The 1,153,433-nt window shown below is 25.9% G+C and overlaps 50 protein-coding genes and 3 long non-coding RNA genes across 145 annotated transcripts in view; 29 read left to right on the plus strand and 24 right to left on the minus strand.

Annotated features, from left to right (window-relative positions):
* Positions 1 to 7,889: 7,889 nt before the first annotated feature.
* LOC127290492 (uncharacterized) lies at positions 7,890 to 8,856 on the minus strand. The gene is made up of 2 exons (XR_007844370.1): positions 8,745 to 8,856; positions 7,890 to 8,192 (listed from the first exon to the last, which is right to left on the minus strand). It is a non-coding gene; the product is annotated as an uncharacterized LOC127290492 (long non-coding RNA).
* Positions 8,857 to 31,975: 23,119 nt separating this feature from the next.
* On the plus strand, positions 31,976 to 46,535 carry LOC127290476 (homeobox protein 2-like). The gene is made up of 5 exons (XM_051319053.1): positions 31,976 to 32,120; positions 35,769 to 35,871; positions 35,995 to 36,077; positions 37,578 to 37,682; positions 43,093 to 46,535. Exons 1-5 carry the CDS (start codon positions 32,096 to 32,098, stop codon positions 46,404 to 46,406), a joined length of 3,630 nt encoding a protein of 1,209 aa, XP_051175010.1. The 5' UTR covers positions 31,976 to 32,095; the 3' UTR covers positions 46,407 to 46,535.
* A 10,581-nt stretch (positions 46,536 to 57,116) lies between these two features.
* LOC127290472 (dynein axonemal heavy chain 10) lies at positions 57,117 to 71,050 on the plus strand. The gene is made up of 38 exons (XM_051319050.1): positions 57,117 to 57,436; positions 58,006 to 58,169; positions 58,398 to 58,745; positions 58,866 to 59,257; positions 59,359 to 59,493; positions 59,609 to 59,799; positions 60,100 to 60,275; positions 60,340 to 60,593; positions 60,658 to 61,185; positions 61,252 to 61,410; positions 61,478 to 61,738; positions 61,803 to 62,057; positions 62,118 to 62,177; positions 62,232 to 62,386; positions 62,469 to 62,760; positions 62,835 to 63,099; positions 63,174 to 63,388; positions 63,467 to 63,655; positions 63,748 to 63,939; positions 64,031 to 64,482; positions 64,552 to 64,747; positions 64,823 to 65,039; positions 65,120 to 65,432; positions 65,500 to 65,794; positions 65,868 to 66,328; positions 66,435 to 66,715; positions 67,149 to 67,303; positions 67,386 to 68,138; positions 68,247 to 68,589; positions 68,677 to 68,874; positions 68,958 to 69,100; positions 69,173 to 69,334; positions 69,426 to 69,729; positions 69,914 to 70,125; positions 70,195 to 70,362; positions 70,441 to 70,620; positions 70,692 to 70,838; positions 70,904 to 71,050. Exons 1-38 carry the CDS (start codon positions 57,132 to 57,134, stop codon positions 71,048 to 71,050), a joined length of 9,663 nt encoding a protein of 3,220 aa, XP_051175007.1. The 5' UTR covers positions 57,117 to 57,131.
* LOC127290488 (ufm1-specific protease 1) lies at positions 71,047 to 72,282 on the minus strand. Its single transcript, XM_051319074.1, has 3 exons — positions 71,993 to 72,282; positions 71,493 to 71,663; positions 71,047 to 71,420 (listed from the first exon to the last, which is right to left on the minus strand). The coding sequence occupies exons 1-3, from the start codon at positions 72,122 to 72,124 to the stop codon at positions 71,079 to 71,081; spliced, it is 645 nt and encodes a 214-aa protein (XP_051175031.1). The 5' UTR covers positions 72,125 to 72,282; the 3' UTR covers positions 71,047 to 71,078.
* Positions 72,283 to 72,490: 208 nt separating this feature from the next.
* LOC127290478 (transmembrane protein adipocyte-associated 1 homolog) lies at positions 72,491 to 80,737 on the plus strand. 6 transcript variants are annotated; one of them, XR_007844369.1, is made up of 9 exons: positions 72,491 to 72,766; positions 73,660 to 73,855; positions 73,963 to 74,258; positions 74,336 to 74,532; positions 74,597 to 74,657; positions 74,738 to 74,924; positions 74,996 to 75,125; positions 76,655 to 77,900; positions 79,102 to 80,737. XR_007844369.1 is itself a non-coding variant. In XM_051319058.1 (9 exons), the coding sequence occupies exons 2-8, from the start codon at positions 73,707 to 73,709 to the stop codon at positions 76,805 to 76,807; spliced, it is 1,173 nt and encodes a 390-aa protein (XP_051175015.1). In that variant the 5' UTR covers positions 72,492 to 72,766; positions 73,660 to 73,706; the 3' UTR covers position 76,808; positions 76,841 to 80,737. The 6 variants fall into 6 exon arrangements, 3 of the variants coding, with proteins under 3 accessions (XP_051175014.1, XP_051175013.1, XP_051175015.1); XR_007844367.1 differs by having other exon boundaries at positions 76,655 to 77,371; positions 77,727 to 80,737; XR_007844368.1 differs by having other exon boundaries at positions 76,655 to 77,078; positions 77,155 to 80,737.
* Positions 80,738 to 81,887: 1,150 nt separating this feature from the next.
* LOC127290480 (peroxisomal leader peptide-processing protease) lies at positions 81,888 to 136,252 on the minus strand. Of its 2 annotated transcripts, XM_051319061.1 has the most exons (9): positions 135,874 to 136,252; positions 96,552 to 96,588; positions 89,443 to 89,488; positions 86,651 to 87,331; positions 86,326 to 86,519; positions 86,131 to 86,243; positions 85,668 to 85,869; positions 82,882 to 83,166; positions 81,888 to 82,392 (listed from the first exon to the last, which is right to left on the minus strand). In XM_051319061.1, exons 4-9 carry the CDS (start codon positions 87,316 to 87,318, stop codon positions 82,301 to 82,303), a joined length of 1,554 nt encoding a protein of 517 aa, XP_051175018.1. In that variant the 5' UTR covers positions 87,319 to 87,331; positions 89,443 to 89,488; positions 96,552 to 96,588; positions 135,874 to 136,252; the 3' UTR covers positions 81,888 to 82,300. The 2 variants fall into 2 exon arrangements, with proteins under 2 accessions (XP_051175018.1, XP_051175019.1); XM_051319062.1 differs by lacking the exons at positions 89,443 to 89,488; positions 96,552 to 96,588; positions 135,874 to 136,252 and adding an exon at positions 88,987 to 89,034 and having other exon boundaries at positions 86,651 to 87,261.
* LOC127290489 (ion transport peptide-like) lies at positions 99,148 to 131,397 on the plus strand. 4 transcript variants are annotated; one of them, XM_051319077.1, is made up of 4 exons: positions 99,148 to 99,257; positions 128,730 to 129,100; positions 129,639 to 129,759; positions 130,637 to 131,397. In XM_051319077.1, the coding sequence occupies exons 2-3, from the start codon at positions 128,730 to 128,732 to the stop codon at positions 129,757 to 129,759; spliced, it is 492 nt and encodes a 163-aa protein (XP_051175034.1). In that variant the 5' UTR covers positions 99,148 to 99,257; the 3' UTR covers positions 130,637 to 131,397. The 4 variants fall into 4 exon arrangements, with proteins under 4 accessions (XP_051175034.1, XP_051175035.1, XP_051175036.1 ...); XM_051319078.1 differs by lacking the exon at positions 99,148 to 99,257 and adding an exon at positions 110,031 to 110,045; XM_051319075.1 differs by lacking the exon at positions 99,148 to 99,257 and adding an exon at positions 117,899 to 118,257.
* A 2,038-nt stretch (positions 136,253 to 138,290) lies between the features above and the next one.
* Positions 138,291 to 143,187, plus strand: LOC127290497 (RUN domain-containing protein 1). Its single transcript, XM_051319088.1, has 9 exons — positions 138,291 to 138,773; positions 138,874 to 138,967; positions 139,048 to 139,209; positions 139,386 to 139,566; positions 139,671 to 139,765; positions 139,836 to 140,633; positions 140,696 to 140,793; positions 140,856 to 140,950; positions 141,070 to 143,187. The coding sequence occupies exons 1-9, from the start codon at positions 138,589 to 138,591 to the stop codon at positions 141,174 to 141,176; spliced, it is 1,815 nt and encodes a 604-aa protein (XP_051175045.1). The 5' UTR covers positions 138,291 to 138,588; the 3' UTR covers positions 141,177 to 143,187.
* Positions 143,188 to 144,168: 981 nt separating this feature from the next.
* On the minus strand, positions 144,169 to 148,471 carry LOC127290518 (tyrosine-protein kinase transmembrane receptor Ror2). The gene is made up of 6 exons (XM_051319139.1): positions 147,916 to 148,471; positions 147,644 to 147,834; positions 147,319 to 147,580; positions 147,002 to 147,244; positions 146,731 to 146,918; positions 144,169 to 146,671 (listed from the first exon to the last, which is right to left on the minus strand). The coding sequence occupies exons 1-6, from the start codon at positions 147,974 to 147,976 to the stop codon at positions 145,670 to 145,672; spliced, it is 1,947 nt and encodes a 648-aa protein (XP_051175096.1). The 5' UTR covers positions 147,977 to 148,471; the 3' UTR covers positions 144,169 to 145,669.
* Positions 148,472 to 148,585: 114 nt separating this feature from the next.
* LOC127290543 (ubiquitin carboxyl-terminal hydrolase calypso) lies at positions 148,586 to 153,015 on the plus strand. Its single transcript, XM_051319204.1, has 8 exons — positions 148,586 to 148,789; positions 148,901 to 149,115; positions 149,275 to 150,017; positions 150,133 to 150,266; positions 151,632 to 151,736; positions 151,837 to 152,153; positions 152,254 to 152,402; positions 152,484 to 153,015. Exons 1-8 carry the CDS (start codon positions 148,732 to 148,734, stop codon positions 152,560 to 152,562), a joined length of 1,800 nt encoding a protein of 599 aa, XP_051175161.1. The 5' UTR covers positions 148,586 to 148,731; the 3' UTR covers positions 152,563 to 153,015.
* Positions 153,016 to 154,250: 1,235 nt separating this feature from the next.
* Positions 154,251 to 170,512, minus strand: LOC127290545 (probable serine/threonine-protein kinase yakA). The gene is made up of 2 exons (XM_051319206.1): positions 169,920 to 170,512; positions 154,251 to 157,735 (listed from the first exon to the last, which is right to left on the minus strand). The coding sequence occupies exon 2, from the start codon at positions 157,713 to 157,715 to the stop codon at positions 156,402 to 156,404; it is 1,314 nt and encodes a 437-aa protein (XP_051175163.1). The 5' UTR covers positions 157,716 to 157,735; positions 169,920 to 170,512; the 3' UTR covers positions 154,251 to 156,401.
* On the plus strand, positions 158,542 to 412,064 carry LOC127290557 (caveolin-1-like). 6 transcript variants are annotated; one of them, XM_051319232.1, is made up of 11 exons: positions 158,542 to 158,644; positions 159,157 to 159,269; positions 167,875 to 167,996; positions 194,392 to 194,552; positions 199,707 to 199,784; positions 239,224 to 239,431; positions 256,039 to 256,087; positions 294,675 to 294,770; positions 323,299 to 323,384; positions 324,327 to 324,506; positions 324,944 to 325,492. In XM_051319232.1, the coding sequence occupies exons 9-11, from the start codon at positions 323,301 to 323,303 to the stop codon at positions 325,139 to 325,141; spliced, it is 462 nt and encodes a 153-aa protein (XP_051175189.1). In that variant the 5' UTR covers positions 158,542 to 158,644; positions 159,157 to 159,269; positions 167,875 to 167,996; positions 194,392 to 194,552; positions 199,707 to 199,784; positions 239,224 to 239,431; positions 256,039 to 256,087; positions 294,675 to 294,770; positions 323,299 to 323,300; the 3' UTR covers positions 325,142 to 325,492. The 6 variants fall into 6 exon arrangements, 4 of the variants coding, with proteins under 4 accessions (XP_051175189.1, XP_051175190.1, XP_051175191.1 ...); XR_007844381.1 differs by lacking the exons at positions 158,542 to 158,644; positions 159,157 to 159,269; positions 167,875 to 167,996; ... (4 more) ...; positions 294,675 to 294,770; positions 324,944 to 325,492 and adding exons at positions 349,081 to 349,114; positions 356,095 to 356,259; positions 401,701 to 401,767; positions 411,889 to 412,064 and having other exon boundaries at positions 323,027 to 323,384; XR_007844382.1 differs by lacking the exons at positions 158,542 to 158,644; positions 159,157 to 159,269; positions 167,875 to 167,996; ... (4 more) ...; positions 294,675 to 294,770; positions 324,944 to 325,492 and adding exons at positions 349,081 to 349,114; positions 356,095 to 356,259; positions 390,565 to 390,805 and having other exon boundaries at positions 323,027 to 323,384.
* Positions 260,788 to 261,897, minus strand: LOC127290563 (uncharacterized). Its single transcript, XR_007844383.1, has 2 exons — positions 261,284 to 261,897; positions 260,788 to 260,955 (listed from the first exon to the last, which is right to left on the minus strand). It is a non-coding gene; the product is annotated as an uncharacterized LOC127290563 (long non-coding RNA).
* On the plus strand, positions 326,003 to 328,291 carry LOC127290547 (uncharacterized). Its single transcript, XM_051319211.1, has 2 exons — positions 326,003 to 326,970; positions 327,133 to 328,291. The coding sequence occupies exons 1-2, from the start codon at positions 326,287 to 326,289 to the stop codon at positions 327,643 to 327,645; spliced, it is 1,197 nt and encodes a 398-aa protein (XP_051175168.1). The 5' UTR covers positions 326,003 to 326,286; the 3' UTR covers positions 327,646 to 328,291.
* On the minus strand, positions 334,380 to 398,412 carry LOC127290541 (nuclear factor 1 X-type). Of its 12 annotated transcripts, none has more exons than XM_051319196.1 (13): positions 387,009 to 387,175; positions 384,891 to 385,136; positions 382,185 to 382,340; positions 361,800 to 361,991; positions 361,502 to 361,685; positions 354,930 to 354,983; positions 354,472 to 354,570; positions 351,781 to 351,942; positions 349,619 to 349,762; positions 342,002 to 342,189; positions 341,081 to 341,437; positions 338,022 to 338,256; positions 334,380 to 337,047 (listed from the first exon to the last, which is right to left on the minus strand). In XM_051319196.1, the coding sequence occupies exons 2-13, from the start codon at positions 384,891 to 384,893 to the stop codon at positions 336,863 to 336,865; spliced, it is 1,959 nt and encodes a 652-aa protein (XP_051175153.1). In that variant the 5' UTR covers positions 384,894 to 385,136; positions 387,009 to 387,175; the 3' UTR covers positions 334,380 to 336,862. The 12 variants fall into 12 exon arrangements, with proteins under 12 accessions (XP_051175153.1, XP_051175158.1, XP_051175154.1 ...); XM_051319201.1 differs by having other exon boundaries at positions 382,185 to 382,418; XM_051319197.1 differs by having other exon boundaries at positions 384,891 to 385,127; positions 387,009 to 387,159.
* LOC127290559 (actin-related protein 2/3 complex subunit 4) lies at positions 398,934 to 401,401 on the minus strand. Its single transcript, XM_051319236.1, has 4 exons — positions 401,214 to 401,401; positions 400,413 to 400,739; positions 400,170 to 400,340; positions 398,934 to 400,100 (listed from the first exon to the last, which is right to left on the minus strand). Exons 1-4 carry the CDS (start codon positions 401,214 to 401,216, stop codon positions 400,095 to 400,097), a joined length of 507 nt encoding a protein of 168 aa, XP_051175193.1. The 5' UTR covers positions 401,217 to 401,401; the 3' UTR covers positions 398,934 to 400,094.
* Positions 401,303 to 572,305, minus strand: LOC127290551 (zwei Ig domain protein zig-8-like). Of its 5 annotated transcripts, XR_007844379.1 has the most exons (13): positions 554,806 to 555,199; positions 533,833 to 534,443; positions 527,992 to 528,188; positions 520,832 to 521,045; positions 493,790 to 494,127; positions 462,854 to 462,966; positions 441,751 to 441,849; positions 431,098 to 431,188; positions 430,864 to 430,955; positions 430,632 to 430,722; positions 430,401 to 430,491; positions 420,977 to 421,248; positions 401,303 to 401,509 (listed from the first exon to the last, which is right to left on the minus strand). XR_007844379.1 is itself a non-coding variant. In XM_051319222.1 (6 exons), exons 2-6 carry the CDS (start codon positions 533,960 to 533,962, stop codon positions 492,170 to 492,172), a joined length of 885 nt encoding a protein of 294 aa, XP_051175179.1. In that variant the 5' UTR covers positions 533,963 to 534,443; positions 554,806 to 555,199; the 3' UTR covers positions 491,536 to 492,169. The 5 variants fall into 5 exon arrangements, 3 of the variants coding, with proteins under 3 accessions (XP_051175179.1, XP_051175181.1, XP_051175178.1); XR_007844380.1 differs by lacking the exons at positions 401,303 to 401,509; positions 420,977 to 421,248; positions 430,401 to 430,491; ... (1 more) ...; positions 430,864 to 430,955; positions 431,098 to 431,188 and adding an exon at positions 491,798 to 492,175 and having other exon boundaries at positions 441,756 to 441,849; XM_051319222.1 differs by lacking the exons at positions 401,303 to 401,509; positions 420,977 to 421,248; positions 430,401 to 430,491; ... (3 more) ...; positions 441,751 to 441,849; positions 462,854 to 462,966 and adding an exon at positions 491,536 to 492,175.
* LOC127290553 (transmembrane protein 45B-like) lies at positions 401,862 to 404,012 on the minus strand. Its single transcript, XM_051319226.1, has 2 exons — positions 403,780 to 404,012; positions 401,862 to 403,531 (listed from the first exon to the last, which is right to left on the minus strand). Exon 2 carries the CDS (start codon positions 403,517 to 403,519, stop codon positions 402,764 to 402,766), a length of 756 nt encoding a protein of 251 aa, XP_051175183.1. The 5' UTR covers positions 403,520 to 403,531; positions 403,780 to 404,012; the 3' UTR covers positions 401,862 to 402,763.
* Positions 412,629 to 440,062, plus strand: LOC127290546 (fez family zinc finger protein erm-like). 2 transcript variants are annotated; one of them, XM_051319208.1, is made up of 2 exons: positions 412,629 to 413,369; positions 438,777 to 440,062. In XM_051319208.1, exon 2 carries the CDS (start codon positions 438,784 to 438,786, stop codon positions 440,053 to 440,055), a length of 1,272 nt encoding a protein of 423 aa, XP_051175165.1. In that variant the 5' UTR covers positions 412,629 to 413,369; positions 438,777 to 438,783; the 3' UTR covers positions 440,056 to 440,062. The 2 variants fall into 2 exon arrangements, with proteins under 2 accessions (XP_051175165.1, XP_051175164.1); XM_051319207.1 differs by lacking the exon at positions 412,629 to 413,369 and adding an exon at positions 437,919 to 438,091.
* LOC127290554 (uncharacterized) lies at positions 473,117 to 482,116 on the plus strand. Of its 2 annotated transcripts, none has more exons than XM_051319227.1 (3): positions 473,117 to 473,505; positions 474,630 to 474,812; positions 480,978 to 482,114. In XM_051319227.1, the coding sequence occupies exons 2-3, from the start codon at positions 474,633 to 474,635 to the stop codon at positions 481,470 to 481,472; spliced, it is 675 nt and encodes a 224-aa protein (XP_051175184.1). In that variant the 5' UTR covers positions 473,117 to 473,505; positions 474,630 to 474,632; the 3' UTR covers positions 481,473 to 482,114. The 2 variants fall into 2 exon arrangements, with proteins under 2 accessions (XP_051175184.1, XP_051175185.1); XM_051319228.1 differs by lacking the exon at positions 473,117 to 473,505 and adding an exon at positions 474,019 to 474,136 and having other exon boundaries at positions 480,978 to 482,116.
* LOC127290555 (partner of Y14 and mago) lies at positions 569,196 to 570,914 on the minus strand. The gene is made up of 3 exons (XM_051319229.1): positions 570,748 to 570,914; positions 570,072 to 570,168; positions 569,196 to 569,931 (listed from the first exon to the last, which is right to left on the minus strand). Exons 1-3 carry the CDS (start codon positions 570,776 to 570,778, stop codon positions 569,421 to 569,423), a joined length of 639 nt encoding a protein of 212 aa, XP_051175186.1. The 5' UTR covers positions 570,779 to 570,914; the 3' UTR covers positions 569,196 to 569,420.
* Positions 572,306 to 572,642: 337 nt separating the features above from the next.
* LOC127290552 (WW domain-binding protein 2) lies at positions 572,643 to 576,512 on the plus strand. Its single transcript, XM_051319225.1, has 6 exons — positions 572,643 to 572,990; positions 573,584 to 573,918; positions 573,993 to 574,145; positions 574,220 to 574,414; positions 575,916 to 576,001; positions 576,086 to 576,512. The coding sequence occupies exons 1-6, from the start codon at positions 572,935 to 572,937 to the stop codon at positions 576,131 to 576,133; spliced, it is 873 nt and encodes a 290-aa protein (XP_051175182.1). The 5' UTR covers positions 572,643 to 572,934; the 3' UTR covers positions 576,134 to 576,512.
* Positions 576,337 to 583,844, minus strand: LOC127290538 (GATA zinc finger domain-containing protein 14-like). Of its 7 annotated transcripts, XM_051319179.1 has the most exons (6): positions 582,936 to 583,180; positions 581,633 to 582,683; positions 580,918 to 581,558; positions 580,148 to 580,322; positions 579,762 to 579,898; positions 576,337 to 579,075 (listed from the first exon to the last, which is right to left on the minus strand). In XM_051319179.1, exons 4-6 carry the CDS (start codon positions 580,320 to 580,322, stop codon positions 576,859 to 576,861), a joined length of 2,529 nt encoding a protein of 842 aa, XP_051175136.1. In that variant the 5' UTR covers positions 580,918 to 581,558; positions 581,633 to 582,683; positions 582,936 to 583,180; the 3' UTR covers positions 576,337 to 576,858. The 7 variants fall into 7 exon arrangements, with proteins under 7 accessions (XP_051175136.1, XP_051175137.1, XP_051175139.1 ...); XM_051319180.1 differs by having other exon boundaries at positions 580,148 to 580,404; positions 580,918 to 582,683; positions 582,936 to 583,181; XM_051319182.1 differs by having other exon boundaries at positions 580,148 to 580,306; positions 580,918 to 582,683.
* A 341-nt stretch (positions 583,845 to 584,185) lies between these two features.
* Positions 584,186 to 630,153, plus strand: LOC127290535 (transmembrane protein 132E). Of its 4 annotated transcripts, none has more exons than XM_051319174.1 (14): positions 584,186 to 584,437; positions 584,547 to 584,602; positions 584,770 to 585,356; positions 611,103 to 611,553; positions 613,016 to 613,663; positions 617,261 to 617,404; positions 618,870 to 619,131; positions 620,863 to 621,006; positions 621,088 to 621,608; positions 621,677 to 622,043; positions 622,123 to 622,561; positions 622,916 to 623,232; positions 623,440 to 623,708; positions 624,036 to 630,153. In XM_051319174.1, the coding sequence occupies exons 3-14, from the start codon at positions 585,284 to 585,286 to the stop codon at positions 624,649 to 624,651; spliced, it is 4,251 nt and encodes a 1,416-aa protein (XP_051175131.1). In that variant the 5' UTR covers positions 584,186 to 584,437; positions 584,547 to 584,602; positions 584,770 to 585,283; the 3' UTR covers positions 624,652 to 630,153. The 4 variants fall into 4 exon arrangements, with proteins under 4 accessions (XP_051175131.1, XP_051175127.1, XP_051175129.1 ...); XM_051319170.1 differs by having other exon boundaries at positions 622,829 to 623,232; positions 624,036 to 629,013; XM_051319172.1 differs by lacking the exon at positions 584,547 to 584,602 and having other exon boundaries at positions 622,829 to 623,232.
* On the plus strand, positions 599,979 to 605,751 carry LOC127290544 (uncharacterized). The gene is made up of 6 exons (XM_051319205.1): positions 599,979 to 600,178; positions 601,979 to 602,221; positions 602,917 to 603,219; positions 603,473 to 603,631; positions 604,480 to 604,651; positions 604,993 to 605,751. Exons 1-6 carry the CDS (start codon positions 600,005 to 600,007, stop codon positions 605,280 to 605,282), a joined length of 1,341 nt encoding a protein of 446 aa, XP_051175162.1. The 5' UTR covers positions 599,979 to 600,004; the 3' UTR covers positions 605,283 to 605,751.
* LOC127290556 (phospholipase A2-like) lies at positions 605,975 to 609,255 on the plus strand. The gene is made up of 4 exons (XM_051319230.1): positions 605,975 to 606,230; positions 607,062 to 607,221; positions 608,448 to 608,600; positions 609,046 to 609,255. Exons 1-4 carry the CDS (start codon positions 606,098 to 606,100, stop codon positions 609,128 to 609,130), a joined length of 531 nt encoding a protein of 176 aa, XP_051175187.1. The 5' UTR covers positions 605,975 to 606,097; the 3' UTR covers positions 609,131 to 609,255.
* Positions 630,154 to 630,517: 364 nt separating the features above from the next.
* LOC127290548 (lysophosphatidylserine lipase ABHD12) lies at positions 630,518 to 634,785 on the plus strand. 8 transcript variants are annotated; one of them, XM_051319215.1, is made up of 10 exons: positions 630,518 to 630,743; positions 631,630 to 631,798; positions 632,716 to 632,834; positions 632,994 to 633,099; positions 633,231 to 633,424; positions 633,518 to 633,653; positions 633,740 to 633,857; positions 633,968 to 634,129; positions 634,194 to 634,318; positions 634,416 to 634,785. In XM_051319215.1, the coding sequence occupies exons 2-10, from the start codon at positions 631,728 to 631,730 to the stop codon at positions 634,444 to 634,446; spliced, it is 1,062 nt and encodes a 353-aa protein (XP_051175172.1). In that variant the 5' UTR covers positions 630,518 to 630,743; positions 631,630 to 631,727; the 3' UTR covers positions 634,447 to 634,785. The 8 variants fall into 8 exon arrangements, with proteins under 8 accessions (XP_051175172.1, XP_051175174.1, XP_051175175.1 ...); XM_051319217.1 differs by having other exon boundaries at positions 630,550 to 630,566; XM_051319213.1 differs by lacking the exon at positions 630,518 to 630,743 and adding an exon at positions 630,804 to 630,951.
* A 574-nt stretch (positions 634,786 to 635,359) lies between these two features.
* Positions 635,360 to 637,358, plus strand: LOC127290561 (cAMP-regulated phosphoprotein 19). Its single transcript, XM_051319238.1, has 3 exons — positions 635,360 to 635,666; positions 636,109 to 636,228; positions 636,313 to 637,358. The coding sequence occupies exons 1-3, from the start codon at positions 635,625 to 635,627 to the stop codon at positions 636,478 to 636,480; spliced, it is 330 nt and encodes a 109-aa protein (XP_051175195.1). The 5' UTR covers positions 635,360 to 635,624; the 3' UTR covers positions 636,481 to 637,358.
* A 106-nt stretch (positions 637,359 to 637,464) lies between these two features.
* LOC127290540 (very long-chain-fatty-acid--CoA ligase bubblegum) lies at positions 637,465 to 649,457 on the minus strand. Of its 5 annotated transcripts, XM_051319187.1 has the most exons (13): positions 649,411 to 649,457; positions 648,853 to 648,953; positions 641,858 to 641,922; positions 641,681 to 641,735; positions 641,417 to 641,618; positions 641,206 to 641,340; positions 640,939 to 641,134; positions 640,760 to 640,861; positions 640,538 to 640,684; positions 639,982 to 640,457; positions 639,537 to 639,903; positions 639,342 to 639,467; positions 637,465 to 639,265 (listed from the first exon to the last, which is right to left on the minus strand). In XM_051319187.1, exons 3-13 carry the CDS (start codon positions 641,915 to 641,917, stop codon positions 639,071 to 639,073), a joined length of 2,061 nt encoding a protein of 686 aa, XP_051175144.1. In that variant the 5' UTR covers positions 641,918 to 641,922; positions 648,853 to 648,953; positions 649,411 to 649,457; the 3' UTR covers positions 637,465 to 639,070. The 5 variants fall into 5 exon arrangements, with proteins under 5 accessions (XP_051175144.1, XP_051175146.1, XP_051175145.1 ...); XM_051319189.1 differs by lacking the exons at positions 648,853 to 648,953; positions 649,411 to 649,457 and adding an exon at positions 647,838 to 648,233; XM_051319188.1 differs by lacking the exons at positions 648,853 to 648,953; positions 649,411 to 649,457 and adding an exon at positions 647,842 to 648,232.
* LOC127290562 (U6 snRNA-associated Sm-like protein LSm6) lies at positions 648,928 to 651,560 on the minus strand. 2 transcript variants are annotated; one of them, XM_051319240.1, is made up of 4 exons: positions 651,403 to 651,560; positions 651,163 to 651,253; positions 650,865 to 651,048; positions 648,928 to 648,953 (listed from the first exon to the last, which is right to left on the minus strand). In XM_051319240.1, exons 2-3 carry the CDS (start codon positions 651,251 to 651,253, stop codon positions 650,900 to 650,902), a joined length of 240 nt encoding a protein of 79 aa, XP_051175197.1. In that variant the 5' UTR covers positions 651,403 to 651,560; the 3' UTR covers positions 648,928 to 648,953; positions 650,865 to 650,899. The 2 variants fall into 2 exon arrangements, with proteins under 2 accessions (XP_051175197.1, XP_051175196.1); XM_051319239.1 differs by lacking the exon at positions 648,928 to 648,953 and having other exon boundaries at positions 650,823 to 651,048.
* On the plus strand, positions 649,603 to 650,995 carry LOC127290550 (protein TIPIN homolog). Its single transcript, XM_051319220.1, has 2 exons — positions 649,603 to 650,444; positions 650,502 to 650,995. The coding sequence occupies exons 1-2, from the start codon at positions 649,616 to 649,618 to the stop codon at positions 650,672 to 650,674; spliced, it is 1,002 nt and encodes a 333-aa protein (XP_051175177.1). The 5' UTR covers positions 649,603 to 649,615; the 3' UTR covers positions 650,675 to 650,995.
* A 44-nt stretch (positions 651,561 to 651,604) lies between the features above and the next one.
* LOC127290537 (pre-mRNA-processing factor 6) lies at positions 651,605 to 655,873 on the plus strand. 2 transcript variants are annotated; one of them, XM_051319176.1, is made up of 10 exons: positions 651,605 to 651,902; positions 652,003 to 652,062; positions 652,126 to 652,252; positions 652,322 to 652,872; positions 652,937 to 653,717; positions 653,787 to 654,002; positions 654,072 to 654,413; positions 654,503 to 654,846; positions 654,909 to 655,242; positions 655,578 to 655,873. In XM_051319176.1, exons 1-9 carry the CDS (start codon positions 651,805 to 651,807, stop codon positions 655,186 to 655,188), a joined length of 2,799 nt encoding a protein of 932 aa, XP_051175133.1. In that variant the 5' UTR covers positions 651,605 to 651,804; the 3' UTR covers positions 655,189 to 655,242; positions 655,578 to 655,873. The 2 variants fall into 2 exon arrangements, with proteins under 2 accessions (XP_051175133.1, XP_051175134.1); XM_051319177.1 differs by having other exon boundaries at positions 655,609 to 655,873.
* On the plus strand, positions 655,737 to 656,816 carry LOC127290560 (cytidine deaminase-like). The gene is made up of 2 exons (XM_051319237.1): positions 655,737 to 655,885; positions 656,307 to 656,816. Exons 1-2 carry the CDS (start codon positions 655,849 to 655,851, stop codon positions 656,744 to 656,746), a joined length of 477 nt encoding a protein of 158 aa, XP_051175194.1. The 5' UTR covers positions 655,737 to 655,848; the 3' UTR covers positions 656,747 to 656,816.
* A 313-nt stretch (positions 656,817 to 657,129) lies between these two features.
* On the minus strand, positions 657,130 to 666,089 carry LOC127290534 (serine/threonine-protein kinase mTOR). Of its 3 annotated transcripts, none has more exons than XM_051319167.1 (9): positions 665,873 to 666,089; positions 665,631 to 665,729; positions 660,323 to 665,321; positions 658,951 to 660,263; positions 658,733 to 658,871; positions 658,533 to 658,673; positions 657,820 to 658,444; positions 657,529 to 657,709; positions 657,130 to 657,438 (listed from the first exon to the last, which is right to left on the minus strand). In XM_051319167.1, exons 3-9 carry the CDS (start codon positions 665,270 to 665,272, stop codon positions 657,423 to 657,425), a joined length of 7,365 nt encoding a protein of 2,454 aa, XP_051175124.1. In that variant the 5' UTR covers positions 665,273 to 665,321; positions 665,631 to 665,729; positions 665,873 to 666,089; the 3' UTR covers positions 657,130 to 657,422. The 3 variants fall into 3 exon arrangements, with proteins under 3 accessions (XP_051175124.1, XP_051175125.1, XP_051175126.1); XM_051319168.1 differs by having other exon boundaries at positions 658,733 to 658,875; positions 658,955 to 660,263; positions 665,873 to 666,081; XM_051319169.1 differs by having other exon boundaries at positions 658,733 to 658,875; positions 658,955 to 660,263; positions 665,627 to 665,729; positions 665,873 to 666,081.
* A 224-nt stretch (positions 666,090 to 666,313) lies between these two features.
* On the plus strand, positions 666,314 to 672,457 carry LOC127290536 (kinesin-like protein KIF20A). The gene is made up of 17 exons (XM_051319175.1): positions 666,314 to 666,426; positions 666,961 to 667,463; positions 667,549 to 668,176; positions 668,251 to 668,684; positions 668,752 to 668,950; positions 669,021 to 669,471; positions 669,539 to 670,114; positions 670,211 to 670,285; positions 670,352 to 670,435; positions 670,602 to 670,676; positions 670,736 to 670,907; positions 670,983 to 671,134; positions 671,211 to 671,450; positions 671,535 to 671,690; positions 671,814 to 671,971; positions 672,081 to 672,213; positions 672,288 to 672,457. The coding sequence occupies exons 2-17, from the start codon at positions 666,965 to 666,967 to the stop codon at positions 672,351 to 672,353; spliced, it is 4,098 nt and encodes a 1,365-aa protein (XP_051175132.1). The 5' UTR covers positions 666,314 to 666,426; positions 666,961 to 666,964; the 3' UTR covers positions 672,354 to 672,457.
* Positions 672,458 to 672,768: 311 nt separating this feature from the next.
* Positions 672,769 to 674,834, plus strand: LOC127290568 (ubiquitin-conjugating enzyme E2 L5). 2 transcript variants are annotated; one of them, XR_007844385.1, is made up of 5 exons: positions 672,769 to 672,918; positions 673,277 to 673,372; positions 673,645 to 673,831; positions 673,917 to 674,153; positions 674,576 to 674,834. XR_007844385.1 is itself a non-coding variant. In XM_051319247.1 (4 exons), exons 1-4 carry the CDS (start codon positions 672,817 to 672,819, stop codon positions 674,081 to 674,083), a joined length of 552 nt encoding a protein of 183 aa, XP_051175204.1. In that variant the 5' UTR covers positions 672,769 to 672,816; the 3' UTR covers positions 674,084 to 674,834. The 2 variants fall into 2 exon arrangements, 1 of the variants encoding a protein (XP_051175204.1); XM_051319247.1 differs by having other exon boundaries at positions 673,917 to 674,834.
* Positions 674,835 to 675,754: 920 nt separating this feature from the next.
* Positions 675,755 to 680,063, minus strand: LOC127290567 (ras-related protein Ral-a). 3 transcript variants are annotated; one of them, XR_007844384.1, is made up of 6 exons: positions 679,921 to 680,063; positions 678,310 to 678,425; positions 677,897 to 678,105; positions 677,632 to 677,806; positions 677,055 to 677,197; positions 675,755 to 676,480 (listed from the first exon to the last, which is right to left on the minus strand). XR_007844384.1 is itself a non-coding variant. In XM_051319245.1 (6 exons), exons 2-5 carry the CDS (start codon positions 678,412 to 678,414, stop codon positions 677,055 to 677,057), a joined length of 606 nt encoding a protein of 201 aa, XP_051175202.1. In that variant the 5' UTR covers positions 678,415 to 678,425; positions 679,921 to 680,063; the 3' UTR covers positions 675,755 to 676,480. The 3 variants fall into 3 exon arrangements, 2 of the variants coding, with proteins under 2 accessions (XP_051175202.1, XP_051175203.1); XM_051319245.1 differs by having other exon boundaries at positions 677,055 to 677,171; XM_051319246.1 differs by lacking the exon at positions 677,055 to 677,197.
* Positions 680,064 to 680,285: 222 nt separating this feature from the next.
* On the plus strand, positions 680,286 to 685,182 carry LOC127290565 (putative ATP-dependent RNA helicase DHX57). The gene is made up of 12 exons (XM_051319243.1): positions 680,286 to 680,501; positions 680,594 to 680,762; positions 680,863 to 681,047; positions 681,138 to 681,592; positions 681,654 to 682,174; positions 682,246 to 682,556; positions 682,634 to 683,123; positions 683,197 to 683,582; positions 683,654 to 683,775; positions 683,858 to 684,180; positions 684,246 to 684,860; positions 684,942 to 685,182. The coding sequence occupies exons 1-12, from the start codon at positions 680,440 to 680,442 to the stop codon at positions 685,083 to 685,085; spliced, it is 3,783 nt and encodes a 1,260-aa protein (XP_051175200.1). The 5' UTR covers positions 680,286 to 680,439; the 3' UTR covers positions 685,086 to 685,182.
* A 162-nt stretch (positions 685,183 to 685,344) lies between these two features.
* On the minus strand, positions 685,345 to 686,648 carry LOC127290566 (uncharacterized). The gene is made up of 3 exons (XM_051319244.1): positions 686,472 to 686,648; positions 685,797 to 686,375; positions 685,345 to 685,704 (listed from the first exon to the last, which is right to left on the minus strand). The coding sequence occupies exons 2-3, from the start codon at positions 686,278 to 686,280 to the stop codon at positions 685,529 to 685,531; spliced, it is 660 nt and encodes a 219-aa protein (XP_051175201.1). The 5' UTR covers positions 686,281 to 686,375; positions 686,472 to 686,648; the 3' UTR covers positions 685,345 to 685,528.
* Positions 686,649 to 686,776: 128 nt separating this feature from the next.
* LOC127290564 (myb-like protein X) lies at positions 686,777 to 692,499 on the plus strand. Its single transcript, XM_051319241.1, has 3 exons — positions 686,777 to 687,021; positions 687,424 to 691,511; positions 692,329 to 692,499. The coding sequence occupies exons 1-3, from the start codon at positions 686,890 to 686,892 to the stop codon at positions 692,429 to 692,431; spliced, it is 4,323 nt and encodes a 1,440-aa protein (XP_051175198.1). The 5' UTR covers positions 686,777 to 686,889; the 3' UTR covers positions 692,432 to 692,499.
* Positions 692,500 to 693,932: 1,433 nt separating this feature from the next.
* LOC127290569 (IQ motif and SEC7 domain-containing protein 1) lies at positions 693,933 to 765,444 on the plus strand. Of its 9 annotated transcripts, XM_051319251.1 has the most exons (10): positions 738,798 to 738,813; positions 739,818 to 739,916; positions 740,795 to 741,339; positions 757,044 to 757,349; positions 759,278 to 759,839; positions 761,203 to 761,562; positions 761,899 to 762,269; positions 762,351 to 763,006; positions 763,090 to 763,431; positions 763,530 to 765,444. In XM_051319251.1, the coding sequence occupies exons 3-10, from the start codon at positions 741,128 to 741,130 to the stop codon at positions 763,799 to 763,801; spliced, it is 3,081 nt and encodes a 1,026-aa protein (XP_051175208.1). In that variant the 5' UTR covers positions 738,798 to 738,813; positions 739,818 to 739,916; positions 740,795 to 741,127; the 3' UTR covers positions 763,802 to 765,444. The 9 variants fall into 9 exon arrangements, with proteins under 9 accessions (XP_051175205.1, XP_051175215.1, XP_051175214.1 ...); XM_051319252.1 differs by lacking the exons at positions 738,798 to 738,813; positions 739,818 to 739,916 and adding an exon at positions 730,240 to 730,568; XM_051319254.1 differs by lacking the exons at positions 738,798 to 738,813; positions 739,818 to 739,916 and adding an exon at positions 730,241 to 730,391.
* A 5,280-nt stretch (positions 765,445 to 770,724) lies between these two features.
* On the minus strand, positions 770,725 to 998,878 carry LOC127290520 (TOX high mobility group box family member 3-like). Of its 6 annotated transcripts, none has more exons than XM_051319143.1 (12): positions 998,860 to 998,878; positions 997,614 to 997,711; positions 814,838 to 814,924; positions 792,228 to 792,359; positions 790,228 to 790,343; positions 785,719 to 786,070; positions 783,184 to 783,296; positions 781,842 to 781,977; positions 775,853 to 776,200; positions 775,675 to 775,761; positions 773,262 to 773,515; positions 770,725 to 773,178 (listed from the first exon to the last, which is right to left on the minus strand). In XM_051319143.1, exons 2-12 carry the CDS (start codon positions 997,683 to 997,685, stop codon positions 773,118 to 773,120), a joined length of 1,758 nt encoding a protein of 585 aa, XP_051175100.1. In that variant the 5' UTR covers positions 997,686 to 997,711; positions 998,860 to 998,878; the 3' UTR covers positions 770,725 to 773,117. The 6 variants fall into 6 exon arrangements, with proteins under 6 accessions (XP_051175100.1, XP_051175098.1, XP_051175099.1 ...); XM_051319141.1 differs by lacking the exon at positions 998,860 to 998,878 and adding an exon at positions 997,790 to 998,650; XM_051319142.1 differs by lacking the exon at positions 998,860 to 998,878 and adding an exon at positions 997,790 to 998,649 and having other exon boundaries at positions 773,268 to 773,515.
* LOC127290524 (odorant receptor Or2-like) lies at positions 879,652 to 1,049,112 on the plus strand. Of its 2 annotated transcripts, XM_051319151.1 has the most exons (8): positions 879,652 to 879,798; positions 897,626 to 897,676; positions 965,753 to 965,781; positions 1,014,465 to 1,014,508; positions 1,047,899 to 1,048,273; positions 1,048,475 to 1,048,679; positions 1,048,771 to 1,048,926; positions 1,049,010 to 1,049,112. In XM_051319151.1, the coding sequence occupies exons 5-8, from the start codon at positions 1,047,999 to 1,048,001 to the stop codon at positions 1,049,055 to 1,049,057; spliced, it is 684 nt and encodes a 227-aa protein (XP_051175108.1). In that variant the 5' UTR covers positions 879,652 to 879,798; positions 897,626 to 897,676; positions 965,753 to 965,781; positions 1,014,465 to 1,014,508; positions 1,047,899 to 1,047,998; the 3' UTR covers positions 1,049,058 to 1,049,112. The 2 variants fall into 2 exon arrangements, with proteins under 2 accessions (XP_051175108.1, XP_051175107.1); XM_051319150.1 differs by lacking the exons at positions 879,652 to 879,798; positions 897,626 to 897,676; positions 965,753 to 965,781; positions 1,014,465 to 1,014,508 and adding an exon at positions 1,046,826 to 1,047,267.
* On the minus strand, positions 941,474 to 942,712 carry LOC127290531 (uncharacterized). Its single transcript, XM_051319166.1, has 3 exons — positions 942,546 to 942,712; positions 942,160 to 942,365; positions 941,474 to 941,930 (listed from the first exon to the last, which is right to left on the minus strand). The coding sequence occupies exons 1-3, from the start codon at positions 942,601 to 942,603 to the stop codon at positions 941,751 to 941,753; spliced, it is 444 nt and encodes a 147-aa protein (XP_051175123.1). The 5' UTR covers positions 942,604 to 942,712; the 3' UTR covers positions 941,474 to 941,750.
* Positions 968,761 to 972,886, plus strand: LOC127290529 (uncharacterized). Of its 3 annotated transcripts, none has more exons than XM_051319162.1 (5): positions 968,761 to 969,026; positions 969,564 to 969,826; positions 969,967 to 970,867; positions 971,446 to 971,802; positions 971,914 to 972,886. In XM_051319162.1, the coding sequence occupies exons 1-3, from the start codon at positions 968,969 to 968,971 to the stop codon at positions 970,276 to 970,278; spliced, it is 633 nt and encodes a 210-aa protein (XP_051175119.1). In that variant the 5' UTR covers positions 968,761 to 968,968; the 3' UTR covers positions 970,279 to 970,867; positions 971,446 to 971,802; positions 971,914 to 972,886. The 3 variants fall into 3 exon arrangements, with proteins under 3 accessions (XP_051175119.1, XP_051175118.1, XP_051175117.1); XM_051319161.1 differs by lacking the exon at positions 968,761 to 969,026 and adding an exon at positions 969,243 to 969,393; XM_051319160.1 differs by lacking the exons at positions 968,761 to 969,026; positions 969,564 to 969,826 and having other exon boundaries at positions 970,564 to 970,867.
* LOC127290530 (uncharacterized) lies at positions 976,553 to 977,702 on the minus strand. Of its 2 annotated transcripts, none has more exons than XM_051319165.1 (3): positions 977,521 to 977,702; positions 977,026 to 977,246; positions 976,553 to 976,933 (listed from the first exon to the last, which is right to left on the minus strand). In XM_051319165.1, the coding sequence occupies exons 1-3, from the start codon at positions 977,576 to 977,578 to the stop codon at positions 976,706 to 976,708; spliced, it is 507 nt and encodes a 168-aa protein (XP_051175122.1). In that variant the 5' UTR covers positions 977,579 to 977,702; the 3' UTR covers positions 976,553 to 976,705. The 2 variants fall into 2 exon arrangements, with proteins under 2 accessions (XP_051175122.1, XP_051175121.1); XM_051319164.1 differs by having other exon boundaries at positions 977,026 to 977,291; positions 977,521 to 977,700.
* On the minus strand, positions 1,042,110 to 1,046,532 carry LOC127290532 (uncharacterized). 3 transcript variants are annotated; one of them, XR_007844377.1, is made up of 5 exons: positions 1,046,350 to 1,046,532; positions 1,045,428 to 1,045,489; positions 1,043,656 to 1,043,810; positions 1,042,830 to 1,043,252; positions 1,042,110 to 1,042,311 (listed from the first exon to the last, which is right to left on the minus strand). It is a non-coding gene; the product is annotated as an uncharacterized LOC127290532 (long non-coding RNA). The 3 variants fall into 3 exon arrangements; XR_007844376.1 differs by lacking the exon at positions 1,042,110 to 1,042,311 and having other exon boundaries at positions 1,042,586 to 1,043,252; XR_007844378.1 differs by lacking the exons at positions 1,042,110 to 1,042,311; positions 1,045,428 to 1,045,489 and having other exon boundaries at positions 1,042,586 to 1,043,252.
* Positions 1,049,113 to 1,050,183: 1,071 nt separating the features above from the next.
* LOC127290526 (retinal homeobox protein Rx1-like) lies at positions 1,050,184 to 1,103,707 on the plus strand. Of its 5 annotated transcripts, XM_051319155.1 has the most exons (7): positions 1,050,184 to 1,050,246; positions 1,078,329 to 1,078,478; positions 1,086,196 to 1,086,271; positions 1,094,168 to 1,094,430; positions 1,099,096 to 1,099,183; positions 1,101,401 to 1,101,822; positions 1,103,398 to 1,103,707. In XM_051319155.1, exons 3-7 carry the CDS (start codon positions 1,086,199 to 1,086,201, stop codon positions 1,103,422 to 1,103,424), a joined length of 873 nt encoding a protein of 290 aa, XP_051175112.1. In that variant the 5' UTR covers positions 1,050,184 to 1,050,246; positions 1,078,329 to 1,078,478; positions 1,086,196 to 1,086,198; the 3' UTR covers positions 1,103,425 to 1,103,707. The 5 variants fall into 5 exon arrangements, with proteins under 5 accessions (XP_051175112.1, XP_051175111.1, XP_051175113.1 ...); XM_051319154.1 differs by lacking the exons at positions 1,050,184 to 1,050,246; positions 1,078,329 to 1,078,478 and adding an exon at positions 1,085,731 to 1,086,064; XM_051319156.1 differs by lacking the exons at positions 1,050,184 to 1,050,246; positions 1,078,329 to 1,078,478 and adding an exon at positions 1,085,731 to 1,085,941.
* Positions 1,054,613 to 1,058,218, plus strand: LOC127290525 (putative odorant receptor 92a). Its single transcript, XM_051319152.1, has 5 exons — positions 1,054,613 to 1,055,027; positions 1,056,683 to 1,057,057; positions 1,057,226 to 1,057,430; positions 1,057,701 to 1,057,856; positions 1,057,992 to 1,058,218. The coding sequence occupies exons 1-5, from the start codon at positions 1,054,666 to 1,054,668 to the stop codon at positions 1,058,037 to 1,058,039; spliced, it is 1,146 nt and encodes a 381-aa protein (XP_051175109.1). The 5' UTR covers positions 1,054,613 to 1,054,665; the 3' UTR covers positions 1,058,040 to 1,058,218.
* LOC127290522 (FAD synthase-like) lies at positions 1,059,195 to 1,062,111 on the minus strand. Of its 2 annotated transcripts, none has more exons than XM_051319148.1 (10): positions 1,061,786 to 1,062,111; positions 1,061,406 to 1,061,557; positions 1,061,219 to 1,061,333; positions 1,060,856 to 1,060,920; positions 1,060,623 to 1,060,735; positions 1,060,413 to 1,060,556; positions 1,060,202 to 1,060,344; positions 1,059,937 to 1,060,143; positions 1,059,668 to 1,059,859; positions 1,059,195 to 1,059,591 (listed from the first exon to the last, which is right to left on the minus strand). In XM_051319148.1, exons 2-10 carry the CDS (start codon positions 1,061,518 to 1,061,520, stop codon positions 1,059,333 to 1,059,335), a joined length of 1,353 nt encoding a protein of 450 aa, XP_051175105.1. In that variant the 5' UTR covers positions 1,061,521 to 1,061,557; positions 1,061,786 to 1,062,111; the 3' UTR covers positions 1,059,195 to 1,059,332. The 2 variants fall into 2 exon arrangements, with proteins under 2 accessions (XP_051175105.1, XP_051175104.1); XM_051319147.1 differs by having other exon boundaries at positions 1,059,199 to 1,059,591; positions 1,060,856 to 1,060,979; positions 1,061,239 to 1,061,333; positions 1,061,786 to 1,062,110.
* Positions 1,062,163 to 1,063,431, plus strand: LOC127290528 (uncharacterized). The gene is made up of 2 exons (XM_051319159.1): positions 1,062,163 to 1,062,343; positions 1,062,585 to 1,063,431. The coding sequence occupies exons 1-2, from the start codon at positions 1,062,326 to 1,062,328 to the stop codon at positions 1,063,347 to 1,063,349; spliced, it is 783 nt and encodes a 260-aa protein (XP_051175116.1). The 5' UTR covers positions 1,062,163 to 1,062,325; the 3' UTR covers positions 1,063,350 to 1,063,431.
* Positions 1,063,536 to 1,065,392, minus strand: LOC127290523 (proline-rich protein PRCC). The gene is made up of 3 exons (XM_051319149.1): positions 1,064,754 to 1,065,392; positions 1,064,629 to 1,064,682; positions 1,063,536 to 1,064,514 (listed from the first exon to the last, which is right to left on the minus strand). The coding sequence occupies exons 1-3, from the start codon at positions 1,065,243 to 1,065,245 to the stop codon at positions 1,063,681 to 1,063,683; spliced, it is 1,380 nt and encodes a 459-aa protein (XP_051175106.1). The 5' UTR covers positions 1,065,246 to 1,065,392; the 3' UTR covers positions 1,063,536 to 1,063,680.
* Positions 1,103,708 to 1,135,003: 31,296 nt separating the features above from the next.
* LOC127290510 (retinal homeobox protein Rx2-like) overlaps positions 1,135,004 to 1,153,433 on the minus strand; it is a 390,969-nt gene continuing 372,539 nt past the window's right edge. For all 11 annotated transcript variants that reach the window (XM_051319130.1, XM_051319132.1, XM_051319125.1 and 8 more), the window contains 3 exons: positions 1,138,905 to 1,138,999; positions 1,138,447 to 1,138,622; positions 1,135,004 to 1,137,757 (listed from right to left, as the gene is read on the minus strand). In XM_051319130.1, coding sequence (XP_051175087.1) covers positions 1,137,600 to 1,137,757; positions 1,138,447 to 1,138,622; positions 1,138,905 to 1,138,999 — 429 coding nt within the window. In that variant the 3' untranslated portion in view covers positions 1,135,004 to 1,137,599. The remainder of the gene's footprint in view (positions 1,137,758 to 1,138,446; positions 1,138,623 to 1,138,904; positions 1,139,000 to 1,153,433) is intronic.

Raw genomic sequence — 1,153,433 nt, forward strand, 5'->3', positions numbered from 1 at the left:
CACAATTATTTTGAAAACCATTTAATCCACACATTATTTCTTCGCGTGTATAGAAAATATCTTTTCATTATTTACAACTCTAGATTGCAAAATACTTTTATGTATGTATACGTGGGGGATAATCCCGCAATTTCAAAGGTAAAGGTATATATATATAATAGCGGTAAAACGAAATACGATTGGCGGTATTTTTCTGGCACGTGAATTCGTATTGGCTCGTGCAGAGGGTCGTGAGTGGTAAGCCCCACATTCAGATTGGTTCTAAGAAAACGTCCTATAATGGATTGTGTGTATGGACCAATGCCAAATACTCAATTTTCAACACGATTGAAATAATAATATAAAAAAAAAATTTTTTTTTGGTTTTTTTCTCTATAATTATATATTAATTCTCTAAATTTTGTACATATTGATTAAAAATGCAATAAATAATTATAATGAGTGGGACAAAAAAAAAGAAATTTGGAAGAAGGTCAATGTGTCCTTGTTCCAAATTTCTAGATTCAATTTATGAAATTAGCTCTCAGAAAATATATTAATATTTTTTTTTATTAATTTATTTAATAATTCAAAATAAAAATAAATAATTTAAATTTATAATTTATTTATATATATAAAAAAAGAAATCAATATATTAATAAACATAAAAAAAAATATTAAAATAATTAATTTTCTCTTTTGGCAAAACGTCATAAGAAATAAAATTATATATGACATTGCTTTATACAACATTATTAAAACAATTTATTATGTATGCCGCAAACATATCTTTCTGTTTGCCAAAATAATTTTCATCAGAATAATAAATTATATTACTAAATATGTTTATCTTGGTATTATATTTTAAAAGTTATAAGTGTCCGTTTATTTCATTTTTATAAGGTTTATTCACCTTTTTATGTATAAAACATTTTTTATTATATATTCAAATTTTTCAATATATTTTTTTTAATTTAGTTTAATTTTTTAAATAGAGAAAATTAAATTATAAAAATGGATGAATAATAACAAAAAATTCAACATCTGAATCAACAATAAAGTGAAATCTATATAATATTAAAATCACGAAAAATAATTATTTTTTTCGACTTTATTTTTTGAATTAGCATTTAATAAAAATTTCTTTTTATGACAATTTTTATTAAACAAAATTTATATTTTCAATTGTTCAAATTTTTATTGATAGAATTTTTTATAAAACGCCAAATTGTCTACGCAAATGATGGAAGATTTAAAAATTCGAACTAAATTTTATTATTAATTAATTTAATTCGATTATAAATTTATTGTAAATTAAATATAAATTTATATTAATAAATAAAAAGTTGAAAAAAATTGTGTTTAATTTTTATTGATGAGACAGCTTCAAAATTTCTAAATCCTCTTAATTTGAGAGGAATTTTTTTTTCTTTCTTTTTAAAAGTAAATTTAAATGCAGACAAATATTTTAAAAATTGTAGATATTATAGTTTCATTATAATTAATTGAGAGGAATGATAATGTATATATATATAGGATGTTGGCGAATATATTGTGTCAACCGCGAATTAAAACGACGACTATTGTGGGAATAATGAAACTTGAAAGTACATTGACCCTCCTTGGCAAAAAGCAAAGGCACATAACACACTATTGGTTCTCCTCAACGAATATTCCCTATGTCCCTCATTTTAGATGGTATTCCCTGGTAACCCCAGTTGACGAGACAGCTGGTCGCGTGCTGACCCCCATATAGTGGTGCGTGCCAGCCCCATACTAAGAATATATAAGGGGTGTTCGACATAATATAATTTTTTTATTTTTCCCTCACAAGCATAAAAATTCTCTTTCTCTCTTAAAGTTATGCTTAATTTTTTTTTTATTGAGAATTTTATTTTTTCAAATTCATTTTTTCCTTTCATTTAAAATTTATAAAGTAAATCGAGAAAAAAAAAATTAGAAAAAATGTTCAAGTAAATATTTAATTGAACTAAATATATTTACACTGAGAAAAATGTTTAGTCAGAGCAACCAAAATTTGGTTGGGCCATTAAAAAAAATTTTGTTGGTATTTAAGCAACCAAACTATTTGTTTGAGTCAACCAAAAAAATTTGGTTGAGTGTTTTTTGTTAGGTCAACAAAAATGTTTGGTTAGCGCAACCAAATTTTTTTTGTTAGGTCAACAAAAATGTTTGGTTAGCGCAACCAAAGTTTTTTTGTTAGGTCAACAAAAATGTTTGGTTGAACAAAAAAAATTTAACCAAATTTTGGTTAGGACAACAAACGATCATTTGGTTTTTTAGATTTTGTTGTGTTAACCAAATTATTTTGTTTTGTCGAAACCAAATTTTGGTTGGAATTTAAAAATGTTCAACCAAATAATTTTGTTGGCCTATAACCAAATGTTTGGTTGAGATAACTCTATGACTTTGTTTCAGCCAACCAAAATTTGGTTACAAAAACCAAAATTGCCTAACCAAACAATTTTGTTGCAAACACTAAATTTTTTGCTTCTCAGTGTAATATGAATAAAACAAATTAATTTTCTCTATATAATAAATTATAATTATAGTTATTTTATCTATTAATTTATTTATCTATATCTAAAATAGAAAATTATTTTTGTAATGAAAATCAATTGTGGGAAAAAAAATGATCACCCGTTATGAGAGAGAGAGAGAGAGAGAGAGAGAGAGAGAGGTCTTCTTAAGCTCTCAGCACTAAGCTTGGGTTTAAGCGAAGGGTTGTGCTTATCCCATAAGGATCGTTAATATGCATTAATTTCAGATCCTGATGGATAAATACCCACGTGGCTAAGTATTTTAATACCGTTGTTGTACAACCCTCTTTCTAATATATACACTTCGCAAATAATCACCATTTTTTTTTCTTTTCATATCTTTTATATTCCGCAAAGTGTTAATTAATTTAAAATGATAAAAAAAAAACTATTTAAAGTTTACAATTTCTTAAAAATTTTTTTTAAACTTTTTAAAAATATTCAAGTTTCTTTAAGGTTTTAAAATTTTTTTTTTTTTTTAAATTGTCACAATTATTTGGATATATAAAATTTTATCTATGCAACTTTTGATATAATATGCAATTGTAATATTTTTTATCTTCTATTCTCTAGTTCCTATTTCATATATATTATATATCGCCCACCCTATATTTTATTCTCGATCCTTTGTTCTCGAGGCGCACAAGTGCTATTCTAGCTTCTATACATATATATTGAGAAATAAAAAGATTTGTGAGATGAAGGAACGTGCCTTTTATAGACAATTTTTCTATCCAACAGTTTTATATATTATTATATTATTAAATACTATTCCTCAGTCACGTATCGTCATTTTTTTTTCTGATTATCTATTTTTCTTTAAAACTACTAGAGTACCACTTTTTTTTAATGATTTTATTTAAATATACTAAAACTAAATAAATTGTAAAGTAATAATTTTTCATTTATTTGAATCAAATAAAAATATATAAAAGAGCTTAATATTTTTTTTTATAAAAAAAATTATTTAGCCTATAAATAACATATTTTATTTAGCACAAATAAAAATTTTAATTAAAACAAAATTAATTTGAAACAAATGGAATTTATTTGAAACAAATAAAATTTATTTAAAACAATTGAAATTTATTTGAAACAAACAAATATTTCGCTCTGAGAAAAATATTGCATATCTTTTTTCTGAGTGTAGGTATTTAAAAAAAATTCCATTCAATTATCATTTGATTAAATCAAAAATAAATCTTTTCCGATTGGAATAAAGAATTAGATAGAAAATTAATATATACTTTCTATATAGATCCTTTTGGTTATTTTCTTGTTGCATATATATATATATATATATATATATATATATATATAAACATCGACCAACACACAGACACACTAATTGAATCCATTAATTTATATTATATTTCTCAAGTCTTATCTATCGCTCATTTCCTATCAATTTCATTATTTCAATATAAGTCTTTCAGATATATTGCATATATATTGTTAAAATGTTAACTACGCATTTTCTTATAATTACTTCGATAGATTACATTAACAAAGTCTTTTTTATAATTACATTATTATTCCGAAATTCACATTTTTTTTTCGGGAAAAAAAACAAAAATATTGTTTACAAATGTGGGGAATTTTTTGGGAGAATTAAAAAAACATTATATTGGATAAAAAAAAGGGGAAATTTGAAACGACAATTATGATAAAAAATAAATTATAATAATAAACCATCTTTTAATGAATCGTAAATAATTTTTATATTTTTGGTTAACGATATTTTATAAATTTTTTTTTCAACAATTTTCTGATGATTTTTTTTCTTATTCCTTTTCTCTTAATTGATTCCTCTCCTCTCTCTCTCTATATAGTCCCCTTTACATGAAAAAGATAAAAGCGAATCGACATGCAGTATATATATCTTCGGGTCACTTGATTCGGATTAATTGCGCCTAATTAAACTTCATGGTTCTGATTAATTTATATCTTTAACTTGTTAACTGATTTTAATTATAACTTTATTTTAAAGTAGGTCTCTATAATCTCACTGAGAATAAGATTACAATGTTCTTTTTGTTATAATTGGAAATAATATTCTCCCCTAAATATATATATATATATACACGAGACAAATTATATCCAATTATCAGTTATATTATTTGACTTTTTTTTTTTTTAATAACTGAAGACATGGTCCCGCATATCTTTTAATAAATAAAATGCATTTTTCCTTTAATTTACTTTCATTTTCAGATGACAAGAAAATTTCCATTTACAAATTAATTTCAATATATGAAAATTATAATAAATTATATTAATAAAAAATTTCGATAGTGGGAAATAAAAAAAAAAAAAACTATTTTTTCTTTAGAAAAAAAAATTTAGACATTAAGGGAGAGAAGGAGGGGGGTGGTTGGATATTTAAATCGTTGGAATCTGTATGCAAAAACTGACACGTTTCGACGACGGGCGTCGTAAAAATCGCCGTCACTATAGATTTATAGATAACGCGTTTATATTCTTCGCTATATCCTTGATGGTAAATTTTCTATTTGTATGCTAGATGAATACTATCCATTTTTTTTTGCATTTAACTTTGTAGTGTGTGAGTGTGTGTGTGTGGAATGCCAGTTACTTTATACTTTATATAGTCAATTTCAAAATAAAATCCAATTTTTTCTTATAAGAATAATATTAATTATATAATATTGATATAAATAATAAATAAAAAATAAGAAAAAAAACTATAATACAAAATAACAAAAAAAAACTATATTACAATATAGGAAAAAAAACAATAATAAAAAAATTGTAATAAAAAACAATTTAAAAAATAATAATAAAAACATTGTAATTAAAATTAATTAAAAAAAGAATAATTACTAAATGGTACTAAAGTAACTGGTACCAAAGTAACTGGTAGCAACATAAATAGTACCAAAGTTACTGGTACCATTGTAAATGGTACCGTAGTAACTGGTACCGAAGTAACTAGTACCATAGTAACTAATTGATAACATAGTAACTGGTACCATAGTAACAGGTTCCATAGTAACTAGTGCCATAGTAACTAATGGTACTAAAGTAACTGGTTCTAAAGTAACTGGTACCATAGTAACTGGTACCAACATAACTAGTACCGAAGTTACTGGTACCATAGTAACTAAATGGTACTAAAGTAACTGGTACCAAAGTAACTAATAGCAACATAACTAGTACCAAAGTTACTGGTACCATTGTAAATGGTACCGTAGTAACTGGTACCGAAGTAACTAGTACCATAGTAACTAATTGATACCATAGTAACTGGTACCATAGTAACTGGTACCGAAGTTACTGGTATCATAGTAACTAAATGGTACTAAAGTAACTGGTACCAAAGTAACTAATAGCAACATAACTAGTACCAAAGTTACTGGTACCATTGTAAATGGTACCGTAGTAACTGGTACCGAAGTAACTAGTACCATAGTAACTAATTGATACCATAGTAACTGGTACCATAGTAACTGGTACCATAGGAACTGGTACCATAGTAACTGGTACCGAAGTTACTGGTATCATAGTAACTAAATGGTACTAAAGTAACTGGTACCAAAGTAACTAATAGCAACATAACTAGTACCAAAGTTACTGGTACCATTGTAAATGGTACCGTAGTAACTGGTACCGAAGTAACTAGTACCATAGTAACTAATTGATACCATAGTAACTGGTACCATAGTAACTGGTACCATAGGAACTGGTACCATAGTAACTGGTACCGAAGTTACTGGTATCATAGTAACTAAATGGTACTAAAGTAACTGGTACCAAAGTAACTAATAGCAACATAACTAGTACCAAAGTTACTGGTACCATTGTAAATAGTCCGTACTAACTGGTACCGAAGTAACTAGTACCATAGTAACTAATTGATACCATAGTAACTGGTACCATAGTAACTGGTACCGAAGTTACTGGTATCATAGTAACTAAATGGTACTAAAGTAACTGATACTAAAGTAACTAATAGCGACATAACTAGTACCAAAGTTACTGGTACCATTGTAAATGGTACCGTTGTAACTAAATGGTACTAAAGTAACTGGTACCATAGTAAATGGTACCATAGTAATAATAAATAAAAAATAAAAAAAACTATAATACAAAATAACAAAAAAAAAACTATAATACAAAATAACAAAAAAAACTATATTACAATATAGGAAAAAAAAAATAATAAAAAAATTGTAATAAAAATAATTTAAAAAAAATAATTAAAAAATTGTAATAAAAAATAATTTAAAAAATAATTAAAAAATTGTGATTAAAATTAATTAAAAAAAGAATAATAAAAAATGATACTATATAGTATTAAAAAAAATTATTTTATTCAAAAAATTATTTGGTTGAAATAAATATTTATTTGCTAACCGTTTTATTTAATAAAACAATTTCTTTTTAATTTGTAACTAAATAATAAATTGAAATAAAAAAGCAGTAAAAAGAACAGAATCTGATTATATAATATGTGTGAGGGAAAGCGTAGAGCGTAAAATAGAAACAATTTGATTAAAAACCGGAAAAAAAAATGTTACCCAAATGTAAAATATAGGGGATGAACAAAGTATAAACGTGAATAAATTATATACAGTCCTAAAAGAAATATTATTATAATATATTCCAGGAAAAATAAAAATTATATAAATAACAAAAAAAGAGGGAACAAATTATTTGTGATTATTATAAAAAAAAATTATTAATTTTTTATTATTATAAAAAAAAATTATTAATTTTTTATTATTATAAAAAAAAATTATTAATTTTTTATTATTATAAAAAAAAAATTTTTAATTGTGAAAAATTAATTTCTTCTTGTTTTAATGTTGAATAAAAAATACTGAAGAGTTATAGACCACTGTATAAATGCGTTATGTGTACATAAATCCACAGGGGGTGGGGGGCTTAACGCAATTCGCCCTCTAGGCGTATATTATATGTGCAAACCTCATTCTCTCTCTCTCACACACACAGTAATTTAGAAGCCAAAGCTAGACACACAGAGAAAACCAAAGGGGGGGCTTGACAGTAAGGCAAAGTATTGATTTTCGCGTCTCCCCAAAGAAAAAGAAAAAAAAAAATACCCAATCGGATTTTAGAGGGATACTGAATTTTGCAAGCATAGGACCATTTGCGCTCACTTTGTCGAATTAGTCGTGCGAAATAATTACATCAGGGAATTCATTTTATATTTCTCGTATATATATATATATATATATACTATTACAGTGCGAGCATAAATAATAATCAGAATTACTTTCTTTTTTTACTTCACGAGATAATAAAAATAAATTAAAATTATTTTCTAAAATAATTAATTTTTTTTAATAATTTAAAAAAATTAAATTGAAATTAACAAATTTTTATTTCTTTTACATCAAAATTTACATGTGAAGAAAAATGTAATTTTTAATTGTTGTTATTATTAATAACCGTAATTAAAAATAATTCTCTATTTACAATATCCAATTGCCCATCCTACTTGTTTATAACAAAATTTTGTACAACAATCTGTACTTCCATCGGGTTGACATGGAGTACCGTTAGGTTCACAGGCATTAATAGAAGGTACCATTAACATTAATATGGTTGCCAAGAACACCACCAATAAACAAGATTTGAAACTTGCCATTTTATATGCAGAAATTTCTACAAAATCAATAATTAAAATGAAAATAAATAATAATCAGTAAAATTATAAATATTTTAACTTTTTTTGTGTATTAGAAAAAATTTAATTAAAATAAAGGGAAAAAAAATATATTTCTCTCATAGATAAATAAATATATTTGTTTCAAGTAATTTTTATTTGATTTAAATAAATTGTTCAAATATATTTATAAATGGTTCAAATATATTTTATTTGGTTCAAAAAAAATTATAAATAGTTCAAAATAAATTTTATTTGGATGCAATATATTTTATTTGGTTCAAAAAAAAATTATAAATAGTTCAAAATAAATTTTATTTGGATGCAATATATTTTATTTGGTTCAAATAGGTAATTATTTTTACTCTCTAAATTTGAAATAAAAAAATTTTTTTTTTGCAAAAAGTCAGTTATATATTAATTTAAAATGGTTAAAAATTTAATAAACTGAAATTTAAAAAATGGTAACTCTGAGATAAATATATTTTTATTTAATTCAAATAATAATATAATTGGGTTTCAATATAAAGAATATTTTGACATATACTTACAATTAGTATTTCAATAAAGGAATTTTCAAGAAAGTTGAAGATAGAATGAAATTTACAAAATTTAGTTCGGCTTTTTATATATACGAGCAAAAAAATTAAATATATAATTAACCTTATCCTTAAATGCAAATCATTAGAGATTATAACCAAATATCAAACATAATTATATACTTTTTCCTTATTGATGATGTTTGTTACTTTCTACAAAACAATTGTTTACAATAAATAGTTATTCGATTTTCCTTCTTTGATAATATTATCAGTTAAAAATGCTCAACATGAAAAACAATTTCTTCCATTAAATTATTTAGGACAATTTGGAGACAAAAAAAAAAAAAAAACTGTTTGAAACAAAATATTTTTATAAAATCCAAAAATTATGAAATCAAATACAGAAATTTTTTCTTTATTAAAATTTTCAAGTCAATTAATTTTAACTGCACATTTTTTTCATTCTTTTTTTTTTTTTGATAGCCTTGGTTTTCTAAATCTGGATTGTTTTGATCATTTGAGTTCAACGTTTGATTTATCTTGTTATTTTAAGGATGAGATTATGCGGTTATTTATCATGCTAATATACATTTCCCAGAGACTCTATTCACTTTTTTACGTAGGTGGAAAAAGCGATTAGTATTAAAAAAAAAAAAAAATGCAGGCAGACCCTAATTATATTTTACGATTGTTTCTATTATTTGCAAAAAAAAACTATCAATTTAAATTAAAATATTTCAAAAAAATGCCAATTACAAATAAGTAAATTTTTTAAAAATATTTTATGAAAATATTAATTTTGTTACCTAATGAATAAAAAACAAGTATTTTTTTTTAAAAAAAGAAAAATTTTAATTTTTCACAAATGAAAAAAAAAACTAAAGTGACTCTTTAAAAAAGCGTAGAAAGAATAAGCGCGCTTATGACCCGAGGATTATTGTTTTAAGACGATTATGAACTTAATGTTACATTTCAAGTGTATTGTAGTGGTCTACCAGCAATAAAGAATCCATATAATAACATCTAATAACATAACAGGTAGTAGTTCAGAGATATATATATATATATATATATATATACACTGGCGAGTACTATATCCTACATGCAGGACGAAACGGAAAACATAAAATGTTCTTTAGCCTCGGGGTAATTTACGATTTGTGGTTAAAAGTCAAGGACTTTTACTCCTTAATTGACTCTTTTTACTCCTCCCCCCACTTAATTTTCTCTCTCTCTCTCTCATTCCACTTATGATATCACACTTATGTTGCATTTACATTAAATTAGCAAACAACTACCTATATATAATCTTAAAAGAAACCCACTTGAGAAAAATGACTAATCAAACTATTCTAATCCCACATATATAAAAGAACAACAAAAAAAATGGAATATTTTTCACAGAACATACATTTCAATTTTTAATTAAACAAAAAATTATAAAAATAAATATTAAAATATTAAAATAAATATTATCATTTATTAAATTAAATTTAAAATGTTAATTGAAAATAAAATTTTAATTTATAAAATAAAATAAAAAATAAACATTTTAGCATCCTGACTAGTACCAATGTTACTGGTATCATTGTAAATGGTACCGTAGTTACTGGTACCATAATAACTAAATGGTACTAAAGTAACTGGTACCAAAGTAACTGGTAACAACATAACTAGTACCAAAGTTACTAAATTGTACTCAAGTAAATGGTACTATAGTAACTGGTACCAACATAACTAGTACCAAAGTTACTGGTACCATAGTAACTAAATGGTACTAAAGTAACTGGTACCAAAGTAACTAGTACCAAAGTAACTGGTACCAAAGTAACTGGTACCAAAGTAACTGGTACCAAAGTAACTGGTAACAAAGTAACTGGTAACAACATAACTAGTACCAAAGTTACTAAATTGTACTCAAGTAAATGGTACTATAGTAACTGGTACCAACATAACTAGTACCAAAGTTACTGGTACCATAGTAACTAAATGGTACTAAAGTAACAGGTACCAACGTAACCGGTACCATAGTAACTGGTACCAAAGTAACTGGTACCAAAGTAACTGGTACCAAAGTAACTGGTAACAAAGTAACTGGTAACAAAGTAACTGGTAACAACATAACTAGTACCAAAGTTACTAAATTGTACTCAAGTAAATGGTACTATAGTAACTGGTACCAACATAACTAGTACCAAAGTTACTGGTACCATAGTAACTAAATGGTACTAAAGTAACAGGTACCAACGTAACCGGTACCATAGTAACTGGTACCAAAGTAACTGGTACCAAAGTAACTGGTACCATAGTAACTGGTACCATAGTAACAGGTACCGAAGTTACTGGTATCTAAATTACTACTAAATGGTACTAAAGTAACTGATACCAAAGTAACTAATAGCGACATAACTAGTACCAAAGTTACTGGTACCATTGTAAATGGTACCGTTGTAACTAAATGGTACTAAAGTAACTGGTACCAAAGTAACTAATAGCGACATAACTAGTAGCGAAGTTACTGGTACCATTGTAAATGGTACCGTTGTAACTAAATGGTTCTAAAGTAACTGATACCAAAGTAACTAATAGCGACATAACTAGTACCAAAGTTACTGGTACCATTGTAAATGGTACCGTTGTAACTAAATGGTACTAAAGTAACTGGTACCAAAGTAACTAATAGCGACATAACTAGTAGCGAAGTTACTGGTACCATTGTAAATGGTACCGTTGTAACTAAATGGTACTAAAATAACGGGTACCAAAGTAACTGGTAACAAAGTAACTGGTAACAAAGTAACTGGTAACAACATAACTAGTACCAAAGTTACTAAATTGTACTCAAGTAAATGGTACTATAGTAACTGGTACCAACATAAGTAGTACCAAAGTTACTGGTACCATAGTAACTAAATGGTACTAAAGTAACAGGTACCAACGTAACCGGTACCATAGTAACTGGTACCAAAGTAACTGGTACCAAAGTAACTGGTACCATAGTAACTGGTACCATAGTAACAGGTACCGAAGTTACTGGTATCTAAATTACTACTAAATGGTACTAAAGTAACTGATACCAAAGTAACTAATAGCGACATAACTAGTACCAAAGTTACTGGTACCATTGTAAATGGTACCGTTGTAACTAAATGGTACTAAAGTAACTGGTACCAAAGTAACTAATAGCGACATAACTAGTAGCGAAGTTACTGGTACCATTGTAAATGGTACCGTTGTAACTAAATGGTACTAAAATAACGGGTACCAAAGTAACTGGTACCATAGTAACTGGTACCAGCATAACTAGTACCGAAGTTAATGGTACCATTGTAAATGGTACCGTAGTAACTGGTACCGAAGTAACTAGTACCATAGTAACTAAGTGATACCATAGTAACTGGTACCAACATAACTAGTATCGAAGTTACTGGTACCATAGTAACTAAATGGTATTAAAGTAACTGGTACCAAAGAAACTGGTAGCATAACATATCTAGTACCAATGTTACTAAATGGTACTAAAGTAACTGGTACCATAGTAACTTGTACCATTGTTACTATATCCATAGCAACCTCTACAACAACGGTTTCCATAGCAACGGTTACTACAGCAACTGTTACCATAGTATCTGTTACTATAGCAACAATACCATAGTAACGGCCTGTAATTAAGAATAATATAACAACCACGAAATCCTTTCTTATTAAATTTAAAATATTAATTGAAAAAAAACTTTAATTTATAAAATAAAATAAAAAATAAACATTTTAGAAACCTGAATCTATGAATTTACAAATTGGAAAAAAAATACATTTTTGAAAGTAAAATAATAATGATAAAATTTGCTGATTTTCAAATAAAATAACATTAATATTTATATATCTATATAAAATCGACTATAACAATAATGTTAAATAAATTACATGTTTTTTATTCGTCGAAAAAACTGCAAAAGAAAATCTGGCACGGATGTCATTTAGGGCATGGGATGAAGCGCCAGCGCCTCTGAGAAGTGAATTAAAATCCCTGCCAAAGAGATCGCATTCTACGAAAGCTATAAATTTGTATCGTATATTCTTTTATATGAGACAATGTATAAACGAGCGGATACTTTGTAAAACTTTATTTCTTTTATATATACATATAAACACGTGTGACCTATGGTGATCCGGAATTTAATCCCAAATGCATTAGAATTCATATGTCAACTTAATTTTGCGCAATTCTTTATTCGCGAGAAAGAGAGAGAGATAGAGCTATAATAAACGTATTTGTTAATCAAAGTCTCTTTGATCTTTATCTAAAATTTTTTCTCAGAAATCTTAAATAGAACACGCAAGCTTTATAAAGATAAATGTGTCCATTAGAAAATAATGTTTATATATTTATTTTGTTTTTTTTTCAAATTTGTGCAACAATTTTTTTTCGTCCCTTTTCTTGATAATAGACGCATGGACAAAAATAATTTGTCATAAATTAATTTTTTATTTCCCTCCTAATATAATTTTTATTTTATTTATATATTTTTATTTAATTTATTTTTATTTTATTTATTTATCAATGAAATCCTATACAGATTTTTAATTTTATTCAATTTTTTTATTCAATGTGTGTTTCAATAATCGGAAAATTTTTATATGCACAAAAATTATAAAGAAACTGTTTTACGAGATAACTTTTCTTATTTTTATTAACTGATGCAACATATGAAATATAACGAAACTGTTTTTATATACATAAAAAAAACTCTATAGATATAAAATAGCAATAATAAGATTTGAAAAAATGTTTTCTTAGAAATTTTGTGGGCTAGTAGCCAAAAAGGTTGTTCGATGGCCTACTCTGTATTACACATATATATATTTTACATGAAATCACAAATCGAAGTTCAGAAATTTTTTATTTTAAAAAAATCTTTTAATTTAACAATTAAATTTTTATTTTTGTTTCATACACAAAAGAAATTGTCGAATTCGCAAAAAAAGAAATTAACTCCAAAAGTGACTATATATTAAAAAGCATATATAAATGAAAAAGCTTATTACATCAATATAAAATAACGTTCATGTATGAAAATTTCAATAAAATGATGCAACATAAAAATGCAAACATTCAAGGGAAGTTGAAGATGAAAAAGATAAATAATTAATTACAACACAGTTTGCAACAAAATATATAAGAGGACTGCGTGATTTTTTCTTGGAAGATCTTTTATACATATAAAAATCAAAGACGAACTTGAGCGTCTATCTTAAACGTTATCCAGGTCAAGAGACGAAGAGTCAATAAAACAACGTTACATAAAAGTCATAATATCATTACTTAGAACTTTCACGTTGTTGGAAAATAGTGTGTCAAGCTCATAGTTCTATTTATAGATATATTAGTCTGGAAAATGATTGACCATTAAATTCTAATTAAATTCAACTCTCAAAATCGAATGAGATTCACATTGGAAAATTAAGTTTTCAAAGAAATATCAAAAAAAAATTTCCATTTTTATTTAACCGAATTATTTAATATTTGAAAATTTTTTTTTTAATAAATTATGTTTAATAATAAATATAAAATACATAAATTTTATAAAATATACGAATTCGAAAAAAATGAATTCTACGAATTGCAAATTTAAATTCATCAAAAAAAAATATGAATTAAACGGAGCAAAAATCTATTATAAGTGATATAAAAAAAATCCAGGAAAGATTTCTCGAGTCTATGTGCAAGCGTTGAGTGTCAATTGTTAACAATTGCCCTCGCTGTACGAACTTGTGAACGAGAGCATAGTTATGAAACGTGATATACACATATATAACGCTTTTAATTTGTGAATCATCGAACACAGAACGCGGTAGTTGGCATCAAAGATCCTACCACCTTTTTTTCCAATTAATTGCCACACATTTTTCCTCCTACCATTCAGTACAGGGTAATTAACATTACACACATATATATTCACAAGATTCTTTCTCTCTTTCACACTTTGCAATATATCTAGGATACAAACTCGCATCCTAGTGGGCAAATATCGCCCACATTATCGCAATTCTCCTGACGTCACAAACATTATAAGAGTGACGTCGCGATATCTCTCCAGACTTAAACCAGTCCCAAGTTCCTTTATACGGTACAAGAGAGATCGCAAAGTTTCTTTAAATATGTGCAAATATTATATACACACCCACATATAATCTCTATAAACTTTAATCAATATTCATATTATAATGTGTATACTATTAAGAATATAAATTCATTTTTTTTTTACAATTTTGAATCGAAAATATTTATTTTCAATTTTTACCGTATAATAGAATTAATTTCTAAATGGAAAAAAAAGTATCAGAAAAAAAGGAAGAGAAAAAAGGTAACGTAACCGTTACCTTAGCAACCGTTACATAGGTAACTGTATCCATAGCAACCGCTACCATAACAACGGTTACCATAGTAACTGATACCACAGATACTAAATGGTACCAAAGTAACTGGTAGCAACATAACTGGTACCAAAGTTACTGGTACCATTGTAAATGGTACCGTAGTAACTGGTACCAAAGGTACTGGTACCATAATAACTGGTACCATAGTAACTAAATGGTACCAACGTAATTGGTACCGAAGTAACTAAATGGTACCAAAGTAACTGGTAGCAAAATAACTAGTACCAAAGTTACCGGTACCAAAGTAACTGGTACCAAAGTAACTTTTATGAAAGTAACTGGTACCATGGAAACTACATGGTACCAAAGTAACTAGTATCATAATAACTGGTACCAAAGTAACTGGTACCAAAGTAACTTTTATGAAAGTAACTGGTACCATGGAAACTACATGGTACCAAAGTAACTGGTATCATAATAACTGGTACCAAAGTAACTGGTACCAAAGTTACTGGTATCAAAGTAACTGGTACCAACATGACTAGTACCAAAGGTACCAGTACCGTAGTAACTAAATGGTACTGAAGTAACTGGTACCAAAGTAAATGGTAGTAACATAACTAGTACCAAAGGTACTGGTACCATAATAACTGGTACCATAGTAACTAAATGGTACCAACGTAGTTGGTACGGAAGTAACTGGTACCATAGTAACTAAATGGTACCAAAGTAACTGGTAGCAACATAACTAGTACCAAAGTTACCGGTACCAAAGTAACTGGTATCAAAGTAACTGGTACCATAGAAACTACATGGTACCAAAGTAACTGGTATCATACCAACTTGGTACTAACATAACTAGTACCAAAGGTACTGGTACCATAATAAATGGTACCATAGTAACTAAATGGTACCAACGTAATTGGTACCAGAGTAACTGTTATCAAAGTAACTGGTACCATAGAAACTACATGGTACCAAAGTAACTGGTACCAAAGTAACTTTTATGAAAGTAACTGGTATCATACCAACTGGTACCAACATAACTAGTACCGAAGGTACTAGTACCATAGTAACTAAATGGTACCGAAGTATCTGGTACCAAAGTAACTGATATCATACCAACTGGTACCAACATAACTAGTACCAAAGGACTGGTACCATAGTAACTAAATGGTACCAAAGTACCTGGTAGCAACATAACTAGTACCAAAGTTACTGGTACCATAGCAACAATACCATGGTATCGGTCTCTAATTAAGGATAATATAACAACCACGAAACCCTTTCTAATGGAGACGTTACTCTTTTTCATTTTTTTTTTTTTTTAATTGAAATAAAATTATTTCCAATATGTAGTATTTAAAAAAAAAATTCTTCCTCTTTTTTTCTCAACAGTGCAATCAGTATATATACGCTCTCGATGGAACTTTATAACGAGATGGAATGATCAAGGTCGTATTTTGTAATTCTTTAAGCAAACAAGAATAATAAATACATGAATCTTTTTGAAAAATGCAGAAAAATTATATAATAATAATAAATTGAACTGCTTCTTGTATATAATGTAAAAAAAAATAAATTGGTACATTATCATATATACGTATATAAAAATCTCGTCAATAATTTATATTTAATGGATAAACTTATCAGTATTATTATTGAGACGTGTGTAAAGCAAGAGAGAAGGAGAAATCGGCATTTCTTCGAATTTTTGTTTTTTTTTTTTTTATCAGCTCCCTATCCTACATCCTTAGAGTTTGCGCCACCTCTCGCGCAGAGGCAATTTGAGCGCGTCAACGAGAAGTAACGGAACTTTGTGTTTAAAAAGAAATGAGGGTCATTTGCCTAACCAGTTAAGTAAGTTCCAGGAACCATTTCTTTAACATCAGATGAATATATATATATATACGCATATAGGAAATTCTGACAAAAACACTTTTCGAACTTCTAAAAGCCTATAAAAGAGGATCAACAAAAGAAAAAAAAAATTATGTAAACATATATTCAAAATATCAAATCTTTTATACCTCCTTCAAAGAATATTGTCTCTTTTTCATTAAATATCAAAAAAAAAACTATTTCTCAATATTTGGAAAAAGGATTATACCTACTTTCCGAGAAACCTGTATCTTATATAATTATACTAAAAAAATCTAATTTTTGTTAAAATTATTTTAAATTTGAAATAATTAATTTTAAACATTTTTTCTTTTTTATAAAACATTAATTCTGTAATTTTTATATATAACTTTTTTCCTTTTTTTTAATCAAAGTTAAAAGTTTTGCACCCTTTTAAAAAAGATTTACAAATCTCGTTTATATTTTTCAATTGAATTGAAGTCACAAGATTTCTAAGTCAAGAGTCACATGCACTCACGTGTATATTTTACAGGTACATTAGTATTCCGTAGTGTTTAGAAGCATGTGTGTGCTAATCCTAACAGGTATATGATTCATTTTAACTGAGAGAGAGAGACTTGAAACGACATTTGTTAACAGTATTTTTTTTTTGTAAAAATGTTAACTTTCAAAAGAATGAACATTTTTAATTTAACTTTACAATAATTTCATTTTTATAGCAATTATTTTTTTTTTTTACAAAAACTGTAATTCTTTTTTTTTTTTTAATAAAAAATCGAGAAAATAAAATTAGATGTTTCTGTTTTTTTTTTATGACAGATTATTTAAAGAAGTTCCTATATTTACTCTATACTAATGACGTAGGTCAGTTATCTCGTTAACTGTAATAGTGTAAATGACGTAAATGAATAAAATACTAACAAAAAAAAAAAATATTAAAAATAAATTTTTTCAAAAAAAAAAAAAAAAAATTTTAATAAAAAATTAAATATAAAATTGTAAATTAAATTGTTTTTTTTATTAAAACTAAAAATTTATTTTTGCGAACATTTTTCGTGAAATTTTTTTTTTTTAAATCAAAGATGTTTCTGATGAGATATATAATGTAATGCTTCCTCTCTGGCGGGAAAATGTATTATCTTATCTAAAGTGTTCAATTTGACAAAGGAATTCCCCAAGAAAAGTGTGTTATGTACATATGTACAAAGATTCAGGTTAATTATAAATTTCGAAAACTAAAAGCTATATCATATGAGTTAATATATATATACATTTTTAAAAATATAAAAAATATAAGTAACAACGGATATTAATAATCAAAGTATTATTTATCTCGAAATACTTTATAATTTTAAAAAAAATTTCAACTGTTTGTGCGCGCACACAATATTTCATAATGTGTGTATATTTACTTATTAACATTTGCAGTAGACAAACTGACTGTAATTTTATTTTTCATTTAATCGCATATAGCAATAAAATTTATATAACCACTTTTTTTTTGAGAAAAAAATTTAAGAACGTTTTTATTTTCAAGTTTAAAAAAAATTCAAAATAAAAAATTAATAAATTCAAGAAAAGAAAGAACAAATAAATGAGAAATAATAATTAATTACAAAATAATAACAATAAAATAATTAATAGAATAATAATAAAATAATTTTAAAAAATTATAATAAAATAATAAAAATATTTAGTAATAAAAAAAAATAATATGATAAAAAAAAGAAACAGTTTTTCCAAACATTAATTTTGTTACGGTTTTATAAAAATAAATAAACTCCTTGACGTAAAAAGCAATTATAAAAGATTTAATCAGGTGTCTTACGATTTGAGAATTTATATTGCGTTATATTATACCTGTAAATATATTTCACGTATGTACATGCGAAATTTAATTTTTCAATGAGCGTTTTGAAAAACAAACGTGCGCGCATGTTTAAAGAACAAAAAAAAAATCACAATCCATCGTTTAAGTGTTATTAAAAGTCTCGTTTCTCGCCAAGTAATATAATTATAGACAGAAAAATTCATGTTGCATACAATTTGCATATATATGTTATTAAAAGTTCTCCACACACGTTTATATACCTCAATGCAATAGTCAAATAGTTGTAAGCCTTGAATTTGACACAATAATAATATTTTGACGTTACACTCATACAAAAGTCATTTTATTTTTTAAACAATTCATTGTTTAAAAAATAAAAAAAAATCAAAATACAATATTAGAATTTTTGAGAGTGGATTAATATAATATTTATTTTAATAATTTTAATATAAAAATAAATATTATATTAATTAAATATTAATTTATCTGCAATTAAAAAGTTTTATTTGGTTTAAAAATAAAAAAAATTTATTTTAAATAAACAAAATTTTTATTTATAAAACAGAAATATTTTTTATTTTAGAAGCAAATAAAATTTTTAATTAAATATTTAAAAGAAAGTGTAATTTGAAAAAAAAAATGTACGAATGAAATAAAATATATATATTTAATTGCAATGTAGCATTAAAATAGAAGACTTTCTCTTTTTAGCAAATATAAAAATTATTTTCATTAAAGATAGGCATCGAACCGTAACTATATATAAACAATAAACATATAAAATTCATGTGATTTAGTTTTCTAGGACAGACAAGAAACTGTAAAACGAAAATTTATTGCAGTTTATATATTAACTTGCGAAAATAATTAAAATCTTATAACACGCAATACTTTTCTTTACTATTTTATAAAAACAATTGAAAATTTATTAGAATCGTAAAATTTGAAATTATAGGTATATTATATAAAACGCATAATTTTGAATTATTTTTTTTATAATCTTGATTTTTTCTTTTTAAACAATTCCTCATTTTTTTTTTTTTTTTTAGATAAAAATAAGAATAAATTATATTTTTTATTTCCACGTGCGTTTCTGAATCATATACGACACCTAAATTAATGATGTAAGCAAACAAAAAGATATGATTTTGAACTTGTGACTCATACATCTTGCATAAATGAAATAATAGGCAAATATTCGTCAAGAGATTAAAAACTCGCAATATAAGTCGATTATAAATTTGCAATTTCATTTTTGTTGAATGAAAATTTCTAGGAAATTCTTTTTTTTTACGATTCTTTTGATAATTTCTACGAAATAACACACGCGTTATGAATGAAATTTACTCGTATATTACGAATACTATATAATTAATATTTAAATTGTATATCTATACTCACCAGTAAGGTATTTGCATTTATGTGGAGACACGTTTCTGATATCTGCAACAAAAATAAAATTAATGTAAGTATTATAGCAATCAAAAATATATATATATACGTTTTAATTAAAAATTTTCCTCAAACATATTTTTTTCATTTAATTTACACAAAATATGTAAATTCATTTGGACCAAAATGAATTTTTTTTGATATTTTTTGTTTTTATTATTTTTATTATTATTATTGTTTTTATTATTTTTGTTGTATTATTGTTGTAATTGTTGCTATTATTTGTTATTATTATATTACCGTTGCTGTTATTATTGTTATTATTTTATTACTGTTGTTATTATTATATTATTATTGATGTTAATATTATTTTATTGTTGCTATTATTATTATATTATTGTTGCTGTTATTATTATACTACTGTTGATGTTATTATTGCTATTACTATTTTATTGTTGCTGTTATTATTCTATTGTTGTTATATTATATTATTATTGATGTTATTATTTTATTGTTGTTATTATTATTATTATTGTTGCTATTATTGTTATATTTTTGTTGCTGTTATTATTATTTTATTGTTGTTATTATTATATTATTGTTGCTATTATTATTATATTATTGTTGCTGTTATTATTATACTACTGTTGATGTTATTATTGTTATTACTATTTTATTGTTGCTGTTATTATTCTATTGTTGTTATATTATATTATTGTTGATGTTATTATTTTATTGTTGTTATTATTATATTATTGTTATATTATTGTTGCTGTTATTATTATATTATTGTTGTTATTATTATACTACTGTTGATGTTATTATTGTTATTACTATTTTATTGTTATTATTATATTATTGTTTCTGTTATTATTATTTTATTGTTGTTATTATTATTATTATTATTATTATTGTTGCTATTATTGTTATATTTTTGTTGCTGTTATTATTATTTTATTGTTGTTATTATTATATTATTGTTGCTGTTATTATTTTTTATTGTTATTATTATTATATTATTGTTGATGTTATTATTATTTTAATGTTGTTATTATTATATTATTATTGCTGTTAATATTATTTTATTGTTGTTATGAATAAATTTTTTTATTGAAATATATTTATTGCGAAAAATTTCACCTGTGCAGGGAATCGAACTTTGGATATTTTTATAGGAAATCGAGGGTTCTAACCACTGGGCTAATCACTATTTTTTTTTCTGAAAATTAAAATTCAAGTTTCATTCTAGACAGTTGAATGATCTTGAATGGTTTTCTTAATGGTATAATAATTTCCACAGCATCTCTGAATGAAGATATTGAATCTCCCTTCCATTAAAAGAAAAAAAAAATAGAAATCATATAGTCAGTGAAATTTTCTTTTTGTTGGAAAATTTCGGCGTTTCAAAAACGATTATAATCAAGATCGAAAAAAATGATAGCAGTGTTTAGTGTGTAATATAATATTTTTAGTGGATGATCCACGGGGGTTTTTAACCCTAAATCAGCTTTTGTCAATCTCTTGAAAAGTGAATTTCCTTTTTTTCCATCTTTCTCTCTTTGAGAATATAATAGGAGGCTGTCACACCTGAGCCTCTTGGGGGATTCTTTTCATTGATCCTAGACCAGACGTGAAATGCAGGTCCAGACTTGTTTTCTATACAAGTTGAGTATATATATATATATATATATAAATGGTATATAAGAAATGGACGCGTGTGTGGAATGTGAGTCATCCGCGCAGGTAACTCCCCGAGACTTGGAACACCAAGGTGCGGAGAGGAGACGAAAGGAAAAGGGAAGAAAAGTGAGAAAGAAAGAGAGAGAGAAAAAGAGAGCGAACAACATTCTTGGAGCAACCCCATGAGTCACTCAGGTCGTCATCCCCCGTTGCTTTACCTGTTGCCACCTGTTGCTTCCTCCACCTTGTTCAGTACATATATCTAGGTCGTCTGGTGTATGAACTCTTATTCTCTGTACTTTTTATGCAACATTGTTTGATGAATTCTTTTCAATACTCTTTTTTTTTTGACATTTTAAATCATGTAATAAAATGCATTTTACATTTACTTATTTATTATTATTATTATTCGAAATTTTAAAACATAACCTATAATTTTTTTGCTTCTAAGGTCCGTTTCTTAGTGCGTCACAAATAAAAATAATAAAAATAAAATTAAATAATAAAAAAATATATAATTTATAAATAAAACACTAGAACCCGTGCAAAAATTTGCCAAACTGGCCCTGACCTGGTTGAAACAGGGAAGCCGACCGGGACCAAACGAGGCCCTGGTCAGGCCCCGGTTTTTATCAATTTTAATCGGGCTGAAATAGGGCTTTCTTCTGTGGTTCCAATCGGGTTCCATGTTTCATGCGATTTTGGAGCTTCCCGACGTGGGCCTTGCCAGGGCCCTTTCAAAATTTCTCCACAAGAATATTTCAAATAAAAAGATTGTTAACCAAAAAAAAAAATTCTGTTCATTTAAATTACAAACAAATATAGCCAAAAAAGACAAAAAAAAAAAAAAATAGTAATTCTATAAATTAATAATTTTATAAAATAGTCAATTTAAATAAAATATTCGCGTGGGCGAATGAGCGACCTTGAATATAGCTGATTCATTCGCAGTGAGGATTTCCAAGAAAGTTTTCCGGTAGTTTGTAATCGAAGTAGGCCTGAATCTTGGAATTGAACTTCTCTCTGGCTAATGATAATGTTTCAAGATGACTCATTTTATTCTCAGCGACTTATAATTTTTTTGCTCTCTATCTCTCTCTCTCTCTCTCTCTCTCTCTCTCTCTTTCTCTTTCAACTCTTTTTTTTTAACGACAATAGGCAAACATTTACAGTGTATTATACTATATAGCATTTTTTAATGAGAAAATGGATAAATGCCAAAAGCAGAGAGATAAGAAATGGAATGTCATATATAAAACAAACCGGAAGTGACGCTTAAAGGAAAACGTTATAATCGCTGCGGTAATAAATTAATTAAATATAAATAAAATGTGTAAATACGTGTAAAATTTCTAAGAGGTGAAAAAAAAATTTTTTTTCTTAAAAAAAGGTGTTAATTATAATTTACTTTTCTTAGGACCATATTTCACATAAAAGAATAATTTATTTAAACTATTATTCGTATATTTATGCGACCTTTCACTTTGAGAAATTCTATTTTTCAAGGATAAAAAAATAAATCGCTTAATGTGAATTTACTATCAGAAAAATAATTTGTAATTTGATTAACATTTTTTTTTAATCCACCTATCACGGATAATAATTTATTAATTTTAATAAATAAATATAGAATAGAATAAAATAATTGCAAACGGAATAAGGAAGCGCAAAAATAATAAATAATAATAATAATAAATAGTAACTAAATTAAATAATTAATACTATTTATATTAATAATATATTAATATATTATATATATAAATAATATTTATTTAATAAATAAAAATTTTTTTACTTTGTCAATAATTAATAAACGCACCAAAAAAAAAGAAAAAAAAATATTAAATAAAATATTGAGTAAAAATTAAATAATAAATATTTCTTTGTACAAAAAAGAATGAAAAATGCGAGTTTCAAAATTCCTACTATATATATATTTATTTATTTGATACTCTTCGTCAAAGAGTGAATGATCTTAAAAACCATCTTCCCTTCTCACACAAAATCCTCACCATAATACTTAAATGTTTACTCTTCGAGATAAGATCAACATATAGGACCAGTTTTCTATCCGCAGATAACTATATACATATATCATATGGAATTTTTTTTTTTCATGTATATAACTATGGGTCAATTCTGTCAAAAAGATATTGAAAATTATTTTCAAACACAATATTTCTAATCATTATTTTAATATTTAATTATTTAATTAATTAATGATAATGTTTAAACTCAATTAATTGTTAATTTAATTATTAATAAATTGATAATTAATATTATTATATAATAATCTTACAGGTAATAATATAATAATATTAATAATAAAAATAATCTATAAATTAATAATTAATTAATAACGATAAAAAAAAATCTTTTACAAAAAATTGTATAATAAATAATTTTATGAAAAATTCATTCTTCAATTTTGTAATTTTCAATAATTTTTTCTTTTTTATTAAAAAATAGTGCAAAATTTCATTATAAATTCTTATTATTGCTGCTTCTAGTGAGGCGGGAAAGTTTGCCAAGCATTTCGGGATGAATTCTCAGAAGCTGTCTGGCTACGAGCATCTTTAAAATATATTCCTGGTCGATTAGCAGGCGGTTTTGAGTCGAGCGAATTAGTGTGAAGGTATTATGACACAGTGTCTAATACCAAAAAAAATTATTCTAATTATTATTTAATTATTATATTCAATTGTCCTAAATAATACAAATAAATTTTATTATTTAAAAAAAAAATCTTAATTTCATATTTTTCCTTATCAATAATAATTTATTTTCTCTTTATTCCAAGAATTATTTAAATTTTATTTCAACACATTTGTTCGTTTTCAAGTGTTAACACCTTTTTTTTCATAGTTCTCGAGAAAAATCTTCATCGAAGCGTTGTTATTTTCCAAAGAATCGCGCGGTATTAATTTAAAAAAAAAAAGCATAGCATCCGCAAAACCGCAAAATAAATTAAAATCCGTACAATTTAGTTGAAAATATTCAGTTTTTGAAAATTAAACGAAAGGTCATTAATTAAGATTTGTTAAATTAAGTTAGTAAATTAAATTATTAAATAAAAATATTAAATTATTTAATTATTTAATTAACTTATTTAATTAAATTATTAAATTATTTAATTAACTTATTTAATTATTTAATTAACTTATTTAATTAAATTATTAAATTAATAATTATCAAATTATTTAATTTAAAAAATTAATTTAAAACTCGTTATTACTAAAATAATATTCTCGTAACCATTATTTTTTTTTTAATTATAAAAAAAAAAATTGCAAAAAAATATTTCCTAATAAAATTTTCTAGGAGTAGCGATAAGCAAACACAAATATAAAAGTTTGCGCGGGACTAGAATCGTTAAATGTAAATGAAAAAGTTTATTTCGCGCAGATTTTAAGACACGATATGTATATATATATATACATATATATGTTTTCAGGATTTATCGTGAAAGTATATATGTGGGTGGCTACGCCAATGGCGAATTTCGTGGGCGGAGAAGAGCTCGGGTTCGAAATTCGACCTTTGGAAGACATTATCTTGCTTTCTTTCTTTTTTTTCTCTCTCTCTCTCCTTCTCTCTTATAGGGCACATATCATTTGTGACGAAAAAAAAAATAAAAAAAAAAAAAGGCGAGGTGAAGTTCGAATCGAGAAACGTGTGGCGCTCGTCCCGGACGCGTTCCAGATTTTTATGCGACTGAATTTTATTACGAAACTTCAATTTACACATACAGAATCGCAACTGAAAAATATTTATAGAGATCTCTATAAGGATCAACTCTAAAAGAGAAACTTCCTTTTTTCAAGGACAATTATTTAATGATTTTGTTTCTTATTGAAAAATATGTTTTTACAAAAAAAAAAACGTATTTTATAAAATTATTTTTTTTCAAAAATAATAATTTTCTAATTTAATAATAAAAGTGCAAGGGAAAAGTGAATTTAATGACAAAATTGCTAAGAAATCGAGAACCTGGTGCAAGGATATTTTTTTTCATTTTCGCTCCTTTTACGATCATTCTTTGACCTCATTATCCACATTTAGGCATAGATCTGGATCATGCAATCGATATATAGTATTCTTTTTTTTTTCTCAAAATAAAAAATAAGACATTTTTTTTTCCAACATATTAATAATTTTCCATTAGGTAATTTTTTTATAAACAAAGTTCGTGAAGTGGAAATAGTAATAAAAACTTTTTTTTTTTTTGTATAATAAAACAGTAAAAGGGGATGAACAATGCTTAATGTTTTCGACATGATTTATTTTTCTCTGTCTCTTTCTCTCTTTCTTTGTTTCTTTCTCACTCCCTCGAAAGTTTTTTGATTCAAGGTTACACTAGAATAAAGGCACTTTTATGAGTCTTCAATTTTTCCAGCCAATAAAGTAGTAACTGTTATACTTTATATTCGTTCAAGAAGTAATAAAAAACAAAAAAAACCAGAGAACTCGCGTGTATTAAAATTTAATATTGTTGCCGATTTTGTTTTTTACGTTTAGCGCATTTTAAAAAATTGCTATTTTTTTATTACACCGATATTACAGAAGTAGAATTTTTTATTTTTTACAAAAAAAAATTTTGCGATTTATTTTATGAATTTTTTTTTTGAAAAGAAACTATTTTTTATTAATAAATAATTATTATAAATAATATTATTCTGGAAATTCGATTTTTTTTTTAAATTTAATTAATTCGTTTGGGATTCATTATATTCGGAGAAGGAAATCATAAAAGTGTTTCGTTACTCTTGTGATCAACTCTAGACTTATCAATTTCATAGAAAATCGATACAATGAACATCTGTTCTCTTATGCTTTAACACCAAGTTTTGGTGATTGAAAAGAATATTGAGAAAAAAAATTCCCGGCAAAAAACGACAACAGACTCCATCTGTAAAGCAATTCAAATATTAACTTTCTCCTTTTACAAAACTCATCGGTAAAGTAGAATTTAATAGATTTTTATTTTCATTATAAATATATGAAAAATAAATTATTTGTTCTACATAGGATTCAAATTTTTGTAAATTATTCAATTTTCTTTTTAATTAAATATAATAATTAATAATTAATAATTGAAAATTAATCGAAAAATAAAATTTTATAAACAAAAAATTGACTAGAAAAAAATTATATTAATTAATGGAAATTAAAAAATTAATTAATCAAAATTCAATGAAAAATTAAAATTATTTTTTAATTAAAAAAATTTTTTTTTTTAAATGAAATAAAAAACAGAAATTTTATTTATCAATTGTAGGTAATTTTTCAATACTAATTCAGCAATTTAACACAGAATTTTGCTTATTTGAATTGTTTGAATTATTTAGTAATTCATTTATAATTTTAATTATATTAGAAAAATTTTAATTACAATAATTTTATTTATATATCTTTGAAATTGTAATTTATAAAAATTTTATTATAAATATTTTTATTCTTCTACGTGTAATTTTTTATATATATATTCTAATATGTCATAAAAAAAATTTACAAAAGGTTTTAAAATATAATAAACGATTGCTTAGACGGAAATTTGAAGAATAATTTTCATCTCATTAACTATAATATAATTTTTTTTTTGAATAAATTTTGTTTGTGAGGTATAAGGTTACTCAAGAATGTTAACATTTAGGATGCTTCAAGTGCCTAACATTTTCTTTTGCTTATAATGGGTGTATTAATGTTTATAATCAGAATGCTTGTTGCACGCGAAGACATAAATAAGAAATACTTATAAAGAATTTCTTTTAAATTATCCTTTCTAATATTGAAACATTTTATGATAAATCAAAAGAGTTCTTCTTATTTTTCATATATATATATTTTTTTCTTTCCTCAAAATCTATAAACAATTCTCGTAAAAATAATATAATTTATATATTAATATTTAGGAATAGAATATTTAATTACATTAAAAAAAAAATAACTATAAAATATTAAAAATATTTTTTTAAATGATTTAAAATATTAATAAATAATGTTAATAAATAATATTCTTTAAAATTATCTTTTAAAAAATTTTACAAATCCCTTTTTTGGAAGAGATTTTTTAATGGCAGTATAATTTGACACTAATAGGTTTTCTAATTGTTGGGAATTTTTAGATATTATATAAATACCTGCGCATCGTTATGTTAAGTAATTATTAAATTATTATGAAATAATTATTTTTTTATTGAAAATCTAGATTATCTAAAATAGCTCATTAAAGTCATTTATTGCTTTTTTGCTTTACCATTTTTTTTTAGATAAAAATCTTATTCTCTTTAGATCTCATTCTTTGTAATTTACAACTACTTGCTTAATAATAATTTATTCATTTATTATATAACTGCATTTTCTAGGATTTATTTATTAAATTTATTTATTTATTATTAATTTATTATAAATTTATTATTAATTTATTATTAATTTATTATTTTAATTATTTATTAAATTTTATTAATTGAAAATTAGGTTTCTGAATTATTTTTCAATAATTTTGTAATATTTTCTATATTGGTAACTCTGTATCCTTTTTTGTATATATCATCACAAATTATTGAATTTCTATACCCTTTTTTGTAAAAATTTTTTTTTTTTTTTTTAAATATTAATTTATTATAATGTTTGCAATAAATTTCTTTATTTCCTAATAACTGAAAGATCATCATCTGTCAATCATTATGATTATACGCTCCCTTATAATTTTTGTTACAAGTCAAAACAGTAAATTATTGCATCGTTATGCGCTTCTAATGATCTTTAAACCATCAGATGAGCTTCTTCTTTTTCTTAAAAGAGTTGCTTCACGTATTGTATATATATATGTATATATATAAATGTGTGGAAAAATCATGAAAAACTATTAAGTGAAGGGGAGAGTATTGAAAATGTTTTACATTCATTCTTGTCCAATATATACAATAATTGCAACCAATATTATATTTAAAAAATTTTTATATATTTAAAAAAAGAAGTTCTAAAAATTCTTTTTTTTACAATTTTTTAATGCAAAATAGAAAAATCAATTATTACGAGAAATTGTTGAATGAAAAAGTAAACGCAACTTTATATTTAAATATTTTTTGTATTATTTTAATTTTAATATTTATATTGTTAATTGAACCGATCAGTATAATTACGTTTAAGGAGAAGAAAAAGAAGAAGAAGAAACAAATAAAAAAAGAAGAAGAAGAAGAAGCGAAAGGAGAGGGTTTTATCTGACCTTGTGGACCGGACAGCATCCATGAAATGTATCAAGTACATTAAGTACTATGCGTAAAAATCTTTAAGATTATCTTAGATAATCTGCATATGGGGCAGAAACATTTTTGTTTCAATAAAAATTTCAACGTTAAATTGCTCTGTCTTGTACATGTTAAAGGTATATAATTTTTTTAACTGGGAAACATTTCAAGGACAATCAACTTCCACAAATTCAGAGATACAACATCTGCTTCCATTCGATTAATTAAATAAAGAGAGAGAGAGAAAATTTGAAAGCAAATTTATAAATATAAAAATGAATAATTAATAATTAATAATTAATAATATAAATAAAATAAATAAAAATTTGAATTTCCAATTTCAAAAATCCGAAACACTTTTTGAACTTCTAAAAATTTTAATCTCAATTTTGAAATTACATACTTTCGAATTATGTCTGAAATTGTATTCTCCGAATTAACATTTACCATTCAGCATGTACAAAATTTCATACTCGTTTAAAAAAAAATTTAATTTATATGTTTTCGCTAAACATAATTTTTATGTGTCCTTATAAATGTCTATAATGTTATACTTCGAAATCATTGACTAAAAATAATCCCATATAAATGATGCAGAATAAGTATATCTCAAATGTCTATAAATATATAAATGTGTGTTATTTGCATTTACATTAAACTGTAAATGGAATTTATTAGACAGTAAAAGGTGGGGTGTTTTTTTTTTTTTTATTTTATACACAAGGAGGACAAGTGAAGCACTATAAATACGAAACTTATGGGTTTGATTATATTATATTATGCAATACGAAAGCGGTTTACATGACGATGAGATAGAAGAGTATAAAAGATGTAAAAGGTGGTAAGTGGATATATACCGTCGAACTGTGGCAATGTCATCGAACTTGCATAATGACTATATTCAATTCAATTACGCAGATGAGCGTAAAATTTATACAATAAACATCCTACACGTGCGTCTCCCGAGTTTTATATATTAAAAAAAAAAAAATTAATTCAATTAAAAATTAAATTAATTTTAATTCAAATTTTTAACTGAATTAATTTTAATTCAAATTTTTAACATTTTAACTGAATTAATTTTAATTACAATTTTTAATTAAATTAATTTTAATTCAAATTTTTAACTGAACTAATTTTAATTCAAATTTTTAACATTTTAACTGAATTAATTTTAATTTCAATTTTTAATTAAATTAATTTTAATACAAATTTTTAACTGAATTAATTTTAATTCCAATTTTTAATTCAAATTTTTAACATTTTAACTGAATTAATTTTAATTTCAATTTTTAATTCAAATTTTTAATATTTTAACTGAATTAATTTTAATTCAAATTTTTAATTCAATATTTTAATATTTTAACTGAATTAATTTTTAATTCCAATTTTGTATACAATTAATTTTAATTCCAATTTTTAACTGAATTTATTTTAATTACGCAGATGAGCGTAAAATTTATAAAATAAACATCCTACATGTACGTCTCCCGAGTTTTATATTAAAAAAAAAAATTAATTCAATTAAAAATTAAATTAATTTTAATTCAAATTTTTAACATTTTAACTGAATTAATTTTAATTACAATTTTTAATTAAATTAATTTTAATTCAAATTTTTAATTCAATATTTTTATATTTTAACTGAATTAATTTTTAATTCCAATTTTTTATTAAATTAATTTTAATTCCAATTTTTAACTAAATTAATTTTAATTTCAATTTTTTTTCATCTTTATTTCATTTTTTTATAAAGTTTAATCACATCGATGAAGTTTACAATAATTTTATAAAGAATAATTATAGAAATTAAAATAATATATTCCCCCCCCCCCCGCCACGAGGAAAATAATTAATTTTTTTGCCAAACAAAATTTTCCTTTTTAAAATTTGTTAATCGCAAAAAAGGTTGGAAAAAATTTTTTCCAACAAAAAATTATAATAATTTGTATATAGAAAAATATTTTTTTTTCTTCCTTATTAAAATTAGTTAATCGGAAAAAGTTTTTGCAAAAAAAATTTTCCGACAAAAAATTATAATAAATTTTGTACAGAAAACTATTTTTTTTCTTCTATAGGTTACACGGAAAATTAAAAGGCATTAAAATAAGCTGCAACGCTTCTTTTTTTAATGCCTTTTAATTTTCTGTGTAATGATATACTTGAAAAAATTTTCAATTGCAAAAAGTATTTTTTTTTGCGACAAAAAAATTATAATAATTTGTAGAAAAATATTTTTTCTAAAATCATCGATGAAAAAAAAATAACAAAAAATTTTTTTTTTTCCACCGACTATATTTATTTTTGGGATAAAAATTTAATTATCTAAAACTTTTTTTTGCGAAAGATGAAAAAATGACCTTTTCTAAAATTATTCTCGATTAAAATAAAATGTGAATTTCTCAATATAAACTCCTACGCGTGAATAACATTATACATTTTCTCGATGAATAATTTAATGTTTAGGGTCTCACGAAATTAACGCCTTTGAATATTTTATATATACAAATAGTAAATTAAAATCTGATAAATGTATACAATTGAATTGTCTTTCTTGTATTTCCAATTCCTTCTATATATTGGGGAATTCGATTTTTTTTTTCCAATTGAATGAATTCTAAGATTTTTTTTCAAGATATTAAGATTATATATATATAGACAAACGATGTGGAAATTAATTGGTGCAAATAGTTTGCTCATCAGGAAAAAAAGAAAGAGAGAGAGAGAGAGAGATGGTATTTTTTTAGAAGGCACCCACGTGGAATTGTGGGAAGCGCGACAGGTGAGAGGTGGAAAGCAAAAGAAAGGTAAGGATCCCATCCCTTCCCATTATAATGTGCGAAGATGTTATACATGGAAGAAGAAGAAGAGTCAAAGAGATTCGAGTCGTCTCACAGTGCATCGTTTGCTTCTTAGTGGGCGGATGATCGTCTCGAAAAAAAAAAAACCTGATGTAATGTTACAACATGTGGTTAGCCCTGCGCGCATCGTGTAAGTGTTCACGTATCACTTCTTTTTTTTTGTGTTTTAAAGTGTACAAATATTTTTTTATTATTCAAAAAAAAAATATATATATATTTTCACAAATAATAATTTTATGAGAGAAAAAAAAAGAAAAGTGTTTATAAATATAATAATTACTCGAAGGTGAGTCACAATATATCAATGAAAGATTAGACTCGTCATTTATTTTATGCGCAAAATTTTTTTTCTATCATTTTATAATTAAAAGAGAGTGATTGCGCCGAATTTTAAAAATAAATATTAAATAAAATTTTATAATTAAACTTTTGGTTTTTTTTTATATATATTTTTGATATAAATATTAATTAATATATGTTAATAATTATAATTATAATAATTAATTATATAATAATATAATATAATAATAAAATAATATAATCATTCAAAATTAATCATTTTTGTTATTAAGATTATTTGGGAAAAATTTAAGACCTTTTAATATTAACATTTTTTTATTAATAACTAAAAATTGTAACTTTATAAATGTTTAAAAATATTGTAAATAAATAAAATGATATTAAAAATAATTATATTATAATTGTAAATGATTATAATTATTATAATTATTATTATTTTTATTTATATAAAAAATTTGTTAACATATATTAATAATTTTTATTTTTTCTGTTTACTAGTATTTTTTGTACAAATATATTTTTTGCCCTAAAAATAAATAAGAAACAAAATTATAATAACAAAAAAGAATTTTAAATAGTAAAATAAAAAATATAAATATTTTACAATAGATTTATAAATTTAAAATTCGAAAATACAATTTTAATTTTAATTTTTATTAATATTATTATTATTATTATTATTATTAAAATATGTTTTATTTACTAAAATTAAGGTCAATTTCAAAAAACTTGACAATGAAAAATGTTTATTTAGAAAACAATTGTGGCAAAAAATTGGCAATTAAAAGAGGACATGAATTTTTGTATAGTTGATATATACGCAATTAAAACCGGAAGAAAAGTGAATGTGCATTGTTTTCCACAAAAGTGTTTAAAAAAGTTGATAATGTTAATTGTTTGAATATCAGATTGCAGATAGAATTGATATAATTGAATTGTAATATACCGATCTATGTATATAGTGACATTTCCTACATCCGTTAACAATTTATCTATAGTTTATACTTTGTGAATATTCATCATACTGATGAATAAAACACTGATGGGAAAAATTGTCATTGATAAAATAATGCAAAAAAAAAAAAATTACTCTATTTTTTTTTGGCGAATTTTTCATATAACTTTCTCTTATATAAAAATATTTTTAAAAAAATTAATAATTAATTTTAATTCCAATTTTTAATTAAATTAATTTTAATTCAAATTTTTAATTAAAGTAATTTTAATTCAAATTTTTAATTCAAATTTTTAACATTTTAACTGAATTAATTTTTAATTCCAATTTTTTTATTATATTAATTTTAATTCCAATTTTTAACTGAACTAATTTTAATTCAAATTTTTAACATTTTAACTGAATTAATTTTTAATTCCAATTTTTTTATTAAATTAATTTTAATTCCAATTTTTACCTCAATTAATTTATTCTAAATTAAAATTCCGAATTACTTTTTATCTAAATATCAAAGTAAATATTAAATTAATTTTTTTATTTTCAAATTTTTTTTCTAAATTTTGATTCATACTAAATGAGCTTAATTAGAGAAAATTAATTAAAAAAATCATTTAATTTTTAAACGCTTTATATAATAAAAATATTTAATAATTTTTTTTATTTTTTGGTTTCCTAAATCCGCATTTTTTTTACTATTTGTTATTAGAATTTGCTACTTTGTTTAACATTTTTTTCTAAAAAAAAATAAGCCAACCATTATCGTATATAATGAAGTCTTCCTTCATCTGGAGATTGATTGCTGACAGTATAACGAATACTTGTTACTAACAAATCACAAAACTTAATCGTCTATAGACAATTTGAAAAGTTCAGCCACGCTCAATTTCACGTGCCATTCTCTAAAGTATTATATATATATATAATAAACTTTTAGTCTATACCTATATGAAGGAAGTACTTAATACGTTCACTTTGTTCTCTTTTATAGCAATACGAATGAGAATATTCGTAACAATGAAGATTCTCTTACGGGAAAACATTTAGTTAAAATTGTGAAGAAAAAATAAAAATGAGAAAAAAAAATTTTTACTGTCGAGAAATTGAATTTAAAAAAAAAAATCAATTATACCGTTTTCTAAAATAATGCTACCTCGTTAAAATAAATAATCATGTTAACAATTACAAATTTTTTTTTCACTTTTATTGACAATAAATATTGCTGTAAAAAATACACTTTTTTTCCTTTTTCTTTCATTTAAGAAAAAGGGGGAAATTTTTTTTTTGAATTAAATTTAACTGAACTGTAATTAATTGAAATTTAGTTTGAAATAAATTTAAATTCTAATATTTTTATATTGTTCTATCTTGATTTGAAAAAAAATAATTTTATCTATGTAATTTTAATCAAATTTAAATACAATTTTTTATCACGAAGCTCTGAAGTACTCAACGTTTATGATAAATGATTTTTAAAGAAATAATTTTTTAAAATGAAAAATTCTATAATTTTTTGCTTAAAAAATATTTTTTTATAATTTGTTAATTAATGAAAACTATAAGAAATATTTTTTAGACGAAAAATTATAGAATTTTTCATTTTAAAAAATTATTTCTTTAAAAATTGTTTATCATAAACGTTGCGTACTTCAGCTTCATTTTTTATCAAGGAAATAATTCTTTAATAATAAATCAGATAAATGAGTTTAAAATATAGAATAATAAAATAATAATAATAATAATAATAATAATAAAAATAATAATTGAAGAAGGAACTCGTCGAATTTTAATTTATTATATGCGATGCACCTGGTTGCAAAAGATGATCGGTTTTGATAAAGTATTTGCGGGTAAAAGAAGGAACTAATGAAGGCCATTACGACGACGAGGAAAATTAATATTTATACTTTCTTGTTGAACTATCATTCACGCAAAAGTTATTGTATTCGCGGGCAATATTGCGGTATAAAATGATATTTGAAGACCGATTATCATTATTTCTCGCACTCTGGCGAAAGTGAAGATTGCGAAAGTTTTTTTATTTTGTGTCAATTTATTATTTTTTTTTTTTCACGAATTCTGCATAGATATGACACGCCTATTATTTGCTTTGTATAAATGAAAATCTTTCATTCTTGTATAATATAATTGAAAAAGAAAAATAATTTTTTTTTTGGGGGGGGGGGGGGGGAATTTACTTTTTTTAAATTGGGAAAAAAAAATAAGTAAATGAGATAAAGAAATAAAATAATAAACAAAAGAATCAATAAAATAGAAAAATTTAAATTAAAATAAAATAAAATAGTAAAATATAAATTAAAATAAAATAAAATAGTAAAATATAAATTAAAATAAAATAAAATAGTAAAATATAAATTAAAATATAATAAAATAGTAAAATATAAATTAAAATAAAATAAAATAGTAAAATATAAATTAAAATAAAATAGAAAAATACAATAAAAAAAATATAGTAAAAGAAGAAAAAAAAATTAAATAAGAAAAATAATTTTTTCCAAATCGCAGATCTAGTAGCAGTGGTTTTATGCAATATTCAAGATAGTTTAGAAGATGAAAATACAAAGAGAAGTTTCCTTACTCGAAGAGCCATTGATGGAAGCAGAGGAAGGTACGAAAATGAAATAAGCAATTAATTAATCTTAATTGGCGGAAATTTTTTTCTTTCCTCAAAAAAAAATCCCTATTTTACAATATAATTGCCTATATCTCGAAAATATATTTATGATTTAAGGAAATACTATGATGCTAAGGATGATGGCTTCTTCGAGGATTATGGTTTCGACAGAGGTCATTATAATGCTCGAGATAGATCCGGTAAGTTCATTTTCAACAAGAATATATTAAAACACCATATAGAAAAAAAAAATTAATTTTTCTTTTTATTCTAATAATAAATGAAGCAAGAGATTGTAATATTCGATATAAAAAAAAAACTTCACGAGATATAAATAAATTTTTCTAATAAAAAAAAAAAAAAAGGAATAAAATAGAGTCGTAGTTAAAAAAAAGAAAATTTTTCTAATAGAAAGAAAATTAATTGTCTGGAAGATGATATTGAGTCATTATAATTCGATCAGCAAAATGTGAAATGTGCTTTTCTTCATGACATAATGCACTTGCATTGAATGCAATTAAGACGAGAAATGAGGTTGAGTACAAGGTCAACTGCAAATTTATTACCTTAGTGCGTGGCACAAGACTCATAAATTTATCATATATACCGGATTTTAAACATTTTTTACCGTTAAAATTTTTTTTTTCAAAAATTAACACTTTAATTAATTGATATAATTAATTTAAATTTTTTAATTAATCAATTAATATTAAGTTAACAGATTAAATGGTAAAAAAAAATTATTAACGTTTTTTAACCGTTACAAAAAATTAATAGAATTAAATTAAAGTTAATTTAATTATTATTCATTAATTAATAAATATATTATTAATAAAAAAAAACCGTTTCATTGAATTTTAATATCACATTGAATAATTGAAACAATTTTCGTAATTATTATATTTCATAATAATTGTTTCATTCTTGAATGAACATTTTTTAAAAAAGTATCTAACCACCGACAATAAAAAAATTTTACAGAATAGTTAATTTCGTCTATTGTTTCTTTAATTTATTTAAATAGAAAATGGTGCAATAATTTTTTTTTGGTCATTGTTTGCAAATTTTATATATACATTTATTCACCAAACAATAATCACACTTGCCAAATATTTTATACGCTTTTGTTTTAAACTATCGAAATAGAAATTTCTTTATCTTTTTTGTAAAAAAAAAAAATTTACTCTATTATTTTTTGGTACTAATTTATCTTTCAATTTTATTAATAAACTTGAATATTTCGAAAATCGTAAATAAAACTCATATCACATTAAGCAAATATTTTTTTTAATGATCTAAATTATTATTGGTAAAAAAAAACTATCTTCATGACAAAAATATTTCTTTTGTTTTTTGTACTCAATTCTATTTTTCACACTAAATAATTTCTATATAAACGAGATTTAAAAAAAAATTAGACAATTTTAAAAAATTATTTTAAAAAATTATTTTAAAAAAATTAATTTTTAATTTCTAAAGCCTAATTAAAATTTAATATTTTTAAATTAGTATTTTATTTTTATAAGCAAAAATTATTTTAAAAAATTATTTTAAAAAAATTAACTTTTAATTTCTAAAGCCTAATTAAAATTTACTATTTTTAAATTAGTATTTTATTTTTTAAAGAAAAAAAATTTTGTTTTCAATGCTAAATTGGTAGTAAAAAAAAAAAAAATAATTGAATAATTTTTTTTTTTCAGGCTCATCGGACATTAGAAGCAGCGTTCCAGGTGAGCCGGGAGTAGATTATCCAGCATATGAGAGACTACCTCAGACAAGTTTTACTTGTGAAGGACGTGACCGAGGTAAGTCAATCATTATACTTTGACCTTCTCTCTCTTTCTTTTTCTCTATACACACATTTCTCTATGTGTCAAAACATTAATTTTTATTTCTATTCATTATCGAAATATAATATATAATTTACTGGCTATACAAAAAATAAAATCAAAAGTGACAAAAAAAAAAGCTTAACTATAATTTTGTCCTTTATAGATTAACATTAAGATCCCCCATCAATTCGTATATAATTCCAAAAAAGAAATTTATATTTTCTTCCTGGCGAAAAAATAAGGTATTATTTATAATCCCACGAAATAGTATGAAATAATAATAATACAAAACTTATATAATTCCCTCGCAAATTTATCGTTATAAACTTATTCAATTCCCTGGAAATATATTCTTATTTTATAAGAAAAAAAAAGGGGGAAGCAGAAAAAAGAGAAATAAGAAATGTAATAATAAAATAAAAACTTAAAATTTCCGTTACAATATTAAATTATCAATTTCGATCTATTATTATATTATTAAATTTCTTACAGAAAGGTAGGTATATTTTTATGATAATTTCCTTTAATTTACTCACACCCTCGCCTGAAATATCATATATAATAGTTCATAAAATAGTAATATTTATTCATTATTAGTTATTAAAAAAAAAATCATAATAATGGTCACACTTAAATATTGCGACAAGCGTTTTAATTTTTCTCAAGTCTATATATATATTTTGTAACAATTTTGATCAGACTTTTCTTATTTCTCTTGAAAAAAAAAGCTATTAAAAAATTTATGACGAAATTGCTAACAATTTTGCCACAGGATGAAAAAATAGTAGAAAAAAAAAATTACTCAAAAAGTTGAAATAAAAAAAAAAAAAAAAAAAGTAAATTCAACAATACTTGAACCATAGTGAGGGTAATAATTTTTTTCTCACATTTGACAAAAAAAATGGGTTCAAACGTATATTTAAAATTTTAATATTTTAGTCACCTTTTGGCATCGAGGTCAAGGATGTAACAAAACAACTTTCCTGACACGGAGGATGGAATCTGCTGTTAGCATTTTCTTTATACACTTTCGCAATAGGTCAGAGCGTTAGCAGAAGCGCTTTGATTCCAACCTTCTGTGTTCTGTTATAAAAGAGATCCCCCCTCCCCCCCGTAAAAAAGGCAATGCCTTGTTTTATGTCTTCCAATTCCAATCCTTAGGCGACCAATAGACATATTTTTTTTTTATATATATATTTTTTTTAAACTCTGTCGCCTTAAAGTCAAGGTAATATGGCCTATTAAGATATAAAAGATATTCAATTCTAAATGTAAAGCTCGATTTTAAAAAGGGCGATATGCCATTTGATATACATATAGGTTACTTCGGAATATATATATATAAATTATAAAATAAAAGGCGCGGTAATTCAAAGATAATTATCTCAATAAGACACCTTATTTTTTTAAAATTTCATACAAATTTATTAGTTTTATATTTCAAAAAAATTCAAACCAAATTTTGAATTTGAATTAAATAAAATTTGACGACAAATAAAATTTTTACTTCAACCAAAATATAAATTATTTTCGAATCAAAATTCATTCGAATTAAAATTTAATTGAAACAAATATTCATTTACAGCTCAGAGATAAATAAATATTTTTTTTTCTCCAAATGATTAAATATAATTGATTTTTAATTCTTCAATAACAATGACAATAAGAAAAATCGATAATTAATTTATAATTTTAAAACTATTTTTTCTCAATTAAATTAATTACATAAATAATAATAATAATAATTGCAAAATTATTTTTCGTGTTACAAACAGAATATAAAATGCAAAATCATTCTTTGTAGAAATTCAATATATATATATGAAAGAAGTTTTATATGCTAATTCGAAGAAGGATAAAAAAATAATGTACATTGACAAATGGAAATTTCTGTATTATGCAATACAATTATTGTTTATTTGATTATAATTAATTGCACACTATACAAAAAAAAATTTTTTTCGTTAAATAACATCGAATAACCTTGAGAGAAAAAAAAATTAATAGATTTATTTTTTATTTCAAAGAAGAATTATAATAAAATTTGCAATAAAATGATAATAAAAATTCGAATAAATATAAAAAAAAAGAACAAAACAAAAATAAATAAAAATGATTAAATTCTCCAATTTATTGCGTTATTTTTGACATTTGCCAAAAAGTATAAAGAAATAAAAAAAAAAAAGTTACATAATTTACAGACTCGACTTTTAGTAAATTTTTTGTATTTGCGCAAATAAAATATAATCAAATTTTATATATAAAAATAAAGAGATAAATTTTTTTTATTTCTGTCAACTATAAAATATTTATTTTTGCCAAACAAAAATTTCTTATTTTTGAAACTAAAAATAGTTATTGAGACAAAATATATATTTTTATTTCAATATATTTTTAATTATAAATATATTTTTTTAATATACTTTTATTTGAATATATTTTTATCTAATTCAAATATTATATTTGGTTTGAATACAACAAAAAAAATATTTATTTATACAAAAATTAAGAGGGAAAAGATTATGAATTCATCATGTATATGAAGGTAAATTCTCACGCGTTTCACAAAAGGTGATAATGAGCTTCATCGACACTTGACACTCGGTAATAAAGTTGTTGCATTTCTATAATTCGTTGCATAAGAATTATAAGCAAGAATGAGGTTCGTTTATTATGACTTTTAATTTGCGACTAAAACAAATTCGTCAAGTATATACGATCAATCATAGATTTAATGAAACCAAACGATATCATATACGATGAGAAAATATCATCATTTAGAAGAATCGGAAAACAAGTTTTGTGATCACGCCAACGACCTATAGGAACTATCATATATATATATAGCTTTTAACACATTCACCTTCCCTCGAACCTTTATTTATCCTTTTATTTTATTTCTGATATTATATATTTATTTTTAAAAAAAATCTCTACAATTGTTATTTTTATATTATATGACCATATGTCATACAAAGGTTCAATATAATTCCTCATTATTCTATAACGAATCAGGGGTAAAATTTTAAAAAGGTTATGAAAAAACCTTTTTAACGAAGGTAGATGAGAAAAATAAATAATCGCAAAAGGCACGTCATGTGATTTATAAAAAATTATCTTGAAAGGATAATATTAACATAAATATTTTACTATGATCAATTTATAATATAATTATTATCTTTTAGCTTGTCAACTTTTTCCGACTTTTTTCAAAAATACGACTTTTATCGACTTATTTTAATAAAATGCGACTTTTTTTTTTACATTTGAAAAGAAAATGTAAATAAAATACATTTTTTTAGTATAAAATGTAGATCTTCTTTAGATCTTCTTCAGATCTTCTTCAGATCTTCTTCAGATCTTCTTCAGATCTTCTTCAATTCAATTATTTAACAAATTTTGAACTAAAATGATTCTTCACTAAATTAATTATTTTTAATAATTTTAATGAAATACATCACAAATTCAATTATATCAAAATTATTTTTCAATTAAAATTTTTATGAAATTTAACAATTGTTTATAATTTTTAAAAAAAATATCACAATAAAATTGAATTATTTTTTAAAAATTTCAATTCAAAATAAATTAAAATTCAATTATTACCCGAAATTTTAATTCAAAATCAATAATAAATCCAATAATTATCCACAATTTTCAATTTAAAATTTAATTATTTACCAAGTTTTCAATTTAAAATGAAATAAAATTCAATTATTTTCTAAAATTTCTATTCAAAATTAATTATCCAAATTTTCAATCAAAAATGAACTTAAATTAAATTGTTATCCAAAATTTCATTTAAAATTCAATTATTTCCCAAAATTTTCAATTCAAAATGAACTGAAATTCAATTATTTTTCAAAATCAAATAAAATTTCATTTTTTTCAAAAATTTGAATTCAAAATTAATTGAATTTTTAATAATTTGAATTTAAAAGCATCTAAAATTTAATTATTTCTAAAATTTTCCATCGAAATTTTTTTTTTTTTGAAATTTAATAATTTCAATTATAACTCTAAGGAAATTCAATTATTTTTAACTATTTTAATAATATTCTTTGAAAATTCAACTATCTGAAACCATTTTTCAATTAAAAATGATTTTCAAATTATTGTATTTTGTCCGCATTTTCTAATAAATTTTTAGTGAAATCATCTAAAATTTTAATTAAAAATCACTTAAAGTTTCAATTAATTTCAAAAATCTCAATTTTAAATCTTTGAAAATACAATTAAATTTAAAAAATGTTTTCCAAAAATTGTTTTGATAAATTATTTTTAGTTCTGTAAAATTTAATAATTGTTTGAAAATTAACAATATCTTTTGAAATTTAATTATTTCTAAAAATTTTAACTTTAACCCTTCGAAAAGGATTATTATTAAAAAAAAAAAAATTTTTTATTTAAAAATCTGTAAAATATTTTTGTTAAAATAAAAAACAAATCCACTTTTTTTTGGAATATAAATCGACTAAAATGACTTTTTTGTGTCTTTAAGTTGATTCGAGGCCTGTGTTTTTATAATTAATATTTAATAGGTTGGCCTCTGGTACCTTAAAAATTAAGGGGAGGCACCACCCCCAATTTTGACCCACTTAAATTTAAATTATTAAATGAGGTTATATTTTTTTTCTTACATCATTTGGGTCCTAAAAACATATAAGGTGGTCAAAAAAAAGAAAATTTTAATTTTTGACCATTTTAGAATTTTTATTTTTTGAAAAAATTAATATTTTTGAAAATCCATGCGAGAGATTCTGACAAATCATTAAAAAAGTGTGGAAAAAATTTGACGATGAAAAATACTTAAAATTGTGAAAGAAGATACATATTTAATAGGAGAGTGCAATGATGTTTTAATTTATATTTTTCGCTCTTTTTTTGAAAAAATTAAAATTTTTGAAAATCCATGCAAGAGATTCTTAAGAATCATTAAAAAAAGCGTGGAAAAAAATTGGCGATGAAAAATAGTCAAAATTGTAAAAAAAGATATAGATATTTAAAATATTAATTTTTTTAAGACTTTAATTTCTAAAATGGTCATAAATTAAAATTTCATTTTTTGGACCATCCTGTATGTTTTTAAGACCCAAATGATGCAAGAAAAAAAATAGAACCTCATTTAATAATGTAAATTAAAGTGGGTCAAAATTGGGGGTGATGCCTCCCCTTAATTTTTAAAAATAAATAATAAATAATAAATATAAATAAATATAAATAAATAAATAATAAAATAAATAAAGCCCAACTTCAAGTTAGGACAGAAGGACAGACCAAGCATTTTATTATTATATAATTATATAGAAATTGAACTATCAAGAACATTTTTTCTATAATAAAGAATTATAAAATATTTTTTTGTTTTTTTTTTTATTTACAGGTTACTATGCCGACGATGAGGCTGGTTGTCAATTGTTTCATGTATGTGACAATATTCTCGTATCATCATTCCTCTGTCCAGTTGGATCACTTTTTAGTCAAAAGCTTCAAACATGCGACTGGTGGAATAAAGTTGATTGTTCAACAACAAGAAAATTTTATACAATAAATCGCAATTATTATGATCAATCGGATGGCGATGAAATGATACGAAAGGCCTATGTAATGATACATCTTCAACCAGATGAGGGACTCATAACTGAACCTGAAGAACGTGCACAACAAGGAAAAATCACTCACTATCCAAGAGTTGATGCACCGGAAAATGATTTACCAACAAATTATGATGATTCTGAAAATCCATCATCATCATTTCACGACTATTCAAAACAATTTAAATCAAATCAAGAAATTGATCACGATGATAGTTACAATGATCACATTCTCTATTCACATGAATATCAAAATCCAAAGATCTATCCAAATTCTCTATTGAGAATTCATAAAAATAATGATGAAACAGAATTTAGAAATCGTCATTCACAAAAGGGGAATTCATATCGATTTAATGAATTTGTTAGTGATGAATATCAACCGTCTTATGCGCCAACTGTTCCAACTGTAACTACCACAAGTCGACGATTTTATTCTCCAACTGTGCCAATGAGTTATAGATCATCAACACTCGCCTATGATAAATTTGATCAAAATTTAGATAGTTCAATTCATCTCTATGAACATGGGAGAAATTCTCTTTCAACAACAACTCCAGCTACTCCATTTCGTTTTAAGAATTCAACTCGTGGTTTTCTCAAATATTCATCTTCAAATGAAAAAGAAGAAAACATTCATGAAAAAGATCAATTTTACGATGACAATGATGATAATGATGATGAGAAATTTGAAATTATGGAAGGTAGAGAAAGTATAGGATTGGTGAGATCATCATCGGAACGATTGGAAGAAGAAACTGTAACGCAATCATTAATTGGTGATAATTCATTTGAAAATTCAACGAAAAATTTACACGAATTTGCAAATTCCAAACAGACAAATAAGAGTCATTCCAATTTCAGTGAAGAGGACAGAGAATTTGATTATGAATCAAGAACAGAGGACAAATATGATGATTATGAATCTAATGATGATGAATTGATAAATTCCAACATTAATTCCACTGTTTCTAATAATTCCGCTAATGATGATTCAGTGCAAGGGAACGATGATGAATTATCATTGAAAGAAGGTGATGATCTTTTAGAAAAAGTTGAAGATTCTAAAGAAATTGAAAATCATTCAAAAGAACAAGATAATCTGAAGAATCATCGAGATTATTCCAAGGAACATCGAGATTATTTCAAGGATCATCAAGATTATCCAAAAGATCATCAGGATTATTCCAAGGATCATCAAAATTATTCCAAGGAACATCGAGATTACTCCAAGGATTATCAAGATTACCAAAAAGATCATCAGGATTATTCCAAGGATCATCAAGATTATTCCAAGGATCATCAAGATTATTCCAAGAATCATCAAGATTATCCAAAAGATCAAAAAAATCATCAAGATTATTCAAAGGAAGAACAAAATTATCCAAAAAATGATCAACATAATTCAAAAGAAATATCAACAACTTCTGATCCAATTTTCAATCTTGCCCCTCAATTATTCAACTCGGAGGAAAAAATAATTCCCGAATTGTCTTCAGTTTTACAACCACCTCTGGTTCCCTATCAATCATTTCGTTCTTTAGATTCTGATCAAATTCCCCCGCCAATGGCAATAAATAGACCACCACTACCATATCAACATTATTCAAATAATCAATCTAATTTAACGGAAAATTTACAATCTAAAAATGCCAGCAATATATTTTTTGAAAATCACGATAATGTAGAAAAAAATAATTCAGAAAATTTCCAAAATAAAAATAATATAAATTCACCTACAGATGGAAATTTTTCCAACAATGATAGGGAAAATAATTCATCAAGTAACAATGATTCATTTATAAATAGTGAGGAACAAATTTTGAGAAAATATAATGAAAATCTTGATTTTACAATAAGATCATCAATTTGGAATCATCGTGATTCGTTGGCTAAGGAAAAATTTGAGAATCCACTTTTGAATCATAGAACAATTGCCCTGGATTTAGAACCACCTAATGAGGATTTATTATTAAATTTCGATTCTCAAACTTCTTCACCTACAACAATTCAAGATTCCACTAAATATGAGTCAATTTCCGAAAATCAACCAATAGAAAATAATTTTGAAGCCAGTAGTATTTTACAACCAGATTTTGTATCACCTGAAATAATTAAAAACAATGCTCCATATCAAGTAACATTGCCAATAAAAGATGAATCAAATACAGAGATAGTTTACAATTTAAACGAAAAAAATAAATTTGATGAAAATTTTCAAATTGAAAATTCTAAAGAATCCGAAATTTCCGATGAATCATCAAAAGATACATCATTAATTTCTCATCGCGATGATTATCAATTGAAATTAATTCAAAAGGAAGAGGAAAATTTGGAAATACACAATAGAACGGGTAAAAGTGCAGAAATTGAAAATGATCAACGACAAATGAGAATTCTACAATTAATGTCCGAATTGGCTAAAACTAATCGATTGCCAAGACCATTTTCCACTCAAATTGAAAAAAATAATAATCAAACGAAATTATCATCAATTAATGAATCTTCTTTTCTTCGTAAGGAACAAATACTCGAACAATTGACAAAGAGTTTTGGTGAGCCAATTTATGGTAATCAAAGAGATGAAAATGAATCATTATTTCAATTACCGTATGTAAATAGATTCACGGAATTTAGAACTGGAAAATCAATTATTCCCGAAGAGGATTCGACTTTGGGTACAAAAAATGAGGAAGGGAATGAAGAAGAAGAAGAAAAAGAAGAAAGAAAAAGAGAAAAATTAGAAAAAGATGAAAAAGATGAAGTAGAAGAAGTAGAAAATCAAGAAGAAGAAGAAGAAGAAACAGAAGAAGTAGAAAATGGAGAAGAAAAAGAAGAAGTAGAAAATGAAGAAGAAGGAGTAAAAGAAGAAAAAGTAGATACGAAAAAAGAAGAAAATAGTGAAAAAATAAAGAAAACAGTGGTAGAGATGGAGTTTCTACCATCATTAGGTTTTTCCTTCGACACTCACGAGGGAAGAGAGGAATATGCTCAAGCAATTCTTCATGGTTTAGTAACTGAGGGGGCTATAGTTAAATCTAATGATAAATTTTCATCGAGAAAATTAACTTTCGACAGTACTGAAAGTACCAAAAATATTTGACAAAAAAAAAGTACCTAAGAATTATTATTGCGCGTGATTTTCAGTGTGATTACATATTACATAAAAAAAAAAAATAGAACCTTTATCTGTAATTTGTGTACTGAAAATAAAAATTTTTTTCTAGAAATAAAAAAACTAATATTTATTTATTTATTTCAAAATATAAATTTTTTTTTCATAAAATGCTAATTATTATTAATTAATATAATTCACTATTTCGTTTATTTATTAATAATAATTTTAATTATAATTTACCTATACACAGAAAATTAAAAGGCATTAAAATAAGCTGCAACGCTTATTATTTTAATACATTTTGGTATTAAAATAAGCAAAATTGGATTAAAATAATAAACTTATTTTAATGCCTTTTAATTTTCTGTGTGCTGTTAATTATTATTTTGAAAAAAAATTCATAAAAAATATTTTTAAATATGAAAAAAATCATTAGAATCGAAAAATTTTAAAAAGGGAAAGAAGAAATTGATTAAATAAAATCTGTTTACTTTTCCATGACAACAAGATTTGCCTAGCAACTGTCCCTTTTTCATGTCAGTAGAAAATATAAATTTTAAAAATTTATTTAAAAAAAAAAAGTAATTTCTTTTATCGACATAGTGAATTTTGAATCTACATTTTATAAGTTAATTTGTAATAGAAAATCTATTACAATTATTTATATTAAAAAAAAAAAATCCCTTTGGAGAAACGTTAAAAAAATTAATTTACATCTTATTGTTGTGTTATAGAGGTTAAGAATTTTTTTTAAGAACATAAATTTTTACACAATAGTGCAAAAAAAAATAGTTTTTATATAAAATGGACGAATTAGAAGTCGATTCGGAAATTCTCGATGAAGATTACGAAGGAGAAGAATATGAAGGAGAAATACAAGTTTCAGTTTCTCCTTCATCAACTATGGATTTCAGGTAAAGAGAAGAAAAAATTTGATTAAAATTTTTTTCAAATGTTAATAATAATTTAATTAAAATCCCATATTGCAATGTATATAAATAACACTAGATATTTAATTAAAATTCAGTTAATACTGTTTTTAATATAATAATAAATAAATAATATTTATATATAAAATAATAATAAAAAAAAAATAATTACTAAACTACAATAAATAATAATAATAGATATTACCAATAGTTAATTATAACTCGTTATATAAAAATATATAAACTTTTAATACTTTAAGCAATCTTTAATTAAATATTGTTTTTTTTTTTTATTGTAATTTAGAGTGCTATGGTTTCGAGATAGAGTTTTGAAATTCCTAGGATTAAACGGCATGAATCAACTTTTCAATGATCTTATAACCGTAATTATAAATTTTCATAAAAAATTAATTATATTAAATGTCCGTAAATATAATTTATTATAAATATAAATAAAATAAAAAATTGATTTTAATTTTTTTTATTTCAATAAAAATAATAATAAAAAATTTGTTGATTTTATTGATTTCAAATAATAAAATATATGGATTTTATTATTTTATTTATTTAAAATAAAAAAAAAAGTTTTTTAATTTTTTTTATTTCAATAAAAATAATAATAAAATTTATTGATTTTATTGATTTCAAATAATAAAATATATGGATTTTATTATTTTATTTATTTAAAAAAAAATTAAGTTTTTTAATTTTTTTTTCGTTACGAATTTTTATTTAGAAAAACGAGCGTCAAATTGAAAGGGAACTTCTTGATTTTATAACATTTGACACTTATGGAGTGACAGATTTATCAAAGAAGCAAGTATTTTTTTATAAAACATATCGTAGCGAAACAATACAAGAAGAAGTATCAGTATGGGAAGAAAGTAAGTATTAAATTTATATATACATATCTTGAATAAATGGGTATTATTAAAAAAAAGGAAAAATTTCTTTGTACTCACAATATTGATGACGACCGCAGGTCACCGTAAAATTACAGCCATTGCTGCATTTGCCACAAAAAATAGACCGCAAAGATTAACAAAAAGCGCACCTGGTAACTGTAACAAAATAAAAAATTTGTCCATTAATGCACAATTGTTACGTTATTAAAAAAAATTATATTTTTTATTCACTATTTTTATCTTCTGTTAATCGTTAATTAGAAATTAAATTAAATTTTTAATTTTTTACTTTTTAATTTAATTATCAATTATTATTTAATTATTAATTTTAGTACGTATAAATTATATTAATTTTATCTATTTTTTACGTTAATTATAATTTTGGCACACAAATATATGAAAAAAATGCAAAAAATTAAAAATTACCATTATGAAAAAAAACAAAACAGGAAAAGTGGAGAAACAAGAGGAGAGGAAAAAGGAGAAAAAATTAAAAAAGGGGAAAAAAGTTAAGGGAAAAAAAGAGACAAACGATTTAGTAAGTTCGGCAGTGAGTGCAATAACAGGATCAACAATGACAATGGGAAAATCTTTTCATTCTATTTTAACAGCCAGCGAAAATGGCGAAGAGGATGACTATTTAGAAAATGATGAAAAATATGACGAAGAAGAAGGACGTATCGAAACTCCCATTACGCAGCTTAAAAAAAAATCAAAAACAAAAAGCGATTCGTCATGTAAGGAAATATACTTTATTTTTCTCAATTAGGAGAAATTTTCTATTTATTAATAAAAAAAAAAGAAAAAAAAATTGATATTTATTAATAAAAACTAAAAATAAATTACAGTGGAAACAGTCACTTTCTTGCCTCCACCTGGAGATGAGGACAAATATATACTTATTAAGGTAAGTGTGATAATAAAAACACCGTTTACAAAATATTAAAAAAAAATTGTTTTTTTGAAAAATGTAAAAATTTCTCTCTTTTAAAATATGTTTAATATTTTATTAACAATATATAATTTTAGAAAGTAGTGGACAAAATTGTTGAAGTGCCAGTTATACATATATTTTTTGGCGAAATTGATGATAAACGAGCTGATTTACATGAAATAAATTTAATATATTTTATGAGAACAAATGAAGAAGGAACGCCATTATTTAATAATTTTGAAATATGTTTTGCTGAAATGCCAAGTTATTTTGTCGTTGGATCATTAAATGGACCATTTTTACCAACATTAAATCGCATGCTCACTTATGTAATTATATTTTAAGATTTTTTTCAATTTTCATATTTTTCTTTATCAATACATTTTCAAAAATAATTAATATTTAAGTTAATTTTAATTTACAATTAATTTAAAAGTTATATAATTATTTTTACAAGAAAAAATAATTTAAAAAAAAAAATTTTAATTACAAAAAATTTTGTATTTTCAAAGGTTTTTAAACCCCTGGTCGAAAAACAATTTCGAGGACCCGCAGCAGCACAAAGGCTTCACACACAAGAAATTTACAGCTCATTATCTGGTTCAAATAGTGAAAAATTTACATCCACTTTGCAAACTGTTGCAGCATCCCAGGTTCTCAAAATTAATTTTTTTTATATAATTTCCAATTATTAATGTTTATTTCGCAATTTATTTAATTTACAATTTAATTTAATTACAATATGGTGAATTGTTACTTTATCTCATATATATATATATATATATATATATATATATATATATATATATATATATATATATATATATATATATATATATATATATATATATATATATATAACGTAACACAAATAGTTGCTTCATTGATCAGTTAAAAAAAAAATAATTTTATTCTTAAGTAATTTTGAAACGTGAAAAAAAAAATCATCAAACTGAATAAACATAAACCATTGACAATAAAACAGGCGTCTGCTTTCATGAAGCCTTCCGATTACAGAAGAATCTCATTGGCAGCAATAAAATTGAAAAATAAAATTATTCCCGATTCAGAGGAACAAAAGAACAATGATAGAATCTTGAAACAGGAAATGAATATCAATGGGGAATTAATTAGAAATAAAAAGAGTAAAGATATTTCCTTAAGTCAAAAGCAATCGTCGGATGTTAAAAAATTCGATTCAATGTCATGTAAATCACAAAAATCAACATATTCAACTGTTATTGTTAAAAATGAGGAAATTGACGAAATTCCAATGGAACCTGTTAAAAAAGATTTACTCGATTATTTAAATAAATTAACCGCAAGTGTCGAATGGTTAGTCAATATAAATTATAATTTTTTTGGGGTTTCGTGGCCCAGGGCCAAAAGTCTTATATAGTTTCGCTTTGGCGTCCGTCCGTCCGTCTGTCCGTCGTACATGATAACCGTTTCCATAGCAACAGTTACTAATTATGGCAAAAGTTACTATGGCAAAAGTTACTTTGGCAAAAGTTACTATGGCAACAGTTACTTACTATGGCAACAGTTACTTTGGCAAAAGTTACTAGGGCAAAAGTTACTTTGACAAAAGTTACTAGGGCAACAGTTACTATGGCAACAGTTACTTTAGCAAAAGTTACTAGGGCAAAAGTTACTTTGGCAAAAGTTACTAGGGCAACAGTTACTATGGCAGCAGTTACTTTAGCAAAAGTTACTAGGGCAACAGTTACTATAGCAACAGTTACTTATTATGGCAAAAGTTACTATGGCAACAGTTACTTTGGCAAAAGTTAGTTACTAGGGCAAAAGTTACTTTGACAAAATTTACTAGGGCAACAGTTACTATGGAAAAAGTTACTATGGCAACAGTTACTTTGGCAACAGTTACTTTAGCAAAAGTTACTAGGGCAAAAGTTAGTTACTAGGGCAAAAGTTACTTTGGCAAAAGTTACTATGGCAGCAGTTACTTACTATGGTAAAAGTTACTATGACAAAAGTTAGTTACTAGGGCAAAAGTTACTTTGGCAAAAGTTACTAGGGCAACAGTTACTTTGGCAAAAGTTACTATAGCAACAGTTACTTATTATGGCAAAAGTTACTATGGCAACAGTTACTATGGCAAAAGTTAGTTACTAGGGCAACAGTTACTATGGCAAAAGTTAGTTACTAGGGCAACAGTTACTATGGCAAAAGTTAGTTACTAGGGCAAAAGTTACTATGGCAAAAGTTAGTTACTAGGGCAACAGTTACTTTGGCAAAAGTTACTAGGGCAACAGTTACTATGGCAGCAGTTACTTACTATGGCAAAATTTACTATGACAATAGTTGATTTCTAGAGCAACCGTTCCTATGACAGCGGTTCGAATGACAACATTTACCATGGCAATAAATAAATTATTTATTATATTCAAATAACTTTTGATCTGAATTTAAAAACCACGAAACCCTAGATGTAGGCGCTTGGCGCTTGCTTTTTTTTCTAATTTTTAAATACAATTTAATTTTTTATTTTATTTTTTACAGGACTTTGGATCATATTGAAGGTGATATATTATTGACAATACCGAAAATTCCCGAATTAATGGATAATGAAATAAGTGACGTGACTTTATGTTCAAAAAAAGAAATTATCGAACAATTGGAGGATGGGGTTGGAATTTGGGGTAAACACATTCAAAAGGTAAAAAAAAAAATATATTTTTTTGAAACAATTTATAAGAAAAATTAATTTAGAAAAAAAAATTTAGACTTTAGATGCTTATGGAAGAAAAGAACCAAAAGGAAATGGTCCAATGGCCGAGTATGATGATTGGAGAGAAAGAGAGACTTCACTCTCAGTTTTGGTTGAACAATTAAAAACACCAATTATTCAAAGAATATTGTCAATTTTAAATCAATGTCATTCAACAATTGGTACTAATTTTGATTATTTTCAAAAAGAACTTTGGAAAAATTACACTGAATCAAGGGACAATAATAAATTTCTCTTCACAGTATTGAGATATTTTAAGGTGAATGAAAATAATTTGATAAAATTTAATTTTAAATAATTGTAAATAAAAAATTTTAAAAATAATTTTTATAGCTCATTGATGAAAGTGATTCTTTTGAAATAATTGCCGATTCAATTCCATTACTAATGAATGGAATACGAATGATGTGGGTACTATCAAAATATTACAGTATTGAAAATAAAATGGTACCATTGCTTGAAAGAATTTCATGGCAATTATGTCAAAATGTGATGAAAAATCTTTCAGTCAAAACACTTTTTAAGTAAGTAAAGTAATTTTTTATAGAAATTTGAAAAAAAAAATTTGAAATAATTTAAATTTTTTTTTTGCAAATAAAAATAGAAGACCCTTGGAGGAAGTGTTAAAAATGACACAAAACGCTCATGAAATGACAAAAAAATGGAAATTAACTTATCTTGAGACAAGAAGAAATATTGAAGAATCAGGCAAAGGTGTAAGATGGGAATTTGATCAACGTCGTTTATTTAAAGAAACAGAATATATATCAAATGTATGTAGGGATTTAAATACAATAGCAAGTGTATTGGAGGATTTTTATAATATATTTGGAGCTGAATTAAAATCAATTATCAATGATCCAACGCAAATTGATGCAATTATTAAACGTGTTGGTAAATTAACATTACCAATTCAGGAAGCTGATTTTAATATATTTTCTGAATTTAATAGAGAAAATTGGGATGCAACAATGAATTGGTTTAATACACAAGTATTAAATTTAGAGAATGATGCTAAAAATTTTATTGACGAATGTTTTATGGTACTCATAAATGCCGAGGAGGCACTTTATATGTTAATTAAATTTAAAAATATGAAAACAAGAACGGCCATTCAAGATCAATTGTCCAAGAAATTTGATGTTATTATGCAGCAATTTAGCAAGGAAATTGGAATTGTTGAGGACATATTTAATCAGGGTGAGGCAACAATTTTCTGTTAATAAAAAAAAAAAAAAAAGAAAAAGAAAAGAAAGTTAAAAATAAAAATAAATTAGACAAAAATAGAAAGCAAAAATTAAATTAAAAAATAAATTTCATTAATATAAGGTAAAAGAAAACCACCGCTTTTGGCACATCATTCACCAATTGCCGGTGCAATTTTATGGGAAAGAGAATTATTTCATCGACTCAAAGATTCTGTTTTATTATTTCAAAATGTCAAAGAATTGGAAAACAGTGATTTAAAACATTTTGCATTTTGCCAATATATGGAATTGGCAAAACAAATGAAATTATTTGAGGAAACAAAATTTTTCACATGGCTTGAGAAAGCACAATTTATTGCTGTAAATTCGATAAAACAAAGTATTCTCACAATAGAATCTGGTAAATAATTTTTTTTATGAATAAAATTTATTAATTTTTTTTTTTTTGTAAATGTTCATAAAAATTTAATTAATTATTTAAAAATTAATTTTAAAAAAAACAAAAAATTCATTTAGGAGACGGTACAAAAATTCCTCTTTATGATAGTAGAAAGAAAAAATCCAAGACTAAAGAACGAAGTATCCTTACAGCCCACTCTAATACGGCTTCAGAATCTATTAAGCGAAGCGAACGATTTTTATCCAAATATAGTTTTGGTAGCATAAATAATAATTCCATTTCGTTAATTTGGTCCATTTGATTAATTATTATTATTATTATTATTATTAATATAACAATTATTGAAAAATATTTAAAAAATTCAGGTACAGGTGATTCTGCAATTGTTACTCTAAGATCAACTGTTGGTAAAAAATCATTCTATTCAGAGAGAAAGGATTCAAAATCAGAAAAAAGAGAAGAAATATCAAAAATTGAATTCTCATTGAAGGAAACAATATTGCCAACAATACCTGCATTACCTGAGAAAAAAGAGAGAAAAGTCACGTGGGCTGAAATGATGCAAGGATCCATTCTTATTGAACGTCATTTAAAATTTATATTGAATTTTGATTTATCAATTTTTGAAATAATTCGCGAGGTAAAATTTCACAAAAAAATTTTTTTTTGAATAATTTTCAAATTATTACTTTTTGAAAAATAAAATAAAAAAACTATTATTTAAAGAATTTACATTTTGTTTTAAGTTTTAAGAAAAAAATAAATCCATTTCAGGCTGAATTATTGGAACAACTTGGTTTCGAATTACCTGCAGTTATCAGAGATATCAGCATTCAAAAAAATCGATTACATGAAGATAAGGAGAACACGGAAAAAATGGTCAATCAGTATAATGAAATTCTTGACAAATTGGATCAAGTTGATGTAGAGAATTTTTTTTTAATTATAAATTTTACAAAAATATAAATATGAAAAAATATAATTATTTATATATATTTTTTCTAAATATATAATTTTATTTTTATAAACAGATAACATAATATAACAAATTTTAGAAAAAAAATTTAAAAAAGAATCGAATTTTTTTTTAAGATACAACTTTTGAAAAACACTTTGAAAAATATGGAAAAATATATGCAACCCGGAGTGACAAGATTGAATTGGCATTCATTGGGAATTAAGGAGTACGCTTCAGCTTGTAATAAATTATTGAAGACTTTAATTTCCCTAGTGTCTCAAGTTGATCAAATAAAAATGGATCTTGAAAATCGAATTAATTTCCAAGTTTATAATTTATGTTCAACAGCTCAAGATCCCAATGATCCAACTTATGAACTACAAAGTTGTAGAGTAAAATAATTTTTCTTTCCAAAAAATTTTATTTAAAAATAAAAGTTTTCACTAAATTAATTTTTGAAACAATTTTAAATGATTTTTTTTTTTTATATAAAAGACTTTTTTTTCACTATATAGGATTATTATCTTGAAATTGAAACAAAAAGAACGGAGGTAACATGCACAATGATAAAAATATACAACTCTATTTCTCCATTGTTGATTAAATTGGAAAGTCTTGTCGAAGAAACATCAACGGGAAAAAGTGAATCAATGCAATTGTTTTACGAAAAATATGAATATAAAATATTCGATGGTTTTGTAAAGTAAGTTATCAATTTCCCGATTGTTGAAAGACAAATTGTTTTTCCAAAAATGAAAATCAAATTTTTTGCAAAATAATATTTATTTGCAGATGTTTTATAAAAAATTTGGAATTAATGAATAATTTATTATCCGGTAATAAACCACTTTTTACTGTTGAAGCAATTTTATTAGCATCTGAGGTAGTTTTGAGACCATTGGCTGCCGAAATTTTCGCAATAATTCTACACGACGTGAAAGATTTAATGGATAGGGCAAAAAATTTTCCACGTTGGAAAAGAGGAACTTGTTTGGTCTATAAACCTGAATTGCAAATTGATTTGGAAATTTCTATTTTATTTCATTTTTACGAAGATATAATGAATATTAAAGTAAATTTATTAGTAAAATTATAAACAAAAGCTATTAAAAAATTTTAAAAAAATAATAATTTCTAAAAATTTGATTTTCAGATAATCAATGATTTAATAAAAAATATACAAGACACAGCGCATCGAATTTCGACAAATTGCTTTAGTTATCTTCTCAGATGGCGAAAATATTCACATATTTGGTATTTCGATAAAAAAAGTATGTGTGAAAAATTCATCAATACTCGTCCAACATTGAAAAAATATGATGAAAAATTTACATTATATGGAACAATTATTAATGATATTAATGAAATGAACAATTATTACGATCTTGGCAGCATCAGGTTTTTTTCTATTTAAAAATTTTAAATTAATCAAAAATTGATTTTTTTTACAATTTACTAATTGCACTGAAAAAAAAATTTATTTTATTCAAATACTCGATTACTTGACTATTATCAAATAAATATTTATTTGTATCAAATAATTATATTATTTGAGATGGTATTTGATTCAAATACAAAAATTATTGGTTCAAATACAATTTATTTAATTCAAATAAAAATTATTTGGTTCAAATAAATATTTATTTGATAATACTCAAGTAATTGAGTATTTGAATCAAATAAATTTTTTTTTCAGTGTGTTAAAAATATAGAATATAGGTAAAAATTTGAAAATTTTGTAAAAAAAATAAAATTAATTTTTCCAGAATCAATCTAAAACCACTACTTCAAGAAATTAGTGAACATGCAACTGAATGGAAAAATATTTTGGGAAAATATCTTTTGGATGAGACAATTGAATCAATGATTAATCTTAAGACAAAAATTGATAATTATCGTAAGGAAATAGAACTCGTTATCAGTGGATTGGATCGATTTAAAATTATAATGCAAGCAATTTCTGATGTTAAAAAAATGGCAATTCAAGCGGAAGTGCAATACCAATTGTATCAGGTTTAATTATTTTCTTTATTTTTAAATATAAATTATTAATTTGCTATTAATTTTTAATTAGTAATTTTTAATCACAAAAAAGACGCAAATTGATTGCAATTATATTTTGTTCTTGATAATTAGGAAACATTTCGAACTCTAAAAATGCATGAAATAATGTTTGATAAAAATGACGAAAATATGTCTTATAAACTTCAAGAAGATTGGGAATCACTTTATTTGGGCGCACTTTACAGAGCCACCACTTTAGAAAGTACAAAAGATAGATTTTGCGAAATGACAATTGAACAAATTGAAGATTTTAGTCGGGAATTTTTAGAATTTGTCAAAGATTTTGAATCCAATGGTCCAGGAAGCGTTGGTATTGATTTGGATCGAGGAATGAAAATGATGAGCGTAGGATTTTTTTAAATAGAAAAAAAGAATTTTTTTTTTTTGGTAAATCATTTTTTTTTTTTGGGGAAAAAAATAATTTTTTTTTCCAGGATTATGGAAAACAAATTGAATTATTGGAAGAGAAGAGACTCGATTTGGTAAATGCTGAAATTTTATTTGATCTTGAACCAACGGATTATACATTTTTTTTGAATACAAAAAAAAATTATGAAGGCATGGAATTATTGTATAAATTGTATAAACAACAAAAAAATTCACGTGACATTTGGTCAAAAACATTATGGATAAATTTAAATCCCCAACAATTAATGGATGGAATGGATGGTTTTTTGAAAGAATTTCGAAAATTACCAAAATCAGTTAGAGCACTCAATGTTGGATTATCATTGGAAGTGATAATGAAGGATTTTAGAAATTCTGTGCCACTATTTGTTGAATTAAAAAATGAAGCAATGAGAGAGAGACATTGGCAAGAATTAATGGATAAAACGGGAAAACATTTTGATATGTCACCTGATAGGTCCGAAGACAAATAAGTTATAAATTATTAATTATAAATTAAAAAAAAAAATTATGGACAATGTCAATTTACTGTCTAAATAATTTTTTTTTTTCCTACTGTAAAATATTTAAAGGATTTGAATGTAATATCAACATTTTAATGAGGATTATAATATTGTAAAAATGAAAAAATCTTCATGAAAAAAAAAAAACCCTATATTTTGATCCTATCCTTTACATACAAATTTCATGTTTTATGGCTTTAATATAAAAAAAAAATTTTTAGTTTTTTAAATTTCATTTCTAATTTAAAATTAAATTCCTAAAGAAGCCATAAAAAATGAATTTTAATTTGTAAATAATTAACTTTTACAAGAAATTAGTGACTTGTAAATAAAAAAAATTTTAAAAAAGAACAATTGACAAAATAATTAATTTACTACAAAACGCAAATAAAATAACGGACCAAATAATATGGAGGGGTGAGTAAATTTTTTTTTCACCAATTTTTAATTTTCTCCATCCCTCCGCAAATTTATACAAATTTGTATAAGAAAAATATAATTTTTTTTTTTTTATTTAAAAAAGGTTCACTTTGGAAAATATGTTCGCTATGGATTTGGCGAAACATCAAGAAATTGCGAAAATAATTGTTAACAATGCCATTAGAGAATTGGCCATCGAGAGAGGAGTGAAGGAAATTGCTGAAATTTGGACCACTATGGAATTTACAGTTATTAAACATTACAAAGGTTAATAATTTTATTATTAAAATTTTGTTTTAAAATTTATTAAAATTTATTTTTAAGTTGATTTTTTTTATTATTAAAATTTTGTTTTAAAATTTATTAAAATTTATTTTTAAATTTATTAATTTTTTTTTATTAAAATTGATTTAAAAAATTTAATTTTTTACTAAAAAGTATTGAAAAATTGAAATTTTTATTTAAATTTTCCCTTCGCTTTTATAATAATTACAGGAAATGAAGATAGAGGATTTATTCTTGCACCCATTGACGAATTGAATCAAGTTTTAGAAGACAATATGATGAATCTACAAAGTATGTCAGCATCACAATTTATTGGTCCATTTTTGGGGACCATTCAAAAATGGGAAAAATCAATGCAAACAATTTTAGATGTTATTGAAGCATGGATTGAATTGCAAAGAAAATGGATGTATTTAGAGGGGATTTTTGTCGGTGGCGATATTAGAATTCAACTTCCAGAAGAGGCGAAAAAATTTGACGATATTGATAAGACTTTTAGAAAAATAATGCTCGATACATCTAAACGTTTAAATGTTCTGGAATGTTGCTCAATTGTTGGTAAGTAGGAAAAAAAAATTATTAAAATTATCAATTTTGGATGCGGATAATTTTTTTTTTGTGAACACAAAAATTTAGAATTTTATTATTAATTTTTATAATTTTTTTTTTTTTATACAGGTCGTAAAGAAGAATTCGAAGCACTTAGTGCTGGTTTGGAGAAATGTCAAAAATCTCTAACTGAATATTTAAATAGTAAACGTGCAATTTTTCCGCGATTTAATTTTATCAGTGATGATGAACTTTTGGGAATTTTGGGCAGCACTGAACCAAATGTTATACAGGAGCATATTGGAAAAATGTTTGACAATTTGAGAAAATTTCGTTTGGGTCCCGATTTGGAGGGGAAAATTATTGCAAGCGCATTAATTTCGAATGAAAATGAAATTATGGAATTTAGAAATGCAATATTTGCTGAAGGAAAAATCGAAGAGTGGATGGTTCTTGCTCTATTGGAAATGAGAAAATCCAATAGATATTTAACAAAAAAAGCAGTTTACAGTTATGGCAAGGTGAGAATTAAATTTATTATTTATTTAAACATTAATTTATTATTAATTAATAATAATTATTATTAATTAATAAAAATTATTATTAATTAATTTTTTAGGAGAGAAGACCAAGAACCGAGTGGATGTTAGAATTTCAAGGAATGATGATACTCGCGGCAAATCAAATATGGTGGACCGCTGAAGTTGAGAATGTTTTTCAAAAAATTTCCCAAGGAAATAAACGTGCCATGAAGGAGGTATTTTAAAAAATTTTATTACAAAAAAAAATTTTTTTATTTAAAAAAAAATACTTGCAATTTTTTATTTTATTTATTTTTATATGGAAAAAAAATTAATTTAAAATGTCAGTAGTATTTGCAACAACTTAATAGTCAATTGGATGAAGTTGTAACTCTAATGGGAGGTGATAATCTCTCCAATAACGATCGTAAGAAACTTGATACAATTTTAACAGTTGATGTTCACATACGTGACATTATCGACGAATTTGTTAGGGACAGTATCATGGATCCTATGGAATTTGAATGGGAGAGTCAATTGAGGTATTAATTTCAAAATCGATAATGTAGATAGCGATTTTACCGACTGATGTCAATAAAAATAGCAAGAAATGTGAATCAGTCGGTAAAAATGCGATTTACATTATCGACTGTCGGTAAGAATTTCAAAAAAGCCGGAATCAGTCGGTAAAAATGCGATTTACATTATCGACTGTCGGTAAGAATTTCAAAAAAAGCCGGAATCAGTCGGTAAAAATGCGATTTACATTATCGACTGTCGGTAAGAATTTCAAAAAAAGCTTATTAAATGAATTATTAAAATTATTTTATTAAATGAATTAGATTTTACTGGGTTCACGATTTGGATAATGTTTGGATGAATCAATGTACCGGAAGTTTCGAGTATGGTTACGAATATATGGGACTAAATGGAAGACTTGTTATTACACCCTTAACCGATAGGATTTATTTGACAATTACACAGGCTCTTTCCATGCAATTGGGAGGTGCACCTGCAGGTGATTAGAATTATAAATAAAATTTGTAAAAAAAATGTAATAATTTTTTTCCCTTTTTTATTAGGCCCAGCCGGTACTGGTAAAACGGAAACAGTAAAAGATTTGGCAAAGGCATTGGGTCTTTTGTGTATTGTCACCAATTGTGGAGAAGGAATGGATTATGTTGCAATTGGTAAAACTTTAGGTGGATTAGCTCAATGTGGTGCTTGGGGTTGTTTTGATGAATTCAATCGAATTGACGTTTCCGTTTTATCAGTGATTTCCACGCAATTGCAAACTATCAGATCTGCATTGCAGAGTAAAGTTCAAACATTCACGGTTAGGAAATTAAATATTTTTTATTATTATCAAAACCTTGATTTTTAATTTTAAATTTCAATAGTTCGAGAATCAGGACATTGTACTCGATTCAAAAGTTGGAATATTTATAACAATGAATCCAGGATATGCGGGTCGTACAGAACTTCCGGAATCAGTTAAGGCACTATTTAGACCTGTCGTTTGTATTGTTCCTGATATGGAAATGATTTGTCAGATAAAATTGTTTAGTGCTGGTTTTTTAACAGCTAAAGTTCTAGCTAAGAAAATGACCGTTTTATATAAATTAGCCAGTGAACAATTAAGTAAACAAACGCATTATGATTTTGGTTTGAGAGCACTTAAATCGGTGCTCAATATGGCGGGTAATTTGAAAAGAACATCAGGAAATTTACCTGAGAATGTTGTATTAATGAGGGCTCTACGTGATATGAATCTACCAAAATTTATATTTGATGACGTTCCACTTTTTCTTGGTCTAATTAAAGATTTATTTCCCGGACTTGATTGTCCACGTGTAAGATATCCTGATTTTAACGATGCTGTCGAGGAGGTTCTTGAGAAAAATGGCTATATTATTCTTTCTGATCAGGTAGAATAAAAAAAAATTTCAATTTTTTGGAAAAAAGCATCTATTTTAATTGCATTAATTTTTAAGGTGGATAAAGTTGTACAAATGTATGAAGTTATGATGACAAGACATTCGACAATGATTGTCGGACCTACAGGTGGTGGAAAATCAGTGGTCATTGAAACTTTATGTAAAGCACAAACCTATTTGGATAAACCCACAAAACTTTTTGTAATGAATCCAAAGGTAGATTATAAAAAAAATTCTTTTTTTTAGAAATAAATGAAATTTTTATTATTCTTGTGCTTTATAGGCGTGCACAGTGGCTGAACTCTACGGAGTTTTGGATCCTTTGACACGTGATTGGACTGATGGTCTTTTGAGTAAGATTTTTAGGGAAATAAATAGAGTTGCCGAATTGGGAAAAGATGAACGGAGATATATTGTTTTTGATGGTGACGTGGACGCATTATGGATTGAAAATATGAATTCAGTTATGGATGACAATAAACTTTTAACTCTGGCCAATCAGGAGAGAATCAAATTACAAGATCATTGTAGTCTTCTTTTTGAAGTGAGATTGATTTTAAAATAAAATTATAAAACAGAATATTTCTTATAAAATATTCAATCACTAGGTAGGAGATTTACAATATGCATCGCCAGCCACTGTATCGAGAGCAGGTATGGTCTATGTGGACCCAAAAAATCTTGGCTATCAACCCTATATGGACAAATGGATAAACACACGATGTGAATCTGAAAGAGAATTTTTACAAATTTTATGTGAAAAATATGTTCACTCTGCAATTAAATTAATTATTGACGGGATGCTCGGTTTACAACAAGTACAACCTCTAAAAATGATCCTACCACAAACAGCACTAAATATGGTATGTTAAAAAATTAAATTATAAAATAGAGAAAATTGTATTTGACCTTTTTTTCGTCAGGTGGTTCAATTGTGTTACATGTTCGATGCACTGTTACCTGTTCAATTTGAAAATGAACCAATTTTAAAAGAAAGAAAAGAAACTTCCGCTACATTAAATACTGTTAATTTTGACGAAGAATTAGATTTAAGAAACGAACTTTTAGAAGCTGTTTTTATACAGTCATGTTATTGTTCATTGGGTGCTACTCTTGAGACAAATTCAAGAAGGACTTTTGATGATTTTATGAAAAAAGCATCGGGTCTAATGATGATTGAAGATACTCCAGAAAAGCCCGCAACAACACGTATACTAATTAACATTATCCTATAAAAATTGGCTAGTAATTAATTAACTATAATTAAATGTTTTTTTTTCATTACCAGGATATTTGCCAATTACTTTTCGCTCATTATACGACTATCTTTTGGATGTGAAAAAAAAAATTTGGGTCCCTTGGAAGGTACTTGTTCCCAAATATATTCACGATAGAAAAAAACATTTTAGTGATATTTTAGTGCCTACTGTCGATACTTTACGAACAACTTGGTTTATAAATCTGATGAATGAACTTAAGAGACCTGTGCTCTTGGTTGGCGAAACCGGAACCTCAAAAACTGCCATAATTTTAGAATTTCTGAGAAATCTAAATAAAGATAAATTCGTAAGAGAAAATATCTACTACTAAAATGCCTGGACTAAAATTAAAAAAAAAATGAATGACTATATAAATTGCAGAATCAACTACCGATAAATTTCTCATCACGAACAACTTCTTTGGATGTTCAAAGAAACATTGAATCGGCTGTGGAGAAACGAACAAAAGACATTTTTGGACCACCAATTGGAAAGAAATTAATTGTTTTTATTGATGATATGAATATGCCATTGGTTGATACCTATGGTACTCAGCAGCCAATAGCTCTCTTAAAATTACTCTTTGAAAGAGGTGGTTTTTACGATCGAGGAAAAGATCTCAATTGGATGAATATAAAGGACATTTGTATGTAGAATCATTGTAATTAAATTAATTTTGGAATTATAAAATAATAAAATTTAATTACCTTAAATAAACAGGCTTTTTGTCAGCAATGGGAAAAGCAGGTGGAGGACGAAATTACGTCGATCCACGATTTATCTCAATGTTTTCAGTCTATAATGTCACTTTTCCAGCTGATGAGACACTTAATTATATTTATACCAGCATTTTAAGTGGACACTTGCAAATATTTTCCGAAGACATTCAGCAAACAGCAACACCAATTATTCAAATCACTTTAGAACTTTACAAAGTACATTCTTTTTTTTCTTATTCAAATTATCGAAATTAAAAGTATAAAAGAAATTTTAATTGAATCTTCTATTTTCAGTTAATCATTGTTGAATTACCACCAACGCCTTCGAAATTTCACTATATTTTTAATATGAGAGATTTATCAAGAATCACAGCTGGACTTGTTCAAAGTGATCCACACTATTTTCCCGGTGTACAAAATTTTATACGATTATGGCGAAATGAATTTGTGAGAGTGATGTGTGATCGACTTATCAATGCTGAAGTAAGACGAATTTAAAAAAAAATATATACAAATTTTTGCCATTGCGTGCTGTTTTTAAATATAATTTTTTTCGAAAAATTTTAATTACACAGGATTATAAATTAGTCCGAGAGCATTTGGAGGGGAAAATAAAATCAATTTGGAAAGATGAACGACATATTATAGAATACGCTATGCGCGATCCTCTATTATTCGGTGACTTTAGAAACGCGTGCAACGAAGATGAACCAAGATTCTATGAGGATTTACTCGATTATGAAGCTGTTTACACTCTTTTTATGGAAGTATGTAAAAAAAAATTCTAAATTTTGTTATTTTTTGACTGAAATTTGGCAGAAAAATAATTTTTATATTTTATAATTTAATTGCACATAGATTTTAGAGGAATACAATGAAAAAGGTACCAAACTCAATATGGTTCTTTTTAACGATGCTTTGGAACATTTGACAAGAGTTCATCGAACGGTACGTCAACATCGTGGACATGTTTTGGTTGTAGGAATTGGTGGCAGTGGAAAACAATCAGTAATTCGATTGGCAGCCTTTGCGGCAAATTGTGAAATTTTCGAAATCACATTAAATCGTGGATATAATGAAAATTCATTTCGTGAGGATATGAAACAACTTTACAATAAAGTTGGTGTTGAAAATAAGCCAACAGTTTTTCTTTTTACTGCCGCTCATATTGTTAATGAGAGTTTTCTTGAAATAGTCAACAATATGTTAATGATTGGCGTTGTTCCCGCTCTATTTAGCGACGATGAAAAAGAATTAGTGATCAATTCTTGTCGAAAACAGGCAAAGGATGCTGGTTACGGTGTTACCAAGTTAGTTGTTTTTTTTTTTAAATCTTGTGAGAGTAAATCACGGTTAAAATTTTAATTTTTGTCAAACAGAGAAAACGTTTGGAATTATTTTGTGAATACAAGTGTGTCAAATTTGAAAATTGCCCTGTCAATGAGTCCGGCAGGTGATATTTTAAGATCTCGTTGTAGAAGTTATCCTGGTCTTGTTAATAGTACTACGATTGATTGGATGTTTCCCTGGCCTGAGCAGGCACTTTACGCTGTTGCCAATGTGATTTTAATCGATGTATGTTTTCCGAATCATTTTTTTCAAAAAATTGTTCTAAATCTTTTGGAATAATTCTCAATTCAAAATTTTCAGAATCCAAATATTCCTGAACTACATAGAGAATCAATTGTTCAACATATTGTTGACGTTCACATTTCTGTGGGTCATTACACTGAGGATTTTCACACAAAACTTCGAAGGAGAAATTACGTGACACCAAAACACTATCTTGATTTTATTAATACTTATTTGAATCTTTTGACAGAGAAGAAGGAATTTATCACAGGTCAATGTGAACGACTATCAGGAGGTAATTTTTTTCTCTTTCAACTTAAAGAAAAATTATATAAGAAAACAAAAATGTAAATTATGTTCTAAAATTTAAAATAGGATTAACAAAAATTGCGGAAGCCTCCGACACATTAGAGGAACTAAATGCAATTTTAGCCGTTCAAAGAATTAAAGTCGACGAACAGACGAAAAATTGTGAACAATTATTAAAATCAATTGGTGAAAGTACGAATATTGCTAAGGAAAAGCAGACAATTAGTATGGAAAAGCGTCAAGAGATTGAAGTTCAAAATAAAATAATTGTTAAAGAATCAAAAGAGGCAAAAACAGCATTGGCGGAAGCACAACCGGCTCTTGAAGCAGCTCGATTAGCTCTCAGCGATTTAGACAAAGCCGACATTACGGAAATTAGGTTGTCATTTTTGAAAAAAATTTGCTTTATATATTTAAGATAATAATTTATTTTTTATTTTTAAAAGATCATTTGCAACACCACCGGAACCGGTACAAGTTGTATGTGAAGCTATTTCCATAATTCGAGGGGCAAAAGAAATCTCATGGAAAATTGCAAAGGGAATGATGAGTGATCCAAATTATTTGCGTACACTACAAGAGATGAATTGTGATCTCATTACTCTTAAACAACAACAAATGGCCAAAGCACACTTAAAAAGATCCAATAAAATGGAACAAATGAAAATCATTAGTCAAGCTGGCTATGGACTTTATAAATTTTTACTAGCCGTATTAGATTACTGTGCAGTTTATCGAGAAGTAATAAAAAAATTACAAGAATTATTATTCTTTGTAATGATCTTAATTTCTAAATTTTATTTTAACGTATTAGGTGAAGCCTAAAATGGACCGTGTCGCAACTCTTGAGGCAGAGGCAGAAAAAGCACGAAAAGCCCTCGACAAAGAAGAAAGAGAATTAAAACGCATTGAAAAACAATTATTGGAATTAAATGCAAAATATGAGATTGCAATGGATGAGAGGCAAAAATTACAAGACGAAACAGATCTTCTTCAACGACGTTTAATAGCAGCTGATAAATTAATGAATGGTCTTGCATCTGAGAATATACGTTGGCAAAATGATTTAAAAAATCTTCGCGAGGAACTTGAGAAAATAATTGGCAATTGTTTATTATCAGCTGGATTTTTAGCTTACAATGGTCCATTCTCATATGAATATAGAAACGAAATGGTTTACAATAATTGGCAGAATAATATAATAAACAAAAAAATACCATTGACACAACCATTTCGATTGGAAACACAATTGACTAATGACGTTGAAATTAGCGGGTATGGAAAATAAAGAAAATTAGAATAAATCTTAGTGAGCCAATTCTTTTAAATTCTTTTGATTTTTTTTTTTTTTTTTTTTTTTTTTTTTTTTTTTACTTTTAAGATGGAATTCAGAAGGACTACCACCTGATGAACTATCGATACAAAATGGAATTTTCACAACAAGAGCATCAAGATTTCCCTTGTGCATTGATCCACAGCAACAAGCACTCAATTGGATCAAGAAACGGGAGGAGAAAAATAATCTCAAGATTGTTACTTTTAATGATTCAGATTTTTTGAAACAAGTGGAATTGGGAGTGACATATGGATTTCCAATTCTTTTTCAGGATGTTGATTTCATTGATCCAGTGATGGATAATGTTTTATCGAAAAATATCCAAAGTTGGTATAATTAAATTGGCTTTTACTAATGAATACGAGATTGTATCAAAATTTCCAAGTGAAATTTACATTTATAGAAATGTAAAATCAGGGAACTTTCTTCTACTACTTATTATATAGATATAAAGTTCTGCCTGATCAAAAATAGTTTTTACACTGAGAAAAAAATGCTATTGAATCAACTGCATTTCTGCCAAAGGTATAAAAATTATTGATTCAAAAGCATATGCTATAAAATTTGTAAAATATTTTATAGATTCTATAGCATATGCTTTTGAATCAATAATTTTTATACCTTTGGCAGAAATGCAGTTGATTCAATAGCATATTTTTCTCAGTGTACTACTATTATTTTTAATTAATTATAATAATCAGACTGAATTTTTTCTCCAAATTCTTTTTTTTATAATTAAATTCCCTCGACAACTTTCAGATATTTCTGGTCGAATATTCATTATAATAGGTGACAAAGAAGTCGATTATGATCCTCGATTTCGATTATATTTAACAACAAAATTTTCAAATCCTAATTTTAATCCTGCCGTTTATGCCAAAGCAACCGTAGTCAATTATACTGTGACTTCATTTGTAAGTTAAATAATACATTGAAAAAAAAAGATTATTTAATTCACTTGACTGAATAAATAAAAATTTACTCTTTTCTTTATAGGGTCTTGAAGATCAACTTTTATCAGTTGTTGTTAGAACTGAACGTCCAGATATAGAGGAACAGCGTGAAACTTTAGTTATTGAGACAAGTGAAAATAAAAGTCTTCTCAAAACACTTGAGGATAGTTTACTTCGTGAAATAGCGACAAACAAGGGAAATATGTTAGACAATATTGAATTAATTGAAACACTTGAAAATACAAAAACAAGTGCAAATGAAGTTATTGAAAAATTAAAATTAGCCGAAATAACAACAATTGATATTAATAAATTACGTGATCAATATCGATCAGCAGCTAAAAGAGGAGCAATTTTATTTTTTGTTCTCGCCGATATGTCAACTGTTAATTCAATGTATCAATATTCATTAATAAGTTATCTTGAAGTATTTATATATTCATTAAAGAAGTCATTGATTGATTTAAATTTGTCAAAAAGATTGAAAAATATCATTCAACAATTGACAAAAAATGTCTATAACTATGGTTGTACGGGAATATTTGAAAAGCATAAATTACTCTTTTCATTTCAAATTTGTACACGTATTGATCAGAATGTTGATTTAATAAAACAATCAGAATTGGAATTTTTTATTAAAGGAAGTGTTACACTTGAAAAAACACAAAGAATTAATCCAACAAAATGGCTACCGTCCAATGGATGGGAAGATATTTTGAAATTGGCAAATGATTTTCCTCGACAATTTTCGGAGCTTCCAATTCAATTGCAGGATCATGGGATCGAGTGGAAAAAAGTATGAATATAAAACGAATAAAACAAAATATTTTAATTAATCAATTAATTTACTAAATTAATTAAATATTAATTTGGTAAATTTTTTGAAATTATTTTTCTCATTCAGTGGTACGATTCGGATACACCAGAATCAGAGGAATTACCTTGCGATTATTCAATTAAACTATCGAGTTTTGAAAAATTATTATTGATACGATGCTTTCGAGTGGATCGTGTTTATCGAGCAGTGGTAAATTATATTAGTGAACGAATGGGTGAAGAATATATAACGCCACCAAATGTGAGCTTTGATATGATTTTTGAACAAAGTACACCAAGTATGCCAGTTGTTTTTATTTTAAGTCCCGGTTCAGATCCAACATCAGAATTAATGAAACTTGCCGAAAGATATGGCTGCGGTGGGGGTAAATTTCGATATCTTTCATTGGGACAAGGACAAGAAAAGGCATGTCTAAAATTCCAATTATTAATTATTTAATAATAATTATTACCTATAAGTAATTATTCTAAAAGAATAATTTTTTATTTTTAGACAGCTGTAGAATTACTAGAAACAGCAGTGGCAAGGGGTCAATGGCTAATGTTGCAAAATTGCAATCTTTTATTAAGTTTCACGAGGAAATTAGAAAAAATAATTGATTCAATGGGAAAGCCACATCCAGATTTTCGTTTATGGCTAACTACTGAACAAACGCCAGAATTTCCAATTGGAATTTTACAACAATCATTAAAAGGTTTCAATGTACTTTAATGAATTTTCAATTAATCATTTAAATTTAATGTCAGTTTTTAAATTTTTTTTTGAATTTTTTTCCAGTCGTAACTGAACCTCCAAATGGACTTAAATTAAATTTACGAAATACATATTTTAAAATGAGAGCACAAATTTTAGATTCATGTTCACATCCAGTTTATAAAAATTTGGTGTATGTTCTCGCATTTTATCATGCAGTGGTGCAAGTAATTATTCATCATGATTTTTTTTTCTAAAAATTAATTTTGCAAAAACATTTATTTATTTATTTTGTTTAGGAAAGAAGAAAATACGATAAAATTGGATGGAACATTAATTATGATTTCAATGAATCTGATTTCAATGTTTGTACATTGATTCTTGATACTTATTTAACGAAAGCATTGACAATCGATTCAACAAGAATTCCATGGAATAGTTTAAAATATTTAATAGGAGAGGTAATAATTAAAATCTAATAATTATTATCGAGTAGAATTTTTTTTTTCAAATAAATTTGATTTCAATAAAAATAAAATCATTTTTTTTAAGGTAATGTACGGAGGGCGAGTGATTGATAATTTTGATAGAAGAGTATCAAAAATCTACATGGATGAATATTTTGGCGATTTTTTGTTTGATACATTTCAACCATTTCATTTTTATCACAACAATTATGTTAATTATGTAATACCACAGGAAGGAAATCGTGATTCGTATATTGAATTTATTGAAAAATTACCACTTGTCAATTCCCCTGAAGTTTTTGGACTTCATCCAAATGCGGAAATTGGATATTATACACAAGCAACTAAAGAAATGTGGATGAATTTAATAGAGCTACAACCGCAAACAGGTATATTTTTTTCAATTATTCTTTAATTTTTTTTAAATAACAACAATTTTTTAATATAAATACAATTTTGAATAAAATACCTGTTTTGTATTTTTTTAAGTCTGTCTGGAAAAAACGAGTAAGTCTGAAAAGAAATAACAATTTGAAAATATAAATCTTCAATTGAAATTTTATTTTTTTTTAGCTATCAGCGTCACTGGAATCAGTAGAGATGAATTTATCAACAATGTAGCACAAGAAGTATTAGCAAAAATTCCCGAACCCTATGATATGATAAAAGTAAAACGAAATTTTGGTTTAGGTGTGACACCAACTGCAATTGTTCTATTTCAAGAATTAGAAAGATTTAACACTCTAATTAATAGAATGACATCAACATTAATTCAATTAAGAAAGGTAGAAAAAAAAAATTTTATTTTTTAAAAAATAATTGAAAAAAGAAATTGATTGGAAAAATAATTATAGGCAATTGCTGGAGAAATAGGAATGGATGCTGTACTTGACGATATTTCAAATTCTCTCTACAATGGAACATTACCTAAAGAATGGGCTAAATTAGCACCAGATACGAAAAAAAATCTAGCAGGCTGGATGGATCATTTTGAAAAAAGAATCGCTCAATATACCAATTGGGTAAAATGGGATTTTTTTTTCTAAAATATTTCAAATTAATAAAAGTGAAAAGCTTATTTTCTAATTGAAATTTTTCAGGCAGGTTCAAATGAACCAATTGTAATTTGGCTCTCAGGTCTTCATATACCGGAAACTTATTTGGCAGCATTGGTACAAATGGCATGTCGACGTAACAATTGGCCCCTAGATCATTCCCTTATTTACACATCAGTTTCGAGATATTTAAAAGCTGATGAAGTCGAAGAGAAACCAGAACAAGTAAAAAAGAAAAAATTTCCGATTTTTAAATTATCTAATTTTTTTTTAATTCATTTTGTTTTTTTGTATAGGGTTGCTACGTCCAAGGATTATATTTGGAAGGTGCACGATGGGATATAAAAAAGCATTGTCTAATGAAATCTTATCCTAAAATTCTCGTCGAAGAATTACCAATACTCACAGTAATTCCAATAGAGGCACATAGACTAAAACTTCAGGTAATTAAACTTGAAAAAATTATTTTTAAAAAAATTAGAAAACTTAAAAACAACTTTTGTTTTAGAATACAATAAAAACACCAGTCTATACAACATCAAATCGACGAAATGCTATGGGAAGGGGTTTAGTTTTTGAAGCAGATCTTGGAACAACAGAACATATATCGCATTGGGTACTTCAAGGAGTTTGTCTAATAATGAATACAGATTGAAAAATAAATTTTATTTTCTATTTCAATTTTAAATTGTAACTTGTGGTAGGCATAAATTATAAAATGAACTGTCAATAAATTCCTTTAAATTCTGCCACTTTATCCAATGATCATTTTGTAATTGATCAATTGATTTTGCTCTCCCTAAAAAATGTGGATCGACAACAAGTAAATAAATTTCTTTCTCTCCAAAATGTATGCCTACAATTCCTTTACTAGAACAATCACGATCACCACCCATCATTATTGGACATCCTTTTTGCTCGAAATGATCCTTCAGTAAATTAACATAATTAATTAATTCTTTACCAGATTGTATATGAATTATTTTACTGACAATTTTATAAAGTTCATCCAATACCAAGCAAACCTGCAAAATCATATGAATCAAGACCCTAGTATATGGAATAATTTTATATAAATATAAAAATTTTATTTCTACTTCGATACTTCCTATCCAATCTTTCGAATCAATGAACGTTGATTCTTTATCTTCGAGATTGACGAGTATTTCTTGAATTTTTCTTAAACTAGGAACAGATTGATTTGAATTTATATTTTTCTTCATCCACGAACATATTGTTTGTAATGTCCTATACCCACATCCCCAGCCCTGTTGAAAAATTCCTATTATTCACTTTACTTCAAAATTTTAATATTACCATTTTTCTACACAGAAAAATATGCTATTGAATCGACAGCATTTCTGTATAAAAATTATAAATTCAAAAGCATATGCTAGAAAATATTTTATAGATTTTATAGCATATATTTTTAAATTAATAATTTTTTAAACCTTTGACAGAAATGCTATTGATTTTAATAGCATATTTTTCGTGAGTGTAAATATTTAAAGTTATGTGAAAAATTCAAAATTTTTAAAATTTTGACAAATACTAGGGAGATAATAATTCTGTAAAAAAAATAAAATCTCAATAATACCTTATCGTTAAAACCATCACATCCGTAATGCCAATATTCATAATCACCTCTTATTAAAAATGTATCACCTGTTGGCTCAGGTAATGGTAATTTTTCATGAACATTTTTCAATAAATTTACTCGATAATCCATTGTAAAAATAAATCGATGAATAGTAATTTTTTCTACTTTCTTAACTATTTAAAAATAAACATAAATTTAAAATACAACAAATTGAATTAACTTTTGTATTATAAATATATTTTCGCGCTCATTTTGCCTCGATCGAAAATCTACAATTTTCCTATAGAAATAAATGATAAATATTTTGACAGTAATGTTAATTTTTTGATAAAATCACATACAATATAAATTAACAAAGAAGTGATATATATATAAAATTTACTTTCTGGAACATGATTTGTGGCGTCATCTGTTCAGGAAATCAAACAACTTTCATGACCTTCTTCTCTCTTTCTCTCTATCTCTCTCTCTCTCTGTGGGGCTTTGGGAAAATTAAACGTCAAACTTATACTGCTCTCGGGAATGCAATCACGGGCAATACGAGTAGGATTATTGGTAATTGCAGTGAAATACACAGTGTGGAGTTATTTTATGTTACGTTATTATAAATCCAAAGAAAACGACAAAAAATCACCTAAACAATGAATTGTCTATTATGATGGAACATTAAAATTTCCTGCAATGTGAAACTGTACAAGTGATATAAGAATAAAAATTTCAATTTGTGTGCATCTGCGTATGACGCACAACAAACATTTTCTCCCAACAAATGTAAGTTATTAAAAAAAAATGTCTAACTAATTTTCGAAATGTTATCTGAAAAAATGTGGGGGAAAAAAAATACAACAAAGAGAAAAACGATAGAGAAAAATATTTTTTTGGAGTAGCTGTCAAACTTGACAGTTCTATGGGTCCTGTATCGATTTTTTTTTAGTAAAATTTTCATCAATGTTAGAATATCCAATTAAACCGAACTAAACGACCTTGAAACAAAATTGATTTATTTGAAATGTGTTTTTTTCCCTAAATCAAATATCCTTTGTTTGATATGTATGAGTCACAATCGAGTTTTAGGTTATGTTTGCAATATTTGCTCCATTTTGCTGAATATTCTTCATAAATATTGTTTTTTTCTACAAATTTCTATATAAAATAAACTTGAGAACAAATTGAAGAAATAATTTTTCTGAAATTTTAACACGCACATTATTTTTATAATCGTATATAAAAGATTATTTTTATTTGATCTAGATACCCACTTTACTTATCTTTCTGTTCGAGATCTGGAACATAAAGTTCCAATCCAATTTTACTCTAAGAACAATAATTCAATGTAGAAACAGAGCGTAATTTATTTTTTAAGTTATTTAGATTACAATATCAAAATTGTAAATTAATATTTGTAAAATATCAATTTTATTTTACTATTCAAAAATCAGATTGGAAATAAATTTTTCAAAATAGAAATATTTTAAATAAAATTTTTAATTGTACAAGTAAATGTCATCAAAAGTCACTTAACAATTTTAGAGAGATAAAAATAAAAAAAATTTCACAGAAATTCTCATTATATTTGAATTTATCATTGCGGAGGCGTTTTAAATGAGATAGTTAAATTGTAAATGAGAAAAAATATATATACCAACTACATTTTCCAATTTCAGCTAATCAATGTGAAATGAAATCTTAATTCAAGAGAAATTAAAGGAAAATGTACGGCGAGGGCTTAGAATCAGTGTCTGAAGGATGGCGACAATTAAGAGATTTAAGTACTACGACAGATCCAAATATTAGTTCAACAGTGCATGAAAAGGAGCATTTTTGCAAATTAATCTTGTATAAAGAAATTCAAGATTCAAGGTAGTTGCAAATTTTTTTTTTTTTAGTTCGAATTTCCAGTGTTTTAATTCCGCTCAAATTTTTAATTTCTAAACGAAGAAAAAGACTAACGAATTTTTTTTTTTCAGAGTACGAATATGGGACGTAACGATTCTAATTCCAAATCTTCTGTTCCTTCTTTTCATTGCCGTAAGATTTAACAGAGCACGACTTAAATTAAGAGCGACTAGTAGTCCAATATTCTTAGCATTTTATGGTCTTGTTATTTGTAATGTAGTGATTTCATTAATTCGATGCATTGTTTCAATGAGTGTTAATGCAGCAGCAACAGTTGGTGGCAAAGCAGATAAAGTACTATGGGTCATTGTCAGATTTTTTCTACTCTCCACCGAAATGAGTGTTGTTATTTTTGGTTTATTTTTTGGTAAGTTTTTTTTTTTTTAATTTACAATTTTCTTTTGTTTGAAATTCTTTTCTAATTTTGAATTTTTTTATTTACAGGACATTTAGATAGTCGTTCAAGTATTCGTAGAGTACTATTGGCAACGTCTTTTATAGCTCTAGCTTACACGATAACTCAGGGTACTTTGGAATTAGTTCTGCCAGACGATATGTTTTATATAAATAGTAAAGAACTTTTTGTTTTTGGTCATGGTGGAATGATGTTTTGGTTTTGCAGCAGTCTCGTCTTTACAACGGTACGTCACAAAAAAAAAACGAAACAAAATTTATCTTTGTGTAACTAAAATTTCTACTTTACAGATATACATGTTCATGCTAATACTGCCGTTGACGCGACTGCGAGAACGATTAGCCTTACCAAGTAAGTTTGAAATTATTTCCAAATTAAATAATTAAAATTTGAAAAATGAATGTTTTTAAATTCTGAATTTTTTTCGACAGACAAAAGAAGTTTCTACGTTTACGTTGGGATATTGGCTTTTTTGAATTTGGTACAGTCAATAGGTGCAGGACTTTTAAATTATACTCAAAATCTCGTTGGCCTCTGCGTGGTAGACGTCACTGCGATAATTTATTTGACAGTCTTCACGCCTCTAGTTTATCACACATTTTTATCCGAATTTTTAGGGTGAGTTTTGCGAATTTTTTTTTCAAATAATTCAGATAATAAAAAATTTTTTTTTTTTTCCTTTTTTTCAGAGTATCGCAGCCATCGCTTATGTTTTCGTATAAAGCGCAAGTTGACGATGCAATGGAGGAGGACACTGTTTCGCTGCCACATCAACAAAGTTTCTCATCGTTGAAGACTGACAGCGATTACATCTATCAGGTCCATGTTCCTTCATTTCACATGCCCTTTCATGAATCGCCAATTACAAAAATTCCCCCAACACTTGTGAAACAAACGAGTTCCCTTTATTCATTAACATCGCGTCGCACTGGTGATCCAAATACAAGTCGTTATAGTTCCCAAATAAGACTCTATGGAACATCACCAAGTGGTAAACGTTCCTCCTCAGTAAAACGTTTAATTGCTCAACAAAGTACACCGGATCTTGGCAAATATACATTAACAAATTCAGGCACATTGGGTGGTTCACAACAAAAAGTAACATCATCACAATTAGATGCGCCAAGTTGGAAAACACGTTCTGTTTCTTTAATTGGACAAGCTGGTGATCTCGCGCAAACATCACAAAGTCATTTTGCATATCGTCCAAAAATTTCAACAGACAGTGCAACACAATTTTTATCTGAATCAAGTAAAAGTAGCCTTGATTCAGAATCATTGCGTATCAAAATAAGAAAATCAAATAAATCACTTGAGAATAAAAATGAAAAATTTGTGAAAACAAAATCACATGAAAAATCATCGTCATCACCACTTGAAAGTAGTTTACAAAGTCTTTTGAGCGGTGAATCACACGAAATGAAACAAACAGATTCTATAACCAAAGATACATAAAAATTTAGCTTTTTTCGTATTTTATTAATTAAAAAAAAAAAAAAAAAAAAAGCTGGCTGTTATTAAAGTTGTTTATATATGTTACAATTGAATAGTTGCTTTTAAAAATTGATTTATTTTTTTGACGAAAAATTTCTATTTATATTATTGTATTTATAATTATTGTGATTAACTTTTCAAATTGATTCCAAAGATAAAGTTGAGCTTTGAAAAAAAAGTAGATTTATCAAAAAAAAAAATTCCAGAATTATTATTTAAAAATATGATTAATATCTGGGAATGTATTCGTTATTTATTTATTATTTGTAGAAAAAAAAAATAGATTCACATATATGCTTTTTTTTTCTTTTATCAGTGTGTGTGTGTGTTTTTGTATAATTATATATATATTTAAATATATATATACAATCAGCACGCCTAGCAGCTATTTTTCATTAAATTTACTGATACTGTTAAAGCACTTTGTTTTCATTTATTGCACATTCACAAATAAAAATCCAAGTATTTTTAAAATTCACAACTAACTTAATTTTTGCTTCCTATAACTAAAAAGAAAAATTATTGGCAATTTTTTTTTTTTTTCATTAAAAGCTTGTTTTACTGCATGCAAAATAATTTTATTATTGGCTTTTAAATTTTTCCTGTGACAATCTATATAAATTTAAAAAGTTAATGCTGGTTATTGAAAAATTTTTAAATGAAGACCAGCTTTATCTTTTAGAACAAAAAGTAATTCTATTAAATAATAGAAAACAATTTTTGAAAAATCGAAAGAAAATTAATATTTTTTTTCAAAAATACAGCTGTTTAATATTTTAATTTAATTATTTTGACGAGAGTTTATTTTAATGGGATAGGAAAATCCAAAGTGGAACTTATTTTCTTTTTTGCAGAATAACAGTGTTTATGATTCGACCCAATTCAACACGAGTGCAACGCCAGTCAATCCGCTTTATGCAGCATCCCTACAAAGTCCGGACAGCATCACCGGCTATAGTATAGATAGTCAAGAAACACACACTCAAACTAATGGATATCAGCAGTGAGAAAAAAAAAAAGAAATAAGGCTTCTTAGAAAAAAAAAAAAAAGAGAAAATAACTTCTCCCTAACACGTTTTTTCCAATATTCAATATGGGTGACTAATTTTAATTTATATAATCTAAAAAAAAATTACAAAAACGTAAACAAAACCTGTTTTTGTCAGCGACATGAATGGTTGAGAAAAAAAATAATTCTGAATACATGTTTATAAGGTATCTTTCGACTATCAGTGGGAACGGACAAAGAATTGAAATTATCCAAAAAAAAATGAAAATGTAATACAAAATTCTCAAAATGAGACTCTAAAAATTCTTGATAGAATAACAATAGCCAATTTTTTTTTTTTTACAGACAACGTTCCCCCTGATTTTGTGAAATATTTTTCTACTGTTTCATGTAATTTATATAATATGGAGGCAGTGAGATCCCATCGAAACCTTCTCTCTAGTCGTCATTATAGGTATTCAATTTTCCGGGGTGGTATTTATATATATATATATATATTAGAAAATAAATGAACACTAAGTGGAATAACGATGGAAAGTACATTAATATATAATTATTTAAGGTAAATAATTTATAATTTATAATACAAAATAAACTTCAAAAAATTGTCCTGATAAAAATTTTTCTCTTAAATTAATTAATTTTTCGATAATAAAAATAAAAAAAAAATCTCCTTCTTTTTAATTCACAATTTTTAGAATAAAATTTTACGATTCAAAATCAGGACTTTTTGAAAGTATATAGTACTTTTCCACTTATTTCAAATGGCAAACGTTAAAGACAACGATAATGGACTTGGAATTATTATTATTACTTATTGTAATAAAAAATGTTTATTTTGAATCGAGCTTTTGAAATTAGATTATTATATATAATAATTATAAATTATATAAAATTAATTAATTTAATTAAAATAGAAAAATCAGAAGGGGAGGAGAAAAAATGTCAAAGGCTCATCACTTCTGCGAATTAATTCGATTTTATCTTTTCCCTTTTGGATATTTTACGCAACGAGAGAATGCGGTTTTCAAGCGACAGATTTTGCCTGTAGCAAAAGGAGAAAGTGCAAGGAAAAACTTGTTACAAATAACGTATGTATTTGATCACAGAATATTCACTAAAAAAAGGTATTTTTTTCAAAATCAAATTACCTATTTCGGCAATTTTTTTTCAAAACTGAATAAATCATTCCAGTATTTTTTCTCCTCAAGTTTAAGTAAAAACTTGTAAAAAAAATAATTTAATATAATGGAAATTTAAAAAAAAAAACATAGAAGGCTGTAATCATTATAATGCTTTGACTGTGTTCCAATTAATTTAAATCGCAAAATCCTAATAAACAAATAGGATGATTTAAAACACCATACCTTTGAAATATTTTTTGAAAATCTATTCTTTTCCATTATTTCTCACATACATTGTTATTCTATTTTTTTACTGTCACAAGTGTGCCAAAAAAAAAAAAAAAAAAAAAATGATTTTAATATTTTCCCAATCATCGCGTGTCGCATTGAATGAGTTCTTAAAATTACGATTACGAAAATGATTGATAAAATTGTTACCAACCTATTTATATAAAAATTGTCGAAAAAAAAAAATAATTCGTAAATTGTTATTTGTTTCGTGGAATAACTATAATAGTTAATAATGAAAATTATCCTACGACGACTGTGCTTTTTCCATCAAAAATCCGTCCTAAAAATTCTACCTTGTCCCAAATATACAAAAAAAAAAAGTGATAAGAAAAAAAAAACTTGAAACGTCAAAATTCGTTTCGAAAATTTGGAACACAGTCTATAAATCATGGGATAGAAGAAGAAAAATATGCCGTAAAATTAAACAAAAAAAAGACGGCTAAGCTCATTTGTCACAATGTGATTTGGCTAATTTAGAGAGAAAAAAAGTCAATCTGTTTCATTGAAATTCAGAACAAGATAATTATTTTAAAAATTTATTTCTTTTATTAATAAAAAAATTTAATTATTATTAAATTATATTATTTTTAAAATAATTCAAATATATATTATTTATATTTTATTTATTTACAAAAAAAAATTTCGTTTAAAAAACTAATAAAATTTTTTGGCAGTTATTATCATAAAGGTGAATAACCTAATGACAAAAAAATGTCTATTTTGAAACATCTAATAAATTATCTCTTGTTCGGAATTTTCATGATTGCAAAAAAAAAACAAAATCTATGGCATAAAACCTGTGTCAAGAATAGATATATAAGTCTCGTAATTGTATTTATCTCAAAATAATAATTCATCAATCATAATGAAATTCCAGCTAAACTATAATATACATATATATATTTTACCAATATATATCAAGAAGAAAAAAAAACCAATCTTTTCAAGTGTTTCTATATCAATAATAAAAGATTATTATCTTCTTGAAATAAGAGGAACTGGCAAACTGCTATTTTTTCGTAATCCAGTCTAAGAATTATAAAACAAGAGAAAGAAAATAAAATCTAAAACAAAAAAAAGTCAGGAGATGAACATAATACCTATATATATATATTTAGAGATTTAAGCGATTTTCAATGCGATATAGCTAATGATTCGAACTCCATCCATGGTGTACATAAGCATAAATAATAATAATAATAATAATAATCGTAATGTAAAGTCACATGTTATTTATACGTGTAAATTGTATTGACACTCATTTAATATGTAAGTTCACACATTCCATCGACTTTGTTTAAAATCACTTTCAAGAAGCGAAGTCGAAATCACAAGGCGTCTTTTTAGCGTCCGTCAATTTGATACTGATAGAAATTAAGACGATTATATTAAAAAAAAAAAAAAAAAAATAGTTAAGAAATTATGTCTCTCATAAGACTTCGTTTCAAAAATCAGAATAAGAATAATATTCTAAAAAAAATCAGAAAAAAATTAGCTATTTTCATTTTTAAAAAATAAATAAACTGAAAAAATGATATTCTCAATTTTGAGAATAATTCTGTGTTCCTATTTAAGATTAATTTAATTATCAAGTCCAAAAAATATTCTCAAATTAAGAATATCATTTTTTTTTTTTTGATAAAATATTTCTAATTAATATTTGAGATTTAAAGTTCTTTAAAAAACAAAAAAAAAAAATTCATTTTTAATCCATACTGAAAAAAAATAAAGCAATGTTGCTTTTGGCGTTACACATTTGAAAACCGAATATAAAATTAAATAAATTCATTAATAAGAATGTCAACTAAAGAAAGATAAAAGTTTAAAAATAAATTTTCTAGTTTTTTTTTTCAAAATACTGAAGTTACATTAATTTTCTAAACTTCCATTTGTTTATCGTCATGGACAGTAGGAAAATAATCTAAAAATAAGAATAAATCATTAGCACCTCTTTTATTATTTTCAGAATAATCTTATTTCAAAAGTAGACTAAAAAAAATATTTAAATTAAAAATTTTAAAATAAATATTAATGATTTATTCTTAATTTCAGAATATTCTTTTATTTTTAATTTTATATCTATATTTTACGAAAAAAAAACCATTTCTTCGTTGTGATCTTATACTCAAACGTATATAATAAAAATATATATGTTAATTTGTGGTGATATCAGTATTTTAGAAAATTCTGCTTCTTATGCAGCGACGCATAAAAAAAAAATATATGTGCAAAGAATTTTTGAAAAATTCGAAGATTAAATTTTTTTCACTCTTTCACTTGAATTTTAAAAACATATTTAAAAACAATAAAAAATTTTATCTACGAATTTTTCAATTTTTGCCCATCGAATTTCTTGTATATTTAAAAAAAAAAAAAAAAAAACTTGCTATTTTTCAAAGCAAGGATTGTGCTAGCGATATACATATATATATATAATATATATTTACATATTTTACAGTACCTATGTATACAAAATTTGCGTAAAGAAAATAATAAATCGTAAATCGAATAAATGTTCGTCTTTAATTAAAAAAAAAAAAAAAAATCGTTTAGTGTTTTAAAAAAAAATAAATTATGAGAAAATGAAAAATAGAAAAAAAATATTTAAATCTTTAAACAAATTCTGTCAATTGTTGGGTGTTTCCTGATTCTCCTATCTTTAACAGTATCATGTAAAGAATGTGAAATCGATTTAATTGACGTCGCGATTTAGACACGAGTACTTATCTATAGAATCTACCTTTCTCCTGATATTTACGGCCTATTTTACTTTGCTAACGCTTCCACTGAATTCCGCAAGGAATTCGCATAACAAATCAAGCCAATTATATATATATATATACAAACACAAGTGAGAATCGTGCTATCAACATAAATTATAAATATAATATTTTTAACGAATCTAATTTTCTCATATTTTTTTTGAAAATAATTTCTGTCTCACTTCTATGACAATAAATAATATTAATATTCCGGAAAAAAGCGAACAAAATTATTATTAATGAAGCGAATATTGGATTCAATCTATTTTCTTTTTTTTTCTATTTAATTCAATTTAATTATAAATTTATTTTGAAATACAAAAAATTGATTTCGTAAGAATTTTATTAAAACAATCGTTACTCGTGCGCTACGATTAAATATATATAGAAAAAAATTCACGAACATATATTGTTACACTTGACTGAATCTAAATGTTGCTAATTATCATGAATTAGTCTTGAAATAAACGAAACATATATGCTTCGATCAATTGATAAATATAAATGCAGCTGCAAGATTTTAATAATAGATTGATCCAATAATTCGCAAGTGGTTATATTTCAAAGAATTATTTGCATTATTATTGCATGTTTTTTTTTTTATTTATTTTTAACATTCAAACTAGTTTGAAATTAGTTAAAAAAATTTTTTTTCTTTTTTTAATGATTTATTTTTATATATAAAATTTTCTCAATTCTATAAATAGTTTTTTAATTAATTTAATTGCCTTATATCTCATTTAGTTGAAAATTGCGCGCTTTTGTTATTATTATTTTTTTTTTTTAAATACCTTTTAGAAGACAATTAAAAATAAAATGAAAGGTTAAGTATGCCGATAATAACAAAGGGGGAAAAATATTTCTTTGAACATGTTTTAATAGCTTCGACGTCTTTTTATACTATAACGACAAGAATTATTATTTTCGCGAATATTTTTTGTAACGACTCTTCGCGGCTCTGACGCTTCATTTCTCTGTGCTTTGTATTTTAAAATCGTCAATCAGATTAATTGCTCTTGAGGATTTCACGTCACAAGGTGTATTTCTATCGCATCTTTACATCAAGATTTATTTATAAAAAAAAGCGAACTGAATAAATTCCAATTTTTCTTTTTTCTATAAATTATTTATAATATTAAACGTTTTTGAATTATTATAATTAATAATATTGTGTAATTTTCTTTTACAAAAGAACAAAAAAAATTTAATTGTATTAATTAATTTCCCCTTTTTAATTCCTAAAAAAAAATAATTTGATACAGACAGTTGAAAGTGACTGGTATAATATATGAGAAGTATTGCTGCGAGCGTGATTCACATTTTTGATCGAGGAATCATCAGATGTAAATCCCACGTTTGATGCACGACTGCATCTTGACTGGCGAGAGCTTCGAGGACTTTGGCATCTGAAAAAGAGGACGACAAACTGTGCCACAGTTGCACACTCAAAGGTCGCGCCACTTTTTGCTGGCGCAAAGAGTACAGGAAGAAAAAAAAAAAAGTTCACCAAAGAAACCACTTAACGTCAAACAAAGCAAATATTCAAGCCACACACATATATGAACACCACTACCACAACATAATTCTAATAAATCTTGATACAAAATTCTTTTTTTTACATTAATAAAACAAATTATTTTGAAATAATCAGAAATTAACAAAATAAAATTCAAATAATAAATTTATTTAACGAGAAATTTGAATCAAGATTTTTTTTCGTTAGAATTTTGGATGATAGTAAAAAAGCCCTGAATTAGAAATTAAAAAAACGAAAAAAAAGCGAGAAGAAGAATAGCAAAAATAAATCAAAAAGCGAGAGAAAAAATAAGCAATATTTTATATGAAAAATATGAAGAGGAATGAATTTTTGTTTTAATTTTTCAATAAATTATTACCATTTGTTTGAAGATATTGTTCAATTGGTATTTTTAAAATTGAAGCTGGAATTGCCATATTGAGTCGTGGATAAAGTTCCAAATTGTTTGATGAGATTGCATTACATACGATCATCCCCAGCATCTCTCCAGTCGACCAACAAACAATTGGACCACCACTAGTTCCACTTTGAACGCAACAGGTGGTTTGCAGCATGCATGGCAAGGATCTTGACACATTTCCTTTGCTTATCGTTGGCAAACTCGACGAGAAAAATGGAAATCCTGCTGTTGCCACAATCTCTCCTATATTATATATTATTTTAATCGATTTTATTCTATTGACAATATCTTTATTATCATTAGAAAATTATAATAATGGAGCGCAATTAAGAATTTATTTCTATTTGACAAAAAATTTAATTCTAAATTTTGGCGAAATTTCATTTAACTGAATTATTTAACCACATTATATTATTTAACTTAATTATTTTACTTAATTTATTACTTAAAGAAATTATTTAACTTAATTTTTATTAAACTAAATTAATGTTTAGCTGAATTGTTTAACTAGATTATTTTTTTACTGAATTATTATTTTACTGAATTATTATTTAACTGAACTATTATTTTACTAAATTATTATTTAACTGAATTATTATTGTACTAAATTATTATTTAACTGAACTATTATTTAACTGAACTATTATTTAACGGAACTAATATTTAACTGAACTATTATTTTACTAAATTATTATTTAACTGAACTATTATTTAACTGAACTAATATTTAACTGAACTATTATTTTACTAAATTATTATTTAACTGAAATATTATTTTACTGAACTAATATTTTATTAAATTAATATTTAAGTGAAATATTATTTAACTGAACTATTATATTACTAAATTATTATTTAACTGAACTATTATTTAACTGAATTATTATTTAACTGAACTATTACTTTACTAAATTATTTATTTAACTGAACTATTATTTAACTGAACTAATATTTAACTGAACTAATATTTAACTGAACTATTATTTTACTAAATTATTATTTAACTGAACTATTATTTTACTAAATTAATATTTAACTGAACTATTACTTAACTGAACCAATATTTAACTGAACTATTATTTTACTAAATTATTATTTAACTGAAATATTATTTAACTGAACTATTATTTTACAAAATTATTATTTAACTGAACTATTATTTTACTAAATTATTATTTTACTAAATTATTATTTAACTGAACTATTATTTTACTAAATTATTATTAAACTGAACTATTATTTAACTGAACTAATATTTAACTGAACTATTATTTTACTAAATTATTATTTCACTGAAATATTATTTAACTGAACTAATATTTTACTAAATTATTATTTAACTGAAATATTATTTAACTGAACTATTAATTAACTAAATTATTATTTAACTTAATTATTATTTAACTAAATTATTATTCAACTTAACTATTATTTTACTAAATTATTTATTTAACTGAACTATTATTTAACTGAACTAATATTTAACTGAACTATTATTTTACTAAATTATTATTTAACTGAATTATTTTACTAAATTATTATTTAACTGAATTATTTTACTAAATTATTATTTAACTGAACTTTTATTTTACTAAATTATTGTTTAACTGAACTATTATTTTACTAAATTTTTATTTAACTGAAATATTATTTGACTGAACTATTATTTTACTAAATTATTATTCAACTGAATTATTATTTTACTGAATTATTATTAAAGCCAGTTTGAATTTGGCCTAATTTTCATTGAACTTTATAAATTTTTATTGAAGCGTGTCGCCACTTAATTGAATTGTAATTTAACAAAATTAACAAATAAAAAAATTGTTATTTAGCTAAATTATTATTTGGCCTAACGAATATTTGACTAAACTACTTGAGCGCGAATTTTAAAATGAACCGTATAATAAATAATAATAAATAAATATTTTAGCAAAATAAATAAATATTTTAGCAAAATATTTGTTCGGATAATTAAAAGTTCGATTAAATAACAAATTTGGTTAAATGACAATTCTTTTAAAAACAAAATTCAATAAAAGGAAAATGTTCAAAAAAAAATTTAGCTAAATAAAAATAAAAGAACAAATTCGCATTAAATTGTCAGTTAAATTGAAATTCAGCAAAATTTCAGTTTCGTTAAATGGAATTTCGTCAAAATAGCAATTAAAATAAATAAAAAAAAAAAATTAATCGCAAATTGAATTAAATATGCGCCCCAATAAAACTAGATCATCGTAAAAAATTCAGCCAAATGAGAAAATTTATTTTGAAGAAAAAAAAATTGCTAAAAAAAAGTTCTTTGAGAGAAAGAATTTGAAAGAATTAAGGAGACGAAAAATTTTTCAAAGAAGAAACAGAATCTAAAAATATTAATAGAGTAAATCAATTATTCGCCATTAAACAAAATCGATATCTCAATTTTCCGTTGAGAATCGAAACCAGAAAAATAAAAAGGGAAGCTTCATTGATGAAGAATAAATTCTCCTCTCAATGGATATCATATATATATATAATATCTTTGCGAAAGCTCTCGAGAAAATATTTCTAGTCAATGAATAGTATACAAGGAAATCGAGTTTGTATTTATTTTGTGGTCTCGTTATTGTGTGATCTCATCACACGATGAGAGAGAGAGAAAAAAAAAGAGAGAGATCTCTTTTTTTTTAATATGAAAGAAGAAGAAGAAGATGAAATAATGGTTGCGGTCATTTTATAAACGAGTCTCACTGGCTGCTTCTTACCTCGAGATACAGAAGTGCCCTGAATATATATAGACCTCAGTGAGGGGTCCACTTCCTCTGGATTGACCCTCAACACAGCGACGTCATATGGCTTGTTATCGGGTGTCCTGTAAACTAATTTTGCCCTCGTGGGCGAAGCATGCTTCTTCTTATTCTTGTTTTCATCCCTATTAAGCATAACCTTGATGTCGCTGACTGGCGCCTAGAACAAGTCTGCCCTCTTAACCTCAATCGTTTTTAATTTCCCCCATTCGATTCGCATCCCCCTTTTCATCATCAATGAAATTGAATAACTTCTTTTGTCATGAAAAGTTGTTAAAAACTACTCTTATTTTTTTTTTCATTGACGTAGATAGTCAACTGCGTATTTCAATTTTTTTTTTCCAACAACTATAATTTTGATTAAATAAAAAAAAATAACATCCTGTATAATAATATTATATATCCTATAAGGGAAAATTACCTCTCTCACAACGTGAGAACACGTTAATATTGTACCAGATTTTAAATCGATAAGAATTCCAGTTCCCCAGGATGAACCACATTGAACAGGTACAACGCACTTATCTAACATATCTGCAAAAAGTTATGCAATTGTTTTACAATTATGCAAATTGCAATTATATATCTTTAAAAAAAAGGAGAATAAAATTTTTACCGGCTAATTTACAGTTTTCACTTCTCAAGTTTATATCGTCAAGGCATCGTCGATTTTTTAATAATTGGCAAAATTGCAGTTGAGGGACACCTCGGCTAAAGCACGCTTTTAAATTTGCTATAAATGTGTAATCGACCCATTCGCCTCGACACCAACTTAACGGAGCTATCACCATTCCGCAAATTTGTCGTTCTCTATTGAAATTTTTTTTTCACTTTTTTATTTTAAAAATAATTATTTAAAAAAATATTATTTTTATAATAAAAATTAAAAAATTTTAAATTTTTTTAAAATTTCCTTTTAAAATATAAAATAATAATCTCACCCATCGTTAATGATGTAAACTGGACCACCTTCACAACCTGGCACCGAATTAGCGTCAGATAAAATAATACAATTTTCATCACCAACAATATTACTAATAACGCCACGTGCAATTGAATTGATAAATATTGGATTACCAAATGGCGTTGATTCAATTTCTGCAATAAATCCTCTCACTGGATAAACGAGATCTTTTTCAATAAAACAATTTAAAGCCTCACGAGCAGATGAAATTGAATTTTCATAAAATTGTACTTTAAGTCCTATTATCAAAAATACTGGCAACATTGAATCATTACGTTTATCGAGTAGTTTATTAAATTTCCAAGATGTAAAGAGATTATCGAATGTTTCCTTTAAAATTGAACATTTCCAAGCCAATACTACAATGCTTTCATTTTCCTCAATTTCTTTATTCGATGATTTCTCCCAAAAAATACGAAATTTTAACAAATCACACAATTTTTGGGGAATTTTGAAAAATTCATTCACCTTCAAATTAGCAAATAAATTTGCAATTTCTCCATTATTTTGTATTAATCCACTAATTAATGAACCATGTGTGAGCACCCAATTTTTCGAAATCAAAATTCCAGAATAGCCAAATATATCCTTTTGTTCGCCATCAAAAGACGAGATATGTGAGATCAAAACATTTTTTTGTTTCATTATTATTGAATAACTGTTAAATAAAAATTTTTTACAAAAAATTCGGGACAATTTGAAAAAAAAAATCTAAAATTACGAAGCTGAAGTACGCAATGTTTATATAAACAATTTTTAAAGAAATAATTTTTTAAAATGAAAAATTCTATAATTTTTTTCCTTAAAAAATATTTTAATTATAATTTGTTGTTTAATGAAAACTACAAGAAATATTTTTTAGGCAAAAAATTATAGAATTTTTCATTTTAAAAAATTATTTCTTTAAAAATCGTTTATATAAACGTTGCGTACTTCAGCTTCGTTGGAAATTCGAATTTTTATATTTATACACTCAGAGAAAAGATTTCTTTGATTTAAAGAAACCAAAATTATTTTTTTTTTATCATTAAAAATAAAATTTTCTTTGAAACCAAAAAAAGCTTAGTGCATTAATTCAAAGAAATTCGACAATTGATATAGGGTCCTTGATTTGAAGTAAATTAAAAAATTTCTTTGAAATCAAAATAATTTTTTATTTTAATCAAAAACAATTTATTTGAAACAAATTAATTTTTTTTGTAAAGAATTCTTTTTTTCTGGGTGTACCATATTCTAATCGAATAAAATATAAATTAAAAGAAAAACAAAAATTGATGCAATTTTTTTTTAGTGCAACATTTTTTTTTTTTCCCCCTCCATTGAAAAACGTGAGTACTTTATATATAGATTGATCGAGAATGTTTATAATTCTCTGGAAAAGGTCGATTTAATCGTCAATATAAGTTGCGGGACGAGAAAATCATTTACTCGAGGGATGAAGGGAGGGGGGGGCAATGGTACCGAGGCGTGTCTATATGTTGTTGGACTAGTTTTTGCTCAATGCACCGGTAGACCGCTTGGCACCTCAACTATATAGATCTACTATAATATTTACACAACATATTCAAAGACCTGGGTTGGGTTTTTTCTTTTTTCTTTTTCTCTCCATGTGAATAATAATAATAGGTTCAAATATTCTTATATTCTATACACACGTAACGATATAATACGTAATCTATAATTTTACACTTTGCACACATAATGAATCGTTCTCATTTTTTTTTCCCCCAGAAAAAAAAAATCAACGTGCGGAGAAATTTCATCTCGGGAATTTCCGTAAAAAATTCAATTTTTGATAAAATAATTTTTAAAAAAATTTTAATATTTAAAAATTTGAATTAAATATTAAAATTCCCTAAAAAAATAAAAAGTATCTCATATATTTAGATATGATCTCTAGATCGTACGATGCAGAACCTTTGAGGAACAAGTGATACAACTGCGGAACAAGTAGTAAACTTTTGCTTTGGTCAGCCCTATACAATATTTCTCGATTTTTCGCAATAGTTCAATTTCGACTCGTGTTTATTTAGAAAATAATTCTAAAAAAAAATTTGAGAAAATAAATTAATCAAAAATGAAATTAACAATTATTTTTTATAACAAATACTAAAAAAAAATCACCGAGTTTATTTTTTCAATATATTAAATGAATTAAAATTTTTGAGAGATGATGTCATAATAGAAAAGATATATAAATTTATAATGTAAAATCTAAGAATAATGATAATAATGCCTAAACCTAAACGCGGTATATTTATAGTTCATTTATTATAATCTATTCTCCATAAGTATATATAATAGCCCACTCACCAGAAACAGTTCCATATATGAGCATACGTGAGAAATATTCACGATCAACTGATAGACAATCTCTATATACTATATATATATATATATATACAAAATGATATATATCTTATTTCTTGATAGGTCACTTTTCTACAGAACTAAATCAACGTGATTTGCAGGTGTAAAGTGAGGACAGACTTTTATCTTTTCCAAGAAATCAATCGTATATATATATGCGATCAGAACCTTAACAAATAGCGAGATAGTAAAAAAGAAAATTCCTCAAAATTACCAACTATAAAAATGTATAATATAAAAAATAACGGTTTATAAAAAAAATCCCTTTTTTTAATTTATATATCATATAAAAATAGTTTGACTAAATTAAATTTAACTAAATTAAATTAATTTGCACCATAAAAAAAATTAACATCAATATTTGCGATTAACCAAAAAAAAAAGTATATGTTTACTTACGAATAACTCGAGGCACACGGAAAATATTTCTTGCTGTTCGACTCACCTGAAACGTAAAACAAAAATTTGCATTAGAATTGTAATTAGAATTAAATTAAAATACGTATTTTTAATTAATAAAAAAAAAAAAAAATTCTAAACGAAAATGAAGAGAAATGGGAACGCTGATGAAGGAGATATTTTAAAATGAAACATCCATAATTCAGAGACTTAAGATTATATTGTAGTTTTCAATGAATCATAAATCAGAAATATACGAATGAATTCATGCAAGTAATATATATTGCATTATAATGAACAAGATGGACAACTATTGTGATGCTCAATTAATAAATATACACACAGCCTCGTTCTACGACTTCATATTCTAAATACAATATTCATTAAAAAAAAAAAAAAAAAAAAAAAAACGAAGAATTTATATTTGGTTAAAATTTTATTTATTATTTATTACGATTAATAAATAATAATTAATTATTATAAAAATAAATAATAATTATAATTATTATAAAAATAAAAATTTTTAAAAAGTATTTTCCCTGGGATAAAATCGTGAATCATAATCAGTTCTTGGAAGTTTTAGGAAGCACAGGACCAACTCCCTCTTTTATTATTTTTTTAATATATGCAGGTGCGTGAGTCACTACTGTTATATATTGCAGGTAACAGATGTTTTCAGATAAAATTAATCTGAAAGCATTCCATCTAGTAAAGCAAACAAGGACAAGTTCTGTTACATAAATTCTCAGCAATATATACATATATATTACAACCACATTTAAAAAAAAAACATATAAACTTTTCCTCATATAAATATTCTCATTTGCGCTATGCAATTGATAATTTAATTTTTATATTAAAAAAAAAACAAATAAAAATGGATAAAAATTTAAGGAAATTAAAGTCAACTTGGGTGTAAAATTTTCGATGTTAAAAATCAATCCAAAAAAGAGCCAAAAAAATCAATTAACGTTAAATTAACTCCCTTTCCAAAAGGGTGGGACTTTTAAAGAATCTCAAGTTAAAATCTAACTTCCTTTTTTTTACAGTGTAAAATAGAAAAAATAGTAAATGAGGAAATGTAAAATATCTGGTGTACCTATTTAAAATATGTTTATGTGTAAAGAGTGAAGACGGTGGAGGGGGGCAAGAGAGGCATATAGCTGCTGCACAAGATAGTCGCCTAGACAGCGTGGCAGCAGCGAGAGAGATTCAAAATAAAAGGAGAGTCAACTCTCGCGTATACATGTATATATATCCCGCAGGTACAGTATATTACAGTAATGATCTACGAACGGCCGTGACACCGAATCCAGTCTCGCTCGAATGAAAGCAAGGCACGCGATCGAAGACTACAAATGCACAAAAAAAAAAACAAAAAAAAAACTCCATAACCGGATTTCAATTCACAAACTTAAATTCTCCACATGTTTCATAAGAAATGACAACATCAAAAAATACAAAAAAAAAATAAATTAAAAATAAAAATGCAACTTCACATCAAGGAAAAAATCAAAAATATACATTCAAGGACAAAGAGAGACGTGCTGCATCGAAATACGATTCTGCAAAATGCAAGAAACAAAAGATTCACTTTTTTAAAAAAATAATACCTTCGAATATATAAAGATTCCTGTTTTATAATTATTTAGAAACATCGTTATTCTTTATAATTATGGAGTTAATATAACACTGTTGCAAAAATTCATGATAAAACATACTTCTTTAAGTAAAAATTGCTAGAAAAAATTTTAGTTTACAAAAAAATATATAATAATCAATATTTCTATTATAAAAATAAACAAAAATCCAAGAAAATAAAAAATCAGACAAGTTGAGTTGCAAACGCACTGAAACGTAAGGTAAAAAAAATTACTGAATTAGAATCTACTAAAGAAAAAACATAAAACTAAGTACAACATGCAAAAAGTTACCAATGATTTCCACAACCATTGGTAACTACTAACTACAAATAAAACTACAAGCAAAAGTTACCAAGGATTTCTACAACCATTGATAACTACTAACTACAAAAAAAACTACAAGCAAAAGTTACTAATGATTTCTACAACCATTAGTAACAACTAACTAAAACTACATGAAAAAAGTTACCAATGATTTCAACAACCATTGATAACTACTAACTACAACTACATGCAAAAAGTTACTAATGATTTCTACAACCATTAGTAACAACTAACTAAAACTACATGCAAAAAGTTACCAATGATTTCTACAACCATTGGTAACTACTAACTACAAATAAAACTACAAGTAAAAGTTACCAATGATTTCTACAACCATTGGTAACAACTAACTAAAACTACATGCAAATGTTACCAATGATTTCTACAACCATTGGTAACTACTAACTAAAACTACACGCAAATGTTACCAATGATTTCTACAACCATTAGTAACTACTAACTACAAGCAAATGTTACCAATGATTTCTACAACCATTGATAACAACTAACTACAACTAAAACTACAAGCAAAATGTTACCAATGATTTCTACAACCATTCGTAACAACTAACTACAAGCAAAAAGTTACCAATGATTTCTACAACCATTGGTAACTACTAACTACAAATAAAACTACAAGCAAAAGTTACCAAGGATTTCTACAACCATTGATAACTACTAACTACAAAAAAAACTACAAGCAAAAGTTACTAATGATTTCTACAACCATTGGTAACAACTAAAACTACAAGCAAAAGTTACTAATGATTTCTACAACCATTAGTAACAACTAACTAAAACTACATGAAAAAAGTTACCAATGATTTCAACAACCATTGATAACTACTAACTACAACTACATGCAAAAAGTTACTAATGATTTCTACAACCATTAGTAACAACTAACTAAAACTACATGCAAAAAGTTACCAATGATTTCTACAACCATTGATAACAACTAACTACAAATAAAACTACAAGCAAAAGTTACTAATAATTTCTACAACCATTGGTAACAACTAAAACTACAAGCGAAAGTTACTAATAATTTCTACAACCATTGGTAACTACTAACTAAAACTACACGCAAATGTTACCAATGATTTCTACAACCATTGGTAACTACTAACTACAAGCAAATGTTACCAATGATTTCTACAACCATTGATAACAACTAACTACAACTAAAACTACAAGCAAAATGTTACCAATGATTTCTACAACCATTCGTAACAACTAACTACAAGCAAAAAGTTACCAATGATTTCTACAACCATTGGTAACTACTAACTACAAATAAAACTACAAGCAAAAGTTACTAATAATTTCTACAACCATTGGTAACAACTAAAACTACAAGCGAAAGTTACTAATAATTTCTACAACCATTGGTAACTACTAACTAAAACTACACGCAAATGTTACCAATGATTTCTACAACCATTGGTAACTACTAACTACAAGCAAATGTTACCAATGATTTCTACAACCATTGATAACAACTAACTACAACTAAAACTACAAGCAAAATGTTACCAATGATTTCTACAACCATTCGTAACAACTAACTACAAGCAAAAAGTTACCAATGATTTCTACAACCATTGGTAACTACTAACTACAAATAAAACTACAAGCAAAAGTTACTAATAATTTCTACAACCATTGGTAACAACTAAAACTACAAGCGAAAGTTACTAATAATTTCTACAACCATTGGTAACTACTAACTAAAACTACACGCAAATGTTACCAATGATTTCTACAACCATTGGTAACTACTAACTACAAGCAAATGTTACCAATGATTTCTACAACCATTGATAACAACTAACTAAAACTAAAACTACAAGCAAAATGTTACCAATGATTTCTACAACCATTGATAACGACTAACTACAAGCAAAAAGTTACCAATGATTTCTATAACCATTGGTAACTATTAACTACAAATAAAACTACAAGCAAAAGTTGCCAATGATTTCAACAACCATTGGTAACAACTAAAACTACAAGCAAAGTTACCAATGATTTCTACAACCATTGATAAATACTAACTACAACTACATGCAAAAAGTTACCAATGATTTCCACAACCATTGGTAACTACTAACTACAACTAAAACTACAAGCAAAAGTTACCAATGATTTCAACAACCATTGGTAACAACTAAAACTACAAGCAAAGTTACCAATGATTTCTACAACCATTGGTAACATCTAAAACTAAGTGCTACATGCAAAAAAGAAAGAAAAAGAAAGAACTTAAATAATTTACAAATTATGTTACAACTATTGGTTTCTACGAAAGAAAAAAAGTACAAACGATATCACAGCTATGGAGTCCTTGGTTGCAGTTCGTTTGCAACTCGCTCTTGTTCGATTTTTTAGTTAATTATTACAATAATACATTTTGATCGTATTTACCATATTTATACAGAATATTTTCAAAAAATATGAAAAAAAAAATTTTTTCTCAAAACTGAATTTATGATTTCACGCCACTTCCTGGCATTTCATTATATTTACATATATATATATGTGAAACAAAACAACCCAGCTCAATTTTTCCTATTGCTTTTCAGCGGAATTTTCCTTTTAAATTCCGATAAAAGTCGTAATAATTTTTTTTTAAAAAAAGGTGATTATTTTAAGTAGAAATAATAATGGCCTTCGTGCACGATCCAATTATTTACTCTATAATTATGGTCACCAAGTGGAAGATTATAATTATATATATGCACACACAGGGGGGAAATTTTCTTATAGTCCAAGAAGTATTTGCTTTCGACTCAAGTTTGCCCTTGAAAATATATTTCAATTTATTATACACACATATATATTTTATATATATGTAAAGTAACGAAAAATCGAAAATAAAACAATATAAATAGATATTTCATTTCCGTTTTAAAAAATGTATTTTGAAAAAAAATAAACGTAAGGAATAGAAATATAAAAAATGTGCAGGATAATAATAAGAAAAAAGTATAAGATTAAACAAGGAAGTAAAGAGAAAGAGGGAAATCAAGGTTCGTCCAAGATTTTTCATTTTTTTTTTTCCTTTAAGAAGGAAGGAAGGAAGAAAGGAAACTCTGGTCGTCCATGAGTTTGCAAAATACATTATAATATAGTGGATATATAGAAAAACCACAATGTAGTGGCCCGCGGAGCCGCAACTGCGCAATTCTTATACAAGAATGTGGTTATATATCATAATCAATCGTGATAATATTAAACATATTTTCATTAATTGAGGAACCTTCCTTTTATTTATATTTAATTCAAAAATTTAGTTTTAGTAAAAAAAAAAATTTTTTTAATTATTACTTACAAAAAGGTATGTACAATTATTAAACTCATTCTAGAAGCCAATGACAAAATTTATATAACTGTCAGTGCAGTGAAATAGAACCTAATCAAAATTGACACGAACATAACAATTCTTAAGTTACGATTTTTTTTTTGCCCGCGAACCGATATATATATATTTCATAAAGAAGTAGTTAAAAATAATTATTACTCATAGCGCAATACTCGAATATATTTATATGGTTGACTTTTTCCTTATTTTCCATTATCAAAAAATATTCTGAAATTGAGAATATATCTTTGGTAATTTTAGAAAAATATTTACATTTTTTTTTATTAATTTAGTATACTTTACTCTTAAGAATATTTTCTATATTTAAAACATTCTTATTTTAAGAGTAAAATAAACTGATTTAAATAATAAATTATGTAAAAAAATATATTTCTAAAATAAATTCCATTTTATTCTCAATTTTCGAATATTTTACTATTTTATTATACTTTTTTTCGATATATTAAATTAATAATAATTTAATAGTTGACATTCCTAACATGTGACAGGTCATTTCAACTCTGTTTGCTCTATTTCACTTGACGCGTTACTTTTATTGCGGTATGAAGGAAAAGGCGGGTGGCAAATTGCCAATATGTGACATGTGGAAAACCTGTCTATAGTGTACACGAGAGATCGTGAAATTCATACTAATTGAAAAGCTGATGAAACTATTCTTTGAAATGACTCGTCGAATTTCACGCCAGTATAATAGAGCGATGACACTGAAAATTGTCTTTGAATTTTTTTTTTTTTTTTATATATACTCAATAAGATATTTACAAATATCATATAGCCATCAGGAAATCCTTGATGAAAATAAGAGAAGAAAAATTCAATATATTTATAATAATGCAAATTTCTGAACTTGACTTGTCAATAAAACCTTAGGTTTCAGAATAGAAAAAAAAATATATTATTTAACCTACAATATTGAAAAAAAATATTTCCAACTAACAAATATTAACTAACTAATTTAATTTATAATCTAAAAATTATATTTCAAAATATAATAATAATAATTTGAAAAAATATATCGAAAAATAGAAATGAAAAAAAAAATTTACACATGTTCACACGTTTCGGTGATTTAAAATCAAGTTGATTGTTTTTAAGGTGTGTACTTGGCAGAGACATGAATGCACCAAAGAGGTGCGAGAGCAAGTAAAGGTGGATAAACGCGTCAAGAATTGAAAAAGAATTTTTCCTGCAAATGAATCGGCAAGCATGTGTATGAATTGCTATGCGTAACCAACTCAAAGAGCAAATGTGCGCGATTGGAAATAATAAAATATACTGACGTTAAATTCAATTTATTTCGCATAAAGTAAAAAAAAAAGAAAAAAAAAAATTGTTAAAGTGCAATTTCATTGAAATTGTGAATTCAACCAATTGAAATTAATCGAATAAGGAATATTTTTACAATCTACTCTTAAGATAAAGTAATAGATTTTCACACACTTCATTATTTATAAAAAAAAGAAGATGAAATCCATAGAAATGAATTGAAAAAAATAATTTCTTTCAAAAAAAACATAACATTTTTGGAACTAAAAATTCTTTAAATTTAAAAATATTAATTATAATAATAATAATAATGATAATAATAAAATATTAAAATATTAATAAATATTAATATTACAAAAAAATATAAATTATATTAATAGCATGGGAATTCTTTTAAAAAAATTCTTTTCCAATCCTTGATAAAAAAATTATAATCATCGAGATATAATTTAATTAAAAACAGTAAATTACAAAAAAAAATATTTACTTACGAATAATTTGACAGAAAATATCACTTGTTTGACTCACCTGAAACAGAAAATAATAAATACTTTATTAGAATCGTTATTAGAATTGAATTAAAATTAAAATTAACATTATTTTCAAATTCATTACTCATTAGTTATAAATTTTTGTATATTATTTTTTTTAACCAAAGTTTTATTTTGACAACAAAATTTTTAATTGTGCCAACAAAAAATTAATTTCCATTTTCTTATACACTGAAAACGAAAATTTATTTGATTCAAATACTCGATTACTTGAGTATTATCAAATAAATATTTATTTGATCCAAATAATTTTTATTTGAATTAAATAAATTGTATTTGAACCAATAATTTCTGTACTTGAAACAAATACCATTTAATTGACTCTTAAATAATAATTATTTGATACAAATAAATATTTATTTGATAATAGTCAAGTAATCGAGTATTTGAATCAAATAAATTTTTTTTTCAGTGTAAGATTAATATTGAGAATTCTATTGGAAAAATTGTTTTCCACTATTTCTGGAAAGAAAAATTATTTGAGATAAAATTTTCTAAAAATCATAAGAAATTTTTCCAATAAAGAATAATTTTTTTATTTTATTTTTTTTTTTAAATTGAGGTCAGTGGAAATTAGTAAATTTGTATGGTGCCTCAGGTTCTTGTGACATTGAAATGCGTCCCTGGTTTCGGGGCGACGCGACGTTGACGCTTTTTTTATATATATATATATACTGCGTCAAGAATAATTTTAATCTATATGCGATGTGTATGGCCGTTTTTTCCCTTTAATCAAAAAAAATATACGCAATGTCTCATTATTTGAGAACGAGATCTGGAATACCTCTAATTATCTATAAGGATGGACCCTTTATATACAAAAGTGTCAACTCTGTTTTGACGACGTCGACGAAATATGTAGCAAAACCCTTATATATATATATGAAAGTCAAATGGAGGACTTTTCAAACTTTTTTCTTTTTTTTTCTTATTTTCAATCTCTCAGTTTTAGAAAACTTTGACGTCAGAAACTATATACATACACAAATACATACAAAGAGTTTTTCATTCTCTTCAGTTCAAAGGAAATCGTCATTATTCATTCATATATGAAAATAAAATTATAACATTCTAATTTTATAAATTTTTTTTTTACACTTTTTTATACATAATTTTGACTCGGGGTGATCGATATTATTTTTATTACGTGCTTCCGAGTGATAAATTAAAAATAATTCTAATAATAATAATAATTTTAATACATTAATAAAAATATAATTTAATAAATAATTTTATTTTTAATTTATATTAAAAAATACTGTTTTGACAAATTAATGGAATATTATAATTAAGTAATTATTTTGATTTTAATTACTTAATAATTTTAATTGAATACTAAAATGTAATTTAATTAAAATTTCGACTTCAATGATAAAAAAAAAAAACGTTTATTTAAAGACATATTTGGTGGTTTTTATCATCATTTCATATTTATAATGCACAGTTATATTTATCACAAAGTAAATCGGCGAGTCTGATATCTAGTTTGCAATTAGGACCTCCTCGTGTTCACATAACTTGATGACACGTGTCAGACGATTTCTATCGAGAGATGAGATACACGTGTATCCGAAAATTGGTTTCTTATGTTTTTATATACTATATATCTTTTCGCTATATACCTGTGCATCATAAACGAATATGATGCTGAATAGACATGATTCGATCATAAAATCTATTTATTTTTTCATCAAAAAAAAAACAAAATAAAAATTTTATCACTATATAAAATTTTTTTTTCAACAAAACTTGTCTATCTTCGCGGATGTTAATTTCAAATTTCTATTTAGCCGAATTATATACAATTTTTATTTGAAACAAATTCATAAAAAAATTTCCTTTTTTTTATTTATTTAATAATTATTTATTCATAATAATAATAATAATAATAAATTTAATTACTATTGCATTTTCAATTATTAAATTTATTAATTCAATTATTGTTATAATTATCAAATATTTCCAAAAATTTTTTTTTCCTTCAAATTTTGAAAGAAAAAAACACCCTAAAATTTTATTTTAAATTAATAATTTATTTTGAAAATTGATTTTCGGAAAATTTTATTTTTTTCTAAAACATGTGGGCGTAAAAAAAGAGGGTATATCTTCAATAAAATATAAATCGTGTAGACATATAGACAGCTCGATATGTACCTATATTCTCTCTGTGGCTCTTAATGAGCTTTTCTTGAAGAAAGCAGCAACTACTTATTACGAAGATTGTAGACTCTATTTTGTACCTTGTTCTTCCCACCGTTACAATTAGACTATACCAGAAATGAGGGGCAATATATATATATATATATATATATAGAAAGAGAGAAAATGGGGAACAAGGTGCAGAAGATAGAAAGAAGATATCTTTTTGAATGGCAGATAGAGGGAGGCAAAGAGTGAGATAGAAAAAAAAGAGAGAGGGGGAGAGAGAAAAAAGAGAGAGCAAAAAAGGGAGAAAAAAAGATAAAAATATGTCACGAGAGAAAACGTCAAAGTGAAAAGATAGAGGGGTGTTCTTCAGGAAGACTCGGACACCCGTTGAGAGGTATATTAGACGGTGGTCGTCACGACGCCATCATCACAACCCTACAAGTCGTGCTACGAGTATCCAAGTTAACCTTATCTTTGATATCAACGCAACATTTCAAGGTGCGTGTTTAAAAAAAAAAAAAAAATTTCAATTTTTTTCCATATTTTTGCAAATTTTATACATAGTGATTTTTTTCCTATACTTGCAAATTAAAATTACATTTTGTCATTCCGATTTCAAAAATTAAAAAAAGAATTTTGCAAAAATAGATTTTGCATAACTGACTTTAAAGAAAAAAAATCAAGACTACATTTTTCGAAATTAAAAATTTTGTAATTAAAAATATTTTTCCTTCAAAAATATGCCTTTTCTTCTATCTACAATAACTCGAATGGCAAAAAAGAAAATATCATACAATAAGTTAAAATATTCTTTATGACTATATTTTATAAATTTATTTATGTGTAAGCAAAAAATTTCAAAGCAAATATAAATTTTTTCTATTATCTGTATATATATATAAAAAAATAAAAAAAGCAAATATCTGAATCATATATATCTGACAAGAATAGGCAAAATATACTCATGCACTTGAAAATCTATTTTTATTACTTGTAGTTGATTAAAATGGAAATGGAAAAAAAGTGCTATTTCCGGACGCGTCAATTTAGAAAACACTTTTATAAAAATGGAATAATAAACATTTTACTAATGATCAATTTTAAGTTTTATGTACATGTGTATTTATGTACATACGGACTAATGGATATATAAGCGCGAGCAAGTAATATTTATTCTAATGAATATACATTGTTCACTGAATAAATAGAAGTTAAATGGCATTTGCAGTGAAAGAATATAAATGAATTAATGACGCGAACAAGCTTTCTTATTCTCACTACCACAAAAAAGTACATTCCAATATTTAAAAAAAAAAATCAAATCTTAAAAATTTTTAATTAAATTTAAAAAAATTTTTTGTTTTTTAAAAATTATTATTTAAAAAAGTACAAAAATACACATATTATTTCCAACTTTTTTATATAATGTATATATAAGAAATTTATTTATACCATAAAGGAATGCAAATAATGATAATGAACGGGCATTTTAAATATGGAAACAATCTTGTCGTGCATTATATAGCAAACAAATATTTGCTAACACGTCTCGAGTTTATATTAAATTCTATATACGATGTGTGTGTGTGTGTATATATGATAGGATAATGTTTCTATATAACGGTGATGTACTTTTGCATCGACAACAATTATAAAATATACAATATAATATTTATCGCAATAAATATTCGTGCGAACCAACACAGAGGAAAGATAACGCGACAAAAATAACTATTTAAAAATTATTACATAAGAATTTCTGATAAGACCCTTTTTTTTTGTTAATTATCATTATATATTTATTAATTAATGACATTATCAGTCATACATTTTTGCAACTAAAAAACCAATTAAAAAATTTATTAATCTATAACTGCACATTTCTTATCATTTAATTTAAAAATAATAATTATATTTTTTGTTGAATTTATTATTATTATTATTATTATTAATTATTGCTATTATAATTATATTTATTTGAAAAATCCATGAAAAAGAAAACTACTCAGAAAAATTGTGCGGAGCATTTAATTATTTGTCTCTAATAAAACGGAATCGTGCAAATAATTTGACAAGAGGAATAAAAATGCAGAAAAAAACATGACTTGAACAATAGAATATGCGTCCAGCTGTCTGCAGATACTCGACTGTCAACTAATTATCACTTAATTCCTTTCAATTGAATCTGATAACGTAAAAAAAAAAGGAACATGTCCAAGTTTCCAATGAAATTAAATTAACCAGAGTGTAACAATTTTTAACCCTTTAACACGTAATTATTATCTATTTCAAGATCATATAAATGTAAATTTTAATTTACATTCATTTTTTTTTCTAATTTTGGAGAAAAATCCTATAAGTTAATTTTTTTTTTGTAAGTTAACAATACGAAAAGAAAAATTTTACAGTTTTGACAAATAAGAAGAATAATTTTTTTTTTTGCTTCCGAATAATAAAAAAAAAAAAAAAAAGATGACTTGGCAAAATATATTTCCAAAAGGAAATAAATGACAGAATAGATTATAATTAAAACAGAAAACGTCACTACTATTTTACGTAGCAAATAATAATTGACTTGGGGAAATGATATAGAAATAAACACGAGAATTTGAACTATGGAACGTGTGTTTTTGTCCATTTTACTACGAAACATGAAAGAACTTGGGATCATACGATAATAATATGTACATGAGTAATAATATTTGGAATTATATTTTCAAAAAACTATGGGGCATCAATTTTTTTTTTAATCAAATTAAATTCATCAATTTTTTAATAAAAAAATAATTTTTTTTTTAAATTCACAAATATTAATATTTAATTATTAAAAATATAATTAACTACGTACAGTAATTAATAACAAAAAAAAGAAAATTAATCAATTAATCTGATCCTACTTTATTTTTTCTTGAACTTTATATTCTTTTTTCTATTATCACGCGCATCATATCAAATAAAAGTATAGCAAAAAAAATTTCTAAATAAAAAATAGTAATAGTAAATTGTAATAGCAAATTTGAAAAAAAAAATGCATTATTCCCAAGAAATGTTAATTTTTCTCAATAAAACATTTTCAATGTTTTGTTATCTCGTAAATGTTTTAATGAAAAATCAAATTAATCACAGTAGAAAGAAAATTTTAAATTTATATAATTTGATTTATAAAACAAGTTTCTAATTCGATTTTAAAATCGTTAATGTTTCATTAATGATAATAAAATCATTATAAAAGAATTATAATAAATACTTAAACACTTCGAAAGAGGTACAAGTTTTTTTCCCCCTTTATTCATTGTAAAAATGTATAAAATTAGTACATCGATAAAAAAAAAAAAAAAAAAAAAATTTTTTTATCTTAATAAATTTTTTTTTCTTGTCGATAAGCTGATTAAAAGAAGAGAGAGAGAGAGAGAGAAAAAAAGTAGTCTTGTCACTGCTGCGAATATTTTTACTTCACTTATCTGTGTGCGAAGGCGATTATTAATTATAGACTGTCGTTTTCATCCAAGTATAATAAGTATGATTTTCCCCTTCGCGCGTTTCCGTAAATTCAATTCTATCAGTCTCGTGCTGCTTTCGTAATGACCGATTAAATTGGTTCTTGACTTGTGGAGATGACATCACACAAGTCTCTTCGATGAGTGTTAAAACACTATATTGCAGCATCAAGCGACACTTGTTCATCTTCGCGAATACATTCACGCATTTAATTAAAAAAAAAAAAAAATTTTTTTTACTATTTACACTATTTTTTTTTTAATTTTTCAAATCTATAAGGGAAATTTTAAATGAATTTTCCTATAATCAAAAATAATAGAATATTCCACCGAAAAAATTTGCAAATAAAAAAAAAATCAAAGAAAAAATTAGAAATTTTTTACTATAAAACATTATTTCAAAGTCATTTTAATTTATTTAAAAGAAATCCTTTTCAAAGTCATCAAAAGAACAAACCAACTCTATATATGCAATTAAAGTGACTGGTTTATCACAATTGATTAAATATTGTGAATGAAATTACCTTCAGATGCCTTTGAGACAATCAAAAGTTTCGTCTTTTTTTTTTTTTATTTCTTCTTTAGTTATAAAGTCATTCATTTTTATTGACGAATGAATTTGCGTCATGTTAATATGATCTTGACCTGTTACTATACATCTTATCAATATATAGTAAAGTTTCATTTAATCATCCTCCGATATTAAAAGCCATTTAAAAAGTCACAAGTCAAAGATGCTTTCAATTATTAAATTAAACATTCATTTGAAATATAGAAAAAGTCAAAAAAAATTGAATTTTTTTTTCCATAAATAAATTAAATGACTTTAAAAATAATTTTCAAAAAATTTGAATTTCTTTTTTCCATAAATAAATTAAATGACTTTAAAATCTTAAAATAATTTTCAAAAAAATTTTAATTAATTTTGTAAAAAATTAAATAGTAAAAAACAAATTGTGAAAATGATTTACGAAAATTTTATCCAATTATTGTTATCAATTGTAAAAGTTGCAAAAAGTAATATTATTATATTTACAATAAAACTGATATAACTTTCGACAAATTTAAATAAAAATATTGTGTACTATTCAATAACAATATGTTTTTTCTTTCTTATTCAATATGTGGTAAATCAAAAACTCAATAACATGAATGACGTTTTTATTCTACAATTAGTCCATCGTAGAATATAAAAGAATAGAAGAAAAATTATTGTAAAATATGCAACTACGCAAACAATTATCATTTTCTGTTGATTATTTTATTATCTCCTCTATATTATGAAACTTATCAATGAATCGTTATAAAGAATACAAGACATGTTTAATATAATTTATATTTTTATGACACATTTTGTTTCCAATTAGAAAACAATTTTTTTATTTAAATTAAAAATTATTAATTTATTTATAAAAATTCCTTTTTTTCAAATTCTAATTTCTAATATTATTGAGAAGATTAATTTATAATTAAAAAATATATTTCGATAAAAGGTCAAATGACCTCAAAAAGAGGACGAAACAAGTTTAAAAAAAAAATAAAAGAATTTACATTAAATAAGAAAGAAAAACCTTGTCATTGAAAGTATTTGTGAGGTTATATTCTATTACTCATCCACGAATAAGATTTTTTTTTCTCTTCTCTCTCTCTCTTTTTTTTCTTTCTTAAAACTGTCAATGAAAATCCTCATACATTTTCTTCCGATGTGAATAAATCACACACAACCTTTAATAAAAGCAAAATGAGTCTAAAAGAATTATAATTTTTATATATATAAAGAGACTGACTTATTATCGAGAAACGAGGAATGAATTTGCAATTGCAAACGGTATATAATTAATAATAATTATTAACTAGAAGAACAAAATAAACCCAAACAGACACATCACATCCGGGAAAACTCATTCCACAATTTTCGAGTATTTTATAAATTATAAATTTTTCCAATAATTACAATTAATGATTAATAATTCTAATTATATGTTTATGTAACGTGCCTTCTTTAGTTTACGAAATTTTCATTTAACAAAATTTTCCACTAAATATAGAAATTTTATTAAATGAAAATTTACTGTACCGGTATATATAATCCAAAGAAATAATTTATATTTGAGACAAATAAAAATTTATTTCAAGCAGATAGAAAATATATTTGTCGCAAAACAAGAGAAATTATTTATATATTTGTCTCACAGTCTAATTAATATTTATTTGATTCAAATAAATTTTTATTTAATTCAAATAAATTTTTATTTAATTAAAAAAATTTATTTACGCCAAATAAATAGGCTAGTAGGCTGTAAGACAAATATATATATTTATTTAACTCATATTATGTTTGGTTCAAATAAAACATTTCTCTCGGTGTAATAAATTTTTATTTGTTTAATAAAATTTTTATTTAACTCAAATTCAAATCAAATGAGAATAATTCGAAAATTCTATTTTATAAAATTAATACAGTTCTTTAAAAATTAATAAAATTCAATTTTTGCCGGATCAATAATTACGAAAAAGGTATATAATGAATTAGTTTCTATAAATAAAATGAAAGGCATGAATTCGCAGGAATTTTGCAGTTTCAGTGCCTTTAGAGTATATATACATATTGCAAAGAACATTCCAGTTATACGCTTGTAAACCTCCTCGCTCAATTACTTCCTTTAATAACTATTATAATAGTCACCGGCCTCGATCAGGTGATCCAAAAGATAGATAGGATTACCGCGATAATGCGCGGAACCCGAGCATATAACAGAGGAAGAGAATCGCGATTAGTTACGCATGGTAAGATGGCAAATAAAAACAATTCATTTATTTCAAATACGAATCGACTTGTATTTTTTTTTTTTTTTTATCATTTCAAACATTAAAATTGAAATTAAAAATTTTTAAAGGACTTTGTCAGAAAAAAAAGAGAGGAAATGTAATTGCAATTTTCACAAGGAATGGAATTTTATGTGACTAATAAAATACAAGGAAATCTATAGTACTATAATTATATTACTTCATGCTTTTTTTTTTTAATCACTTCATCAACTTATGAGTTTCTAATATAGAAAACTAAAAAAAAATGTTTTTTCAAAATAAAAAATCCAATCAGTTTATTATATTTTTCTAATTGTAAGTGTGAAAAAATTACTCATCAAAAGCATTTCATTTTTCTAGAATTCTAATTTTGAATAATATTCCAAAGTAAATTTTTTATTTTCGAAAATTGGATATAAATATTTCCAAGAGAAATGATCAGTAAAATCGTTCGCTTTTTTTCGCGGTAGAAATAATTTTTCCGAAAAGAAAATTATGCTGAAGTCCGCAACGTTTTTATAATAACGAAAACGAAAAAATAATTAGACAATATATCTATTACTTTATGGGTTAAAATTAAAATTATTCGAGGGGTAATTGGTTTTTATGTATTAATTTCTTGAAAGTTTGTGCAAATCAAAATTAGAGATAAATAATTGACATGAAAAAATAATTCTATTTTAATTTTTCGTTTTTGAAAACGTTGCGGACTTCAGCAATATCATTCGGTTTCGGGTTAAAATGTGTCCAAAAACGGAAAATTTTGATCGAATCAGTTAAATAATTTTTTTTTCCCACTAATCGAGGATAATAGAAAACCATTGGCACATGTTGAAGGTGCAATGTACGCACTGTTAATAATAATAAAAAATGTTGAAGCCAATGACATTTCATTTACGGAAGCGCAGATCGTGTCCCGCGAGCAATTAATAATTATTAGTGGCTACGCGACCATCGACCGATGCAATTCAGCAATAATAATGCGAATCCTGAGAATTCGTTACGGAACTCGAAGGCGAGCTACTTTCCGTTCTCAGGGAGGCTGTGGAGAGCGATTTATTTATAGCGTCCTCGCCATGGCGCAAAAGGAAATCCACTTGGGGAATCTTAGCACTTTACTTTAATATATATATATATATATATAGTAAAGTGATGTTAGCGCTTTTACGCGAACACACAGATCAACAGCCCATATGTATGTAGAAGAGTATATACACCTGGCAAATGGACAACGTTGCTGCTGATGCGAGTGTCGATACTCCAAGGATACTTGGTGTGGTGCTCTGAACGCATATAAAAACCGCGATAAAACTCGTTCTTCACATTTTAAATGTCTTAAGTTGACACGTTAAGGGAACAAGCTTAAGGCCAAGGTAAAATCGTCAAGAGATAAGAATAAATATTTATCTAAACAATAAAAATAATTCACTCGACTAATAGCTATATATGCTAAAGCTATTAATAGAATATATTTTTTCTTTATATATATATATATATATATATATTCCGTTTGATTGTACCTTGGTCTTTAGCTCCTTATGCAACCCACCGAAGAGAAAATTTTATTTCATATACAGAATTATCCAAATTGGTTGAAAATTTGAAATTAAAAAAATAACAGAGAGGAAAACTAAAAATAACGAAGAAAGTTAAAAAAAAAGAATTGAACTCTCTATAGCGAGAAATTGAAAAAATTCAATCAAACAAGTTAGGTGCAATGACTTATATGAAATTGGTAAATAAAATGTCACTGGGAATTTCCAAAGACTTTTATCTTCACCAACAAATATAAATATATATAATATTCCAAGAAACCTCATCAAAGTTTGCTATATGCACATGTGTAAATTATGCCAGGTAAATATTAAATCTACAAAATGTGTCGCACTAAAAGTATATGTAAATGTCAAATACATTTTGTAATGATTTTTCAAATTTTTCTCTCATATATATATATACTCAACACGAGTGAACAAAAGTGAATTTCTAATGCTATATTTAGCATATAATATAAGCAAATTTAAAATAGGATTTACGGAATTATCATTCATCAAGAGAAAAAAATATCTATCTCTCTCTCTATTCATATTTAAAAATCACATGTCATCATTATTAAATTATTATTCATGTATAATTTGAGAATACAGAAAATTTTGTATTAAAAAAATTGATCTTATTTTTATTGCACGACAATTTTCAAATATGAGAAAAACACAATTTCCTTTAAGGAAATAGCAAAATTTTATAATTACCGAAATTCTATTTAACAAAATTTTCATTTAGTTTGTAAATTGTAATTAAAACTTTATTTATTAAATTTATTAATTTATTTATTAAACAAATTTTTTAAATTAACCAAATTTTTAATCATCTGTGTTTAAAAATTTAACAGATTTTTATTACTTTTATTTAGCCAAATTTTTATCTAGCATTTTGTCGATTTCGCAAACAAAAAATACAAAGTGCTTATATTAATAAATTTTTTGATTTTAAAATTAATACAAAAATAAAGAGTTTATTGCACAGTAAAAACAAAGTCTTAAACCGTTTACACCTTAAATTAAGCCCATATATTTTGCATAAGTCTGTCCTTTTTTAATTGGTCTGACTCCGTTTACACCTTAAATTCAGCCTCAAAAATAGGCTGAAATCAAGATTTCTTTTTTAGTGTGTGGGCCAATTAAAATTTTTGGTAAAATTCAATTTTTATCATTTCTAATAATTATATTATATTTATATTATAATAATAAAAACAAAGTCTTGCGGTTAAATTAAACTTTGAACAAAGAAGATTCAGTGAAATAAAATAATTTAGCCATTAAAACTACAATTCAATTAAATATAGAAATTGGGCTGAATAAAATTTGGGCTGAATAAAAATTTGGTTAAATTAAAATTATGTTATGACGAATTATTTTAAACTAACTTTAAAAATTTATGAATTAAAAAGTTTATTAAGTTAAATTATTAAATTAAATTACATTAAAATTTATAAAACAGAAAATTTTTTTAAATACAAATTTAGTTATATCTAAAAAATTACTAATAAATAGAAATTCAAATATAAATGAAAATTCAAGAAACTAGAAAATCAGCTATAGATAAAAATTTACTAGAATTTCGGCAAAATTTAATTAAATGAACATTCTGTTAAATATAATTATACAAAATTTTCCAAAGTACCTGTAACAGTAACAGTAATAACTTAAATGAAAGAACCAAAAAAATAACTAAAAAAAAATTTCTTCACATATAAAAATTCAATGTTAAACATTATCGCTACAAAAAAAAATTCAAGATATAAAATTCGCGCTATCTAAATAATTTGTTTCGCTGCTACAAAGTATACACAACAACAACCAAGAATTAATTATTGTTAAATCGTATCTTCGAAATTGAAAAAGGTCCATTAGTTTTCTTTAAGAAAAAGAAAAATATTTCCTGTTCTCCAAAAAACCTCTTTTATATAGTCTCTCGCTTATTTTTTTTTTTCTCTTTTTGTTGCGATTGCAACGGTGTGCGCCATTTCAAGATTTGACCCTCGATTTGTCAAGAGTATCTCTCTTTATATATATTTGTACGCGAGGGCTCTCGATCCACTGCGGAATGTCACCATTACTTTGTCGGATTGTATGTACGCTCGTTAACAGCATCACACATGATGATACCTCCACGAAGCAAAACTGATGAATATAGTTTTATGATTGAGAGTGTACTTCACATATATATATACATATACATAGGGGAGTTGCGCGGAGGGTCTTTTTAACCGTGTTAAATGTGTCCTATACCTGCACTCACAAATACAATCACATACATGCATGTGTGTGTATATGTTGAGGGAACCCTATGACAAAGCAGAGTTCGTTCCTTGTAAATATAGTGGTACTACGATTGCGTCTACTGTGGTCTGCAGCCTCACATCCAGTAGTCTACTTGCGCGTTGCGAGAGCCGGTTTAACATCCAGGGCCCTTTACACAGAAATCTTTGTGTGTTTTTTCCATCCGTTCCCTTTTCTTTCTCGTCTCACTTCTATTTTTTTCCACATATTACCTTTTTTGAGGTTTTTTATTACAATTTTCAATTTTCTTCAGTGTTTAGAAATTACTCAACACTCTCTCGGTGTTTTTTTTTCTTTTTTTAATATTGTGAACAAAAAAAATCAAAATATTTTATGAAAATTATTAAATTTTGTGACACTGTGTGTGTGATTGGTTTTTCTTGCAAGGGAATAGTCGGAAATAAAGGCGTGAGAAAATTGACTCTCGGCGTACGCCGACTGGCACGGATACAGACATTAACCCATCAGCGCGTATAGTCCCCGATACGAAAGTTCTTTCGCACGGCCGTTCGTGCATGTGAACGGCAACATATATAGATACGGCAACACATATATATATATATTTATAAATACAAATATACTCGTCAAGGAAAATTCTAATCCTTACAAATAGACGCATTAATTTTGATTAAGAAATTTTTATTTTTAAAAAATAAAATTCGAAAAAAATTAACTAAAGAAAAAAAAGAAAAAAAAAGAGGGACGAGTTATAACTATGAACGAATACAATTGATAAGCCGGACGTTGGGGCGGTCCGACTCGCGATGGAGCGCTACTATCGGCCGATTATGAAGTGCAGGCCCAAGTTCATGATTTGCTACGTGAGTTTCGAGAGTGAGAACGGTTGAACGACTTTCGAGTATATATCGCCAGGAAAAGTGAAAGAATTATAACGCGTGTGTATATATGTGGCTATACGAGAGAAAACGTTGGAATTTAATTCCGAATCGAAAGATTCATATCTCTCTGTACAGATAAAACACATAATACTATTTTTTTCCCACTTCCTCAACAATTGATATTTATCTTTCTCATATATATTTTTTCCTTCCTCGTTTTTTTTTTTCTTTTTTTTTGCACTCTCCTGCCTCAACTCTCGATTCCCGCGGGACACCCACGCTTCGATCTTGAGTCGCAAGGTGAGTCGTATACTGCACGCTTTTATGAACCCGTTACGATAAATTTGTATGGGCCTCCAGAGGTCCTCGATATCACGCGATTTATGAAATCTTTTTTTTTTTTTTTTTTTTTTTCTACCTTTCAATGCGCACATCTTTATTTGGTTTTCAGATTTCTTTAATTCAAAATTTTTTTCAAATATATTGATAAAACACAATTCAATATATTTATACATAAACTTGTGAATAAATATTACTAATAATTTGGTTTATTTAACAAAAAATTTTACCATATCAATCAAAATGGATATTTATTTACAATAAACCAAATTATTAATTATACAATAAACAAAAATATTAAATCCAATATTTATATATTTAGAAATTTTTTTGAATTATTTTAATAAAATTTCATTTCATTTATAAAAAAAAAAAAAATTCGAGTTAATTCTGTAATTTCTGACTAGAGTGTATAAAATATAAAAATAGTAACAAATATATTGCATGAATATATTTTAAAGATAAATAAAATAAATATTAATTTTTAAAATATTTTTTTGTGAATGCAACATATATATATAGGATAACACATAACACAAGGGCTAAATGCAATCGCGAACGCACATTTATCGCGAGTTTAGATCGTTGAATGTATACTGTCGATAATAGGGTTTGTGAGATTGCTTCTCGCGATTCATATTTTGCAACATTTGTTTCATTTATAACATATACACGGTCTTTTCAACTAAATATATGCAGATAATTAATTAGAGTAATAATAATAATAATAATAATAATAATAATAATAATAATAATAATAGATAAAATTAATAATATTAGTAAAAATAATACAATAATTAATATTAATTTTAATAATAATAATAATAATAATAATACTAATAATACTATAATAATAATAATACTAATAATAATAATAATAATGATGATGGTAATTTTTATAAAGACAGATAATGTGGAATAGCAATGTTAATACTTTTCCTATTATCAATAAAAAATATTAGTAATCCTATATATATTGAAAGAGGAATTGATAAGAAGAATCATAGTCCAAAACTAATTGCGACAGATGCAGATCATTAAACGATAAATAACGAGAGAAAATAATATATTAACCAAGTTGGTATATAATAAAATTTCCCGTATAGAGTTGAATCACACCCAGAGAAAAAAATATATATATATTTGTCCCAGAGCAAAATTTTTTTTTTACAAAAATTTAATTCAAATAAAAATTATTATTATTTTTCACCTAAATAAAAATTTTATTTTTAACTCAAATAAAAAAATTGAATCTTTGCCAAATAAAATTTTTCTATTTGATATACAAATAAAATTTCAATTTATGCCGGAAACATAATTTTTTTTATATCAAACAAATATTTAGCTCTGAGAGGTAAATATATATATATAATTTTTATTTAATTTAAATAAATTTTGAATAAAAATTTTTTGAATAAAAATTTTTTGAGAAATTTTTTTTTTTTTTGCCTCAATGAAGAGTGGGAAAATTTTGAAGCGACATAGAAAACTTTAAATCAAGTTCGATTATTCTGATGATATATAAATAGAGAGAGAGAAAGAGATATAAGGATCAATCACCTTCATGAAGGACAAATCTCTTCTCCCTTTAGCCTTGTGCTCAGAATAAGTACTTGGACTTCGTATAACCAAAGACCACTCACGACGACGACGACGACAACGACGACGATGCATATATATATACATATATATATATATATATATATATATATATATGTACCTTATATCCATTGCTATGGCTCTTCCTTATTGCAGCCGTTACAGACATCTTTGTACATAACTCGCTAGCGATTTTTATCTCTCTGCTCGCACCCGTAAGCGTAACTCAGTATGTCCTCGATCTTGGGCTCTCTCGATTTTTCCCATACTGTCGAGAGAGAGATTATAATTATTATTCGAAACAGGAACGGATTCGAAATTAACTTTTGTACAATAATTATATTTTAACTTTCTTTAATTTCTTTCTTTAATATAAATATAATAAAGAAAAGTTACCGAGTCTTTTTTTTTACAATTAAAAAAATCAAATTAATAATAAAAACTTTTTTTTTCTACTAGAAAATGCAAATAAAAATTTTATATTTTTATGCATTTTCAAATGTAAATAAAAAAAAAGGGAAAAATAATTTTCCCTCGCAAAGAAAAAAATCAAATCTCAAAAAGTATATAGCAAAATTAGATTCTCTCAAATAATGTTTGAACATAATTCAAAAGGCCTTGAATAAGACGTAGTATCGACAGGAAGTCAATAAAATACGTTTTTAACGATATCTCAATTAAACAAACTCTAAACCATAAAACTATAAAAGACATCGTTTTCCATATGACGTCGGTTTCAACAGAAATTTGCAATTTTCATTTTTCCTAAATGACGCAAACATTTTTTTTTTTTTTTTTTTCATATTTCATTCAAACGATTTTTTAATAAATACTCAACATTACAAAATTAATACACAAACATCTATAGTATTTAGGAAACAAATTTGTTTTTATTTAATTTTATTGTATTCTATGAAAGAAATTTTTGAAAAAAAAATGGAAATTTTTTTTTTTTTTAGAAATGTGGAAAAAGTACTTTCGGATCAAGAAAACAAATTTGCATTTGAAACCTTGGAAAATATGTTTTGATTTAATTTATGTGATCAAGTTTAATTCAGTAGAATTTATTACATCATGTGGAAGTTGAACGACGTGAATGGAACGCGCGGTTATCTTACGATAAACAAATCACAACTAGTAATATCTTATCCTTATATATGCTAATCTACAAGTCACGTAATAAAACGACCGGAACTATATTCTTCAAAGCAGCGAGACAATCATCTTTGTCGATGACATAATTCTCTCTGATCTCAATATTAACAAATTAGAATATATATTTATTAAAAAAAAATCTAATTTCCATATATTTAAAATTGTTTATTTCTAAACACAAAATTATATTAAATTAACAATATTTCTGAAATCCTATTATCGAATAATATATAAATTCATATTTTTTTCTTCATCAGAAATATTGTTTTTCTCAATTGAATTTCCAAACGGAAGTGTATAACGGAACCAACGTCAGAACCATATATAAATAAATATGTGTTGTGTAACAACTTATTATTATTAATTTTCCTCGATCATAAATTATCAATTGCCCTTTGGAAAAACTTAAAAATACGATCTCTTGTGAGAAGCAGGTAAATTTATAAAAACAAGATTGTGACAAGCATTATAACTATCGACTGCACAAAAAAAAATCTTACAAGAACATAACGATTTTAGTATACATGCACATTAATTTTTCAAATATTCCCAGTAAATGACGTAAAATGATATCTTATATGATAATATTAGTGCAACCTTCTACTTCATTCTAATTTCTCTTCACAGCTTGTGTAACTTAGCATTTGAAATTAAAAGAAAAAATTTATCAATAATTTTACATTCAATTAAATAAATCGCAATATTTTCATTTCTATCACACAAAACGCGCGTAGTGATTAATAAACCCTTCGCAGAAAATCTGATATTGAAAAAACACTCTTGAAATATTCACAATTATTATTCTGATAAAATTTTCAAATATATGTAAATAATATTCGAATATTATGTAAAAAATTGCTGTTTCTTTACATAAAAGTTAATATAAGTTTTCTTTCAGTTCAATTAAAAAAAAATAGTACCAACTTGTTTAGAAATCTTTATCGAAAAAAATTTGTCATAAAAAAAATTGCATTTGCTATTATAAAAATATTGCATTTAACAATTTTTTTTTTGCCAACAATTTATAAGAACTCAGAACTATTCTAATATATATATTGTAAAAAGCTTCAAAATATTAGAAAAATATAATATTAATATTTAATTAAAATATTCAATTTTATTACTTAAATTTAACTTTCTATTACAAAAAAAAAAAATTTCTTCACTTGAGTGAGTAAAAAATATTACTAAATAATCGAAAGTTTAATTTAACTTTGTTTAAATGCAGCATTAAAATAAATAAAAAAAAAAAAAAAAAAAAAAACTCGATAAATATATTTATATATCAGGAACTAACCGCATTCTGAAAAGTAGCGTGAAAAGCAAAGAAATGGAAAAATAAGGTTTCGCGCATAATTTTCCGCACACAAACAATATTATATATTTTCTCAAGAACGGAACGCTAAATCGGTAACTCACTTTGAATCGTTTCTTTCCGACCCTTCCGCGTGTAGATGGAAATATTATATATTTAAGTGTTTTACTCATTGCACGCACGATATATCTCGTGCTATGCATAAATGTAACCAAACAATTTTCAGAGTTCTCTCATAACGCTATATAGAGCCGCAGTCAAGTGAATCATTGCATTTGGCGCAAAATTCAGCAATAAATTAATTATTTTTTTTTTTAATTGTTGAATATAGAAAACCTAGAATTTTCAATTTTTTTTATTTAATTTCAAGGTCGTACTCTATTTAATCCTAAACTAATATATTAATTTATCAAGAAAAACAAAATTCTTAAAATTTACCATTCAAAGTAAGAATAATATATTCTATATACAAAATTAGAATATATATTTTAAATACTATACCGAATTTAAGAATAAATGCCAAACTATTTGAAATATATTAATTTTAATTCTAAATTTTTTTTTTGTATAAACATACATAATAAAATTTTTCAAACATTAATCAAAGTAAAAAAAAAATATTCTTAAATTGAAACTAAACCTATTTAGAATATTTTTTTTACACTTTTGATTATATATTAATTTTTTAAAAAATATAATTCAATAGAAATTTAAAAAAAAAATTATTTTTGAAAAAAACCATTTTTTATTTTGAATCCGAAGAGTTTCGTTTGTTTGAGAGTTGAAAAACCTTTGTTATATATATGTTTATACACAATAATAGTTTTATATAGTGACACGTGAGTTGACGCACGAGTTTCCGGCCGTATATCTGCTTCTCTCACGCGTAAGTACTTGTTGCAAGAAGATGAAATAGGTCAGTTTTTACATTACGATAGCATTTTCTTGCGTTATGCCATATGACTATTAAAACCATACATAATTCATGTCAACACTCACTTATATGTATATATATATATATACACGCCTTCATCTCAAATTCTCAATATAAAAATATGACATCTCCTCATTCGTGTAATTGTATTTATATACATATAAGTGTAATGCAAATCTTATAAATGACGATTTATCTAATATATCAGTTTGAAAATGACATGGCATTGCTTTTCTGCTTTGAACCTTATATTCATATATGTTGACGCAATCATCGTCTCTTTCTCCATATCTCGCGAGTATTTTGACACGAGAATACTTGATTAATTATGCAATAAGAATAGTTTACAAAGATGCAACAAATTTAATTTTAATTTTTTTTTTAAATGTTACTCTAATTTTTTTTTTCCTTCTATAAATAACGTAGAAATTTTACTGCCTCTATTATATTTTATAATATGAAAAGATGGGAAAAATATTAATATTATAAAATTATCTTTGTTATAAAGAATAATTTCTTCAAAATATTCTACATTTTCACGGAGAGAAGAGATTAACGTCAGTGAAACACGTAAATTCCGTTTCAAAAAAGTATATCCCTCCTCCTTATTTCTCTTAGTCATTAAAACAACTCTCTAAATCTGAATTAGTAAAAATGTTTACTAATTTGAATTAGTGACTCACTTTTTGCTTCTGAATTAGTAAAATTTTACTAATTCTAAAGCAAAAAGTGAGTCACTAATTTACATTAGTAAACATTTTTACTAATTCAGATTTAGAGAGAAGAAGCCTTTTCTTTATTTGCGATAGATTTATTTGAATTGTTTATTATCAACAATTAAAAATTATTTTTAAAAATAACAAACAAAAATAATTAATAATAAGTCGTTAAAAAAAAAAAAAAAACTAAGAATCAACCCCCCTTCAACTGTAATTTTCTATTAAGAAATAAAATAATTACTTCTATTTTATTTCTCAATTATTAAATGTTTACGTTTATTATGTAATTCTAAAAATAATCTCGAAATTTTTCTGAAATTCGTATATATTTCACCAGAGGGGTTTTTTTTTAAAAAAAAGAAAAGAAAAAAAAATCCTTTTTTTTTTCCTGCGATGAGAAGACACGCGAGATCTTTCGAACTCAGAGAGAGAGAGATAGAGAGAGAGAGGAGAGTCAGTAAATCGGTAGGTTGGTACATTGAAAGGTAGAGAGAGGAGAGATAGTTAATCGTTCCGCGCAAGTTAAACAGGTACTCTTTATTGTTTGGATTTTGCCGCACGTCGGTATTACGTTGCACTTTTAATTCTAAAATCGTAACTCCTCTATAATTATGGCCAACTCGCTAAACTCTCTCGCTCCTTTAAATCTTTTGTTTGGACAGGCAAAAGGATCGTTGTGAAACAAACTTAGAATGGAATTTCTAAAAATAAACGCATGCGAACAAATATATTTACACGCGGTGCATTTTTCATATATTCTAAACTATACACATATATATAAATATATTCATTCTATATTATATATATAGTACACAAAAGAAGATAAAAATCCTTTTTGATAATTTCTTGCCGCGCATTTTTAAGATTTCAAAAAAAAAATCTCATTCTTGATAATTAAAACTAGTGTGTTGAATGATTCACAGAAAAATAAAAGGCATTAAAATAAGCTGCAACGCTTATTATTTTAATCCAATTTTGCTTATTTTAATACCAAAATGGATTAAAATAAGCAAAATTGGATTAAAATAATAAGCGTTGCAGCTTATTTTAATGCCTTTTAATTTTCTGTGTTAACGATTTTAGTTCAACGTTTACAATTGGTAATTATTAAATTATTTGTTTAAAGTAGTAAAAGAAAAAAAAAATACAATAAAATGTTATACACACTGTAAAAAGAATAAGGTACTAAAATATGTACCGATTTTAGGTATTAAAATAGAACCAAAAGGCAATTTAGTACCTAAAGTTGGTATTAAATTAATACACAGAAAATTAAAAGGCATTAAAATAAGCTGCAACGCTTATTATTTTAATCCAATTTTACTTACTTTAATCCATTTTGGTCCAAAATTGGATTAAAATAATAAGCGTTGCAGCTTATTTTAATACCTTATAACTTTCTGTGTACCTCTCGTTTTACAGTGCATGAAACAATTTGCATCATTCAACATCACGAACTAGATTTAAATAAAGAAAAATTTATTTTAATTATTAATTATTATAACAATTTCCAAGAGTTAAAACACATTTTATGAATATATATATATATATAAGTATTACTTAACATCGTATTATAAACCATGTGAATTGAAATCGAGGTGTGTGTGTGTATTTTTTTTTTTTATTTTTAGTTGATCGCTTTCGATGGCGATCACGTGACGTCGTCGCGATGCAGCGTTCGATAGTTGATGCAACCACAGAGCGAGTTTACAGGCAAATAGCCAATATAATTTATATTTCTTTACACAAGTTTTGTAAAAAAAAAAAAGAGAAAAAAAAAAACAAGAACTCTTCGCGGATCCGCATAAACCGGAAGAAACATACCGCGGCATCTAAAACCTTGCTCTCTCGCACTTATCGAATAATTATAACAGATTATCAACACAAAAAAAAAATTCTCTCGACATCAAAAAAAAAAATCAATAAAATAATATAAATTATTTTTTTTTAATTCAAAAATCAACTATCATCAGGAATAACACGCGGGGGGTCTTGCCTTCAATGGGGGGGAAGTGAGGGTCTGGCAGGAGCGCGAGATCCGATTGGTTCGCGCCTCGGCCATATTATAAGCGGCTGCAGTCCGCGCTAGTTAATGTTAGCTCGAACCTCCACAAGAGACGCATCTCTGATCGTATATATATATAAATTTATACTTGATCGAAAGTATTGTATTGCAAGTTAAGTTCTCTTTAATACAATTTTTCTTGTGTTATACATTGTTCCTCACAAAGTTAAACGTGTGATTTATCTCTCTATATATATCAATACGTGTGTCGCGTTTCTAAAAAAAAAAAAGTTCGCGAGTTGTGTGTTCAGTGTTAGTGTTTCAAGAAATCGCGTCACTAAAAATCAACATTTTCCAAGCGAAAAATAAAAGGAGGATCTACTTTTGTTGATCGTTAAAAGAAGCAGGAACCAAGTTCCGAAAACGGAAAAGAAATAACCGAAAAAGTAAGTGGAGCACGTGCCATCCTCATTACACTCAATAGAGAGAAAAGAGAAGCTTTTATCTCATATCGTGCGTTGAGCTTGACAAGAATCAAAAAAAAGAACCGTCAACTTTTAATTTTACATTATTTTAAAATATATTTTCAATATATTATTTTTTTAATATTATATTTTAAAACAAATTTTTTTTCCGGAATTTATTTTCAATTTTTATTAGATAAAAAAAAATAATTTCATTTCGTTGTCTGTTTTACTCGACCCCGTATATCTAAACAGTTGTCCGTTATGATTCGCTCGCCTTTCTTGCCCCAGGATACGTGACCGAGAAATATACCTGCTAATGCCAGGTGTATTTGAAAAGAATTGAAAAACATATTCAATTGAATTTATTAATTCGTCTAAACAAAAATTCTTCCTCTAATTTATTGAAACAATATAATCTCCTTTATCTACACTGTAAAACGAAAGGTATTAATTTAATACCAACTTTAGGTACTAAATTGTTATTTGGTTCTATTTTGATACCTAAAATCGGTACTGTTTTAGTACCTTCTTTTTACAGTGTATAAAGATGTGAAAACTACGTCGTTTTTTTTTTCAAAATAAACTCGCGAGTCTTTTTGGCAAAAAATCTAATATAACCGGATATTTCAGTTCAATAGAGGAGGCGGCTAAAAGAGTCCCACACACCACTTGGATTGAAAACAAAATTGGCGGTTTAACAGGAAACATTTAGCAGAGCGAGTTGACAAGTTGACGTCTGTTTTGTCTGGGTCGTTTCTCCTTTGAGAGAGAGCCGCTCTCATCTCTTTCGTATAAAAAAAAAGAGAAACATTTTCTATTTTGCAAAGTTAATACAGAAACTCGGATTTATCGATTGGAAACTTAAATTAGAAAAATGAAACTTCACAAATCCTTTGCGACATCTTTAATAATATTATAGATATTTCACATAGAAATTGGATACCTTATTCTGAGAGAGAGATAAGTATTAGAAGCGATAAGGTATATAGAACGAGGAAAGAAGATATTCATGAGAATATTTGCGAGGGGTTGAAAATGAAGAAGAAAAAAAATTAGGTATAGGAAAAAAAAAGAGATGAGAAAGAGAGAGATATATCTATTTTTAGACTTCATTCAGAGAATCTTTAGCACAAGCAAGGTCCAAACGTTGGTTGACTCGTGCTCGTATTTCTGCGACTATACTCTCTCATATATACACGTGCTGACACAAACAATGGCTTCTGTACCTTGCTATTAAAGCACACACGAGTCCAAGACCTTCTCGCCTCTTTTTTTTTTTTTTTGCATGTATATAGCATATATATAATAGATCACAATCTTTCTCTCTGGCCTAACCGACTATACTAGGAAACGATACAGGTGGGGCCGAACCACCAACCATGACACCTGTGGCATGCCTTTCAACAAAGTCATTCACCGACATCAACCATATATATAAAACAGAATCTCACGAATTATTATTTATCATTTATCTCTCAAGGTGCCGATTACAATTACGAAACTTATTCTACTATATCATATTTACAATATCATGCACTTTTTTCAACTACGTAATTTATTGCATTATACACAGTATACCTTATCAAAACGATTAGTTACAAATAAATATTGATACAAATGATAACATAAAGGGCAATTTTCTCAGCATTTGGAAAGGTTGCGCGTTTTAATAAACACTTTTTTAAAAAAAAAGATAAGATTCATTGTTGGAAATTAGTTCAAACTAGTCTATATATAATGATAAGAGTACAATTAAATTAAATTCATGCTGAGCGAACCACGTGCGTTAGGGGATAAAATAAAAAAGGGATAAAATAAAGAGATAAGTGATGGGGAATTATTATATGGTTGGTGAAATTTGGCGGGGGCAAAAAAAAAAAAAAACAAGTCTAACCACTACTCTTTCCACGTAACAACCTATTTTTGGAAACAATCAATTAAGTCGAGCACATCGACGCCCTCGAATGGTTCCCAGAAGCCTCGAGCATCTGTCGGTATTTTTAAAGCGAGTGCAGACTGGTGCGCTTTCACGTTTGTTGCACTCTCTTAAGACGATCCTCCTCCCTTTCCTCACTCTTTTCTCTCTTTTTCTTTCTCAAAGTGATCTCCTCACGTACACACCGTTGCCTTCAAGATTCGCCATAAGCGTTGTACATCGCTCCTATCATGGGTTTGTGCCACTTGAAAACGAATAAAAATCAACACACAGACTCTTCATCTCATGGAAAAACTTTCGATCAAGGACGCGAATAAATTCTCAAGTTTCTTTTTTCTTTCTCAATACGATAAAAAATAATTTGATTCCCCCTCAAAAAAAAAAACACCTCAATTTGTCAAAAAAAAATGACAATAAATTTGCGTGATGTGTAATATAACTGCGCCAAATGTGTCTGTCTAAAGAGAATGGTGTTGACGCATTAAGAGATGATATTTCATCATCATTCATCTCTTAACTTCTTCAAAGAATGAAGAGACGGGAAAAATAGAGACTTTTCAACTGAACACGTATACATATATACGTCATACAGTGACTTATTTCTGTTTCTTCTGTTAGTTAAAATTTCATTTCAAAAATATACATTTCAATGATGTATGTATATATACAAGTTTTAAAATTATAGCTCTCAATAATCTGATTTCTTCCTGTTTTCATCAATATAAAGATGAAAGAAGAAGAAGAAGAAGAAGAAGAAGAAGAAGAAGAAGAAGAAGAAGAAGAAGAAGTAGAAGAGGAAGAAAAAGGTTGATGATCTTTAACTCTACGGGAATTTTCAAAAATAGTCATCCGACAAAGATATGATGTATCGAGACTTTTAAACGATTCTCATAAATATCAGCAATATTCAATCAGACAAGAATTCAAAGAAAATTATTTTCTCTTCACGATTGAATTAAGAAGAAGAAGAACAAGTCAAATACGGAAAGAAAATATTTTAAAAAATTTCTACTAAATATTTTAGAGAAAACGTATAAAAATATAAAATATTGATATATACGAAAAAAGTAACTTTTACTACTTTTTTCTCTACACTGTAAAAAAAAAGGAGTTAAATTTCAACTCCCTAGGGGATGCTATAAAAGTCCCACCCTTTTGGAGTTGAAGCGTAGGGAGTTAATGCTTTGCGAGTTAATTTTATGCCTAGGGAGTTAGTTTTAAGGAGTTAATTTAATTATTAACTCCCTTGTTGAGTTGATTTTTAACTCCCAACTCTTGGTGCCGTTAGCTCCCTAATTTTTTTACAGTGTACCTATAAAAATTTATTATATAATTTCTTTAAAGAAAATTTCAAATTTAAAATAAAAATATAAAATAATTTCTACAATAATTGAAACAGAATTGAAATCAAATCAAAAAAAAAAATGATGAAAGGTAAAGAAAAGACTATGGGCTCGGCTACGGTTTTCTCGTGTAAACGCGAACTGGTAGGACGCCAAGCTGTCTGCCGGAACGTGAATTCCCCACCACGCGAGCATGTGGCGGCATTGCTCCGCTTGTATCTGTGTATGCGAAGGTGGTAGTGGGTATCTACTGCTGCAGCAGCAGTTACCATCACAGCGCCCAAAGCAGCATATATATTACAATACCAATAACTCAACAACAGAGCCAGTTTTGTCCTACATACACACACACAAATAAATAAATAAATAAATATAGAGAAGTATTTTCTTTAAAGCTCCACGCTAACTATATATAACCAATGGTTAACTCAGATCGTTGTACACTTGTGCCTTTCTACATGACACTGCTTGAAAAGAAAAAAAATTAAAAAAAAAAACAAAGGGCTCTCTGTATGTTGGTCGCGCCCACCAAGTTTCTTCTCTCTTGGCTCGCGGAGATTTTATCCTTGGATCTCTCCTCCGCGACGACACGACCTCGTCAACGTTTCGATCGACATTTTTATTCTCGCGCGCGATCAAGTTCGTTGACATTCATCGCCTCATCTCTTTTTTTTTCCCAATGAAATCAACTAATAATTTATAGGACATTCCTAACACCAGTTAATTTATTATACCTTCTCTATTAAAATTTAAATCTTAATTCCATATGATTTAGTAGGTTATAAAAATAAAAAAATTCTGCTTGAGAAAACTTTTTGACTTTTTTCGAAATAAAAACAAACGACTTAATCAGGGTCGAAAATTAACTATAAACAAGTTCTTCTAACGAATCTCAAGTTTTAATATCAATACAGGGAAGATTATACACATATATATATATATATACCTAATATGAGTTCTGTGTGCGGCACACCTGTTGATTATTCGCTTTATGGATGTGTGCATAAGTGGATGGAACTTTTCAAGAATATTATATGCACACTAATAAATCTCTCTCTTTCTCTCTCATTCCCGGTTTCATATGATCCCAGTATAAATATAACTACAATCAGAAATATCCAATTCTACACCTGATTATAAATCGAGCAGCCAAAATAATATCAATTTTTTTTTTTTATATAAAAATTGATTTATTTCATTTTATCACATTCAATTGAACCACACATCTGCATTAATATTTAAAAACATTTTTGAAATTATTCAAAGAAAACTTGAGAAAATTTCAAAATTATAAAATAATTTTGCCTACTCTCTAAATCTGAATTAGTAAAAATGTTTACTAATTTAAATTAGTGACTCACTTTTTGCTTTAGAATTAGTTAAATTTTACTAATTGTTAGTAAAAGTTACTAATAATTAAAAAAAATTTTACTAATTGAGAAGCAAAAAATGAGTCACTAATTCAAATTAGTAAATTTTTTTACTAATTCAGATTTAGAGAGTAAATGAAGAATAGTAAATTTATTAAATATAATATGACGCTCCACGGTGAAAGGGTGCTTAGCTGTTTTTGACAGAAATAAACTTTGCAGGAAAAATAAATAAAAGCGATTAGTTTTCGGTACAAACTATATTATTATTTAATTATTTATTAGATGCAATATTTTCAGTAAAAAATGCTTTTGATGTTAAATAATCAAAAATAAATCTTTAATAAAGCAAAAACTACCATGAACATAACCTAAAATTTTAAGCAGCTAAGCACCCTTTCACCGTGGAGCGTCACAATTACAAAGTTCTTATAACTTTGTTATTAAATCAAAGCAGAACACACGTGGTTTTTTTTTCAAAAAAAAAAAAAGGTGTCAATCAAATGGCCCGTATTGTTAATGGAATGGGTGTATCAGAATAGCTTAGTGTCATAGGTTAATTGGACTGTCCTTATATAATTATCTTCGCGATTGACGTCATTGACTTCTCTATTTGCGTTGTATTCACTCTCAAAACGACGCGTGTTGTTTTACCTACATGTATATATATATAGTTTTCGATAAATATAAATTGATTGTCCAATGAAACAAAAAAAAATTTTATAAAATTTCTCACGCATGCTTAATTTATTAGGTTTGCGATACACTTTAGTGAGAAAGTTATCACAGTTCCATTTATGAATAGTAGTGGTTTGCTTCGAAGAAAGTTTTCAAAGAAAAGGATTCAAATTCTAAAAATTCTATTCTCTATTACATATATATATATATTTCGTGAGTATTTTAATAAATTCTAAAGAATCAAAATTTCTACTTTCAAATTAATATTTAATTTCAAAATATATAGAAATCAAAAATAAAAATTTAAAAATCGAATCATCAAAAATTTATTTTTATCACACACACAAAATTAATATGTCAAGGATCTAAATGATATAAAATAAACTAGGGCTTATTAATTTTCATGACTCGCCATTTCTCTCTCTGTTTTTTGCACATACGCATTTTGCCTAATTTATTTTTATATGCGCATTCATCTCAGAATTTATCTATACAGAAAGTTTGGAAATTTTTTTATATTAACATTCGCTTTATCTAACATTCGAGAAAAATTATATAAAACACTGACAATTAAAATAACCTAAATGAACATTCGTAAATCAATTATTACACAATTAGAAAAATTATTAATCATCACACGATTATTATCTACTATATTACAAAAATTTTAATCATATCATTTAATCATATATATTATATCATATTCATTTGGATCAAATAAATATTTATAACACTTATTTAGATCAAGTAAATATTTACTTTTTTCATTATATACAGTGTAAAAATTGAATTAGTTTTATATGAATGTTCATTAAACCGGAAAATTCAGCATTTTCAAATAACGAAATTACCGCATGAATTTTGATTACTGTTAATTTTAGAATTAATCACACGCACGTTTGACCGATCACAGTTCAAATGTCCCATCGCATCGTTTCTTTTGTGACGCATATACATTAAGATTTAATTTTAAATTTGGAATCAGAGTGCCCTATAAAGATTCGGATTGTTTTACAAATCTTTCATAATTAGCATTGACGTAATTCTGATCTTCATATTTCAGTAAACAGGAAAATCTCTCGTAAACAAAAATATCAAAATATCTTTTGTTACTACACAATATAACATTTATATTACAAAAATAGTAAAAATACTCAAAATAATAATAATACTAATAATAATAATAATAATAATAATAATAATAATAATAAAGTTATATTATACAATTTTACGTTTTTATATATAAAAGTAAAATTGCATAAAATATTTATTTAATTTTCATACAAATTGGTTTAATTTACTAATTCCGTAAGAAACTGATAATATAATTAATATATCGAGGCCTTATCAGACCACCGAGAAACGAACTTGTCCAAAGGAATAAAATCAAGAAATTTATATATAAAAGGGATTGAATACAAGTTCTGCTGCGTCCCTGAAAACGAATGTCGTCGTTGCGAGAGAGGAGAATGCTATAGTATCAAGTCAGGTCATACCTGGATGTCAATTGTGAAAATTATCGTCTTGTTGATCTTGGATGCAAGCGAACTATATCGAAAAAAAAATAAAATACTCATATACATTTCCATGGAAACGCAAACTAAGAAATTTTAAACACGATTATATACCTTTGCAACACACCTGATCCACTTCCATAAACAATTTATAGTTTCCTAACGAAGAAAAAAGACAAATGGAAAAAAATGTGATTTTTTATAATTCTATTTTTTTTGAGAGAGAGAATAAAAGATTAGAAAATCCCAAAAGAAACGAAAAGGGTTATAACAATCCAAAAAGTATTCTCCATGTCGCGATGCATAAACAAAGAATAGCGGCGAAAGGGATAGGTAGGTAGGTCCGAGCACGTCAAAGAGATCGAGCCGCAGCAGTCTCGTTGGCGGTTGATTTACGGCTTTCGTTTTTTTCATCATCTTTTTTTTTTTTGGTGCTCTCGGTATACGATATTCACGTATAGCGCGTGTATGAACACAGTAACACACGACAGCAGTATCACATGCTTCATATTATGGATGTGTACGCAACGGCGGCAGACCGCCTAATTAGAGGTCCCCTTCCCTTCTATATACTCTTATGTTCACACAAATACATATCTGTACTGCACGAGCGATACTTGTAGCTTCAACTTCTACTACTTCTTCTTCTTCTTCTTCTTTTTATTTTCCTCTTCTTTTTTTCCCCCTCTTTCATCTTTTTCGTTTTCTTCTTCTTCTTCAAGCTTTCGTGAGTTTGTTCAGCCTTCTCACGATTGAGTCATCCGGCACGAGAAGGACCACCTGGCGAGAGTCGCGATCTATCTAACGATACACCGCATCATTCGTATATGCGTTATACCTTTTGATCTCTCACTCTCTGAATAACTTCATCTTATATCTTTATTTACTCTTTATTCCATATGCCTGAGGATAGCGAATACTAATAACATCCAGGAAAGTGATCGCAAAGGGGGAAATACGGGACAGAGATAAAAAAACCCAAAGATAGCATATGTAGCAGTCATTTTAGCTAACGACATTCCCACGCAGATGAATAAAATCAAAAATCAATTTATTAAAAACTACACAAAATAAATAAACTACACTGCAAAAAGAAGTATCTTATTATAAGATACATTGGAAGCAAGTTACCAAAACTATCTTCCTATCCATCTTATATCTTAAGAAACTAAAGTTGTTTTAGATAATTAGAAGCAAGTTATAAAAAACATCTTAAAAAGGCGACCAAAACATCTTAAAATAAGATACTTCTTTTTGCAGTATTCCCATAATAATTTTTCCAAAAACGAAATTTTTCGAATATTTTCGTCAAAATAAATAATATAAAGAGAAAACGCGGAATGTTAATACAGAAAGCCATCATGGCGAAACGAAAACAAACCTAATGTTCCCTTCGGGAAAGTTGTGGATAAACATATTTGGATGTACATGTCCATGAATATATATATACCTCTATCCGCGAACTTAGATTGTGCGAGATCGTATATATACGAACGATCGAGAGAGCGAACGTGTGGTTTTTTGCTAAAGGGGATTTACAGATTGCACACCTGTGCATGTCCGAGCCAAGGAAAGACCTCACCTGTCGACCAACCGGTCCCCATTGACTTTTTCTTTATTTACCACTGCCATCACCCCACCAACCACCCATTGCTTCCACCTTTCTCTCTCATATAAGATACGCCAAGTGGATAAGGACTCAATATATATATATATATAGCGCGATCAAAACTTACACAAACATAAAACTATTTACTCTCGCAAGAAGAAATTATTTAAACTCAACATTTTACTAAATATAGAATGACTAATATCGTGGGAAGTTGAATTGACAGTTTCGAATGCATTAATTTGTTATCAAATAGCTTTTCCTAAGGCAAATATAATTTCAATGCTATAAAACATGCAATCATGTTTAATAGTTCATAACCTTCATTATTGGAAATAGAACAAAACCTTTAAAGAAATAATACACTTCCACAGAAAATTAAAAGACATTAAAATAAGCGTTATTATTTTAATCCAATTTTACTTATTTTAATACCAAAATGGATTAAAATAAGCAAAATTGGATTAACTCTCTAAATCTGAATTAGTAAAAATGTTTACTAATTTAAATTAGTGACTCACTTTTTGCTTTAGAATTAGTTAAAAGTTACTAATAATTAGTAAAATTTTACTAATTGAGAAGCAAAAAGTGAGTTACTAATTGGAATTAGTGAACATTTTTACTAATTCAGATTTAGAGAGAAAATAATATAAGCGTTGCAGCTTATTTTAATGCCTTTTAATTTTCTCTGTCAAAAAGTATTTCAATTTTTTTAAATTCTCAAACAAAACAAATTTCTCTACATTCGTTGTAATCGATCATTGCAAGTTTTCAATGAAAGTAATGTAGCTTTCTAATAAAGGAGAAACTTGATTGATTGGTTTTGCAAGTTTGAATTAGAAATAATGCGCCCTTTGAAAAAAGTGAACCTTATTACAATTCATTAAACGACTGGATTTGCTATACTACTTCAACGAAATTATGACGAAATATATATGTTCTATACGACAAATTTCAATTCTAAATTACCAGTGTAAAGGCATACAAATAGATCTCTCAGATAGGTTAAATGGGAGCAATTGAACCCAAGTTTCAAACGCATGATTTCATCAATCTATTCTTAAATTAAAGCTAATGATTAGCGTAATATACCAGCTTCTGAAAACAATTTACTTTAACTCTTTTTAATCAAAAATTTCACTCGAAAAAAAAATTACACAATTCTAGGAAAAAAAAAATACTCTTGATTTTCAAGATGACACACTGGGTTATTTTTTTTTAAAGTTATCAATTCAGAAAAAAAATTCCCCATATACTATAAATACAAAATTAAAAATCAATTTCCTTAAATATATACCGAAAAATAATTGATTTTCATGATGCCTTTAAAAATATCTTGAAAATTGGTTGAAAATTAAAGGTTGTAGATTTTTTTTTTTTTTTTTCAACAATAAATTCCAGATCCGGACCAATGGTTGCCCGCAGGGAGACGCGATAGCAATGCAAAAATTCTGAGAATCGGTCCTGTGGCTAAAAATAAAATCCCACCCGGGAGCAACGATTATGCCCCGAAAAAAGAGAAACGGGGCGAAACGTGTGCTGCTACTCGGCAAGGATATAGGGAGAGACAGAAAGTCGAGATTGGAGTTCCATAAGAAAGAGGGTTGGGAGGGGGATTTGAGTGGAAAAGGACGAAGGGTATAAGAGAGAAAGACAGAGAGTGAGAGAACATGGTGCAGGAGTCCGGTTAATGAAGTTGTCGGTTAAGAACGATTACAGGTGGAGTCCTCCTGCGGGTGGTCCATTCACAGCAATCGTTCCTTGCAGAACTGGTTAAGGATGTTATACTTTATATAGTCTATAAGGACCTTCGTAATGTATCACATTACAAACAATTTCAAATTAAATTTTCAAAAAAGAAACCTATCTTTCTAATACTCAACGGATAAGAATATTGAAGACGAATTATCTCTATAATGAAAAAGAGATGGCAAAAAATTGACTCCTAGAAAATAATCTGAAAATCCGAGTGTTAATTGTGAATTTTATTTTTGATTGCAGATGATGCATCGTCAACAAAGGAGGTCAACCTCTCAGTCCTTGTCATCAAATTCGTGTGCAGTGGAACGTTTGTCATCAACGTTCACGACGTCATCGTCACAGTTGACGTCGCCTGCATTATCAACGTGTCCAACATCGTCATGTCCAGCTTTACTGTCAGTTCTTGCTTGGTCAATGACGCTTCTTCTGGTATCTTCGTGTCTTGGAATTGCAGATGCCGGTGTACTCATGGGTCATCCATTCAGCAAGAGGTCCTTCATGGACATTCAATGCAAAGGTGTCTACGACAAAAGTCTATTCGCCCGATTGGATCGTATCTGTGAAGACTGTTACAATCTATTCCGAGAGCCCCAGTTACATTTACTTTGCAAGTGAGTATATATAAATCATTTAATTTCATCCTAAATCCCTCTATTATTCATATATTCAATATATTTTTCTGTATTTTAATCAAGATTCGATTCTCGAGAATAAAAATTTTGTTCTTGAATTATTCTAAGATATAAAATCATTAGATTTGCACTTATATATATATATATAGTGTATAAAAAAGAATAATACACATTGCGCTTTAACTGTTGTGAGTGCTCTGTAATACGTTGGCACGCGTATCGAAAGATTTCTCTTCTATTTATAGCTCACGCGAGCAAATGCCAACATATGTACATCCGTTATTACCTGGCACTTGTGTCCAGTATAAAAGAGAATTATAACTTGATGATAATTTTCATTACTATTCAAGAACAAATTTTCAAAAAAAGAAAACTATATTAGCAAATAATTTTCAAATCACTAAACATAAATAAGGAATATCGTATATATTTTCTACGATTTTAAATAATCAAGTCATCAGAAATCACAATAAAAAAAAGAAGCAAAGATTATTATGTTGCTAATGAACATTTACAGAAAGAACTGCTTCACGTCAGACTACTTCAAGGGCTGCGTGGAAGTTTTGCAACTGGAGGATGAAATGGAACAAATACAAACATCCATCAAACAACTCCATGGAGCTGATCCCGGGGTTTAGGTAGCTTTTTATTTTTTTGTTTATGATTTCACTTAGTTTTTTCATTTATTTACTGCTTTATTAACTATTTCTATTTTCAACTAATTTCATCAACGAAAAACAAATCTTCTAATTTTTTTATTTTAATTTTTTAAAAATGCACATTATTTTCTTTAAATATAGTATTTCTTTTTCCTAATGCACATACAAAAAAACACGCACCTATTTAACCTTATGCACTCGCTTTCCTTTCTTCTTTCTCTCATTTGGCAGCAAAAAATCCCTTAACAACAAATGTAACGCCTTGTACACCTGTTGGACCGATACCTTTGTAACGATTTCACCCAGATGCAACAAGTCTAAGAAGGCTTAGGTAATTCCTAACAAAATCCTTTTCTATCTAATTATATCCTTTAATAACATCACTACTAAAAGTTCATTGTCAAGTTTAAATTATTAACTTTGATAATGATGCTTAAGTGAAATTTTTCTCCTATCTCTCTCTCCCGTGCAATAATCATCACCCAAGTTCGTCTCCCTAATAATTATATAATTATAATCCAAATTTCCTGATAATTATTTTTTTTCTGGGATTTATTTTTGCATTAAAAAATTTTCGCACATTACAAAAAAAAAAGAGAATTTGGAAATCACGAGACAAAAAATGGGTAATCTAACCAAGGAGACGGAATATCGAGAGATGAGAAAGATGTTCATTTTTTTTACAGGCTCTAGCGAGAAAATCTCACATGATTATTTTCTATAATCTTTATATGTCACCTTTCCATTTATATATATTTTACTAACAAATCATGAATTGACCATGACCAAAATTTAGTATATGAAATTCGATTTTTAATTTTACTAATAAATAAATAATTATTTGTTTTGAAAACAGGCAAAATTGCTTCAGCACCGAATACTTTACGAGCTGCATCCAAGCGCTGCTGCTTGAGGACGAGAAAGAAAAGTTCCAGGAGATAGCCGAGTACCTTGGCCGCAAGAAATAAAGGGAGATACTTATGCGAAGATACGACGATGCACGGCGCAGGACCAGGTGGGTGGGTGAACAGAAAGAAAGTGAGAGAGAAAAAAAATGGCAAATTAAGATAAAAAGGGAGTGTAATAAAAAAAAAAAAACCCAAAAAAAAAATGAGAGGAGAGAAAAGAAGATTGAATAGGCGAGTATCAATAACCATCAACAACCGTCGTTATGACGTCCCATCAAATATTACAATTCAATAGTTGTTGTCGTCGTCGTCGTTGTCGTCGTCATCATCGTCGTCGTCCTCGTCCCGCATGAAAACGGAACGGTACGAAAAGCCATACATCCCACACAAATTCTAGTCGAGAAAAAAAAAATATCCACGCGCTAAAAAGCCGTGCGTTTTATTGCGCGCACCTATGCGCAAACTGCGAAGCGCATTATTATTTTTTATTACGTTTATAATTATTATTATTATTATTATTATTATATTATTATTATTATAAAAATAGAATTATGTATTATGTTTTTGCACCGGTTAAACGAGACACGCGACTGCCGCACGCTCCGGTTTTCTTTGGGGTACCTGAGGTAAGGCTGAGCCCAGAGGTGCGAGTCATTTAATCTTTGACAAACATTCTTTAATTATAGAACAAAAAAAAAAAAATGTAAAATATCTATAAGAATGTTTGTCATTGTCATAAATTACTCGCCATATTGGACGTCACTTCATTCATTAATTGCAAAAAAAAAAAATTAACCTACAAGTTCATTTTATAGAACATCCAGAAAAAAGTTTGAAAAAATAACAATATTTTGTTAAATTAAAATTATTAAGGTATCAAAAACATACATGTTTCTATAAAAATTTGTTATTAGTCTATTTATTTCACGCATATATGTTATTAACTATTTATTTAAAAAAAAATTCTGTGTTTTAAATTAAATATGGAAATAAATTATATTTTTTCCAAAATTACTCTCTACTTTATTATTTTTTAAAAAAAATTATAAATACATTAAATATAAAATAAATCAAATTCAATTTAATTTAAATTATATTTATAAATAAAATTTATTTAATTCTAATTTATTAATTATAGAATTTAATTCAATTTTTAAATGAAAATTATTCATTTTCTTCAAAAGAAAGTTAAAAAAAAAAATAATTTTAAAAAGAACAAAAATTAATTTATTTATTATATATTAAGTTTTATTATTTATTAAAACTTTTCTCTGGGTGTGTGAATTTAAACCCCGGACATAAATTTATTGACAGAAAGCTAAAAAAAAATAAATATGTGCTATTTTTCAAACGAAAAAAAAAAGTATATTAATCTGAAAAATCCCGTCTCAAGAATGTTTTCCGTAGAATTTTTCAACAAAACAAAATATTTTATCGTAAATCCTGATAGATGTTGAGGATTCCCGCAAAATAAAGATTAAGTCAATGATAAGACGTTGAGGTAACGTAAACGAAATAACTATTAAAATCCAGAGCAATGAAACGAAGGAGAAAGTGATTTAGGGCGTTGAGAGGAAAATGAATGGTCACGCGGGGATACGGATCGAAAGTGAGTGATACAACTCGATATAAATCTCTATATATATAACACTGATGATGTTCTTTAATCACTCGATTCGATTCAATTTTATATATTCTCATTATATTACAAGTATTTAAAATTTTTATTTTTAAATTTAAAAAAATGTTTTATCATAATAAATATAATACGAGAAAGAGATCGAAAAAGAAAGAAGGGAATTTTACATATATATACGTCTATCAGGATTTTCTTGTTTCATTATCGTAACATTATTTTATTATCACAATAGCCATATCACTATTGTTATTGTACTGCAATACTATCATCATAGTGCCTTTATTTTTGGGGCCGACGTCCGATATTTTTACGTATAGTATTTATTTATTTTTTCACGTCCTTAAGTTAAGCGAATCTAAGTATTATAATAGCGAACTTACAAATCGAACGACGTGAATTCATTTTTTTTTAAATTAAGATATTTTCAATAAAAAAAGAAAATTTCCACAAAAAAAATAAAATGAAACCTCAATCTATTGAATTATTATAAACAAATTTTAATTACATTTTCAATATTTATTTAAATATTTTTCATTTATTTTTGAAAGATTATTTGAGTAATGAGTATAAGTTTTGTTATTTTAATGCAATTTTATCTTTATATTGAAAATAATTTCTTAAGTAATTTTACAAATTAAGTAACCCAAGTAAGATTTCTTAGCCGATTTGTGTGTGCGATTTCAATCTATTTTTATCTATATGGGTATTTCGCATAAAAGTGAAAGGACCTAGGAAAAACATACGTCGTTCGTTTTGTAACGAAGCTTTCTTTGCACGTACCTACGTGAAATTATTGACGATAAGATTGTAAAGTATTTATGTCGGCGCTGCATTAAAAAAAACTATTATATATTATATTAAATATATATATATATATAAATGTATATGAAAATCAAAAAAAAAATTGACTATATATATACGAAATTTGGACATATTTGCCAATCAAATCGCAGGTTCGAATGAATAGGCAAAAACGTCCCAATTATCGTATATATTTATATTGTCTTAGAATTAATTTTTACTGATGTGTATTGAAAATTTTTTTAATTTACATTCACAGAAAGGCTCCAAAATTGGTTCCTAGTCATAATTCCAGAAAATAGAGCAAAAAAAATGAAAATATTAAATCTAATAAAATAATTTTCCTTTTTTGTTCTGTTTTCTGGATAATGACAATTTTTTAATTAGACAAAAAAAAAAATTATAGTGCGTGAATTGGGGCAGCTGTTTTATCAAAGAATTTTTGCAATCGTAATTTATATAGAAATCCGAACCATTCCATAATCAGTATTCAATTTATTTATAATGCACATTTTTTTTTTCTACTATTTGTAGCCTTTCTTATTTTGCATATATCATTAATACCGCATTTTACATTATCGACTTTTTTTTTTAAGAAACGTGGCAACAGATAATTGTACTTCAAATTTTTTTTTCAAGTCTGACTCTTCAAATCTAGATAAAATTTGTTATTATTATTATTATTACTATTATTATTATTATTATATGAAAATTAATAGAAAATCTTATCAAGATTTGAAAATGTCGACTGATGTCAAATGCATTTTATTTACAAATATCAAACTTTTTTTAAGAGCTCAATTTTTTTTTTTTTAATTATTTATTTTTCAAACCATTTTGCATTTTTTTTCTCATGTTCAAATGAATGTGTTCTGTTAAAGAAAACAGCTGAGAGAAAGAGAGAGAGAGAGAGAAAAAAATACGAAAAGGAATAATTAACATTAATTATAAACTTTTCTGCGCCTGTACTGAATTTTTTTTTTTTATGAGTAAAAAACTCAAAATATTGTACTTCGTCAACTATTTGGTATTTAATTTATTGAAATATTTTATTTATTTTTGAACGCAATCGAAAATGATCAATATTAAATTAATTAATAATTATTATATTTGTCAAAAATCTCGTACATGTAATTTCTTTTTATCGGCCGCAACGATTAAATTTAATAAGTTCAATTCTGAAATAATTTTGAGAAAATTATTTTGAAAAAAAATCATTTCCTTTGAAATTATTTAGAATATTTTTTTTTCGAGTGTTACACAATTACAATAGAAAGAAATAATTATAAAACTGTTCCCAAAAAAAAATTCGTTGCGACGAGGACCAGTCTGTATTATTTATATTTATTATTCGTAACAGTGGGTACTGTGCAAGTATGAATGTTTTAATTTACATGAGCGATATCTCAAACGATGGTGCTCCAAAGGGGAAAAGTAAAGATTATACGTATAATAGAGAATTTGAAGAAAAAAAAAATTAAATAAATTTTATTATTATTATTATTATTAATTAATTAATTAATTATTATTAATATTGAATTAAAAGAAGGTTTCGTTACTTTGTGAGTACCGTTACTGTGAGATTCTGTATATATATACAATATATGTGTATTTACGTGTGCATGGATGGATTTAGGCAACCGAGATGATTATTTAAGTTACTTTTACAAAAATAAAAAAACAAAAAAAAAATCAAAAAAAAAAAAATAAAAATTGACGCACGTAGCGTCCTGCACGTGGCTTTTATTTATTTATAACAAAATGTCATTTTCATACTTTTTATTTATACATACCTAATAAAATATTAAATGATTAAAAAAAAGAAAAACAAGAAAACGCAAAAAAATATGATTGTCGTACAAATCACGGTACTGGGTATCGAAAAAAAAGAACGAACAAAGAAAAATGTATTCTAACTTCGATAAAAAAAAAAAGTAAAATTATATTACACACAAAATGTAATGTATAAATGCATATTACATGCATATCCATATATATATACACAATGCTTTTAATTGCCCGTGTATATGAATATATATGTATATATGCATATGTGTATAGATTAATGACAAATATTTAAATCTATATTTGTTTGCGTGAATAAATCGAGTGAATCAACAACAATTGTTTTTTTTTCATTTTCCCCCCTTTTAATTTATTAATATTGCATTTTTTAATTTATGTTATTATGTTTTGATTTTTTTTTTCTATATTATTTCCAATTTTCAAATATATAAAAAAAAATAAATAATAAAAGTAATAAAAAAAAAAAATTGTTAAATAGAAATGGTTATTTTAATAAAGTCAAGGTTAAAATATTAATTATTGTTATGATACGCACGTAACTTTCATTTTTCGAAGTGTATAATAATAATTGAAATCTAGAGCAATAATTATCATAATTTTTTGTCTACACAAAGTTGATGAAATTCAATCTTGATCGCGAGGTCATTATATTAGTAACCGGTACTAATAACTAGTTATTAATCTTAAGTCATTTAGTTTTAATTACACAGTTGAATACCAGATTATATGACATCAAACAATAATAAACATAATAAAATTGCACCTTATATTTTATTTTTAATGAAATAAATTCATTTAAATACCGTCACCCAACAAAATAAATTTTAATATTCAAAAATTTTATATAAATAAAATTCATTTTTCAAAGAAAATTAAAAAAAAAATCCAGATGTAAAATTAATTAAAATCTGCATATAAAATAATTATAATTCTACTTACAAATTTCAATCTTCAATTTTTCTAATTGATTTTATTTTTTGAATAAAAGTCGCAAATCATATCAAAAAAAGAAAAATGAATTGCGCAAGCGTGGAATAAATAATCTGTGATGATCTTGATATTTATGTTATTTTATCAAAATTTGAGGTTATGAATGCCATGTCATTCGAGATAAACAATATCTTTCGAAATCTATTTATGATGATTTTTTTTTTATTTCCATATACGAGCCACTTCAAAAAACACAATAAATTTTTGAATATTTTGCGATACAAAATGTAAAATTGGATATTTTTTTTTGAAGAAGAAGAAGAGATCACTTTTGCTCTAAGTATATATATAATATTCTCTCGACAAAAATGACAATTTGCGAATAATAACAAACAGAAAGAAATCGAGACTGCTGGCAACATCTGTTGACGATTTATTGAACAAAATCGAAATCGACCGACTAATTCAATAAACAAGAATAAAAATAAATATAATAAATTTTTTTGTTTAACAATTTGAAAGTTAATCAAAAAAAAACTTTCAAATTTTATGAAATTGTTTTTTAACTCCGGGAAAAAAATCGAAAAATATATACGAAACATAAATATGTCTCAACAGAAATATTTAAAATATCAAAAAAAAAAAAATTCATATTTATCAATATATATGTAAAATTGTTTAAATATCACATTTGGTTTATATATTAATATCATGCTAGTAACAGAAGGACTTACCATTTGATGTTTATTGTTGATGCACTCCATCACCCAGGCGCTGAAGATATTTGGCTGCGTTGCTATTCCTTTCATCTTTTTAGACGGCATTTCCTATTTCTTCTTCACACTCGTCACTTGTATTTTAAGCTGAAAAAATTTTTATATATAAGAACATGTAAAATCATTTTAACATATAAAAATCTGCATAATAAAAATAATAATAAATATTTTTTTTCTTACCTATTTATTACCAACAGCTCAGTGAATAATTTTATTTTAATTATTAAAGCACTCGCGACCCCCTTTTATAAACATGAAAACAAAAATCGATATTCTCAATAATAACCGATTTTAAGGTTAGGGTTCAACTATCTCGATTTTTCGTATAGATTTATATTAATTTCTATTATTAAAACACTCGCGATCCCACAAACAAGAAACAAAAATATTGAAGACAATATTCTCAACAATGAACAATTTTTAGGTTAGGATATGACTTTGATATTTCGTTAATAATATCGTTAAGCGTTACGCTTTTCTTGTACTCATCAATATATTGCTAAATCGACCAAAAGTAATATTTTCGATAAGCAATATATTTTTGATCGCGATGCGAAAGAAAGTAATAGAGAAAATAGCACCGATGCTTCTAGAAAGAAGAAATTTCACTTCCATTTACGATGAATATATTTACAATTAACGATTATTCCATCATCCAATATATTATAAATCCGATTAATTTTGTGAAAAAATAATACTAAAATACCGAAATAATATCTATTTTTACAAAAATTTGTCGATTAATAACGAGAAAATTCTGTGAACCACCTCCCACGACATTGGGGAAAAAGTACGCCAGGCGAGCACAAAATGGCGGACACAGAATTTCCCCCTCCCCTGATTTTCAAGGATAAAATTTTCACGAAGGAAAAATTAACTATTTTAACTCAATTTAGAGATCGATTCTTACTTATTTGAAGAATATTTCTCAATTCCGAACGAATAAAATAATAGCAATAAATAAATTCACGTTCTAAAGAGAAAAATCGAAAAATAAGTATATAGAAAAAAAAATGGCGGACCTGCTTCCTTCTCTATGCGACAATGGCAACAATTTTCAGCTCAACAATTAACAACGCGATCTCAAAATCTGTATATTATTAGAAGATCGATTATTATTCATCCAACACGATTATACTATTCGGAAAATATGATTGAAGTAATTAATAACGTGACGACGAAAAATTGTCAATTTTTCGTTAACGGCTTTCTTACCCCTCAAGCGTCAATCACGAAAAAAATGTTTTTTCTTCTCTCTAAATACGCGTTGTACTCGATTATTTTATTCTCCTTTACTCTACACCTACTTACGACACTTTCAAGAACACCGAAAAGCTCAATCTAAGAAAATAAAACACTCGAAAAATAAAATAATATTAGCAAAGAATTCACTCTTTTGCATACACTCCTCTCTGCAACCGGTAGAATAATGAGGAAGAAATGGTTTTGGCGGGAGTTTGCTAGTAGCGCCGCACTTCCGGCAACCGGAAGTGAGCTTACTTGCCTGCCGTCTCTGAATTCACCTCATTGGTCGAAATAGCGCGCGCTTATTTAAAATAACTAAAATGCGCAGAATAGAATTTGTGAATGGAGCTTTAAAATTTCTAAGTGATGGTGGGAGATGAGAGTGATACAGTCACAAACAAAAGTAACAAATATCCGCACGTGCGCAGACGTTAATTATGGATTAAAAATTAATGACAGATGTCAAAAATTGTGATAATAGAAAAACATTTTTCATGGATAAAAGTGTATTTGAATTAACAATATAATAATGAAGGAGTTAAATAAGAAAAATCTCTTGAATTTAGAGTGGAGTTTTTCATGACAATTGTTTTATATAAAAAAAAAATTGAATTAGTCAATGAACAAGAATATTCTTAACCTGGTGGCGTATATTTTGATGGAATAAAATCTAAAAGAATTTAAAAAAAAATAAATATCAAAAATGATAGAACCAACAAACGAAATGTTAAAGTCCAATGAAAATGATGATTTTTATAATTCCGATGAAAGTGAAAAACCTTGTGGCGAAAGATGGGCTCCTGTTGGTGCCAATGATGGTGATGAATTTAAGGATGAATTTAAAGAGGTCTTTAAAGACGATTACAAGTATTATCATTCTATGGAAAAGTAAGTAAATTCTTTAAATTTCTCTTATATTCAAAGTATCTATTTTCCTAAATGAACATTTTGCTAATTCTTTTTTTTGTAATATATTTTACTCTCTTAGTTTGCCTTATGAATTGGAAAGGCTGAGAATTTTGGAAGAAGAACAAGAAACACTAAATTCGTCATTAATTGCATTAACTACTCATTTTGCTCAGGTATTCTGTTATTATATTATTTGTAATTTAAAAAATTGTATTTCAAAATTGTATTTAAAAATTAAAATTCAATTTTCAAGGTTCAATTTCGGCTTCGTCAAATTGTTGATGCACCAACTGAGAAAAAAGAAAGCTTGCTCAAAGAATTGGAAGAATTTGCATTTCGTGGTATTCCTGATGTTCCAAATAATCTAAAAATTAGTAGCAGCAGATCATCGACTCCTTCTTCTGATAGACAAAGTGTATGTAGATAAAAAAAAAAATATTGTTTTAAATTAAAAATTAATTCATTCAATTATATTTACAAATTTTGTTTTAAATTGAAATATTTTTTTAATTTATAAAAATTTCCATATTAAGAAATTTTGTGTTATTTAATTTTTACAAAAGTTTTTTTAATTATCAAAAATAATTGCAGAATTCGGGTGAATTGAAAGATAGTGAACTTGAATCGAAAATGGCACTGCAACGATCCAAACAAAAAGAATTAATAACCCAATTAAAAACACAACTTGAAGATTTGGAAAAATATGCATACGAAACGGGCGATGCCGATTTACCTCAAAGTGTTGTTCTTGAACGACAAAATATTGTCATCAGTAAGTAAATTTTTTTTAGTAATTTAGCAAAAAAAAAAAAAAAAAAAATTGATTAAAAATCCAATAAAGTGGAATAAAGTTTTAATTTGTGGATAATTTTTCAGATCATCTCAAGGAAAAATTAAACTTTGACGTTGATGATCTTTGTAAATTGCCACTCGATGATTTGAGATGGCAAGTTGACTGTGCAATTAGTCAGGTTTGTATGTTTTTTTTAAAAAATTTAAAAAAATGTTTCTCTATTTAAAAAAATATTTTACTCCTTTTAGATCGTCAGTCCATTAAAAATGAAAGAACAATTAGTGGGTCAATTAAAAACACAAATCGCAGATCTCGAACGATTCATCAATTATCTCCAAGGTGAAATTAGTACAGAAACATTAGCGTGCACTTGCGCTTGTCCAGTTCACACGCATGGAACAACAGCCGCCTCATCGTCAACAGCATCATTTTCTAAACAATCATCATTTCATAAGAAAACAATTGGCGATGATAAACAAACAGAGAGCTTAAATACAGTGCGTAAAGTTTTGATGCTTTTACATATGTACGTTTTATCTCAACTTGGCTGCAGTAGTGAAAGATCGAAACGTAATTTCAAAAAAAAGAATGTATGCAGTTGGCGCGATTTGCGAACACGACTTGATATTGCAGTGGAAAATATTCTCGAGTGTCTAGCTGAAAATTTACATCATCAACATCGTCATAATAATGAAGAATTTGTAAATGATGTAGAATATTCATCGGATTCGGATTCACCTATTTCGCAGAATAATATAAAAATTACTTCGGCGGTGAGAAAATATTTGGCTATTGCTATTCGTGATTTAATGCAACATGGATCGAGTATCGATGTTCATGTGAATAGTGTTGTACCATTTGTTGGATGCTTTCCACAAAGAAGTCAAAATAGTCCAGCGACTAGTAATTCTATGCACGCATGGCTAATTATTTTGAAATATTACGAAATTAAAAATGGACAACGTTATAATTCTGCGCCAGCACAAAAACTCTCACAAAGCTTTAATCTTGATCTCGTTGGAAGTAGGCCCGTCTCATCTAAGCAGGTGAGAAAAATAAAATAAAACTTATAAATGAAGAAAAAAATAATTTATTTTCCTTTTTTCAGAGTTTATTAGTAACCATCGGTAACATAATTGCATCTCACACTCCATATAAAAGAAGTTATGATACACATTTCAAGGCTTTCATCTGTGCATCATTGAAGTGAGTCAATTTTTAAATTTAGTTTAGCATAAATAAAAAATTACATTTTATCTCTATTTCAGCGCCAATAAACTAGTTGTGTGGTTAAAATTGATTCTGCAATGTCAATATTTATTAGAAAATCATTATATGTCTTGGAGTTATGTCATAAAAACTGGCAAGTATTTGAATGTAATCGACAATAATAATAATATTATTTATTTATATTTTATTTTTATTTAAAATACACTTAAATTTTTAATGTCAATTTATTTAATTATAAATATTTCTTCACAGGTTTTCAAGACGCTTTTCACACTCTCGATCGACTTACAAATCATAAATTTGATTTGCCCGTCGATTTGGCCATAAAACAATTTCAGAATATCAAAGATGCCTTCTAAAGAAAGAAAAACGTCCTTCTACAATTTTTGTTTAATTTACTAGTCAATCCACGTAAGTGATTCAATAATGACTGCTTTTTTTCTTTTTTTCTTTTGTATTCTATATTTTTTTGTCTCTTAAATACGTATATAAAAAAAGAAACATGCACAGTGCATATAAACAGAATAAAATATTTAACTTTCTGGAATATATTTATATAAATATATATATATATATATTACAAGTTGAGAATAATTACTTCGTATACATTCGAAGAAATATTTAAGAAAAAAAATGTTAATCAATGGGAAAAAATATGTATGACTTCGTATTTCTACTACTGAATCTCAACTTTTATTTTTACATGAAAAATGCTTCTATACTTTTGTTTAAGAGAAAGAACGAATAATTTTTTTTTTTAATTATTCCCTCCTTTAAAATTATTTTACTGGGAATGTTTTGAGAGACATGTTTTCTAATGAACAAAGTATTTCGTAGTTCGCTTTAGGTAGATTTTAATTATTCATATACAAAAAAAAGAACGAAAGTGCTTTAAGAATTTAATTAGTAAAAATTAGAAGAGTATTTATATTGCGTCTTGTTAAAAATTAATGATAATTTTTAATATCCCAATGTTTTTTGTGTCTGAATTTGAAATAGTGCAAAATTCAGACACTACATTTTTGATTAAAAAATGTAATGTTTCTCTATATTATATATATTTAAATTGTTTAATTTGTTTGTTAAGTTTTAAGACGTACTTATTGTCCAAAATCTAGTTATTGAAGAATCTATAGTGAATGTAAATTAAGTTATTAATTTTAATGAATTAGTAATATTATAATATGTATATTTATGCCAGTTTTAAATATTTTAAGTATTTTTAACATTTAATATTATTTTCTAACTTTGCTGATCTCTACGAACTCAATTTTTCAATGTAACTCGTAAAAAGAAAGCTAACTTTTTTGCAAAATGTAAACTTTTAATCACAAACTAAACAAATGTTACCAGTGTTGAATGTTCATAAAATACTTTTAAATGTTAATTTTCAAAATGACATTAAATTTAAACTAATGAAGTTTTTACAAAAGCTTTTGAATATATCATTAGTATTTATACGCGAGAGAATTTTAGGATATTTAAATTGAATTAGTTATTAAAAGCAAAAATAAAATTATTAATTGAAGCCAAAAATTAACGATAATAAGTATTTTTAGTTAAAAAAAATTGAATATTATTTCATTTTTTGTTTTATTTTACAATTACAAAAAAATCTACATATCCAAAGAAAAATATCGTTAAATTAAAGTCAAATATGATATTTTTATCAGTGAAATTAAAATCGTGTTTGCAATTTTTTTGATCAAGATTGTTTGTTTTCATTTATATTAATTTATTACAAAACAAGAATTATATATGACACTTGTTCTCATAGCACTTAAAAAACATGTAATAAATATTACACAAAAAATGTGTAAAATGAATCATATATAAATAAAAATAATATAAAACACAGTGTATAGTGATGTTATCAGGAACGATTAAAAATATTTTTGCAACAAATGTAGCAATAGTTTGCAAATATTATCGCATGATAAAGAGAATTATTTACTGTTTTTTGAAGGATTATATATAAAAGAAAATGTTTAAGTTTTCAAAGAAACTTGCATAAAAATTGTCTTCGTAATTTTATTAGCAATTTAATCTTCAATTTATATTAAAATTGAAAAAAATATTATCATTTCATTTAATAATAATTAGTCATATGCTTTCTAAGAATCGATATAGATTTTTATTTTTCGTTTAATAAAAAGCATGAAAAAAAATAATAGATGAAATGTTGAATTTTGGCTTTTATAATTTTATGATAAAGAGATGATCTCGAAATGGCTTTTAGGATAAATCGGACTGAACCGATACGTGTCAAATGCACGTTCTATGTACACATATAATCACCGAACCAAATATTTGTAATATAATTTTATTTTAAGGTGAAAATAAATTGTACCAAGATACAATAGCAATTAATTGATTGTTTTAATTAAATCATCACCAAATTTATTAATTAGAATTAATTTATAATTTTAGAGTCAAATAGAAAAGGATTAAACTAATTAATATTGAAAAAAATTATAGAAATTAAATATTAAGAATATAATAAATTAATATAGGTTTTAAATGCAAAAAAAACAGTTAATTATTATGAAAGTTTCCATTTATTTCATTGTAAAAAATGTACATCAGAATTCTATATTTTTTTCAGTTTCTTAACATTTATCGTCACAATAACTCATTATTTATCAGTATAATTTTAAAATCATTAATTTTAATAATGATTTTAATTAATAGAATTAAATCGTAAAAAAGTGATATTTTTTTAACAACTTAATATTTCGTTTATGACATGTCGTTGATCATTATATTTTAGGCCTTATTGATTAATTTAACTAATAAAAATAATTTTTTTTTTATAATTTATTGAAATACTTTGAAAGTACTTTTAATATATAATTATAATTTTTTTTATTATAAAAACATATCTAATTTTAAATGTTTGGTAATTGAATTTTTTTTCAAAATTTTGAGACTTGAATGTAAATTTAAAAAAATTAATTAATAATTTCCCTATTGATACATATTAAAAATTGTTTTCTAATTATATTTGACATTACACTTAATATATTAAATGTAAAGGACACATACATTTGTTTACGAGATTATTAAATAGTTTCCATTAAAACTTAGTTAATTATAATATTTTTTAACACAACAACACATATGTTTCAAGTAATTTAACAATAAAGTTATATCCAATTTGAAACTAATTTCAATGATAACAAATAATATTTAATAGAAATATATATCAATATAATTTAAATCGAAAGTTGTTATTTAAATTTTTATTAATATTACAAACTAATTAATAATAGTTAATTTAATTGTTTCAATTTGAAATAACTTTATTGAAATGCAAAATGTAATAGTAGGTAATATATTATAAATAATTTAATAATAATAATAATAATAATAATATAATAAAAATATTAATAATAATTAATTAAGATTCTTTTAGAATTCATATATTGTTTAACCAATAAACTTTATGGTAATTTTATAGTACCAACATAAAAATGGAAGTTTTTGACTTTTTAAAAAAAAATTGTTAGAGTTATTTACAAATATAGACTATTTTTCTTTTAAGAATCAAATCTATTTAGGTAAAAAATTATTGACTGGATTTTTTATAATATAAAAAAAAGAAGTATTTGAAAAATAGAGCTTTTTGGAAAAATAGTTTAAGGGTCCAGTTTTTTGTTTTCTTTCTTTTAAATAGAGATTCGACTAAATTCGTGATTTTACAGATTAACAATACTGTTGTGAGTTTCAGGTAATCTTAAGTTTTTTTTTATATATGTACTTGCATAACAAGGTTCTTAATAATATAATAGAATAATATAGATATATATCTGAATGTTACACACAGATTGATTATTTAACTAATTACAATTTTTTTTTTTTGTTGTTTATTGCATTTAATTAAAGAAACAATCTGCTTCTAATAATACTATTATTTTGCATTATAATATATATCAACGATGCTGACACCTAACAATTATGAAATATCATAAATGTAACATATTTAAATATACATTTAGCAGAAAGACAGCGAACACACATGCAATAACTTTAGCTTTAATAAAGTTTAGAGCCTTCGGAGAAAATTAAACATTTTATTTGTGTTTTGATAATTAAATAAGAATTCTTGAAAATAAAAAAAAATTTATTTAATTATCAAAAAACATTTTGTCAAACTAAAAAAATTATAATTAATAAGTACGAATTAAAGAGTAAAGCTTAAATTAATATAAAAGCTGTTTATATTTGACAGGTTTATCAATTTGTCAATTTTAGAAATAGGTTTTATAAATCTACATTTGATATTAATTTTACATGATATAATGATGTGGTGACTCTAAAAAAAACAGAAATCCCATTTTTTCAAAAAATCATCACCGAGATCTCGATTAGATATCATTTCAGTCTATTTTTGTCAAGTTAGAAAAAAAAATTTTCCAACTTTCTTTAGAAAAAAAAAAATTGTTAAAAATTACTTATTAAAAACAAATTAATAAGAAAAATGCATAAAATTTACAGCCACCAGCATTGAAAATGTTTATAAATAGGCAGTGCTTGAAAAACGATTGTTTATCAAAATATTTTCCAAAAACAATGATAATTGTGACGGATCATTTGCAGTCTTTTAGGGTAAAAAATATTATCATTTTTTTTCATCAGTTCTTGTCTCATTTTTGAGTTTAAAATATAATTTAGTGTTTAAATTAAAATTTAATTTTTGGATTCATTTATAAATTTAAACAAATAAATAGTTAAAATGAAAAATAAATTTAATTTATTTTTTAACGAAAATAAAAAATTACGATCCATTTTTTCCCTCGTATATCAATGACCAGAATTAATAAAATTATTCATTAAAAATTAAATTTTAATTTTAAACATGAATTCGTATAGGAAGATTTTCGGAAATATTTTCTGTTTCCATATCAGCTTTAATTGCTTCCAAAGTGAGGAAAATTTTTCGAAATTGAGGCCGTTCACATGGTCGTCTATTCCAGCATAATTTCATAAGTTCATAAATTGCAGGCGGTGTATTATCTGGACATTTGAGTACATTACCATCTTTAATATATTTTACAACTTCTTCATGTGACATTCCATAATATGGTTGAAGTGCAAAACTGAAAATTTCCCAAAGACAAACAGCAAATGCCCAAACGTCCGATTCAATTGTATATTTATTATAAAGAATACTTTCCAATGGCATCCAACGAATTGGAATTGCATCCTGCTCATCGCCCTTGTAATAATCTTGTAAATAAATTTTTTGCGATAGGCCAAAGTCAGCTATTTTCACCACCATTTGATCGTTAATTAAACAATTTCTCGTTGCTAAATCACGATGAACAAATTTTCTATCCGACAAATAAACCATTCCCGATGCAACTTGTCTTGCAATATTAATTAAATCCATATGCGATAAACGTGAATCAGTAAATGATCCATCGTTTTCAAAACTTCGAACAATATAATTTCCTGGTGAACAGGTGCGTAAAAATTCATTCAAATCACCACGGCCCATATATTCAAAAAGAAGACACATTGGCCGACCGATAGCACAAATTCCAAGAAGTTTCACAATATTTGGATGATCAAATTCAGAAAGTAAACACGCTTCACGTTCAAAGTCTGCCAAAAGATCGGTAGTTGCCTCGTCTTTAAGCATTTTTACTGCGACATTTGTAAATTCATCGCCTGGAATAAGACCCGGGGCTTTTGCTTGAAATACACGACCAAATGCACCTTGTCCCAAGTCTCTAATGTAAATAATATCGTTCCTTGGAAATTCAAGTTTCTCTAATTTTGGATTTAGCATCACTCCTGTTTTATGATATGCATCGTTGCTCGGCAATTTGTCAAGATCGATATTTATGTCCTAAAATTGAAATTATATTTGTAATTTCATTTTTAGAATTTAGAAAAATCAAATTTTACCTGATTTACAGTTGCATTATAACCATGATGACGTTTTCGCATTTTGTGACTTAACAATAAAGCAAGAGACGTTCCAAGAATCATTAAAAATCCAAGAAATGCAAGAGTAAGAATCACAGTTGGAGTGAAGAGTGTATCCATTATTAAATCATCGGGACCAATTTTTAGAATTTCATCCGTTGAATTATCTATAAGGAAATAGAAATTTCTTTTTTTTAATATACATTCATTAAAAATAATTTTCATTAAATTAATATAATGAAAAACTTACCACATTTGGGAATATTGCAATGTTGCCAACGAATTTTTGGATCATTGGTAAAGCACCAGGGCATCGGTTCATTTCCACCGACATTTCGACAATAATTTTCACCATCAACAATTTGTGGAAATACATTAGGAGGTCGATCGTGAGAATGTGGTTTCTGTGAACTCCATGGTTGACATTCAAGGCCCTCTTTTGTTTTATTTATTTTCCCCATATAAAATCGTCCATTATTTTCATAACAGTCATCTAAAAAATGTAAATCCAAAAAAAAATTTTTAATATAAAAATTGTAATTTGATTTTAAAAAAATTACAACTTACAAGTAATGAGATCTTCATTTATATCAGTCAAATGAACATTTGAGCATGTAACACGATCGTTACTTATTTTTGGAAGACTTTCACAATTTGGCAGTGAAAAATGACCTCGAGATCTAATAAAAATCCCCCTCTCTTTATTGTCCTCGATTAAGGCCCATTCGTTATAACAAAATTCATGACGAACGGCCATACAATCTTCATAACATAATGGTAAACCAATTGAATTACGACATTGTGGAAATGCATACAGACAGAGCATTTTCTGAAATTGTAAAATTAATCAATAATTATTTACATGGAAAAAAAATAAATTAAAAATATTTACCTCAGCTGCTGAACGGCATGGTTCGTTTAAATTTACTATTAATTCTTCCCATAGATTCATTGCTGTTTGTTCATTTAACAATCCACCGGGATTATCACGTGTATCATTAAACCATACTTTACCAATACCTGTAAGATATTTTTTGCAAACTTTGCCACTGTACGGTGCACAATAGCCTTGACTTTCATATTCTATAAAAACAAACAGATTATTAGAGCATTAATCATAAAAAAAAAAATGATAAAAAAATCGAATTGTCAATAATTACTTACTTTTCAAAGTAAATCCACAATGCAAAAGGCTGATCATCAAAATTATTGTCCTCAGCACCATGGTGCAAATTATTGTGTGTATATATTCTCACATAAACATTAAAAACTAAATAACATTAAGAATTTTCCCCGCAGAGAAAATTATTTGACAAAATATTGCTATACATCTAGTCACAATCAATTATATAGTCTTTATGAAGGTAACTCATGATTATAATTATAAAAAAAAAAAAAACACTAAATGATATTATTTCATCAGTCTTTTTATGTTTAAATTCATTCTTAACGTAGTACTTACTTAATAAGAAGAATTTATTTAATTAAATGTCTAATAAATAATGCGAATTTTAATGCAAAAAATCTGCATGAAATTGGAGGTTATGAACTAAAATTTCACTGTACTGCTTTAGAAAATATTTTCTAAATTTAATTTTTTATGAATTTAGTGATATTTTAATAATGTTTAAATTAAATGATTAATTGTTTAGTGTAAATTTCTTTATATAAAACTTGTTTAAAAGATATATATAAATTATAATAACACCTTTTTTCTTTTGTGTACAATTATTTTAAAGGCTAATTCACGTGTTTCAAACTGTTTTGATTGGATGTTGAAAATGGACAGCGTTGTAAATCCGCCTCAATTTAAACAGCTGTTGGGTCACGTGACCACTGTTTTCATTCAATATGGCAGCTATGGGTTGACAATGAAAAATGACAGAAAGTGTTTTAAAAATTAAAAAAGAAATGAAGAATTAAAAGTGATTTTTTAAATAAGTTTTCATGAATTCGTAAAATAGTGAAACTATTTACACAATGCCGGTCGATATTAATCGATTAACAGAGGGATGGCTGGAACTTGAAAGTGATCCAGGTAAAAAATTTTTTGACAGCTTCACATATTGATTAATTTGTTATATAAAGAAAAATAATAATTGTGTTTTTATTATTCAATTTTTTTGTTTAAAAATGCTATTTATTTCAGGACTTTTTACTCTTCTCTTGGAGGATTTTGGCGTGAAGGGAGTTCAAGTGGAAGAAATTTACGATCTTCAAAAATCATTAGAAGGTCCTGTTTATGGTTTTATTTTTCTTTTTCGATGGATTGAAGAGCGTCGATCACGTCGAAAAATTGTCGAACAAGATGAAAGTTTTGTTAAAGATGAGGATATTGTTAATAATATTTTTTTTGCACAACAGGTAAGAAGAAATTGATTTTTAGGTTATAAAAGTCTTTTTAATTATATATTGTAAAATCGTTTTCTTGTAAAATTTCTTTTCTTGTAATTTTAATATCAAATTTTGTATTAAAATAGAAAATAAAGTTTAAATCTAAATTGTTTTTATTTTAAAATTTAGGTAGTTCCAAATAGTTGTGCAACACATGCTCTATTATCGGTATTATTAAATTGTCCGAGTATTCATTTGGGTACGACATTGTCACGATTGAAAATGCACACATCAGGTATGTGTCCCGAGAATAAGGGCTGGGCAATTGGAAATACACCAGAATTGGCATGTGCACATAATTCACACGCAATGCCACAAGCTAAACGACGTCAAGATAAAAATACAGGTGTATCGACTGGTCGATTTACCGGTGAAGCTTTTCATTTTGTCAGTTATGTGCCGATAAATGGAAGATTATTTGAATTAGATGGTTTAAAGCCATATCCAATGGATCATGGTCCATGGAAGGAAGATGAAGAATGGACGGAACAATTTCGACGTGTAATAACCGATAGATTGGGAATGGCAACTGGTGAACAATTACAAGATATAAGATTTAATTTAATGGCAGTTGTTCCCGATCGTAGACTTGCAATTTCACATAAATTAACAATGCTCAAAACAAATAGGCAAATTGTACTTGAGGCATTGCAACAACTTGTGAAATTAAGTCATCCAGGCAGTGAGAAAGCATCATTGGAAAAAACGGAAAAAAATCATGAGAAAAAAGTGAAATTTGAAGGGGAAATTGTTATTACTAAAAGTGAAATTGATAACAATTCTATTCCAACTATTAGTGTTGAGCATTGTAACAATTTTGGAACTGATAACGAGGAGACGACAATTGTTACTACTACGAAAACTGAATCTGGGTATATAATTTCAATTTTTGATATTTATATTTCTAAATTTGAACTTTATTAAAATAACAAATTGTATTTAAAAATTAAATGTAAATTTGTTCGTAATTGAATTTTTATTTCACAGAGGTATGGAGAAAGTAGTGATGTGTGCTTTAGATTATGCTACCCCTCTTCAAATTCAAACATCTCCTGCTCACAGTTCCTCGAGTACAGATACATCTTCTGAAATTGGATCAGCTTTTAATTCTCCTACTCAAGGTGAAAAAAAAGATCGTAATTATTATTTTTTATTTGAATTTTTTGTTTGACAAAATTTTTCGACATATTCTTTGTCTCGTACATATTTTCTTTTCGGCGCAGAAAATTAAATTTTTCGGACACATCATACGAACCGATGCAAGATCCCTTGTTTTTCCATTATTTGAATAACATAAATAATAATGAGAACTTGAATTTGGATCAACAATGTTACCTATTGTTTTACATAAATTTTTCATCTCAATCAATGGTGAATTATTTTGATTATTTTTTTTAAAAATATTTTCCATCTCAGTAATATTTTTATTAATCACTGATTGATTTAAATTATCAATTATTGTCACTTTTTGTTTTTCTTCTTTTGTATTTGCAATTTTATATTTTGTTTCATTTCTCCTTGTTTTTTCGATTTCTTTTGTATTCTTTTTATTTACATCGTTATTTCGAATTATATAATTTGTGATGAAATAATTTAACAAAACAATATTATTAACAGTTATCTTTTTGTCAAATTTTGGAAAATTATTTGTTTCAATTGAATTATTTTTTTCTATTTTTTGATTAACTTCGTTTGTTGCGAAGAGGGAAAATTTTTGATTTAAAAAATTTGTCACTGGATTAATGTCTTTATTATCGAATGTTTCATCATTCAGAGAATAAGATGAGTCCAGCGTTTCACTGAGATCCAAATGATCGGAATTAAAGTCCAAATAATTTTTTATTGATTCACCGGTATTTTGTTTTTCTTTGAAATTAGTGTCACATGTCCAAGTTTCGCTTGGAAGAACGCAAATTCCTAAATATGACTCGAACATCTGGGAAAATTATGACCTCTTATAATTATTATTATTTATTATTATTATCTTATTATTTTTCATAAAAATTTTCGAAAGTAAAAATAAATGTATTTTTTCGTACCAAACCTTCGGAGCATTTAGATGGTATCCAGACGTATTCACCTGACGGTAAATTAACACAATTGTAGAATAAAGTACAATTTGTGGGATGAGATTTGCGTAATTCGGAACATTTTGAAATTATTAGCTTTAGGTGAATAAATAGAAAATAGAAAAATAATGCTTTCCGTAACATTGTTACGAACACGATACTAGTCGGTATTGAACTGAAAATATATTCGAGTTACGCGTTAATTTTCTTTATATGTACTTTTTCACAAGTTCTTTTACCAATACGCACATTTCTATTTACACTTGTTTAGTATAGTTCATTATTGACATCCATTTATACAGTTATATTTTAGCCTCCTTTTTTTTGAAAGGAGATCATTTAGACAGTGAAGCTTTTACTTAACTCAAGAAAGAAAGTTAAATAAAATTTTGTTTTTATTTTTTTTGGTTTATATAGCTTGGGGCTGGAACTCCGGGCAAAGCAGTCCAACTTCAACGAAAGATTTTAAGAAATTCGTCGTGATTCGTGTCGCTGGCGATGAAAAAAATGAAGCTGGTTTAAGTGAGTTAAATTTTCATATTTCTAATATAATTTTACAATTTTTCTTTAAAATTAATTTATTTTATCATTATTGATTAATAATTATTGTAATTTTTTTCAGGTCGTTCATTAGGTAATATAAACATAAATGGAAAAAGATTAGTCTCAGACAGTGGACATTTACACAAGAAAGTGTGTTTATCAGGAGAAGTAAGAATACCTCATGCTAGGGTGAAAACTAGTAATGGGGACACTGTTGTCGAGGAAAAGAAAGTGGAAAAAATTGACCCCAAACTGTGCTCGAAATATCCAGAACTTTTCGAGCCACATACATTTGCGCCAAAAGATCTTCTCGCACTGCTTAAGAATCTTGAACATGAAATTTCCATTTGCGAAACTAGTTTACGTGATGAAAACGATAAACGCAATAAATACAAAGTATTTACTTTTTCTTTTCTCAAGATTTTTTTTTATTTAATGTAATTTGGAATTATTTTTGATTAATTTATTAATTAACTTGGTTTTTTTATTTTTTTAGATTGACGACTGCAGGAGGACTCATAATTATGATGAATTCATTTGTACATTTCTTTCGATGTTAGCTCAACAGGGAAAACTTGCCGAGCTTGTACAACAGCATCTCACTTTGAAAAAACACACATCTGTATCGGTCAATCGAGTTCATAGGTTCGATTTTTATTTATTTAAAAAAGCAGTTTTTATTTCATTTTTTTAATGATATTTGAATTGATAAAATTATTTTTATAGATCTTCGAAAAAAACCGAAACTCGACCAAATTCATCGCGAAGACGTCGTGGCAGAACTAAATGCAAGAAACGAAAATAAGTGATTGATTTTTGGATTTGGATGAATATTACAAGAGGACATTGTGAGAAAAGACTTTTTTATTTAATTTTTTACTTCTTTTTTTCAAGTGAAAACAAAAGCATTACGTGGATCGTATTTGCTTAAATTGAACCCAGTGATCACACTGTTTTATTTGCGGAAATCTTATTTATTTAAGATTAAAATTTTTCTATTCTCATTTACATTATTAAATAGATTTTACGAAGTGACGTAAAATTTTTATCCGGTAAATATTTTTTTTTCTACTTGATACCAGTTTGACAATTAGATATTAGTTAGAAATTTTCTATTAATCGACAAATAAACTTTATAATTTAAGTTTTTCTTCTAATTTAAGTCATTCATCAATTTTCCAAGTGTTTCAATTAGATACTAAATTATATTTCCAGTTATAAAATATCAGAGTATTAAAGAAAATAATAATAATTGTAATATTTTGTTTTTCTTGCGATAAAAAAAAAATGACTTCTTTTTTATCCTTAATAATTAGTAGAAATGTATTTTTTATCTAATTCATTGGTTTTTTTTTATTTATCTCAGTTTCAAAATATTTTTATTTTATTTAAATTTTATTTCTAATATTGGAAAGTAAAAAAATAAAGAAAATTATAGGAATGAGGTTTTTTTTTTTAAAAAAGAAAAAATTCTTAATTATTGTGAAAAACATTGAAAATATTTATTTCAATATCCATATCGTACATGAACAATACACACTGCGAATATATCTCTTAAATCTAAACCCCAGGGGGGCGGGGGGGTATGAAAATCGAATGTACATTTGGAATCGAGAAAATTCAGACACGGCAAACATCTTATTTTTTTTATTTTCTTTTTTTCTGTAATTGAATAGAAATAGGAACTATTTTCAAACACCTAACTTGTCTCACTGTTTAGATACATCTTTTTTATAACAAATTTTTTTTTTTTTTTGTAACAAAAAGTGAAGATTTTTTTCAATTTTTTTTTTGTAACAAATGCGATATTTTCACTATCAAGGATCTCGAGGCACTTGATGTTTTATTCCACAGTTTTTCTATAAAATAGACATTTTAAAGTGGAATATAATTTTTTTCGGTTATAAAATATATTTAACATTTAAAATTGTCTCTTATAGTTAATTTTCTTTACACGAGCACTTTGAAAAAAATAATAAATTGGAAGTAGAGAAATGAGAAAAAAAAGAGTAAAAAAATCTTCAAAGAAAAAAAATCTGTTTCTTTTTTTTTTGTTTTTTTTTTTTATTTTACCTATAAATGTAATCAAATTAATTTTTTTTACATATGTAAATTTAATCAATGTATTTTCATTGAATATTGGAAGTTTTTGAAAAATTTTTTACACTCTTTGAGAGAAAAAAAAAATGATTCTTACATACAAAATGACTTTACAATCCTGCTAGTCGAATTTCTCGACTCGCAGATAATATTACACTTAAGTGTGTCTGTACAAATCGAACGGACTATATGTATATATATATATATAATATATAATATATATTTATTTATTTCTTTATTTTATTCATATAAAAACAAACGAGGAAGGAGAAAATGCGAGATCCTTCCGCATGTAACATCGATAATAATAAACAGTCTTGTGTTGGGCTTGATAGGGCTGATCTTGACTTATGAAAAGATTATCTTACTAAATCTTAATTATTATATCTTCAAAAAAAAAAAAAAAAAAAAAAAATCAACAAGCGTTTGGCGAGTTTGAATCTCTTTAAACGCTTGATTTAAATTAAAGATACCTGACAAAAATCACCCTTTGTTGTTTCTCTCTCTCTATCTGAGCTTTAAATTTCAATGTGTATTATTTATTTGTATCGCAAGTCCTATTTTATAAAGTAAATAGTAGTACCAATGATTTTGTGTTTGCTGGTCATCATGATCATCCCTAATCATTCGACACAGACACTCCTTTCTTATATACGTATACAATTAATTAATAAATAATTCGAGTTACGCTCTATTATTAGTGGTTTTTTTTTTCGTCAATTACTTATTATTACATCGTACAGTTTTTTTTTTAATCGAAACAAATTTTTTCATATCACATATAATACATACATATTATGGGATTTCAATTAAAATTCATCAGAATTGTTGGAAGTTTAAGGCTCCGAATTTCAATCAGCGATTAAAAAAGAAAAGAAAATACTGTTAAAATAAATGGAATTTTTTTTACCTTTTTTATTTAATTAATTTATTTTTTTATATTAATTAAGAAATGAAAAAGTTAAAAATCATTTTTAGTTTTCAACTGATTGAAATTTGTAAGAGACTTGTTAATGACGGAAAAATATATTTTTCTCTTGTACATATATAATGTAGAAAAATTAAAAACAAGCGGAAATTTTTTTTTTTTGAAATAACAAATAAAATGAAATTTCTATAGAGGGAAGCATTTTTATAACACTTTGTTTGAAAATAGAGTATATCTTTTTTTTACAACTTTTTTTTTTTTCATTAGCGCCCTACACTTTCAATTATATTCACATTATCGAAAAATACATTAATTTGAAAAAAATATATATATTTATGTATATGAGAATAGTATATAAATATGCGTGGGTGTATACATAGACCATTTGTGTGAGTGCTCTACATGTAATACATTCACCTAAATAGACTTTGCTTAATACTTCCGACAATAATTTTTAAATTTGATTTTTTTCACGATGTAATTTTTTTTTTCTTCAAATCGAGAGATTTTTATTTTGAAATTGTTCAAAAATAATTTTTTTTAAATTAATATTTCCCAAGCGAAAATTAATTTATTGAATTTAGATGAATTTTATAATTAAACGATCTCGATTGCCGATTGAAAATCAAATCGTGAAACAGAAATTTTTAATTTCAACATTTATTAAATCAAAAAAAGAGAAATATATATATATAGAAAAATTAAAAATCGGATTGAAATTTATTTATTTTTTAAATCAATAAAAAGAAATATTAATTTGATCAAATTTTTTTTATGAAAAATACTATCCGATTTTTTAGAAGCGAAGAGAAGAAGAAAAAAGAAATGAAAGGAGACGATTATCATATTTTAATTGTATTAAAAATATGATACTCAAAATGAAAATTCGACTCGATCAAGTGATTTTTTTTTTTTGTTCTTGATTTTCGAGTCGAATTAAAAAATGTTTAAGGGTACCTGGCGGTGATGAGATAGCCGGTTGCGCGACGCAGTCTTAAATGATTAGTCGATAATAACTTAGACCAGCTAACGCGCTCTAATCTAAAACAGCTTCGTAATCACAGTCGTAGAAGTTTTCAAAACAACTACAACTCTGAAAACGTTCTATAGTATACACAGAACTTTTGGACAATAAAGCGATTTCACGCATTCGATGGTGATAGCGAAAAAATTAACATAAAAAAAAAATTGACGATATCCTTAAAAATTACAATATATAATTTACTTAGACGTTTAAAAGTCACATGGTCTTAAAAGCTACTTTACGAAACGGATTAGAACCGTTAAAAAAAAACTCCCGAAAAAGTCTCTGGATCCCTCGAAGGCGGGATAGCTAATACTCCATTTTTTTTTATTATGCTTTTTTTTTCATCATAAATCTCGATATCGAGAAAGCATTCGGAATCACAGTTTTTTTTAATAAGAAGACTCGATCGGGAAAAATTCAGTCTACCCTGCCCGAAGGAATACGAGATCCTGAGCATCACGTTCAAAAATAGAGGTAATGTGCCTCTTTATTAGAGGTGCATCTTTGGATAATAAGCTCTTGCGAAGTGACGCACACTATTTTTTTTTCCATTTTCTGATTCACAGTGTTTGTGAATCATCGGTTGAGTTCAAGGACCCGTGACTTGAACGCCTGTCGTTTGTCCGCCGCTTACCACCACTTGTGGTACAACATGATTTTCACCACTTTTGCCAAGGCGTAGAATTGATTGTAATGATGCCACCTCGGACGCTAAACGATCTAGCCTGCTTTTTACTTCGCGCTCATTTTCCGGTACTGTTGGGACATTTGGTGTCCATTCGGCACCAAGTGAAATGCCCGAATCCCTCTCGTCACTTGAACCCTCATTGTCCCATGGTGGCGATGCACGTGGTCCAGGTTCTTGTTTAATGCCTTGTAATGCAAGTAATGCACTCGCAGCATCTTTGTCGCCAATTCGTGATTTATGCCTCAATTTATGGGGTAGACAATTATTTGTACCAACCATACTTTGTGGTACTGTCAATGATGAACTTTCATCGCCGCTGCCTGATGATAATTCAAATGGTGATTGAGCACGTCGGCCACGTGATAAATTCAATGCACTTGATGTATCAAAATGATCGGCTGGATGTGTTGTGTAGGGATATTGAAAGCTTTCAGTCTCGGGATAGGCTGTTGCTTCGGGAACGTAGAGTTGAGCTGGTGACCTCGGTGACCTGGAACCACTGACTGGCTGATGAATCACTGATGTGTGAACAGGACTTGGTGATCTTGTGTATAATAATGTTGTTGATGTGGATAATTTTCGTTTGAGAAGTGGTGGTTCTGATGGTAATGCGGCTAATACGTGTTCGGTACTGATAACGTTCTCGCCACAAATTCCAAATTTATCACGAATCGCTTCCAATTGTGCCTTGAGAATGTGATTTTCCTTGCTCAATTCCATGACACGTTGTTCGAGGACCATATCATTGAAACGTCTCTTTTCACGTGATCGTTTTGCAGCTTCATTATTACGTCTGCGTCGATCCCAATAGCTGTCGTCTTTTTTATTATCGGGAATAAATTCCCTTTGTTTACGTTGGGAAAAGAGTTCTTTTCTTAAATCAAAATTTGAATTGTAATTATCAGAATGGGGATTTTGATTATCATGATGTTGATGTTGATGTTGTGATTGAAGATGTTGCATTGATTGTTGGGGATGAAGTGACTGTTGCTGTTGTTGTTGTTGTTGTTGCTGCTGTTGCTGTTGCTGAAGGGATGGCGATGACCCATGATGGGGATGAGTCATTGGTGGTAGAGGTCCATGAGCATCATGGCCATGTCCACCATGAGCTGATGAATGTGTTATTGAATGAGTAGTCGGCATGTTGCTGTTTAAATACGCAATCTCACCATTGATGGGCGATCCACTCTGGCGGGTGACAAACTCTGCCACCATAATTTGCCTTCTTAGAACATCTGGAAAAAAAAGGATACATTTCGTTAATATTTATGGTAATTTTGAAAAATTTTTTTCTTATATTCTAGTTTCTTTTATTTATTTTTTAATTAATTAATTTTAATTCCTAATCCAATATTGTTGATTTTTAGACATAAATCACATCATTGGCAATCATTTAACTTGTACATGGAAAAGAATTAATCACTCCTTTACTGGTAATGTATTTTATATTCAATATTAATAATCTTTTTCATAAATTTTGCTTTATTTTGTGACAATTTATAACTAAAAATGATTCCATCTTAAATGTAAACAGTATAAACATTGTCATTTTCGGAACGAACATAACCTACAAAAAAAAAGTTTTACAATTGGACGAGAAAAAAGTTTTTTAATTTAACAAATATTTTTAATATGGAAAGAAAAATTAATTGCTAAGATAATTTTTATTTCCATTTTATAATTAATTTATAATTAGTGTTAATTTTATTATTTAATAATTTTTAAAAAATTTAAATAAAATCGATTATGATTATTCGATATATCGATGTGTTAGATATTGTTTCAATTGACTGCCAACTTCACACGAACCATGGGTTCTGACTCGATTGGAGGGCAGTTGTAAGTAAAAATGTTTTTTAATCAAATAATTAACGAAATGAATAATAATATTGTGAAAAAGGCCCATAATATTGAAAATAAAGTGTTAAATAAGTAATATTTCGATATAATTGAATGTTACATAGTAAACATTAAATGTAATCGGTAAAAAAAGTTGAGACCTCCATCCCGCTAATAAAGGTATCAATTTTGTGTTGTACAGAAATAATGAAGTAAATCCTAAGAGTCAAAAGTAGAAGAAAAGAAGTGGAATCAGCAAATCAATGTAAAAGATAGGCTGGGACCATGCAGAATGGATAAAAAAGGTTAGTTAGTAAACATTGTCATTTTCGAAAAGAACATAACCTACAAAAAAAAGTTTTACAATTAGACGAAAAAAACTTTTTTAATTTAACCAATATTTTTAATATGGAAAAAAAAATTAAATGCTAAGATAATTTTTATTTTTATTTCATAATTAATTTATAATTAGTGTTACTTTTATTATTTAATAATTTTTAAAATTTTTAAATAAAATCGATTATGATTATTCGATATATCGATGTTAGATATTGTTTCAATTAACTGCCAACTTCACACGAACCATGGGTTCTGACTCGTTTGCAGGGTAGTTGTGAGAAAACGTTTTTTAATCAAATAATTAACGAAATGAATAATAATATTGTGAAAAAGGCTCATAATATTGATATTAAAGTGTGAAATAAGTAATATTTCGATATAATTGAATGTTAAATAGTAAACATGAAACGCAATCAGTAAAAAAAAAAAGTTTAGACCTTCATCCCGCCAATAAAGGTATCAATTTTGTGTTGTACAGAAATGAAGTAAATCCTAAGAGTCAAAAGTAGAAGAAAAGAAGTGGAATCAGCAAATCAATGTAAAAGAGAGGCTGTGACGATGTTGGAATCAAATGCAGAATGGATAAAAAAGGTTAGTTTAAATCAAGCCTATTTTAGGTTATGTATGTATATAAAAATTTTTTCTCCCTCTTTTTTTCACTTATATCAATGCAATTTTTTAAAATCAAAAATAAATTGACAAAAAATGTGTATAAAAAAAAGTTATTATGAAGATAACTCTTATAATTGATATCGATTCTAGTGACTGCGTAACAAATTATTATTTTTAGAGCTGATAGCGTCGCTTGTTTTTTTTTCTTTTAATCTGTTATCTCAAAATGACTGAGATTTACAAGAATGAACGGAAGTTTTTCAAAAAAAAAAAAAAATCGTTGAGTATTTATAAAATAGTCACATACAAGATATATTGGCGAGCGTTTAGAAATGCGATGACAATCCTGCGAGATAAGCAATTTCAAAAATGCGACAATTCTCAATTAGAGAGAAACTCTGATGATCATTAATCACAAAGTCGATATACTCAGGGAAGGACGATTTATTTCGTTCTTTGAATTTGCAATACGACCTTAAATGGAATATCGCAAGATCATTCAACTGTTTAGCCTTCGGATATATAATGAAGGACGTTCATTTTTTGCAAAAAAAAAAAAAAAAAAAAAAAAATCAAGGAACAAGGAACTTGAAATCATTTCCTGGAGGAAAATCTCTCTCTAATTTTCCTGATTCATTTTTATTGCTCAATAAGAGATTGTTTATACGATTTCGTTCAGGATTTTAGATAACAAAGGATCAAAGTTCTCTGACGAAGTGTTGCGTCATTTGTTTCGAATCTTGTGATTTGATTAGAAGAAGTTTTTTTTTTTCTCCTTCGTTGAAAAAGGTATTCTGCTTTTTTTTATTCCTATACAAATATTAAAATAGAAGATAAAAAAAATGATGCGACATAAAAACGTGATCGAGCTAAATTACTAAGAAACTATTGCACGTTTTATGGAGTCTCGTGTACATCTTTGACACACGCGATCAAAATCCGAGAAATGACTCATGAAAATTCCAATGATCTTTCCTCTTTTTTTTTTGTCAAAGAAAAGAGTTTTAAGAATTTATATAAGCGAATCGAGTGAAAATCTTTAATTTGATGCAAGAAATTTTTTTTTCTTATGAAATTCATATTTGTCACGTTTGAATATTATTTCTTATCGCACACATAATATGATTTGTCTCAACACTTTTCCGTCTAGATAATCGATGGCTCGTATTGATAATTTCTAACACGTTCAAATAGACGTTTAATCATTGACTAGAAGAGGAAAATAGTAAATATTACGTAATTCGCGATTGCTAGTAAAAGATAAATGCGCGTGAACTTCATATATATATATATAATTGTATACATATATACAAAACAAAATCAATTTTCTTCTCTATAATGAATATTGTGATTTACAAATTTATTTATGGTTACCATAGTTGTTTCATTTTGAAAATATATTTGAATTCGTCAAATATAATTGATTTATTTTAAAAAAATTGAATAAATGTGATTTATTCCAATGAATTTTCTTTTTTTCTCGCCGAGAAGCTAGATTTTTAGAATTTAGTAAATTGATATCTATATATTATTTTATCGAGAAACATCGAGGCAGGTTATATAATTTTCCACGTGCGCTTGCGCTTCCAAGAGCAGGCCACGTGCTTTGAAGAGTGAATGTCAGGCGGCATGCAAAAGCCTCTCAATTGCCTCTTCATAAATACGTTGACGTGCGTAAAACTCGCGGATTTCTCACGTGCTTCGGGAAAATGTGAATCAAACGTGTCACTTTGTCCTCCAAATTAATTTTTTTTCTAAATTTTTTTTATATATTTTTTTTTTTTATTAATAATAATTATTTAATTTACTATTTATTTTTAATATTTTTATATTATTTCTATTTTTTTTTACATTCTGATTACGTGGATGACACGTTTTTATGATTCTATTATTTTAGAGAGAAAAAAAAAATATCAAACGTCATTTAAATTCTGATTCACTTGTTGATGAGTAAGTTTGTTTTTTAAGCAATTAGTAACTTCTGGAAAATAAAGTCACATTAATAGTTGATGTAGGTCACTAATTTTTTTTTTTTTTTTCTATTAATCTCAATAATTTTTTTCGGGGAAATATTTTATTTCAACAAAATTTTTGGAATTTACCCAATCGATTCAAATTTATGGATACAATCCAAAATACGTGTTCTTTCACGTAATTCGCGCCATTTCGTTGACGCAATTAAATTTTCTTTGATTATTATACTGAAAATAATGACGATTTTGCGTGGTTGTTTACAAAATTTTGACACGTTTGTTTCGTAATATTTCTATTTTAATATTATATATATACTTATTTCCACGTGGCGCATTGATTCATTTTTTTTTTTACGAATTCCCTGTAAATGATTTTTTTTCTGTAATATTTTTTTGAGATTGGAATAATTATTTTTTCTTAATAAAATTTTTTTGGTAAAAAAAAAATGTGTAGAGGATCTTTTTTTCGCGAAGTATACATATTAAGAAGTTTGTACTGTTTTCTTTTCTTTTTAAATAAAATCCTGTAAAAGATAACGTAATCATTTGCTTACCGGAGCAGAAAATGAAGCTTCTTTAAAAGACTTGACTAGCATTTGTAGAGTTTCTATATTTAAACTGCATTACGCTCATTAGACAGACAATTTTCTCGTGGCTGAAGAAAGTGAAAGGGTTGGAAAGAAAGCGACTGAGGAATATAATAACCCTTTTCAGAGATAGAGAGATCGTCATTGCGCTCACTAGACCGTCAAAAATTCGTCAATTTTATTTGCAATTAATTTATCGCAAAAAAAATAATTTTTCTTTTAAATTGTCTAATTCCTAATTAAAATATATTTTTTTATGAATTATATTTTAACAAATTTTTTTTATGATAGAAAATAATTTTTTTTTTTTTTTTGTTTAATTAAATTAGAAATTCATATTGAAACCTTATGATTTTATAATAGGAAAAAAATGACGGTGAGGGGGGATCAATATAAATCGAAGGGATATTTTTAGATTCATTTAGTATATAGGAGTTTCTCCTAAGGGTGACCGACCGACGACGAGGTTCTTAGAATAGAATTAACAGTGAGCAAGATCACTATATGTTTTCTTATGAGTCACTATACCACTTAGCAGTTAAACATTCCCGTGAGTTTATTACCGCTTACGAGTCACTATATGGTGAATACCTGCACGAAAAAGGGTAGACATGAAATTACTTCTTTACATCCGCGTATGACTATATTTTGCTATAAAAACGAAAAATTTCATTATATTTCTTTTTTAAAAATTATTAATTTTTCATTTTCTTTATTAAATTTAAAAAATTGGCATAATTTTTTTTACTATTATGCAAAAATTCTAATTTTTTTTTTAATGTTGAAGAAAAAGAAGAAAATTAAAAAGAATATGAAAAATTAAAGAGGGAAGTGTGCTAATCGATATGGAGGTCATTACAATAGTTACTTTCTATATGTATATATATATATATATATGAAAATTCTAAACGAACCTTTCAAATATACGCAATATTGTGTAATTATGCGAATGTGCAAATATATATATACAATATTGCAAAAACCGTCCAAGGAAACGTATTTAAATAAAGCTTATAGTAATTGAAATAATGTCATTGACAAAAAAAAAAAAAATTTGAGAGCAAAAATTTATACGAAACGCTATTAATACTCTAATTCGAAAAAGAAATTGCAAATTCGCAAAAATATAATAAACATTAATTGGAAAAAAACTAATTTGCGTAATATTGTGCAATTCGAAAGCTCGAGCTTCTATATCACTTTATTGTATATATATTTTAAATTCATTGGAAAACAAGATGTAATATTAATTTGAAATTTTTGTGTCTTTTTTTCCAATATTATTATAAATTTCCGCTATTTTTAAAAATGAAAAAAAAACGGTTTTAAAAAAGCCCTTTATAAAGGAAAATACTTTTTTTTTAAACTCTTTTTTTTCCCCATCATTTTAAAAAGAGAAAATCATATTTTGCGAGAGAAAAACTTTTTATAGAAAAAATGATTTTTTTCCTTAAAATAAGATTACAAAATTTATATCAAATAATTTTTGAGAAAATAATGAAAATTAAAATAATTTTAATTATATAAAGAAATTTTTTATTTATTTCCAAGAAATTCCAATAGATATATCGTTTATTACAATAACTCGGAGGGGTAATCGATCGATGGGCTTGAGTTACGTCGTGCATTGGACGTCAAAAGGACAAATCGTATATGGCAAATGACGCAGGCAGAAAGAGAGAGAAAGAGAGAGAGAGAGAGAGACTTGTCGTGATTATCGGCCACGTGACAATTCTCTCAAGTTTTTATTATATTAAACAAAAGCGATATTAATTACGCTCGCTATAACTTCCTTCTTCTATCGACATTTCCCTATATATTTTACTTATATAAAAAATTCTTCCGATTATAATAATTATTGAATTTCTCTAATTTGTCGAAAATTTAATTTTATTATTAATATTAATTTTATGGAATAAAATAAATAATAATAATAATAATAATAATAATAATAATAATAATAATAATAATAATAATAATAATAATACATATATAGTATTAATAATGCAATTGCGTGTTGTAATAAACGTTTCAGTTTCAATGACACGTGAACGTATATATGTATAATATGTATATGCAAATTATTGACAAAGAAATCGGTACGTTTATATATTATTATAAAAAATGTGTTTTAGTCTTTTTGAGATAAATTTCTTTTTTTTTTGTTGACAATTTTTATAAATTGAATTTTTAAATTATAATGGCAATTTTCAAATAATTGTTTTATGTCTGTTTAACAAAGTAGCAAAAATGGTACTTTATATATTATTCGTGTGCACATGATTAAACCTATCATTGCACAATGTCGCAACGATGCACGTGGCAGTTGCTGCTAAGACAGGTTTTTTGCGTCGCTCCATTTCCCCCTCCCAATAATTGCAAAATATTTTTTTGTTTTCATTTCAAATTTTGAAAATTATTTTTTTTGACAATTTAAATTATTTTACACACTTTATTTTTTTTAAAGATTAAATCTTTGGGAATAATAATAAAAATCATAATAATTATAACAATAATAAAAATAATAACAATTATAACAATAATAAAAATAATAACAATAATAATAATAAAAATAATAATAATAATAATAATAATTCTATAGGAATATTCTTTAAGAGAATAAAACATGTTTTGTGACTGTTTTTATTATTAATTATTAATTATTAGAGAAAACAGATTTTGATTTTCTTTTTCTTATTATTGAGAAAAATATTCCCCCCCACAAGTAAATGATAATGAATAAATTATATATATATATATAACGATAATTTAATAGAGGGAAATTTTTTTTTTCATTTTCACACCAAAAAAACATGGTCTAATTACATAATTATAAATTTTTATCATTAGCAATACGATAACGGTATATATCAATTCTTTATTTCTATATTATATATTACGTGAACGGTGACCGCAATCGTAAATCGAGTCCGGCTAACTTGTCTGCGCGCACGTGTCCATGTTATTTTGACGATGAATCTCAAAAACTTGTAATAGTTTCGCCAACTTTGTCGATTACTGATAATAGAAACTAGCTTCTTTGTGTGTGTGTGTATTTAAAAAAAAAAAGAAAAAAAAAAAAAACTTCTTATTTATGTGAGTGTAAACTTTGCAAGCACGTGCCAAACTCACACGTGTCTCAATTGCCCTGTGCGCGAAAAAAAAAGAAAGAAATAAATAAAGAAGTCACATTAGAAGAAACTCGTTATCTGACTTGCAAATCTTATAAATACCAAATCTAACTGGTTTAATTGCGAATTTATAAAATTCAAAGAAATTTTTCGTTTGGAAAAATTGATTATAAATAAATAAACAAATTAAGGTCCTTTTAAAATCCAATTATAAATAAATAAAAACAGTATATTTTTAAAATTATAATTTACTTTTAGAAAATAGGTTCTTTAGACAACGTGAGAATCGATTATAAATAATTTTTTCTTTAAGATATCGATAATTAAGATATATGTAATTTTTATACATAAGAACCGTTTTATTTATGTTTTAATAATATAATGCATTTGCATCGAATATATATATATTAAGAGGAGAATAAAAATTCAATAATGAACAATGGGGTAATAATAATGAATTTTATTGATAACAGCAACTAGAACGGTACTTGAAATTGGATCGACAATTTTCTATTGTGAGAGAGAGAGGCTAGTATTCCGTTATCGGGATGCTGTATGTATCAAGATCCTGATATTCAAGATATTCGAGTATATATATATGTGTATACCCTTTGCTCGGGGGCTTCATAAAGTTTCAAGTGCGTTATGTTGAACAAAGTGTTACTGATACTGGTTTTATATATATAAAATACGTAATAGGACAGTTAACGGTGACTACTGAGAGATAAGAAGAAAGAGAGGAACACTTGAACGCGATGCATGCGTTACATGTTTGTTTTGTTCCACTTAGATGAGTATTACGTTATGTAACGGTGTTTACGACTCTGTAACTGTATACGAAATTCCATAAAGTAGCCACAATGTTGATTTTAGCTTATTATACATTTTATATATATATATACATGATGCATCGATCACAGAACATTTAAAATCGACTCAAAATAAAAAAAAAGCAAAACAAATAATAAAACAAAATAAACCAAATTCCCAAAAATTGAGAATTAAGAGTAAAAAATTAATTACAAAAAAAAAAAAAATTGAAAAAAATCAATTCCTTTGTCTTGTGAATCGAAAATATTTTCCAATAGGAAAAGAAATTATATATATATATATATAATATAAAATGACGCAATTGATATGCCACGCGAGAGATAATATGAGAAGTGTCGTTCATATCAGACTCTATGCACGCATAGATAGTGCACGTGTATATGTGCAACAATGTGTCATGTATCATTAACACCAAAAAATTGCATTTGGATCATATAATAATAATTATCTCCCCCCCAAAATGAAACATTACGCCGAAAATGAAAATTAAATTTTGATATTTCAAATAATATATAATTATTTTTTATTTATTATTTTATAATTTTTTAATTTTGTATTAAACAAAGTCCACTTCTGGTCCGAAAGACTGAAGCTTAATTAATAAATAATAAATAATATAATTGAAAAAGAAATTGTGTAAATTAATATTTTTAAACTTGAAAAATAAGTGTTTGAAATTTATAATATAATCTTGGATTAATTTCATTTGAAAGAAGTTCATCTTGAGAAAGCGCGTGTAAATGACATTATTCTGATTTGTTAACAAAAGTAAATTGTTCCATTAGACAGGAATTTAATTAAGAAAATCTTGAAACATTCTGTATATAACAATTTAATATTCGTAAATTATTTCTCAATTTTTTTTTTTGTAATTTTTTTTTATTTTGATAAAAATCCTGACTTAATTTTTTTTTTAAGGACAATATATTCAAGTGCAAATGACATAAGTATAAGTCCGTCGTGCCCTTCGTTTTGAATTTACTGATTTTATTTAATACACACACACATATATATATCGTTTTTACTTTGCGAGGTTGAAAGAGTTCTGCAAATTAGACCGTGGCCCACTTTTATAAGCGACGATAGATAGTCTAGCGGGGAAGAAGTGTGGGAGGAAAGAGTATATCAAAAGAGGGGGGGGGGGGCATTTATTTTAACCTATAAAGAAGAAAGAGAGAGAGAGAGGGGGGGATAAAAGAAAAGAAGTTGCCTTTCCATTCAATTGTAGGATATAGTTAAATATCACAAGAGGATTTTTAATTTCTTTCGTTAAGAGAACAAAAAAGTCAAGAAGAAATAATGGATAAATTTAAATCGAAACAATCGAAGAGGAAAGAAACGAATAGAAGAGAAAGAAGACAAAAAAAATGATAGAAGACACAAATAAAACATAATTGATTCCTGTTATTTTAGATCAAGGAAATTCCAGCTGAAAAATTAATTTATTATTTTAGAAATCATGTAACATATCTCTAAGACATTGTTGAGTCTGTAACAGTCATTCATAAATGGCAATGTAATCTTATCTTGATGAAGATTAATTTCCAGTGCGTGTTACATAAGATCATCAAGACCTGAATTCCTATAAACTCTTTCTAGGAAAAATTTTTAAATTTCCCCCACTATTTTTTTTTTTTGTATAAATATAAAATAAAATTTCCTGGGAATTTTAAATATAAATTCATTTTAGTGTGAAAAAAGGAGTTTATAATTCTAATATGAAAAAAAAAAAATGCTGACCATGCCTTAAATTTTGTCTTTCGATTGATATGTCGTTTTTCGCGTCCTCGGGTGACGCAATCATTATTCTATAACACATAGGGTCTGTCGCAAGATGCCTTCTCTTCTCCAAGTGCCAGTAACCTTCTCTCTCTCTCTCTCTTTTTATCTCGTTTATTCTCTCTCGTTTTATAATATATATTTCTACTCAAACTAATCTTATCCCTTCCCTCCCCGCGCGAATTAATCTATTTCCTCTTCCGTTTTAAACATCTTTTTTTTGTAAATATTTTCATGTTAAAATTTAATTTTTTATTAATTGTATTTTATTTCTGTATTGCAGAAAAATTATCATCTACCGAAGGTGGGATTCGAACTCGTGACGCATTCATCGATTGTGCCTTACGCCACGCTGCCACTATCTATACCTCTGAACGTTTTTGTGATTCGCAATTTATCAAATGAGTGAGTACAATTTTTTACTTTAAATAGAGCAAGAAAAATATTTTTTTTTTTTTAACGAAACTTTTTTAAATCCTTTTAACTTATTGAGGTTTCATTGTATTAGATTTGTTAGGTATTATAATTAAAAGTATAAAGAAAAATAGAATTCAAAAAGGTCGGATTGTATTTATGATATTATACAATATTACAAAAGCGATACTAAAAGTGTAATATGTAAAGCAACACCTACAATGGGATTGACAGTGCACTTTGCATAAGTTTTGACATAATTATAAATATATGCACCTCGAAGTTTAAATCTCGATAGGTTTTCTTCGTGAACTTTATTATTAGAAGAAAAAAAAAATACACAACATGCCCCAATCACTTTGTATACAAGTGTTGGCTAAGTATGATTAACTCGATTGCGTCAAGAATAGGTATACGTTTTCCAGAGAGATTCTTGCGTCATTCTATATATATATATATATGTATATACAAGAATCTATATAGATCTACCGGCATTCTTGTTTTGTTTTTAACATTTTCTATTGTTTAACGATATTGTTTACGTACAACAAATTGATTTTGTTGTTTTTTTTAAAGAAACACATAGTGACTAATAAAACAATAATTTGAAAAATACGTAATCGAATTTTGTTTATCGAAAATATTTTCATCGACTTATCGCGTTTCTTCAATTAACTCCATTAATTTTCATTTATTATCTAAAAGCGAAATTACGAGAAATTTTCTGATTTATAAAAAAGTTGGTACAGTAAAAATTAATAATTAATTAAAAATTATTATTATTTATTGATATTAATTAGAGATATTAAATTGATAATTAACTAAATTATTATTAATTACATTTTGTAGTTATAATTAATTAATTCATGTGGAAAAATTTAAATTATCATTTCTGTTTTGATTAATTTTTTTTATATTATTGTTCCGAGAATGAGTTTTTTTTTTTTTTAAATTATTATTATTTTTGTGCAATCATATTGTTTATTAAATTACTTAGTTCAATGATATATAGCTATTAAAGAAAATTATGTTGTTTAATTATAATGTTACTTGATAAGTTGGAAGAGAATTAAACTCGATTTTTGATAAGATTAAATTAATAACAATAATTTAAGTTTGTGAAAAGAGTAAAAGAAAATATAGAATTGAAACGTGATAAAATGTTCAAAAACAAAAATTAAAAATAAAAATCATAAATTTTAATAATATTCGTGGAAAAAAATTTATTTTTCTTTTCCATAAAATCAAATTAACAAATTGCCAAATCAGTTTTATTGTATATATATAATATATATAAGAATTCTCGAAAATTTGTATATGAACCAACAAAAAAAAAAAAGTTTTTATAAACTTTTCGCATTACCGGGAATATAGAGGGACTAATTGCATATTCGGCATTTCTTTTTTGACATAATAGTAATTTTTTTCCACGATACCGAGAATTAATCGTTTGCTAAAAAAATGTATTTTAAATTAGAATGCCGGTAATTTTTTTTTGCCAATAAATCAATTAAAAAATAATTTTTGAAATTAATTTTTTATCAAATTTTTTTAACTTTGAAAGTTAGAATTAAAAAGTATTTGAAAAATAAAATTTTTATTCTTTGATGAAAAATAAATTTTTCTCATTTTAAAAATAGAAAAATGTTGAATTTAAAAAAATTTTTAATGAAAATAGAAAAAAATTTGTAAAACAGAAAATTTAAAAAGATTGAGAAATTTTAGTTCATAAAATATAATTTCAAAAAAAAGGATCGAAGTAAAAAATTGTTTCTATTCAAAAGAAAAAGGAAGTTTGTACTTGTTCCGAAGTCGCACGTGTTTTTAGCCGGCATATTTGAAAACTCGCGCAAAATCACAAAAATCAAATAAAATAAAAAAAAAAGGAGAGGAAAACATGAATCTAGAACTCACCAATTTTGAAAGGTTCCTTTAAGTACGACCTCACAAAAGAACTGGGATCCACTTTTGCAAAATTATAATAGTTCCCAAAAAAACCAAAAATTGTAAAGAAAAACAAGTTCTCATCAAAAAATTCACTTTTCGCTCAAAGAAACAATGTCTTGAGCAATTAAAATTATTGAAATCCAAAATCACAGTTTTTTTTTTTCTCAATGTAAGACACTTCCTCTGTTGGGTTCAATGTTTTGCACTTGACCCTGGTCCTTTTTGTAATGAGAAAAATCTCATATTCCAGAAATGAAAACCAAAAAAAAAAATGAGAAAAACAGAGTTTTAATATCCACTTAAAAGAAAAGATGATGCTGCAAAGAGTCACGACTTTATTGTACCGATAATATGTTATAACACAGTATATATATATATATTAAACTTGGCGCTGCCTCGTGATAGAGAGAGAAAGAGCAAACTAAAAACACAACCGCTCGGTACAATGTCGCGCTTGGAACTGAAAACTGAAATTGTGCTGCCGACTTCGTCTTGGCCCCAATGTCGTCTGACTCGGGCTGGTTTGATGAAGGGAAAAAGGCTGTGTGTTTGAACGCCGCTACTCCTTCAAAATCTCTGTGTATATGTGCGGTTTCATGTGCACTGCCTTTCTCTGATAGTGTGTTTTTGTATTTTCTGTCTGTGTGTCTATTTATGGGTGTATATGTGTGTGTGTGTGTGTCGATGGTACATAGGTGGGTGGATGTAACAAAGTGGGGGCAATACTACAACGCAGGTGGGGGAGTTTGTGCCCCTCCACTTTAAACCGCGACATGCTCGCCGCGGTTCTCTTTTGCGTCAGAGAAAGAGAAAAAAAAGAGAGAGAGAAAGAGAGAGACGCCCCACTATCATAATACACTATATGTTCTTTAGCATCGCGGACAACGCAACGAGCCATACAACTAATTAGATTGCGTCGTGTCGCGATGCCGTGCGCCACACACAATACACATACTCTATATTCTACGATCATTTTTTTTTTTTTTTACGACACTTTATATATATATGACACAACTTTGTCTCGAGTGCAATAATTTTTTTATAAAATATACAAAGCGTAAGAATATATTTTGCTAATTCACAGAGACTCGGAGAGTACGAATTTTCCTTTTTTAAATACATTTTTTCAGATTTTTTTTCATTGAAATTCGAGTAGGATTTTTTTTTTCAAATTGGAATGGAAAATGTTTTCAATTATTTGATTCAGTATTTAAAAATTCAATAATTGAATATATTTTCAATTGTTTTATTAGATAATTAAAGTTAATTTCAATTATTTGATTCAATAATTAAATATATTTTAAATTGTTTATTAACTTTTTGAAGTTAACTTCAATTATTTGAATAAATCATTGAAGATATTTTCAATTGTTTATTAACTATTTAAAGCTAATTTCAATTATTTGATTTAATAATTGAAGATATTTTCAATTGTTTATTAACTATTTAAAGCTAATTTCAATTATTTGATTCAAATATTTTCAATTATTTTATTAACTATTTCAATGTAACTTCAATTATTTGATTCCATAATTGAAGATATTTTCAATTATTTTATTAACTATTTCAATCTTACTTCAATTATTTGATTCAATAATTAAAGATATTTGCAATTATTTTATTAACTATTTCAATGTAATTTCAATTATTTAGTTAGATAATTGAAGTTAATTTCAATTATTCAATTAGATAATTGAAGTTAATTTCAATTATTTGATTCAATAATTGAAAATATTTTCAATTGTTTATTAACTTTTTGAAGCTAACTTCAATTATTTGATTCAATAATTGAAGATATTTTCAATTGTTTATTAACTATTTAAAGCTAATTTCAATTAATTGATTCAAATATTTTCAATTAATTGATTTAAATATTTTCAATTATTTTATTAACTATTTCAATGTAATTTCAATTATTTAGTTAGATAATTGAAGTTAACTTCAATTATTTAATTAGATAATTGAAGTTAATTTTAATTATTTGATTCAATAATTGAAGATATTTTCAATTGTTTATTAACTATTTAAAGCTAATTTCAATTATTTGATTCAAATATTTTCAATTATTTTATTAACTATTTCAATGTAACTTCAATTATTTGATTCCATAATTGAAGATATTTTCAATTATTTTATTAACTATTTGAAGCTGATTTAAAATATTTAATTAGATAATTAAAGTTAAATTAAATTATTTTATTCGATGATTGAAATTATTTGGAATTATTTGATTCAACAATTTTGAAGATATTTCCATTCATTTAATTCAAAGTTTGAAGCTAATGTCAATCATTTTCTAGACTATTTAAAGCTAATTTCAATTATTTTACTGACTTTTGATTATATGATGATTATATCAAGATATTTTCAATTATAATTGATACAATAATTGAAGATATTTTTATAAATATTTGATACAGTAATTAAAGATATTTTCAATTATTGAATTTAAAGAATTGAAATTATCTTAAATTATTTAATTAAATAATTGACGATATTTTTTTAATTGATTCAATAATTGAAGGTACATTCAATTATTTTATTGAATAATTAAAGACAGTTTCAATTATTATTATTATTATTATTTTTTTTTTATTATATTTATGAAGTTATTTTCAATTATGTAATGGAATAATTGAAAATTTTCTCCAGTTATTGAATATTAGAAGATAATTTCAATTATTTATAAAATATAATTTATAAAAAAAAATCAATCGGAAAATTTATTTTCGTTGATAATTTTAGTTGATGGTAATTATAATAGACAGTAGTTACAATGTGATAACTTCAATTGAATTAAAATACCCACGCAGAGGTATTTTTAAATATAATAGTAATTATAAATTTCAATTAATAATAAACGGTAATTACAATTTATGGTATAGACGTTAATTTTAAACAAATATCACTAATAGACGGTATTAATATAAATAATAGTTTGATAATGAGAATTTTTTTATATAGATATTTTTGATTAAAATAAATTTTAATTTTTTTTAATAAAAAAACACTATATAAAATCTTCCATTAATATATATATATATATTTTATTATAAAATGAAAGTTCAATGAATTCAAAAATTTTCCTATCAGAATTGGATTATTTTTAAACGATTAAATCACACATTGCTGTGTGTGTGTGTGTGCTTTTTTTTTATTGTAATTGTAGAAACATTATAAATGACTGGCATTAATCGTTAAACAAACATCGCGCACAGGTTCTCGAACCTGGTCCGGGACTTTCAACCGATTCGTTGTCGATAAACAGCTTGAAAACAAAGAATGGGAGTTGGGTTGGCCAACCAACCAAGTGTAGAGGATTTCGCTCCCTATACACCCAGACAACGAGGGCATCAGCCCCCATGAATCACCACGGCGCACAGGTCACCTTCACTTTTTTATGTAATTTTTGTTAACTTGCGCAGTGATCTCCTCATGTTGGCTGATGGACCAAAAACACCATCTATTCATAAATTCTTTCTTTTTCGTATACTCTCGTTTTTTTTTTACTTTAGATAAATATTTTCTTTTCATCCTCAAAGATAATTTCAATTTATTTAATTATATAATAAATAATTTTTTAATTGGATAATTCATAATTTAAATGAATTTTATTTAATTACTAAAAATTAATTTATAATTAATTAAATAAATTATTTATTTAATATTAATTTAAATTAAATGTAAAAAAAAAATTTGCCTCGAAATAGAAGTTATTAACCCCTTTTGAATTTGTTATTTTGTATATATAAAAGTTTCATCTGTCATTATTAAAGTTATAATATTAAGGCATTTGGCAATTGATCAATAAATTTATATAGAAATTATATTTGAAATAATTTTGGCATCGTTAAATATATAATTCACTTTTGTTTCAATAAATATATATATATATAAACTTGGGTGCTTTCTTATCGAGTACCCAGTGTTTAAAGAATTTTCAAATAGACACGTGTCACATTCGAAACTTACATATATATATATATATAGATTTAGACACAATGAAGCGTGCTTTTTGTCAAAACATTATATACTTTGCGACACTTTCATCCATCTTCATCAGCTTGCGAACTGTTTGGCGTGCGAGATTTTAAGCGCCGTACATATGTGTGTGTGTGTGATTTCAATGTACCTTGATGCAGCAATTTTTTTTTCTTTTTTTTTTTTTTTCAAAGCATATACAGAAACCAGAAAGAAAAGTCGACAACACTCTTTGTGCGCAGAAACTATTTCTAAACTCCTGCGGGGTCTGTGTTATATGTACAAACGCAAAAACTTTAACTTTCATCGAGCCAAATTATAATTTGCCATGTGCATTGCACATGCTTTTTTGATCCTACACGTGGCAAAATGTAATTCCAATTAAGAATCTTTTTTTTTCATCTAAATTATATTTTTCTCTATTTTTTTTTTCTTTAAATAAAATAAAATCTTATTTTTTAAAAAGTATTTAATTTTTTAAATCTTTTTCTCTATTTTTTTGAAATTTTCTTTTATTAAAAAATTAATTTTTAATTTTCTTTTTTTTTCAATTTGAAAGATAAATTTTAGTGATTTCAATTTTTGTCTGATGACATTATTCAATGGTGTTGGATGATTTTATTTGCTGTATGTGGCGTGTATCGTATTCTTTTTTTAAAACTCGTGATTATATATTGAATTTTGGGATTAATTTATTGGAACATTAAAGTAAACAAAATGTAACGAGTTCGTTTTATGTACGACATAATTATGTAAACAAAATTTTTATTTCACTATTATGAAGGAAAAAAAAAGTAAATTTATTGACGCAGTGTGATGGTATATTTTCAAATATTTTCTTTAAAATTTTTTTAGAAATTATTATTATTTTCTACGCATTTGTTGATTTTTTAATTGCGCGTTTTATGTATATCGGACAATCACCTTTTATTCGTTAAAAAATTCGTTAACGTCGCAATGACAAATATCTATAAATTAAGTTACTTATTTCTTTATGAGCATGTACCTTTTTTGATCAAATTAATTTATTATTTATAATCAATTTCAATAATCAATAGAAAAATTTATTTTATATTAAGAAAATAAAAAAAATATTTTAATTCTTGAAAAAAAAACACAGACACACACACATACATTTAAAGGGCTAATCTTTCGTATAAATGTATTCATTAGGCATTAAAATAAGTGCAGTTTGCCATAAGGTTTACATTATTCCCCCATTTGAAAGTAACATAAATTTATTTTTACGACAAAGGGTATCTTATTTTCTAAGTGCTGAAGATTTTATATATTCTATTGAGGAAAAATGGATATTTACATAGAAAATTTATATCGAAATTAGAATTATTTTGTAAATGCGGAAAATGCAATAGATTTTTACGAAAAACAAAAATTATTCTAAAATTAAGAATAATACAACTTTAGTATAGTACTCTCTAAATTTGAATTAGTAAAAATGTTTACTAATTTAAATTAGTGACTCACTTTTTGCTTTAAAATTAGTTAAAGTTACTAATCACAGAAAATTAAAAGGCATTAAAATAAGCTGCAATGCTTATGATTTTAAACTATTTTGGTATTAAAATAAGCAAAATTGGATTAAAATAATAAGCGTTGCAGCTTATTTTAATGCCTTTCAATTTTCTGTGAATAATTAGTAAAATTTTATTAATTGAGAAGCAAAAAGTGAGTCGCACTAATTAAAATTAGTAAACTTTTTTACTAATTCAGATTTAGAGGGTAGATACCGAGAATTTATTCTTCATTTTAGAATATAATGAAAAAAATTTATTTGATTCAAATAATCGCACAGAAAATTAAAAGGCATTAAAATAAGCTGCAATGCTTATAATTTTAATCCAATTTTTCTTATTTTAATCCATTTTGGTATTAAAATAAGCAAAATTGAATTAAAATACTCTCTAAATCTGAATTAGTAAAAATGTTTACTAATTTGAATTAGTGACTCACTTTTTGCTTCTGAATTAGTAAAATTTTACTAATTATTAGTAACTTTAACTAACAATTAGTAAAATTTAACTAATTCTAAAGCAAAAAGTGAGTCACTAATTTAAATTAGTAAACATTTTTACTAATTCAGATTTAGAGAGTAATAAGCGTTGCAGCTTATTTTAATACCTTATAATTTTCTGTGAGAACAATTACAAAACAAATACAAATTCAATAAAAAAAAAAAATTATTACAAATACAGAAATTATTTGTTTCAAAATAAAAATTATTTGTTTCAAATAAATATTTATTTGATAGTCAAGTAACCGATTATTTCAAATAAATTTTTTCTAAACAGATTTTAAAAATGCAAATTGGAATTTGCCACTTTATGGTAGTTATAATACAATTTATGGTAAAATTTATGGTGCAATTTATTCTTATTTTAATCCATTTTGGTATTAAAATAAGCAAAATTGGATTAAAATAATAAGCGTTGCAGCTTATTTTAATACCTTATAATTTTCTGTACATTTACTTAATTATTATCAAATAAATATTTAATTGTGTGTTAATTTTTATTTGAATAAAATAAATTTAATTGACTAAAAAATTATTTGGTTTAAGAAAATATTTATTTGATAATAATCACGATTATTTAAAATATAAAAATTAAAAAAGATATTTTATATTAATAATAATAATAATAATAAAAGAGGTCATAAATATAATAAAATTTTAATTGAAATTTAGAAAGGTGAAATTATTATTTTCAATGCAAAAAAAATTGCAGTCTTTCTATTATAATAAAAATATAAATAAAAAATTTTTCGCGTGATTAATGAGGGATTATGAATGTTTTTTTTTTTTTTGACATTCTGTATACAATGTTTAAGAGTCTATGAATAATGTGAAATGTGCATTTCTAGTAATCGACACACTTAACGATGAGGATTTTCTCAGAGCGAAACACTGTTACTCTCTCCTTTAACAGCGAAGAGACGTTAGAGAGAAAGTGTAACTGTTAAAGTAATAGTGACGATGCAGGTGTAATCGGGATTGCGCACGCGAGTCTTTCAGTTTTGCTTGTGCCTTTCTGCACATTTTGTATATATATATATATAGCGCTAATTTTCCATTGTAAAATTCCGCTTTCCATCCGTGGCCAAGGCTCTATGATGAACGAGTGAGAGTTTCCGACCAACACATATACACACAAAAAAAAAGTGAACAAAGTATATATACTCAATTTCTGCAATATATTGTCTATCATCTCGTAAAGAATTATATCTGTGACGAGATTTTAATGATGAAAGTTGTGTGATTTGATTATAATTTTTAGATATGAAAAAATTCTATTGTATTTGTCCCAGACTAATGAATTTACAATTTACAATAGAATTTACACTAATAATTGATTAAATGAAAAAAAAACCCATTTGCTTGTTATACTTGAGTTCTATTTTTGGAGTTCTGATTTTTTTTCGAGGTCAATTAAAATTTCAGTCAAAAAATTTCTTTTTCAAATTCTACTTCAAGTTTGTAGTTAAATAAAAGTTTCTTCAGTTCAATGAACTGTTTTTTTGAGTGAAATTTCTTTTTTTAAATGAATGTTTCCATTAGTTCAATGAACTTTTTTTGAGTCAATAGAATATAACTTCTTTTTGACTTTTAGTCAATTCTTAAAGCCAAAAAAATTACCTCATCAAATTTTTTTTGAGGAAATTAAATATGCCCAAAAAAGTGAATCAGGACAAACTTTCTAGCTCAGCTTTTCGTTTAACTTCCATATATAGAATATGAAAATTTTAATTTGTAGTTAATAATTAACAGCAATGATGATTTACGAGAATGATATGAAAATCATTTTATCTGTCATTTTACAAATCAATGATTTTTATATTTGCCCAATTGTTATCTCTATTTTTGTCTTAAAAAGTTCAATCCTCCGTCAAATATATGTGATGGAATTATAACGATTATTTATTAACTATATATATATATATATATTTGTTAAATAAATTTTTTCTGATGACATTTTCGTTAAGCCGTGGTAATTTGAGAAAGATTACTCGTAAGTAAATATCATGAACCCCACAATGACTGAGGTAATCGACCTGATTTCTAAGAAAATTCTAGTTGTATTAAGTTAAGGCTTACGATTGAGTTCACTGGCCTCGAAATTCCGAATCTTATATATATATATATATATATATATATAAAGACGAAAACGGTCTCTGTGACGTTAAACACGCCGATCTCTCATTTCACTATATATTTTGTCACACACATATAGGGTGTTTTCAATATATATATATGCGTTAGAGATTCTATTTTGTTATCTCTTTACTACTCTCATGATAATCGCGATAAATTTTTTTTTTTTTTTTTTTTTAAGAATAAATTTAGCATAATTTTAAATCTCATCTTTCAATTATACATTCAATATTCTTTTATATTTCATAAAGACAAATATTGAAAAATAATAATTTCATTAACAGACTTTTGATTAACGTAAAAGTGATTGACCTTTTTTATTCGTATTATTTTATACAAAGATCCACACACTAAAAAATAATACTTACTTTCAGTTCACTTTTGACTAAAACCGTTAACATTAGAACCATTTTTACTGAATTTCAACCTTGAGTGTATGATTTTAAGTCCTAAAATTGACTTAATCTAGTTTTAAGATTAAAATTACACTAGTTTTAAGGCATTTTGATTTTAAGATGTGTAAACGTTAAAAATCGTTTATGCACACGGAAAAAAAAGAAAAAGTAATTTTTACTGCTTTCATAGTAAAACAGAAACTGTCCGAAGTTTCTGCGCATCTCTGGCAAATTTTATTCCAAAAATAGTAAAATTTACTATTTTTGTAGTAAATTTTACTGCTCCGTAGTAATTTTTACTATTTCTGAAGTAAATTTTACTATTTTTGAAGTAAAAGTTGCCAGAGATGCGCAGAAACTTCGGACAATTTCCGTTTTAGTATGAAAGTAGTAAAAATTACTTTTTTTCCGTGCAATGAAAAAAAATTTATTTGATTCAAATACTCGATTATTTGACTATTATCAAATAAATATTTATTTATATCAAATAATTATTATTCGAGCCATTGTATTTGTTTCAAATACAGAAATTATTGGTTCAAATAAAATTTATTTAATACAAATAAAAATTATTTGATTCAAATAAATATTTATTTGATAAATATAGTCAAGTAATTGAGTATTTGAATCAAATAATTTTTTTTCAGTATAGAAAATAGTTTTCAGGGGGGGGGAATGTGTATACCTTTGGATAGAAAATAGATTTATAAACAAAATCATCTACATGGGGAATAATTTATGTATTTAATGTTAAAGTAGCATTAACTGGGTCGAACATCCTGTTTGTCGACCGATAAATGTCCAGAAAAATTGAGTAGGATATTTATCGATCACAGGGTATAAAACTTCAAGAGCCTACTTGGCTCGTGGACGGTACTTTCATCGGCTAAGTGAAAGCAATATGAAAGTGCTTGATTGCAAAGTAGAAAGGTGAAATGTACGATAAAAAGACGAAGCCGTTACGTGCGTGTGTACGGGTCGGTCCATTTCAGAGAACATTGTATATACATATATATATATATATATGTAAGCCTAAAAGAAATGGTGTTGGAAGAATGTTAAACAAGCCCTTGACTAAACTGTTTTTAAAGGTCAATGATAGTCGAACGCCTGTCAATGACTCCATTAAATTTTTCGGTTCTTTGAACTTTCATCAAAAAATTTAGTCAAATTTATTGATGACAAAACAAATGCGAGAAAAAAATTATGCCTTTGTTTTCTATGAAATTTAACTACCATAAATTGCACCATAAATTATACCATAAATTGTAAATACCAGAAATTGTATTATAACTACCATAAAGTGGCAAAGTCCAATTTGCATTTTTAAAATCTGTTTAGAAAAAATTTATTTGAAATAATCGGTTACTTGACTATTAAAAATAAATATTTACTTGAAACAAATAATTTTTATTTTGAAACAAATAATTTTTGTATTTGTAATAATTTTTTTTTTTTTTATTGAATTTGTATTTGTTCTGTAATTGTTCTCACAGAAAATTATAAGGTATTAAAATAAGCTGCAACGCTTATTACTCTCTAAATCTGAATTAGTAAAAATGTTTTCTAATTTAAATTAGTGACTCACTTTTTGCTTTAGAATTAGTTAAATTTTACTAATTGTTAGTAAAAGTTACGAATAATTATTAGTAAAATTTTACTAATTTAGAAGCAAAAAGTGAGTCACTAATTCAAATTAGTAAACATTTTTACTAATTCAGATTTAGAGAGTATTTTAATCCAATTTTGCTTATTTTAATACCAAAATGGATTAAAATAAGCAAAATTGGATTAAAATTATAAGCTTATTTTAACCTTATTTTAGCCTTTTAATTTTATGTACTGTATTTGTAATAATAATTTTTTTATTTGAAACAAATACCATTTAATTGACTCAATAATTAATTTTTAAATAAATATTTATTTGATAGTTGTTGATTATTTCAATTAAATTTTTTTTTCTTTAATACTAATATTTTCAAAAAAAACCTCTATTTTGAATTTTGAAAAACTGGATTCGTATCGGAGAAAAAATTGAAGCTAAATTATATAGATTCTCATTTTATCAGTGATAATTGTATAACAAAATTGTATACATAGAACAAATTGAAAATTATATAATTAGATAATAATAATTGCATATTCACGCTAGTTGCATTTAATAATATAATAGTAGTAGTTTTTGAATTATCGTAAACAATATCATATAGGTAGCAACATAGTTTAAAGAGCCCTTGATTAAAAACTATGAGGTCAATGATTGGTTGAAACGCCTGTCAATGACTCCACTAATCCATCAGGTTCTTGAACTTTCATTTAAATTGTAAATGTTGCTTAATATTTTTTTTTTTTCTAGAAATTTTATTTCGAAAGAAGAAATAATCATAAACGCCTTGGCATTTATATACTTTTTAATTTTTTTGGCTTTGATCTAAATTTTCCACTTCAATTTTCGTTATTTTATTTCGAATATATTGAAATTTTTTTAATTATTTTAAAAATTATTTTATTTATTGAGAAAATTGAGAAAATTTGTTTTTAATTTTTTATTTATTTAATACAATAATTATAAATTAATGTAGTTTAAAAATTAATTTTTTTTAATACATTGTAAAAAGTTTATAACAATTATTAGAGAGTGTGTAATAAATAAATTAGAAGTCAGCGAACTGTTTTTTTTTTTTTTTTTTTTTTAATCCAAAAGAGATTAGTCGCATAATATATTTGCAAATTTTCTCTCCTTTTCAATGTTGTTAAATTGTTACATTTTATGAAAGCGATTACACTTTATCGTTTATTAAACGCACTATCGTTTTGAAATTTTTTTTTTCTTTCTTTTAAGTTTTTTGCAGGTCAATGTAGATTATTACAAATGTTGAGATTAAGAAAGGACTAATACGTACATATACATATATATATATAAAGGGTGACGAAAAAAACAAACAGTTCACTTAAATAAGAGATATGAGAATTCATTACCCTCTAAGTGAGTTTAATTAAAATGGAGAACGTGCTCTGATAAGATATATATATATAATATCTCAGTAATTACAGATTTAAAACATTTTTCATACAATATCAAACAATTATTTCCAATAAACTGATCGAGAAAATAGTATTTCAATTTCACACAACTGCGCTTAATTTGCAACACCTTTAATTATCATTGATCAAATTGAAATTCTAATTTAGCAATTAATTTCATTAACAAATTAAGCTAAATGAATAATAATTTTCTTTAATATCATAATAGAGGTTAATTATTTAAAAAAAGTTTAATTTTATCAATTTCCATAAATTGAAGTTATTGATTAAAATTATCATAAATAGAAGCTACATTTTTTAGAAACGATAAATATTGATTCACAGAAGCTACTGTTTGTATAATTACCATCAATTAAACCTTTTTTTCATTGCTCTAATTTTAAATTAATTTTTTCCTGTAAAATTGAAGCTACTTTCCAATAAAGTGAATTGAAGCTACTTTCTATTGAAGTCACTCAAGATACTTTCGATTGAAGCTACTTTCAATTGAAGTAACTGTCGATCGTGTGTTCTCTTCAATTGAAAAAAAAAAATAGAAATAGTCTAGTGTAGGGGAACAAGTGCATTGTTAAGCTAGGTCGTGAACAACGATGAGAAATGTGTTTTTTTTTTCTTTACGCGATACCGTTAAATATGAGGGTTTTCGATTAAAAAAAAAAAAAAAAAAAAAAAAAGCTCACTAATGCGAAGAAAAAGAAAATGGTTACGTTTTGAAATTACACGGCACTCTCTCACATTGGAGTGTGTTGACTCACTGGTAACAGGTGTCGATGAACTGACTCTATACTAACTTTCTTCTAACTCGTCACGTAATCAACGTTGGCTAAATAGAGAGAAACCAGATCGTTGTCTCAAGATCGATGATAAAACTTGTCACCTTAATTAACAATCAATCGCCCATTATGGTTATATTTAGAAAATTTCTTTTTTTCCCTCCTATATGCGGTGTTTATTTCTATATAAACGAAAATGTAAACTACAAAAAATTTGATCGAATTTGGAAATAATGTTTGCAAAAATATATATAAAAAGCGAGGATAATAATTGATAAATGAAAGTTATGGCCTAAATGAAGTTCAATTTGAAAATATTAATGAAAAAGGAAAAACTATTTCCAAACAATATAAATAATAAAAAAGAGAATAAGTAAAAAAAAAGAATTTGAAAAAAAAAAATTCTTTCACTTTTTATTAATAATATTTTACGAGTTTCGTGTCTGATGATTCTTGTTAATAAGAGGAGAACGTGCCAAGTACGTAATGCAAGGCGTAATCGTCGAAGCGCCAAGATCACGTCCTCAGTAGAGGCAGGAAATCCTAGCTAAGGTTGCGCCTGGAGAAAGCAGTCTTCAAATACTGTATATATATATATACGTTCTCCTATACGTATATTTACCTACTTGAATATAAATCTCGTTTCAAATAAATACACATACAGAAAATGACGATGAAATGTACACGCACTCCAAGGAAAATCTAACATATTAGTGCAATAAATATTACTTTCTAACAGTCGGATCACAAGTTTTGCAAACACAAGTTTCTTTACCTTCTAATGACATAGATTACGCGGTTATTAAATTTTTTTTTCTCCCATCATATGTATCAAAAACAAATAAAAATTTATTTTTCTCTTTTTCTATCAGAAATAGTTATTTGATTATAAAATAAATATTTACCTGAACTAATTAATTTTTATTGAAATTATTAATTTCATTATTATTACTATTATTATTTTAATTTTTTTTTTTAATTATTATTATTACTATTATTATTTTTTAATTATTATTATCATTGTTACTAACTGTATTTATATTGTCATTTTAGAAATAGAATTATTTTATTAAATTTGAATTTGTTGTTACACGGAAAAAAAGAAAAAGTAACTTTTACTACTTTAAAAGTAAAATTGGACCTGTCCGAAGTTTCTGCGCATCTCTGGCAACTTTTACTCCAAAAATAGTAAAATTTACTTCAGAAATAGTAAAAATTACTACGGAAACAGTAAAATTTACTACAGAAATAGTCAATTTTACTATTTTTCGAGTAAAAGTTGCCAGAGATGCGCAGAAACTTCGGACAGGTCCAATTTTACTTTTAAAGTAGTAAAAGTTACTTTATTCGTTTTTCCATTTTTCTCCGTGTAATAAAAATATTATTCTTGTAGCAAAAATAAAATCGCGATTTTTTTCAGAAAAAGAAAAATTAAATTAAATTTACAATGTGGGTAAAATATTTAACGTTAAAAGTATATTAATCTTTTTTTAAAAATACGAAAATTGCAAATATGAATATGAAAAATATTAAAAATTTTGATAAAGAATTTTGTAAATTCAAATACCTATATATGATAAGAAAAAAGCATTTTCATAACTAATTCCCTATTTATTTTATTACCTAATTAATATTAATTATTATAATCATTTAGTTAATAAAATTTATATAATATTAAGGCCAATAAATAGTAATAACGGTAATAATAATTATTATTAATAATGAATAATAAAAAAAAATAAATAAATGGAAAATAAATTAATAAAAAACCAAGAATTGCATTAATGGAAAAAACTTGTGTGATGCATAATATGAATTAATTGCGGAAAGGACAGGATATGAAAAATGTAACAGAAGAAAAAAATAATATACAGCAATTGAAAAATGTTGATTGAATGTGCGGTAGAAATTATAATTTTCTTTTCTTTCAAACATATATATATATATAAAAGAGTTTTATTCAGAGATGAATCAGCGACTGACCATGTCTGGGAGCGACAAAGAATTCACCAGCGCATAATCGTGTGACCAGGATGATATCCTGCATCAGACAAAAGTGACCTTGAGGGCGGTGCTGATCAGGGTCGACCACGTTGGTAGGGCAAGGCCCTCAAGGCCATTCTGCATTCAGAATGTGGTATATATATATATGAGGAGAGTATGTTATAAAACCCCCTTTTATTTTTCGCACACAAATATGTTTCATTTCATGAGAAATATACATATATGTAGGTCGCTACTCCAAAAGTTCACTCGGCTCAATTAATCTCTTCTCGCTGACTATATTAACAATCTTCTTTTATATTCCAAGAAATTGCACATTTCTTGGAAATTATATATTTTTGCTTCTATTTTTTTTTGGAAAAAATTCCCCCCCCCTCCTTTATTTAGTGGATTTTATAATAATTTTCATTTTCTATATTTTATTTTGATGATAATTATAAAAAAAAATGAAGATTATTGTCATTGATTTTTTTCCAAAGTGACGATTAGTTCAAAAGAATGTTTGTAGTCTAGTGGTTAGCCTTCTTGACTAGAGCGATCAAGTTCGAGGGTTCGAATCCCAGTTAGATTTTTTTTTCATTATAAAAAAAATTTTGAAAATAAAATTAAAATTTATTATATTATTAAATATAGTTAATAATACTCTCTAAATCTGAATTAGTAAAAATGTTTACTAATTTGAATTAATGACTCACTTTTTACTTCTGAATTAGTAAAATTTTACTATTTGTTATAGTAAAAGTTACTAATAATTAGTAGAATTTTACTAATTGAGAAGCAAAATGTGAGTCACTAATTCAAATTAGTAAACATTTTTACTAATTCAGATTTAGAGAGTAAATTTGTTATAAAAATGTTATTTGATTCGAATCTACTATAATATACCTAATATTAATTGAACACTGAAAAAAGGGTTTGGTATTGACAACCAAACGTTTGGTTGGTATTTAAGCAACCAAATTTTTTTTGTTGAATCAACAAAATTTTGGTTGTCCCAATCAAACTTTAGTTAGAACAACAAAAATCCTTTTTTTTCTAATTTTGGTTGTGTCAAAAAAATTTTGATTGAGATAATTAAAATTTTGTTGATTCAACAAAAAGATTTTGGTTGCTTAAATATCAACCGAACGTTTGGTTGTCAATACCAAACCCCTTTTTCAGTGAAGGTATATGTAACTATAATTTATTGAAATTATCATTTCCAATAAAAAAATTGAAGCTTTCTTAAAGCAAGTCACAATTAAATAAAAAGTAATTTTCTCATCAAAAAATAAAAATTATCTCTTCATATGTAATATTTCATCGACTTTGAAGCTTATAATAATAATAATAATAATAATAATAATTATTATTATTATTATTATTATTATTATAGAAATACGGTGTTTAGGTGTACATATATGTTAATTTTTATACAAGTCGCAAGTAATAGTCACTTTATGTAATAAGAAAAAAAAATGAGGTCCCACTGACTTATAGGCCAAGATAACTGTTGTTCTGTGATATTCGTAATTATGTAAATGACAAACAGGCATATATATATATATATGATATTTTTAAATATACTTACGTAATATAATAATAGTTTTATTGTTTTGTCATCGAAAAAAAGACTGTCCTGTTATCCTTCGATTAATTAACGCTCTAGTTTATTTTTTTTTCACTCTCGAGAACAAAAGAGGATTATATATAAAAGCCAGACAAAAAAAAGTATTTAAAAAAGTATAATGGAATTTTACCTTGAGGAATCAATTGAACCAAATTAGTTTGCAGATGTGTCTAATATATATATATATATATATATATATATATATATATACTTAAATTGTAAATACTTATTATATGAAAATGATATAAATTTTTTTTTATTGTTAATTTTTAATTGAAACAAGTTTATGTAATATAATCAAAAAATTGTCTCAATTCTCTTTCTTTTTTTTTTCTCTATTCTTCATTTATAATAGCTTTGGTAAATATAATCGAAATTTAAGAGGCAGGAAACGCGTGCTGTTTTTTTTTTCTTTAGATTTCTTTTTTTTGCATGATTGTTCACCATTCAGCTGTTAAATCTACGATTGAAATCTATTGAATTTAATATATCGGAAAGGTTGAGTTTTACCCCGTGACCTGAATATATCTTGTTTCAATGAATAGACAATTTTTTTCCTTATTTTTTGTTTTTTTTTTTAGAAGCCTTGAAATTTTATAAATTTTATTTTAATAAATGATTTGAGAATAATAAACAATTGCAAAAAATTAGAAATTATGTAATAACTTTTTTTCTGATTTTTTTTTTTTATTTTTCTTATCAAATATAAAGAATATAATGTTATATTATAGAAACAGTATATCTGAAGACTTGGTCATTAAAATTATCAACAACAAGCGTGAGAATTATTATATGAGTGAAAATTTACATCATTCTTTATAGATAGTTTATTATCAATCATTATATGCGTGAAATTACCTCAATTTCCCAACTTATTTGCGCGTCAATATTATATACATTTTCAGTCAATTATTTAACAAATAATCCGACTAATAGCAATGATTATAAATGATGGTATCGAGACGTGATCATCGCAAAACAGAATATTATTATTTTTATAATATATGTTTGTAACTAATGACATATATATGTCCTTGTCTTACAAGTCCGTCAAAGTGGAAAAAAAATCATGCAAATCAAAAAGAGATTTCAATATAAAATAATAATTATTTTTTTGAAATAATAAATTATAATTTATTAAATAAATAAAATGTATTAGCGCATTTATGTACGTTAAATTATGTTGATTATCCGACAAAAAAAAAAATATCTAAATTCTTATGTAACACATTGCGGTAGTCGTAATTTGATAACAATAATTTATGCGCATATGTAATCGGATCATTATATACCAGGTTAATTTACATTCAAATTTTACCTATGACCTAAACACCTATTATATATACTTTCACGCAGAAAAAAAGCAGTTTATAGTTATCAAATTGAGCTAATAGGAAAGTTTAAATTAATTTTCTTTTTTACCAGTTTCAATTGAAAATTTTTTTAAATTTGCCGCCACATCTGGTAGATTTGTGTTTAAATGGTTGGTATGACTTATGCGTCAATTCACAAGATTTCTAACCTTAAAATTCGTTTTGTATTTGAATTGTTAGTTGTAAATCAGTTTCGAAAAGTGAAGCTTCTTTTTTTTTATATTTTCTTGAAAAATAATTATTTTATTTTGGTAATTAGTGCTAGCAATCAATTAATTAATAATATTAATTACCTTCAATTAATCTGCCTTCCAAAGTAAAAAAGTATATAATTAACAATAAAAACATTGTTGTTTACGGCTTTTTTACTTTGGACGGCAGTAATGGTAGTCCAAGAAAAAAATTTATTTGATTCAAATAATCCGTTTCTTGACTGTTATCAAATATAAATATTTACTTGGACCAAATAATTTTTATTTGAACCAATAATTTCTCTATTTCTAACAAATACCGTTTAATTGATTAAGATAATAATTATCTAAACTATTTATTTGATAATAAAATTTTTATTTACGCCAAATAAATAAGTTAGTAGGCTCTGAGACAAATATACGTTTATTTAATTCAAATATATTTTATTTGGTTCAAATAAATCATTTCTCTGGGTGTAACCATTGGGCCACTATAGGACCAATGATGGTCCAATATTGGGCAAATGTTGGTAATATTGGACCACTGGCCAATGGTAAATTTCCCACTTGTAGTCAAGTATAACTGATTAGTTGAATTAAATAAATTTTTCTTATCTTCGATTTTAATGGTAGTTTATGGTTGACATGACAGTTTATTAGCTTCATATTAATCGTTAAAGAATTATTATTATTATTATTTTTATTATTTTTATTATTGTTATTATTATTTTTACTAATTATTATTACACGAAAGATTGTATAACAATTTCTTCCTGGTACTTTCGCAAAAGTGTCATTACTTTTCAATTAAAAAGGAGAATGAATCTATAATAGATAAATTGTAAATATATTTTCAAATATCTATTTATAATGGACAGAGCCTTCTTATGAAACACACCATGTGAAGTAAATTGAGAATAAGGATTCTAATAAAAAAAGGAAAAAAAAAAATTTCCGGATTGAAGGAAAGTGATTGGTGAAGGTCGTTGGAGGTTGATTGAGAGAGAAGATGGTAGGAAGTGAAAAAGGATGAGCATATACACTGTTGTCGATGAAGATGATGATGAAGAAGAAGAAGAAGAAGAAGAAGAAGTATAAGTATGTCGTGCGATGGAAGCGGTACATATAAACGATGGATCCTCCTGTCACAATATACGTATGTTTCACAATGGCAGCAATCGAGGGCAAAACACCGTTAACTCCTTGGTATTTTTCGTACCGGATTATCAAGAGCACAACCAAACGCGCAGAGTTCGAAATTACTTGATGCCCCGTTTTCACTTCAATTCAAAACATATATATTCTCGAATGCATCATTTCAATTGCAAGGATATTTTACATGTGTGTGTGTGTGTTTGTGTTTATATACACAAAGAGTAGCATCATCGACCTGATTTCAGCTTCCTTGGCAATTTCCGCATCATTGTAAACTGATACCTCGTGTAAAAAAAAGGAAGGGATGTGCACCGGTTCTTTTTTATTTTTCAAAAAAAGAAAATAGAGCCATCTTTCTTTTTTTCTTCCTCGTTTGGTTGAGAGCCATATGAAATTTGAGAGGAAACGAATATGTGGGTTAAGATTTGGATCAATAATACATAATTGTATTGTATAGAATAGCGGATTTTATCAATAATTACAAATTAAATATACCGTTACTACAATATTTTTTTACAATTGTGTTTTCATAAAACAAATATATGCATTTTTTTGCAAAGACAAAATTTGGTTTTTTTTGGGAAAAAGGTGGATTTTAATAATGCATAGGGTAAGTGTATGAATTACTACTGATGCGCCAATTACTGCGATTTTTATAAAATTAGTAAAACTTACACTTAGAAAAAAGATATGTTTGAACCAAATGTACCATTTTTTTATATTTACCCAATTTTTTGGTTAGTTCAAATAAAATTTGTTTAATTCAAATAAATATTTATTTGATCGTTTGGTTTATTTTAATAAATTTTTTGAACAAAGAAAAAATTTGATTGAGCTAAATAAACGTTTGGTTTATGCAACCAAATGTTTGGTTAACTGCATTTATTTTGTTGATTTAACCAAAATTTAGTTGCTTCAAACGAATTTTTTTCTGAGTGTAGTAATTGAGAACATAAAACTATTTCAAAATGACTTTAAAACTTATTCCAAATGATATTTGATATTATATTCACTAATGATGCATATTTCGACTATTATCAAATTATTTATTCAAGTTACAATTGAACCTATCACAGTAATTAGAGAATGCGTATATTTTTCCCATTCTGCTATTACTGTGGTCTATCCAGTCAACCTAACCTCTAAATCAACACTTTTAGCGTTGCAGTAATTGGTGCACACCATTCGCAGTAATTCATGCAAAACTTGCAGTAATACCAGCATATGCCATTTTTAAAAAAGTTAATATTTTTTTAATAATATATTTGTTATTTCTTCAAGTTTAAAGTATCGTTTCTATTTTAATAGAACACTAATAGTGATTTAACAAAAAGAATTAAATTTCATTTACACTTTTATTATTTTATCATTAAAGTCGATCTTGGGTTGTACATCACAGTAATTGGGACATTTACCCTATACACTCAGAAAAAAATTCGTTTGAAGCAACCAAATTTTGGTTAAATCAACAAAATAAATGCAGTTAACCAAACATTTGGTTGCATAAAGCAAACGTTTATTTAGCTCAATTTTTTTCTTTGTTCTAAAAATTTATTAAAATAAACCAAACAGTTATTTAGATCAAATAAATATTTATTTGAATTAAATACAAATTTTGTTTGAACTAACCAAAAAATTGGGTAAATATAAAAAAAATGGTACATTTGATTCAAACATATCTTTTTTCTGAGTGTATTTGAATTTTATTGACCCTCTCGAAACAAATTGCGGTGCAATAATAATATTCTCATAAATTTAAAGCAAAAAAATGGAAATTCCGTCACATAATCAGTCAGCGATTGTGTGAATAGGAAATTCCTATTTATGAACATTAGTTTGGATAAGTTAATTTAGCTCAATAATCATCAGGGGAACTCAAAAGAGCCGGGTTCAATGTCTACTTTCTCTGACCTCAATTATATCGTAGATCGCAAATCGCGACTCACATACTCCCACCAAAAGTGACATTCCACGCATTTGGAGACCTCTTTCACTGGCGCGATGTACCGGAATCAATAATATAATTAGAGGTCATTGAACAAAAAAAAAAAAAAGTGTCATTTTTAACAGACACGAGTTTTTTCAATTCACAAACAAAAAATTGCCAATTTTCATTTCTCTAAAAGTCAAAAAAAACCTTTATTTTTTAATAAAAAATTTTTAATAATTTAAAAAAAAATTTAATTTTTTAATATCAAATTAAATAATTTATGAAATTATTAATTTATTAAATTATATAATTATTAAATTTTTTAATTATATAATTATGAAATTGAACATGAATTATTTATAAATAAAATAAATTTTCTTGCAAATCAGGGATTCATTTCTAAAAATACGCGGTAAGCTTTCCAGAAAAAATAAAGGAAAGAAATAAAAAAAAAAAAAAAAACAGTCGAAATCTGCAAATTGTTTTTAGCTTATTTAAAACGTGACGCAAAAATGTATATAATTCACGCGTTCAAAAAATGTGCAATCATTTCTAAGAAGTCACGCGTGTTAAAAGAATATATTTATTTCATATATAAAATTAAATGACATGTTCATCCAATTTTGGCACTCTTTACCAAAAAAAATATTGTATCACTCGCAAATTACATAAGTGACTAAATTTAAAAAAAAAAACTATTTTTACATATTTTCGATTTTTATAATTATTTTCTTATGACGAATTAATAAGGGTAATATTAAATTATAACGATAAATTTATAATAATAACAGATATATTATATATTTGTTTATATATCACTTTGCGGACATCCTGAATGAGTTCAGAGGAGAGCCTCCCATATCCTATATGTATTGTTCGTGTCGTTAACCCTATACGAAATGCGTTGGTAGTAAAATATTGATAATGTGTTAGTATTTTTCCATATAAACGTCCGGCTTCTGCCCTTTAATCAATATCACCCTGTGCGTTATATTCGTTCATCTATTTATAGGATTTTTAATCAAGACACCTCGAAAAAATTGTTTCTTTCACTTTTGTTACAAAGATTTTTATTATCACAATTTTTTTTTTTATCAATTAATTGATATACGAAAATCATAATATATAAATTTTATTTCAATCAAAAAAAAAATTTGTCGAACATTAATTAACAATTATTAATTAATAATTAAATTGACTTAATAAATAAACACATAAATTCAAATAATAATTATTATCTGTTACAAATAAATTATTATTTGTTGCAAATAATTATTTGTTATAAATATTTATTATTTGTTGTAAATTATTATTTGTTATAAATATTTATAAATACAAATAAAAATATTTGATAATAAATTAAATAACAATATTTTTGACACGTGTTTTTTTTTGGCAATCTATAAATAATTATCATATGAAATATAAATAAAATATTTTAATATTCTAGTTTTTTTTTTCTTTTTTTTTTGTACAAAAAATTTTATTAGATTAATGTTAGGAAATATTTGTTGAATTTCAACACTGTGTTATATTTTAGTAAATATATATAATATTATATTTTACTTGTGAAAAAAATTTTTAATTGAATTTTTGTGCGTTGAAGAAATTTTTGATCGCAACTATTTTCAATGTGTCAAAAAACAAATTAACACTATGAAAAAGTAATATGGAATTTTTCATTATAAATCTTCTTGGTAGCAACACGGGATTCAAAAAAAATATGTTTCACAGTAGAAAGTTTCCTTCTTGTATAAATAATAATATGACACAGAAAATCCGTATACGTCAATATGATCAAATATGCTTCCTATTGGTATTTCTGGTATTTAATTTTTAAATACATAATATCAATGACACGATGGTATTAAATAAATATACGGAACTATAATAAGAGAAATTTTTTGAATTCCATTTTGAAATTTTTAAAATTATTTTATTAGTCAATACTTTAAATTTTAAATTGCTTTATATTTTCTATTTCAATTATATCTAATTAATAATAATTATTACTATATTTTATTATTTAAAAAAAATATACTCTTCGATAAAAAGTCGTGGTCAACTTTCTCCATTGACCTGTTCTTTCAGAATCGCGTGTCTGATACCTATTACTATCGAAACAGCAATAGTTACCTCTTGATTATTATGCTGTGTGACAGCATCAACTTCATGTGTTTACATGATTTCGAATCAAAAATTATTCTCGTTACAATTTATGGTAGTGATAGAAAAAAAAAAAATTGATATTTATTGTTCCTTTGGTAGAAGTTAAACCCTAAGTTACAATTTACGATTAACTTCAATAATTATATTGATAGTGATTATAATTATAAGTTTTAATAAATTAAAATTTTAAATGAAAATCAAAAAATTAAATTAAAATTTATTAGTTTAAGTTTAATTTATTAGTAGTTGGAAATTATATTGTCAGTTTATTCTAATTTTAAGTTTAAGTAGAAAATAAATAGGGTCAGTCGGGGTAAATCCGAACGGGGGGTAAATCCGAACGCTAATTATTTCAGCTTAATTAAAATTTTTAAAAATAAGTTCGATATGAGAATTTTTACCTCAGATCCTCTTGAAGAGATTCTAAGTATTATCCCATTTTTTGTTTGTTAATTAGCAACAGCATAAACAAAGATAACGAGTATTGCAAAAAAGATTGAAAATCAAAGATGACACTCTTTCAGTATTTTGTCTCGTATTTGAAGAAAAAGAAGCTAAAAATTCATTTTATTATTTATAATTGTTTGTTATGAATACTAGAACAGAAACTATATTTGATTTTTGCCTTCTGTAAAATTTTATTAATAATATCAGACCGTTCGTATTTACCCAAGAAAATTGGAAAACTGGGGTAAATCCGAACGGTATTTTTAATAATTTTTTTTTACATCAAAGCCACACAAAATTGTTTTTATTTGATTACACTATTATTTTAACATTATAAAAGTACATAGAAAAAAGTTTTTCTTTCTATACGTATCCTCGTTAGTAATTAATAAGCAGAAACTTAATCTCTGTTCTCTCGAAGGAGTGTTTCAATTTTTTTGCCAAATGGTTTGTTGAAAAAAGTTTTTCAGGATCTTAATAAAATTTGGTATTCTACGGTTTTTGGGGTCGCTAATTACCAATTTGAAGTCAGTTTTTCAAAATTCAAAATGGCGGACGAGAATTAAAAAATTCATTGGATTCGCTCGAAAATTGTTACTCGGGGGGTTTCAGGGTTAGCAAATTTGATCATTTTTAAAAATAAGTTTTAGGAAAGTCCGCCATTTTGAATTAAAAAAATTTGACTTTTATTTTTGTATTTACATTCAATCACTCCAAAATACTTTCTGTACCAAGTTTTGCAAAAATCCGTTATGATTTGATAAAGTTATTGAAGGTTTTAATTGTGTAATGCATTTTAATTTTTAACCTGTTTGATTTTTGTATTTATATATGATGCATTATTATCGTATTTTTTTTGAGTTTTTATATAAGTTTAACAATTGCAATACTTTAAATTTATTTTCCCTAAGATTTTTCTGAAATACAGTGGCGTTCGTATTTACCCCCATATTTTAGGAAAGTTGCAAAGTATCGAGGTAAATACGAACGCTAAGTTTCCTGCGATTGTAATTTATCAAAAATTTTTTCTACCCCATAAAATTGTTCTATGGAAGTAAAGTAACAACTTCATGCACCAGAATACCGGAAGTATTTTTTTTTTAAAGAAAAAACTTATGTTATTGTTGAAACTTACTAAAAGCGTTCGGATTTACCCCAGTTGACCCTATTAAATAAATTTTTTAATTTTCTTTTTGCAGATTCTATCCTCGATGGCTTTTTAGACTTTTTAGAACTCGGTCTATTTTTACGGTTATTTTTCACATTTTCCGAATGGAAATTTAATTTGAAAATAGGGATCTCCGAGGGCTATTTAGTTTGAAAGAAGAAATCTCCTTAAAGCTGAAAATTCGTCATTAAGGTAAATATTTTATTTTATTGAAAAAATTGTATCATACAAAACATTTAATTTTTAATACATATTTTATACAAAAAAAAATTATAATATAATTTCAGTAAAAAATTATCATTTAATTTAATTCAGTAAATTTTCTTTTAATTGGTAAATTAAAATTTATTTTTTCACTATTCTTTATGAATAATTTGGAAAAAAGAAAATTAAATAATAGAGGCAGTGTTGGTAAATGAAAATTAGACTTGTGTCAGTGAAATGTAGTTTAGTTCATTTTAATCAGTTTCTTATTTTTTTTTAATAGTTACACACATGACAAGTTGCGCTTTCTCATGCCATAATACGCGCCAATGACCTGCTCTATGATCGAGTCAAGTCATTAAATATAAAAATTATCTTAGCAATTATTTTCACTAAAGATTTTCCCCTAAAAAAAAAATTACTCTTTGTTTTATTAAAAGAACAAATAAATTCTTTTTCTATAATCTTTTATATAAGAAAGAGAGAGAGAAGGTATGACACAATCTTAATAATCATCGTCATTATCATCATCATCATCACATAGGCCGTGACATGACATAAGTGTAGAAATTATTTGCATTCGTTCGCCATATTATACTCTATAGGAAATTCCTTGAAAAGAAAAAAAAAAAAAATTCTACAAGATGAATCTGATGACAGACTTATTACATTTTAGATCCGATTGGAAAACTGAAGGTTACGTTTATTAATGTTTCCGATTCGATCTCACTTCAAGGCAATTTCGTTGATTATTTACCTCCTGGTGATTTGTTATCGAAATGCAATTTAGAAGTAATAATAATAATAGTTATTTTAATAAATATAATATCATCTGTCAAATATGTTGAAATTTTTCAATTTTTTTAAAGCAATTAATTATTGCAAATAAAAGAAAATTTATGAGAAAAAAATTAAAACGTGAAAATTATAATATTCAAATAAAGTATTATTTATTTTCATTATACAAACGTTGAAATTGTTAAGAGAATTTTTATATCAAATATTTATTAAAGTTCGTGAAATTTTTTCTTTTTATACTCTCTAAATTTGAATCAGCTAAAATCCGCTGATTGGCAGCGAATAGTCGCTGATTGAAAAAGCTATAAGTATGCAGCTGCGAATCAGCGACTAACAACTATTTCAATCAGTGGAATACTCCATTTTAAAATAAATTTATCTTCCGACGAAAATGACCGACGTTCGCCGATTCGTGTTTCGCTATTTTATTAGCTGTAACCGCTGATTTGCAGTGAAAACTTTATTCGCTGATTCAAACAGTGAAATTTTCGCTAATTCAAATTTAGAGAGTATATATTAATAATAAAAATAATTTTATTTTCATTGTATATCTTTTCAGGCCTTTACAATTTCCTTAATCTACATAATTATAAATATTCTTAAAAAGTAAACTTTACAACATATAAATTTCTTTTTATATATTATGTCTTTTCAAAATATATTTTTTTTAAATTAATTTATTTATTGAAATAAATTTTATTATAATTTGATTGAAAAAAAAAATTTCTCGATATTTCACCTGGAAAAACGATTATTTTATTTAATTTTTAATATTTAATTTGCAAAAAGAAAAATATTTTCAATTGTAAAATTATGATATAATATATATATGCGTAGGATACAGCTTAGTTACTAAGTAAACGTAATGTGGTCATATTTACTAAAATAGAACGCTACTGATATTCAACAAATTATTTCGTAACATGAATCTAATAGAATTTAAAAGAAAAAAAAAATACTTTGCTTACAAGGTAACTAACCTTAAAAGGTGGGTAAATAAAAATTAATGTTTTATTTATATTTCATATGCTAATATGTATTTTCCAGTTTAACACAAAAAAAAAAGAAAAAAAAACATGTGTAAAAATTAGGGTTCACATCAGAAGGTTTGATAAGAAATATAAATTTTTGGAAATTTTTTACTAAAATTATTAAAAATTGAATATGGATGTATAATGAAAATATAATAATGATAAAATTAACTAATACAAGTTAACTATAAATTATTATTGCGGATGAATTATGTCGTCAGCAGATAGGAAAGTTATGAATTTAGACAGTTTAGAAGTTTTGCTGTCATTAGTTTACAAGTTGAACTATTTTTTTAAAAATATTTTTACTCGTTGCATTGTTTTGTTAGGAAAAAAAAAGATATTACCTCGAGTCATGTCACGGGCCACGTTCAAGTTTCAAGTGTATTATAATAGATAACATGGCAGTCGACGTTCCGCTTTCTTACCCTTTCGGGGCATTCCCTCCTGCTCTTGTTACAATTTCTATAGCTGCATAATTGCATAGCCAAAGGCGAATCATATATCTATATATATAATATAATCCATGCAATATATTTTTTTCTCTATGGCAAAAAAAAAGAAATATTTCAAATTTATTTATATAAAAAATAATTTTTCTCAAAATTAAAAAAAAATTTTTTTTTTATTATTTGATTCAGGTAAATATTTATTGATAAAATTTTGTGACGACTTTCACTATAAATATACAATTAATTTTGAAGACAATATTTCCTCAATGTTATTTAAATTAAAAAAAAAAAAAGTATAAATAAAATGAGAATATCAAACCAGTTTTCTAGTTTTGTAAGAAATTATAAAACTGGTTTAACATTTTCATTAGGAAAGTCCCCGGAGCTCATTATTTATTAATTCACAAATATTTCATAATTTTGAATATATTATAAATATGATAAAAAAAAAAAATTGAATTGTTTTTTTAAAATAAAATCCACTCATTTGCAAATATTAAAATAAAAAAAAAAAAAAAAAAAATAATAATTTTTGTTAGTTAATTTATGTGATATGATTTGATTATGTAGAGCGTATGAAAACAATGAAGGTACAAAGTCCTATATGAAAGAGATATATTTATGAAGTTTGCATCATGATTCTGGGTATCTGAATTTTGAAAAGTTGCATTATTACAATAAAACTCAATACATAAGTTTATAATCGTTGTGAGAGAATAAAATTTTTCGTCGTTGTCAATCGATTGAAAAGCAGTGTCACGCGTTTTGTATGTAATCGGAGGAAGTCATTGAACCTTGATTTCATACAACACTTAGGTGTTGAGGTGTGTATTTATATATATGTATATTTCAATATTATACACTGAACCAAAAGAAAATTTTTTTTTTTTTTTTTTTTTTTTTTGCCGACACGACACAAGTTACGTATTATACTGTTGCAATATCAGCGTTCATCGACCCTATATAAAGCACCTATCTGTCAATATATACGCCGAATAACAACAGATCTTGGCATTATGCACTTTTCCTCGAAGAGACTTCTCTTTACATATTAGTAACGTAAGTGCATATATATATATACGATCGCGATATTTGTCTACGTGGCTCTTATTATAGCTTTGAGGATTATTTTTTTTTTTTAATTATTCAAAAGATGATCCTCAACTTATCTGTCTTTTTTTATTTTTTATTATAAAAATTTGCTTTTAAATTTTTCCTTGAAGAATTGGAAAATTTCATTTTAGAAGGAAAGAATTCAATATTTTTATATGGTTAGAATTTTGTTTTAAAAAAAATTTTATTAGATACAATTATTTTAAAACAAATTTTAATTAACAGATTTTTTTTGGGTTTTATTTTACAGAATCTTTTTTTCTATCAACTTTTTTTTTTTTAAAAAATTCGAATTTTACCGAATAGAACAGATTTTAAAAATTTACCAATCAGAAATTATTGATGAAAATTTCTGATTGGTTAATTTTGAAATTGGCGCCATTTGCCAACAAATGGAAATTCGGCGTTTTAAGAATTCGGGCAAATTTAAAATTCGGTCAAATTTGAAGAAAATTTGAAATTTGAAATTCGCGCCATTTACCAACAAATGGAAATTCGGCATTTTAAGAATTCGGGCAAATTTAAAATTCGGTCAAATTTTTAAGATTCGATGAAATTGAAAATTGTGGTATTTAAAAATACGTATCAAATTCGCAATAAAAATTCCGCTAAATTTAATATTCGATTAAATTCGAATTTTACTGAAAAGAACAGATTTTAAAAATTTATTAATCAGAAATTATAGCTGAAAATTTCTGATTGGTTAATTTTGAAATTCGCGCCATTTACCAACAAATGGAAATTCGACGTTTTAAGAATTCGGGCAAATTTAAAATTCGGTCAAATTTGAAGATTCGATGAAATTGAAAATTCTGGTATTTAAAAATACGAATCAAATTCGAAATAAAAATTCCGCTAAATTTAATATTCGTTTAAATTCGAATTTTTTTTTAAATAAAAATTTGAATAGAGAAATAATAAAAATTCTTTCAATCAAAAATTACCTAAAAAAATCTGTTAATTAAAATTTGTTTAACATTAAATTCTGTTAATTTATGCTATTTATAAATTAAATTTGTCCAAAAAAATAAAAAATTTTATTTTTATGTGAAATTCATGCGCCACGAAATTCGATGATTGTGAGATAAATAATAAGCAAAATGTTTAGAGAAAAGTTTCTCGAACGCGTTGTTTTTTTTTTGTTTTTTTTTTGAGGGAATGATAAATTTATGATTGGTCAGTAAAAAGGAGCAAAAAAAAAAGTCCATTTTAGTTTATTTACTTAAAGAGGGCCTTCTCATTATTCGCACGTTACGGAACGTTAACCAGTTATGAAATGCACTTATAAGGGAGTATAGTGAGTGCGGCTTTCTCGCGATTCACGAAGAAAGTTTCCTCTTTGCAATGTGCAGTATATATGAAAACATTTTGAGAAAGTCTGTCTCCCGTTCGCTTTGCTCTGCCAATTTGTTGTCTATGTATGTGTGTAAATGCAATTCTCTCATTGTATATTATATATATATATATATATATATATATATATATATATACCCAGCCCGAGACCTAGAAACTACTTAAGCTAGGTTAATCTATCTTTGCAAAATGAAAGTCGTGTGATTTTCTAAGGTTGGTCTCATTACACAATCATTAAATATGATCAGTGTCAGTCGTGAAATCATCATCATCATCATCATTTTCCATCATATTTTAACGTTAATTTTTTTTCAGATTACTGAAAAGCATCCGTGAAAAATTGCATTTAAATAAATTAAAAAATCTTATTTTATGTAATTTTTTTTATGTTGCAGTTATAATCTAAAGAACAGGAGGATGTTTCGACCTCCGTAGAAGTGGATAATGATTGGTCCAATGGGATTCAACGATCGGTGAGTCTTTTTGATTATATAATTTGCGTTTTGGGACGGTAACCCTAGTGTAGGTCTTTTTGTACCTAGAGTACAGGCTTTATTAGTTCTGTAGTATTTTTGGTAGGATATTAGAATAATCGGGAAATTTTCGAAATATAAATTGGAAATTAAGGAAATTAAATTTTTGTAACGTAAAACTGTTTGATATTTTTGCAATGTATATATATTTATATATGAGCAAAATAAAGAGAAATTCCGGATGCATTTGATCAACGCTAAATACAGCAACTGATCTAGACTCTAATGGGGATGTTATTGCAAGTACATGCATCATCTATCATTGGTTGTATGTGAATGTAACGGATCGTACGTGTCAACTATACATACGTTTCTTTCTTATAACGTTTTAAATCACAGACATCAACAGCCTAGGACATTGGCCTTCCTCGCTAGCAGTTCCGACTTGACGTTTATGTAACTCATTCCATCACTTTCCTACACGTAAATATACTCACTTGTATATATATATATATATATACGTTTAAAAAAAAGAATTGCGAGTTACGTATTATGCTTACAAATTGTGTTCGTCTCAGATTTTCTCGTTCGTTTCAGAGTTTATAGAAATATATATCTATGCAATTCTCTTCTGCTACAATCTATTCACAATTACTTTATTATTTCTCCTCTATTTGTATATATGGTATAAATCTTGTGTGAAATTATATAATATTTCTGTGCGTTAGAAGATGTATAATAGAGAAAAAAAAAGATAAAGATTTGATTCAACTAAATATTTTTTTACATACAGCTAAGTCGATTTTAGCAAATGCAATTTAATTGCGCAAATAGTTCGCTGCCACGACAAATTCACTTTCTATACGTTTTAGTTAAAAATAATTATTAGTAAAATCTTGACTGATTTTTTTCTTCAGCAGTTAGTAAAAAATGAGTAATTATTCTCATACAATAGAAAAATTAAATTTTCTTAAAAAGTAATAATACGGTTTTTTTCCACACACAACGAAGTCACTTTGAGGGTCCGGGTCGTTGTGCCGTTTAAATCGTTAAATTTCGGCATCTTATTTCTTCTCCTATATATGCGACTCTTTTTTTCTCATTTCTTTTCTGTTGTATAATTTTTCACGTATATTTTTCACCTGTGTGTGACTGTAATATTGCAGTGGCTCTGATGCGCCACAAAAAATGTGGGTGTGATTTTGCTGTTCTTTTTTTTCACTTGCAATAAAAAAAAAAAAAAAAAAAAAAAAAATGTATTGCTGTTTGAGTCTTGTTGATACTGCGGGTATATGCGGGAAAGTGGGTCGCAGAAAGCAAGGCCACTGACACTGGCCGCAACCACTAGAGAGCAACCTACATCTTTCTCCTTCCCTCATAATATACGTCTCTTATTGCGCCCCTTTCTCTCTCATTTTCTTATTATTTTTTCTTTCTCTCTCTCTCTCTCTTTCTTTCTTTCTTTGTCTTTCCTGTAATTTATTTTTCGCATCTCCCCCTTTCATTATACGCTCGAGTATGTCACATCCGATAGCAAATTATTTTCATAATATTCAACACGATGAAAATTACAAAGATGAATTTGTTATGTCATGAACACTCGATTCTATATATATATATACAAAAACCGGAAGTTATTCCTGTTTTCGAGGTCACTGTACCTTAAACCCTATTTCCCGATTCGTCCTGTTAATTCTGATATAATGGAAACAAATTTTCCTGTTCTATTGATTTTTTATTTATTATATTACAAAAATCAAGAATTTAATTTAAAAAAAAATTATTAAATAAAAAATATTAATAGTGAGAATAAAAGAAAATTATTAATTAATTTTTTTATTCAATTATAAAAATAGTTATATTTTGTGTTCATTTTGTGTATATATATATATATATAGTAAACATGGTTGAATCAAATAAGAAACTCTCACTCGACACCATAACTTTATCCTTTCACCTCTTCTTGGTTACCTATTCCTCTCGTTGTCACTTCTCCCCACTTTGTGTGTGTGTGTGTGTTACTATTCTTTTTACGTCAAGCCTTTCTCGAGTCAGCTTCGAGGTTGAAGATTGTCATTGTCAATGCCAAACATTACAGGGCCAGGTCAATGAACTACTTTCAAGTCGCCAAAAAAAGAAACGTTCACCTGACAAAATGTGGGCCAAACGTAACGAAACAGAAATTATATTCACTGAATGTAAATTACAAAAAACAAAAAATTAATATGTCACTCTACACGATTTCACTATTTATTATTAATTATTTATTCAATATTTAAAAATAATAAAATTTTATTAATATTATTATTATCAACATATAATATTTAGTAGCTTTAATGTTACGTACCTTCAATATTTAGTACCTTTCATATTTGATAGTTTCAATAATTAGTAGCTTCAATATTTAGTAATTAGTACCTTTAATATTCAGTACCTTTAATCCTTTGTACCTTCAATATTTAATACATTTAATATTTGGTAGCTTCAATATTTAGTAACTTAAATATTTAGTATCTTTAATATTTTGTATCTTTAATATTCATTACCTTTAACACATATTTGGTAGCTTCAGTATTTAGTACCATTAATATTTGGTAGCTTCAATATTAGTACCTTTATTATTTTTTACCTTTAATATTCACTACCATTAATATTCGGTAGCTTCAATACTTTGTAGCTTCAATATTAGTACCTTTAATATTCAGTACTATTAATATTTGGTGGCTACAATACTTAGTAGCTACAATATTAGTACCTTTAATATTCAGTACTATTAATATTTGGTAGCTTCAATACTTAGTAGCTTTAATATTAGTACTTTTATTATTTTGTACCTTTAATATTCACTACCATTAATATTCGGTAGCTTCAATACTTAGTAGCTTCAATATTAGTACCTTTAATATTCAGTACCATTAATATTTGGTAGCTACAATACTTAGTAGCTACAATATTAGTACCTTTATTATTTTGTACCTTTAATATTCAGTACCATTAATATTTTCTACCTTTAATATTCGGTAGCTTCAGTATTTAGTACCATTGATATTTGGTAGCTTCAATATTAGTACCTTTAATATTCAGTACTATTAATATTTGGTAGCTTCAATATTAGTACCTTTAATATATTGTACCTTTATTATCAGTACCATTAATATTTTGTACCTTTAATATTCAGTACCTTTAATATTTGTGACGCGCTCCGAAGAAAGGTACCTAAGAAGCAAAAAATTGTAGGTTATGTTTGTGATTTTTAAAGTAAAAATACATAAAGGGAATCAACTCTCAATATAAATTATTGGTGTTTAAATCTTCATAACATTGAAAATATTCAATAAAAACTGATTTTACTTTACATAATAAAAAAATAAACTTTTAATTAAGGTAAAATTACGACAAACATAACCTTAAAATGAGTTGCTTCTTAGGTACCTTTCTTCAGAGCGCGTCACATTTGGTAGCTTTAGTATTTAGTACCATTGATATTTGGTAGCTTCAATATTAGTACCTTTAATATTCAGTACTATTAATATTTGGTAGCTTCAATATTAGTACCTTTAATATATTGTACCTTTATTATCAGTACCATTAATATTTTGTACCTTTAATATTCAGTACCTTTAATATTTGGTAGCTTCAGTATTTAGTACCTTTAATATTCGGTAGCTTCAATACTTAGTAGCGTCAATATTAGTACCTTTAAAATATTCAGTACCATTAATATTCGGTAGCTTCAGTATTTAGTACTTTTAATATTCGGTAGCTTTAATACTTAGTAGCTTCAATATTAGTACCTTTAATATTCAGTACCATTAATATTTGGTAGCTACAATACTTAGTAGCGTCAATATTAGTACCTTTAAAATATTCAGTACCATTAATATTCGGTAGCTTCAGTATTTAGTACTTTTAATATTCGGTAGCTTTAATACTTAGTAGCTTCAGTATTTAGTACCTTTAATATTTTGTACCTTCAATATTTAGTAAATTTTATATTGAAACTATTTTTCCTGTAATGTATATAAAAAATTAATGAAGCTATAATTTATTTTTTTTTATAATTGAAATTATTGATTGCAACGGATAACTTTCTTATTTAAATCCTTTTCATTGTAAAATTTTTCAACTCATTCACAAAATTGCTTTAAAATAAATCTCATATGCTATTGAAAAAAAAAAAATTTGAAAAATTACACTTTTTCAAATAATAATAATAATAATCTAATATATTAATTATATAGAAGGCTTTACAACTTTGTGAAAGTGCCCATAGAATAATATATAACTAATTTTAGTTCTCGGCAAATATATTTAACACTTACACATAAATATTATATGGCAAAATTGTTCTCGATTTTATCCAAATGAGAAATTTTTTTTTTTTGAAGAAAAATGATGGAATGTAAATTGACTTGTTTTCGAACTGATTATTATTATTTCACAATTATGAGGACGTTCACATAGCAAGAGAAATGGAATGAGGATTTTACTTTCCAAAAACATCATTGGACGATTACGAAAAGATTTCTAAATTTAGATCAGTTCCCTCAATTAAATATATGATAATTCTCATTCCATTCTTTTTCATCTTCTTCTATTTTTTTTCTTATAAAAAAATATATATATTTCATCCCCGAATAATCGTTATTTGATAAATTTAAATCATAATTGAATTTTGCGTTTGGTTACAAAACGTGTCCATACAACAAATATATATATATATATAATTATATGTTATTGATTATAATTAATATTTCGATATATATCCACATAAAAAATAAGTCGATTGAATAATGAAAAGGGTTTGAAATCTTCAATATTCTTTCATTAATATTAACGATGAAACTCTTGTCCTGAAATATGTCATTTTTATCATAAAAATGAACTCACGTGTTATACAAATCTAAAATATCACGTGGATTTTACACGAGAATCGAAGGACAGCTAGTCACACTCTCTGCGAAATGAAAGATGCGCTGAAATTATACAGCTTAGATAATAAATGCTTTGAGCTGAAAATAAAAAAAAAAGGAAGAGGGATTTTTTATCCCTTATTTTTTTTTAATAAATTTTTTTCTATGTTTAAAATCTCTTTTAAGACAAACACTATACACCACTGAACGTTGCTTTTTTAACTATAAGACTGGAAAAATGTTATTTTAACTTTTACAACAAATTCTTTTTGTTATCAATAGTAATTAAATTAAGAATTTTTTCATTTAACAATTTTTTACCAAAAAAAAAATGAAAGTGCAAAAAAATGTGATTTTTAAATTATTATTATTTTAATTGTAAATTGGTAACAAAATTTATTTTCAAATTAATTTTAATGAAGAAATTATGTTTTTTTTTGTATCTATAATACTTCTTTTCATTATATCAATATGACTAATTAGAGATTTAATTAATTTCTCTCGCATGATAGAAATTTACAGGACGATAGCACATAGTGTGAATGAAACTTGCGCGAAACTTAGTTTTGATTTTGTAGTATCTAAACTTGTGCAAAAGTTAATTATGCATCGCTGATTCAACGATAAACTTGACAATAATTCCTCTCTGTTTCTTCTTCTTCTTTCACTCACTCTCTCGTTCTTTAATTTTCAATATGATCTAATTCCACGAGATTTTATCTTCAGGAAAATTAAACTTATTCCAAAATTTTTATGATACTTTAATTTTGTAGCTTCAATAAATAGTTTCTTCAATTTACAGTAGGTTTTGATTATAAGTTATTTCTACTAATTGTAGCTTTAATCAATAGTAGTTTCAATTAACAGTAACTTCAATTAATAATAACTTCAACTAATTGAAACTTCAACTAATTGAAACTTCAACTAATTGAAACTTCAACTAATTGAAACTTCAATTAATAGTAGCTTCAATTAATTGAAATTTCAACTAATAGTAGCTTCAATTATTAGTTATTTTTGTCAATATTAGCTTCAATAAATACCAATTTCTATAAATATTACACTGAGAAAAAAGGTTTGAGCTGACAACCAAATATTTCATTTAATATATGTGCAACTAAAATTTTTTGGTTGACACAACTAAACTTTAGTTGACATCAACCAAAGTTTGGTTGAGACTACCAAATTCTTTTTCATTTTCTTATTTAGTCGTCTGAAACAAACTTTGGTTGTTGTCAACTAAAGTTTAGTTGTGTCAACCAAACAATTTTAGTTGCACATATATTGAATGAAATATTTGGTTGTCAGCTCAAACCTTTTTTCTCAGTGTAACTTCGATTAATAATAACTTCAACTAATTGAAACTTCAATTAATAGTAGCTTCAATTATTAGTTATTTTTGTCAATATTAGCTTCAATAAATACCAATTTCTATAAATATTAACTGCAATTAATAGTAACTTCAATCAATAGTAGTTTCAATAAATAGTAACTTCAATTAATAGTAGCTTCAATTAATTGAAATTTCAAATAATAGTAGCTTCAATTATTAGTTATTTTTGTCAATATTAGCTTCAATAAATACTAATTTCTATAAATATTAACTGCAATTAATAGTAACTGCAATTAATAGTAACTTCAATTAATAGTAACTTCAATTAATAATAACTTCAATTAATTAAAACTTCAATTCATTGAAACTTCAACTAATAGTAGCTTCAATAAATACCAATTTCTATAAATATTAACTGCAATTAATAGTAACTTAATTAATAAATTAATTAATTAGTAATTAATAGTTTCAATAAATAGTAACTTCAATTAATAGTAGCTTCAATTAATTGAAATTTCAACTAATAGTAGCTTTAATTATTAGTAATTTTTATCAATAGTAGTACCAATAAATAGTGATTTCTATAAATATTAACTTCAATTAATAGCAGCTTCAATTAATAATAACTTCAATCAATAGTAACTTCAATTAATACTTGCTTCAATTATATGGTTTTTTTCACCAATATTACCTTCAATAAATAGCAACTTCAATTAATTTTAGTTTTCTTTTTTAAAAAAAAATTAAAAATTCTTGTTTAAACTGTTTTTTTTTTACTTCAGACTAAAAGAATGTTAACAATGAAAAATAAAAATCTCTTCATATTTTTTCTTTTTTTTAAGATTTATATATATATCAGTGATTTCTATGTAAATTTTTCATATGCCATTTTGTAAAAGAGTTTGGCAAAGTTAAACGTGTATCAATTATTCAATTTAAACGTTAAAGCATTATACCTTAATGAGGATAACATGAGTCCTGCGCTCCAAGGAAGGTGGGAAATAAACATGCACCTGCTGCTTTGAAGCTTGAATGAGAACCAGTTATTTAAAGTGAAGTAGAAATATTATATAGTAAGACCATATTAGCTTATTCGATATATAAAGTATATAAAGAGTGTTTAGATGACTAGTTAAGTATTATGTTTACCTAGTTAGGTTGTAGTTATTTTATCTATATATTTATATATGTTAGTATAAATAACAGTTTGCAGGATAAATTGTTGTTTACTTATGTTGTACATAGTGGTATTTAATATTCATATACGAGTTTTGTGAGGGGAGAGAAAAAAGGGTAAAGAAAAAGAAAATACCTTGTGTGTCAGTCTATACATTTTAAGTAGTAACGACCAGTCAAGTACAGACGCGTGACTCTAGACAATTTTTTCTAATTTCTATATTCAAACTTTTTTTAATTTCAATTTGAGTTAATTTCTTTTTTCACGTAATTGTTTAACAATTTTTTTCTTTTTTAATTACTATTGATTCTAATAAGATTATTGAAGCTAATATTTTCGAAAAATTTCTATTTTTTTTGACTAATTTGATAGCAAAAAATATTTTATTAATTTGAATTTGATTTTTGACTATTTTCAGTTTTTTTGCCCTGAAAATTAGTTAATTTTTTTTTATTAATAATTAGTTATTTCTTGGTATCTAACTAAAGATTTTAACTAATTTGAAATAGGGATTCATTTTTGGCTTTGGAATTTGTTAAATTTTACTAATTCGATAGTAAAATTTTTTTTACTATTAATTACTTAAATTTAACTAATTCAGAAGCAAAAATTAAGCCACTAATTCAAAAATAGTTAAAATTTTTACTAATTCTTAGAGAGTGAATAACTTTTATTTGAACCAAATAATTTTTATTTGAATCAAATAAACTGTATTCGAGTCAATAATTTATGTATTGAAATTAAATACCCTTTATTTGACTTCAAATAATAATTATTCAACATATTTATTTACGAGTAGTTTAGTAAAACCGATTATTAGAATCAAATAAATTTTTTTTCGTTGTATCTCAAGTAATTTGATGATTTTCTATTTATTTTTCTGCAATTATTCATCGAAACATTTCATCAAAGATGAAAATAAAAAAAAAAAATTTGAATCTATTGCAAAAGAAAGTGGAAAATTTGCAAACTTGATGCAATTTTCAATCAATTATAAATAAGGACTAATATATTCACGGGAATATTTACGAGACAATATATGGAAATTGCATTAGGATATATGTATATATATATATATATATAAAATATATATATATATGGTAAATGGATTTATTTCATCAACAAAATTGCAGTCGACATCCGCTCCAGTACCAAGAAATGTATATATGTGTGTGTGTGTGTGTGTGTGTGTGTGTGTGTGTGTGCATACAAAACTCGCACACTAAACAGAGACCCACGCATTTTGCTTTGTTTCAGAACAAGAAGCGACGCGACGCTTTTGCTATTTCTGAATGTCGAAATTTAAGGTGCCATTGCACCGAATGAACGGTCGCGATGGTGGGAAATTGACATTGTGTGTGTGTGTGCGAATAAATTTCCATATGTGTTGTGCTGTTTTTGTATAGAAAATAAAAAGGTAAACGAGGGGAATGTATGTATGTGTATTTTGAAGAGGGATGAGTGAATTACTCGTTTGTGAGAATGTATTGGTCCGGCTATATGGCCACCGGCGCAGTCGCTGCCTAGGACAGGTCAGTGACAAAGCAAGGTCACGTCAAGTGCTCTCTCAGGGTTTTGCGCTTCGTCTCATCATTTTCGTTTTAGCGATTGGTTCACAGAATAGTTTCAATTTTCAAGCCCAAGGTCGCAATTTTTATAAAAGAATACGCAGATTCGTTTGGCCCACATCCCTCTCTCTCTCAAAAAAAAAAATAAATAAATAAATAGACATTATAGTCTTCGATTATTGTAATCGTTGGGAAATTCAATAGTTTTTTTTACAGTTCTAATTAATAATTATACCTTTAAGTTTCTAATTAATTGTATCAATTTAAAAATTATTAGTAGATACAATTTTTAGTAGCTTTAATGCTTTGTACCTTCAATATTTAGTACCTTTCATACTTGGTAGTTTCAATAATTAGTAGCATCAATATTTAGTAATTAGTACCTTTAATATTCAGTACCTTTAATCCTTTGTACCTTCAATATTTAATACATTTAATATTTTGTAGCTTCAATACTTAGTAGCTTCAATATTTATTACCTTTAATATTTTGTAGCTTCAATATTTAGTACCTTTAATATTTTGTACCTTTAATATTCATTACCTTCAATATATATTTGGTAGCTTCAGTATTTAGTTCCATTAATATTCGGTAGCTTCAATACTTAGTAGCTTCAATATTAGTACCTTTAATATTCAGTACCATTAATATTTGGTAGCTTCAATACTTAGTAGCTTCAACATTTAGTACCTTTAATATTTTTTACCTTCAATATTCAGTACCTTTAATATTTGGTAGTTTCAATTCTTAGTAGCTTTAATATTTAGTACCTTTAATTCTTTGTACCTTCAATATTTGGTAGCTTCAATATTCAGTACCTTTAGTATTTGGTAGCTTCAATATTTAGTATCATCAATATTCGGTACCTTCAATATTCAGTACCTTTAATATTTGGTAGTTTTGATTCTTAGTAGCTTCAATATTCAGTACCTTCAATATTTGGTAGCTTCAGTATTTAGTACCTTTAATATTTGGTAGCTTCAGTATTTAGTACCTTTAGTATTCGGTAGTTTCAATATTCAGTACCTTTAATATTTGGTAGTTTCAATTCTTAGTAGCTTCAATATTCATTACCTTTAATATTCAGTACCTTTAATTCTTTGTACCTTCATTATTTTATATCTTTAATATTTAGTACCTTTAGTATTTGGTAGCTACAATATTTAGTACCATCAATATTCGGTATCTTCAATATTCAGTATCTTTAATATTTGGTTGTTTTAATTCTTAATAGCTTCAATATTCAGTAGCTTTAATTCTTTGTACCTTCAATATTTTGTATCTTCAATATGTAGTACCTTTAATATTTGGTAGCTTCAATATTTAGTACCATCAATATTCGGTAGCTTCAATATTTTGTACTTTTAATATTTGGTAGCTTCAATATTTGGTACCTCTAATATTTTTGGTAGCTTCAATAAATATTTTTAATTGATTATAATTTTTACTTCTAATTATATAATTGAAATTAATGGTAGTTTCAATATTTTACACATATAATCATCGATAGCTTCATTTATAATTATTTTTAAAAGCAAGTTTTTTTTTCATATTTAGCTATTGATTCACAGAAAAGATAGTTTCGATTTTACAAGACCAAGGTCAATGTTTATATAGAAGAGAATGCATTCTATGTTTTATAGATGTTTCAAATATTGGTCCACATCTTGAGAAAAAAAAAAAATTTGCATCTTTTCGTTATATACTACTAGTTTTTGCGAATTTAAAACAGTCTTAATTTAGATCATGATGTAATCAAAACTCCTTCGGTATATAAAGAAGAACGATCTTCTTCTTTTTTTAAATATATTTATTTATTTCTTTTTTTTTTTTCTTTAATTTCATTATATTTTCTTGATAATTTATCGTGTCTGTCTTCTTTATCTTCCCCTTCTCACCTTGCTCTCTTGCATAACGTATATATTTTAATATTTTGCAAGTCTTATCGACAAAAATTTTATAAATATATATTTATACGATTGTGTATAATATTGTAAATTATTGTAAATTTTTTTTTTGTCAATTTTTTTTTTTTTTTGCATTTCCAAGAATGTTAAAACGATGAATTTTATTTAAATAAATAAGTGTTGTATTTTATTTTTAAAATTGTGTCGTGACACTTGTAAAATTAAAATATAGTAATGGCAATATTATATTATTTCTAAATTGTTTAATATATCATTATTATTTATTTCTGAATTTTATTAATTAATTTCGTTTATAAAATTATAATTATTAGTTTGGGTTTTTATAATAAATGAACCAAATTTTTTCGTGAAATTAGTATTTGAAATTAATTTAAAAGTATTTTAATTTAAAAATAAAAATTTTATTTTCTCCTACATAATTATGTGAAGTGATGAAGAAAATAAAATTTTCTTTTGTTTTTGTACATATATATATATATATATGTATAGAGGTCGTCGTTCGTTTAGGAACGCATCACTGGATTGTCCCGGTAAAAATAACTCAAAGAACATAGGTCATAAGTACGCGTATACAGAGAGAGAAATGCAGTTTGACAATAACATAAAAGAAGATATATTTTAATCGTTAAACTGAAAAAAAAATTTATTTAATTCAAATAAATATTTATTTAATAATAGTCAAGTATTATATTTAAATCAAATAAATTTTTTAATAAAAATAGAATTTTCGTTTGAGATTATTATAAAAAGGAAAATATTTTTTAAAAAAAATTTTTAATGAGAAAAAATAATAATGATATATAGAGTAAAGTATTCAGAATATTGCCATTAATTTCGTAATTACTGTTAATGAACAGACACGTCTGATCAATAAGGTTGATCAAGAACAAAAGCATTGTAATGGTAGTTTCAATATCCTTTAGATCAGTTTGTTAGTAAATTTATTGTGTGTTGTAATAAACAATATAAACTTATAAAAAAAAATTCTTCTGACAGAATCAGTGAATGGAAATGATTTATTAGCTAATATTTCGAATTTTAAAGCTTTACATCAACGCAGTGAGTAAAGTTTGATTGGCAAATAGAGGAGAGTGACTTGATAAATAGGAAAAAAAAAAAAAAAAAAACATCGATGAACATTTTTTCATGATGACAGTCAGATCTTAGAAAACGATATACTTTATTTTTTATTATATATACAAATTCTTGGAAATTTATAGTTGTTGTAATTAATAATTCGATTATAATTTTAAATTTACTTTGAATTAGTAAAAAGTTTTAGCTAATTCAAATTAGTTTCTAATTAGTTATTTTTAAAATTTGCATTATTTGCAAAAAAATTTGGAATATTTTGGCTAATGAAACTCCACAACTAAAAATATATTACGATCATCTTTTGTCTTCATAATTATATAGAAATTGTTGAATATTTTACCGCAAAACTAAAATTAAATTTTTTAAACATGATTTTCAATGTCGTATTCTATTCTTTATTCACAATGACATTCATCATCGCTTTTAATTTGAATTTATGAAAAAGAAAAAATTCCTTAAATTTTGGCAAAGTAGAACGACAATGGATTACCGGATTCTTCCTCATTTTCAAAAGAAACAACGTCATTGCTTCGCATTTGGCTCACATTTCTTTCATTTTTTTTAAAAAAAAAAATGAAGCTACAAAATTTTGAAAATTGAATCTATATTAATAATCGTTACTGTCATAAATTAGAACTAATTTTTTGAAAATTGAAGCTATATTAGCACAGAAAATTAAAAGGCATTAAAATAAGCTGCAACGCTTCTTATTTTAATCCAATTTTGCTTATTTTAATCCATTTTGGTATTAAAATAAGCAAAATTGGATTAAAATAATAAGCGTTGCAGCTTATTTTAATGCCTTTTAATTTTCTGTGAGTAATAGTTACTGGCATAAATTGAAGCTACAAATTTTTGAAAATTGAAGCTATATTAATAATCGTTACTGGCTAGATTTAAACTTTTTTTTTTAAAATAGTAATCGTTACTTGAAGCTATAAATAAAATTTTAAAAATTTGAAGCTATATGCGGATTCTATAAAATTTTCTGTGAACGGTTACTGCATCCGGTACTGGAATAAATTCCATGAAGCGCCAATGTCTGTCAGCTATATACTAGCGAAACAGGGGTCATCAGTATAGGGATATATTACACAAAGAAGCAACAATAATGGCAGCAGCAGTGGTAGCACACGTCGGTTGCATCGCAACGCGATTCGTTATATTCGTGGCGCAGCGTTGCATAACTCGTTCGTCGTAGTCGTCGTCGTCGTCCATTTTACTTTCTTTCTGTCTCTCCCCACCATATTCTTTTTCATTCTCTCTTTTCGCTTCTTTTGGTATACGACTATTCGCTTTTGCTCTTTGTTATATATATACACTGTGTGCTAATGTTATGGCAAAAAAAAAAAAAATTTATTTTTCACAAGTCAAACTCGATCCAAATAAACAAAAAAAAAACAGTCTCCCTACCCACGAAAAAAAAGCAGAGGCTCTCTCCCACTTCTTTCAATTTTTTTTCTCCTCTCGATTTGTCCTGCATTAGAGGGCATCGGGACATTACCCGCGTGACCTTGGATCGTTCGGATCATGACGCCTGACGTTGTTTGTACAAACGCGCGAGCATTGCACCTTGCTTTTATCGCGTAAGCTCTCTCGCGGCATTGTGCTAAAAGCTCTTTTTTTTCTTCTCTAATTATTCCGATGATAATTATTCCGCTTATTTTTTTTTTTATTCGAAATGCGACTTTCGAGATTAGGAAAACAAATTTTTTTCGTTCCATCCACCCTGCAATAATTGAATTAGAATTTTTTTAAATTATTTTATTATTATTATTATTGTTATTATTATAGTAATATTTTACTAAAAATTAATAGAAAAATTCTGACTAATGTAAGCTTCAATACTTATTTAGTAATTAGTACCTTTAATATTCAGTACTTTTAATATTCAGTACCTCTAATATTTGGTAGCTTCAGTATTTAGTACCTTTAATATTTGGTAGTTTCAGTCTTTAGTACCTTTAATATTTAGTAGTTTCAATACATAGTATCTTTAATATTCAATACCTTTAATTCTTTGTACCTTCAATATTTGGTAGCTTCAGTATTTAGTACCTTTAATATTTGGTAGCTTCAGTATTTAGAACCTTTAATATTTGGTAGTTTCAGCCTTTAGTACCTTTAGTATTTGGTAGTTTCAGTCTTTAGTACCTTTAATATTTTGTACCTTCAATATTTGGTAGCTTCAATATTTGGTACCTTTAATATTCGGTAGCTTCAGTATTTGGTACCACTAATATTTAGTAGCTTCAATGAATATTTCTAATTGAAAATAGTTTTCAAAAAGTTATTTTTTTATTTTTTTTCAAATATGAAAAATTCACGAAAAAAGAGTTAATTTAATCTTGAATGATTTCGTCATTGATTTCGAGGTCGTGGTGTGAAATGAATTCCTGATGCGCAATTATATTAGAGGAGACAGTGTCTGCAGTTTTTGGTGTGGTTCACCATTACACGAGCGTTTGGCACGGACAAAGTGCCGTCATTGCCACGGGCGAACAAGAATTCCTGGAATTCTGTCTAGTTCATATATGCATCCAATTTATATTAGACTTCGAGTTGAAAACTGCTTTTAATAATCATTTTAATGATTTCTTTTTTTTATATATATATGTTAAATTTATTTCTTTAGATAAAAAAAAACATTTTTTATTGCTCAAAATTAAAAATTAAAATTAATAAAAGAAAGTTTTCCGAAATTAAAAAAATTACATAGAAATAATTGTTTTTGTTGACTAAAAATTTTTTTATACTGGAAAATGATAAATCTTTTTTTTTTTTTTTCAATATACCGAGTGTAAAGACCCCTTAAGTCCTGTTCAAATTTGATAATTTTTAATTCGCGAAACGATATCATTTAAAAACACTGTCGAATATTGATTAAAAAAAAAAAAAAATTCAATAATTTAATATAATAATATTGCGAGAAATTTTATTTTTCATTAATAAATGATTGATAGTAAACTATGAGTTAGAAATGTAATTAAAAATCTTGCATATACTGTATAATATGCTATTAAACAAGTGAGTCAGTTTGATTTCGTAAAAATGTTATCATTATACGACAAGTCAAAGACTTTTTTTTTTTTTTTTTTTTATTTTCGAATGAGTAATAATTATTATCGGCGATGAAATCGTCGGTGTCATCGTTCCACCATCGTTCACCGGATGCTCGCATTGTTTCCACACATATTATTCACCTCATCTCGCTTTGTCTCTCTTTCTTTCTTTCTTCCTTCCTCTCATTCTGTCTCTCATTTTGAGTCTCGCTTTTAGCAATTCTTCTTTGGAAGTGCATTTTTACTTTGATGCAATGCCTTGAAAGAGAGAGAGAAAGAGAGAGAGAGAGAGAGAGAGAGAGAGAGAGAGAGAGAGAGAGAGAGAGATGATTGAGGTCGATGTCGAGGCGCGTTAACGGACGATGTACTTTCGGGGTAAAAGAAACGAGGCACCATCCCGCGAGAGACATTCTCTGAACGTGAGATCACCGATTTAAAAAACCAAAATAATAAAAAATAAATAAAAATTCTCATTGGTACCTTATACATTCCTTGTACCATTAATTTTAGCTTCAATTATTGGTGTTTTCTACTATTGGTAGTGTTGGTACCATTAATTGTAGCTTCAATAAATAGCATTTCCCTTAATTTTATTTCCAATTATAGGTATTTTCTACTATTGGTACCATTAGGGTTTGAATTAAAATTATCTTCAATTATTAGTGTTTTCTACTATTGGTAGTAAGCATTATTCGTAGCTTCAGTAAATTGCAGTTCTTACTATTAATTCTATCTTCAATTATTGGTATTTTCTACTATTGGTAGTATTGGTACCATTAATTGTAGCTTCAATTATTGGTGTTTTCTACTATTGGTAATAACCATTAATCGTAGCTTCAATAAATTGTAGTTTTTACTATTAATTCATTCTTCAATTATTGGTGTTTTCTACTATTGGTAGCATTGGTACCATTAATTGTAGCTTCAATTATTGGTATTTTCTACTATTGGTAGCATTGGTACCATTAATTGTAGCTTCAGTTATTGGTGTTTTCTACTATTGGTAATAACCATTAATCGTAGCTTCAATAAATTGTAGTTTTTACTATTAATTCATTCTTCAATTATTGGTGTTTTCTACTATTGGTAGCATTGGTACCATGAATTGTAGCTTCAATTATTGGTATTTTCTACTATTGGTAGCATTGGTACCATTAATTGTAGCTTCAGTTATTGGTGTTTTCTACTATTGGTACCATTAATATTGTAGCTTCAATTATTGGTGTTTTCTACTATTGGTAATAACCATTAATCGTAGCTTCAATAAATTGTAGTTTTTACTATTAATTCATTCTTCAATTATTGGTGTTTTCTACTATTGGTAGCATTGGTACCATTAATTGTAGCTTCAATTATTAGTATTTTCTACTATTGGTAGCATTGGTACCATTAATTGTAGCTTCAGTTATTGGTGTTTTCTACTATTGGTAATAACCATTAATCGTAGCTTCAATAAATTGTAGTTTTTACTATTAATTCATTCTTCAATTATTTGTGTTTTCTACTATTGGTAGCATTGGTACCATGAATTGTAGCTTCAATTATTGGTATTTTCTACTATTGGTAGCATTGGTACCATTAATTGTAGCTTCAGTTATTGGTGTTTTCTACTATTGGTACCATTAATATTGTAGCTTCAATTATTGGTGTTTTCTACTATTGGTAATAACCATTAATCGTAGCTTCAATAAATTGTAGTTTTTACTATTAATTCTATCTTCAATTATTGGTATTTTCTACTATTGGTAGCATTGGTACCATTAATTGTAGCTTCAATTATTGGTATTTTCTACTATTGGTAGCATTGGTACCATTAATTGTAGCTTCAGTTATTGATGTTTTCTACTATTGGTACCATTAATTGTAGCTTCAATTATTGGTGTTTTCTACTATTGGTAATAACCATTAATCGTAGCTTCAATAAATTGTAGTTTTTACTGTTAATTCTATCTTCAATTATTGGTGTTTTCTACTATTGGTAACATTTGTACCATTAATTGTAGCTTCAATAAATTGTAGTTTTTACTATTAATTGTAGCTTCAATAAATTGTAGTTTTTACTATTAATTCTATCTTCAATAATTGGTATTTTCTACTATTGGTAGCATTATGGGTACAATTTAAATTATCTTTAAATTAATTTTTCATCCGTTATTGGTACTTATTATTCTACCTTCAATTATTGGTATTTTCTACTATTGGTACCATGAAGGCTTCAACTGAAATTATTTTCAAATTTTTATTTATCTTCTATTATTGGTACCATTAATTATAGCTTCAATTATTGGTATTTTCTACTATTGGTACCATGAAGGTTTCAATTAAAATTATCTTCAATTATTGGTGTTTTCTACTATTGGTACCATGAAGGCTTCAACTGAAATTATTTTCAAATTATTATTTATCTTCTATTATTGGTACCATTAATTATAGCTTCAATTATTGGTATTTTCTACTATTGGTACCATGAAAAGGTTTCAATTAAAATTATCTTCAATTATTGGTGTTTTCTACTATTGGTACCATTATGGTTTCAATTTAAATTATCTTCAAATTAATTTTTCTTCCATTATTGTTACCAGTAACTATAGTTTTTTTTTCTCTTTAATTCTAATTCTTAATTATTAATGAATAATTTTATCAGACAGATAGTTTTATCAACAATAAAGCAAATTAGTGTTACAAGAAAATAGTTTCATGTATAATTTTCAAAAAATCCATTTAACCTAATTATTCCAAACATTATAATTGTCGGCTTCCGGATGAAGGGTTATAAAAATTGCATACATATTGCATTAAACGTATCCTTGTCTGTGTTTCTGAAAGAAGTCTTTGTTACGACCTCGGAATTGCGAGACTCCTATATATATGTCCTTAACCCAAGACGACAGTTCATTGGATTTGAAAGTGCAGTCGTCTCGATTCATCTTTAAGGGAGGAGGAGGAGGAGAGGGGAGGACCTTGTTGGACTCCCTAACCCTGAGATTGTACACAGGTCTCTGGCACGAGCGTTACATCCTTTTTCTGATTCGACGCTCAAGAAAAAAAGAAAAAAACAAAAAAAAAAAAAAATGCCAGGGAGGATGAGAATTGGCGGAGAGGGATAAATACGACGGAGGAAAAAAAATAGAGAGAGAGAGAGAGAGAGAAGATATTTATAAATATGCAGAGATATACTCGTTGGACCTTCGCCACGGATACGCGAGCGGGGAATGGAAAGAGAAGAGAGTTGGATGAAGTTCACCCGGCGCATCGGCCCAGACGCACTCAGCGCACATATACACAAGGTCACACGGCCACCGCTCCAATGGTACTAACCTCCATTTTTCCCCTCTGTTCCTCAATTCTTTTCGAATCCACCCTCTTTCTCCTCACAGCCCTCCGGCCTCCGCAATGCCTTCCTGCATCACATTTATATATATATATGTGAAGCCACTTTTCCCTTTCTCACTGGGCATGGGCCTCCGGTCCCTTCATCGAGTATATATGTAAGCTCTTCTCTTGCCTATTACGTCCTTCCTACCGACACTTACATTGCTGCTGTTAGCCAACCCTAACTGCTTGTACACACTTCTGGATTATGCAACTATCTCTCTTTCTCTCTCTCTCTCTTTCCATATAGTTGCGCTGGCTAACTTCTTGTGTCACGCTAACCATAAGGTATTCGTATGCACGAGTGCCCTCACACGGACAAGTCACGCTTTTTCTACCATGAGAATTTTCAGTTAGAATTAGGGGGATATTAACTCATCAATATATATGAGTTCAGAAAAGGGTTTTGCTCGCGTATGTTTGAGAATTTTTTTTACTGAAAACAAAAATTATTAATACAAATGTCATTTCTGCTTTTTTTTTTGTTTTATTTATTGTTGTGGTGTTATTTATTCCAAAGGAATTGTATAATAGTGGATTGCTTGCTTTGTTTATAGCTTCAAAAAAATGTATAGCTTCAATCAGTGGTGGTTTATAGCTTTAAATAATGGTGTTTAGTAGCTTCAATTATATAGCGGTTTATAGATTCAATTAATCCTGCTTGATAACTTCAATTAATTGTAGTTTTTAGCTTCACATAATAGTGCATAGAAGCTTCAATTAATGGTAGTTTACAGCGTCAATCAGAAGGTAATTTTAGCTTCAATTAATTGCAGTTTATAGCTTCAATTAATGGTAGTTCACAGCGTCAATCAGAAAGTGATGTAGCTTTTATTAATAGCTGTTTGTAGCTCGAATTAATGGTAGTTTATTACCTTCAATAATGCTGCTTAGTAGTTTAAATTATATGGTAGTTTATAGCTTCAATTTTAGTTGATTTGGTAGTTTAGTTTGGTTGGTAGTTTATAGTTGGTATTTTGGTTTAGTAGTTCTTTTGCTGTTTGGTTGGTTTATGGAATTTTTTTGTAGTTTCAATGTGGCATATAGCTTCAAATAATTGTGCTTAGTTGCTTCAATTAATAGTAGTTTATTGCTTCAATTAATCGTAATTTATAGCTTCAATTAATGGTAGTTTATAGCTTCAATTAATGGTAGTTTATAGCTTCAATTAATGGTAGTTTATACCTTCAATTAATGGTAGTTTATAGCTTTAATTAATGGTAGTTTATAGCTTCAATTAATGTCAATTTATATATTTAAATAATGGTAGTTTATTACCTTCAATAATGCTGTTAAGTAGTTTCAATTATATGGTAATTTATAGCTTCAACTTCAGTTGATTTGGTAGTTTAGTATGGTTGGCAGTTTATAGTTGGTATTTTGGTTTAGTAGTTCTTTTGCTGTTTGGTTGGTTTATGGAATTTTTTTGTAGTTTCAATGTGGCATATAGCTTCAAATAATTGTGCTTAGTTGCTTCAATTAATAGTAGTTTATTGCTTCAATTAATGGTAGTTTATAGCTTCAATTAATGGTAGTTTATAGCTTCAATTAATGGTAGTTTATACCTTCAATTAATGGTAGTTTATAGCTTTAATTAATGGTAGTTTATAGTTTCAATTAATGTCAATTTATATATTTAAATAATGGTAGTTTATTACCTTCAATAATGCTGCTTAGTAGTTTCAATTATATGGTAGTTTATAGCTTAAATTTTAGTTGATTTTGTAGTTTAGTTTGGTTGGTAGTTTATAGTTGGTATTTTGGTTTAGTAGTTCTTTTGTTGTTTGATTGGTTTATGGAATTTTTTTGTAGTTTCAATGTGGCATTTAGCTTTAAATAATTGAGCTTAGTTGCTTCAATTAATAGATGTTTATAACTTTAAATAATGGTATTTAGTAGCTTCAATTATAAGAAAATTTATATCTTCAATTAATGGTGATTTATAGCTTCATTTAATGGTCATTTCTAGCTTCAATTTATGGTAATTTATAGCTTCAATTAATGGTAATTTATATCTTTCAATAATGATCGTTTATATCTTCAAATAATGGTCGTTTATATCTTCAAATAATGATAGTTTATATCTTCAAATAAAAATAGTTAATATCTTCAAATAATGGTAGTAGCTGCAATTATGCGGCAGTTTTTAATAATAATTTAGAGCATTAAATATACGTAGTTCGTAGCTTCAATTACTAAATGTTTATAACTTCAAACAATTTTTTCTTAATAGTCTCATAAATTGTAACTTCAAATAATAATAATAATAATATAGTTCATGCTTATTAACTTCAATTGATTTTTATTACAGTAGTTGGAATCTTTAATTAATTCCATTGCTTGAAATTTAAAAGTATTTTATAACTTCAACATATATTGAAAATTGTTAATTGATTTTTAATAAACAAATTAATTAAAAATTTCAAAATTATCCAAAACCATATTTATTTTCTTTAAAAATGTTTTTTTTAAATTATTTTCAAAATTTATGAAAAAATATTTTTTTTTGTTAAATTGATAAAAAAAAAATTTGTTTTAGGTATATTTATAAATAAAAGTGAGATTTTAATGCATAGACGGCTGTATAATGTATCACCGTTTAAGTAGAGAATAGTTTTAAGTAGAAAAGGGTCTTGTTGGTCAGACACGACGCGTTTACTAATACTACTACTACTACTCTAGACGAGACTAGGCAATCAATGGCTGTTGGCACGTTGTTAGAGAGGAATGGGTTTTATAGACTGAATACCATGTGCAACTAATCGGCTTTAAATTTTACTCTAAGACATCTTTATGGATCTCGATTTTAAACGCACTTCTTCGTTTGAGACTTTAACCTGATTTTTTACGACCCTTTTTTAAAAAAAAAAAACGTTTTTTATACACTATTTTTATTTAACTAAATAATATATAAAAATTGTTAATCAAATTCAATAATTAATATTAATTGAAGCTAATTTGAAGTTACTATAAATTGAAATTATTAATTAAAATTTGAATTTGTTAATATTTCAAAAAAATAATAATATATATTTAAAAAAATAAATAAATTCTTTGCATAAAATAGAGAAAGAAAAATTTGTATATTTCTAAGTTGAAGAATCTTTAGTGACCTTAGATATATTGAATTCTTTCCTGCATTGCCATCAAATACAAGAATCTTGTAAAACATGTGGGTAGGTGCAATTTTCACTATACCATATAACTTGCATCAAGAATGCGGAGGTGACGCAACTAGTTTCACCAATAAAATGGTGGACCGACGACAAACGCATTTATGTACGACAATAGAAACATTGAGTGTTTGTGTGTGTGTTGCATTTACATAAATTATTTCTTATACCATTATACACCATCGTTGGAAAATTTATATGTCAGAGAACCTTTTTTTTATCACAACTTAAATTATAACTCGTGTTGTCAAATAGATTTCAATCTCTTTCTCTTTTTTTCTCTCTCTGGTGTTGCAATAAAATTCTCTATATATAGGGTCTATCAACTATTTCTCGCACTTATTGTTGTAATAGAGAATCAATAATTCTCTAATTGCTAATAAAATTATAATTTTGCGAAAAGAAAATAAAATTTCATTACAAAATGAAATTTTTTTTTAACATTCTCATCATGAGAAAGTATTTTAATATTTTCGAGAAAATTTTACTTTTAATATAAAATATTTTATTTATAAATTTTTTTTAAATATTTGAAAGATATAAAAAAAATTGTTTTTTTAACGATTTTTTTTTCGTTTTAAAAAAACGAATTTTTGTATAATATCAACAATATCGTTATCGCAGTTTAAACTCACGGGTTATATACCTTTCGAAAGATTGAAAAATAAAATTTCTAAAAATGTCGTTAAACCCTAAAAACACGAAGTGAAAAAAATGACTTTATAAATATATAGTGACATCCCTACTATTTTTTTTTTATAGAGCTTGATTAAGCACGAGGGTCAGATATAAGAGAAGACAAAAACAACCGTTGATTCTTATGCAACAAAGTGTGATTATGCGCAATAATGGTTTCAATAAAGTCACTCACTATATAAGATCCCTTTATGTCGTTTAGAAAATTCTCGGAATTCTCTTTGTGTGACACAATAAGTTGTCCTTCGCAATTATTGTAACGATCACCATTGTGTGATGTATAATTTTTTTTTTAACTTTCCAAGTTTTATTTCTATAGAAAAAAAAAAAAAATTCACTTTTTTTTTTAATAAAATTTTTTTCAACAAATTAAATTAATATTTGTTTTAGAGCTAAATAACTAATTGAAAAAGAAATAAATTGAAGCTAATATTTTGTTTAAATAAATTTTATTTGCATTTAATTAATAATTAATTAATTAATTATTAATTAATTTATATTATTGAAATAAATTTTGTTTGGTTGAAACAAATTTTATTTGCTTTAAATCAATTTTATTTCGTTTAAATAAATTTTATTTGATTGAATCGAATTTTATTTGCTTTAAATAAATTTATTTGCTCAAAATTTAAATTATTATAAAAATAATAATTTTCTTTGTGATAAATAAAAAATTTTTATTTGCCCTAAATAAAATATTATTTGGTGTACTCATCGTTATTTGTGTGAAATAAATTTCTTTTTTTATCTAAAACAAATAACTATTAGTAACAGAAACAAATATTTTTTTAAATTTTCTATAAATTTTATTTCCTTCAAATAAATGCAAAAAAAAAAGATTTGTATTAAAAAAAAAATGAAAATGAAAAATAAGAATTGAAAATAATTTCCAATATAAATATATATCAATAAATCTATATAAACACAACGATTAGACGCATTGAAGAGACATCCTTTCAAAGAGAAGATAAGGCATATATTATAAGAGGGTTAGAGTTCAGGGTCGTATAATCTAAAAGTTGTCCTCCTCTATATTATAAATAAATGGCGAGACCGTCATCATTTTGCAGGTATACTATATATTTATATATAGTTGACGATCAGTAATTGAAAAACTTCACTCAAAAAACACTGCACTTTATTTCCCCACGAGTTTGAAAATCATCTCATTCTCTCTCTCTCTCTCTTTCTCTGGGTCCGTTTCTTGACCCAGAGATCTGTGTTAGCGCCCCTCCTCTCTCCCCCCCATCTCAAAAAACAAGGCGCTTTGAGTCGCGCCTTTACAAAAAAAGAAAATAAAAAATAAAAAGGGGGTTGGCGACGTAAAAGGGGAGCGATCGAGCGCGTCCGCAAGGCAGAAATGGTGGGAGGGATGCGTCGAACGATAGAAGGGGGTAAGGGGGGGGGAAGAGAGGGCGAGTTGGGAGCATACGGCGGACGCCCTTGAACGACGGGCAATGCACCGTGTGCGAGGTTCAAGGCAGAGCGGTGGTTGCCGTCGCGCCGCTACCGCACCTCCTACCCCTCTCTTCTCCTCCCTCCCCCTTCTTTTCACTAATACCAATGCACTCAACATCGCGCCATATCGTCGTCGTCGTCGACGTCGTCGATCTCTCACCCTCTCTCCTTTATTTTCTTTTTTTTTTTTTTTCCCTATAGTGAGAGAGCCCCACTCTCAACCCCCATCTTGATTCCCTCGTGTGTGTGTGCCCCCCCCCTTTTCAAAGCGTCCCTGCCCCCAAAAAACACACACACATGCCCTTTGTCCGATATCTTTACTTTCAAATAAGCTAACATATATATATATATATTTAGTGCAAGCCTACACATTTACCTCGTCGAGACCGGGCCAATGATTTTATGCTTCCTACACGAGTGATGCCCTCTAAAAAAGAAGAAAAAATATATATATTCACCAGTTGAAGGTTATATAGGCGTTGAAGAGTATAAGAAAATTGATATTGATATCACAAAGTTATAAAATTAAAGTTAAAATATTGTATGAATATTGCCAATATTTTGTTTTCTACCAATAATTTGTTTCTTTTTATCATTGATAGTGAATAGCTTCAATTGCATTCGATTTTTTAAATTCACAATAGGTGCAATTAATAGTCTTCAATTAATTTTTATTAATAATATAGCTTCAATTAATTGTATTTGTAGCTTCAGTTAATGGCAAATATATAGCTTCAATTAATAGAAGATATGGCTTTGATAGTTTCAATTTATATCAGCTTCAATTGAAGTCAACTGTTGTTTTTTCAATATTTCGGTAGTTGTAATTAGTCTTCGATTATTGATAGTTAATAATATAGCTTCAATTAATGGTATTTAATTGTTGGTGTTTTCTACTATTGGTAGCATTGGTACCATTAATTGTCGCTTCAATAAATTGTATTTTTACCCATTACTTCTATCTTCAATTATTAATATTTTCTACTGTTGGTATCATTAAAGTTTTAATCAAAATTATCTTCAATTATTTGTATTTTCTACTATTGGTACCATTAAAGTTTCAATTAAAATTATTTTCAGATTATTATTTATCTTCTATTATTGGTATCATTAATTGTAGCTTCAATTATTGGTGTTTTCTACTATTTGTAGCATTGGTACCATTAATTGTAGCTTCAATTATTGATGTTTTCTACTATTGGTAGCATTGATACCATTAATTGTATCTTCAATTGTTGGTGTTTTCTACTATTGGTAGCATTGGTAATTAATGGTAATTTATAGCCTTAATTTATGGTAATTTATAGCTTCAATTAATGGTATTTGTAGCTTCAGTTAATGGCAAATATTAGCTTGAATTAATGGTAGATATAAATAGCTCGATAGCTTCAATTGAAGTCAACTGTTGTTTTTTCAAAATCTCGGTAGTTGTAATTAATAGTTTCAGATTAATTTTTTATTAATAATATACCTTCAATTAATGGTATATGTAGCTTCAGTTAATGGCAAATGTTAGCTTCAATTTATAACAGCTAAAATTGAAGTCAATAGTTGATTTTTCATATTCACAATAGTTGCAATCAGTAGTCTTCGATTAATAATTAATATAGCTTCAATCAATGGGAAATATATATAGCTTCAATTAATGCGAAATATATATATATATAGCTTCAATTATTGATAGTTGAGAAATTTAATCGATGTCAAAATTAATATTACCTTCAATATTAGTAATGTTATGAAAATCGCAATAAAGATTAAATTTATTCTATTACGATTAATATTAACTTCAATTATTTAATTAATAATATAGCTTCAATTATAATAATTGATTATTTAATTTTCTAATATTTGCAATTATTCTAATATTGTAATTATAGCTTTAATTTATATATTATTCTAAATTACAAGTAGCTTCAATTTTTGTGACTTAAAAATAAATAATTTGAATTGCAAACAGTCAAGTTACTAATTCAAATAATTCTACTAATCTTACTTAAAAATAATTATTAGTTAAATTAACTTTTAAATGAAATAACTAAATTGTAAATAATACGTCAAATTTGGACTATTTTTTCAATTCCCCCCCCCCCCAAAATTAGTGAAAATATGTGAATAATTCACGACAGAAAAAATCCATTATCTAAAGTTACTTTATACCTTTCGACAAAATTAAACTCAATCCCAGACTGTCAACATTCCCTAAAGTACAATTCTTACCCTTTTTTTTTAAAAAAAAAAAAAGTCACCACCGTCTTTCTATATAAGATTCTTTTTTCCCCCGAGACACAGGCCATGACCCTCGTTTCGGTCTTCTAATTCCATTGATTCTTAATTCTCCAGAATTTTTCTTTTTTTCTTCATCATTTTTCTTTTTTTTTTTTGTTTTCTATCATTCCTGCGTATATCCCTAACATAAAATGGAAAGAGAGAGTGCTGATCAAAAAAATATATATATATAAAAAAAAAACGCAAAAACATCATGAAAGTATAATGCGCATAAGAGCTATATTAGTTTCTTTTTTTTTACATGCTTGTTTGTGTTTTTCACAAAAATTAATCCATATCGCAAAAATAATAATAATCCAATCACTTTTCAAAGAAAGTATAAATAATAAAGAAAACTTTTATTTTCTGTCCTTTGACGTAAGCAGAAAACTTTATTTTTTGTTCAATGTAATTAATAATGGATTCTGTGAGTAGGAGACGACAGAAAGGAAAGAAGAAAAAAAAAAAAATTCTCATGAAATATAATCATGTTAGGTTCTTGACACCTAATTGAAATATATTTTATAGATTTTTTCGATGTTTTCAAATATTATATGCAATAATAATAATATAGGAACAGCGAATAAATTTTGGGGTTTAAATGCTGGTTTTTTTTTTTATTTATTTATTTACGGGACTTCAAAAATAAAGTACCCTTTAAATACAAATTGTATAATATATATGTATAACGCTACTGCTATTTAGGAAAGAAAGAAACTAATTATTAAATAATAGATTACGCAGTGCTGTACTAAATGCTTCTAACTTAATATTAAAAAAGTCAATGTCATTAGCAATTGTATTCGCCTTTATAGATAATCTGTTAATGACAGAATTAATTCCTTATTTTTTACGTATCTAGATGTAAGTCTGGGTATGTTCGCCAATGAACGTAAGCTGTCATATTCATGTGAAAATCAGTCGAAAAACGAACATTAATTTGTCTAGCAAAGAACCGAAGGAATCGATTTTGAACTTGTTCGATTCTAACCAGATAATGAGCATAATATGGTCTTCATGATACAGAACAATGTTCAATTTGTGATCTAACAAATGAAAAATAAAGCGATTTTAGAGTTCGTGGGTTATAAAAGGCTAAAGTATTTCTAATAACAAATCCGATTGACCTGAGAGCACAGTTAACGATATTGGAAATGTGATAACTAAAAGATAACGAGTCATCAAGTGTGATCCCAAGATCCCGCACCTGGTTTACTCTATTAAGCTCCTCATTGCCAACAAAGTATATAAATATCTCTGAATGGTATTAGATTTAATAAAAGAACAACATTTATTGACATTAAGATCCAAGTGATTAATTCTACACCATTCAGTGAGTTCATTTAAATCACGCTGAAGAAGATAGGAATCATTTTCAGAACGTATTGTTTTATAAAGTTTTAAATCTTTAAAGAGAAGAATAAGAGAGAATTTAATAAAATCTGTAACATTAATTAACATATAACAAAAAAAGTAAAGGACCCAGATGCGAACCCTGTTTTATAGAATTTATAGCAAATATTTTTTATTTCTACAAACTTTTGTTGGCCTTAATTTCTGTGCGTTTTAAATAAAATAATAGAGGAGATTTTTTTTATATTTGAAAATAATTGAGAATAAAGGATTTTTGAGGATAAATTATAGGCGCAAATCGCGAGTATGTAATATATATAGTGCGTGTGTGAAGGTGAAGAATTTCAGAAGCTTAAGAAGGCGGCAAACAAGTGGAGAATGAAGGGACCTTGTTTTGATAGCGAGAGTAGTCGAGAGACCTGCATGTATGTGAGCTTCAGTGCATGACCTTGAGAAGAGCATAGTCCTGCTGAAATGGTCAACGTTCCAGGGACCTTCGCGCATCTCGTAGTCATGGACGGCCAAACTATAACCAGACCAGACGCCCAATGATGCACGCATACACAGACATCTGGTTGCACACAATTTCCAGCACTAAGCAAATCTGTTTCTTTATTCTTCTTCTTCTTTTCCTTTTTCTTCTTCTACTTCTGCTTCTTCTTCTACTTCTACGTCTTCTTCTTCTTCTCCTTCTTCTTCTTCTTCTTCTGCTGCTGCTGCTGCTGCTGCTGCAACTTCGCTCTCAATTCTTTGCAAATTTTAATAATCCTTCTGCCTACATTTATATTCCCTCAAGGAAATCATCATCTTTTGCATAAAAAAAAAAGATCATTCTGGTTACAATTTACATATATATACAATATTCGAAATGTTTCTTAAACGGATTAATTTTTGTTCGAAAGAAAAAAAAATTACCATCATCAAAATAAAAATGTTTATTGATCAATTAGTATATACAAATGACAGAAATCATCACTAGTCTCTTTTAAGGAAAAAGAAAAAATAGTTAAAATAATGAAATAAATAATATAAACGCTGCAGGTATGCCTCTGTCAACGTTACAAGAATTAACGGGCTTCCCATTGGAATTTCACTTTATGCACACACCAACACTGCGCACTTAGATTGTATCTTTAAACATATATACGTTCTTGAAGTTTGCAAGCATCTTGTATATTCCAGTATCAGTGTCATGTGAAATGATAGAGAACATGATCTTTTTAGTTAATACCATCACTTTGAATATATATCTCGAAATACAAATCAGTTTTTCATGATTAACATCTTTTAGAAATTACCACCGGTAGTTTATATTATATGATTATATTATATACTGTTATCTTTACTGCATGAACTGTCATCACAATTGTTCGTGAGGAGATTTTAATTTCAATTTCTGGTTTCAATTCAAAGATAAATTTAATTTTAATTAAAAAATAGAAAATTCATCAAAACAATACGATTTCATTTCTTGTTGATAAATGATATAGTAAAACCACTACCAAATTATTTACCAAGACTACAAAATTTGCTGTTGTAGAAACAATTTTTTTTTTAAACTGAAAACTTTTTTTTTCGCCCCCATTGCACATTTATTCGCTGTACCTAATTTAGCAAACGCATTTTAATATTTTAACAAATAGTTCGCAAATATTTATTTATTTAAAATATAAGAAATATAAAATCGTGTCATTTTAATGTGCAATGCAATTATTTGCAACAAAAAAAAAAGGAGGGGGGAAATATACTTTGATAAAAGATATCCTATCGGTCAAAGAGAGTCATTGGTCGTGCAATGCTCCGATGCCATTTTCCAATAACACCTCTTATCGCTGTTTCACATTACGAGATTTATAGTCATTTTTAAAAATATGATGACGCCTAACCTTTGCAGATTGCACCTTATTCAAACAAAATCAAAACAAAACAATGTGGATAATAAATATATATAATAATTTAATTCATAATTGTGATGAACTTATAAATTGTTATCAAAAAGAAGCTATATATTCTAATGACATTAGGTGGTCTAATAATGACTAATAGTTGTATAGTTCTATTGTAGTAAATTTATCATTAAATTTTTCAAAGAAGAATATTATTACTATTTTAGATAAGAAATTTTTTCAAACAATATACGTATGTTGTTTGTTGTGATAATTGTTATTTAACAATGTTATTTTTTCAATTATCAATCGTTGGTAATTAATTATTGACTGTACTCGAAAACATTTTTGTTCGAGATTTCATTATAGTTCAATGGATTTTAATAACGTTTTTATTAATATTTATTTTATTATATATTTTATTCTATATATATTTAATTATATATGTTAATAATTTTATTATTTATTAGATTAATTTTATTATTAAATATTCGAAATAATAACTAGTAAAAGTGAAAAATAGAAATATTTTTTAATGTAAAAGTGTTTAATTGGCACTTTAAGAATAGAAAGAAAGTTTTTAAGTATTATGTTTACATGGTTGCGTGGTTAGGTTCTCGACTTTTCAGCGTTAGGGTCGTGCGTTCGATTCCCGGTGCTTGGAATTTTTTCTCCTTTAGATACAAAGGTATTACTAATTATAATAATAGTAATATTAATAATAATTGATTAATAATAAATAGTTACGAATAATTAATAAATAATTATTAATTATTAATTAATAATAAATAATTAATAATTAATAATAAATCATTATTAATTAATAATAATTAATTAATAATAATGAATAAATAATTAATAATAATTAATTAAAATTAATAATTAGGTATATATAAAAATTAATAAAATACATAATTAACAAAAGAGGAAATGAATAAATAAAATTTCAATTAACAAAAAATTATATTTCCCTCTAAAAGCTAAAAATTATATCCAAGGTTCTATTGAACCTAAAGTGGTAAAGAAAAAAAAATTGGTAAAATAATTTCTACTTGAAATTCATTTCAATGTGTGTGTGTGTGAGTGTGTCTGGTGTATAAATTCTCGTTATTTTGAAGAAAATGTGGTATCGATTAGCACTTTGGGTAAATGTTTTTCGGCGCGGGGATTTGCACACGCGTGTGAATGGCAAAGAATGAAAATAAATCAATCTTAGTGCGTGTATAGAGAGGGGCCAAGAAAAGAGAACCATCCGTTAATAACACAAAGTGCATTTCACAGAGCTAAAGAGACGGCATATATTCTTGGTTTCGGCGTCGTTTAAAAAAAAGAGAAATAAAGAAAAAAAAAAAAATTTTGCCACAACCAAATCAGTCATGTTTTTCATGATTTGGGTGCAACTATATAATATATACTCATATACAGTTCAACGGGGTCATTTTTCTGAGTCACGCATACAACGTAAAACTCTCGCTTAAAAAAAAAATTTTCTATTATGAATTCAACTCTTGATTCTCGTTACAAAAAAAAGCAAAAAAAATTCATATAATCTTCCTTGATAAAAATGATATGGCAAGAGAAAAAAAAAGAACAATAATTGGAGAACATTTTTTTTTACGTTTATTTATTTTTTTTTTTTTTGCCCAAAAATTTGGTCCATTTCTTGTAGAGTTCCATTTTTAACACCATATAATATAGTGGAGGCAAACATAAATCAAGCGAAATGGGACTTTTAATTTAGAGCCACACGACACGTGTACATCCTGTTCTTTAAATTAGAAAACTCCTTAACCCATTCTATATATTATAATTCTACGAAAAATACAAAATTCACTGTATTTTATAAAATAGAAATAATTTTCTATTTATCAATATTGCCTTTCAATTTAAAATAATTTTTCAAATATTTTAATTTAAAAATTTTTATTTTAAATTAAATTTTTAACAGAAATTAATATTACTTTATTTACATTATAATTTAGTAATGAAATTAATAAAATAATAATAATAATAATAATAATAATCAGTATAATGATGGTTATTTTTCGCAAAAATTGTGGAAAAATCAAGGCCAACAAGAATGCCATGTTACAAAAGAACGACCCTGAATTTGGAAAAAATCAATGATGCTGTGGTAAGAACAAGATATTATATTGCCAAGGCAGCTGAGAGAGCACTGCAGTCAGAGTCATCGACTCGCATTTGGCTTGGCCTTCGGCTATTAACAACACAAACAGCCCACTGCAAAGTTCTGCAAAGTCTTCGTAATAAACCGAATATAGACGCACTCTTGTGATAATTTTCTTTCTTATATATACATTGTAATCGCAAAAAAAAAAAAAAAAAATTCACTCGATTCCTTTATACAATCTCTTATTAAATATATTTTTATTTCGAAAAACAAAATTATTCATCTTATACAGGGTGATTTTTTTGTTCCGGACCCCTTAAAAATTTTTGTTTTAATTACATTTTTTTTTCGTTTTTTAAAGAAAAAAAAAGGAATTAAAATCAAAATTTCGGGGGTCTAGAACATAAAATTCACTCTGTATATCTTATAGCTTAATTTTTTTTTTTCTTTATTTTTTCTATTTTTATAAATGAGAGTTAAAATTATTTTTATTTTATAATCAAGTAGGAAGCAATATTCTTTTACAGAAGAAAAATGATTTTTTTTGTTATTAATTGAAGCTATTATTAATTATACAAAAAACTTCTGTAAATTTAAGTTCTTTTTTTTCAAAAAACAGTTTTTTTGTAATTAATTGAAGATATTATTAATTATACAAAAAACTATCATAAATTGGAGTTCTTTTTTTGCAAAAAAAAGTTTTTTTGTAATTAATTGAAACTAATATTAATTATAAAAAATACTACCATAAATTGAAGTTCTTTTTTGCGAAAAACAGTTTTTTGTAATTAATTGAAGCTATTATTAATTATACAAATAACTACCATAAATTGAAGTTCTTTTTTTGCAAAAAACAGTTTTTTTTGTAATTAATTGAAGATATTATTAATTATACAAAAAACTACCATAAATTGAAATTCCTTTTTTTTGCAAAAATTTTTTTTTTGTAATTGAAGGTATTATTAATTATACAAAAAACTTCTGTAAATTTAAGTTCTTTTTTTTCAAAAAACAGTTTTTTTGTAATTAATTGAAGATATTATTAATTATACAAAAAACTACCATAAATTGGAGTTCTTTTTTTGCAAAAAAAAGTTTTTTTGTAATTAATTGAAACTAATATTAATTATAAAAAATACTACCATAAATTGAAGTTCTTTTTTGCGAAAAATGTTTTTTTTGTAATTAATTGAAGCTAATATTAAAAAATACTACCATAAATTGAATATATTAATTGAAACCAACGTAAATTGAAGTTATTACTAATATTGCAATTATTAATTGAAGCTATGGGTTATTTGAAGCAATTATTATTATTATTATTATTATTATTATTATTATTATTATTATTTTAATTATTAATTTTATTATTATTATTATTAATTTTATTATTAATATTATTTTATTTGAAGCTACTAATGATTAAATTGACAGAAATGGTTTTTTTTTCTAAATATAAAAAAGAAAAAAAATGAAACAAAGAATGAAATTAGTTTTACTAAAAATTTTTTTGACCAGAGAACAAAAGATTCTTAGCAATAACGAAATTGTACTTCAAAGCAGGCGCGACATTGAATACCGCGACGGTTGTATCATAGGTCGCCTAACAACTAGTATATATATATTGCGACTTTAGAGTATATAGTATATAAACTCTTCAGAGGATGAATAACAGCACTGCAAATCAAGCTTGCGTTTTCAGTAGTCATTGTTTTAAACGAGGTTATATATATACTTTGTTTCCTCTTTTCCATATTTGAATGTCAAGTTTATGTTTTGTTGATTTTAAACTGTCTTATTAATTTTAATGTTATTTATCACTCTTTTAAAAATGATAGAAAATATATATTTCTTCTTTTTTTTTTCTTTGCTAAATATTTAGAAAATTATATTAATTTGAAATTTATTCAACCAGAGAAATGTTTTTTTTTGAACCAAATATAATGTATTTGGGTTAAATAAACGTATGTTTATATAAATTTATATATATACTTTTTTTTACTTATATATTTTATTTATTTATTTGAAAATATTTATTAAACAAATAATTATTTGGCGCAAAAAAATTTTATTTGACATAAATATATTTTTTATTTGTATCAAATAAAATTTATTTGCTACAAATAAATATTTGGCTCTAAGAAAAATATATGATTTCTCTGATTTATTTATGATTGTCAATTTTTTTTCAATTTTCAAAATTACAATATAGCTTTTTTTCGATGCCTTTAATAAAAAAAAAACAATGGTAAAGTTCATTAAAGAAAAGAAACTAAAAATTCTTGTAAATTACAAAAAAAAAAAAGATATCTTTGAATGAAACAGATAAATAATATTATTGTTGATTTCATCGAGTCGAATGGTCCGATAATTAAAAGCTTCTTATAAGAAATTTGATACTTTATTATCAGTCGCATCTATTTATTATCAATGCTCATCATATTACGTTGTTTTAAATGCAATTATTCAGAATAATGCACTTAAGTCTCGAATTATTAAAATACAAAAATTTTTTCTCAATTTTATCCGAAAAAAATAATCTCCCACTTTTTTTTTCTTTCTCTTCAAATTTTTTTTTTTCGATTCAAATTCCTCTCTATTTTGATAATTTAATATTTTTCTTTCTTCATAATATAATATATATATATATATATATATATATATATATATATATATATATATTATTTTTGTTGTAACATATATATAAATGCTTTTTGATTGAAGAGAAATTTGCGTAACCGTTATTATAAGTAACATCTGACACTGACTCAAAGTGGGTGGGATAAAAGAGAGGAGAAGTATAGGAGGGGTATAGTATAGATAAGACGAAAAAATAAGCGTGTTCATGAGAGATTACAGGACGACATCCCCGCGTTTCCAAGAATTATTTCACAGACAATTTTTGCACGTGTCTTTGTCTCTATTCGACTTAACACTTTTTTTCTCTCCTACGCAAAATAAATTTTTAATAATTGCGCATTAAAAATTTTTTAATAATCAAAAAAAAAAGTTATTATTAATTTAATAAATTTATTTCTAATTAATTTTTATAAATTTTTAGCTTTTTTTTATTTTAATATAAAAATTTGAAATTAAATTTCAAATCTAAATAGTGAAAAAAAATTTTTTTTTTGTCGCTTGTTTAAATGGAATTAACAAGGAGATAATAGGAGAAATTAAGAGAAAGGTGGGAATTTAGTTATAAGCTTAATGAACTAATTAGTGGAAGTAGTGTGTTAAGTTGGGTGGGGTTAAAAAAGGGGGTGGAAAAAAAAAAGAAAAGGGAAAGTAGGGGAAAAGTCTGGATTGTTAAAAAAAAGGGAGGGAGGAAGGAGAGAGAGAGAGAGAACAAAAAAGAGTAGGGATAGTGGAGCGCAGCAGCAACGATGCAATTAGGAGAGTTATGCAGAATGACGTCACACTTCAGGCCGGGGTAACTGTGCTGAGTCAAGGACAGTCTGTCCAAGGCCCTGCCATCGCCCTTCCTCACTCCACCCCTCTCCTTTATTCTATCCTCACACTGCTCACCCTCCCTCTCTTCTTCTTCTTCTTTTTTTTTATCCTTTACCACTACGATAAAAAAAAATTCTTTCGAATTTTCGAAATTTTACCAAAAAATTTTTTAATTTTTGAAAAAAATTTTAATTTTAAAAAAACATTTTTAAAAAACAGTAAAAATTATAGCAACAAAGTTTCAGTTATTAATTACTTGTCTCCTTGAAAATTTTCAGGGCATTAAAATATTGTTAATAATTTATTTCTTGTTTTAATGATAAGAACTCTGATTTTAAATTGACTCATTGTTAGTGCAAAAAAAAAAAACACTTTTCTTTGTGTAAAACTCCTTATCGAACTTTGATATTATTAATGAGTTCTGCTCTCTCTCTTTCTCTCTATTGTGCGAACATTATGCAAATATGGCGCAACTAAAAAGACGATAATACTATCAATCGTAAATGCACATAGAGCAACTCTCCTTAGTCATTAATCAATTTTTGATTTTTTTTCACACTTTTTTCAATTTTAATTTTCAATATTTAATTTATCGATTGTAACAACATAATTTTTATTATCTATTTTTCTATTTTGTTTTATTTAATAAACATTAATTTATTATAGTAGAAATTTTTTTTATATTTGAAAATTTCTAATTCTTCATTTCATTTAATAGGAGAAAAAAAGAAGAGAGAAAAAAAAATGTATCTTATTTTTATCGCTTTGATGAATTAGGAACTAAAATTCTAAATCTATGAATAAAACGGTCGTTCAACTTACTATTTTCTGCTTGCCTCTTATCGGGTGCTATTATAACTTTTGTATGTTTCTCACATCAGCCAAAAGATTATGTATAGTTATTATTGGAACGTAACTTGGCAATGACAAGAAGAAATACAACAAGGTCAATTAAAATTGAATCCAGTGGTTGTACGAAATCATTTTTTCTTATAATTGTCATTATTACAATTTTTTTTCTCTAAATTATATTTTATCTTTTTGAATTTCAAAAAAAAAAACCATGAATGAAATATAAAGAAAATTTTACAAATTAGGCAAATAGAAAAGAAATTTTAAAATTTAAATTTATTTTTAGAAAAAATTCTCAGAAAAATAATATTTTTTTTGAATTATATTTTTTATATCGTTAACAGATAAACTATAATTAGTGTAGAAATTCTCGTGATTTAAAAATTTTTGCAGAAAAATTTTATTTTTTGATAAAATTACGAGATATTCTTTTTTGCAAAAAAAAAAAGGGACAGCTTTATTATATATTAGATCAATGTAAGAAACTAAAATTCTATGTCATGGACATTGAGCTTATGATGCAGCCAACCCAATTATATATTTATTTAATACGTAATATCGCGTTGGCCCTGATCCGACCACAGCATGCAACTCTTGTATAATCTTCATTATGCAATGCAACAAAGGTTGGCAATTTAACATCATTGAAGGTTTAAATTAATTTATTCATTTCTCATCATTATTATCATGAATTAAAAATTAATTCGAAAAAATTTCCCATATGACAAAAAAAATCTATTTTTTTATATAAAAAAAAAAAAAAATTATATTAAATAATTAGAAAACATTTATAAATATACGAAAATGCCAAGGTTTCTTGAACTAAAAATTTTAAATTGGAGCTAAAGCAATTATTATTTGATTGAACAAATATTTATTTGGGTTAAATAAATATTTATTAGATAATACTTGCACAGCTCAGTCAAATAATTTTTTTTTTTTCACTCCATTTGAAACACAATGAATTTTTTTTTTTTTTTTTTTATATAATTTATATGTCAATAAAGCAGTCAAAATTCCAGAAATAAGCAAATATTACGATATTAAACAAATAGTAAAATTTAAAAAAAAAAAATGAGTACATTGACCTATTAAATAAGAAAAAAAAAATTCAAGCAAGTTATCAATACTAATAAATTAAAATAAAAATAAGCGGAAAATTTTTTTTTTTATGAAAAAAATTCAAAAAAAAAAAATTTTATTTTTATTTATATGAAAATAGGCAAAAAAAATAAAATGAAAGAACAAAGAATGACAATTGTTATTATAAGGAAACTTGAGATTAAATAAATGACAATTTTTTCGTATCAATAAAAATCAGGAAAAATTACATTCTATTTGTGGTGCAATGGCTTTAAGTATTTCCGTGCTCTATTCTTTTTTCATTCGGTTATAAAGAAGGTCATGAGACGAAGAATTTCCGCAACTAATGATTATATCACTGACCTTGGTTACACTTACATTATAGTATATAACCGCAAAGTTTCGTCTGTATGTCTCTTGCTTACGTGAGAATAAATAAATAAATATATATATATATACATTGGGAAAAAAAAAGGAAAAACGGAAAATTCTACGAAATCAAACTTCTCGTTAACTCATTCCTTATCTGTTTTATCTGCGCGACTTCAATGGTTACTATGACATATACCGTTATAATTGTATTTTGCAAGGTAAAATGATGCATTGAAAAAGGTATGCTTGTTATAAAACAGTTTTATTTTTTTTTATTTTTTTTACAATCACCGTAAAGATTTTATTTAATTTTATAATTTATTTCACCAAAAAAAAAATTATTTTATTCTTATATTAAAAAATTATTTATTCAACGAATAATTAAAAATAAATAATTATTTACTTAATTAATAATTATTAATTAAATTAAATAATTTTTTATAATAATTAATTATAATAATTATAATAATTAATAATTAATTTTATAATAATTTTATATTATATAAAATAATTTTTTTGAATTAAAAATTTATGGAATTAATAAATAATAATTATTAATAGTGGAAATATCGAAAAAAATAGATTCTTTTATGTGAGAAATAAAAAAGGAAATAAAATGAAAATAGCCATGAAATTCATCAAGTGGCAAGGGCAATGTAATTGCAATGTTTTCTTTGTCCTCAAGATTCAATTTTCAACACCAAAGTTTTGCGTGTTTAACAAAGAATTCAAAGAATGGAAGAATTCAGTCATTCTTTGTGCGACCATATGTCGAGGCGATTTTGCACTTACTATTATAGAATGACTGCGAAGACTCATTATATACACTATATACTAGCGCCTTAATGATGTGATTAAACAATTATATACCGAGAAACTTGACCAACTATATAGTCTTTCACGAGGACAAGGATGCCAAGTCCCAAGTGTTTTATGTTTTTTTTTCTTTTTCTTATTTTTTTTTCTTTATTCATTTAGAGGGACATGTTAACGTCACACTGTCCTCTATATTAAATTAATCACATTTACCAAGTATCATTAACTTGGAGAAAAATTCAACCATTATTTTTTTTATATTTTCTTTTTATATAGAAAAAAAAAAATATTGCATGTCTGTCTAATATTTTTAATTACTCACTAATATTATTTATTAATTAAGTTTCGGCCCAGAAGTGAACTTGGTTTAATACAAAATTAAAAATATATTAATTACTCACTAATAGTTGAATTAATAAAAATGGAAGTTGTGCAAAGAAGAAAAAAAGGAGAGGAAAATGATAATAAAATATAATTAATTAATTAATAAAAATTATAATAAATAAATAATAATTGTAACGGATAAATAATAATTATAATAATTTAATAATAAAATAATAATAAATTAATAATAATAAATAATTTTAATAAAAAAAAGAAAGTATTGAAGAAAAAAAAAACATAAAAGAAGAAATAAAAAAAATATAATTTACAAATAAAAACATTTTTCACTCAGCAACAAAGTATTATAATCTTTTAAAGCTCTTGAACTTGTCTCTTGAATGTCAAAAACATTTTGCTACATATTATGAACGAACGAGTGAATACATTGAATAATGTTAATGCCTGTGAAAATTAATATTCCGCGTTGTGTGTCTCCAACTTAACGAGAGAAGAACTTTGAAAATATATATATATATATATAATATCTTGAAACGTAAATTGTCATTTGGCTATTTTCCCAAGCGGAAATATTTTTCGCCAGTTCTCTCTCTCTCTCTCTCTCTCTCTCTCTCTCTCTCTCTCTCTCTCTCTCTCTCTCTCTCTCTCTCTCTCTCTTTATTTCCCTCTTTTTCTTTCTTTCTTGCTCTATCGCAAATACACGTGTTCAATCTATTACAAAATCGAGGTGAACACGTGCCTCAATCAAATCGGTGTTTATATTTTAGAATTTTCTTCTATTTTTTATATTTCTTGTTAATTTAAGTTTAAAAAAAATAATGAACAAATGAAATAAAAATTGCGAAAAAAAATAATAATAAATCTATAAGAAAAATGAAAGGGGAAATTTTTTCTTTTATAAGAATAGTTTCTTTATTATTATTATTTTTTTTGTGTAATAGGAAAGAAAAAATGTTAAAAATATTTAAATACTGTTTTAAAAAATAATATCAACTAATAATAATATAATTTTTCATTTTAGAATTATTTTCTATTTTATTTTCTGTAAAAAAAAAATAAAATGTTACATTCATTCAAATTTGTAATGTTCGCGCACTTTTTTTTTCAGAATCGCCATATTGAAATCAAGCACATGGAATTAATTCAAAGGAACTCAGTTATTCTAGTGTGGTTCTCAGTTTTGTTTATTCGTATGTTAGGAAGTTTCTTTAAAATTTTTTTTTTTTTTTTAATTTATCGCGAGTGTCAGTGTTTACAAAATGAAGTGTTTACAACAAGGAAGGCAAAAGGATTTCATTTTCATCATTATATTCCAGGTTAGAAATAATATTCAATTAACGCCATGTGACTGTCAGGTCACGTGATCGACGCAATAGAAAATTTGTCTGAATTTTTTTCTTTTGAATAATAAATTGAGTTGCAATTTTTTTTTTGGAGAAGTCTAAAATATAATAATAACAATGATTTTATTTTTAAAAAACTATTTTCCTCGGACTTTACTACTTAAACATTTAATTATAATATTCATCAATGGTAATTTGATTCAATGATAGTTAGGATCAATGATAATTTGGATCAATAATAGTTTGGATCAATGATAGTTAGGATCAATGATAGTTTGGATTGATTATAGTTAGGATCAATGACAGTTTGGATCAATGACAGTTTGGATCAATGATAGTAAGGATCAATGATAGTTTGGATCAATGACAGTTTGGATCAATGATAGTTTGGATCAATGATAATTTGGATCAATGATAATTTGTATCAATGATAGTTTGGATCAATGATAGTTTGGATCAATGATAATTTGGATCAATGATAGTTAGGATCAATGATAGTTTGGATTGATTATAGTTAGGATCAATGATAATTTGGATCAATGACAGTTTGGATCAATGATAGTTAGGATCAATGATAGTTTGGATTGATTATAGTAAGGATCAATGATAGTTTGGATCAATGACAGTTTTGATCAATGATAGTTTGGATCAATGATAATTTGGATCAATGATAATTTGTATCAATGATAGTTTGGATCAATGATAATTTGGATCAATGATAATTTGTATCAATGATAGTTTGGATCAATGATAATTTGGATCAATGATAATTTGTATCAATGATAGTTCGGATCAATGATAATTTGGATCAATAATAGTTTGGATCAATGATAGTTAGGATCAATGATAGTTTGGATTGATTATAGTTAGGATCAATGACAGTTTGGATCAATGACAGTTTGGATCAATGATAGTAAGGATCAATGATAGTTTGGATCAATGATAATTTGGATCAATGATAATTTGTATCAATGATAGTTTGGATCAATGATAGTTTGGATCAATGATAATTTGGATCAATGATAGTTAGGATCAATGATAGTTTGGATTGATTATAGTTAGGATCAATGATAATTTGGATCAATGACAGTTTGGATCAATGATAGTTAGGATCAATGATAGTTTGGATTGATTATAGTAAGGATCAATGATAGTTTGGATCAATGACAGTTTTGATCAATGATAGTTTGGATCAATGATAATTTGGATCAATGATAATTTGTATCAATGATAGTTTGGATCAATGATAATTTGGATCAATGATAATTTGTATCAATGATAGTTTGGATCAATGATAATTTGGATCAATGATAATTTGTATCAATGATAGTTTGGATCAATGATAATTTGGATCAATGATAGTTTGGATTTTTTTTTTGAATAATAAATTGAGTTGCAATTTTTTTTGTTTTGAGAAGTCTAAAATATAATAATAACAATGATGGTAAAAAATTTGAATTAGAAATTTTTTAAAAATGATTAGATTATAGGAGTGATGCGCAACAATGTTCGAATTGCACCGATCACGTGACTTTAATTTAAACGTTTTTGTTGAGTAAAAAAAATTTCCGTATAGAAATATATGAAAATTTTATTTTTTAATTTACTGAACAAAAAAAAGAAATTAATAGAAATAATAAATTTAAATTTATTTGTAATAGAAAAAAGTGTGTCTAGCGAGAAATAACGTTTTATTTAAAGCTCTGAAGCTCATCAGGTTGGGCAAAGTGCAAGTTTCTAATTTTCGTTTTTGCATTCCCTTTATACTTATACAATGCCCCACTGGTCCACTCACCACGTCTAAATCTATTGTTACATAAATATCCCTATTCTGATGAACGTAACTTTTAAAAACCCTTTTTTTAATTCCCTTTTTTATAAATAATTTTTTTTCTAAATTATTATTATTGTTAATATTTTTAGTTATTTAAATTTTAATTTTCTAATATTTTCTATTTAGTGACAATATTTTTAAAAATATTAAATTCCATAATTTTTTCTATATAAATATTTTCTTTTTTTCTTTCTGTCTTCCTTTTTTCAATTTTATTGTTACTTTCTTTGGTATTACATGTTTTAATATAAATTTTTTTAATGTTTGCTTATATATTTGATTTTTAAAATATTTCCGTATTTAATATATAAATTTGTATATATTATATACAAAATGTAATAAATATTTATAAAACTTGCCAAATGTGCGCAAAAACTTTTCGTCACCGATAAAAAAATTGCGTCTGAAATATAATTATAAATATAAATATATTTGGGGAAACGTGACAAAAGATTGATAAAATTAATCAAACGTCGCAAAAAAAAACCTATATATCCAAACCCAAAATAGGAAGAAAAAAAAAAGTATAATGTAAGCAAAGAATAAACAATGATAATGATGGTATCCTCGCTATATATATATATCTGCAATCTTATCACAGAATGTGTATGCACTTTTTTTTTTAAACACTGCATTTGCATCAAATAACGATTTTATTTTATCATTTATCAACCAAAAAGTGAAATATCTTTTTTAACGAAAAAAAAAGAAAACTCGTTTTTTCTGGTTTTTTGTTTATAATTTAAATTTCCCCCACCCTTCAAATTATCAAAATTTATATTAAATTTTTCCACTTATAAATATAGTACAATAAATTAATATCGTTTTTTATTTTCATTTAATATTTCTGATTTGTATATATATATATATATAGGTATATATAAGTTCTCTCTTGTTTTCTCTTAATCAAGTTCTTCCTCCGTCCCTGGCCTTGCTGGGATTATAACTTTCTCGTAATACATGTATGAACTTTCTCAAGAAAACCATGTAATCATAGAATCAACGAGTTGCACCAATATCTAATTACAAGTAACTATAAAGTTGTTGCGAAACCATTAGATTCTGAATTGAAGTGTAATGGGGTGGTGTAACTTTCATTACCAACATATAGATATACATAAATTTGCGGTTATTTATTTTTCATAAATATTTTTCTTATGCTGTGAATCGCTTCTTATTTTCCAGTAATAATAACAATAATAATAATAATAATAATAATTTTTATCAATGATAATTTTAATCAATAATAGTTTCGATCAATGAAAGTTTAGACCAATGATACTTTGGATCAATGATGATTTAGATCAATGATAGTTTGGATCAATGTTAGTTTGGATCAATAATAATTTGGATCAATGATAGTTGGGATCAATAATAATTTGATATTTTGGAACAATCATAGTTAGGATCAATGATAATTAGGATCAATGATAATTTGGATCAATGATAGTTTGGATTGATTATAATAAGGATCAATGATAATTTGGATCGATTATAGTTAGGATCAATGATAATTTGGATCAATGATAGTTTGGATCAATGATAGTTATGATCAATAATAGTTTGGATCAATAATAGTTTGGATCAATAATAGTTTGGATCAATAATAATTTGGATCAATAATATTTAGGATCAATGATAATTAGGATCAATGATAGTTAGGATCAATAATTGTTTGAATCGTAAATAGTTATGATCATTGATACTTAGGATGAATGATAGTTAGAATTAATAATTTTTTTTATCAATTGAGTTTTGATTAATATAGTAAAAGATCGATATAAAATTTTTTTTTTTTTTATTCCCATGAACAATTTTAGTAAATTATTTAAAATAGAAATTCTATACTCATTACTAGAATTAATTTATTACAAAACCAATGTGTGAATGTACAATTAGCAATGATAGCATATAATGAACATTATATAGTAAAATAGAGAATAAGATTTGTAATCAATTGTATAAAGTATAATGTTATATTTATAGCACGTCTCGTCATTGTTTTTTTTTTATTTCTTGAAAAACAGCACGTTTTACTTTGAGATAATAATTACTATTTTGCCACATACAAAGCTTACAAATAAACGCGCGCGGTGGTTCCCACGGATTGACCCAAACCTGACTATATATATTAATGTTGCAATATTATTATTGCACAAATCTTCCAACGATTGCAATATAAATATATGTATATCGCGAATCAATAGATTTTTAGGTGTGATAATATTCTTCATAGACTTCTGCGATTAGAAAACTTGACTCAATCTTTTTAATAATGTATCTTTATATATATATATATATATATATATATATATATATATATATATATATATATATGTAGTATACGATCAATCGATCACGTTCGTATTAAATACTCTTGTATTTTAACGCGTAAAAAGTTGAGAAAGGACAAGGACAGATTTTTATTGATTTGTTAAAAGCAATATTGATAATGAATGTTTTATATATAAATAAAAAAAGTATTTTTTTTTCTTATTTATTTATTATCAAAGGTTTTCTCTTAAGTATATTTTTTTATTTTCAATTAAAATTTTTTTTATTTCTTTTTATAATTATAAGAAGAAAATTAATTGCGGTTTGGTTTTTTTTTTTTTTTTAATTAAATTATCCATATTTGAAATCCTTGAAAAATTTTTTTTAATTCCTTCATTAAAATAAAAATCGTAATAATAAATCCAACAATATAAATGAAAAAAAATGTTACTATTTTTTTGTTGTTGTGTTTTTAGAAAGTTTTTGTATATTTTGTGCCTTATTTGTTATTCTAGTGCAAACTGCCTTTTCTCAATTGTATGAAATAATTCTCTATTCGGATTTCTTTTGCAACTTTCCTGTCATTTTCTAATTTCTCTTATACAATATTTATCACTTAACTATATATTTTATTACACTTTCAATATAAATAATAATAATAATAATAATAATAATAATAAAAATAATAATAAAAATGCTTTTAAAAATACCCTTTAAAGAAAACCGAAGAAATTTTAGAAAGAAGATAAAAGAATGAAAAACAAAAAAAAAAGAGAAAATTCTCTATACAAAGACTTTGTGAAAACTGTTATCTGAGTGATTAAGAGCTTGTGTAATTTTTTTTTTTCTTTTTTCTTTTTGAAAAAAGAAAAACAGAAAAAACATGAAACATACACGTAGATTATTTGCAATAATTCTCCTATAAACGTTTTGCGTTACCTCGCGAAGTTATCAGCACTTACGTATGAATCATATATGCGTAAAAATGAATTTAAACAACTCCACGAAACTTTAACGTAACTAGATTGGTATTTTGCGCTTATATTCTAGTTATGTATTATAATATTTCTCGTATAGTCATTGTTACATATTTTTCCTCGTAATAATACAATCGACCCTGGAACTCGTACAGAGATAGCGATTTGTTTTGCAAATCGAAACTTCCTTATGATTATTAGTTGACAGAACACGAAGACCAAGCGAGAGCTCACATTAATTGTCTCCCTCCTACATTATGACGTAATTTTTTTATCTCTTGTTTACCATCGATTCTATATACAGCAAAAAACAAAAAAAAAGAAAAAAAAAAGACAAACACTTATGCGTATTTCTATTTTTTTTTTTTTTGCTCTCTTCAAAATATATGCACTTATTATTTATACTTATATATTAAAATAGAAACAATTTTTTTTTTTTTTTTATTGACAATTAAAAAATGTTTCACAAGGTTAGAATTATTATTGATAGTATAATCGCAAGTGATAGTAAGTGTAATTAACGATTAATGACTTTAGAACAAATAATTGTGGATAAAAATATATGTTAATCATGTCATTGATTTTTAAAAACTGTTACCTAACAGCGCGGACCTTGCATTTATATTTTTATACTTTACAATATTTACTAATACTCCCGAAGGAGAATTAAGAATTTTTTTTTCAATTTAAACAAAAAATTTAATAATTTCATTTTTAAAAAACTATTTTCCTCGGACTTTCCACTTAAACATTTAATTATAATATTCATCAATGGTAATTTGATTCAATGATAGTTCGGATCAATGATAATTTGGATCAATAATCGTTTGGATCATTTATAGTTAGGATCAATGATAGTCTGGATCAATGATAATTTGGATGAATGATAATTTGGATCAATGATAGTTAGGATCAATGATAATTTGGATCAATGATAGTTTGGATCAATGATAATTTGGTTTAATGATAGTTAGGATCAATGATAATTTGGATCAACGATTGTTTGGATCACTGATAGTTTGGATTGATTATAGTTAGGATCAATGATAATTTGGATCAATGATAGTTTGGATCAATGATAATTTGGATCAATGATAGTTTGGATCAATGATAATTTGGATCAATGATAGTTAGGATCAATAATAATTTGGATCAATGATAGTTGGGATCAATAATAATTTGGATCAATGATATTTTGGAACAGTCATACTTAGGATCAATGATAATTAGGATCAATGATAATTTGGATCAATGCTAACTTGGATCAATGATAACTTGGATCAATAATAATTTGCTCTTTGATAATTTGGATCAATAATAATTTGGATCAATGATAGTTAGGATCAATGATAATTTTGATCAATAATAGTTTGGATCAATAATAATTTGGATCAATGATTGTTTGGATCACTGATAGTTTGGATTGATTATAGTTAGGATCAATGATAATTTGGATCAATGATAGTTTGGATCAATGATAATTTGGTTTAATGATAGTTAGGATCAATGATAATTTGTATCAATGATTGTTTGGAACACTGATAGTTTGGATTGATTATAGTTAGGATCAATGATAATTTGGATCAATGATAGTTTGGATCAATGATAATTTGGATCAATGATAGTTACGATCAATAATAATTTGGATCAATGATAGTTAGGATCAATGATAATTTTGATCAATAATAGTTTGGATCAATAATAATTTGGATCAATGATAGTTTAGATCAGTAATAACTTTGATCAATTACAATTAAAATAAATGGTAGTTTGGATCAATTATAGTTTGGGATCAATAATCGTTTGGATCAATAATATTTTGGAACCGTGTTAGTTTGGATCAATAATAGTCTGGATCAATGATAGTTAGGATCAATGATAATTTGGATCAATGATAGTTTGGATCAATGATAATTTGGTTTAATGATAGTTAGGATCAATGATAATTTGGATCAACGATTGTTTGGATCACTGATAGTTTGGATTGATTATAGTTAGGATCAATGATAATTTGGATCAATGATAGTTTGGATCAATGATAATTTGGATCAATGATAGTTTGGATCAATGATAATTTGGATCAATGATAGTTAGGATCAATAATAATTTGGATCAATGATAGTTGGGATCAATAATAATTTGGATCAATGATATTTTGGAACAGTCATACTTAGGATCAATGATAATTAGGATCAATGATAATTTGGATCAATGCTAACTTGGATCAATGATAACTTGGATCAATAATAATTTGCTCTTTGATAATTTGGATCAATAATAATTTGGATCAATGATAGTTAGGATCAATGATAATTTTGATCAATAATAGTTTGGATCAATAATAATTTGGATCAATGATTGTTTGGATCACTGATAGTTTGGATTGATTATAGTTAGGATCAATGATAATTTGGATCAATGATAGTTTGGATCAATGATAATTTGGTTTAATGATAGTTAGGATCAATGATAATTTGTATCAATGATTGTTTGGAACACTGATAGTTTGGATTGATTATAGTTAGGATCAATGATAATTTGGATCAATGATAGTTTGGATCAATGATAATTTGGATCAATGATAGTTACGATCAATAATAATTTGGATCAATGATAGTTAGGATCAATGATAATTTTGATCAATAATAGTTTGGATCAATAATAATTTGGATCAATGATAGTTTAGATCAGTAATAACTTTGATCAATTACAATTAAAATAAATGGTAGTTTGGATCAATTATAGTTTGGGATCAATAATCGTTTGGATCAATAATATTTTGGAACCGTGTTAGTTTGGATCAATAATAGTCTGGATCAATGATAGTTAGGATCAATGATAATTTGGATCAATGATAGTTTGGATCAATGATAATTTGGTTTAATGATAGTTAGGATCAATGATAATTTGGATCAACGATTGTTTGGATCACTGATAGTTTGGATTGATTATAGTTAGGATCAATGATAATTTGGATCAATGATAGTTTGGATCAATGATAATTTGGATCAATGATAGTTTGGATCAATGATAATTTGGATCAATGATAGTTAGGATCAATAATAATTTGGATCAATGATAGTTGGGATCAATAATAATTTGGATCAATGATATTTTGGAACAGTCATACTTAGGATCAATGATAATTAGGATCAATGATAATTTGGATCAATGCTAACTTGGATCAATGATAACTTGGATCAATAATAATTTGCTCTTTGATAATTTGGATCAATAATAATTTGGATCAATGATAGTTAGGATCAATGATAATTTTGATCAATAATAGTTTGGATCAATAATAATTTGGATCAATGATTGTTTGGATCACTGATAGTTTGGATTGATTATAGTTAGGATCAATGATAATTTGGATCAATGATAGTTTGGATCAATGATAATTTGGTTTAATGATAGTTAGGATCAATGATAATTTGTATCAATGATTGTTTGGAACACTGATAGTTTGGATTGATTATAGTTAGGATCAATGATAATTTGGATCAATGATAGTTTGGATCAATGATAATTTGGATCAATGATAGTTACGATCAATAATAATTTGGATCAATGATAGTTAGGATCAATGATAATTTTGATCAATAATAGTTTGGATCAATAATAATTTGGATCAATGATAGTTTAGATCAGTAATAACTTTGATCAATTACAATTAAAATAAATGGTAGTTTGGATCAATTATAGTTTGGGATCAATAATCGTTTGGATCAATAATATTTTGGAACCGTGTTAGTTTGGATCAATAATAGTCTGGATCAATGATAGTTCGGTTCAATATATAAATTTGGTTTTTGATATTTACAAATAATTATACTTTGGAGCGATGGCAATTTAAGTCAATAGTTGTCTTGATCGATAATAATATTATCGGTCCATTAATATTAATTTGGTATTATTAATTCTATTTTATCCTTTTTTGGTAATTTCATTTTTTCAAACACACTAAAGAATAGTGAAAATAATTTCTTAATATCGACTTTTATTAAAATTCATCAAGATTTAAATAAATTTTACTAAATAAAATTTGCCAGGTTGTGATCAATAGGGATTTTTGAAGAAAAAATTTTTTTATCGTTAATAATATATAACTTTGAAGAGGACAAAATGAAATAGAGGTTCGGAAGTTGTCAGTCACGATCGTGCGCGGATTATAATCTGCGAGAGAAAGAGAAAGGTGAAGTGCACGCACGCAGAGCGCCGTGCTGTATTTTCTTTATTCTCTTTTGTAGAAGAAGAAAGTGCAACGATGACGCAGTTCTGATCTCACCCTCCCTCCTTGTCCCTCAATCCCTTCCCTCTTTCTCTGCATACTTTTTTTTTCTTTTTTTTTTTTTTGCTTTATCCATAAATTCCCTCTCCTCTTTAACCTTCTTTGCCTTCACCTCGACTCTTCATCTGTCTCCCCCCCTCCCCTTGTTTCTTGTCTTCCCTCCCTTATTCCATCCGGAGTACCTTCATTCACTCCCACTCCACTGTGTACAGCAATTACCCTCCATGTCCCTGAAATCCCATCTTCAGGACCTACCTCAAGGTGTCCTGAACAAGTCGGTGCAAAGAGATCTTGGGAAGGTGGGAGAGGGAAACCAGCTTGTAATATTGTTTTACGAGAACTCAACTGAAACCTTCAATTGAGGGGAATCATCATCATCATCTTCTTTTTTTTTTCTCTCTCTCTCTCTCTCTCTCGAGACAAGATAAGTATGATGTTGTGTATAATCTTTTAATGACGAAAAATATGATTATAGTCGGGTAAAAAGAAAGTAGGGTAATCGTTTGGAAAATTGTTATTAGCTTCTAATATAAATAGTCACTGATTCGTTCAATGGAAATGAAATAATTTTATTTATTTATATTGTGAGAACTAGAAATCCTGAAATTACTATCAATTTTTTTTTCAATTCAAATAATAGCAAAAAAATTTCGAAAAAAAATTTTGATTTTAAAATTTGGTTGTTTAGACAATTTTATTTTTATCGGCACAATACATATATAAAATTGTCTCGAAATCCGTCTGACCAAAATGCGTTTGTACTACTGAATACTAGATTTTCGATCAAATATACCTACATCTAGTATAATTAATGAGAAAGTTTTGTAACATTACTTGCAATATTTATTTTTCTTCCATATATTTAGAACCTACTTTCTCCTCAATGGTGAAAAAAAAAATTAATTTTTTTTTTTTAAATTTTAATGGAGAAAATAATTATTACCAATCAAAGTATTGTAAAAATAAAAGAAATTTGCTAAAATAATGTGATGAAAATTGAAAAAAAAATTTAATCAATATTTCATAATAATATTTTCATATAATAAATCATGTGAAAGTTTTTGCGTGAGAGTGTTAAAACTGCGGTAAAAAAAAAATTCTCGGGAATTAAGACACTAAATGATCACTATCTTTGAAAACCAGGTTATCTGCATAAAAATGCAAACTAGTTGCTAGAAAGTTAACTGCACCGTGAAGTATATAAAGGCAAAGATCAAGTTCTAACCGCGAAATTTTCAGATTATAAGTATATATATATATATATATATATATATATATATATATATAAAGTATCATTCAATATGCATTCACGAATTTTCTTTATAAAAAAATGACACTTTTTCACAAAGAAGACATTTTTTGTTATCCATGTCATTAAAAATTTTTTCTTTTTAATTTTGCCCTCGTGTGTAACGTTTTTATGAAACAGTAATAGAAAAAAACAAATTAAAATTAATCGAGCTAAACAAAATTATAGTTTATATCCTTGATAGTTTAGATTAATAAACGTTTAGTTAGGATCAATGATAATTTGGATCAATAATAGTTTGGATCAATGTTAGTTAGAATCAATGATAATTTGGATCAATGATAATTTGGATCAATGATAGTTTGGATTGATTATAGTTAGGATAATGATAATTTGGATCAATGATAGTTTGGATCAATGATAATTTGTATCAATGATAATTTGTATCAATGATAATTTGGATCAATAATAGTTTGGATCAATGATAGTTAGGATCAATGATAGTTAGGATCAATGATAGTTAGGATCAATGATAGTTAGGATCAATGATAGTTAGGATCAATGATAGTTAGGATCAATGATAGTTAGGATCAATGATAGTTTGGATTAATTATAATTAGGATCAATGATAATTTAGATCAATGATAGTTTGGATCAATGATAGTTAGGATCAATGATAGTTTGGATCAATGCTAGTTAGGATCAATGGTAGTTAGGATCAATGATAATTTGGATCAATGATAGTTTGAATCAAAGATAATTTGGATCAATGATAATTTGGATCAATGATAGTTTGGATTGATTATAGTTAGGATAATGATAATTTGGATCAATGATAGTTTGGATTGATTATAGTTAGGATAATGATAATTTGGATCAATGATAGTTTGGATTGATTATAGTTAGGATAATGATAATTTGGATCAATGATAGTTTGGATCAATGATAATTTGGATCAATGATAGTTTGGATTGATTATAGTTAGGATAATGATAATTTGGATCAATGAAAGTTTGGATTGATTATAGTTAGGATAATGATAATTTGGATCAATGATAGTTTGGATCAATGATAATTTGGATCAATGATAGTTTGGATTAATGATAGTTAGGATCTCTAATAGTTTAGATCTATGATAGTTTAAATCGATAATATTATTGATCCTTGATAGTTTGGATCAATGTTTTTTTTAATCAATAATCGTTTTGATTAATAATAATAATAGTTTGAATCCATGATAGTTTGGATTAATTATGAATTGGATGAAGAAGTAGTTTGTGAATTTAATTATTTTTCGTAATACATTTGAAACTATTGATCATTAGTGCCAATCAAATGTATGTAATTTTTATTGTTTTCTTTTTGCCTGTACGTGTATAAAGATTTCTCTCTTATTAATGGAAAGTCAATATATATAAAATGTACAACATGTATATATAATTTCTGTTCTTGATGAGACAATTGTTTTCTTGTTGTAACGATTATTAAATAGCTAGGAAAATTATTTTTTTTTTTTTTAACGTCTATAATAATACGGAACAAACTTATCCTTATATACAAATGCCTCTCGATATTTCTTCCGCACAGAAAGTTATGTGAAAGCCTTTCGTTCCACAACATAGGCAAAAGCGTTTCTTCTATAATCGGATACCGAATTACGTTAATAGTTGCACGTAAGGACTTGCATAAATTTTAAACTTCTTTTCTTATATATTAAATTATTATTCACAGTTTGCGTAATGAATACATATAAATATATATTACAAGAATCATTTATCATAAATATTTTGTTAATTATAAACAATTGATAAAAAAATAATATTTCTATTTTACAATAGTTTTTAATTTATTTGAAAACAAAAATCTAAAAAATATTCTCGTTAAAGTAAAATTTGTAAATTTTTTTACAACAAATATTTTTACTTTAATAAATTGACAAAATAACGTTAATAACTTTCGAAAACTTTTATATACTATCAATTCGAAACGTGTATTGAAATTTACAAAGCAAAAAGTAAAATATCGAATTTATATAGAAAATTTCCAAGCTATTTTGTTTTTAGTACCGAGTTTTAAAAAGTTATATATATATCTATTTATTAAAAAAAAATACAGAAAACGTGAAATAATGGGATATAATGTTCAAGGTCTCGCGCGAAATATCGTTGAGGATTATACGAGTATTTTCTGCGGGCGCAATATAAGAATCCGTGGGAGAAGCAATTTCTTTTCCATATACTATGGATATAATCGTGACTGCAGTGGAAAGCTGAAAGTTTTATGAAAGTGCATTACATTTGTGTTGTTGCGGCAGTTACGCATTTGTGGTTTGTTGAATGCGCGCGGGGGAAGGGAGGAAAAAAAATATATATAAAGACGGAAAAGAAGGGTTTCACCCCCTCCTCTTTTTTCATCATAAATCTCCTAGATTTACTCCAATGCCAAGCAAGAAAGGCCGCATTTGAACGTCATCATTGGAGGATATCGTCCTGAAGTCATTTTTGTATACTTTGTAAGAAACATTATTTGTACAGTGTATACTCTAATGAAAGTGCGCCTGGTATTACCACTTGGGTAATCTACTATGAAACAATTACCCAGAGAAAATATAATTATTCTTGCTTTCTTTCGTCTCTCTATATATATAGAATTATAAGCAAATATTTCCAACCTTTTAAAGTCTATGGTAAAATATATTTTTAATTACAATTAAAATCATTGTGAAAAAGTTAATTCCGAATTAAATAATTTCGATCAATGATAGTTTGGATAACTGATAGTTAGGATCAATGACAGTTAGAATCAATAAAAATTTGGCTCAATGATAATTTGGATCAATCATCGTTTGGATCATTTATAGTTAGGATCAATGATAGTTTGGATCAATAATCATTTGAATCGATAATAGTTAGGATTAATGGTAGTTTGGATCAATGACAGTTTGGATCAATGATAGTTCGGATCAATGATAGTTTGGATCAATGATAGTTAGGCTCAATAATCATTTGAATCGATAATAGTTAGGATCAATGGTAGTTTGGATCAATGATAGTTAGGATCAATGATAGTTAGGATCAATGATAGTTAGGATCAATGATAGTTAGGATCAATGATAGTTTGGATCAATGATAGTTAGGATCAATGATAGTTTGGATTGATTATAGTTAGGATCAATGATAGTTTGGATTGATTATAGTTTGGATCAATGATAGTTTGAATCAATGATAGTTAGGATCAATGATAGTTTAGATCAATTGCAGTTTGGATCAATGATAGTTTGAATCAATGATAGTTAGGATCAATGATAGTTTAGATCAATTGCAGTTTGGATCAATGATAGTTAGGATCAATAACAATTTGGATCAATGATAGTTTGAATTCTTAATAATTTGGATTAATGATAGTTTGGATTTACAATAATTTGAATCAATAATCGTTTGGATCAATGATAGTTTAGATCAAGTGTAGTTTGGAACAATGACAGTTTGGATCTTTGATAGTTTTGGATCACAGGAATTTTGGTATCTCTAATAATTAGGCTCAATGGTATTTAGGATCTCTGATAGTTTGGATGAATAATAGTTTGGATTGACAAATATGTTAAATCATTGAAAATTTGGATCAGTAATAATGTTGATCTTTATTTTAGTTTATACAATATATATATTTATTATGATAATGAGAAATCATTGGAGAATATTTATTATTAATATAATAATAGATTTGGAGCATCTTGATTGTATAAGAATACAATAAATCTTCTCCTTGAAAGAAATAGAACGTTTCTCACCAATATTATGTGTTGCGCGTACGATCAATAATTATAATGGAAAATGATGGATTTCACGATTGTTTGATTATTATCGTTAATTGCGCTTAAAGAATTCCTTCAAATTACTGCGTTCAATTATGTATGTACTTAGCATATCATTTGTAATAATAATAATAATTTTTTTTATTATTTTTATTGTTATTTCAAATAATTTTTTTTAAAGAATTTCAATGGCAAAAAAAATTTAAATTTTTAAATATATTTTATTTTAAAAAATCTATTTTGCATAAATTATATATAAAAATAAATAATATAATAATAAATGTAAACAAACTGGAAATATATTATATTTATTATAATGTGAATGAGGCTATTGTGCCCATGTATGACGCATATATTGGACGCGGTGAAACTGAGGAAGGAAGAGGATTATTAACGATGCATATTCACTCGATGTAAATATACATCAACAGCATTTGCAAATGTGCTAAACCGCACACAATTTTGCATTAATATCTTTTGCGTGCAAAGAAGAATGAATTCGTTCTTGTATACTTTTAATATGTATATGTGTTATATTATTTTGGTATTAAAAAAAAATTACTCTCTTTTTCTCCCTCAGTCATCTAAAGATGATATTTTCTGACAGCTATATTCGAAACTAATTTTAAAGAAACCATAAACAAAAAAAGATCATTTTTTTTCACGATGAATAATATTGTTATTATTATTATTATTATTATTATTATTATTATTAATAATTTATATTTTCGACGAAATATTTATATTCATTCTTATGTTTCATGTTACGTGAATTAGCGGAAAACAATTATTATACACAAATATCGTCGTAAATATTTATAACATTATGCAACTAATATATTCTCATGAGATTACTTAACTTGATGCGGTGAAAAAATGAATGTATAAGAGATAAAGAACTTTTAGTTTAAAAATTTTGCTTTTTTTCAAACGGAAAAATTACTGAAAAGTCATTCAAACAATATTTTCCCTTTTTTTTGAAGAATTGAGGATTAATTATATATGTTTGAATAAATGATTTTAATTTAATTTTATAATTTTTTTAAAAGTTCAGTTATTGAATATTAGATTTTATAGAAAGGATAGTGTCAATGAACTATTTATGATGAAACATAATTCTAATATATAAGGACTGTTTTTTATTGTTCGACATAACGAATAGAATTTCGAGAGCGACCCTGACAAAACTTTCGAAGACATTGATCCGGGCCCAGAAACCATCGAAACGAAACGAAGTTCAAGCCTCGAAAGTCACGGCTTTTATATATATATATTGTGGTCTGTGTGGTTCAAGTTCAGGGCCAACATTTGGCAATCTTCAAACGTATTATATATACGTTGAAGATTGCCAAATGCTTTGGAGTGGTTGACCTTTATAGGTCACGCACACCTGTGCATCAATGCATCTTCATTAACATTAATTAAAAATTAGTATATATATAAAGAAATTTTCTCTTTTACGTATACATAATTTAAAAATACTACGTATTTCCAACAATAATAGTTACAATAATTATTTAACAATTTTTTATTTAATAAATTTTATTTAATAATTATTTATTCTTAAATAATAAATGTTTTACTTCTAAAATATATTTACAAATATAAATAATACAAATATATTTTTAAAAATGAAATTTTTTTTTATTTATTATTTATTATGATTATTTTTCATTAAAAAAAAAAAAAAAAAAAAAAAAATAAGAGAAAATTTTATTAACACTCGTGCTGTTGATTTGTTAATTATCTCGCAGCAACTTCCTCGAGTAGTGTTTGTCATTAAAATTTTCTCTCCTCACAGCAAAAGACACACAACTTTCTAAATAATCAGAGCATATATACATAAATTCTCAAAAGTATATATATATATATATACAAAATTTTCTGTTATAAAATAATGTGACATAATAAAATTCTGGCCAAAGTTATTATTTAAGATTTAAAATTTAAGTACTCATAAAAATAATTATCATTGATAAAAATTACCAGTGTTTAAAACCCATAGTTATGTTATTGTTTATAATAATTTTTTCAACCTACTTCAAAGAAACAAATTTTTAACAAAGTTTGTTATTTTATATTTATAATCAAAAATAATATACATTTAATTTTTTAATTAAATCTTTATTTTTTACTTGCAGATTTGTCTAAAAGACTTCTGGAAAATTGAAAGGATTTCTACAAATTTGGGTGAGTGAAATTTTTTATAAAAATTATTTATACATTGTCCTTAACATAAGGAAACAATTGAAAAAAATATAAAGATCTGTATTAATAGAAGAGTAACTTATTATCTTTGATAGTTTGGATCGATAATATTTTAGATCCATAATAGTCTAGATCAATGATAGTTAGGATCCTTGATAGTTTGGATCAATGTTATTTTCGATCTCTTATAGTTTGGATCAATAATATTTTGGATCCATGATAGTCTGGATCAATTATAGTTTGTATCGATAATATTCTAGATCCATGATAGTTTGGATCAATGGTAAATAGGATCAATGATAGTTTGGATCAATAATAGTTTGGATCAATAACCCTTTGGATCGATAACATTATGGATACTTGATAGCTTGGATCAATGTTATTTTTGATCAATAATCGTTTGGATCGATAATAATTTGGATCAATGATAGTTTAGATCAATAATACTTTGGATCAATGATAATTTGGATCAATAATACTTTGGATCAATGATAGTTTGAATCAATGATAGTTTGGATTAATTAAAGTTTGGATTAATGATAGTTTGGATTAATTATAGTTTGGATTAATGATAGTTTATATCCTTGATAGTTTAGATCAATAATCGTTTAGTTAGAATCAATGATAATTTGGATCAATGATAGTTTGGATCAATGATAATTTGGATCAATGATAGTTTGGATCAATGATAGTTTGGATCAATGATAGTTTGGATCGATAATATTTTGGATCCATGATAGTTTGGATCAATGATAGTTTGGATGAATGATAGTTTGGATCAATGATAGTTTGGGTCAATAATAGTTAGGATTGATAATAGTCTGGATCTATGATAGTTTAGATCAATGATAGTTTGGATCAATGCTAGTTTGGATAAATAATCGCTTGGATCGATAATATTTTGGATCCATGATAGTTTGGATAAATAATCCCTTGGATCGATAATATTTTGGATCGATAACATTATGGATCCCTGATAGTTTGGATCAATGTTATTTTTGATCAATAATCGTTTGGATCGATAATAATTTGGATCAATGATAGTTTGGATCTATGATAGTTTGGATCAATGATAGTTTGGATCAATAATCGCTTGGATCGATAATATTTTGGACCATGATAGTTTGGATCAATGATAATTTGGATCTCTAATAGTTTAGATCAATAATCCTTTGGATCGATAACATTATGGATCCCTGATAATTTGGATCAATAATATTTTTGATCCTTGATAGTGAAATTTTTTATTTTAAATTATCAATGCAATGTTCTTAATATAAAGAAACAATTGAAAAATTATAAAGACCTATATAGTATTAGAAAATTGTTTGTATCCTCGTTTTCATGGGAAATATATATATAGCTATGAGAATCGTGGAGCGAATTTAGTAACTATGGAGACGTTTCTGGATTTCTCTCGAGTGTCGCGAATTATTATGAATCGTTAGGGCGTTACGTAAAAAATGGTTATAAGTCGTGTCGAAGTGAAAGAGAGGCGGCACTGAATATCGGGGTCAAGTGCTCCGATGGTAGGCAGAGACCTACTTTACTTTAACTAGACTTAGACCACCGTGAAATAGTATAACTCTTTTATACACAGCGGCAGCCAGCTACACACAATATTATCCGCAAAGCGGACCTTTCTAATCGTGGCCCGTATTTAGAGTGGTAAAGAATTATTATCCTCTTTACTTTAAGTGTTACGTAGCAAAGCGCGAGTCGGTTCGCTTATCTTCGATCCGCCTGACACCTTTATTATATTATTTTATTATTTTAAAGATTTTCTTCAAACTTATTCTATGATGAATTTCTATCACTTAAATTTCATCTCGCATCTAAAATTCAATTTGATGAAAAATGAAATGTTTAATTTATTTGCCAAACATACTTTTCTTCTTCTTTCTATTGCAATTTTAAAATTAAAAATTTATTCAAATTATTTTCTTACTATGAAAAAATTTTGAAAAAAAAAATTTTGATCCTTAATACCAAAATGGATTAAAATAAGTAAAATTGGATTAAAATAATAAGCGTTGCAGCTTATTTTAATGCCTTTTAATTTGCTGTGTGATAGTCAGGATTAATGATAGTTTGGATCAATAATATTTTGGATCCTTGATAGTTTGGATCAATGATAGTTAGGATCAATTGTAGTTTGGATCAATTGTAGTTAGGATCAATGATAGTTTGGATAAATGATAATTTAGATCAATGATAGTTTGGATCAATGATAATTTGGATCAATGATAGTTTGGATAAATGATAATTTGGATCAATGATAGTTTGGATTGATTATAGTTAGGATCAATGATAATTTGGATCAATGATAGTTTGGATTGATTATAGTTAGGATCAATGATAATTTGGATCAATGATAGTTTGGATCAATGATAATTTGGATCAATGATAGTTTGGATTGATTATAGTTAGGATCAATGATAATTTGGATCAATGATAGTTAGGATCAATAATATTTTGGAACCTTGATAGTTTGGATCAATGATAGTTAGGATCAATTGTAGTTTGGATCAATTGTAGTTAGGATCAATGATAGTCAGGATCAATGATAGTTTTGATCACTAATCCCATGGATCGTTAATATTTTGTATAGTTTGGATCAATTGTAGTTTGGAACAATGACAATTAGGATCAACGATAGTTTAGATCAGTAATAATTTGGATGGATTAAATTTTGGATTTTTGAAAATTTAAATCTGTGATAGTTTGGATCAATAATTGTTTTTAGCGATGATATTTTAAATTATTTCAAGTTTAAATCAATTATTATTCATGAAAATAGTTTGATTGAAAATAGATGAAATTTTCCATATAATTAATTTGATCCATTAATAACAATATATTTAAATTAGCTACAGTGAATATTAAAGATTTATATATAATTTGAAATATAAAGTTAGACCTTGTTAGGCGCGGAATTCCAAGAGCGATGAGAAGCAATTTTAAAATGGTATATAACTGTAAACTAAAATTTAGAACGTGTGTGTGTATGTGTGATACCTCATCGTGACCTAAGTTTCGGTCATAGAAAGCACGTGTTCTAATAGCGGACAATTTACCTGAAAATAAACATTAGGTAACCATTTAGTAACTGTATTTAGAATCTCTAACCTCGATTCTTTTTTTTTCGAGGACCCATTCTATTCACACATATATAATAGGTCAGTCACTTCTCTCATTTTAACAAATGTGTGCTAATTTCACGTGACTCGAAATTATTAGATTCGTATAATATTTATAATCTAAAAACCGGAAATATATTATTAGAGAGAACGTTTATAATTATGAGTCGATTGATTTTTTTTTTATTATTTTATGATGTAACAGAAAGAGGGAATCAGAATAATTTATTTATAGAATTGAAAAATAATTTAAGAAAAAATATATTTCTTCTTTAATTTCGATTTTAACGATTAATTTCATTTATTTAAATATTTATTTTACAAAAATGGTAAATTATAAAAATACTAGGCAAAGAAAATAATTAACGCTTATTAGAAAATAAACGAAGAAAGTAAAACAAATAAAATTCTAATTAATGCTATTCCTTATAAATATATATATATGCAGTAATAACTTTGTGATTACGGAGCATTATACAAAAGTGGAACAGAGGCGTCTCATCCTGTTTTTCTCTTTACTTTGCTAGGTGCAGTTTTGTTACATAGAAAACTTATGGGAAAGATAAGAAAAAAAAATTACGGCGAAAGTATGTGGGTATAGAGCAAAAAAAAAAAAAAAAAAAAAAAAGTAACAGTAGACTTGTATATAGAAGATTGCAGTGGGTACTTTCACTCAACACAGGTACTATGTTTTCAACAGTGTAATAATTGTATCTTACAAATACCTATACAGTAATTTCCATTAATTAAAAAAAAAATTTATAAATAATTTTGCTTTAAAAAAAAATATACCAACTTTCTTACCAAAAAAAAAAATTTATTTACGATTCTATCTTTTGTTTAATTATTGTTTTAATTTTCATAGAGTTTGAATTTTTACATTAATTCGAATGAATTTTTCTTTTCTTTAAAATAAAATTAGAATTTAATAGTTCATAAAAGTTTGTAATATTTTTTTTTTATGTAAATTAATTATAGCTTTGTTCGCACAGTCAATATCTAATTTTAATAGATGTTTTATTACTAAGGTTAATATGAATTTAGAGAAATTATTTATTTAAGTTTATAATTTTTTTTTTGCGAAAAGCGAATTACGTTTAGAGACGTTTATATATATATATTTATTATAAAGAAACCGAAATGGAAGGAGTAGAGAGGATCGTTGGGTGACTTATACATTCACCTAAAGAGAAAGTGTCAGTATCGGGAACTTCTAGTACTTTACAAACGACTCTCTTCCAATCGACCTCGAATAACATCGTGGTTCAATGTCCTAAGTCAGAAAGAAATGCCACTCAATCGTATATATACATACATTGCACGAAACAATTTCACGGTACGTTCCAAGAGTTTATGCAATCATTTCTTTCATTTCTCTCCCGGCCTTCGAGAGAGGCCTTTTTTTTTATATATCCACATTATACCCGGAAATTCTTATGTGAATGGAAAATTTTGATATTTATATCTCTTTAAGGGGGGAACACCAGTTGTAACTCAAAAAATAATGCTTTATACAAGAATATTTTCCAAAAGAACAATGAATCTTTTTAAAGAATACTATTTATTAGTTAAAAGTACATGTAAAAAGCTGTAATTTAAAAGAAAAAAAAAATTTTTTTAACAAAAACTTTTGGAGATATGAGCCATTGAAGTGGCGCCTTAAGAAAAAAGGCGAATTGCGGTGACCAGCATTCTGCAAGTATACTTCGTCTGAAATACAAAAATGAAATTGATTTACATTTATTATAAGATTATCTAGTTCGTGATCGAAGGATTTAAAAAAAAAAAAAAATTTGACAAATTGGCGACCTGTCAAAGTCAAAAGTATGATTTTCGTTAAAAAAATACGGTCGATTTTCAGCTATATAAAAAAAAGTTTTGCATAAAAAAAAAAATCCTTCGATCACGAACTAGACTTATATGTGTAAATGAAGCACACTAAATTTTAAATAAATCGGTTTAATGGTATTCGAGTAATCGTGGTCACCGACTTGGAAAATGTCATTTTGAGAAAAACGCATTCAAAGTTTCAACTTACTTTTTTTTGTTCAGGAGAAATTTTGTTTCCAAGTTACAAAGAGTCATCGATTCCTGGACCATATAATAACTCTTCCGCAGTGGTTGCCGTTTCTAAATCATAGGAAAAGGCCATGTGTCGTTAGGGTCAGGTATGGCTGGCCACCTTGTATAAAGCCACGGGACGCGCCGCTGCAGTGTTCTGTATATCTCATTTATTTTTCACCGGATCAACTTTGAAATTTACAGACACATTTCTAAATATGTATACTTTAAGAAAATGCACAAAAAAAAAATTCGATTTTTCGAAAGTTACAACTGGTGTTCCCCCCTTAATGTAGAAAATTTTAGAATATTTTTGGTACAAAGAGATATGAAAAATTAGAATTAGATTTTTACATCTGTAATTTATCTGGTTGTAGACAATACACTTATATGTTTCATAACTCGGTTAAGTAACCTCGTGTGAGCAAGAAAATAATGCCAAGGTTTCTCATTATTTCTAAGATAACGGATGTACGATATCGGTTTTATATACGTGAAGTGTCATCATATTCGTGTATATTTCTCATTTCAATGCCAAAAAACACTTCTCTTTTATATTGTTTTAATCACGATTTGTATCATTTTTTTTCGAGAGAGAGAGAGATTTCTTTATACCTAAAACTCATCTGTAAACCACATAATACACTTAAAAATAATTCTTTTGTTACAAAAATTATATATAATAACAATTATGCGATAATGAAAGAAAAATTATTAAACAGTTAACAATATATAAATTTTTATTTGATTCTTTATATTTCCGTAATACATAAATATAAATGTATGTCATTGTTGGACAAAAAAAAATAAGACACAAGCTATTATTGTATTTCCATTTTACAATATGAAGGAACGGCATTATTAAAATTCTATAACAATTAAAAGTATTTATGAATAGTATAATTTTATTCCAATTAGATAATTTATAATAAGTGTCTCTATTTTTTTTTTATTACAATGATATTAGATCCTTTAGATCATTGATTGAAAATTAATAACCATTTTTAAATGTAAGTCATTTAATTAGAATTAACCTATTTATTATTTTAATTTTTTAAATTAATATATTAACTATCTTTTAATTTTGTCATAAATTTTTTTTTTCAAATTAAAAATAACACATTTGATATATGTATATAGTTTTGTAAATATTTTTTTATTTCTTTTTCCGAAAGTATAAAAAAATGGTTATACTTAATATAAAAATCACGTGACGAAAAAAGCGGGTCTTTGAACGAGAGGGACACATTCTAATTCTGAAATACACGATTCGTTAGAAGAAATATTTTAGAGACAGAGATGAATGATTTTCGAGGCGCCACAACGTCAAAAATATCAACACAACATTCTTTATAAATGTTATATACTAAAACAGTTGTTTAGCTTACTAAAACAGTTATTAATTTGAATTTTTTAAAATTTCAAACACTCGATAGTTTCGATCAATGGTATTTTCGATCTCTGACAAGCAGGATCGATAATATTTTAGATCATTAAAACTTTGGATCTATGATCATTTGAATCTTTATTAGTTTATATTTACAATTAGATTTGATCATCGATAATTTGGAACATTGATCCATAATAATTTGGATCCATGATAATTTGGCTCAATACTATTGTGGATCTCTGATAATTTGGGTCAATGATAGTTTGGATTCATAATAATTTGGATCTTTGATAGTTTTGGATCAATGATAGTTAGGATCAATGATAGTTTGGATTAATGATAGTTAGGATCAATAATAGTTAGGATTAATGATAATTTGGATCAATAATAATTTGGATCAATGATAGTTAGGATCAATAATAGTTTGGATCAATGATAGTTTGGATCAATGATAATTTGGATCAATGATAGTTAGGATCAATGATAGTTAGGATCAATAATAGTTAAGATTAATGATAATTTGGATCGATGATAGTTAGGATCAATGATAGTTAGGATCAATGATAGTTAGGATCAATAATAGTTAGGATCAATAATAGTTTGGATCAATGATAGTTTGGATCAATGATAGTTTGGATCAATGATAATTTGGATCAATGATAGTTAGGATCAATAATAGTTAGGATCAATGATAGTTAGGATCAATAATAGTTAGGATTAATGATAATTTGGATCCATGATAATTTGGCTCAATACTATTGTGGATCTCTGATAATTTGGGTCAATGATAGTTTGGATTCATAATAATTTGGATCTTTGATAGTTTTGGATCAATAATAGTTTGGATTAATGATAGTTAGGATCAATAATAGTTAGGATTAATAATAATTTGGATCAATAATAATTTGGATCAATGATAGTTAGGATCAATAATAGTTTGGATCAATGATAGTTTGGATCAATGATAATTTGGATCAATGATAGTTAGGATCAATGATAGTTAGGATCAATAATAGTTAAGATTAATGATAATTTGGATCGATGATAGTTAGGATCAATGATAGTTAGGATCAATAATAGTTAGGATCAATAATAATTTGGATCAATAATAATTTCGATCAATGATAGTTAGGATCAATATTAGTTTGGATCAATGATAGTTTGGATCAATGATAATTTGGATCAATGATAGTTAGGATCAATGATAGTTAGAATCAATAATAGTTAAGATTAATTATAATTTGGATCGATGATAGTTAGGATCAATGATAGTTAGGATCAATAATAGTTAGGATCAATAATAGTTAGGATCAATAATAGTTTGGATCAATGATAGTTTGGATCAATGATAATTTGGATCAATGATAGTTAGGATCAATAATAGTTAGGATCAATAATAGTTAGGATCAATGATAGTTAGGATCAATAATAGTTAGGATTAATGATAATTTGGATCAATGATAGTTATGAATCATTAATAGTTTGGATCGATAATATTTTGGATTTTTGATAGTTTGGATCGATAATAATTTGGATCCATGATAGTTTTGCTCAATACTATTTTGGATCTCTGATAGTTTGGATCAACAATATTTTGGACTCTTGATAGTTTGGGTCAGTGATAGTTTGGATCAATGATAGTTTGGATCAATGATAATTTGGATTAATAATATTTAGGATCAATGATAGTTTGTATCCTTGATAATTTGGATCAAGGTTATTTTGGATCTCTATGATAGTTTGGATCAATGTTACTTTGGGTTCTTTTTTACTTTGGATCAATAATAGTTGGACATTTGATAATTGTATTCTTTTTCTTTGCTTGGAATAACACCAGTGTCCCTACACATTATAATAAACAAAATTCTGTTAGATATAAATTTGGATAAATGTCAATGTAATAAAAAATTTTGTAAGATTAACTGAATTAAGTATTTAAAGAAGCGAATCATTTTTGAATTAATATACCTTGTTCACACATATATATATATTTCTTTTTTCTATTTGCAATTAAAATTTTTCGAGGGTCTTTGACCGTCAGTGACAAGTGTTTCGAAGGTCGATTGACACCTTGTGTATAGTTGTCTGTCTGTGATGATGACATAACTATATAGAATAAAAAGTCCATTGACTTTTTGTGGGTCAATCGAGAATGACGCGTGTCTCTATATAGTTGGGATTTTATAGGATGATAAATAGACGTTGATATGGGGGTTGCCAGAGAGGAAATATATAAGGGTAATGTAGGTCAGTAAATGAATAGCCTAGCACTTTCTCCGGGACCGTTTGAAAACAGGCTCCGCCCGTATAAGTGACTGTACACACTGTACACACTCATCGTCATACTCTTTGTGGATCTTCTCTCTCTCGGATCGGTTTGCCTCTTGAATTCTAACGGGAGATTCGAACGGTACACTCGTATATATATATATATAAACGATCTTAGAGATGGAAATCGGACGGATCAAGGCCATGAATTGACGAAAGGCAGCTGCCCGTTTGAATTCCAAAAACGGAAACGCCTCTACTTCCCTACATTATCCTACTTTCCGTTCCCATTAAAAAAAAAAAATTCCCCATTGTTCCAATCTATTTGAATCGACTTCATGTCATCGTTCTCATATTTTTTCAAATGATTATTAAAATTTCAATCATTTAGAATGTTATCGAAGTTCTTTGCAATTTTCCATCCCAATATTTAAATTTAATATTTAATGGGAAAATTAATTTCAAAGATAGTAGATAAATTTTTGTTAAACCTATTTTTATATGGTGGACGTTTTTTTTCAAAACATTAGATTTACCGTCTATAAAATGATAATTCAAATAGAGTTAACTGTAAAGTGACTTTTGGCTCGAATTTATCTTATAAGATGAAATTATGTATCAAGTGTTACAAGATCTATTCAGCTTGACGTTATTCGTCCAGCTGTTCTTCACTGGAATATAGTTGATTATAATCTCTATATGCAGAAATATTCAAACAACTTTTCAATCTTTATATTTGAATTTCAAGAAACGAAAAAAAAAAAAATTCAATCCGTTAACTAATTTTTATTTCAAAGAAAAATTAATTCCAATGTGAATGAAAATATTTATTCATAAATTGAAACATTCCTTCTTTAATTAATTTATTTCTGATAATTTATTTTTATACTTCGAAAAAAAAAAATTTATAAAAGATAAAATTCAATTAGTGTATAGAAGTGCAGAATGACAAGGAAAGTTTTTTAGAAAATGAGGAGTGAGGTAAGACTGCATCACTTTTAATGCTAAGTTATTACAAGTTTAAGTACTAGAAAGTTGATGTCTTACTATTACCAACACAAAAGTGTATTATATTCCTATATCTCAAATATAGCAAAATTATTTCTTGCTTGAGAAAATATTCTAATTAATATGAAAAAAAAAAATTAGTTTAAGAAAACATTTAACTAAAATGATATAAATTAAACATACTTTTATAATCCACAATAAGATTATATTGTATTTTCCAACAATACTTTTTAAGAATCAATAATAAAGTAATTTTTGTGAATTTGTTGCAAGTTCTTTATAATTTGAAAATTATCAAAATATAAAGTCGCAAATAAAGATAATAATCGCTTCGAAAAAAAAGAAACTTTTCCACGGAAATGACAATTCGATTCGTCAAATGTATATAAGCTTACTTTAATCCCAGAAAAGGCTTTGCATCATACCAATGCATTTTATTTTTCAATTAAGAATTCAAATCCTTGTAAACAATTATTATTATCATCGGAAAAAAAAATATTTTTTTTTAATTCTAAACGTTAACAAATTCTGTTTTTTTGGTAAAAAATTTTAAATTGTAATTTATTCATATCGTTGATGGAAATTTTTATTCGCTTATCGTCTTCTTTATATATATATTTATATTTATTGACAGGACTTTTGGTTATATTGAGAGAGAAGAATAAAATACATATATACATACATAAAAGAGTTGAAATATATAAAAGTGAGTCAATTCAAAAACGGTTTTTGATCGTTGATTTCCTGAAGATGGTTCATGTTGTGGTCATGGTGATGGATGACGATTAAAAAAAAAAAAAGAAAGAAAGAAAAAAGGGGAGAGAGAAAAAAAAAGTGTGACGACCGTCTTGAGCGTGCAGACTCGCGGAGAGAAAATCTAACGGTACAGAAACACGGCACACAAGCTCTTTTAGCTCGCGCTGATATTACGTCCTCAAGTTTCGTAACTTCGTACCTCGTTTCATAACTGAAACTAGCGGTTCGCCCAAGAATAATATAATACGGTATTGTGAGACAAAAAAAAAAATATATATATATACGTATATACAAAATCGTTTCATTTTTACATTAAATAGACATAAATAAGGTTATTATAATTTAGGACGTGTGATATATCATTAGGGACATTGCAATTTTTCTGCGACAACAGAATTTGAAAACAATGGTGTTTTAGATGAATGGAATTTTAGGTCAATAATAATTTGGACCAATAATCGCTTCAATTAATAATAGTTTAGATCAATGATAGTTTGGATTAATGATAGTTTGACTCAATTATCGTTCGGGTCGATAATAGTTTGGATCAATGATAGTTAGGATCAATGATAGTTTGGATCAATGGTAGTTTGAATCAATGATAGTTTGGATCAATGATAGTTTGGATCAATGATAATTTGGATCAATAATACTTTTGATCAATGATAATTTGGATCAATAATACTTTGGATCAATGATAATTTGGACCAATAATAGTTTGGATCAATGATAGTTTGGATTAATTATAGTTTGGATTAATGATAGTTTGACTCAATTATCGTACGGGTAGATAATAGTTTGGATCAATGATAGTTAGGATCAATGATAGTTTGGATCAATGATAGTTTGGATTAATGATAGTTTGGATTAATGATAGTTTGGATCAATGATAGTTTGGATTAATTATAGTTTGGATTAATGATAGTTTGACTCAATTATCGCGCGAGTCGATAATAGTTTGGATCAATGATAGTTTGGATCAATGATGGTTTGGATCAATGATAGTTTGAATCAATGATAGTTAGGATCAATGATAGTTTGGATCAATGATAGTTTGGATCAATGATAATTTGGATCAATGATAATTTGGATCAATAATACTTTTGATCAATGATAATTTGGATCAATAATACTTTGGATCAATGATAATTTGGACCAATAATAGTTTGGATCAATGATAGTTTGGATTAATTATAGTTTGGATTAATGATAGTTTGACTCAATTATCGTACGGGTAGATAATAGTTTGGATCAATGATAGTTAGGATCAATGATAGTTAGGATCAATGATAGTTTGGATCAATGATAGTTTGGATTAATGATAGTTTGGATTAATGATAGTTTGGATCAATGATAGTTTGGATTAATTATAGTTTGGATTAATGATAGTTTGACTCAATTATCGCGCGAGTCGATAATAGTTTGGATCAATTGCAGTTAGGATCAATGATGGTTTGGATCAATGATAGTTTGAATCAATGATAGTTAGGATCAATGATAGTTTGGATCAATGATAGTTTGGATCAATGATAATTTGGATCAATGATAATTTGTATCAATAATACTTTGGATCAATGATAATTTGGATCAATAATACTTTGGATCAATGATAGTTTGAATCAATGATAGTTTGGATTAATTATAGTTTGACTCAATTATCGTTCGGGTCGATAATAGTTTGGATCAATGATAGTTAGGATCAATGATAGTTAGGATCAATGATAGTTTGGATCAATGATAGTTTGGATTAATGATAGTTTGGATTAATGATAGTTTGGATCAATGATAGTTTGAATCAATTATAGTTTGGATTAATGATAGTTTGGATCAATGATAATTTGGATCAATAGTAATTTGGATCAATAATACTTTGGATCAATGATAGTTTGGATTAATGATAATTTGGATCAATGATAATTTGGATCAATAATAATTTGGATCAATGATAGTTTGAATCGATGATAGTTTGGATGAATTATAGTTTGGATCTTTGATAATTTGGATCTATCATAGTTTGGATCAATAAAAGTTTTGCATCGATTATATTTTGTATCGTGAAATATATGTTTCATTTGGAATTTAAATTCTTTAATTTTTTTTTTCGAAATATTATTTCTTGGGTACATTGACATTTGATAGATCTTTTTTTTATCTACGACTTAACATTTGAATTATTCTATATATGTTAATTTTATCCACGCAAGTAGAAGTTAAATATTTAAATAAAAAGTAACAAATTTTATTTTAAAAGTGGAAATATTTCACATCTGTAAAAAAAAAATTATATGGATTTTCCGTGTAGTGACAATTATTGTTGCATTCTTGAATATAAATGTTAATTAATTATTATTATTTTCTTTTACAATGTTATCAATAAAGTAAATGTGAAAATCTCGTTTTCTCTCGATTTGCAAGTTCAATGTTGAAGAAGAAATCGTCTGAAAGGAAGGAAGAAAGGAAGTACTTATAGGTATAGTGGGAAAATGAGGGTAAAAAATTGGAAGAAAGTGGGAGTGACACGGAGGGAGAGATGGGGTGGGGAGTGGTTTTTCTCACTATATAACATAATATTCCAAGTCTTATTCGTGAGCTCTTTTATAGCGGGCAACTTTCACAATATATATATATATACACAACCGATCTCTCTTATATCTAAGAAAGTGCAGATGTAACACTTAATATTACGGGGCCAACATAACCTCCGTTAATCTAAGCTTTCGGTTATAATATAAATCCAACCCAAGAATAAGAGGAGAGGGAGAGAAAGATGTCGCAATTTCTGACTCTTAAGTAGTTCTTAAAAGCCATTGCCAATGTCAATGTCGATGGTCAACCGTGACTTTTTTTTTTTTTATTATAAATATTCTCGTAAAAAAAATTATTACCACTTTTGGAAAAATTACGACGTTAATTTAATTTGTCATTTATTTTTATCTCTTGATCATTACTTTTACTCTAGTTGAGAAGTTTGTAAATAAAATTGCATTTAATCCTCTTTTTGATAACAATGAATATATATAAAAAGCGGACAAACAACTTTCAGAAATTTGCGTCACAGAAAATCCACATATTTAAAAATAGATAAAAAAAAAATATAGTGATTATAATTCTTGTCTAAAATAGACACAATATAACAAACAGGATATGTTAATAATTTTATATGCATACAATTATTATTAGATTTGTTTAAAAATTTTTTAAATTATTAAATAATTAAATTTTTTTTGTAATAGATATATAACTGTAAAAAAATTATCTCCTCTACAATCGAATAACAGTTTAAAGACCCTGTTGAATAAAAAAAAAAAAAAAATCGTATATGGACAATATCAACTTAGAGTATCAATTTAAATAGTGACGTAAATGTCCTAAATTCAAAATTTCATCGATCAAATCGCTTCCAGTATTATGCAGACATACTTTATGATAATTTTTCTTCAAATATATATACATTGGCTATTTCTTCCTTGTTCCTTTTTCCTTTAATAGAAAAACAAGTGGGAAGTTTATATCCAGCCCACGTGACTAGACATAATTTTTTAATTTCTTTCATCGCAGGTCAGAGAAATGCATCAAAATGTTATATAGCCAATGATTCATATATAAAAGTTCTCTATTATTTTTAATAGATATTATGATTTTTCATTTTTTTATGCATATATAAAAATAATCATAATTAATAATAATAATAATAATAATAATAATAATAATAATCACTAATGAAAATCAAAATAATAATTATTTTGATTTTATTGTTTTTTGACATTAATAATATTATTTACATCCAAGTTCAAAATTATTTACTATATATTAAAGGATTTTTTAATTTTGAACTAGTTTTAATGATAATTGAAAAAAATATCTAAAAATGTAAATTCTAAATTCTATGTATAAATTACACAATTCACTGAATTTTAAAAACACATTTCATTAAAAATATTTAATGTTTCATCATATTATTTTTCGTTTCTTTTTATGTTATATAAGTAAAGTAAAAAAATATGTTTCATTTTTTTAGACATATTTAAAGAATAATATTTGTTGTAGAAAGGAAATAATATAGTAACTTTTATTATTATTATTATGATTATTATTATTATTATTTTTATTTGCAAATAATTTCTCACTTTTTCTTTAAAATTATTAATTCTATAGATAGGAGTTGGAATTTATGGTTTAAGTCAGTAGATTGGTTCTTTGATAATTTGAATTTTTGATAATTTAGATTTTCGATAATTTGAATCTTTGATAATTCGGATGATCAATAATTTGGATCAATGATAGTTAGGATCAATGATAGTTAGGATCAATGATAGTTAGGATCAATGATAGTTTGGATTGATTATAGTTAGGATCAATGATAGTTTGGATTGATTATAGTTAGGATCAATGATAGTTTGGATTGATTATAGTTAGGATCAATGATAGTTAGGATCAATGATAATTTGGATCAATGATAGTTTGGATTGATTATAGTTAGGATCAATGATAGTTTGGATCAATGATAATTTGGATCAATGATAACTTGGATCAGTGATAACTTGGATCAATGATAATTTGGATCAATGATAATTTGGATCAATGATAATTTGGATCAATGATAACTTGGATCAATAAAAATTTGGATCTTTGATAATTTAGATCAATGATAACTTGGATCAATGATAACTTGGATCAATGATATCTTGGATCAATGATAACTTGTCTCTTTGATAATTTGGATCAATAATAACTTAGATCAAATATAATTGGAATCAATGATAACTTATATCAATAAAAATTTGGATCTTTGATAATTTGGATCAATGATAGTTTGGATCAATGGTAGTTTGGATCAATGATAGTTTGAATCGATGATAACTTGGATCAATGATAACTTGTCTCTTTGATAATTTGGATCAATAATAACTTAGATCAATGATAATTGGAATCAATGATAACTTATATCAATAAAAATTTGGATCTTTGATAATTTGGATCAATGATAATTTGGATCAATGCTAACTTGGATCAATGATAACTTGGATCAATGATAATTTGGTTCTTTGATAATTTGGATCAATAATAACTTGGATCAATGAGAATTTGAATGGATGAAAAATTGGCTGTTTTATAATTTGGATCAATGACAACTTGGATCAATGATAACATGGATCAATGATAATTTGGATCCTTGATAATTTAGATCAATGATAATTTGGATCTTTGATAATTCGGATTCTTTGTAAATAAGATCAATGATAATTTGGAGTTTTGATAAATTAAATAATAATTCTAGTTTCGATTTTCAATAATTTGGATCTAGTTTGGACAAAATTTTGAATTTTTTCACTTCTTCAAAAAAGAAAGAAAAATCTAATAAAAAAAACGATGAGAAAGAAAAAAATAGAAGAGAAGAAAGAAGAAGAAGACGAAGACGAAGAAGAAGAAAGGAACAAACTAATTTAATATTTTTATAACTCATAAGCTGTGGAAATGTCCTGTAAATGTCTTTGATGTCAGTTATAAGTAAATTGTGAGGAGAAAAAAAGAAATGAAAGATTTTGCATATATAGAACCAGTTGAAAGATGTATTTCGAGCTTTTTTAAAATCCGTTAATTGACCGAGTCCTAATGGTTTTGAAAATTAGCGAAGAATATTTATATATAGAAATAACCCTAAATTCTGTGAAAAAAAAAAATTGTAATAAAAGGACAAAGGAGCGTTGGTCCCCCCTCTCTCCTTCGTTCATACATATAGATATATATATATATTCAATCGGTGGGCGTCCCACACTCGCGCCTCGCAGGAACAAGACGGTTGTCCCACTTTTATATTTTTAACATTGCCGGTCTACTTTACGTGTCGGCGCGTTCTCGAGCTCCGGTAAATATTTACAGTTAACATCGTTACATAATAAGTATACAGGCAATGTTCACGGGCGCTTGAATTGAGGACCGTGCGCTCGCGCGAGAGAGGTTCGGGACTTTTTTTTTAAACGGTAGTACGTGCGATAACGGGTTATTATGTCTTTTGCAAAAAAAAAAAAAAAAATAATAATAATAAATTTATATTTGCATTTGTTTAACGAGAAAAAAAATATATATATATTTATTTATTAAACAAAAGACATGAAGTCACGTATTATAGGTTTTTATTTCCTGTATATTCCATGGAATTCGTGTTCACTCAAACGATAATGATATTGAGCTTACTCTTCGGAGAATTTCTCACTGATTGTACATTTTGATTAAAGTACATTCGTGAATTGAGAAAATAGCGATCAAATCGTATCTTTTTTTTTCGCTCTTATTTTTCTATATATATATATGTTGAAAATATGTTTTCTTTTTAATAAATATTTAACTTAAATAATTTTTATTTGAATTAAATAAATTTTATTTGGACCAATAATATTTTATAGTTTGAAACAAAATATATCGTCTCAAATAATTATTTAATACAAATAAATATTTACACTTCTGTTAAATTTTTGCTATGGGCTAAAAATTTTACTACTTCCGCGAGTAAATTTTACTATTTTTGGAGTAATTTTTTCTATTTCCAAAGAAAAAAAATTGCAGAAGTTTCGAGAAATTTAAATTTTACTTTTCAAGTATAGTAAAAGTTGCTTTATATTTTTTTCCAAACTGGTTCAGTAAAAAAGGTATTGACATTTTTCGTAAATAGGTTAGGTATATTATTTTCTTACCATATTTTTTTTCGCAAAAAAAAAATTTGTCGAAAGAAAATTAAATAATAGAAGACATATTTTAATTGAAAAAGAAATTTTTTTTGTTAATTTGAAAATTTCTTTGTTCAGTTCCGAGAAACCGGAAATTGATTATATTCTTCGATATATCATTTTATATATATATTGTCTAGTATAGGAGTAAAATTTTAAATGACTTCCCGATTCTTTATGTAATGTCGTGTCTCACTTTCAAGGATGATTGCGAATCATTTATACTAATACTACTGTATTTTTTCTCCCCCCTCCCCTCCCTCGGCCTCACTGTTACAGATGGAAATCAGCAATTACAGATGGAAGTAAATATATATATATATGTATATCTTGTCAGCGACACTGAAAAATGCAACATTATGTTTATTACGTGTACACTATATTGGCCTTGCACACCTGAATTTATCGTATCCAGTAAAAGACTCTATAGCTTGTGTTCACTCCTCATGGTTACTTTTTATCTTTAAAGACCTCTCAGGCAGAAGGCCACAAGTCCCAGACTAGCAGACTGCCAAGGATAACAAGACGAGACAATTATTGGGTTATCATTTTCAAATAGCTCACAAACAGGAAAAAATATTTATAATTTTCTTTTTATCAAAAAAAAAAAGAAAAATAGTTTAAAAATTGTCTAGGAATATAAAGAAATTGAATTTTTGCTAAATCAAAATGTTAAAAAATTTAAATATAGAAAATTTGAGGTAACGAAAAATATTAAGATTAGAAATAGAGAAAAAAAATTCTAAGGTCAAAAAATTTATAAATAACACTTGAATAAATATTAATTTTTTTTTTTTGGTATAATTTGTTACGTCTTCAATTGACCTTTCTCTTGATATAACATTGTATCTATTTCCCCGAGTAAGTATATAGATTCAGTTGTGAAAACATTTTGAATAATTAAAAAAAAAAATTGTTTAATAACAAAATAGAAAAAAAAAAAATTATTAACTAAGAAACATTTATATTTTTATGACGCAGGTAAAAATTCAAAGAAATGTGATTATCAAAAAATTTCAAATTTCATTTTTTTTTTTTAATAAAAAAAAATATTAGTAAAAAAGGGATCGCGGTTTTTTTTCTTGCATAATATACTGAACTGCATATAGTAAAAATTAATCGCATTGCTCGTAAATCATTAAAAGTAGTTCGTCTAGTTTTATTACTGACCATGCACAGTTCTGCATAATGATGCGATGGCGATGAAGGATTATACGATTATACAATACAGGAAGGCGTTCGGTAACCCTGAGTGCATTATGGAAATTTCGACCCTGAAAGAGTGCGTTTCTTATACAAACATATCGCGAGTTTGCTAATTCTTTATGTACCGCGGAAGGGTAACGTGTCGAAGGTCAATCGATGCCTAACGCGAGGTTCTTGTTCCTTTGATGAGGTCAAGAAAAATATTAATCACAATTAAATAAATACAAAGACATTACTTTTTTTTTTCATAATATATATGAAAAAAATATATATTACAAACAATCATAATTTAAAACAAGTTTTTAGAAAAATTATTTTTATTTCATTGTATAAATTAAAAGTAATTGTCGTGTAATTAATTTATTATTATTTTACATTGGTAACGTAATTTTTATGTATTTTTTAAAACAAACTTTTTTTTAAAAAGTTTCATAGTAACTTTAATCGTTAGTAAATTCAATTAACAGTAAATTTAATCAATAGTAATTTTAATCGTTAGTAACATTAATTAATAGTAACTTTAATCGTTAGAAACTTTAATTAATAGTAACTTTAATCATTAGTAACTTCAATTAATATTAACTTTAATCAATAGTAATTTTAGTAGTTAGTAACTTTAATCATTAGTAACTTCAATTAATAGTAACTTTAATCAATAGTAATTTTAGTCGTTAGTAACTTTAATTAATAGTAACTTTAATCTTTAGTAACTTTAATCATTAGTAACTTCAATTAACAGTAACTTTAATCAGTAGTAATTGATTATTAATTAAAGTTACTATTAATTAAACTATTATTTAAAGTTACTAACGACTAAAATTACTATTAATGAAAATTACTGTTAATTGAAGTTACTAATAATTTAAGTTACTATTAATGAAAGTAACTAACGACTAAAATTACTATTGATAAAAGTTACTGTTAGTTGTTTGTAACTTTAATTAATAGTAACTTTAATCGATAGTAATCGTTAGTAACTTTAACCGTTAGTAGTAACTTTAGTTGATAGTAATTTTAATCGTTAGTAACTTTAATTAATAGTAACTTGAACACATCTGCAGAAAATTTAATCTTTTCCGTGTTAAAGCGCACATTTTCCGAAATTCTTTAATTTTTATATAAGTAAATAAATATATTATAAAATTGCGGTAATAAATTTTTTTTCATTATTTAAAAAAAGTTTCAATGAAATTTTTTTTTCAATGTGTCAAACACTATTGATAAGGATATATATATATAATTGAAATAAGAAAATATTTTTTATCTTTAGAAAATTTTGATGGAAAAGGTTGAAATAAAATATGTGAAAAATTGTATTTCTCTTAAAATATATTACGTAATTTTTTTTTTTTTTTTTTTTTTATATAAAATAAAATAAAGTTTTGGCTACTAAGTCATTTGCGGCGGTGGCACTGTATCTGGGTCATTAGGTCACCAGAGCAAGTTTCCCGTTTGGCCTCGGATTATTTGTAAAAGTATATGTACTACATATATACATTCTTACTAATATGAACATTGATAAATTTTCAAACTTGTAATTTATATGTTTAATGACATTGAATTTAAGTTCTTTTCTTTTTTTGTCATTTTTTCGCGCAAATATATTTTTTTTTAATCCTGATTTATGTTTTTACCCCAAGAAATATTGCAAATATATTAATTAATTTTGGAATAATTTTTTAAATTGTTACTTTAAACCAATTAATAAATTAATTTTTAATTTTTATAATAATGATTATTATTATTATTCATATTATTAAATATAATTTATTTAATAATTGAGTAATATTTAATTTAAACATGAAATATTCCATATTAGATTTTAAATAATCAATTTATAGAGATCAACTACACATGTCTCTGAACGATAACGTAAAAAATGTGTTTTGATCAAAAAAGACAAATTTCATACATTGTATTTTTTTTTTTGTAAACATTTATTTTACGTTTGAACTTTTTTTTAAACTAACAATTATATAAACATTATAATTTTTCTAACATCTTTGTCAACAAGTAAAAAAAAAGTGGTTGGAATGTAAAATTTAAAGAAATGCGTAAAAATTTGACAAAATATTGAAATAAAATACATTTGTTATAATTTTAATTTTTAGTTATACGTTTCTTATTTAAAAAAAAAAATAATAATAAAATTATTAATAATACATAGAATTACAATGAATCATTGGTATTGGTAGTTGCAGTATTATTTTTCCATAAAAATTATAGATAAGATTCTATTACACAATAATGAGATCATAATATTGCGTTTGAGATAAACAGATGTTGAAATTTATCACTTAAGAGTTTTGTTATATAGTTAATTAATATTTTGCTCAAAATACCATACTGATAATTAATCAAAAAATAATAATTTTACAGTGATATTTAAAAATAAAATATTACATAATTACGAAAGGGGAAAAAATTGTTATTTAAACATTAATATAGTGTTATATTAAATAATTATTAGAATATTATATGAAATTGATTTGGAATAATTTTTAAATTTTCATTTTGAAAAGCTTAGAATTTTATTCTGGTGGAATTTATTTATTTTTTTTTTTTGTGAATGTATATCAAGGAAACATACATGATCTTGAGTGACAGAAAAACTAAAATCCAGTCATGCTTCATTTGTGGTATTTTATCGAGGACAATCTTGTTATAAAGTAAAGTCATCTAGAAGGTTGCAAAGGATCTGTAATTGTAATGATAAAATGTCCCATTTTTTATAGCGCTTTATTTATTTTTTAAATAATATTTATTCTCGATTTTGAAAATTCAAAAATCAGTTTTTTATTGTAATTAGATTCTTAATCGTTAGTAACTTTAGTTGTTAGTAACTTTAGTTGTTAGTAACTTTAGTTGTTAGTAACTTTAGTTGTTAGTAACTTTAGTTGTTAGTAACTTTAGTTGTTAGTAACTTTAGTTGTTAGTAACTTTAGTTGGATGTAACTTTAGTTGGATGTAACTTTAGTTGGAAGTAACTTTAGTTGGAAGTAACTTTAGTCGCTAGTAACTTTAGTCGCTAGTAACTTTAGTCGCTAGTAACTTTAGTCGCTAGTAACTTTAGTCGCTAGTAACTTTAGTCGCTAGTAACTTTAGTCGCTAGTAACTTTAGTCGTTGATTACTTTATTTTTTAATAACTTTATCCGTTAGTAACTTTAGTCGTTGATAATTTTACTCGTTAGTAACTTTAATTGATGATAACTTTAATCGTTAGTAACTTTAATTGATAGGAACCTTATTCGCTGGTAACTTTAGTCGTTAGTAACTTTACTATTACTAACTTAAAATCGTTAGTAACTTTAGCCATTGCTAACTTCAAATCTTATTAACTGTATTTTTAGTAACTTTTATTGCCACTAAATATAATCGTTAATAATTTTAATCGTTATAAAAAAGGTTAATCGATAGTAAGATAAATAGTAACTTGAAATATTATCTAAAAAGTGACGAGGGATTTTTTAATTATAAAATAAGAATGTCACACACGTTCTATGGCTATTTTTATTTTTATTTTTTTTTTTTTTTTTGTAAACGAATTCTATATAATTTATTCGCGTTTTGTGAGAATTCAAAGTCAATTTGCATTCCACATGCGTAAGTTGGCAATAAATTAAAATAAATGTTGATCATGGCTTCTTATTATCGTATTTCCCGTTTATGTAATTGAAATAGTCTTCATGTTAATAATAATCAATACCTTGTAAAATCTGATAAAGCAGTGTTTCAGACTAATTAGTAATTAGCAAAAAAAATTTAATTTAATTTCCTCTTTCTTTCTTTCTTTTTTTTTCGTTTGCCGCGGTAATATAATAAATTATCACGTGCAGGCGATTTGCGTGCAGTTGATGTTCACTATCATATTATATATAGGTATTGAATGCCCGAGTGCATTTATGAATTTATTTTTTTAGTCAAATATTTATTTAGCTTAAACTCTAAATAGAAAAATAATTATTAGATATTTAACGAATTCTATTTTTGTTTTATAAATTCTATAAATAAATAAAATTGTATTTTTTTATTAATAAAATAATTTTCTTTTTAATTTAAAAAAAAAAAAAACAAATTCTCGGCAATGGTTCCTATATACTTTGTGACCTAGAGACAAAACGGAAATTGCAAACGACCAATCGAAGGACGAAGTTAGGCCTTTATTGTTTCTTATAAATATATATTTTTTTTTTCAATACGGGTCTGGGAAGATCCTCGATTTTTGATTAATTTATTCGATCCTTGAATTAGCTACCGCAGACTAATTTTTCTTCTAGTAATTATAATGATCAACTTCCTCTTGTTTTTTTGAAAATAAATATTGAAAAAAAAGTAACAAGAAAGGAAACAAAAGAAATTGAAAAAAAATCAAGTCGCAAAAAAAAAACAATGTCACTGAAGTATTTCAAATATATAATAAAACTTAATCTTTGTCATTGCATAGAAAAAAAAATGTAAATGCTGGTTTAACACTGATTAAAGGTTTTTTTTTTCTTTATGAATAATTAAAATTACTATAACGAGAGCAATAGGAAAAAAAGGAAATATATTCTAAAATAGAAGCAAAGATCATATAATTTTTTTCAATGTTATAAAATTCAATAATAAAAATAATTCACAAGATTTCTCGAATATTGCATTAAAAGAGGTGATAATTTTTTAATTAGAAATACAGTTTTTAAGACAAATGTTATTAACTATATAATGGTATGCAACGGTAACGGACGTGATTATTAAGTAAGAAGATGAGCAATCGACTTCCCTCGACACTATATCGATGTTGTTATACACGATGAGGCAATAATATAACGGAGCATGCAAGACATTGAGCAAGCTTCAGTCCTCTTATCTCCCTCTCAAGTAATAGAGAACAAGTAGACACCAACAGACACCTGACATCTATATATTCGTTTATCATTTCACTCTGAAGAAATTTTATTTAAAAATACAAATTAATAATTTCATTATTCTTTATCAATTTGCTCATATAAACGAAATTTTCTTAATAAGAAAATTATATTAGCAACTTAACCTGGTAGTAACTTTAATTATTAGCAACTTTAATTATTAGCAACTTTAATCGGTGGTAACTTCAATTAATAGTAACATAAATTAATAGTAACTTTCATTGATAGTAGTTTCCAATAATAGTAATTTACATCGATAATAACTTTAATTAGTAGTAACTTTAATTCTTAGTAACTGCAATTAATAGTAGCTTCAGTAAATAGTAACTTTAATCCCTTATAACTTCAATTATTGGCAAATTTAAGCAACAGTAACTTTAATTAATATCAACTTTAATCCCTTATAACTTCAATTAATAGTAACTTCAATTATTAGTAAATTTAAACTTTTATAACTTTAATTAATACCAACTTTAATCACTTATAACTTCAATTAATAGTAACTTCAATTATTAGTAAATTTAATCTTTTATAACTTTAATTATTAGCAACTTTAATTCATAGTAATTTCAATTAATAGTAACATTCGTTGATAATAATTTCCAGTAGTAGTAATTTACACCGATAGTAATTTTAATTAGTAGTAATTGCAATTAATGGTAGCTTCAGTAAATAGTAACTTTAATCCCTTTTAACTTCAATTAATAGTAACTTTAAGTATTAGCAACTTTAATCAATAGTAACTTTAATTAATATCAACTTGAATCTCTTATGACTTCATTTAATAGTAGCTTAAATTATTGGTAACGTCAATTATTAGTAACTTCAATTATTAGCAAATTTAATTTCTTATAACTTTAATTATTATCAACTTTAATTCATAGTAATTTCAATTAATAGTAACTTTCGTTGATAATAATTTCCAGTAGTAGTAATTTATATCGATAGTAATTTTAATTAGTAGTAATTGCAATTAATGGTAGCTTCAGTAAATAGTAACTTTAATCCCTTTTAACTTCAATTAATAGTAACTTTCATTGATAGTAATTTCCAATAATAGTAATTTACATCGATAGTAACTTTAATTAGTAATAACTTTAATCCGTAGTAACTGCTATTAATAGTAGCTTCAGTAAATAGTAACTTTAATCCCTTATAACTTCAATTAATAGTAACTTCAATTATTGGCAACTTTAAGCAACAGTAACTTTAATTATTAACCACTTTAATTAATAGCAACTTAAATCCCTTATGACTTCAATTAATAGTAACTTCAATTATTGGCAACTTTAAGCAACAGTAACTTTAATTATTAGCAACTTTAATTAATAGCAACTTTAATCGATAGTAACTTTAATTAATAGCAACTTTAATCGGTAGTAACTTTAATTAATGTTAACTTATGTCGATAGTAACTTTAATTGTTAGCAACTTTAATCGATAGTAACTTTAATCGATAGTAACTTTAATCGATAGTAACTTTAATTAATAGCAACTTTAATTAATGTTAACTTATATCGATAGTAACTTTAATTGTTAGCAACTTTAATTGGAAACAACATGAAGTAATAGTAACTTGAATTTTTTTTGAATAACTCTAATTATTTTTGTAATTGAAATCAATGATTATAATTTTGTTGATGTAACTATATTTATAATGATATGGTTTTTAAACATTATTGATTAATCATATTATGATGGAACATCATAAACTATACATATATAAACGATGCAATGACATTTATGTGTAAAACGTTCTCCATTAATTTCCATAACCAAATGCCGTTTAATCGTCCAATCACACACGTTTTGCAATATACCGTTAGTGAACCTTATTATCTTATATTATGCCATTAAAAACAATCTCTTATATTTTTATACGTATTGATTATAAAAATTCTGACAACAATTATTGAATAAATCTGATTAGATTTGTTATACTAATTTTATATAATAATTCTGATATTGTGTAAATGTGTTTTCATTAAGTGTGATCATTATATGATTATATTTTATCATCACAAAAAAGATAAAAGAGAAGAAACATCTCATTCCTAGATCTTATGCAATTTTCTATGGAAATCTCTTAATTTATAATAATAATCGACAAGATCGAGAACGTATTTTTTTTTAATTCTTCTTTGAGATGACGTAATTTTTTTCGCAAAGAAAATAATATGTTTTTGTATAATAAATAATTATAATTAATAATAATTTATTGGTTAACATTTATGATTAGTTGTGTGTATGATAATTTTTAATCTATAATTATTTCACAATTATATATATATTTATTTTTAGATAATTACTTGACAATTAGACACATTGTTTCTAAAGTAAAATAAAATATTTTAAAAATAAATAAATATATATATATATATATATATATATATATATATATATATATATATATATATATATATATATATATATATATATATATTTAAAAATATCTTACATACTTTGTATTTAAAAATAATTTTTTAATGAGATATTAGAAAATTTATAATGGGATACAATTATTGATATATAATTATAAACACTATTTCTACAGAAATGTTTTAATTGAACCAAATATAATATATTTGAGTTAAATAAACGTATATTTGTTTCACAGCCTAGTAGCCCATTTATTTAGTGTAAATAATTTTTTTTTATTCAAATAAAATAAAAATTTATTTAAATCAAATAAATATATATTTATTAGGTTGGGAGAAAAATATACGATTTTTTTTGGTTGTAATTGTATAGTCAAATATTGTAAGGGAAATAAATGATTTTGTATGTTGGAAAAAAAAGACGATATCGACCTCCAAATCTTTTTTTTCGGGTGTGACCTTCGTTTATTCAAACGGTCCTATGTCGTCGGAATAACGGCATTCTCTGTACCGGAAGATCATGATATTTTGGCATTTCAGAATCATGGCCCATGAATATACCCCAGCTATATGTATATGTTCATTCTACGGTCATTGGGTTAGGTAACCGTTTTAACGGATGGTCTTTAACATTACTCAGTCATTATCATTTTTTTTTTTCTTCTTCTTCTTTCATTCTTATACATTCAAATAAATCATAAAATTCAAGGATTAAATATTACATATCAAGATATAATAAACGCAAAACAAGTTCATTATTAAATCAGTAAAACCAGTGAAGCCGCATATATATAGTGTGTGTGAGTTATAATATATCTATTAGCATTCTCACTGTAATTATTATCGTCAATATCGATAATGATTTTATGCAATTTAAATATAGCAGAATATTAGATCAATTTTACAAGAAAACGTTATGTATATAAATAATAGAGGCGAGAGAAATAAAAATTGTTAATTTTTAATTAGCAGTAGAAAATCAATTAAAATTTTATTAGCTTTTGCAATATATTGCTTCCTTGGTTTTATTATATTCAAAACATATATAGTGATAATCAATTTCTTTGTTTCAGTTTTAAGGTCAAAAATAATTTTTAATTATTTATAAAAATTACTTAAAAATTTCACTACTAATTAAAAATTAAGAACAAAAATTTTTTTTTTATAAAGGACGTTTATTAATTTATATTTTTATAACTGTTAAAATTACTCTTTTTTTCACCTGGGTATAATGAAACAATATATATATATGTGTGTGGGTGATGGTTGAATATTAAAGTCATTTGTTTATTGTTATTATATATATATATATATATATATATATATATATATATATATGTGGCCCGGATACGCGATTTTGCAGCGTCCCACATTTTGCACCGACGAGCCATGCAATGTGGAGCAAAGGTGAGACCCCTTTCAAAGAGCATGGGCTCAACGATGGCAAAACCGGGCAATGGCAAACGCTATATAACACCGACACCAACATTGCGACGGATCTCATCGGAATTGTTTGCCGGCAGGTTACCGTTAAGCAACGCACTGATAGCTCCTCAAAGTTGCTTACTTAAGTGTTTTAATGGTCCGATACGACAAAAAACTAGATCGACCATTATTCAGTGCATTATGACCCAACGGTACACATACACACAAAAACGTGTACGCGCAAAATTGCATTATATTCGACCCTGCAATTTTTGTACTGTCAAATTTCATGCTAATTTACTTCAAATTAGCCCCGAAAAAAAAAGATATGCCTTTGAGAGAACTGTGTTATATTGAAATCAGATGCGGAGTTTCAAATTAATTGTGTGGAAACTAATTAAATTTAATTAGTAATATAGATAATAATTATTTTTTTTTTTAAAATTGCTAACGATTACTTTTAATGGAAGTAACCTCAGGTATTCCATTATTAGAAATTTTAATCTCTTAAGTTCAATTAATAGTAATTTTAATCCGTAGTTACTGTAATTAATTGTAGTTTTAGTAAGCAGTAACTTTAATTAATAGCAACTTTAATAGGTAGTAGCTTCAATTATTAGCAATTTTAATCGATAGTAATTTTAATTAATAGCAACTTTAATTGGTAATAGGTTTAATTATTACTTTAATTATTAGCAACGTTAATCCGAAGTAACTTTAAGTATTCAATTATTAGCAACTTTAATCTTTTATAACTTCAATTAATAGTAACTTTCTTTGATAGTAATTTTCAGTAATAGTAATTTACATCGATAGTAATTTCAATTAGTAGTAATTTTAATCCGTGGTATATATAAATAATAGTAGCTTCAGTAAATAGTAACTTTAATCTCTTATAACTTCAATTAAAAGTAACTTTAACTATTAGCAACTTTAATCAACAGTAACTTTATAAATGACAACTTTAATCCCTTATAACTTCAATTAATAGTAACTTAAGTTAATAGTAACTTCAATTATTAGTAAATTTAATCTCTTATAACTTTAATTATTAGCAACTCTAATCGATAGTAACTTTAATTAATAGAAACTATAATCTCTTATAACTTTAATTATTAGCAACTTTAATTAATAGTAACTTCAATTGATAGTAATTTCAATTATTAGTAAATTTAATCTCTTATAACTTTAATTATTAGCAACTTTAATTAATAGTAACTTCAATTAATAGTAACATCAAATATTCGCAATTTTAATAGATAGTAACTTAAATGAATAGCGACTTTAATTGGCAGTAACTTCAATTATTATTAACTTTAATCCGTAGTAACTTTACTTAATACTAGCTTCAGTTAATAGTAACTTTAACCCTTTATAACTTAAATTAATAGTAACTTCAACTGTTCGTAACTTTAATCCCTTATAACTTCAAGTAAGAGTAACTTTAACTATTATCAACTTTAATAAACAGTAACTTTAACTATTAGCAACTTTAATCAACAGTAACTTTATAAATGACAACTTTAATCCCTTATAACTTCAATTAATAATAACTTCAATTATTAGTAAATTTAATCTCTTATAACTTTAATTATTAGCAACTTTAATTAATAGCAACTTTAATTAATAGCATCTTTAATTAATAGTAACTTCAATTAATAGTAACATCAATTATTCGCAATTTTAATCGATAGTAACTTGAATGAATAGCAACTGTAATTGGCAGTAACTTTAATTATTTGCAGCTGTAATTGATAGCAACTTTAATTAATGGTAACTTATATCGATAGTAATTTTTATTGTTAGCAACTTTAATTGGAAGTTACTTCAATTATTAGCAACTTTCATTCTCTTATTTTCTCTTTATTTCTCTCTCTTTAATTAGTAATAACTTTAATCCGTAGTAACATCAATTAATAGTAACTTTCGTTGATAGTAATTTTCAGTAATAGTAATTTAAATTGATAATAACTTTAATTAGTAGTAACTTTAATTCTTAGTAACTGCAATTAATAGTAGCTTCAGTAAATAGTAACTTTAATCCTTTATAACTTAAATTAATAGTAACTTCAACTGTTAGTAACTTTAATCCCTTATAACTTCAAGTAAGAGTAAATTTAAGTAATAGTAACTTCAATCGATAGTAACTTTAATTAATAGCAACTTTAATCGATAGTAACTTAAATTAGTAGCAACTTGAATCTTTTATAAATGCAATTAATAGCAACTTTAATTCGTAGTAACTTCAATTAATTGTACCTTAAATAAGTGGTAAGTTTAATTAATAGTAACTTATATTAATAGTTATTTCAATTATTAGCAACTTATATTAGCAGTAACTTTAATTAATAGCAACTTTAGTTGGAAGTAACTTTAATTATTAGCGTCTGTAGGTTCTATCGAAATGTACGAATATTAATTTGTGTAGTAATTTTTTTTTTCGCTTCTAATGAAGTGATAATTGAAAAGAATTGAACCGGATAGAATATATAGTATGAATCGGAAATGAACGATTCCAACCGTGATCGGAATTAACGGTTAGTTACTATCCGTTACGTTTTTGTATTGTAATGTAATATCGATCATGAGATAAGTTGATGAAGGTGGAATCACCTGTTTCCTGTCCCTGTAAAGCTTGGACAAGTTTTTCATGATAATATATATTTATATATTTCTCTGCTTATATTATAATATAACATTCAAACGTTAATTGTATTATTTTTTTTGCATTTTTCTGTATTATATGGAAAGTCCAATTGACATTGACTTGAGGTTTACTTTTTAAGATTATTTGACGCTTGAAATTTTTAAATATGCGTTTTATTCTCCTCTATATATATATATATATATATATATATACTTTTTTTCATTATACTTTCCATATAGCTCTTATCATATTATCTATAGCTGGTAAAATGAGTTTATATATGTACGTATATGATATTAATTATATCTACTTTCAAGTTAAGATTCAATCTGCATTCCAAAAATATTTCGCTGATATTTTCGATTGTTGCTGGATAATGTATAATCATTATTTAAATTTAATATGATAAAATATGGTAATATGTCGAAATAACCTGATAATTTATATATTAAAAGAAGATAATTTATTTATTATTTGATAATATGATAATTTATTTTGTATTTTAATTTAACGGTTTAAATGATTAATATAATATAATTATTTCATAATGAATATAATAATATGCGGGTTTTAATTTTATATATATATATATGAGGAAGAGTTATTTTTGTTTCATCTCTCTTATAAAGTTCATTGTTCTTTAATGTTTTTTTATTCAAATATATTTGAAAACTAAAAATATTCAAAATTAAAATATATTTAAATTATCTTTATATAATTATATTGTACTATTTATAAAAAAGAAAATTTATAACAACCTTTTTTATCGAGTAAAAAGTATTTTTTTTTTTTTCATATTTTAATAATTGAAATAAAAAATTATCTTAATTTTTTTTTGTTCTATTCTGTCAGAAATGAGTTCCTATGACACTTTCTATACTTTCGTTTTAAATTTCATATAAAGAAATATAAATCAATCAACTCATAATTGTGTACGCGCGCAATCATATGAGAATCTTGCATCATCACGCGAGAAAAACTTAAGATTTGGATCAAGAACATCGGCGCTGATGGCTTTATTCTTTCATTTAGCTAATATCTAGCAACTGCATAAAACAGAAATATATATATACAGGGTCGTTGAAAACTCTATTATATGAGATAAACGGTGATCTAACATTTTACGCAATATTGCTATATTGCCAGTAGATCAATTAATTTTCAATTGCAAAATCTTTTTACGATTTGTATTGCGTGAGTGATGAACAAGGGGGTCTAGGTCAGTGGGCCTTGTAATATCCTCTTCATATATATATATATATTTTTAATCTTCTCTACTATTTAGTATATCTCACTTTTATCAGAAAATAATTTCTGCCAATATTTATATTACACAGTATTCATGGTTCATGAAGCCACACATTTATACAAAAGACAAAGTTCTAACGTTCATTTTTTTGAACCGTTATTTCACCTTCGACGTCCCAATACCCGTAATGTCAACGATGATTTCTACCGACTCAACATATATAGCTAATTTACAGTTTTTTTCTGTTTTTTTTTTTTTTTTTTTTTGCATACGTGTTTAGGCATTTGAATTATATTATATATAAAAAAAAGAGAGAGAAAAAAATTATACGAGTATTAAAATTATGTTGAAAGTTTCATCTTTCACATTCTTGGATAAATTTTTTTCATTAAATGTGAAAAATATTGTGTAAATAGTATATATATATATATATATATATATATATATATATATGACATATACTTAAAAAGTCAAAGGTTAGAAAATATTAATTAATATCAATAAAATTAGATTTCTGTCTACGTGCAACAGTTGAAGCTATTTACGAATAATTCGGAAAATATAATAACTAAGTTATTAATAATTGATTTTGTCAAATATTTAAATTACTTTTCATTGAAGCTGGTAATTAAGTTAAATTTACTATTAATTGAAGCTATTATCAGTAAATGTTACTAGCTAATTGAAACAAATTAATTTAATATCAGTTAAAATTATTAGTAATTGAAGCTACTATCAGTAAAATTCACTAGTCATTGAAGCTACTATCAGTAAATGTTGCAAATAATAATCAGTCAATGTTACTAATAATTGAAGCTATTATCAGTTAAAGTTACCAGTCACTAAAGCTACTATCAGGAAATGTTACTAGTACTTGAAGCTACAATTAGTTAAATTTACTAATATTTAAAACAAACTATCAGTTAAATTTTCTAATAATTGAAGTTACTATCGGTAAAAAGATTCTAATAATTGAAGTTACTAGTAATCAGAGCTACTATTAGTAAAATGTTTCTATTAATGGAAATGACTAGTATTTATAGCTTCTATCAGTAAAATTTACTTGTAATTAAAGCTACTATAAGTTGAAGTTACTAGTAATTGAAGCTACTATCAGTAAATGTTACTAATAATTGAAGCTACTATCAGTAAATGTTACTAATAATTAAAGCTATTATCAGTTAAATTTACCAGTCACTAAAGCTACTATCAGTAAATGTTACTAGTACTTGAAGCTACAATTAGTTAAATTTACTATAGTAATTAAAACAAACATTTTCTAATAATTAAAACTACCATTAGTAAAAAGGTGCTATTAATTGAAGTTACTAGTAATCGAAGCTACTATTAAAATGTTTCTATTAATAGAAGTTACTAGTATTTACAGCTACTATCAGTAAAATTTACATGTAATTGAAGTTACCATAAGTTAAATTTACTAGTACTGGAAGCATCCATCCGTTAAAGTTACTAGTTATTCAAGGTACTATCAGTAAATGTTGCTAGCAATAATTGATGTTAATATCAGTAAAAATTTGCTAAAAATAATTGAAGCTACCATTAGTAAAAGTTATTAAAAATAATTGAAGATACCATTAGTAAAAGTTACCAAAAATAATTGAAGTTGTCATCAGTCAATGGTACTAATAATTTAAGCTATTATCAGCCAATGTTACTAATAATTGAAGCTACTATCAGTTAATGTTACCAGTCACTAAAGCTACTATCAGTAAATTTTACTAGTACTTGAAGCTACAATTAGTTAAATTTACTAGTAATTAAAACAAACTATCAGTTAAATTTTCTAATAATTGAAGCTACCATTAGTAAAAAGGTGCTATTAATTGAAGTTACTAGTAATCGAAGCTACTATTAAAACGTTTCTATTAATAGAAGTTACTAGTATTTACAGCTACTATCAGTAAAATTTACATGTTAATAAAGTTACTATAAGTAAACGTTACTAATAATTAAAACTACAATTAGGTAAATTTACTGATAACTACAATTACCTTTTTTGTAATTGAAGCTACTGTCAGTAAAAAGCTACTAATAATTGAATCTACCAGTATTTGAAGTTACTATTAGTAAAAAGTTACTATTAGTAAAAAGTTACTAATAGTTAAAGTTACTAGTAATCGAAGTTGATATCAGTAAAAGTTACTAATAATTGAAGCAAACATAAGTTAAAATTACTACTACTTAAAGCTACGTTTTGTAAATGTTACAAATAATTGAAAGCACTAATAGTGCATTCTTATATTATTCCTACAACAAATAAAAAAAAATAAAAAAATTTTTTTAAATGAAGAATCGAGGTTGTCGGTTAAACAAAGAAATCGCGCGGGGTCATAAGAGTTTTTCGGACTGGCAATGAAAGATAGCAAGAGAAAAAGAGAGAGAGAGAGAAAAAGAGTCACTGTGGGCGTTCGCCATGGGCTTAATTTTTGTACGATTTTTGTCTGGGGCCACACGAGACTGATGTTACAGTAGAAGAAGCGACTTACAAGCTAACGGCGTGATTTATCCATCCGTCTGTCCTCTTGTCTTTTGCGGTCCATCCGTCGGTCTGTCTGTCGGTGCTTGCATTTCTTGCAACGCGCACGCGTCTTCCTCTTTTGTCGCCATCATTCTGCATCATAAGACCTCTCTCTCTCTCTCTCTCTCTCTCTCTCTCTCTCTCTCTCTCTCTCTCTATATATATATATATATATATATATATATATGGTCCCTTATTTTATTTTTCATCTTTTGCCCGTTAATGACATTCGCGAAATGAATTCGCCAAAAAATTATTTTTAACCTTTTTCTTGTACTCATATTTTCCTTTGTACATTTGTCACATATAAGCGGACACAAATTGAGAGAAAGAGAGCGTGGGGAGGGGGAGGACTGGATTATCCGGTTCCAGAAAAATCTTGGTGTAATTTATATATATATATATAAAAAGTATTCCCTATAATCCATATTTATGTCTGCCATTAACGTTGAAAAGTTTCATGGTGAGCTTAAAAAAAGAAAATAAATTCTTTGATAATTATTAATTGTATGAAGATTAAGAAGATTTTTATTTTTTGAACCATAAACATAGAGTTTGAAAAATTTTTTTTTCTCACGATTCTTGTGAAGTGTGATTTCAAAAAATGGTAATTTTGTAAAATTCGAATTTGTCACCTAGGGAAAAAGAAATTTTTTTTTACTAGATTCAATAAATTTATTATTTGAAACAGAAATTTTACATTCTTTAAGTGTTCTACACATATATAAAGCCCCGTTAGTTAACATCCCTTTTGAATTTTTTATTTTTGTTTCTTCTTTTATTATAACAGTGACAGTTATGAATACGGTTGTCGGCGTGAATCTTGTTTGCAAAATAAATTTAGATTATATTGTAATTAGTTGGTTTGTGAAATAAAAATTTGTCAAATGGTTAAAAATCTAATTTTATCAGAAAAAGAAATTAGGAAGAATAAAAAAGTGGCATTAAATGTGAAAAAATTCAAGTCAAGTAAAATTAATTTCAATCAAGTTAAATTATTTACTAAACTTTAGACACAGCATGTTACCATTCATCTTACTTTTCTTTCGTTAGATTATGAGTTAAAAATAGATTTAAAATTTTGGCAAAAAAGAGATTTTTTTTAAAAAATATTAGTATAAATTATGTCGAGATCAGATGCATGTTTCTGAATCCGGACACAGTTCTATATATATATATGTATATGTATGTATGAAAAGGTAAGGGGCAACGAGCTGTGGTGTAATGCAGTTGTATCTTGCCATTCCGCAGAGTGAAAGCCAACAACCTTGATTTAATAATAAAGGTTGCATTGCAGTCCCTAACAGAGTGGAATTGCAGCAGTAAAAATAGCTTCACATAATATGTGTATTTCCTTCTGCTTTTGTTCCTTCTTCATTTTAAGAGCATGATTCAATGCTTTTTATCATCAAATACCTTCAATAATAATTATTTTTAATTTTTGGAAAAAAATTAACAAAAAAATTTGTTTGACAATTTTTAAATAAATATTTAAAAAAATGGAATAAGAAAAATATGGAAAAAGACTAAAACTGATAAAAAAAAATGCTTTTATAAAATACTCATTGAAGATAAAAAGAATGCGAATGCTGGTATGACACTTATTAAGAATTGTAAATTTGATAGTCAGCAGAATTATATGAAAAAAAAAAAAAATGTACTTGAACTCCTCGAGGAGTTTCTTTTGTATAATCTTAATACAACTCCCAATGAAAACTAATTAGAGTCATCGTAAATAATATATACACAGTGGTGTATGTTATATACTATCTCAGTTGCCCTTCAATTGAATTATTTATAATTTTTGTTATTTTGGATGAATCTTGAGAAATGTATGTCAATGGTAATTTATAATCTTTTGATTCAATCTTACTGCATATATTATATAGAAGAAAATAATTTTAATTTTTACTGCATTATTAAAAATATTCAATTTTTTAATTTCAATATTAAATTCTAATGCAATAAAAAAAAAATTATTTTTCCTGAACAATTTATAGCTAAAAGACAAATTAATTGAAATTTCCTTCAATTTCACGCAGAAATGAATTTGAATAATCAAAAACGTGAATATTGTTTTTGAATGAAAGAGAAATTCTTTTGTTATAAATTTCCCTTAAATTATTATTTGTCTTGGGAATATTGATCTTTGCAAATATTGACATGTCTTCGAGGAATTAATTCAGTTTAAAAAAAAAAAATAAATAAATAAAAATACGAGAATTGAAATTAAAGACTGATTAAGAAGAATATTATTGTATAACGATCACGTTTTTTTTCGCATTCACGTGCGCCTCATAAGCGATTTAAAACATAAAATTTTTTTTGCTATTGCTTTTTTTTTTGTTTATAAATATACTTTCTAAATATGAATAAGTTCAAAAATTACTAATTGTTAGTAAAATCTTAGCTGAATTTTTATAAATTAGTAAAAAAATAACTAATTATTAGTAAAGTTTTGGCTGAATTTTTGCTTCAACAATTAGTACATACAAAAATAATTATTAGTTAAAAAAAACTAATTTTGCAGTCGAAAAAATAACTGAAAAAAATTTTGAAATTTAATTACAAAAGTAAAATTTATTTAACAGAAATTTTAGTTATTTTTTGACATAACTCAAAAAGTAAATTTAACTAATAATTAGTTATTTTTAACTAATTCAAATTTAAGTATAATTAAAAAAAATTTTTTTGAAATATTAGTGTTAAATCTGTAAAATAAGAATTGTTGATTTAAACGGTCACATTGTGTTTTTATTATTTATATGAATAGTTACGTAATATTTTGCAGACATAGCGCACGTGAGCAAGTAGGCGAACTATGCCTATATATTTTAGTGTCTGCTATAGGGCTAGGAATAAGTGCCGAGCCCAACATAGAGTCACTTGAGGGTGACGGCAAATGTCAAGACAGATCACTGATATATCTATATACATTGAGAACACAAAATAAGTAATTTAACATAAAAAATAATTTTTTTACCTTTTTTTTTTATAACAAAGTAAATTAATTATTAAATTAATTAAAAAATTTTAAATATGAATTTCTATTTGTTTTCGAATTAATTTAAATTACTAAATTAAATTAATTTCGTATTTATATTTATTTATATATTTATTTATTTATTATTTATTTATTATTTATTTATTATTTATTTATTATTTATTTATTATTTATTTATTATTTATTTTTTATTTATTTATTATTTATTTATATTTATTTAATTTAAAACTTAGAACGCATTTTCTTTCACCATCCACTTATTACCTAATTCTCGTTCACCTGGTAATACTCAGTATAAAACAATTTTTTTTTAAATCCTTTCTTGTTCTACTTATTCTAGTGAAGTATAAAATGAATTGCTAAAAGCGAAAACTAAAGTCTTAAATGAGTGTCGCAAATGCCCACTGACATTTTCTCATTGCGCTCTAAATACTCATGTATATATATACAAAATGAATTTGCATTTATGTATTCAAATTTGTTCATTATTTTTTTGTCTCTCTCTCTCTTTTTTTTATAAAAAAATAAAATGGAAATTCCTGAAATTTTCCTTTTACACTTTTAAATATTTCAAATTGACAACAAAACATTTTGTTGTGACACCGAAAATTTTTTGTTGCATCAACAAAATATTTTGTTGTGCTACCGAAAATTGTTTGTTGCATCAACAAAATAATTATCCCAATCGGACTTTGGTAAAACCAAAATTTTGTAATCTCAAATTTTTTTTCTCTCTGTGTACCTCAAAAAAAAGTAATTAAAATTTTATCAATATCCAACATATTTTACTTTAATTAAATAATAAAAAAAAAAAATGTACCTTCCAGGAAATTATTTTTACAAAAAAAAAATTACAACAAAAACTAGCAATTTTATTATATACGTACATTTTTTTTTTCTCTATATTATTCAGTTTTGTATACACGTGTTAAAAAGCACGTGTTCTCAGTTTGAGCAAAAGTTATAAAAAGTTATTTTATATATATATATATAAAAATATAAAATATACATACTATCATCCTAGGTTACATCAGGGGTCAACTAAAGTCACGTTAATAGTTAATGAGTCATTCACACGCTTTCAAGACACGTGAGGATCATTGATGCTTTAGTATGTAAAAACGTGCGCGTAAACGATTGTTCCGCGTTTTGTTATATAATAGTTATATATATATATATAATAATAATATCGATATTTTTTTTTGTAGTACTATTTTTTTTTCATTCCCTCATATAAATGTTTGAAAATAATCACGAGATTGTTTTACATATTCATTAAATTGAGGTAAAATATGACTTTATTGAACGCACACACTTTTAATTATTATTATTATTATTGTTTAATGAGAATGTAATATATACAAGGTAATTCTTCATGTTTATTTGTCACGAGACGGGTATTATGTAAAATGTATTATTACTAGCGAGACATTTACTGTTTTATTATTAATTGTCTCCAATTAACAAACATTTATTTTTCAGATTAATGCAATTTACATGATAAAAAACGAAAAAATTATTATAGAAATTGTTTCTTTGTGCAAATAAATGGAAAAATTATGTGAAATTTATTTTTAAGTTTATCTTGACTGCAAAATAAATAATAATTACTTTTTTTTTTTTTGTATAATTTCAAATTATTCTTGAATTATAATTAGATTTAGATAATGAATTTTTATTTAATTGTTTCAATTGCGAAAGTAATAATTTTTTTTAATAATCAGTATAATTTTTTAATTATTTTATAATTTATAGTTTGAATTTTTAAATTTATTTATTATGATATTGTCAAAAATTACATAATTATCGAAGCTAAAATTACAAAAATAATATAATTAATATTTGATAATTTTTCAATTTTTCAGAAATCAAAAAAAAAAAAAAAAAAAAAAAAATGCTAAAACATCAGAGTCGATAAAAAGAAAAATGGGCTGTTTTTCCTGCTCTGCAAAATAAATTGGGTAAGTACCCTCTTATCGTTCATTAAGTTGATTGCAACCCATTGTGTTTCTGCGCATCAAAGTAAATGACCTTTTGCAAATCCTCATATCATTTTGCAGGTCAGTAATCTTTTTTTTTTTTCTAAAGCAGAAAAAAAAATTATTATTATAATTATTTTAATCGTATTTTATTAAGAAAATTTTATTATATCTTTAAAAAAAAATCCTCACAATTATTATTAACTTTTGCGCAAGCAGTATTTCTTTTGTTTGCAAAAAAAAAAAAAAATTCTTTTTATTTTTATTCACTTTGATAGTCAGTTGTGTATTTTTACACACTCTAGATCGCAATTTATTTTAAAAGAATATTTCTTCGAATTTCTAAGCTAGTATTTTCAGCAATGTTTAAAAATATACTTTGAGCTGCTTGGATTTTTTTGAAGTTCAAGTTCAGGTACATATGTACCCTAGGTATAAAGGAAAAAAAAATGAAAAAATAATTTATAAATGAAAATTTCACTCTAAAAAATTAATTAATTAATAAATTAAGTAATTATTAATTAATAACTATAGTTAATTCTCCATAAAGGAATAATTTCCTTTTTTTTTAATTAATAATTTTTTTTAATTATTGCTTTCTGAAAATAAGTTGTTTTTTTAAATTTAGATTTTAAAAATTATGCATTTTTGTAAAAAAAAATACAATTGTTAACTATAAGACTTTTATAGTCGCGGTTAGGTAATAATAATATGACTTCAATGAGGCTGATGGTTCACTCTAATCATGTTCGTCCGGTTCTGTTAACATGATAGAAGTAATAAATCGCAAGATGAAGTCAATGAAATCATTGAGTTCATGTATTTTTAAACGAACAACAATAGTAAAGCTTCTTATTAAAAAAAAAAAAGAAAAAAAAAATTCCCTATTTTAGTTTTTTAAAAAAAAACATTTCTTTTTAAAATAAAAATTAATATAATAAGTTTTATCAATTTTTAAATAGATTTTATTTTAATATTAATTATTATTATTAAATTAATATTTTAATTATTATTAATTATTTAATAATAAGTATTGTTTAATAATATTAATTAACTATTAATAATTAATAATTTAATTATTTACTAATAAGTACTATTTAATAATATTAATTAACTATTAATAATTAATAATTAATAATTTAATTATTATTAATTATTTAATAATAAATATTATTTGTTAATTAATTACTAAAAAAATAATAAAAGGAAAAATGTCATATAAAGACGTAAGTGAATAAGAATTAGTGTACCAAGAATTCTGAATCATTATATACTTGTTTTAATTTAAATAAATTTTTTCTTTTTTTTTTTTCGCTATATTGGCCCACTGTTGCAATATATATGTTGTGTCGTAATGGTTCATAAATGGACGCACCCGGATGCACAGATACAGATGCAATTGAAATTGTATGTAGTTGGGTTGAGTATATAAAGAGAGTGAGGTGAAAAGGGGGAAGGGGGAGGGAGGGGGGTGGGGTTGAGCGAAGTAAAAATTGCGTGGGTATCAGTATCCATTTATATCAAGAATATTGTGTATGTGTTGGTATATATTTGTTGGACACACAATGAGTCTTATAATGCTAGTGAGGACCCAGGGTATGCTCTTGCATCATGTGCGACCTTGTCGGCTCTTGCGGCCGTCGAACCCCGTTCGAATTCAGGGTCAAAAAGTACGTGAGGCGACTTTAGCCGGTTTTTTTATAAGCTCCTATATATGTATATATATATATATATATATATATATATTTCACTAAAATCACACAAACAAAGAAATTATCTTCTTTTATCACACTTAATCAATCAGTTTACTTAATTTTTTTTTTTAATATTTATATTAACGTCACAAATTTTCCAATTTATATATTCAAATATTTCATTTTTATGTAAAAAATAAGTTAATTTAAAAAAAAAATTTTCTATTATCGATTGAAGTTACCGTTGAATAAATTTAATAATAATATAAATAATTAATATTAAATAAATAATTTAAGCAACCAAATTAAAATAGTTGCATTAGTCTTTTATATTAAGTTTCAAAGAAATAAATAAAAATACAATAAATAAATAAAATAAATAAATTATTTAAAAAAATGTAACATTTTTAATAAATAATAATTTTTGAAATATATAATTATTAAAATCAATAATTATTTTTCTTTATCATTTTCAATGACGTATTAAGTGAAAATTGAAAAAAAAATATATACATATATAAATAAAAAAAAAAAGTATAATAAATTTATGAAATATGTATATATATAGAGGAAATATAAAAGTGTGATGATGAAATATTTATCAATTGCTGCATAAACCCAATTTATTTTTCAATGTCATTTTTAACGAAAAACCTCTTATCATTTTATTAGTATTTTATCACGCAACTTTTAGCAAATATAAAGAGTTCATTGAACGTTTCTTTAAATAACTTTTTTTTTTTTTTCTTGTAAATTACATTCTGGCCTTTTAAATTAAAAGAAAAAAATGTGTCTTTTTTTATTATATGTAAAGTATTCTTTGAATTATTTTTTTTCTTTTTTTCTTTTTTATTAAATCATTATTAAATAATTTGAAACAAAAGAATATCTTATCGGAAAAATAATGTGTAATATTTATTATCAATCCTAAAAAGACAAGAATTACTTAATCCGAAAAAAGAATAATATTTAACAGTAAAAATTAAATATATATATATATTTAGAAGCTTTTTATCATAAAATAATAGAAATCAATTTTTATTTCCCTATTTAAATTTCGGTATATTAGTATTAATGTGACAAAAAAATTATTTCTTACAATTTTATTCAATATAGAAATATAAAAGGAATAATACTTTTTATATTCAGAAGCACATTAATTGTAATAATTATACGAGTAATTTAAATATTAAATAATAATGATGGTAATAAATATGACAAGATTTAGTGTGGAAATAAACTTTATCCAAATTACATTCAATATTTATCTATATATATATTTTGTAGTAATTTATATATTCTATGAAAAATAATTTTAATTTGCAATAAATTTGAATTAATATTGTATTTTAAATTAAAATTAAAGTTTGTGAAGTTCCAAAAAAAGTTTCTTTAAACATTTTACATTTTTAATTTTATGGTTTATTTTTGAATTTTTTGAAAACTATTTTTTTAAAAATATTTTCTAATAATTGAAATATATTTAATATATTTAGTTTTTCATTTTTGTTATATTTATTATATAATATGCCAATTATATTAATATTCAAGTTTATATTTAATATATATTTAAATTTATTAAAATGTATTAAAAATTATTGAAATTTTTTAAAAAATTTAAGTTTTGTAAATAATGAAAAATTACAAATTAAATATTTAAAATACAAATTACACGATACAAAAATTCATTGGCATCTTCTGTAAATTCATAGTTTAATGACCCGATTAAATTTATTATCAGTATAACCTTCTAAGTTTTATGTATACACAGCTTTTTTTTACAAAAAAAAAAAAAAAAAATTTATTTCCCTTCAAAAAATGTTTTTTTTTTTTTTTAAATATTTTTCAAATTAAAACTTGAAAAAAAAAATTTCTTGTGCTAAATAATAAATTTTAAATAAAATTAAAAATAATTAATTAATAAAATATTGATAAAATAAAAAAAAAAAGATATTACTTTGCTTCAAAGAAATATTTCTATATATTTTTCCTGAAAAATAAAATTTATCTTGAATCATTGTAGCTTAAGCCAAATTTAAAATTATTCTCAACATAATGTTATTCGTTTAATTTTTAAATTTTAATTAAAATTAATATCAAATTAATAATTATAATTTTGGAAAAAAAGTATTTTAATTCTATTTTTCTATATTGTAAACATAGTCTGATGTTTTAAATGTTACGATAAGTTTTTGTGATACTTAAAAAAAAAAAAAAAGTCGGAATAATCATATTTGTCCAGACTGTTGACACGTTACCAAAAAATCTGGCTTACGTCACACATGTTTACTAGATTGAAATTTTGCGAATTTTTACTGCTTTCGACCTATCGCAATTTTTTTTCCTTAGTGTCAAGATCAAGGACACAGGGATCAAAAGTGCGATTGTCAAAATATTTATACATACTCGCATATATATATTTATATATATATATATGAATCGGTATGACAAACAATTATCATTGTCATTATTTGAAATTGAAATATTTTTTTTTTTTAAAAGATGATTTAAATTGTCATTTTTTTCATTATCAAGTTTGTGCACAGTATATATATATAGTAAATGAATATATAAAATTGAAAAAGTATATAAATAGCCGGTTGTCTTTTATGAAACATCAACAACAACGATAAAAACGAACCGGTAAACAGGATAATGATACCTTCTCTATGGATACAGTGAACGGGTGCGAGAAGTGCAGTAAGCATATAAGTAATACAGTGCTAGTGCACTTACGTAATTTAGCGCTAACTAAGTGTCGTAATTTATTACCCCATAACTAATTGGATACTATATATATATATAATAATCACAAGATAAATAACTCTCACTGAAACAAACAAAAAATAATTTTTTTTTTAACTGAATAATGCATTCAACCACCTTTTCTTAAAAAAAAAATAAGAGGACTAAATTTATTTTTTAATGTAGTTGCAATAGATTACTGTTTCAATAGTAACTTAAATGGATTGTAGTTTCCATAGACAATAGCTTCAATTGACAGTAACTTGAATCAATAGTCAATTCAATGGACTCTATTATTAGTAGAATTAACGAAATAATGAATTTTTAATTTCAAAAATAATAATTTCACGTGATAACTTCAAGTGAGTCCAGTAGCTTCAATCAATAGTAAAATTATAGTAATTTCAATCAGAAGTAATCTCAAAATATAGTAATTTCAATAAATAGTCAACAGATTGTAGTTATTTATAATATAGTTTCAACCGATAGTAACTTCACTCAATAGTAACTTGAAAATATTGTAGTTTCAATCAATAGTACCTTCGAAGGATAATAGTTTCAGGAGATAACTTAAATCTAAAGTGGTAGCTTTAATCAATAGTAATTTAAAATGATTGTAGCTTCAATAACAATTAACAAAATAAATATTATAGCTTCATTCAATAGTAAATTGAGAATATTGTAGTTTCAATCAATAGTGACATCAATATATTGTAGTTTCAATCAATAGTAACATCAATATATTGTAGTTTCAATAAATAGTAACATCGATAGATTGTAGTTTTAATCAACAACAACTTAAATGTATTGTAATTTTGATCAATAGTATCTTTAAAAAGGTAGTTTCAATACATAGTAGCTTCAAAAAATTGTAGTTTTAATTAATAATAACTTCAATAGATGGTATTTTTAATTAATAGTAACTTCTATAGATTGTAGTTTTAATTAATAGTAACTTCAATAGATGGTACTTTTAATTAATAGTAACTTTAATAGATTGTAGTTTCAATTAATAGTAACTTCAATAGGTTGTAATTTCAATCAATAGTAACTTCAATAGATTGTGGTTTCAATGAATAGTAACTTCTATAGATTGTGGTTTCAATGCATAGTAACTTCTATAGATTGTAGTTTCAATTAATAATAACTTCAATAGATAGTACTTTTAATCAATAGTAACTTCAATAGATTGTAATTTCAATCAATAGTAACTTCAATACATTGTAGTTTCAATGAATAGTAACTTCAATAGATTGTAGTTTCAATGAATAGTAACTTCAATAGATTGTAGTTTCAATTAATAGTAACTTCAATAGATGGTACTTTTAATTAATAATAACTTCAATAGATGGTACTTTTAATTAATAGTAACTTCAATAGTTTGTAGTTTTAATTAATAATAACTTCAATAGATGGTACGTTTAATTAATAGTAACTTCAATAGATTGTAGTTATACTTAATAGTAACTTTAATAGATGGTAGTTTTAATTAATAGTAACTTCAATAGATTGTAGTTTTACTTAATAGTAACATCAATAGATGTTACTTTTAATTAATAGTAACTTCAATAGATAGTAGTTTTAATTAATAGTAACTTTAATAGGTTGTAATTTCAATCAAAAGTAACTTTAATAGATTGTAGTTTCAATTAATAGTAACTTCAATAGATAGTACTTTTAATTAATAGTAACTTCAATAGATTGTAATTTCAATCAATAGTAACTTCAATACATTGTAGTTTCAATGAATAGTAACTTCAATAGATTGTAGTTTCAATTAATAGTAACTTCAATAGATGGTACTTTTAATTAATAATAACTTCAATAGATGGTACTTTTAATTAATAGTAACTTCAATAGTTTGTAGTTTTAATTAATAATAACTTCAATAGATGGTACGTTTAATTAATAGTAACTTCAATAGATTGTAGTTATACTTAATAGTAACTTTAATAGATGGTAGTTTTAATTAATAGTAACTTTAATAGATGGTAGTTTTAATTAATAGTAACTTCAATAGATTGTAGTTTCAATGAATAGTAACTTCAATAGATCGTAGTTTCAATTAATAATAACTTCAATAGACTGTAGTTTCAATCAATAGTAACTTCAATAGATTGTAGTTTCAATTAATTGTATCTTCAATAGATTGTAGTTTCATACAATAACCTGATACTATTGTAATTTCAATCAATAGTGACTTAGATAAATGTAGTTTAAATAAATAGAAACATAAAAACATTGTAGTTTAAGTCAATAGTAACTTCAATAAACGTTGTTGAAAATGATAATAGTTTGAATTGATAGTAGCCAATAAAAATTGAAACTATTTTTAATAGAGCTTCAATTAATTGTGAATAAGGATTTTTGTTCTTCAATTAATTGTGAATTAATTTCTTTAATATTATTTTCAAGAATATTTGAAATAAATTTAGTTTCTTGTACTATAAAATTAAAAAAAAAAAGTTTGAAGCAACTTAAAAAAAATAGTTCGTCTCTATTTATACACGCACTTACTTTGTGTTTTCGTCTACATTACTGAGTTGGTGCGCAATACTGATGATGTAAGTATCTAAATTCGCAGACCTGACCTAACATAATGAAACGACATTTTTACAATTTTTTTTTTCTTATTTCTGTTTTTTTTATTCTTTTTCCCCTTCATTTTTTATACCAAATATTTAGTACAATAAAAGTAATTGTTTAAGTTACTACTACAATTTTCAGTCAGTACTATATTTATAGATTTTGTTTATATAGTATTGAATTTTTTTTTTGAATTTCAAAAAATTTTAATTCAATTATTATTTTATTATTATTATTGTTATTTTATTGAATCGTATCATACAGTAAAAGTTTGACATTTATAAATATATAGAAAAATTAATTTCAAATAAATTAAGACAATTACAACGACCTTTGATAAGATATCAAGTTTTGTTCTGCGGTTGTCGGACAGTGTTGATAAATTAAATTCTGAAAAATATGCAACATTGCACACGCTATTTAAGAAATTATTTTTTCCTCATAAAACGTTATATATTTTAAAAATAATATTACACTTTCCTTTTTTTTTCATTGAAATTATTAAAAAATATTCATTAGATTATTATCAGTATAGTTCAATAAAAAAAAATGTATTTTTTTATTTAAAAAAAAAATTGAAATTTCAAATGAATATATATATAATTAAAGGAAAAATATTCTAAAAATAAGACTATAAGTAAAGTAAAGTGTTTGGCAAATCTTGAATCTTTTTTTAAGCTCCTGGAATCCTGAAAAACATTCTTCTTCAAATTTAATTTTTTTTTCTTTTGCTCTTTTCCTAAAAATATTGCGTCGTTTTCGGCAATGTTTATTGAATTTTTGCACTTGCTATATAGATATATATATATTTTGCGCTTTCGTAAGTACTTTTTTGATATATTTATGTCGTCCTCGCAATCACCTCCAACAGTGTTGATTATCTTTGAAATTTTCTCTCTATCTCTCTTTCTCTATCTTAGTTACGTTCTAATTTTGTAGAACTGACCTAACCCAACGACATGGCAAATAATTTGTTATTTTTCATTTTTTCCTCAATACGTCGTTGCATTACTCATATATTTTTGCGCGCACGTTATCATACACACAAAAATCATCATTACTCTACTGCTAAATAAATATTCATCACGTCAATTTTGCAGCCAAGTATATATGAAGGTCATCAATAACGATTTATTTCATTCCCTGACCTTCTGCAACATCACACACTATTCCCCAATTTAAATTCACTTTACGTTTTAAATTGCATCTATTTCCTGTTAAGAAATAAATTATCATAATATAATTGCACTTATTAGAATTTCTTAAATCTTTCGATTGAAAATAGATTTTAAAAATTTTTTTATAGTAGTTTCAATTAAAGTATAAATTTCATTAAATAATAATAAATATAAAAAAAAGTTTTATTTTAAATAAATAAACTTTGTCGACAAAAATATTCATTAACCCATGAGAATAAGATTTCTTTTTTTTTGCGGATTTTTATATAAATAATAGCCATCTGAAAAAATAAATTTAAAAAGCATAAATGTTGATTGATTTTAACTAAAATTATATTTCGTCCTTCCACATTAAGAAATACGACTCGCGGCGAAAAATCTGAATAACCTCGGCTCGACCTGATAAACATTATATATAGTCAAATGATGTGCCTTGTATGTGATTACAGGTGGCGATGCTTATATTTACATAAAAAAGCAGAAAAAAATGAAGCCGAGAGTACAGTCGAACTTTTCATCATATACTTTGTTTACACAATTTCTTAACTCACGATTCTCGCGCGCAAAGTCTGTGTTTTCCACTTTGAAAATTTTTCTCTGAATTGCAATATGCAAAAAAATATTTCTCTTATATGCATGATTTCAATCCAGTCACTTGATAAACATAAACTTTGAACATATATTGAAAAACACGCTAGTGTCAATGACAAAAGTATGATACAAAAAATGTAAAAGATATATTTTGAATACATTTTTTTTACTAAATCTTCCAAGAAAAAAATCCTTTATTTCAAATTTGAACAAAATGCAATTTTTTTAATTTATCATAAAAAAGTTCCCAAAAAAATTCAATTTTTCTTAGGCAGACTATTTTATTGCATTTTCATGCACAACTTACACCGAAAAGTGTAGAACAAAATTGACACCCAGATCCGAGTAGAGGAAGACCGTTTTTATGAACAAAAACTGATGAAAAACCAAAAAAAATTACCAAAAAAATTCAATTTTTCTTAGGCAGAAGATTTTATTGCATATTCTTGCACAAAATACACCGAAAAGTGTAATAAAAAATTGACACCTAGATCCGAGTAGAGGAAGACCATTTTTATGACCAAAAACGCATGAAAAACCAAAAAAAATTACCAAAAAAATTGAATTTTTCTTAGGCAGAAGATTTTATTGCATATTCTTGCACAAAATACACCGAAAAGTGTAGAAAAAAATTGACACCCAGATCCGAGTAGAGGAAGACCTTTTTTATGACCAAAAACGCATCCAAAAGCATAAAAAACTTCCCAAAAAAATTCAATTTTTCTTAGGCAGAAGATTTTATTGCATATTCTTGCACAAAATACACCGAAAAGTGTAGAAAAAAATTGACACCCAGATCCGAGTAGAGGAAGACCTTTTTTATGACCAAAAACGCATCCAAAAGCATAAAAAACTTCCCAAAAAAATTCAATTTTTCTTAGGCAGAAGATTTTATTGCATATTCTTGCACAAAATACACCGAAAAGTGTAGAAAAAAATTGACTCCCAGATCCGAGTAGAGGAAGACCTTTTTTATGACCAAAAACGGATGTAAAACCAAAAAAACTTACCAAAAAAATTGAATTTTTCTTAGGCAGAAGATTTTATTGCATATTCTTACACAAAATACACCGAAAAGTGTAGAAAAAAATTGACACCCAGATCCGAGTAGAGGAAGACCTTTTTTATGACCAAAAACGTATGAAAAACCAAAAAAACTTACCAAAAAAATTGAATGTTTCTTAGGCAGAAGATTTTATTGCATATTCTTGCACAAAATACACCGAAAAGTGTAGAAAAAAATTGACACCCAGATCCGAGTAGAGGAAGACCTTTTTTATGACCAAAAACGCATCCAAAAGCATAAAAAACTTCCCAAAAAAATTCAATTTTTCTTAGGCAGAAGATTTTATTGCATATTCTTGCACAAAATACACCGAAAAGTGTAGAAAAAAATTGACTCCCAGATCCGAGTAGAGGAAGACCTTTTTTATGACCAAAAACGGATGTAAAACCAAAAAAACTTACCAAAAAAATTGAATTTTTCTTAGGCAGAAGATTTTATTGCATATTCTTACACAAAATACACCGAAAAGTGTAGAAAAAAATTGACACCCAGATCCGAGTAGAGGAAGACCTTTTTTATGACCAAAAACGTATGAAAAACCAAAAAAACTTACCAAAAAAATTGAATGTTTCTTAGGCAGAAGATTTTATTGCATATTCTTGCACAAAATACACCGAAAAGTGTAGAAAAAAATTGACACCCAGATCCGAGTAGAGGAAGACCTTTTTTATGACCAAAAACGTATGAAAAACCAAAAAAACTTACCAAAAAAATTGAATGTTTCGTAGGCAGAAGATTTTATTGCATATTCTTGCACAAAATACACCGAAAAGTGTAATAAAAAATTGACACCCAGATCCGAGTAGAGGAAGACCATTTTTATGACCAAAAACGCATGAAAAACCAAAAAAAATTACCAAAAAAATTGAATTTTTCTTAGGCAGAAGATTTTATTGCATATTCTTGCACAAAATACACCGAAAAGTGTAGAAAAAAATTGACACCCAGATCCGAGTAGAGGAAGACCTTTTTTATGACCAAAAACGGATGTAAAACCAAAAAAACTTACCAAAAAAATTGAATTTTTCTTAGGCAGAAGATTTTATTGCATATTCTTACACAAAATACACCGAAAAGTGTAGAAAAAAATTGACACCCAGATCCGAGTAGAGGAAGACCTTTTTTATGACCAAAAACGTATGAAAAACCAAAAAAACTTACCAAAAAAATTGAATGTTTCTTAGGCAGAAGATTTTATTGCATATTCTTGCACAAAATACACCGAAAAGTGTAGAAAAAAATTGACACCCAGATCCGAGTAGAGGAAGACCTTTTTTATGACCAAAAACGGATGTAAAACCAAAAAAACTTACCAAAAAAATTGAATTTTTCTTAGGCAGAAGATTTTATTGCATATTCTTACACAAAATACACCGAAAAGTGTAGAAAAAAATTGACACCCAGATCCGAGTAGAGGAAGACCTTTTTTATGACCAAAAACGTATGAAAAACCAAAAAAACTTACCAAAAAAATTGAATGTTTCTTAGGCAGAAGATTTTATTGCATATTCTTACACAAAATACACCGAAAAGTGTAGAAAAAAATTGACACCCAGATCCGAGTAGAGGAAGACCTTTTTTATGACCAAAAACGTATGAAAAACCAAAAAAACTTACCAAAAAAATTGAATGTTTCTTAGGCAGAAGATTTTATTGCATATTCTTGCACAAAATACACCGAAAAGTGTAATAAAAAATTGACACCCAGATCCGAGTAGAGGAAGACCATTTTTATGACCAAAAACGCATGAAAAACCAAAAAAAATTACCAAAAAAATTGAATTTTTCTTAGGCAGAAGATTTTATTGCATATTCTTGCACAAAATACACCGAAAAGTGTAGAAAAAAATTGACACCCAGATCCGAGTAGAGGAAGACCTTTTTTATGACCAAAAACGCATCCAAAAGCATAAAAAACTTCCCAAAAAAATTCAATTTTTCTTAGGCAGAAGATTTTATTGCATATTCTTGCACAAAATACACCGAAAAGTGTAGAAAAAAATTGACTCCCAGATCCGAGTAGAGGAAGACCTTTTTTATGACCAAAAACGGATGTAAAACCAAAAAAACTTACCAAAAAAATTGAATTTTTCTTAGGCAGAAGATTTTATTGCATATTCTTACACAAAATACACCGAAAAGTGTAGAAAAAAATTGACACCCAGATCCGAGTAGAGGAAGACCTTTTTTATGACCAAAAACGTATGAAAAACCAAAAAAACTTACCAAAAAAATTGAATGTTTCTTAGGCAGAAGATTTTATTGCATATTCTTGCACAAAATACACCGAAAAGTGTAATAAAAAATTGACACCCAGATCCGAGTAGAGGAAGACCATTTTTATGACCAAAAACGCATGAAAAACCAAAAAAAATTACCAAAAAAATTGAATTTTTCTTAGGCAGAAGATTTTATTGCATATTCTTGCACAAAATACACCGAAAAGTGTAGAAAAAAATTGACACCCAGATCCGAGTAGAGGAAGACCTTTTTTATGACCAAAAACGCATCCAAAAGCATAAAAAACTTCCCAAAAAAATTCAATTTTTCTTAGGCAGAAGATTTTATTGCATATTCTTGCACAAAATACACCGAAAAGTGTAGAAAAAAATTGACTCCCAGATCCGAGTAGAGGAAGACCTTTTTTATGACCAAAAACGGATGTAAAACCAAAAAAACTTACCAAAAAAATTGAATTTTTCTTAGGCAGAAGATTTTATTGCATATTCTTACACAAAATACACCGAAAAGTGTAGAAAAAAATTGACACCCAGATCCGAGTAGAGGAAGACCTTTTTTATGACCAAAAACGCATCCAAAAGCATAAAAAACTTCCCAAAAAAATTCAATTTTTCTTAGGCAGAAGATTTTATTGCATATTCTTGCACAAAATACACCGAAAAGTGTAGAAAAAAATTGACACCCAGATCCGAGTAGAGGAAGACCTTTTTTATGACCAAAAACGGATGTAAAAGCATAAAAAACTTCCCAAAAAAATTCAATTTTTCTTAGGCAGAAGATTTTATTGCATATTCTTACACAAAATACACCGAAAAGTGTAGAAAAAAATTGACACCCAGATCCGAGTAGAGGAAGACCGTTTTTATGAACAAAAACTGATGAAAAACCAAAAAAAATTACCAAAAAAATTGAATTTTTCTTAGGCAGAAGATTTTATTGCATATTCTTGCACAAAATACACCGAAAAGTGTAATAAAAAATTGACACCCAGATCCGAGTAGAGGAAGACCATTTTTATGACCAAAAACGCATCCAAAAGCATAAAAAAGTTCCCAAAAAAATTCAATTTTTCTTAGGCAGACTATTTTTTAGCAAAGCAAAACTATAAGGCATTCGGCCGTGGGTCACGAAACCTTAAAAATGATCATTTTTACCTTTTTTTGCTATTTTGACAGCTTTAAACTGCCAATTTGTCAATTTTGACCCAAATCTTTTATTAGCTTCCGAAAATAGATCTAGAATGACTGTGGAGAAAATATTAAGTCACTTAATATTTGCACAGGATCTTGAACGGCCAAAAAAATGCCGTGTTCTTTATTATTATTAATTGTATTTTTCAACAAAATACAATTGTGTTATTGTTATTTTTTGTTATAATATACATTTTGACAAGTCAATTGTGCGACAAAAGAGTCGATGATTTGTTTTGCATCCAAGATGATTGCAAACTTATGACTTGATAGTTAAGATTTTTTCTTGAGGTATCGAGGCCATACAAGAGAGAGAGAGAGAGAAAAGAAGATACCTAGCCAAGGAATAAGAGTCATTACATTGATTATCTAATGTTTATTCTTCTTGATTCCAAAGCTGAAAATTATATTAATTTGTCCTTGGTTGTATAAGTGTTTTATTGGAAGAAGTGATAAAGATTCTAATATAAAATATTTTTACTTTATTCTTCATGAAAAATTAAAATTAAATATTACAATAAAAAAATAATTTTTATTTATTAAAAGTTAAATTTTTTTTTGAAATAAAAAAAATAATTCCAAATTAAAGTTAAAAGTGTCAATTTTCACGTAAACAAACACGAAAAAAAAAAATTTTTTTTTGTCTTCCGCGAAAGATATATAAAATATCATTAAATGATTATATGATATCTGAATAATCAATTAACAATAATTATTATGAATTTCTGTTGACATGTTTAATCACGTTAATGATAATGAATAAATTTTTATTTAGAGTACAAGCATATTCTCATATATATGTAATAAATATTATATATATATATATTATATTATTATTATTATTATTATCATCATCATTATTATATTGTCATGGTCGATTATAAATGCGATTAAAAATTTTATTAACATTTACAAGGCAATTTTATTTCAAGAATAACCAGAAACAAATAACGAAAATGCGATAAAATAGCAAATGTACGTGACGCGTTGGTTGATTTTCTCTTGGCCCAGTTTACTTACACGTTACAATCGCAATTTCGCCCTTGCTAAGTTATCTCGCGCAAATATACAAATGTACCATTATCGTTGATACTCGCTCCTTCTATTCCGGATTGCATTTTGAAGTCGAAGGTCTCTTCGACAGACCGGAGATTCTCACTGAGCGTTAACATATATATATATATATATTTGCGGTTGCTCCAGAAACCTACTTAACTCACAGAAGCTTGTCCCGCTATTACGTTAGGCAAAATAAAGAAAAAAAAACAAGCCAATAGTCAAAATTGACAGCATTCAATGTCAAAGTTTAATAATCCAAGCTTAGAGAACTAGAAAACTTGGGAATTTATTTTTAATACAAAGAAAAAGAAAGGATAGTTTCATAAGAAAAAAAAATGCCAATCAAATGCTGTTAAAATTACGAATAATAACAATCATAAGTAGAAATTACTAAACTGAGAATTTACATTAAGTAAAAATTACAAAACGAAGGAATTTAGTAGAAATTACCATACCAAGGAATTGCATTAAGTAGAATTTACCAAACCAAGGAATTGCATTTAGTAGAAATTATTATACGAAGGAATTACCAAAAGTAGAAATTACCATACCACGGAATTGCTTTAAGTAGAATTTACCAAACCAAGGAATTGCATTTAGTAGAAATTACCATACGAAGGAATTACCAAAAGTAGAAATTGCCATCCTAAAGAATTACCAATTGTAGAATTTACCAAACTAAGGGTTTCCGTTAAGTAGAAATTGCCAAATTAAAGAATTGTATTTAGTAGAAGTTACCTTACAAAGGAATTAACCAAAAGTAGAAATTACCAAACTAAGGGATTGTATTAAGTAGAAATTACTAAACCAAAATTTTAGTTTGTTCAATAACTACTTCAATAATCAATAGTTTTCAATTTGTTAGCTTCAATTAATAGTCATTTCAATCTATATTAATCTTAATAATTAATAGTTTACAATTTGGTAGCTCCAATTAATAGTTGTTTGAATCTACATTAATTTTAGTAATTAATAGTTTACAATTTGTTAGCTTCAATTAATTATACTTTCAATTACTGGTAATTTGAAAAAAATTGTACGAAAACAGTTTTTCTCAATCGCAGAAATTAAAAATATTCTTTAAATAGAATAAAAAGAACATCATATTTCTGAATATTTGGCATATGTTTTTGCGTTCTTTTAGGTTTAAAATGCCAAATAATTATTTACTCTTCTTGGAAGAACACAAGTTTTTCATTAAAAAAAAAAAAAAAATCTTCAAGTTTCTAACAATTTTGCATTCTGTTTAAATTTTTTTTTGATTAAAATTCTCAATAAAAATTTTTGTTGATTCTAATTAGCGTATATTTGCTGATGATACAAAGTGAAATTCAACGGAAAAATATCAATGAAATTTTAAACTTGATTCATCAGTTATTTTTTGCACTCGTCTTTATGGAATCAAATAATTTTTGAAATAAATTATATAAAAAAAAAATGTTTCTTTTCAAATATTTTTGAATTTGAAAAATTATTCTATAAACAAAGAATATTAAAATTTTTTTACACAAATAAAAATAAATTTTTGTACATTTATTTCTATTTAAAAAAAAAAACAGCATATTTCTATTTTAAAATAAAGGACATAATTTTATGGTTTAAAATAAAACGACAGAAATGTAATCTACTATCATATAATTAAATTAATTTTGAATAATAAAGACCCTATTCTGTCTTACGCATAAAGTCTATGCTTATTTATACACATTGGATGTGCACGTGGTAACAAAAACACGTGTACTTTCAACGCGAGCCCTTACATAAATAACATGTCCAAATGATTATCCAAGGAGTTTCTCTTATTAATTACTAAAAATAGTTTTGTTAAAAAAAAAAAAAAGAAAAAATTTAATTTTTTTAAAAATTAGAATTTTTATTATTTTAACATAAATTATTATTATTGATATATCTTTTTTTAATTTATCATAATTTCCATTTAAATAATAGTTTAATTTGCTTTTTTTATAGAAAGTAGATTTTTGTTATTAATTACGATTATTAGAAAATAATTACTTATTATTATTTATTTATTATTGATGAATTATTTATTAATTGATTTTATTAAGATGAAAGTTGTCACATTCACAAAATTTTAAATGTAACTGTGTAGTTGAAATGAAAAATTTTGGTTGTAACACATTATGAAAATAAATTGCATAACTTAAAAAGCATAGATGCAAAATGGGCGCAATGTAAGTACCATTGACCGCTCATTCAAGCGGGACTTGTGTATGTATATATCTATATATATATATATGAATATATATATATGTAGAGAGGCGTATATAGGCGTTATGTGGGAAATAATTTACCGTTAGGTTTACGCATCGCTAGACAGACGAGAATTATTTTTGTGGAGCTATCGTGTGTACCGTATTAGACCTTAACCGCTTGACCCGCATTAACAAATTTTCAAGTATGAAAGCATGACAATTATCTTCAATCACACATGCATACACCACTACTACAATATCTTCCGTTTTTTTTAATTCTTTACTTCAATGTATATGACAAATGGTTTCATATCCCTCATATAGTACCGTTTCTCATTTAAAACAAAATTTCAAATTCTGCAATATTTGCAAATAAATTAAAATTGTACACTGAAAAGAATTTTCAAACAGAAAATAAGTTTCACTGGAATATCGATATATTTCACTAAAACAGGTAAAGTTTTCCCTATTCTAGAAAAACATATCGCTGTTCTAGATAAAGATTTTTGTACCTTTAATTAATTGTTTGTTTAATTTTGACCAAATTAAAGTTACTATGGTCCCAGTTACTTTGGTACCAGTTACTTTAGTACCATTTAGTTACTATGGTACTAGTATCTTTGGTACTAGTTACCATGGTACTAGTTACTATGGTACTAGTTACTATGGTACTAGTTACTATGGTCCCAGTTACTATGGTCCCAGTTACTTTGGTACCAGTTACTTCGGTACCAGTTACTTTAGTACCATTTAGTTACTATGGTACTAGTATCTTTGGTACTAGTTACTATGGTACCAGTTACTTTAGTACCATTTAGTTACTATGGTACTAGTATCTTTGGTACTAGTTACTATGGTACTAGTTACTATGGTACTAGTTACTATGGTCCCAGTTACTTTGGTACCAGTTACTTCGGTACCAGTTACTTTGGTACCAGTTACTTTAGTACCATTTAGTTACTATGGTACTAGTATCTTTGGTACTAGTTACTATGGTACCAGTTACTTTAGTACCATTTAGTTACTATGGTACTAGTATCTTTGGTACTAGTTACTATGGTCCCAGTTACTTTGGTACCAGTTACTTCGGCACCAGTTACTTTGGTACCAGTTACTTTAGTACCATTTAGTTACTATGGTACTAGTATCTTTGGTACTAGTTACTATGGTACCAGTTACTTTAGTACCATTTAGTTACTATGGTACTAGTATCTTTGGTACTAGTTACTATGGTACTAGTTACTATGGTACTAGTTACTATGGTACCAGTTACTATGGTACCAGTTACTTTAGTACCATTTAGTTACTATAGTACCAGTAACTTTGGTACCGGTTACTATGGTACAAGTAATTTTGGTACCAGTTACTTTAGAACCATTTAGTTACTGTGGTACCAGTTAGTTACTATGGCAGCAGTTACTATGGCAACCGTATCCATAGCAACAAAAATAAATTTCACTGGAATATCGATATATTTCACTAAAACAGGTAAAGTTTTCCCTATTCTAGAGAAACATATCGCTGTTCTAGATAAAGATTTTTATACCTTTAATTAATTATTTGTTTAATTTTGCCCAAATGGAAAAAAATGAAAATGATTTTTTTTTAAATTAGTTATTAAAAAAAATCAATATTCATGCAATTTAATTGTATACATATATATATATATATATATTATTTTACACATGTACAGTAAATCTTGAAAAGAAAAGAAATCTCATATCCTTAACAGCTCCATAAATCAAAGGAAGCATGTAATTTCACTTCACCTGCTGTATTATTTTCCTGCTATAAAGTACAAGAATTAGTACATTAAACAATAATTAGAATAAATAATTAACGATGGTGAAGAGGTCTTTGAAGAAAAAAAAAAAAAGAATGAGATACTTTATAAAGTCAATAGACTGTTGGCACTTTTTTTTGTAATGGCTTCATTCAATTTTTATGATGATATATGGTAATTTGTTTTATTATTACGAAACATATATTACAATATATATATATTGTTGGATAAGGAGGAACAATAACATTTTCTATTTGTCTTCCTTCTCACAATACTATTTCTCGGTCATTTTTAATTTTATATATATATATATATATATATGATATTGTATTATTGTTTCTGTTATCATTATATTGTTTCTACTTATTATAATTTTCAAAAAATTTTGTCATTTGAAGCTACAATTTATTGAAATTAAAAAAGTTTATTATTTTTATTGAAGTTAATGTGGATTGAAACTACTATTTATTGAAGCTAACAAATTGTAAACTACTAATTATTGAAGCTACCAAATTTCAAACTACTAATAATTATTAAAGCTAATGTAGATTGAAATTATTATTAATTGAAGCTAACAATGATAAAATATCAATTTTTTTGCAACCACAATTTTTTTTTTGATTATATATAGTATATAATTAAATACTTTATCAAAAGTTCTTGGAAAGTATTTTTTCTCTCTCTTTTTTTTTCTCCGTATGAGAATGTATTAAATACATTTTTGCTGGAATAAGATTTCATCCCCTTGATGAAACCTGGCAAAGATGCTTTTGCAAACGAGTTAAAAATAACTCACCCCATGGAGGAAGTGCCATTCCGTCTTGTTGACGGTACAGATGGAGTCATGTTGCTATGAAAAGTGACGTGGGTGATATGTAAGAGCTACAAATTTTTTAAAGAGGGGGGCAAAGAGTCTGATATGCGGAAAATGTACAATCTTCTTTTTTTTATGCTTGAGAGCATATTTTCCACATATAGATATTTATAAATATTATATATTTATATATTAAAGAAATTGATAAATTACACGCACACTTGAATGATCAAAGCAAAAAAGGAATTTTTAAAATAATCATTTTTTTTTTCACCAATTTATTGTTTCGTTTTACTTTTTTTAATATTTATTTATTTTTCTCTCTAGTAATTAATAATTTATTTATTGAAAATAAAATAAATTATACATTATTTAAATAATAGTTTTTTTTCTCGATAATTTTCTAAAAAATTATAATTTTATTGAAAATTAAAATTATAACGTGTTAAATAGTCAATTATATATACATTGTACGATTTTGTACATTGAACTTTGTAATATTTAGATAAAGTAAAATAGAGAAACATTATTTATTACTCCTACACTAAATTTATAGGGTGATCGTGCTCCGAATTCATTTTCATAACTTTGATTCTTAAAAGAAAACAATTTTATATATAGAGTACCAAGGAATTACTGATTTTAAACACATTATTTAATATATTATAAAAAAAAAAAAATTTTTTTTAGATATACGTGTGAGTCGTATTTTCTCAGGATTGGTACGTGTTTAAGATTGAATCTGAATTACGTCAATGTGCACATTGCATAATGATTTGCAATGTAGCACAACTTGGAATATCATGCACTTTGCACACCCTTCTATATGTACACTTTATTGCAGATTCTTTTTAAAACGGGGCCATCGACTCTTGTACGCGTGATTATATATGTTTACTAGTCTTATACTTTGCAATTCACTATATAGTTTATATATATATATATATATATATATATATATATATATATATTTATACAAACATTTCCCTCCATCTTTTGAAAAAATTAGGAGTGTCAAATTTGGAAAAAATTCACTCTACATTAAATTATAAAATTGATCGAATTTCATAGGTCCGAGATGAAAATTAATTTTTAGGGTTTCGTGGCACAGGCAACTGATACCATAGCAACCGTTTCCGTAGCAACAGTTTCCATGACAACCGTTTCCATAGCAACTGTTTCCATAGCAACCGTTTCTATGGCAACAGTTACTATGGCAACAGTTACTATGGTACCAGTTACTTTGGTACCAGTTACTTTAGTGCCATTTAGTTACTATGGTACCACTTACTTTAGAACCATTTAATTACTGTGGTACCAGTTACTTTGGTACAAGTTACATTGGTACCAGTTACTTTAGTACCATTTAGTTACTATGGTACTAGTAACTGTGGTACCAGTTACTATGGTACTAGTTACTATGGTACCAGTTACTTTGGTACCAGTTACTTTGGCAACAGTTACTATGGCAACAGTTACTATGGTACTAGTAACTTTGGTACCAGTTACTATGGTACTAGTTACTACGGTACTTTGGTACCTTTTAGTTACTTTGGTACCAGTTACTATGGCACCAGTTACTATGGCACCAGTTACTATGGTACCAGTTACTTTGGTACCAGTTACTTTAGTACCATTTAGTTACTATGGTACTAGTAACTTTGGTACCAGTTACTATGGTACTAGTTACTACGGTACCAGTTAATTTGGTACCTTTTAGTTACTTTGGTACCAGTTACTATGGCACCAGTTACTATGATACCAGTTACTTTGGTACCAGTTAATTTAGTGCCATTTAGTTACTATGGTACCACTTAATTTAGTACCATTTAATTACTATGGTACCAGTTACTATGGTACCAGTTACTTTGGTACAAGTTACATTGGTACCAGTTACTTTAGTACCATTTAGTTACTATGGCACTAGTAACTGTGGTACCAGTTACTATGGTACTAGTTACTATGGTACCAGTTACTTTGGTAATTTTTAGTTACTATGGTACCAGTAACTGTGTTACCAGTTTCTATGGTAACAGTTACTATGGTACCAGTTACTTTGGTACCAGTTACTTTGGTAATTTTTAGTTACTATGGTACCAGTAACTTTGTTACCAGTTTCTATGGTAACAGTTACTATGGTACCAGTTACTTTGGTACCAGTTACTTTGGTAATTTTTAGTTACTATGGTACCAGTAACTTTGTTACCAGTTACTTTGGTACCAGTTACTTTGGTACCAGTTACTTTGGTAATTTTTAGTTACTATGGTACCAGTAACTTTGTTACCAGTTACTTTGGTACCAGTTACTTTGGTACCAGTTACTTTGGTACCAGTTACTTTGGTACCAGTTACTTTGGTAATTTTTAGTTACTATGGTACCAGTAACTGTGTTACCAGTTTCTATGGTAACAGTTACTATGGTACCAGTTACTTTGGTACCAGTTACTTTGGTAATTTTTAGTTACTATGGTACCAGTAACTTTGTTACCAGTTTCTATGGTAACAGTTACTATGGTACCAGTTACTTTGGTACCAGTTACTTTGGTAATTTTTAGTTACTATGGTACCAGTAACTTTGTTACCAGTTACTTTGGTACCAGTTACTTTGGTACCAGTTACTTTGGTAATTTTTAGTTACTATGGTACCAGTAACTTTGTTACCAGTTACTTTGGTACCAGTTACTTTGGTACCAGTTACTTTGGTACCAGTTACTTTGGTACCATTTAGTTACTATGGTACAAGTAATTTTGGTACCAGTTACTTCAGAACCATTTAGTTACTATGGTACCAGTTAGTTACTATGGCAGCAGTTACTATGGCAACCATATCCATAGCAACCGTTACCATGGTAGTAAACGTTACCTTAGCAGGCCACGAAACCCTGCATATAATGGAGTTACAAAAATATTTTAATTCGCAATGAAAAATTATATAAACGAAGTATAATAAAACGTAGTATTAATAGCTTTTGAAATGTTGTTAATATTTTTTAGCTTAGAATTTGTTGCAAAACATGAGGTGGAAAAAGAAATGTTGAAAACGAGACTCATTAATATGAGAATTAGAATTAGGTTTACGAGTCTATACTAATAAACTGGGTATAATTTAAAATTCATTTGTTCGAAATTAATAGAGAGATTGTCAATATATATATATATAAAGAAAAAAAATGACTCGAGCGCAATTTAAGTAGGCTGAGAATTAAAATGTTAAATATCAGAGAGAACCGGTCACGTGCACGCGTACAACGTGCCGAGTGCTCTCTTGGGTTCATGGCCTACCTCTATACCTTGCCACTTCAACTAGAAGTTGTGACATAATAGACCATTTACGAATGCCAGTTTGCACTAATAGATCGCGCGCGCACATAATATATATATATATATATATAGGTATATTGATTATAAATTGAAAACTATTGGGTGGAGATTGCAATTTATAGTTTTATCAATTTTTTTTCGAATTGAAGCTACAATAAATAAATTAAAAAAAGAAATAAAAAAAATAAATTTTGAAGGCAATTTTTGGTAATATATCGTATACCATTTATATTAATCTCTGGACCAATTATTGAAAAGGGGTTCTTTCAACTGATGCTTGTTGGTGACGCAAGATCCTTTATATGAAAGGGAGTAAAAAAAAAAAGGAGGAGAACCCTAGTCACATGTTTTTGAAGACTACTGATTAATTCGATATTCACGTGCATGAACATACATTCGTTAAGTTAGTCTATAGTTTATATAGTCTGAAAAAAACATTCTTTTTTTTTGAATAATATAAAATTTTAATTTTGTTTAATTATTTTATTTAATAAAAATTTTCTTTTTCTCTCAAAAAAAATTTACTACAGACACAGTACTGGGACCAGCAATGCGCCAGTAATGGTACTATACTGGTACTAGTAGTCAATTTTTGATAGGGAATATATAAAATCTGTAATTAATTTTTTTTTTATCTATTTATTAACAAAAATACTATAAAATAATTTTATGATTTGCATCCAATAGATATATATAATAGTCACTTTTGTTACAATATATAAATTGTTGCATCATATAAAACCTATTGTGTGAAACACTCGTTGAAATTATGCAATTTAACTCCGTACCCTTTAACGAGAGTTCAATAATATTGTTGCACTCAAATGGCAGTATTTCCTTTACATCATTGGCGTATAAAGTAAAATTTATAATATTTTATATATATATATATATAGACGCAAAAATGATAAAGTCATTATTGCACTGATTAATTACCTTGAGGAATCACATTATATTTTAATTTTGTAATTTAAAACGCAAGCACGTCACTATATATTCTTTATCAAATACCTTGTAACAAGTGATGTCGACGTCAAAACATATAAATGAGATAATTAAATAGAAGAATTAATGCCAATTTTTCTAAATTTATTTCAATTATTCAGTTTTCAAATATTTTCATTTTTTTACCATATATATATAATATTTAAATATAAACTTTAGATAAAAAGAAAATTAAATTAAATATTAACTATAAAACAATTGAAATTTAATTGAAAAAAAATCCTTAGCAACCATTGCCTAAGGAAAAAAAAGTTATAAAAATACAATAAATAATATTAAATAACGATTAAATATTTTTTTTTTCGAAGCTATAAAAATACAATAAATAATATATAGATATATATATATATATATGGAATGATGAAAGAGTGAGTGCAAGTCTTGAAAATGAAAAACGAGTTTAGAAACTGTAAAGTCCCTTCATACCAATCTCTTGGGTAACCAATTCTGGGTTATTATATTCTGCATGCCTGCACAGTGGTCACATTGTTAGGTGATGCCAATGTTATTGTTGTTAAATGTTGCTCACACGTGTGTCGCTGATCGAAAGGTCCAACAATATATGATGCAATATATGACTGCACCTAAACCTTCATTCACTTTGTATTACACAAACTCTATAGCTCTTTTATATATATATATATATCTCTGGTGTATATACACTATATTATGCACAATTACATGACATAACTCGAAACATTGCACTCACGTGCAAATAAGAAACGTGCGATCTTGTAAAACTATTTTAAATTATTATATATTATAATGAAAAAAAATTTATTTGATTTGGATAATTGACTGTTATCAAATAAATATTTATATCAAATAATTACTATTTAGAATGATATTTGTTTTAAATATAAAAATTATTGTTTTAAACACAATTTATTTAATTCAATTATTTGATTTCGAAAATTATTTGTATTTATTAATTCAAAAATTAATTTTTATTTCAATAATTCGTTCTTATTTTAAGAGTAAATATTTTATTCTAACTTTATGAATAAAATACATGGAAAATATTTTTAAATAGTTGCTAAGAAGATATTTTTATATATTAATTTTTTTTTTTTTTTAAATTTAGAATTACGTTTTTTTGAAAAAAAATTATCTATATTGAAGCTACATATGTACTACATTAAATAGGTCAAATAAATTATGGACTGGCAATTAAAAAAAAAATAAACTTAATCACCTCATATATAAATAAAAAAAAAAAATTAAGCTATTTTAAAATGATCTAAATTGTCGAAAATATATAAATTTCTTTTTTTAATGTAAGATATCGCGAAATTGGTACTCTTTCTTTTTAAATTGTATCAAAAATTATTATACGTGAAACTAGGCCAATCTTCTAAAATACAGATAAGATTTATTACATGTTATTTAAAAAAAATATTGGTCTTTTGTAATTCGAACATAAATGTTTTACGGTTTTTAATAAAGATTATATAATTATCTTTATATACACAAATTTTGCGAAATTCTCTAATTCCCTCGTAAATTGTTGATAAATTTTTTTTTTTTTTTTAATCATTATATTGAAATATTGTTTTACGCAAACACAATTGCAATATATATATATTTTTTTTAATTTATACGTATAAAAATATTTTCTACATAAATTTTTTATTACAATAATTTAGTCTTCATTAGTAATTCAATTAACATTATTATTAAAATTTAATTAAAATATCTTATTTTATTATTTTATAATAATAAAATAATTATTGTTTTTATAAAAATACGCTTTTTGTATATTATTTAATTAGAAATAGGAAATTACTTTAAAATTAATTAAGCTACTAATTAAAAATTTCGAATTTAACTTCACAATAAAGATTTTGTATTTATTGAAAATTATGTTAATGAAGCATTTGTAAAACAATGCTTACTGTAAAGTATTCTCTTTTATTTTTAAAGTGAATACCGTCTCCATCTAACGAGAATTTTTGGAACACGAGCAAGTCATTTTTTGATCAACAGGTACAACAACTTTTTTTTTTATCAAATATATTCAGACTCGATATTTAAATAATTAATTAAATTATTAATCAGTTATAATTGTTTAATAATTAATTGTAAATTATAATTACAATTTTAATTCGATTTAGAAAAATTAAGTTAAATGTCGTATTAATTAATTAATTAAAAGAATTCTAATTTTTCTAAACATAATTAAAAATTATAAATGAAAAAAGTTGTAAAAATTAGATAAAAATTAATTTAAATATTTTAAGGAAGAATAAATTAATAATTAAATATTTATAAAGCTGTATATAAAAAATTGTGGAAAAAAAATTTATATGAACATTGATAAAAAATCTAAGATTTCAAAAATGAGGTTGCTCTTAATCTATAATTAATGTTAAAACTTGGTTATATTACGAAATAATGAAGGGGGAAACGAGTAACACATAATTTTAATTTATTCCAGGAACATAAAATCTTTAAAATGAGTGTTTAGCAAAATTTATTCTGGGTCACCATATAACTGAATTAATATACTCGAAAAAAAAAATTTTATTGACTAATTCTTTAACAAGAATTCTTTTATTGAAAAAAAAATTATTTTTATTATTGAAATTCTCTTCCATTTTTAATTATTTCATTGACAATATCATTTTTATTAAAATTTATTTGAAAATAAATAATTTAAATCAACTATATAAATTTATTACCATACAGTTTATTTATTTATTTATTTAAGTACACGGGTTTTAAAAGAACCCTTGAAATATAAAAATATAAAAGATATAATGAAAAAATTAACGCACCAAAGCACTCTCTTACAACAAATTGTCATTCTTTTGTGCGGTGAATAGGAAAAATTTTAAATTTGTTTTGAAAGAAATCAAAGAGATACAGTTAATCAAACTTTTGGTTGAATCAATAAAAATTTTATATAGTTCAATTAAATTCTTATTCTTTGTTCGAAAAATTTATTAAAATAAAGCCGATCGTTTATTTCGAAAAAATATTTGTTTGAAGATATTTACTTGATTCAAACAAATTATTTTATTAAAATAAATTTTTATTTGAACCTAATAAATATATATATATATATTTGAATCAAACAAATTTTGTTTGAAATAAAAAAAAATTTAATACAAAAAACATAAATTTGGCTCAAAAAAAACGTTTGTCTAAATTAAATGAATAAAAAATATTATAAGTAAATAAAATTATAAAATTTTCTTGAAATTAGTAATTATTGGTTGAAAAAACAAATAATATTGATCGCATATTCTGTGGATTTTAATTATCATTAAGAAATGCATATTTCAAAAGCTTGAACAAATGACCAATCAATTTTTATTTACTAAGTACTCAAAATATATAGGTGTAGATATATTAGAAGGGTTGTATTATAAGATTGACCACAAAGGCGCAGACGCCATGACCGATGACCACATTGTGTAGTCCTTTCCCTATAGAACTAACTTACAACCCCCCAACTTCACATAGAACTCGAAAATTTAACATCCCCATATTTTCCTTCTAGTGACCGGCAAAGCCGTCGTATTATATCCAGGTGTATATTTGTAAAAAAAAAAATAATAATTTTTAACATTTGCAAAAATTCTTTTTTGTAATCTATCATAAAAAAATTAAATTTTTAAAATTCAACCGTTTTTTTTTTTAAATAAAAGTAAATTTGATAAGTAAATAAAAATTAAGTCACGAAACTCTGTTCATGCTCAGTTGGGTGAGTAAACTTTAAAAAAATATATTTTACAATTTTTGTATTTATTTTATTATTTATATATTTTATTTTTTTATATGTATTAATAAAAAAAATTTTATTTATTATATTTATTTATTACATATGTATTTATTTTTTGTTTTCTTATTAAATAACTTTATAATTTAATTATAAAAATTAATTAATAATTAAATATTATTATTAATTTTCAATAATTGTATTATTTATTAACGTAAAATAAGAACAAATTATTTTTTTTTTTTTAATAAGAAAAAAAAATATAAATAATTTTTTAAATTATTAAAAATTTTATTTAACGAAGAAATTTAAGCTTAAAATAATAATCAAAAGAAAAGAATTTTAAAACAAATTTTTTGTTTGGAAAAGTATTTTTACAATCTCTTAATTTTAGTCACGAGAAGAAATTGATTAAATTTTCACTAGTATAAAAAGCAACAGGAGTCATGTAATAGAAAGAATGTTTGATCACATCAACTTGTACTAGCATGAGTGCTAAAGTCAATGTTATATTTTACTAAAGTACAAATAAATTAAACAATTATTATTTCAATTATTAAAACGAATTTAAAAATTTTAATCAATTCAATATATTGATTAAATTTTTGATTAGTGGCTGACTTATTTAATGTACTGGAGTTTACTAATTATTAAAATTTAATTAATCCACTAATTAGATGGATTAAATAACTTATTATTAATTATAATTAGTTAGTTAATTAGTTATAATTACTTAATTAATTAATTACTCAATTAATTACTTGTTTAATTAAGACATTAATACAGAAAATTAATTAAAATTGAAATAAAAAATATTAATCAATAATTACTAATTGAAAATAATGAAAATAATAACATAATTTTAATTTCTTCGTAAATTTCTTTTGGAAATATTTAACCATGTAACAGTATAGTTGACTTTGAGCTAAATTTATCAGCTATTAAAATATTAATGAAAAAAAAAAGAAATCAATAAGTTAACTATATAAAATCTAAAGTTTCCATTTAATCGTTAGTAAACTATTAAAGTCTTCGGTACACGAATCTTTTTTTTTCTCTCTAAAAAGTACAATAATGTGCTTAAAAAAAAGAAATTTAAAAAAATTTTCAAAACAAAAATTATTAAATTAATAACAAATATTATTATATGAGTAAATAATTAATTTTTTTCGACAATTCTGAATTTTTCCTTTTAATTTTTCATGAATATAAGAAAGAAAGAAAAATAAAATTTAAATGTTAAGAAAATTACAAAGCCTTTTTCGATGTGATACAATATGTGTGAATTTTCAAAATGTAGCCATGGAGAAGGCAGAATCATCGATAGATGGAAGTGTTGCCGATCTTGAGGATCGAGATCCAAATAATTTAAATCAACATATTCAGGTATATTTGAAATATGCATAGTTGATTTGAGGAAATTATTTATTTATTGTAATTATCATAATAATTCTAATATTACTATAATAATTATAATAATAATTAAAACGATTTAAATAATTATAATAAATTTTCCGTTATCTTTATTAAAATCCAACTTGAAATTCTAAAAAAAAAAATAACTCTTTCCTTCGAATTTATTTTAAAAATCAATTCTAGCAATTTTTGTTTGTTTGAAAAAAAAAAATCTTACTCAAAGTACCTGTTTGTTTGTTTGAAAAAAAAGAGACAATATGTGAATAGTTCTCTTAAATTATTTTACCAGGAAGCAATCATATTTTGTACTTTTTATTTTTTTCTTCATGGCAATTTTTTTTTCTCATTGAAAATAATTGTTATTGATTTCACTTTACTTTTATTTTCTGAAAATGTCACAGAACATAGATTACAAATAGATATTATAATCCCTTATGAAAATTCCTTATAAGAAAATAATGTTAAAGCTTAAATGTTTTCAGTATAATGTTTTTTCTATAATATTTTCGCAATTATATAGGTAATTTTTTTATAAGAAATTCATTATAAAATTTTTTTTCTCAAATAATTATAAAAATATAATTATTAGAGACTCTGTAATGAAATCATTACAATTTTATAATTATGAAAATGTAATTATAGAAAATAAAATTTTTTACATGCAAAAATTAAAATATTATAAAATTAAAATTATAATAATTTAATTTAATTTTTTTTAATTTTTTATAATTTTATAATGAATTTCTTATAAAAAATTACCTATAATCGCGAAAATATTATAGAAAAAACATTATACTGAAAACATTTCGGCTTTAACATTATTTTCTTATAAGGAATTTTCATAAGGGATTGACCACTGTATACAGAAGGGATGATGATTTATTATTATCAATTAGAAAAATTTACTTTAAGGTAACGTGGGACGATATAATCGGAGAGCCTGAAGGAATTCGAAGTCCAGAATGTGCTTGGAGATTAAGTGGTCATTGTTTTCGATTATCACGAGGCTTTTGGTATATTCTTTTGTCTGTACTAATTGCTCCTTTGGTTGCCCTTTGCCTTGGTATCACCTTTGCGTGTCTAACATTCACGGTAAGACACACATTGTTCATATATATATATATATATAAATTAAACAATTTTCTCTCAAAATCAATATAATATTATATGTTAGACCTTCAATTTTTCTTTTATTGATACATTTTCAATTCAATAAAAATTCTGATGATGGAAAATTACTGTTCATAAAAAAAAATAGGTCAAAATAACTAATAATTAAATTAAATTTTTTATTTATAATAATTAATTAATTTTGAATTAATAATTAATTAGTAACTAATTAATTATTAGTAATTTATTTATTTTTTATTTATTAATTAATTAGTAACTAATTAATTATTAGTAATTTATTTATTTTTTATTTATTAATTAATTAGTAACTAATTAATTATTAGGAAAATAAATAATTTGTCATTAAAGGTATTAAAGAAAAAAATTTTTTAAATTTAAATAATTTTTACATTTTACAGCAAGTTTGGTGCTGCGTTCCTTGTGTTAGAATTTTTCGAATAATCTTTACACCGATAAGAGTCTTCATTACAATAATAATTCAAGCAATATTGCGTCCAATTTTTGAGGCGATTGGATATTTATTTTCTAATATAAGAATATTCAATCAAAAACTTCCTGATGGACCTGATCGCAAAGATGATATGCTTTTAATTTGAAATTATTTATTTATTTATTTATTTCATGTGCCTTTTCTCTCTGAAATCGAATTAGTTTGAATTTCGAATTTTCTATTATTATTATTTTTGTTATTATAATAATTTCCAAAAAAAAAAATTATCTTTTATAAAAACAAAAATTGTCAATAAAAACTAATTCGAATTTTAGAGGATCTATTATAAAAACACCAAAATAACTTCCATAGATTTTTTTTTTTTATATAAATTAAGAATAAAATTCGAATTGTATATATTATCATTATTATTGTGAATTATTATTATTTTTTTCGATAATATATGATTCATTATATAAGTATTATAATGACAATTGAAATATAAAGTTATTATAAATTATCGCATTGAAAACGTATTAAAGAAGAAACGATTAAGAAATTTGCATATTTTATACAAAATTGCAATGCATTGCAAATTCTTTTTTATTCTTTGAATTCTTATATAGAGAGCATTGAAATTTTTTATTACAGTTTACGAAAAAAAAATTGATTGGAAAAAAATGAAATACATAATTAATTATTATAAATAATTATAAAAATAAATAATTATTATTAATCGTTTTATTATTATTTTTTTATTAAATAAATTTTTTTTTTAATTCACTAATTTAACTATTTTTAATCGAATTTTTATTTTCTTATTCGCAATAAAAAGAAAATTAAATTATATAAAAATTAATTGTACAATATTCCTTTAATTCTGATATTGTCCTGTGAAATATTATTTACAAAATATTTTTATTTATAAAATATAATAATACTCATTCTGAGATTCCTTCTGATTTATAGTATTCATGGAAAACATTTTATAACATATATACCTATATAATAATTATTGAATAAAATTGAAAAGAAATGAATTTCACCTGAAATTCAAGAGTGCAATTTTATATTTAAATTCTTATAATTAATTTTTTTTTTAAATACAATCAGCAATTGTTGTACACATTGATTGCGAAAGAAGAAGAAAAAAAAAGAAATTCTCCCCCTCAATAATAAACACCAGGTTCTTTTTAAATACAATTTTATTGCACGTCAAGACATCAGTTAACTTTGTGATCTCGTGAACGATTTTTAATTAAGTTTTTTTTTTTTTTTTTAAAGAAAAAGGAATTTAATTTTTAAGAAAACATGAAGATTTTAATTTTGACTCTTTTGGGACTTGCTCTCACGGAATCAGCTGCAGTGCCAAAAAATGTAATTGAAAAAAATGATAAATTTGAAAATAAAATTAATAATGGTGAAATAATTGACAAGACAAAACGAGAAATTAAAAAACAAGAATTATTAACAAAAATTGATAGTGATAATTTAAAATTTGATGGAAATAATTTGGAATCAGTTGAACGTGAGAAGAAAGAATGTCAATTTATAAAAGGAGCAACAACACCACCAACGAGAATTTGTGTTCAATTTAATGGACCAGCAGCGACAATGTATATTTGTGATGGCAATGACAATTCTCCTAATTCTTTAAATTCTCCATCATCATATTATATTGATCCTTCATCATCTTCTTCTTCTCCTTCATATTCATATAATCCATTATCTCTTTACGGTACATTACCACAATCTCCAAATCCTATACAATATCTTACATCTCCTTATTCTAATCTCTATTCTCAAAAACAACAAATATCTTACTATCCATCGATTCAGGAAACACCAGGAAATTATATTATTCGTCCTTCATATCGTTTCCCTGGAAATTATTTACCTGTAGATGAAACCTCTAAAAATGGATGGTGTCCATGTCCAGATAATTCAATTTCCAATCTTATTGGTTCATATTATAGAACAGGCAATTCAGAAACGGTGAGTGATACTTAGAATTTAAAAATTTTATTTTTCCCAATAAACAAAAATTTATCGTTAGCTATATTGTGAACTAAATTTTTAATCTTGAATTTTGTTTAATCAGAATAAAATTTTGGGATTTTTTTTTTTTTTTAAAGAAAAAGGAAATTTTGCTTACAGGAACCATTAGCGACACGAACAGAATCATTAAACATTGAAACATCATCGCCTGTAGAAACAGAAAATACAGCATTATCCGGTATATCATCATCTGCAAGAACAGTTGTTTTGCCTTCACAAAATTACAGATTATTGTCAACAAAACCAACTATTATTGGTCTTTCACCATCGAATATTGGCACAACAACGGATTTTTCAAGAAATTCACCAACAATTACAATTAAACCAATTGAAATTGCAACGGGAACACCGCAAATTACTAGTAGACAATACATTCAACCACAACAACAACAACAACAACAACAACAGCAGCAAAATCAATATCGTCTTTTAAATAATTTTCGTACGGCAACAATTCAAGCTCCAGCAACACGAGTTTACAGAGAACTCGATGAAATAAACAATGACAATGAATCATTAATACAAAATTCATCACAATTATTGACGATCAAAAATCAACAAAAAAGATCATCATCGAATCAACAAAAAACTATGGAAAATAAAAAAAAATAATTCTGATGCAATGATGGAAAAATTATCTCACAAAAACAATGTAATTATTTCTTAAACATATAATTTTTAATTGCAAAAAAAAAAATATTCTTTATTCAATAATTATTTAGGTATATATTTATTTTTGTGCTCATTTGTTTCAATGTGTATAATTAAAAAAAATATTTTGATAATGAAATTTGTATAAAAAATGTCAATATTATGAAACAAGTATACAAAGTCTTTAATTTGTATAAAGAAAATACATGTTTTCAATTATTTTAATAACTTGATTTTTAATTGAAATTATAAATTACATTATTTTTTGTTAATGCAAATGAAAAATTTTAATATTTTTAAATTTTAGTTGAGGTATAAAAAAAATTTTTGCTAAACAAAACTAAAATTTTGAATGTTTCTAATTATTTTATATTTAAAAAATAAATAATTTTTTGAAAAAAAAAAAGAAAAATTCAATTTTTCAATCAATTTTTAAAAAATCATCATTTTTCTTTTTGAATCGTCAATTGAATTCAAAATTCATTGCAAATTCGTCATTCTCGCGCCATCTATAAAGTTTATTTCCAAACCGCTTTGCTCAATTTGTCCGCAAATGATAATTTATCGACTTTAGTCATGGTTCCTAAATAAATATTTTAATGAATAATATTTATTATTATAAAATAATATATTATTAAATAATATTTTAATAAATAATATTTATCATTATAAAATAATATGTTATTAAATAATATTTTAATAAATAATATTTATCATTATAAAATAATATATTATTAAATAATAATTGTTTTTATTTATGTTAATTAATTAATTAATTTTTAAAAATATTTAACAAAATTTTTCATTTTACTTTTAAAAAATGATTTATTTATTCAATATACGAAAGTAAAAATATCCCACTTGTACATATCGTACAAATAAAATAAATATTGAAAAATTTTTTGTGACGTAATTTGATTAAATTCAAATTTTCCGCCAATTTTCTAATCACGTGGTCGCACAAAAACAGACGCGCACGCATATCATTTTATCACCCAGAATAATTTTAGCGGTAAAAAAATTTATTATATTTTCCATCATTATATTATTATATTATTAAATTTAAAAATAGGAGAATTTTTTTTTTTTGCGAAATTCTTATATTTTTTTTTTATATCTTTAAAATAAATATTTCAATATTTAAATATAAAAATAAAAGAGTGAGAGAAAAAAATGTCGAGAATATTTTCTCGTCACGTGATTGGTGGAAAATTCAAAATTAACCTTGCGTGCGTCTAAATTTCGTAGGATCACGTGATTACAAATTCATTAATTGGGAGTTCATTTCGTTTGGTCGGCCATATTTGTAAATTTTCAAAGACCACGTTTTTGTGAATTCATTTAATTTCTAAATTTTTCAATTTGAATTTCTAAATTTTTAATTTTACTTTTTAAATATAAGTGAATTTTTATCTTTCGGGAGTGCTCGTATTTCTTAAACCCGCGTTCGAGTGATATATTAATTGTTTAAATTTACTTTTTTTTGTGAATTTTTATAAAGTTATAATTTTAATTCAAATAATTTTTTTTTCAGTATCGGGAGTGTTCGTAATATTTAAAACCGCAATCGCATAAGTAAAAATTAAAAAAAAATTCCATTATTACATTATAAACACGTGGTACGGAAAAATTTAAAAATATTTTTTTGTGCCAATTTTTGATGACACCGTTCGAGAGCCACTTCGTATTGAAAAATCAAAAGGTAGGATTTTGTTTATTATAATATTACTTTATATATTATATTATATTATTATAATTTGTTATTTAATTTTAATTTTATAAATTAATCTCAATAAATACAAAATAATGATTAAAAAAAAAAAGAAAAGAAAACAGGAATATTGATAAACAACAATAAATATGTATTAAGAATTTTAATAATCAATATTGTCAGATATATAATACATAATAATAATTGAGACATTATGGACATAACGTATAATTGGCGCGGTAAGGTGACAAATAATAATCCTCCGTCTCCTATAATAACACTTGTAAGGGTAAATTTTTGTTTTTGCAAAAAATTCCACATTTTCAAGGTTGTTTCTTGTTTTTTTTTTTTTTTAATAAAGGAGGGTTATCTTACTTATTTTTTTTTTTTATAAATATTATTGCTTTCAAATAATTGTTTCCACCACAATCACCACCTTGACCTTTTCCATTTTTTTTTTTTTATTTTTTTCAATTTTTTTTTTTTTTTTTTTTTTTGCCACCTCTCTCGCGGCGTATTATACTATTTAGTCTAATCCCTGATATATAACATGAACTTCGTTCACAATCGTAAAAAAAGAAGAAAAAAAAGATCGTGAGACGAAAATACACAAGTCAAACTCTCCCCTTTTTTTCTGAAAAATTCTATTTTGAAAATTGCACCAATTTTATTTATTTTTTTTTTTTTAATCTCGCTCTCATCTACTTTGTACAACCGTACTAATCAGTATATGCTATTTTGCTTAATAAATATTCGATAAATATATCATTGCATTTTAGTATATATATATATTTTTTTTTATTTATATATTTATATATATATATATATATATCATCCTAATCGTCGTATATATTAGGGTAGTAATAAATCGCACTATATCGTCACCTTTATTGTTACTACAGTCGTTGCTCATTTTTTTAAATAATAATAAACTTGCTATATTTTCGTCCCTTTTCTCGTTCATTTCAAAAATCATTTTAATACGGTTTTTTTTTCTCGCGTGTATATATATATAGGCCTATTTTTGCTTATAAGTATTATGCTATTTTCCTAATTTTTTTTCCGATTACTTTTTTATTATATTTTTCAACTATATATATATATATATTTTTTTTTTTCGCTTCTTTTATCGACCCCAGAGCGATGACTGAAAATTAATTACTATTTTGCAATTTTTATTGCTAATATTTTGAAAATTAAGGTGGTCCGAGACTAACAATATTTATTCATTTACACCACGTTTCAAAATAAAATATTTTATTTTTATTTCAAAAATATTTATTAGAAAAAATTTTTATTGCAAAAAAAAAATTTGTTTTGTAAACAATATTTAATATTTTTTTAATATTAATATTTTTTTTTTTTAGTAATTTTCCAATATTTTTAAAATATTCGGCAGTAATAATTAAATGTTAGAAATATTTTTATGTCTAAATTAAAAAAAAAAGTGTTTTATAACATGGTGTTCGTGAAGAAGAGTTGGACATTATATAAATGTCACTATAGAAAAATGCCTTTTTTTTTTTTTTTTTTACTACCTTACGTAGAAAACCCATCAATTGTATCTCAAGATCAAGAAATTTTTGTTCTTGATCAATTGTCGGGACGAATTTTAATGCACTTTCGGTTCAAGGCAGCTCGAGATGCTATACAAAAATTTTTTTTTTCAGATATCGAATACAATGCAATCAGGATATATTTTTTTTATATAATATAAATATATACCTGATATAACAAAAAATTGAGCGAATTTTTTTTTTCAAAAAAAAAACCTATTATTATAAACTAACTTTGATGACATTGCAAATTATAGCAAAATATTGTGTTTTTTTTTTGCATTCACTTATTCTACATACTCGGTCATCCTTTAGCCTCACAAAAATTAAATTGTCATTGTTTTTTCCTAAAAAAAATATTTTTTTTTTTTAATTTTAATGTAAAAGAGAATAAATTTTTTTTTTTCTAAAAATGAGGTCAAATTTCGCGTGTAATCTACAATTGCTATCCTTAAGTCTATTGACTAATAAATCTACATCCCGTGCGCTTCAAAAATTTCAACGTTATTTTATATCTACAGTTTTTTTTTTTTTTTTTTTGTTCTCTTAAATCTTTAACAATTACGCAAGAAATAATTATTATTATATTTATGCATATCGAACGACACAGTCACAACTTTTTTTTTTCTATTAAGCAAAATAAATCTCGGTGTTGTTATTCTTTTTTCTACTCGCACCCGGACCACCTTTCTTTTTTATCTCCCCCACTTTTTCCATTTCGACAAATACAATATATAAGCGTCGAAATTTTTTTTTTTTTTTTTTTATAGAAAATCAATATAAGCTTTCTTAAAAGCTATTTGTATATTCATCTCTTACCTCAATTTGCTTGGCATCCCTTATTTCCTGCATGGAAATATAGGTCCATATTATCTTACATATAAATGTTTTTTTTTTTTTTTATTGAGTTTTTATGTTTTTAAAATTCTGTCAAAAAAAAAATTTATTTTTTTGCAGTGATTCTATTTATAAGAAATTAATTTTCTTTTTTTAATTTAATAAAAAAAAAGTAAAAACTCGAGTGGTTAAAAAATTTCAACTCTGCAAATGTTTATATATAAAAAAAAAATTTCGGAAATTAAAAAAATTATTTGGAAATTGAAATAAAAAAATTACAATTGTAATTAAAACTTTCCAAAATAGTATAATTTAGTTTTGTGAGCAATTTACAAAAATGGACTTTATTTAATAATTTGTATACTTTTGTGTGTGAATTCGAAATATGTATCTTTGGCACTTTTAAAAGATTTTTCTGTTTTTTTTTTTGTCAATTTTTCAAAATAATATTTTTTAAATGAATACGTCTTTGGCTTCTATTTAATAATAAAATTGAATACTTTCCATAATTGTAATAACTAAATAATATTTTTAAACTAATCAGCATTCTTTAAATAAAAAAAAAAAAACATTTGGATTTTTTTACAATGAATTTTTAAATATTTTTATTTTTAAAAATAAATAATTAAATTTATAACTTTATAGTCATACAAATATATATATAATTATATAATTATTTATATATTATTTATTTATATTTATATATAATATTGCATAACATATTGTGTAATAATATAAATAAATAAATAAATTAATATAGTAAAAAAAGTAGACAATTTTTTATTTATAGAAGTCAAAATATATTCTCAAAATAAGAATATGTAATTTTTTTTTATGCAAAAGTCGATATTTTTTTGAACCACTGAAATCTAAATACGTGCATAATTGCACCGGCACGTATTAATAAAATTTATTTGAAATAATATAATTTATTTACATTCTGCTTCTTTTTTTATCACTATAAGTTTATAATTAGCAGAAATATAGTCATTCTAGCAGAATTAGTTTCGACGTAATGATAATGTTAGCAGTTGTAATAGAGTTAGTAATAGAATAGTACTATACCCATTTTTAATGGTTTTAGTCATAGTATTAGCATTAGTAGTAGCATTTATAGTATAGTAATAGTAGTAGTAGTAGTAGTAGTAGTAGTATTAGTAATTAGTATTAATTAATAGTAATAAGTACTATTTATTTAGTACTAATTAGTTGGTACTATTTATTTAGTACTACTTATTAAGTACTAATTAGTTAGTACTATTTATTTAGTACTTCTCAGTAAGTGCTAATTATTTAGTACTTTGTAGTTAGTACTAACTGTTTAGTACTTTTTAGTTAGTACTAACTGTTTAGTACTTTTTAGTTAGTACTAATTTAGTTAGTACTAATTTAGTTAGTACTAATTTAGTTAGTACTAATTTAGTTAGTACTATTTATTTAGTACTTCTCAGTAAGTGCTAATTATTTAGTACTTTGTAGTTAGTACTAACTGTTTAGTACTTTTTAGTTAGTACTAATTTAGTTAATACTATTTATTTAGTACTTCTTAGTAAGTACTAATTATTTAGTACTTTGTAGTTAGTACTAACTGTTTAGTACTTTTTAGTTAGTACTAATTTAGTTAGTAATTTTTAGTTAGTAATTTTTAGTTAGTACTAATTTATGTAGTACCTTTTTAGTTAGTATTAGTTGTAGTAATTAGCAGTTAGAAATTTACCATTTTTTTTCGCAGTATTATTTGTTTAGTATAGCAGTATTAGTAATAGTACTGGTATTAAGTAAGAATAGTAACAATAGTAGTGGTGGTGGTGACGGTGGTTTACTCAAAATTTTAGTGGTAAACAGTATACATAGTAATAGTAATACCACAGCAGAAGCCAGCAGGAATATTTTCAATAGCATCATATAATTAAAGTCATTAACCTTCTATTATATCGTTACTGTTGTCTAATAGTTTTTTTTTCTTCATCGACTGACAGAATGCCATATTTAATTTTAGTCAACAAAAATTTATTTTTTAATCATTTTTTTCTAATTTGCTTTTGTTGCTAAAAAGTCTAGAAAAAAATTTTTTTCCGAACAAAAAAAATATTTTTTGAACAAAAACAGTGGTTTAAAAAAATATATATATTTTTAAAAGAAATAATTTTTTTTTCGACACAAAAATGAAATACTATTATGAATTATTGTATAGAATAATGGCATATGTGTCATAATCGAGTGCATAATAACAAAGTGCGTCCTTAGATGCATAATCACACGCTTCGTCAATAAAATAAAAATAAAATTCGTTTGCAAATATTTCAGTATCAACAATGAATGCTCTAGTTTTATGTACAACTGTTTCTATATAAAAATGCGCTCAGCTCAGTTTTTTTTTTTTTTATTTTTCTAAACCCTACACTTACAAAACATACCCTTCCCTTATTAAATATATATATATATATATATATTTATGTATACGTATATCGTTTTTCAGTTATAATTTTCCGGTATCAGAACGAGAATTAAAAAATAAATTTTCAATTAAAAAAAAACAAAAATTGAGTGTGAAGAAAACATAAGGAGAAAATTAATAAAAAATCAGTAAATCATTGAACGATCATTATCTTATTTTTTTTTCATTTTTTTTTTTTTTTTTTTTTTTTTTTTTTGATCAACAGCTTGTAAATTGTCTTCGTTAATTGAACAAACCAAGCTAACGAAGTTCAAGTTAAATCATATACAGAACATAATAGTATAATAACTACATGATTACAAAGATCGTTTTTCTATTGAATAAAAATAATAATATTTATACTACTTACAAAACTCACTGTTCTAAAAAATAAATTAATCATACAACATAATAATCGAACCGCGAGAACTTTGCCTTTTTTTTGGGGGGGGGATTTTTATCGACAAAAAAATCAGGTGCACCTCATTCCAAAAAGAAAAAAAAAAATACAGAACTGGAGAAAAACAATTTTCAACAAATATTTATAAAAAAAAAAATAATTTTTCCAAGAATTAAAAATTGGAAAAAAGAGTTTTTTTTCTTTAAATAAGGGAATAATTTTGTGAAAATAGTAAAAAAAAAAAAAAAGAAAAGTAAAATTCTGTCGATGACCGGGATAAATTGAGTATTAAATACTATAAATGTTTCTAACTAGCAGCCTCTGGTGACTAGTCCGCACTAGTCTTTTACTAGTGTTAGCACTAGCCTGAGCATTAGGCATATAATAAACGATATATAGTATACCTTGTTAATTAATATATAGCGGGTCGAAAAAATTTTATCAACCGGGATATATAACATTGTATAATTCGTTCGATAATTGACCCCTCCCTTTTTTTACCCCTTAACCATATTTTTCTGTTTTTTTTTCCTTTTTTTTTCTTTTAAATTGCGTTTTCAGCGTAACAATTGTGTTTTCATCAGTTATTGTATGTAGGTATTATTAATAATGGTCACGGTATCACAAATTATAGTCGCGCATTATCGGCAAAGTTTAATTGAAGAATACTCGCCAAATATTCATAGTCAAGAAAACTTTGTCGCTTTTCTATTTACAATGTAATTATAATCACGTGGAACGAACCAGAATTTTCATATTTTACCTATAGCCTTTTATAATAATTATTTAACGAATTTATTCAGTTTCTAATGTCATATTTTACTGGCATAATTTTTTTTTCTATTTTTACCAAAAACAATTTTCTATGAAAAGAATATTTTTCTAAATAATTACAAAAATTTTTTTTCGAAACAAATATATTATTTTTTTGGTTCACAATTTTTTGTGAAAAAAATTTTTTTGATTAATTTATTTTATCTAAATAAACGTTTAGTTTACTTTTATTAAATTTTTTGAAGGAAAAAATAATTTTTTTTGAACCAAATAAAATTTTGATTAATTTAATCAAAAAAATTTGGTTAACTAATTTGACTATTTTAATTTGGTTGATTCAATTAAAATTATTGTGATTTCAAAGAAATTTATTTTCTTAGCACAAAAAAATATTTTTTTTTTTTTTTTTTAAATTACTGAACTTTTAGTATACAATAAAAATAGAGGGGAAAAAAATTGGTTATTTTTTGAATTTATTCTTTACAGAAAAAAATTTAACGGTTCATTTAAATTTTATTTAAATAGAAATCGGCTATTATAATTGATTTTCATTCTAAAATTTTGGTTTTTTTTTCTTATACACTATAAAATAGTATTTTTCGCCATTTACATGTTCGTATTTGATTCAATATATTTTTTTTTTTTGATCCAAAATTTTTTTTACTAGTTTGAAGTAAATTTTCTTGACCCACTTGAAAAGATTCCCCGGAAAGTGCACCCTGGAGGTTCTATCAGAATTCCGCCGGAACTTCCAACGTAATTCCATCGGAGTTCCAAAGAATTTCCGACGGAATTCCGACGGAATTCCGATTAATTTTTTCAAAAATTTTAGAGTCCTAATTCCGTCGGAATCCCATCGGAAATTCTTTGGAACTCCGATGGAATTCCGACGGAATTACGTTGGAAGTTCCGGCGGAATTCTGATAGAACCTCCAGGGGGCACTTTCCGGGGAAATTTTTCCAAGTGGAGAATAAAATTAGTTGATCAAATACAGACAAGAAAATAATTTTTTTTTGAATCAATGATACTTTTTTTCAGTGTACAAGTTTTGATAATAATTGATTGAATCAAAAATGCCAGCACTCGCTATTATACTAGAGAAAAAATTTGCTAATGAGAAATGGCAAGTATCATATGCGACGGGAGTTTTTTTTTATTATTATTATTCTTATTATTATTATATTATTATTATTATCATATAGTGTAAAAAGGGTCAAGGAAAAATTTTATACTCTTATTTCACTTTGAATCTCATTTTTCTTTTTCTACTTTTTTTTTGTTGAGTGAATAAATAAAAGTGAAATGTCGAGTTTGAAAATATAACCGATTCGTTTCCAACGTGTTTATTTATTTTTAAATTCTGCCAACTCGTGGCGAAACCGAGTGTCAACATTATTGAGCATGTTGTGAATGAACCGAACCATAAGATAATGGAGAGTCGAAAAAAACTCGAGCTCCAGTGTCACGGAGGAGATTTAGGTCTTCCGGATTTATCCTGCATCACTTGTTGTTGTTGTTGTTGTTGCTGTTGTTGTTGTTGATGATGATGCGAATTTGGATCGGTACCAACTAATTCAGTTCCCATCATTCCGCCATTGACATTTTTGTCAACGACATTACTCGCATGGACAGAATGAAAATAACGATCTGTAATTATGAAAATTTTTTTTTTTTTTTTTGTAAAATCATTGAAAAAGTACTGAAATTTATAAAACTTTTTTTTTCAAAAATTTTTCCACACACTTTGCCTCACTTCCCTTTTTTTCCAATTGAGAGGAAATTAAAAATTGGGTAGAAGAAAAAAAAAGGAATAAAATATCACTAAGAAAAATGTTTAGTCAGAGCAACCAAAATTTGGTTGGGCCAACAAAAAAATTTTGTTGGTATTTAAGCAATCAAACTATTCACAGTTTTTCTGAGGATATCAAATTGAGACCATAAAGTGTATCAAATTGTTGATAATGCAACGTTTTGATGCTGTTTATGGTCTCAATTTGAGAGCCTCAGAAAACTGTGATTTGTTTGAGTCAACCAAAAAATTTGGTTGAGTGTTTTTTGTTGGCATAACAAAATGTTTGGTTAGCTCAACCAAATTTTTTTTGTTAGGTCAACAAAAATGTTTAGTTGGTCAAACAGTTTTTTTTTTTGTAAAATTAAAAATTTTATTCTACCTTATTTCTTTTCTTTTTATCTTTTACATTCTCATCACATGAGAAGGTATTATTTTTTATTTATTTCATTCTCTTAAGCTATGAGCTGAGAGCGATTCAAATTATTTAGTTGTCGCAACCAAATTTTGGTTCGGACAACAAACGATCATTTGGTTTTTTTTTGGACCAAACTATTTTGTTGTGTTAACCAAAGTATTTTGTTGTCGTAACCGAATTTTGGTTGGAATTTAAAAATGTTCAACCAAATAATTTTGTTGGCCTAACCAAATATTTGGTTAAGATAACTCTACGACTTTGTTTCAGCCAACCAAAATTTAGTTACAAGAACTAAAATTGCCTAACCAAATAATTTTGTTTGCAAAGACTAAATATTTTTTCTCAGTGTAGATGTTTTTTTTTTTGAGTAAAAAAAATTTTATTTTTAAAAATGAAAATTTTTTTGTCCATTACCATCGTCCATGGCAGTGGGTGGTTCACTGGCAGTACCCGCAATAATTGGAGCTATCATGTTGTAATCGTCCTCCAGATTTATGAAGGGTGCTGTATTCCAACGTGGGGGAACGTTGGAAACTGACCTCTGCGTTGCCACTGGTCTCGTTACAGAAACGGGGGATGAGAAGAGGGAAAGATTCGTCGGGGAAATCACTCCTGACATCGAGCTGATGGTAGGGTAGGTGAAGATTTGCTGCGTCAAACATTAAATTTTTTTGCAATCGTTTACAAAAGTCAGCACAGCGAAATATATTTCAAAAAAAAAAAAAAAATAAAAATAACTCAATACAACAAATTTTTAAAGTCAATATAAAAAATTTATTTGTCATATTTAACGATTCAGCAAATATTCATTTTTATTTAGGAAAAATACATACTTATTGTAAAGTCAAAAAAATTTACTTTTCCTTTGAAAGAAATGTGTTTTTTAATGCAATGATAGGGAATTTTTTCATCTTAATTTGAGAGAAATTTATTATTTATTGTATAAGAAAATTATTTTGAAAAAAAAAATTTATTTGTTTCAAATAATCGGGTTACTTTATTATTAAATAAATATTTATTTGACGTAAATAATTTTTATTTGCGTCAATTAAATGGTATTTGTTTCAATTAGAGAAATTATTGTTCCGAATATTTTATTTAAATGAAAATTATTTGGTTCGTGTAAATATTTATTTGGTTCATGTAAATATTTATTTGGTTCATGTAAATATTTATTTGGTTCGTGTAAATATTTATTTGCTTCATGTAAATATTTATTTAATAATAGTCAAGTAACTGATTATTTAAATCAAATAAATTTTATTTTTTAACAGTGTAGGAATTGACTCCATTCTCATGCTACATGCTCGTTTAAATAGTAGTAAAAGCCAGTTTTAGCCAGACAGAACGGTCGAAAATTGGGTTCAACTTGTAAAATCAGTGGTAAAAGTCAGTTAATGTCAGACAAAGTGGTTAAAAACTCTACTAGTCAGTAGTAAGGGTCAGTTTCAGTCAGACTGATAGAGTAGAATTTTTTTTCAGTAATTAAAAAATTTACTGTAAAAAAATGATTAATATTTTTGTTCAAATAAAAAAATCAGTAGTAAAAAATAGTTCCAGTCAGACAAAAATGGTTAAATACCCAGTAGTACTAGACAGTTTCAGTCCGACGAACAAAATATTTTTTTTTAAACTGTAAAATCAGTAGTAAAGGAGTGTTCCGCTCAGTCAAAAGTGGTATAAATTTTCTGATTCAGAAATCAGTAGTAAATGACAATTTTAGTCAGCCCTAGTGGTTCAAAATTGCAAGAAATTAGTAGTAAATGACAGTTTTAATTGGACAAAAGGGTTACAAAAATTCTTATCCACGAATCAAATAGTAAATGAATTTTTTTCTTGAGACAAATATAATTTTTCAGTAGTAAAAGGCAATTTTAGTCAGACATGGTAAAATTTAAGAAATTTACAAATCAATACTAAAATAAAACTTTTCTCTTAAAAATTCTTGTAATTTTATATTCAGTGGTAAAATTAAGTTTCAGTCAGACGGACTAGTTTTGTTTTAAATAGTGTAATCAGTAGTGAAAAACAGTTATGGTCAGCCAAAAGGGATTAAGAAAATTGTGATTAAAAAAAAAATTAGTAGTAAAGGTCAGTTTTAGACAGACAAAATAACCATTTTTTGTGAGCAACTCATATTAGTAGTAATTGGTCATTTTTAATCAGACTTTCTACATTTTCGTTTCTTAAATATAAGTAGTAAAAGTCAATTTCAGTCAGACATGACACACAAAAAAAATTCTAATCAGCAAATTAACTAATTATTACTTACAAATAGTATTACTATAATTATTACCATAATTAGTACAATAATTAGTATAATAATCAGTACAATAATTGGAACAATAATAAGTAAAAAAATAAGCACCATGATTAGTACTATAATTATTACTGTAATTATTACTATAATTAGTACAATAAAAAGTACTATAATTAGTCGAATAATAAGTACAATAATTAGTAATACAATTATTACTGTAATTAGTACTAATTATAGTACTATATGTAGTACCCTAATTAGTATCATAATTAGTACTATAATTAGTACAATAATTAGTACAATAGTTAGTACAGTAATTAGTACAATAAATAGTACAATAAATAGTACAATAAATAGTACAATAAATAGTACAATAAATAGTACAATAAATAGTACAATAAATAGTACAATAAATAGTACATTAAATAGTACATTAAATAGTACATTAAATAGTACATTAAATAGTACAATAAATAGTACTACAATTAGTAAAATAATAAGTACCATTATTAGTACTATAATTATTACTGTAATTAGTTCTATAATTCGTACCATAATTCGTACAATAATTAGTATAATAAATCGTACTATAATTAGTAAAATAATAAGTACCATTTGTATTATTACTATAATTATACCATAATTTGTAGTATATACAGTACACTAATTAGTACCTTAAATAGTACTATAATTAATACTATATTTAGTACTAATTATAGTATTATATGTAGTACCATAATTAGTAGTATATATAGTACAATAATTAGTACAGTAAATAGTACTATAATTACTCTAATTAGTACTATAATTAGTACTAATTATAGTACTATATGTAGTCCCATAATTAGTAGTATATATAGTACAATAATTAGTTCAATAAATAGTTCTATAATTATTACTGTAATTAGTACTATAATTAGTACTAATTATAGTACTATATGTAGTACCATAATTAGAAGTACTATATGTAGTACAATAATTAATACAATAAATAGTACTATAATTAGTCAAATTAGTACCATTATTAGTACTATAATTAGTACAATAAATAGTACTATAATTAGTCAAATTAGTACCATTAGTAGTACTATAATTAGTACCATAATTTGTACGATACTTATTGCTAATTTCATAATTACCACTATACTAATCGCTAATTAAAATTACGACTACAAAGAATTAAATAAATTAATGAAAAAAATAACTTACTCACCTGTCCTGGTTGCGAGTGAAAATGAGCGAATGTATATTCTCTACTGGTGTGAGGTGCAGTGACGAGTATTCGCGCGGGACTTTTTCTACCGCCAGGATCTGAACTTTGACATGAACTGACAAGACCAACTGCCGCCGCCGCTGCCATTTGTTCTTGATTCGGTCCCATGTCAGACGAATCGGCTGGCGATGTCGATGATGTTGGCGGTGAATTTGCATTATTTGTTGTTAGCTCGCCTGTAGATCGTATTATTGCCACAGGTCGCGCCATTGGTGCTGGTGGTGGTGGAGGTAACATCGAACTCGGGTAATACTGTGAGAACTTTTGTATTCCAGATCGCGGACCCGCGAGTTGTGCCTGAAAATCGTACACCACCGATCATCGATCCACTCAATGCAGGGTCGTCTTAAGACCACAAAAAAAAAGAAAAAAAAAATGAGCATGGGGCACCAATACCGAGACCCCGAAATTTTTTTTTTTCTAACTAAATACCGTAAGAATATTTATTTTTGAAAATAAAGATTTTTGTTTCCCTTTTTTTTATAACGAATTAATTATAATTTTATTTAAATTAATTTGCCAAGATAAAAATCATTTTATAAATTTTTATCTTGACTTGTGCCCCAAGCATTAAATTTGCTTAAGACGGCCCTGCACTTTTTATGTGCCCCACTCGACCGAATCTTTTCTACTTATATAATTACGAAAAAAAAAAAAATTACAAAATCAATCAATGATTCCAGAAGAGGGGAGCACAATTTTGAGTGCAAATAATACCGCAAAAATATTTTGTTTTTTTTTTATTTTGAAATTAATTTTACGTTTTGTTTGGTTTTAACAATTTTTAAAAAAAAATTTTTTTTTAAATAAAATAAAAAGAAAATATTTTTTGCGGTACGTATTTTTGGATCCGAGAGCTACCTGGGGTAGCTGCTGAGTGTTCTCGGCTTCCTGGCATACAAATGTCACGAAATCCGAGAGAGTGTCGTGACCATTTTCCGGGTATTTAACGACCCCAGCGGAACCAGGATGCTCGGGTTGATAGTAAGCAAGGCCGGACATACTTTGACCGGAACCACCGGCCAAACCTTCGTGCGGTGAATGCAATCCTGTAACATAATTGGAGAATTTTAAAATTTTTCAAAATTATACAAAAAAAAAACCAAATTTAATTGGAAAAAAAAATCGAAATAACCAACCACCTCCTTAACAATATTTGAAAATTCATTATTCCATAGAAAAAATTATTTAACATTAAAAATGTTTTCCGCACTTTGTCTATGCTGAAAAAATTACGAATTAATTGATGTTAATAATTATTATTTATTTCATTAATTTATTTAGTTAATAAATAATTATAATAATAAATTAGTCACAAAAAAATTCTTCCTACTATGGTTTTACCTTCTTTTTAAATTTAAATAAATCTGTTTTACCGATTAATGATAAAACTGAATTGTAGTGAAAATAAATCTGTTTTACCGATTAATGATAATTCAGATTTTAGCTATTCAATTATAATAATAAATTAGTTACAACAAAATTCTTCCTACTATGGTTAGTCTTCTTTTTAAATTTAAAGAAATCTGTTTTACCGATTAATGATAAAACTGAATTGTAGTGGAAATAAATTTGTTTTACCGATTAATGATAATTCACATTTTAGCTATTCAATTATAATAATAAATTAGTTACAAAAAAATTCTTCCTACTATGGTTTTACCTTCTTTTTAAATTTAAATAAATCTGTTTTACCGATTAATGATAAAACTGAATTGTAGTAAAAATAAATCTGTTTTACCGATTAATGATAAAACTGAATTGTAGTGAAAATAAATCTGTTTTACCGATTAATGATAACTACAGTAAAAATAAATCTGTTTTACCGATTAATGATAATTCAGATTTTAGCTACTCAAATCAGTAATAATTCGACTGATTTTCAGCGGGGAATGTTACAGAATTTTTTTTTCTTGCGATTAAATATTAATAGAATTTTATTTTGCACTTGTGGAAATTTGCGTTAGAAGGATGAGCATTTTTTTTTTTTTTTTGTTAAGAAGGTGGTTTTAGTGGCAGGGCAACAACATTACGGCATAAGTAGATATCAAGTATATATAAAAATAAGGCACTCCAAGCGTGAGCTGACTGGCTGAAATGTATACATGTATGCTTCGCACAAAAAATGATCGCGCATTTCGCGTTCCCATTCGCCGCTAATTTTGAAAAATCATTATTTATTATTGTTTATTATAATTATTTATTATTTACATCTATTTAATATTATTTCTCTTCTTTAAATAATAAATAATAAAAAAATAATAAAATATAATATATAATAACAATAACATTTAAATTTAAATTTTCGAAAGAAAATTTTTTTTAATCTAAAAAATACAAAAACAAGTGGAGATATTTGTTTTTTTTTTTGAGAATAATATATAAAATCTCCTGCATAAGGGGCGATGCAGGTGAGCGAAAGGCGCGAACAACAGTACGATTAAAAAGGTTTTTTTTCTTTTCTTTTTTTTTTTGTTGGATTATTATATACATATGTAATGTTTGTATATTTATATAATTATATATTAGTGCAACAACAAAACACCAAACAGCAAGGTATAACAACGAGTAAACAACACATCAAGAAACATCAAGATAACAACATCAACATCAACAATGAGTATTATTAAACAACAACACCAACATCGCAACAACAATATAGAATATTAATATATATATTTTTTTTAAAGGTATATAGTATCGTACGGAGAAGAAACAAATAATTTATATTATTATTTATAATGTCGGAAAAATTAATCAATTAGGTCAATATTAAATCCATCCAGCATACGACATACCCAGAGCATTGACCGTGTACAAAGTGAGAGTGAGATAGATATAATAATAATAAAAATAATAATAATAATAATAATGGTGTGCACGGATTTTTTTTCAGCTTACATTCAAATTATTTCTTTCTCGATATAAAAAAAAAATTATTTTGTGTGATTTTTAAATTTTTTTCCAAAATTATTAAATTAAAAAAAAAAAAAATAGAAATTTAAAAAAAATTTAATACAGATTACATTTTTTTTTTTTTAATTTCTTTATTATTATTTTTTACTTTTTGGTTATTTTATTTGTTAATTTGAGAAAAAAATTTCTGAAAATTATTTCTATTTTTTTGATGAAAAATAAAAGTATCGAGAGAGCAAAATTTGAAATAAGCTTATTGTTTTTATAAATTTATAAAAATGAGAGCAATTTGGATATATTTATAATAATATATATATATATCTATAAGAAGAGGTGGGCAAACAGATATAATAGACAAACAGACAGACAGATGTAGATGAACAGAGAGAGAGAGAGAGACGAACGGACAGACAGATAAGACAGATAGTGACAGCAATATAGCTTACCCAATTATGTGAGAGTTTCGTAATTTAACGAAAATCGTTGTCCGTCTGTCTGTCCGTTTCCAACCCCCTTTTAAACGCATATTTTTTTTTTTTAGGACAGAATTTTTTGAATTCTATTTTCTTTTTTCAGAATTTTTTTTTCTCTTATATTTTTTTGGGTACAATTTATTTTTCGATTTTTCCACGTACGTTTCTCGAGTCAATTGGCAACAGACAGACCAGCAAGACGGACGGGCAGGCAAATCGACATTTTATTTCTTGGAGATTAATTACTTAATTTTTTAATTTAATTTTTAAAAAATTAATTAGGCTAATAATAGTTTAAATAAAAATTATATTTTTAAAATTATTAGATTAATATTAATAAAATATTAAAATTTATTTTTAGATTTTTCTAATTTTTTTTTTTTAATTTATAATTTGCTTGATTGACAAGAGCACGGAGAAAAAGAAAAAGTAATTTTTACTACTTTCAGAGTAAAACTGGACCAACTCGAAGTTTCTGCGCATCTCTGGCAATTTTTACTCCAAAAATAGTAAAATTTATTATTTCTGTAGTAAATTTTACTGTTTCCGTAGTAAGTTTTACTATTTCTAGAGTAAATTTTACTATTTTTGGAGTAAAAATTGCCAGAGATGCGCAGAAACTTCGAGTTGGTCCAGTTTTACTCTGAAAGTAGTAAAAGTTACTTTATAAAAGAAATCTTTTTTCTCCGTGAGCTTATAAGAGGCAGCTAAGGAACACATAAATGCAACATTGACGCACATTAATATATATATAAATATTTCGTTAATGATGATAAATTTTTAAAGTAGGTAGTTTTTTTTTGAATTCCCCCTATATTTCACGAGCTAAAAAAAAATTTCTCTTTCGAAGTCATGTATATGCAAATTTCTACAACATATTATTTTGAAAAAAAATATTGTTTACCTGTTTTTTTGTTTTTTTTTTTTTTTGTTTTTGCATTCACGGAGCTATAGGCATCATAAAAATGAATTTGTAAATTAAATATACTTATCAAAAATGTATTAAAGTATAATTATTAATAATTAATAATAATGATAAACAGAATTTTAAAGAAATTCATTTTTCCTTTTTTTGAATTTGTAATATAAAAATACCCAACAAAAAAAAAAATATTCAGTTTTTTTTAAAATAATTTTGTCAAAAATTTTATAATTTGTTACATCGATTAAAATCTTTTCTTAATAAAATACATGAATATTTCAATTTTTATATTTATCAAAATAGAAAAGAAATTTGAAAAAGAGTGAAATAAAGAAATGAGTGACTATGCAGAAAGTGAGAATACTTTTTAAAAATTGTGACGTGGCAAGCATTCTCTAAAAATTTCAGAGCAAAAAGAAAGTGTAGACCAATAGAGTGCAAACTACTCATATCATATAATAAAACTAAAACGGAGACCGAGTGCCGCTTGATTATTTTTTTTTTCACTTTAAAAAATTGTAAATTTTTCTAATTTTAATTATTTAATTTACAACTTTTAAATAATAAATTTATAAACAACACTCTCATTGGTCAAAATAATTAAATTGTCATTTTTTTTTTTTAAACGACACCTCAGCTCCGTGGATAGAATTTTTATAGTACATATATTATGCATATAAAATGATCAAGTGCGAAATAACAAATTTATTTTTTCAAGATGCTGCGGCACACTTATACATCGATACATACATGGGTGTAACGGACAATAATAATATATAGTGCTGCTATGGGAAATTATTTTTTTTTTTTTAATGGTGGTTAAAAATCGTGAAATTGTGAATTAAATTCACGTTCTTTTTGAAAATTATATTTTTCAAATAAACAGATGACTCGATACACGCATTTTTTTTTTTTTTTTTGCTCGACTTTATTGGTACTTTTATACGTTTCTTAAAATACTTTCACGAAATCATAAAAAAAAAAAAACACGAATCTCGCAAAAACTCACCAAGATGATGCTTATTTAAAAAATAAAAATTGAATCAATTTCAAAAACTAGGAAATTTTTTATTTTTGAAAAAAAAATGAGTTTTCAATACGAAAATTAAATTGTAATATTTTATTTATTATTTTATGAATTTAAAAAAAAAATATGCATAAATAATTTTTTTTTATTTCATAATAAAATAAAAAAAATTATTTAATAAATAAAATAAAATTTTAATTGATAAGCATTTTTTTAAAAATTAATTTCATTATATAAAGAGGAAAAAAAAGAGAGAATAAAATAAAATAATTTTTATATAGGTGACATTGACAAAATGTGAGAAAATATCTAATACACATATAACACAAATAATTTCGAACTTGTTGAGGATGATTGCGAGAATACTATTTGTTTCACAATAAAAAGTTTTTTTAAAAAAAAAACATGTGTCTAAAAAAAATTTCTCAAATAAATTAAATAACTTTCTTTTTTTTTTGTTTACATAAACAAATATTAAAAATCACTCAACACTTTCAGAAAAAAAGTTTTCTTGAATAAACAAACGTATTTTTTCTAAAATCGAAAATTATAATTATTATTATATGTAAATTATTTTAATAATAATAAATAATAATGGTAATAAGAAAAAATTGTCTAGAAAAAAATAATTAAAAATTAAAACGAAAATTTAAAGAAAGTGAAAAGTGATTTTTTGTGATTTTAAAAAAATGAAGTCAAATGGAAATTGAAGTCTCGGTCTCATCCTTTGATAAAGTGTATATAAAATACACTTAAAACAAATATGCAAATATTGATATATATATATATAGAAAGAATATATAACATCATAACCAATCACAAAGTACCTTTTGGTCGAGATAGCGAGCTTCTCTCTATACGCTCGGGCTCAGACTGAAACAGAGATTACGCGTAATTCGCGATTAGTCATTTTTTTTCTACCCATCGAAATTTTATCTGTTTCTTATTTTGAGGGGTAATTTTTTTTTTCTTTAATTGACCCTATACGACCTTTTTTCCATTCTTCGATGAGATCTCAAAATTTTTCAAACATTCAACTTTTTTTTCACATAAAAAATAAAAATTGCAAAAAAAATAATTTATACAAATAAAAAATTAAATTATTTATAAAAAGATGTTTTTTTTCGATTATCGCACACCCATGGAAATTAAAATAATTCTTTTATAAATGACAAAAAAAAAAGCGTGGGAAAAAGCGAATTCATTGCATATATAATTGACTCTATAAAATTTGGGCAAAAAAAAAACAGTCGCACTTTCATTTGACAATTAAGGATCGTGGGGGGGGGGGTTAAAAAAATTGTGATTTTTCACATCGATTCCTTAATGCAAATTTTTTTACTTACATATATATGATGAGCTCAGAATGGGTCTATCGCACACTGGACATTAAACAATGGTCGACGGACTTATAGTGATGACAGAGGTTAGTTAGTTAGTCGATCATTCAATCAATCAACGAAACGTGAATATTTTGCTAATTATAAGAAAGAGAGAAAAAAATTTAAGCTAAAGCGGCTTCTTTTTTTTTCACAGATAAATTTTTTTTTTTTTTTTTAAATCCGATTTCGATGTTAGATGTGTTTGTTAGTTAACTCACTTAATTATATAATTAAAACAAGAGGAAAAAAAAAATATATGCCAGGATTGGTTATAAGGTAAAGTTAAATAGTGACAAAGTTTCGTTACAACGTATATATTTATATATATACGTTTCGTAGCTAAGTATAAGTTGACCTGGTTGATCTGCGGTTAGAACTATGTTCCGTACTTAAGATTAGTGCAAGGCGAAGTACAGAATGATTTGTATGCAACGGATCTTTGCACCATGACGCATGGAATCTTAAAATCTCGAAAGGCACTTCTCTTCAATGTACATATATACATATAAAAAAAAACTAGCATTTCTGATTGAACGTGATATCAATGATTTTTTCAAAATACTTTTTTTCGAGTTTCTTTATTCAACAAAAAAATATCGCTAGAAACATAAAAAAAATTGTTTTTTTAAATATCTGTTTTTAAATAAAATTTATTTGCAGTAAATAAAATTTATCTAAACCAAATGAAATTTATTTGAATCAAATAAAAATTTATTTGGTTCAAATAAAACATTTCTGAATCAAATTTATTTGCACTAATTACACCAAGAGAAATGTTTTATTTGAACTGAATATAATATATTTGAATTTAATAAACGTACATTTTTCTCATACCATTTATTTGGCGTAAATAAAATTTGTTTATTTAAATTAAATAAATATTTATTAGGCTGTGAGACAAATATACCATTTTTCTGGATGTAAAATTTATTTGAACCAAATACAATATATCTGAATCAAATAAAATTTATTTGGTTAAAAAAAAAAAATCTCTGAATCAAATAAAATTTATTTGCACTAAATAAAAAACTTATTTGAAACAAATAAAACTTATCTGAATTAAATAAAAATTTATTTGAACCTATTTATTAAAAAAAAATAATTGAATTTTTCCCCTTGGTGCAGAAAAAAATTTAGTATTGACAATTTTTTATGATAAGAAATATTTTGTAATTATAAATTTTTAAGTTTAAAATTATAATCATTGTTTTCTTTTTCAGATATCCATGGTTGGGTTTCATCAAAAATATATTGGTGAGTAAATTTTGTGTAATTAAATAAAAAAATTTCATGGAAACACTTTTTTTCTATACTAAAATTAAAATTTTTGTTTACTAATTTTTTTTTTAAACAAAAGTTTTAATTTTTTAAATAAAAAAAAAACCTAGTAATGAGTAGAAAATAGTACAATAAATAAATAATGAAATAGTGAAAAAAATAGTAATATAGTAAAAAAATAGTAAAATAGTATAATTTCCATTACCACCGAAATGTTTATTAATTTGCCTAAATTATTAATATTTTTAAAAGTGTTATTTTATTAACACACAAAATATTTATAAAATTGAATACAGTTTTGTGGTTTATAATATAATATCCACAATAGCTGTTGCACCAGTAAATTTTTTTTTTTTTTTAAACGATTCGTAATTTAAAAATTTTTGTTATATATTCGAGTGTTTATAATAAATTATAATTATTATTACGTTGTTCTTAAATTAATTGTAATGTATTCACAATGTCGTTGTAATAACATACCCGTTTGCGAATGAGGAGAATCCATTCCACGATGGCCTTCCTCGGGCCTCAGAACTGGAGAGAAGGTTGTAGCACTTGAAACCGATACCGTCGGAGGCTTTTCAGTCTTATCATTTCGTATGAGCTGGTGCACCGGCGGTGGACCTAATTACAAAAAAAAATCAATTTTTAAAAATCGATTCTATTCTTCTGAGAAAAATTAATTTTTCTATTTTTATTTACTATTTACTATTCGGTTTACTAATTTTACAGCTAGATTCGTAGAATTGTAAATCTGGATTATAATATTTACAAAATTGAATTTTAAAATTTACAACTAGAATCGTTTTTTCTTTTTCTTTTTTCTAAGAAATATTTTTCTTTACTGAAAAATAACAGTATATTTTCTTTTGTAAGATACCACGTGACCTTAACAGTGGATTGTCTTGCCAAAAAAAAAGCTGACATTTATCACGAACAAGGTCGATGACCATTAGCATATATTTTCCCTCTTTTTATTTTATATAACACCAAAAATTCCAATAGATTTTGTATTTAATTTTTTTTTTTTTTTTCAATAAAAATCGGAGGAAAAAACAATTTTTTACATTTTTGTTAATCACATAGAAAATTTTTTTTAGTTTCTCACAACCATTTTAGAATTGTAATACCCGGTATAGAAACTGTGCTATTCTATTTCAGGTTCGACCTATATATATATATATCAATGCTATATCTTGCCTTAGTCATTCATTTGGAGAATTTCTCCGGATGATCCAAAGATATATAGAATATGCATTCTCTTTAATAATATAAATTTCTGTACCAAGAAAATTAAAAAAAAAAGAAAGAAATTATTTCTCTAAACAGAATTTCGTTTAGTTTCTCTTTATATAGCTTAAAACTTCAGTTTCTGCTGAAAGGTTATCGTTTGATCGATGAAAGAAGAAAGGGATGGGAAGTGAGAATGGCGAAAGTTGAAATGAGTGAAAGAAAGTCGGTGATATTAAACCACAGTTCAGATATATATAAAAAGAGAGGGGAAAAGAGAGAGAGAGAGAGAGAGAGAGAGAGAGAGAGAGAGAGAGAGAAAAGAGACCTCAAAAAATTCGGGGGAAAATGAGAAAAAACTGCTTCCAATCCCAGAAAAACATTTCCTTTTTTACAACCACGAAAAATTGAGACGTCAGTAAAGTTTTTTTTTCATCTCTAATGTGTGTTTTTTCAATTTTCATTTTTATTCCACATTTTTTCCAGCCTTGAGTGAATTCTCTAACCAAAAAAAAAAGTGGAGGGGGAAAATCTTATTTTTAGACAAGTTTTGAAATTAAAATAGTTTTGAAAGTATATAAGGTGTTTCTTAATTTAAAATGAAACTTTGGTAAAAATAAGATTCTTGTTAAAATGTGAATTAAATATTTATTTTAGATAATTATTATCCTAATTGTTATTGTAATTACTATCGTACTAATTATTAATTATTGTAATTGTTATCATACTGATTATTGCAATTATTATCATACTAATTATTGTAATTTTTATTATACTAATTATTGTAATTATTGTTATACTATTTTTTGTAATTATTATCATACTAATTGTTGCAATTATTATCATACTAATTGTTGTAATTATTATCATACTAAATATTGTAATGATAATTATACTAATTATTATAGTGTTAATTGTTATAATTTTTTTTAAATATTAGTGTGTTAACTATTATAATTATAATTATATATTATTATATAGTATTATATATATATATATTATTATATATAATTATAATTATTGTGTTAATTATTGTAATTATTATGATATTAATTATTCTAATAATAATCATAGTAATTTCTATTATACTAATTTTTTGTTATACTAATGATTGTAATTATTATTATACTACTTATTGTAATTTTTGTTATACTAATTATTGTAATTATTATCATACTAATTATTATTATAATTAATAATTATTGTTATTATTATTATTATTATACTAATTATTACACTGATATTCCGAAAAATTTTTAAAAAAATTTTGAATAAATTTTCAATTTAAAGAGTATGGCGAAAAAAAAAATTCGAATAAACGGGAAATGAAATTATTAAAAATGCAGTTGAATATATATTGAAGATGAAGAAAAAAATAAAGTCAAATAGGGATGTAAATTTTTGAAACTTACTGAAGCTAGCCGCGGGCTGAGTATGATCCGCGGCAGTAGCTGCGGATGGAGGGGTGTAGCTGCTGCAGTAGTACGGCGGGTGCTCTATTTTGATCGCGTTTATTTGAGGCTGCATGTCGCTGAGGTCATGCAGTATGGACGCTGAAACCAGACACATACAGTCTACTTCAATATAGATATATACATATATAACTATATATATATATGTATATTTGTATACGTGTATCGTTGTATATCGTTACGATTAAACGTTTTATTTTTGAAATTATATATATACATTAAAATATGCCCTCGTATTATTTTTTTCTATATTAATTTTGCATTAAATTTTATAATATATTGAGACAAGCGGCATCTGATATCGTTTAATTTCTCCTATGTATCGTATATATATATACATATGTGTGTATGTATCTGTGTGTCGAAGAGTCGCAGGAAGCGTCACAGTGAAGCGTGTTAAGCTTCCGCTATTCCACGTCACTCAGCGATGGAAGCTCGTACTTTATTTTTGAATTTTCTTATTTCTGTCGCGCCAAACTGTATACACACACACATATATATATATATACAAGGCTGTGCGCATAAGATAGCAAAATTCGACTTTGACGTTCTCAAACATTTACCCTTCGCTTTGAGTTTATTTGCTTTCGAGATTAACTTGCAAAATTCATATATACATATTTTGTAAATTCTCTATGTTCGAAATAGCGGAGAATTTTACAATTTTTTTTTTCCTCAATATTTTCACTATATATATATATAGATATATGTGTAAAATGAAGTAAAGAACATAATAAATTCGTTCAACATTTTCTCTTTTGATTGAAAGAAAATTTTTTTTTTATACTTCTTCAAAAAAAAGGGGAATATTTTTTTTTTATTTATAAAAGCTGAATAATAAATTAATAATAATATAAAAAATAAAATTAGCTGAATTTCAGTAAATGTGGTTTTTAATTAATGTTTAGCATTATTTTAAAATCAGAAAGCGATTCTTAATTTAGAAAATTTTTAAGTTGAGTAATTATTAAATAATGTTTTATATAGTTCAAGCTGTATAAGAAAAATTTGAAGAAATTGTTGAAATTGAAGAATTTGTTTTGAAGAAAAATTTAAAAACGTTGCAGCAAAACTTTTCTTTATTTAAGTAACAACGTAACGAGTTGGTCTTAATTTAAGACAATTTTCAAGCACAGTGTATTACTGTTACATATAGTTAAAATTTTAATTAACAGAAGAAATTTACAAGAAAGATATTTAAAAATGGAAAATTTTTTCTTAATTTAAGTACCAGGGTCTTAAAGACAGTCTTAATAATATTAATACCCATTTTAAATGCAATAATTGGATATTTAGTGAATTTAATTTAACAGTCAGTTAACATGAAAAAATTATGAAATATTTTTTTTAATACTTTTTTTTCTACTCTAGCGTCACTTCCGCTATTTCCAAACTGCTTCTCTATTTTCCTCTATCTCTCTCTCCCTCTCTCACTGCCCACTTCGCGACTGAACGAAAATTGCTTTTTCATCCACATGAGCGCGCGGGTCTTCTAGACTCGCGGAGAGGTTCAACATTAAAAAATGGGAAAAATTCTACTCTCGCGGCTTTTTGAATTGAAACACGGAGTTTGAGAATGTGTTGGAGCATTGTTAACAAAAAAGCAAGTGTGCATAGCTCGATTCTTTATACACGCTCGCTATAGGAAGAGAGCGCGAATCTCAATTTTCACACGTTCTTCGTTTCTTTCTTTTTTTTTTTTTTTCTATACATGAAAAATCAGCTTTCTCACTTTCCAACATTGGTTTCTAAAATAAGAGCGAGAGAGAGAGGAAAAAAATGGCCTAGAGTCACGCACGATTTTCGTGATTTGAAAAGAAAAATTACATATGTGAAAGTTTAATTAGAAAACTATTTTTCTATTTTCTTTAGTTAAAAAAAAAATTCCCTCACGTATTTTCATAAATAGAAAAAAGTTATTTTTTTCTCTGCGGGAAAATTGAATGAAAAAGTTAATAATTGCGCTAAATAAAAAGTTTAAAAAAAAAAATTTTTTATGGAACGAAGAAGGAGACTTGGTGCGAGGAGGCTCTAAAGCTCTGAGGCCGTGAGCATTGTTCGCTTCTATTAATACGCGGGGTTGCATACTAATCTACTGCACAGAGAGCGGATCACACTTGCATTTGTCGAGGCATTTCGAGACACGATTCTCAATACTCGTTCCCATGCCCTATTATTCCATTTACCACTTTAATAATTAAAAAATTTAATATTCACTAAAAAAAAAAAAACTCAAATTTTTCTAATATTCTCAATTTCAAAAAAAAAAAATATTTTTATCAATTTGAATACAAAAAATAATGAATGATGACATTTCAAATAACATTAGTTTTTAAAGAATGAAAAATCTGTGCCAAAAAAAGGGTTTGTTGCAACGACTACAGAGGATGCTTTCAAAAGGCAGAGTTCGGCGTTTACCTTTCGAAAGCATCCACATTGGAATTTTTTCACAAATAATCCTGTTAATGTATTATTATATATATACTATATATTATAAATTTTTTTTATAGACAAGAAAGGAGAATTTTTTTTTTGATTTTTTAAAAAATATATTATCCTAAATAAATTTTTTTTTTTTTTGGGAACTTTAATAAAAACACATTGAATTCGATTTGAAAAGAATCGTCGTACCTTTTGAAAGCATCCAGAGCTCCTTGGAGCTGAAAACACCTGTCGCGAGGATTGTATCGTTGCATACGACACCATTATACAGTTCGTGGTAACCTGCACCTGGGAACAAACCCAATCGATAATTTTTTCTTATCGATAAACGATCGTTCCTTGGAAAATTATTTTTTTTGTAAATTTGATTTTAGATTTGTTTTTGAAATTTTATATGAAAATATCCTTTTGAAAATGATGCGAGAATTAATTGATTAAAAAAAAAGAAAAAATTAAGGGTCTGTGACACTTGATTGTATTTTAATTTTTTATTAAATGAAGTTTTTGAGAATTTTCAAAAAAAAAAATTCAAATTTGTCGCATACCCCTAATAGTGTCAAAAGTAATGAAAAACAAAAACAATTTTAAGAAAACAAGACCTTTTATAAGTTTATAGACTAATTTCTTCTTTTTAAGCTCATGCATACCTTTACGTCGCCTTTCTTCTTCTTTATTAGCATTACAGATACCATTCAGCACCTCTGGAAGCATAAAAAAAACTAATTTAATACAAAAATTATATTTATGAAAATTACATTTATCGTTTAATCGTATAGGAAAAATTTTTTTAAAAAGGAACGAAAAATAATAAGTAATAACAATTTATTTTATTACATTTATTATTTATTTACATGTTTACAGGCTTACAAAAAGAAAACAAAATAATATTATAAAACTAGTAGTTCAAGACGTTATTTTTTTTTTGGAATTAATTTTCCTTTTTAAAAATGAAATTGCGATGAAAACATAGTGTTGAGCGGAAAATGTGACAAAATTCATAAATAGGTATAGTAAAAAATTCAAAACTGCAAGATTTTCGGTCAATTAAAACTACATAGCTAATCTTCATCAGTCATCAAGCACCTAAAGTCACTTCACGTCGTTAGCTTCCCTGTCACACGGTGTTTTATATCGTGTGATCTTACGCAAATCTCATTACGCAACATATCACTAAAATACACGAGAGCCCAGAACGTTCGACTTCTTCAGGGTGAAGAATTTTTTTTTTTTATTTTATTTTATTTTCCTGGTGATTTACAATCTCTGAGTGTAAAAATAAAAATTCCATATAACAATTTTGACTTTTCGAAATTTAAAGAAACAAAAAAAAATTCTATGGATTGTATTCGAATCTGATGCTTTTATTGTAATCGCGCAATGATGAAATGTTTTTCTTTTAGAAATCTTTTTTCTTCTTCTTTTGACAAATCTATTTCTGATATTATATCTTCTTTTACTATAATTATTTTTTGTAAGTCAAATATATTGAAATGTTAAAATATTAAAGTATGATTTCAAAACAGGAATAATTTATTCAAATATAGGAACAAAAAATATTTGTGCATTTAAATTAAATACCGTTTATTTGAGTCAATAATTGTTTGTGTTTTCAACTAAACATTCGTTTAATAATTTCTCTATTATTACAGTGAATAAAAATAAGAAAATTATACTATAAAAATATATGAAAGATATATTTGTGATAGTAAAAAAGGTTTGTACATGCATTATAATTATGTGAATGATATTTTATTAATAAAAAATTATATTAAAAATCAAAATTATATCATGTGAATAATAATATTGTTTCAGAATGATGGCAAGAGACAAATACGACTGAATGTTAATGAGAAGCAGACACATGTGAACGAAATAAACTAATAAATGAGTGAGAAATTTCACGTAGCCGATCTCGCTGTGGAACTGAAAAAATCACGAACAGAGGACCCGTCATTAAAAGTCAAGAATCGTAGTAATGTGAGTCAAAAGGTGTACATAAAACAACATAAAACAAGAAAACCTAAAAACATGAAACACCGCAACTTGAAAATACAAATCATAAAACATAGACCCAGGAAACGTGAAAACAAACACATAGTACACATACATGACTCAATCCTGAGTTAATTATGACCAAATCGTAAGTCACGTGCGTCATTCATGACCAAATCGTTAGTCATTAGTGACTCATTCGTGAGTTCTTCGTCACCAAATACTAAAACACGAATTACAAACGTGTCTAAGAAAAAGTCACGAATTCTTAGGCGCGTTTCAAATTCGTGACTTTTTTCTTAGGCGCATTTCTAATTCGTGACATTTTTCTTAGGAGCATTTCTAATTCGTGACTGTTTCGTGACTTTTTTCTTAGGCGCATTTCTAATTCGTCACTTTTTCCTTAGGCGCATTCTAATTCGTGACTTTTTTCTTAGGCGCGTTTCTAATTCGTGACTTTTTCGTGACTTTTTTCTTAGGCGCATCCTAATTCGTGACTTTTTTTCTTAGGAGCATTTCTAATTCGTGACTTTTTCGTGACTTTTTTAGGCGCATTCTAATTCGTGACTTTTTTCTTAGGAGCATTTCTAATTCGTGACTTTTTCTTAGGCGCATTCTAATTCGTGACTTTTTCGTGACTTTTTTCTTAGGAACATTTCTAATTCGTGACTTTTTTCTTAGGAACATTTCTAATTCGTGACTTTTTTCTTAGGAACATTTCTAATTCGTGACTTTTTCGTGACTTTTTTCTTAGGCGCATTCTAATTCGTGACTTTTTTTCTTAGGAACATTTCTAATTCGTGACTTTTTCGTGACTTTTTTCTTAGGCGCATTCTAATTCGTGACTTTTTCGTGACTTTTTTTCTTAGGAGCATTTCTAATTCGTGACTTGTTTTGAGAGAATTCCTAATTCTTGACACTACACTCCACGACACAAATAATGCGTGACCGTCCTTGCATTAAATAATAATTTTGCGATTTTTTAAAATAACTCTTTTTATGTGACAATAAATTTCCGATTCATTAAATCGAAACTAATTTTACAGTTAATTAATTTTGAAATAACCCTACATTTTCTTTATAAGTCAACCATTTGATAAATTTTTTTGTTTTTTATGTTATTATTTATTTATATATACTTTTTTCGCACAAAATCTAAGAGAAACTAGTTATAATTTTTCAAACAATGATTTTATTGGAATATTGCCATTAAAAATTACATTATATGACAGGAGACTAAATTACTTTCAATATACATTTATATATTAAAGATATATATACAAGACCGACAAGCGAGTATTTAAATCATAAAACTTACACGTTTTGCGTAATAAATAAACCGGAAATGAATTTTCAAGTTTCAATTTCTAGTCCCTGCTTATATATTAGCACAATAAATATACATGTATATATGAAATTTCATGCTTATTCAATTTTCACGATTTTAAGTGTTTAAAACTGTGAAAATATCACGACAGCTGCAAAATAATAATTCCTTTTAGCTTCAAATTCAATCTTCATTATACTATATACATATATATATATACCTATATGTATATGCATTTGTGGATATGTAGATGATTAATTTATTTACATTGGAGAGTAATAATAGCCCAGCGTTGACGCTCTTTCTATATATACATAAACACAAATTGCAAATAATGGCATGGAAAAATTTTTCAAGGTCACTCTTGAGGAAATACGAAAATGCTTTTTGTTATAAATTATTTAAAAGAAAAATAATAATTAAGATATGCGAACTATTTTGTTTTATACTCGGAAGCAATTTAAAAAAGCTTTGTCTTAAATTTAGTATAGAGCTTTTGATTTTTCTTTCAGTCTTCTAAGACCAATTGCTTCAAGTAAATATTTATTTATCAGTCAAATATCATTGTTTGAATGAAATAATTTTTTTTGAGTATATGTATAGAGGGATAAAATTAATTCGAGATTAAAACGAGGAAATTTAGGTTGATTTTTATCATAGTGAATATTCGCGAGAAGCATATTTTAAATGATGATGAAAGATAAATTAAGAATGATATTCGTTCCATGTAATTAAAGGCTGTGCGGTAGTAAATTTAAAATGAATAGCGACACAAGAAGAGCGGTCGTAGAATTCACAAAACCCTTATAGGCGAGCTAAATATCGCACAGGCCGTGCGCGATTGCGTAAGTAACATCTAGTCTTATGCACAAGTGTTGAAGTAGAAGACAGGTGCCTCTCTCAGAATTCTCGGTGTAAATGCATTTTCGTATGCACTGTTTTAGAAGCACTTGCGCCTATTCAAAATAGTTCCTCTTTCTCACTCTCTATTTTTCACCGCAGAGACCGCACAAAATTTTCCCCAAATTAAAATCTCCCAATAATACTGTTAACATTTTCTTTAATTTACAATATATTTAAATTAGAAAAAAATTCAATATTTTTGAATTTAAATAAAAATAGTCAAGAAAAAGAAAATATTTGAGAAATGATACAATTTTTTAATAAAACGGGAATAAAAAGATTTTTTTTTTTTACCAAAGATTTTGAATTTTAAAGATGAAAAATTGTGTGTCTTTCTTCATTTGAAAATTACATATTCAAAGGAGTTGAAGCATATAAACGTGTCTAGTCTTATGCGACACGATCAACATCATGAAAATTCCAGAGGTTCCTAAAATATACAACATGCCACAATACTATAAACCTAGAGGCTGCCAAGACCAATTTCATAGAGAAGTAAAGCTTTTACGTTTACATACACATAAAATATGTTAGTCACTTTACTTAATGAGATAAACATCAAGAAAATGCTATTAACAATTACCTTTCTACTAAATGGCCAACATCCTCCCGCATATAATATTTCCAAATTGCAAATATATGTTATGTACAGTTTGCGTAAAATATTATTTTCCTCTTATTTTTCATTTAAATTATTTTTTATTAAAATTTTGGCAAAAAAAAAATATTACTAAATCAAAAAGTAATACTACTAAAAATTAGTGAAAATTTCTACTAATTCAAATTTAGAAATTTTCTGAAAAAATAAATTTGTCTCCAAATAAATTTATTTGTCTAAATAAACGTATTTAAATCAAAAAATAATATTTATCTCAGAGACAAATTTAAATATATTTTTATCTAATTCAAAAACAAGTTTGAAATAAATAATTTCTGGATATAAAAATGTCAAAATGAAGATTAGTGTTAATGATAATAAATAACACACATATATATTTTGAGGGAGGTAGCCATATGGGAGAAGAGTTTGGGAAATCGAGAGGAAGAAAATCTGGAACGGTTAACACGCGCCTAACCTACCCCATTACATGTCTTGGCAGCTTCTTCTTCTTCTTCTTCTTCTTCTTTTTCTTCTTGTTCTTCATTTTTTTTTCTCATGAATGTAGTGCGGTAGGCCTGGCCAATTTTTACGTCAACCGGCTGTAAACATTAGAAACGTGGCTGCCAAAGCCGTGTATGTATAACCGTGTAACTCACATAGTGTTTCTTGAGCCAGCAGCCAAAAACTATGCTTTCGATTCATGAGTCAATTCAAGCCAGGTATCGTGTGCGTGATATAAACTTCCAGAGAGACCACGTGGAGAGAGAACACGTGCGTTTTTACTCCAAGAATGAGAATGGATTTCAAAACTCTTTTTTTTTTGTCAAAAACCAGTTGATTTTGTTGCAGGAATAATTGTGGAGTTTTTATTCGATTGAAATTATCATCGATTGGAGTTATTTTAAATTGGAATTATTATCCATTAGAAAAACTTTTGATTAGAGTTTGGAGTTTTCCTCTGTATTAGATCCTTACTTGTTTGGAATTAGCCGAACTATTGTGGATTCAAATAATTTTGTATTGGAGTTTTCTTCGATTGGAAAAGAATAATTTCGAATTTGAACATTTCTTCGATTGGAATTATCCTCGACTGGAGTCAATCTAAATTGGAATTATGATTCATTAGGATTACATTCGATTAGAGTTATTATCGATTGAAGTTTTCCTCAAGTAGATCATTTTTCCTTGATTGTAATTATTCTGAATTGAAAACTATTATCGTTCAGAATAATTTTGTATTGAAATTTTCCTCGATTGGAGTTTCCTTTGATTGGATTTAATTTCGATTACAATAATTTCCAATTGAATTTTTCCTCGATTGGAGTCATTCTCAATTTGAATGATCATCTAGTAGACTGTTTTTCGATCGAAGTTATCATCGATTGGAATTATCATCGATTGGAGTCGTTCTCAATTTGAATTATCATCTATTCGATTAATTTTCTATAGGAATCTTCCTCGATTGAAGTTTCCTTCGACTGGAATTATCCTCAATTACAATAATTTTCAATTTAATTCTTCCTCGATTGGAGCCATTCTGAATTTGAATTATCATCTATTATATTAATTTTCTATTTAAATTTTCCTCGATTGGAGTTTCCTTCGATTAGAATAATTCTCGATTGGAGTCAATTTTCAATTAAATTTATCGTCAATAAGAAAAATATTTTTCTAGATTAAAATTATCATCAATAAGAAGAATTTTTTTTCATAGATTGAAGTTATCATCGATTGGATGATTAAAAATTGCATTATTTGTATCATATGTGTTGACGTGTTCGAAGTGAGTGGTTAAGGATCGTTTGATGATGAGAGACAGCACATATATATATATATATATATATAAAGAAGGAGAATGGGTGTAAATACACGAGGATGAGATCGGTGTGTCGAGCATGTCATGGGGACCCAGTGAAATTGGCAAGACGTTCCAAGAAACTTTGAATCGAAGCCGAGTGGAGTATAGCGGTTGTTAGTTTGAATGAATGGTTGTACGAGAATGAATGAACGAATAAGCGGGGCCGTTGGCTCGAGACGAGAAAATGAATACTCGATTCCAAATCTGCTATATACGCGCATTTCATATATGATAGTAAAAGAGTAAAAAAAAAAGGGGGGAGGGGTGGAGAATTGGCGATTAAAAATGTATCGGACTTTCAGGGACAAACAAATTTTATCAGAACACATCGTTCTTTCTGTTTAGAAAAAAAGATTTAAAAAATTGTAAAGGTACAATTTTCTATTCTAGGATTTTTTTTTCCAATTGCTTCCTTTTCCTATGCTGTAATTTTGCGTTCGAATTTTTTCAGTTCCACGACACGCGAGTACTATTTTTTTTTTTTTAACGAAAAAATAGATGGGGAAAAAAAAATTAATAAGAATAATTAATTATTTACCGTGACTGGTAATGAAGTTGGCGAGATAGAGGTCGAGTTCCCGGACGGAGACATTGATGTGGTAAGGATTAACACAGAGACCCGGTTGAGCACATTCTGCAGTCTTTTCCAATCTTTCGCCGTCTGTCGATTCCAATGGAATCGCTTTAAATAGAATTACCATCACTAGGTCCAATCTCCATACCTGAGAAATAGAATGCCAAAAAAATTAAATTCCCACTACGGAAAAATAAATTATTATTAATAAATAAATTAGTATTAATAATTTTATCAATTATTATGAATTATTGATATTTACCTTGTCCGCTTGTCGCAGACAATCGATTCGACGCATTTTTCCCTTTTGATCAGGATTACTTAGAACACACATGGCCGGCCTTTTTCCCGTGATACTGAGGACAAAGTCCTCTCGATATTCTTGCGTTATATCTTTTCTTAACTTTCCTAGAAGCCGCGAAGCCCATTTTTGTTTTACCTCCAGTTTTTCGTTCTGAAACACAAAATAGAAGCAAAAAAAAAAAATTATTCTTAATTCCATAAATTCTTTGAGAGAAATTAGAAAAGAGAGATTTTTTTTTTTTGAAAAATTGAAGGCAAACGAACTCATCCTGACGTGGACAAGCGCGAGGAGAGTAGCGACGACCTCAAGAGTGTTATATGGTTTGAAACATATGCAGCGCACGCGATCGGACCTCTTGCACATGTGGAATAGTAAATACAGTGCACACACAAAGTCCCTGAGAAATGCATTGAAAGTGCATGGAATGCATCGATGCAGCACCAGTCACGGAGCGCTATCTATCCTGCCTAGCCCATGTGCACCTTGGAGCATTACAACATGTGAAATCTTCACTATATATATACATTGTATTTCCATAAAAAGAAAAAAATAGTAAAAAAAAAAAAAAAATTTATCCTGACGGAAATATAAATAAGATTTATATTTACTTCTCTTTTTTTGGGGATTAAATATTTATTTGTTTCAAATACAGAAATTATTTAAATATATTTTAATTGGTTCAAATAAAAATTAATAGCAAATAAATATTTGCTACTATTATTTTTTAGTCAAGTATACGATTATTTGAATTAAATAAATTTTTTTTTCACTGCAAATAAAAATTATTTTAAAACAAATAAATATTGTCTCTGGAGATAAATATAATTTTTTCCCTTTGGTGTTGGAATTTTTTTTCTAATTCAATTTTCATTGAATAAAAGTAGAAATTGGTGTTTAAAAAAAAAAAATAGATACACAGATTGTATCAATTAAAAATCAATAGGTATTCATGTGTGTTTGCACAGGGAGAGTGTTAGACTGTGAAAACTAACTCGTTATAAATGGCAAAGAAGGGGATATAATACTTACGGTGCATCGTGTGCATTAATCCTATCAAGTATGCCAAGTGTGAAAGAGTTTACGAATGTACAAGTATTCCGACAGGCGCATTACATATATAGGTGCGGTAGTTGACACTAGCGCACGAATAATAAATTTTTCTTTTTTTTTCTCTCTCTCTCCTTTCTTTTCATGGAAGGAAAAACTTTTAAATTTTCAAAAATTTTTATTTTATACTATGGAAAAAAATGAATTTCATTCAAATAATTCATTCAAGAAATATTTATTTGTATCAAAAAAAAAAATATATATTTTTTTAACCAAATAAACTGTATTTAAATCAATAATTTCTTTATTTGAAACAAATACCAATTATTCTCAAATAATAATAATTTGCATTTGAAATAATAATTATTTAATACAAAAAAAATAATTATTTAATACAAAAAAAATAATTATTTAATACAGAGAAAAAAATATTTACCAGATAGGTTTCACTAGAATAGCAAAAGATTTAACTGAAACAAGTAAAATTTTTGCTACTACAGTGAAACATTTCGCTGTTCCAGGTAAATATTATTTTTCCGTAAAGAATAATAATATTTAATACAAAAAATAATTAAATACAGAGAATAATTATTTAATCAAAATGTTTATTAGAGAAAAACCGATTATTTAAATCAAATAAATTTGTTTTTTCAATGTAAATAAAAAAACGTAATTTACATTAAAATTGTAAATTGTAATAGGGGGAAAAAAAACCAAATTTTTCACTCAATTTAAAATTTTAATTAGTTCGATAAATGAGATTTTGACTTTCTCTGATTTTCCGAGTGGAAATGATCATTGGCTATTGTCATATGACAAGCTATATAGTGAATTTTGAATAGTGGAAATCCAAATGAAACAGAAAATCCCCGACAGAATTTCGTTGCACCGGGATGTAAACAAGGGACGCATCAATTTATAAAGCGTTTAGAGAGAGAGAGAGGACATCGAAAGTGATCGATCAACGGACAGGATTGCGGTGAAATCGAACCTGGAAACTCGTTCCCAAAATTCTGAATGCAACGTTGAGTCCCCGTTTGATCGTACGATGAACATATATATACATGAAAATCCTGAACAATTTTCCGCAATGCGAACGAATAGTGGACAGGGCAAAAAAAAAAAAAAAATTTTACAAAAAAAGACAAAGAGAGAAAAAAAAATTAACCAGAAGTCGTAATTTTAAACTAGGAGGCCGGTTTTGGAGACAAAGCGAGATACGAAAGAAGGAGATTCTCAGCGATTATTGGAACGCGGAAGAGCAGACTGCACGTCTATTTCCGTTATACTTCTTTTCCTCCCTTCATCTCACGTTCACCAAATTCTATTTTTCAAGGGTTGAGAAAATTGAGAATTTTTTTTTTATTTCTAAAAAAAAGAATAATTCAAGAGAATATGATAAAAACTCCAATATGTTGAATTTAAAAAAAGGAACAATTTTCAAGAAAAAAAAAAAGAATTATATGAATTAACCCCATCTGAAGAATAAAATTTGTTTTCCTGACCTCTTGAATATATTTCTAAAATGTTCATTTTTATAGGTAAAGCCTATAAGTGTATAATGAATCCCTCCCCCTCTTTCTTCCACTAAAGATCAGTGTTAAGTACTTGGCTCTTGGCCAGGTCCTTAATTTCGGTCGCTATTAAAGAAAGAAAAGTTTGTTACGTGTAATATCTTAATTACATAACGAGAAATAGGAGACTTGTTTATTTAGATGAATTATTTATATACAAATAGTAATAATAAATAATTGTGCTTAAATATACAAAAAATTAATATAAATATATTCCTATAAAAAAAAATATATAAAATACGTAAATTTTAAGGAAATGAAATGATTAAACTTTTTGTTATAACTTTAGCAATCCAAATGTAAGTTTTATCCAAGTGTCATTTAATTCATTTTTATCTTAGTTTTATTCTTTCTCTCTTTATTTAATTGTAAATTTTCGTGAACTAGTTTAATGAAATTTGTTTTAAATTTTATCCGCTATGACAATATTTCTTTTTACAAGAATAATTGACATTCTTATATAATATTAATATATCGTTCGAAAATAATGTGAAAATTTCAAAACTTTGCCAAATTTATATTATAAAAGTCATAGCAATTTTTCTCAATTGCGCAGAGAATTTTAAATAATGATTCGAAAATTTAAAAGAAAAGTTTTTTTTTTTTGAATGAAATATATTATATTATTTATATTAACACAATTTTTTTTTTGGTTATTTTAAACAAAATTTGTTTGGATTCAAATAAAAAAATTATTGATTCAATTAAAGTTTATTTAATTCAAATAAAAATTATTTACTCCAATGAAATATTTATTTGACAATAAATTAACAACGATCATTTGTATCAAATAAATTTTTATCATTGTAGTATGTATAAATTTCAATAGTTATTATCATTTGTAAATTTTCAGAATGACAAGAAATTGTTCGTAATTTACATATATTATAAGAGGGACCGCGAGAGAGAGAGAGAGAGAAGATTTTGAAAATTTCTCTCAACCAGTGTGTGAATCCGAAATATCGTCAAAGACGACAAGGTACACACAGCACATTGCAAGGCACGTCTTGCAAAAGTGATAAAAAGCAATGGCGTTGCTCCGTTCCGTGGACACTGATTCTGACACTAACGCAAACGCAAAACGCGAACGCAACAGCTGCCACCGATTTATTTTGGATTTCGTTTCGTTCGTGCGGGACCATCGCAAATGTGTGGCGCTTTTTTGTATTAGAATAAGTGTTTGTAAATGTGCTTTTTGTCTGTGTGTCTATATATATGTTTGTACCAATTTATGCTCTTGTGTTTGACATACATACATATACAGAAACATACATGTATATCTACCTAAACATATATACAGTAAGTACATATACATATTTATACAAATGCAGTATGTACATATACATACTTATACAAATACAGTATGTACATACAGATACCTATACAAGTACAGTAATATATACTTATACAAATACAGTAAGTACATACAGATACCTATACAAATACAGTAAATACGTATACGTGTGTATATATATATAGGTTAACACACATGACGGTTAGATTCGCTGGTGTCCCTCTTTACAATGTCTTTCCTCATCCCTCGCAGCATCCCACAGAGTCTGACATAGTATTCACGCCCCGCAAACTCTCCCGACCGTACGACGTCATTACCCGACTTGCCCCGCTAACTCCTCAGCCTCATGGGCTATTTTCAAGCGCGGGAAATAAAGCGCAGACTGCATTTTTAGCCTAAGAGCGACGGTCAGCTCATTTTCGTCCTCTTCAACTCCTCTACACACCAAAAGAGTTATATATATATATTCCGGGAACAGTCTTTTTGATACTTCTTTTCCTACTTTTCTTTGCGCGGACATCCTTTTTTTTATAATCTTTTTCTCCACCCCAAACTATAGATAAACGCTTCCTTTCATAATGAGCTTCGAAAAGAAAAAAAAAATTGCATACTTGAGATTTTTACGTTAATTGATATTTTTCTTTAGAAAAGTAGGTGTAAAAATTTTAATTTTACCCTTTTTCGAGAACAGGAAATTCGAAATAAATTTTTCAATATTTTTTTCTGTATTTTATAGGCGAAATTATAAGTGTGTACCAAATTTTAGTTCTCTAGGTAAAAAATGTAAAATTATTAGACTGTTTTTTTCGTCTGCTATACACAAAACGCATGCGCAGATTTCCGCCATTTTTAATAATTCATCTCTCACCTGAGTTGCAACAGTTTGCCCGCAAGAGCGCTAGTATCGCTAACTAAAAATGACTCGAAAATAAAAAATTGTCGTCAAATTTTTCTGAATTATAATAATTTTCAGCACTAACTTTCAGTAAAAATAAATAATTATAATTATATAATGCGATAATTGCGCTAAAAAAAAATTTCGAATATTTTGTATAAATTCCATATGTCTAAAAGGAGAACAAAGAAATATTGTTTGATAAATTTGTCACATTCTAGGATTTTGTTTTGTTTTTTTATTTTTATTTTATTTTATCTTTTATCGCAGCATCATGAGAACTAATATGTGAGCCAAACAAGCGCACGAGGCTCTTTGGCTTCTTGTCAATGCATTTAGATCAGAAGAATGTATGTCGTTAGACAAACATTATCGTGACCAGTGTCCTATGAAGGAACCTACTTTCTGCAGTTGAATCAATAATAAAAAAAAAATTTATTTTTAACTTTAATCACATTCTTCGTCTTCTGGTATTGTGAATACAAAAAAAAAAATTATAATTTTGCAAATTAACTTCATTGATTAGTATTTTTGATTTGTGCTTCGAATGAAGTTAATTTACTGTTTACAGGTTTTCCCTAAAAAACTTGATTTTTATTTTTCGTTTAAAAAAATGAAATTAAAAATTTTGAAATAAAAAAGAATATTTAATGGAAAAAAGAAAATTACAAAAGTGTAAGCATAAATTTAACATTGTTCTTTATAAAATTTACATCTCTCTTTTTTTTTCTTCACCCGGAAAGAATTTCAGAACATATTGCTTCGATGAGGCTCTAATTACAGTCTACATTGCTCTCTCTCTCTCTCCTCTCTCTCTCTCTCTCAAGTTTCTTCCCATTTCGTTGCAGTTTAGCGCTTGCATGAAGCTTTTTTATTGCCTCATTTGCCTTTTTCCAGGCCGCAAAATGAGTACAGTCGAAAAATAACAACCCCCCCCCCCCAAAAAAAAAAAAAACGACCGGGGCAAAAAAAAGGAGAAAAAAAAACCCCGACAGACAACCCTTTAACGCGCGCTCGAGAGACGGCGCGTAATTTTAACGGTGTAGCTTTAAACGATATTCGACTCTGAGAGAGGCGTCGCAAAAGTTTTTCGTTTTCGCCGAGGGGAAAAGGGGTTTTGGCTGATAGAGTGAGAGAGAGAGAGAGAGAAAAGCCTCGCGAAATAAGGGTGGGAACACAAAAGTATATAGCGAGAGGAAAATCAAGAAAGTCGGCGCCAAAGCCAGCGGGAGTTTTAATATTTAGATTCAATTACGAAAAGAAAGGAGAAGACATCGTTATGCGGCAAATTGTCGCAGTGAAGAAAAGTACAAAAAAAAAAAATTTCCCCTTTCCGTCGATTATCTCATTCAACTGTCATTTTTCATTATTATGAAATTTAATTTCCGATTTAATTATCCCTTTTCTATAGTGGAAAAATAGTTACGTGTTTTTACAATGTTTTTTTCATTGAGGAAAGACGGAAAAAACATACGTATGTACTTACGTGTTTTTACAATGTTTTTTTTCATTGAGGAAAGACGGAAAAAAACATACGTATGTACTTACGTGTTTTTACAATGTTTTTCCATTGAGGTAAAACGGAAAAAAACATACGTATGTACTTACGTGTTTTTACAATGTTTTTCCATTGAGGAAAAACGGAAAAAAAACATACGTATGTACTTACGTGTATGTATGTTTTTTTTCATTTTAGGGCAGTATTAGATAAAATAAACCATAAATTCTGTCAAAAATAGAACTTTCTATGGAAAGAAAAAATATAAAAAGATGTTTGAATGTAGAAAATTACAAAACATACAAACGCTCAAAAAAAAAAATATATATATATATATATAAATGGCGTAAAGTGCATTGATCGTATAGAGTAGTCGCTTAAATCTACGTTGAATGTGTACACCGACGCTTTTAGAGCCATTCAAGATCTCAAAAGGAACATAAGCAAGAGCACTTGGCTCTATACCATAAAAAGAAAATGCCATAAGGAACTCTTGGCATCATATCATAAATACGCGAATACCGACATGATTCAAGACAATGTTATAATTTACAAGAGAAAAAAAAAATTACATCATTCCTTCTCGAATACAATATTCGAAAGAGGGAAAACAAAATTTTACCAATGCTTGCAAAATCTGATTGTATTTCCAGGAAAAAAAAAATGATTCATTCTTTCCTATGCAAGAATGTAATCGAAAATCAATGAATGTAAAATTCTATTTTTAAAACTGATTTGTTTTAGCCATAAAAAAAGTGTCGAACTATTTTTTTAAAATTGTTTTTTCAATTTTCTTAAATTGAACGATATTATAAATCCTAAGAACAAAACATTAATTTTCTTTTCCAATAAATATTTACTGAACAAAATTTGTAGATATCAAATTTTAAACCGAATTTTTAAGCAAATCAAAATTCATTTAGAAAATTAAATAAAATTATTAAAAAATAAAAATTCTTTGATTTTTATGAGGAAATTCATTGAAAAATTTTTTTTTGTTTTTTGCCCGAAAATATAATTGAGCTTTCTTATAAGAGAATTTTCTTTCATTTGGCCAAAAGAGCACGTGGCTGATTCTTGGCGTTCGCCAAATCAACAAGACGACTATCCTGCGTACGAATTACGGGTTTACGAATCTTTGGCAGCAAGCAAAACCAAGGTTGTAATAGCCACGTGCACGCGAGATTCATTTTAAGCCACGTGTTTTGTTTCTCACATCATATACATAAATGCGCGAAATTTGTCATATCTCTTCTCGTTTCAATTATTCATATGATAATCTAAATACAAACATCTTTCAAAACATATTTTATTAATCGCATATAATCATCATTTGTTTTCCTTTTTACCGCGCATAGAATTTATGGAACTTTATAGGTTATATTTTTCATTCATACAAGCAGTTAATTTAAAAGTATCAAATTGATAATAAAAAAAAAAAAAAAAATATCAAAATGGTATGTAAAAAAATTTTGATCAATTTGGTAGGGGAGAGTTTAAGTATTTTAAGTAGTATTTTAATTATATAACCACTATATAAAAATTTATTTATTCTATTTTATGTGACTTTTAAATTTTAGATTAAAAGAAAATTCATTTTTTATCGAAAGTAAATCACTTATAAAACTTTTTGTGTCGATATATTCGTTTTGGCAAGTATAATATCTTTTTCAGCATTTATTTATGAATAATTTTCATTAAAAATAATTGTTAAATTATTAACAATAAGCTGAAAATTTTACATTTTGTTAAAAAATGCAGTGCGGGGCAAAATCGGGTACCAAACTGTGGGTCAAAACCGGATATATATATATATATATATATATATGCATTACACTATGCATATTTAAATTTTTTCTCCAAAGAATCGACGTGTTTGTTCCGAGATCGATGTTTAACTTTCGATATATCAGTTATTTACCATATCGATAGATAAATAAATAAATAAATGATTCTTTGTAAACCGAGAATTCCAAAAAGGTACCCGGTTTTGCCCCACTCTCCCCTACTAATATTATCATTTTGATAGTTTTGATAAACCAATTTGATACTTTTAGTGTCGATTTGATAGTTTAAGTACCGATTTGTTACATTTAGTACCATTTCGATACTTTTAGTACCAATTCGATACTTTTAGTACTAATTTGATACTTTTAGTACCGATTCGATACTTTTGGTACCAATTTGATTTTTTTTATTACCAATTTGATACTTTTAATACCAATTTTATACTTTCAAATTAACTGTGTATTGAGAACAATATTTATCTGCATTAAAATTGTTTAATTTATTTGTACATTAAAGAGAAATTTATTTGATTCAAATAATCGGCATACCTGACTACACAAAAAAAATCTAGTCTCATTTTTGTTGCAAATAAAAATAAGCCAATGTTAAACCACATAGACAGTGTATTATTAAATAAATATTTACTTGAACCAAATAATTTCTATTTAAATTAAATAAACTGTAGAATTTTGAATCAATAATTTCTATATTTAAAACAAGTAACATTTAATTGACTCAAAAATTATTTGGTTCAAGTAAATATTTATTTTATAATAATTAAGTAACTGATTATTTGAATCAAATAAATATTATTATATCAAATAAATAAATATTTTTTTTAGTGTAGGTAATAAAAAATTATTACCGTAAAGAATAATTTATGTTTACTCCAAAAAAAAAAAAAAAAAATTAATTAATTTCTCCAACAGTAAATAAAATAAAATAATTAATAATAAGAATTATTATTATTAATTATTTTATTTAACTTTTTTTTTTTTACTTATTTAAGAGAGTAATTTACTTTTTACTGATAAAAAGAGATAAAACCTGGAAAAAAATTGTCGAGGAAAAAATAGTTTGAATTGAATTATTAAACAAAGAGAATTCGTATATTAGTGATAAAGAAGATACGTTCTTTCAGTCATAAAATCTGTTATGTGTTTTGCGAGCATGTTACCGTTAAAAGAAGAAATAATTCAACTTAAGGGCTAATAAAAAAAAAAAAAAAAAGAAAAAGAAAGTTGTTTCTATGGAATTGAAGGTAATCCTTTAAGGCAAGAGGAAGTGGCCGTCGTTTGACTTCTATGCAATTTTTTCGTAAGTCTGAAGGCGGATTGCGAACGGGGAAAAATGTCTTTAACGGCGGGAGTTTGCCTCCCTCCATCGTTCAAAGGAGTTGAGGATGAGGTTAAATTCAGGCCACCCCCGTAAGTATACAGTGTGTAATCTATAGCCACGCGGTTCCTTGATATATATATATATATATATATATATATATAAATGTGTGTATATATATATATAGTCTAGATCGTCGGGGTACATGCATGCCACACATGCCTACAGTAACATGTATATATATATAGATATATCTCGCGCTATGCGCCTATCGATTCGGGTTTTTCGGGTGCAGGCCTCGTTTCGGCACTCGCGATGTACGTGACTCTCTCTCTCTCTCCCTTTCAATCGTATATGTGTTTGTATATATATATATATATGTATGTGTGGGTCTATATCCTATCAAAATTATATACCTTGCCTCTTTGACTTTACGAGATAGCCGCTTATGCTAATTGGCGAAACATCCCTCCCACACTTTCTCCCTCAAAACGATCCCATTTCCGTAATGAGACGCTAATCCTCTCTTTCTCTCTCTCTCTCTGATAATAATGGAAATTTCAAGACACTTTATTACTGTCAGACACTAAAAATTAGAAATTACACTCGGAATATTCTCTAGATTTTGTTCTCAAAATTATTGCTGTGAAAAGGATTTTCTAACAAAAAGAAACTGCAATAAAAAAATAGGTTGTTTTAAAAATTTTTTTTTGTTTTTTTTCATTTTTCAGTAAAATCACACAGAGAAAAGATATGTACTTGTTTCAGAGGTAAATAACTATTTTATGTGTGCTAAATAAAATTTTATTTTTGCTAAATATTTTATTTGTGCTAAATAATATTTTTTTTATTTAAACCAAATAAAATATTATTAGGCACTGGAGGCAAATTTTTATTTGCATCAAATAAATTTTCTATCTCTTTTGAATTGATTAAAATTTTAACTAATTTTAAATTAGTAACTTCATAGAAAATTAAAAGGCATTAAAATAAGCTACTCTCTAAATCTGAATCAGTAGAAATTTTACTAATTCAATCAGTACTTTTCATTTTAACTAAAGTTTCAGTTATTTTTTGAAATTTACTAATATAATTAATGAATATATAAGCAATAGAAACACAGAAAATTAAAAGGCATTAAAATAAGCTGCAACGCTTCTTATTTTAATCCAATTTTGCTTATTTTAATACCAAAATGAATTAAAATAAGCAAAATTGTATTAAAATAAGAAGCGTTGCAGCTTATTTTAATACCTTATAATTTTCTGTGTTAGTTTTTGCTTTTCAATTAGTTAAACTCTCTAAATCTGAATTAGTCATATTTCACTGATTAGCAGTAGAAATCTACTAATTGCCATAGCGAGAATTGAGCAACTGATAATTAGTAGAAATTTACTGATTCAATTAGTAAAATATCAATTACTGATTGAATCAGTAATATAAATATATGGCGGCGGCCACAAAATCTACTGATTTAATAGTTAATTTTAAAGTTTATGTTATGTAATGTCACTAATTTAAATTAGTTAAACTTTTTACTAATTCCGATTTAAAGAGGAAATATAAACGCGACAGTAAAATATTTCTCTCAAGTGTAAGATAAATTTTTTTAAAAGAGAAAAGGAGTCTTTTTTTAAAATGCAATATATTTTTAAGAAAGTAAATATTAAATTTTTAAATGTAAACAATTTAAAGAATCAAGAAAGTCTTAATAAAACTGAAAATAAAAACCTACTCCTTTTTTTTAAAAAATAAGATTTCCTTTATATTTAAAATGAAATCTTATATTCAATGGTAGAAAAAAAAATCTTTATTTTAAATTGTATTTTATAAAAACGTTTGTTGAATTTCTAAGTGGATTTTATAAACTAATTTAGTTGATAATATATATATATATATATATATATCAAAGAGGGGTAGTAACGTGCTAAACGATTGTCGCAATGGCGAAAGTCTCTTGTGACTAACCCTCCAAGTTGATCGACCTCCTAGACGGAAACCCAAGAGAGTTACTTATCGAAAATTTCACACACGTAGAAACCACTTGGATAAAGAGACAAAAATAAAATCGTTCCTTTTTTTATGTAAAAAAAAAACCTTTTCACAGCCTTTTATTGTATTTTCCCCACCCCTATCGAAAACATGAACAGTTTTTTTTCGAAAAAAAGAAATAAATCAACGAATTAGATAAAAACAATAAAGGATTTTTTTTTTTATTTTATTCGATTACGCTCTGTGTCTATTTAACGAAGGGAATTTTATTTCCCATTATATTTAATCGACGAAGCTAATAAACTAATATTGTAAATTAGTGAGAATTTACTATTTCAAATTGGTAGAAATTTTCACTAATTTTTAGTAAAACTTTACTTTTCGATTTAGTAATAATTTTTACTACTAAGTTTTTAGTAAAATATTACTGATTTAGTTTTTTTTTTTATCCAAGTTTTAGTGAAAAATAATTAAAAATATCAGTTTTTTTAGTACTATTACTATTTAATTTAGTAATATTTTTTTTACCAAAGTTTTAGTGAAAAATGACTAAAAATTAGTTGCAATTTTTTACTAATTAAAATTAATGAAAGAATTTTAACTCATTGAAATTTTAAAGAGTAGATTAAGTGTAAAAAGTTGTTATACAATCTTTAGGGGGGAAAAAAAGTCCTTGTTTTTATATAATAAAAAAAAGAAAGAAAGTTTTCTCAATTGACTTCAACTTTAAAGTGAAAAAAGACATTAAAGTAAGGCAAACTGTATTTTTGGATTAAAAAATTTCGGGAAAATAAAAATTTTACGTTAAGTGGAAAAAAAAACCGCAACAGGCAAAAGTTTTTCCAAAGTAGTAAAGTAGTATCCAGACTAACTTTTAGAGAAAAAAAAAAGTAGTGCAACTGACTTATTTCTTTATATTTAAAAAATTGTTTACTTAAAATTTTCCCCGAAAAAAAATTGTATTTTATTTATTTTAATTATTTTTTCATCTAATTAATTTTTTTCATTCTAATTAATATAAATTATATTTAAAGTATGAAAAAATTTATTTCATTCAAATAATCGACTGTTATATCGAATATTTTTTTATTATTTGAGTCAATTAAATGATATTTACTTCGAATACATAAATTATTGATAAACAAAATTTTATTTAGTTCAAATAAAAATTATTTGGTTGTAAATATTTATTAGATACACTGAAAAAAAGTGTTTGGTATAGACAATCAAACGTTTGGTTGGTATTTAAGCAACCAAAATTTTTTTTATTGAATCAACAAAATTTTGTTTGTCCCAATTAAACTTTAATTAGGACAACAAAAATCGTTTTTTTTCTAATTTTGGTTGTGTCAAACAAATTTTGGTTGAGACAATTAAAATTTTGTTGATTCAACAAAAAAAATTTTGGTTGCTGAAATACCGCAACCAAACGTTTGGTTGTCAATATCAAACCCTTTTTTTCAGTGTAATAATTAAGATTATTTGAAATAATTTTTTTTTCATTGTAATTTTCAGTACGCGAATTTCAAATAAAATTTTCAATTCAAATGAACATATAAAAAACATGTTAATACACAGTATAAATAAATGCATTAAAAATGATTTATAAAACAAACCAAGTACGTATATATATATTTATATATATATATATATATATATATATATAATGTATGAGAAAATTGGAAATATAGAAAATTTTTGTTGAAGAGAGGAAGGAAAGATTATTATAGCGTGTGTAAAACGTCAATTTAAAATTTATAGCTTATAGAGAGAGAGAGAGAGAGAGAAGGAGAGAAAAAGAGAGGGTGGTTTTTGGAAAGAGTTAAGCATATATAGGGGTTGAGGGCACGAGGGGAGGGGGATGAGGCCGGATAGACTCTGGAAATATATTTATTAATTTGGCAACGATCCCGAGTGTATAGCTGGTGGCCCCTTACGTTACAACGTTATGACGCGAACAAAGCGACTCCACGATTTCTTTATAGGCAATTCCGGGGTCTGCATAGAGTGTTGTAAATATTGCAACCTCCTCACTTCTATAGACACCCTTCCCCCTATTTTTTTTTTTTTTTTTTTTTTTTTTTGCTAGAAAATCTTCTCTGACTTTATATATGTACATATATATGCCTCGCCGACCGCCGAATTCAAGACTTCACCTCAGTTCATTCCGCCTCTTTGACTCTCTTCACTCTCTTACGGATTTCCTTACTTTTTTCCACTTTATGGCCCCGCGCGCACATATCGTTACTTCCGGTTTTCTCACAGGTTCGGGGCGTCCCGGAGTGAAAAGCCGTTCCACTAGAATTATTATTTTTTTTCTGCATCTCCTTTTTATTGTAATATTATAATTATTTTTTTTTTTAAATAATAATTTCTATTATTATTATTATTATTATTATTATTATTATTATTATTATTATTATTATTAATATTATTATTATTGTTATTATTACACTGAAAAAACAAATTAATTTGATTCAAAATAATTGGTAACTTGATTATTCTCTCTAAATCTGAATTAGTGAAAAGTGAGCTACTAATTTAAATTAGTAAGAATTTTCACTAATTTTTAGTCACTTGTTACTAAAAATTTAGTAAAAAAAATTAAAATAAATTGAATAGTAATATTTTACTAAAAATTAATAAAAATTCTTATTAATGTGAATTAGTAGCTCATTTTTCACTAATTCAAATTTAGAGAGACAAAATAAATATTTTCTTAAACCAAATAATTTTTATTTGAATCAATTAAATGTTATTTTATTTTAAATACGGAAATTATTGGTTCAAATAAAAATTATTTGGCTTAAAATAATATTTATCTGATTAATAGTCAAGTAAATCTCTAAATTTGAATTATAGTGAAATGTAAGCTACTAATTCACATTAGTAAGAATTTTTACTAATTTTTGGTAAAAAATTACTATTTGATTTAGTAGTTTCTAAATTTTTGACTAAAATTTTAGTAAAAAACTTACTAAAAATTATTGAGAGTTCGTTTACAAATTAAAATTAGTGAAAATTTCCACTTATTTTTAGTCATTTTCCACTAAAATTTTAGTGAAAACAATCTTTTAGTGAAAAAAAATGTTACTATAAATCAAATAGTAATTACTAAAAAGAAAAATTGATTTGACTTTGACGTCTTTTTCACTTATATAGAGTAGAACATTCGTCTGGAAAAGTTTTTTTTTTTTTTTTTGTTTTTACTTGAATAATGGAACTTTTGTCTGACTTCGACATCTTTTTTCCACTTAAAACTAAAATTGATTTTGCGGAACTGCTTTTAGTTAAAATGAGATTTTTCTATAACTTTTTATTAACTTTTTTCCTGAAAAACAAAGAAACTATATTTCTACTATTTCATTGCATTTTTTTTTTGCTTCCAATTTGTACTAAAATTTGTAAACAGTTTCTTTCAATACAATTTTTTTTTTTTGTGAATTTTCCGAACGAATTTTTTTTTTCATAGTAAAGTTAGAGAAGATATAAATATTTCAAACGATATCTTTGTCTGACTTTTGAATTCTTGTTCTACTTTAGTTTCAAAGTATTGTAATTTTTTTTTTTTTTTGCCTCAGACAGAAAACTATTTCTCTACAATTTGCATTCTTTCAAGGACTATATACAATAATTTGCAAAGTAGTAAAAATTGTGTAAATCAAATTTTTAGCGCAGAACGGATAGAATAAATCACAAACACATATACAGTTGATTTTTGAGGGAGTTCCAATATTTTCAAGCAATTGTGCGCGCGAGATGTCGTGTCATGCGATTGACCTCTTTAATGTTGTATATTTGGCAAGTTTTACGGCGGAAGAAATCGCTGCTTAGTTTCTGGCACTTGTCTCTTTTTCATTCAGCTATCTCACATTGATATATGATTCAAGATAGATGTGTGTATACAATTTGTTTCTCTTTTCTTTTTGAAAATTATTAAAGAAAAAAAAAACAGATTGCAACTATACGAAAATGATTCTGTTTTATCGATCTCTATTTCTAGATATTCCTGGGGGGGAAACTCTATAACGATTTTACATAATACACAGATTGAACCCGCCTTTCGCGACTCGATGTTGGTGCTTCAGACAGACGGGATGAATTATATCTTCGAAGGAAAACCCCATCTCATTGGAAAGAATCTGCAGATTAGAAAACTCGGCAACGCACACGACTCAAGGCACTGGAAGAATTGTTTTTTTCCGGGTACATCCTTTGCCCGTAATTCTTTATCGGAGACAAGGAGATTTTTCTTCTTCTACTTTTTTTTTAGTTTTTTTTTCCTTCTCTTTTTTTACCTTCCACGAGTTTCTGCACAATCGTCTGGCTGTAAGTCCTAATTGCGTTCAAGTACTCGAGCTAGTCTCGCTATTGTAGTGTGGGATAACATTGCTGAGTTTCTTCATTTGATGCTGTCTTTGTTGCAAGACAAGTCTAATTGGAAAGAAAAGCTATAGAAAATTTCGACAAGATTGATCAGTTCAACTTTTTTGTATATAGATACTTTTTTTCTCGATATAATAAGAAATTTTACAAAAGAAAAATTTTTCAACAAATATTTGTTAATAATTTATATTAAATTTTTAAAATTAATATTGAAAAAAATATTTTTTTTCTTCTTTGGTCCATTGTACCTCGGATGCTGTTGGATTTTTTAAAAAATGCCAGTTGTATTTTTTGTAAAGAAATTTAAATTTTCCAAATTTTTGTCCACTTTGGTCCATCGGATGCTGTTGGTCCTATCAAAAACTGGTTCATTCATTTTTTGTATATCACTATCTTGAGATAACTCTCCTGTTAGGCTCCAAAAAATTTGTCTCGCAAATTAAAATTTTTAAAATATTTTTTTCTCCTTCGGTCCATTGTACCCCGGATGCTGTTGGTTTTTTCAAAAAATGCTCGGTGCATTTTTTGTAAGGAACTCTCTTGAGATAACTTCTGTGATGTTTCTGAGGGTTTTTCTTAAAAATTTAAATTTTCCAAATTTTTGTCCACTTTGGTCCATCGGATGCTGTTGGTCTTATCAAAAAGTGATCCATTCATTTTTTGTAGATCACTATCTTGGGATAATTCTCCTCTTAGTTCCGAAATTTTATATCGAAAATTAAAATTTTTTAAATTCTTTTTTCCTTTTCGGTTCATTGTAGTTCGGATGCTGAACTGCGTACGCAGCTCGGATGCTGTGGGTCCTTTCAAAAAAAGCTTAATACTTTTTTTGTAAGCAACTCTCTGGAGATAACTTCTGTGGAATTCCAAAAAGTTTTTTTTCTTAAAAAATTAAAAACAAATGTTTCCACTTTGGTCCATCGGATGCTGTTGGTTCTATCAAAAAGTGGTTCATACATTTTTTTTGTACTCTTCTCTGTTACTCGTGATAACTCTTTCTACTATTCCCGTGATTTTATCTCGAAAATTTTTAATTTCGAAAATTTTCTCCACTTTGGTCCATTGTAGATCAGTGAATAATAATCCTATCAAAAATTGCCCCATACTTTTCCCCAATATTATTTTATCAATTTTTCTAATATTTATTGTTGAAAAATATTTTTACCATTTTTCAAACACTAATCTCATTATTAAAAAATATATCTACTGTTTTTTTATCTATTTGAAAGAATCGTATATTTTTTTTTACTATCAGACAGTAAAAAAAAGGGACAAAAATATAAAGAAAAAATATATTCTACCTTATTCGGCATTATTTTATTTCCTATCTTTTTTTGAATGTCAAAAAATATTTAATATTTCACGAAAAAACAAGAAGTAAAATTTTTTTCTTATCATCACACCCCAAATTCATAAATTCCGCTTATCCTCTCTCTTATATATATATATATAGCAATTACATCGTTCCCTATTAAATTTCTCTTAATTAGAAATCGGGATTCGTTTAAATGGACTTTATCGTTTGTTATTCTTTCTGACTTTTCTCGTTCCACTTTTTTTTTCTCTCACGCCCTCACCCTTCGGGGCGCAGTTAAGAGTTATGAAAAGATAGGTGAGACAACGATAGTGATGGTGGGAGGGGAGGGGGGGGGGTGAGCTCGTTAGATGAATGGGGCCGACATACGTAGTAAGGGGGTGCTAGTTTGCATAAATTTAGGAAATACAGGGTGGAAAATCGATATCCGCATAGAGATTATAGATGGTGGTTGGTAGGCGCCGCGTAGCCGCAGCCTCCGTCGCGACGGCGTATGCGCTACATGTCTACACACTCTCTCTCTCTCTCTCTCTCTCTCTCTCTCTCTCTCTCTCTCTCCTCACTATCTTTATACGTGTATATATGTATATATATTCTCTCTCGACTCGTTGTACTTGTCTGCTCAAATATTTCACTAGGTGTTGGTAAAACTACTACACTCGTTTCGCTCTCAGCCGTGTAAATATATATATATACGTTTCCGCATCCTCTCGTCGTGCGCCGGAATTAAAGTAGTCGATATCATCCTATGTGGCCTGTGTGTCTTGAAATTAAGGAAAACGAATCTAAAGGGCCTTTGCCACTTTACACAAAACTGCGTGGGTCAGTATTATTTTAATAAAAAAAATTTTTTGTAACAATTGTTACGTTCTACAACAGGTAATAATATTTTTTTTTGTTCAAAGATTAAAATTTAAAATGTTATTTTTTTCACCTGAAAATTATAAAAGTTATTAAATATAATTATAAAAGTTAATTTATTGATAAAAATAAAAATATAACAGTAAAAAATAACATTTTAGATTTTAATAGTTGCGTACACTGAAAAAAAAATTTATTTGATTCAATTTATCTGTTACTTAATTATTATCAAATAAATATTTAGCTGAACCAAGTAATTTTTATTTTGGGAAATTAAATTTTGTTTTAAATACAGAAATTATTGGTTCAAAGGTTATTTAATTACACAAAAAAATTATTTGGTTCAAGTACATATTTGATAATAGTCAAGTAACCAATTATTTGAGTCAAATGATTTTTTTTCAGTTTACAAACTAACATTATTATCATTGGTTGTTCAATATAAAAATTTTTACGAAAAATTTTATCTATAAATAATACCAACCCGTCGCTTAAATTTTATTGTACGACTGAATCAAAGTTGAACCATTTTTTCTTCTCTTTCAGTAATTTTATTATTTATTAAAAATTTGTTTTTAAAATATTTATTTAAACTTTAAAAATTATTTATGTGATAATAGTCAAGTAACCATTTATTTGAATCAAATAAAGTTTTCTCTACTTCGAACAATGCTATTTGTCCCTGCATTTTATCCCACTTTTAAACCAAGAAAAATGTTTGTTTTAATCAAAAAAGTATTTCTTTGATAAAGGGTTAAAGAAAAGTTTTCTTTAATTTAAAAAAAAAAATTATTTGATATAAAGAAAATTTTTTGATTTCAAGAAATACTTTTTCAATTTCAAAAAAAGTTTTATTTAGAATAAAAAAAATTTTTTTAAATAAAAAAAAAACATTTCTTTGACCCTATATCAAAGGAATACTTTTTTGATGCAAAGAAACATTTTTGTGGGTGTAAATATTTACTTGAACAAAATAATTTTTATTTGAATTAAATAAACTGTATTTAAAAAAAAAAAAAAAAATTTTCATGAAATTAAATTATTCCGTAAACTTTATCCTCCTCTTGGCTTTTCAAGTTCTAAAACTACTTTCTCCCATATATATAAAGAAACAGAAAGTGATTTGAAGGTTTATAGTTCATAAACACAATGATATCCTTTGCCAACTATGATGCTATTTCAGTATATAAAGCAGTCAATATATCGCCTAATTTTAAATCACTGACACAGATATTAACACAAAACGATTTATTTCATAAGCGCATGGAATTTGCAATTGTATAACTCCAATTCTCAATTCGCATTTCATTTGAAATTTAACTACAAAAAAAAAAAAAAAAATTAACAATTTTCCCATCACAGTTTTCTGAGAATCTCAAATTCGAGACCATAAAGTGTATCAAATTGTTGATAATGCAACGTTTTAATGCTGTTTATGGTCTCAATTTGAGAGCCTCAGAAAACTGTGTATATACAATATAAAAATTTGTAGAAAAATTAATGAAATTTCTTAAATTAATTTACTTAAAAAGTATAAATTCGCAGAAATTTTTCTATATTTCTCTTGGCCAGTAATTTGCAAATATCAAAATCTCCTCAAATATATATATATATATATATATATATATATATATATATATATATATATATATATATATATATATATATATATATAGTAACAAAAACCACACAGGGCTTAGAGATTAAAATCTAACGATCTAGAAAACTCCAATCGATTTGAAAAGAAAATCCTTGTTCAAAGTATAAATCCGTCCGTCTACTCGCTAAATACCGCAGCATCGCGGGATTAAAATATTGATCGACCGGCGTAGAACGAGGGAGAATGCGAATTGCGGTAGAGAGAAGAACTAGTGGCAGGGGGGTAGATAAATAAAATGAAAAAAGAAAATAATTCCCCACCCCCCTCTCAAAAATCCGCAAAGTCAATAAAAATTTCATCTGTATAAAAATTCAAAGAAATTTCAATTAGAAAATAAAAGTTGTGAAAAGTTTTAAAAATTAGATTTTTGATTTTAATCGAATATTTTGGGTTAATCTTCTTATTTTAATGGGAGAGGGAATGATTTGAAGACAAAAAAAAAAAAAAAATGTCATTAAATGGAGCAGATTATTTACGCTTTTTTACTTTTTAATTACACAGAAAATTAAAAGGCATTAAAATAAGCTGCAACGCTTATTATTTTAATCCAATTTTGCTTATTTTAATACCAAAATGAATTAAAATCATAAGCGTTGCAGCTTATTTTAATGCCTTTTAATTTTCTGTGTAGCAAAAGTAAATTATATATATATTTAATATCGCAGAATTAAAATAAAAAAAAAAAAAATTGTACTCACCTGGAGTTCTTCTTTACACTGTCGTTCCTCTTCGAGACTCATCCGTTTCTCGTGCTTCTTATAGTAACGCCTTTTTGCAGCTTGTAGGTTAAACCACGTGTAGGAGAAAGACTTCACGAATGGTAGAAGGGCCTCAATGAATGGATGGAACTCATCCTGAAATCAAAGACGTCCATTTCACGTTCCACTTCATTGTCCACTTCATTTAACAGATCGCTCTTAATGTCTCTCCACCTACATTTAAAAACCATCAGACAATAGCTACTTTCGATGTTACAGGCACAACAGTCACCGCATGCATCTTTTTATTTTTCTCTCTCATTTTCTAAGTAAAAAAACAAAAAAAAAAAAAAAAAAACACAGAGGCTGGAGACATAGTTCTCTCATAAGATCGAGAAGAAAAGACTTCAAGAAAGTGATTTTAGATTTTTCATTTGAAAGAAGCAATTTTAAAAAATTGCCAAAAACAATTTATAAATGAAGAACCTAACGAAAATCGTAAAAATAATTATGGTAAAATTTACACAATTGTTGGATAAAGTTTATGAAACAGAATAGTCAAATTTACTCTCTTAATTTATGCTATACTGTTTTGTGAAATTTACCATGTTGTCTAAATTTTACACAACAGATAATAAAATTTATACAACAGTATGGTAAATTTTATACAATAGTATTGTTTACACAATAGATAGTGAAATTTATACAACAGTATGGTAAATTTTACACAACAGATAGTGGAATTTATACAACAGTATGGTAAATTTTACACAACAGATAGTGGAATTTATACAACAGTATGCTAAATTTTATACAACAGTATGGTAAATTTTACACAACAAATAGTGGAATTTATACAACAGTATGCTAAATTTTACACAACAGTATGATAAATTTTACACAACAGTATGATAAATTTTACACAAGAGTAAGAAGAATTTTACACAAATGGTACAAATTTCTTACTAACATTTCTACTCTTTGGAGGCAATTAGTATTAAAAAAAAAAAAAAAAAAATGAAAGTAAAACAATGAGAACGGCTCATAGTGTCATACGTCATGGATGAGACGAGTACTTATATACATAAGTAATGTTTGCAAATTCAAGGTCCCTTACTACTTGACCTTGCACGTGTGATACAGGCATTTCTCCTTTTTTTTTACCCCCTTCGCGTATATGCATGACACAAACTCTTCCCGTGAGTTTTATCGTGGAATCTCGGCCATTCAACTGCACTTGACAGAGTGCCGGAACCAGGAACGAATACTAGACGCGCTTGGGGCGATGCCACATGCTACGCAGGGGGGGGGAGAGGGAAAGGATAACATTCAAATGTTTAATACATGCTAGCCATCTAATTTCCATCCCTTATTTATATAAATTTATATTCATTCTTAATTATTTTCACTTTTGTTCAATTGAAGAATTAAAAATTTTTGACAAAAATCACATTTATTTATTCTTCTTTCAAGTAAATTGAAATAAATTTGTGTTTTATCTTGATTTTAAGAGTTACAATTGTGCCTATGTAACACGCGATATTTTCATTCACATTTGTGAAATATATTTTAATACTGACATAATGGAGGGGGATTTTTTTTTTCTTATAACAAACGATTGCCTCTCACTTTTTTCCCTATTGTATAAATAAGTAGAAAAATTTTAATTGAAGAGGCAATTCTATTTCTGCAAATGTTTCGTAAAAAAAAGAAAAAAACCAAGATTTCGAGAAAAAAAGAAAGGAAAATTTGTAATTTAAAATTTATTTTTCAAAAATATTTTCGAAATTCAACTAAGAAAATATTTCGCAAAAATGTAAATGTTGATTTCATTTAATTATTTCATCTCTAAATTTATTGTAGTTACGCTAAATTAATAAAACGCTGCATTAAAAGGAATAAAAATGGGAAGCAAAAAAAAAAAAAAAAAAAAATTATCTAAATTTGCCCCGAGAGCTACATACAGATGCATTCAAATAAAATGCGACTATAAAATACATTCACGTATAATAAATTTCATTATTTCAAAAATCTTCATATTTATGAAACAAAATTGTTCTTCCCGGGGATATTTTTTTATCTCTTTTTTTTAAATTTCTTCTAATAATCTGCATCAAAAAAAAAAATAAATAAAAATAAATATAAAATACATGTTGATGTAATCTTAGATTTTGATCTAATAAATATTTTCAGCTGAATTGACGATAGTTTAAACTAAACGACTTTCTTGACTCAGCAATACATTTTCACAAAAAGCTTCGTAGGCAAATTTTCCCCCCAAAAAGATAGAAACAACTGAAATAGTATATTTCTGATTTATCTCTAGCTTGCATCTTTGAATTTCAGTAACAGATGTATATATGGAGAGAGAGAGAGGAAACTGAGCCTTAAAATCTCTCAAGCAACACACAAGTTTTATAAAATGCGTAAAAAAAAAATGGTAAATTTTTTTTTCTCCTAATTTTTGATGAAATACTGTAAAATTATTTATTACATTATGGTAAATTTAAACAACAAATAAAGATATTTTTTTCTCACATTGTTACATGAAATATTTCCTAAAATACTGACCCGAAAAATCATGTGGAGGAGACAAAACTATCATTTACAATTTTACAGAAAGTTATAAAGAAAAAAAAAAAAAATTTTTTTTTTTTTGTCCAAATCTAACGCGTAAAAAAAAATGCTAATTATAACAACACCAACCATCGAGTATTCGCAAGCACTGTGGCCGCTGTTGTACACTACCGTCTGTCTATTCCACTGTCGGTCCAGCTGTCAGAAGCACTGATTCTTACAATATCCGTAATATTCACAACACTCCTCCGCCTCTTTAATGCAAGATGATCGAGGCCTCATTTGTTTTTGTCGTGCGCGAAATTAAGCGCACAATTTTTCACCTATTCGTCTTATTCAAATAATATTTTTCCCAAATTTTTATCACTAAAACACCTTTAGATCAATTTTTGTTTTTAATTTCAATTTTTAATTGCATTTTCTTGCAAAAAGAAAAGAACCAAAAAAAAATTTATCATCACTGTGTTATAGATTATAAACTATATGGTCCGTCACCTATTTATTATCGAGCAAGGTCAAAAAATTTGTATTTGTTAAGAGAAAATTTTTAATTATCTACAACTATATTTATATCAAACTATAGGATAATTTCAATTTGGAGAAAGTTTCAAGGAAATTTCAAATCTTTACAGATACACACGTTTCAAAAGAGAGATGGTTTAGAAAGCAACCATTTTGCTTTGTACCGAAATAAATTGTACTATTTTCGTCAGGCCTCAATGACGTGGAGAGAGAGAAGCTATTTTTTAATGACACTCCGTGTGGAGACAGTGGCAGGTTGTTGTCGAGTATTTTGTACTCTTATATTCATTCCTCTATAAAAGACGATATCATTTTGGATTTCTACATCTGTAACTGCGCAAAAATTTGCCCTTGAGATTTCAAGATATTAATTTTTAACTAATAGAATACTTTTAATACAAAATATTCCATTAAAAATATTAATCCGAAGATAATTTACAAAAAAAAAAGGGTTTAGAATTCTGAATCCGTAAGATAATTACGAGGAAGCAAGTAGAATTAAAATGAAATTTGTTCAATATGGTGATGAAAAAAAGCAGCTTTTAACAAAGCTGCTAAATGTGCACCATGTGAATGTTGAACAAGTCATTCTAAACTTTGAGAACTATATGAAGTTTGAGGATCCACAATTGTGGTTGTAACAGCTCTTGTAACTTCTCTGTTTTCAGGTATGTAAACTTATATCAAGTTCAACATTATATTTTCATATAATGAAAAGGGGATAACCAACCATGGATTTATTAACAAGTTTTATGCATCTAAAGATAATTAACCTATCGTCAACAAAAAGATAAAAATTTTATAATCGAATTTTTCTGAATTTTTCAACATCAAATAAATATAGAATTATCTCTAAATTAATCCATATATACAATTCGGCTTCAGAAAAATATGGCATATCTGCTGAAGTAATAGCAAAATTTTCTGCCTTAGAACAATTTTTGAAAAAAAAAGATATTGTAGAAAAGAATTCTATAAATATTTCGGCTATATTTAGCCTTTCTCATATATTTCAAAAGCAAACAGACAACAAGGACAAATAAATTGATGATTCATAAATTAGACAAAATGCAACGTATTATAAGAATTTTTTTCGGAATAAAAATCATGACAAAATGAAGAAATTAAAAAAATATCACAGTTTGAAATTCGAATATGAAAAACCATAAAAATGTTTCAATTTTTGTACAAAAATCCAGATATCCACACCTAACATCTCGGATAATACCAATTTTCACACAATAATAGAAAATAATTTCTAAATTTAAAAAAATGATCCAAAATAGAAGAAAATTTTACTATATATAATTTGCTCCCATAAAAAATTTCGCATATCTTGAGGCATAGTGAAATTTTGAATCAGATATCAAATAAAGAGAACAAGATTACATTTATTAATTCTTATTTATAATTACAAAAAAATTATTTAATTTATTATAATGCTATTGAATTACATCACAAAAAATAATTCCCCCCTACAATGAGGAAGCAATTGCAAATTGATTACGTGATCATTCTCAACGAGATGATAAATGTGGATAAAAAAAAAAAATCAATAAAAAAAAGATCCAATTTTCAGAAACAAATTATTATCGAAAAAAAAATCTTAATCATATAGAAATATTTCCGCACAAAATATAATTTTTAATTTCGAAAAAAAATGGTTCTTTTCTTTTCTTAAATTGATTCACTTCCGGTTAATATATAGAAAGAGGGTTTATCAACCTTTCTAATTTACGAATTTGACTTTGAATTTTCGAATTTTGTAAAACAATATAACCGAGTGCGTGTGTGTAATAGAAACGTTGGCACAAAACGGAGACGACGTTTAGGTCGTCGCGACGACACTGAGACGCCGGTGGATGAAACGCGCGTATCGAGACGCAAGTCTCGCGCCGAAGGCACCGCGCGGCGGCCAGGTACGGCACCCCAAACAGTTATTAATAGCACTTGTCCTAGCTTACTAGATTTGCCCTCGAACCGACGCAACCTCTCCCCTCCCGCCCCCCTTTGCTTCTTTTCGTATCTTCCCCCCCCCCCCTCGCCCACCCCCGAATCTTCTCAAACGCACCAAACTTCCCCCCTTTATTTTTTTTTTTCTTTAAAACCGCATTTCCTCTCTTCATCTCAATTTTGGACTTATTAATTCGAAAAAAATTAATTAATACATTTCATACTAATTATCTAATTCATTTAATGAAAAATAAATTTACTTGAACTAAATAATTTTTATTTGAATTTAATAAACTGTATTTTTGAAATAATTAATTTCTGTATTTAAAACAAATAGAATTTAATTGAGTAAAATAATAATTATTTTGTTCCAGTAAATATTTATTTGATAATCAAGTAACCGATTATTTGAATTAAATAAATTTATTTTTAGTTGTCTCATAACACGTAATTATTATTTATAATAATTAATATTATTATTTAAATAAATAATAATTATAGTTATTATTTAAATGAATAATTATTATTTAAAAATATTTTTGATCTTGACACACATTTTAAAAACTATTTAAAATTTTTCAAAATCTATAACACTTTTGCCTACAAGAATGATGTGTTTCAAAATTAATATGTGTGAAAAATATTTTAACGCAACTAATCGGTTACTTGATATTATCAAATAAATATTTACTTCAAGTAAATAATTTTTGAGTCAACTAAAGTTTATTTGTTTCAAACAATTTACATTCGAGCTTTTATTTGTTTCAAATACAAAAATTTATTGGTTCAAATATAATTTAATCCGAATAAAAATTATTTGGTCCAAGTATAAATATTTATTTGACAATAGTAAACGAATATTTGAATTAAATAAATTTTTTTCTCAGTTTATATACTCTAAAATGGTTCAAAATATTAAGATTTTCTTTTTTGAACCATCTTTTTAGGACCTAAATAATGCAATATAAAAAAAATACTATTAAAATATTAAGAGGTCAAAATAAAGGCAAAAATATTACATTTTGACAATAATATAATTTAAAATTTATTAAAAAATAACCACACCCAGAGAAATGATTTATTTGAATCAAATAAAATATATTTGAGTTAAATAAACGTATATTTGTCTCAGAGCCATACTAACTTATTTATTTGGCGTAAATAAAAAAAATTTTTTTTGTCAGAAATAAATTTTTCTTTGCCTCAAATAAATTTTTTATTTCAATGAAATAAAATATATTTGCAACAAATAAATGAGTTAGTAGGCTCGGAGAAAAATATACCATTTCTCTGAGTGCATATTGCGAAAATTTCAAAATCGAATTTTAATTAATTTTTATAGAAATAATGACAAAAATAAATTTCATTTAATGAAATATTAGTTTCACTATCTTTTACTCCAAGAATAAAAGACATTTTTCTTTAATTAAAAATAAAGAAAACAAAGAAAAAAAAATCGCAGTAATTCAAAAATAAATGTTTCCTTATATATCATATCTGGAGACCTTGTTATCTTAATTGTGTCATAATATCGTGTAAAGGATCACAAAAGTACAATATTGAAGAATTGAAAAATAAAAAGAGATGGAATCATTTCTATAAAAAAAGTGACCCTTAACATTTTCCAGAAAAATGTTGGAAAATTTTTATATGTCTCTCAAACTGTCCATATATACCTTGGGACCATGTTACCCAAAAAAAAGCAATGGAGTACGAATTCAGAAAAGAGAGTAAGAAAAAGGAACAAGAGAGTATAGGAAACCACGCGGCTGCTTCTGGCTATGCTGTAGCTAAAGTCGATCGATAGCCAAACTCCTCTCTGTCTGGCGGGACATAACATAGACACACAAGCTAGAGGAGAGACGAGAAAAGCACAGTACCCGATAGGAGAAAAGCACAACGTGAATTGGCCAAAAACAAGAATTCGTTTCTTCCAACAATTTCACTGAGAGAAAAGAAAGAAAAAGAGAGAGAGAGAGAGAGAGAGAGATGATTATGGCATATACACAGTGTATATATTTACTTCCACATGAATGAATGTCATTTTCTATCTCGAAACAAGTTCAAAGGAGAAACATTCCATCTATATAAAAACAAAATAGAGATTTTCGTTTTTCAAGACCATTATAAAGCTGATCAAATTTTCGTTTTATTTTCAATTACTATATAGAAACATTTTTCTGTCCGATGAATCATTTACTTATACTACTCAAAAAAAAATGCAATTCGGAAAAATCCTGTTTGAAGGATTACGCAAATTTTTAACAATATTAACGTAATTAAAAAAAATTAATTACGCCAATATATATATATATATATATATATATATATATATATATGGTATTCCCGAACAATTATCTCAAAAATCGAAAATTATTCAAAAAAATCCAAAATTTATTTGGAACTAGCTCATAGCATCCGTTGTACTACTGTCTACGAAATTACGAAAAAAAAACAAGTCTCTCTAAGAAGGAATTTTTCTACTATTAAAAATACATTAAACTGTACTGTCTGACTAAAATAAACTCTTACTACTGATAACGGCAAAATTACATACCATAAATCAAAACTATGTCTGACTAATAGTTTTATCATCTGTAGGAAATTTAGAAAAATTGAACCGTGTCGTCTGACTGGAAATTACTTTTACTACTCATATTACTTTTGCAAGAGTAAAAATTTCTCTAATTGTCCCTTCTTAAGGGGAGTCACAAACTTTATTTTGACCCCCACTTAAATTTAAATTATTAAACGAGGTTATATTTTTTTTTCTTGCATCATTTGGGTCCTAAAAACATATAAGGTAGTCAAAAAAAAGGAAAATTTTATTTTTTGACCATTTTAGAATTTTTATTTTTTAAAAAAATTAATATTTTTGAAAATCCATGCGAGAGATTTTAAAGAATTATTAAAAAAGTGTGAAAAAAATTTGACAATAAAAAATACTTAAAATTGTAATAGAAAAAACAGTTTAATAAAAGAGTTCAATGATGTTTTAACTTATATTTTTCTTTCTTTTTTTAAAAAAATTTAAATTTTTGAAAATCCATGCGAGAGATTCTTAAGAATCATTAAAAAAAAAGCGTGGAAAAAAATTGGCGATGAAAAATAGTCAAAATTGAGAAAGAAGATAGATATATTTAAAATCTTAATTTTTTAAAGAAATTAATTTCTAAAATGGTCAAAAATAAAAATTTAATTTTTTTTGACTTAGTTATTAATTTAAAATTTTTAAAAGAATTTTTTTAAATATTAAATTTAATAAATAATAATTAATGTTAAAAATAATGAAAATGTTATTAAAATATTTTAAAATGTATGTTTTTAGGACCCAAATGATGCGCAAGAAAAAAAGACATATCTTTCTACGATCATGAAAATGTAAAGGATTCAAAATGAAGATTGTCACTCCCCTTAAGGCAAAGTAACATTAATTCTGAATGACTGCGATTTTTCTACATATTCGATTATTTTTTTTTTTTTTAATTTAAAAATCAAAATTCTGCCTAATTATAAAAATAAAATAATAAATTCCGCTAAGTAGAAAATTCACTGCATTAAAAAAAAATGAATTTTATGAAAATTCGTTTAATGTATTTTGTTACTTTCAAAAAATATTTACGGACCTAAGGCCATAAATTTAAAAATATTTATTTCAAATTAAGATCCGAAAAAGAATAAAATAAAATATTTTCTAAAATAATTGATTAGTTTATTGATTTTTATCCCGTGGAAGATAAAATCTATTCATACGGGAAGTGCTAAAATACATATAATATATATATATATAGAGAAAAGCTTTTAAATTGTTTTGGTAATAACTATGCGATTATTAGTTGTTAGATGTTGTTTTATGCAAAGCTGAAATGTTTGGATTCAAATCTAATTTTGAGGAAAGCTGTATAATATTATGCAAACGTTGTATAGTCAAAGGCAGAGGAAAATAACGTTTGAAGCTTATATGCTTAAGGTATATCAAGGAGAAAGAAAAGAGGATATGCACCACCCCAAATAAATGTCGTGTACGACGCGCTAATGACTGTTCTATGTTTGCTGATGACGCGCGCGGGGTTACAGAGAGAGAGAGAGAGAGAGAGGACAATGAACTTTCATTTGTATATCTACTTCGTGTATGGTACACTAGAAAAAAAAATTTATCGTTTACTTGACTCAAATAAATATTTATACTTCAATCAACTAATTTTTGAAATAATTGAATTATCAAAAATGTATTTCAACCAATGATTTCTCTATTTGTTTCAAATATCAATTAACTCAAATATAATTATTTGAAACAAGTAAATATTTATTTACAATCCATTAATTATAATAAATTGTTCTTTATTAACCATAAATTTATCAGATTTTTTAAATCCCGTTTTTTAATTCTAAATTCGCGAAATTTTACGAAGCAACGTTTATATGAACGATTTTTAAAGAAATAATTTTTTAAAATGAAAATTTTTATAATTTTTTGCCTAAACAATATTTTTTGTAGTTTTAATTAATCAACAAATTATAAAAAAAATATTTTTTAGGCAAAAAATTATAGAATTTTTCATTTTAAAAAATTATTTCTATAAAAATCGTTTATATAAACGTTGCGTACTTCAGCTTCGTGAAATTTTTGCACATAAAAGTTTTGTAAAATAACAAATTCGACAAAAAAATTCCAATTTATTTTTATATTTCAAATTGAAATCAAATTCAAATCGATAGGCGTGAGAAAAGCAATCTTTTTTTTGCAACAAGAAATTTTATACAAAATGTGAAAAGGAATATATTTTCTATCAAAACAAAACAATTTTTTTCAAATATATATATATATATCGATGCAACTTTTCCGTCAATCGAAATAAAATAGAATATTCATTGGACACTGTTTATCAAAAGCCGTATCACTATATTCATTCGAATAAAATATAAAAAAAAAAATAAATATTTTTTTCAAACCAAATTGAATTTGCAATCAAATGAAAAATTTTTGATTTTCCCACTTTTTTCTGTGCGTCACTAACTTATTTTACTAATTTTTTTTTATTTAAATATATTTTTTTATTTCAATAAAAAAATACTCATCGCATTTCCTTCTTTTTAATCTTTTTTTACCCCTCATTCCAGATTTCTCTACATTTATGTATTTATATATCATTCCTGAAAATATTAAAAAATATTTTTCTACTTTTCTCTCATTTTTTTTTTTTTACTGTAATACTGCTACTTTTTTTTATTCGTATCATTTTTTTTTTGCGACGAGTGAAAAATTAAAACCCAAACTTAATTTGCAGATTAGACTCTCCACGCCATGTACATACTGCTGATGCGCTATATATATATATATATATATATTAAAAAAGAAAGTTTCTCGCTTTCGTGATTGCAAAACATTTGAGGGAATTAAAAACCCTTTCTTTTAATTGCAATTGCCGTCGGATTGGATTTGGGACAAGTTGTTAAAGTTTTTTTTTTTTCTTTTCTCTTTCATAATAAAGTGATCTTCTTTTATCACAATAATTTATACAGTAACAGTATATACTGTATAGTGTGATTGCTACACTATGCAAAAAAAAAAAAAAAAAAAAAAAAAAAATCAAATGAAACTTCCAAGTAGGGGAGCGGGGGTTTAAAGAAAAATAAAATAAACGTGCGATCGGGATGACAAGCACGCGGAACAATTGGACAGGTTTGCGTGCATTCATGATATTGTATAAGTGTCCTTCGTACGTGTTCAGCTGTCTGTATACCTTAATAATCTTCCGATTTTTTAAAAAACCGTCAAGCAATTTGAAAAAAAAAAAATTCTTTCCCTAAATTCATCTTACTTTCTTCTTTTTGCAGAAAGAAATTTTTCAATTTATGTTTATATATTTGGTACACATTTTATATATATAATATAATAATAATAATAATAATAATAATAGTACAATAAAAAAAATTTTATTTGATACAAATAATTTTTTTCAGTGTAACATTATAGTATCATTCATTCTATTATTTTTATTATTATTATATAATATATTTGGAATTATATTATATAATTATATTATATAATATACACTATATTTGGTTCAAATATACACTGAAAAAAAAATTTATTTGACTCAAATACTCAATTACTTGACTATTATCAAATAAATTGTATTTGAACCAATAATTTCTGTATTTGTAACAAATACCATTTAATTGATTCAAATAATAATTATTTGATACAAATACATATTTATTTGATAATAGTCAAGTAATCGAGTATTTGAATCAAATAAATTTTTTTTTTTTTAGTGTAACAAAAATTATTTTAATTATTTATCTAATTTTATATTTAAAGAAGAAATTAGAATTTAGAAATAAAAATTTTTACTCTCGATCTATTGATGAAATAATTCGGAACTTGCGAAAGAATAAATTTTCGAATTTAATATTTTCTAACATGATAAATCAAGTGGGGGGGGGGGAAAAGAGAAGAACTTCGATATTGATAAACTTGGAAATTACAAAAAAAAAAGAAATTGACAAAATTTTTATGCATCAAACAAATGATTATCAACATGAAAATCAAAAGAAGAAATTTTCTAAATTTTTCCAAAAAAGATCGAAATTTGGGATTTTTTTTCAAAAAATTCATAACTAAAAGAAGCTATCAAAATTCTCTATAGCACCAATATAAAGAAAAAATTTCGCCATAAGCCATTCAGCAATAAAGAAACGATATGTTAATCAAAATGATTCAGTTTTAATAAAAAAAAAAATATTTTTCCTCCTAAAAAGTAAAAAATCAACTTAAAATTTTATTGTCAACATTGACAATAATTGTCACTAAAAATTGTAATTACGGAAACAAAATCATTTGAAACAAGGTTTTAGAAAAAATAGAAGATTTTTAACTGAAACAAATATTGCTATTCGAGTGAAATTTTTATTGCAGTTCCAGGCAAATTTATTTTTTTCCGTAGAAAAAAAAATGAAAATAAAACAAAACGAAACAAAGAGAACAGAATTTTCCTTTTTGATGAAGTAATATTAATCTCAAATCATTTTTTTTGTTTCAATAAAAGCAAAATCAGGGGAAAGCAAAAATTAATATAAAATCAAAGCACCTGTCCTACGGAAGGGGCCTGCAGGTAAGTCGAGACATCCGGTTCCACCATGCAGCTCCTCAGAGTATCCGGGATGAACATGAGTAGCTGGGACGGTGGTGGTCCAGGCTGATGCCGGTTGACACCTGGATGACACTCCTGAGCCTGGAGCTTCAGCGTTCTAAACGTCGTGGATGCCAAATTGAAATAATTGACTCAAATTGGCCCCGCGAATTTTTTTTTTTTTTGGTCCCGATAAAGAAGGGACCAAAAAAATTCTCCCTCCAATTAGTATTTCTTTTTTTTTTTTTTAATGATGATTAACTCAATTCACAATATTTAATAATGGACGTAGTGATGCAATTTTCACGAATCCCGAGGATTTTTCTCGCGGAAGGATCAAAATGTCCTTCCTTTCTCGAAATTCGAAAAATTTGAAAATCGAGACGTTCTCCAAAATTTTTATATTGAATCTGATGATAATGATGATTATTTTCCCGCCTTAAATGGTGATCACTGATCACTTGATGTAGCCTAAAAATTTTTTGACTCTTTCTAATGATATTTTGACTTTTATTATTTTTTTGATGATTTTTATTATTATTTTTATTTATTGTGAATTGATTGTTGTTATTGTTGTTGGGTGGTGGCACACCGCACCCAGGCACACGCATCCTATCTAACGCGAGCCACACTCCTCACTCGACTAGCGTTTTCTTGGTCGTCGTTGTCTCGTTCCCGTTTTTCGAATAAATTTCTTCTTTCTCTCTCTCTTTTGTCTCCGTTTCCCTATTTCCCGAACGGGGAGACGCCAGGTCCCAGACTACGCCGACTCGAAGCTTTTGATGATGCGTCGGCGTCGGCGTAAAAGCTCTCTAATCTCGCGCAAACTCGTGGCCCACACACTCGCACTTTCTGATGGAAAAAAAAAAAAAAAAAAAATTTCCGCGACTTTACTGTGTTGAAAACGAGAAAATAAAATCACGCACTGCTAAAGAAAATAACACCCTTCTTTTTTCGAGAATTTTCTTTTTTTTTCTTTTTCCTACACTGCAAAAAAAAAAAAAAAAAAAAAACTTTATTTGATTCAAATAATCTTGATTATTATCAATTAAATATTTACTTGAACCAAATAATTTTCATTGGAACCCAGGGGAAATATTTAAATTCTTACTAAAAACAAAATTTTTTGGCAATTCTGAATTTATTTGATTCAAATAAAAATTATTCTATACAATGAAAAGAAAATTATTTGATTCAAATACTCGATTACTTGTTATCAAATAAATATTTACTTGAACTAAATAATTTTTATTTGAATTAAATAAACTGTATTTGAGCCAATAATTTCTGTATTTTAAACAAATATCTTAAATAATAATAATAATAATGTGATAAGAATTAAATATTTATTTGTATCTTATAATTTTATTTGTACAGTGAAAAAAAAATTATTTGATTTAAATAATCTTGATTATTATCAATTAAATATTTACTTGAACCAAATAATTTTCATTGGAACCCAGGGGAAATATTTAAATTCTTACTAAAAATAAAATTTTTTGGCAATTCTGAATTTATTTGATTCAAATAAAAATTATTCGATACACTGAAAAAAAAATTATTTGATTCAAATACTCGATTACTTGACTGTTATCAAATAAATATTTCAAATAATTTTTATTTGAATTAAATAAATTGTATTTGAGCCAATAATTTCTGTATTTTGGACAAATATCATCTCAAATAATAATAATAATAATAATAATAATAATAATAATAATAATAATAATAATAATATTGTGATAAAAATAAATATTTATTTGTATCGTATAATTTTATTTGTACAGTGAAAAAAAAATTATTTGATTCAAATAATCTTGATTATTATCAAATAAATATTTACTTGAACCTAATAATTTTCATTGGAGCCCAGGGGAAATATTTAAATTCTTACTAAAAACAAAATTTTTTGGCAATTCTGAATTTATTTGATTCAAATAAATATTATTCGATACACTGAAAAAAAAATTATTTGATTCAAATACTTGATTACTGGACTGTTATCAAAGAAATATTTACTTGAACCAAATAATTTTTATTTGAATTAAATAAACTGTATTTGAGCCAATAATTTCTGTATTTTAAACAAATATCATCTCAAATAATAATAATAATAATAATAATAATAATTATTATTATTATTATTTATTTGTATCGAATAATTTTATTTGTACAGTGAAAAAAAATTATTTGATTCAAATACTCGATTACTTGAATAAATATTTATTTGTATCAAATAATTATTATTCGAGCCAATTGTATTTATTTCAAATACATAAATTATTGGTTCAAATACAATTTATTTAATTCAAATAAAAATTATTTTAAATATTTATTTGATAACAGTTAAGTAATCGAGTATTTAAATCAAATATTTTTTTTTCTTTCAGTGTATCGAATAATTTTTATTTGAATCAAATAAATTCAGAATTGCCAACAAATTTTGATTTTAGTAAGAATTTAAATATTTCCCCTGAGCTCAAAATAAACATATTTTCAATAATAAAAAAAATTAGCAAAAAGAAGCAAAAAGTATGAATTGAAGATTTTCAGAAATTATAATTTGCACAAAATTCAAAAAGATTATCTTCTTCAAAAAAATTAATAACAAAATTTAGAAATTATTATTTTATCATTCACAATAAATTAAATTAACTAATTTCTAAATTTAATTTAAATTTAGCAAAAAAAAATATTATATTTGTCTCAAGAGTCAAATTAATATTTATTTCAAATAAAATTCGATTTAAATAAAAAAAAACAATTTTATTTGCGCTAAATAAACTTTTACTTGCACCAAAGAAAATATTTTATTTAAAAACAATTAAAATATATATTAGATTCTGAGACAAATAAATTTTATTGTCAAATAATATTTAATTTTTAATAAACATAAATTAATAAAAATATTTATTTGTTAATAGTCAAGTAATCTATTAGTAGAAACAAATAAATTTTTTCATTTTTTTCAAATTTTTGTCAATTCAATTATCAAAATCTAATTATTTAAATGCAATTAAATTGTAACGCGTGGAAAGTGTAATTAGAAAAAATGCAACGCGACTGGAATTATTTTGAGATACTTGCGGGAAAATTCGCGATTGACACTGACAAGAGACATTGAACACTGACTGACCATTTGATAGACCCTACCCACAGAGGAGAAATAGTATGAGAGTAATTGTAAAACGTTTGTTTGATTCTTTCCTTTTCGAAGAAGGCACTCGGCCAGGAAATTCGAGCCATGATATTTTCATGTAAACAACGTTCGTCTTAGGTGACTTTTCATATGCACACAGTCTTGTATATATACACACAAATAAATATATATACATATACATTATCGGTCGCATCGTGAGGCGGAGTTCGTTCGCAAAGACCTGTTGTGCATAACGATTAAAAGATTGTTGTACCAAACGAATCCTCCTGCTGCTACTCGATTTTACATTTATTTTAAATATAAAATAATTATTACATTGAACTCCTATATATTTCCTACATTTCTAAATTGAGCGATCACAATTTTATATTTTCTTTCAATAATTATCCTCAGAATCGATTACCAAAATTCCCTTCGTAAAATATTTCGAAAAAAAAAATTTCCTAACTTTGTCAATTGATTATTATTCACTTTTTCTGTGGGGGGGGGGGGAATTTTTTGTGATTCCCATTTTTTTAATTTGAATTAAAAATATTTAAATAAAACAAATATTTTATAAAATATATAGTTTCAAAAGAAAATTAATATTTAAATAATAAAAATCTCTAACCTTTGTCTGGAAGCGATGTATCAGATATTTCAGGACAATGAGAAGAAATGTACCTCAAACACACGCGATTTAAAAAAATTTCGAACACTCCCTAAAGCGCACGTTAATAATTAAAATACTTTTTTTAAATAAATATTTAAACGGTCGCGATTTTAAGAATTTCGAGCACTCCCGGAATTGAAAAAAAAAAAATAAAAATTACGAAGACACAAAAATTTTTTCGTTCGCGAACTAAATAATTCAACCATTCCCGAAGATATTCTCACTGTAAATGTAAAAAAAAAATTAAAAATTAGAAAAATTCACACTTTTATTAAACACATCTTAATAAGTCAATACACAAATTGCAACTAATTAAATAACCTTTAGGATTTTTAATTGCTATGACCTTTGGCTAACAGCACACTTCAATGTAAACATACAGATTGGGATGCAGGTGTAAAGGTAATAAAATCCCAACGCATCGCTTCGATAAATTTTAAATAGAAATTATAATTTTTAAATATTATTATATATATATATAAATATAAATAAGAGAAATAATATTTAAAAATTATAATTTCTATTTAAAATTGATTGAAGCGATGTTGGGATTTTATTACCTTTATACCTGCATCTCAATCTGTGTTTACATTGAAGTATACAAAGATACATTTAAAGTCGAAAGACAACTAAATCTATCCCTTTATTTAAAAAATATAAATATCTATAAAAAAAAAACTAATTAAAAAAAAATCCCCACTTTCAAAAAAATTATCTCATCGGATCTAGGCAATGGAAAATGAATTAAATCATTGCTAATTCGAAATTTATTATAAATATAAGACGTTGATATAGATGTAGAGATTTAAAATTTAGCAGTAACAATTTTAAAACTGTGACTGCGAACCTTAACCAATATCTTAGTTTCAGTATAATTAATTAACTATATTTAATTAATTTACTAATTCTAAATTTTATAATATAAATGATTTTTTTTTTTTTCATTAGTTTTGGCAGTTAATATGATGACATCTATCTTGAATTTGAATTTCAACGATGTTTTGTGACCTCTTTGACATTAAAATCAAAAAAAAAAAAAAAATTTTTATACAAATCGGCATATTGAGTAAGCTAAATTTATCAGCAATTGCAAATATAATTGAGCAATTGTATTAATGAAAACTACATTTTTCATTTATCCCCATTCACAATTCGCTCACATCAACTTTCATTTATCTTTCATAATTACAATTATTTTTTTTTCAATTACTCCTTTATAGCATTCAACAGGCGAAATTCAATACTTTATTTTCTACCGCTTTTTTTTATAACTCTTTTTTCTGCAAGAAAATTTTTTTCGACATTTTTTTTTGTTTTTGTTTTTATACAAAAATTCGAAACTCTCAATTCGTTGGGAAAAAAAGTAATGTTTGAAAGAAGTAACGTGCAGGCATTATAATCCTTAGTCGAAATATTTTTTGTATTCATTAATACTGTGTTAAAATCGCTAAATCCCTGTTTTATCCATGTAAATTTGAATAGAAATGATCTTATTTATAAAAAGAAAAAAAAATCAGTAACAGAAATTCTACATTTCTGTAAAATCAAAGAAAAATATTGTTCTCTGTGCAAAATTTCAAAAGGTGAATATTAATTTTAAAATAGTAAAATTAGCTACACTTTCTGTAAATATAGTAGTACTTTTTTTTCTCTCACTCTTCAAAAAAAGTGTTTGTTTTTTTTTCGTCATATAGAAAAACGGACATTAAAACTAGTATTTATAATTAATTTTTATAATTGCACCAACGTAAAAAAAAAACTTACTTATAAATAGCCTTTGTGCTTAGAGCATATTTGTTATCAATAATACGTAGCAAAAAAAATGAGATGAGAACAAAATATTCGACGGGATATTCGTTTTCCTTGATTGATTAATGACTCATATTACATTTTCGTTACTCCTCCTTCGACTAGAACTGAAAATTATAAATTTTGACATTAAAATTATAATAAAATAGAAAACTGACAAATAAATTATAATTTACCTTCTTTAAAAATTCTTCTGCACACGTACGAGCTCTTGCGTTCATGGAAAGTTTCATTTCACTAATTTCTCGATCAATTTCCTCCATAAAGTGAATTACAAAATCGACAATTTTATGTTTATACATTTGTTCAGTGTGAATATTCGTAATCAAGAAACTAATATCATAACCCTGTGAAAAAAAAGAATAAATAAAACAACGAAACAATTTATTTTAATGAAGAATTTTAGAAAAATTACCAACCTCTACGGGTTTTCTACGTAGAATCATAAAATTTTCAGCTCTCATCATCATAAATCTAGTGAATTTGTGACAGAGAATTTTTTCCAAATCATCAGCTTGTTTAACAGCAATGCTAATTCTCATGCTATTTATACTTGATTCGATTAAAATCTTTTCCTTGTTATTTCTGCTGATGAGAATTGGAGTTAAGAGAAGTTCCTTGCTTGCTCTTACTTCCACTTCTGGTTTATTGTGCTTTTCGACAATTTGAGATGAAAAATTTTCCACGCACATTGCTGCTGTCAATGTTCTCCTTACGGCTGTTAAATATGGTTTCAATGATCCAGACTGTAAAAAAAGTATTTTAATTAAATAAAAATAAAATATTATTTAATGAAAAAATATATTTTCATTTCAAAAATTGAATTAAAAAAGAAAATTTAAGAAATAATTTTTTTTGGAGTAAGTCAATGTAATAAAAAGAGTAACGAATTATATAAATATTAATATATTATTACTTATTTATCATTATTAATAATTACTATTATAAATTATATAAAAAAACAGATTATTTCTTTATTGAAAAAACAATTGTGACACATTCTACTGCACTAGCATAAAAAAAAGACGACTCATGCACAGAAATGTCAAAATAATAAAATATTTCATTGGAAAATAAAAATAAATTATTAACAATGAAAGGAATTTAAATTTTCTTTCATTGTTTTTCACATGCAATAAGTAAATAATGATTAATTATATGCAAAAAAGACAAGTTATGTTTGTGAAAGGCGTTCCTAACCTCAAATGCCGATAACTTACCATCTTAATTAAATTGTAAATATAATTGTTTCTTTAGAATTTTTTACAATTTTCTTGATAAATTCCAAACACGTTGATTATATTGTACGTTAATTTGTGTAAAATGTAAAAAATGACATTACAAAACGAATATTTATCACTAAACGGGATTAATTTTTGACAGGAGTTTCCCCGACTTTCCGCTCTTTAGCGGAATTTCTGATGTTTCCAATTCGCTTAGCCAATCACAGTTCAAAACTTTAAGTCATTTGATTGGATAACAAAACGCCAAGCGCTAAATTCAAATTTGGTGTGCACTGAAATGTTTAAAATATAATTTATTGTTAATTATTAATTCATACAAATAATATTTAAATAATACATATTCATTTCATATAATATGATTATATTAAAAATATAATAATACAAATATATTACACAATATTAATTATTAGATTAGAAAAAATTATTATTGTACCAAATTTTAATCAATATTATTTGTTTGCAGGATCAAAATTTTAAAAAGGGAATCTGATATGGCTTCAAAATATCGTTTAATTTTAAACAAAAATTGGGTAAGTTGAATTTTCTTTCAAATTTAAAATAAATGAGTGACGTAAAAAATATTTTTTTTTTTAAATACTCTAAAATAAAATTTGAAATCTAATATTAATTAGACAAGAATATATTTCCATAGAAAATAGTACACAGATAATAGAAAATACATATTGTCAGTGTTTAAAACAAGATATTGATTATTTATATTCGTTGTCATGTGATAAAAATAGTGTATAATTATTTTAAGAATCACAAGGCACTAGAAAGGCACAGAGTATATTTCGTTGCAGATTATTGACATTAACGCTGCCATAATTCTATAATTTTAAAATATAATTACTATATTATAATTATTAAATTATAATAATTATAATTGTACAATAAAATAATTTTTATAATAAAAAAAAAAAAATTATAAAATTTATTTTACTTAACAATAAGAGCAAATAAAAAATAGTCCCAAAGAATTTGATCATTAAAATTGTGGCACTAATGTGAAAATTACAAACTACTTATCATTTAATTAAAGCAATTAGAAATTATTTTAATTGGCTAGTTTGATCACATTAAATAAATAGAAACAGTAAACTACAAGAATTTGTAGAGCGGATAAAAATCGAAATAAATATTTATAAATCTACTTCGTCACGGTAAAAAAAAAAAAAACATAGACTAATCACTGGTATATTTAATATTATACCTAAAAGTAAAAAATCAGTAAAAAGAGTTTCATTATAAAAAAAGAATGGCAGTTATTAAATTTAAATTCTTTTCACACACATCTTTTCCTTAGTTTATCGAACCTTAAAATACTGAGAATTTTTATTTTATCATAATCTCATTTAAAAGAAAGCGTCAATAGGCAAAATCAAAAATCAGTCATTAAAAATGATTTAAAACTCAAACATTTTTGATCAATCTCTTTTTTTAGTTCCTGAATCATTTTTTTTTTTAAAAACCGATTTTTTGCGCGGAAGACTATATTTGGCATTGTCGTTTCAACTGTCAATTTATTATGAACGACTCGGTTCCTGACAATAATCATAAATTGGAATTTCCGGTGGAATTTCACGCGATAAACGAGGAGTTGAACATCGAGTAATACCAACAATACAAAGTGTAACAGTTGAAGCAACAGCAATATGCCACGAGAAATTAACAGCAATTTCTTCAGATGTCAAAAAATTTGTACCATGACCACGTACCATATGAGCAATCCATGCTCCATGCAATAATGTTGTTACACCGGTTAATAATTTGATTTCCGGCCAAATTATTTCCAATGTCACTGACAATGCAGACATCCATACAATTCCAGCGAGAATTGCATCGACCATTGAATTATCACCAATATTTGCCCACAAAAATAAAAAGCCTTCGACAAAAAAACTTTGTGCAAGACCCATTTTAACGAGGCCATTACTAAAATTGTGTGGAAAATAAAAATTAAATACATCGACTAGACCGGAGAATGCAAAAAAAAGATATATCGTTGCATATCTAACTTTGGCTGAAATAATTCCATTATTTGGTGAATATGTCAATGTTCCAGTGAGACCAATAACAGTGGCAATTAATTTTAAAACACCCTCCAATGGATAACGTGAGAATATTTTTCTAAATCGTCCATTTTTTCGCGATGAACCACGTCCATCGAGTGTAGTTTGTCTGCCAGGTGAACAGAAGATTGCATATTCAAAACACCAAATTAAACCAAAAATATAGAAAATTGCTCCTGTCAGGAGATAAGAAATGTCACTTCCTTGCATAATTGAAAATACCTGTTGATAATAAAATTCTTATTAATTATAATTCCACATTGGTTATTAATTTTAACATTGATCTTTTAATTTGTTTGTTGAATACAAATTCTAATAAATATTTAATTCGTAAATAATCAGCCAACAATTTAATGATCAAATCTTATAAACAATTTCTTAAGCATTAAGAAAATTTACATTCTAAACGTAATTATTTCAATCAAAATAAGGAAAAAATTGAGTATAAATAAAAGCATAATTAATATTACCTTTTTTTTTAATGACAAATGGAAATATATTCACAGGGGGTAGGGTTATGAACAGCAATTATTTAATTTATCACATTCATCACGTTATGTGTTTTAAAGAATTAGACAAATGTACAGCTTCAATAACACAATGTACATTTATTAAAATTAATTGGCACAATATCACATTACATTATTAAAATATAAGAACAGAGAAAAAACATGTTCTCCGTCTATTAATTATAAATTTTTGAGGTTAGATTAAAGTTCAAGTTTCCAATTTCAGACGGTTGGTAACTAAGGTCAAATCAACGGCCGATAAAGTAGAATGTGGCGCGTTTTTTTTTTTTTTGAATTTTTGAAAATGAATATCATTCATTAATAAAGAAGATTATTGATTAATTCAATAATTTACTAAATTATTTTATATTAATTATTTCTTTCTCATAGAGAGTGTATTTAAATTATCATTTATTAAGAGAAAATTTCTTTTTTAAACCTAATTAATTTAGAATTTATCAATTTTGTTTGGACTTATTAAATAATTTAATTGTTATGAAAATTATTAATTCAAAAAACATTTTTTACATTGCCAAATATAATTTAATTAATAATTAAATATATTAAAATTAATTAATAATTTAAAAGATTGAAATTTTTCGACGCAGTTCAAAATAATGATTAATTTAATTAATAAAAATTATTAAATTATTATTAATTAGTAAATTTAATATATTGTTAAATTATTCTTTTTATACTGTATTATTAAATTATTAAATTATTAAATTATTAAATATAATAATATAATAATTGAAATAATTTGAATTTTATTGAAAATAAATATTTAATTTTTGCAAATAAAAAGAGGTAAGCGGATATTTCATATTGGTATATGTTACACATCAAAGTGTATATATAAAAGTTGAATTGATTTTCATGATCTACAGCTCACTTTGCAAATATGGTATATAGATAGTGATGGGAATCCCTTTCATGTATATACATCTCAATTATCGTTCTGCAAACTAAGCTTTATGGAGTGAGAATCCACTGATAGACACATACATTATATATATACATTTAATGATACAACACCAATACATTTTTAATTATTTACAAAATAATATTTAAATTTCCGTAATTTTTCACTAAAAAAAAAAAAAAATTTATAACAATTTTTTAATTTATTAATTTTTTAAATTAAACTGTTTTTAAATTTATATTTTTTAATTTTTGAAATAATTATATATATAGTAATTTTAAAAATTGTAATTATGTTAATAATTATAATAACAATAATTCTGGTATGTGTATACACTGAAAAAAAAATGTATTTGATTCAAATACTCGATTACTTATTATCAAATAAATATTTACTTAATCCAAATAATTTTTATTTGCATTAAATAAACTGTATTTGAATCAATAATTTCTGTATTTAAAACAAATACCACTTAATTAAATCAAATAAAAATTATTTCGTTCAAGTAAATATTTATTTTATAATAATCAAGTAACCGCGTTTATTTGAATCAAATAAAATTTTTTTTTATGGGATTTTTGCGACTGTATTGGTAATTTTTATACATATAAAAATTTTCCGTATAGTGGTATAAATTCGTTATGAAAATATATATAGGTTGGAAATTGTAGGATTAATACAAAATAACCAACCCATCTGTCAGGGACAAAACTTTATTTCATATCAATGTTACCTTCACTGCTAATCCATCATTCATAATTCCATGCGTATTTGTCTGTAATCCTTCAATATATATATATATATATATATACCGGAGGGTCATTTCAAATAATAGAATTATTGTATTTGACATTGCATTTAATTTTCATATATATACGAATTCACTCGAAAACTCATCTATATAATTTCGTTGGCATTTTACATATATATATTCGTTTTTTTTTTTGTTAAAAGAATGGATTGCAATTTTTGCATTTGATTTACAATAATTTTCATTAGAAATAAAATGTTAATTTAAAGTATTTAAAGTATTTGTAATAAATACCATTTAATTGACTCCAATAATAATTTATTTAATACGAATAAACATTTATTTGATAATAAACGGAAAAAATTTTATTGTGGCAACCACAACAAATTTTTGCGGGTGCCAAAATTTTTTGTAGTGTTTACAAGTCCAATTTGTGTATTTCCTAAAATCAGTTTTATAGAGACTAACTTTTCCGTGTATTAGTCAAATATATAACTGATTATTTGAATCAAATAAATGTTTTCAATTAATTTACAAAAAATTAATTAATAATTAATTTTTTTTTAATATTATTAGCATAGGAAAATTCAGAATTGTAACCACACTCAGTATAAACGCAAAGATTGCAAATGAAGTGCCAAACGGGATAATAAAGTGGTAAACATTTCGGGCACCATTTCAAGAGAGAGAGATATATATATGTGTGAGATAGAAAGAGCGATTAGAGAAGCAAGTATATATATATGGTCTTTGAAATGGTTTTTTAGAAATATAAGGAGAAATGGTTTTTATGGTTTCTGCATGCTTTGCGAAAAAGCAGCGCACTTTTTCCATTTTCATTTGTACACGAAGAAATGGGGGGGGGGGTGTGGATGGAAGTATCAGGGGGGTGCAATTCATATTTGTCCTCAAGGCAGGAGCGGAATTGCACCTTTAATCAAGATTTCTACCAATTTGCGAGAGCCGACGGCGCGAAGACAAAGCCTATTGTTGCCGTAACTGGTTGGGGCTTCAAGTGTTCCAACGCAACAGCGAAAGCATGATGCGCCCGCGTGTATATATATATGTATTATAACGGGTATGAACAAAATACCCAACTTAATGGAATTAGTTTCCTTTATTTTCTTTTTTTCGATTTTTTAATTTTTATTTTAGAATATTTTATTGTGTCAATAGAAATCATATTGCGTTTTATCCCTCTTCTTGAAAAAGAAATCTTCTTGATCTTCTACACACTAAAAAAGAAATCTTGATTTCAGCCTATTTTTGAGGCTGAATTTAAGGTGTAAACGGAGTCAGACCAATTAAAAAAGGACAGACTTATGCAAAATATATGGGCTTAATTTAAGGTGTAAACGGTTTAAGACTTTGTTTTTACTGTGTATAATCTCTTCTTGATTGTGTGTGCGTCTTTATAGATTACACTTTGCGGTTCTTTCGAAAAATATCTTCTTTGGATCTATAATCAGAATTATTTCCTTATTTTTCATGAAGAAATTATCTTCTTTAATCAGTACAGATTCAGATATTTTTACAGAAGAAATCTTAGATCTATACAGATTCGGAATTATTTTTGTTTTTCTAATAGAAAAACCTTTCTAAGATTATATATATATATATTATATGGTTCTTCCAAAATATCTCCTTGGGATCTTCAGAATCAGAATTATTTTTTCTTTTTTCCATCAGAAGAAAATATCTTCTTGGTTCTAAAGAGAATTATTTTTGTTTTTACCAGAAAAAAATATCTTCCTGATATACCAGATTCAGATAATTATATTTTTCTTCTCCCAAAAGATAACAGAAAACCTTATATATATAGATTATTTTGCGTTTTTGTATTATAGAAGATATCTGTATACATAATCTTTAGATTTTTATTTTTTGAAAAACAACATCAATAAATTATCCTCCATATACCGTATAATAATTTTACCAAAATTATATATAAAAACTAGTCGCAATTTTGGAACAATTATTGTGCTTGGTATTATATTGAAGATTACCCCGCATCGTTTGCTTACGACATATATATATATATATATATATATAGAGAGCAAAGCCAGGCTTCTATACATCACGTTCCAGCAACTTGAAACCACTCGTGGTTCTGTTTGTGTTTGCTAATTGTGAATTGTCTACTTCTTGCGCTTGGGCCGTTGCCACCGCGTATACCGCATATGTGAGCTGTCATGAGCGCCTAGCCAAGTTGATAGTTGAGCGTCGCCCACTGAAGGAATGCTCAGACTGAGGAAAAAGCATCCCCTAAGGGTCTCTCTCTCTCTCTCTCTTTTTCTTTCTCATTCTCTCTTTTCTGTATATATATGCTATATAATCCTCTCTATCCTTTCTTATTTCGCTAACATACAACTCTTTCTATACCCATATTCCCCCTGGCCCCTTCGGGCATCCTAGACACTTGAGTTTACCTCACTAGTCACTGGCATACAAGAGTGCACTACCCGCTAAGAGACACCCGCAAGCAAAAGGGTACCGATTTTTCAGACCCCTTCATTTTATTTCTGTTTCACAAATCTTCATCATCATCATCAAAAAAAAAAAAAAAGTCGCTGATTTTGAATTACTCACTGATGTCAAATCAATTGCTAAATTCTATAGTTATCTCTAATTTTACTGAAAATCAGTGTGAGAATTAGTGCGATTTTAACTATGAGGACACAGGAAATTAAAAGGCATTAAAATAAGCTGCGCAACGCTTATTATTTTAATCCAATTTTGCTTATTTTATTACCAAAATGGATTAAAATAAGCAAAATTGGATTAAAATAATAAGCGTTGCAGCTATTATTTTAATGCCTTTTCATTTTCTGTGGATCAGTAAAATTTTCGCTATTTCCAACAAAAGTATAAAAAAAGTACTGTTTTAAAAGCATATATGCTTTAAAATTTTTTGCAAATTCTATAGCAAATGATTTTGAATCAATATAACTTTTGGCGAAAATGCTGATAGCAAATTTTTCTCAAATATTGGAATTTAGCGATTGATTTTGACTTTTCCACTGAATTCAGATTTAGAAAGATTTCATAAATCATTTATTTTCATGATGCACGGAGAAAAATAAACTGTTGATACTTACTAAACCTAACAAATTTTGTTTTGCTACAACTATGTATTGTTGTAGTAATTTCTTAATTCCTAACAAATTCGTTATTGCATAACAATACAAATTTGTTGTAAGAAACAATAAAATTTTGTTGCACCAACTAAAAATGCGTTGTAGTAACAATATAGTGCAACAATACAGATTTGTATCCAAACAAAATTTTAGTTCCATATGTTTAGTATAAGTATCATTTTTCTCCATGTTTTTATTATTTATTAATAAATTTAATTCTATTTTATTAAATTAAGGTAAATACCGATATAAATGAATGCATGAGTGAATTCTTCAACATTTATGCATTTTTATAACAAACATAAATTTTTTATATTAACTCAATTTTTAAAAAGTATATATATAGCTTCAATTGTTGAAAGATTTCAAATTAGTATAGCTCTAATTGTTTTCCTCTTTTTTTTTTTTTTTTTTTTTTTTTTGTAAACACAATTTGAAGTTAATATAAAAGTCAAACGTTTATGGTGACAACAATGAAACATGACCAATAACATGATATTGTATCTCTCGGGCAATGAGACACATATTCTATATATATATACTCCTATTATCTATTTTCTCCCGCGCAACCGAGCTCGAAATAAAACGAAGGTTTTTGTTATATAGTATATATCTATTGTTTCGTTGTAAAATTATTGTCCATAAAGGAATCGTATTTAAGCATGGGGGATTGGTCGAAAACTCTTCAGCATCCCCATGAGACGCGCGAGAGAGGGACATATTGTTTGGTTCAGTAATTCCTAGCGTTATTTCCCATGTTTGCTTTTTATCACTGTAAACTGATATATATTGTCCGTGGCTATTCGCTCCCTTTATATATATATGTATGTGTGTAATCTGTACATATACACTATTCTGTGACGGGACATATTGGGCTGAGGGATGGATATATATATATATATATACACACACATATAAGATTACAAGAAACATATACACATATATATGTGTATTTTAGCGGATAATGATCCTTTCAATAAAATAAAGAACAGATTTTACAGATTGTTTTATTAGATCTATTATCAGAATTTGCGGTAATAGATTCTTATTGTTTTCCTAAATTTCAGATTTCTGATACTTTTTCATTTAAAAAGGGGTTACTTTTATGGACTGAAAGTTTCTATTGGATTAACGCAGTGGTTTTTACTGTACTGATGGTATAATGTTTCCTATTGGATTGATATCATACCTAATGGATTTAAATTGTTTTGGAAACCTCTAAAGAATTGGGTTTATTTTTATAATGGGTTAATAATAATTTTTATTATTGGATTGATATTTCCTAACAGATTTTAATGATTCCTAAACAGTTGATAATGTTTTCATACTGGATGTTACACATAAAATTAAAAGGCATTAAAATAAGCTGCAACGCTTATTTTAATGCCTTTTAATTTTATGTGTACCCAATGGTTTGATAATGTTTCCTATTGGATTGATGTTATACGCTAATGGATTGATGTTTGCTATAAATAATCCTAAAGGATTGATTTTCATAATAGTTTTGTATATTGATAATATTTCCTAACAGATTTTGATGATTTCTAAAAGAATAATTATATGTTTCCTATATTGAACTGATGTATTGATAACGTTTTGTAAACATTAATTCAATATATTAAAATGATGTTACCTAATAGTTTGATGTTTTCTAAAAGATTAGGTTTTCTTTAATGTTTCCTAAATGATTAATTTTTTCTATTCGATTACATTGTTTCCTAATGTTAATATTTCCTAATGGATTAATGTTTAACGCCCAGAGTCATTGCAAATTCAACATTAGAGAATTGAAGCGAAAATTTTAAAAATAAAATTCGAGTCGAATTTATTGAGCGAAGCTTTATAATCCTAAATTTAAAACCACTTTATAAGTCTACAACAAAATTGTATAAGGGAATATTTACATTCATCCTCTCTCTGCCCTACTGGCACGCTTGTCACATGGCAGAACACGTGCTGCAACACCTAATCTGTCGTGAGCAAACAAATTATATTATCAACACTACACGGTTCGAAAAATATAATTCACCATATTTAAATCTTCTCACCGGGCATATAAATATTGATTTCTTTAAATTATTATTCCTCCAGTACTCAATGATTTTAAAAAAGATAACGACGGAATTGATTACTGTTCGAAATTGTGTATATATATATAACATCATCTGAGATGGATCTTCGAAATGAGTTTAGTTGACATTAGTAGGTCGATGTCAGGGGGTCGGAAATGGAGGGTAGATAGAAGGTGTCAAGGAATGCCTGCGCGATGGCAGGGTCGACCGCTATCGGTCGTTAATGCTGATCCAAAACTCGAATGTCTGTCTTTATCAGCCCAACAGGCAGGGGGCAGCTGCATCATACATATATATAGCAGTGAAAGTCACCCCTGCGCACTTTTCCACCTCCGAAGAGATTTCACGAGGGTGGAAAATGCTCTCCGATTGGTGTAGCGAACATAAACGAGGGAGGCTATCTCGCTTTCCTATTGGCTTCTCACAAATCCATACTCGGTATTCATTCGCTATATCCCATTCGTCGACCTTCCGCCGCCACAAATTCGAAACCCTTTTCCCTCCTCTTCATCCCTTATAACTTTCTCATCAGGTTCAATGCATTTCGCCGCCACTGACGTGTCGTCTTGTTTTATTCCTTTTCTCACACAGTATATCTGCGAGGATCATATATCTTTTATTTCCACCTGCAGACGGATCATTTTTTTTTAAAAAGATCTTAAAGCTCATATGTAATGAAGGATTTAATTATCTGCTAAAAAAAATTTGATGACGCTATTGGAAATGTTCTTAGAAAGTCAAAAATCTTTAAGCAAGCCAAATCTGCTAATTATATATTAGCAGATTTGGCCTAAAGATTTGAATTTTTATTTCGATTTTGAAATAGCCTGTTGAAATTTTTTTTGGGTTTGATAAAATTAGCTTTTTCTATTTTTGCTATCAAGATGAGCTTTTGATGGTTTTATAAAACGAAAGCCATAAACAATGTCGGTCTGAATGATCTAATGATGCTGTACTTTTTTTTATGAGAGCAGATATACAGCTTCTACAATGGTTATATGCTTCCAATTAATTGAAGCATTGCTATCAAAGAAAATTAAAATGGCATTAAAATAAGCGTTGCAGCTGTGTAATCTATATGGTTTTTGAACAAAAAACCAAACAAATACAGTTGGAATACAATATTATTTGCATCTTTAAAAATTGGATATAAAGAATTGTTTAATTTATAATTTCCGCAAATTTCAGAAAAGAAGAAAACCATATACAATTCAAAATGATCAAGCATAATCCTAAACAAACATCAAGAAACAAAATTCATGAACAAATTGAAAGGCACTTGGCAACTGAACTCATAAAGTGGACACACCAAAGGCATGAAAAGCTGCAATTAAGACCCACATGAATGACGACTGGAAGGGAACCTAAAGGTAAGTGCTTATACTCCAGTTATAAAAAGAGGGTGTTAATCTCGAAGGATGAAACACCCTCCTCTTTGGTCGATACCAAGTTGTTACCAGCCGGATGTAGGTTTAAAAAAAGAAAAAAACTGGTTCCAAGAGAAATTAACGGAATTTGACCGGAAGTGGGAGAGGAAAGAAGAGAAAAAAAAAAGATTCTCGCACCAAGACGTATATATATATATATTGCAATTTCGTACATACATAGAGAGAGAGAGAAAGAGAGGGAATCGATGAAGAGTGTCAGAGTTTAAGGAGCTAGACTGCTCCGCCACTTTTGATGTTGGCGAGAGAGGACGCCCTTCACAGGCGACGGGGATGAACTCGTGTCAGGGTGTTGCTGAGCTTTGGATGGGCATATATAAGCGGGTTTTGAAATGGAGGAGGGCATAAGTTGCTGGGTTGCTGAATAAACTCCGCCTTTCACCACGCCTCCCAAAACGTTGCTATCTTTGTACTGATGTTCTCTCTCTCTCTCTCTCTCTCTCTCTCTCTTCTCTCCTCTCTTGCATCGTCCTTTCAGCACGCTCGACCTTCCACCACCTATTTGCAACCGTTCATCCAACATACTCTCTTGCTTCACATCCAACCAGCTACAAACTATTCGCGTTGGTCTTTGACCACGAATCACAAATCTCCGGGGGATTAAAAAACCGGCTCTCATCTCGTCGTCGTCGGGCTCCTCTCATATATATATATACATATATATATATACCCAAAGATTATATAATAATCTCATCGCCATCGCGCGGACTTTTGACGAATCGACTGGAAAAGATTTATATCCCCTATTATATATTTATTTTGGAATCCACGATTCAAAGATGTTCATCATCTTGTACGGATGCGGACGGTAAAACCGTCCATTGACCGAGTTTCGTTTTTAAAAAAAATTATGTGTCGGAAATAATAATATGAAAATGATAAAAATTATTTTGCCAAAATTTCTCATATGATGTGTGTGTATATGATTCACAAATGAAATTTTGTTTTTCTACATATAGAGATGATGAGACAAAGGAAGACAATGATTTTAAAAGTGTTTTTGTTTTCTTCGTATAGAATGTATTGCATTCTGATAAATCGAGTGTCAAGAATGGAACATTACAAGTCTTGTATATCTTGAGTGAAAGTTTATTAAAATAGTATTTCTATAAAGATTATATATAATTTAAAAAAAGACAAGAGAGACGTTAAATTTTCAGTGTTGTGCTGGAGAACTTTTTGATAATTGCAAAATTGGAGAAGTTTTAACACAATTCGTTGATAGTAAGTATAGATATATTTGTTTATATTATTTTCGAATACGATTTCGCATTATTTTTGCTACAGTAGAATATTTAAATAATCTGCTAAATCTGCTATCTAATGAAATTGATTAATAATTCTTCAATAATTATATTTAAAGATTATATGTAATATTTTCAATAATTTTGTAAAGATTATATAATAATTATATTAATTAATTGTATACTTAATTAATAATTGCAACTATATATGATTATAATTTCATATAAATTCATTATATCATTGATCAAAAATTAAGTTAATAAAATTATCGCAATGTAATTAATATATGCGTTTTATGTCATTCGAATTCGTTTTACAATTGAAGTGACAAATTGAAAGAGTAAAATCAAATGATATTTATGTTAGACAGAGCGATAAATTGAAAGACATTGGTTTAGCACAATTAGCCAGATTTTTATAAATGGATTTGTCAACTGATCTAACGCACCCCACATCATAAAGATTAAAGAGCAACTTCCGTCGCCTATACTCAAATTTCTTTTGCGGGGTTGACTTTCGCTATACTGAAATCAGAAGGGAGAATTTATAATCATTTTAAAAATATTACTATATATATTTGGTGTATATATATACATTTGAATATATAAAATCTTAAAAAAGTCTTTTAATTTTTTTTCTATTAACACATAATTTAAGGTGTTTTTTTACTTGTTAATTTAGTTTTCCATTGAAAACAAATTAAAATTATTGATACTTCTTATAGGTAAAATTTTTATTTGTATATATAATTATAATGGAGTTGCAATTGAGATATTTATAGTTCGATCAAAAATGGCGACCCGACGGCCGACGGAAGCTATGGACGCCATGTTATTTAGTCACGATAGAAATATATATATATATACTACACTGAAAAAAAATTTATTTTCTTTAAATACTCGGTTACTTGACTATTATTAAATAAATATTTCCTTGTACCAAATAATTTTTTTAGTTTAAACTGTATTTGAACACAGAAAATTAAAAGGCATTAAAATAAGCTGCAACACTTATTATATTAATCCAATTTTGCTTATTTTAATCCATTTTGGTAATAAAATAAGCAAAATTGGATTAAAATAATAAGCGTTGCAGCTTATTTTAATGCCTTTTCATTTTCTGTGAACCAATAAATTTTGTATTTGGAACAATAATTTATGTACTTGAAACAAATAAAATTTTGTTGACTCAGATAATAATTATTTGGAATATTTATTTAATAATAGTCAAGTAATTGGGATTATTTGAATCAAATACACTTTTTTCAGTGTACTATTATAACAATGATTATGAATCTGCAGTTGATTTTTGAACATCCGAAATGGTGAACTTAAGGACATGTCAAAGTCGATGCGATTTTCCCATTGAAGCTCTATATGTAAAAATTACATCGACTTTGACCTACCCTTAAGAAAAATTGTTAGATTTGGTTATATGAAATTTGTAACTAGGTGGTTTTCGGGGTTGCTGCTAAAAGAATCTAATTGGATTTTAAAAATCCAAAATAGCGGATCCAATACATATTGAAAATTATCAGATTTTGATGAAATTTGTCACTGCAGAGGATTTTTGGGATATAATTATAAATCTAAAGTTGGGTTTTCAAAATCCAAAAGAGCAGTACAATTTTTGAACAAAATTATCAGATTCGGTTGAGAATTGTATACACAGAAATTAAAAGGTATTAAAATAATAAGCGTTGCAGCTTATTTTAATGCCTTTTAATTTTCTGTATAACTTTCCAAACTACACTGGGGCAATTAAAAAAGGAAAATAAAAATTCATCACTTGTCGAGAAAAGTATATAAATATATCTATATACATCAGCGCAAGAATCGAATATTAAAGCTTTATGTATAGGACCTTCTAATCGGCCATTTATCCAGAACACGATACAATGAATAAAGAATGAAGTAGCAGTGTCGAGCAGCCTCCGGGATAACAGGAGATGTTGAGTTGCATTGGGATATTAATCGGTGTACTAGGCAAACGCCCTGTACCATCAGGAGTGTTTGCTCGAGGTTTCAAGAGGTTCGCAACACCGAAGCCTTGCCAAAGTCTCTCTCTCCCCCCCCCTCCTCTTTCCTTCATCCACTTTAAGCTACTGCAACGAAACACGTACTATATATGCCGCCCGAGACCCTTTTCGTTCTCTCATCGTTACCCCTGGGTCTCGGGGTCTAAGGTACTCGAAAATCTACAACCTTGGATATATACACACCAACTAAGGTTTGATTGTAGAGATTCGAGTGATCAGGGTACTCGAAACCTTTAAAATAATGGACTTGGCATCGTCGATAAGCTCACTGTTTATAAAACAGTGAACAATTCAATGGCAAAGCAATATAATTGTTCGCTAATTTCCGTTGGCACTACACTATACTAAATTGTGCTTGGGGGCACATATGGCTTTCGCCTTCATTTATAAAAAGCTGAGTTATATATATATATATATTCTATACTCTCACGTAAAATGTTGTTATTATATTTTACGCGATACAATCTCGATACTGATTGTGAATATATGAGAATAAGTTCAAGAGCATTTCGAGAAAAAGGGGCCCAAGGAAAATATATTCAGAATTCAATTTTTTTTTTCTCTATCCATTGGTTTTTATATTATATAGAAAAAAGTTTCTTTTAATTAACGAAAATATTTCTTTCAAGTGCGCAGAAATAATTATAATTTTCTGCAGAATTTTGGTTTTTTTTGGGGGTGAAAATCAATCCAAATTTCTTTGGTATAATATTACAGATTTTAAATTATTCTTCTGCTTCAAAAAAAGAAAACAGCGGCAGGAGCACTCAGAAAAAAATTCGTTTGAAGCAACAAAAATTTTGGTTAAATCAACAAAATAAATGCATTGATATACAGTTAACCAAACATTTGGTTGCATAAACCAAACGTTTATTTAGCTCAATCAAATTTTTTCTTTATTCAAAAAATTTATTAAAATAAACCAAACAGTTATTTAGATCAAATAAATATTTATTTGAATTAAACAAATTTTGTTTCAACTAACCAAAAAATTGGGTAAATATAAAAAAATGGTACATTTGGTTCAAACATATATATCTTTTTTCTGAGTGAGTATTCGATTTTGAAAATCTCGACCCTACACGGAAAAAAAGAAAAAGTAATTTTTACTACTTTCATAGTAAAATTGGACCTGTCCGAAGTTTCTGCGCATCTCTGGCAACTTTTACTCAAAAAATAGTAAAATTTACTATTTTTGTAATAATTTTTACTATTTCTGGAGTAAATTTTACTATTTCTCGAGCAAATTTTACTATTTTTGAAGTAAAAGTTGCCATAGATATGCGCAGAAACTTCGGACAGATCCCATTTTACTATGAAAGTAGTAAAAATTATTTTTTCTTTTTTTCCGTGTAAAATAAAAATGCATTCAAGGAAACATTTATTTGCTAATTAAACAGCCGATTATATTTGAATCGCAATAAATTTTTGTCACATATATATACTAATAGCGATAAATTTTGTCAGACACGCACTTATTTAACATTTCCGTTTTAGTCCGCCGAAAAATATTGTCGAATCGATAATACTGAGTGTCATAATTGTTGTAAATTTATAACAAAAATCACTATTTACGAATTTTATTGAAATTTTAAATGTAAAAGTGATTATTTTCAGAAAAAATTATTTCTCAATCATAAATTTAATTTCTTTTTTTAATATTTCTTTTTATTAATTGCCTTTTATATACAATTATCATAAGAATGCAATTAATATTTAATAAAAGGGTCAAAAAATGATGACGCTCTTGAAAAATATTCCATGAATAAATTTGAATTATATAGATATATCAATTAAAAAAAAAAATAGGTATATATATATATGATATTTAAAAGGTTGTTTTTGAAAGAGCAAACCTGAAATTTTAAGAGACAATCTGAATTTTTCATTTTACTCGTTTTTCTTTGGATGCTACAGACCCTAAAAAATTATTACGCTACTTGATTTTGCATCGAGCCAGCTGTCTACGATTATTCGCCATAGAATTTTCAGGGATTCCTGAAAGGGGGTCCCCTATCATCCTCAACTAATATTTGAGGAGGCCTTATATAGCTTCGGGGCCTATATCGGACATTGCCTAGGTTTCTATCTATCTCTATTCGTCTTTGATCTTTTTCCCAAATCAAGAGGATATATGCTGGACCAGAAAAATTGATTTTTCCTTTAAATTCACCTCGCAGTCATTAAATTATATAATTGAAAATTAAATGACCAATTATTTTCTATTATTTATTGGAATATAATTTTTTATCATATTGTTTTGTGAAAAAAAACAATTGGTTTTCATTTGAAATATATATATATATATATATATATGTTTAAAAAAAGGGTTTAAAAATAGCGATAATGAAATTCGAAGAGGGTTGTAATAATAAATTAGAATAAACTTATATGACAAAGAAATTAGTATACTTCCACTGCAATGTTAGTGTCTATCGTGTATATCTGACTAACAAATTATCGCAGCCGTCTTGAAACACCTCGTATAACTGCTACTTTGCTAACCTGCGCGATGCGTATTTGCGTATTATGTATACTTGCGGACTCTCTCTTTCTCTCGCACAACCAAAGAAGTGCGGCTATAGGTGCGAGGGTAAGCCTGAAATTAATGCGCTACTTCCTCTTGACATAACTTACAATCGCACTGAAAACACCGCAACTAGTTATCACCAATGTCCACATTTTTTTCTTTTCATTATTATTGTATCTCATTTAATTTTCGATATTTTTTTATAAAAATTTAAAATATTCGAATTTAAAAATAAGTGAGATTTTACTGATAAAATAACTATAATTTAGCAACTGAATCACTTTAATAAAATTTGCCACTGAAATTCAGATTTATTGAAAATTAGTAGAAATTTTTACTGATTGAAACAGTCGAATCTGTTTTACCGATTAATGATAATGCAGATTTCAGCTAATAAATAAGTAGCAATTCGATTAATTTTTCAGTGAAATGTGACTGAATTCTTCAGTGGAAAATTTTACTGTATTTTTTTGGTTGATAAATTTCAGTTGAATCAGTGAAATTTCACAATTTAGAAAGTCTAAAGAACATTTTAAAATACTAAAAGAGCAAAATCTGTTTCAAATTCTGTTTTACCGATTACTCTCTAAATCAGAATTAGTAAAAATGTTTACTAATTTGAATTAGTGACTCACTTTTTGCTTCTGAATTAGTTAAATTTTACTAATTGTTAGTAAAAGTTACTAATAATTAGTAAAATTTTACAAATTCAGAAGCAAAAAGTGAGTCACTATTTCAAATTAGTAAACATTTTTACTAATACAGATTTAGAGAGTAGTGATACTGCAGATTTGACTTAAATAAGTATTTGACTAAATTTCAGTGAAATGTGTCTGAATTTCAGTGGAAAATTTTACTGTATTTTTTGAGTTGCTAAGTTTCAGTTGTATCAGTGAAATTTCACAATTTAGAAAGTCTAAAGAACATTTTAAAATACTAAAAGAGCGAAATCTGTTTCAAATTCTGTTTTACCGATTAATGATACTGCAGATTTAACTTAAATAAGTATATTTGACTAAACAGTGAAATGTGACTGAATTTCAGTGATAAATTCTACTAAATTCCAGTTATCGGTGAAATCTTACTGATTTAAATTTAAAAAATAAAATTTTTCAAATAATTTAAGAGCTATATTCCTCTTAAATTGAGATTTTTTTTTATAAATATAATTATTAAATGTTCCATGAAATTTTTTTGTTAGATTTTTTGGATACTTTAAACTCAATCAACTGGATACTTGTATATATATCTATAATATCGGTTCTCAAGGTATCAAATTTTATGGGGATGTGGTGTGACGTACATTATTGTAGGGTGACCCAGGTCGTTAGAGGGAAAAATGAGTTCTAGGGTCACGGTGGGTGTCCAAGCAATATATATATATATACATATATATTGCCTGAGCACGCAAGTAATTAATGTCTCTATATATATACATATACATGTATATAAATTGAGGCGAAAAAGCAACTTTACTAATAAACATTGTGTATACACACGTGACCGGATAAACGATTTTCTGTATCATCTTCAATATTCGAGTGTATATACTTAAATGCATCCGATATATCTGTTAAAGACCCTTCACATTCTTTATATATATATATATATCTATATAACAAAATTCATCCCCTTCAAACCAGTTATTATACCTTTTTAATTATCAACAACGGAAATAAGGTGAATTTTATTTTTAATTTCAAAATTTTTATATTATTTATATCGTCTCACACGTTTCTTTCAATTTTTTTTTAATTCTACTTTTCAATTATTATTATTTCATTTTTTAGTAAGGAAAGAAAATTTATTTATTTTTATAGAAAACTTTTATTTATTTCAATTATTCTAGATTTATTCAAGAGCCCGACTAGCGCCTAGTGTGGCCCCTGTATCAGCCAGATCAGGGTCAAATGTAGAAATTTTGCCAGGGCCCAGATCGGGGCTGGATCAGGCTGCCCTATTAGAGAATGAAACGCCGCGCCTAGTGTGGCCCTGATTAGGAAGTCCACATTTTCTAGTCGCCCTGATTTGGCCCTGATCAGGTGTGGCGTTTCATACCCCTACTAGGGCCCTGGTAGGACAATTTCTACACGAGAAATTTAAATTAATAGAGAATAAAGACAAAGTCTTAAAAAAGTAAATCCTTTAAAAATTAAATTTTAATTAATTAATTATTATAGCAAAAAAAAAATTGTTATTTTTTTAAATTTGAAATATTTTTGTATACGGGTTTTTGTGTGATTTAAAATACGCGATGATTCTGAGAGAGCGCAGGCGAACATTGAGAATAAATGAGCGGACAGGGGCCGGAAGTTCATGCTTATTCACTGAGCACCGAAAGGGCGGCTGGGTATAATTTACGTATAAATTAAGCGGAATGAATCAACGGCAGACGATTAATCGGAATGGTTGGTACACGATAATAACAATACCATTGCTTGTTTATATATGCGCGCGCTAAACGAATATATTATCTTTTTCATTACTTTGCCACGTGGATCTTCGTATATATTTATTTTTTTTTTTATTTCTTTCCTAATACTATATATATTGTACTTTGTTTTTCCCTGGTACCTTGTATCACCAGTCAAAAATTAATTTTTTCCCAAGCACTTGATAAATTAAAATTTTTGTTATTCTAGTGAAACTTTTCGCTGTTCCGCAGGTAAATATTTTTTTCCATACAAAAAAAAATCCTATTTCAGCCCGATTGAAATCTAACCAGGCCCTAGTAGGTTTTTGATCGGGTTCCATTTCATTCGCAGATCAATTTTTTTTTTTACAAAAGTCATTTTAGCCTTTAAAAAATCGAAACCGGAAACCGGAGTAGTATTTCGGATTTCCGGAAGTGTCGTTTATAGGGGAAAATTTATATATTCCCATGGTGAGTGGAAATTGAAGCAAAACATAAAGGGGGAAGGTGTATTACATAAATTTATATATATATATAGATCGCGGAGGTAAACAGGCCGTGAAATTACCTTTTAAATATTAGATTATGATTAAATGTCTACCTACCTCGAAGGCATTAAATGTTCGTTCGCCACTCAGTCTGCCAATTCATAAAACTATGGGGGTCGTTGAGAGAGTTGCGCTTAACCCCAGCTCGTATCACAGTATATCAATCAGCTCTCGCCATCAGATAAGATTGGCTGCTCACAATCTTTTTCAAAAAATTCAAATGAGGTTCCGTTATATCAAATGGACCACCAAACAAGAGGAAATCTTACTCTATATTTCCTTGTTGTAGGAAATACTATCGCTCAACATCAGGAAACCTGCAAAACATTCTGAAACAATGAAAAAAAAAATGATATTCAAAAATTGAGAATTATAATCAAAGAAATATATATAGTACATGTAAATTTTTTTAACCTGGCTCTAACCTGGTTGAAACCGGGGCTACACTAGGCTCTGGTCAGTCCCCAGCCGGGTTCCCTGTTTCAACCAGCTCAGGGCCAGGTTAGCGAATTTTCGCAAATAGATTATAATTCCTCTATAGAATGTTATTGCATTAAAAAAATAGTGTATTTAAATAAATATTCTACTTTACAAAAGATACAACTTTCTAATTCAGTATCGATTAACATAAATAACAATAGGAAAAATAGAACTACATATAAATAACAATTTGAAATGTAAAAAAGTATTTTATACATAAATTCTCAATATAAGTGGAGCAAATTGGAGTTAAGCTTCCGTTTCATTGGTTCATTTATTTATTTTTTTTTTTTATTTCTTTTAAGTTCCATTGGACGTGAATTTCCCCTTGAGGTAATAAATTTTTCTCGGACTTCTGACAGAAATTTAGAGGGTGTTTCACACGCGTGAATATAGAAACGGTTGTAAAAGTATAGAAGTGATAGGCAGGTGTTTATATCCGGCCAAAATGTGGTAAATGCGTTTGCATATATGTATATATATAAGAAACGATGCCCACTGGCCATTGTCCACCCGCGCTTACTGAAACTTAAGCATATGCATTGCTCACTTGGTCAAGATTGATATATGTACAGCGATAAGAATATATATATATATATATATATATATATATATATATATATATATACATATATATATGAACAGCACATTTAGATTGCGCGCGACATGTGCAAAAAAATAAGGTGCTATATGTATCCCATAATTAATGCAAATAAGCGGATGAACAAGAAACCTGTTTTCAAATGTGCGCGCTAAAAATTCGCGAAATTTTATTTTCCTTTGTCTAAGGGATCATTCCCACAAGATTATATTTTATAGACTATATGTACCTATGTACTTGCAAAATAATTGCTCTACCGTATACATTAATTCAAAAAATTTATTTTGATTTTAACTTTTTCTTAGCAAAAAAAAAAAATTTATTTGATTTAAATTAACTTTATTATTAAATAAATGTTTCCTTAAACCAAATAAATATTCGAATTAAAATTGTCGCATGGTGCCTCCATTGCAGGGTTTCGTGGCCTTTTAAGGGTAACGTTTACTACCATGCTCGTGTAGAAATTTTGAAAGGGCCCTGGCAGGGCCCACGTCGGGAAGCTTCAAATACGCATGAAACAGGAAACTCGATTAGAGCCACAGAAGAGCGCCCTACTTCAACCCGATTAAAACCGCGGTTCGTCCAAGGCCTGGTTTGGCCCCGGTCGGATTCCCTGTTTCAACCAGGTCTGGGCCAGGTTGGCGAATTTCTGCACGGGTTGCTAAGGTATAAGGCTTTCGGGCCTAACAGAATATTGACCCTTGCAGAAATTCGCCAACCTGGCCCTGACCTGGTTGAAACAAGGAACCCGACAGGGGCCAAACCAGGCCCAAGTCGGGAAGCTTCAAATAGGCAGTAAACAGGGAACCCGATTGGGACCTCAGAAGAGCGACCTGCTTCAACACGATTAAAACCGGGATCCGACCAGGATCTAGTTTGGCCCGGGTCGGATTCCCTGTTTCGACCAGGTCAGGACCAGGTTGGCAAATTTCTGCACGGGTATGGAAACGGTTGCTAAGGTAAGGCTGTCGGGCCTAACAGTATATTGACCCGTGCAGAAATTCGCCAACCTGGCCCTGACCTGGTTGAAACAAGGAACCCGACCGGGGCCAAACCAGGCCTAGGTCGGGCCCCGATTTAAATCGATTTTAATGGGTCTGAAATATGTCTTTTTCTGTGGCCCTGATCGGATTCCCTGTTTCATAAGAATTTTGAGCTTCCCGACGTGGTCCCTGCCAGGGCCCTTTCAAAATTTCTACACGGGCATATATTTTTACCAAGGAAAAAAATCTTTACCTGGAACAGAGACATAAATTTCACTATTACAGCGATATGTTTCACTAAAACAACAAAAATTTATGTTTCTATTATATTTTTAATATTTTACAATTACCCGTGTAGAAATTGCCATATTTGGCCCAAAAATGGCTTGAAACGCCTTACCCAATATGGGCCAGATTTAGGAAGCGTCAAAATGTGGCTTCATCTTGTGGCCCATATCGGGTATGGCGTTTCATGACAATTTTATAGACGCCAGGTTTGGGCCATGACATAATTTCTACCCGGGTATATTTTATATAATACAAATCTCATTTTAAAGTATAAAATTTAGCACAAAAGGAAACGGAAAGGTGGGAATTGATCGCAATTTCCTAAAATCGCAGTATTTAAATAAAAATACACATTTTGATGAATAATAAAAAGTATATATACGGATTTTAAAGAGTTTCATCGAAAGTGAGGCGCGCGCGATTGTAAAGTAGAGAAGTGGAAAGAGAGTCGAATCGAAAATGCAAACAAAGAATTGAAAACGATTTCTGCGAGGAATAAGCGAAGTTGAAACGTGTGCGGGTGTGCGAGAATCGCAATGAAACTCTCAGGATCTTACAATGTTTCGGCGGGAATTGCGAGAGAGAGAGAGAGAGAGAGAGAGAGAGGGAGGCATCAACGTCAAACCTTGGATACGACTAAAGTACCACAAAGTTCAGAATCTCGGGGGACTAACCCCCCTCCGATTAACTGTCGGTCTTGTAGGGTGGTCTACAATACAAGCAATAACACGAGCAACCCCCAATCGCACAGTTCCCTCTCTATATACGACTACTATATGTATATATACTTCCTCTCGCTCTTACCTTAATCGACAACGGATGATTTCGCCTTAAATAAACTTCTCACCTATATATATATATATATATATATATATAGAAAATACTCCCGCAATTTGACAAACAATTTTCCTCCCTCTAATTCGAGTTTTTTTTTTTGTCAAGGAGCTTTTTTCATTGACCTCAACAGTTAAATAATGTTATAGTGAAAATGGCCTGTAAAGTGGTCCTCTTTTCATAGGAATTATTTCAATGTAACTTGTCTCTCTCAATTTTAGAACTTTAAAAGCACATGTTTTTTTTGTCATACGTTACAATGATGATAACGTATACTAGATATAGTGACTAAATTTGTGACATAATAACAAGCAATTCAGTATTGAATTTTCGGTTTTTAGCAAACAATATTGACTCTGTAATGGCTTAGAATAGTCAAACAATATTGGTTCCATATTGGCTCAGTATTGGCAAGCAATGTTGGTTCTGAATTGATTCCAAACAATATTGGCGCAGTATTGGCAACAATATTTTTTAATTTTAGATCAGTATTTTCAATTAATTTTGGTTCAATATTGTCTCAGAATCGATAACCAATATTGGTTCCGTAATGGCTCAGTATTGGCAAACAATATTGGTTTTGTATTAGCTCAGTATTGTCAACCAAAATTGGTTCTGAATTGGTAGAGTATTGGCAACCAATATTGGTTCTATATTTTCAGTATTTTTAATCAATATTGGTTCTATATTAACAGTATTTTTAACCAATAATGATTCTGTATTTGCTGAGAATCAGCCACGAATATTGGTTCAGTATGGGCTCAATACAGACGAACAGTATTTTTCACTTTTGAATCAGTATTTTCAATTAATTTTGGTTCAATATTGGCTCAGAATCGATAACCAATATTGGTTCCGTAATGGCTCAGTATTGACAAACAATATTGGTTCTGTATTAGATCAGTATTGTCAACCAAAATTGGTTCTGAATTGGTACAGTATTGGCAACGAATATTGGTTCAACATTTTCAGTATTTTTAACCAATAATGATTCTGTATTGGCTGAGAATCGGCCACGAATATTGATTCAGTATGGGCTCAATACAGACGAACAGTATTTTTCGCTTTTGAATCAGTATTTTCAATTACTTTTGGTTCAATATGGGTTCAATATGGGTTTAATATGAGTTCAATATTGGCTCAATGTGGGTTCAATATTGGCTCAGTATGTGCAACAAATATTGGTACAGTATATCGACTCAGTGCGGACAATCAATATTTTTCAGTACTGGGGGGGGGTCATTACTGACTATAGTATTAGCTCAATATTGGGTCACTACTAGTATTATCAGGTAGTATTGGCTCAACATTGGCTCAGTACGGGAAAAAATTATTCGTTCAGTAATAGTTTTGAGAGTTAAATACTAGCCTAATGCGAATTTGCAAATACAGGTTCTGTACCGGTTAGACACTGGCTATATCGTTTGAATGCAAAACTGGCTCAATACTGGCTCAATATCGATTTTCCATTATTCGATTCAGAATACGATAAAAGTATACATAAAATGTATATAAAGTAAAAATTAAGATCCCGCGTTTGAGAAAATACAAGCTCACATAACAAGAAGGTGAATTAATAGGAAATAGAATGTTTTTTTTTCTCTCTCTCAAATGGTCAAACATTGTGAGAGGTTTGATGAAGCGTAGTGACGTAAAAAGGCAGTATATGCCACGCATGGCGGAATACATAACACAGCCACTCCCTCGGAATCGAGTTTGGCTTGGAGCACTGGCAGCTGGCCCATTCGTGAATTTTATTTGAATAATTCGCTGTTCCTGTGGCGCGTGCCATGTAGATTTGGATATCTCGCTCTCTTTTTTTCCAGATCCAAACTCCTCCGTTTAGGACATTTCTTCTATATATATATATATATATATATATATATATACTCTGTCTTAAAAACCTATACACATATATATAAAGCGTTGTAATGCTACGTCTTAGAAGTAGCCACGTGGCCGGAAGTTGCCCTTCCAGGCATTTCCGTTATGCAATGAATACCGTCTCGGGTTCTATCGTGTCGCATAGAATACTATACGTATATATATATCTCACCTCGTCGAATGCACACGAGTTGGATCGCGTTGTTTAATCGAATATGATATTCATCTTGAACAGAGGTGTGGGCACTTTTATTCATTATCCACCATCGTCTTATCAATTTAATCCAGTGATTATTAATTCCCTAGGAGAAAATACAGTATTGTTGCAAAGTTGTCAACTGGCGCAGTACTGGCAGCCAGTACTGAACCATCAGTGCTGGGATTTATCAATACTGGCTTTAGTATTCATTTGCCAGTATTAGAGGATCAATTACCGTTTCAATACTGGAATTAGTACTAATTTTCGAGTACTGGCAGATAAATACTGGTTTAATATTGGCTTAGTACTGATTTTATAGTACTAGAAGATCAAAACTGGTTCAATACTGGCTTAATACTGATTTGTCATTACTGGAGGATCAATACTAGTTCAATACTGGCTTGAGTACTAATTTATCAGTACTGAAGGATTGATATTAGTTAAATATTAGTTTAGTACTGATTTTCCAGTACTAGAGGATCAAAACTGGTTCAATACTGGCTTTGGGACTAATTATTCGAGTACTGGAAAATTAAAACTGGTTCAATACTGGCTTAATACTGATTTATCAGTACTGGAGGATCAAAACTGGTTCAATACTGGCTTGAGTACTAATTTGTCAGTACTGGAGGATCGATATTTGTTAAATATTAGCTTAGTACTGATTTTCCAGTACTAGAGGATCAAATCTTGTTCAATACTGGCTTAATACTGATTTGTCAGTACTAGAGAATCAAAACTGGTTCAATACTGGCTTTGGTACTAATTATTCGAGTACTGGAAAATTAAAAGTGGTTCAATACTGGCTTAATACTGATTTGTCATTACTGGAGGATCAATACTGGTTCAATACTGGCTTGAGTACTAATTTATCAGTACTGGAGGATTGATATTAGTTAAATATTAGTTTAGTACTGATTTTCCAGTACTAGAGGATCAAAACTGGCTTTGGGACTAATTATTCGAGTACTGGAAAATTAAAACTGGTTCAATACTGACTTTGGTACTAATTTTTGAATACTAAAAATTAAAATTGGTTCAATCCTGGCTTTATACTGATTTGTCAGTACTAAATGATCAAAACTGGTTCAATACTGGCTTGAGTACTGATTTTCCAGTACTAGAGGATCAAAACTGGTTCAATACTGGCTTAATATTGATTTGTCAGTAGTAGACGAACAAAACTGTTTCAATACTGGTTTTAGTACTAACAAACAAATATTTTTAGAATAAATTTAATTTGAAAATAACGAATCAGAGTAGAATGAAAATTCATTTTGTTGAAAATTCACATTTGAGAATATATAAGAAAATTTGAAAAGATATGGCAAAAAAAGGAGAAAAAAAAAGTGGGAAGAAAAGGTCATGTTGTTTTGTCGCCTCAGTTGGGGTGAAAAAAAGCGGAGAGAGCAAAGAACGAAGAGGAATCGCGACATTTAATGCGTAATATCCTATTTAATCTTGTATGAAAAGCACGGAGTGATGGTTCACGGTAGAATAAAGACGTTGAGGGTTTCTCAGGGGGTGGTTAGGAGATGACGGTTAGGGCATTGAGCCGTCCAAGCCACTCGCTCTTTCTCTCTCTCTCTCTCTTCCCTCGAGCTTCCATAAAGTTGCCTCTGAGACTAGAGAAAAGCCCTTAGGGGGTTGGGGGCGGCAGATGGCAGTCGTCGACGGACCAGTTTTATCCAACACTTTAACCCTTAGCTTCAAAAGAGGAAAGGATATACTTATTTTTTGCAAGATAAAGTGAGACAAAAATATGTCGAGGCTGTAAAAAAAATGACGCGAGAACGTATGCGATGCTTTTTCCTTCGAGTTCATATCACCAACACCCGCACACATGATAGTGTCACATTTTTTTCGTTTAATTTTATTGTTCCTTTTTTCTCCTATACTTTAAATCTGATTAATTTTTTTTTTCTATATTATTATAGTTATTGGCGCAAAAATTGTTATATTTGTTTTTAATTAATTAATTATATTATATTTTTTCTCCAAGGTGAAGGAGTTTAGTAAACAATCAATAAAAAAAGCCGCATATAATGATCATAAAAAAGCAAAAATGAAATGCATTTCTTGAAACTATACTCTACAGATAAAAATCAGTACAAGTTATTTTCCAAAGTTTATTCTTTAAATCGATTTTATTTATTAATAAAAAGTATAGAAAAGAAGTCAGTTTGACTTTAGATTTAGACAATGTCAGTACAAAGTTCTTTAAATTGAAAATATTGTTAAACAAAATTGAAAAAAATATTACCCAATTAAATAATTTACCACTAAAGTTGAAAGAAAAAAATGAGTATAGCTTGGATTTTATGTCTTTGCATATATAATTTTTTCTTCTTTTTATATTGTTATTTTTATTTGACAATTTTTAATGGAATTTCTACAATCAGCAAAATTTTAAATACATTCCTATGGAAATAAATCAAGATTTTATCCTTTGCATAAAAAAAACAGAAGGTAACGGAAATTGAGTATAAGTAGTTTGATTTTACTAAAAAAAAATAATATTAAACTTTGTTTCTTTTACGTTATTTTGTTTCAGATATTTGTCTTAATTATCAAAAATTTATACGAAGAAAAACAAAATACATGAGTTTTTTTTTTTAATTCTATTATTATTTACATCAAATAAATATATTTATCTGTATCAAATAAAAAATTTTTCAATGTAACGTATTATTAATAAATTAAATTAATTTTTACCAGCGGTAAATAATAATATAATAAAAAAAAATATGTTTCAAAAAAATAGTGTTTAAAAATAAATTTTGGAAAATTTGGTTTGCCATACTGATTTATAATGAAGGCTTTTTAATCACGCGATTAAATTCTTTTACATTCAATCACAGTAGAGAGAGTATAAGGTGAATTCGTGTGATCGATCTGAAGTTATTAAGGGGTTCAAATCGTTCTGCTTGGTAACCACGAAGTGTGTTGTTGGCGGATTTGACGCGCTTATCAATAGATCGTGAAGGTAATAGACTGCTCGCACCCTGAATCGAGTACATATAACTGATATTAGATAAGAAAACCAATAGGCCGAAGTGATTTCCAAGAAACACTAAACACTTTTTGCAATAAAATATAAAATCAATACACACTTTTATATTTTATATATATATATATATGTACTTCAAGTTCTCAATTTCATTTCAAATATACATATTTCATGATAAAAAAAAATCTATTCTACTGTTTCTGTATTTCTATAAAAAAAAACTCATTTCGTTATCAACAAATTTCAATATCGAAATAAATTCTACCAAATGGAAATTCTGCTAAAAAATTTCACTAAATAAAAATTCTACTGATAATTCAGCTAAATGAAAATTTATTATCTCAATAAAAATTCCATTAGATAAAAAATTACAAATGTTGAGAAAAAAAAAACTTTCGAAGAATGTAAAATAACCCTTTATGGGTATATAATAAATGAGCATACGCATATACAGTATTTACCAGGTGCAAAAAGGTGAAAATTGATAGATCGTTAAGAGAGCAGCATGCGCGTCTCAAGTGTTGTATTCCTTCAATTCAAGAATATATAAGAACCTCTACAAGGTAGATTCCGTAGAGACACTGGACACGCGCCACTCAAGAAACGCCCTCGTTTTTCTTATATATATATATATATGACAGTGATTCTCTTAAGGGGGGGATATAAGTATATCACAGGGTTCTCTGAGGCAAATGGCACACGCGAGACTTCCGGGCCCCGGTATCAAATTTGTCCCATTCTCCTTTTCAAGAATCTCAGGATCGCGACCCCGCGATCTTTATAGGGAATGAATGAAAGCGGAAGCTGGGGTCCTCTGGACCCCTTTTTATAACTCAACACATTGTCTATTGGAGTAGGTGTAGGGGGGTACACACACTATATTGAATGCCCCTTTAAAAGCACCTAAAACGTCTGGTCTTGTATACAAGGTCACCCCCCTATTTCTTTCCACCTCCCCCTACCGCCCTATCAAACCCTATAAAAAAGATCAGTCGGCTAAATGGCGAGAGCAATGCATATAAGAGCAGTTGGACTGGTTTCCTATCAGCTGCTTTAGCCTTGCATTGCTTCTCATTGGAGATATAGTTTATTTGGTATTTTTTTAATAACACTTTTCTAATCTACATTTCAAGTTAACTCTAAAATTGTATAAAAATCGTTGAAAGTTTTGAATAAAAAAAGAAATAAATAATAACACTTACCATGATGGCTCAGTTGATTAGAGTACCCCGGACCACTTGTAATGCAAAAAATTTGCGGTTCGATCCCAGACAGATGGAATATTTTTCAGAACTGTTTAAAATTAAATTTTATTAAAAATTTATATCTATATATATAAAATTTAATTCTTCTTTAATTTCCTTATATTTTAATTAATTTAATTTTAAATTTCGTCGAAAATTGTCGAATAAATAAAAAATAATCATACACACCGCGACGGCTCAATTGGTTAAAGTAGCCGGACCATTTGTCGTGCGAAAACTTTTGGTTCGATCCCAGCCAGATGATGAATATTTTTCAAAACTGTTTAAAATTCATTTTATTAAAAATTTATGTCTGTATATATATAAAATTTAATTCTTCTTCAATTTCCTTATATTTTAATTAATTTAATTTTAAATTTCGTCGAAAATTGTCGAATAAATAAAAAATAATCGTACATACCACGATGGCTCAGTTGGATTAGAGTACCCCGGACCACTTGTAATGCAAAAAACCTTCGGTTCGATCCCAGCCAGATGAAATATTTTTCAGAACTATTTAAAATTCAATTTTATTAAAAATTTATTTCTTTATATATAAAATTTAATTCTTTTCCAATTTCCTTATATTTTAATTAATTTAATTTTAAATTTCGTCGAAAATTGTAGAATAAATAAAAAATAATCGTATACATACCGCGATGGCTCAATTGGTTAGAGTAGCCGGACCATTTGTCGTGCGAAAACTTTCGGTTCGATCCCAGCCAGATGATGAATATTTTTCAGAACTATTTATAAAATTCAATTTTATTAAAAATTTATTTATGTATGTATAAAATTTAATTCTTTTTCAATTTTAAAAGAAAATTGTTTAATTTATATTTGAAAATAAAAAAAAAAAAAAGTTGGATGAAATTTAAAAAATTCTTTTTCCCCCCCTCTTATTTTTTTCGGCTCCCGCTGCTCAACAATAGAACAATTTATTGTTTTCCTGACTTTTATCCAGATCTTATTTTCCTGAATCTATTATCTTGTTATTACGACTATTTGACGGAACCTGAAGGTTTTAGGTTACAGCCTATTGTTGAATGCGAATGTCGGAATCAAAATGAGCGCACAGACGGCAGACGGCGGGTGAAAATATAACTATATATATGTGTGTAAGTTTACACACACAAATGACGGACCACATATACAACATCTCATTTATATTTGTGTACATACGGCCTTAATATATGTCTACATATATACATATATAGTTTCGTCACTATTTGACGAAACTCTAATCATTTAGAGATTCAATTGAATTCAAACCCCCTAGAAGACTGATAGGACACCTTTTTATCGCCCAGCATATACAATACCGAGTGTTGAATAAAAGAAATTTTTTGCCAATACACTTAAAATTATTTTTTTTTCTCACCAAATTCAAAAAATAAACATTACCTAAATTATTTTATATATAAGTTAAAAAAAAATTAATTCATTTCCCGTGCAGAAATTTTGCCAGGGCTCAAATCGGGACCGGATTAGACTGCCCTATTAGGGAATGAAACGCCTTGCCTGATGTGGCTATGATTAGGAAATCCACATTTTCTGGTCGCCCTGATTTGGCCCTGATCAGCGTTTCATTCTGTGTACTAGGGCCCTGATAGGGAAATTTATACACTGGATTTATTAGTCTGTAAATAACTTTAACCCGTGTAGAAATTGCTCTACCAGGGCCCTAGTAGGGTATGAAAAGCCACACCTGATCAGGGCCAAATCAGGCCGACTAGAAAATGTGAACTTCCTAATCAGGGCCATACTAGGCGCGGCGTTTCATTCCCTAATAGGGCAGCCTGATCCGGCCCCGATCAGGGCCCTGGCAAAATTTCTACATGAGAATATTTACTATATTTATTTATTACTTTTTTTTAATTATTAAAAAATTTTGGTTTATTTCTTAAATTAGGAGAAAAAAAAATTCTAAACCCATGCAGAAATTAGCCAACCTGGCCCTGACCTGGTTGAAACAGGGAACACAACCAGGTCTAAAGCAGGCCCTAGTCGGGCTGAAATAGGGCTTCTTCTGTGGCGCCGATCGGGTTTCCTATGTTTTATGCGAATTTGGAGCTTCCCGATCTTGGCCCTGCCAGGGCCCTTTTAAAATTTCTACATGGGAAAAGAAGACGCATAAAAATCATATAATAAAAACCAATTTTTTTTTTCCGTTTAATTAGAAGGACGGGTGTATTATAATAAATATGGATATGGAGCAATTAAGGACGAGGCAAACAGAGAAAAGGCGAAATTTGACATGTACGTGCGCTTTTTAAATGACGACGTTTCCCATGCAGTGTGTGTGTGTGCGCGCTTGTTGTATTTATATATGTGAAAGCAGGCACACACAGCGTGGGGCGTTTTTTTTCGAAGTTAAAAGAAGGAGTGAAAAAAAAATCAGTGATAACGAGGCACCTCCCCGGAACTCGACGTGGGGTACCTACATATATATATATATATATACATGGAATGGAACCCCTGTTGACTGCGCAGCTGTGAACCCCCCCGGGAGTCTCATGAACTCGAGATATCGAGCGAAGCGGTTTCCAGATATCGAACACGGTGCCCGTGCCATTTTGTCAAATTCGCTATTCAATTTGAGTTGCACACACACGTGTGTGTATAATGATTCTTTGAACCCATGACCGTTTTGCTCATATGTGCGGTTTTTAGATCTGGATCACTGCACCTCAATTAAATCCATTTGTCATCTTGTTTATATCAGTTGCAATGAGAAAAATCAATATTTAATTGAAAATTATCATTTTGAAATTATTTAAGAAAGAAGAAAAAAATTCAAAGTTGGGACGAAGAATCGAACCCGAGTCGTCTGATTGCGCAAATTCAAGCACTTAACCGCTCGGCTATTTCGAAATATGAATTTTTTTTCTCCTATTATCTCTTATTTTTTCCTCAGTACAATATTTGGATTGTTTATTTAATTAGAAAATTAAAGTACTTTTATATTTTTCACAAATTTTCTTGCATGTATCATAGGAAGATAGGAATCTTGGTGAATGAGATCTGAATGAAAATTTACCGCATCGAAGGTAAATAAACTTTCGGGAGAAGTAGAGGAGTTAACGAGATATCCCTGTATAAAACGAGACGTATACGTCTGATGGCAATTTATTCCTCCACTTCCCTCGGCAAATCTGCAGTTCTCCAATTAACTTTAAATCGACCATCCGCCTAAAACCTTCTAACCTCGAACAATCAAATTCAATTCTTGGTCAACCCGCATGGAATCAAAAAAAAAAAGAAAGTAGCGCACAAGAGAAAAGATTTAGTGCAAAATTGTAGAATTTTATAGACAATTCAAAACTTGTTATTTAATTACTTTTTGTATTTATCTGCGTGATTGAATTTTGAAAAATTTAACAATATTTTACGAGACGTTGGTCCCCCTCTTTAAGACCCTGATAAACTTTTGAATCGGCTTATATATGCGGTGACGTTCAACGAGGGGGAGTTTGTGGCCGAATTATGTGACAGGGGTTTTAGTTTATATTGTACCTCCTGTCATCCTCAGTAGAACCTTTCTTACCCCAAATGCTAATTATATGTCACCCGTTCACGCGCCAAATCGTCAAAACGCCCAAATCTCCGCACTCCTCTGGAACAATAAAGGGTTGTTCTAATAGGCCCGATAGGGGATGAAAAATGTGAGAAATTATTTTTGTTTTCCAAACCGACTTTTTTGATTTTTTACACCTTCTTTATCTTGTATTTTTTACCCTATACCAAAAATTCGCAGATTTAGTTTGGTGCCGTACTGTCTTTTTTCTAATTTTTATACCCTTCTATTCACAGAAAATTAAAAGGTATTAAAATAAGCTGCAACGCTTATTATTTTAATACAATTTTGCTTATTTTAATACCAAAATGGATTAAAATAAGCAAAATTGGATTAAAATAATAAGCGTTGCAGCTTATTTTAATGCCTTTTAATATTCTGTGTTCACACATTGAAAAAACTGTGAATAAATAAAATTAACGCCTGAGGGGGGGATCGAACCCACGACCTACGGATTTGAAACCCAACGCACTAACCACTATGCTATACACGCAAACTACAAGTATATAAACTAATTTTTTCTCGTCACCTGTATGACAATTCCTGAATCAAAAAACTTCCCATTGAACATAAAGATTTTGAATAATTTTAATTTAATTATATACATAACACCGATGAATATTTAATTTACAAGATATTTATTGATTAAACTTCGTTAATTGTAAATATGTAATTTGCAAATTCTCTCCAAGAAAAAAAAGATATATATAAAGTTGTATAGAAAAGAAAATGAAAATTTATCAGATTTTGTTAAAAAGTTTTTTTGGGGAAAAAAATATTTACAAATAACAAATTTCCGCGTATTTTCTTATCGCCACTTAAGGGCGAAGAGTGATGGGCGAAAGGGCTTCATGAGCATAAGTATATATATATATATATATCTATTCTGAGAAGGGGATATATATAGTGATTGATGTAACAACAACACGCAAAACTACCCTGTACCTTTGACTTTCTCTCTCTTTCTCTCTTACTCATTTTTTTTCTCCCTTTCACCCACTTACTTTGGAATGCTCATGCATGACATGCAACAATTAACCTTTACCCATACTATATATATTTTCAAGGCACCATTTTCACAAAACGTGCAAAGAAAATTCTAATAGGTCAAAAATATAATCTGTCAACATATTTTTAACTGTCGAATAAACTTCGAGTAAAAATAAATGTATATTAGAAATTCAGGTTAGTCAAGTGGTTTCGTGCATGGATTTACCAACAAATGAGAATCGGGTTCGATTCTTCCCAAAAAAAATTTTTTTTTCAGAATTAAATTTAAATTATTATTAATAAACATTCCGATCATTAAAAATTGATTTTGTAATAAGTATTGTAAAAAAATAGTTGAATATAAAAAATGTATTGTTTGTTTTCTGAATAGGGGCAGGAATAATAGGATAGATATATATATATATATATAGAGAGAGAGAGGGAAGGGAATAATAGAAAAAAAATGTGACGATTGGCTGCGGTGGATAGTCGTTGTGTGAAATTGTAACAAAAGTGGGGATGACACATTGTTACAGTGCTTAACGAGCAGCCAGGGCAATCAGTATTGCTCCCCACAGCCCACATGGCAATTCTACCAATTTATTTCAATCCAAACGAGACATGGCCGATGCGAGGGGCCATTTTGCGATTGCCAACTCGCACAATTCGCCAACCCAGACATATCAGAAAAAATTTAACAAAAAATTATTAGAAAAATTATCCAAAAAATACTTAAAGTATAATTTAATTAAAAATTAGAAATTTTTTTGTGAGATTTTCGTAAAGTCTTAATCACATTCTCTCTTGGGGGGGGGGATAATCGATGCTTAATAAAGAGAATTTGAAGAGAGTTGAGTGCCGATGATAAGACGATGAGGAGGCAAAAAGGGGGGAGGGAACGACAGAGTAAGGAAAGACAAGGACTTGGAGGTAATTAACGATTTCTCACAACGCGATGGGTAAATTTACAAAACCATTTCAAGTTCCTTGAAAACTCCTTCAACTTTCTTTACAAATCTTTTGGAAGATATCCGTTTTGCCGCCGTCACTAATAGTTTACTACTGGCTTTGATTGAAATCGACGGGCCATTCGTAACAACGTTAGTAAACTTTGCACATTAAACCCAACTGTGTGACTTTCTCTTCCAAAAAAAATCTATTTTTCACCTGGTAGAAATTCTCAATTTTTGTATTCTTAAAAAAATTAATTCAAATTCTCCAAATTAAAAATGGGAATTAATTTTCTAATTAGAAATATTTCGTGAAATTCCAGGTATGATTTTTTTTTTTCAAAAAATATTTAAAAATTTAGTATATTCTCTATGAAGATTATACATAAATCTGAAGTTGACAATTTACTATAGAGGATTGTAAGATTTTGGAGTTTGAATGCAACATAATCATATGCTTTGTTGTCAGTATTTAGTCGACAGTTGCGCTGTTGTATGGCGTTCAAGCCACATTTTATGGCCGTTGGGGCGTCACGAGAGGGGGATAAAAAGAGAAGAAGAGAGATATTCACTTTCTCTCTTTGACTCTCTATTTCTCACCAGGGGGAATGCTTCACCCTCTTTAACCATCCCCCTGATTATTAGGGCTGGCTTCGGTGCAGGACAATTGAAAGTTACAAAAGAGGCGGAGCTCCCAAGAGCCTTCTTGCTCTCCAGATTGTCGGTCTCTAGGTTGTTTAAGATTTTTAAAATTATTCTTTACCCAAACAAAAGCCATTCAAGATTTAACAGTCTATTTTTCTCTTCAAGAAAATTAATTTCTTTAACCTAATCAAGAACCTTTTCAATTTTGGAATATCGTCAATTATCAATCAAAAAAAAAAAATTAATTCTATCAGAAACTATTATTGGAAAGAGAAGAAAATTTAAATCTTCAGAGGTTTTTTTTTTCAAGAGAATATTTTACAGTCAATGTATAAACCATTGGGGTACCAACCAATTTCAACCGTCATTCCAAGTTCAAATATAACGCCATTCCTCGGAGCAAACATTTCTACTTTCGTCGTGCAAACCTTGAGATATATATATATATATGTATATACTATATCACTACCTCAGGGAAGCTTTGCTCTTCAACCGTGCTGACCATTTTGCATCTCATTCACTTCCATTCATGCCCTTTTCGCTGAATATATAGTTCATCATATATATATAGGTCCATCATATATATGTGTGTAATGATTACAAGACACAATATATCTCTATACTGAGATCTCAGTGCAAATTGCATACCCTCAGGGATAATGCTTCATTCGTCAAGGTCCAGGAGGAAAGAGAAAAAGAGAGATGAAAAAAAATAATAAAAACTTTATATACCTCTCCAAAGTATACGCAAATATGAATGCTCAGACATTCGGAGTTCTTACCACTTTTCCAGATTCTTTTATACTATTCACAAATGTGGACACAGACATTCTTTTTTTTCTAATTCATGACTGGAAAACTAAATAATGCTCAAGATGTTTGTCTCTTCTTTAAAGAATATATATATATATGTATACCTTTCTTCAAAAATAGTCTTCAATTTCATATTTAGTAGACTTTTGACTCGAAATTATATATACAATTTTCATCTCTTGCTTTTTATTCCCTTTTTGTTGCTTTATTTATGTTTTTATTTATTTAAGTTGCTTTATGTATCCTAATTATCTATTATATATTCCTAATTTAAAATCAATTCTATTAACAAAGATAACAAAAAAAAAAATAACAAGAATTTAACAAAGAACAAGTGACATTTTTAAGGAGGAAGGTGAATTTTTTTTTCCAAATGCTGGTCTTTTAGAATAAAAAAAAAAAAATCTGAAAAGTAGGAGGGCAGTGGGAAGGAAGATCCTTGCCCCACTCTTTGTCAGGTGACCGCCCTCTCATGGCCCCTCGCAGTCTGTTAGTTTCACGAGCTTCTATATCGTCAATCTCCAACGGAACATTCACATGCACACACGGAAGTTGTTCCACTCACGTGAATCGGGAATTTAAATATATACGTAAAAATGTTACGACCTTAAAAGCAATTTCTTCTTTTTTTTTTTGGAGTGCACTTTAAATTTTATCATCATGGTTGTGTTGTTGTAAGTGGAAAAGTGAAAGTGAATTACTTATTTTTCTATACCAATATTCTTTATGGAATATCCCAAATACCTTTGGTTTATTTTTCTTCTAAACAATTGAAGGAATATTTATGTGAAATTGTTTGCAATTCCCTTTCTGTATTCTGTAGTAGCATTTCTACAGAAATTCATGTCAACTAGACTCGATACTAAAATATTTTTACAACTCCGGAAACGTGCAACTAAAACCAATCCGAAAAATGAACAAAACAAAAATTTACCAAAATTTATATGTAGACGCGATGTAAAGCAAAAAAAATTTTTCAAACAACTTAGCAAACTATAACTAATCTGTAAACAAAATGAACAGTTGTAAATTCACTGAGACTCGATGTAAAGCAAAAAAAATTTTCTTTAAACATTTTAATTCAGAAAACTAATATAAAAATCAGAAAACCAAATTATCTGCAAATTAGTCAAATTCACAGAAAATTAAAAGGCATTAAAATAAGCTGCAACGCTTATTATTTTAATCCAATTTTGCTTATTTTAATCCATTTTGGTATTAAAATAAGCAAAATTTAATTAAAATAATAAGCGTTGCAGCTTATTTTAATACCTTATAATTTTCTGTGTTCTTAGTATACAAAAACAATTTTGTTTCAACATTCGAAAAATTCTCATGAGAATTCTTTTTTCATTACAGATCAACAATGCAACCATTTTCAACGAGCAGCACAATGTCAACAGATCCACCAACAAGTTTACCACCAGAACGTGGACCATCGCCAACGCCATGTCGAAATTTAACATTCTCCATTGCCAAAATTATGGAACCCGACAAGCGTCTAATCGAGTGCAATAATCAATCTCAACAAAATACAACCGCAGTAACGATACTTCAACAATCGCAAAATATTTCCCCTCTCACCTATTCAGCGCATTTGGAATCAGCATTTAAAAAATATGTTCCCACATTAAGACATCAAAGTCTACTTCAACACTATCCATTACTTTACTATCATCCAAGTCCCCTGTTACGTGCATTTCCAAGTCCTGGACCAACAACACCAACAACATCATCAACAACAACACAAAATTCACCACCACCATCTTCATTTCAAGAATCCTCACGATTAAATCACGATGTTCAACGTGTCAAAAAAAGACCCCATTCACCATCGTCACCTACATTTCAAGAATCATCACGTCTTTTAGTGACTGTAAATCATGATGGTCAACGTGGGAAAAAACGATCTCATTCACCGCCAACGTCACGCGAAACATTATCAAAACAAAAAACCTTCACTTGTCACGAATGCGGTAAAGTATTCAATGCTCACTACAATCTTACACGACACATGCCAGTTCACACAGGTGCAAGGCCATTCGTTTGCAAGATTTGTGGCAAGGGTTTTCGTCAGGCCAGCACTCTATGTCGTCACAAGATCATTCACACCGCTGAGAAACCTCATAAATGTCAAACATGTGGAAAAGCCTTTAATCGTAGTTCAACACTCAATACACATACGCGAATTCACGCCAATTATAAACCATTTGTTTGTGAATTTTGTGGTAAGGGTTTTCATCAAAAAGGCAATTATAAAAATCACAAATTAACTCATAGCGGTGAAAAAGCCTATAAATGTAGTATTTGCAATAAGGCATTTCATCAGGTTTACAATTTAACATTTCACATGCATACACACAATGATAAAAAGCCATTTTCATGTAAAATTTGTGGCAAGGGTTTCTGTCGTAATTTTGATCTCAAAAAACATATGAGAAAATTACATGACGCTGGTTCACCAGTTATGAGTGGTTTAGGTACATCATCGTCACAAAATCATCATCATCATCATCATGGACAACAGGCGAGTTATTCGTCATCTGTTCATCATCATAATACAAGTCATCATCCATTTGTTGGTCCATTTCTACTGCCGCCGCCAGGTTCAACGAATTATTTAAGTAAAATGTTGTGACAAGAGAATGTGCACTATGTGAGAAATAATAAAAATCAATATCCATTAATGATAGGATCATCGTCTTGTTATCCTTCGGATATTAGTGCACTTGTTCAATCTTCCAAGTGAAGATTTAATCTTCATTTGCGCAGTGATAAATATATATATATAAAAAAATATACGATAAAAAAATATAAATACCGCAAGGGAAGAAATTAAGGGAAATATTAAAAAAAAAAAAAAAAAAAATTGAGTGACGAACATGTTGACTTTAATTGTCAATCCAAAAAAGATTCTTAGTGGGACAACACTTTAAAATTTTTTTTTACTGGATTGACAATTACGGAGTAATTACATAAAAGTAAGGGCTTTTATGAAGTCAGTGACAAAGCGAATATTTCAATTTGGATTTCAGAAATCCACAAAAAAATATTTTCCTACAATATTCCACAATACTATTCCTATAAATATTCCATGAGAATATTCTTCTGATAATTTAAATCCTTTTCAAAAAAAAATATTGCTACACTTCTGAAAAATATTTCTAAAATATTCCACAATTCCTATATAAATATTCCACGAGAATATTCCTATAAAAAATCCAAAAAACATATATTCCTACATTTTCAACAAAAAAAATTCTATTATATTCCACAATAGTATTTCAAAAATATTTCACAATATTCAAAAAAAAAAACATTTCCACTAAAATATTCTTTCAATATTCCTTTAAAATATTTCTACAACATTCCACAAGTAAATTCCTGCAATATTCCTACAACATTCCACATGTAAATTCCTGAAATATTCCTACAACATTCCACAAGTAAATTCCGGAAATATTCCTACAACATTCCAAAGTAAATTCCTGCAATATTCCTACAGCATTCCACAAGTAAATTCCTGCAATATTCCTACAACATTCCAAAGTAAATTCCTGCAATATTCCTATAACATTCCACAAGTAAATTCCGGAAATATTCCTACAACATTCCACAAGTAAATTCCAGAAATATTCATACAATATTCCACAAGTAAATTCCTGCAATATTTCTACAGCATTCCACATGAAAATTCCTGCATTATTCCTACAACCTTCCACAAGTAAATTCCTGCAATATTCCAAAGTAAATTCCGGAAACATTCCTACAATATTCCACATGTAAATTCCTGCATTATTCCTACAACCTTCCACAAGTAAATTCCTGCAATATTCCTACAATATTCCAAAGTAAATTCCGGAAACATTCCTACAATATTCCACAAGTAAATTCCTACAATATTCCTACAACATTCCACATGTAAATTTCTGCAATATTCCTACAGCATTCCACAAGTGAATTCCGGAAATATTCCTACAACATTCCACAAGTAAATTCCTGAAATATTCCACAATAACTATAAAACTTTTGAGAAATAAAATATGGAAATATTTCTAAAATGTTTCTCGTAAATATTTCCATTATTTCACAATTGAATATTCCAAAAATAAACGCGAATATTGTAATAAAAAAAATTCTCTTAAATGTTTAAGATAAAAAAATTTTCTAAATAAAAAAAAATGTATTCATTAAAATTATGTAAATGTTTAAAAATGAAATTTTCGCATAAATATTTTATCGATTAATTTTCAAATTGAATTTGATATTAACTATCAAAATATGCGTACATATGTTTCAAGATGAATCAACAAAATGAATATAATTTACTCACCGAACGGCGTTTTGTCACTGACACGTCACTAATGAGATTGCTGATTTGCTTTAATAACCAGGGGAGGAGATGCAATTGACTTCCGCGTTATATAATTGTCTGTAAATAATTGTAAATAATCGTCATATAAAAATCAAATAATTTTATGCGGAGAATTATATATATAAAAAAAAGTGTAATTATTTTTCATTAAATCGCTCAAAAATACTCAATTCAATAACTCATTTGGCTTTGTTTAAAAAATATATTGTTATAAATTAACTAAAAAAAAAAGTAGATATTCAATAAAATTGTTGAGAAAAAAAATATTTTTTTTCAGTGTATGAATTTTTTGATAAAATAATTACACGAATTAAAAAAAGGACGTATGTACATCATTATTTAGATAAGTGTATAAATTGGTGTGATAGTAGAATTAAGAATTAGATAGAAAATAAAATGTTGGTCATTATTATCGTTACCATTAAAAAAAAAAAAAAAAAAATTACTTACAAAATATCATCGATAATAACCAATATTTGTATTAAATGTAAGCACGATCGTGCTTGTGAAACAAAGTATTACCTTGAAATTATTTTTTTTTTTTTTAAACTATTATACACTTTTGACTAAAATGAAATACTCCCTGAAAATTACTAAAAAATTATATAAAATCAAGAAAAAACATATTAATGGAATTTTTGTTTCTTTTTTTCTCAAATAACATTTTTCTCAATGAAAAAATAGAATATAGAAAATTTTTTACTCCCACTTTATAAATAAATGAATATGCCAAAAAAAATAATTAAGAGCTAAATATTTTTAAATTTGTTAATTTTTGTTTTGGACTTTGAAAAATAAATCAGGGATCATTGACTTTGGGAGAAAAGCTCTTATCAGGATCCATCATAAAATGATACAATTATTAAAATTTAGTCAAATTGCAATAATGATGAATTTCAAAAATCATTAAAGCAAAAAGCTACATATGAAAAAATAAATTATATGTAGATATTATACATGATTAAAAGTAGAAAATTATATATATGTATGTATGTGTCCCCCCCCCCCTCTTTGTAAATATATAAGTCACTACAATGCAATAAATTTATCGATATATGAACAAAAGAAAAAATGAGTAAATTTTTTTTATTTCATACCACCATGAATTTAAAAAAAAAATGTTTAAACAATTTTTTTCTACTACGTATTTTTCTTTTTTTTGATACAAATATAAATTCTTCTTTTAATTAAATTAAATTAAAACAATATTGAAACTAATTAATTATACACTGAAATTATTTGAATCAATTAATTGGTTACTTGACTAATAAATATTTCCTTGAACGAAATAATTTTTGAGTCAAATTTCAATTACAAAAATTATTTGTTTTTTTATTTATTATTTCGTTATTTCGTTTAAGAAATTTAAATTAAAACAATGAATTTATAATCTCTGATGTTTCAAACAAAAAATGTTTAAAAAAAAAAAAATGATGATAAATTTTATAAAATGTCAGCTAATTTCTCAAACACGTCATCAAGTTCAATCTCTTACAATGTGGATGAATGTATATAGGAAATTCTATCTTGAGCACATCATCCCCCTTGAGAGTGATAAAAATCTGAGACACAAAAAATAAAAGAGAAAAGTAAAAAATTATTTTATTTATTATTAATCGGGCATTATTTATTATTGATTAAAAAAATTTATTATTAAATTATTTATTTATTATTATTTAATTATTTATTTCATTAAAATTTATTATTATTCAAACAATCAATTACTTCACTATTAACAAAATAAATAATTTTTTTACATCAAATAATTATTGTATTTGAGTCTATTAAAATTTGTTTAAAATAATTAATTCTTTTACTGTATATAAAATATATGAATAAATAAAAATAAAATTCGAATACGATTTTTTTTTTGATGAAAATAAAAATTCTTTGATATTAAATATTTATAAATTAAATATTTATTTGCAGATATAACAAAATGTTATGAATCGCAATTATTTGAATTAAGAAATTATTTTTTAAAAAAAAATTATTTTTATTTAAAATTAATATCAAGCGTGAATAAATACATTTGGTTTTCTTCAAGAAAAAAGCCTTTCGTCATTACTTTTTTTTTTTTTTTTAATACTATGTAGAGGTGTTAAAAATGTTCTCTCTCTATATATCGAGCGGCAGGGGTTGTATACAAACAAGGATTTAGAGACGTTTAATGGGAATTATTCAAGAGTCGGGACAATTAGGGTAGGATTATTAACACCTGGGGCTGATGTCATGCTGTTTCTCAAGTCGTTGCCTCTCTCCTTATGCTTTTTTAATACGAAATTCTAAAAGTTACCCCCGTAAAAAAAGCTTCTTCTCCAACATCCCCTCCTCAGAAAAAAAAAAAATAAAATAAAATAACGAATGAAAATCATGTTTTTTCCTACATCGCGTGTTTCTTTATGGCATAAATCATTCTACCGCGATTCCGGTTTTTGAATTTTGTCTTCAACGTGAGAGAGAGAGAGAGAAACGCGGGTGCGGAATTCAGGAAAGCGTGAAATCGTTTGAGGATATATACCACATATTGCATATACATATAGGTTCGCACGCTTGACCGCAGAATTCAGATTATTTTTCCCTTCATGATTCTTTTGGTAATCCCAATCTCAAGGAAGTGAAAACTTTTATTTGCGGTTTCATTCATAATATATATATAATAATTATAACGATTCGTTTCCTTTATAATAATATTTCTTTTTGTTCCCATTTTTCGTTCCTATTTTTTTTTTCAAAAGAAAAATTCGAATCAATTACTAAAAAAAATTCAAATTTTGAATTTTTAATTAAAAAAAGTTGTGTTTAATTAGAGTTGATATAAATAATATATTAAATATATTTGCTAAAAAAAATAATTGATTCGATTTAGATAATTGGTTACTTGATTATTATAAAATAAATATTGAACCAAATAATTTTTATTTGAATTAAAGAAACTGTATTTGAAACAAATATTATTTACTTGATTCAAATAATAATTATTTAATACAAATACTTTTTAAAAAAAATTCTGTGGAAAAATAATATTCATTTCAGAAAAATAAATTGAGATAGCATATTTTTAATATTGGAAATATTTTTTTTTCTATCCATCATTTTGATGGATTTTGAACATATATATATATATATATATATATATATATATTGCGGTTGTTGTTTTGTTCTACAAAAAAAAATCTTTAAAATTTGATTGTGAATAGGAAATGAAAGTCTGCTTTTCAAAACATGAAGCGTATCACTCTCTCACTCTTTCTTTCAACAAGAGAGAGAGAGAGAGAGAGAGAGAGAGAGAAAGAGGTATCGGATCAATGTCAATCTCTTTGTCACCAATCTTCTCCGCTTTTATAACACGTCAGCTCAACTAATTTTCCAATGCAAAAATATCTCGTCGACACTACTCTATATAGGGTCCATCCATGTAACGGCTATGGCACATCGCGTTTGATATATCGAGAGTTGAGTGGGATGAAATAGGGTTCTCGGATGATATAGAACTTAATGGATATAGAAGAGGATACAGATTCAGTAGATACATCAGAAGGCTCGTCAGGTATCGCGAGAAAAGATCAGAATAGAAGCACGTCGCTTTTTTTCGTCTTTTTCTTTTCTTTCAAAATATATATTTATTAAAAAAAAAAAAAGAAAAAAAAGTTGATAAAAAAAATAAATAAAACGGAATATTTAATTAAAAAATTGTAAAAAAATTCCTAAATTTCAAAAACGAATTCCAAATATTTAAAATTTAGTAAATTGACACTGAAAAAAATATTATTTACTTCAAATAATCGATTACTTTATCAAATAAATATTTATTTATACTAAATAATAATTATTATAGAGTCAATTAAATGGTATATTTGTTTCAAAAAATTATTGCTTCAAATACAGAAAACATTAGTGCAAATACTAATAAAAATACAAAAAATACTTCGCAATTGCGCTATATAGGTGGCAGCGGTGGGATTTTTTATTTGTATTTAAATAATTATTATATTCGAGTCAAATAAATGGTATGTGTTTCAAAAAATTATTGCTTCAAATACAGAAAACATTGGTACAAATACTAATAGAAATACAAAAAATACTTTACAATTGCGCAATAGGTGGCAGCGGTGGGATTTTTTTATTTATTGCCCAAATGGGGTCAAAATTTGTTATTGAATTGGCTTATTGAAAACTACTACTTTTTATTAGTGGTAAAAAAGCTCTAAATTATTATCTCGATTATAAAAAAAAAATTATTATTACAATTTATTATTATTTTAATTATAAAATTATTTGAATCAAATAATTTTTTTTTATTATAGAACCTAAACAATGAAAATTCGAAATAAATAAAAAGAATAAAAATTTCAAAAACAAATTTAAAATATAGAAATTTTATAAAAATTTAGTAAAATACTACTCAAAGTAAAAATCTCAAAAATGTCCCTTACTGGTAAAAAAAGGAATTTATGTAAATCTATATAGACAATAAAATGCGAGAGATGATATGAAGTATATATATATATATATATGTATACAAAAACCACCCCCGTTTTTGATCCCTTCGTTCGAGTTAATATCCTGTAATTGGTTAAAACCCGTAACTGATGAGTGAACTGTAAATTATTATATAGGAGAGACCCTTGGTTCTCGTTGGCAATGGGGGTTTATAGGGTACGGTTCAACACCTCTTCATTAGGCTCTTCATCTCTACATTATATAGTATATCGACACCCATGCTTTATGGTCGCTGAACTATCATTGTGTGATTATCCACATATATATATATATATACATCTTTGCCTGGGAAATAGAATTTTCGATGCGTGTAAGATTTCAGTTCACTGAATTTATTGGTGACTGAAAATTCATCTCCCTGTATATCCCCCCTCCCCTCATCTCACAAAACGCTCCAATTATTGAAAAAAATTATTATTGGAAAAAATCGTAAATTTCATCATTAATATATAAAAGAAAATATTTTTTTTCAAAAAGAAGCCAAAAAAATTGAATCTGAGGAAAGGAAATAAAACAAAAAAATTAGTCTCATCAAATTAATTATTGAAATAAAGTTGTATATGAAATAAAAGCGGGAAATATGTCATTAAATGAAATTAAAAACATAAATGGAATTCTGAATGACTTGGAAGATATGAACAGAGAGATGAGAGTTTCTATCCCTTCGAAATTCCGAAAACCTTGCAGGCGTCGAAGCGTTGATAATGGTTTGGCGAAAATACAATGGAAGCAAGGCAACAATAAGAGAGAAGGTTTTGTGTATCGATGGCACCTGATATATCTCAATATAATTGAATTCCACTTTTCATCAACCAAAAATCGTATACATTTTATTTTCCCTTTTAAATCTTAAAAAAAAAAAAATTGTCACAATCCCCCCCTAAAAAAAAGGCTGGGAATATTCCATTTTGCAATATTTGGAATATAAAAAAATATTCCATTAATATTTTTCAAGAATAATATTAATAACATTCCAAATAATATTAATAAGATTCCAAACAATATTAATAATATTCCAAATAATATTAATAATATTCCTTATAATATTAGGAATATTTTCAAGAAATACTTCACTTGTGAATAAGGAATATTTCCATTTAAAAACAAAGAATGTCATTGATATTCCCATGGAATATATTGCAAAAAAAACCCTTGGAATAATGTAACTACTACCAGGAAATATTCCATTCATATTCCAAGAAAACTTATGGAATATTTTTTTAATTGGATATTTTTTTTAATATTTCCCCCAAAAAATCTATACGTCATTTATTTATAATATTTTCAATATTCGTAGGTATATTGCAAAAAATTGCAAAATAATATTCCACCCACATTCCAAATTTAATATTTTTTTAATTTTTAATATTTTCGCGTATATAGAATAATAATAAATTACAGTTTAATATTATATATGGAATATACATTTGTAATATTCCAAAAAAGAAAATATTTTCCTACATTATTAAAAAATTAAAAGAAAATTCTAATTACAAAATTAATAGCACTCTATATAATTTTTCAGCCATCAATGATAAAATTATCTCTAATATTAAAAAAAAAAAAATTAATTCAAGAAAAAGGTATTGGTGTAAAATCAACGAGTGAAAAGTGGTGGAGCGTAAATTTTAAAATACAATCTAACGATAAAAGAGAGAGAGAGAGAGAGAGAGAGAGAGAGAGAGAGAGAGAGAGAGAGAGAGAGAGAGAGAGAGAGAGAGAGAGAGAGAGAGAGAGAGAGAAATCAAAAAACCAATACATTATAATGACGCTCTTCTCTCGTCATAGTAACAGTAAATGTGAAGAGTTCATCATCTCGTTTTTTCATCCTCAAATATCACTGAGAATTGATTTTTTTTTCTCTCTCATCCTTCGCAATTTCTCCTCGTCTCCGCTATTTTCCTCATTACCTGTATGTATATCACATTCTCTTCAGTCTCTTGAAAAAATCAAACATTTGAAAAACTCTATAAGTATATATTCATCTTTGAATGAGAAGATATACTCGAAAACTGAGATGATTCATTATTACAGTTATACATACGCTTAAAAAAAATTTAACTAGTAATAATTAATATCTGAGAAATAATCCTTACAGAACATATATTTTAATACTTCTCTGGAATATTTTTTAAATGTAATATTCTTCACATTTCATTTGGAATATTTAAAGAATATTTCTTAGGAATATTCGTAATATTCCATTTGGAGTATTCCAAAAATATTCCAAGAATATTTCTAAGTAATATTCTCTAGTAATAGTAGTATTACAAAAATATTCCTTAGGAATATTCGCAATATTCCAAGAATATTTCTTATAGTAATATTCTCTAGTAGAAGTAGTAGTAGTATTCCAAAAATATTCCCTAGGAATATTCGCAATATTCCAAGAATATTTCTTAATAGTATTCTCTAGTAGAAGTAGTAGTATAGTATTCCAAAAATATTCCCTAGGAATATTCACAATATTCCAAGAATATTTCTTAGTAATATTCTCTAGTAGAAGTAGTAGTAGTATTCCAAAAATATTCCCTAGGAATATTCGCAATATTCCAATAATATTCCTTAATAGTATTCTCTAGTAGAAGTAGTAGTAGTATTCCAAAAATATTCCCTAGGAATATTCGCAATATTCCAAGAATATTTCTTAATAGTATTCTCTAGTAGAAGTAGTAGTATAGTATTCCAAAAATATTCCCTAGGAATATTCACAATATTCCAAGAATATTTCTTAGTAATATTCTCTAGTAGAAGTAGTAGTAGTATTCCAAAAATATTCCCTAGGAATATTCGCAATATTCCAAGAATATTCCTTAATAGTATTCTCTATATTTCACTCATCATATTTCGAGAACATTTCTTAGAAATATTTTTGCAATATTCCAAAGAATATTTCATGGGAATATTCTTAACAAGAATATTAAAATACTCCTCTAGGATATTCAAAGAATATATCACAGGAATGTTAATAATATTCACTTCAGAATATTTCTTAAAATATCGAAATATTTCTTTAAAATATACCAAGAATTATTCTTTCTCCTAATATTTTCATAAAAAAATATTTAAAAAAATTATTGTTTCAAAATTTATTCCAATATGAAAATTTTTTTTTTTTTTTTTTGCTTCTATAAAATTTTCCGCAAGGACTATATAAAATTAGTAAAACACACCTATTGGTGTGTGTATATATGATAAAAAGGTGATATACAGTATATTATTTCGTTCAAAGAGTGAATTTACAAGGGACACACCGACTCATAGAAAAGGGTGGCGCGCGGCGAGACATTTTGAAATCTGTTTAATCTTGGTCCGCAGAGCGTAAGTGAAAGCTATCTCTGTGAATACAAAATCAAACAAAGCGACAAACAAACTCGAGTCAAAGTTTCGCCACCGGGTGAGAAAGGAACCCTCCCTCTCTCTCTCTCTCTCACACACACTGTGACTTACCCTTTGATATATATGTGGTTCTCGACACCATTACATCACACTCGAAAAGTGTTTATGAACTACGTGTATATATATATTCTGATCGTTCTGAATATGTACCGACAAGTTTCAAACAGTTCACTTTCTGTGGATAATTAACTGGTATTCTTTTATATTCGCGCTGCTCCTTATCATTCAACTGGAAATTTAAAAATCCTATATACAGGATCCAAAAGTTAATATAATAATTATGACGAGGTTTTTTTTTCAAATAGAGGGTTGGAATTTCTCAAACACTCCAATAGAAAGATTCCATTTAGGTTCCGGAAATATTCCATTGAAATATTTGGAATATCTCTTTGGAATATTCAGGATATTTCTTTGGAATATTCTATCTATATTCCAGGAATATAAAAATGTTTGAAACACTGTTCTTGGAATTTCTTAAACAAAAGAAAGGAATATACCATTCACGTTCCAAAAATATTCCATTGGAATATTTATTTATAAAACTCGGAATATTTCTTTGGAATATTCCATCTGTATTTCAGAAATATAAAAATCTTTGCAAAAAATCCTGAGTAATGTTCCAGGAATATTTCACTGAAATGTTGAATGAATATTCCATTAGAATATTGCAGGAATAAGAATGGAATATTAAAAGGGATATTCCATTAAAAAATTAAAGGACAATAATATTCATAAACTTTTAATGAATTTAAAATAAATAGACTGAAATTTATAATATAATACAATTTGTCCCTCCAATATTCCAAAGGAATATTCCTCCAATATTCCAATGGTATATTCCTTCAATATTCCAATAATATATTCCTTCAATATTCGATTAAAAAAATTCCTCAGGAACGTTTCAAAGGTCGGAAATTTTTTTTATTCTTGGAATATGAATATTCCAGGAACGAGAATGGAATATTCCTTTGAAAAAATGGGTTTTTTTTCGCCTTTAAACGTGTCCTATATTAAATGAAAAATTTACTTTATATTTTTCATACTTCTCTGAATTTAAAACCGCTGATAATATTATGAAAATTAATGTGTAAGAAAAAAAACGAATCAGCAATTGTCCCTGTCCGCATTGAATTAATGTTAGAGGTTGAAAAAAAACGAACATTGCAAAAAAAAAATTATGAATTCATGATTCATTAGGATTTTTCCATTTATTTTCCGCGAAAGCGAGTGTAAAAATGGAATAATTGTTTTGATTTATATACAAAGGGTATGTAGATACGCTCATGGGACCGAAACATATGAGTGAAAATGATTATAAAAAGCAGGAGAAATTTTTTTTTTTTTTGACGACAGTGGCAAATAAGACCCCATTGAAGAAGACTCACTATTGTAACGTGTATATATATATATATATATATATATATGAACCGGGTTCCCATTCGACCGAACATCCTGAATTTCGAATCACAAGTGAATAGAACTCGAGCGCGGCAAAGGGCGATGGAAAAAAAAAGAAGAAGGTATCGAAACGGAACCGGCATTTTCTTTTTTCAAAATATATGAATCGAGTAATGACTGTTCGATTTGGTTTATAATCTTCTTATATATACAATTCATTTTGCGCAAACGCTTATATTTTTTTTCCCACTTTTTTTTTATTCAAAAAAAAAAGAATCAAAAATAAGGGACAATATGTTCTTTTTACGTTATAATTTGTATATTCAAAAAAAATTTCGTTTAATTAAAAAAATAATTATACACGCCTTCAAATATTTCAATTGAATTCTTTTGAAAATTTTTTTTTTTTGCAATTTATTAAAAAGGTCAACGTTTCTTTTGTTTATTTATCGACACACCTTTTTTTCCATTATTCCAGTTTTAAAAATTTTAAATCAACAATAAAAAAACAATCGAGTTTTTTCGTAACGATTTGTATATAGAACGGAAAAGGACTGTAGTAAAAAAAAAGGTTAAAGTCCTTCTCCTTATTATTTGTCAACTTCCGGACAGTTTTCAAACATTTTGTGAAGAGATTTTAGCATCAATTAAAGCAAGCAGGTATTCGAGCAGAGGATTGTATATAAAAAAAAATTCTGTAACACACTCGAGAAATGGCCCAGGAAAAAAAAAAACCTTTCGCCCCAATCGTGATGTCGATGATCTTGATGTTAAAAGGAGCCGACGTCCTTTTCCTTAATATATAAGGACTTCTTTTGCCTTGGCAATAAGAGATTAAAGTTCCGCCGGCAACAATAACAACAACAACAACAACAACACATATATATAAGGATACGTTTTCACAATGGAACCGGTAGCCAAGAGATTATGACCAATAAATTGGCCCACGCTTCATTTCACTAATTCCCATAATAATCTAATAGATTACGATTATCTGTTTAGTGCGGTTCGTTTACGTCCCACACGGCTTCTTTCCTTTAAATATATATATATATATATAAAATATAAGCATCAAATTTCATTTAAAAAAAAAAGTTGTGAACGAATTTTTCGAAAGGTTTCACACTCAATCTGACGTTTATTTTCGATTAAAAAAAAATTCAATTACATTAAAAATTGTAATTAATTTTTCGAAGGGGCGCTTGATTATTCCATAAAAATCATTGTTAGAATTTTCATTTTGAAGAATTTTATTATATATACTAGCGATGTATTCCTTGCTCGCTAACGCTCGCTCAGTTATAGTTGTACTTATTGTTGTTTACTTATTGTAGTTTATGTATATTATATATATAATTTATGTTTTAAATTAATATATTATTAAGATATTGTATAAAATTTATCTTAATTTTGATCAGTATCATTGAAGAATGAAATGACAATTGTTAAATATTAAATGTTTTAATTTATTACAATTATAACAACAATATTAATTATATTATATTATAATATATTATATTATAATATATTTTTTTATCTTATATTATATTATATTATATTATATTATATTATATTATATTATATTATATTATATAATAGAAAATGTTTCGTTTTAAAATAAGAAATGTTAAAATTATTAAGTTAAAAACAATTGATTTCAATGACACTTAAAATTAGGCACAATATTATAGGTTGTTAACTGTAAATTTGAAAAACAACAATAAATAATTTTAAAAAACCCATAAAAAATTGGTAAAAAATTGTTTATAAGTAACATTTTAAAAATAAAGTAATTTTGAAGGTATATATCCAAAAATTCGTAAAAAATTGCATAAAATGTCAAAATAACCCTTTTTCGTGTTAAAATTGAAAAAACATGCTACAAAAAAAGTTAGTAAGATTTTCTAAAAGCATATGGCAAAGTATTTTGATTTATTTGAAAATAAGTGAAAATAGATTTTTCAAGGACGGTGTCGAGATCACAGTGTCGGTGTCGCTTTTGGAAATTTGTTAACTTAATATAATAGAAGATGATTATTTTTCGAAATAAAAATAAAAATGAATTTTTATTTTTCGAATTAACATTTAACGGAATTTTTATTTTTCAGAATTTTATTTATATATTGTTCAGAATTCAATGCACTGATTTTTCATTTATCTGAATTTTCATTTGTACGAATTTTTAATTGATAGAATTTTTAAGACGCCGAATTTTCATTTGTCCGAAATTATAAATGGCTGAACAAACAATCGACAGAAAGTTTTGGGCGCAATTTTTAAAATAGACCAATTAGAAATTGTCAAAAAAAAAAAAAAAAAAAAAAAAATCCTGAATGGTAAATATTTAAAATTGCTCCGAAAATTGCGTCTATTGTTTGTTCGGTCATTTTATAATTTCGGACAAATAAAAATTTGGCGTTTCGTACTATAAAAAATTCGGACAAATAAATATTTGATAAATTAAAAATGCTGACATTTAAAAATTCAAATCACAAAATATTCTGTTAAAATGAGAATTATCCTAAATTAAAATTCGGACAAGATTCGGTAAATTGGAAAAATAAAAATTTCTCCCCTAAAAATTCTGTTAAATGCTATTTCAAAAAATTAATTAATAAATAAATTTCTTAGTTTACTTTTTAATTTAATTTAAATATAAATTTAAATTACCAAAATAGATAAAAAAAAAATCTGTTAGTAAAATTCACAAAAAAGGAAAACATATATCTAAAATATATATATATATATTGATTTATCTGAAAAGTCAGACACTTTTAAATGTCGAGAAGAGCCTCTCTTCTTTTTCAGGAAAGACTGAAAATGGAACGAGGAGATTTCGATTTATATAAACGTTCGCCCCCACTTGAGTCAACAATTCCAAGAGGTAATTAAAAGGATATGTCCCATTTAAAATTTTAAGTACAGAGAGAGAGAGAGAGAGAGAGAGAGAGATGGACACAACAAAATGCGAATCTTTTTGTTGTCAAGTATATATAGAACGACTAAATTTAGGGTCAAATTTAATTTAATAGGGGGCAAACGGAGTTGAAGCGCAGGGCAAAAGAAGAGATTTGAAGGGGGTGAATCGTGCGCGCAGCAAAGACCGTCGATCGGTATTTAGTGGTGCCTGCGAGTGACGTGTACGAGTTGCCGACGTTCCCTATAAACCGGATAAGAGACATTCCCAACGATCATCCATCATTATTATACACGTGCCCAAGTTTCCTGTACACACACACACACACCAATTCGAGTATATATTATAATTCCTATTTACCCCCGAAAAGTCGAAATTCAAGTCGACTTATTGTTCTCTAATTCCAAACAAATTATTATTATATTTAAGAATATTACAATATTAAACTAATTCTAAACTAGGTGAATTATTATTAATTACAGGGGTAAACATTTTTTTTATCTGGATCAGCGATAGTTTTCTTTAGAATAAGGAAAATTTTCCTTGTTTTAGTGAAATATATCGCTAGTGACAAAAGTGTTAAAACACTTTTCTTGTAATTTTTGATATTAGTGATAAAAGTAAATTTCAGTCAGACAAGCCAAATTATTGTAAATTTACCATCATAAGTAGTAGAAGTCAATATTAGTCAGACATATATCAAATTATTGTAAATTTATCATGATCAGTAGTAAAAGTCAAATTTAGTCAGACGCTTTGGATTAATTAAATTTTTTTTAGTGTTTTAAGAAAATAATTTATACAAATTATTTAATTTCTGTTTCAGTAGTACAAGTCAATTTTAGTCAGACGGTTTTTTTTTGTGGAATTTTAATATCAGTAGAAAAAACATGTTTTAGTCAGACAAACATTTCTCGAGCAAGTAGTTTCTAGAGGTTTTTGTATCTGTATTTTATATTTCTGAGTAGAACAAGACAGTTTTAAGTCAGACAGAAAGATTAAATTTTAATAATTTTAGTTTACATTTAGATATTTTTAACTAATTTATATTTACATTTTTGCAAGAAACAAAAAAATATATTTATCATTAATTATAATTTATTTAAGTAGTAAAAGACTATTTGAGCAAGATAAAAATTCTTGTACTTTTTTTCATTAGTAGTAAAAGTCAGTTTTAGTCAGACATTTTATATTCTTGAAAATTTGATGTAAAATTCTAAATAAAAAATTAAATATTTAACTTTTCCTTAAACTGTTACTTGAAGATAAAAATTATTTGATTCAATTGACTATTAAATAAATATATTATTTATTACTATAAATAAATATTTATTCGTAGTAAATAATTATTATATTTAAATCAGTTGAAAGGTATTTGTTAAAAAAAATTATTTGTGAAAATACAGAAAATATTGGTACTAATACTAATAAATAAAAAAATATTTCACAATTCCGCAATAGGTGGCAGCGGTGGGATTTTTTTATTTACCATACAAAACGGGGGTTAAAAATTTTATTCGATTATTGTAAATTACTGCTTTTCATCAATGATGAAAAATCCCTAAATTATTAGCATGATAAAAAAAAATTATTACTAATTACTTGAATCAAATAAATGTTTTGTCTTACTTTTTAGAATTTTTTTTTTTTTTTGTAATACAACTAATTTAGGGCTTTTTCACCACTCATAAAAAGCAAACAAATTTTCAAAAAGGCTATTTAATAACAATTTTAACTCCATTTTTGGTCAATAAATATAAAATCCCACCGCTGCCACCTACTCGGCAATTAATTACGAAAATTGACGATTCATGTATACCTTATATAAGGCTATTTGTGAGTGACTTTCAAGTGTCGTGAAGAATTGTCTTTTGATATATATATATATAAATAGAGCCCAGGGAAAAAAAAGATTCTGCGGTTGATTGGAACAAAAGGCAGTAAAGGCGTTGTCGATTGAGTGTTTGTGGGTGAAAAAAAAAGAAAAAGTGCATTCTTGTTTCGGTTTATGTGTGTTTTAGTACATGTGTTTTTAGAACACATATATATATATATATATATATATATATATATATAGAAATCAATGTGTCTGTGTGTGAGTGTCATGTGGGTGGACAGGTTATCCCTATAAGAGAGGGAGTGTTGCTGTGAAACGCTTAGCGAGATTGCAGGCGACAATACAACAATACAACGTGCGTGACACGCCCGATGGGGCTTTTAAGGGTTGGGGGTTGGAGCAGACACTGAAATCTCGCCAATTCTAGGGGCGGTTTGCCACACCCCTGCGTCTGCTTTCATCTCTCGACTCCCGACACGATTCTCTCTTGGTTGTGCTCAGTTTTCACCCTGTTTTCCCTGCCGCTCTGAATTATTCCTTTCCAACAAATGGAACTAGAAAACGCTCGCTTGTTAACGAAGGACAACCATATATATATATATATATCTCATGCATACAATACATTCAATTCTTTTCCCGTACAGAAAAAAAAAAGAAAACGCAAATTTTTTTTATCATTTAAACTCACAGAGAATATATATTTTGTTTCCTTCATATTTTTTTTGTTTTCTTTGTTTACAATTTAATTTAGATATGAGGAGAAAAAATTGAAATTGAATATAAAATTTGTTCTCTCTTTTGAAATGTAGAATTAGAGAAAGAAGTAGGCAAAATGTGAAGAGAAAAAAAATGACAAAAGAGAAATAGGAAAAATAATTAAAGAAGAAATAATAGAAAAAATTAAAGAAGAAATAATAGAAAAAAATTAAAGAAAGGAAAAAACAAAATTTGAAGAATAGAAAGAAAAATTGAAGGAAGTGAAAATAAAATTGTTGAGTTTAGATAGTGGATGCTGGAGGAAATCGATGAAAGAATAAAAGCACCATCTCGGAGAAGAGCTTCAAACACAAAAAAGCAGTCATGGTACCAAATGGCATTCGAACTTTTTCTCTCTTTCTCTCTCTCTCTCTCTCTCTCTCTCTCTCTCTCTCTCTCTTTCCAATCCACCTCACGATATATATATTGCGTGTATCCTTGCGCGCACATCTAGCTCGAGATAAAATAGCTGACAATAGTTGGTACATAATGCACGATAGGTGAACACACGGGCTCTTGAGTTTACATTGAAGATTTAGTATCTCTATCTTTTTTTTTTTTTTTTTTTTTGTTTGCTAGGGTTCAAATGGACAATCAAAAATTCAGCCCCATGTGAGCATCAAGGGAACTTGTACGCATCTATCTAAACCGTCATTGAGTTTATACATTGTGTCATGCTCTTGACATTTTTTTTTTCTATTTATCGATTCACGAGAAGTTGAAAATCGAAAAAAATTTTTGAAAATCAAAAAGAAAAATTTCATTTTTTCGAAAATTTACCTTTGGTACGATATAAAAAAAATTCGGTTTGAAAAAATATTTGTATGAAATAACTAAATAAGATTGCTATATTAACCAAACTTTTTTCATAGAATCAAAAAAGGTTTATTTATGGCTCAATTTTTTTTCTTTGTTGGAAAAATTTAATTTATTTATTTCACTTGGAAAATAAATTGTTTAATAAATTTTTCTAATAAATTAAAATATCTAAAAAAAAATTGATGTGTCCCACGCCAATGAGAAGAAAAATAATAGTTATAAAGCCAGCTTAGAGAAGGGAATATATATATATATATATATGTGTGCTGCAGGCTCACATGTTACAGACTACATTTAATATTTGTACCTGATGTTTGGCCATAATTCCACACATCCTGGCAGGGATTCTGGCGAATCTTCAATGACGATGATGAGGGGAGACGGTTTCACCAAACATACAGTTCAAAACGTCTGTTCGTATTTAATGCCAGAACTGTTTTCACTATATATAAATGTCCCTAGCACATGCATCAATAATTTTATTAATAAATAAGTCGACTTGTATAATTGATCATTAAAAATTTAAAAAATTATTTTCAAAATTAATTTAGTTTCTTTTTTTTCGCAAAAACCCAATTTAACTGACAAGGAAAATTTAAGTGAAAAAAAAATATTCTAAAAATATTCGAATGTTCCAATTTTTTACGCAGAGAAAAATAATTGAAGAAAAAAAAATAATTTTTTTTTAATTTAATTGGGAAAAATTCTTTTTCACTGTATGAAATATAAAAAAGGGTAAGTAAAAGAATTATTTTTTTTTTTTTATTAAACTTGGGAAGATTCAATTTTTTCAAGCGAGGATTGTGCACATCAAAAAATTGATGTTGATTGAGTGGCTTCTACTCTTATATTACACTTTTCCACTCAAACTCTATTAAGGTTTTAACCCATGGATGCGCACAACATTCTTCAATGACTGTATATATACATTTATACTACTAGATTAATGTACAAGTTCAATTTTAGGGCGAATCAAATTGAATCAAATTCTTGGATTAAAAAAAAAAAAAAAATTCTCCTTCCCTCTTTGAATTAACACATTTTTTAAAAAACTCTTAATTACAATATATTATTTAAATATACGAGCTTTTAAAATTAATTAAAATAATAATTATTAACAAAATTTATATTTATAATTAACAAAAAATAAGAAACTAATAAATAATTATAATAAATGAAATTTATTATTGTTAATTATAAAAAAAAATAAATACCAATTTTATCATTGTTAATTATTAATTAATTTTTTTCTCTAATTGTTTTCAATGAAGAAAAAATAAATTTTTTTTTGACAAGACTGTTGAATGGTTTTTTTGCGAAAAAAAAAGAATAAAGAAGATATTAGTGTCGGTAATTTTCTTAAGATGAAATACATCTCTCTCGCTTGCTTCGTTACATCAGGGTAACCCTTTTACGGGCTCCATTTCAAAAAGTAGCGCGATTCAATTCTCAAAGAGAGATTTCACTACCGCCGGCGAACACATAGTATATTGGGATATGCGGCTTAAAGACTACTCACTAATCTCCCTAATGCTGGTAATCCTTTGGCTTCAACTGCGGATATTACCACAAATGCACTTACATTACCCCTATTCGAATTTTCGATCTTGTGACCCCGTTTACGTTTTACAGATTTCTATTCACCCAGTTCCCTAATTCAAAACGCATCCACAAACAGTATATTCGCCCCTTTCTAAACTGTCCACCTACAATTGACAATGGCATTTATATATATATTTAATCTTCAATTCTGTCAAAGGAGAGCCTAATAAACGTAAACACCATTTTTCTTTTGTCGGCTCTGATATATACGGAAAAAAAAACTCGTCTTTTTTTTTATCATATTTTTCCCTCTTAATTTGCAATTTTAATAAATTATTGTTGTCATTCTATTATTAAATTATTTTTCAATATTTATTGTTTATTTAAATATTTAATTTTTTAAAATTTAAATTAACATTTTTTAATTCACATTTCAAAGTCGAATACAGGGGTGCTATTTTGAAATTTGACTTTCATAGGGTTAAAAAGATTAATTTACACTCTAGGGTGAAAATAGATCCGTTTTACTCCCTTGGAGAAAAAATATTATTAGTCAAGTATATAAATGTTTAAAAATTTGTCCTGTGTGCTTCAAATCATAAACAAAATTTTTGGATAAATTTTTATTTTTATTCGTCATTTTAAGTGTGAAAATTTGTCGTCTGAAAAGTAAAGGACTATATGTATATATTTACATGCGCGGGTATAATGATGGATGGGCCAAAATTGAGTTTGTCTGGGCTTTACGCAAACATATGTCAATGTTTGCCTTCTGGCGCAACGCGCTTTACGCTCTTCTGATTACTTCATTTGGTATGGGACCCTCCTTTTCGTTTAAATGACCGCGAATTGACAACCCTATCGTATCATCATCCCCGATTCGCTTATCGCGGCGAGAGAAATCGAGTATGAACGGCCAATTTACATAACGAGTTACTGCACACGTACAATATATATATATATATATATATATATTCAATTATAAAATTTATCTTCTCTTTCTTTTTTCTAAATTACAAATCATCATTTTTTTCAAATAATTTTGTGGGAAAATAATTTTTTTTAACTCAAGGGAGTAAAAAGTAATTTTTTCCTCTAGGAAGAAAAGTGGTCTTTTTCCACTCTAGGGAGTGAAACAACCTTTTTCTAACCTTTGGAGATAAAAAGCCCGATTTTTACTCCCTGTGAGTAAAATGAATCTTTTCAACCCTAGGGAGAAAAATAGTAATTTTTAATCATAGGAGAGAAAAATAACTTGAAGAAGCAGTTATTATAATAAAATGAATGCAATGACAAAAATTCGAAAAAAGGGGAAAATTTCAAAGTAAAAAATGATTCTCTTTATTCTCGTATATGACATACCTTTTCGCCAGATGTCATGATAAAACTCACGAGTCTCTTATATGGATTTCTTGAAAGTGAATTTTGCAAAAAAAAAAATAATAAAGAAGACAAGAACAAAGTCGAAAAGCTTCTCATCTCTGTTTGCCAAGAGAGAAAGAGACAGGAGGTTAAAATGGAGGATGTGACACGAACAAAATTCGAAGTGTAGAGTGGTTACGCAGTTGGGCGGAGGGTGTGCGAGAGAGAGAGAGAGAAAGCCGGGAAAATGGATGAAGGATGGTTTTGGGGAGAGATGAAACACACGGGGGTTGGTTAGGTGGATCCTAGTAGATTTCCTCATTACCGAGAACGGTCTATTCACACCTCGCTTCGTCAAATTCTCTCTCTCTCTCTCTCTCTCTCTCTCTCTCTCTCTCTCTCTCTCTCTCTCTCTCTCTCTCTCTCTCTCTCTCTCTCTCTCTCTCTCTCTCTCTCTCTCTCTCTCTCTCTCTCTCTCTCTCTCTCTCTCTCTCTATATATATATATATATATATATATATATATATATATATATATATATATATATATATATTAGTATTATAACATTAGTAATTGAATAATAAATAATTAACGAAATTATTATTAGGTTTTTTAAAAATAATTATTTAAATATAATAGCATTTCTATATATATATATATATATATATATATATATATATATGTATATATATATATGTATATAGAAATGCTATTATATTTAAATAATTATTTTTAAAAAACCTAATAATAATTTCGTTAATTATTTATTATTCAATTACTAATGTTCTACACTGAAAAAATTTTATTTGATTCAAATAATTGGTTACTTATTATCAAATCAATATTTATTTGTACTAAATAATTATTATAGATTTAATTTAATAATATTTGTTTCAAAAAATTATTCGTTTGAATAGAGAAAATATTAGTACAAATACCAATTTAAATACAAAAAATATCAATTGTGCAATAGGTGACAGCGGTGGGATTTTTTATTTATTGACAAAAAATGGGATCAAAATAATTGTATTATTGAAAATTACTGCTTTTTTTCAAAAGCCCTTTATCAGCTATTACAAAACTAAATTATTACAATAACTAATTATTTAATTAAAATAAATGTTTTGTCACTATTACTTTTTAGACATTTTTTCATTCGAACTAATTTACACAATTTTCATCACTTATAAAAAAGTAAGAATTTCTAATAAGCCAAATAACAATTATTCCGCCTCCCCTTTTGATCATAGTAAATAAAAAATCCCACCGCTGCCACTTCACAATTAATTTTGAATTTTAAAAAAGACTTTATATAATTGAACAAACATTCTCAATAATTGAGGTTTCCCATCCCACTTATCGAGGTTTGACTGTATATTGCCTTTGACACGAATAGAGACAAAATGTCAAGCGTAAAATAATATGAAGAATCGTATCAAGAAATACGATGAAACGCTTTATATAATTGACTCGAATATATATATATATATGACAAGTGTCATGTGCGCTCGGCCGATCGTGACACGGTACAATGGTACGTTTGACGTACAAATAACGAGGTTTTAATAAAGTGCGTCCCGACAAAACATGCCGCTTCTCGGTGTCGAATCCGTGTATAGTACTTGACAGTGCTTCAAGTGGACCAGGACAGAATTAAAACATCGGGACATCATCATTCTTTTAGATGATATTCCAAGAGTGTGCCTATATAGTTCTAGAGCATTCGAGAGTGGGTGAAAAAAAGGGGAGTATAGTTCCGGAGAGAGAGAGAGAAGGAAAAAAAAATCGGTAAAGATCAAAGCCTCCCCGGGGGTGACCAACGAACGACCGACATCGAAGGCTGTGTGTTGTGTTGCCTCCCTTTCGCATTCGCTTACACTCCAGCTCGCTCAAGTGGCATCAACTCGAATTGAGAAAAGGAATAAAGAACCCGCGGCCTCATGCGTAAAACGATGCCACTGCAAACAATCCCGATTTGTTTAGGTATAACAATCTCTCTCTTTTTTTTTCTCCTCCTCCTCCTTCTCTCATCTATATATAGGGATGCAAACGCTACTTCCCTCTTTCTCAATTTTTTTTTCCTTCTATCTCTGATCCTTCGTGATTTTTTTTTCCTTCCTTCCGCCAACCTTTTCCTTATGTATATATTTATTGTTATTTCCATTCCACAATTTGACTGACCAACCGAACCAATATCATGATTCTTTCCTCGATATCTATTCATACAATAACCGACCTTCACTCAAGGATAATAATTAGGCTTTATATTTATATTATATATAGTACTGTTTGAATTATCCTTCGCCAGAGTACAATCGGTATCAAGTTTAATTTTATATTTTTCCCCACTATTTATTTATTTTAACTATATAGAAATATAAATATAGGGTAATCAAAATATACCGAAACCGTCAAAAAAAAATTTCGATAATAAATATCGAAAGAAGTTTTGTGACACAAAATATAATAAATTTTTATCTGTTAATTGTTAATATAATATAATTTTAATTAAAAAATGTATTTCCTACCTTAAAAATCAACTGCCATTATATGTCCAAATGAAAATTCCAGCGTTGCTCTCGACCGATGATATATATATGGAAACACACACTCGCGATTAAAAATATTCCCGCAAATAAAACTGAAACAAAAAATAAATTTCTTTTTTTATTTTATAAAAATTTCGAACAAAAAAAAATTAATTAAATTACTATTTAAAAAAATAGTACTTCGCATACACGCGTACAACATATTTTGAAAATTAAAAATAAAATTTTAATATTTAAAAAATTGTATAAAAATGTAGTAACGCACCACATGACATGTGAGAATTAAAATAGAAAAAATAATAATTAAACGCACACGTTTAGAACAGGTCACAACACGAATTACAACTGATTTAGAATTAATTTTCTATTCTATATAGATTATAAAATTTATAGACTATCTTTGATTTATGACCTTAAATGTAAACAAATTGCACAGCGGACAATATTGTTTCAGTTTTTAAACTGATGCTATAGATATAAATAAATAATAAAAATTTTATTATTTATATATTAAAAATAATATTTTATATAGGGTGTGCATCAAAAGTCACAGAAAAAAATTGTTTACAATAAAAAAAAAACTAGTAACTTATCCAAACATTTTGAACCAATTTTTTTTTATTCAAAATTACTTTTTCTTTAATTTTTTTTTTCAATTGAAAAATCCGTGAAATATTCAAACGTCTCTAGGGACTGTATTTCTTAACAAATATTTTTTTTTTACTATTTTATTACTATTTTTCATTAAGAGGAAAAAATTACCAAAAATTTTCATTTTCACCATAGTGAAACAAAATTATTACAAATTGTAATGATTATGGCACCCTTAACCATATTCCAATAAACTTGGGAAATAAGAGATTTCGATGCTAAAGTTATTAATCCCATATACAATATATCTATATATTACGTGCGACAAATATATATAGGGGCCGCTATTCATCTTCCAAATTATCGTCAAATATATATATTAAAGACTACGAAATGGATTTTTCTCCAAAATAAATAATCTTTTTTAGAATCGCTAATTAATTTTTGAAAAATGATTTTTCATCTTATTTGCACGAATTGTATATATATATATATATATATATATATATATACTATGGAAAAAAATGTATGCATAAATTCCTTTGAAATTTATCGAGTCTTCTCCCTTTTACTCATGATTTTTTTTTTTTTATTCAACGAGCATCATTAAAATGGAATATCAAATGCGCCTTAAGTGTCATACAAACTCAGAGCGATAAACAGATTACTCTCGGGCGTAATCAGCCAATTACGACATCAGCATAGTGTCGTTCATCTCATCTCTCTCTCTCTCTCTTTCTCTATCTTTCTCCTCTTACGTATGACTTTTTTCAAAGATGAGGGATTATAAAAAAAAAGAAGAGATGAAAGAAAAAAAAAGATGCAGACTCGTTATCACCGTCTTAATCCGTAAAAATCCTTTCAACTTTATAATAGTCATACATCTTTATCTTCAAAAAAAAAAAAAAAAAATGGAAAAATGGTTTTTTGCACTCGCATATCTCTCATTCTTTTTTTTCTTTCAAATAAAATTTATTTTCAAATTGAATAAAAATCTTTCTTAATCCATTATTATTTAATCTGGTATTATTTAATCAACGTATTTGATTATTAATATAATGATAGATATTTTATTAATTTTATTACAATAGAATGAAATTAGTATTGATTATAATTGTAGATATGAAAATTATTGCAAAAGTCTAAAGTAGTGGTTCGTAGTCTAGTGGTTAGCGGTCTCAACTTGCGATTTGAAAGTCAGGGTTCGAGTCCGCACAGTGGTAGATTTTTTCAAAGACAGAATTTATTTGAATTGATTGTAGATTCAAATGGTAGTACCAGTCAACGGTAGTTTCGATCAAGGGTAGTTACAATCAATGGTGGTACCAATCTACAGTAGTTCCAAATAAATAGTAGTTCCAATCAATGGTACTTTCAATCAAATTGTGGTACCAATAAACGGTAGTTTCAATCAACAGTAGTTCCAAAAAATGGTAGTTCCAATCAAAGGTGGTACCATTCAACCATAGTTTCAATCAACGGTAATTTCAATAAATGGTAATTCTAAGCAATGCTGATTTTAAACAATGGTAGTTCCAATCAATGGTGGTACCAATCAACGGTAGTTCCCATAAATGGTTATTCTCATCAATGGTAGTTCCAACCAATGCTGGTATCAATCAACGGTAGTTCTAATAAATGGTAGTTCCAATAAATTGTAGTTCCAATCAAAGGTGCTACCAATCAACCGTAGTTCCAAAAAATGGTAGTTCCAATCAATGCTGGTATCAATCAATGGTAGTTCTAATAAATGGTAGTTCCAATAAATTGTAGTTCCAATCAAAGATGCTACCAATCAACCGTAGTTTCAATCAACAGTAGTTCCAAAAAATGGTAGTTATAATCATTGGTAGTTCCAATCAAAGGTGGTACCATTCAACTGTAGTTTCAATCAACGGTAGTTTCAATAAATGGTAGTTTCAATAAATGGTAGTTCCAATGAACGGTAGTATCAAGCGATGGTAGTTTTAAAGTACAGTAGTTTCAATTGACAGTACTTCTAAACGGTAAATTTTAATGAAAACAAAATTTACAAAACGTTTAGAAAGAATCCAAAAATAAAGAAAAATTTTATTAAAAAAAAACGTGAAATTGAAGCGGATTTTTTTTGGAATTACACAATTGTGCATCTGGGTGTCAAGTGAAAGGACGTAACAATTAGAATGGCAGAGCCAAAGACCAGGGTTTTCCATATTCATGGGAGATCAGCGCACGTTTAGTTTGTAGAGGGTTTTGCTGCTGGTGAGTTGATGTTAAGTTGATCAAAGAACGTCGACTGTGATCCAGAGGTCCTTACAGCCCCTACACGTTGATCCTTCTCTCTTTCTCTTTCTCTCTCTCTCTCTCTACTCCACAACGGACTTTTATCTTGTATAAACCGAGAGACTTGGTTATTCCTTTTTTTCAAATAATGACCCTCCTTTATTGTATACCTTTGCATTTTTGCATTTATAAATTTGCGCCCGTTTTTTTTTCTCCCAACCTATGAGAAAAATTCGAGTGAATACTTTTCAAAACAATATCACAAAAACTCTTGTACTAATTGGGTTTCTAACGCATCATATTTATTTTGCTCTTTAGGCAAATAAAATAAAAAAAATTATAAATTGCATCAGACCTTATTCCCCTATCAAAAATTGATAGGAGTACTGTCAATTTCTGTAGTAGTCTTCTAAACAATTTAAATCCAATTACAGTATGTAATTATATATATCCAATATAATTAATAATAAAATAATTTTGTTTTATAACATTAAATATAGTTTTCTCTTTTATTCCTTTTCTTTTTTTTTCAAATCGAAAAAAGAATGAAACATTCTCGCATATATAGAGGTGAGAAACAAATACAAACCAAGTTTGTAAAGCGCTTTGGACCATTTAATTACGCCTTGAAAAGGTTGGAAGGTCTGTAGGTGGGTGGCAGTCAAAGTCGGAATACTATACTTACTTCCGGTCTTGTGGGACATGGCCGTTTCTCCTGGCGTCGACGTCGCTAGTGCAAACATGAATATGAAAGGTTAAGTTGCCCCTTTGGCAAAGAGTAGAATTCCTGTCTGTTCATATATCTTTCCACGTTTCTACCTGTCTCTCTCTCTCTCTCTTTTTCTCTGTCTGTCTGTCTGTCTGTGATAAAATTTGCTTTTCTCTCATGATGTCAAGAGATTACCGCTAGCCAGCAAAGCCGCGACGACCATCACGTAGATTGAAACCACCCCTTCCCCTCTAACTCCTCTTTAAACCATCATCCTTTACGCAAAAAAAAATTCTCATTCCCTTTCATTCGTTATCTCATCTACAATTTAATCCATTTCAATCCGCTTTTTATTTAACACTTTTTTTCAATCTCGAGGTGAAAATTTTCCATTTGATATAAAAATTCACATCTAATTTTTATTTTAAAACAAAAATTTCTTAATTTTTAACCAATTTTTAAAATGATTCTTTTGCTTAAAAAAAAAAATTGTAACAGTTTTTATATAAAATTGAAAAATCTTATGAGGTAATGATAAAAAATTATTTTTTAAAAAAATTTTATTCAAGATAAAATTTATCATCCTTTTTTTGGGGATATTAATCTCAATTCTTAATTTACCAAAACGGCCTCTCAAATCGACTTGTGTTTACCATTTGCTATTTGCATTGCGGGGAAGTGGAAACCGAGAATAAAGTTTCGATTCCTCCTTGCCATATCTTATCATCCCTTCAAAGAGGATTTAAATCTAATTTTTAAATTATATCAAAAAAAAAAAAAAAAACATTTTATTCGCATTAAGATTATTTTATTTGTAATTTATTAAATAAATTATTTTTAATGATTTCCTTAAGTATTTTTTTAATATTCCAATAGGATATTACTGATATTCCAATAGGATATTACTGATATTCCAATGCTTTAAACATTCCAATATTCCTAATGATCCATAAAAATTATTTTCAGGTATTCCAATAGAATATATTCAATATTTTAACAAAATATAATTTCTATATTTCAAATATTACTAATGTTTCATAAGAGTATTTTCAATATTTTAATCGGATATTACTGGTATTCCAATACTCTAAACATTCAAATATTCCTAATGTTCCATAAAAACATTTTCAATATTCCAACAGAATATTAAAATTATTTCAGGGAAATACTTTCTACATTCGAATATTCCTAATGTTCCATAAGAGTATTTTCAATATTCCAATTGGATATTACTGGTATTCCAATACTCTAAACATTCAAATATTCCTAATGTTCCATAAAAACATTTTCAATATTCCAACAGAATATTAAAATTATTTCAGGGAAATACTTTCTACATTCCAATATTCCTAATGTTCCATGAGAGTATTTTCAATATTCCAATTGGATATTACTGGTATTCCAATATTCCTAATGTTCCATAAAAGAATTTTCAATATTCCAATTGGATATTACTGATATTCCAGTACTCTAAACATTAAAATATTCCTACTATTCCAGAAGAGTATTTACAATATTCCAATTTGATATTACTGATATTCCTAATGTTTCATAAGAGTATTTTCAATATTCCAATAAAAAATACCCGAGCATAGCCATTCTATATTCCTTTGGAATATTTTCTATATTCCTTTGGAAAATTTTCTATATTCCTTTGGAATATTTTCTATATTCCTTTGGAATTTTTCTATATTCCTATGGAATATTTTGTATATTCCTTTGGAATTTTTTTCAGCGAAGCTTCAAAAAGGAATTAATAAAAAAAAATTGTGCAATATTTAAATAAAATATATTTCTAATATTCCAATGAAATATTTTCAAAATAATTTTTGCTACAAAATTAATTTTTTTATCCATATATTTTAATAAAGAAAAATCTGAAAATATTCATAAGTATTTATAGAAAGGAATAAATTTCATAATCAATGATTTTATTTTTATAGGTGAGATTTTGAAATGCGGGCAGAAAAGTCGAAGCTGTCAGATTTCATTGATTTTGACATGCGAATTACATAACTTTTTACTGTAATCTAAAATCGCACCCTCATATGTGGGCTTTCACAATAATAAAAAGAAATCTAACGCGTTTCAATATACCTGTCCCTTTTTTTTCTTTTTTTTGAAAGCGAATTTCTCTGTGTCAAAAGTACAAGTAGGTGAATCGTACAAGACGATTTTTAGTATATATATGTATATATAGTTGAAGTGGAAGTTTCTTTGAGTCTTGAATCGACCCATTTCAACACATTGGCCCTTGAATTATAGGATTATCATTATTACCGGTAACTATCTACGAACAAGCCGACTACATATATTTATGACGTCAGATACCATTGAGAAATAACGTCTGTTATAAGAAGATTACTTTTTTGGGGTTGCGCACCTAATCCAAGTTTCCTCAGATTTGCTCGTCAACAGATTATAAGCAAACAGTGAAAAAAAAAATCCCTAAATATTCCAAACATTTATTATTCGATTATTCGATAATTCGAAAATTCAAGTATTCAATAAAAAAAGTTATTAAATAATTTTAAGGGCACATTTTTCATTCCAATTGAAATTTTAATAATTTAAAAAAAAATTTAATTTCAATTATAATTATTTTTAAAAAAATTATATTTTAATTTAATAAATTTAATAAATAATATTAATAATTTAATGAAATCTTCCCAGGAGGATTCAAGAAATATATATATTTTTTGTAATATTCCCTCTTGTAAATTAAATAAAAATTACACGAATATATCAGTAATAATAAAATAATGTTCTTAAAAATAGTTTTATCATTTATTGGAAAAATATTCCAAGAATAAATATTTTGAATTAATATTTTTAAGAAAGGATATTTCTAATATATTTTCAAGAAACATAAAAAAAATATTCCAAGGGTAGAGCGTTTGAATTTCAACATCATCCCTTATGTGGGGTTTGATGCCGCCATCTGTATTGGGGTGTTTAGTACTAAATTTCCTATTCTCTCTTGATGGTAACAAACCCTCAATAAAACTCAAAAATAAATATTTAAAAAAAAAATTGATTCTCCTTTTTTGTTATTATTATGTTTTATAATTAAATATTTTATTTTCAAATTAATAAATGTAAATAATTTTTCATTTACTGTTGTAGTAAAAATCTACTTCATTGATAAATGATAACTTACCATTGAAATTATCAATAGTCGATAAAGAGGAAATTTATTTCTACATTTAACAGCAGTAGAAAAATACTTTTGATAAATCTTTAACAACAGTGGGAAAAATAGAATTTATTAAAAATTCATTGATTTTACATTTTTAAGAAAATTTGTCGTAGAAAAAAAAACCTTTTATATTTGAATTTGATAAAAATTCCTTATAAATTATTATTGATAAATAAAAAATGCAAAAAAACATTTTTATATTATAGTCTAAATTATGTTAAAAAAATTTTTTTTATATTGTTTTATTACAATTTATTTCTTTAATTCTTATATTATTTTTAAATGTGAAAATTATTATAAATTACTATTATTATCGGTATAATAAAAAAAAAATTCCATTTAAAAAGATATGACATTTAGAGCAAGACAAATATCGATAATGTCTTGAAATAAATGAAATTATCAAGATTAACGAAATTAACGATGACACAAAAGGAAAAATGTGAACTGCAAAACGAAATTTTGATCATTCAAGCAAAAAATTATATTTGAAAAAAAAATGGTGTTAAGGAACAGAGGTGACAGAGGGAGTATTTTCTATCAAATCTTCAATATGTATATATACTATATATATGGGACAGGATCCATATCGCCCCTCCCTCCTTCCTCTTATCCTCTATAGAAATTTAAATAAATATCAAGTTTTTACAAAAGTCACGTAAGTGCAAAAAGTTTTCAGTGAAACAAATAACATAACGAAATCGAAGAAAAGAAGAAAAAAAAATAACATTTGAAAAAGGCTAAAAAAAAAGGAAGAAAACAAGAGAGAGAGAGAGAGAGAGAGAGAGAGAGAGAGAGAGAGAGAGAGAGAGAGAGAGAGAGAGAGAGAGAGAGAGAGAATAATGAAAATTGAAAAAAGCAAATAAGGCAAAAAAAAAAGAACGAACATTCTTGAAAAATGAAACAAACTGAAAGAAATAGAACTGGAAAAAGGGAAGATTAGAAAAAAAAGAAAATATAATCCATACACAGAGATAAAACAGTATTAGAAAAGAAAAAGATAATTAATTGAAAGAGAGAGAGAGGGACAACATTAATTAAATGCGACTATTTTTTTAAAAAAAGAAAAATGTTAAACAATATAAAAAAACAGAATAGACAAAATTTACCAATGCTTTAAAAAAAAAGAAAAAGATGGACAATATCGAAAAAAGAAAAATATTTTTTAGAAAAATAAATAAAGAAAATAAAATTGATCTCTTTAAATCCTCTACGTTTAATAATTGTGAAAAAATAGAAAAAAAAAGTTTTATCTGAAAAAATAAATTATGTCAATAAGAAAATAAATTTTTTAATTGAAAAAAGTATATATATATATATATATATATATATATAATATGAGAACACAATTTTTAAAAAAAAGAAAAAATAAAACTTGCATAAAAAGGAAAAAAAAATTTAATGAGAAGAGAGGCGAAAGGAATATAATTAAAAATTAAAAGGAAAGTGAGAGAGAGAAATAAAAAGAAAAAAAAGAAAATTGCATAAAATCAACAAAGGCAAGATGTATATAATGCTCTAATCTAATAAATAACATATAGTTAAAATAAAATATAAAAAAAAGAAATTAATCAAAAATTCTACAAAATTTATTTTCTAAATTTTAAATATATTCATATTTTTTTATATAGGTTTATAGAAAAATCCAATTTATTTAATTCGCCTTTTTATCATTCATTCTTTAAGGAAATTCTCATAATTTTCTTTTTTTTTTTTTTTTTTTGATAAAAAATAGAAATTCTATTTTTATATTTATCAAATGTAATCCTAAATTTCAACGTTCAAGAGATGTAATTTTCCATAATGTAGAATAGGAAGGGGAAATTATGTTGGCATAATTAATTAGTAGTCGCTGGGAATTCATATTGTATTGAATTACTACAATTTAATTATAGAGCACTACTTAGTTTTCCATTCATGGAATTAGAACATATAAATATATATTAAAAATTAAAAATAAATATGAAAAAATCTAATGAGATACTAAATTATACTCGAGTATATAAAATAAAAATATAATTTCATATGAATCACTATAAATTAAAGTGATTCCTTAGCAGTGCAAAATTACTACCAAATAATTTTTTTAAAAAAAAATGTTTAATTAAATATTCAATATTATTTTAATGAATATATTTTTTTTTTAATTCCAAGTAAATTTCTGTGGAATATTCAACGAACTATTTCATTGAAATATTTTGGAATATTCTAGGAGTATTAAATATTCGGGAATATTTTTAAATATTAGAGAAATATGAGATAGTTTCAAGAATATTTAAAAAATATCAAATATTTTTCGATATTGCAAGAATATTTAAAGAATATCAAATATTTTTCGATATTCCAAGAATATTTAAAGAATATGAAATATTATTCGATATTTCAAGAATATTTAAAGAATATTTCTTTAAAATATTCCAGAATATGAAATATTTGTGGATATTCGAAGAATATTCAAAGAATGTGAGATATTTTTGAATATTCCAAGAAAATTTCTTTGAAATATTTTTAAAAATTCTAAAAATATTCAAGGAATATGAAATATTTGTTGATATTCTCAGAATATTTAAAGAATATCAAATATTATTCGATATTGCAAGAATATTTAAAGAATATCAAATATTTTTCGATATTTCAAGAATATTTAAAGAATATGAAATATTATTCGATATTCCAAGAATATTTAAAGAATATTTCTTTAAAATATTCCAGAATATGAAATATTTGTGGATATTCGAAGAATATTCAAAGAATGTGAGATATTTTTGAATATTCCAAGAAAATTTCTTTGAAATATTTAAAAATATTCTAAAAATATTCAAGGAATATGAAATATTTGTTGATATTCCAAGAATATTTAAATAATATGAAATTTTTCCCGATATTCCAAAAATATTTCTTCGAAATATTTCAGAATATTAAAAAATATCCAAGATTATTTAAATATGAGATAATTTTGAATATTCTAAGAGTAATTTCTTTGAGATGCTCCACAATATTAAATGAATATAAAGTATTTTTTGATATTCCAAGAATAATTAAAATAAAATATTTTTAAAATCTTTCCAAGTATTCAAAAATATTCAAAAGCATTTGAAAATTAAAAAAAAATTAATTAAAATTTTGCGAGAAACTGAAAACAAATTATTGATTAAAAAATAACAAAAAATGAAATCATCTCTGTATACCAACACGCTCAATATTGATAAAAATCACATACTCTGGGATATTGAATACAAAATATAATTCTTTTTTTTTTTTTGTTTTAATTCGTAAACCTTTCTTCATTCTCTGCCAAGGCTATATAATCAGCTGTAAAGAATAATTTATCAGTACGTGCAGATTGACATTCATGATAAAATAAAAAAATTTGATTTCGTGCTAAGTTACTATAGTCACTTTTATTCTCAAGAGTTTCCTGTCAATGTGAATGATAATATATATATATTTTTTTTCATCATTATGAAACTAGTATGTGTATAAACTTCATTTTGAAAGATATATGTTTAATAAAGTTTGTAAAAATTTCCTTGTGACGTTAAAAAATATTAATTTTTTTTTTTTGTTTGTAAACAAAAAGGTCGTATGTCATATTATTTGCCACATAAGGGGATTTCCTTAAAATTGCTAAACTTTTCCTCATCGTATGAGTAAAATTAATTTTTAAATTACGTTTCATAAAATAATTATATTGTTATCTGGCTCACTTGCGTTTTTATCTATTTATGTGAGAATTTTCTCATCTCTTGCACAGTAATTTTTGTGATGTCATACATTCTAAAGCATTTCATTTCATAGAGGACTTATATATATTTATTGTTTTGTTAAAGTATATTATTTCGACTTTCGTGGATATATATATAAATATAGGCAAGTGGTTATAGTGTTCTTGTTCTTATTTCTTCTATACATATATACCAATAATAATTGTTGGCAAATGCATTTTCACCACAAAATAATTAATTAAAAACTCATTCGCAGTTACAGTCTCCAATTAACGCAACTGCTTTTGGCTTTAATTTTCTCTTTTTCAAACCGCAGAATAAAGCTATTAGTATACAATTTCTATCTCTCTAGTCTGATTTTTAAATTACTACTAAGTTATAGAAAGTTTCTTATTTTTTTTTTTTTTTATGCATAAGTATATCATTATTCTGTTATCAAGTTTCATCAATTATCATATTTTTATCAGATTATATTTTATCGTTTTATTTTTATTTTCATTTAATTTCTCTTAGTTAAACAATAGTGATTTTGTTTTTTATTTATTTTATAAATTTTTATTATTATTTATATTTTATTAATAATTATTATTTATTTTATTAATTGTTATTATAATTATTTTTTATTATAATTTATTAGTAATTATAGTTCTAAATTCTAAATAAATTGATATTTAAAAAGAAATATCAAATTCGTTAAATTCCTTTTGGTTAAAAATTTGTAAAAATTTAAGCAATGCTTTAAAAAAAAAACCACCTCTGGAAATATTTGACAAAGAGTAAGTGTACTCACTATTTTTCTGTTTGTAATTTACTTTTATTTTCTTGCTATTTTATTTCTTTTCCCTTTTATGTATCCACATTTCGAGCTTGACATTCCAGGACATCGTTATTGGGCAATATTTCGCTTAGAAACTCATTCACTGCTTTTTTTTTTTTAATACTCAAAACATTTATTTTTACTGTTACATATTGTAAACTATCATGGATATTATTCAAATATCAATTTTCTGATATTTTCAATATAAAACTACTTCGTCAATTATAAAAATAAATAATTTTTTAAATAAATATTTAATATGAAATATTGAATAGTTAAATTATTGTTTTAATTAATCATTAAATTTAATTGTTATAATTGTTATCAGACAATATTTGTTTAATATTGTTTAATTTACATATATATGAAAATAATTATTTTAAATGATTTTACATATATCGATATATATATATATAGATGCATCGTAAATAATGTTTATTACACATTTTCAGACAATGGAGTTCGATCATGAAGAGCCAAAGGGAAAATCTGATTGGACATTTGGTAGGATTTGTCTTTCACTGGTAAATTTAGTAAATCACATAATGATAGGATTTTTAACAATTTATATTATCTACTTGGGACGTAATTTATCAAATAATACAAATCTTCATGCGGTATTGTCAACAGTTGGTGTAAGTAAAAAAAAAAAAATTTTTTTTATATAAATAATTTTAAAAAATATTTTTTTTTTCATTTATTTCCCTTGTTTAATGAACTAAAAAAAAATAATATTCCTATCCTCATATTATTGTCTTCGTAAAATAATATAAAGAAGCTTTGATCGGAAATACTTGAAATTTTTTAATCTTTCCATTTGATGAACTACGATAATAAGAATTGCAGCAGGTATGCTATGAATTTAAAAAGTGAAAGAGAAGAATTTTCTATTCTTCTATTCGAAAAACGATTTTATAAAGTAGATCAATAAAGAACAAGCTAATAAGTGAGAAGTTATAACTCAAAAAACTAAAATTAAAAAAAAAAGCTTACGAAATTTATAACATTTTTTTTAAATTAAGTAAAAAAAAATAAAGTGATACAAAAAATCAATAAAATTTTTTTCCAACTTCCAAAGTTTGTGAATCTAAATGTACACATTTATAAATAAAAAAAAAAAAAAAAAAAAAAAACGTGAATATTTCTATAGTTTCATATATGGTAAAATGTGAATAAAAGTTTCTTGAATTAAATATCACACAGGATTTGTCATATTCTTTTCTTTATCTTCTTTTCTTGGGGGATTTTTCTTTTATAAATATCTCATACGCTGACAAAGTTTCTTTTTTTTCTCTCTCTATTTGAATAATATATCAATATCTAAAAGTGAAACACAACCACACTATAAATCTGATAATCGATATTCAACATTAATTTTTTATCATATATATATATATATATATAACGTATAAACTCGCGTATGAAGCGTTATTCAAATATATATATATATTAAATATAATAAAATACAAATAAAAGTTTATGACTCATGTTTAATTGTCAAACAAATAATTCAGTTTTGTCTCCTTTTAAACTAAAATCTTAATTAAACCTTGGCAATTTAAATTTACGGTTCGCTTAAAGAGAGAAATAACCGCTACGCTACACTATGTTTGTGTACTATATAATTTAATGTAATTTAATTAAAATGTAAATTTGCGTGAAAATTGTCCTTTGTGTTGTGCGAATAAAATAATTGATTGACTTAAAATTTCTTTTTACAAATTCATTTATAATATAATAATGTGTGTTGAGATAGAGAGAAAAAAGAGTTTTTAAATTCCAATGAATGCACACATTGTTTTCAAATGCATGTCAAAAAAAAAAATTCAAATGAAATATTTATTCATAAATGTAATATATTTTACTATATATTAAAATTTGCCCACCATTCTAAAAGATATTTTGTTTCATACATTGTTCAATATTAACTATAGTATAATAATTTTTTAATTTATTTATTGACATTAAACAAAGAAGCACAAAACAAGAAAAATAAACGAAATTCCAATAATGAATATAATACTTTCATATATATATATGAATATATATATATATATATATATATATATATATATATATATTGATGAACAATAAAAAATTATTTTTTTAAATTTTAATTGAAAATAAATTTCAAAGGATTATTTTTTAATTAAAATTTAGAATTTTCTTTGGTTCACATTTAGGCAAGCAATTAGCAGATACAATATTTTTTATATACAATTTTTGTGCACAGGACCGTAAATTATTCTTTTCAAATTTGACGCTTATTTCGTTCTACTATTTGGAATATCTTATTTAAATATTTAGAATATTTCAATTAAATATTTAGAATATTTATTTAAATACTTGGAATATTTCAATTACATTTTTGGAATATTCATTCAAATGTTTAGAATATATCAGCTAAATATTTGGAATATTTCAATTAAATATTTGGAATATTCATTTAAATATTTGGAACATTTAGCAATATTTGAAATATTCATTTAAATATTCGGAATATTAATTTAAATATTTGAAATATTTAGTAATATTTGAAATATTCATTTAAATATTTTAAATATTTAGTAATATTTGGAATATTCATTTAAATATTTGGAATATTTATTTAAATATTCAAAATACTTAAATTAATTATTTAGAATATTTGAATTAAATATTTGTAATACTTTAATTAAATATTTGGAATATTTGAAATATTCATTTAAATATTTGAAATATTTAGTGATACTTCAATTTAATATTTGGAATATTAATTTAAACATTTGGAATATTCATTTAAATATTTGGAATATATCAATTAAATATTTGGAATATTTCAATTAAATATTTGGAAAATTCATTTAAATATTTGGAACATTTAGCAATATTTGGAATATTCATTTAAATATTCGTAATATTTATTTAAATATTTGGAATACATCAATTAATCATTTGGAATATTCATTTAAATATTCGGAATATTTTTTTAATTATTTGGAATATTTCAATTAAATCTTTGGAATATTTAGTAATATTTGAAATATTAATTTAAATATTTGAAATATTTTGTAATATTTAGAATATTCATTTAAATATTTGGAATACATCAATTAATTATTTGGAATATTTTAATTAAATATTTGGAATATTAATTTAAATATTGGGAATATTTATTTAATTATTTGGAATATTTTAATTAAATATTTGGAATATTAATTTAAATATTTGAAATATTTAGTAATATTTGAAATATTCATTTAAATACTTGGAATACTTAAATGAAATATTTGGAATACATCAATTGAATATATCTTTTATTGAAAAATTTAATTAAAATTTATCTAGAATATTCCAAAAAAATTCTTTGGAATTGAAGTTTCATTGAAACGTATCTGGAATATTCCTAACAAATATTCCATCCATTTTTCAGATGTGTATATAAATATTCTACATCAAAAATCTTCAGCTAAAAATATATTGCAAAAAATTGATTTTTTCTTTATTTTCCAATAAAATTCAAACATTCTTGAATACTCCAAAATATTCCAAATTCTTTAATATTTTTCCTGTAAAGTTAATTTTATCTCAATTTTTTATTATTGAAATTAAGAAAAAATTAACTTATTAAATTGTATTTTATTATATAAAAAAAAAAAATTGAATTCAAAAGTTAATTTTCACTTCATTTTTCTAGGATCACAAGTATATTGAATGAAAATAGTAAATATAAATTGTTTATTTAAAATATTGATCTTTTCTATATATGTATGTATGTAAATTGAATCTGTGCATGAGAAGAGAAAGAAAAAGAGAGAGAGATGGATTTTGTTGATTTTTTAAAGGGAAAAAATATTTTATATATAAAAACGATCACGAATAGTCTTTTCAATTGACATAAGGTCACTGTTTTGTTATTTACATAAGTTCACTCACTCACAGTTTAATGTAAACAAATTGCACGAGTCAACGTATGGATAGTAGGAAATGGTTGCACTGCGCACCAGTATAATGTAAACAACCACAGTGCCAGAGGCTATCCTAGCCTGGTAGAAATCGTAAGTCTACTTGCAAAGCTATTTCCGTGCTACTGCTCCATAAACGTGCAAGATAAAGAAAATACTCAAGACAAAATGTTTAAAAGCCTTACGGCTTAATATAAAAACATTTTTAATGAAAATAATCATTTTATATATACTTATCAATTTTCACTCATTTTCGAAATTAATTAATTTTTTTTTTATGTTCAAATTTTTGTGGTTTTTTTTTTCATCCTATTTGACTAGGTAAATTGGAAAATAGACAAATATTTCCAATATTAATAATAATATTTATAATATTTAAAATATTTATAATAATATTTATTTATATTCTAAAAATAGAAAAAAGTCATTTAAATAATTTTTTTTTACTCATTTTTCATAATTGACATTGAATTCCACTTCTTAAATAGAATAAAAAGTATGCGCGCAAAGAAAAAAAGAAATGCTAAAATCTCTGTAAATTGCTTTCATTTATAGAGCAGTAATCTTTATTTTAGAGAAATAATTTTTGAAAGGAATATTTTCATCAAAGAGAAAAAAATTAAGTCATATATTTTAATTCAAATAGAAAAATAAATATATCTTCTTTTTCAGATGAATAAAAAAAATAAATAAATAATGTGAAAATAATAAATTTATCACTGGAAGATTTCTCTCAGATTTTTTTTCACAAACAAACAAAAAATTTAATTCTATTTTTTATTTCATTTTTTTTCTAATACTATTTTAGTACAGATTTTATTTCACTTTCTATATCTATCTATATATATATATATATATATATATATATATATATATATATATATATATATATATATATATATACTTGACTATTTTCTTTTTTCATTTCCGATGGCAGCGAAGTCTTGGAAAATTTGACAAGTCTTGAAGAAATATGTAAGGACCAATTTTATGTGTCATTTTTCGCAACAGATGCTCGGACTAGATTTCAAGCATGAAAGGATAAAGTAGCGAAAATATTTACTCAATCCGGTGACAGCTTATCAATAAAGCAAACTTTTTTTTTTCTTTTTTTTTTGCGCGCATACCCTCCCCTCTTTTTTTTTAAAAAAGTATTTGAAAATCGACAGCTGCACTGCGTGTGATGAATATTAACATATTTTCAAGCAGTATGCACAACAAAAAAAGTAAAAAAAAAAATAAATAAATAAATAAACTCAAAGGAAAAGTTATTTTATTTTCTTTGTTTTTCCCCCCTAATTCGATTAAACTTGTTGAGAGAACAAGTTAACTGGGTCTGCGAAAGGCGTTTAAATCTTTAATTACTTAATACTTCATGTTTTTCTTTGAACAATTTTAATTGGAATTTATAGTGGAAAAAAAAATTATTTTTATGAAATTTTTTCCTTATAATATAATTCTATTTTTATTAATTTTAATACTCACACAGTATTCAATTGGAATTAAAGAATATCTAAAAAAAATTTTTTTTTAGTTGAATATTGAATAATATTAAAGAATACTTTTTGAAATAATTCAAAAAAAATATTTTTGTAAAAAAAATGCAATAAAATATTATTCTGAAATATTTCTACAATATTTATTTTCTGGAATATTTTTCAGCAATATTTAAATATTAAATGATATTAAAGAATACTTTTTGAAATATTTCAAAAAAAAAATATATTTTTGAAAAAAAAATTCAATGAAATATTATTCTAAAATATTTCTACAATATTTAATTTCTGGAATATTTTTCAGCAATATTTAAAGTAATACCTTTTTAATATTTTGTGCGAATATTCCAAAAATATTTTTGGGAAAAATTCTATAAATCATATTTAGTTTGGAATTTTTGTACAATATTTATTTCTAAAATATTTTTTCTAGCAATAATAAATAATATTATTCTTTGGAAATATTCCAAAAATAATTTTTAGGAAAAAAATAAATGAATATTATTTTGGAATATTCTTAGAATAATTTTTATTAATATTTATAAAAATATTTTGGAATAATTTTTGAAATATTCCAAAAATATTTTTGAAAAAAAATTCCATGAATATTAACATGGAATATTCCTGTAACATTCTTATGAATTCCTAGAATTTTTTCAGTAATATTTAAAGAATATTTTGAAATATTTTTTAAAATATTCCAAGAAGGTATTTATTATTGTTATCATTATTATTATTATTATTATTATTATTATTATTATTATTATTATCATTATTATTATTATTTTTGCAATATTCTCGTCTTCTTAAAAAAAATGTACCAAAGATTTTGCCAAAAAAAATTTCTCAACTACTTTCATCTTATGACTTTCAATTTTAATTACCTACTTTTCTAGTTAATTTTCTCGCACTAAAAACTTGATAAAAAGTTGAACACCGAATAAATATTTGTTCAAGTTCAATATTTGTTTGGGGTGGTTTTTTTTTTTTTTTTTTTTTTTGAAAAATAAAATGATACACGTCTAACAGTGTGAATCAAGTTGCCAATATAAAGATTATATCAAAAGAATGATATTCACCCTCCGCGAGAAAAATTGTAGGGAAAAAAAAACAAATTTAAGAAAAATATCTCAATCCACGTGTGATTTGACAATTAATTTTTGTTTTTTTAATTTTTCAAATTAGAAAAATTAAATTGAAAAAAATTCTCGGAAAATTTGTTTTTATTTTTTTTTCCTCCATTTTTAATACACCTTCCCATTTGATTAAAATTAATTTTGCTGCTGCTTTCGTTTTTTTTTTTTTTTTTTTTTTTTTCTTTTTTTGTAAAAGTATTTGACGTTCTGACACTACTTTTCAGTACGTTCTTTTGATGTCCGAAGCCATAGTCGTTCTCGCTGAGGAAAATCTTTGGACAAACTTTCTATCACGTCAAGTAAGCAAGTACATTCACTGGATTTTACAAGTTGGAGCTGCAGTTTTCATTATCGTTGGAGTTGGTGTAAAATATGATAAAAAAGAAAATCATTTCCTCTCAACTCATGCTATTACCGGGATCATTTCTGTTGGTCTGATAATATTTGTCGCTTTAACGGGAATTTTTGCATTAAACTCAGTGAAATTGAGACGTATTATAAAGCCAGTGTTATTTAAATTAATTCACAATATTTTTGGTATTGGATGTTTTGTTATTGGTATGACATCATTATTATATGGTTATGAGAAAAAATGGATGAAAGTAAATGCATCTTATGAAATGAATTTAACTTGTGTAATATTAACATACGCGATTACAGTGTTTTCCCTTGTTGGAGCTTTGAGTTCTCTCTGTAACCAACTTGGTATAATCAGATAAATAAGTTAATTTCGAAGAAGAAAAAAAAAATGATATCATATAATGTTTACGAGACATATAATAACTTTTGAAAGCAAGTGTATCTCACGCTGAATAAGAAGCAACTTTAAAACCACCCCCTCCCCCCCATCCCCCTTGGCATGAAGTGGTTCCATAAAAATTTTCATGCTACTATGTAAAGCTTGTCTACTCAAGGGTTTAAGGAAGAGAAATTTCAAAAAGTCTTTTTTGAATATGAATTCCCCTATTATTAAACAAGAACACTTTCTTGAAAAACATTTCTTTTTTTTTCATCATTTTTCTCAATACAAAACAAATCTTTAAATTATTTTTCGTTTTCTTTTGAAGATTAATTTTTTTTTATCATTATTATTAATATTATTATTATTACGCATTAGTACCTTTTATTATTATTAAAATCGAAAAAATATTTTTTTTAATAACAAATTTCTTGCTGTAATAAAAACTTTATTTTCCCTTGTAATAAAATTTTTTCCAAACAAGTAAAAAATTTTTATATAAATAAAATAAGGAGAATTTTTTTTTTTTTTTTTGAAAGAAGAAAAGAAAAATAGTTTTATTTTCATTAAAATCTTTTTGTATAAAAATTTTTTCAAATCACTTTCAATCGTCTTAATTCAATTATAAAAGGACTCTTAACGTTATTTTTATACAAAATGAAAATAAAAAAATATTTTAAAAAATTCCACGTTCTTTATTATATAATAAAACAGAATGTTTTAATTACACTATATATATATATATATAGTAAAATCTTGATTATATTTATAATTAGAAGAAAAAGGGTTTTTATTCTTATTATTGTAATATACAAAAGAAATTTTATTACAAGATACTTCATCAAGTATGAAAGAGAGAATAGTCTTTTTGAATTTTTTTTTAATTAAACATTTAATTTAGAAGTAAAATAAATGTCTTTGAAAAAAAAATATTCAGTTTACAAAACTATAAATTTCATTTCATCCAAACGGAAGTATTTCATTTTATAAAAATTCTTCGCATATGACAAAAGAAATTTATAATTAAGCCTTAGCGTTTTAAATCATTAATAAACAAATTTATATATATATATATATATATATATATATATATATATATATATATTTATAACTGAGTGACAAAAAGTGAATTGTACAGTATAATTTATTAAAAAAAATTTTAAAATATGTAAATTTTAGAATATAGTGAAAATTATGATCAAATAAAATGATGAAAAATTTCAATTAAACTTTATTGTTTATAAATGAATAATAAATATTCATTTATTTAATAAAATATTCAATAGATATTGAATTAATTAATAAATTAAGTTTTAATATATATATATATATATATATATATATATATATATATATATATATATATATATTAGTTTAATAATTATTTAATTAATATTGAATTATGTATAATAAACATTGATATTATGAATGTTATTGTATTATTGTTTCAATAAAAATATAAAAACTAATAATGAAACTCTGATTGTTGAAAAATATTCATTACGGTTTTAAAGTTATCCCTTTATCGAGCTATTTATGATTAAAATTTGTATTTACTGAATTGAACATTGTATACGCTTTTGACTTTGTATTTCATTTCAAAAACATTTTCCAACGCAAAAGCCATGAAATATAATTTGCAGTTTACACTCAAAATAAATTTAAATATCTCACTGGGAAATTACTCACTCGAAAATGGCAAGTACACAGTCAATTTACTTATTTTTTTTTTCAAATCTTATTATTATACTAATAACATTAATAATTTTGTTTTCCAAAAAAAAAAATACTACGGAAAACATTTTTAATCTAATGTAATTGAAAATTATGTTTTATCAATAAAAAAAAACATCTATATAATATTTTTTTCTATAAAATATTTATATCTTCTGGTTAATTTATGAAAAAATATTCTAAAATGAAAAATAATTACACCTATTTCTGTAAAAATACATTTCACACACGATTTATGAACTTTGAAATGTTCATAAATTATGAAAAATATCATCTATTTTTTTATCTTCAATTTCTTTTTTTTTCGATAGGCCATACATATGAAGAAATTTCTTTGGCTTTATGATCATCGAGAATGTCACACAGCTGTATAAAACCTTTTTTTATAGAATCGTAACTTGTTTCCATAAATTTCTTGATAAAATGTCTCACATTCTTATAAAATCTTTAAAAAAAATATATATATTTTCAATTTTTAAGAGATGAGAAATCATCTTTTTAGCTATATCATTTACACACAAATTCTATAACCAAAAAAAAAAAAATTAAGAAATAATCATCAAAAAGAATAGAAAAAAAATTTTTTCCCACAAAATTCAATATCCAATTTTATAGATAAAAAAAAAAAAAAAAAGTTTTATGTAGACTTTTTTTTATAATACCTATTTCCAAGTTTACCCTAAGTTCTCGCCAGAAGAACCCTCTGGTATTATAAATTCACTTTTTAATGGAAAAAGCAACTCTCGAAGGAGAAAAACATAAGCAAAAAAAAAAAAAAAAAAAAAAAAAAATGAAAAACTGTGGTTGCTTTCTTTTGTTATCGTGGAAAACCTTACGTGTGAAGAAATTCAAATAATACTTCCTCTCTCGATCAGTTTTTTCGAATTAAAAAAATATAATAATATACTTTCAAATGAAAGGAATGTTTCGTTAAAACTTATAGTTTTTTTTTTTGTACAAAAACAACTTATTCTACAGAATTATTTCATTGTTGAAAAAATATCAGAAATAATTTTTTGTTTTTGTAAATTGTTGAAATTTATTTACTTGTTTGAAAAAAATTTGCAAAATTTATCAGAATTAAAACTATAGAAAATTATTATTATTATTATTATTATTATTATTATTATTATTATTGTTCGTGAAATATGTGTTGATAAAATCACGACAATAGAAAATAATTTATAAGCGACAGGAGAGAATGGTTGTTTTCCAAATAATCGTTGTATGGGTTCCTCGAGATTAATTAAAATGATGCTGTACTATTACATTATCTTTAAGCTTTAGAACCGTTATACATACCTGCGTTATTTCTACGATATTGCAGTACATTGCCACCATAGTATGTACTTAGTGTGTACACTAGCCCATTAGTCCAATAATGAAGGATCCCACTTAACTAGGATTTGTTGAACAAAACATTTACATATAATTATATGTGCTTAAATAATACTGTAATTAGAGAACACATGAAACCATTTCACTTAAATGTGGTTACATAGGTATTTTCTCTAAACACTATACGTTAACACAAAATATTGAAAAGCATCAATTTCAATTTAAGCAATTTTTTACAAAACATTTAAAGTCCCTATATATAAAACTTTCTTTTGACAAATTTTTTTTTTTAAATTTAATAAAATTTTATTTTTGGATTTATAATAAAATTTTAGCTATTCAATGAAATGAAAATTATTTTTACTAAAAATTTCTCTTACTATTGATATATAATAAGTAAAAAAGATGGGAGAGTCAGTCTGACTACAAATTTACTCATACTACTGGCAACATAATATGTCTGACTGAAACAGACTTTTACTACTGAAAGTGAAATAACACCTAATTGAAAAATTGTCTTCCAAAAACTACAGATATGGAAATTAGAAAAAAATTTCTGTCTTAAAACCACCTTTCACTACTTTTATTAAAAAATAACCATTGACCCTTACTACTGATATAAGAAATGATAAAAAAAATTACATTTAACTTATACTACTTACGAGAATGGTATAGAAATTAGTAAAGTTACAGTCTGACGAAAACCATTTTTTTCTACTAAAATAGAAAAATTACAAAATTAAAAAAAAATTGTCTGACCAAACCTATTTTTCACTACTAAAATGAAATTTTTTTAATTTTTCAAATTATTTTACAATTTGTAAAATTTTACTACGAAACTTACTTTTACTACTGATATTAAATTTTGCGAAAAATCGAAGTATGATCTGTCTGACCAAAAACTACTTCTACTACTGATTTAAAAAAAAATTACACAAAGCACACGAGAATTTTAGTCTGACTAAAACCAGCTTTTACTACTATAATTTAAAAACTAAAAAAATTTAATTTTAATAACGTAATATATAATTATAAAATTTTTTCACACTACTTTTTAATATTTTATAATGTCTGACTAAAACTGTTCTGCACTACTGCTGCTGTCACATTATAAATTTTTCGAAAAAATGTCTGACTAAAAATATCTCACACTACTAGTGCCTAAAACAAAAAAAATCAAAAAATTTCTTCTAAATGAAGTTATCCGAAATTTTTTTTTTTATACTACTGATAAAAAAAAACATGCAGAGGATATAACAGAATCTCACAAATCTAATTTGACGAGACAGTTATTTATTATATTACATAGAATTGATTATGTCCTAAAAGTTATGTATTTATGTAATAATAATTTATCTAGTACTTTAATATATATATATATATATATTTATATACCTATGAATATGTTATTATATTTAATACTAATTCTAATATAATACTCATAAATAATAAAAAAATAATAAAAACAATAATAAAAAAATAAAATAATAATAATAATAATAATAATAATAATAATAAATCAAATAATTGTAATTTTAATCATATTCAAAATTAAGAATGTTTTTTAAAATCACTTCGAAATATATATATAATAACTTGTACTCGAAATTATTGCGCACCTATGTTTGTGTGTGTGTGCGCGCATTTTCATACATTGTCAATCACACATTAATTCATCACAGCTCACACGAATCTCACTCAGAAGAAGAAACTTTAAATTATCTTCATTACTGTCATGTATAACTTCTGTAATTGTTCTATTCACAATTGTGAAGTTTTGGCCTTTATCAACTCCATTATTTAATTACTGTATAACTTATTAACTAAATTGTAAACAGATGTGATAAAACAATTTTCAGGTCACTCGCAAAACTTAAAGTAGTTATTATACGAATATATATATATATAATATATACTTTCCATCGTTAACAAACTTTATAAGTTGCTTAAAACTTGAAAATAAAACGCGGCTACTTTTCCACACTTGGCAATATAATAATAATAATAATAAAAATAAAAATAATAATAATAATAATAATAATAATAATAATAATAATTGTAATAATAATAATAATAATAATAAAAAATTATAATAATAATTTCTTTAAGCATTAAAATATTACCATGAAAGACGAGGGTAAAATTCGATGATAATTTTCTATTAGTATAGTTTAACATTATCACAATTTACAATTTTATTTTATTTTCTTTTATTTATTTTCTTACAATGAATGAAAGAAAAGATGCAAGTAATGAAAGATGACATTTTATGATTCAATTTTCTCTAGAAAAGCAAAATGAATTCCATGAGAAACAATCAAGTCTTTGCAGAAATAAAAGGACATTCGCTATTAATATAAAAAAAAAAAGTTATATTCATTAGAAAAATAAGAAATTAATTTCACTGACAAAAGAGAAAAATGAAGAATTATTATTATTTATTATAAATGAAAAATGATTTTTTTTTTATAATACTGTAACGGAAATTTTTCCATTATAAAAGAGAAAAAAAATAATATATATGTAATTGGCAATATAAAACAAATATTAATTAAAAAAAAAAAAATAATAATAATAATAACTGAAACAAAAAGGAAATTCATAATAAATTTCATATAAGAAAGAATTTTATAATCTAAATGAAAAATATAAAATATTAATTAAAATATGAAATTAAAAAAAATAAAAAACAAACATATTAAGAAAAAAAGGAAACAATTTTTATCTATAAATATTTTCGCATATAGCTTTCTTAATACAGTACAAAATCTAAATAATTAATATTCAAAAGTTTTTCAGGAAACAATTCTTCATTAAAGTTTTCAATGATGAAATTATTTTCGAAACCTTCGAGGGTAAATATACTCGTCGTAGTATCTCTCTTATTTATTTTTTTTTCTTTTTTTTTTTTTTTTTTTGTTTAAACGTGAAAAGTAACTTTTGCTCTGTTTGCACCTTTCAATGTCTCAGTATCAGTCTCTCAGTTTAATTAAAGACTGTAAAAGATGTTCTTACGAGAATTCTCACTTAAAGTGCTAATGCTAACGCGCTTGTGCAAGTCAAGGATCGTCAGAAAAGACCATTTTTACACACAAAAGTCATCTCTACAAGTAAGGACTCTTAATTCAATATGAGTTCAAACAAAGTCATAAAAAAAAAAAAAAACAGAAGCAAGTAAAATCCACTGCCGTGAATTAATTGAAACAAAAGATAGCAGGAAGCTTACAATTTTAATTATATTTCTCATTTAGTAATTGTAATCAATTCAATCTCCGTAGAGCAAAAAAAGAGAGAGAGGAAGAGAGAAAGAGACCTCTGTCATAACTCGTATAAAAAAGAAAATATAATTTACGAAGCATAAAAACTTAATGAGTAACAGATGAAAAATTTAAATTTTCATTTTTGTCCCTGGCTTTCCCTTTTGCAATTTACTTAGTTTACATTTTAGAAAATCAACTCAGGATGCTTATCGATCTTCATATATAGTATATTGCTTTGAATTCATGCTTTAGAATTTCATTTCTTAAGGAAGTCCTTTTATACATGCAAAACACATATCATCTCCTTATACATTTATTTCGCCTTAAAAGAAACTGCTAGATGATAGAATTCATCCTGCATGCATAGCTGTACTCTATATATACTCTTTTTTTTCCTAAGCACAAAATATAACGAGTATATATATATATTCCTCTTCTTTTCGTTGTAAAATGAAATTAATTAAAATTCTACACCCGTAAAACATTACAAATAAAAATATAAATGAATGTTTCATAAATATAAATTTTTTAAAATATCTCATATATTTAAAATTATTAATTATACTTTTGATTTTAAAAAAATTAAAGATAATTAAAATTTAATGAAAAAAAAAATTAAAAAGCAATAAAAAAACTAATATTAATTTCAAGTGCCATCCGCTCTATTTTATTTTCTATATAATAAGTTTTAACGTCAATAAAAAAAAGTGATAACAAAGAGATTATTATATATATATATAAAAAGGAAAAACTGCATAACCAAAAAGGCAAAACTTTTTAAAGGGTAAAATTTTTCTTTATTTTCTCATAAACTTTTCAGTTCGAAACGAACTTATTTAAGTTTCGTATATATAAACTTTTGAAGATCATAAACTTCTTAGGATCGGACATGACCATGACGGGAATACAGGATAAATCTGATTTTTCGTTTTCTGTGTTTTTCAAGATACATATATATATATATATATATATACACCAAGGTTGTATTAAATGAAAATCTAAAATATGTTCCTAGACATATTCCACAACCTGAGGTGAATACTATTCTTAAAATAGGAAATTTCACTTTTGTCTTATTCTTCTTCTTTTTTCTCTTTTTTTTTTACTTTTTTTCAAATAACTTTAGTATTTCTCATATTATACAGTAGTTTAAGTTTTTATTAAACTTCTGATTATTAAAAATACTTTGAAATATTCATCGAGCTTTCACGGTAAAGTAAATTTGAACATTAAAATAATAAAATCTCTTCCAATATTTTATAGCGAAAAAAAAAGTTATTTACTGGATACAATTTTCTTTAACATTAATTTTAATACACTATTTTTTTTTTCCAAATTATTGGTTCTCATTCTATTTCTCTAATAATTATATAAAAAATTTTTTAAAAAGATAAAAAACTATATAAAAAAATATACCGTAAAATTATATTCCTTTATTTAAAAAAAAAGTGCAGATACTATAAATTTTTTAGTATCATTAAAACCAAAAAAAAAAATGCAGACACTATTTAAAAGTAGAATAAAATCGATAGATGTCACAGTTCAGTTGTTTTAAAAAGAAAAAAAAAAAACGTCGTTACTTGCACAGCTTGAACTGTGAAGAACACACGATGTAATTAAAAATCGAACTAACGATGACAGAAGAGACTTTCTTTCTTTCTCTCTTTCTCTTTCTCCTACTCCCTCTCTCTCACTTTCTGTGTTTGATTCAAAACCTCCATAACATCTGTTCATGAATATTTAATTTACCTCAAATTACCACTTGAATGCAGAGGTATAATATTAGCTTTGGAAGAGAAAGAAATCGAATCAAACGCTGAGGATATTAGAATATTGGCCAAGAGCTCAAATTAAGTTTACAGTTCAAAAAGAAATTGATTTAATCATTTTTCACCCCACCCCCCCCCCTCTCCGCGTTCCACCAATTTCAATATCTGTTATATTATATGATTTCAAAATTTAATATTATGTTACTTTCTTTCATGTGATATATTCAAGCATATGAAATTGTGATTTCAAGTGATGTGGAAAATTTAAAGTGTAATTTTCGTGAGAAAAAAAGTCAAAGGATTTATCCCGTTGATTAATATTTAATATAAAAATTAAATTAAAAAAAAAAAAATCAACTAGTGAAAATTAATTTTACTTAATTACTAAAATGAAAATAGCAAACAGTAATAATTGAAAATAAATTATTAAAATTTAGAGAATAATAATTTAGAGAAAAAATTATTTTATAAAAATAAATAACCGATTATTTCAAGTAAAATAGTTCTATTTTTAAATAAATATATAATATTTCTCTTTCAATAAAACATAAATTATTATCGCTTCTATAGTTATTAAACCCGGCATTGACTATCTATAGTTACTCCTTCTGCATTTGAATCACAGTAACAAAGTTAACCTGAATCAAAATCTAAAAGCAATAAATGCAAATGCTCATAAAGTAAAACTAGATTTCGCAATAAATTTTCAATTTATAAATGAGAAAAAAAAGGAGGAATCAAACTTTTATAATTCAAACAAACGAAAAAATTTGTTTTCCATTAGAAATTATATTTCTTTAGTCAATATTAATATTTCTTTTTATATATATAGCAAAAAATTTATTAATATTTTTCCTTTTCTATTGTACATTTTTTTTTTTCTTTTTCAAAATATGAAAATTGTAATTTTCTGAATGTCAAAAAAAAAAAAAAAAAAAATCGAACTAAATGTGGATTGAAATAATTTTAAAAAAAACCTGAGAGACCATTTTTCCATTAACATGACTCATGTATGTCCAGTGAAAAAAAAAAAGCTTTTCTAAATGGACATTGAACAAAAGCTTGAAAAAATAATCTAACATTTTTACAACGTTTTTTCGTATCACAATTTCAAAAATAAAAAAGAAAATAGTAAATTATTTTTTTTTTTTCTGCAACATTATAAAATCTTTTTCCTTTATAATATAGTTTGAAAAGATTTTTTAAAAATACTGATATGTTGAGCTTGAAGCAAAATTGAAATTACAAAAAAAAATGTTCTGTACATTCTACAATAAGCACATAAAAAATATTATAGATGAAAAACAAACAAAAGCCTTCCGTTAAACAGAACAAAATATATATACAAAAGGTCCATTTTAAAAATGAATTGTTAATTCTAAAAATAAACTTTGAAACTTAAAACCTATATTGTTATTGAAAATAAATATTACACATTAATTAGAGTAAAATTGATATAACAATGTAGCCAGAAAATAATGCTGTAAATTGAAAAGATTTTAAAGGAAAAAAATCAATTTTTTTAACTTATTACTTTTACTTGAATTTTTTTTTTTTTTTTTTTTAATAATTTTTCTATTCTTAATTTATTATATCTCGTCTTTTTTTCGTTTTTTCCTCTGATATAGAGGATATAAAATTTTATTTATTTAATATAATTTAACATAATAAAATATAATTATTTGTATTTACAAAAAAACGAAAATTTAGAAAAATTAATCTAAAATTTTCTAAATTTTCCTTCATATTGAAAAACAAATATTAAATACTTTTGAAATATTCCAAATAAATAAAATAAATGAAATATTTCAAGCTTTTTTTTTAATAATTAAAATTTTCATAAAATTAAATATATTTCCTCTAATTTTTTAAATATATTAATTATTTTAAACTATTTTTTTAAAAAATTAAATTCATTAAAATTTTAAAAATAAATCCCCGTCTTTCTAGGCATAAAGTTAACAAAAAAAAAGAAAAACTATCGCTTTTGTAGAGCACTTTTAAAACACAATTTATGTTATTAAAAGTTCTCTAAATATAAAACGTAATTAATGCTTTTAAAAGATCATTTCCTGAGCTCTAAAAATGGTACTAACCTTTTTGTAGGTAAAAAAAATGTAATATTTTTAAATTTTTTAGTAGAAAAACAATTGTATGTCATTATTATTTTGTAAAAAAAAAGAAAAGAAATAAAAATATCTAACCTTTCGCCTCCAACCAATGTATCGCATATTCATTTACGACGATTTGATCTTCTGGAAAACACTCGCGATTTAAAAAATTTCGAACACTCCCGAAAACAACGTTTAAATAATAAAGAAATAAAAAATACTTTTTAAAAGCGATCGCGATTTTAAGAAATTTCGAACACTCCCGGGAAAAAAAAATTTAAAACAAATTAAAAACCTTTGAATATTATAAAAGAAATAAATTTTGTTTTTTAATTTTTATAAACTTTTTCTAAATATTTAGATCGCTTTTTCAAGAATTTCGAACACTCACGAAAAATTTTATAACACTAGATTTTTTTCGTTTGGGAATTACAAAAAAAGGGCCAAGAACTCACGATGCAAACATCAAATCTGAAAAAATAAATAAAAAACAATAAAAAATTAAAATTTTTAATGAAAGCAAAATTTTTTCGTTTTAAATAATAAATTAAAAATAAATTACAAATAAAATATACAATCACGTTGACTACCGCACGTCTAAACAGGTCAATAAACAAATTGCAACTGATTTTATTATCTTTGGGATTTTCTATATCCATATTATTATGACCTTATCCCTTTGTATTTCAATGTAAACAATGAGCTCGATATAAAGGTAATAATTAAATATCAAAATCATTTATAAACATTTTTCAAAATATTCAAAATTATAATATTTTTAAATAAATTACATTATTTTAGTAAATTAAGGTTTGGGGACAAATTTTTTGTCAATTTTTTAATAATTAAATAAAATATAAAGTTTTTCCGGTCAGTGGTCCGGATTTTATTAATTATAAATAAAAAAAATGTTTTTTGGAAATAATTATAGAAATAAATGAATTAATGAAAAATTTAATTATTTAAAAAAAAAAAATATTGCTTCACTTTTCAAAATCTCTACAATTCCCAGCATTAATTATTATATCATCGATCGACTAACCGCAGATGAAAATCACTTGAAATTAATTGATGCAACCATACAATAATTGTTTGTCAACGATACAATTTAAAAAAGACAATTTACTAAAAACAAAAGTGGATATTTATTATTATTATTTAAAAAAAATTACTTAATTTTAATATTATCAATTAAATAATAAATATATATATATATATATATATATATATATATATATATATATATATATATATATATATATATATTTTTTTAAAGAAAATTATTTGAATTTTAAAACACTAAAAAAAATTATAGAAATTATTTTATGAAAAAGTTATGAAAATTATTGATAAAAAAAAATTAGGAAAATTATTAATGAAAAGTTTAGTTTTTTTTTTTTTTTAATATTGCTTCTCTTTTCAAAATCTCTCCAACTTCTAGCATTTCACCCAGAGAAATGATATATTTGTCTCACAGTCTAATAAATATTTATTTGATTTAAATAAAAAATTTTATTTACGCCAAATAATTAGACTAGTGAGACAAATATACGTTTAACTCAAAGTTTCTCAACGAGAAACACAAAACGCATGCGCAGATGTCCGCCATTTTCATCTCTCACCTGAGTTGCAACAATTTCGCCACAAGAGCGCTAGTATCGCTAACTAAAAACGATTTTTCTCGAAAGAAAAAACTGAAATGTTGCAACTAACTTTTTTTCCCAATGTATTTATTAAAAAAAAAAAAAAAAAAAAAAAAAAAATATCGAAAGCAATTTGAAAACTTGTGAACGATATACATATATACATATTAGGATTGTTTCCTGAATAACCTGAATTTGGATTTGAATTGTTCTAATCTTTTGCTGAATATACCTGAAGAGGCTCGTCCAATTAACTGAAGCTGGGGGATTGCACAATTCTAGCATATAGGAGAGGGCTTTGATACGCTGACGTTTACCTCATAATTAAAGTGAGTTTAGAGGTGGAGAGAGAGTGAGAGAGAGGAGCCTATCGAATAGATATAGCATCAAGTGCTATTTTGAGTGCGGTCAATAAGGTCATCAGGGCGGTGCACGCTATTACCGATGGAGATGAGGCCAGACTATGTTGCATTGCCGCTGGATTATCACCGTTGAAAATGTGAACGAAAACTCGCGCTGGTTGAGCATTGCTGGCTTCGCAGGTGTAATTTCCGGAATGACGAACGGATGCCCGCGGCACTTCTAACCAACTCTCGCGGGCCAAAAGGTCCGTGCTCACATTAACACCTTGCTGAACGTCGTAGTTGATCATTCGTATATTGTGATACCAAAAAAGATAGGACGGCGTTTCCGTCGATTTCTTTACCATACAATGAAGTTGAAGCGTACTTCCGGGACGTACAAATTTCTCCGCTGGTCCAATTATTTCGGCGCGGGCCTCTGAAACAACAAAAAAAAAAATAAAAATTCACATTTTCATTATAAATGATGAGAGAAATTTTTTTCTATTTCTAATAATTTTTAAATATATTAAAAAAAAAAAAAATTCACACTATTTTTCTTTTTTTTTAAAAAATAATTTTATCAGAAAAAACGATAGGGAAAAATTTCTTTAAATTTCCTTTCACAATATAATAATGAAAATTATTTTTATTTATAAAATTTCTTTTTCTTCATTCAAAGAAAAATGATTTCTGCGGATGTAATATATTTATTTTCTTTATAATTATCTCTTACAAAAAAAAAAACACCAATTAAAATGTCCAATTAATCTTAACGGGATTAAATAATAATCTTTTTTCTACTCCTCTTCCTTAAAACGTCCTCTTTAAACTTTTTAATCTCTTCTCATCGTCTCTCTTTTGTTCAGGTTTTTATGTTCTTTAATTTTCATCCAATTTTCAAATTTTTCTTCAGAACAATAAAAATAATAATAAATAACAAATAAATTTAATAATAATAATTAAATAAATAAAAAATACAATTATTATATTTTTCATTGTATTTATTTTTTATTTAAAATAAAATTCAATTTTAATTTGTCTTCTATTTTGTTTACACTAACGTTTTTTCACAATTTTTTAAAATTATAAATAAACAATTGACACAAAAAAAGGCTATTTTGGTTATAGTTGAACCATAAAATAACAAAGTGTATTTAAAGTTTATTTAGGAAATTTTTTTTTTTAAATTGTCTCTGTAATTTTTGTAGAAAAAATGTGGGTAACGAATTTACCCTTCATTTTTACTCTAAAAACTTAATGTCATTAATTTCACTTTATTCTTCTAATGTATGAAAATTTTTTTTGAAAAAAAAAGTTTAAATTCATTTTAATAAAAAGCAATTTTAATTATAAAAGTAATTTTTTTTATCTTATATACAGTAATATTTATTTCCAATTTCACATTAAGAAAAAACAATTATCAATAATTTGAAAAAGTTATATACATAAACTCAAAAACCGTTTTTTGAATTATTGATATGTGATTGAAGAACATACTACTTCAAGTTATATTCAGATCGCAAAACAATTTGAGGAAAGTTTTGACTCAAGTTTGATGTGCAAAGTTTTGGAAATTTGCAACCCTAAAGTTAATAATTAATTAATAATACCTCATCTCCTCAAAACTATATATATATATATATATATATATTGTCACAAAATACTTTTCAATTTGAAAATAATTATTAAAAAAAAAAAATTATCAATAATATATAAATTATTGGTTATTATAAATTATATATACAAAAGAAATTATTTTTTAAATATTTTTAATTAGTTTATTATAGCTATATAAATATATATATATATCTCATTAAATGTCAGAGAGCAAAGTTTCTCTCGCAACTTTGCACACGAATAATTTTCCAACGCGGATGATATTATCTAAATTCAGTTATTATAGCACAAAATCAAAATGCTCGCGTTATTAGAATTTGTATGGGACGAGAGAGGGGGAATCATCATGTCATATAGTCATTATTATTATTCTATTAAAATTATTAATTTTTTTGTAATTACTACAAAATTTTTTTCACATTTTTTACATTTTACATTTTTGAAAATTTGTATACGCATAACGCACAACTGAAAAGGAAAACTTTATAAAACTTTTTATTTTTCTTATCATCTAAACTACAAAATATCATGGCCCCGACGACGCTCGAATAAATCCCCATTTAGCATCATGGGCTCCCCTCCTACAATGTGTAAAAATTTTTTTCAAAAAATGTTATGACTTTCTTTTTTTGTCTACATAAAATTTGTAAAACCATTTTGTTAAGTAAGACTTAACATTAAGAAACTTTGATAATTTACGAACATATATATATGTATATATATATATATATGTTCGTAAATTATCAAAGTTTGTGAGCTCCCTTTCTACACTACAATAACTTATTCTGTACTATGATTACGAAGAAATTTTAATAATTTATCAATTACTTCATATCCTCATGATTTCTTGTTCACGTTCAGCTTTTGCTGTTATTAGGAAAATAATCCGCTTCAATGTCTTGTAATATTAAAACATCTTTTAAACGTGAACTATATATTTCTCTATATATATAACTTCGTCTAAGACCATTAATACTTTATTATATATCATTTCCGCAAAATTGACTATATTTTATATGAAGTCGTTAAAATATAGAAATATTTATTTTTAATGTTTAACTATTTACTTTTTTATGTTTACGATTACAAGCTTTCACGATAGAATATTTGATTTAAAAAAAAAAAATATTTCTTCAAAATAATAATTAAATTTTGTATTAGAAATTTTTGTACCACTCAAAAATTTGATATTTATTTTATTAAATAATTAATGTATAATAAATAGGTTAAAATTTACGATAATTTAATTCACAAGAAAAATTACAGTTATTCTCATATATAACTTTTTCATGAAGTAAAACTTTTTATTAACCATAACCAAGAAAAATAATATGATAGCAGGAATAAAAAATGCGTTATCAAACAGATGAAATTATCAATTTATAGTTAGCATTTGTTCATTATTTTAATATTCTAATTAATTAGAAATTATAAAAATATAAAATTGTCAAGGCTCACAGGGGGCGTAGCTCCTCTAGTATATATAAATATATATATATTATATATATATAAAGTTCACCTTTTGACAAGTAACATTTTTCTTGTGACATTTTTCGATTAAAATGTGTATTCTCAAAAAGTTATAGAGCTGAAAATGTCAGAAAGAGAAATGAAAAAGAAAAGCAATAATTTCGCGCATTTTCGTATATAGATAAAAGAAATGTCAAATATTATTAATTATATTAAATAATAATTGGAAAAATCATATTTCCAATTTAAAAATAAATTAATTTATAAAAAATTGTACATACATTGCATTTTCTACAGTAAAAATAATTAATTCAAATTAATGATATTTGAATTATCAATGTATTCTCATTAGAATCGTATCAATATTTGTAATTACAATTAGTGTATCAAGATAATTGTTATGCGTATTTAAGAAATCACATTAATAGTTTTATTTCATTATTTTTTATTGTTTCATAATGTTATTAAAAAAAAATTATGAATTGTTTTTCTAATTTATAATAAACTTTAATTAATTAAAAAAAAAAAAATGAGTCCAATATATCATTTCCATTTTTCATAACACATATTTTTCTATTTTATCTCTATGGTAAATATAGGCAATTCAAATTGAAGGAAACTGGCCCATAAGGAAGTGAATTAATTGGAATGAAGAGGATGGAAAATTTATTCGGTTAGTGGCTGGCAATAGGAGATTTGTTATAGGATTCACGCGTCTGATTAATTTCATTCTCTCTCTCTCTCTCTCTCCGTTTCTCCACGGTTGGGAATAAACAATATCCAACTCCCGAATTGATGCAATCGACTGGAAAGCAAATTCAACTCTCTCTCAGAATTGACTTGATTTATAATTTTCTATATAACTTCATTTTGTTTCGAGTTTATTAAAATGAAAAAGAAATAATAGAATACTATTCAGATTTTTATATTCAAATTTATAAATATTAATTATTATTACTATTGTTATTATTATTCTATTATTGGCGATTAAAAAATTTTTGATTGTAAATAATAAAATAAAAAATAAGTAAAAAATAAAAAAAAAATTCTTAAAGAATTTGATTGTTTTCAAAGGGATTTTGACTTCATATATAATAAATATTTGTAAGATTTTGTAAACACTTTTTATACAACTTGAGATTATTTTTCTACTCGATCTATTTTTTCATAGAAAAGTTTAATTAACACAATACGTGTATATTTATGTTTGACATGATCAGGACATGATATATGACATTATTTCCCCTCTATTTTTGTTTTTGGAAAACATATATAATAGCAAATAATGAATTTCACCCTTATACAAGAATGCCATAGTAAAATACTTGAACATTCCCTATTCAAGTATTTTATGTAATTTTAGGAGAAGTAGTAAAAAAACATATTTAGCCATAAATAGAATGTTTTTTATGCTTCATATAAATTATTATGTAAATAATAAAATAAAAATAAAATAAGTAAATAATGACAGAATTTTTTTTTAAATCACCCCCCTTCCAGCAAATATATATATATATATATAGGGTTTCTCAACATTTTTAAAAAATCTAAAAATTAGATAAAAAAAAATTTCTTTTTTTGTAATAAAATATTATTTAAAAAGCGTGCAACCTTGAAACAATTTTTTCCCCAGTGTAATAATAGTTTCTAAATGAATCCATTTTTTATAATGTCATAGCCAATTGTGATAAGAAGGGGAGGAACGATAAAAAATGGTGTGCTTTAAAAAGCCAATAAACTACATCTCTGCTCTTATCACTCTTCCGGATTTTCTGAAACGCGTCTTTTTTTTTTTTTTTTTTTGGATCGCTGCGTCAAGCAATAGTGTTTTACTCCGGCACTTGTCTAAAAAAAAAAGAAATAATAAAAAAAAAGAGAGCGAAATAAAAAACACAACTAAAGGAAGCATTTATCTTACCAAAAGGTGATATTTTAAAAATGCTGAAATAGAAGAAAATTTAAAACACGCGAAATATATATTATAAATCTCACCATATATACTTTTCAATGTGATTCTAATTCAAATCGGTGGAAATAAAAATTGTCATCTCCTATGGAACTAAGTTTAAAAAAAAAATATTAAATTCAAATAATGCGATAAAAATGAGATATAGTTTGAATAAATGAAAAAAAATTAATAAAATAAAATAATAAAATAAACAAATAATAAAAATAAATAAAATAAAATAATTAAATAAAATGATAAAATAAACAAATAACTAAAATAAAAAAATATTAATTAACATTAAAAAAGTGGGGATTTTGATGAAAAAAAATTTAAATAAATGGATGAGAACTAATTGCGATCAAAATCAAAAAATAAATGCTAGACATTGAAGTTTACAAGAAAAATTAATAGCTTCATTTTTTCCCCTACTCTTCTTCTTATATACAATTTACATGAAATGAAAAAGTTCCTTTTGAATTGTATGTTTATCAAATGAGCAATGAATAACGAAACTCTTTGAATATTTATATAATAATTTTTTTCTGTAATCTATTTTTCAATTTTCTTTGGTAGAGTTTCTTTTTTCAATATTCTATTCTTTCTTTTATTATTATTTTACATATTAATTATTTATTAAATTTTTTATTAAATTATTAAATTATTTTTTTATTTTATTATTATTTTACGTATTAAAAACATTTTTTAGACAAAAATTGCGAAAATATTGCCCGCAAAAATTCCAATGGAATTGTGATATCAAAAACAAAAAAAAATTTTCTTCACTATTTCACTATGTAAAAATAGATTTTCCTTCTTTGAAATGTTTTTTTTTCCTTCTCGCTTTTTATTTATTTTCTTTTTATTTTTTTTTTAAAAAAAGGTGTTTTCTTCAATTTAACTTTTATCCCCTTATTTTTAGACTTTGATACAAAATGTTCAAAGAATGATTTCGCCTCTTTGATATCCGGGTTACAACTTTAGTGACTGGAAAGTTTAGCAGCACTCGTGGCTTAAAGCAATCTAAACATTCGTATTTGTTTGTCGTACACATGTACGTGAGTTAAGAAGTTTAAATTCACTTTCGTATGTGACGAAATTACATGTTTGTTTTATTCTCCTTTCGAAGGAGAAAATTAGTAAATAACACAACTTAATTATATATTATTTAAGAAATTATATTAACAAAATAATAATATTTCAATATGGAAAATTTTCAACAAAAAAAAAAAAAGAAAGAGAGAGAGAGAGAGAGAGAGAAAAGTGAAAGTGAGAAATGGAATTTTTAAAAAGAATTCACCATCTGCATAAATACTTAGAATGCTCTAAATTTATGCACGAAAAAAAAGAGAATTCAAGCTTCAGAACCAGATCTTGATAGCGCGATTTCAGGAATTATATATACCTCGCCTCCATCTCATCTTCAATAATATAATGCTTGCATTCTTTTCCAGTGACTATTGTCCGGCTCGTTTTATTCTCTACTTTTAGACAGGTCAGTGTCTTGAGAAATCTTTAATTCTTTAGCTTCTCTCTCTTTCTATATATATATATATATATATATATATATATATAATTTTTTCACCCCCAAGTGAAATTCATATTAAACTCCTAAAGAATTGTAATTAAAATTCTCTCATTTCAAAAGCTTAAAAATCGAATCTGAGTATATAAAAATGAATTCTAAAAGCAATTGACCTTATACTTTCTTATGAAGAAAAAAAAAAAAACTCGCCGTTAAAAATAAATTTCAGAATACAATTCAATGAAAGAAAGAAAGAAAGAAAGAAAGTTTCTCAAGGACTTCTGACCCAGTATTTATATAATTTTGATAATAAAAATTTTATACTGTAATTAATAATTAACAAAATTTCGATTACAATTAAAAAAATAAAAAAAAAAATTGACAACAAATTGTTTTCATAAAAAATTATTCTCATTTTTATATTAACACTTCAACTGTTATGACATTAAATATTTGTTACTGAATGTTGGTTCAATTTACGCGCTCCGTGTAATTATAAATTATGTATAATGAATATGAGGTCAAATTGTTTTTCCTTTTTTCTTTTTTTTAAACAAATGTTTACAATAGGTTATGAAACCTTAATTAATTTAATCAAACTGTTTATGCAAAACGGAAAAATGCACAATTCTATAAATTTATAATGCAATTATATACATAATTATTGTTTATAATGTTAATGAATTTTTTATCAGTTTATGTACATTAATAAAATAGTGAACACTCACTATTAAAAAGAAAAGTTATTTAACATAAATATGCAATATTCTACACGGAAAAAAAAATTATTCAATTTAAATACTCGCTTATTAAATATAAATATTTACTTGAACCAAATAATTTTCATTTGAATTAAATAAACTGTATTTTAATAAATAATTTCTATATTTAAAATACAAATTGATTTAAATAAAAATTATATGTAAATATCTATTTGATAATAAAGTAACCGATTATTTGAATCAAATAAATTTTTTTTATTGCCAAAAAAAAATTGTTTTTATTTTTAATTATTTATAAAAGTTCCTCTAATATACTAAATTTGAAAATAAGTTATGCATTATTGAGCATAGAATATGAAAAATTACAAAAAGAAAAATGCAAAAAAGAAATGCTTATTAAATTTTGTAGCGCAAACCATTGGAAAAATTAAAACTTTTCTCTCTGAAAGAAATCATTACTGTCGTAGATTTATCGTTCAGACAATTTTTATCTCTTAAACTTTATTACTATTAATTAAAATGAAGTAGAATCTCTATTTAATTTGTCTCGTCTTTCCGTCCATCAAATGAACTTCCATTTTAGCACAAGATGGAAAAGAAGGGAAAAAAAAATTTTTTTTTTTTCTCTCTCTTTCTTCTTTTTACGTGCTTAATATGCGCGCACAAGTCACGTTTATAATCATAAGATAAATTAAATTGTCATTAACCTTAATATCTCAAAAACTTTATGTTTGAATTGAAGTTGATGTGTTTCATTTGACTTTCCTCATTTTCACCAGTGATTGAATTAATCAGATTATGATGGAAACACAAGCAAACCCTGATATAAACAGTTTCCGGTGTTGAAGATATATTGTACTCACTGTGTGTATATGTACGTCATTAGCCTTTATGCAATTAACAAGTTACTCAATTTTCATTCATCAATCATGTAAAAACTTTTCCAAGAACATGTTTTCGATTCATCTGACGACTTACAATTTTGTTAAACATTTCAATAGATTATTAAAAACTTTATATAAAAAAAAATATATATATATATATATATATATATATACACGTATATAATTTATATGCAAACTTGAATTTTCTCTCAAAACTTAACTTTTTTGTTTCATGTAATAAACTTTATGTTCTTATTTACTAGTTTCAATTTTTTTTATTTATCCCTTTTTTTAATAACATATCTAAAAGTTTGTTTAGAAAACTTTGCTTAGAAAACAGTTTTAGTTTTCTGCAAAAGTCTCCGTTTTCACTAATATTTTGTAAGAAATTCAAAAATTAAAATTTTTTTAAAAATGTAATTCAATTTGAAAAATTGTTGCAATACTAAGAGCGTGAGTAGTAATTATACACTAAAAAAAAAAAAAAAATTATTTGATTCAAACAATCGGTTACTTGACTCAAATAAATATTTATTTGTATTAAATAAATAATACATTTGGTTCAATTAATTGATATTTGTTTTAAATACAGAAATAATTGTTTTGAATACAGAAATAATTGGTTCGAATACAAAAAAAATTGGTTCGCATACAAAAAAAATTGGTTCGAATACAAAAAAAATTGGTTCGAATACAGAAATTATTGGTTTAAATAAAATTTATTTAATTCAAATAAAAATTATTTGATTCAAGTATAAATATTTATTTAATAATTGTTTCAATAATTGCGGAGTGAGTAGTAAATGTCAAGTTTAGTCAGACAAAACTATGAATTTTCGTAATTCGTGTCCAAGTAGTAGAGATCAAGTTTAGTCAGACCTTTTTGTAATTTTTTTTTATTATTGAAGTACCAGTAGTAAAAGTTAATTCCAGTCACACGAAATTTTTCTAACATTTTCAGTAGTAAAAGTAGGTTTTAGTCAGACAAATAATTTTCTAATTTCTTCGTTTTCAAGTTTTTTAATTTATAAATTATTATAAAATTCACTTTCAGAAAAACCCTATGAAATTATTTTTATATCATATTTGGAATAGTAGACATCAATTTGACTGACTGAATTTTCATAACAGTAGTAAAACTCAGTTTTCAGTCAGACGGAACATTTTTTTTTTCTACTTAAATGTCAGTAGTAAATTTCATTTTTACTCATAATAAAATTTTCGTTTCTACATTCAGTAGTTCCATATTTTTTTTTTATTCATTCACTTAAATTTTCATTTTATTAATATACTTAACTTTGTTATTTATGCTCTTTCTTGAATAAACACTCTACCTATGCAAACTTAGCTACTTCCATTAAAATTTGTTGCCAATGTAAATATTCTAAATTTTCAATTAAAGTTAATTGTTTAAAATAATGAAAAATAAAAATTTTAAAAAGTATTAAAATTTTTTTTTCTAATTTCTAAATATTAAATTATTATCTAATTAAAAAAAAGGAAAATTTCTTTTCCACCCAATAAAGTTATTAGAAGATCATTCTCTCTCTCTTTTTTTTTTTTTTTTTTTTTGCATATAATGCAAAACGAAAAAGCAGACTTTTCTTTAAGAACACGAATATTATTTAGATTTAATGGAAACTCGATTTTTATAGAAAAAGTTGTAATAATCGTAAAAAGAAGTTTTAAAGTAATATTGTAAAATAGTAGGGTCATGTTCTTCGTATAACTTCGAGCCTAAAGTGACTTCGTGATAAAAGATTTTTTGGGGATACTGCGGTGTACCAATTCACGAGGGTGAACTTATCTCATGATGGTTCGTGCGCTGCATTACATATTTACCAGAGGCAAATAAAAATTCCTTAAAATATGTAGGAAGTAATCGCTTTTTATCATCCGCAAGTTTTTTTTTTCTTTTTTTTTTGAGCGATTTAGCCGGGAGAAAAAGAAGAAAGAGAAAAAAGTATGACTAGATTTTTAAAAACAAAATTTAAAAATAAAAAATAAAAAATTCTCTGAAAAAAATTTAAAAATATCGAACAAATATGAAGAAAGAAATCGAAAATATCGTATGCAGTTCAATAATTTGACATCGAATTATATTCCTGTTATTCTCGAATCCCCCCAGGGAGTTTTGTGAAGAAAAGTATGATTTTTAAATTTCTTCTTATTTTTATCGAAGGAGGAGCTTTCACACTTCACTTGCGGGATAAGAAGAACATAAGGATGCTGTTTCTATACCAGCTCGATTTCAAGTAGCTTGGGATTTCGTCTTCCGCCTATCAAACATTTGCTTAGCACACTCATTTCCTCTTTCTCATGGAAAATGACAGAAAAAAAAGAATATCCAATTTTTCTATTTTTCAGCACAAAAATATGACTTAATAATAAAAAAAAAATTCTCATAAAAGTTATTTTTCATTGACATCAATTTTATACGAAACAAAGTGTAAATCTAAATAGATAACATAAAAAAAAAAACAAATTCCATCGTTATTATTTATATCAAAAAATATTGTTCTCGTTATGACTCAAAAAAAAAAATTCTCATCGTTAAATACAGAAAAAAACAATTGAATTTTTAAATAAATAAATTTAACGACAAATTTTTATCGTATTTATAATTAAAGTAAAATAAATACAAAATAAAAAAATTAATAAAAAAAATATTTAAATTTAGTTTTACAATTAAAAAAAAAAAAAATGTGACAAAAAAAATTCCCACAGCACTGTAAAGTATACTATAAAACTTGGTTGGAGAAAAAATTATTATGTGCTGAAGAAAAGGTCTCATATTAACGAGTTCATTCACGCGAAAGTTTAAAAAAAAATTAACCGCAACGTCTGAAGATTATGAACAACTGCAATAAAGTACGCCTCGTGTGTTATATATAGTCGAGGGATTCATTTCTTTTCTCGCATTTATCTGAATGTAATACTAGAATAGGTCGCAAGCGTATCCTTTGACCCTCTCTCTCTCTAACCCCGCCCCCCTCCTTTCCCCTTGACCCCTTCTCTCACCCAAGTACTCTATAAAACTCCAGAAATTTTGCTCTAGAAACTCCATTAAAGTAGTCGAGTCTCAAACCAAAAACTTGAAGTTTAAGAACAAAGTTTCAACGACTAGCCTTTTATGAATCGATGACATTCGTTCGAGTAAAGACATTTACAAAAAAAAAGAAGAAAAAAAAATTGTATCCTTTATATTGTCAAATTAATCGTTACTAATTACAAACTTTTTCTACAATTTTAAAGAATTGACAATTATAAAATTTACATTCTATCAAAATTTCTAAAGTATTTTTGTTTCATTAAATTTTTTTTTAAAATTACCAACATAGAAATTTACCATACCGACTGATGGTAAAACAGTTTTTTTGAAAAAAAAAATGAAAATATAAAAATACCGACATAGAAATCTACCTTACTGACCGATGGTAAAAAATCCTAACTTTCCAAACTGGTAATTTTTATATTTTCTGCTTTCAAAAAACGTTTTACTATCAGTCGGTAAGGTAGATTTCTGTGTAGGTAATTTTTTATATTTTTATTTTTCAAAATTTTCACCATCCGTCGATAAGGTAGATTTTTAAGTCGGTAATTTTTTTATATTTTTATTTTTCAAAATTTTTTAACATCTTGTTAATTTTTTTACCATCTATGTATTATTATCATTAATTTTAATTACTATTATTATTATTATTATTATTATTTCATTTTTTTTTTTAATTATTTTATTCTTTTGAATCAAATAATTATTGTTTTTAGTGAAATTACAATAATTTCAAAATAAAAAAATAAATATATAATCAAAAAATTTCTACGCACAAGCAGGAGTTTGCGAAATAATAGAAAATAAATATTCAATATTATAGAAGTAAATTTAGTACATATTTCCCTCTTTAAAATTTGTTCATGTAGAAAATTCTTAAATTAGAAGAAAGCATAAATTCATAATAGAGAATATTTTAGGTCAAATTTATTTCTATCAAGGAGAAATTCACTTAATTAAAACAACTGATTTTCCAATAAATGAATATAATATATATATATGAAATAGAAATTGAAGATTTTATATAATATGAATTTTTTTTAAAATTTAATCTCATTTCATAATATAAAGTTAATTTCATCATGTGAATAAATTATTTTTATGTGTTTTTTTTTTTTTTTTGAGCTTTTTTCTATTTAATAAAAAGCGTTATACTGGAAATGTAACTCACTGTCTGTCAAACTATGAATTTTCTGAAAATAAGAGCAAAATGAAAATTACTTATAATAAAATTATTAAAATTTTATTCGATTTATTAAGTCACACGTGAAGCTTTATACTGATTAAGTAATCCTCATATATGCATTTTGCTTGAATTATCAAAGAGAACCTGCTTGTGTGTATGCCGATTAAACTACCTATATAAATCGATATGAATATTTAACATTGAATTGATTACTTTATAACTTTGATCACTATTGCCTTGGTGAAATTAAATAATAACTAAAATATATATCGAATAATATAACACTGCATCTTTTTAATTATTTTTTAAATTGATTAATTTAACAATTATTATTTGACTTAAATTAATATTTCCAAATAATATAATAATAATAATAAATAATAATAAATAATAATAAATAATAATAAATAATAATAAATAACATTTTAAATAATATTAAAAATAATAATAGCTAATGTAAATTTTTATAATTCGAAATATTATATTAAAATATTGTTATTCTGCATAATTTACATATTGCAGGTTATCGATTAATAGAGTAAAGTGAGAATATTGAAAATTTAATTTCATATATCAATTTCATTTAAAATAAATATTTAATAGTAATGATAAGACTTTAAACTTAATTAACAATTTATATTCGATGAAAATATTAATTGATGTCGATAATTTAATATTAAACAATTATCGCGCAATATTGGCTAAAGAGATATTTTGAAAATAGCTTTTCAATTTTCCATTGTAATTTTCTGCCGTGTTAAAATTCCTTATCTCATTTGTTTTAGAGAACGCGCACGTTGAAAGCTTTTGATCACAACTTTTGCTTTAAAGTGTCTACTCTGAAAGGGATTTTCACATGTCTCGATTACGATACAAAATAAGCTATATATATATATATATATATATATATATACTAGAGGGGCTACGCCCCCCTGCGCGCTTCGCGCGCCAACCCCCCTATTTTTGGCGGGAAATACAGAGAGAGATGAGGGAAGGGGGAAGGACTTGCGGCTATATTCAGACCCTTGAAACGAACATAACCTCAAAATTTAGGTCATTTTTGATGGAGGAGGTGAAATGAGAGGAGGGAGGGGGACTTGCGGCTATATTCACAGCCTTGAAACGAACATAACCTCAAAATTAGGTCATTTCTGGCGGGGGAGGGGACTTGCGGCTATATTCAGAGTCTTGAAACGAACATAACCTCAAAATTTAGGTCATTTTTGACGGAGGAGGGGAAATGAGAGGAAGGAGGCGAACTTGCGGCAAAATTCAGAGCCTTGAAACGAACATAACCTCAAAATTTAGGAGGGGGGACTCCCCCCTCCTAGGTCAAGAATTCTTGAAACAGCGGCGGCGGCGGAGGCGGCGGCGGCGATATCTTTTTGTAATATAGGAAGATATATATAACTGTTACTTATATATACATCTACCAGAAGCTTTATACCAAAAGCAACAAGATGAGTTTCCACATGCTTCAAGAAATTTTGAACATGTAAGGAATGCTACAAAACTAGTTAAAAACTTTATCTCTTGTAACTCGATATCAAGTTTATATCCTTACAATCTGTTTAGTAACTAAGATTGTTCTTTAAAAGTTTTATTTACATAATTTGTATTTTTCTTTTTTTTTTTTTGTGTGTGGCAAATTTTTACCCCAACAATATATAGTCATAGTTTCTATATTTTTTAAGAAAACTTTATATATTTTCTCCATTATAAAATAAATTCTAGAATAATTTAAAAAAAATTTCCATATACTCCCAAAAAAATGTTTTTTTTTTTCAATAGAAAATTGATTATTATTCTTAATTGAAATTCGAGTAAACGAAATAAAAAAAATAAAAAAAAAAAAAAACTTTCCTTAATTTTGTGTCCTGAAAAAACAGTTCACTCTCTCATTAAAGAGAAGAGATAAAATGCGTTTCAATGAAAAAAAAAAAAAAAAAAAAAGTTACACACGATCAATGATATATATTCTACCTCTGGAAATGATTTGTACGTTTTATTCTTGAACAGAGAAAAGCTTTTCTTTTTTTTTGCTGCTTTTTGTTTTTAAAGGAACGAATACTGATAAAAGTTTAACTCCAATTAATACAAATTAACGGAAAAATAGTATGATATATAATAATTAAAAGAAAAGGAATATGAAAAATTGTTATTAAAAAAAATTCTTTCAATAATATCAATATCACTGTAATGTCAAAAGTCAATTTATAACATATTTCAATATTCTGGAATTTAAAAAATTTATTTCTCAATAAATATTTTTGCCTTTTAGAAATTTTGCAATTTTTTTTCTTCTTTTTTTTGTAGATTCTTACTACATTTTTTCTTTATTAATTCTTGTATGTGTACACTGCAAAAAGAAGTATCTTATTTTAAGATGTTTTAGTGGCCTTTTTAAGATGTTTTTTACAACTTATTTTTAAGTTATCAAAAACATCTTAAAATGCATTAGTTTCTTAAGATATAAGATAGATAGGAAGAGATACTTTTGGTAACTTGCTTCCAATGTGTCTTATAATAAGATTCTTCTTTTTGCAGTGTATTTATAGAAATTTAATTAATTAATTATTATTTATTCACGTTCAGATATTAGTGGTAAAAATAATTTTAAGTCAGACAGAATTTTTTTTCGGTTTTTAGTAGTTAAAGTCAGTTTCTGTTAGACAAAACGTTTTTACTTACTGTTCAAGTACAAGTAGTAAAATTCAATTTTACTCAGACATAAACATTCTAATTTCACAAAGCTGAAGTAGGCAACGTTTATATAAACGATTTTTAAAGAAATAATTTTTTAAAATAAAAATTTTTATAATTTTTTGCCTAAACAATATTTCTTGTAGTTTCCATTAATCAACAAATTATAAAAAAAATATTTTTTAAGCAAAAAATTATAGAATTTTTCATTTTAAAAAATTATCTCTTTAAAAATCGTTTATATAAACGTTGCGTACTTCGTCTATAATTAAGGTATCAGTAGTAAATATCAGTTTCCGTCTGACAAAACAAGTAGTAAAATTTAACATTAATCAGACAGAATATTTATTTGTATCGTTTAGATTTTAGTAGTAACAGCCAGTTTTAGTCAGACAGAACGTTTTTAATTTGTAGAAATTGGGTTTCAGTGATAACATCAAGTTTTAGTCAGACACAATTTTGTTTTTCTTTTGTTTTTGGGTAACTGTAATAAAAATTAATATCGTAATAAACTTTTTAAATATGAATAATTTATGGCTGCAGTAATAAAACCTAGCTTTAGTCAGCCAAACTTTTTAATGTTAATATATAACGTGTCAGATAGTAAAAAAAAACAGTTTCAATTAGACAAAATATTTACAAATTCTAAAAATATGTTCAAAGTATAAAAAAAAACAAAATTTGAAAATTAGTAGTAAAGGTCAGTTTTAGTCAGACACGATTTTTTTGCAGTTCGTTAATATTTTCAGTAGTAAAACCTAGCTTAAGTCAGACAATTAATTTTTATTATTAAAATATCAGTAGTAAAAACCAGTTTTGATTAGACAATATATTTAAAAATTCTTATATTTGCAAAGTATAAAAAAAATTCAGCTAAATTTTTATATCAGTAATAAAAGTCATATTCAGTCAGACAAATTTCCTTTTTTGCATTATCGTGAAAATTAGTTTTTTTTTTTTTAAATTGTGAATAACACTAAAATTAGTACAAATCGATATTAATTTAAATAATGTTTTCATAAGAGCCAGACAATTTCGATGGTAATGTTCGAAGCACTAAAAAAAGTATTGAACGAAGCTGAAGCAGAGAGAGAGAGAGCGTGCTCAATTACAAGAAGATGACAAACAACCCATATCCCTCCCGTTTGGAAACTTTTTGATCGTGGCGTCAAGGATGTAGATGAGTGGAAATTACAAGGAATAATTTAAACTTTTAATAGATGCTCAGATCCTGCATCTGGGCGGGATTCGTCTGTGATTACGTGAAGAAAACTGAAAACGTTACTGGGATATCCTGTGTCACAAGTTATCTAGCAACACGTAATAGGCGTGTCTACCATCTCTCTCTCTCTTTATATATATGTATATGCACACACATGTATATATATAGTCAAGTTAACTAAAATTTCAGAAAACCACAAACCTTCGTAATGCTACAAAGGCCTCGTTGCAAGTCTCTTCACTGCAAAGCTTTACCTGTATCTGCTATAATACTCAGTGCTTTTAGTGTGTTAATAATTACGTTAACCACGATCAGTTACATGCTCTAGACGCTTCGGACCAGTACGGAACTTGTTAGAGAAATTTGATCTCTAAGTGAACTGTCACTATCCACTCTCTCGACATAAATCGATTATTGTCAATTTCAATTTTATATATATATATATATATATATATATATAAGAAAACTTATTATCGAAAAAAAAATTATTTTCCCGAACAAAAACTATTGAATTTCTTATCTGTTATAATTGAATTTTTGTTAAAAAAGAAAAAAAAGTTTTTTTTTTTTATAAAGGAAAAGAGGGAAAACTTATCTCTGTTTATTTGAATTGATTATAATATGCTCTAGATATCTATTCGGCGCCAACCTCATTAGCTTAGATCATTGCTGGCAAAATTTGTGGTTATCTGGTATGCCCTATCCTTTATACTACGTGTGGCCCTTAACTAATTACCCATCTCAGTTCCACAATTTACGATGGAACAGTTACGCCTTTCTACGTCAACTCGAAAACGTAAAGCTTAATTTACAAGTCTGAATAGGACCTTGGCAATATTGGTACCAATTTCTAAGTTCTCTGATTTTGATTCGGTATATAACTCACTATTCTCTATCTCTCTCTCTCTCTCTCTGATTTTGCATACAAAGGAAGTGTTTGTTTTTCAATAAATTACAATATTTGAATAATATTCCAGAATTTAATTCTGAATTTAATATAAAAAAAAATATTCAAAAAAAAAGTGAAACTATCATTAGAAAATAAAAATTTAGATACACTGATATTTAATTCAAATAAAAATTATTTAATTCAGATAAATATTTATTTAGCTCAAATAAATATTTATTTGATAATAGGAGCCAAGAAGATATTCTTTTTTTTTTAGAGTTACTTTTTTCCAATTTATAAATTAGAATTGTTAATTTTCAAATCATTAGTACAGTGAAAGTTAAACTATTCATAAAGTTGATAGCTCAAGATTATGAGAATATTAGCAACTTAATATTATTCTCTGTAATATTTTCACATATTAAAACAAGATTACATATCATGTGTTTAATATCTTTTATACGAGGTGCCATAATCTTTGTCTTTTAATTTCTAGTTCGTTCAATCTTCTTTTTATTAGAAGAAGTAGCTAATCATTTAAATGTACTATATATACAAGTAAATTATAACATAAAAAAAATATTAATTATTTAATATTAATAATAATAATGATAGTATTAACCATTAATAATAATAATAATAATAATAATAATACTATTTTTATTATTATTATTAATTGTTAATACTATTGTTATTTTTAATTTAATAAAAAATTTTAAAAATAGGTGTAAAAAATTATTAATTTCAAAAATATTACTCTATTTTCCACTGGAAAATAAGTAAAAAAAAAAAAAAAAATCTTCTCGACTCTCGGAAACTGTTCTCTCTACAGGAGGTAAAATTATATCTATAAACAGTAAAATATCTTGACATTGGAAAACTATTCTCGATAGGGGGTAAAATGACCCATTGAGAGTAAAATAGTCTAAAAAAAAAGAAATTACACGGCTTTTTGAAACAGTGACGATAATATCTTTCACATAATAACAAATAAGTGTTATTATTACAAAAAAAAAAAAACGTTCCTCTTGACAAAACTTTCTTTAGAAAAAAATAATTTAAAAAAATTTATTCATAAAATATTTTCTTCGAAAACGAAAAAAAGAAAAATTAAATAAATATTTCATTCATATATATGTATTACATTTTTCAAATAATATATTTTATTTAGATGAAAACTTAAGCCTTCGTTAAAATTATCTTTGTAACATTTATATTTTTCTGACACTCCAGTAATATAACAGAAGCACGAGAAAAATTTAAATCATTTGTAAAGCTTCTTCCTCTCTGACATTTGTTGAATGAGAATATTATGTTTTTATTTTTAATATATAGGAAAAAAAAAAATTTCTTTCATTTTCAAAAACTGTCAATTTTTTATATTATTGTTTTTTTTTTGTAAATGAAGCCTTACAAACGTTTTTATAAATTAATTATATTCAATTAAAAAAAAAATCTCATTTTCAATGATAAAAAATGAAAACAAATTTCAATAACCGAATTATTAGTAAATATTAAAGTAAAAATTCAGATGAAAATTTTATAAATATATTAAAAATAATAATGTCTTTTAATAATAATAATAATAATAATAATGTAAAAACTAAAAACTACCATCCTCTATATCTTGAGATGATATTTTCTTGGCTTAAAAAGCTGCACATATAGTGTCGAAATACTTTTTAACGAAGCATATAAAAGTAGATTGCATATACAACTTTTAGTGTACAAGTTATATAACTTTTACATTATCTTGATATATTAGATTTTCACCGCCTGGGGAAACAATGTCTTAATAAAGTGCAATTTATTATCTTATTTTCACAACCAAAAAGGGGCTCTATTCTGACTAATAAGTATATTTATGATTACGCGGAAGAAATTTGTAGCACTGTCAGCATTTTCCCAGAGAGAAAGTACAATATATATATATATATATATATATAAGAGTTATAATTCAACTGACGCTTCACGTTTAATCATACTTACTTTTATCAATGACATCGCGAATCGAGGAGTAATGTAATATGTTAGAGAGTATATAATGGTATACCTTCGTTTCTTTAGACATTTCAGGAAGAACGTATATATATATAGCGAAAGTCGGTCGGAATCGACCCGACCTTATGGGAGTTTTTCTACTATTTTGATCAGAACCGAGAGAGAGAGAGAGAGAGAGAGAGAGAGAGAGAGAGAGAGAGAGAGAGAGAGAGAGAGAAAATTCCATTAAAAACAAAACGACCACCATAATAAAAAAAAGGCTCACGTATAGATAAATTAAATTAATTCTAATTCGAACATCAGAAAAATACTAAGCAAAGAAAACTAATAAATTCGAAAATTTGAAAATAGAAAAAATTTTCAAAAAAATTATCCTATAAAGAAAAACCATTTTAAAATTCAAGCATGGGTAAAGAAGTTTACACTTTATTACTCGCCTCAATTTAATTATGAAGACAAAAACCAATTTTATAGATAAAGGAATAATGCAGTAGGAGGTAGTACAAAAAAAAAAAAAAAACTAAAGCTTAAATTCAGGTTACTTTTTAAAATAAAGTACCTAAACTAAAACCACTGTTCTAAATTTAATTGACTTTCCTAAATTCGAAATTATACGAGAATATTAAAAATTAAATTTTAATTATTCAAATTTGCAAAAATGTTTGCCCTTAATTAAATTGTCTATAGTTATTAAATAAAAAAAATATGTATAGCGAAAATTGCTCTCTAAATCTAAATTAGTAAAAATGATTACTAATTTAAATTAGTGACTCACTTTTTGCTTTAGAATTAGTTAATTTTTACTAATTATTAATAAAAGTTACTAATAATTAGTAAAATTTTACTAATTCAGAAGCAAAAAGTGAGTCACTAATTTAAATAAGTAAACATTTTTACTAATTCAAATTTAGAGAGTGGTATTTGATTAAATAAAAATTGGAGAAGTTTTGTCTGACTAAACCCGTGTTCTACTACTGATACTATGATTATACGTCATTAGAAACTGTCTGACTTGTAACTGTCCTATACTACTTACACTCGACTTGTAATATTATTTTTTTTAACTTAATTTATTTTTACCATACTAATAATTTATTTTATTCTCAAAAATATTATAAATATAAAATACTATAAGTATAGTAAAAAAAAACATTATAAATTTAAATAAAACTAGATTTTTTTCAGATTTTTTTCTAACTTTTCATTAATATAAATTAAACAAAAAAAAAACTTAAATCCAATTGAAAAATACGAACATTAAAAATAATGCTCACGAATTTCGGTTAATGTAAATTGTTAAAACATTGTGAATAAAAAGGCAGTATAACGAATTTATTCAGTCTTCCAAATTTGCTTTATTACGTTGAACTAACCGAGCAACTCACGAAATTCCCATAAATGGTAAATAGTTTAAAACAGTAACAATTGAATGCTGTTAAATAGTTGATATTGTTGAGAGAAACAAAAGCAAATTAACCAAAAAATTATCATAAATATATTATTTGTTTTTTCATTTCATTATAAGCCAAAAAAAAAAATATTGTATTTATTATTTCTATGAAAAAAAAAATTGCTACTTTTCTATTTATTTTTTTTTAAATATATATTTTTTGAAAATAGCAAACAGAAAAGCAAAACAATCAATCTATTTATAGAATTTTTGATAAAAATCCAATTTTTCCTTTTGCTTCAGGTAACAAATGAAAAAAAATTTTTTTTTTTCAAAATAGCACTCGTTAAAATAGAGACAATGATTATTTGAACCTTTTTTTTTTGCACGACTCTATTATTTACACTTTCATTATTGATGAATGTATGTTTTTTTTTTCTCTCGATAACAGGGATGCGAGAGACTCTTGTTTATTATTCGAAACCAACGATATGTATTTTAGAATGTACGATCACGATTTTGTGGTAAACCGTGAAAATTGATTGTTAACCGCCAGATTTGTGTGGAACCAGCATACTAAATATTCGATGTATAATGAATTTATCAGGGAGGAAAATGAAAATTTTTCATTGGTTATTTTTTTGTACACTATTTTTTTTCTGTTAATAATAACGCCAAAGAGAGAAAACTTTTCTATTGTGAAACAAAAAAAAAATAATAAAAATAATAATAATATAATGGTGGAGAGAAATCAGTTAAAAGCCAGTTGCATAAAAGTCTGTCAACTCCATTTTCAGGAGACATCAGTTTTTATTTCACGTCGCGCGGTGTATTTATATATATATATAGTTTTGTGGTGGGTTGGAAAAGTTTTTGATAAAAACTTTGTTTTCTTTTAACTCGACTTACATCAACAGAAACTTTCACGTAATTATCGAGAAATTTTCAAGTGCTCCTCAACTAATCGAGGATCAGTCTACATAGCCGAAAACGGGGCCCCTCTCTCTCTCTCTCTCTCTCTCAGAGAAAACGAATTGAAAGTTGAAGTTGAAACTTGTTACCGAGTTCAGACGTGCTGAGTGAAACAGGTTTTTCCATCTTCTGTTATACTGATAAAAGAAAAGATGTTTTTTCAGTCAACAAATTTTATATTAAAGAAATAATGACTCAAAGGCCGTATCTTCAATAAAGAACAAGAGTTATGTAAACAGTACTCAGAAATATATAACTTTTCATATTGTTCCCTCTTTTTTATATATATAAAAAAAAAGTTTCAAATTTTTAAATCAATTACTTTTTTTCTATATATTAAAAAACATCTTTTCCACAACCACGAAAAAAAAAAAAAAATAAAATAAGACTTTGCAAAAAATATTTTCAAATATGAATATTAAAATTATTTTTCTTTTTTCTCAATAAACCAAATAAATAAAATATTTCTCCATACAACGTTGATTTCTTTTCACCACAGAAATAATTAAATTAAAAACCCAGGACAGAAATTTATTAAAATCAATTAATTTGTCCAATATGGAAATATTGTTTTTCTATAAAAAAAAAAAAAAAAAAAAAAAAAAAAAAAAAAAACTCCAATTGCAATATGTAATTTTAATTGAGTGAATGCATTTAAGGAAGTATCTTTTTGCTTTCAACTAAATTGCTGCCCTTTTAACGACTTTATCCTCAGTGCGAAGACCGCAAAAACCAGTTCTCTTTTGCTCTTTTATGTCTCCACCCCCCTCTTTTTTCGAGTTGAAAATGACAGAAAAAAAAGTGACTCAGAAAAAAAGTAGCCTTTCATCAGATTAAACATCTTTCATTGAGATAATATTTGTATAAAAATGATGGAAATTTTTTTTTTTTTTTACAACAAATGGAAAAAGTTCTTAAAATGTAAATTACGGAAAAATAGTAAAATACCGATTGTATTTTATCATGTTAATTTATTTCTTGAAACGAAGTCTTTGTAAAGGACTAAATTAAAAGTTAAAGAAAACGCGCTGTTTTCAAAAAAAAAAAAACTCTAAAGAGTTTTCCTTTTATTTTTTTGTCGAGAAGATTTACGATTAAAATTTGGAAACAGACATTATTGTGTCTCAAGTTTACAACTCTTGATGCACTGCTGGATGAGAGAAAACGGAAAATAAAATTTAAAACCAGAAAAAAAAAATGAGAAGAAAGAAAGGAAAAAAACCATAAACAAAAGTATAGAGATTTTTCTCAATTTTTCTGCAATTTGAATGGATTGGTAAAAAAAAGAGGGACTTCAACGAACTGCAATTACTATTAGATTAGAAAAGTTACGTTTCTCTTTCCTGGTGGTAACTTTGATTTATTGTTATCATTATTTGTCGGGGGCTTTTTTTCTTGTAAAATGACACGAGCCAGTGTCAAAAATTTTCACGAGAAAATTCATCTCTGTTTATATATATATTTTGCATCTGGCAAACATGCATGTTCCTCGTAAAAGTTATGGTCATGTCACAGAGGTGGAAAACTCTTTCCAAAACTTTACTACAGCTTTCTGCCTGATTGTTAGAAACTGAATATAACATGCACCATGTTTTCACATATGATTACTCCTACATGAGAAAATATTTCTATACCATATAATTTTAATACTTTCGTTTATATATTTTATTTATACTTTATTTATACATATTTTTTTTCATAATTTCAAAAGAAATATTAATTAAAAAATTTTTAAAATAAATAAAATTTAAAAGATTTTAAAAAATTTGAAATTAAATTAAATAAATAATTTTAATTTGTTTAATAAATAATTGATTTAAAAAAAAACAATGTATTAAATTTGATAAAACTGTTAAATTAAGGAACTATAATAAATATCAGAAAGCTTAAGAAAATAAAACGTTTTTCACATATAGTAAATCGTGAAAATGTGCTTTATATGGGATAAAAGTAATTTTGCGCAAGAAAGATCCGCCAAGTGTCAGAAGCAGAGCGAAATTTAGAGCCGTTTAAAATCGTTTTTAACCCATGAAAGACAGTGACCGTCCAGTTGTGATGAAGAAAATTACAACTTCAGCTGAGAAATACGTCAGTTCATTCGAGACAAATGAAATTTGTCAAGAGATATAACCAACAAATTATTGCCCTGACTTTATATAAGAGTTTTCAAGAATAATATACAAAAACGTATTTTTAATTAGTTCAATTTTTCATTTAAAACTTAATATTTTATCAGAAAAATTCTCCGGTTAAATCTCAAGATTATAAATCTAAATTCAATTTAATGCGGACAACGTATTAAATTTCATATATCTTATCTTTAATAGAGTTATATAAGCAATTATGGAAAAACCATTTTCTATAATTAACCTGTTTTTCCTTAATTTACAAAAACGGAAAATTAGTTTTCCTCTTTTTAAAAACAAAAACTATTTTTTATTTTCAAATTATTTTTTACTTTAAGACATTCTAATTTTAAAATAAAATAAAATATTCTTAAATTTAAAAATACGCTTTTTCGTTGTTGAAAAAAGTGCTTTTATAAATGGTATTTAATTAAAAGCCAATTTCACTAGATTAACAGTAGTTAATACTCCTCCGGCTTTTTTTTTTTAAACGTATTTTTCAAAAGCTTCTCGGGCATCAATTACATTCTTTATAGGATATAAACAGCTCTTTTTCTTTTATCACATAAACCAAATATGACCGCGAGCTTCATGCGTTACACACTAACAATCATCAAATCTATTCTCTCTTCATTTATTTTTTCAATTTTTTTTATATCCCCATATTAAAAAAAAATTCTCATTCTAAAAAAATAATGAATCTATACATTCGAATAAATTTTTTCATATTGAAAATACGTTCACTTTTTTATCATTTTTATTCCACAAATTGAAATATTTTTCTACTACTCTTAATTAAAAAAAGTATAATTAAAGATATTTTAAAAGCTCACATATTCTTAATTTCAGAATAACATTTAATTAATATAATTATATTTCATATTCTTTATTATCATTTTTTTTTTAATTTTATCTTACGCTATTTTTTAAAAACTTTTTCTTATTTTTGTTGCGAAAATATTTCCAATACTATTTTTTTCACGATGACATAAAAAAAAATAATTTAAAAAAAAGCAATCAAATTTCCAATTAATAAATATTATACAAAAACTATACAATTTGTAAATATTGTTCTTAAAATTGGACTAATATTCAATATTTTTAATTGGATTTAATTTTTTTTTCTCTGATATTTTTATATTTTAAAATATATATTTCTTAACGCATTTTTCATGTTAACATTATTTTAGTTTTAAAAAATATTTCATATTGTCAAATTGCAATAAAACAAGTGCAAAAAAAAATATTCAACAAATTATTGAATATAGTTGATAGAGAATATTTTCAAATATTTTTACTCTTAAATTTAACATCGATATATTATTCTTAAAAATAAGTAAATATTACTTTAAATTCATGAAAATATTTTGAAATATTGAAATTACACATCATTATTTTCAATTTTTTCTGTTGCGAAATTTATAAACGGTTAGGTAAATAAAAATTTAGTCAAATATTCTCTTTTATGAAAATTTTAGTTAAATATAAGATATGCTACATTTTTTTGGAAATAAAAATTTAGTGGTTCTTAAAGAATTTGAATTTACTAATAATTTAGGTAGGTAAAGTTCACATCGATAACGATCATCGAATTTTAAAAACCAAACTACTGCATAAACACACCAAAAAATTACAAAAAACTACAAAAAAAAATACTTAACAAAAAAAAATAAGTTCAACCCCAAATTCATTAAAAAATCACACATAGTATAGTCCGAAACATTGACATTTTTCAAAAAAATTTAAATTTCATTACACACACGATTTTATTGCAAATTCTCGAACAAAAAACACCTAAAAATGTAGAAAAAAATTAACACCCCCATTGTCTGCCTAAGAAAAATTAAATTTTTTTGGAAAGTTTTTTATGATTTCGGATGCCTTTTCGGTGGTAATAGGGGTATTCCTCTACTTCTATCGGGCTATCAATTTTTTCTACACTTTCAGGTGTATTTTGTGCAAGAATTTGCAATAAAAACATCTGCCTAACAAAAATTGAATTTTTTTGGGACCTTTTTTATGATTTTGGATGCCTTTTTGGTGGTAATAGGAGTCTTCCTCTACTTGTATCGGGGTGTCAATTTTTTTCTACACTTTTCGGCGTATTTTGTGCAAGAAATTGCAATAAAATAGTCTGCCTAAGAAAAATTGAATTTTTTTGGGACCTTTTTATGATTTTGGATGCCTTTTTGGTGGTAATAAGGGTCTTCTTCTACTCGGATCAGGGTGTCAATTTTTTTCTACACTTTAAGGTGTATTTTGTGCGAGAAATTGCAATAAAATTGTATGTGTTGTGAAATTTAAATTTTTTTGAAAAATTCGAATTTAGTGGATTATACTAGCGGTTTTTTCTAATAAATTTGAGGTTGAAGTTAATGTTTTTGTTAAGTATAATATTTTTTTGAAGTTGTTTTTTAATTTTTTGTTGTGTTTATGCAGTATCTTGGTTTTTAAAATTTTGATAATCGTAATTGATGTAAACTTCACCGACCTAATCACAGAAAATTAAAAGGCATTAAAATAAGCTGCAACGCTTCTTATTTTAATCCAATTTTGCTTATTTTAATACATTTTGGTATTAAAATAAGCAAAATTGGATTAAAATAATAAGCGTTGCAGCATATTTTAATACCTTATAATTTTCTGGGATAATTTTTTATTTAAATAATTTCAATAACCAAAAATATTTATACTGAATTTTAGAATAATTCTCGATTGCAAAATAAAAGAAGTTAATAGAAAAATTAATAGAAAACTATTTTAATTTATTAATTTTAGATTAATTATTAAATTTTTAAGTATTTTATAATTTCTATTATATAATAATAATATTATTAGTATTTGTCCGAAACTGAAACTATGTATAAACAAATAAAAATAATTTTATTAATAACAATAATAATGTAATTTTTTGTTTTAAAAAAAATATAAAAAAAATTTAATTTTAAATTTAATATTTTTCTTAATGCATTTAACTTTTTTGCATAAGAAATTAAATTAATTGTTTCCCATTAAAAGCCAATCAACATTTAAACAATTCTACATAATTGCTATCATCTAAAATTAAGCTCAAAACGAGACTTCTTTTTTTTAAACAGGGATATAGTATATATATGTATAACAAAAGAACAACTTTGAAAACGGAATCGAGAAACTTTTCAGCTTTATTAAACTGAAAATACTTTCAATCCCTTTTCATTATTGATATTATTTTTATGATGAGAAAAACATTAATTTCCTGCATTTATATTTCAGTGTATGTGTGAGGAATTGTTTTGTTAAGCAGAACTGAATATAATGTATACACGTCTTGTACCGTTTTTCCAGTAGTAACTAAAATAACATTGTACAAGTTCTGATCGATTCCTATGTTTATATATATATATATATGACAATGAACACAATACTCGTATTCAAAATAGTTAATCATGCTTACCGACAACTTCGAGAAATAGAAATATACTAGTGGGTGGATGGGTGGATACTTGGCACTCGTACATTCCAGCATCCCTTTGTTGAACGTACTTGATTTGAAGGGTCCAATCTTCACTGTGATGAAAGTGAATCGCTTGAAAACGTTCGTCGCTCGCGTAAGTTGTCAAACCAACAGTTAGCAATTCGTGTGTCTTTTTTCTCTTAATCCAATTGACCTGGAAAAGAAATTTATTTTTTTTTTTATTAATTCTTCCAAAAATTTTAAACTCAAATATTTACAAAAAAAAATTATAGTATACAAGAGAAATAAATACTACTACTATTTTTAAAAAAATTTTTTAATTAAAAAATTCAATTTTCAATATTTTAGTTTTTGAATGCAATTTTTAAAAAAATTCACGTTTGTATCAAATATTTTCTATATATAATATTTATCCAATCATTGTTCAAAAAGAACAAAAAGAAATTTATATCGAAAAAGAATTCTCAAAAAAAAATCTAATTAACCTTAAAAAAAGATTTGTATGATTCAAGTGAATAAGATTCCTTTCAAGTGTTAACTAGAACAAACTCATTTGCAAATGAACCAAATATATAGCACTTTTTTTTATCAGTCGAAGAAAGTTCATGATAATATTCTCTTTTCAAGTTAAATAACTCAAAAATTCTCTTTTTTTTCTATCTATGTATTTTATAATAAAGGCTCTTATTTCTTTTGTGAATTAAAATTTTCTCTCTCTATTAAGAGAATAAAATTTTCGAATGATTCATACAAATTACGTTGCGCAATTTCAAGAGAGCTTAACTAGAGAGTGAGCCGTATGTATATATATATATATATATATATATACATATATGACGAAGGTTTGTATTCACTCATTCGCATATGGAATAATCACATGTATATAATCTCACAAATATGATCCTTTAATCCAAACGTACGTACACCTCGAGTTTGAAATAGAGAATGTCTTTCGAGCCAAAATTAAACCTTTCGGTCCGTTTACTATCTACTTTCAAATCTGACTTGAGCTCATGTACCATTGAATTTAGAATGTTTGAATAAAGCAAAAGTAGGACACGAGATTACTGGTCGAATTTTCCTTTAAAACAAAAAAAAATAATAATAAAATATTTTTTATTTCATATTCAAGCTTAATTTAAAAAAAAAATTTACCACAATTTTTTGTTTTAACGAGAGAAAATAAATTTTTAACAGATATAAATTCATTAGAATTATGGTTAAGTCGATTTGGGGTTCGATCCCCGCTTACGTCTTCCGCATTTTAAATCAAATATTCAGAAAAATTCCCGATAAATTGTATAATCTGCGGCACTTTTTTTTTATCGCGAAGAAAAATATAACAAAAAAAAAAATTCCAACAATTTTTTTTTTTTTCAATGATTATTATATTGATTAATTACGCTTCTTAAAATCCTTTTGTCTCTTTTCAGGTGAAATATCTACCCCTTTACAGAGTTACCATTTGTCAAACTTTAAACCCCATCTCTTTAACCTCCTCTTTTTCTACACATACACAGTCAAACAACCTCCCCTTGATCGATTTCTTGTCTGCTCTTCGCTTTGTCTCACGCCTTTCTAGTTTCTCGATGATTTTCTCTCTTTTTCCTCTCTCTCTCTCTCTCACTCTCTCCCTCTTCCTTACTTTTCGCTTTAACCTCCTCTTTTGACGTATTTGATGAAAATATCTTCACCGACCAAAAAAAAAAAAAAAAAAAGTTCAATATTTTTTCGTAAGTCTTCAATTTCATGATATAAAAAATTGAAGAGATTCCAATTCTTCGTTTTTTTTTTTTTTCACCAAATTGCTTTTTCCTTCACTTCACCAGGAATCTGCCTGTGTAGCACTATATTGATTGTGCAGCTTTCTCAAGTAGACAAAAAGCCATAATATACGCTAATTTTTATTCTATTTTACTGCTCTTCGCAAATATTTTAAAATACAAATTGAATACTAAAACCAAAAAAAAAAAAAAAAAAAAAAGAGGAGAGCAAAACAAACATACGCTCCCTCTCTAAAATTCTCGTTTACTTTTCGTTTGGAATTAGTTAAACTGACTAATGAATTAGAGCGTGAATTTATTAGCAAAATTTATGGAAAGATTTTTGATAAACTAATTTCTTGATAAAAAAACAAATATAAAAAAAAAATTATGAAATAAAAATTTGTTATTTTTTATTTATTTTGTTATTAAATTTTTTTATTATAAATACCAAAGAAAATTTGTAAGGCAAACATCTGTTTCAGAATGCAAAAAAATTACTTTTTTAATGTGACTAAAGTCCTGAATAAACAAAATCGGGCACACTGCTAATAAATTACAAATTTCACACTTTTTTGGAAAAAATAAATAATAACAAAAATTGATTCTTTTACATTAAAAAAAAACAAATTTATTTGATTGAAATAATCGATTACTTCAAAAAAAATTATCAAATAAATATTTACTTGAATCAAATAATTTTTATTTGAATCAATTATTCCGGTATTTAAAACAAATACCATTTTATTGACTCGTAATTATTTAATACAAATAAATATTTATTTGATAATAGTAAAGTAACCAAGTATTTGAATCAAATAAATTTTTTTTCAATTTAATTAAAATATTATATTTTTTAATCTAAAATGTTTATTCAATTTAAAATAAAAAAAAGAGTAAAAAAAATAACACTTGTATAGTTAGAAAAAAAGTAGTAAAAAATTACCACATCCAGAGAAATGTTTTATTTGAACCAAATATAATATATTTGAGTTAAATAAACGTATATTTGTCTCACAGCCATTTATTTGGCGTAAATAACATTTTTTAATTAAATCAAAATTAAAATTTTTTCTGAATCAAATAAATATTTATTTAAATCGAATAAAAGTCAATTTAAATCAAATAAAAATTTATTTGAATCAAATAAATATTTATTAGACTGTGAGACAAATATATCATTTCTCTGGGTGTATATTTTTTTGAGTATAAAAAAGATGTCTGGCTTAAAAAATAAATTTAAATTCCGATTCAAAAAAAAATGTCAACTAATTCAAATCTCGAAAGAATTAAATTACATTTAATTGATAAAATAAGTGTTTATACGTATCAAAAAAAAAAAAAAAAAAAAAAATTCGACACTCTAAAGGAGTAATAGAGTAATTGTAAACGTGTGATCGATAACGAAACTAAAAGACCGCATCAAATACGCCTGTGTACAATTGCAATTGCACACTTCTATTATCGTTATCGTAAATGTTGAGCATTTTTTGCTATGAGTAAGTAATCAAATTATTGCGCAAACGAGTAGAACGAATCGCCATTTATCTGTATCGTGGTTTCATATATGTATGTATATATATATATATATATATATATGTTTGAATAGTTCTTCGCTGCTGCCAAAAATAAAATAAAAAAATAGAAAAAAAAAACTGACTTCTCTTCTGCCATGAATGGGAAATTTTTTTGTTTTATTCTTTTCTATTCAATGATTTTATTTCGCATGCAGAAAAGGCTTTCAATTCGTTTTTCTCCAGTTTCTAGTATTCATTCTCCTGGCAACGTATGTTCTGTAAATTCAGTATATTTGGTTTGATTTTCTAAATTCCTTTGATTAAAGTGAAACTTGTCTTTCACAAATGAAATAGATGAAAACTTTTTTTTTTCGATTTACGTCAAACAAATTTTCCAACGAAAAAATAAAAAAATCGCTTTAATAATAAAACGCAATTTTTTTTTTTCATTTCAACAATTTTTGTCGTTTTCAAAATCAAATCCAAATAAAAAAAAAGGTTTCGGAAAAAGTCAATAATGACAGCAAAAATGATATTATTGAGAAAAAAAAAAAAAAGATAAAACATTCTTTTATTAAATATGTTTTTCATGGAAAATATTTTCATGTATTCTAAAATATTTCAATATTTCTCTCATGTTTGTTTTTTTTTGTCAAATAATTCCTCTTAATAATAATACATTAGTTGTATAATTAGAATATTGTTACACTTAATTAAACATAGAGTATGAATAATTAAGTACGTGAGTAGAGTTGTAAAATCCTTGATATTATTTCCATAATGTCAACGTCAAAATGTTACAATATCTAAAGTGAGGATCAAATTTGCGCGGAGCAACAATATTTAATCTAAATAACATCAGAGAGTATTGTTTTCAAAATTAATTTTTCCCCCAACGATTCATATCTCTCTCTCTCTCTCTCTCTCTCTGGGGTGATTAAATTTTTCAAATTTCATTTTCGCTCTTTTTTTGAAATTCAAAATTAAATTTTCTGGAATGTGAGATCGGCATTTAAATTACAGTATTCTCTCTCATACAAAATTGAGTCGTTATTACAAGGAATTATGAATATATACCCTTTTTCCCTCCATCACAATATCTCTTTGTTGTTGGTAAATTCAAATCATAAATTTTATTCTCTCTATCTTCTCAAATTACGCTTTCGAAAGGAGAGACCGAATTAATTTTCCTTCATAGCTCCAGGTAATTGCGTGCTGTTCTATATATATATATATATATATATATGTTGGTATTCATGTAGCATACTCAGGTACATAGTGTGTAAGCTATATCGGCTCTGAAGTGTTGTTATCTTTCTCATTCTGCCATAGGTGAAACTGATAAAATACGTGCTTGTCATTATTTTATACTTTTATTTTCCTTTTTTATTGTGATGAAACATATTTTTATTCAGCAATTATTATTTTATAAACGAAAAGTGATAAATTATAAAAGAAATATTTTAAATTAACTTAATAAAATTGTTTCGAATTTTCTTTTTTTTCTATTGTTTCGTGTATGACTTTATATTAAAAGAATCGAAAAAGTTTTCAAATTCTCTCCGATACGAACTTGAACATACAATGGAGCGCACAATGACTATATATATTTTTTTTTTTCAAAGTCAAAAATTTCCCCCTTTTCGAAAAATGTAAGCATGACTACAAGCTTTTGTGCTGTTACGTTTCTAATGTTCTCCAACAAGAAAAAAAAAATTTCGAGAGCTTTTTCACCCAACTTGGACAAAAAGAGCTTACGTGACGAAAAAACTTTTTCTAGATAACTTTTATTTTACCCTTATTGTTGTTGTCGTGTTATTGTGTGTAAAAACTGAATCTCTATTTCATGGGAACGAATATAAACCCGGAAGTTTCTTCAAAATAGAACCATTAAAAAAAAAAAATGGTTTCACTTCTTGTCAAAAAAAAAAGAAAATGATTTATCGTTCATTATTTATCTTCTTCGGTTATTGGTATTTATTTTTAGTTTTTCAAATTTTTTTTTTAATTTACTATCGTCTGCTTTTTTTTTTTTTTTTATTTATTAGTTTCCCTTTTTATTTGCATTAATCAATTTATAATATTTATATAATTGTTTTATCGGATTGTTGAAAATTCCCGACGCTATAACGTTTCATTTTATTCATCAAAAAAAAATTTTAATTTTCAACGATATTATATTTAAAACAAGAAAAAAAAAATCTCGTGAAAATATTTTCATGAAAATTCATATAACTGTTAATTTAAATTCTAAATATTAAATGTAGACGAAAAATATTGTTTTAAAAATAATAATTTCGTATATCTATAATCGATAATCAAATTTTCGAATTTTTAAATAAACTATCGTTTATTAAGAACAATGATCTTTTTCTCTCTTCTTTTTTTTTTTTTTTTTTTTTTTTGCTATTTTCACCCTCTGAATTTGTAAAATGGTATATAGTTATATGATTCGCGGATTTCGACGTGTTGCATATAAACGATATGATTTGGTAAATATGCAGGCAGTTTCCACCCTTTGCCCAGATATCGTTCACCTGTTATACGCAGTCGCTGAACTGATCTCCCTCGTACAATAATGCATTCAGATTCTGGGGCATGGAGAGAGTTTCACCAATACCGATACCACCGACCGACGCCACAATCCTGCCAGCTTCATATATATACTTTTTTTTCTGATTTAATTAATTAAAACGCAGATATAGCTCAAGAAATGTAAATCACAATATTTAGATGAACAAACTCGTTATACATATGTTGCAGAAAAATTTTTAATAATTGAAACATCAAAGAATATAACTTTGCTAAAAAAAAAAAAAATCATTACTAACTTGATTCCCGGAAATGTCATTAAAAAAATTATTACAACTTTTAGATGAAAAAAAAGAATCTCTTCTTAATAAAAAATAAACTAATTTTGTAAATAAATAAGTTACTTCAATATTGACATTCTCAAATGTAATTATTTTTACCCTCTGTTTGTGAATCTAATATATATATATATATATATATATATATATAATTTCCACATCTGAATATCGTTTCGAATTTAATTTTGTCCCCCCTCTCAGAAAAAGCTCCTGAGACTTTCAAGTCTTTTGGGAACGAACCAAACTTTTACAAATTAATTTATATACTCGGTAATAAACTAGTAAATCCCAGAATGAATCGACGCAATTACCTTAACGAATAACAATTAATTAAAGTGATTTATATATATATTGAATTTTCATTGAAATTTTTGTTTTTTCTATTTTATATGCTAAATTAATATTTTTTTTCCAACTATTAAAAAAAATTAATTAAAATCTGGATTTTTTTTTGACAATTGTAAATCGAGGTTCATGAATGATTTGTCTAAATATTTAAATTATGTCGATTTAACTGCGGCCTCGCACTATTCATTTACACCATATTGTATTTTCTTTTTTTACTACTTTTTTGTATTATAAAGGGTATTTTGTAAACCCGTGTATAACTAAATAAATAAATAAATAAAATAGACAAAAATAAAAAGTGGTTAATAATCCCAATTTTAATTTTATACTAAATTAATATTTTTTTTTCGAATTATTAAAAAAATAAATTAAAATAGAAAATCCACTTTATTTTTTAAATTAATTTTTTTTGCCGAATTATTAAAAAAAAAAAAAGAAACGAAATTAAAATAGACAAAATTAAAAAGTGATTAAAAATCCACTTTATTTTTATCAAAATTTTATTTTTTCCGAATTATTAAAAATTAGATCAAAAAAGTAGTTAAAAATCCACTTTATTTTTATAATTAATATTTCCCCCCCCCCCGAATTATTATTATTAAGAAAAAGAAATTAGAAAAAAAAGCTAATTAAAAACTCACCACTCCTTCGCCAATGTTGTGAACAACGCACGGTAACAAAGCAGTGGAGCCTGACTGAGATGAAATGACTGTGGAATTTTCAGTGCCGAAAGTCATCGGAAGAGTCGGCGCTAAATCAACGTCTAAGGGCTTAAGTGTACGATCTAACGAATTGGCGTTCATCCCGACTACTTCGGCCGTAACTGCAGAGGGATAGTCTGAAAAAAGAAGATGTTACATAAAAAAGTCGTTACTCCACGAACCTGGCTTTCATGATGGGAGAGCATAAAACCAAAAGTATGTCAATTGTCGTTTAAAAAAATAATAAAAAAAAAAAAAAAAAAAAAAACCCTTCCCCACCGTTGTCTTTACTTGAGCATTTTACCTTACAAATATTTGCACATTACTCGTTTCGTTGTGGGTGGAAAAAAAAATTTTTCAATCACAGGAACTCTGAATATTCATGGTAAACTGCTTCTGAATCCTCCTATTGTTTGAAAAGTGACTAAAAAAAATAAAAAAAAAAAAAAAAAAACTGAATGGAAGATGAGTAAAAATATCAGCAAACAATGAGTGAAAATTTATGAGTAAAGAGAATAGTAAAAAAAATAACAGCGCAAATAAGAGTAAAAATAATAAGAGTAAAGATAAGAATTAAAAAAAAGAGTAAAAATAAGAGTTAAAATAGGATAAAAAAAAAGAAATCATAAAAGTAAAAAAATTTTTTAAAAAAAGTGAATCATATGCCAATGAGAGGGAAATTTTTTTGAATTTTAATTACAAATGTTTTAATCTAATGAACGATTTTTGCATTTCTTTTTAGTTTCTCACTTTTTTATACTTGAATGTCTATTAGCATATTTTTCATAAAGATTATTCTTCAGTTAATAATATATGCAGCTTTGAAAAATTGAAAAAAAAAAATTTTCAAACTATTTAAAAAATGTTAATAATGTTCAATATAATGAAATCATAAATTTTCCAAGCAAAAAAAAAAAAAAATTTGGAATGAGCACAAGAATTTTTCTCGGTAAAAAAAATATTGTGACAATAAATTCAAAAAATTTTACTTCAATTGAGATATTTTTTTTTCCTTTCTAAAATGAAATTTTTTTCTTTTTTTGAATGTTTTGTTGAAATGAAAAATTTTTCAATTTAAATTCAGTCAACCAAAAAATATTTGATAATTGCTTCTATATAAAATTCTGAAAAATTCCTCTATTTTTCCTCTAATTGGCATTTTCAGTTTACTCAAACTAAAAAAATATACCTTCAAATGACGATTCTAAAAGTTTTTTCTAAATTTTCTTTTTAAAAATAAAAATTAGTTTTAATTTCTCTGAAATATTATTTCTATAAAACAAACTCAAAATTAGAAATAGAAAAAAGAAAAATTCTTTTTTCCATCCACACAGAAACATTTTTCAAAAACTGATAAATTTGAAAAATTTGCAAATTTTTATGACATAAAAAAATGAAGTTTAAAAAAAAATATTAATGGATTTATCATGTTTTGAAAAATTGCTCCTCGATTGAATAATATGCAAATTTAAAAAAAAAAAAAAAAAAAGGCAAATTGTGCAAGATACTCATAAAATGCATAAATAATTTATTTTATAATGAATGAATTGGAGCAAAAGAAAAAAAAATATATATATATATATTTGGAATTTATTTAAACACTACAATTTTCCATTTCAATAGAAATATTAAAGAATTTTATTTGCTAAGCACATGTACATGATTGAGAAAGCAAGAAATTGGAAAATTCCTTCCATTCGCGATCTGACAGGCTTTTGAAAATGAAATCAGTGTGGAAGTTTTCAGCTCTGCGAAGAGTAAAATTGATTTCCGTTGAATAAAGTCTAATATTCGATATAGAACGCGCTCTTTCATCTCTGGTTAGTTTATCTTTTCAACAAACCACAAACTGTTTGTATGTATGTGTGTGTGTGTATGGTCTCTCATTATTATTATTTTTTATCTCGTTATTTGTTTTTTCAATTTTTCTTTAATATAATTATAAGCGTATATCATGTTATAAATTATTTATTTTTAATTTATACCTTTTAATTATTATTTCAATGAATTATTTATGGGAAAATAATAACTTGCTAAAAGATAATTTCAACTCAACATGTACATATTGTGTGTATATATATATATATAAATATGTCATAAATTCAAATTAATTGCAGCTCATTTCACGTTCTATTAACATTCATAGAGTGGACAAACGGTTATTGATTTGTTTCACCTTTCAGTGCGGCACTTGTTTACGGTTATATAATTCTTTACTCAACCAGGCATTTCTTTATTTAATTAAAAAACATGAAAACAAGTATGTTAGGTTCACACTTTGTGGTTTTAAATATATATTTACATGTACGAAGTATTATACCTATATATGTAAAACGTGAGAAAATCTCACTCTATTTTTCACTTTTTTCCCCTTGCCATTCTAATGTATGAAAAAGTTTTTTTTTTTTTATGAAAAAAAAAGAATTAAAAATTCATTTTTTTAACAGTTTGCAGTTTGTTGAAAGTTAGTGAAACAGCGTCCGCGCACTTTCAATGTTTAAATCAACTTTAAAGATAACTTTAAAATTTCCATACAGCTTTCATAAAGTTTCTGCGGTCAAAATTAACAAAAATAAAATTTTTTTTTTTTGGGGGGGGGAAACAAATTAAAATCTTATATCTCAAGCAAAATTATTGTTTCTCGACCAAAAAAAAAGGTGGAAAAAACAAATTCTTTAAAATTTTCTGTACAATTTTCCATAATTCCTATAATTTCATTAAGTTATTATTTGAAAAATTTGATATTATATGCATATTATACACAATACATATATATATATATATATATATATATATATATATATATATTAAATACACATTCCATAAATTAATTGAATATTTCACTGGGTCACTTATACATATCGGTATTCAATAATGAATTGTCTGTCTGTATGCAATTAATTTAATTTATTATTATTGAAGCTTCTGAGAAATATAATAATTATTAATAAATTGTAAATTTATCATTCCTAATAGAATTCAAAACAAATATATTTATTTATTAGAAAAACAAATATTGTAAGTAATATAAAACACCTAAGATGTGCATTTAATTAATAAATTAATGAAAAGCATTTCAAAAAAAAGTGCAATAATTATTTTTATAAATTTTCATTTATAAAAATTAATTTCAAATAGAAATATTCCAAAAATGCAATATAATAAACAAACATGAAAATTTTATTTTCTTTTATTTCCCGTATATATTCGAAATATTTATATATTACATTTTTTTTTTATCGGAAATTCTTTCACCGCTTGATATAGAAACACCATTCGTAACATATGTTTCAGAAAAGTGATAAAATTGAGCAGAAATAAATAGCTCTCCTCAAAAATAGATGCTTATCGAACAAGGAAACAAGTATATAAAAAGAAAAAAGAATATAAAAAAAATCTATAATAAACTATTTTTATTATCATCTAAAAGAGAGAACTGAAACACATTGAAAAATTCTTGGACAGAGTATAAATATTATTATTATTATTATTATTATTATCAAAATTATTATTTGTTTTCTCTAATTGTTATTTGATGAAAAGTCAGCAAACAATATGAAATACAAGTATCTTTTTATTATATATAACTTTTTTAATTTAATTTCGTAGAGGAAATGTTAAAAGCAACCAACTAAAAATAATACATATATATATATATATAGTTCTAATTTAACTAATTAGTGGATATTTTTATCAATCTTAATTAGTATCTCACTTTTTAGAAATTCTGGATATAAATTCAGATTTCAACTATAAATATATTCGTACCAATCAGAAATCACTTCTCATTAGTAAAGAATTTTCATTGAAATCAATGGAATTTGACAATTTCCCTATATGTAATTCAGTAATTAATTGAAATCTACTTATTGTCAATTAGAATTTATAATAATCCTGAAGTTAATTTGCAAATTTTGATTCTTATTTAAAACAAATTTTTCAATTTTTAAAAATTATTATTTTAGAAAATTCTGGGACAAGTAAAAATATTGATAAAATAAATTTATGAAAACTAATTAACTACTATTTCAAAAACTATAAGCTATAGATTTAAGTCTAGGTACTTTCAAGGAAAACTATAACTACTCTAAATATCAAATTAATTAATTTGCAAAATTTATCTCTTTTCTTTATTGAAAAAAAAAAAATAAGAACATTTTCAAATGATAAAATTCAATTATAAAGTTCACTGAAAAAAATAAGACAATTTATTGATTTCAGTTGGAAAAATTCAGCTTCTAGAATTTTATTTTTGTATAACTACTACTTTTAGAAATAAAATTCTAGAAATAAAAATTAAATTGCTTTTAATTCGAATTGATTTTTGTCATATATTTAAATTTTTTTTTCTTTTTTTAATTTAACAAATGATTTTTCAATAAAAATTGCATAAATTTTTGAATTGCAAACCTTTCAAGAAGAAGAAAAAAAAACAGTTCTATTTAATAAAAATAAATCACTAGTGACTTTTCCTGATTTGATTCAAAAAACACAAGGTTTCTTTCTTTCAATGGGATGTCTAATAAAAAGCACTACTCTCCCTCTTTCTCCCTCCCTCCCTCCCTCCCTCCCCCCCCCCTCTCTCTCTCTCTCTCTCTCTCTCTCTCTCTCTCTCTCTCTCTCTCTCTCTCTCTCTCTCTCTCTCTCTCTCTCTCTCTCTCTATATATATATATATATATATATATATATATATATATATATATATATATATATATATATATATATATATATATATATATATATATATATATATATATATATATATATAGACAAAACGTATCAAAATGGGCCAGAAAAGTGATCAACCTGAAATCCTTTTTACTATTATACTAAAACTAGATACATCTGATTTCCATATCCTCAAATAAAGAAGGATAAACAGTATTTCCACAATCATTCGGATAAAACAGAATAGACATTTTTATCTCTTATCCAAGAATAAAGTATATGATACCGATTGAAACAAGAGAGAGGGGAAAAAAGGGAAAAACAAAACCCCCTCTATAAAATGTACCATTTTTCTTGATGTTCTCTATATTTTGTATAAGACTCGCAGTACATTAGCCTGTACCATTAATAATCATAAAAGACTATATAAAGGAGTAAAGAGAGAGAGAGAGAGAGAGAGAGAGAGAGAGAGAAGTGAAGAGAACGGAAGGAAGGAAGGAAGACAAAAACTTTTTCGTTGTGTATATATGAGAGAGAGAGAGAAACGTAAGCCAACTTTTTTCTATTTCGGAAAGTAGAGTCTCTCTTTAAATTCTTACTGACAGTTTGTTCCGTTTAAATGGAATTATATCGCTCAGGGTTCTCTCTCACGTTTTCGCGCACAGGGAGTGGCAAGAAGACCTTTTCACTCCTCTAATACCCAAAGTGTCTTGACTCGCCTGGGGCATCAGAAAAGCTTAGAGATGTCTCACCGAGAGAGAGAGAGAGAAACATCTCCTCTCTTTACTCTTCGCAAAAGTAGATATTTTCCAGCGCTGAATTTATCAGTAATATTCTTTTTTTTTTTGATAAAAATCCGACCGCAGCTCCATCTATTTCACTAAATATAGCATCGAGTTCCGCCTCTATATCTTCTATCAATTCTCTAATTCATTGTCGGATCAAAGAAGAGCACATAATTCATTTTAATTACCTCAGCTATGTGCTCTTTTTTGATCCAGCAGCTCAATATAGGCTAAATAATCTAAACTATAATAAAAAAAAGAAATAAAATTAAATCTATTTTCTACATCTAGAGACAAATGGAGAAAATTTATATGTGAAAAACTCACCAGTTCTCACAAGTACGTGAAGTAGAAGAGACAGTATAACAGCCGTGGCACGATATCCATGTATAATGATCATCAGCCATTGAGATATGTTAAAGCCAGCCTGCCACAAACTCGGCGCCTCAAGCACCATTTTTCTCCCCCCCCTCTAGCCTATTTTAGAATCGTCTTTCCACTCTCCTGATCCTCCTCCTCCACTTTCTGAATTCTCCCTCATTCGCGACCTGAATTTTGCAAATCTCACTTCCCAACTTTATCAAGTTCACTGCTTCTCAAGTTCTTCTTCTTCGACGAGGGACAACAATACTCCTCCCATCCCCCCCTTCCAACTCTTGGCCTGCATCAACTTGTATATCCTATATACAATCTCCTTGTGAAGGAAAGGGGGTTTCAAATATTGTTCACAAGTTCACGAGATATTGCACGAAACCTTTGTAGAATGTATCTCTCTCTCTCTCTCTCTATATATATATATATATATATATATATATAACGATCCTACTTCAATATAACGGGCTTTTCACCTCTCTTTGTGATACTCAGTTCGCGCAATCATTGCTTTTGAGGGAAATCTCCCGAGAAGTCATCTGTCATATCATTCATTTCCTAAGGGCCTAAAAGGAGATTACCAAATGATTTGTTGACCCTTTTTCATAAATATATACCAAGGGGGAGGTAAAGAAAAAAAATAAATTTCCCTTGATCATTATTACAACTTGCCCTCTGTTTATTGCTATACACATGGAAAAAAAATCCAGAAAAAAAAATAGTGCGAATTAGTTTCACATAGGGGATGAAACAAGTTTTATTGTGTCTAGCGAAGAAAAATGTTCTATGCGAGAGGTGGTTTCTTTAATGGGGGAATTAATTTTTAAACAACTTGAAAGATGCTTCCGATTTAGAAACATTGGCTTTTAAAGTAAATTTATTTGAAAGAGACCTTTTAAGGAGAAAAAAAAAAAACAAATTCAAAGTGCTTTTTCAATTTTTGCAAAAAAATACTCCCCTTATTTATTTACGCACTATATGCGCTCTTCCCTTTTAATATATCTCTTGTTGGAGGAAATAATTTGTACTCACAAAAATTTAAAAGACACTAATTATCACACCAAGTGCATATACTTTTTTACCACATATACACACACACACACACACACACACACGTTTATATTTAATTTCACCATTCACGCTATATCCTTCAGCTACGGCAATTAAAATTAAATGAAATTCATTAGAAGCTCGTAGAGATTAAGGGGATATACATTTCAAAAAAAGAAAAGGGTTTACACAAAGAAATTTACTAGACTGTTAATATAAAAAAAATAAAAGTTCCACATCTCGAGAACCCTTCAATATTGAATTTTTATAGAAATAGATTTTAAATCCGTATTTAATGTTTAAAAAAAAACTAGAAATTCCTCTTTATTTGAATTAGTGGGAATTCGTTAACTAATTCAAATTAGTAGAAATCCACTAATTTTTAGTAAAAAAAAAAAAACTAGTAATATTTTTTACCAAAGTTTTAGTGAAAACACAGAAAATTATAAGGTATTAAAATATGCTGCAACGCTTATTTTAATGCCTTTTAATTTTCTGTGAAATGACTAAAAATTAATTCCAAAAAAAAGTTAGTCACTAATGTAATTTAGTTAAAATTTTTACTAATTCAGAATTAGATTTAGAAATTCAATTTATTTACTCTTCTCTCTAAATTTAAATTAGTGAAAAGTAAGCTTCTAATTTAAATTAGTAAGAATTTTTACTAATTTTTAATCACTTTTCACTAAAACTGTAGTAAAAAAATTTTAAACTATACTAAATAAAATAGTAATATTTTACTAAAAATTAGTAAAAATTCTTACTAATGTAAATTAGTAGTTTTTACTAATACAAATTTAAAGAGCAATGTTCAAGGAATTAAAAATTAATTCATAGCAAAAAGTCAGATAATTTAAAATTTTAACTAGGTCAGATTCCAACGTATTTTCATATTAATGTCATATTGATTAATGATTTAAATATATATTTCAGAATTGTCATTACAAGTTCCAACTCATTCACATCGTACACACAATTTAAATTTTAGTTTTTCTACTTTCTTTATAAAAATATTTTTCAATGGATTAACATGTCGAACAAACAAAAAAAAAGGGGGTTAAAAGAAATTTCCATGTTTTTTAAAATCCTTTCTAAAGTTAGTGATGCATACATTATGCGTTCCCACTGTAGCAAAGAGGTTGAGCGAAAGAGAGAGAAAGAGAGAGAGAAAGTCTTATTGAACACCGAAGACGCTTTATAAAGTCTTTGGAAAGTTCATACACCTGTTCCTTCTTTTTTTTTTTTTTTTTTTGCCCTCTTTTCTTTTCATAAAAACTCGGTAAGATTTACACAAAACTTGAAAAAATTTTATCCGTAAAAAAAAGTATTTTTACTCTTCATTTTAAAATGAAGTTAAAGAATTTTTGTCTCTCTTTCTCTTAAGAGGGGAAAATATCCGCCACAAGCTTCAACAGCCGTAAAACTGCAAAATGGCCAATAAGGACTCTCCAGTTACTGAACTGTCACCAATAAACGAACGCATAAAGATTTTAGAATCCCAGCTTGTTTCAACTTACAATGTTTTATGAGATCCACTTCTGACTTTATTTTTCTTTAGTTACTCAAATTGATTTCCAGAATATTTTACAACTGCTATCTCGCAAAATCGAAATCAAGAGAAAAAAGATAATCCAATTTCATTTCATTAATTTAATTTTAAATCATTGAAATTGTAAAAAAAAAAATGTTATTTACAAATTTTTAGTTTTTAGAAAATTATAAATTGAATCAAATTAAATACAAAAAAACAAATTTATCAGAATTTGTCACAAATATATAAGTCAATTAATAAATTGCACTAATATTTAAATAAATTGTCGATATTCACAATATTAATTAAATAACATTCAATTTGAATTCCATTTTAAATTATAATTAATCAAAAACCACGATTTATTAAAATGCTCACAATCAAAGTCTACTAAATAACGTTTCACTTGTAATAGTAAATTCTCCATCGTTCGATATAACGAAAATTATGTTTGAATTTACTTCAAAGTTCCTGTTAAAATTAAATTCAGTTTATCAAAAGATAAAATTCAATATATTAAAAAATTTATCAGTTTTGAACAATTTGCAAAACAATTTTATAAAATTTATTATAAAAAAAAAATTTATATTCTGAAAATCATTCAAGTGAAAAAAAAAGAAAAAAAAAAGTTTCCTATTCCCATTTTTGAAATTAACTTTACTAGAACAGGCTCGTTTACATCAGAGTGAGACACACAATAAATTCGCCAGACATTTGTTTGCGACATTTCCCCAGGATCTACGCTGAGTATTTTGAATTTTGATTGTATTACAATATGCCTTGGAAAGGATGTTGAAATTGTAGAACCCATCCAGGGGCATAAAATGGTAATACAAGTTGGAAATTGTAAATTCAATTCTCTAACAAAGTGCTAGTATACATTCAACAATTCTTACACTCTTCAATCTGATTATATTTAAACAAAATTGAATTTCAAAGTTTCTTAAATCTTACACTAGTGTACTTATATACTTTGAAAACTTTTTTATAAAAACCGATTAAAAATCATTTCAAGTTGTCAAATTTTTATTGCGCGTGCAAAAAAATAAAAAAAAAAGTAGTTTTCATCAAAAATTCATCTGTAATTTAATTTCCCCCTTTTTTTCACTATAAAAGAAAGCAATGACTTTTTACACTCAATTTGATCTGATTTCATGCGAGTGTTTAAATTAAATGAAATTTATACACTTGAATTTCTTTAGTAGATTCGGGACACTCACACATATACACAAGGGAGAGAAATTATGCCGTAGAGCCAGACGGACTGTTATTACTTGGTCCTTATTCATCGCCTTGTGAAAATAACGACCAAGAGATAGAATGATTCGTCCGTAAAAGCTTTTACACTCGGATCCTGTCACATATATCACTGAATGTGACAACTCTTCCTTGGCACAACTTTGGGAATTACATGCTTCGGACAATAATTTGTTACCCTCGCAACATTTTTTTTTCCTCTCCTATTATATGATACAATAAAAAAAAAAGAAACGAAAGAGAGAAAAAAAAGAAAACGCACTCAAAAAAAAAAAAAAAAAATAAGTGACTATATAAAATTTACCACGTTAATAGATATATAAAATAATAAATCCAAGACATAATGTTCCAAGACGACTTTTATATAAAACCGAATAAGTACCCAAAAAAAAAATTATGGTAAACTAAATTGACACAAAATTAACATTTACCAATTTTTTTGAATAAGGATAATTTATCACTTTTAGTCATTGGTCAAAATTACCAATCGTCTTTTCATGTCTCAATTTTATAACTATATGAGAAAATTCATTGATCTGTCTTTTTTAAAAAAAAAGAAATTCTTTTGAAAAATGCGTTTAAAAAATGCGATAAAAAAATTTAATAAAATAATTACATAAAGAAAATAAATGAAGAAATTACAAAACAAAATTTAATAAAGAAATTAAAAAACAAAATTTAATAAAGAATTTAAATAACAAAATTTAATAACAATAATTTAATAAAAATAAAAATTTTAAATACAAAAATTATTCACATCAAAACAAGAAAGTTAAAATGGAGATTACTTTTATTTAAAAAAAAAATAATAATCAGTTACGTATAATACTTTACTTTTAATTAAAAATAAAATTCATTTCCTATAAAAGACAATTACCGACAAAAATATAAAATAAATTAAATTTTATTTTATAACATTCTGTATTAAATTACAATTTCCTTTTTAAAAAAAAAAAATTAAAGAATAGTTCATTTATTACATTTTTCTGTGAATAATATACTAGAATTTTATTTTATTGATTTGTCATACTCAAAGTATTATAAAGTCACAATATAATACACATTAATTAATCTATAGAACCGATATCGTATATTATATAGATTTCCAGGACATTTAATATTCCTTTAATCCGGACATTATATTTTCTGGCAATAATACCCGTTGACACAAAACTCATTTAAATAACTTTAAATTTTCCTTTTGTATATACATATATATAATATATATATATAAATATATATATATATATATATTATATAGTTATAAATTAATAAAACTTTTTAATTGACAACAAGCCATATATTTTTCCAACGATGAATAAGCAAAATAAACTTTTAGAAATTAAACTCATTTTAAGTTTTAATTTAAGACAATTGAAATTCATACATGTATTAATGCAGTTAAAATTATTTCCAACTTTCATATATTTAAAATAAATCCAAAAATTAATAAATTAAATTTCAGTGTTTTTCACTAACAAATATAATAATTTCTCTATGTAGCTATGAGTATTATTTAATAATATATCAAATTAATCTCATAAATTAATTAAAGAAGAATAAATAAATTTTCCATTTTCATAAAATAATGAATCATTTGAACTATATATTTAAAATGAATAATTAATTATTATTAATTATTCATTTTAGATAAAGTTTGCGTCTTGAATAAAAGAGACAATTTTTCATTATTATTATTATTATTATTATTATTATTATAATTATTATTATTATTATTATTACTAATAATAAAAAAATAATAATAATAATTAAAGGTAGAAAAATAGCGAGGCAAGTTGTTAAATATTTCGATGTTATCTATATTTTTTTATGATTGAGACAAATTGTGCTAGAAGCAGTGAACCATTCCCGTTTCTCAATCACGTGATATTATATATATATATATATATATATATATATATATATATATATATATATATATATATATATATATATATATATATATATATATATATATATATATATATATATAAATAAAAGAAAAAAAAAGAAAAAAAAGAGAAAAAGAGAGAGAGAGAGAGAGAAACAGTATAAGTTGAAAACGAACGCAGATTGAAGTAAATAAAAGAAATCAAGTAGATAAAGGCAATCAGGATCGGGCTGAAAAACAGAATAAAACCATAGATCCCAAATGCAGTTGAAAGTTGCACTCTTCAGTGATAAAGGGTAGGTGCGGTCAGACCACGTCTGCGCCGATTTTCTTTATCTACTTAAATGAGAACTCTACTCAATAAAGCTTCTTATAGAATTCGAGAATCGAATATAAATGATGACTTATTACTTTTTTTGAAAAATAATTAAAAATTCTTTCCATTCTTTCAAACATTAATTAACATTATATATAGCTAATTAAGTCTCCATTTTTTTACCGTTAATTTAAAATTTCTTCTTTTTTTTCAGAACATTTAATTTAAATATATAGATAATTTATCAAATTTCGTTATTCTTCTTTTTTTTAATTTTCAATTAAAAACTAAAAGTGAATAATTTTTAATTTAAAAAAAAAAAATATTAAATATTTCGATAAATGGAAAAAAATTTTAATTAACTCACATTCAAATAAATAATTTAACTTTTCATTTGTATAATTTCTTTTTAATTGTCATCAATTAAAACAATGTAATTTCGATAACTAATTTCATTTTTTGTAAAAAAAAAAAAAGTAAAAACGTATAAAATTAATTATATTTCTAACTTGAATAAAATTTTCAACGTGTTTTAAAATAAAATTCTCTCTCTCTCTCCCTCTCTCTCTTTCTCGTTTAATAAATGGCTGATTTTTCAGAGATTGAAGCACGAAAATTGAAAACAAAAGAATTTTTGAATCCTATTTGAAAAACAACATATAATATCGATTATTCCTGTTTTCAATGAGAGGTCATTCGCTATGGAGATATTTAAAAAAAAATATAAGTAGAGATGAATAATGGGTAGAGCTTTATAAAAGGATAACAGGTTGATAATCCACTCGCTTATTTATGACAAACTTCAAGAATTGATTTTATTTTTTTTTTCTGAAATAATTATATAATTATTAACAAAATAATAATTGAAAAATATATATATAAATAAAATAATTGAAAAATAATTGAAAAATAATTTGAAAATAATTTTAAAATAATTTAAAAAATATATACCCAATGGGAAAAATACCATTGGCGTATTAATGGCCCAATAATGGGAGCCAGGAATGCCAATATAATTCCAATAATGGCACCCAATAATGGACCATTATTGGTAAAGTCATGGGCTGTCCACGCCGATGCCAATGATTGGCAACCATCATTGGCAAATTATTGGCAACCAATAATTATCCAATATTAAAAATTTTAATAATAATTTAAAAAATCAATAATTTAAAAAAAATTTATATTTTTATTATTTTTTAATAGTTATTATTATTATTATTTTATTTTTAATAAATAAATTAAACAAAAGGTCATCAAAGTATTAGTGAAACTATTTCTTCCAAAAAAGAGTTTGTCTCAAATCCAATTAATAGGAGAGACATCGGGCAGAAAAAAATTTCGACGAGAAAAAAATTTTAGATCACTGCTTATATACCAATCAAGTGGCAACTCAACTGCGAGAAACAGTGATGTTCGCCCTCCCTTTGCGGCGTTAAGTGAACTAAAGTCCAGAGCTGAGCCATCAGCGCAGCGCGGGAACATTTGAAAAATTTGATTTTATTAGATATTTTATTTTATTTTAAATATGACAAATAATTAACTTAATAAATAATTAATGTCATTAATAATTATTAATAACATAATGTCATACTTAATAATTCGTTAATTATTATAAAATAAAATATCTAATAAAATCAAATTTTTTAAATGTTCCCGCGCTGCGCTGATGGCTCAGCTCTAGACTTTAGTTCGCTCAACGCCACAGGGAGGGCGAACATCATAACTGTTTCTCGCAGTTGAGGTGCCATTAGATTGGTATATAAGCAGTGATTGAAAATTTTTTTCTTGTCGAAATTTTTTTCTGCCCGATGTCTCTCCTATTATTTGGATTTGAGACAAACTCTTTTTTGGAAGAAATGGTTTCACTAATACTTTGATGACCATTTTTTTATTTTAATTTAATTATTAAAAATAATAATAATAATAACTATTAAAAAATAATAAAAATTTTATTTTTAAATTATTGATTTTTTAAATTATTATTAAAATTTTTAATATTGGCTAATTATTGGTTGCCAATAATTTGCCAATGATGGTTGCCAATCATTGGCATCGGCGTGGACAGCCCATGACTTTACCAATAATGGTCCATTATTGGGTGCCAATGGTTTTTTCATTGGCTCCCATCATTGGGCCAATTAATACGCCAATGGTTACTCGTGGCAGTTTCCCATTGGGTAAATAAAAATATTTAAATTACCAAATATAATAATAAAAATATGGAAGAAACAAAAAAAAATTACATATTCCTTTTTTCACATATATTATCATCTATTTCTTTATTCATATTCCATATCTTTATATTATCCCTCATAAGAAATTCCTTCTTACTATAAAACTAAAAGGCTACCCTCTTAAATTACAAGTCAGAGAGGGGAACTTCAATTGGATCAAAAGGAATATGTTTGCCTTGAAGAAAATATTTTTAGCTTAAAGAATAAAGAGAAAAAAAGAAATAAAATTCATTGTTAATTTACGAGAGAATATTATCTTATAAATTATTTCAGAAAAAAAAATTGTCTTTTATGTTCGCGCCAGGTACTAAAAAAAAAAAAAAAGGAGCGCGTATATTTAATAACTAAAAGTGATTAATTATTCCATTTGTTCACACTTTTTCCCGTAGTCCCCCGTCAACGAACATTTCTTCTTTAATGCAAAATATGAAGGCAACAATTAGAGTCGAAATTTTTTTTTCTCTCTCTCTCTCTCTCTTTTTCTCTCGCCTAGTGCTGAATTTTTCATCGGAAATGTTCACCATCTGACAGACACTTGACATCTACCACTGTTTCCATCAAGAGCAAATGTCACTATTTTCTGATTGCTAATTCAGACCAAATTCCTATGTTTCTAACAGATGGACATGTTACGCATATTGTATGGAAATCAAATTGAAAATATATGTCACTATTATTACCTCGACATTACCATAAACCATTAACGGACAATTTTGAAATTATAAATTTCAATTTAAATATTATAATTTCATTAAATTTTAAAGTTCAAGTTCAATTAAAAAAATTAAAATTGGATTATAGTAAAATAATTTACTAAACTAATTTATATATATAAAGAACTTAATTCTCTCTCGAGAGAGAAATGGTGAAAATTTTACGAACAAAAACCAAAAGTCAGTAAAGTTGATTTTCTTTAAAACATTCAATAAATGTTCTATTTGTGGTAGCATGTTAATAATTGAACAGCCACTTTGAACGAGATCTCGTAGTAATTCTATAAAGCAACTTCAACTATCAAAGCGCAAGTCTGATTTTAGTAGAACAGAAATTCAAAGCAGTAAACGTAAAGTCGAATTTACACGGACATGGCATGAATGAAATAGCAAACAGATTCAACTTAATTAGCTTCCACATTTATCTAATACCCCAAATACTGGCAATTGCAAACAAGTCATATAAATTTTCCTCGCACAAACACTTCTCATTGTGTCACCTAAATATTCCAATTCATCTATTTTATAAACAAAAAAATAATATAAACAATCATTTCGAATCATTAAAAAAAAAAAAAATTTAGGTAATCATAATAATTAAATCGATACCAAAAGTACCAAATAATTGGATCAATTTGAGACTTTTGGTACCAGATACTTTCAAGTTAACTGTAATAATAGAACATTTTCCATATTTTTTTTTTACAGATTTCTTTCAATTGAATAAAAGCACAAACAATTATTATATTAATTGTTGAAACAAAATGGAACAACAAAAATAGAAAATATTTTTTCATCTTTTGAAAAATAAAAAAAAAATCTGTTTTACTTTTCCTTTGTTTGATTACAAAAAAAAAAAATGTTAAAATGTTATGGAAAAACACATTTTTGTATTATATTTTGAACAATAGAATATAATAATTCTAAACTAAAGATTATTTTTTCATCCGCGTAAATTTATTCAAGCAAATTAAGCAATTTAACAAAAAAAAAACAAAAAAAAAACATTTTCATTACAAAACTGAAAAGAACTAACATTTTTTGTAGACTCAATATAAAAAAATTGTGCCACATACAGTGCATAAAAACGAGAATTATTACATATTTATACACTGACGTGCAAACATTTCCGGTCAGTTATTTTTCGCATTTCAAATACTTAATAAATGTAACATGTTAATTAATTAAATAATTAATTGGTAACAGTTTATCAACATTATATTGCATAATTTTTTTTTCGTATTTCACAAAAAGGATAGACAAAAAAAATCAAAAGTAAATAGGAATAAAAATCAAAAAAATATATTTTTGAAATTATATTTTAAATCACCCCCCCCCACACTCTCTAAATCTGAATTAGTAAAATTTTTAACTAATTTGAATTAGTGACTCTCTTTTTGCTTCTGTTAGTAAATTAGCCAAAACTAATTAATGGTAAAAGAAAAATTAGTAAAATTTAACTAATTCAAAAGCAAAAAGTGAGTGATTAATTTAAAATTAGTTAAAATTATTACCATTAAAATTTCGAAAATACATTGAGAACGAGCCAAAGAATAATTACAAATTTTAATTGTATGTAAATTGTTTAAAAAGTTTCAAACTGTTTTAACCCACTTGGAAAGATTCCTCGGAAAATGCCCCCTGGAGGTTCTATCAGAATTCCGACGGAATTCCGTTTAATTTTTTTTCAAAATTTTTAGAGTCCTAATTCCGTCGGAATTCCGTCAGAATTCCGTCGAAAGTCCGTCGGAATCCCATCGGATATTCTTTGGAACTCCGATGGAATTCCAACGGAATTACGTTGGAAGTTCTGGCGGAATTCTGATAGAACCTCCAGGAGGCACTTTCCGAGGAATCTTTACAAGTGGGTAAAAATTGTCATAATAATTTTATCCTAGGCTAATAAATTTTTTTAAAGAAAATAAATCACTCCGCATCAATTCTAAATTGCGAATAGAAAGTAAACAAAACCTTTCATGTTTGAAATTTTTTAAAATATTTTTAAAAAAAACATTTTTAACTAAAAGCTTTTCATTTATAAAAAAAAAACATAAAATTTTTTTAAAATTAAAATAGGAAATTTTTACAATGTTTTTCAAATAAAAAAGAAAATTGATTTTGCAATAAAGTTCCCTAACAGTGAATGGAAAATATATATTTATGTCAGTGTGAATAATTGCAGGAACATTGAAGTAGAGACAATAATTACTCAAATAATTATATCTAAACAATTATTCAAGTCATTACTAAGTTATAGAAGCGCATAGAACTTAAGATGTTTTATATATAAAGTGAAACGCGAAGAAAATTTGACCCGATTAAAATTTTAAATGCACGAGCTCGCGATCATATACAATGAGCCAAACCCTATTTAAATATTTGATGTAAAACGTTAATTAATAATAAACATGCAATTAATTCATAAATCCAATATTTACGTTTATAAAATGCTTGCATATATATATATATATATATATATATATATATATATATATATATATATATATATATATATATATAATCTGACGTTTAAGAAATTGGAGTTCGTTAACGATTTTCATCATCGCACGATATTCATTCCACGGATAACAGCTTGGTAATTCCTACGTCGTGGCTTTTAAGATAAGGATAATTACTAAGCAGTTTCTTGGAGAAATCTGTTTGAAATACACCACTTACACTAGCCCGCGTTTTCCACAGTTTCCCTCTGCTTTCAAGACGAATGTTAGTCTTTCTTAAGACAACTATCTTAAGCCCGTTTAAGATATGCGCAAACTTTGCCCTACAACGCGCGCGACGACGTTAGCTCTACTAGCAAAACCCGTCTTGTTGTTTTGAGACGTGAGAAATTGACACTATAAAGGCAAGTTTCGAGTTTTCCTTACCTAAATTAAGTACATTTGTCTGATAAAATGAATTTTATTCCATTCGTATATTTTATTTTCACTACCATCTGCCCCTCTCTCTCTCTCTCTTTTTCTCTATCTTATTAGAGTTGTTCGTCTTTTTTCCACCCCCCTCTACCATTGCTTTGGAATTTTTCATTCTCTTTTCGCACTTTTCTACTTGAAAATTCTCATCCTTTATTTTTCTATTTTTATTAGAAACATACATTATTTTTTACATTCTTTATTATACGTTTTATTTTAACTAGAATTTTTCCTCCAATTTTTTTTTATATATTTTTTATTATAGAATTATTTGAATTAATGACGACTTTTTTTTGTTATTAGTTATTTTTATATTTAATTATTTATACTTAGTAATTAGTTAACAAAGCAAAAAATTATTCCTTGATTCAGTATAGTAAAATTTTTAACAAAAATCAGTCAACAATATTCAAAATTAATTAAACTTTTTACTAATTCAGTTAGAATTACTATTTCATTCAATAATTAACTAAAAGGTGAGTAATTAATTTTTTCTAATTAATTAGTAAGAGAAATTTTTTTTTAAATATTTAACAAAAATCAGTCAATAATTCATAATTTATTAAAAAAAATTTACAAATTTAGTATAGTAATATGAATAAAATAAGATGTAGTTAAATTTTTAATGCAATAGATATCTTTGACAAAAGTTTCGAATTGATGTTCAATCAGTTTTGTTAATACCTGAATATCGCTTACTTGACTATTATCAAATAAATATTTACTTGAACCAAATAATTTTTATTTGAATTAAATAATAATATTTATTTTTTCATTGATGCATTTTTCCGAGGTAGTCCGAAATTTGTTTCCGAGCCAATCAGTTTTTATCTAAATCAAAATTTCTACATTTAAATTTGAAAAGGATTAAAATTTAGTTTCGAAATGAAACAAATTGATTCGGAAAGAAAAGAATATTTTTTTAAGTTACAAATAAATTTTCGATTCAAATAGAAACTGCATGGCTTGGAAATAAATTTCGTAATATTCCGGAACAAATTAAATTAAAATTAAATTAATAAATTAAAATTGGAATTTAATCCGAAACTCTCATCAAGGCAATCAATAATTAAAAATGAATAAAAAAAAATTTAAATAATACAAAATGAAATGAGAAGATAGTTTGTAAAAAAAAATATAATATTACTTATTGATTAATATATAAAATAATTGAAAATTATAACAGTAAATCTAATAAACAAGATAATATAATTATATCAACAGTATAATTATTGAAAAGTTGCAATTTAATAACAAACAACGAATATTATTGTTGAATCAAAATAATTACATTACAACCAGCTAATTATCTTCTTTCAATAAGCAACTATATTTAACAACTTCAATTCACATTCATGTATTACAACTAAACTTATTACAATATGTACATTGGTCAGCGAATATATTATCATAATTAGAATACTCAATTATTGCGAAATTCGAAAATATCTGTTTATTACATATATATATATATATATATATATATATATATATATATATATATATATATATATATATATATATATATATATGTGCAATACATGTTAATTAACGTTCAATTATATTACCACATAAAATGTTTGAAAGTATCTATCTATTACTAAATAATTTTCGCAAAAAAAAAATTGTCACCGATAAATTTAATTTAAAACTTTCACATATTTTTTCTTTTAGTTTTTGCACATAATATATATATATATATATTTTAGTTTAAATTCGTTGAGTGGCATTTTATTTCTTGAAAATAGTTCATCCTAGATACTTTAATATATTTTTTGGGACAGAGTCTTGAACTATCGTTCTCTCTTCAAGTGAAATTGCAACCAAAGTGAGAATCATATAAATTCCAGAGCTTGTAACTTGAATTCGTAAATGTTTTTGCGAATTCCACGTAGAAGCTTTAAAACTCCAATATAAAAGTTACGATGAGAGTGAGAGAGAGAGGACTTTTTCCACCGATCTTGACAAATTATTTAAACAATTTTGTCGCAAATTGAATTTTTTTTTTTTTACAAATAACGAAACTAATAATTAATTTCTTCTTATTGAAAGAAGAAATTTGAAGAGGGGAGATTATAATTAACAAAAAGTGACTCGAGACATTTTCTGATGAGTGTCTCTATGATTAGTCATAAATATGAAGAAGAGCATTTCATACCCTGGTAAGAAAAACTTAATCCTTAGATATTGATACGATTCCCCTTATCCTGGATAACCGGCTTAAGCTGTCTCCGGATCCAATAAGAGAGCAAACTATGTTTGCAGAAGAGACTAGCGATTATGGCTTTCAATCGCTAAAATGCCTCGCATTCCATTTGAAGAAAAAAGGAAAAAATTTGCGAATCCTGCAAAATTTTCACGCGAACTGACACAATTTTATTCAAACTTCATTCAATTATTAATTATATAGCGGATTTACACGTCAATAGAAAGAAAAAAAAATCTGAATAACCAACTAACCAAATTGTCATTAAAATCAAATGCAATATATTTAATAAAACTTCGATGAAAGACAAAAAAAAAAGTCGAAAAAATGGAACTTTTTTTTTATTAAAAAAACCAAATGAAATAAATACAAAGAATTTTTAAGAGAATTTTTTCCTTCTCACCAAACTCTCCGATTAAACCAATTTTAAGGTTTTTTTTTTTTTTAACTATTTGCTCACAAAATTGAAAAAAAACCTTGTTCAAAAAAGGGTAAAAAATATAATTAAGCAAGTTATGAAAAAAACTTTTTTAATTTGAAAAGCGACACCACAAACTACAAAATATTTGATGAAGAGATTAAAAATCAAGGGAATATATGTTTCAACCTGGGACAGATTTCACATCAGATTATCCAGTAAACCAATAAACTAAACTTCAATATTTATTTTATCATGCTCGTCAATAAAAGCAAGTTTTTTTTTTAATTTATATAAATTAAGAAATAATAATCAATATTTTCACAGAAAATTAAAAGGGCATTAAAATAAGCTGCAACGCTTATTATTTTAATGCCTTTTAATTTTCTATATTATATACAAAAATATTGAAAATATTAATTTATCTGTGTATAAATAATAATCATAACATTCTAATATATTATTATATATATTTTAAGTGACTTTGAATTGTTGAACTGTACAATAGGGTCTAATGCAATTAGATACCTACGTTTATTCGTCGTTAAACAATTAAACTCGGTTGAGGTTATTATCTTTAATTAAACCACCCAAATTAAATCAAATTTAATTTAAACTCCCAAGTAGAATCAAACTGCAAAAACAGGTGTTACTATTTGTCCAATTTGACGTGGAAAATCATCCCCCAGTGAAAATTAATTTTATTTTTTTCTATTTTTCAAAAAACATTATGCTTCTTGAAAAATATGTAAGCTTTAATTTTTTTTTAATTATCTACTAAAAATATTAATCACAATTCACTCGTTAAATAAAATTTATCATAAATTTCCAATAAAATGAAGTTTTTATATTTAAAAATAAATTTCTATCTTCAAATATAATGTGAATTAATGTCAAAAAATTAAATAATAAAATATATTCAATTTTTATTTATAAAAATCCAATTTAATGATTATATCCGTTTTTATATAGAGTAGTTCAATTATTCTTAATTCAGTTAAAGACTTTTTTTTCCAACTTGCGCGCGGACTCAATCAGACACAACCCAACTCCAATAGTAAGAATTAAGTCAGCGAATGTGCTCGAGGCTTTAGTAGGAACTTTTTATTATACTGCAATTGTAATCCACACACATACACACATATATATATATATATATATATATACACATTCATTCATTGGCGGATACAATAAAAAAGACATAATCCTTGAAAATCAATTTTTCGTCCTTCCGACAATTTTAATACCATCAGGAAGCACACAAAACTCAGTTCATCAATTTTTAGGATGGGTCATTTTCAAAGTACAAAAGATTCCACTTTATTATTCATAAGATTCATTTTACCATTAAACTTTAAATTGAATGACTTCATTTCAAAATTATATAATTCAAAATTAATTGCCGTAATTACTGAAAGTTATTTTAACACTTATACTCAATTTTCAAAAATTACATTTTTTATATCCTTCATTTCTAAATATATAATGGAAAATTCAATTTCTATTGTTTCTGAAATTTAATGTCAGAAACTAAAAAATTTCTTTTTTTTAAATTTTATTTCTCGATAAACTCTTTAAATCTGAATTAGTAAAAAAGTTTACTAAATTGAATTAGTGACTCACTTTTTGCTTTAGAATTAGTAAAATTTTACTAATTGTTAGTAAAAGTTACTAATAATTAATAAAATTTAACTAATTGAGAAGCAAAAAGTGAGTCACTAATTCAAATTAGTAAACTTTTTTTACTAATTCAGATTTAGAGAGAAAAAAATTTTTTATTAAAATGTTATAAAAATAATAATAATAATTGAAATTTTTATTGACAGCTTTGATAATTCAAAAATATTTTTCATGAAAAATTGTAAAAAATTTTCCCCATTACAGTATCATTTATTAAAAAATCGCTTTTAAAAAAAATTAATACAGACAAGTTTGTTTTTTCACCCATGAAAAATATAACTTTGTACAAAGTAATTACATACTTAAAAAGTAAAGCTCACTCAGCAAGTGTTCATTAGTTTCAAAACCTTTTTTTTTTTCATGAAAAAAATTGACTTTTTTTATTATCTCGAAGAAGAATTAAATAAATATCTCAAATTTGTAATAAATTTTAATTTTACATTTTTGATATTAAAAAAATTTTCCACCATTTTTTTTGTGTATAAATTTATAATAATTAATAATAGCAAATATAAAAAAATAATAAAAATAATGCTGGAAAATTTTCGGTAAGCAGTTTAGAAGGCAATGTTTTTTTCAAAAAATCCTGGTTAAATTATTGATTTCATTTAATTTGATCAGTTCATTAAAGGGGTGGCAAATCCCATGGGACAAGGGTAACTTTAAGTCAAGAGTGTGAAAGAATTTACATCTTACAGGTTATGATTATCGTGCCTCAAGAGATAAAATTAACGAAGTCCCAAGTCTTCTTTGATCCCATCAGTGAATGTAAAACGATTCATGTAAAAGTGCTGCTCTAGTTCTGGGATTGAAACTGACGTTAAATTTCAAGTCTATCTTTTATATCCGACAAGAATTAATTATATGTACAATTTTTTAACATTTGATGATGAAGCAAAAATTCACTACTAATTTATACACTAACCTATTCCAAAAAAAAAACTGTCTTCAATCTTTTTCTATCTCACATAAACCACAAAGAATTTTTCATTTTAAAAAAATTTCCATTTACATGAGGTATTTTTCCAAAAAAAAAAAAAAAAAAGAAATAATTTCTATATTTCAATTTTTTTTTCCCCTCAAAAATAAAACTACTTTTTTTCTAAAGATCATGAATAATTTTCATGAATGAAAAACATTTTGTTTTTTTTTCTTTTTGAATTTTTTTACACAATTTTTAGTATACAGATAGAATATGGAAATTTTTGAGCGATTCTTTTAAAAGAATTCCACATATAGTGAAAAGAAAATCTGACACAGTTGAAAAGTACATTGCATGCGACAGTAAACCACTCGTTTCTCAAAAATCTGAACGTCGAGAGAGTGAGTTTAATGAGGTGCTCAGTGAATTGATGTACGAAAAAGTGAAGTCATAAAAAACAAAGCTTCCTCCCTATCGATAATATTGATCTCAGTTTTGCAATAAAATTTCCTGTTTCGAAGAAAACCACACACGACACAGGAAATCCGTGAAAATATTATCCAAATCTCGTTGAGGTTTGCCCAAAACGATAAAACTGCATCAAAAAAAAAAAAAAAAGAAAAAAGAAAGAAAGAGAAAAAATACAAAATTTTGTAATTATAATTACAATTCTAAAAATAGAAACAAGTTTGAAATGAGAATTAAAAACTCAACACAATATAAGCTATACATATTGTTCCAATTATTTCAATAAAGGCATTAAAAAAGCCATTTCTATCGTGAAATATGATTTGCAAAATTTTCAACATAAAAAAATTTTTGTTTAGAGATGATAATTTAATTAAAAAAATGTTTACGTGGAAAAGAAATTTTCCCCCTAAAGGCGAACCATGGTATGTATATATGACGAACCAAAACAATAGGAGTTAAAAGAATTGATTAAAAAAAATTTTCAAGAGAAAAAATTTAATTTATTCTTGTTTATAATTGCTATGATGCATTGTGTGTGTGTATTGTATAATTTACTCAGATAACAAAAATAAAAATGAGAAAAAATTTTTAAAAATGAAAAATATGAACTTGACGTTCTGTTAAATTTACTTACAAATGAAAAATTTTTTTTTTGCTTAATTAAGAGAAAATTGAGAATAATATTTTCGAAATTAAATTCTCTTTTTTTTGACGTCATTCATTAACAATTGTAATATAATATTGTAAAAACAATTATTATTGTTTTTATTAAATAAAAAAAAAATATATTAAAAATTTTTCAAAATTATTAATCTCAAAAATTAAGGTTAAATAATAATTATGTATATTCATTAACCGTGGAGATATTAGCAGCGTGTTAACAACTTTAATAGACTTTATGCGTTAAGATAATCACATCTGAGTCGATGGAGTAGGGAAGTTTATTGGTTAGCTTCATAGTTAAATTCAAATTACTAAAGTTTCTAAACTTATCACAAAAAAAAAAAAAAAAATGTAGCAGAAAAAATACTCTATCAATGCTTTTTAGTTTTTAATTTCCACGAACCTTTATCAGCACTTTAATATACTCTATATATGTATCGATGTACATATATATCTAATCTAAGGGAGTTTTTGATTTATGAAAACCGTTATTAATACCCATTAATTTTTTGTTTCAAGCACTTTTTTTTATATTAAAACCCTGTTTTTAAAGCATTTACAACTCACATAACAATTCCTATACATATATATGAATCAACTCTCCATAACGCTCTTTTAACATTACACTGGGCATTTACAAATTGCTTAAAAGCCTGTGTTTGTTTTAATTGCTCAATTATAAATTTAAAATGACTTTCAAAACTGATTTTTTGGATGAAAATAACCATTTATTTTGACGGAAATAACGAATTTTACAAGCATGCGCACTTGACCCAAAAAAAAGAACCTTTTAAATTAAAAAAAAAAAATAAAAAAAAAATACTTTACATATATGGTTTTTACGATGTAAACCTTTCAAGAAACAAGTACTGCGTAGCAATATTTGCAGAAAGTAATATAAAACAGTTTTTATGCCAAAATAGTAAATTATTTAAACAACCATAATCGCTTGTTTTTTTTTTAAATCCCCTCTGCAACATGTCCATCATGATTTTTTATAATGTTTTTTATGTCTTTAATTTACGTTTTTATTTTACATTCCACTGAAATAATTTTTGAAAATATTTATGTCGACAAAAAAAATATTTCCATTTTGGTAAATTAAAATTCAAGAAATAAAAAAAATTTTAAATAAAAAAAAGTTAACAAATCATAAATAAAAAACAAATTAACAAAATAATAACATTCATAAAACAATTGGAATAATAAAAATAAGAATAAAAAAAAAACATTTTAAATTCACAGTAATAAACAATTATTTACTAAAACAAATAAATAAAATAAAGTCAATAAAACTCTTTAAATAAATTACTAAAAATATTTAATTATTAAAATTACTAAATGATTTTAACTAATTCAGATTTATACAAAAAGTAATTAAATAATTTTTAAGATAACATTTTTTTTTCTATAACAGATAAAAATATTTTCCAAATGAAAATGTTCATTTTTAAAATCTTAACGTAAAAAGGACAAGCAAAAAAAAAAAACACATATTTTCACCTGAACATAGTAGTAAACAATATAAAAAATGGGTTTAACTCAATGTTTTTTTGGGGTAGACAAAATCTGACAACCCAGTTATAAACAGTGTTAGGTTACACTCCCCAGCTTCACAGAGTTGCGAAGGTAAAATAACGACCATACTTTTTTTTTTCCACCAGCCTTTCATGACAATTTTTCATCCAATAATTTTTGCAGGTAAAAGAAGAAAGTAATTTTTACCCATTTTAACAAAACTGCGATAAATTTCATAAAAAAAAAGGTTCCATCAAATTATAATAACAAAATAAATCCTTATTCTTTTTTTTAGTATCGATAATATCGAAATATAAAATAAGTTCATAATTAATAAATATTTATTATATTTATTTTATAAATATTTATATTTATTTATTTTATAAAAAATGAAATATAAATAAATATAAAAAAATTCAAAAACTTATTTTATAAATAATTCGTACGATATTAAAAAAAAAAAAAGATTCGCATAAACGAAGAGAAGATATTTAACTGTAAAAAATGTCAACAATTCTAATAATTTTCAAATATTAGAAAACCTCTGTCCCCTAAGAAATGCAATCTAAACATACAAACTTTTCAATAAAATGAAAGAAAATTAGACATTCATATTAAAATATCTTGAGGAAATGTATATAGAAAAATTTTCTCATTTAAAAACAAGAAAAAAAAATGTTCCCTCCCCTTTTGTGCTTATTTACATTCAACAAGCACTCACCATCTAAATGGATTCCCCAAAAACGAAAAGGAACATTCACGAATTAAAACATAACTTTTGTAAGCACCACTTCGTAACACCTTTTCGTGTAAAAAAATTACCATTTCAAAAAGAAAAAATAACCTTCTAACATTTTTTTTTATATCCTATACGCCTTCTTTTCATAAATTCGAGTGTATAATATGCAATAAACAGAGCCTCTCTCCAAATGTAAATCCGTTTTTTTTTTCCTTTTATTTATTCCCACTCAAATTATTGTATCACGATTTTCTCAAGTAAACTACACACTGTTTTTCTTTTCTGTTGTCTTTTCCCAACAGTCTAACTTTTTCTTTCTCTCCCCCTTCCCCACAAAAGGGGATAAAAAAAAAAAATCTTTGACAAAAAAAGAACTCTTTAATCACCTGGCACAGTTGGTATAAAAAAAAGAAGAAAAAAAAATACAAGACGAAGAGAAAAAGTCACAAGAGAAAACTTTTTTTTTTTTATTTATTTTTTTTTCTCTCTCTCTCTCTCTCTCTAACGGGGTTGATAACAACGCGAAGTTGAAACTGTAAATAAATGGATCACTGGAAAGTGATTAAACACAGTTCAGAAGCGGATAATTACAAAACGCATCATACTGCAATTAATTGCGAGAATCAGTATTCGCTCGACTTGCGTGTAACAACATCGTCGCGCCGCGCACTTACCGAGCGTAAACTGTAATTTTGAAAACGTCATAAACGTTTGGACGGTACGTTAAACGGGTTTGAGCTCGACGCTGATTCCGTCGTGAAAATACACTGACCGGTTCAGCCCTTTGCGCTGCATGAAGGGGTGGAAAACATTAGAGCGAGATAGAAAGAGAGGGGATGAGGGTGGAAATAGTGGGGGAGTTGCTCTCACAGCTTCCAGTGCTGAAGATTCTCCTGGTCCATAGAATTTCGGGCTCTCTCTCTCTCATTCTCTCTCGCTCACTATTTTATTACATCATGTCACTAAGCAAGCAAACCCCCTCACAAAATAACAACCTAATTTGCACTTGACCTTCTTATCTACGTGAAACTTAATTTCAAGGCTAAACTTCTAAATTATATAAATCTACTCCCAAGAATTTAAAGAATTTCCCTCAGTCTTCTTTTTTCCCCACACGAAATATTAACTAGACGGTAATTCATTATTATAAAATAGAATTAAAATCTAATTATATTAAACCATTGAAATTAAAATTTACTATTCGACAAAATTAATTAATTTTTTCCAATTGTTTGATTTTTATTTTCTTCGTAAATTATTTACTTAATTTACATTAAAGAGAAAAGAAATATTCATCTTAGAGGCAAATACATATTTGTTTCAAATAAATTTTTTTTTTTTTGTTTTTGTTTCAAATTAATTTTAATTTGGATTAAATACAAATTTTATTTATACGTCAAATAATAATCTTATTTGGTCAAAATAAATGATATTTGGTTTAAATAAAAATTTTATTTATAAACAAAATTTTACACCTAGAGAAATGTTTTATTTGAACCAAATATATAATATATTTCATTTAAATAAACATATATTTGTCTCACAGCCATTTATTTGGCATAAATAAAATTTTTTATTTAAATCAAAATAAAAATTTTTTTGAATCAAATAAATATTTATTTGTCTGTGAGACAAATATACCATTTTTCTCAGTGCATTTGTTCTAATATAAATAAAGTTTTATTTAATTAAAACAGATAAAAAGTCATTCTGAGGCAAATAATTTTTTAATTGATTCAAATAAATTTTTTTTTCTATCAAATAAATGCAAAAAAAATTCTTAGGATAAGATTCGTAAGGGGCAATAATTTTTATTCAAACCTAAAAAAAATTATATTTTACCAATTTAATTTATGCTTTATTAATATCGATTAATTTAAATAAATTCATTAATTAATAATTTTTTTTTTATTTTTGCTTAAATATAAAAATTATGCTCCTTTAGAAAATTGACTCAATCAAATTTATTACAACATATAAGAATTAGACCAAGACAAAGATTAGACGAAATATAAGAATTAGGTTAAATAAAGATTAAATTAAATAAGATAAGATCTTGAGTTTTAATTTGAAAAAATAATGTGTACTAAATTGCCCGTATATATATATGTAAATAAATAAATAAATAAACAAATTTAACATGAGTCAATAGTTTTAAGAAAAAATTTACTTTTTTTTACAACTGAAATAAATTTTTTTTTTTCCCTAAAAATAAAATTTCGAAGTATATGAAAGTTCACTGTGAAAAGAATATCTTATTTTAAGTTGCAATATTTTTTATTTTGTTGATTTTCAGAGCAAATTTATTTACCAATTTGTAAGCTTAAATTAAAACTTAAATTATTTAAATTTTACAATAAATAATTGAAAAGTAATTAACTAAAGTATGCAAAAGCAATAAGTTTGATTTAAAATTGTCGCGTGACAATCACTATATATACCAAAAATTCATTTTGTAAATTGAGATTGATTTTTGTAAGCATAAATTTAGTTTTTATTTATTATCTTTTTTGACATTCATAGCTTTATCAGACAGGACAAATTATTCTAAAAAATATTTTAATAAAATGCTCAAATTATTTGAGAAATATTTTTTTTAAATGCTGTATTCATAAACTAGTTGTATCACAAAGAATTAGTTTCTATTGCCAAAAATTAATACCGAAAAATATAAAATCTCTTAAGGAACCTATTCAATTAATTATTTTTTTTGTACTTAATACTCTGCCTTTGTTTATTACACAGAAAAATAATTTATTTAATTTCAGAATTTTTTTTTAATTTTTCGTAAAAAAATGATAAAAGGTAAATGGAAATTGTTAACTTAGTTTTTATCATCACGAGAATTAAATTTTAAAAATGTAACTTTTTAAGCGAAATTAAATTTTAAAGTAAATGAACGCGCTTATACTGACTTTAATTAATTATTTAATACAAATTAAAAACAATTTAACATAAATTAATTCAAATTTAATTATTTCATAAGATAATTTTTTGTAAACAAAATAAAATAAGATAATCTTTTACATGTTTATTTATGAAATATTTCACGGATATTTGCGAAAAAGAAAATAAAAATAAAAAATATAATTGAAAAACAGAATCGAATAATGCTTTTTTTACTTTTATGAATTTTTAATAAGACTGTTTGATGAGAGTAAAGTAAAATTATGATTATATTATGATTTTCATGAAAGCTCACACAGAAATGTTTCAATGTAAAATTTAACGAAAAGTGCGCTTTAACCATTTTATGACGACTTTGCTTTTTCATATGTTCTATATTTTCTATATTTTTTAATAATATATCAAATATTTTTCTCTTAAAAAAAAAGTATTTTTAAAAAATACGTATTAAAAAAATAAAAATTGTTTAATTTCTTATCGAATTATGTAACATTTTCTCAAATTAAAACTCATTTTCTAAATTTGAAATTCTCATATATATACTTAAAATAAGAATCTTTCTTTAAAATTTTGCAAAAATTTTCTTGAATAGTTTCAAAAAAAAAAAAAAACAAACAAACAATTGGAAATATTTTCTTTGCTGTTCAGGAAAAAATAATTTTCTTTATTTTACAGGATATTGTTTTCTTTATTTCACAGGAAATTATTTTTCCATTTCATCGGAAATAAGTTTTTCAATTTTTTTTTATATATAAAGATATACAATTAATTATTGAGAATATTTTCCCATAACAAATATATATTTATATTTTTTCTATAAAAAATTGCAGAAAAATATTTTTCAACTGCATTATTAAAATTACTAAAAGAAAACTTTTCCTTCGTGATTTCTCTACATTTCACAAGTGTATCGGGTGATCAAAGAGTCTCCTGTTATAGGAAATTTTTTCGCTTGAAGAAAGTAAATTCAAAGAACATAGTGAAGAGTAAAGCTTTAAAAATAAAAATAAAAATAAAATAAAATAAAAAGAACACGAATCGTATGTGCAAATGGATTTATATTACATATATATGTAAATAAGATTGCTCAAAAATCTATTCATTTGTAATATAAACATATGTATTATAACTTACAATATTATTCCGTTTTAAAGTACTAAAGTTTGGACTACAATAATTACTACCAGCATTCTGTGTATAATCCTAAATGCAAATAGCTTTATACATATGTCACAAACTTTACGACATACTTCGGATATCAAATAATCCCTTTGTATAATTATAAAAATTATATTTTCCACTAATGACCGTCACTATTTTAAAAAATTCTATACAGAATATTTTTTATATCATGAAATTATTTCCTTTTTTTTTTTATTTAAAAATTTCTTTAATTTGAAAAAAGATTTAATTTCTTTCTACGCTTTTAAATTTAAAATAATTTTTTTTAAACTATTCAATCCTTTTTTTTAATTATAAAAAAAATTTTACTATAATTAATAATTATTTTATAGTAAAAATTATTAAATAAATACCACTAAAAACATGTTAATACGCATTTAAAACTGAAATATATATTTTGCCTGATGAACCGCAAAATATTGGATAATATATATAAGTGACGAGGAAAAACGACCTACTAATACTCACTTTAGTCTTATAATTTATTTCCCAAAATTCCCCTGTCATGCCGCAAAACTTATCCTCCCTCATTCCAACAAATCATGAATAAAAGGCTAAACGTTAAAAAATTCACCCTCAAAATCATTAAAGATCAAATCTAAAGGACCCTGCCTTCAAATGAAGCAACTTTTTCCCATAAACGCGCATCATACATATAATAAGTCTATAAAAATAATAAAACTAGATGCAATAGAAGAAAATATCCCTCAATGTATACCAAATATTGTCATAAAACTAAAACATTAGAGAAATAAACTAAATTTTATTTTTCCAAAATAATTTTTTTTATCATCTACACTGAGAGAAAAGATTGGTTGGCGTTACCATTTTTAGTTAATAAACTATACTGCTGATAATTTATTAGTTATGGTTACTATTTTTATTGGTTTGCATAACTATTTTATTAGTTAATTTAACTAATTAGTTTCTTGGAATAACTATTTAATTAGTTACCTTACTAACTAAATGGTTAGGCTGACTAATTAAATGGTAACAGTAACTAATATAAATTAGCAAAAATACTCTTACTAACGAAATGGTAATTGCAACCAATCATTTTTCTCAGTGTACTCTCTAAATTTGAATTAGTAGTTTTCTACTAATGAAAGAGTGCGTATTCGTTTATCAATTGAATTAGTAACAGTTTTTACGAATTTGTGGTAAAAAAAACTACTAATTGCTATAATATAAAACTACTAATTCATGGAGTAAGTCGTATTTTTTACTATTTCAAATTAGTAAGCCGATTTACTCCATGAATTTAGTAGTTTTCTACTAGCAATTAGTAGTTTTTTACTACAAATTAGTCAAAACTGTTACTAATTCAATTGGTAAACGAATACGCATTCTTTCACTAGTAGAAAACTACCAATTCAGATTTAGAGAGAGTATTTTTTATTTGTAATTCAAAAAACATTTTATTATTTTCTATTTCTATTTTGTATTTTATTATTTTCTGTGTGTATTTTCAAAAAGAAAGTACTCTCTAAATCTGAATTAGTAAAAATGTTTACTAATTTGAATTAGTGACTCACTTTTTGCTTAAGGATTAGTTAAATTTTACTAATTGTTAGTAAAAGTTACTAATAATTAGTAAAATTTAACTAATTCTAAAGCAAAAAGTGAGTCACTAATTTAAATTAGTAAACATTTTTACTAATTCAGATTTAGAGAGTAAAGAAAATTAATAAAGATCTTTCTAAATGCAAATAAGAGGAAGTACAAAGAAGAACATTGACTGCCGATTTTTCTTGGTAAATGTGGTTTTTGGTTTCTTTCTTTCTTGATTCAACTCTTTTTTTTTTTTTTTTTTTTATTTTTTTATTTTACACGATCGTGCGGTGTTCGTGATTTGCGACACATTTGCAGTAATCGATGCTTGCCGATATATCTGTGGGAAAGCAGAGACGGGCGCTCGGAACGTCCACGCACGTCAAGGCAGGAAAAGATTAACGATAAGCCTTGGCGATTCGAATTTCGTGGTAATGGGATGTCGTGGGGGGTGTTTTAAGGGTGACCCAGGAGACACGGTCCTGGATCTCAACTGACGCAAGCGCCATAGCCGCCCCACCCAATTGCGGGATTCATCTCCTCTAACACCAATTCACTAACTAACGAAACACACGCACATTCTAATTCTATATACATGTATATATAGTTTTACCTGATTCTAGTATTTGACACCTATTTCTGAATACAAATATACATACGAGCTTTGAGTTTCACAACTTTCTGAATGTCACACGATCTCTATTCTAAAGTCTAGCTTGCACATTTTATGCCCTATAATACTTCAATCAACATGTAGATCCTTCTTCAAGCAAAGTCTATCCATACAAATTGTCGTTAATTAAAAAAAAAAAAAACTACTCATATCTCTATACAATTTTCTCTCTCTCTCTTTCTCTCTCTCTGAATAAGTGCTTCAATTTTTCATATTTTTGAAGGGGAAAAAAAATTCCCTAAACCGAAAATACGTGTTTACTCTGTAAATTTGAATTACTGAAACTTTTCTGATATTCAGTGACTTCGATTTACCTTTCTCGATCCAATATATACATGTGATCGTAGAAAATATTTTTTTCCAGTTAAAAAAGATTTGAAGAGAAAAATATTTTACTAAAAGAATATTTTTATAAAACATTTTTTTGAAAATTCCTTATACATTCTAAATCTGAAATAGCAAACAATTTTAACTTGAAAAGTCATTGACTTTTTGTTTTTGAATTAGTAAAGTAAATTAGTAATTAGTAAAATTACTAACTCTTTAAATTTAAATAAAATAAATTAACTAATATTAGTTGAATTCACTGTTACACTGAAAAAAAAAAATTTATTTGATTCAAATAATCAATTACACTTGACTATTATCAAATAAATATTTACTTGAAGCAAATAATTTTTATTTGAATTAAATAAATTTTATTTCAATAATTTCTGTATTTGAAACAAATACAATTTAATTGACTCAAATAATAATTATTTGATACAGATAAATATTTATTTGATAATAATCAAGTAATCGATTATTTGAATCAAATAAATTTTTTTTTTTTTACTCAGAATTAGCATAAATTGTAAAAAATTATTGTTTTTTTTACTAAGGCACTAATAAAATTTAACTAATTCAAAAACAAAAAATTAATCACTAATGCAAATTATAAAATTTTTTACTAATTCAGACTTGGAGATTATGTTTTAATGACGCGGTCTTCTTATTAAGAGTTAAAGAAAAAAAAATATTTTCTTTAACAAAAAAAAAATTGTTATTCTTTAATTTTAAATAATTTTAATTATCTATATTTAGAAACTGTTTTAAAAAATCATCCAGGGGGAGAGGGAAGCAACCGCTCAGTTACAAGAGGTTTAACTGTATTAATAATTTAAAAAAAAATGAAAACACTCACCAATTAGTAAATCCCACGTTTTGGAGCAATGTACTTTTTTCCATCATCTGAAACATTAAATAAAATCACACAATTAATACAAATATTATAAACAATAATTAATTAACTATATAATTATAAACAATAACCAATTAAATAATAATATAAAATACTAAATTAAATAATTATAAAAAATATTAAATAATTGCAAAAAAACATTAAATAATATAAAAAACATTAAATAATTGCAAAAAAAAAATTTAATAATTATAAAAAAAACATAATTAAACCCAATTAAAAAGTTTCGTATATTTTTTCACACAATTTGAAAATCAATTTTTAAACATATTTTCATTTTATAGAATATTTTCTTTTTGCTTACAATAAAATATAACCAGAATATGGAAGAGAAAAAATATGCAAGGTAACAATGAAGAAGTTTTATGAAAGTTACTTTGATCAGATTAGCAAAAAAGTGTCTGTCATTATATATATATATATATATATATATATAAAGAGGGATAGTTTACTTCAAGCTTCATTCAAAAAGTTTTTTGTGATATATAGGCAAAGTTCCAGTGTGTATATAATATAATTCCTTTTTTTTTATTTTTCAAATCCATATTGAAAGTCACATCTTATTCGCGCGTGAATATCTCTCAAAAAAAAAGTTTCTATACTAAAAACTTGAATATAACATACGGACGTTTATAAAATATATATATGCATACTAATTTTATTTCGAGCATTTTGGGAAAGACATTTATATGGTAAATGGACATATTTGCACATTTCGCTTTATTTTCATCCGCACACACTTTATTTCCCATATTTAACTTTGAAAAATTTTCAACTTTCAAATATATAATAATTAAATGGAACTATAGTGGGGAAAAAAACCCCCTTATATAGTTATAACAATATGATATTATGCATATTTATTTCTTTCAATAAAATATAAAAATTTTTTTCCTTCAAGAAAAACTAACTTTTAGAAGCCTCACAGCAAGTTTTTGAAACTTCTATTATATGTCTGACTAGTGACCGACTTTTCTACTTGGCGCATGATTAGCGTATATAGTCCGGTGGAAAATTATATTCTCAAGAATTTGGTATTAAATAATTATAAAAATTTCCATATTGAAAAATGAATAAAAATTAAAAAAAACTATAGAACAATTAAAACTATATTTACCGTAAAAAAACAGCTCTATAAATATTCCTTTAAAAAATAGCAAAAGTTTATTCCATTAAACATACGAGATAAATCTTCCTTTCTTTTTTTTTTACTTCTATATAAATAAAATGAGAAATTTTTTTATCAAAAAGTAAAATAAAACTTCTTTTTATAATTGAAATGAAGAATAGTAAAAAAAAATTGATAATATTCCAAAAGAGGTATATAAATAAATGTTGATTTTTATTTTTAAGTATAAAATAAGAATCCACAAAACTGCATAAAACAACTAAAAGCAAAGTCTGACTGCAAAACGCTTTTTCTACTTTAGCTGACGCTTAAGTGGAAAAATCAAGATACGTCTCACCGCAAAATACTGTTTCTACTGGGACCGGGTGGTGAAATAAAAATAATGCGCACCTTACCATGATGAACATTTTCCACTTCATGTTTTCTAAACTTTCTACACTATTTTCATCTTAATTTTATATTTTCCTCCTCCTCCTCTCATATTTAATATTTTGGAATTCTTTAAAATTCATTTATTTAAAAAAAAAAAAAAAAAAAATTTGTCAACAAACGACATTTACGAAAGAAAAGAAAGGAGGAAAATATATTATTCAACTTGCGCAATAAACTATACATATATATACAGAATAAAATCTCTGACAATTTTCTCATGATTTCTGAAGCATGTAAAACACAGCATCAAAAAGTATTACATTTTAAGGACATTCCATGAAAATTGTGCTTTTATAATATAAATTGAAAATGAAAAAAATAGAATATATAAAACTATATACAAAATTCCAAATATTAAATGAAAATTAGACTTTATATTTGAAAGACTTAATGCTGTTCAAACAATTCGAAAATTCCAGAAAGTTTGTTCATGGTCTTGTGTGTCACGGTTGCCGAACATTTTGCGGTTCATCAATTTCAACGAACATTCAACATTCTTTTTCTTCTCAAATGTTCTTTTATATATCTAAACTTTTTGTTTTATCTCTTCGAAAAAGTATATATATATATATACGCGCGCAAAGGGAACGAGATTTATCGAATCCAAACCACCTGGCAACTGGTTTTAAATTCCCCCCTGAACTTGTGCATATATAGCTTCAATAGCGAATGACTCATGGGACCTTTTTTTCTATATAACGCTCCTATATATGCCCATATCAAAAAAATATATATATACGAAATGTATCACATTTCATGGAACGCGCGTATATGATACGCGACACATTTTCTTATATACGCCACCAGTATAGTAGTTTTATTTTATTATTATTTTCCTTTTATCGACGCGGAAATTCAACGACTCGGAATGCTCGTGATACAAGGCCTCATACTTTTTTCCACGCCATTTCTTTCTGTCATAATTTTCTAAGATTTTAATTCAGGAGCCAGATTCAAATGCACTTTTCCATTTGTACATTGAAAAACAATTTTATATTTAGAGAGTTTATTTATTTTTTTTTTTTATTATATAGTTTTCTAAATTATTAATCGTTAAAAATAATTTACAAAAATTCTGCAATTATTTATACTAATAATATAAATAAATAATAATAATAAATCATAGAATTGTTACAAGGACAAATGTTAATATAAAACTATTAAATTAGTTTTGTTAATTAAAATTAAATTTAAAAATTTAAAGCGGGGTCTGTATTCATTACTCTCTAAATTTGAATTAGTAAAAATATTTACTAATTTGAATTAGTTACTCACTTTTTGCTTCCGAATTAGTAATATTTTATTAATTATTAGTAACTTTTGCTGACAAATTAGTCAAATTTAACTAATTCTAAAGCAAAAAATGAGTCACTAATTTAAATTAGTAAACATTTTTACTAATTCAAATTTAGAGAGTATGTAATTAAAATAAATTTTATAAAATTTTTATTTAGTATTTATTTTTTACTTAAACACACTGAAAAAAAAATTTATTTGATTCAAATTACTTGATTACTTGACTATTATCAAATAAATATTTACTTAAGCAAAATAAATTTTATTTGAATTAAATAAATATTGTATTTGTGATACCATTTAATTGATTAAAATAATAATTATTTGATACAAATAAATATTTATTTAATAAAAATAATATTTATTTATTCTTAAAAGAAATGAATATTTTTAAAATAAGAAACAATTTTATAATTAAATAAAAACAAACTTGGTTTAATTAATTCAAATAGAATTATTTATTAAATTAACCAAAATTTAGTATATTATTCAAATTTAAAAAAAATTAAACTTAAAATCAACAAAATTTTATAGAAAAACAAGAAAATTTCATTTTTTTTTTTTTTTGTTAATTAAATCAAAATTTATTTTTATGTGAAAAATTTTCCAGTCAATCAGGTAAAACAACCATAACTATAATTAGATGTGTAATCTAATTATTGATTGTCACAAACAATTGATTGAGCATATAAATTTATTTAACTGTTAGATATTTCAGTTAAATAAATTTTTCCACGTCCGACGTTTTTTTTTCTCTCGTATATATACAAATATAGATAAATCTATTTACAATCTATCCTAGAATATATATTATTTATATAAAAGAACTGGGGAAGCTTTGTTAGAAAATATTATATTTTCTCAAAGAAAACTTGATTTTACAAGCAGAATATATATATATTTTTTTTAAAGCTTCACAGTTTGCCTTTGGTTATAAACATAAGAGCAATTTTTTCACAATCAATTTTTTATTATTTTTTTTAGTCACAAAAAAAAAATTTATAATTTTTTTTTTTTATAATTTGATTCATCGTTTTTAAATTATAAAAAAATGAAACTTTCCTATATATGGATCTCTCCTATTAGTTAATAGTACAAATTGCTCTATGCTATAAAAGAAAGATTTGTCTCTCTGCGAAGGTACTTAATTTTTTAAAGTTTAAATATTTGAAATAGAATGCGATACCATATTGGTGAAAATCTACAGCAAGTTTTCCAATTTTCGTTCGAGCATGAATTTTTAAAAATAGGTCAAGAAGAATCTTTGATAAATATTCCAAAACTTCTTTAAATATGTTTGGGGGCTCTATAAGAATTGTATAGTATATATCGTATAAAAAAATATTTAAATCAGGCTATTTAGATTGCCCTCAAAAAGTCTGTTTACAATAAATTTATAATAATGATCATTTATATATATATATAAAGAAAAATTTATATATTTTTTTCTCATACGAAATTTAAGCCCTTTTAAAATAGTTGAAAAAGAATTAAATTTTACCTAGAAATATATTTAATATACATATATATAATCATATACCACATATGCTTTCCACTTATCACTGGTGCATGAATTTTTTAAAAATGGGTCAAAACGATTTTTCAAAAAATATTCAAAAATATGAATTTTAAAGTAAGGCTATCTTTAATATTTTATTGTAAAAATTATAATATTATAATTGTTATAAAAGTATATTTTAAATATAATAGAATAATTAATAATTTTTTTTTAGTAATATAATAATGTTTATTCAGTATTTTTTATAATGTAGAAGAGTTAAGTTTTTTCAGACGTCTGCCTCTTTTTTTTCTAGTTGACTTATTTTACAAGCCTTAGGGGAATTATATTTGTCGACACTTCTCTCACATATCACATTGTATAAAAATAAAAATTACAGTTTGCAGTTGGTAAATAAAAAAAGAAATACTAAAATATTTTTTAAATGTAATTTTTAACTAACAAAATTAAAAATTATAAACACACTTCTTTTAAAAATTATTAAATCTCTTGAAAACTCCAAGATGTTTTATAATAACAAAAAAAAAATAAGTGGAATTCAATTGCCTTGGTTTTTTTCATTAATAAATATTTTTAATTAAATTAATAAATAAAATAAATTATTATTTTTTTGCGGTTTTTATAAAATATCAATTTTCAAAAAAATTATTTCAAAATTAATTATCTATTTTATTTAAAGCAACCTTTTTTTTAATAAAAAAAATAGTCATAGCATGTTTATGAATTCTGATTTTTAAATATGAAATCCCGAACTGTTTCAATAGATTCATATCATTGAATTGTGTTACTGAAAGCTTTGCCAAGTCATTATATTCTCGACACAATGGCTCTGCTTCTTCCAAGTACATCCCTTATATCTTCTATCATATAAAATAATAAATAAAAATTATTTCTAATTTCATTAGCATATAAGATTAACAAAAAAATTAATTAAAATTTTACAAATATATTGAATTTACAAAAAAAATTTTAATTTTTGACAAATTGTATTTAACGTTCAAATTCTCATTTTTAACTCATATGTAATATGTGAGAAAGTCATATCTTTCAAAGATTAATGTTTTCGTATATTAACTTCAGGTATTTTAAGAAATATAAATAAGTTATTATTATCCATTACTTGTCTCCGTCTAACGAAAAAAGTGGAATATTATTTACGACGAATTTGTTATAGTAACGTTTTTGTATATTATTTTTGTACCAAAAATAAGCATAAATATATATGATTTATTTAAACTATGTTTATCATTTTTAAAAGTTTGGTAATAAAATTTGTTTTCTTTTTAAAACACATCGAAGAATCGGTAAACGAAGACCAAAGAATAATAATAAATAAAAAGTTAAAATTTATGATACTTAAAATTTTTTCCATATTATTATTATTTTTTTAGTAGCAATTGTTGAGTGACAAAATTTAAAAATAATAAGACCAATAAAAAAAGACATATTAAAATATAAAATAAGAATAAAAAATATAAATTTTAATAATTTCTGTGAATTACTAAATTCGAATTAAATTTTGTAAATAACTAACCCATTTTGTCAAGGAAAAATATTTATAATGATTTTTAATATTCAACTAATTAAATTAACATCGGTTGAAATCGTCTTTAAATAAATAGATTACAAAATATTCAATTTGACATTTTCTAAAAATAATATTCTGACGAAACTAAATTAAATATGGAATGAATATTAAATATAAATAAATTTAAAAATAATTCATTTAACAATTCACAAAAATAATTGAAAATTTATATTGTAGATCTAATAATAAAAAAAATTACATAACAAGTTTACAAATATTTAATTAAATCACCAAAAAAAAATAATTAGCATTTAGATTCTTTTTCTAGTGGATATCTACATATATAATAATAAGCAATAAATACAATTAAAGCTATCATTGTTAACACAAATTTGCACCATAAATGAACATTTTCACGATTGTCGCCTCTACACTGACACAACATTATTTTTTCTAGATATTGTATAAATTTTTTCCAAAAAAAAAAATTTTTTCACATTAATTTCTTTTCAATTTATTTAAAAAAATTAATAATAATAACTTTAATAATAATCTGGAAGTGTAAAATCAGTAACAGATATGTCCAATGGATCTTCAGTAGGTTCCAATTGTGAACTTAATTTATAATAATAAAAATAATAAACAAGTGATGGTATTACACAAATAAAGAAAAAAAATAAAATCAATATGTGACAATAATAACTAATAACTCCCCAAATAACAAGATAAACTTGAATTAAAAGAGCACAGAGCCAAGTCATGTGATAAAATTTCTTTTCAATTGTCTTCAACACTGATCATTATTGATAATCTAAAAAAATATTTTACACCAAATTAATAAAATAATTAATTAATTAATAATTTTTCAATTATATAATAAAATTTTTTAATAATAAAATTTACTTTTTAATTGTGTAGTTTAAAAAAATATTTTACTATGACAATTATATTATAAATATGTGCAATAAAATTTTCCTATCACAGACAAATTTTAATTTATATATTACGAAAAAAGAATTTAAATTATTTTCTGCAAAATTACCTTTTTTATTCAATAATCAAATTCAAATTCCTTTAATTTCGAAAAAGGTTGAATGACACTTGACTTGACAGAATAGACAATAGCCAATGGAACAATTATTATAACACAAATAAATGTACCAATTAATAAGATCGCACAACATGCCCACATTTCATTGATTCTTTTAAATTTTCAAATTTGATACAATATTTTCAATAAAATAATGTGTGTGACAATTATAACCTCAAGTTACTATTTTATTTAAAGAAAAAACAAAAGGGAGTTGATAAACTAAATATATAGTTTATAATGCACTTTAATAATCATGTGTATAAAGTTACAATTCAATAAATCAATTAGATAAAAGCTACAACATTTAGTGGAATTAGATCGTGTATAAAGTAATATATAAACAATTTTAGACAAATTCAGAAATTTTAAAATTAATCTAAGTTATCTTTTTTTTCCGAATAACAATTATATTTCAGACTTAGTAAATTTTTTTTTTTTTTTTCTTTTCAAACTATTGACTTTTTTCAAGTTGTTTAATCTCTTTTAAAATAGATGCTTTCTTTAAAATTTTATCTCGCATTTCTTTTTCAGCATTTTTAATATCGCCACTTTTAATTTTAAGTTCTAATGTTTCTATTTCCCGAATTTTCTTCTTTAATGTTTTCAACCTCTTTGCCGGATCAACAATTTCAGATTCTTTTTCCGTATTTTCAGACTTATTAATTTTTCCCGATTGCACTGTATTATTGGGTAATTTTTGTGGTTTACAAACAACAGGCTCTGAGATTGTCGTTTTTTCTAAAGCCTCGGATAATTTCTCCGAAACATTAGTGCCTTTATTTTTATTTTTCTTCTTCTTTTTCTTCTTTGCAGCATCATTTTGAACAATTAAACCTGTAGCACCAGATGCTTTTGCTGCCTGGGCTTCTACTTTAGCTTTGTGAGCTGCTATAAATTCGGGCGAGAAACCCACTGGATAAATAGGTTTATTTTTTACAAATTCCTTTCCTTTGCTTTCATATCTAAAAAATATTAGAAAATATTTATATTTATATTAGAAAAGTGATTTTTTAATTTAAAAATATAAAGAAAAAAAACAGATATTTCAAAAAATTGAAGTTAAAAATTTCTAATATTCAAAAATATCAAAAAAGCAACGTACAAAGGAACTTCCTCTTGGGGAATATATCCATCTTTAACTCTACGTGGTTTCCTCCACGTACCATCTGGACGTTGACTAGCAGGAATAAATGTTCCGCCTGTAATAAAATTATTATTAATATCTCTCATTACTCTTAAAACTGATATGAATTCCACAAAAAAATCTTTTGAAAATTTAGAACAATTTAATTTAAATCAAATTTGTCAACTTTAAAAATAAGATCTATAATTTTTATCAACAATATATAAATTATTCTTTAACATCAATTATCAATATAATTTAAAAAAAAAAAAATTCTAGAAATATAAATGGAATGGAATAAATAGGAAATGTACATTTATCTCGAATATTCTGAAAAATATTTTTTTTTCTTTTTTTTTTTCGAAAAGATGTGTAGAAATCTAGTAGAGATGTGATAAAAATAGAATAAATGTATAGTGAGAATAAAAACAGAATATTCTGAATAAAAAGTTTTTACAATCGAATATTTAGCAATGTAAAAAAATTTAATAACATAGAAAGAATCTAAAACGAGGTTAATCAAATTATTTCAATTAGATTATTGTGGAAGACATGTATTTATTTCAGGCATGCGATAAGTTGTTTACCTTTTTAAGGTTATAAATAGCAAACAGGGTAGCTTGATTATTTAAAAAAAAAAAATAAACCAACATACCTTGATCATCTTTAATATATGCAGAAGCCATTATAATACACTGACACTATTTTCACCTATTATTTCACTGATATTTTCATAAATATTGTATATTATCGGTTTGTCATTATTTTAATTGTTACTCGAATTGGAGTCTTAGAGACAACTCTTATCTCTTACAGTGAACAGTCGATAAATTATAAAGTAAAAGATTTTTCACGCATTCCCGCAAGATGGCTCTCGATAAACATGGTAATTTACCGACCTCGTAAAAGAAATTTAACATTTACGTTTTATACGTAAAAATAAAGAATCTGTCCTTTTCTATCACATGGTTATAATATTAATCTTTCAATATTTTTTTTTCTCAAAAAGTAGCAAATTTAAAGGATAAATTCGATAATTTTTTGTTGAAAAACATTACAAATTTAAACAAATTTAAGAACATTAATTATAATAAATAAATTAAAAAGTTTTAATTAATTTTTAAAAACTCACCATTGGCGAATTTCTACGATACGAGGAGACAGCCGATGAATAATTAGACTGAGTACATGATGTCCTTTTGATCTTGATCACAAACACGAACACACACTTTATTTTAACGAAAAAACTAAAAAGAATTTTTTTTTTAATTGCACTACACACACAAAAAAAAATAATAATAAATAGTAATAATTACACTCCCGCACGACATATTTTCCCTAATCGCGACGACTTCTAAATAATGAATTTTTTGATATAATTTTTTAGACAAAAACGATGCACTTGAACACAATAAACCGCGCGAACTTGTACTTTTAACATACTTTGTTGAACAAGAAAACAAAATGGCGGAACACTCTGAATCTGAAATGGCGAAACTTGGACCAATCCACGGCACTCTGATGTGTATTCAAAATGGTGGACCGACTAATGGACTAATCCAATACCCTATTCGAAATCCCGAAACTTAGACTAATCCAATTCGGCACTCTACGTATTCAAAATGGCGGACCGACTAATAATGGACTAATCCAATCCTCCATTTGGAATCGCGAAACTTGGACTAATCCAATTCGGCACTCTATGTGTTCAAAATGGCGGACTGACTAATGGACTAATCCAATATCCTATTCGAAATCTCAAAACTTGGACTAATCCAATTCAACACTTTTTATTCGAATCGCGAAACTCAGACTAATCCAATTTGGCACTCTACGTATTCAAAATGGCGGACCGACTAATAATGGACTAATCCAATCCTCTATATTTGGAATCGCGAAACTTGGACTAATCCAATTCAACACTTTTTATCCGATTCGCGAAATTTTGACTAATACAAAATGGCGGAACAACTAATGAACTAATCCATTTCTATACTATTCGATCATGAAAGTTGGACTAATCCAATTTGCAACTCTACGTATACAAAATGGCGGAACGAATAATGGAGTAATAAAATTTGCTTAGGGGTATAAACTTCGACAAACTGTAGCCCGGAAGGGTAAATAATATATTCATCTTGCTAATTACTATAATCTCTTAAAAAAAAATATTTTATCGCAAGTCCGAAACTACAACACTACTTACCCATCCGAAAGCTAACAGCATACTGACGCGCTGCGCGCGCTGCCTGGCCCTAGTCCAGTCCCAATAACCTCATTGGCTAAGCGGGAGGACCAATGAGCAAGCAGTTAGAGGATATCGATTGCTTTCGATATATCGAAGAAAACTAATCGATCTTTATTTGAAATTGTGATTAATTATTTAATTAAAAAAAGATTAATTTATTAACATTCATTAACAAATTATCATTTTTAATAAAGTGGTAAAAATTAAAAATCTTCTAGTATGACGAAATCCATCGTATGTTCGATTGTTTTTTTTCACTTATTTAGCAACCCAACCCTGCTTGACGTAATAATATTTTGTCGTCTGCTTTTTTATATAAAAATTCTTAACTACATATTCTTTTTTTCTTTTCTAATAAACAACGAATTACATAAATTTTCTCAATTGAAATGAAATAATTAAAAATATTTTTGACAGTACAGTGCAAGTATTGGTAAATAGTATTTTTAAAGTTTTGTCAGTAGCAATCCCACCCTCTTCTATAGTTTGATGACGTTATGAAGTATGAATCAGCTGACAGATACTGCGGATTAAGAGTTAAACATCAGGAGGACATTTAAAAAGAATTTATAATAAATATTAAAGACATTCAAGATGTCTTTAAATACTGCACACGCTAATGGGGGAGTGCTTATTCATTCAGGAGAGTGGTATGTAAAAAAAAATTTATAAATCTTCATCATTTTATTTGTTATTGTCAAATGTATAGTACCGATTACTTGTGACGTTTCTATTTTGTACATACCTGCACTATTTTATCAACTTGATATTTGTTTTACCTCATTGATAATAAAATTTTCTCGATAAAATAGAAATTTATTATAAATTACTTTCTGAAAATCTATAATTGGAATAAAATAATTTTACCGGTTCATGCAAGAATTTTAGAAATGTCGTCATGCGGATTTAAACAATAGTTTATAATTAATTAGTAATTATTATTATTGCGTCATATTGTATAAAAATATAATTATTGAGAGAAAGTAAAAAGTTATTTAATATTAACATATGATTGTTTAAAATAATAGAATTCTCGTTTTATAAAAATCTATTTTTAACTACTTGTCATCTAAAATTGACGACAATTTAACAATTAATGAAAATGACAAATGAAACATATGTATTAAGTAAATTGTTAAATTACGATAAACGTCAAGTCTTGTCAGACGTAGATTGTCGCAATTTTTGCACACAATATAATAGAAACAAATTATTTATTTTTCTATTTCATATTTTTTTTTAGCATTTTACTTTTCTGTGACAATGTTTCCATGGAATTTCATGGACAAGAACAACCGGAATTTCTTGGACGTAAACAAGGACGACTTTATTTGACTACACATCGAATGATTTTCAATGCCAAAGATCATAAGGAAAAAATGCAATCATTCAGCTTTCCATTTGTCACATTATCTGGAGTTGAGCTTGAACAGCCAGTTTTTGGTTCAAATTATATTAAAGGAAAATGTCGAGCACAAGCCAATGGAAATTGGGTTGGTGAATGCAAATTTAAACTTTATTTCAAAAGTGGCGGAGCAATTGAATTTGGACAAGCTATGCTGAGAGCTGCTTCAATAGGTTTATTTATTATTCTCTATTTATTATTATTTAATGTAATTTTTACAATTCTTATTTGAATATTTTTCTTTTAGCTCAACGTAATGGTCCGCAATTTGATGCACCACCTCCATATGAAGCACCAACTTCAAATTGGTATGCTGCACCTCCTCCAGCTTATCAAGCAGCACCAACTGGATATTATGGTTGGTCACCACCAACCAATGTTTTTCCCGATGCTCCTCCAGGTAAATTTTGAAAAGAAACTCCACATAAAATGAATTTTGAAAATAAATTTATTAATTAATATTCCATTTTTTAGCAAACAGCGTTTATATGACAGATATGCCACCACCGTATCCGGGAATAAATGCACAATATCAAGGTTACGCGAGCGGAGGAAATCCTCAACAACATGGTGCTTGGGGACAACAACCAGGTTGGACACCACAACATCAAAATGGAGCACCTGCTTGGGCTAATCCAAATTACAATAATCAACAAACTCCTCAAGCAGGTGTGTACCCAAATAATGGACAATCCAATAACTATCCACAATATCCACCACCGTACACTTCATACCCACAAAATAATCCATATGGACAACCGCAATATGGGCCTTACCATTAAAAAAAAAAAAAAGAAAAAAATTATAAAGTTACTATTTTATAGAAATAGTAAAATAATAACAAATAACCAAAATTACTAAATATAAAAAAAAGGTTTACAAAGATAAAAATTTTTATTATCTATATATAAATCAGAAATTCTAAAAATACCCACTAAAATAATGTGATTATAAGCTTTAATTGATAAATTGTTTAAAACAAAAAATTATTCAAGAAATAATTGACAACGAATTAAATACTATAAAATATTTTTCCTTAAATAAGCGTAGTGTTTTTTCGGCTTTTTTACTTATTGAAAATTAATTGCCAACCTATTTTTGCTTGTCGATATAATATCCTGTATGGAATTATTAATTATTTCGCTAATCAATTATTATTTAATAGTAATCTATTTGTTATAGGAAAAGAAATATAACAAAAATTTGCTTGGATAATAAAATATAATAATGTGTGTATATTTGAAAACTAGTTTCTCGTTATTATCTACACTTTATATTTTTATTTTTAAAAAGAAGACACGTATCAGAAAATTTGCTTCAAAATACTTTTGCGATATAAAATATTTCCCCCAAATAAATAAATGATAATAATATTTAAAATTATAATTTTATTTATAAAAAGTATGAACTAACAGTAATAGTTATAATTAAATTATCCTTTTAATTTTTTTTGAAAATAAATTTAAATTTAAGATTTTTGGTTTTTAATTTCTTTAAAACCAATTCACCTATAAAAACTATGACAAAAGAAAATTTTAAGAAATAATTTAAATAGATTTTTGTTTTGAATTTAATTCTAAACGGATGTATTGCTAAAAAATCGTGATTTTACTTTTTAAAAAAATTTCTTTTTTTGGCACTGCTATAAATAAAGAACAGTATTATTTTTTATTTTTTTGCAATTTTATATTATAAATAATGTGCAGACGATCAGCATCACCTGGAAATAGTGCGCAGGTACGTGTCGTATAAAAATAATTTCTTCAGATAGGAATTCAAACGTTATAAAATAATTCATATTGAATTTATTCATCCGTTAGAGAAATTTTATTCTTGTTTTTTATTAAAAAAATTTTTTTTTTTTAAGCTATTTATCGATTTTAACGATTAGTGCAACACCCTCCAATAATATTCTATCATCATATTTGTATCATTATTAAAAATGCTTGAGAAATTGTATATCAAAATACAAAGATAATTATTTCTTTAAATGACAAATTTAATTTTTAAAAAAACATATTAATGCACAAATATTGGTATTAATTGCAATTTTCTGACGCATGAATCGTCTTCCCTTTCAATATATTTAAAAAAAAATTAACAATTAGAAAGTAATTACAATATTTTTAGAATTTTGTTGTGATTTATAATTTTTTTTTTCTTCTAATAGATGCAAAGGCTGCTGAAGCTGCGCAAAGTGCCTATTATGATCCCAATAAACCTCAATGCGCTTATGTACCGCCTCCAGCATATTATGTAAGTATTAATTAAAAATAATTTAATTTTAAATATATATAAAGTAAAGAAGCAGTTTTAATAAAATATAACATTTATTTCCAGGAAAGTCCTCCTAGTTTTCAACAAGCGTCAGCAAAGAAAGACCAGTGAATTTTTAAGAGTTTAAAAAAAATGGAGGACTGCTAAAGATGATTTAAATCTAATATTACATTTGTTTTAATTCTCGTATTAGATATTTAAATGGGATAAAAAAATACTTGTTTATTTATTTTTTACGAGCACTTCACTTGCAAACACTTTTTATACATTCCATGATAGTTTTTTTTTTCTATGTATTTCTCTTTTATTTGCAATTTTTGCAACATTTTACGATTTAAGTTCACAATTTATTATTCAAGTTTTATGAAATTATGAATTTCAATTTTTTTACTCTTATTATTTGGTAAAATTCTAAGTGTTTTAGAGTTAAGTATGTATGTGATATGTTAGCGCATCTTGATTGGTATTAAATATATATATAATGATATAATGTGTTAGTTATTTAGAAAGAAAAAACGTGTATTCAATGAAAAATAGTATTTGCAAATTTTTTTTTTTTTTATTTTGTAAATTTCAACACAAGTTTTTTTTTAACATATATTATAAATTAAAATTATTTTATATTTTATAAAAAGAGCAGAATTTACTAACTATATTTATTTTCTGTGTAATTTGACGTCATTAATCATGACTTTCTATTGTACAGCCTTTGATCCTTAAAAATGGAATGACTCTTTTTCTTTAAATCAGAGACGAAAAAAATTAATTTTAGTAAAAAGAACTGCAGATAATTTAGAAAAAAAAATATGAATAAATTTTTGATTTTCGTCACTGATTTAAATACAACCATTACCCCAACACGCGCACCATGGAACATTTTCACTACTCGTACTTGTTTTTCGTCTCTTATTATTACCAATTTCTTTACTATTAACAGAGTTTATTATTGATTCACCTAAATTCCCATCTGAATGATCTTTTTGAGGAATGATTTTATTTCTGGAATTTTCCATAGTTCGAGTACTCTTCATTGATGTTAGAGAAGGTCTTTTTTTTGAATTAAAATAAATTGACACACGATGTGTTTGTTCCTTTCTTTGTGAATCCACATCGGATGATGACGATCGACTTTCATGTTTATTTTCCCGACTATCAAAATTCGTTCCTGATGATGTAATTATTGCATTTGGCGATTCTGATTCATCGCATGATGATATTGAAACTTGATTCTTTAAAACATCACGTTTTCTTCGATCGACATTCGATTTTTTCTCAATTTTCTCCTTTTTTGTACTTTTTTTACGACTACAATTTGTGTCCTTGCTTAATGATTCACTTTTTGTTCTTATTAAATCCTTTTTACCACGAACAACATTGGACTCCTGTAAAATATCTTCGTCAAGTGTTTGTGTGTGAGCGGATATTTTTTGTGGAATTGAATCGTAAACAAATTTCATCTCCTCATTGGGATAATAGAATTTTCTCGCTAAAAAGGGCATATTTTTATAATCAACATCAATTGGCATCATTGAGGGAATTTGTAATGTTATTGGAAAAGGACCTTCGAATGATGTTGCTTGATAACCATGATAATGTTCATTATCATTATTATCGTTCATTATTGGAGTGATTTCTTTTCCATTTTGATAAAATAAATTATTCAATGATTGACAATTTGTTGATGGTGATTGTAAATTTTTTTTCGATAATATATTTGTTGGAGTTTTTAGAATAACACTCAATTGTGATTTAAATGATTTTGAAGGATTGTCTTGTGAATTTTTATTTGTATTTGGAAAATTTCCATTATTTATGAGAAAATCAACATTTTTCTTTTCTGAATTTAAATTTCGACACGATGAGAATAATTTGAAACTATTCATTGTTTCATTTTGCATTTTATTGGGAAACAAATTTTCCAAACTGATGGATTTTCGTTTTTCTGAATTAAAAATTTTTTCATGTGTTTTATTTATCACTACATTGTTGGAAATAATTTTATCATTACTTTTATTATCTTGACATTCATTTATCAATGATTGTTGATTGTTTCTTGATAATTGTTTTGTGATTATTTCATTTTCCAGTGAATGATTTGAAAAGAAATCATTTGGTGATTTTGCCGATTGTTTCGCAAAAAATAGTTTTCGCGAAGTATTAAATTTCAAAGGCGCGAAAATTTGTTTTGGCCTTACGTTTAAAGGTGATAAGGTTCCTTTCTCAATTTCGTTGGGATTGAAAATTTCCATTTTTCTAGTTTGATTTTCTAAATTGACGTGATTTTGATTCCTTTCGGCAAAAAATCTAGAACTATCTAGATAAAATTTATTTGGTGAATGATTTTCAAATGTAACAGAAGGTTTGGGCGATTTTGCGAGTTTAGAATTACTGAATTCTGATAAGGAAGTATCTAATTTTGGAGTCGATGTAGAATCAAAAATTTGTGATGATGTATGATTTACATTTGGAAAAATAAATGGATTGGTATTAAAAATTGAACTTGAAAATAAATTTTGTTTTGAATTTGTCGAATTAATTCCATTATAGTCTGTTAAATCGTCATCGTACTTTCGTCCTTTCTTTTGTTCCTCTTCTTCGTCGACAATTGACAAACCATCAAAATCTACTTGAAGATGATCTAGATTATTATTTATTTTTTCTGAAGTGATTCTTTGAATTTTATTATTTATTTTTTCTGATTCTTTGGATTTTTCGAATTTCTGAATATCTGGATTTTTCAATGAATCGTTGTCAATTCTCTTTGTTTCCTTTTTATTTTCTTTGTGTTCTCGATTTTCAACATTAATGTAATCTTCATTATCCTCATTATTTTCATTATAATTATCGTCGTTCTCATCATCATCATTATTATTATCATCATCATCATCGTCGTCGTCATCGTTTTCGCATTGAATATTATTGTCAATATTATTACAAATCGTTTCATTGTCATCATTTTCAGCATCGACGTCATCAAAAAAATCATCATTAATATCTTCTTCACCTCTTTCAGAGTTACTTAATTGTGAAGCTTCATTATCTTCTGAACGACTCTGAAAACATTTCTCCAATAAATCGACTTCTATTTATATGATTAAGTTCAATTTCAAAAATACCAAAAAATTTACTTTTAGGTATTGTTTTGAGTCAGGTCACCTGTGTCAATTTTTTTTTCACACAAATTGTCGCAGGTAAAATGAAAAATTTTGAATTTTTTCCAATCGGAATGTAATTTTAGGATCACATGCTATTGTTTCCTTTTTTAAAAATTGATAAATTAGTAAATTGGCAATTAGTAAAAAAAAAATTTATTATAACTAATAAATAAAAAGCAATGCAAGTCTAATTGCATATTACAAGCTATTTGTAAGTACCTTGGGAGCTTGGGACCCAGAAATTTAGTTGTTTTCGTAGTTCCAGTCTCTCGCTGGGCCAGCGTGACTACACTTCTTGCGGATAGAAATAATAATCGTTGAAAAACATGAAGCTAAAAGCAATCACAACGACACGAAAATTATATTGTTACAACCAAATATTTTTGTTGCAAAAAAAAAAAAACAATTCTTATATGAATTGAAAATTATAATTATAAATTTTAAGAAATAATTACAAAAATTTAAATATATTTAAATTAATGTAATCTGTAAAAAATGGGATCATGTTAATGCTAATTGTATTAGTTATTGCACATATAAAGCTTGTCATTCAAATATATTAAAAATAAAATTTTCCAATGTACCTCACATTCATCGCTACCATCATGACTCTTTTGCTTCCTTAAGATTTCCTCTAATTTATCATATTCATCTCTTAGGCACCATATTTCCCTCCGTAGTTGTTCGTTCTCTTTCCGCAATTTTTTTATATCGTTTTGTCCTGAAAAATAAATAATATTAATTTTTATTTGAAAATCAGAAAATTATTATTATTATTCATATTGTTAAATAATTATTATATTTTTCATATACATTTATTTTTGAAATCGTTTAATTAATTTTTTTTTCTTTGTATTGGAAATAATTTTTCAATTATGTTTCAACTCTTTTTTTTTATCATTTATTATAATTGTAATAAATTAAGAAAAATTATTTTCTACATTGAATTTTCCGATTCCTTTACTTTTACCTTGCTCGATTGCAGCATTGATATGAATAGTTCGGAGTCTGAGTTCCTCATTTTCGTAAATCATTCCACGCGAAGACTTTCTGTCTAATCTTCTATTTGGTTTGATACTGATATCTTTCCTTCTTGCCCTCAACATCCCAGCTCCTGATATATTCACTCCTGTTCCTGCCATCATCTTAATGAAGTACGAGAATCACATTCATGTCGACAATAACATTTTTATTTCTTTTTTCTCCTTTTTGGAGGCAATTTTGCTTCTATGATTTTTATCAATTTATAAATTTTTGAAATTAATTTTCCCTTTTTAATGAAAAATTTTAGAAAATTTCTCTCTTTAAATCTCAAGAAAAATTATATTTTTCTTAAGAATGTTGTTTCTTTTGAAAATCAAAATTTTTTCCTGTGTCTATTAATATTTTATTTTAAATCAATGCAATTTTCGATTTTCTTTTATGAAATTTTAACACAAAACGAAATTATATTAAGTTGCTTAAATTAATTAATTAAAATTTGATTTAGATTGATAAAATTAGGTCAATTAAATTAATTTGTTAACATTTGAATTAAATTCAATCAATTAAATTTATTATTTATAGACTATTTTTACATTAATGATAAAAATTAAATTAAAATAAAAAATTAATTATAAAATAATGAATTCAAAAATTATTATGAAAATAATAAATTATTATTTATAAATTCGTTAATTTATACAAATTGCATTGAATTAAAATTTTTGTAATTATATTTTTTATATGTATAACACCTACCCTGGATTTTTTTTATAGCTGTTGACAAAATTTTTCAACTAATCATAACCCATTAAAAGGATTATTGGCTAGCAATCACATTTTTTTCGATTTACAACACTTCTGTCACGCAGTGATTTAATAAATTTGAAGTATAATAATTTAATTGGCGACAGACAGTCGAAGCTGATCGGCATAACTGCGCGAACGAGAGACTATACTCACACCCGAAACTTCATCATTCCATCTCGCTTTTTACCTCTTCCACTCTTTTTCTTTCACGTCCCACTTGCTGGTGGTTTCCATACCATCTTATTTCCTCTCCTGAATTTTCTTTCTCTCTCATGTGCGGCAAAGTCGCTATCTTCTCAATCTAAAATTATCCAAGAAACACTCAACGTCGTATGTGAAATACATTTTCTTGGCCCTACAATATCTTCGGGTGGTCAATTTTTCATTTCCTTTTTTTTTTTAAATATGCCTCCCCGCGCATGAAGCTTTTCACTCTTTCTCAAAGAATGTATACATAAATGTTTAAAAAGAAATTTAAAAAGAACTGTTTCTTTGTTCAAATATAATCGTAAATTCATATATATGAAAATTTCTTATTCGAAAATTTGTTTTCAATCCAAGCCATAAAATTCGTTCTAGGAACGTTGAAACTGCAAATATGTGGGTTCACTGTTTATTAATGACTCATGACTATTTTCGATACTTCCGATATTCGATTACTTACCCTCTATCAATATATATATATATATAGTTATGATATTCTCCAGTACATTGTATGACCCAATTACACGTTTGAAATTTCATATTGTCTTAATTAGCAAACTCTATATTTAAAATTCTGAAAAATTGATTTTATCTATATATTGAAAATAATTCTCAATTATTTTTTTCACAAAATCGAAAATATTTTTTATCTTCACTTGTAAAATTAATTCAATTTATTTTTAGCCAGTAAAACAAATTTCGAAATATAAAAAACAATAATCAAGTTAGATTGAATTTTTCTTCGTCGTAATTAAAGAATTTTGTGTTTGTATATAGACATAGAATCTGCTCCGTTAAATTGAATCTAGGTGCCGTCGAAAAGTGATTCTATTCCCAGGCGTCCGTGGCCGTTTTTTAAATATCTGCACTAGCATTCACCCAGTTTCCCATAGTAAAAAGGGGGAAAAAAAAATTATTATCGAATAAAAGATGAAACCTGTATATTATGTAATCATCGATTTTTTTAACGATTTATTTCACTTTTTTTCTATTTATTTATTTTTTCCATCATTTTTCGTTATTTTTATTTCTTTTACGCTTTATTTTTCTATTTATTTTCCCTTCTATTTATTTTCTTCTTATCTATTTTCTCTTTATTTACTTTTTCTAAGTCTATTTTCTTCTTTATTTACTTTTTTATAAAGTCTATTTTCTCTTCATTTATTTTTTCCTCTAAATTATTTATATTTCCTTGTTTTGTTAAACTTGAATTTGAAGAATTACATAGATGCAATTTTTGTTATTTTTAATATTCTATCAAAAATAGACAACTTTTCATTATTAATAAACATAAATTAATTCATGTAACTTAATCCTATTGTTTGTTCTTTCAATTTGATTTCAACAATTCCTTTGTTTCAATTTCTTTAATTAATTTTAATCTCATTGATGAATGAGATCCTTTGATTTTCACAAAATTTGACGTTGCAGTTATCATCATGAGAATTATTATTTGTTCTTGTTGCATATTAATTAAACGAATTCAAAGAATCTTCCAAACATAATAATATCTACAAAGCAGCGAAATTTGTGCATTAATAATTATATTAATAACTATTCTTAATTAAACTATTATTAAAAGTTAAAATATAAATTAAAAAACTCTTATTTCAAATTTTATAAATTATATTGCGTACTTAAATCTATTATTATAATGTTATTTTGCGATCTATTTTATGAATTATATTTTAATAAAAGTTTTATTTTTAGATTTTTATTTTTAGATATATTATAATATGAAATTAAAAAAAAAAAATACACACCTGCTTTTACATCTTCATAAAGCCAAGACATTTGTTTTAGACCCAATTCCATTCAAGATATTTGTCATCGTGTGTGACGCGAAATCAACTAAATTGCAAGTGCCGAGTGTCTAAGAACTATTGTCACACACTGAAAAAGAGAACAGTAATGACGACAACTTAGATTGTTCAATTTCATGAAACTCTGGCCAAAAATGAAACGTCTCCAAGTTTCTCTCAGACTTTAAATAGCGGCGGGAAAGTTATTTCTATATGTTTACAATTTTTCATTCAATTGTATATTCTTGTTCGGCTTGGTAGAGAAACTATTTAGTTAGGTATGTATATATTCAAATTATTTTAACTTAATATTTGCGATATTATTAAACTTTTTCCTAACTTAATTTTTCAAGTACTTTTTTAATTTAAGACATTTAAGAAAAAAATAATTATTTTCGAAAAATATATTTTAATGTCAATAAAAAAATATACTATATGAAAAAATAAATTATACTATTCAAACATATTCTATTTAAAAATATAAAGTAAAAAACACATTGTTTTGAGAAAAGAATGATACAAAATATTTTAATTTCTGAGCATTATGAGAATGTAAAATTGTTTTTCTTAAAATTAGAAAATTATTACTTTAAATAATAAAAGTTAATTATTACTTAAACGATTGTCAAATATTTCAAAGTTATTTTTAAAATATGGGAATTATTTTTTAAGGTTATGAACAGAACAAGCATTGTTATTTCCTTGTTTTTCATAAATAAATTTAAATTTATTAATAAATTATAACTTACTTGTTGATTACTATAAAAGCATTTGTTTAAATTTCTAATAAAACATATTTTTCACTTCTTATTATTATTAAAAAAAACTTTAAAAATTGTCGTAAACATTGTTAGTGTCGAAAATGTCAACAAACTTTAAAATTCTACAAACCGGAAGTAATCATATACGCACGCGTCGCATATAATTTCTGATTGGTTAATTTACGAGGCATATTTAAAAATACTAATACTTAATTTTAATAATAATAAATTAAACTTTGTTTTATATAATATTTACATATATTTTATAATTTATGGCTGTGATTATTATTTTAATTTTCTATTTTTGTATTTTCTAATTATTAAAACGATTTTCTTTCATATTTTCAAGTTGTTTTTTTTGATAATATGTTGGTAGCACTGACAGGAAAGACAAGTTTATCAACGCCATGCTACGGTGACTTTAGTAACTATCTTAAGATTGAAGTGATTTTTGAAATTTGCCCGTTAACGAAAAATATCTCATAATTTATTAATTATACATCAATGATAATGGAATATTCAATTAAAATATCAATATTTCATGTGAATTAAATAGTGTGGAATAAGAATCAAATGAAACAACAAATGAAAAATCATATTTTTATGCCGTTAAAAAAAGTGCGAAAAAAACTAACCTAAAAAAAAACGGCCATTCCAACCAATATTGTGTAAAAAGTATAATGAATTTAAAAAAAACTCCAGGTAATAATTACAACAGTTAATGTAATATTTTAATATATATTTTTTTTTCATGTTATATATCAATTTTTCTGACATGTGTTATAAATATCAGTTTTTTTTGTATATATAGATATATTGAAAATGATACTCTTGTGTGTAAGTGTGGAAATCATTCAACAGGAGATGGTAAATATTTGAGATTTTTGAAAGAATAAATGAAAATAATTTTAATTTTAGAAATTTTACAAACATTTCTTTTGGATTCGTTAATTGTTAAATTAACAAGTTTTTATTTATTTATTTATTTTTTTTCTAATATAAATCACGGAGGATTTTTATCTCTGCTTTTTAAGTTGGTGGCTTGCGCACGCAGTCTGATACCCCCCGGACATCCCCCCACTTCGGATGCACCAGACCACACCATGAAGCCGGTCAATACTCCGTGAGTCCGTGAGCTGAGAGCTCTCTGTTGCAGCTAAAATCGCGTTTTTCACTGTGTAGAAAATCCCAGAAGAAGACTACGACAAGACTCATGTATCGTGCACTTGCAACAGTGATCAAATCTAACGACTAAAAAAAAAGAAAAAAAAAAGGTGATATCAACTCCAAAAACGCAATCATCATTTCACTTTTATCGTGTGGACAAATTGTCAAGGTGTACAATTTTGAGATAAAAATTTTCCTTGAAAGTAGAGAAAATATGTGAAGGAAAACGAGGAAGCGCGACCGTCGTCGGAGGTCACGGCGTGACACGTTTTAACTTGGGAGGGCGCGTGTTTTTCTTTAGACGGCGCCGTCGTCCTGCGTTCCTGCGTGCAGTAGATAACAAGCCTTTTATTAAAAAGTATTTAATATGTGCATCGCGTGATGGACCACAGCTTCACGACCGGCCGACTCATGGATACGTCGTGGATATTCTTTTTCTTCTTTGCCATCGCCGGTGAGTTTGTTGTTTTCTTTTTTTTTCATATCTATACCATTTTTTTTTATACCTCATTTTGTCTCACAAAAAAAAAAACATTTTGTTTTTATCTTTTTTTTTTGTTTTATATATTTGATGTATAAAAATCGTGTCCTGTATAATGTAGACGATGTTTCCTCGCATTCTACCCCCTTGTTTATTCACGTTTTATTATTCGAGACAAGGATGTCGCCAATGTCCGACATTTCGGGTTTGTTTTCATTTTTTTTCTTTTTTTTTAATGTCAGAGAACTCAAGATGTTTTTTTTATCGAGATTATTATTAAAACTCTTTTTGAGTTGCTTTTAGGAGAAATTTTGTTTATGGTCCAGTTTCCCAGAGACTGATTAAAATGGTTTTTTTTCTCATATAAAAGCGAAATTTTTTAATTAACAATAATAAATTGTAACAAATTATAAATACAAAAAAAGGACATTTTCACACTTTTCTATTTTGATAATTTTTATGAAAACATTTCTTTTCCGGTGGAAAACACTTATTTTAGCCCACTCGGTTCTCTTTTTTTTCAGTTAATTTTAGAAGTTCAATTCTTTTTATTCGAACTTTGTATATACAATATTCCTTGGAGGCTTTTAAAATTTAAATCGTTTTCAAGTCCAAGAAATTGAACTTTTTGTGAAAATGATTCTTGGGAGATTTCTTTTGAGATTTAAACTTTTTTTGATATCACATTTCTATATGGTTACTTCAAAAGATATTTTTTTCAAGAAAAATCAATATTAATAATTGATATGAAATGTTAGGGTTTTTTTTTTTTTTTTAATTTATTTTGACATCAACTTGTTGCAAACTGCGAAAGTTTCAACTTCATCTAAAGACGATTGTCTCTCGTTGAATTGACTTCAACTGAGACGTTTTCTCAATTGATATTCATGAATATAAATTGCAATTAAACTTGAAAAACAACTTCTCATCAATGTTTATATTCAAGATTCTTCTTCCCACTGCTTATGATTATATAAATCGTTTTATTATTATAAGAATAGAATTATTTCTTTTTGTTTTCATCTTGAAAAAAGTAATTTAAATAGATCGGAAAAATTTAAATTATTATTCCTTGACACAATTGAATTATTGTGTGTTCTCTCAATAATCCATTAAAACATTGAATGAGGGTAATTTCATCATTATGAAATAAAACAATGATTTAAAAAAAAAATCAATTATTAAATGATGAATACGTTACTAATTGTGATCGGGGGGAGAAAAATAAGTCGTAAATCAGAGAGAGAGAGACAAAGCTCTTTCTTTCTCAATCTATAATTGATCAGAGAGTGAGTTTTCAAATAGCCCTAGAGAGTGCATGAATATTAGAACTTACTTTTTTTTTCTCTCTCTCTCCCTATATCGAACTTACCCTCCCCCTTTCCACTTCATAGATCAAGAGCCCTATTCTCAAATCATTCATTCATGAAACGTACTTTTCTTTGTTCAGTTTCTTTTTCTGTTTAACCGTATATGAAAATCTGCAAAACAAACATCTGCCTTCAAACTGAATCATTTATTATTTATCTTTTTTGAAGCCGCGCGCGGCCGCAAATAAAGACTATTGATCCAATTTTGTTACAGGATTTTATCATTTTTTAATGATGCTGAAGTCTAGACTATTTTTGAAAAGAAGAGCAAGGGAGAATGATTTACTTGAACTAAATAATAATTTTTTTTTTTAAATCAAAATTTTAATTTTTACCTTCAAAAAATTTTTTAATAAAAAACTGAAATTCACTATACATATTTATATCTCTCATTTTTTCTTTTTTAAAATCGATTATTAAATTTACATTCATTTTATTTTAAATTGAAATATTTTTCCCATTTTTCAAAATTTGACAAATTTACATTTCATATAAAGAGAAATTGGATTTTTTTGTTTTCATTTTACTCTAGAAAAAAAAAATTCTATATGTAAATATTTTCAAATAAATTTTATTTAATTCAAAAATAGCAAAAATAAATTTTTTTTATTTATGACAAATATATATTTTTATTTAATTCAAACAAATTATATTTGGTTCAAATAAAAAGAATTCTCTAGGCTGTGTAAAAAATTAAATTTTGTATTTTTGTATATTGTTTGATTTCTTCATTGAAAAAAAAGAAAGAATTCAATATCCTTGTTAAAATTTAGGATGTGGATCTTTTGGTCAAATGTTGGGAAATCGTGCAGTGTAAATATGTTGCAGAGTGAATTCACTGCTGCTAATGAACAAAACACGTAACCGTGGTCGATAAGTAAATATTTTTCAACCAAATAAAACGAAATAGAGAGAGAAGGTATTTAACCACAATTTCTAGCTGATTTATATATATATATATATATATATATATATATATATATATATATATATATATATATATATATATATATATATATATATATAGTTTTTGTACATCAGGACTTAATAGGGTAATGAATTTCCAAATAAATTTCGATGCTGAATGTATTTTTTCAGCTCTTTCTCTCTTTTTTTAGCAATCCAAATAAAATAATTACAGTGTTTTAAATTATTTGTAAATTACGAGAACGAGTCCCGAGCGCAGTATTCAAAAGCGCATTAGATAATTAAAATTCTCAATTTAAATCTCCACGGCTTTTTTTGTGATTTTGTTTTTGTATTCTGTGGATAAAAAATTAATTCCCCTTGAGAGCTTTTTTTCCAGTAATTTATTGTCACGTTTTGTTAATTAACATAAAATTAGCTTAATCCTTGAATTGTTATTATCACACTTACTTTCATAATGAAAATTAGTTTTTGTAATTATTTTTTTTTTAATTAAATAATTGAAAAGCATTTTTTTTTTAAATTTTTGATTTTGTAAATTTTATCGTATATATATATATATATATGAATGAGTGAGAGTTTGTTTTATGAACGTAATTTAATATAATATGGTATATATTAGTTTTTATTGCAAGGCTGCTGTGGAATAAAGAATAGACCAGAAGGTTCCGATAAGACATCGAATCTTAAGGAATCAACCCTCTAGGAAAACGTTTCCACGTTTTTGCCTCATTTCCTTTTAAGCTTTTGTGGCTCTGAATTTTACGAGCGAATAGCTACTGAATGGGCACGTTTTTCACGCAAAAGACTTTTATGCGAGTGCTTAGCATATGTGCACGTAAAGTAACACTTTGAAAGCTTTTGGCTCTGTCATCGAAAAAGTCTTCCTTGAAATTGAACAACGTCGAATTTTTTACTTTTTCTTTATATTTAAAAATTCAGAGACTATGTATAAATTTCTTTTTTTTATATATATTCTCGTATCACGAATTTAAAATTAATTGCAATTAGAATTCCAAAACACTGGAAATTTTATTCTTTCTATTTTTGATTTTCATATATAATAATTTTTCTTTAATATTTATTTTTGGATTAATTTTAGAATTTTTGTTTGTTATATGAATGTAAATTAGTTAAAAAAAATTAAACAAATTTTCTAAATTAAAATTTAAAAGATGAATGTTTCGTAAGGAAATAAAAAATTTACATATATAATTTGTATAAATATTTGAAAATGTAGACAGTATATTTCAAAAATTATTTAAAGAACATAAATATATAAAATGATAAAACATAGAAAATCTGAAAGATCATAAATATATCACATCTGGAATCCAAATTCTCATAAAATAATCTTTCTTGTCTTGAAAATTTGTCAGAATCGATAGTCTTTTAATTTCATATGTAGAATTGGAAAGCATTTCTAAATTTTATATCCTCATATCTTGAAAAAAGATCTTCTTCATTCTTTCAAATCTATTCTTTGTTTTTTTATTCTTTTAGGTTGAAATTTCATTAAATTTCTATTTTCTAAAGAAATCTGCTTTTTATAGAAAAAAAAACCAAATCCAAAGAAATCCTTTTAAAATTCAATTTTATTTTGAAATGAAAAAAAAAACACTTTTCGCCAGTGGGCAATAAACGTTTTTCTATTTTATGAGATCATTTTTCAATTCGCGGGATGAAACGCAGTGATGTTTTACAACTCTCTGTATATTCAAAAAAAAAAAAAAAAAAAAAGAAAAGTGTTTCGTTGAAAATTTTTTTGTGAAGGAATGAGTTAAAACGAGAGGGTTCTTATATTGAAGAGAAGCTTGTATATAATAGAAGAACGTAAAAGTCATTTGGCCCATTTTTTTCTTCTTCGTTGGCACGTCTTGTAGCCACCCACACTGTGCACTATACTCTTATATAGCACGTGGTTGCTTTATCGACACATTTTGTCTACGAGGAAAATGTAATCAATCATATGCTCTAAAACTTTGTATACTGCTCAATTTTTTTTTTTTCGTTCTTCTCTGAAAAAAAGAGCAAAAATTTGTGTATGTTTAACTTTAAATAGAGGCCACATTAGAAAATATATAGAAATTCTTGAGAAAAAAACTCTTTCAAAAAAAATATCAACTTGAATTTATTTGTTGATACCAAATGTTACTATATTTGAAAATTCAAGTTCCACTCAGTTATCGAAGAATTTATATCATCTTTGAGCAATTTTCATATATATGCGAATTGCTCGAAAATATTATCTTGCGAATGAAATTCTTGAATTTAATATTCTTGTATTAAATTTAGTTTCAAATTCATTAATTTTTTTTTTTTTTTGATTATTTAAATTTATTTTTATTGCATTTAAATAGCGGTTTATTTTATGATGAAACTTTTATTTTTTTTTTACCTTCTAATACCTTGAGAATTTCCCATTAAAAATGTAACTTAAACCTTGCGAGTTGCAAGCGTATTTCGAATATACATTTATTTATATTTGAATATACATATATTATTTCAAAACTCATCTAGTTGTGCACTGTGAAAATATATATATACGTGAATTATAAACAGCCACAACATAAGCCAATATTAAGCTTCTATGTAAATTACACGCACGGTAAGCATGTAAATTAGAGGGAAAAAATTATAAATTCAAAATGTAGTTTTTTTTTGCGTAAAATTGTAGCCCCTGACCTACCGCAAACAATTGACTTTAGAATTTATTTTATAATATCTCTCTCTTGAAAAATTTTTAGTTCTGCAATTTTATTTTAAACTTATTCTCAACTCTAACCCATATATGAATTTTTCACGATCAAACAATATTTTATTTTATGTGTGATTGGAATTCGCTGCTCAAATATCTTTCTAGTTCAAGTTTTATATATTAACTTCAAAATACTGGATGATTTTTGATTTAAAGATAACTAAAAAAGGTTTTCTTTATTTTTATTTTTTGTTCTAGTAGCACTTTTTGTAATGCAAAAAAAAATTAAATTTCATTCTCTCGTTTAAAAATAAAATTTCAAAATTGCGAATAGAATTGGGAAATTTTATTTTCAAATTTTCAAAAAATTCTTTAATTTTATAAATTATCATCATTGGTATTTAATAATAATAATTTGGATTTAAGTGACTATTTTGAAAAAGAAGATTTTTTTTAAGATGGCCTCAAAGATAAAAAAGAAAAATGATACAAGGGAGTTTTGGATGGGGCTGTGGATGAAGCCAATGAGGGAATAGAGACTGGTATTTCGACGGGACGTGCCACAACTACATAAACGATCATCCCGGAATAGCTTTGTGTATACCTACATATAAATTCTGGATTGAGTTCAACGAGTGTTCGCGTATGCGTTTCACGATACACGACCAGGGATAATAGGCCCGTGGTCGTTTCGAGCAGGTGTAGGATGTTGAGGCTGAAAGACGAGCAGAGAGAAACGACCGGATGGATACAGGAAAAACTGGGGCTCACAAAAGTTATATGGCACTCGAGAGAGAGAGAGAGAAAGAGAGGAAACTGAAATTTTTGAATAGCATAAAACTCCTCTTTTCACCCCTATTTTTATCACAAATATTTACCTGCAACTTTTACCTTCTGCTATGTGTATACTTTTTTTTCAATTTTTTTTTTCCACCGCGTACTTCTTCTGTGTTTACAAACAGCTATTTGTCAAATAGGAAAAATAGGAGGCATTTTTATTTATGCCACATACACACAAGAAAAATGGAAACACTTTTGTATTATTTTATTATTCTTACGTATAATTTTACTATTTACAATTCGAATTGAGAAAACTCTATTTTTTTTTCTAAAAACGTTTGTTTTTGGTGAAAGGTGAAATTCAATTAGTTTTTGTTTAAATAGTATAAAATCGAATTTTGACCTAACCCAGATTATTCGATTTCACAATTCAAATATTATACCATTGAATATTATTGTATGTTTAGAAATGAAATAGTATAAAAAGAAAACGTGAAAAATTAATATTAGAAATATTAATGGATTTTAAAATTCATTTCCGGGTATTTTTTTTTAGGATTTAGAAAGACAAAAAAGAGTAATCTTATATAAGGTGAAAAGATTTATATATATGTTATATGGGATTGTTAACTGTGATAGGGGTCGAATTGTGTCACACGTACGTTTCTAAACGCCTGCGTGTTTGTTCTTGTGGCGAGAAGTATTAATTCTACAATAGTAAGCGCGCACACGAAACCCTTATTGCCGAGGGACATCAGTGATATTGTTGCACAACAACACACATATTCCAGAATTCTCTCCATGTATCTCGATTTTGCAATTTCCATTTAATCACAATCATAAATTATTCAATGATGTGATTTTATTACCATCATTACTGAAACTATTTTTCAAAAAATTTTGCCGAGAGAAATTAATTTCTTCTCTAAGCCAAATTTTGAAAAAAAAAATTCTTTTATAATTTTTCGGATATTACAATTATTATTATTTTTTTTTTTTTTTTAAAAAAAAGGAGGATATTTTTCAAACAAAGTAAAATATTGAAACGATCTTGGATTTGAAAAAAAAGACTTTAAAATGTCATTTTGGTTTTCTGCATTTGTCAGATAAGAAATAATGTTACTTGAATCCTCTTTGAGCTTAGATTTTGTTGTATATTTGAATTTAAATTGAAGATATATTGTAAGACTCTTAGGAAATCTTTCTGAATTCATCTCGAGATCCATTTCCATATCCTTTTGTGAAAGAAAGTTTCCTCTAGTCATAAAATTCATAAAAGACCAGACAAAATCCGATACGATGACGACTTTTTTTTTCTTCTCTCTATTTACTGCATTGTTATTTCGTTTTGTATGTATTTCTTAATATAAAGTCAATTTATATATATATATATATATATATATATATATATATATATATATATGTATAGTATCAAACATTGTTGAATGTCTTATTCCGCATATAATAACCTCTAAAGTTTCATTGTAGAATAAGTACGTGACACACTCGCACTGGCGCTAAAATTCGTTCTATAAGAGTCAGTGGGAATTCTATGTTTTTATCTTGCAACGAAATGCGGTTGCAGCCACGTTTCAATTTTTTATCAAGGTTTGTTCTCTCTCTCTCTCTCTCTCTCTCTCTCTCTCTCTCTCTCTCTCTCTCTCTGTGTGATACAATGACACTATATGCAGAGAAAAGATTTTCTGGATTTATGTCAAAGAGCGAGAGGATTTTATTTGTCTCGTTGCTTTATATTTTGGTCATAATTTCCTTTTTTTTCTTCTGAATCGAAATTTTTTTTGCCAGATAAAAAAAAAAGATTTTCTAAAATTAAATTGTAGAAAGTAATTTGAAAACTGGTTGAAAATGAGTAATTTTCAATTCATTGAACTCGTCTTGAAAATTTTATTTGATCGTTCGTGTGAGAATTTGTAAAACTCTCTCATCATCAGGGGGAATGTGTGCTCTCTTTATGTTCTTAGCGTTTAAATGGGTAGGAAAGCGCACTTTAGGTCCAGACGTAACCATCCGAATGCCAACGAAGGCATTCGCCCCAACGCTCATGATTTGAATTCCAGGCAAATTAGATATCGTTAAAAGCTCTCAGTCTCTCTCTCTCTCTCTCTCCGTTCTTGTGCACATCATATAGCTTTTGTATGCACAAACCTGTCCTTTAGCCACACAAAGATGAGTACACGAGGCGCCTGTTGACAAGCAACGCTAATAGCAACTTCAACAAAACGTAAATGTGGATCAAAGTCGCGAGGGGATTAAATTCCAACTACCGCAGAGAGAAAACTCTTCTAAGATTTCGTGCCAAGGAAGATTCACTCTCATTATCTTACACAAATCTGATGTCTTTTTGGAGAGAAAAAGGAGAGAGAAAAAGAAAAAAGAATGATAATGAAATTGAAGTATTTCAATTTAACTTTTTCAAACTTTTTCGAGGCTGTGAAATTTACTTGCCGATAATCGAAGCTAAACTTTTATCTATCATCGTTTTTTATATAAGTCAAGTGCAATCATATTGCGATCTTTCATGAAATTTATTGGTCTTTTTTTATTTTTCATTTATTTCGCTTCGTCTATTTGATTTTTGATTTAATTTTTAAGCCAAATAATAAAATAATATTAGATTATTATAATTTAATTAACATTGAAGTTGAAAATCGCAATTTTACTTTGTCCTTCTGCCTTGCCTTTATTTTTAAATATAATACAAAATATGTGAAAGAGAAAGAAAATTAGGTTAAATGATAATTAAATATAAAAACTCTAATGTGGCTCATGAGAATTCATGTATAAAAAGTATGGAAAATTGGAAGAAATATAAATTAGAGAATAAAAGGGGGAAAAATTAGATGGAATGATAATGGATAGAATTACGAACGTAAAATTTAAATAAATTATTATTCGGTCATTTGGAGTCAGACAATCGATAATCATATATATATATATATATATGAGTTGGATAATATTTATATTAAATTAATATCACTATTTTTAAAAAATTTATAAAATAGAAAAATAATCAACAAAATGTAATTTCAATGTAATTTTCTTTTCTGTTTCAGGTGAGTTGAACGTGTTATTTATTCCATCTTTAGCAGTAAGTGTCAGTGGAAGTGAAGATTTAAGGTAAAAATTTTAAAGAATAATGGAAAAAAATAAGCTTTATTGCTATATATAAGAAAGATATATAGATAATGGACTTTCATCTACTTTGAAATATTTAGAATTGAGAGAAAAAAAAAGGAGAAATAATTCCGCGACCACCATGAAAGGTGTAACGTAGCAATTCTAAAGTGGCAATTACACAAGAGCTTATGAATGGCTTTTATATAAAAATGGTTTGCCCTCTCTGATTCTTTAATACCATATCAAGTATAAAATTTCTTTTCACGCCAATTTCACTTTGGCCACGTGCTTTAGAGAGAGGCTGAAGTGCTTTGATATCGTCCCTTCTCTTTTCGTTCCTACAAACGAAACCGCTATTTCTCAATATACATATATATATATACACAACTCTCGGTATATATACCCGTTATAAATTGGTGCTATAGGTGCATATTGCCAACACGTATATATATATATATATATATATATTTGCCACCAGAATGAAGGGAAGCTTCATTCTCGTTGAGTGCCGATTATGTTGCACCCATATATATATATAGGATTGAGTTTTACAAAATAACATCTGCGCCCATGAAAATTTATGTACCGTGAATGAAAATCTATGGGGGGATGAATATACAAGACATCTCTTGGTTTATATATAATTGTAATATAGTTCCATATCAAGAGGTGCGAAAATTTTGCCTTTAGTTTAGCCGCACATTTCGTGACTGTATACTTACTTATTATTCAGACACTTTATCCCTATTTTATTACTTCGCTCAGTCAAAATTAAAAGCCCACTTAAAGTTTATTCCTCTTTAAGGATCGTAAAATTTATTGAGTTCAATCTTGAAATTTTTTCAAATTTGTTTTAAGTGCTCGTGAATTCTTCAATTTCTAAAGTTTTTTTTTTTTTATTGATTTTAATTCAATTTTCAAGAATATTTCAATTTCAGTATCAGATATATATGGAGATGAAATATTTTTTAATGAAAAAACGTAATTACAAAGAGAATTTTTGTTAATTCTTTTGTGAAACAACTTCATTATATATATTTTTAATTATTAATATTTCTGGAAATGAAAATAATTTTTTTCTCCATATTATAAGAGGTGCTAACAAATAAATAACAAAAAAAAAAACTTGTTTCTTAGTAATGACTTCACAGCATCTGCATGTCACCGTCTCAATTAATTCTGAACATATCTCCCCGACTGATACGTAGGAGTAGATTTCCGTAATTTGCTCTTACACAGAGCTTGCTTTTATTTCTGAATATACTTTGAGATCCCGTGTCTCTCTCTTTCTCTCTCTCTCTCTCTCTCTCTCTCTCTCGAGAAACATTTCCAAGAGATGTTAATGAGATTTAAGTAGGAGGATTAAACTGCTCTCATTATGAATTACATCTCACACCAGAAATCGTATTATATCTCAATTTTTTTTAAATCTTATGTCAATCAAGAAAAATTAAAAGATTTATTGATCTTCTTTTTTTTTAAATATTTCTATATTTTCTAATCTTTTTTCTAAATTCTGTTACTTTTTTTTAGGATCAGATATAATAAGCCTTGGTCAATTAGAGAATTATGATTGGAAGATAAATTTCAAAACTGCGTATATATCAGAGGAAGAGTAAATTTCACGGTCCATCAAGATGATTTTCTCTATATCTCTCTATGGAATCAAATGTGGAGAATATTTTTTTTCCCTTGTATGTGCGAGCGAAGGAAATATCCCGAGGTCGAAGTGTTCCATTGTCGGGGGAGTCATTTGGCGTAATACTGGTACTGGGATGCTGCGGATATATATATATATATATATATATATATGCTCCCTTATAATTTGCGTGACCTATGACCTCCGGTCTTTTGAGTCTCTCTCTCTCTCTCTTTCTCCCTCAACTTTAATACGACACTGCACGTACGCAATTCTCTCGTTCCTCGCGAATAGCATCCTTGCAATTTTACACAATCTCCGAGTGTGCTCCAATTTCACTTACAGTGTGAGATCAGATACCAGTTGCATCACCATCGTTCTCGATAAACTTGAAAGAAGTTATTGCAAAATTCTCACCTTAAACGAGATTCTTAATTTCTGTTTAATACAAAAATAATAATAATGATAAAAAAAATAATAATAATTAGTAGTGATAATAATAATAGAGGTAAATAAAGTAATTTCTGAAAGGAAATTATTTTACCCTTTGTAGAAAATTTTATTATATAGAGATTTTGGAGGGTTGTTGTGTATATAAATATGAATTGACTATATATATTTTGTGTATTATGAAAGATGGTATTAGAATGCACAAAGGCGATGAATGTTTGACTAATAGTTTGTAAGTCAAGAAGAGATCTTTCTTGTATAACGTCGTCTCAATTCCCCAAGAGAGCCCTCACGTTAATCCACAATACTATTGTATAAGGGTGATAAAAATTTATGGGCGCATCTCGATGAATCTTTTTGAATAAAAAAAAAAGAGGGCATGTACTTACGCAGTTTATCTCTTTATATTATTATTATATATTATAAATGCGTGACCGCATCAACCGCACTCGATTTTATATTATACACATATCATTTTTTTTTTCATCTCTTTTTTCTGATTGTCTGCTTTAGTCACAAAAAAAACAAACACTCATTCAAAAGAATAGATAATTTTATTTGCTAAAATATTTTTCATTTTCCTAATTGTTGTTTTTATATTTTAATTTTTAAAAAAATTCTTTTTTTTTAAATAATTTAAACTGAATTTTTCGTAGAATTTTGTAAAAAAATTATTTAAATATTTATCAAATTGAAAATTTGTGTATATATGTATATAGTTGTATATATGTAAATTGGAAAACTTGATAATATGTAAATTCAGCAATTTCGAAATTCCCGCAAAATGTAAATTCAGCAATCTAAGAATTCACGAAAACTTTATTACAACATACACACAATTCGTGGAAAATGGAAATTTAATAATCGGACTCTTTTTTTTTACAACAACGTCAAATATTTTTTTTTGTTTTTTGCGAAATAAAATGTCAGTTTTTTGTTTTGAAACTCATGTAAAGAGAAGAAAACTATATTTTTTGTTAAATCCAAAATTTTGGAAGTTAAAAATTTTCTGAAATCAAAATCAATTTTTTTTTTTTAATTTAATCAACAAAAAGAGAAAAAGAAACATGATTGACGAGATGTGTGGCTAAATTTTTGGGGGAAATATTTTTGTATATATAATTTTAAACATATAAATAAGGATCATCGATCAGAGAGAAATGAATCATCGGCACGTGCCTTGATGTTTGATTTGCTGCTTATTTATTTAAGACTCTCTCGTTTGAAATGTGGCTCGTTAGGCATGGTGCCTACTACTTACTTCTTTCGGAAAGCCCAGGATCGATCCTTTTGGTTCGGTTCCTTCCTGGCCTTTCTCTCCCTCTCTTTTTTCTCGTTCCCCTTTTTTTCCACCTGTGTGAGTGTATATATATGTATGTGCATTGGCTCAGTTTGGTATCCTACTCCTCCTTTCGGTCAACTTCTACCTCGTTAATCGATACTGAGCCAAATCCTGCCCTGACTCGATTCGGTTCTTTTCTCCTAGGGGCACGTCTCCTTGGTCATGGAACTCTCCTTATATGGTAACGATCAAGATTGTCCCTTACCAGGACCCACCCTCGTCAACTGGCATTGGCCAATTGAATCTTTCCTTAGTTTTTTTTTCAATTCAAAAAAAAAAAAAATAACAATTCAACCCTTATTACTATATATAGTATTTATTTCTTTGTTTTACTTTTCTTTTGTCGGTTATTGTCTTCTCGATAAAATGGAGAAAAGAGCTTCCTTTTTAGCTGACACTTAATTACGCTCCTTTTTTTTGGAACTTTAGAAATTTCTATTGTCAACATAATTTTTTTATACGATTTATTTAAGGAAAATTATTCTCTAAATAATTATTATAATGAAAATATTTTATTGAATTTTAAAATTAAAAATACAATTGGATTCTAGGAAATTTTTTGAAAGATATTATTAGTGGTAATCTGACGAAGGAAATGCGCGAGAAACTGGTTAACAGTGAGTTAAAACTATAATTATACCGATTCTATAATTATGACCATAGTCGAGTAAAATCAAAACAGTTATATCGACTTGTTCCTATTCTTAACTGAAAACGCATAAAAGCTATTAATAACTATTTTCCTGCTAACATTATTTCATTATATGGTAAAAACGGCAAATTTTCTCTCATTTTATTTATTTAATATTCTCAATAATTATATTATAATAAAATGAATTTATTTGAGAAAATTAATTTTCTAATTAGAAAAAAAATTAATTTGATTCAAATAATTTGACATTTATCAAATAAATATAGATATTTGTATATAAAATAATTATTATTTGGTCCAATTAAATATTTATTCGATAATAAGTAATTGATTATTTGAACTAAATAAATTTTTTTATTTTCATTGTATTATAATTATATAATTTAATGTCCAAATGAAATAATTTTTTCTCTTTTTTATTGACTCCATTTGTATAATTAAAATCATAATATATATATATATATATATATATTTCTATAAAATTTTCTATAATAATATATAATCAAATATTTATAAGGTGTATATAACATCCGGCGTATATAATTTTCGTGGAGAGATAATAACAGTGTAGTAATTTCATTTATTTGTAATTAAGTAATTGATATATAATTAATTAAATTTATAAGAAATTCTATATCTCTTTTTGAAATATATATATTTTTCGTTAGAATGATTTCCTCTTATCGAAATAGCATTTATATCAAACATCTGTTTAATAATTATAATATTAATATTATTAATTATTAATTAATTTATTATTATTATTATTATTATTATTATTATTATTATTTAATAATTAAATCAATTATAATTGATTTAATCAAACTCTAAATTTGTTTTTGATAATTAATTTACTTTTCCAACTTTGGAATAATTAATATTAATTGAATTAAAATCAATTAATAAAAATAATTGAATAATTAATCAGAAATATTTAGTTTCTTAATTTTTCATCTTTTATTAAGTGGCTATCTTTTTATATAAAGTTCACCACTTCCTGAAATGGGATTCATCTGATTTTTTTTTTTTTAATGGTAGACTGACATCATGCACCCTTTTGATGATATCAACTTGGTTCTGTGCCAAAAAACATTTTTCCGATTCCAACTTGTCACATCGTAAATATAAAGAGTTGGACTTTCAGTTATAGGTGTTTTCTAGGTATAAGAAAAATATAATCTTCAAAATCCAAAATTTATATTTTTCTATTATATCACTTTAAAAAGTCAAAATTTTTTTTTGAATCTCTGTTTATTCATAACGAAATTATCAATATTAATTATTATCTTTATCATAAACGTCATACATTTTAATTGAAATATTATTAACTTGATAAATTAAATTTAATTAATTATTTATATGGGTGATATTTAATATTTTTAATCCTATATTGTTCAATATAAATTAAATTAATTAAATATAAATTATCGAAATGAAATAATTTGAAATATTAAATAATTTAAATTATTCAGAATATATTTGATGTCAAACATTTTAAATTAATTTTCGTTTTATTAGGTTGGCTTTTATCAATCGTCATCTTTTATTATTTATGTCAAAAAAAAAAAAAAAAAAAAAAAAAAAATTGTCTGACTTTTTTTTGACGCATAAAATATTTGATAATTATGGATTTAATTGATGAAATATATTGTGCCGAACAAATTAAAATACCCGTGAATTTTCCATATATTTTAAAACTTTATGCAAAATCTGCCATTCGTACACAACCATATGATTTGCTGAAATGGTCTTCTGTTTATTTTCGTTCAATTGCTGATGGCAAAATTCCACCCGTTAAAGTTTGTTATAATTTTCCAAAAAAATTTAATAGGAAACTAAGAAATTTTTTTAATATCTTATTTATTGCTAATATTATATATTAAACTAACCACATACTCAGATTTGGTTATTATTAAGAAATTTTCTCAACTTTCAAAAGTTTGATATAAACTTTGGTAAAAAAAAAGTGACTCAAGTTAGATAATTTAAAATTTCTCAACAAATTCTTTCCTCGTAAATTTCATAAATTGCTCTCTTGCAGATCAGAAAGTTCAAAGATTTTTTTTTTTTATATAAAAAAAATTGACTAGAAAAAAAAACTTTTTGTGTAGTAGAATAAGATTAGATTTTTAAACATACAATTTTAAAATTATTTATTTATTTTATTATTATTATTATTATTATTATTAATATTTATTACCTGTAAATACTTTTTATTACTTATTATTACAATTTTGTAATTGTATTTGATTTTAAAATTATTGCTAAAAAAAAAAAATATAAAAAAAAAACAAGAAAAATCGATGAATCAGAAATATATTATCCCAAGGGAAATTGGAGAGTGAAAAGCAGAATGCCCATTTTAATCTCATCCAGAAAATGAAATCTGTCATACTGAATGAGGCTTAACGAGGAGAACAAAAAATCAATTGTATAGGGATGTTCTTTTACTAAAATTCTAACGTGTGTCCTCCCCTAGATACAAGTATTTGTCGTATATATGTATATTCCTCGCGGGATTTCTGACACTAATTCTTCATTAAAAGTTATTATTGAGCGCGTATATATATATATATATATATATATTCTAACGAAACATGAATTTTCCATTTATTCACTCTAAAAGTTAATACTCTAATATTCTCTGTGACTTTTGAAATGATTAATTTCTTTTTTTTTTAAATAAATAAAATAAAAATAAAAAATAATAAAAAATAATAATAATAATAATAAAATAATAAAATTTAAATAATTTCAATAATAAAATATTATTTAAAATTAAATAATATTGATAAATTGAAATAAATGAAACAAAATCATTTTTTCTAAATATTTCAATATATGTAATAATGAAAGAAAACAGGAAATTAAATTTTATTTCTGATATTAAAATATAAAAAATATTGATTTTTTATCATATGGTAATTGTCGACTAAATACAAAAGCCCTGTTGGTTCGCATCTCAATTATAAGTTTTAGGGGGCAGAAATTATAGAAACTTTAGAGTCACGTTTGTCCCTACTCTCTCTCTCTCTTTCTCTCTCTCTCTCTCGTATCAAGTCCATTGTTCCCTCGAAAGTTTATTTTACTTCGCTTGTAATTATCCACAAAAAAAATCTCTGGTTTCTAGTTTCAAACTCGTTGAATAACACATGCTCATCGTTTCACACAGGACCTTTCAACATAATTACTCCTGAAAATCAACTCGTTAAACTAACTCATTTGCATATTTTTGTGCAAACAAAATATATATATATATATATATATATATTTACATAATTGTTCTATATACTTATTATCTCATTATTAATTTTTCCAACTCTTCATCTCTCGTTCTTGATATGCTTTTAAAATTTGCAGAAATATACGATGATAAAACGTCAAGAGTTTGTCTGCGAGAGTTTCATTTCTCTTTGAAGTTTTTATAATTTGAAACTTGAATAAACTTTTTTACTCAATTACAAATTTTTTCGTTTCTTCATTAATTGAAGTTGAGAAAGTTTCTTATTCAAAAAAAAAAAAAAAAAAATGCGGTAAAATTTGAATTTTTTTCCCCCTAATTTTTTTTGTATATTATAATGATTTTTTAATTTTTCAAGGAACGATTGGAGTATCCGCCTTGTGAACATCCTTCAAAAATTACACCGTATTACCTAAAATCATTGCTGAATCAATATGGTCACGTTCGAAGTGTAACCCTTGAATCACTTTTAACCAGTTGGCATGAAATCGGTTTCTCTGAAACGAGTCTTTATCAGATATTAACGATTGGTCAGTTTCTAAAGGAGCGAGTTTGCGATTTTTATCAATTCTTGGCAATAGCTTGCGGCCTCCTTGGAAAAGTTGGTGCCTCTCTTATTATTATTTCTTCAATGATTATTATAAAACTTAATTTTTTATCTATAGAAAAGAAATTTTAAAAACTCCCAACGCAGTTGACTCACTTTTTTGAGCTTTTCTGTTTCTTTTAAAATTTCTTGTTTCTGAATTAGAAAAATGATGTTGAATTTTTTAATGTTTAGTATATAAATTCAATGATTTTAAAAATCAGATTTTAAAACGAATTTTGACATTATAAAAGTTATTCTGACTTCTTAGGAACTATGCATCTAAGAAGTTTGTATTTAAATTTCAAAATTATAAATTGTACTTATAGACTTTCTAAGACCATGCCGTCAATCTAAAACTGAAACCTCTTAGAACTTGTCAATATGTTATGAAAAATTAATCCTTATAAAAATTATTTTTTTTTTATGAATATTTCCAAAAGAAAATAGTGTTCTTATTTGAAGCTTTTTCATAATCAAAAACGTTGCTATTTTCAACATTATATGCCAATATGAAAATTTCATATAAATATACCCCGAGAGAGTTATCTCTTTCGTGAAAGTTTATTTTTTTTTTTTTATGTATGAAAATTTCTATCTCCTGCCGGGCGTAGTCCTTGAGCAGCTCTCTCGTCGGGAAGTTTGCGTTCTAATTAAATCCTTTCACAGTAAAGTAGCGTGCAGGCGTAAAATTTTCAGTTCTGCTTCAGAACCTTTTTGAAACGATGGTGTATGTTTGTGAGCTCTTGACGGAGGAGCCGGAGGGCGGATCTGCGATGATACCACTGAAAACGTTTCTCAGCCTCTATGGATATCTTGCAAATCTCAATTGCACGGAAGAATCGGAAGCCTTAGAGTTGTGCTTCTGTGAAAGTGTGTCCAACGTCAGAGAAAATGAGAAGATGAATGAGATCAAAGAAAAAGAAAAAGCCAAGCAAAAAATGAAAATAAGCCAAAAAAATATTTCTGATCTTTCATTTTATTGTGAGGAACAAATAGAGGAAACTATCAAGGTATGTATATATAAATGATTTTTTAATTATTAATTTTTGCTATATTACTTGATTAATAGAAAAGCTATTCATCTCAAGCTGATACAAATCTCCATTTGATTTATGTTAAGAACAATAGTATAAAATACACTTTCTATAATGCTTTATACATTTCAGTTTAATTCTCAAATGAATCAACTCTCAAGGTCACTAAAGATGAAATCATTCAAGAAAATCGAAACTTTTTTTATTTTTTAATATAATTGTAAATTAGATTCCAGATTCAACAATTCTCAACAGTACAAAAATTTCACAAAATACAATTTTTGATAAAGAAGAAGAAAATTCCGAGATCTTAATTCTTTTCGATCAAAGAACAGAAATAAAATCTGATGACAATCTCGTGTCACCGAATCATTACAATTTCTTTGAGGTATATATTTAATTTTTTTTTTTCTCTTTCAATTTATAAATTGATAAAAGCAAAACTTTTAATATATATTTCGCATTGCAATTTATGAATGATTCATATATTTAAAGTTTACTAGAATCAAAAGAATAAGTGGTTTGTATCGAAGTTGAACTCGTATATATCTCGAAGGAGTAGGAAAAAAAAAGTTTTTTTTTTACTCAAAGAAACGTAAATAAGGTAAAAGATGGTGAAAAAAAAATTGCAATCCGGATTTGTATTAAGGGGTTGAGAGAGAAATTGCAGCATGGCTTATTGCTAATCTAGAAACTGTTTCATTCCTTGAATAATTCATGGTCCTTTATTACTGAGATCGTAATTTGGAATCATCCTTTATCACCTTATATTACTCTCTTCCTTTTCTCTCTCTCTCTCTCTCTCTCTCTCTTCGAGTTTGAACTTCGTTTTTCTTTCACTTCTTTTCAGAAAACTAGTATCTAAGATTATCACCGGAGAATTATTTATTACAATCGATAAAACGGGTCTGAAGGTCTCATGCGCCTTATCGTTTGAGCTCCTATAATACTCTCGCAGCAAACGATATCGTCTAGTCCGGACCACTTTCAGATGACCATCGATTCTTTCCCATTATCAACTCTCTCTCTCTCTCTCTCTCTCTCTTTTTTTTTTTTTATTCAACTTTTCCTTTTATACATTCAGACTTTTTCAAGCAGCTAAAAAAAAAAATTCTTATTTAGTTTTGTTAATAAAAAGTAAAGTATTACTGTATTAGCAGAAATGAAAACTAGTAGAGGGGAAAATTTTAATTTAAAAATACCTTTTTTTATTGAATTTAATTTTGTAAAATGCAGATTGAGGACAAGATGAATGACGAGAAAAAGGAGGTTAAGAAGAGGACCGATGAAAGGAACAAAGATGATGATGATTACAGTTTCTCGTTTAAAGGAGAAGAGACAGAAGTCAGTAGCTTTGATGATGAATGCATTGAGCATGATTTGAAATACTTGGAGAATTCTTTGAATGGTAAGAAATTAATTTTTCAGTTTTTTTCAAAATAATTAATGTTATATTAAATATAGTATTTCTACGACCTCGTTTTTCACGCATTTAATCCTTTTGAATTTTCAATAATTATTCAAAAACAGGTGTGCTTGTAAAATCATTGATGCGCGTTCAGGAATTCTTTTTATATAATACTAACGGAAGTAATTAACACTAATTTGATTTGCCATTGATTATGTTTAAACGTTCTGTATTGAAAATTGAAAAGTAAATGATTTTTTTTTTTTTTGTACGTATTTTGTGCTAATAAAATTAAAATCAGTAAATTTAATGTGAATTAATGAAAATTTCTCTTATTCAAGGTACCTGTGAGAATATTGACGTGAAATTAGACATTGAATCCATAGTCGAGGAAATCAGTTCTCCAGTAGTTGATTTTGTCGAGGAGTTCCTGACAAGAATGAAACTCGAATTTCCGAATCCGTGTGAATTGTTGAAAGTTCCTGGGATTGGGCCAAAGGTCTCTGAAGATACAGTGACCAAAGTTGGTCTATGGTTGGGAGATTGCTCCCGTCGACAAAACGGAATTGTTGGACCAAGGAACATGAGACATTTCCTCTGTCCATATCTCGACGACTTATCCAGTGCATGAGGATTACAAGAGAGAGAGAGAGAAAAAAAAACCTCAAGTACCATTAAGTCTATGAGTGTGTCTAGAGTCTGCATGGCCCCCGAGAATGAACAGCCAGGAAGTTCCTTTACCAAGTCGACCATACCTCTCGAGGTGTATATATGTGTGTGATCGATCTCTTTCTGCTCTGTAATTTCATTTTTCTTTTCTCTCGTTGAAGTTCAAAGACCCCCTCCCCCCTTACTCTGTGAGTTAAGTGCCTTGCTGCGCAAGTCGAAAAGAAAAGAGCTTTCTGCGAGAGGTACTCACGTTTTCACTCCCGTAAAATGTAACTGCTAAGGAAACAATGAAAGCATTACAATTTTTTTCCAACTGGTATTGCACTTTTTTCAAGATAGTAATTTATTTTCTCAATTTGACTTGATTTCTCAAAAATTTCTGAAATTAAAATAAAAAAAGAAGTAAAATTTGTTTACTTCTATTAATTTAACGCAGCTGAATTTATTTTTTTTATCACTTCTTACGGAATAAATTATTATAATTTAATTTAAATTTATGCGTAGCCCGTTGTTTGCATTATTAATTTTCGGTGTTTTTCTATTTCTTATTCGTGTTTCAATGTTAATGGGGGTTTTTTTTCTTTAAGATAAGAAAAATTGGGTTATCCGTTTTGAAAAGCGATACATACAAAAATTTGGCCTTTTTTTTGACAAGGCTAAATTTGTTTAGTATATATAAATATATAAGACAAAGCATCGAAAAATTCTTCAAAAAAAAAGTTTTCTTTTATTCTCCAACTTGACGTCTCTTGACAAAGTTGATTTAAATTCGACAATATGTCACTTTTATTCAACTATATTTGTTTCAATTTATTTTTTCTCTCCGTCATTTCTTTGAAAAAAATTCACTTTTATCGTGACAGTAAATTGCAAGATAATAAAAAATCCGCTCCAACTATTGTTTATCCAGGTGAGACAATTTTTTTTCATTTTTTCCTGAGAAAATTTCTAAATTATTAAATTTTGATTATTTATATAAAACACACGATGTAGTAATAGAAAATTTCTCTTTGAAAATTATAAAAAATGAATAGTCAAATGAAAATTGAAATTAAATAATATTGGATTTTAATTTGAACTTCTTGGGGAACATTCACGAATTTTGCATTGAAAACTTTCAACATAAATTTCATGCACTTTTATGTCCATGTACCTGTTCAAAAGAAGGGAAATAAGTTTTTGAGGAGAAGAATATATGTATAGAAGGGAGGATAGATAGAAAAAGGAGATTTTACAGTCTAGCCATCATCTTGCAATGAAAACTTTTCGCAATAATAAAGTTTCACAAAGTTCCCTTTTCAAAGACTTTCCTAAAACTCAAACAAACAGAAATAAGGAAAGTATTTTTTTTTTAGGAAAAAAAAGTGTCATATTTCTATAATATATTTTTCTAACAATTTAGTTAAAAAAAAATTTTTTTTTTTAAACAAAATTGTAGCAAAAGAAAATTGTAGAAATTGTTTTAAAAAAAATTCTTATATTTTTGAAGAAAATTGAAAAAAAAAATTTGTTGAAATGTAAAAGAGGAGTTTCTTTATAACTCGTGATGTTGAGAGAAATATTCGAAAGAGAGAAAGAGACTCGATTTCAATTGAACATTCCGGAGTGTATGTACATATATCACAAGTCTCAAGAGAAGGTCCAATACGTCTGATAACTGTCTGCTCGTAAAATGGGATCCACAAACTTGTTACGACTTGTACACACGAGGTACATAGATATATATATATATCCTTTGCAGGCACAAAATGGTGCGGAAACGGAAATGTGGCTGAGAACTACAATGACCTTGGAAAATACGCAGAAACAGACGCATGCTGTCGAGATCACGATCATTGTAAAGATATTATTCATGCCATGGAGACCAAATACAATCTCACCAATATGTGTATTTATGCAAGGTTTTTATTTTCAATATTACATTCTATTTATAAAAAATAATTTTTTTTTATATATATTTTTTATTATAATTTTAATCTTAAACTGCAAATTTATATAAATCATTCTATTTTCAACATTTCCCCCCCCCCATTTTTAAAAATCAATCGTTCTTTGAAACATGAAAAATTCAACTGATGTGTCAATTTTTGATAATCAATTTTGATTGAGCTTTTTTCTCCCAAAGGAATTTTTTATTTTTGTTACTGCACAAAAAAAAATTGTAATTTTTTCCCAATATTTACATAGTTGAATTGTAAATTACTTTTGGAATTTTTCAACAATATCGTTTGATAGATAAATTTTTTCCGCGTGAAAATCAAACCACGTTGTGGGAATTGAAGTTTAGTTCAATATATAGAATAACATTTCTAATGGTATAGACACAAACAGTGTTCAATTGAGCAAATAACGCAGATATATATTTTATACATATAGTTGGAAAGTCAGAAATGACCTAGTTCAAAAAATGTTTAATCATTCTATTACTGGCTTATATAAAAAAAAGGAAGAAGTTGAATTTCTTATTTCCATCGTACTTGCAGTGCACTTAGTATAAACTTTCTTTCAACAAAGTTGTAATATAAAAAAAAAAAAAAATGAAAAAAAGAAATAATTAGAGAACTTACAAAGTCATTCTTAGTGAAAGACTTCTTTTCTTACTAAAAAAGATACATTAATTTTTAAAAAATTCTTTTATTAAAAATTATTAATAATTTTATTATTTTTTTTTTGCAGATTTTTATTTTTTTAATGAATTAAGTGTAAAAAAAAGTATTAATTCACTATATCGAATTCAACTAATTGTCTTTTTTGAGCTTTTTTAATATTCATTTGAATTCGCGATTTTTTTTCTCTCCTTGTTGAAAAGATTTTTTTTTGATGCAAATTAAAGTCTCACCCTCTAAGGAAAAAGGGAATGGAGTGTATATAAAAAGAAAAAGAAATTGAGAGTTAAAAGGGAAGAATACAAAAATGTTGCGCACACATACACCCCTCTCGCGGATAATCGATGTCGAATTCTCTCGCCTGTCCTGAATTCGAAATATACAACGAAGCAATGCAGTAAAATAATATACTATATAGCTCTTCTGTATCAACTTGAAAATTCTTTTAGTATACAAAATACATTTTATATACTATTGTCACTTGGAAATTGTTTATTTTTTTTTCTTTCAATGTAATATAGGGTACATTGCTCCTGTGACGAGAAATTTTACGATTGTCTTGAACAATCTGAGGACAAAATTGGCAATAAAATAGGAATTCTTTACTTCAACTTTTTGAATACTAAATGCTTCCGCAAAGATTATCCAATACGAAGATGTAAACGATACACGAGGTAATGCTCTTTATTTCATTAAAAAAATCTTATATTTCTCTATTTAATAGTCATCCAATCAGAATAAAATTTCATTAATAAATTTTATAAATTTTCCCAGAGAGAGAAAAATTGTTTTTGATTTGAAATTATAATTTTTTTTTTTTTTTATAAATACTAAATTTATTTAAATTATTTCTACAAAGAATTAGTATATTTTTCAAAAAAAAAAATAAATAAATTTTATTTTTATCTCTCTGGAGTATAAAAATTACTAACACCTTATAAGAGATTAGATGAAAATTGATTTTTTTGTCTAAATAAAATTTGTCAAACTTAGAACTAATCTTGTTGTTAATTTGACATGAACCATTAGTTTATAGGTTTATCTTTTGAGTAGGATGAAATTTCTTTTCGAGTAATCTTAAACGAAGTCAGAATTAAATGGACAAAATGTTTTCAACAGATTTCCAAGGAGATGTGTCGAGTACGAGTTAGACGAAGATGGATCAATGATATATCAGTGGTTCGACGTGCCACCCTTCAAATAAATTGTCATTTATCAAGATAAATTTATCTTTTCAAAAAATCTCTCTCTTACTTACAACAAAATTATTGTCAATGTTCCATAATCAGTACATTTTTATCGGAAAAAAATGAAAATATTTTACAATATCGACTTTTTTTAATAAAAAGAAAATAATTTAAATTTTTCCAAAAAAAAAAATTATTTTCTTAATAAATAATTAACGAAACAATTGTAAAAAATTAAAACAAATGAAAATGTAAATTTATTTAATTACACATTATTTTAATGCAAGAAGTAATAAATAGAAATTTCATTCTTTTCAAATAAGCTTAATTCTTAACTCTTGACTAGCCATTTTAAATGAAAAAAAAAAAAAAAATCTTTGGAATCGTGAAAATTTTAATTCGAGTTCCGGAAGAGCTTGTTTATTTTTCTGACGAAACTAATACCTGGAAAAGCAATTAAAGCAGAGGGCCATCGAACCAGCATCAATTTAATTGCTCCCAACGATTTTAATTGTTCATTTTTTTCCTCTCTTTCCTTTCCTTTTGAATGTAAAGCTCTTTGTAATTTTTTTCGCGTCCCCGCGGTTTCTGTACATATATATATATAGAGAGAGAGAAAGAGAGAATATTGTTATCACATTAATGAACTAGTTTACCAATATATTCCTTATAATACAAAACACCATCTTGCAAAATCGGTTTATCTTCCTGCTTTATAATATAGGATTGATCGTTTAATGTCTTTTCTCCAACATGAAAGCATTCAATATTATTAAGAGGATTATTAAACAATCGAATAACGAACCATGTTGCATTTATCGTCGCTCTACATTCTCTTGCCTCAGGAAGGAGGGGGGGATTTATTATTTTATCCAATAACTTCCAAAGACAAAAAAGTTTTTTTTATTATTATTTAAACGATTTTTTTTATCTAATTTAAATCAAGTCCAAATATTTATCAATTGTATAATTTTCAAATTGCTGAATAAAATCTTTCGTTGTGAAAGAAAATTAATTTTTAGAATTTTAATACAGAAAAAAAATTATTATTAATTTAAATTATTAAAAATATATTTTCTATTTAACTGATTGTATAATTTTATCTTATATTTGTTTCAGATTATGTAAAATTATTTTCAAAAGGTTTATTTTAATAATTTAATTTTTTTCAACGTTACTGTAACTTTTAATTATTCTTTTCTTTTCAGTTAATTGTTAAACTTTTAATAAACATTTTCCTATTTTTTTGCAACGGAGTTTTATACTTTTTAATTAAGGTAAAAACTGTGAGAAAACAATTACCTTTTTTTTCAATTGGTTTTATTTATTTATTTATTTTTTTTTTTTGAAATTACTTTGACCCTCTTTTTATTTTTATGTAAATTTTGCATAGAATTATTTTCTATGTACGAAAATTAAATTATAAACAAATATTTTAATTATTATTATTAATTTTTTTACTCATGTAAAATATATACTTATTAATTATTTTAGTAATTAATTATGAAATGTATTTTGTAATAGATTAAATAAATATTATACATGTTTCTATAGAGTGAATAGCTTTTGAGCAGAATCAGAGGAAATTTGAAACTTGGTTCATTAAAGCTCGAGCCACTTTGACCCCAGCCACTTGAATTCTCATCTCACTAGGAGTCAACTTATATGTTACGTGGTCTTTAAGTGCGTACTTGCGATTTGCTGTGTGCAGAACTGCAACAAGATCACATTGAACATCTTCAAACAGTGAGAGAGCGTCGAGATAATAAATGAAGAGACATCTTCATTATAATTGCTAAAAATTATTACCTCTATTATCGAATTAATAATAAAAAAGAAAATATCCTCGAATTTATTATCATAATTAAATTACTTTTACGTTTTGAAAAAAATATTTATTAATATCAATTCAAAAAAAAAAAAACCAAAATTATAATAATTTTCTTAATAATAAAATTTTAATTAAAAAAATTTTTTTTTTGTTTATAGATGTTGCAGCTTCGGTTGATGTGCATTTTGAGAATAAGGATGGTGGATTTTTTTTGAAACATTCACCAAGACAATATTATTCATCGTCGTCGCGACAAGAAACAATGACGCCAATATCATCAACGGTAACGGCGTCGCCTCCAGGTTCAGTTTTGTCCATCGACAAATTCACAGTCTTCCAGACAAGCGAACCGGTTTCAGTGAGAGCGACCTACGGCCCTTTCAGCACAAAACAAACTGTTCCGGCGCGATACATCGTCCCGGATCCTCTTGATACACTTCCGTTACCCGATCCAAGAAATAGAGGGCCAAATAATAATAATAATACAACAACATCATCGCTGGCGATGAGCAGGGCATTATTGGATGCCCAGGAACTTGGTACAAGACATTTGGATATGTCCGCTCATCTTGTGAGCAACACCGTTGCACGTGATTCACCGGTCCTCAGGTATAATAATCAAATTTTCAAAACTCGTTTTATTTCAATCAATTCTTTTTTTTCTGTGGAAGTACGATTATTTATCATTTTATTTTAAATTATATATTCAATTAGATTTTTTTCTGATTATTTAAAATATTTTCCATAATTTATGGTTTTTTTTTTATATTTAATTGAATTTTTATACTGTTTTCTTATGAGGAATTTTTCTAAATTTAATTTGATATTTATGGTAATCGAATTTTCATTTTTTAATTGAATTTTATTTCAATCAAATGTCTTTTCCAATTTTTATCTAAAAAGAATTTCTCTTTATTTAATTTTATTTAATTAATTTAGAAAATTTTTTCATTTTTTAATTAATAAAAATTATTCTAGTTTATAAAATCCGGATTTCAGAAAATATCTATTTTTATATTTCCATTTTGTTTCCAGATTTTTATTAGAATATGCCGTTCAGGATTTGTCTTTATATATATATTTCTTTTGTATATTATATACTATTTTTATTTATTCTTTTTTTTTATATTTGCTCTAAATTCGAAAGATAATATTGAAAGATGAAAGAGAACGTCTCATCGTATACAGGGTAAACCTCATTTATCTGAGTGCTTTTTATAATTATGTCAATGGATAAAATTCTGATATAATATATATATTTTTTTTTTTTTTCGAAAAGTAACATTTTTATCGGGAAAAACTGAGACTCCATTGTACCTTTGAGAATCATAACGTTCCATGTTATTACGTATTTTACGATATACGGTTGCCCTAAATCTGAGGAGATGCAAGTGCTTTTAGACTTATCGATCCAGTCAGTAACACCTACTTTTCTGAATTTTCCAATACTGGCGAGATACTTCAAGACGCTGAAATTTCACCAATCTCCTCGTTTCACCAGGAATTCCCTTTAGATTCTCTCCTCCTTATTCTTATTGGTCTCTCTCTCTCTCTCTACATGGGAATAAATCTTCTCGTTTTCCAGTCGTTTTTTTCCTCTTATACTTTAAATAACTTTTCAAAACTAATATTTAACTCTTGTAGACTATTAAAAAGAAAATTTAATATTTTATACTCATGTGACAATTTTTTGATTCATTGCAAGTTCAATATTTTAGTATTTGAGTATATCATTTTATTTCACTCTTGTCAATTTTGAGAAAATAAAATAAAATCTCCAATAAAATTTATCGTTTATTTTAGAATGAGTTCACAAATATTAATTGACTTTATTTTATCTTTGAATATATAATTAAATATTAATTCTTATGTCTGGATATGCGATCTATATTGATATTAATTTAGAGACAAGTATTTCAAGCAACAACTAAAATGGAGAATATTTTTTTTTTAAATCCCATTGAAAATTCCATCTTTCAATATTAAAAATAAAAAAAAAAATGAAATACAATAGGGCAAGACAATCTTGATCTCTGGATGAAAATAAAGAACATTTCTCTTCTCTGTTCAGGGTATTGTTCCATGCGGGAAGCGAGTCAACCGGTAGAAGACAATTGCTTCTGGGTCGTCATCAGAGAGTTTGCGTCGTGCTGCACGCTTCTCTAAACGGTGGTAGCAGCAGGTTGAGCTCGACTGGATCAAAGGACTCATCATCATCATCATCATCGTCTTCTACGTCGTCATCGTCAACGAGTAAAAATGGTCCATTAACAGCTGCCTGTAGTCCAGATGGTGAGGATGGCGTTTGTTTGGCACAAATAACAATTCCAGCTAATTGGTGGCCACCATTACCACCACCTGATGCCTCGGGACGTATTAAAGTTCCAAAAACATTACCAAGAATTGTTCAACTATCCTATTCTGTCCTTGAGCCAAGAAGCAATGAAGATGGTGGAGTTCCCCATGTTCTTGATTCGGGATCATCGTCATTTTGTCAGCCGAGAGTACAAATACAACCGGTTACGCCATTAGGTAGTGTGACCCTAGCGCCAAATCGTGAGGATTACAAAGAATTGAAAACCGACGAGTATCTTACACTTTTGGTTCCCCATGGACCACTGTATCCGAGATCGAGGCTCCACGTGCCGGCTTTTCTCCATTCGCACTCATCTCGTCAGGGTGCACAGGGGAGACCACCAGTTGCTGCTGTTGTACTCAGGTATTGTTATAGACAATTGGCCTTTTATTTGCGAGCTGCGAGTTTAAATGCCCAGTTTAAATGTGTGTCTGCTCTTTTTATGTGCGGAAATTACATAGAAACGTGTCCATGAAATTTGAATGACAATATTGGTCATTATTTACCGGGGAGATTAACGCGTTGACATTTGACGGAAGCACGTTCTTTTTTTTTAACAAAAATTAAAATGAATCTTGATGCTTTTTAAAAAGTCAATTTATTCTTTTTTTGCTTTAAAAGACGAAAAATTTGATTTTGAAAAAGCAAATATTTAATAAGTAAATTATAATTCTTTTTTTTTTGACAATCATTGATTTTAAATTAGCGAAAATAATAAATCATTGATTTAAATATAAATAAATATGATTTTTCAATTAATAATTTAAATTTCTGAAAAATGAGAATTTTTTTTATTATTTTTTTTTTTTAATTTTGTAATAAAAATTAATAACTGTTATATAATTTTCATAATATTTTACCAACAATGTGAATTTTATTATAAATTTAAAATGTCTGAAAGGAGAAAATTTTCCATTTAATATCTTAATTATTACTGCAATTAAATTAATAATGTACTTTGAATTTAATAGCAATTTTTCAGAAACATTATTAATTACCGCTATAACGTTTAATAATATTATCATTAAATAAACCATTGATTTTAATAATTAAAAATTTGATTTTAAATTAATTTATCAAATTTTAATTTTAGTTTCAATTTTTTTTCAAAATAATCTTGAAAATTAAAATTAACATTTCTTTTTTGAAAAAGTACATATTTCGTTTAATTGAGTTTCGTTTTCAAGCTACATTAATCTAGATTTAAACGTTAATTTAGTTTACTCCTTGATAAGGACACAAAACAGACTGAATTAAGTTTCGTTTTTGCAGGGAAAATAGAATGTATATATATATAAGGAGTTTCGCTTGAGTTTACAGACAAAAGGAAAAGAAAAATAAATTTTTTTACTTTTATATTATCTTTTCTTTTTAAATAAAAAAATAAATTTTTGTTTTCATTTTGCGGACGAAAGTTGAAAGTTTTAAATTTTGATTCTATTTTTACAAAGAAAGATAAAACAAAATTAAATTTTTTTACGATATTTTTTTACACCCGTTTTACATTTTCACTGCAGTTTTTTTTTTAAAAGGACCTAAAATGACAATATTAACATTTTTTTCTATCGTGTGAAGAAAATTTAAAAATAAAATAAATTTTTTAAATAATTTAAATTTAAATAGTTGAATTTTTCAAATTTTTAAACTTTCACTATTTTTAATTTTTATTCAAATGCAATTCTTAATATTTTATTTTACAATAAAACTTTCCAAATTTAAATTAAAATATAAAAAATTGAAAATTGTTTTTTCTAATAACAAATTTTTAATGATTCTACTTTTTATTAGCATAAAAAAAATAATAATTAAATTCATGACTTTTACAAGTTGTAGTAAATTTTAATTATTTTTAAAAAATTTAATTTAATATTATCTGTGTATTATAGAACTCTTTTTCTCTTTACGGTTATATTTAAACATCCTTAAGGAAATGAAAGTTCAAGATTGTTCTGCTTTAAAAATATGAGATGATTTTACTTACAGACAATATTTTTTTTAGTAAGAAACACTTTTTAATGTTTAATTAAAAGAAGAAATGGTTTTCAGTTTTTAATATATTTTTATTATTTTCATGAAAGAAAAAAGATAAAAGCGTAGGAAGTATAGATATCTTTTGCTTTCATCTTCTTAAGTAATGATTTATTGTTGTCCATCTTATTTTTATATTTTTATTATATTTTCTTTTTCTTAGTTTTTACATCCTGAGAAATTTTTGAATTTATTTTATTGTGTTATTATTTTTGCTTTTATTTTAATTTTTGTTTTTTATTTTTCTTTAACAATATTTAATTTTTACATTTAATATATTCTTTGTTTTTTTCAGACTTTTTTTTAATTAGCACTCTAACTTGTAATTTTTAATAAAACTTTAATTTAAATTTTTTTGTAATAATAGAACGCGTTAATATTTCAAAAAAAAAAAAATTTTTTTTCACTTCTTTGTTATGAGTAATAATAGAATACGCTAAAAAAAAAGAAATGTGAATGTAGGTTGAAGTGGCTTAAACGTCATTTAAATTTAACAGTTTCATTAGAGAGAATAAAAACTAAATATATTTCTGCTTGATGGAGTTACTCTGATAGAAGTGACCTAATTACATTAGCCGGGGGTAGTTTTTCACTAACTAAGTCAATTTCACCTTAAGATACAAAATTAATATCAAATATTTGATAAACATCGCAAATATTTATTTTGCAATTAATCAACTTCTGTAGTTTCATCTAAATAACAAAAAATTTCTCTCATATATTTGAGAATAATTAATAAAAATAAAAATATTTAATTTAATATAATATCAAAATAAAAAAAAAACAGTTTCTTTATTTTAAAGCAAAATGTGAGAATGATTCTATTTCGAAAGAATTTAACATCATCATTAATATTTTTTAATAAAATAAAAATGAATTTTAGTATTTCAAAAGTTATAAAACTACATAAATGACGACAAAGAGCAATCTATTGTAAATCTCTGTGTTTTATCTATGGCATCAGTTTGTAAAAAGAATAGAGAGAGAAAAAAAAAAAGAAAATTGGTGCTCGAAAAGCCTGGAATTTTTGCAATTCCATATAGTTTATTCGTTTCGAGAATGTAAAGTGTCGAGTGTATATATAGTCCCTCTCTGTGTACACAGAACTCGAGGAAATCGATGACCAATTTATATGGAAATGTCGCAATCTCACTGAAATTTTCACGCAACCTCGGACCCTACGATAATTGCCCAGTTTCATTTGTATAACATCAAACTCACGTTTCTCTGTCTTTCCAAATGAGAAAATGACACACGATGTTCAAAGTAAAAAAAAATTTTTTTGTTTTTTATACGCGACTGATTAAAATTCCACCTGGAAATCATCAAATTGTTACAAAAGATATGCGAGATTCGCCTCGTTGATTTTTCTCAATAAACTCTCATATTACAAAAGAAAAAAAAGAAAAAAAACCAATAGACATTTTTACTCGCATTGAAAAATGAAACTAAACCATTTCCGTCGTTATACTTAAATTTGATCGTAGAAAAAATTTGCTTTACACGCTGAATTCAATTTTTTTTTACCTTGAAAAAAATATATACTCATTTTTCACAGTTTGTAAAGAAATTTGAACTTTGTGTACAATGAAGAACTACTTTAAAATTAAATAGAGGAAAAAATTAATTTTCAATTAAAAATATAATTGTGACTTTTCTAAAAGTAGAAATTATTGGAATTTGTCTGAGAGTTTTTTTTTTAAATGAGTGAGAGTCTATTTTAAAATTTTATTTAAATTTAAAGAAAAAAAGTTCATTGACTTCAATTTGTTATTTATATATTTTTGTCCATATAATCGAAAAAAAAATGTCAGTGGCAATAAATAAAATGTTGGACTATAAAGAGAGGACAAAAAGAAATTGAGTTAAAAGGACAATAAAGTTGTTTCTTTCAACGACAGATTATAAACTTTGTTTTCATTTGACTTTCAGAGCTCGGGTCAAGTCGGACGTTAAAATCCTAGATGCAACATCGAGCAATCCGGATTGGATAGTGGAATCTAAGATCAATATGAAGAACACCGCGGCAACCTTCACGGCCAGAAGGAAGGAAAACGTGTCACGTTTACCAAACGCGTAAGAACAATTTTTCCTTTCCATTAGAAAAACCCATCTCTAAATAAATGAAAAATCCATACTTCACGTGTAACTTCATTCCTCAACATCAATATAATACTTATTTTTATAAAAATAGTGAAGGATCGATTATTCTTTTTTTTTTTTTTTTAATTTACATTTTTATTATTTTTATCTATATATATTATATTAATTTTACACTAAAGAATTTTTCGATAATATTGAAATATTCTGAAATTATCGAGATTTTAAATTTCTTAAATATTTATTTAAAATTTTTTTCTTATATTTTATATATTAGTCTTGATAATTTCTTTAGAAAAATTCATTTTATGAAATAATTTGAATAGCTTGTGTAAAAGAGTTTTCTGGATTCTCCATTTACTTTTCATTTTTCTATATTTACATTAATTAAATTTACATTTCAATTATCCTATCGACGTGTATACTGATGAGTTTAATTACTCGGCAAAATAGAGAAAACACTTCTCTGTGAATTGAGCATTCGTTTCTCGGCAAATAAAAGGAAAATTTCAAGAATATGAATTATTAAATCGACCAAGTTTCTTTGCAAGGTATTTTTTTTTCTCTTTTATTCGAGTCGTAAAGATAAAGAGATGCGTAATTAACAGTGATTAATGAATACTGAATGGTCATGTATTACACAATTTTTTTTTTTTTTTATTAAGTAAACATGTCCCTCTTTTTAAAAAGAAGTTTTGCTTGCGAACGAGTTAATAAAATTTCGTTAGGTCCTGTTGCGCAAGTTCCAAACCAGTTATATGCGCCCATCTCGCATCGATGAAACAGAAACCACACCAATGTCTAATAATTATCTTCAAGTCGCCCCCCTACTTCAAAAAAGACGCCTTCTTTTCTTTCAAAACGATCATCATGTGAGAAACAAAAAAAAATTAGAAAGAATATATATATTTATATAGTATCGTCTGGACGCAAAAACCGAAATTACACACCATCTTTTCCCAGAACCAATTTTAAATTAATCGATGCAGAGATTAACCCCTTCTTATAGAAAATTATCTCTTAGCAACAATTCTAAAATATCACGAGACGATAGGAATTTGCAAACTAGTAGAAAAAAAATAATCGGAAATGAAATATTACTAGTTCAAGGAATTATAATTTTACGTCAGCATTTCATTTTTTTATATTTACAAATATTAAAAATAATAATAAATTTATTAAAAAATAAATAGAGAATATTGAATTGAAAAATCGAAATTTTAATGAAACGTTTACAAAATTGAGTATGTGATAAAAAATGATAATGATGAAAGATCACAAGATATGTGACTAAAGAGCCGGTAGAAATAATTCGATAAGTGCCCTTTACAGGGAGAGACATTATGATCTTTGTGTGGATATTCTTTTGAAGGTGGTTCTTCTTCTTTTTTTTTTTTTTTAATGTGTTTACCCTCCACTCATGTTTCGCTTTTGTTGGCAGGTCAGCCGAAGAGATTATGACTATGCTACTGGAGGCGAGTGACGAGGGTGCAGGAGGCAACTGGGACGGGGGAAGAATCGTGTGGAGCGTACGATATGCCTTCGAAGGCGAGGAAGATAACGTTTCTATACCTGGCATGTATCAGTTAAGCCAACAGCAGCAGCAGCAGCATCATCATCACCATCATGTGGAAAGAGGAAAGGTGCAAGCGCGTCTCGAGATTCAGAAGGATGATATTCAAGCGGTTCTGCCCATTTCAAAGGTAAAATACCCCTTCGTCTGATTATTTAATCAGGATCCCATCAACACACACACATACATACACTAGATTATTGAGGTAACACTTCATTTTCTTTTCAATTTTCAAATTTTGGTTTTTTTTTCACAAATTTAAATATTTGTTGAAAAATTTTGTATTTTCTTTTTTTTTCTCAATTTGCTCCTTTTTTTAACTAATGAATCTGTTTTGTCATTTCATTATTATTCTTTTTGATTTTTTTATATAGTTTTCAAAATAAATAATAAATACCACAAAAATTGAAGATATAAAATATATGAAAGAAAAGCAAACATTTTTTAATGTAGAGAAACTGAACAAATATAGCAGAAACTGAATCATAAAATAAATAAAAACTATTCAGTAATATTTAATAACAAAAGGAATATTTTAAAATAAATAAAAATTAAAAAAATGATTTTTCATATTGTTGAACTAATTTTAAATTTTCTATTTTATCTCTTTTGTTTCTTAATTGCATTCCAATTTTGCGATTTATTTCTTTTCAATTTATTTTACAATTGACATTTTATTCGGAATTGTAAAAGAAAGAATAGAAAAACAATGAAAAATAGTAAAAAAAAAAAAAAAAAAAAAAAAGAAGAAGAAAGAAACAAAGAAAATAAATGCAAAAGATTTGATTAAGAATTCCAGTAGGTGAAAATGCAGCACATTATTTGCTGTTCAGAGATACTGATTGGAAGAACTCGTTAGAATCTCGTAGCTTCCTGCATATCTGGTTCTGTAATTGCCGGAGTCTTAGTCGATGGAGAGCAGTAAAGTTTTTAATTAAGCAGCCCTTTTTGCCTTCACCGTGAAGACGTTTCCTTTTTTTTTCTTTTCTCTCTCGCTCTTCCTCTTGTTTGTTAAGGGTATTATATACAGACACATCGTTTCCGACACTAGGTCGCGAAACTATAAGTACAATGTTTGCATATATATATATAAAACGAAGGTACGAGACACAGTACTTGAGGGACATCAAGTCTGAGAGAAAATCTTTCCCCTGAGGGGTTTGAGGTCTCGAGCATAAACTTGAGTCTCGCCAAACTCTTCTTTCTCTTGGTGTGAAGATGGACCAAGACATACGACCGTTTGAGAGGCCCGGTAGCCATAGTGTGCAAAGGCTTCCTTTGCGGATCGATAACCAGGCATTCGCTCTCTCGTGAATTTAACTATCCCATTTCTCCCCGACATCAATTTACACTCAGATATCTATCTTTTATTCATTTCTCTTTTTTTTCAATGAAGCGAGAAAAAAAAGAATCCTCCTTTTTCTGTCTTCACCACACTTTGGAAAATTTCTTCTTTTCTTTATGTTTAATATTATGCCTCTATTATTTCAATTTTTTAATTTAATTAATAAACTTTTTATCATTATTATTGTAAACACTATTTTTTAAAAATTTATTTTTATTTATTTATCATAATTAAATTGTAAATAAATAGTATTGAAAAGAGTATTTTTTGTTATGATTTTTAAATTATTTGATGACACAGATTAAATGTGCAAACGAGTTGAAAAGTGTTTCACGTGTTTTAATGGATCTTGGAAAATGAGCTTAAACTGTGTCAAAATACTTTGGTTTATAAAGAGAACCTTTTCTGAAATTATGAGTGTTTATTATATGCGGCAAGCTCTCATTATTCATTATACTCATTTTGAATTGTATATATATATATATATATATATATATATATGTTTGTCTTTTCTAGAACTGGGAAGTAATGAATACAGCTGTACTCACCGGTAGACAAGTCTCTCAGGCAATGAAAGTTTTCATCGTCAGTCAAGCTGGTAAAGTTGCTGATGTTACTCTACAATCCTCATGTCATTCCGAAGACGAAAGTGTTCTCAAGGTAAGAGGCATAATTTTATTTACTCATTTTATTTTTCTATTTAAATTTTTTTTTATTAAAATAAAAAAAAAAAATTTTCAGGTATCCTCATCGTGTAGTAGTGTCTATGTTGATGGCTCGGAAATTCGCGGCTCAAGTAACGCGTCAGTTTTAGTAAAATACGGCACGTACACGGGACTTGCAAGATTCACAGTTTGGATGCCCGAATTTCCTTTAGAAGTGACTGTGAGCGATTCTCGGCTTAATCAGATCAAAAGTTGGAAAGTCCCTGAGGAGCATTTAATCTCAAAAAACAAGCGGAGTCTTAACGAAACTTCAACGGGAAATAATGATGATAAAGATTCAAGAACGACGATAGTGAGAAAAAGAAGTTCAAACTTGGCAACTGAGTCGTCGGATTTAGAGAGTGATGACGATGTAGTGGATGAAGAAACTGATGACGACGGCGATTTAGATGACGATGATGATGATGAAGAGGAAGATGATGATGGTTCCTTAAGATTTCGAGGACACAAATGGGATGAGATCAATGCTATCGATAGAAATCCATCAGCAAATTGTCGACTTCGTTTTCAACAAAGTCCCGTTGAAATTCACGCTAGGTATGTTAAAAAATTTTCCCCAATTTTTTTTTTTTTGGGGAATTTTTATCATTTATTTATTATTACAGATTCTTTGCGGCTGATCATGACTCTGGAAGAGTTTCGTATTTTGTGAATCGTCGAACGTGGTTGCGAATTACGGATTTGGTTCTTTCAATGCTGAGAGTTTCGGATCCAAGAATTGCCACTTTAAGCCAAGGTAAAATAGTTCAGGGTCGAAGTATTGGTCGTGCGGAAGTTCAAGTTATATCGCCAATCACTGGACGTGTGATTGGAGCAAAAGAGGTACGCGTTGGAAATGATCGTGTTGCAGTTTCAAAATTATCTGTGAAAGTTGTGTCCGGTCTTCAATTGACGATAAATCCCGATTCAACGATAGAAAATGGATATATCGCTGAAACATCGGTTACAAGAAAACTTACAGCACAATATCAGGTGTGTAAAGAAAAAAGCAATTAATTAAAATTTATTTCTATTTGGATTGAATCTAAATGAATTGTATTAAATTTTCAAGGAGGGTTTATTAGACATTGATGTTGAATTTTCGGATGGTTTTCGAACTCCATTGAGGGAGATTGCAGTCTCGGATTATCATCTTGTTGTGGAGAGTCTAGACCCAGAGGTCGTGGCCTTTGCGCCAATGGTGGCGTCCCATCATCCACGAGTGATCGCTGTAGGTGAAGGTCGTGGCGATCTTTTGAAAGTGACCCTTCACCTTGCCGACTCGTGTCGATTGTCAGGAAGAAAATCAAAAACACCGGCAACAAGAGGAACACCGAGTTTACCATTGGCAACATCAACCGCTAATATTGAAGTGGATTTTGCTACCAGCGATTTGCCAAATCGACCCGAATTTGTGCAAAATGATGGCGGTACACTTGGCGGTAGTTCTCATCATAGAGAGCGAAAAAATGGCAAAGACGGTGCACCCGATCTTAATGATATTTTAATTGGTAATTATTGTTCAACATCTTGTTTGTGTCGTGTGTCGTCAGTCGATTCGACTTTTGAAAAAAAGAACCGCCCCGTCCTGCGCGAAAATTTCTTTCTTTCTTTCTTTCTTCTTCTTCTTCTCTTTCCGCCATATTTTGATTTTCGATAAACAAAATCTTGATCTGGTAAAAGCTTAAGCAGCTTGAATGTTCTTTTTGCTTTATTGAACACGCTTGCACGCCTCCTTCCCCCCTTTCTCTCTGTCTTTCTCTAATTTTTGTGCAAAGGTTTACCACTAAAAGACGAAAACGACCACGCACCAACGATGCAGGCAAGACAGCACCGCATGGCTATAGCTAATGGCATGTCTTCAGGGGGAATGGGCGGTGTGGGGATTCGACATCAGGGAGGACCACAGATGACACCTATGGAAATTGGATTATACGTTCTTTTGGCGGCCTTTTGCTTCGCCATTGTCGTCTTCGTTGTGTCCTGTGTCGTCTACACGAGTAAATTCAAACCACAATCGGCGGACTCGCCACTACCTGGACTTCCTGGTCTTGGAGCAGCAAGAGCCGCTGCCAATCAACTCGCTCAAAATCGACGACCCAGAGAATCAACAACCAACGCTCACGATTGGGTATGGCTTGGGCGTGCAACTCTCGAGAGAGCCGGAACTGGACCTCAACAGGTTTTTCACTTTCTATTTAATTTAATTCAAAAAAAATAATTTTTAATAATGAATTTTTTATTTATAATATAATTTTAGCCTAATTTAATTAAAATTGAAATTAATACCAAAATTTCTGATAAGGGGAGAAATTGCTTTATATTTTATGAATATAAATTGAAAATTTTCTTGCAAATTTATCGAAAATTAATTGATTATCTTGTTAAGGTTCGTGTAACCAGCAATCCGCTCGCCGGAGAGAATAATCCGCTTACGGATGCTGCTACTGCTGAGCTGGGTACAAGTTTTGATAATCCTAATCACATTGAGTTACCCTCGGTGGTTCGTGCAACTCCCTCGGCACCCATCGACACAACGACTTACTGTAAAAGGGATAAAATGCCATATAGTTTCATCAAAAAGTCCATGGATGGACAATCAACGAAACCCGTGATAGTTCCAACTGCACCGACAGCAAATGCTCTCGCACAAAATAAGTAAGGATTTAAAATGAATAAATAATATTCACCTCGAAACGAGAGACGGAGAATTGTGTACATTTTTCAAGGAATCTATTTTCTTCTTCCATTGTGAATCTCGCGCTTCTTGTGAAAGATTATCCTTTTCTGTAAAACGTTTCTCTTTCTCATAATTCTCGCAAAATTCTTTTTTTTTCTCTCGTAATACGTTTTTTCTATCTCGGGAATTTTTTTTTTAATTTAAACATCTTTTTATGATTATAGTATACCTTTAGAAAATTTGTAATTTTAATAATTCAATTTAATTAAATCAAGAATAATTAAATAAAAATCTTTTTTTTTCAGTAACGATGATGTGCCTCCGCCGTTGCCGCCACATGGGATTCTTCCACCCTCAGCATTAACATCGACATCCGACGATGCAAATGGAAATGATGATTATAAACCTCCAGTTCCTCCTCATCGTAATACTGGAGTTTTAGCTCGACTTCCAGAGACACCCAGGAAACGTCATCATCGAACGGCAAGTGCAAGTCACAATGGTAATTATCGACATCACGATAAACATCATGATAATAAACATCATGATGTTAAACATCATGATAAACATAATCAAAAGCATGAGAAACATCATGATAGGCATCATCATCATCATAATGAAAAACACGTGAAAAATTATCGTTCGAAAAATTCAACATCAAACGCAACTAAAGATAATAATGAACTTGCATTTGTTGAGCTTAGAAATAATGATGAGAAAAGAATTAAATGCACAAAATCAAGGGAGGTTAAAAGAGCAACTGTCATTGGTAATCCAATGTTCTCATCGTCATCTTCCTCATCTTCATGTTCATCGAATCATGAACAAGAGGAAGCTGTTCCCATGGATGATCTCAATTTAGGCATGGATTATAATCAGATTATGCAGTACTTTGATAACTTGAAAGAATCGAATGCCTGAAAAAGGGCCTTTGATCGCTCAGGTGATCAGAGTTTGTAGACGTGTTGATTTTTCCGAATTTGCCGCGACTCGTTATTATTTGAAAGCCGCTGAAACCGGCTTTTTCTTATTTCCAACGAGAATCTCTTCTTTTAATGTTTATTAAAATTTTATTTTATAAAAAAAAATATTTAATTTAAATTGTATTCTGACTATATTAAAATTTTCAATTAATTTATTCAAAATTTTAAGTTTTTTTCTTTAAAGAAAAAAAAATTAACACATTTAATATAAATTGACTAAACTAGAAAAAAATGAAAGCTGTGAAAATTAAGTCTCAGAGAAGCGTTTCGATTATATTGAATGGACAGAAGGAAGAGTTCAAACAGTACAAAAAAAAACTTTTAATATGACAATAATAGTCTTTCCTTTACTCTTTAAACTCTACCAAAAAAAAAAGAAACTATTTTCGTTAGTTTTCTTTATCTCATTGATTGGTGACGGATTCGACTTCTTGGAAATAATTTTCTCCAGCTTCGATCCAGATAATTTTTTTCTTCTCTTTTTAATATAATAAATAAAGAACTGATTTCTCGACAAGATTGAAACTTGGAACGAGTCGCGGCTAATCGGAAAGCTTCACTTTTAAAAAAAAGCAATAGACGCGAAAAAACGGATTCCCTGACGCTTTGCTAAACGTGAATACGAACAATCAGAATTTTATTTTTTTTTTTGTTTTATTTTTATTTTACTGCGTAGAGCGAATTGAGCAGGGAAATTCGAACGTATCGTAGATTATGTTCTAGTCAGCTTCCTAGCAGCACATCAAATTACACGTTTAATAATCGATCTTTTTTTAAAAAAAAAAAAAAACTGGTTCTATTTGACTGATGGGATAAAAGAAAAAAAAAAAGATCAACAGACGTAACAACGATTTAAAAAAAGAAAATTCACAATCGGGGTGATTTTTTTTCTTAAGAATTGAAAAAAGATAATCCATACTTAATTATTTATATAAATGATTTGTCATTTTTGTTGATAAATTTTTCTGAACGTGAAGGACGTGAGGTCACTGACAGTAGATCTGAAGAATTATGAGGGTTTTCTTTTTTTTATTTACGGAAAATAATTTTTATTAAACAAATTTAATTATTTATTAAAGAAAATAAAAATTAAATTCATAAATATTTTACGGTTTAATAAAATGAAATAATAAAAATATCTATGGAAAAAAAAATAATCACGTGTTTCTTAACTCCATCTTTGCAAAATAGACGATTAATAGTATCGAACTTGGAAATAATAATTCTTTTTAAGTAAAATAGAAACATTAATATTATTGATCTCATAATTTTCAAGAATAAATCGCTATTTGCAATTATGGTATGATAAGAAAATTTATGGAAAAACATTTTTACAATACTCTTTTTTTTAGGCACAGGAAAAAAAATTTATGTAAATTTTCACTTTTAATTATCTCATTACTTTTTTTAAAAAAAAGAATAAGAGGGAAATTTGTGAATTTTTTTCCTGAGCATAAAAATTAAAGTGTTAATTTTTTCTCAAAATAACTTTTCAATGAATTAATATTAGAAATAAAAAAAAAATATGTCCGCGTTGTACTTCCTCATTGCTCATCTTCATTCAAACTGATTCTAGACATCAGCAAGAAAACTCGTCAATTTATAATAATTAATTGTTATCGAAGTCTGTCGAGTGTGTATATATATAAAAAATTCATTTGTCGACGTCACGATTCCTTCGCGCCTCTTAAAGCTCATTTGTAAACAAAAAAAGGATATATTAGCATAAACAGAAATTTCCAAAATCAAGATTTTAAAAAAATCGAATCTTTCTTCTTTTTTTTTGTAAATGAGCTGAATCGTTATGTCCCCATCGAATCTTTGCAGTTCATCTCAGTATTATGTTAATTAGGTTTTTAGTTTCTAGAATTAATATTAAACAAATGTGTATTTTTGACATCTTGGTTCTCATAATATAAAAGAGCTTTTTTTGAATGAAATCTGCTCTTCTACAAATCAGAAAAGTCTGCCTACGTCCCAAGTTACGTTCGAGAAAAATGAAATACTCGTTCGATCTTACCGTGCGTTGTGATGTTTGTAAATTTTGCTTTATAAGACTGTGTACATATAAACATACATATTATATTAAATATTATATAACGCGTCAGCGCAAGAATAATAATTATGATTATTCAAAAAAAAAGCAAACAAATAATTGATCTAATTTAAAAGATCTCTAAATTTGTAAACTTGTCGCTGAAAAATCTCGGGTCAAGAACAAAACAAAAAAAAAATACTCGAATTTATCGAAATTCGAGAATAATTATATATATTTAAGAAAATTATATTTCCTTGCGACAAGTCTTAAGAATGTCTGCCATTTTAACTTTATTCAGAATCGATTGCTGCATTTTTTAAATTAAATAAAATCAAATGTGAATTAATCAATAAAAAAATCATTGATTATTGAATGTTAAATTCAAGTCTAAACTATTTCAATAAAAAAAAAACACATAATTTATTATTAATTAACAATGCTAAAAAATTAGTTTGCAATCGATTCTAACTATAGAATTTTTCTACATGACGTCATGAAAAATCGATTTACAAGTTGAAAAATAAAAACAAAATTTATACAAATTACGAAAATTCAGACTTCTTCTAAGTAAATTTACATCGGTTAAAAATTAATAGTAATCCTAATGAAGAAACTAAATATCTTTCCAAAAAAGAGGAAAAAAAAACAAAAAATTTATTTTCAGCTTGAAAATCGGTTATTTTTTGCTTCCGAGACATATTGCCTAAGGCTATAAAAAAAAATATCGCGTGGAATTTGTTTGTTGCGAAATTTTAGGCTTTACTTTTGGAGAATTCCATATCAGGGGTTTTTCTATAAAAAAAACGCTTTTTTTGCTAATTTGCAAATACCATATAAAATCAGTAAGATTTTTCTCTTCTCTCCTATGGAATTCCCCAATTGCAAATAGAATTAAATAAAAATAGAATTCTATTTGTAAGTTTCTTTAAAAAAAAAAAAAAAAAAAAACAAATCCGGAATGCAATTGAAACTTGTCTATTTTTATATATAATATCGATCAGTTCGTTTAAATTGCCATTTTTCGGTAAAGCCTAATATTTTATAATTAAAATTTTGCATCAATCGAATGAATCGCTAACGCCGACATAATATAAATTTTTAAGTGACACGACGAAAGCCGTTAGGAATTAAAGACAATTAAAAAAAAAATGAGGGGAAGAAAAGGGTTTAATTGCAAAGAAGATAAAAATTGAATAGAAAAAGAAAAAAGAGAGAAAGAAAAAAAATGTGCGTGTCGAAAAAAAATATCTATCTAAATAATGTAAATGTGTGTGTGTTTAGCACGCCGTAATTTTGTGTGTGGCACTTAGTAGTGTGTACATGCGAAAGCGACGTTTTGATAAGAACGCGGCGACTGCGAGACGATAAGGAAAAAAAGTTTACAGAGCTATTGTAACAAAATAAGCAAAAAAAAAAAAAAAGAGAGAAACAAAAAATAGAGCGCCGAATTCCCCTTTGAGAATCTAGTCCAGTGCAGGTTGCCGTTTCGCTATCGCGTGTCCTGCATTAAAACAAAAAAAAACGTAGATCGCAATGTTGTGTAGCGTACGCGACTTAACACGAAAAAAAATTTATATACAATATATTATATAAATATATATATATAAAATTAACTAAAAAAAAAGAAAAAAAAAATACTCCCTGTACTTCTACAGTTGACGACTGATCACCACTCACTCAATTTTTCTCCACTTTTTCTCAGTGTCGTGACTCGGTGTTATCAATCCACGGAAAAATTAAAAATCAAATTCGTTTTTTTAAAATAATTTAGAAAAATTCTAAAAATTGTCAAATACCTACCTTTAATTTAATTAAAAAATATTAAAATATTTCTATTTGTAAATATTGGTAATAAATTAAAATTACTAAAATAAATCACCTTTCTAAAAAAAAAAAAAAATGAATAAATCCGTGGATTGAAACATCAGTTTTTTAAAAAAAATTATATTTCCCATTGTTCCCTTTTTTCGGGAGATTTTTCTTGTTCGCTTTGTGAGAAAATTTTTCTAATGCGCTATATTTAAAAGTCGCGACACTTTCTGCTTATTTATTGCCAATAAAATCGAAAACACAATGGAAAAGTCGGTTTTAAAGAAATTGATATAAAATTTTTAATTTTTCTCAAAAAAAAAAATATTTTACACACATAGATGACCTTCCATCTTTATCAAGGAACGAGTCAAATTCCCCTGGGGGTGTAATGGGTCGTCGATTGTTTATCACCCGATATAGCTTTCTATTAAAAAAAAAATAAAAAAAAAATCTATATAAAAAATGAAAAACATATCGTCTCAAGATTTCGAATTGTGACGTTTTTTCTTTTTTTGTAATTCGTTTTTTTTTTGACACGATTGATTACTATTCAAGTTAGTGTCATTTATTTGTTCAGGTATATAAATATATTTAATATATTATTTAGGAATTGAGCCGATATTCATTTATAAATACCGACGATTGATTCGTCGCTAAAGAATTCGGAATCGCACAAAAAAAAAACAAACAGAAAATGAAATAATTAGGTTTCTATATTATATAGAATATATCGAATTTTACTGCCACACAGATCTTATCAAAGGTTCAGTTAGATTTATAAAATATCACGTCAATTTAAACACCCAAAGATCATATTCGAAATGAAGACTCAAAAAAAAATATATAGTTTTAATGAAAACAATTTCGGGAACAATTCTTTTTTTGATTTTAGTAGATTTTTTATATTTTTTGTTCATAGCTTTATTTTATTTTATTTTTTTTTAAATATGAGAATTAAAAATTTATTTTTTTAAAATATAGAAATTTAAAGAGCATTCTTTTTTTCTTAGAATTGTATTTTTTTTATTTTTTTTATTTTTTTTTTTTTTGGAAATGGGTGACTGCCTAAATGGAAATCGAATAATTTATTATAGCAAGCTCTTTCTTGAATAATTGAAAAAAAATGAAAATAGAGATTCTAGCGAGGAATCGAAGATGAATTAATCATTCCTTTGACACACAGCGTCACTAATACTTAATTATAAGGATAAACGAATCCAAAAAGCAGCAATTATCAGTATGTTATCATCATCGCTACTTTGAAGACGACGATGACGACAAAAAAAAGCCATGAGAATTTATTGTTAATAATATTAGAAAACGCAAAGCTGCTAATTATTATTATTATTATTATCACTTTCATTACCATTTATAAGCATCATTAATTCACTGAAAATCGTTATCATCATTGGTCATCTCTCATTATCATTAAAAAAAAAATTTGTCGTCATCGTCCTCAATGATATGCTAAGAATATATATATATTAAGATACGACTATTGCCTACTCAATGTACAATATGTAGTATTCACCTGTTGTTACCACCAAACCGTCGTCAAAGATATATAAAATTGTAATTGTACTATAAAAATACTTGTCACTTATTCAATTCCTTTCTTATTTTAATATTTCTTCTTGCATTTTCAATTAGCCATCGTTCATTGTACTTTAAACAAAAGAACCTTTTCTTTTATAATATCAATACACATGTCAAATAAAAACAATATTGTATCCTTAATTTAAAATTTTAAATAATTGTTTTGTTTATATTTTGAATCAAATTCAAATTCAAATGGATAGTTTCAAATTCCAGCCAACAGATGTCTCTCTTGACCGGTAAAGATATTTACTACTTTAGTCAAATATTCAGCCAATCAGAATTGTTCTCCAGTTAGTGTCCATTTTTACAAATGACGTCACAATTTGATTAACCAAAATGGAGGCTGAAAATTTGACAGTCGGTTTCGGTTGTCAACAATAGAAAACAAAAGAAAACAAAGAATTGTAATTGTTACTCATTTAGTGTGTCTTTTATATAAATTGAAAACTTATTACAATATTAAGAAGAGTGGTTAAGAACAATTTTTATATTCTTTTTTGAATTCTCAAAAGGAATATATGAAATTTTTTGTTGAATTTTGTTGATTATTTCATTGAATAATTGAATCAGCATCATAAAAGGTTAAAAAGTACTTGAACATTGTTCTATTCTGAAAATATTGTACGTTTTCTGTTTTTTTTTTTTTATTATGAAAAGCATCATGATCAAATTAATAACTATTTTTAAGGTTATATTTGTATAAAAGCATTTTAGTTTGCATTTTATCATCTAAATATTATTTAATATTATGGTTTACTGGATGATATTCAAGAAACGTTTCATAAAGAGGTATTTTACTATTTTTATTTCTTGCAAATATTAATTAAATGATAAAATAACATTTGCATGATGCAATTAAAAACTGCTTATTCATTAAAAATATCTTGTTTTGATAGTTTATTTATTTTAAAGTTACTGTAAAAATAATTTTTTTCTATTTTAAAAGAAATTTATTTTATTTATACATTTTAATGTTTATTTCTCAAAAAAAAATTCTAAAATTTAAATTTTTTATTAAAAAAAAAATTCAAAAAAAAAAATTTGTGCCTTTTTAAATCATTATCTATTTTCACGTGAGTTTGTTTTGGATCACGCAAGTCAATTTATTACGCAAACGTAATTCTATAATTAAATTTCAGTTGTACTTGTAACAAAGTAAGAACAAGTTAATTTTAATTAAGAAAAAATGAATTTAAAGTACAAGAGGTATAAAATATAATATTATACGAATGCTTGTTTTAAAATCCTATTTTTAAAATTAATTAACATTGCTTTGATAACTAACTATTGCTTAATTTTAATTATACAATTTTTTTTTTAATTTTAACAGAGAAGTAAAATTATTTCTATTTTATAAAAAAAAAAAAAAAATTTTGACAAAGTTATTAGTCATACAAACTTGTAATCGCAATTAAAAGCAAATTTTTTGCTTTTGACAGTAGACACTGACTAAATTTAGTTTTACAGCTTTTAAACAAAGACATTTGTGAAAGACACATTTAAACAAAACGCTGCGGTGATTGTGGGTTTTTATTCTTCAAAACCGATTTGTTTATACTAACAAAATGCGGGCTGGTTATTTCTTTTTATCTCCAATGTTACCTCTCATTGCTGCTGATGTGTGGCATAATGGAATGTAAGTTTTTTTTTTTTCTTCAAATAATTCGTGTCTTCCATTTAATTGACATTTTATTTTAAAACAATATGACTAGTACAGCGTTTAGAAATTTATTTATTTAATTGTTATGAATAAATTATATGTAATTATTTTAAATAAATTATATATTTATTTATTAAATTTTATATATTTCAATAAATTTTTTTCGTAATTAAATGAAATAATTTTTGTCTAATTACAATAAATATTTAAATTTATTGTATAGAACTAACTCGGGAATTTAGAGCACATATACATATTATATTGAAAGAAATGACTCATGAAATTATTGAGTACAAGACAAGTTAAAACCTGTAAAAAAAAAAATGTTGTTCACTATATACGTATACCTGTAAAATCGATTTGCATTTGCGCACTGTCTCGGGATATTAAGCCGGTTGATGTATAGAATTGGGGTAGTCTTTTTTCATTATTATAACTGAAAGCCCATTTCTTAAAAACAAAAACAAAAAAAAATTACATAAATGTCAAAAAAGAAGAAGAAACAATATCATAATATTCAAAGTCTTCATAACAGTTTAAATAATAATAATAATAATAATAATAACAACAATAATAATAATATACGTGCAACAAAGTTGAATGCAAAAATAAATGAGGTGTCGAAGAAGAAAAAAAAGGTGAAGAAAGAATTAATAAACAAAACGTAAGAACATTGTATGTAATAATAATTTCAGTTTTTTTGATGTAGAGTAAATTTTCTTTTTTTACATTATAGAAAGTAGTTAGAATATATTTTTCTTAGAAATTTACTGAAAGTAAAATATTTTCTTTATACTATAAGCTTATAATTAGTATTTTTTTTTTGGAGAAAACAAATAGTTTTATTATATTTATAAAAAAAATTGCTTTAATTTCTAAAATTATATTTGCAGACTTTTAATATGGACTATTCAAACATCAATAATTGTTTACGTGATACTGTTTGGACTGCTTCCTGTGATATTTCATTATTCATATACAATTCAACGGAAAATTCTCTTCTTAAATTTTGGTAATTAATAAATTTTAATTTGATTAATAATTAAAATAATTCTAAGAAATGAACTGCGTCCTACTTATGGAATTTTTTCGATTTTCAATTAAGTATAATTAACCCTTGCGATTAAATGATAATGTGACTAATTATGAGTGATTAATTAATTTTTTACAGTCCACTGGCCATTGTCTATTGACTTTTCAAATCCAGAGGATGTTGGAATTCAAGGGGCTCGAAATTTTTATCTAACGACTGATGATGGCGTTAAAATAGGCGCATGGTAAATTAAAAATAAATTTTTAATATTAAGTAAATAATATTTAATAATCATATTTTTGTCTTATGCTTCTTTTTTTTTATTTTTAAACAAATTTTTTAGTTGATATATTTAAATTCTGTTTTTTTTTGCAGGCAAGTTTTACCCAAGTCATTAATGAATCAAAATATCAGTAAAGACGCCTATGAAAATGTTTTAAAAAATGCAACTTTACCAGTAATTTTATATATGCACGGAAACAGTGGAAATAGAGCGAGTAGTCACAGAGTCGAATTGTACAAGTTATTTCAAAATTTGGATTATCATCTTATTTGCTATGATTATCGAAGTAAGGATATAGTTTTGAAAAATAATATAATATATAATGTAAATTGAAATAATTTTGAAATGAAAATTAAATTTTCATCATTTTTATTAATAGGTTACGGTGATAGTGAAAATGCTGATCTCTCAGAAATGGGGGTAGTGACAGATAGTAAATTTGTTCTCGAATGGATAATGAAAATTGTAAATGGTTCAGCGCCAGTTTTTGTATGGGGACATTCTTTGGGAACAGGGTAAAATTTTTCTTCTCAATATGATTAAATTTTTTTTTTTTTTTTTTAAACAAGATAAAGAAAAATAATTATTACGATAATTTTAGCGTGTCAACTCATGCTCTTGCATTATTATCAAATGACGAAAATCAACCAGCGGGACTTTTTTTGGAATCACCTTTTAATAATATTGCGTCAGAAATCAGTGAACATCCTTTAGCGCAGGTATAAGAAATAAATCAAATTATTATTATTATTATTATTAAATTACATTTGAATAAAATTATTAAATAATAAATAGTTTGTAAATATTCACAAATGTATTCTTTTTTTAGATATTTAAACATCTACCATGGTTTCAATGGGTTATTGTGCAGCCATTTTACGATAATCATTTACGTTTTCAATCGGATTTACATATAACAAAAGTAAAATGCCCAATTATGATTTTACACGCCGAAGATGATAATGTCGTTCCATTTTCTTTAGGAGAAAAGGTTGATATTTTATTTATTTATTTTTCTAATTATTTTTTTATTAATTATTTTTTTATTTCTACAGCTTTTTGAATCTGCTATAAAATATCATGGAAACACACAACAAGTACAGATGGTGCGTATAAACGCTACACTTGGACTTGGACATAAATATATATGTCGATATTCGGAATTGCCAGAAATAATAGAGTAAGTTATACAATTTTTAATATAAAATAATAATTTAATTAGTTTTCATTTTTAAAAAAACATTTTTAATATTTCACTGATATTTCTTTAATTTCAGGAAATTTGTGTCTTGGGTTAGCAAAAATTAGGAAAATTTCTAGTAGAATAATTTTATTAACTCTCTTTCTCTTTTCTCTGAAGAGAATTTTTAATCGCAAAAGAACTGAATTTTAAATTAAACGAACAAAAAAAACAAGACACATATTTGTCTTGTTTTAATTATTAGTTTTTAAAAGGCTATTTTTGTACTTTAAGAATTTTTTTTATGTTCGTGATATTATTTTCTAAATTTAGGAAAAATACATAAAAACAAAATGATTTTTAACTATTTATTTCATAATAGATTAATCTTAAAATGCATTTTATAAGTATCTAACACAATACACTAATAAAGTAACAATTTATTTAATAAAAAATGATGAAGGAAATTTATTCGTTAAATTTTTTATACTACAACCAAGTATAACCGTTACGATTGTTTAAAATATTCTTCAATTGCATTATTGTTTCAAAATTTAATTATTTTTTATTATGTTAATCTCATCTTTTACTATTTTGATATTGTTTTCCGCACAATTTTTAAGCGTTAATTCATTATTTGTCCGAATTAAAAGAAGTAGATGTCGTAACGGGTATTTAAAAAAAAATCCCGCTCATATTTGAAATAAACCAATTAGCACATTTGTTTTTAAAGTAATTGGACACTTTTGTAAGTAAGCCTTAATTTTTTCAGAAAATATCCATAGCGACATCTACTTGTTCGGACAAATTATGAACTAACTTAAAAATTAAATATTAACGACTGTGCCTTTATATTTATCATATATTTTATTGTTATTCTCATATAAATTAGCAAAATTAATTTTCTATTGTTTTTTTAATTGTAAATTATTAATTTTGAAAGTATTCTTTTTGTTTATTAAAAAAAAAAAACATCTGTCGTAATGACGCAGGCGCATAAGTAACGCAGTCATGAAAATTGTGCCCATTAGAGCATATGACGCCGTTATAGCACTGTGTACTTTTATTGACATAAGATTTTTGCCAGTAATTAGTTTGCTATTAACAATTTAAAGAGTTTTATTATCATCAATAGACTGGAAACCTTTTTTGAACTCTTGCAAACTAAACAATTGTTTTTTTTTTTTTTTTAAAGAATTGCAAAATTTTTATTTATTGATGTGCAAGCAGAAAGCACTTTGATCTAATCGTGAAATATAGTCTTAATTAACACATTTTCCATCCATTTTCTCAATTTTATTTTAAAATGAGTGAAGAACAAGTGAAAGAACCTACTCAAACTGTTGAGGTAAGTTAACATAAATAATAACAAAAAAAAAGTTATGTAAAATACTTGAAAAATTTATTAGATTAAAATGCATTGTTGTTATTTGAAATTAATTTTTCATTTGTTATTAATTATACTATAGTGTTCTAATTGATTTCTAATAAAAATCATTTACATGTCACGTTTAAAGTGAAAAATTCCTCCTTTAGTTTGACTTATAAATTGACCCAAATGAATGAATCAGCAGGTTAGAACCTGCTCGCAATTTCTATATGAAAATTAAAATGACAATGAGTATATTATAAATTAGATATATAAATTTAAAAAAATAATCTTTACAATTTGAATTATGAATTTTATTTTAATTACTGATAATTATATAGTTATATACGTACATATAGTAAATCAATAGAATATTCTATATTTAAACTTCATGTATTCTTGATTTTTATTTTGCTTCTAGATGTCGTCTAATGATATTGAAAAAATTGAGGAGGCGAAATTAAAAGCAAAATTTCCACATGGCATTAATAGACCAATTAGTGGTCACTCGGCTTTTCTTCAAAAACGATTAGCCAAAGGGGTAAGTTTAAATTTTAAATTTAAATTCTATTAGAAATTCAAATTTATATTTTTTTTTTATTAATATTTTTATTTTTCTTTCTAGCAAAAATATTTTGACTCTGGAGATTATCAAATGGCAAAACAAAAAACGGCAAAACCAAAACCAACTGGAGTTTTGCCAACGGGAGACGCCATACCAACACCAGAATCAGTACCACAGAGAAAAACATCAATTATTCAACAAAAATTCAATACGTCGACGACCTCTTAAAAGTCTCGTGATGTTTTCTTTTTCTATTTATTTATGATTAGATTCTTTTACGTTACGAATAGAGATGCCTGGTGTTATTAAGAAGATTGGATGGTACGACTTGATCATCGCATGATTTAAAGGCATGTGGGTATTCTTTTTTTTACAAATTCATAATACGCTTCTCTTCTTTTTTTTCGTTTAAGAATAATGCATTAAATTCTAAAATTTATTTTAGAAAATTTTAGATAATGAGCAATCACTATTAATTTTTTTTTTTTTTTTTTTGTAATTTTACATGCTTTCAAAATTTTCTCGTCATCTCGTGTGCGATGAATAATCATAAGAATGCATGAGTTTACTTAATCCCATACTAATTGTAATATAAAATTAATAATTTATCGCCAATATGCAGCAAATTCGCGTATATATATAATGAATTTCCAGTGATGAAAACATTTAAAATTGTCGCGTAAATTTTAGGATGATAAAAAAAAATTAAATTCGCTGCCATTTAAAGTATAAAATAGCATTGAATTTAAAAAAAAGGGAATTGTAAACATTGTTGATTTTTTCTCTTGATTATAATATAACTTTGCTCTTTATTTTTATAAATTTTGATTTTTCACTATCTTATTTCATTAGAATTATTTTTTTTCTTTGTAAATTTCTGTAAAACTGTTAATATATATATAAAAAAAAAGAAATTGTTCACCAACGAATGGTTCAATTACTGTATAACACTTTGTAAATGCAATAGCGAATAAAATATGAATTAAGATATTTCACAGATCTGCATTTTAAAAGTTGTTGTGATGCAATTAGTGTGAAATTATTTTTTATAAAAATTAGAAAGTTAAAAAATTTTGACAAAAGTAATAAAATGAAAAAGTAATCGATATGATGTTTTCATAATATCCTTTCAAGTTTTATTTTTATTTTAACTTTTTTTGGCTGCTAGCACTAAAAAAAAATTGTTATCTATGATAAATAAAACGCAAAATATTAACAAGAAAATTTAATTATGAATATTACATATGTACATTATTATTTGCAATGGAGCATTACCAATTTTTCTTAAATAGCTATCGAGATTACATTTTGATTGCGGCTTATACTCAATTATTGTCATTCAAACATTGTTTTTTATTTTAAAAAAAAAAAAAAAAAAACAGATTTCGATTAAAATTTCAAAATGCTGCTCCATAAAATAAAAGTACACTGATTGGCCTGTCACCATTTATTGACTATTTTAATTTTGACATTTTTACTACAATAAAAGTGGTTAATACCATATTCGCTGTCGTTAAAGAAAAAAAAATCAACTATTTCGCGGAGTTTTTTTAAATTTTATTTTGTCTAAATAGTATCCTTCAATAATGATATGTGTGGTCGACGACAGTAAAATCCGTTAATTGGACCCTTAAATATTAATTACGAATTGTTCTTATAAGCAATTTTTCATTTTCTATATAAAAATGCAATTCTTTTTGGAATTGCATTGAGTATAAAAAAGTATTTAGAATTATCCTTAACTATTACATAAAAGCTTTTAAATAGAAACAAAACTTTTCGTAAAATTTTTGCTCTTTTTTTTCATCTCTAATTGCTTTTTTGTACAAACGAAATTTTTTAAGTACAAATTCGCAAATACATATATATAATATATAATATTACATATATATTGCAAAAACTTCTAATTTAAATTGTTCGTCGATCACAGTTTTCATTTTAAAGAATAAATAAACAATCCTCAACCTTGAATTTATTTATACGCCATTTTTTTTTTTAAATTCATCCAGAAAAAATTGTGCAATTTTTTTTTTATAACTTCAAATACTGCATGATTTTTTGAGTTTTTGACTCTCGTCAATGAAAAATTGATTTTTAACCCACCCCTTCTTTCAGCAACAAGGCACGTTATGTTATGTTATTTTTTTTTTTTAAGATTAGACTGGACTTTTTCAAAAGCACATTATCGTTCAGTTGCTTTTTCATCGACGATTAAATGAAAAAAAAGAACCTTGTTTCAGAAAAATTCTTTTTTAACACAAAAGAATTTTTCCGTGGAAATTATTTACAATTTTATAACAAGGTCTTTTTTTTAACGATTATTATATTTTATATAGAGAAACATCGATCATCATCATGAGTATTCGAGATAATGAAGTCTCGTACAAATTTCCAAATAATAAATTTAAAATAATTATACATAATCATTTGATAAAATAAATCTCAAAATATTAAATAAATTTTTAATTTCAATTATAAATATTAATTTAAAAAAAAAAATAATAATAATAAAGAAAAATGTTCCTCGATTTTGTGTAAAAACTAATATTGGCGTATTGATTCATACGTACATTTATAAAATTGCATTTCATATTTATATATATTTCAAAGCCTAGACTAGAGCCTTGTCTTTTCAAAAAAAATTTATTTGAAATCACAAATGTGATTTTAAATTAAAGTAAATAAAAACAAAAAAAAAAAAGATACAATTCTTGTTAATTGAAATTGAAAATAAAATTATATGGAACCCGGCATATTTTTCGTATCTAATTTGATTTATCAACTTATCGTGTTTTAAATTTAAAAGAAAAAGTTGAATTTACTTATACATTTCTTCTATTAAATTTGAATAAATTTTTTGAACTATATTTCGTCTTACTTTTAACGTTGGACCTAATTCACCAGTGGGAACGGAAAAGTCATGTGGTAATAATTGGAATTTTTGCACCTTCTGTGCATTGCTTATCGATTTTTCATTTGCCCTTTCGATAGCTTTTTCTATTTCTTTATACACCTATGAATAATAAAAAAAAATTATTTACATTTATTATATTTAAAAAATTTTTAATTGGAGAAAAAAAAACCCTCACCAATGGATCACGAGTTTCTATTATATTTGAAAGTGTCGTTGCTTTGCTTCCAATTGATTTAAGCCACGTTTTTGTATCAGGCAACAATGTGTCTAAAGGTTCACCCGTATCAATATTCATTTCAGTCTAAAGAAAAATTTTTTTTATTAGAAAAATAAGAATTTGAAATTAATTTTTATTTAAAATTCTATTTACCTTTAAAGTGACTAGAATTGTTAGGAATTTTCTTCTATCACCAATTAACATTGCATTACTCAACGCTGGCAATTCTGCTAGCACTAAATGTTCAATGTGAATTGGAGGCACATTCTCACCACCGGCAGTAATTATAAGTTCCTTAATTCTCCCCGTGACATAGAGATATCCATCGCCATCTATTCTACCTAAATCGCCACTATGTAGCCATCCTTTATCATCCTTGGCTTCACGTGTCTTTTCAGGCTCATTTAAGTACCCCATAAAAACATGACGACCACCCATGCAAATTTCTCCTTCACCTGTATTATCTAAATTGTCTAATTTTGAATTTAATGTCTTAAGAGTAGGACCAACACTTCCCAATCTGAAAGAAAACAATGATTACATTTTTTTTTTTTTTTTAATAAATACTAAATTTTAAAAAAAGTTTTTATTAAATTACCTGTAACGATCGTTGAGGCTTAAGGCATGAGCACCGCTACATTCGGACATACCGTACGCTTCTAGAATGGGAATATCGAGGCTCATAAAATATTTTTTGATTTCAATACCAAGTGGTGCGGCGGCGGTGACAAAAAGATTACATCTATCAAAGCCCAATGCTCCCTTCACCTTATTAAAAACAAGCCATTTGGCAAATAAATATCCCCAATGTCGATAATCAATACCATTCATTTTATTCATATTATAAAAAAGTCCTTGAGCTTTTGCCCAACTTGCAATCCAACTTTTTATTGGACCATTATTGCGTGCAACCAATTGCATTTTTTCATAAATCTTCTCCCATACTCTTGGTACACCAAGAAAAATTGTAGGCCTTGCTTCCACCAATGTATTAACTAAACTACCTTTTAGGGCATTTTTATCAGCAAAATAAACCGTGGCACCAATCATCATTGTCGCAAATATATCAACCAACTGTAATTTCAAAATAAAATTACCTTATATATTTTTTTTATCTATTTTAAAATTGTTATTTTTGTAAAAATGATTTTTACCTGCGCAGCAACATGAGACAAAGGTAGAAAGCTCACTACAACTTCGCTGCCATTTTTAACTCCAATAGAGTCAATAATCACTCGTGCGTCATATAAAATATTATCGTGACTCAACATTACAGCCTTTGGATTTCCAACTGTTCCTGACTGTCAATTAAAATATTAAAAAAAATTAAATACATAAAAAATGGAAATTTTTATACAAATACTATTTTCTCTTACCGTATAAACTAAAGTGCAACATTCATTAACTCCCATTGTTCTAAGAATTGATTCCAATTTATCGTCAGATTCCTTCTTTCCCATTTCGACGACATCGTGCCACTAAAAAAAAAAACAAAAAAAATTTATAGAATTTATATTATTAATGTAAATAATAAAATATTTTCAATAATACTCACACTTAATACACTCTTGTCTTTGACTATTCCCTCGTATTGAATAATTGCTTTTAAATGAGGAAGATTTTTTTTAATTTCTAAAATTTTTTCCAATTGTTTAGCATCTTCTACTACTATTATATTTGCACGACTACTCTCGGCACAATATTGACATGCTTCAGGTGAATTTGTTGTGTAAATTCCTGCAGCAAATCCTCTGTGAAAAAAATCGATATTATTTAAAAAACTATTATTAATATCTTTTTACTAATTATTCTGATTTCTTACCCTGCATAAATTGCAGCCACATCTGCTATAAACCATTGTGGACTATTAAATCCTAAAATACAAACGCTATGATGTCGTTCCAAACCCAATTTTATAAATGCTTTGGCCACTAATCTCACTTGCGTTTCATATTCCCTATTTTTAAAACAAATTGTTTAATAATATTGGATTCAATAAATATTTACAATTATATAAAAAATAATATACAAACTTGTATGTGTAACTAATTCTTTTGCCACTTGGTTCAGGTCTCGATACAAGAGCAATATTTTCAGGATAATTTTTAGCTATTTTTTTTAAAAGTCCAGGAACTGAGATTGATTCAATTACATTATTTTTTTCCACTTTTATTCTTATTCGTCCATTAGCTGCAGTTGTCGTATCCACCTCTGAATATAAAACTTGATCGGGACCTGAAATACAAAAAAAAAAATTTATTTTCTGATAAAATTATAAATTATAATTAAATTCTTACCATCGAGTCCTGTTTCGCTCGCTCTGAGATACTGAACATTATCCATGGTTATTATCTAGAAATAAATAATAAAAATCAAAAAAAGAAATTTTCTCTATTCTAAAAAAAAATGAATTCAATTATTTGTTAATTTGAATTATTTTAACATTTAAAATAGTAAATAAATTAAAATCTCACCTTTTCTTTTTTCGTGAAGCCATTTAGAATCCCATTGGTAACTGGCTGTATCGTAGCCATATTATCTGAAAAAAATTATTTTATTGAAAAAAAAAATAATTGGAAATTATATTAATTTATAAAATTGTGTATAAACAAATAAAATGCTAAAATAAAGTGCACATTAATGGTCAAATTATATAATTAAATTACCTGATGTGTAAAGTGATATAAATTTTAATTTTGCATAAATTATTATACTAATTTTATTTCTACTCTTTTCATTCATATTGAAATTTCGTATAATTTGCAAATTTTTTAAAACCAATACCTTTCTATCTTCTTTCGTTTTCCCCTTATAAACACACTTATTGCTTTCTATTATACTGCATTATTTTTGCATATACGTAAACTAATTAAATACTATTAACATAAGTTTCTTAAATTGTCGTAAAATATAAGAGATTAGATGACTCTGTTTCCCATTGACAAATAATAAGCAATTTTATAATTCATTTTGTCTGGCAACCATTGTTAATTATTATTCATATAAGACGAGAATAAAAAACGTGACCCTGAGAAAATAAGAAAAAAAGAAGTTCGTTGTAAAAGAAAAAAAAGGGAAATTAACATTTTCTAAAAAAAAAAAAAAAATTTCAAATATTTTAAAGGAAAAAGAATAATTCACTAAATACAAAGCAGCAAAAAAAAAGGAAAGAAAAATACTAAAAAAAAATCTTTTATTCAAAAATTGTTAATTTTAACCAGCCAACTGCACTTCATTATAAAAATTAAATTATTCAATCAATTGCAATAAATTTAATTTTAATTTATATAATTAAAATTTAATTAATTCTTTTTCTTTTCTTATCTAATTCCTGTGTCTTTGAACTTTTTTTTTATTTTTTTATTTTTCAAGAAAATTATATTATAAACATCGCGTGTATGATTATAAAGTTATGAAATACTCTGATTATTCAACAGTTCGATTAGTACTTTATATATACGAAAGTGGAAAGATTATGTGACAATCAATACGTGTTCATTGACCGATGAATTATTGTATATGAATCGGGTCAAGAGACATCTTTTGTGAATGATTTTGGAGGCGAAAAAAAGTAAAATTGCATTTTTCAAAATAGAACCATATGAGACATTTATTCATAAAGTTTTGGCTAAACAAAAGAAATTATTTTTTTTTTAAATTAATTTAAAATATAAAAAAATATTAAATATTTTAATAATTGATTTATGATTTTTTTTTAAACTAATTTGAATTCAATTTTCTTTTATCATGTGTAATCAATTTTATACAATTTATGCTGTGCAGACAATTATAAACATTTCTGTTATAAAAATTCTAAGAAATCTAATTTAAATGAAAATAATTATTCAAAGTAATTATAAATTCAGAAGGAATGAAAAATAAATTAATTTTTTTTTTAAATTTAATTAAAGTTTTATAAATTTCTTTTGAAATTTAATTTTCTAAATAATTTATAACAAAAATTTCGAAAAAAAATTAATTATTAAAGAATTAATTATTTATTTTCCATTGTTTATATCTATAATTTTTTATATATTATAGTAATATAATTAATTTTATAACATAATTTTAAATGACAAGGACGTAAAAAAAATTAGCTGATATTCAAAAGAAGTATTAATAATTCACACATTTGATCATTACTATACCTCAAGTAATGTACGGTCAAAGTACGAGAAGATATAAACATTTAGTGTTAATTACGCAAATGCAAACAAGGACGTAACATAAAAAAAAGTTAGCGAGATGTTTCTTGATAATTATAATACTTTGAAAAACTGCTTTTATGTATTTATATTTCAAATTCCAATTAAATCCGGAATTTTCAACTTAATTTTGTTATTTTACAAAAAAAAAATATTTCTCAATTAAAATATTATATTTGGTATATAATAAATTAATTTTATTTATTTAAATTATAAAAATGAAAATAATTAATCGAAAAATTAATTAATTTTCTTTTTTTGTTCATAAAAAAAACTATATTTAAATTGCAAATAATGAAAATTCAAATTGAAAATAAATAATTAGAAAACATAATTGCCAAAAATTATTATGAAATAAATTAAAGTACTGTTCAAAAAATTAATTAGTTTTTATATTAAGAATAACAGGGACATAAAGATAACTCTATCACGAGAGATTTAAATTATTTTCTTTAAATCAGTAAATAAAAAAAACAAAAAAAAAAAAAAGACATTTTGCACTTTAGAGATGGGATAAAAAAAATGTTTAGCGATAAGATACATATTCATGACACGAACTTAAACACACTCGTTCTTTAGGAAAAAAGAAAACTTAAAAAATACATAAATAATTCAATTGCCATATACCTTAGTAGTAAATTTTCATTAAAATAATTTCTTTAAACGAACTTTTTTCATTAGATAACTTTATCTGCAATTTTTTTCGCTTTTTCAAATATTTTAAATTTTTTCTCTTATAACTTCAAACGATTTTATTTTACAAATTTAAATTTTTTTTCGTTTTTTTTCAATTTAGACAAATATTTCTTAATTTAATACTGTATAAAATATTTAAAAAAATTTTTTTAAATATTTATAATAATTTGAAGAATCGCGCGTGAAACTTTTTGGAGTTATTTTTTAAATTATGCCAAATATTTTCAAATATGCTTGCAAATTTTTTTTTTTTTGTCATAACAATAGTTTAATTTATTAATAAGATTCATGAGATATTAAATATTTAAACATTGTATCTTGTGGCACTCCTATGACTTCAATGCCACGGTCGATGTTTAAAAATGTTCTTTTTATTTTTTTTTCTCAAATAATATGAAAATTTATAAACAGTTGCTTATCTTTTTTTAAACAAAAAATAAATAATTTATCTAGCAAAAAGATTTTTAATATAAAAATTAAATACCTTTATAAATAAAGATAACCATTTTTACGAACTTTTATGAAATATTAGTTGCGTCGTGAACTGTTTTTACAAAACTGGTGCTTGAAAGGCGCACAGAAATCAATAATATCAAAGCATCACCCCATATTATGGCGGTAAATTTAAACTTCACACCTGGTATGAACACCTGGTTTAATTTCGCATTTTTTACTTGTTTTTAAAATATTTTTTTATTTTTATTTTCCAAAAATAGAGAAAATTTTCAAAAAAAAAGAGACGAATGTCTGTAAATTTTTTAATTACTCTAAAAATAAATATACAATTTTTTCAATTGTTAATTATTTTTTTTTTATAATAATCAACAAGAAAAGTGACTTTGTTTGCTTTGAGAATAAGCAAATAATAATTAAAGCAAATATACTTTAATATTTAATTTTTCTTTTTCTCTTTTTTAACGATCACTAACAGTTTTCTTATTTTTCCCAATATCTTATCTTTTATAATGATTTTTATTAAATTTCCGCAAATAGTGAAAAATAAACAAACTCATCAAGAGTTTGCACATTTGACTCTTATCATTAAAACAAGAATTACATGCAATGAATTGCAGACAATAAAAAAAAAATAAAATAATTGATACGTTAAATGTATTATTAAGTAAGTCGTATATAAGATCTTTTGGTTTTCTTTTCAATCATTAATATATGACATTAATATTTTTACATAAAAGAATTGGATCACGTGTTGAAGAAAAATTCAGTAAATTAAAACAATTTTAAGATATATACATATTACATGACAAAAAAAAATTAAAAAAAAGACAAATAAAGTGCTATTACATTATTTCAGGAAATAAACAATTTTGTAAAACGCTTTTAATATTAATCAAATGAAGACATTATATGCAAAATTAAAAAATGTTTACTATTTTTCAAAAATACAAAAAATGGAATAAAAATTTTTTTTCATATTATTTTTTTTTCATTTTTGAATTTTATTTTTATCTATTATTTGTTTTTTATTAATAATAAATTTAATAAACAGTGAAGAGGGAAAAAATTATAATATTATAAAGAAAATATTTTTGAAATACACATAGGGAGGTTTATTAGATCAGGAAAATGATAATGGAATTATCTTTAGCTATATCAATGCGTACATTAGTCTATTAATATATGGAAAAAATTTCCTTCTGTTCATTTACTTGACCTTCTTCATTTTTTTAAAATCTTTTTTATTCAAATAAAATAATTTAAAAAATTTATGTTCACCTTTTTTTTAAATCACGCGATAATAATTTACATTATGATTATCTATAAAAATTGCAAAGTGAAAAATTTTTTCTTTCGTGTCTTATGTTCAAATTTATTATATATTTATATAATTTTTAAATAAAATATTGATACTTATTATTTAAAAAAAAAATAATTAATTAGAATGTAAGTATAACAAATAAAAAAAAAATGTAAATATGTACAATTTACAAAATATATAATATATCAGGTAATTGCAAGGGGGAAAAATTCATTTACTTTATGCTTTTCCGGAAATTGATTTAAGTGACACAAATTATTATTGATTACATATATGTAAATAAAAATTAGATGCATAAAAATTTAATTAAAATTCAGTCAAAAACAAATTAACCCACATTTGATTATAATTTTATATGTTGTTTTAATTACCAAACAATAAATGACCAATTAATATAATCACATTATTATAATAGACTATATCTATCAAAATACAGGTAAATTATTATCAAAATAAAGCTTTCATTATATTAATATTCAAAAAAAAATAATTGTAATATCATTTTCGTAAAGTTTAATAACATTATAATTTAATCAAAATTAATTAAAAAAATATTTCATAAAATTTTCATTATGAATTTCTAAATACATATTTTTTATATCAACTCTAAATATTTAAATTTATTTAAACTTCAATAATAATTGACTTATCTTAAAAAAAAAAAATTTATACCTAAAATGTCATCAAAATTTATTTCAGCTCAAAGACATTCGAGATATAAATATTATAAAATATTGATCTTAACTTTAAGTTGCGTAGACATCAGTTTACTTGTTGTCTGCATAAATCAGAAATTAATAGACTGAAATTGAGTTCTAGGGTAAATAGAGAATCTAAGGTTGTCAACATAACAATTATTTTAATAACAAAGTACTTTGAACAAATAAAAGTGATAAAATTTTCAATTGTTTTCATAAATTTTTTTTATATAAGTAACTCATTTATATTAAAAAAAATTTTCCATCACTTTCTCAAAAAAAAAATAAAATTATTATAAAAGCAATAACAAGTGACACCAAAAGATTGCAATCAGCTAATCGGTAATTAAGTTTAAAATAATTTTATATACGATTTAATGACTTGCGCATCTAAAATACTTGATTTATATTTTTTATTTTTATCAATTTCTGAAGTCTTGTCAAAATGATATAATTGTATCAAACATTATCATTTATTACGCAATTTAAATTTGAATAAATGCAATTATTTCAATAATCTTTTACTAATTTCAAATAAAAGTCATTATACGAAATTAATTATTTTGTTTGTTTTTATAAAATTTAATTTAAAAAAAATAAATTAATTAATGAAATATGTATTTAGCATATATGAATAATTTATTTTAATTAATGAATAATAGGTTAAAAAAACGTTCGTAAAAGAAAAAAATAATTATTTTAAATTACATTGTTGATATGTTACTTATTTTCAACTATGTAACAAAATTATAATTAAAAAAAGAAAAATATTAACGAACATAGCTTATCATAAAGTCAAATAAATAATTCTTTAAACGTATGACATTGTTACAAAAAGAAGTTACAATTAAGAAAAATATGATAATAATAATTTACATAATTATTATTATTGTCAATTATTACTATTTAAAATAAAATGCTATTTGAATTAATTTGCTAATTTTGAATATAATTCTAAATTTTAAATAAATTTCAGTGCATCGTAATTTTTATTTGACGTTTTTAAATGATTAGTCAATCATTTATTTATAAAAAGAAAATAAATAAATAAAAACCACATGTGTAAATGGAAATTTACCTACTTTGATAAATCGCCTGACAGTGTGTTGTAAGTAATTTTCGAAAACCTGTTCGTGAACTTGACCTTGTTAATTGTACGACTTTTTTTTTTTTGTATTTTACTAAAACAGGTTATTGAAAATAACAACTGATTTATTTTTTTTTTAAAATATGGAATAAGGAAATTATTTAAATAATTATTTTTGTTAATATTTTCGTTTGCCGTCCCGTTACACTTTGGAGCACTATGTACAAATGTCTGATTTACAGTTAAAAGTTTAGTTGCAGTCTGCACCGGGTAAACGTTTCATAGATACTAAGGTATTTATAATGTGGTGAGTGAACAGTCATCACTGTGTCACGCCACGTTCTTTGAATGTGAGCACACTATTTTATTTCACCATGCGGTTGAATGAAGTTGTACCACGTGGCGAAGAAGTCTGATTTGCAAGTGGCAATGGCAATGATTTATAAGATTATACTTTTACTTTCCTAATTTTTTTTTTTCGTCACTATTTTTCATCTAACACTAATTTTTCTTTATTTTCTGATAATTTCACTGATTTTTCCTGTTATTTCATTAGAAATAATTTAGTCAATATTGTACTCAATTAAGAAATGACAGAATTTCGAAAATACGGGTAAGAGGGGAATATTATCCCTTTCGAACTGTAACTTCAGTAAAAATTCATTCATATTAAATTTATTAAGAATATAATTAATTATATTATTATTTTCTATTTATTATTCTATGAACTTTAAATTTCACTTTAAAAAAAACATTGTGAAAACCAAAATTATGTTTTAATTAATTTCACAATAAAGCGTAAAAAATAATATTGAAATGTAAATTAATATTAAAATTAATTAACATAAATATAAAAAGAAATATATGTATGAGCAGAAAGAATTTTTCCAAAACAAAAATTATTATTGTTATATTTATATCAACAAATGTAAAAAAAAAAGAAATTTTCTTTAATAATAATAAATAAAAAATTGTTTGTTTTTAATTAATTAATTTAAAAACATACCTTTTACCGGTTATTTCTGCACTCATGCGCGTTATTCCGTGATGTCAATTTTTTTTGAGGTTATCTTCCGTTCAATTCTTTTTTTTTCACAATTGTTGCATCTGAAAATTAAGTAAAATAAATAAATATTTGTATTCTATCATTTTAATTTATAAATTAAATAAAAATAGAATGCCTGGAACGCCGATAAATGGTGATCAAAGCAAATTAAATAAATTGCAAGATGAACAGCCAAAGGAAGTGCAACAGAATGAGAATCTACCTGTTCGTGAATTGACACAAACAGATGTTTTAAATAAACGATTGTTAGTGTCTTTTTTCAAAAATATTAACGAGTGTGACGAAGGACACAGAGATACAAGTGATAAAGAATCCGAAATTATTGATAAAGATAAAGTTGACAACGCGGACAGTGACTTTCTAGAATCCTAACGGTTTTCCAGTAGAATGTAGAAGATTTCACTTTCTATTTTTCACTTCTGTTTTTTTTTAAATAATCAATTCATAATTCAAGTTTCTTTAAGAAAATTCCTTCAAATTATTAAAATTTAAAAATACCTTAATATAGCGAAAATATAAAATGACGAAAGGGCACGCTCTCTTGCACAAAAAGTAAGGTTATATTTTCTAGAATTTGGCGGGAAAGTGTCATTTCTATATAGTGACAGATCCAGGTTATTTCGTCTTCTTATTATTTATCATTTTGGATAGTTAAAATAAAGTTTTATTAAATAAATAAATTGTTTTCGAACAAATTAAAACAATGTCATTACGTAGAGAACAATCGGACGGTGAGGATGTTTTAGATTTGATCGGTGATAACGATAATCATGATGACAGCGATCGTGCAAGTGGAGATGAACTTCATAATGATCAAGGTCAAATGTTGGAAGCTCAAGAAGATAATGAAGATAATGTAAAAAAGGAAGTTACACCTGCTGTTAGACGTGCAAAAAATCTTGCACCAAGATTGACAACTGATTTATTGAAAGGACCAAAAGGTGTGCATAAAATTGAAAAATATTTTGAAGGTTTCAAATATTATGGTCAAGGTCGAGAAAAAGAGGATCTTGATCGTATTATGAAACGTATTGAACATTGGTGTCATAGAATATATCCAAAATTTAATTACGACGATTGTCTTGCAAAAGTTGCACATTTAGGCAATAAACGTGATCTTCAAGTATTTTTAAAAAAATACAGATTAGGCGACATTTCAGCTGATGATGATTTTAAAACACCGGAATTTGTTAATGATGATGACGACGATGACGAGAGACGAGAAGATGCTACACCACAAGAAGAATTCGATTTATTACTTGCAGAACAAATTGATAAACAGAGACAAAATGAAACGACTATTAATTCTTCGACTGCTTTTGATGATTTATTGGCATCCGTTAATCCTCCCGTTGTAACAAAAAATTCCGAACCAGAATTATCTGATGAAGTGAAACAAAGAATGGAGAGAAATCGAATGATAGCCATTGAACGAAAACAAGCAACAATTAGACGACTACAAGAATTAGAAGCTGCTAAAAAAGCCCAAGAAATTCCTGGTAATAAAGACACTTCGGTTCAAATGTCAACAGGTAATAAAAATAAAATTTAATAATTTTCCACTTGTTTGTTAATTAAAAAATTTGCAGAAGAATCTTCAAATGACGCTAAAACTTTGGACAACGAAATAAATCAATCACAAAATGGAGAAGAAAGAAATGAGGAAATTGCAGAAATTCAAACAAAATCTCAGAATAATGAAGAATTAATGACAACTGATAATGAGCATCAAATTCAAGACTCTGAATCAATGATTGAATAGATCAAAAGTATTTCAAAATTTTTAAAAGTTTAAAATAGTATGAAACTTAAATTTACATTACAATATAATCTATAGCGTTTATCATTGTTCTTATAAAAGGGTTAATAAATTATTGTTACCGTTGAACTAAAATATAAAAAAAACAATATGTATATTAATTCATGTATTCAAAAAAAAAAAAAATACTTACATTTAATTCATATTTAATAAAGAACTTAAAAAAAACTATGTTCTACGTTTTTGTGTGCTTATATATAAAACATTATTTCCACGAATAAAAGCATCACCGTATTTGTCTTTTAGTTGACCATTAACGTATTCCTCGGTTTGTTCCAAAGCAATATTCATGTATCCATCAAGACAGGCCAAGACACCTGTGAATTAAAGATATATGTTTATTAATCACATTTTTCCAATTAAAATCTTAAGAATAAATTATACACAAACTTATAAACATGCAAAAAAAAATTTTTGCATATAATACTAACCTCTATAATCAACGCCACTATTAAGTTTAACTACCACTGGACGGCCATGAATTTGTTGAATAAATTGTGTTAATGCTTCTTTACGACTCATCTACAAAATAAAATGTAAATACTAATTTTTTTGGCAAATAAAACAAACAATTGAATGTAGTATTTATAGGTTAAGATGCCGCTATAGTGACAGATTAAGAAATAAATTTGTAAATATTTTACACTTACTGATAATATGATAATACTTACCTTTTTAGAATAACTGGTTCTTGTTTTTGGGAAATAATTATTTATTTAAGATTATTAATATTAAACTTTTTCGGCGATAAAAAAAATATTTGACAACAAACACACTTTGGAATTGTTCGTAACTAGATGGCTCTACCGATTTCCGGTTTAAGGTTAATCGTTGTCTTGACTAGAGTCGTATCAGCAGTCAATGCAACGATTTGTGATTGTTAAAATCTGAGATAAATTAATAAACAAATATAAGTTTTAAATAAACATTAATGTATTTCTTTGTAAAAAGAAATGATCTGATATAACTGAAAGGATTGACAATATTACATTAAATGTAAGGTTGTTTAATTATCTTTTTTAATTCGTTGGTGAAACGAATTGTTTATAATATATAAAGAGAAAGACAAAAATATGGCAGTTCCATCATCAGCATCGTTGTCAACAAGAAATAAAAAACATTTCCTTGGTGTTCCTGCACCTTTAGGATATGTTGCTGGCGTTGGCAGAGGGTAATTTATCTTTAATGAATTTTTTTTTTCACTTCGTTAAGAGAAATTATTTTTTGTATATTTTTCTAACCTCAAATTTGATTATTTTGTTATAATATAGAGCAACTGGATTTACTACTCGTTCGGATATTGGACCGGCACGTGATGCCAATGATGTTTCGTGAGTATTTAATTTCAATAAATTTCATAGTTTTATAATAATTTTTGAAATTGCATTTTTTAGAGATGACAGACATGCACCACCAACTAAACGGGCTAAAAAGAAAGAAGAGGAAGAGGAAGACGAGGAGGATTTAAATGATTCTAATTATGACGAATTTTCCGGTTATGGTGGTTCTTTATTTAGCAAGGTTACTTATTTTATTATTTATTAAGTTTTTAAAATTGAATTTTTCTAAAATGTTTTTTTTTTTAATTAGGATCCATATGACAAGGACGATGAAGAAGCGGATGCAATTTATGAAGCAATTGATAAGCGAATGGATGAGAAACGTAAGGAATATCGAGAGAAACGTTTAAGGGAAGAATTGGAACGTTATCGTCAGGAACGACCTAAAATACAACAACAATTTTCTGATTTAAAACGTGATTTAGTTAGTGTTACGGAGGATGAATGGAAAAATATTCCTGAAGTTGGTGATGCAAGAAATCGTAAACAAAGAAATCCACGTGCTGAGAAATTTACACCGTTGCCTGATTCGGTTCTTTCAAGAAATTTAGGCGGTGAAACAACATCGAGTATTGATCCAACAAGTGGATTGGCGTCAATGATGCCTGGTGTTACAACACCTGGTATGTTAACACCAACTGGTGATTTAGATTTAAGAAAAATTGGTCAAGCTAGAAATACACTTATGGATGTGAAATTAAGTCAAGTTTCGGATTCTGTTGCCGGACAAACGGTTGTTGATCCGAAGGGTTATCTCACTGATTTACAAAGTATGATTCCGACCTATGGTGGTGATATCAAGTGAGTAATTTCTTTTTTTTGAATTTTTAAAAATTTTGAGAATGTAATTTCTTTTTTCTTTTAGTGATATAAAGAAGGCGCGATTACTTTTGAAATCGGTACGTGAAACAAATCCAAATCATCCACCAGCTTGGATTGCGTCAGCTCGTTTGGAGGAAGTAACGGGTAAAGTTCAAGCGGCACGTAATTTAATAATGAAAGGATGTGAAGTAAATCCAACGTCAGAGGATTTATGGCTTGAGGCAGCGAGATTACAACCGGCGGACACTGCTAAAGCAGTTATTGCACAATCTGTACGTCATATACCAACTTCGGTGAGAATTTGGATAAAAGCCGCTGATTTAGAGACGGAGACAAAAGCAAAACGACGTGTTTATCGTAAGGCATTGGAGCATATTCCAAATTCGGTGAGATTATGGAAAGCAGCTGTTGAATTAGAAGAGCCAGAGGATGCGAGAATTTTATTGAGTCGAGCTGTTGAATGTTGTTCAACGAGCGTTGATTTATGGTTAGCTTTAGCGCGATTAGAAACCTATGATAATGCGCGTAAAGTTTTAAATAAAGCGCGAGAAAATATTCCCACTGATCGACAAATTTGGACAACGGCAGCAAAACTTGAGGAGGCAAATGGAAATAAGCATATGGTGGAGAAAATTATTGAGCGCGCTATTTCATCGTTAAGTGCAAATGGAGTGGAAATTAATAGAGAACATTGGTTTAAAGAAGCGATGGAAGCAGAAAAAGCTGGTGCCGTTCATTGTTGTCAGGTGATTATTAAATCTGTGATTGGAGGCGGTGTCGAGGAAGAGGATCGAAAACATACCTGGATGGAGGATGCAGAAACGGTAATATTATCTTTTTTTTCTGTATTTTATTATATTTTAAAATTAATATTGAATTTTATTTTTAATTAGTGTGCTCAACAAGGAGCGTTAGAATGTGCACGAGCTGTTTATGCATTCGCTTTGAGCACTTTTCCGAGTAAAAAGTCCATTTGGATGAGAGCTGCTTATTTTGAGAAGACTTATGGAACAAGAGAATCTCTTGAAGCTTTGTTGCAACGAGCCGTTGCTCATTGTCCAAAGAGCGAAGTTCTTTGGCTTATGGGAGCAAAATCGAAATGGTTGGCTGTAAGTATTTTTTTTTTTTTAATATCCGTAGTTTTCAAATTCAAACTAATTTTCTTTTTTATTATTAAGGGCGATGTTCCGGCAGCAAGAGGGATTTTGTCATTGGCTTTCCAGGCGAATCCAAATTCAGAGGAAATTTGGTTGGCGGCTGTAAAATTAGAATCTGAGAATTCAGAATATGAAAGAGCGAGACGTCTTTTAGCGAAGGCTCGTGCATCAGCTCCAACGCCACGTGTTATGATGAAAAGTGCAAAACTTGAATGGGCGCTCAATAATTTGGATACGGCTTTGAAATTATTGAAAGAAGCACTCGAAATGTTTGATGATTTTCCTAAATTATGGTTGATGAAGGGACAAATTGAAGAACAACAAAATATGAATGAACAGGCTCTTCTTACTTACAATCAAGGGGTAATTTTTTTTTCTCTATCTCCTTTCTATGATTCTAATTTCAAGAGATTGTAATTAATTTTTAATTTTTTCTTTTATATAAATTACAGATGAAGAAATGTCCAAATTCAATTCCATTGTGGAGGCTTTTGACGCATTTAGAATGTCGCTCGGGTAGAGTTACAAAGGCGCGTTCAGTTTTGGAAAAAGCGCGATTGCGAAATCCAAAGAATGATGAATTATGGCTTGAGGCAGTGAGAATTGAAAATCAAAATTCAGCGACACATAATATGGCGCATACATTAATGGCAAAGGCATTGCAAGAATGTCCAAATTCGGGATTATTGTGGGCGGAAGCAATTTTCATGGAATCGAGGCCACAAAGAAAAATGAAGAGTGTCGATGCTTTAAAAAAATGTGAACACGATGCACATGTTCTTCTTGCTGTTTCCAAGTATGTATTTTTTTTCTTCTCGATATATATTATATATTATATATTTCTTTTTGAAATTACAGATTATTTTGGAGTGAGAGTAAAATTTCAAAGTGTCGAGATTGGTTTAATCGAACAGTGAAATTGCGACCCGATTTAGGAGATGCTTGGGCATATTTTTATAAATTTGAAAAACTTCATGGTACTGATGAGCAACAGGAGGATGTGAAAAAACGTTGCATTGCTTCAGAACCAAAATATGGAGAGAATTGGTGTAAAGTTTCAAAAAATATCAACAATTGGTGTTTCAATACTGAACAAATTTTAATTCTTGTCGCAAAGGATCTACCCATTCCAATATGAATTCGAATTTTTCGTATATTTTGGATTGTACATATAAAGACTATTTCCTATAAGGTAAATAAATATTAAAAATTAATTTTTTCTCTATTCTTTTTTATAACTTTAAATTTAACATTTACCTTCCTAATTTATTGCATTATAATTATTATATTAAATATAAATGAGTTGTTTCTTTATAAATTTTTTTAATTTTGCAAAATTAAAGTTTACATAATAAGAATTTATTATAAACATTTTTTTTAAACTTTGAAGACTAATAAATTTTTATCACTACATTAGAATATTAACTGATATTATATAATTTGTGAAAGTTACGTTCACTTTTATTTTATTTTGTAAAATTTAAGTATTAGAAAAATTGGAATTTTTATTTTATTTTTATTTTCCAGAAAAAGAAATATAAAAATAAATTATTCTTAGCATAACTTTAGGTTCAACTCTAAGAAAATAACTCTGCGCAGAAGGTTGTTATGAAAACTAGTTCCTTCACCTCCGACTTTCAGTTTAGGTTAGGTTGAAATATTTTCTTTTGTTACTCCAAAAAGAAAGTTAGACACTGCACTATTCGTCATTCAGTATCTGAAAATAGTTGGTAACTGACTGGAATTAATGTGCTAGTGTTAGTTTTTTTTTTCTTCAAGAAATTTTCACTTTTTAAAAATGAGTACAGAAAAAATCGTCGATTTTAATACTCTTGGTTCGTATTTTTTTTTTTTTATTTATAACTTTATTTCTAAAATTGTTATTACTCTTTTATGAAATTATAAACAACAAATTGTAATTGTTATGAGAGTTCCCCCAAATTTATAAATATTAAATTGAAATTAAATGAGTAATAAATATTAAATTAAAATTAGTAATTGATTAAATTAAGATATCTAATTAAGTATTTAATTAAATAACTACTTATAAATATAATATAATAAATATTAGTTGATCAGAATAAATATATATATTTCTATATTCCGTCAGAATATTTTTGAATTAATTATTATTAATGAATTTTATTCGCGTTAAGTAATTGATTAATAGTTTTTTTTATATAATAAAAATTTTGAAAAGATCATTAATTGATTATATTAAATTTCCGTTTGAATTGAAGTTTTTATTTTTTCAAGACAATAGTATGCAGGAGTTGGTAAAGGAATGTATAGCAGTTCGCGAGATGGCTTATGCGCCTTATAGTAAATTTAAAGTTGGAGCAGCTTTACGTTGTGAGGATGGATCAATAACAACTGGTTGTAATGTGGAAAATGCTGCATATCCACTTGCAATTTGTGCTGAACGTGTGGCAATTGGAAAAGCAATTTCCGAAGGTAAACGAAAATTCACAGCAATTGCCGTTGCAGCTGATATAATTCATGGCTCAAAAAATGCATCACCATGTGGAATGTGCCGTCAAATGATGACCGAATTTGGTGATATGCCGGTTTTATTAACATCTCCCGATAGAATGAAAATTCAATCAACATCAGTTGTAGAACTTTTGCCATTTTCCTTTGGCTTTGAAAATATCAAAAATGGTATTCAATTTCCCATCAATCACAATATTGAGTAAATTTTTCCTAATTTCATAAATAATGTATATTTTAAATTTATTTTTAAAAATAGATTTACGCAAAAAGAAATTGTTTTTTGTAAGTTTTCTCTGTTTTTAATAACCTTTTCTTTTATGTCATTTTTTCGATTGCAAAAAATAATTAATTAATTTTATTTTTACTCAGTATTATTGTGTATTTTGTATAAAAAAATTTTTTTTTTTTAAATTATTAAACAATGATGAAAATTGTTTTTCCACTCGATAATAACATTAACAAAGAGATGATTCTAATTTACTTCGGAATTGATAATAAATAAATGATAAGCAAGAAAAAAATCTGTCTACGAATGCTATTAATGAACTAGAAGGCTATTATTTTGTTGTGAAAGAAAAACAAGATCTTAAGTTTTAAATGTTTTTTTTTCTTTATACATCCAATCTACGAGTACAGAAAACCTTTCGTTTTTTTACAATATCAGTTTACTGGTAAAATATTAATAAAATTATCATTAAAAAAAAAAAAAAATTTAATCGTCGCGTAAGACTGCAATATATTTACAAATTAGTACAATGACAAAAATCGTAAAATAACTGAACTTCATTTTGATCAAGTTTCAAAATAAAATCAATATTGATAGTGCGTTTAATTTTAATCGTAAGAAGTTTGTTCTTCTTTATTTAATTTTTTTTTTTTTTACCAAAATGGACACCTGAAATGTAAAATAGATTTTATTGAAATTTTGTTTTCAAAAATGAATTGTTTAATAAATCATTTGATAAAAATGAAAATGAATACTCACCATCCAATGTAACATTGACAGAGATTTTCATTATTGGTTGCCTGTTGAATTAAAAGATCAACTTGGCGTTGAACGCTTAACATTTGATCATGCGAAAAATCACGACCTGTGAGTTTGTCTCTAACTCTATTTGTGATTGCAAGCGCCTTTTTATTTAAAGCTTCTGGTTGATTACTATCACCTAAAATCACAAATTAAATATTTATAATTTTAAAAAATTAATTATTCAATTTTAATATTTTAATTACACATTCTTATTTTAATAATTTCTTTATTTTAATAATTATATACCTCCATTCTCAATACTGCAGGGAGCTCCTTTTTTCGGTAAAGTTGCAGTTAATGAATCAATAATATCACCACGCTCTTGACTACTACTTGCACTCATTCCCTGAGCATCGGATCTTTTCACTTTTGGCACTGTATTATCCATGAGTCGCCAATTTAACAATGGATCATAAACAAATGCTTCTAAAACGGCCATAAGACTGTCTTTATTTCTATGTAATACGGACATAACTGATTCGCATGTTCTTCGATAAGTGCCTTCAATACCCGTGACTTCCATTGCATTAATCAACATTCTCGTCAAACGGAATGGAATTTTCTCTGGGAATTTCTCACGTGTCATTGCCACTTCAAAGCAATCGCCAAAATCAATGTGAAGAATTTTTCCACTCAATCGATCGAGCATCAAATTCGATGGATGACGATCACCAAGTCCAAGAATATAGCCAACCATTGACATCACAGCCAATGATCGTGTGTAATTTGTTCTACGATCGAACCATACTTCACTTGATGGTGATTTTAGCCAAAGAAGACGTGACAAATCATCACCGTTTGTATGTTCCAAGGCATGTTCGAATACTTCTACTTTTTGCATCAGCATAAGATGATCGTAATCTGGTGCCATCTGTAAAAAAATTTAATTTTATAATTAAATTCTATATATTTAAATTTTTGTTTTTTAATAAAGAAAATTTTTATTGTGTAATACTAACTCGAAGCATAATTCTGTGTTCAATATTGAGAAGAATTTTCTTTTTCTCTCGATAATCTCTAATAAGAGTGTGTAATGTATCGCAATGAGGCACCCAACCAATAAGGCCACTATTTGTTGACAATGGTATCACAGCGTATCTCTAAAAGCACAATTATCATTATAATTTAAATAAAAGAAATTTAAAAAATTAATTTTTACCTGTATAGTAAGATTTCTTCTAAAAGTATCAGGATCGTGTAACAATAATGTATTAACTAAACCAAATAATTGCATAACTCTCTCGTCTTGTCGTAGATCTTCGTGTCCCTTCAAAAGGAACATATAATCCTTACCGTTGCTCCCTAAAAAACAAAATTGGAAAAAAAATTAATACAAATTTCCAAAAATTTAATTTTAATACAAATTTAATTAAAGACTTGCCTTTAATGCACAATTTCCTTGGTCGTTGTTTACTCGTAATAACTTGCATAGAACTATGAAAATTCGAGATCCTTATAATTGGCTGTCCCGGTTGATAACTTCCAGGCACTGCTAATTCAAGATCACGACATAATAAAAGTTTTGGACTCACATATTGTAATTCCAAACTTGTCAATTGTGGAAGTTGTCGTGATATACGTCGAAAAACATGATAATAAAGATCCCATGCCTGATTAAGATCACGAACATTACCTGAAGCTTTAAATCTATGGCACCAATCTTGAGCTTCAACTAAATCCCTTCCATAGGCTTGATTAAATGATGTTTCTTTCAATGTTTGTGGACCACGTTCAAGCATCGCGTGAAGTGGTTCCAATGTATCAAACATACCCTTTACATTTCTCTCACCAAAATATAATCGACTTGCTTCCTCAAGACCCGCGTGCCACAATTCATGCCACAAAATTGCAACTCTAATTAATTCATCACTAGCCATTATTGCCTGTTGCACCAATGTGGGACTATGTTCACACATATTTTTCAATATTTTATTAGCGGCCGTCTTTCTCGCGTGACTTGCACTTTTTGATGCCACCGTCAATGGATAGACAAGTGCTTGTGGATGAGTTTTTCCAATATCAATCAATAAATGATGAATACATCGTCCAACAAGTGCTCTTGGTGTATCGATACGTGCAATCAACTGTGGAATCACTTGAAGCCAAGTGTTTATTTCAATCATTCGAATACCCTCAACAATTGCGTCATAAACCTCTGGCCATTGTCCATATTCAAACCAAAGTGTCAATAGTCTTAATGTATCTTGTAGTGAATTACCATGGGATAAATTAATTGATCGAAAGAATCCTTCAACAGCTGGTACAGCATAACGAGAAATATATTGTGAACTACAAAGATTTCTCGATCCATTCGATGACGATGAATTATCCTGATTAATAATTTCACCTTGTTGATGTTTATAAAAGAGAACAGTCTCATAATTTGTATAGGCAAACGAATGCCATGCTTTATACCATGTTGGATCGTGTTCAGTTGCCGCTGAATAATAAGTAAGAACCATTGGAATTGAATGTTCCTTAATTCCCTGTAATGCTTCGGTCCATTCACCTAATTTTAAATAACATCTTGCTAATAAACGTTTTCTTGCGTCTTGATGTTTCTCATCCTCTTGATTCATCATTGAATTACCCGAATTTGTTAACGATGATGTGACAAATTTTTGTAATTGACAATAAGCCTCTTCTCGTTTTCCAGCGACCCACATGTGTTTACAATAAGCAAATGTTACCTGAAAACAAGAAAAATTAATAATAATTGGAAAATTTTTTTATAATTTTTAATAGTCACCTGTGGATGATTAGTAGGTAGTGGTTTATCAGGAACTAGCGATGGATCCATTCCAAGGAGCATTACCAATGTTTTGTGACACAACATAAGATTTCCACTCTTTCTACAGAGGCTCGCATATTTTAACCATGTATACATATCATCTTGTGGCGAAACAACGAGTGTATGAACTTGTATTATTTTTTGCCAATCTTCAACAATACGTTGACCACCTTGAAGTCTTTCCCACCACATACTTTTGATTGTTGATCTTCTCTCGGGTACCAATTTAAATTGTATTACTTCTTCTAATTCAGCTAATTTTTGCACTTCAACCATTGCATTATAAGCACGTTGATAACTTTCACCTGCCATTGCCGTTAATTCTGTATCAAGTAAATCTCTTGCGCTTTCAATTAATTCATGAGCAATATCATATCTCTCATCGTGAATTGCCAATACAGCACGATAAAATGCACCATCTTGAGTATCTTTTGATATTAATGACACATATTTTTGCATACTCTCCCATTGATTAAGACCCCAGGCTGCTGCTGCTGCCATTCTTGCCATTCTTTGTTTTGTTTCTTCACTTTGATTTAACCATTGTTTCATTGCCACCTCATGTAATTGTCCCCATTCACCTAATGCCTCAAGACATCTCATTTCACCTAATGTTGATTCAACATCATTTGAATCAATTTCAAGTCTCTCATTATAAAGTTGTAGTGCCTTATCCCAATTATGTAATTTCTCATACCATCTCACTTGTACTTTCAAATCAGGTTGACTATGTTGATTCATTACATACTCAAGAAGACCCTCAGCAGCTTCTTTTTGTTGAAGTTTATTATTAATCGATATTAATGATTCAAAAACATTACTCTTTGAATCATTATTCTTTCCATCTCTCTCTGTATCATTTTTATTTTTACTCTTGTGAAATTCATCTTCCTTGTAATGAAGTGCCTTTGCATATGCACGACAATGCATTGCTCTTTCGCCTAAAATTTTATTATCCAAAGGAAGTGGTCCCTTGTCACAGTGTTCCATAAATTCAGCTAAATTTAAAATTGTTTGTGTTATTTCCGGTAAATCGGGAACCATTAATGCTTGCTGTAATGTTTGAATTAATTCAGAGCGATAACTTTCATTTAATTCAGACCAACATGAAACAAAAGCAGCATTAAAAAGATCACGTGGTAATTGAGAATATGTTTGTGCCAATGCCCAACATGATCTTAAAGCAGGTGATGGTGATTCTTTTAATAAACCAATTGATAAACTTTTAATCCACTCAAGCCAATCGTCCTTTGATACTCTTCTTGTTGCGGTCCATGCTTTTTGAAGATTTGAAGCATCAACATGTAATCGTTTAATTGTTGTTGTATCAGAAGAAGTTAGTGACATATCTCTATTTTTATTTTTCGATTGTCGTTGCTTTATAAGAAGATAATCTTCCGTATCGACAACCGATGATTCAATATCAATTTTATGTACAAGCCATTCGTAACGTGTATTTGAAATTTTATGTTTAATTATCACTTTTTGTACCATAAGAATAAAAATTTTATACTTTTTACCCAATTGAATGATAATAGCACAAAGTGTATCCATTGCCGTATCACGAAGATCAGGAAATTGATCGAGTACACGTACTAATGGATGAATAATTCTTGATGAAAAATCAGTGAAATCTAAACAATCAGACAAATGATCAATTGTTTCTAATGCAACTCTATTCACAATAATTGGACAATCCGTAGCACAAAATAATTTCACTATCGGTGGAAGCACCAAATGAAGATAATTATCCAAATTATTTCCAAATTTCTGCAATGCCTGAAGAAGTTTCACAGTAACTGTACGATCTTTACTTGGATCATGATTTAAAACCTTAAGAATTTGTGGTATCAATTGTGGAATATAAATTTTAAATTCAGAACCCAATGCAACGGCAATATGTTCAACGAGTAATATCAATGTACTTTGTAATGGACTATTAACAGTCCAAAATTCTTTAATAAGAACAAAAATATCATCGAGATAATTTCTTATATGTTGCTTAACGATAGCAATTAAAATTGCCAATTGTTGAAATAAATATTCACGAAATGTAATATCGGCCGTTCTAACAACATTCAAAAAACTTGGCATCACTTGTGATATATAGGGAACGCATTTAATTCCCAAACTTTTGAATATAAAAGTCACAGCCTGAACAACCATTGTATGATGTTGTGAAAGTGTTGGATCACGAATAATTCTCATCAATGTTGCAATAGCAATTGCTGGATAATATTCTTCTAATGTTGACGATGACATATTAACGAGCATTTCACTTGTCGTTAAATCCTGATTCATTTCGGCATCACTTTTTATATCGGCCATTGATGTCAATGTATCTAATTGTGAATCAATTTGACCTAAATTCATTTTATGTTTATAGGGATCAAGTGCCCCTAATAAACCAAGAACTCTTATTGTTTCTCTACGAATATGTGTTTGTTGTTCTGTTTTTAAAAAATTTATCAAAACATCCAATAAAGTTGGATATTGCATATAAGGTTTCACCACATAACCAGTACTTCCTACCAATTGACCCAAAACCCATAGAGCGACACCACGTTTCTCTGGTGAGCTTGCATCCACCAACATTTCTAATAAAATTGACAATAATTCCGGAAGCCATTGTTGCATTTCAGCACCGCTAACCTCAGCCAAATCGCCAATTGCTTTCAAAATTGCTAAAATAACACCTGGATTTGGTTCTGGTTCTTTTAATTTTGGTACCAATACCTTGAGCATTGGTTCCATATAGGGACGAATTAATCTCGGTGCACTCACCACTAAATGATCAAGCATTCTTGCAGCTTGCTCTTTATTTCTACCCATTCCAGAATATTCCAATTCAGTGAGCAATTGAATCAACGTTTTTCTCAAGGACGGCATCACATAGGCCGGATTCATTATACTCAGCCTTCCAATTGTCCTACTGGCAATTTCACGTATTTCAAAAATTTCATCATTCATCCCAACAAAAAGTGCCGATAAACTTTCAGCTTGAGCAAGATGACTGTCAAACGATTCGTCAAGTGATGCCAAAACCCAAAATCGAACATCAGGATCTGGATCAATAATTCCAACATCGAGAAGTTTTCGTACCACTGAAGAAACAGTTGTTGTCACTGTATGTCCTGGTTGATTCAATGAGAGTCGCAAAAGTCTTGAACATGTTCTCACTGCCTCGAGCCTCACTTCCGCCTGTTCCGAAGTAAGAAAATGATCAGCGCAACGTTTCACAAATTGTAATAATGGATTCTCATCAAAATCAAAAGTACCCAATGTTCTTAATGCAAGTACCGTTGACGATACATCAACTTCCGATTGTTGAGATAAATTTGGACTACTCGCACTCCATGGAGCACCTGGATGTCTCAATGGTTTATGCATCAAAACCTGTGAAAGCATTCGTAACAAACCTTGTGAAATATCAGCTTTCAATGATGGTACATCGTGTGCAAGTTCACGTAATGACGTTGTTAAAATTGGACTCAATCCAGTAGCTAACATTGACTCAAGAATATCCTTAACATCAGCTGAAATTGTCTGCTTAACAGCATGTCCCAAAAGTGTTATACAAATAAAAACCGCTGGCTCAAGTGCAATTCGTTTTTTATTCGACATCTCCTTTGATGGCAATGAACTCTTAATAGTCTCCATAATTCTTCCCAAATAGGGTTTTATTGGATCACCAACAGCAACTGCTATCAAACCAATTGTCGTAAACGCTGCCGCTCTATCCTTCTCTCTTCCCTTCAATGTCATTAAAAGATAAGCAAGACAATCTCTAAGATTACTTTGAACAAATTTTTCCCTATTAAATGCAGCAAGTCTTGGCAAAAGATTCATTAACGCATGTTGAATATGTGGATTACGTGATATTCTCTGATTCATAACTTCATCGCTAATATCATCCAATTTCTCCAGCATTAAACTACGACACGCTGCCGATTCATGTGTTGGATGATGTGAACTTTGTGTATTTAAAACATTCTTTGACACAGACCATTTTGAAACAAGATTCGATTTTAAATGTGGCATCATGAGAAATATATCATTCTCCTTTTTTTGTGGTGAACAATTTAATTTCTCCATTAAAGCCTCATAGTCACGTTCCCATTCAATATTACTACATCGCAATAATTCATTTAAAACAAGTAACGAACCATGAATTCGATCATCACGATTAAAATTTCTCTCTCTAAATGAAACATCCTCAAATCCAGAACAAATTTCATCGTAACATTGTTTATACCATTGGGATTTGTGCATTTGTTTTGCTGTTTCACGTTGAGCTGTCACAACTAATGCTGCACGTAATGCTTCAACAGCACCTTCTCGTATAACTGCTTTCATATCACGTACGGCATTGAAAATAACTTCAAAAAATGGTGTAACTTGTTGAAAAAAATATGTTGGCATCGATACTGCCAATTCTTTTAATACAAGAACAGCCGCTTGTCGTTTACCTTCATTACGATCACCACCAAGCCATTCAAATGCACGTTTTACTTCAAATTCAACATAAGCCGCTGTATACGTTCCTGAAACAAGTGCCAATTTACCAACTGTTTTTGCCGCAAGTTCCATAACACCAACATCACTCGATGGTAAAAGATGTCGTAAATAATTAGCAAATCTTATTGTTCGTGTATTAATACTTCCAACATCGGCATCAATTAAACAAATAATCGCTAGAATTCCACCTTTTTTCTCATTCATATCGGAACCTGAAACCATTTCAAAAATATGATGATTAAATTCATCCATAAATGCTGTGAATTCTTCTTGTGATGCCTCACGAAGTTCTGTTTTAACATAAACAGAAAGTTTACGTGCCGCTTCATTGCGCACTTCTTCATGACGTGATTTTAAACGCTGAACGTATTGTTGAACTGTACTTGACATTTTGAATTTTTTTTTTTTTTTTTTTAATTTATCCAAAACAATTTACATCCTATAAGAAAAAAAGAAAATTATCAACTATTTACAGAATTTTCTATAGATACTAAAAATTCATAATAAATTTCATTTACCATTTTGGAATAAATATTTTTTGTTTATTAATTATTATTGAAAACTTAATCATTAAAATACAAATTAAAAAAAGAAAATTAAAACATTTTAGAAAAATTTTTAATTCCTTAAGTAATTTGTATTATAAATTAGGAAATAAAAAAAAATACAAAAGATTTAAAATACTGTCAAAAATCAAATGTAAATAATAAATAACCACAACATACAAAAAGTGTAAAAACATACTCACGCTAGAGAATTTTTGAATTCTCTTTTTTTAGAATATTCCTGACATCTTTTTTTTTTTAATTTTCACACATTATTTAAAAACAAACATCACCTACAGAATCTGTCAAAAAATAATAGCAATTATAATCTATAGCAGACGAAAACATTTTACAATATTATTAAAAACATTATCATAATTATAGGTTAGGATTATTGCATGCGGAATTTAGGATATATACACGTAATTCAAATATATTTACTTACTGAAAAATATTATCTCTTGAATGAATTAAGAGAACGTGTAATTTTTATAGAAATTTAAAAAATTATTGTGTTAATAGAACACAAAAACATTTTTTTTTTTTTTTTTATAAATTTGTTTACAATTGATCGCAATATCAAATTCCACAAACACACCCTGTTGTATTTTCAACCAATCAAATTGATTGCATTCTCTTTGTTAAATAATTGTGATTGATGGAAATAATTTATAAATATATAAATAATTTTGTTCACTAATGGAACTAATTTAATTGAATTTGATATAAATAAATAAAATGTTTATAAATATTTTATTGTAAATATTTTTCGGGAAATTTAACACTTGACAAATTAGAATGAAAATCGAGTGGCAATAACCAATAACATGTTGGTTCTAATAGTAAAACACATTCTGATTGGTGGAAATGACTTTATAATAAGCTGGTTTTTTGAATAGAAAACCGTTTGAATTTTATGTTATTCAGCGGCAGTTAAGACGCATGGTTGACGATATTGTGATCAATGTACATTTAAATCAGTGTATTTCTTTACTTTAGGTAAGTTTTTAAATGATATTTGTTGAAATAAATGGTTAATTTATATTTTCGAATGATTTTTTAATATAATTTACCATTTTTATGAAAGTTTATGTGTTGATAGTGAAATTTAAGGAATGACAAAGAATTACGGAGTGTTCAAAACATTTCCAGTGAATTTTAAGTATTAAAATTTTTCTCTATTTGACAGTTTTAATTAATCATTTATTTGTCAATTTATAATGTTATCAATTTTACCAAAAAAATTATTTTCTAACCTCAAATTTTATTTGTTTTTACATTTTGAAGTCTAAATAAAAGTTTGTATATTATTTATATGTTTCTTATTATTTCAATATTTTTTTATTGTCTAATTTTATTATTGAAGTTTGTTAATACATTTACTTTCTGGCTTTTGTAATATTTAAAAATTGTTAAATATGTCATAAAATAATTAATAGTAATAATAATATTTTGTTTTCATTGTATATGACCTTTTCAAGGACCTTTGAATTCCTTCTACCTTCACATTTTTAATTTCTTATTATGTTTCAGAAATATGGATAACACACTTGATACAATTCGACAATATTCCGATGAAACTCTTCAGGAAGAAGTTTCTTATTTATATGGAAGAGATCCAAGTATCATTTCCCATGGACAACAACGTTTTATTTCCAAAGATTCGCAAAAAAATTTATATTCTTTGTATGAAGAGGAGGAATCAAACGATGTCATTAATTCAGAATCATTATCATCGCAAACAGTTAAAGTTTATTTAAGAATGAAGCCATTTCCACGAAGAATGAAATTATCTAAAGAACAAGAGGAGGCATATATGATTGTCAATTCAACAACTTTAATTACAAAAATGGCAAATTTAGAATGCAATGCAAGTTGTTTAAAGCGACCAAAAAGTTCTGATACTGTTTGTAAAAAATTTACCTTCTCAAAAACATTTGGTCCTGAAACATCTCAGTATGATTTATTTGAACAAATTATTCAAACACAGATAGTTGATTTTTTGGCCGGACAAAATGCCACGGTTATGACTTATGGTAAATAAATTGCTTATTTTAATTTTTCTTTTCTAATTTTTAGAAATAAAATTTTTTGAAATTTTAATTAATTTTTTTTTTTTAGGAACAACTAATTCTGGTAAATCGTACACTCTTCAAGGAACATCAACATCACCGGGAATAATACCTCGTGCTCTTGAATTTATTTTCTCGAATATTAATCCAAAAGGTACACCATGTTACAAACCAATAAATAATTCTGATGTAATTGTATTGGATAATAAAGCGCGTGCTTTAGAATTGGAGATGAAAACAGATCTATTGTCATTTGGATCAGTGGACAAAAATTTATATATAAATTCTTATAAAGAAATGCAGAATTTTCTCCAAGAGGAAACTGCCGAATCAATGCGTCCAAGTTCATGTGTAGAAGGTTTATATTCTGTTTGGATATCATTTGCAGAAATTTACAATGAAACAATTTATGATCTTCTTTCAAATGATATTCAAGCGCGTAGACGACCATTGAAATTATCAACTGACAGTCAAGGGAAAGCATTTATAAAAGGTCTTAAATCAGTTTGCGTTAATTCAGGATCTGAGGCTTATCAAATTTTAATGGCTGGTCAATATAATTTAAAAGTTGCCGCAACAGCATTAAATGCAAGAAGTTCAAGATCTCATTGTATATTCACTGTTACATTATTGAAATATAATAAAGAAAATTCTCCCGATTCTGTGGATATTAGCACGTAAGTTTATCAAATAATAAAAATTTTCTATACCTTTTTTTTTTTTTTTTTTAATTTACTGATTGAATTTGCAGATTCGCATTTTGTGATCTCGCCGGTTCGGAAAGATTGAAAAAAACTCTTAATGAAGGTGAACGTCTTAAGGAGGCACAAAATATAAACACAAGTTTATTAGTTTTAGGGAGATGTTTAAAATCAGTTTATGAAACACAAGGTACAAAACATAAAACAAATCTCGTGGGACCATTCCGTGAATCAAAACTTACGAGACTTTTTCAAAAACCATTGTCGGGAAATGAAAACATTGCCTTAATTGTTAATGTTAATCCATCGCCGAATTTATACATTGAAACACAAAATGTTCTCAATTTCTCAGCAATTGCCAAAAAAATTATAATTGAGCCGAAAAAAATTCATCGCAAAAAATCTATTTCAAGATTTTCGAAAATAGTTGCACAGAGCATTAAATCTGTTACTGATTGGGATGCAACGGAATTTGAAAATACAGGTTTCTATTCTATTTTTTATAATTTCCTTTAAATTAGACGAAATAAATAAATTTTTTTCTATTTTAGATGAATTAGACAGTGAGAGTGAACAGGCAGTTGACATGATACATCGGGAGGATTATGAAGAGGCTTTAGATACTATTGAACAACTTGAAAAAGAAGTTTTAAATTTAAAGAATTTACTAGTGGAACGAGATATGGAAACTCGTCAAGAATTAACTGAAACTTATAGGAATATGATGAAGAAAGTGGAACAAGATTGGAGGTAAAATTTTTATAAAATATTCTATTTTTTTAAGTTTAGTATATGATTTTTCAAAAATTTCTTTATACAGAAATCGAGTCAAAGATGTTGAAGAACAACATGAAGATCAGTTAGAATATTATTTAAATCGTCAGGAAACGTATTTTAAAGAGAAAATAAATAATCTTAAAAAAAGTCGAAAACGGAGTCGTATTGATAGTGATGACTTGGATGATGACGACGATGACGACGTTGATGATGAAGAAGAAGATCAAAAACGTTACGATGAGCTTGAAAATGAAAATACAGTTCTTAAATCAAAAATAGAAACCCTAAAAGAAACAACAAAAAATCTTCGAGAACAGAAAGATAAAGAAGTAGCTGAGAAAACAAAAATTGCTTTTGAATTAAGTGTCGCTAAAGATGATTTAAAAAATAGTAAATTATTATTGGAATCTGTAAACACTAATCAAAATGAAAATAATAATAAATACATTGATGAAATAAAAAGTCAATTAACTGAAGCTCAAGAAAAAAATAAGGTATATTTTATATACAAAATAATTTCAATTTTAATTTCTTAAATTTTATTTTCTTTTATTTTTTCAGCAATTAAAAGTTTTTCTAAATGAAGCGAAAGAAGAATACATTATGATAACAACTGATTGTCGTTTAATGGAGGAAAAATTGAAAACAAAAGAAGAATTAATAGTGGAATACGAAGACAAAATAATTGAATTAGAACAACAATTGGAAAATGTTAACGATTGTCTTTCGGAAAAAGTGAAATTAGCCGAAATATTTGAAGACACTATTGAATCAAAAAATAAAATTATAAATGATCTTCAAGATGATATTTTAAATATACGAGAAAAACAGAATGTGCAAAAAAATTTTATGCGCTCTGAAAAAGAAACAATGACATGTGAAAAATTATCTCTAGATCATAATAAATCGCAAAATTCATTAAGTGACATAAGTTGTCAAACTGAGAATCCAAATTTAATTGATTCTGAAAGTAATACGGATAACATTGAAATTAAAACAAGACTCAGATTATCTACAAATGAGAAAAATTTACAAACATCATTTCTCGATAATAATGATGATGAACAAAATGTTGAATTTGTAAATTTGAAGAAAATGTTCGCTGCACTTGAAATTGAAACAATGGCAAAGAAGACGGTAAATTATTGTTTATTATTATTAATTACGTACATTTATGTAAATATTGAAAAAATTTTCATAGTTTAATTTAATGTTTAATTTAATGATTTACAGAATTTAGAAGAGTATAAAGAAAAAGTTGACAAATTAGAAATGGAAAATAAAAATCTCGAGAAAGCGATTAAACAGGTAAAGAATAAAAATTAAAGGAAATCAAAATTTGAAAAAAAAAATTCATTAAAATATGTTTTGCAGTCTCAAGAAGAACACGAGGTAACAAAGAAAAGAATAGAACAAATTCTTCAAGATGCCAAAGAAAAAGATGACTTTAAATCAATGGTATATATTAATTTACATTTCCTCAATATTTTCAAACAAAAAATGGTAGTTATTTTTTATTACTGTAGTAATTAATATTACAGTCATTTTTAATTTATTTTATTTTAAATACAATTACATATTTAAAAAACAAATATATAAATAGAAATGTAATTTGGAATTACAGTTTTTAGAGGAGTATAAACAAAAAGCTGAAGAATTAGAGAAGGAAAATAAAAATCTCGAGGAAGCGAATAAAGAGGTAAATAATACAAAAAAAAATTAAAAACTTTATTGAAAATTTAAAAATATATTTTACAGTCTCAAGAACAATACGAAGCATCAATAAAAGAAATGGAAGAAATTCTTCTTAATTTCAAAAACGAAAATAAAGCAAAAGTTGTGGAATTGGAGGAAGAAAATAAAAATCTCATAATTAAATTGGAAGAGGTGTCCAAAGAACGTGACACAGAAATTGAGACGCTACAAAATGGCAAGTATTTATTTATGTATTATTAAGAAGTATAATTAAATAATTCTTATTGAAAATATATATATTTAATTGCAGAAGTGAAGCAATTGATTCAATCCAAAGATTCTGTCTTAGAATCGCATGACAGGGAAAATGAAAAGCAAATCAAATTAACTTTAAAAACACTCAGAGCCACTGAGGATGCTCTTTCTAAAGAACGAGAGAATTGTAAAATTCTTCAGAGAAAGGTGAGATAAATATAAAATTACATAATTTATAGTAATTTATTATTTATTTTAAAATTATTTCCTTTGAATTTTTTAGAATGAACGACTAGAACAAGATGTTCGTGGTCTCGAGGATGCGATAAAAGATACTTATTTAAGAGAGGAAATGGAGAATGAAATTAAATCATTAAAAGGCAAAATTCAAATTTTATCTAATGAACTTATACAAAAACAAATGGAATTTGAAAAATTCTCAGAATGTCGTGATGTGACTATTAAAAGATATGAAAATTTGGTATCTAATTTGCAAGAAGATGTCGAGCGAGAAAAAAAAGAGGTGTGATATTTGGAATTTTCTTATTAATTTCAATTTTTCTTTCCTAATAGAGTAGATAAAATATTTTCTTTCTATTTTTTGTAGAAAAGTAGACTTCAAGATCTGTTTCAAAAGCATTCAACGCCAACACCAAGTAAAGATGAGATTAAAAAATTGAAAAATCAACTGGAAATAGCTCAAGAAAAAATACGAACTTTTGAAGAGGAAAAAATAAAAGAAATGGAACATTCTACTCAAAGAGTGAGTTAAAAAATAATAATAAATTTTAATTAATTAGAATTTTCTAAATAAAAACTTAAAATTAATAGGATTATTCATTGATTAATTAGTTAATAATTAAATTAATGGAAATAATATTTTTAGACTCGAAGGGTAAGACGACGAGATAAAGAAAATTATGATAACACTTCGGATGATGAGGCACCATACTCGGAACGTAAAAAACGATCTCCACGAGCAAGAAAGGCCCCAACTCCAATGGCTGAAAGTTCAATAATTGAAGTATCCAGTACAGAGTCTAAGTGAGTTTTCTATAAATAAAAATAATTGAATTCTTTTTATAATAAAAATAGATAATAGAAATTAATAATAATTAAAATTAATTTTTTCCCTTGTTTCAATGAATTTTAGAAGACAAACACGCATGAGAACAGCACTTGGTCCTCCTGAACCTTTACCAATTATTGAAAAAAAGAGAACAACAAATAGACGAAAGAAATTGTTTCAACAAGAAGAAGATATTGTAGATTTAGAGCCTTGTGAGGTAAGCAAATTTCTTTTTTTAATTTTTAAAATATATTAAATTAAATATAATAATTTACTTTATAATTTTGCTAGACTCTGTCACCGCCTCCTCCATCTCCACTTACAGCAATTAGGAATTTGAGAGCACGAAAGAAATAATTTTCAATTGTATATACAGTGTATAATTATTTTTTTAATCATTTAATTGTGATAAAAATGTGTATGATTAAAATATCGTTAAATAAAGTAATTTTTTAAATAAATAGGTTTATCATAGAAAAGTTTTTTTTTAAAAATGTCCATTTTTATGCAAAATTAAAAAAATCCTTTAATTGCTTTAATTTAGAAAATTCTCTTTTAATATTCTTCTTTAAATTCATTTTAATTTAGTTGTTTCATTTAAACAAATTAATTGGAATAATTAATAAATTTCAAAAATTTTAAATCAACATGTAATTTTCTGATTTGTGATTGGTTAATTTACTTGGCGCGTAAAATTTAAATTCCAAATATATTCAATAAATATTCTCTTTAATTTTATTATATTTGGAAATAATTTTGTATAATAAATAAAAATTTATGAATATATTAAGGAAATTTTAATTAAAATTGATATAATTTAATGAATCTTTTTAATTTATCAGCAATTTACATACAATATAATAGAAATTTCCAAAATGTCGGTAGCATTGTCAAAATGGCAGCTACGCGAAGGTTGCAAAAGGTATGATCTGACATTATTTTATCTGTTAATTATTGTTATTTTACATTTTTGTGCATATAATTAAGCTGTCATTTGTAATTATCAAAATCACTGCATATTATAAAAAAGAAAATTGTCTTTTTTAACATTATTTTCAAATAAGACATTCATTAAAATTCATTGCTATAAGGCATCTTGATTCTTGAATATTCCCCGTTTTTTTTTTCTTATATTTCAATTTTCATTTTCTAATTATATCACCTATCAAAATGCAAAATACATAAAATGTTTAATATTTGTCAATATTTAACATTGGATAATAATGATTGATGACATTTTTCATGACCCTGATGATGATCCAGCATTTGTCTTTTCACAGGAATTGTGCGATTTAAGAGCTTCTTCATTAAAAAATTTTACAAATATTCAAGTGGATGAGTCAAACATCCTTACATGGCAAGGACTTATTTTACCAGTGAGTTGAAAATTATTTAAATTATATATTATTTTTTCATTCTAACCTATAACAAATCTGCGATAACGTATATATATATATATGTATACTATATATCAAAGTGACTAATGTGGCTTCATCCGTTAAAAATGTCTCATATATATATATATTTTTTTTTTTACCAAAAGCTCAGAAAATTATCCTATTATAAAGGATTTAAATTATTTTTAATATATATTTTGATTTTTCATTTTTATATTTCTGATAAATTAATTAACTTTATTTTTTTTTAGGATAATCCACCTTATAATAAAGGTGCATTTCGCATAGAAATTAATTTTCCTGCTGAATATCCATTTAAACCTCCAAGAATAACATTTAAGACAAAAATTTATCATCCAAATATTGATGAGAAAGGACAAGTTTGTCTTCCAATAATAACAGCTGAAAATTGGAAACCAGCAACGAAAACAGATCAAGGTTGATTTACTTTTCTATACACATATTGATTAAATTGTATATGTTTATAATTATATTAATTGTTTTTTATTTTTTTTTTTTTTAGTAATTCAATCATTAATAGCATTAGTGAATGAACCTGAACCAGAACATCCATTAAGAGGTGATTTAGCTGAAGAATTTCTTCGAGATAGAAGAAAGTTTTTGAAAAATGCTGAGGATTATACAAAAAAATATGCAGAGAAAAGGCGAGAAACATCATCGGCTGACTAATTCGAATAAAGCCTTATGCGCTAAGGTGCCTGATAAGAAATGACGAATCAGGCCCAGATCCATTGTACAGGTCTCAATGCAAATTATGATATTTATATAATGGAAAATTAAAAAAAAAAAAAAAAAATATTAATATTGTAATAAACAACATACGGTATTGTAAATTTAGCAAAAAATATTTGCAAAAATTCTCTTTAAAACAAAAAAAAATACCTTAGAGCTATAATTTTTTTTCTCGCTAAGTTCTTTTTTTTAATGTTTATTTATTTATTGTCCTAGAGGAAAGAAAAATCCTACTTCAAAAAATAGTCGAAAAAAAACGCATATACGAATGATTCATCAGACGATCTTTTTTATTATTATTTATTTTTTTTTTGAAACACAATTTTCCTGAAATCGTGGAAAAATTCATTTTTTTATATCATTTAATTGTATGATTTTTTTTATTTTTCCTTTTTTTATGATAAAAATAATGAAAAAAACTTTTTTCAGGGAACAGTGTGCAATTGTGTATAGATCGTGGCCCAGTTCTCGAGAGCCAAAAAAAAAAAAAAAAAAAAAAAAAACTTTGCGTGCTTACATATGTCCTGTTCGATAAGTATATAGAAAAAAAATTAATGTTCTTCAAATTGACATTGAATAATATAGAATATTGTAGTTGTATTTCTTAAGTGTTCAATGGTGAGTTATGTCGAGCATTAAATATAATAAATAGACTATTTTAGATAATATTGCGAATTAAACTCGAAAGAACTGAGCTCGCAAAAATTTCGTATTTCGTTTTGAATCTGTTTAAATAAAAAAAAAACAAAAACAAAACAAAGAAGTCAGGATCAGATTGTAAGGATTAATAATAATCGTATAAGTGTACTGTCAAAAAAAAATCGTTAAATAAACTTTTTTTAAAAAAAAATTTTCAAATTATTTTTCGTTGACAAAAATAATTTCTCAAATTAATATTTAGGAGAAATGAGAAATAAAAAACATGAAATTAATAATAAGCAGAAATTGTATATAATATATTTAAAGTTTGAAGTTTATAATTTATGAAAACTAATGATTGATATGAAAAATGATTATACAATTCGAATTTAAAGCTAAGTTTTTCTTGTTTGATTAGATAAGATATTTACAAATCTTGTCGAGAGATAATTAACATAAAGAGACATTTTTTTTTCTTTTTAATGATTACAGTTGTACGAAACGCTTAAAGGCACGATTTGTTGATGCGGTATAAAAATATAAAAAACAAAAAAAAAAACCAAATATACTTAAGAAAAATTTTCACAAATATAGAAATTTCTATAATTTGTCTCGAAAAGCTATTACAACATAGCCATACTTCGAATAAATATCTTATTTATAATAATAATTAATAATAATAATAATGGTATAAAAATCATTTTCAAAATACAATAAAATTGGTGAAAAAATAGTGAACGAGTCACAAATATTAAACCTTCATGACGACTTCAATAGAATATAAAATCCGCGCTTTTGCTGCAATCTCGACTTTTTTTTAATGAAATTATTATTATCTTGTCTTTAATGTGCAATGAGAAAAAAAGGAACAGTATAGAGCAACGAAGTAAAAAAAAATTGGTCTCCTTCACTTTACAGTGCTTTTTAAAAATTCAAAGAGTGCTGAATAGAACAAATAAGAGCGCAGAGTCTATAAATAAATAACAATTAATTTATTTTCAAAAAGAATTCTTACAAATATCAATGAAACGAGAATAATTTATATTATTATCTACCAAAACAAAAAAAGAACACGAAAATATTGTTTCTTCTTTTAAATAATAATTAAAAACGAAAATTCTTCAGCACTCTAAACTTAAAAAATGATTCACAGACTTTTTTTTAACAAAATGCGTCAATTATTATTATTTTTGTTAAAAAATTGTTTTTTTTTCATTAACAATAATACTCCTTATAAAATAGGAACTATAATGATTTGAGAGACACTATTTATTAGCACCGGGAATGTTTTTAGAAAAAAAAAAAGAAAGAAAAGAAGTAAGGTACCACAAAGTTCTCCCAGTTTTTTTTTTCTCTTACAAAATAGTCTTTTTTCAATGATTTAACTTTTGGTGACTTTGGTACTTTTCATCACCGGGTGTGTATAAAAAAAATCGCACTTTTGTAAATCACTGTAAAGTGGTAGAAAATCTGTTTTTTTGGTATACAAGTCACACGTATTATTTTATATGCACAAAAATTGGTTTTGCCAATGGGGAGGCGTGTGTAAAAAAATCTCGCAAAGTCTGTGGTTACTTATTTGAAGATTTGTTAAAGTAGAGTGCAACATTTCGTTTCATTTTTGCCGTCACTTGCTTCTCCTTGGTTCTCGTGTGCCTTACGAGCAGCTATTGCTCGCATCAAGTCAAAAAATACCTGAAAAATTAAAAATAAAAAAGAAAATACATTAGAATTAAATTTTCATAATTTTAAGCGCTTTAATTTTTCTCCTTAATTTCATTTTAATAAAACAAGGAAAAAAATTGAAGACAATTTTTGATTATTCGCATAGTCATGAAAAGCTTAGGTCTATTAATAGATAGACATATAATTTGAACGAATAAAAATGCGACAAGAAAATTTGCATATAAAAGACAGTAAAAAAGAAGCAGACATGAAACGCTCAAGTGGAATAATTGCGATTAAAAAAATAAAATACACGATGCGAAAAGTGCAATTAGAATTATTTTTTTTTTTCAATTCAAATCATTCAATAAGGAAAAAATGAATTGTTTATTGAAAAGTCCTCAATTTTTATTAATATATTTTTTAAATGATATAGTAAATAAAAATTGAGGACACTTTTCATGATTAACTTTACAATTAACAAATAAAGCGTTTTTTTTTTTTTGGAAATTTGTTAAAATCTAAACAAAAATTCAATTCGTTATTAATTCTTTCAATATATTAGAAAAAAAATGGTAATTTTTTTGTTAAATTATTATCGAACCTATAAAATAATGCACTTCTTTTTCTTCCTCTTCGCTCGATCCTTTCCACGACCATTACTCGCCGATTTGTCCTCAATTTTGCGTGATCGTATCTCACGCATCAAGTCGAAAAATACCTGAAAATGCGCAATCCATGCAATTTCTAAAAAAAAGCACGAAATAAATCTTATTTAAGAGAGCGATGCATCGCAGCATTTTTTTTTTTTAATTTTCTTTTCAAAGAGATTTACATGCTTTTTTTATTTATCTACAATATTAAAAAAAAAATGGAGTAAATCTTTGATTTAAAAAAAAAAACCTTGTATAAAATTTTATGGGAAAGATATTTTCTTTTACTTTTCGCGTAAAGAATTATTATTCTTTATTTTTGATTCATCAACAAAAAATTTCCGCTGACGAAGCAAGCTCACAAAGATCCATCTTTAAAATAAGAGTGAAAGTGACAATTACATAAAAGCAAATAGTGACAACATTTATAGAATAGCAATTAAATATATAAATGAAATTTTACACTTAACAGACAGTGCATTGAGTAAATAATTTAAATTGTTTTTTAAAAATAGAAAACAATCTCACCTTGTCGACATTTTCTTTTGTTTTTGCACTAGTCTCAACATAAGGAACGCCCCATTGTTGTGCTCTTGCTTGAGCCTCGGCCAATGAAACTTTTCTTTTTTCCTGGAGATCACTTTTGTTTCCCACTAATAAAAAGGGAATGTTTTCGTCGTTTTTTACTCTGAGTATTTGTTCCCTGGCAAGCAAAAATAGATTTTTTTGTTAATATTCTTTTATTTTATAATTTAAAAAAATTCTCTATATTTCTTAATTATTTTTTTTTTACCTGAATTCTTGTGTGGCTTGGAAACTGTCGTCTTCTGTAATTGAAAAAACACAGAGAAATCCTTCTCCACTTCGAAAATAGTTATCTCTAATAGCTGCATAATCTTCCTGTCCAGCAGTATCCAAAATATCTATTTGTACTTCCTCGCCGTCTAATACAACTGTTTTTCTATAAGAATCTGCTTTTGTCGGCTCATAATCCTCGACAAACTAAAAAACAAAATTCTCTAATTTAAAATATTTCATTTTTGTAAATTTAATTTTAAGTTGAATATTAATAAATTTATCAATTCTAATTTAGTCTGATATAGATATTTAAAATGTCAATGTCATGAAAAGTTATTAGATAAATGAGGTAATAGGTTATTAAACTTTAATTCTATAAGAGGAATTTGATATTCCACCCACACACACCTCGGCATACATGAATTGTAGAGTGAGAGCAGATTTTCCAACACCTCCACTTCCAACCATGATTATTTTGTGCAACGCTTGAGTAGCACCTGGTTTCTTCGACATTTTCTCTTGTGCTATAAAATAAATTAATTTTTCAATTTATAAAAATTATTTTCATTTAAATTAAAAAGAAAGTCTAATATTAATTAATCAAAATAATAAAATTAAAACAATAGTTTTAAATTAAAAAGAAAAAAAGTTTAGAAATTTAAAGAATAAATTGTTAATAGTATATACATAAAAAGAAGATTAAATTTTTCTTGATTTATTCTTTGATAAAGAGAATCAAGAGAAATGTTCATTCAGCAAATTTATCTTTTATCACTGAGTTTTGTATTACAATTTATTTGAATGAATGATATATACAAAGAGAATTATTTCCCACAAAATTGTGCGATGAAGATTGATTCAAGAGATGTGAAAATTCTCTGTGAAGAAATTGTCTTACTTCCATTAGTTGGAATTAGCGTTAAGAAAGACAGGATATGGAAATTAACTTGTCAGTGTGAGAAATCTTTAATAAAGGGTCAAGTGTAGCTAATTATACGGAACAAGTAGTGTAACTTTAGTTTCAATAATAAACTATCTCTTCTCTAAAATGATTCATGCAATTATTTTCATTATTAATACAATAAAAAAAAATTTAACAATGTTAATGAAGAAATGTAAGGCGTGACAAGTTCAGTTCTCTTTTCAAGAGCAAAATTTATTTATGTTTATGTATTTTTAGAATTATTTACAACTTTTAATAATCGAAAATATTCTATTAAAAAAACTGAAACTCTATATTTTACAAAAAAAAAAAAATGAAATTAATTAAATGAAAAAATGTTGTCAAAAGGAATCAGAGAAAGAATCTCATAAATAATTAAATAAACTATAGACTTATGAAAGTTTCATCAGCTGCAAAACTAGTTACGTTTCATAAAAAAAAAAAATAAAACCAATGAACTGAACTAAAACAAAATAATAAAATTAGTGAAAGGAGTTATGTAAAACAAAATTTGATTAAATTTCTATTATCTTTTGAAATTTTAGAAATATGAAAAATATAAACAAAGATTCATAGTAATAATTCTACATGCGACAACAGAAATCTCATAAATTAACCTTTCTTTCAATGAATATCATAGTTCTAAAAATACAATACATTAAACGTCACTTTTGACACCTGTCACTTCGTTTTAGAAAACATTGAATGTTTATTAAAATTTAATTATTTCTTATTGTTGAAGTTTCTTTGGTTAAGAGTAAATATTACTGTCTGAACTCGTGTAAACGTGAGAAAAATTAAATTGTTGATGATTATTTTAATATACACAAATATAAAAATTATAGAAAGTTTCTTGTTTTACTTATCAATAAGTTGTGATTATTATTTTTTAAGATTGATAAGGGCGGATACGAAAAATGAATAATGAAAAAGGCGGTGCCGCGCTGTCGTTTAATATCTGTCGATTTGCGGTTAGTGCATATCGATTTTCTTTTTTTTCAATGGAATTATGTCACTTTAAATGTGGGAAATAATCTCAACACCTGAATAAAAATGATGACCTTTAAAGTAAATACCTTTGAAAGATAGATCACAATGAAAACCTCTTGTGTACTACAACTATTCACGACAATTCACAACTGTTCACAACTGGCTTGCGTCACTCGAGGTATTTTACGTAAAATACGTATTTTACGTGCACTACTACTTCTACCAAAAAATACGTTTTGGTTGTATTTATTTTTTAAAAAATACTATTTTACACATTTATAAAAAACAGATTTATTTTTAAAAAATTATTCACGAACTTTATATTATACCCAATTCATCTATAAATGTTAAAAATAAATAAAAAGGACAATTAAAAATTTAAAAGGTCAAATACCGGAAGTCGAAAATATGTATCTGGGTCACGTGATCACGTGACTGTATCACGTGACAGAATAGTCTGCTAGAATTTCTGACATTGGAAAAAGTAGGGTTAGGATTAACAACAGTTTTTATTTACATTATTACAGAAAATTGTGCAAAAGAAATTATTAATAAATCTGAATTTTAAAAAGCTTTCTCGATAATATAATTTAATTGTGAATAAAATGGATCACTATAGTTCTCAATTGATGGAAGACATTGTACTTGAGGGAAAAAATTCTGCTCCGTGAGTATAAAAATAAATGCAGATAAAAATTATTATTTTAAACATATATACATATACATTTTGTCAATTTCATTAATGATTGTTATTTATAGAGTTAAAACGTTTGTTAAACCAAAAATAAAAACTTCAACTGCGTCAAATGGCTCAGGGACCAATAATCCAAAACCACCAAGAAAACTTAAAGTTGAATTATCAACTTTGAGAATTTCCGAAGATTCAGAAAAATTACTTTATGAAACTCTCAAACAAGTCTGTGGAGAGGTAAACAATGAATTATTTTTTTTTCTATTTTATAAATATATATTTTCACATAATTATCAATTTAAAAAAAAAATAATTTAATCGAAATATTTTCCACCAGGATTTCAAACTTTTAGATTCTTCGGAATTTCAAAATAAAAGTTCAAATCTTGGAAGACAATATTGGTTAGAAAGAGGAAATTTAGTGATAAAAGGTGTTATGGATTTTTCATCAAAGGATTCAGCACCAAAATCTCAAGATGAAATTATTCGACAATTTGCCACATCCACTCTTGAATCTTATAGGTATGCAAAAAATAATATAAATAAAAAATTGTTCACTAATAAATAATAGATTTATTGTAATATAATCTAATGGAGAATAAATATTTTTAGCTTTCATAATTCCCATTGTGTTGAGGCTTTGTCATTTTCTAATGGAAATGTAGGCAAGGCATTAGAAATTCTTTTCTGTAAATATTTTCAAGTAAAGAAAATCGAGGCAATTGAATTAGATAATCATATAGAAGAAAGTGATATTTTACAAAGACAAAATGAAGAAAAAGAGGCCTTGGAATCAATTTATGGTGATATGTTTGTTGAGAAGATAAAAAATCAAATTTGGGTTATTAAATTGAAATTAGATTATTTATTAAACAAAAAAGTGGATAATAAATCAGTTAAACCAAAACCGACAGAAAAAGAAATTTGTCGATTATTTTTACATGGAAAATGTCGATTTGGAGGAAAATGTAAATTTTTACATCAAAAACCACAGAATGATAGAGATGTGAAAAATAAAAAATCAGAGGACGATCCTTATTTTTTATTAGAAATTCGATTTCCAGAAGGTAATTTTTATTTTTATCAGAATTTTTGATTAGATTTTAAATTGATTTATTTTTTTCCCAGGTTCTAAATATCCATATGAAGCGCCGTATTTTTATTTTTCAAAAAGTGAATATTCTTTTTGTAAATTAAAAAGTTTAAGAATAATGAAAAGATTGTATGATGAAGCTTTGCAGCATTGTGAAAATGGTACACCATCGATATTCGCAATAACAACATTATTGGAAAATGAATTTGAAATTAAATCATATTTAGACGAATGTAAAGAACAATTTCTCGATAAAGATGATAAATTATTTCCAAAATTAAAGAAGGACAGTGATAATAATGGACCATCACATCATGTAAAAGGAGTTATGGATAAAAGAAATAAATCAAATATTTCGTGGGATCAAATTGTTAAAATGGACGATGAAATAAGACGAAAGTTTTTCCAAAAACAACGAAATTCACAATATTTAAAAATGAAAGATCAACGAAGAAAATTGCCCGCTTGGTCAATGATGGACAAGGTTCTTGATACTATTCATGAGAATCAAGTTACTATTATTTCCGGCGAAACGGGTTGTGGTAAAAGTACACAGGTTAGAATAATTTTGATTTTAATTAGACAAATAGTTACATAATTGAATTTTAATTATTTATATTTTTGTAGGTTCCGCAATTTATTCTCGATGATTGGATATTGAATAGAACGGAGGGTAATGATGATCACGTTGAAATTATTTGTACACAGCCAAGAAGAATAAGTGCAATTGGAGTTGCGGAAAGAGTAGCTGCCGAAAGAGATGAACGTGTTGGTCAAACTGTTGGTTATCAAATTCGATTAGAAAGCAAAATGTCTAGTAATACAAGACTGACTTTTTGTACAACTGGAATTTTATTACAAAGATTATCGGGAGATCCAAAATTATCGTCTGTAACACATATCATTGTTGATGAAGTTCACGAAAGAAGTGCCGAGAGGTAAAAAAAATTAAAAAAAAAAAAAAAAAAATTAAAGAAAAAAATTACAATTATAAAATATTTTCTAATTTTTTCAGTGATTTTCTATTAATGCTTTTGCGAGAACTTTTAAAAAATCGTCGAGATTTGAAAATAATATTAATGAGCGCTACACTCAAGGCAGATGAATTTTCCACCTACTTTGGTATTGTTCCCGTTCTCGATATTCCCGGTAGGACATTTCCTGTGGAGCAAATTTTTCTCGAAGAATTATTTGAAAAAATTAATTATGTTTTTGAAGAAAATTCCAAATATAGTCGACGAATTCGAGGCGATTGGAAACAATTGCAAATTGATTTGGAAACAATGGATATTGAATCGAATGCATTATGTGAACCAAAAGATCATATACCGGATCATAATCTTACACTTCCACAGATTGTTGGTCGTTATCCTGGTTATAATTTGCCAATTTATAAAGCTCTCTATCTAATGGATCCGGATAAAATAAATTATGAATTACTCGAGCAAACGTTAGAATGGATCGTTGATGGTGTTCACGATTATCCTCAAAGTGGATCAATTGTTGTGAGTAAAAAAAAAAGAAAGTATAGATTAAAATTTATTAACGATTTTATGTGAAATATTTTGATTTCTGCAGGTCTTCCTACCTGGATTTGCTGAAATTCTCACGGTGAAAGATTGCCTGAGGGATAGTAAAATTTTTTCAGCGAAAAAAGGAAGATTTTTAATAGTTCCATTGCATTCATCATTATCGAGCGAGGAACAGTCATTGGTTTTTAGAAAACCTAACGATGGTGTTAGAAAAATTGTTTTGAGTACAAATATTGCTGAAACTTCAGTAACAATAGACGATTGTGTTTTTGTAATTGATACTGGCAAAATGAAAGAGACAAGATTTAATTCCAATCAGAATATGGAGAGTTTGGAAACTTGTTGGGTTTCAAAAGCAAATGCTCTTCAACGAAAAGGACGTGCTGGTCGTGTTATGCCTGGTGTTTGTTTTCATCTTTATACAAGTCATAGGTATTTTATTAATTAAATTTTCTCATTAATAATTAATAATATATCAATGTTGATAAAAATTTCTTTTAAAGGTTCACTCACCAATTCAGTGCGCAGCCAATTCCTGAGATTTTAAGGATACCTTTAGAGCCGTTATTGTTACGAATTGAAATCATGCATAACGGAGGGAAAGTTGATTTTCAAAAAATTTTAGGTAAACTGAAACAAAGAAATTAAAATTCTTATAAAAATTAAATTTTCATGTCAGAAAAGAATAATAATGTCTTTTTTTTAAGGACAAATGATTGAATCACCGTCGAGGGAAAGTATAAATGCAGCAACAAAAAGATTACAAGATGTTGGTGCATTTGATTCAGAATTAATTTTAACACCATTGGGTCATCATTTAGCAGCATTACCAGTCGATGTAAGAATAGGAAAATTAATTCTCTTCGGAGCAATTTTTTGCTGTTTAGATTCAGCTCTGACAATTGCGGCATGTCTCTCGCACAAAAGTCCTTTTGTTTCATCTTTCGAGAGAAAACACGAATTAAACATCAAGAAAAAAGAATTCGCAGTCGCTAATTCCGATCATTTAACAACACTTAAAGCTTATAAGGTAATTTATATTATATCAAATAATTATTATTTTTATTAATAATATTTGTCTTTTTTTTTTTTTAGAAATGGTTGGAAATTTCATATCACAGTCCCCAGGCAAGTTATAGTTTTGCGAATGAAAATTTTTTATCAATAAGAACACTACAAACGTTGGCTGATATAAAATATCAATTTTTGGAATTATTAATATCAATTGGTTTTGCGCCAATTATGATAAAGAGACGACAAACTGGTGTCGATAGAATTTTAGATATGACGGGCAACGATCTTAATGCAAACAACGAAAATTATAAATTACTTCAAGGCCTCTTGTGCGCTGCTCTTTATCCAAATGTCGTTAAAGTTTTTACACCAGAAAAATCATTTCAAATGCAATCAACTGGCGCAATACCACGACAACCAAAACCTGAGGAATTAAAATTTCAAACAAAACAAGATGGACTTGTCAATGTACATCCGTCGTCGATTAATTTTTCAGTGGGACATTTTGCAAGTCCATATATTGTCTTCCAGGAGAAAATAAAAACAAGCAAAGTTTATATAAAAGAACTTTCAATGGTACCAATGTTGCCATTAATTTTATTCTCAGGCTATGGAATTAGTGTTGAACAACATGATGGAATTTTTGTCTTATCACTAGAGGATGGATGGATAATGTTTAGAGTTGATTCTGACAGGGTAAATATTTTTTTTTTTTATATATGTTAGAAATTAATTTATTTAAAACATATTACTAATTACAAAAATTGTTTTTTTCAGGTAGCACAATTACTTCAATATGCAAGAATTGAATTAGTTAAATTATTAGAGTTAAAGATGCAAGATCCACTTTTAAATCTTTTAAATCATCAGCATGGAAAGAAAATTATAAAAGCAATTGTAAAGATAATATCAAGTAATTAGATTCATTTTTTTGTTGTTGTAATATTTGTAAAATTTATTTTCCAACTACATTGAATATGTGATCAATTGGAAAAAATAGATTGTTTATTAAATTAAATATTTACTATTGAATGAAGAGATATTTGCATCCATTAACATTTTGTGAGTAATTTATTTTTTAATATGTAAGAGAAATAATAAAGATTGATTTTTGTATTCTAAATTGCTTTTTATAACAACCTTTTTATAACAATGAGTAAATAATGAGATTATTTGAAAATATTTAGTCAAATTTATTTATTATCAATTTTCACAATGAATAAAAAAAAAAAGAAAACATTCTATTACACCGTTTTTAAGAGTATATTTTTAAAAAGTTACCGCACAATATAAATGTTTATTATTATTATTAAAAATAACGAGATTACTTATTAATTAAATTTCTTTTCTTCATTTAAAATTTATCAGTCTTCATCACGTGCATAACCTTGTTTACTTCGTTTTGCTTTAATTGCGGCTACTTCTTCATCTCCAAGTTCTTCTTCACATTTTTTAATAACCCATGAATTAACTTGTGGAACTTTTAAATGAGACAAAATCATATTAACCTTTCCTAAAGTAAATCCTGTATGTAAAACACCTGGAATTTGAAATTTAATTTACAATTATTAGAAAGTTATATAAAATTAAATAATTTCAAAAATAAAATAAATATATAATAAAATTACGTACATAATCCAACGTCTGTATTTAAATCAAATTTTGTAGAACGTCTGTCTGATGTTATTTCATGAACTTTACTTGTTGTTATTTCGTTAATAATAAGACATTTATGACATCTTATTAATAAGAATGATCCTAATCCACGGCGGAATTCTTTTTCTAAATAACTTAAAGAAAGTGCTTCTTTACATGTTACACACCATAAATTTTTTCCAAGTTCAACTAAATCAACAATACGACGTCCTTCGGCAATTTTATTCTCATCTTCTGGTTCTTTTGTGCTAGCATCATCATTTTCAGAATTATTATATACTGTTTCTATTTCAGGTAATCTTAAAATTTCATTTTTTCCAGATACAATTATTTTTGCCTCATTTACTTGTTTCTCGAGATTTTCAACTTTTGACAATTCTTCATCGTCACTTAAATTCTCCTTCGTTCGAGGACGTTTTAAAATAACAGCACCAATTTCTTTCTCTGTATCCACTTGCATTTTATCAAATTTTAGATTAAATGATAATTCCAATAATAATAATATTATTCTTTAAACATTAAAGAAAATTGTTTTTTTTTACATAACCTCAAATTCTATAGAAATAAAAAATATTGTCAGAAATTATGTTAAACATTTTAATTATTTTAGTTTTCAATTATATCAGTAAAATAAAATAGTAAATACCCTACCTTATTAATATCCTGTGATAATTAAAAATTAAATGATGATCACACTGTGTGAAAATGTAAACAAACGAACTGTCACTTTTACTTCTGTATATTATTATTTATAAATTTTGAAATATTTCATTATTTTCATATTAAGTAGGAGAATTTACTAATGTGTTTTTTTAATTTATTAAAATATTTGTTAATTATAAATAAGCAATAATCAACACGTTTTTCTTTTAAATTTCTTTTTATCGATAAAAAAGGAAACAACAAAGAAGATTCAAAGTACGCCATCTGTTACGATATTTAAAAATTAAAATGAACTTTCTTCCTTGAAAATAAAAATGGCGACTTTTATGATGCAAAACATTATAGTGCACGTCAAGAATGATTAGATTGTTTTTTATAAGTGATTTGATAAGTTATTAAAATAATAATGGATATGCGATTAAGTACAACTCTTCTGGCTGGAGATCCACGTCTAGTGGATCACATTGTTGGCCAAGTTAAATCACAAGGAATTTTCGATCAATTCCGAAAAGAATGTATAGCCGACGTTGATACAAAGGTAAGCAAAACATTTTTTATTTATAATTTGTAGGCTATTGACTATTTTTAAACTTTCCTGACATTTTTGTTTTTATATAGTTTATAGATATAGACTTTATATTTATTTTTAACCTGAAACAATTTTATTCCTCGTATTAATTACTTTTACGTTAGTTAAGACAAAAAATTTTCAAAACAAACATAATTAAAAGTTACTTGCTACATTAAACAATGTAATTATATTGTAAATTAATTTTTTGATGCTATTTTGTGATAAATTAAACATAAATCGATAACATTGTTCCAGTTTGCATATTTTTCTTTTTTAAAATATATAAAATTTATAGGTTATGTTAGAATAGTTTAGATTTTTTTTAACCATCATTTTTTTTTGCATTTTAATGAAATATTATTTTTACAGCCAGCCTATCAAAATTTGCGAACTCGTGTTGAAAGTTCAGTCAATTCTTTTTTGAAATCACAAACATGGAAACCGGATATGAACAAAAATCAACTACGCGAGAATTTAAGAAAACACATTCACGATGCATCATTCCTTGATGTTGGAGTTGAACGAATAGTGGATCAAGTAGTAAATCCAAAAATTTATTCCGTTTTTATGCCACAAATTGAAGATGTTGTTTATAAATTTCTCGGTATGGAAAGGCCAAAGCCACGCGAAAAAAATGGATCATGTGTTCTTAAAGATTTATTACCTAAAGATTTAGATCCTGTTTCACCTGAATCAGATAGAAATAGTTTAAAGGAAGAATCCCTTGAGTCAATGGATATTAGTTTTGAAGATCAAGCTATTAATGGACAAAAGGAAAATAATTCCGAGGAAAATAAACCACAAACGTCAATCAATAATGAAATTAAAAAAGAAGAAGAAGAAGAAGAAGAAGATAGCAGAAAAATTGACGATAATTTAAAATGTGTCGATGATAATAAAAAAGTGGAGGATTCTAAAAAAATTGAAGATGTCAAAAATAATGAAGAAACTGTCAAATTAAACGATAGTAAAAAAATTGAAGATATTAAGAAGTTTGAGGAATGCAAAAAATTGGATGATACTAAAAAAGAAGATGAAGAAATTAAATGTCCTGATGAAATGAAAAATGGACAATTTGATATTGATGAAAATTCAATGGATGGCTTTGAAAAACCATTTTCAAAAGAAACTTCAATAACAAATCTTAATGCCTCATTTAGATCGGACGATAAAACTGAAGAGGAAGAAGAAAGTCCACAATTTGAACCAATTGACATAATGAATTTTAATGAATCAAATATTTCAAATGATTCACATTTATCAGGAATTTCTGAATTAACTAGTCATCGGTCACATAGTCCCAATGATTATTCCAATGATTTTTCAAGAGATAATTTTGAATTTTCCAATCAAGATCAAGATTCACAACTCAGTAAAGTCTCGTCCAATTCACGATTATCAATTGTCACCGATTTTGGTTCATCGAATCAGGCATCAACACCATTTTTCAATTCCAACGATGATAGTAAGGACAATTTCAAAGTTATTCGCGACATTAAAGATGACAAATGCAAGGATGAGAAATTTAATTTTGACGATATTAAAATAAAAGAAAATATTAACGAAAAAGAGAAGGATTCAAAAAGTATTAAGAGTCTCTCGTCGAGAGAGAATTCACGCGATGAAACTGATAGTGTGATAAAAGAAAAAAGCAACGAAAATCGTGATCTTAAGGAAAAGAGCGACAGCCGAGATGGAAAGGAAAGAAGCGAGAGCAAAGATAGAAAGGAAAGTAAAGACAGAAGTGAAAGTAAAGATAGAAAAATTAAAAGCGAAACAAAAGACACAAAAAATGAGTCTTCCAAATCAAGAAAAGAAAAAAGTGATTCAAGAGACTCGAGAGATTCCAGACGGCACAAGGATAGAAAAAAAAGTAGCTCAAGCAGTTCACGACATTCAAAATCAAAAAAAGAGAACGATCATTCACGAGAAAAACGAAAGGATACACCTGATAAAGCAAAAGATGCTTCGAAGGATAAAAATAAGGACAAAGATGAGAGAGACAAAGAGAAAGAAGAGAGAAAAGAAAAGGAAGAGAAAAAAGATCAAGAAAAGCAAGATGGTGTTCAAGATATGTCTAAAAATATGAAGGACATATACAAAGAAAAAATACGAGAATTACTTGAAAAAAAAGAGCTCACAGAGAAGGAGAAATTAAATAAAGACGCAAAAGATAAAAAAGATTCCTCACGTGATAAAAAGGATTACAAAAAGGATCATAAAACATCACGAAGTTCAGATCGTCATGATAAAAGTTCAAAATCAAAGTCCACCGATTCGAAAAATGACAAAAAACGTGACGATCGACGTCATTCGAAAGACAGTAAAAGCCGAAGTTCAAGAAGTGAAAAAGATTCTCGTTCAAAGAAGGAAGAGAAATCTGACAACAGTAAAAAAGAATCAAAAAGCGATAGTCAATCGTCAAAGGAAAAGAAACAACGTGATGAAAAAAAATCAAAATCATCAAAAGACGATCATTCGAGTTTAAAAAAAAATTCCAACGATCGTCGATCAACCGACAGAGATGGTTCAAATGGCAATTCAAATGGCAAAAGTTCACAAAAAAGTTCATCATCCTCGACAAAATCTGTCTCAACAACATTAACAAAAGATGCTAATAATACAAGTAATTCAAGTGGTGAAACATCCGAAGGTATTGAAGATTCACAAGGAAATGATAAATTAATTCCCAATGATTTGGAAGCACATTCTATTAAATCATTAAATAATGAGAGAGAAAATATTGATGATTTAAATAAAATTCATTTACCATTAAAAAAACGTCCACTCGACGATGATAATTCATATTCAAATGAATCGAAACGAATAAAAATTATTGACAATCCATCGGAGAAAAATCAATATTTTGAGAGAGAAAGAATTGTTCTGAAAATAAGAAAAAATCAAATTGTTAAAAATTCACCTATTGAAGATATTACAAAAGTTCCCGATGAAGAGCGCGTACAAATAATTGAAGTTCCCGCTGAAGATTGCGAAGAAACGGAAGAAATGTCCAATATGACATTAGCAGAAACTGCAATGATTATTCTTCATCAAGATGAATTAGTTGATAAAAATTTAATAAACAACGATCATAATAAAAAAGAATCAAAATTATCTCTAATGGAGGAATCAATTCGAAAATCACTTGACGAAATGATGTCTGATCAAAAATTAGTCGAAAGTGGCGATGATCCTGTAGCAAATGTTGAACGTGCAATTGAGACAGAAACTGAGAAGAATCTTCAAGAATTTGAAAAATCAGAAATTAATAAAAAAGAAAAAAATTTCCAAATTACAGAATTTGATGAACAAGACTCAAGAGGTTCATCAGAAACTGAAGAATTTGAGGATTTAGAAATTGAAAAAAATACAAGAAGCTCTGATATTGAGAAACAATTAAGGGAATTTGATGATAATGAAAATAATGATTCATCGGAAAGAACAATTGACACTATTTTAGAAGAAGAAAGTAGAGAGTCTGAGGATGAATTCATGAGAATTAAAAATATCTCCAAATTTGAGAAGGACACTGTAGAGGAGAATCTTGAGAAATTAGAAAGAGGTGACTTTAATTGGGAGGACGATAAAATTAAAGAATTAAATGATTCATTAAATTCTGATACTGTTTCGAAAATAAATAAATCTGAGGAATGTTCACGTGAAATTGAAAAAAGTTTCGAGAAAATTCTTGCAACAACACTTGAATTAAGAGTATCCATGGGTATAAAACGAACAACTGAAGATTTAATGCGAAATATAAAAATTGAACATGGCGAAAATTCGAAAAATGAGAAAATCATTGAAAAAAGAGAAAATCGAAAGAATAGAAAAAATTCGAATGAAATTGTCAATATAAAAAATGATAACAAAGAAGAAAACTCATCAATTGAAGATGCTTGTTTATATTTTATACCAGATAATGAACGTTATTTAAAATTCACAAATTTCCTTGAGTCTTATGAAAAAGAGTTGAAATTAAATGAAAATATCGATACTAATGAAGATATTAATATTGATAAAAATGTTAATATTAATAAAAATGTTGATATTAATAAAGATGATATTAATAAAGACGTTGATATTAATAAAGATGTTGATATTGATAAAGAAGTAGCAAATTATGTCGAAGAAGAGAATTCCGATGAAAAGAAAAAAAGAATGGCTCCACCAAAAAGAAAATTATCATCAAGTCCATTGAGTGATATTTTGTTGCATAATGCAAATAATAATAATGACGGCAACAAGGAAGGTGAATCGGAAGTTCTTGATGAAGGTGAACCAGTAGCGAAGAGGAAAAAATTGGGAAGACCAAAAAAGCAGAGACCAAGCCTAAATAGTTACAATCCTTCAGGATTATTGAATGGAGAAAATTTCGTTTTTCCACTGAGTCCCGAAAGTGATGTTTCAGCAACCAGTGAAAAAATAATAGCTCCACAAGTCAAAGAGGAAAAAAGGTAAATACAAATTTTAAATTATACAAAGTCCGTCGAATTCCTAGCAAATTAATTATTACTTTTAATGTAGCAATTTTTTTTAGATAAAAAAAAAAATGGTAGAGCTTTTTAAAAGTAACGCTTCAATTGCTTAGATAGAGAATCATCATTTTCATAATTCTAGTTTTAACAATTTTTCTAATTAAATTATTAATCATTGAAAATTAATTTGAATCAATAAATTAATTAAGGCAAAATTTTATTACAAATTTTATTGCAATATAACTTTTTTCGTTTTCGTATGAAAAGATTACTGTGAATTCCTGTCATCGTTATGCAAATATAACAAAATTAAGAAGATAAAAATGAATAAATGCTGCAGCCAATGTTAAAAATTTTTTTCAAACAAGTGTGTAGAATTCGAATTTTTTGTAAGTATTGTCAATAGATTCGAAATTTATTTTCGAATTAAAACTCATTTATAATACACAATGATTTTCAGACTTCACAGCTCGTTTGCTTTTTCGAATTTAATTTTCAATTATTCTAAGAAAAACACTTCTGGCACTTAAAATAATTTTTTTTTGTATTTTAATTTCTGTTATAATTATTTTTTTTCACGCATTTCAGCTGATTGTGTTAATTTTTTTTTCTCACTCTATTCGATGTCCTAAGGAAAATAAAGAAAAACATTTCATGAACGTTATTTATAATTTAAAATACGAATTTTCATTCTTTTTTTCTATTTTACAGATTTTTGAAAGCAATATATTTTTTTAAATGAAATTTCATAAATTAATATTTGTTTTAATAATTATTTTTCATTGAATGATTTCAGCCGACAGAGAAATAATCAACGATATTCAAGCGACGATTTATACAAGCCACGACCTTTATTTGCAACTTCATCTCGACGCAATAGAAGATCTAATCAAGCATAGCTATTACACTTCCTACGAATCTAAGTATTTACTTCCACTTACCAAAACTTTAAATATGGATAGCTTTAAATTTTTCAACTTCCGTTTTTCTTATAAATAATTAATATTAACATAACGCCTTATTATCTCTCATACTCATCTATTTTTCTAATTATGCGGAAAAACTTTTACACTAAATACAATTTTCAATTATTTAAGTAAATTGAAAGGAAAACATTATTGGAGTTAATAATCAAAATTAGACAAACTATATTGTCATTTTAATATAGTTAAATAGATGATTATTATTATTAATAGAAAAAAAAATAGATGAGTCACTTAAGTGCTTTGTAAAAAAAATATTCTTTTTTATTTTATTTCAAAAAAAAAATGTTTTAAGTAAATTTAAATGTTTGTATAAGAAAATTTTTTTCTTTTTGTTTTTTTTGATATGCCGTTTTATAAATTAAAACGTAAAATAGAAACACTTTTCTAAAGTCGCAATTATGCAATGTATATATATTATAAACGTGTATATATTATAAAAAAAAAATATTTTATATACTCATTACATAATTAAGTAGACATTTTGTATTTTCTTGTTAAACAATGAATCACAATATATATCCTTATCAAAATCTGTATAGACATGTGATATGTTTTTGATGCAAATTACTTTCGATTATATAGTTAAAAGCTTATATAATAATAATAATAATTTCTATTATTTAATGAAAATGTAATTAAAATTGTGTTCAATCAACGTACTTTATAATTAAAAATTAAAATTTATAACCTAAAAATTGAATAATTATTTGTTATTCATTATTATGATTAAAGAAAAATTTGCGTTACCTATTTATATGTATATATTAAAATTAATATATATTTAAATGAACTAACCTTAAATTTTGAAGAAGAATCGATTTATTATATAGATGAAAAATATTTCCATTATTATGAAACATTAACTTAAAAAACATTACGTTAATAAAAAATATCTTCAGTAGTCACATTGTATTCTTGAAAGAATAATTAAAATGCTACACAAATAATAGAAAATCACTGCATGTAAGTAAAAATATTTAATAACTAAAGCATCCACTATTTATATTTTTGAATTTCAAAAATTAAATTTTGAATCAAGTAGTTTCCATAAAAGGCGCGAAATAGAATTGCTGAATCTGGTTTAAATTACGCGCGCTTTCACTTTAATTACTTAAAATAAATAAAAAGAAAAGACTAAAAAAATATTTCTTAATAATTTTAATTTATTATTCATTAATCAATAAATAAATATATTTAAACATTTCAATTTGAATTTCAATGGAGTTATGTGGCACCACTGGATAAGAGTTGGCAACAGTTGGTAATGAAGTCCTCGTCAGTTTCATTGTTCACCCGAGAGAGTGAACTAGTATATTATTATTATCATTTTAGAGACGCATGCGCTTGTTAGATTTATTCTCGTTTCAATATATACACACACATTTGTGAAAATAGTGGTGTACAGTGTATTGGTTTTGGGGCGCAATGGAAAATAGAATTCTCACACCACATACGAGGGAGCCGTGGTGCGACAGCGGCAGAGACCACACAGAGGTACAGTGACGCAAGATGGCGAGGGTACAATGATTGCTGATTGCACTCTGTTAACAATCAATGTGACTTTTCACAACGAAGTCACATTTTTCTAAGTAAAATCATTGATATTATGTGTGAAATTATAATTCAAATAGTGTTCAGTGTTATTTGCAAGTGGATAATAATTTTACCTAACCTCACGATTGTGTAAAAAAACCGTTGTGATTAAAAGTAGTGGCGCGCGCCCCGGGGGTTGTAAGTAAACAAACGATGAGCGCGGTTCTTAGTGTCGGCGACCCAGGTGGTCATCTCGTTGACCCTGATGTAAAAACCATTATTGAGGAGAAAAATCAGTTAATTGATCGACAATATGCCGAAATCGAAAGGCTTCAACGTGAATTATCTGATGTTATTGGCGAGCGGGACGCTCTACTTTGCGAAGTGTCAAAATTTAAGTTCGAACTTGATATGGCTGACCTAAAACGACTGCATGTTGACAGGTAGGTGGGACTTGATAAGGATTTTCTTTTATTTTACTCAAAAATGTCGAATCGATAATCGTGCCAACATTTTGCCAAACCAATTTGACCTGCTCTAATTTTTTTTTTTTTTTTTTTACTTTTACCGGTTTATGTTTTATAATGTTGATTGAGATTGTGATTTTAACCTTAGATTTTTTTGCAAATTGTATCAGATAAGTATTGCATAAATGTCTGTAATTTGACGAATTTATCGGATTTTGGTAATTCCAGGTTAGATTTGATTATTTATTGCATTAATCTGATTTTTTTTTGGAATATTTTATTGCATAATGACATGAAATTTTTATTGCACTTAATTTTGGTATTTATAATTAATTTTGAGAATTAACTATAAAAATTGTGTCACAAGGGGGGGGGGGTTTATATACACATGTGTCATATATAGAATTCCAGGTTTTATACTTCGTTGAACTGTTTCTATACTTAGGCGGGGAAAATTGATTTCTTTCATGCACAACCGGTTCCTCGTTTTCTTCTCTCTTTTTTTTCCAGTTCTGTTGTCTCTTTTATGTATATATGTATGTTCAAGAGAAGAACGCAATCTATAGATATTCAATCGGCTTTATACAGATTAGTTTTTTCGATGCGATTTCATGGATTCACCACAAGATTCCTTTCGAATTAAGTGTGTCAGGGCTCAAAAAGGATTAGTTGATCGTTTCTTTATCCATGATCATGACAAGTTAATTTGAATTAAGTCATCTAATAGTATTGCTTTTAACATTTTTTATTATAATAGTCATATAATTAAAAATTCGTTTCAATCATTATAAATTGTAACTGGAATAAGAGGGTAAAGCAATTTTATATCATATAACTGAAAACATTTAAACGCTTTTTTATTTCAAGGCGAGACAACTTTTAAAAAATAATTGTTTGTAATGGACTATAAGATAAGATTATTATTTTTAAATATTGTATTAATTATTTTTCTTTTTTTAAGTCTATTATAAAATTATAAAATTATAAAACCACAATTTAAAATATTCTTTATTATAGATGTTGGCGAATTTCTGTGGTCATTGTGGTTACCGAGGATAATTTTTTTTTTTTTATGAGCTCATTTTACCGAAGAATTTGTCTTCTACTTTAACACATTTTGTATAATAGAGGAAAAATTGATGACGACAATGTTTAGCAAAGACGGTAATTGATAATTGGCTTTCACGATCTTTTAGATGAGCCAAAAGTTTTGAACGTTCAAATGAAAATAAATTTTTTTGTAACTTCTTTAAGTACGAATTTTATTACAAAATATTGTTTAAAATATCTAAAAAGAAGTTATTAATTTAATAATTGTTTAATTTACTGTTTTATTTTTCATTGCCGTTATAATTTTTAATAATTTATTAGATTGAAAAAAATATTTTGTTCATTTGAACGTTCAAAACTTTTGACTCATTCTTTTAGCAAGTGATTCGAGAATGTAGAAGGTTTCTTCGTTTAACATCAATAATCGACTTTGTTATCAAGATTAGACAGTTAAACAAAAAAAAAAATTTTTTCTTCATAACTAATCAAGATCAAAATTTGAAATGAAAAATTAAATTAATTTCATTAGAAAAAAAATGTTCTATTTTTCGTAATTGACAATTTCATTCAGCAATTTTCTAGTTTGTATATAAGATTTGACATATATATATATATATATATATATATTTGAGATAATTTCCCATCTCGTCATGGTGGTTACATTCTTGCGAAAGCTTCGTTCCACTTCCAAGAATCGAATTAGACTACACCCACGCTTAAAACTTTGGCAAAAGACGATTTCATCGAAAGAAGAAAAGTTTGTCTCTTATCACTTTCAACTTTTATTAAAGTTTCTCGTTAATGTTCTTGTATAGTAAAAAAAAAACTGTGGGAAGAGAGAAAAAAGGGGGAGGTAAAAAAATAATTTCACCTCACTAATTACTTATACTAGTATAGAAACAGGAAATTTGATTTTTTTGAATTAATTTTGAAATTTAGAGATTGTTTTGGTATTATTTAGCATATTTGTAGGGTTATTTTGAAATATTATAAAATTACTCATATATATATATATATATAGTTTTTGTGATTATGTATGAGAAGATATGAAACGGACCTATAAGGGATCTTTGGCATATCGTATATCTTTGAAAAGGGAGAAGGAAAAATAATAAGCAAAGAGTTAAAGAAGGTTCCCACGTTTGAATTGAATTGAAATGAACGAGCTGTGATATATATAGTTTTAAAGTTATGTTCGTGTCGCTACAATTATTATTTTGTCTACTTCATTTGTAAGTAATGAGTATACGTCATTATAACAAAAAAAAGAGACAATCTTGAATTTTTTTTTTTTTTTTTTGCATTCGCTGGTCACGGGTGAAGTGACATACATGAACGGGAAATGACCTTTGCTTGTCCTAATCTTATTAAAGTGATTTAATAGCCGTCGCGACGACTATTGTGGTCAAACTATTCTTGGCTTAAGAAAAAAAAAAGAGGTACAAAGACAGTGACCTTCTGTATAGCTCCACTGACCTTAAGAAAAGCTTGCAGGATTTTTTTTTTTTTTTTTTTTCATTTCTAGTTTAAAATTATTTTTTAGTAATAAAAATATTTTTTTCATTAATCAATAATTATTTGCTATAAATAATAGTTAAATAACCGCGTATTTGGAAATAATTAGTTTCTATGAAGAAAAAATAATTTTTAAATTTCAAAAAATAGAAATAGTAATGAAAAAATAGAAAATGATATCATTTTTTTTTTATATTCTTTGCGAAGTTAATTGCTTTTATCGAGATACAAGTTGATACGATAAATGATATCAGTTTATATCAGCAAATAAAACAGAAAATTTCTGGAAATTTTGTAAAAGGAAAAACTTTTATGGAAATTTTTTGGATTTTATTTGGCTCAATTATAGTGTTAAATAGAATTTGGTTATAAAAGAATTTTTTCAGTTTTGAAATTTTTCTGGATAAAACCTACTCATTATTTTCTTTCCCTTTAATATTTGTTTTTTATTTTTTAAATTATCTTCCAATGGCAATAAATCGTTTTTTTTCCTTTCATCAATATATCGAAGAGAGAAATGATGTGTTTTTTTTTAAATACGTTTATTTTGGACATATCTTTTTTTTGAAGAATAGGTGTTCTTCTTCTTCTTTTGTGGGCGTGTGTTTACAGCATCGAGGTTAACCAGTCAACCCAAATTGTATCCCTGACTTCTTTTACGTGACTCGATCAAGGATCTGAATTCGGTTTACTGAGACCCTTTCTGGAAATCGACAGGGGTCCTCTTTAGTTTCTTTTTGAGTTTAATTTTTTTTTTTTTCTATAAATATTTGTGGCGAATATTAGCAATCATTTTTGTTTACTTCTTGTGTGAAATTTCATTCTTATTATATAATTCAAAAATCTTAAGAAAATCGTCATCTCGATACTATTTTTCACTGAATTAGGTATGAGAGAATTTATTCTGAATTAGGATTTTAATTTACATTTTTATTTTTTTATTTCGTTTGTAAAAATTGAAAAAATTATTATTTTTTTTATTAAGTACAAATATTTGAAATCCGGAACTTACCTTTGATTATATTTATACAAATTGATTTCGTAGAATAATTTTAAACACGCCTTTGACTTTTGAGAAAAAAAAAACCCATTACGCAAAGGTGCTTAATGTTTTAAAATTGAAGGGCGTCAACCGTGAATATTTCCTCCTAGTGACGTTATATTATTGTGTGTTTAATCAAGCATGCGATACAAAATGAAAAAAAAAATTGATTTTCTATGTAAAAATAATTATTCTTGAAGGTTGTTCTTTACAATTTTTATATGGAGTAATAGATAAGAAGGGATTTTGAAAATTCCTCGTATATTTTTAATTCAGAAAAATTATTCATACAGTTTATTTTGTAATCCTAATAAGCTGATGATTATTTTATCCTCTTTTTTTTTCTTTTAATGACGTAAATTAATCGAAATTTATTTTACTAAAAAAAAGGAAAATAATTTTTATACTTTAAAAAAATTTTTTTTTACAATATTTATTGTTTATTAATAAAAAATATTTATTATTAAAATAATAAAACAAAATTATTTAAATATATTGATTGCCGGTGTAATTTTTTTTCATTAACTATATAACTGTGAGTTTCATAATTCATCATGTTTTCAGAAAGATTTATTTCCTTTTGTCTTCTTTCGTGAAATACGATATAATTATAATAAGATAATAATTTTTTTTTGTGAATTAAATTTATGTTCACATAAATCAATAATTTTCCCTAGCTTCTTAAATCATTAATAATTACAATTTTAAAATTATATTTAAAAACCATTTTTTGTTATTTTACCTGAAAAATTGTTTACAATTATTTTAAATGTTAAATTTAATAAAAAAAAATTTTGCAATTTTTTTTTTTTAATATAATTAAAATAATTTATTATTAATTTCAAAAAAATTATATTTTCAATTAAATTCGTTATATTTTATTATAAATTGAATAATAAAAAAAAAATTATTCATGTCCTTGACTTTAAATATAAATGAAAATTGAAGGACCCGATACGGCTACTTGTAATTTTTCCGGAGAAAATAATTTCTGTCAAAAGCAGAAAATTTCACATTAAATTAATTTTCACTCTCAGTTTAGTGTGACCAATATTTCTATGGGACTATACCTATATATCCCTAAGCACATGTTATATACATATGTACCGGAAAAGAAGAGTCCCAAGAAATTTGGGTCCTATTGTATTCCACATATAGTGCACAGCTGTATGCATCATCTGTCAGTAACGTACGAAAGAAAAATTTATCATGTATTTTTCGCAGTCTACTCTTCTTAATATATATAGAAGATGCAAAGAGTAGTAAAAAAAAGAAATTCTCCTTTTACTTTAGAGCTTGTAACATTTTGTTTTGCTATAAAAAAATCTTTGCGGTTACAATATGGCTCAGAAAATTTTTCTCAACTCTATTTTCCATCTAAATGATTTCCGCGTCCGGTGCATTGTCCCCTTTTAAAGGGAAATGCAAAGTTATATGTGTGTGCGATAAAAAAAAAAAAAAAACTTCCATAGTCTCAGGGAATATTTTATATTATATATTTAAATAAATTTTATAATAAGAATTATGAATAAAAATCTGTTTTTGATTATAATTTTCTTTTTATAATTTTTATTTTTTAAAAACAGTTTTTAGATTTTAATTTTTTTAATTTTAGTAGAGATTTGTTTTACATTTCTATTTTATAAATATTTTTTTAAGTTGGAAATTTTTATTTTTATAAAAAAATTTTATGTAATAAAATATAATTTTATGTAATAATTTAAATTATCTAGAAATATTTTTTATATTTTTTTCGTTTTAAAAATAAAAAAATAGTTTTTATATATCGAATAGGAAAAAAATTTTTTTTTTTTTTAAAAAGAAACTTTCGTCATTACTTTGCATGATAAATGGATTATAATTTTGTTTCCCCTTTAGAAAATAGACAATGTTACAACTGGAGGATTCAGAATTTTCGATTACGTAGCATTTTTTAAAGGTTCATCGTTAATCTTTTTTTAGCTCGTGTCAACCACGACAGAAATAGTCCTCTTTTATAGTTTTGACAGCTTCCATATTTTAATTTATAATAAAAGCGTGAAATATTATTATATGATGCTTTTAATGTATTGCTGTTTAAGAAAAAAAAAAAATTTTTTTTGCCTCTTTTCTCTAATTATCGCGCCTTTTTAGCATTTATTTTTTACGAATGGATTTTTGCTTTCTCATATAAGAGGAATTAGTATTGATATATATTTTTTTTTTACTTTGAAAGTAAAAAAGTTTGTCCTTTAGCCCCAAGGGGTGAAATGTCATGTTTCGTAGAATTTTTATTTTTCGTTAAAATTATTCTAACCCAGTTTTTCTTTGAATTTATATTTTTATCATTATAATTATTTCTATCGGTTTCTTGTATGATTATAAAAAAATATATAATACACATACAGTAGTAGATATATTCCTTTTGGATTTTCTTTGATCATTTTCGAGATCTTCACTTTGTTGTTGTAGCTGTTGGAAGTCTCTTAAAGCCAAGAACTCCACCGGCATTGGTTTATTTATGATTTCTAAAGACTCCCGCATAGTAGCTCCACGTTTAAATCTACCCCTTTCAATCTTCATCGTTTTATAGGTCTTCAATGTATAACCAACATCAAAGTTTCTTTATTCTTCTACCTATATTTGAATTTTCATTATTTGTCATTTTGTGGCTTCATTTTTTTTCAGAAACAGTCAAAGAAATCGATTAAAAATTTTTTTTCATAAATTAATAACACAATTTATTTATTTATTTTTAGTTTTTATTTTTTTAAGTTTCAACTTTTATTATTAATTATTGTACAAAGCTGAAATACGCAACGTTTATAATAAACGATTTTTAAAGAAATAATTTTTTAAAATGAAAAATTCTATAATTTTTTGCCTAAAAGTTTTTTTTTTTATAATTTGTTGATTACAAATACAAAAAAATATTTTTTAGGCAAAAAATTACAGAATTTTTTATTTTAAAAATTTTTTTTTTAAAAATCGTTTATTATAAATGTTGCGTACTTCAGCTTCGTTTTATTGTTATATTAATAATAATAATTTGTTGTATTATTTATTCGTAATTAATTATTTTCCATTTAATTAAAAATTATCTATTATAATTTTTTTTTGATTTAAAATTATTGTTAGCATTATTATTATTATTATTTTTATTATATTGTTGTAAATTTTTTTCTGAGAAAGTTGGGATTAATTTCTAAATTTAGAAAAATGCTTCCGGTTGTTAATTATTTTTTTTTTTTTTACCTGAAAAATTCACAATTAACGGTATATATAACTAGTGTTTTCTACCTTGTTCACCTAATGGGTTGTCGCGTAAACGAGTGATCGCCTTGCGTGTCAAATTTGCATGAAGGTGAACGGGTTTCGAAAGGGGTGAGTGAGTCTGGTGCCCCTTGAGTACAATTGTGACCCTTTTGTTTATGCAGTCAACTGATAATTATATGTATACGTCTATATATTGACCAGGTTGTTTTTTTTTTGCCATCAATACCAGGTAAAGGCAAACAAAAATTTTGAACCTGATTTTTTCGATGCAAAAAAAAAATTATATTTTTCCATTCAGTAATATTTCTATATTAAGAAAAGAGAAGAATACATAATTATATAAACAAAATTTAAAGAAAAGAAGAATTTTGTAAATTGTAATTAATTATTGTATTAGTAATTAGTACGGCGGAGAAATTAGTAAAAATTAAAAAAAATAAAGAAATTTTGAAAAATAAATTTCTAGAAAGTAAAATAAAAATAATTTTTATTAAGAATGAATAATTTATTTCGAAATTTTTGATACTAAAAGAGAGAATAATAATTTTTTTTTTTTAAATTTAAATTTTATTATGGAAAGGGATTATAAAAAATTAATATATTTAATGGATTATGGGGAAAGTTTTTGATGTTGAGTGTACTTTATACAAGGCTACTGTTCTTGCATTAAGTAACTCCGGTGTGCAGATGATACATGTCATAGGCGTCGCAGTGTTTGAACTTTTTATATTTTTTTTTCACACCTTTATAAAAATTTTCAAGTTTTCTAAAGATAGAGATACGAAAGTTCCCAGTTTCATTCCATGGCTAATAAAATATTTACTGCTGATTCTCCTCCGTTTTTCTCTCGTTCCAATAAAAGAGAGAGAGAGAGAGCATAGGTTCGATAATAAGAGGATTTTCGACGAAGAATAAAGCACCAGTAGTTTGCCAGAAAGATCAATATATATTATAAGAACTTTTCAAAGATTTGGCTGTATTTCAGTGAAATGAAGTTTGTTCACTTATTTTCTCAATTTTCGTTTAAACAAAAAATTAAATTTTACAAAAAAATTTATTAATTAAAAACATAATTAAAAAAAACAAACAGTTATAAAAATTAATAAAATATGTAAAATTTGAATAATTAATTATTTTGGAAAATTGTTACATTTTTTTTTTTTTTTTGAAAACTATTTTTAATTATTTATAATAATTAATTTTTTATTAATTAATTATTTACTAATTATAAAAATTTTCTTTTTGTTGCAGGTGTGTTATCTTTTTTTTCCATATTCTATAAGGTCACATAAATGTGAGTACAATATTAATTATTTATTATACCGGCAAAGATGTGTTAAAAGATCAGTTTGAATTGAGATAATTTTAAAATGGAATTTTTTGTTTTTAGTTTAAAAAAAAAAAAAAAATCTTTGCTAATGTCACACGCACATTTCACTCTTAGTTTCTGCGTGGTGATCGTATAATTATTATTTAACACATATTTTTATCTCTTTATCGTAAAAAAATGGGCTTGAAATGCAAGAATGGTACACATGTGGTTAATTCTGGGCGGCTTTATAATTACGTGAGCACGCAAAGCCTATAAAATAAGTGTCTTGGGCCTGTTAGTAGGCGGCCGAGGTTTAGTTCGCTGAACTAATAAGAAAAAAAAAAGAAAAAAAAAAGATTCCACTCTAACACCCACTATATATTTTTAGTGAATGCATTTATAAAATTTTATTATTTTAATCTACTTTTAATTAATTGATATTTAAAAATATTTGAGAAATAATTATTCGAAATTAATAGTTATAAATTTATTATTAATTAATAATTATAAATTTATTATTAATAATAATTATAAATTAATAATAAATTAAAGTAATTGTTAATTTTAATATTTTTTTAAATAAAGGTGTAAATATTTTTCAGTTTTTTTTTTTTTTTTGTTAAAATAAAGAAAAATAAGGAGCCTTGACTTTTTATTAACACGACATTTTTTCGTATATATATCGTGTGGAAAAAATAATAATACAGAAACCTTTTCCAAGGTTGAAAGAATAGTTTTTTTCTTTTTTTTTATACATAAATATACATTTATTTTCTCTAACCACAAGAATTTGCGTAGGTTCGGTTTGTTAATCACAATTTATGTTTTTTTATAGATATACAGTGTGACAAATAACCGTTACGAAAATTAAATTCTATAATCATTTGAAATTTGATTTTAATCAAAAAACGAGAGAGAAAAGATCATTTTATTATACATTTCACACTAAATAATCCCCCCTTGAAACATTTTTATTCTTTCTTCGAAAGGCCACAAAATTCTTATCTACTATAATATGGATGTCATATAATAATTGGAATTTACTTTTTTTTTGTATTAACAAAATTTTGACTGAGATTCTTTTTTCTTCTTTTAAAAAAACAATAACAATTATTATTTATAATTTTTTAAATTATTATTTTTAACAATTATTATTAATAATAATTACTGGTAACAATTAGTATCAGCAATAATTACTCTTAGCAATAATTACTCTTAGTAATAATTAATATTAGTAATAATTAATATTAGTTATAATTAATATTAATAATAATTAGTGTTAGTATTAATTAGTATTAGTAAAAATTAATATTAGTTATAATTAATATTAATAATAATTAGTATTAGTAATAATTATTACTAATATTAATTATTACTAATATTAATTATTAGGTACTACTACTAATTATTATTAATACTAATTATTACTAATGCTAATTATTACTAATATTAATTATCACTAATACTAATTATTACTTATATTAATTGTTACTAATATTAATTATTACTAATATTAATTATTAGGTACTACTACTAATTATTTCTAATACTAATTATTACTAATGCTAATTATTACTAATATTAATTATCACTAATACTAATTATTACTAATATTAATTATTACTAATATTAATTATTAGGTACTACTACTAATTATTATTAATACTAATTATTACTAATGCTGATTATTACTAATATTAATTATCACTAATACTAATTATTACTTATATTAATTGTTACTAATATTAATTATTACTAATATTAATTATTAGGTACTACTACTAATTATTATTAATACTAATTATTACTAATGCTAATTATTACTAATATTAGTTATCACTAATACTAATTATTACTTATATTAATTGTTACTAATATTAATTATTACTAATATTAATTATTAGGTACTACTACTAATTATTTTTAATACTAATTATTACTAATGCTAATTATTACTAATATTAATTATCACTAATACTAATTATTACTTATATTAATTGTTACTAATATGAATTATTACTAATACTAATTATTACTAATGCTAATTATTACTAATATTAATTATTACTAATGCTAATTATTACTAATACTAATTATTACTAATTTTTACCAATAATTATTAATAATAATAATAATTACTAAAAATAGTAATTTGAAAAATTATTTCCCCATTGAGAAAAAATTGTCCCTTGAAAAATTTCTCTTTGCACATTTTCCTGGACATTAAATTTTAGCTGGTATATTGTAGACTATTTTCCACAATGGTAAAAATGAAAGAGATAAGTAAAAAAGCAATGCAATGAGAATTTTGGTATAATATAAGAATATATATGTGTGTGTGCGAGGTTGTATCATTGACTTGGAAATTTTTGTGAGCTTCGACAAACGGGAAAACCGAGTTTATTTCTCTCTCTTTTTCTCTCTCTCTCTTTCTGGATACAAAGGGATGGTTTTCGTCGGGACGCCAAGGGCGGGCGTCCCGACGGCGCAGAACCAACGCGATTCCGATGGAGGAGTGGAGCAGTGCCTCTCCTCGTTGACGCACACACAGTGTACCCCTTAACGATTCCGTAGTGTGCTTCTCCATCTCATTCACTAAGTTCTCATCGTGAAAAAGCTGTGCTGCTACTGCTGCGCCTTCTATACATTTTGTGTAATATATATACACACACATATATATACATACATACGAATTCTATTTTCTCATATATATATATATATATATATATATATATATCCCTCTGCTCTCTTTTGCATCAGCACACATTTATGCACATGCACCACCACTCAACTATACTTCAGTAAAAAAAAGAGAGAAAGAAATAATAATAATAGACTTTAATATATATATCTTCTTCTCAATTTTTCTCCTCGTTGAAAAATTAATTTTTAATAGAGATTTTTTTTTTCAAACATTATATTTATAAATAGAGATATTAAAAAATATTTTGGCAAAAATAAATTTTAGGATGTAAAGTGTTTTGTGTTAAATTTATTGTAGAGTATAGTAAATTTAAATAATTACATTATTTTCTTTTTTATATAATCTTTTTTGTTTTTTTTTTCCTATAAAGGTCATTCTACAGATTTTTTTTTTCGTTAAAAAATTTTTTATATTGTTTCTATTGGTGTGAATAATTTTTTTGTTCTGTTTTCTTCGTTTTTTTTCCTTTTATTCAATTTACCTAAATTCCTTTTTTTTTCTTTAAATTTTGAATTTTTTTTTAAATTCCCTAAATTCTTTTTTTATCTTTTATTTTTTTATTTTAATTTTGTATTTTAATTTTGTATTTTAATTTTCTATTTTATTTTTATATTATTTATTTATAATACACATTAAATGTAGTGAATTTTTTTTTTTTGTTTTCATTCTTTAATTCTTCCTTTTTTGTCAATTTATATAAATTTTTGTTTTTCTTCTCGTTTTTTTAGTTTCTTCTTTTTTCTCTCTGCCTCTCATTCTATCGTTTCTTTTTTTTTTTTCTTTGAATCTCTCTCTTTTTCTCTGGAGACGTGAAAATGGCCGCTTTAGCTCGGCATGTAATTTTGTGACCGTGATAGTATGTGTGTTTCTATTTCATCTCCTCGAAAAAGCCATGACATTGCGAGAGGCGGCTCGTGACAAAAATGGAGCATCGTCGCGAGAGCGAAAATTCACCGGCGAATCTCGCGTCGACGCGATGCTTTGTTCATACATGATATATGTGTATATATATATATATATTTTTTTTTTTGTATGTATATATACATATATGTACACTTGGTGACCGTTTGTAAACGTATATATATATATATATATATATACCAGTTTGATTTAGTTTAGTTCAATGAAGTCTCAGGGATTGTGCGCATTAAGAGGATGAGAGAGGAGCTCCTTGACAAGATTGTTTAACGGTGAGTTGTTTGAAAAGAATATAGGAAAAAAAATGCTTTCTTCCGGTATAACATGTGCGGTGTAATTAACAGTATGACAAAGCGGCTTTATTCTCTACCCGCAAAAAAAAACAAAAACAAAATTAAACACATTTTACTCTATTATTTGTTGATTTTTTTCCCCCAAAGGAGGAAAAAAATAATATTTTAATAATTAAATTTTAATATTTTCTCGCGAAAATTTCACATTTTTTATTAATCCACTGTATTTTCATTTTATTTCCTACCTTTTTTTTTTGTTTCATTTTTCTGCTCCTATATGTGAATAATAATAATAATAATAATTAATTAAAGAATTAAGAGCTCTCTTGTTATAATTCAATTTCTAATTGTACAGTTGAAAAGTTACAATGTTGAGTGAGAAATAAGAGTAATGAGATTATTAACATGTAAGTACACTCGGGATTTAAGTGACATTTTGAGTGTATATATACTTGTTTGCTCACTCTTGTTTCAAGTACATTAATTATTGCATTAATTTTCATTGTATTCTTTTTTCTGACAGAAAAAATGATAATTATTTTAATACAATATTTCGTTTATAAGACACATTTGTTTAAATGTAATTTATGTTAAAATTTTTAATTAAAAATCAACTAACGTTAATAAGCTATTTGTTATTAAATTTTCCGTTCAATATAGTTCTACTTGATTTCACACTAATTTAAATGTATCAAATTGATACCAAAAATATCAAATTGATACGAATTTTTATATTAATTTGATATTTTTGGTATCAATTTGATACTTTTAAATTAGTGTGATTGGAAAATGTAATCTCATTAATTAATTCTGTTTTTGAATTCTATTGCTATATTGTATTAAATAAGAATTAATTATTATAATTTTATTGAATTCATTGTCAGTAACGAAGGTAATTTTCAAAAAATAAAAAAAACAATATAATCAAAGCGATATACAAAAAGAAAAGACTTTACGTGGATAAACAAAATATATCTTATCTCTAAAACTTCGTTTCTTTAAAAATTTTTTTCATTTTTAATTTAATTTTAATTAGTTCAATAATGAAAAAAGTGGATTAGTGTTTTTTCCCCTAATTTATGAATGGAAATTAATTTTAAATTAAAATTTAAAAATGTTTTTTTTTTTTTTAAAAGTCCTTGGTATAAAGTAACTTGTCAATTGGAACGCAAAGTAGAATATTATTGAAGTAGAAGGCTAAATACCTAGAATTATTGCTACATGGTATATATGCACATAATAATCATATATATGTGTCCAGACCTGCTTTTGTCGCCTATAAATTGATATGAGAAGTCTTCGGGTTCAAGAAAATCATGTGGGTTGAACCTAACTTTATAATTAGTGTAATTGTATTAAACCCATTTTAATAATCTTATTTTTATGCTGACAAGGACCATAAAAAGGCGTATATTTAATTTTAATTTGATTAATTCAAAACAATGACTTTCAATTTTTTAAATATATTTAAATCGATAAAAAAAATTATTTAAAATAAATTTTTGTTTTTAAAAATTAAATAATTTAAAAATTAATAATTTTAATTACAATTATATATGATGATTATAATTAAATATTATTGAATCAAAAAATTTTAATTTAAAAAATTGAAAAATGTTTTTAAAAAATTTATTTAAGTCAAAATTGAGATTGGAAAAACAATGCAATTTCATTTCATCCCTGGTATACTAATATTGAGCTTTCTATAAAATTTGAAGCGCTATTCTTTGGTCAATATTTATGTCAATTCTTTTGATTCTTTTGTCTTTTCTTTTATTATTTTTCATTACTTTCGTTAACTTTTCCAATGAAACTCCTTATATATATATAAGAAAAGTAATACTATTTTTCTTTTACGATTTTTTTATTCTCAAGACTATAAACAATATTGTCGTTAAAAGTTTTAAGACGAAATTTTATCAGTTTTACGAAAAAAAACTTTATCTTTTTTAATGACAATCATTATTCCTTAAAAATTCCCATATTTACGATTATTCTTGTAGATAAAAATAAATTTTACTCTACATATATATATATATATAAATTAACTGCGTTCGATTTGGCTTAATTGAATTGTAAATTTATTTCACGTCTCAAAAAAAAAAAAAAAAATTCCACTCTTCGGTTTCATGTTTTATTTCCGGAAAAATTGAAGAAAAATTCAAAAAAAAAAAAAATTTGCTTTAAATAAACTAGTGAATAAAAAAAATTTATATTCTTCTATATATAAGAAAAATCGTAGAAAATTCTTCTGAATATTCATTTCTCGTATAAAAATTTTTTTTCTTTTATGACCTTCAATATTATATAATTTGTTACCATTTATGCAAAATTTAAATTCACAATTAGCTTGAAAATAATTTTTTGCATATTTGTAAATTAATGTTTTCAAAATATAATAATAGTAAAAATAAGGTCAAGTTATTTTTGTACGAAAAAATAATGTTTTTCCATTTTTATTTAACATCTATTTTAAAATTATAAAATATACAATATTCTAACGCTAATGAAATTTTATTTCATGCATTTAATTTTCTCCCCCCCCCTCTACTTTTGTTTCCGCTAAAAAGTTCTTTTGATTATAAAAGAAGTATATAATGAGAAACTTAAAATCTCTCGCTTTATTGTAAACAAGTTTTTTTTTAAAAAAAATTATTTGTTAATTTAAATTTTTTTCTCAAAACATTTGTTATAATCTGCAATTATACGCGTATGTGACGACTATTGATTAAACTCAGCTTCCTAGAGAAGGGATGAAATGAAAGGGGGGGGGGAAGGGATATAAAATGTAGCCATGTTCTATTAAAATACATCTCTCAGTTATTTTTTCTCTAAAGTTTTTGTTTTATTAAATTGGTAATTATTTATTGGAGGATTTTTTCCATAGTTTACAGTTTTACAATAGGTATTTTTCGTTGATTAATTAATTTTTTTTTTTTACTTTTTTATTTATTCTCATTCTTTTATTTATTTTTCATGTTATTTTTTTATTTAATTTTTTTTTTAATTTATCTTTTATTTAGATATTGGTTTTTTTTAAAAAAAGGGAATAATTTTATTAGAATAGTAAAAATATTTTGTATATATAAATAAATAAATAAATATTAATAAATAAATAAATATAAATAAATAAATAAATTAGGTATACATAAAGCAAGTAATGTAAATTCTGTTTTACGTTTGCGATTAAATAATATAATATAATATAATCTCTCCACAATTGTGGATTAATAATTATGATTCTCCTCGACGCCTGAATGGTATGCAATTTGTCAATAACGAACAATCTCCTCGCCGGATAGTCACAATCCCTGTCAACTTCCGATAAGGGGCAAATCCCTGTGTTGAGACTTGAAATTCAACCCAAGCCCAGAATTCCAAATCCCGAAATATATATATAGGATATATTATCTCACTATTATATATAATCGAGTAATTTCTGATAATATGGAAAAGGGCCAAATTGACAATGATTCTGGTGCCCTCGATTATAATATTAAAAATAACACAAAAAAAAATAGAATCAATTTTCTGACTATAAAAAAAAAAATAAATTTTTATCGGGAAAAGTGGATTATATAAAAATAGATTTTATCGAATAACATATTATTCAAATGATTATGGGACAATTTGAGAAAATTGTATAATACCTCCCTCCTTTTATTATTGAATTACATATTCTTTTTTCGTACAAATAACATTTGTAAAAGAAAACAAAATGTTAAATTATTAAAAAAATAATGAATTCAATGAAATTATATTATTATTATTATTATTATTATTTTTATAGGAGGATCAAAAATAAGAAATTAGGGATTAAAAAAATTATCTTTGAATTAACTTTATTATTTTTTATGTATTTTTTTTTTTTTTTGAAAATTAAATATCGCATAATAGTGTAACTTTCTACTTCTCTCACCATCCTGCAAATATGCAACCGAACATACAAGAGCGCATGGTACATTGTATCTCATTAGGAATATAATTCTCCAAATGGATTTTATTTATTTATTTATTCAATTTTACAGGCAAAGTAATATTTTTGAAAATTTTCCAAAATAGTAATGCTACAGTGGAACTGTATTATTTCTATTATTTAATAATAATAATAATTATTATTATATGAGTAATGTGTTTCAAATATATTTTTTTAATTGAATAATAATAATAGGTTTATTTTTTTGACGTTATAGAAAAAAAAGGCAAAGAGGGTATAATTTATTTTTAACTTGGAATTATATTTGTATATAAAGCGTATTATAACAATAGAGTAAAAAAAAGTGACAAAGATTTCGGGCGTGTCCGTGACTTGAACACAAGTTGAACGTCTTAAACACTCCCTTTATATATATATATATAGTATTTGAAGGGACAAATATCACGTGCACTTTCATTTTCGGGGGTGTATCACGTGCAGGGGCAGCAGCCATTGACTGGTGGAAGTTGAACCCCATGGGTGTTATATTGATCGAGGCAGGTTTTGTGGTGTAAACGCACCCTCACACCGGCCCAACTTTGTTGTAATATCTCCCGCGCTATATAACTTGCCTCTATCGATTCTTTTCAACCCTCTTCTCTTGCACTCCACATTCCATCTGTGTGCTGATTGCAGTTACTTGAGATTTTTTTTTCTTTTTTCTCTTTTTATAATACCCAATTTCATCTCTCTCTCTCTTTTTTTTCATATTTATCGATTTTTATTTAGAAAGCATGATTTATTTAGAGAGATATTTCGTTTTTTTTTCAGTGCTGGAAAAAAAAATTTTTTATCGTATACCAATATAGTTGAATTGATTGAATAAAATATTTTGGTGTGATAAAATTATAGTTGAAAAATATACGAGTTTTCAAATTTTCTGATTATACTCTCTAAATCGGAATTAATAATTTTTTTTTTTTGGTACAAGATTGAATTTTTCTTTTGGTAAAAAAGGTACTAATTATTAGTAAAAAAAAAAAGATATAATTTTTAGAGGAAAAATAACAGAAAGTAGTTTTATCTAATTTAGTTACAAGAAATTTTAATTATTTTGACATAACCTCAAAGGGAATTTTAACTAAGGGGCCGTCCATAAACTACGTTACCAATTTTTCATTGTTTTTAATCCCCCTCCCCCCCCCCTAAAATAAGTAACGTAGTTTATGGACGGCCCCTAATAAATTGGGTTTAACTAATAATTAGTTTAAACTGAAAGATTAGTTACTATTTGAATCAAATTTGAATTTACTTTTTATTTTACTATTTATTTTACTAATTTTAATATTTAGTTTACTATTTTGTTATTTACTATATTTATTTGAAGTTACTGACTTCTTTTTATCAAATTAGTTATATTTAACTAAGAGATTAGTAGAAATTTGATTAAACTAATCAGTTACTAGATTATTATCAAATCTCTAAATCTGAATTAGTAAAAATGTTTACTAATTTCAATTAGTGATTAACTTTTTGCTTTAGAATTAGTTAAATTTTACTAATTGTTTTAGTAAAAGTTATTAATAATTAGCAAAATTTTACTAATTGAGAAGCAAGAATTGAGTCACGAATTCAAATTAGTAAATTTTTTTTACTAATTCAGATTTAGAGAGAAATAAATATTTACTTGAAGCAAAATAATTTTTATTTGAATTAAATAAATTGTATTTCTGTATTTAAAATAAATACCATTTAATTGACTCAATTAATAATTATTTACAATACAAATAAATATTTATTATTACTTCTAAATCTAAATTAGCAAAAATTTTAACTAATTTGTATTAGTGACTCACTTTTTGCTTTTTGAGTTAGTAAAATTTAACTAATTATTAGTAAACAAATTTTTTACTATCGAATTAGTAAAATTTAACTAATTATTATTAGTCGAAAAAAAATTGTTTACTATTAAATTAGTATTTAAATAATTATTAGTAAAAATTGAGTCACTAATTCAAATTAGTTAAAATTTTTACTAATTCTTGAGTGAATGAAATAAATTTTTTTTCACTATGGTAACATAAAATATGTTAGTATTCCGAATAATAATACAATTTTTAATAATGGTACTTTAATTTACTGTTAAATTAACAACAGTGTCTCAAAACGATTGCTTTTTGAGACTATATATATATATATATATACACGGTTTCCTCTCTCGCTCTCTTTGATTTCAATATTTGTTTGATATAGCAGAAAGGAAAACTTAATTAGAAGTGTCGGAGAATGGGAATTTCTCGAGTGTCAAAGGTGGTACTCATGTATATTACAGGGCTGTTGAATGAGAAAAGATTTCAATGTATATGTTCTCGATTTGAAATCTCCATGTTTGCTTGTATTTCGTTTGGTTATACATATAGTATATATATATATAACATAGCATTGTCTCCCTTTCTATGATGTCAGAGTTTAGGTGCCTCGTTAAGTCATGTATGACTAATATGGGAACCATCTATTATAAACAATGTTCGTGTGATCGCTTTTCAGTTTAGGACTCATATAAATTTATTGAAACGTTTTCAAATACCGTTATTTTGCATTTGCACGAGATAGCAATTTCACATTTGAATGAAATTTTAATAATTATATATAATATTGCGTCATCCTTTGTTTTTTAAAAAAAAGAGATTTTCAAATTTGTTTTTTTCTTGAATTCCAATGAAATTTGTTGAAACGTGAATTATTTTTCTTTTTTCCAATAGAAAGTGGGAGTTTTTTTTTTTTTTTTCAAGGGGGCGTTTATTACCAACCAGTGTCACTGCGATTCAATATTATAATCGTGATTCACGAAGAAAATGAATATTTAATGCGATAGGAATTAATTTTAAATGCAATCGCTTTCTTTTTTTCATTCATTTTTCCACTTAAATTTCCTTCGGACAATTATAATAGTTATTTCCTCAATTGGATTTTATTTTTTTGAATTAAAAAAAGAATATTTTCTAATTTCGTAAATTATTATCATTATGATTTATTTGCTTTGGTATATATATATATAGAAAATTAATAGTTTATGATTATATATATCTATAATAACAATTCTATCTCTCTATAATCGTTATATCAATTTCTTACAGTTATAAAGTTCTTTGGTGTGATATATTCTTTCTTTGAGAAAATAGAAATTTTTTTTTCATATAATTAATAACTTTCTCTGTTTAATTAAAGATTTGCGATTATCGATGTATTTTATATATATATATATATTGAGTTATCAATATAGCGGAAGTAAAACCGGTGTATTTTTTTTTTTTACTAATGTTTCAATCAACCACTAAAAATTATAAATTTATCTCACGTAAATTTTTAATTGAAACTAATTTATTTGAATTAAATTAAAATCACAATATATTGTTTCAAATACAAATTTTCTATAAATATATTTCGGGCAAATAAAATTATTACGAATTGAAGTAAATAAAATTTATTAAAAAAATTTATTTAAAAAATTTAGATTTAAATAAAATCTAAATAAAATTTATTTAATAAAAATTTATCTGAAACAAATAAATTTATTTTTTCTCTAGGTATATTATACCTCTGTGTTAATTCAGTTATTTGAAAGTAAAAAATTTTTTTTTTCAATTTACATATATCTGGGAAAATAACTATTAACTTTGTTAACGTGACTAAAGATGGCAGCAAGCTTATGATTTTTTACCTAATGTAAAAATAAGATAGAAAGGTTTCACATATATACGGATTTTTCACACTTGTATTTGTACAATAGAGCTCGTATCTATTTTCAAATTTTTAATTTTCTTCGTGACGCTTTTGATAGTTATAGATATTTTTTTGAGTGAAAATAATATTTCTTTTATGTCGTTAAAATTTATTTTCTTTTTTTTTTTATCATTAAGGAAAATTAAGGAAATTTCTTACACATATAATAAGTAAACAAACAACGAATACGTTTTTTTCTTTTTTGGTGTATATGTGTAAAATCTGCATTATATTAATGTCATCAGAGACACGCACTTATCTTTCGATTCTGTTAGCGATAAGATAAGTAGCATTTGTATATCGCGTGTGTATGTGTGTTGTGCTATTAGTGAATTTTGAGATCAGTTCTGGTATATTGTGTTTGATAAACGGTATGACGTTAATAATTTTTAATTAAGAGAATCGAAAAAACGAGTTTTCTACTCGCGGACTCAAAAAATTGACGCACATAAATGTGTTCCTGTGTTATTTCTCTTCAGAAATGTTTTCAAATTTTAAACATATGTTTCATAGATATCCTAAGACGAATAATTCAAAGGTAAACATTTACCATTTTATTATGTATAGAAGACGTTTTTTATTAATTGCAATTTTCATAAAAAATTTTGTGATTTTAATTTCTAAAATTAATCTTAAAGATTAGTATATACACAATTTTCTAATATATACTAATAAATTTTCTAATATAATATTTGATTTAGTAGTTCTATTTTTTTGTTACTAGATATATTATATTTAGTTAGGTGTAGATTAATGTGAGATTTTTTTTTCTTGAGGCTGAACTTGTTTCTTTACCACATGATCCTGGACCAGAAACAACTTTTTTCCTTTCGTCCAGAGAACCTATTACATATATATATACTATTCTCGGTGGCCGGCTTCCGCGAAACGTGGTTTTCTATATAAAACATATACTCCTGTAAAACGAGATGCTGCACATTGCAGCCACACGCTAATATTTTTTAGCCGCACCCACATATATATATACATGAGACACTTTAAAATTGTCAAAAGGCATTCTATATAACATTTTCTTTATAATATATGATACATCATATATATAATTATATGCAAATCTGGAAAATTTCAAGTCTGAGATAATCTAGAGAGAGAAGAGATAAAAATCTTAAACGTATAATTCTTTAATGCTAATCCATTTTCTCTAAAATAGAATAATTTTATATAAAAATAATTTTATTATATACTTGTATAATAACCTTGTACGATATCATTCACTATCTTGTCCGTTCACCTGTTTTTTGACGATTGCTTGTTTCCTTATACCTTGTTATTATTATTATTATTGTTACCATGGAGCTTTAATAATGACTATCTATTATTGATTAATATTCGTTATTAATTATAAAAGTATTGCAACTACTTTAATTGAAAAAAATTTTTTTATTCCAAAAAAAAATATAATAAGAATAGAAAACTTTATCAAAAAAATAAAACTGATAAATCTCTACAAACTATAATACACAGATGAAGGAAAAATTATCAATATTTTATCACCATCAAGCGTGAAATGTGAAACTTGCTGGTGATTTCTGATATAATATGCAAAAAACAAAGAACAAAGAATGCTCTCTTTACAAAATTATGTATACACAATAATTACATTTGATACAAATCGTTAATTTGTTTTTATCTTCCTATATGATTCTCTATAAATTTTCAATCTTTTTCTCATAATTCACAAATAAATTTAAAAAAAAATTAATTAATTGGAAAATTTTCGAAAAAATATATTTACATATTACAATAATATAATACAATATAATAATAATTTATTTTTGCAAATTTTTTTTTTTTTTGGTGTATAACATTTAAAAATAAATATATAGTTATAACAAAAATTATCGGTTTCGAAGAAAATGTGAGTCATCTACTTAAAATACAGTCATTTATTTTGCATCAACTGCGAATATTCCTTAAAATAGTTATATTTTAAAAACGTTTTCTGAATTTTAAAATCATTCTTAAGGGAAAAATATTTATTTTCTTTTTAAAAGAATTTTAAAATAATTATAAATTTTATTATAATGATTATTTAAATATTGTTAAAAAAAAATTGGTTTATTTAAACATTTTTCTTTGTAATATAAATTTACTCATCGGAAATGTCTTTTACCTTAACAGACATTTACGATTTAAGGCTTGGTATTGTTGTGAATGTAGAAACATGGTGATTATAACATAATTATTCACTCTTTGAAATATACATTACGTACAGGATAATTTCTGTGGGAAAGATGAAATTAGCGAGAGGGAGAGAAAGAAAGTTAGAAAGAGAGATAGAAGAAAATTTTGTTAAAAAAATTTGCGTTGAATTAAATCTATTTAAAAAATAAAGAGAAAATTATTATTCCCTTTTTTGCCGTGTGGAAAATTTTTTTTTACATCCTTCAAAAAATTAATAATTTATTGAACTTTTTATCATAAAATTTATGTACGGCATGAATTTTTTAAACTTTTATAAAATAATTATATAAGTGATGAAGTAAATTGACAGTTAAAAAAAATTGCATTTGGGATAAAATCGTTTCAATAAAGTTTTTAAGTCTCTCTTTCTATATTTATAAGAAAGTTATGAAATCGCGAGAGTTTATAAAATCTCCATAAATGGATTGTCAGAGTTAAAAGTACTTTGTCTTTTGCGTGTAATTGACGGATAATAACCGACAATTACATTCTAACGTGATTAGAGAAGTAATTCAGTGGAATATTTTCATTCCTTGGCTTTTTGCAACACAGAGAGAAAGAGATAGAGGCAATATTGTCTCTTTAAGTGCTTTAAAATGTTGTCGGTAAATAGTTCGAGATTGGTGTATAGTCAGAAACTGTAAATAATCTGCTCCTTCATCCGCCCACGTTGATTACATGTGTGTGTGTGTTCATTAATAGGGTTGAAATTGACATTTACAGACACGAAATCCGTTATATTGGCTACAAGGATTTTGTTTATTGCCTTATTTGGAAATTGAGAAAGAAGAAAAAAAAAACGATTTGCGATTTTCAATTTGATTTTATGTAATGTACACAGAAACATGAGAAAGATGCTGTGTGTGCATCATCTCTCGCTTCTGGGAAAGTCTTCACCTAGTGAAGGAAAATACACATTGAACCCTGAGGTCAAGTGAATCACATTCACTCTCTTCTGCTAAATATGGTGTTCCGTCCATTTTTTTATGTTACGAAAGCTTTTAGGGAAATTTGAGATTTCTAGTGTTTCTTAAATGTTTCGGAGGAAGGTTTGTGGAAATTTAGTTTTTTTTTTAGGGTTGAAAGGGAGAATTTAAAGGATCTTTAAGAAATGAAAGTATACAGTAGATTGTTTCGGATTGGTTTAAAATGAAATTCTGGTTTTATGGCAGGAAAGAATTCTCCGAAACAGTACAGTTGGTTTTGTATCGGATTGACTCAAAACGAAATTAAAATGGTTCTGGTTTTGTTTGCAACTGGAAACAATTTGATTTTGGATCTCTCCAAAACGGTACAGATTAGCTTTAAAAGATTTTGGTTTCGTGTGCAACTGGAAACAATTTAATTTCGGATCTCTTCGAATCGGCACCGTTCATTTATTTTCGGATTAGCCCAAAACGAAATTAAAATGGTTTTGGTTTTGTTTGCAACTGGAAACAATTTGATTTTGGATCTCTCCAAAACGGTACAGATTAGCCCTAAAAGATTTTGGTTTCGTCTGCAACTGGAAACAATTTAATTTCGGATCTCTTCGAATCGGTACTGTTAATTTATTTTCGGACTAGATCAAAACGAAATTAAGATGATTCTGGTTTGTGTCAACTAGAAACAATTCGATTTTGGATCTCTCCGAAACGGTTCAGTTGATTTATTATCGAATTAGCCCAAAATGAAATTCTGATTTCGTGTCAGTTAGAAACAATTCGAGCATAATTTAGTTTTCTGCTGTTAGATTTCTTGTGTTCTTGTTTCTGTAAAATCTTCTTTTGTCATTTTATTTTACCAAATATGATACTGTTGTCAAAAGTGACCGCACTTTCTGGGGAATCAGAGCCAAAGTACTTTATCCACATATCTAATGGTTCACAGTGCGATAAATTTGATTACAATGGGTTTCAAAAGAAGTTAGCCACAAAGAGTGTCAGTCGAGAGAGAAGTGGTTGATGGTTTCAAAAATTTTATAGTTTTTTTCTTTCTTTTGTCCGCTGTACTTATAGGTATATAGCTTCTCTTCTCTCTTTGCGGTCAGATGATCATTATCCTCTCTCGTGTGTGCGGCAAAGCCGTTGTGGGAAGCACCTCAACTATTTGAATGTGTGATTTTTGTTATAAATACTATATATGACATGACGTCAGTTTGTATGCAATTCTGAAAAAGGCAATCGCCCTGTATTACTCCAGATAAAGTTGATCGCGGTGAATGGTACATAGAGTGGGTCAGTCAGTATAGATATTGCACTACTGCACGCAAGGTCGTTCGCCCAGTTCGAACTGGCACGTCAATATACATAAAATTCATATGTATATATACTAACCAACTAGACTTTAGGCGCCTCGGCTTGTTTGTACTTTCGAAAATTTTGTTGTATAACTACGCGAAAACTTTGACTTAGTGTGGGTACAGACTCTACTAAAAATAAAGACCCCCAGACAGTCCAAAAAAAAAAATCCTACCATAGACTTGTATGTTTTAAATATAACTTATAAAAGTTCCTAAAATTATTTAATAATTACAATTTTAGATTTGATTAGTGATTATCATCGTTTATTTTATTATTTAATTGATAATTATTCGGCAATTTTCATTGAGATTTTCCATGAGTATTTCTTTAAGAATTTATAAAATAATTTCAAAATTACCAATCGTGTAATAAAATTGCAAAAGATTCACAATTCTCATTCTGTATTGAAGAGAAACATGAATAGTATACAAAGATTGAAATCTTTAAATTGCCAATATGAAATGGATAATAATCCGATGACTATCGCAAAAGAAAGATGCCGTTTTTTTTTAATCATTAAATTACATTTCTTGTTGATAGAAAAAATATTTATTTTAATTATTATTTTATTTATTCGTCATTAGTTGTAATTATTGTTCCTTATGGAAAAATTATTTTCTGATAATTTTACTTTTTTTTGCGTTTTGTATTATTGGAAACAGAATGCAGAATTAAAGTTGAAAGTTTAAGAAGCTACTTTATATTGTGAACTATATATATATTTTTCTCTCTTTCTCTGTCTTTGCTAGACAAGGTTTCCATTTTGCCATTTTCGAGGTCGCTGAACCGTTTGCTCGCATATAAAATGTTCAACAGCGGTGTATAACACTTGCGTGGGACACAGATCCACCTCTTCCCCCGCACTTTGATCACGTAGTTTGCTCTCTTTTTGACGGGGAGTGTACTTCATGAAAAACAAGTTTATTTATCAACTATAATAAATAATAATAAATAATGCCATTTCTCACTTAAAAATTTAAGTTGCTAATGATTAAAAAAAAAATATATTCGATTTTTAGAGAAAATTATTACCTTTGAAAAATAATAATTTGTTAAAATTTTAATATTATAGCTAGAAAATAAATTTAGAGGAAATTTTTGGAAAATTTTCATAGGAAGTATTTTTTTTTCTGCGAAGGGAAAATAATTTATTATTTGTATATAGGTCGCTCTGTTAAACATATGTATATTTGAAAATGGTATCGAATCGATTTTCAGCATTGGATCTCTAAAATGCACTCACACACACACACACACACACATATGTACAGCTTTTAACCGAAGGCCATTTTCAAATAAAATATTATTGGCCCTTCCTGTGTTACGAGAATGTAACAGATGTGTGTGGAAATACATTTCGAGTTTAAAGTTACACCAAAATTTCAAGAGAGCGTGAAGCCAAATGTTACTTTGCCGTTTTCCATTTTAATATATTTATATTTCCTCTTCTTTTAACAAAAAAATTAAAATTAAATTGAAAATACCTAAAAATTTACTTTCTTTTTTAAAAAATATTTTTCAAAATCTTTTTTCAAAACTTAATTTAATTTTTATTATAAATAGTTTATATAGCAGTGGATTATTATTATTATTTATAGTAATGATAATAATGATTATTATTTATATTTATAATTATTATTATGATTATTATTATATAAGAATGATTTATACGAGGAAACGGAAGTCAGTGACAAAAGGAATCAAGCGATTTTCTTAGCATGAGAATCATTATTCCGTTGTATGCAGATTTGTATGTGTTTCTTTTTTTTTGCACTGTTTTTTTTTTGCAAGGGAGGAAGTGACTTTCACACTCTTTGGATGGATGTCGGTAAATTTAATGATCGATTGTGCGAAGCGAGCAAAGTGATCGTAAAAACCACAACTATAAACGCGTGAGTTCGTAACCAAAAACATTGTTTACACACATCGATTTCAGAAATATTCTTTTTATACACATATATGTGTGTATAACGGTAAAAAGTTTGCCTAAACAGTTTTTTTTAAAATTATATTTTTAAACTAAAAAAATTTCTGATTAAATAAAAATAATAATAAATATATATATATATATATATATATATATATATATATATATATATATATATAATAAAAATAATAATAATTTATTAATAATTTCATAATAATGATACTAATTATTATTATTTGTTTAAAGAAAAATATTAACTTTTGAAACATTTATATTTTAATACAAAAAAAAACTGTATAACTTTTATGGATATATATTTTTTAAGTACGTAGATGAGAGTAATCTAGAAATTCATTCAACTATTTTATTGCTTTTGTTATGAGGATGTTGCAAACAAGGTTTATGAGAAAAACATTTAAAGTGAAAGTCAAGGAAAATTTTACATAAATTATAAATAGAGTTTTCACCATATTTAAAAAGATATTTTAATGTGAATTTAATTGTATTAATTTTTTTTTTCTAATTGTGGTTTTTTTTATCTCTAAAAGAAATTTTGTTATGGTTTTCGCGGAATTTTTTGGAGTCAATTATAAAAATTGTTTTTAAAAATAATTATCACTGGTAATTTCTTGTAAATACGTAATATATTTAAGAGAGAGAGAGAGAGAGAGAGAGAGAATTGCGAGGAATCCTCGGAGAGTTTTCTCATCTTCTGTAAATCTGTAACGTCGTGGGGAAGGATTTAAACTCCCATGTTGTCAAGGTTCACATTCTATTTTCATGCTCAAAAAGAGAAAACGCGAGTTAGAAAGAAAAACACTCTTATACGGTCGTTGACATATACTTTATAACCAACTTCAAACTTTCTCAGTAAATCTTGATATAGGATCACGATTTTTAATATTTTTATATTAAATATGTAATTTTAATGTTTTTAATCGGAAAGAAAAAATTTCATTTTTGAATGAAAACATTTTTCAATTCAAAATCTCTAAATCTTAATTAGTAAAAATGTTTACTAATTTAAATTAGTGACTCACTTTTTGCTTTAGAATTAGTTAAATTTTACTAATTGTTAGTAAAAGTTACTAATAATTATTTTACTAATTGAGAAGCAAAAAGTGAGTCACTAATTCAAATTATTAAACTTTTTTACTAATTCAGATTTAGAGAGAAAATAGAATTTTATTTAGTATTCGAAAATAGTGGATATAATTTTTAATTAATTTTTGTATTAATTTATTTTTTTTTTAATTTTCTAATTAATGAAAAATGTTTTCTCTCCTAATTAGTGAAATTTAAATAATTCATAAGCCATAGTCAATAAGTTGAACACAGATTTTATTTACCTAAAATGATAGCGGTATAATTTTTTTTGTTGAATTGAAAACGATCAAAGCAAACTGATTGTTATTTCTTTTTTTGTTTTTATGAAAAATCCATTTCCGGCGTTTAAATGTGAATGTAAAAAGAAAATAATGTAGGTAGAACACCAGTAGGTGGAAATACGATGATTGCAATTCGCTTTTGTCATTGAATTTTCCACGTTGATGTAACTTTTACCGCCCGCACATGACACCATAGGTCAATATTGCTTGTCACACACATGAGAATATTATATTAGAAATTGATCAATCAGTTTTTTTTTTCAATTCACTTGCTTTGTTGTTGATTATTCACCTTTGTTTTTTTTCAATTTCGCTTCATCATGTTTTCTTCATATAAAAAAATTTAAATATATATACATCTCTATTTTAAAAATCAATGATTTCTAATTTTAGTTTTAGAATAATATAAATATTAAAATAAAATGTGTTTGCTTGTCATATATTAGTTAAATATGTTTTAACTTTCATCAATGGAAGTCGATTATTTTTACGACTCTTTTTATAATGGCAAAAAAAAAAGAAATAATTGAAGGTAAAATTTTTCTCAATTGCAAAAATGACAACATAAAATGACCAATTTCCTATATGTATATTATTTCTATTTGAAGAAATAAAAAATGTGAAATGAAAGTGAATTTTTTTTAAGCCGCTTAAATGTGTCATTAAATTGTTGTTTTAATTTATAAAAAAAAAGAATTATATTAAATGGAACTCGTTTTAAAGGGTAATTTTTTTTTTAGAATGAAAATTCGATGGTATTTACGTTGTTGTTGTTGTTTGTGTGTATTTCATCTATGTTTAATCAAGTTCCATGTGATTTATTTTGTTCCGTAATTAGCAATTCCTCTTTGTCTTCGATCCTCGAAATTCCAACAAGATTGACTTCTTGTCATTACACTTGAAAGCGAAAGTTCAAATTACGCTATATTTACTCGATCCCAGTCTTTTGAAATTAAATCTTTGAATTTTGATACTCCTTCCGATCAGAATGAAAACTACTTTCTTGTTAATTAATATTTGTCTATTTAATTAATATTTACTATCAATAATAATAAAAAAAAATACTGATAGTAATAATAATAAAAAAATAATAAAAAAAAAAATAATAAAAAAAAAAATAATATTAATAATAATAATAAAAAATATATAAAAATAATAATATATTAATATAATTAATATAAAATACATATATATTATATTTCCTGTATTATTTTGTATGTTTAATTAATATTTATTTATTTTTGTTTCAGGTGAGTCTTTACCTATTAAAATTTCATAGTCGACCGTAAATGTGAGTTATTGCAAAATTAATCAAATCAATTAAACAAATTAAATCAATTAAATAAATAATTAATTACTATGATTCTAATAGTCAATATAGTTTATAAATAAATGTGGAGAATTTAAAATTGCGATAAAATAAGTAAACATACAAAAAAGAAATACTTTTCGTATAAATCTTTCATCTTATCCGATGTCGTTGGCTTCACTTAATCAACCTTTTTTTTTAAGGCTTTCACCTGTCTTTACACTTGATTACGAACTGCTCCAATCATGATAAGAATCTAGGTTAAGAGGCGTCAATTTGTCTTACCAGTTATCCATTATTTTTTTTTCTCAAACAATTTAAAAAAATTACTTTGATAACTTTTCAAAAAGAACACAGATTTTCTTGTTTATATATATATATATATATATATATTTCGCTCACGTATTATAAAATAAAGGGCACCTAATTACGGGTAACAAAAGCTAAAAGACATTTTAGAGAAAAAAGTATTTTAAAAAAAAATAGTTTGTGAAATTTAGGAAATTATTTATTTATTATTCTGTGTCTTTTTCAATGATTATTAGATGATTATTATTATTATTCTTATTATTATTATTATTATTATTATTATTATTATTATTATTATTATTATTATTATTATTATTATCAGTATTATTATTATTATTACAGATTATTATTGATAGCCTCTTGCAATTTTCATTAAATTGATCTAATTATATCGTATTACTTTTTCCAATAATGGCATTTTCTTTGAGAAAAAAAAAAAAAAAAAAAAAAAAAATGCTTACATCGTATTTTAATCAGTGAATTCCTAAGGGATTTTACTTTTTCTTAACTCCTAGAAATTTGCAATCGATAGAAGTATTTTTTCTGTATTTCATTTTTTATATCTTTTTCTCTTTTCGAATTTTCTCATTGCTAAAATGTTTCATTTTCTTTAACATTTATTTTTTTTTTATTTTCATTACTTATATACAAATATTTATTTCTTTAAACTTTTTTTTGAATATTTTCTTATCACTTTTTTCTAATATTATCTTTCTTTAATATATTTTTTTTTTATAAATATTTTTTTCTTTACTTATTGTTCTTTACTAAATATTTTCAAAATTATTATCTCTAATAATAATTGTTCTTCATGATAGGGTATTTTAAAAATATTTTCTCTAAATTAATTTTTCTTTATTTAATTTTTTTTTCTCATGACCATTAGAGATGGTTATTATTATTATTATTATTTCTTCAATAGCTTCTTCATTTGTTTTTTTTTATGAAGTAAATATATTATTGCATTAGCGAAATTAGCTTTTTATGAAGGTTTCATGCTGTGTGAAAGAAATATAAAAAAAAATATGATGAGTTATATTTTCCATTAATGTATGAAATTTTAAATTGAAAATGTCCCACATTTGTATATGTTATATATATAATAATTATTATACATTATATATATACGACGTAATGTTATAGCTGCAAAATCACTTTGACTTACTTTATATATATAGTTGTGTTGATTCTAGATTGTAGAAGTTGCAATATGCACTTTAGCGTAAAACTATAAATAAGGATCGATGAACGGAGGAAATGATTCAATCTTTCAAGACAATAAAAAATAAAATTGAGTTTAACTCCCATCACTGGAACCGTCGCGAATTGACGCTTTCAGAAGCTACTATAACTTTCTGTTTCTTCTGCGGGGTTATTTCCTAAAGATTCACTTTTTTCTGTCACAGAAATAACAATTTAAACATTTTTTTTTTTATTTATTTAAAAATAAAATTATTTTTATTAAAATTAAATAGGTTTTTAATATAATTTATCTTTTAAATATTTTATATTTAATTGTTTTTCATTTAATTCATATTTAATTGATTAATATTTTTACTATTATACTATATATTTGATTCAAATAAATATTTATTTGATAATAACCAAATACACCGGTATTTGAATCAAATAAATTTTTTTTTCAGTGTACTTTTGTATACGAATTTCTTTGAATTCCATAAATTGAAAGAATTTATTTTATTACCGCAATTATGCCAAGAAAAAAAAATTTTGCCCCCCCAACATTCTTTTGATAAACTTTTTAAGTTTCAGTCAAATTATACCATATTGCAAATATTCATGAATATTTAAGAATTTTTTTTTTTTTTCAATATTCATATAATAAACATGCGCATTTTGCATTATTTTCAATATATGAATTATGAAAATTAGTTTTTTTTAAAAAAAATAAATTACTCTCTTTTAAAAGACTGAAAATTTAAAGACCAATGCGGGTTAAAGTTTTTTTTAGAGCACAAAAAAAAAATGGGAATTTATTCAGAGATGACCTGCTCTGGTTCAATAATATTAAATGATCGCGAAAACAATGGCATTCTACGAAAGTGCAAAACATCCACGCACGCTTTTGGAATAATTGTTAAAAGTAAATATATGTTAAATATTTCAATTTCACTTTAAAAATAAGAAAAAAGTTTTCTCTCTCACATTAAAAGTTATAATAGGTCAAGTGAAAAAATTTAAGGTTTAGAATGCGAACAATTTAATTAAAAATCAAATTAATTATTATAGTGAAAAAAAAATTTATTTGCTTCAAATACTTGATTATACTTGACTATATTATTAAATAAAATATTTACTTGAAGCAAATAATTTTTATTTGAATTAAATAAATTGTATTTGTATCAATAATTTTTTGTATTTGAAATAAATACACTGAAAAAAAAAATTTATTTGATTCAAATACCGGTGTATTTGGTTATTATCAAATAAATATTTAATTGAATCAAATATTTCTTATTTGAATCAAATATATAGTATTTGAAGCAAATATCATTTATTTGATTCAAATAAGAAATATTTGATTTAAGTAAATATTTATTTGATAATAATTAAGTAATCGATTATTATTTGAATCAAATAAATTTTTTTTGCAGAAAATGTTTTTTTTTTTTTGCTTTTATTTATATATATATATATATATATATATATATATATATATATATATATATATATATATATATATATATATATATATATATATTTTGAAATTGCATAGTGCAAAGTAAATTTGACAAAGTTTCGTGCCGTTGAGAATTATTGACGACGACGAGGATCCCATGCGGGCTATATAATCGAAAAGGAAGGGATATATGACCGAAAGCCGTTGAACTTTCATGAAGGCATGACACGCCGATGAAGTAGAAAGTGGAAAACGATCATCTTAAATTGGCAAATACACATATATCTTTGCCATTTTTCAATAATTTAGTCAATTAGCCAAAAAAAATTCCTTTTTGAAATTTTCTATTTCGCAAAAAAAAAAAAGAAAAAAATCTAATTTTTTGAGAAATTGTATCTATTTTTGTTATTTAAATTTAAAAATTATTGAGATTATTAGGGTCCATTAAAAAAATAACAAATACTGTCAAAATCTGAATTTGGTAGAAATTTTTGTTTTAGTAATTAGTAAAAAATAATTATTATTTAAAAAAAATAAATTATTAAATTAAATTTTTCCTTAAAAAAAAAAGGTTTGATGACGTTTTTTTTCCCCGGAAGTAAATGGTATCAAATGCTAATTGTGAAAGTTGTTAATCTGTCTTTGAAACTTATAGAAGCAATTTTTTTTTTTTTTTTTTTTTATCACTGTTACTACTGAATCGGAACGTCATCGTATCATAGAATGTAGAGTCCGTAACAATATAATAGTGAAAGTTTTAAATTGTCCTCTCTTGATCGAAGTTTTGAATTATACACTATTGAAAATCAACCATCGTCAAGAGGGTTTTCTGTATCGCATATCCTATATATATAAAAAATAAATCCGAGATATTGAAAAGAATTTTTTAATAGAATTCAAAAGAATGAATTTTCCAACTATATATATATCTATATTAATTTCATATTCATAAAAAATAGAAAAGAATTTTTTTTTCATAGAAATAATTTTAAAAAAATTTTTATAAAATGTATATATAGTTTGCTGGAACAATTTAATAGCTTTCTATTATATTATTATACAGTTCCAGAAATGTCACCGCGACGTTCATGTGAATGGTGATTCAATGTTCTTTGTTTGCCTTTTGCCCCCCCCCCCGGTAAATATTGATAATCGATTAAATACACATTTGAAATGAACAGCGTTTCCAATTTTTTTTTTCGTATTTAGTATCATATACGATCTTTGAAATCTGCGATAGACTAATTTCCAATTTTTCATATTATTCTGATTTTATTTTTTTTACTGTGCAGAAATTTTTGTAATATTTTTATTTATTCGTTTTTAGAATTGGATGTTGGCAAAAATTATTTCACAAATATGCGAACATTTGAATCATATTTTGTTTTCCTACATTTTAATAACAAATTGGATTTTATTTTTATTTGCTTGCTCTTTTTTATCAAAAAAAATTTTCTTTTTTTTGTGAAAAATATGCAAGTTATTTTTTTAAAGAACTTTTACGAATTTTTTTTTATAAAAGTTTAATGATGCTTTTAAGAATATTTGCCGAATGATACAGTTTTGAAATATTCATCGTTGATGGATTCGAATGTCAAGAAGTGAATTATTTATAATATGAAAAATTTATCGTTCGCAGACAATAAAAGTGGCGCATACGATAAAACGTTTTTTTTTTATTTTTGGTAAATTTTATAATAATATAATGTTAAAATTAAAAAAAAAAACAATAATTTTTTTATTTTCTTTTCCGTCGATATTGTTCTTTATTATATATTATGTCTTATTACAAAACGTGTAGATAAATAATTAATTGAAATTAGCTATATACACGTGAATCGGATTAAGTATTATTGCTTATTCTCCCTTTTGTTCTGTTCCCCCTAATGTAATAAAAAAAAAAAACAAAAAGATCTCATTAATGTTTGATACAAAGAGATATATTTCTTTATTGAGAAAAATTTTCTCTTTTCGAAAGGACCCAAAATCCACTTTCTATTTATAAATTATAAATTTTATCGATTTTTTTTATTTACCCCAATGATAAAATTGTTTCTCTTCTAAACATGGAATTTTTATAAAAAAAAATTGATGAAATGAAAAATTATTTTTATTTAAATTTACAATTTATAATAAATAGTGAAAGTAATAAAATTAATAATTAATAAATAATAATTATTATTAATAATTATTATAATATAATAATTATTAAGTAATAAATAAATAAAAATCTATATTTTTTTTGTTTGTATATAAAATTATATAAATTATTCTAAATTATGTTTTTCTTTTTTGTTACAGGTGAGTTTTTCATAAAATTTGAATCCTTGAAGTATTGGGAGTATTTGAAAGGTAAATTACATAATTTTTTTTTTTTTTTTTTGTACAAAAACGAGACATTGCATTGTAAAATATTTAAAACACTTTTCTAAAAATATTCTTTAGCATTTTCGAGAGAATATTTAGGTTGTTAGGTCAGAGGTTTTCTGAACTTTATATAATCTTTATTGAATATTTCCAAGATTCCCTTCAATATGTATTTTTATTCTTCTCATTTATTATATATAAGCGAAATCAGCTTATTTTCGCATTTATGAATTTAGAACAGTTTTTTTTATGGTACATTCACCTGCTTAAATGTGCATTATCCCAAAATCGATTAGTGAGGAAAAAAAAAATTTCAAGTTTGAAACAAAAAAAAAAAAAAAAAAAAAAATTAACATTTCTTTTTAACACAGAAAATTAAAGGGCTTTAAAATAAGCTGCAACGCTTATTTTAATACCTTATAATTTTCTGTGAAACGATTTTTTATACCGAATTTTTATTTGGCCAGAATTTTTGTTTTTATTTTTTCAAAACTAATTCTGAATTTTTTGGATTTTCACGAATTTTTATTTAATAAAATTCATTAAACATCGAATTTTGTCTGAACGAATAATCGATGGAAACATTTCGGATCAATTTTTCAAAATTAATCTTAACACCAATTGGAAATTATCGATTAAATCGTGATTGGTCAATTTTCAAAATCGCGGCGAAATATTTCTGACGTAATTTCGGACAAATGAAAATTCTGTCGAATAAAAATTTGGATGAAGATTCAGTGAATTTTTGGAAATTCTATGACATTTAAAAATACGAATTATATAGAAAAAATTCACGATCTTTAACTGGAACAGCGATATTTTTTGTTTATATATCTAGAATAGCGAAAATTTTTACTGTTTTAGTGAAATATATTGCTGTTCCAATGAAACTTATCGCTTTTCTAGGTGAAGATTTTTTTCCCTGCAAGTATTTATTTTGAATAATACGCAAAAAAAAAAAAAAAAAAATCTTTACCTACATCAGCTATATGTTTTTTCACTAAAAACAGAGAAAGTTTTCGCTATTCTAGAGAAATATATCTCGCTGTTCCAAAGAAACTTATCGCTGTTCCAACTGAAAATGTTTTTTCGTGTCCCATAAAAATAGAATTTTTATTTTCATGAATATAATTTATTTTTTAAACGAATTTTCCTTTTTTTTGAATTGGCATTTGATTTTTTCAAATAGTGAAAAAAAAGGGAATTAAAAGAAAAAGGTGAGAAATCACACACCACTCGCACACCAGTGAATTAAATTGAGTGTATTACTGCGAGTGCATCAGAAGCAACTTTTAATACCGATCTGAACCGTACCGTGAAGTACCGCTCGTACCAATGATATTGTGAATAGTGTGCGAGAACGGTTTTTCCTAGGCACGAGCCTATTCGCGGACACACGTTTATATATATATATATAACTATACGTGTCGCAGTTTAAAGAGAGGAGGTGGAATATAGACAGGCAACCACTTCGCGGTTCTGAAGAACATCACAACGACCAGTCAAGCTGAAACCACCAACAGCGATTGTACTACCGTTTCGTCGATATTATTTATATAAACGCGTTTCGCTGTTGGAAATAAATTTTATTTTTTTTTTTTTTAAATTAACATTTTTAGTGAATTTTGGATTTAATTTTCTTTTGAATTTTAGTGATGTGAATATTATTTTGTTATGGAATTACAAGTGTGTGTTGTTGACAAGGATGATTATGTGTGTATGTGTCAACATACGTTATAAATTGGTCTGTTATCCGAGAAACCTGTGTGTACCGTATTGCAGACAAGGATGACGCGCCACATGGTAGCGACTGTTACCACTTAATGACCCCAGGGTCAGTTGTCAGTTGTCAGCTGATTGTCAGAGACAAGTATACCACCCCCCGTCGCTTCCCCTTTTTATAATGTCACTTTCAAATTTGCTTTCACGTCAAAAATTGAAAATTATATTTTTTAATTTAATTGAAAATTTTCATTTAATTTCTTATTTTTGAATTAATTTTATCAATGATACCACAATCTCTAAAACTGAATTAGTAAAAATGCGTTTACTAATTTAAAATAGTGACTCACTTTTTGCTTTAGAATTAGTTAAATTTTACTAATTGTTAGTAAAAGTTATACTAACAATTAGTAAAATTTTACTAATTCAGAAGCAAAAAGTGAATCACTAATTCAAATTAGTAAACATTTTTTACTAATTCAGATTTAAAGAGCAGAAAATTAAAAGGCATTAAAATAAACTGCAACGCTTATTAGTTTAATCTAATTTTACTTATTTTAATCCATTTTGGTATTAAAATAAGCCAAATTTGATTAAAATAATAAGCGTTGCAACTTATTTTAATACCTTATAATTTTCTGTGACACCCAGAGAAAAGATATATTTTTCTTTTTATTTGTTTTGAAATAAATTTTATTTCCGGTTTAAATAAAATTTTATTTTGCTCAAATATATATATATATATATATATATATATATATATATATATATATATATATATATATATATATATATGTTTTATTTATGTCGAATAAAATTTTTATTTAAAACAAATAAAAAGTTTATAGTTGGTGCTGTGACAAATATACGTTTATTTAATTCAAATAAAATATATTTAGTTTAAATATAATTTTTCTCTCGTTGTAGGTAGAATTAAATTTTTGCTATGTGAGAGAAAAGATTTTTTGGGAAAAAATTTATCATTTTTATTTGATTTAAATAAAAAAATTTATTTACTCCAAATAAATAGGCTGTGAGACAAATATACGTTTATTTAATTCAAATAAAATATATTTTGTTTAAATATAATTGTTCTCTCGTTGTAGGTAGAATTAAATTTTTGCTATGTAAGAGAAAAGATTTTTTGGGAAAAAATTTATCATTTTTATTTGATTTAAATAAAAAAATTTATTTACTCCAAATAAATAGGCTGTGAGACAAATATACGTTTATTTAATTCAAATAAAATATATTTTGTTTAAATATAATTGTTCTCTCGTTGTAGGTAGAATTAAATTTTTGCTATGTAAGAGAAAAGATTTTTTGGGAAAAAATTTATCATTTTTATTTGATTTAAATAAAAAAAATTTATTTACGCCAAATAAATAGGCTGTGAGACAAATATACGTTTATTTAACATAAATATATATTATATTTCGTACAAATAAAACATTTCTCTGAATGTATACATACGTAAAATATAGAAAATATTTTCTTTATTGGAAATTATATAGAAAACTAAAAAAAAATTCTTATATCAATTAAAAGTTAAAAAAAATATTTTAATGAGAAAAATTTTCATACAAAAAAAAAAGAAAAGACTTTTCTTTGATTTGAGAAAAATGTTTACTCAAAATCGAATCAGATAAAAATTGCTTTTAATCAAGAAAACTTTTCTTTCGACAAAGTTTTATGAAAAGTTAACTCTTTTCATTATATATATGTAGTAAAGAAAAAGTTTTCTTGATTGAAGAAATTTTTCATTCGATTTATTAAGATAATATTTACTTATCCGTTAAAACATTCGGTTATAAATTAGTTTTTTCACTTTCTTCTAATTTTTTCAAAATTTAAAGAATATTACATTTTTTCATAAGAAATAAAATCTTGTTAATTATTGTTAAAAAAGTATAATTCACATCATCTCCAAAATGATAAAAAAAAATCATATATAGAGAAGAAAAAGCATTTCTTGGAAAAATACAAGCTCACAATTACAGTTACAAAATTGAATTTGCAATCCAATTACTCTGCATAATGTTGTGAAATAGCAGAAATTTAAATGAGAATCTGAAGTAATTTCTAATTTGTAAAAGTAAAGTTCTCTTGCGATAAAAAAAAAAGATATATTTATTGAGATTGATTCAAGTGTTTAATATAATTATGAATAATTTTTTTTTTTGTAAATTTAGTTGAATATAATTTTTTTTTTAATAAAATATTATTTATAAACACATTGTTTTGACGATTATAAACTGTCAATTAAAATTAAGGTCAGTGGCACGAATCGATGCATTCAATAAGATTGAACATATATTATTATTATTTTTTTTTTTTTTGCTGTGTCGATGAAAGCATCCTCAAAAATGCATAAGGCGAGGTCGAATGTATATATATGATACAGATTTCACAAACACACTTTCATCTTTTTTATAAGAATCAAAAAAAGTTCTTCTCATCAAAAAATTTTCTGACAATTATCCTCATTTTATTCACAATTTACACAGACATACGTAAATATTTATATAATATTATAATTTTTTTATAATATACCCATCAATATAAACTTTATATTCATTTTTTTTTTCATTAAATTTTTTTTATTTCCCTATAATCAACTAATTTTAAATTATTAAAAATATACAGGACATTAATTTTTAAAACAACCAATTTGAGTATTATATTAAAAATTAATTGACAATTTAATAATATATTCTTTTGGTGAAAGTTTTATAAAGTTTTCTAAATTGGAAATTATTTTATAATTGATTAATAAATTAGATTTTTTTTCATTGCGATCCATATTCGTGGTTTATTATTTAGGTTATTTACAATTATTATTATTATTATTGTTATCTAATAATTAATAATTTTAAAAACTTGGAATATTCAATGGTAAATTGAATAATATATGATAGATTATTTTTTCAAATTTATTTTATTTTTTTTTTTGGTAAATGGTAATTGTGGTCTATGAAAATATATACAGTAGGATTTGAAATTAGAAATTTATAAATCGTTTTTTTAAAATGTTCTTCTTAATGGAAGTCGCATGAACGTGTTTATAAGATGCGATTTTCTACATTCATGTGTTATTAAACGAGTACATGACCTTTTCGTATAAAACATGACAATCATGGATGGAATGTAATAGGAAAAATAACGGATGAAACTGCGAAATGTGAGAAGTGTGGCTTTCAGAAATCGCGTGCACAATTCTCATTATATTATATATATATATATATAAGTTCAATTTTCACAAAACGTATATACTATCAGACTGTGACGAATCAAAAAATATCTATAATTTTTTATTTTTATTTTTTTTTTCCAAATCAAACACAGTTCACTCATCCTTGAGATCAATTTTTATATATTCATTTATAAATGTGAAAATATTCTGTTTTTCACTGTGAAGAAATTAGTTTTTTTTCTTCAAAAAAAAAAAAGACTTTTGAATTTAATGAAATGTCATGTAAAGAGTAAATTTTTATAATTAATTTTTAAAAATAGTTAATATTTTTTTATAAATAGTTGAAATATTAATTTTTTTGAAGAAAAAATTTTTGGAGAAAATTGATTCAGTCGTTTATATTGAAAATAGTATGAAATAGCAATTATGTAATTCCTTAATAGCGTAATCGTTAAAGCGTTAGGTTTCAAGTGCGTAGGTCGTGAGTTCGATTCCCCTCGAGCGTTAGAATAATTTATTTCATAAGTTTGCTTTCGTTCTGGATTGTGTGCATGTAATTGTAATCAATTCAGAATTTCTACAAACAATGTTTACATCTACAATAGTAATTGTATAATCGATGATAATTACAACTAATGATAATTTAAAAAAATCAATTTTAATTATAACTCGGTATTTGATAACTGATATTAATTCAATTAATGGTAGTTACAATTAATGGTATTTACAATTAATGGTAGTTACAATTAATGGTAGTTACAATTAATGGTAGTTACAATTAATGGTAGTTACAATTAATGGTATTTACTATTAATGGTAGTTACTATTAATGGTATTTACTATTAATGGTAGTTACAATTAATGGTAGTTACAATTAATGGTATTTACAATTAATGGTATTTACAATTAATGGTATTTACAATTAATGGTAGTTACAATTAATGGTAATTACAATTAATGGTAGTTACAATTAATGGTAGTTACAATTAATGGTATTTACAATTAATGGTAGTTACAATTAATGGTATTTACTATTAATGGTAGTTACTATTAATGGTATTTACTATTAATGGTAGTTACAATTAATGGTAGTTACAATTAATGGTATTTACAATTAATGGTAGTTACAATTAATGGTAGTTACAATTAATGGTATTTTCTATTAATGGTATTTACTATTAATGGTAGTTACAATTAATGGTATTTACTATTAATGGTAGTTACAATTACTGGTTGTAATTATAATTTCCTAGTAATTAAATTAATTGTAGTTACAATTACTGGTTGTTGTAATCGGTAGTTACAATTAACAAAAAGGTTATAATTTATGGTAGTTACAAATAATAGTTATATTTGGTGGTAGTTAAAATCGATGGTAATTACAATTAATTGTAGTTAGTCAATTAAATGGTATATATTTGTTTTAAATACAGAAATTATTGGTTCAAATACAGTTTATTTAATTCAAATAAAAATTATTTGGTTCAAGTTAAATATTTATTTTATAACAGTACAATTATTTGAATTAAATAATTTTTTTTTCAGTATAAAACTATTAATAATTGGATAAAAAAAATTTTAACAGGCAAATTTTTTTACTTTTTAATTTAAAACAAAATAAACAAAAATTTGAACATAATATTCTTCTGTTTTATGAATGAAATATGACTATTTTTGCGTAAGAATGAAATAGAATAAAAGAAGTCGTGGTGGCTAGTTCACTGACATAGATGCTATTTCTATATAGAGACACTAGGCTTTCTCCGGATCACGAACTTTTACTTTTGCCAAAGGCAAATTTATGTTCACTATATATGTCTCTTCATATAATAATAATGTATAGAAGATGTATTCCCGACCTTGCATTTTCATATGTGCGATGATACGTGTAAAAAAAAAAATTGCAACCTTTCGTTTTTCTTTCGTTTCACTCTAGAATTTTATTGTTTTTATAAAATATCCAAGTTATTTTGTTAAAAAGAAATATTTTTTTAAAAAAGTTAAAATAACTTCATATAATTAATTTCCTGTTTAGTTGCGGTAATGGATTTTTTCTCGAAAATTGATTATGACAATAATAGAATGAAAATAAACTAAAATGAAGGTTAACTTTTTACATAGTTTTTTTTTGTCTGCTAAAATTTTTTTTTTAAATAAACTTTTTTTGTTTTAAACTAAAGAAATTTAAATTGATCTATTGAATTGCTTTAATTAAATTAATTTGTTGACTATTTTATGTTAATTAAATATTAATTAATAAAATATTAAATTAGTTAACAATTTTTTTTTTTTGAATAATTTCTGTTTAATTTTACATAATTGTTGGAAAATTAGAAGAAGAAAAAATGATAGTATTTTAGACTTATTAAGAGATTCGAAGATTTATTCAGTGTTAAAAAATAAATTTGAAGCGTGAGCAATAATAAATTAGGTGACAGAAGCACGTACATACATATATAGTCTTTCGAATTCGATGAAAGTGAAATGAAAATGTCTTAGTGAAAGGACTTTTCTCACGAATAAGAAATCACTAAAAAAAAAAGGGGGGCGATTTCTTTATAGCTACAGGATTTTTTTGTTTTCATCTAATTCTCTAAAGGTGCGAGGGCGCATATTCAATCAATAGAAATTTATGATTAATAGTTCTTTATAGTCCCATTGAAAGCTCCTTTTATTATTAAAATCTAAATAAAAAAATTAATTCAAAGTCAAAAAAAAAAAAATTAGCGAGTTCAAAAAAATAAATATTTCGAAATTTTGCAGAAAATAATTTATTTTATTTTCATTGAAAATTATTTAATATTTTTCAAACTGAGTTTTTTTTCATTTGTTTAAAATTTTGTCATCATTTTTTTTTTTTTTGTTAACGAGAACAAAAAAAAGAAAAAGTTGCGTATTACAATATTGCGACAGTCATAAAATGTTTATAAACCAGATCACGATTTGTATATGATTTTTTTTTTTCATCTACTTCCGGTATTACAACCACAAAGAAGTATAAAATTGTGTAGAGCATTGAAAAAAATATTAGTTACGCTTTTTTTTAAATATTGCAGTAAAAAAAAAATCTAAAATTAATAAGAGAATTTTTTAATTTATTTATATTTATAAAATTACTGCAAATATAAATTTTTTTTATACGCTATCCTACTTTTTAAGCGAATTCTTTATAAAATACAGTTATTGATGTTTCAATCATTCTATAATTTAATGTGCGTTTAATCAAATGCCGCAATTTTCAATTCGTGAGACTTTGACTGATGATGATGAAGAAAAAAAAAACAATGAAATAAAAAAAATATATATACATTGTTTTATGATTTCTCATGTATTGAGGAAATTTATGCATTATATCTAAAGAGGAAATACAAAACAGTTTTTTTTTAATCTTTTAATTGTAATCTTCTTAATAATTTATCGGATAATTAAATCGGAAATTTTTATCTAGGTCGATGATGATGTGAATAATGTAAAAAAATTGCTTTGAAATATTAAAATTTCTCGGTATTCAATAATGTCTTTCAAAATAATTTATTCATAAATTTAGAGTCTTAAAATAATTTTTTGTTATAGATTAAAAAAAAAAAAATTATTTAAAATTTTTATTTTCTTAGAATTTTTTTTTTTTAGAGAATTATTTTTAAAGTTAATTTCTTACATTATTCGACACCATTTTTTAAATAATATGACGCTAATATATTCTAATTTGACTAATTATGAAATTCGACATATAAAGAAGAAAAAAATATGAATAAGGACGAAATACTTGGTCATAGAATGGTCGGTTCAACTGACATGAAAGTACGAGGTTACTCTCTGACAAATATGGCATTGGTAACTACAGTGTTGCGACCTGTATTAATTTCTGACTTACAAATTAGTCATAATGTTTAATTTCAATTTCCTTTTTCAAATTATTATATTATTGAAAAAAAAAACAATTAACAAATTAATTTAATAATAATAATTATAAATTTAAACTACATGGAAAATAATATTTACCTAAAACAGCGAAAGGTTTCACTAGAATAACAAAAGATTCAAACTATTAACTTTTGCTATTACAGTGAAACATTTTCCTGTTCCAGGTAAATATTTTTTTCCATTATTCTAATTTGAAGAATATTATTTTTTTACACTGTTATTTAAATTATTATTTTATTTTTTTAAAATTATTATTATTTTTTTAAAATTATTATTTTTTTAAAATTATTATTATTTTTTTTAAATTATTTAAAAAAATTTTTTTAATTATTTTTTAAATACATATATGAGATTATGTATTTAAAAAATATTTTCTTTTAAGGGGATTATAATTTATTTTTTTTAAAAAAAGAGATTATAGTTTGTTTTTTTTTAAGTCAATTAGAGCTATATGTATATTTAGTTTGGAATTAAGAGAAAAGCTTTTTCAGACCAGTGAACTGAATTTGAATCCCTCGCAGTTTTAATTGGCAAGTGTATAACTCGCTCCTCATCATCCTAACAAATTATATATAACGTTGAATTCAAATATCAATTTATTCGTCAGTTTTAATTTGATTTTCAACGTTTGCAGAAAACGTTTTATATATACATATAGGGAGTAAAAAAAAAAAAATTGAATTACGTGCGCTCTCGTCAATAAAGAACTTTTCTTTTATTAAAATATTTTTCTTTTACCTCAAGATTAAAAATCTTATTTTAAATTTGAGCTTATGGTTAATAAAAAAAAAAAAAAAATTGCAAAGATAATTTTTAAAAAAATTTATAGACTAAAAAAAAATTTCATTTAGATTTGAAAAAATTTTTCGTTAAAAAATTTAAAATTTTTCTTATGGTGTAATCATGTTATGAATATCATATGGTACAAGGTGATGCACATTTTCCAATAATTTAAAATAATTTATAATAAATTTAATATTTATATATTATATTTATAAAAATTGAAATAAAATTCCTAATTAGTGTAAAATATTTAAAAATTTTGAATATATTTATAAAATTTTTATATCTCAGCGCAATTTATGAATTCAATTATAAATGGTCACTTCCCCCACTTTTCACTTCTCTCGACTTTGACACTTCCATTAACGTGTATACGTATATCAAAGAGGTAACGGCACCATTACTATATGTCGTTTAGTTTGTGATCGTGAATCGACAAGTGCGGTTGTCATTAAAGGTGAACAATGAAAAAAAAATATATAAATGTTTCAAACTCTGACGTTCAATATTCATGTGAAAATTTTTTCAATACGAAAATTAATTTTTTTAAGGATTAAAGAATTTTTCATTTTTTTCTTTTTAAAGTGAAAACAGTGGAAATGGACGTTAATTCTTTATAATAATTAAAATTAATAATATTGCGACAGTTTTTATTTTGTTTTTCTGAATTTATTATATTTATTATATTGCATTTATATTTATTCTTTTGTGAATTTTATTTTATATTTATTTTTTTTATTCATTTTTTTATTTATTTTTTTATTCATTTTTTTTTGTGCATATTTTATTTTGTATTCATTTTTTATGTGCATTTTATTTTTTATTTTTATTTTCATTATCTTTTATTATTTATTTTCCTTTTTTTTTTTTTATTTACATTTTAGTGAAATTGCATCTCGTTAAAAAAAAAAAAAAAAAATTGACCTGATAGTGTGAAAATTTTATTATTCGCGTGTGACAAAACGTTCAAATATTATTATCTTTTTTCATTTTAATATTTTCTCATTTATATTGTACCTTGTCATTTTATCAATATGCCATATCTCTCAATATATATAGCTTTTAAAAATCAAAGTCGAGTTTTGTAGGACAGTGGTACGATAGAAAAAAAAAAAAAAAAAAAAACCAATATGTAATAGTTGCCGGTCTCACATTTCCATGTCATTATTAATAGCTATTCATTTTTACTAATTAGAACAAATTTTTGTCTTCGTTTTTTTATTTCTACTTTATAATATTTCCTTTTTTATTTTAATAATAATTTATAATAATAATAATTTTTAATAATAATTTATAATTATAATTTACAATAATAATTTTTAATATTAATTTACTTTATATATCTAAAAATTTTTTAAATGACCTTTAAATTTTGCGAATAAATTTTTACATTGTTTGTCAGAGGTGAAACATGGCTTGCAATGATAAGTGATATCTTTAATGGTAATCTCATTTGCGCAGGGACAATGCATTCTGGGATTTCTAGTCCATTGCTATTCATCGTCTTTGACTTTTCGTACGTGTGCCCTCGATATCAAGGCTTTTAAAGAGGAACAAACGGTATTTTTTTTTGTGTACCAAAAAAAAATTTCCTTATTTGAGAAAAAAAAAAATTATAATTTTTTAGTTGCAATTTAATTTAATTTTTTTTTTTTTTGTAAGTTTTATTGCGAAAGAAAAAATTATTCATAAAAAAATTTCCCCAAAAAAAGAAAATAATTAGGAAAAAAAGAACTAAAATGAATTTTAAATAAAAAAAAAAAGAAAATGTAAATCTCGTCGCACAAAAGAGATGCAATTTTTTGTTTTGACATTTTCTAATCTCTCACATAGGTAAAAAGGATAATCTCTTTGGAAATCTCTTGCTAAACAATGAATTCTTTGAAGATTTCTCACAGGGGTTAACCGGAGATGTTTTTCTTCCCAGCATGAATTTTTCTCTTATACATAGTGCCGTTGCTCGCAATTTTTTTTTTTTTTTATTTTTTTGCAATGAGACATATACACACATATCATCCATATTAATCGCGTTGTCTCTTTCCTCAATTAGAAAGTTTTTCGGCATCATCAATTATATATGAATCTTAATGGAAAACAAAATACTTTTACTTAATTTAAATTCAATTTGAATTGTTTACATGTTTCTCTTGCGTCTTTATATACTAATTAATTTCGATTTAATTAATTTAACAAAAGATTTTCATTATTTATAAATTAGAATTTATTCCTTTCTTTTCTTATAATATCCATTGTTTTTTAAAATAGATTTTAAAATCGTTTTTAAAAATAATTTTTACTCATCTGATTTTGTCTCGAAAAAAAAAGAATTATTTCTTTTAATTTTGAGTCAAAAATAATACAAAAAAAAAGAGAATCATAAAAGCACTAGCAATTGAAGTTTCTTCTTTTTTTTGAAACTATTCTGATTGTAAAAACAGGTCTCTGAGGTACAGTAATGTATCTTTGAAAAAGACATTTTCTGCTTCGCCAACGAACCAAAGAATTTTTGTGATAAGAAGAAAAACATTATTCGACAATGGGAACGTCGAGAGAAATCGCAATTCTAAAAGACTTGTCGTTTATAACAAAGTGAAAATCACAGAGGAAATGATTCGTGTTTAAGAATGTGCGTGATTGTGTAAAAAAAAAAAAAGCTGACAAAAAAAAATAGTAACCGTGTGTTTAACAAGAAGAGTGCGAGAAAGGAAAACAAAAAAAAAGTGTATTTATGAAGGAGGAGATAAAAAATAAAATATAAAAAAGAAAAGGCAATGTTTGGTATAACGATGATGGAGCCACGTGAAAGAATTGTCGCGTGTTCACAATCGCCTCCTCATCATCAACAACATCATTATCGTCAAGTGATAAGAACGACAAAAGTTCATCAAAATTCGCGATGTACGCGCGTTGTCACAATTCAAGAGAAGGTTATCAGATCACGTCTTCAATTGGGATATTCAACACCAACTGCATTTCTTAATCGGTAATGTTTTGTGCTAAATTTTTTTTTTTCTATATTATATAATAATATTTTAAAACCAAATATTTTAAAAGATAGAATCAAAAAATTAAATGTGATACTTTTAGATACAGAAATTTAATTTTTTATTAAAACTAAGTTTTTTAGATCAATTTTAGATTCGGATTTTAGAATAGAATCAAAAATAGATTTTAGATTGAAATCAATATTCAATTTCGGTTAGGATTTTGTAATCAGATCAAAATTATCAAGAATTTTAATTATTTCTCAAATTGTAGAATACAAAATTACATTTTATAGTTTCATTTTGATTTGGTAGGAATAAAACTAATATATATACTCTTTATTAGCAGTTCTTCATATCAGATTTTGAAATCAAAATCAAATAAAATTTCGTTACGAATTTTGGAATCAGATTAAAATGAAATTTGACACTGAAAAAAGGGTTTGGTATTGTCAACCAAACGTTTGGTTGGTATTTAAACCAAAATTTTTTTATTGAATCAACAAAATTTTGGTTGTCTCAATCAAAATTTGTTTGACACAAACAAAATTAGAAAAAAAGGATTTTTGTTGTCCTAACTAAAGTTTGATTGGGACAACCAAAATGTTGTTGATTCAATAAAAAAATTTTGGTTTAAATACCAACCAAATTTTGTTTCGAGATGAGTAATTTTATGCCCAAAAAAAAAAAAATTAGATCCTTTCATAACCATTGTAAAATTTACTCTCTAAATCTGAATTAGTGAAAATATTTACTAATTTAAATTAGTGACTCACTTTTTGCTTCTGAATTAGTTAAATTTTACTAATTATTAGTAAAATTTTACTAATTCAGAAGCAAAAAGTGAGTCACTAATTTAAATTAGTAAAAAATTTTTACTGATTCAGATTTAGAGAGTAGGTTTATGCAAATCTTTTAGAATATAGCAAAAGAGATAAAATATTCTAATTTCCAATATTTTTTGACGTAATCATACAGATGACTTTGACTTATATATCAAATATAAAATTCAATGTGACAAGAAATTGAATCACATATATAATACATGAAGTCATTCAAATCAATTTTTATTACTAAATTTATAACTCAATTATACTTTTATTCTTTCAAAACATGTGAATTTAAAAAATATTTTGAAATTTGTCGCATCATAAAAAATTCTCTTAATTTTGTAATAATAATCGTTAAAAAAAAAAAATTTAGTTTCTTGTAATTTAAAAATTTTATTTATAGATTATAATATTAAAAATGTATAAAAAATAAAATGCAGTTAGATTTTTCAAAATATTTTAGTATTTTAAAAAAGAATAATAGAAATAATTTCTAAATATTAGAATAAGAGATTTCGTTAAAGAATATATATATATATATATATATTTATACTTTTAATCAAGTCATCTCACGATATGCGAGATTGAAGCTCCAAGGCCATTAGTCGTCCCTGTTTGAATGAAAGTGCAAGTTTGTCGATCGACCATTAAAATTGGTGGGCGTTTAATATATATTCAAGGGGGCATACATTTCTCACAAATTGACCATATATACCTTTAAATTACATTTTATTACATTATTATTATTTTTTATTTTCATTATTTTTATCATTATTATTATTATTGTTATTTATTTATTTTTTATTATTTTTATTATTACTATTATTATTATTATTATTTATTTATTTTTTATTATTTTTATTATTATTTATTTTTTTTATTATTTTTATTATTATTATTATATTTTTTTGTTACATTTGTTTATACATTATTTTATGTGGCAAGAAAAAAAATATATTGCATTTTAAAGGATATAACTAAAGAGAAAGAAATCTTTGACTTTTATCCTCTCTTTGCAATACAACCACCCACATTAACTATATATATATATATATACACGGAAAAAAAGAAAAAGTAACTTTTACTACTTTAAAAGTAAAATTGGACCTGTCCGAAGTTTCTGCGCATCTCTGGCAACTTTTACTCCAAAAATAGTAAAATTTACTTCAGAAATAGTAAAAATTACTACGGAAACAGTAAAATTTACTACAGAAATAGTCAATTTTACTATTTTTCGAGTAAAAGTTGCCAGAGATGCGCAGAAACTTCGGACAGGTCCAATTTTACTTTTAAAGTAGTAAAAGTTACTTTATTCGTTTTTCCATTTTTCTCCGTGTATATATATATATACACTTTTATTTTACAACATAACGGTTAATTCTGTGTTAATAAATTTATTAGCCATTTTTTTTTAAATGTGTGTGAGTATGATGTACATGACGTGAATTTATATATAGTTACGTAATAGACATCTCTCCAACTATATATAGTCATCTACCGCGAAGTGTACTAATTCCATTAGAATTTAAAAGCATCGAACGTATATGTATATATATATATATAGAGAGAGAGTGCAATTTTACAAAGATTGATGCACTGACGATTCATGAGTTTCCGGTGTAAAATAAGAACAAATTATTTGCTCATTCATTTGTTTCGGTAAAAAAAAAATTTTAATATAACTTATTACGATTTAACACTATAAAATTAAAAAAAAAATGTATTTGATTCAAATAATCTTGAATCAAATAAATATTTACTTGGGGCAAATAATTTTTATTTATTGAATTAAATAAATTTTACTTGGATTAATAATTTTTGTATTAGTATTTTTATTATTATTTTTGTATTTTTGTATTAATAAAGTCAAAAATAATTTATTTTTAATAAAATAATTAATTAATAATTTTTTTATTAGTATTTTTATTATTATTTTTGTATTTTTGTATTAATAAAGTCAAAAATAATTTATTTCTATATTTATTGAAAATATATCATTAAATATATAATTATTATTTAATAAAAATATTTTTAAAAAAGTATTGAAAAAAAAAATTATTAAATTCAATTTTATTTTTGCTTCCAGTAATGGAAAAAAATATTTAGATTTCATTTATATGATTATTATATAGATTTCTCATTTCGTTCTTTACTCGCGCGATAAGTTCGCATATTATATTTATTATATAGTTTTATATATATATAGAGAGAGAAAATTTAATTTATTATCATTATATATAGAAAGCATTATTTATTGCTGTCTTGCGAAAGATAAAAATATTAAATTATTTTTTATTGATTATCGTAAAAAAAAATTCTCGAGAAATAAACAATAAACAAATTAACAATTATTATATTATATATGCTTTTCTATTGAAGTTTTGTAATTAGATTTTTAACAGCTCATTAAGTTTTCAGTGTAAAAAATTTTTAATTACCTAATATATATATATATATATATATATATATATATATATATATAACAAATACAATTTCAGGAAAAATAATAATGAAAAATTTTATAAACTTTTTTTTTTATTTTTCTATTTTCTAATAATTTTGAATGACAATTTTTTTTATAATTTTCACAAAATAAAAATTTAATAAATTTTTTATTAATGTATTTGCTTATTATAATTATATTAAATTCCTATTATTATTGACAAATTAGAAAAAAAATATATATTTTTTTAATAATAATGGAAAAAAAAACTTTATGCATTCACTCGCTTTCTCTCAAATATTTTATCGTTAAATTTTCGTATACGCTCACCGTTATCATAAAGCAAGATTAAAATAAGTATAACCATAATTTTGATATTTAATGAAATCCTTAATGAAGTATAAGCGTGGAAAATGGGTAAAGCCGAGGGAAAATTAACTGGGAAATGTTATATATATATAGTTATATATATATCCGATGAAGGAATTTATATACGTCTTAACGGCGGAAATCTGTGTGCCATGAAAAATTCAAAAGAAGGAAAATTCTCTTGACGATGTGTAAATTGTATACACGTATATATAAATAACGAGAAACGAGAGAGAGAGAGAGAGAAAGAGAGAGAAATCATTAGAGAAATTATTAAAGCGTGCTCTTATTATAAAAGCATTCGTGCGCAGACGTTATATAGCAACACGAGTAATTATCATTTAGCAATTAACAACCGTTAATTGCTATTAACAGTAACCAAGGTTTAGTGTAAAGCTTTCGTGACTGTGATCAAGTAAAATTAGAAATTTCTCTCTTCTCTTAGAGATTTCGATTTACTTCAAGCAAGGATAACAGTTTTTATCTCTTTATATATATATATATATATATATATATATATATATATATATATATATATATATAAAACAATTGTTTCGAAAAAATAGTTTTTTAAAGTAAAAAATAATTTATTGTTTCGAAAAAATTATTTTTTCATTGCAAAAAATTGCAAAACTAAATTGGAAACTGTTTCCATTCTTTTTATTAACTCTTTATTTTTTATTTATTCGGAATTTAATTACATATCAATTGTTTTTAGGTATAATTACATATTTATTAATTTATTCATTCGTTTTTATTATTTAGCGAATTTAATTTTATATCAATTAATTTTTTTCTCAATTATTATTATATTAATTATTGTATTAATTTTTTTTTTCATTTCTATTGTCACTTCCACTTTTTTATTTTCATTACCGTTTCCACTTTCACTTTTTCTAATTCTCATTCCCATTTTCACTTCCACTTTTTATAATTTTCATGCCCATTTTCACATCCACTTTTTTATTTACATTTCCACTTTCACTTTTTCTAATTCTCATTCGCACTTCCATTGTGGGAAAGTGAAAGTGAAATGTGAAAGTGGGAATGAGAATTAGAAAAAGTGGTAGTGGCAATGAATATAAAAAACTGGAAGTGGAAATAGTAATGGGAATGAAAATTAGAGGAAGTGGAAGTGTCAATGAATATAAAAAAGTGGAAGTGAAAATGGGAATGAAAATTGGAACAAGTGGAAGTGGAAGTGAATGTGGGAATGAGAATTAGAAAAAGTGGTAGTGGCAATGAATATAAAAAACTGGAAGTGGAAATAGGAATGGGAATGAAAATTAGAAAAAGTGGAAGTGAAGTGGGAATGAGAATTAGAAACAGTAGAGGTGAGAATGGAAGTGCGAATGAGAATTGGAAAAAGTTTAAGTGGAAGTGAAAGTGGTAATGGGAAAGTAGTGTCAAAGTTTCTGTGAAAATATATTTTAGAAACTCTTAATTTTTTTACAGGTACTAACTTTAGTAACATTAGTAATGTTAGTAACATTAGTAACGTTAGTAACGTTAATTTTTTCACCTGGATAACGCTTATTTAAAAATTAAAAAAATGAGAATCTGTTTTTTTTGAACAATTTTTTACATTTTGCGAATTTACTTGAATTTGTTTTTTTCCTCTTGGATAATTTTTTTTTTCTTTTTCCTCTCTTTAGTGTATTAGTCACTTTACGTGAAATAAAAATTTATTCGCCCGATATGCTAATCTACAATATTATGCACTTTAATCTATTGAAAAACGAGTTCTTGACCACGTGCGTTGGAGGTGTTATCTTTTGAAAATTTTATGTCTCATATGATTTGTCATATATATATATACATATATATATATATATATATATATGTCTCGTTCACTTGCATATTAGTTAGACAAAAAGGAAAAAAAATAATTTTTTTTCTACCTCACGCTAATGACGATGTTCCTTATCAAAATTGTTTTTCATAAAAATTACGTTTTTTATTTTCTTTTTTTTTAAATATAGAAATAAATTGATTTCATTTTATATTATTGAAAAAAAATTTTAATATTAAATTAATTTCAATATAATATATTTGAAATATGGAAAGTGTTTTTAGAAAATATTTGAAATACAAAAATTGTGGAAAAATTATTATTAGGGAATTTTTTCATGACAATTTATAGAGAGAAAAAAAAAGAAAATTCATTGGTTGGATAATGAATAATCATGCACGCAAGTTTACCTAGATTTTATTTTATTTATATATATATATATAATATATAACGGACTAGCATGTCGCAACTGGACTGTGGCCATTCACAACTGGGGCATTTTATTTGCGCATTCAAAATGTTGCCTCAAAGAGAAATTCGGAATTCAGATTCTGATCTCATTTTTTTTTTCGCTCACTTTTCATTCAAGACTACTTTTGCATGCGCGCATGTGTAATTAACAAGTGCAAATTATTCCAGACACAAAGTGTCCGCCTGCCGCGCAAGACCCTTGGTCACGCTCCATGGCCAATTTAATTCAACACTTGAGATTTTCACATTAAAAAAAAAAAAACAATTTGTTATTATGAAAGTATAGTTTTATTTTTTACGCGCACGTTTCTTGAAATATTATAATTATTTATTTATTCACATATAAAAATTCTAGTGAAAAATAATTTTCACTTGACGAAAAAAAACTGTCTGACAATAAACTACTTTTTCTACTTAAAATTAATTTTACAAACAAAGAAGGTGGAATTTTTTTTTATATTTTTGTAATTTAAAAATAAAAATGTCTAACTGTGAAATACTTTTTCTACTTAAAAAAAGCTAGTCTGACACTGAACCACTTTTTCTACTTAAAAATTTATTTTTACCTATACAATGACGGCAAACATAAATATGTCTGGAGTAAATTACTTTTTCTACTTGGACATTAGAGAGTACGTCTGACACAAAAATACTGTTTCTACTTAAAAATTAATTTTGCAAAAAGGATGGAATTTTTTATATTTTTATAAAAATAAAAACGTCTGACAGTAAAATAGTTTTTCTACTAAAAAAAAAATCTAGTCTCATACTGACCTATTTTTTCTACTTAAAAATTTATTTGCCTATACAATAAAGGGAAAAATAAACATATGGCTGACTAAATTCCTTTTTCTACTTGAACATATATAAACATGTCTGACTCTTACTTTCCTTATTTTCTACTTAAAATTTTATTTCACCATACATGAAAAAAATAAATATATAAGAAATTAATTTTTTTCAAAAGCATCTTGTCTGACTGAACTATATTTTTTCTACTTAAAAACTTGAATGAGAATTTATTTTTTCAAATTGAAATTTCTTTTATACCAATGTTTGGTAAAATTCCCCTCTTTTTTTGGTGGGGGGAGGGGGTTAAAAAAATTGTGTTAAAAGAGTACGTAACAGATGGTGGGCAAGTAATTTACACTGATCGCATGTTTATATGTAAAATATATAAAGGAATCGAGAAGAAACCAAAGAAAGTTTTTTTTTCTAAAAGGAGAAGATAAAGAAAAGAAGGAAGGAGAAAAGAGATGGGAAGGAAGAAGACACTGATGAGGCTTCTGTGTCTATGGCGCGTGTCCAAGTGGCAGCTGATGTCCTCTACATTTTATTTTATACCATGAGCTTCTATGTGTGTGTGTGTGGGTTTTTTTTCTATTTTCGAAGATACGTCGCGTTGTCTGAGAGTCTTGTGTCTCAAGACAAACCCACTTTCGCTTCAACCACTCTAGTTTTTCAGACTTTTATATATATATATATATATATATATACCTACCCTTTTTCACCCTTTACCATCTTCCAAGACGACGTGTATTTTAACAGTCAGATTCTTGAGCTTACTCAGCTTTCTCAAAGTCAAGTGTATGTCACACTTAGTTTCCAGTCACATATATAAAATGCTTTTATTGTTTTATTTTTCCTTTATTTAGAGGCACCTGATCAGCGCGACTCTGAAAATTAGAATATTTAAATTTTTGCATAATAATAATAATTAGAATTATATAAAATAATATTTATTATAATTATTAATTTATTATTCGAAATAAACAAATTTATTTAGCACAAATACAATTTTATTAAGGGCAAAATAAAATATAAATTTATTTAGTGCAAATAAAATTTATTTAAATAAAATATAATTTTATTTAGTGCAAATAAAATTTATTTAAATAAAAAAATAATTTTATTTAGCGCAAATAAGATTTATTTAGCAATTATATTTGGCGCAAATAAAATTTATTTTAATAAAATGCAATTTTTCATTTAGCGCAAATAAAATTTATTTAAACAAAATAAAATTTGTTTATAATAAATAAATATTTGTTTAGTTCTGAGATAAATATTTATCTTTTCCCCTGGGTGTAGAAAATGTTAGATATATAATAAAAAAATTTAATTTAATTTTCTTTACTATATATTATATTCTAATATTATGTGTACGGTTCTAATAATAAAATATTCATTTTCTGTTTCAGGTGAGTTGAACCTAATTACAATATACAAAAAATGATTTCAATCAAGGTATTTGTGAGTAGAGGAAAAAAATTAATTTTTAATTCTTTGAATATTATTTCCATATATTATAAACCAAAAACAATGAAATAACAAATTTCGAAATTTCTTTTAAATTTTATTTAAAATGAAATCAAACATATATCTAGTCCAAGTGAAGAAAATTATATTATTTATAATTTAATTTCAAATGAATTTTTATAGAATTTAAAATGGAAAAATCGTTTTTTTGTTGTGTGTGTGTATATATAATATGTTCGTGCAGAACTGAATGACTCAACGAGTTTATAATTTCGAGGTAATTTGCTCGTAGGCCATATGTTCATCTATCTTTTATAATCATTACACATATACACACCTTTTATGTTTATAAACCATTTCTCGATATACATGCATATTTTTTTTCCCCCCTTGTGCAATTGGAATCGTGTCATCTCGAAAACAATTGAATAGTCACCTGAGAAAGCAAAACATGTATATTATCTCTCGTAACAATAAAACAACACAGTACCATATTTGTGTGTCGTAATTTGCTACTCAATTTTTTTTTTCAAAACGATTTTGTAATATATTTTTCTTGATGGGAATATTAAAAATCATATATTGTTATTGTTTTTAGAATTTTCTATTTTGTTAATTTTTTTCTATTCAGTAATTTATAAAGTATTTATTTATTTATTATTTAATTATTATCTCTATTTGTTTTTTTTATTTATTTATTTATTTATTACCTTAATAATAATTTATATATCAATTTTATTTAACTTTTTTTTGATTGTTAAAATAGTAAAGTATAGGAGTTACAAAAAAAAAATTACAATGATTAATGATAAAATGAAAATAAAATAGAAAATTTTTATCATAAAAAAAAGTTGAATAAGCACAAAAGTATATATAAAATAAGGTCGAGAATGACAATTTATATTCATTTTGATATATAATAATTTCATTAAAGTTTCATACTCCGTTTTTCTTCTCGATTCTCTCATATATATATATAGAATATTCAGAGAGCAATTCTACAAAATTAAGTCAGTAGAACAGTAAATTAATTTTACGCGTTTCATTTCATCTCAGTGTGCCCCTTTTACAATTCTTATAACAATTATTACAGTTGTGAGAATTTTTGACTTTCAACTCTCGAATTAATATGCAAGAACACAAAAAATAATCTTAATGTTTCTGCGTTTTTTTATCATAATGCAGTCAAACCTCGTTAAATGAGACGGCACTATTTCATTAGTAAATTTATTTAATTGCATAAATCCCTTTGATTTTTAAATAATAAACTCTTAGTGTTTCCAGTGTTTTTTTATTTTTATTTATTTTTATTATTAATATTATTATTATTATTATTATCATTATTATTATTATTATTATTATTATTATTATTATTATTATTATTATTATTATTATTATTATTATTATTATTATTATTATTATTATTATTATTATTATTATTATTATTATTATTATTATTATTACTATACAGTTAAACCTCCTTAAGTGAGACGGCACTATTATTATAGTAAATTTGTTTAAAGATTATAATTTTTTTTACAGATACTACTGTGTTTTTTTAAATAATAAACTTTTACTATTTCTATTTTTTTATTATTATTATTATTATTATAATACAGTCAAACCTCGTTAAGTGAGACGTCCCTGTTTTTTAGAAAATTTGTTTAATTATAAGTTTTTTAATAGGTTCCATAGAATTTTTAAATAATAAACTCTTAGTGTTTCTGTTTTTTTTTATTATTATTTATTATTATTATTATTATTATTACTATTATTATACAGTCAAACCTCGTTAAGTGAGACGTCCTTATTTTATGGAAAATTTGTTTAATTATAAGTTTTTTAATTAGTTCCATAGAATTTTTAAACAATAAACTATTAGTATTTCTACTATTTTTTTATTATTATTTATTTTTTTAATGATTATTATTATTATAATACAGTCAAACCTCGTTAAGTGAGACGTCCCTGTTTTTTAGAAAATTTGTTTAATTATAAATTTTTTAATAGGTTCCATAGAATTTTTAAATAATAAACTCTTAGTGTTTCTGTTTTTATTATTATTATTATTTATTATTATTATTATTATTATTATTATTATTATTATTATTATTATTATTATTATTATTATTATTACTATTATTATACAGTCAAACCTCGTTAAGTGAGACGTCCTTATTTTATGGAAAATTTGTTTAATTATAAGTTTTTTAATAGGTTCCATAGAATTTTTAAATAATAAACTCTTAGTGTTTCTGTTTTTTTTTATTATTATTTATTATTATTATTATTATTATTACTATTATTATACAGTCAAACCTCGTTAAGTGAGACGTCCTTATTTTATGGAAAATTTGTTTAATTATAAGTTTTTTAATTGGTTCCATAGAATTTTTAAACAATAAACTATTAGTATTTCTACTGTTTTTTTATTATTATTTATTTTTTTAATGATTATTATTATTATAATACAGTCAAACCTCGTTAAGTGAGACGTCCCTGTTTTTTAGAAAATTTGTTTAATTATAAGTTTTTTAATAGGTTCCATAGAATTTTTAAATAATAAACTCTTAGTGTTTCTCTTTTTTATTATTTACTTATTATTATTATTATTATTATTATTATTATTATTATTATTATTATTATTACTATTATTGTACAGTAAAACCTCCTTAAGTGAGACGTCACTATTTAATAGTAAATTTGTTTAATTATAAATTTTTTAAAAGATTCCATTGAATTTTTAAATAATAAACTTTTAGTGTTTCTACTGTTTTTCTTTTTTATATTATAATACAGTCAAACCTCATTAAGTAAGACAGCACTATTATATAGTAAATTTCTTCAAAGAATGTAAATTTTCGTTGGAAAATTATTATCATAGCGTTAGAGCGTAATAAAAAATTCTCATTTATCCCCAAGTGTACCATTAAAACAGGTATGACTGTATTTAAAAAAAAAAATTATATTTTTAAATAATAGAAGAAACATTGAAAACTAAATAAAATAATAAATATATGTAGAAATGAAATAAAAATATTATTTTTTTACTGTAAATAAAAAAAAAAGAAAAAAAGATGAATCCCATACACACTGAGATTGAAAATGATTATAATTCGTTAGCAGCTGTTCAAAATGATGACTCCGGGTGTTCTGTGAAACATATCAGGCAGGTGTATAGCAGAACCTACGTTAAGAGCACGTGCCTCTCGTGTCAGTGTTCCTTTTCTTTACGTTTAACAAAATTGTGTGTATATGTGTGTGTGTGTGTGTTCTTTTTTCTCTGTGTGTAAGAAGATGATGATGGCACGGGTCTCGAGAGGAGCCAAACACGCAGGCAGATGGCAGATGTTTCATCAGTATTTTTCCCTTCTTTTTCCTCGTTTCTTATATTATATGTATTTCCCCATTCTTATAATACATTCTTTCGTCGTCAAATTGTGTGCGGCTTCTTCACGATTTGCCTCTCTTATTTTATTTCAAAAAAGAAGTAGAAATGTTCCTCGAATACTCATTTTTTTTTTTTCGCAGGTGCTGTTTGCTACATATAAAGACCCTTTTTTCACCATATAAGAGGGGGGGGGGCAAACAACCCCCAATGGCACACGACACCCACATATAGAGATGCGATAATTTATAGCCATTTGCGGAAAGATTGAGTTTTTACTTTTTTTTTTATTTAAAATTTCATGCTACGGTCAGTGACACTTTTTTTGAAAATTCAGTCGAACCTTCTTAAATGGGAATTGTAATTGTACCTCTATTATTAGGAATATTTTAGAAACTATTTTTTTTAAATTTTTACTGTATATATATAGTTTTTATTTATATTTCTAATATAGGATATATTGTTTATTATATCTCACTTAAGCAGGTTTAACTGCATGTCTGTATCAGAGTATTTTTTTTAAAATCTTCTCTAGAAGAAAAGATATTAGTATCAAATACAAAAATTATTTAAATACAATTTATTTAATTCAAATAAAAATTATTTGATTCAAATAAATATTTATTTGATACAAGTATATAAATATTTATTTGATAATAGTTTTGAATCAACTTTTTTGTACAATATTAAATAATCCCTCTTGAAAAAAAAAGAATGTATAGAGATACAAGTATTGAATAATATTTTTTTTTAGGCTTCTTTTTGCTTTTTCTCCATGAGAGAGAGAGAAAAAAAAGGGTACAAAGGGTATCGATTTGGGGCAGATTAAATTAAAGCACTTAACGTCGAGGACAAGTAGCTTAAAATAGTCATTGATATCGATTGGTTCCAAAGCGCACTCGGAACATATCTTTTGGAAAAGGTCGCTCTCTTAAATTCTATATACGTATATATATATATATACAGCCAGTTTGACGCAAATAATCTCTCAATGTTCATGTGGCAACACGTTCGAACAATGTGACAATGAAAAAAAATTGTATACATATATATAGTTACATACCGTTCAATAATTCAAATTTTCCTCTAATATTTCTCGTCACGTTTTTTTTTTTATTATATTTTTCAATCTCTGATTCTTTTATGCAGTATTAATCTTTTTATTAATAAAAGTTGTTCTAAATTTAAAATTTTGATTTTTAATTATTAAATTAATTAATTATTAATTTATATTTATTGGAAAATAAATATAAATAAATATAAAAAATATGAAAAAATAAAAAATGTATTAGAAAAAAATAATTATAATAGGTTTTTTGAATTTTTTTTTTTTGTTTAGCAAAAAAATAAGGAAATTGATTTTATTTTATGTATAGAAAAAAAAAGTTCACCTTTGCGTGAAAAAAAAGCCATTTAAATATATTGCTTGACTCATCATGTATAGCGAACAATATTGTCTTAAAGTTTTACGTAATTATTTCTATCTATATGGCATATATATTGTAATAAGTCTAAGTAAATGAAAAAGAAGGTTGAGTGTCACGGTCGTGTACAAAGCGCGCAAACGATATGAGCGCAGGAGCGCGTGTACGCCTTCCACCTATATCTACCTGCTGACGTGCAGGATCGTATTTAACATAATAATTTTTTTATTATACAGTATTTAAATAAAAATATTGTTTTTTTCTCTCTCTCTCTCTCTCTCTGAATAAATAATTTATATATTCATATCGAGAAACAAATTATAAAATCTGAAAAATATTGTAAATAATGAGAAATTAATTTTTTAAATTTGATAATTAGTTAATAATTAATTATTAGTTAACAATTAATAATTAGTTAATAATTAGTAATTAGTTAATAATTAATCAATAATTAATAATTTATAATTAATTAATTAATATACCTATTATTAATAATTAATTTACAAATTATAAATAATTAATTAATATTTTATAAAGAGTTAATTAACAATTTATAAATAATTATTCTATTAATAATTAAATATTTTATAAAATTGCTATAGGCAATTTAAATCCAGTGGTATAAAAATATTCTTTTAAATTTTTTTATTAATTAAAAAATTGATCAATTTTTGTGAATAGAATTTTTATAATAATGATTAAAGCAATTAATTAATAACTATGATGAATTATTATATACTCATGGCAATTTATCAATGGCTATTATATTAATTAAAGTAATTTTTATTTATTTATTATTAATTATTTATTCTAGACCTTTCAGTAGGCATTAATTATTATTAATAAAATTATTTATTATTAATTTTAATTATTATTTAATTTATTATTTAATTTATTATTTTAATTATTATTTAATTATAATTAAATTTCTACTATTATTTATTTCATTTAATTTTTATTATTATAATTTGTAATTTATTTTAATTTTTTTTTTTCATTTTATTTTAATTTTTAACATTAAAAATTTTTGTTTTTGAAAAATTTTGTTAAGTTCTGCATCCCTGGAGACACGTGTTCACAGGCTTCACTTTATATATGCAGCCCTTCCTTTTTCCCCACCTTCTATGGGATCTTCATCTTCCTTTTCCTTTGCACCTTGATCATCAGGCTCCTGACTATATAGAAATAAGAAGGTCCTTTTTTTAAAAGCTAGCAGCTGCCAGCTGAAACGTTTCAGTCAAGCATTCGTTGTCGAAACCTGCGGACGTGTTTCTCGAGGAACATCAAATATTTTTTTCACTTTTAATAATTTTTCTCTTTAAATATTTTCTCTGAAAAAAAAAATCGTTAATTTTTTTTAAATTTAATTAATATGAAAATATTTAACGGTTTACTGTGTATTAATTTTTGTTATTTAAAATAAAAAATTATTTATTTGTGCAAGTGAAATATAAACTCAAATCAAGATGATAATCGTTGTTTCTGGATTTCTTGTGGGGTATGTTTTTCAGTGTGTGTGTTATATATAAAAAATATTAGGGTGATATATATTTAAAGGGATTGGGGTGTAGAAGGAAATTCATGATTCATACATGATTCATGCAATGAAAGATGTTTTGCAATATATATATAACGATGGCGAAATTTCGTAATCGTAGCACGTGCTCAATTATTTTATATATATATATATATATATATATATATATATATATATATATATATATATATATATATATATATATATATATATATATATATATATATTCCTTTGAGCACTCGACACTTCTATATATTATTATGAAGGTTAATTAGTCCAAAGGGTAAAATGAAATAGATCTCCACAAGGATATCAGCTTCAATTATTTAATTGCTTGTTTCGAATTCACCAAAATATTCTAATGACAAACTGAAATTAAATTTTGTACATTTAATATTTAATATTATATTAAATATTAATATTAAATATATTTAATATTATATTAAACATTAATATTAAATATATTTAATATTTAATATTATATTAAATATACATTAAATATTTATTAATTTTAATTGAAAAATTCTCAATTGTAAATTATAAATATTTTTATAAATATTTTTTTTATAAAAAATTACTATTTGTTTATAAATTATTCGATTTTTATAGGTAAATAAATATTAATAAAGTAAATGATTTTTTTTTTCGTTCGAATTTCGTATTTCTGTAGGCGAATCTTTTTTTTTTTTTTTTTTTTTTATTAATAAATGTCGAATATATGCATACACACACGTATGCACCGGAAATTACGTTTGGTAATCACGTATAGCGGATATTAAGCCAGACATCAGCATTGATTCCTGCTAATTACTTGTGACTTTCAAGTTCACCTGCGAGAGCAAAAAAAAAAAAAATATTGGTTCCTTTTTTTCGCCTTAAAAACTTGAGGATTCATTAAAAAATATATCTGGCACTTAATTGAAAATCGAATTAAAAGTATCCTCATTTTATTAATTTTTTTTTCCTAAATATTAATTTAGAATATAATTTTTTATTTTCTTTTTATTATTTTCAAAGAATAAAAAATAATTTTAAAGAAAAAAATAATATTAAGGAATCAAAATTAATATTAAATAGAAAAAATTAGAGAACAAAAAAATTAAAGAACCAAAAAATAATTTTATTAAAAAAAAAAATGTTTTATTATTATTTTTTTCTTTTTTAATAATTTTTTTTTCTCACTGTTGCAGTTTCCCACAAAAGATGGAGAGGTCGACGCACAATACAAGCCTTAATCAGGCTCACAGCGGAAATGTGCACAATGTATATTCCCCCGGAAATCAAACAGCCCTCTCAACATCGTATATAACAGGGCAGTCTTATATGCAAGGACAAAATTATACTCTTGGCCCATACCCACCATCAACTGTGCAGGTGTATCCACACACGGGCTATGGACAACCCCAAAGTTATGGAGCAATAGTTCAGGGTTATGGGGGACAACCACAGTCTGGTTTTCAGCAGGCATGTCATAAAAAAGGATCCATTCGTAATGGGTAAGTTTTCTATCTTCTCCAATAACCCATTTAAATAATCCACCTGGACCAATACCTGAGGTTTACAAAAAAGACTTTCATATAAAGCTTATAAAAACAACTTCAACTTTAATCCCACATTCCCTTGAATTTTAAATGCACAACACAAGATTCTTCAAATATTTACAAGAAGCACTTCCTGAGATTTAATTTATTTTTTGCCAATGAAAAAAATTTTTTTTTTTAAATTCATTAATTCTATTTGAAGGAATTTAATGGAGAATTATTTACGAATTTTAATTTTAAAAATATTATTTATTTAATTACAATTTATGGACTTACAAGAAAAGAGAATAAAAATGAAAAAAATTAAAAAATAATAATAAAATTATTATTGAACAGAAATTTTCTATTTAAAAATTAAATTTTCATTTACCAAATTTTCAATTCTATTTTTATTTTAAAAAAATTTAAATTAATAGTAAAATTAGTAAAATTAATTAAGTAAAATTTTCATTTGGAGAAAAAATGAAATTAAAACTCCTATTATAATAAATAATGATTAATTTTATTTATTCGGAACTGATTTTTATTCTCTCGTTAAATATAAACTTTTTATAGCTTCATCTCAGAACGAATTTATAAGGATTTCCTAGAATATTGTGGAATATAAAAAAAAAAATTTTATTGCGAAACTTTTTATATACATAATATAATAGATCTTCATTTGTCTCGATGTCAAAGAATAGAATACAATAATCATCAAATTGTGTTACTGTAAATATGCCATCATTTATAAATTAAATTTTAATTCATTTCATTGAGGTTAATGTTCTCTATAAAAAAAAAAATAGTTCTGCGTTTACAATTTTTTTTTCCACTTAGAAATTTTCTATTTTTGATTTTCTATTTATCATTTATTAATTTTCAAATTCAATTTTTTTTCTGTTTTTATTTTTAAATCCTTTTGATAAAAAAATGTTCATTATATTTGATTAATTTCATTTATTTATTAATTTTCATAATGCAATTAAATAATTTAAATTTTCTAATTAGATTAATTTTCATGGATTTTCGCTCGAGATTTTCATTTTTTTTTTTTTTAAATATTTAAAGAAATTCAAAGAAAATTCCGTAATTATTATATTTTTAAATCTCGAATATAATGACGCACGAGACTTTTCTTCTGTGTTTATAATTCGACTAAAACGTGGGAACAAATTCTTCAAGGCTGCAAATGAATTCTCATTATTGTTATATCAAGTCACTCGTTATTGTCATTAGTATCGTTCTTTTGTTATGTGATAATTATTTTTATCATGAGAACATTATTATTATGTCACTTGGCCTTGAATGTCTTGTGGTTTTTTTTTTATTTCATAACATAACTTGTGTAAATTCAATTTCTCCGCTCTATTTTCAAAATGTAATTTTTTTTTATAAAACAAAAATTTCCTTCAATTTATTCAAATTTAATTTTTTTTATAAAAAAAAAAAATATAATATTGTAATCGCAAAAATACATTAGAATTCTTGTAACGTATTTTGAGAAAGTTCCTTTTTGACTTAAGTTACATACACGAAAAGTTTTGAAAAGAAAGGAATATTATCTAAAAGTGGAATAATAGCGGTTTATGTAAAACAAGAGGCCAAAGTTAAGTCCTGCATAAGTCAAGAGAGAATCACCTCGAAAAGTAGAATGCATTGTTCGTCCTCGACTTTTCGTCGTCCCCTTGGTGCTCATTTGCACAAGGAAAGGGCGCCAAGTTGACGTCATTCACCGAAATTGGAACCCCAGACAATTTATTATATTCTATATTAAATTTAATAACCATCGATTTGTCAAATATTCAAAAAAAAAAAGAAATCAATTATTAAAATTAAAAATATCAAAAATAATTTTAACAAATAAATTTTTTGAATTTTATTAACAAAATTTTCATTTTTAGATACGAGCTGTCCCAGGATCTATTGGAGAAACAAATTGAAATGTTGGAGAGAAAATATGGTGGTGTAAAGGCAAGAAATGCTGCCCTCACAATTCAAAGGGCATTTCGACGTTATACATTATTGAAAAAATTTGCAACAATCACGGCAATGGCAAAGGCAGAGAAGCGTTTAAGTCGAAAATTACAGGAGGCAGCCGAACGACAGGATCACGAGAGGCATCCTTATCACAGTCAAATTTATATTCAACCAAGTCAAGTTGGTGGTAATCGACCAATGCCAATTAGAAGTATGTCATTAAGAGAAAGGAGACATCCTGAAAATAATTCACAATGTCAATCGTCGTCGCCAATGCCACGTAGTCAAAGTGGAAGATGTGAGGTACAAATTGGAGGTCACAGGGTTAATGCTCATCAACATGCTAATCACAATGTTCATCAAAGTACTCGTCATTCTAATTCAATGACGCCAAGTCCTTGTGCTAGGCATCAACCTCCACCCAGTCCTTGTTGGGAGTCAAGCTCACAAGAAAGTGGCTCCAGCATTCATTATTACAATCCACAGGTAATTGTCAATTTTTCCCTCATTAATCAATTTTTTCTTTTCGTCCATCAATTTTAAAACAATAAAAAAAATGGAAAATAAAGTGTAATTGAAATAGAAAATTAAACAGAAAATAATAAAATAGAAAAATAGAAACAAAAAATAAAAAATTAAATGAAATAGAAATTAAAATTATAAAATAAATATAAGAAAATAAAACAGAAATTAAAATAAATATAATACAAAGCGAATAAAATAAAAAATTGAATAAAACACAAAATAAATAAATTAATTAAAAAATTGCAAAAAACATTAACACAAAAACAATTTTATTTGTAATTATCATTAATTGAAAATACCATTAATTGGAATTTCTTATCAAATGAAATTTCTATTAATTGAAATATTATTAAAAATTTTTATTTTTAGTTACAAATCTTATTAATGCAATCATACGAATTGAAATTGTTTATTTGAAATGAGAATATGAAAAAAAACTTTCATGAAATTACAACTAGAATTTATGATTATACAAAGCGCGCGTTAAACTATACAAAACTGCATAATAAATGTAATTGATCTCATTCTTCAACATTTTCTTGACGAGAGCTGCACATAAGCATAGAAATGGATTTGATCTCATTTCCAAAGTCTTTCATGTTTTTTCAAGAGTGAGACTATTTTCCAATTTAGAATTTCCAAGTAAAATGATTGCAATGAATTTTTTTTTTTATTTAATTTTTCATTATTTTTGCAATTAAAATTCAGTAAAATTTGAAATTTATTAATTTACATGTTTTATTAGTGAAAAAAAAGTAAAACCATAACTTTAAGGTGTCGACCTAACGACTCGATGAATTTTATAATTATTGGTTGCTTTAGTTATTTATATCTTCTTAATTATCTTCCGTTAATTCTATCGTCTATTTATTATCTTCAATTAATGGTATCTTCAATTAATAACATCTTTAATGAGTCGCCATTTCAGTAAATCAGGAAGAAAAAAAATTTTATCAGCATAATTATATTTGAAATATTTTCGTATCTCCAGATCTCTCAATAAGATGGTACAATGATTATCGAGCATCATCTGTTGTTAGATTAGATGTTTTTACGATCTCTCTCTGTTTCTGTCTTCGTTTCTCTCTCTCTCTTTCTCTCTCTTTCTCTATTTTCCTAATCTGAAATTTGTTTACCGAGTTTCATATCATGACCTGATTCTATATTCTCCAAGCAAATTAAAGTTTTTACAACTCTCTTTGCACATCTGTCGAGTGAGTTAATTCTTTAAAAAAAAGTCTTGGTGAAGATTCTTTGTCTCTAATTCAGAGCTTTGTATTATTCTTTCCTTTTTTTTTTTTTTTATTAAATTATAACTTTGCAGGAAACTTTGTGTGGATTGAGACAAGAAACTCCACCAAGGGATTCACATAGAACTCCATGCACTTCTCCATCGACGCCTCATAATCAACAAAGTTCGTTGTCACAAAATTGGACAAATTCTTCGGGTGGTGGTTGTAGTGGTAGAAATCGTGGATCCGCGAAAAAAGTACCACCCGAGGTACCAAAACGAACTTCGTCAATTACATCGAGGTCGATGGAACCGAGGCACAATGGCCTCAGTAAAAGTGTGGAAAATGGAAGTCTTAGTTCGGTACAAAGTTCAGGAAGCGATTCGACTAATTGCGAAAGCTCTGAAGGAGATGCACAGAGAGGCTCGCCTATTTGGAAGCATAAAGGCATTGTGAGTGTCACACCTTTTTCCTCTTTTCACTTTGCGTTTTCATCTTGGATTTTTACAAACTTCGTTTATTTTTTTTTAACATACAAAAAATAAAACATAAAAGTTTTTAAATAAAAAAAAAATTCTAATTTACTTCACCATAATTTATTATATATGATTAAAATTAATATATTAAATTATTTAATTAATTAATTCTTTAAAGTAAATAATAATATTTAAATACTTCGTCTTTAATATGACAATTAAAAATAAATTCCGGTAATTAATAAAAAATTGAAATGAATTTTTTGTTTAATGTAAAAAAATTGTGATTATTTATTTTATGATTGTTTTCAGTCGGGTTCACCAGAACATCAGGATTGTGGTCATACAAATGAGGGTAACAACATGATGAATAGCGTCAAGGAACTTGGTCACTCCCATGCGAATTCCGGATACCAACACCCACTAATGGATCACACTGAGGCGATATCTCAAACGAGTTACAAAGTTTCGGAACAAAATAGAAAACGTCAATACAGGGTCGGTCTCAATCTCTTTAATAAGAAACCCGAGAGGGGCATCACCTATCTTATCAGGCAGGGTTTCCTTGAGAATAGTCCACAGGGAGTCGCTCGATTTTTGATCACAAGAAAGGGACTTTCCAAACAAATGATTGGCGAATATCTTGGAAATTTGCAAAATGCATTCAACATGGCAGTTTTAGAGTGAGTTTTCATTTATTTACAAATATAAATAAATTGGTCATTTAATTTAAATATTTACAAAATTTTCTTGATAATTTTCAGATGTTTTTCACATGAATTAGATCTTTCTGGTATGCAAGTTGATGTTGCATTGAGAAAGTTTCAAACCTATTTTAGAATGCCAGGTGAAGCGCAAAAAATTGAACGTTTAATGGAAGTGTTTAGCCAACGTTATTGTCAATGTAATCCCGATGTAATATCAAGGTTACGATCGGCTGATACAATATTTGTTCTTGCATTCGCAATAATAATGCTCAACACGGATCTGCATACGCCGAACCTGAAACCAGAGCGTCGAATGAGAATGGAGGACTTTATTAAAAATTTACGCGGTATTGATGATTGTGGTGATATTGATAAGGATATATTAATTGGAGTTTATGAGAGAGTTAAAGCAAATGAATTTAAACCTGGTTCTGATCATGTAACACAAGTGATGAAAGTACAAGCGGGTTTTGTTGGTAAGAAACCAAATATGGCATTACCACATCGACGATTGGTTTGCTATTGCAGACTATATGAAATTCCTGATATCTATAAAAAGGAACGTTCGGGCGTTCATCAGAGGGAGGTATTTCTCTTTAATGATTTGCTTGTTGTGACGAAAATTTTGGGCAAGAAAAAAGGACGACCTACATATACGTTTAGGCAAAGTTTTCCACTATGTGGAATGATTGTCACGTTATTTGAAGTTCCTCGTGAGTTTGAATTTAATTTTATTTTTCTAAATTTACTGATAGTAAAAATTAATACTAATTTTTTTTTCTTCTTGTAATTGCAGATTATCCGTATGGTATAAGACTGTCGCAACGTGTCGATGGAAAGGAATTGGTGACGTTCAATGCACGTAATGAAACTGATCGTTACAAATTTGTTGAGGATTTGAAGGAGTCCATTAGCGAAATGGACGAGATGGAGACTTTACGAATTGAGACTGAATTGGAACGACAAAAGAGTAGCAGAGGTACGAGGGGAAGTGCGGAGAATCGCGATTCAGGTGTTGCTGATGTTGAGGTTTGTCCTTGTCCCGGTTCCTGTTCTGAGAGATCAGAAACGACTGATATGGACAGCCAGTTAAAGAGATCAGCACTCAGCAATTCTCTTCTCGATATTCATGAACAATGTAAGAGAAATTCGTAAATATAATAAAATTAAAACATAATTTTAATAAATATTTTTATTTATTATTATTATTAATTTAAATATTATTTGTTTTTATAGTCGCCGGAGAGAAGCCACAACGTCGTGGCAGTGTCGGTTCATTGGATAGTGGAATGTCAATTTCATTTCAATCGACTTCCGCAAGTTCGATGAGCCAAGGAATGAAACATCATGGACAACTTCATTCTATTCATACGGGAACAACAATTCCTGGCATCAATAAAGGCTTATCTCAACAGCCATCTTTTTTAGGAGGATTATTTAATAAACGTGAGAGAAAATTATCTCAATCGGAGGAAACTGGTCCCTATAGTCGCACCACCGAAGTCTAGAGAATTAATTTCTAGACGTCGGGTTTTTAGGAAATTTTTTTAAACAAAAAAAAAGAAAGGGACTCTTCCGAGTTAATGAAATATATAAAATTAAATTTAAAGACAGTTAAACGGAATTGAAGATGCTCGTTTAACAATTATCACACATTCTAATAATAGGATATATATTTTTTTTATTTTCCCATTGGTAAAAAAAAAAACGTTTTTCTTTTTGGGTGTGTCATATTTAACGAGTGCATTTTCTTTTCTTTTGGTGCGAAAATTAATTTTACAATCATACGAGAGCAATTTATTTCTAGTCATTTATTATTGTACATACCATATAATAACTCCTTACGGAGGATAATGATCGCATCACATTTTTTAGATTAATTGCATATATATATATATACAATTTTTTATTTTATTTTTTTTTTTGCAACGCTTTTTGAGAAGGTGATCTTCGCATTTTTATTTTTAATTTATATATTATGAAGAAAAAAAAAGACTCTGGCAATAATGTTAAAGAGAATTTTTTTTTTTTTTTTTTTTGTAAAAATACCAAAATTATTATTGATTGGGCAGGATCCAATCAAAGAGAGTCCAAGGCGAGGAGTGAAACTTTTTGGCTATTCGGACATGATTTTTTTCTTGTGTATAGTATTTATTCGCCTAAATAAGATATTTGGCTTTTATTTTTATTTTTTATTATTTATGATCTGCAGGTGGCGTTTGCATGTATAAATATGTGAATAAGTAATAATGTTCATGCGCATAATTCATTGTAATTTTTGACATTAAATTATCATCGAGAGACTCGAATTAGGATTGAAGTTCGTGAAGAATATCATTAATCATGTCGACATCAATTTTTTTTGTCATTAAAGAAGAAAAAAAAACAATTGTACATATAAAATAATTAACATGCAAAGGCTAATTTTTTTTCTTTTTGACTTTATGTGTCAAAAATTAGATATTAAGACGTACTAAAAAAAAAAAGGAAAATAAGTAAATGGCGGGATTCATTGTTTTTTTCAAAACTTTGCTCCTTTAAAATGCCAAACGAAACTGGTCCCTAAGTCTTATTAATATTTACAACCATTTTTGTAAAACACATTGCAGTATTATAGAATTATCTGAACACCGAACGCACTGATGTTTCTTGCGAAAAATAATTTTGACGAAATAACAAATTTTAGTCAAGCAATTACAAAGAAGAAAAAAAAGTGAAACACCAAATTATTGTTAAAAACAAGCAGTGAATTTTTCAACGATTTCGGCCTTTTCTTGTACATTTGGAGAATTCCTCTCTCTTAAAAGAAAAAAGAAAAAGAATAATTCTTGACCGTGAATTTGAGTGATTGTGAATTTCGTTATTTCGTGTAATTAAGAAATTTTTAATAAAAAGGATTTGATTTTAGAAATAAAAAAAAAAAAAAATGTTCTAACGGTCAGAAATGTACGCGAAATGACGTGAAAACGTTTTTCTACTGCCAAAGTACATTGTAACTTGTGATTTGAAGAAATAACGAAACGAATTTCTCTCGCTACAAAAAAAATTAATGCAATTATTCGCTATAATGCGTTCTTTAACAATGTGTAAATATTCTTACTGATTGTATTACAAAAATAGGTATAATTAATAAATATAAAATACAACCGAATCTCAAATTCGATAACTAGAATTTTCACACAATTTTCCGTTTTGTTTTTCATTTGAAAAAAAAGATTTACAGAAAATTGTTTGAAATTCAAACAAAAAAATACAATTGTCAAAAAGCAAAATTGCGATATTTGTAAATTTGAAATTTTATAATAAATTTTAATCAATTTTAATGTTGCATATTTAAAAAAAAATTCATGTAAATTAAAATTTTAAACATTTTCGTTTTAAAAATCAAATTTTTATAATTTTATCACAATAAATAAATAAATAGAATTTTTTTTGTTAAATTAACAAACTAGGAAAGTGAATAATTCGTATTTTTACTAGTTGAGATAAAGGGTAAAATAATAAATAGAATTAACAAATAATTTTTAATCGCAATTGTTCGAAGATAAAATGGAATTCTAAAAAGAAAAATGTGGTTTACAGTCAATTTTAATAATCAATTTTTGGTAGTTAATTAGAATTTTTATAAAAATAACAAAATATCTAACGAAAAAGACTGTTGTGCAGTGATTTTATTTTTTTTTTGCTATTAAATTAGAAATTTGTCTCGAAAAAAAAAAAATTATTGTCGATAAATCCAAAAAAAAAAAAATTATAATTGTTTTTAATTTAAATTTTGTCAAATTATTTATATTTTGAAAAATTAAGAAAAAATTGACTTGAACATATTATGCCAGCCATTTGTTGACAATATAATATGAATTCATGGAAATTAATAATTATAAGTCACTGAAACGTCGAAAATGTTACTGATATTTAAGTAATTTAGCGATAATTGTAAAATATTATTATGTAAATATTAAAAAAGCGCAGGAATGAAACGTTCGCATTACCGAAACCTATCGCAAGAGAAATTCGTAAATTGTAAATCGTCAACTGTAATAAAAAAAAAATTAAGGCCTATAATATAATACTTGTAATTTCTTTAATGCCTGGCATGTTTAGAAATTAATTAATTTTTTTTTTTTTGAAATCACAAGTGTTGTATTTTAATTTTTTGTTGCAAATAATTTAATTAAAAAATTAATTTAATTAAACATTATATTTTTAAATTACTGGAATTATTAATTTTTTAAAGAAATTATTTATTTTAGGAGTATTATTTAATAATTAATAATAATAACGAATAATTGTTTTGTTTCACTTGATTTTATTTAATTAAATTTTCTAATTAAGAATTTTTTATCCAGTGAAAATATTTAAATAATTATTTTATTTACTTGACTTTTTCCCTTTATTAATTAATTTCTCTTTATTATTTATTAAAAAATTTCTTTATTGTATTAATAAAGCGGTTAACCTTATAGAAACTTGTAAACACTTAAAAATGTAATTATTTGTGCGATATTTTTGAATATACGAATTTCAAATTTTTAACTGAAATGAGAGGGCGGAAACAGGCCTACAAACAAAACGGAAGTATAACTGCGCATGAATTTTAGGTCGAGAGATATAATTAATCTGATTGGTTGAAATGCCGTGTGTAAATGTCCAATATTATGTATTTGAATCTTCCCGCGTGAATCGACCAATGAGAAGGCTCTTGTTGCGCTGCGAAAGTCATGCGCATTTGCCTTAAGCTTTGTGGATTGGCAACACTGTGTAGTCGTTCGAACAGTTTGGCACAAGTGCTGCAGTGAAAAACATCTAGTGTGTCGATCGCATCTACTTAATTAGTGAGTTTTAGTTAATTAATCGGGATTATTAGTGTGCGTAAGTTTAATATCACGTAAAATCGAACTTCGTTTAGTTGATCGCGATCTGGGAACATGAAAAATACTAATTATTTTCGTTCTAATTTGTTAATTTGAGGACGCCGGCCGGTCTCATTGTTAGTCGATCGGGTAAAATTTCGCCAAATATTCGTTATTTTCTTTGCTCAGAAATTCAGTTTTAATTAATAATCGTGTTCGTTTAAGACTTTGACGCAAATTATGTATCGTTGAACTATAATTTCGAACAAATACTTCGCAAGTATCATGAAAATCGGAAAGTTCTAAATTTTCATGTCGGTGGGCGGCCATTTTTTTTCCAGTGAAATTTCTATAAATATAATTTTCAGAAGTGCATTTTTTCGTGATATTCGGTTTTGTTTAAGCAGAAATATAAGTTAAACTAGATCAGTGATCTAAATTAATGGGACATTAGGAAAAATTTCTATTGTGTCGTCTCGTCATATGATTTTGCAAAGTAGTGGGGGGTGGGGTCGTGCTCTGATCTTTTTGGCGGGATTTTAGGATAGTATCGGAAAAGTATAGCGAAGAGTATATCGATCGTGTGTTTTATCAGATAAATGTCAGTAAATATTCAGTGGCATCTTTAACCGGAAGTGAGGTTTTTGTAATATTAGTGTTTAATTGGTGGAGCAAGTAATATATATATATTGCTCACAATAATAATTCCGGAAATAATTTTCAATATTGTGTTTTATGGTTCATTGGCGGCCATGTTTTTTCGGTGCAAATCGTGAACAATCGGAAATGTTCGGGAAATCGCATTTTTTCTTAAAAATTTCTAATCTAAATCGTTTATATCGGAAGTATTTTAACTAATTCGGAAAAATTTTGTGAATTCAATGCTCGTTTAAATTCCTTGTGTGTTAAAGTGAAATTATGCTAAAGTGAATTTATATTAAAGTGAAATTGTGTTAAAGTGAAATTGTGAAAAAGTGAAAAATAATTCGAAGTGTCTGGAAAATCGGATATCAGCAGGATGGAGGGATCCTACTTTGCCAATTGCTGTTCATTCTTTATCATCATCCAGGATTATCCAGGCTGTTATCGTCGAGCTGCCTAAGGAAAATCAACAAAAGGTTAGTTCCTTATTTTCATTTCTAATAATATATTCACAACGCTGATAAAAACAAATATATTAATAATTATAATAATTACTTTTATATTACTATTGAAATTAAGTCTGGAAACAAATGAGCCCTAATGTCGCAATTATTCCAGTTATCTAAAAAATAAAGTCTTTGTTTAATGTTGAACTATTTAAATATAAACATTAATTCCAACTTACCGATATGAAAAGTGGTTTTCTCAAAATTATTATATCGTAAATTTTTATATTAATTTCTCGCGTTCCGTAATATATTCCATACACGATTCTGTCCTATTGATATTGTAAATATTGAAATATATTTTCTAAATATATAAAATTTTCTTTATAAATTAATTAATTTATATAATCTTACAAAATTTGTTGAACGACAGGGATAATAATTTATTGAAAGAGAAGTTACATTATTGTCTTCCTAAAATAGAAAGAACGCATTTAAAAAAAATGAAAGAGAAATTTATTTAAAAAATTTTTTTTTTTATTTAAATTTATTTTTTATATTTCATTTAATTAAAAGTTTACTTACTATATTAATTGGATTTAAATTGATCAGAGTTTCACTATCTCCACATATTAATTTTCCGAAGGAATTCGCCTTGTTCAAAAACATATTATTTTAATGATGAATAAATTATTAATTACAAATTTATAAATTTAAAACAGGGTTTTTACAGAATCTGAAAAACTTGGAAAAGACTTAAGATTTTTTTTGTATAAATTTCTTAAAAATCTGTAAAACACTTTAAATATAAAAATAGTCATAGAATTTTTCAAGTTTTAAAATTTGGCATTTTTTTTTGTTCCTAAAATCCACTTAAATATTATTTGCAATAAATTATAAAAAGTTCTGTAGAAACCCTTGAAATTTTTTTTTACCTGAATAACCATTTCATCACAGTAAGATATAATTATAAATAATATTATAATTTGTATTAAACAATTAAATACATCTGGTATAATGAAAGACTTTGGATATATATCAATATTTTCAGCCAATATATTTATTGGAAGAATAAAATCCGTTACGAATATAATTAACCATATTAATGTCAAACAGGAATAATAATCATTAAAGTATTTTATCACATTTTGTAATATTACGTGTAGTCTATGAATAAAATGAATAGAAAATCCACTTTCAGTCAATGATAGATTTAATATTTTTTTTCTTTCATCTAAAAAGAAAATTGTTTTATTTAAAAAGTTTTAAAATTTCAAAAATAAAAAAAAAACAATTTTAATGGAAATTTTTAGTTTACTTGTTATAAACATCTCGTTGAGAAGAATGAATCTGTTATTTATTTCATTGACAAAAATTATGAATTTTAATTTGTCCATATATATGAGTGATGAAATTATAAAATATTTAATGAATTGATGCCAAGCATATTTATTATATAACATTCCTAAAATATTACCAACAATAATTGTTATTATAACAAACCACTCTATTATAATTTTATAGAATTTTTGTTTCTTTCGATTTTTTGTCATGTTGTCAAATTTATTTATATTTAATAAAATATTCTCGTAAACTTGATAACGCAATGTGCAAGATATACAGCTTATTAGAGTACATAAATTTACAAAAATTGAATAAATTACTTGTAATTCATGATCGATATTTGTTTCAATGATAGTTTTATTATTAACCGGATATAAAAAAACTTCAATTATTGAATAAATTAAATTTATAAAGTAAATAAAACAGAAACAACTTGGATATAAATGTAATTTAAATTTTGAATTTGTATTTGTAGTTTTATTATTTATCCAATATGGATGAAGTCCAAAGAATTTTAAAATCTGAATTGTTGGATTAGTATTCATTTTATTTGTGATTAACTACTTTTTTGGAAAAACAATTTTTTTTTATGTTAAATGAACTAAACAAACTCTTTTACAATATAGAATAAACTGATCTGTTAATGGTTTTAAATATTGAAATAATATTTTAAAGTAATTTTCTATTTACACGATTTTCATTTATGGAAAATTATTTTTTATCGTTTATCAAAGTTAATTATCGTTTCTTTTCGCTATTTCATTAAGTAAAAAATAATAGTAGTTTTATAAACTGATAATTTTATTTAACAATTTTAACCTCCATTTATGAGTCATTATATAAATCAGATATTTCGTAATTACTTTAATCTAAAAAATAATTACAAGTTGTACGATATAATTGATTTTTTATAATTGGCTTATTTTTTGAAATTTATTTTAAAATTAAAAATATTTAAGAAAAATAATATTTTGAGTTTTTAAAATATAAAAAAATTGATATTTTTATATTTTTACTAATCATTAAAAATTATTAATTATTTTTCAAAATTTTTATAATTTAAATTTGACATTACTTGAGAGAGCAAAAGTTTTTTTTTTAATAGGGAAAGTGTTAGGGATGATTATTAAAGAATAACAACCGATATGGGACTGAAATTGTTTAATTAAGTCTTTTTACAGAAAACAATAAAAAACGAACGTAAATTCATTGCAAATCACCATCATATATTAGCATTTGATGTGTAGTGCTATTACTACTATATACGCTGGATAGTTTCTAGATTTAATTCTTTTTAATATAGGTTTATGCAATTATGAATATTTATTGTAAAATCGTGTCGCATTTTTTTTTTTTCGTGTCGTGAGAACAAGACAATGTCGAGGGGAATAAGGGATTCGCGTGTTTTCTGTATTTTGTTTGAGTAATATCTTAATATTTATTTTAAATTATAATATTTTTTTTTTTATAATTATAGGATACAGCGGGATTACTTAAAGATCAGATCTGTAAAAAACGCTGTTCGTTTCGTTATAATGCACAAAAAAAAGATGCCAAACTATTTTTTTTTTCCTCTCGATTATATTGCATTCTTTTTCAAAGAAATCTTGAAATGTTATAAACACTCGTGTTTGGCAAAACTTTTTTCATTCTTGATTCTACACGATTTCAGCAATTTTTTTTTGTTTTTTTTTTTTTTAAATAGCACCAGCCAAATGCAAATATTCCTGCTGCATTCTATAGTTGTACATATATAGTATATTAATATACCACAAATCGTTATCAATATAATACAGTATTGATTATGTTTACAATAAAACCTATAAATCTATAGAATATATTTAGATATTTACATAAGAATATCAAAAAACAAACGATTAAAAAATCTTGAAACGTTCTCAACAAGTGCTAAATAACATCATCAAAAAAAAAAAAAAAAACAAATTAAAATAAAACATTCAAATATGTAAAAAAATTTATGCTTTTATAAAAGAAAATTTCATTCTTTTCATCAGCACTTGCTAAGAACGCGAAACATTTCATTTCTTAACGATACATACTGTTTACGATAATTTCAGAGCCCAAATTGGTTTACTAAATCTTTAAAAATAACAAAACACGCTGTTTAAATACCTCGCTTGCTTTTTTTTTTTAATATTAAAATCTTTTTTTTTTCTTTTTAAAAACTATGAAATTCTCTTTGTATCAACTTAAATAATTTATATTCAAAATTAAAACTCTCTGCGCTTCCTCGATCTTTAACGAAACAAAAAAAAAAAAAAAAAAAAAAAACGGGATTAACTATGATATATAATAAAGGAGAAAAGGAAATAAAATTTTTCCACTTAAGAAAGCGTAAAGTGTTGTATTTTCTAATTAAACAAATATATTTTTTATATCTCAGTTAAAATGATTCGATATCATTTATTTAAAACCGTCGATATACCAAATTGTCGAACTAGTTTGATTATTACACGAATTGAATGCCAGTAGAAATGATGTAAAAATAAGTGGAGCCCTGTTGCATATTTCTTATTCTTCTTCTTCTTTCTTTTTTTTTATCATCTTCGAAGTAATCTATAAACTTCCAACAATGAAATTCATTAAAATTGAAATTAAAATGATGATTAATGGATAGACACATTGAAATTGTCATTTTTTCTCGAATTCTCAAAGTTGGACTAGTTTTCTTTTAGCTCTTCGTTAAGTTTTTTTTTCGGATTAAATAGAATACTGCATATTTTGCGCCGAGTTCGCAGGGTTTAACGACGGGTCACTATTTGTGATCGCAACTCGGTTTTTTTTTTTTTTAATTATATATTTATATATAATTATTTATCTTTATTTATATATTTATTTATATTGTATGTATAGATTCGTTTATATTCCTAGCTAAGTTTTCAAAGTGTGAAGTGTGAAACAACCAGCCATGGCACTGCCGAATGCAAGTTTTTGTTCTCATTTTTTTTTTTTCTTTTTATTCTACAACTTCCTTTCTGCATGTCCAAAAAATTGTTGCTCTCACTTTCACGGAAACAAACAAAAAAAAAAACAGAAAAAAAAATAAAAAATAAAATACAAAGTATTCGTCATACGCCGTCGTATTTATTTACATGCAATACGTCATTCTTTCTCTCTTTTTTTTTATTACTTGTACTTTTAATCCTCAGTTCCAACGGATCTCTCGCTATCTCTCTTTCTCTCACACTCTCGGAGCATTCGACATTCTCTTGAAAAAAAAAAAAAATAATTGATGACGCGATTATTTAAAAACGCGACATCGTTATTTCGGAAAATTGTCGCTTCGTCAATAAAAATCTTGGTGTGTAGAATTTGGATTAAGAAGAAGGGGTCAATAAATACATGACAAGTTACTATGAACCTCTCATCTCTCCCAAAAATGAAACCGAAATGGAATAGTTTCTGATTCTCAGTTTCGAAGCGATCATTGTTGCTTTTTTTTTTTTTTTTTTCTTTTCATTTCCATTTCACAGTCGAATTGTGTGTTTTAGATTTTACCAATTGACAATTGACTTGTTCTATTTTACAGTTGAAAAATTCTGTTGTTGATTTGTCGAGACCCAAGTTGTGAAAACGTCTCTGTTGAAAGAAAAGAATTTATTAAATTTTTGAGTTTTTTTTTTGTATTAATATTATGAAAATAACAAAAAAAGAATGCTCACACAAACCTGCAGTGGCTGACCACGCACTCATTACTGCAATATTCATCTTCCCATTCGGTATTGGCAACTGCTGGATTTGGGCAACCATGACGAATACAAGTGTTTGATGGTGCCCTTTGAGCAACCATTGCTGCTTGTGATGAATTAACAGGTGGTGGACTTGATAAATCCTGTTTCATGTCATTTCTCGGTGGGCTCATGTGCATTATTTGTTGTTGTTGAACCTGTACTGGTTGCACCTGTTGCTGAGAAACCTAAAAAAATAATATTTTATTAATTCCACCTAGTATAGAAAAATAGAATTTTTCTATTAAAATTTTATGTAAATTAAAGTTCATTTGAATTAAATCGAATTGTAGATTTCAAATTTTAGGTTTGAAACACGAGTGTCGGAGTGTGTAAACAACTTTTTTTTTTGAGGTTATGATGTTTAATTTCTTCTTTGTCTCGAAGTGAAAAATTTATGTTTGATTTGGAAAAATTGTAAAATAGAAAAAATTAATAAAATTTTTTATTTTGGGACATTAATAATTATATAAAGAACAAATATAAACAAGTGTTGTTGAGGTTAGGTGTCCCATGGCTTGCTTCCGGTTTTTGTGAATTTTTTTCGAGTAAAAATTAATTTTCGATTTATAAATGAAAAAAAAAAAAAATTAGGAACAGTGATAATTTTTTTTTTTTACTCACACGAAGACTGTTTTCTGATTGTTGGATATAAACTATTTGATACATTTTTGCAGGGCTTTCGAATGCGTTAGCAGTAGCCATAGTGTATATATCGAAATCGTGAAATTCGACTCGATTATAGTCAGGGATTTTGCGATAGAGCGGCAAAATTTTAAAATTATTTTTAGTCCAGTTAGGTTTGTTTGAAATTTGAATATTTAAATTTTCGTTGAAAGTTTTATTTTATTATTTCTATATTAAAAATAAATTAGGATTTTTTAAATTATCAATTTAGTGCGGGATATTGGAATATTTGAATGTAAATTATTAAAAAAAAAAAAAATTCTAGAAATGTAAGTAAAATAAGAACGTATTTTTTTATTTTTTTATTTTTTTATTTGATAAAAAGGAAGGAAGTTATGATTTTTTGAAATTTAACGTCAACGAAGAAAGTGTGTTTTTGGAACATTTTTTAATCTATTGTACTAAGAAAACGAAGCTGAAGTACGCAACGTTTATATAAACGATTTTTAAAGACATAATTTTTTAAAATGAAAAATTCTATAATATTTTTGCCTAAAAAATATTTCTTGTAGTTTTCATTAATCAACAAATTATAAAAAAATATTTTTTAGGCAAACAATTATAGCATTTTTCATTTTAAAACATTATTTCTTTAAAAATCGTTTATATAAACGTTATAATTAAACTTATAAAGTGAGTTTTCTCAAAAGAGACACTTTCGACTTTCAATTTTTTTTGCATTACAATCTCTGATGATTGAAGAATTTTTTCCCCTTTCTGCGAAAGTGGTATTTTTAGTTTTTAAATTACTATTTATAATTTTTTTAGTACAGCTCACAGAATATTTTTTATTTTAAAAATAAAATTTATTTTTTCTACAAATATAACCTTTTTCCATTAACATTCATTTGTTTTTTTTTTAATTTTCATAAAAACATACTAAAAATTGTTGCGTCAAGCTTAAAAATTGTAAATAGTAATTTAAAAACTAAAAGTACCACTTTCGCAGATAGGGGAAAAAATTATTCAGTCATTAGGGATTGTAATGCAAAAAAAAAAAATTAAAAATCGAAAGTGTCTCTTTTGAGAAAACTCACTTTATAAGTTTAATTTCAACTTTTTTGTTTCTGTTGTAGGTACGTTTTTTTTTTAGCACATATTTGAAAAATTTGAGAAAAAATGAACAAATTTCATATATAGCATAATTTTTAATTTCTTAGTACAATAGATTAAAAAATGTTCCAAAAACACACTTTCTTCGTTAAATTTCAAAAAATCATAACTACCTTCATTTTCATCAAATAAAAAAATTAATTACTTATTAATTACTTATTTTAATACCAAAATGGATTAAAATAAACAAAATTGGATTAAAATAAGAAGCGTTGCAGCTTATTTTAATGCTTTTTAATTTTCTGTGTCCTTATTTTTCATATAGATTTCGAAAAAAGTGTTTCGGACAAAAAAAAATTTTCAATGAAAATTTCCCATAGAATGCCCCATATAATATATTAAAACTAGTAGCACTGGTTTTTGCTCTTTTGTTTTCGTTTATTTTTTCTTATTTAATCTCACGCAGTGAAACAATGCGTGCAATTTCAAAGCACCGCACAATATCGTGTTACGTTAAAGATTGTATAAACTGTTTGCAATTCTTTCTCGAATAAATGAGAATATATATTATATATATATATATATATATATCAGAAAGTTCACTGACCTGCTGCATATATTGTTGTTGCGAGACTTGTTGCTGCATGTGTTGCTGCGTCATGTGAGGTGGTGCCATTGGATTTCCCATTAAAGCCTTAGAAAAATAAAGTATATAATTTAGGTTTTTTTTTTTATAACCAGAAAAAAAAATTCATCTTTATTAGACTTTTTGAAAAAAAAATTACCTGTTGTTGCTGTTGATTGCCTTGCATTTGAGCGAGATGAAGGGGGGATTTTTTAATGCCCATTTGTTGTTGATGCTGTTGTTGTTGTTGTTGATGTTGTTGTTGGGGTGAAGGTGGCTGTGGTTGTGGACTGTAAACTTGATAAGCAACATTTCCTGGTTGTGTATTTCCTCCATATGCTGAATATGGAACAACTCCATATGGAACAGTTTGTGGTTGGGGTTGTTGTTGCTGTTGTTGTGGTTGTTGTTCATTATCAGTTGCACCCTTACTGACCAATGAGGCCCTATAAGCTGCCAGGGCTTTTAAATATTCCTTTTTCGCTGCCTCTGTCTTCTTTTTATAAACCTAAAATGTAATAAAAAAAAAAATTCTTTAATTTATTTATATTTCGTTGTTGCATTCAAAAGGGATCATTTTTCTATAAAAAATAGTGGAGAAATTTAATCATCTAATTTGAAAATTATAATAATGCAACAAACTTGGCTATTGAACAATCAATCAGTAGTATTCAATCAATCATTGATTGATCTTCTATATTCAATTCCGTGTTTTATTTTTATCAGAGAAGAATTCAGTATAATTAAATTGAGACTTAAGGCTATAAAGGAATATTGATTCTTGTCTAAAGTGAATTTTTGCACTATAAAGGGACAAATAAATTGTTGATAATTTTTAAGATAAATTTTACCAAGTATTATTATTATTATTATTATAATATGAAGATGAGAATATATTGAGAAAGGACTTTACGAGGTATTAAGTTATATTAATGATTGTCATTTGTAAGTAATGCATTTGGAATATGAAAATGTAACGGTTCATTTTTCCAGTGTGCGCGTTATTAAATGAAATCTTGTGCCGATCGTTGTCGTTGTCATAATTAAAGTCCTCTTTGTAAACCATTAGAGAGAATGCAATACAGAGAGTTTAAAACTTGCCATTGGAGTATATATCTGCACCTGCGCGATAACATATAAAGTCGTTTCGAATGGTATAGCTTCCAACTCGACAGTAAAAAGTTATGATAATGACTCGCTCATAGTGGGGTATCGAAAATAACTGTCCCGATATCAAGAGACTTAATATGACTACGTAAAATACAAGTCGTAGTGTTATTGAAAATTTTATAATGTATATACTGTGTACGCGTTATTTGTTTTACTACCAAAGTGTTTCAAATAAATCATTTCCCCTTCTCTCTAGCGATGAGAAAATTGAAAAAACATTGAATAAATGTTTTTTAAAAAAATTTTATTTTTTCTTAATAATATTTGTAGAGGATTAAATATAATTTTTAATGAATGATAAAAGCTGAGAATTATTTTCTCTAACTTTTACATCAAACAAGAGTTTTTTTTTTTCTCTTCATTTCTGACTTGAAACCTTTTTACAATGTTTGCGTTTCATTAACACATGTGAAGTCAGCTGTCAGTTTGTATTTAATGTTACACAACACACATTCTTCCAAGGATTTAGTTTCTTTTAGAATTTGGACTTTTATTTTTTCTTGTTTAAATCTAAGGATTCTTTTTTTTATTTTTTCGAGGAGTTTTATTTTGTGATGTTTCATCATCTTAAGTTTAAACTATCGTGATTGTGAAAAATCATTTGCTGGAACAGCTTTATGAAATTTTTCTTTTATATTATAGAGAGACCAGATGTGATGAGAGAAAAAAAAAGAGAGAGAGAGAGAAATAGACGAGGGTTTTTTTTTTTTTTTTTTCTCAAAAGGCGTTTTCTTATACGAATGGAATAACCGAAGTAGAAACGTGTATATACGACTTTTAACTTAAAAGATAGCTTTTATATACTTGGTACAATCAACGTCGACGATGATTACGACGTCGTCCTCGTTTCTCCATTGCAATTAAACACCCCATTCAGAAAAAAAATGATGAATCGTTAATATTTTTTCCGAGTTGCTACCTTTCAATTCTGCTTTTTGTTTTTTTTTTCTTCCTTTATTTTTTGATACTCTAAATTTTCTTCGCTTTCTATATTTTAGTAAATGACCGATGAGACAATTATTTTTCTAACATCATTAAGAAAATAAGAAAATTTTATTCTATTAAAAATGCTTATAACAAAAACATTTTTTATTATTTAATTTATATTTTTAATATAAATTTTAATTTAATTTTAATTTTTAATTTTATTTATATAAATAAAAAATAAAATAAATTTTAATTTAATTTTAATTTTTAATTTTATTTATATAAATAAAAAATAAAATAAATTTTTCTTTCAAGCATCCAACAGTAATTTATATTTAACTTTATTGAATATTAATATTGTGATCTTATCTTAATTTAAAAATTTTTTAACGTTCTTTCTTAATGTTCGACAATTTTCGGAATTTTAATGTAATTGGAAACTTTCAATTTAAAATAATAATAATTATATATAGAAAATGTTTTTCTTCTTTTTTAATAAATTAAAAAATTCTTTAATGTTATATTCAAATGAAGCCAATATATATATATATAGGTATATATACCTTAATTATTATTCTGTGAATATAAATTTGATATTAATTTTAATTGATTTTTAAATTTAATAAAAAGTGTATAATTTATTATCGCGAATAATAATACAAGCTGAACTAATTTGTAATTCTAAAGTAATTATTTGTGACCAATTTAAAATTTAGAATTGTCATCCATTATTATATGGACAGAGAGAAAGGGAGGAAAAAAAAAAAATAAATAAGTGGTTCATCGGTCATTATGTCAAATAATGAATAATTCCACCGTCGATAAACTGTTATCAATTATGGGTAATTTACTTAATACTCTATATTTATCCTCCCGAGTTATTTATTCAGGACGCTATTCCTATTCAGAGAGTTGTTACCGAGTTCATACATTATTTAAATAAAACCAGGGGAATATTTGTCAAAAAAATTTTTTTTTAAAAAATAAAATAGCTAAATCATTCGTTGGAGAAAAAAAAAATATAAAATTGTATATGATGTAAAAACAGTAGAGAGAGAGATATAGTAAAAAATTGCAGTAAATTTACATTTTTCCTTCATATTCAAATTCTTTTTTAGAATTTTTCGCCTTTGTAAAATCAATTTTTCATTAATAATGATTTTTTTCGATGTTTTACTTTGATTCTAAAATTTTTTTTTAACGATAAAAATAATATTGTGGAATATAAAATGATCGTATTATAAAAAAATATTGAAAATATTTTATTATGAAACTGTTTTATTATGGAAATATTTTTTTATGCGGAAAATGTTTTAATATGAAAACGCATTTTATTATGAAAATATTTAATTAAAAAAAAAATATATAGAGAAATTTTTTAGCTTTCGTAAAAAAATTAAAGCGAGATTTCAATTTTCTATTTTTTTTTTTTTTGAAGAATATATGATAATGTGTGAGAGAGAGTTTGATGTGAAATTGCGTAACTATCTCAAGGATAATATTCTTTTTCACCGTTTCTTCCCCCTATCTATTTATTCATACGAATTTATTTATTCGCTTGGCGAGGCAAACACGATCGCTCGTATATAGCAATTGATAGTGTAACTTTATTGCTACATTATTCTAACAATTTATAGCCAGTTCACTGTGTATGTTCATATATACAAATAACATATAGATATATAGAGAAATGTTTCTCATCGTTTTACAGCAATATACAATATCCATGCAAGTTGTCATGAGAGAAAAGGATTAAAATTTTTTTTTTTTCAGGTGTCAGCTTTCTTTAGTGTCGTTTATACCAATATGCGACAATGTATAAAAACATTGTAAAAGTAAAATTTCAAAGGATTCGCGCAATAACATATATAATTTGAATAGAAATATTAATATACCGTAAAATAAATTTTTTATTTCAATGAAAAGAAAAAAATTTTTTTTTAACTTCTTTTTTTAATGTAAAAGAAATTCTTCATAAAAATTGACTTTGATCTTTTAATCTAGTTTATCTCTCCTTTTAGAAAAATGGTAGATTAAAGAAAAATTTTTTTATCCATTGAAAAATTATCCCGATTTGAATTAAAATCTGCTTTCGCGAACGAAAAGCAAACACGATTAATAAAGTAAGAGAATATTAAAGGCTCCCCCCGTTATAAATTTTTATTCTTTTTTTAGGAGAAAGCTTTCTATATTGATTCGATGAATGTTACACGCGTGACTATACACGAAAAAAAAAGAGAGAGAGAGAAAGAGTGACATTAATTTTGTCTGGACTTGATTACGCGACACTTCCACTTCCGCTGATGGGTTGCTTTCACAAAATGAGTTACGATTAATTAAAATTTTTATCTTTCGTCCAGAGCGTAACGAGAATGTATTATTTGTTACAAAATGTACCCTACGACGAGTCAGGGAAAAATAGAAAAATTAAATGTGCACACTGGTAAAAAAAAAAAAAAAAAAAAAATAGACTTGACATAAGATGAAAGTTTCATTTACTAATGGAAAAAGGGACTTGTATAAATTGAGAATAAAGCACGTAGAAGGGGGGGGGATTGGTGGTGGGGGGATTAATTAAACATGAAATACCGAAGATTTTTAATACTGGAGAGAAAATTAAAGTAAACTGTTTTACGATTATTAAAAGCTTAATCTGTTAAAAATAAAAGAAAAGTTAATTTAAATATTTTTTTTAGAGAAAAAAAAGTTGATAGTTAAATTAAGTATATAGGGAATCTTTAAATCATAATAAAACAAGAGTGTAAAACTATTTATCATTCACGAAAGTATATATCTTAAAAGGCCAAGAATGTAAAATAAAGTATCGTGCAAATTGCAAGCGAAAGGAAAAAAAAAGAAAATCCAAGGATTTATGAACAAAACATGATATTTTTACAATTTCAATTGCATTCAACGATTTATTGTTAGATGTCAAGAATTTCTGACCTTTCGAAAATACGTCAAACGATTAGAAATTCAACATTAATTGGGAAATTTTTTAGTCTTTGAATTTAATAAGACGAAAAATTATGAGCCAAAAGTTTTGAACGTTCATATGAAGGAAATTTTTTTTTTTGCAACTTCTTTAAGTATGAATTTTATTACAAAATATTGTTTAAAAAAATCTAAAAAGATGTTATTAATTTAATAATAATTGGTTAATTTACTGTTTTATTTTATTTGGTCATCATAATTTTTAATAATTTATAGATTGAAAAAAATATTTCGTTCAAAACTTTCGGCTCATGAAAAATTTTCATTTCACACTGTATATTCAAGTTTTATTTAATATTTGCAATTGTAAGATTTCTGTTTTTAATTTTTCGTTTCCTTTATTTTATTCTCTTTAAATGTAATTTAGCCTCTTCGCTATAATAGTTTACAGTTTGATGAGTACTTATATATATATCTAGATATTCATCGTGGTTGTCGATAAGAGTAATAGACGCTCAAAAGAGGTATAGGAAGGAGGAGGTTGAGAATCCGTGAAATTCTATTATAACGAGAGATAAGCTATTTATATTCCAAGCGACGTTTCGTTGACTATCTGCCAGGGAATTACCATTATTATTTATCGTGAAAGTTTATTGCCGGCCTCTTTCCACGTACTTATCGACTATATATGATGATTATACATATATACACACAGGCATTGAAAAACCTTTATATATACTTATAGTTGTAACTTTGCCGGATCTAATTACAAATTGAAAGGTTTGATGCAAGAATGTGATAGCTCCAATTTTTTTTGTTCCTCCCCCCCTCATTTTACTGTCGTGTATTTCACTATGTACCATTGATTGATTTTTTCCCCTTCTCGTTTTTTTTTCTCTCTCTATATTTGTGAATGATGGATTTTGTATACAATAGAATTGAAAATTTCATAATTTGAATTTTATTTTTTGAATTTTGTTAGTTTGCTGTTATCCAAAATTTATTTCAATTGTTGCAGTTTTTTTTTTTTGTTAATTATTATTGTAGTTTTTGTTTTTGAAATTTTGGGAGAATTATTTAATTTGAGATGTTGGTTTGATAAATTAATTATTACTTACGTCTTTGTGTTCGGTGTCAAGTGCATCCCACATGGAGGCGACAATTTTGGAAACCTCACCGAAACTTGCATTTGGATTTTGTCCCTTAATTGCTGCTTGAGTGTCCCTGAAGAAAAGTGCGTAAGCAGAAACTGGCCTGAAAAAACAAATTAAATTATTAATTAATTTTCACTATTAGTTTAAAATAGAAAAAAAAATTTTTTGGTTTAAAAAAGAAAAACTGAAAAAAGATTTTGCGATATTAATTTGTATAGAAATATAATTTCCTTTGTCTCTTGTAATCTATTTTCTTTTCATTATTTAGCTTTCTTTCTTGTCCCTCTTTAGAATGAGTTCGTCAATAAAACGACTCTTTAATTATATACGTTTAAAATACTCAGGGGCTACAAAGTTTTCAATGAATATTAAAATTTGATAAGAATTATATAATTTATTTCATTTAATTCTTTAATTAAAATTAGTGATTAATTTTAAAAATTATATATTAATTAACTCAAATAGTAAATTTTGATATTGAATGAAAAATTAGGTTTTTTAATTCATTTTATGATTCGCTATTCGCAATGATTTAGACAATATTCGAAACGGTATTTTTTTTATATATAATTGGATAATATCAGCAATTTAAAAATTGCAATAGAAAAATTGAAAAAAAAAATTTCTTGGATCAAGTTCGCAGTTTATGCGCCTATAAAAAGAAATCGGGTCGATATTTTCAAAACTTAGTCCTCGTTAAATAGTTATTAAAGACAATAATTTAAGAAAAATATTGACTCTAATCGTTCTGAATTGGCAAATGTATTGTTGCAATAATTCTAGTAAATATAGAGCACGAAGGAGGATAAAAAAAAATACAATGAGTATAATATATATATATATATAAATGACTTAAGAATTAGAAAGGATTTGCACTAATACAATTAAATATAAAATTGCATGTTTCTATTTTATCTTAGAAACAAATTGCTTATTATAAATTATTACAAAACTCCTCTAAATTTCGTCAAATCTAAATTCTGAATTTTCTAATATTTTAATTTTATAATTATGGACCAATTTTTTCTCGTACAATTTTATTTTCATGAAAAAAAAATCTGAAATCGTAGAAGGGTTCATATATTTTTTTAAAATTGTAAATTTTTCTTATTAGTGGTTTTTGTTGGAACGAGTTGCAGATGGTAAATTTGACAGAGTACGGCAGGCAGATTTAAAAAAAAAAAGAGTTCTTCATTTTTTTTTTCTCGAAGCTATAGTAACCCCAAAATGGCAATAATGTGGCAACCTGCCAGATTATGATACAAAAAGTATATATATATATAGTATTGAAAAAAGAAAAACTTACTTTGGCGGCTCATTGGGATCTTTCTTCTTCCTTTTCTTTTGGGCTTTCGGCTTCTTCTGTGCCTTAGTCGTTGCATCGGCAGGTTCTGGCGATGGTCGTTTGATTCCTGCCATCTGTACAAGATAAACAGTCGATTAAGACCAGGATTAAATGATGCGTTTAACCACTCTTGCGGTGTGACAATAAAAATCTAAAAACATAATCGTCGTTGATTAAAGAGTCGGCATTTCAACTAACGATTCAAGATTACCGAAAAAAAAGCAACAAAAAAAAAGAACTAGTATACAATATGTATAAATTAAATTTTGATGTCTCTTAATTAAATACTTAATATCTCGCCAGGTGTTATAAATTATAAATACAGAGATAAAAAAGGTTTTAATATTCACAATTTTAACTATATCGTTTAGATAAAGAAAGTTGACTTCTTGACATATAATTCTTTTTTGAAGAAAAAATTATTGGAGAATAATTAATCGTAATTTATTTTTTAAAAGAATTTTAATTGTTTTTCATTTATTTCAAAATTGAGTATTATTTTTTGCAGTTTTTTTTTACAAGTCACGGAATGACTATATTATTGAGAGTGATGGAAAAAAAATTCTTTTCAAAAACCATTAGATATCATTAGTAGTATAGGAGAAGATTGACAGGGTAAAGGAAAATAAATCTTGATTATCCGCGAGTTAAAGGAATTGCTTTTGTATAAGTTTTTAACAAGGGTAAAGCTCTTATATATTGTTGACGAAAGAATTTCCTTTTAAAATAGAACACACACATACAAAACATGAGAAAATAGGAAATTGTATTTATTTTGTGACAGTAAAGAGGATTGAAAGACGCTAAATAAAAAAAGAATCGCGTTTTCATTTAAAGACAGATTTTCCGTAAAATCTTTTAACGAATTTATTCTTTTTAGTTTTATTTTCAGAGGGCAAATAAATTTTGAGATGTCAGACTTAAATTAGAATTTGTTTTTTTATTCTCTCTATAATGGGATTGCAATTTTTTTTCCTTCTTTTTTTAATAACTAGTCGCGAACAATGTCGTTTGTATTTAGATTTTTCTTCAAGGACAAATATATTACTCGAACAGCTGTCTTCAATGAGTATATATATGTATTATTTTTTAATAGTAAATTTATGAGAAGAGAGAACAAGTTGCCATACATCTAGACTACAAATGAAGGAGATTATTGTGCAATGAATTCTTGCGTAGGTTGCAATTTAGATCTGATTTCTTTCACTTATATTTTACTTAATTAGATAGTTAGGAAATGTACATTTCTCGAATGCCAGTTAATTATACGAATCAATTATAAAATCCGGCTCTAATTGTGTCAATTGTTTTTTTTTTTTTTTTTAACAAGAACAGGAAATAGAAAAAAATTTCTACATTTCAATTGAATATACAAAGTTCAATTTTAATTACACTGAGAAAAAAAATTTAGTGTTTGCAACAAAATTTTTTTGGTTAGGCAATTTTGGTTCTTGTAGCCAAATTTTGCTTGGCTGAAACAAAGTCGTAGAGTTATCTCAACCAAACATTTGGTTAGGCCAACAAAATTATTTGGTTGAACATTTTTAAATTCCAACAAAAATTTGGTTACGACAATAAAATAATTTGGTTAACACAACAAAATAGTTTGGTCTAAGAAAGCAAATGATCGTTTGTTGTCCTAACCAAAATTTGGTTGCGACAACCAAATAATTTGATTCGCTCTCAGCTCATAGCTTAAGAGAACAGTTAGTTTAAATCTCATCTCATTTTTTGGTTGACTCAAACAAATAGTTTGGTTACTTAAATACCAACAAAATTTTTTTTGTTGGCCCAACCAAATTTTGGTTGCTCTGACTAAACATTTTTCTCAGTGCATTTTCATTTGTTTATACTTTGAAAAAAGTTTTAATTATGTTTCTCGAAACTTTTAAAAACACAAATCGACAATTAAGAATTTGATTTGCTTTTAAATTATTTTTGCTACACTGAAAAAAGGGTTTGGTATTCACAACCAAACGTTTGGTTAGTATTTAAGTATTTTTTTGTTGAATCAACAAAATTTTGGTTGTCCCAATCAAAACTTTAGTTAGGACAACAAAAATCCTTTTTTTCTAATTTTATGAGCCAAAAGTTTTGAACGTTCATATGAACGAAATTTGTTTTGCTACTTCTTTAGGTACGAATTTTATTACAAAATATATTGTTTAAAATATCTAAAAAGAAATTATTAATTTAATAATATTGTTTAATTTACTGTTTTATTTTACACGGTCATCATAATTTTTAATAATTTATAGATTGAAAAAAATATTTCGTTCAGAACTTTTGGCTCATCTAATTTTGGTTGTGTCAAACAAATTTTGATTGAGACAATTAAAATTTTCTTGATTCAACAAAAAAAAATGTTGATTGCTTAAATACCAACCAAACGTTTGGTTGTCAATAACAAACCCTTTTTTTAGTGATATAAAAATTTTTGAAACAATTGTAGATAAAATTTTATTGGCAAAATAAATTGAAGTATAATTTACTGACCATTGCGGAATGAGGTGTGCTATCGTCGCTGTCTTCACTGGTTGTAGTATTATTGTTCTCCGGAAGAGCGTTTGGCATTGTTGATGGACTTGGTCCCGCAGAACCTCGATGCGAGGTGAAATGCATTTGTTGTTGTTGTTGTTGTTGTTGCATCTGCGCTTGTTGTTGCTGCTGTTGTGAATGCATATATTGCATTTGTTGTTGTTGCATCTGTTGCTGCTGCTGTTGTTGTTGTTGCTGCTGCTGCTGTTGATTGTGTTGTTGTTGCAACAAAAGCAACTGTTGATTACTGTGCTGTTGTCCCGGTGAATTCATTGTTGAATACGATCCTTGAGGACTGTTGTATGCCGAACTATATGAAAAATAATTTTAAAATTTGTTCATTTTAACATGAATATTTGTTTTCCACTATATATATTGAAGAAATTAATGAAATTTTATATCCGTAAGTGAAAAAAAGTTTTGAGAGCAATAATAATTTTCGTAAATCATGTTTAGTGAAGGAGGAAATGCCTTTTAGCCTCTGTGCTTTCAACTAGGTTTTGATAGACTGCGACACCAATTTCTGTTATCTATTCGCGAAATTCGCAAATACTTGGAGACTACGATAATTTTCGTGGAACGAGACGAGAATTGTGGAAAGGGGAGAGGGGGTTTTGGGGGGTGGAAGGTTCTGAAGGTACATCCACTACCCGAATGCTATTTTAACACAAATTGGATAACTTTTGAGATATGGCCGCCGCTGCGTCAGCGTCGGAGGATTTACGGCCTACTCTACATCAACCTCGTCCTTCTCCCTTCTACATCCCCTCTCTTCCTTTTAGCCACCCCCTCGTTTTACATCCTCGCACCATTTCAACTCTCTTTTTTGCCTCCCACCATCACCAACCCCCCCCCCCCCCCCTCCCCCTGAACCAACCCAGACGACTTTCGCGTTCGCAAACGATCCAAAATCAAATTTACCTGCCGATAAATTTTCCCCGAGCAATTTTTTTTTCTTCTTGTTATTTTTCCTCTTTTATATCCACTGCATTCAATGCAAAAAACTCGGAATAATAGTTTGACGACAATAAGGGCGAAAAAAAAAAAAAAAAATTGTGTGCTATTTGATTTGTTGAACTAATATTTGTGATGCAAATTTTAATTTTGTCGGGCGAGGGTGTTGACTTGAATCATTTTGTGCTTCAATGGTTCTGTCTCTCTTTGTGTATAATAATTTTTTATTTTCGGAATTCTACTAAAAATGAAATACCGCGAGATGCAAAAAATAGAATCTCATTTAGAATGGTTTTTTTTTTTTTTTTCAAGGAAATCCTCTTTTTAATTAAAAAACTGATCTCCAAGGGATGGAGAAGGAAATGTAATTTTTCGCACTTGAAAAAAAACGCATTAAAATTGTATAATAAATGTTTTTCTCATATTGTAAAAATAAAAAAAAAAAATTAGTAATTAGTGATAACAAAAGTTGAGGGATATGAATTTACAAAGAGATGACCACTTAATATTTCTTCTTTTTCTTGCAATTTTGTAAACTAAAAAAGATTGGGATTTCAATTAGGAGTGAAAAAAGGATTAAATGAAGACACGCGTGCGATTTAGTTGAAAACACGCGAAGGCGCCTGTTGCTATCGTGCAGATAATAAGTTTAGAAAAGACGTTCTTTGGTTTGGCCACGGGACGTCATTAACGTTCACTGTGCCACAAGCAGGGACGCATTAATTTTTATAATCGGCAGCTGAAATTTTTAATTGATTCCCTGTTTTCTTCTTAAAAATTTTTGAAATTCACCATCAAAAAATTGTTTTTTTTTTTTATAAACAGAATTAAAATTTTAATTTATGAAACATTGAAGTATATTATTATAATATTAAAATCAATTTTCTTCAATTGAATAGTTTTTTTAATTGAAATATAAAATTGATATTTCCCTTGAAGAAGTGCAAATATTGAAGTTTTGAAATGAAATAAAAACACATTTCACTATATATATATATATATATTGAGAGTGCTTGTGCGCTATATATGTGATTTTTTAGAGAAACTCTTGGAAAAAAATTTGAATATATTTTTCAAATTGAAAACATTAATTTTAGATTGTAAATATTGAAATTTTTTTTTTTATATAAAGTATCGATAAATCTCGCGTTGCTTTTAAAATTGGAATTGCGCGCGCTTGAATATAAAAGTCTCTTGCACGTAATATTGGAAATCATAAATTCAGATATTCTATATAAAAATGAAGGAGCGTATGTATATATATATACTATAAAATATAGATCATTTTTCTAGAAGAGATTCAGTTCAAGTACCAATTTAAAGAGAATATATAAATTAAAATTGTTATACTTGCTCTCGACACTAATTTACGTCTTTTGAGGTTACAAAGTAGTTCCACTTATAAAGATGAACACACATATACATACACACACGATTGTTGGCAATTTCAATAATATCTCAATTATAATTTTCCTAACCTACTTTCTGCATAGACCACATGGCAAATAATAATAATAATAATATTCTCTGAATTCGAATGAATTTTCAAAGCCTCATAAGATGCATTGCCGTTAGCAAAATTCACTGCTTATAGTCGTAATTTCTGATATAGCAGGTGCACTCGTATTTATAACTTTGTTGCGAAGTAGAAAGGGCCAAAAAAAGAATAACATAGTAAAAACGTTTCCTATACACAGGTCCATTAAGATTGTAGAAACAAGGCTGAGGTCTGCGCTTTGAAAATTTATGTTCCGCGCTCCTCATCTTTTAATGTATATATGAGAGCCCCCATGAATAGGAAATTTAGCTTGATAGGATCTTCTTTTTCTCTCTCTCTTTCTCTCTCTCTCCATGCTCCAGAAAGTGATTCTCAATAAAAATTTCACTGACAGATCCTCGAAACACAAAGGTTATAACTTGAAGAAAAAAATAAAGGGGAAAAAAAAATCGCTGATCATGAGAGCTTTTAAATAAAAATTTACTGCCTTTTTGCCTCTCAAACTCTTTACGAGTGTCTCATAAATTTTATATAGGATTTCAAAGATGGCAAATTTTTCTTTTTTTATTGGCAAACTATGAAATAATTCTTCCCCGATTAGATTTTAACCTAATCGAATCATGAATAAGTAATTCTTTTTTTTAAAAAAAAATATTTACATTATTCTTTTAATATAAGTTTATATTATTAATTGAATAATTAAAATTTTAATAATTTAAATATTCACAGCAATGAAATTGAATAACATTATTATTATTAGCATATTGATAGCAATAGCCTTGAAAAAAAAACAAAAAACTACAATTAATGTGTGATTTGGGTTTTGGCTAATTATTTTTAATTAAAATTGAAGTCTTTATAAGACACAAATTGTTTCGCATCTTCGAAAAGGAATTTTGTAATTTTTTTCAGTTTCTCATTTGCCCGCGCGGTCCAATCTCAATTCTTGAAGCGACACACCTTCGAAACTGATTAGAATCCTGTCCAGTTTAACCGGTTCTTTTTTTTTTTTTCTTCTTTCTTTTCTTTTTTTATTGTCGGAAGTGAGCTAAATTCGTTTCAAAGTCTCGTCTTTTTTACTGCAAAAGCATCCACTCTTATAGTTAATTTAACTGTCAGTCTGTCAAACAAAATTCACACATTTCAAGCTTTGATGAGTCTATTAAATTCACATTGATTTGATTGTAGTTCACAAAATTCTCTCATTGAAATTAATCCAGTTAAAAGGAAAACAAAAAATTAAATAAAGATTCGAATTTTTTTTTCAATTCAATAAAATAATTATTAATTATTAATTAATTAATAAGTTAATAATATTAATAATTTTAGTAATAATAATAATAATAATAATAATAATAATAATAATAGTAGTATTATAAAATAAATAATAATATAATTCAACAAAAAAGCAATTTCAGAAAAAACGTCTTTTTTTATGGTTCTTGAAAATCTTAGTTTGGAAGAAATAATTAAGAATCTCGCGAGTCATAATTCTCAATATGAAAGTGAGTCACTCGCTATATGACTCACTATATTTATGGTAGTTTACGACAGTCTCCATAAAATTTAATTAAGCTAATTTTAGGGGGAGGAAAGATGTAAAATACAGAATTATAGTTTTGTAATGACATAAATTATTTTCTATATATAATCGAAAAACAGTTTAAATGTAAATTTATACTTGTATTTAACATAGAATCATGGTAATTTCTTGAAAAGTTAAATTTTCCCTTTTTTCATATAAACATAAATGTGGGTTTTTTTTTTTAGATTTGCTCTTTCTTTCTCTCTCTCTCACACACTCAAACAAGTTTAAAATGGTTTATTAGATAATTAAGTTTATTCTGAAATTAAGTGTACGTATAATACAATAAATTTAGAGTCAATTATTTCAAAAAGGGTTTTTGTCGCGTTTATACTCAATTTGCTTAATGGGAAGCAATTTAAGGCTTTTAAGTCAGTTGAGAATTTCTAGCGAGCAGCATGTTTCTGACATAATAAAGGCAAGTCCTTACCTAACGCTAATTGGTTGCATAGAGTGTTCCTGCTGTAGGTAAAGCGGTTGCTGATATCCGCCGGGATCCAAACTCAATCCATCTGGCGACTGCTGCATTCCGCCATTTGGCATCATCTAAAAAAGACATTGAAAATAATTTCTTCGTATAAAATTATTATTATTTTTTTTTTTACTACTATTTAGTAAAAGGAAAATAATTCAGGGAATTAAAAATTCAATTCACCGAATTAGTAAATTATTTTATTTTCAGTAAAATTATTTTATTATTCTTTAATTATTTTATAATATAATTTAAATTGAATTTCTATTTTGTGTAATTAAAAAATTCTAATCGATATTTTGAATTATAAAGTATAGAAAGATTTATTAAAGGAAAATAAAGAGAGAGATGTGGATGAAAATAGATGCGAGAGAAAAAAAAAAGAATATATTTTAAGAAGAAAGATTCTGCAAAAAAAAGCTTTCCCTCTAGGAAAGATTTTGCAATTATTTAGCCTTTCTTGAGTCATTAATAACCGTTGATAAATTTCTTTTTCCCTGTCTCTTTTTAAATGAAGATTTATTGAAAGTTGTGGGAGATGAGTGTCAAAACTTTCAAGGGAGATTTGAGATGAGAAAGTCTCCCTCTCTTTTTCTCTCTCAAAAAAGATTATTTGAGTCGCACACGTCTCAAACTATCTCTCTCATCCACAAGTTTCGCGCAGTGAGTATTTAAATACCGTATACGCAAACATGGACATGTCAGAATGATCTATCGGCCGTTTAACTACTTCCGGGTCGCGGCATTATTCATACTCCATGACTTATTTTTAGTTGCTTTTGCGCTAAGGATATATATGGAGAGAATAATGCAATACTGTCATTTCAATTGTTCCGCGCCTTCTCATGACTATCAGCAAGGCTACCGTAAAATTTTTTTTGCCATTATAATAATTTATAATAATAATAATAATAATAATAAAATAATAAAAATAATAAAAATAAAAAAAATTATTATTTTTATTATTATATTATGGAATACAATAAACTTATTGTTCCTTCCGTTATGTATTCGTTTATCGCGACGAAAGTAACTGAGAAAGGAGGCAAAAGTATTATTTTTTTTTAATATTTTATGCAAATCTTACAAAAGAAGGAAGTATTCATTTGAAGAAGAAATTTAAACATTAATGAAAAATATTTAATGCCGCATAAATTTGAATAAATTTGAATAAACATATATATATATACGAAAATTTTTTAGCAAAGAAATGAATTTTGCTTTCGAATTATAGACGTTGGGTATAAAAATAGAATTTAAAATTGAGCTGTCTGTTTTATAAATTAGTTTTTAAGAGAATGGAAAAAAAAAAATTATTTACAGTTACTTTCCAAATTGTTCGCGGAAAAATTGTTTTTTACTTCTTGAATTTATCTATATACATAAAAATTATCTTATATAATTCTGTGATTAATAATCTAATAAGATTAATATTAAAAATTTAATTATGCGTAACTTGTTTTATATATATAATTTTTTTTTATACAAAACTAGTTTCTTGTCAATAATAATTTTAGAAAAAACAAATGGAAATTAAATTTCATTTTCAAAATTGCTTTCTAGTTTGAATATATTCATTATTCATAAAACATTAATTCGCAGTCATAATAATATCGCGGAATAGTCATTAAGTTGCATAATAAATTGAATGCAAATGCGCGTGCGAGTTGAAGTTGAAATTTATTACATTTAACAAACAATTAAAAATTTATTTAAGTCACTTAAAACTTTATGAACTGAGTCGTGACATAATTCGCATGAGAGAAAACCTGATAAAATTTGTTAACAACAGTTTTAAAATATATGTTTATTATAGCTATAATAATAATAATAATAATTATTTTATTATTGCAATTTAAAAAAGTTTTTCTAATCAATTTTTTTTCCTTCCTTTCGTTGTGAAATTTGCAAAAAATATTTTTTTTTTTTAATTCCGAGGGTTTTGAGTGCAAATATACCTGTGATTGATAAGCGTGCATTGGGTCGTGCTGTTGATGATGTTGCTGCTGTTGTTGATGTTGTTGATGCGAGTGCGTGTGGATCGAAGGGATGTCAAAATCCTCATCGCCGAAACTTGGCGTGTGAAAAGTCTGCAACGTGAAAACGAAAAATTGCTCTTAAGACAAAAGTGCGTGCAAACATCGATATTACAATATCAACTACATTAATAAATATAATCAATAATAAACATACATTTGAAATTAAGATAAATTTCAATAATTTTTTTTTTCTAAAAGTAAAAAAAAAAATAGAAATTTTCACATCTTTCAATTTTTAATTATCACTGTAAAAAGAAGGTACTAAAATAGTACCGATTTTAGGTATTAAAATAGAATTAAAAAGCAATTTAGTACCTAAAGTTGGTATTAAATTATATACCTCTCGTTTTACAGTGTAATTAATATTGGTTTTATCGATTATTTAGAATTTTTTAATTAAAAATTCTTTTTAATCTTTGAATATTAAAAAAAATTTTTTTCCACCTAACTGAAATTTATAATATTTAAATAAAAATATTGTGATAAAAAGTATTTTATTAAATTAACATATTATATTAAAACAAATAATATTAATAATTATAATTAGTTTATAAAAACATTAAACATTAATTGAGAATTTTATTTTTTTCATTCGAATAATTATTAAAGGATTTCTGCCTCCTCCGTCTGGTACCATTAATAATTTTTAAATGCGTATAGAAGAATTTAATTAAACGTGCATTCTGAAAAAAAAGAGTTTCTCTTTTACAATTACTTTCTATATTAAAACACTATTACAGAAAAAAAAGAAGTAAAACTCTGATTTAAATGAGAAAAAAAAGATGAATTAATATTATTTGTTGAAAGAATTTTTAATGAAATGCAATCAATGTAAAACAATCAAGGGGAATTTTCCTTTTTTTGCCTTTATTGTGAAAAATTTATTTTAATTAAATACCGGTAAAAATGATATGAAAATTAATTAAAAATCCAATGAGAAAATATATACATTATGTTTCATATTTTGTAAATTGACGTTTAATTTAATTTTCAAAATAGGGTTTATTATATGAAATTAAATATTTGCAACCCTGTCAATCAACCATAAAAATCATCAAATTCAGGATATATAATAAATGTATTTTAATTCTTTTTTCTATTAATTTTTTTTTTATATTTATAAAACAGTTTTAATTTAAATTTGAAATATAATCTAATATGAAATACTTTTTTTTTTTTTTTTAATTTAAAAAATGTTCAATTGGACGAAAAATGAAAATTTTTTTCCCCATGTCTCATACATAACCCCTGGAGAAATATATATATATATAACTATTAAAGGGATTCCCCCTTTTTTTCATCCATAAAATTAAAGAGAGATGATACTATAAATATAAAATTCTATTATACAAGTATAAGCCATCCCATAAAAAGAAAAGTTAAGTTCTCTCAAAACATTTTTAAATCTCAAAAAAAAACAGACTTGGGTCTTGATTTAATACAAAAAAAAAAAAAAAAAAATGGAAAAAAAATATCAAAATAAGTATACAATATAAGCTCCTATAAGAATGTAATTTAATGGAATGAGAATAATAAAAAAAGGATAAAGAAACCCAAGATTCTGAGGGATAGGGATGTCGATGAGGGTATGAGGAGAGAAAGAGGAAATATAGGAAGAGAATGAGGTGAGGGGGGTTAAAAGTTGGAACTAAAGAATTCACCCTCAACGTATATATATATATATATATATATATAGATCAGGAAAGGATGATAGATAGCGTTATATCGTCCAAAATCCTTTTAGCAATTTATTCTCTCTCTTTCTCTCTTGTAAAAGGGAGCAAAGGAAAATAAATTTACCATGGTCTTGGTTGGTGGGTGGTTGAAAAGTGGGGGTGGGAGAGAGTACCAAGAGAGAGAGAGAGAGAGAGAAAATAAAAGTTTTTAAATTGGATTTAATAGCGTCAGGAATTTTCCTTTGAAAGAACTCTCGAATGCCTATATCGATCGAGAGTGCTCGTCTCCTGAAAAAACCTCCCCCGCGTATATTGTCCCGACTTCCCTAGTCGACATTCTCTCCCCCATCACCCCTTTTCAACCACCCCTCCCTCCCTCTTTCCATTCGCTATTCTCTGCCAATTTATTTGATGGGTTATAAGACCACGAATACGGCTAATTTTGCTTTAATATTCATTTATTTTAATTAATACTAATAATGTTACAAAATAATAGTAATAATAATAATAATAATAATAATAATAATAACAATAATAATTCTAGTAATAATTATAAAAATAACAATAATAATAATTCTAGTAATAATAATAAAAATAATAATTTACTTAATTGTCTGCCTTTTAAAAAGGCCTTTACAATTTTCATCCTAAAACCATATTTATTTTAATTTTAGTTATTTAATTTAATTTAAATAATTATATTTAATTATAAATAAAATTAAAAATGGTTAAATCATCAAAGGCATGTGAATTTTTTTCGTTGATTCAAATATTTTTAAAAAATATATATTTATTTTGTTTATTTCTAAATTAAAAAATATTATATATTTCGGGAGAATAAGAATTAAAAACAACACGGGAAAAATGTAATTAGTCGAGTGTAACGGTTATGCGAATGTGATTCCGTGGTATTGCGCGCGGCTTTGAGTCAAGATCATTCATAAGTGTGGGAAAGTGCATTGTATTTTATTAAGTTGAAATCCTTGGCGATTGTTAATTTTTTTTTTTTGTCAATTTAAAAACAAAACATTTCTATATGGGAAATTGCTGTTTTTATTTTATTTATTATACATTCAAAATAAATTACAGTATGCGTTAGAAAAAAAAAACTTTTTGGCAAAAAAAAAAAACATATTTTTTATTATATATAAGCGATATTTAATTAAAATTCTTAATTAAAAAAAAATCGTTTATATGTGAAAAATTTAGTAGTGTTATTAGAGTTAATTAAGATTAGATTAATAGGAATGATATATATTTTCTAATTAAAATTTCTTTTTCTAATTGGTAGCTTCATATATAAGAAAATTAATAAAAATGTGAAAATTTTATTTAATCGTTTAATAAATCGACTTGTGTTTCATAAAAATGTTATTTCATTTGAAATAATGTTAGCATTAATCTCACGAATTCAAAATGGCGTCTCAACGACTTCCTGTTACCCTCAAATTGCGAGTTATTCTACCGTTTATAATACCCAACCCTCTAACTTTCAGTAATGGAATGGCGTGGAACAAATGGAACTAATGCAGTAGAAATTTCTTGAGAATTGCAATTTTTTAATGAAAATTTTTTCTCCTTTTATTGCACATTTCAAAAAATTACATATATATTTTCATTAAAAAAAATAATAATTAATATCAATTAATAAATTAATTATTTTTATTAATTAATAAAATATGAAATATAATAATTTTTGAATAGCAAAATAGTTGAGAGATAATGAAATATAATTTTACCTCCATGAACGAATTTGATTGGTGTGTGAGTTTTAATTATCTGCAATATATAATAATAGGATGAAATTACTATATAGTAAATTGAAGTTTAAAAATAATTTTCTCTTTAAAGATGTTATCAAGTTACATTTCATATAAGTACTATCAGTGCAATAACATGGTTGTATATACAATCTATATAACATGAGGGGGACCGGTTTGTCTCCAGTAAATAAGGATTATTATATATTGAGAAAAAAGAGAAATAATAAAGAAGTGCGTCACGCAACTATATAAATTGACAGTGTACAAAAACATGACTCATAGAGAGAAATTGATTTTTTTTTAATCAGCGTTTTTTTTTGTAAAGTAATAAAAATTTTCCATAAAAAGAAATTACTTTATCAAATACATTTTTTTTACGTTTAGTGTTAATAAATTTTATTTATAGTTGTAAACGTGATTTTTCAAATTTTGAAATTTACCACCTTTTTCATTAGCGCCCTCTGCTATTTAGTTGAAGCAACTGCTCTAGTCAATTGATCTCTTTAATTTTTCGACTGTTTCTAACCTCAAAAATTCCTGAATTTTTTTTATCCTATCACTACTGTTGGAATAATAACATTTTTTAGTAACTTTGATTTAAAAATTCAATTACTAGGTTCTTTTTATTTAATTTTTTACTCTTCACACTTTTCAACTTGCTTTGATTCGATAAATTTTTGGATATTATATCACTCACTTCTTAACACATGATCAATAAAAACAAACTCTACTACTGACTAACGTTTTCTTTAACCGGAAGTTTCTTTCAATTATAAAATCTGACTAGAAAAGAAGGGGGAAATTTATTCCTATACAACTTATTTCATTTATTTATATTTTTTTCATAGTAAAACAGCTTAATTATAAATATGAAAAATAAAATCAAAAAAGTGTAAATATAAAAAAAAAAAAATGTCCATATAAAAACCCACAGCGTCTTGATTTTAATTAAATTAAAATAATAAAGTATAATATAGGTATATATAAAGACTTGAAAACAAAAGAAACTTTCGCGTCGTCGATTCAAAGAACTGTTCGCTTTTAATTAGCTGCTTTTAATTAGCTCTTTTAATTAGCATTTTACAAATTATACACACTACTTGATTATAGTTGGGTATTATAACCCCAAAAGGCCACAAGCGTAATTGCTTTTTATGAAAGAAAAAAAAACAAAAAATTATTATATACGCACAAAAATAGAAAAAATTTACACATTCCATGGTAAAATGATTGCGATATTCTATTTTTTTGTGTTTGGAGTTCGATCCCCAATGGAATTATAAATTTTTCCCCAAATAAAATAGATTTTTTTTCCGAATTAATTTCATGAAATAGAATATAAGTAAAAATAATTAAATGAGAAAATGGAAGAAAAAAATTGAGAAATATCGCATTTTTTTTTTTTTTTTTGAAGAAAATAGGAAACTATAACAATATATTATATAGGAAAATTATAATGGAGATTTTGTATATATACTAAAACATTAGAGGGATGTTTAATCGAGCGGTAATTTAAAGCTATATAGCAAATCGGAACTCGCTTAACCATCTGTAGAATTAACGCGGGTTATTTACTGCCATCTATAGAACACTAGCCTCATACACAATGGCGAATAATTGGTATATCAGTGGTATTTACATAAATCTCGAATTTCATTAGTAAAATGGCATATATGTAATACCCCGCGCTATATATATATATATGGGCAAATCCACAGAACCGGCCGATTTCATGTTACTCACATATTTTTCTATTTTAGAAGTATTATATTAATTATTTTCATACTTCAACCATTTTGTAATATCTCTGAGAACCTATTGAAATAAGAAAATTGAATAAATGTGAACCTTCTAGTCTTTTATAAAAAATAAAATCGAATTAAGTAACTTAAAAAATGAAATTTACGGTGTTACTCCAGGTATAAATTTTAATTCTTATAGGTATAACTTGTTCGGCATAGATCCGAACAATTCCAAACTGTGGTGAATTATAGTTTACTTATTGAAGAATGTTTTGAAAGTAATAAAAAATATGTGCTCTTAAATAAAAAGAAATGATAGTCGTTGAAAGTAGCGTTACTCATTATTTTATAATAATGAAATGTCTATACATTTTTGTAAATATCTTTTGCGGCGATTATTCTATTTGAATTTTTCAAATTGGAGCTTATTGCTTGTGAACAGACGAACAAATGTATGTATCATAGAATAGAGTGCAATCAGAATTAAAGAAAATATTCCAATAATTATCACTCTATGTTTAAGCGTGAACCATTTTCAACTTAGCCTTTTTTCAGTAGCACAACTACAGGATAAAATATGATGAGTTGAAAACATGTGTGATTATATAAAGACATTATTATAATTCTTGTATGCAAACGCCAAATTATATTTTCAATTTATAACGTCTAAAAATTAAAAATAAAAAAAAATTTATCGAAATTTAACTAGTTAATCGTGAAAAATGAATTATCCTTTCATTTGTTTTATTTTCAAAGTTATATCAAAATCGATGTCAATAATGTCAGTTTGTTGGTTAAAATAGTTAATATCAAAATTAGTAAGTAAACAATTTAATTTACAGAAATAAAAAATTAAATGCTAATAAATAAAATATATAATAAAATATGATAAAATATAAATAATTTATTTTTGATAATTAAAAAATTAATTATTTGTATTTTATCATATTTTATTATTCAAAATGTTTTGCACATATTTCAAATAATATATAAAAAAAAACAAAGAAATGCCATTTTTAATTATAATTTCCAGAAGAAAAATAATATTTTCGTTTTTGGCTTTTAACTCAAACGGCATTAAAATAAAATGAATCACGCAAGAAGATAATTGTTCTTGAATATATTTTAAAGAAAGTAAACCATAAATAAAAGGTGTGCTTGCTATTTGGAAAATTTTCATCTTGATAAGTAAAAATCGGCCGGTTCTGTGGATTTGCCCATATATATATATATATATATATAAATGTATTAATCTTGAGCGAAAAGCGGAACAATGGCAGACAAATGATATTATAAAACGTGAAATGATATTATATATATTCAAAACTATATCCGCGAGCGATTCATTATTATTATTATTAATATCATTATTATTGTTATTATTATTATTATTTTTATTATTATTATTTACAGTATCATAATTATTATTATCATCATTATTATGATTATTATTACCATTTATATTGTCGTTTGTGTTAAACATCACACTCGAAGAATGACAAGTCATTAGTGTCATTTCATATGCCAATATCTCGTTAAAATTTTCCCTTTATTATTTTAAACTGGTTTAGTTTCGTTTCTATATTTTTCTATTATTATTCATTATTATTATTATTATTATTATTATTATTCATTATTATTATTAATATTATTATTATTATTTTTATTATTATTATTATTATTATTTTTATTATAATTATTGTTGATTTTTTTTATTTCAATTATTATTAGTATTCATAGTCAAAATGTTAAACTGCTTGTGCATGAAAAAAAAAATCATTTATCCAAAGACGTAATCAATTAAGGGATCATAAACTTGTCAAACATACTTGATACAATTAATTATATTGTCCTTCATTATTTACTGGCCTATTCAGGCTTAAATTAGAAAGTTGTTGTTCTTATTCATTGCAAATTATAACATTCGACTAATGAATTAGTAATTAATTTATTGAAGTGAATTTTAAATTCATAATTTATAATATATAATTTAATATAGGTTGATTTTAATATAATTTTAATAAATAATTTATTAAATAATATTAATTTTGCCATTATATTAAATTTAATTATGTTATAGAGTAAATAATTAAAAATTAATTTTTTTTAAATAAAATTGTATATATACATATTTCAAATATTTGTGATAAAATCTAATAGACAACTCTCGAAAGTTTTTGGGTAAACTTTGAAATTTTTATTTTCAAGTTTATATAATTGACTTAAACAATCGCGCGGGAAATAGTATTGTCAGTTTAATACGAATATTTGCTTAACAGATTCAAATAGACTTCTATATTTGAAGAGCAAGACTAAATTTGAATTTAAATCAAATTCAAAGATGATAGAAGGGGGAATATAATATAATAATGCTTATATTTTAGAATATATATAGTATATTTTGTAGTGTATAAATTTTATAATTGTGAAATCTAATTTTATAGATGAAAATTTATCATTTCAATTAAAGAGTGAAATTTTTCATTATGTTGAAATATACATATATTCATAGAAAATTTTGCCATTAAATATTAATTAAATCTGAATCATGTTTTAAAAAAAAAAAATTATATCATTGAAATAGAAATATTTTCAACAGATTGCTGAAATTGTGAAGGGGAATTGGATTCATGGTCGCTAAGGGAATAAATTTCATCATTTTAGTGGATATGGAACACGTTTCGTTGAATTAATCTAAACCCGTGTGTGTTAATTAAAATTTATCTCTGACATGAAAACTTTGATTAACAAAACAATATTCTAGTAAAATTTACTTCATATATATAAATATATTTAATTTATTAAGTTTAAATAAATTTGCATATATGTCAAGTTTTTCAATTTTTGTTTGTTAATATTCAATTTTTAGTTCACTTTCTAATTTGATGATTTAATTAAAAAAATTTCCAACTTTATATATATTGATCAAAAAAATGTTTAACAAAAATTTTTGTAATTAAATTAATTTTTTTTGATTCGAAAAATTAAAACTCTGTTCCAAAGTTTTATATTTATTTCCAAGAAATTCAATTCTACGAAAGTTAAATAAAAGACATCATTTTTTATAATAAAAAGACAATAAGATTAAAATAAAAAATAAAAAAAAAATGCTGCTGATTAATGTAACTAGACTTAATTGAAGCAAATAAGAAGATCTTTTCAAGTAAACCACAATTCAACGATTCAATAAATTACATCCTTAAACTTTTTAAATTGAGTTGAATCGGCCAATTAGGCTAACTACATATTCAATTGGTTCAATCATGCCCGAAGTTTAATTGACTAGTAACTATAGATAGAGAAATTCTCTCAGTTGAATATATATTTATTGTATATTTTAAATTAAGTTTGAAAATTCTAATAAATATATATTTTTTTCTGTTTCAGGTGAGTCTATTCCCTTCTTAGCCAAATAAGGAGTAAGTCTCTTTTTTAATAATTTTAAAAAATTTAATCTGATTGAATTTAAAAAAAAAATGTTTGTAAAATGAGAAGAAAAAAAAAATTGTATTTCATCCCTTGACACTATTTTCTCTTCATCTTGTTCTTCCTCTTTCAATCTATAAAGCGGAACCGAAGTGCATCCGGTTGCAACGTCACTGCCACGCGCGGTAATAGAATTCGCCGGTGCCGGCAATTTCAATCTTTCAAACTCGATTATAAAATGTATTTACGTAAGAGAGCGAATTCTCAACTTGAGAATGTAAAACAAGAGAGAGAGAGAGAGAGAGAAGAGTGAACGAACTTGGACTTGCATGGTAGAGAGAAGAAAGTTGAAAAAGGGGGTTTGGGGGGATAAGGAAGAGTATAGGAAAAGAGTAGATTCCTCTCTCGAGTTTGAGAAACCATCTAAATAATATTTCCACTGAAGTAAATTCGCGAGACCAACTTTTAACGAGATGGTGAAGGAAGTTTTGGTTTTCTGAGTAAAGAAAAATGACGTCGTCGTCAAGGCGTACGTCGATACTTTCTATATATATATATATATATATATATACACAATATTTGCACAAAGTTCTCCATATTTCAGTAGCAAAAGCCAATATATATGGGAGCGATGTCATATCTCTCTGAGTAGAGCACGGCTTTTTCATTTGACAAGTTTCTACTAGTTCGAAATGAAATTGCCAGCTTGTCATGATACGCTTGATTTATATGCTGACTCACTTAAAAATATCACAATCCATTATATCCCCACTCTCACGCGAGTTTAAATTTATTAGCAAAAAATATTATTCACAATATTTTCCCTTTATTATATTTTATTTTCTAAATTCTTCTTTTTTCGTCTAAAAAATCAAGCAAAAAAAAAAAATTTTTATTTTATAATAATAATAACACAGAAAATTAAAAGGTATTAAAATAAGCTGAAATTATTATTATTATTATGTTAATCAAATTTTGCTTATTTTAATATCAAAATGAATTAAAATAAGCAAAATTGAATTAAAATAATAACCGTTGCAGCTTATTTTAATGCCTTTTAATTTTCTGTGAATTTAAATTTTAAATAAGATAAATTTTTTAAAATAGAATATTTTTGAGATTATATAGGAGGGAAAACGTGTTTTCTTAAAAAAAAAAAAAAAAAACGAATTTTTTAAAGTGTACCTTTTATATCTCTCTCTTTATTCCAAATAAGGTTCGCGAAGGTAAAATAATGTATATAATTATAGAACGTTCCTGCAAAAAAATAAAAATTATAATAGTAAAAACCGAAAAATTTCCTTTACCCGGTATTTTGTTACATTTTTTTTTCTCAGGCAAAAAAAAATCCAACTCGAATATTTGTGTGTGTGTGTGTAATGTTTTTGCTCCGCGAAATCAATTGCAGTCGGAGAAAAAATATTTGCTTGTAAAGTTATTTAAATTGAAATTGGATTCAGTGATACGAAAAACATTTTTTTTTTTTTTATTTTCATTGGTCGAAAATAAATTGTATTGAGATTGTCTTGAACAAATACAAAAAGAAAATTTTATTTAATTTTTATTAAAATGTATTTTTTTTCGAAATCACGTTTAAAAAATATTTTGTAAAAAAAAAAAATGCAATTTGATTTTTATTTGGTGTAAAAAAAGTTGAATAGAGAGGAAATAACTGTAAATTATATTTTAATTTCCGACTTGTAATTGATTTATATTAACAGTTATACATTCACAATAATTACAATAAAACTTTTTTTTTTTTCCTAGACTTAATTATTATTCTCGCGGCCTTAATTGCCCTAATTATCTGACGGAAGAAAAAGTAATATCGAAAATTTTTGTTTATAAAAAAAAAATTTGGTACTTAATGGGAATAATATAGCAGCTGTTTGCAAAAAAAAAAAGAAAATAATCTCTTTTTCCGGACCAGATTTGTTGAATCAATTTCTCTTCGTCTTTTTTATATTGCGCGAATGACAAATGAAGAACGTAATTAATGTACATGAGAGAAAGTGCAAATTAGGTTGAGATGCACCTGCAACCAAGATAACATTTTTCACCGATCATACACTTTATTAATTTATTTATTTTATTTTCTTATTTTTAATTTTATTATTATTATTATTATTTTTATAATTAATTATTTATTATTATTATTATTATTTATTACTTATTATTATTTTTTTTTTTTTTTTAAATTTTTAATTCTTTTAGTTTTAATTGTTTTAAATTAAAATAAAAAATAATCGATTTGAAAAACAAGTTTACTAAAACAAATTTGCAAAAAATTCAATTACATAAACACTGTAAAAAGAAGATCTTATTTTCAGATGAGTCTTAAAATCAGCGCTAGTAGCTCTAATGAAAATTGCATTGCGTAAATTCAGCAAAAGCTGCCTTAAAAAATGTTGCCTCTTAAAATAAGACCTCTTTTCGGTCTTAAAATAAGACTTTCTTTTTATACAGTGAAGCAGTATAAATTATAATCTTTGGATTTTAAATTATATATTATTTACGAGGTTTGAGACTAATTTCAAATTAAACTACAAAAAAAAAAGTGATTTTAATACGTTCGTAATAAAAGCGAAAGTACTTTCAAATTATTTTTTTTATTTATATAAATAAATTATTACTTTTGAAATATAGTTTGCATATCCGATATACTTTCGATGTGGAATGTTTTTTCTCTCTCTCTCTCTCTCTCTCTCTTTATGAGAAACAAAAATGTAGTTATATCAAGGAAATGATTTATGATCGGAAGTGTTAGATCGATTCAAGATTAAGTAGATTGGAAATTAGTAATACAAAATTCATAAAGCATAAAGATAACTGATATTAGTAAAAAAAAAAAAAAAAAAGAGAAGGTGTTTGAGAAAATCAACAGAGCGTGTAATACTAGAGCACATATATATACGAATATATTATGTGCTTTCGAATTTGTTGAATTTCTGATGATAAATCTCTTTGCAAATATAAAGTAGAAAAGCGGGAGAATCGAATAATATATTCAAGAAAGAAAAACGTAAATTACTTATTAATCTCCGACATTTCGATAAAATATATATATAAAAGAAAACACAAATAATATAGACTTTCGCATTTCACAAAATATATATATATTTTACGTAATATTCTATTCATTGAAAGTTCAAATATTAATAACATCATTTTGTCGACTTACATAAATTTAGAAAATTTATTAATCAAAAATACGTTAATAATATATTAAACAATTGCTATATAACGGTAGAAAAAAAACACAGATAATAAGAGACAATAAAAATATGTTAATAAAATAATAATAAAAAACATCAAGAAATATTAAACTAAGAAATATAAAATATTAAATATTAAATAAAAAAAATAATAAAAAATTGAAATATTAAAAAATTCCATCATTTTAATTCTCTCTAAATTGAAAAGTTATATTCGTAAAAGTAGACGGAATTATTTTAATAAAGAGATAACTCGCAACAAAAATTGTAAAGCATTTTTAATATTGAAATATTTTACATGTTTTATGAAAAATGTTTTTTCACTACTTTTTTTTTTTTTATTTTTTTTTTTTGTAAATGTTCCGTGAAATATTTCACATTTTTTAATTAAAGTTCATGGGCTTGTGTATGTGTATTTTTTTATTTTTTTTTTTTTATTATACTATTATATACAGACTTGGGCGTACAGAATTTTAATTAGAAATTACGTTAACGAAAATAATTTGCAATTTAATTACTTTCGATTGTGCTCTCTCTAGTGACGTGCTTCCAATATCAGGTGTAATTAAATTATACACGAGAATTCAGGATATTGTGATTTGGAAATTCAAATTAATTTCATTTTCGAGTAACTAACGTAATTTGAAAGTTTGTTGCCGACGTTCCTATTATTCATTTTAATGGGATCTCTCTCTCTCTCTTTCTCTCACTTATTTTTTTCAATAAAGATTTTTGCGCGAAATTCTAGGGTACGAATATTTTAAATCGTCAAAGTGAATTGACATTCTTGAGATTCTCAAATGATTATTGCTTTTTCAATATTTCATTTTTTGTGTTTTATTAAATTCACAGAAAATTAAAAGGCATTAAAATAAGCTGCAACGCTGATTATTTTAATCCAATTTTGCTTATTTTAATCCATTTTGGTATTAAAATAAGAAAAATTGGATTAAAATAATAAGCGTTGCAGCTTATTTTAATGCCTTTTAATTTTCTGTGTTATATTTGTGGAGAGAGGATATAAATTTTTTTGATATATCGATTAGGTTTTTTTTTTATTTCGTAGATTTATTATGATTTGAGCGAAATACAAGAAACTGTCTAGGGAATAAATTGCATTAGCTGCGATGTTGTATGTGTATATATATATATATGTATTCTCTTTTATAAGCCTCCTTCATGTTTGTAATATGAAATTTATGGCACGTTGGGTAAATTCTGTTCTCTGCTTTGAAACTTCGAATTGTATTAAGATTCGAAACCTTTGGTGGAGAATTCTCTCTCTCTCTCTCTATCTATCTCTCTCTTCTTCCATTCTTAGTGTGTAGTTGTCAAGAGCTACAAGAGGAGTACATGTAGCTATTCTATATTTACAACTTCGTAATAGCGTGTCCGGAATTGCAGGAAATTACACGTTACTCCTTCAACCCTTCAACTCTCCTCCCTATACGAGCACTCCTTTCAATTTTTACTTTTTTTTTTTTATCTCTCTTGTAACTTACCATTATCTTACTAATGTCATGAGGTTTTGAAAATTTGTTGAAAAATTGATTTCTAATTTGTCATTACAAGAATTCTTTTAAATAAAAAAAAAAAATTAAATACTAATTTTTCAAAAAGTTTAAATTTTTATCTTCGCTCTTTTGCACTATATTATATATATATATGTATATATATATATATAAAAGAAATAAAGTGTAACAGCTGCAAGAAGAAAGACGAAAATAAAAGTAAGAAAAAAAAAATAAGAGCAGCTGCACTCTCAGTTTCTTGGCTGCTGTAAAACTTGGTTCTCTCTATATATGTTTAAAGTGACTCCTGATGCAGAAAAAAAATTTACATCTTGTGCAATTCTTACAAGGATTTTTAATGCCTTTCTGTATTCAGAAGCTCAATTATATTCGAGTGAAGAGAATAAAAAAAGAGACTGGTAATTTAATAGTTAATAAAACAGCTAAGTGAGTGTAAAAAATGAAAAAAAAAAAAAAACTGTAAAATATTCCGTATCGTTTACGTAGAATCTCGAATTTGTGTGTTCATTTTTCAAAATAACGTGCGGTTGTTTGCACTTTGTATATATTTATTATTTAACGTTCTCATACATTATTTATAACGTTTATTTGTACATTTAGTAGAATTTCTTAATGTCGTTTGTATAATATTTTGTTTACGTGATATTTTATCTTTTTTGTGTGTTTTTTTTTTTTTATTAATAATATTAATTTAATATATACTGAATTGATTATTCGTAAAATTTTATATTTATTACTAAATTCAATAATAATTATTTAAAATTCAATATTGATTACACTCAGAAAAAAATTCGTTTTTACCAAATTTTGGTTAAATCAACAAAATAAATGCATTGATATATAGTTAAGAAAACATTTGGTTGCATAAACCAAACGTTTATTTAGCTCAATTTTTTTTTTGTTCAAAAAATTTATTAAAATAAACCAAACAGTTATTTAGATCAAATAAATATTTATTTGAATTAAACAAATTTTGTTTGAACTAATCAAAAAATTGGGTAAATATAAAAAAATGGTACATTTGGTTCTGAGTGTACAACAGATAAATTTAATTAATAATAATTTAAAATTAACATAATTATTTACCGTTATAAAAAATATTTTAAGATTTTATTAATTTAAAAAAATACACTTTTTTCCTCTCTTTTTTTACGTTATTCATTAAAATATTTTTGCAATACGTGAATTATAATTATTATTATAGAAAGGACATTACGTATACTAAAAAAATTAAGTTACGTAATTATAATTATATATCGTGTCAATTAATTTAATTAGACCCCATACTCCCATGTCTCTTTCGAATAAAAGAAAACTTGGTAATTATTGTTGTTACATGATTTAACAGTATATGAGCAGTTATTACAACATAATACAAAAATTAGAAAATGCAAAAATGTTAATTTATAATGTCTACTTCAACAATTTGTCATATAATGACTATTTTATTTTTACAATAATCTATACAATTTGTTTGCTATTTAAAATTTTTAAGTGCGTAAAAAGTGAAAGTTGGAGTAAAATATATAATTTTCGACAAATTTCTGTTTAAATAACATAATTGAATATATTATGGTCAATTGAAAAAATTATTGAGAAATTTTTAATTATATTATTATAATATTATTATAAACATGAGTAATAATATAAATTATAATTTTTCCAATATTGCTTTTTATTAAAACGGTTTTTTTAAATTAATTTCAATTATATTGTTTCATTATATTCGAAAGAAAAATAGAATTAAAAATACTTTTTATAGTAAAAAAAGAAAAGTGTTTTCCCTTTGAGACGATTAAAAAAAAAAAAAAAACAATTTTATATTTGAAAGAAAAATCGAAATCGGTAAACGTGTAAAATTTTTAGCACTGACGACAAAAATGTAATGGTCAATGTATAACGTGAAATTAGATGAACGTTTTTTTTTTTTTCTTTCTTCTTTTTTTTATGGGTTCAAAGTAAAACGACCTCGTAAAGCTTGCCTCCTGGTGTAATGTATATCGTTGGTACGTAATGACATAACCACAACACTATATTATACCCAGTGATACGTGTAGAATGTACATAAAACGTGTATAGGTGAATATATATCGTTTAGCAAGTGCATCTCTCACAAAAACTTGCAAAACTTTTAAAAGGATAATAAATATTTTCTTCGATCAATTTTTTTAAATAAAAGAAAAAAAAATTTACAATTTTATAGAAAAATTTTGTTATTTAAAAAATTTTTTTTACGAAAAATGGATTAAAATTATAATTGATGGGAATTAAATTTTTGCGAGGACTAAAATTTCGAAAAAGATAATCGAGTTTCATTAGCGACAAAACGATATTTCGCGTTCACTTGTGAAGATTAAAGCAAAATTAATCTATTACTATTATAGTATTGATGAGGTAAGGGGTTTTAGTTGAGGTACCCTCACTAACGTTATATAGAAACCTCTCGACAAATCCTCATCTTAATTAGAAGTAAAAACGCCCACTCTACGATTCATGTATAATTGGTTCATTGACAAGCCAATTAAACGATTTTCTTAATCCCCTCGATATATATAAGTTCCCAAAGTGGAAATAATTTTATAAATTTTTTTTTAATTTTCGAGAAAATTAATTATCTTTTTAAAAACTATAATTGATAGAAATTAATTAAAATTATTTAAATTAAATATGTCAATTATTCTTCCGTGTTTGAAAATGGAATTTTATTGCAAAAAAAAAAAATTATGTAATTAAAAAATGTTAATTAATTTTATATATCAGTTTCATTTAAAAAAAAAGATTGTATCTTTAATTACAATAACATTTATGTGGAGTGAAGTGTATTTTATGTTAATATTTTCTAATAAGAGGAAATTAAATTGAAAAAGCAAATACACACATACAGTCTCGTTTGTCACTGATTAATTATACGTTATGTCTGAATAATGAATTGCGACGGTTATCATCATCTTGGCAATGAATCATGAATACTGTTGTATTGTTTAAGAAAAGACAATTTATAAAATGTATCCCATATATAAAGAGATTGGTTTATATGATTCAGGGGCAGCAAAAGTATAAAAAAAAAAATTTTTTTTTCTAATTATATATGCGATCTTGAAGATTTATAACTGATTTCATATAATATGTATATTTGCAGTCTATTATGTAAATTGTTTCCTTGTTTTCTTTTTTTATTTTATTGCAAAAAAATTCTATATGTGTAACACAATAGTTGAAAAATTAACATGACATGCAAAAAAAATTCATATACATTGTTTATTTCAATGAAAGAATTAATCAATCAAATTAATCTGACATTGTAATGTATAATTCAATCGTAAAGAATGTTTTTTTTTATGATGTGTTAATTTTCTCTTATTATTTATATATATGAATTTCAATACATAAAAAAATATTTAATGTTGAAAAAAATTTAATTCAAATACTCGACTGTTATCAAATAAATATACTTGAATCAAAATAATTTTCATTTAAATCAACGAAGCTGAAGTACGCAACGTTTATGATAAACGATTTTTTTAAAAATAATTTTTTAAAATAAAAATTCTATAATTTTTTGCCTAAAAAATATTTCTTATAGTTTTCATTCATCAACAAATTATAAAAAAATATTTTTTAGGCAAAAAATTATAGAATTTTTATTTAAAAAAATTATTTCTTAAAAAATCGTTTATCATAAACGTTGCGTACTTCAGCTTCGTTTTAAATCAAATAAATTGGCTAGCGAAATAAATTGTATTTGAACCAATAATTTCTGTATTTGAATTAATTAAATAATAATTATTTAATACAAATAAATATTTACTTGAACCAAAATAATTTTTATTTGAATCAAATAAATTGGCTAGCGAAATAAATTGTATTTGAACCAATAATTTTTGTATTTTAAATAATTAAATAATAATTATTTAATACAAATAAATATTTATTTGATAATAGTCGAGTATTTAATTCAAGTACTCGACTATTATCAAATAAATATTTACTTGAACCAAAATAATTTTTATTTAAATCAAATAAATTGGCGGATAAATTGTATTTGAACCAATAATTTCTGTATTTGAATTAATTAAATAATAATTATTTAATACAAATAAATATTTATTTGACAATAGTCGAGTATTTAAATCAAATAAATTTACTTTTTCATTGCAGCGAAAGGTTTAACTGATATATTTCATTGAAATGCTTTAGTGAAACCTTTTCCTGTTCCAGATAAATATTTTTTTTTTCAAAAAAAGAAACATAATTTTTTATAATTATATGACTGAAAATTTTTTTTTTTTTTTTTATTCTCTCAGCTGGTATTGTAATTATTTATTATTAAAATTATTATTTTGTAATTAGTTGAAAAAGTTTCGTAATATTTGATAGTAATTTGAAGTTTTTTTTATAATTGAGATTTAATATTAATTACTTGGTTATTTAATAATTGTGTTTTTTCTACGAAGTTACGTAAAATGACAATGGAGAAAAAAACGTTAATATATTTCATTAATTCGGCCTTGATTAGATAATTAGTTTTCGTTCCTTTTTTTGGTTTATTAATTATGAGGTATTAAAATAAGCTGCAACGCTTATTATTTTAATCCAATTTTGGACTAAAATGGATTAAAGTAAGTAAAATTGGGATTAAAATAATAAGCGTTGCAGTTTATTTTAATGCTTTTTAATTTTCTGTGAAAGTATTTAATTTTCCTTTCTTTTTACTTTAAATTTTAATCAATTTTTATTAAAATTTTTTTAATTTTTAATTTTTTTAAATTTTCTTTTTTTAATCTAAAAAAGCTGAATGAATCCTTCTTTCTTGGATTATTAAATGAAAGAGTGAGAGTCTGTGAGTGTTGAAGCGGATGACAAACGCATATATGTATATATATATATGATACGCAATTGTGCTTGAAAACTCGTGCGTGCCTGTTCGTTTGTTCGCGATCGTTAAAACAATGAAATTACAGCCGGAGGTTATTTATTGCAGATTGCCAATTACCGGGCGCATAGATTGCATTGACTGATCGAATGCGTCCCATATTTGGTTGAGATGAGCTCATTCCATCGTTATTATAGTGCCGATGTTTTCATGAGGATTGCGCACGGAAACCCATAAGCAATTAGTCCAAATGTCTACTCATAAAGATAACCAAAGAAAAAAAAAAAAGAAGACAATTTTTTATAATTTCAATTTTTTTTTCTTAAAAAGAAAAAGTGAAAATAAAAATAAAAAATAAATTCACTGAAAATAAAATTATTTTGCAATATATTGTTTGGAATACTTTTTTTTTTGGAACAATGATGAAAAAGAAGACAGTGTCTGCTTCTGGTTTATAAGTGCGTAGAATCGTAACCTTGCACCTGTCGCGACAGCTTACCTGCGCTTCTTTTCTTTGTTTCTTTTCTTTTTCTCCCCATTCTCACTTTGTCTGCTCTCAAAACGAACAATCACGTTGTGTGATTTTTTTTTCTTTTCGTAACAAACTCACATTTATTTGTATTTTATTTATATCTTTATTTATTATAAAATAATTGACGCAAAAGTCATAAATTTTATTGAAAATGTAGAATATTGTTGAGAATTCCAGTCACATAGAGATGCAGCGAAGCGTGTTATCGTTGTATTAAAAAATTCTATGCATCCCCAAGCGCACGGACTCTGTAAACGTGAGAGACGGAAGTAAAGGAATTTTTCTTTAAAACGCAAACTGCCAGAATATATATATATATACTTGCCAGAAAAGAGCAGCCAGACAATTGATTTTGCCTCACCTCGCCCTATTCCATATAAAACGAGAAGCCAGGAAAAGTTTAAACTTTAAAAGCAAATTTAAACCAAAAAAAGTTTTATATAAAAGTTTAATTCATGAAAAAATAAATTCGAAAATTGAATATATTTTGTTTTACGAAAATTATTCATATATTCTTTTTCGTGTAAATTTTTTTTTACAATCATTTCCTGATATCTATCTTTTTTTATTATTTTTTTTTTCGAGGCAAGCGAAAAAAAAATTACCCGATAACATCAGGAATTGTATATATATATGGAGTTTGAGTGAAAATAAATTAGGTGAAGGAGTTTTTAAAAAGCAATTTTCTCACACAATCGTGCAACAACCTCATTATTCAAAGTGTGTGCGATTTTTATCAAAACTTTGCCATTTCCTCTTCTTACAAACTCTCCATATATAATACACATACACAGCAAATATTATAATAAATATATCGAGATTAGCACGCCTCGTGTGTCACTCAACTTTGTATGTCAATGGACCCAGTTATAAACATTATGTAAATATTTTATGTCCCTCTGCATATATATATATATATATATACAATATGTGTGTGTGATAAGAATAGTGATGGCACGTGTATATTTTATAATACAAAAAGGATTGAAAAAATTTTTTTTTTACAATGAATAATAAGAAAGAATATCAATCACATAATAAAGCAAATTTACTCGTTGTTTTATTATTATTATTATTATTATATATAGATGCCATGAAGATTATTAGCAATTTTTTTATTACCAAAGAAGAGTATTAGAAATGTTTTTCCATATTTTGCATTACAAATATATTCAAATGAACCATTGATTATGCATGGATAAATAAATCTAAATGGGTCAAAGAATTATCGATTCTATTTCAAAAAAAAAAATACTTGCGCTTGCTGCTAATTATGCATATTGATTACTGTATACATAATAATTCATTTTTCGTAATAATCAATATAAAACAACTTGTCATTGGGGACAATAAACTTGGTTCTTCTTCTTCTTCGAGTTATTGTAAAACAAAAATAATTTATGAAAATTGGATCAAAATTGTTTAATATTTTTCAATATTTATAATTTTTTTATTTTATTACTATTTAAAAGAAATTTAAAACAAAAATTTTTTCACTTTAATTGTTTTAATTTCGCTTCTTTTTTTTCATTTTAAATATTTTAATTTCGTTTTTTTTTCACTTTAACTATTTTAGTTTAATTTTTTTCCCTTTCAATTCCCACTTGAAAAGATTCCACGGAAAGTGCCCCCTGGAGGTTCTATCAGAATTCCGCCGGAACTTCCAACGTATTTCCGTCGGAATTCCATCGGAGTTCCAAAGAATTTCCGATGGGATTCCAACGGAATTAGGACTCTACAAATTTTGAAAAAAAATTAATCGGAATTCCGTCGGAATCCCATTGGAAATTCTTTGGAACTCCGATGAAATTCCGACGGAATTACGTTGGAAGTTCCGGCGGAATTCTGATAGAACCTCCAGGGGGCACTTTCCGAGGAATCTTTCCAAGTGGGTTGTTTTAATAATAATAATAATAATAATAATAAAATTTATTTCTATATTCAATTTGGATTTTTTTTATTATTAAAAAATACAATACAGTACAGTAATTTGTACAAATGGGCATAGATTAATTGTCCGTCTAAATTAAATAAATAAATAAAAAGGATTCATATTTATTAAATGAAAATAATAATTTGAACTTTCAATTACAATATTGTTTTAATTTATCGATTGTAATTGTCGATTATAAATATATTGTAATTACCATCGATTGTAATCAATTAAAATTGCTATATCGATTTAAGACTGACATTAATTAAGACTAGAGATAATTAGGATCACTATTAATTAAGATCATCATTAATTAGGATCATCATTAATTAGGATTTTTTTTATTAATTAAGATAACCATTATACTGAAAAAAAATTTCAATAATCAATTATACTTGATTAAAATAAATATTTACCTGAACCAAATAATTATGTACTTTATAATAAATAAAATAATTTTTCTTCTTTGGTAGAATATTTGCCAATATATTAAATATATATAATAAAAAGTTGTATATAAAAAAAGAAAGATTAAATTTTTTTGTTTTGCAAATTATGATTCTAATATAAATTATTTTTTCTGTTTTACAGGTTAGTCAAAAACAACAAAAGATGTTTTCAATCCAGCAATTCGTGAGTAACAAATATTATCTAATTTAATTTCATCTTATTGTGGAATTGTTAATTTAAAAAAATATAAATTAAAAAAAAATATATCTTTTTTTTGCAATATTTTTTTTCAAAGCCAGTCTAATTTAGATTGTCATTAATTTTTTTTTTTTTTTTGCAATTCGCGACGCCATTTAGTTCCGGAAGTTTTTCGAATATTATTATCGCAAATCATCCTTTTTTTCTCCCGCTTGAAATATACAACATAGTGAATCACATACAGAAACGAGAATAAGTATTTCCGGTTTCAAGTTTTACCCCACAATAGAGTTTGCCATATAAATCTGTTGTCTTTTTTTTTTATTTTATTTTTTTTTTGCGTATTTTTAAATTAAAATCATCCGACTGTGACGAATTTTTTTTTTTTCTTTTGCAGTTGCAAAATAAGAACGACATAGTGTGTGATATTACCTCGGGCATTATACGAGTGACATAATGGGGGGGGGGGGGGGTAAAAAAGGAATATGAAGTAGTGTGGCGAGAGAAGAGATTCCAAATGGGATAACATAAAGTGGAAAGGCATGTCGAACGATTTTTGCGCATAAAAAAAAAAATCTCTTTTTATTACTTTCTTTCTATAAATCTATATTCATATATTAAAATTAGTTTTCTCGTTAAATTTAATATGAAAATTTTTTTCCTCTGACAAATTTTATTTTACTTTTTTAAATTAAAATTAAATAATTAATTATAAAGTTTATATAATTTGATTTTTTCGAAATTATTTAAAAATTCCCCCTTATTTAATAATATAAAAAAAAATTATAAATAATGAAACAATAATGAAAATAATTATTTTGAAATGATTTAAAGAAATGAAAGTATACGGATTAATTAGTTCAACCCATACTAGGATTTAATTAGATTCATTATTCTGACGTTATAATCATCTTTTCGTGATATTAATTAAAAGATTATTATTGTATATAAATAAGGAGTTTATAAAAAAAAAAAGTCATTAGACATAGCAAAGTGGCTAATTAGTTTTTCTATCTCGCGATGTTTATAATTGGAAAAATAGTAATTTGCTTGTGATGCGTATAAAAAAATGTAGAGTCGTAAAATTAAAAAAAAAAAAAATAGAGGCAATATAAAAAGTATATCGCGAAAATTAGTTGAGAGCAATAAAAAAGAATATTGCAAGAAATTAATTCGTGACAGTACTCACCTGATCAGTCATATTGTATCCGTCGTGATGATACGACGTCTGATGGTGCTGCGGTACGCTTAGAGACAAGTCGATGTTGTCACTTCTCTGCAAAAAAAAAATTTTTTTTTTTTACATTTGTCAAATTATTTTTTTATTTTAATTATTTCATTATTTTTTCTAATTTAATTATTTTAATTTAAAGAATTTTATTTTTTATTAAATAAAAATTTCCCCCCTTCTTTGTGCAATTAAAATAAAGTAAATTAACAAAATAATTTTGAAAAAAAAAAATCAAAAACAGAAATGCCGCATTGTTTAATTTAAATTCAGAAACTTATTGCGTAATTAAATAAATCATTCTCTGTTCAATTAAATGTCAGCTTCACTCTGTTCAATTAGAAACGCGAGTTTTATTTACTCAATTAAATAAATCAATTTTGTTTCAGAATTAAATTTCAAGATTTATCTGTTTATTCACAGTAGAATTTATATATATATTGTCGAAATAATTAAATTGAAATATATTTGTTTTAATTAAATTAGATTTGCAAATATTTATTAAATTATAATATATAATTCGGCAAATCAAATTTGAATACAGGAAAGAATTAAAATTACAAAAATATAATTATTATATAAAAAAAAAATAAAGGGAAAATTTTTATTATTAATTATGTTTTTAAAATATGCGGTTACTTTGCCGGAAAATAGAGTCATCATTAAATTACAGCAATTATGAGTTTCGTTTTATGTGCGTTCAATTAACCTCGCCCACCTTTAAATATAAATGTCCCTTAGGAGATTTCTAAATTGATAAAAATTAGAAAAACATAAAAATTACAGAAAACAAGAGTCTTAATTTAAATGTGTTTAACATTCAATTCCGGTTTTTATACTTTCACAAAGTTGCTAATAGATAAACATAATTATTTAATATATTAAAAAATAAAAAATAAATTGTAACTTGTTTGGCAAGCATTAACTGACAAATGATGGATATAAATCGATTGAAAGGAGATTAGCGTCAGAAAATGTTTTCTTTCGGAGCGTGCCGTTGATTCTTATGGGTTTTTTTTATTTTATTTTTTTTTTTTTTCCTCCTCAACTCTTTTAAAGGCCTCGAAGGTAAAGAAATCGCCATCATTTGTTCACCTGCCAATCGAGATCACGGCAGGTCTAGAACTCTCTTAAGTTAGTCGTTTCATTCCCACGACTGCGGGAAACGAGTCTCAATAGCTCGTTTTATTATAAACTTCGATAACGGGTTCTAATGACTTTATCGATCGTTAAATCGTGTATCTATAGGTAATCGTGTCAGCCGTCAGTTGATAATATAATATAAAGGAAAGAAGGACAAAATGTTAGATGATCGAGTGCATTTCAATGAATATAGAGAGAGAGAGATGAAATTTTATATTTATATATTATAAGTTTAACACTCGATGAGTGGTCACGTGGCAGTTACAAAATATTTTGCAACAAGATTATAATATACAATAGAAAAATTGTAAAATTATTTTTCGATTGTTTTATCATTAATTTTTAATTCAATTTTTATTTTAAATTAATTTTCGACTAATTTTTTATGAGCCAAAAGTTTTGAACGTTCAAATGAACAACTTGTTTTTTGTAACCTTCTTTAGGTACGAATTTTATTACAAAATATTGTTTTAAATATCTACAAAGAAGTTATTAATTTAATATTTGTTTAATTTACTATTTTATTTTACATTGACATTATAATTTCTACTAATTTATAGATTGCAAAAAAAATTTGTTCATTTGAACGTTCAAAACTTTTGGCTCATAATTTTTTAATATAATAATAAAAAGCATTTTTTCTTATTAATTTTTATGCCTCATTTTTTTTTTTTTTTAAATATTTGATATATTTTTGGTCTGATTGAATTAGAATTTTGATACAATTCAAAATGTAGTAACAATTGCATTTAGACTTTAATTATTCAAAGGAAGTTGTTACAATTTATCAACCCTCTCTCTCTGACTCTTGAAGTTGCACTCAATGAGGTCTCTTGCGGTTTAGCACTATACAATGAAGTTAGCAACCACAGCTGTGCACACTAAACATAAGTCTGTTGACTCGTAGCAATGTTTGTGTATGGAATTCCTTTCGCTTTAGTATATCAAAAAAAAACAAAAAAATTTTCAACTTAATGACAAAAGTGTGTCTCCATTTTTCTTTTTTCTGGTTAATTAAATGACTACCTGGCAGCTGCCATCATCAGAACCTTGAGACGAATAGGGGAATTTGTAATTAAGAATTAAAAAAAGTCATCAAGATAAAATCTCTCTAAAATTTTTTAGTTTCATTGATATTTATTTTATTCACATAAAGTTTGATGGAATTGTAATTTTTTTTTTATTTTTTGCGACATGGTAGAAGGTTTATAACCTTGTCAACTAAACTTTTCATTCTCGTGTATGCATATATATATATATTTATAATTCAACCTCAATGTGTACCTGTCACAGTCGTTAATAGAGAAATACGAGAAATATGTTATTAATAAACATGTACATACTCGTTTCGTTAGCAATTAATGTCCATCCACTGACAGCTTTATGAATCGTTTATAAAATCGAATACTGAACAATAGCGATAAACAATTTTGTTCCCGTTTACAAAAAAAAAAAAGAAATTCACAAAACCTAATTGAATCAACATTTTCACAAAAAGAAAAAAATGTCAAATTATTTAATAAAATAAAATCTATAATTTAAAGTATTCTACTTTTTTGTTTAAAAAAAAAAAATTCGCTGAATCACATTTACTTTTATTATATTATTATTATTATTATTATTTTACACAAAAGGCAAATCTATCATAATAAATATGATTGCAAAATATATAGTACGCTTTAAAATGTAGTCGTGTCGTAATATTATATTGTGAATGTAGGTCGTTAAATGAATATAAGAAAATGTAGTTTCACTCCGATATTTAATCAGATTAGTGAATAAAAATTTCTCAGTTATATATATAAATTTAAATTATTAATATTTAAATTGAAAATAAAAATTTGAAATAAATCCCCTTGAAAAATATATTTAAATATTTTATAATTCAAATTTTTTTTATATAGGTTAATTGAAACCCGGAAATTGATTATTAGTTTTTTTTTTAATCAAATATTTTTTTTTTATCTTTTTGGAATTTCACATATATTTGAATTTTAAAATTTGACTATTTTTTTATGGAATCATTGCTCAATGCGATCAGTGTTATTTTATTTAATTTTACTTTCTCGCTTTAGCTTCATTGCGAAATCGTTTTCTCCGCTCCAATTCCATTTTCGCAAGCAAAATCGCGCAATCCATCGTTAAAGTATAAGAAGTTTATGAAAAAAAAAAAAATAAAATAAAAAAAAATAAACCTCTCATATAAGTTCCATTGTTTCCTATCACGTACAGTTCCGGTCAAAATTGTCGAAAAAAATTTTTTAAATTAAATATTCTTAAATTAAATTCCTAAATTAAATTCTTAAATTAAATTCCTAAATTAAATTCTTAAATTAAATTCCTAAATTAAATTTTATTAATTAAAATAGTTTTTAATTTACAAAAAGCAATAGTTTCTTTAAAATACAATGAAAACTTTCTATTTTAACAAAGTATTATAATAATAACTCTTTTTTTTCTGAAAATACTTAACGTTTCCCATTATTTCATATACTTATGAGATGCCTTTTGTTTCTTTGTTATATTTCGTCTTTTGTTGCGTTTTTTTTTATAGCTTCATTAATATTCTATTTTTTTAACTCTTTGTCTTATTAAATATCTCACAATTGTTTCGTTGTCATTACAACACAAACTTTTTTTTGTTTATTTTATTATTTATTTTTTTTTTTTTTTTATAAAAAATGACATAAATCGACTGATTATTATTATTATTCTGTTAAAAGAATGGATTTTCTGTGAATGAGAAATTGATGAATGTTATTGTGTGTTTAAAAGAAAATTTAATTCCAAGGACAGAATTGAAAATGTCACAATATTTAAAATCGTGTGCATATATATACACTCAGAAAAAAATTCGTTTGAAGCAACCAAATTTTGGTTAAATCAACAAAATAAATGCAGTTAACCAAACATTTGGTTGCATAAACCAAACGTTTATTTAGCTCAATCAAATTTTTTTCTTTGTTCAAAAAATTTATTAAAATAAAACCAAACAGTTATTTAGATCAAATAAATATTTATTTGAATTAAACAAATTTTGTTTGAACTAACCAAAAAATTGGATAAATATAAAAAAATGGTACATTTGGTTCAAACATATCTTTTTTCTGAGTGTGTTATAGACAATAAAATTTTCACAGAGATGTAAAAAAATATTAAACCAGTTTTGCAAATTTCTTTTCACTTTTTTTTTTTTTTTATTTATGCAAATGAAATTTAACGGTCGTTAAAATTATACTCTAATTTATGTTAACATTAAATTCAATTTACAAACAACTTCTATTTATTTTAATACTATACATTAAAAATATAGGAAGACAGATTAATGTAAACCTTTTCTATACTTAATTATACGTCTTGTATAATTTCGAATTTTTCATTTTATTCTTTTGAAAGAACAAAATTCATAGAAAATCCAATTTTGAAAAAAACATAATTAGATTTTAAAAATTTTAAGATGTTTTTTTTTGAACCAAATTTTATTTTTATAAAATTGAGGAAAATTGGAGAAATAAGGGAGGTTTTTTTTTAAAAAAAAAAGAGTTTCAATTAGATGTTGATTTGTTGCAATTGGTCATTTCTTGGAACGTGGAGGGGTAAAAAAAATAATATATGAACCTACTCACTCGAATTATCGCAATTACGCACAAATTACGGGTCCTCTCTCTCTCTCATCCCATGGTTATATTGCATTGCTTGGACGGATATAATTCTTTGGTTTCTTTTTCTTCTCCCCCCCCCCTCCTTACCCCTTGTTTCTTAACCCAAGTTTTCTTAAGCAAAGTACACATTACCCATATCATAAAGAACAAAGACACAGAAGATATACTTTTCAGGACCCCATAAGTAGTGAAAAAAAAAGAAAAAAACAAAAATTAAAGTAGATAATGCCTTTGCTCTGCATTGTGGTTAACTATACGTTAAAAAAAAAAATTCATCCTCTCACACTGATAATTTTCTTATTTTCGTGTAAAAAACAAGTTTTATGAGTCAAAAGTAAATTGTTTCAGTCGAACTTTATAATAATGTCTCGAAAGCCGACGAAAAAAAATATATTTACCAAAAAAATATAAAAATAAATAATTTTATAAAAAAATATTTATTTATTTAAGTATCAACGGGCTTACAAAAAGAAGAAACGCTCTTTCGTACAAAGTAGTATTATGATAAGAAAAAAGAAAGAAAATTATAATAAAAAAGAAAAAGTAGTTACGCTGTGTTGTCCTCAAAATTAAATAACAATTCTGGCAAAATATAAAATAAATAGGAAAAATAATAATAAAATATAATAAATAAATAAAAATAATAATAATAATAATAATAAATATAAAATAAATTATAGATCACGTTGATTTAATTTATTAGCAAAATTATAAAATTAGCAAAGAAATTTTGATTTTTATATTAGAGAATTAATTAATTTTTCGCAAAAAAAAAAATAATTATTTTTATTGTAACAAAGTTGTGAGCGACGAATTGCCATTTGAATTCGCTTATCTTTCAATGTATATATATATACTTTCGTGTGTTGGCGATTCAAATGCTATTCATCAATTTCTCAGTTCCCTTCTCTCTATATAATACTTGAAGCTATCATTTTCTCACTTATATATATATATGTGCATACAGAACCATAGGAGAAGAGAAACGTCAGATAAGAGAATTTACGTAATTTGAAAGTTACACTTTATCTTATAGATTTTAAATAATCGTCTAGTTGAGGTACATTTATTTTAAAATAAAATTCTCTAAATGTTCATGATTGAAAAGACATGTTTTATAGAAAATCTTATCACATTTTATACCCTTTGATTTATTAGCGGTCAATTTTAATTGGATTTAATTGAATTCTAGGAAAATATTTATTTATTTTTTTTTTTTTTCATTTGAAGAAATTTATTATATTATATATATATATATATATATGTGTATTTTCAATTTGAAAGATTATATTCGTTAAATTAAATTTATTCCATTATGGTGCGGCTTGTAACAGATGACTAAAGTCTCTGCAGGAAGGATCAAATTTCAAGTCAAGACACATAACTCTTAAACGAGTACAATAAAAAGCAGTTGCAATTTACATCTTGACATAATCTCTAATTTCTGTCTTCGTGCAGTCGTTTCCTTATTGCTATCCAACATCCTCTCTGATGGTGTGTCTTACATAATTTCTCATGAAAACTCCCTTTTTTATTATTACATTTAGTATAGAATTTTTCGATTTTATTAAAAATAGTGTTTCATTTGCTGTTTTTTTTTAGGGGGGCAGAATTTTGGTAATTTAAAGAATTTTATTATGTTTAATTATTTTTTACGAAATTAAATGAATTTTTATTTCTCCGAAATTGAAAATGTCCGAAAAAAGGCAAAAAGATTTTGTCGCGATTTTTAAAATTGTCCAGTCAGAAATTATTAAGAAAATCGTGATTTATTTTGAAAAATCGCGCCAAAATCTTTCTGTTGATTGTTTTTTTTTTTTTTTGACTATTTGCAATTTCGGACAAATAAAAATTCGCTATAAATTTTGTCAAGTTATAATTCGTCAAAAAAAAAATTCTCTCAAATTCGAAATGTGCAAAATTCGTCTAAAAAAATAATTGTATCCAATAAAATTATTTAAAATAATTCCAACGATTTTAGCGGGAAATTTTAAAATTTAGAAACTTTAATTTTTATTAAAAAAATATATTTTCGAAATATTTAAAATAATTCCAACGATTTTAGCGGTAAATTTTAAAATTTAGAAACTTTAATTTTTATTAAAAAAAAAATATTTTCGAAATTCATCAGAATAAATTTGACAAAAACATTAAAGATTAGAAAAATAAATTTGCAAAATTTTGTGGTAAATTTTTGATAGAGAGAGAGAGGAAATAGATATTTGCGAATAATGGACGCGAATAACATTGGTAGAATAATTTTGGACGAAAGGAGGGGAGGATGGGGATAATAAGGGTTCTCTCCGCGATGCCGGAAGTGGAAAGTATCTCTCTCTCGCCGATCATGAAGGAACGCGAGGAATCGCGAATTTGATTCCTCAAATGCAATGTGTTACGCGGTCGTGGTGCCAGTTTCGTGTTTGGTATTTCATGCGTTTATGTTGCCATTCCCCTTCCTTCATTTCTCTATAATCGTTCGTAGGAACGTATAGAGGAACACAACGGAACGAGAACAATGCCGTCTGTACTCTCTCTCTCTCTCAATCCAATATATATATATATATATAGATAACCATAAACAGGAATTCAAATCATCTCGATATGCATATAAATTTCTCGTAGATCTCAATAATTACCTCTCACATCAAAAATAATTAAATGAAATTAAAAATTATTTTTTTATTTTGGAAAAATGTTTTTTTATTTATATAAAAAAATTTTTTTACCAAAAAATAAAATTCTTTTTATTCACCAGTAAAAAAATTATTAAAAAACGAAACAGTTTTTTTGTTCGCTTATTAAATAAAATTAAAATTTCGCCAACGTGAAAAAAAATAACTAAATTATTCGATTGGCTCTTGTTTTAACTGACTTCATCGAATCGAAAACTCGTTGAAAAATATCAGTGTGTGGTATATATATGAATTGGTGGAAAAATTAATTGAAAATTTCTGAAAATTCTCACACGAATTTATTTGCGTAGATATGTATATTTGAAATTACTTTTTTGTTTGCCGCTATATTGCTTTTACGAACGCAAAATACAAATAAATAGAGCAGAGTATGAGTATTGGAAAAAGGGGGGGGGGGGGGGTTTAAAAGTAAAAAAAAAAAAAAAAAGTAGGGATGACGCGCGGGTCCATAAAAATGAAGCTGGGTTTGTCGATAGGATATTTCGTTTGTTTTCAAGAGACGAGCCTTTTTTTTTTTTTCTATTGACCACTCGCGATTGTTTGATCTGTTAATTTGTGTTTGTTCAATGCTTCTACGTGTTTTTTTTATCCCCCTCTATGTAACCTCACGAAACGCTCGTTTTTTTCATATAAAAAAAATCACGTAACGAATTCGAAAATTATACAAACGAACTTGGTTTATTAATCTACGCGTTTTTTTTTTGAAAAATTCTTGAAAAAAAATATTTTCTAATTTAAAATTTAAAATTTTTTTAACTGGCAAAAAATAATTGTTAACTTTTTTTTATCTTATTTTTCAAAGTAAAAATTTATTTAAAAATAAAGAATAAATAGTATTTTAATAAAAATTTTGAAAAATAGAAATAACAGTTCTTTGTATATATATATATATATATATATATATATATATATATATTTCAAAAATGAAAAGCTGTTAACATGTTTTCTTATTTATATTCTTCGAGTTCTTATCTATTTTGGAATTCATCTTAAAATTTGATTTGATGCTCAATGCACTCTGTTATCAGTGAAGATGCATGAAATGCAAAAATATGCTTGATAAATAATGCATTTTACCATCAAAAGCGAAACATGAGTTGAGATCAATGAAAAATGCATGCGAGTGCTAACGTTCCCCGTCGTGCACGTATCATTTTCAATGTTTTATAAATAATATACACAATTTACGAAAAAGAATTATTATAAATATTTTCTTTAAAAAAAAAAATTTAATTTAATATTAAAATATCAATTTTTTGATGTTATTAAATATTACAGAATAAGTAAAAAATAGAGTATTAAAAACAAATTAAAAAATAAATTCATAACAAATTAATAACAAATTATTAAAAAATATTAAAAAATATTAAAAAATATTATTAAAAAATATTAAAAAATAAATTATTAAAAAAAAATTTTATATTAAACAAACGTTCATTAAAATATATAGGTACACATAAAAAAGTTCACTGGGAGAAAAAACTCATTTCATTTAAATTTAAATCAAAAGTAAATTAAATTTTCGAAAATTAAATTTGCAGAGATGAAAAAACTTTACTTTATATAAAATTTTCTTTGTAGTTTTTTGTTCATAAAAACTGAAAGCATTTTTTTTTTCTCCTCTCTTTTTGTTGAGAGTGGAATATTCATGGTGGACAATTTAATTTTTAGACAATTTCCGATATTGGTTCAACCCTAATTTCACGAATATAAAGAACAAAGAGTTTCTCAAACTTTTTCTTTTTTCAATTTAATACTCCTCAATTTAAATATAGTGTGTATACTTTTATAAAAAAAAAAAAATAAATGTTAAAAAAATTATATTTAAAAGTCAAATACCAATTTATGAAAGCTTTAATTAAAGTAAATTATAATTCGAAAATTAATTAAATTTTCATTTAAATTAAAAAGTAATTAAAAATTTAATTATTTTTTTATTAGTTAATATATTTTATATTATACATAAAATTATAATTAATAATTAATTAATAAATTTATACCTATAGTTGAAAAAAAAATATTTTGAAAATGAGTTTAAAAATACGGAAGTTAGAAAAGAATTTGGCAAAAAAAAAATTTTTTTTTAGAAAGTTTATTGATATTTTAAATTTTCAATGAGGAAATGAGTTAATAGAGGAAATGAACAAGGGGATAATAAAAATTTTGTTTTAAAAAATTGTCCTCGTTGCGACTATTACTGTCGGTTTATTAACGACAGTTTGAAGTTTTATATACCTGAAACCTGGTTGAGTTATGATCGCCAACTACTATAGACGTGACTGAAATACATTGACTTGACATTTAAACGAGAGAGGCGAATGTGTACAACACACTTTGAAAGATAACACAAAATGGATTTAAAGCAGAGTTCTTAAGCAAAAATGACTGGAAATGAATGCATAAATCACCATCACATTTTCATCTATCTCTTTCTCTCTCTCTTGGCGCAAAATCATCACGCTATACTCGTTGAGAATTTAACTTACTTTATTAATTGCACACATATATTTTGATAGAAACTTGAAATTCCTCCTATATATATTCATTGCAATAGTTTCACGAGAGTTTTGAAAACTGATAATTCACTTTAGCTGTAAAATGTATAATTAACAAAAAAAAAAAGAAGAATAATTTATCGTTTAGATAAAATTACCATTACCTTCCATTTTAATTTTTCGAGAAATTTACATTTTCATTGGAAAGTAAATTATCGTGTAACTTTACATTTTTCATATGGAAAGTTATGTGGGATAAAAATGGTTATAAAGATGTCAATTGAAAAATTTATATACATTTATTTATCCAATATTTCATTACATTTTCATTAAATTTTCATTATATTTTTCATTTTTATAAATTATTATATAAAATTATTATTTTATTCGTTTTTTAAAATTATTTTTGGGAAAATAAAAATTGATTTATTGAAAAAATGCGGCAATTTTTTTTTTAATCTTCAGTAAAAATAGTTTTTCTTTTTTGATTGAGGGAATAAAATCTGATTTGTTCTTACCGAAAGAGGAATCACGGTTAAAATCATCCAACTGGAAACTTACCTGTAATAAACAAGAAAACAGTAATTAGATGACAATTTTGACAGAAATGAATTAAATATTTATTATATATATCAAATTTCATAAATTTTATTTAATTAATAAAAAAATCAAAGAAAAAAATTTAATAATAAATATTTAGCGAAAAAAAATTGTTAAAACTAAATTTTAAATCCAAATTTCAGATTTACAATTTCAAATTTCCTGGCGAATTCCCATTAGCATAGAATGTAAAAAATATATATATGTATGTATAAAGGTGAATTTAAATTTCCAAGTCCTCAACGTTCCCAAGTTTACTTTCGGAGTTTTCAAAATATATACGAAAGAAAATTTTCGAGAGAAAAAAAGAGAGAGAAAAGTTTTATTGATACCGGTAAAACTTTTTTTTGGAATCCCAATGTTGATTTTTATTCTACAAAATTTTCTTCCATGTGTATTTCATGCTAACAGAATTTAAAGAAATTAAATCAACCCAACTTTTCCACCGGTTGAAAGCTTCTGCCAATATAAATTTTCATATATATATATATATATATTGCAGGGAAAAATTGCTCCCGTAACAAAAAAAAAAGTAAAACAATTTTTTTCTATAGAAATATTTTCAGTTAGTAAATTTTATAATGAATTAGTATTTTTTTTATTAAGTAAATTTTTTTTTAAATTTATACGTAATATTTTGCAGTGGATTTAATTTTTTCTCGAAATTATTCGTTGAGAGAGAAAATAAATTATAAAAATATTTCGTTGATGTGCACATTTGCAGTGCATTACGATTAGGTACGATAATTTGGGAAATTGGATTCAGGGCTTCGAGAGATGAACGTATTAACGCAGTATATCAAATTACGATGCTTATTAATATGCTCGACTGATAATTGTGTCAGCTTGATATGGAATGTTAGTGTGTGTGTGTGTTGTCGTCATCATCAATGTGTGAGAGTATTCGAGAATTTCTGATAGCACTCTAAAATTCAATATATTTCTTTTTTTATATATATATGAAAAAAACGGACATTTTTCTATATTCCCATCAATTTTTATTTAGCCATATCACGCTAATTGATAAAATCCTTTTTATTACTAATTATGTAATTTTTCTTATACTTCTCATATGCGGTAAATAGAATTCCTTTCCTGTTAATATTAAATATATTTATTTATAAATTTATTAAAAGATCTTTTTTTTTAATTTTTATCGATTAATTAATATGGCAATTAATGTCATCTTTGACGTTCGAATAAATTAAACTTGCTGATGTTTCAATTCATGATTCCTCATCTCGCATATATATAGTGAATAACTGTATGTACTTGGGGTATTAAATAAATTTGAAATATTTCATGAGGTTCGTGAATTTATTGTCGGGATAAGGTTAGTCAACAGTATAAGAAATTCTAACGAGATATAGAGAGAGAAAGAGAGGAAGGAACGGCATTCCTGAGTTTATATCGAGAGACAGACAGACACTATTGCGAGAGTTATTAAAAAACAATTCTTAAATTGCGATGGGATTAATTTTTTACGCCATTTTTCTTTTATTTAATTTTTTTTTGTTTTACACAGTTTTGTTAGCAATCAAATAAATATAAAATAAAAGACAAAATAAAATATAAAATAAAATACAAAAAATAAAGAATAAAATAAAAAATAGAAAAAAAATATATAAAATACAAAATAAAATATAAAATACAAAATAAAGTACGAAATAAAATATAAAATAAAATTAAAATAGTAAAAAATTAAAATATATAAAATTATTATTGGAACTTAAAAAAAATATCAATTTCTGTAATGCTTTGTAAGAAAAAAAAATCTAGTTAAGTAGCTGTATTTTTTTTTTACACTGTAATGACTTTTCATGATCGTAAAGTCGCAGTCATCTTTCGCAATATGATAGTTTCCAATGAAATACTTAACAAGCAAACTAAATTTGTTTTTTTTTTTATTTCAATATAAGAAAATTGACTTTTTATCTCATCATATTTGAAATAATATGAAACCAATCGTCATTACTGAGACTAAATTAGCTATATTGAATAAAAAAAAAAAAAGCAATTACTATTTGTATAATCACATCTAATAAACATATGAATAATTTAAGTATATACAGATTCTCTCTTTGAAATTCAAATATATATGAGTCTTTTGTTGTTGAAGAATTAACTCTCCATGCAATTATGCATACCATGAGAAATACATTTTTTTAAGTTCATCCTCAGGATATCCTTGCATATTTTTTCTTTTCTTTTTTTTTCGCTTCAAGTTGGAATTTAGAAATAATTTATTTTTTTAAATTAATACTTTTCTCATGAATTGGAATTTTTCTTATTAAAAATTTAGTTGGGAAAAAAAATTAAAGTTTGCTGATTCATATTTAGAGAGATATAATGATTTTGCATTTTTGTTTGAGTTCTATGTAGCCTTCATTATATTTAATAATTCCTAACGGTTTTTTTTTTTTTCATCGAATCAAGACAGTAACCTAAATTCCAAACGAGAGCCAAATATATATTTGTAGAAAAAAAAAAAAATGAGCAAAAATAATCTTCGGTTTTATAAATTTCACGATCGTTGTATTTTTAAAATGAAAAAATATAGGGAGTTTTAAAATATATTTTGCTACAAATCCAAAAAAGTATTTTTTATATTTTTTTCGTAAAGGTTTAGTTTTTTTTTATAGAATTGTTAGAAATATTTATATATATAAACAAAAAAAATATTTCTAAAAGTAATATTTATAAATCAAAATAATATTTACACCCAGAGAAAATTTATATTTGTCTCTCAGAAACAAATAAATATTTATTTGTCTCTCAGAAACAAATAAATATTTATTTGTTTCAAATAAATTTTATTTGAGTTAGATAAAAAAATTTATTTGTGCTAAATACAATTTTTTATTTGTGCTAAATAAATTTTTTTAATTTAAAATAAAAAACAAATTATTAGGCTCTAAGGCAAATATATATTTTTATTTGTTTCGAATAAGTTTTATTTGTCTGAAAAAAATTTTTATTTGATTCAAATGAATTTAATTTGTCTGCAAAAAAATTTATTTGATTCAAATAATCGATTACTGTATTACCAAAGAAATATATACACTTGAACCAAATAATTTTTTTTTGAATTAAATAATATTTGAACCAATAATTTCTGTATTTGAAAAAAATATCATTTCAAATAATAATTATTTGGTGCAAGGAAATATTTATCTAATAATAGCTTAGAAAATTAAAAGGCATTAAAATAAGCTGCAACGCTGATTATTATTTTAATCCAATTTTGCTTATTTTAATCCAATTGGATTAAAATAATATAAGCGTTGCAGCTTATTTTAATACCTTATAACTTTCTGTAAGTTAACACGCAGAGAAATGATTTATTTGAACCAAATAAAATATATTTGAGTTAAATAAACGTATATTTGTCTCAGAGCCTACTAACTTATTTATTTGGCGTAAATAAAAGTTTTATTTGTCAGAAATAAATTTTTCTTTGCCTCAAATAAATTTTTTATTTCAATGAATTAAAATATATTTGCAACAAATAAATGAGTTAGTATAGGCTCGGAGACAAATATACCATTTCTCTGAGTGAAGTAATTGATTATTTGAATCAAATAATTTTTTTTTTTCAATATTTGACAAATAAAATCCTAAATTTCAATCTCTCAACATCATTGTAAAAGAGATATAGGTCTAACGCAAGTGCGACGTGGGTTTTAAGTTTTTAGCCATATGTAAAAAAGCAATTATGCGATCATAATCGGAAAGATAATACAACACACATGCATATTATGTGTGGCATAGTTGTAATCCCTGACACTGACAGGATAAACGAATAAAGAGTTCGTGTCCATTTACCTCTCTCTCTCTCTCTCTCTCTCTCTCTCTCTCTCTCTCTCTCTCTCTCTCTTCTCTCTTCTCTCGCGTGTGATGTACGAGCAGATTAGCATAAATAATTCTCCTTTTGGATTTATGGGACACATTCTAAATCGAATTTACTTCAAGGAAACCAGCCGGTGTGAAAGTTCAAGTTTAACTCGCACGCATTATTTCTTGTTTGTGTGTGTGTGTGTATTTATTTCAATGTAAATGTGCGTGAAGTTACCGTGTAATATATATATATATAAATATATGTGCGTGACACAGTGCAAATGCACACGTGGGAGTGTAAACGTGCTGGCATGTGCCTGCACGTTCGTGTGCCATGTTAATGCACCTGTCATATACTCCCGGGAACATTGCGCCTACCTTTTTTTTTCTGCCCTCCAGAAAGAAGTGGTAATGACCGAGAGAGAAAGAGACAGTTGTATTTCGATCGCGTGTGTGTATTTATATATGAGAAATGAAAATGAAACTTTGCACTTGATGAAAACGAGTGTTATTGCAAAAAAAATAAAAGGTTTAATCGCGAGAAAAAAATTGACATTGTCTCTTTTTTCCCCCCTATTATAATATTCTTACACCCAGAGAAATGATTTATTTGAACCAAATAAAATATATTTGAATTAAATAAACGTATATTTGTCTTAGAGCCTACTAACTTATTTATTTGGCGTAAATAAAAATTTTATTTGTCTGAAATAAATTTTTCTTTGGCTCAAATAAATTTTTTATTTCAATGAAATGAAATATATTTGCAACAAATAAATGAGTTAGTTGGCTCGGAGACAAATATACCATTTCTCTCTGAGTGTACCGGTTATCGCATACAATATCTCAATATTAATTTTTTAGTAAATTTATCTAAAAAAAAAATATTTCGAAATTACAATTTTTCACTTGCAAATTTTGTAATCTCATTTTAAGAGAAAACTTTATAATTTATAGAACACATTTTTTGTTAAAATATAATAATTTATAAATTTTTAATTCGTTTATAGCTTGGTTATGAGTGGTAATAGAAAAAATATTAAATAATTTTTACAATAAAATAATAATAATAATAATAATATCCCGTGCAGAAATTTTTCCAGGGCCCAGATCGGGGTTGGATCAGGCTGCCCTATTAGGGAATGAAACGCTGCGCCTGATGTGGCTCTAATTAGGAAATTCACATTTTTTTGTCGCCCTGATTTGGCCCTGATCAGATGTGGCGTTTCATTCCCTACTAGGGCCCTGATAGTACAATTTCTAATAATATAATTTTAATTAAGAAAATTTTAGTTAAATAATTTTAATAATTTTTAAAAAAATAGTTTTAGTCTTTTTTTTTAATTTCCAAGTAGTAAAAGTCAGTTTAAGTCAGACAAAATTAAAGAAAAATATATCATTTGGCAAAAAGTAAGTATTATTAAAAAAAGAAAGAAAAATTTGTTTTAGTCAAACCAGTTTTATATTTTGTAAATTTAATTTTAGTGGTAAAAGTGAGTTACAGTCAGACTATTATTTTTTATCAGTACTCTCTAAATCTGAATTAGTAAAAATGTTTACTAATTTGAATTAGTGACTCACTTTTTGCTTCTGAATTAGTAAAATTTTACTAATTATTAGTAACTTTTACTAAGAATTAGTAAAATTTTACTAATTTAGAAGCAAAAAGTGAGTCACTAATTTAAATTAGTAAACATTTTTACTAATTCAGATTTAGAGAGTAGTAAAAGTTAGTTTAAATCAGACAGAATATTATTTAAATTCTTGAAAATATAATATCAGTAGTAAAATATTGTTTTAGTCAGACAAATCAGTTTAAAAATTTTTTAATTTAATTTGCCAATAGTAAAAGTGAGTTACAGTCAGACTTTTCAAATTATTGTAAATTCTATGTCAGTAGTAATAGTCAATTTAAGTCAGACAGCGATTTAAATACTTGTAATTTTTCTACTCTTTTTTTTGTAGAATCATATTAAAAATTAAGTTTTATTCATACAAAACTTTGTTAAAATTACTATTTTTATTTTTATTATTATTATTATTATTATTATTATTATTATTATTAAATTATTGCAATTTCACAATAAGTAGTAAAAGACTGTTATAGTCAGACAAATTTTTCCTCGACAAATATATAGTATATTATTGTAAAATAGACTTAAAGTAATGTTAAATAAAAAGTATCAGTATGCAAATTTTGACATTTCACAGTCGTGATATACAAAATATTAATCAATTTTCCTATTCGTCCTTGATCTCGATAATATTTGAGAGCATAAAAATTCTCAAAGGAGTTAGAAATCCTCTTCTCGGATTCCATTTTGTATAAATATATATGTATATATAAACGAATTTCTAAATATGAACTTTTATGTTTTTCTAACCTTTTGGATATAGACACACGGCATTTGAAAAGTTCACTTTCATTTTTCATATATATAATTTTTATTTTTTACTGCACTGAAATTTATTGTATATCTTTCGGCAAATGTTATAAAGTCAGGTTTCAAATTTATAATGTTCTGTTTTATATATATATATATATATATATATATATATATATATATATATGAATCCGATTACAATACTCTTCTCGTCATTTATCAGACTCGGATTATATATTGCATAATATATATCCATATATAAGAGAAATGCAATTACAATTCGAATTCATGAATTCATAAATATAAATTTTTAATACTGATATATTTTATGTATATATATATGTGAAAAAGCTGATAAATATATTTCCGCACGAAAAGAGATTATATTATATACTTTCTTTTGATGATGATCACGTGAATTCAATCAATTATGAAATTTTTGAAACGAGGTAGAATTTTTGTACATGTATTTTATATTCAGATATTTTTTTTTTTTTTTATAAATTTGATAGTAAAAACGTAGAATTTATTTAAAAGAACTTTTTTTGGATTTAATTATTATATATTTAATTAATTTTAATAAATTAATATTAATATCGGGTGCAGTTCCGAATAGCACATACCTCTGATTTCGATAAAACTTGGTATCCCTACGTAATTTGGTGCGCTGATTACGAAAATCATAGTGAAAATTGGCGGAAATTTAATTATCATGGTAAAAACCATAAAAAACACCATAAAATCATGGTTTTTTTCGATTATCTCGTAAAAAACAAAAAACTTCGAAAAAAGTTTTAGACGAAAGTTGTAGATCTCTAAAAAACACACATTTCATGTTTTATGCATTTTTTACCAAAAGTTATTATTTTTCGAGAAAAACGCAAAATAGTAAACACGGCCTTCGGCCGCGTAAGTTACTGCTCGCTTCTCTTTTTAAGAAATCTTGGCGAGAGGGGGTGGATGTGTCCGAAAGTAATTTGCAGAAATTATCATATTCACCATTACTCAGGATCCAACGAATTCCGCAAAATACTTTCGGCCATATCCACCCCCTCTCGCCAAGGTTTTTTTAAAAAGAAAAGCGAGCAGTACCTTACGCGGCCGAAGGCCGTGTTTACTATTTTGCGTTTACCGCTGCTGTAGACTCCACCCCACAATTTCTGCAAATTACTTTCGGACACATCCACCCCCTCTCGCCAAGATTTCTTAAAAAGAGAAGCGAGCAGTACCTTACGCGGCCGAAGGCCGTGTTTACTATTTTGCGTTTTTCTCGAAAAATAATGACTTTTGGTAAAAAATGCATAAAACATGAAATGTGTGTTTTTTAGAGATCTACAACTTTCGTCTAAAACTTTTTTCGAAGTTTTTTGTTTTTTACGAGATAATCGAAAAAAACCATGATTTTATGGTGTTTTTTTATGGTTTTTACCATGATAATTAAATTTCCGCCAATTTTCACTATCATTTTCGTAATCAGCGCACCAAATTACGTAGGGATACTAAGTTTTATTGAAATCGGAGGTATGTGCTATTCGGAACTATATCCAATTTATCAATTGATAAATTAATCAATAATTAATAATTGATAAATTGATATATAAATTAGAAATTAAAAAAAGGGAATATTTTCTGAAAGACAATATTTCTTATTTCTATTTTGTTGTTTTTTTTTTTTTTCTAAAAGTAAAATTTTCTCCGATATATAATAGTGATAAAGGTTTTCTCTTAAGGCGGTCCCGGAATCGATGTTTATTTGCAATGATTTATGGTTTTAAAAGACAAGAGAGTCCGCTCTTATGATTATACATATATATATATATATATGCGAGAGAGGTGCTTTTGTCAAAGTGTATGTGTGAAAGTTGGATTTAATGTCGTGTTTATCAAATAATGTCTGTAATTTCCCCCGTAACGACAATCTTTATTGATGACAACGTTGAGCGACTTTTAATGCAAGTCTCGTGAATTTACGCGCGTGTCATCCAATTTAATGTATTCGAATATATTTTTTTTTTATTACCAAAAAAAAGAACTTTCAAGTATATATATATGATACAGGTGAAAAAAAAATGATAGAATATTAATTTTAGAATAGAAAGTTGCAAAAAGATATAATTGTTTCAATTTATAATATATTACAATCGGAGAGAAAAGCTATATATTTATCTCAAATCGAATTGAAATTTTATTTGCTTCAAATAAATTTTTATTATCAAATTAATTTTTATTTGCTTCAAATTTATTTTAAATACATTTCTATTTGCTTCAAATGAATTTTTATTTCGTTATAAATAAAATTTTGTTTACTTAAAATTAATTTTTATAGTTGCTTCAAATAAATTTTAATTTTTAGTTATTGTAAAATTAAAAAAAAAGCGCGCCACTTTTTTTTAGGAATTATTATAATCGGAGTAATTTTTCAATTTTATTGATGTGCAAAAGGATGTTATAAAAAAGAAAAATAGAGTGAGAAGTCTGATTTGATGGCAAAAGATCAACCAAGCAGATAAGTCGAGATGAGTTATCGATTTGCGATTATCATAAATTACTATGTGCTGGCTAAAAGCGATTAACGCCAAAGTTAACGATGGGCTTTGGGCGAAGGGCTTTTATACGTTAAAAAGGAATATATTCACAAAAAAATACAGTAGAGAGATTGGAGAAAATTAGGAAAAAAATTTCAAACTTAAAATCTGTGTTTTCATTCATTTGCTTATAGAAAAGAAAAATATATATTTTTTTTAGTGAAATTAATAATAATAATTCTCTTTCGGAAATTGAAATTATAAATTCTCCCTTTTTTATATATTAGTAAAAATATTAAAAAATATTAAAAAATATTAAAAGATATTAAAAAATATTAATTAAAAATATTTCTCATATTATAAAAATAGAATTTTTTTTTATAATTTAATTATTCTATCAGATAAATTTATCTCAATGTATTATATATATATATACTTCGTTAGTGCGAGGAAAATTAATTATATTTTTGTCGATATTGTTCGCGTAGAAATTATATCTTCTTTTTCACGTTGCACATACATACATACACACACACACATGCACACTAATTGAAAGACCATTATATTCGAAATTCAATTTAAGACTTGATTAAACTTTTTTACGGGAATATATTATTTCTTTTTTGTTCTTTCATTTAATCAATATACTTTTTTAATTTATTTCCTTTGTCAATTTATATTGTTCTTCCTTTTAATTATCAAAATCCTTTTTCATCTTCTAATTCTCTTCTTCCCTTTTTTCTTCCCTTTCGTTTTCTTTTCCTTCTTTTTCTTTTTCATTAGAATGAAAAGGGTTTGAAAGATTTATTAAATGCTAATTAGTTTGGTTTGGTAAAGAAAAAAAAAAGGGGGAAAGGGTAATTTTGGGGAATCGGGATATCGGCGTGACATGGCGATTTCTTTCTCTCTCTCTTTCTCTCTCTCTTTCTCTCTCTCTCTTTCGATCGAGAAACATATCACGATCGCTATATATACAATTCCACTTTATATATGATCGTTTATCATACTTTTCGTAGCTTGCAGGGACAGCAATGGATAAAATATTACTATATCCAAACAACTTGATTATATAGTCTCGAAACAAAGGAATTCTGTATAACTTTCAAATATAATTCACTAATAGATTTATTAATAATGCATTTTTTTTTTCAACGAAACAATAGTTTTTGTTCGAAAGTTTTTTTTGTTAAACAAATTTTTTGCTTCATTGAAATTTTTTTTTTTTTTTGCTAACGGATGCTTTGAATAGAACAAATTACCGGTGGTAAAAAATCAAATTCAGTATATATATATATAATTACATGAAATTATTCAGATTTACAGTTGAATCGTTTTAACTAAATGTTCCACTTTTTTTTTTCTCACCGGACTAGCAACGACGTTAATTATTTCATTACACTTGAGCGTTACATTAAGCACATAAAAATTCTCATTAGACTCAAAGCAGTCCTTGCATTTAAAATTTTAATCATTAATCTCTCGAGAAAGAGAAGTATAATGTAAAAATTAAATTTTTAAATTGAAATAGTATAAAATTTAGATTTTTTTTTATATTTAATATGCAAAAAAAATTTATTTATTTTTTATATTCATAGATTTAAAAAAAAATTGAAATTAAATATTGAATTTATATTTTCGAGAAAAAAAATTGGGATAATATAATGGAATTTGCGGCAAAATGAGATTTAGAAAAATGTGAGGAATTGAAGATATTTAGGATTTTCTTTTATTTCGTTTATATATATATATGTAGAGTATAGAATAGAAACGCTTGAGTGCAATGTTGGCTCAACGAGTGGAAACCCGCTTTATCATCTTGTCATATTACTCAACCGGTGAGGCTTTACGGAGCCAACGTGGTGTTACGCTTCGATTAACCCAAAGGAAGTGAGCCGTTCAACGAAACGTTTTCATTTCACCTAACGCACATTGACGGCTTTAGCCTTTTGCTTTCGATTGTTTACTGTTTTTTTTCACACCTTTCTGTTATGCATTCACGTATCAATATTGTGTCTATATATATTTTTTAAAATACTCAACATCTCTCTCTCTTAAATCATTTTCTATTCTTATATTAAAATACAGCACACGCGCGTTTCACTTTTGATTTCTCTTTGAGGGAAATAATAATGTAATCAATTTCTTGACGAATTTTTTTTGGCTCAAATTTTTCAGTTTAATAAAATAAATTTGTCTAAATAACTATATTTATTGGAATTATTTTTCTTCATGTTCTTTTTTTAAAATCTTCAGCACAAAACTTTATGTGACAAAAAATTATCGTACAATTTAAAAAATTAATTATATCAGAAAAAGTAATATCTCGAGGATTGAGAAAAGAAAAAAGTTTTGAAGAAGCATTTCGCTCAAAATCTCGATTCATTACTGCCAGAGTGTGTTGGAAAACATAACTTTTCTCTCTCTCTCTTGGAAAATGCCTTCCTCAATTTCTGCGAGGGAAAAACTTGAGGAAAACTTTTCGCTCATTGCATCTCCACCGGTTTTATCCAATTATTGTACTTTTGTCCGTTGTACACATTTAGCCATCCATTTCTCTCTTTCTCTCTTTCTCTCTCTGAAAGTTGAGTTGTGTCAGTTCCTATAGAAATTTCGAGAAAAGCTGTCGACCTGAAAACGCGTTATTACGTTATCCAACTTTATTAATTTTTTTTTTATAGATCTCGAAATTTATTTCTTATTATTTATTTAGCTCATTTTTTTTATGAATTTCTGTATTTTTCAATTTTTTATACAAATTTTCATACACTGAGAAAAATATGCTATTGAATCAATAGCATTTCTGCCAAAGGTATAAAAATTATTGATTCAAAAGCATTTATGCTATACTCTCTAAATCTGAATTAGTAAAAATGTTTACTAATTTAAATTAGTGACTCACTTTTTGCTTTAGAATTAGTTAAATTTTACTAATTGTTAGTAAAAGTTACTAATAATTAGTAAAATTTTACTAATTGAGAAGCAAAAAGTGAGTCACTAATTCAAATTAGTAAACTTTTTTACTAATTCAGATTTAGAGAGTAGAATCTATAAAATATTTTACAAATTTTATCAGTGTTGCCAATTACATGGAAATTTAGCAATACAAATAATAATAATCTTTTATCAGAGCAACACTGAATTTTATAGCATATGCTTTTGAATCAATAATTTTTATACCTTTGGCAGAAATGCTGTTAATTCAATAGCATATTTTTCTCAGTGTATAAATCTATAATAATAATATTAAATTACAAAAAGAGTATAAAAATGTATTTAATTTGAAATTAATAGGCGCACTTTTCAATGAAAGAAGTCTTCTTTAATGTTCATTAAGAAACTGATAGAATTCAACTTTGTGTTTTCATGTCATAAGGAAACCATAAAAACAAAATCAAAACCGGATTGACGATGTCTGATTAATTAGAGAGACTGTTTCAAAATAAGCACATTCTTTATAACGTTCCAATTATTTTATTGCAAAGAGAAATAGAGACACACATTTTTTTTATGATTATAAATTTCGATTAAATTGATTCATTAAACATTATTATTTATCACGTAATCACTATTTTTTACTTTGTAATTATACATTTTTCATATTCCAATTAAAAGAAAATGGAAAATCAGTCATATATTTAAAAAAATGATTGTATTTTAAAAAATGAATATAAATTCCTTGACTCCCGCCGGTTTTATAATTTAATGTTGAGGGGAGAGCAATACTATTTCAAAGAGAGAGAGATAGAGAGATAGGTTCTTCTGCACCCTACTGTTGACACCGGATGTACGACATAGTCACTAAATTCTGCTTTCAAAATAGATTCTAAAATGTAAAAAAAAATTTCTTTATTTGTATAAAAAAATTATATATTATTAAAAAAATGTAACGAATAAATAATATATTTGTAAATATATATTTTTTTATTACAGTAAAATAATAATATAAAATGTGTTTTTCATTTCCAATAAAAGTAAATTTTTCAGCGAGAGAAAAGGAATTTAATTTAAAATAATTTTCCAAGACAGATTTCATTATCGTTTAATGTCAAAAGAAAGTTTGTCTTTTCCAACAAACTCTCAAAAGCTACTTTCCAGTTTAAGAAATAAGACAATGTTGTTTAGTTAGTAACAGTAAAGCCCTCCCAAAGAGAAAAGAAAGTCACATTTTATGAAATGCGTTCTTTTTGATTATCTTATATATATATATATAAAGCAAGCGAAAAAAAAAGGAAATGAAAAAGAATGGTATTATAGGCAAGTTTTACGAGAAGAGTTCGAATGACTCAAGTTTCTATATATATATCGCGAAACGAGTTTCGCTCTATCGAATATTTTCTTAAGAGAGAGAGAGAGGGGGGAAAAAAACCTGTAGGGGATGAAAAAGAAAAGAGGAGAAGTAGAATAAAAGAAAAAGAATAAAAAGGCTCGTGTCCCGGAGGGGTATAGGCGAAAGAGAGAGAAAAAAATAGTTGGATTGGAATTGTTTTCTTTAGTTTTAAGCGGTTCTACCCACCCCTTCAGCCATGTTTCAATACCCCCACCATTTTTCTCCTTGCAAACTCGCATTGGTTGAATTAAATGGAATATGAGCTACCGCCCCCTCAGTAACCCCCTTCAATCTTCAGCTGTACAAAAAAAAAAAAAGAGAATACAGATATTCTCCTCTCGATGCATTTTTAAAGCCCATTACACCTGGAAAATGCGGAGGAAATTAACTTTTCATTCTCCATTCCAAGTACCGGATTAACTTTCCATCATAAAAATTATAAACATACTCTACAGGACTTTAAGTACTTTAATATCGGTACAAAGTTCGGAGGCTGGGCTAGGAACATAAATTTTAATTAGCATTTTATCACAAGTTATTATTAGAGTATGAAAGAGAGAGAGAGAGAGAAAGAATTTATTAAGGATGCCTCGAAAAAATAATTTAATATTTCGCGAGATACTTATAAAAAAAAAAATCTCTGGTGGCTTCATTTTAAAAAGAGGAGGATCCTAAAAATTTATTTAAAAAAAAGAGATTATAATAATAGTTTGAACTCGTGTAATAATCATATTGCGGCGAATCCGATAAGGATTGAGCGATAAAATTAATTGAATATTATTGTGTTGCTATTGATTGAAATATTTTCATATAAAGATTTTCCTATTGGATAAAAAAAGGTATACTTTTTTCTATAAGCAATTTTTTGTTATTTACTAAAGGGAGAAAAAATTGATTTTATAGGATGTAATAAAAGGGGGCAAAGGGATTACGTGTTCTCTCATTGATTCTATTATTCGGTTCACCCTATAAGTTTTCTCTGACTCATATGTTGGTGCGACATATTGTCCATGGCAAACAAACCAACAAAAATGAATGGGGTCTTAATATATCGAATATATATACATGTTGTGATAACATTTTTTTCTCCTCGAGAGAAAAAGAGACCCCAAAAAAAAGTAGTTCCAAATGTCGTTATTGTAATCAGTGTATACATCTTTACAGAAACAAAAATTTATCCATTATATTTAATATCAGATGATGGTTTTAGTATCTTCCTCTTCTTCTTCTTCTTCTTTAGAGGGAGGAATAGTATATATTATATACAAAAAAGGAGGATGAATCGTTTCTTTTTTTTTTCTGTTAAGAGGCGGATTGTAAAGTCTGCGGCCACAATGGGACCCCTTGGAAACTAATAATTATAAACGCGCGCAGGTAGATTCTCTCTCACCGGCTTCTGGTTGAATCTTTATGTTGCTGAGGCAAACTTAAAAAATTTTTTAGAGTTCTGTTTTATTCAGTTGCACTCATTTTTTTTTTTATTACATTACACTATTATTGAAAGGAACATAGAGACAGCGAAAGGAATTTTTATTTTCCATTTAAAATCAACATTCCTCTTGGAGATTATCAGAGAAAATGTTGATTGCCGCGGAACAAGAATTCTGAACTTAATGTTTTCCCAAGTATTTCGAATTCTGTGCTCTATATATATGTTATTTTATAACTCCTATGCTTATTTTTTATTTATTTATTTCTATGAACATTATTTACATTCAAATTGAATTAATAAAAGACATCAAAAATCAATAACTAATTTTATATATCCCACTAACAATTTCATAACCGTAAAAGCCAATTTCTTTCGTATTATTATCGTCCTCGTCGTGAAATTGTAATATCCATTATCGTTGATGATTGTCCTTGAAAAGTATATATACACTTGGTTATTACTACTTTCCTTTCCCAGTTTATAATTGGACGTGGATATTCTTAATGATTATAAGGCACCACCACCTCTTGAGAAAATAATTGGGGTGAATAACCTGCTATTATACACTACAATAGCAATCCTTTGCATTTCAGTATATATATATATTCATTCAAGGGTTGGTTGTTCCCCTCTATTGAATATTTCAAGAGGCTTATTATAAAGTAACGAAAACAAGTATCCAAAAGTGTAAAATAAAGTATTGCTAAATGTTATAAAATAGCATATATCTTCTTCAAAATTAGGAAGGTTTGCGTCTAATTGTAAAGTGTTACGGAAGTAATTCTTTCTTAAGGTGTATTTAACAAACGTTTTTGAACAGTACAGATTTCTTCTGAACAGTACAAATTGTTTCTAAAGAGTACAAATACAATCTGAACAGTACAAATTCATTCTGAAAAGTACAAATTGTTTCCAAGGAGGATAAATTCATTTTGAAAAGTACAGATTGTTTTCATAAATTAATTCTGAACAGTACAAATTTTTTTAAGCAGCACAAATTCATTTAGGAAAGTACAGATTGTTTCTAAACTGTACAAACTGTTTCCAAGCAGTATAAACTGTTTCTAAGAAGTACAATTAATTCTGAACAGTACAAATTGTTTTTAAACCGTACAAATACAATCTGAACAGTACAATTTCATTCTAAAAAGTACAAATTGTTTCTAAAGAGTACAAATTCATTCTTAACTGTACAAACTGTTTCCAAGCAGTATAAACTGTTTCTAAGCAGTACAATTAATTCTGAACAATACAAATTGTTTCTAAAGAGTACAAATACAATCTGAACAGTACAAATTCATTCTGAAAAGTACAAATTGTTTCCAAGGAGGATATATTCATTTTGAAAAGTACAGATTGTTTTCATAAATTAATTCTGAACAGTATAAATTTTTTCTAAGCAGCACAAATTCATTTAGGAAAGTACAGATTGTTTCTAAACAGTACAAATTCATTCTTAACAATACAAACTGTTTCCAAGCAGTATAAACTGTTTCTATGCAGTACAATTAATTCTGAACAGTACAAAATGTTTCTAAACCGTACAAATACAATCTGAACAGTACAAATTCATTCTGAAAAGTACAAATTGTTTCTAAAGAGTACAAATTTATTCTGAACAGTACAAATTTATTCTAAACTGATATAGAAGTTGGGTCTAAAAAGTAAAAATTCCTTCTAAACTATACGAATTCCTTTTAAAAATTCCAAATCCTTTAAACACATTCCATTTACGAGGTATGTGCATAAATCGTTTTCTAATGCTTATAAAAGTCCAATTCCCTTTTTAAAAGTGTAAAAATACAATTAACGGTGTAAAAACACACTCTTCAAAGGAACGTTTGAAGCTCTAAAGAGAGAATCTCTTAAAAAGAAAATAGAAAACCAAAGAAAAATAGCATTGTAATGGTATTTCTTTTCTTCTTTTTTTTTTTTGGTATAAAAGCTATCTCTCTCCGCAAATTCATGGACCACATGGACAGTCATTGTATTCCTTTATGAATTTCTACGCCAAGTATATTATATGAATATATATATATACTATACACATATATATATCCTCTGAAATGAATTATTAGTCCATTATGCAATAATGCCTCAGTTCTTTTTTGCCTCCTAACAAAGCTAATTTAAATGTAAAACCACTTGCATAAATTCCAACACAACTTTCTCTTCCCTTAAACAGACATCAAAACTTTTATTCCCAGTGTTCTCTCTCTCTCTATTTCTCTCTCAACGAATGTTAATATTCTCATATTCACAAAAGAAAATCTAATTTTCCAAAAAAAAAAAAGAAAAATATTTCAATTTTCATTTCAAAAGACAATATTTCTTCGTTGTCTGTAACAATACATATCTTCCTGCTTTCATTTACATTCAAAGTGCTTTGATAACCGAGTTAACTCCATGTCCTCCCTATATAGCCTCAGGGATTATAACTTTAATGCATCTCCAATATTTTTCTTCATCTTCTCTTCTATATATACATAATTTTATACTTGTGCAAGAGAAGAAAAAAAAAAGTGCATTAAAGACAATTTCTAATCTACATTGCATGCCATTAACCCACTTGAATTGCAATTAATTGATGTCATTAACGTGAGAGAAACAACTTGAAGGCCTGTTATTTTTCAAATACTTGAGATTTTTCACATAATAATAAAGAACATATAACTTTTGTTTATAACATGTACTTAAATTTTTTTTTCAAATTTTTTTTTTTTTTTTAACAGCAATTTGTCCTCATTTAAGATTAGGATTACGGAACATGCGCGCGTCTGCTTTTATTAGTCCTAATCCTGAAACGTGACAAAACTAATATCCCTCCCTTAATCCTAACCTGATCTGGTTCGACAAGTAAAGCTTTGACAGGTCCCAATGAAATATTTGATGGTCATGGTGGAAAAAAAAAAAAAAAAAATATTGGCTTCGTGGTTATCGTGGACAGTGGAAAAAAAAACGAAACGAGGTTTTCGCTTCCGTCGCACATATAAACGCACTATATATATATATATATGTATAAGAGAGAACAGATGTGTAGTCTACCTGATCCAAGGCCGACGGAGAGATCTAATAGATAGTTCGAAACTCCCCCTTGTCTGTTCTAATATATCCAACACACACACGAAAAAAGACCGGTTTTTTTTTCATCCACACACAATTTCCCGTAAAAAAAAAAAAAAAATCAGTCCTTTAGTGGTTTTACGAGTGTAATATTGCCCTTTCCAGAAAAATTTTTCTACCGTCTGCGTCTTGTGTACGACCTGTAAAAACACAGATGTGCTGACCATTATGTGGTTTTTATGGTGAAATCATTTTTGTTCAACCTAGCTATTGACTTTGAATTATCACCTAACGGTTATATTTAATTTAAGCATTTTCTAATTATTTTAAACAACTTTTTTTTTAGATTATTTTCCAATTGTATTTGATAGCCGAAATAAGGAACTGGGAAAATTAATTTTTGTCTCTCTTAAAAATAATCCTTATCTTTTATCAGTTTGTTTAATCAAGTGGAAGAGGGACGATTCTTTTTTTTTTTTTTTGAAAGAATAAGAATTGGTATATAAAAAGTTCTTAGGTTATATTTTATAAACTCATTTTCTCCCTTTTTTTTCGTCGAGAAAAGAATTCTTCGACTTTGAGAATAAAGGGACTGTGACTTTCCCGTGGGGGAACAAAGATGATGAAAACCGGTTTTCCATCGTGGTGCTCAGTTGGAATTGAAAATCCTCCAACTCAGCAGTTTTATCACCAATAACTTTTTCGTTCCCTTTCTTGCTTCGACATGAAGTTCCCATTTTGTTTCGTTTTGGTGGCCATTAAATTACCCCCGGCACTTGTATTCTCAATATTATTCTTTTTCACCCCCTTTTTTTTTTCTTCTTCTCACGCGACACTTGAAAATCATCTATTCATGTAAAAAAAAAAATCTCTTTGTTTTAATTTTTTTTCCTCAACCGGAAACATGAAATGACAAAATAATATGAATTATGATCGACAGTATTTCATATAGAACATTTATTTTCAAGAAATATAAAATTACAAATACAGTAAAAATAGAAAGAAAGAAAAATTAAAAACAAAGGGAGGGGAGGGGGAAACTAAACGGAACAATGCTCTATTAAAAATCTTTTGATACAAGTATAAATTTAAACAAGTATTGCTTTAACTGTCTTGGAACAGGCACAATGCTGTAATTTAGCAAAAAAAAAAAAAAAAAAAATTGATTTACGGGATTACAGTCCGCTGCACTCAAGTATGACGGTTATAGTTCATTGCGCTTGGTCATTAAATCCATAAAGTAAAAAATAAAATAAAGTGCAAGGTATAATTTCCTTATGTTGAAGATATAACTTGTGACAGATGAAATTTTCACTTTAACAAATAATAAAATTTGACATTGAGAGACAATTATTATTATTATTTTTATTATAATTTATTTAATATTTAAAAAATTTTTCTCTAAAAATCGTCATTTAAAATGTCAACGTTAAAAATCGTGTGTAATTAATTTTTAAAATGGCATTTGAATTCCAATTTTGCCGAACAATATGTATTCACATGGAGGTTTATTTTAGATTTCCTGTTGATACACATTTTAAAATTCTAATGTTAGGATTTGAATTAAACATTTAGTAATATATTTCCTTGCTCGAAATGCTTCTAACATTTACATAATTTTACATTAATTACTCAAAGTCAAGATTCAAGTTGATGATAACAAATTCGTAGTGTCTGTGTGTGTGTGATTAAATTACCAATAAATAAAATGACACATAAAAAATTCTTTAAGATTATTTTAATTTTTAATTAAAACTATACTAATTTTAATTCTTATGTAAATTATAAGATTATGTCTATAAGAGTGAAAAAAAAATTAATTTAAATATAATCGGTTTCTTGAATGTTATTAAATAAATAATTATTTGTCAAATAAATTAATATTTATTACATAATAATATTAATAATAATAATTAATAGTAATGAATTAATTCCGTAAATAAATTATACAAATAAATATTTATTTATATTTAATTATTATAAGTGGATTATTTGTTCCAAATACAGAAATAACACTGAAAAAAAAGTTTGGTATTAACAACCAAACATTTGGTTGGTATTTAATGATGCTGCAGTCCGCAACGTTTTTATAAACGAAAACGAAAAAATAATTAGACAATATCCATTAATTTTGGTTAAAATTAAAGTTATTCGGGGGTAACTGGTTTTTTATAAAAGTATTAATTTCTTGAAAGTTTATGGAAATCAAAATTAGAGATAAATTAACATGAAAAAATAATTCTATTTTAATTTTTCGTTTTTGAAAACGTTGCGGACTTCAGCCTCATGGTATTTAAGCAACCAAAATTTTTTTGTTGAATCAACAAAATTTTGGTTGTCCCAATCAAACTTTAGTTAGGACAACAAAAATCCTTTTTTTCTAATTTTGGTTGTGTCAAACAAATTTTGATTGAGACAACCAAAATTTTGTTGATTCAACAAAAAAATTTTGGTTTAAATACCAACCAAACGTTTCGTTGTCAATATCAAACCTTTTTTTCAGTGAATTTAATGTGATTGAAAGAAGAATTATACAAAATTTTTTAATTGTCAAGTAACCGATTAAATAAATTTTTTTAATAATCTAAGTTTTTTTAAATAAATTTAATAATAATAATAATAATAATAATAATAATAATAATAATAATTCTATCCATGGTTGAAATTATATTGATCCTTTATTATTAATTAGTTCAGTTGTAATGTTTGGATTGTCGTGAGGTTCTAATAATATTCGTACAATTTTTGGATACGCGAATTTTTTGAAGAGATTTTATATTTAGATTCCGTTTTGCATGAATTTTACATTCACTTGCCAATTTTTTTTTAACACATCACATTTTTTCGAAACTTTTCCTTGAAATATAATTTCTCGCAATTCTTTTAAGAATCTTTAATCCATTTTTTATTCTAATTTCGTATATCACTGCACATATTTTGTTCTGCTTTTATGCATAAAGATTTTAGGCTTTTATCACTGTTTTTTTTTTTTTTTAAATAGAAGTACAATAAATTGTAGTTCTTTTCTAAAAAATTTTGTTGTAACAATATTCGTTGACGGACGTTTCGATTCAAAATCAGTCGGAATTTTTTTTTGGAGTTTCATTCACTTTTTTTTTTTTTTTTTTTGATTCAATATTGTTAAACAATCTCAATTTACGATTTGTCTTCTTGTTGTTGAAAAATAATATCTTTATTCGAGTTATTAAGTAGCGACTCCATGCCGTCGGAACATCAAATCATCATTAAAAATTCACTATGTTCGAAGTATTTTCAACTAAAATTAAATAATTATGAAAAATTTTCCACTGGATAATAAATTTTCTTTTTTTCCTTTAAAAAAAAAAAAAGCTTTTTTTACATTACGTAATAAGAACTCGCGACGGATTCTATTTTTAGTATTTTTAAATTGAAAAATTCTGTCCCCCTCTAAATTGAGAATAATCTTTAAAGTCAGAAAAAGAAGAGCATTTAAAAGTTCATTCACCCCTGCGTTAATTTAAAGGAGATTTATTAAAAGAAACTCTTGGGGAAAAAAGAATTTATTTCTCTCTCTCTCTCTTTTTTTTCTGATATTGATTAGAAAATAAAAATAGCCTCAAAATAATAAGGAAAAAAAAAAGAATTATTTTTTTTCGAAAATAAATTTGAGATTACGCGCGAGGGCAACGACGTCTAAACTTGCGAGACAAGTCACTAGATGGCGACATGTATTCAATAAAGATGAAAGTCTATAGGAATCAGGTGGTCCGATAAAATGTACACGAGGAATTATTGGCCAAAGGCTAATCACCCACGCACTCTTGTCACGTATAACACACATTAAAGGGGGGTTTCTTTTTTTTTTTCGCCTTTTTAATAAAGCCGGAAAAGACACAGTTGATGGTGATGTTAGACTTACCGGCGTAGCGAGGCACGTGGACAGAATGAAATCCAGTTTTAAAATTGGCACTCGTCAATACCGCCTGGTTGGATATTTTATTTTCCTCTAAAGGAACACGGCTGTCAATATATATACCATGTATATATATAAAAAAAACACTTAATCCCTTTGGCTTTTTTTCGGGCACAAACCACACGAGTCACTAGTAAAAAAAAAAAAAATCACTCAACAAAAAAAAGAGAAAAAAAACGTAATCACTGAAATCCAGAAATTTAACACAAAATCTCTCTATCTCTCTCTCTCTTGGCTTTGAAATTTTTCGTTATCTCACAGGCGTCTCGTGTCACGGAAATATATAATTTTTTTTTCAACACGACACGCGCTCCTCGTCGTGGACGGCGCGGGAATGACTTGAGCATGGCCGCGCTTGAGTTACGTGATGGAAGGGATAATTCGTGTATGGTGGGGGGAGACAAACACTAAAACACGAGCAAACGTTTGAGGGGGTATATGTATATATATGTATATGTATACAAGTCGGGAAACGGGGAAAAGAGAGAAGAAGAAAGTGGAAAGAGTGGGGATACGGCACGCCGCGCTGTTTAAAAAAAAAAGAGGGAGGGGGTTGAGGGAATCGCGAAAGGAGGGAGGTTTTTTTTTTTTTTTTTTGAGGGGAAGGTGAGTCCAAGAGGTAATACACACAACAGCCTGTCGAGCGCGCAGGGTCGACGTTTTGTTGTCACAAAAGACCATGTTTCCATCTTGTGCTTAAATACCGTATTCATTAACGCCCAAAATCCCCAAACGATTTAAAGTTAAGGTGGACCTAAATCTCCATTTAATCTTTTACTACTACTTATACAGAATAAAAAGAAAACCCCCATTGTTCCCACGATAGTAATCTCTTCTTTTGCTATTTCTTCTGGTACTTATGCTCTTTTGCGTTAATTTCAAGACAATTAAGTATCACTAGCGGAGAAATCATCTCAAGAGCCTAATAAATATTTATTTGATTCAAATAAATTTTTATACGATTTAAATCAATTTTTATTTAATTCAAATAAATTTTTATACGATTTAAATAAATTTTTATTTGATTCAAATAAATTTTTATACGATTTAAATCAATTTTTATTTGATTCAAATAAATTTTTATACGATTTAAATCAATTTTTATTTGACTCAAATAAATGTTTATACGATGTAAATAAATTTTTATTTGATTCAAATAAATTGTTATACGATTTAAAAAAAATTTTATTTGATTCAAATAAATTTTTTGTTTGATTTAAATAAATTTTTATTTGATTTAATAAAATTTATTTACACCAAATAAATGGGCAAGTGGGCTGTGAGACAAATATACATTTATTTAATTCAAATATAATATTTGGTTCAAATAAAACATTTCTCGTATAACAGAGAAAAACACATAAATATTTATTTTTAACTTTGAGAAAAAAATATTTTTTTCTGTACTTATATGATTTTAAGTTATATTTTCAAAAGTTTGTCATAATAAAAATTAAATTCTTTTACTGATGTTTTATTAGAAATTCTGTAGATGAAGAAAAATATAGATATATATATATATATATCAAAGTTCTTTTTCTCAAGGCAAAAAAATTGCTAGTTGATAAAATATTTTCTTTGGATGTCGGGAAAAATAATAATTTTATAAACGAAAAAATATGAAAGAATTCTTTGACGAATAAAAAATATTTTATAAATATAAAAAAAATAGAGAGAGAGAGAGATACCTTTTTCTGAAACGGAAATATATATATATATATAAAAATAAGAGACAAGAAGATATTGAATTTGAATGTTTTACAATAGAAACAAAATGAAAGGATTTCTTTCAACTCATATAGAAGGAGAGACTTTGAGAAAAGTTTGGCTCGACAAGCAAGTTATGAGAATGCATAAAATACCAATGCTTCCAACTGACATACTGCAACCACATTTTCGCACTGGTTTGACATTGGAAAAAATGTGAAAATGTCATATAAATTTCAATTTTTAACATTTCATCAAGATTCTATTTTTTTTTTTTTTTTATTTCTTTTAAGGTGTTTTTAACAGCTCTTATGACATTTATTAAAATATATACTGGATAGATTTTTTTTCTTGACGTATATTCAAATATTTTTATTATTTGAAATTTTGCTTATCTTTCGTATATATATAGATAATAATGTAAATTTTATTTGATTTGATATATAATTCTAATGAAATATTTTTTTTTTCTGTTTCAGGTGAGTTTGAGAATGCAACAGATGTTTCCAAATCGAGTTATTCGTAAGTAAAGAAAGGAATTAATTAAATATTTTTGAAATATTATTTATATACATACTCTTTTATTTTAAGCTTAAATTAAGAATATTTTCTTCAATTTGAAATATATTTCTGTAACACTAGTAGAATATATATTTGAAAATATGAGACCGATCGCGAATACCACAAAAGTTATCCCAAAAGGGTTTTTTTTAAAGAAAAATTGTATGAGGCACATTTTGATTGAATTATCCTCCGACCTACAATGGACCAGAGGAGAAAATTTTTTGAAATTTTCAATTTTTGAAAAATCCTCTTTAGAATACTACAAAAAGTATCCCAAGATATATATAGAAAAAAAGTTACGGGTACTTTTTGAAACGACCGCAGCATCCAAGCAGCGATGGACCAAAGTTGAAACATCTTCGAAATTCTCTATTCTCGAAATATTATTCCAAAATAGCAGAAAAGTTATCCACAGATTGTGCTCTACAAACAAGTGTACGGGCCACTTTTTAATGGGACCGCAGCATCCAAGTAGCGATGGACCAAAGTGGACAAAAGACTTCGAAATTAAAAATTTTCGAGATAAACTCTCCGAAAGAATAGGAGAGTTATCCCAATATAGTACTTTACAAAAAAATGTAAGGGTTACTTTTTGACAGGACTCACAGCATCCGAGCTCCGATGGACCAAAGTTGAAAAAACTTTGAAATTTTCTATTCTCGAGATAAACTATTCAAAATAGCAGAAGAGTTATCCCCAGATAGTGCTCTACAAAAAAATGTACGGGCCACTTTTTAATGGGACCGCAGCATCCAAGTATAGCGATGGACCAAAGTGGACAAAAAATTTCAAAATATAAAATTTTCGAGATAAACTCTCCGGAAGAGTATGTGAGTTATCCCAATATAGTACTTTACAAAAAATGTAAGGGTTACTCTTTGACAAGACTCACAGCATCCGAGCTGCGATGGACCAAAGTTGAAAAAACTTCGAAATTTTCTATTTTCGAGATAAACTATCCAAAATAGCAGGAGAGTTATCCGCAAATAGTGCTCTACAAAAAGTATTTGGGCTAATTTTTAATAGGATCACAGCATCCAAGCAGCAATGGACCAAAGTTGAAAAAACTTCGAAATTTTCTATTTTCGAGATAAAAACTATCCAAAATAGCAGAAAAGCGTTATCCGCAGATAGTGCTCTACAGTGTACGGGACACTTTTTAATAGGATCACAGCATCCAACCAGCAATGGACCAAAATTGACAAACATTTCAAAATTTTTAATTTTCGACATAAACTCTCCGGAAAAGCAAGAGATTTATTCCAATATATTTGTACATTACAAAAAATGTATGGGTCTCTTTTCGACAGGACTCACAGCATCCGAGCTACAATGGACCAAAGATGACAAAAAATTCCGAAATTAAAAATTTTTTTTATAAACTATTTTCGGAAAAGTAGGAGAGTTATCCCATTTACAAAAAATGGCACTTTTCGACAGGACCAACAGCATCCAAGCTGCGATGGACCAAAGAGGACAAAAAAAATTTTTTTGAGATTAACTCTCCAAAATACATTATTTTAAATTAGAGAAATGAAATTCTGATTTTTTTAAGATTAACTAAGCAGGGGGTGAATTTGGAATCGTGGCAAGAGAGCAGGAAGATAAGTCATGTTTCATTATAAATATCACGCCTTATGCCTCCCGGCATTCAATTTTTTTTCTAATACATTCTGGTGTTTCTCGAGAATATGACCCCATTTTTCTCTCTCTTTTTTTTTTAAAGAATCGAATTTATTTTTTTTTTAACTCGTTTGTTCTTTTTTTAATTCAAAAATTTAATTACATTTCTTTCAAAGTTGACTATAAATGAATATAAAATAAATATTGTTTTCTTAAATATAGAAATTAAGATATTCTTTTTAGAATATCGTTTTTTTTATGAATTCTTTTTTCTTTCAAAACACAATTTATATTATAATTGAATTAGTCTTATAGCATTCTTTTTTTTATAAAAAAAAAAGAGAAAGATCGACAGAAAGAAAATAATTGTACCAATTGGATTTCATGAAGATTGATTTGCTTGTTAGGTTTTCTAACCATATGTTTAGATTAGTATCTTGGGAAATTCTAACTTATACTTTCCCCTCGTGTACATATATATATATATAAATATCTTTTATGTGAGATCTAATTTTATATTACATTATATATATTTTATATACATTACAAATATAATTATCCATAATTTCAATTTTAATTAATTTGTTATCAAATCCTTTGTTAATCATTATTGAGATCATTATATATAAATTATCGCATATATTCCCGATATAATCAAGTTAATTGAGAAATAATGAACAATAGCTGCATATATATTGTTATAATTAAATTGAAAAAAAGAGTAAAAAAAAATAATAATAATAATAATTGACGAGAGAATTTTATTAATTAAAAATTGTTTTATTAATAAACTTTAATGAAAGAATTTTTTTTTCTGTAAAGTATTTCGGAATATAAAATAACATTAATTAAAGTTTGTATCGAAATTATTAAAAAAAAAAAAAAAAAAAAAAAAAGGAGGAAGAGGAGGAAAATTTTTCGCGAGATTTATAGTAGAAAACTAGAAGTGCACTGTATAAGTATACGCAAATAGGAAGAGCGATATTGTAAAGAAGAAAGTGGGGCAAGAGGGTGGGGGCGGGGGTTGGAAAATGGGGGCGGTGCCTCGCGTTATTACGTTTCTATGGAGATATCATGGAGGGGCTTTAATTTCAGAAGTATTCAAATTTATTTAAATCCAATTTCCTCGGGTTCTATATTAAATCCGTTGTGTCCGTGCCCTGCCTCGTTTCCTCTCTCCCTCCACTTTTCTCTCTCTCTCTCTCTCTCTATGTCTGTCTCTCTCCCTCTTTCCACCAGTACATCCTTTCTTCTGCCCCAAGTGACTTTCTACATAACAATTACTACCATTAAAGAAATTCCCAACATTACATTTGCGAACAAAAAAAAAAAAAAAAAAAAAAAAAAACACGTAAATTGCACCAACACCTCAAATGTATATATATATTATAATAGTGACATAATGCGTGTTACATTGTTGACTTCATATGCCGCACAATGCACTTGCTTTTGACAGCAGGCCTCAAAGAAAATGAGAATATTTTTTTTTTCCGATGACACGCCCTATTTGTATTATTGTATCCATACAAATGTTCGTAAAATTTTAGTAAATAATAATAAATAAATTATTTGTGACGCTCTCTTGAAGAAAGGGACCTTAGAAGCAATTATAGGTTATGTTTTGGAATTTTTAACTGAAAATACACAAAGAGGATCAACTCTCAAAATTGATATTTAAGTCCAAAATATTTCATTGAAATCTGATTTTAATTTAACAAAAGTTTAACAAAAGACTACCGGTAGCAACTACCGGTAATTTTTCCGGGACTACCGGTAGTCACTACCGGTAATTCTTCCGGTACTTCTGGTAATTCTTCCGGTACTACCGGTAATTTTTCCCGTACTACCGGTAGTCACTCCTGGTAAATTCTTCGTTACTACCGGTAGTCACTATCGGTAATTTTTCCGGGACTACCGGTAATTTTCCCGGTACTACCGGTAGGAACTACCGGTATTTTTCCCGGTACTATCGGTAGGAACTACCGGTAATTTTTCCGGGACTACTGGTAGCCACTACCGGTAGTTACTACCGGTAATTTTCTCGGTACTACCGGTAATTTTCCCGGGACTACCGGTAGTCACTACCGGTAATTCTTCCGGTATTACTGGTAATTCTTCCGGTACTACCGGTAATTTTTCCCGTACTACCGGTAGTCACTCCTGGTAAATTCTTCGTTACTACCGGTAGTCACTATCGGTAATTTTTCCGGGACTACCGGTAGTCACTACCGGTAATTCTTTCGGTACTACTGGTAATTCTTCCGGTACTACCAGTAGTCACTCCCGGTAATTTCTTCGTTACTACCGGTAGTCACTATCGGTAATTTTTCCGGGACTACCGGTAGTCACTACCGGTAATTTTTCCGGTACTACCGATAATTTTTCCGGTACTACCGGTAGTCACTATCGGTAATTTTTCCGGGACTATCGGTAATTCTTGCGGTACTACCGGTAGTCACTCCCGGTAATTTCTTCGTTACTACCGGTAGTCACTATCGGTAATTTTTCCGGGACTACCGGTAGTCACTACCGGTAATTTTTCCGGTACTACCGATAATTTTTCCGGTACTACCGGTAGTCACTATCGGTAATTTTTCCGGGACTATCGGTAATTCTTGCGGTACTACCGGTAGTCACTCCCGGTAATTTCTTCGTTACTACCGGTAGTCACTATCGGTAATTTTTCCGGGACTACTAGTAGTCACTGCCGGTAGAAATTACCGGTAATTTTTCCGAGAGTTACAATCAAAATTTGTTATTTGGTAATAAATTTTGATTGTAATTCCCGGAAAAATTACCGGTCTGACTACCGGTAGTCCCGGAAAAATTACCGATAGTGACTACCGGTTGTAACGAAAAAATTACCGGTAGTGATTACCGGTCGTAACGAAAAAATTACCGGTAGTGACTACCGGTAGTCCCGGAAAAATTACCGGTAGTGCCTACCGTTAATCTAGGAAAAATTACCGGTCGTGACTACCGGTAGTGAATATTCCGATAGCGGGAGCGGTAATGACTACCGGTAGTCACTACCGGGAACTTTTCCACCTGGGGAAACTTTTAATCGAGGTAAAACTGTGTAGAAATTTTACCAGGTCCCAGTTCGAGGCCGGATCAGGCTGCCCTATTAGAGAATGAAACGCCGCGCCTGTTGTGGCCCTGATTAGGAAATCCACTGTAAACCTAACCTAAAATTCGTTTGCTTCTAAGGTCTCCCAATTATTTGAATCAAATAAATTTTTTTAAATAATTAAACATAATCCATAATTTAAAAAAAAAAATTGACAAAAATAATCTTGTCAAAAATGAAAGATTAATAAGAAAATTTAATTAGGCGCGATATATTGGGATTAAATTTTTAATTAAATTTAAATCGGGTATGTCAAATGGAAGATATATATATATATGACGTCAAGAATTGAGAACCGAATTTTGTGCATATAGAGAAGACTGCAGGAAGGATCGATGGAGTTGTGTTGCGGTTACGTTACACCGATTCTCCAAAGCGCTCAAGTGAATTAACTTATACTTGACTTAACCAGTTTGGGATAACTTAAACCCGCTCTAAACAACCTCGGATTACGTACGCGGCTTACCGCGTTTCGTGCTTCAATTAAGCTGTTTATGTGTTTATGTTTTGCCCGCACTTTTGTTCTTATATTGAAAGATTCGTCTCTCCCCACATAAGATTTTAATTTTTACACATGAAAAATATAATAGTCGCCTTACAAATTTCACAAATGCCGTAAGGAATTAAAAAAAAAAAATTTACCTGAAACAAACAAAGGTTTCACTAGAATAGCGAAAGATTTCACTGAAACAACCAAAAACTATTTCTAATAATATATTGAAACGTTTCAATGTTTCAGATAAATCTTTTTTTTCCTTGTCATTTTTTAAAATATTATTTTAATAAATAAAATATATGAAATTATTTAATTATTAAAAAAAAATTAATAAATTTTTGAATAAATTATTTAAAATGATTAAAAACTAGATGTGAAAAGAGAAAGAAAATGTAGATATTTTTGTTAAAAGAAATCTGTGAGTCAAGGTAGCTATGTGGTTAAAATACACGGCTCGGGTCCCAAGGGTCCTGGGTTCGATTCCCCATGCGTGCGAGATTTTTTCATATTTATTCTTAAACCCTGATAAGTTTTTTCCTAATTAGGGTTTATAGGTGGGAAAAATTGTAACAACCTTGTAGGGGCTCTAGTCAGTTTCTCTCGAAAGGGCCACTATATAGGAAAATCTGCACATTTCAATTTCGCCACATTATTAGGTATAAAAAATCAGGATTAGGGATTAGGATTAAGAAAAAATATACCATAAAAAATTCAGGAAATAAATTTGCCGATTCATTCAAAAAAAAAAAGAAGCAGAACTTGTATCACTGATATAAAGAATAGATTCGAGATATTTAAAATGAGACAAAAGCTTCTTTTAATGTAACAGAAGCCAAACAACAGTAATGGTACTATAGCATTGCTTTATCAAGTGGCGCAATTAAGATCGAGAGATCTGTGAGGCGTAGCCAATTAAGATTATTTATCTATTCGTAAGGGCAACTGTTCGTAAACATCGTCTTGTCTGCTTGTTTGGAGTTTAGTTTTAAAATCCTACACTGCATCAGCTAACTGACTGTAAATACAAAGTTGTACTTTGTAAACCGTATACATATATATATAGAGAAAGAAATGAGGGGGTGGTAGGGAAAAAGAGGTCAAAATTAATGAAAAATAAATATGAAAACTTTTCACCTATAATATAATGGAATAGGTAAAAAAAATGAAAAAAAAAACAATATTAAAAATCCATATTGTCAGGGGGTAAAATATGATTAAAATGTATTGAAAAAAAAAATTTTTTTTTTCCCTCTTTTTCTATCGTAAAATATGAAAAGCTCGTAACTTTATTGTAATTTTCTTAATTAAAAACTTTTTATCCTTTTACGGTGTAAAAGTATTTCAAGTCGATAACGTAAGTAATTTATTCTAGAAGCCTTTTATAATTCAATCAAAATCTCTAAACGACTTTTGAGTGCAAAGTTTCCGTATTTAAATTTACTGCATTTATAAATCGGTTAATGCGCTATATACTTGCGGAGTCTATTGTATATTAAATAAATATTAGAAATTTTTATTAAAATTTAATTATTAACATTAATTAACAAATTTTACTGTTCAAAAATTAATGTTATTAATTATATATTTTTTTATGTTCTTTTTTTAATATGTTAATTAATAATATTATTAATTGTAATTAATGTTAATTAATTTTAAATCATTATAATTTATTTTAATTAATGTTAATTAATAATTAATATAATTATAAATTAAAAATTTATAACTTGAGGAATAATATTTCTTAATGTTAATTAAAAATAATTATTCTTACCAGTTCGATATTGTTTCAATTTCAAATTTCTTTTGGCAAAACTCACCTGTAACAAAAAAAGAAATAAACATTAAAGTATTTTTTATAATGAATTTTTTTTGTATATTGGCGTAAAATATAAAAATTAATTTAATTTGGAAAAAAGTTTATACTTTTTTTTTTAATGATCCCATTTTTTTAAAATGAAAATTTTCTTTTTACGTTTCAAATTTTTGTTTCAAAATTATATACATTTTCCTATATAAAATATATTTTGCATTTTCTTTATGTATATTCAAATTTCTTTTTTTTTTATGGTATACTTTATTTTAATTAGAAGATGGGCTGAGAGTTTTTTTTTCGAAAATAATTTAATAGCTTCATAATTCGGGGAAGAAGTTTAACTAGTTTTTTCTCGATATCAAGAGAGCAATAACGGTCATTATTCTAACGTGGCAGAAACAAAAAAGTTTTTTTTTTTAAATACATATATATATATATATATATATATATGTATAGGGTCCATCTGACTATATACAGTAATGATAGTCCTTTTCATACACATTGGTGAGGGTGAGGGGGGAGGAGGAGGAAAGAGGGAGTTATGCAGCTATCAGACGAAACTTATATTTACGTCATTATCTCGAGTACAGGGTGTCCCCTCTCTCCTCTCCCTCATTATTTCTTATTTTCTGTTATTAGGATCTTTTTAATACTTGTGCTCCTCTCTCTTCCATTCTTCACTTTTATATACTATACTATATGCAAATTATATTTCATTAAAGATCGTTTTGATTTTCAGTTCCTTTTTCACTATTGTTATTTTTCTTAAAAGAATTAATATATATTTTTTTAAATTAAAAAAAAATTTTATTTAAACATTTTTTGGAAGATAATAAAAAAAGTATTATAGAAAAAAATACAATAGAAAAAATTTTTTTTTAAATAGAAAATTGTAAAAAGAAAAAAAAAATTGTAAAAAAACAAAAGAAAATTAACAAAGGTTAAATATATATATATATATATAAAATATAAACAGTAAATAAATAGGAAAAAAAAATTGAAAATTAAATAATAAAAATGAAATAAAATTTATATATAGAGATGGGGAAAAAATAGGGCAATTAAATTTAAAAAAAGAAACTAGAACTGCTATCATTTCTCGTTTAGTTTTTTTTATTATTATTTTTTTTTTTTTTAGAGTATTTCGCTCTATTCAAATTATTTTTAATTGCATTCATGAAGCATTTATTGTTTTAAAAATAAGGTCAGGTTTTATATTTTTCTTCATTTTCTCTTTCATTAAAATTTGTGTTATCGCGCTGATTCTAATTTTATTAATGTCGCTCTTAATATAAATATATATTTTTATCGTTACCATCATCTTTTACTTTAATCATAAATAAAATGAAATAAAAAAAAAATGCGATTATTTTAAAAAAAAGAATTTATGAATAATATAAAATATTTTTATTTGCTATATTTATTTATTATGAAATTTATTTTCTTGAAAATTATCAGTTTGATAAAAAAATATTGAAATGGAATTTTTTTTTTCGATAATTTAAAACATTACAATGTATTTAATTTAATATTTTCAAAATTGCATCTATATATTGAAAAACATGTTTCGATATCAGTAAAGACAGGAAATGAGTAATGAAAAATGAAACTAGCAGTATATATATATTTATCGACATAACCGCATTATTAATCTTTTAGTTACGCATCACTAAGTATTTTAATTGTCATACATAATTAACTAATTATGTGTGGAAAAATACAATAACCGATATTATTTTCTAAAAAAAAGAACTGTTTTTATTATAAAATAATTATAAACCAGATTTTACAGTTATTGAAACAAATTATTTTCAAATAATTATTATAGTTAATTTTATTTTAAATAAAAATATTTTTATTTACATTTTTTTCTAATAATTTTATTTCCTTTATTTTAATTGAAAAAATATTATTTATTTAATATTTTGTTTATATTTTCTATATAAAAATACTTATTATCATTCGTTATCTAAATATTATTTTTTATTAGTAAATATTTTTCCTGTTTATTTTTTCCTCCGTTTCATTGTATAATAAAATTAATTTTTTTAAATTTCCACTCAAGTAAATAAATATATTTTAAAAAAATTTTAAATAAAATTTTTTTTTTAATGAAAAAATGAATCGAATTAAAAGTTGTTTAATTTAAATATAATTGAAAAAGCGATTATATTTGATTTATTTGTACTATGAAGAAATTATAATAAAATTTTTTGAAAATTAATAGGGTATTTTTTTTTTTATTTTATTTTGTGAATGGAATTAATTTATACATGAGGAGCAAATTGGCGATTCTTATTTGTATATGTTATATATAATGGAAAGAAATGTTAGTTCGTTAACGAGAACAGAAAAGTTGTAATCGTTGATCTTTGTTGGCGATCTGGTGACAAGTCGATAAATCCACCAGTTGCCACTCTCAAACGAGAGAGTGCACAAAACGATTTTATATATATATATATATATACACGACACATGTCGATACATTGAAAATTCGGTTAAAAAGAAAAGACAATAGTAAAACATCAATTATTTTCTTTTTTTTTCAAAACTTCCATTTTTTTTATTTTACCTCCGAAATTTTTTTTTTATAAAAAAAAACCTGGAATAAATTTTTTAACAATCAAATTAAATAACAATTTTTAAAATATTAAACTACCGGTTTGATAAAAATTTATAGAATTAAATTTTAATCTTTTTATATATATATATGTGAGAGTTTTATATTTGTGAAAATTGTATACGCAAAATGTTATTACGATAAAAGTTAAAAAAAAAAAACAGTGAATAATGTTTCGTATTTTGATATATGGTATAACATTTTATTTTTGTCGACATAATATTGAGAGAAATCTTTTTATTGCATGCGCATAAAATTCGTTGAAAATAACTGGTGATTTGTGCTAAAATTAAAAAAGTTTTTTTTTTTTAATCCCCTCGAAACATTTTTGCCTATATAATACTTTATTACTATATACGCATTAAAAAAAGTAAAAACTTCATTAGTTTATATAGTACCTGTCTCATTAAAATCAGTTTATTAGTACATATTTCAGAGAAAAATAATAAGTTGTATAAAATTTTTTTTTTGAAAAAAAAATTAGCTTACAAAAATTGGAGAAAAAAAAATTATGTTCTAAAGAAATATAAATTCAAAATTTAGAATATTATATTTTTTACTGAATATAAAACATAGTAATAAACAATTATTAAAAATAAAAAATAAAATAAAATAAAAAATAAATAAATATAAATATAAAAAAAATATTAAAAAATAAAAATTAATTAATAATAAATATTATTATTATTATTATTATTATTATTATTTATTTCATTAATAATTAATATTAATTAATTAATAAATTATAAAATTTTTAATATTATTATTAAATATTAATTAATTGTATATTTGTTAATTAAATAATAATTAATTGAATATTTGTTAAATAAAAATTAATTAATTGAATATTTGTTAATTAAATATTTATTAAAACAGATATGCGAAACGAATGTGACGTTAATTAAAAATTGTTTCTTGTTGGTGAATCAACTTTTTTTACGACTAGTACTTTTTGAAATGAATAATAGAAAATTAAGAGTTTTGTTTGTCTGCTCATCAAATAGAATTTTATATATATATTTATTAAAGGCTTGTTTGTATATATAAATGTATGTTGAGTTTGTTTCGCGTATATATATTGCAATAATGTATATCTTCATGAGAGTTTAAATGACAAAAGTTGAAACTCTGATTTGACGGCGGAACAAATACGCGATAAAGGCGAGACTATGAAACTTTTAACTGTCGGTTGTTAAAAGTTAAAATGTTAGAGGCATATAAAGGTCGAGTCGATCGAAGACTCTTAAAATGAAGCCTGTTCGGACAAAATGTACTGTAACAGTAAAATAGAATAATGTTCCAAGCGAGCTTTACCCGAAACTCACCACTATAAAAATTGTTGTTATATTTCTTTTCTTTTTTTTTTTCTATCTCCAACTTTTTAAAAAAAATTTTTCCACAAAAAAGAAAGAATATTTTATTTATAAAAAATAGTTTACGAAGAAAAAGTAACAAAAATTTGAATAAATAATAAGATTTTTAAAAAATAATAATAAAAAAAAAATTTATCACTAATTAAATAAAACTGTTCTATATAAAGTGCGCGGTTGACATTACTTTTTTTTTTACGCATTTGTTCAGTCTATTTCTTTAGTAAATATGACAAAAAAAAAAAAAAAAAAAAAATAATCTTGGTTGATGAAATTTCAAGGGTTCATGTCATCATTGTTGACTCTCCCATCAAGCACAAGGATATATACAAATATTAACTGAAATTTTTAAATATTTATTATAAAAACCTTCGAAATTATTTTTTTGAAACGGAAAATAATTTTTTATGTCTTTGCAATTACAGTAATTATAAAAGTAGGAAAAAAAAATAAAAATTTATCAACAAATCATGTAAAATACATTTTGTTAATTAATATTAATAATTATTTCAAATTATATTATTAATTTATTATAATTTTTATAAATTATTTATTAAAATTAAAAAAAAAATTATGGATAAAAAATTTTTTAATATATTTAAATAGTCAATTTTCTCATGATTCTTTTTTTTCTTTTTTTTTTGCATAAACTCTGTATAAACCTTTGATAAATGTAATAAACGAAGAATAATAAAACAAGAAAAAAAAGTTTTTTATGAAAATATTTTTATACTTTCTGATCTAATATATTACAAGAGAACCTCTTTGCGTGACGAAACTAATATTTGAACAAGTGTTTCTCTTCATAAAACATATATGACTTGTGAACTGAGAAACGAGGAAATGAATTTTGTACTATCTAATTCTTGTTTTATTTTCACAATTTTTTTCCATATGACAATTAATAAATTATTTCTTATCAAATATTAATAGAAAATTTAAATTCAAATTTATATAAAACAAAATTCCAATTAAACATATAAAAATTAAATATTTTTCGGAAAAATTAATTTTGTTATTAATTTTATTTAATTTATTATTATTTTCCGTTTCCTTTTAATATTGATATAAAAATTTCATTATATATGTATATAATGGTCCCTCGTTTTTTTTTAAATGTACGGGAAATATTTTTCAATTTACTTTGAAAAATGGTCAATAAATACGTTGAGTATAAACTTCAACAATGTTATAAGAGATAAAGAAAAATGAAGTAAAAAAAAAAGAAATAAAGCAGCACCGCGATTGTGTGGTTGTGTAACTTTTAGAACAAAAACATGTCGACCATTATTCAATTATCCTGCTTGCTGTGATGAAACTTTAATATCGAACAATTATGACAAAACCTTTGAACAATTTCCGTAATCGTTTATACAATCCTATTATACAAATTACATATAATCTCGTTTTCTACTTTTTTATCCAATTTTTCAGAATTCCTACGGATACTTTGTATAAAATGTGAACTATTTTTTTTTCCCCCTTTTCCGTCTTCCTTACACTATTTTTTTTATTCAATATTTATTATATTTATTCAATATTTATTCATTAGAATATATTAAAATTATATATTGATAAAATTAATTTTTGTATTAATAATTTTTTTATTTAAAAAATGAATTAAATTTTATTAACATATAAATTATTTTATCAAATATCAATAATATTTAATTTTAATAATAGGAACAAAAACGGAAACTAAAATTTAATAATTCAATTTATGATTTCATAAATTAATATTTATATATAATTTTAAATGAAAAATGCGTACAAAAAAAACAAAGGATTATTAAATAAAATAATATTTCATATAATACAAAATAAAATTATAAATGACGTGCATGTAATATTTTTCTGACATTGTTTTTCCAGTATTGATTATAAAGCCAATAATGGTCCATGATAATAAAAGTTCCGTTGATTGAAAACTGAATAATCAAAAATTTTTGTTTGGAAAATATACACAAAAGCATTGAAATAAAATAGCGAAACATGTATTTTATATATATATATATATATATATATATATATATATATATATATATATTTCGTAAAATTTGTTTTAATTAGTGAGAATTGTAATTCAGAGAATGCATTTTTTATAAATGGAAAAATGACGATGGTATATACATTTTTTTTTTTTTTTTTTTTTTAATTATAATAACAACGAATTTAATTAAATTTCCCATTTTACCTTTTATTCTACTACTTCAATTAATATTTTATAATTCCATTAATGTCAGCAAATAAAATTTTAATTAAAGTTAGTTTGTTTGAGAGGGTTTTATGCGTTAATAAACCAGGACATAAAACGCTTCATATAAAAGTTTTCAATATAAAAAAATAAAAATAAAAAAAAAAAAAAAAATATGACTTGAACGAGAGTGTACTTGAATGTGAGTTTTTTTTAAACAGTGGTGTTAAAACTTAATTAGAGTTTGCGAGCACGAACGACATTTCATAGGAACGATTTCTGGAGAGAGAGAGAGAGAAAAGAGGGAGGGAGGGAGTACCATCATGCAGTAACTTCGATATACACTGTGATTATAGTAGAAATTGCCATACTTTATAAAGTATGTAAATTTTCTCTTGTGAATAAGTCTACAGTATATACCGTTCATTTATCTCTTCCTTATCATTTTCAGATCCCTCCTTATTTTCGAATTATCTCCCGTTTTAATTTGAGAATAAAAAAAAAAATAAAATAAAAATTATGAAAAAAAAAAATATTAAAATAGTAAAAATTTAAAAAAAAATCGATTAGATGCTATCAGATTTTAATGATTGGTTATTAATTATAGAAATGATAATTTAATGTTTATAGCATGGCAAATAACTGCAATTATTCAGGAGGATTTTATTTGAATTGCTAAATATATGAGAAATAAGTGATAAGTTCTCTGATTTTATATGAATAACAGAAAGAATTTTACAGTTCTTCTTTTAAATTTATTTCTAAAATAAAAATATTACAGTTTAAATATTTACTAATTTTTTTTTATCAAATTCAATTTCGGTTTATAAAACATAAATTTTCTTCATATAAAAAATTTCCCTTTCATGAGAATTTGTAATTTTAAAAAAATACATATTTTTTAATTACCTAGTAAAACTTTTAAAAAAAATATCAATGTTTTTTAAAACTATAAATTAATTTCAATATAAAAAAAAATGTGAAAAATGCGCATAAAAAAAGTATTAAAAATTACTTATATATTATATATATATATAGTTTTGAAATAAATATTATGAATAAAACATAGAACAAGTTTTTGCTAATTAATAATTGATATTAATCAAATTTTAATTGACTCGCGGAATATAAAAGGAATAATTAGCTTCTGGAAACGGGTGTGTGATATAGTAATAATTTATCACGTGCACAATTTGAAGCTTTCATTCACTGTCAAGAAACGTTTTTGAAAGTTACTTGTATAATTTAGAACGATAATTATTCATTGTCTTTTGATATAATATATTATGTATAATAATGAAAGTGAATTTCCCCCCCCCCTCCCCGAAAATATTTCACTAATCAATTGACGTCAAAATTTCAAACAAATTATATTGAGGAATGAATTTTTTTTTTAAATATTTTTGTTCGAATAAATTATATATAATTGTCTAGTTGCGAAAATTATTTAATGATTTTGTTTTGATTCAGTTTAAATGACTTCTGTGTTTTTTTTTTCATTCCACTTTTCTGGAAAAATTATATATACAGCTGTTTATGAAAAACCAGTTATTTTTTTTTTTTAATTCTAAAAATAATATATCTCGAAATTACATAAAATGCATTTATATATTTATACTGGTTAAAAAGTGTAACTTTGTTATTTACTGTCTTGAACTAATTTCGAAAGTTGTTTTCATATATTAACAATTAATTTTCATAATTTCATAAACTTTATATTAATTATGATTTTAGGTATAAAATTATATCGTGGAATTGGAAAAATTTCACGAATTCTTTGTAAAATTATACATGAATAGAAGAAATTTTTTTTAAATGAAAATAAAATTTTTTTTCACTAAAAAAAACTATTACGAATGGCTAAAACAGACAATTTTGCGCTCTAGGATACAAAAAGGGTTCTTTTTTGCTCAAGGGGTTAAAATAATATTTTTTGTCCCTAGGGAGTAAAATTCCACTTCCTAGGGGATAAAATAACATATTTAAGCCCTAGGGAGTAAAGTTCCCATTTTCTTTTCTAGTGGCTAAAATAAACCAATTTTTTTCTAGGGAGCAAAATGATTTTTTTCGTCCCTAGGAAATAAAATATTTGTATTTTAATCTCTAAGAGCTAAAATTAAAAAAAATATTCTAATTTTTCTATAGCAATTTGATACGTACACTTCGAACTTTTTATTTTTGAAATAAAATTTTGTTAAAAGAAAATTTCTATCAAAGACAAATTGAATCGGGAAATTATTGCGCCAACCATCATTTAATGGCTCTTTCTCTCTCTCTATATATATAGGAGTATAACAAATGTAACTGTAGTTTGTGTATAGGATTTTAAAAGGTATTTCGCGAAACGAATTCGCCTCTTTTTATCTACTCTGCAGACACATAATACGCCAACGTAAAACGTTTCAATGTTTACGCTCACTATATACTTTATATATACTATATAGTAATATGCGACGATTTTTCAAAGCCTCTGATGGTTGACGTTCTCTTTTTTACAACACACGAATCGAAAAATAAAAAAAAAAAAAAAAAAATCCGATCTGTCTCTGTAAATTGAGATCGATCAAAAGTTTTTTCATTTTCAACATTTAATAATAAAAAATTGCAAATACTATTTCGTTTATTATTCGATATAAATATTTTTTTACTTATTTTATATATTAGGAATTTAATAAATGAATTATTTTTTGCTCATATTGTATATATAGAAATATTTAATAAGAAAATGAAATTCCTGTGGCTTATATATATATTTTATTGATTGCGATAACTATTTTATTGGCTAAAGTTGACTATTTAGATAGTTGCATCACCTAATAAAATAGTTATCCCAACTAATAAAATATCAATGGCATTTATTACAAGCTAAGTAGTTGGAGCGAACTATACACCAATTTTATTATAGCACAACTATGTGCGTGTGTGTATGCATATAAATATATACAAAGAATCATAAAATATATAAATATATTCATATATATATATGAGAGAACAATTAATAGATTTTCGAATAAATTGAAAATAAAAATAATTGCATATGAAATAAATACATATACCTATCTATTTTTTTAATATTCATACAATAAATTTTAATATTTTCTTTAATTATTATAAATATTAAATAATAGTAATTAAAACATTTGATAACGTGAGAATCTTTTTCACATTGTCTAAATAAGAGTTGTTTATTTTTGACATCGAAAACAAATTTCAACATAAATATTTCAATTAAAATTTATTGGAAAAAATAATATTTTTTTTTTGTCCCTACGGAGTAAAATTCCTCTTTTCTTTCCTAGGGAATAAAATGCGATTTTTTCTAGAGGGATAAAATAATCTATTTTAGCCCTAGGGAGTAAAATTACCATTTTCTTTTTTAGGGAGTAAAATAATCTATTTTAGCCCTAGAGAGTAAAATTTCCCTTTTCTTTCCTAGGGAGTAAAATAACTTATTTGGCTCCTAGTAGAAAAAAGTGAGATCTTTTCTGTTACTAAACGGTTGAAATAATCTATTTTAGCCCTAGGGAGTAAAATTACCATTTTCTTTTCTAGGGAGTAAAATAATCTATTTTAACCCTAGAGAGTAAAATTTCCCTTTTTTTCCTAGGGAGTAAAATAACCTATTTGGCTCCTAGTAGGTATTTGCGATATTTTCTGTTACTAGAGGGTCGAAATAATCTGTTTTAGCCCTAGGGAGTAAAATTACCATTTTCTTTTCTAGGGAGTAAAATAACCTATTTGGCTCCTAGAGAGTAAAATTTCCCTTTTCTTTCCTAGGGAGTAAAATAACCTATTTGGCTCCTAGTAGGTAAAATGCGATCTTTTCTGTTACTAGAGGGTCGAAATAATCTGTTTTAGCCCTAGGGAGTAAAATTACCGTTTTCTTTTCTAGGGAGTAAAATAACTTATTTGGCTCCTAGTAGAAAAAAGTGAGATCTTTTCTGTTACTAGAGGGTTGAAATAACCTATTTTAACCCTAGGGAGTAAAAGTATCTTTTTTCTGGTCCTAGTAGGTTTAAATTAAATTTAAATATGTGTTTCAAATAACTAAATAACGTTATTTCAATGATGTGATAAAAAATCATTTAACTAATTATTTTTAAATCAATTTCGTTAAACATCCTGAAAACTGGTCGTTCAGGTTGTACCAAACAGAGATTATTTCACACATAAGTGCACATTAGCATATGTATATGTATATATATATAAAGGAGCAGACCACGTGGGTCGTGAATTTGTTTGTATGTTTTGTACATACACATATATATGTAGAGAGAAGAGAGGTGTGGACCAAACAGGTGCTTGCATCCAACTACAATATTCCCCGAGAGCGTAGGCTTTATGATCACGCATAGTTGAATGCTGAGATGCTGGAAGGAACACAGTGGGTAACTGGGTACCCAGTGGTCCATGAAAACGAGGAAGAGAGAGAGAGAATGTAAGCTTTTAGAGAGAGAATATTCACTTGCACTTGTAGACAGAGAGAGACAGAGAGAGAGAGAGAGAGAGAGAGAGAGAGAGAGAGAGAGAGAGAGAGAGAGAACACTCTGATGTTTGCGACTCTACAAGCATATAAATAGTACTGGACATCATGCTGAGTGTTTACAACGTTTATATTTTCATAACTAGGTCAGTAGTTTGCCCATTAACGCAGGAGGTGTGAACTTGCATTAAATACAATTTTTAATCAAGTCAAAAGCAAAGAAAACAAAAAAAAATTTTACTCCCTCTACAGCAAAAAAATCTGTTTTTGTATCCTAGAGCGTAAAATTGATTGTTTTACTCCTCGGGAAAGAAAAGGGGAATTTTACTCCCTAGGGCTAAAATAGATTATTTTATCCCTCTATAGTAACAGAAAAGATTGCATTTTACCTACTAGAAGCAAAATACATTATTTTACACCCTAGGTTTAAAATAGGTCATTTTATCCCTCTGGAAAAGATCGCATTTTACTCCCTAGGAAAGAAAAGGGGAATTTTACTCCCTAGGGACAAAAAAAATAGTATTTTAATCCCTCTAGAGCAAAAAAATCCGTTTTTGTATCCTAGGGCGTAAAATTGGCTGTTTTAGTACTTCGTACAATTTTTTTTTGTTACCCTTTGTCGCCATTTACGTAAAACGATTGAATTCATTATTACAATATTAATTCTCAAATGTGAATTGATTGCTTAAACTTAGAAAAAAAAGTCATTTTTACACTTGGCGGGAAATCTCAAGAGATCTAATTATATAGAGAAGGGAATTTCACATGAGAATTATAATTATATATATAAAGAAGTATTAATCACGTCTATACAATGATGTAAAGGGAAATAAATTAATAGTCAAGTCTTTGGAGTAAATGTCGTTGGCTGACAGTTTCAAGGAAACTATTGAAAGTTTATACTTGTATATATTATATATACAAAGTGAATTTCACGTTGACAGAATGACGAGAGAGGGAGAGAGAGAGAGAGAGAGAGAGAAAAGTCTGCCAAAGTTAGCCAAGCCAAATGGACTCTATTGAGTTTCATTATATATGTAGAAAAAAGAAGTCGTATAGCATGTTAATTAACAGGTATTCGACAGAAAGGAACGTTATTCACAGGAAACAATCAAGGCATACTCTTTACCTCCTCATGAGCTATATATTACTTGTTTAGGTTGATATACTTATACTGAGAGGTTTTTTTTCTTTTCTCTCTTTTTTTTTTTTTTTTTTTTGAAAAAAATAAGCTTCATATTGAAAAGAGGGCAAACTAGCAACATCCTTATTCACTCCTAATTAACAGAAATTCGAGAAAAAGAACGCTGAGAATGTGTGTTTTCATATATATATATATATATTTATGCAGTCTTGATTAATGAAGGACAAGTGCATTCACTTCAACTCTTTTTTTTTTCATTCTACGATTTCTTTTATTCACTCTAAAATTTAAATTTATTTATTCTTTAATGCACTCTAAATAATTTTTTTTATTTATCATTTAATTGCGTTAAATTATTTTGAAAATCAGAATTGTTTTGTTTTTTTTTTAAATAAATTTTTTTTTAATTTTTATACTCATTTATTTAGTTTATTCTTTTACTGAATTAAATTTTTTTTTTTTTTGCATTTTTATTAATGAAAATGACTTTTATATACGTATATATATTGGAATAAATAATATTCTTAACGACCTATACAACAAGGTTGGCAGCCTTAAAAGTATCGATTTACATAAATTTGCATAATAAAAACGATGGTATGTGACAAAACAAATTAGTTTTCGAATTAAATTTTCAAAGTTGTAAAATGAATATTTCATAAAATCTGCTTGATTTTTCCAGGAAATGTATATATATATATATATATTTACTTTATAAGAGAAAGTTCAGGATTTTTAAATTATTGGCATTACCAATCAGTTTCTTTGCTAACGTGGAGGGAAAATGTCATTGATTTTTTTTTTTAAAAGAGACAGAGATTTTCATTCGAAAAAAGAGAGATAAAAATTTTAATTCCATTTCATTGCATCGAGAGAAAAAATATAAATTCTAAAATATGTTTCAAATATTATATTAAATTGGAAAAATATTTTTAATAATAAAAATATTAAAATTAATTAATTTCTAAATATAATTAATTAATATAAATAATTTATATAATTAACGATGGAAAATGGGAATTTAATAATTGTTAATTAGAGGGATCATAAATTTTGACAATTTGTGTTATAATTTTGGAATAAATTATTTTGGACAGATACATTGTGTTAGTGTGTTTAAACAGTGATCATAAATCATAGTGTCTGAATCATACACATTCTATATGTATATAAATAACTCAGATAAACGCGGTCAACATTCCGCTTAAGTGAGAATCAGTCTATGTCAACGTATTACGAAATTTTTGCACTTAAAATGAAATTTTTTTTTCCCTATTTTTTAAAATTTTAATTCCTCCTAATAAAACGGTTTACTAAAATTTCTATTTTTATAAATAGAATATATTTTATAATTTATTTAATAGAAAAAAAAAACTAATTTTTTTCTAATTGTCGATTTTTCATAAATATTTTTTTTCTGAAATAAAAAACAAGGGAATTTATGCGTCTGATATATTAAAAGCTTTTTCTACTTAAAAGCTAAATCTTGTCTGACTTGACTTTTTCTACTTAAAAATTAAAAAATTTGTGAATTTTTCTTTTCTTGATTTATGAAATGAATCTTTGCCAAATAATAATTCCTTTCTCCTAAAAAGCTAAACTAAATAAAATTTTTCATAATTATCAAAAAAAAAAAGGGGGGGAAGTTATATTTTCTTTTTATAAGAATAAATTTAAAAAAAAATTTCAATTTTAAAAATTTAATTACGATAAATTTAAATTTCATGTCTGTTTTACTTTAAACTTTTAATTAACAAGGAATAAATTTTGAAAACTTTTAATTAATAACGAATAAATAATGTTTTGCTCAGGTGTAAGAAAAAAAAAAAAGAAAAAAAATAGGGGGAGTGAAGTATGAAAAATTGCTTAATTAAAAAGTGAAATATATCGTAAATATAAAAGAATATAAAAGTGAAGATCAAAGTTATACTCTCTTTAGATTTTTCCTTTTGTTTTAAAATCCCACTATTTCAAGCGTCATATCAAGAAAAGAATAGGAGAAAAATCCAGCTGAAATGGTTGGAATAAGGCACAAGTGAACTTTTCCCATTTTGAAAAGCCATTGTTCCGCTTGCGGCTTTTGACGACTTAATGAAACGAAGAAACTTTTTCCGTCTTTTGCTTGTGTGTGGCGCCCATTCAATATATATATATATATATATATATGTATACATATATACTATATACTGTTGGCTGTTACACTGTTTCAAGATTCTTGCAAACTTCAATTTGAAATTCAACAAGACGAAGAAGAATAATTCATCTGGTTATATTCAATTTCAAGTTTGTAATTTCACCTTTCAATTTCAGATAAGTTTTAAACTCGCAATGAATTCCCAATTGAAATTTTCGTTTTTCTTTTTCTTCTTCTTTCGTGGAAAAAAATTTTTTTCATCAAAAAACATTTTTTTTTTATTAAATATACATTTATTTAAATTAAATTTATTTTTCGTTCTTTTCAATCTTTTATTTTAATTAAAAAAAACCTCTCAAGGAAAAATTTGAATTGTAACAGTTAATTTTTTTGAAACATTTTTGGAATTAAAATTAGTTTTAATAAAAAAAGTTTTTATAATTAATTTCTTTTTTTATGTTTTTAATATTATTTTAATAATTTAATTTAAAACATATTGAATAATTCATTTTTGTATTCGATTATTTATTATAATTTTTGAATTTATTATTATTAAAAAAAAAAAAAAAAAAAAAAATGAAGGGATAAATTTAGAGTTGTTATTTTGACTTGGAAGTTCCATTAGGATTTATAATGTTATTAGCAGTTATCCTCACATTTAATAGGAGTTTTAATATGTTCTTATTATTCTTTGCTGGGGGGCATTTCTCTCTATATACTATGGGTTAAAGATATATTCTTATTGAAAGAATATGAAAAGAGCTGTTTTATTGGACTCTATATTACATTCTCAGAGAGACTATATGTTTTACACCGTAGATTACTTCAGTCTCCCAGTGTATTTACGACGCTTTTAAACGAGTTTTCCGTTTGAAAAATGTCAGAAAGTAATATTTATCGTTACACAGGCGAAGGGTGGATAAATGTTCTACTTTTATTTTTTTCCTTCCTCTTTTTTTCTGCCCCCCGCCACCCCCTCCTCCACCACCCTCTTCACTTTTTACCAACAAAAGTGAGTTTAATCGACAGGTTCGATATTTTGCTTTTGAATATATAACTTTTTTTTCTCAATATTATTATATATCAAAACGAAATAGAATATATATTCAATAAAAAAAAAAAATTCATAGGAATGAAAAAATAGTAAAACAGAATTTTAACATAATTTATAATTATTTAGATGGTTAAAAAATTAACAAGATGTTAAAACTTTTAAAAAATTTAAATATAAAAAAATTACCGACCTAGAAATCTACTTTACCGACTGATGGTAAAATAGGTTTTGAAAAATGAAACCTAGGAATCTACTTTACCGATTGATGGTAGAACAGGTTTTGAAGAATGAAAATATAAAAATTACCGACCTAGAAATCTACTTTGCCGATTGATGGTAGAACAGGTTTTGAAAAATGCAAATATAAAAATTACCGACCTAGTAATCTACTTTACCGATTGATGGTAGAATAGGTTTTGAAGAATGAAAATATAAAAATTACCGACCTAGAAATCTACTTTACCGATTGTTGGTAAAAAAGGTTTTGAAAAATGAAAATATAAAAATTACCGACCTAGAAATCTACTTTACCGATTGATGGTAGAACAGGTTTTGAAAAATGCAAATATAAAAATTACCGACCTAGAAATCTACTTTACCGATTGATGGTAGAATAGGTTTTGAAGAATGAAAATATAAAAATTACCGACCTAGAAATCTACTTTACCGATTGATGGTAAAAAAGGTTTTGAAAAATGAAAATATAAAAAATTAGCGACCTAGAAATCAACTTTACCGATTGATGATAAAATAGGTTTTGAAAAATGAAAATATAAAAAATTACCGACTTAGAAATCTACTTTACCGACTGATGGTAAAATAGGTTTTGAAAAATAAAAATATAAAAAATTACCGATACAGAAATCTACCTTACTGACTGATGGTAAAACAATTTTTTTTGTAAAATAAAAATAAATCATTACCGACATAGAAATCCCCCTCACCTACTGATAGTAATAATTAATAAAAATCGACAATTAATAATAATAATAATAATAATAAAAATAGTAATAAATATTCTACCCTTACAATTAATAATCAATGACTTTTCATTGTTTCATTAGTAAAATACTGTTATAATTATTTCGAGAGTAATATATGATTACACAATAATAGAATTATTATTTTTGATCGGTAACAAATATAATTAATAATAAATTAAAAGCATATTATGTAATTTAGAACACGTATAATTAGTTATATATCAAATAATTTCGTAATTAGTTGAAGCCAATCTAATATGTTTGTAATTACAAATAATTTTATTACTACAATTTCCCAGTTAATGTCATCAACATGTAATAATTACAAATATTTATCAAAGGTGGAATTTTCATATATATAAAGTTTATTGAAATTAAATTTCTAAAGATTTTACTGTAATTTAATATACAAATATATTTAATATAATTAATTATATTATAAATTGATATTAATTTTTTATATATTTATTTTTTCCTTTTTGCAAAAAACAGAAAAAAAAGATATATAATCAATAATGTATTGTAATATATGATATATAATGTCCTTAAATCATAAAATATTTATGAGATTTTTCTCATTAAAATTCATACTTTTCAAAATGTTCAATAACCGAATCGTGTTACGTTTCGGTGAAATATTTTTGTCGAATCTCGTCGTACGCTTTGGCTTTCGCGGAGAGTATATAGTATTGATATTTGATATGTCTGTGACGTCTGAGTTCAGAAACGGAATTAAAAAAGTTTCGTTTTTATTACGTTCAGGTTTCCGCAAGCTGCCGTGATAGAAGATGAAGAAATATCCTAACCCAAATTGCTCGATTTATAAATAAAATTCTCGAGTCTAATTTCATATATATATACGTTTCCAATATAAAAAAAAAATAAAAATAACTCTGTACATTTTTATATCGAAAACTTTACTCATTTATTTTCATATTATTATTATTATATTATTTTATATTAAAATTATTATTTTCTTGATAAAAATTATATTATTGTTACTAATTAATAATTAATAATAATATAATAATAATTTTTCTAAATTTGCATGTTTTTGTACTTTTTTTTGGTTTTTACTTGTATAATAGATTTTGAAAAAAAAATATCTAATGTTCTTAACCCGGTTATATAAAAATATATTATTTCCATAAAATTGCCATTGTGAATAATATTCGGAGGAGGAAAAAAAAAAAAAATTAGAACAAGAATTTCATCGAAATTTTCAGCATATAGTTTATATATATGTTTCTAAAACACGTTCATATTTTCCTTCTCATGTAAATTGCCTCTTTACAGTCGAGGTCGTTTCCGCTATCCAATTGGACGTTATTATCATAAATGCTATCTAAATTTTAATACATAATCACCTACATTGTTACTTTGTTCTATATATATAATTTATCTATATATATGTATAAATATATGCCATATCCTATTTTTATTTTATGCAATCGCTATATCAAAATTTATTACTAATATTTCTTTCACAGTAAAAAAAAATATAAATTCTCTTCTATACATTTTTAAACATAATTTGGCAAAAATATTTCAAATATAGAATATAATTGGGAATTGTGTAATATATTTCAAGAATTTTTTTTTTTTGCAAATTAAAAATTATATTTTTTATTAATTATTTATTTTATTATTTTTCCAGGTGAGTTCCACTATTAGAGCAATAGGACACGTTAACATAAAAAATGTAAGTTATTATTATTTTTTATTTTTATTATATTTTAAAATGTAAATAGGAATAATTCATTACCTTTTAAATTTTTTTATTAACTTCTCTAATTAATTGATTAACTTTATTTTTTACAACAGTGAAAAAATATTATTTGATTTAAATAATCGGTTACTGAAATTATTATCAAATATTTATTTGAACTAAATTATTTTTATTTAAAAAAAAAAAATTATCTGAAACAGCGAAAGGTTTTACTAAAATAGCGGTATACAAGTAAAACATTTACTACTTGGTAAACGTTTCGATGTTCCATGTAAATATTTTTTCCCGTGAATAATTTTTTATAATAATAATTTTTATGTTTGAAATAAATTTTTTTTTTAAATAAAAAAAGAATGTGAAAAATAAGAATGAAAGAAAAAAAAAACTATTTCCGGTAAAATCTTCTCGATTTTTCCATTATTTCACAAGAATCGACTCAATCTAATCGGCCCCGTTCGACTTATATTCACGTCGACGGAGAGCAATATTTTAAGGGAGTTATTACCAAGTTATTTTTGAATTGATGGTCGCCGCGTAAATCATCCCAACCGGGATTGATGTATGAAGCTGCACATACCAACTTCTATTCGCTATATGTAGATAATACATATATATACATTTCGTTCGCAGACTCCCTTTTTTCGCCATTCGTTTTCCCATCCTTCCGCGTCTTTTCCTTTTAATCTTCTATTTTTTTTTCTTCTACTTATTTTTCTTTTCATTTCTTTTTCGCCTTATTTGGAGTTTTTTTTTTTTTGTTAATTCCCAGTTGGAAAGATTCCCCGGAAAGTGCCCCCTGGAGGTTCTATCAGAATTCCGCCGGAACTTCCAACGTAATTCCGTCGGAATTCCATCGGAGTTCCAAAGAATTTCCGATTGGATTCCGACGGAATTAGGACGGAATTCCGACAGAATTAGGACTCTAAAAATTTTGAAAAAAAATGAATCGGAATTCCGTTAGAATTCCGTCGGAAATTCTTTGGAACTCCGATGGAATTCCGACGGAATTACGTTGAAAGTTCCGGCAGAATTCTGATAGAACCTCCAGGGGGCACTTTCCGGGGAATCGTTCCAAGTGGGTTGGTTGATTCAACCAAAAATTCTACTTTTTTTCATAATCCCAATTTTTTTTTTTGTTAATTTTTCTTCTAAATTGAGAAAAATTAATTAAAAGAGAAAAAAAAGGGAAAAAAATCAGTGATTTGAAAAAAAATTGTCTGGTATTGTTAAAAAAAAAAAAAAAAAAAGAAGGGGGTTAACCGGAATCTTTTTTTTTGGGGGGGGAGGGGGTATTATATTTGCATGGAGGATCGCGTCTCGACAACGGCGGCAGAAGTTTCTTTTCTTATTGTAACAGACCGCGTGGTAAGCCAATGTCATTTATCAGATTCTATCTCTTTGTCTTGCTTCGTTTGTGCTCCTGTCTCACCTATACACTCGCTATTCCATTTTTTCGCGAGGTCCACTTTAATGGAATCAGATTAAGCAACTCGCGCGGCAGAGAGAGAGAGAGTGAGAGAGAAGAGCAAAACTTGAATTCCCTGTGGCCACAATTGTTGACTATAATGCGCGCGACACTGCGGATGCTGTATAGTGTTTTAAGTTTAAGGGCGAGGGTGTAGAAACCACAACTTGTGGACGACGCTTCAATCTATAGTTAACGGTTAGGCCGCCTACACATTCACTTCAACACTTGTTGATCTCAGACCTCAAATGTGATATTCTAGAGATTTACGTCTACAATTTCCGGGTGTCATTCATGATTTTCTGCCAAGTTATGTTTCAAACTGATGCATACATATCACTAAATTTAATAGAAAATTTTTTTTCTGTCTGCTAAATAAATATATATATTTGGTTCAAAATAAACTTTACTTGGTTCGAATTAAGTTTTAATCCTTAAAATAGCAGTTTTTTTCAAGTGATACCATCGGTCGTTAAGGTAGATTTCTGCGTCGGTAATGTAAAATTTTCCCCCAAAAAATTTTCTTTCCCGTTAGTCGGTAAAGTAGATTTCTACGTCGGTAATGTTTTATATAAAAAATTTTCTTTGCCGTCAGTCGGTAAGGTAGATTTCTAGGTCGGTAAATTTTATATTTTTATTTAAAAATTTTTTTTAACCATCTTGTTAATTAAATTTGTTATAAATAAATTTTCTCTTTCGAATAAATTTTATTTGGTTAAAATCATCTTTATTTGGTTGAAATAAATTTTATTTAGTGGCAAATAAATTTTATTTCGTTGCAAATAAATTTTATTTGGTGCAAATAAACTTTATTTGGTTGGAATAAATTTTATTTTGATTCAAATCAAAATTTTATTTACATTTTATAATTCAATAAATAAACATAAATTTACATAATAATTTTCAATTAATCTAAAAATAATTTTTGAAAATATAATATTTAAATTAAATTCAATAAATGTCATCTTGATTTATTAATTAATTTTTCTTTCAATGAATTTTTTTTTTTTTTTTAGTTCTCGAACAAAAAACCAATATTGTGATTTGAAAAACCAATCCCAAGTAGATGTACATATGAAACAATATAAATTTATTTAGTCATTGAATTTCAAATTTGAATCTTCATTAAATCTTTAATTAACTCTGACTTTATTTGTGGAGCGGGAGAAATATTGTTTACGCTTAAAAAGCTCGTTTTTGCTTTGAAAAATAATATCTATATATAGTTGAGAACAGGTTATTCTGCTTAAAATAAACTCATTTTGAATAATTTCGATTTCAAGTCCTGTATATATATATTTATAAACAAACACGTAATAAAAAAAACTCTCATTTCAATATTAAATAAAAAAAAAACTCTTTTTGCCCCCAAAAAAATTTAAGTTTATTTACAAATTTTTGAATAATTAATGTAAATAAATATGAAAAAAAATACTAACAAAGATTTTACGATTATTAATTATTAATTTATCTATATAGAAAGTAATTACTATTAAAAGTCTATATAAATATAAAATGGAAGCAATTCGTTTATTAACACGTTTTAAGCAATAAAATAAAACGAAGTAGTTATTTAATATATATATATATCAGGGGACGAAAAAATATTGTCTTACTAAAAAATTTTAATCCCTATACTCATTTTGAAAATGAGGAATTTTATTAGATGTCGATAAAAAAAAAAGCTTTAACGCCCATATAATTTCGTGATATTCTATTTGTTTGAGTAAATCTTTTATTGGGTGATAAATTTTACCGTCGAAAAGCTAAATCAGACGGAAATTTCACAATAATAAAAGTCAAAGCGAATGGTTTCTAATTATATATAGGTGAAAACAAAAAAAAAACAAAAAAAAAATTGGGAGCGTTTGTTTATTAAATCACAGTGAATCAAATAATATATTATATGATGATGGGCTAGAGCAAAATGTGTATTTTTAATTTATGGAAGTCTCCACTTAAAATGCCATTAACGATATTATAGTTTGGTATATATATATATACATATATGTGTAGTTGCCCGAAGGGGGTTTTTTGTGTTTATCACACCTGCACGTTATATATATGTAAAATAATTCTGTCTGCAATTGATTTGCGATTAAGTGTGTTCAGTGCCAGATATAATCGATTTTAGGGGAAACATCAAACCGGTCAATTTGAATTATAATTTCCAACTATTAAATTCAAAAACCAAATTGAATTCGTCACGTTTCGATAGTTTCACAGAAAATTAAAAGGCATTAAAATAAGCTGCAACGCTTATTATTTTAATCCAATTTTGCTTATTTTAATACCAAAATGGATTAAAATAAGAAAAATTGGATTAAAATAATAAGCTTATTTTAATGCCTTTTAATTTTCTGTGTTCCTCCCTTTCATAATTTAATTTTTTCGTAATAGAATTTTTAAAAATACGGTAAATAATTTAATAAATTTTTAGGTGCAAAAAAAAAGGATGAAACTAAGAAGTTACAGATTTCACCGAAACGATTTTTCGAATTTTGAATATCCATAACAGGAATTTAGAAAAAAAAACATAAATAATGCAATATGGAAAATACTTTCACCATTTAATTAATGAATATAAATTTTTTGCAATAGGGAACAGGAATTTATTTTAGAAAAAAAAAAACGAGTGACATGTTATGCATCGAGCAGTACAAGCAATTGTTCAACATTATAACGGATTACAAGAAGTGAAAGACGAGAAAGTGACCTGATGAATCTGATTTTATTTCTAAAAAAAAAAAATGGAGATCAAGAGAGAAAGGCAGTTAATTAAATTTTTTTGAAAATATTTTTTTCTACCAATTCCCTAAGGGGGATTAATATTTCCATACGGATTACAATCCCTTTGGTTTGTTTTTTTTTCTGTAAAAAAAAATCCCTCGTAACTCGATTATCGTTATTTTGCCTCAAGGGCAAATTTTATTTGTTTTTATTTGCCTGCATTCTGCTTCGATTGCTATTATCCTCGGAAACCTTTTATATATATATATATATATTTATTGTACAGAAAAGAACAATCAAGACGCGCGGGTGAATGTGTTGTAGACTTTTCTTATTTCACCTTTTTCTTATTACCAAACGAATATAACAGATCGATAACTTTTCTTGTTCAAGCTTTTATAACTTTGCTTCTTTAAAAATTTAACATTCAATATAGTTTCTTGCACATTTCACGAAGCTGAAAAGGAAGTTTTTAAACTCGGCGAGTTTTTTAAACTTCAAATTAGACTCTGAATATAAAAGTTCCTCTTTTTATTGGAGAAAAAAGAAGAGAGAAAGAGAGAGAGAGAGAACATTTTAAAAAGAAGAAGAATTCTTTTTGATTGTCCCAACACAAATCATGAAAAAAAAGAAGAAGAGAATGATAACACATTTTTTCCTTTTTTGTAGCAATTTAAAAAGAAATTTAGTTATAAAAGTTTAATACGCGATCATCGGAAACTCATTTTCCATGGAATATAATCATGGAAAATACTTTTTTCATTTTGAAAATTACCATAAAGATAATATATTTTTCTTTTAAAAATATTATTATTATTATTTATGAAGATAATATATGTACCATTTTTTTTTCATTCAAACTAAATATAGAATTTAGAAAATTCTTTCTAAAAAAAAAGTTAATTTGATAGCTAAAAATTTAAATTTTATCTGATTGAAATAAAATTTTACACGGCGCAAAAAAATATAATATTTCGAGACAAATAAAATATAATTGAATTTAGTTATTTCCTCTATGCAATATTTATTTACAAAATAAATAATTTAAATATTTATTATTTCAAAATATTTAAATATTTAAATATTTATTAACGTAATATTTAAAATAAGTCGAAATTATTTTGCAAATTTTATTACCTGGAGCTCCGAGTTGATTGTGTTTACATTGAAAGGACAAAAAGGGGATATAAACTTACGAAGGACATTAAACAATGTGATTTGAAAAATTCCTTTATTCAGTTGTAATTCGTGTATTGACCTGTTCAGTTTAACGGGAGTGTAAATTTTACTAAAAATTTTAATTCACTTTTTTTAATTTTGCATTCGAGAGTGTTCGAATCATTTAATTCGCGAAACGAAAAAAATTTTAGTATTTTTTTTCTAATTTAGTACTTAAATCATTTTTTACGGGAGTGTTCGAAATTCTTAAAAATCGCGATCGCTTATTAAAAAAACTAGTAATTTTTCAATTATAATTATATTTAAACGTGCGTTTTCGGGAGTGTTTGAAATTTTTTTAAATCGCGTGTGTTTTCAGCAAACGTTATCATCAGTTGCAGATTCTAAGGTTAGAGATATAAATAATAATTGTACAATTTTTGAAATTAATTTTTCTACCAAAAAAAACTTTGAAAAGGTTTTATGAAAAGTTTGTTAAATGCTGTAGTGGAAAAAAAATTTGTTTTCTAAACCAAACTATTATTTTTTTTTTTAATTATAATGTTTATAATAAAATTTTATAATTAAATTATAAATATATAATAAAATATTATAATTAAATTATAAATATAATAATTATATTATAATTATACACCGAAAAAAAATCCTCTTGTTTCAAGAGGATTCCTCTTATTTCAATGCATATTTTCCTTTAGTATATGCTGCAAAAGGATGTCCTCTAGGTTTAAGAGGATTATCCTCTATGTAAAATTATTCCTCTTAATTTAAGAGGATACTATTATTTTAAGAGGAAAATATCATCTTAAAAGGAATTCTAAAATAATAAAAATGCAATCATCTAATTTGTATGTCATGGATATAATCTATAAAATTAAAAGGAATATATATAATAATAATAATAATAATAATAATAATAATAATAATAATAATAATATATATAATATATAGAATATATAGAATATATAGAATATATAGAATATACTATATACTCCCCTTTTTTTCACACAGAAATTAAAACTTTTTCACGCATGATATGGGAAATCCTCTTAGAATTTAGAGGAATATTTTTAAACATAGAAGATTATTCTAAATTCTAATTCTAATTTTTATTCTAAAAAGATTATTCTGAATATAAGAGGAATGCTCTAGAATAGTCCTTTTGTTTCCATCCTCTTGAAATTAGAGGAAAATATTCTCATTTAAAGAGTAATACTCTTGTTTTAAGAATAAAATTCAAGAGGATTCTGTAAGAGGAATTTTCCTCTGAATATAAGAATATTTTTTTAGGTATAATTTTTGGCAATTTATATATTAAAAACTTTCATTTTTAAATTTTCCGTGCAAAACGGAGGAAAAATAAAATTAAAAAAAAAAAAGTAATTTAATCGAAGTCGTTGACGAAAGGGGTTGTTTAGTGAATCGCGAGTGTTAAGCGATATCTTGCCGAACAGTTTGCCGACAAACGAGTTCCTAATTACTTATATAGTGTTTGCATCGTGGAAACAGGATGAGAACTGAATTCTCAAATCAGGTGTATATTATATGTGTACTTATACATCACATCAACACTCGGGTGGTCTTTCTATATACATATATATATATATATATATATTTACGATTGGGCACACAAGGTGTAATTAAAGAGCCATAGTAACATCCGCTTAATTACTTTAACTTAATTGACGCATTGTTTGTTGAATCAGGTATGCCATATTAATTACTATTGTACATTTCACGTAATCTTAAAAGAATTACCATTGAAAATTGCGAAATATCTTAACAAATATTTCGCAAACATATTTTATATTACACCTGATAAGATATTTTCGTTGATGGAGATTAAAAAAAAAAATATTAGCTTTCTTTCATTATTTATCGTGGTGATGTAATCAAAATTTATTATTTCATAAACATTTATTCCAATTTTTTTTTTTTCCATTTAGAAATTTTATGCTCTCGAAAAAATAATTTATTACCTTTGAAAAATTCGAATTTATTTTTTATGAAGTCTAAAAAGAATTTAAAAAAAATATATATATTCCCCGAGGATGGATTTATAAAAAAAAAAATTACAAAAAAAAAAGTTTAGAAATATGATCAATTTTTTTGGATTTAATAAAAAAAAATTCTCGAATATCGAAAAAAAATAATTCCAAGGTGTGACTCTGGAGGATAATAATTATAGATACTTATGGAGGATTATGGATATAAGTCATTGTCGTCGAGGATTTTAATGAGAAGAAATCTATTGAGATGAATAAATTTATCGAAAATTTATTTTCCGATTGGATATAATGGAGAAATCGCGTTCTTTAAATTAAATGCAATCAAAGTGGAATGAAGGAAAAATTTCCTTTCTCTCTCTCTTTTTATTTAATCACAAAAAAAATTTCTGTTATAAAGTAAATTGAAAATGAATTATATTAAAATATGGAAATTCTTCTAGGAGAAATTAATTATGAAAAATTAATTTTTAAAATGGATTTTCTTTTTTTGGGAAAAATATTTCAATGACAAATAGAAAATAAGTAGTAAAAAAATGTTACTAAAAATTAAAAGAGAAAGGTTAAAAAAAATTAATTTTTTTTTGTCTCTGATTTAAAAAATTTGAATCGCATATATAAATTAACATTAGGTACGTGATTAATTTGCGAGTTTTCGAAGGTAAACTTCTCTCATGTAAATTTAATGCTTTTCAACATTTGACAATTGATTAAAAAAAATAAAAAGACCTGTTAATAATGGAGTTGAACGTAATGAATCGGCGAAAGTAAATTATTTCATCGACAGTGAGCTGCTTCAATGCATCGAAGGAGAATGAATCGAGAAATTGAAAGGAGAATCAAACAGAGCAAGAGAGAGAGGGCGAGAGAGAGAGTGAGAGAGAAAAAAAAAGAATGGCAAAGAAGCAAGAGTGGCTTGGCTTTTCTGGCATTAAACGTGGCCGCAGAGCAAAACCACAGTTGCTATTTAGAAGCGTTTGTTTGCACTTGGTGATGAGCTCCAGGGACAATCGAGTGGGATGCTGCCGCTGCTTCACGTTATTATTACTTCAGGATATGAGTTTACTTACAACTTTGTTGAACACACAGTTAAAACTGAGAGAAAAAAAAAATCTCTCCATCTTATTCAAATTTTTTTTCCATTTAGATTTATTAATAACTCAAAAAAAAATCTTTCCAAAAAATTATTATTATAACTTTACTTATTACTAAAAACAAAAAAAAATTCATAAAAATTATATTGTTTTTGGCTAAAAAAAAAAATTACCGCTAGAAAGGATCGAACCGAGGATTTTTTTTTATAAGTCCAAAGCTCTAACCACTGGACTACTTATTTTCGTAATTTATTTTGTTAGCTTTTTTTTCTCCGAAATTTTCCTATACGGTACAGTTATAATATTAATTACAATTATCAATCGATTAAAATAATTAGTACATTAAAAAAATAATAATTTTAATTTATAATAATTATTATATTAATTTGTGAGGAATGTCTTGTTGGAAATATGAAGTAACTCAAAACGGTTTGTTCCGTCACGATCGCCTCGTCGAGTCCTGAAATTATTGATTCGTTCCACAGTCTACTCGTAACCCCCCCTCCCCTCCCCCTCTTCGTCGCGCCTCACTCTCTCTCTCACCCCCATCTCCCCCCTAAAACAACCCTTTCCATACTCTTTCTCTTCCCACGGCTATATCTCTCTCTCTCTCTCTCTCTCTCTCTTTCTCTTTTCATTCTATATAGACAATCCTCAAACCACGCATTCGACTTCCGATTCAAACTTTACAGCCCCCCATACGTCTCAATTCCATTTTCCGTCGAAGTCTCTTGGAGTGTGAGGAAAAATGTGGAAAATAATATATAAATATATAGAAACGCCTGAGGGTGAGTTGATCCAAATAATATCCAAGAGACCTCAAGGAAAATATCTTGAAGAAAAACCAAATTTTCGTCGCAAGTTTAATTTTATCTTAAGAATAATATTCTTTTTATTTATTCTCAATTTTTTTTTATTATCTTCTAACTCTTAATTATTATTACACTGTAAAAAAAGGAGTTGAATTTCAACTCCTTAGGGGATCAAAGTCCCACCCTTTTGGGAGTTGAAGCGAAGGGAGTTAATTCATTACGAGTTAATTTTATGCCTAGGGAGTGAATTTTAAGGAGTTAATTTAATTATTAAACTCATTTTTTGAGTTGATTTTTAACTCCAAAAATTTAAATCCCAACTCACGGTGTTGTTAACTTCTTAATTTTTTTTTTAAAGTGATATTTATTATTAATAATTTTATTATTATTTATTGTCCAGTTAGGAGTTTGATTACTTTAGGTTTAGTTTCAATGCCACACCTATTTTTTTTAAATTTGGAAATGGAATTTTTTATAGTTTTCTACATTACCGACCGTTTTGATAAACTACATGTTACTACAGCGCTGACAGAAAGAAAATTGAGTTTTTAAGAAACTATTTTTTCTCTCTTAATTGAATTATTTTTTTAAAATCATTATTACGGAGAAATTTTTTGAAAATAAATTCGGTAGCAGTGGGAATCGAACCCGGGTTCGCAGCGCAGAAACGTATAATCTAACCAACTGATCTAAGCAACCGAATGAATAATTTTCTTGATATTAAAAATAATACCCTTCTTTTACGAACATAAATGTTTATTAAACAAGTGGAAATAAATAATAATAATAAAAAAATAATATTCTTTAAAGAATATTTAAAGAATATTTAAAGAATATTTAAAGAATATTTAAAGAATATTTAAAGAATATTAAAAGAATATTTAAAGAATATTTAAAGAATATTTTTAAAGAAATCAGTTTTTGAAAATGTTTTCAACTAAATGTATATAAAATATTTAAAAAAAAATGCATCAGTTTGGTTCTCTCAAATATATATTTTTTTTTTTTGGAGTGGTGGTAGTGGTGCTCACCAATTTTGGCTGGAAGCCAAGATCTTCTCTCGGACTTGTATGTGCTTTAATATGTACTGTCCCTTCCCTTCACCCCTTTTCCCTCCTCTATGAAATATCACAACCATTTACGAAGGGTTATACATTATATAGTCGAGCAGAACTTCGGCGCGTGCTCATAAATTTTCGATTTCTGTCCTATCATCGTAGCAAAATTTCCTACACTTATATCCACAAATCGAAAAGAGTTTCATATCGTGCGCATGAATAAATAAAACCCCCTTTTTTTTGCGTTATAAATTATTTAAACGTTATTTTCCATTCTCAATTTAAATATATTAATTAATATGTTATTTTACAAAACTTATAAATTGCTAATTTATTTATTAAAAATTTCGAAATGTTGTAAAAATAAAAAGTAATAATAATAATAATTTTATTTTGAATATAATAATTATAATATATAATTACAGAATAATTTACCATCCTTGCATTTATGAAAACATTTTTTTTTCAACTTTTAGTGAGAAGAAACAAATTTAGTAATAAATAGTAAACTCGACCGTGAATATAATTAAATTTTTTTTTATGGAGGAATTATTTATATAATTACTTTTAAGTAAATTTCACGTGTACTGAAGCTGCGCGCAATAAATTCGAATATGGATAGTAAATTTAAAGCCCTTATACAATATATTTTTTTGAAAAGATTGATGCCTTTATGCGCCAATAATAATAAATTGAAAACAATGTTTCATTACTCGGTGGAAAGAAAAAAAAGTTTTTATATATATATATATAAGTTACGTTCTTCCAATTAGTTTATGAAATATGAACCAGCCAATTAATCGGTTAGACGATGGGATAACGTTTCTGATGATTAGTGCTTCAATGTGTTTAGTCAAAGAAAATTGATACTCAACAATTAATGATGATAGCAGCACTAAAAAAAAAAAAAAAAAATTATTAACAATCCTCTTCATTCTTTACACGTTCCATTAATTTTATATACTCTTTTCATAATAATATATAGTTTATCTAATAATTTACGTAATAATTATTTTAAAATATTACTGTAGTAAAGTATAATTAAATAATAATAATTTTGATTTTATTATTATTGTTATTACTATTATTACTATTATTACATTTTTTTAAAATTATTATTAATTTAAAAATTAATTAATTATTGATTATTAACTGTATTTATATTGAATCAATAATAATACTAATAAAAAAAAATATATTACAATTATTTTGTTGCTTGCAAATTTTTTACGTTAAGAATTATATTATACGTTTTTGTTTATTGATGGAAAATTATATTTTATTTCATACGATTCATTATGTTTATTTATTCATTATCGAAAAATGATCGTTAAAAATTTAACAACTCCATTAGCGGCGATATTTCATATTAATTTGGAGTTAATGAGAAATAGCAGGAGTTAAATATATTATGTGAGTTTATTATATATATATATATATTTGGAGGGAGTTGGGAAATTCTAATTAAATAATTAATTAAGACAAGAATGTGGAAATTGTGAAAAGAAATTGAATGTGCTCGTTAATATTTTATAATATAATCAGAAAAATGGATTTTGATAAATTAAAAAATTAATAATTTAATAATAAATATAAATGTGAAATAAAAAATGAAAAATAAAATTAAATTAAAAATTAAAAATTAAAAATAAAACGTAAAATAAAATATAAATTAAAATAGATAATAAAAAATAAAATTAAAAATAAAATAAAATTTCTTTCTTTCTTTGTAAGCCCGTTTACATGTAAATAAATAAATAAATAAATAAAATAGAAAACAGAAAATAAAATAGAAAATAAAATAGAAAATAAAATAGAAAATAAAAAATAGCAAAATAAATAAAATATAATTTTAAAAAAATCTATAAATTAGATATAATATGCTGAAAAGTAAATAGAGGAAAATTTCTCACGAATAGCTTAATTAGCGCCTAATACGGCAAATGTAGATAAGCGGTTGCGGAAAACCGCGAATTGTATGGTGTATATAAGAGGGAGAGGGGGGGACAGGGAATAGACAACTGAAAGGAACTTAAGAACCACTTTACACCATTGTCTCTGATAGTGGACACTTGTGAACGCTTGTTGAGCACCAAAGGGAGAGAGAGAGAGAGAGAGCTATTTCTTCGATTGGTATTCTCGACAAGACCGGTTAACTTAACCCGATCATTTTATATGCTGCGCCTAAGATTGCGCAACAAGAGAGCACCAGACATATTGTATCGACTTTTTAGCTCTCTCGCGACTAATGCATTCTTGAAGACGTTGAATGCATTGCAATTTACGCGACTTTCTATTCTTCACAACATGAAAGATGTACCATGATATTCTCATCAATGTCTTTTTTTTTTTATTATTATTATTATTATTATTATTATTACTAATTCAAAATAATCAACATTTTTTATATTTAAATAATAACTAAATAATTAAATAACTAAAAACTAACTAAATAACTGAATAATTAAATAAGTAACTATATAAATAACTAAATTACTAATTAACTAAATAATTGACTAAATAAATAACTAAATTACTTATTATTTAAATAAATAACTAAATTACTAATTAACTAAATAATTGACTAAATAAATAACTAAATTACTAATTAACTAAATAATTGACTAAATAAATAACTAAATTACTTATTATTTAAATAAATAACTAAATTACTAATTAACTAAATAATTGACTAAATAAATAACTAAATTACTAATTAACTAAATAATTGACTAAATAAATAACTAAATTACTTATTATTTAAATAAATAACTAAATTACTAATTAACTAAATAATTGACTAAATAAATAACTAAATTACTAATTAACTAAATAATTGACTAAATAAATAACTAAATTACTAATTAACTAAATAATTGACTAAATAAATAACTAAATTACTAATTAACTAAATAATTGACTAAATAAATAACTAAATTACTAATTAACTAAATAATTGACTAAATAAATAACTAAATTACTTATTATTTAAATAAATAACTAAATTACTAATTAACTAAATAATTGACTAAATAAATAACTAAATTACTAATTAACTAAATAATTGACTAAATAAATAAATAACTGAATAATTAAATAAGTAACTACATAAATAAAAAAATTACTAATTAATTAAATAAATAACTAAATTATAATTAAATAAATAACTAAATAATTGACTAAATACATAAATAATTGACTAAATACATAAATAACTGAATAATTAAATAAGTAACTACATAAATAAAAAAATTACTAATTAATTAAATAAATAACTAAATTATTAAGTAATTAAATAAATAACTAAATAATTGACTAAATAACTAAATAATAATAATATTCTCAAAATAATTAAAATATTTAAATAACTCATTCATTTTTGGCGAATATAAAAATTAAAATTCGAAATTTATTTAATATTATATTAATAACTGAATTATAATAATAAAAAATATTCGAAAATTTTAATTACATAACTTAAAAAGTAAATTTCTTTATCATAGTGTAATTGCAAAATTGTTAAAGTCTTATATATAAGAAACTAAGGGAAATTAATTATAAAGTTTCATTACAACCTTTCTTGGTTATTTTAATTAGGGGAGCTACTTCGAGTAACTGAAGAAAAGTTTTAATTGAAACTTAGAAGTTACAATTCATATTGATATAATAATAATAATAATAATAATATATGAAAAGTTTTTTTTTTTTTTTTTATCAAATAATTTTTATTTAGAAATTATTTTTTTATTTATGTGCATTTATATTTAATTATAAATATAATACAAAGCACACATAATAATAAATAATAAATTTTATTTTATAATAATAAATATTTATTACTTTGTGAAAAATAAAATTTCTAATAATATATCACTTCAAAGCAGGGGGTGAAATTTTTTTCCCATCAAGTCTCTTGATGTATTGTCTATTTTTAAAATTTATTTTTCAAGCAAGTATGTGTCTGCTCCATTTATAGTATCGATATTTACTTGAGTCTTTTTTTCTTTTTTTTTTTTTTCTCATGAAAATAGCAGTCACTTCTTTTAATTTTTCTCTCGAAATTTATCAAATTCCAAGGAGTAAATAAAAAAATATATTTTTTTAATTAAAAATTTTATTTATAAAAATTACTTCTAAATTAATAAATTTAAATTAATAATAATAAATAATAATTTTATAAATAATTTTATAAAAAATTTAAAAATAATTTTATAAATAAATTAAAAATAATTTTAAAATAGATATTCAATATTAAATAGTAAATAATATTAATACATAAATAATTTGAAAATAAAAAAAAATTTTCGTAATTCATAATTTAATTTTTTTATATTAAAAATTAATTATTTTAAATAATAATGGTAAACAAAATCTTGTCGTATAAATATGCAAAAAAAAAAAAATTTTTTTTAAGTAGGTTTTCCGGTTAGAGATTAGTTAAAATATAATATGAGAGGTAAATAACGTTGACGGTGGTATGTCCGGCGTTCCAAAGTAATTATAGATTAAAATGTAGATTATTTTTAGGTTAATAATAACTTCTATAATAACGCAAACGACCTCGATTGCAAAGTAGCCATTTATATGTCAGAGGCGAAGACGAACGAGTTCTAGAAATATACGGCAATGTAGAAAGTTTCGGCTAGGCGTTTATTTTCCATCTTTATGAAAAAATTTATGAATACATTTATCACCGCGGAATTATTTTAGCAAAAAGGAAAAAAAAAAGGTTTTTTTTTTCTTTTCTTTTTTTTTTTTTGTTATTTTCAAGGATTTATTTCAACTCACATAAATTATGTTTCTCATTCACTAATTTCGCGTGTTTCATTCCAATTATATATACAGAAATTTTTACATATTTTATAAGATATTAATAATAATTATAAGAAAAAAGATGATGATAATAATAATAATAATAAAATAATAATGACGATAATAATGATAATTAATTAAAATTTGTTCATAATTATTTGGAACTATTTATTAATTATTTGATATGTTGAACTATTTGTTTTATCTGAATTCTGATTAAGAGTTAATTTTTGTTACTGATATTAAAATTGCAAGAATTTTTTAATCTTTTGTCTGACTAAAAAGATTTTTTACTACTGATATACTATTACTATAAATTTTTTAAATATTTGTCTGACAACAATTGGCTTTTACTACTAATTTTTTTAATTTGGAACAGATTAGGTATGACTGTAACGGACCTTTACTACTGATTTTAAAATTAAAAGAGTGTATGAAAAATTTGTCTGACTAGAATGTGGTTTTACTACTGATAACAAATTTTCAGAAGTAGGATAGATTTTTGTCTGACTTAAACGATTTTTACTACTTCTATTTTTATAACAAAATATGTATTTGACTAAAAAGGCTTTTGACTACTTATATTTTTATTTTACAAAATGTTTGTCTGACTAAAAGGGCCTTTTACTACTTATATTTTTATTTTAAAAAATGTTTGTCTGACTAAAAAGGCCTTTTACTACTTATATTTTTATAACAAAATATTTGTTTGAGTAAAAAGGCCTTTTACTACTTATATTTTTATAACAAAATATTTGTTTGAGTAAAAAGGCCTTTTACTACTTATATTTTTATTTAAAAAAATGTTTGTCTGACTAAAAAGGCCTTTTACTACTAATATTTTTATAAAAAAAATTAAGTCTGACTAAAACTGGTTTTACTACTGACATTAGAAATAAAAAAAATAGTACAATTTGTCTGACTGGTACTGATTCTAACTACTGATAATAAAATTATAACAATTTGTCTGACTGCAACTGACTTTTACTACTAATATCAAAAATTAAAAGAAATTATAACTGTCTGACTAAAACTGACTTTTACTACTGTTATCAAAAGTGAAAAAAATTAAATCAAGTTGTCCGGTCAAAAATGAATTTTACATTAAATTTACAAAATTTCGAAAAAACATTGTCTGATTAAAACGGTTTTTACTACTTACACGAAATTTACAAAAATTGAGAAAATTCTTGTTTCAATTCAATTAATTTTTTTTTAGATACAAAAATTATAAAAAATATTCATAGTCTGACTGGTATTGACTTTTACTACTGATATTCAATATTATAATTATTATTATTATAGTTAAATTGAATCAATATTTAGTTGTTATAAATAATTTTTTTTCTTTCTGTAAATTTTCAATTAAAATTAATGGTTAAAAAAAATATACATTCAGAAAAATAATTTGTTTAAAACAATTGGAAGTTTTGTTGAATCAATCAAATGAATGTATATATATGATTCAGTTAAATGTTTGGTTTTATCAATAAAAAGTTTATTTGTCTAATTAAAATTCTTTCTTCGTTTGAAAAAATTAAAATAATACAAAAACGTTTATTTATAGATCAAATATAGATATTTATTTGAATTAGACAAATATTTATTTGAATTAGACAAATATTTATTTGAATTAAATAAATATTTATTTGAATCAAACAAATATTTATTTGAATTAAACAAATATTTATTTGAATCAAACAAATATTTATTTGAATTAAATAAATTTTGTTTAAATCAAATTTTTGGTTGTATCAAATAAATTTTTTTTTAAAATAACCAAAAAAATGGAATTAATACAAAAAAAATTGTATATTTGGTTTAAAAAAAAAGTGATTTTCTATCGGTGGTATACACATGTTTAATATGTTCATGTTTGTAAAAGAGAAAGACAGAGTTCGGATAGTAGAAGAGAAAGGGGGTAGTAGATAAATGTGAGCTCGAGCCTTCGTGATAAAAGTTGGACAAACTTCGTTCGTATCTCCTAATGAAAACGTATGCGTAATGTTCGTTTAATTTTCCTGTGGCTTTTAGCACACGGTCATATAATGTATTCCTCGTTGGCGAGAAGCAATATAAATGTTAGTTGAGTTAACGTTTCCCCTTCCTTTCAATAGGGGTGAAAAAAAAAGTTTTGGGGGAGGGAGAAGGTAAAATAAAGAAGGGATGAAAATGAAATATACCTCAAGGTGGGGAGGGGGTAGGAAGGAGGTTATCTTTCCTGTTGAATTTACTCTTGTTAGACAAGTTTATTTAAAGAGGAAAAAAAAAATGGGAGAATGAATTTTTTTTTTTCATAGTAAAAAAAGAAAGGAAATAAACCAACGTAATGGAATCTCTTTACTTGGTTCATATTCGGGATTATTGGATGCAAGAGAGGAGGGATTGGGTATTTTTTTTTCTCCCTTTATTGGCACTCGACCAGATAAATTTATACGAGCTTTCCATAAATTAATGTAATTTATGTTTTTTTTTATCTTTTTTTCCTTTTTTTTTAATAATTCACGATGGAGAATTTTATTACAAAAATTTTTTATATAAATGTTTGAATATTTGGATTTATGTTTGAAAAAAAATGGCAACTCGCTTTTATATGCGAAAATTTATATATCGAGCTTAATTGAATTTTACAAAAAAAAGAAATTAATCAATTTTATCGGCATGGAATTTACTAATTTTAATTATAATAATGAATAATTTATCAGGATTAAGAATTTAAATTGTATTTTAGTTTCTATTTATAATTTTGAAAAAAATAATTGGAAATTATTTACATAATTATAATTTATAAAAATGAAAAATCTAATAAATCATATTTACGAGAGTGAAACGTGTTATTAATAATTAACATAATATGAAAAGATGAGGAAATACCAAAATGGTAATTTCATATTTAATAAACTTATATTTCAATATTTGCAATTTATTAATATTTAATTAGCGCTATCATAATTAATATTATCTATATACGTATATATATATATATATTTCGTAAAATTAAATGTAATAAACTTCATTTTCGATTCCAAGATTTTAATAATATAATAATTAAATGTTAATTGATATTAAATTACTTCATTAAAGTTAAATTTTAGTTTAATAAAATTTAATTGTAAATTGAAATTATATTTATATGATTATATTTATTACTTTTTTTATTACATTTTATAATTAAATTCTTTGTTATAAAAGTGATAAAGAAAAATTTCATTTTAATTCGGTGGTTTTTTTTTTTTATTATAATAGTTTCAGCAAATTGAATAGAGTTTTCTCATTTTGAATGTTTGGTGATTTATTTTAAATATGTTGTTTATAATAAATATTAATAGAGTTTCTAAAATATTTTAATATTTGCATCGCAGTATGATTGTGAAACTTTATTCATATTCTGTGTTCAATTTTGAAATGTGTTTTCCACCTCTATATAATTATTTCACTTCATCTTCAATCATTCATTGCTTTCCACCCCTCACACTCATTTCAAAGTCAGCAATTAACTGCAATCTGCATATTTTAGTGTTGAGAGTGTTCCTATACTTCTCTCTCTAGTTATACGTCAATTTAAAATCGATTTTAATTTCACTGTGTATTAAAATTCACCCTCATTTTAGTTTTCCTCCCTTTTTTTTTGATTATATTTATATTTAATTTTTCACTATTATTAATAAAATTTAATTTGTCTTTAAAGTGACGTTTCATTTTTAATAATAGAAGTAAATTTTTTATTATTATTATTATTTAAATGAAAACGTAATTTAATTAAATTGACATTTTATATTTGAACTTAATCTTATTTCTGCTTGTCAATTTCATACAAAAGCAGTTAAAGTTTGTTCACCCCCAGACTAAATATATATATATAGAGAACGATTTAATGTCATTATATAAAGTTTCCGCCTTTTTAATTAAATATCCGATATAATGTTGTTATTATGTTAACCAAATTTTAATACATATTTAATTTATCATCATCGTGAATATTAAATTTCTTTTTTTTTTAATGAAACAATATTTTTATAGGAGAAATAAATTTTTGTAAATTTTATATGAATTCGAAATTTTTTTATTGAAAATAATTTTTTTTTTTTTTAAATCAAGTTTGTAGTTGAAAAAACATTTTCTTAAATTTTTAATTAAAAAATTATGCTAAATTGCGAAAACTTAATTTGAAATTAAATGCGTTTTAATTACAGGAGTAATTAAAGATTCTGTCTATTTTACTTACAAGAGAAGTTTACTCCTACTCTATATCTGTGTATATATATATATATATATATATTTAAGAAGCGAAGTCAAGAGTGAAGCGTAATTATATTCTTCGAATTACCTTTTTAATCAAGTATTTAACAACTTTTTTTAAATTATTCACCACCCGTTTATAATAAATAAGTTTTCTTGTCCTTAATTTAAATTTATAATTTTCAATTTATAATTTTCAATTTACAATTATAGTGGCGTCGGAAAAAAAAAATTTTCTCATTTACAAAATTATTATAAATATTTTTCTATATTTAACAGTAAATAATTGAAAAAAAATCCGTGCGTCATTTAAACAAATATTTTTAAAAATAATTATTCTTTTTATACTCATTTTAATAATAATAATAATAATAATAATAATAAAAATAAATTTTCGCAATAACCATTTATCAAACTTTCTATATAGTTAACCCTCTTGCGGATCAGTGATCTGCATTTTAAGTTGCAGTAATAATAATCTGACTTAAATTTCTAGACTCGATTATGAGAGAATTCTCAGTATTAAAAGCGACTTATCCCTTTACTTTCGAAATCATCTTTATTCATATATGCGAAAAATGAGGCGAATGTAATCGGATCGATTTCGATTTTATTAAAATTATTATTATATATATTTTTTTTTTTTTTGATGAAGAAATTTTGAATTAATTAAATTAATTATATATCATAATTTTTATATCTTAATTTTATTTTAAATAAATTATTTTTAAAAAAATATTTTTTTTTTGAATAAATTCAAACGAATTAAAATAATTATTAATAAAATTGAAGTTAAATTAGTGTTGAGTTAATGAAATTGTTATGGGAAATGTTATCATTAAGGGTTTCTTGATTTAAGAGGGGGATAAAGACAAAGAAGGAAAGTGTGATTGAGAAAGACAGAAGGCTTGTAAAAGACGAGGGGTGAATTGTGTATTAGAGGGGGTTGAAACTAAATGGAAAGCAGGACGTAGTAAACCCCTTAATGGTCTGGTCCTTTGTAAGGTGCTTGAAGTAATTTAGATTATCAGTATTGCCAACGGATACACTAAACGAATATATACATACATATATATATATATATATATATATATATATATAGCTTTACACTACTACTAAAGTTTGCATTTCCTTGTCAACTTTCTTGATTGCTTTAAGATTTCATTAATAAATATCAAATGAAGATTATATCAAAAGGATCAAAGCAGAAAAAGATTTTTTTTTAACTAATTTTTTTTCTGCATTTTTATTATTTTTTATTTTTTTTATTATTTTTTTTTATATTCAAAAATCCATTAAATTTTTGATGAAGAAAAAGAAAAATTGCCATATGCTAATTTCTTTAATCCAAAAACAAAACTCTCCGGTTTTCTTTTTCTCTCGACAATATGCAAATAATTCTTGTCAGAGTAAATTGTCGAACCATTTTTCTCGGGTATTGTCAGGCTTTATTTTATCATATATTTGATATTCCTTTTGATTTTTATCTTTTTTTTGTCACGCATATATATATATATATTTATAATCGAATACTTTGACAATCAAAACGAAACGAACAATAATGAAATTTTCTGTATTCGCGTAAAAAAGTTTCTGAAAACTAATAAAAAAAAAGAAGAAAAAAAATTCCATACTTTTTTATATATATATGTATTTTAATTTGAACTCAGATTTATAGATTTTGTTTTTATTCATTTTGTGAATAAAACGTAACTTCTGTGTATCTACGTATAATAGAATTTTTATTTCAAAAATCTCAAAAAAAAAATATCATTTTACGCAAAAATAAATTAAATTAAAGGATAAAGAAGAAAGAAATAGTGAAAATAAAAATATGCAATTTAGCTGAAAAGGAAGAAAATTGTGTTTTTGTATTTTCTGAGTTAATCTCCGCTCTTATAGTATTCGAGACTGATCTCAATTGTGGGAGAAAAAAATCTCACCATCTAGCGGCGTAAGTGTGGAACTATAGGAAATTTTTTTTAGTTCCACACTTCCGCCGCTAGATGGTGAGATTTTTTTCCCCCACAGTTGAGATCAGTCTCGAATACTATAAAGAGCGGAGACTAACTCGCAGAAAATACAAAAGCATAATTTTTTTCCTTTTCAGATAAATTGCAGTAATTATTAATTTTCACTATTTCTTTACTATTCTCTGATTTAATTATTTTAATTTCCAAAAATTCTTTTTCTTTTAGAAAAAATTGTCTTTAATATAATTGTAACTGTACTATTAAACTCTTTGGAAGTGAACTCGATTCGATTATATATATATGATTGAAATAGGGAAAAATAATTCTTTTACCACTACAACCATAAAATTATGAGTTTATATACATAAAGGAGAATTTAAGTTTCTGCATATATATATATATATTTGTGTGTATGTATGCCTTAAGAGACGCCTGGGATCTATGATACTAAATGCTTATTCAATGCCGACGAATGAATAATGGGTTGCTAGTGAAATACGCTGGGACATAAATATTGTATTTGGAGCGCTATATATTACCTGCATCGAATACATTATCCGCGTGTTCTGTTCTGTTCTGCTGCCTCCTATCTGATTGAGATCGTTGCCATGGGAATGGACGACTTGCTTGTATTCGCTTTTGCGTTTGAGAGTTGGCCATTTTCTGGTTTATAAAAGATACTATATACTCGATGTAATACACAAACCAAAAGGGAAAAGAAGAACCTAACTTTCAAGGACGCGAAATATCGCGAACACTTATATGGTCTAAAATACTATATGTATTTGAATTTCTATGTATATATACAACCCCCGAAGAGATTACTGATTCCACTATTATATTTACTTTATACAGTTTCGATTTTATAATTTTATTTTTTGGTTCCGAATATTTTAAATTTTGAAAATCTGTTATTAAATTCGTATTTAGCGATCCCGAAAGCCCGTGAGTAATAAATTTCAAGCAAATCGAATTTTTTTTTCATCAGCCATATTGGATCCGCCATTTTGAATTTTGACTTTGAATTCGTGATCAGCCTCCTTTCATTAATTGATATATTCAATTTTTTTTTAATAATTATTTATTTTTTGAAAATTCTCTATACTTAATATATATATATATATATATATATATATATATATATATATATATATATATATATATATATATATATATATAAAGAATATTTAATTATATCAAATAATTGAACCTCTTTGATCATGGAACTGGCAATTAGTGTCTATAATTAATCTTATTTCGCGAAAAGGGTCTCGTTTATCATTTGAAACATTTTGAATTACAATTTCATTATGCGCATATGTATAGATGTAAGTCCTCTCTCAGGATAATTCAATTCCCATCTTTGTAATATTATTATCCTTTTATAATAATTTAAAAATAATAATTATTGTTCTAATAATAATTATTATTATTATTATAATAATAATAATAGTAATAATAATAATTATTATTATTATAATCGTAATTAAAACAACTGTTGTTATTAATAATTATGATAATAATAAAATTATAATTAAAATTTTAATCGCTATAATAATAATTATAATTGTTATTTAAATACGGAAAAAGTGAAATATTCAACGATATCGAATTTCAAAATTAAATTTCTTGTGAACTACTTTGAAACGAACATTATTAAACCTGAGAGTCTTATCTGAAATCCTCTTTCGCCTCTGAAATTCAGCATATTTTACAAGGCTATTTTTCATTCGTCTTCTAAATTGTCATGATGAAAATTCATAAATTCAATGAAATTCAGAATAAGAATAGATTTTTTTTCCTCCTCCTCCTCTTTTTTTTTTTCTTTGTGTTTCTTTTTCTTCAGCTAGGATTTCTGGTATCTTTTTTTTCTCTCTCTCTCTTGCCCCTTGTCAATTCTCTCTTTTTCAAATTTTAAATAACATCATTGAATTTCAAAATATCTCTTGCAACTGTCTCTTTGCTTGACCTACTACATTTTGATAATCTACGCATTAAAATTCAATTATATAAGTATATATCAATTTTTTCCCCCTTCTTGAATTTCATTATTATCAATACGCATTTGTGGAGGAAAAAAAATTTTTGCTTTTTTTTTATTCATTTTAAAATTATTTGCTTACTAAACAATTTTTGTAAATTTTTATTTTAAAAATAATATTTATAATTATAATTTTTTTGTATGTTTATATACGAGATAATAATTAAAAAATTTCTGTTTCAGTGGTCAGAGTTCCCGATTTGCAGTGAAATCCACACTTCGATCCGCATTAAGGTAAGTTTTTTTTTTTAAAGCCGAAAATAATAATTCAAAAATTGAAGCAGTATATAAAAATATTTAATTAATTATAATAGTAAATAAATTATAAATTATTAATTATTAATAATAAATTATTAACAATTAACTTGAATTATTAATTATAAATTGTTAATAATTAATTGTTATGATAAATTATTAATAATTTATTAATAATTTATTAATAATTTATTAATAATTTATTAATAATTTATTAATAATTTATTAATAATTTAATAATAATTTAATAATATATTTTTAATAAATTATTAATAATACTAAATAATAAATTAAACATTTTTGTTATGTAAAAAATTCGGATAAAAGAAAATTCTATTAAAATTCTTTCAAATGAAAAATATATATGAGAAATTTTATATGACACAGATTTTATATATAGGACATGTGTGGTCGAAAATTGTCGATACTGAATCAATTTAGATTAATTTTGAAAATGGTATCCCTGACCCTTCCTCTACCCCCCACCCACCCTTTTTCCACCCCCCGCCCCCCTCATGAAGAAACTTTTCCTCATTCTACCCCATTGCATATAGTCTCTTACGACGAAACGTAATCATTTGCAATCTCGCGTAGAACCGCTTTGAAACTTCCACGAAGGAATTTATTAAACTTTGACTAAGTCGCTTTACAAAGTTTCGCGAAGAGATGGGACGAGGGAAACGGGAGGACAGGGGAAGATAGAAAGAACTTGCTTTCTCGAGGAAATAAAAGTTAATGGAGTTCTCTATCCATCTCTCTCTCTCTCTCTCTCTCTCTCTCTCTCTCTCTCTCTCTCTCTCTCTCTCTCTCTCTCTCTCTCTCTCTCTCTCTTTTCTTCTCTCTCTACCTTTTTTCTTCATTTTTTTCTTTATTCTTTTCTTTTTTCTTCTCCCATCTCTCTCTCTCTCTCTCTGTATCCTTTTTCTCCCCCCACTCTCTTTTTTTCTCTCCCTCTTTTTTTTATGTCTGTTACTATATTTCTCTTCTCTGTCACTCTCGTTTCTATTTTGCTCTTTTTCTTTATCTCTTTTCCGTTAGTTCTTTTCTTTAATTTTGTTGTTTGCTTTTCTTTTTTTCTTTTCTATTTTTTTTTCTTACTTTATTTAATTCTTTTAACCGTAATTTATTAATTTAATTTTTTAATTATTTTTTAATTTATTACACAGTTGTAATTAGATATCCATTATTGTTAATAATTATTGGTTCGAATATAATTTATTTGATTCACGAAAATAATTAATAATAATAGTAATAATAATAAAAATAATAGTAATAATAATAATAATAAATAATTCAAGTATGTAAAAAATTTTAATAATAGTCAAATAACGGATTATTTAAAATCGAATAAATTTTTTACACGTGTGAAATTAATTACTAATTAATAAATAATTTTGAATAATGAAACAAAATTTATGCTATAGAGCCTCAATGTATATTTAATATTTTTCTATAAAAATTAATTTCACCATTAAATTAATTAATATAAAAAAATTCCCCAGATAAAATATATTGGTAATTATTTTTTAAACACTGGATAACTAGTTTCTGAATATACTATATATATATAAAAAATTGCGCGCAAACGTTGTAACTACATGATGAAGGAACAAGAAAATTTTCATTATGTTATGAAACTTTTTAGTTGTAAAACTTTGGGAAATCATGGCAAGACTTTTTTACTGTCTTTAATTTATGAGAAAGCTCACACTTTGCCTTTACGTCATAAAACTTTTGTTATCTGTTCTTAAAACTTTTAGAACGTCTACATCATCAGCTGTAATGTTTACTCGGAATTTCTGAACCTCATAATCTTCATTTTTATTTAGATTAACGCTTGGGCATCGTACAAAAAAAAAACTGGTTATCTCTCTAGGATTTTACACCTTACTTTTTTTTAATACCTTTATTTTTATAAAGAATTTTTTCTTACCATATATGCTAAAAACTTTTTTTCTATTGAAAAAAATTTTGATTTTTTGGAGAATATTTAGGAATTTGTTTTTAATTAAATTATTATTATTTTTTTTTAACATAACTTTTGAAAAATTAATTTTTAAACCCAAGTGTAATTGTAAAATATTATTTATTTATCGAGATCTATTTTTTTAAAATAATAAAATCAAAAAATTAATTTTTATTATTTTAAAAAATAGATCTCGAAAAATAAAAAATATTTTACAATTACACTTGGGTTCAAAAATTAATTTTTCAAAAGTTATGTTAAAACTGATTCGCTCCATTGACTTCAATGCATTGCATGCTTTACAACCAGCCACCATTTTGAAAAGTGACGTCACGCTACGTCATAAGTTAGACTGCCTTATATATACAGAAATAAAAGGAAAATTTTTTATTTTTGAATTATTTTGCAAATAAATAAAAGTTTGGTACGTTTGGAGGAATAATAATTAATAATAATGATTATATTTTACCTTAATTTTAACCTGTCGAGAAATAAACGGTTTACATTTCTCACCCTTCAATTCGCTAAACCTCCTTTTTGATTATATCTCCCCATCACACCTTTAATGTATATATGTATAAACATGTATATATGTATAGGTATATATATATATTCACTAGCAGTAAAATGTCGTGCCTGAAGGTATGTCGAGTTCTGCGATGTAATTACGCAATTACTTTACCATAACGTGCATCAGTATATATATACCATTAATGTTATAATTATACAATCGATGTACAGCTACTTTAAGTGGAGGTTCCATTCGATTTTAAACGTATCTTTTCATATAAAATTACACCCCCTATATATGTATCCATTGACGTGAAAATTGCTCACAATAAGCTGACGATTTCAGATACAGTTTTCTTTTTTTTGGTAACGTAAACAAATTTTTTTTTATTGAATTTAAAGGGGAATGTAACTCAGCATCCGCTGGACCAATCAAATAGTGCGCCATACATTTTTTGATCGAAACTTTTCCCTTATTTTTTTGGTGGTGTTCCGGAGCAAATATCTCGCAAATTTAATTTTTCGACAATTTTTCAAAAATTATTTTGAATGTAACTCAGCATCCGTTGGACCAATCAAAAAGTGCGCCATACATTTTTTGTTCAGAACTTTCTTCTAATCACTATGGCGGTATTCCCGAAAGATTATCTAGCGAATTTAATTTTTTAAAAATTTTTCCAAATTATTTTTGAGTGTAGCTCAGCATCCGCTGGACCAATCAAAAAGTGCGCCATACATTTTTTGTTCGAGACTCCCGGGTTAAGACTTTGGCGGTATTATTGATCAATTATCTCGCAAATTTAATTTTTCAAAATTTTTTCCGTTGTTGATTTGAGTGTAGCTCAGCATCCGCTGGACCAATCAAACAGTGCGCCATACATTTTTTGTTCGAGACTCCCGGGTTAAGACTTTGGCGGTATTCCCGTCCAATTATCTCGCAAATTTAATTTTTCGAAATTTTTTAAAAAATTTATCTGAGTGTAGCTCAGCATCCGCTGGACCAATCAAAAAGTGCGCCATACATTTTTTGTTTAGAACATTTTGACTATTTTTTGGTGGTATTCCCGAGTCATTATCTGGCAAATTTTTTTTTTCAAAATTTTTTTCCCAGTTTTAGTGAGTGTAGCGCAGCATCCGCTGAACCAATCAAAAAGTGCGCCATACATTTTTTGTTCGAGACTCCCGGGTTAAGACTTTGGCGGTATTCCCGATCAATTATCTCGCAAATTTAATGTTTCGAAATTTTTTTAAAAATTTATCTGAGTGTAGCTCAGCATCCGCTGGACCAATCTAATAGTGCGCCATACATTTTTTGTTCGAAACTTTTTACCTATTTTATTGGTGGTATTCCGGAGCGGTTATCTCGCGAATTAAATTTTTCAAAATTTTTTCAAAAATTATTTTGAGTATAGCTCAGCATCCGCTGGACCAATCAAAAAGTGAGCTATACATTTTTTGTTCATAACTTTCTTCTAATCACTATGGCGGTATTCCCGAACGATTATCTAGCGAATTTAATTTTTCGAAAATTTTTCGAATCATTAATTGAGTGTAGCTCAGCATCCGCTGGACCAATTAAAAAGTGTGCCATACATTTTTTGTTCGAGACTTTTTGATTATTTTATTGGTGGTATTCCCGACCGATAATCTCGCAAATTTAAATTTTTGTAATTTTTTCCAAATTTGTTTTTTACTGTAGCTCAGCATCCGCTAGACCAATCAAAAAGTGCGCCATACATTTTTTGTTCCAGACTTTTTGCTCAATTTTTTGGCATTATTCTTGAGTCATTATCTGGCAAATTTTTTTTTTCAAAATTTTTTTCCCAGTTTTAGTGAGTGTAGCTCAGCATCCGCTAGACCAATCTAAAAGTGCGCCATACATTTTTTGTTCGAGACTCCCGGGTTAAGACTTTGGCGGTACTCCCGATTAATTATCTCGAAAATTTAATTTTTCGAAATTTTTTAAAAAATTTATCTGAGTGTAGCTCAGCATCCGCAGGACCAATCTAAAAGTACGCCATACATTTTTTGTTCAGAACTTTCTTCTAATCACTTTAGCGGTATTCCCGAACGATTATCTAGCGAATTTAATTTTTCGAAAATTTTTCGAATCTTTAATTGAGTGTAGCTCAGCATCCGCTGGACCAATCTAAAAGTGCACCATACATTTTTTGTTCAGAACTTTCTTCTAATCACTTTGGCGGTATTCTCGAACGATTATCTCGGGAGTTTAATTTTTCAAAATTATTTTGAATGTAGCTCAGCATCCGTTAGACCAATCAAAAAGTGCGCCATACATTTTTTGTTCGAGACTCCCGGGTTAAGACTCTGGCGGTATTCCCGATCAATCATCTCGCAAATTTAATCTTTCAAAATTTTTTAAAAAATTTATCTGAGTGTAGCTCAGCATCCGCTGGACCAATCAAAAAGAACGCAATACATTTTTTGTTCGAGACTTTTTGCTCAATTTTTTGGCATTATTCTCGAGTCATTATCTGGCAAATTTTTTTTTCCAAAATTTTTCCCCAGTTTTAGTGAGTGCAGCTCAGCATCCGCTAGACCAATCTAAAAGTGCGCCATACATTTTTTGTTCGAGACTCCCGGGTTAAGACTTTGGCGGTATTCCCGTCCAATTATATCGCAAATTTAATTTTTCGAAATTTTTTAAAAAATTTATCTGAGTGTAGCGCAGCATCCGCTGAACCAATCAAAAAGTGCGCCATACATTTTTTGTTCGAGACTCCCGGGTTAAGACTTTGGCGGTATTCCAGATCAATTATCTCGCAAATTTAATTTTTCGAAATTTTTTAAAAAAATTAATCTGAGTGTAGCTCAGCATCCGCTGGACCAATCAAAAAGTGCGCTATACATTTTTTGTTCGAGACTCCCGGGTTAAGACTTTGGCAATATTCCCGTCCAATTATCTCGCAAATTTAATTTTTCGAAATTTTTTTAAAAATTTATCTGAGTGTAGCTCAGCATCCGCTGGACCAATCGAAAAGTGCGCCATACATTTTTTGTTCGAGACTCCCGGGTTAAGACTTTGGCGGTATTCCCGTCCAATTATCTCGCAAATTTAATTTTTCGAAATTTTTTAAGAAATATATCTGAGTGTAGCTCAGCATCCGCTGGACCAATCTAAAAGTACGCCATACATTTTTTGTTCAGAACTTTCTTCTAATCACTTTAGCGGTATTCCCGAACGATTATCTAGCGAATTTAATTTTTCGAAAATTTTTCGAATCTTTAATTGAGTGTAGCTCAGCATCTGCTGGACCAATCAAAAAGTGCGCCATACATTTTTTGTTCGAGACACCCGGGTTAAGACTTTGGCGGTATTATTGATCAATTATCTCGCAAATTTAATTTTTAAAATTTTTTAAAAAATTTATCTGAGTGTAGCTCAGCATCCGCTGAACCAATCAAAAAGTGCGCCATACATTTTTTGTTCGAGACTCCCGGGTTAAGACTTTGGCAATATTCCCGTCCAATTATCTCGCAAATTTAATTTTTCGAAATTTTTTTAAAAATTTATCTGAGTGTAGCTCAGCATCCGCTGGACCAATCAAAAAGTGCGCCATACATTTTTTGTTCGAGACTCCCGGGTTAAGACTTTGGCGGTATTCCAGATCAATTATCTCGCAAATTTAATTTTTCGAAATTTTTTAAAAAATTTATCTGAGTGTAGCTCAGCATCCGCTGGACCAATCAAAAAGTGCGCTATACATTTTTTGTTCGAGACTCCCGGGTTAAGACTTTGGCAATATTCCCGTCCAATTATCTCGCAAATTTAATTTTTCGAAATTTTTTTAAAAATTTATCTGAGTGTAGCTCAGCATCCGCTGGACCAATCGAAAAGTGCGCCATACATTTTTTGTTCGAGACTCCCGGGTTAAGACTTTGGCGGTATTCCCGTCCAATTATCTCGCAAATTTAATTTTTCGAAATTTTTTAAGAAATATATCTGAGTGTAGCTCAGCATCCGCTGGACCAATCTAAAAGTACGCCATACATTTTTTGTTCAGAACTTTCTTCTAATCACTTTAGCGGTATTCCCGAACGATTATCTAGCGAATTTAATTTTTCGAAAATTTTTCGAATCTTTAATTGAGTGTAGCTCAGCATCTGCTGGACCAATCAAAAAGTGCGCCATACATTTTTTGTTCGAGACACCCGGGTTAAGACTTTGGCGGTATTATTGATCAATTATCTCGCAAATTTAATTTTTAAAATTTTTTAAAAAATTTATCTGAGTGTAGCTCAGCATCCGCTGAACCAATCAAAAAGTGCGCCATACATTTTTTGTTCGAGACTCCCGGGTTAAGACTTTGGCGGTATTCCCGTCTAATTATCTCGCAAATTTAATTTTTCGAAAGTTTTTAAAAAATTTATCTGAGTGTAGCTCAGCATCCGCTGGACCAATTAAAAAGTGCGCCATACATTTTTTGTTCAGAACTTTCTTCTAATCACTTTGGCGGTATTCTCGAACGATTATCTCGGGAGTTTAATTTTTCAAAATTATTTTGAATGTAGCTCAGCATCCGTTAGACCAATCAAAAAGTGCGCCATACATTTTTTGTTCGAGACTCCTGGGTTAAGACTCTGGCGGTATTCCCGTCCAATTATCTCGCAAATTTAATTTTTCGAAATTTTTTAAAAAATTTATCTGAGTGTAGCTCAGCATCCGCTGGACCAATCAAAAAGAACGCAATACATTTTTTGTTCGAGACTTTTTGCTCAATTTTTTGGCATTATTCTCGAGTCATTATCTGGCAAATTTTTTTTTCCAAAATTTTTCCCCAGTTTTAGTGAGTGTAGCTCAGCATCCGCTGGACCAATCAAAAAGTGCGCCATACATTTTTTGTTCGAGACTTTTTCCTCATTTTTTTAGGGGTATTACCGAACGATTATCTTGAAAATTTAATTTTTGGAATATTTTTTTTCAACATTATTTGAATGTAGCGCAGCATCCGCTGGACCAATCAAAATGTTTTTCTTTAGTATTTCCGTACTTTAATCTAGTACTTCTCTACTATTTCTCTATTTTTTTCTAGTTTTCTTTAGTATTTGTGTAGTTTAATCTATTTTTTTTCTAGTATGTCCCTACTTTTTATCTAGTTTTCCTCTAGTTTTGTTTAGTATTTCGGTAGTTTCATCTATTTTTTATCTAGTTCTTCTCTAGTTTTTATATAGGTACATTTAGTTTTCATTTTATTTTTTCATATAATTCTTCAAAATCATATAAAAAATAATTCAGAAATGTTTTTTCAAATTCTTTAATATATTTATTAAAATTGAACGAAAAAAAAATATTGAAAATACAAAATATGCGAATATTTAATACATTGATATGAAATGTATGCAATTATAATGATTGTAATAATATGTAATAATATGTATAAGTGTATTTTAACACTACATAATATAATTTCCAGTAGTGTCTAAAGAGCAATTGGCTTCTATATATGTATTCGTGTTCGTTATTATATGCTGATTACCATGTAGCTATAGGTACGAATCATGTCATTAATTTTGTCATCCATATATCACTTCACAGTGAATTGGTACACACACAAGTCCTTTATAACATTTCTCAGTGAACAATTGATACGTGTTAGAAAACATAGAAATTGTATGTATGTATATATATATATTTATTTATAATGTTATTTATTTACCTTCTTTCTAACATTCTTTGATTAAGCAATACCTTCGCGATTTCTGCATTTCATGATTGTTATTATTATTAAAAGCGAAGTGGCATTTAACAAAGTATCGATAGTTAACTTCACGATTTAATACTTTGAATTATAGTCCTTTTATATTTTCTGTGTTTTATAATAATGTTAAATAAACCCTTGATTATTTATTGAATGTTAGAGCAATTATTAAAATTTTTAAATTAAATTCAAATTAAAAATTTTTTAATCGAATAATTTAAATAAAAAAAAAAAATATATTTGTTTTATTTTTACTTTTAGGATATATAAGTAGAAAATTATTCCCTTCCACTATATAATAGAGAGAGAAACGGGCGCGAGAGTAATATTTCTATAAATATTAAATGAATTCCATTTGCAACAAGAAAATAAAGCATTTTTTTTTTTTTTGTTGAGCTTTATTTTCGTGGAGTTTTATAACATACACAGAGATCTCGTTAGTCAAAACTTTTTACGATTCTTTTCAGTTCGCACGATCGCATATGCATAGTTTTCGTATATTGTATACATATATATATTGAGTGGGAGGGAGACGATTTATATCTGTCGATAAAAGTTTTCTCTGCAAATGGAATATTTAAACTGCATTGGACTCGAACTCATTTGATTACAGGGGAATAGAAATGTGGCTTTTCTCCCAATGCATAACGAACCAAATCGCAGGTGCGTTTGTTGCATTGCGCAATGACACGTCTCGCGTCGTCGTCGTTTCTCTCTCTCTCTCTCTCTTTCTCTCTCTCTTTCCTATGAGACTCGTTCTATTATAAATCAACTTGGCAAACGCGATTTATCTTAATTCTATCTACAAGTTGGTGTGCCATATAGTGCCGCGCATCACACACACACACATATATACTTATATTTATATATATAATGTTTATATTTATACATATATATCCATACATACATTTTACGTAGAAATAATTTAGTTTGATTCCTCTCAAATTCAACTCGAATATGAATTTATCCTTGATACAGAATTTTCCTCGATTTGTTCGAGAAATTCGATTACAGTGTAAGCTGCTTTTTCATCGAATTAGAATTCGATGGATATTGGATATCGTATATATATATACACGCAAGGAAAGATAGATTTAAAATATGATACATTTTCAAGATTTCAGAAAATATGTTTTATCGTAAATGTAATTTTTTTATTTTAGTTTTTTTTAATAATATATTTTTTCTATAAAAAATGTTATCTACTTCATTTTGAGTCAAGTTTTGGATTGCAAATTTAAAACTAGTAAAATCCTTTTATTAGTGGTAAAAAAATAGTTAAGGACAGAAAAAGTAGAAATTTTTTTTAACTATTTCAGTGGAAAAAGATGGTTTTAGTCAGACATTGTGGTTTCAAATCTTGTATAATTTTAGTCAGTGTTTGATTAGACGATAATTTACAAATTTCCTATTTCCACTGTTATTGCAAGTAGTAAAAGTTTTGTTTTAGTCAGACGAAAATAGTATTTATTATCAGTAGTAAAAGAACGTTTTGAGTCAGACAAATTTTTCACATTCCTATTTGCTTGTTGGTAAAATTATACTTAATTTTTTTTTTGGAGGGTGTTTCGTTATCAGTAGTAAAAAATAGTTTAAGTCAGACAAAGTGGTTTAAATTTTTCTTGTTTATATACAGCTAGTATTAAAAAATTAATTCGGTCAGAAAAAAAAAATTTTTAAATCTCTCTCTTTTTATTGTCAGTAGTAAATGTCATTTTTAGTCGGACAAAAAAAATTTATCCAATTTTTTTTTATAAAGTTTAATTGTATTTTTATTATTCAGTAGTAAAAGGCAGTTTGCGTCAGAAATGGTGTAAATTGTTATTATTTCAATAATGAGTAGTAAAAGTTTATCTTAGTCAGACAAAAATGGATAAATTTTGTATTATATTAAATTATTTTTTTGTGTTTTCTTTTTTAAATGTAAATTGTTTCCTCTCTTGTATTGCTTTTGATAAATTGACCAAAAAAAAAAAAAAAATAAGTGTGCCAGAGAAAGAAAAAAAAGAAATTAGATAATGTAAATTTTGTTTCGATTATTGTCGAATTATTCATGGTCAATCGATTTTCGATGATCAAAAATGCCTGAGGGGATATAGATTTTTTTTTGTTAAAAAGGTCAACGTACTATATACACTGAAAAAAAACGTATTTTTATTCTAATAATCATAATTACTTGATTATTATAAAAATAAATAAATTTTCTTCTAATTGAAAAAATGACAAAAAATAATAAAATTTGTCAAAAAATTGATATAATTTAGAAAAAAAAAACAAATTTAAAAAGTCGAGGGGTGTAATTTAGAATATTTTTTTTTCAAATTTTTTTGTAAAGAATATATATATCTAGTTGCGATATGGGCAGTTTAACTTTTGGCCGCATCATAAATTAACAGTCTCGCTAAATTGGACATGAATTTCGCATGAGACGCGTTCCATTATTCAAGGTTCTTTGAAAGAACAGCCCATTCTTTTATACTAACTAGCATACACTCTTCTAATATGTTCAGAGAGAGAAAAAAAAACGAAAGATAAAAAATAAATAAAAATTGACAAAAAAAATCCGTTCAATTATAAAACAATATAATAAAAAAAAAAAATAAAAATTTGTAAAATTTTATAATTTTTCTTAAATTTAATTTATGTTTCATTGTAATTTTTTTTTCAAAAAATTATTTTTTATCTCTCGATATGAAAAAAAATTCTGCTATGAATTAATTAGTTTTCCCTTCAAAAAAAAAAAAAAAAAAAAAAAAAAAAAAGAAAAGAAAAAAGAGAATGTGTATATTGAATAAGAAAAAAAAAACAACGAAAGTGTAGTTGAAGAACTATGCTCCATCATGGTTCGCATAAAACCGAACGACCTCGAAATAAAAAAAGCGTCATAAAAGGGGCGTTACTGTTTCCCCATTGAAAAAAAGACCCTTTGTTGATATTGCATGTTATCGTTCGAACATTGAACACCTTAACAATAAATTTTTTAAAAAGAGAATTGCACGTTAAACTTCTTTATATATTCAAATCCTTCCATTAAAATTCGACGATTTCTCTTATCTTTTTCGTATGGAAATGAAAAAAAAAAAAAAAAAAAACCTTTTCTTTTTTTTCACGCCAATTTAAATTGAAATTTTAATTAAAGAAAAATACAAATACGTTAATAATAAATTAAATAAATTATTTGGCACTTTTTTTTAAGATTTTGAAAAATTATATTTTATAATTTAGGGGGGTGGGGGGATGATTTTTTAAATAAACTGCTTTTTTGACATCGTGGGAATTATGTAATTACTATAACTAGAATTGTGAAATATTACATGAATTATGTATAAATACATGGAAAGTGCCACACTCTTAGAGACACGATGGGAAAGATAAAGAGAGAGAGAGAGAGAGAAAGAGAAAAAAAAGAAACAATGGCGACACATTCGCATATAGAAAGGATTCCCTCAGGTTTATCATTCTCATCTTCATTATTGTTACAAGGCTGTCGAGATCATGCCTTTTCTATATAAACATTTTTTGCCATTTAATTTCAACAAAAAAAAAATATTCAATTTTTCATAAAATTAATTTATTATTCGCCATAAGTCATGACAAAATATTTTATTCAACCAATCGTGAAACGTGACTAAGATACAAATCGTATTTTTTATTAATTTCATTTTGCTTATTTTTCATTTATTTATTATTTTTAATTAATATATTTTTTTTAATATTACTTTTTTGTATTTTATTTTTTATTTATCTTTATTTTTTTTACCTTTTTTTATTTTATTTACTAATTTTTTTTTTAACAATGAATGAAAAATAAGTTTAGGAAATAAAGTTGGTGAAAAATTTTTAGAGTAAAAATGAGGAAGAAAATTAAATGAGGATATAAAAAAAATTGAGCAAAAAAAGAGAATTGAAAAAAAAAGAAAATCCTTGACACCCAAAGGAGGAAAAAGAGAAATTCTGATTTATGCAAATGGTGTATATATATATATATAAAGAGTACCGTAACGATTTCAAATCCGTAAGATTTAATTGGACGTATAAGAAAGCTGCCAGTAGATTTGCTCTTGCTACCGACAGAGTGATCTATAGATCAGTTCTGGGTTAACGATTCACTCACGCGACCGATCTGTATATGTACCACATATACATATATATATAGCATCGTCTAACTTATCTTAACGGATCAGCTAGTTCATATACGAGTAACTCACGGTTTCTGATCTAAGCGAAGATTATTCTCAAACCGAGACGGAAGTTACCTGTTATACACTATAACAATTACGTGGTGAATGAAAAATCATTTTTTTTCTAATTTCCAAATATTAAATCGAATTAAGATTCATTTTTTTTTTGTAAATTTCTCACATATAATTTTTTGTGGTACATACTGAGAAATTTTTTAACTCTCTTTTGCATTACGTTGAGAATTTGTTCACTAATTTAAATTAATAGAAATTTTCACTAATTTTTAGTAAAATATTTGATTTAGTATTTTTTTTTTTTTAATTAAAATTTTAGTGAAAAATGACTAATAATTAGTGGAAATTTTCACTATTTTTTTTATTAGTAAAATATTAGTAATTAGTAAAATTTTTGTTTTTAACTAAAATTTAAGTGAAAAATTAGAAATTTCAACTAAAATTTAAAGTAGTGAACGAATTTTCATTAATTCAAATTTAGGGAATTTATATTTATTTGTGACCCACTTGGAAAAATTCCCCGGAAAATGCCCCCTGGAGATTCCATCAGAATTCCGCCGTATCTTCCAACGTAATTCCGTCGGAATTCCATCGGAGTTCCAAAGAATTTTCAATGGGATTCCGACGTAATTCCGATTAAATTTTTTTTTCAAAAATTTTTAGAGTCCTAATTCCGCCGGTACTTCCAACGTAATTCCGTCGGAATTCTATCGGAGTTCCGAAGAATTTTTGATGGGATTTCGACGGAATTCCGATTAATTTTTTTTTCAAAATTTTTAGAGTCCTAATTTCGCCGGAACTTCTAATGTAATTCCGTCGGAATTAGGACTCTAAAAATTTTGAAAAATATTAATCGGAATTCCGTCAGAATTCCGTCGGAATCCCACCGAATTCCGACGGAATTAGGATTCTAAAAATTTTGAAAAAAATTAATCGGAATTCCGTCGGAATCCCATAGGAAATTCTTTGGAACTCCGATGGAATTCCGACGGAATTACGTTGGAAAATACGGCGGAATTCTGATAGAACCTCCAGGGGGCACTTTCCGGTGAATCTTTCCAAATGGGGACAAATAAAATTTATTTGAATCAAATAAAAATATCAGTCTCAGTGTTAATATTTTTTTTTTTGGTAATTTATATAAAAATTAATTTATTATAAAAGTCAATTAGAGAATATTTTGTAGGGGTGGCAAGAGGAGAGGGGCGAGGCAAAGGGGGGGGGGCAAAGAATTATTATTATTATTTTTATTATTATATAAAATAATTACCGTTACCTTATAAAGAAGATTAAAAAAAAAATTATTATTCGCATATTCCAGAGTGTATATTTATATAAAATTCATTTTTTAATCGTAAATTTAAAAGCACGTTAAATATTTTATAGAAAGAGAGGGAGAGGGTGGAAGTTCATTAATTAAAAATGGTAACGGCGCCGTGAAATTTTTTTTTTTTTTATTATTTTCGCAGAAAATATTAACAAGAACAATGGTTCAATTTAAGCCGATGCTTTTAGTGGCAGAAAGTCGATTTTGTCATTTCAGGTATATATATATATATATATAGGGAGAGCACCTGCAGCAAGCAAAACGCAAATTACTGCATCGGAAATGTGAATTGTGCGACTGACATTTTGTTGCAAAACTGGAACGAATGTCTATTGTTAAATCTAGTTAGAATGATTGGAGAAAAGGGGGGGGAGGGATAAATATTTGCGGTACATTATTAAATTTACCATAGTTAAAGTATAATAACAATAATAATAATAATTATTATTATTATTGTTCAAATGTTGTGTATCGCGTGCTCGTTACGTCATTTCAGGATATTTCTACACAATCATCGTTCCATAACTCATTGTCGGGGATTATTTTTTCTTTCATTTTTTTTTTTTTTTTTTTTTAGAAAATAATAATTGTACCTGACCTTTTATAAAATTATATTGCAATTCAATTATTTCTTCTTTACGTTTATGTTATAATATATTTTATTCGTGTGCGAATTTTGAATTTTATTGAAATAAAAACTTATTTTCAAAAAATGATTAAAAAAAAGATTTTTAATTAAAATCTTAATAAAATTTTAAAAAAATATATTATTTGAGGAATTTGAGAAAGAATTATAAATAAAATAAAAATAATAAATTAAATTATAAAAAATTCATCTCGTTTTACAAAATGCTTATTTTGTCGAAATGGCAGTTTTGTTATTATATATTTTTATATATAAAAAGAAAAATATTCGTCAAAACTAATTTTCCCATCGTCATTGATGTGTATATATAAAGAGAGCAGGGAAGAGGAGTCATAAATAAAGCCTATTAAAACGAGCAAAGTTTAATTAAACCTCGTTAATAGGCTTAAGAAACTCAGTCTTGGCACGATCAATAAATTTGATAAGGTCGTCTTATATACTTTGAATATATATATATATATATATATATATATATATATATATATATATTCAAAACAAATATTAATTTCATTATTTATCAGGATTTAATTTTTTTTTTTCTCCTAAAACTGGATCAAAATTTTATTAAATTATTGTTTGATAATTATCTGATTATTTAAATTAGTTTTTATTAAATTTTGCGAAATAAAATCCCTTATTACAATGAAAATTTTTTTTCTCTTGCTCCCATGACTTTATTATTTTTTTTTTTTTTATAAAAACGGCAATTTTTGTTTTCTAATTAACGTAAATAACTATATAGAATTACAAAATAAAATGCCCTCGAAACGATTATTTCTTGTATATAAGGAGGGGAATGTAGATCGAATGCAAATCGTATAATCTTCCAATCTTCGAAACCGAAAGTAAAGGCATTGCTTACTGTAACGGAAAGTGGTTTTAAAACCTTTAAAGGATATATAGGAAAATGAGCGTAATGGAAGCGAATCTGTTGAACAGAAAATAAAGGAATAAAAAGAAAAAAAAGAGAAAGGAGATCCTCTATCCTTTAATATAAATAATACTATATCGAGAGAGAGAGAGAGAGAGAGAGAGAGAGAAAAGAACGAAGAATCCAATTCAATGACCTAGAATTATTTATTCAATATTGTTCTTTAAATCCTTTGTGTATAAAAAGGCGTATTGTATTTTACGTTCTAATCAAAAGGGACTTATGTGATTATTACATATAATAGAAATAAACTAATCATTGCAAATACAATTTTCCTTTTCAATTAAATCATCTGATATAGAAATATTTCAAAGACAATGAGCCCATTGAAATTTCATTCATGTTTTCATTATATGTAAATTTTTTTCAAATTATCATATTATCAAATTATTCACTTTATATAAATAAATAATTGTACCACGAGTAATTAATTACAAAATACCTCTTACAATTTATTACATAAGGTCCATTTTAATGTAAATAAAAAAAATAAATAAAAACATAGAAAAATATTAAAAATTATAAAAAATAATAAAACTTACAAAAGAATAATAAACTAGAAATTAAAAAAAAAAAATAAAAATTATAAAAGAATAATAATGAAAAATATAAATTATTATTTTTTTATCCCCTTTAGCTGTAAATAAATAAATAAAAAATAATATTAAAAATTATAAATAATAATAAAAGTTACAAAAGAATAATAAACTAGTTTTAATAAACTAGTAAAAGTTATAAAAAAGAATAATAAAATGGAAATTAAAAAAAAAAATAATAAAAGAATAGAAATGAAAAATAATGATTTGGAAATAAAATAATGGAATATAGTTGACTATCATTGAATATGTGTGAGGGAATGATTGTTATGGGTGATAAATAAAATTTTAATGTATATGTGATTCTGGTTATATTATATCTCTTTGCAATTCATAGTAAAACAAACGACTGCGGTTGGTTTTTCAACTCGACAAGTAGGCAAATATATCATTAAGTTTCCTTACAGTGAACATCCTGCTTTGCCATATCCAGACCGACTTATCGATGTCATTATACGAAGAATCCCATTATAAGCCACATTGCGATTCCTTCATTTCTTATCTTTTGCTCTGCGCAGTGTATACCCCGGGACATTCCATATAAAAGCGATTATTTCCAATTTATAATTCCCAGGTGTGAACAAAATATTTAAGTACTCACCTGATGCATACATATTTACATGTACTATATAATAATAATAGTAGTAATATCTAAAATCCCACTTGGAAAGATTTCACGGAAAGTGCCCACTGGAGGTTCTATCAGAATTCCGCCGTAACTTCCAATGTAATTCCGTCGGAATTCCATCCGAGTTCCAAAGAATTTTCAATGGGATTCCGACGGAATTCTAACGGAATTAGGACTCTAAAATTTTTGAAAAAAATTTATCGGAATTTCATCGGAAATTCTTTGGAACTCCGATGGAATTCCGACGTAATTACGTTGGAAGTTCCGGCGGAATTCTGATAGAACCTTCAGGGAAATCTTTCCAAGTGGGATATTATTTTTTATTATTATTATTTATTATATATTTTTTTAAATTATTTTTATTATTAATTTTATTAACTATTTGGTAGTCGTTTTTGTTTTTTAATTAAAATTCAAAGAAATCATATAAAATATAGGAAAAAAAGAAAATTTAAAGGAAATATTTAAAATTAAATTTACGTATATATAGATGTGAAGTTTTAGGAACTGTTCATTATGGGAAAATTTTTATTTAATTAAGTTGACAAAGGAAGTCGACATATGAAAAAAAAGAAAGAAAAAAAAAATCTAAAATAAAGCTAAAAGCAATATCAAAGGAAGAATATGTCGAAGCCATATACGCAGGAAAACCGTAAAGAGGAGGGATTTTCTCTAAACGTGTAAATGATCCATATATATATATATATATTACATATCTAAAAGTATTTTTTTTCTCTTCTAAAAAATACATTTATTTATAATTGTTCATAATTGTAAATAAATTGAAAATATCTCCCTCCCTGAGAGAGAAAATTGAAATGAATTTATGTCCCATTGAATAATTTGTCAATTAAAATAAATAAATATATAGAATAAAAAATAGAATTATTATTATTATTATTATTATCAGAAATAAATAAATTTTGTTTCAACTTTTTTTCATAAAAAGTATTTCTTAATCGAAATTGCAAAAATGAGAGAATAATTTTTTTTATTATATAAAATTGAAGCATGCGCGCTCTTCGAATTATTGTATGCTTTTTATGTGTTCAGACAATATCAATAAAAGTCGAAATTTACATAAAAGCAATTAAAAGATATTTGTTTATTACCAATGAGATTTATCTGTCATAATTCATGGAAATTTTTTTTTTTTTTTTGCTACTCATATTGCGAATTGATTTTCAAAAAAAAAAATCTACATTTCTAATTTAATTATACACTTTTCGCTATAAAAAAAGGACATTATTTACATTCCTATTATTATATAATATTAATTTAATATTCCATATTTTTTCATACTTTTATGCATTTAAAAATTTTAGTAGCATATATCCAGAGAGAAAAATATTTATTTGTCTCGGGAGTTTTTGATTTAATCCCACTTGGAAAGATTACCCGAAAAGTGCCTCCTGGAGGTTCTATCAGAATTCCGCCGGAACTTCCAACGTAATTCCGTCGGAATTCCATCGGAGTTCCAAAAAATTTCCGATCGGATTCCGACGGAATTAGGACTCTAAAAATTTTGAAAAAAAATTAATTGAAATTAATTAATTGGAATTAGGACTCTAAAAATTTTGAAAAAAAAATTAATTGGAATTCCGTCGGAATCCCATCGGAAATTCTTTGGAACTCCGATGGAATTCCGACGGAATTACGTTGGAAGTTCCGGCGGAATTCTGATAGAAATTCCAGGGGGCACTTTCCGGGGAATCTTTCCAAGTGGGATGGAAAAATTTTTATATTTGTACTTTTTTTTTTTTTTTATTTCATTACTCGATATTGAATTTTTTTAATATGTAAAAAAAAAGAAAAAAAAGATTATGTGGGTGTTTGTAATAACTGCAAAGATTTTTAAATAAGATTTTATATGTTGATTAATTTTCTGATTCCTTTAAAAAGTTTTGTCAGATAACCAGTTATTATATGTATAACGAAATAAATGGCTCTAGATTATAAGTTTTCTCCATATAAAGGACGGCTTATTCATTTCTAGGGAATCAGCTTTTTTCATCTAATGGAATGTTGAGTTTAATTAATTGCTGAGTCTTTCTCAGTCTTCTCGTCTCCTCCCCCCCTCTCTCTCACTCTCTAGATAGATATGTTGTGTGATTAATTTAAACTTAAAAAATTTCAATCCTATTAACAATATATATATATATATATATATATATATATATGCAATTTTTTTAATCAACTTTAATTTTTAATTATGTTATTTTCTTTTATCGAATTTTTATTTAATTATTATTAATATCATTGTATTTTTTAATTATAATATTTGAAAAGTAGAAAAAAATTTTGAAATAAAAAATAAAATGACAAGCGTAAAATATAATGGGAAAAATTTCCCGTGATGAAAATTACAATAATCCAATAGAAAATTTTTTTTTTTTTGTATGCATATATATATATGTCTCTTTAGAGAAGACAGATGAAGGGGAAAGATTACCTTCACCTTTTGTGATTAAGTAGATAAAAGTGCTTTAAAAAAAAAGAATAAATAAAAAAAAAAAAAAACGAAAAGTTTGATAAATGACCCTAAACAGCGAAACGTAAATCAAAAAGAGTTTCACAAAAGGAGATTTTAAGATATTTATTAACTATAGAGATGAAAGTTTCAATTACTTTTTTGCATCTTTTATTCTTGCTACTGTCAAATTAAAATTGATTCTTCCCTTTCGAATTAACGAGACAAATCGAATATATTTATTTGATTAACAATAAAGAACTTTATCAAATAAATATATTATTTTGATTAACCATAATTAATCAACAATAAATTAATTAATTAATAAATAATAATTGGCTAATAATAATTAATATTAATAATATTTAGTTAATTATTAATTTATTAATAATAATTAATTATTAATAATTAGTTAATAATAATTAATTTTCAATTTAAATAAACGTTACGATATATTGATTATAAAAAAAAAGTTTTCAATATTATTGCATAACTATTATAAATTTTTTTTCTTTCTCAGCATTATATGCACCAAAGGGATAATTTCTTTACATTCTTCTCGCACTTTGTGCGACTTTATATCTGCATTATATATCGCAACGATAAACTGCTGTATATGTGTTTTCGTGTGTGTAATGTATACCATTAATTACCCGGAAGTTTCTCCGTAAAAGAAATCATAACAATAATGCACAATTTATTGTTATCGTGAAAAGTTTACTTTTGCCACAAATTGAGTCATAATGTAAAAATATGCATTTGAATTATACGATTTTTGAAATTCATAAAAAAAAAAAAAATTAATAATTGACACGATTTTTATTTCAATAAAGAATAAAAATATTAATTTACAGTTTAAAAAAAAAAATAATTATAATTAATTCTTTACATTTTCTATTATTTTTTTTTTACAATTTTTAGTCCCGCAACTGTTTACGAAAATTTTTCTTTATTAACATCAGTAATTTAATTCAGAGAAAATTATAAAGTATTAAGGCCAGGTTCAAGTGAAGCAGCGCCATCTACATTGATACTAAAATTTTGGAAAATTTTCAACAGCCTTTTCTTGAAAACAAGATGGCAAAAGGCTTTTTCCTTTATGGATAATTGATTATTGTCAAGATATATACCAGCTAAAACATTTTTTTTGAGTTAAAATAATGAAAAAAATTTCCATGTCGATAAATTAAATATGAGCACTTTTTTCGCACAAAAACTGTAACAGTACTTTCTCAGAAATTACAATGAAAAATGGAATTTCCATTTGAAAAATAATTAATAAATACTAAAAAATACACCACCTAAGATTTACCAATCACGAAAATAATAAAAAAAAATTTTATTAAATATTTAACATATTGATACTGCATTACTGATTGTGACAGCCCTTTGGTAGATTATGTATTTCAGGTGGTTAGCAACAGCGCCAATCTTCTCCTTTCGGCAAAACCGCGAAACGTCTGGTGACATATATAACCTGCCAAACGGCTGTCATAATAAGTAAAATATGTTATGTTAAAAAACTTTTTTTTTTGTTATTTTCGTGATTGGTAAATCTTAGGTCGTGTATTTTTTAGCATTTATTAATTTTCCAAATGGAAATTGCATTTTTGATTGTAATTTCTGAGAAAGTACTGTTACAGTTTTTGTGAAAAAAAGTGCTCATATTTAATTTATCGACATGGAATTTTTTTTATTATTTTAACTCAAAAAAAGTTTTAGCTGATGTATATCTTGCCAATAATCAATTATCCATAAAGGAAAAAGCATTTAACCTTCTTGTTTTCAAGAAAAGGCTGTTGAAAATTTTCCAAAATTTTAGTTTCAATGTAGATGGCGCTGCCTCACTTGGACCTGGCCTTAAAATAAGCTGCAACGCTTATTATTTTAATCTAATTTTGCTTATTTTAATGCCTGTTAATTTTCTGTGTTATTATTATTATTTGTTTGTTTGTTATTATTATAAATAAATCAATAATTGTTTAATGGAATAAAAAATTAAAGTATATAAAAGAAAGTAGAAAAAATATTAAATTAAAAAATAATGTTTTTACAGACTATGAGGTGTTTATGAGATCATATAATCTTTGCACCCACACACACACACACACATTTAAATGCTAATTTGTGTTCGGTTCATTAACTATATTGAAATCGATATTCCGCGGTTGTCGTGAATCGAGAAAGCGATGCTGGGCAATAAAGTTTATTTGGTCATTAAGAAAACTCGTAATCTATAACATTCTCTCACATCTTGTGATTTTATCATCGAATTTTAATTGAATTACAATTTACAGCCTCATTTTCTACAGATATAAAGTCGCGCAAGATGAAACGATGGGAAATTATATACATTTGCAAAGAAAAGAAAAAAAAAAATTTTTTTTTAAATACAAATATAATGTGTAGAATTTTATTATTAAAAAAAAAATTTAGAATTTCTTTTTAAAATTCATCTAGTAGAAAAATTAAAAACAAAAAGCTGTAGTTGAAAAAAATATTGAACAATAGAAAAAAAAATTTTTAAAGAAAAATATGTGAAAAGAATAATTATAAGAAGAGAAATAGAGATAGAGAGGGAGAGGATCCGTTACCTAAAAAATTAAAGAAAAAGAACGTTGAAAAGAATAATTAAACGAGAGAGACGAGTATTAAAAAAATTTTTAAATAATTAAGAAAATTATTATAAAATTAAATAATTAATAATTATTTATATTTAAAAAAAAAATTATTTGTTTAAAAAATAATAATTGTACTAATAATTTTTTATAATGTTCTTACTTTTTTATTTATTTTTGTATTTAAAATAATAGAAATATTTTATTTTCACACATTTAATTTTCTGACTAAGGAAAGAAAAAAAATTGTTTTGAAGACAGAAATTTTTTTTTTTTTTTTTTTTGTAAATCATAATCGATTACGTGTATGTGCGTATAATGTAACGTGTTTGGAACTAAATCATTTGGAGTGGGGGGAGGAGGACAAAATTCTTTCGGATAAGAAAAAAAAATAAGATTGTTAAAAGAAAACGCGAAGAGAATGAAGAAGAGCGATCAAAAAAAAAAAAAAAGGGGCCTATATGTAGAGTGTGTGGTAGCCCTCTTTACTTTATCCTCGTCTTTCGTCCGCCCCTGAATTCCTCTCCGCGATGTGCCCCCCCCCTCTCCCTTTGATTTACGAGTATAATTTATAATATTTTCGCTACTATTGTATGGTAATATGAACGGCAAAAAATATGTTAATGGTTGCCATAAAGGAGATATACAGCGTGTATACTTCATTCTATGCCATGGTGGTCATATAAACCAAACGATTTATGCAAAGCTCATGTTGCTTTCCGCTTTCCTTCCTTCCCAACCCCCCCCCCCCTTTATTTATTTTTTTTCCCCTATATTCCCAGTTGTCTTCGCCAAATCTATTTTCGGTTATTTATTTTTTTCGAAGTAAAATTAAAAGATTTGCATTAAATGTTTTTTTTTTTTTTAATATACAAATATAGTAATTGAATTTGCCTATTTTTTTTGGGGGGGGGGAAATGTATTTGTTAAAAATTAAAGTTTGAAAAAAATTGACATAAATAAAAATGAAATAAATTTTTAGTGGTATGGATGAAGATAAAAAATATGACCCTGGGGGGGGTAAAATATATAATATTTTCTGATAAATTTTTTTTTTGCATCTTTTTCGATAATCTGCACATGACACATTAAATTTTTTGAAGGGGGGGGGGTAATTTTCGACATTGACACGAGGAAAATATTATAACGTATATATAGGGGAGCAAATGTGGCTAACCCTCAAATGGTCAGAAGACCTGGGGCGCTTTGTCCTCTTTCTCTCTTGATCCGACACTGTCAATCATTTTAAAATTAGTTTCTATATATATATATATCTATTTAATTTCGAAATTTTTAATTAAATTACAATATTGTAATTATTAACTAACTTTATTAACTAACTCATTTATTTGTTGCAAATATATTTCATTTCATTGAAAAAAAAAAAAATTTATTTGAGCCAAAGAAAAATTTATTTCTGACAAATAAAATTTTTAATTACGCCAAATAAATAAGTTAGTAGGCTCTGAGAGACAAATATACGTTTATTTAATTTAAATATATTTTATTTGGTTCAAATAAATCATTTCTTTGGGTGTAGAATAGCGAAAGATTTAACTGAAACAATGTAAAATTTATGCTACTGTAGCGAAATGTTTAGCTGTTTCAGGTAAATTTTTTTTTTTCCGTAATTAAAAATTATATTGAAAAAAAAATTACAATTGCTCTCTAAATTTGAATTAGTAAAATTTAACTAAAAAAAAAATTTTACTACTAACACAGAATATGAAAATCTTAGTTTTTTTTTTTTTTTTTTTTTTTTTTTTTTTAAGCAAAGTGTAATAAATTCCTCGTGTAAATAGAAACTGGTGATTATGTTTGCAAAGCAAGGCACAGTATACGCTCGTGAATTTTGCCTGGTTGTTAGCAAAGTAAATAATCCCTTCTGTGGAGACAGACAAGACAGTATTTGTCCATGAGGTAAATAAATTATTTATTTACCTCATTTTCAAAGTTTACAAGCAACAGGTATTAATTTAGAGCTACTTGTGTTTATTAGAATATAGTTTTATATTAAACATATATAATATTCAGTGTTGGTTTCATCCATTATATGCGAAATATATATATATATATTAATCTTGCATATTTATTGAACCGTGATTCGCAGCTGCCACAAGTAGGCCATTCCCTGCGGAATGACTATAACCATGCTAATACAATCGACCAGTTCATTCTCTTTTTTTTTCTACCAAGTTTTCATATCAACCCCTTGCACAATATATATAATTGCACACGTGCCTTAAAGTGCCATCAATCTATTATAAACACGAACCGATTTAAATTTATTCTATATATATACACAAGAATTCTCTCTCTAGAGAATTTTACAATGCCGTTTTTATTTTATTTAATAACTAAAAATATTTTACTGTGAAATAAATTTTTTCACAAAAAAATTTCGTAAGAATATAAATTTGAAAAAAAAAAAAAAATTTTTTTTTTTTCAAATACACTGAAACTTGTGTTACAGAGACGACTTGAGATTGTGTCAACAGTAACTCGAGTTTAAGTGTATTTAAAATTTTCCATTTCATGAATTTTTAATCATAGACGCATGTTACATATAAAAATAATAATAAAATATATTGGAAATTTATTTATTTATTTATTAAAATAAAATAAAAAAATTATTTTCCAAAAAAAATTAGTAAAAATAAATAATTACATTAATAGAATAATATACTTTTTAAAATTATTATTCAGATGATAAATACCAAAAAATTAAAACGTATTTTGTCATAAAAAAGTAGAATTGATCCTTTTGAAGTATGTGACGAATGAAAATAATGATCCTTGACAAAAGGGGAAAAAACAAATTGTGTTTTGATAAACAATATTTGTAGGCCAGTGTTTTATTTTTTTTTTGCATTTATTAATTGATAATTGAAGGGGTTTAGAAAACAAAAAAAAAAAAAAAAAAAAAATTCAGAAGAAAAGAATTGGTGAAAAGAAGAGCGTGGGAGGGGTGAGGGGGAAATTGGCACCCCTTTTGGGAATAGAAGAGGTTACTTAGCCCATGGGGTTGCATCTGTCGATTTCTAGTTTTAAAAAGAAGGGGACTCCTCCTCCAATTGAGCTCCAATCTTTAGAGCAATCAGTCTCAGTATTTTTTTTTTATATCCCTCCCCTCGGGACAGTCCCCCTTTTTTTTTTATTCTACCTACTTCAATATATATATATATATACTTTATACTTAACAAGCAAATTAAAAAATTAATTGTCTTTAAAAAGCATTCGTCCATATAAAGTTTTCTGTCAATTTTAATTCTTAAATTATATATTGCTGTGGAAAAAAAACTTTGCGATCGTTTTGGTTTTTTAATTTGGCTTCAACTGAGGTAAATAAAAATAAGATAAAAGCAAAGATTGAAATTTTTTTTTAAAATCTGAGATATATTTTTCAATAATTGGGATAGTAAAATGTCCTTTCTGCACTAGGGAATAAAATGGTAAATTTTTGCTCTTGGGAGTAAAATGACTAATTATACCGTATTATTAGTATTTCAATTCTTTTTTTACTATTATTATTACTATTACTATATTGCCGTTTCTATTACAGTATCTATTACTGTTTTTACTACTGTTACTGTTATTATTATTATTATTATTATTATTGTTATTATTATTGTCATTATTAGGTACTGGTACTATTACTTTTACTATCACTGTTACTATTAGGTACTGTTACTATTAGGTAATGTTACTATTAGGTAATGTTACTATTAGGTAATGTTACTATTAGGCACTGTTACTATTAGGCACTGTTACTATTAGGCACTGTTACTATTAGGCACTGTTACTATTAGGCAGTGTTACTAGTAGGTACTGTTACTGTTAGGTACTGTCACTATTAGGCAGTGTTACTAGTAGGTACTGTTACTGTTAGGTACTGTCACTATTAGGCAGTGTTACTAGTAGGTACTGTTACTATTAGGCAGTGTTACTAGTAGGTAGTGTTACTATTGGGTAGTGTTACTATTAAGTAGTGTTACTATTAGGCACTGTTACTATTAGGTAGTGTTACTATTAGGCACTGTTACTATTACGTACTGTTACTGTTAGATACAGTTACTATTATTATTATTATTATTATTATTATTATTCTTATTACTGTTACTGTTACTGTTACTGTTACTGTTACTGTTACTGTTACTGTTACTGTTACTGTTACTGTTACTGTTACTGTTACTGTTACTGTTACTGTTACTGTTACTGTTACTGTTACTGTTACTGTTACTGTTACTGTTACTGTTACTGTTACTGTTACTGTTAAAGTAAAAATTATTTTTATTTTTAGTTTTAATTTTGATTATTATTTACTATTACTATTTACTATTATTAATATATAAAAATATAAAAAATGGATTTTGAGAGAAAAAAAAGGCAAACACTATTGTTGTTATTATTATTTGCTTTGTATTCGTATTATAAAATCAATCATCGGACTGTCAGAGCAGCATTAAAAAAGAAATTAAGATTCGATTTGCAAGTTAATTCTATGAACTTGTTGCGATTTTAGTGAATGTTGAATGGTGTATTTGTGTGCGTGTGTGATCACGTGTGCTCATTCGTGCGTGAAAACACAAGTAAACCGATGTATTACGCACTCAACGCAAACACTCAATCCTGCACGGTTTGAGGCACGTGCGAATTCACGGGCAAAGCTTGTAAAAGATTTTTCAAGGGAATGTACTCGTAGGATATAAAATGGATGGTTTATACTGAATTTAATCCAGGTTGTTTGAATCTCAAGGGCTTTCGATATCCCTCTTTCTCTCTCTCATTCTCTCGATTAAGGGTCTCATGAGAAAAAGTACGTATCATCCCCAATCAATTGACTTACACGATTTTAATTGATTTTGTATTACTTGCTTTACATACAACGATAAAAGTCAACACTTCTCTTAAATTACATTCTCTCTCTCTCTCTCTCTCTCTCTCTCTCTCTCTCTCTCTCTCTCTCTCTCTCTCTCTCTCTCTCTCTCTCTCTCTCTCTCTCTTCCTCTCTCATTCTCTCTTATTTTTTCAAAAAAAAATAAATAAAACAGATTGACGAAATTTTTTTTAAAAAAATATTTATGAAGTTTGAATAAAGAAAATTATTACATAATTAATTATTGTTAAAAAAAAAGGAAAATAATATAAATGAAAAGAAAATATAGAGGCTTGAAAATAATAAAGTGATGAGAAAAATGGAGAATAGAAAATATTGGAATATTGCATGTAAAATTAGATTACTTTTGAAGAAAGAAATATAAGAGTTCTTGAAGAGAATGAAAAAGAAAAAAAAAATAAGAAACAAAGAACAATAGAAAATAAAAAGTAATATTTCGCTCTATGAAAAAGCAAGAGGAATAAAAAATTGAATTCATAATGAGAAAGTAAAGAAGAAAAAAAAAAGAAATTTATAGAACATAAAATATTGAATTTGCAAGCATTATCATATTTTTTCCTATGTATATACAGAAAAAGAGAGAGAGAGAGAGAGAAAAGAAAACATCCAGAAATGAAAAGGAGCAAATATAATGGAATTCTTTAAAAGGGAGAAAAAAAAATTTAATTCAATAATATAAAAAAATTAATCTAGAAAAAATTTATTGCAAAATAAAATATTAAAAAGGAGAATTAAAAAGAAAGTTAAAAAGGTAGAAGAAAATTTAAAAGAAAAAAAAATCTGTAGAGAAGAAATAATAGAAATATAAAAAAATTTAATAAATGTTTATTTATAATAGAGAAAAGAAATTACAAAATTCCTCTATTTATTATTTAAAAAAAAATAATAATGGTTATTAAATACCTTTGTTTTTCTTTCTTGAAAAAAATTAAGTTTACTTAATTTTCAATTATCGATTATGAAAATATTCTCGTTATTACCTGAAACAGAAAAAAAGACAAAAAAATAACAAAAAATTAGATAAAAATATCAGAAAATAATGAAATGAAAATAAAACAGAAAAATAACTAAAAAGAAAAATATTGTTTCTCATATTAAAACAGAAAGAAAGAAAAGAATTGGTATATATATATATATATATATATATATATATATATATATATATATATATATATATATATATATATATATATATATATATTCAACGAGAAGGAAGATGACCTCGGAATCGTTTGAAAGAAAAGAAATGAATTCTAAAGACAAGTTATAGTCATTCCATCCAATTTTTATATTTCTTTTTTTAAAAAAAATTTCTTTTATCTTTTTAACAAGTTTCTCTCTTTTTCTCATCTATATATTATATTGTATTTTTCCTTTAAAACTACTTTTTCGCTTTTATTTTTCTTCTCCCAATTTCTCGTATCATATTATTAAATAATTCTTTTTTTCCAATTTATTTTTATAATTGAATTTCAATTAAAAAAATAAAAAGAATTCATTCAAAAAAATAAAAATACCTAGAGATATATTCACAGATAAATTGGATTATTCTTTGTTGAATCAAACCCGGCGGAGAATTTATGAGTGACATAAAATTTGAATCAATCTCGCACACACTGCTTGATGAAATTTCTCTCTTGATTTTCACGAGAAAGTTTTCGTTTTTACATTGCAAATTTCTTCTTCTAAAAAAAAAAAACTACAAATTTTCTATATAATGAAAATATATTTTTATATTTTATCGAAATAATTTTCTTTTTTTTCCATTAGAAATCTTTTCAAATTATTATTATTATTATTATTATTATTATTATTATTATTATTATTTTGTGAATGATTTTAAACGAAAGAAAAATCTTTTAACAACCAACACACGAGCGGAAATTGGAAGTCCATCGTTGAGAAGATAGACGTTTGTGCGCGAATGCCAATTTTCATGCAAATGACTTTTTCTGATAAAAAATTATGTACCGATGTTAACGGAGAAGACAAAAAAAAAAGAGGGGAAAAATAATTGAGAATAATTCAACTTTATAGGTTCTCGATAATTCGTTGTATGTGTGTGTTTTTATGTTGAAAAAAAACGAGTTATAAAATCAAAGTACCTATGCGTGTTTATCGAACTTATTTTACAAAACGTTCTGTTTTTTTTTGTGCAAAAAATAATAAAAATTGCCCGTCAATATTTACATTGCATAATTAAAAAACGCTCTTTGATGGTTTGTATTTGAAGAGAGTGGAGAATTTTCTGAATTGCTTCTCTCTGAGCGCGAAGCACGATAAATATTGTTTTTCATTTAATTTCTCATTATCAGCCGCCCACCTATATATATATGTATATGCCCTCACCTCTTCATGAGATTCTCATCCTCCCTCCTCTCGAGGATTAACATTCCGTGATTACATTTCTAGTCGAGAGTATAACCTCGAGAATTCACCACTTTGTTTCAAATTGAGTGTGGTTTATTGTTTTTCATTTTCTACAATATAATTGGAGAAGAGATAATAGGAGCGCGTAATTATATATATAGAACTTGGAAAAATAGACGATTTTTATGTGTGTGCACTTTAATTTGCACATTTTTTTTTCTTGGTAAAACTAAATTTTTTTTCAAAATTGGATCAAAAAAATACCAGTGGCATTTAGCTTAAGCCCCAAAAGAGCAAATGCCTTTAAAATATTTGAAAAATCACTGATAGTTTTCGAGAAATGTTGTCGGAAAGAAATGTCGGTAATGTAGATGCCTAACTAAAATTTTTTTTTAAATTAGATTCAGAAAAAATACTCGTGGCATTTGCCATACACGCGAAATAGGCTAATGCTACGAGAATTTTGAAATTTCCTTTGCTAATTTTGAAAAAACAATGTTAAAACAAAATTGTCGGTAATGTAGATACCTAACTGAAAATTTTTCCAATAAAATTCGGAAAAAATACTCGTGGCATTTGCCTTAGACGCAAAATAAGCTAATGCTACAAGAATTTTGAAATTCGCCTTTCTAATTTTGGAAAAACAACGTGAATACAAAATTGTCGGTAATGTAGATGCTTAACTAAAATTTTTTTAAAATTAGATTCAGAAAAATTACTTGTCGCATTTGCCATAGACGCGAAATAGGCCAATGCTAGAAGAATTTTGAAATTCCCTTTGCTAATTTTGAAAAAACAATGTTGAAACAAAATTGTCGGTAATGTAGATACCTAACTGAAAATTTTTCCAATAAAATTCGGAAAAAAATATTCGTGGCATTTGTCTTAGACGCGAAATAAGCTAATGCTACAGGAATTTCGAAATTAGATGTGCTAATTTTGGAAAAAAACAACGCGAAAACCAAACTGTACGTCTGTCGGTAATGTAGATACCTAACTGAAAATTTTCTCAATAAAAATCGAAAAAAATACTAGTGGCATTTGTTTTAGACGCGAAATAAGGTAATGCTACAAGAATTTTGAAATTCGCTTTTCTAATTCTGTAAAAACAACGTGAAAACAAAATTGTTGGTAATGTAGATATCTAACTAAAAAAGATTTCAAATTCCTCAAAAAAAAAAAAAAAAACCAACAAACACAAAAGTTTAGATTCCAAAATAAGTGGAAAAAATCTTACGAAGTAAAAAGAAAAAATGAGCGGAAAATTGAAAAATATATGCGAATAAAATTTTCCACTGTGTTTGAAATTACTGTTGAATCTGAAAACAATCTTTGTCTAGTCTTACCATTACAACAAAAGATCTGTATAACATTGAACCAAGTCATGTTTGTGTATAGAGTAAAAGGCGAGGGAGGGTGAAAAGTGTGAGGGGATGGCAAGAAAGGAGGGTTTTTCCCGAAACGAAACTACGGGCAAAACAAGCGAATAAAGCGTAATGGGCAAGTGAGTTCGTTCGTATTCTAAACTTTCGGGTAACTCGGGCGCTGCAGTCGAATACAATGGCCGTGCAGAAGTTTCCTTGGAACTAAACGAGTTTATTTAACTTACCTCACTGGAAACTCCCCTCCCCCCGCTATGACTTTTTCTCCTCCCCCCACCCTAAACTATTTACCCACCCTCTCTCCTAAACATTCTCATCCCCTTTTTATGTTCTCTCTCTCTCTTTCTCTCTCTTTCTCTCTCCTTCCATCTCTTCCTTTTACACCCCGAATCTTGCCCCCAATCTCCCTTTTTACCCCACTACCCCCCTTCCCTCAACCCTTCATCTGTCCCATTCCTTCCATTTTCTCTCTCTCTCTCTCTCATACCATTTTCAGTAGAGCCGCACCCATCTACCTGCAATAACGCCAAGTTTTCCAAAAGTTTTCGACAGATTAACGACTATTGGAATTGTTGAAGTTATGGGGTAAAATGGAGGTTAGGAAGGGGGTGGAAGAGTAATAGAAGACTTTTTGAGGGGGGGGGGAGTGAAGTTCTTTGGTATAGAATATTGAAGTTTACTTTCCTGAGGGGGTTGGGGAAACAAAGGAGGTGGATTTTTTTTTATAATATGTAAAAGAGGGAGAGGGGGGGGGTGCGGGGTAATATGAGGAGAAAAAGAGACTGTGATATAGACGGTCAATATTCAAGAAGATTGGATCTGATCTCTAAAAGAGAATCGACCCTCTTTTCTTTTTTCTTTTGATTCATGGAATTTTCATACTGTGTTAACACTGAGCCGAATATGCAGAGAGAAAAGTGATTTTTTTTTCATACAGGTTTGAGAAGAATAAAAAAAATGCTTTTTTTGAAGATAAAAATAATAATAATAATAATAATAATAATAATTTATTAAAGATTTTTTAATATTTTTTTTTTCGAGAAAATATTATACACAAATTTGTAAATTTTATTTGTTTTTCTATTTATAATTTAACTTACAAAATATGTATGTTATTTATGTATGTCTCTAATAAAATATTCATTTTTTGTTTCAGGTGAGTTGAACTCATAAACATACCCAAGTAGAAATATCCGTGGCTCGCCGTAATTAAACACCGGCATGGTACTGATCCAATACTGGCTGTCGGTATTGACTTTCAGTACTGGCAGTGTACTGACTAATACACCGAATCAGTACTATGTCGGAGGTAAAAAAATATTAAAACCAGTACTGGCAGTACACTGTCATTCACACCGAATCAGTACTATGTCGGTGATAAAAAACATTAAATGAAAAAGTCTTTAAATTATTTCAATAGGTAGAAAACGATGATTTTTTATTTAAAAAAATGTATATTAATTTCTTTCGAATACTTTCCCTCAAAATTTTGGATGTAATTGTAATGTATTATTATATACCTATGTAAAATATATTTATGTTTTTTTAGTTATTTTAGTACTCATTGAAATATGTGCATTAAGTTATTTATCATGCATACAATAACAATAAGTTGAGAATTTTTTTCTAATAGTTTTAAAAATAAAGCAAATGTAATTTTTAAATATTATTAATAATTAAATATTAAATTTAAAAAACTTTTCACCATTCATATTTTACAGTCGTCTTTTATTAACTTATTTTTAATTATGTAATTCATCAATCATTTTTGTCTGTTTTAATATTATTTACGGTAAAAATAATTTATTAAAAATATTTAACTGAAATTGATATCCAGTTTTATTTCATTAAATCTTTGTAAAAATTGAAAAAATTTTGTGAGTTTAAAAAATTTAAGAATAAATTCATTTTATTTTCGTGATCAATAGATAATACAAACTTTGAAATCAAAACTTTTGTATTAGGTGAACTACTTCAAGTCAGCACTTCAAGCCAGCGCGGCTGTGCGGTATGCGTATCTGACTTGCGTTCCAAGGGTTTAGGGTTCGATCCCCCATGCGTGCGAGATTTTTCGTTCTTAGTTTTAAGTGTTATAAGTACAATATTTGTTCATGTGTAATATCAATTATTAAATAATTATTAAATTAAGTATAAGTGCAAAGTAAAAAAAATTAAATATTATGAATTTAAAAAAATAAAAAAATTTACAACACAAATTATTTTTTGTAAAATAATTTATTAAAAATAAAATAATTTAATTAATATAAATGATAATTATTATTTTAATTATTTATTGTTAATAATATTTTATATATTCTAAATAACATTAACTATTATTGGCTTCACATTACCTGTTCGTGGTAAAAATAGGAGTAATAAGCTAATAAGGATGAAATTTGCATTGGAAAGCGTGTTTTAGCATTTTGTAAAAAAGTGAGATTTTAAGTCCGGATGAGTACTTTGCCAGTATTATGCCAGTATTATTCTAGTACTACGTTAGTACTGGTGAGCGGGACAAAATCAGTACTGGACAGCGTTACCAGCCAGGGTTGGTCCACTACTGGCCCAGTACGGCAGTCAGTACCGTTATACTGACTGGCAGTGTTGGGTCAGTACTATGCCAGTGGCACATTTCTACTTGGGTATATATATTATATATAAAGATATGTTTATATACTGCCAAGGTATTCGTAAGTAAAATAAATTGATTAATTTTCTTTATGTTTTTTGAAATTTTATCGGCATGGCCTTAAAATTATACAACTCAAATAAACTGCGCATTCTTTATCTTGCTTCAATTGAAAAGAACAATATTCTAAATTTAGAAAATTGATATAATTTTACCTTCTATTTTTTAGAATATTTAATTTTTTTTTTTTTTTTTTTTTTTAATATCTAATTTTAATTTTACAAAGTTATTGAATATTTTCTTATTTTGAAAAAAAAATTACGACTAATTTCTAAATTTCAATTAGTATAAAATTTTTTTATTAATTTTTATTAGTAAAATTTGTATTAGTAAAAAAACGTTAACTAATTTGTATTAGTAAAATTTAATTAATTAATATAGTTAAAAAAAAAATTTTTTATTGAAATAGAACCGCTCTCTAAATTTGAATTAGTAAAAATTTTAACTAATTTAACTAATTGCAAAAACAAAAATTTTACCAAAAAATTAGTTATTTTTAAATAATTCATATTTGAAATTTAAAAAAAAAAACTAAAAAAAAAATTCTAATTTAGTAAACAATAATAATTTGACGTAAAAATATATTGATTTTATATGTAATCACACAGACGATTAAATGAGATCACGCATGAAAGTTGGTATGCATCGAATCAAGAATCGATTAATTAATGAAACGTTGGTAATTAAGTGAAAATACAATTTTATAGTATTTCGAGAGGGAGGTCTGGACCACACGCACATATATAGATATATATATTTAAATGTATATAGTGTACGTAAAACTATTGACAGATACATACATACGGTTTAAAAGCGAGACGACGGTTGCGGTGTAGAGGGAAAATGACGGGATAATTAATATCCCGAATAAGCAATTATACGATTTCAAACGTAATTACGTCCTCGTTCACCCTCGAGCCTCCGCCATTTAATTACAAAATGCATAATACAACCGTATTACGATTGAACCCACACCAACGGATTTATGATTTGGATAATGTATATTAAAATCGCTTTTTTTTTTTATTTTTTGCCAAAAAATAAAAATTCATTTTGATCTCTGTTTCGGGGTTTTTTTTTAAATTTCTTTCGTATGTCGAGTTGAAATAATTTTCAAAATTGAATTTAGAAATGAGGATTTTAAAAAAGAGAGAAAAATAGTTTCGAATTCGTAAAATTTTAATATCTGTGATTATAGTTGAGTTTCAGTCAGACAGAACAATATTTATTTATTTATTTGGAACATAACATAATTTTAAGTGGATTTATTTTTTTTTGTATTAGTAGTAAAAGTAAATTTCAAGCAGACATTCTTTGAAAAATTTTTATTAGCAGTGAAAGTCAGATAGTCAATTTTATAAAAAGGATTTTCTTTTTTTAGTAGTAAAGGTCGGTTTTTAATCAGACAGAATTATTTTTTCAAGTAGTAGAAGTAAATTTCAATCAGACATTTGAAAATTTTTTTATTAATAAATTATTATTAGTAATTTTTTATTAGTTTATTTTTTTTACTCAGATATAGTCAAATTTAAAAAAAATAATTTGATCGCATTCTCTTTGTATGAGTAGTAAAAGTCAATTTTTAGTCAGACAATCAATTTCTTGTATTAGTAGTAAAGATCAGGTTTTAATCAGACAAATTTTTTAGTTTTTTTTTTTTTTTTAATATTATTAGTAAAAGTATATAAATTTTTTGTAAATTGTTGTATTAGTAGTAAAAGTCAGTTATAGTCAGACATTGGAAAATTATTCTCTAAATTAATTTAGTAGTTAAAGTCAGTTATAGTCGGACAATTTTTTTAAATTAAATGATATCAGTATAGTCACATACAGTTTTAATCGGACAAAAAATTTTAAAGTCGGATTATTTTGATATGAGTAGTAAAAGTTTTCTTTTTGTCAGACAAAAAGTATTTAAATAATTTAATTTTTAGTAGTAAAAGTCAGTTTTTAATCAGACAAAAATGTTAATTTTAGTGAATTAAAGGAACAATTTTTTTTATATCAGTAGTAAAAACAAGATTCAGTCAGACATTGTAAAATTATTTTGTAAAAATTACTAGTGGTAATATAATATTTTTTTCTTATTATTTTCTCTTAAGGTGTCAGTAGTCACAGACCGGTTTTAGTCAGCCAAAAAAAAAGGTAAAATTGTTTTTTCCATATCAGTAGTAAAAATTTTATTTTAGCCAGACTAAAATGTTGAAATATTGTTTTAATTTAATTTTCAGTAGTAAAAGTCAGTTTTTAGTTCAGACAAAATTAATATCAGTGGTTCAAAGTGACAATAGTCAGACAGTTTATTTTTCCAACAGTTGCAATTTTTTTTTTGATAAGTAGAAAAAATAAGTTTCAGTCAGCCATTCGAAAAATTTATTACTAAAATTAATTACTAGTTAAAGTTAGTTACATAATCAGAACAAATTTTTTTTTCTCTTCAATATAAAACTGCATTAATCAGTAGTAAAAGAAAGTTTCAGTCAGACACTATTCTTCCTCTATGGCATCTTTTTCTTCTATCTCAATTTCATATTAATTGTTATTTTCTTCACTCTTATAATTCACACACACACACTAATATGAAACATTCGTGAGTTTTAAGTTAAAATAATTTTTTGAAAAAAAAATTTTTTTTTTACTCGTGACATTAATCATTGACTATCTTTTCTATTTTTTTTTGTTCGCCTAATGTTTTTTCATCTCACACGAAGATATATTATATTTTCTACGAGGAAATTCCTTTCTGGCGTTTAAAGAAATTTATGACTCGACAAGCTTTATATCAGTGGATGCATTTAATCACTCTTTATCGTTAGAAGTGATTAGGATACATTGTGTCGCGTGCATTTAATGCCAACTTGCTGACGTTGCCATTTAATAGCACACAGACCTCGATACTATTCATCGAAATAACCCTACATATATCGAGACAAAAGAATATTATATTTAACATTGCTTCTGTTCAATGACAAATATTTCCCCCCATTAATTATATATAATATATAATATTTTATTATTTATTATATATAATTACATTTTATATATATAATAATAATAATAATAATAATAATAATAATAATTATTATTATTATTATTATTATTATATTGAATATTAATATTTTTATTATTATTGTTATTATATAATAATTACATATAATTAAAATATTTTTTTTAGATATTGCATTATTATACAATATTTTTTTTTTTTGCTCCGCGATTGAAGTAAAATTTTTACATTTAAATTGGAAATTTTTCACAATATACAATTTTTTTCAGAGAGAGAGAGAGAGAGCTTGTTAATATTTGATATAGAAAAAATATATATATCAGAATAAATCGATTCGTGAACAAAAAAAAAAGCGCTTCATTTTGTTCAATTTAATATCAGTGCTGAACGTTTAAAGTGGGATTTAAATTCTGACAACCTGAATATTCCAGACGCGAAAGTTGAAATATTTCATTTTCTCGGATAATTGTACCCCATGGAATTTTTGCATCGAAAATTCGATTTAGTGGAAATTGTAATTTGTTAAGAATCAATATATGAATAGTACAACTGTATATATGAAGTAGTGGGGGAAGGGGTCATAACAGAGAAAACTCATCAAAAGTAATGAAACAGTCTCCTCTTCTATATATTTATATTTATATATATATATATATATATATGTTCATATTCGTTGAAAGCAACTATCAAAAGGTGCATTTTTATTTGCAATATCTTTTAACGACTTCTCGTATTCACTTTTTATATGCTCGTACTTTACAAAAAAAAAATAATAATAATAATCTTTTTTTTATATATAAAATATAAACGAATAAAAATTTAGAAAAAAAATTTATTTGAAAAAATGTCTTTTATAGAGGATTTATGACAATTTTATATATATGTCGCAATGTTTACTGGAGAACAACTTTCGTTTTAAACAGCGAAAAAGTTTGTTAACTCGGTTAATGATAAGGTTACAAGCTGTCAATTAAAAGTTTAATTAATTCAACTAATTACTGATTACAGAGACAATTTTCTTTTCTTTCTTTTTTTTTTTGTACCTCCATGACCCAATTTAAGTCAGAAACGATAAAAAAAAAATAAAAGTATATACTTCAGGTTAGATATATTTAGTTTCGCTTTTGCTCGCAACTTTAATTGGATAATTATGAGTTTTAAGTCTTGTGTATGGGAGTAATATGAAACTTGAAAATTAATTCCTCGAAATATATATATATATATATATATATATATATATATATATATTAAAATATTTTGTATATATATATATATAGAATCGGCGTCGATTAGTCTGCCGGAAGTGCGCCTTAATTAACATTCATAAAAAGCGAAAATTCGCGAAAACAACTTCATTGCCATTAAACTCCTCAAGTATTTCGGAAATTGCATTATTTGAATTTCGAAAGCAAGCGCAGAACTTGGATCCTTCAACTCCAGATGATTATTCCGTTAAAACAATTTCATGCTGTATGATTATTGTGAGAAGTTGAAATGAGCTTGAATTAAATTCAATTATTCTCCATTTTATAATACACAACCGTACAATTTAGCAAAAAAGAAAAAAAATTGTAAAGAAATTAAAAAATTGTCTACATTTTTCTTTTTTTTAATTTTATATAAAAATTAGACTTTTTTTTTTTTGAAAAATTAATCAAAATTTGTTTTTTGGAGTGAAAATGGTTTGAGAGAGAGAGAGAGAGAGAGAAACACACTTTGGATTACAATTGCCTCGTAAATACCTGCGGCTAATCTCCAACTGAAACTATCTTGCTTATTGCTGGTGGTTCACAGGTGTGAGTTAAATGCGTTAAGACATAAATTGTTCCTGATCCTATGTTTACAGTGGCAAATGTTTATTTATATCGATTTTCAAAATATACATTTATATGATTCTATTTATTATTTCTTGTTTATAATTAACAAGTGTGTAAATTTAAAAATTTTATTTTATGAAAATATAATATTTTTATATCCGATTGGTACATATATATATATATATATATATATATATATATATATATATATATATATATAATTATTTCTGATTATAATTGAAATCCCGCGAGGTAATTGAGAGACCAATGATTACCGGTAATTTTAAGTATAATCAGAGCGATACAAATATTTCAATTGCAGGTGATGAAAAAAAAAAGATATTTTCTCGAATTTTATTTTATAAGCAATTTTCTTTATTTTTTTTTTTTTTTTTATTTGAGTTGCAAAAATATTCATTACTTAAATAAATTTTTATTTAAACCAATAATTTCTGTATTCGAATCAATTTTATTTTTATATTCGAAATAATTATTTCTGTATAAAAAAAAAATTATTGTTATTCATTATTTGGCCCAAGGAAATATTTATTTGATTCTAATAACCCTTTTTTATAATATAATCAAATAAATATTTCCTTAAACCAAATAATAATAATAATTTCTGTATTCGAACTAATTATATTTTTGTAATCGAAACAGTGAATTTTTATATTGGAAATAATTATTTCTATATAAAAAATTATTATGATTAATTATTTGGTTCAAGGAAATATTTATTTGATTATTATAAAAACGGTTATTAGAATCAAATAAATTTTTTAGTGTATAATTAAATTATATAAAAAATTACATTTTCCCGGGGAGGGATATTTAAATTTTTGATTTTATTGGAAAGATTAAAAAAAAAAAAATAGTGGATCATGAAAATAATTTGCAAAATAAAAATAAGTACAGAATCTTAAAGATTGCTCCAGGGAAAGAAGATCGAGAGACAATACTCAGGGCATTGTATTTCGTCGAAGAGAGAACGAAGACAGGACTGACATAAACACGGCGTTCACACGTGTTGGTAACGTGGTGCACCAATATATACATATATGCACACAAATGAAAAGGGGAAGTTGTATCCTCGCAATGGTTCACTACAAAGATGATATTAGTGGTGGTGAAGTGACCTTGGCAGTCAGGAATCCGGTCTGACAACATGGATCGACACAACCCACTGGCGTAAGAGCCACGGCTTTTATAACTGAACGACTTCTTCAATCCCATTCGCGTAAAAGGCAAGAGAAAATGAAGGAAAACATGTCAACACTCGAAACACTCAATGATTCTATCTCAGCAATTTTTTTTTTCTCTTTTTTTGGTAGGGAATCAGGAAATTGAGAATAAAGGACATTAATCGTTATTTTCGATTTAATACTAAGTATTTATTTTTTTAATAATGATTTTTTCGCTTTTATTTATTTAATTATTATTTTTATTTTTTGTACTATTTTTATTATTTATAAAGTCAAATTTACTACAGAAATAGTAAAATTTACTCCGAAAATAGTAAAATTTACTCTTCAAATAGTAAAAATTATTCCGGAAATAGAAAATTTTATTATTTGTGGAGTAAAAATATTTTTGTACTATTAATATTATTAATATTACTTATATAGTACAATTTACTCCAGAAATAGTAAAATTTACTCCGAAAATAGTAAAATTTACTCCTGAAATATAAAAATTTACTCTTGAAATAGTAAACAAGTTGTAAATTCAGATGTTCATTACATGAACATTTTGCTGCCTCTTTACGATCAGCGAAAAAATTTGCTTCCTCGTGGAGAAAGCAAAATTTTATTGACAAAATGTAAATTTTTGATTTTTTAACTTTCATTAATTCTTTCAATTTACTTCAAATGTATACTATATATATATATATCGATCGATTCGTCTTGACGTAAGGAACACAATTATTTCATATATAAACTTCAATTTAAAAAATCACTAAATTTTATAGCCAAAATGCGAATTTTTTATTTTTAAACTTTCATTAATTTTTTAAATTTACCTCAAATGAATACTTTACATATATATCGATCGATTCGTCTTGATGTAAAGAATACGATTTTATTATATATAACCTTAAATTTTTCTATTTAAAAATTTTTTTGAAAAAAAAAAATTTTTGGAATAAAGACCATAAAATTTTTTTTTTTGGAGTATTTTTCAAAATCCTTTGGTCTGATTTGAGATATTAATAGGATAAATGAGCCTACTAAATTTTATCTAAATCCATTAAAACCTGTTAAAGTTATCTTCTAAACAAAAAAGGGATCCGCACACACACACACACACACATACATACATCCGGACAATTGATCAGGATCTCATATAACATGTTTCTATAAAGAAAAAAATTTGTTTCCGCCACTTTGAAAAGTTTTATAAACGAAAGGACTACAAAGCTCCCTCCACGAGGAAGCAAAATTATTCCGGAAATAGAAAAATTTTTTCTTGAAGTAGTAAAAATTATTCCGGAAATAGTAAATTTTAGTATTTCTGGAGTAAAAATTAACAGAAATGCGCAGAAACAATGAACAGTTCCGATTTTACTTTTAAAATAATAAAAGTTATTTTATTTGTTTTTACATTTTTCTCCGCTGCAGAAATATGTTTCTTCGAATCAAAGAAATAATTATTTAAATCAAAGAAATTTTTTAAGAAAATTTAGTTGATTTAAAAAAACATTTTTTTATTCTAAATAAAATATTTGAAATTAAAAACTTATTTTTGATGGTGAAAATAAATTGAATAATAAAGAAGATCAAAGAATAAAAAAAAAATAAAAATAAATTTTTTTTTCTACAACAATGGAACGCGTGTATTTATATAATTCATATGCATCATTTGAATTCACTTGATATGAGAAGAAACTTGATTTACATAAGTTAATGCAACTTTTATGTGGCACGTGACAGAGAAGAAAACTGGATTTCATTAGCGATTCGACAGTTGGAAGAGTTTAGTCATGTTTTGCATCAACAAAGTAGCACCTGTGTTTATACACTAAAAGGAAAAAGAAAGAAAGAATGAAAGAAAGAAAGAGAGAGATGGATGACTAGGAATTTCATGTCACCATTCAGATATATTATAAAAGGAGAGGATCAGGAAAGAAACATCATGAAGAAGAAGAAGAAGAAGAAGAAAAAAAAAAGTAAAGATGATAATAATAAAAAAAAAAGATGAATTACTGGAGTAGTCATTAGGAATTCAACCAATGATATGAAAGGATCTCATATATATATATGTACACACATATGTATAATATTTTGTGCACGTGTTGAATCTGAACACACATAAAGAAAAATGTTGAAATTCCTTGAATAGCCAGACGAGAATTGTGGGAGAGAGAGAGAGAGAGAGAAAAGAGAGTTGTGGTCCTTCCCAGTTAGCTGAATCTTTGTTATTTCATGATGAAAGAAATTAGGTAGTCATCATAAATTATCTGTTTGACAACCAATTTTAACCGCGAAAAAAGAATTATGAGGATTTCTTTTTTATTTTCAAATTAATCATTCCTTTATTTCCCTTACAATAAATCTAATCCTTGGGATCTGCGATAGGCAAAAATTAAATTTTATCTTTTTAAAAAAATTTAAATTAAAAATTACTAAGGAAATTTTTGTTACCATAAAGAAAGAAACTATTTTTTTCTATGTATTTTGTTTAACGAGGAAAAAAAACAAATTTACCTGAAACGCAGCAAAATGTTTTGCAAAAGTTTTAATTTAGTTGAAATCTTTTACTATTCCAGTGAAACTTTACGCTGTTGCAAATAAATTTTTTTTCCCCCATAAATATATTATTAATAATGAGTAATAATAATAATAATAATTTTTTTTTATTATATTATTTATTTATTACTTATTACTAATAATAATAATGAAAAAAATTAATTACTTTCTTTTAGAAAAAAAATATATAATGGAAAAAATTCATTTAGAATTTTTTGAGTGACGGGTATAGAAAAAAAAATTAAATACAGTGAACGTGTGTGTAATTTTATATTTAAAAATACAATTTAGAGGTTTTCTGTCGTGTGTGTGTATGTGAGCATATTTCTTGTCATAATGTTGTGCTTTTTAAGGGTTGAAAATTACGAGGCGGTAACGTTGGACTTAAAACATTAAAATATTGTACTCTCTCTCTCTCTCTCGCTCTTTCTGTTTTACATTATAATTTTTTTGTAACTGTCCCCGCGAACGGATTAACGAGCGGAACGACGAAGGGAGCACACCAAGTTTTCTCTCTCCTTCTCTTGGTCCCGTCTAAATGGATTTTTAAAAGCGCTTTGATCATTCCGTATACCGAATAACGGAGTTAGACGAGCAAAAACCTTGCAAAACTTTGTCTCTCTCTCTCTCTCTCTTTCTCTCTCGTAAATCGTCGAGCTTAACGATGCCAGGTCGCGACACTTTGATTGATTTTAAAGAGCCACCAACTCTCTTTTCAAAATGGAATTTAATTATGTCGCTGATTTTTGATTAGATGGAGGACCAAAAAAAAGGAAACACAAAAAAAAATTGTCGAATAGAACATTTTAAAATAATGTCCCAATTCTCTCTTTTTCTTTTTAACTATATACTTTAGACAATGTGAAAAAAAAATTTATTTGATTTAAATAATCGCTTGACTATTATCAAATAAATATTTATTTCTATTAAATAAATATTTTATTTTTATTGAGTAAATATTATATTTGTAATTTTAAATAATTATTATATTTGTATTAAATAAATATTTAATTGAACCAAATAATTTTTATTTTAATTAAATTGTAATGATAAAAATAAGTGTTGGATTAGCTCGCCGGATCAGGGTTCGTTTTTAAACAACGATATTACATTAAAATTACAGACACAATTCGAAAAATAACGTTTATTAACAAAAAAAGGACGACATAACCTAAAAATTCCTTACTTAAAACGCGATTACAAAAAAAGTACGATATAAACGATTTTACAATAATGGCACACTCACACCTTTTTTGGCTGCCTGCCTGCCTGCAGGTTACCATGGCAACGCACGAGTGTGAGTGAGACAGAAAATTTGAATATTCAAATTTTTAAATTTTCTGTCGCACTCACTCTCATGCGTTGCCATGGTAACCTGCAAGCAGCCAAAAAGGTGTGAGAGCGCCTTAAGAATGTACGACGAGAAAAATTTAAATATGAAACGATCAAAAAATACGGATTACATTAATTTACGTTACTCTCTAAATATGAATTAGTAAGAATGTTTACTAATTTAAATTAGTGACTTACTTTTTACTTTAAAATTAGTTACATTATACTAATTGTTAGTAAAAGTTATTAATAATTAGTAAAATTTGACTAATTCAGAAGCAAAAAGTAAGTCACTTATTCAAATTAGTAAACATTTTTACTAATTCAGATTCAGAAAGTACGTTACGTTCCCTACGTCGTAGGAACGGAAACGACGACGAACAACTACGCCAGGGGTTATATAGCTGATTGGTGGCCGGGACGCTTGCGAGAGAGCTCGGCGGTATAGCTCTCGCGGCGCGATCGGGTACTACGACATACTTTGCGGTCGGTAACATTTTATCGACATGGGGTATATACTTTTATCGATGTGGGGCACATATTTACCCGCGAATTTTTAAACAATTTTTATAAAATATTGTTTATTTGAAATACAGAAATTATTGTTTAAAATACAATTTAATTTAAATAAAAATTATTTGGTTCAATTAAATATATTTATTTGATTCAAATAAATTTTTATTTGATTCAAATAAATTTTTATTTGATTCAAATAAAAAAATTTTATTTGCACCAAATAAATATAGGCTAGTGTGAGATAAATATATGTTTATTTAACTCAAATACATTATATTTGGTTCAAATAAAACATTTCTCTGGATGAAGTAATCGATTAATAAATTTTTGTTGAGCAAAATTAAAAAAATTAAATATATAAATTAAATTTGTTTATAAATTTAATTAGAAATTGTAATTAAATGCAACAAACTTTTACATAAAACAAATTTTTCTTTATTATTATTTGAGAAACAAATTTTCAGTACACGTTAAAAATTAGTAAACTAAAAAATATCTTATAATTAATTAATAATACATAATGTAGGATTACAAATTTTCTATAAAATCGCAAAATATTATATTACCAATTATTTGCTTCAAACTATAGTATTTTAACTGAAATATTTAAATGAAAATTTATTTGATTCAACTAACTGATGATTTGAATCAAATAAATATTTTTTTTTCAATGATATTAATTTGATGCACTATTTACTGTGATAAGAATAAGATTTTGTTTCTTTATTATTCCACGAAGATGTGCTTATTGAAGAACCAATTTTTATTGAATCTTGATAAGTATTTTTCACGGTATATTTAGTACCTTCTAAGTTGTTTCCAATTGAAAAAACAATAGTTTTTACTATCCTTGGCTTACCATTGACAGTCTATAATTTTAATAAAAAAAAAAAAATTCAGTTATTTTTTATAATTATTTTTTTTTATGGAAAAACTGTTTTATTTAGAAATAAATTACTTAATTTTTGTCGCAAACAGAAAATGTAGTCTTAATTATTCGTTTAAGTAAATGCTTTTTTATAATAATATTCGAGAAATTAAAAAATTTTAATTTTAAAAAAAAAGATGATTAAAAATACATTATTTGAATATAATTACCATAGTTTGAATATTTGTATTTGATGACTTTAAATTGTAAGGAGGATTTCCATTTTCTACTTGATCTGCTATTTTTAAAATCTCATTTCGACTTAATGTATTTTTATTTTTAGTCTCAGTGTCTGTATACGTTGGCCTATGTTGAATTGGTTTTCTTATTCCAAAATCAGAATTTTGAAGCCTTTTATTATAATCCGACCAAAAATCTATCGAATGAAAAATATAATAAAAAATATTATAATAATAATATAATAAAATTTAAATTTTACCATTCTTTATTTATTTTTACTTTTTATAATATTAACAAAAAAATATACAAATTTTAAAATTATGTCGAGTTTTTTTTTGTTATTGTATTTATTTATTTTTTTTTTTTTTAATTTTACCTGATTTCACGCTGACGAAGAAAATGGCAAGAATAACAAATATTTGAAAATTCTTCATGATGAATTGTTGTTGTTTATTATTAAATAATAAATTCGAGAAAAATACCGTTTTGATGTTTTTTTGAATTTAAGATTCACAGGCAAGAATTTTCGATTAGTGATTTGTGATAAAAAATGTTCAACTTATATACTAGTTGCTATTATTGATAATTTTATTAATTTTTAGAAAATTTTATTTGAATTCATTTAATTTACATATATTGTTTGCATTTCCGCATTATTTTTTGCTTCCTAAATTAGAACGCCTATTTATATTATTAAGAAATTAGTCATTGATTTTATTTCAAATATTTATATTTAATATTAAGAAATAAAAATTAGGAAAAAATTTTTGAAATACAATTTGTTATCTTTTATTTGCGTCAAAGTGAAATCGATTAAATTTTATAAACCATTGTTTTTAATCTACATTTAAAGAAATGTAAATGTAAATTAAATTTTCTACTGCGCAGTGGGAAAGAAAAAATTACGGAAATAGAAAGAATAAAAAAAAAAAAAAAATTTGTTTGAATATTTAAATTGTGTATGTATAAATTAGACAATGGGAATTTTTTTTTATTTGTTATAGATAAGAGAACAAAATTTTCTATTATTAAAGTCGATAATTTTGTTTATTACTATATTCAGTAATAGATTCTAAATAGAACGATTAGATATAAAAAATAAAATTTAAAAATTTAAAAATATATTCTCAAAAAAAATTTAATATCAAGAAATAATCGAAGAATTTTGCAATATTTTTTATAGTAACCTTTTTCTTTGCCAGCGTAAAATTAGGTAAAAATTTAAAAAAAAATTCTTGGTAGAAAAAAATTAATCAAACTTTGTATTAGAAAAAAATTATAAATTTTTTTTTTTTTTTTTTATAAATTATTGTGTCTTTAATCATCCTTTTTTTTATAACAATTAAATTTTTATAAATTATTACACCCAGAGAAATTGTTTTATTTGAATTAAATATAAAATATTTGAATTAAATTAACGTACACTCAGAAAAAAATTCGTTTGAAGCAACCAAATTTTGGTTAAATCAACAAAATAAATGCATTGATATACAGTTAACCAAACATTTGGTTGTATAAACCAAACGTTTATTTAGCTCAATCATATTTTTTTCTTTGTTCAAAAAATTTATTAAAATAAACCAAATAGTTATTTAGATCAAATAAATATTTATTTGAATTAAACAAATTTTTTTTTGAACTAACCAAAAAATTGGGTAAATAGAAAAAAAAAAATGGTACATTTGGTTGAAACGTATCTTTTTTCTGTGAGTGTATATTTGTTTCACACTAGTCTATATTTATTTGGCGTAAATAAAATTTTTTTATTTAAATCAAATAAAAATTTATTTCAATAAAATAAAAATTTATTAAGGCTCTGAGAAAAAAATATATCATTTCTCGTGGGTGGACTAAAATTATTTCCTTTAAAATAATAATAAATATTTATATTTCGTTTTCCATCAACAATAAAATATTTTATTTAGCGTAAATAAAATTACAAATAAATATATATTTATTTGACTCCAAGTCAAATAGAAATAAAATTTTTTTAAATTGTTTTTTACTTTTTTGAAACCGGAAACTCACACGTTTTTTTTTTGTTTGTAACGTTGAAAATTATTTTGAATTTCTTAGCGAGTTAAAATGCAAAACGATATTTTTATACCTAGGTGAAAAGGGGGATTTTTTATTTTTTTTATTTTTGAAATTGACTTGCCTATTTGAAATGATTCATTGCTTGACGAGAGAAAAGAGAGGAATGGGAAAAGAATAGAAAAGCAAATCGAGCGCGAAGACGTTTTGTATATATATATATATATGTATATATTTTTATAAATATAGTATATCTGTATGTTTGCGTCATTCTCTCAGCTTTCCATGGCAAATTGCTACCCGTCCCGGTAATAATTTCGCAGTGCAATATCTTACGCATTCCATCGGAACTTGAAGTTTCTTCGCGCGTTTAATCTCACGGGCGAAGCTTGCTCGCGAACATCACACAGTCAAGGTTCAACCGGTCAAGTGTAGGGTCGAGTTCGAGAATCGAGTATCGTGATTGTAAAAGCAAACACGTCTGACAGCTGATAACAAAAAAGAAATAAAAAAAAAAAATAAAAATTAAGTTTCGTGCTCAAAGAACGCGGAAAAGAATAATTATATATATTCCATTTCACACCGGAAGTATATTTATATCCTATATAAAAAAAAAGTTATGGGAGAAAATTTTTGTCAGCAATAATATTAATTTTTACATTTTTGTTTCTTTTTTTTTCTATACTTTTTCACTGTACTGAAAAATAAAAAATTTTTTTGAATCAAATAAATTTTATTTTTGTTTATTATCCCAGGTGGAAAAGTTCCCGGTAGTCATTACCGCTCCCGCTACCGGAACACTCACTACCAGTAGTCATTACCGGTAATTTTTCCGGGAGTTACAATCAAAATTTGTTATTTGGTAATAAATTTTGATTGTAATTCAAGGAAAAATTACCGGTAATGACTACCGGTAGTAACGAAAAAATTACCGGTAGTAACTAAAGGTAGTACCGGAAGTCCCGGAAAAATTACCGGTAGTGCCTACCGGTAGTACCGGATGAATAACCGGTAGTCCCGGAAAAATTACCGATAGTAACTACCGATAGTACCGGAAAAATTACCGGTAGTGACTACCTACCGGTATTCCCGAAAAAATAACTGGTAGTGCCTACCGGTAGTACCGGCAAAATTACCGATAGTAACTACCGATAGTACCGGAAGAATTACCGGTAGTGACTACCGGTAGTCCCGGAAAAATTACCGGTAGTGCCTACCGGTAGTACCGGGAAAATTACCGGTTATGCCTACCGGTAGTAACTACCGGTAGTACTGGAAGAATAACCGGTAGTGACTACCAGTAGTCCCGGAAAAATTACCGGTAGTGGCTACCGGTAGTCCCGGAAAAATTACCGGTAGTGCCTACCGGTAGTACCGGGAAAATTACCGGTTATGCCTACCGGTAGTAACTACCGGTAGTACTGGAAGAATAACCGGTAGTGACTACCAGTAGTCCCGGAAAAATTACCGGTAGTGGCTACCGGTAGTCCCGGAAAAATTACCGGTAGTGCCTACCGGTAGTACCGGGAAAATTACCGGTTATGCCTACCGGTAGTAACTACCGGTAGTACTGGAAGAATAACCGGTAGTGACTACCAGTAGTCCCGGAAAAATTACCGGTAGTGGCTACCGGTAGTCCCGGAAAAATTACCGGTAGTGCCTGTCGGTAGTACCGAAAAAATAACCGGTAGTGACTACCGGTAGTGCCGGAAAAATTACCGGTAGTGCCTGCCGGTAGTACCGGAAAAAATACCGATAATAACTACCGATAGTACCGGAAGAATTACCGGTAGTACCGGAAAAATTCCCGGTAGTGGCTACCGGTAGTGAATATTCCGGTAGCGGTAATGACTACCGTTAGTCACTACTGGGAATTTTTCCACCTGGGATCAAATAAATATTAACTTGAACCAAATAATTTCTATATTTAAATCAATTTAATGGTATTTGTTTTAAATACAAAATTTATTAATTATAGTTTATTTAATGTAAATAAAAAATTATTATTGATTTAAGTAAATATTTAGTTGATAGTAGTTAACTAAACGATTATTTGAATCAAATAATTTTTTTTTCTGTCAGTGTATGAAGTAAATAAATAATAAAAATAAAAAATAATTAATAATAATATAACAAACGTTAGAAATTAAGTCAATTTATAATTAGAAAAGAGAATTAAATTAGCTGCGTGAAAAATAATTATATATAATATAAACCTATTTTGCGATATTAAACCACGTGCGTAAATGAGATTAAAGGCAACTTACGTATAGAAACTTGAGCTACATAAGAAACAATGAACAACATACCGCAGTCTGACGTTTATAATGGCTTTGTATCGGGTGACTCACTTAATTACTCGAGTTGATTGAAATCACCCTTTTCCTCTTAAATTATTATCGGTGAAAAAAAAAAAAAAAAATAAAATAAAATTCTTCGACAATAATTGCATTTCAGGGTATTAATTTTTTTTTGTTTCTTGAAAAAATATTTTTTTTTCCACTTTAATTCTTAATTATTTTTATTCATATTACAATTTATATTATTATTATTTTTTTTATTATTATTTTGTCTGAGGGATAAATAAATATTTTTTTTTCAAATAAATGTTACTTGGTACAGATAATAATTATTTAATTCAAAATAGTATATTTAGTTCGAATAACAAATTTCTCTAAGTTTTACTAGTACAGTCTCTTACAATGGTATTAAAAAAAAATTTCCATAAGAAACTTTCACTCTATTTTAACATATTGAATCTGGATCATTTCCGTAAATTCTATTGGCAAATCAGAGATACATGCCTTTATTTCAAATGTTCTGTTGAATTGAAAAGAAGCCGTATATATATATATATATATATATATATATATATTGCAAATTGTAAGAGTAAGAACATAAGAGAAAGAGAGACAGAGAGTATATATAAGATTCGAAATGACCTTTTGTTTCTATATTCGACAGAATCATGTGCATTAAATTCACTTCTGACTCGAGACGTGAATATAAAGAGTATATATAAGAAGCAGTGAGCAAAAAATGAAAAAAATAAATAAATAAAAAGATAAAATATACATGGAGACAGTAGAATATCTTGAGTATCGGGTTCACTTTATGTAAATTTTTTTTTACCCTTTTTTACATTTTTTTTTTTACTGTATTTTTTTCTTTTTTCATTTTTTTTCTTTTTCGTTTCTTTTCTTTTCTTTTTTTTTTTTTTTTTTTTTTGACTGACAGACGATATGAATCCTAAGAGATAAAATGCATTGAAAATGATTTAGTCTGAATATTCTTAGATCGCGCGTGCCTTTTGAGTTGAATGTCCGGTGAGTTCAGGTGCAAACAGCAGGTGTGCATCATTCACTCTGAAAAATAGTTTGACGAACCCTTCAAGGGGAAATAAGATTTTTATATATACAGATGTTATTTTTGACGATAAAAAATAAACAGATTTTTCAATTTAAAAAAAAAAAATTTATTTTTTATTTTTTTTTTTAATTTAATAAATAATATAGTAAATATTTTTAATCCATTTTGAAAACGAATTTCTAATTTTTATAATATAAAATTAAATTTTATATTATAGAATTTGTTTTATTAAAATTCGAATAATTTTTTGTCGTAATATCTGACTTAAATTTATTTTTACTACTGGTTTTTTTTTTATTTTAGAGAAAAATTTTCTTATGAAAGTTTTTTTATTTAAAATAGGTATTTTACAAAAAAAATTAGTTTTGTCTGTTTAAAATCGTCATTTACTATACTTTTATTAAAATTCTAATTTCAATGTCAATGTTTGACTAAAATTTAACTTTTACTACTGAATTGTTTTTAATCTTAACTTTTTTTCGGAATAAAAAATCTGAACTTTTTTTTATTTATTTATTTGAGTTAATTTTTTATAAATATTTATCAGTAGTGAAAATTTTTTTCAATTTTAGTCAGAAAATGTTTTTTCAAGTCGAATTACGAAAATAAAAAAAAAAAATTACAAAATTACGAAAATTTAGACAGTAGAATTGAATACAAAAAAATGAAACAAAATTTTTTTCTTTGTCTAACTATGACTGGTTTTTACTACTCATAAACAATTTACAAGAAGTTTAAAGTCTTAAATTGTTTATCAGTAGTAAAAACCAGTTATAGTCAGACAACGCAAAAAAATTTTATTTCATTTTTTTTTTGTATTCAATTCTACTATCTAAATTTTTTTAAATTTCCCTCCTAGTAGTAAAAGGTAATTTCAGTATAATTTTAAACTTCTAAATTATTTTATAAGTAGTAAAAGCCAATTTTAGTCAGATAATTTTAACTTTCTTGCAAATTTTCTTCTATTCAAAAATAAATGTTACATTTTCGACATTTTTACCCAAGCGATTTTTTTAATTAAAAACAAAAAAAAAAGGAATTTTTCGTATATTTATATTTGTTTTACTATTTTTGTTTTAGTTATCACATCTAATTACAAAATTATATTACATAATACTTATTACAGTACAATTATTATATATAATAATATATAATAATTACTCTGTTGATATATAAAAGAAAATATTTTATTTTTTTGCAAAAAACAAATTTATGACCTCAAATTAAGGGTAATAATTACGTTCAACTTTTTCCTTCGCAAAATCGTAAAAATGTCGTTAAAAAAAAAAAGTAAATTTCTAACCAGAGAAATTGTATCGCGACTAATTTAACAATTATCGAGTGAAACCTTGACCCAAAGAAAATAATAATAAAAAAATTAATAATAATAATAATAATAATAATAATAATAATAATAATGGTAAAAATTATATTATTGTTACTTACACATACTTCGAATGGTGTTATATACAATACAACTGGGTTTACCTGAAACAATTTTTGTTTTATTTTAATAAAATATAAAAATATCTTTTTTTTTTAAATTATTAAAAAAATGTCCCGAAAAAAAGAAATTTTTTTTTTTAATTTTAATTTCTGGAAATAAATTTGTTTTTAAATTTTTATTTATTGTTTATTTTTTCTTTGCATCAAAATTGAATGGATTTTAATTTGCAATTAATGATTTTCATTTGGAAAATCGATTATTATAAATCGTATGAAATTTTTTTTTGAGAGTAATTTTTTAATTTCACGTTTATTTTATATATAAGAAATACGTTTTCTATTATAACTAACATAAATATTAATGACAACATCTTTCTCTCTCTCTCTCTCCCCCCTCTGATTCTTCTCGTGAGGTTTCCTTACGATAAACTTTTGGTCGTAAAGACTGTTACAATTCAATTAACTTGAATGATAATAACGTGATCGTTAATCGGGGAACCTCTTCGATCTTTGTTTTAGTAGAAATAAAAAGTTAACGAGCGCGACCAAACGATCGTCCTGTCCGACCTCGAATGTCCAGACCAGTTCTTTAGATTTATTCCTTTTTTCCCTTTGATTCCCCCCCTTTGTATTTTTTTTTTTTTTTAAAGTGAACGTGTATTTCTTCCAAATCGAAAAACCCTCAAATCAGATCTATAAGAAATCTATCAAAATTTTTATTGTTTTTATTTTACAATAAATTTAAGCCGAAAAAAAATTACGATTTATCGAACTCTAATTTTGACATTTTTGCCAAAATTAGGTTTTAGGGAAAAAAAATTTATTGCAATTTCTTTTTTTTGTTAATAAATAATTTATTAATTAATAATAATATTTATAATTTCCATTATGTAGTTTTTATTTTTTATTTCATAATAAACGGCACAATTAAAAAAAAAGGATTTTTCATTAATAGACAATTTAAAAAAAAATTTTATTTTCTCGTTTAATTTTTATCCGAAATATACGCACGAATCCAATATATAATACGGAAAAAAAAAATATTCGTATCTATTTATTGCTTATTGAATATCATTTATTTTTTTTTTTATATATAGTGATAGTCAAAGTTCTCGTCAAATTTTTGCTACAAATTTTTGCAGAGACAAGAGAAAAATTTATGAGACACTTAATTTTTTATTGCACCAGGTTATGAACGCTCAACCAATTTTTTTTTCTTTTTTCTTTTTACAAGCAAATCACAGGGATTTATCTCATAAGTTAAAAAAAAAAAAAAATGAGTACCTCGCTATAGAGGTAGAAAAATAATAAATTACAATTTTAAAGAGAATTCGCAATTTTTTTTTTATGTGAAATAAGGTTGTAAAATGAATTTACATTAAAAAAAAATAAAATAAACCTTTAATTAAAATATATTGATATTTTCCTTTATTAAATTAAAATTTCTCCCTATATCCACTTGAAGAAACTTGTCAAGAGATTAAAATATCTAATTATTTTAAAATTAATTCTCATTCACTGTACATATATATATTCAGAATTTAATAAAAAGTTAATCAAGCTCTGACTTTATTGCTCTTTTGTATCAAAAAGGTCTAAATTACATAGTAGAGAGAACAAGAGCAAAGGAAAGTTGAGTTGAAAAAGAGAGAGAGAGAGAGAAAGAGAGAAAAAAAAGGGAGTAGAAAAAGAGGCAAATAATGAAAAAAAGGGGGGGATAAAAAGAGAAAAAAGTGAAGAAGGGTGAGGGGGGGGGTTAAGTTTACAGGGTTAACGAAGCTTAAGACTCGCAAGGAAATAATTAAGGTTATAGGGATCGGTAATATCGATCCTCATCGAATTAAATTAAAACTCCTAAATTACAGGATCGGAGCTCTTATTTGCCAGTACATATTTGCATAAATATACATTAGGTTCTTCAGCCCCTTTTTTTTTTATTTTCTTTTATTATTTTATTTTTATTTATTATTATTATTTTCTTAATTTTATTTATTTGTTTCTTTATCTATTTATTTATTTATTTATCTGTTTATTTATTTTTTATTTGTTTATTTAATAATAAACGTAACAATTTTTATTATTATTATTTTTTTTACAAGTTCCTATATTGCTCTTTATTGAAAAAAAAAATTAATTTGAGAAAAAAAAATTTGATTTTGAAATGAGAGTTGAAAAAAGAAATTTTTACAAAATTGATGAATAATAATTATATTTGCTAAAAAGTATATGAATAATAATCATATGTGTGGATATAAGTAGTTGTAAAAATAAAATTAAAACAAGCATTTCTCCTTATTTATATTTACACCTTTTTTCCTTTTTTTCTTTCTGTAAAAGTGAACGAGAGAGGTGTTATTATCAGAAATACATATGGCAAAATGAACGTAACGGTGCTTCAAAGAAAGTTATGTCAATGACCATTTAAATACACTCTTCTATAATAGAAAATCATATACACACATTATTGACTCTCTCTCAATATATTATATGTTAGAAATAAAATACAAAAAGCAAAATCAATTGAATTAAAAATTTTTTCAATAATTTTTTTTTTTAACGCTATTCATATGTCAATCATTGATCGTTTCGTAATTATTTATTTATTTATTAATTTATTATTTATTTTTTAATTATTTATTATTTATTTATATTTATTTTTTTTTGGATTTTGCATAAAATTATTATAAATACTTTCGATGAATTCTGTTTTTAAATAGAAAGTGTTGATGAATTTTAACTAGTTTTCAGATATATAATAATGATTATAAGAGCAAGACTAATTGTCATTGCGCTAGAAATTAATACCTTGAGTTATGATTCAAGTAAATATATATATATATTTTCCACGAACGTAACTAGCAATTTTGAATTGATGAATTCAAAGAATGCTCTCAATTTTATTCAACTTTTTTTTTAGTCGGTTCTGTTTATACAGTAAATTACCAAGAACGAGAAAAGGGTATATAAATATTTATCAACTGCTACACTGCTGCTATACTGCATAGTATGGGTACTTTCAAGCTTGGTCAAATGGAAAAGAAATATAACAGGGATTAAGAAAAATAAATGGTTTTAAAGTTCGCGAGAATAAAGAAAAATTATTTCCATTTTAACTGGGGGAGAGTTTTTTTTTTTATTATTATTATATAAAGTTATTATAAACGATTTATTGACCGAAAAAAAAGACAAAAAAAAAATTATTATATTTTTAATAAAACATTAAATTTATTAATGTTTTTTTTTTAATCGCGTCAATTTCATTCAAATTATTTATACATTTAGTTTGTATTAAATTTGATTTAATTTAATTAAATCCTGTCACTTTCAGGTTTAATGAAATTGGAGAGTTAATTTAAAAAGTAAAATTGGTCTGCGACTAGAGTTGGCATTATTTTTAATGACATTTTCACGCCGTAAAAAAGGACGTGACTTTAGTTGATTGTCTATTTTCACACCGCAAAAAGGACGTGATTTTAGCCTATTGTCTATTTTCACGCCGCAAAAAGGACGTGACTTTAGCTGGCTGTCTATCTTAACTCCGCAAAAGGGCCTGATTTTTTCTGTTTGTCTATTTTCACGCCGCAAAAAGGACGTGAATTTAGTCGATTATCTATTTTCACGCCGCAAAAAGGACGTGACTTTAGCTGGCTGTCTGTCTTCACTCCGCAACAGGGACGTGACTTTAGCCGATCGTCTATTTTCACGCCGAAAAAAGGACGTGACTTTAGCCGATTGTCTATTTTAATGCCGCAAAAAGGACGTGATTTTAGTCTATTGTCTATTTCCACGCCAAAAAACGGACGTGATTTTAGCCTATTGTCTATTTCCACGCCGAAAAACGGACGTGACTTTAGCCGATTATCTATTTTCACGCCGAAAAAAGGACGTGATTTTAGCCGATTGTCTATTTTTACGCCACAAAAAGGACGTGATTTTAGCCAAATAACTATAGTCACGCCGCAAAAAGAAAATTTGCCATATAAAATTTATGATTGAAAAATTTAATGAAAAATGTTTGCCATTTTGTATTTTTATCATTAATTTAAATATTAGAAATTATTAAAAGAAAAAACATTAGCAAATAAATGATTGATATTCAAAAAAGGGGGAAATTGTGAAACTTGTATATTTTTCCACGATGATAAAAAAAAAAAATTCCACAAGATTTGAAAATAATTGACAAGAGATTGTTTTCATGTAATTATATCTCGGGGATGATGTGTAATTTCTTGGGCTTGAAAATTATAGTCATCAAAGTCGTGAACGAGAAAAGTTGGCCATTCACCTTTGAACTGTCTCTCTCTCTCTCTCTCTCTCTCTCTCTTTGGCCGAAGCTGCAGGAGAAGAAGAAAGGTCAGAATGGACTCGTCCTTGAAATTAAATCGCATTAAGATGATATCTCTCTGCAAGGCAAACCGGATCAAGACTTTAATCAAAGGAAACTTGGCAACATAATATAGCAAAGTTTGAGTCTGTGTGTATATTTCCCTTCGACAAAATATGCAATCATAATTTCTTTGTTGCAACATAACTATGATTCGTTTGTAACACAATTCACAATTATTCCCACTTCATAACCAGATTTATGGCTCTACCTCACTAGATTAATGATGAAGATTCCCTTTAATTACAAATCTTGTCTAATAAGCCATTTTAAACATATATTATTTAAAAAATAAAAACTTTTGTAAAATGCTTAGATGTAAAATGTTTCTTATTCTCTTTATTTATTTTTTTTTTTGTAAAAGAAATTTATAATAAAAGGAGTCATAAATTTTTCCCCTTTTATTTCTCATATAATCACGAGAAAGAACTCTTTTAGATTTAAACTAACTTTATAACTACTCGTTTCTTCATTGGTGTTTTACTGACTTTCAACTTAGGGGAATGGGGGGAAAAAAAATTAATTTTTAATTAAACTTTAATTTAACTTGTTTTTACTAGTTCATTTTAATTTTCTTTCCTTTTCTATATTGATGAACGTATTTTTATTAATTTTTTTTTTTAAATCCTAATATATTGAATTAATGTAATTATTTTAATTATAAAAACTCTTCATATAAAAAAAAATAAATTTTCAGTTATATCTGATATTGTATATATGAAAAATGTAACAATATTGATATTTTTTTCAAATCAATGATTTTTCATTTGGATCCATTATGAATTTTTTTTTTCCTTTGAATAGAGAAGAGCATTGAATTTTTCCATTTGCGAATCAATGGAACTGGTTCAATCATAAAAAAAAAAAAAAAAAAAATTACAAAGGACTATTCACGTGCTTTGCAATATTTACCTCTTTTACCTTAAAATATTTCACTTTGTAAATGGAATTTCAATATTATATACACTATACTATATATTATATTAATATTTCCCTCTCTTTTTTTTCCAATTAGTTTTGATAAAATATTTAAAACCATTTCGAAATATATAAAACCTTTCTATTACCGCACTGAATGAATGTTGAATAAGTAAAATTTTTTTTTTTTTTTTTTTTTGCAAAATTGATGCGAAAATTCACAAAGCTATAATATAAATAAAATAATTAATAATAGAATAATTTAAATAGAGAGAGAATAGAGAAAAATCAATACTTCTATATATTGACTGAAAAAAAAGAATGAAAAAAAAAATTGTAATCATTTATGTAATATAATATATGGAAGTTTAAGGAAAGTTTCGTTATTTTATTGCGGATTATCATTAATGAGATAGAATCAATTTAACTTCCATGGATATATTCTGAGGTAGAAACAAAATGTTATTGTGTTTTCATAATTCGCCCACGTTATAACAATGGGGTGGAAACTTTGCTCTGTCGGGTCGACGCCCCGTGCGGAACGGAATAATAATAGGGAAAATAATAATAGAGGCTTGCATTCAACGTGAAATAATATATCAAATTGAAAACTTTTATACTCTGAAAGAAGAAGAAGAAAAAAAAAAATTTGTAATTTAATTCTGTTGGTCTCAACAAAAAAAAAAAAAAAAAGAAGAAATCATTTTCAATCTCTATATAAATATATATAAAAGTTATTATAAATATAATAATTATTTATATTTCATTACCTTTTTCTTTATTATTAGTTTTTTTTATATGTAATGTAAAATTTATTACACAGAAAAAAATCTTTATCTGAAACAGCTATATGTTTTTCTAGAATAGCGAAAAATTTCAATGTTTTAATGATATATATCGCTGTTCCAGTGAAACTTATTACTGTTTCAGGTGAAGATTTTTTTCCTACAAATATACTTCATGCAAAAAAAAAATCTTCACCTGGAACAGCGATAAGTTTCTCTGAAATAGCTATAAGTTTCTCTAGAATAGCGAAAACTTTCGCTATTTTAATGAAACATATCGCTGATCTAGATAAAAAAATTTTTTTCGTGTTATTTTATGTTATTTTTCTTGATTATTAGTTTTCAATAAATTTTTCGAAATTGTTGATAATAAATTTTTTTTTTATTAACTAAAAATTAAAATTTACGGTGTAAACAATGATAAAGAAAGAAAATATATGTATATACGAGAAATATAAAATAAATCAAAAGTTGTTGGAGAATTGGACATATATATATATTATAAAGGGATGAGTGCTTTGAAAATCATATTTTCCTGCTTTCATTTCACTTGATTCAGTACACGTTCAACACTGCCGAATCAATTGATTTAGTCTCGAAGCAGGAGAACCAAGTGAACGAAGATGATGGAGAGAGAGAGAGAGAGAGAGAGAGAGAAAGAGAGAAAGCGCGTTTCAAAGGGTAAATGGACCAAAGGGAGATGTGATTTTTTTAAGAGCCACTCTTGTAAATAAAAACTTTATAGTCGAGTAAATGATCAGAAATTAAAAACAGAAAAAAAAGAATACAAATATAGTGAAATTATATTTGGATTTTGCATTTCACGAAACAAAAGAAAATTGGCTCTTTGTTATATAGAATTTCCTTTGAAAAAAAAATATTACGTAAAATAATTTTCCTTACACTATAAATTGACACAGCAAATAATAATAATAATAATAATAATAATAATAATAATAATAATAATAATAATAATATAATGAGAAAGTTCTTTAATTAATCCGAATTATTTTGCAAGTTTATATTGTCTTTTTTTTCTTCATCATCGGATTAATATTCTCTTTTGAGCTTGAATAATCTTCCATTGAAATTATTATTCACGGAGGAAAAGTAGATTCAGACACACGGTGCATTTTAGAAAGAGAGAGAGAGAGAGAGAAAAAAAAATTCTCTGGCATTTTAATAAAACGTTGGCGAATCAATAAAATATTTTCCAGAGACGTTTAGATATTTTTTCATTATAGAAGATTATATTTATTTAAAACTCGAATTAAAAAAAAACCGAAGCTAACGCTGATGGAAAATTATCACTGATTGAAGATATATTAAAGCTGTCGATACTTCTAAATTTTAAATTATCAAACTGGAAATATATTTTCTTAATAGTCAAAAAATAATATTTAAAAAAAAATGAGTAAGATGAGATGACCTTCTGTAAGTGATATATATATATATATATATATATATGAAGAAGAAGTTAGAATACTTTTTCAGCCCGACAGGTGCATTGTGCTTATACACTATGTAAATGGGCTTCATCCACGTGTTCCTTTGGTGCATTCGTGCATTTAGTTGAGGTGTCTTTATGCACACTATATATATATACATGTATGGTACCTAATGTGACCTTAATGCCTGATGACGCGTGTAATACTCCAACAAGTGGGTGTTGACCAGCCACTATACCTGCTATAAGTGTTACTATATAAAAAAAAGAAGAAATACTTTCCTTGAATTACCTCATTCCTTTTTAACATGCCCTCAAAATTCGAATTAGTACAAAATTTCATCATTTAAATTAGCAAAAAATTTACACTAATTTAAATTACAGTAATTGATACTTAACTACTAGTACTACTAGTACAATAAAATTTAATTAAATATCAATTACTGTAATTTCAATTAGTGTAAATTTTTTCCTTTGTACAGTAAATTTAGCTAACCTAGTGTTAAATTTAACTGAGCTGGTAATGAATTTAACTGAACTTGATTAGTAAATTTAACTGAATTAGTATAGTAAATTTAGCTGAATTAGTGGTAAATTTAACTGAACTAGTATAGTAAATTTAGCTGAATTAGTGGTAAATTTAACGGAACTAGTATAGTAAACTTAACTGAACTAGTATAGTAAATTTAACTGAACTAGATTAGTAAATTCAACTGAATTAGTATAGTGAATTTAGCTGAATTAATGGTAAATTTAACTGAACTAGTAATAAATTTTACAGAACTAGTACAGTAAATTTAGCTAACCTAGTGGTAAATTCAACTGAACTAGTATAGTAAATTTAACTGAACTAGTACAGTAAATTTAGCTAACCTAGTGGTAAATTCAACTGATCTAGTATAGTAAATTTAACTGAACTAGTAATAAATTTTACCGAACTAGTACAGTAAATTTAGCTAACCTAGTGGTAAATTCAACTGAGATTGTAATAAATGTTATTGAATTAGTATAATAAATTTAGCTGAATTAGTGGTAAATTTAACTGAACTAGTATAGTAAACTTAACTGAACTAGTATAGTAAATTTAACTGAACTAGTATAGTAAATTTAGCTGAATTAGTGGTAAATTTACCTAAACTAGTAATAAATTTTACAGAACTAGTACAGTAAATTTAGCTAACCTAGTGGTAAATTCAACTGAACTAGTATAGTAAATTTAACTGAACTAGTAATAAATTTTACAAAACTAGTACAGTAAATTTACCTAACCTAGTGGTAAATTCAACTGAACTAGTATAGTAAATTTAACTGAACTAGTAATAAATTTTACAGAACTAGTACAGTAAATTTAGCTAACCTAGTGGTAAATTCAACTGAACTAGTATAGTAAATTTAACTGAACTAGTACAGTAAATTTAGCTAACCTAGTGGTAAATTCAACTGATCTAGTATAGTAAATTTAACTGAACTAGTAATAAATTTTACCGAACTAGTACAGTAAATTTAGCTAACCTAGTGGTAAATTCAACTGAGATTGTAATAAATGTTATTGAATTAGTATAATAAATTTAGCTGAATTAGTGGTAAATTTAACTGAACTAGTATAGTAAACTTAACTGAACTAGTATAGTAAATTTAACTGAACTAGTAATAAATTTTACAGAACTAGTACAGTAAATTTAGCTAACCTAGTGGTAAATTCAACTGAACTAGTATAGTAAATTTAACTGAACTAGTACAGTAAATTTAGCTAACCTAGTGGTAAATTCAACTGAACTAGTATAGTAAATTTAACTGAACTAGTACAGTAAATTTAGCTAACCTAGTGGTAAATTCAACTGATCTAGTATAGTAAATTTAACTGAACTAGTAATAAATTTTACCGAACTAGTACAGTAAATTTAGCTAACCTAGTGGTAAATTCAACTGAGATTGTAATAAATGTTATTGAATTAGTATAATAAATTTAGCTGAATTAGTGGTAAATTTAACTGAACTAGTATAGTAAACTTAACTGAACTAGTATAGTAAATTTAACTGAACTAGTATAGTAAATTTAGCTGAATTAGTGGTAAATTTACCTAAACTAGTAATAAATTTTACAGAACTAGTACAGTAAATTTAGCTAACCTAGTGGTAAATTCAACTGAACTAGTATAGTAAATTTAACTGAACTAGTAATAAATTTTACAGAACTAGTACAGTAAATTTACCTAACCTAGTGGAAAAATCAAATGAACTAGTATAGTAAATTTAACTGAACTAGTAATAAATTTTACAGAACTAGTACTGTAAATTTACCTAACCTTGTGGTAAATTGAATTATAGTATAATAAATTTAGCTGAATTAGTGGTAAATTTAACTGAGCTAGTATCGTAAATGGAGCTGTATTAGTAGTAAATTATACTGAACCAGTAAAGTAAATTTAACTAAACTAGTATAGTAAATGAAATTCTATTTAAAAATGTATGTTTCTTTAATTTTAATTAAATTAAATTGCAATTTTTTAAATTTCTCTTCAATTATCATTTATTACTATTTTCAGTTTTAGTTTCTTGTTAATAAAAAAAAAAAAAAACAAATTATTATTTGAGAAATTAAAATTCCGAAAGTGAAATTATTTTTTTAATATATAAAGTAAAGGTGAGAATGAAAATGTAAATAATGCAGATTGTTACATGCATCAGTGGACTCTTGGACCTCTCTAAAGGAAAAAGATAAGAAATATATATATATATATATATATATATATATATATATATATATATATATATATATATATGTTATAAGGAGCGACCGGTTGGGCCCTCTGCTTCCCAGCTGGCGTCCAACTGTCGACATCTTCCTTCACCTCTCTGTTTTAAACCCCTTTTCGCATCCAGTCCGTTGCACCTCGAGACTTATTCTTTCCTCTGTTTTCTTATACATATATATATATATATATATATATGCTACTCGTCTCCTTATTTTACTCAGATGACTTCCGTAGACGATGAAAATTGCCAGTTTTCAAGAGAGAGAAAAGTCGTCATATTTAATATCCGCTTGATGGCAATCGCAAATGCAAACTTTTATTATTTACGTATTATATATCTATATATATATATATATATATATGTATATCAGAAAATTATTACCGAGTAAAAGATAATAAAGTGAATGATTAATCATTTCATGCGAGGAGTCGAGTGGAAAGACGAGCTTTCAAATCTTACCCTCACTAATGAAAAATATAGTCAAGAGATACAAGATTATATATTATATTGAGTTTTCTGATGTTTTAATAAATATAAGGAATTTATTATTATTAATTATTATTATTATTTGAAAGGTATTAATTATATGGAGAGGCCATTTAATAATTTAATTTTTTTCCTCTCTCATCAAACAATGCGAATTATGAGTATATATATTTAAAAAAGGGAATTAAATTCTACCTTAATTTTATTACCTCGGGGTTTTTATTATTATTTTTTTTTTTTCACTAAAATTGCATTTTCAATAAATGAATTATAAGCTGAAAATTCTATTCGCGTATTATATAAATTCCGCAGTGTAATAATAAACTTTTTTTATTGTACATTTTTTCATATATACTATATGTAATTAAAAATGTTTTGAAAATTTAATTATTTCCTTGGAGATTGAAATATATTTTACAATTTTTAGATATTGTTATTATATTTTTTTTTCGATGTACTCTCGAATATATCTCGTTATTTATGTCTAGAGGCTACAATTGTTTTCTGTTTTTTTTTTACAAATTAATAATAATGGAAAAAACATTTTTTTGAATAAAATAGGAGAAATTTAATGAATTTTACAAACGCATTTTTTTTTAGTGAATAAACAAAAACTGGATATTTCAATTAGTTTAATATAATTACATTTCTTTTTTTATTTATTTATAATTTAATAAATTTTCCATTATATTTAAAATATATATGAAAAGCTTTCAATTTAAAATAGCATTACTCAAAGTTTCTTAATTAAATTTCATATCATTACAACTTTATTCATTTATTCCTGCAGCTCTTCTCATAATTAAATATTTTCCATTTTAAAACGTTCCATATATATATATATACTCTTGTAAATTTAAATTATTAATTGGTTTCAACTTTAATTTTCATATTTAAAATGAAGAAAAACATTCATTCAAACTTTTTATAATATTTTTTAATATTAAAAAAAAATGATTTTTTATATAAAAAAAATTATTTTTCATAATTTTTTTCCCCCTTTTTAAAAATATAAAACAATGTAAAATAAATTAAAAAAAAAAAGATTTCATTTTTTTGGGAGTGGTATTTATTATATATAAAAAAAATGAATGAGAAATTTCTTTCGAATTTCGATCATCACGATATCAACAAGTGGCTCATGATTTTGTCAGTGAAAATTGTTCTCGTGTATAGTGGTTGCCGAGTTTTAGGAGTATTGGGAGGTAGGATGAATTCATTCGACGGAGTGGTACACCGCTAAAACATCCCCAATCATCCAGATATTTTCACTCTTCTCTCTCTCTCTCTCTCTCTCTCTCTCTCTCTCTCTTTTTCTCTCTCGCTTTCGCTCTTTTACTCCACAGCATTGTAGTCATTGACTGGATGCAAAATTCTCTTTCAATTCTAGTAAAGAAATTAAACTCCCATCGAGTTTGAATTAAATCTCGTAAATTTTTCCCCCAATGATACAAATTTAAGGAATATTATTATTACTATTATTAAAATTATTAATTTTACTCGAATTTTTAATAATTTGGTCTAGTTTAAATAAATAAATATATTTTCGATGAATGATAAAATTAAAATTATAGAAAAAATTAAATAACTCCTTTAAAGTGAAAATTTACTACAGAAGAAGTGAAAATAAAATGTCTGACTAAAATTGCCTTTTACTACTGAGTCAAAAATTATAATGTATACTTAATTGAAAAATTTATTTATTTAGTTTTACAATAAACATAATAAAATTATAAAAAGTATTAAACGTCTGACTAAAATTGACTTACATTACTGATAATTTTTTTTTCAACAAAAATTTGCAGTCTGACTAAATTATAATTTTACCACTGAAACTGTAATAGGGGCTTGAATAGAATATAACAATATTAATAATAATAATAATAATAATAAATAAGTTAAATAAGTAAATAAATAATAAAAATGGAATAATAATTATAAAAATATAGTTATAATTATAATAAACGAAACAAAAATATCCCCTAAAAGGTGAATTTGTTCGGACTCGAATTTCGTTTGTAGCCATCACTAGAATGAAATTCATACAGAAATAACGTGTGAAAAGCTCAATGTAGTAAAACGATTGGAAAAATGGTCATCGTGCAACAAGTGTCATGAAACAATTTTTGGTGAGCAAGGGGACAATATGGGGACATCATGGATTAAATGCTAAAGTCCGATCACTGTCACTGCTCATCGATTAATATCATTTATATATACCCAGATAACCAAGCGTACTAATCGTTATTTACGAGTACGGCGTACTAGTATTATACTAGTTTTATACAAGTACAAAATAATGATATATGTCGTACCAGTACGGTACTAGTACAATAAAAGTATGTCGTACTGTTAGAATTGTAAAATATGATTACTCGATAAAAGTATAGTACTAGTACAATACCAGTACGTCGTACTTCTGAAATAAGAAGCACAACATACTTGTACGATACAAGTATAATACTGGTACGTCGTACTGGGAGTCTTTGCTGGTAATGCCAACCCAACCTCACTTTCTTGACAATTGTCAAATATGAACGCGTCACTGAAAACGGTGCAATAAATGTTGGTGAAAAAAGTGGTTTATGATGCAGCAAAAGAGTATTAACGTTTGTAACTTGTGCTTCTGTACTTATCTTGAATATCCGAGATTAAATTTATATTAAATCATCGATCTTTATAAGATTTATATTCTTTTACTTTGACATGGTGCCGTGGTGTTATTTCATTGAAAAACATGAAAATCTTTTACATTTATAATGAGAAAAATTCATAAATTCGGTCTTGATCATATTGATATATTTTTAAATTCAATTGTGTGTTATTTCGTTATAGTTTTTCTTATACATATAACATATTTATAGGTTAGGATGTGATAATATGTTTTTCAAAGCAATTTATAACATCAAGTTTAAAATTCTTTTGAAATAATGTTTAAATGTAAAGAAATAATCAATTAATATTTGATAATATAAAACACCAGATATTTTAAGATAAGTGAGAATACAAGTTACATATATGATGTAAATAAAAAAAATGATTCAATAAAAATGAATTATTATTATTTCAGTTCTCCCACAGATTTTCTTTTGAATAATAAATGAAAATAATGAAAATACTATTGTGGGAAGAGAAAGGGGAGGGTATATAATATTTTATATTGTACATCATACTAGTATTGTACCAGTACAATAACAGTACGTTATACTAAGTCACAAAAGTTTTCAGTACGTCGTACTCGTATAGTACTCGTATTCTACCGATATTGCATACCGGTACGCCGTACTAGTACAGTACCTGGTACCGTGCGAAGGTACATGGCTGGTACAGTACTAGTACGTCTAGTACGTCGTACTAGTATTATACTACTACCGTACTAGTACGTGTGTTATCTGGGTATATATATATATATATATATACGTTTGTTATAATTGACGTTTTCTTTAAATCTCATTTTATTATTATTTTTTCAAAGAAAAAAAAATCATTAGTATTTATAAATTTTAATTATAAAATACATATTATAAAATAAGTATGGTTATTAATTTTTTTTTATTCCAGTTAAAATTAATTTTATAATATTAAAAAAATTACTTCATAAAGTTTCTGAAAATAAGGAAGAATTTTTTAAAATTCAAATGAGCGCAACTTGATTTAATAATAAATAAAAAAAAATAATATGAAAAGGGTTCATTTTAATTTCATCGGAAGAAGAAAAAAAAATGTATATATATATATATATTGTATAAGCAAACACAGTCACAAGCCGGTCATTATGAGTCCGCGGGTGCATTGAATTTGAAATATCTTTTCAAATTCAGCAGCACTTGTCTGACTCCGCGAGGGAAGTTTGCATTTTTTATGCTTTTCAAATCAATTGCATTTCACAGCAGAAACTTTCTTTTCAACCCAATTATATACCTTTCACAGAAAAAAAAGCTAGTTGACGTCTCTCTCTCTCACTCTCACATTTCTATTTTATATGAGATTTTTATTTTAAAAAAATCCAATATAAATGTGTCTGCACTAAATATGTATATATATATATATATATACATATATATGAATACTAAACTAATTTGCTAATTAACTTAATTAAAATAGAAGTTGTATTATTCTTTACCCCGCATAAAAAGAATGGCAATTGAAATATGTGAAAAATTTTTAAACTCCCCCACGAAGTGAATTATAATTTAATTAATGTTGCATTTTTTAATATTTGAATATAATTTTCTTTTTTTTTTTTTTAATTCATTGTAAAAAAAAATTTTGTTTGAAAGGATTGTATTTACTTCTTCTCTTGTAAAGGAGAGAAAAATTCTATATTATATTTTTATTATTGAATTTCTGCAATGACCCAACCAAAAATTTCAGTATTATACCAGAGTTAACTATTTTGGCGCAGTACTGGTTCAGTATTGGCTGCCGATGCTGGGCCAGTCTGTACTAAACCAGTACTGGTATTTTCATCATATCAGTACTGGTGCAGTACCACCTTTCCAGTACTGGCAAACCATAAATGAGCCGATATTGAGCCAGTACTGGCTTTTCTTTTTGATTAATACTAATTTACAAAAAGTTCTAGAGTGAACCTGATGAATCTTTTTGTTTAAATATTTTGTTTATACAAATTTTTTCACTTTGATTTTATTTTTGAAAATTAAAAGGTATTTTATTTTGCTTTTTTTGTGCGGGTAAAATTATTTAAACAAAAAGTTTCCTGAGACTAATTCCAAAACATTTTGCAAGTTTTTTTTATTGTTTTTTAGATATGCAATAAACCAAAAAAAATTTTTAAACGATCAAACTAAAAATAAATAAAATTTTTTTAAAAAAAAGTTAATAATTTTTAAAATAAAAATTTATAAAAATTTTCTTGACAACACTTGTTAAAAATCAAAAACCAACTTTTATTTTATTTATTTATTTATTTATTTATAAAAAAAAAAGTAAAAAAACTTAAAAAAGTTTTTCAAAAATTTATTTTGATGCAAATAATTTAAGTGAATAATAAAATAATTAAATAGCTAATTGTATAATTATATATATTATAATTATTTTATAAACATTTTTATTTTTACTGAACTGTTTTTAAATATATTATAAAAACTTTGGTTTTATAATAAATATATTTTTATATTTTTTGTTTGCGCCATTAGTAAATTTTTGATTGGGCGAATTATAATTTGATGATTTATAATAAATCTGTAGAGAAAAAAAAATGGAAGAGGAATGTTTGCAATCATTTTGTGTAATTTGTAATAAAACTTTTTGACAGCAAATATAAACTTTTTTGTATAGCGCAGTGTATATAGGAAAACATTCAGGGAACAAAATCCAAGTTTCTTACATATATATAGTATAAAAGTGGAACAAGAAAAGGAGGTAGTAAAACTCCTTTTTAACATCCTCTTTCTTCCCCTTTGACACTGCCTCTATTTTTTCCCCCACCCTTTTTTTTGTCCTCTCATCATCCACAGTCTTGCTCTCAAGAAATTAACGACTCGTGATAGTAGTTAATGCATAAATTCATAAATAGTGAAAAAAAAGAACTGTAAAAAAAATTATATATGTTGACTCGTTTGTATGATAACGTATCAACTATTATATTGTTTATACTTTGTTAATTGGACACTTGTTCATTTGCACCTATATTTTTTTTCATTTCTAATGTTGATTTAATAATATAATTAACACCTGATAATTTTCTATTATACATACGTCTTAATTAAAGGGGAGAGGGGCACTTGACTGTGACGGGTATGAAAAATTTTTTTTTTTTTCTTTCATTAAAAGGAGTTTATATAATTTATTTTCTATTATATCTATATAATTATTATTATTTTTTGGTTTTTATTTTTATGTTTGCTTTTGTTATTATAAAAAATATGAAATTAAATAAAAATAATATTATCACAATAGAATTTAAAAAAAAAATTTTTTTTTTTTTGTTTCAGACTTCATTACTCTGATATTTCTGCGATCGGTAAGTACTTGAAAATTATTATTCGTATACTAAAAAATATATTAACAGGATTACTTTATATAATATAAATATTTATTCGAACAAAATAATTATTAGATTGGATTAGATTTTTTTTTTTAAATTTATTACAATTATTTTTATTTTGAAATAATTCATTACAGACAATGGATTTATATAGTTATTGTAATATAATTAAAAAAACAATATTTTTTTCGAAAAATTTAGTTAATAACTAAATAGTTATATGGATGGAATCCATTCATCTTTCTTTGTTTTTCCATCTCTTTTTCAAAATATTATCAAACCTATCCTCAAAGTCTGATGGCCAATAAAATCTAATATTGAACATAGAAAAAATATTAAAATAATATTTAAACGTATAAAAATTATTATAAATCAACTAAAAAAAAAAATACGTTACTATCCCGTGTGGAAAAGTGATGTGGGCCCCCAGCGGGGGCCCTTATGGATCGCCCTCATGCCATGAGGGGCGCATATGGATGATCCATAGGGGCCCCTCATGGAAACGACATGCTCATCGATGAGGGCGCCCGCATGGGCGATCCATGAGGGTGCCCCTACGGGCGCCCTTATGGGCCCTCACGTTTGCCCTCATCTTGCCCTCAAGTTTGCCATAATGTTTTTTAATCAATAATATTAATAATAAAAGTTAATTGATAATAAATAAGCTTAAGTTATGAATAAATAACATATTTATTTAATAATTATTCAATTTTAAATTAAATTCTTACTCAAATTGAATTTATTAATTAACGTTCTAATTAATTAACTGTCGGATATAATTAAAAGTAATAATAAATTAATTAATTAAAAAATTAAAAAATATGTAATTTATGCATACTATTAACCGATATTTTCATTTTTCAATTAATTCATACATAGAATTAATGATTAAACGCAAACCTGAGAAATAAATAAATCTAACGCATGGGGGGAATCGAACCTACGACCTACGGACTATGAGTCTAACGCTTTACCAACTACGCTACGCACGCTACTTCAAAACGAATGCTAACTTCTTGATGCTATTTAAACTTGAAAAATACCTAACAAAGAAAAGTGCTTAACATCATTTAGTTAAAGTTAAGATATTAAATTATATTTTCCAATCAAATGCAATTTATAAAATATAATTAATTATATGCTTTATGATTATTATCATGAATCATCTCAGGCGAATTTTCAAAAAAGTGTAAATATATTTTTATTAAAAACGCGTTTTTCGTTGTTTTGAATCATTGGAAACATTCATTTTTTGTTGATAAAAAAATATTTGATTTTTGGACTTAGAAAATTTTGCTAATCGATCATGAGGGCGATCCATGCGGGCCCCTACGGTGGCCCTCATCTATTTTGCCATAAGTGTGAGTGTTATTTTCAAAAAAGTGTAAATATATTTTTATTAAAAACGCGTTTTTCGTGGTTCTGAATCATTATAAACATTAATTTTTTGGTGATAAAAAAATATTTGAATTTTGGACTTAGAAAATTTTGCTAATCGATCATGAGGGCGATCCATGCGGGGCCCCTACGGTGCCCCTCATGGATTCGCCATAAGTGTGAGTGTTATTTTCAAAAAAAGTGAAAATATATTTTAATTAAAAACGCGTTTTTCATTGTTGTGAATCATTATAAACATTAATTTTTTGGTGATAAAAAAATATTTGATTTTTGGACTTGGAAAATTTTGCTAATCGATCATGAGGGCGATCCATGCGGGGCCCCTACGGTGCCCCTCATGGATTCGCCATATGGATCAGCCCTCATGGGCCCCCGCCGGGGGCCCCGAACTCTTGAGGGCAAGATCGTGGCTTTTTCCACACGGGATAAGATAATTTTTTTTTTAATAAAAAAAAATGATATAAAAAGATTTTTATAAAAATTTAGATTTTTTTAAAAAATTATTTATTATTTATTTCACGCTGACCATGGAAAAGAAAAAATTTAAACTAATTCAAAACTTACTTTCTTTGTTATAAAAAATGTTCAAGATAATAATTTTTTAAATAATAAGCGACTAATTTAAAAACAGTTGATTGATAAAATGAGACACGTCGTTCAAATCTTTATAAATACTATTCCCATTGTTTGCTTTTATTCATATATATATATATATATATATATATATATATATATATATATATATATATATATATATATATATATATATATATATATATATATATATATAATATTTTTAATTATTTTTAATTTTTAATTATTGAATTTTAATTAAAAAATTAATTAAATTAATAATAAATAAATAATTAAATAAATTAAAATCGACATTAAGAAATTATTTTTAAAAATAATTTCAATGAAATTGCCTAAAAACCAATAAATTATTGAAAAAGTCTTGAAACGTACATAACCTTTAAATTCAAGTCATTTTTGGCGGGAACTCCACCTCCACTTGCGGCTATGAAAGTCTTGAAATTTATATAACCTCAAAATTTATGTCATTTTTGGCGGGAAATACGGAGAGAGATGAGGGAAGGGGGAAGGACTTACTGCTTTATTCAGAGTCTTAAAACAAACATAACCTCAAAATTTAGGTCATTTTTAGCGGAGGAGGGGAAATGAGAGGAGGGAGAGGGGACTTGTGGCTATATTCAGAGCCTTGAAACGAACATAACCTCAAAATTTAGGTCATTTTTGGCGGGGGAGGGGAGGGGACTTGCGGCTATATTCAGAGTCTTGAAACGAACATACCCTCAAAATTTAGGAGGGGGGACTCCCCCCCCTCCTAGGTCAAAATTTCTGAAACAGCGGTGGCGGCGTAATCTTTTTATAATATAGAAAGATTAAAAATAAATTAGACTTTTGTTTGTCTGTCTGTATACAAATTTAAAATCAATGACATTTATTTTTTAAAATAATTTCTCAAATAAATGAAGTCATAAATATTTGAGTTAATTTAATTTATGAATGTCATTTTAATGATAGTATTCTTGAAATTTAAGTTAGTTCAACGTTGGTCATTCTCGTGTAAACACAAAAATTGCTTCCTTAAACTTATTTTTTTCGTGTAAATTTCATTTTTGAATACTGCGAATATTAACTATAAAATAAATATAATTAACTATTTAATTATATTTAAAACAAATATTTGAATTTTTTTTCTCAATTACTGTCATATAACAAAAAAAAAAAATATATATTCATCATGAAAAATTTTGGAATATTTTTCGTTCTTATTATTTTTTGTGCCAGCGTCAAATCAGGTAAAACTTGTTTTATTTATTAAAAATTTGTAAATACATTGCGAAAGAAAAATTACAAAATATCAAAGATAATAAATTATGAAAATTAATTTATGATTCACATTTTTGTGAATTATTTGAAATGTAAATGGGCGTGGAATAAAAAAAAAAAAAGAAATGTTATGAGTAATAGCAAACATGAGAAATATAGTATATATAAGTTGATTCATTAATCGACGGCTCTTATTTGTTAACTTATAAGTCGCTTGTTATCGTCTGAAATTTTAATTTCTTAACAAAGTTTTGATAACAAAAAATATATTCATTATGAAGAATTTTGAATTATTTTTAATTTTTGCCCTCTTTTTAATTCGCTGCGTAAAATCAGGTAAAGTTAGAAAAAGAAAACAATTTTTTTAAAATAATCTTTTTATATCACTTTTTTTAATATGAAAAAGTATTTTATATTACAATTTTTTTTTAGTTTATTTATATTACAATTTTTATATGTTTAAATATATTATTTCAAATTTTGAATTTTTGTGTGTTCAATATTAGATTATTGGTCAGACTTTGAGGATAGTTTTAAGAATTTTGAAAAAGAAATGGAAGAAAAAGGAAGACGGATGGAAGAAGAAGGTAGACGGATGGAAGAAGAGGCAGAAAAAATGAATAAATATTGGGAAAAACAGAGTGCATTGATGGAGCAAGAACAAGAAAAGGCGAAACTAAAGCAAAATGAAATTTTAAATACAGCAATTTTAATAGAAAAAGGACAAGCACCCGTCAATGTAAAATCAAACACAACTTCTTTTACTACGGTAATTTTTTTAAATTAATAAAAAATTTATTAATTTATTATTAATTAAAATTGATTTTAAAAAAAATTAAATTTTTAATAATTATTTTTAAAAAATTAATTTGGAACTGAATTTTATTTATATATTAAAAAAAATTTTAGATTTCCTATGGTAGACCTATGACAATAAAATCTACAATCTTCTCACTTGGCGATGACAAAAAAGGTGAAACTTATTCTGTCCAATCTGTTTATGAAGGATCAGTAATAAATAATTGGTCGATAACAACAAATTCATGGAATAACAATGGAGCAAAAAAATCTAATGAATTTACCAATAGAAGAACAACTTCTTACATTAATAATAATTCTAACTACGAAATTATTAATAATGGAGGTTCAACTTCTTACGTTCAAAATGTTCCTAATGAAAATAGTGGAAAAATAATTATCAATGGACGAATTATTAATTAGTTATGGATTAAGTAATTTTTCGAAAAAAAAAAATTTTTTTTTAAATTATTACAATAACTATATAAATTCATTGTCTGTAATGAATTATTTCAAAATAAAAACAATTGCAATTAAAAAAAAATAAATAAATATCATTAAATTGTTTTTTAATTTAGAAACTGTTTTTTGATTTTGAAAAGCATCATCCCACTAAATGCTGAATAGTCAAATTTACATTTTAACAAAAAAAAAAAAAAAAAAAAAAAATCCACTGTTGCCAAGTCGAAAAGTATTTCTAAAATAAAACTTTCAAATTTTGAAATTAGTTAACCATCGATCGTTATTGTGTGAAGAGAAAAAATTTTTTCTCTCAAAAACTAATTAATTTTACAATTAATTTGTTATAAAAATCATGAATTTTATCATGAAAAATTTGAAAATATTTTTTATTATTGCATTATTTATTGCTGATGTGAATTTACAAGAACAAAAAACGTTCACTGAAGAAGAGGTGTTATTAAAACAAAACGAATTTTTAAAAACAGCAGAACAAATAGAAAATGAAAATCCACTAACTAATTTAAATTCAAACACAACTACTTTTACATTGGTAATTATATTTTCGTTAATTAAAGAAATTTTTAAATTTTACTTTTCTTTTTTCAATTTAAAAATTTGTATTGAAAAAAAAAAATTTTAAGAGTGTCGATTATGTAATTTTGATTTGATTCTGACGTCAAAGTCAATTTTAATTCGAGACATTCTTTTGTTCATTTAATTTTGACGTCAAATTCAAATTTATTTTTTGATTTGATTTAATGTCAAAATCAATTGAATGGTGAATTTCGAAAAGGGCTCAACTCGAAAAAGCGTAAGTGTCATTTTCGCATAACAATTGATAGTGAAAATGACTCTTAGCCTTTTTAGAGTTGAGCCCTTTTCGAAATTCACCATTCAATTAAAGAAATAAATTTGAATTTGACGTCAAAATTAAATAAATAAATAAATGTCTCAAATTAAAATTGACTTTGACGTCAAAATAAAATCAAAAAATGAATTTCTCGAATTTTTGACTTTGACGTTAAAATAAATTTGAATTTGATGTCAGAATCAAATCAAATTACATAATCGACACCCTCAGAACGGAATTTAATTTATTTTTCAAAAAAAAAAAAAAAAAAATTGTAGAATATCAGTGGTAGATGGCTAACAACAAAAATGACAATCTTCTCGATTGGAAATAAAACTGAAGGTGCTTTTCATATTGTAATAAGTTTGTATTTAGAATCAAGAAATGAGCAGTGGATAATAAAAACATTTGAATGGTATAATAATGGAAAAAAAAATTCTTACGATATTATGGGATATGATATTCGAGGAATCGATTTTAATAATCAAACTTATTTAATTAAACGAAAAGAGAATTCTATGATAAAAAATAATTTCACATTAGAGGAAAATCAAACTTTAGAAATAGCAAAATTAATAGAAAATGGAAATGCACCTGTTAATGTAAAAAAATCAAATACAACTTCTTTAACAATGGTAATAATTATATATATTATATTAATAAGAAATTATAAAAAAAATAATTTTTCAAAAAAATTTAAAAAAAAAGCCTTTAATTTATTATTATTTTTATTTTTTTAAATTTAGAACGTGAATGGTAAGCAGATGACAATAAAAATTACAAGTTTTCATATTGGATTCGTAACAGAAGGTTCTTTAAAAATTGTTGAAACTATTTTTGAAGATTCAGAAATAAAAGATTGGGCAATTGACACATTTATATGGAATGGAACAAGATTATCATTTCATCATCATCGAATGAATGGAGGGATTATTTCTTGAGGTTAAAATATAAAATATCGACCATTTATAAATAGAAAAAAATTAGTATTTCATAAATTCATTTAAATAACAAAATTAATTTTATTTTAAATTTAGATTTCTAACGTAAAATTAAATGAATATAAACAAAATAAATTAACAATAATAAAAATAATAATAATAATAATAATGTAAATAAAATTAATTAATAAAAAGATAAATAAAATTAATTAATGACACCAAAAAAAAAAAATAAGAGAAAATTTTATTATTATTTAAAACATGAAAAATAAGAATTTTTTTTATTTTTTGCACGAAACGGAAGACGGGGTTTTGTAACAATAAGAAAAAATAAATGAGATAATTGGTTAGATAAGAACTATTCGAGCATCGAACACCCCGAAAGGGTTAACAAGCTCTCTTTCTCTCTTTTTTTTTTTTTTTTTTTTAGTGTGAGTGTGCACTTAAAACGACGATTATATATACACATTTACACATTTGTAAATTGGTGAGGAAACAAGCAAAGGCAAATACTTTGCACACAAGCTTTTCAACAATGTGTGAACGTGTGCGAGTTAACTTTATATATACTTTGTCTAAAATCACGCAAACTCACAGAGTCACGCGAGATCAATCGAAAATATCGATTATCCAACTATATATATATATGTATGTATATAATAGTGTAAAAGATAAAACTAATTAGAAAAAAACGATGTAATTAAAAAAAAAATAAGGAAAATATTTTTAAAAAAATTTTTTATTATAATTAAATAAATAAAAGAATAAACTATAAAAATTAATGGTAATTTATACATTTCAAGTATGTCTAAAAGTACCAACAAATAAAAATTATCATTTATTGGTAACTACCATAAATTTTAAAAGAAATTAATTTAAAAAAAAAAAATTTTTTTTAAAAGTACACAGTCAATTAAGGTTATTATGTAATTAGAAAAGTGAGGTATAGTCAAGAAACAAATCACAAGACATTTGTTTGTGTGTGTATATATATATATATACACACACACAGAGACCATTAAGTTTATAAGCACTTTAAGTTTGTTAAGCTTGAGATTTATTTTCTTCCTCTTTCATATTCCTTGTTTTCTCAATTCTCTATAATAACTCTTGATGATTTATGTCCGGTTTTGACAATGTTAAATGAATTTATTTCCTGATCAAGAGGTTTATTGTCTGACAACCATATTTAATACATAACGACATGACAAACACACGTCCCATTAAATTCCAATTTATGTACAATTACTAATGAAGCGACAAAGACAACACACAACTTTTACTAAATTACCGTCATAATCATAAAATGAAATAATAATTATTATTATTATATTATTATAAATCTCGTTATAAATGCAAAAATTCAGAAAATAATTTTTTATTTCCGAAAATTATGGTAAAATACCTATTAAATTCAGTGAGATATATGTTGAAGGGGAAAAATTAATTTAAAACAAAAAATTACCATTTTAAAAAGAAACTAATAAAAAAAAATTGCATAATTGTTACCATTCAAGTACTGTAGTTTTAATTAATGGTAGTTATACACAAAGATTGTTATAAACAATCGTAATTACAATCGTAGTTGTAAAAATTTCAGTTTTAACAATGGTTGGTTTTTATTGATAGCTCTAAACAATGGTAAATATTAACAATAATAATTATAAACAATTGTATATATTTTATAAACAATTATAAGAATTAACAATAGTAATTATAAACTATCATAGTTATAAAAAACAATAATTTTAAACAATGGTATTTATATGTAATGAAAATTATTAATAGTAGTAATTATTAAAAATACTAGTTATTAACAATAGTGATTATAAACAATAATAGGTATTAAAAATACTAGTTATTAATAATACTAGTTATAAATATTACTAGTTATCAACAATAGTAATTATAAATAATACTAGTTATTAAGAATACTAGTTATAAACAATACTAGTTATTAAAAATACTAGTTATCAACAATAGTAATTATAAACAATACTAGTTATAAACAATACTAGGTATTAAAAATACTAGTTATTAATAATACTAGTTATAAATATTACTAGTTATCAACAATAGTAATTATAAATAATACTAGTTATTAAGAATACTAGTTATAAACAATACTAGTTATAAAAATACTAGTTATCAACAATAGTAATTATAAACAATACTAGTTATAAATAATACTAGTTATTAAGAATACTAGTTATAAACAACAGTAGTTATAAACAATACTAGTTATAAACAATACTAGTTATAAATAATACTAGTTATAAATAATACTAGTTATTAAAAAAAATAGTTATAAACAACAGTAGTTATAAACAATACTAGTTATTAAAAATACTAGTTATTCAAAATACTAGTTATAAATAATACTAGTTATTAAAAATACTAGTTATAAACAATACTAGTTATAAATAATACTAGTTATTAAAAATACTAGTTATAAACAACAGTAGTTACTAAAAATACTACTTATCAGAAAAAAAAAATAGTAATAAAAATCAGTAGTAATTTTAATCATTGATTACAATCAAAAGTTGATACAATTCTATAGTAATTAATAATAACCATTAATCATCATTATACCACCATATTACTATAAAACAAATGATCCCTTTTTTTAAATTAAAAATTAAAATAATATTAGATTATTATCAGAATTTCATTCTTTTTTTTTATTTTTTGTTTTTTTAATGTGGGAAAATCTTGACAGGATGATTAAAAGGAGGGGCGGTTTATTTGCAAAATAAAAGCGTTAAGAAAATTGAAAGAGGGGGAGGAAGGGGATTGGGGGGGGGTTATGGGTATATGGATAAAGAAATAACAAGTCGTGGGGTTAAGAACTTGAATTAGCATTGTTAGTGGATAACTATATAGTGCCAATTAGTGTTGCCAATATATGCTTGTTTCTCTTTATCCATGAGTGGAAGGAGAAAAAAAAGAGAGAGGGTGGGGGAGGGTTAGGGGGGGACTTGGGTAATTTATGCGTAAGTTATGCCGGAGGTCCTGCACAGCAAACGATTACCTTGAGTAAATGAGACTTTGAAGGGGGAGGGGGACCTCTTATTCTATGGGGGTCCAAGACATTGCAAATCATCAAGCCTTTACTCACTCACTCAACCCCCACTCACCCCCCCTTCCCCCTTTGTCAAGAAATAACCCTTCACTTTTTGACCATCACTCGATCCTACGTCACATTATTCACTTATTTCCCCCTTTTTTTATTCCTTTTTTTTGTTTTTGTTTTATTGCATAATGTAATCAACTTAAAAAAATGGTCCAATATAATAAATATAAATTAAAATATAATTAAAATTTAAAAAAAAAACGTTAAAGAATTTCTCAAATTTAGAAAAAGCATATTGAATGGAAATAATAATTTTTTTGTTTTAAAATAATTAAAAGTTTGTGTGTGTAAATTTTTCTTTTTCTTATATAGTATATAAACAAAAAAAAAAACAAAAAAAGGAAAATTGCATTTGTCTAACTTCGTTTTCCCGGTGGTAACAAAACAAAAACGTGCAGATGAAACTCTCTCGCGTGCACGGAAATCACGTGAAAATACACTTTCGTGGAAAATGGAGTCTGTAAATGCAAAGCTAATTTTTCGTATAGAGAGAGAAAAGACAAGAGAATTTTTGTCTGAAAATTCATTGTACAAACGTGCTACATTTAAATGTATAAACTTTTAAACTTTTTTATACACATATATATATATAATCCACTTTTTTTTCGCAAAATTTAAGGCAATTGCCAACAATTTAAAAAGAATATATCTATTATTTTTAAATAAATTCCAAAAATATTCTAAAACATTTTTTTTTTTAATAAAAAATAAAATTAAAACTTTAAAAATCGTTCTTTGTCCCTATTTTTTATTTACATAGGATACATCAAAATGCAAAATTATGAAATACAAATTGAATATGGAAAAAAAAAAAATGTTTTCCAATTCATCTCGAGTCGAGCGAGATTCAATAAAAGAATATTTTTCTCTGGCTCTCTCAAACAAAAATTCAATTTCAGAAACAATTTCGCGCAATAATTATCGACATCAAAATAAATTGGATTTGTCTCGAGGTTGAATTTTATTTTTAATATTGCCCGCCGTCCAAACGTGGGGTTATTTTATCGTCGACGAATTGACAAAATAGAGATGAAAACTAGAAAAATGTCAGAGAAAAAAAAAAAAAAGAGAAGAAAAGTTTTATAGAATAGAATGAAAAGATCCAAACTTGAAATTGAATTTTTCCATCTGGGATTTTATCCAAGACATTCGACTTTTTTTTTTTATACAAAATTGCAATTTTTGATTTCTAATTTAAATATTCAAATTTTTTTTTTAAATATTAATCAAAATTAATATTGTTAATATAAATTAATATTATACAAGAATTATATTAAATTAGTTTCGATAGTAAAATATTTTATACCGTTTACATTTTTAGAAATAAAATTTATTTTGAAAATATACAATTGTTATTTAAAAAAAAAAAAAATAATTGAAAACAATTTATATTATATTTGTAATATTTTAATATATAATGTATTAAAATACATTTCCCCAGAATTATTTAATTGACATTATTTAACCTATTGTAATAATTGAACCTCCATTGCTAATTATTTGTGATCCGCCATTATTAGAAATATGTGAATTTGTCCTTCCATTGCGATTCCATGCAAATGTGTTTATTGACCAATCTTTCTGTTCTGATTCTTCATAAATTGTTTCAACATTGTGAATAGCACCTTCTACGTCGTTTCCAGTTGTGAATATTGTATTTTTTATTGTAATAATCTTACCGTGAACATTCTAAAATTTTTTTTTTTTTTTTATAAATAAATTGAAATTAAAATTTATTTTTTAATTTAAATTATTATTGTTAAAAAAAAGAATCACAATACCGTAGTAAGAGAAGTTGTGTTCGATTTTATATTTTCAGGTGGTACTCCATTTTCAATTAGTTCCACAGTTTCTAAAATATCATTTTGCTGTAATCGAATATTATTTTTTATCACAGCAGCTGAATTTTCTGCCTCTTGTTTAATAAATTTTCCCTCTTGTTGTAATTCATGTGCCACTTTTTGTGTCTCATGTTGAATAGATCTTCCCATTTCTTGTAAATCTGTTTGTAATTTGTGAAACGTATTACCAAAATCGGTCCAAAAATCTAAACATATTTTATATATATTTATTTTTATTTTTTTTGTTTAATATATTTTTTTATTTTTTTTTAATAGATTTTGAATAATAAATTTTTCAATATATAAAGAAAAAAAATATATTTTGAAAAACGCTACGCATTTTTAAATGTCATATATATATATTTATTTTCATTGGTTATATATACGAAACTGTATTTTTTTTTTCATCTAAATTTAATTGTTAAATCATATTACCTGATTTTACACTGACACAAAAAAACACAAGAATAACAACTATTTCAATATTCTTCATTATGAATTTATTTTTGATATTTAAATAAAAAAAAAAAAAAATTCACTGGACACTTTTAAATAAAAGCGAATAGTTCACAAGTGTGGATAGTCGCTTTGTGAATAGAGTTATGCGCAGGATCCAATTTAAATATACTGGCCTTCAACCACTCTCTTGTTTATACTATTACTCATTACCGATACATATACTTATGCAATACATACATATATATATATATATATATATATATATGTACAATTTTATAATTTTATTATTACATTCACATTTACATATTTAATTTAAAAGAGCAAAACTTAATTTTTCATCTTTTGGAATTGTATTATTTCTTTATTAGAAAATATTGTTCCACACTTGTCAGAAAAAAATTTATTAGATTATAATAAATATTTCCTGTTTTTTTTAAATATTAGGTAAAAAAAATAAATTATTTTTCATTACAACAGAAATATTCAATGAATATAAAAAAGGTATATAAAGAATCTAAATATTTTAAATAAAAATTCTAAAGTTCGCGATAGTCGCAATCGTTAAGCGCTTACGTTACGTGGAGTCTGGTCGGATCATACGTTTAGGGTTCGATTCCCCTCGGATTCAAATTTTAATTTAATTCTCATTCTCGTTTACTCATCATTGTTAATTATTATAATTTATTAATAATACTACTACTACTACTACTACTACTAATAATAATAATAATAAAAATAATTATAATAATTATAATAATTATAATAATTATAATAATAATAATAATTATAATAATAATAATAATTTTAATAATAATAATAATAATAGTAAATATTCGAAATGTTTTATTAAGTTTTTCTTTTCGTTTAAATTAAAAAAAAAAAGAAATTTTAAAATGGAAATAGAGGAAAATTTTTTTTACATTATTACTTTCTTTTTTTTAGTCGGAAATAAAAATTTCTTTATACACACTTGCAAAGTATGATTCGGTGTAATGCGACGGAGCCTGTGGTATGCGGCCAGAGGTTATTCTAGGTTCAAGGCTATATACAGCACTATATATACATATAAGTATACCTATAATTTTACGTATATATGAGAATTGCAATTTACGAATAGCTCACATGCGGAATGAAGATTCATTTGAGCGCAAGCTTAGTTTCATTGACTACCTACATTATGACTATTTATTTCCACATTTATATTCAGACAAGAAAATAACTTTAGATTTAATAAAAAAAAAAAAAAAAAAAATCTATATAATAAATATAATAATTTAACTCGAAAAATGTCAACAAATTACATTTCTTATTTTAGAAAAAATATAAGCGAATAAATTTTATCAGTTTTTTTTCCCCCCCGTCCTGATAATAAAATCAATAAATTTCATTATATATATCTCATAAATAATTATGAATAATAAATACAATATATTTTCTCTTGCATTATTTTTTTATACGTCTAGAAATCAGAAATATCTTTATTGGAGAAAATAAATTAAATAATTATTTAAAAAAAAAAAAATTACAAATTTTTTTTTTTAGTAGATTCTAGAAAAGTTAATAATTTTTTTTTTTTCAAATGATAAACAATGGGATAGCTTGTTAGAAAAAGTGGAAAGTATAAATGATTTTGTTAGTATGTATTCAACCCAAGTTGGTATAGATAAATTCGGTTTAACTTTAGAATGAGCCAATCAGCTGCTCGGGATGTTGAGTTAAACTCTCTTTAACTTTCAACTTTAATTGAATCGAAAGCTTTTTGTTTGGATAGAAGGGAAATGCTTGAAATTGAATTTCTCAGCGAGCGAATATATATATATATATATATATATATATATATATATATATATATATATATATATATATATATAGAGAGAGAGAGAGAGAGAGAGAGAGAGAGAGAGAGAGAGAATTTGAATTTCTAAATCTCGTTTCGCATTTTTTCAGACAACTAATATATACTAAACTTTTTTTTTTATTTCTTACAAAAAATCAAGTAAAAATTTTATAAATTAAAAAGAAAATAATTTTAAAATAATTTTATTATATAATAATTATAATAATAATTATTATATTTATCTTTAATTCTTTAATTTATCTATAAAAAAAATTGGAATTACTGCTCAATAAAAATGAATTATTTTTAAAAAGTTAATAATAATTTTGTGAAAAAGAGTCATTAAAAAAAAATAATAATATTTGTTATCGACGCAAAAAGAGATATCGATCGTTCTTTATAAATTTGAAATGGTGTAACGAACATGGATTAATTTACATGTGGAAATTCGAATGAAAGTGGAATTCACTTAGGCCTTATCGACATATAGTGTAATTTGTAATGCGATAGACCAGATAGATGCACCTATATATATATACACACGCGCGGGGCACGTCAGTTTATCTCTCCAGTTTCAGAAATTATATGGGGTTTCTCTAAGGCTTTATCCGAGTTGCGGATATATTTATCGATTCATTTTATTTATCTCGCGTGTACCTATATATATATATATATATATATATATATATATACGACCAAAGGAATAAATTAAAGCCAATCCTATCAATTATAGTTACTGCCACTAATCAACTATATCTGGATATTCAAATGCAAAAAAAAAAAAAAAAAAAATTGAAAGTATGGAGAAAAAAATGTTATGTCTTTACCTCATACAATATATGCAAAATTAAATTTAAAAAAAAAAAACCTTTATTCGATCAACTAATTCCAGAAATAATGCGTCACGATCAAATTTTTGTAACATTGTTTTTCAATTTTTAGCAAATATTTATTATTTAATGTTTCATCATTTTTTTTTAAATATTAATTGAAATAATAATTATTTATAATAATAATAGTAATAACAATTAATATTAGTAATATTTCATAGTAATAATAATTATTATTATTAATAGTAGTAATTAATAGTTATAACAATTAATAGTAGTAAAAATTATTAGCAGTAGTAATTAATAGTAATAACAATTAATAGTAGTATTAATTAATAGTAGTACTAATTTATAGTAATAATAATTATTAGTAGTTGTAATTAATAGTAATAAAAATTATTAGTAGTAGTAATTAATAGCTATAACAATTAATAATAATAATAATAATAATAATAATTATTATTATTATAGCAAATAATAGTAGTAATAATGATTATTAGTAGTTGTAATTAATAGTAATAAAAATTATTATTAGTAGTAATTAATAGTTATAACAATTAATAATAATAATAATAATAATAATAATAATAATAATAATAATAATTATTATTATTATTATTATTATTATAAATAATAGTAGTAATAATTAATAATAATAATAATATAAACAATTAATTGTACAGTGATATTAATAATTAATAGCATTATTATAGAATTAAATTATTAAATAAATAAATAAATTATTTGCCTCAAAAAAAAACTATAATAGGTAATTAAAGAAAAAATTGAATATTTTTTTTACATAAAATTTTCAAAATAAAAATTAACTCTTATATTTGTACGAATTTAAATTATTTCCTTTGTTCTTTGGAGGGATAATTTTACAAAAATGTAAAATTAAAAAATGAATTAAAAAGTGAAAGTTAGATATAATATATGTAAGTTGGCAATTTTTTTTTCTCTTTTTTTTGCAAACTCCTCTATATACTTAAACCGTCATAATTAATCGAATCGTTCCACTTTCTAACCTCGACCATATATAACGAGTAAAGTACACATATATATATATATATATATATATATATATATATATATATATATATATATATATATATATATATATATATATATATATATATATATATATATATATATATATATATATATATATATATATATATGTACACGTTAAAGTTACAAAATATCGTCGAATAATTAATTAATAATTAAAATGTCTAAGAACATGTACTGGTATAAATTTTTTTTTATTTACTTCAATAAAAATTGTTGATATATATAATTGCAAATATTTGACATAATAATATAAATATGTCAATTAAATGCGCAACTCTTTTAATTAAAAATTTTTTTAAAATTACAAAAAAAAATTTATTTTAAAAAATAATAAATTTATTAGGTATTTATTTTTGAAAATTTTTAATAATTTTTTTTTATCGTCATTGATAATAATTGACAAAGTGAAATCAATAATAATATAATAAATTACTGAACGGATTCTGATGTATAAATAAATGTTTCACTTTCTATCTAAATATATTTTTAAGAGAAATTGTGCTCTTTAAATGTTTATTTTCAATTATTTTACTGACAAGTAATTTATATAAATAACTTTATTACTTTACGTTTATTATCGTTTTATGAATATTTGATCTTTGTCGTACGATTTTTTTTTATCTTGTACCATTATAATAAATTGTATAAAAAATCTTTAATAATTAATATTAATAATTTTTATTATTAATAATTGGGAATATTTTTAAAATTTTATTTATTTATTATTTTTATTATTCTAATTATTTTCCATTACATTAATATAATAATTGCATTTAACCATAATTACCATTAATAACTATCATTCACTATTATCATGATTTGAAATTATATATCCTTCTTCGATGTTATGAAACAAATTTCATTCTCCGGGTAATGTAACAGAGTTCATCTGATTTATCATAGCAATTAACATAATTATATGTGACTATTAAAAATATTTTGATATATCACAAATGTTTTCAGAAATATTATGGAAATGAAAATATTTCCTTGCTCTAGATACTTAATAAAGTGCAATAATTTACTTGCGGGGAAAAAAAATGAAATTACCTTCTAATAATTTTTATAAGAAAATAAAAAAAAAAAAAAATTGTTACTTATTGCAAGAGACTTATTACACGGGTTGAAAATTACAATTTTATGTTTTCGATAACAAAAATAATTTTTTTTTTTTTTTAATTTAAATAGTCGCATAAAGTAACAAGAATTATACATACATATATGTATATAATGTAAACCTAGATTAGTGAGAATTCACAAAGTCAGCTAGAGGAGCAAACTGTTTAACAAGAAACTCCAATTAGTTTCTGCACTCCCGTTATTTATGGGAGCATCCGTCAATGTTACTGCCGGATGAGAAATTCCGTTGGAAGCTGAGGCTGGATTTCCTCTTTGCGCCGGCTCTCATAACGAAATTAGAATGATCGAGTTCCTTTCCGAAAAGATTAGATCCGTTTTCGCCAAAATCGAATTTTACTTGCGTATAATTATATACTATAAATATTTCTCACTTCCAACACTATTTACGCGAATAAAAATTTTTTCTTATCATTAAAATATCTTCTTGAAATTGTAAAAAAAAATTAGAAAACATTTTTAATAATTCTATATAAAAAAAAATTTTTAAAAAACTGCTGTAACAAATTTTAATTTTTTTATTACTTTTTTGTATTTTTCAATTTTTTTTTTTCCAATAATTTAGATTAGAAAATAAATGAAAATAGAAAAAAATATATACAAGAGAAAAAACAATTTTATAAAAATAGATAATTAATAATTAAAAATAATAATTAACAAACTTTGTAGTAATAAAAGTAAATAATAATAATAATTATTAATTATATTATTATTAATAATAATAAAAAATTACGAGTCGTAAAAGTGACATGTTTTTTCAAAAAGAAAACGAGGTCGATAAAAAGAGAAACGATATTAAATTGTCGGCGAATTTTTTCGAGCAATTCAAATATATATATATATATAATATATAGATATAAAAAAAAGATAGTTATAAGTTTCCGAATACATGATTTAGTCTGCCATAAATATTATTAACGTAATAATACCCTTTCACTTACGGTGTTAATCATTGATTTCAACGCCGTAAGCAAGCCTTTCTCAAAAGGCGTCAATTGGAAAGAAGAGATAAATATTGCACATTTTGCGATTATGAGAAGTGATTTGTAAAAGTAAATTGGATAGATTTATATTTAAGATTTTAATTACAATTGAAGTTGATAGCAATCATATATTTATTTCGAAATATGTATTTTATGTACATATATTATTATTTTTTTTTTAACTTTCGTTATGATATTATTATTATTATTTTATTATTATTATCATTACATATGCATCATACATTGAGTTTGTGATTTTCAATATTAAAATCATCCCATGATTTAGTATTGAAAAATATATTATCTTAATTTAATAATAATTGCATTTTCGAAAGTTACTTTTCATATTAATTAAACGAAGTTGAAGTACGCAACGTTTATGATAAACGATTTTTAAAGAAATAATTTTTTAAAATGAAAAATTCTATAATTTTTTGCCTAAAAAATATTTTTTTTTTAATTTGTTGATTAATGAAAACGACAAGAAATATTTTTTAGTCAAAAAATTGTACAATTTTTCATTTTAAACAATTATTTCTTTAAAAATCGTTTATATAAACGTTGCGTACTTCAGCTTTGTTTAATTAAATTATTTTATAGAGTAACAGTGTTCGTTATATAGAATAAACAAATTTTTTTCATTGAAATTATAATTAATGCAAGTGAAAATTAAAAACAATTTAATTTATATAAATTAAAATTCACTAATTTGAATTAAATTAATACGAATTCAAATAATAAAAATACAATTAGCAGTTGATTAATTAATAACCATACATTATTGGCACCAATGATATTGGTACCATAAACACTGATACCATAAAAATTAGTACCATAAAAAATGATTCAATAATCAGTGGTACCATAAATCAGTGATACATTTAATTAATGGTATCCCACATCAGCTGTATGTTTAATTAATTGTACCATAAATTTTTGGTACCATTAATCAATGATACCAATTAATCAGTGGCAACTTTAATCAATGGTTCAATAAATCAGTGATACCATTACTTAATGTTTCTATAAATCAGCGGTACCATTTAAAAACAGTACCATGAATAAGTGGTACCATAAATCGATAACACCATAAATTTGTGAAACCATTAATCAGTGATACCATGAATTAGTGGTACCATTCAACAATGATATCATGAATTAGTGGTATTATTAATAAATGGTACAATTAATCAATGGTACCATAAATTAGTGGTATCATTAATCAATGGTACCACCAATTAGTGGTATTATTAATCACTGGTAGCACGAATTAGTGGTATTGTTAATCAGTGGTACCATGAATTATTATAATTAGTCAGTGGTACCATGAATTAGTGGTAACATTTATCAGTGGTAACACGAATTAGTGGTATCATTAATCAGTGGTACCACGAGTTAGTGGTATTATCAATCAGTGTTAACATTAATCAGTGGTACAACGAATTAGTGCTATTGTTAATCAGTGGTACCACGAATTAGTGGTATCATTAATCAGTGGTACCACGAGTTAGTGGTATTATCAATCAGTGTTACCATTAATCAGTGGTACAACGAATTAGTGCTATTGTTAATCAGTGGTACCACGAATTAGTGGTATCATTAATCAGTGGTACCATAAATTAGTGGTTTCATTAATCAATGGTACCATGAATCAGTGGTATTATTAATCAGTGGTACCATGAATTAGTATAATTAGTCAGTGGTACCATGAGTTAGTGGTAACATTTATCAGTGGTACTACGATTTAGTGGTTTCATTAATCAGTGGTACCATGAATTAGTGGTATCATTAATCAGTGGTACCACGAGTTAGTGGTATTATCAATCAGTGTTACCATTAATCATAAGTACAACTAACTAGTGGTATCAGTAATTAGTGGTACCATTTATCATTGGTACCACGAATTAGTAGTATCATTAATTAGTGGTACCATTTATCAGTGGTACCACGAATTAGTAGTATCATTAATTAGTGGTACCATTTATCAGTGGTACCACGAATTAGTAGTATCATTAATTAGTGTTACCATTAATCAGTGGTACAACGAATTAGTGGTATCATTAATTAGTGGTACCATTAATCAGTGATACAACGAATTAGTGGTACCACTTACAGATAATACCATAAGTTTATGGTATTATAAATTGATGATATCATACTACTAATAAATGATACCATAAATCTATGCTACCAGCAGGAAATTAAAATTAATTTACTTTTTAACCAATTAATTAATATTTAAAATCAACAGAAAAAAAAGTACAAACGAAAAATTCTCTTTACCTATTTTTTATAATATTATCAGATTAACGTAAATTCTTGCTGTTCTCGTTTCGAAAGAGAAAACATTTTTTTCCCTCCTTCTTTTTTTTTTTTCTTTAATTTTATTTCAAGTGGAAATCGTAATTCGATCTTTGTTACACAATAAGTCAAGATGAGTTCGTTGATAGCTATCAGTAAAATAAATCGATCGTCTGGAGAGACTTAAGAGTTTAGAGCAAACTGATCCCGAAAGCATCTGTTGTGCACATATATATATATATATATATATATATATACAATGCGTGACGTTCGCGAAGAAAAGAATAGTGGAATTTATTACCCGGTTCGTTGTCTTTATCCGTTGGTATATACTGATTTATGTGATACATTTGTGACGATCGAGAAAACGACAAGCGATGGAGAGAGAAATCGAAGGCTATAAAAAAAGTTGAGGACCGAAATATATATGCGCCGGTGAAAATTGTCATTCTCTTATTCATCGTTTTTATTCTTTTAAACAAAATCAAGGTCAATTTAAATTTTTATTTATTTTAACATTTAATAAAATTTAATATACAATTCACAAGAATAAAATGTTTTCTTCAAATTGTTTATTACAAAAATTGATTTACCACTTATTATGTAATAAGTATAATAATAATAATAATAATAATTATTGTTAAAAAAATAATATAATATTATTATTATTGTTTTTGTTGTTATTTATTTATTCTACGGATAAATAAATTAATCGGTATTTATTATATACTATTAATAAAAAAAAAAAAAAATTCAAACCAAGAGCATTGAATTTTGAAATTCCGGCGACATTCGCTAATTAAAAATTAAAACATGGTATTTGTTATGGTCACAAAACTTTTTAATTAAAATTCTAATTTCTACAGAAGCCAACCTAGTATAAAGAATAAAGAATATAAAGAGCCTTGTTATTAAAAGATTTTATCCTGTACTAGATGAAAAAACTTTTTTGCTTTGAAGTATAAATTCACGTTACTTATTTTAATAACTTTCACATGAAATATCAGAAAAGAATTTTTATATACTATATATATATATATATATATATATATATATATATATATATATATATATATATATATATATATATATATATATATATATATATAAATTAATTACCATGCCTTGATAAAGGTTACTTTTTATCATAATATATATATATATATATTTATATTACATTTACATTGACAAAATTCTTCGATATTTCATTCAAAAGTTATTTCTATAAGTGGATTCAGCTAACCAAAATTTAATTACGACAATCATTGGTTATGACAAACAAAATTTGATTATGACAACCAACATTTGGTTATGACAACCTAAAAAAAAAATTGGTTACGACAACCAAAAAAATTTGATTACGACAACCAAAATTGCCTCATCAATACGATTTTGTAGCAAACACAAAATTTTTATTTCACTCTAATTAAATGAAAATTAATTTTTATTTACACTGAGAAAAATGTTTAGTCAGAGCAACCAAAATTTGGTTGGGCCAACACAAAAATTTTGTTGGTATTTAAACAACCAAACTATTTGTTTGAGTCAACTAAAAAATTTGGTTGAGTGTTTTTTGTTGGCATAAAAAAAATGTTTGGTTAGCCCAACCAAATTTTTTTTGTTAGGTCAACAAAAATGTTTGGTTGATCAAAAAAACAGTTTTTTTTTTGTAAAATTAAAAATGTTATTCCACCTTATCTCTTTTCGTTTTATCTTTTTTATTTTATTTTCCATTATTTATTTATTATTAATTTAACATTGAATTTATATTTATCCAATTGAAATATTTGAGGACTTCGAAAAATCTCATTTCCGCCTGGGATCGAACCTCTGTTTTAAAACTAAAGGTCGGGAGCTCTAACCACTGGACTACCCATCCTTGTGAGAGATTTAAACTAACTGTCCTCTTAAGCTATAAGCTGAGAGCGAATCAAATTATTTGATTGTCGCAACCAAATTTTGATTAGGACTACAAACGATCATTTGATTTCTTAGACCAAACTATTTTGCTATGTTAACCAAATTATTTGGTTGTCGTAACCAAAATTTTGGTTGAAATTTAAAAATGTTCAACCAAATAATTTTGTTGGCCTATAACCAAATGTTTGGTTGAGATAACTCTACGAATTTGTTTCAGCCAAAAAAAATTTGGCTACAAGAACCAAAATTGCCTAACCAAACAATTTTGTTGCAAACACTAAATTTTTATTTCCCTGTAATTAAATGAAAATTAATATTTTTATTTAGAAAAAAAACAATAGATGATAAAAAAAGTGAATACATAAATAAACAGAAATTTCTTATTCTTAAACGATCAACAATGAAAATTAGTGAGCGTGCGGATGGGTGAAGTGTTGTTTTGAGTAAGGGGTCGAGGGTTCACGACCCACGAAAGTAAATGTACTTTTAAGAAGTAAGTTGCACTGTATAAACACAGCATAAAGAAAAGTCTACGTGACCTGAACATTTCGCAAACTTACAGTAGTATTACGATTTGTGCGCGCGCACCCCCCCTCTCTTTCTATATATATATAGAAATAAAAGGGGGGAGGTTATATATATATATATTGCGAATTTATTTTCATCTGAAGACCAGCTTTAATTTCTTCGCTTCAATATATTTTTTATGCCCTTTCAATCTACGTTTATTCATCCTTTTATGGGTACCTACCGAGCTCGCCTTTCATTTTGTTTCAACGGGAGACCGAATAAAAAGTACGAACTGGAAAAAAGTAGAAATAAACCGTGAGAGAGGGAGGAGAAGGAGAGGGTAGAAAGGGGTTATGAGAGATGGGGGGGGTGGGTTAGTGAGGAAAAAGAGCTTTGGAAAAGGGGGGTGGAGGGTGAAAAATCGAGGGGATGAGAAAAAGTACTTGCTACACGTTGGTGAGGGGGGTTTGGATGGAACAAAGTTGTTGGGTGGGGGGAGAGAGAGAGAGAGGCAAAAAAAAACTGGTAGAAATGCATTAGGTTGTACCAACCCCATCCTATCGAGACATTCCCTCCCCCCCTCCCATCACTTTTAGCCGCTAGTATTACCTAGGAACAAATTCTATTTTCTCAAAGGCCATTTTAAGTGCTTTCAAAAGTATATTTTCTCCTACTTTCCACTTTTTTTTCCTTTTTTCTGCTGTCTCTCTCTCTCTCTCTCTCTCTCTCTCTCTCTCTCTCTCTCTCTCTCTCTCTCTCTCTCTCTCTCTCTCTCTCTCTCTCTCTCTCTCTCTCTCTCTCTCTCTCTCTCTCTCTCTCTCTCTCTCTCTCTCTCTCTCTCTCTCTCTCTCTCTCTCTCTCTCTCTCTCTCTCTCAACTTTGCCATCTGCTCGAGTCTTCTTCGCGAGTAGATGGAAAATGTCTAGATAACACAGGAAGTGTTCAATATGAAAATAATTGTCGTATAAAAAAAAATTTTTTTTTTCTTCCCCCTTTTTTTTTTATTGAACCATATATTGCTGGATATCAAAAGAGATTCATTAATACGCGCCTTTGACAATTGAGTTTATTTGTCATTTTTTCCTCTGTTGATTTTTGTTAGGATTTTTTTGCTTTTTTGTTTGTAATTTGTTTTAGAAAAAAAATGAGATAGAAAAAAGATTGATAAATTATTTTTTCATTATTAAATGAAATAATATAATAATATAATATTTAAATATTATATTTAAACTATGGTAAATATAATTTTCAATTTATTTGAAAATGTATACAAAAGTGATTTGGTTTTATTACCTTCATACCTGCGCAATCCCAAGCTAGATGTTTATACATTCAATTACAAAAGACAACCTTAAGGCGAAGGTCATAACAATATAATTGAAAAATTCCAAATGATAATAAAATCAGTTGCAATTCGTGTCTTGACCTGTTTAGACGTGAGTAAAATTTTGTTTTTAATTTCAAAAATTTAGCTTCGGGAGTGCTCGTATTTTTTTTTCAAATCGCGAACGATATTGTTTTTATTTTTTTTTTTTTATGTCATTTTAGTAAATTTTTGTTCTTTAATTACCGGGAGTGTTCGAAATTCTTAAAACCGCGATCGTTTAAAATTTTTGAAAAAGTATTTTGTTATCGTAAACGCGCGTTTTCGGTAGTGTTCGAAATTTTTTAAATCGCGAGTGTGTGAAGGGCAGAATTCTACCATCGTCCGAAATATAATCGTCGATGCAAAAAAAAGGTTATATATTTTTCTATAAATACATTTTTTCAGATTATTTAAATTTAATTTTAAATAATTCTAATTTTACATTAATTAATTTTTTTTATTTTTTTACATTAGTGCCAATTTAAAGCTAACGAAGACCTCTTTTATTATATTATTTGATAATTATTTTATTATTATTTAAATTATTAACAAATATTTTTCCTTTTATTAAATTTTTTTCATTCGAAAAAAATTTTATTAAAATTTTTTTCATTATGAATTTAACGTTGTTATTGTAATAAAAGTTGTTATTCATTCAAGTAGATAAAATCATATATAGTCAGACAGTGGAAAATACAATTATCGACTATTTAATGTAATGAAATTTATCAATTAAAAAATTTTTTTTTTAATATATATAAAAAAAATGTTGCCTCATATTTATTCTCTCTTTATAATTATTAATATCGAAAGCACAAAAATTAATTAAAATGAAATGTATTTAATAAAAGAATTTTGTATATATAAAACATGCAATATTTTTTGTAATTAAAATTCTCTTCTAAATATTCATTTTTAAAATATATTTACAATATTAAATTTTAATAAATAATATTACTAAATAAATATTTTATTAATATTATAAATATCAAAGAAATAAAATAAAAAAATTTATATATAGTTAAATTAATTAAATACATTTATCATATCAATAATATTTGATATTATTCTTGTTGAATGATGTTTTCATTATTTTCATTCTTTCTTTTTTTTTTTTCATTGTTGAGATTAACTGAAGCTTAAAACATGATGTGCAACTATTGCTATTGAGTTCAACGGCACTGTCGATCATATAAGTAATAATAACGGTTTTTCTGCACAGTCACACCATTGCTCGCGGTGATGTGTGCAATGAAACTGTTCACCACGTTGAGAGTGATAAACGAGCACAAGTGCAATACTACATACGTTTACGTGTTTTAAGCGTGCGCTTGTTGTTGGCCACTAAAGCGGTCGTTTTATCATTAGCAAAGTAGAAACAGCAACCAGACAAATGTATGTTTCACAAGGGGGGGGCAAAAGGAGAGAGGGGGGGGGTTTATCGTTCATCACTAATCACAAGTGGATCGTCAAATTGATTCTCTTGTCAGTGACAGTTTACTATATAAAGTGACAATGCAACTCAAGTTTGCTTTTGTTAATCTATTATCACTGTCACATTGAATAACATATTTCATATCACAATATCCATATATTCTTCATTTGATAATCAATTAACATTATTTGCAAATTTATTGAAATAAATTTTTAATTTTTATAAAAATTTATATTATATTTTTTACCGCTGAAAAATAAATTTATTTAATTTAAATAATAAATAAATTATATATATATATAAATAAATATTTATTTGAATCAAAAATAATTATTATTTGAATCAGTAATTTTTATTTAATCCAAATAATTATTAATTGAACCAAATAATATTTTTTTAAACCAAATAATTATATTATTTGAATCAGTAATTTTTATTTAATCCAAAGAATTATTAATTGAAGCAAATAATTTTTATTTAAACCAAATAATTATATTATTTGAATCAGTAATTTTTGTTTTATCCAAATAATTTATAATTGAACCAAATAATTTTTTTTTAAACCAAATAATTATATTATTTGAATCAGTAATTTTTATTTATTTAATCCAAATAATTATTAATTGAACCAAATAATTTTTATTTAAACCAAATAATTATATTATTTGAATCAGTAATTTTTGTTTTATTCAAATAATTTATATTTGAACTAAATAATTATTATTTGTATCTAATAATTTTCAATTGAACCAAATAATTATTATTTGAACAAATAATTTTATTTATTTGATAATAGTCAAGTAATCAATTATTTGAATGAAATGAATTCTATTTTCAGCTTGGATTTCAATATATTTTGTTTTTTGCATAAACTGATTTTAATTAATAAAGCGAGTTCAATTATTATTATTAATTAAAACGAATTTCAATTGACGATAAAATATTTTATATTTAAAGACAGGAAATAATTTTTGATTCTAAAATCTGATTTTTATTATGACTCGTTTTGAATTTATCATAATTAAATCTACACCTATATTATTGAAATTTTCAATGATTGGAAAAAAAAATACTGTCGATATAATTGTATTTTCCAACTGATAAAAACTTCAATTATTGTAATTTATTAAAATTATTTATTTAATTATTAATATCATTAAATTATTAAATAAATTTAAATAAAAATTGTTACGTAAATAATAAATGAATAATAATTAAATAATTAAATAATTAAATAATTAAATAATAATTAAATAAAAAAATATATATAACTAGGTAATTTGTCATTGATAATTAAGATTGTTAACTAATAAAAAAAAACTGAAACAAGTTTCAACTTATAATTTCTTTATAAATTAATGTTGCTTCATGTAATCTGAATTTTGGGCCATAATTACTTAATTATTCCCGTCGATTAATTACATGAAAATTTAATTTACTATCAAACTCTGTCCATTCAGCTTATTATGCTCCATTAATTATATAATTTATATGCTTAAACTCAATTTATCGACATAAATTTAGAAAATTGTATATAGACGCGCCACACCGACGCCATAATGTCCGTCTTTGACATTGCGACGATCCAATGAATTTAATTCCAATGACGATATAAAATATTCTCCTGAATTTTTTTTACCATTTTTTTCATCAAATTTTTCGAATTATATATTAATATTTCTCATTTTTGAAATGAGAAAAAAAAAAAAGAGAGAGAGAGAGAGAGAGAGAGAGAGAGAGAGAGAGAGAGAGAGAGAGAGAGAGAGAGAGAGAGAGAGAGAGAGAGAGAGAGAGAACGATATTTTCTTGTGTCTGTAATTATTTTTGTGTCATTAATAAAAAATATTGAAATTTTATTATATTATCAAAATAATCCAGATTGTAGATTAAAAAAAAAAAAATCTGTCGTCACAACGTTTCACACATAAATCATTATAAATTAGCCCAGTTTCTATCGAATTTATGTCAATATATGTCTAAACTGACATAATCTAGATTGAACTTAGTTTAACATAGAGGCATTAATACAAATTTGTCCCTGCTATTTGTCTGCATTAAAATAAATCAATACAGATTACTGCCTATTTAAACCTCAAGTTTCATGAATTGATGATTTTTTGTTTGTTTTATAAAAATACTTTCTTTTTTCCTAATTAATTTTTTTTTTCTGTAATTACCTATTTATATTTAATTAATAAAATCAGTAACAATAAAGTAATAATAAATAAAAAATAAAACAAATGAATCAACAAACTAATTTTTTTTTACATAATTTAATTTAATTTGTGAAAATAACGAAATTAACAAAAATCTAATTAGCAATTGGATTTCTAGTGGAACTAAAAAATTACTTTCAATTAAGGCTCTGATTTTTCAGACTTGTGTGTATTTAAATTTTATTTTAAAATGAAGGTAATGTTGGCTAATTGGAAAAAATGTAAAAAGCAAATTTTCTCTCTCTCTCTCTTTTTTTTCTCTTTGAGAATATAAATATGGTAGAAAAGAATTTCAATTTTAACCGATGAACGTTGGAAAAGTTGAGGGTTGAGAGGAGAGGAGAGCAAAAGAGAGAGAGAGAGAGAAATTCTGACAGTCTGCCAACGCAATTAAAGCCCTGTCGTCGACTATACGACTATGTTTAATTTCGAGTACGCTAAATTCATCCCCACCAAGTTTCTTAAATACGTAATCCCGCAACTTAAGCGAATCACATTGTTCTCGTTTCGTATACAAATTGTGGAATAATTAAATTCAATTAAGAACGAATCGCTTCTGCGAAACTCGACAATATCGTTCAACCCCCTCCCCACCCCCCCTTCATCCCCCTTACCCCCTCACACAATCGAAATCACAATGAAACCACAATAGTGAGGAGAATGAGTGTCATCCGCAAAGCAGCAGCTGGATTTGAACAATTAACAAACTCCTGAGCAATAATAATTGAATAAATTTATCAATAAGGGGAGGGGGGGGGTGAAAATATTATGTAAAATCTTGACTATACATTTATACATTGATTGAAAAATGTTTATTTTAAATTAACGGAAATATTATGGCAGTACAAAATACTGGTAGTACCAACTACTAGTGGTACCAAAAATTAGCGGTATCAAAAATTAGTGCTACTAACTGATAGGGGTACCAACTATTCGTAGTAATAACTATAAATGGTACCAACTACTGATGGTACCACTAATCGTTGGTACCACTAACAGTTGGTACCACTAATAATTGGTACCCCTAATAATTGGTACCCCTAATAGTTGGTACCACTAATAAAATTAATTAGTATTAATGGTACCAACTATTAGTAATACTAACTTTAATTGGTACCAACTATTTATAAACAATTATTAATAGTACCAACTGCAGATGGTACCAATTATTAGTGGTACCAACTGTAAGTGGTACCAACAATTAGTGGTACCATCAGTAGTTGGTATCATTTATAGTTAGTACTACTAATAGTAGGTACGACTAATATTTGACATCACTAATAATTGGTACCACAAATAATATTAATTAGTATTAATGGTACCAACTATTAGTAATACTAACTTTTATTGGTACCAACTGTTTATAAACAATTATTAATAGTACCAACTGCAGATGGTACCAATTATTAGTGGTACCAACTGTTAGTGGTACCAACTGTTAGTGGTACCAACAATTAGTAGTACCATTTATAGTTAGTACTACTAATAGTTGGACGACTAATATTTGACATCCCTAATAGTTGGTACTACTAAAAATTGGTTCTATTAATAGTTCTTTATAAATAATTGTTACAAATAAAAGTTAGTATTACTAATAGTTGGTACCATTAATACCAATTAATATTATTATTGGCACCAACTTTTAGTGGTACCAACTATTAGCTGTACCAACTATTAGTGGTACCAACTATTAGCTGTACCAACTATTAGCGGTACCAACTATTAGCTGTACCAACTATTAGCGGTACCAACTATTAGTGGTACCAACTATTAGTGATGTCAAATATTATTCGTATTAACTATTAGTAATACTAACTATAAATGGTACCAACTACTGATGGTACCACTAATCGTTGGTACCACTAACAGTTGGTACCACTAATAATTGGTACCCCTAATACTTGGTACCACTAATAGTTGGTACTATTAATAGTTGTTTATAAATAGTTGGTGTCACTAATAGTATTAATTGATATTAATGGTTACCAACGGTTAGTAATACTAACTTTCAGTGGTACAAACTATCAGTGATACCAACTATTAGTGATGTTAACTATTAGTGATGGCAACTATTAGTGATAAATTATTAATAATAATTGAAGTAAAAAAGTTATAAAAATTAAATAATTCATTGAATAATACATTTCATTTTTTATAATCTTGTTGATGATATTAATAATTGATGAAAAGTTATGATAGTTATGGTTTACTTTAACAAATTGAAATCTTCGAAGATTTTCCTTTAGTTCCTATTCCATTGTTCGTATATTCCATTGTATCTATAATTGTTCGGTTATAACAATAAATAATAATTATTTTTCATTATTCCTTTGGAACTTCAATTATCTAAAGCTCTACCGTCTTTCATTATTATTATTATTTTTTTTTCGAAAGGTTTCTTTTTTTCTGTTTCTGTTTTTTTTTCTTCTTTTTTTGTAATTAAACAGAATAATTTCCATTTAATATCGAAATGTAAGAGTTGACTTTAAATTAAATTTTAATAGCGTAAAGTGTACGATGATAAGAAAATTCTCCAAGACTGAAACTGATTTAAAAATAACAAGTTTCCAGCAAAGGTAATTTCGCTCGACATTTATTTTAAAAAAGAATCTTCTATATAAGAGAACTTTTTTAAAGTTATCGACGCTTATTATAAGTTAAAAAAAAAGAAGAAGAAGAAGAAGAAGAAGACGAAGAAAAAAAAAAGAATGGAAAAAAATGACTTGAAACATTGTGAAACTTTTCTTCTTTTCCTACTTAGCTGGAGGCAATTACGCTGCATATGCAATTGTGAAACTTTTATTACAGAGAGACTTTCCATAACAACCTATTCGTTTGACAGCATAATTAGCTAGTTCTATAATTTGTTATAAAAATGTAAATTGAACCTTATGATGAAACTCTTAATTAACGAATATCAAGAATTCGCTTTGACAATTTCTTGTTTTAAATCAACATTATTCTCAGGATTTCTTTTTTTTTCTTAACCACTTGATCAATTTATATCGATTTATTTTATTAGGAAATTATAATAATTTTTTCATCAAACTGAATTATTTTTTTTTGAAAATAATTTTTAATTAAATACTAATATTTTGAATGAAAATATTAAATTTTGTCGAGTTCTACAAATTATTATTGTTTCTTTATGAAACTTTTTTAATTAAAATTTCCCTAATTAGAAAATTGTAATAATTTTCTAATTAGTGAAAATTTTTAATGAGATTTTTAATGTTTTAATATTGGAATTATTTTTAAATACCAACTTTTTTTTTCTTTCCTTTTTCCTCTCTAAAATTGTACCTCGTGAAGAATAAAATCACATTTATAAATAATTACTTTTCAAACTCAATGCAATTTTTTTTTTTTTATAAAAGTAAAGTTAATTTAATAAAGCCATATATATATTTTTTTTTTTGCTTTATTCGAAAAAATTTTTATCAAAAAAAAAAAAAAAAAATAAGGAAGAAAAAAAAATTGTTAATTAATAAGTTTTAATAACTCATGAATTATAGTTGAATGTAATTATGAACGTTTGTTATAATTTCTTATTACCAGGGAAACTAATCTCATTTCCTCATTGAGTTTCACATTTAGTTTAATGAAGACAAAATCTCATTTAACCAGTATTTGGAAAACTAATAATTACTTGACATAATTACATCGTAAAGTTATATCTCGCACTGATTCCGTATTTCTAATTTATGATTCTGTGTTAGTTTTGAATAGCATCTGCCTGAAATATTGATGAGAAGTCGCGCGCACAAACTTGGAAATCAAAGATAGCGCTACATCTCAAAATATATAGTTTATCACGTAATATTCAACCCCCCCCCCTCCCCTCTCTCTTAACATATATTTCAAATTAATTGTTATTCTCAAAAGCAATCAAGGCGCTTTCTCATTATTCTCCCATTGTTGAATTATTGACATATATAAATTGATATATGAAATTTACATTAATTTCTGATTAATTTTCTAATTAAAAATATTGACTTTTATTTTGATATAAAATTTTAATTCGAAAAAATAATATTTAATTAATTTATATCTATATATAATCTGTTTTAATTTAATTAATATAATTATATTTTTATTAATTTTATGAATAATTTATTGATTTTAATTATATTTTTTAACTCTATTAATATTTTATTGAAACAATTTTTCAATAATCAATTTTTTTTAATAAATAATTTTATTTTTTTTTTGTATTTTTAATTTTGGAATCTGAAAATTTTCTTTTATAATAATATTTTAGAAAAATAACTTTTCATCGAATTTTCTGGTTCAATTTTCTGATTTGTCGATAGCACTTTTATAGACCATCAAGTAGTTTGCGGTCTTCCATTATAGAAGCCATCATCGTTTTCTCTCTCTCTCTCTCTCTCTCTCTCTCTCTCTCTCTCTCTCTCTCTCTTTCCCTTCACACTCTCAGAAAACAATCTAAAAGCACTGACCTTGTAAGTGTACTGGTCGAACATCCTGGAGACGTCGAGATCGCCACTCAGCATCGAGTATCCAGCATCCATGCTCTCCCTCCTCTTCTTCTCACCTCCTGCAATAATTCGTTTTGTCAAATAAAAAAAAAATCACACTCACACAATTAAATTTAGCGCACAATAAAACTTAATACCGAACAAACTGATTGTTATTGCACCGACAATTCCGTCGCTCATGATACGTTTATTTATTCGCCCACTTTTTAATATTTCACTTTTTTTTTTTTTTTTAATACCTAATGATATTTTTTCTTTTATTGAAAATCGTTTTAGTCTTAAGGGAAAAGAGTATAAAATTGCCTATAATAATTTAATTAGTAAGAAAAAGAAATTTCAAAAATCGAAAAAAACGGATCAATTATCCCCCACCCGTTTTTTTTTTTTTTTTTTTATTTCCAAAATGTTTGCGACTGTGACGTTAATTTACTGCGGCGACGCGCTAACGCGCGAGCGCACCTCGTTCTTGTCGAACGAGCAATTACATCGCGGTTATACCGCTTGTCATCGAGTGGTAAACCAACCGGTGTATTCACTCGATCACGTCACGAGTCACTTTCACCAATAATTTACATCAAATTGTCCTCCAAAAATCATTGAAACAAAAAAAAAAAAAGGAAAAATTTTTTTTCGAAATTAGAAAAATATCACAATTGGAGAAAAGAAATAATAAAAAAAAAAAATGCCACAGTGAGAAAAAGGAAAAAAAAATAAAGTAGCGTTAATCAGGGATTTAAAAAAAAATGATGGAAGACACGTGGTGGACTGTCTTTGACAAAGTTACGATTAGGTTAAGTGGTATGAGAAAGAGAGAGTGAGAGAGAAAGAGAGAGCACGCGACGCGTCAGGGAATCCCCCTGAATAAAGCAGCGCTCGGTGTGAGAGGTTAGAGACGGCACGACGCGGAGATAGATTAGGGTGAGGTTGGGTCGCGAAGGTCTTTGGGTCGGTCTCGTGGTACACGGCGCGTGCTGCCGCGATAGTCGCCGTAGATGCAGTGCACCGCGAGAGCTGGATGTTGCGCTCCACCCCACCCACCCTAGCTGCCGCCGCCACCCCTCCCTCTTCAGCCTCCTTCCCCCGCGCCCTCTATACCGTCGCCACCGTCACCGACAGCCAGCCGACGCCACCAACTCACCACACGAACGTTCTCTCAAATATATATATATATATATATATATATATATATATATATATATCTACCTACCTGCAAAGGCCCCCTATCTCTCTCTTTCTATACGTTCGTGTTCGCCATATCTGTCTCCGGCACCAGACTAGGATGAGCTTCACGACCTCCACCAGGATTCGCCACAGACTGCTCTTTTCTGCGCAGAACAACACCGGTTACGCGAACGGCCCGCGTCGAATCGGCAGATACGCGGATAACATCCAAAGAAGAGAAAACCACTCGGAGAATACTCACCGCGAACTTAACGACAGGCGTCTCTTTTTTTTTTTTTTTTTTTTTTTTTTTTTTTGATAAAAGACGACGCGCCTGTCTGGTACAGCTTCCGATTTTATAGCTTCGGCTACTCGAGGATTTTTTTTTTCTGAGAAACTGAATTTTTTATATCCTGCGATATTTAAAATACGCTGATTAGGGTTTGATATTGTTTTTTTGAAAATCACAATGATAGCAGTAAATAAAATTATTGTTTATAATTAAAGATGAATCGTGTTGAAAGAAATGGAGAAAAATGTTCTATTGATAAATATTTTCATTGGAATCATCAATGAATGGTAATAGAAAGACTGTATAGGGAGAAATGGTAAATGTCTGATAGAGTGCGTTCGTGGTTAGGTGGTTGGGGTGACAGGTTGCTGACCTTAGGGTCGTGCGTTCGATTCCCAGCGCTTGGGAATTTTTCCTCTGTTCAATCAGTAGAGTAGTTCAATCAGTGGCAGTTTTAATCAATAGCAACCCAACCAGGGGTAGTTTCAATCAATAGCAGTTCAATTAAGGGTAGATTCTATCAAATGTAGTTCAATCAGTGGTAGTTTCAATCGATGGTAGTTCAATCAGAGATAGTTCCAATCAAAAGCCGTTCCAATGTATAATAATTTAATTAGTCGTAGTCCCAATTAATAGTAGTTCAATCAATGGTAGTTCCAATAAAAAGCCGTTCCAATCGATAATAATTCAATCAGTGGTAGTTCCAATCAATAGTAGTTCAGTTACTGGTAGTTCCTATCAATAGTAGTTCAATCAATAGAAGTTTCAATCAATGGTAGTTCCAATCGATAATAATTCAATTAGTGGTAGTTTCAATCAATAGTAGTTCAGTTAATGGTAGTTCCAATCAATAGTAGTTCAATCAATGGTAGTTTCAATCAATGGTAGTTTCAATAAAAAGCCGTTCCAATGGATAATAATTTAATTAGTCATAGTCCCAATTAATAGTAGTTCAATCAATGGTAGTTCCAATAAAAAGCCGTTCCAATCGATAATAATTCAATCAGTGGTAGTTCCAATCAATAGTAGTTCAGTTACTGGCAGTTTCTATCAATAGTAGTTCAATTAATAGTAGTTTCAATCAATGGTAGTTCCAATCGATAATAATTCAATTAGTGGTAGTTTCAATCATTTGTAGTTTCAATAAATGGTAGTTGCAATCAATGGTTGTTCCAGTCAATAGTAGTTCAAGTAAATGGTAGTTTGAATAAATATTAGTTCAACCAATGGTATTTTTATCAGTGATACTTTAAAGAATGGTATTTCAATCAATGATAGTTTAAATCAATATTATTTGAATCAATCGTAATTCAACCATTGGTCGTTCAATCGAAAGTAGTTCAATAAATATAATAAAAATCAATATGGTAATTAAAATTAATTGTAGTTTTAACGATTAAAAATTCTTGTTTATGGTAGTTATTATTAATAACTACACAATAAATGCGTTACTACCCTTACTATAACTGTCAGTTACAACCAAAAAAAATATCTATAGCTAAAAAGTAATCTTCTTTTTTTGAAATATGAACGAGGCATTCGTAAAAATAAAATTTCCACATTTCATTACAAAGAAACTTTAATCAGAATCTTATGAAAATTGGAATTGTTAATTTTGCAAAGTTTCGAATAAGGAAAAATAAAATAAAAAAAAAACTTTTTACTTTAGAAACTTTGTGTATGTGTATGTGTGTGTGTGGGTGTTTTAAAATATCCAACTTTTAAACAGGGATATTTTAAGCATTCAAAAACTAGAAACTTTGCAAGCTTAGAGAGTTAAAACAAAAAGCTTTTAAAATAGAATGGTTGCCTCTTCATAAAATTATAATATGATTTTATATCTTAGCCAGTGTTTGGGTTTTTAATTAGATATATACTTTTGCAAATTAAAATTTTTTTTTGTAGATTCTATTTTTTGTTTTTTTTTATATTTAATATATAGATATTGAAATAAATTGGGAACAAAATTTTGACAATATAAAAAAATATAATCAAAATTCGTTTCGACGAAGCTATTATAAACTAACAAACAACAACTATCTCCTAAATATTTAAATTAGTTGCATTATAATAACCAAGATCTCGAAGAAACTTGTAATATTATAGTATCGTTAAACAAGTGATCAACAACTATCATCATCATTATCATTTTGAATGTAAATTATTAATTGTCACACACACACACACACACACACACACACACACACATACACACACACAACGAAAACTTGGAACAAGTTTTATTAAAATGTTTCATTTCCATTTATTTAGTTAAAACATGTAAGCATCCTCTGAGGTAAATTTAAATACTGAACTACAATGTATTGAGTGGATTATTACTATAGTAATTAGTTGATTACTATTAGCTATTAATTTATTTCTACTAGCTATTAGTTTATTTCCACTATTACTATTGCTATGATTTTTTTATGAATAGAAATTGAATTACAATTACTACAATATAAAAGTACAGGATTCTTATTAATTAATTAGTCGATTTCTACCAATTAATAGTAGGTTAATAGTAGGAATTAGTGGATTACTACTAATTAATACTGGATTAAAACTAAAAACTAGGGGGTTTCTACTGGTAATTAGCCGCATTCTGCTTAGTGAGCTAATACTGCTAGTACTACCAATTTTAGTAGGAATTAGTGGATTAATACCAGTAGTTTGTGGATTATTACTAGAAATTATTAGGTTCATACTAGGAATTTGTGGATTAACACTAGTAAGTGGTGGATTATTACTAATAATAATTAGTGGATTTATACTAATGATTAGTTGATCTCTACTTAGTGTCTTACTACTAATAGAAATTAGTAGATTAATACTAGGAATTAGTTGAATAATACTAGGAATTAATGGATTAATACTAGGGATTAGTGAATTAATGCTACACGGAGAAAAAAGATTTCTTTTATAAAGTAACTTTTACTACTTTCAGAGTAAAATTGGACCAACTCGAAGTTTCTGCGCATCTCTGGCAATTTTTACTCCAAAAATAGTAAAATTTACTCTAGAAATAGTAAAACTTACTACGGAAACAGTAAAATTTACTACAGAAATAATAAATTTTACTATTTTTGGAGTAAAAATTGCCAGAGATGCGCAGAAACTTCGAGTTGGTCCAGTTTTACTCTGAAAGTAGTAAAAATTACTTTTTCTTTTTCTCCGTGTAGGAATTAGTGGATTAATACTAGGAATTAGTGGATTTCTACTAGTAATTAGTTGATCTCTACTTAGTGTACTACAACTACTAGTTATTAGTAGTTTAATACTGGTAATTAGTGGATTTATATTAGGTATTAGTTGGATGATATAATGAATTTGTGGATTACTACTAGAAGTTATATAATCTCTACTTATTTAACTAATGATAGTAATTAGTGGATTAATACTAACAATTACTGGATTACTACTATCAATTACTGGATTACTACTATCAATTACTGGATTACTACTATCAATTACTGGATTACTACTAATAATGAGTGGATTACTACTAGTAATTAGTGGATTAATACGAGCAATTACTGGATTACTACTAGCAATTACTGGATTACTACTAGTAATTCGTGGATTACTACTAATAATTACTGGATTACTACTAGTAATTCGTGGATTACTACTATCAATTACTGGATTAGTACTAGTAATTCGTGAATTACTACTAATAATTAGTGGATTACTACTAGTAATTAGTGGATTACTACTAATAATTAGTGGATTAATACGAGCAATTACTGGATTACTACTAGTAATTGATGGATTACAACTAGTAATCCATTAATTACATAATACTATTACATAATTAAATACTACTATTACATAATTCTACTAACAATTACTGAATTACTGCTAGCAATAAAAGAAATTATTTTCAGCAATTAGTGAAATACTACTAATTAAACGAAATGAAATTTAAAAAGAAATTAACATAGCTAAAAAGGAAAAAAAAAATTCTTTTTCCTTTTACATGTTATGCAGTAAAAGTGAACGTATTTCGTGCTGTAAAAACTATTAAAGTCGCTCTTGTCAGAAGAGTTGGATGGCTATTAAGTGCAACACTTGCCCTATCATTTATGCGTCCAATTGAATTTCTATTCTTGGGACGAAGTTCTATATGTGGCCGCAATGTTGGTGCTTTGGTCACTGGTATATAAACACGTGGTATCTGCACGTGGGTTTCATTCATGAATCGTAATGGTAGCAGTAGCAGTAGTAACAGCGGCAGCGATAGTAGCATAAACGTAGTAGTAGTAGTAGTATCAGGTATAGGATGTCTGGCAGACTTGTTGGAAGAGAGAGTGAGAGAGAGAGATATATATAGATAGAGCATTGTAGTGGAGCGACGTGCGGGTTTATGCGGTGGGTTTTCGCCCCGAGCCAGCAAGAGGACGCGAGGAAGCGGTATACACGACGACCGTGGGGTCAGGCGTGATATCTGGATTCTCTCTGACTCACTCTCACCAACTTTCTGTCTCTCTCTCTCTCGCTCTCTCACTAACTCTCTCTCTCTCTCTCTCTTACTCACCCCTTGAAGCTTATAGCAAGCCAGCCTTGCAATCCTCACTCTCGCTTTGGTTCACTCTATGCTTTTCATTCTCTGTCTCTCTCTCTCTTTCACATTTCACCCTCTCATCGTTTGCCCTTCCCAATGGCGTAACTAGAAAACATGTCCCTTTCTTAGGAATTTCAAAAGTTTACTATATATATTTTCTCTTTGTACCTTAATAAAAATAATACAAGTGTACCTTAAGAAAAATAACAGAAAAGTGCGTATCTTAATAAAAAGTAATTGTCACTGAAAAAAAAAAAGATTTTATATTTGCAACAAAATTGTTTGGTTAAATAATTTTTGTTGATTGAAATAAAGCTATAGAGTTATTTCAATCAAACGTTTGGTTAGATCAAGACAACACGTGTACACTGTAAAAAAAAATGGATTTGAATTTCAACTCCCTAGGTGATGCTATAAAAGTCCCATCCTTTTGGAGTTGAAGCGAAAGGAGTTAATGCCATTACGAGTTAATTTTATGCTTAGGGAGTTCGTTTTATGGAGTCAGTTTAATTATTAACTCCTTTTTTGAGTTGATTTTTAACTCGAAAAATTTAACTCCTAACTCCCGGCGCTGATAACTCCCTAATTTTTTTTACAGTGTAGAAACTTCCCTACCAGGGCCCTAGTAGGGAATGAAACACCACACCTGATCAGGGCCAAATGTAGATTTCCTAATCAGGGCCACATCAGGTGCGGCGTTACATTCCCTAATAGGGCAGTCTGATCCGGCCCCTCTTTTGGGACCTGGCAAAATTTCTCCACGGGAATTATTTGCAGTTGAATGTTTTTAAAATTTTCAAACAAAATTTAGTGACGATATAAAAATAATTTAGTTAATACAATAGAATAATTTTGTCTCAAAAACCAAATGATTTTTATTCTATAATCAAAATTTGAATGTCTGAGTTGAAAAAAAATCTATAAACTGTTAATTGCGACTGTTTGGACGAGAATGAAATTCTATTTAAAGTGAAAGTAGTCACATTTCAAGAAGTGAGTCTCGTTTATAAATACATGTATAGAGAAAAGTGAATGGTGAGTTAATGTAGAACAGGGAATTACGATAAGACCTGATTCCAATAATCTGGTTTCATATTACGCCACTGGACCTTTCACTGGGCGTCTGCAATGTTCGCACCCTTATTACCATCCTTATCTTTCTCTCTCTCTCTCTCTCTCTTTCTCACTCTCATACCACTCTATCGTGGCATCCGGCGACCTTAGGGTTGCGTTCCACTGCCCCATTCACTTTCAACCCCAAAGTTCACAAACCGTGCTGTTAAAAGCCAAGTCAAGGCTTTAAGAGAGAGAAGGCGAGAGCGAGAGAGAGAGAGAGAGAGAGAGAGAGAAGAGTCTGAAGGAGATAGATGAAAGATAAACGAATTGATGACGAACGCTTCGACTTGAAGAACTATTCAAGTCTATTGACCCGTCCATGACCCTGCTTCTAGATTTCAAAGTGACCCTGAGGAACAATAAACTTCCCATTTCATTAACATTTCTATTTTGCCTTTTAAATGAGACTAATTAAATGCCTGTTTCCTTTTTCTTATCGTCTAATGGAGCATGAAGCGTTTAAATTTCATTGTTTTGATGTTTTTCTTTTTTTTTTTGACGCATGAATAATTACAAATCATTAGTAATTTTCATTTTATAGAATTTTATTATAATTTTTCATAATTATTATTTTACAGAATAACCAATTTTCTATATGAGAATATTTATATATAAACCAAAAATTCACTTCACAGAATTTTTATTTGTCCAAAATTGCAAATTTCCAAACAAACAATTCAAAATTTTCATTTGTCCGAAATATCAAATGGCCGAACAAACAAAAGATTTTGGCACAATTTTCAAAATCGACCAATAAAAAATTATCTATATATACATTAAAAAAAAATGAGTAGTAGATTTGACTACTTTTTAACTACCCTGTATAGTACAATAGGTCCTCAACTCAATTTTAAAAGTTGTATTAACTACTAAAAAGTATTTAAAATAACTAAGAATGTAGTTGATATAATAAGATTTTGTAGTTAGTTTTAAATTCTAACTACATTTTTAAGTTAATTGTACTACTAATATTTTTAACTTCTTAAAAAATAATGAAATTAACTACACAAACATTGTTAAACTAACTAAGAAAGTAATTGTTTTAACTTCTTTTCACTCAACTATCAAAAGGTAGTTGAAGATTTCGGATAAATTTTTTTCAGTGTAAAATTGTATTACTTATATTTATAATTAATAATAATTATAATTATAATTTATTCGGTCATTTGCAATTTCAGATAAATGAAACGAATAAAAAATTCTATTTTCATTTTCTCTTCTTTTTAATTCCATTTTTACTTTTTTTATTTCTATTTTCAATTTTCAAAATTTGCTTAAATACTTTCTTTCTGTTTTTAGCAAAACATACGCGTAAATAATAATTGAAAGAAATAATTTCGTGAATGCTGAAAATAAAAGTAAAAAAAAAATAAGAAAAATGTCGATTTCAAGAGATAACAAATTTCTTCAATACCACTCGAATGTAAAATTATTCTCCACCCTCAATATAAGTAAAAGCCCTTTTTAAATTCCATTTCAAATATTTATCCACAAAGTAAAACGATAGAGAAAGAAAGAGAATCCAGAGGGGAAGTTTTCATTAGAAATGTTGTATTTCTTAGTTTGGGATTTTGAGAAAAGAAGATAAGCAGAAAGAGAGAAATAGAGAGAGAAAGAGAGAGAGAGGAGTGAAGTAAATTATTCTGCAGGAAATTATTCTACGGTATAATAATTTCTCCTATTCTGCAATGGATGGTAAAGTAAAAGGAAAAGAGAGTTTCAACTGAGGGAAGGGGGTAAGAGAGGGTTGGGAAAGAAATATAAGAGACAGAAATGTAGATAATTAAACTAGAATATAAATCCCTCATGCATGTATAACGAAGGAAAATAAAATTCCGTTTCTATGAGGAAAGAGAGAAAAGAGAGAGAGAGAGAGAGAGAGAGAGAGAGAGAGAGAGAGAGAGAGAGAGAGAGAGAGAGAGAGAGAGAGAGAGAGAGAAAGATCTCCTATCAGAACTGTATGCTAACGAAATAGTAACTAGATTTACCTAATGCTTAATTCAATAGATACATTATTCCAAGTTTAATATATAATATTATACTTGACTTAAAAGTGATTTAATTATTGATATATCTTATACATATTTAATTTTCACGTTGCAAGACTTTTGCTGTATACACAAGAAAATTGTCAATTCCAAAAGTGAATTCAAATGACGTCTCTCGTTGAAACTTAAATTAATGTTAATTTAAAATGAAAAATGTTAAATTTACATTTTTTTATAAGTTTTAAAAAATTTTATCGGTTTTACAATCAACTTAAATTCATAAAACGATTTTTTTAATATATTTTTTGAATATTGTTTAATTTTAATATTTTTTGAATATTGTTTTATATTTTTAATAATTTTTAATATTTTTAAATATTTTGAAATATATTTAAAAAAAATTTTTTTTTTTTAATAATAATTTTATAATAACGATTTTTTGGAGATATTAACAAATAATTAAAACTATTAATATTTTCTAATAAAACAAATAATAATGATTGAACAGAGTAAATTGAATTGAATTTATGTGTTAATTGAGCGAATATGTATAAATTACGTATTGTTTACTTTACTTGTTATTCTCTGTAATTAGTTATTGTTTATGCAACTTGGAAAGCATATATACAAGTGCTTCTCATTAAGCGGTGGAAATTCGAATCACGTCTCTTTATAATTTACCTTCATGAAACATTGTTTATCTATATTCTTTTGTAAATAGATCGTTTTACAATTTATGAATAGGTAATAAATTTTTATTTTTATTAAAAAAAAAATTTACAATCTTGTAAATATTTTTTAATTAAAGTTTTATTTATTTATTTCCTTTTTTTTTTTTTTTAATAAAACAGCGAAATAAATAACGAAAAAACAAAGACAGTTTTCTACATCTAGTGTTTTACGTGTCTGACCGAGAACAGTTTATACTACTGTCATGAATTTTCGTTTATATTGCTGCTGTGTCTGATCCAGGAGGCAGTAAATTTTTTTAATGGATTAGTTCACGTAGTTTCACTAGATTTTATTTATTATCTTCAACTTGTAATTTTTTTTTATTTTTTGTTTGAAAAAAAAAGTTTGTTTTTTTTATATTTTCTGCAGAATTATGATTTCAGATAAAAATTAAAATGTTTCTGTTGTTTCTATGATAATAAAAAAGGCATATAATTTTTTTTCTCTCTGAATTCATAATTTTTATTTTAATAATAGAAATTTCTAAAAAAAAAATTGTTTTCTCTATTTACTTTGTTTTTTTTTCTTTTTTAAAAAATGGATTTTTACCATATATATATTTTTTTTAATCTCCTGTTTACTGTATTTTTTTCCCGACATTTTATTTACTTTGTTTTTTTTTAAACTTTGTTTTTCTCTGATAAAAAAATTGAATTAAAACACAAATTTATTTATCAAACTAGTGATTTAATTTTTGTCATAAAAAAAAGAGAGAAAACAAAAGCGCTCGGTACAAAAATATATAAAAAAAATTCTTGTTTTCCGCAAATATATTTTTTCGAATTTCTCACTGTTTACGAATATATATATATATATAGGTTGGATATAAAAATAGACTATTAATCAATTTTTGCTAGAGAGCTTTTTACAATCGAGAAGATACGATGGGGGAGAAAGAAACTTTTTAATAAAAAGAAAAAGTGGGGAATTATTGAAAAAGGAAAATAAGTATAGAAAACAGGGACGAAAGAGAAAAAAAAAAGTTGAGAAAAAAGGAAGAAAAGAAAAAGTAGAGAAAAATATAATATAAAGATAATAATAGAAATATATGGTTTTTTTTTTTTATTTCGAATTTCAATTTAATATTTCAAGAATGTAAAGAAAAATTTTTAAGATCACTTTTGTTATATTATTGTATTTATATTTTTTTAGAGCATTAATTTTGCAAATTTTTTGCAAAAGAAAAATAAAAACGATAATGGAAAAAAGTATTGGCTTTATTAGGGGGGGGGGGGTAAAAAAGATCAGGGAATAAAAAAAAAACAACTCGAGTAAGGAAAAATAGACGAATGAAAACAAAAATGAAAAAAATAAACTAAAAGTAATATACAGAAAAGAAAAATAGTAGTAGCAAGAAAATCCAAAAGAAAAATATCAGAAAATATAATTCAAGCGTAAAATGACTGAATTTAAAAATATTTTCTATTAAAGTGAAAAATAATTCAAATAAAAATTACAGTATTTCAATTGATTTATTTGAAAGACAAATATTAAATAATTGACAAAAAATTAAGTTTTAATATAAAATTATTTAAAAAAGAAAATTTATTTTGAAAATAAAATTATTTTTTTAACTATTTGAAATAAGTTATTTGCGATAATTATCAGTGATAATAATAATTATTATAAATAAGTAATAATTTAATTAATAATTAAATCAGACAAATAAGAAATAGAAAAATATAATACACACGAGAGAAACAAGAAAATAGGGGGAGAATTTTTTTTTTTGCGTAGCGATAGCAATCTTGGTAATGTGTATAGTTGGGCGCAAAAATTTGAGGCCGTTACTTCAATTTGAAAAGTCGTAAAAGGTAACTGCTAGGCATCCCCTTTGTATTGTCGGATGTAGCTAAAGAACACGCGGACGTTCGCGGCGCGTCGCGCGCGCACATATCCCGCGGGAATCAATATCCGCGAGTTCCCTTTCCTTTCGTGTTCCCGAGGGATGTTACCCCCAGAATACCCCTTACTCCTTTCACCCCTCTGACAATCTCCTCTCGCCCCCCCTCTCGCCCTCTTTCTCTCTACCATTTTCCTGATAAATGTGATTTATAGAAGGAAAGAGAGAGGAGAGAATATATAGCCCACCTCGCGGTACTCCCTCTCTCTTTCTCATTCCCTCCCTCCCCCCCCCGTCTATATTTCTTTCCAACCCCCATTTTCCCACCACGATGTGATTCGCCCCACTACTAAACTTGCGACTACAAAACATTCAATTCGAACGAGTCAAGTTAAAACGAAATGGATTTTCCAGTTCGTGTGTATAGTCCCAGGAAAAGTTTCATCTTTAGATTTGAGATTTTCTCAAGAGCCTCTGGAAGTCTGTCTTTTTTATATAATATATACCTATATATATATATAGTCTCTCTTATTGCCTTGTTATTCGTGAATGATAAAAGGATCTGTTTTTTTTTGTTCCTTATGAAATAATTTTATTACAGGGAATTAGGTTTTTCTTTCGAATTAATAGGAATAATTATTAAGAATTTATTTTTATATTTTAGTTTTTTTTAAATTCTGAAATTCAAAATGGCGAATCCAGTATGGCGGTTGGGGAAAGTAAATATCTCCATTATTCAATGAATTCGAAATATTTTTGGCTGACTCAAATCTTCTTTTACTACTGAGAAACAAAGAATTTTATTTGTTTAAATTTTTTTTTTCTAGTTTCATTAAATTGAGAAAACATATTTTGAAAATATTTTCACTGACTATAACTGACTTTTACTACTTGAATTGCAATTTTTAAAAATTCGATTTCTTTTGTCTGACTTAAACCGGGTTCTACCACTGACAAAAAAGGTATCGATTCTGACTGACTAAAATTGACTTTTACTACTTAAATTGAAATATAATTTTTTAATTTCCTGTCTAACTTATAACAGGTTTTACTATACTGAGAACAAAAATACGATAAACACTTTGTCTGACTAAAACTGCCTTTTTCTACTTAAACTGGAATTTAAAAAATTCATAAGATTCTGTTGTTTTTTTTTTTTGGTCCAATCAAAAAGTGCCCCATAGAATTTCAAAAAATTAAAAAGCTTTTGTCTGACTTAAATCAGGTTTAACTACTAATGACAAAAAATTAGCTGGACCCACTGGCTGACTGAAATTGCCTTTTACCACTTTGGAATTTTAAAAAATTCAGCAACTTCCGTCTGCATCACTTAAACTACGTTTTAACATATAATTTTTCTAAATACTATTTTTTCACTAAATTTTGATACACTTTTATTTATTTATTTATAATACAGATTCGGAATGTTTTTTCTTTATTAAAAAAAAAAAAATTCTCCATACAAACATTGTTTACTCAACAATATTTAATCTTTATATACAAAAATTTGTATTCATGAATTCTAATGAAATTTCCAGAGCGTAAAATACATATATGGAAGAGGAAAATATGTATGACGAAAACTCGAAAAATTTATGCTGTTAACTTGAACAAAGATTAAGATGCAAAAAAAAAATTTTTCATTTTATTTCCTCATTGCTGTTTTTGAAAATAAAAAAATAAACAATTGAAATTATTTTCTTTGTCAAAAACTGAATTTTAATCTTTTTCAAATTTTCTAGATTTTCCAATAACAAGGTTTTGAATATAAAAATAATTCTTTGTATTGTTTCATTTTTTTTACAAAAAAATTTTTTTTTTCAATTATGTTAAACAAATTTTTAAATGTTTTTGTAACATAAAAAATATATGTCAATTAACAAAAGTGACTAAAAATGATTTAATTTATATGATAAAAGGAAAATTTGTTGAACATATATGTATATATATATATAGAGTGAGAGAAAAAAAAGGGAGAGAAAGAGAGTGATGAGACACAGATGGATATAAAATATTCCCGAATGAAAAGCCAAGCAAAAGAATTACAAGCTATTTCAATCGCGATTCCAATTTCATTTGACCCCATCGTCCTTTGATCCAAGAGAGCCACGAGGTATGCGGAACGTTGAAAAGAGATGTGGCAGAAAGCGGGGGATGATGTGACTTGTATTTTATTCCCATTCCCAAAGCCCACACCCTCATATCCATCCCCCACTCTCTCTCTCTCTCTCTTGCCCCTAACTTTTTTTTTTATTTTTTTTTCTATGTTCCCTTCTTTCAAACTCTCTCCCCCATCTTTTTTTTTCTCTTGACAAGCTAAAGAAACGAGTTTTCTATAAATGTTGTGGAAAAATGAAAGCCCCTTTGATGTTTTATAAGAACCTCTTTTAAAAATTCATCATCTCCTGGTTCTTAGAAGTAAAGTAAGGATTACACTTCTTTTGTATTATAAAAAATACTTCAAAAGTATATATGACTAGAAATATTTTTATCTTTATGAAAATTTATCGTTTCTATTTTTTTAAATTATTATACGAGATCGTCAATCGGATTATTTGAATCAAATAATTTTTTTATAAGTATAGAATTAATTTTTTTCATTAAGCATCGTGAAAGCTCAGGGGGATGAATATTTAAATTCTTTTCCACTTTTAGATTTTCCAATTTCCATTCCCACTTTTACTTTTAAATTTTTATTCCCACTATCATTTTTTCTAATTTCCATTCCCACTTCCACTTTTTCTAATTTCAAATCCTATTTCCATTTACAATACAACTTCTATTTCCATTTTTTCTAATTTCTAATCCTACTTCCATTTCCAATCCAACTTCTATTTCCATTTTTTCAAATTTCCATTCTTACTTCCATTTCTACATCCACTTTCTCCAATTTCCATTCCCACCTTCACTTTTTCTAATTTCCAATCCTACTTCCATTTACAATCCAACTTCTATTTCCATTTTTTTTTATTTCCATTCCTACTTTCATTTCCAATCCAACTTCTATTTCCATTTTTTCTAATTTCCATTCCCACTTCCACATTTTGTAATTTCCAATCCTACTTCCATTTACAATCCAACTTCTATTTCCATTTTTTCTCATTTCTAATCCTACTTCCATTTCCAATCCAACTTCTATTTCCATTTTTTCTAATTTCCATTCCCACTTCCACATTTTGTAATTTCCAATCCCACTTCCACTTACAATCCAACTTCTATTTCCATTTTTTCTAATTTCTAATCCTACTTCCATTTCCAATCCAACTTCTATTTCCATTTCCTAATTCCATTTCTACTTCCACTTTTTCCAATTTCCATTCCCACCTTCACTTTTTCTAATTTCCAATCCTACTTCCATTTACAATCCAACTTCTATTTCCATTTTTTTTTATTTCCATTCCTACTTTCATTTCCAATCCAACTTCTATTTCCATTTTTTCTAATTTCCATTCCCACTTCCACATTTTGTAATTTCCAATCCTACTTCCATTTACAATCCAACTTCTATTTCCATTTTTTCTCATTTCTAATCCTACTTCCATTTCCAATCCAACTTCTATTTCCATTTTTTCTAATTTCCATTCCCACTTCCACATTTTGTAATTTCCAATCCCACTTCCACTTACAATCCAACTTCTATTTCCATTTTTTCTAATTTCTAATCCTACTTCCATTTCCAATTTAACTTCTATTTCCATTTCCTAATTCCATTTCTACTTCCACTTTTTCCAATTTCCATTCCCACTTTCACTTTTTCTAATTTCCATTCCCACTTCCACTTTTTCTAATTTCCAATCCTACTTCCATTTACAATCCAACTTCTATTTCCATTCCTACTTCCATTTCCACTTTTTCCAATTTCCATTTTTAATTTTCTAATTGAAATTCCATCTTTTATTAAAAATTAGAAAAAGTGGAAGTGAGAATGGGAATTGGAAAAATTGGAAATGGAAATGAGATTTAAAATAGGAATGGAAATTGGAAAAAGTGAAAGATAAAGGGAAAGTGGGAATGGGAACCGAAATTGGAAAAAGCGGAAATGAAAATAGAAATGGGATTGGAAGTAGAAGTGGAAATTGGAAAAATTGGAAGTGTAAATGGAAGTGGGAGTGGAAATTGGAAAAATTGGAAGTGTAAATGGAAGTGGGAATGGAAATTGGAAAAAGTAGAAGTGGATTTGAAAGGGAAAGTGGGAAAAGTGGAAGTGGGAATGAAAATTGGAAAAAGCGGAAATGAAAATGGAAATGGGATTGGAAGTAGGAGTGGAAATTGGAAAAAGTGCAAGTATAAATGGAAGTGGAGTGGAAAATGGAAAAAGTGAAAATAAAAATGGAAATGGGAGTTAAAATGGGAAAAAGTGGAAGTGGAGTGGAAAATGGAAAAATAGGAAGTGAAAATGTAAAAAAATATTATTTTACAAAAATATATTAATTTTTACGATTTTCTATATATTGTCAAGTGGTTTGTAAAACTTGTGTTTTATATGGAACTTAAATTTATATATCTACATAGAGGGTCGTCAGATTGTTTTTACGAGATGTCTATGTATAATGAAAGAATTTGTGAGTGATGAACGTTAGCACGCACATGCAAGTTATGGAATTATTCTGAACGCATTGTCTTTGTCACGATTTTGCCATTGAGAATTTAGCAGCAAAATTCCAAAACTGTTGTATATATATATATAGTGTGGTTTACGACGCGGTCGTTTCATTCTTCCGGATTCCAAACTAAAACTCTTGTGAGTTAAATTTTCCTTGCGTTCCTCTTTTCTTTGCAAACAATTTTCTATATAATACTCGCTCGTGCGATAAAAAAAAAATCAAGACAGATGAATCGACATTCAAAAGGTTGACCTTTACATATAATCAATGATCCTTTCTAAATGAAACAAAAAAGAAAAAATTTCATCTAAATGCCAATTTACATTTTTATCCGTCGATCCAAGAGAAGATATATTGTAATGATTGCAATTTTCTTAGAAAATTGAAAAGGAAAAAAAGAAATTGAAATTGATGCTTTAAAATATTTTTCTACTTTTTGATGTGAATTTTTTTTTCAACTATTTATTTCCTAAGAACAAAATTTTTTGAAAATTTATAATTTTTTTTTACAGGCTCAAGAACAGAAAAAGGATGATGCTGCCTTTACTGGCGAACGGTGAGTTTTTTATTTTCTATATTCTACTAATTATGTGAAAATTTTCGAATGTCAAACATAAAGAAATTCCTGTCAATTGAAATTATTCAAGTAGAGAAAGAAAATTTTAGGGAAAAATTATTTTTTTCAGTAATAAAAGTACATTTTAGTCAGACAAAAATATTTTATTATAATTATTATATTAAATTCATAGAGAAAATAAATGTTCTTATCCAAAAATTAATTCATAAAACTGTTATATAATATTTTTCATCCTCTTTGCATTGAAGGAATATTTAAAATTTTTTCTCGATATTATTTTAAAAATGAGAAGAAAAAAAAATATATCGAATTTAAAGCAGAAGCAGCAGAGAGAGGGTTTTTTTTAAGCTCGCGACAAAGGACGCTCTTTATGGTGTGATAATTATCTCGCGCAACGAAGTTCATATAAATTTATTTCATTAGTCGACGGAATCGAAAGAAAAATTGAACGAGAGTCACTGCGCATGATTTAAAAAAAAGAGAGAGAGAAGGAAGAAGAAGAAGAAGAAGAAGAGAAAAATGTAGAATTATTATCTTGGTTTTTTGCTATATATAAGGGAAAGACAATAATTTCTCTTTAATTTTCTCCATTCCCCTATTATTACCTTTTTCTCTTTCTCTCCTTCTCTTCTTTTTTCTATCATGTGGATTATTCTTTACGACTATAGATATATGCATTTCTCTTTATTTCGTGTTTATTTTCGTTTTGTGGAAAAGAAAAAAAAAAAAAAAAAAAAATTATTTTTGCTGAAGCAATGTTTCTTGCCGAAGATCTAGATAGGCGACGGTGTTGCTCGAGCGTTTAGCGAATCGTCGATAAATCTTATAAAAGGAGAGAGAGAGAGAGAGAGAGAGAGAGAGAGAGAGAGAGAGAGAGAGAGAGAGAGAGAGAGAGAGAGAGAGAGAGCCTCTTGGCAAAAACTATGAACGTTTGAAATATTCAATGGCGCATATATACATGGTACATGTAATCCGGCCGTGAAGTATGAACGAATATACATATATATAAATATAGTATATATACGTATATAAATATAGTATATATATATACTTTTTTTTAATCTCGTATATCTAGCGCTAGTCGTAAATATTACTTTGCAATATACGCTAAAGTCCGACAGGAAAAAGGAGGGAAGGAGGGTGGAATACAAGTCATGGTTTGTAGTTAAGGGTAGATTCATTTGTATTTTACTTTACTGTACTATATGATCTGAAACTGACAATTTTTTTTCCCCCTCTGTTTATTTGTTTTAGCAAATTGCAAAAAAATGTTATCCACAATTTATTATTTCAATTTTTCTTTTTCTTTCTTTTTAATTGATACGAAGAAAAATATTTTCCACTATTAGAAATTAGGGCATTTTTTATTTATTTATTTATTTATTTTATTAGCGTCTCACAATAAAAAAATCCCTTTATGAATATAAATTGCGTTCACGATTTTAAAATAGTTGAATGGAATTTATTTTAATTTCAGAGATCGATTATGTAAATCCATTTCTATTTCCACTTCCACCTTTTCCATTTTCTACTCCCACTTCCATTTCCACATCTGTCTATTTACATTTTCCTTTCCACTTCCGCTTTTCCAATATCCATTGCCACTTTCTTTTCCATTTTCATCTTTTCCGTTTTCCGCTCCTACTTTCATTTCCATTTCCGCTTTTCCAAGTTCTACTCCCACTTCCATTTCCACATTTTCCTATTTCCATTTACCACTTTCGCTTTTTTAATTTCCATTTCCACTTCCACCTTTTCCCTTTTCCGCTCCTACTTTTATTTCCATTTCCAAATTGCAGTTCCATTTCCACATTTTCCTATTTCCATTTCCACTTCCACTTTTTCCAATTTTCGCTTCCACAATTTTCTTGATAATTTTTGATAGATTAATTATAAGAAAATAGTGTTGGTGAGAATGGTAATTTGAAAAAAAGGGAGTGGAAATGAAAATGAGATAGAAAATTAGAAAACGTGGAATTGGAAATGGGATAAAAAATAAGAAAACGTGGAAATGGGAAAGAAAATTGGAAAAAATGGAAAACGAATGAAAATTTATTGCATAAATTAAAATAATGTATTATTCAAATATTCTCCTTTAAATAAATAATAAATAAAATAAAATAGAAATAAAAATAAAAATTTATTTATATATTTAATAAGGAATTAAAAATATGTAAAATATAAAAAAAATTTATTTATAAATATATATAAAAATTCGTACTAAAAAAATCTACGTGATTTTAATATTTTTGACATTTTTATTTTTCATATTTTTATTGAAATTCTTTTAATAAAAAATAAAAAAAATTATATCCCATCGCGTTTATACAGTTAAATAGAAAAAAAAGAAGATGAGTGCACTTTTAATGCGTCTCTATTCGTTAAAGCAAAAAATTTCTTTTTCACTTCTTTATTAATATTAATATTCTGTGAGAAAAAAGCTAAAAAATTTTTTTAACAAAATATAAACCTAAAATTCAATATTTAAAATTTATATTTCCATTTATTTTATACCATGAAAGTTTTTAATTTATTAAATTTCTATTATAGGAACTCATTTATATTTTATATTAAAAGACGATAATCTCAATTCATCGTATTAAGTAAATTTTTCATTAAGAAGAAAAAAAATTAAAGCATTTCTCTCTCTCTCTCTCTCTCTCTCTCTGTATATGTAGACTTACATATAAACATGAAATCCGTGGAAAAAAATGCGAGACTCTTAAATTGGAAAAATATTAAAGTGGAAGAAAATTAAAAAACTTTTTTATAATTAAAAAAGAGGATTAGAAAATTATAAAATATTAAGAATACCCAGGGGAAAATGAAATACCTCGGTGTAATAAATAACTAGTTTTTTTTTATATATATAAAAAATGAAATAACGAAAAAGATGTATATATATTTTATTTTTTTTTTTTTTTTGAGAAAATCCTATGGAATTACTGGCGGACTTTTTTATTGCCCATAAAAGTATTAAGTCTCCATCGGGTGTCCCATTATGTTGTAACTGTTGTACATTTACATTTCACTATTTTCATTTCGATACCAATATTCCTTTTTTTTAATTTAAAATAAAATTTTTATCAGTTTTCATTTTTTTTTTCGTATTATTATAGAAAGATAAAGTAAATGTGACATTCAGACAGTTGAGCTCGTCACACACATATATATATATATATATATATATATACACAGTGTCGTAAAGTGCTGTGGAATAATCGTCACATAAATAACGAGGAGTAGGTATAAAGTTTCCTCTAATAACAAAAGTAACTGCGAAAGCGAGGTAAAAGTAAAGGAAGAAGAACCCAAGAAGGAGAGAAATACTCTATGCATAGGGGGGGGGGGTAAGGGAGGGGGTGAATTGCGAACGAGAATATGAATTATGCATTTTGCTGTCAGTGGTTCTCAAAATTCGTTTATTTTATATCCAACATCAAATAGCTCTTTACTAATCCATTCAAAAACTAATTATTCGTCTGATTCATTCCAATAATAAAGCTCGCAATTAAGCCTTTTCATTTATTCAAAACTTTATCTTCAATTGAATTCAATTTTCTTCTCTTTCTCATTCAAGTTTTGTTATTTTATTATATATCACCGTGACATCAAAAATAATTTAATTTCATATATTTATTATTTTATTTTATTGAAAAATTGATTTTTTTATAATTTGTTTCATTAATATTTATTATTGTAAAAAATAATATTTTTTTTAATGCAATTAATAAATGGATTTATAGCAACAAAAGAGACAGAAAGTCGTTATTTTGTGAACAAATAAGATGACCATTCGTGTCACGGTAGAAAGAGAGAGAGAGAGAGAGAGAGAAATTTCATTTTCTCGATGATTTATCATGCCAGTTCGCAATTTCACTTTGTCATCTCGCGCCGTTTATCATGCTTCAGACAAAATTGTCTGACTTCCATACTCATACATATAAACCTTGATCACAAAGTTTATTGATTGCTTTACTTGAAAAATATATGTCTGCATTTTCATATATATATATATTCTTTTTTATAACTTTTGTCCATTAATTTTTTTTGCCAGGTGAAAAAATTAATGTTCCTAACGTTACTAATGTTACTAACGTTACTAATGTTACTAACGTTAGTACCTATATAAAAATTAAAAGTTTCTAAAATATATTCTCGCAGAAACTTTGCCACTACTTTCCCATTACCACTTTCACTTCCACTTAAACTTTTTATAATTTTCATTCCCATTTTCACTTCTACTTTTTCTAATTCTCATTCGCACTTCCATTCTCACTTCCACTCTTTCTAATTCTCATTCTCACTTTACTTTTTCTAATTTTCATTCCCATTCCTATTTCCACTTCCAGTTTTTTTATATTCATTGCCACTATCACTTTTTCTAATTCTCATTCCCACTTTCACTTCCACTTCCACTTGTTCCAATTTTCATTCTCATTTCATCTTCCACTTTTTTATTTTCATTACAACTTTTTTATATTTTCACTCCCACTTCTATTTTTTAAATTTCCATTACCACTTCCACTTTTTCTAATTTCCATCCATTTGTAATTAAAAAAAGGGGAAATGTTTGTGTAAATGGAAATTAGTTCGAGTTTTAGTCGAAATGGCAGCAGCTAATAAAAATTAGAAGTGGAAAAAATGGGAGTAGAAGTGGGAATGAAAATTAAAAAAAAGTGGAAGTGGTAATGAAAATAAAAAAGTGAAAATGGGAATGAAAATTAGAAAAAGTGAATGTGGAAGTGAAAGTGGAATTGAGAATTAGAAAAAGTGGAAGTGGAAGTAGTAATGAAAATAAAAAAGTGGAAGTAAAAATGAGAATGAAAATTATAAAAAGTGCGGGTAAGAACATTAAATAGTTCCTGGTAGTCGATTTTCGACAAGTTTCTTCAAAAATATAATTTAGAAACACTTTCTTAATTTTTTTTATAGGTACTAACGTTAGTAATATTAGTAACGTCAGTAACGTTAATTTTTCTACCTGGGATATTTCATTTAAAAAAAATTTGTTTGTAAAATTTTTGAATTTATTTTTCTTTTTTTCTTTCTCCCTCGATAGAAATGATAATAATAGTAATTAATGGCACTGATAAAAATCATGATCAATAACTTTGAACAAAATGGAGCCTTTGTTGTAGTGAGCGCAAAAAAAATGGAAACTTTCACCTATCTCCGATCTCGCTTTATACTCGATGCCAGTAACATCATTAGGGAACATTATATATTTTTTTTTTTTTTTTTTTTTTTTTTTTTTTTTTTTTATCAGTATTCATTGCTTTAATTTCCTGCTTTGAAATAAAAGACAATATATATATATAGCAGGGCACATTTCCGCGAATCATTTTAATATATTAAAGCCCCTGTGTCTTTGACGTAAGTCCATTCGAAGATTTTATCAGAGGCTTGTTTAATTAAAATTTACTGTCTTTGTCCTCTCCATTGGATTCATTGGAGAAGTTTTCCCTATCTAGTGAAAAGATCTCGAGAGAAAATTACAATTATCCTGAAACTAATGTTATTTGCCTATATATGGAAAAGTGGGTCGGAAAATATTTTCCATAGGGAAAAAAAATATCTAAAAAAAAAAAAAAAAATTATTCAAATTAATAGAAATCACTATTTTTTTTTTAGTAAAAATGTAATTTTTTTCTATAAAAATTTATAAATAGAAAAAAAAAATTTGCTATTCTTTTCATTTGGAATATATTAAATTACAGTATATATATATATATATAGATTAGATATTTAATCGCGACAGTGTTATTATGCAACATTATGTAATTAAAATTGATTATATAAAATAATTATTAAAAAAATTATATTATATAAATTTATAGGAATTATAAATTTTGTGAGAGAAAAAAAAGGAGAAATGTTAGAAACTTGAAAGTGCGTGGGATTAAATTGAAAAATTTCGAAATACAATGTCGTCACGTAAAGTGCGAACTAAATATGTTTATCGCGTATATATTTTATGCGTTGGCTCGCCAAAACGTTTGATAACAGAGCATTATAGACTTTCGAGTTTAGATTAATTGTCCGTGGATTATCGTTTCTCCTTCTCTCTCTCTCTCTCTCTTTTCGCTACAATAGAAATGGATGACATAATTCTACGCCAACGGCATCTCACGCCATTGTGTTGAATAGACAAAAAGTTTCATTTTTATTTTTTTTTTGCCAGATATAGTTCCTTTTTTTTATTTTTAATTAAAAACGAAGGAAAACGTCTTAAGGCGTTTAAAAAAAAATTCAGGTCATTTTTTTTTTAAATTAATTTTCCATTAACTATATAATTGAATTAATTTCCTTTATCGACAAAATTAAATTTTTCTTTCAAACTATGTTTCTCTGATTGCTTAGTTGAGAAAAAAAAAAAAAATTCTTCGCAAAAAAGTAAATAGAAAAAATTGAATAATTATTTATTTTATTTATACTTATAAACGGAAAACAAAAATAAATAATCTTTTTGAGAAATTGAGAAAAATATTTTTCTAGATATATATGAAGAGAATAATTACGACTTCATTTTAAAAAATATTTTCTTTTCATTTTTTTTTTTTTTTTTTTTTTTTGCACCCCGATGAGAAAATATATTCTCATTGTTGTGTTTTCGTAGAAATGGAAATAGGTCAAAAGAGAGATTTGAGCAGAAAATATAAATGAACAAGAGAGAAATTGATAAAAATTGTGAAATAAAAAGAAATTTTCTATATTGGCAAAAGATAAATTGTTTTTCTACTAAATTTGATAAAAAAAAAAAAATATTTCTTTTTTTTAAATGAAGAAAAATTTATTTCCAAATCAATTTTTAATCAAGAAAAAAAAATTCTTTTCAGATCATTTTGAATCAATTGAAAGGCTAAAGAAATTTTATTTAAAACATTGTTACGAAGAAAGAAAAGAGAAAAAAATATTTAAAAAAAAAATATTTTCAAAAAAATACGGAACTAAAGATCAAGATTTGTTTAAACTATTTTCGAGGTATTTTCACTCCACCCACACACAAACGCATTGATCGAAAGCGACATATACGATATATATATATATTATTATATTATTTCTATATCGAAATACAATATCGATCTTTTAATCTTAACTTCCTGGACGAGTGCCTTTGACTTGACTTGATTTGTGGCGAATAGTTTTCAGTTCAATGAATCACAGAGCACGAGTCTCTTGCATGTGACGTAACGATCTGTGTTTAAACGATCGGCAATATCCCATCGATGTTCATGCTGTAAATAACGATAATGAGGTAAAATTGTAGCGTTACTAACGACGATGTAATACTATAACCGCGGACAAGTCAATGTTATTATGAAACAATGTGTAAGCAATTTTCCTCAGGGCAAAAATATATAAAACGCCTTTTAAATGGCTTCTTGACACAAAAAAAAAAAAGGAAAAGGAAATTTATTTTATATTTTGATCTTTTAATTGAAGGAATTTCTAAATCACGAGAGATTAATATCATTTTATGATTAACAAAAAAAACGATAATTAACCGAAATACAAAAATTAATAATAATAATAATTATTTATATTTTTATAATTTTTTTCCAGTAGGAAAAGAATGTTTTAGTCAGACAGAATTTTTTTTAATTCCTTCGAATATAGTCGTAAGTAGTAAAAGTCAATATTAATCAGACACAGGCAAAAAAAAATTTTGTTCTAGAACAGAGATATGTTTCACTAAAATAGCGAAAGTTTTCGCTAATCTAGAGAAAGATATCTCTTTTCTAGAGAAAGATATCGCTATTTCAGAGAAACTTATCGCTGTTACAGGGGAAGATTTTTTTTTTTTGCAAAGATTCATGTCAAATTGTACTAAAAAATTTCGTAATTAAATTAAAAAAAATGCGTACTACTCTCTAAATCTGAATTAGTAAAAATATTTACTAATTTGAATTAGTGACTCACTTTTTGCTTCTGAATTAGTAAAATTTTATTAATTATTCACGATTATTTTATTAATTATTAGTAACTTTTACTAACAATTAGTAAAATTTAACTAATTCAGAAGCAAAAAGTGAGTCACTAATTTAAATTAGTAAACATTTTTACTAATTCAAATTTAGAGAGTAAAATTAAATTTAAAAATCAAACCCTTTCGAAAATTTTTTAATTTGGGGTTTTTTTTATTTCTTTTGTGAAAAAGGAAAAACTATAATTAATCGAAATACAAAAATTAATAATAATTTAATAATAATAATAATAATTTTTTTTTCCAGTAGTAAAAGAATGTTTTAGTCAGACAGAATTTTTTTTAATTCCTTCCAATATAGTCGTAAGTAGTAAAAGTCAATATTAATCAAACACAGGGAAAATTTTTTTTTTTTTATCTAAAACAGCGATATGTTTCACTAAAATAGCGAAAGTTTTCGCTATTCTAGAGAAAAATATCTCTATTTTAGAGAAAGATATCTCTATTCTAGAGAAAGATATCTCTATTCTAGAGAAATATATCGCTATTCCAGAGAAACTTATCGCTGTTACAGGCGAAGATTTTTTTTTTTGCAGAGATTAATATCAAATTCTACTCAAAAATTTCGTAATTAAATAAAAAAAAAAATTCGTACTAAAATTAAATTTAAAAATCAAACTCTTTCGAAAATTTTTTAATTTGTTTTTTTTTTTTTTTTTTTATTTCTTTTTGTTAAAAATGAAGAAATTGTGCTGAAGAACGCGTGACCTTGAACGAGTTTTTTTTCCAAAAGAGAGAAATTGTTGGTCAAGGTCTTGAGCGTCGTCATACTATAATGGTGGTTGAGAAAGAGAGAGAGGGAGAGAGAGAAAACGGGCAAAAGGAGTGAGAGAGAGAGAGAGAGAGTAAAAGCGGTCTTTGGTAAAAGGGGTGATTCGTCTTCCGAGGACTCCCTCGGGGAAAACGTGGCACGACTGGAACAACCTCGATATAATCCTGACTCTTGAGCGTGCTCTCGCTTCCCGTTTCACTCGATAGCCTGGATTTCCAGTGGCACGCTTCCCGAGGGAAGGCGCGAAAGACATTGTCCCGTTTTAGGAGAGACTTGAATCCCTTCTCTTTCTCTCTATCTTTGTCTCTTTCTCTTGTGTTCACGACACTCTTCATTGTTTCATCGCTATTATAATAGACTTAAAAAAAATTATATCGTTTTTTTTTTTTTTTTTTTTTTGCTAAAAAATATTTGTCCCCAAAATTAATTGTTTTATTAATAATTTTAATTTTATTCTATTTATTTTCTTATTTTATTGTATCTTTTTGAATTTTATTGTTTTTTAAAATTTTTTTATAGTTTTTTTTAAATTTTATTATATTTTTTTTTAATTTATTCCTAATTTTTTAAAATTTATTATAAATTTTTTTCATTTTTATTATAATTTTTTTTTGATTATTATAGTTTTTGGTAAATAAAAAAAAATTTAATAAACATTAATATTATTTACAAACAGAAGAAATTTTACAAACATATGTGTTGGAAGGAGGTGAGAGAGAGAGAGAGAGAGAGAGAGAGAGAAATAGAGGGGGGCGTTACATTCGCACCAACGCTCGACAAAGCGCATCGCGTATATATGAAGGGTAATTTTCAGCCGAGTGCTCCTCTAGAGAATCATCGAGATTTACGAGAAACTCCACGTCGAATGCCATGCAGTTATTTCCCTCAACAGAGAATTTGTCTTCTATAAATCTCGACCCTGAACGAAAAAAATAAAATTTCCACCTCCCCTTCCCCCTCTCTCCCTTCAGGATTTTTTCTTTTTTTTATTCAAAACCCGACACGAAATTGCAATAAATAATTGGTATCAAAATAAAAAATATAATTCCTTAAATTTTGCCCAAAAAAAAAAAAAAAGAACCTTTTTTGTAAGAAAAAAATAGGCAAAAAAAAAGTTAATATTGAAAAACAATTTTTATTTATTTATTTTTTTTAATTATTTATTCCATGATACATTTTTGTTAATGCAGAAAGCAATAAATCAAAATCTATTTTAATTTCTATTTTAAACTTAAAAAACATTATTCAGAATCATTAACATAATTCATATATTAAAACTTGGAAATATTTCGCTTGGTTATAATAGAAACTTTCGAATTTACATAGAAACTATATACATATATATATATATATATATATATATATATATATATATTTCTCGTCTCTTTATATTATGCTATGTAAATTTTACTTTCAAGTAATAATAAAACATAAACTTAACCCTCTTATATAGTCTCTAGTTCTAGACTTGAAAATATTTTCTGTTATTGAAATTCTGTTTGTATTGCTCTGTGAATTAATTAGATTATGTTTAATTAACATTCGAATATGAGCGAAATTTGATGAAAGCGTCGTTAATTATCATTTTGAAAATTATTGAAAATTATTAATAATAATAAATAATAAATAATAATAATAATAAATAATAATGATAATAATTAATAATAATAATAATAATAATAATAATAATAATAACAATAATAATAATAATAATAATGATAATAATGAACAATTATTATTAGTAGTAGTAAATATATTTCCAAAAAAAATGGAAATTTGGAAAAAAAAAGAAATTTTTTTTTTACAAATACAATTTACAATATATTAGTCCTTGTACACTCTTGCAGGAACTTGTTCCATGGAATTTTCATTGGGAGACAAAACTGGCAACACTGTGCGCGACCAATCGATTTACATAGACATGCGAATGCCTATGGAATGCGTGTATAATCTCTTTCGTGGGAGACACCACCCTTGTTTTTTTTATTTTATTTTTATTTATTATTTTTTCTTTTTTTAATATAAATTTTCTATTATTTTTTTTTTTCATTTTTATTGTTGAAATTTTTCACCTTGTCAATTTTTTGTGTCTCATGTGCCATCACGAAAAAATATTGCCCGTCAATCTCATTAATATTTTCTCTCTCTCTCTTTTTCTCCCTCTTTTCTCCCTCTTTTCTCCAAGGTTTTTTTTTTCTTTCACTTTTTATCATTAGCTATACAATCTATTGAGTCGCAAAAGATAATCTACGGATGAAAAAAGCTACGTCACTTTATAACTTTCTGTGTCACTTTTTTTCCCTCCAATAAATATATAAATTAATCTTAGTTTATAGAAATTAAAATTTCCTTTCTCAACAGATTTATGTGGAAAAATTTTTAAAAAAATTAAATTGCTTTTTTAATATTCGATATGAAAATAATTGAATTGCAATGGAAAATTTTGTAAAGTTTTTGATTGTGATAAACAACAGTAATTAATATAATAAAGTAAATATTTATTTATAACTAAATAAATAATAAATTAAGTAATTTATTTCACTAATTAAATAGTTATTTAATTAATTATATAATAAATTTAGTAGTTAATTAATTAAACAATAAATTAAATAGTTAATTAATTAAATAGAAAATTAAATAATTATTTAATTAATTAAATAATAATTAGTGATTCGGTGTTAAAAAAAAAGAATGCGAGAGTATTTAAGTTGTTTTTTTTTGTTTTTTTTTTTTATTTATACCGATCCTGGGAAGAGTGAAGCCCCTGCTTGCCACCTGACGGCCTCGTGCCCGCAACCTGAAACCATCGACAAAGATTCGGTTGCCCGTATTTTGGGATATTATGTTATGCGGTTACCCGATCCTTATCGTTCTTCCAATAAAACTCTAAAGTCTAATTTGACTCTTATATAGAAAACCTAACCCACTTGGCCCTCCTTTTGATCTTGATCTTGTGTCGACAGGCCTTTTATGCTTTATACAAAATATATAATAACAATAATAGGTCCTGTTTCCTCGATATAATCGCAATTTAATTAAAAAAAAAATCGTTACAACCTGTTTTTTTCACACCTTTAACTTTAGCAAAAAAAAAAAAAAAAACATGTATCTATTTCAAAAAAATTAATTTTTCACTTAAAAACTGATAAAAAATGATCAATTAAAATTTTAATTCAATTATTAATTATTAATTATTAATTCAATTATTATTAATTCATTTTAATTAATTAATTTTTCTCCTTATGGCATTAATTTTTAAACACTTTTTTTTCAATTTACTATTTTCTTATTATTAACATATTTGTAATTTGTCATTAAATAATAAGGGATTTTAATTTATTTAACAATTTAATAAGTAATTATTATTATTAAAATGAATTTAATTACGAATTTATTTATTTTAAAATATAAAAATTAACATTCCTTGTAAATTTACTTTGGGCAAAAAAAAAAAAGGTTATGATATTCGTTTTGGCATTATTCCCACCTTTTTATAAAGAAAATTGTTTTAAAGCTGAAAATAAGGGTCGGAAATTTCCTTGCAATATCTTCTTTTAAGACGCATTCTTTTGAAAAGTTCTATAATAAAGTTTTGCATATATTCATCAAAGAACATTTCCTGCCGTCTTTTAGAAATTCATTTGGGGGCAAAAAAAAAAAAAAAAAAAATTTCACCAAGAAAAAATGAATTTATTTTGTCAAAAAAAAAAAAAAAATTGGGGAAAAAACAGTCGATAATGTCAAATTCTACCTAAAATTTTGTTGTTAATTTTGCAAAAAAAAAACAGTTGTGGCATGTAGCTTAGAGGGAGATAAATAAATAAATAAATAAATAATAATAATAATAATAATAATTTTTTAACACATTTCCTTCTAAATATAAGTGAATGCTGGTGAAATATTAAAATTACCATTTATAGTTTTCGTGATAGTTGCTATTATTCAAAAACTGTCGATAATGTCAATTCCTACCGAAAATTTCATTATCAAATTTAAAAACAATTTATTGTGGCATTTAACTTGTACTCAAAATAAGCGAATGCCAGTGAAATCAAAAAATTATTATCTATAGTTTTTGTGAAAGTTTCTATTATTCCAAAACTGTCGATAATATCAATTTCTATTGAAAATTTTGTTATCAAATTCGAAAAAAATAATTGTGGCATTTAACTTGTACCCAAAATAAGCGAATGTCAGTGAAATCAAAAAAATTATTATTTATATTTTTTGTGAAAGTTGCTATTATTGCAAAACTGTCGATAATATCAATTTCTATTGAAAATTTTGTTATCAAATTCGAAAAAAAAAATAATTGTGGCATGTACCTTAGTTCTGAAATAATCGAATAAAGTTGAAATTAGATAAAGTTTTATTTATCTTTGGCACATGGAAAAAAAATATTTACCTGGAGCAGTGATATATTTCACTATATTAGAAAAAATTTTAACTTTGTTTCAATTAAATCTTTCGCAATTCTAGTGAAACATTTTGCTGTTTTAAATAAATATTTTTTCCATTCAATATATATATATATATATATATTTCCCTTTTAAATTAATATTCTCTAATAAAAATAGAAATTATTTTTCCACTAAAGCAATTTTGTTATTTACATTTTGTGAAAAATCGATAAAATCTCATTTGCATCCGTTTCTCAAATATTAATTACTATACATATTTTGCAAAAAACTGCCCTAGAAAATTTTTATCAAACGATGGTAATTCATTGACGTCATATATATATATATATATATATATATATATATATTAAAAATCTACATATACTCTTAAAAGAATAATCGGCAAAGTTTCTTCTACCCACTATACATCATCTCTCTCTCTCTCTCTCTACCTCCCCCTCTCCTCAACGTTATTCCTCATCCTACCAATTTTCTCCTCCCTCACTCCTCCTGCCTCCACAAGACGAATGCATAATTTATATTTGTCATTCATCTCGGTCCTGTTTACCTTTGTTATTTTCCCGGTATTGATCCAACGAGAGAGTTTCAAAGAGTAAATGGGTTGAGGCAGAATATAGAGGTAAGAGGAATTGAGGGGAAGGGTTTGAGGGGAGGAGAGGGGGATGAGGAGGAGGAAAGAGAAGGGAAACTGAAAGATGAGGATGAGGAGGTAAGAGGGGAGGGGGCAACTAGACCGTCGGTGATAGAGGGACCAAAGGGGTGAGGGGGTGACTTTACCATATAAGGGGGGAGGGTAGAAGCAGGGCAGAGAGAGAGAGAGAGAAGTTTCGGAACTTTGAAGAGAAAGGCTCTCAATACGCGGGAGTTTGCGCAAACATAAAGTTGGAGAAATGGATAGTGTCTCAGATAAATCAAGGAAATTTGACGAATCAACAGTAGTCTGAGAGAGCTTCGCTAATTATGCTTAGCGTTATCCTCAAACCTCACCCCCCCCCCCCCCGCCCCCCTTCCTCTCTTTCTCTTCGTTCTCCAAAACATCGCTGTCGCTATATATCTTCTATATATATTCATTTTCAGCTCATTTTATTGCTATTCTCTTTTTTTTGGGCAATGACCCTCTCTCTTTTTTTTTCTCTTGTATTATTAAAAATTAAGTAATTCATATTCTATTTGTACTACTGATAAAAGTATCAAAAAAGTATTCAATAAGTCTTGACTAAATATTTGCTTTTACTACTGATAAAAATTGGAACTATTGGGAGAAGTTCTAACTAAACATTCATCTGTACTACTGAAAATATATTGGAAAAATTAAAAGTTTGACTAAATATTTATTTGTACTACTTGAAACACTACGAAACAAATTTAAACAGTCTGACTAAATAATGACTTGTACTACTTAGAAGAGAGTTCCAAAATTTTAAAAAGTCTGACTGAATATTGACTTGTACTACTTATAAAAGCACAACAAAATTTTTGAATATTCAGACTTAATATTTACTTGTACTACTCATAATGGTACGCAATTTTGTTTTAATTCTGACCAAATATTGACGTGTACTACTGAAAAAATTACAAAACAAGTTAAAAATGTTTGATTAAATATTGACTTGTACTACTTAAAAAAGCACAGACAAAATTCAAGTCAGACTAAATTTTGACTTGAACTACTGAAAAAATAAAAAAAAATTTGAAGTCTGACTAAATATTTATTTGTACTGCTGCAAAAACTACAAAAAAATTAAAACATTTTTTGATTAAATATTGACTTGTACTACTTATAAAAGCGCCAAAAAATTTAAATAGTCTGACAAAAAATTTACTTGTACTACTAATAAAAGCACGAAAAATTTAAATAGTCTGACAAAAAATCTACTTGTACTACTAATAAAAGTACGAAAAAATTTTTAATTCTGAACAAATGTTGACTTATACTACTTAAAAATTAAAAAAATTTTAAATCTGAAAAAATATTGACTTGTACTACTTAAAAATTTACAAAATTTTAAAATCTGAAAAAATATGGACTTGTTATACTTAAAAATTACAAAAATTTAAAATCTGGCTAAATATTTACTTGTACTACTTACTTTTTAATATAAAATTTATTTTTCCATTAAATCAAATTTAATTTATATACTAAAACTAGCAAATAAAATTTTCTTCTTCGTTCCAATTTTTTTTAGAAATTTATTTTAATCACAGTAGGAGGTAAAAAAAATCATTTACAATTGAAAATTAAATTTGTTAATTTTAGGTGATCCTTTTTTAAAAATTTGACCCATATATAAGTATATTATAAGTGTTTGCAAATACTCACACGAAGACTTACTATATATATATATATATTAGTCGAGTGCTCATTTGAGATAGGCGAGTTGCAAAGTTTTAATTTCTTCAGTTTTACGGTACGTTTTATGAGCTGCCGTAATGTGAAAACGTTGCCATGTTGCATTAAACAAGGGTTAAGGGGGAAGTGTTGGGGAAGGGGGGCAAAGGATTTCAGCAAGTACCCGCTTACATCTTTGTTTACCCGCGAATTGGACATTTTCACGATTACACTTGTCATCTCAACTAAAATATACATTCCATTACTTAGGTGTAAATTCAAAAAATATAAAAATAAAAATTTCAAACAAAAATATTTTTCCTCTTTTTGTAAATAAAATAATAAAAAAATAATAAAAATAAAAAAAAAATAAAAAAAATAAAATAATAAAATAGAAAAATAGTAAAATAATAAAAATAATAAAATAATAAAAAATAATAAAAAAAAAGAAATAAAAAAATTTTAATAATAAAATAGAAAAATACTAAAATAGTGAAATAATAAAAATAATAAAATAATGAAAAATAATATAATAAAATAATTTTTAAAAAAATTATATTTAGAACCATTTTAAGAGGATTTGTAAATTTCTTTTTTATTTTTTAATAACAATTTTTTTCTGCTGACAATATTTCCACATATATATATATGATTTTATTGCGTGTGGAAAAATAAAAATTGTAAATTAATCCAAAGGGAGTATTTTGCGCGTTTCTGCAAAAAAAAACAAGTTTCGTTTTCTCATAGAATATATATATATATATAGATATAGATGGCCCATCCGCGAATTACCATTTCACATTTTATTGCGTCTGATCCAGTAGGCGAAGAGGCATCTCTCTATTATCGCGGGCGTCATTTCGCTGCTTCTGAAATGGTTGTGGAATTTAGTGCGCATTTGATTTACGAGGGCATTACACCTGCACAAAACCTTTGATACACACCTGTGCGTATACGCATAGTATGCGAGATTTTAAAATTTCTTTAAACAAAAACTGAAAAAATAAAAAATTATCCAACAAATAGAAAAATTAACAATTATTTCATTAAAAAATCATTGAAAATTAGAAAAAAAAGATTATTATAATAAATATATTTATTTTTTCAAATTTCCTAGAGGAAAAAAAGTGTCTGATCAAAAAGGAATTTTCCACTGACGAAGCTTGTCTTGTTTCCTCCCTGTAATTTCATTAAGAGATTTAAAATTATCGTCTGACGGAAACTGAATTTATCTACTGGAAAACATATTAAAACGTAAAATCAATGCTTTGAATTTATTCTTTTTTAAAAAAAAATACATTTTTTTTTATATGGAAACAATTACTAATTTCATAAATGTTTTTTTCTCTATATTTTTTCGGTATATTGAAAAAGATTAAAAATATAATTGAAATAGATATTTTATTTACTCTTTCGTTTTTTTAATCCATTAGTTTATTGATCCCTCGCTCTCTCATCCACCCCTCTTTGAAAAAAATGAAATAAAGTCCAATATAATAGAGATAAAAAAAAGAGAAAGAAAGGGTCGCTTGCATTTTCCATCACTTATGCGTCTGCTGCTCATGAAAAACATAGTAAAAAGCTCCGAAACGAGTTACACGAAACGGAAATCCAATGACGAAACAGATCCAAGGGAATATATACAGATTAATAATCGTAAAAGTCAGTGTCCTCTAAGAGTCATAAACCTACAGGCAATATTCCTTTTACTCCTCTTTACTGAATTTTCCCCTCTTGTAGCACGCCCCCCCCCCTAGCCCCCTTCTTTTCCAACGCTAAATTTCATCTCAATTTTCTTTTTCCATCTCCAACATTTGTCTCTTATTTTTATAGTATAAATAAATATTACATATATATATATATATTTTTTACAAAACGAATTTTGTCATTTTTTGCTTATTCAAAAAATTTCTCTAGTATTCTCTGAAAAAAATAGTTAATTTAAGTAATTAAATATTCTATTTGTACTACTGATAAAAGTATTAAAAAAAAATACAATAAGTCTGGCTAAATATTTGCTTTTACTACTGATAAAAAATTGGAACTATTTAAAGAAAGTATAACTAAACATTTATCTGTACTACTGAAAATATTGGAAAAATATTAAGCCTGGCTAAATATTGACTTGTACTACTTTCTAATTTACAATTTATGTTTTGATTAAAACTAATTTCATCCTTCTAAAATAAAAGTCGAAAAAAAACATTAGAAAGTCTGATGAAATATTTACTTATACTACTGATAAAAGTATCAAAAAAATATTTAATAAGTCTGACTAAACATTTATTTGTACTACTGAAAAATTACGAAACAAATTTAAAAAATCAGACTAAATTTTTACATGTACTACTTATAAAAGCAGCAAAAAAAATTTAAATAGGCTGACTAAATTTTTGACTTATACTACTAAAAAATAAAAAAATTTAAAATCAGAAAAAATATTGACTTGTACTACTTATAATGATACGAAATTTTTTTTAATTCTGCCTAAACATTGACTTGTACTACTTAGAAAAGCACAAAAAAAATTAGTCTGACGAAATTTTGACTTATACTACTGAAAAAATAACAAAAAATTTTTTAAACTCTGACTAATTATTTATTTGTACTACTGAAAAACTACGAAACAAATTTAAACAGTCTGACTAAATATTGACTTGTACTACTGAAAAAACATAAAATTTATAAAAAGTCTTACTAAATATTTATTTGTAATACTGAAAAAACTGAAAAAAATTTAAAAAGTCTTCCTAAATATGTATTTATTTGTACTACTGAAAAATTACGAAACAAATTAAAAAAATCTGACTAAATTTTTACTTGTACTATTTATAAAAGAAATTTAGTCTGATTTTTTCAATTTTCCTTTTCCATCTCCAACATTTGTCTCTTATTTTTTTTGTATAAATAAATATTATATATATATATATATATATTTTACAAAAACGAATTTTGTCATTTTTTGCTTATTGAAAAAATTTCTCTAGTATTCTCTGAGAAAAATAGTTGAAAAAATATTTCACAAAGTTGTGTTTAGTCCAATGGTTAGTGCTCTCGACTTTTAATAAAAAATACCGGGTTCGATCCTTTCCGCAGGTGAAATTTTTTTCTGAAAACATATCAATTTAATTAAATTAATCACTAAATTAAAACCTGAAAATTTACATATATAATTATTAAAATTTTGTGCTAAATAAATAAATAAAATATTTTAGTTTTTTTTTTTTTTTTAAAGAAGCAATATTTATCATCGAAGTGATGGTAATAAAAAATTCAGTAATAAAAGAAAAGCATAAGGAAAAATCTCTTGGCGATTTTCATTTTCTCAAAGTGGTTTTCTCTGCTAGAAAAGTAGAAATAATATTCCCTGGGAAACTTAAGATGAAACTCCCGAGCTCTTTTTTTTTACTTAAAAGTACGTCAGAGAGCAATCGTGAAAGAATTTAAATGTAGCAGTTTTTAATATACTTAAAAACTTTGCTTCCAGCTAAATTACAAAAATAATTATAAAATTTTCAGTACTAGAAAACTAAAAGCTTTCAGGCTTTTATGTACGTGTATAATTTTTTTTTAAAAAAGAAAAAAAAATACTAAAAGAGAGAAAAGACAAATTATTCAACAGCTTTTACATTTCATAGATTTTAATATTTTACACTTTCATCTATATGAAACAATGAATTAGAAAAGATGTGTTTGCTAAATTCTTCTTTAAAATATTCAAAAAAATCAAATTTTACAAAAAAAAAAAATTTTTACAAAACACAAATTTTTTTTTTATACAAATCTAAAAAAATCAAAACAAAAAGTTTATTTAATAATTAGATTTTAAATTTATTATTTTCCATTGCCTGGAGGAAAAGGTGATAAAAAAAAACTTGTTGGGAGGGGGAATATAGATACAAAAGAGTTGGGAAAAATAAATTTCACCGAATGTTGAATAGAAAAGATAAAAATAAAAAGTTTAGGAAAAATATTGAGTCGTGGAGAAAAGGTCGAAAAAAAATGTACTAGAGAAAAATATACAGACGAAAAGAAAAGAAAATAAATATTCTCGTCTCTTTTGTTCTCCCCAACAAACCCTACTATTGTGACTACGTTTTTAATAAAAAAAAAAGAAAAAAAACTCTTTTTTTATCACGTTATTAAAGATTTATTCTTTTTTTTTTACTCCTCGCGCCTTCATCGACTTTTGCGCGCTAAATTACTTTTTTACTTTATTAATATCCTTATCTTAAAGCGTTTTAAAATTTTAGTGTTATTAACTTTTTTTTCATAACAAACAAAAAGAGAGGAAGGAGTAAAGAAAAATTGTATAATATACATTTTTATCTTTTTTTTTCCTTCTGTTTTATTTTTTCTATTTTCTTTTTCTTTTTTTTTTACTCTTTAAATCTGAATTAGTAAAAATGTTTACTAATTTAAATTAGTGACTCACTTTTTGCTTTAGATTTAGTTAAATTTTACTAATTGTTAGTAAAAGTTACTAATAATTAGTAAAATTTTGCTAATTGAGACGCAAAAAGTGAGTCACTAATTCAAATTAGTAAATTTTTTACTAATTCAAATTTAGAGAGTAAATAACAAAAAAAAAATTTTTCGTCCTTTTAATTCTTGAGCTAATCTCCCTTGATCTTTTTTTTTTTAAACCTCCATTTTCTTCTACTTTTTCATATGTGTAATATACATATCTATATACATTACCATAAAATCGTTTTTCGATCGCATGTGTCTAATATAAGAAAAGAATGGAAATGAAACAGTGAAAAATGAATGCAATTTATCATATATACGTCATTTATATACGCAGTGGAATGAATAATATCGTTTATAATATATCTCAATTTTTTATGATGAATTGACATTATTCATTTGGATAAATTGTGAATTTTCATATATTTCACTCTATTATATATCATTGATTATAAATTATTATATTCAATAATTATATTTAAAAAAATTATTCCTTTAGTTAGATAAGGAAAATTTTTTTTGTTTATCAATCATTCTTTATGAGTCTAAAAAATTTTTTTAAAAAAAAAATATAATTTATCTTCATTATTAATAATATTATAGATAAATTTATTATCATTATTATCATCTTGATTATAATAGGGGGCCGGGGGGGATTTTATAATAAAAAACTATTTTTATAAATTCAAATTTTAATAAAAAAAATTTTGTGTAATAATTAATGGGGGGGGGAGGGGGATGAAAAAAAAAGTTATCTAGGTAATACTTGAATATGCGTTGCAGATCGTTGGTTCAAGACGTCCCTACATACAATATATATATAGGCTCAATCTCTTCTCATTTTCCTCCCCCCTCCCCTCTTTCTTACCCCATTCCTCTTCCTCCCCTTCCTTCTACCCTTCCGCCAAAGAATCTCATTCCATCGTCTCATTCTACCTCCATCCCCTATTTCAACCCCCCCCTCCTCCCCTCACCCTCCACGTCTCTGTTAGGGGGTTGTGGGTGGCTACCCGGGGGAATCAATAACCGACAAGGGTGCATGAGGATAGTGGGGATCGACGGAGAGAGAATTCTTCGGAGGGGTTTTAACCACGCCTCCGGCACGCGACCAGTACCCCGCGACATTTCCCTTTAAACGTAACAACCCCACCCCACCCCCCTCCCTCCAACCCCCTCTCCTTATATCGTATATATATATACCCTCAAGAACCTCAAATACCCTCCAAACACCATTCACCATACTCTTTTGAGATGTCCCGTCCCGTACCATTTTTCTGGACCATTTCAACATCCTCTTTTCTCTATTTTTATCTCTGGATTTCAGGGGAAAAATATATATATACATATATATATATATGTACTTTTATCCCTTTTTTAGCACAAAAAAACATATTTATCTAAATTTTTTTTTTAAATTAAATTATTTATTTTATGATTTTGTTTATAATTTATATATTGTCATATAAATAAAAAAAATATATGTTTTTATATAAATATATTGAATATTTATTTTTTGGAATTGGAAGTAGTAAAGGTCAACGACACGTCAGACCATAAAATCTATCTCCAAAGTTTCTCGCCTCGAGCTCTCTCTAAAACTCTGTATTATATAACAATAGAGGGTAATTTATATATATATATATATATATATATATATATATATATATATATATATATATATATATATATATATATATATATATATATAATAAATTGTTATCAAATTATTCCAATGAAATTAGACTTCCATTTCGCAGACTAATTATTCATCAAAAATTAATTAGCGTCGAATTAGTAAATTTGATTGTCAACTAAAATTATTTTCCCAAGAATTGTTATAATCTTCTTTAAAAATAGTTGGATTTTTAAAATACATAATTATTTTACAAATTTTTTTTTTTTGAAAAATTTCATAAAAATAAAAAAAAAAATAATATATAAATGTACTTTTTTTGTGCCAAGGCCCTTTTATGTATATAAATAAATAAAAAATATAAAGCAATAGAAAAAAATAGAAAAAAATTTAATAAATGTAACACTTTCTGAAGAAAGGTACCTTAGAAGCAAATGAATTATATAGGTTATGTTTATGATAATTTTACCTTGAATAAAAGTTTCTTTTTACATTTGTAAAATTAAAATCAGTTTTTATTAAATATTTTTGATGTAATAAATTATTTCTACTCTCTAAATTTGAATTAGTAAAAATGTTTACTAATTTGAATTAGTGACTCACTTTTTGCTTCTGAATTAGTAAAATTTTACAAATTGTTAGTAAAAGTTACTAATAATTAGTAAAATTTTTTCTAATAGTAAAATAAAAAATATATACTAATATAATATGTAATAATATATAATATGTACTATTAGTAAAATTTTATTAATTTGTAGTAAAAGTTACTAATAATTAGTAAAATTTTACTTATTCAGAAGCAAAAAGTGAGTCACTACACGGAGAAAAAAGATTTCTTTTATAAAGTAACTTTTACTACTTTCAGAGTAAAACTGGACCAACTCGAAGTTTCTGCGCATCTCTGGCAATTTTTACTCCAAAAATAGTAAATTTTACTCTAGAAATAGTAAAACTTACTACGGAAACAGTAAAATTTACTACAGAAATAATAAATTTTACTATTTTTGGAGTAAAAATTGCCAGAGATGCGCAGAAACTTCGAGTTAGTCCAGTTTTACTCTGAAAGTAGTAAAAATTACTTTTTCTTTTTCTCCGTGTAATTTAAATTAGTAAACATTTTTACTAATTCAGATTTAGAGATTATTGAGAGTTGATTCTCTTTGTATATTTTCAATTTAAAACATAACCTACATTTTTTTGCTTCTTGGGTCCTTTTCTTCAGAACGCGACAGAAATATAAAAAAAATTATTAAAAAATAGATAAAAAGGGTAAAAATAATAGAAAAGAATAAAAATAAATTAAAAAATAATACATTTACTATAAAAAATAATATATAAAATATATATATATATATACCCGTGTGGAAAAAGCCACGATCTTGCCCTCAAGAGTTCGGGGCCCCCGGCGGGGGCCCATGAGGGCTGATCCATATGGCGAATCCATGAGGGGCACCGTAGGGGCCCCGCATGGATCGCCCTCATGATCGATTAGCAAAATTTTCTAAGTCCAAAAATCAAATATTTTTTTATCACCAAAAAATTAATGTTTATAATGATTCAGAACCACGAAAAACGCGTTTTTAATAAAAATATATTTACACTTTTTTGAAAATAACACTCACACTTATGGCAAAATAGATGAGGGCCACCGTAGGGGCCCGCATGGATCGCCCTCATGATCGATTAGCAAAATTTTCTAAGTCCAAAAATCAAATATTTTTTTATCAACAAAAAATGAATGTTTCCAATGATTTAAAACAACGAAAAACGCGTTTTTAATAAAAATATATTTACACTTTTTTGAAAATTCGCCTGAGATGATTCATGATAATAATCATAAAGCATATAATTAATTATATTTTATAAATTGCATTTGATTGGAAAATATAATTTAATATCTTAACTTTAACTAAATGATGTTAAGCACTTTTCTTTGTTAGGTATTTTTGAAGTTTAAATAGCATCAAGAAGTTAGCATTCGTTTTGAAGTAGCGTACGTAGCGTAGTTGGTAAAGCGTTAGACTCATAGTCCGTAGGTCGTAGGTTCGATTCCCCCCATGCGTTAGATTTATTTATTTCTCAGGTTTGCGTTTAATCATTAATTCTATGTATGAATTAATTGAAAAATGAAAATATCCGTTAATAGTATGCATAAATTAAATATTTTTTAATTTTTTAATTAATTAATTTATTATTACTTTTAATTATATCCGACAGTTAATTAATTAGAACGTTAATTAATAAATTGAATTTGAGTAAGAATTTAATTTAAAATTGAATAATTATTAAATAAATATGTTATTTATTCATAACTTAAGCTTATTTATTATTAATTAACTTTTATTATTAATATTATTGATTAAAAAACATTATGGCAAACTTGAGGGCAAGATGAGGGCAAACGTGAGGGCCCATAAGGGCGCCCGTAGGGGCACCCTCATGGATCGCCCATGCGGGCGCCCTCATCGATGAGCATGTCGTTTCCATGAGGGGCCCCTATGGATCATCCATATGCGGCCCTCATGGCATGAGGGCGATCCATAAGGGCCCCCGCTGGGGGCCCACATCACTTTTCCACACGGGTATATATATATATATATATTTAGGAATATTTATAATTGATTAACCAAATCGATCGAGAACTAACTGTAGATAACAATGAAAATGCATTCTTCCTATTATCTCCGCGACAAAAAAAAGCATGCAATAAGATAATTAACCGGCTTTCGTTCATTTTCTATGGTTACCACTGTTGATAATACAGAATCGCTTTATACGCATATATGTATATACATTGTAGTTAACAGAAAGCAATTTATAAGCATTCCAGATACTAACATATATAATTTAACATACTCCGAAGGTATAGCAGCAAAAAATCAATAGTCTTATTTCATTATTTTAAAAAAAATTTATTATCATCCTTATTTTTGAGCATAAGAAATTTTTTTTTCTCATTCCATATCGATCTCTATTTTTGTAGCGATAAAAAAAAGATAAAAAAAAATTTATTGTAACCATGAAGGTTAAATAAAGGTCTTAAAAGAAAATTGTAGGTTAAAATTGTGTGTGTGTGTAAGAGAGAATAGGTCATTAAAGTCTCGGGATTAGGTCTGATGGTGGGTCAAATGTAAAACGACCATAATAGACATATATATATATATATATATATATATATATATATATATATATATATATATATAGTAAAGGTGGGACATGCGGTTTTACTCTATGTAATATCGTGTTGTCGTCAAGTCAGTGGTTAAAGAGGCAATAGCCAGACACGAACGAGGAAAAGGGTTGAAAGAGGAAGGAAGGAAGAATCGATAGAAACACGGCACGCGCCAGTCTTCCAGTTCGGGTCTCTCTCTCTCTCTCTTTTCTCTCTCTTTTTCTCTCCCCTTCCCTCTCTCTATTTCTCATCTCTCTCACACTAGTTCGCTACAAAACCACTTCTGCGTTGACAAGCCCCAACCACTTTGGACCCTCCTTCTCTCTCTCTCTCTCTCTCTCTCTCTCTCTCTCTCTCTCTCTCTCTCTCTCTCTCTCTCTCTCTCTCTCTCTCTCTCTCTCTCTCTCTCTCTCTCCTCTTCATCCTCTTCAACAATCCTTAGGACGATAACTCCTACGATTCAAATCCCACTTCGTCATTCAGATAATAGATCCTTTTTTCTTCCGTTTAACACTGTTGATGCAAGCTTTCACAAATCCAGATAAGCAATCATTTTTCAACTATCTATATATCGAATCAAAAAACGATTTTTTTTTTCAATAGAAAATTTTATTTCTTTTGTTTTCAGTTAAATTTACAATTACCTATATAAAATTACAATCATTTTTTTAAATCTGACTTAATATTTACTTGTACTACTGATAAAAGTATCAAAAAAAATATTTATTAAGTCTGACTAAACATTTATTTGTACTACTGAAAAATAACACAAAGCAAAATTTAAAAAGTCTGACTGAATATTGACTTGTACTACTTATAAAAGTAGCAAAAAAAAAAATTTAAATAGTCTAACTTAATATTTACTTGTACTACTCATAATGGTAGGAATTTTTTTTTTCAATTCTGACCAAATATTGACTTGTACTACTTAGAAAAGCACAAAAAAATTCGTCTGACGAAATTTTGACTTATACTACTGAAAAAATAACAAAAAATTTTTTAAATTCTGACTAAATATTTATTTGTACTACTGAAAAACTACGAAACAAATTTAAACAGTCTGACTAAATATTGACTTGTAGTACTGAAAAAACATAAAATTTATAAAAAGTCTTACTAAATATTTATTTGTAATACTGAAAAAACTGAAAAAAAAATTTAAAAAGTCTGATTAAATATTAACTTCTACTACTTATAAAAGCATCAAAAAAATTTAAATAGTCTGACAAAAATATTTTAACTTGTACTACTTATGATGGTACAAAAATTCTTTTTAAATTCTAACGAAATATTGACTTATACTACTGAAAAAATTACAAAAATTTATAAAAAGTCTTCCTAAATATGTATTTATTTGTACTACTGAAAAAAACTACAAAAAAAGTTTTAAAATGTTTTATTAAATATTGACAGGTGAATTGAAATTTTTAACCACCCATAGAGGTAAATAAATTAATAATACAATGTAATGTAATATAAAATAAAAATTAAAAATACAAAAATTAAAAATATTAAAATATTAAAATATTAAAAAATAATATTTTATTGAATAAAATAAAATTTAAATATATTATAAATAAATAAATAAATTTTATTAAATAGTAATAATAAAAAATATTACAAAATATTAATGTAGGAAAAAAATTACCTAAAAGAAAAACATATCTGACTAAACCTGTCTGTTACTACTGAAAAATAAAATAAAGCTTCTATGAATAGAAAAAAAAAATTGTTATATGTCTGACTAAAATTGGTATTTACTACTTTTTGAAGTAAAATAAAATAATCAAATAAAAATTTATATAAAAGCTTTCTTTTCGACTGAAACAAATTTTATAATTAAAAAAAAAAAATGATTTATCATTTATTTCAAAAAAACTAATACTTCTTTAAAGGAGAGAGAGAGAGAGAGAGAGAGAGAGAGAGAGAGAGAGAGAGAGAGAGAGAGAGAGAGAGAGAGAGAGAGAGAGAGAGAGAGAGAGAGAGAGAGAGAGAGAGAGAGAGAGAGAGAGAGAGAGAGAGAGAGAGAGAGAGAGAGAGAGAGAGAGAGAGAGAGAGAAAATTGTTACACTTCATCAGAAATACACAATTTATATACGGTACGCTTGTTGCAGCTTAACAAAATATTCGCGGTAACGAACTGAAGGTCTTACCATTAGGAAATTCAATTTATCGGTTCATAGCCACTGCTACAGACATTTTATTTAACTGACAGACCGGAAACCGCATTCAATTCATTTTCCACTTCATTTTTCTGCATTTTTTTTTTTATTTTTATTTTTAACTTGTATGAAGATTCTTCATTTTATATATTATTTTCTTTCAAATTATTATAATATTAAACCCCAAATTTTTTCCAGAATTAATTTCCGCATTATTATTAATTATTATTTAAAATTATTATTATTATTATTATTATTATTATTATTATACCATAAAAAAATTATTTATTTAGAATATTCTGAATTATTAAATTTAATAATAAGAATAAATAGTAAAAATAATAATCAATTAACAAATTCTTTATGAAAAAATTGAGGTAGAAAAATAATGTCAGTTTAGAAAAAAAAATTTTTACATTTTTTACTTTTCACTCAACTTAAGAAATTTTTACAATTAATAAATATTGTTCTGGTAGTTAATAATTATTATACGCTAAATGTAGTTAATCATTTATAATTAAAGTTTGCATGGATAAGAGGATGGGGAAAATAATAATAATAATTGATATAGTTACTAAATTTATATATATATATATAGAGAGAGAGAGAGAAAATTGAACATATAGGGAAGACATTAGTGTTGAATCAAGGACTTTTGGTTGTTGAGGTAAATCGACAAAGTTTAGTCTAATATTGTAGCAAAACTTCTGAACTCGAAAAGGGATTCCGTACAATTTACTCAAGACTGATGATTATCTAATGCCGCCCATTCTTCACTGTTAATGAAGAAAATTTCTCTCTATTAAAAAAAAAGTCCATTTACAAAGTTTTATAATCTGAAAAAAAACCCAACAATTACTAATAATAATAATTACACACTATTTTTTCATTTCTATTTATAAAATTTACAATTTTATTTTTACATACATTTATTTATATATAAAATTAATATTTTAATTTTCTTAAACAAATTTTTTTTTATATTTTTAATATAACTATTATTCTGTATTTTATTTTTATATATATTTTTTTTAAATAAAACTTTTTATCTTTTTTATCAAAAGTTCTTTTTTTTTGTAATTTGATTTTTTTTTTAAATAAAATTCTGTGAATGAGTTAATTATTTTTTTAAACAATGGTTTAGAAATTTGTAATTGTGATTTTTGATGAAAAAAAATTTACGGGTAATTTAAGATTAGTTTTGTATTTTCTGTTATTCAATAAAAAAACCATTAGTCATGTCGTTTCTTGAAAACCAAAAAAAAAAAAAAAAATTTCGAGAAATGTGAGACTTGTAAAACGGAAAAAAATATATAGGATATATAGTCACAAATCAAACAGAAAATACATTTACCCGTTTTCTTGTTGTTTCTATGTAAATATTTGTTTGTGAAAACATACGCTTGTTTCTCTCATTTTTGAAGAATGTATTTTCTCGTGTATTTTTGCTTTCGCTGGGTCTGGTCTATTCACCCCCCCCCGACCCCAATTTTCTTTTTTTTTTTGCCCCCTTCCAACACTCTTCATTCAACCGCCATGAAAATCTACCACCACAAAGTCCTTTCTCATCCCTCGAAGTATATATATATATATATATTTTTTTTTTTCTATCTTCCTTCAACTCACTCGGCAATCAATTTCGAACTCCAGTGCAATACTCCTGTGAAATATGAGATAAACCAATTTAAAAAGAGCTCGGTCGTTCACCTCTTTTATATTTAATTTATACTTTTTTTTTTGTTGCCTCCCCTCAACTCGCTGTGGTATTTTTATTAATCTAAAAGTAAAATAACATGACAATTGAATTTTCTAATTTTATTAGAAAAATGCTAATTATAAAAATTGTTATTTATTTGAAATGGAAAATTCTTATAAATGTTTTTGGGCACAAATATTTTTTTACAAATTGAAATTAAACAAATTTTTAAAATTTAGTTTTCGAATGTAATAATTTTTCATATTTCTTTATTAAAAAAAAAAAATTTCAAACGATTTATATATTTTTTTTAAAAAATAGAAGTTAATTTTTTTAAAATAGTATTCGAATTTTCCTTGTTTTCTCTCTTTTAAGTATATTTACTAAAAATGGAAATAAATTTGCACGAGTATTTTTTGATGTTATTTTTCTCGTGACGTTTTGCAATTCTTTTTTTTTGTATATATGCATGTTTTTCTCTTACTTTAGCTATATATATATATATATATGGATGTTTACTGTAATATTCCTCCTTCATTTTACTAAAAGCAACGTCTCTTTTGAACGATCCATTTGTCCCCCACTCCTTTGCTTCTTGTGACTTTTTCTGTTTCTTTTATTCTACGAATCTTCATATGACTGATAAAAAAAAAAAAATTCAATTGTATGCTTTTATATTAAAATAAGAAAATAGAAAGAAAATTAAAAATTAATTTTAATAAAACAGAAAAAGGGAAATTTTTTTCCTGTTTGACTGATACTGACTTTTACTACTGAAAAAAGTTTTCAAGCTAAATTATAATTAATTAAAAAATAATAGGCAAATCGCATAAACAATGTCTGACTATAATTTTCATTAACTACTGATAAAATTTCAATTTGTCTGACTAAAACTGTCTTGTACTACTGGAAAAAAATTCCAAGGTAGAAAAATAAACCAAAAAATCCCAAATTGGCAAATCTCGAGTACAATGGCTCCTGTAAAAAGAAAAATATAATTTAAAAATTTTGAGGGGGGATGTCAGAATTTTTTCAAGAAATAACCTGTCAGCTTAAAAAAAAAAAAAAAAAAAAAAATACGATGAGTAACGAAAACATGAAAAATATATTTGGTTTTCTCAAAGAAGAGAGAGAGAGAGAGAGAGAGAGAGAGAGAGAGAGAGAAACTCCCCCCTCTCCTCTTTACGTCTTCCACCCTCTCAAGAATCCCTTTCCACTTTTTTTACCCCCTCTTACTTTTTCCCCCACCCCCTCAGTTCCAACCTAAACCCCCTTCCCTTCAACTATTTTGTTCCCTCGTCTGCAGCCTCATTTTAAAGTTTCAAAGGAAAAAGTGGAAATACTTTAACTCGAAATGAAATTTCGAAAGAAAGCACAACGAAGGAAGGCAAGAAAGAAAGAAGGAAGTCGACTAAAAGTTTTGCCCCCTTCACCTTCCCCCAACCCCTTTCCATTGAAAATTCGCGATATGAGCTCGACAACGAAAATTAGAACACGTCTGAACGTTCACTTTATGTAAAAGATGAAACACACGAGAGTAATCTCTTCTTTTTATTTTCAACAAAAACATTCTTTTCCCTTAACTTTATATATAATATAGATTTGGTAAACGAGAAAAAAATTTAGCAATAACAAATTGAGACGAAAAAACCAAAAATATTTATAAAATATAATATTTATTATGTTTAATTTAGTATTTATTTTTTTTACTAAATAACTAATTTTACTAAAAAAAATTGCAAACAGGAAAAAATTGTCATGGCTGATTAAACATTAAGTTATACTACTGATAAAATTGCAAAAATTTTTTGGACGTATGATTGAATATTGACTTTTACTACTGACAAAATTCACAAATTTCTGTAATGTTTGACTAAATAGTTACTTTTACTGTTGATAAAGTTAGAAACGATTATAAAGTCAAACATTGACTTGTACTACTGAAAATATTTGAATATAAAATTAGAACTGACTAAATATTTACTTTTACTACTTATTTTCTTATTTAATATTTATTATGTCTGACTAAAAATTAAATTTACCAACTAATAAAATTATATGAAAAAAATAATTAGCAAGTCAGATTTAATATTTACTTATACTACTGATAAAATTACAATCAATTTTTAAGTCTGGCTTAATATTCACTTGTACTACTGAAAAACTACGAAACAAATTTTAAAGATCTGACTAAATATTGACTTGTACTACTTAGAAAAGCACCAAAAAATTTAAATAGTCTGATTTAATATTTACCTGTACTACTTATAATGGTACGAACATTTTTTTCAATTCTAACCAAATATTGACTTGTACTACTGAAAAAATTACAAAAATTTATAAAAAGTCTTCCTAAATATGTATTTATTTGTACTACTGAAAAAACTAAAAAACAAGTTTAAAATTTTTGATTAAATATTAACTTGTACTACTTATAAAAGTGCCAAAAAATTTAAAGTCTGACGAAATTTTGACTGATACTACTGAAAAAATAACAAAAAATTTTTAAGATCTGACTAAATATTTATTTGTACTACTGAATAACTACGAAACAAATTTAAAAAGGCTGGCTAAATATTGACTTGTACTACTGAAAAATAAAAAATTTAAAGTCGGACTAAATATTTATTTGTACTACTGCAAAAACTACATAAAAAAATTAAAAATTTCTGTTTAAATATTGACTTGTACTACTTATAAAAGCGCTAAAAAATCTAAATAGTCGGACAGAAATATTCACTTGTGCTACTTATAAAAACACCAAAAATTTTAATAGTCTGACAAAAAATTTACTTGTACTACTGATAAAAGCACGAAAAATTTTTAATCCTAAACAAATGTTGACTTATACTACTGATAAAATTAAAAACGATTAAAAAACGTAACAATATATTGACTCGTACTACTGAAAAAGCTACAAAACAAATTTAAAATTTTTGATTAAATGTTGACTTCTACTACTGAAAAAATAACAAAAATTTAAAAAGTCTGACTAAATATTGATTTGTACTACTTACAAGAATACAAAAAATTCAAAAATTCTGACAGAATATTGACTTGTACTAATGAAAAATAACAAATAATTTATAAGCAGCCTCACTAAATATTTATTTGTACTACTGAAAAACTACGAAACAAATTTAAATAGTGTGACTAAATACTGACATATACTACTTACACTGTAAAAAGAAAGTACTAAAACAGTACTAATTTTAGGTATCAAAATAGAACCAAATTATAATTTAGTAATTAAAGAATCTAACGGAATATTGACTTGTACTACTGAAAAAAAATAATTTAAAAAGTCAGACTTAAATCATTGACTTTCACTTATGCAAAAAATTAAATTTTGTTTAACGAAGTGAACATTCTGAAGGTTGATTTAAAACTAAGCAAAAATAAAGCGACATATAGTTGATATTGATAAATTGAACAGGATTCGAAAAAAATAATAAATTATTAAAACTTGACTTGTTATATTTTCTCCGTACTATTTTATTATTCGTACACGCAAGTTTAGTTATAATTATATACCAAGCGAAGCTATATTATAATTACATATATCACCTCTATTTATCGTGTGTAAAAAATTCTTATGTCTTTGTGCAAAGAACATATATAAGCAATTATACATTGATTAAATGAAAAAAGGGCTTTAAAATAAATGTCATTTCTTTCCTCTTTTGATATTATATATATATATATATATCTAGTCTATATGAATCACACACAGTATGATTACAGCAAAATTTTCATTTACAATTTTAAAATATTCCGGTCTTTGGCGACCAAAATCACTTCGATCACAATGGGCGTTTTTACTTTATAATTTATATAGTTTTACAATTGTTTTTCTATTTGTCACACTTGACATGTCATTATTATTGTTTATAATTTTAATTCCAACTAATGTAGAAATATTAATGAAAAATCTTATGTTTTTTATTGGTGCCTTTTCATTGAATTTCAAAGTTATTTATATTTTATTACGTCGCAATGAATTTATTCAATTTGACAATATGTTTTTGGAAAAATATTGTCATCCACGTGATGAGCATGAATTTTTCATACAAACAAAAATCGACAATTTCAATAGGTTTGTCATTTAAAACAAAAAAAAATGAAAACAAATTTATGTAATTCAAATAATCAGTTACTTGACTATAAATTTTTTATATTAATTTTTTATTTGAGTCAAATGTATTTATTTTAAATAGCAAAAATTATTGATTCGAATATTTGATTTAAATAAAAAATTTTTGGTTTAAAATATAAACATTTATTTGGTCTAAAGAAATATTTATTTGTTAATAAATTTGTTAAATTATTTTTTTATTATCAAATAAATATTTAGTAAGGTAAATTAGTAAAATATATTAATAAATATTTATTTGATAATAAATTTTTTTTTTTTATTATCAAATAAATACCCAATCGAAAATTTACTACTGGCGTAGTACTGGCGCAGTACTGGCACCCAGTATTGGAATTAAGTTTTGGAAATGGTCTCAGAAAACTTTTTAACTAAATAATTTTACCAAGAGAAGAGCAAAATAAAATACAATTTTAATTTTGAAAAACAAAATCAGACTGCCCAGCCTCGGCAGCCAATACTGAACCAGTACTGCGCCAATAGTTAACTCTGGTATAATACTGAAATTTTTGCTTGGGTATTTAATTGTTATTTTTTAATGTTAATAGAAAAATAAAGCTTCTATTTCTTTCAGAATAAATTCCATTCGTTACTTTGCAGTATGTTACGTGTATTTTGCATTTAATTTTGTCATTTTGTCATTGGCATCGAATGATATTGAAAGTTCATTGCCGATGAAAGCATGGATTCCTTATAATATAGATAAAAATTTTAATTTTTGGATTGCTTATTTACATGAAACATTGGTAATGTTAATAATGATTCATGCATATGTTGCATTAAATGGTCTTACAATTGGAATGATGCAACAAATTTGTGGTCAATTGGACATTATTAGTCATCGTTTATGTCAAATTGATAAATTAGTTAAAAAAAATGATCAAATTCCTACTAATTCACAATTTATTATTCTTAAACAATGCGTGCATCATCATTCTTACGTCTATTTGTAAGAATAAATTTTTAATAATTATATTGTTCTTAAAAAATATTTTATTCTTAATTTTTTTTTTTTTTTAATTTAATTTCTTTTAATAATATAGTACTTTTTAAATAATAATAAATTAATTATATTTTTTTAATAACTGTCGATAAATAAATAAAGTAAATAAAATTTTTATTAAATTTAAAAAAAAATTAATTCTTTTAGAATTGGCAAAAAGTTGAATAATATTCTCGGTTGGTTGGCACTTTTTATGTCTCTTATTACAATTATTATTTTATGTTCAATGATTTATCAAGTGTCAACACACAAACCAAATTCATTGGAATTTTGGTCATCAATTGCATCTTCCAATAGTCTTCTAATAGAAATATTTCTCTATTGTTGGTTTGGTCAGGAAATGATTGGAAAGGTGATATTTTTTTTCTGCAAATTAATTATAATTATGAATTTTATATTTATTTATTATAATTATAATTTTAATAAAATTTGAAATAATTTAGAGTACAGGTATAGCCGATGCGGCCTACGAAATTGACTGGTCAAATTTATCAATAAAATCAAAAAAATATTTAATTCTTATAATATTACGAGCTGCTAGGCCCATACAATGGAGTGGTTTTTCAATTGTTACAATGTCATTGGAAACATTTTTCAAGGTTTTAAATTTTTATTATAGTTAATTATTGAATTAATTAATTAATTAATTAATAATTGGAGCTAATTTCTTTTTATTTTTCAGGTTTTAAAAGTATCTTACTCGAGTTTTAATCTTATTAAATCGATGTAAGATTCGAGTTTTAAAAAAACAAAATTTACGGATAATTATTAGACAAAAATAAAATCCAAGAATATGAAAAATGAAATAAATTATTATTTGAAGAAAATAAATTAATTATATAATTATTAATTTAATGAATTAATTGGTATTCATTTCAAATACACAAATATTTGTAGCTAATATTTAATGAAAATAAAAATTATTTGCTTCAAGTATATATTTATTTGATAATAGTAACCAATTATTTGAAGTAAATATATATATATATATATTTTAGTTTAACAATGTTAACAGTTTGAAGGATGATGTCGAACTGAGCAAATAAAAAATAAAAATTAATTTACCTGTGTATTTCTTGCCAACAGGATGGCAAATTATCAATTATTAAACTATATCCCTCATGGTTATATTTTCTCGCTTTATTCGTACACGCGAGTTTTATTAATTCACAGAAAATTTAAAGGCATTAAAATAAGCTGCATCGCTTATTATTTTAATCTAATTTTGCTTATTTTAATCCAATTTGGTATTAAAATAAGCAAAATTGGATTAAAATAATAAGCGTTGCAGCTTATTTTAATACCTTATAATTTTCTGTGTTATTCTAAGCTATTATAACTATAAATTATTGGGAAAAATAAAAATGATGAACAATTCAGACAAAGGAATAATTCCACTAATCGCACTGATTTTTTTATAGCTGTAAAGTAGTAAAATAAATTGAAAATTATGTTCACTTCATGAACATTATTGTTAATTTATTGTTAATTAATGTTTATCGTTATTGTTATTGTTATTATATTTTATTATATTTAATAATAATAATAGCCCTTGCCCTTATAAAAATAATAAGATAATAAAGAAAAAAAAAAATTCAAAATTATTTTTGGTATTAACTCTTATTTTGTAATAATATAATTTTGCAATTTAATTTTAACATAAATTTTGTTTAAGGAAAATTAGAGGAATTTATTGAAAAAAAAGATTCGATTAATTGATAAAACAAATTGAAAACAATACAAAAACAGTTGTCTGGAACAATTTAACCGAAAAAATATCAGAATTAACAAAAAATTTTTTATGTTTTTAAAAATAGATATTTTTACACAAAAAAAATATTATTTTATTCTTGCAGAATCTGAATTTACTCCTGGAGATAAGGTCACATTTATGAACTGCATTCGTCGACCAAAATAAGGTAAATTTTTTTTTTTTTAGTTACAATTTTTCTCTCCTATCATTATAGGTTTTCATCGGAAAAGAAAATAACACAGAAAAAAGAAAAATTTTCTAAATAATTTGCATTTCAATTCGTTTGTAGTGTCACAAATGGCAAATCACTTCCGTTTTCTTTTAACACTTCTTCTCACTACTGTGAATGAAAATTCAAAAAACATATTTAAATACAAATTACATTTAAATAAATTTTTTTTTTAAATTAATAAAATTATTAATAAATAAATATAGTAATAATTAATAATATAATAATAAATTAATAATTTGTCAATTATACCAATAATAGTTTAGAAAATATTTTCAATTATATAAATTTCAAATAAATCACTCGGTATTATTATAATTATAGAAATGAGAAATTTGTACTTTTATCGAAATTTTTTGTTTTATTTTATACTTTTTAATTATTTTAATAATAATAATTTTAAACGAAGTGAATACTACGAAGGTTGATGTTGAACTGAGTAAAAATAAAATCACTTATAGTTTAAGTGTAAATTTATTCCCGCCAGTAGAATAATTAAATATTAACTATGTTTCCTTGTTATATTTTCTCCCTGCAATATTTGTACACGCACGTTTTAATTAATTATTCTAAGACTAGAAACCGTTATAATTACATACGTGTCTCGTGTACCTTACAAAACTTGTAACAAAAAAAATTTTACCAATTATACATTAATTTTTATAAGCAAAAAGGGGTTTAAGATAATAGAATTTTTTTTTTTGATAATAAAAATCGTTTTATTCCCTCGATATTATAGTTCATTTATGAATTATAATTCACAGTATGATAACAGCAAAATTTTCATTTAAAATTTTACAATATTCCGGTCTTTGGCAACCAAAGTACTTAACATCAAAATGGATATTTTTACTCTATAGTATTTATAGTTTTTTTATACTATTTCTATTTGTCACAATTGACATTTCATTGATAATGTACGTTATATTTATTCCATCTGACATTTCAATAATGATGGAAAATATTATGGTATCAATGACAGTGTTTGCATTGATATTTAAGGTTATTTATGTTTTGTTTCGTCGCAATGACATTATTCAATTTGACGATATGTTCTTGAAAAAATATTGTGCACCACGTGACGAATATGAATTTTTTTTACAAAAAAAAATTGACAATTTCAATAGGTTTGTCATTTAAAAATGTTTTTTTTTTTTATAGGGTCAGAATTTCTCAAACGGATCACCTAAAATTCAGAAATTTTTTTTTTAGTCTCATTTTTTTTTTTAAGGTTTCTTACACAAAATTGTGTGGAGAATTAAAAAAAAAAAATTTATTTTCTGTAGGACCTCAAGAACACTATTTTTTAATAACATTTTATAAATAAATAATATAAAAATCTATTAAATATGAAATTTTTTCAAAATAAAAATTATATTTAGAAACTACATTTTAAGACGAGAAAAACCCTTTTTTTTAATTGATGAACAGGAACTCGAGAAAAAAATTTTTTAAAATAAGACTGCAAAAAATTTCAATTGTTTATAACTTTAACAAAAAATTTTTTTTGACCTAAAAATTTCAGGGACTTATTTTTACAAAGAAATGATTTTTGATGAAAAAAAAAAATTCTGAATTTTAGGTGATCCGTTTGAGAAATTCTGACCCTATATAATAATTTAATTTTACCAGTATAAATAAAAATTTATTTGTATCAATTATCAAATAATTTTCTTATTTTATTTCAAATAATTCTTTATTTGTTTCAAAATAATTAATTATTTTATTTCAAAAAATTTTTGATTGCTTCAAATAATTTGCTTTCAAATTATTTCTAATCAATTATTTTTTTTTGTTTTGAAATAATTTTTATTATAAATTTTATTTAAACCAATACATTCTGTATTTAGGACAAATAAAATTTAATTGATTCAAATAAAATTTAATTTATTGAAGAAAATATTTATTTGACAATAGATATAAGTTTTATTTGAATATTTAATTATGTGAATCAAAAATTACTTCTATCGGTGTAGTTTTGATTAGACAATTATTTTTTTAATTTTTAAATATCAGTGATTTTTTTTTAAATATTGTACAATAAAGAGAATTTAAAGAACTAATTTATTATTCTAAATTAAAAAGAAAATAATTTTATTTCTAGGGTAATTATTATTATTAATTTATAATTTTATAATTACAGATTAAATTCTATTCGTTTCTTTATAATATGTTACGTGTATTTTGTATTTAATTTTGTCATTTTGTCATTGGTATCAAAAGACATTTACAATTCATTGCCAATGAAAGCATGGTTTCCATACAATATACATGAAAAATTTAATTTTTGGATTGCTTATTTACATGAATCATTGGTAATGTTAATAATGTTTAACGCACAGGTTGGATTAGATGGTCTTGTTATTGGAATGATGCAACAAATTTGTGGTCAATTGGATATTATTAAACATCGATTATATCAAATTGATAAATTGTTTGAAAAAAATTACAATATTGATAATAATTTACAATTTATTGTTCTTAAAGAATGCTTACATCATCATTCTTATATTTATTTGTAAGTTGTTGATAGTTTTTTTTTTTTTTTTTTTATTATTATTAATTTCTGTACCATTCAATCGATATTAATAATTAATTAAATTTCGAAACAAAATTAATAATTAATTAAAAAATTTAATTTAATTAAAAAATAATAATAAATTTTTCTTAGAATGGGGAAAAAGTTGAACAATATTCTCGGCTCGTTGGCAGCTTTAATGTTTTTAATTACAATAATTGCACTTTGTTCGGTTATTTATCAAATATTTTTAGCTGATCCAAATTCAATGGAATTTTGGTCGTCAATTGCAACTTCCAATACTATTATTTTTGAAATATTTCTTTATTGTTGGTTTGGTCAAGAATTAATAGGAAAGGTGCTTAATATTTTTTTTCACGTATATTTTATGAAAGATAATAATTTTTTAAAAAAATGTCTTGAAAATTAATAAAAACAAAAAAAAAATCGAATAATAAAATTATTTTAATAATAATTTGAAATTTTTAAATTTTAATGATTTTATTTATTTTTAATTAATTTAATTTTAATCCCAGAGTGCAGGTATCGCTGATGTTGCATATGAAATTGATTGGACAAAATTGCCTATAAAATCAAAAAAATTATTGATTCTTATAATATTTGTGCTGGTAGGCCTTTGGAATTGAGTGGCTTGTCTATTGTTACAATGTCATTGGAAACATTTCTTAAGGTATTTAAATGTAAAAGCAAAAAAGAAATAAAATAATAAATTTAAACTTTTGTAATTTTTTTCACTTTCAGATTTTAAAAGTCTCTTACTCGAGTTTTAATCTTATCAAATCCATGTAATTTGCTCGTTACAAAAACAATCAAGGATAATTTAAACAAAGAAATAAAAACTCTGATATTAACATTAAAAATTTTTCTATCAGTCAAATTAATTTCAAATAAGAGAAAAATTATTATAAAAATTAAAAAATTCAGAACAAATAATAATGTACATTTGTAATTTTGTAAATAACAATTTTATTAATTGTACATGAATTATCATTCAATTTTGTTGTAAACTTGTAAAATATTAAATAAAATTCAAATATATTACAATAGAATACTATAAAAATTTTGTGTAATAATAAATCAATAATTTTTAATTACACCACTAATAATTATCACATTAAATTTTGTATTATTTTAATATCAAAATGGTATTAAAAAAAAAAAAAAAAAAAATTCAACACATCGAAAATTATGTTAAAATAATTCATTTAAAGATTAAAATTGCAACAAATTAATTTTTGCAAACTTTCAAAAATTGGACGTTTTTATTTACGAAATTTAAGAAACGAATTTTATTTTTAAAAATTCATTATTTTAATTACCAATAATAGTTTAGAAATATTTTCAATTATATAAATTTTAAATAAATCACTCGGTATTATTAATTATAGAAATGAGAAATTTGTACTTTTATCAAATTTTTTTTTTTATTTTATACATTTTAATTATTTTAATAATAATTTTAAACGAAGTGAATACTACGAAGGTTGATGTTGAACTGAGCAAAAATAAAATCACTTATAGTTTAAGTGTATAAATTTATTCCCGACAGTATAATTCGTAGAATAATTAAATATTAACTATATTCCCTTGTTATATTTTCTCCCTGCAAAATTTGTACACGCACGTTTTAATTAATTATTCTAAAACTAGAAACTGTTATAATTACATACATGTCTCGTGTACCTTACAAAACTTGTAACAAAAAAAAAATTTTACCAATTATACATTGATTTTTATAAGCAAAAAGAGGTTTAAGATAAAAATTGTTTTATTCCCACGATATTATATAATCCATTTATAAATTATAATTCACAAGTATGATAACAGCAAAATTTTCATTTAGAATTTTACAATATTCCGGTCTTTGGCGACCAAAATCACTTCGTTCGCAATGGGGTTTTTTACTTTATAATTTTTATAGTTTTCTAATTGTTTTTCTATTTGTCACACTTGACGCTTCATTATTATTATATATTATTTTAATTCCAACTGATATTGAAACATTAATGAAAAATGTTATGTTCTTTGTAACAGTATTTGGATTAAATTTCAAAGTTATTTATGTTTTATTACGTCGCAATGATATTATTCAATTTGACGATATGCTCTTGGAAAAATATTGTACTCCACGTGATAATCAGGAATTTGTCATACAAACAAAAATTGATAATTTCAATAGGTTTGTCTTTTTTTTTTTTTTTTTTTTGTCGTTAAAATTTAATTTTTCTGTTAAATTATAGTCCAACAATGAACTTTAGGGGGAAAAAAAATTGTGGCTCGTTTTTTTTGTATAGTTATTATTTTTTTTGGAAAAATTTTATAAAAATTCTAAATAATTTTAATTAAATTAAATTTAATTAAATTTCTAAATTCCAAAGACTGAAAAAAAATTAGGAAAACAGGCCTCGGATCGACTTAAAGGCACAAAAAAAGTCGTTTTATTTATATTCCAAAAAAAAGTCGATTTTTTTCATTTTAACAAAAAATTTTTAGATTTTAAAATAATAATAATAATAATTTTGAAAAGGGTTAAAGTTGAAATTTTAACAAATAACTGAATTTCAAAAGTTAATTTTCAGACAATAATTAAAATTTACAAAACTAAAAATAATTTATTAAATAATTTTAAATAACATTTTTTAAAAGCAACTGAATTTTCAAAGATTTACATTTGAAATTCTTGAAATTAATTGAACTTCAAGTGATTTTTAATTAAATTTTTTTTTTGATGATTTCACAAAAAAAAATTTATTAGAAATCACGGACAAAAATACAATAATTTAAAAATCATTTTTAATGGAAAAATGGTTTAAAATAGTTGAATTTTCGAAGAATATTATAAAAATAGTTTTAAAAAAATAATTGAATTTCTGAAGAGTTATAATTGAAATTATTAAATTTTAAAAAATTGTTGATGGAAAATTTTAGAAATAATTAAATTTTAGAAGCTTTTAAATTCAAAATTTTTGAATATAATTAAATTTCAATTGAAATTTTGGATAATAATTGAATTTTAGTTGATTTTTGATTGAAAATTTTAATAATAATTAATTTTAAATTGAAATTTTTGAGAATAATTGAATTTTAATTGATTTTAAATTGGAAATTTGGAAAATAATTGAATTTTAGTTGATTTTGAATTGAAATTTTTGAAAATAATTGAAATTTAGTTGATTTTGAATTGAAAATTTTGAAAATAATTGAATTTTAGTTGATTTTGAATTGAAATTTTTGAAAATAATTGAAATTTAGTTGATTTTGAATTGAAAATTTTGAAAATAATTGAATTTTATTTGATTTTGAATTGATTTGTGATTTAGAATTAAAAATTTTTGGTAATTTTATTTGATTTTTAATTTTAATTTTAAACATTTGTTAAATTTCATAAAAATTTTTAATTGAAAAATAATTTGAAATAATTGAATTTGTGACGAATTTCATTAAAATTATTAAAAATAATTAATTTAGTGAAGAATTTTAGTTAAAAATTTGTTAATTAATTGAAATAAAGAAGATCTGAAGAAGATCTGCATTTTATACTAAAAAAAATTTTTAAAATGCAAAAAAAGTCGAAAAAAGTCGGAAATAGTCGAAAAAGTCGTATAATCCGAGGCCTGGCGAAAATTTGTTAAATATTAGTGTCGTTGTATTTTAAAACTATTTCTTTGTAAAAACAATTTTCTAAGGTTTTGAAATTTCTTTTCGAATTTGGGAAAATTTTTGATAAAATTATTTTCTTTCATTTTTATTTAGAATAAAGTTAGTATTTCTTTTAGTCGATAATAATTGGTGTTTCTTTTTAAAATATGATGAAAAAAGTGATTTTATTTTCAGATTTAATTCTATACGTCTGTTTATTGTATGTTATATGTATTTTGCATTTAATTTTATAATTTTGTCATTGGTATCAAAAGACATTCAAAATTCATTGCCCATGAAAACATGGATTCCATATAATATTGATTCAAAATTTAATTTTTGGATGACTTATTTACATCAAACAACAGTAATGATGATAATGGTTAACTCACAGGTTGCATTAGATGGTCTTGCTATTGGTATGATGCAACAAATTTGTGGTCAATTGGATATTATTAGACATCGATTGAATCAAATTAATAAATTTAATATGAAAAATCACAATATTGATAATAATTCACAATTTATTATTCTTAAAGAATGCTTACATCATCATTCTTACGTCTATTTGTAAGTTATGTGAAATAATTTTATTGTATTAATTTATTTCCATATCAATGAATCGATTATAATAATAAGAGATCTATAATTTAAAATAAGCTATTAAAAATAAATAATTAATTATAATTATAATTATATTAATTATTATTATTATAAATTATATATATTTTTCTCTAGAATTGGAAAAAAGTTAAATAATCTTCTTGGTTGGATGGCTATTTTAATTTTTCTAATAACAATAATTGCTTTGTGTACCGTTATTTATCAAATAACATCGGCTAGTCCAAATTCAATGGAATTTTGGTCCTCAATTGCATCGTCCAATAGTCTTTTATTTGAAATATTTCTTTATTGTTGGTTTGGTCAGGAAATGATAGGAAAGGTTGTTTAAACAAAAATTAGAATCGAAAAGAATAAAAAAAATTTCTACAATAATTTTAATGCAATTCAAAATTTTTAATAATTAATATGCAACTTGAATAAAAATTAATTTTTAACTTAAAAACTAATTATTATTAACAAAATTGAAATTATTATGTAATTTAAATAATAAATACTATTTAAATTAAATAATAAATATTATTTAAATTAAATAATAAATATTATTTAAATTAAATAATAATTTTTAAATTTAATTTAAATACATTCTTAGAGTGCAGGTATCGCTGATGTGGCCTACGAAGTAAATTGGACAAATTTACCGATAAAATCAAAAAAATATTTAATTCTTATAATATTAAGAGCTGCCAAGCCCATTGAATTAAGTGGCTTGTCAATTGTTACAATGTCATTAGAAACTTTTCTTAAGGTATAAAAATAAGGCATAAAATAGCAATTAATAATTCCCATTTAATAAATTAATTTCATCCTAATCATGTTTTAATCCAAATTAATTATTTAATCTTTACTAACACTAATTATCAATTTAATATAATCCTTGCAGATTTTGAAAGTATCTTACTCAAGTTTTAATCTTATCCAATCCATGTAATGTGCTGGTAAAAAAAAAGTTTGATGGCAATTTAAAAAAAAAAGAGAGATAATTTTTCTATGAAACTGAAAAAAATTTAATTTTCACATATATAAGTAGTGAAAGACAATATCAGTGAGATAAATATTTAAAAATTTTGTAATATACGGATATAATTAAGAGAATGTGAAATATTTGCAGATGTGTTATATCATTAATTTTTATTGTAAAAAAATTACGATATTGTATTATATATACAGAATGAAATATTTTTTTTGCATTAAATGTAACTAAATAATAAAAAAAAAGTTTATTTTATTACTTAAGTTTCACTAATTATCCTAGGAAGCCACAATTAACGAACTGTAGTTAAAATATAATTATTAGTATAGTTAAAGACAGTCGGGCAAAATGTTAATTTTTCATTTTTTTTCTTTACAACAGTTGTAAAAAAAACAATTTTGGCTCAAACAAAACTTTTTGTTAATAATACTCTATTTAAAACGTACATTTAATTATAAATATAAAATAAATAATAAAAATTCATTTCCGATACAAAGTGCAAATAAATATCAAATAAAAAAAAAAACTTAAAAAAGTAATAATAAAAGTAAATTAAAAATATTAAATTGAAAATTAAAAACCCAATTCACGATTAGAAAAAAAAACATGAAAAAGCGAATGAAAGTAAATGAAAAATGAAGAAAAATAAATTAATATCAAACTGAAATAGCAATTTTAAATTTAAATTAAATCAATTTCAATTTAATTTAAAGGACATTTGTTCTTTCTATTCTGAATTGCATTGCACTGGAGAATTGGATTTTTACGATGCTTCTGGTTTCTATATATAATTGGAAAAATAAAATAAAAAATCTATTTAATTTGAAAATATAAAATAAAAAATTTTTTAAAAATAAAATTATTAATTACTGAAGAATTTAAAGTTGCAACTAAATATATCTTATTTATTATTTTATTTATAATAAACAAATATTTAATTTAATTTTGATAATTATTTGTTGCTTTTGAAGAAATATTTTTAAATAAAAATTAAATTTGTTCATTTTCAATTATTTTTATTTTTAATTAACTCAAATTAAAAATAACAATTTAAAATATTAATTATTCACAAAATATCACAAGCAGTTACGTTAAATTTTCTAGTTTTCAATTTTTTTTTCTACACTGCAATTAGTTTTCTTCTAAAATATATTAAATATATATTTTTAAATTAAATGTCAATTATTTAGACATTGAGGTAGTTGAATTTTTCAATTTTTTTTTCATACAGTTTCATTATTGAAGGATTTATTAACTTTTTTCGTAAATAGGACAATGGGCAAGTGAAAGACATCTCACAAATGTCCATACATCTGTATCGGTCCAATCCATCAATGGATATTCTATTTTAATTCCATTTAGAACATCATCTTTTAAATTATAAATTTCTCTTTTCTCCACTTCCGATTTTGCACCCATTAATATAAATTTTAAATTCGGTATTTTCCATTTTAGAATTTCAATATCATTTTGTGGCGTTTCTTTAAATAACATTATATCAGCATTGTATCTGAAAAAGAAAAATCCATTTAAGTTTTCAATTTCAGTTTAGATTGTAATTTAATTATTTAATTAGAGGTGCTTACGTTTCCATTATTTGATTAAGAAAATCTTCATCTGCAGGAGAAAGTGTTTCTTTTTGAAAACAAAGAATCTGTAATTTATTTCCATTCTTGAGAATTCGTTTGTTTGCAACAAATGCTAAATGTAATATTACAGTTGATTCGACATTTGAATCGAAATAAATTCCCACATTATTTGTGTCCTGATAAATATATCTATTAACAAAACAATAGCAATTAAAACAAATAGAATTTAATTAATAAAAAAATTAAAAAGAAATTCTTTTAATTACTCAATGTGCCTGAGGGAATTTTCAAAATAATTTCGTCTCTCTTTTTGTTTATTTAGAAATCTTTCGTATTTCATTATCGAATTTTCCATTGGAGAATTATCATAGTCAATTAAAATATTTGTTGGTATTAAACTACAAAATCTATCTTTTGCCTTTTGCGTCATGGCCTCTGTGTCACTCTCTATAGTGATTCGTGCTCTATAATAACTGAAAACAATATTTCTTATATTTAAATTATTTTTTTCGAATTTTTAAAATTCATTACCTGTGTATAAATTCCGGATAGGATCCAAAATTGACTAGGGGAAATTCTTTGGAAACAGATGTCAAAGCATCAGCAAATACTTCCTCTCTGGCATTCAAAAAAACTTGAGTCGTCACAAAATTTTTATTAGTTCCAAAAAGTTTCTGAAAAAATTTTTTATTTACATCAAAATTGTAATTATTTTTATAGTTTAGAAAAATTTTTTTTTTACGTTGCACAAAGATCCAAAAGATCCTCTCAAAAAATTCGGTGAACCAGGAAAAACAAATACATTTTTTAATGTTATACAAGGATAAGCCAAGGGTCGACCTGTCTCTTGATTTATGCCAAAATGTAGAGAAGCTTCCTTTGGTATCTGTAAATAGTTTTCAATAATTGATTACAATATTATATATCAATTTAATTAAAAATAAAAACTCACGTAGGCTAATTTATATCCTGGAGAAGATGCACCCTCAACTCCGAATTTATTTTTTACAATATCAACTAATATTGGATGATAATGAAGTGGAGATTCAAAAGCTTTTCCAAGACCTTAAACATTTTTTTTTTTCAAATTAAAAATTAATTCTCATCAATAATAGTATTGTAATAGGACAAATTTACAAGATAATGAAAATTTTAATTGTGAAAAAAGTTATTCAGTAAAATCACCTTCAAATGTTACATCATCGTGAGTTGGTCCAATTCCACCAGATGTAATCACATGAGTATATTTCCTAGAGAAATTACGAATTTCATTTGCAATCTCATCAACATCGTCACTTAAGACTGAAATCTTAAATAAAGGGATTACTTAAATTTACATGAGAGGGATTTAATTACAGGAATTCTGTTAATTTACAGACAAAATGTAAATGTTATTAAAATTAACTAGAATTTAATTTTATTCTAATTTAAATTAAGCTCTACTTATACACAAATTTAAATTTATTCTAATTAAATTTCATTCTATAATAATTATATCTATTATATAATTTTAAATTTAGTTTTAATTTACACTAAATTTGATAATACCTTTTTTTTCTAAAACTCACCTTCTTCACTTTCACTCCACATTTGTACAAAAGATTTGATATAAAATAAGAATTAGTATCTTTTACTTGTGCTTTTAGAATTTCATCGCCAATTACTGAAAAAAATAATAACCATAGAACTTATAGTAATTTCTTTTTTTTCTACAAAAAAAAAATACATTACTTACTAAGTATTCCGGCAGTTTGATGATTACTAAAGGTACTATTTAGACGACGAATTATTTTTAAGTAATTTTTCACATTAATTCCAAAAATATCGTAAAAAGCTCTGAGAGATTGCATTTTTTTTTTTTTTTTAATAAAATATTTTTAAAAACACCTGTAAAAATTTGTTAATCTTTGAGAAGAAATTAAATTTTATTTATTTACAGTCAATATATTAATAATAATTTGTAAGGAATTAAAAAATATAACACAATATTAAATATTAATAAACAAGGAACATATTTGCAATTAGTAACTACAAATAAAATAAAGTAAAACAATTTCTTTCTTATAGGTTATGTTGTACAATCACTCGAAAACATTACAAATTCCAATTACCTACCTTTATATTCTTTCCTTCAGCAAACTTAAATTTTTTTCAATATTGAATCCACATGTGTTACTAATAAATATTTATAAAAAATTGCTAAATAAAAGTCATTATTGTCATGTTGACGGTCGTCTCACGGTCACTTCCAAGGTTGTGTGAGTTTAAATATACAAACAGGAAATTTTGTAAACAATTAAATAAATTACGGGATGTAAAATAAATTAAAAATTGTAATAATACATTACAAATAATTTAGTCAACAAAAGTTTTATAAATAAACAATTTCAAAAGAGCTCATTTTTGTTGACAACCATGCGCGGCGCCATGACACTTTTAGTCACGTGATCAATGTATAGTTCACAGTAATTGCGATAGAGGCGCTCACCACATTTTCCGTTGAAATCTCAAATCAGTTAAAATTTTATTTTATTTATACTTTTTCAATTAGTTTTGTAAAATAAAAAGTTGTTTTTTAAGTGAAAAATTATGAAAACTCTTTGTTTTAACAATAATATTAATATCCTCAATTGATTGAATTAATTTATTTGAAAAATGGATTTCACGCAAGAGGTAAATCAATATTTTCATTAACATTTCAAAAACATAACCTCAATTTTTTGAATTTTTCGTTTATATATATATAAAAAACAGATATAATTTCTTTATAAACATTCCAAATTGATGATTATTATTGAATAAAGTAATAAATGTTATTTTTTTTTTGGAAAAAAATTAAATATTCCTTTTTATGTAAATTTGAAAAGAAAAAAAAATTATAATTAGGCAAAATTTCTTTTTTTCAATTTTATAGATTGATCGTCATTCCACATTAAGTTCGACAAACAGTTCCGCACTATCAGTAGATTCAAGACAATTTGAGAGCGATGTAATTCCCGAGATGCAGGAAAAATTAAAAATACTAACAGACGGAATAGTTGAGAGTGTTGCAGAAAATGTGGCACTTGAAAATGAAATGTCATTATTTTTAAAAGAAATTGGCATTGAATTTAAATTATTGCCAAATGACATTAAAGATGGTCTTAATAAAGTTTGTGACATTTTAAAAGTCGAAGGATTAAGCGACATGGATTTGTCAACATTAGAAATACACATGCAACAAAAGGAATTTGAAAATAAACAAAAAACTCGCGAAGAAGCTGAATTCAAAATGAATTATGATATTGTATTTAAAAAATATAAACGAATACAAGAAAAAGTTGATTCAGTGAAAAATTCCATTCAATCATTGGAGAGGAAAATTATTAATTGGAATGAGGAGAAAAATGAGGAATCTGAAAGATTGTTAATTCTTTCGAAATTAGATACTTATAGAGGTAAAATTGTCAAAATGAATGAGCAATTAAAAAATTTAAATATCAACGATTTACATCCTGATATAATAATAAAATCATCATATCTATGCATGGAGAAATTGGATGAATTAAATGAATTAAACAGAAATTTGAGTAAATATGCAGATTTACCGCCGAATTTATTACAAGCAAAGAGTGCCCTTGAAAGTAAAAAAAAGGAACTAGAGAAGATTGAGAAGACAATTATTGAGAGACTTATGTGACGCGCAAGAATAGTTGTAAATTTTTCTATTTGTTTTTTAATCCGAAGATAATAAAAAAAGTAAGTAAATAATAAAAAAAAAATTTCCTTCTCTATAATAATTTTTATTTAAAAAATTTATTATTATTATTATTATTATTATTATTATTAAGTTTATCGAAATATTAATTAAAATCGAAATGAAAAATTTAGTAAAAATATTTTTAATTTTTACATTTATACAATATAACAGAAGATAATTTCAAATTGAAAAAAAAACAAACAAATTTGATAGTATTTTAAAAAGAAAATTGGAAACATAAATGAAAAATATTTTAAACTCAATTTGAAATTTAAAATCCGTATTTAGATTGCGTTTGTTGTCGAGTGAGTTTATTTTGGGCCCATTGATTTTTAAGTTCAACCTCCATGGCTTTTGCTTGATGTGCCAAATATGTGATTTGATGTTTCTTTTTCGATTGACCACTTGGTCCGGCACCTTGTGAAATTGGTCTTGTTACTGGTTCCTCTGTTAATGCCTTTACCATCCAATCTCTTTCATCTGGTTTAATATCCTCACCATTAATATCAATAATATCAACATCATGAAATTCTTTATTTTTCCTCTTCACACCCCGTTTACCGCAAAGATATTCAATTGCTTTTTCATCAAAAACAAGATTACCCGTTGAATCAACATTATAATCTTGTTCTGGTATTGGTAATTTTGGTCCAACTTGAGCTTTATTTTTATAAATAATATCCTCTCTTGGTAAATTAATTACATTACTCACAAGTGTTTTGTTAGAAATTTGTGCCTCCTCTGTCTCTTTATTAATTTCTCCTTGACTATTATTTTCTAATTTTGAAAATTGTTTTGAATTTTTCATTGTTTCATTAACAATATCGGAAATTGAAACATTGGATAGGGGAATTTCATCATTTGTCGATGATAATGAGAAAAAATCAATTTTTGAGTTATTGTCCTCGTCATCAGAATTTGAATCATAATTAATTAGGGAATTTTGTGATTTCTTCGTGAATTTTAATTTGTCGATGATATTTCTCTCTTGAGGTTTTGGTTTTGGAATTTCTTTTTTAGTAATTACATGGGGAACCATTGGTTTGGATTTTAATAATAATTCCGATTTCGGTGGTGGAAGAACAGCGAATAATCCAGTTCCTTTCTGCGATTATAAAAATAGATTTTATTAATTTTTCAAAATATGTAAAAATTGAAAAAAAAAATATGCGTAAATAGTAATAAATTTACTAATATGTATTTGAATAATAAATATTACTTGTGATGGTTTAGTTCTGGATTTCGCTTCTTTTTCCTGGTCGAGATCTTTAAACTGTAATATAAATTTTTAAAGGAATGTAAATATAATAAATAATGTTTAATAATTAATAATTGATAACTTACATCAGAAAGAGAAGGTACGGATATTTTGACAGGGCCTTTTTCTTTTTTCTCTGGTTTTTCTAACAATAATTTCGATGGAGGTAAACAATCATCATCATCATCCTCTATTGTCGTTTCGACAATATCCTTATGTTTTGGTTGTGGCAAAAGATTGAAATTAATCGTACCATTATTATGAATATCGTTTACAATATTTTTGTTTACATTTAAATCCTTTTCTTGAACTATTTTCGGAATTGGTAAATTAATACGATTTCTATTTTCGTTTGTTAATGATTTCTCAGCTTTTGGAATATTATCTATTGTGATAGTTGTTTGTATTTTCGTTTCTTGTAAAGTTTCATCTTTTATCGGGATATCGATAATTTTTGAAATTTCAATATTATTTTCTATTATACTTTTCGTGTTATTTAATTGTTTTGTTGAATCTTCATTTGTAACAATCTCCTCGTCACTACTTTCATCACTACTTCCATAGGCAACGAGGCTCATTTTTTTTAAGGGCTTGCAATTAATTTATTATTTATGAAAATACGATTTTTTTAATATTTTTTCTGATAAGAAAACACAATTATTGACAACAAAAAGGCTCTAAAATTTTGACGTTTTAACAACTACGACAACCATGAGAAACATAACCTATTTTTTTTGTTAAAATTTCAAATTACCAGCACTAGGCGGCGTGAGCGTAAACGTCAAAATTACGAGGGAAAATTTGAATATAAAATTTCATTTACCAAAGAAATATTAATGTTTTATTATTGTTTATCACTTTATTTAAAAAATTTTTATTTTCTTTTGTCATTTTCATTATTATTGATCGTTACAATACAAGTAATTCCTTAATAACAGATCGATTGTTGTATTCGTCGGTAATAGCCCCTGTTGAAGATCTATATTCATACACCCGTGTATTTCTGAAGACGAATCTGTTTTAAATTACCGACAATAGTTTTATTATAAAATAAAAAAAAATAATTAAATCATTTTTGGTCTTTTTTTACAATTTTCTTTAAATTGAAAAAAAATTTAAATCTCGGAAATTTAATAATAATATTTAATAATGATAATAATAATAATAATATGTTGAAAAATAAATTTAATTAATAATTATAATATACTGTCTATAAAATAATAATAATAATAATAATAATAAAAAGATAATAATAATAATATTTATAAGTTTTTATAAAAATCAAGTTTTATATATTTGAATTAAATTTTCATTAATTAAATTAATTAATGAATTAATTAAATTTCAAGTAATTATTCTGCAATAATTTTAACATAATTTGAAATTTCTTAAGGGAAATAAAATAGCAAACTTAATTAAAAATTTAGTAAAAAAATATTTTAAATAACAAATATGTTTTACTATTTTTTAATTTTTAAAAAGCGTTAAATCTTTATTTTTAATCATTTTGATCCTTTAATTATTATTAATAAGTTTCTAAATTTTTTCTTTATCTAAAATTTTTATTATTATTATTTTTATTATAATAATTAGAATTATAACTATAAACTTTAAATTGATTTTTATTTATTTAGAATTATAAATATAAATTAAAAAATTATAATTATAATACTAAATAATAAAATTATATTTTTTTCAAAATTTGATATGAAATATCTCGTTTATATTATCGATAAAGATTCTGTGAAAGTTTTCATTGAGAAATTTGCAAATACTTAAATGAACTTATATTATATATACATATATATATATTTTAGAGAAGTCTTGTTCGGTCGTAATGAAGTTTCATATTATTTGAAGCGAACCTCGATTATAGGCAGTTTTGACGTTGATGTGTAGATATTAGTAGAGCTAATTTGATAGTTTAATCAATTTCCGGAATCCGACGGGAGTTTAATAGTGATGTCATCATTTTCAACAGGGCACAATGGGGTTAATCTCGCTCGACGAGCTAATATTCGGAGAGTTAACAGAGTTTCAAATGCAACCAGGGCCGTCGTTTGCTTATCGTTCATATATATATATATATATATATACATACATACAGCTTCACATCACGTGCGCATATATAATTGCCCGAAATTTAAATTTTCATAATTTATATCGAAAAAAAAATTTCCAATCATCTAAAATAATATAATCACAGATAGATATAAAAAAATAATATAAATACTATTTTTAAAAAACTAATTTTCATATTTTCTAATTAAAAAATTAAATCAATAAAAAGGAAATTGTTAAAAAAAAGTTTAAAAATCGTTAAAAAAATATATTTAAAACAAGTTGTAAATTCAGATGTTCATTACATGAATATTTTGCTTCCTGTTTACGATCAGCAAAACAAATTTGCTTCCTCGTGGAGAAAGCATTAACATTGAAATAAACATACAAAAATAATATAATAATATATATTTACACATTTGAGTACCTTTACATTTGAGTTAAATTTAAAGAATTAATGGAAGTTAAAAAATCAAAAATTCATATTTTAACTGAAATTTCTAAATATTAATGAAAAATAATATATAATTTATAATTATTTACAATTATATCGATTCGTTTTAATGCAATTTATTGCAATTTACAATTTAGATTTAATTGGTAGGGGTTTTTTTTTAGAGGTAATATGTTTTTTTTGAAGGTAAAAAAATAATAGAGACATGCTGTTTAATTTTATTTGACTGTGTAGGGAATTTTTGCATTTTCCAGGAAAACATTCTATCCACAGTACAAGTAGTAGAACAAGTAAATATTTAGTTGGACGGGTTTGCAATTTTGTTAGTAATACAAGTAAATAATTAGTCAGACATTCTTGATTTGACCTTCAAACGACCTTGACTTGACCTTCAAATGACCTTGAATGACCTTGAATGACCTTGACTTGACCTTCAAATGACCTTGAATGACCTTGACTTGACCTTCAAATGACCTTGAATGACCTTGACTTGACCTTGACCTTGAGTCATACTTTTAAACCACTTCTAAATTTTTTCAGTGGTTTAAATAAATATTTAGCCAGACGTTTAAAATTTTCTCAGTAGTATCATTCAGTAGTATTACTCAGCAGTAGTACAAATTTTTCAGTAGTGTTACTCAGCAGTAGTACAATTTTCTCAGTAGTATTACTCAGCAGTAGTACAAGTAAAAATTTAGTTGGACGGGTTTGCAATTTTGTTAGTAATACAAGTAAATATTTAGTCAGACATTCTTGATTTGACCTTCAAACGACCTTGAATGACCTTGACTTGACCTTCAAATGACCTTGAATGACCTTGACTTGACCTTCAAATGACCTTGAATGACCTTGAACGATCTTGACTTGACCTTGAGCTTTCAGTAGTTCAAATAAATATTTAGCCAGACGTTTAAAATTTTCTCAGTAGTATCATTCAGTAGTATTACTCAGCAGTAGTACAAATTTTTCAGTAGTGTTACTCAGCAGTAGTACAATTTTGTCAGTAGTATTACTTAGCAGTAGTACAATTTTCTCAGTAGTATTACTCAGCAGTAGTACAATTTTCTCAGTAGTATTACTCAGCAGTAGTATAATTTTCGCAGTTGTATTACTCAGCAGTAGTACAAGTAAAAATTTAGTTGGACGGGTTTGCAATTTTGTTAGTAATACAAGTAAATATTTAGTCAGACATTCTTGATTTGACCTTCAAACGACCTTGAATGACCTTGACTTGACCTTCAAATGACCTTGAATGACCTTGACTTGACCTTCAAATGACCTTGAATGACCTTGAACGATCTTGACTTGACCTTCAGCTTTCAGTAGTTCAAATAAATATTTAGCCAGACGTTTAAAATTTTCTCAGTAGTATCATTCAGTAGTATTACTCAGCAGTAGTACAAATTTTTCAGTAGTGTTACTCAGCAGTAGTACAATTTTCTCAGTAGTATTGCTTAGCAGTAGTACAATTTTCTCAGTAGTATTACTCAGCAGTAGTACAATTTTCTCAGTAGTATTACTCAGCAGTAGTACCATTTTCGCAGTTGTATTACTCAGCAGTAGTACAAGTAAAAATTTAGTTGGACGGGTTTGCAATTTTGTTAGTAATACAAGTAAATATTTAGTCAGACATTCTTGATTTGACCTTCAAATGACCTTGAATGACCTTGACTTGACCTTCAAATGACCTTGAATGACCTTGACTTGACCTTGAATTGACCTTCAAATGACCTTGAATGACCTTGAACGACCTTGACTTGACCTTGAGCTTTCAGTAGTTCAAATAAATATTTAGCCTGACATTCTAAATGTTTGAAATTTTTTCAGTAGTATAAATAAGTTATAGCAGTAGTACCAGTAAATATTTTGTTAGACACGTTCTAAAAAAATCGAATAAAATTGATTTTTCTTATTCTATTGCAAATTAATGGAAGTTAAAAAATCAATAATTCGTATTTTAACCGAAATTTCTAAATATTAATGAAAAATAATATATAATTTATAATTATTTACAATTATATCGATTCATTTCAATGCAAGAAACACAAGTATTTCATATTTAAACTTGAATTTAAATAAATAAACAATTTTTCAGCTAAAATGTGTATTTTCTATTTTTAACTTTCATTAATTTATTAAATTTACCTCAATTGTAAATTTTATATATACCAATCGATTCGTTTTCATGTAAGGAATACAATTATTTCATCTATAAACTTAAATTTAAATAATCACAAAATACCGATCGATTTATCTTGACGTAAGGAATAGGATTCTATTATATGTAACCTTAAATTTTTCTATTTAAAAATTTTTCGATTAAAAAAAATTTTTTGGAAAAAAGACGATGAAATTTTTTTTTTGGGTATTTTTAAAATCCTTTGGTCTGATTTGAGATATTAATATGATAAATGAGCCTACCAAATTTTATCTAAATCCATTAAAACCTGTTAAAAGTTATCTTCTTAACAAAAAAGGGATCCACACACATATACATACATTCGGACAATTGATCAGGATCTCATATAACATGTTTCCATATAGACAAAAATTTGTTTCCAAAACTTTGAAAATTTTTATAAACAAAAGGACTACAAAGCTTCCTCCACGAGAAAGCAAAAAATGTACTTTTTATAATTTTTTTTTTTGGGTATTTTTTTTTTTTTATTTTGTTGTCTGCGCGAGAACGTGACAAATTTTATTTATATAGTTTCTTGTATAAAGTGGAGTTATCGTGATTTTTTTTTTTTGACAAAAAAAAAAAAAATTCGCCTGTTTTATTAGAGAGGGTAGATTTAAAAAAAAATAATAAAAAAAAATAATAAAAAAAAAAAAAAATTGAAAAAAAGTGAAAAGATTGATGAGAAAAATATTCGGATTTGAGTGAAAAACTAGGGGACGACTAACCGAGGGATTAAAGATTCGTTTGGGATGTATTTGCAAGTTTCGTTCGAGCGGCCCTGTATGCAAATCCCAAGCGGGCATATTAGGTGGAGGTACGCAGTTAGGCAATAACCGCTGTCAATAGAAACCCTGCGCCTCCTCTCCTGGAGTGGTCCCCACTCGAAAATGCTACTCGCTAAATTAGGTAGGTTATATGGGCTTCGTTTCATTTGCGAGCAAACTTTAATAAGCGCTAAAATTGCGTAAAAGAGCAAGGTTTTCAGACGGACGGCGAATCAGGGCCAATGTTTCCGCACTGATTTCACCTTCATATATTTCACCTCTTCAATCCTATATATATATATCTTCACATATATAGAATCCATATATGTACTATATTGCTCTAATCTAACAATCATTACATTCTGAAATTGCATTATCATTCTTTTTATTCGCGAAATTGTGAAAAATAAGATTCTTGCTCGGTTTTCATATTTACAAATATTGAATAGAATTTTTTATAATTATTTTTGACAATTATAAATGTTATTAATTTTAATTATTTTCAATTATTATATATTTATTGTTGACTTTTATTACTTTCTTCAATTTCAATTTTTACCGATTCTAATTTTTTTTTTTGTCATCGCAATTACGAAAATTATTTTAAATAATTATTATATTACTTATATTAATAATAATATTAATATAAAAATAATTATTATATTAATAATTATTGTAAGCATTTAGTAAAATTGTATAATTTTTGTTAAAAATTCTAATAATAATTTGCAAATTAATTACACATGTTATTATTAGTACTTGTCACTTCACTTTGTAGAGTAATTAATTTAATTTCTACTCCTACAATTGCTGTTAAAAAAAAAAAAAAAAATAATTATCGTAATAATCAGTAATTAAAATTAATTTTTATTTATTTCTCACATAGTAACAATTAATTACACTCTAATTATAACCCTTATGTACAAGGTGTTAAAATAAATTCTCTTGAATTTTTCCATAAATAGTTAAATATAGTTCAAAAAAAAAATTATTTTCATTTGCAAATTTTTTTTTACACACCCTCTGTTAGATTAATTACCATTTGGCAATAATTTTTATAGTTATAAAGAATTTTAAGATTTGAAATTATAAAATAATAGCAATTATTGAGATGAAAGGCTTTTAAATTTTTTTTTTTTAAATTAAATACAAAAAGACACTTTAAAAGTTTAAATACATTTTTTTTCGATAACTTTTTACGAGATGCATATAATATTTATACGAAATTGAACATTTATCGAGAGTCCATTGAAAAGAAAATTATTAAAAAGAATTATTAGAAAAAAAATTATTATTATTATTATTATTATTATTATTATTAAAAAAAAATGTTATTGAAAAAAAAAATTTATTGAAAAAAAGTGAGCTAAAAATGCATATAAAGTTCGGATGATTAATTTGAAGTAATATGTATGTATAGTTTTTATATATATATATATATATGTAATTGGAACAGTAAATCTCTCATGTGGGGTAAAAATATTCGAGTCGAATAATTTTATGAGTGTTTAAACAGATTTATACATTCACGCATTATTCGATAAATAATATTCTCGGAAAATGGAGAAATATCGTGTCGTTATAAAAATGCAAGAAAGTCAATATTTTATTGCCGAAAGAGAGAAATAGATATATACTATCAAAGAAACGAGAAAAATATAATATTTTATATATATATAGTTTCGGCAATCTTGTACATTTCTTCAATGATTATTGGCATCGAGCTTTTTCAATTTTGATTCAATTCTGTGAAATGCGAATTTAATATAATTCTCTCCGTCTTTGACGCTCGCGGGATAAAATATAAAAAAAAGAATTGAACCTTCTTTTGAACGTAAAAGAATATAAACGAGTTAATGAAAAAAAGCATATTTCTAAAGCAAAACTAAATGTAATTATTTCTTAACGCTTATAACGCTATATATATGTATATATAAAGCTTCTTTTTATATGAATTGATTCTTTTCCAATATTAGATAAGAATCCGTAATTATATTTCTATCGTGGAAATTTTTCATTATAATTTCTATTTGAATATCATACCTCTTTTTTTTTAATAAGCAATTTTTCAATATAATATATATTAAAACGAATTGATTATATTTCTTTTGTATTTCACCTTATTACATCCAGAGAAAGTGTTTTATATTTGAACCAAATATAATATAATTGAGTTAAATAAATTCAATATTTGTCTCACAGTCTATTTATTTGGTGTATAAATAAAATTTTGTATTTAAAATTTATTTGAATTAAATAAATATTTATTTGTGAGACAAATATATCATTTCTCTGGGTGTACGCCCACTTGGAGAGATTCCTTGGAAAGTGCCCCCTGAAGGTGCTATCAGAATTCCGTCGGAAAAAATTTCCGATGGGATTCCGACGGATTTCCACGGAATTTCGATTAATTTTTAAAAAAATTTTTAGAGTCCTAATTCCATCAGAATTCCGTCGGAATCCCATCGGAAATTTTTTGCAACTCCAATGGAATTCCGACGAAATTACGAAATTTCAAATTCAGAATTAAATATCTAATTTTTTGTATATGTAAACTAATAATATATATTAAAAGTTGAACTTTATATATATATATATATATATACTTGTACACAAAACGATAAATTGCTTTCTCCCAATGCATCATAAATAGAAAATGAATTAGGCGCATCGTAGTACATAGTTTCAAAGCTTGAGTCGTAGGGGGTATTATCAGTAATAGCGCAATTATGATAATAGCGGGTAATTCTGCGCAAAATTCAGAGGACGCAAGAGTAGGGGGAGAATTGAAGCCAGTGTTGGAGGGGTGAGAACATGGATAAAGGATAGAAATATACGAGAAAGAGAAAGATAGATAGATTGCCTGGCAACTGAGACTGTTAATGAAGGAAACAGTTAGATTCAAACGGCCTCCAATAATTATCCCGCCTACCATCCATATTATACTGTCTTAACAATGCGCGAAATTGTTCACACTTCCTTTGACAACGCGCCTGATGTTCCTCCTTACTCTATCTTATATATACCACTTTCCAGTCTTTCTCTCTCTCTCTCTCTCTATATATATATATATATATATATATATATATAGTACTCAATTTCTGAATTGAATCCATATAAATTTAACAATTCTTATACAGACTCTCACTCTTTCCTTCCATTTTCACATCTATTATATATATATGAGATTTATTATTTTACTCAAATTTAAATTTTATTTCTTTATTAATAATTTGAATTAGTTATCATTCTTTCACTAATTCAATTTTTTGTTAAATTTTACTAAAAATTAGTGAAAAATAATTAAAAATTTAGTAGTAATTCAAAGAGTATAATATTAATTATCTAATTCAAAATTTTTAAATCAAAAAATTAATTTCCTAATTTAATTGTCGGGGTTTTTTTTTTCACTGTTATGAAATTTTGATTTGAAGTATGTGTGTGTGTGTGTGTATGCTATATATAACTGTTTTCTTGATGTAATATGCACTCATCCCTTTTGGATGCGGCAAATGTTATATACGCGCAGTTGCTCCCTCGAATCTCAATTAATAATTGTAATTTGAGGCGTCTATTCACCGACATACTTGTATCAAATCACTTTTGTCATTTCTATTCAATTTAGATGTCATTAGAGCGAGCACTATAACCATTGAATCAAAATTGTATATTATGCGAGGCGAGGAGAAAAAAAATATGACACTTATGTCGTGCGCTCTTCACTTCAACTTCAATTTTGTCAATTGAAAAATTACATATTACTTTCAATAGTGTTCAATTTAAAGATATTTAATCAATTTTATTTATTATAAATTTTTCTTATTATTCAATAATAATTATAAATATGAGTATTTAGTAACCGTGTGAAAAAAAAATATTGAACGATATTTTTTTTGGGGGGCTATTTTCAAGCACCCTAAAAAAACGTTACTATAGCCAAAAGTCTATTTTCACGCCGCGAAAAGGACGAAGCTTTAGGACAGATGTCTATTTTACGGCGTATAAAGACGTGACTTTAACCGATTGTCCATTTTCACGCCGCGAAAATCCGTGAATTTAGATAGATGGCTATTTTACGGCGTGAAAAGTACGTGACATTAGACGAAATTCTATTTTTACGCCTCAAGAGGAACGTGACTTTAGCCGCTTCTCAATTATTATGCCGCAAAAAGGCGTAACTTTAGCCAAAAGGCTATTTTCACGGCGTAAGAAGAACATGACTTTAGACAAATGTTTTTTCACGCCGCGAAAAGAGCGAGACTTTAGATAAATCGCTATTTTCAATGCGTGGAAAGACGTGATTTTAGCGGATTATCTATTTTTACATTGTCAAAGGGACGTGACTTTAGCCAAACGACTATATTCACTGCTTGAAAAGAACGTAACTTTAGACAATTGGCTATTTTTACGCCGCGAAAAGAAGTGACTTTAACCGATTATCTATTTTCATGTAGTTAAAGGGACGTGACTTTAGCCAAACGACTATTTTCACGGCTTGAAAAGAACGTAACTTTAGACAATTGGCTATTTTTACGCCGGTAAAAGAAGTGACTTTAGCCGATTGTCTATTTTCACGCCGCGAAAATCCGTGAATTTAGACAGATGGCTATTTTACGGCGTGAAAAGTACGTGACATTAGACAAATTTCTATTTTCACGCCTCAAGAGGAACGTGACTTTAGCCGCTTCTCTATTATTATGCTGCAAACAGACGTAACTTTAGCCAAACGACTATTTTCAGGGCTTAAAAAGAACGTAACTTTAGACAATTGGCTATTTTTACGCCGCGAAAAGAAGTGACTTTAGCCGATTGTCTATTTTCACGCCGCGAAAATCCGTGAATTTAGACAGATGGCTATTTTACGGCGTGAAAAGTACGTGACATTAGACAAATTTCTATTTTTACGCCTCAAGAGGAACGTGACTTTAGCCGCTTCTCTATTATTATGCTGCAAACAGACGTAACTTTAGCCAAACGACTATTTTCAGGGCTTAAAAAGAACGTAACTTTAGACAATTGGCTATTTTTACGCCGCGAAAAGAAGTGACTTTAGCCGATTGTCTATTTTCACGCCGCGAAAATCCGTGAATTTAGACAGATGGCTATTTTACGGCGTGAAAAGTACGTGACATTAGACAAATTTCTATTTTTACGCCTCAAGAGGAACGTGACTTTAGCCGCTTCTCTATTATTATGCTGCAAACAGACGTAACTTTAGCCAAAAGGCTATTTTCACGGAGTAAAAAGGACGTGACTTTAGCCAAACGACTATATTCACGGCTTGAAAAGAACGTAACTTTAGACAGACAAATGGCTATTATTACGGCGAAGAATGACGTGACTTTAGCTAAACGGATATTTTCACGATTTGAAAAGGACGTAACTTTAGATAAATGGCTATTTTTACGTAGTCAAAGGGATGTGACTTTAGACAAACGGCTATTTTCACGCCGTGAATAGAATGTGACTTTAAACGATTTCACCTGGTAAAATAACGTGAATATAGCCGATTGTTTATTTTTATATTAATTCTGCTTTAATGTCATGAATTTTTATTTTTCTAGTTTTGTTTATAATTAAAACTTAGTGCGGTTTGTGGTAAATGCTATTTGAATTTTATCGCCTAATGGTTGATAATAAAGGATAATAATTTGCATTATTGAGGTAGCCCTCTATTCTTTAGCTTATCAGAGTAAACTGTCAAAATCAGGTTACCACCCGTAGTGTATCCTAATTGCCATCGAACGAAGTAATAGCATCAATATACATCTATATATATACATTTTATACATCCTCGCACATTTTATGACGAACATTTATTTTTATATTTGAGAAAATTAAAACTATATTTAACGCAGAATTATATACATTAAGATTAAATACAAACTTAAATGAATAAAAAATATATAGTTATAATTGAATTCGTTATTATAATATTTTATTTGGTTTCTCCGGAAGGGGGCTGAGGGGAGAGTGAGACATCCCATAATTTACGTCAGCAATGTTGAGTGCAGATGTCAACGTTATATATATAGATATACAAAATATGAATGGACGACATCCACTTTTCTCTGTTCGTGTATTTTCCTACTCTCTTCCTTCTAACTTTGCAGTCTCCCCCTTCTTCCCCCCCCCTTTGCCTATCTCTCTTTCTCACTCTTTAACTATATATGTTTATATATTTCTCTTTTTCCTCCAATTTATTGTCAAGTTAACAATGTTACTCGCGCTTTTGAATAGCTGCAGAGTATCATTATCAACGTGTCATTTGCAGAGTGACTCGAGTTCTTTTATTATATATATATATATATATTGCACGAACAGAATATGAACGTGTACCAAGTTGTATTTATTACATTTCTTACAGGAATCGTATAACTATCTTAGATTGTATAGGTTTATTCATTTTTTCCCCCTTTTTTGTTGCAAAATTTATTATTCATTTTCCAAACCTTATTATAAAAAGAGAGAGAGAGGGAGAGTTCAACGATTGGTTTGAAAAGATTTTCTATATAAATTTCGTGTATACATTATTCTATGTTTTTTTTTGAAATTTGTATAATTAAATAGATGTTACCATATTTATGGTAATTATAACAATGGTTGTAACTAGCATCGATTACTAGAATTATTAAAATTATTATTACCAATTTTTCTTGGCATATTTGTTTTTAAATATTATTTTCTATAAGAAAAATAAATTCCACCCCCCCCCCCCCTTAAATTAAATGCAGATATGGTGTACACAATTTTTTCATTTAGAATTTTTTTTTTTTACTCATCGACGTTTAGTTACCGTTCAGCTAAAGAGTTCAATAATTTTATCCAAGTGGCGATTTTATATATTTCACAATAAAACTGTCTATAGATGAAATAAAAAAAAAAAGCGAATTGATAAAAGAAAAGAAAAAAGAACAGTGGGGGGGGAAGGAGGATTTGCAGAAAAATCAGAGAGAGGTGCGCCACAGTCATTTAATAAAGTATGAATATCGCCTATATATATATATATATATAAACTCCCTTGGCTTATTCGCGAATAATTTCCACTCCTTTTTATATATCGAAAAATAATTATACTTTATCTTTGGAGCTCTTGAGTTTTCTCCGTCGCCTCGCGTCTTAAATCGCTCAATTACATTTCTTTCTGGCTTTTTTCTTTATCTTTCTTTCTCTTTTTGTCGCATATTCTACAATTGTGACTGTCTTTCGATTCTTTCTCTCTCTTTTTCTTATCATTTTCCTTCAAGTCCATGTATTAACTTCAAGGGTGGATTATAATTTGCTACAGATATTAAATTCTAGAATTAATGTCATGAAATCGATAGATTGAATAAAATACATATATATATATATATTTATTGAAAGTACCTGATAAAAAAAAAGTATATTAATTTGAAATTGTAACGCGTCGCAAAGAAAGGAACCTTAGAATAAAAAATTTGTAGATTATATTTTGAAATTTTAAAGTGAACACAAAGAGGATTAAATTTTAATTATAATTCATTTGCTTCTAAGGTACATTTCTTCGCGACAATTTTTTTTTTTTAAATTATCATTGATTCCATAAAAATTTTGATAAATAAAATATTTTATCTTATTAAAATAAACGAAAAAAAGGGGGGGGGGAGGTTTATTAATTATACTAAAATCGCGGTTCTCTCCTTTGAGGCGTGACTTTTGATTCAATCGTTTTTGTATAACAGGAACGAATCGGAAGTCCGTTTATAGTCATTGGCTTTGATCCATTGCTTAGGTAGCCTATATATATATATATATAGCACGTGGCTAAATGCAGTAGCTCGTTTCAATCCACGTTCTTCTATTCAGTGATGAGGGAATTCAAAATGATCGTGAAATAACCGCTCACTTATATCAATTCACTACTCACTCTTTATCAAAGCGCATTCACGCGTGCTATGAAGATCCCCACACGTGGCTAAGCCTCCCACATCCTCTTTTTCCTTCTCTCTCTCTTTCTCTCTCACTTTCACATTTAATGTCTGTATCCATGAAATGCTTCAGGACTTCCTCTTTCCTTTTTCTTACAACTCCCTCGTGTTCCATTATACATTTCACCCTCTTTTTTTTTTATATACGCTCACTGAAAATGGCAAAGTGCTCAAATTAACAGGACCTTGGATAACAAAAAAAAATTCTAAAATTCTTTATAGTTAATTGTATTTAATTTTTTATTTTCCAGTCAATTTCCAAAGGACAGGATGAAGAAAAGTGGTCCCAGTATACTGATGTACTTTTTATGTACTGTAGTATGGCTCCCGATTTGCGAAGAAGTGCAAGCAAGAGGCAGTGATCTTCGGGAGTGGCTCCCAACCAAAGAATTCATCGATCGGTGAGTCTTTATGATTTTCAAATCGATAATTACGATAATTTTGAAAAAAGGGACGTTAACCCTAGTCTAGGTCTACCTGACCGAGAGAGAGAGAGAGAGAGAGAGAGAGAGAGAGAGAGAGAAATGATAAGGAGTGCTTTTGACATTTATTCGCCAGGGTCAAAAAGTAAATTGTATCTCTCTCTTTGAACTAAAAGAAAGAGAGAGGAAAGGGGAATAACGATTGGCGAGTCCAGAGTCGCGTTGCTATAAATGAAGAAATAAACCGCAGTGGGCGCACAAACACAATAATTACTATCTCTTTATTTGGCTGTTTGCTGGACGGTCTCGGGGGGTAATATAGTCTTTTTCTCTCTCTCTTTCTCTCTCTTTCCCTCTGTGTCTAGTACAGTGTGATGGGTATAGCGCGCGGCACACACCATAGCCTTGTACAGAAGTTAATAAAATCCCAGCAGCGCGCCGCGACGCCCGAGGCTCGTTTATTTAGCACAGGCGTAGCCGCTATTCGTTCGTTTGTTCGTCTGATAGTCTTTACCCCGTTTATCCCATAAAAGTCAGCCGGTTCTTCGGCTTCACTTTAACCAGCACACGCAGGCCACAACAATAGCATGTGGCCTCAGGGGCCAATAACAACTCCCTAATACCATCGTGCGCCCTCTTCTCAAACCACCCACTACCCACCCCGAAAATATAGTCTTCAAAATTCTCTTTTCGACTTTTCTAACCCGCAGCATCTTTTTGTTTTAATACACTCCAATTTTTCTATTATTGAAACTTAATCATATATCCATTATTAGTTTAGTTTTCCTCTTCCAATAACGTTTAGAGAGTAATTTTAAATATTTTTGATAGTTTTGTTCTTTGTAAATCACTGAAGAAACGTGTGCTTTTACAATAGATGTAGTACAAAATAAATATGGACATTTTTAAAGACAACTCTCACTTGAGTTGCAAAATTTTTTCCGCAAGAGGCGCTGGAATTGTATATATTTTGTATACGGCCATTTTTAAAAGGAACGTCTCTCACCTGAGTTGCAATATTTTTGCCGCAAGAGGCGCTGGAATTTGTAAATTTACGATTCCAGCGCCTCTTGCGGAAAAAATGTTGCAACTCAGGTGAGAGACGTTCCTTTTAAAAATAGCCATTTGTAAATTCAATGAATTTCTTATTTCTTTTTTTTACATAAACACATTAGTATTATCAAAAAAAAAAGTAATTCCCATGTTGATTTACAAAAATTTCAAAATTAAAAAAGAATTTTCAAATTAGAAATAATAGAATTATAACAAAAATACAAGAGCCAAACAAGTAACGCAAATTAAAAATTTTACCTATAGTTCTAATTATTAGGAATTCTTCAACATTTTAGCAATTTAATTCTTGAGTCATTATGCAGCCGTATTATTCACATTCAATCTAAACATATATAATGATGCGATGATTTTACAAGATTCTGGTAAAATGATAAAGCAAAAAGAATAATATAGTATTTTTCTCAGTTGTGCGGTTAAGTTATGGGTTTGTTGTTTTAGTATAGAAATTTATGCGCCTTAAAGATGAATGATAAAGCTAGTATAGATATATGTTTTGACTGTGTGGAGACAATGAGAATAATTAATAAGCACAAGGATTTGTGGTTTCATGTTTCCTGCGTGCGTATATTTAAGCGAGGAGACACGGAAAAAAAAATTTTTTTTCGAGAATATTCCCCGGTATATAAACCCTTTGACGAAAGGACTAAAATTTACTTACGTAAATCCTTTTGTATGACGAAAATGAGGATTATAATCCTTATACAAAATATAATGAACTTTTTGCACAAATTAACCTATGGTGTCTATTTGTTTATAAAACTTCTTTTTTTTTACAAATTTTTCTTTGCGAAAATATGAACTTTTCTTTTGAAATATAATAAATAATTTCATAATAATAATAATAAAAATAATAATAATAACAATAAAAATTATAATAATATAATAAGAATAATTATAATAATATAATAAGAATAATTATAATACAATAAGAATAATTATAATATAATTATTAAAAACTTGTTTAGTGCAAAAAAATTGTTAACATATTTAAAATATGCTTTTGGTTTTTAAACGTGTACGAAACGTTAATACTTGTAACTACACCGGTAAAGTTTAAATCTCTGAGGCAAGAATTTTTTTTTTTTTTTTTTGAAAATTCTATGTCCTTCGGAGATTTGAACACCCGTCTATGAGATCGCCGAAAGACTTGCTTACTCACGCACGACCACCCGGACGGGCAAGAGAAAATATAATACTTTTAGGCAAAAATCGTTGTTAATGATATTTTAACAAGGCAATAAGAAAGATAAATAATGGGTAATTCCCCATTTTTTTCTTGCATTATGACGCCAGCGCGTGCGCCATTATTTAAATTTATGAATAAAAAAAAAAAATTTATACAATTTTTATCGAAACAAATTTATGGACATTTTTAAATGAATTTTCTTTAACTTCAAATTTTATTTAGCCAAATTATTATTATTTAGCAGAATATACAAATTTTTTATTAAATAAAAATTTTGTATTTATAAAATTTGTATTAAACTGAATTTTTATTTAGCAGAAATTTTAATTTGACGCTTTTACTTTAAATTTTCGTTCAACTAAATTAGATTTACCTTTAAAATTTACAATTCGAATAAAAAATTATATTAAACAAATTTTTATTTAGCGAAGTAATTGTCATTTTGTTGATTTTTTATTTAGCCGAATTTTTCTTAACAGTAGTTAACTAAATTTTTATTTAATCTTTCAATTTGAGCAAATGAAATTTTGGTAAAATGGAAATCTGTTCTATTATAGAAATTCGGTTAAATAGAAATTCAGTAAAAATGAAATTTGGTTAAATAAAATTTGGTTAAATAAAGTTTGGTTAAATAAAAAAAAATTATAAATATTGAGCTAAGTTCACACGTATACATAAAGAGATAATTATTTTATTAGCCTTTTTTTGGGGGGGGGGGCAATTTGCAAAAGGTAACATGTTGAAAAGGGCCTAATATATATCTTTATGTATTTGAATTGGAGATAACTGGGATTGTATCAAGATTCGCGTTTGATCTTAAAATCGGTTCGACGAGTCTATTGTGAATTGTATCTGGTTCCTTTACGCCTCGTTCCATATCGCTCACCCCCCCTCCCTTGCCCCTTCTGTGACGCATATCCTCCTCTTTTGCAGATTTAATGTCTCCTATTGTAGACGATGCTGTGCATGCCTTTCTCCCAACTCGACGGTTCACGATATGACAATTACAGCCAGGTTATCACTCCCTTTATCATCTTTCTTTACTCCATTCCCATCAAAAGAAATTTCTTTCCTGTCACAATTTTAACTTTTTTTTTTTATTTTTTTGCTAAATAAAAATCCTCGCGTATGTGCAATTTTTTATTTTTACAAATTCTCACACTCGTCATTTAATTTTCTTTTTTTTTATTATTTATTTTGTTAATAAAATTAAATATTTGTCATAATTTAATTATTTTTTTTTATTAATTTGATGGTATTGTAATTTTTTGCAAAAAAAAAAATAGTGTGAAAATTTTACTGACTTCTATATATATATTATATATATGACGAATGAGAGGATGAGACAGAGACAGGGATTTCCCCTTAAATAGACTAGACGCCTGTAAATTTTTCATGGACAAGTTTGGGAATGTTAAAATCTGGATAATACCAGAAAAGAGAATCTTATTTTCCAAAAAAAAGGTTCTTTGGTTTCACACAATCTTTTTTGCGAATCTAAAGCTACAACTTAATAATCCCATCTCAATAAAAGGACGCTTGTCAAAATAACTGAAGCTGATTATATAATTGAGGTCGTTAATTAAAATATTGTAATGTAAATTATTATATTTTGAAAATCTGTGTTGACAAAATTTATTTTCCGGGATTTTCCCCCTCTTGTAAATATATATATATATATATATATATATATATATATATACGCGGCTATATGTATTATTTTGTTTTCGTGGCACTTATATATTTAATCGCTATACTAGAAAGAAATTAATAGATAATGTCAATATATAATATATATGTATATAAATTTGTTATTGTATTTTAATTTTTGACTTCAAATTTTCGAAATTTATTTTTTTTTGCCTTTATTAAAAATTAATTTCCCAAAAAAAAATAGATCTAACTTACAATTTTCATATTAAATGATAAACAATGAAGATAAAACGAAAGAAATTTCAGTATTATAATTAAAAAAAAAACAAAAAATTATTTTTTCAAATTTACAATTTATATACAGTCCTAGTTAACAAATTATTTGTCAATTATTTTAATATGAAATCTAGAATTTAATACAAATCTTAATTAATTTTTTTAAATAAAATTATAAAAGAAAATTTGAAAAATTACTATTTCGACAATATTTGTTAATAAAAATGCCAACAAATAAATAGGCCTCCATTAATCAAAATTAACAATGTATTATTTAAAATTTTGATTAAATATTTTTAAAAAATTTGAGTTTTTTTTATTTTTAATGAAAATTTGATTTTTTAATTATAGTACATTTATTTATTTTTTTTTTATAAATCTTTATGTTATCTGATGAATTCAATTTTGTCTTTCCAAATAGAAATATTAAAAATCGGGCAGGACCGTGTCGGTATTTTTATTTCTGTCAGTGGGAGCCATTTGTAATTTGTCGGATTTACTTTTTGAGGGTATTTAAGCTCCCGTAAGAAAAGGTGTTATCTCTCATTGAAAAGGAGGATTATTGTTTGTAAATTTCATGCCAGTTTAGAGAACATTGAAAATGACCTGATTTTCCATAATTGTTCTAAAAATAACAGAGGAAATTTTTTTTTTCTTTCTTCTTTGATTTTTATCTGATAATTTAAACGAAAAAGCATTAAGGCACGAGCCTTTTCTGTTTGAATAAACATTTAAATTGCTCGTTATTTTTTTTATATATTTATATATATGTATATTTATACATAGTGTAAACAATAACTATTGGGAAATTCAATTTATTTTTATAATTATAATTATTATTAGGAATTATTATTATTATTATTATTATTGTTATTGTTATTGTTATTATTATTATTATTATTATTATTATTAATTTTATTATTATTATTATTTGAAATTGTTTTATTTCAATATTAAAAATTTTCCATATGATGTGAATTTTTCTTTTTTTTTTAATTTCATTTTATTTACACATTATTTTATTTGAAGTTTTAATTTTATTTAATAATAATATATTCGTGGATTTTTTCGTTTGACAAAATATACAAAATTTCAATAAAATAAAAAGTGAATCGCTAGAGTTATGGTAAAAATGAAAAAAATTCAGAAAAGAGAAATTTTATTTCATTTACTTCTTTTTTTTTTTTTGCAATAAAATAATTTCCACATAGGGTCGACATTTTTTTCTATAGAAATTTTTGTTTTATTTCAAGTCAGGTGGTTTTTATTTATTTATTTTTAATTTTTTTTTTTTTTTTGTGAAAAATTGAGAGTCATTCGCGTATATATATAATATATTTTATTTTTTGGCTATTTATTTTAGATGATATCAGGAATATATATAAAAGACTATTGTAGTAATAGTATTGTACTTATTGAGCCATTGTATTATCATTAAAGGTAGATTATTAGAGACTAATATGTTTTGAAGACTTCTGGGGTATTTCCCATAGGCGTCATCATGTCGATGTTATTGTAAGATATTTGAAAAAAAAAAAAATTTTTGCTAAAAAGATTAATTTTGATGAATTATTATGCAAAACTTACGTTTTGTAAATTTTTTTTTACATTTTTTAAAAAAAGTATAATTAATATTTTTGTAAATTAATTTATTTTATTTTTTATTATTTTACTATTGCGTTTATTATTTTACAAAAGATTTTTATTTATTAATATTATTTAAGTAATTATTATTAATTAGTATTAATTTTCAATATTTTAAAAATTTAATTTTTTGCAAAATTTTTTTGTTGCAAAAATATAATTTTATTTTTTAATTATCAAACAAGTAATTTATAATAGATTTTTTTAAATATAATTTCAAAGGTAATTTAAACGTTAGGATTTTTAAAATTATTTTTATACCTGCGTATCTCGAGCTATATACATATATATTGTTTATACATTAAAGTACAAATTGAGTACAAAGTTATTAAATTTAGAATAATAGTCCCAAGGATAATCAGTTGCAATTCGCGTATTGATCAGTTTGGACATAAATTTAAATTTTTTAATTTTAAAAACCAAAATTTAGCTCATTTTTTATTTTACGTTTTTATAAATTTTTAAATGAATATATATCTCGCTTCGGTAGTGTTCGAATATGTTTTAATTCGCTATATATCAAAGAAGAAAATCACGAGTGTTTTAAACAATTTTTCGGTATTTTAGTAAAAAAATTTTTTTTTTAATTTCGTAAGTATTTTAAAAATTTTTTCTAAATTATTTTCAAAACGTGTTTTCGGGAGTGTTTGAAATTACATTTTAAAATCAAAGATTTATTTGTCTAAAGTATTTGATACATCGATTACAGGCTATTATATAAGGTTAGTAAAAATTTATGTAATTTGTCTCCGAGCCTAATAAATATTTATTTGATTCAAATAAATTGATTTAAATAAAAAATTTTTATTATTACTTCAAATAAATAGGCTGTGAGACGTTTATTTAACTCAAATATATTATATTTGGTTCAAATAAAACATTTCTCAGGGTGTAGAAAAAAAAGGGGCAAAACAGCCAACCGGGGTAAAAAGGTACATATTTCTTATTTTTATAAACACCCTTTACCCTCCTTTCGATATTTTACAAATAATTCTTAATAAATACTGGATTAAAATTTTAAAAAATGAAGAACATTAATTATTGGGGTGGGGGATAAGGAAATAAAATCCGAAAGTAGATCAGAAATAAAAAATTTCTCTCTCTCTCTCTCTCTCTCGAATCTGAAAGGAGAAACTGAAAATCAACAATATGACCGTCTCTATCGAAATTATCAGCACTTTATCCCCTTAACTTGAGTTAAGTGGTTGAGATGAAAAAGAGAGAGGGAAATGGATGCTGGGGTAGGAGAGAATGGAACTAGGAAAGAGGAAGAGACACCCGGATTTACGCGGAAGGGCAAAATACTCCCCGCCCAGACCTCATTCAACCCCCGTGTATAGGGAGGCTTGCGTGAAAATCACGATAGCTCATTGGCCATGGGGCTAATATGGCGGTGTTAGGGGTAGAAAGGTGGGGCGAATGTATACGATATTTAGGGCTGGATTCATGTCCGTCGGGTAGTTGGTGGTGCGCCGTCGATTGACGCATTTTGTCCCGGTTATATTACTCGGTTCTTGTAATATTATACCAACCCTCTAAGTAAACGCATCATCCCCCCACTAAAAAACAAAACGCGCCAAAATTCAACTTTGTACTATCGCATAAAATAGTAAATATATAATTTTAAAAAAATATATATATTTTTCCCCTTTTATCATGATTTTACAATATAAGTGATTTTCTTTGGATATATATTTTTGTGGTGATTTGTTTTTCTTCTCCATTTTTTCCGGTAGTGACAAAATTGTTTTTTTTTTCGTTTTTTTAAAAATTGTGAAAAGCAATTTTTTTTTTTTGCTTTATTTGTTATAAATCTATAGAAACTGAGGAGGAGTTTCTAAATTTTATTTTTTTTTTTTGGAGAAAATGGCACAGACTTATAATCAAAAAAGGAACGTCTACAGTATTGACCAAATTTTGGGGCATGGTAAAAGTGAAGGTATGTTGAAAACTTTTTTATTTATTTGTTTGTTTTTTTTTTTTTAATTGACAAATTCGTCTATTAATTTTGGAAAAATTTTCAAAATTTCTTATTTAAAAAAAATTTTGTTTTGTTTTCGTTGATTTTTTGGTACTTTTTGGATAAATGAATTTTGCCGTATAAATAAATTTATTGAATTTGAATAAATTTTAACCAAGGTTAGTGTTAAAAAAAAACATGTATCGAAATTGTAAATTAGTAAATAATTTTTTTCTTAACAAATTTCAAATTTTTTTTTTTTTTTTATGAACATTTTTTCCATTAAATAATAATAATTAAAATTATTTACTGTATTTTATACAAAGTTGAATACTAAAAATTTTTTTTTTCAAAAAAACGAGGATAAAACTTTTACATATTTCTTTATTTCTTGCAACTTTTACTGAGAGTGTTTATTAAACTAAAATTCGAGTTTTCTGAGTCAATATTTTGATTAAATATATATATGTACTTTATGTACAAAATTATTGTTGTTATTAAAAAAAAATAATTTTTATATAAAGTTAAATATAATTTTAATTTTTAAAACCTTGGGATAATTTAAAAAATCAAAAATAGTAGGGGAGACCGAGGAGGAAAGTAACAGAGGAGGAAAGTAACAAAGCTTATAACTTTTAAACAAATTATCGGATAGACATGGTTCAAACATATTTTTAGTCGGCACTGTTCCCCCTTCCTCCTCCATAGTGTGTCCGAGCCTGACAGGAAAGGTTAGGTCTGATTCCGGTGTGACGTGCAGACACGAAGCATTATAAGGAGCACTCACTCCACTTTAGCAGATGGCCACAGTTTCGCCAAATCAATTAGAGAAATGTCCCATAACGATTAGGACGCCTCTACAGGAAAAGCTATGTACTTTATAGTTTTTCACAATATGTCTGCGCCTAATATCGTCTGCTACTGCTCGTAAATAAAAACTGTTGACTTTGTGAAGTGATGATTTTTATTGAGTTTAATATGATAAATAAATGAAATAAATAAATAAAAAAGTGCACATATAAAAAAATAACAATTTGTGGAAAGAATTTTGTGAGAACATAAACGTGATAAGTTGAAATTGATTTATGTCTTATTTTTATGTGTTTTCCATTACTTGTCAAGATTAAATAAAAGTGTATATTCTGCAATTTATGAATTTTGTTTAAATTTATAGATTTCCATGTGCATAAAAAAATTATTTATATAATTTACATTTTTACATCTCATGTATTTATAAAAATTCTATTACAATTTTTAGGTTATATCACCATCTGTCACCCATCTGTACACAGAAAATAATGGAAAATTCGATGAATATAGTTTGTCTATTCAAATATTTACAAAACAACTTGTTTAAACTAATCAAAATTAAATTTCAAAACCGGCCCGTACTAAATACTGCTGCTGAATACAGTGTAAACAAACATTCAAGCATAGCAGACGATAAAATCACGTGACCTGTAGTAATTAATTTTCCCGCTAGGGTTGTTAGTATCGTTATGGGACACTTCATTAATTGAATCGGAAAAACATGTGACCAGAATTTTCCGAAACGGCCAATAGAGTGAGTGCTCCTTATAATACTTCGTGCGTGCAGAAAAAACCTCAAAAGTAAGTTTTCGTTCAAATTTTCAAAGTCTCGTATTTCTTTAATTTTATTGTTTTTCAAAATGTGCCTTTCGTTATTTTATAGCCTTATTATCTGTCTTTAAGTTGTGCTTAAACAAACAATTTAACATTTGTGTAGTTTTAACTTTTTTGTTGACATACAAGAAAAAAGCGACCGAGGAGGAAAGTAACACGCTACTTTTCTCCTGTTGTCGATATTGTCCATGTTTTAACTAATGATTGAAGCAAATCGTATTTAATTTTACGAATAACAGAGATTTATTTAAGAAAAACCTGTGATCTAGGTAAGCATAAAATATCTTTAAGAAAAAAAATGAGCTAAATTCATAAAATGTTCGAAATATGTGCTAAATATGTCCCAAATATGTGCCAAATAAGTATAAAGTGTACTTAAGCTTTTATGTGTTCCTAATAAAAATATTTCTAATTAATAATAGTCATTAGTCTAAAGAATTTTACATAATTTTATACTGTTACTTTCCTCCTCGGGGGTCAGGAGGAAAGTAACAGATGAAGAGCTTGCGTAAAAGTTATACTGTGAACTGTCAATTTATTATAAATGTTTAATTCAAATTTTATTTAAAAGGTGAATGTCCAAGCTTTCATTTAATATATTGGACAAATTTATCAGACAAATATTTTTAATTCTAGCATAAAAAAACTGATTTTTGTTACTTTCCTCCTCGGTCTCCCCTACCTAAAATTAACAAAGTAAAATAAAATACAATAAAAAGTTGTTAAAATTATTGTTAAAGAAAATTTCTGCGAAAAAAGCATTTTTTTTTCTTCTTCTATATTTATAACAAATAATAATTCTGAGAAAAAGCAGGGAAAGAAAAAAAAATTATCCCTTTTTGTGCGCGATATATATTTAATTATTGACAGTTGATTTAGTTAACGCGTGTGTAGAATATAAAAAGCAGTAATTAGGTCACAAAAGAATTTGCAAAAGTAAATATTATGTAGAATTATCCCCAGGTAAAAAAAATATATAACTTTTTTAAATAGGAAAAATTTTATTACACCATTACACGTGTTGCGCGCTTCTATATTTATAATATATATGCGAGTTAAAACAAAATTAAAAAAAAAAATTATTTACTCAAAAAATTCCTTCAATTACACTTATTATTTTGTTTCGCGGATTTATAAAAGTTTATACAAAATTAACACATTTAAACATTATGTAAGGAAATTGAAATTCCATTTTCAATAAAATTAATTTTCCTTTATTTTAATGAAGTTTTAGTTTTTGGGAAATTCCGTAATTATAAATATAGTTTTGCGAAACTATTAATTTTTATTATTATTATCATCAATATTATTATTATTATTATTATTATTAATATTATTAATATAAAAAATACAAATGTTTTTATGATATTAATATATCAATATAGAAAAGAAAAATTTGAATTCTAATGAATTTAATAATTACGATGTTTCGTGTATGTCATTTTAATTACTAATTAAGACTAATTATAAGAATTAATTTCATAATTGGAAAATTAATAATTTTGAAAATCTATACAAGTTTTTGTTTGACCGAAGGTTATCGATAGTTTGCTTATTGTTTCAAAATTGTAGAAACTTTGTTATCGCTTTTCTCTGCTTTAGAAAATTATTTTCATTTATATATTTTTTTATATTATATATATTGTACCATAATTATATATATTTCTCATTTGTTTTTTTTTTTTTTTTTTTGTTTAAAAAAAGGAATTATATTTTTTTTCTAATTATTTTAATTTACAGTAATTATTAGAAATAAATAATAATTATATATTTTTTCACACATACATAAAAATTTATCGAGTAATTAAAAAATTCTCACTATTTCTATATATATAAAAAAAAAGAAATTCTTTTTTAGAACAAAAATTATGAAAATTTGTTTTTTGTTTTTTAATAATATAAAAAAATAATTGTTTGTTGTGCTCATATAAAAGTGATATAAATATATATTTAGTGAAATTAGGGTTGATTCGAGAAGCAGGTGTGAGTGTGCAATGTGCACACGTATGTGACGCATGCGCAATTGATTCTCCACGGTAAATAAATTTTTCATTTCAAGCAGCATCATCCCTGGCTTCTTGTACACTCAATAAAAAGCAATAGGGAGGTTGGCATCGAGTGTGCACCCCATTGTGCCCCAACATAAAAACATTAAAATCTCTCCATTCAGCTTGGATTAGCTCTTCGAATGTCCTATGTGTCTATATACCTCCATAATACACACACACACACATATATATATATATTTATATATGTATTACTTTAACTCAATATCATACCCCCATAGATAAAAAACTTTGAAATTTTATTAATTTTTTAATTAACAATTACAAATAAATATAATAATACAATTATAAATAAATTTTTTTTAAACACTTTTTATTGTGAGCAAGAAAATTATTATCTATTATTTTTATTTGTATATTCATTATAATTATATTAATAATTATTTTTAATAATTTTTATTTCTATAATAATTATTTATTTGGTAACCATTCAAAAAAAAAAAATGTTTATCCTTTTATTTTTAAATTTAATTAAATTATTATTAAAATTTGAAAAGAAATTTTAAAGATTAAAAGGAATTTTTTTTTTTTTTTATAAATTCAATGTGTGCGTTAAAGTTGAGAATATCGGTGAGTGTATATAGTGTGTTAGATAAGCCTTTACAAACGCATATGGGTGATGCTAGTTTGAAAGCGGGATTAGCATTATTATGGTACCGGCTCTAAATATCTGTTTAATTAGTTTAAGCATGTATGTCTCAATGAGAAGAGATCGAGCGTAGTTTTCAAGCTCATAAACATAAATTTATATATTTTACGCTTTTTAATTAGAGAAATTATTAAAATTCCGTACAATTTCATAAAAAAAAAATTCTTTTTTCTCTTTAAACAATTTTATATAAATTTTATAAACAAATGTAATTAATAATATAAAAAAAATAATGATTATAATAATCATAATCATATTAATAATATTAATAATAATAATAATAATAATAATAATTAATAATAATAATAAAAATAATTAATAATAATATATAAGGAACTTGAAACCCTCGAAAATATTAATCGAGAGCGAATTTTTTTTTTCATATTTCTATTTAATATTTAAAATACATGTACAGTGTACACTCGATAATTGATCATAATATTATCACAATTATCGAGGGTTTACTGTACCAAAATAAAATTTATTCCACCCTCTAGGAAATTTTTACAAAGTTGTCATGTTTTATCGAGGGATCACTGTAATTAGCAAAAAAAAAAAAAAAAAAAAATTCATAAAAATAGAATAGTTAACAGAAAAAAAAAATTATTTTTTTAAATGAATTTATTGGCTGAAGGTATATCTTTGAACGGTATGCCAGATATATATATATATATATTCCCTTTGGGAATATATGTAAGCTCTTTTTTTTATTTTGATCTTCTAATTACGAGTGTTTAATTCCTTTTTTTTCCTTTTTTTCTTTACTGGGAAAAGAGAATTTTATTTTTTTTTTTAAACGTTGACGTAGAGAAGAAAGGAGAGAAAATGAAAACCTTTCTCTATTACCATTACAGAAAATCGTGCTTTATTCACAAAGAAGAGATTAGGATGCTTTTCAATTAAAGCAATTTTGTTTAAATTCTTGCGCACATTTTTCATTAATAGTGGAGAATTTTTTTTTTTTTTTCATTTCTTCTCTAGAAATGTTATAAAAATATAAAATTTTTTACCTATTCATTTTTAATTAACAATATAATTGTGACGCTCTCTGAAGAAAGGGACATTAGAAGCAAAAAAATTATAAGTTACACAGAAAATTATAAGGTATTAAAATAAGCTGCAACGCTTATTATTTTAATTAAATTTTGCTTATTTTAATACCAAAATGGATTAAAATAAGAAAAATTGAATTAAAATAAAAATAAAACGCTTATTATTTTAATTAAATTTTGCTTATTTTAATACCAAAATGGTATTAAAATAAGAAAAATTGAATTAAAATAATAAGCGTTGCAGTTTATTTTAATGCCTTTTTATTTTCTGCGTGTATCTTTTATAATTTCGATACAGAGGATCAATTTTCAATGGAAATTTTAACTCTTTATTACATTCAAAATATTTAATAAAAAAAAAACTGATTTTATATAAATAAAAAGAAACTTTTAATCAATATACAATTATCGTAAACATAACCTATAATTTGTTTGCTTGTAAGGTCCCTTTTTTCAGAGCGCGTTACATAATTAATTCATTTTGTTGAATATAATAATTAATTTCCACATATTTTTACTGATATATAATTAATATTGACTAAATATACATTTATTACATAATTAATTATGTCTAAGTGAGAAAAAAAAGTATTAAAATTATTTGCAATTTTGTTATTAATAAAAATATTATTTTTTCACATTAAATATTATAATAATAATTTTACGTGTACATAATTTATATTTTATAATATTTTTTATAATATTTTCATAATTTATAAAATATTATAATTATATATTTAAATTCGAAAATAAATCAAAATCTGTAATGCAAAAAAAGAGCGCCCTTTATATATATTGAATAAGGAAAAAGTATTAATTAAAAATCGAACACAACTTTCATATTTCATTTCGCAAATATACATTCATATCTCTACATTATCTGTCAACAAAGAGCAAAACAAAAGAGGAAGAAAAAAAAAGTACAATACACGTGTAGTTTGCTTTAATCGACTCTTCGTCGACAGTCGATAAAGGATTGAAAAGGATAGGGAGAGAGGGGGGGAGGGGTAAAAAGAGAGCCTAGTCTAGGCAGAAGGGATGTTCAAGGAGTTGTTAGGGGTTGAGGGGTGAGAGAAAAAAAGGAGTGGATGGTCAAGGGGCGGGGAGGGGGGGGGGGTGAGCAAAAGAGAGCATAAAAAGTCAAAAAAAAACAGAATAAAATGATTCGCACCAGAAAATATTTGTATAAAAAAATATTTCTCATAATACTCAAATGTTTTGTACATTTACCCCCCTCACCCAACTAATATATATATATATACAGTTTGAAAAATCGACAAAATACTCTTTTTTTTTTTATTCGGCAACAAATGTTGAAAAAATAACAAGTAAAAAAAAAAGATATTTCGAGAATTATTTACTGTTTGGAAAGGGGTGGGGGGGGAAAGGTATAAAAATGTCAGAGGCTTAAAAAGTCGACAATCCGTCGATCAGACGTCATCGATGGACAATATCGTGTATATATATATATATCGGATCGACAAGTATTGGGAGATGCGTCGCGGCTTAAAAAAAATATTTTAAAATTGACCCCGGAGCTCACTCACACACATTTATATATGTATATTTATATATGTATATACCTATTTCGTTTGAAATATAATATTCGAGTATGCACTTAGCGTGAATCTCTTGTCAAATCTCTGCGTCTATTTGCGCGCGTATTAAATGTATACCTCGTTTATTTTCCATATTATATATATATATATATATATATATATGTATATATATTTTTTTTTTGAAAGTGGCATAAGAAGGTTCATTTAGAAACTGGGTTATATTCTCTACTCAAGGAGATCGCTTTTTGCAAGTTCTCTTATATAAGGATCTTTATATAGGATTTAAATCCTATATAATAATCGACTTCCAATTATTATATATATATGTGTGTTTTTAGATTTTGTGGTTCTTTTCCCTTCTTTTTCTCAATATTTCTCAATGATTTTTGTTAATTATTATCATAAAGAGTGATGTAAATACCAAACCCAAAAATTTTTTTTTCAATTTGAAAAGGCTGATTTAAAAAAAAATTATTTGGTTCCGGTACATTTTGATCACTAATCTTAATAATAAAACAATTAATAATAGAAATAAATTTTAAATTAAAAATAAATAAATTTAAATAAATAATACATAAATATTACACAGAAAAAAAAAATTATTTGATTCAAATACTCAATTACTTGTGTATTATCAAATAAATATTTATTTGAACCAAATAATTTTTATTTGAATTAAATAAATTGTATTTGAACCAATAATTTTTGTATTTGAAACAAATACCATTTAATTGACTCAAATAATAATTATTTGATACAAATAAATATTTATTTGATAATAGTCATGTAATCGAGTATTTGAATCAAATAATTTTTTTTTCAGTGTAATAAATAATAAATAAATATTAATAAATAATAAATAAATGATAAATAAATGAAAAAAAAAAATTATGATTACGTTACAGATCATGCAACATCATCAGACGCTGTTGGCGATGGAGGTGAAACAGAACTCGGTCACTTGAGTGATCATCAGATAAATGATTCTTTAAACGACCCATTGGATTTGGAATCCGATAGGCCGAGAAAAGTTCGCCGGTCACGAACTACCTTTACCACTTATCAATTGCATCAATTGGAACGAGCTTTTGAAAAAACACAATATCCAGATGTTTTCACGAGGGAAGAACTTGCCATGAGACTAGATCTCTCCGAGGCAAGAGTTCAGGTAAGAAAAAAAAAAATTAATACAAATCTTTTTCAAAACTATATATATAAAATATTAATCTACTTTGTTAGAAATACGGATAAGAGAAAAAAGAATTTTTTTTTTTCAATTTAGCAATGACGCAAGAACATCCCTCTTTCGTGGTAGTGCTAGTTATATATATATATATATATACATTACTGAATCTGGCTAGCCACTCGACTAATTACAGACTATTGTCCTAAAATTCACTCTTTTCCCCTTTCTTTTTCTTTTTTTTTTGTGGCTCGTAATTTTCAATGTGAACACAAAGGAGGTGATATTTTTTTATGTTGAAAATATTTCATCGAATTGGATAGAATATTTATTATTATTGTTATTATTAAATATAGGTGAGAAAAAAAAATCGTATGATGAATTCAATAATATTATATTTCTATGATATAATGGGGAAATTTGCCAATGGGGACTAAAATTGGTAGCTAGTAATTTGCTGTTTAACTAATTAGTTACTAATTAAATATCTAGTCCTGCTAATTTCAAGTAGTTGATAATAATTTTTGTGAGAGATTAATTATTAATTGCAACTAATTTTTTGTAAATAATACACGCAGAGAAATGATTTATTTGAACCAAATAAAATATATTTGAGTTAAATAAACGTATATTTGTCTCAGAGCCTACTAACTTATTTATTTGGCATAAATAAAAGTTTTATTTGTCAGAAATAAATTTTTATTTGCCTCAAATAAATTTTTTATTTCAATGAAATAAAATATATTTGCAACAAATAAATGAGTTAGTAGGCTCGGAGAGAAATATACCATTTCTCTGAGTGTAGCTTTCAACTATTTTCAATTACTATTTTTAATTAGTAAATTCAATTACTTATTTCAATTACTAATTCCAATTACTAATTCCAATTGCTAATTCCAATTACTAATTTATAGGTATTAGTTACTGTATTTATTTTATCCAATTTGTTATTTTTAAACAATTAAAATGTAGAGAATATATAGTTATCAAAATGAAGTTGAATTACTAATTAAAAAATCTACTAATTAACTACTTAACTACACTCAGAGAAATGGTATATTTGTCTCCGAGCCTACTAACTCATTTATTTGTTGCAAATATATTTTATTTCATTGAAATAAAAAATTTATTTGAGCCAAAGAAAAATTTATTTCTGACAAATAAAATTTTTATTTACGCCAAATAAATAAGTTAGTAGGCTCTGAGACTAATATACGTTTATTTAACTCAAATATATTTTATTTGGTTCAAATAAATCATTTCTCTGGGTGTAATTTTAGCTATTAAATAAATACCCACTCATGCTAATTTCAAATAGTTAATAACAGTTTTTGTAAGAGATTAATTATTAGTTTGCAACTTATTTTTTATAAATAATTGTTTTAAACTAATTTTATAAAATACTAATTTCAATTACTAATTTAATTACTAATTCAATTACTAACTAAATTACTAATTCAATTACTTATACTAAATTACTAATTCAGTTACTAATTAAAACAATTATTGAAACAATCATTGAAGCAATCAATTAAAAGTCGTTAAATTATCCAAATAATAATTTTTTTCTCACCTATTTTTAATTCTAAAAATAAAAAAACCAAACTGCCTATAATATAAAAAGAAAAAAATTATAAAGAAAATATCTATATATGTGAAAAAGTAAATGAGATAAACCGCATTATATTTTATATAATAAAAGATAAATTGAATATCCAGGGTATTATATGCGAGAAAGAGAGAGAGTGACTTTTCTATCGTTGGAAAATTGGTTACTCGATTAGCGTAACTATCTGACACCCTTGCGTGAGGTGGTGTAAAGCGAGTTGTGTGTGCGGATGGAGGCGAAAGGGACCATGGGTTAGCGAATGAGAAAGGGAGGAAGAGGGGGGGGGGGTGAAACAACCTATACGTGGCACCATAGGGAGCACAGAGAAAGGGTGCCCAAAAGGGAAGGGGTGAAATGGGGGGGGGGTAGGGTGTGAGGGAAGGCAGTAGTAGCAACAGCATCAGAGAGAAGCATCAGTTGAAAAGAGACAGAGAGCATTCCGATTGGCCCATTGTGGTACAGCCAAGCGACAATGCCGGCAATTGGCCGTCGCTCGACAAAACCGCTAAATGATCCGCCAGGCGCAGTGGTGCCACGGCCACTTTATTTCAATCTAGGAAATCCTGCCTACCAATTTCAGATGCGAAATTACGCCATTTTTCGACATTAACGGACGGCGATCGATCGCATACTCTGTTGTATTCACCAGATATTAATGGACGGCTTTCCGGGACAATTTTCCATTTCTCTCTATCTCTCTCTCTCTTTTATATACATATACCTTTCCCCCTCTCTTTTTACTTAACGCCTTTTTTTTTGAATGAGAGTTTCGGAAATCACCCTTTCGTTTAACTATATCAAAAAAAGTTTTTTTCACTTGTACGATTTAGAGAGAAATTTGAGATACACAAGAACCTCGATAAGTGAAACATACGAGAATTTGATTGGAAAAATTTTTTGATTATAAATACAGTTATATGTTAGGCAGTAATAATTGGAATTTGTAAGATACACTGAACCCTCGTTAAACGAACACTAATTAAGAAATATGCGTTAAATATATTTAACGTAATAAATATTTATATGCAATACACTAAAACCTCGATAAATAGGCCAATTAAAATGGTTAATAAAGTAATACACAAAAACCTCGATAAATGAACATCTTGCAAGTACTATTTAAACATTTTTAAGATACATGAATCCCTCGTTAAATGAAGAAAGAGTTTTTGTAACTTCTTTATATTAATAAATAAATTTATTAGATACAGTAATCCCTCAATAATTATAGATTATAGTCCATCTCAATTCTCGCAATTAACAAATTAATTATGATATTTATGTGAGATAATGGAAAGGTTTAAGAATCTAATTACGTATAATTTAATTCTCTGTACTATATATATCTTCTTTAATGAAAATAGAAGCTAGAACTATATATATATATATATATATATATATATATATATGTAACTGTCTGATTGAAACTCTAATGCAGTTCAACTCGTTAAAATCGTGAGGGTGATTTACGAATCCTTCAACATGAGAAGAAGCATTCAGAAACGATTAAATAATTAAAAGCAATTAAGCAATTAAATCTTACTGGTGCGTCGACGAGTCAATGGAAAATATATATATCTAACAGCTTTATTCTGTATATCGCGTTTATGTATCATTTTCATCATCTCTTCTCTTTTATATGAGAAAATTTAATCGTATTTTGAATTATTTTGACATGTGTGTTACATGTATATACTCTACCGAAAATTTGCCAAAATTTATACTACTGGCGCGGTAATGGTATATCAGTAGTGAATTTTTCATAAGGTATTATAACATATTATTAAATTATGTAATCGATCACTTATCGAGGGTTTACTGTATATAAATATATATAAAAGGTTTTTTTGTTGTTTCAAAATTATTAATAACAAAATATAAAATTCGATTTAAAATTGATTATAGATTATATATTTATTAACGAAAGTTTGACGCAGAAATGAATTTTTGAACCGTGAAAAAAAGTCAAGGAAACAAAGTTCAATGCGGTAACTGAAATTTTTCCGCGTGAAGATTTTCAAATCAAATTTAAATGTTCTTTTTCTTTTGACTTTGGTGTGTCGCACCCTCTTTTCTCGCATATATACGTCAATGTGGTTCCAATGAAAGGCAATGAATTCCTTAATGGACAATAGATCTCAATGTAAAATGTTGCAAAAGGTGGGAGGGGGGGGGGTTCTATATATATATATATATATATATATATACGATTGCACGCCAAAAACCAGGAACAACTCAACTGGAAAGCGAAAGCATTTATATGGCTATATAACGGGACCCGCGGAGAGTTGTTCAGGGGGATGTTCTCTCTCTCTCTCTCTCTCTCTGCACAGGGGTTGCTGCCACTCAAGCTCCAGAGGAAATCAGGATAATTGTTAACAATTAGCTTAATCAGCCTCGAGAGCAAGCTTTTGTTAGGTGACTCGCTGATAGAAGCGCCCGAGAGGAGAGAAAGAGGAGGGTATCTTGCTACTCTTTCCCGAACATTATCCATGATTTCGCCTACGTTTACCTATATATATAAAGTTCATCATTTTTTCATTTTTTTTTCGCGAAAAAATTAAATTTTTTTAAAGGAGAAAAATTTTTTACTCCACTATTTACTTACTCTCTAAATCTGAATTAGTAAAAATGTTTACTAATTTGAATTAGTGACTCACTTTTTGCTTCTGAATTAGTTAAATTTTACTAATTGTTAGTAAAAGTTACTAATAATTAGTAAAATTTTACTAATTCAGAAGCAAAAAGTGAGTCACTAATTCAAATTAGTAAACATTTTTACTAATTCAGATTTAGAGAGTAAATAAAGTAATATACTATTATATTGTTATAAAAATAATAATAATAAATAAATAAACGAATAACAAAACTAATTTAGAAATGCCAGTAGTCTATTTTTTATAATAAATAAAATTTTTTTTAAAAAAGAGAAAATTTAAAAAATAAAAAAACCGTTTCCTACTGCGTTACTTTTTTAAAAAATTTTTCTTTTTTTTTGTATCTGTATAATAATAGGAAAAAAAAATTGTTTATGGTTACAGGTCTGGTTTCAAAATAGACGAGCAAAGTGGCGCAAAAGAGAAAAAGCACTTGGCAGAGACAGCAACTTCATGCACGTGGAACCAGGTGGTGAGTAATTAACGATCCTGCAACAATTAGTAGCATATACTAGCCCTCGCTAATACGTATATATATATATATATATATATATATATATATATATATATATATATATATATATATATATATATATATAGTATCATTGATAAAGGTATAGAGGGACACACACCATGAATTTGCCCTGTGGCATTGCCTCAACTCGTCCAACAAGAAACAGTTACCGAGGGGTAGATGCAATCTGCGACAATTATGTCTAATTTCACTGTCGCTGCAAACATCGCTCGGGAGAATCTGATCTATACGATATACATATGTATATATTTTGTATATAACCAATGAGGGAGAAGGAGCTAAAATACATTTTTCATTAATGTTTTTAACGCGTGAGGTGTGCTAATGCACGCGCGCGTGTATGTTTGTGTGAGTGTGTGTAGGAAACACAGAAAAAAACCCCAATTGCCTTATGTAGAAATTATATTTTATTTATTACATTTCTTTTTTTTGATACCGAAATTGAGATTAGTGTCAACGAATTAAAAAAAATAAGGAACAAATAATTGACAGTGTTTTTTTTTTGTTCTATCGTTGTGATCATCAATCTGATAAATTATGTTATTTTTTCTTTAGGGAAAGGGAAATACGAGTAATTAGGAATTTATTTTAATATTTAGAGAAGGTACAAATGTTTGTTAAGTTTTATTTGGGGTAATTAGAGAATAGCGTATATCATTTTATTGTCATTACATCACTACTATATTATTTATTCTATTTGTATAGTATGTTTTCATTTCTTCGGTTTTAATTTAATCCTCTGAGCAAACACATCTTTTTACGCGCCTCGTAAAAGTCACGAATTAGAAATGCTCCTAAGAAAAGAGTCACGAATTAGAAATGCGCCTAAGAAAAAAGTCACGGAAAAGTCACGAATTAGAAACGCGCCAAAGAAAAGAGTCACGAATTAGAAACACGTCTAAGAAAAAAGTCACGAAAAAGTCACGAATTAGAAATGCGCCTAAGAAAAAAGTCACGAATTAGAAATGCGCCTAAGAAAAAAGTCACGAAAGTCACGAATTAGAAATGCGCATAAGAAAAGTCACGAAAAAGTCACGAATTAGAAATCGCCTAAGAAAAAAGTCACGTATTAGAAATACGCCTAAGAAAGAAGTCACGGAAAAGTCACGAATTAGAAATGCGTCTAAGAAAAAAGTCACGAAAGTCACGAATTAGAAATGCGCATAAGAAAAAGTCACGAAAAAGTCACGAATTAGAAATCGCCTAAGAAAAAGTCACGAAAAAGTCACGAAAAAGTCACGAATTAGAAATCGCCTAAGAAAAAAGTCACGAATTAGAAATGCGCCTAAAAAGTCACGAATTAGAAATGCTCCTAAGAAAAAGTCACAAATTAGAATGCGCCTAAGAAAAAAGTCACGAAAAGTCACGAATTAGAAATCGCCTAAGAAAAAAAGTCACGAATTAGAAACGCGCCTAAGAAAAAAAGTCACGAATTAGAAATGCGCCTAAGAAAAAGTCACGAATTAGAAATGCTCCTAAGAAAAAGTCACCAATTAGAAACTCGCCTAAGAAAAAAAGTCACGAATTAGAAACGCGCCAAAGAAAAAAGTCACGAATTAGAAATGCTTCTAAGAAAAAAGGTTATGAATTAGAAACGCACCTCAGAAAAAAAAGTCACGAATTAGAAATGCTCCTAGGAAAAAGTCACGAATTAGAAACTCGCCTAAGAAAAAAGTCACGAATTAGAAATACTGCTAAGAGATAATGACTTACGATTTGGTCACTGATAACTTAGGATTCAGTTATGATTTACGATTTGGTCACGAATATTTGAGTGACTAATGATTTACGATTTGTTCACTGATGGCTCACAAATAAGTCAGTCGTAAATTCTTACGAATGAGTTACGAATAACTAATAATTAATCCTATCAAAATTGTAATTATTAATTTAAAATACCAAAATTGTACTTATTAGTAATTTAAATATTAAAAATTTTGAAACTTATGAGGTGTTTTCTTATTGTGTTGTATCGCTCCACTGTAGGTGTTAATTAGCGATACGCTATATCATAAATTTTTTGTGAATGTCTGGTTAAAATAATACTTTTCTCTGAGTGAATGAAAATAAAAAATTAAATAATTAAAAAAAAATTATAAAAATAAAAATTGAATTTGTCATTTTGTTAAAAACAATTTGTTTTTTCTGTTAAAGGTGGATGGTGTCCGACGGATGCTGTTGGTCCTGGTACACCAACGGCACCTGCAGCAGCTGCATTTCCATGGTTTATGCCAACAATGTTTCCACCAAGTGTATGGCCAAATAGTACACCAAAATTACCACCCCTTCACGCATTTCTGTCACAGTATATGTTACCACAAAATCTTGCCACATTAAGTTCAGTTCTTCCTGTGATGGGTCTAAGTCCACCTTCATCTCTAAATCACAATAATATTGACACACGTTCCCTTAGTGCACAATTGCATTCGCACCCTCTTAATCTTGGTGTTCAAAGTATCGCACAAAATCTCAGCTCAAAACATGACAGGGATGAAGATTCTGGCTCGTCAGATGACGAAATTAGGAGGCAAAGTGCTGAAATTCTACGAGTTAAGGCTGAGGAAGTATTACGCAAGGTCGAGAATTAATTAGGATTTATTCAATTAGTTTCTATAAGAAAAAGAAAGAGAGATATGTGTAAAAAAATCTTTTCCTTCTCATTATTTATTCTGAAGAATTAAAATTTAGCCATTTGATCAAGGAAATTTTTATTTTTTAATACTGAAATTGTTTTTTAATTTAATTTTTATATTTTTTTTTTAATTGTGAAAATTAAATTAATTTTTATTCAAATTTTTTAACTTTATATTTTTTTTTGTTTTAATTTATGAAAAAATCATTGCCATGTGATGTGAATTTTGTACATATATTGTAACCATATATAGTAAGTGATAATTTGAAAGAGATTAAATAATTCATATTTTACTGTGAAGTATTTTACGAATTGAGTATTGAAAATTAGTCAATATTTGTATTTTAAATAGATGAATTTTAATTATAATTTCCTTTTTTACAATATTATATCTGGAGAAATAATTTTTTATCCGAACTAAATATTTATTTATTTTTTAAATATATTTCTCTCAAAGAAAAATATATAACTACTGATTTGAATTAAATATTTATTTACCTCTAAAACAATTATATTTTTCCTCTGGGTGTATCTAAGAGAAACTATTAAAATTAATTTTAGTTTAATTAAAAAAAAATTTATTTACTTTTATTTGGAATAAATAGTAATATATTTTTTCATATTTGCTTTAAATTGTAACAAAAATATAATAAATAGCGTAAAACATTTCAGTAAAATGAATTAATTAATTTCTTTCACCTTGTGTAAATAATATGTAAATCACTTGATAATATATGGAGTGAGACATTTTCTATTGCCAGAATTATATAGGTTTCAGCAAAAAAAAAAAAAATCATTAATTCATTTTTCATGTATTATGCAAAATCAATAGTAATTTTTTCCCGTAACTCAAGTTACAGTTATCTCTCGATAATAAACGTTTGTTTATGGTTTGAAACCTTAAAAAAATAATATATATTTATAATAATCATTGTAAATATTATTATAAATATTATACATAATAATTATTTAATACTCAGGGATCAGGAGAAAAACAGTGGACCCTCGATTATTGTCATCAAGATAATTATAAAAAATTTACTGTAATTCTCGCATTGAGGTTTTTTTCTCGTTTAAATTAACAAAAAAAAATTTTAATTTTCATTAACAAACAAAAGTAAAGAAGAAAACTTCAATTTTTTGGGTCGGAGTACTGACTGAGGGTTTACTATATTATAGAAAAATTAATTAACGTTCAAACCACCCAAACACTTGATTCATATACTCATTCTCTTAGAAAGGAAGAAAAACAAAAAAAAAAAATTAGTTTATATTTTAAAAAAAGTGCAATAACAAATATTTATTAATTTTCGAGCGACAGACTGATGTTTGAAGTACTTCGATATTAAAAAAAAAAAATTAAAAAATTACAGACTGCTGGCAGTCTTTTTCTTTCTTTTTATTTTTTCTTAATATGTAAAAATATTTTTTATTTATTAGTTATTACTATACATATATATATATATATATATCTTAAGTGTGATAAAATCATAATATGTTAAATTTCATTTCATTACAGAATACTTTTCTTACAATTCAGGCGTGAAAAGATGTGAAAAAAAGACTTAAAAAGAAAAAAAAATTTCTATAGAAAAAAAGGACATACATGCAAGGTTACCCACAAAATTGGATAATATAGAAATTAAATTATTTATACGAAACAAATAATTCAAAGCGATATGTAAATTATTTTAGTGAGTATATTATATATATATGAATCGCTTTTATATAGAGTAACTTATTAAAAAAAAAAAATAAAACAAAAAAAAAATTCTTCCAAATTTTTTTTTCTTTTTTTTTTAAATAAAGAAAGTTCTCGATTTTGTAAATTATATGTAAATTATATTCATCATGTGTATGTTTATGTAAATATAGATAATTCATTGTAATATTAAGTGAAAAATATATGAAACTAAATATTAATACACTCAATTGGTCTTGTTAATTAATTTTTTTATATAATTTTACTCCATACCTAATTCCATTTTTATTTTTAATGAATGAATTAGAATTAGAATGAATTAGAAAATTATATTCCCAATCAATAAATTATAGGAGTTATTTATATTATTATTACTATAACTATAATTTATTTTGTTATTTATTTTATTATTATTATTATTATTATTATTATATTATTTAAATATTTGTTTTTATGAAAAAAATATAATAAATAATCATGTAATTGATATATATTTTTTGATAAATAACGCAATGGTATTGAAGAGGAAAATTCATTAATCAAATGACGATTTGAATGAGACATCCGCGAGGAGTCACGTCACCAATTTGATTGTGACAATTTCCTGAATTCAGGATCAACCGGAAAAGGAATTGGACGCATTTCCCACGAGGTACATGCGTTGTATATATATAAATATACGCTGTTGGCCCTTTTCGCATCAACAATTGATCGCGCAAGCTTCACACTATAATAATAATAAATATGTACGTGCATTTATTATATCCATTCGACTCAAACGTTAATAATACCAGGATATAGCACGCACAACTGCAATTACAATTCCACCAATTTATCAGAAATTTAACCTGTACGAAGGACAAATTTTCACCCATAATACCCGCATATATATTCAGAATTCACGTAATTTATTTTCATTATTATTATTATTATTATTACACAGATATATATGTGTGTTTTATTGTCAAATTAATAACATTTGATATTATTATTAAGACTTGTTAAATTATTACCTATATTGTATTATTTATAATATTATATATAATACAGTGGAACCCACGTATACCGGATTTGAAGGTAACGAAAAAAATCCGATGTTAGCGGGAATGCGAATTATGCGGGTCCAATATACGTGGGTTTCATTGTATTAAATTAAGTTTTAATTTTTAAAAATTGATGGCAAAACAGTTTATTTTTCGAAAAATGAAAATATAAAAAAAATTACCGACACAGAAATCTACCTTACCGTCAGTCGGTAAGGTAGATTTCTGTGTCGGTAATTTTTTTTATATTTTCATTTTTAATATTAAATTTAATTAGCAATTTAATTTAATTAACAGTTTTTAATAATTTAATTTTTTTTAAACAACAATTTTTTAATTAAAAAAAAATGAAACAAATAATATCGAGATTAGAATTTTTTTTTTGAAGGGGAATAATAAAAGAACAAGTTTTTGCGAAAAAGTATATAAATGGTAAATGTGAAAGATACTTGGGAGATTTGAGAGTCACTGTTCGAGTTCGCGACTGCTACGGAGGACAATTAGATTAAAAGCAGCGCCTCTCGCGGCGGCTTGAGATCCATTAGTGCCCATTGTACCACCCCATTTGTACCCGTTATCACTCCCCCCCGTCTCGTTCCCGAACAGCCTCATCTCGAAGCCAGGTACTTATTCTCAATAGTAATATGCTCACTTCATACTTCCACCCACACCACTACTACAGCTTCTCTCTCTCTCTCTCTCTCTCTCTCTCTCTCTCTCTCTCTCTCTCTCTCTCTCTGCACCCGTTTTCTCTCATCCACCCTATCCTAAAGTTACCCCTTTCTCTCTCTTCCTCTCTCTTGTAATCTTTCTCAAGCCACCTTACACATACCTGTCTGTATGTGCCGCCTTCAATGAAAAGATTTCTCCTCACAGATTGCGCTTGAAAATCACTGTGTTGATACGTTAATAGTACCAGCGTTAATGACACCGTGAATGACTCCAATTAGTCCATCTGCGCCTCATCCTTAACGGAAGATTACACTCTCTGCACTTGCATCGGCCAATCTTGTCATTTCGAACTATTAAAGTGTCTGATATTACTTTTTTTCAAATTCTCCCCCCCCCATAAATTTTATATTTGATTCGACACAGTTTTTTTTTAAACTATACAGTTTTATTACCACACAATTTATATTGAAATTTTAATTATATTATATTGAAATTTTAATTGTATATAATTATATATACTTAATTAATTGATAATAATGAATAAACCTTATAAATATTGAAAAATTACATAGTAGAATTTTACTTTGATAAAATTTTTTCATACCCAGGGAGAATCGAACCAGAGACTCCTCGGGTTCTACACTATATATTGTAAGCGCCTCAACGACTGCGGCTATCGACAACTTTTTAATTTCATAATAGTAACTAATAATAAACTTAATGAATATGAAATAATAATTAACTGATAATAATAATAATAATAATAATAATAATAATATTTAATAATAATAATAATAATTTACATAAATATTAAATAATAATAATAAAAAAAAGATAATTTAAAGGTGAAATTAATTGATGGAAATAATTTTAACGACTAAAGAAATGTGATGGAATTTTATTTTCTATATATATAACAAAAGGTGCAGTGGATAAGGAAGTTGTACCGGATCTTTGAGAACCTTTATTGTTCACACGTTGTGAAGCTGAGTGTATAGTTATGCTTAAAAATTAGTGTTATTATGATATTGCATTTAGTTCCATATGTGGAAGGTACACACTTCATTTAGACCATTAGGAAGCATCTAGCCATTCAAGTATAAAGCAACCCTCATGCACCAAAAACGTGTCTTTTTACACCCCACAAAAGAAAACTATACAACCCACTAATTTGTGGATTTAATCAGCTTTAGAGTTTAAATCGCATTTTTTTTTTAATATGCTTTTTTTATTTGAGCCACATTCGAACTTTACACACCTGTGACATTTTTTTTTAATTATTTGCTTAATGATTTAATTTTTTTTTTAATAATTAATATCTATATTGTCAATTTTTATCTGCATTTAGAAAATTATAAAATATTTTACCATAGTTAAAATAACTGTAAAATACAACGGTTTTATTATTTTTTACAAAAAAAAAAAAAAACAAATAATGAATTGACGATTTAAAAGCTATAACAGGCATGTGAATTTTACTCTATATTTTATACATATATATGGACTCCAACAGTGTAACCTGCAAGCTTTACTGCACCTTTTATTATATAAATGAACAAAATTTTATTTCAAAAAAAAAATCGATCGTTTTGAAAAAGGTTTCCCATCGCGACAGGGTGCCAAAGGTAAAAGAAAAAAATACCCCCGAGGAACTTATTTAACCAAAATTCGAATCTTTTTTTACAATTAATATTATTTAAAAGGCGGAAAAGAACTTTATTATAGTTTAAATACAATTTTCAAACTCGATTGGACATGAATACTCTTTTTTTTTATTCTATCGAAAAAAGTTTGGATACTTTTATTTAATATTTTTAAAAAAATTTTCTTAGTAGAAAAACAAAATTGTAAATTTAAAAAATATTTCACTAACCTTAAGACTATAATCGTTGTATATATCAAATATACTTCGGACGATGAAATCTTCCACAGACGCGATTTAAAATAATTTCAAACTACGTTTAAAAAAAATAATTAATACTTTTTTTAAAAAAGATTTAAGCGATCGTGTATTTAAAAATTTCGAATCCTCCTGAAGCTAAATTTTGAATTTTAATATACAAAATCATGTCTAAACAGGTTGATGCAAGAATTGGGACTAATGAAAGTTTATTATCCTTAAGACTGTTATTTTATATACCTATGTTGTAATTAAATTTTATTATCCTTGGGTCTGTTATTATATCTGCAGTTTTATAACTTTATACTTAATTTGTACTTTAATGTAAACAATACAGCTCGCGAGATGCGCAGGTATAAAAATAATTTCAAAATCGAAACATTTAACTTGCAAAAGTTTTGTTTAATAAAAATTGTGTTCAATAAAAATTCCGTCTAAATAGAAATTATTCCCGTGTAGAAATTTTGAAAAGGGCCCACTTCGAGAAGCTGCGAATTTATATATGAAATAGAAAAACCCGATCGGGGCCACAGAAAAAGCCATATTTCAGTCCGATCGGGGCCTGGTTTGGCCCCAGTCGGGTTCCATGTTTCAACCAAGACAGAGCCAGGTTGGCGAATTTCTGCACGGGATGCGTCTAAGAAACAAAGTCACGAATTAAAAATGCACCTAAGAAAAAGTCACGAATTAGAAATTCTAAGAAAAAAGTTACAAATTAGAAACGCGCCTAAGAAAAAAAGTAACGAATTAGAAATGCGTTTAAGAAACAAAGTCACGAATTAGAAATACACCTAAGAAAAAAGTCACGAACTAGAAATGGACCTAAGAAAAAAGTCACGAATTAAAAATGTACCTAAGAAAAAGTCACGAATTAGAAACGCGCCTAAGAAAAAAGTCATGATTTAGAAATGCGCCTAAATGCACGTGATGCGTCTAAGAAACAAAGTCATGAATTAGAAATGCTCCTAAGAAAAAATCACAAATTAGAAACGCGCCTCGTAAAAAAAGTCACAAATTAGAAATGCGCCTCGCGAAAGAGCCACGAATTAGAAATACACCTAAGAAAAAGTGACGAATTAGAAATTGGCCTCGCTAAAGAGTCACGAATTAGAAATACACCTAAGAAAAAGTGACGAATTAGAAATACACCTAAGAAAGAAGTCACGAATTAGAAATGCTCCTAAGAAAAAAGTAACGAATTAGAAACGCACCTAAGAAAAAAGTAACGAATTAGAAATGCGCCTAAGAAAAAAGTCACCAATTAGAAACGCGCCTCGCAAAAAAAAGTCACGAATTAGAAATGCTCCTAAGAAAAAAGTTACGAATTAGAAATGCGCCTAAGAAAAAAGTCATGATTTAGAAATGCGCCTAAATGCACACGGGATGCGTCTAAGAAACAAAGTCATGAATTAGAAATGCTCCTAAGAAAAAATCACCAATTAGAAACGGGCCTCGTAAAAAAAAAGTCACGAATTAGAAATGCTCCTAAGAAAAAAGTTACGAGTTAGAAACGCACCTAAGAAAAAAAGTAACGAATTAGAAATTCGCCTAAGAAAAAAGTCACCAATTAGAAACGCGCCTAAGAACAAAGTCATGAATTAGAAATGCTCCTAAGAAAAAATCACCAATTAGAAACGCGCCTCGTAAAAAAAGTCACGAATTAGAAATGTGCCTAAGAAAAAAGTCACCAATTAGAAACGCGCCCCGCAAAAAAGTCACGAATTAGAAATTCGCCTCGCGAAAGAGTCACGAATTAGAAATACACCTAAGAAAGAAGTCACGAATTAGAAACGCGCCTAAGAAAAAAGTCACAAATTAGAAATGCGCCTAAGAAAAATGTTGTCGAATTTCTGCACGGGATCTTAAATTAGAATAAAAATTCGATAATTTGAAATTCGACGCCAAAAAAAAAAAAAAAAAATTCCTATAGGAAAAGCATTCCGTAAATTTGAAAGTACATTACTAAAAATTGAGCATCTTAAAAAGTCTTAGAAGTCATATATCGTGATATACATGAAGAGGTGAAGCTATTAGCGATTTTTCTGTCGCGAAAAATTCTATATACATTGTTCGCTCTTTCTATCATCCCTTCTCACTTTTCCATTCGGCGTTCAGGTATATCCATTTACTCGGTCGCACCTAAATGCTTTATGGCCCGTTAAGGGTGCTTTTTAATGGTCGTTTAAGGGGATTTTGGGGCGGGGGTAATTAGCGTCGCGTCGACGAAAAAAAAGTGTTACGCCGCTCGATTTGTTAAAGGCAACAAAAGGGGTCGGTTACAGTTACCACTCTGATCCTGCGCGCTCCATGATTTGTAACATTATTTCTTTTTTTTTTCTTCTTCTTCTTTTTTATTGCCTTCTTTCCCAGGCAATGAAAATCGAGGCACCAAACATTGCTATTGGTTATGGGGTGCATTGTCGCGGGATTGGGCGCCGCTCAACTAATATGGTATCATCTAACCGAATAACGAGAGACATATATGGACGCGAGCAAAATTTCCTTTTTTTTTCGAGGGTTATAACAAAACATGGGGCGTGTATTTTTAGTCCAATTCTTAAATACACGATAGACCTCCTGCGGTGAGACAGCAGATGCGGACACCCGGGTATATGTTTGTAACGTGTTCACCAGTGAATATTATGAATTCATTGTCGTCTCATGTTTTGGCCACAGAAGTGTCTTTTGAAAAAAGGGGATAACACACGCGGTAGCATTTTTTATATATATATATGTGGTGTAGATTTACTTTTCGAGTTTGTTAGTGTCGTCAAAGACCACTCGAGAGGGCAATATTGTGTCAAAATTGAATGGATATAAACGTTTTCTTTTTTTTTATTCTCAATATATATGATTCTAGTTCGATAATGTTGTATCAAATAAGCAAAGGCATCAATGGGCTTTTAGGTTTCTCGGTCTATAGCACAATGTACAGATGAAAGAATTTTTGTAGGAGATTTGTGTCATTATTATTGAAGGAGAAAGGGGGGTGTAAAAAAAAGATTCAATAGTCCGTTTTATGATATGGTTATTTTATATATATGTTTAGCTATATATATTGTAGACTTTTGTATTCATTTTATGACAATATTTTCGGTCTCTTGACTTTTTTCAATTTTCACGTATTAGAAGTTATAAAATTCTGGAGAATAGAATTTGAATAAATTGAGAAATTAGAATCTTCTTTCGTCAAACTTAAGAAGGGTTAGCCGAAAGAGTGGGGAGAATAGAAAGAGAAATGTATCTTCTTTTTCACTTACTCTCATCTCCCCACTCTAACAATTAGGCCCCGCCTCTATAGTCTGATATAAGTCAACTCAACAACTATTAGCAATTAAATTAGATAATAAAATTGTATAAGAGAATCAAATATTTTGGAGAAAAAAATTATTGAAATCTTTTACGAGATGAGGATTAAATATATTTTTTTTTTTTATGAAAATAGAACACGAGATAAGAATATGGGTTTGATATATGACTATATATATATATATATATGTATAATAAGTATATCCCCGCGTGTTATTGATTTCATCTTAATCAGATCTCAATATCTCAATTACGTTTTGAGCTGGGTTCTCCCATTTGTTTGCTAGAGAGATTTTAAAGCCAGGCTCTATTGTCTGCTCTCGCCACCCCTGAGCTTCGAGCTCAAGCTTAACTTTTCATTCTCTCCTGTAAATTGCAGGTTTGGTATCGCCAGGGCTAGTATGGAAGGCAGGGTGTAAATCGAATGAAACAATGGAGATTTACCTCTTTCCTACTATACCACTTCTTTTTCTTTTTTCTTTCTTTTTTTTTTATTCCTCTCAACGTCTCTACTCTTTCGTATATATACCATTCCCGTATCGCTTATCCGTCTGACACGTTATTAGGTCTGGATTATCTTCATAATTGCTCATACTAGCTTTAGAAATCATTTTATTAACATTGGCAAAACTGCTTATCATACATTTATTATTATTTTTACACGTCGATTTTTATTTATTTATTTTTTTTTGTTTTGTTCTTTTGTTATTAAATGTATTGTTTTTTATGTTTATTGTGTGAAATATGTATTATTCTTTATTATAATAAATAATATTTTCTATTCTAAATATTTATTTTGAGTTAATTGAAATATTTATTTAATGATTAAATTGGTGATTTTTAATTTCAATTTTTGATTTTCTAAATATGTATCTTCAAACGATATTGTTTAAAAACTTGTAGTATAGAGAAATTATAAAGATATGTTAAAGAATGTATTATGGTATCAAGCAAAAATTCGAAGCGAGTGTTTGTGGTTAGGTGGTTAGGGTATCGAATTACGAGCGGTCAGGTCGTGGGTTCAATTCCCGGTGCGCTGGGATTTTTTCTCTGTTAGGTAGGCATAAAGCGCTAACATCCAGAATGTAAGAATAAATAAAATAAAAAAAAACAAACAAAAGTAAAAAAACAAGTGAAAAAATAAAAAAAATAGTAAGAAGCAAATAAAAAAAAAACATAGTAAAAACAAATAAAAATTTTAAAAAAACAATAAAATAATATAGTAATAAAGAAAAAATAAATAAATATAGTAAAAAGTAAAAAAAATAAAAAAAAGTAAATAACAAACTAAAAGAACTAGTAAAATGCAAATAAAAATAAAAAACAAAAAGAATTAAAAAATGCAAATAAATTTAAAAAAAAGAAGAATAAAATTATATAAAGCAAATAAAAATTTAAAAAAAAAACAATAAAATAATATAGTTATAAAGAAAAAATAAATAAATATAGTAAAAAGTAAATAAAAATCAAAAAAAGTAAATAACAAACTAAAAGAACTAGTAAAATGCAAATAAAAATAAAAAAACTTACTACAATGCAAATAAAATTTAAAAAAACACAGTTTAATAATATATAAATGAAGAAAAATTAATAAAAACTTAAAACATTAAAAAGCATATAAAAAATTTAAAAAAAACAACAAAATAATATAGTAATGAAGAAAAAATAAATAAATATAGTAAAAAGTAGATAAAAATAAAAAAAAGTAAATAACAAACTAAAAGAACTAGTAAAATGCAAATAAAAATTAAAAAACGAAGAATAAAATTATATAAAGCAAATGAAATATAATAAAAGAAAAATTGTTTCATGCGGCTATGGTGATTTTAATGGCCAGTTAATGAATTATATTCTCCTTGAAGGGAATATAACGAAAATTGACAGGCCTTTTAACAGCAAACTGCTTAGTTATATGGTCCTTGGGAAAATATATGTTGGATTTCAGGCGGATTAACGAGCTATATTGTTAGTCAATTGATCTTAGAATCTAGTGGATCTCCTCGGACCTAATATAGCGCGAGATCAGTAGGGATTAATAATACCTACATTAGGTTAAACTGGCGACAGTAGCGAATATATATATATATATATAACACGTGCCGGCACGTGTACAACATTTTGAGCGTGCGTTTCGACAAATTCCTCCCCTTTCTACATTTTATTTAATTAGGTTCGACTTTATACAATAAAGAGAGAGAGTGAGAGAGAGAGAGAGAGAGAGAAAACGAGCGTCATGCCTAATGTCTTCATTATTTGTCATTAATATTGGTTCAGTGGGGATTGCACTGATTGAGTGCTTCTGTCATTCAATTTCATATTGAATAAATATAGTTTTGTTATTTGGCAAAAAAAAAAAAAAATATTGCAGCTAATAATAAATAAAAATAATGCTTAGTGGAAATTAATTAAAATATTAAAATTAATATTTATATAAATAAAATTAATTTGTAAAATAATAAAATTAGTATAACTATTTAAAAATACTAATTTAATTGCAATATATATATACATTTTTTTCAATGATACCAGACCAATATTAAAATATAGTCAATCGTTTCGAGCATCTGTTTAAAAGGGTGATGGTGAAAACTCGAAAAACTCATAAACTCAGGACCGACCCCCTAATGGAACATATTAGAATTTTGAATCCAGTTTGCTCAACAGCTTTTCGAGAAATGAAAGACAATCTATAAACGCGATGGGGTAAACAGAAGAGAGAGAGAGAGAGAGAGACACGATGTGGTCCAGGGACAGAAGAGGATGAGAGGAGTTACCAGGAAGCTGCGCTCATTGACGAAGGAACAGAGAGAGAGACAGAGAGAGAGAGAGAATATAAACTGTCTCTCTGTATATGTACACTGCTCACTCGGGAATGTTTCTAAAGATCAATGGGGACCTTATAAACGCCAATAATCCTCGGGATGCTCACCCTTCGCCACCACATCACCAAGAAGGAGAGGCTACATATAAATATATATATATATATATATATATATCTCGCGATGTTTGACGAATGGTGAACAATTATTGAGGAGTAAGTACGAGAACTCCAGGGGCGGATTGCGGCAATGACGGATTCGACGAATAAGGTGAGGGAGAGGGGGGTTGGGGGCAAAAGGAATGAGAGTGGGGGGGGGGTACCCGAAACGTATAAGAGAGGAACAGGCGGAATACTACCCAAGTTGCTATTGAACCGATTTCGAGCAAATATCACTTGAAGCAGGTCGGGAAGAGATGCGAGAGGCCGAGGAGGGAGTAAAGAGAGAGAGAGAGAGAGAGAGAAGGAAAGGGAGGTGGGATGGCTAAAGAAGGACAGAGAGAGAAAGATGGACAGAGAGAGAGAAAGAGCTTTCACAAGCCCTTCGGCAAATTTCATAACCGAACTTGTCGTATTTGCTGAGATTATTTCAATATATTCGACTCAACCTGGAAATCTGTTTGCGAGCTAGTGTATGCGTGAATGGAACTTGGCGCTCAGAGAGAAAGGGAGATAGAGAGACTTTAACTGACAAGGAAAGCGAATAGAAGAGCCATCAAGACTCTTGAAAGTGCATCCACGTGTTTCCTTATCTGCAACTGAAAACATATATATATATATATATATATATATTCTGACATAACCCATATGGAAGGCTGTATCATATAAATTTTGATTAAATGTTATTAGATTTATTTTTATTTTCTATTAAAAAATTATTTATATATTCCAGAATTTTGGCTTTATTTTTATTTGATACAATTAGAACAATAAATACAGAATCACCTTTTTTGGGTATATATATATATATATATATATATATATATATCATTATAGAAATGAAAAAAGGTGCCGAAAAGTATGTGTGAAAGAACGTATGTACGTATACTCAGGTTTAGAACGTGCGTAGCCGAGCAGAAATCGAAACCTTTGATACACAGGGTGGGACAATTAAACGCTAAACTACCCCTCGAGGGCAGGCGCACCCCTAATGCGCTCTTTATGGCGACTTAATGCCCCTAATATTGCATGCGACCCTTGTTTATACCAGTTCAGCGCTTCCCATTTTAGTCATGTCTCATTCAACGATATAAATATATATATATATATATATATTTTTCCTGAAGAAAATATCTATATTTCTCAACCAAAGCTAAAATCTCTTACATATCAAAATAGGCAAAATTATGGAAAATTAAATTCATTTTAACAAAATGCTACAAAAAACAAAAAAGAAAAAAAGATAAAACAGTAAAACCTCGATAAGTATTTGAGGAAACAAGAAAAATAATTATTGAGATTCTACTGTATAAATTTTATTACTATTACAAGAAATTACTACTAATTAATACTACTACTATTTATTACTAATACTACTATTTATTATTACTACTACTATGTAATACTACTACTATTTACTACTACTACTACTACTATTTATTACTACTATTTAATACTCCTACCATTTATTACTACTAATATTTATTATTACTATTTATTACTACTATACAATACAACTACTATTTATTACTATTACTATTTGAAACTCCTACTATTTATTACTACTACTATATAATACTACTATTTAATACTACTACTATTTATTACTACTATTTAATACTCCTACTATTTATTACTATTACTGTTTAATAATCCTACTATTTATTACTATTACTATTTAATACTCTTACTATTTATTACTACTACTACTATTTAATACTACTAATATGTAATAATACTACTACTATTTATTACTATTACTATTTGATACTCCTACTATTTATTACTACTACTATTTTATACTACTATTTAATACAACTACTATTTGCTAGTACTACTACTATTTAATACTCCTACTATTTATTACTACTACTATACAATACAACTACTATTTATTACTATTACTATTTAATACTACTATTTAATACTCCTACTATTTATTAATAGTACTATACAATACAACTACTATTTATTACTATTACTATTTAATACTACTACTATTTATTACTACTATACTATATAATACAACTACAATTTATTACTATTACTGTTTGATACTCCTACTATTTATTACTACTACTATTTAATACTCCTACTATTTATCACTACTACTACTACTATATATTAGTACTATTTCAATTTCTACAATAAACCAAAAAAATATGAAACACTAAAACCTCGATAACAGTTTTATGAACAACAAAATAATTATTGAGGTTCTACTGTATAGGTACTAAAAAAAAACTAAACTACTAATTTTACAAATTCAAAAATTATAGGAAATCGGTAGGGAACCATTTTTTAGAGAACCGAGAATATTAAGACACACTAGTACCTCGATAACAATTCTTCTTTGACTACTCAGACAATTTATTGAGGTTCCACTGCGTCTAAATTTTTCCTTTATTATTAAAAATTTTGAAAAAAATGAAAATAAATTTTTTGAATATACTACTGATGTTTTCAAAATATATATATATATATTGTGACACAGTGAGAAAATCAAATTGACTGTAATTAGAAGATTGACTGATGATGGTGAGGTAAACGAAATTATTTTCCCTTTATATGTGAAATTGAGGGGATTCGTATAGGAAATGTTGGGGGGGGGTATGTTTAGGTTAAAGGGGGGAAATGAGAGGGGGAGGGGATTTCGAGAAAGCAATTGTGAGAACCCCTGTCATCGAGGCATGGGAAAAGTTGATGTTCGTGTTTGTACTAGAGATCTACCAGCCGAAATAATGTAATGCAGACAGCTCTATTGAAACGTATCTAATATGTCTCTTGTCGTCTCTCGTGTATTATTGAACTCTCGATTTACGGTCAAGCCTACGGCAATGATTCTGATTAAATTACTCGACCCAAACTATTATACAGTAACAGAGGAGTTGAATTAAATGCAATTTAATTCAAACTACTGTTTAGACATATATATTACCTTTATATACATATATATGCCGTTTACTAAAGAAGCTTATTGAAATCCATTCGATACTGAGTTTAAGTTAAAGGTGTAGACGGTGCTTCAATTTGATATATATATATAGACATACTTAATCCTATTTATTGAATTACATCTGTCATCGAGTTTCATGAGCAATTAATCTTGACCCATTAAAATTTTTTTTATTTTTAATTTTTTTAATTTTTAGAACGATAAATAATAATTGGTTTTTTTTTTAAATACACACATTTTTTCTTTCATATCATTGATTTTTTTTGTTTGTTTCCAATTTTTGTAGCACAAAAATTGTGAATTACAAAACAAGGGATGTTTTTTTTTTTTGCTGACTATTTAATAAACATTGCAAAAATCAAAATATCAAAGTGACATATATATATTACAGTTTTGCTAAAGTTGTTTGGAAAATATTATTTTTCCGAAAAAATTCGTATTTGAACAATTTTAATTATTATAGGATTTAAAATGTTTTTCATTATTTTCCTCTACAATTTGTATATTCACTGTTTATAATATTTTCCATTATTTATATATAAATAAACATTTTTACTATTCATGTAAAATTATCTACAACATTATCATGTAATTCGCATATGTAAAAAAGATCTCTTCTCATGAATTTTTTATGGTATATTTAGAAGAAAAAAAAAACAATTATTTCTTTTACTATAAAAAATATAAATGTTTTGTAATAAATAAAAAATTTACATTAAATCAAATTATATTATAGTAATTAAATTATTGTTATTATTATTATTATTATTATTATTATTATTATTATTATTATTATTATTATTATTATTATTATTATTATTATTATTATTATTATTATTGAATAATAAAAAAATAACAATATAATAATTAATAAAAATAAATAATATTACAATAAAAAATATATAGTGAAAATTTAGAGAAAACTGGAAGATGCAAAAAAAAAAAAATTGATATATAAAGGAAAAGAATTTTTTTTTTGTATCGATTATCAATAAACTACAAATAGAGCCTATTTCATTAAAATAGAATAAAAAAAAAAAGAAGCTTTTGTCAATTTTCCCTGGTTATATGCGATATTGTCAAGAAAATTTACAAGAAACTTAAATCCTTATCCGATCCCCGAAGAAGAATGAACACGAAACGAGATACAAACGATTGATTTGAGAATGAACACATTTTTGCATTAAGTACGCTTTGACGATTTCTTGAAAAATAAAAATCGAGTAAAATTAGGTAAAAATAGAACTAGCTCAAAATACACTTCTTGGTATAATATATATTCTTTCTCTTTCTCGTTTTTTTTTCTATATATATACATATATATATAGTGGAGAGTTAAAAAAGTTGTGTTGGTCAGAGAAATATTCTATAAATTCAGGCAGGTATTTTTTTGCGGTAATGAACTCTTGACGGATTTTCAAGTACCTGCTTAAAAGAGACCACAACCTCTTTTTTTCTCTCTCTCTCTCTCTCTCTCTCTCTTGACACCTTGAACGGTGTTAGTTCTAACGCCTATATAAGAAGAGCACCGCCTTGGCCACTAAGCCATCGAAAGGACCTTTTGCCGTGTGCTCTGCGTTTCGCAAATTCGGTTCATTTGCTACATTGTCCGCGGCTTAAAAGAGAAACGAGACCCCTCTCGAGAAAGAAATCGCTCTAAAGACCATTGATCTTTACCGACAAGTGTCGCGAGACATTTTTTTTCCTCCTACCAATAGTTAAGATCCTTACAGGGAAAAAAAAAAATCTCTCATATATATATATATAAAATATACTTGACGAGTTCTTGATGTTTTAATATGTCTCTTTTCACATTTCTAAACGTGTTAATTTTACATTCAAATATTTCACCAATTTTCTACTTTTGTTTTAACGATGATTTGTGTTTAATATATGAAAAATAAGAAAGAAAAAAGAGTAAAATAGTTTTTTTTTTTTTTTTTTTTGCTTTTATCATAATTTTTTTTATGGCCGAAATAAACAAAATAATGCTGTAAACTCTTCATCAGAACAATAAATTATTAATTTTTTTTTTCAAATTTTCTGTCAATGAAAATAATTTTTTACTTTTTTTTTCAATTACTTTTTGTCAGTTTCAACTGTAATAACAATTATCGAGAGACAACTGCTTTATAAATTTCTTTTCTCCATTTTTGTTTCATTTTATTTATTTTATTCTACATTTAGAGAAATGGTATATATATTTGTCTCCGAGCCTACTAACTCATTTATTTGTTGCAAATATATTTCATTTCATTGAAATAAAAAATTTATTTGAGTCAAAGAAAAATTTATTTCTGACAAATAAAATTTTTATTTACGTCAAATAAATAAGTTAGTAGGCTCTGAGACAAATATATACGTTTATTTAATTCAAATATATTTTATTTGGTTCAAATAAATCATTTCTCTGGGTGATATAAAAAAATTTTTTTTTTCCCAAAAGTTAAATATATAAATAAAATTAAACTTTGGAAAAAACATTTCTGTTTAAAATAGATATATGCATTCTTTTTCGGTAGTAAAAACGATTTAAAAAAAAAAAAAAACAATTTAAAATCTCGTACATAACGGGAATATGTAAAATTACAAAAGCAGAAAATAAAAATGAACAATAACAAAATTAAAGGCGATAATGAAAAGCGACAAATAACAAATAATGACAGCTAAAAAAAAAACGAAACAAATATTAAAAGTCGAATAATAAAAATAACACTCAAATTTTTCATCTAAATTTCTTTTACTTATAATTTTTTATAATTATTGTAATAAAATTTATCAAACGGAAATATTTATAAAAATACAAATTTTTTTTCCTCAAAATTAGAATCTATTTTTTTTTTTTTTTTTTTTTAATGAAACAATTTAAAATTAAATTGCATTTGTATTAATGAAGCTCTTTGTTTCATTTTTTTTTGTCGTATTTTTTGACAAATGATAAATAAACGCGATGTGTAAATGTAACGTGCGAGTATATGTAAATTATAATTACAAATAAATTCGCACTTCTGTGGCGTAATAATTTTCGGTTAATATTCGTTAAAGTCAAGCGACGCTTAAGAGTTATTTTGAAATCGTTATAGCGCGATTCAAAATTCACATGTATATATATTCCCTGGATAATAATTTTAACACAATATATATGGTAGCAGAGCAACATCAGAGCCGTTGGTCTCATCAAGTGAAATCATCACCGACGACCCAAAAATTCGCACAGATGGCCAAAGCTATGCTCTTCTGTGTGAAGTCTACCCCGCATTCAACTATACGATAATCCACTTCCATTTTGACAGGGAATTTCGTTAGTGCGTTATGAAACTCATTAATCCGACAGATACTGCCCAACGATCTGGTTCCGCGAATCTATATAAACTTTGATACAAGTGCGTGCAGGTACTCGTCAACGAATTATTAAAAAAAAAAGGAAAAAAAAAAAAATTTCTCATTAAAATAATATTGAATGCCTCCAATGAATTCTGGACATTTTTTCCCCCATTTTAAAGTACTCTAATCATTAATTACCTTTCAGTTTGTTAATAATAATATGCCATCATTTTATATTGAAATCTTTTTCTCGTTTCCCATAAATGTGAATGGCTATTTTCGAATTAAATTTAAAAAACCATTTTTTTTCCAAAAATTAAATCAAAATTATTTCAAATTTATTTTGCATTAAATTATTATAATTATGATTTTATATTCGAGGAATATTAATTTTAGTTAGAATTATATACGGAAAAAATTTATATATGATCGGTTACTTCAAATAAATATTTATTTGTATTAAATAATTAATTGACGTAATTAAATAGTATTTATTTCGAAATTATTTGTTTAAATACAATATTTTATTTAAATACAATTTTATTTAAAGAAAAATTTTTTTCAATATATTTCTTTTTAATTGTCATAGAGTATAATCGATTATTTAAATCAAATAAATTTTTTTTTTCTTTGTAATTATTTTTTTATAATTTTGACAGGCTTTTATACATTCAGAGAAATTATAAATTTTTCTCAGTGCCTAATAAATATTTATTTGATTTAAATAAGGTTTTATTTTTGATTTAAATAAATTTTTATTTCATTCAAATAAATTTTTTGATTTGGTTTGAATAAAAAATTTTAATTGTGCCAAATAAATTTTTAATTTGGTTTAAATAAAACATTTTAATTGTGTCAAATAAATTTTTTGATTTGGTTTGAATAAAAAATTTTAATTGTGCCAAATAAATTTTTAATTTGGTTTAAATAAAACATTTTAATTGTGTCAAATAAATTTTTTGATTTGGTTTAAATAAAAAATTTTAATTGTGCCAAATAAATTTTTTGATTTGGTTTAAATACAAAATTTTAATTGTGCCAAATAAATTTTGATTTGGTTTAAATAAAAATTTTAATTGTGCCAAATAAATTTTTTGATTTGGTTTAAATAAAAAATTTTAATTGTGCCAAATAAATGTAATGAGACAAATATACGTTCATTTAATTTAAATATATTATAATTGGTTCAAATATAAAACATTTCTCTGGGTGTATATTTTTTTTATCCTTAGAAAAAATTGCCAGCAGAAAAAAACTAAAATTTTTATCCAAAAAAAAATTAATAATTCATTTTATTTTTTATAAGTATATTCCAATTTTTTTTCTTTATACACTTTTTTGTTTTGTATTTTCATATTTTTGTACATTTATAAAAAAAATTTCCCCTTTGTCACGCGCGTTTTAATATTATTTCTAATTAGTCACGGGTTAATGAAAGAAATATTTTTCCAACGCTTTTAGCATATATCTATATATAATGAAAACCATAAAAGTGATTTGCATAAAAATGACATTTTTAGTTAAAGTGCGGGTTATTTTGAGGGGCATCAAAAGGGAGGGGGGGGTACATGCCGCGAGTGTTTTGAAACAATTTTATTATTTTATTTTATATATGTATATATGCGTGCTAATGTCCACCATTTACTACATCTCAATTTATTTGCGAGGCAAAAACAACGGATTAGATTTTTCTTTTTTTTTTTTTAGAGTATGGAGAGGTGATTCATTTTTTTTTTTTTTTTTTTTTTTTTTGTTTTATTTTCCCAATGTTATTCACGTTAAGCGACATACACCGATTGAAAAAATTCCCAAAGCATCAAGCAGCAACGGAATTTTTTCCCTCTAATCCAATCCATCGACAATTTGTCGAGCGAAAAACTCGTCTACGCCATTTTTGCCTGTCGGCCTTCTCCCTCTTGGCAACGTGGCGGCGTAAAGCTATTAAAATTCATAACCTCGGACATACACCGAAGGGGGTTTATATATATAAAACGCGGAGTGCGCGAAATATATATATATATATAGAGAGAGAAATTTTCAGGGAAAATAGGTGGGGAGGGGGGTAAAAAGGGGTCAAAGGGTACGAGGTTTGGGGGTTTCAAAATGAAGTAACCAAATTTAACGTCTCGCGTGTGTTCGCGAAAGCTTGAAAACAAGAGAGTGAGAGAGAGAGAGAGAGCCTAGAAACATACACTACGGACCAAACTGACCAGCCGAGGCCGCCCGCGGCTCAATTTTGAATATGCATCGCTTCCCTATCCGCGGTGCATGCATAGACATTTTCCCGCTATACAATAGATGATAGAGAGGAACTCGATTCAATTATACCAAACCTCTTTGGTACCAAAACATTGTAATCGTTCATTAAAATCTTCGAATTGCTTCAAAATTGGGCCTCGTCAACCGCATATAATATTTATTCATAATATATGGATATATATCTATATATATATATATATTTACCAGGACGATAAACCTCCTCCTTAAGTATTTTCGTAAAACAAATAAATAAATAAACAAATACAAAAAAAATAAATATAGAAACAAGTAAATAAATAAATAAATAAATAATTAAATAATAAAACAAATAAATAAAGAAATAAACAAAGAAAAAAACAAATAAATAAAAAAATTAATAAACAAACAAATATATAAATAAATAAATAATTAAACAAATAAATCAAAAATAAATAAACAAATACATAAAAAATAAATAAATATTCAAACAAGTAAATAAAGAAATAAACAAATAAATAATCAAACAAATTAATAATGAAATAAATAAACAAATATTTAAATAATTAAATAAATAAAGAAATAAACAAATACAAAAAAAATAAATATAGAAACAAGTAAATAAATAAATAATTAAATAATAAAACAAATAAATAAAGAAATAAATAAACAAATAAATAAACAAAGAAAAAAACAAATAAATAAAAAAATTAATAAACAAACAAATATATAAATAATTAAACAAATAAATAAACTAATAAATAAATAAGTAAACAAATAAATAAAAAATAGATAAACAAATATATAAATAATGAAATAAAAAAACAAGTTAAGAAAGAAATAAACAAATAAATAATTAAACAAATAAATAAACAAATATATAAATAATTAAACAAATAAATAAACTAATAAATAAATAATTAAACAAATAAATAAAAAATAAATAAACGAATATATAAATAATTAAATAAATAAACAAATAAATAAACAAATAAATAATTAAATAAACAAATAATTAAATAACTAAACAAATAAATAATTAAATAAATAAATAATTAAACAAATACATAAAAAATAAATAAATAAGTAAATAAAGAAATAAGCAAATAAATAATTTAGCAAATAATTTAACAAGTAAATAAATAAATAAATATAAAATAAAAGTTTCCATACAAACATTTACAAAATTTCAAATTGAAATTAATTTTAAAATTTATACTCCAATTTTTCTAAAGTTCTCCAAATTTTTAATATTATTTATACATCCAAAAAAAATCTATGATAGAAGAAAAAAATAAAACGTAAATTATAATCTAGAAATATTTACTTTATCTTTCTAATATGGAAAAAAAATGTTTCGTGGATTCGCAATTTTTGTTTTGTTTTTTGTGTGTGTCTCTTTTTTTTTTGACGAACGCGCACGTGTATAGCGAGCGGACAATGAAATTTGTACGGGCAAAATGATGAAGAAAGGAACTTTATACCGAGGACGTGCTTGTTCTGCTTCAATTTACTTATTTACATATAAAAGCAGAGGGCAATTTTGTTTTTAAATTAAATCGCGTCAATCTGTTAAGTGTCTCTTGTCACTTCTATACGCAAGTTATTTTTTCCCCGAAAAAATTTCATCACTTTTATAATAATAATAATAATAATAATAATAATATATAGTTTAGAGTGTATATATGTAACGAGCTTTGCGCGCAAAAAACAAAGAGCTTAATTTTGTTACTTTCGCGGACTTTATAATGTTGGAGGGACAAAAGAGAATTATTTTCATATTTATATATTTTTTTTTTTTGTTTGAAAAATATATACGTAGTGTCTTATAAACAAATTATATATATGTAAATTTTTCAAAGGTATTAAAAAAAAATTTTAACACTAAAATTAGTTTAATAAAATTTTTTCCAACATTTTAACTAATTTGCATTTAAGTAAATAATTCTTTATTTTCAGTAATTATATTTTATTTATTTATATTTATAAATAAATTTTTAGTGTAATTTTAAGAATTTTTTTGTTTTTTTTAAACAAATGGATAAAAAAGAAGAATATTATAGTTTAATAGTAAAAAAATTCATATACATAATTATACATTGTTATTTATTTCATTTATTTTTAATAATAATTATTATTTAATTATGATAAATTTATAGTTAAATCATAATTATTTGACTAATTGATAAATATAATAATAATAATTTTCATAATTAACTGAATAGAATTACTAAAATAATTAAAAAAAAATATTTAATATAATAATTTTTTTTAACATTAAAAAGCAATAGAGTAATATTTAGTGCACCCTCTTGGTTTTGAAACTATAGGTAATCTTCACATGTCTCTCGCGGTAACGTTTTATTGATTTTCTACCGACAGAGTTTACCGACATATGGAAGTCGAATTTCTCAATTCTCCCGTATAAAGGCAGCACTCTGTAAGATATTTCGATTTTAATGTTAATTACCTTCATTCGAGATTGTAAATTTTATTTTCCACATCGACTGACGTTAAATCATGACTAATATTTAAAAAAAAAAAAATAATTTATTTTTTCTTAAAAAGAAAAACAAAACTGTGTAACACTTTTTTTTCAATTTTCTTTCTATTATTTTCTATTATTTTAAATGATAAAAAAAAAGTCCACAAATATTATTTTATTCTTTCTGTATAAAACAATTAAAAAATAAACGATTTTTAATTAATTAATTATAAAAGCAAATTTCTTAATTTAGGAATTTTTAATATACATTTATAATAAATAACAATTATTATTTTATTGATAATAATAATTATTAGTTATTATTTAAATAAATAAAAACAAATTTTTGTATTAGTAACAAATATTTTTATAATTATTATTAATAAAGAAAACCAATTTTATGTTTTTAAATTTGTCAAATTGATTCTAAATTATTTTATTTATTATATTTAAAAATTTCAATTGTTTATAAATTTAAAGAGAAATTTTTTTTTTTTTTTTTTTTGCCTCAATATTTTCAAATATTTATTGCGATGAAAGTAGAAAAAAAAAACAAAAAACGATTTACCATTGAAAATTAATTAAATTTTTGAAATTTTTTTTTTTGTGATCAATTGGAGAAATTTAGATTCATATATAGCGTGTGTTTGGATCGTTGTTGATGATGCGTATATTTTGAAACACAAGCGCTATCGTTCTAGGTAATACACTGTTATAATTACGAAGTAGCAATCAATTAGCACACCAATCGTGCGTTGATTAAGGGGTCGATTGGAATGTAATGGGGCTGTAGGTGGTCAGTGATAATTAACGTTCGTGGAAATCAGCCGAATGCGTACTGCGTAAAATCAAATACTGTCGACCGGCGGTCCTCATCCCCCCCTCCCCACCCCTCATCCCTTCACCTCTATCGCAGGAAACGAAATATTGGATGTGCGGCGACACGGATGCCAGCAACAATTTGATCATCCCTTTTAATCGACCCTTTCAATTTCTCATGACAATTCCCTTCTCATCTTAAAAAAAAACCTTTAATATAAACCGAGTTTTATTTTATATATATATATATATATATATATATATATATATATATATATATATATATATATCATATGAAAAATCATAAGAATTAAAAAAAAAAAGTTAATAAAACGATATTTACAATTTTACATACTTGCTTTATTTAAATATAACCGTAAGTTTTATTTTTGCTAAAAAAAAATCTAAAATATGAGAGAATTATTTTGCTTGTAAATTACAATTTTAATATCATACTTTTTTTAAAAAAAATTTTTTTTTCTATTAATAAGAATATTTATTTACCAAAGAAAAAGGATTTATTTTCTCGAGAGGGAATTTATTAAAATGTTATTTTTAATATTTTCTATGTAATTAAAATTCTGCGGGTAAATTTAAGTATTAGTAATTAGTTGTTTTTAGTCAGTTAAGTAAAAATAATTTTTTTTTTTGTCAGTTAAAGGTAACTTTAGGAAATTCTAGGGAAAAATATTTATTTGAAAAGAAATATATAATTGAATAAAAAGAAAAATTTAATAATTTTTTAAGTAATACAAGTTGATTTTGGTCAGACAGATAGATGAATTAATTAATTTTTATAAAATTCTTATAAGGAGAAGATATTTTTCAGTAATGAATAAAAAAAAAATTCATTGATTTTAAGTAGTAACATTCGGTTTTAGTCAGACGTTAAGTAAAAAATTATTCTTTTGCAATATTTTCAATTCTTTAATTATTTAAATTTATTTAAATTATTTGAAAAATAAATTTTTAATACTCAATTGAAAAAAAAATTAATTTTAAGTAGTAACAGTCGGTTTTAGGCAGACATTAAGTAAAGAATTCTCCTTTATTTGCAATATTTTACAAATTTTCAAATAAATAATTTACTTTTAATTTATATAACTTATATAATTTTAATAATAAAAAGAAAAAAATATATTTAATTTTAAGTAGTAACAGTCGGTTATAGTCAGACATTAAGAAGAAAATTATTTTACTTTCCTTTGCAATATTTTCATTCTTTCAAATATATTTAATTTCTTTAATTTCTATAGAAAATATATTTTCAATAATAAAAAGAAAAAAATAATGTACTTTTCAGTAGTAACAGTCGGCTTTAGTCAGCCATTAAGTAATAATTATTCTATTTTTTATTTGTAATACCTTCAATTCAATAATTTAATTTTTTTCCTAATCCTACAGGGAAATAATAGAATTTTTTAACAATTAATACAAATAAAATTCATTAATTCTAAGTAGTAACATTCGGTTTTAGTCAGACATTAAGTAAAATATTATTTTACTTTCCTTTGTAATATTTTCATTTTTTCAAATACATTTAATTTCTTTAAATTCTGTAGAAAATATATTTTCAATACTAAAAAGAAAAAAATTAATTTCTTTTCAGTAGTAACAGTCAGTTTAGGTCAGACATTAAGTAAATAATTATTTTCCTGTCCCTTGCAATAAATTCTCTAATTATTTAATTTGTATCTTCTTCCTACATAGAAAAAGAATAAGTTTTCAATAATTTAAAGAAAATTTCAAGTAGTACAAATCGATTTTAGTCCGGCATATATTCTTTTCTCGTTATAAAAATTAGTTAAAATTTCCCCGGAAAAATTAAGCGTATTTTTTTTCTAATTACATTCGTTTATATTAAAATAAATGTCTTTTATCTTTTGTCTCATCATTTTAGAAAATATATTCATTTAGGCGAAAAAAGAAAAAAAAAAACCTTTACATTATTATAGTATAATATAAACAAACTGAAAAATTGAGATAATGAAAAAAGTGAATAAGTAGAGGATGGTCAAAGTGGCTTTTGTTTTTTGCTGAGGGGGGTTTTTTTTAGAAAAAGATAATGGTATCTACTTAAGAGAGAAAGCAAGCGAGAGAGAGAGAGAGATGATTTTAGTGTGCACGTATTTCATTAATGAAGGAAAAAATGAATTTTCTCTCAACGTATTTAAACGATGGAAGGAGTAAACCGCGGCTTTCATTTAACTTATCTAGTGGTAGCTAAACTAACCTCGTAACTATATATACTATATTTATATATACATAGAGGACAATATACGTTCAGTGGTTGAGTTCCTGTTACTTTCAGCTACACTCATTTTGTTTTCGCTTAACTTTCTTTTTTTTATACCCAGGGGTTCTTTTTTTTCTATACTTTTTTTTCTCCCCCTCCCACATTTATTTCTCGAGAACGAAGTAAAAAGGAAAAGCTTGGTTATTTTAATGAGAATCGGGCTCGTTTGTGGCGTCAACTATGTGCTTCTCTCTCTCTCTCTCTCTCTCTCTCTCTCTCTCTCTCTCTCTCTCTCTGTCGCTCACTACTGTGTTGCCGTCTGTACTTGAAACGCCGCGCCAATGGAAAATGAGTAGGGGGAGGGGGGGTCTCTTACCTTGTGCGTTGCCCATTGCCCAATGTCTGCTTCTGCTGCTCCTCCCTCTCAATCTCATTCTCTTCTCTCTCTCTCTCTCTCTCACTCCAATTTCTGTCCACCATCTCACCGCGCTCTGCGACTCCTCTAATGAACGTTTAAGCAAATATTATTTCTGCTTATGTACTCACTAACTTAGTATGACTTTGGTTTTAATTAATAATGCTAAGCAGTGTATTTCTATACGAATAAGTTGCGCGTTTACCCCTTGCGCAAGCGCGCATCAAAGATTCCAAAGAATATGCTTTCTTTTTTTTTAATGGCGCAATAATTAATCCATATTTTCAATTTAAAAAATTTTATTAAAATAATCATTACTTTTTTTTTTTCAAAGAGAGTTTCTTTTCTTTGCAAATTTTTACAAAAAGAAATTAAATATTTACCAAATTTTTATTTATTTGCATTTTTAAGAAATAAAATTAAGTAGTAAAGATTCGTTTTAGTCAGAGAGTGCGAAATATTTTTTTTTTCTGATTAATAAAGAAATATAATTAAGTAGTAATGTCCCGTTTTAGTCAGACAAATATATCTTTTTTTGTAACTAAAGAAAAACAAAAAAATTAAGTAGTAAAGTTCTATTTTAGTTAAATAAAACCGAAGATGTTTTCCTATGAATAACGGTATGTAGGTAAGTAGTAACGCCCAGTTTTAGTCAGGCGAAAATATATTCACTTAAACCATATAATAAGTAGTAAAATTCTATTTCACTCAGACAAAGCAAAATATTTTTTTTTTAATCGAGGAAATAATATGAGTCGTAAAATTCTATTTTAGACAGACAATGCAAATTATTTTGTTAATAAAAAAAGAAATTAATTTAAGTAGTAATAACCTATTTTAGTCAGACAGTGCAAAATATTTTTTTTCGAAAAATAAAAAAATGTTATTAAGTAGTAACCTTTTGTTTTAGTCAGACAGAGAAACCTATTTTTTTACTGATAGAAACAATATAATTAAGTAGTAAAATCCTATTTTAGTCAGACAGAGAAATTATTTACTAAATAAAGAAATATAATTAAGTAGTAACAATCCGTTTTAGTCAGACGAAGTAAAATATTTTTTTGGTTAAAGAAAGTAATATAGTTAAGTAGTTACAGTCAATTTTAGTCAGACAAAGAATATTGTTTCTCTGTAAATTAAGGTATAGCATTAAGTAGTAACGCTTTGTTTTAGTCAGACAGGGAAACATATTTTTTTTACTGATAGAAACAATTAAGTAGTGAAACACTATTTTAGTAACACAAAAAAATTATTCACTAAATTAAAAAATATAATTAAGTAGTAACAACTCGTTTTAGTCAGACGAAGTAAAATATTTTTTGGTTAAAGAAACTAATATAATTAAGAAGTTACAGTCAATTTTAGTCAGACAGAGAAACATTTTTTTACTGATAAAAACAATATATTTCATTAGTAAATCCTACTTTGGCCAGACAAAGCAAATTTTTTTCGCTAAATAAAAAAATATAATTAAGTAGTAACGTCCCGTTTTAGTCAGACAAATATATTTTTTAACCAAAGAATTAATATAATTAAGTAGTAAAATCCTAGTTTATTCAGACAATGAAAAATATTTTTTTCGCTAAATAAAAAGAAATATAATTAAGTAGTAATAACTCCTTTTTGTCAGACGAAGTAAATTTTTTTCAATTAAAGATATTAATATAATTAAGTAGTTACAGTCAATTTTAGTCAGAAAAAGAATATTTTTCTTTGTCTGACTAATGTAGGATTTTACTACTTAATTATATATTCCTTTATAAGAAATAAAAAAATATTGTCTGACTAAAATTGGATTTTACTACTTAATATTTTCCATCAGTTAGAAATTTAAAAAAAATTTAATAAACGAAACATTATTAAGTAGTTACATTCTATTTTAGTCAGACAATGAAATTTATTTTTTCCATGTTTCAGCTAAATTAAGTAGTAACATTCCATTTTAGTCGGGCAAAAAAAAAAGAAATTGTCAGATTTGTAAATATATACTTCTATTGGATGTTTTTAAGATAAATAAATTGGTCAGACGTGAATTTTCATGCTTGGAAAAATAAAGTGAATTTAATGGAATGTTTTTGTTTTATATATGTACACGAAAGACAAGCAATTTCATTGATCTTGTTGGTCAAGGAGGAGGAGGAGGAGGAGAAGAAGAGGAAGGAGGATGAGGTCAGTATCAGTGTGGTAAGGTCTTTCATGGGTCTTTACTCTTTGCTCTCTCTCTCCACCTCTCTCTCCAAGGCCAATAAGGTTAGACGAAGTAAGCATCGAGCAATATTGGACGGACGACGACGTTTCTTCTATATCCAAAAACCCCCCTTTTCACCCTTCCCGCCAAACTTGTCCCTAAACAAATTTAATAAATTCGCGATTTCCATGTTGACTGCATCGAGGGGGAATGAAAGTCACTGTTTTCAATTTCTGTGTACATTTTAACCAACTCTCTCTCTCTCCCCGTCCCCTATGGCTAATAAAAGTGAATCCACAAGGCTACTAAATTAAACGACAACGAATATTACACTACTTTTCAATTTGTTGATAATAAAACATTTTTTTAAAATTATTTTTTAAATTATTTATTAAATATTTTTTTAATTATTGTTAAATTTTTTATATTATTTTTCAATTATTTTTTAATTATTTTAAAATTATTTTAAAATTATTTTAATATTATTTTAAAATTATTTTAAATATTTTTTAAATTATTTTTCAATTATTTTTTTGTAATTCGTTTTATTTTAATTCATTTACTATTTATCCTTTTCTATTTATTATTATATTATACAGGGTGATTTTTATGTTCCGGACCCCCTAAAATTTTTTTAAATTCCATTATTAAAAAAAAGAAACGAACGAAAATGAGAATAAAAAAATTTTTTTTAGGGTGTACGGAACATAAAAATCACCCTGTATAATATAATTATTAATTAACGGAACTTAAAATATTTTTAACACTTTTTCTTTCAGTATGATTATTATTAATTATAAAAAAAAAAAATCTCCTACCTTAGCTGCCTTCAATCGATGTATCGTGTATTGTAGAAAAAAAAGATCTGTTGTAAACACCACTCGATCAAAAAAAAAAAAATTAACACTCAAAAAAACGACTATTTTTTTTACTAAGAAAAATACTTTTTTTAAGCGAACACGATTTTAAAAAATTTCAAACACTCCCGAAATAAAATGAAAATGTATTAAAATGACAAAAAAAATATTAACACTTTCAAAATTTTAAATCACGTCTAAACAGGTCAAGGCACAAATTGTTAATGATTAAATTATTTTCCTACCATACTGTTTATGACCTTCGCGAGCTGAGATATCTTTTGTATATATTTCAAATGTAAACAATTTGTTTACTGTACTTTAAATGTACAGCTAGGGTCGCAGGTATAAAAGGTAATAAAATTCCAAATTCATTTCTTATAAATTTTTCGAAATAATAATTTAGATTTAGTTTTATTTATTATTTATTTAGATTTATTTTTTAATTTCATCGATTGAATTATCAGGGTTTTTCAATTTTAGTGGAAAATATTAATGCAAATTATGACAATTTTTTAAAATTATTATTATTATTATTATTATTATTATTATTATTATTGACAATATGTAATTTAAAATAATATTATATGATAATAAATTTCATATTTATTATAGAAAAAAAAATTATTTACAAGAAATTTGCTTGTGATATAAAATTAAAATTTTCTTTTTAAAAAATTTTGATATTTTTTTTTTTTAATGTATAATGTAATTGATCGAAATTCCCTACGTCAGGTTTTTTTTTGCCGTTTCAAAGTTAATAGTTTAAAAAAAAAAATACTTTTTCTATTTGTTACTTTTCAAATCTGATAATCTGTTGTTATTTTAATTATTATATCCCTATTTAGCGTTCCAATATTTTTTATAATATTTATTATATACTGTTAAATGAAAAAAATATTTTTTCAAACATTTTTGTATATATTATTTAATTTGTTTAGCTGAAATTTAAAAAATATATATATTCAAGAATATTTCAGTAATGAATCATAATTTTCTAATATTCTCTGTAATATTTTTAAATACATATATACATATATTCCCTTTTTTTAAGTAGTACGAGTCGATTTAAGTCCGACTGATTAAATTTATTAATCAAAATGGTAATAATTGATTTTTATAAATTTATAATAAATATTCGGTAAGATCAAAAGAATTTTTTTTTCTGTAATTATTTTTATTATTTCAATTATAAATGCAAGTGTTTTAATATTTTGTAATTTGAAATGTAAAAAAAAAAAAAATAAATAAAAAATATTCAAGTTGTTATACACTTTGTCCAAGTTTTCACCAAATAGAGTTTCCCAGTTTCACGACTGAACAACCGTATCACTGTCGGTAGCGCACTTTAGTTCAGTATATTGGTCTTTGGAGTTAGGGAGCACGCATGGACTCGAATTTCCAGGCTCGCTCGCATGGTTAACTTGAACAAACAGAAATTACCATTTTATTGGGTGAGTTCTAGCGCCCTCTTACGGTGCCATGGCGGCAACTCTCCAACCCCTTCTCTCCCTCTCTTTTGCTTTCTCTCTTACCGTATACGACTCGACATTTCTCTCTCTCTCTCTCTCTCTCTCTCTGAACCCCTAACGCCAGGATTGGAATACTTAATCGTACCCTTCGGTACCATTGCAAATCTATTGTTCCTCAATGTGAGTCAGTTTCGCCCAAGTTCGATCATTAGCTCTCATCAACACCCTCGATTAAATAAACCTTTCATTAATTTCCCAAAACCCGGAAAATTTCACATCTTCATTGAAATCACTTTCTTGTTCCCTTCTATAGGGGGAAAAAATATTTATTTTCTCTTTTATATTTTTTATTTATTATTTATTATTTTCAAAATAATAAATACGAAAATTCTCAATTTTAAAAATATTAATTTTTTGTCATTTTTTCTTAAGGCCAGGTCCAAGTGAGGCAGCGCCATCACTAAAATTTTGGAAAATTTTTAACAGCCTTTTCTTGAAAACAAAAAGGTAAAATTCTTTTTTCCTTTATGGATAATTGATTATTGGCAAGATATACACCAGCTAAAACTTTTTTTTTGAGTTAAAATAATAAAAAAAAATTTCATGTCAATAAATATGAGCACTTTTTTTCACAAAAACTGTAACAGTACTTTCTCAGAAATTACAATGAAAAATGCAATTTCCATTTGGAAAATTAATAAACGTTAAAAAAATACACGGCCTAAGATTTACCAATCACGAAAATAACAAAAAAAAAAAAAAGTTTTTTAACATAACATATTTTACTCATTATGACAGCCGTTTACCGAGAAAAAAGATTTCTTTGATTCAAAGAAATCAATTTCTTTGACAAATTTCTTTCTTTGATTCAAAGAAAATTTATTTGTTTCACAAAAATTATTTTTGATTCAAAAAAAATTATCTTTGTTTAAAAAAAAATTATCTTCGTTTCAAAGAAATTTGTTATTTAATTCAAATAAATGTTTCTTTGACCCTATATCAATGTCAGAATTTATTCGAATGTAATTGAACAAATTTCTTTCATTCAAAGAAAAATTTTTTGAATCAAAGAAATTTTCTTTAAAACTAAGAAGCTATTTTTGTTTCAAAGAAAATTTTATTTTGAATAAAAGAAAACAAGTCAAAAAAACTGGTTTCTTTAAATCAAAGAAATCTTTTCTATGGGTGTTTGGCAGGTTATATATGTCACCAGACGTTTTGCGGTTTTGCCGAAAGGAGGAGATTGGCGCTGTTGCTAACCACCTGAAATACATAATCTACCAAAGGACTGTGTCACAATCATTAAAGCAGTATCAATATGTTGAATATTTAATAAAAAAATTTTTTTTTTTTTTTGTTATTTTCGTGATTGGTAAATCTTAGGTGGTGTATTTTTTAGCGTTTATTAATTTTCCAAATGGAAATTACATTTTTCATTGTAATTTCTGAGAAAGTACTGTTACAGTTTTTGTGAAAAAAATGCTCATATTTAATTTATCGACATGGAAATTTTTTTCATTATTTTAACTCAATAAAAGTTTTAGCTGGTATATATCTTGCTAATAATCAATTATCCATAAAGAAAAAAGCATTTTACCTTCTTGTTTTCAAGAAAAGGCTGTTGAAAATTTTCCAAAATTTTAGTATCAATGTAGATGGCGCTGCCTCACTTGGACCTGGACTTTTTTTTTTTTAATTTTCAAATTATGACAATTTAAATAAAATAATGAGAAAACTCATTTTAAAAATGGAAATTTATTTTTAGACATTATAAATAGGAAAATGAATCCCTTTGTGGGAGATAAAATATGTGAAAAAGGTCCTACTAATAAAATTGAAGCTTATTTTCGTGGTTCCTGGGCTTTTAATTAAGACGAAAGAAAACCCAATAATCGACCATTTTCCCTCCACTCTCTCTCTTTCTCTCTCTCTCTCAATTGCCGTTTCAAGTTGACGCTTCACAAAATTAATTAAACTTTAATTAATACAGGTCTTTGAAATGCTAATACTAAAACAAACACGTGCGCCGTTTAATTCACAAGAATATGAAAATCCGATCTTCGTAATCGATTGTTCCCCCCCATCACCACCCTTACCCCCCCTCTTTTTTTTCTCCCGCTCGCAACGAACAATGGAAATTGCAATTTGTAACAGGATTTTTCATTTCGAACGGCTCTAATTAATAATTTTCTGACGATAACGAATTTTCCATCATCTGACATTTTTTTTTCGCTAATTGTAAATTTTTGATAATTCAAACGATGTTATAATATAAATTATATGTCATTAAAAAATATTTCATTTATTTAATTTTAATTCTTTATTATAATTATTTGCTTTTTGTTAATATTTATAATATTAAATATTATAATAATATAATAATATTAATATAACAATATAAAAAATAATAATAATATTTTTTTTAATTATATTTTGCAAAAAAATAATTTAGTTTTCTAAATAAAAAATTTGTTATCGAAACTTTTTTTTTTCTTTTCTTTAATTGATAATGGGCTGATAAAAAGAGTTGGAAAATTTAAATATGTACATCAAATTTTATTTTTATCACGAGTGACTATATACAAATGGTATTTTTTCTAATGTTGCTAACATTTTCCTCGCACATTTGACAATTTTTTTTTTTTTTTTTTTTGCAAATTTTTGAGCACACAAGTTGCTTGACTTTTTTTTTCCTTTTTTTTAAACCTTTATTTTTGTTTCAGAGTCTCATAAATATATCAGTACAATGAATTAAAAATGATCATTTCATATCATTATCTTATCATCATTCTCTGTTCTCTGGAAAAGATTCTTAGTACTATTTATATTATAATGCGCATTTTTTTTCATCTTAACATATTAATACTGCATGACATTGTTTTTCAATAAGATGTTCCATTTTTTTTTTTTTTTTTAAACTATTTTTCTAAAATTTAATACTGAGTAAATACACTTTACAAATTCTGTTACTAATTGAAATAAAATAAATTTCCCTCCTTTTTTTAAAAAAAAAACAATTTTCTTTCATTGAAAAAAATTTAATTTCAAAAAAAATAATTCTACTTTTAGTTTGTAAATTATAAATTAATCGTAAAGTGAATGAAAAAACAATTTCATTTTTTTTCAATTAAAAAGAATAATGAATTGAATTTTTCACATGCAAATAATGATTGTCCCTGTGTATATTGAATATTATCATTCAAAACATATAATATTGTTCGTCATTGAGAATATAATTCACTTAGATTCATTCATTTATTATAATTATTAAATATATATATATAAATGCAATGTCAAATTTTTTTTTCTACAAATAAACATATTGTGAAAAAATTTTTTTATACAAAATTTTCAATTATTCACAAATAAACATACTTTTAAATATATGTAGAAAATTTCCAATTGTCTACAATAAACATTTTTTTAAATGCTAAAAATTTTTTTTTCATTGAAAATATAATTTCTCTCTCTCTTTCTATATATATATTTTTTTTTTAAAGACCTTATTTTTCTCGCGTAATATCAGTGCAATATTTTTTGAATAAAAGCATTTTAATTAACAATGACAATGGACTGAATACATAATTTAAAATTGACAACGTATTTATTTTCAAAGCGTTTACTGCGCATATTGCACCTTTTGTCTCCATTAATGATTTCATCTACAATCAACTTTTTTATTTTTTTTTATTTTTTTTTTTTTAATTAATGAGAATAATGAAAAATTTGTATAGATAGCGTTTAATTGTTTTGTAAATTACGTAACTCTTGAAGAGGAGGAGGGAAATTAAATATTTAATGGAGAAAAGTAAAATTAAAAGCGTTACGTAATTTACGAAGGAGTTTTCACATAATTATATATATATATATAGACATACGTACGATTTACAAAAATAGCGAATATAATTCTATTTTGAAAATAAATTCCTGAAACGAATTCGATATACCAAAATTTTCGAAAAAAGCACACAATCGCATAATTTTTACATTTTCTTTTTTTTACAAATGGCTGTTACGTTCAATCCTTACATAACTTATATTTACATTTATTAAACTAAAAACAAAAAAAAAAATGCTTCTGGAATTTTTTCTCAAATTTTTTTTTCAAAATGAAAATTGTTTTTTTTTTGGTATACAGTCACTGCTAAAAGTTTTCAATTATTTTTGCTTCCTCAAGAGGAAGTTCTGTTATTATATTTCAATTTTATTTCACTTTATTGAATTTCTTTTTTATTTTCTTTTAACTTACAAATTTTTATATTTTATTCATATAATTTTTTTTCACTTTTTTCACAAATTATAAAAACTATTTTCCCTTTACAAAAGTAATTTATAATTTCGAAAAAAAAAAAAATTGTTAAATCCATCAAGAAAACAATTTACAACGCCTGCAGTAAATTTTTAATTTTTTTTTCTTTAAAACGAACAAAATTGAAAAATAAAAAAATATAATTTAAATATGAAAATTATAATTTAAACCAATGGCAGAGACTGTCGTATACAAAACAATCAAAATTCTCTCTCAAATGGAAGTCTCAAAACATAAAAAAATTGTATTAACGAATTTTGAAAAAAATTAACTAATAAAGAAAAATTAAATGATTGAATAAATTTAAAAAAAATTATTTTTTTCAATAGAATAAAATTAAAAAGAATTAATTTTAAATAATAAATTCTTTTTAATTTTAATAATGATGATTGGAAAAAAAAAAATTTAATGAAAAATAAAGAAAAATGTTTTTTACCCTTTAGTCCATCCTGAGCATCTTTAAATGTTAACGCACGCCTTTTGATGATTGAGCTACTGGAACATCATTTTCCAAAAGCATGCGTAGTCACGAATCATTTATTCGCTTCTTTTTTTTCAAATATCTTTCATGAAGATTTTTGATAAATTTCCTTGGAGGAAATAATCGCATTCTCTAATAAATATATTTGCACACGGGAGGGGGTTTTTCCTTTTAATTTTTTTTTTTTTTTTTTTTTTTTAATATTAGCACACTGGGCATCTCATTAAAACTGAGAATGATAAAAAAAATCTTTTTGATATTTATCTGCCACATGTCCTTGTCATCAGCAGGAAGGGGAAAATTTGGAATTTAAATTTAAACAATTTTTTTACGTCCAAATTTCACACCATTTGAAGTCCTTTTGTGATACTTTCTACATGTTCCTTTGCTTTCATCCTGAGAGCTTGAATACTCGAGGTTCTTGGATCATGTCCTGGAGGACTTGAAGGTGCTTGCACTGGCCCTCCACCTATACTCGGTATTCCTGCAGCTATGGCAGCTAAAAAAAAATATTCTTGATTTAATTATACGAAAGAAATAATTTTTTTTATTTAGCAGAAAAAAAAATTCCACGTAAACGAGTCAGAAAGTACTCAAGTTACTAGTGAGTAAGTCAGAAATTATCCAGTTAAAATTTCTCACTTTAAAAAGTTATACAAAAAATTTTATTTTAGAAGTACTCGTCAGAAGTACTTTCAGTCGGAAAGTATTTGTCAGAAGGTATTCAACGAAAAGTAATCAAATGTCTAAACGTACTCGAGTCAGAAAATAATATATTCAAATGGCATAAAGTACGTAAAATAAATAGTACTTATTTTAAATAATCATTAGGTCAGAAAGTACTCAGGACAAGAATTACGAAGATCAGAATTATATTATTTAGGGAATTGTTATTTAACTATGAAAAATATATGTTTACGACTCGGAAGGTACTCAATAGTCATAAAGTACTTCAGTCAGAAAATTATAATTAAAAGTATGTAATTCTCAAAGTATAAATGTCAAAAAGTATACTTAAGTTGAATAGTCCCTTAATCTGAAAGTACTTTCAACCGCAATTAAGTCAGAAAATACTTTTGCTAAAGTGTTCAAAAATATTTAAGCTAAAAGTACTTAAGTCAGAAAAGTGCAAAAGTCAAAAATACCGCCAGCAGCTTTAAAAAATATTGTGTTTGAAATTATTTTTACCTGTAAGACTGGTAACAGGAGAGACATTCGGTGGAGATGGAAGCCTTCTTGATGACGTTAAATAACTTGGATAACCAGTGTGAGGTGCGGCTAAAAATCCAGGAAGAGCACTAAGAAGTCCCGGTGGTGGCATCCAATGTTCACCTGCTAATGCCAATGCAGGTCCTCCAATATTCCTTAAAAAAAACAACAAAAAAATTATAATTAAAACAAAAAAAAATTAAATTTGAATTTATAATTGAAATATTAATATTTTTTTCGACCTCATCTACTTTTTTTTTACAAATATATTCGTCCCTTTATAATAGGATCATCATTATACACAATTGAATTATGTCATTATAAAATGAAGATCATTTATACAAGTTTATCTTCACTTCATTAAACAAAAGTAATTTGATGGTCTCATTTCTACGAGAGACAAAGGACTAAGTTCTTAATTCATGCAAAATACTTGCCTCATGTTCGCGTGATGATATTCCGAGATGCCAAGCCTGGTGGCTTCCATTTTCTCCTGTCTACGCCATTTCGCTCTTCTATTTTGAAACCACACCTGAAACAATCATAAAAAAATAAAATTTTTAATTGTGTTTCAAAAAAAAATATATATATATATATAGTAAACAATTTTTTCAACATTATTGAGCAAAGTAACAAAAAAATAGTAACAATTTTTATTGCCACAAATAATGCCCAGCAGCGTGGGGTAAATGTGAAATATTTAGATTTTTTTTTAAAAATGGAGTGTAGAAAAAAATTTAGGGGGGTAGCAAACGATCGGAATACGATATTTATCAACTTGAGTTGACAACAAGTAACAAAAAAAATAGTAACAATTTTTATTGCTATAATTAATGCCCAGCAGCGTGGGGTAAATGTGAAATTTTTAGATTTTTTTTAAATAATCATGTGGGTGGCGACTATGGGGCGCTGCTGAACTTGACTGCTATAGTTTCACTGCACTCGTAGATCTAAAAATACTTATAAAATATTTAGGACAAATTGCATAAGTACTTTTTGACCTAAGTCAGAAAATTGTTAGGTAAAAAATATTCTTGTTAAAAATGTTTCATAACGTACCTAACTTTTAATCCGAATAAATAAATATAATACTCAATTAAAAGGTGCTTAAATTAAATAGTAATTAAAAAACTACTGAAGTCAGAAAATATCTAAGCCAAATGGTACTTGTGTCATAAATGATTTATGGTTTATTGTACTTTTGTTAAAAAATATTGGTCAGAAAATAGAAGTTTGGTATTTAGTGTTAAAACGTTCATAAATCATAAATAAGTAAACAGAAAGATGTAAAAAGGATTCTACTACATTTTTCATAAAATATATTCTCTCTTTTCTAATCGTTATGTAAAAAAAATTTTTTTTTTTTTTTGCAAAGTAGAACAAAATTGCCTTTTGATAATTATAGAGAAGCAATTTTTTAAAATAGAGTGCAAAACCTTTGATAATTGTTTTAGCAAGTACACGAAGAAGAGAAAAAAAAAATAATGGCAAAATTGAGAAAAAAGAAAAGAATTTTTTTTTTCAAATCAAGCCGGACTTAATAATCTTTTTTTGCTGCTAATGTGGCAGCACTTTAAAACAGGACGAATATGCCACATTATCCTAATACCCTTCGCACTGTTATCTATCCCATGAAATCTCCACACACCATTCACTATACTAATTAGCAGTTTTAACTTCTGTTTCAAATGCGTGCGCGTGCACAAATAGGCATAGATTATATTCTTTGCTTAAGGTTTCAGAAAGTCATCGACAGCAATATTTTTTTCAAAAGAAAGGAATTTTTTTTCATGTTTCCAATGACCCTCATATAATGATGCCAATCGCTTCTAAGGATAGTTTTAAAATATATACTTTTTCCAGGTTTTGTTTTTTTTTTTTTAGAAACAAAAATCATTCGCAAATTTTCTGAATTTACAAAAAAAAAATTCAATCCTATAAATAAAAAAATTACTTTTTCTTTAAAATAAAAAGAGAGAACCTTCCGACGGAAGAAATTTTACTATCGTTTTATATATTCTAATTATTATATATATATTCAAATTATTATATATTATAAACTTTATTTATAGTTTATAATTATTTGATTAAATTATCATTATTTTTTGAATATTAAATTTTTTTTTGTGAATTATATTCGTCGCCTGAAGGCATATTGTATTAACGGATTTTCTAAGTTTGAATAATGATGTTGGTTATTTTTTTCTTTTTTAAAGAATCATGACTTCCATAGCAGGAGTGAAACGTTGCGTGTTGAATAATTCATACATGATTTTAGAAAGGCAATTTTCGATAACCATTGGCCGTAGAATGTGCGATAGATTTTAGTTAACCTGCCAACAGCAGCCATGTTACAATAAAGAAATCAACATGGCCGTTCATCCCCCTTTATGCTATAAGGCTGTGGGTTCTTCAAGGCTCACTTTCGATTTTGCCCTTAAGCTCGTTACCCTCTTGACGCTTAAGAAGGGTGGACCCTCTTTCTCTCTTGCGTCTTTCTCTTTTGGGGTTCTTGATGTTTCTTCTCTCTCTCTATCTTTCTCTCTCTTTCTCTCTCTATCTGCTGTCTTTTCTTACAAGCTAGTTTAGGGGTGGTCCGCCCTGCCCCGCCCAGACATTTCACCCTCCAGCCACTTTTCTCACAAGCAGCCTGGCGTCACCGAAAAGAAACTCGTTCACTCTCCTCCATTCCTTTATTCTCCTTTCTTTATTCTTTCCCTCCCTCCCTCCCTGTCTCTCTCTCTCTCTTTCACCTCTCACTTTTCTTCCTTTCTTCGACACGAAAATAAATTCAATTATTTTCGTTTATATCCAGAAAATATTACGTGATAAAAATGTTCCTACTATAAAGTATTGCAATTTTAGACATAAAAATAAATTTAAGTCGTAAAAAAAAGTTGGAAATTAAAAAATACTTTATTTAGAAATATATTAATTGTAAAATATATTTACATTTGTCATTAAATAAAAAGACTTGTCGCTTGAGAGCTTCTTTTGAAATTTTCTGACTTCTGACTTTAGTACTTTTTGAATCTATGTATATATTTTGATTTTAGTATATTTTGACTTGAGTACTTTATGTCCTTAATACTTTCTGTCCTTAGTACTTTTTGAACTTGTGTACATTTTGCCTTAAATATATTTTGACTTAAGTACGTTTTTACTAGAGTACCTTCTGACTTTAGTACTTTTTGAATTTAAACACATGTTACCCTAAGTATTTTGCCTTAATTAAATTTTGACATTAGTACATTTTGATTTTTAGTACTTTCTGGCCTTAGTAAGTTCTTACCTAAGTACTTTCTGACCTTAGTACTGTTTGAATTTCTGTACGTTTTGGCTTAAGTATATATTTTGACTTAATTACACTTTAATTTAAGTATATTTTTACTTGAGTACCTTCTGACGTTAGTACTTTTTGAACTTAAGTACATATGTTACCTTAAGTATATTTTGACTTAAGTTCACTTTACATTAAGTAAATTTTGACTAAAGTACATTTTGACTTCAGTACCTACTGATTATATTATTTTTGGACTAATATATTTTCAGGTTTGAATATATTCTAACTGTGGGGTTCCTTTCTGACTTGAATTCTTTTTGTTATTAGTACTTTATAACTCGATTACATTTTGACTTTTGACTTTAGTATTTTTTGATATAAGTACTTCTTCAAATGATTGTATTGAAACGAACATGAAAGTAGTTTAAGTTTTAAGGTTTCCAAGTTAGAAAATACTAATTAGGAATTACTAGTTGGATAATACTAGTTAGGTAATACTAATTGGGGAATGATAGTTAGAAAATACTAATCAGGAATTAATAGTTGGAGAATACTAGTTGGATAATACTAGTTAGGTAATACTAGTTGGTGAAGGATAGTTAGAAAATACTAATCAGGAATTACTAGTTGGATAATAGTAGTCAGAAAATATAAGAAAATACCAGAAAGTATACTAAAGTCAGAAAGTATTAATAAAGTCTTTAAATCAGATACTACTGGTCAGAAAGTACTTAGGTAATAAATCACTCAAATTCGAAATTACTAAATGCAAAAAATTTCTAAATAATACCATTGTATTCAATAATTTATCATTTAAAAAAAACACAATAAGACGAGAAATTCAACAAAAAAATGAGAACATAATAAAGAAAAAGGAGTTGCAAACAAAAATAACGGAAAATAATAAAGTTGAAATACATTTTGTTTAGCATATAGTTTTCAATTTGAATAATTCAGTTGCAAAAGAGATGAGCGAGTGTAAAATTGGAAAGTATAAAAGGGATAAGATGGGATTCTGATAGAATAATAAGGAACAAATTGAGTGTTTTCGTGTGTATATCTTCTTGTTTAGTGTCAAATGAAAGCAAGTAAAAGACTTTTAGTTGATACACAAAGAGAACATCAACGAAAGGACATTGCTAGCTCATCAGGACGATATTCTCTGCTTATGACGAGAAGCAATTTTCTTTCGTGCTCCGTCGCGGAGAAAAGACTATGGACAAGATGCCACGGCGGGTACGATGAGAAAATAAGCGAATTTCCGTTTCAAACCCTCTTATCTCCGTGAAGAAAAGACTCAGAGAGAGAGAGAGAGAGAGAGAGAGAGAGAGAGAGAGAGAGAGAGAGAGAGAGAAATAAGGGTGTGACGAAGAAAGGGTATGACCGTCAAGAGAAAAGCTTATATAGAAGGGGTGGAAGAAGAAGGATGATGGAGGGGAAAAATTTTTCAAGACAAGGACAAAGATTATATATAAATATAGTAAAGAACATTTCCTTTTTTAACGCGGAAATATAAAGAACAGGGCTAACGCGACTTAACCTTTTTAGGTTGTAAATTTATAAAGTCGACAGGGGTAAAGGTGAGGGAAATTTTCTTCCTCCTCCTTCTCATCGTTTTCGTCGTCCGATGCTGATGCTTGCCTCGGCAAATGATATCGCGAGATAAATTCGTTGAGATGGCACGAATGCCAGAGAGAATCGAGACAAAATGGAAGTACCTAATTCACTTAAATTAAAATTGCGAAACGAAACGCAAAATGTATTCACTGCTTCTTCACGCGGAATATATATCTTTCATATAAATACATTTATACACAAATCAAAATCCCGTACCATCGCCTAAAATATATATATATAATTTCAATTTTATAAATTAATATTATGTTAGTTTCACAAGAATCTATTTTCCGTCAGGCCGTATAGTGCCAAATTGTTTAAAAGACTAGATAAAGGATGTAATTATAAAGGTGCTCTTTCAAATTAATTTTACAAATGGTACAATTGAAAAATAATTTTCTGACGAATTATTTTCACGTTATTTTTAGTAAAAAAAATATATATATATTGGAAATTATAAAAGACCAAAGTTAGAAAGTAATCAAATTATAAAATATTAAAGGCAGAAAGTATTCAAGTAATAAAATACTAGTCAGAAAGTATCCAAGGTATAAAATACTAGTCAAAAAGTATCCATGGTATAAACAACCACAGTCAGAAAGTATCCAAGTTATAAAATACTAAAGTTAAAAAGTATCTAAGGTTTAAAAAACCAAAGTTAGAAAGTATTTATAAGTTATAAAAAACCAAAGTCACAAAGTATATCCAAGTTATAAAATACTAAAGTTAAAAAAGTATCCAAGGTATAAGAAAACCAAAGTTAGAAAGTATTTAAGTTATAAAAAACTAAAGTCTGAAAGTATCCAAGGTATAAAATACTAGTCAAAAAGTATCCAAGGTATAAACAACCACAGTTAGAAAGTATCCAACTTATAAAAGACTAAAGTCAGTAAGTATCCAAGGTATAAAAAATCAAAGTTAGAAAGTATCCAAGTTATAAAACACTACAGTCAGAAAGTATCCAAATCAGTATTTAAATTAAAAAAAATTTTAGTCAGAAACTACTAAATAAAATTGTAACCTAGAATATAATAAAACACTTTTAAATTTTTTAGTTGAAACTAAATCGTTGTGGAAGGTTTATATATATATATAAAGATATATTTATTTAAAAAGCGACTAAAGTGCGACATAAGGCAACAAGAGCTCTTGAATGACAATAGTGAGAGCGTGGATATCGCGACAGAAATCAGTTTTCGAATACATCGAGTTTTTTTTCTGCTTGATCGTTCCGGAACGATGATCTTATTATGTCTAGATTGTGGCTCTCGTCGATTTTGGATTAGCGACGGTAAAAGGTATACTGATGTTTCACGCGAGAACGCATACATTGTCAATGCCCGCGTGTGTATTAGCAGATTTTGCCATTGTCCCTTGCCGGTTTCTTAAAAAAAAAAAAGAAAAAAGAAAGAAAGAAAAAAAGAAAGAGACCTGATTGTTAAACATATAGAGGAGTAAAGTGTCGCGACAAATCTCACGCTTCCGTGTCACTCTTTAGTCTGTTTTTTTTTTTTATTTTATATTTAAGTACGTCCCTCAATCCTTTACTTCGATGTAGGTATAAGCCTTTCACGTGCCGTGTATTTTATGTATAACTGGTGCTATTTATACAAGTCCGAAAAAGGCAAGGGTGTCACTTTTCAAAATAAAAAAAAATTTACTGTACCATGAGTACTTTTTATTTTCTACTATTAAGTATTTATTATTTTGATTTCATTTTTTTAGTTCTTTCTTGACCACAGTCAGAAAGTACTTAAATATGAATGTACAAAAGGTCGGAAAGTACTCAAAGTCATAAAGTATATACTCAAACATAAAAGTACTAGTCAGAAAGTAATCAAATATAAAACTAACAAAGTCGGAAAGTACTCAAATAGAAAACTTCCAAAGTCGGAAAGTACTCAAATAGAAAACTACCAAAGTCGGAAGTACTCAAATAGAAAAATACCAAAGTCGGAAAGTACTTAAATAGAAAACATCCAAAGTCGGAAAGTGCTCAAATAGAAAACTACCAAAGTCGGAAAATACTCAAATAGAAAACTACCAAAGTCGGAAGTACTCAAATAGAAAAATACCAAAGTCGGAAAGTACTTAAATAGAAAACTAGCAAAGTCGGAAAGTACTCAAATAGAAAACTACCAAAGTACTCAAATAGAAAACTACTAAAGTCGGAAAGTACTCAAATGAAAAAATCATATTTTCAAAATAAAACAAATTTAAGTACACTAATAGAAATAAATTCCATATAGGCCTTAATAATAAATCTCGTTGTAAGTCATGAGTAATTAAGTTAACGAGAAATTCATTGACTGCTCATATATATATATATATGAATGAGGATTAAGTTGTTTTTTTCGAGGGGATGTAACGAAGGAACTATCGCGAGTCAATTACAAAGTTTTCAATAGTGTATATACGTAGGGCCTAGGATTCTCGGATCATGGAACTCTTCTCGATGGAATAGACCGGGGGAAAAAAGAGAGAGAGAGAGAGAGATCGAAAGGGGGGGGAGAGATGTTTGGAGAGGGTTGCCGAGTCTATTATTCACCGCTCTTTTTATACCCAAAACCCTGTCAAACTGTCGGCCAAATTCAATCCACTGCAGTCGTTCTCATCCAAGAACAATTGTTCTACACACCCTCAATATATTTTCGACAATAAAATTTGAAAAATGAGAACCACAAAATATCCAAATTTAATTTATTTTAAATATAATAATAAAAATTTAATATTATTATTTAATTAAATTGTAATTAATTTAATTTAAAAAAAAAATGTTTGAAATTTACATTTTTTCGAAAAAGAAATCTTATATACGGTTAAAGAGTGTTTGTTGTTATAAAAAAAAGGATGAAGAATGAATTGAGATTATTTTGACAATTATTTTGATATATATATATGAGAAAGGTTGAGAAACCCTGTGAATCTCCTCCAATAAAGCCAACCCTTGTCGTTGCGTGTAATCACCCTTAAACACTCCAACGCCCGCTTTGACCCCATCATACACTGCGATACAATACTAATGTGCTACAAATAACATCTCAAACACGAAACGATTTCACTTTTACAATGCGAGACACACAACTAGAAAACACACGTTCTGACAAATGATGATCGGCTATATGTTTTTTTTCCGTCATAGAACTAACGGACTTCCCCCCTTTTTTCTTCACATTATATATTTTTCTATTATTATTTAACGAGTATGGAAAAAATTATTAATTAATTAAATTTAAACAATTTTTTTTTTGAAAATATATATTTTTAGTTTCAGAGTAAAAAAGCGACTTTTTTTTTATCATAATACTCAGGTCAGAAAATACTTCTATACTTAAGTTCGAAAGTACTTCAGAAAAATATTTAAGTCAGAATGTATTTAATTAACAATATATTTGGGTCCAATAGAATTGTAGTAATATTTTTTTAAAAAGTACTATAGTTGGAAAGTATTTAGTCAGGGGGTAATGTACTTAAGTCAGAAAGTACTTATTTTACAAGATATTGAAGATAGTATTTAAATCCACATAAAAGTTCTAAAATCACTTTTTAAATACTTTAGTCGGAAAGTATTGAATAGAATATGCTAATATTTGAAAGTCAGAAAATGTAATTATTCTCTTGAGGTCGGAAAATACGACAGTACTTAAATTATATAGAAAATGATAAAAGCAGAAAATACCTAAGAGGGTATTGTAATTTTTTCTTATTATTTTATTACTGTTACTATTATTATTTTCATTGTCATCAATATTATTGACATTTTCATTATTGTGTACCACAAAAAAAAACAAAGAAGTTAATCATAAAAAAAATCTATATTTTTTTCACAAAACTATAATTTGATTTTAAAATCCCATGGAGAAAGAGTCTACTCCCATGAGACCCGTCTAAATAATAATGAGAGATAATAAAAAGAGGATTTTAATTTTCTCTAGATTAAAATGTCACTATATTTGATTTTGTGTTGGCGGTAAAATTTAAGCTTGTTATGTAACGTTGTAAAATGACACTTTAATTAGTCTCCCCCGTTCAGGTATTCCAAAGCTACTTTCAACTTGTTTTTTTTCGTCCCCTTTCATTTTTCAGGACAACTACATATACATATATATATATATATATTTGCAGCAAGCTTTCATATAAAAACGGTGACAGTCGAGGGGGGGATTTTTTTTTATAGGACTCTCTTTTGATATGAGGGAGAGACTGCGAAACCAATAAAACCGCCTAATTCGACAAATTAGCCTTATGGCCTCCGGTATTTTGACACCGTGTGGTATTGTCTTGCTATAGTTTTTATTATTATTATTATTTTTTCTCTCTTTTTTTTCCTTCTTGCCATTCGTCGCGTACAACGACGACGCGATGCCCTTATTCGCAATACTATGAATGCACCTTTTGTACACTGCAATATAGGTTTTGGCAATATGCCGAAAAAAATATATGTATATTCACGAAACCTATTTTACAATAATTGTCATCTAGGTTGGACAATCTCATGTAAAATAATGGGAAAAAAACATAGAACAGATGGGGAACTCTATACATTCCTAGTTCAATTATAAAAAAATGGCTTTTTGACTTTTTTCTACGAGTAAATATTAACGACGATAATAATAAAATAGTAATAACAATAATAATAAAATAATAATGCAATAATAAATGAATAATAATAATAATAATAATAAAAGTAATAATAATAATAATAATAATAATAATAATAATAATAATAATAAAATAATCCTTGTAATTCTAATTTATTGAGAAAAATAACTCTTTTCATTAAGAACAGGAATTTTCATTTTAAGAAAATTGCTATTAAACGAAAAATTATGTCTCTTTTGATAATAATGAACTTTGAGAATAATTGTGCTACACTACTACTACTACAACTATCACCACTACAACTACTACCTCATTAATGCAGGAAAACCACCAATCTATCAACGGAAATTAGATCTTGATAACATAGATAATAGCTCATTAATATCTCTTGAGATTAAAATATTACAATCCATTTGTTACTTGAACGAGTAGAAAAAAAATTATAAATATTTATCGCAAATTTCATCGAATAACTTACATTTTCTTCTCTAATATTATTTTAATATTAAAATAACAAATCTTTTTGAGTTCCTCTTTCTGACTTGGATATTCTTTAATCTAAGTATTTTCTGACTTGAGTACTTTGAATGTAAGTACATTCTGACCGCAATATTTTGAGTATAAGTAATTTCCGACCTTAGTGTTTTTGTATATAAATACTTTCTGACTTGAGTACTTCAAATATTAGTATTTTCTGACTCGAGTATTTAAGGTATAAGTACTTTCTGACTTGAGTACTTCAAATATTAGTATTTACTGACTCGAGTATTTAAGGTATAAGTACTTTCTGACTTGAGTACTTCAAATATTAGTATTTTCTGACTCGAATATTTAAGGTATAAGTACTTTTTGACTTGGGTACTATGGGTATAAGTACTTTACGAATTAAGTACCTACTTTTTAATTGAGTATTTTTTCACTCAAATATTGCTTTCACACTTAAATTTGTACATGAAGCAAATAATTTTTGACCTAAGTACTTTTGAACTAAATAACTACTATAGTCTAAAATACTTTATATAAAACATCATTTCACAGCAGAAAAATATAATTGCAAGAGGAAAAAAAAAATTAATTTTTCCATTTCGTCAAATATAAGAGACAAGGGATTGAAGATTATAATTTCTACTTGTTAGTTGCTTCTCGTCAATATGAAATGATTACAAAAGACATTTACCACTGACAGCGGATTAAATGTTCATCACCAAAAATTTCGTCTAATATATATATATATATATAGAAATAGTATATGTGTATATAGACGTCGTGAAAATCCAACGATATGTAACGACTTTAATAACTCGTAATAAACCCCGACGGAGTCATATTAGCGTCAGCAGCACGCGTACGAGTACAAAGGGCCGCGCGCGCTGGTTCTGCCCTCAGCAAACACTGTGACTTTTGATGATTATTAACTTCGCAGGGTTGTGTCCCGTATACGATACGACGACGACAACGTAGAAAACCGAAGGTAATCCATTGCCCCCGAGGCTATCTCTCTCCTCATACCATCTCAACAGCCTCTCTCTTTCTCTCTCTCTCTCTCTCTCTCTCTGGACCATCCCCGATGTCCTGGGAACGAAATTAATAGTCCTTTCTGCACAGGGATATATCTCGGATTCTGTGTGTGTATATATATATATACATGTATACATATTCTCTCTCTAACTGGGCGTTTCTCTGTACTTGACATCACTGGCTACTCGTTAAACGACACACAGCAACTCTACATTTGCGCATATATATCAAACCCCCTTTGATTTATCAAGCAAACTTCTTGCAAGATTATATTAGTCGACTTTGCTAATGACAACTTCTGCTGTTTGTTATCTTTCTCAATGGAAATTGATTGGCTTCTAGTTTTCATTGCCAGTCGAATTTTAGATATTTAACAAGAAAATCTCTTCCTCTACACATATTAGCGATTATTTTTAAGTTTATTTATATTTTCTGACTTAAGTACTTGGGAAATAAGTACTTTCTGACTTAAGTACTTCAGGTATAAGTATATTCTGACTTTAGTAATTTATTTTTAAGTACTTTCTGACTTGAGTAAATAAGGTATAAGTACATTCTGAACTGCGAGTACCTAAAGTATAAGTACTTTCTGAATTTAGTAATTTATTTTTAAGTATTTTCTGACTTGAGTAAATAAGGTTTAAGTACATTCTGAACTGAGTACCTAAAGTATAAGTACTTTTTGAATTTAGTAATTTATTTGTAAGTACTTTCTGACTTAAATAAATAAAGTATAAGTACTTTCTGACCTGAGTACCTAAAGTAGAAGTACTTTCTGACTTTAGTAATTTATTTTTAAGTACTTTCTGACTTGAGTAAATAAGGTATAAGTACCTAAAACATAAGTACTTTCTGACTTAAGTACCTAAAGTATAAGTACTTTTTGACTTGAGTACCTACAGCATAAATACTTTCTGACTTAAGTACTTTATATATAAGTATTTTCTGACATAAGTGCATCAGGTTTAGGTACTTCCTGCCTTAATACTTTTCATACAAGAGTACTTTCTGACTTTAGTAATTTATTGTTATAATTAATGAAAGTTTCTACTAATTTTGAGTAATTTTTCACTAAAACTTTAATAAAAAAATTATTACTGAATCAAATAGTAATTTTTTACTAATAATTATTAATTTTATTATTTAAAAATCATCTTTCAAAAAAAAGCGTAAATCGATCATCAAACTATCCTCGTGAGATTCACAATTGCCGGCTATTTTTTTTGACGCTTAAAGAAAATCTCGTCGCACATTATATATATATATATATATATATATATATATATATATATATATATATAAATATCGAAAAACGAATCGGAAAAGAATCGAATTCAGAAGTTTAGTGTTACTAATCTCCCTTTCGCGATATGGGACGTTTACAGAATATATATATATATATATATATATATATATATATATATATATATATATATACTATACAGAAGCTGGCTTTTTCTCCTAAGAAATCTTCCAAGTTTTGAAACGGATATATTTTCACCAAGTGACATTCATCCAACTCTGTACGTATAAGTACCGGGCCGCCTACCTTTGTAAAAGATCCCTCTACACGGGTTGCATTTTGCATCTATCATATAGCAACTGCAGCGACGCGGCGAGAAATTTGATCTTAGAGCCCGGCGTTTGCCGAGTCGAAGCGAGAGAGAGAGAGAGAGACGAAAAAAAATGAATGGAAAATCTAGTAAGGAGGGTGGATTCTCTCTCTTTCTCTCTCTTCTAATGGAATTGAATACGTTTGTACCTGAGCCCGACAATAGTCCCAGTAATTCGATTACAAGGACCGCCAGCTAATTGTTAATTGCTGCCCTTCGAACTTGTGCGCCGACAAAGCATGCTCGCGATATATATTATAATACAGGGAATATTATTAAAACGAGATTCTAGGCCCATGTACCGATTTTCTATATAAAATTTTATGTCATCGACCCGCCTCAAAAATATATATATATATAAGGACGTTCCACAAATATATATCCTGTAATAAACCTTCTATATATATATATATTTTTTTTTTTTTAACGTGAGAAACCCTCCCTAGAAATTAGCCCTATAACAACTTCTTTCAGATTCCCTTTTTTTTCAAATTACATTACAACTTCCGGATTAATTTCTTTCCATCATATTTCTATATCGTGTTTTTTTTTCAAGATTTATATTTGTTTTTTATGACTTCAGACAAAAATCCACTTCCCTTCTTTTGTGGATGTAGAAATTTTCTTTGTTATTGAATAATTGATTTTTATTTTTAAAAACGATTACATTATTCTGACATATAGTGTAGAAAAAATAATTAGTCAAAATTAGCAATGATCACAAATACAAATTAATTGAAAGTACAATTAACTACAACTAAAATTCGGTGATGCTATTTTTAGATTAAACTGCTATTGGGCAAATGTACTATCAGTCAGAACTGCCATTGGTCAAAACAACTATTAGTCCTAATTACTATTGGTCAGGACTATTATTAGTAAAAACTACAATTAGTCAGAATAACTGTAGGTCAGAATTACTATAGTTAAAAACTACTATTAGTGAGAACTATTATTGGACAGAAATACTATTAGTTCTGATTTACTATAGATATATAAGAACTACTATTAGTCAGAACTATTATTGGACAGAACTACTATTAGTCAGAACTATTATTGGACAGAACTACTATTAGTCAGAACGACCATTGGTCAAAACTACTTTTAGTCCTAAGTACCATTGGTCAGAACTACTATTAGTTAGAACTACCATTTGGCAGAACTACTATTAGTCAGAACTACTATTGGTCAAAACTACTATTAGTCCTAGCTACCATTGGGCAGAACTACCATTGGTCAAAACTACAATTAGTCCTTACTAACATTGGGAAGAACAATATTAGTCAGAACTACCATTGGTCAAAACTACTATCAGTTCTAACTAAAAATATATATTTGTCTGAGAGTGAAATAAATATTTATTTGTTTGGATAAATTTTATTTTTAATTATAAATAAATAAATTGAAAAACAGAGTGAAAATATAATAATAAAAAGTGAATTATGTGGTTAAATGTGAATTGTTTTTTTTTTGGGTAATAATAAAATTTTCCTCCCAACAAATCATTTTGCGCGTCTTTTGCCCTTGTGATGGTGTTTAACAGCTAATCTGCCAAATGAAGTGTTTTTGTGTTTGAGCACAACACTTGGTCTCAATAGAGAGAGAGTAAAACCGCCCTCGGGAAAGGGCTGCCGACATGATTGATGCTCAAAGGGGAGAAGAGAGAGAAGAGGGTTTCCCAACCCTTTTTAGTCAAGCGCTAAACGGAGTACTTAATTGAGCCGCAGACCTCAGAACAAACGGACAGCCAATCATCCGGACAACCATTTTTCTCCCTCCCTCTCTCTCTCTCTCTCACTCTTCCTGCAAAAACTTCTTTTTTTCTCTCTCTCTCTCTCTTATACGAAAAATATCGCTTATTTCCAATTGACGTCCAATTTTTTTTAACCCTCTTCTTTTCAGTTTCTTCTTCAATATTGACAGCGAAACGACTATTTCAAGGACCATTCCATGAGCGCAGGAAATGAAAGGAAGTCCAATTAGAAAAACTTTATTTCATTTACTTAGAAACTTCCATAATTTAATGGCATTAGCCGTTTCATTACTGTTAAAAAAGTTTCTTTTTCAGCTTTTACTTTTATTTTATTTTTTTTTTTCTAACTTGATTTCTATTTAAGTTGTTTTTTCATTTTTAATGGAAACTAGCGAACCTCGATAATTGAATATTATTATTATTTTAATTGTATTTACTTTCTTTTTAATTATTTTAAATGATAATTATAAATTGGATTAAAACAAATAATTATTTTCAATTCTCAAAAAAAAATATTCTAACTGCCTAAAAGAATATAATTCCTATCGAGAGATTAGTGTAATTTTTTTCTAACCTCAAA

Source organism: Leptopilina boulardi, unplaced genomic scaffold (genome assembly GCF_019393585.1).
Source record: "Leptopilina boulardi isolate dan_hultmark-lab unplaced genomic scaffold, ZJU_Lbou_2.1 LbouV2_70, whole genome shotgun sequence".
Classification (NCBI taxonomy): Eukaryota; Metazoa; Arthropoda; class Insecta; order Hymenoptera; family Figitidae; genus Leptopilina; species Leptopilina boulardi.

Coding starts and splice junctions, on each gene's coding strand:
- LOC127290536 (XM_051319175.1), top strand. CDS start 666,965: ATGGATAACACACTTGATACAATTCGACAATATTCCGATGAAACTCTT. Junction 671,135..671,210: donor GTAAAATTCTTCAGAGAAAG/GTGAGATAAATA, acceptor TGAATTTTTTAG/AATGAACGACTAGAACAAGA. Junction 671,451..671,534: donor TCGAGCGAGAAAAAAAAGAG/GTGTGATATTTG, acceptor TATTTTTTGTAG/AAAAGTAGACTTCAAGATCT.
- LOC127290554 (XM_051319227.1), top strand. CDS start 474,633: ATGGAGTTCGATCATGAAGAGCCAAAGGGAAAATCTGATTGGACATTT. Junction 474,813..480,977: donor CGGTATTGTCAACAGTTGGT/GTAAGTAAAAAA, acceptor ACTACTTTTCAG/TACGTTCTTTTGATGTCCGA.
- LOC127290535 (XM_051319172.1), top strand. CDS start 585,284: ATGGACCACAGCTTCACGACCGGCCGACTCATGGATACGTCGTGGATA. Junction 621,609..621,676: donor CCCGTTGAAATTCACGCTAG/GTATGTTAAAAA, acceptor TTATTATTACAG/ATTCTTTGCGGCTGATCATG. Junction 623,233..623,439: donor CCGGAACTGGACCTCAACAG/GTTTTTCACTTT, acceptor TATCTTGTTAAG/GTTCGTGTAACCAGCAATCC.
- LOC127290541 (XM_051319191.1), bottom strand. CDS start 394,411: ATGTTCATCCCGGATACTCTGAGGAGCTGCATGGTGGAACCGGATGTC. Junction 382,341..394,330: donor AGGCCCCTTCCGTAGGACAG/GTGCTTTGATTT, acceptor CTTTGATTTCAG/GATGAGTTCCATCCATTCAT. Junction 341,438..342,001: donor ACACTCAGCAGCTACCCCAG/GTAGCTCTCGGA, acceptor TACGATTTTCAG/GCACAACTCGCGGGTCCGCG.
- LOC127290524 (XM_051319150.1), top strand. CDS start 1,046,906: ATGATTACAGCAAAATTTTCATTTACAATTTTAAAATATTCCGGTCTT. Junction 1,047,268..1,047,898: donor AAAATCGACAATTTCAATAG/GTTTGTCATTTA, acceptor TATTTCTTTCAG/AATAAATTCCATTCGTTACT. Junction 1,048,927..1,049,009: donor CATTGGAAACATTTTTCAAG/GTTTTAAATTTT, acceptor TTTATTTTTCAG/GTTTTAAAAGTATCTTACTC.
- LOC127290537 (XM_051319176.1), top strand. CDS start 651,805: ATGGCAGTTCCATCATCAGCATCGTTGTCAACAAGAAATAAAAAACAT. Junction 651,903..652,002: donor GTTGCTGGCGTTGGCAGAGG/GTAATTTATCTT, acceptor GTTATAATATAG/AGCAACTGGATTTACTACTC. Junction 653,718..653,786: donor GGATGGAGGATGCAGAAACG/GTAATATTATCT, acceptor ATTTTTAATTAG/TGTGCTCAACAAGGAGCGTT.
- LOC127290523 (XM_051319149.1), bottom strand. CDS start 1,065,245: ATGAGCCTCGTTGCCTATGGAAGTAGTGATGAAAGTAGTGACGAGGAG. Junction 1,064,683..1,064,753: donor CCGTACCTTCTCTTTCTGAT/GTAAGTTATCAA, acceptor TTTATATTACAG/TTTAAAGATCTCGACCAGGA. Junction 1,064,515..1,064,628: donor CCAGAACTAAACCATCACAA/GTAATATTTATT, acceptor TTATAATCGCAG/AAAGGAACTGGATTATTCGC.
- LOC127290565 (XM_051319243.1), top strand. CDS start 680,440: ATGGATCACTATAGTTCTCAATTGATGGAAGACATTGTACTTGAGGGA. Junction 683,776..683,857: donor TGATTTTCAAAAAATTTTAG/GTAAACTGAAAC, acceptor CTTTTTTTTAAG/GACAAATGATTGAATCACCG. Junction 684,181..684,245: donor CAACACTTAAAGCTTATAAG/GTAATTTATATT, acceptor TTTTTTTTTTAG/AAATGGTTGGAAATTTCATA.
- LOC127290480 (XM_051319061.1), bottom strand. CDS start 87,318: ATGAAACAAAAAAATGTTTTGATCTCACATATCTCGTCTTTTGATGGC. Junction 85,870..86,130: donor GTTCTCACGTTGTGAGAGAG/GTAATTTTCCCT, acceptor GACTTGTTCTAG/GCGCCAGTCAGCGACATCAA. Junction 82,393..82,881: donor ACAATATCTTCAAACAAATG/GTAATAATTTAT, acceptor CCTCTTTTTCAG/ATGCCAAAGTCCTCGAAGCT.
- LOC127290472 (XM_051319050.1), top strand. CDS start 57,132: ATGGAATTATTGTATAAATTGTATAAACAACAAAAAAATTCACGTGAC. Junction 58,170..58,397: donor AGTTATTAAACATTACAAAG/GTTAATAATTTT, acceptor TAATAATTACAG/GAAATGAAGATAGAGGATTT. Junction 63,389..63,466: donor TCACTTTAGAACTTTACAAA/GTACATTCTTTT, acceptor TTCTATTTTCAG/TTAATCATTGTTGAATTACC.
- LOC127290530 (XM_051319164.1), bottom strand. CDS start 977,578: ATGAAGAATATTGAAATAGTTGTTATTCTTGTGTTTTTTTGTGTCAGT. Junction 977,292..977,520: donor TTGTGTCAGTGTAAAATCAG/GTAATATGATTT, acceptor AAATATGTTTAG/ATTTTTGGACCGATTTTGGT. Junction 976,934..977,025: donor ACACAACTTCTCTTACTACG/GTATTGTGATTC, acceptor AAAAAATTTTAG/AATGTTCACGGTAAGATTAT.
- LOC127290552 (XM_051319225.1), top strand. CDS start 572,935: ATGTCTTTAAATACTGCACACGCTAATGGGGGAGTGCTTATTCATTCA. Junction 572,991..573,583: donor CTTATTCATTCAGGAGAGTG/GTATGTAAAAAA, acceptor ATTTTTTTTTAG/CATTTTACTTTTCTGTGACA. Junction 574,146..574,219: donor TTTTCCCGATGCTCCTCCAG/GTAAATTTTGAA, acceptor TCCATTTTTTAG/CAAACAGCGTTTATATGACA.
- LOC127290550 (XM_051319220.1), top strand. CDS start 649,616: ATGTCATTACGTAGAGAACAATCGGACGGTGAGGATGTTTTAGATTTG. Junction 650,445..650,501: donor TTCGGTTCAAATGTCAACAG/GTAATAAAAATA, acceptor AAAAATTTGCAG/AAGAATCTTCAAATGACGCT.
- LOC127290568 (XM_051319247.1), top strand. CDS start 672,817: ATGAATCTTTTTAATTTATCAGCAATTTACATACAATATAATAGAAAT. Junction 673,373..673,644: donor GGCAAGGACTTATTTTACCA/GTGAGTTGAAAA, acceptor ATTTTTTTTTAG/GATAATCCACCTTATAATAA. Junction 673,832..673,916: donor AGCAACGAAAACAGATCAAG/GTTGATTTACTT, acceptor TTTTTTTTTTAG/TAATTCAATCATTAATAGCA.
- LOC127290548 (XM_051319212.1), top strand. CDS start 632,305: ATGTCAAAAAAGAAGAAGAAACAATATCATAATATTCAAAGTCTTCAT. Junction 633,425..633,517: donor TATTTGCTATGATTATCGAA/GTAAGGATATAG, acceptor TTTTATTAATAG/GTTACGGTGATAGTGAAAAT. Junction 634,319..634,415: donor GAATTGCCAGAAATAATAGA/GTAAGTTATACA, acceptor CTTTAATTTCAG/GAAATTTGTGTCTTGGGTTA.
- LOC127290559 (XM_051319236.1), bottom strand. Junction 400,341..400,412: donor TACGTAGAAAACCCGTAGAG/GTTGGTAATTTT, acceptor TTTTTTTCACAG/GGTTATGATATTAGTTTCTT.
- LOC127290566 (XM_051319244.1), bottom strand. CDS start 686,280: ATGCAAGTGGATACAGAGAAAGAAATTGGTGCTGTTATTTTAAAACGT. Junction 685,705..685,796: donor AAATACAGACGTTGGATTAT/GTACGTAATTTT, acceptor TTCAAATTCCAG/GTGTTTTACATACAGGATTT.
- LOC127290547 (XM_051319211.1), top strand. CDS start 326,287: ATGAAGATTTTAATTTTGACTCTTTTGGGACTTGCTCTCACGGAATCA. Junction 326,971..327,132: donor GAACAGGCAATTCAGAAACG/GTGAGTGATACT, acceptor TTTTGCTTACAG/GAACCATTAGCGACACGAAC.
- LOC127290551 (XM_051319221.1), bottom strand. CDS start 533,962: ATGGTGCTTGAGGCGCCGAGTTTGTGGCAGGCTGGCTTTAACATATCT. Junction 528,189..533,832: donor TCACGTACTTGTGAGAACTG/GTGAGTTTTTCA, acceptor TTCTTTTTTCAG/ACTATCCCTCTGCAGTTACG. Junction 494,128..520,831: donor TCTATTTCTCGAAGTTGTCG/GTAAGCATGATT, acceptor TTGTTGTTTCAG/AGGCCCGCGCCGAAATAATT.
- LOC127290560 (XM_051319237.1), top strand. CDS start 655,849: ATGAGTACAGAAAAAATCGTCGATTTTAATACTCTTG. Junction 655,886..656,306: donor CGTCGATTTTAATACTCTTG/GTTCGTATTTTT, acceptor TATTTTTTCAAG/ACAATAGTATGCAGGAGTTG.
- LOC127290529 (XM_051319160.1), top strand. CDS start 970,670: ATGAATTTTATCATGAAAAATTTGAAAATATTTTTTATTATTGCATTA. Junction 970,868..971,445: donor ACACAACTACTTTTACATTG/GTAATTATATTT, acceptor AAAAAATTGTAG/AATATCAGTGGTAGATGGCT. Junction 971,803..971,913: donor ATACAACTTCTTTAACAATG/GTAATAATTATA, acceptor TTTTAAATTTAG/AACGTGAATGGTAAGCAGAT.
- LOC127290525 (XM_051319152.1), top strand. CDS start 1,054,666: ATGATAACAGCAAAATTTTCATTTAGAATTTTACAATATTCCGGTCTT. Junction 1,057,431..1,057,700: donor GTCAGGAAATGATAGGAAAG/GTTGTTTAAACA, acceptor ATACATTCTTAG/AGTGCAGGTATCGCTGATGT. Junction 1,057,857..1,057,991: donor CATTAGAAACTTTTCTTAAG/GTATAAAAATAA, acceptor TAATCCTTGCAG/ATTTTGAAAGTATCTTACTC.
- LOC127290544 (XM_051319205.1), top strand. CDS start 600,005: ATGGATTTAATTGATGAAATATATTGTGCCGAACAAATTAAAATACCC. Junction 600,179..601,978: donor GCAAAATTCCACCCGTTAAA/GTTTGTTATAAT, acceptor TAATTTTTCAAG/GAACGATTGGAGTATCCGCC. Junction 602,222..602,916: donor CTTGCGGCCTCCTTGGAAAA/GTTGGTGCCTCT, acceptor GTTCTGCTTCAG/AACCTTTTTGAAACGATGGT.
- LOC127290545 (XM_051319206.1), bottom strand. CDS start 157,715: ATGGTGGCAGAGTTTGTCACCCGCCAGAGTGGATCGCCCATCAATGGT.
- LOC127290540 (XM_051319186.1), bottom strand. CDS start 644,790: ATGGTTATCTTTATTTATAAAG. Junction 641,923..644,768: donor GGTTATCTTTATTTATAAAG/GTATTTAATTTT, acceptor AATTTTTTTCAG/ATAATATGGCTACGATACAG. Junction 640,458..640,537: donor TGTCTCATGTTGCTGCGCAG/GTAAAAATCATT, acceptor TTGAAATTACAG/TTGGTTGATATATTTGCGAC.
- LOC127290557 (XM_051319231.1), top strand. CDS start 323,235: ATGTTAAGAAAATTACAAAGCCTTTTTCGATGTGATACAATATGTGTG. Junction 323,385..324,326: donor ATTTAAATCAACATATTCAG/GTATATTTGAAA, acceptor ATTTACTTTAAG/GTAACGTGGGACGATATAAT. Junction 324,507..324,943: donor TTGCGTGTCTAACATTCACG/GTAAGACACACA, acceptor TACATTTTACAG/CAAGTTTGGTGCTGCGTTCC.
- LOC127290567 (XM_051319245.1), bottom strand. CDS start 678,414: ATGTCGAAGAAACCAGGTGCTACTCAAGCGTTGCACAAAATAATCATG. Junction 678,106..678,309: donor TACAATTCATGTATGCCGAG/GTGTGTGTGGGT, acceptor TTTGTTTTTTAG/TTTGTCGAGGATTATGAGCC. Junction 677,807..677,896: donor CAAGCCACACAAGAATTCAG/GTAAAAAAAAAA, acceptor TTTGCTTGCCAG/GGAACAAATACTCAGAGTAA.
- LOC127290526 (XM_051319155.1), top strand. CDS start 1,086,199: ATGGCACAGACTTATAATCAAAAAAGGAACGTCTACAGTATTGACCAA. Junction 1,086,272..1,094,167: donor GGGGCATGGTAAAAGTGAAG/GTATGTTGAAAA, acceptor ATTACGTTACAG/ATCATGCAACATCATCAGAC. Junction 1,101,823..1,103,397: donor CTGAGGAAGTATTACGCAAG/GTCGAGAATTAA, acceptor ATTTCATTACAG/AATACTTTTCTTACAATTCA.
- LOC127290489 (XM_051319077.1), top strand. CDS start 128,730: ATGATGCATCGTCAACAAAGGAGGTCAACCTCTCAGTCCTTGTCATCA. Junction 129,101..129,638: donor CAGTTACATTTACTTTGCAA/GTGAGTATATAT, acceptor GAACATTTACAG/AAAGAACTGCTTCACGTCAG.
- LOC127290497 (XM_051319088.1), top strand. CDS start 138,589: ATGATAGAACCAACAAACGAAATGTTAAAGTCCAATGAAAATGATGAT. Junction 139,567..139,670: donor ACGACAAAATATTGTCATCA/GTAAGTAAATTT, acceptor ATAATTTTTCAG/ATCATCTCAAGGAAAAATTA. Junction 139,766..139,835: donor TTGACTGTGCAATTAGTCAG/GTTTGTATGTTT, acceptor TACTCCTTTTAG/ATCGTCAGTCCATTAAAAAT.
- LOC127290538 (XM_051319180.1), bottom strand. CDS start 580,322: ATGATGGCAGGAACAGGAGTGAATATATCAGGAGCTGGGATGTTGAGG. Junction 579,899..580,147: donor CAATGCTGCAATCGAGCAAG/GTAAAAGTAAAG, acceptor TTTATTTTTCAG/GACAAAACGATATAAAAAAA. Junction 579,076..579,761: donor ATGGTAGCGATGAATGTGAG/GTACATTGGAAA, acceptor AAATGTTTTCAG/AGTCGTTCAGAAGATAATGA.
- LOC127290553 (XM_051319226.1), bottom strand. CDS start 403,519: ATGCAAGGAAGTGACATTTCTTATCTCCTGACAGGAGCAATTTTCTAT.
- LOC127290534 (XM_051319167.1), bottom strand. CDS start 665,272: ATGTCAAGTACAGTTCAACAATACGTTCAGCGTTTAAAATCACGTCAT. Junction 658,445..658,532: donor AACACAGAATTATGCTTCGA/GTTAGTATTACA, acceptor ATTTTTTTACAG/ATGGCACCAGATTACGATCA. Junction 657,710..657,819: donor CTGCAGTATTGAGAATGGAG/GTATATAATTAT, acceptor TTGTGATTTTAG/GTGATAGTAATCAACCAGAA.
- LOC127290555 (XM_051319229.1), bottom strand. CDS start 570,778: ATGGCTTCTGCATATATTAAAGATGATCAAG. Junction 570,169..570,747: donor ATATATTAAAGATGATCAAG/GTATGTTGGTTT, acceptor ATTTTATTACAG/GCGGAACATTTATTCCTGCT. Junction 569,932..570,071: donor CCCCAAGAGGAAGTTCCTTT/GTACGTTGCTTT, acceptor AATATTTTTTAG/ATATGAAAGCAAAGGAAAGG.
- LOC127290564 (XM_051319241.1), top strand. CDS start 686,890: ATGGATATGCGATTAAGTACAACTCTTCTGGCTGGAGATCCACGTCTA. Junction 687,022..687,423: donor TAGCCGACGTTGATACAAAG/GTAAGCAAAACA, acceptor TTATTTTTACAG/CCAGCCTATCAAAATTTGCG. Junction 691,512..692,328: donor CAAGTCAAAGAGGAAAAAAG/GTAAATACAAAT, acceptor GAATGATTTCAG/CCGACAGAGAAATAATCAAC.
- LOC127290556 (XM_051319230.1), top strand. CDS start 606,098: ATGTCACTTTTATTCAACTATATTTGTTTCAATTTATTTTTTCTCTCC. Junction 606,231..607,061: donor TCCAACTATTGTTTATCCAG/GTGAGACAATTT, acceptor TATCCTTTGCAG/GCACAAAATGGTGCGGAAAC. Junction 607,222..608,447: donor AATATGTGTATTTATGCAAG/GTTTTTATTTTC, acceptor AATGTAATATAG/GGTACATTGCTCCTGTGACG.
- LOC127290543 (XM_051319204.1), top strand. CDS start 148,732: ATGCCGGTCGATATTAATCGATTAACAGAGGGATGGCTGGAACTTGAA. Junction 152,154..152,253: donor ATAAACGCAATAAATACAAA/GTATTTACTTTT, acceptor TTATTTTTTTAG/ATTGACGACTGCAGGAGGAC. Junction 152,403..152,483: donor TCGGTCAATCGAGTTCATAG/GTTCGATTTTTA, acceptor TTATTTTTATAG/ATCTTCGAAAAAAACCGAAA.
- LOC127290531 (XM_051319166.1), bottom strand. CDS start 942,603: ATGAAGAATTTTCAAATATTTGTTATTCTTGCCATTTTCTTCGTCAGC. Junction 942,366..942,545: donor CTTCGTCAGCGTGAAATCAG/GTAAAATTAAAA, acceptor TTCATTCGATAG/ATTTTTGGTCGGATTATAAT. Junction 941,931..942,159: donor ATACAAATATTCAAACTATG/GTAATTATATTC, acceptor TTAAAATTATAG/ACTGTCAATGGTAAGCCAAG.
- LOC127290562 (XM_051319240.1), bottom strand. CDS start 651,253: ATGAGTCGTAAAGAAGCATTAACACAATTTATTCAACAAATTCATGGC. Junction 651,049..651,162: donor TAGTGGCGTTGATTATAGAG/GTTAGTATTATA, acceptor TTTAATTCACAG/GTGTCTTGGCCTGTCTTGAT.
- LOC127290561 (XM_051319238.1), top strand. CDS start 635,625: ATGAGTGAAGAACAAGTGAAAGAACCTACTCAAACTGTTGAG. Junction 635,667..636,108: donor AACCTACTCAAACTGTTGAG/GTAAGTTAACAT, acceptor TTTTGCTTCTAG/ATGTCGTCTAATGATATTGA. Junction 636,229..636,312: donor AAAAACGATTAGCCAAAGGG/GTAAGTTTAAAT, acceptor TTTTCTTTCTAG/CAAAAATATTTTGACTCTGG.
- LOC127290569 (XM_051319248.1), top strand. CDS start 694,265: ATGAGCGCGGTTCTTAGTGTCGGCGACCCAGGTGGTCATCTCGTTGAC. Junction 759,840..761,202: donor TTCATTATTACAATCCACAG/GTAATTGTCAAT, acceptor ATAACTTTGCAG/GAAACTTTGTGTGGATTGAG. Junction 763,432..763,529: donor TCTCGATATTCATGAACAAT/GTAAGAGAAATT, acceptor TTGTTTTTATAG/TCGCCGGAGAGAAGCCACAA.
- LOC127290520 (XM_051319141.1), bottom strand. CDS start 997,832: ATGAGCGACGGAATTGTCGGTGCAATAACAATCAGTTTGTTCG. Junction 814,925..997,613: donor TCGACCAGTACACTTACAAG/GTCAGTGCTTTT, acceptor TTTTTTTTGCAG/AGAAGTGACAACATCGACTT. Junction 773,516..775,674: donor AACAACAATATATGCAGCAG/GTCAGTGAACTT, acceptor TTATTTTTTTAG/GTTTCTCAGCAACAGGTGCA.
- LOC127290476 (XM_051319053.1), top strand. CDS start 32,096: ATGTGGTTAGCCCTGCGCGCATCGT. Junction 32,121..35,768: donor GTTAGCCCTGCGCGCATCGT/GTAAGTGTTCAC, acceptor TCCAAATCGCAG/ATCTAGTAGCAGTGGTTTTA. Junction 36,078..37,577: donor TAATGCTCGAGATAGATCCG/GTAAGTTCATTT, acceptor TTTTTTTTTCAG/GCTCATCGGACATTAGAAGC.
- LOC127290518 (XM_051319139.1), bottom strand. CDS start 147,976: ATGGTGCTGAGGACAATAATTTTGATGATCAGCCTTTTGCATTGTGGA. Junction 147,581..147,643: donor CATGCCGTTCAGCAGCTGAG/GTAAATATTTTT, acceptor TTACAATTTCAG/AAAATGCTCTGTCTGTATGC. Junction 146,672..146,730: donor ATAATGCAACTGTAAATCAG/GTAAAATTTGAT, acceptor TTTCAATTTTAG/GACATAAATATCGATCTTGA.
- LOC127290522 (XM_051319147.1), bottom strand. CDS start 1,061,520: ATGCAATCTCTCAGAGCTTTTTACGATATTTTTGGAATTAATGTGAAA. Junction 1,060,557..1,060,622: donor CAGGATATAAATTAGCCTAC/GTGAGTTTTTAT, acceptor AACTATTTACAG/ATACCAAAGGAAGCTTCTCT. Junction 1,060,144..1,060,201: donor TATCCGGAATTTATACACAG/GTAATGAATTTT, acceptor TATTGTTTTCAG/TTATTATAGAGCACGAATCA.
- LOC127290478 (XM_051319056.1), top strand. CDS start 73,707: ATGTACGGCGAGGGCTTAGAATCAGTGTCTGAAGGATGGCGACAATTA. Junction 74,533..74,596: donor GCAGTCTCGTCTTTACAACG/GTACGTCACAAA, acceptor TCTACTTTACAG/ATATACATGTTCATGCTAAT. Junction 74,658..74,737: donor AGAACGATTAGCCTTACCAA/GTAAGTTTGAAA, acceptor TTTTTTCGACAG/ACAAAAGAAGTTTCTACGTT.
- LOC127290488 (XM_051319074.1), bottom strand. CDS start 72,124: ATGGATTATCGAGTAAATTTATTGAAAAATGTTCATGAAAAATTACCA. Junction 71,664..71,992: donor GTGATGGTTTTAACGATAAG/GTATTATTGAGA, acceptor ATTTTTCAACAG/GGCTGGGGATGTGGGTATAG. Junction 71,421..71,492: donor ATTGGATAGGAAGTATCGAA/GTAGAAATAAAA, acceptor ATGATTTTGCAG/GTTTGCTTGGTATTGGATGA.